The 1,073,751-nt window shown below is 33.2% G+C and overlaps 3 protein-coding genes across 4 annotated transcripts; 1 reads left to right on the top strand and 2 right to left on the bottom strand.

Annotated features, from left to right (window-relative positions):
- Window positions 1-55,840: 55,840 nt before the first annotated feature.
- On the bottom strand, window positions 55,841-105,619 carry Rpt2 (26S proteasome regulatory subunit Rpt2). The gene is made up of 12 exons (XM_035354529.2): window positions 105,536-105,619; window positions 105,007-105,072; window positions 102,206-102,299; window positions 99,899-100,023; window positions 99,588-99,773; window positions 99,074-99,202; window positions 80,853-80,949; window positions 71,432-71,520; window positions 66,920-67,020; window positions 59,798-59,894; window positions 56,717-56,926; window positions 55,841-56,041 (listed from the first exon to the last, which is right to left on the bottom strand). Exons 1-12 carry the CDS (start codon window positions 105,536-105,538, stop codon window positions 55,907-55,909), a joined length of 1,332 nt encoding a protein of 443 aa, XP_035210420.1. The 5' UTR covers window positions 105,539-105,619; the 3' UTR covers window positions 55,841-55,906.
- A 399-nt stretch (window positions 105,620-106,018) lies between these two features.
- LOC118184802 (fumarate hydratase, mitochondrial-like) lies at window positions 106,019-177,457 on the top strand. The gene is made up of 10 exons (XM_035354528.2): window positions 106,019-106,233; window positions 107,135-107,260; window positions 121,856-121,966; window positions 137,731-137,907; window positions 138,778-138,933; window positions 155,988-156,099; window positions 163,958-164,038; window positions 167,064-167,267; window positions 174,275-174,491; window positions 177,173-177,457. The coding sequence occupies exons 1-10, from the start codon at window positions 106,099-106,101 to the stop codon at window positions 177,378-177,380; spliced, it is 1,527 nt and encodes a 508-aa protein (XP_035210419.1). The 5' UTR covers window positions 106,019-106,098; the 3' UTR covers window positions 177,381-177,457.
- Window positions 177,458-301,597: 124,140 nt separating this feature from the next.
- On the bottom strand, window positions 301,598-799,390 carry LOC118189110 (uncharacterized). Of its 2 annotated transcripts, none has more exons than XM_085816899.1 (4): window positions 799,117-799,390; window positions 536,156-536,324; window positions 414,852-414,994; window positions 301,598-320,026 (listed from the first exon to the last, which is right to left on the bottom strand). In XM_085816899.1, exon 4 carries the CDS (start codon window positions 319,941-319,943, stop codon window positions 319,020-319,022), a length of 924 nt encoding a protein of 307 aa, XP_085673025.1. In that variant the 5' UTR covers window positions 319,944-320,026; window positions 414,852-414,994; window positions 536,156-536,324; window positions 799,117-799,390; the 3' UTR covers window positions 301,598-319,019. The 2 variants fall into 2 exon arrangements, with proteins under 2 accessions (XP_085673025.1, XP_085673026.1); XM_085816900.1 differs by lacking the exon at window positions 799,117-799,390 and adding an exon at window positions 678,146-678,252.
- Window positions 799,391-1,073,751: the final 274,361 nt, after the last annotated feature.

Genomic DNA, 1,073,751 nt, shown 5'->3' with positions numbered 1-1,073,751 from the left:
AATGAAAATATTTTTTTTTTAGTGAAAATTTAAATTAGTAGTTTACATAGTAATTTCAACTTCTTCTTTAAATATCTGCATAGAAAATTTTTAATCTAAAAAAAATATAGTAATTTTAACTTTATGTTTAAATATCTGCATAGAAAATGTTTAATCTAAAATAAAAATCAAAAATAAATTGAAATAACGTGGCAATAACATATCGTGGCAATTAACCTAACCTGAAATAAAAAAAAATTGCATAAAGCAGCTCTTTATTTACAATACCTATATTAACGAAATATTTTCAAAATACAGTGAGATAACATGCAATCGCGTGGACGTATCTATATAACCATGAAAAAATATATTATTCGAAAAAATTAATTTATTATTAAATAATAACATATTTAAAAAAACACCGCATTCAGGTTTATTTAATTAATATCTCAGCTAATTCAAATTGTAGAACTTCAAGAACGTCAGCATTTAAATTTAATGTAATATAACAACTTTTACTCAATGGTAATAAAAGAATTAACGTGGCAATAACATATCGTGGCCATTATCCTAACCTGAAATTTAAAAATGTTAATTTAAAATGCTGACATAAACGAAATATTTTCAACATACAATGACATACAATCGCGTTCTTTATTGAACTTCAGAATATAACCTTGATTTTTATCTTCGGCGATTCAAGAAACTGTAGCCACTCGGAAAAATGAGCGCGAAAATTAGCGTTTTCACAGTTTTTAATTAATATCTCAGCTGATTAACGTCCTACGAAGATGAGAATGGTATCATTGGATTCGTAGAATTTTTTGGAATCCGCAGACACCTGCCTCGAATTCCAACTCAGCGCCGTTCCATAGAAATTTAAGAAAAAAGAAATTGACACGTGACCTTTCGCCAGCACAAATCTCGAGCGGAAGCAATTGTCATCCCCCCGGCGCTTTCGAAAAAGCAATTTTATCTCAGCTAATTCCGAGACGGTTGCCACTCCGAAAAATGAAATAACGTTTTCGCAGTTTTTAATTAATAACTCCGCCGATTATTGTCGTACGAAGATGGGACCGGTATCGATGGATTCGTTGATTTTTTTCGAATACGGGGATATGCGTTTCGAATCGCAACTCGGAGCCGTTCCGCAGATATTCGAGAAAAACGAATTTGGAACTCGGCCAAATCCCTAAAATAGGGGAAACCCGTGAAAGAAAGTGCAAAACGTAGGGAAATGTAGGGAGAAAATCAGTTTTTAATTAATATCTCGGCTAATTAAAGTCGCACGAAGATGCCGATGGTCAATATGGCGAGCCACGGGAATTCTGAATCCAACGGTACCTTCCGCTAAGCTCTACACCCAGCCGTTCTTGAGAAGACGATGTTACAAACACGCAAACAGACAGAGGCACACAGATTTTAATAGTATAGATTTTCACTCGTAAAATCCCTTTGCACATTATTCTCTTTTATCTCAACATCACTGCATAATTTATCTAAGACATAAATAGCTTCCATTAATATATGTTTCCATACATTATATTTATTTTTTATATTTTTGTTATTAATAAATTAATGATTAAGATAAAAAAATTGATGCTGCTTAATTTTTAAGCAATGTAAAGACTGGAAATCTGAGGTCATTAATTTCTGAGATATAAATAGCTTTCTAAAATAAAAAAAAAATAAAAAAAAAATAAAAAAAAAATAAAAAAAACAGATAACAATAATCATAAATATTAATGCTCCTAAAATATATCCGCTTTTCCTGACTGATTTTTGTTTTCTGATCTCTTCATTTAATGAAACCTATTTTCATTAAATGAAGTTTTGCGCATTTCTCTACGAACTACGCAAAACTTGTTTCATACAATTGTATTTTTACTAATTATGAAGAAACTTGTTTCCAAAACAAGTATTTATGTGTACTACTTTCAGAATCCATGCGACAGAGTGTGAATACTCATATTCAAATATACGTTAGTGTCAATAAGCTTAACTCTAAATTATTAAACATTTCTGGGACCTTGAAACTTGGAAGAAAATCGTCATATTTTGCTACAGTGGGTATTTAAATTTAGATAAATCCTCATACCATAAATATTTTGTGTTTAATTTTAAAATTTCCATTTCGTATTACACAATCATTTTCAAAACTCTTTGGATACATATCAATAAAATTTGTTTCTACCTGTTTATGATTTCATCGTAAACTTGTGAAGAATTTCCTAAAAATATTCGAATATCCATAATTTTTACTGTTAAATATTTAATAATTATACATTAACTGAAATGCATTTATAGTACAGAGGAATTGTAGAAAGATATTGTAGGTGATGTATTATGTATCATTGGAATATGACAATAATAATAGTACAATTTGAGTGAAGGAAAAAAAAAAAAAAGATGTTTCAGCGTTTTAAAAGGGAAATGGACATCTTTACAGTAAATTCTTGGATGAAAGTTTTACTGTGACTCAACTTGGGAAGACACTGGAAATTTATAGTGGAGATGGAGCCCCGTTCTTCGTTAAACAGCTGCATTGAAGTATGAAACGCTACCCCTCAAGTTTATAATTGTAAATTGGCTGATGATTCAGAACAGTAAACTGAACTTAAACCTGCTGTTATTCTAATGCCATTTCTCTAGTCTATGGCGAGAACAAACAGAAGTTTTTTTTAAAAATTAAATTTCAAAGTGATCTCAAATATAATTCTTCATTATAAAGGTAAGTTATTGATTTGCAATATCTAAATTAATCATAAACTGAATTCTTATAATTTAAAACTTGCTAAAAATTCAATCCAGCTAAACTTTTAATCCATTTATCTGAAAAATCCAAAATTACTCGTATCACCATTAACAATGCAAATGTCTACTAATCGTATTGTTATATTAACATGAAATATTTTTATGATAAACATGAAATATAAATATAATCTATGTTTCCATACATTAAGTAACGTCGTAACAGGCCAAAATTAAAAACAAAATTTTTTAAACACGTCCTGCGCTATAGTGCAGGATCGATCAACTCATCAATCGGCTCGACAATGGAAAATCAATCGACTTGAATGGAGCTCATCAACATCTAATATAAAGAAATAGATAACTAAATTTGAAAAATAAAAGAGAAATAAAGAACCTAAAACACTGTCATTGTTAGCAAATACGGAAATTATTAATAAAGTTTTAAAAATACGGAAAACATAGACTTGCACTGGAAGTACAACTTTTATTATTTATAAATACTTTTAGAACAGAAATCTAAAATTTTAAATCCGTTAAGGATTTAGTTAAATTAGCAATGGTAAAATATTATGACATGGCAAGCAGTTATTCGGGAGTGTGCAATTCACTTATATTGTATTTATCATTATCTGTTACCACCATGGACCTTATAAGAAATAGACTAGCCCAAATGTTTTTTCCCCCCTCGTCTGAGGCGTTCCCGGCTATCACCTTGATCACATGCGAAGGAGTAGGGAAGACTTGCAGAAATTTAACATTGGTTGCCTATTGCAGCGTGTATAATTGTCAAGAAAAAGCTCGTTGTAGCGCCTCATTTCACAAATTAGAATTTCTCCATATTTTTATTTTTGAAACTGAGATTGATTTTTCAAAATTTAGCATATTTATCCAGCATAATTAACGTTCCAAATATTACATGCTTTCAGGGCTGGATATTTTTTTAGCTTTTCCTATGAAGTAAGGAAATTTGTAACTATTTGTTTTAGAAAATAATATTTTAAATCTGAACTAATAGAAAATTTCAAACAAGCAATTTTCTCTTGCAATTTTATGTTTTTTATTGGTGTAAATAAGTAACAAATACTAAAATATTTAAAAACGAATTTTTGAAAGTTTTGTTTAAAATTCTAAATTGTGCTCCTTTTTTAAATTATAGATGAATATTATAGCACAATTTCTATAAAGGAATTTTATTTCAATTGTTTTTCATAATACATTATAGTGATAAACACTTTTGACTCCTTAATATTTTTTATGCATTTAATTCTAATATTAAAATTGTATTTAATCGTAATAATTAATTTTGCTTGTATTTTATAGTGATTTATTTTTTTAATTTATTTTTAGTTCTGCATAATATTTTTTTTTTATTTTTTTTATTTACTGTTAATTTAATTTATTAGGCCAAAGGGGCGGTAGCCTAGAAAGGCTGTTAGTTTCGTAGCGGCATTTTGCGCTGTTTTACTATAAATGTCCGTGTCTCCTTGCAAATTGTTGTTACCAAATATTATCGCCCTGTATTATATTTAAAGAAATTAAGTAATGAAGAATCTGCATGAATACATGTATGTTTCTCGCACTGTGACAAAAACGATAGTATCTAGAGCCAGCACAAATCTCGAGCGGAAGCAATTGTCATCCCCCCGGCGCTTTCGAAAAAGCAATTTTCTCTCAGCTAATTCCGAGACAGTTGCCACTCCGAAAAATGAAATAACGTTTTCGCAGTTTTTAATTAATAACTCCGCCGATTATTGTCGTACGAAGATGGGACCGGTATCGATAGATTCGTTGATTTTTTTGGCATCCGGAGATATGCATTTCGAATTCCAACTCGGCGCCGTTCCGGAGATATTCGAGAAAAACGAATTTGGCACGTAGCCAAATCCCTAAAACAGGGAAAACTCGAGTAAGAAAGTGAAAAAGTAGGGAAAGTAGGGAGAATATTAGTTTTTAATTAATATCTCGGCTAATTATAATCGCACGAAGATGCCAATGGTCAAAATGGCTTCCCACGGACATTCCGAATCCAACGGTACCTTCCGCTAAGCTCTGCACCCAGCCGTTCTGGAGAAGATGATGTTACAAACAAACAAACAAACAAACAAACAGACGCGCACAGATTTTAATAGTATAGACTAGCGGGCAAGCCCGCCAGCTGAGCGGGCTGAAGCCCGCTTATTATTGTTCGTTTTTAAAAGATATCCTATGTTAAATTTGGCCGGTATTGAAAAGTTGAACCGAACTACCATTTTTTAGCGGCATTCCGCGGGCTTCCCCCGCTTTTTTCACCTATGCATCCAGAAGTTACCGCATACACTATACATATGCGGAAAATCACGAAAAACCCATGCTTCCAGCCCTTTCGCGGGTATTCGAAATTTGGACCGAAATACCAGTGTTCAGCGCTTTTGGGCGGGAGAACAGTGTTCACCGCCCAAAACAGTGTTCACGTGTGCATGCAAAAGATACTGCGTACACCGTACACATGCGTAAAATCACGAAAACACCCCTCCAGCCAGCCCGCTGCCGATTCGAAAGTTGGACCGAAATACAATTTTTCAGCGATTTTGCGCGTGCTGTGCCCGCTTTATTCACGTATGCATGCTGAAAATGGTGCATAAACGATATACATGCGTAAAATCACGAAAACAAACATGGAGCCTGCCTGTTCGCCGGTATTCGAAAGTTGGACCGAATTACCAGTGTTATGTGGCTTTGCGCGGGCTCTGCCCGCTTTATTCACATATACACCCAGAAGATACTGCATACACTATACACATGCGTAAAATCACGAAAACACCCATGGAGCCAGCCAGTTCGTCGGGATTCGAAATTACCGCATTACCAGAACCGCATTACCAGTATTCTGTGCCCGCTTTATTCACGTATGCATCCATGAGATACTTTATAAACGATACACATGCGAACAATCACGAAAACACCCATGCAGCCAGGCCGCTCGCCGAGATTCGAAAGTTTGAGCGAACTACCAGTGTTCAGCGGTTTTACCCGGTATCCGCGCGCTGTATTCACGTATGCATCCAAATTTTATATACAGTACCCCGGAATTCGAAAGTAGGACCGAAATACCAGTGTTCAGCGATTTTGTGGAGCGGGCTGCGCCCGCTTTATACACATAAGCATGGAGAGGATACTGCATAAACGATACACATGAGTTAAAGCAAGAAAACACCCGGGGAGCCAGCTCGTTCGCCGACACCGAAAGTTGGATCGAACTACCAGCGTTAAGAGGTTTTGAGCAGGCTGCGCCCACTTTTATCACATATGCATCCAGAAATCACTTTATACACTACACACATGCGGAAAATCAGGAAAACACCCATGCAGCCAGCCCGCTCGCAGAGATTCGAATGTTTGACCGAACTACCAGTGTTCAGCGGTTTTACCCGGTATCCGCGCGCTGTATTCACGTATGCGACCAAATTTTATGTACAGTACCCCGGAATTCGAAAGGTTGACCGAACTACCAGTGTTCTGTAGTTTTGCGCGGGCTGCTCCTGCTTTATTCAAGTATGCATGCAGAAGATACCGCATACACGTTACACATGCGAAAAATCCCGAAAACACACATTGAGCCAACACGGTCGCTTGGATTCGAAAGTTGGACCGAACTACCAGTAATCAGAGGTTTTGAGCGAATTTCGGCCGCTTTATTCACTTATGCATCCAGAAGATGCTGCGTACACGAGGCTCATGCGTAAAATCACGCAAACACCCATGGACCCAGCCCGTTCGCCGGGATTCGAAATTAGGACCGAACTACCAGAGTTCAGCTTTATTCATTTATGCATCCAGAAGACACTGCATACACAACAGATATGCGTAAAATCACAAAAAACATGAGTGTAGCCTGCCTGCTCACCGGGATTCGAAAGTTACCGTATACCATCTCAAAGGAGCAAAGAAAAATCTTTAATCTAAAAAAAAAAAAAAAAAAGTGTGAATTTAATTTTTATTGGTGCGAACTTATTTAAAATATCATTTGCATTAAAAGATAATATCTAAATTAAGTGCACGTATCTAATAACATAAAAAAATATATTATTCCAAAAAAATCAAATTTATTATTAAAAAAATAACAACATATTTTTAAAAAATAGCTTTTTCAGATTTTTTAATTAATATCCCAGCTGATTAAAGTTGTACAACTTCAAGAACGTCATCATTTAAGTTTAATGTAATATAATAACTTTTATTCAATATCAATAAAAGAATTAACGTGACAATCATCCTAACCTGAAATTAAAAAAAAATTGTGAAAAGCAGCTGTTTATTTAAAATGCCTACATTAACGAAATATTTTTAAAATACAGTTAGGTAACATGCAATCGCGTGCTTTATTCAACTTTAGAATATAACCTTGATTTGTATCTGCGGCGATTCAAGAAACTGTTGCAATCGGAAAAATGAGCCCGAAAATTAGCGTTTTCACAGTTTTTAATTAATATCTCAGCTGATTAACGTCCTACGAAGATGAGAATGGTATCATTGGATTCGTAGAATTTTTTGGAATCCGCAGACACCTGCCTCGAATTCCAACTCAGCGCCGTTCCATAGATATTTAAGAAAAAAGAAATTGACACGTGACCTTTCGCCAGCACAAATCTCGAGCGGAAGCAATTGTCATCCCCCCGGCGCTTTCGAAAAAGCAATTTTATTCCGAGCTAATTCCGAGACGGTTGCCACTCCGAAAAATGAAATAACGTTTTCGCAGTTTTTAATTAATAACTCCGCCGATTATTGTCGTACGAAGATGGGACCGGTATCGATGGATTCGTTGATTTTTTTCGAATACGGGGATATGCGTTTCGAATCGCAACTCGGAGCCGTTCCGCAGAGATTCGAGAAAAACGAATTTGGCACTCGGCCAAATCCCAAAAATAGGGCAAACCCGTGAAAGAAAGTGCAAAACGTAGGGAAATGTAGGGAGAAAATCAGTTTTTAATTAATATCTCGGCTAATTAAAGTCGCACGAAGATGCCGATGGTCAATATGGCGAGCCACGGGCATTCTGAATCCAACGGTACCTTCCGCTAAGCTCTACACCCAGCCGTTCCCGAGGAGATGATGTTACAAACACACAAACAGACAGAGGCACACAGATTTTAATAGTATAGACTAGCGGTCAACCCCGCAAGCTGAGCGGGCTGAAGCCCGCTTATCATTGTTCGTTTTTAAAAGATATCCTATGTTAAATTTGGCCGGTATTGAAAAGTTGAACCGAACTACCATTTTTTAGCGGCATTCCGCGGGCTTCCCCCGCTTTTTTCACCTATGCATCCAGAAGTTACCGCATACACTATACATATGCGGAAAATCACGAAAACACCCATGCTTCCAGCCCTTTCGCGGGTATTCGAAATTTGGACCGAAATACCAGTGTTCAGCGCTTTTGGGCGGGAGCCCGCCCAAAACAGTGTTCACGTGTGCATGCAAAAGATACTGCGTACACCGTACACATGCGTAAAATCACGAAAACACCCCTCCAGCCAGCCCGCTACCGATTCGAAAGTTGGACCGAAATACAATTTTTCAGCGATTTTGCGCGTGCTGTGCCCGCTTTATTCACGTATGCATGCTGAAGATGGTGCATAAACGATACACATGCGTAAAATCACGAAAACAAACATGGAGCCTGCCTGTTCGCCGGTATTCAAAAGTTGGACCGAATTACCAGTGTTATGTCGCTTTGCGCGGGCTCTGCCCGCTTTATTCACATATACACCCAGAAGATACTCCATACACTATACACATGCGTAAAATCACGAAAACACCCATGGAGCCAGCCAGTTCGTCGGGATTCGAAATTACCGCATTACCAGAACCGCATTACCAGTATTCTGTGCCCGCTTTATTCACGTATGCATCCATGAGATACTTTATAAACGATACACATGCGAACAATCACGAAAACACCCATGCAGCCAGCCCGCTCGCCGAGATTCGAAAGTTTGAGCGAACTACCAGTGTTCAGCGGTTTTACCCGGTATCCGCGCGCTGTATTCACGCATGCATCCAAATTTTATATACAGTACCCCGGAATTCGAAAGTAGGACCGAAATACCAGTGTTTAGCGATTTTGTGGAGCGGGCTGCGCCCGCTTTATACACATAAGCATGGAGAGGATACTGCAAAACGATACACATGAGTTAAAGCAAGAAAACACCCGGGGAGCCAGCTCGTTCGCCGACACCGAAAGTTGGATCGAACTACCAGCGTTAAGAGATTTTGAGCAGGCTGCGCCCACTTTTATCACATATGCATCCAGAAATCACTTTATACACTATACACATGCGGAAAATCAGGAAAACACCCATGCAGCCAGCCCGCTCGCAGAGATTCGAATGTTTGACCGAACTACCAGTGTTCAGCGGTTTTACCCGGTATCCGCGCGCTGTATTCACGTATGCGACCAAATTTTATGTACAGTACCCCGGAATTCGAAAGTTGGACCGAACTACCAGTGTTCTGTAGTTTTGCGCGGGCTGCTCCCGCTTTATTCAAGTATGCATGCAGAAGATACCGCATACACGTTACACATGCGAAAAATCCCGAAAACACACATTGAGCCAACACGGTCGCTTGGATTCGAAAGTTGGACCGAACTACCAGTAATCAGAGGTTTTGAGCGAATTTCGGCCGCTTTATTCACTTATGCATCCAGAAGATGCTGCGTACACGAGGCACATGCGTAAAATCACGCAAACACCCATGGACCCAGCCCGTTCGCCGGGATTCGAAATTAGGACCGAACTACCAGAGTTCAGCTTTATTCATTTATGCATCCAGAAGACACTGCATACACAACAGATATGCGTAAAATCACAAAAAACATGAGTGTAGCCTGCCTGCTCACCGGGATTCGAAAGTTACCGTATACCATCTCAAAGGAGCAAAGAAAAATCTTTAATCTAAAAAAAAAAAAAAAAAAAAAGTGTGAATTTAATTTTTATTGGTGCGAACTTATTTAAAATATCATTTGCATTAAAAGATAATATCTAAATTAAGTGCACGTATCTAATAACATAAAAAAATATATTATTCCAAAAAATCAAATTTATTATTAAAAAATAACAACATATTTTTAAAAAATAGCTTTTTCAGATTTTTTAATTAATATCCCAGCTGATTAAAGTTGTATAACTTCAAGAACGTCATCATTTAAATTTAATGTAATATAATAACTTTTATTCAATATCAATAAAAGAATTAACGTGACAATCATCCTAACCTGAAATTTAAAAAAAATTGTGAAAAGCAGCTGTTTATTTAAAATGCCTACATTAACGAAATATTTTTAAAATACAGTTAGGTAACATGCAATCGCGTGCTTTATTCAACTTTAGAATATAACCTTGATTTGTATCTGCGGCGATTCAAGAAACTGTTGCAATCGGAAAAATGAGCCCGAAAATTAGCGTTTTCACAGTTTTTAATTAATATCTCAGCTGATTAACGTCCTACGAAGATGAGAATGGTATCATTGGATTCGTAGAATTTTTTGGAATCCGCAGACACCTGCCTCGAATTCCAACTCAGCGCCGTTCCATAGATATTTAAGAAAAAAGAAATTGACACGTGACCTTTCGCCAGCACAAATCTCGAGCGGAAGCAATTGTCATCCCCCCGGCGCTTTCGAAAAAGCAATTTTATCTCAGCTAATTCCGAGACGGTTGCCACTCCGAAAAATGAAATAACGTTTTCGCAGTTTTTAATTAATAACTCCGCCGATTATTGTCGTACGAAGATGGGACCGGTATCGATGGATTTGTTGATTTTTTTCGAATCCGGAGATATGCGTTTCGAATTCCAACTCGGCGCCGTTCCGCAGATATTCGAGAAAAACGAATTTGGCACTCGGCCAAATCCCTAAAACAGGGGAAACCCGTGAAAGAAAGTGCAAAACGTAGGGAAACGTAGGGAGAAAATCAGTTTTTAATTAATATCTCGGCTATTTAAAGTCGCACGAAGATGCCGATGGTCAATATGGCGAGCCACGGGCATTCTGAATCCAACGGTACCTTCCGCTAAGCTCTACACCCAGCCGTTCCCGAGGAGATGATGTTACAAACACACAAACAGACAGAGGCACACAGATTTTAATAGTATAGATAGCGGGGAAGCCCGCCAGCTGAGCGGGCTGAAGCCCGCTTATCATTGTTCGTTTTTAAAAGAATTCCCATGTTCAAATTCGCCTACATTCGAAAGTTGGACCGAACTACCAGTTTCTGGCGATTTTAACCGTTTTATTCCAGTATGCATCCATACGGTACTGCATACACCTTACACATGCGGAAAATCACGTAAACACGCATTCAGCCAGCCCGTTCCCCGGGATCGAAAGTTGGACCGAAATACCAGTGTTGATCGGTTTTGCGCTTGCTGCGCCCGCTTTATTCACATATGCATCCTGAAGACACTGTATACACGATACACATGCGGAAATCACGAAAACACTCATGCAGCCAGCCCGCTCGCCGGAATTCGAAAGTTGGACCGAACTACCAGTGTTCAGCGGTTTTTCGTGGGCTGCGCCCGCTTTGGTCACGTATGTATTCAGAAGATACTGCTTACTCGATAAACATGCGGAAAATCACGAAAAAACTCATGGACCCAGCCCGTAGGATTGGATTCGAAATTTCGTCCGAACTACCAGTGTTCTCCATCCGCTTTATTCACGTATGCATCCACAAGATACTTCATAAACGTTACACAACCGGAAAATCACGAAAACACCCATGCAGCCAGGCCGTTCGCCGGGATTCGAAACTTGACCTAACTACCAGTGTTCAGTGACTTTACCGCTCAGCCGCTAAATGGGCCGTTGTAGAAAGTGTAATCGCGTAAATTTTCGCATTTATTATTCAAACAGTAGATTCGTTATTAAAATTCTTTTTATTTTATAAACTTCAATATGATCACACGCAAAACTGTATCAATATATACATTAATTCAATTAATAATTCATAATTAATTATAATAAGAAAGGTTTTCATATACCATCTCCAAGAAAAACATATTCAATTTAAATCCCTGAATGAAAATATTTTTTTTTTAGTGAAAATTTAAATTAGTAGTTTACATAGTAATTTCAACTTCTTCTTTAAATATCTGCATAGAAAATTTTTAATCTAAAAAAAATATAGTAATTTTAACTTTATGTTTAAATATCTGCATAGAAAATGTTTAATCTAAAATAAAAATCAAAAATAAATTGAAATAACGTGGCAATAACATATCGTGGCAATTAACCTAACCTGAAATAAAAAAAAATTGCATAAAGCAGCTCTTTATTTACAATACCTATATTAACGAAATATTTTCAAAATACAGTGAGATAACATGCAATCGCGTGGACGTATCTATATAACCATGAAAAAATATATTATTCGAAAAAATTAATTTATTATTAAATAATAACATATTTAAAAAAACACCGCATTCAGGTTTATTTAATTAATATCTCAGCTAATTCAAATTGTAGAACTTCAAGAACGTCAGCATTTAAATTTAATGTAATATAACAACTTTTACTCAATGGTAATAAAAGAATTAACGTGGCAATAACATATCGTGGCCATTATCCTAACCTGAAATTTAAAAATGTTAATTTAAAATGCTGACATAAACGAAATATTTTCAACATACAATGACATACAATCGCGTTCTTTATTGAACTTCAGAATATAACCTTGATTTTTATCTTCGGCGATTCAAGAAACTGTAGCCACTCGGAAAAATGAGCGCGAAAATTAGCGTTTTCACAGTTTTTAATTAATATCTCAGCTGATTAACGTCCTACGAAGATGAGAATGGTATCATTGGATTCGTAGAATTTTTTGGAATCCGCAGACACCTGCCTCGAATTCCAACTCAGCGCCGTTCCATAGAAATTTAAGAAAAAAGAAATTGACACGTGACCTTTCGCCAGCACAAATCTCGAGCGGAAGCAATTGTCATCCCCCCGGCGCTTTCGAAAAAGCAATTTTATCTCAGCTAATTCCGAGACGGTTGCCACTCCGAAAAATGAAATAACGTTTTCGCAGTTTTTAATTAATAACTCCGCCGATTATTGTCGTACGAAGATGGGACCGGTATCGATGGATTCGTTGATTTTTTTCGAATCCGGAGATATGCGTTTCGAATCGCAACTCGGAGCCGTTCCGCAGATATTCGAGAAAAACGAATTTGGCACTCGGCCAAATCCCTAAAACAGGGAAAACGGGTGAAAGAAAGTGCAAAACGTAGGAAAACGTAGGGGAAAAAGGAGTTTTTAATTAATATCTCGGCTAATTAAAGTCGCACGAAGATGCCGATGGTCAATATGGCGAGCCACGGGCATTCTGAATCCAACGGTACCTTCCGCTAAGCTCTACACCCAGCCGTTCTTGAGAAGACGATGTTACAAACACACAAACAGACAGAGGCACACAGATTTTAATAGTATAGACTAGCGGGCAAGCCCGCCAGCTGAGCGGGCTGAAGCCCGCTTATCATTGTTCGTTTTTAAAAGATATCCTATGTTAAATTTGGCCGGTATTGAAAAGTTCAACCGAACTACCATTTTTTAGCGGCATTCCGCGGGCTTCCCCCGCTTTTTTCACCTATGCATCCAGAAGTTACCGCATACACTATACATATGCGGAAAATCACGAAACCACCCATGCTTCCAGCCCTTTCGCGGTTATTCGAAATTTGGACCGAAATATCAGTGTTCAGCGCTTTTGGGCGGGAGCCCGCCCAAAACAGTGTTCACGTGTGCATGCAAAAGATACTGCGTACACCGTACACATGCGTAAAATCACGAAAACACCCCTCCAGCCAGCCCGCTGCCGATTCGAAAGTTGGACCGAAATACAATTTTTCAGCGATTTTGCGCGTGCTGTGCCCGCTTTATTCACGTATGCATGCTGAAGATGGTGCATAAACGATACACATGCGTAAAATCACGAAAACAAACATGGAGCCTGCCTGTTCGCCGGTATTCGAAAGTTGGACCGAATTACCAGTGTTATGTGGCTTTGCGCGGGCTCTGCCCGCTTTATTCACATATACACCCAGAAGATACTCCATACACTATACACATGCGTAAAATCACGAAAACACCCGTGGAGCCAGCCAGTTCGTCGGGATTCGAAATTACCGCATTACCAGTATTCTGTGCCCGCTTTATTCACGTATGCATCCATGAGATACTTTATAAACGATACACATGCGAACAATCACGAAAACACCCATGCAGCCAGCCCGCTCGCCGAGATTCGAAAGTTTGAGCGAACTACCAGTGTTCAGCGGTTTTACCCGGTATCCGCGCGCTGTATTCACGTAAGCATCCAAATTTTATATACAGTACCCCGGAATTCGAAAGTAGGACCGAAATACCAGTGTTCAGCGATTTTGTGGAGCGGGCTGCGCCCGCTTTATACGCATAAGCATGGAGAGGATACTGCATAAACGATACACATGAGTTAAAGCAAGAAAACACCCGGGGAGCCAGCTGGTTCGCCGACACCGAAAGTTGGATCGACCTACCAGCGTTAAGAGGTTTTGAGCAGGCTGCGCCCACTTTTATCACATATGCATCCAGAAATCACTTTATACACTATACACATGCGGAAAATCAGGAAAACACCCATGCAGCCAGCCCACTCGCAGAGATTCGAATGTTTGACCGAACTACCAGTGTTCAGCGGTTTTACCCGGTATCCGCGCGCTGTATTCACATATGCGACCAAATTTTATGTACAGTACCCCGGAATTCGAAAGTTGGACCGAACTACCAGTGTTCTGTAGTTTTGCGCGGGCTGCTCCCGCTTTATTCAAGTATGCATGAAGAAGATACCGCATACACGTTACACATGCGAAAAATCCCGAAAACACACATTGAGCCAACACGGTCGCTTGGATTCGAAAGTTGGACCGAACTACCAGTAATCAGAGGTTTTGAGCGAATTTCGGCCGCTTTATTCACTTATGCATCCAGAAGATGCTGCGTACACGAGGCACATGCGTAAAATCACGCAAACACCCATGGACCCAGCCCGTTCGCCGGGATTCGAAATTAGGACCGAACTACCAGAGTTCAGCTTTATTCATTTATGCATCCAGAAGACACTGCATACACAACAGATATGCGTAAAATCACAAAAAACATGAGTGTAGCCTGCCTGCTCACCGGGATTCGAAAGTTACCGTATACCATCTCAAAGGAGCAAAGAAAAATCTTTAATCTAAAAAAAAAAAAAAGTGTGAATTTAATTTTTATTGGTGCGAACTTATTTAAAATATCATTTGCATTAAAAGATAATATCTAAATTAAGTGCACGTATCTAATAACATAAAAAAATATATTATTCCAAAAAATCAAATTTATTATTAAAAAAATAACAACATATTTTTAAAAAATAGCTTTTTCAGATTTTTTAATTAATATCCCAGCTGATTAAAGTTGTACAACTTCAAGAACGTCATCATTTAAATTTAATGTAATATAATAACTTTTATTCAATATCAATAAAAGAATTAACGTGACAATCATCCTAACCTGAAATTAAAAAAAAATTGTGAAAAGCAGCTGTTTATTTAAAATGCCTACATTAACGAAATATTTTTAAAATACAGTTAGGTAACATGCAATCGCGTGCTTTATTCAACTTTAGAATATAACCTTGATTTGTATCTGCGGCGATTCAAGAAACTGTTGCAATCGGAAAAATGAGCCCGAAAATTAGCGTTTTCACAGTTTTTAATTAATATCTCAGCTGATTAACGTCCTACAAAGAGGAGAATGGTATCGTTGGATTCGTAGAATTTTTTGGAATCCGCAGACACCTGCCTCGAATTCCAACTCAGCGCCGTTCCATAGATATTTAAGAAAAAAGAAATTGACACGTGACCTTTCGCCAGCACAAATCTCGAGCGGAAGCAATTGTCATCCCCCCGGCGCTTTCGAAAAAGCAATTTTATCTCAGCTAATTCCGAGACGGTTGCCACTCCGAAAAATGAAATAACGTTTTCGCAGTTTTTAATTAATAACTCCGCCGATTATTGTCGTACGAAGATGGGACCGGTATCGATGGATTCGTTGATTTTTTTTCGAATACGGGGATATGCGTTTCGAATCGCAACTCGGAGCCGTTCCGCAGATATTCGAGAAAAACGAATTTGGCACTCGGCCAAATCCCTAAAATAGGGGAAACCCGTGAAAGAAAGTGCAAAACGTAGGGAAATGTAGGGAGAAAATCAGTTTTTAATGAATATCTCGGCTAATTAAAGTCGCACGAAGATGCCGATGGTCAATCCGGCGAGCCACGGGCATTCTGAATCCAACGGTACCTTCCGCTAAGCTTTACACCCAGCCGTTCCCGAGGAGATGATGTTACAAACACACAAACAGACAGAGGCACACAGATTTTAATAGTATAGATTTTCACTCGTAAAATCCCTTTGCACATTATTCTCTTTTATGTCAGCATCACTGCATAATTTATCTAAGACATAAATAGCTTCCATTAATATATGTTTCCATACATTATATTTATTTTTTATATTTTTGTTATTAATAAATTAATGATTAAGATAAAAAAATTGATGCTGCTTAATTTTTAAGCAATGTAAAGACTGGAAATCTGAGGTCATTAATTTCTGAGATATAAATAGCTTTCTAAAATTAAAAAAAAAAAAAAAAAAAAAAAAAAAAAAAAAAAAAAAAAAAACAGATAACAATAATCATAAATATTAATGCTCCTAAAATATATCCGCTTTTCCTGACTGATTTTTGTTTTCTGATCTCTTCATTTAATGAAACCTATTTTCATTAAATGAAGTTTTGCGCATTTCTCTACGAACTACGCAAAACTTGTTTCATACAATTGTATTTTTACTAATTATGAAGAAACTTGTTTCCAAAACAAGTATTTATGTGTACTACTTTCAGAATCCATGCGACAGAGTGTGAATACTCATATTCAAATATACGTTAGTGTCAATAAGCTTAACTCTAAATTATTAAACATTTCTGGGACCTTGAAACTTGGAAGAAAATCGTCATATTTTGCTACAGTGGGTATTTAAATTTAGATAAATCCTCATACCATAAATATTTTGTGTTTAATTTTAAAATTTCCATTTCGTATTACACAATCATTTTCAAAACTCTTTGGATACATATCAATAAAATTTGTTTCTACCTGTTTATGATTTCATCGTAAACTTGTGAAGAATTTCCTAAAAATATTCGAATATCCATAATTTTTACTGTTAAATATTTAATAATTATACATTAACTGAAATGCATTTATAGTACAGAGGAATTGTAGAAAGATATTGTAGGTGATGTATTATGTATCATTGGAATATGACAATAATAATAGTACAATTTGAGTGAAGGAAAAAAAAAAAAAAAAAAGATGTTTCAGCGTTTTAAAAGGGAAATGGACATCTTTACAGTAAATTCTTGGATGAAAGTTTTACTGTGACTCAACTTGGGAAGACACTGGAAATTTATAGTGGAGATGGAGCCCCGTTCTTCGTTAAACAGCTGCATTGAAGTATGAAACGCTACCCCTCAAGTTTATAATTGTAAATTGGCTGATGATTCAGAACAGTAAACTGAACTTAAACCTGCTGTTATTCTAATGCCATTTCTCTAGTCTATGGCGAGAACAAACAGAAGTTTTTTTTAAAAATTAAATTTCAAAGTGATCTCAAATATAATTCTTCATTATAAAGGTAAGTTATTGATTTGCAATATCTAAATTAATCATAAACTGAATTCTTATAATTTAAAACTTGCTAAAAATTCAATCCAGCTAAACTTTTAATCCATTTATCTGAAAAATCCAAAATTACTCGTATCACCATTAACAATGCAAATGTCTACTAATCGTATTGTTATATTAACACGAAATATTTTTATGATAAACATGAAATATAAATATAATCTATGTTTCCATACATTAAGTAACGTCGTAACAGGCCAAAATTAAAAACAAAATTTTTTAAACACGTCCTGCGCTATAGTGCAGGATCGATCAACTCATCAATCGGCTCGACAATGGAAAATCAATCGACTTGAATGGAGCTCATCAACATCTAATATAAAGAAATAGATAACTAAATTTGAAAAATAAAAGAGAAATAAAGAACCTAAAACACTGTCATTGTTAGCAAATACGGAAATTATTAATAAAGTTTTAAAAATACGGAAAACATAGACTTGCACTGGAAGTACAACTTTTATTATTTATAAATACTTTTAGAACAGAAATCTAAAATTTTAAATCCGTTAAGGATTTAGTTAAATTAGCAATGGTAAAATATTATGACATGGCAAGCAGTTATTCGGGAGTGTGCAATTCACTTATATTGTATTTATCATTATCTGTTACCACCATGGACCTTATAAGAAATAGACTAGCCCAAATGTTTTTTCCCCCCTCGTCTGAGGCGTTCCCGGCTATCACCTTGATCACATGCGAAGGAGTAGGGAAGACTTGCAGAAATTTAACATTGGTTGCCTATTGCAGCGTGTATAATTGTCAAGAAAAAGCTCGTTGTAGCGCCTCATTTCACAAATTAGAATTTCTCCATATTTTTATTTTTGAAACTGAGATTGATTTTTGAAAATTTAGCATATTTATCCAGCATAATTAACGTTCCAAATATTACATGCTTTCAGGGCTGGATATTTTTTTAGCTTTTCCTATGAAGTAAGGAAATTTGTAACTATTTGTTTTAGAAAATAATATTTTAAATCTGAACTAATAGAAAATTTCAAACAAGCAATTTTCTCTTGCAATTTTATGTTTTTTATTGGTGTAAATAAGTAAAAAATACTAAAATATTTAAAAACGAATTTTTGAAAGTTTTGTTTAAAATTCTAAATTGTGCTGCTTTTTTAAATTATAGATGAATATTATAGCACAATTTCTATAAAGGAATTTTATTTCAATTATTTTTCATAATACATTATAGTGATAAACACTTTTGACTCCTTAATATTTTTTATGCATTTAATTCTAATATTAAAATTGTATTTAATCGTAATAATTAATTTTGCTTGTATTTTATAGTGATTTATTTTTTTAATTTATTTTTAGTTCTGCATAATATTTTTTTTAAATTTTTTTATTTACTGTTAATTTAATTTATTAGGCCAAAGGGGCGGTAGCCTAGAAAGGCTGTTAGTTTCGTAGCGGCATTTTGCGCTGTTTTACTATAAATGTCCGTGTCTCCTTGCAAATTGTTGTTACCAAATATTATCGCCCTGTATTATATTTAAAGAAATTAAGTAATGAAGAATCTGCATGAATACATGTATGTTTCTCGCACTGTGACAAAAACGATAGTATCTAGAGCCATCAAGTTTTGAATAATGTAATCCTCCACCCGAACATGTGCATCTGGACGGCTGAATTTCGAATTTGTGTTAATCTATTTCATATTTTGTAAAACTTTAACGAATTTTTGATTAACAAACGCAATGAGTTCAGAGAGAGCACTGTACGGAAAATAACAGTTTAATCTCCAGTGCGGAAATTCTAAAATATGCTGTTTTCAAATGTATGCGGTTTACAGGCGAAGAACATGATATTCAATAAATATAGGTAACGTATAAAACGTTAAAAAAATGTTCCTTTTCAGTTTAATATAAAATCTGAATGCTTTTAGATTTTATTTTAGATTTTTTTTCCTTATGCTCCGAATTTTATAAATTACTAAAATAAATAATCCACTTTAATGTTAATAATTTAATGATGATGTAATCAAATAAATAATCGTTTTGTAATGTTATTATAGTTTTGAAAATCACTGCCTGAAAATGTTCATTAAATTTAAAAAAAAAAATTATCAGATCTTGCTTAATTTTACCTTATTTATCTCAAAACATCACGTACTATCAATCTTATTTAATTTTACTTTATTTTTACGCAAAATTAAGTTCATAAATTTTTTGCTTAGAGTTTTTAGCATTTTACCCAAGTAAAGAAGTTTGTACAAGGATTACGCGTGAAAAAAATGCGCGAAATGCAGTAAAAAGTGCTTTAATGAGATATACAGATATTAAATCCTATTTGAAAAAAAAATGCAACTTTCATAATCTCATCAGTATACAATGTATCACATTTAATAATTAAAAACGTGATACAAACGCCATAGGTTTCAGTGTTAAAGTAAACCAGATCGTCCCTACTCTTTCTTCTGGACATGTCCGTGACGCGCGCCCCGCCCACTGTGTTACTCTATTTCTTATAAGGCCCATGGTAACCACAGCCACGAGTCAGACGTCATTTTCCATACTGAAACTAATAAAAATATATTTAAGAAACAGTATGACACAAGATCGGTTGTCAAACCTTTCACTATTGAGCGTTGAAGCTGAGATGGCTGAGAAAATGGACGTCCAAGTATTGATAAATAATTTTGCGGAAATGAAGGTTAGGAGACACAAATTTTAAAAGAATTTTAATGAATTTTGGCCACCAATGTTATCATTACACTTATTCAGGGAGGAAAAAATTAGAGAAGAAGGGCAGTACGGACTGAGGAAAATTAAACATTGTCGGTATAGGGTTTTCTGATACCTCTTAAAAAGGAAAGTGGATATCTTTACAGTAAAATCGTAGATGAAAGTTTTACTGTGACTCAACTTGGGAAGACACTGGAAATTTATGGTGGAGGCGGGGTCCCTTTCTTTGCTGAAAAGCTGCGTTGAAGGGTGAAATGCCATCTTCAGTATACTTATAATTGGCTGATGACTCAGAACAGTAAACTGAACTTGCTCTTATTCTAATGACGTTTCTCTAGTCTAGTCTTTCCCTAGGAGGCGCAAATTTGAATAAAGAAAGATTTTTTTGTCTTTATGACGAATTTTGGCCATCGGTGTTATAATTACAATTATTGAGGTGAAAAAACATTAGAGACGAGCAGTGCGGACTGAGGAAAATTAAAAGGAAACAGGAAAAAAACTTTAGCATTCATATTTTTTATAAAAATCATGTATTCAAGTATTTTAGTGTACCAAAAAGTTTTTTAAAAAGACAGTGGAAAAAATGTACATGTTTTCTCCAAAAATTGTATGTTTAAATATTTTTTATGAAGTTATGGTAAATATGTTTTATATTTAACAAATGTATCATTTACATTATAAAAGTTCTTATTTATTACTTGTATATTATTGCATAAGTCTTGTTCGTAAGCTGAGTAAATCACAGAGTACTATACATTAATGTAATAGCTTTTCTGTACGTTTATCAGGTTCAGTGTTCCTCCTTACTTGCTTGGGGAGCATTCAATGACCTGACTCGGAACAGGGAGCTTACTAAAGCTATGTTCAATAAATGTGGGAAGTAGACAAGATGCACAGGAAGGGTATACGAAACCCTTTATTTTTCTCTCTTTACAAAGATTTCCGGACTTCGGAATACAGAGACCAACCACTCGTGGTCTGAACGTAAGAATATAAAAATATTAACTAAATTCTAACTAAACTAACTTTAGATTAATAAACAAGTGTCTACTCGAAGATTGGCCGTATATTAACAGAAAGGCCGTATGTAGTACAGAGAACTGTTAACACTACGATACGTTTAAAATTATCAAGAGGATTAAACCTCTGGCCTTGAAGGCAACCAGCAACCGAGTAAAACTGCTAAGGCAAGCGGCCAGCTTCTACTAACTCCTTCCTCTCTCTCTTGCTTGGCAAAAAGCCACAACTTAAGTACTTGGCGTTCGCAAGACAAATTTGCATAAATAAGTTAAAGCTTTTAATTGTGGCCGGAAGTAGAAAATAAGAAGTTATAGTAAAGATTAAAAATAAAATAAACGTTAGTAAAACTTAAGATCTTTACACGTTTATCAATTATCACGTCTGTCAGTTTATAATATAACTAATTATTTATAAGTTTGCTAAAGCGAAAAAACTTAGATAGGCGCAGATTTTATATAAAAATTTAAAACATTAGTATGTAAAACTTCTTGGATTTTATATAAAAATCTCCGCAAATCTAGGCTTTCTTCCTTTTCTTAATGCTATACGTCGACATGTTCCTTTTTTTATATAGACTTATTTATTTATTATCAGTATGCATCTGAGTGAAAGGAGAGAAAAATCTGTCTCTCGCACTCACACAAAAAGTCTTAAGTAACTGAATAAAATCATCTGACGTCAAATACCCAGACTAAAGCAAATTTTCATTTCACCAGTTGGTCAAGGGAAATTATTTTCCTTTTTAGTCTTTCTTCATGTTACGTACCTTTACGTTCCCTAAGAACGTGCTTTTATTTTTTAAAAATTAATCCAGATGTGATAAAAATCATGATGAAAACATTGCCTGCTGGAATTCTTGATATTTATTTTAAAACTTGTCCAGGTTTTTTTTTTTTTTTTTTAATTTTTATTTTTTATTTTTTATTTTTAAGCACATTAAATTTATTTGGAAAGGGGCCCAGGAAATTTTTTGCATAGGGGCCAAGAGTTATAGTTACGCCACTGGCTCTGCAAGGTATGCAGATGCTTCCCTGGCCACCGTACTCTCCTGACCTGTCATCATGAAGAGTTTTTAACACAACCTTTCACACCTGATCTCATTCCCACTGATCCTAATGAGGAGATGGAATATATAGAAAGACTAATACCGAATAAGGTTCCCGGCATAGATTCTATTTCGAATCGCATGATTCAAAGCTTTCCCGTAACGTTTGTTGTTTGGATTACGGTTCTTATTAATTTTATGCTCAGGAGAAGTTATTTCCTCGACTGTTGGAGAATTGCAGCAGTCGTCCCCATTCCAAAACCGGGACAAAATTTAAATTTACCCGTCAACTACAGACCTATTAGTCTGCTTTCTTCACTCTCAAAAGTGTACGAATTTGTCTTACTTAATCGCCTGAATGAATTCTGGTACACACACTAAACACTCCAGGGTACACCAGTTACTCCATGTAGTGGAATTCATTCATGAAGCGAAAGCATTTCGTAAGCGAGAGAAAACTGGAATTGTCTATCTTGACAAAGCCAAAGCCTTTGACAGGGTTTAGCATGACGGACTTATTTACAAAGTCATGCAACTTGGCTTTTCAGCTCACTTCGTTAAAATTATTAACTCGTACTTGGCCGGATGGAGTTTCCGCGTGCGAGTTAACCACAAATTCTCCTCTCCCCGCCCGATATATGCTGGATGCCCTCAGTGTAGTCTTGTTTCACCTCTGCTCTTCAATACCTATATTAGTGACGTGCCTAAGGCATCTAGTGTCGATCTAGCTTTATATGCGGACGATACGGCTATCCTTACTCAACACTCCAACATCACCACGGTATTCTCTACATTACAGAGTTACCATTCAGTCTTAGAATTCTGGCTCGGACTGTATAAAATCAAAATTAATGTCGCTAAGTGTGCTGCCACTTTATTTAGCCGAAGAAATATTCCCCATTTAGATAATCTCATATTCTTCTGTGAACCTATTTCCTGGCTACGTACAAATATCTTAGTGTTACACTAGGTTCAAAATTAACATGGAAACCTCACATTCAAAAAATAGTTGCGAATGCGAAGCCTACGAAAGCCAACCTGAGCCCCTTTTTCGCTAAAAATATCGACCTGTCACTTGATAACAGGATCTTGCTTTACAAGCCAATCATCAGGCCAGTTATTAACTATGACAGTCCCATCTGGGGCTCAGCTGCTCTGACTAATCGTAAACACGTCCAAATTTTTCAATCGAAATTTTTACGGGAGATACTTAATGCTCCACGGTTCATAAGGAACGATGATATTCATAACGACCTCAAACTTATGCCCGTTAATTGCTTTATACAGCGACTTTCGGGAAGTTTTTCAAAAATATCCATCTTATTGGAAATCCTGTATTGCATACTTTGGCTGCACATGATCCTGCCGTCGCTTCGTCAAAAAAGCTACCTAAAGCTATTCTAAACACTGATTACGCTCAATCACCACTTAAAAAGCGTCGGTATGCTAATACGGATGCCCAAGTGGAAGCACACTTCACGTTTCTAAAAGCCAACCGCCTCCGCGTTAACAATGCGTAAGGGCTTTGACCGGAGGACCCCCGTACTACAACTCTTTAATAAGAGTCTTTTAACGTCTCTTTAACAAGAGGCAGTCTTCGCAGCCGCACGGGACTGCACTTAACTTTTGCATCTTATATCCTCTTTTCACCCTGTTAAAACGATTGCTTTTCTGCACCCTAAGCGGCTCAAAGATCACAGACCATCATTCGTGTAAAAGGCATGCGGCCTGCTGAGGCCTTTACCAGTCTATATTTCTTTTTATTAGTTTTTTTAGTTCCTTAATGGCATAAAGATAAGGAAAAAAATCCGAACAAGCGGAAAGTCTAAGCACTGGTTGCGGATCTCACGAGAGAAAGAAGTACGACGCCCTTTTTGGGGTCATCTGTTGACTTCAGGAGAATCTTCAGTAATGGCATATATTTGGAGTGACGTTTATGTGGCGCCATTTGACGTCATGAGATAAAGCATAAGCAATGGCATATCTATGGCATAACTTTGAAGTAGCTTTTCCTTGAGATAGTGAGGCAAATTTTATTTGGCATAAATACAATGAAAAGCATAAAAATAAGTTGCATAAAAAATGAAACAATTTTGTACAGGTATATGTGCGTAAACAATTCTATCGAGACTCGAACCCGTCATGGAAAGTTTCTAATCAGTTGTCTTATCTGTTACGCCATAGAACTGTCGAGTACAGAACATAATATATACAAATATAATCCACAAAACCTGCTGTATCAACTGCAAAAATCTTCTTTCCAAGTACGAAAAATAAAAACTTGGTTAAATATGAATAAAATATAAAACTTGTGTAAATGAAGTAAATGAAAAAATATGAAATAATATATTAAGTCCTACCATTTAGAATTGTGATGGATAATACGAGGTCTTTTATGATTTTACTCTATGACGTAGTCTTAGTTGCCTAATTTCTTAATGATTTCCTTGTTGTATTGATCACATTTGAGGAAGAATTTATGAGAGAATTTTAGAATTTCTGAGTCTGTAGGTTTAATCCTAAGATCATTATGCAGAGCGGAGTTTTTACGAACTAGGGAGCATTGGCTATGATCCTTAAGGCTTTACTTTGTATTCTTTGAATTTTCAATCTGTTCGTATGAGCGGTAGTCGCCCAGGCTGGAGAAGCATAGAGTAGTAGTATACAGTGGTGGCCAAAATTGTGGAAACTTTTGGAAATTTTTATGTTTTTGAACTTTGTATGCTTATAGAAAACGTTGCGTTTCACAAAATACAAACTTGTATATTTCATTTTAAAGAGAATTTATTATTGAATTCAATGCAAAACACAAAATTCAATTATTTGCAATACAAAAAAAGTTAAACGATAATAGTTATCGATATACATTAGATAGTGATGATCGCAGTGAGTTATCAGTACTTAGTAGGGTACCCTTTATTTTTGATTACAGCTTCACATCGACGCTTCATTGACCTAACAAGAGTTTTAAGCTCTTCTGTCGTTATTACATGATGCCAGGAAACAATTATAGCCTCAATTAGTTCCCTTTTATTTGATGGGCGCCTCATTCGGACAAGAGTTTTCAAACGGTGCCACAAATTTTCGATAGTATTGAGGTCAGGACTGTTTCCTGGCCATGACAATTTAATGCTCTTTGTACGAAACCACTCTTTCGATATTTTGTCCGTGTGGCAAGGAGAAGAATCCTGCTGAAAAATAAACGAAGCATTGTTGGGAAAGAGACCTCTGATGGGAGGTAGAAGTTTTGGTTCTAGAATAGTGTCAATGTATTTTCTGGCATTCAGTGTCCCATCGATGACATGAAGGCGACCAATACCATCTGCTGACATGCATGACCAAATCATAACACTAACTGGGTTCTTCACAGTTGCTTGAATGCAGTAAGGATGTAGCTCTTCTCCTATTCTACGTCTTACATATTTTCGCCCGGCCCACCAGCGGCCGAGCGGTAAAGTCGCTAAACACTGGTAGTTCGGTCCGAGGTTCGAATCCCGCGAACGGACTGGCTGCATGGGTGTTTTCGTGGTTTTCCCAATGTGTAACGTGTATACGAGCCAGTTTCCCTTAGAAAGTCCTCCACGAAGGCATCCCTCCCCTTAGGCAGATAGTCCTCGAGGCTTTGTCGTAATTAAAAAATCTAACCTAATCTAACCATATTTTCGCCCATCACTACCGAATAACGATATCTTAGTTTCATCACTCCATATAACTTGTGACCACTGATCATCCGACCAATTAATGTGTTCCTTTGCCCACTGTAGTCTTTTTTTTTCGTTGCTGAAAATTAAGATAAGGCTTTTTTCGTGGAATTCTACCTTTCAGTCCAACATCTGTTAATCTTCTCCTGATTGTTCTTGAACTGACAGAAACACCAGCATCATTCAGATCACTTCTGATGGCCGCTGACGACATTTTTCTATCTTGGAGACATAGTCTTTTTATTCTTCTGTCATCAATAGATGTGGTGCACCTCTTTCGGCCTTTTCCTTCTTTGTTTTTTATTGAATTTGTCTCCTGATATCGTAAACAAAACTTTCGGAATCCAGATGTAGTCACTGAACCACCCACCTGTCTTGCAATTTCAGCATAGGAAAGACCACTTTCTCGTAACACAATAATATTACATCTCTTTCTAGGTGTCCAATCTACTCTTTTATTTGATGTCATTGCTTCTTGACTAAATATTAAAAATTTTTACAAAAATTCCTACTTGTAATTGCAGTGTATAAGAAACAGGTCCTCCTTCTACAGAACAAAGCAAAATAATGAATGGTTTCAAGTGTAAACATAATGTCAGCTTCTACTGGCAGTTACTAACATTTGATTGGTTCTCAGAACAAGAACAGTGATTGGCCAGGAAAGCTAGACATTACAAACCACTTCATAACTGTGTTTTTTATTTATATTATAACTTTTTGTATTGCAAATAATTGAATTTTTTGTTTTGTATTGAATTCAGTAATAAATTCTATTTAAAATGATATATACAAGTTTGCATTTTGCGAAACGTAACATTTTCTATAAGCATACAAAGTTCAAAAACATAAAAATTTCCAAAAGTGTCCACAATTTTGGCCACCACTGTAGGTCTTTATGGCTTGTAAATACAAAATTCCTTTAGTAGCGATGCTAAGAGTTGAGTGTCTGCCTATTAATGCATAAACACTTCCAACAGCTCGATTTGCTTTTTTGCAGATACAATTGATGATTTTGAAAGGTTAATTTTCTATCTAAGTGAACACCCAGGTATTTGACTGAGGTATCACGTGCTATTTCAATATTATTAAGTTTAATATTTTCAAGAGGCTTTCTGGTGGAGTGTTTTTGAAAATAAACAACAGTAGATTATTATCTTCCAGGCCACGGGTAAATCTTACCGAGGACTGCTTTAAGTTTGGAGACGGCCTTTTGAGGATTCAAAGATTTGCTTAAAATCGCCGTGTCATCGGCATAGCATGCGATGAGGGCTTTTCTAGGATAATTAGGGATATCGTTGATGTATATGTTGAAGAGCACAGGGGCTAAATTACTACCTTGTGCTACTGCTGCAGTGATGTTTTTAATTTCAGATAAGGAATCTTTAATTTTAACTTGGAAGGTGCGCGACTGAAGATAACTGGCTATGAGAAAAATGATTTCTGGTGGAAAATTATATCCAATTAATTTAATGAGTAGGAATGGATGCCTTTTTCTATGTCTATGAATATCCTAAGGGGCTGACTTCTATCTGGCTTTTAAACGCCGCATTGAATAGCGGCAAAATTCTCTCCTCCTGCCAGCTGATCGACTGACCTTGCTATTACGACTCGCCTAACTCCCTTTTCACCCAGCTACTCTCAGCTTGTGCGAGTTCAAGTTTATTGACCTCGCGCCCAGCTCTTTTTCTCCAGTCTGCTTGTGGCTTAGGATACTTTTACTTTTATTACTGATATGAAGAATCAAGGAAATCTCATGCACCTTTTAATATCTTTTCACAATTTTTGAATGATGACTGTCCCTTTCAAAATTGATTCTGACCCTTATTTTCGCCACGAAATTTAATTAAATGACCTTCTTTGAGTTTTCACCCTTTTTGTCTCATGCAGAAGGCGTTATTTGAGAAAGATTTATTTCATTTTTGGCTTTCAAAATTTTTACCGTATTTGATGAACCTCTTTTTAGACGTAAATTTTTATCTTTGATGATGTGGAGTTCAAGCAAGGCCAACTAGATATCAAGGCCTATCCTACTGTACTCCGTAAATGAACTTCTTTGATACTTTCTGATTGGTTCTCGTGGATCCTGACCAAGATCTATGTAAGGAGATGCTGAGCCATTTTTTCATCAACTTAAGCTCTGATCATACTCCTGTGATTGCTACACTAGGGGTCACCAGTATTAATTATACGAATGTTAAGACCCATACCGACTGGAGTATGCACCACAATGTTGTGAAAGTGAGGCTCCCCAAATTAGGTGCTGTAACAGACCTATTTAAGTGTAACTGAACTATTTTATTCACGCCATGAACTCATGAACTGTAACCGAACTATTTTATTTAAACGCCATCTCGTGGCGATATGAAAAAACGTCAGTCGACCTCCAGCCGCCATGAGGATAGCTTACTATGTTATGTTATTCTCAATGTTTGATGTTCCATTTCGTTTATGTTTCATTTTTATATATATTTCTTTTGTTTGTAACCGTTCCTGTGTGCTCTGTTAATAAATCCTTTTAAAGCTAGCCGGCATTAGTGTCTATTGAGGAACGGCTACATCACATTGGCGCCCAACTAAATTTGAATCCAAAATGGCACAACAAAATGTTTAAAATTTCTTTTTGGCTTTAACAAGCTCTTACTCCCGAATTTAACTTTTAGTTGCTGGAGATCGGCTCAGTTTCTTTTCAGGTGTGGACTACTGGTCAAATATTCTGGAACGAATTCTGGAATTAAAATTGTCATACCGTGCTGCTAGCACATCGAATCATCAACTGGACAATTTCAACGGAAAAGATAAGTTTCGTTTACATTATCGTTTAATCTGAGTTTAAAGTTCTTTTAAACTGATTATTTATTATAAGCTGCTTCTTAAAGCAAATGTAAATTCTTTACTGAAATCTCATTTATTGATACTACATAAGAGTATTAAACGAAAGTAAACAGCTTTCTGTTAACCAAACGTTATTTCTTGAATTGTAATTTGTTATTTTAAAATGTTAATGCGCATAGTAAATTAATTTGTGAATAATATTGTTTCACTGAATACATGTTTTGATGTTAAAGTTTGAATATATTCATGGACGTTGTTCATTAGAATTTATTAGTTTCGATTCTGACATACAGCAGCAGATGTTTTCCCCCCGCGGAAATGTTTAGACTAGCGATGATTTATGATGTGTTTACGTCAAATCTTTTATTATTTTTTTTTCCTTTGAGTGCTGTTGTTCCTTATTAAATGTTTTATTCTACATAAAATAAAATATTGTACTTGTTGATTTATCTTTCGACGAACATTTTGAGAAAATGATTATAATATACTACTTTAGGTAAATATAATTGTGTTCAATTTAAAATATAATATAATTGTTTTCAATTGTCTTAAAAATATTTCTTGAAGCGAAAGAAAATAATTATGAATAAAATCGAATGACTATTTAAATAAAGTAAAAGAGTTACTAAGTGTGTGTTGCTTAATCAGCTTAATATTTTGTTAAGATTAAGATTTCGAAGAATTCAGCTTAAATATAAAAGCTTATGGTAAGACATTTATGTATGTTTTGCTGAGTAGTAAACAATTTTTGAGCAATTTATTATATGTTATTTTCTTGATACAAGTTGAATTTATGAGTGCATTTTATGATATTTTTACGACTCCGAAATAATAAACTTTGTGAGTATTATTGTTTACATTTATAAATACTATTTAATAGTGGTATATTAAATGTACGAGTAACATTGTTTACATTCATACATGCTGTTTAATAGAGGTATATACATTTTACTTAAAGGTATAATTATTAATTCTAAAATACTGTATTGTGAATAAAATCGAAATAACAACAAATTCAACTTCATCTTTTCCCTCCCCTCTGACCTCTCATATAATTATGGCTTACCTTGCCAAAGCACGAAAAGAGGATTTAAAAACTCTCGCTGCAGAACTGGGTTTCACTGTAAACGACACTATGCGAGTAATAGATCTTAAAGATCTTATTGTCAATTCTGACACTTATGATGAGGCTTTTACCAGGAATCTTCTAGAAACTTTAATCGAAACTAGACAACAAAAACAACGTGAAAGCAACGATCTGGAGACACGTCAAAGAAAAGAACAAGAACTTTTATTAGAATTGGAACGTTTAAAATTAAACCTGGCATCTGCTAGCTCAAACCCTAACTATGCCGCCTTTGCTTCAAATGCAGCTATTGGAACAAATATTCAACACCTAATCCCTAAATTTACAGGAACTTCTGACATTGCAACCTACCTGCAAATTTTTGAAAGACAATGTGAGAAAGTTAATATAAAACAAATAGATTACATCACTCATCTCCTACCTCTTCTGCCTATAGACATTTCGCAAATTATTTTAAGAGAACCAAAAGACAAATTAGAAGATTATTCTTACATCAAGAAGATTCTGCTACAAAGATTCAAATTAAATGCTGAATCATTTCGAATTAAACTTACTACACACCAAAAACACCCTGGGTCTTTATGGAAAGATTTTACTTACGAATTAAACAATTATCTCGAAGAGTGGCTCCATAGTCTCGATGTTACAGACTTTGAATCACTCAAAAACTTGGTCCTGACGGATCAGCTTAAAAGAAGAGTCAGTAGTGACGTTAAGGAGCATTTTATTGATACTTGGGGAAAAATAAAGAGTTCATCTGAATTAGTACAGAAATTGGATGATTATGAAGCTGTACGTGTTAAAAATACGAACTATAAAACTCAACTTCCTGGCAGGCGAAACTATTCTTACAAACCGACTAATCCATCTAAACACAAAGTAGAAAATCGAACATGTGACATACAGGAAACTCATAAAACCTTTTCAAATCGTGTTCAGCAACAAACAGAGGAAACGCGACCTCCTTTAACATGCTATGGGTGCGGAAAAACTGGTTTTATCAAGTCTAAATGTCCAGACTGTAACCCCCCAAAGACTTCAAATTCATCAAATTTTGGCACTATCCAAATCCGATCCTGTTTATCTTCCACTCGGACTGCTGTATTTCCAATTAGTATTGGTGGTGTTTCCGGTACAGCTTTCGCCTACACTTGTGCTAGTCACTCAATTGCAAGTGAATCCCTCTATCATATTCTGCAAAAACAAGATGCAGTATTTGAAAAGACAACATTACAGGTGTCTTTCGATGATGGTTTGGTATCTGAAAAAGAGGTACTTCGCACCGAACAAATCATTCTTCTCGAAGGCAGAGAGTTCAAAACTCCGCTCCTTGTGTTGCCTGATGCCAAAAATAACTCGACTCTGTTAGGAACTGACTTTCTTCAAAAAGCTAAATTTGTTTTAAATCTTGCTGAAAATAAGTGGAACTTTTCTGATGAACCTCGAAGAAAATATAGCTTCGTGAAACCTCATCAATCCCAAGTACTGGAAGAAACCCCAGTTGTTGTAAACAACTGCCGACTACGAGAAAATGAAGGACAGCAATTAACTACAGCCCAACGGCTTGCAACTGATGCATTGCTTAACAAATATCACACTGTCTTCAAAGTAGGGGGAGAAGCCACTAATCAAAAGCCATCTGGCTTACTTCAAACTCCAGTCTATGCTCAACGTTTTGAGACCTTGTCAATTGATCTTTTCGGTCCCCTTCATGAAACACCGTCTGGTGAAAAATGGATTTTTATTGTGCAGGACTGTGCCACGAAGTGGACAGAACTATTTGCTTTAAAGGAAGCCACGGCCAGAGAATGTGCCACTATTCTTTTGGAGGAAGTCGCCCTTCGATTTGGGTTACCCAAGAAAATAATAAGTGATAATGGTACCCAGTTTACTAGTGCTGTTATGCAACAACTATGCTATATCTTGAACATTGATTAAAGTCTTACTCCTGTCTATCACCCACAATCTAACCCAGTTGAAAGGAAGAATAGAGATCTGAAACCACGTTTAGCAATACTTGTTGGTAACGACCATCAGTCATGGAAGGATAAACTGCCATTAATAAGGTTTGCTTTGAATACAGCCAAATGTGATTCAACTGGACATTCTGCTTCTTTTCTTCAATTTGCACGAGAGTTACGAACCTTAGATGATGTAAAGCATGATATAAAAGCCGTAATTGAGAACGATAATTTTGTTCCCGAAATTACTCCATATTTGAAACGTTTTGCAAGAAATGTACAACAGGTACGAGAAAGAGTCGAAATGCATCAAGATAAGCAGAAACGATATGCTGACAAAAAACGAAGAGAAACACCGAAATTCGTTCCTGGAGATAAAGTTTGGGTCACCCTCCATCCAATCAGCAAAGGTACACTGAAGAAAACTGCTAAATTCATGCCCAAGAGAGATGGTCCTTATGTGATAGTGACTACAAGATCTCCAACCACTTATGATATTGCCGATCCTCATGAACCAGACAAAATTCTCGGCAAGTATCATGTTTCAGCCTTGAAACCATATCAAGATCGAAATATGCAAAACTCAGCTCATGTAATTCCAGTGGTTCCCTTAAAGAAAAGAGGACGCCCGAAACGTGTAATACCATCCGAATCTGCACCTGTTGCACAAGGTGCTGGTGACGCAAAATCTACTCCTCGTGAAACTGGAGCCCATCCATCTGATTCTCCGCCCGCTGCACAAAGTAGACAAATGTCAGTTCCTGACTTCTTGCCGAGACGTCTACGAAGTCAGAGGGGGAGGATGTAACAGACCTATTTAAGTGTAACTGAACTATTTTATTCACGCCATGAACTCATGAACTGTAACCGAACTATTTTATTTAAACGCCATCTCGTGGCGATATGAAAAAACGTCAGTCGAGCTCCAGCCGCCATGATGATAGCTTACTATGTTATGTTATTCTCAATGTTTGATGTTCCATTTCGTTTATGTTTCATTTTTATATATATTTCTTTTGTTTGTAACCGTTCCTGTGTGCTGTGTTAATAAATCCTTTTAAAGCTAGCCGGCATTAGTGTCTATTGAGGAACGGCTACATCACAGTGCTATGAAAAGCCCTTCTGATATTGACAAGGAGATTGATAAGTTTACTACATGTCTTAATGACTCTTACTATGAGGCCACCAAGGTTACTCAAAGGTCTTGTAAAATCGCTAAGATTCCAAGGTACATCAAATCTCTCATAGCCGAAAGAAACAGGCTGCGAAGGAGGTATAATATCACCTGGGACCCAATTATTAAAACGGAGTTAAATAGGATCAGTAAGCATATTAAGCTTGAAATGCATAAATTAAAGTGTGAGGCTTGGAATGATAAAATGGAGGAGTTAAACTTACAGTGATGCCTTCTGGCAGTTTACAAAAATGTTAAAGAGGACGCATCTGTGTGATAGGCCAATTATTGCCAACGGCGTGACTGCTTTTTCAGATACTGACAAATGTCAGATTTTCGCTTCACATCTTGAAAAGCAGTTTTCTCCCAATTAGACACCTCGTAATATTCACTTTGAGACCCAAGTCAGAATGAAAGTAGAAGAATGGCTAGGTGCTCCCACGGTTCTAAATGCCGATGGTTTAACTAATTTAAGAGAAGTTACGGATATTATCTCCAAATTGAACCACAAGAAAGCCCCAGGTATTGATGGAGTTACAAATTTAATGATCAGGAACCTCCCGCGCGGTGGAATCACAAGACTTTCCAGCATTTTTAATATATGCATTACGTTATGCTACTTCCCGGACTGCTGGAAGCACGCAAAAGTTTTCCTACTACCGAAGCCTGCAAGACATCACTAAGGCGGAGAATCACAGGCCCATAAGCTTGCTCTCTAATATAGGCAAGATCTTTGAACGAATAATTTTAAGGAAATTCCAGCCTTATTTACAGGTACTTCCGGAAGATCAGTACGGATTTAGGAGCGAACTTTGCACATCTAAACAACAGATTAGGCTTATGGAATTTATCGGCTCTACTCTGCATCATAAGAGTTGTACTGCAGTGCTCATGCTGGACGTGGCCAAAGCATTTGACCGTGTCTGGCATGAGGGCTTAATATATAAAAATTGATAATGATGAATTTGCCTAAAGAACTGATCTTACTCACCAGATCTTATATTGCAAATCGTTACTTTACTGTTAGCTGCAAGCAAAGTCATTCTGGATACAAAACTATCGCTGCAGACGTCCCCCAGGGGTCCTGTCTTGGCCCAGTACTCTATCTTTTCTATGCGGCTGATTTCCCGCGGGATAAACTCAACAGAAATACATTGCTGGCCTGCTATGCGGATGACACAGTTGTAGCGGTCAGATCTATTCAGCCTAACAGGGCAATTTCTGTTATGCAGGATATAATTATGGACATTGAGGAGTGGTGCTCCAGGTGGAAGATTTCCATCAATGCGACTAAATCAAAGCTACTTCTTGTTAGAAGGAAGAAAATACTGTTCTCAGTTCAGCCACTTTACCTATTCGGCCAACATGTCCCGATGGCAAACAAGGCCAAGTATTTAGGTGTTTACTTGAATCGAAGACTCACGTGGAGTACGCATGTCAATTACATTGAAACAAGACCAGAGGAATTGCTCAACAATTACAAGTACTGCTAGGGCGCAGCTCGCAGTTAGATCTGAGAAGGAAAAGACAGATTTATATTTCCATTTTAAAACCAATTATGTGTTATGCGTCCCCTGTCTGGGCGACTGCTACGAGCTCACATATCAACAAATTGCAGGTGACTCAAAACACAATCTTACGCACCATTACAAGAGCGCATTTTTACATCCGTAACAAACTCCTGCACGATGATTTACAAGTTGAATATATTGACAAATATCTGCAAAAACTTAACAGCAAGTTCTTTGACAAAGGTTTGAATTGCAGTAAAGGACACTTTAATGCTGTACTGAACTATGTCTGCATTCCTGGAGACTACAATATCAGGCCTTTCACGGCTCACAGAATGAGGGATCAAAATTTTGTCATTTAGCCCACTCGTTTTTAAATATGTAAATAACACATTTTTACGCGTACATTACTTCACTTTCATTTGTTTATTACATGTTCAACACTGTATCCTATGCACATGCACATTTCATGTGTTTTCATTTCTTTTGCATCTTCATAGCTCCATACACGTGATTATTACTCTTGTCTCAGGAGTGAGAGTTAAGTAAGTTACTTTGATGATTGGACTTTGTCACTATGGCTGATGGGCCCTCTTTTCCTTACCCGCTCCGATTTCCCGGCTGGGAACTAGCTGATAGTTGACATTCTGATTGACCTTGGGGGATTAGATCAATATAGCTTATTAAAGCCCAACTGGGCTAATATAAGCATAAGCAATCAGCATTTAAGCATTTTTTTCATCATTTCTGTTTATGTTGTATGCTTCGCTCTTGCTTTCGCGCTTCCTGTTTGAACCCAGACGTGTTATTCGAGGCAATTATTTTTATCATAGAACATTTTCATAATTGTACTCATGTAGTCGATGGAGATGCTAATATTATTTATTTTTATTAGATACTAATATTTAATTTATATTTATTAGATGTTAATATTTATTTACTTTTTATTATATATTAATATTTATTTATTTGTTCTTATGAGATGTTCATAGTTACTTTTATTATGGAATATTGTCTACTTCTTGTATGGTTTTTATACTTTCATTTTGTTTCAAGTTTTTCCAGGTGACAGTTTTATTTGAAGTAATTTCGTTTTATATAAGTAACTAATTTTCTACACTCTCTATTTTTTAAAGTAACATTTATCGAGATTTAACCTAGCAAAATATGATACCTAGTATAAATAATTAAATATTTCTCCACTTACTGATACTTTGTGCTTTCATGTAAATACTATCATATTTCTTAAATTAGCTGTTATTTATTAAGTTGATAATCTACACGTTCTATTCTTTTTGTTTAACGATCAAATAATATTTTTAAGTTAGTTTATTTTCTTTTTACTATGAGTAGATTTATTACATTTTGATATACTTTTTTTTATACCAGTAATTCTGTTCTTCTCTAATAGCTTTTTTCGAATTTTTTTAGATGGAACATATATCCCAGACTAAGCTTTTAATTAAAAAAAAATGTATTGGGAATTTTCAAATTATGACACTTTGGTTTTGGTACTTTTATATTTTTAGATTGACCCTGAATATGTATTTGAGCATGAAGATATTCCTTTGGATGATCAAACGATTGCCATCATGGATTTTGGTGACCTTACATCATCACAGCTAGACTCTGACTTGCGTGGAGTGTAATAAAACATTTGCACATCGAGTGAGCTTAATAAGAGATATCAATATGCAACATTCAGCTATCAAAAACATTTGTCTCATTTGCAAGAAGGAGCTTTTCTGCAAGGATTGTTTAATGATGCATATGAAAATGCATTCTGAACCCCAGAAATCCGCGCCATCTCGTTCAGTGAAAGGAGCAGCTACATCCACCGCTATGTCTATCTCTAAACAACCACAAGAACGCTCGCCATGCCTTGACACATTTATAACAGAGATCTTTTATTCGAAGGAAGGCAACAACAAATACTTGCAAGTGTTTTTAAAGTCATCAAAAACCGAAGTCGCGGACAAGATTCAAGAAACTGTCGCATAGCACCAGGGGATTAAATTGAATACTTATGTGAAGATTACTGAAGTGCAGAATCGCCCACTTATTTCTTTGGCGCTTTTTACAAGAGTAAGGAGAATTGGATTTTTGTCAATTTTCTTTGATTTTTTAAGTGAAAATAGGTCGATGTGCACATGGATACAGTCAAGATTGTGCGCAATGCCATTTTTGTGCAATTCTCGGATTTTTTTTTAAGTGAAAATTGGTCGACATGTACAAGGATACCAAGTATGTGTAATTCTGAAAAATGCGCTAAGCAGTGGGCGATTCTGCACTTTCCCCTGTGAAGTAAGGATTTTACATCACATGAATTTTGATTTCTTATATATACAGTTCTCAAAATAAAAAATAGTACCACTCATAAAATGTTTTATTTTGATAGGTGCTGGATTCCTTGGATAAATTTCTAAAAAAGAAAAAGGTTCAGGATGGACTTTAGACATCATCCAATACTTGGAGCTCAAGATCGCTGTCTACAAGCCGTTAGCTGCTTACTCCTACATACCTCTACCGAAAGCCTTAGTCAATAGGAGGGTTGTTTCTCAATATACAGAGGCTGTTCGCACATTTTTTAGACGATTTTGGTAAGCGGTAATAAAAAATCGTTTGCTGCAAAAGAAGTAATTGCAATTGTACTATGTTTTTAAAAGTCAAAATTATCGTCTGTGGCTTGAAAGTTTTTGTTTTTATTCAAAATGGCGAATTTAACAAAGAAGTGGTTCGAAGGCTACATTTACGCTCTTTCTGAAGAGAAATATGCATACTCCGTTATCCAAAAACGATGTGAGAGTCACGGTTTTGTGATATCTATAGCGTCGATAGGTAATATCATCAACAAGAAGGGGAAAAAAATGTCAAATTGGAGCCTCAAGTGGGACAAAAATTCCAAACAAGTATCCAAGGAAAAAACGGACATCTTCGACTATTGCAAAGGTACGTTGTTTAATGTTAAAAGAAAATCCCCCTAGTCAAAGGACAATTGCAAAATCATTAAAATGCTCGGTGTCCACTGTAAACAAAATGATAAACGTTGATTTACATCCTAAGAAAGCGAAAAAACGCAATGTGCATCGTCTTTTCCCAAAGCATATCGCTCAACGCAGGACACGCTGCAGAATTCTATATGAGAAACACTTATCCAAAGAAAAATGGAATTTAATTGATTGTAACAAAAAAAGAGCTATTTATTATCATAAAAGGGGAGAAAAAAATTTAAGTACATGGTTCAAAGAATCGAAAGAAAGTTTTTCTAAGGGATTCATGATTGTTGCTGGTTTTTCTTATAATGGCAAGTTAAAAATAAAGAGAGTGCAAAAAAATGTCAAGATTAACTCAATACTATCAGGAACATACGAGGGCTATCCAGAAAGTAGATTACGTTTTGGAATAAAAAAATAAACAAAGTATAGGAAACAAATTTTATTATATACAGATGAAAGCCACACTCAAATACTACTTTTCTACATAGTCACCATACAAATTAAGGCATTTATCGTAGCGATGTACGAGCTTGGAAATTCCTTCGTCGAAAAATTCGGCCGCCTGCGCCTTCAACCACTTCGTTACCTCTTCTTGCAGCTGTGCGTCGTCATCAAAACGCTGCATAGCCAGCCACTTCTTCATTGCTGGGAATAGGTGGAAGTCGCTCGGTGCCAGGTCGGGACTGTACGGCGGATGAGGAAACAACTCCCACTTAAAAGATTCAAGAACTTTACGAGTGACATTTGCCGTGTGGGGCCGGGCGTTGTCGTGAATCAACAAGATCTTAGAGCTCAACATTCCTCTGCGCTTGTTTTGAATTGCTCTTCTGAGTTTTTGGAGAGTTTGGCAATACCTTTGAGAGTTTATTGTAGTGCCTCTTTCCAGGAAGTCCACCAAAATTACACCTTTTCTGTCCCAAAAAACAGTCGCCATCATCTTCCTTGCCGACATTGTTTGCATGCATTTCTTGGGTTTTTGGGGAGAACTTGTGTGCCCCCACTGCATTGATTGCAATTTCGTTTCACAGTTCACATGTTTCACCCATGTTTCGTCACCAGTAACGATGCGATCGAGTAAAGAGTCACCATCCTTATGGTAAGCGTCCAAAAAGTTCAACGCTGCAGCCATTCGCTGATTTTTGTGGTCCTCTGTCAAGATTTTTGGAATCCATCTTGCACAAAACTTGTGGTAACCAAGCTTTTCGCTGATGATTTCGTGCAACAAACTTCGCGAAATTTGTGGAAAACTCAAAGAAAGTTCCGTTATTGTGAAATTTCGATTTTCACGGACTTTAGCATCGACTTTTTCGAGAAGTTCGGCGGTCACTATGCTGGGTCTCCCACTTCGATCTTCGTCGTGAACATTGGTTCGGCCTTTTTGAAATCTTATGACCCACTGACGCACTCCACCTTCAGTGATAATGTTGTCCCCATACACTTCACGAAGCTGCCGATAGATTTCTATCGGTTTACAGTTTTTTGCAGTCAGAAACCTTATTACTGAGCGCACCTCGCAGCTCGCGGGATTTTCAATTAACGCAGACATTTCAAACCGTCACAGTATCTGAACGGAGCACAGCACGAACCTCTCACTAGCACGGCTAGATGCAGACTGAGCTGCGCAACGCTCTGACCCCAAGATGGCCGCGCTAGCCCCGCCCCTAGCGGACACAGACGGAAACGTAATCTACTTCCTGGATGGCCCTCGTATTTTATCACCAATTTTTCTGAATGAAATACCATCAATCTGTGAGAGTCCATCAGGACAAAGCTAGCAGTCACACATCAAAATCCACTGTAAATTTCTTAAAAGAAATGGAACAAAAAACTGGTATCAAGGCCATATCCTTCATTAATATCCCTACTAAATCTTTCGATGTGTCACCTATGGATTTTTGTGCTTTCGGACTTTTAAAAACTGCATTATCCAGACGTTGTCCCAAAACCCTAAGCTGTTCGGGAGGAACGGGATCGAATACCTCTTCTGCTATTTCAAAAGGCATCATTATCCTGGAAATTGCGGTGTTGAAAGATAGTTCAGAATAAGGGATGTCAAATAGAACATTTAAACAGGGGCGTAGCTAGAAGGGGGCAAGGGGGTATCTGTCCCCGGGCGCTGAATCCAAGGGGCGCCAAACTGATGTTACGACATTTTAGAATTAAATGTTTTCCATCTTTGGCAAGCAGTAGGGGGCGCGAAATCTTCAGTTGTCCCTGGGCGCTGAAAACCCTAGCTACGACTCTGCATTTAAAATACAAGAATTTTATGCAATTTAGTTTTGTGAATACAATATACATCGTCTAAAAAATGTGTGAACAGCCTCTGTACTGAACACGGCTGTTGAAGATCATAGAAAGCATGTGTACAGAGTACGCCATTACAAACCTTATGAAGAAGAAATCTACATAGATGACCTATCTTTCCCCACCCCCAATCACTAGTTGCACAAATTTGAAAAGATGAACAATCTATCGAACAACATGTTCAGTTGGGAAAACAATGAGATTTTACCTCTTCGGATCACCAAGTGTCGAAATGGTAATTTATCTTTACACTGTAACCTTTAACAAGCATGTTTTAAATGTGAGAATTGTTTTATTGAATGATATTTTTCTTTTAGATGACCGCCATATCAATCTGCTGTTAATTTCCGATGACGAGAAGAGACATTATTGTCTCATTAAGAATCTGTCTTGTCTTCTTGCTGGCCTCACGAAATATAGCAATGCAATATTTTATTGTGACTATTATCGTCATTGCTTCATGAAGAAAGAAACCCTGGATGCTCATATAAAAGACTGTCAAGTATACGTATATCAAAAAATCAAAATGCCCAAAGAGAAGTGGTTAAAATTTCACAAGCCACAGTTTCAGCTTCCAGTGCATTATGCCGATTTCAAATCTATTTTAGTGAAGCCTTATGCCTACCGGATCCATTGAAGTCATCCACCACCCCTGTTGCTGACCGTCTTTGTTGTAGATACAGCTATGTTATCGTCGGACCCGATGGTTCATTTTATTGGGAGTCTCAAGTATATAGAGAAAAAAGATGCCGTCAACCAAGGTCTGTAAAGTGAAAAGGTTTGCGTATTCGGAAACTCAGACACAGAGCATGTATCAAGCCTAAACGTCTGATGTCACAGGGAGACCAGAGACCAGGAAAAACACAAAGCCATTGCTTTGTAATGTTGAACTCCTCGGTTTCCTGTAAGCGATAATCTTTTTTTCTGCGTTAGTGAATTTAAACATAGAGACAAAAAATGAAATTAACAATTTACAGAAAATGTTCAAATCCGCCTATGGTACATTTTGCCTCCCGAGGAAACAATTAATGAAAAAGACACAGTTGAGAAGAGAGAAGTTTAAAAATCACATTATAATATAAAAAATTTTCCAGTGCTGTAAGAGAACTTTTACTAAATCACAGGAAAAAATGCTAATTGATCAAAAAAATAAAGTGAGATAGAATGACGAAACATTTTCAATTGCGTTCTCATTACTCTAAGTAGAAAGGCATATCTCTATCTTCAGAAACATCTAAAGTATCCTCTTCCACATTTGGAGACTCTTAGGCGTTGGCCATCATTATTTAAATTGTGGCAAGGTATTTTACACGATGCTTTAAAAATGATGAAAAGAGAAGGTAAGGAAGATTTTTTCTGTCTCTCTTAGTTTTATCAGATGATGAAATGAAAATTAAAACTACATATGAATATGATACAAAACACGATAAAAGTTGTGGCCCATTATGATAACCGGAAGCAAGCACTCTTTGTAGACTTCGATAGAAGGATTACAGATGCCATTCTTTTTGACGTGATTTCAAAATTTCATCAAATGAGTGGATCTAACCGCACACTATGGAAAACATTACAAATAAACGAAAATAAGTCATGGTGTATGCATCCAATTACCCAATGAAAATATTTTTTTTTTTTTTTTTTTTTTTTGTAAATGCGCCGCATCGTCTGAAACTTATTCACAATTGGCTTTTACTGGTTTTGTCTTCAGCGATAACTCCATTTTTGGAATTACTTAAGATTAATGCTGGTAAATATAAAGTTTGCTCCAAATTAACAGAAACTCACATATTACATGAACAATCTCAGTGACAAAATGTACGTCTAGCATCTCAATTGTTTTAAGGAACAACTGCAGATCCGATCCTAAATTATGTTCTGATTTAACAAATTTTATAGCAGAAGCAAATAACTGGTTTCATATTTTTAATAGTTATATTTCGAAAGTGTTGGATTTCTATGTAAAAGTGCTTATGGAAAGTATATAACAACTAATGATGCAGCAATAGAAAATTTTTGAAAAACTAATGAAAAATATGAGGTGAACTGGAAAAAAAAAAAAAAAAAAATCATTGCAGGTATTTCAAAAAGGTGTTATAATTTCTAGCATAATTTAAAAAGTCTCTTCCTTTATGTGAAAGAAAAATATAACCGCTTATACATTCTAAAGCATCGTTTAAATCAAAATGCTGTCGAAAAACATTTTTGCAATTAAGGAGCAGAGGAAGACTAGATGATCATCCCACTCCTCTTAGTGCTTTACACCATTTATGTATGGTGATACTACGCAAGAATGGTTTTATTCTAGTTCAAGAAAACAAAATCATGAAAGATAGATTAGAAGACAATTATCTAATTTAAAAATCTTGTGGCATGCTTCTGTAAAAGTGTGGCTCGAAATGATGACATGAAAAATGTCATTTTCATATTCAGATAATAGTGATACTGGACAAAAAAAAAAAAAAAAAAAAAAAAAACATTGATTGCTCATCAAAAAATTCTGAGCTAAATTTGAAGATGACTATCACAGAACATGATGGTTTAAGTTATATTTCAGGATGGATAGCAACAAAATATCCTATCGAACACCGTAATCTTGGGAGAATTTACGTATAAACTAAGAGTATCCAAATTGTGCTTCAATGTAGATAAAGAGTGGAGGATGCAAGTTCATAAAATGAAAGAACAATATTTAATTTTCAATGGTTCCACTTTAAGCAAGGGAGAAAATATTATAAAAGTTTGCTAAAAACTCTTAAACAGCAGTTTTCTGACACTGATGAAAAATTACTTACAAAATTTACTAGAACTCAAACTTTCATACAATTAAGGGATTTAAATAAAAATTAGTTAATCAAAAATAGAATACTAAAGTCAATCAATGAAAATTACGCCATAAGACGGAAAAGAAGAAACAAATTTCTTCATATCGCAAAATAATTGCTTTAACTGAATGAAAATCGAGCTATCGTTTGTTTTTGTTGTTTTTAAAGGGCCTAAGCATTGTAAGAAATGCGTAAATATTTTAGGAAAGGCTTAGAGTGTGACAGAGACTCTTCTGCTATTCCTCGCGAAGGTGGTGAGATGTCTGTCTGCACGTGAAGGTGTAGAATAAGGAACTGTAGTTTTCCACGCGAAGGTGGTAAATTGACTGTTTAATACATCAGCAAGTGCGAGTAGGCACTAATCGGTTATGTGATAAGACTGGTAAAACTATACAGAATCCTGTTTGTATCAAACGGCACTTGTATTTAATCTATTTTGTACCTTTTCTGATTATCTTTATTAAATGTTCTGTGGTGTGGAAAACAACGTTGGAATTGTTAACATCTTCAACTCCCCCACTACAGAAAATCTGGGGGCTCAGCCGGGATATTTGGATACTTGATATTTGAAAACTTCATACTTGGATACTGCAGAGAAGGTACTGTGAAAACTTTGCTTTATTTCTTTCTTGAAGATAGTGATACTTTTGTTTCGTTTTTAAAATGAGTTTCCTAAATAATTTAAAGAAAAGTGATTTAATAGCAGTTGCGGAATAAATTGGACAGACTGTTCCAGAAAATGCTAAAAAAGCTGACAGAAAAATTATCGAAAATTCTGATGTTTTCAAAACGAACGTTGAATTTGTTCGTGGCGTCGTAAAGTCGATCGCAGAAGATCGGACGCCTAAAACAAGTAATGAACACTATCTTTTAGAGATCGAACGTCTTAAATTAGCTCAAATTGAGAAGCAGATGGAGTTAGAAAGTTTAAAATCACAATCATTATGAGTGATGGAAGAAATGCGCAGAATAGTGTTGAAGATATTATTAAAAGCGTCAAAACACTAACTATAGCTGTACCTCAGAAACCGGAAGCTATGCATTTGTTTTTTCAGTCACTTGAGAAAGCTTTTACTACTAAAAGTGTACCAGTGGAGTTAAAATCAGAAGTGTTGATTAATATATTAGGTGATAAATGTAATAATGTTCTAACGTATGTTTCTGAACAAGAAATCGCGGATTATGATAAATTAAAAACTCTAATCTTGAAAGAATTTCAGCCGACACCGCGTGAATGTTTGAACAACTTTAAAAATGCACAGAGACATTCATCTGAATCACATGTTCAGTTCGCGTCTCGACTCAGTGCAACTTTCAATTATTATTGCAAGTTAAGAGAGGTAGATGACTTTAACAATTGTGATCTTATTGTATCTGATAAGTTGTATGAAACTCTTGATTCTAAAACAAAGGAAAATAATAGTGTTCGGGAGGGCCAAAGTTGGTTCCAACCTAATCAATTGGGAAGAAAATGTGATTTATTTTATTCATCCAAGGGTAAATCTTTAATTGATACCAGTAACATGCGAATCGAAACTCCAGAAAATAAAAAGCTTAATTTTTCCAAAAACAATCTTAGAAAAGCTCAGAGCAATTTCAAGGATTCAGGGAAGTTTGTAAATCAGGGCAGTAGTAAACCAGATCGTATTTGCTATGTTCACTTTGCGAGAAATTGTCCCAAACGGTTAGGAAAGGAGGAAAGTTTGTCTCCAAAAAAGGTATCTGGGTTAGAGATTGGCTCGGATAATGCAGCTAGAAATAAGTTAGAATTTATTGAACTGTTGATTGATGGTAAAAAAGTTAAATGTTTAATAGATTCTGGAAGTGAATTGATAGTTGTAAAGAAATCCCTTTTTCCGAATAAATTATCAAGTGGATGTATAGAACTCAAAAGTTCGTTTGGTCACGTGGTTAAAGCGGAAACGGCTAAGTTTATTTTTTCTTTATGCGAAAGCAAAAAACAAAAAGAGATAGAAGCAGCGATGGTTGATAAATTGATAACAGACTGTATTTCCCCCCCTTCCTGTCTAAAAATGATCTATTGTGACCAGGTGATGATTTCGCAATATGAAAATTAGTCTGTTGCGTCGGAAAGGAATTTTTTGTCTTTTATTTCTGCAGCCATTGAGGGAGACAGTGAAATAGATTTATGGCATATTAAAGATGAAGGATTACGCAATACTGTTTCCACTCTTATTAATGAGTATAAACCGTTAGAAAAGCCGCGCAGTACAGACTTAAAAATGAAAGTAATATTAAAAGATGATATTCCAGTTTCTCAGCGTTCGAGGAGAATTCCTTTTGCTGATCAAAAAATTGTTGATAATCAAATAGATGAATGGTTAAAGGATGGGATTATAAAGCCGTCGTGTTCAGAATATGCTTCGCCAATTGTTTTGTGTAGAAAAAAATCGGGGAAGACACGGATTTGTGTTGACTTTAGGCAGTTAAATAAAAAAATAGTTAAGGATTCTTTTCCTATGGCACAAGTAGAAGTTTTAGATCGTTTGGGTGAAGCAAAGGTTTTTTCGACATTAGGCTTAAAAAATGGTTTTTTTTCATGTTCCAGTTGAGGAAAACTGCACTAAATATTTGGCATTTATTACTCACGCAGGCTTGTACGAATTTCTAAAAGCACCTTTTGGTTTGTGCACGTCCCCTAGTGTGTTTCAAAGATTTATTTATAATGTGTTTAGAGATTTAATTCGGGATGACACTTTTGTTACTTACATGGACGATTTTATTATTCCAGCACGAAACGAGAACGAAGGTTTAGAAAAGTTGAAATGCGTTTTAGTAGCCAAAGAATATGGTCTGGAGATTAATTTTAAGAAATGCCAATTTTTTAAAAGAAAAATAGAATTTCTCGGGTATGTTATTGAGGATGGTACAATTCGCCCCTCTACTGAAAAAACAAGGGCTGTTCAAAATTTCCCGGAACCCAAAAACCTTAAGCAGATTCAAAGTTTCTTGGGCCTTACTGGGTATTTTAGGAAATTTATTGCCAACTATTCAAAAATAGCGAAACCACTAAGTGATCTTCTTCGTAACATAGCAGAATTCAAATTTGGGCCTGAGCAAAAAGATGTATTTAATAAACTGAAAGAACTTTTATCCACAAGTCCGGTTCTTCATATTTTTAAACAAGGAGCACCATTAGAATTGCATACAGACGCAAGCAGTCATGGTTTCGGCGCTGTATTGCTACAAAAGTCAGATGATGGACAGTTACACCCCATTTACTTCATGAGTAAAAAAACGAGTCTCCAACAAGAGAAGCTATCTAGTTATGAGCTTGAAGTTTTATCTATAGTAGAAGCTCTAAAGAAATTTAGGAATTACCTTTTAGGATCTAAGGTCAGGATAGTTACAGATTGCGATGCTCTCCAGAAGACCATGTTTAAGAAAGATCTAACCCCTAAAGTAGCGTGATGGGCGTTACTTCTAGAAGAATTTGACTATAAAATTGTTCACAGATCTGGGCAACAAATGAAGCATATGGATTCATTAAGTAGGAACGCTATTATGATGGTTACTTGTTCTCAGGGAGAAATTACAGCCAAAATTGCACCTGCGCAAAGAAGTCATGAGCGTCTCCAGTTGCTAAAATCCTTAGTCAAGCAAGGACTGAAAAAACATTTTCTAGTGAAAAATGGAGTATTATACAAGTTCGACAGTGGTCGTGAGTTACTTGTGGTACCCGAAGCATTAGAATATGAAATCATACGTAGTATCCACAACAAGGGACATTTTGCAGTGTCTAAAACAGAAGATCTGCTAAAAAACGACTTTTATATTCCTAACCTTAGAAAACGAATTGAACAAGTTATTTCAAATTGTGTAGAATGTATTTTGTGCGACAGAAAATGAGGTAAGAGCGAAGAGTTGCTGAATCCCATACCAAAAGATAGTATCCCTTTGAGCACTTTTCATATCGATTTTATAGGACCATTACCTTCGACAAATAAGAACTACAATCACATCTTAACCGTGGTTGATGCATTCACAAAGTTCGTGTGGCTCTATCCAGTAAAGTCTACATCAGCTCAAGAGGCATTGCAGAAGCTGAAACTGCAACAATCAACTTTCGGTAGTCCTTTGAGAATTATAAGTGATAAAGGTACGGCGTTTACATACTTGCCAACCTATGTCACTCAAAAATCAGGAGATTTTTTTAAGAAATCGGGAGATTTTTCATAATGTTAAAAAGACTTTTTAAATGATGAAAATATAGTTTTTGATAATGAATTTAAATAGTAACTAATTCTTAAATGCAAGCAACACAAAAATGCCTTACACATAAAAAACATTTTTATTACTTGCATCGTTTTAAAATAAAATAAAATAAATAAATAAAAAAACCCACTTTAATCAGTTTTTGTACAAATGTTATAAACAGTGGCAGATTTTGCTTTCTTTAAGAAAGAAATTTCATAATTTTGTTCATAGCAATTGCCACGTAGGCCCGCTTTCGCTAATAAAAGTTTTTCTAATTTGTCATCACTAATATTAGATCTAAATTTAGTCCTCGTTTTCCCAACAACATTGAAAATCCTCTCACACTCTATATTACTATGGGGAACTGTCAAGATGGCCAACATAATTCTAGACAGTTCACTATATTTTAAAATTCCATCAGCATCTTTCAGTTTTCCAATTAAACTCCACTGGGTGTCAGTCCTAGCTGATTTTATAACTTCATCCAAGTTTTCTAATTGTAAACTGCTGTTATGCAGTTGTTGGAACTGTTTCAATTTTTCCTTCCTTTTAGAACTCCTTTCAAGATAATAAATATCAATAATGTGTTCATCCACATTTATTGGTAAAGAAGCTGCCCCTTTTTCAGCTGCTAAATTTAAGAGGTGACAGGTGCACCTCATAATCTGCAAATCTGAATTTTCCTTTCTCAAGATGCCTGCAACACCAGTATTCAAGCCTACCAATGTTGGTGCATTATCGGCAACAAGTGCTAAGCAATTATCCAGAGGAACTGCATTTTCTTTTAAAGTTTTAATAATTAGCTGTGCTATATTAAAACCTGTCAAATGTCCTTCTAAAGTGGGGACAGAAAGTAAACTGCACTCAATTTCTAAAGACTCTGGATTGGATACAGTTTTGAACAACAACTGGATACAGTTTTGAATCGGTATTATTGCTTCCATAGAGAGGCAGAACGGAGCTGTTTTAATGCAATCAATAACTGAAGATTTATTTTTCAAATCCAGTTCTTTAACAATTGCACCTGTTTCGATTCTTGAGTGTTTCTTAGCGATTTCACTATCGGGAAACATTTTTCTAAATACAACTGCAGCATGATCTGATGCATTCAGTGCTCCAGTAAAAAGGCAGAGAACAGATATTCTGCATTAATAACTTTTTGGTCCTTTGTTCCCGAAGAAAAATTTAATTTTCCGTTTTTTTTTTTTTTTTTTCAAAACAACTCCTGTTGTCCTTGTGTTTTTGTGTACGCAAATGTTTGAGAACATCCGCCCTTCCACCATGCGAAATCGAAAAATCGCAACGACAGGCGGTACACATTGCAAATTTATTACATTTCCTTGAGGAAATAATGGAAGGAAAGTCAACTGTGTACGATTTTTGAAATGTACACGAGTATTTCACCTTTCTCACAGACATAACAAAAGATGATAATTTCTAAAACTATTTCCCGAAGGCACGTGTACTCACACAACTGAGGACAAGATGCCCGAAATAACTAAAGAACATCCAAATAACAGCTTGCTTTGTCCTCATTGGCTAATATATGCCAGATGACATGCAGTGGAGCACGATGCCCATTGGAGAACGAAGTTTCTGGATACGTATATGCTCTCAATCACAAAGCAGAAGTTATCTAATTCGCAAGATTTTGTTTTAGATATAATCTAGAGAAAATTCAATTGCTTTCAGACGTCCAAAATCACTTTTTTTTTGTTCATATAACAAAGTATTAAGCCAAGTTCTATAAAAATCATGAGAAATTTTAAGAATAAGAAAAAGTCGGGAAATATATCGTAAATCGGGTTGGCGGGAGAGCGGTCGAAAATCGGGAGTCTCACGCCTAAATCGGGAGAGTTGGCAACTCTGCGTTTACCTCTAAAGACTTTGAAGATTACTGTAGTCAAGAGAAGATCCAGCACATATTTACAACTACAGGCGTTCCTAGAGGAAATGGACAAGTGGAAAGGATTCATCTCACTCTGATTCCAGTCCTGTCCAAATTATCCATAGATGATCCAACCAAGTGGTACAAATATGTTGGAGATGTACAACGGATTTTGAACAGTACTAAGAGCAGAAGCACAAAGAGTTCTCCATTTGAGCTTCTCACTGGTGTTAAAATGAGAAATCAAGAGGACTTAAAGATTATGGAAATTCTTGAAGAAGAAGAAAGAAATATTTTGATGAAAGATCAAGAAGATATGAGAGAGGAAGCAAGGAAAAACATTCTAAAAATTCAGGAAGAGAATAGAAAAACATACAACAAAAAGAGGAAAGAGGCACAAGTATACAATGTGAACGACTTAGTTGCCATACAAAGAATGCAGCATGGAGGTGGTCTAAAGTTAAGGCCAAAGTTCTTTGGCCCATATCGTGTAACAGCGAGGAAAGGCAAAGATCGTTACCAGGTGGAAAAAGTGGGACACCATGAAGGTCCTGGATGTACCACTACTGCAGCTGATCTCATGAAGCCGTGGACTTCTACTATATAGGACTATGTGTGGTTCTTCCACACTTCTTTCTTTTTTTTTTTTTTTTTTCTTTTCTTTTTTTAAATTTATTTTCAGGTGCTGTTTTGATGTTCCAGTGTTGCTGATCCGTGTTTTCGTGAAAAAGTGTCAGGACGGACGAGTTGTAGTATCTGTAAGTGCGACACAACCACCAGAGGGCCTCACCGATGCGCCAACAGCGAGGTGAAAGAGGAGTGTGACAGAGACTCTTCTGCTATCCCTCGCGAAGGTGGTGAGATGTCTGTCTGCACATGAAGGTGTAGAATAAGGAACTGTAGTTTTCCACGCGAAGGTGGTAAATTGACTGTTTAATACATCAGCAAGTGCGAGTAGGCACTAATCGGTTATGTGATAAGACTGGTAAAACTATACAGAATCCTGTTTGTATCAAGCGGCACTTGCATTTAATCTAATTTGTATGTTTTCTGATTATCTTTATTAAATGTTTTGTGGTGTGGAAAACAACGTTCGAATTGTTATTTAACATCTTCAACTCCCCCACTACATATATATATATATATAAATGCGTATTTCTTAATATAAAATATTATATTACACCTTTATAATGTGAATTAAATAAATAAAAGTATTTTCTATTCTGAAATAGCGAAGTGACACATACAAAATATGCAAAATTAAAAAACTATTTTTTTTTTTTTTTTTATAATAGCATTTGCAATTTTTTTTTTTTTTTTTTGTGTCAGCTCATTTTTCCAGAATTCAGCATATTTGAATTAGGTTATATTATGTTTAGAATTTAATAAATATTGCCAATAAATTAATGCAATTTACAACCCATAATTAGCCCAAAGGGGCATTAGCTCAGAAGGGTAATTTAGTTTTGCCATTTTGCATTGGTTCACTATAAATGGCAAATCACTTTTGAAATTGTTTCCAACAAATATTATCACCCTTTATTATATTTAAAGAAATTAAATAATGAAGAATCTGCATAAACATATATATGTTTCTCGTATTGTGTTAAAACAAAGGTACCTAAGCCATCAAATTTTGAATAATGTAATTTTCCACTGAATATGGCCATCTGGAAGCCTGCATTTGAAATCTGAAATTTGTTTTATTATTGATTTCATATTTTGTAACACTTTAACGGATTTTTGATTAACAAACTCAATGATTTCAAAGCAACACTGTACAAAAATAACATTTTTATCTCAAGTTCGCAAGTCTCTATCGAAAATTCTACATTAAAATTATTTTGCAATACTGCTGTTGAAATAAATTTTATGGTTTAAGAGCGAAGAAGATGATATTTAATAAATAATGGTAACACACAAAATATTAAAAAAAATGCCCTGTAATATAAAAATCTGAAAGATTTTATTTTAAAAACATTTAAAAAATTTTTTTCTGTTCGTTGAACTATTGAATTCCACAAAGAAAACATAAACAAACATTTAAATTTGATTTGCTTCTACAAGTAACTAAAAAATTTCTTGCCATTTCTGATATGACATTGGAAGAGTGAACCAACCTCAACATAAAAATTGTCGCCAAACCTGGTGATGAAATGGTTACAGTGGGAGTCTGGACATTGACCAAGAGTATAAAAACGTATTGCATCGGTACTTTAAAAACATAACTCGCACAGTGACTGATTGAAATGAATGTGTCAAAAGTACTTGCTCGGAGTTGTTTGTGTATGATTTTATAGTGGGCCTGTCCAGCAGCAGAATCAAGTTGCTGAATTTGCTAGGCCTCTGGGGATGATGCCGTTAATGAACAAACCACTAGCCAATGGGAAAGTTCAGACCAGTCCACCAGGGCTCAGGTCTCTTAGTGATGCACCATACAGCTGTTGGCCGCAAGTCTGGACGATGAGGGCCTGAGAGCAGCCATAGAGGGTGACAGTAGTCAAACATGTGATGAGCTTGCTGCACACTTCCAGGAATCTGATGAAACAATCAGACTCCTTTTGCACCCCACAAGAAAAGCATACAAGCTGAGCAAGTGGGTACCCTACTCACTGTCCGATGCAAACAAGCAACAGAGCTCAGCTTGTATGCTTTTCTTATGTTACTACCTGTTTGCCACTGCTTACTCGGCACCACAATGCATCCATATTTGACCGAGTACTCACCAGTGATGAAAAGTAAGTCCAGTATGATACACGCAGGCATTCCATACAATAGTTGTCTCCATGGGACACTGTGGCCTCACACTGCAAGACCTTCTCTTTACCCACGCAAAATCATGCTCTGTACCTGGTGGAGTAGTTGCCAAGGGGTGCACTATGAGCTCCTGCCAGTGGGCCAAACTATCACGGCAGGCCTGTACACACAGCAGTTGGAAAGTGTGCATCAGGCGCTGATGCATAAAGAACCAGCATTGGTCAATCGTAAGGGTGTACTCCTCCTCTATGAGATAGCGAGGCCACATGTGGCTCGATAGGCCAGGGACACCATCCAGCAACTGGGCTAGGAGACACTACACCAACCACCCTACTCCCCAGACTACCACCTTTTCCATTCCCTAGACAAGCATCTTCATGGGAAATCCTTCAACAACTGGGTAGACCTCGAAAAGGCTCTCACACACTTCTTTGCGTCCAAGACTCTCGAGTTTTACAGCGATGGCATCACAAAGCTAGCTACTCGTTGGCAAAAGGCACTGGATGCCGATGGTGATTACTTTGGGGATTAGCAGTAATTATTATTTGTTTTATGACTTTTTCTTTCTGACTGTCCAAAATGGCAAGAACGTTTTTGGTTACCTTGTATTTTTGATGATTAAAATTCAGTTGATTAATTTCTGTATTTGCTCAGCATATTATCATGTTTCTGAAGTAGCTTCTTTTCTCAAGTACAGATAATGCAATGTGTCATTTGACAATAGATGGTTGTTAAGATTCTGACTTTATTTTCAAGCTTTAGTTTTAACAAACATAAATTGACATTTCTCTTGAAGTTAGTCAGATACTAAGTTATATTAATTCAATAAAAGTCATTCAGATACCAAATTATATCAATGAAAGGGGGAAAATCGCACATCCATCTTTATCCTTGAACTGGGGAAATAGATATTCTTTCATTTTCACATACAAGTGAATTTCCTTTTTTAAGTTATATTTTTCTTTTAACATGACCCTTACTCTACTCAACTAGTGCACTTCTGTGTTATAAATTACATCATCATGTTACATTTAATTCTTTTTAAAAATTCATTAAATCAGTGGCAATTTATTACTTGAGATTTGAGAAAATGAATAAGTTTTATTATACGGATGGTGACATCTCGCACATTTAAAGTTTCTGCGCAAAAATTCTGTCAATAAATTATACAATGATTAACAAATATTTCTCTTCCTGTCAAGTTTTTAATATTATTAAATAACACTCCAATGACTTCTACATTCATGCCCCATCAACTGATATGCTGACAATCTCTTCCAATGGAACCGAGTTCTTCAACAGTGATTATAGCTCACTATACAAGTCTTTACCTGCTGTAGTATATTGGTATTAATGAACCCAGTTCCCCAATTACATCAAAACTGGAATCAATTCCTCTTCCAAATATTGCTGTGTATGTCAATATTCTCATCAAGTACCAAGGAACTCCATTAAAATTTTTCACTGCATTCACCTAAAGTTACAGTAATGTTTTTAAACATGTCTTCAGTTCTTCTTGCAGCAGTGAATTTTTACTATTTTACTATTTTAGACATAATGTCTTTTTTATCAGTAAAAGTTATTTCAGCAACAGCAGTTAAAACATTTCTTAACCATCTTGCTATCAACAAATAGTTTCATATTTTGTCTAAAATCTGATTAATAGCATAACTAGCTTTCCCTACCAAATCCGTTGAAAAATACTGAGCTTTAAATATACATTTTTGTTGTTTTAAGTTTTTCTCTCAAATTCATTTGTAATGTTTTTTCAACATTTGACCTTGGATGTTTTTATAATTTGTGTCATGCTTCATCTCATAATACTGTTTAATATCATATTCTTTTAACATGGATACTGAATCCAAGTATAAAAAGCTAACAGCTTTGTCCTTTACAAGAGTGAAAAAATAATGTACTTCCCATTTTCCATTAAAATTTCTATTTTAATATCCAACTTTTTGTTTCTTTATTTGTTTTGAGGATACTTTTTCAACTGTAAGAATAAAGCAAGTGTTTATTAAAAAAATAACATGATTTTCAGTCAATGTAATTAGTTTTTAAATAAAAAAAATACTGCTTACCTTTTTTTATTACAGTGATGCATAAAATAGTCGATAAAATCACAAAAGTAGTCAACACAAAATATACACTAAAGAAATTCTGATGATTTGTCAAAATTCTTTTAACTAAACTTGAAAAACTATCATGAAACAAGCAGTTTATATGACTGCAAACAACTGTCAGTACGGAGCACAAGAACGCCTTGTGTGCAACTCAGTAGCTCTTTAAGTAAAACTTAGCCTGACCTTGGTATGCACAAACAGAAAAGAGATCAGAGCAACATACTATTCTTATGAGAAAGCAGTCTCTTCTAGCTGGTGTCTGGCAATGGTTTCATGTAGGATATGTGATCAATGCCACTTCATGTGGTGTGTTTCAAATCTCATTCTTGCAGGGTATCTGTATAAAATATTTGTGAGGATTCACAAGATGTGATGGCTGATGCACCAAGAACGACGGATACTGAAGTCTTGCATCTCTTTTAATCTACTGTGGCCAGCATGGAAACTAAATTTGATGAAAGTTTGAGCCTTACCCAGATGCTGTATTCTACTGCAGTACTGATAGAAGATTTAAATTTTGACTTATGAGCAGTCAGACTGTAATTAGCTATGATGCATATGTTGAAGAATAAAATAATTTTTAAGCCTTGCCAATTGATACAATCTGATGTTGAATACTCACCAATTTCTTCTCTAAATGCGCAAATCCTATTGAGATTGAGTTTTAAGGGTCCAAATGAAAAGTGAGCTGGGCCGAGAGTTGCTCACCCTTGACATAGAATATAATATATTGAAATCCTTTTCATACACAAATGAATTTTCTAACTGTATACAAAGCTATCAGTTATTCCTGAAACTTTATATATATTAAGAGCATGTAATATATATTATTAACCTTTCAGAACCCTTTTATACTGAGAAAGGATTAAGACAGGGAGACTCACTATCTTGACTGCTGTTTAATATAGCTTTAGAAAAGGCCATAATAGACTCTGGAATAAACATAAGTGGAACCATTCAAAAGCTGGTTCACGCCGATGACATTGATATCATCGGGCAATCAAAACGAGCTATGGTCGAGGCTTTTGTCTCACTTGAAAATGTAACAAGGAAGATGGGCCTAATCATTAATGAAGACAGAACAAAATTTATGATTCCATCTAATAAAACTGTTGATTTATCCCCCTTGAACAGTTATATCTTTGAAACCGTAAAACAATTTAAATATCTGGGCACATTGATCACAAGTTGCAATGATATAAAAACTGAAATATAGAATATAATATTTATGGCTAATACATGTTACTACAAGCTTAAAAAACAATTTAAATCCAACCTAATGAGCGTAAAAACTAAATTACATTTATATAAAACTTTAATAAGGCCTACTGCCATTTACAGAAGTGAATGTTGGATACTTAACAAAGCATAAAGACCTGATAACAACTTTTGAGAGAAAAATCCTAAGAAAGATCTTTGGACTGGTACAAGAAAACGGCATGTGGAGGATACTTTATAATCATGAACTATATGGAAAATATGATGAAACTGATATTGTGAGAATCGTAAAGGCATCTTGTATCAGATGGCTGAGCCATGTGTTTATATATGATAATGCATTTCCAACCAAAAAGATAACCTTTTCGAGAATTGAGGGAATAGAATGAAAAGGAAGACTACACACTAGATGGATAGATGACGTCGAGCAAGATTTAAGGTTAATTGGAGTCAACCGATGGAAGGGTACTGCTCCGAATGGGGTCAGGTGGAGGAAACTTGGAGAGACCCTTGGCCTGTAACAAGCTGTGGAATTTATGAAGAATAATATATTATATATTATGAGCTCTAAATCATTGCAAATTAATTCTCATCACAAAACACCATTAAAAAAACTAATTTTAAAATTTCTTTAGTGCACTTTGATACTGGTTAGGTTTATAAGTGTAATAAATATATATTTTTTTACTAATAAAGGCATTCGATTACAAAAACTTAAAAAAAAAAAAAATCTGATAATATATATAAAACTGCTCTTTTTTGTACGTATAAAATACTGTCTTCAATTAAGTTCATACAGCAGTACATAATGTGCATTAAAAAATAACAACTCTATTCTTTTGACAACTTTTGGTCTGAGATGAGCATATGTCAGAATTGTAGCAGCTGTGAAAGCCTTCTTTAGTTTGTTAAATGCATGCTCATTTTCTCTTTTACTATAGTCTTTCATGTACAAAAAAGATCCTTAAAAAAATTTATTTTCATAATGAGAACTTCAAAAGAAATGATATTCACAATGCATTTTTTTATAAATATAAACCTTCAGGTGTTCCCTCTTTTTTACGATAGAGTACATTTTCCTTAGACTTTCTAAAATCTTCATTTGTAACTTTCATTCTTCTTTCCCTCAAGGCCATTAAACCAGCTTCTGTACAAATGGCCTGAAAGAAATTTTTAATATAAGCTCCAGCAGTTTGCAAAGCATTTAAAATGTTTGAGAAGAAATATTAATTATTTAAAATAACTTTTTTCAATAACAGTACACACAAGCATAGGAAGTTAAAAGCCAAACTGAACACAGCACACAAAAATACAGAAAGTTATAAATGCAATTTTTTACAAAACTGAAATTTCAAATTATTCATAACAACAGCTACATTAATAAAACATTATACAAATTAAATAGCCAAACATTTTCATATAATAATAATCTACAGAAATTTGAAGTTAAAAATAATAATCCAGTGGCAATTTCAAACTGATGAATCAAAGCTCTTTCTACATATATTCATATTCATCATCTTAGAGATAATATTATTCTGTTTATAAATATATTAAAAAACAGTACAAACAGCATTTATGTTTATTGATAAATATGAAATGACTCCCACATCCAGGGAATGTTATAAGAATTCACTATGAACTAAATACTGCATCCATAACTTTAAAATCCGAATTTCAAAGAGTTACCATGCAATGTATTCTGAAAATTTTAATCTGATCTTGATATTTAAGGATGAAAAAGGGAGGAAGCCAACATGCTGAATAATTAGTAAAAGGTAATTTTAGCCATACTTCCCATAAATTTAGTTGCAATTCTTGAAAAGCTCACTTACTTTAATATCTGCACCTGATAGGTCATCCTTTGCCATTACTAGATCATCAATATTGACATCTTCAGCTAAAGTCATTCGAGCAGTGTGAATCAAAAATATCCTCCTCTTTGTTTTTTCATCAGGCAAGGGGAATTCTATCTTCCTATCAATTCTGCCAGGTCTAATTAAAGCAGGATCCAGAGTTTCAATTCGGTTTGTTGCCATGACAACCTAATATTAGATGAAATAAAATTTATGTGTATAAAATGTAATCAAAATAACATGTTGTTTCAATAAAGGAAGACTTGTATGGTATGAAAGATAAACACTAGATAACAAATTAAAAATATAATAAATTATACTAAAATCCATATATATATATATATATGTATTTCACATTTTTATCTACAATTCCAAAATACTGTTATTGAAAATAGTATTTAATGACTTAAATCATCTACTACTGAGCTCAGGTTAAGTACTTTCCTTAGCTAGAAAAAATTAATTTTTCTGCAGATAACATAATAAAAACAAAATATGTGCGCCATTTCTCTTTTTCCTGTGAATCAATTTTTGGAAAGGGTGAAATATATCATACAAAAGTTGCTTCATGTGGCATATATAGCTTCACATTCTCTAACTGATTACAAATTGTCCACTTTCTTCCAAATTAACATCTACATGTTTTGGAATACAAAGAGAATACAGAATTCCCCTAGAAAATTGTACATACAAATTTATACACACTATTTTTTTGCAGTGTATCCTTGAACGATAAAACAAACAATTTAAAGCAGCATATAAACTTAATTAGGAAAAGTGCATCTAACAAGACAAGTGAGACTGTTTTACTTAGTGCTTGTTTACAAAAATATAAACATTAAAACAGAATTTTCATTCAAGTAGATCAGTATCTTCTAAGGAACCTTAAATTGGAAATTCTGCTAATGTTGAAAGAAGCTTCTTTTCCCACGGTTTATGCGGTCTTCAATACTAAATTATCAATTAAGAGACAAATAAGCATGGGAAAAACAAAAATGCAGATAAACTGGACATGGATTTTAATACATCATTTTCCATAGGATGGCTTTCTGGATTTAAAAAGAGACACAAGATAAAGAAAACAAACTCTAAGAGTTGATAATAAAAAGTGAACTTGCAAATATGTAGCAGTAAAATCGGCAATTTACCAAACTCAAGAAAATTTTGTGAATTGAAAGACATAGTGGCACTATGCAGAATTGTTTTTGTAATTTATTCCATCCTACGCATTAATATGAAAATATCTCTCTGAAACATAAAGGAAAAAGAAGTGTAACATAATGTAATGGTAATGAATGTTGATGGTCAAAAGTTTTACTAAGAAATCTTTACAGATCCATGTCCTCAAAAAGCTTGACTCTACCCATCAATAATGCTGGAGGGGGGATAACTACAATTCTCAAGTTGATACAGCTAATTTTTTTCCTTGCTAATTCTGTGAGCAAATGATGCATGCATGATTAGTTTCAGTCCAATCAAAACCATAAATGATTATTACAGAAAAATTTTACATAAGTGCACTTGGAAAACACAGAAGGTAATACAACGTTCATTGAAAAGTTGACACTTAGCAAACAGTATTGGAAACTATCAAAATATCCCACTTAAACAATTTTGTTACATACTAGCTGTTAAGCGAGATGTGGTTTTCTTAAAATGTAATCCTGTATGAGCAAATGCAGGAACAATACTGCTTACAACAAACATCTTGCACACTTCAACCAACACAGAGCAAACAACATTTATATTCAAATAATGTATTGTTAGCGAACATAAGGACATAAACTTTCGCCATTTTCAAATCAAATGATGTGTCACATACGAGGTGTGTTCGAAAAGTTCAGTGATTTGTCTCATAATTAAAAAAACACACCGGTTAGGATCTTGCACTCACGCAGACGCAGTGAGAGAAATGTCATCTAGAGCCATCTAACAGCCATTTTACGACAGATAAGAGGAAGTGCACGCTATGAGCAGTTTAACACAGTCAGTGTGATATTGAGCAACGCATAAACATAAAGTTTTGCTTGAAGTTTAGGCAAAACTGTGACGGAGACACATGACATGTTAGTAAAAGTTTACGGCCAGGAATGGACAGTGGAATCTGCTCCATGACAACGCCCGGCCGCACGCTGCGATCCGTGTAACCCAATTCCTCGACAGGCACCAGGTTCCAGTTTTTGATCCCCCTCCATATCCTCCAGATCTGGCTCCCACAAACTTCTTCCTGTTTCACTGCCTCAAAGGAATTCTGAAAGGCCAACACGTTACCGACATTACTGAGATCCAACAATGTGTGACAATGGTGCTTTGAGCCATACCGAAAGAAGCATTTGCAGACGGTTTCCAACAATTATACACCCAATGTCAAAAGTGTCTCTTGTTGCTAATGGCAAATACTTTGAAGGCCAGTAAAGCTATTTTGCTTGTTTCCTTTTTTTTTTTTTATGGTAAAATTCACCGAACATTTCGAACACACCTTGTATAATTTTGTGAGCAAACAATTCAGTCAACTTTTGGAAATAGCCATTACATATCCTCCTCTTACTTTAAAGTCCTGTCAACACTAACACACTAAAAAAATAAGTAATCTTTAAATTTCTGATGAACGATAGTATATCTAGTTCCCTTTTATGCATGGATATTTTCCTTTATAGTATGGCAGCAAAAATACTTTTCAGTGATTAAGATTAATAACATTTACAGTCTGAAATAATGGATAAATATTCAGAGTAACATTTTCATGCAAAAAAATTTTTTTTCCAACTCTGCTGACTAAATGGTGCTTTATAGTTAACAAAGCTGATTTTGCTAATTCAACCAATCATTAGCAAAGTATTCCTTTTAAAATAATAAAGTTATCAATGATTAGTGTTTCCAATATAATTAGTAATTATTTTTGCTGATTTGAATCTTTATATTGGAGATAATATATAAATGCATTTAAAAGATATTAAAATGAAAATAATCGTAAAAAGGCTTAAGTAGTCAAAAACAAGCTTGCATCTAAAAAATTAGATAATTATAATAATAATTAGACAATCCAGTAACAATACTTACTTTGACATCTCCTCTTGAATCAAAACCATCTAACTGGTTAAGCAACTCAAGCATAGTTCTTTGTATTTCTCGCTCACCACCTGAATTTGAATCATACCTAGGTATAGAAAGACGAAGTTTACTTGACGAAATTTTAACAATGAATCTGACAATTAAATCTATATACAGTATCCATTGTTTATTAAGATGGCTTTCATTCCAAACCTGTTTGAAGTTATTTAGTAAGTGGCTGAATTTAATACATGGTGATTTGTTAACTGAAATTTGCGATATCAGGTTCAAACTTATCCAGAAGATACTAATTAATGATTAACCTAATAATACTTAAAATAGCAATAAAAAATCAAAACTAAAATTAGAATATTTATGCAATTTTGAAATTTAATACTGATTTTAATAATTACATATTTGATGAAATTTTAAATTTTTACAAAGTTTAGATTTAGCTGTGGTTGTTTTGTATTGTTCATTCAAAAGTTTTTCAATAGTACAGTCAAATACCGAAAATCCACGTTGCCTCTCAGAATATAAACATTCAGTTTATAGGTTCCGGAAACCGCAAAATTGAGTATGAAATATCGAAGGAAAAAATACTTACCGAATAATGACATCATAATTATTGAATAATAATGAGTCAAAACGATTATTGATATAAAAACGTTAAAAAATAAGATAAGTTCCCCCCCTCTAATCTGCATTAAGATAAACAACTCTTTGTTCAAGTTCACGATTCACGTTGTTGTATTTTCTGAGCTTTGTTATTTCTTTTCACGAGATTGTTTAGTGCTGCCTTTTTTTATCCGGATATTTTATGGATAAATGAAGAATATTTTAAATTTCAGCCCTTTTTAATACAATGACAGATAAGAAACACACTTGTGATTTTACTGCTAGCAACGTTGAAAAACGTAAACACGTTGCATTGACGGTAACGCAAAAAGTTCAAATTCTGCAAAAGATGGAAGCAGGTGCTACTCCTCGATTTATAGCAGAATGGTACGGAATTATGATACGCTCGATGCTGTGTACATATAATACAATGAATAATATAATAAATTTATATATGCAATAATAATTTAATGCATATAATAAATTATTGCAATAATGTATCTAATATTCATTATTCATTTTGCACTTTTAGTCCGAATATTATGCTTTATCTTTTCTGTCCTGAAATCCGCACAACCTCTGGTCCCAAGCTTTGCGGATTTCTGGAATTCTACTGTATTCTCAAGCTCTTAAAACTGCCAGCAGCACTTTTCATAACCACCTTTCAACTCAAGAATTTTTTTTAGAATCTGCACTGTTTCCCTAATTTTGATTGAAGCTGGCTCATTCTCACTGTCAGTTTTAGTTTTTCCACTTTTTTCAAAACAGATTTCTACAATATCATAGTAAGGTTTATAACACATCTCAACATTATCATCTTCATTTGCAATATATTCTAAAAAATCAGCTGTCAAAAATTTCCTCACTGATGCTAACATCAGCCACAGCCTGCAATTCTTTTGAGGCTTCTTCTAACTAAAAGACAATTTTAAATTTTGAAACTATGTTTTGAGAAACTGTCCACATGAACTGTAATATGCATGCCTCTTGTCTTAGTCATCTCATCTGAAGAACTTGAATTTTTACACATTCCAATTTTGTTTATCATTTTTTTAAATACCTTGATCTAAGTCATGTACAATAGTTCCGTTTGCAGAATGAAACTCTAATGTTTTTCAAAATGAGATCAGAGAAGAGTCCAGTAGCATTATTTAAAAGTAGAGCTAAAAAAAAATTTTTTTTTTCAATTTTTCAGTTCTCTGTTCTATTTCAAAATAAAATCAATAAAAATACTGCTGCCATTCACGAGTTTATTGTGTTACTGTGATAAGTTAGCGATTTTGAATCCTTTCAAATTATGAGGTTTTCTGCTTTTGCTAATTACCAATGGTGTCTTCTTAATTGTTGCATCCACAGTATAAGTTAATAACACAGTAACTCATTTCCTAAAATTATTTGCTGATCCACTTTAAAACATGACAAGTATTCTGATAATTCTTTGTAAAACTGAGTAGATTCGTCTGTATTTATAAACTTCATATGGCTTGCATTCACTTAACAGCCCAGGTAAAAATCTTATCCAATTATCAGCTTTATTATGATCTACCGTACCATACAGTTCCTGATGAACAATATTATTTCAGCAGTTTCATCATGCCTTGATTTCCTCTCTCTTTTGTACTTTCTTCAGACTCTGCATTTTTATCAATTCCCCATCAATTATATGTATTATTGTTTAAATAAACTGCTCATAGCTGTTTGAGAAGTCCCCAGTTTAAATGCAGCTTCCTCTTGATTACTTTACCAAGAGCTTTATACTTTTTTTAACATTGTTTTTTTCTTTCAGCCTTAAATCTAATCACTTATCTATAATCTATAATCACTTATGCTCCTTCACCATATTACAAGCTATGCATATGCAGTTAAAATATATTTCTTCCAGTGATTTGTCCAATTTCAGAAATTATGTTTCTATCCAGCCCTTGGATTGCACTTTGTCAAATGAGTCATCTCTCACTTCATTGGTTGCATACATGGCCAATGCTTTGCTTACTTCTTCTACAGCAACTACTTCTTTTTCTTCTTGAAGGTTGCTTTTGATATTCTTAAGATAAAAAAAAAAAGTGTCCCCTCTCAGCTACAATCCAGACAAAGTGCTTTACAAACAGTGTCTGATAGGCACAGGGACTGGGAAAGTAGAATTACATTTAATGATTTTAGTTTCTGGAAATTTGAATGTAATAAGTGATGAGTATTGTGCCACATTTGCTTGAAATTAAGACCTTTTTTCACTATATTTTTGTTTAAAATTTAGTTGGAGCTTATAAAGCAGGTATTTTGATAAATTTAACTGCAGAATGAAAGGAGTTGATTTACCATAATTTATACATCAGTTACAATTGTTAAATACTAAATAAATCATTAAAGTTATTATCATATATATAAACTGCATTATTACTGCTAATTATTGTACTTATCTAGTTGAGTGATTTGAGTTTAGATGCACATTCCCTATACTATTCACCAGTTCACCTGCAGGTAACAATATAATAGTACTAATTTTTCTTTCTATTCTATAGTAAAATGTTTAACTTAACCAGGTAGTAAATCTTAATTCTAATTAGAAACATATGATTAGAAACAGAATTATGCTGTGATCAAATGCTCATTTATACTTATTTCTTAAAATTTATTTAAAAATGTAAGGAAGATCTCATATTCAAGGAATCCTTATTTTCAAATAAATACAGTATATTAATACAAAGTATTTTATATGAATCTTACTTAAAACTAAAATATATGGCTTTAACACATTCTTAAAATGAATTTATAGTTTACACTGGACCTAGGTCTAAAAAGTCTCAAATGAAAGGTACAGTGAACCTTTGCTTAGAGTTTATTTACACTGCTTCTTTCATTACATAGGGTATATACACTACACTAAATTATGGAGAGAAATTATACTAAAAAAGTTCATATATCATTTGAAAAAGTTCAACAGATTCAAAATGGTGAATAGTTTGTTGCATAGGAGGTTGTTGAGAAATTAATTTTGTTTTCAAAATGCTTAAAATTATAAAATATGATACACTATTTTATTTATGCGGGCAATTCAGAAAACAGAAAGTAACTTACATTTCGCCGCTTTGTGGCGATAGATAGCGCTAGCATCCCCATCTTGGTGTTAAGAGTGTCTACTGAATCCTTACACATTTGGCTGTAATCATTGGCAGTAAGTGCTGCATCTGCTTTGTTCACTGTGAATGTTTAAAATGTGTGCTACAACAAAAATCCTGCAATTGCAAAATGCAACCAGTGATATGATTTTTGGTTGCAAAAAAACTGAGACCAGTTGAAATTTGTTTGGAACTTTGTACGGTGTATGGAAATGATGTAATAAGTGAAACCGTAGTGCATCATATTTAAAAATGGCTGCACTAATATTCATGAGGAAGCGTGAAGTGGCCAGCCAAGCATTGTTAATGCTGAACTGGTAGAGAAACTCAACGAAAAGATTCATGAAAACTGCTGCTTCACAATTTCGGAGTTCTCACTAGAGTTTCCTCAAATTTCATGAACTCTGTTGTTTGGTGTTGTGATGGGTACTGAAACTCTTGTCAGATGACCACAAAAAGCAGCACACGTAGCAGCTTTGACAGTTCTTTATGCGTACCATGAACATGGTGAATCACTTCTTGATCGTGTCATAATAAAACAGACAAAGGTTCGTGTCATAATAAAACATACAATAAGAAGTGTCATAATAAAACAGACAAAGTTCATGACCTGTGAGACAAAGCAACAGTCTATGGAGTGGGGTCACAGAAGTTCTCCCAGAAAACCAAGGAAATGTTTGCAAAAACTGTCATCAAGAAAGATAATGGAAACTTTTTTCTGGGACATGGAAGGTGTGCTTCTGGTGGATTACCTTGAACGTGGTGAAACAATAAATAGTGAGAGATATTGTGAAACATTAGAGAAATCAAGAAGAGAGATACAAAACAAGCATTGAGGAAATTTGAGTTCCAAGTCTTTTTCCTTCATTCATTACAAAGCATGTCCTCCCAAGTCATTCAAACTTGATGGCTCTTGGACGGTTTCGGATGGGAGTTATATGATTATCCACAGTACAGTCTGGACAGTGCTTCAAAGTGTGTGTGTGTGACAATGGCAAAGCCTCGAGCGCTATCTGCCTAAGGGGAAGGATGCCTTTGTGGAGGACTTTCTAATGGAAACTGGCTCGTATACACGTTACACATGGGGAAAACCACGAAAACTCCCAGGCAGCCATCCCGTTTGCGGGATTTGAACCTCGAACCGAACTAACAGTGTTCAGCGACTTTACCGCTCGGCCACTCGTGGGGGCCATTCCTTCGAAGATAACGAGGAACTGCATGCAGGCATTCATGTAAGTCTCAGATGGCAACATTCTATGATGATGGAATTAACAAACTTGTGCACCATTATAATAAGTGCCAATTTATATGGAGATTATGTACAAAAATAGCTGAATAGTATACCTTCCAAATTTAAGTAATAGAAATGTCTGATTTTTTTTTTTTTTTTTTTTTTAATTCTAAAACGCAAGTTACTTTCTGAATAGCCTATGTATTTACAGGGGTTGGACAAAAATATGGAAACACCTTTAAAAAAACATGTTTCTTTGCTTAATATGGTGTAGGAAACCCGTTGACATCCAAAACAGCTTGCAGTCTTCTCGGAATGGATAAATACAGTTCCTGTATGTTTGCCAAGGGAATATTATACCATTCTTCCTGCAAAATGGTGGCAAGTTCAGTTAACGATGTTGGCGGTGGATAACGAGAACGCACTTTCCGTTCCAATGTAGACCACAAAGGTTCAATAATATTCAGGTCTGGTGACTGTGGTGGCCAGGGGAGATGGGAAAACTCATCCTCGTGCTCAGAAAACCAGTCCTGGACAATGTGAGCTGTGTGAACAGGGGCTTTGTCATCTTGGAAGACACCATCAACATCGGGGAACAAAGTTTGTACCATGGGATGAACTTGATCGGCCAAAATGTTCACATAAGTCTTGGCAGTCATGTGCTCTGACACAGTTATCATGGGGCTAGCAGAGAGCCAAGATATGGCTGCCGAAACCATAACAGAACCCCCGCCATGTTTCACTCTTGGCAACAAGCAGTCTGTATTATAGGCTTGAGATGGCGTTCTCCAGACGTAAACTCGGCCAGAAGTGGGAAACAATGTAAAAGAAGAATCGTCAGACCATATTACTCGCTTCCACTGCTCTATAGTCCAGGCTTTATGACTTAAACACCACCTTTTCCTGTTAGCATCACTGATGAGTGGTTTCTCAATTGCAGCACGGCCAGAAATTCCTTGTTTATGAAGCTCCCTTCTAATTGTTTTGGTACTCACAGGGTTCGGTAACACAACATTCATTTCAGCAGTAGTAACTTTTGCAACTGTGGTCTTCTTATTTTTCGTCACAATTGCCCTTAATGATCGTCTGTCACGATCACTCAGGACACACTGTCGTCCGCGCTGTGATTTAGCAGATGATGTTTTTCCGCTTTTCAAATATTCGGAATAAATCTTCGATACAGTACCTCTTGAAACACTGAACACCTCGGCTACCTTGCTTACGGAAGCACCAACCATACGTGCTCCAACAATTTGCCCACGTTCGAAGTCTGTTAACTCTGACATAATGCAATGACAACCTCACATAACAGTACTCCGACAACAACTGAACTGTTTAGCACATTTACGAAGTTGTATAGGTGGCGTCAGTAGTCAAAAATGCCAGCGCCACCTACATATTTCATTAAAATCAATCTTTCTTTTCAAACATGCATTTCACAAGGTGTTTCCATATTTTTGTCCATCCACTGTATATGATCATAAAGACTTTCTGGCACTTTGAAGCTGGGGGGGGGGACTCATAGCTCAACAGAGTGCTGAATTACTAACTAGGTTCAAACTTTTCTTATTCTGAAAATACAAATTTAGACTTAAATAATTAACAACACATAAAAAGGTATTTGTGGACTTTTGAAGCAACCAGTTCCCCAAAATGTCACCCACAGAGGGCCAATCTTAACACAAGAAAATAATGGCAGTCATAACTCCAGAACTGTCACAAGGATGGTCAAGAAACTAATATGATGCAGTTTAAATATATAATTCACATGATGCAGTTTAAATATATAATTCACCGTAATTTTAATGTTAAGTTTCTTATCATGATTGTTCTGAGAAAGTCTAATGCGTGGTAAAACTTCTTGTTCTTGAAAGAACAGAATAACCTCTCTTTCAGTTCATGGCAAAACTAAAAATATTTAATGTTATAAGATGTAATATAAATTAAAAAGAGTACATAAAATATTGCCCATAAAAAATAAATAAAGATAGAAGTTAACACAAAAGACCAAAGTAAAGGAAAAAATGGAAAAAGCGAAAATTGCTATAATGGAGGATTTATTGTGCTTGTAAGCTCTAGAAATTTAATGCACTTACAAAGACATAGTAAATCTGAACATCACGCATTTAATTAAATATAAAATATAACCAATAATTATATAAATACCTTTTTGTTCCAACTGCATCAATTTCATCAATGAACACTATGGAGGGTGCATGTTCTTCAGCAACACGAAAGAGTTCACGAACTAATTTTGGACCATCACCCTTTAAGAATACAAGGTGTCAGAATTTAAACCAGTGACTATTTTTATAAGACAAAAATAACATAATACAGTCAAAAGTCGTTAATCTGGACTCGTCGGGACTTCGGCGATTCCGGATTATAGATCATCAGTTTAAATCTGGTAAAATGGCATGCAGAAATTATAAAATTAAAAATATGAAACCGTAATTTACGAAATAAAGAACAATTATGATCTAAAGGGTATCAAAATTTACAAAAAAAAGCTTAATATTTATTTGTTTACTTTATTAAACATTTCTTTCAATGTAAGTTGTTTAAGTTGTTTCGTTTTTTATGTGATAATACATTCCCTTTAATTCTATAAACAGACATAATTTCTTGTTCAGTTACAAAGTTCCGCTGTTCAAGTCCTATAATTGCTGTGTTGAGAATACCGACTAATTTGTCAATCGAAATTTATTCGTTTTCAATAACATCTGTCACTTTCTTCGCTATCGGAAGCGAACTATAATGATGAGGCATTTGATTTAAATCATATCAGAGTACATCGAGATGAAATACTACATTGAGTAAGCAATTATAAGCCAAATAAAATAAAAACATCTGCCCTTAAGATAAGGATAGTGCTGACAGATCAACTTCCAATTCATTAGTGGAGTTAAAGATAAACAAATGATATGCCTTTATCCATTTTTTGCAGCAATTCCACTTTTTGTTTAATGGACTCCGAAAGATACTTTCGCTTTGTATATCCTTTACATATTAGTAAATATATATCAGAAATTCTATTTGACATAATCGAAAGTTTAAGCTTACTTTTATAAAAGTGCTCTAACAGTCTTCAAAAAATAATAATCCGGATCCAATTCGAAGATTAAGGAACAACGCAATCTGCAACATTAACTGAAATAGATAATTAGATAATTTTAGCTTAGCTTATCCCGTCCGTTATACATTAAACGCGCATTCGTAAACGTATTTTGTGCATGCGCAAATTCGCAGCGGTAAAGGTCTTACGCGCATGCTTCAATGCTACGCATGCGCAGAAAGTTTGTAGCTTTGAGGTCCGGGTTATAGATCATTCCAGATTATGGGTGTCCGAATTAACGACTTTTGACTGTACAAATTTTGTAATTCATTTATTAAGCTGAAACAAATTAATTTTTAAACTGCAATAATACAGGTTTTATCTGGCAACAGGAAAAAACCAGCCCAAACTGAAGTGGTTGAAAAAATTAAGACATTTTTATGAAGTCCTTAAAATCAATGCATTGTGCAAGTTTTGAACTAAGCATGCCTCGTGTAATGGTGCGGCATGTGTTATAGAAATGTCTACAATTCCGGCCACATACCAGTTAGATGCTACAGTCGTTTAAACCTTCCGACAAACCACTGCTCAAAGATTTCTGTAAGAATCTGCAAGATAAGCTGGAGGTAGATGGTTTTGCAAACAGACTTGCGTTTATGTATGAAGCCAATTTTCAGGCTTTTGGCAAAGTTAATCACCATAATTTACAAATTTAGGAAATGGAAAATCCACATGATGTAATGGAACATGAAAAGGTTTCTTCAAAGTGAACGTTTTCTGCGCCATTTCCAGCAGTTGTGTTTCTGGTCCATTTTCTTTGTAGAAAAATCCATTAATGGTTGCATTTACTCAGAGACTTCTATTGAGACTTTTTGGAGCGACTTGTTGGAATAAGGAGATAACATGATGGTGCAGACGAGACGGATTACCTTTAATTGCTCTCATGGACCGGAGGGGGGGGGGAACATGGATATGAGAGTGGTTATTAGCTGGGTAAGCATACAGGCGAGATCGTGTAAAGTATTAGTATTCGTTTAATGCCACATGTAATCCAGTCTTCATTAACTATGGAGTGCTTATATCTTCATATGGGATTTTCCTATCTTGTTGCAAGCGGCTGAGTTACGTAGTTACTCCTAGAATCTCGTCTACTGGATTACTTACTGCCCTGCATAATCCAGTCTTCATTAACTATGGAGAGGATATATCTTCATATGGGATTTTTGTATCTTGCTGCAAGTTGCTGAGTTATGTAGTTATGCCTAGAATCTCATCTATTAGGTCCTTGCTGCCACATGTAAATCAGACTTTTAGTGATGGGAGAGGTTAGTTCTTCCTGTGTGTGGGTATGCCTCGAAAGGCTCAGCTATTGAATTTCAGTGCTGCCATTAAGGTGAAATACCACTATATGAAGAATGTGGTATCTATGGACTGTCAGCCATCTTTTCGTCTTTCCAAGTTACTGCCTCATTCCAGCTTCGAGTAACTGCTACGGACTGACCTGTTAGTTAAGTCAAAAATTATTTCTTCTCTTCTTGTTCTTATGCTTAGTATAGTGTTTCTTAAATTATCTTAAGTAGCGTGGAAATCTGGGTAAAATAAAACAAACTTAAAAAAAAAAAAAAAAAAGAGAGAGAGAGAAGGAGGGCCTGAATTGTATAGTCAGTTTGAATTTCCCTTCGCTGACCTTTCCTGAAGTCTACAATAATGAAATAATTTATCCTCGGTAAATATTGGTAAATGTAATGAATTACTTTTGGAACTTAAATTTTATTAAAATGATGAAGTGATAAATGCCTTATCAAACATATAATGAACTATTCTGTTTTAGGATGAAACAACAGTAATTTTGGAGTACCCCTGCCTACATTATGAATAATAGTGATTTTCTAATGTGTAAATTTTGCTCATTTTTGATTATCATTAATTAACTCGGAATGCTAAAGCAAATTCAAATGGAAGTAATTATTTACCAGATGAGGTACTGATAACAAATAGTTATGTAATACTTATGTGTAGCCCAAATTTTTGTTGATGAAAATGTACTTTTGCTTATTTTGTTACTCATTACTTAACTATAACCTAAGGCCCTAATGTGAATAAATGAGATTTAATAGGTAAAATGCTTTATGTATTATTTGAATTTATTTTCTAAGCTCATTCACATACTCGGTCCCGGAATAGGATAACAACACAACGTGATGACGTATTTAACTACAATCATAAAATGTGAATTTTTGTAAAAATGAATTATGAAACTAAAAAATAGAAAATTTAGAAACTAAAAAATATGTTTCTGTATGGCTAGATAATTTCCTAGCATTTGAGTTTATTTTAATCAGTACCATGTAGGTACTTTACCGTATATGGTACTGAACAATATGCTATCATTGTGGTTATTCCCACTGTTGGAGGAAGTGGTTCCTGGCTTCATTCTGTAGCAAGATGGTGTTTCCCAGATCTAACGCCTTGTGATTTTTTCCTATGACGTTTTTTTAAAGACCAAGTGTTTGTGCCTCCATTTTCCCAGGACTTACAGCAACTGAAGTGCTCAAATTATCAACAAAGGATATTCTATCACGAGTGTGGCGGGAACTGGAATACTAAACAGATATTTGCTGTGTCACTGGAGGGGCACACATAGAACATCTACAGAAACTTGATGGTTTCAGTGAAAATTGGATTTATCAAAATAAAGTAATTACAGTCTTCACAGGTATGCTTACCTTTTGTCCCATTCAGTATGGAAAACCTTGTATTATAAATAAGCCTGAGATACCTCAGGTTTTCATGAACATGCTACAGAATTGCATTATATTTAAATAGTAATATCACATTTTTCTTTTAATTAATATGATCCTAACATTTTACTATGCATATTTAAATAATTTCCATAATATGCACATCTAAACAACACTAGGTTCAGAAAACATTTAGAAAAATTCCTTTCTTTAAAATACAGTTATATTTTCTATTTGTATATATTTAAAAAAGAACAGCCCAACAATAACTCTCTTGCATTGAAAAAAAGGGGACAGGGAGGGAGAAGGCTAATTTTTTCCTCCTTTCTGAAAGGAGTCTGATTATTCTTTATATAGATAAACTTTTTATTAAAAATCTATACCAAACTAAGCTTCCCCCTAATTTTAAAAGAAGCCATTTGATTTTTCACAAGAAGGCAGTATGCTGCTGAACATTAAACAATGTGTTAAATCTTATCAAATGAAAGTTTATCTTATGAAAACACTTTAAAAAATGAAAAATGTAAACAACTTTACATGCATTTATAGCATGAGCTCTACCATAAATAATTTGTATATGACTGCTAATCCAGCAGCCAAATGCTAAAGAAACTAAATTTCAGATGCAATGGGGAAAGATTTAGCAATTTTCTAGTCACATAAATATCTCTGACAAAACCTTACAAAACTGAACTTGGCTTGAAGACCAGTTTCAATAAATACATATAATATAAATTTCGATAAATGTTAGTAAATAATAACAGTAACATTGTTTATTATATGCATTTTATTTCAATAAACACATATAATAAATAAGAACATTTGTATATTATTAACATTATATAAATAGCATTTAATTAGAAGACTGAAAACACTACTCACAAGATATTTCTGAATTAATTCAGAACCAACAACTCTCAAAAATGTAGCTGATGTTTGATTAGCAACTGCTTTAGCTAAAAGGGTTTTTCCTAGAGAAAACAATGAAATTAGAAAAATACGAATTTACAGAGATATGTACACGGTGAGAAAAAAAAAAAAAAAAAAAAAGAGGGGGGGGGGTGAGACAGTTCTATATTTCCCAATCTACTGGGCTGATTGATGAAATTCAACTTGCGTTTTTCATGTCTCGAAGGTGCGACTTAGATATTTATTAGATTTTTATATAGCAGTATTCTATAATACAGGTATTTTGACACAAAATTGGACTTTTCCTGAAATAACATACCAATTTTTTTTCCATATTTCAATTCTGCGACTCAAATTATGCCAAACTACCAAGTTTTGTAAAAATAGCACAAGTTGCTTTTAAAAAATTAGCTCTTCAATGTTAATTGAGTTTGGTATATATCTATTAATCTCGCTTTTTTTATTAAACACATTTGATTCCTTTCACATTTCAAAATTCAGGTTCATTCCAAATAAAATTCACCCATTTTTATGATTTATTTAAAAATTTTGTATTTAAATATAAATAATATTTAATTATAAATAAATTTTATAAATTTTTCAAAAAATTTTTGAATTATAATCTATAACATTTTTACCACCATCTTAAAGTAGACATGTTTCTAAGCATACCTGCAAAAAATTAGTTTTTTATTCAAAATTTCTGAAGATACACATGAAATTATACATTGGTGCATTTTGAAATTTGGTGCATTTGTTGAAAGCGATAAAACATCAAATGTGGTTTTGACACTTTGCTAAAATTATTTGAAAGTAAGAATGATGTGGCTTTTTTCCTGCTCATGCACAATGTAAAAAGGTAGGAACAAGGTGACTTTTTTTCCTGCTCCGACATAATGGAAGGGAAAGGAAACTTGGTTGCCATATATTAACAAGTCTGAAAAAATTGCGCTAAGATAAATTTTTAAATTTCTCTGCATCATATTTTACAAAATTTAATACCTCAACATAATTTGAGCCGTAGAATCGAAACATGGGAAAAAAAAAAAAAAAAGGTATTTATTTCAGAAAAAGTCTGGTTTTGTGTCATAAATCTAATATATCTTAAGTCACGCTTTCGAGACATGAAGAACACAATTTGAAGTTTGTCAATCAGCACAGTAGAACAGGAGATATAGAATAGTCCCCCCTTTTTTTTCGTGCAATGTACATTAGGTAATTAAAACAAAAACATTTATGAATTCTTTCAATCAGACCAGCTTACAAGAAACACTTTTGAAAATTCTGAGAAAAATCTAATTCCTAATTTCTCTCATTTATTAAGATATAGCTTGATTTTGAAACAAGACATCTATATTGCTTTATTGATATCTGTTACAGAAATTTAATGTCCATGTAAGTTAAATGCTATATGGTACATATTGCATAATTAAATCACATTCCATTTTAATATTGCAACCAATAAAAAGCTGCAATATGATAACTAATGCTGATTTTTACAATAAAAATTAATGTATTTCCCTAAATTATGATATTCAGTTAACAGAGCATTACTTAATACCAAATATAAATGTTAGTGCAAAATTTAAACTCTAACAATATACACATCCTTATGAAAAGATTTGTACTGAATTCAGACTAAATGCAAAAAAGACAGACAAATACAGAAGTTTACTAGTAAGAATGCATGTAATTTTTTCACTTGGCAGATGTACAGCGATTCATTTCTAGTTGCAAATGAGGGAATTCTATACTGATATCAACTCTTGATATGAGAAGTAAATACACCAAACAGTTGACAGAAAAGGAAAGTGCGAGCCTTTAAATCAGTACCTGGTAGTGGTTCTGTAAAGCTTTCTTCTTGTGGCATCATTTTGATATTTTGATAACAGTAAAATATAATTTTATTTTGTGATTTTCTATTTTTTTAGCAAGAATAATACATGTGCTTTAGAAGATTTTAACACAGAATCTTCCTCATTATTTATAATTTCTTCAATTGATCCTTATCAATTATTTGTTTAAAAAATAAAGAGCACTTCAATTAAAAAAATTGAGGAAAAATAACTTTATATTCATTTCTCTCACTTACTTTCAATGACATCACTGCATAAAAAACAGTGAGGTGAAATAAAAATGTTACAATATCGGACATTTTGGTGAGGATTTTTAAACTTACAATTAGTACTCATTAAATCAAAAAGTACCATATGATATTTCTCACAACTTCATCACACTTGATATAAGATAGGATTATGGAATATTAGTTTGAATTTTCTTATGGGTTGCTACATCAGGACTCGTTATATCTAAGATAATAACATGAATTTATTCTTATTTTAAGGGAGCGAGATTTACATGTAAATACTATTATTAAAAATGTTTAGAATATCTGAATTTCACTAGGCACTTGCTCTACTCTGCATTTGCATTAAATTATATAGTGCCATCATAACAGAATAGAAATACATATGCTATATATTACACTTTTTTTTAAGCTAAGAAAATAATAGACTAGAAGAGAAACACGCTAATGTGACAATCAAAATCGTAAAAAACAACCTTATATTTAGCGTATGTATAATGAAACACTCAATCGATTTCGAGGGCAGCTAAAGGTCCCTCCTCATCAGGAGAAAGAAATACATAGAAAGAAGAAAATAGGAATCACAGAAACACGTGGTGCTTATCAGCACTGCACGTGGTTATAACTAGATTTTTAATCAGAGTTGCACTGGCCACCTACTTTTACTGAGCCAGGCTGTCTGATCAAGCATAAAGAAATATTAGCGAAGTTAAAATAGGGAGCGAGGGGCAAATGCACATTACGCTCAAAATCTGAACTTCAAATAATGGAAAGCAACCACTGAACGGATTTTTATACCCTCTGGTAGTACCAAGTGCGAGGAGGTAACGCCATCTATCGGCAAAAATAATTGAATTAAGACAGTAGAATTTTAAAGGCATTAGGAAGGACTGGATTGGACTTCAAATCATTAACTAAACTTTCTAAATCTTTGTGAATGTGAAAAGCCTCAAGAAAATCCAATTCGCCTATGGAAGAAGCCTTTTGGATGATTTTTGCAGACCCAAAATCAAAATTATGGTTAAAAGTCCAGCTATGATACGCTATTGAAGACTTGTTAATTTCCCCTTTTTTGACATAAGATTCATGTTCCTTGATACGAAACTTCAACGCTCTTTTTGTTTGGCCAATATATCTTAAACCACACTGACATGATATACTATAAATTCCCCAAGAATTCAAGACAGAAACGCAATCTTTTAGAATCGAAGGGTGAATTTTATTAATAGGGGAGAAACCGAATTGAAAATTGAATTTCTGGAGAATCCGTGCAATTTTATAGCTAACAGAAGGATAAAATGGAAGCACGACAAGGTCATTGATATTATTTCTGACAGCAGAATGTCTTCTTTGATGGGAATCTGAAAATTTTTTGACGGCTTTACCAATAATCACGGGAGAAAATCCACGGTCAATCGCAACTGCTCTCAAATAATTAAGTTCATTGGTAAGCAAAGATTCAGAGGAACAAACTTTTAGCGCGCGGAAAACATAATAGTAAAAAGAAGCTATTTTTTGCTTAACAGGGTGGCATGACTTGGCATGGGGTGGTAAACAAACTGCAAAGGGTTTACGGTACACAGTGGTGCTAAAATCGGTTTCATTGCGGATTATCAGAATATCGAGGAAGGGGAGGGAATTGTTGGATTCAATTTCAAGAGTGAATTGGATGGCTGGATCAATTGAATTCATAATAGATAGAATCTCGGATAAATCCTCTTTATAACCGTCAAAAAGTGCAAAAGTGTTGTCAACATACCGAATCCAAAGACGAAAAGATAATTTATCAAATAATTTCATCTCAAAATAGTGCATATAAATGTCAGCAAGTACCGGACTGAGAGGATTACCCATAGCCAATCCTTCAACTTGACGAAAATATGCATTTTGGAAAACAAAGTGGGTTTGACTTAGAGAAACTTTAGTAAGCGAAACCAACTCATTAATTTCAGTATGTGTGAAGTGAAATTCCCGAAGCCTAGTTTCAAGACAATTTAGTGCTCCTTCGACCGGAACATTAGTAAACAATGATTTGACATCAAATGAAACCATAATGGAACGAAGTGGGGAAATATTTCTAAGTTTATCAATGACTTCAACAGAATTTTTTACAGTGTGAATATTGTTATCAAGTAGAGGAGAAAATCTGGAAACTAAATATTTGGCCAAAGGATATGAAGCAGTACCTATGTTGGAAACAATTGGTCGAAAAGGAATACCGGTTTTGTGGACTTTTGGAAGAGCATAAAGTCTAGCGCAATTAGTAATAGGCGGAATAAGTGATTTCTTCAACTGAGTTGGCAGAATGTGGGAAGATTTAATAGCACTTTTTACTTTCATGAGGTCCGAAGTTGAAGGATCTTTAGGGATCGAGCAGTATGGGCCTTCATTTATCAATTTAGAGACTCCAGTAATATATGTGTGTTTGTCCATAACAACGATCTGTCCGCCCTTATCAGCTTTAGAGATAATGATATTAGTATCAGAATGAATTTCACGTAAGATCTCATTTTCCTTTTTGCTAAGATTAGAACCCAAAGATTTATTGTTAAAATTAATGTTATGAGTAATTAGGTGGCGGATTGTATCCTTCTGCGTTTCCGAAATTTTGGAGAATTTAAAGGCTTTCTCTATAGGGGCGATGATTTGAGGAATTGAAGGTTTAGATGTCTTTGAAAAGTTGAAATTATATTTTAATACTTTTAACTGATCCTCCGAAAGATTCCTATTGGAGATATTAACGATGGAGTTAACGTTTACAGTGGGAAGATCAGCTAGATAATTGGGACTATCCGACTGGTGTGTGAGTTTTTGGAATTTAGAAATGAGCACATTTTTATACCGTTGACAAACGGTATCGGTTCTAGACCAGCATGTATGTTCAAATGAGGAAAAATTTTCAGTGGAATTAGCAATTTTTAAATGGAGGTAATATAATTCAAATTCAATTTTAGATAAACGTTTGCGTGTCCCTTATAATGTGACGAAGAAGTGCCAATTTGAATTTATGCAAAATTTTTGAAACGTGAACGGAAGCTTTAAGGCTACATTTTACATGTATAAATTTGGGAATGAAATTTTGATGTTTGCATTTAAGTAGAAACTGTAGATGATTCAAGAATTTCGTACGCTTAAGGCGTAACTTACAAAATCGGTTCCTGTCAGTGGACATATTGTGAAAAGGGCACAAGCAAGAAACAAGTGAACAAAAGAAATGTAATTCCGAAAGTCCAAACAAGTAATTACTTATAACATGAAAAAAACACCAATAAATAATGAAGACAATTTTCATCAACAAATGACAAAAACATTCCAAAAGGAGAGAAACATCCAATACTGAAAACCAATAGCCACGTGGAAAGAAGCAACGAAAGTCAAAATCGTGCACGTGGTAAACCGAAAAAATATAGAATTACCTCGAAAATGCCGGTTGATAGCATAAACCAAATCCGAAAAAATGATGGCCACGTGGAAAGAAGTAAATAAAATGGTGCATGTGGTAAAACAATAAACAGTAAAATATTCTCGAAAATGCCGGTTGATAGCACAAACTAGACTAGAAGAGAAACACGCTAATGTGACAATCAAAATCGTAAAAAACAACCTTATATTTAGCGTAGGTATAATGAAACACTCAATCGATTTCGAGGGCAGCTAAAGGTCCCTCCTCATCAGGAGAAAGAAATACATAGAAAGAAGAAAATAGGAATCACAGAAACACGTGGTGCTTATCAGCACTGCACGTGGTTATAACTAGATTTTTAATCAGAGTTGCACTGGCCACCTACTTTTACTGAGCCAGGCTGTCTGATCAAGCATAAAGAAATATTAGCGAAGTTAAAATAGGGAGCGAGGGGCAAATGCACATTACACTCAAAATCTGAACTTCAAATAATGGAAAGCAACCACTGAACGGATTTTTATACCCTCTGGTAGTACCAAGTGCGAGGAGGTAACGCCATCTATCGGCAAAAATAATTGAATTAAGACAGTAGAATTTTAAAGGCATTAGGAAGGACTGGATTGGACTTCAAATCATTAACTAAACTTTCTAAATCTTTGTGAATGTGAAAAGCCTCAAGAAAATCCAATTCGCCTATGGAAGAAGCCATAGAAGGAAGCCATAGCCTATGGAAGATTTATATGCACTATTTTGAGATGAAATTATTTGATAAATTATCTTTTCGTCTTTGGATTCGGTATGTTGACGACACTTTCGCACTTTTTGACGGTTATAAAGAGGATTTATCCGAGATTCTATCTATTATGAATTCAATTGATCCAGCCATCCAATTCACTCTTGAAATTGAATCCAACAATTCCCTCCCCTTCCTCGATATTTTTATAATCCGCAATGAAACCGATTTTAGCACCACTGTGTACCGTAAACCCTTTGCAGTTTGTTTACCACCCCATGCCAAGTCATGCCACCCTGTTAAGCAAAAAATAGCTTCTTTTTACTATTATGTTTTCCGCGCGCTAAAAGTTTGTTCCTCTGAATCTTTGCTTACCAATGAACTTAATTATTTGAGAGCAGTTGCGATTGACCATGGATTTTCTCCCGTGATTATTGATAAAGCCGTCAAAAAATTTTCAGATTCCCATCAAAGAAGACATTCTGCTGTCAGAAATAATATCAATGACCTTGTCGTGCTTCCATTTTATCCTTCTGTTAGCTATAAAATTGCACGGATTCTCCAGAAATTCAATTTTCAATTCGGTTTCTCCCCTATTAATAAAATTCACCCTTCGATTCTAAAAGATTGCGTTTCTGTCTTGAATTCTTGGGGAATTTATAGTATATCATGTCAGTGTGGTTTAAGATATATTGGCCAAACAAAAAGAGCGTTGAAGTTTCGTATCAAGGAACATGAATCTTATGTCAAAAAAGGGGAAATTAACAAGTCTTCAATAGCGTATCATAGCTGGACTTTTAACCATAATTTTGATTTTGGGTCTGCAAAAATCATCCAAAAGGCTTCTTCCATAGGCGAATTGGATTTTCTTGAGGCTTTTCACATTCACAAAGATTTAGAAAGTTTAGTTAATGATTTGAAGTCCAATCCAGTCCTTCCTAATGCCTTTAAAATTCTACTGTCTTAATTCAATTATTTTTGCCGATAGATGGCGTTACCTCCTCGCACTTGGTACTACCAGAGGGTATAAAAATCCGTTCAGTGGTTGCTTTCCATTATTTGAAGTTCAGATTTTGAGCGTAATGTGCATTTGCCCCTCGCTCCCTATTTTAACTTCGCTAATATTTCTTTATGCTTGATCAGACAGCCTGGCTCAGTAAAAGTAGGTGGCCAGTGCAACTCTGATTAAAAATCTAGTTATAACCACGTGCAGTGCTGATAAGCACCACGTGTTTCTGTGATTCCTATTTTCTTCTTTCTATGTATTTCTTTCTCCTGATGAGGAGGGACCTTTAGCTGCCCTCGAAATCGATTGAGTGTTTCATTATACATACGCTAAATATAAGGTTGTTTTTTACGATTTTGATTAAGAAAATAATATAAAGCAAAATATAAGAAGATTAAAATATTTAATATTTACTGTTAATTTCTTTAGCCATTACCTCAGCAATGAAGGTATACAACAAAAGAAAAATTTGCCATTTATACTTACAGGGTTGCCGTTCAAACAGGAGAATGAAATTCCCTTACTTTTCCAGGTGTGTTTCTAGAAAATTCTAGGCTATCCGCATAGTGCACATTGGCTGTGCTAAGGGTAAATTAATTATGGTACCATTTGAAACACAAAAATGTGCCAATTACACATGACTCTCTCTATATATAATTTCCAAAACATTACTTTTTTATAACTAAAATAGGAGTAGTTTTCTGCCCTGAGGACTGAGATTAGAATCTGCCCTATCAGGATTAAAAATGTCTTTTCTGCACACATTTTAAAGCTAAAGGAAGAAAGAAATCCATTTAATGATATTTTAACATAAATTCGAGTATATTTATTTAGCAGCATACACAAGTAAAATATATGCACACTAAATTTCGTGATAGCATGCCATATTACTGCTAGAATTAGTTTCACAAGTATGCCAGAGAAAACTGCCTGAAATTTGAAAGCATTATTAGCTAATAATAGATAAATTTAGAAGAAAAAAAAAAGACACATTAAAGGACACAAATAACATTAAAATAAAGTTAATCAGTTAAAGATTAAAATCTAAAGTACAAAAATGGATGGTATTTTGGCAAATATATATTAAATGGTTAGCCTAGATGACATTATTATATTTTTATTTTACTTCAAACAGGGGTCGTACACATTTCTGCACACAGAAATGAAGTACTTTTAAGGACCATTGATGAAAAAAATTAAGGACCTATGAGCAAACGGAAACTGAATAAATTGAATTAAAAATATTATCTATGCCTGAACTTCACTTCTGTAATACCATCTTAAAAATAAAATAGACCCGTAAGTAGGATGAATTATAATTAAATATAATTCATATTTAATTAACAAAATAAGTTTGAGAATAAAATCAACTTTATAAATGTATCAAGTAGCATTAAACATTTTACACTTCTAATAGTTGGACATATTAGAAAAGTGACATTTTATTTGTTTTACTAACACTTAGCTTTACGTTGATTATTTTTTTTTTCAATGTTTCATTTTGTCACATACTTGCTCAGTATAGAGATTTAGTAAATAGCAGGTAGATTTTATGTCAAGCGGCACAGATTAAAATGAGAAGTAAGATCATAATCAGCATGATTCATAACCAAAGACTGAATGCTGTCACCCCTGCTGCTTACCTAGATTTAAACAATGTTTATTTCATAGGAGAATGGGGGGAATTTACTTTCGTTCAATATGCACTGCGTACTTACATGCAAATTTCTGGATTCTTGAGGTTACTGAAAAAATCTTTTTTGGGGAATTGCAACATGAAATTCCCCGACTTTTCCAGATTTTGAGTAAAATATTTAAATTCCCTGATTCCCCCCCCCCCAACTTTTTTGATCAATTTTTGAATTCTCCGACTTTTTCCGATTTTCCAGGTAGTGTGGCAACCCTGTATTTAATATGCTGTTTATATGGACAGAAGATGGTAAATTAATTTTTAATTTGAGTTACAAGCATATATTCCTTCAATTATCAGTATGTCAAAATATATATTTCATGATTTTTTAATTTTCTAATATACATTTAAAATATTACAAGAAATACCTATTTCTAGAGATGCTTATTTTCCAAAAGAAGATCATTTATACAGTTATATTTTTACAAGAAAATAAAAAATAGCAGTAAATATTGAAAAGAAAAAAATTAAATTACCAGTTCCTGGTGGACCATATAAAATTACACCCTTTGGAGGTTTTATTCCCATTTCTTCATAATATTCTGGGTGAGTAAGAGGCAATTCAACAGATTCCTAAACGAAATAGCAAAAAACTTTACTATTAATTTTATAGCTGAAAAAGAAAATTAAAACTAATGCAATATAAGAACCCAGCTTTTACAATAAAATTATAAATCAAATCAAGATATAAATTCTCTAAAAGTAATGTTGCTACAAAGGGTATTTACACATTTTTAAAGCATTTTCAATAAAGAATTAAAAAAAAAAAGCATATGATTTGGAATAAAATTTTTGGCAACAGTTTATTATTTGAAAGGAGAAAGATCATCTGCTATTTTTAATTTTATTCTTCTTTCAATATGTCACATGTAAACAAGCTCTGCATTGAAGGATACATTTTTGCACTTCCCAAAGAGAAATATTCCTATTCTATAATTCAAAAACATTGTGAAATGCATGGTATTAAAATTTCTAAAAGCAAAATAAAGCAACCATCTATCATAACTTTTACATGGAAGAAGATTCCAAAAGGCTATAAGACTATTTGGGGGGGGGGACAAGAAGAGGGAGGGGTACAGTTCTATACCTCCCGTTCTACTGCGCCGATTGTCGAAATTCAACTTGCGTTTTTCATGTTTCGAAAGTCGGACTTTGGATATGTATTACATTTATATATAGCATTATTCTAATATAGGTATTTTGACATAAAATCAGACTTTTTCTGAAATGACATGCCGATTTTTTTCATATTTCGATTTTATGACTCAAATTATGGCACACTGTCAAGTTTTGTAAAAATCGCAAGAGCAGTTTTTAAAAAATTAGTTCCTCAATGTTAATTGAGTTTGGTATGTATTTATTAATCTCTCTCTTTTTTTTAAGTAAACTTATTCGATTCTTACTTTTACATTTCGAAATTCAGGTACATTCCAAATAAAATTTACCCATTTTTTATGATTTAGTTTTAAAATTTGTATTTTTAAATAATTTTCACAAATTTTTGAAAAAATTTTGAATTATAATCTATAAAAATTTTACCATCATCTTAAAGTAGATGTATTTCTAAGCATACCTGCAAAAAAAAAAAAAAAAAATGACAGTTTTTTATTAAAAATTTCTGAAGATATATGTTAATTTATATATTGGTGCGTTTTGAAATTTGGCATGTTTGTTGAAAGCGATAAAACATCAAATGTAGTTTAGACAGTTTGTTAAAATTATCTAAAAGTAGAAACGATGGGACTTTTTCTGATAATGCACAATGTAAAATGTTAAGAATGAGGTGCCTTCCCCTCCTCTCTGGCATAACAGACTGGAAAGGAAAATAGGTTGCAATATATTAAGAAGTTTTCCAATTGAATTATTGTTGGCGCAAACTGAAAAAATTGTGGCAACATAAATTTTTAAATTTGTCTGTAAATTTCACATCAAATTTTACAAAATTTAATATCTAGGCATAATTTGAGTCATAAAATCAAAATATGGAAAAAACTGTTTTTAAAGTTTTGGTAATGAGAAAATCTGTCACTACACAAATCAATCGCTAAGTCTAAATCCATCTATAGCAACACTAAATAAAAGAATAAACCAAGATTTATAACTTAAAAAAGGTGAAAAACAATGTTCACCAGCTTTTAGTGTGGCATGTGGCTCAATGCAGAACAATTTTTAAACTGTGTGAAAACTACTTTTTCTATGTATCTCATACAGATACGTTGTGACCTCGATGAAGCATGGGTTTATCTAAAGGACTGGGAGGGAAAGGCATATTTATTATCGAAAATGAAGAAAAAAAATGCACAAAACTGGTTATGTGAATTCAAAAGAAGTTTCAGTCAGAGATTTATGGTTGTCTCAGGATTCTCTTACAACTCTAAATTAAAATAAGAGTGGAAGGGGGTAATGTTAAATCAATTCAACATACCAATCAAGATAACTTTGTTTTATATCCAATATTTAAAGAAGAAATTTCATTTCTTTATACAGGGTTCATAACATTTCTGCACATGAAAATTAAGTACTTTTAAGGACCATTACAGCAAAAAGCGAATTGAATAAATTCAATTAAAGATATTATCAATGGCTGAATTTAACTTTTGTAATATCATCCTAAGAATAAAATATATCTGTAAGCAGGATGCATTATCATCAAACATAATTTAATAAAAATAATTATAAAACAAATTTTAGAACAAAATCAACTTAAAGAAATTTATCAAGTAGCATTAAATATTTTACACTAATAATAGTTGGGTATATTTGAAAGAAGATTAGTAACATTTTATTTATGTTTTACTAACAGTTAGTTTCATGTTAAGTTTTTTAGTCCAAAGGGATTTGAATCCCGAAGGACTATTAGCCTCGTTTTGGCATTTTGCGTCGGACGGATAAATGTCGGTTCACTTTTCAAACTGTTGCCATAAAATGTTAGAGTCCTGCATTATATTTGAAGAAATTAAATAATGAAAATCTGCATAAATGTATGTATATTTCTCACATTGTCATAAAATAACGGTACATAGAGTCATCGAATTTTGAATAACGTAATCCTCCAACGAATATGAGCATGTGGAAGACCAAATTTGAAATTTGAAATTTGTTTTATGATCGATTTCCTATTTTTTAAAACTTTGACGAATTTTTGATTAACAAACTCAAGGATTTCAAAGCGAGCAATGGCAACGTTGTGCAGAAAAAACATTTTTATCTCCAGCGCGTGAGTCTCTGTATCGGAAATTCTAAAGAAACTATTTAACTAAGCTCGTTTTAAAACTATTTTGCGATATTGCTGTTGCACTGGATCTTATGGTTTAAGTGCGAGGAACATGATATTTAATAAAGAAAGGTTACACACAAAATGTTAAAAAACGCCCCTTTGGACGTAATTTAAAATCTGAAACATTTCAGATTTTTTTTTTTTTTTAAATGTCTCATTTTATCACGTATCTGGTCAGTCTAGAGGTTTAGTAAATAGCAGGCAGATTTTATGTCAAATGGCATAGGTTAAAATGAGAAGGAAAATCAGATTCAGCATGACTGCTAACAGAAAGACTGTCTGTTATCACCGCTGCTTGCTTTCCTAGAAAAAGACCTGCTGATCAGAACAGATCTGAAAGTCTGATGTAAGCATCATTGGCAAGTTTTGAAAGTTAGTAGTCATGCTCTATGACGCAGTTAGTATTATAGCTTCGTGTAGAGTTCTTAGGGTTGTAACTCAGTTAATATACTTTAAGGTTCCAATAAGCTACTAAAGCACCAGAGGCGATAAGCTGTTTTGCATTATTTGAAGTCTCACTATCTGCAAAGAATAAGCTTTACATTTCTCTGTGACCACGGTAAGGATTAATGAAAGGCAATAACTAACAGCAATAATTTTTAAGGGTAAGCATTTAATTACAAATAATTAAATTAAGTAGTTAGATACCCTTAGTCATTAAATATTTACATGGCCATTATTAAATTTTATTTTTTAAAAATATTTGTTAAAAAAAGCACTATTAAAAATTACAATCTAATAGCATTTCACACTAAAATACACGTAATTTACGACACTGATTCTTAAATGATGCTAGGATAATTACACAATTAAAAGCTACAAAGCATTTATGTTTTGTAGCAACAACACTTAACAAAATATTTATGCATCTCTTTTATTTGAAGCCTTCCCAGAACATTTTGGCTAATTCATATTAATTTCCTTCTCTTTAAGCATCCTTTCTAACAATTAGAATTTTTTTCAATATGCAAACCAGTGTTCCCACTAGTTTCTTATCTCCTAACTTGTCAATCTCTCGATAACATATCTAATGAGGTTTCCCTTGATCTGGCAAAAGTTAAATAGTTCCAAACCCCTGACAGACGTAAAGCAAATTATTATTAAAATTAAGGACATTTTACGATTGTGGGCGAAATTAAGGACTTTTAAGGACCAAATATCGATTGCAAAAAAAGAATGACTTTTAAGGATCGTATGAACTCTGTTCATTCCAAAGCATGAAAGCCCACCAAAAGAAAGCAACAAGTTATACTTCAAAAAGCACTGCTGCATTCCTTGATAAAATGAAGACTGATACAGGTATTACATATATACCTTTCCAGTGCATTCCTTCACGAAGTCCCTTAAATGTTTCACCTATGGAAAACTGTGCCTGTGATCTCTTGAAAAGACCTTTTTCTAAGTGCAAATCCACCCACTACTGATAAACTCTAAAATGCAGTGGAAGTGGAATGAAAGGAGGAACCTCTGGAAACTTTACAAAAAGTCCTATCATGGAAATTATGGTAAACACTATCAAATCAAACATTAAAAAAAAAAAAAAAAAAAAAAAAAAAAATTTACATTTAAACATTTAATTAAATTTACCTGAAATCATTCTGAAAATGTGTAAATACCATTGGTATAAATCAGATGTGGCCAGTACATGACCTCTTGCCAATTCCATGTTATGACACGGAATTGGTGGAATAGCAATAAGCTTTAAGTAAACCATCATTTCCAGTTGAATTGTTTGTAAATAAAATCCAGTTTCCTTATAAACGTTATGACTCAATGTTAATTACAAACACTACTAATTTTTTATTATTCTAGTCTTCTATACAATGGACAACTACACATGGCTAAGCACACATAAGTTTTCATGCTCTGATTTGGAAATATCACATCCATTGTAGTATATTCTTTGGTCATATGGGTGCTTTTGATTTATAAATCACAAACAAATATTTAACAATGCGACTTAAGAACCATAAAACATTTTAAAAGCAGCACATTCTTAAAATTCCTACTACAGTCTTAAATTTTGACAAACATTTCTTTTTATTTTTGATACATTATTCATATTTACTATATCATATCTTAAAAAAATAATACATACTGATAACATTGGTGGCTGCATCATTTTATTTGAAAAATAATTCAACACTAAAGTGAAATGAACACAAAAACTGTGGATTGAAGCTAATACATTAAATTGCATCACAATGAGAGCTCTTCTTCATAATGAGCTTACTCAAGTTGTATTTGAGATTAATTCCAAGAATACATTTAATGCTCATAAATGTAACATGCCATTTTCAATCAGATACCTATTTTAGATATGAAATCCGAGAAGTTTTAGATTATCTTACGATACACTTTTTTTTTTAATATACAAAAGTATTTTCAGATCTTCAAGTAAAGTATCACTTCTAGTTTACTGAATATAGATAATATCTAATATGTTGTCCCCAATGATATAAAAGTTTTAAATATTAAAATTGAAAAGTTTTAGACTATACCTGATAGGATGTACTGTTTCACTAAAAACTCTTATGGTCACTTCCAGTGGTCAATTAAAACTTGCTATGGGCTTCACATAAAGTACCCTTTACCAAAGTTTAATCAACTCTTTATATGAATATAAAAAATTTAAATACAGGAAATGTCAATTTTTGAAAGGTTCTATACAAGAGCTATCATGGATGATTAAAAAAAAAAAAAAAAAAAAAAAAACCCACAAACACAAATATTAGCCTAAAAATAGTAAAAAACATCTCATGGGGACCCTCATTCATGCTTATTCAGTGAAAACATTACATCCCTTATCTAGGTATGGTGATTTTTTTGTGTCTCATTTTGTCAGATACTTGCTCAGTCTAGAACTGGGGCTCTCAACTGGAGGTAAGAGTACCACTACAGTTAGAGAAAAAGAAAAAAATACGTGATACCCAAAGAAGCAAAGTATTTTTAACTATTAAATTAAAAAATTAAAAGCCCAACATCCTGATTGAATTTTTTCTCTAGCACTCATAAATTTATGCTATCTGAGCTTTGTCAAAAGTGATGGTGGTAGTAGTACTTTGTAGTGGTGGTGCTAAAGATTTTCAATTTTTGTTTAGATGGTATGCGTTAGTCAAAAGAACCACTGTTCTAGAGGTTTAAATAGCAGGTAGATTTTATGTCAAGTGGCATAGGTTAAAATGAGAAGTAAAAATGAATATTTCATAACAAAAGACTGGATATTGTCACCACTGGTGTTTGTCTAGAGAGAGACCTGCTGATCAGAATAAACCTGAAAGGCCTGATCTAGGCACAGTTGGCAAGTTTTGAAAGTTAGTTGGGCTCTGTCTGACACAGTTAGTTTTGTAGTTTCATGTAAATTTCCAGGGGTTGTAACCCAGGTAATATACTTCAGGGTTCCAGTGAGCCAAAGCACAGAGTGATTAGTTGTTCTGGATTACTTCAAGTCTCACTAAATGCAAAGAATAAGTTTTACATGAATTTTACATTTTTGATTTTTATCTTGTGACCACGGTAAGGATAACGTAATAACTCTCTAACTGTGCTTTAATATGCAGAGATGGGTAAGCAGTTATAAATAATTTAAGTAAATTAGCTAGTTAGATAACAATAGTCCTTATGGATTTACATGCTACCATTAGATTTTATTTATTTTTTAACAATATTTGTTACAAAAGCCCTATTAAAATCACAATCAAATAAAATTTCACAGTTTAAAATATATGTAATTTATGACATTGATTCTTAAACAATATTAGGATAATTACACATTAAAACCTATAAAGCATTTGTGTTTTGTAGCAACAACAGTCGACAAAATAGTTATGGGTCTTTTTAATTTGAAGCTTTCACAGATATTTTGGCTAATTTATATCAATTTTCTTCTGTTTCAGCATCTTTTCTAATCTAAATGAGTCTCAATACATGAACAAATGTTCTGAATAGTTTCTGTGTGCTTTATCTCCTAATCTGTCAACCTCTCCAACAATGTACCTATGAGAATTTACTTGATCTGGTAAAGTTAAATAGTCCAAAACCTCCAGCAGATGTGAAGCATATTATCGCGATGTCTGTAAATAACTATAATATCAGACAAAGGTTTAAATATGCCTCTAAAAAGAACTTAGACCATATACATACGTTCTTATGCTAACAAAATCAATCACAGCTTGTGGTGACATAATTAAACAAAAACAGTCCAAATTCAAACTAAAAATGTGGACTTCTGGTCAAATATTATACAGTATAATTTTAATTTATACTACTCAGTAACTCATAATAACAAATTCAAATGTCAGCAGTGATAATCCAAAGACGAATAATTACAAATGATCAAAGCTGGCAAGAACTAGTGCAGCGAACAAGGGAGGTCAGAAACACACTCTGTCTTACACCCCAAAACCTCAGTCTAAAACCTGTCTAAGTGATTAAATCGATATGATAAATTACAGTAAAGGCTGAAATTATAAACAATTTGGGTAATTTACATAATAGTAACTGTACATATCTTTGAAGAATAATTTTCTTCCTCTTTATGTATTTTCTTTCTTCAACACATTTCATCTTCATTTTAGAATTTTTGGATTTAAAGATTCATATTATTCTAAAAAACTAAATGCATTTAAAATGTATAGAAAAAGCTGCTAATTTTATTTCATTTGTCATATGAACATTCAGAAGAAATACAAAATATATATGGTAAGGGCTGGTTACAGAGCTGGTGTGGCAGAATGTTTAGAATTTAGAGAGCAGACTCTGGAAGCAGAATTTAGAATCCACAGAGATAGCATGAGGTGGGAAAATGCCTAGCGCCAGTCATGTGTATGATGCATTAAAACATATTAGATGAATCTATTAATTTGTCAGTGTTCAAGTTCTTTATTAATGAAAAAATTCCTTTCTATAATGCCTGTCCATGTCATAAGATTAGAAACATTTATTGCTATTTTTGATGCTTGAGTCTAGTATAAAGTAGGGAAAATAAGGGAAAAATAAACATGTTAAAAAAAAGATTCAAAAGTAAAATATTATGTTTTCACTGTTCTTCCAGATGTTCTCCAAAAAGTAAGAAATTCATCGCAAACTTTCTGTAAAATACATCCATTACATATTAATACCATGGAGGCATTTTTCATTTTGTCACATTTTTTTGGGAATCTTCTAGAATCGTGGGTCTATAAATCTTGCCTTTAAATCCTCCTAAACTTTCCAAGCTGCAGTGTCTAAAATCATAAAGAAAAATTACTCCTACGAATTCTACAACAAAATGCTAGAAATATTTTGGGAAAAAAATCAGAGGAAAAAAGTGTAAAATTAATTTTATAGAGAAAACTGATGCATATTCTGAGACAATATCATGGGAAAAACTCTTACCATAAAAAATTAAAAAGATGATATTTTTAATTAATTACATAACTATTTTGCTTTTGCTAAGAACTGTTTCATAAATTGTGCTTTATAGCATTATACCTTATTTATTTTTCAGATTCAAAATATTGTATAAGTGGTGGCCAAAATGGAACTATATAATATGACAGCAAAAAATAAAAATGTTTTATTTTAATGTTATTTTTTAAACATAATTTTAATATATTACTGTTATTTTAATGAAATTTATCAATGTTACAATGTTTTCAAAAAAAAAAAAAAAAAAAAAAAAATCGAAAAATTTCCAGATCTTGGAATTAAAAATTTTCTATAAAAACTGATCTCAAAATGACTAAATTTAGAACCATTTAATAAAAAAATTTATATACCCAAAAGCGAAAAGTTGTTTAAGAGCTCTTCATTAGAAAAAATGAAATAATTTCAAAATGCTTATGTTTCATGTCTTGTTCAGAAACTCAAGTATCCCACCATTTTATTAGGAATAAGAACAAATTATAACCCACGAACCCATTCAAAAGATAATCATTTTTGTCAGTGAATCGCCAAAAATATTCCTCCAAAATGCTAATTCACACTAAAAATGGCAGTTGTAAAAACAGACAGAAATTTCTGATGATTAAAATTAAGGTCCTTCTACCCATTTTGGCAAAATTAAGAACTTTTAAGGACCAAAAATTGATTTCGAAAAACCTAAGGACTTTTAAAGACCATACGAACCTTGGTTAAAGATCAGTATCCTTTACTGTAAACACAAGACTTACTGGATAATCTGGATGTTCACTAACATCAATTTAAAAAATGTTTTCTTTCCAAAATAGACGGCATTACACTTTGTTTGTCACACATAATAGAAAATAATGTTTTCTAAATGTATCTTTTGGTCTATGTACCTCACCTTCTCTATTTTAAAGACTTGTAAATTCAGTTTTCATGTCATGTTTTACTCTGTTTAGATGATATCATAATTCCTACTAAAGATGAAGATATTAAGTGTCCGAAATCCGTTTTTTCAATTGCTTTCAATTATGGACTCAAAATTAATTTTAAAAAATCAAAATTCTTAAATTGTAGAATTAAATTTTTTGGTCATGTCATTGAAAATGGTAAACTGTTCTCATCTCCTCTTAAAACAGCTGTTAATAATTATTCTGAACTTAAAAGTCACAAAGTTTTTTATGGTCTTGCTGAATACTTTTGTAAATCTCTTCTAAAGTTTTCCAGAATTACTCAATCAAAAAAAGATAATGATTTCCAGTTTGGTGATAATGAAAAAGAAAAAAAAGCTTTCAATTTTTGAAACACTTGTTTTCGCGGCAAAAATATGGTAAATTCAACGTTCACAAGAATGTCTCTGAAAGTAATAGAGATCTGGTAACAAATTGCAAAACTATAACTAATTCTGGTGCATTTACAAAATTTGTAAAAATGAATTTCATTTATAAAAGCATAAAAAACTGTTGAGATATTTGTAATCGCATTCTTACTGGTTAAAAGGAAGTATAGCTTTCTGTAAAGTCCGATACATTCATTAGCTTTCTGCCAGGTCCGAGTTATTCTGAAACTTAAATCTTATTCTGTATGTTACTTTTGATTGGTTATTTATTGTGTCTTGTTTATGATTTGTTAAATCATGATCTGTTATAAAGTTATGTATATGACCTCTGTAACCGCTTATCGCTGCTGGCTTAGGTTGCGTGCTGCGGCTTGGCTTAGGCTTAGCTGGATTACTGTGATTGCTATGTGATTACAAGTTTTTCAGTGTGTTTTGCGAATCTACAACGTGTGATTTGTGAAATTCTGTTCACTCATCATGAGTGAAGGTGATAATTGTGTGAAAATTATGGAAAAGGCTGCTCGGCAAATTGTTAATTTCTCTGAGGATTACATCGATTACGGTAACTCGGTATCAGGTGGAAACTGGTGTGACATTCTTCATAAAGAGGATTTCGGACCTAGAGATTACATCGCCTGTGTGCAATTTCGTGACAAAATCAAAGCGGATATTAACTCACAAGGTCGATATTGTGCAAACAGCCTAAGGATTATGACGGACGATACCCAGAAACAGATTGTGGAAGAAAACTACAGAAAGACCAGAGCGATTGCCGAAGGACTTATTTCTGCATGCACAGGTAAGTGCGAGTTCTTTAGTAGTCTGGATCCTGGTTTTGTTAATCGATTTAAGGAAAATGTAATTAATAGGAATCTTAATTTATCTGATATTTCTGATGTTTTGAATATGTGTAATGTTATTGATGCTCATAATACTACTGACAATGATAACAAACTTAAGCACAAGGCTAGAAAAAACTCGGTCAAACGAGTTAAAAGATCAATTAATGATACTAGGAATGACGAGGGTTTTATTATCCCGAAGAATACCTCCCGCCCTGTTAAATTAGTTAAAAACAATATTGATCTCCCTTTGGCCAATAAATTTGAAAAACTGTCTTGTGCAAATAATGATGCTAATGAAAATGTACCAAATAATTGTAATGAAAATGAAGTTGAAATTATTGAAATGGACACGCAACAGGGTTCTGACAGTGTCATACCACCAGCTCTATCGCCAAAAATTCGCCCTATCATGGTTAAGCCTGATATAAAATTCAGCGACTTCATTAAGATATTAAAAACTGACAGCAAAGCTGACTTTGTAGGCAAAGTCAGTGGAGAATTCCTGAAAATCTTCCCGGCTACAGAAAATGACCACAGAATTGTTACGAGCTACCTGGACTCTAAAAAAGTGGATCACTATGTTATACTCACAAAGCATGACAGACCGATCAAGGTGGTAATCAGAGGGTTGCCAATCGACTGCCTAGTGGAAGAGATAAGCGAAGCCCTGCAAGACCAAGGATTCAAGGTTCGACGAGTCGCTCAAATGCACAGAATAAAAACCAGAGTTCCTATGCCACTCTATCAGGCCCAAATTAACAATGTACCTGGTGTTGAGCAGGTGTATGACATTGTCAAGCTCCTGGGATTTTATGTTAAAGTGACTGTTTACCAATCAAACGGAAGTGTTGTGCAGTGTCACAACTGCCAACACTTCCATCATTCTTCAGATAACTGCAAATTTAAACCAAGATGTGTAAAGTGTGCTGGGCCACACAAATCTGTCGAATGCTCTGCCAAAAGGCTTGATATTGTTAAATGCTGTAACTGCTTACAAACAGGGCATACTGCTAATTATAGGGGGTGCCCTAAGTTCCCCGTCAACAACACTATTAAAAACAAAAATGCAGGTGCCAAAGTTGGTTCTGATACCCTAAGCACTCCCAAGCAGAGCGAAACCAATGTTCAAAATTCTCATGTGTCTAATGGTCGTACCTATGCTGCGGCAGTTAAAAATGTTATTTTTGATAATTCTGAAAATGTTGTAAATAAGCCATCTACTAAGCCTTGTAAAAATGAAAATGTACAATCTCATGTTGATATTGCTAAAAATTGTAACCCCTCTGCTGAGGGAGGCTTTAGTGCCATTATGGACATTTTTAAGTTATTGAAAGAATTAAGCTGTGTTTTTAAAGGCCTCTCAGTAGGCAATGTTATTAGTAAAATTAGTGCCAGGCTGCCAGAGTTACAAGCAGCTAATAATGCCATTGACAAGCTATTTGTTGTCTTTAACATTTGTGAGGACATATTTGGCTCTAATAATGTAAATAATGAATAACTTGATGAATAATTGTGTACATATTTTTACATGGAATGCGAATGGACTATCCCGTAAAATTCATGAACTTCGGGATTTTGTAAATAAGTACGACCCCGATATCTTCTTCCTACAGGAACACCGCCTTGGCCCTTCATCACCTATCTTTGCGCAGAATTATGCTGTACACAGATATAACAGACCAGCTACAGCTCAGAACCCTCATGGCGGGGGCACAGCACTTCTTATTAAACGTTGCATTCCTCACAACCCTGTTCCAATTCCACGGCTTTCAGCTATTGAGGCCTCAGTCATCTCACTCATAACAAGCAATAATATAACATACATTTTTGTCTCCACATACATTCCACCCACACGTAACCCTCAACTTGTCCATATGGACTTGCAGGTTTTACTCTCACTTTCACTTGGAGACCTTAACGCTAGACATCGTGCATGGAACTGCTATAATTCAAATGACATAGGACGTGTAGTTTTCAATTTGGCCAAATTGGCGAATCTACACATAGCAGCTCCCAAAACACCAACACGGTATACTGCCCGTTCTACTGGAATCTTGGATTTCTTCCTGCTCAAAAATACCAGCGCTCCGCTGGATATTTCTGTGCTCGACGAACTCTCTTCTGATCACAATCCGGTCAGACTGATTCTGAACGTCAGCAGCTATACTCCACCAGACACAAGAGTCTTTCGCATGGACTGGCGAGCCTTCGCCAAAACTTTAAACAACATGCACTACACAACCCCCACAGTACAATCGAGGGATGACATTGATAGTTTAATCAAGACTTTCACCGATGATATCACTCATGCTTACTCTGCAGCCAGAAAGCCTGTGCCGAAGGGGCACACTTACAGAAGCCAAGAGCTCAGACTACTCATCAGACAACGCAACGCTGCCAGACGTCAGTTCCAGAGGTCCCGCAACCGAGAGGACAAACAAAGATTCAACAGACTCTGCGGAGAGGTCAGATCTCTACTCAATACACAGGCACAACTCAGCTGGACCAGGTACCTTCAAAACCTCTCCACAGACGATAACTCGCTATGGAGAGCCATCAAAAGGTATACAAAATGCCACAACAACATTCCGCCCCTTAAAGGGCCTCAAGGGATCCATTACACCGAAATTGAGAAAGCAGAACTTTTAGCGCAGCATCTGGAATCTCAATTTCGCACTAACAACATTCATGACTCCACCACTGAAAGCACTGTTCAACAATACTTTCATTCCACTTTCTCTACAAGCCCACGCACTGACAACATTATTCCAACCTTACCTTCAGAAGTCCTAGCTATTATCAAGAAACTCAAAAACAGGAAGAGCCCTGGCATTGATAACATCACAAACATCATGCTTAAGAAGCTGCCAGTCAAAGTCATCTTCATTCTCACCAAGATCTGTAACATCATCCTGGAATGGCAATACTTTCCTGAGTGTTGGAAAAAGGCTAAAATAGTCCCTATACTGAAGCCTAAAAAACCACCAAACAAACCAGAATCATACAGGCCTATAAGCTTGCTTTCGTCCATCAGCAAAGTGTTCGAAGCAGTCCTGCTCAAAAGAATCAACGCACACCTGGAGGACAACAACATTCTGATTCCCCATCAGTTCGGCTTCAGGAAGCAACTCTCCACGGCAAATCAGCTCTACAGGGTTGTTGAGACCATCGCTGAAGGAATGGCTAACAAGAGGATCACTGGTGGAATTTTTCTTGATATAGCAAAGGCTTTTGATAGAGTCTGTTGGAAGCACTCACATACAAGTTACATGTTCTGGGTTTCCCAGAATACATCATTAACATCACCAATTCCTACCTAACAGGTAGATACTTTGTCGTTCATGTAGCAGGCACAAACTCAACTTTCCACCCCATCCATGCAGGGGTCCCTCAGGGGTCCTTGCTTGGACCTACATATTTTAACATTTACGTGAACGACATTCCCACCACACATGACACAACATTAGCTATGTATGCGGACGACACTGCGATCCTGGCACAAAGTGCATTTATTGGTCCAGCAATACAACGACTACAGAATCACATCCATGCACTAGAGACCTGGCTCACCCAGTGGAAGATTGCAGTTAATGTCGACAAAACCAAGGCCATCCTGTTCACTGGGAAAACCAAGATCAAGAAAAATCTCCAGTTCTTTGGTACCATCATTCCCTGGGCCAAGCAAGTCCTATATCTTGGGGTGATCCTCAACAATACACTCACATGGTCCCCACACATCACTTCTATTATCCAAAGGTTCCGGGTTCGTAAAGCGCAACTCAACCCCTTAATTGCTCGGAACAGTGTGTTATCTATAGACAACAAGTTACTTATTTACAAGTCCATTCTCAGACCATTACTCTGTTATGCCAGCTCTATCTGGGCCCACACACGCAAAACTAACAGAGGCAGGCTGCAGGCTTGTCAGAATATTGTTCTAAGGCAAATTACCAACGCAGAATGGTATATCAGGAATAATAGAATACATGAAGAGCTGGGCATGATGCAGCTCAGATCATTCTACTACAGGCTGGCCAAAAGATTTCACAGTTGGCAGCAAATTATTGACAATCTCTGCATCAAAATCTGTGAATATGATTATAACGATCTTGCGAATATTGATCGTCCCCTTGCTCAGCTCAATGTGTACATTATGTAATTTATTCCTGCTTTGTGTATACTCTTTCTCACCTTTTACCTGCTTCTGATGTCATGTATGTTCTTATTTTTATTATCTTCTAATATATCATTAATTATTGCTCATATATTTTTTGAATCATGTATCATGTACTTAATGGATCCAGACTATTGACTTACTCACTTACCATCTTACCATGTAACTTTGTAGTCATGGCTCGACAGCTTTCCTGGGCTTCCACCATAACAGCAATTTACCCTCTAAAGACCTAAAAATTTATATATATATATAAAATTTTTGGGTAATTACTTATATGCTTATATTGAACGGTTAACTGTAAATATAATATTAAATGGAACCAGACATATTCTACAAGGGGTAAGGCCTCTGGCCTAGGCACCCTGGTGTTGCAAACACCGCTCTACTAGGTAATACTTATCGCTGCTAGTGCTTGTACTTATTTCTGCTTGCATGTATCTCTGCATATCTAAGTAATAAATATTTGCCTTGCGAACCACAGCATTTTCTATGTTTAACAACAGAGCGTGGTTCCTTCAAAAGTTAGAATTCGCTGATATTTTCCCTAATTGAACCTTCAGTGTAATAATTAATCGTTCGCGTTATTTTGATTTGGTGTATCGTAAATGATATCTTTTTCGGAGGTGAAAGGGAAACTTTTGGTGTAGCGCCATTTGACGGTGTTAATAACTTTGTTGTTTGGTGTCGAAGAGTTCGAGCAGTATTTACGGCAAGGGAATTGGATATGTTTTTGAAAACAGAAGCAGTTGCGGACAGAGTTGCAGATGTTTTGAAATCAAAAAAGGCTTATGCCTTAATATTTGCACTTCTAAGTGATAATGTTATTGCTTCTTTTCAACGTAAAGACACTGCATGTAAAATATGGAAGAAACTACAAACTACCTATAGCGCTAAAGGTGCAGTGAGTCAAATTTTAATGCATAAGCGTCTAGCTACCATAAGGAAATCCAAGGATGTGTCAATGAGACAGCATATTGACAGCATAATGAACCTGGTGAGTAGTCTACGTGTCTCTGGCTCTGAAGTAGGTGACTTTGATATTATTATTTACATTTTAATGTCTTTGCCAAAGGAATATGAAAATATTAAGGCATCTCTAGAAAATCAGCCAAGCAATAATTTGAGTTTAGATTTTGTTACAAGTAGACTTATTGATTGTGAATCTCTTATGTTTGATTATAAAAATGAAAATAATTATTCTAAACCAAATACAGATAACTCTGTTTTTATTAGTGCTCGTAAAGATTTGTTTTGTACTTATTGTAAAAGAAAAGGACATTCTGTTAAATTTTGTAGCAAAAAGAACTGCGTCTATCATAACTGTGGGAAAACTGGTCATTTTAAAAGTGAATTTTTTGATAATTCTAAAAAGCAGGCAAATTCAAATAGTAATAAGTACGCATCCCCTGCAATATCTTTTATGGCTGGAAATCTTGTGCATGATCAATTTATTATTGATTCTGGTGCAACTTCTGATATGTCTTCTCACAAGAATGGTTTACCTCAATTAAGCCTAAGACTGGAATTGTTAAGTGCGCGTCTAAGTCGGCGGTTTTAGAAGTGGAAGGAATTGGTGATATTTGCGGTAAAACTAAGAATGGTGTTGAATAATGTTAAATGTTCTTTACGTTCCCAAATTAAACGGACAATTAATTTCTGTCAAAAATATTGAAGCGGCAGGTTTGAGTGTAATATTTAAAAATGAAATAGTTTATATCGAAAACAAAAACAAGCATTTTAGATTTGGATACTTGGACAAATGCGGACAATATTTTAGTGATTTTTCACCAAATTTATTTACAGCTTTAGCAGTAAAGAATGATGATTTATGGCACAGAAGGTTCTATGAAATGTTATCATTGAGCTGTTTAAAAATTGTGTAATTCTTTTGTGCTTTGTATAATGTGCAATTAAGGGGGAGTGTTGAGCTATTTGTAATCGCATGCTTACTGGTTAAAGTAATTGAAAGTCACTATTAATAGCTAATTTGAAGCATTACAAAGTATTGCAGGCAATATCTTTTTTAAATTAAAAACTATTACTATTTTTATAAAGAGTAATGCATACCATGTTTTGATATGAAAATTAATTAATTTAGAAATTAATATTTTAAAGAAACAAAAGTATATCCTCATATACAGTGATGCAGATTAAAAACCATTTTATACATCATCAGAGTTGGGATTAGGTACTTTTGTCACCTGGTGCAATCCCTGCAGGTTCTAAATTCTAAAAATTCTGCAATCAAATACCTCCAATAACTTTAAAAAATTTATCTTTAAATTCTTTGCTCAATGACTTTCTAAATTTCCAAAAAATTTACTACACTTAAATTCTGTAGTCTGATGTGACCGCACTTTTTCTATGTATTACGTATCAGCTTTATGAAGTTAATTTCTACAATCCATTAAGCATCTTCTAACAACAATCAAGATATTAAAAAAATGCTAATGTAAAAGGCAGATATTTTTAAACATAATGGAGATAAATAAGAATGTTTCTCTTTAATGTTAACTTTCTTGAAAACCTGTTTTGGTAAAAGTATAGTTTAGGGTACCCCTTGGCGATTTTGGGCGGTACATGGATACCAATTTTGTGCAATTCTTTGACTCGTTATTTTGGCTTGCGAAGCGGCAATTTTTGCACCAAAATTCGCCGCTACACAAAGCCAAAATAACAAGACAAACAATTGCACAAACTCGGTATCCATGTACACATTGACTTATTTTCTATTAAAAAAAAATCCCCAAATTGCACAAAGATGGCATTGCACACTCTTTTAACTTTATCCATGTACACGTCGACCTATTTTTACTTAAAAAAAAATCACAGAATTGCAAAAACTTGTACTGCGCACACCCTTTACTTTGTCCATGTACACATCGATATATTTCCACTTAAAAAGTCAAAGGGGCACCAAATTCTACAATATACGCAAACAAAAAATACATAATCTCAATAAAATACATTTTAAACCAAACAATAAAATAACATAAAAAAAGAAAAACATGTTATAAATTTAAGCACTACCAAAAGCGAATATTCACTTACCATGATTTTTGAGTTCACTTCGTACACCCAGAGCCACGTAAAAATCAAAATATCAATCATACTCAAATGACTTTTTTCAAACCAGGTACTCTTTCTGACTGAACGCTTCACATAGTGACCATCTGAACTTTTCTTTCTACAAACCCATTCAAATCTATTTAAATGGTTTTTTATGTTCGACTAGACACATATCCTTCCTACATACAGGACACTTATAATGGCTACTAAGTAAACCTTCATTTACACACCAGTTAATTAAAGCTCTTTTCCCCTTTCGCTCCAAATCGTACAGAAACTTCAAATTAATCTTACTACATTTGGCCATTTTGCCGTCTAAAGTATCATACCAACACACACCACAAAAAACGCTTATAAAACATTCCATGATTCAAAATTTCCCAGAATCATGCAACCGATTACGTCACAATAGGGTTTCCATAACATTCAACTACTCAGGCTACCATAAATGAAACAACAACTTGGCGATAAATTAAACAACTTTGCCATAATACAAGGGGTACCTTAAAGTCTACTCTACCCCCCGTTTTTTATTTTGACAACAACTTAAGTAACAAAAAAGTCAGTTTCACTCAATTCAGATGTTTTAAAGACAGAAAACCTACTTTGATTTCTTGTATTTGTTGATCTAAACCTCCAATATCTGCATAAGTTTCTTGTGGAGCTTTTTCAAGCTTCATAACAGTTACCATGGGATCAGTATCATCAGACAAAACTCCAACAACTGCATGTACCTATATTAATAAAGTAATCAGAATATCAATTCATTTCCTCTATTATACTTCATAGATTCACTTTTATTTTTATAATGGCGAAATCTTTGAATAAATTTCAAACTTTACCTATTACTGCCAGTAAAGATAACATGAAATTTTACCACCAAAACATACCTTTAAAAAATGTCTATAGTTATATACCAAAATAATTAATCTCTCAAAAATTTTATAGTAATAGATGGTTTATTACAAACATAATTTTCTTCAATTTATCATGAAATACACTGGTTAAGAAATGGCTTAAAAGTTTATATTTTGAACACAAAAATAATAAATATGCTACTGGAAGTACATAAAAAATTATACATATCAAGATAATAATTATTATATACTTATAATTTACTTTATGGTTAAGCAGCACAGAGCAGCCTGGTTCTAACTGATCTTTATCGACAAATGACAAAATGCTGACATAATGCTCACTTCCCACTGATGTAGATACAATAGCATGATTATCATCAATAATTTCTTCTAATGTTCCTACAGACATAGGTGTCCCACGTAGATCATCAACTTTAGATCTTTCTTCCTAAAATATGTAATTGTAAAGTCAGTGTTCCTGTTTTACAAAATATATATTAATCAATATTTTTGTTAATATTCAAAGATTCAAAAACAGAATGAAAAATGAAAGAGGGGGTGGGGTGGACCCACCTCATGCTTCTCTTCTTGAGGTTTCAACCTTTCTTGATTTCGCAGAAATTCTTCTTCCATAAGTAAATAATCTTTTATACGCTCTAATTTCAAAAGCTTCAAGCGACACCTAGTGTGTGGAGTAACTAGGGGAAAAAAAAAAAAAAAAAAAAAAAAAAAAAAACATGAAAACAGGAAGAAGTACTAGGTAAGATCTGCTACAATCAAGTATTAAATATTTGTGTTTTCTATTCATTTTAGTACATTAAAATATCAAAATGCGGTTCCATAATAAAAAGATTTTTTAAATTTTATTTCTTTGGTACTACTCTTATATACGCTTTCAGGTCGCCAAATGTGGCTATATGTGTTCTGTGCTAGTTTATGGCGCGATTGCGCGTGCTGAGATGTTGTTTGTATCGCAACCTTTTGATGCTGAAACTTGATTTTACTCTAGTGGTTTTATTTGCTGGTTGGTTCGTTTGGTGGGTGTTTCTAAATGGTTTATGTTGCAATGAAAGACGTGGTGGCAAAATTTCAGTAACTATTTTTTCGGATGGCTGGGAATTCTACAAGGATTTAGGAAAAGAAAGTTTTGAACATTTGTTTGTGAATCATAGTATCAATTTTGTGGATAGTGAGTCTGGCTGTCATATAAATACGATAGAGAGTACGTGACGGCATGTTAAATCCATGTTGCCTATTTATAATCGGAATTGCAATTTTGAGTTTTATTTGGTGGTTTATATGTCTTTCCATTACCATTCTGAAATGGGAGAAGATCCTTTCAACAAATTTGTGAAAACTGCAAGAAATGTTGAGTGGGATAAATTGAAAATTTGTTTGCAGAATATTTGATGAAAGTGTTTGTGTTCGTTTTGAATTGTTGCTTTGCTAATGTTTGAAATAGATTCTGCTGTTCAAGCATTCACAATGGTAAGTGCATTTCATTTTATTGTTGTTCTTATTTTGTAGAATGTTATGTTCATTGTTTTTTTGATATGAATTTCCGTCCTTATTGTTGTTTTTTTGAATTGTTTGTAATTTATTTTAGTTTATTTTGTCAATTTGTGCGCAATGCCTAGATTGTGCAATTCTCTGATGTTTTTTAAGTTAAAATAGAACACTGTGTACATGGTATTGTTCGAAATTTATTGTTGCTATGTTAGTTTATTTTAGAGAGGTGCACATAATTCCTAAATTTCTTCGCTGCATGGATTGTGCAATTCTCTGATATTTTCTTTGAAGCTAAAACAGATTGTTGTGTACATGGATCCTTGCCAAATATTTTCGGTTAGAAACGTAACGTTTTTGCTACTTAAAATTTTTTGGTACTTTCGTATTAACGCAACCAGGCCAAAATTTGCATAAATCGCCAAATCTGGCGACCCTACGTGTGTGGAAATAGACGAAAGTTTATTTGTAAAAAGAAAAAATAACACTGGGCGTGTACTACCGCAGCAATGGGTTTTCGGCGGAATTTGCCGAGAAAAGAAAGAGACTTTTTTGGTTACTGTACCTAACAGAAGCGCCGTTACCCTAATGGAAAAATCAAGGAAGGAAGCATCATTTATCCGGATTGGTGGAACGAATACAATACAAGTGAGTTCGAAAATGCTGGATTTCTGCATGGAACTGTTAATCACAAATATAACTTTGTGGATCCCAACATGGGCGTTCACACACAATATGTAGAGCGCATGAGGGGCTCAGCCAAATGGCGCAACAAAAAACAGAGAGGAACAGCCCGTCATCATCTTGACTCATACCTTATCGAATTTATATGGCGGCAAGCTCAAGCTGTTAATGGCGAAGACAGTTTTCAATCAGTGCTAAAAGCAATAGCCAAAAGATTTCCGCCGAAAAAATAATTCTGCAACTTATTCAAATTCGAAACCGGAAGGGTTTAATTGCTATTTTTTATTTTAAAAGAAAATAATATAAAAAACTGTATTAAAAATTATTAATTTAATATAATTGTAATTAATAAATGCACATTTTCTTTCTATTCATACTTTTTTACTCAAACTTACAAATTGCGCCAACCTGGTTGCAATAATACGTAAGTACCAATTTTTTTTGTTTTTTTTTGGATTTTTGGTGTAAATTGCGTGTTAAAAACATGGTTTTTGCATGTGTGAAAATTACGTTTTTTCAGACATTTTATGCTTAAAGTTCAAAATGTAGACAAAACATTTAGATAGTAATATGGCACTGTGGAGTTTCTTGTCAAACATTTGGCGAGAAATTTGTCTCCAACTGAGGGGGTATACAAAAGTTGTTCCATTTTTTTTATAAACAGACATCTTTTAAACATTTTCTATTTACCTAAAGGTAGTTTGCTTGCTGCCTCAGGTCCCTTCTGTCGCTTCTTCTTTTTGCCAACTCTAGTAGGGACTGGGGGTTCATACTTCTTCTTTTTCTACAGAGATTACAAACCAGCAATTACTTGTAATGCACACATATTTAAATCATGATTTTTAAAACATCACTGATAACTTTAGTTCAGTCTGTAAAGACAGCATGCCACAAAAATCTCTGATATAACACATAATTCCATATTCCACATATTCCATATTAAGTGATACAGCACTAGAAACTAGACCATTTTGAAAAAAGTCCAGTTTTTGGTAACTTTTCCTAATACATTTTTTAAAGGCATTATTTTTGCTAATTTGTTTTTAGTTTTGTGTGATGGCCATATTTGTTTCATAACATGTACATTTTTTTGCTATTTAAAAGATTTAAGGAAACAAATATCTTAGTTGCTATTTATTCTATAAAGATAAAATACACTTTATTCAGAGGGGGGACTAAAAGATTGCTCACATTTTTACTTAAAGTACTAAATGATATTACTTCAGCATAATTTTTTTAATATTTTTTATCTGCAAATATTTTTCCAATATTGGTACTATTTTTTTCTTATTGTTTCATCATTATTATGTTATATTCCAATAACATTTGTCACTGTTCATAAGGAAAAAAAAATATTGAAAAATTATTGTGGTTTTGTAAACTATGGCATAAGTCTAAAACAATCCTCAAAACTTGATTCCTAGCAATTTACTGAACATAAAATTGTCATCCAACTGCTTTTAATAAGTGTTTCAATTTGGCATAAATCAGGAAGCTAAAAAAGAAACAAGAAAAACGTACATTTGGGTTAGAAAAGACAAAAGACACATTAGCAATTACCAAGCCTTTTAATTTTGGCATTTAATAAATTTTCAGATTATATGCCAATTTTAAGGTATTTTCAAGCGAAAACTGCAGGGAAACTTATGCAGACTTCCCTTTTAAAATTCTATTACAAAGATAGTCTTTAAAATTACATTTTCATGGCACTGCACAATTTATTAACATCAAATATTTCATTTCAAAAGCAAAAATTATATAAATAATTAAATACTCAATTAAAAAATTTTTAAAATGAGTTTTCAGCCATATTATAAATAAAGTAAAAACTACATATTACGCAAATTTTGGTAATACACCGACTCGAAAAATTTAAGAAGCAACCAAAAAACTCATGTAATTGAAATGATTTTTCAACTAAGAATATGGAACTTGCATAAGATTTCTATTTTGCCATGCCTTCAAAATGATGAAATGTCTTTTTCTGCAACAAAATAAATTTAAATAAGAACACAGGAAATGTGATATAAAGTGAAGTAGGCAAAAGCTGATGTTGCAAATTTTTAGACACACTAAAAACATAAAGTGTTTGGTCATCTATGACTGAAACAAAAGCTTTACAATGATTTTCATGCTGTGTATTACATTGTCTTTGAGTTCCTGCAGTAAGAAATTGTGTTTAAAAAGAAAAACAGTTTGAAGCTCTTATCGCGTGCAAAGGTGGGGGTTGCAGAGATGCAAGTTGGTCTCCCAGTGCATCTCACATGTTCTATAATTTTAAAACCTGGAGAATATGTTATCAATCTATGAATTTATGGAGAAGAATATACTTTTATGGTAAATGAAATTAGTGACATGGATGAGAGTGATGATTCATTTTCTACAGAGTTAAACAGTGATATTTCTAGTGATCTTGATATGGATATTTTGTTCGAAATCTGAGCTCACTACGTGCCTGCCTTCCATTTCCCGGGGAATTTGTTACTTCTTCTTGTGCATAGATTTTCTTGTATTTTTTATTAATTTTAAAGTTTGTTTTAAACTAATTTGAATAGGCTTCTGAAAATTAATTCTCAAAGCGAGTAATTTTTTATATATTTTCATGTAAAGGAAAAAGATTATTAAATGCTAATTTTAACATATATGATACCTTTAGTAAAAATCCGAAGCTATGACATTAGGGCTTAAAACTTTTCGGTTTAATCCTAGTATCCGGTGCACACGGGATTTGGCTACTTTTATGAGGAGCAGTAAAAACGGGACATATACGATAAGTAGTAAACTGGTATTCAAAGAATTTATATAGTTATGTATATAGTGAATATAATTTATATAGTTATGTATATAGTTACTATGTATATAGTGTACTATCACTATATATAGATACATAGACGTTCTTTTGGTAATTTTTGGTGTTGGCGATAATTTTTAAAATCGCGCCAAGACTGCACCATATACTAGGATTTTACCAACTTTTCTGTTATTGGGGCTAGACTCAGAGGGGAAAGTGCAGAATTGCACACTACTTGGCACGTTTTTAAGAATTGCACATACTCGGTATCCATGTACACGTCAACCAATTTTCACTTGAAAAAACATCCCAGAATTGCATAAAAATGGCATTGCGCACACTCTTGACTTTATCCATCTACACATCAACCTATTGTCACTTAAAAAGAGAAAATTGATAAAATCCAATTGTTACTTTTGTAAAAAGCGCCAAACAAATAAGTGGGCGATTCTGCACTTTAGCCTACTCAGAAATGTATGCATGCATGTGGGTACATCCATACACTAATTTCTGAATCTGGTTCTGATAACAGAAAATTACTTGCTAACTTGTTCTTAAACAGCAACAAATTAAAGTTGGCTTATTTCACATCAAACAAAAAGAATGTAAATAGATATATTAAGAAGTCTTCAGTCATTAAATGGGATTTTTTCAATTTAATATTGATTATATAGCTGAAATAGCTATTTTTTTAACTTACTTTATCATCTTTTTTATCTCCTCCAGATCCACTACCACCAGGCCCACCAGATGACTGATTTTGACCCTAAAACAGAACTCATTAGAATTTTTGAAAATAAATAATTATCTAAAACTTAATAAATTGTGAATTGCTAAAAAAATGACGTATGTAAAACTCAATAACAAAATTTAGCGAATGGATGATTCAACGACATTGAAACAAAGCAATATGTACAGATAATGTAATGATAACAAACAAATTTAAAATAAATAAAAACTATAGGCCGGGCATGCGTTTGAAATTTTGAAAGATGAATTATTCTATATCATCTGCGCTAAATGAATTTACTTGAAAATGTACGAACATACATGTATTAGAAAAATAAACACACTGCTTCATTATGCGTGCTATGCTTACTATCAATGTAGGCTTTTTATAACTTTTATATCAGATATATGACAACAATAATTTACAACAAATTACAAAAATTTCGATTTTACGTTCATAAAAATGTTCAGAGATATACTATTTACCACTTCTAACTTACCATCACAATTCGGACATTACTTGACAAATTTGTGTACGGTACAGATACAGTTAAAATTATAGTCTGCCGAAGTGTGGAAACCGGTTTCCTTCACTTTTTAAAGATCCTTCTAAAAGCTTTCATTTAAACTTTCATTTCAAACTTTATGTGTGTATTTTATGAATAATATTAGATATTGCTTTCTTTCCTGTAAATTATAGATATATATTCAATCTTTGAAATTTCACCTTCAATTACTGCTCAATCCATATTACTCTTTTGAAAGTCTTTAATTTTTTTTCTTTCGTTTCTTTCATTTTTAACAATCTGACAAACTAAGCAATTTTAAAAAATTTTTAAATGTAATTAAAGCTCAAAGTTCACTTTAATAAAATACACGGCAATTAAGCTTAACTTGTAATAAAACATTGGCTTTAATTATTTAATTTTCTTTCTATCTTACATTCGTTACATTGTCAGAGAACATTTGTCAGAGAAAATGAATCCGCGACCGAATCGTTAAGAAGGGAAACAGAAACTTCCGAAGGTCGACTAGTTTCTATTGCTCTGGAAATTTGTTAATCATGTCGATCGCAATATTATCTCGGAATTGTTGTCGACGGGTGCCGTGGCACGTTAAAGAATTGATTGGTCATGATCTGAGGTGCTCTTCAGTCGCCCGTTTGATAAACACAAGTAATTTTACAATGTCGTCCTCTGTAAGTATACCAAATGCTCATATGCCGGTAAAAAACATAAAGATTTAATATTACTTTTTGTAAGCTAAAATGTCATATCATTTTGCTTTAAAATGAAGGAGCTACCGGAAATACAAAAGGCGTTTACCACCTTTGTATTTAATAACGTTATTCTTTTCCTTGAATAATTACGGGTCTGTGTATTTGAAAATTAGTAACAATATTTTTAGATGGTTATTAGTCGAAATATTTAGAGATATGGCTTCCCTTTTTTTCATTAATTATTATTAAAAATATGTATTTTACTGGATCTTTTTTGTCTCATTTCAAACGTGATACCTTTAAAAAAACGTTAATTGTATGATGTTATTTGCATAACTGCTAACGAACTGTGAATAGGGTTGCCACTTAGCCACGGTCCATTAACAAGAGAGCTCTTGGTATTGTTTAAATAACGGAGACTTTAATTATAAGGAAGTACCAAATACTCATAGTTGTGCACTTTTATATCTCTATAATTTTTTCATAAAAAGATAAATAATTTTTTACATTTAAGATATAAAACCATAAAGAAAATTATACCAATAATGCTTGTATTTGAATCATATAAAAAATTACATTTTGTGTGTGAAGAAACTTTTTAACCTCAATGTTGAAACTGTTTTCATAAGATTCTGTACTTGGATAAATATGTAATATAAATTATATATCTCAAATCAATATTAAAAGTAATGAAGTTTATAACCCCTGAACATATGCATGATAGGCATAACATATCTGGAAGTCATGAAATCATGCTTAATTTGTTTTTAGTATGTTAGGGATTTTTAAAAAATATTTTATGTATTTTTGGTTATTTTTTAATGTTCTTAATATTTTTGAAATACTTAATGTAAATGTTCTTTTTCATCCTCTCTTCTAGAAGAAAACTAGAAAAGAATATGATACATTTGGAGAATTAAATGTGCCAGCTGAGAAATACTACGGAGCGCAGACAATGAGATCAATGATGAATTTTAATATTGGAGGCGAATCTGAAAAAATGCCCGTAAGATATCTGAAATCAATTTTAAAAGTTTTTCAATTCTGAAATTGTCTGATTTTGATATTGTATATATATTTAACTCTTTACTTTTTGCTACAGTGCTTTTGGAAACTGATCTTGGAACTACTCTTATATGCACCCTTGGTCGCCAAATTTCTCGCCAAACATTTTTGGCTAGAAACTCTACGCCGCCATATTACTACCTAAATTTTTTGTCTACATTTCGAATTTTAAGCCTAAAATGTCTCCCAAAAACGCGTTTTTCGCACATGCTAAAACTACGTTTTGAAGGCGCAGTTTAAACAAAAATTAAAAAAAAAAAAAAAAAAAAAAAAATTAGATAGCAAAAATGTAAAGTTTCTAACCAGAATTATTTGACAAGAATCCGTGTACACAGCGATATAGTTTAACTTCAAAAAACATCTATGAATTGCACATTCTAGGCAGTGAAGGAATCTATGAACTACACACACCTTGCTTCAATAAGTTAACATAACAAATATAAATTAAAAAAAATACCATTACACAGCATTCTGTTTAAACTTAAAAAAACATCTACGAATTGCACAATCTAGGCATTGTGCACAAATGAACCAAATAAACTAAATTACAAACAATTTTAAAAAACAACAATAACAAGAAACATTCATAGTAAAAAAAACAATGAGCATAACATTCTACAAAATAAAAAACAGTAAAATAAAATGCACTTACCATTCCTAAATAAAATTTCGCCAGTCACACAACATTTCTGAACAAAAGTGCCACAATTTTGCTATACAGTCAAAAGTCTTTAATCCGGACTTCGGTGATTCCGGATTATCGGTTTTTCCGGATTATAGATCATCAATTTAAATCTGGTAAGATGGCATGCAGAAATTATAAAATTAAAAATATGAAACCGTAATTTATGTAATAAAGAGCAATTATGATGTAAAGGGTATCAGAATTTACAAAAAAAAAAGCTTAATATTTGTTTACTTTATTAAACATTTCTTTCAACGCGTGCATGCATAAAGCATACATTACGCATAGTCGAAATTAGAAAATTGCAACCAAAAAACTATTTGATGTGTATTCGTGATATTTATAATAATGTGGAATTTGATTTAAATGATATCAAAGACGGATACATCGAGATGAAATACTACATTTAGTAAGGAATTATAAGCTGAAAAAAGAAAAACATCTGCCCTAAAGATAATCATAGTGCTGACAGATCAACTTCCAGTTCATTGCGCGCCGTACGTTCCCCCCGCAGAGCAGCGTGAAATTGATAAACAGATTTTGGAATGCTTAGAGAAACAAAGGATATGCCTTTATCCATTTTTTGCAGCAATTCCATTTTTTGTTTGATGGACATCGAAATATGTTTTCGCTTTGTAGATATTTTGGCAGCTCCAAAATCAAATTCTTTTTGACATAATCGAAAGTTCAAGCTTACTTTTATAAAATTATTCTAACAGTCTGCAAAAAATAATAAGCCTGATAGAATTCGAAGATTAAGGAACAACGTAGTCTGCAACATTAACTGAAATAGATAATTAGATAATTTTACCTTAGCTTATACCGTCCCTTATACATTAAATGTGCATGTGTGAATGCATATGCGTGTGCACAGAAAGTTTGTAGCTTTGAGGTCTGGATTATTGATCATTGTGGATTAAAGACTTTTGACTGTATCACATCTCTTTCTGAGATTCATAATTTCGAAAGTAACAATGAAAACTTCCTTCAAAGTTAACTTACTGTACTAAAACCACGATCCAAATCTTAAACTCCGCTGACAGCCACATACTTTACCAGCAATTATTTAACTGCAAGTCCACACAAAAGCTATCAGAAATGCCCTTCTTCATTCGAGTTCTTATAGCAGCTCCGCATTTCGAATTCTGTTTAAAAGTCCCACAGAAATTTCCAAAAATACACTTCAATCCTCATAAGCACACCCGTGAACAAAAGACTCATTAACAATTCCAACATCGTACCTTTTAATACTAAATTTACTTTCAATCTAAAATACGTGACTGAGACTAATGAGAAGTTAAACCACTTCAGCAAAGATTTTTCAACATCAACAGGGTTGCCATACAACACGCACTTGCACCAAAAACCAGCGTAGAACACATATTGTCACATTTGGTGAAATTAGAATGCATATAAGAGTAGAGCCCTGATCTTTTACAATTCCCAATCTTGCTTTTTAATTGTTGACAGATTTACTAAGATTATTTTTTTGATAAGAATCCCGGGTAATCACAATTTTCTCCTTATTTATACAACAATGAATATGCATATGTTTTGTTAGATATTATTATTTTGTAATGCTAATATATAAATACTTTGAAAAATTCCATCTATTTAAAAAATTAACCAGCACTTCATTATCTTGTTAATTTGTTTCAATATACTTCCTTGATGTTTAGAATTTCTGAAGCATTCACCTTCATACAGTATTTTAACATATAGTTTTAATTTTGAAATATGCACTTCATTCACTGCTGTTTTAAGTAATATTTATGAGGGTAACTAAAATGCTTGTTGTAAAAATGCAATATAATTTTCACCACTTAAGTAATTTCCTATTAAAATGCAGGGAAAAAAAAAAAAAAAAAAAAAAAGGAAAATAACTATATTATAGTTGATGCTTAACTATTGAAAAGAAATAATGTGGCTAATCTTTGGAATATGGTAACAGGTAGTTTGGCGACATTTTGGTAAGGCGATAAAGGTTACTAGCTAGGACTTTAGCAGTTTACATGGATAAAGTCAAGAGTGTGCGCAATGCCATTTTTCTGCAATTCTGGGATGTTTTTTTAAGCGAAAATAGGTTGACGTGTACATGGATACCGTGTATGTGCAATTCTTAAAAATGCGGCAAGCAGTGGGCGATTCTGCACTTTCTCCCAATTTCGCACCTAATCTTTGTCATGATTAAGCACTTTTGTTCCATAAAAGTTCTAGCATAAGCGTAATTCGGCTAGCAGTTTTGGAAAAAAATGTTGAGTAAAAAAAAAAGCCTTTACTTCGTGAAAACAAAATGGTGTCCAAGAAAACTAGCAGGTTGCTGTAGCAAGGTTGGTCGCCAAATTTTCGCCAAGTTACTATAATCCAAAGATTAACCAAAATTCATTCACCTATTAAAAAAATTGGGGAAAGTGCAAAATCGCCCACTGCTTGACGCGTTTTTAAGAATTTTACAGACTTGGTATCCATGTACACATCGACCTACTTTCACTTAAAAAAACATCCTAGAATTGCACAAAAATGGCATTGTGCACTCCTTTGACTTTATCCATGTACACACCGACCTATTTTCACTTAATAAAACATCCCAGAATTGCACAAAAATGGCATTGCACACTCTCTTGACTTTATCCATGTACACATCAACCTATTTTCACTTAAGTCAAAGAAAATTGACAAAAATCCTTCTTACTCTTGTAAAAAGTGCCAAATAAGTGGGAAATTTTTAAAACTGGAAATCCTTTCAAAAATCCTAATAACTTTAAAAACTAAAATAGTTTCAAAAACATAGTAAGTTTAAATAATATAAAATCCTTACAAAACCCTGAAAAATTAATACTTTCACTTCCAAAAAATTTTAAAATATGAAAATCCAGTCCTTGCAGAAACATAATTTTAAAAACTAAGAATCGTCTCAAAAACATGGTAAGTTTCAAACACTTAAAATCGTTACAAAACACCGAAAATTTAAAATACTTTCACTTACCTGAAAAAGGGTAATCCACTTCGCTCAGCTGATGAACTAAAAGTAAAGAATTTTCAAAATATTTTCAAATTATTGTTTAAAATAACTGTACCTCTACCATCTCTTATCTTCTACACCAATCAGAAATTCTAAATTTTAAAATACATACTGAGCATGTGCGAAAGTGCTCCGAATTTCACGCCCAAAAGAAATTCTCAATTTAAAATACATACTACACATGTGCGAAAATGCTCTGAAATTCGCCTTCCAGAACGTAAAAATCGACTTGGATACCACATTTGGCTCACTTATCAATCTCGTAAAAAATGCAAAACACAACGTGCCATATAAGTGGGTGATTCTGCACTTTAGCCAACCAATTAGCTGATAACTCTTTGTAAATTGACCAAAATAGATTATTTTTCAAGGGTTGGCTTATGTGTCTCCTTTTTAGCAAGTTTAGATTTCATTTGAAAAAGCAAAGAAAGAATTAAAGTAGACCGATAATGGTAGTAATAAAATAATTTAGAATTTAGGAAATGCCACAAAACTTTGTCCTACTTGAATAATGGTGCAAATAGGTTGAATAGTGAAGCAAACATATTAATATTTCATGAAATAAATTAGTTTAAATACTGTAAAACAAAATGAAGAAACAGGATATAAGCATATGAATTTGATGATGTTAAATTTGTGAATCTTTTCCATTATAGAGCAACAAATGCCAAACAGTGTTCAGTAGAAAGATATGTGTGCTAGTGTAAATATATTTTCATCAGCTGATTTAGATTATTGTAAAATTTTTCTAAATGCCGTAACAAAGTCCGAGTTTTGAACTTGGGACTTCAGCGATTCTGAATTTAGGATTTTTCCAAATATTATATCATCAAGTTAATAGATGATATGTAGAAATTCTAAAATTAAGACTATGAAATAGTGGTTTATGAAATAATAAAACGTTTATGAAAAATCAAAATTAAAAAAAAAAAAAAAAAAAAAAAAAGCTTAATATTTATTTTGCTATAAACATTTCTTTCAATAGTTTTTAAGTAGCTTGCTTTTATTATGCTAATACTTTCTTTTGATTGCTTAGATAGATGTAATTTCGTGTTCAGTTGCAAAGTTCCATTCTTCGAGTCCTGTGATTGCTATGTCAAAAATTTCTACTAAATTGTAAATTGAAAAAAAAATTTTTTTTGTTCTCAACGACCTCTCTTTCCCTATTGATAAGCGATATCTTCCAAATATAGAACTATACTGCAGATTTCACCATGCATTAGTGACTGACTGGGCATTGTCATCATAATGACAATCTCCTATTATATCATCTTCATTTATTACTTATCCTCAAGTTCCGTTAATTGGAAAATTTCACTTTTTTTTTTTTTTTCCTAAATTTGAAAACTCTTAAGTTCACAGCTGTGGTCATAAAACTTAGCTAGCGTCCGCTGTACGCTTTTAACGATGTATAATGAGACTGACTGCTAAAGATAGTTTGTTCCACTAAATTTTGGTTTGCTTATATCATAACTTAATAAAGATAAACCTGAATTGTATTAGTTATTTATTATATTATGCATATTTCCTGCACATGTATAAGGCTTAGCCGAGTTCCAAATAAATAAATTCCCAAATATTCTTAAGGCTTATCTAGAACCGATGTTAACATTTTGTAGCCCGTTTCAGTTTTTATGATTCCTACATTTTGCTGCCAAGTGCCTCCCTAAGATCTAAAATTTTTTTCGGTCCTAAACTTTGCATCCCAGTACTTTCCTTAAATTCTATAGATTTTGCCATCCCTTAATTTTGTTATTTGGTGCTTCTCTAAATTCTAAAAATTTTGCCTTCTCTATATTCTGTCGCCCATTGTGGCTGCAACCAGTTCTGTCGCCAGTCCTGGCCTTATCTGAATAACAAATCTGTTATTTTCGACTCGGATAGCACTAAATATAATCTTTGGGCTTATGAGTATCATTTACACAGAAATTTCTGTTAGATTTTTCCTCATTAATTCGTAACAGTGTGCCTCATAATTGTTGAGTGACAATGAGTCATTCTTGTCTTAGTCTGTACCATAAATGATACTACTTGTTAAGGGCCAAAAACAGCACCCACTAATTATAACACGAAAGTGTCGGTACTTAGAAATATTAAACCCTGAAAAGGGCATTGGGATTAAAAGGAACAACCCCTGTGGTTTGCAAGAGCATGATACACAAAAATGTTATAACAAAATTAAAACAAACACTTCAAAAGTCTAATTAAGCTGCAGATTTATTTTTGCTTAAGATATGGGTTAAAGCAAACAAGTTTAAAGATAAATAAAAATGTAAATCCCTGGGAGATAATTTAACATTAAACGATTCCATACTAACTTAAATACGCAGGTTTAACATTAGGTTACGAATAACAGTTTTCATAAAAATTATTATGAATACCCTTCAAATTACAACAGGAAATTCTATTTGAATACAGTTTATTGCACAGATGAACATAAGATATTGCACTTTTAGATAATAAACACTATTGCCGGCGGGTAATTCAATCACCAGGGTAAACAAGGAATCAATTAAATAATAATAGAATCAGTCTTTGTCTAATTATAACTTGGCACCAACTCAAAATGTAAAGATAAAAAATAAATATTGCACTAAGAGATATTGAGATATTCAACTGATATACAACTAACAAATCCCCTTCAGTAGCCATTGAAATAGCAAAATTTAACTATATTGCATTAAAACACGAACTTCAAAATAATGTAGTTACATCTTATGAAAACATAAGTTTAGGAATCCATACATATCTTAACTCTACACAGTTTGGTGACACTAAATCAAAGTTAAATCTTATGCACTGAACAAGAACTATACCTTAAGAAACACTATTGTAATCAGAAAAGTGAATCGTTGAATTCACAGATAAAAATCGCTACACTTTCAGCAAAAAGAAAGAATTGTTTTACTTGTAAATTTCAGGAACAGCCTTAACCTTTTCCCGTGGGCTAATGGGTCCAATTTCGAATGTATTTTGGCCATTTAGTCACTTATTTTAACTGAAAGGAACAGAAAAACAAATCGACAGGCACTTCCTAATCCATATTAAGGAGTAAATTTTAAATCTCCATAGTTTACTGAAATTTCTTGAGACACATTTAAAGTAGTGAACGTGCGGGACATATATGTCCCAGCCCCCAGGAAAAGGTTAAGCTGACATGAATTTACATTTGTCAAATCCGCCCACCAGCGGCCGAGCGGTAAAGTCGCTGAACACTGGTAGTTCGGTCCGAGGTTCGAATCCCGCGAATGGGCTGGCTGCATGGGTGTTTTCGTGGTTTTCCCCATGTGTAACGTGTATACGAGCCAGTTTCCCTTAGAAAGTCCTCCACGAAAGGCATCCCTCCCTTTAGGCAGATAGCCCTCGAGGCTTTGCCATAATCACACACACACACACATTTGTCAAATCCATTTAGGACCAATCACAGTAATTTCCAACTAGGCCCCTTCAACTAATTTTTTTTTATGTAATTTAATTTCGAGCACTCACTATTTGACTTGACTAAATTTAAATTAATTAATCAATTTAACTAAACATTAATAATTCCCCTCCAAGAACTAAAATGGAAAGATGACTTATCTTAGATGTTGATCCAACTCCGGTTGCAGCAGCATGAACAGGATAACGGCAGATGACTCAGGCCACATCAGTGTAGAGTCTTTATGTTAATGGAGTAGTAGATTAAGAAGGAAAAAAATTGCAGTTCAAAGGCTAAGATGAATCTGGCAACAGCAGTGTAGAATCTTCATGTTAACGGAGTAGTGGGTTAAGAAGGACAGTTTTAAAAACTCTGATGAATAAAGGTATATTGGTGTAGAATCTACATGTCAATGGAGTAGTGAATTATGAGGACTAAATTTTAAGTGGTAGTCATGATAGAAATACTAAGAAAAATAGCAGGGCACTCCCCTGCCAAAGCTCGAGGGAGCAAAGTTTTTGCCCCTCATCGCTACTGAGAAAAAAACTACCTTCACCGCAGAGGCTGGGACACGATGATAAGAGAACAACCAGCAAGAGAGCAGAAAACCAAGTGCTCCGGCTTTTTGTTGTGAACGTCAACCAGAATACTCTGAAATCATCCAAAATGGGGACAAACCCCTACAAAATTGCTCCGCAGAAAACAGTAGGAAAAATTTAATTTTTCGCCTCAGTAGTTCAACTCACTCCCCCACAAAGACGCCAAGTCGACAGAGAAAGCATTAACCTCAACACCCAAGGCGTGAGACCAAATGTAAAAAGTGACCTTATCTCAGCTACTGCATCGCAAAAATGTCACTAAAAATGAAATTCTCCCCTTCCCCAAAACTAGCTAAATTACAAAATTTAGTTAATTAAATGGGCATAACTCAAAAATTATTACAGCTATCTTAATGAGAGTACTTTTAAATGAACGAGCAAATTTTTCTGCTTCTGACTGTCTTAAGTTTGAAGTATGTAAAATCAAATTAAGTATTTTTAATCCACAATTATTACATAGAAAATTCACCCTGTTTCTGTCTTGTCACGCAAGCTCAGAAAAAGAGTGATAAAACATAGGATCTAAGTTACAAAAATCCCAATTAAAAGGAGAACAAATTAACACATTGATTAAATAAAATACATGTTGTACAGCATAATTTGTAATAAATGATAAATTAATTTTGAATAAGACATTAATTAATTAACTGAATTTTGCTACACAGTGTAATCTGCATCTGATGTTGGAATAAGTAATCATTGCCAAGCATAATGTTAACATGAAAGGTACCATGCTGTTTGTTGCTCAGTTACTGATATTAAAATTTTTTTTTATACATTGCTGCATTAGTCATTTCTCAAGCTGCTGTGTGTTGATAGTTATGGGGTGGATGAAAGTGAAATACAACAAAAAATGATTTCCCAGGTTGGTGTCAGGAGTATAAATTATTCAGTAGATGAAAAATCCATGATGTTTCGATGTACAATGTTTTGCTTTGTGTTATATGCAAAGCAGAAAAGGTAACTATGGAACCAAATTATTGATCATTCAGATTTATGCTAATAAATGATTGTTTCTTCAATATGGAGGTACTATTTTTATCTTGTGCTCTAGAGCTGAAATAAAATTAGGAATTAGAACTCTTTACTACTGTATTATTATCCAAAGCGCCACTGTAAATCGTATAAAAAAAATCTGAAAACGAATTTGCTGGTGGTTTCAGAGATCCACATTTTAGATCTTTCTGGATATTGGATGCCTGAACCTTGGACTTCATACTGTATAAGAAATATCTGGTTGTAATGAAAGTTTTCTGCCAAAAAACATTCTTAATAAAGTTAGGGAAAAAAAAAGCATGAAAGCAGTACCTTTAGAGCTGGTAGTAATCACCACCTAAATCTACGATTTTCTACCAATGTTTTGGTAGTTTCTCAAAGCTTTTGGCCCAGAAACTTGGTGGTTGCGAGTCAAAAACAAAGCAACTTCATTTCGGATGTTCTGTGCAGAATGGAAGATATTACCAGCAAGATGTAGCTGCAGATGTGAGAAAAGGTAGAGACTCGAAGAAGCGATTTAGGGGCTATATGGTAGGTGTGGCAAAATGTCCCATTCGAGTCCGTATAGAGTCCACTCGATTAATGCAGGAACATGTGGTCTTGCATTATCTTGATGTAACGTTATCTTTTTTTTTTTTTTTTTTTTGTGCTGGAACTTAGTTTGACAATTTTTCTTCATAGCAGCATCAACGTGGACTGCCATCTCGCTGTACACCTTACTGTCGATTACTTACTGTTACTACGGTCTTACCATTTTCCAAATACTCTTTGTGGATAATATCATGACATTCCCACCAGATACAAAGCATGATCTTTTTGTTAGTCAAATTGCACTTTGCAACACTGCCGACGGGCTCACTGGTCACAGACCAACCCCCTTTTCAGCCTGTGTTGTTGAAGTAAATTCACTTTTCATCACAAGTGACAATCCAGTCCAGAATTTTGCCCTTGTGTTGATATTTGAGCAGATTAGTGCATACCCAAATACATCTGTTCTTATCTGCTTAAGTCAGCTCATGTGGCATCCAACGATTGAACTTGTACGTCAAGTTTATGTGATGATAGCGTTCATAGTACAAAGTCCAAAATCCAGACTCGTCGGGACTTCGGCGATTCCGGATATGGGATTTTTCCGGATATTAGATCATCAGTTTAAATCTAGTAAGATGGCGTGTAGAAATTATAAAATTAAAAATATGAAATCATGTTTTATGAAATAATAAAGTATTTATGATCTAAAGGGTATCGAAATTTACAAAAAAAAAAAAAAAAAAAAAAGCTTAATATTTATTTGCTTACCTTATTAAAAATTTCTTTCGATGTAAGTTGTTTAAGTTGCTTCATTTTTTGTGCTAATATTTTCTCTTTAATTCTGTAGACAGACATAATCTCTTGTTCAGTTACATTGCTGAAGTCCTGTAACTGCTGTGTCGAGAATTCCGACTAACTTGTCAATCAAATTTTTTTTTCATATTCAGTAACTTTTGTGTCACTTTCTTCACTATTAGTAGCGGTATTTTTTGGATCTAGAACCATACTACAGATTTCCCCATTCATTAATTGATTGATGATTAAGAAGCATTGTCATCACAATGAAAAACTTCTTGTATAGAATCTTCATTTATTGCTGCTTCTCCGCATTTCTTTACAAAATCCGTTAATTGGAAAATTTCACCTTTGTTTTGTGATATCCGAAAACCTTTAAAATTCGCGACTATCATCATCAAATTTAGCTATCGTTCACTATACATATTTGGCTATCCAACATGAGCTTGGCAACTAACGACAAATTGTTCCATTAAATTTTATCTTGCTTCTTAAGGCTTATCAGAGCTCTAAATAAATTCCCACATATACTTAAGCCTTATTAATAGCCAGCACTAGATATCTTACTGCCTGATGCAGTCTCTGTGGGTCCTAAATTCTGTAACTTCACTGGTTCTGGGTTTATGTGAATAATAGATCAGTATTTTTAATTCAAAGAGCTCTAAATGTTATCTTTGGGTCTATGGGTATCATCAACAAAATCTATTTTTAGTATATGGAAAGAAATTTTTGGTAAATTTTTCGTCGTCATAATATTTTAGCTCATTTAACTTAAATCTGAAAAGAGTTAACATAAAAGGTTACCATACTCCTTTATTATTCAATTACTAACATAAAAAATGTTTAGGTATCGCTATATGAGTCATTACTCAAGTTGTCATGTTTTGATAAACGTGCGGTGATGAAAGGAAAGTATAATAAATAATGATTTGCCAGGTTGGCGTCAGATCTGTGATGTATCTGTGTGGAATGTTTTGGTTGGAGATGTGTGCCAAAAAGCAGATACGCAGCAACGGAGCCAAATTACTGATCATACAAATTTATGCTAAAATTCAATAACAAGGTATTTTATTTAGTGTCAAAGTAAAATTAAGAATCATGACTCTCCAAATGTTTTATTATGCACGGAGAGGGGAAGCAAATGCGCATGCATAAAGTGTAGGAGAAAAACATTGTTGGTGGTTTGAGGTCTGGATTTTAGATCATTCCGGATAATGGACATCCGGATTTCGGACTTTGTACTGTACTAAATCTAACTCCTTAGCAAGCTTACAAGTGGTTGTACACTGATTTTCTTCCACAAGTTGTTGCGATCGGGCCTCATCAGCATCAGTAGGCCAGTCAGAGCGCTGTGTTTTTTTTAATGTCATAGTCCTTGATTTTGAACTTTTGGTATTAAACCTTTACAGTATCATAAAATAACAACATTAGTACCTAAAGCTGTACACATGATTGGTGACATTCTATTGCTGACTTTTTGCAACAGAACTGGAATGATGGTTTCTAATCTGATAGCATGATAGTTCCATTTCAGACACCTTGTACTTAATGATAACGATAAATTTTTACAAATTTTACTGCACAGTGTTCTAAAGCAAGTCTCTTTCTTTCAAATGCCATAAGTCGTTTGACAGAATATGACTAAACACACCAACATGAACTGTTTGTGCTGACAGTATTTGCGATGATGGGAAACTTTCATTAAAACTTGATATATATATTAGGTCAGTTATCACTAAACAAAGAACAAAATAAAATGATGAATTTTGAAAGCCTTTTTCTTGATCGCATTAATTCTGGAAACAAGAAAAAATTTAAAAGAATAAAGAACAATATATTTAATGGTAATCATTGGGCAGTGTTGATGCATACATCTTTCTATAGAAAATTGTTTGGCATGCTTTTTATCTTATAATGCAAAACTATTAGTGAAGAAAACCTTGCAGCATTGAATGAAATTAAAGTAAGTTTAGAAAATGTTTTGCATTATTGAAGGGTTGAAAGCATGAAATTTGGGCTTGGATTAAAATCTGGATACAAGTAACTCATCTACGAATCCATGTTTTATCCCATATTAATATTTTCTATCTGGACAGGATATGTTTTTTCCAAAATTCATATGAAGTGTCTACATACATTAATAAAATACTGTTTTACACAAAAGTAATTGGATCTTTTCTAAATCGGAAATTCTCTAATGCACAATGAATTAAAAATACTTTCATTCCAGTCCTTCCCAATTTAAATAAAAAAAGGCTTCAAGTCATTTTAAATGTGTTAAATAACTTATTTCTAATTCCGTGAAAAGTTTATATTTTTTAGATTTATTTTAATATATACTTTTATCTTTAGGTCAATTATGTAAATTCTTGTATATTCATGTATTAAAATATTATCACTTAACAAATTACATGTTAAGATAGGACATAAAACCTCAGAACATCCAAACTCTCCCAAAAGAAAATATTTCGGTTCACTTTAGGGTTTACCTCAAATTGCTATTAGGAAAAGTATGAAGAAAAAAAATAAATAATTGGGATAAAAAGAACATGTCTGTATAGTATTTAAAATTAGCAAAAATAGCATCCTTAGATCGGCATAGGTTTTGAATAAAACTATCAGTTTATGTTGCAAGCAGACAAAGTTCCAGTTTCTTCAGAAGTAAAATGTTTTTTATTCAGTGCATGATTAATAAATTGGAGAATTTCTTCATGTTTCATTTATCTATAAATGTATAATAGTGACTAAATTTTAAAGTTTTATGCAGAATTGACAATTCAAAATTTTTTGTTGGCCAACAACAACAAAAAAAGGTTAAAAATGTTAAAAAAAAGTTTAAAAAATATGTTAATAATTTCATGAAATAATAGGCATAATTGATACTACTACTACTGTGTACTGTATTTTGCCTTTGTGTTTGGAATCAGCAGAAACATTATTATTAACATTTCCATTGCTAGTAATTTCATTTAAGTTAGTAAGAGATGTTCAATAACATGTTTATGCTCCTAAAGCTAATAAATAACATATCATAAAGCCTTTTATTTGAAAGGCCTATCAGTGGCCAAGCGGTAAAGTTGCTGAACACTGGTAGGGTTGTCCGAGGTTCGAATTCAGTGAATGGGCTGGCTGCATAGGTGTTTTCGTGGTTTTCCCCATGTGTAACATGTATATGAGCCAGTTTCTCGTAGAAAGTCCTCCACAAAAGCATCTCTTCCCCTTATGTAGATAGCCCTTAAGGCTTTGCTGTAATCACATAAATCAACTAAACCAAACCTTTTATTTGAAAATAAACTTTTTGTAATGTTTTGATGGGTCTTGTGAAATTCATAATTCATTTTTTGAGCATTTTGTAATAACTTTTGATACTGTTATCTTTCTTTCTGCTATGAATGTTTGATCTCATAGTTTTAATGTCACAAACTCTGAGAATAATTCATAGTTTCAGGCATAAAATTTTCCCTGATAATATATAATTTATTGAATTTGCTTTTTTATTATAAAAAATTATTTATTATTTTTTTACAAATTTTAAATTTTGATAACCTTGCAGTTAAAAAAAAATCTTGAATTTCTTTTGCAGTAATGTAAATAGATATCAATTGGTAATGCTTTTGCTTATCAAAAATTGATTAAAGAAATTAGTACTCTCACATTATCCTCCTATAACCCTCCTGCAAAGTATTTATATCAACTTAAAAAATGTATCAGAAAATTACAGAGCAAGCTGTCACTGCTCTCCATGTACGAATCGACCTGTTTCAATTTAAAAAAAATAAAAAATTCATGAATTACCTTTATGGAACTTGCATTCATACACTTTCTACTTCTAAGCAAAATGCTATGTTTCCGAAAATATGCAACACTTTTTCATTGGTTCACAGACTCCACAGCGGCATTATACAGTTTGATACAAAGGGGAAAACTCCATTCTTTAAAATGACAACAAGCAGAAACCACAAACATGTTCCTCAAATTTCAAAACTGTGCCCATTATCTCCACCACCAAGATAGACGCTAGCATTATGCATTGATGTAATACACACACAACCATTATTGGGTTGCCAGATAAATACATTTTGTAAAATTCTGGATTGCCTATTTTGGCAATGTAATGCTTTGTCTAGTGTTAGAGTGGGATAGATAGTGCAGTGGTACCAAGAAATTAATGTGATATTTTTGGTTACTTATATATGGAGAACTCCTTGTAATTCTCTTGCAAATATTTTAATAATAGAACCAGTTAAAAATTTATTTTGGCCGTGTTGTTATTCTCAGTCAATCAGTTCGCACTGAAAATAAGTATTTTCATTGATTTCCGTGTAATAGTATATAATTTAAAAGCAGTTTTCTTTAATACAGTGATAAAAATTTGGTAATTAAGACTTAAAATGTCAGACTGAGTCCATTATTTTGACGTAAGACATTAATACAAATTTTGTCTTTAATTTTGAAATGTAATTCAAAGCTAACTGCTTTTATAATTTCAGCAACCAGTTATCAAAGCATTTGGAATCTTAAAGAAAGCAGCTGCTGAAGTCAACAGAGAATTTGGTCTCGATTCTCGTGTTGCAGATGCTATTTGTCAGGCTGCAGATGAAGTAAGAATATTTTATTCTTTCTTCGCATTATCTGTATCATTTTTATATAAATGCAATGAACTATAAATTAAGTAGGCACATTTTGCTTTTCCAATTTGTTGAAAGAAGCAGAATTCTTCAATTAATGTGGAAAAAGAAAATTGCATGTTATTATTAAGATGTTAAGTAGCTAATTATTCCATACATTTCAGTTACCTTAACCTCTTGCCAGGCAATTTAGTGTAGATTATTATGTATATATATATATACATGTACATATATATATATAAGACATAACGTAAGAAATTTAGAACTGATATTTCACAAAGACCAGAAATTGAAATTCATAATTAATAAATTTCAAATAATGATATAAATGCTACAAAGAATTTTAAAATGTTAAAACCAAAACATTTCAAAAAAGCAAAACCCCACTTCAAAAACTTTTTTTTAAATTTAATGAAAAATGAACAAAAACAGAAGAGAAATTCAATCAACCTCAATGCCACTTCATCTGGAGGGAGGAACTTTGAAATTAATTGAAATCTCTCTTCTACAAAAATCATTGCTTTTCTGTATCCAGAATTAGCCGATGAACCATTTCAATGTACTTTAATTATAATTATAATAGTTCACCCAAAAATTCTGGCCTTTCCCAAAACAAGGAAAAAACAAAGTAAATTCTTATTAGAAAAATTAGAATAATCTTTCTGTCCTTTTAAAAGAATTGAAAATGAAAGTGAAAAAGCAAAGTACTTGAGTGAAAAATTTTAAATCAAAATGTTTACCTTTAAACAGATAATCCAATGAATTAAGATGTATTTGAAAAAAACTTTTTAGAACACACAAAGGTAATTAACAACTTCCATCACATTCATTATACTCATTAGGCAAAGTCTAAACATTAGAGTCGAAACAGAAAGGTACATACAGGTTTGCCATCTTGGCTTCATTGGTGAAACTAAAAAACCTTGGCTAGAAAGTAATTGCTCAAAAGGCTAAAATCTTGTATGTAATATGTAATTTTGAAATCATAAGAAAAATTTAAATATTTCAATGAAAATTTATTTTTATTTTTTAGTCAAAGAAAAAGAATGCATCTTAATTGAATGAAATTTACGTAAAATCTTACTCTTGTAAAACAAAAAGGGAATAAATAATATTATTTAGTGTAAAACTTTAATTAAATTTTAAAATCAATTTATCCTTAAAAAAACTCAAAAAGGTTATCCAAAAAGTAATCAAACAGTTTTAAATAATTGTTTTGCAGATATGAGTAATATAAAGTTGAATTTTAGCTTTTAAATTTTGTACTTTAAAATTACAGAAAGAGTTGAAAAAGGAAGTAAAGGAACAATGTCAGAAAAGTAAAAAGTTTTCTCGTCATGGGCTTCTCATGACGACTTTGAAAATATATAAGGCCATGTTAGTAACAGAATAGTAATTAAAAAGAAAAAAAAAAAAACCTATATACCCTTTAAAACACCCTTCTTTATCCTTCTCTTTTGGAGCTTTCAGATAAAAAAATTCATACTTTTAAAAAGTATTATAGGGTGTATATTACTCCAGATTTCTTTAGCATATTATTAATGAATTTTAAAGGAATTTCATTATCTTTTAAAATATTGCTGAGAATAACTAATGTCTTTACAAGTGGCACCCAAACTAAAAGGGTGGTGGTGGACGATTCCCCTCACCCAGGATTTGGCGATTATGTCCCCTTAAAACTTTAGAAAGTGGAAGTATTCAAGGTATTTCTCCCGTCTTCCTAGCATGCCTTCATGGTGTGGTGGTCTGCATGCTGGGTGCATATTCCAGAGGTCCGTGGTTGGGCGAAGGCGTTGTACATTTTTCCTCTCTCCAGCTTTTAGTTAACTAATGTCTATACAAGTATTTCATGGAAAAATTCTGTCACATAAAGCATTTCTGAGTGCACTATGATGGAAAAATAAAAGAAAGACAGTAGAATAAAACAGAAGAATCATTGCTGGTTCCATAGAAAGATCCTAACTTTTTAAGGGGAATTGGAATCTGCCCACACAACCATCAACAAATTCATGAAAGTGCGTTTCGTCATCTTGCAAATAAAAAAAAAAAATCCTGTAAAACTAATAATTTAACATATCCGAATCTCATCTTATAATTTCGGTCTGCGAGATAATTCTCCGACCTGTGGCCAGACCTTTTGATACAATAAAAAGTAAAAACAAACAAGGTGATCATAGAGAACAATATTCAAAGCTAACAATAAAAAGGTAATTGGAATAAAAATTTAAATAAAAGAAATAAACTAAAGGTTCATAAATACAGTAAAAACATCTACAAAAAAGGGCCAAAATTAATTTTAAACTCTACTTACATTAGACTCCAGCAAAAGAAAGTTGAAAATGGTAACACAGTTGAAATAAGTATGGGATGTTAAGGGTTACCAGAAGTAAAGCAAAGTGTTCCAATTGGCTGAATTAACCCACCGGGTGGCTCGCATTCAAATCTATTTACGTCTCGAAAACTGCAGTAAAAATTAACCATGTTTACAATTTTTTTTTTCATTTAGTGTGAACCAAAATTGTCCTGAAAACGGCCTTTGTTAGATTTTCTTCCCCCCTTCTTGTAGGGCGATCAACAAGTCGTTTCACTTAAGTGATGGTTTCCTACTGTCCTTTGATTACCGCCTAGAGGTGAGTAAGCAGATGGGCTGCTTTTGCCCTTACGGAGGAAGGAACACGTTTTGTGTCCATGCTTTGGTTAGACGAAAAAAGATATTTTTTTCTGGAAATCCAAAACAGAAAAGGAAGTTCTGTATTGCCTTGTTACTAATTTCGTGCATATTTCTAATATTAATTGCTTATCAGAGCCGTGCTAAGATAATTTTTCACCTGAGGCAGAAAGGTCAATGCGCGTCCATATAAATATAAAAATAGCTACACTTGTATTAAGCAAAAGTAATTGTATTAAATCAAAATGTCATAACTCTTATAGAATAATTATACCATAATTCTTAAAGTATTTTTTAATTGTAGTTTTATAAATTCAGAGAAATAATGTAGCCAATTATTTATAATTTTCAAATGAAAACGTTAAAAAATTCGTTTTTGATAAATAAGAAATAACACTGAAATGCATATTGCATTAATTTCCAGGTTTTCTTGGAATTTTTTTTGGTTTGTTTTATTGATTTAAGTTTGACGAAGCCTATTTCCTCTAATAATTAAAGTAATTTTCAAATTCGTATAGCCAATTTGGCGCCTCTTCTAGTGATTCACATGAGCCCGGCTTTGTTGCTTTTTAAGTATAAATGTTATTGATTTTTATTGCGTTTCAGTATTTTAATGTATGTTTATAAAATGTTAATTTGTTTTTATATGCATATTTCAGTAATATAATCTTACGACTAGTGAGACAGTGTAGTTTAATTAATTTTCTGCTTTTGATTCATGTTATCGAGCTTTAACGCTAAGAAAAAATTTATAAGGGGCTTAAAATACCTAATTCCTATTGAAAGCTACATGTAATTGATAATTAAATTACTATTAAAATAACAAACACATGCTCAGTGTCGGTCATTTCGACATAATGTTTGTAATTCATTTTACCACAAATTTATTTCGTTTATCTTGTTTCATATTTATAAAAGGGCAGTTTACCTTTATCGCATTTATTGGTTGATAGAAGTTATGAAATATTGATTATTTTGAAACAAATTTCAGTTATAATAACCTTATTAAAAATTTTCTACATATAGACAAGAAGTCACAGATACCTCTCAGTTTCCGAACTAAATTACATGGTACTGAAATTCGGTGCATTTTCATATGATTATTTTTGACAGAAAGAGTTACCTTACGTAAATCACAAAAGAACATTGTTTTAATTCTTAATTAAATATAGCACTTGTATTAAATTGCTAAAATTCATTGTTAGGAAAATCTCGCTCTAAAAAATTAGACACTTTTACCTTTCAAAGTGAAATTTTTGTGGTTTTCTCTGTGCATAATGTGGGCGCGAGTAAGTTTTTCTTAGAATGTCCTCCACGGAGGCATTCCTCCCTTTAGGCAGATAGCTCTCATGTGCTTTGAAGGAAAAATAAAGCAAACCAAAACAAAAGCTTCAAAATTGGTGTTTAACATTTTTTTGGGTTCAAATACGCAAATTACTTCTTGATCTCAATTCACATTATCAAATGTTATTATTTAAATAAATAAAAGCAAGCTGAGGATTTCCATTTAAATTGTTTGTTTTAAAATAAAAAATAAGAACAGTAAGTTTTGAATAAATCTTGTCAACATCAAGCAGGGACAGGAACATGCCAATGTAAAATTTAATATTAGGCCAAAAAGAAACGCTTTGACGTAGATTTTGGATAAAACTTAATCAAATTCGCAGGTAGTCAGAGACAGGCCTTTCTTCAGTAGAGAGAAAAAAATGTTTCTGAAGTATTTGTGTATTTATTACATAAATGTTTTAATGCTTCCATAGCACTGCTAATCGATAAAATTTATTTGATGAAAAGTAGGAAGTTTGCTTTTAAAATTCCGATTTTTCAACTTTTTCAGTGACATGTGGCATCGAAAAACACGTCTGGCCAGGAGGCAGATTAATGGCTGAAAAATTCTTAGAATGTAAAGAGGCATCGAACAAGAAAATTTAGGGATGGCGAAATTCTAAGAATTTGGCACTTGACAACGGCAAAAGTTTTAGAATGTAGAGAGCTACAGAATTTAGGCAGGGCAAAATATTTTAAATTTATAGAACATCGGTCAGTAGAATTAAGATCCCACAGCGATTGCACTGAGAAACAAATCGACCTGCTCCTCGATTATGCGGATGGACACAGATTAACTTCTGAAAGCTCAGCGAAGCAAGAGCTATACATAATGCAGCTATTTACGATTTCTGCTATAATAAACTGAAATTTAATATAATAATTTAACACTATATATCAGTTTACGAAAACATGATGATACTTTTGAGAAATTTTCTTTAATTCCCCAGTACACTAAAAAAAAAAAAAAAAAAAAGTACAATAGATTATATAATATTACTAACAAAATGATGTCGATGACGCATTTAATTTTTATCTTTTTATTTATCTAAATAAATATGTCATTGAGTTTTCCATAACTTATAGTTTTGCAAATTAAAAATGTTCAATAATATAATATGTGATTATGGTATTATTGGTATGGTGCTATTCAAGGCAAAGCACACAAGGGTTATCTGCCTAAATGGAGAGATACTTTCGTGGAGGACTTTAAGGGAAACTGGCTCGTATACACGTTACACATGAGGAAAACCACGAAAACGACCATGCAGCCAGCCCGTTCACGGGATTCGAACCTCGGACCGAACTACCAGTGTTCAGCATCTTTACCGCTTTTTTTTTTTTTTTTTTGTAGCAAAATGCAGAAAATGAGCTATATTTAAAAAATCTTGTATGAAGTGTAATTTTTGTAACTACTATATATTTTATTTTGAGGCATAATGTATAGTAAGTACTAAATGTGTTTATAGACTGTTAAAACTATTTGACTAATGTAAGAAACCAATTATCAGCTTTTTTCATTTTACATCGTTCATGTATGTTACATTGTCACATTTTATAATTTTCTTTTCTATCACGTCTCAAAAGAATGCACACAGAAGTTGTTTAAAAACATGCATTGGCTTAGAATTCCCCCCCCCCCCGGTCTTCTCAATACTAGAGCATTTATATCCAAAACTATTGTTGATGATTTTTTTTAAGATTTTTTTTCATTCTAAGTTCATTCTTCAGTTTATTTATTTAGACGTTTCACTAGCGGACAAGTGGTAAAGTCTCTGAATGCCGGTAGTTTAGTCCAAGGTTTGAATCCAGCAAACAGGCTGGCTGCATGGATGTTTTTGTTGTTTTTCCCATGTGTAACATGTAAACGAGCCAGCTCCCCTTAGAAAGTCCTTCATGAAGGCATCTCTCCCCTTATGCATATAGCCATTGCATGCTTTGCCATAATCACATAAACCAAACCAAACTGTTTATTTATTTGAACTAAAAGATTTATTATTGTCACTAGTTATACATGTTTTTAAAAACTACTGTTGTTGCTACAATCACTTATGTTAATCTCATCACTGTCAAAGAAGTTATTTTCACTTGAATCAGACTCATTCTAATCAACATTTTTATCACTATTTCTTTGGTCATGTTAGACCAATGGTTCTCAACATTTTTTGTCTTGTGCAATTCCTTTTACCATTGCTGGACAATCATTACTCTCCTCCTTTTTAAAACTTCAAAATCACATATACATTTATTTAAATTTAGATTATTTTAATGTGTTTCACTAAAATTATAATAAATAATTATTTTTATAATTTAATTATTTAAACCAAATTGAATTTAAACAATTATTTAAATTAAAATTTAAATAAATAATTATTTTTATAATTTAATTATTTAAATCAAATTGAATTTGAACAATTATTTAAATTTAGATTATTTTATAATGTGTTTCATAATATATGAAAATTATGGAAAATGTAAGCAAGAAAAATATGGAAAATATTAATGAGTAACAAAACTTGAATAAAGGTAGTTTTTTTACAGTCATGAACTAAAACTAAATTATTAGGTAAATAAAAGGCTAACCGCATTCCTCTTTGAAACTGTGAGATCCCTTCCCCTCCTGGGAGAATTTCACCCTGGTTGAGAATCCCTATGCTAGACATTATTTATTTCATAATAACAAACATTCAATACATTGTTTACTTCTTTTGCAACAATTGGATTTGACTTTGCTTATAATTCTGCTCAAAGAATCAAATCTTTGCAAATTAATTGTAATTGCTTGTGTTCTCATTGATTACTTTGGGCTTAAAATTTAGCTTAGTAAATTTGAGGCTAAGTGATTAACTAAATTTATTTTCTTATTTTAAATATGAAATTTTTACAGTGAATGAATTTGTCTTGGAATTAAATTCTTAACATTTTTTCGAAAATATATGCAGGTATCATAAGTATACTAAGGTGTCCGAAATCTTAAATACTTCTGTTGACAAAGCAAAATTTAATGTGATGTGATAACCAGGGCTGTGGAGTCGGGCAGATTTTTGGGTAAAAGGAGTCGGAGCTGGAGTCGCTAAAAACAGGTCGACTCCAGTTTTGTTGGACAGTTTGAATTTGAAATGAAATTAAAATGAATTGAAAAAAAATTAATGACAAGCTGAGTTACTATTTTTATTTATGAACAATATACATTAATAAATAGGTATTTTCTATTTTATTGACATATTAATAAATAAATATAAGGGGGGAGGATGGAGTGATATTTGCCATAGGTGATTAAACTGATTCATTTAGTTACAAATTTCACTGTTAAATTTAGGTAAGCAGCAATAGCAGCAAGAACTCCCAAATCGATGTCATTCTTAGGAAGCGAGCAGGAAAAGGAGCAATTATTGATCAAGCAATGCAATAAAGAAGTACATATTTCATGATAAAGACGTTGTTAGAATTTTTTTAGAAGATGTAGACAACCCTAATATTTCATTAACAGAAGGACTGTGGAATGATCTTGCAGAATTGGAAACTCTTTTTTCTACACCGTACGTAGATAAAAAAAGCTGCAATCTGAAGAATTAACAGGAGGCGAGAATGGAAGAATGGGATGTTTGCTCTTTTTAAAATGGAGGGTGAATTGAATTATTCTATTTCCCGTCGATAGCTATGTATCACAATAAAATAACACCACACACATTACAGAAATAACACTCAAACTTTCAATACATTTATTTTCCATAGCGACACTCTGGCACTAAGTTTCCTTCTTACAGTGTAATATATGAATGACAACTTCGAATGTACAACAAAAATCAAGTTTCTCACAGACTATATTTCAGCGCCAATTCTGGTAGCGCATGCGCTATTAGACAAGATTCTTCTCTGTCACCAAATATTTCTCAGCTAATACAAAATACTCCCGGTGTTGAAATTAACAATTTCAAAACTATTATTACAGTAAATGCAAATATAAAGACACTACAATAAATTACTTCACAATAACAAATCACAATATTGAAGAATATACATTCAAATCATTACAACAAATACCTGTTTATAATAGAGATAATGAATCATTCTACAGGAAGTATATATTTCGAACATTTCGTTTTAGCAAATGTTGATTAGGCAATCTTACAGTTACTATTGTTACTTTGTTATCCCTACCATGAAAAATCTCAACTATTCGCCCCACTAACCATTTGGTTGAAGGCAAATTTTCATCTTTTATTAACACTAGAGTTCCCAACTGAACGTCTTCCTTTAAAAATTTCCACGTGTGATGTCCTTGCAAATTATTAAGATAATCACGTTTCTATAATTTCCATTTTTTTGTGTATACTTAGTGATTCTTTGCCATTTAGAAAGTCTGTTTTCATTTATGTTGGATAAATCTGGCTCAGCAAGAGTTGTGATAGGTCTACCAACAAAAAAGTGACCTGGGGTCAAAGTTTCAAAATTGTTGTAATCAGCTGAAATTGGAGTAAGAGGTCTTGAGTTCAATACTCCTTCAATTTCTGTTAAAACAGTTAAGAATTCTTCTAAAGTGAAGCACTGGTTACCAATGACTCTCTTCAAATGATTTTTAAATGATTTAACCCTGGCCTATTAAATTCTGCCGAAATTTGGCGACTTTGGAGGAATAAATATCCAATCTATACCTTCAGTAGTATAAAAACTCATTAAATTCTCATCTGGACACTCAACCAATTTTTGGAATTTTTTGAGTTCTACACTAGTACTTTTGAGGCTTACACACTTACCTCTTTTCAATTGATTTATTTTTTCTGGAAACTCACTTTTTTGGGCCTCTAATAAAATATACACCTTAGCATCCTTTATTTCTTCTAAATCAAGTACTCCATACCTACCTCCTTACCTTGGGGTTCTTAAGATTATGGATAAACCTGAAAATGAAACTTACAATACGAATAAGTTTAGTATAATTAGAAGACAAATTAAGAATATCATTAAAGAGGTTTGGTTCCTTACATGCAATTAAAACTAAGTTAGAATCATTATGCAGTTCATTGTCCTTTTTAAGTTCATTTGGACATTTCTTCAGCAACCTCAATTGATAAGTCCTGATGAGGAATCTCTGAGCATGTTAGAAAGTCAGCATGACCACCATTTGGAACAGTTCACAAGAAAGTCAGTTTAAACACCACGTGCCATAACATCTGCTGGGTTCTCTTTTGTTGAACAATAGAACCACTTTGTCCGCTGTGTTAACTTCCTAATCTCGTTAACTCTGTTGGTGAGAAAGATTTTTATTTGGTACTGGTACCTTTAATCCAGCATAGCACTATTTTTGCATCAGTCCAATAAAATATTCTCGAGGATTTCTTTTGATTGAGAATTTTTTTCACTCCAGAACCTAAACGCGCTGCTAGTAATGCACCAAGTAATTCAAGACGAAGTAACGTAATTCTTTTCACAGGTGCAACGCAACATTTTGATGCAACAAAACTCGCAGAAATTTCTTCTTGCTTACACAGTTTTACATAGACAACAGTACCGTATGACCTCTGACTAGCATCTGAAAAGCAGTGGATCTCTGTGGAATCTGCTTCAGGTTTCAAAATGAATCTTGGAACTGCAATTTTACTTAGATGATGACACTCACAGCACCATTTTGCCCACTCTTGACAGATATCTGTAGGTAGTTTATCATCCATGTCAATTTTCGAACTCAAAGTTCTTGTAGCGAGAATTTAAGTCTAACAGTAAATGGAGTTATTAACCCAAAGGGATCAAAAATCTTCCCTGCAGTTTTCAAGAGGAGTCATTTCGTATTACGCTTATTCTTAAGAACTTCCATCAAACTGTCTGTGTCTATACTCAGACTGTCTTCATTAGTATCCCAAAACATTCCTATGATCTTAAGTATCTCATTTGAGTCATTTATTTTATGTGGATGGATCTCGAACTCTTCTTCTTCCCATTTTCTTATCAGCTCAGGATCTTTGGATACCCATTTATGCAAGTTCATATTTGCTTCACTCATAATTTGTTTAGCTTTACGCGATAAGCTCACAGCCTCCTGTACACTGTCCTGTCCAGTAATAAAATCATCAACATAAACACAAGAATTCATTATTTCAAATCCATCTGGCTGCTCATCTCGATATTTTCTAATGTGTTCTTTAATTGTTGCAGCCAACAAAAACAGAATTGACTTAATCCCAAAATTTACACACTTGAATCTATATGTCGCTAGTTTTAGATCATTTAATTGTGTGTTTTCCACAAACAGGAATCGCACTGCATCTTGATCCTTTTCTGCCAAAGCAATCTGCAAAAATGCTTTTTCTGCATCCGCTGAAATTGCGACTTTATTTAATCAAAAATTAATTAGCAAATGGAACATATTAGGATTTAAATTTGTCCCTGTCCATAGACAATTGTTCAGTGATAGCTGCCCGAACTCATGTGAGCTGCCATCAAACACTATTCTAGTCTTCGTTGAAGCACTGGTTTCTCTAAATACCAGTTGGTGTGGTAGGTAAAATACCGGTTTACCGATAGGTATATTTCCATCTGACACTCTCTTAGTGATACCTTGCTTGAGATAATCATCTAATATTTCACTATGTATGGAAAACAGTGTTTTGTCATAATTCATTCACTGTGCAAGAATTTTTAATCTATTTTCCGCTACTCGGTAATTATCAGCTAATTTACTCCAGTATCTTTTCCAAGGTAAAGCAACCTCGTAGTGACCAGCTTTAAAATAAACTGTCTTATTAAATATTTCCAATGCTTTGTCTTCCTCATGACAATAAGGATCGTTTTTAATTCCTAACGATTCTAGTTCAAAAAACATTTTCAATTCACTCTCTAAATTATCATTTATTAACCCACAATATGCTAAATTTTTTTGCCGTGAATCATTTGTATTTCCACGAACTACATATCCAAACACGCTATTTTGTAACATCAAGCCTGTGTGAGGAATATAGATTTTACCAGCTCGTAACGTATCATAAAAAACTTCTGCGCCAAGCAACAGGTTTACTTTCTCTGGTTTATAAAATTTCGGATCCGCTAAATTCACCTTCACAGGAATCACAAGGTTACTAACATCAATAAATTTTGCAGGAGTTAAACCTGCTATTTTTGGAATTACTAAAACGTCTAGTTTCCTTTTATACGTTTGTTCGTGATTACAGATTTTTATCAGAGTTGAAATACCTGATATACTGCAAACCGAAATATTTGTCTTTTCCCTTTTTAAATTAAGTATATCCGCTAATTCAGTGGTACGAAAACAAGAAACACTTCCACTATCACATAATGCTTTCACCTTAATTAAAGTTCCATCATTAGTCTCAATGAATACAAAGGCAGTAGATAAAATCATGTTTTTCCCACTGTTAGTACCTGTAGCGGCTGTAAAGGTTTCGTTTTGAGTTCTAGCTTGAAATGCAGGTGCATGTACATTTAACCCATTGCTGTTTTGATCACCCAACTCCTGATCAGAAGTGTCTGCTCTTTCTACTGTGGTACCAACAGAATTATTTTCATTTTGCTAACATAACAGAAAGCTATGTTTTTTCTAATACTCCTTGCACAAGTAATTAGAACGGCAATTTCTTACACTGTGCAAATTAAAACAACAAAAACATAAATTCTGTTTTTTCAGAAATTCTACCCTTTCTTTTACACTTAATTTCTGAAATTTAGGACAATTAAAAAGCTTGTGATTGCTCAAATTACATAATCTACACGAATTTTGTATATGTTTTTATTTGCGTTAGAAACGACAGGGGTACAAAAAAATTTTGTATTAGTCACTTTATTTGAAGCATTGAGAGTTCTTCCATGATTTTTAAGAAATTCTATAAGATCTGTTAAATGTCAACATTCACATACTCGCTTGGTGCATTTCCAAAATATTTGCCAAATATCCTAATTTCTGGCTTACACCGACAAATGTTGACATTCACCATGCACAAATGGTGAATGTTGAATATGTCAGAGATTTGCATTTTGTTTTCTGTATTTCAGACGCCATAAAACTTCAAGGATGAGGTAACGTTTTCGCCTGTCTTGCTGAGAGGAGTAACCAATCCCTGGTGAGAAGAGTTGTTCGTAACTCTGTAGAGGTGTTTTCGCTGCATGACATGTAGCTTTCGATTCTAACGCGAGAAGGGCTACTCGATATTACTTGACTTCTTAATAATGACAGCAGTTGTGCTTGGATAAATGTTAAGCATTTAGTTTTAAATTTAGTCAATAAAGCACTTTTTTTTTTTTTTTTTTTACTTTTGCATTTATACCGTATATGTCAAAATATGAAAAAGCTTAAGTAACAGCCACATGTAAATAAACATTTGAACTTAAACAATACATTCTAAATGAGAAAATAAAATAATACAAAAAAAACTTAATTATGTGATTGAAATCTTATTTATTGCAACAACATAAACTTTTATGACATTTTGAATTGCACAAGAATCCCTTGCCTTTACGACTGCACTTAGTTGTGGAACACTTCCTTTTTCAGTCACAGCGTTTATATAGCCTTGCCCTCTATTTCTCGAATTAGCTGCAGCTGCTTCGCTTCTCTTAGCGACATTACTTGAGAAGAAATCTCATATACAGAAAGTAACTTTTATTTACGAATTACGAACTGATTACAGATATAAAGCTTCTTGAAGGTGTCATTTTTATTTCCTAGTTTATAAAAGCTGGGGTTTTATTCCAGCAACAACTGCCGAGACATTTCGGCCATCTGTACGACCACGGTCGACATCAGGGACTTGTATTCGTACAATATCACCAATTTGAGCAGGAGGTTTTTTTTTTTTTTTTTTTTTTTTTTTTTAAATATTCATAAGATTTTTGTTGCTTGCAGTAAAAGATTCTCTTCCAGGGCCAATCTTTTTGTAAAAATTAATAGTTCAGACTTGATACAAAGACGTGCTACGTTTCAGGTCCTCTTCAATATTTTTCTTTGGAATATGGTTTTTGGTATGGCCTCTGCTAAAATTTTCTTTAAAAGTATTAACAGTTTCTTCAAGCTGTTCTTCGGTTTCAAAAGTATTAGCAATTTCTTAAGAGCTGTTCTTCGGTTTCAATATTTGCAATTTGTTCGCCAGGCAAAAAAAAAAAAAAAAGAAAAAAAGAAAAAAAAAAAAAGAAAAGAAAAGACGATGCTATGCCTGTTCTTGGTTTAATGCCAAACATAGCTTCATAAGGCATAACATATCCTGGTGAGAAAAGATGTGTTTGAAAAATAAAACAGTTGTCTTCTCGTTTATTCGCAATTAATGCATTTAACTTTTCAAAGAAAAGTTCACGATTCACTGCAGTATCCATTCAGCATAAATTAGGGTATCAGATAAAAAAAGCAAAATTTAGGAAAATGTTGCACGTACCATCAAACCTATCATAAGACTGACAAGCAGTGTTCCACAGTATAACAAATACATGCTACATAACTTCAATCGCAGCAGAGCAAAGGATTTTGTGACAGACAGTTTGCCCCTCTGTTGAACTCAACATCTCTTTTGGACCTCCACCACAGTATATCTGTGATTGTCGACATACACCGGTGATGGTCCGAATGTACAAGAATATAACCAAATATTCAATCTTTCACTGATGTATTTGGTATGTGTTGACATTCATTGATGAATGTCGACATTCTCCAATTTCGGTCTTTCACAGTAACATATATATATATGAGGGAGTCAGAGTCGGAGTTTTTAAAATTCGATGAGTTGGAGTCGGAGTCGGTCATTTTCCCTACCAACTCCGCAGCCCTGGTGATAACGTTATTTGATATCTTAATTGTTCATTAATTATTAAGTATGTCTTATCAGTAATTTAAAAACTGATAAGAGTTTCATTTCAGATTTTTTTTTATTTTGCTTTCATTAACATAGTCTTATCTTCTGGTATTCTAATCTAACAAAGTATAAATATTTTGTTGTCTTTGATCCGTTTTGAACTGGAGTTACAGTAAGTGCCTAGGTAACTTTTGATGGCAATCCTAGTATCTCTCATTTGATTGTTACAGAAGTGATGTTGGTGATGGTCTAATTTAGTAGTTTCAGAGGGGCAGCTCTCAGGCTGCATGTTAGCTCTGAAGCAATTTAATGTTGCCTGTGAATATATAAATTCTGTATTGTAAAGATTTGAAGATTTTAATTATTTAAAGCTCAAGTTTACATTACCATTAAAAACGAATATGAATAATGTACCAGAAAATCTATAAATTGAGTCAATTAATTTACAGTGTGAAATAAATTTTATTCAAAGATTTAAAGATGCATATTTCATTAACTTTTATTCATACTTGCCAAAAAAAGAATGCACTTTGTTACAAATATTTCCTCTAAGAATAGTTGCCTTGTTTGGGAATACATTAATAGCTTTTCTTACAGTTGAAAATTAATTACCAAATAATATGTTTGACTTTTGAGCACTGACAATCTCTGATGAAGATAATTTCTAGTAATTTTTCTACAGTGCATGGGCATTATAGAATCAATTTTGTGTTTAAATACAAAATTAATAATTGTTTATGTATAAACACATGTATTTTAATTTATATGTTGAAGAAAATTTTAATAAATGAGAGAAAGAGACAAGATTGTCATTATTTATTCTCAAGTTTTGGCCCAGTTGGAAAGTTTTCATAATTTGATTATTTTTAGTTTAAAGTAAGTTATTTAATGATTGATTAAACATATTAGCATAATTTGAAATTAATGTTGTAATTATGTTTGAATTACAAACTCTGTCAAAAATTATAGAATGGATGAAGCTTTAAATTTCAGATAGATAATAGATTGAATTTTTTTGTGTTATTATTATTTATGTATGTTTTGATAATTATATAGCTTAAATTTAATTTTGATAAATATATAGCTTAATTTTAAACTTTACATATTTTGATAAATATATAAAGTTTAAACTTTATTAAATTATTTTTTATTTTGTTGAAGAATTTTAATTCTGTTTAAAAAAATTTCTGGCTTCGGAAGCTGTTTTTAGATTGTGCATTTAACCCACATGCAGTTTGAGACCACTGGTCTAATTGAGTGTTATTCAATTTATAGGCATGCTTTGTTTTAGAGGAATGTTTTTCATAAATTTGAAGAAAGCTGAGCGATAAAGTTTTTCTATTTGGTAAACCAGATATCCATGAGGAAAATGACAGCTTTAAAACATGGGAAATAGTCCAATACACTGAAACTGACCTCCCCCCCCCCCACAAAAAAATTAACTTAGAAGAAAGTGCTGACTTGTTAAGAATATTGAATAGTAAAGAGGCAGTCAAGTTATTTTCATTTTTCTTTCTTACACAGATAAGGCACAAAGACTTCTGTTTATCCTACAAAATGCATGTTAAAGGATATTTTGTTGTATATTTGGATATTAATTAATGTTAAAAAATATGCACTTGTAGATATGTACAAATATATCTGTCAGCTTTTATTGAAAGTATGAAAATCACATTGAAATTGTGATTAATATATGATATGTGAGATACATTCTTAACATATTTATAGCTTAGGCAGTATTGAAGTATTATATGTTTTAAACATCTGTGGTAGGAATAAAATCAGTTATTGTGTAAAGTGCCAAAAAAAAAGTTAAGGATGTATTTCAGTTTTCTAGTAGCCATTCTTTCTGCAGCATTACAATTTTTGTTGATTAAAATTAAAAAGCAAACTGATTTAATGGCAATTAAATTTTTAATGAAGTATTTAATTAACCTTTTTACTGTACTTAGGTGATAGATGGTACTCTTAAGGATCATTTTCCTCTGGTCATTTGGCAGACAGGCTCTGGAACACAGACGAATATGAATGTAAATGAAGTAATTGCTAACAGAGCAATAGAAATACTAGGTGGTCAATTAGGAAGCAAGGATCCTGTTCACCCTAATGATCATGTGAATAAAAGTCAAGTAAGTTAATTAATTATATGTTATAATTTATGTTAGATTTCCTTTAAAAAAATTGTTGAATAGCACAGTCAATACCTCACAGTTGTGATGTATGTGATCCTGTAATCCTGGATATTGTATTCCAAACTTGCATAAAGATTTAAAAATAAATTTCAGTCTCCCTTAATGTAAATTATTAGCCCTTAACATTTGCTACATGATAATCTGAACTGCACAATTATTTGACCAAGCGTAGTAAACATATACTTTATTATAAAGGTGATATTATGAAATTTGTTTGGAAGACCCTGAAAGTTTCTGAAATATTTTTTGCTCACATTTCTGAAGTCAGTTTCTTCTGTGATCTAAGTATTATTTGTTAATAAAGCATAACGAGTAATTTATTTAAATTTTATAAATGAAAAAATTGGATTCCTCTCTTTTATGACAATTTTTCTCATATTAACATACATGCATTCTTTTGAATTATGAAATTTATATAATCAAACATATGTTAGTGTAATAAAATAGGTTTGTTTGTAACATACTTGCATTCTTTTGAATTATGAATTTTACTGGTATCTTAAGGTTATTTTTTCAGCTCCAAAATATATTGAACAACATTTTATTTCCACAGAGTTTATATCATGTGATAGATATTCTGTTATTCTTTTCCTTCAGTCCACTTTTCAATCTAAACTTTGTTTTCATTGTTAATTGTCATTATAATTTAATTACTGTGTACAGTTTATGCTTAGAAATTCTTAAGGAAAGAAAAAAGATGCAGAACATAAATGATTGCAAAAATAAAATTTTGAAGGATAAAATCAAGGGGTGGGGACTTTATTTTTATGCCCTTCAAGTAAATACAATCTGTTTTGCTATTTTTAGAGTTCAAATGATACCTATCCTACTGCCATGCATATTGCTGTAGCTATGGAAATAGAACTTTCTCTTCTTCCAGCTCTTAGAGAGCTGCATGATGCATTGAAAACTAAAGAAAAGGAATTTGCTGAAATTGTCAAAATTGGTCGAACTCACACACAAGTAAGTATAATTATGGGTAGCCAAGGTGTAGTTTTTTTTTTTTTTTTTTTTTGTGTGTGTGTGTGTGTGTGTGTGAGTGTAAGATGTATTTTTATGCAACATATGTCATAATTTTATTCCATTATTTTTTTATATTGATTATGTGTAGTATCAATTCTTTGCTTTAAATATCCAGTGAATTCCATTGGATTGTTAGTTCTAATTTAGAAAATATTATACTGCATTGAATTTCCTTACTGCTATTCATTCTAACTCGAAAATATTTAAAAAAAAAAAAAAAAAAAAAAAAAAAATCAAAAAATCTGATTGAAAGTCATTATTCATTTTGCAGATAGTTTTTATTCTGTTTGATATTCAACATAGATAATTAAAGAACTATTATGCGTTTTTTGCAACACAGCAGATTTTATTTGTAGGCTTTAAAATAACCTAAATTAAACTAATAAGAACTGTACTACTGGGAAATAAAATAAGTAAACTATTTTAAAGCAGTTTTTTTTTATTTTTTACATAGCTGTTTGTTTCTAATAGTTATAACCATAACTGAAATGTATATTGTTATAATAATGTGCATTGCGTAAAAAAAGGGGGGGACAGTTCTGTATTTCTCATTCTACTGGGCCAATTGACAAAATTTAAATTGCATTTTGCATGAGCGGAAAAAAAAGTCACATCGTTCTACTTTTTCAAATAATTTTAGCAAAGAGTTTAAACCACATTTGATGTTTTATCGCTTTCAACAAATATGCCAAATTTCAAAACGTGCAAATATATAAATTCACGTATATCTTCAGAAATTTTGAATAAAAAACTGTAATTTTTTTCCAGGTATGCTTAGAAATACATCTATTTTAAGATGATGGTAGAAATTGTATAGCTTATAATTCAAAATATTTTTTTGAAAAATTTATAAAAATTATTTAAAAATACAAATTTAAAAAATAAATCATAAAAAAATGGGTGAATTTTATTTAGTATGAACTTGAATTTCGAAATGTGAAAGGAAGAATCAAATAAGTTTAATTAAAAAAAAAGAGAGATTAATAAATATATACCAAACTCAATTAACATTAATTAACAGTAACATGAATTTTGTGAGCTAATTTTTTAAAAACTACTCATGCGATTTTTACAGAACTTGGTAGCTTGGCGTAATTTGAGTCATAGAATTGAAATATAGAAAAACATTGGTATGTTACTTCAGAAAAAGCCAGATTTTGTGTCAAAACACATATATTAGAACAATGCTATATATAAATATAATACATATCTTAAGTCACGCTTTCGAGATATGAAAGACACAAGTTAAATTTCATAAGTCGGCCTAGTAGAACGAGATATAGAACTGCCCCCCCCTTTTTTTTTTTTTTTTGCACAGTGTACATGTGCCTGTCAAACAAATGAGCTACAGCTGCAAAACGTTCTATGCAAATGATTAAAATATGAGTACAAAAGGTATAGACTTGGGAACATAGCAGCTATTTAAATAGACCAGTATTCTCTCTCATACCCCATTTTATTTATATTTTATAGTTTGGCACTTCAAGCTGTATATATTTTATAGTTTGGTACTTCAAGCTGTATATAAAATTATCTTGAGACATATTTGATTGTAGTTTTCTGATTTAGAGAGACATCACATCATAAGCTTGGAAGATATGGATTGCTCCAACTGCCATCTTGGTCAGAATTCATAATATCAGCTGTCATCTTAGTCAAAGTAATATGTTAATTGCTGAATTTTAGTTTCAGTGAATTAGAGAAAGCTCCTGTAAATAATGCTGATTCTCAAGATGCCTCTGTTTATACAAAATGGTACGAGTAAAACTGCCATAACCACTATAGTGGAATTGCTGTAATCTGTACAAAGAATGTTAAAAATAATTTGCCATCTTTAATGTGACCTTTGATATCAAGGGGTACCATTCAGAGGCAGAAGTAGGAATTAAACAGCATCTATTATGAAAACTACCTTAGACTTAGACTATACGGAATATCTAGACTAGTGTCTGTCTGCATCATCTTGAACTGCCCAGTTGGAGGCAGATGCCTTTAGTGAAAAAAATCCCATTTATATTTCATGATGACAGTTACATACATATATTGAGGTGGAGTGGCCAGTGTTCTGATCCAACGTTTGTTATTGGGTCCACTTGTTTTCATCTCTAAATGAGTATGCTGTGGAGCTTGTTGATCTCCCCTCAAAACATCCTCAATCTTTTTTTTTTTCTCCCAGCAGCATTTCACAGTGAATTGAGTGAAAATCAGACCACATCGGGAAGCAATCGTTTTGGTTGAGGTCAAGAGGGATATAAAATGCTTGCCATTCAAAGCTTTGGCACTAAAATCATCCCTAAAAAGGTGATGAAATGATAGCTTTCTCATGTAAACTTTAATCATGATTGACAGGCAGGAATTCCTTTCAGGTGGAGCCGAACACTCTATTGTTCATTTCCTCGAAACTCGGAGGCGCAGGTCAAAAAAAGGTCAAAGAAAATGGTGCGCATGTTCACCTCCCACCGGGATTGCTTTTGTCATGCACTTAAAGGAATTCCTGACCTTTGATAAAGCATTTTCCTGTGGAGCCACAACTATAGATCCTCCCATATGTCGCAGACCACCTGCACATCTGCTGTATGTGGCTGACTTGTGGCTTCTGTTTCTTTATTCGCTAAATTTTTTTGGTCTGATTAAACAGAATTTTGGTCTAAATAAGCGAATAATATTAGGCTTATGTACATAGGATTTGTTTCGGTTCTTTAGGATTTGGTCTGAAAAAGGCGGCTGGTCCGATTATTCGGTGGTCCAATTAACCAGATTTGACTGTACTAAATTATATTAGAGAGTGACGACATTGTTTTTAGAGGGAGGGGGGATTATTTGAACTAACAGCAACAATTTTATGTTGCTCAAAATTTGTTATTCAAGCTAAAATTCTTAGTTATTATATTAAATATGTATGTAATAAGTATTATATATTGTTAATTTATATCAATATTATATATTAAAGAAAATTATTAGTGTATCTGTATACTGAATGATGTTTGTATAAATACAAGACAAAAATTAACTGACCTTTGATTGCCTCATATGAGTATATAATAATAATAATAATAATAATAATAATACAATGGTTTACGGATGGATAATGTTAACAGCAATACCATTGTGGTTAATTTTAGCCATTGATATAATCATGTTGTATGTTACTCTAGCACTTAAATCACTTACATTAATGGTCAAATTTGCTGAACATTATAGAAGCCCTGCAACTGTCACTGTGGGTAAATAAATAAAATAAAGTGAGATCTGAGCAGTTCTAATTTGAGCTGAGCAAAATATATTTCAGGGCTGTCTCTCTCTCAAGATGATTTATCAGATCACAGTTTAATTCATTTACATAAGAATTATTATTGATTCCTGAAATTTAGGTCATAAAATTGCAGCCTGGATTAAAAACAGTTTCCTCGAGATGGTGAGCACGTGTCATGATCCGAGGTGCTTCATTGATCTGTCCTTCTTTCCTTTTCATCTTCTGCTTTGTCCTTTCTTGTGGTTTCATTCAGAGCTTGGAGCTCAAATTGAGTTGATGTTGCAAACTTTTAGTATCTGGCTTTTCAGGGAGAGGAAACTGCCTATACATTTGCCATGCATGGAGAATGTAAAGCTGGAAAGGAGAATCTTGGTATTTGATGGGTGAGGTACTATTTCTACTACATTGCTTTGATGATTCAAACTGAAACAGGAGGCATTTAGCTGTCCCCATTAGTGTAATTCAGCTGGTGACTAATCTCTTAAGTCAGTGGCTTGTGGATAAGGATTGGGAGTTACTAATTTGGAGGCCCAGTTTACTTCTGTGGAGTTTGTATCTCCTTGTTGGACTCTATGGTGAATAGAGCTGCTGGACTTGAATCTTTTCCCCCCTCAAATATGGAAACTCATTATGAACCCTGTACTTCAGAAAATGACATGAATTCAATTAAAAAGGCAAAAATATGTTTAAATGCAAACATTTATGAATGCAAATCGGAAGTTATCAATAACATTACAGGTAAACGCCTGTAAGTTGCTCTTTTTTGACTAAATAAAATATGCAAACTTATGTATGCAGACTAAAGAGTATCAAGCTGTGCTAAATGGCGTAATAAATGCCATCAGGGCAATGCTTGACAGCATTTCAATTCTTATTTGCCCGAGTTTACGTACAGATATTTTCACAAAAAAACTGAAATTTTCTCTGCAAGATTGGAAGACATAAAAATTTTATGCCTGCTGTTTAATTTTTCTTATATTTAGCCTTTTTTTATAAATTAAAATAATAAAAAATGTATTATATTAAATTAACCTTTCATCAAATTAAATTAATATTATTATATACAGTCAAAAGTCGTTAATTCGGACACCCATAATCCGGACCTCAAAGCTACAAACTTGCTGCGCTTGCATCGCATTGACGCGTGCCCGTAAGACCTTTACGGCTGCAAATATGCGTGTGCGCATGCCCAAAATACGTTTACACATGCGCGTTTAATGTATAACGGATGGTATAAGCTAAGCTAAAATTATCTAATTCAGTTAATGTTTGCAGATTGCGTTGTTCCTTAATCTTTGAATTGGATCCGGCTTATTATTTTTTGCAGACTGTTAGAGCAATTTTATAAAAGTAAGCTTGAACTTTTGATTATGTCAAATAGAATTTCCGATACATATTTACTAATATGTAAAGGATCTACAAAGCGAAAGTATGTTTCGAAGTCCATTAAACAAAAAGTGGAATTGCTGCAAAAAATGGATAAAAGCATATCCTTTGTTTATGTAACCACTCCGAAATCTGTTTATCAATTTCACACTGCTCTGCGGCGGGGGGACGCCGCGGCATGCAATGAATTGGAAGTTGATCTGTTAGCACTATCCTTATCTTCAGGGCAGATGTTTTTATTTTATTTGGCTTATAATTCCGTACTAAATGTAATATTTCATCTCTATGTACTCCGTCTTTGATATGATTTAAATCAAATTCCTCGTCATTGTAATTCGCTTCCGATAGCAAAGAAAGTAAAGTAAACAAATAAATATTAAGCTTTTTTTTTTTTTGTAAATTTTGATACCCTTTAGATCATAATTGTTCTTTATTTCATAAATTATGGTTTCATATTTTCAATCTTATAATTTCTGCATGCCATCTTACCAGATTTAAACTGATGATCTATAATCCGGAAAAATCGATAATCCAGAATCGCCGAAGTCCCGACGAGTCCAGATTAACGACTTTTGACTGTAGTTATTTACTATTACTCTTCCATTGTTATTTTTAGCCTTTTATTATGAATTACTCAAAAAATTTATGATATGAAATTAATCTTCCTAAATTAAAATAATAATCTTAGATAGTTATTTATGCTTCTTTTCTTGCATTATGATTACCATAATTATTTTTGGCATCAGCAATAGTTTGGTGATTTTTATGGTCCGTATAACGGAATTGTGCCGCATTTTTTAAAGTATCTGGAGACACATCCTTTCTATGTTCTCATGATGCGCCACACAGCAGATTTTATGCTGAAATATTTCACAAATTCTTGAATAGTCTTGCCATTATTAAAAAAATGTTACATGGATTTTAAAAAGGCTACTAAACACTATGTATTCAGATCAATGTCTATTCAGATCACCATCTATTCAGATCAATATGTTCACTCTCTGAAACACTATCAAGTTCAGCTTCATGTTGTAGTGCGGAAGACACCTGTTGTTTAACCATTGGTAATGATGTGGGTATTGTCCAACTGCACTATCTATCTTTATTTGAACATTATTTTTTTGAAGAATTTTGACTTTTTACACACTGTTAGAATATAATTGTGACATACGGTGCCTTTCATACTCGAATACATAATGATAAATATAAAACAGTGATAAATACAAAACATAAAGGTAAACACATAACGTAAAGGTAAATGTATAACATTAATACATACTGGCATACATATTACATTTACAGACATTATAACATGACTATATACAAAAATGCAAAGAGGTTTTTTTTCAGAGGGGGGGCTTGTATATGCAGAGAGTATATATTGAGTAAATGCAGAAATCATTTTGTATATGAATTAATTTTCAGAATATTTTAAATTTTCTTTTGTTTTGTTGGATGCAAAGAGGCGTTTTATGGCCCTCTAGTCTTTTTATCAATTCTAGTCTGTACTTTGGTCAATTTTGTCCTTCAATTTTTTGTCAAGTAGGTCAGTTAGTCAATTCTAATTTAAATTTTTAAAGTTCCAGTGTGTTATTATTTGCTTATCTTGTATTGCACAATTCTTCTTCTCTGTTAGCGAGGAATGTGACTGAGAGTTCTATTTTTCTTCTTAGTTGTTTGATTTTTAATGCTATTTGCAAACACTGATATGTTAGTCTCAGGAAGTTTCAAGTGATAATATTTTGTTAATGGGCATTTGAAGGTGTAATGGTTAGGGTCACCCCTTTCCCCACATATACATTGCTCAGAAGGAGCTATGTTTTGTTTGTAAAAATATACAGGGAAGGGGCCATGTCCTGTTATAAACCAATTTATTAGATGGTTGATACTAAGTCTGTTTATATTGATGTGAGGTTTAAGTTGGATGGATGCTTCTCACCTTATCACTGTTTTCCCATACTTGTTCCCGTAGGCATTTAAGTTGGTGTTTTAGCTGAGATTTGAGACAAGAGAGATTTTTTAATTCTGCATCAATGTCAGTAATAGCTGATTTTGCCGCTTCAGCTGCTTCTTCATTTCCAGAAATCCCCACATGGGATTTAACCCATGAAATAGTAGGATGTATATCTGGATTCGAGATGGAGATGTCATAGATATCTTGAATGATTGGTGAATTATGTTTAGTATTTTTCATAGCTAGAATCGTGGATTGATTATCTGTATATATTTGAATTTTTTTAGTTTGTTTTAGGTACAATATTCTACGGCCATTTTTATTGATAATTCAGCTTGGAAAATACTGTTTTGATTTCCAAGTTTAGCTTTTTGTATTATTTTAACTTGAGAATTTATATAAATAATATATGCACATCTGACTCTTTCTTTCATTTTGGAGCCAGCTGTGCATGTGTAAGGTAAGTCTGTAGTTTGTGTGTTAGCAATACAGTTGATTTTTGGATTTACTGCTGGGTGCCTTCTGTATGGGTTACAGGGAGATTCACAATTGGAATATTCAGAGATTCTCTCTTTTATGGAACAATTTCTTTTAAGCCTTAAAACTGTGCCTTTGGTATGTTCCATTTGAGCTGTTATATGCCGGGAGGGGCTATTCCTGCTAACACACAGTGTGCTGCATTTGCTGTTATTTGCTTGTAATGTATAGTAAAAACGGGCGTTGTATTGCCTGCAGCTGCGTTTTCTTTCTTTTGGTAAGAGGCTGAGCCAAGATATCTGCTGTAATGTATTTTGCAGTAATTGACAAAACAGATAATCTTCTTAGTGAAACATAAATTTTATTTTTAGTTTATGGAGATAGATAATTTGTATACAATTCTTAAGTGGCAATATTTTCATACATCTACTAAGCTGGTCAAAATTCAGAATTCTAATCTTAAAACAATTTCTTACGTTGCTGAGCAACAGTTACAGTATACAAATATGGCATTGCCACTTCAATAATAAATATAGTTATTTGTTAAATAACAAAATATTACAACATCTCGCCCCTCCAGATAAACTTTACAATTTTTTTTTTTTTTTCAAAACAACAATATCAGCACAATACAGAATAAAAAAACAAATAACATAACATACACTGAGGAAGAGAGGAAAGAACAAAATATTTTTTTTATTTATGTAGAGAAACAAATTATTTAATCAGGCCAGGGTGTACGACTTAATGCATCTATATTTTTATGGGTTTACCACTTCGATGAACAACCATGTAATTGTAGGATTGTAGTACTAGTGCCCATCGCATAAGTTGTGGATTTAGACTCATGTTATTTTTTAGCCAAACTAGGGGATTATGATAGGTCATGATGAGGAATTTAGTATGCCCGTCTAAATAACATTGAAGTTTCTTTACAGCAAATATTATGGCGGCACATTCCTTTTCTGCAGTAGAGTACTTTTTTTCAGTTTCTGTAAACTTCTTACTGAGGTATAATACTGGATGTTCATTGTCTCGTTCATCTTTTTGGGCTAAAATGACACCCATATCAGGGTTTGAAGCATCAGTTTGCAAAATAAACTTCTTATTGAAATCAGATGCATGTAGTATAGGCTTTTGAGTCAGTTCTCCGTTTAGCTCTTCAAATGCCTTTGTGCCACTCTTCTGTCCAATTTATTTTCCTTTCTTCAAGTTTCCTTTCAAGGTTTCTGTTAAAGGTGCTGCAATAGATGAGAACGTGGGAATGTAATGATTATAATATCCCGCTAATCCTAAAAATGCTCTGACTTGACCTTTTTATGGATAGCACGGGAAAATCAAGAATAGATTTTACTTTGACTTCATTTGGCATTCTTATACCACGACCTACAATATGATCTAGATATTTTATTCTATCTTGAGCAAATTTACAATTTATAAGTTTAATGGTCAAACCAGTGTTCTTTATTTTTGTCAAAACAGCTTTCAGTTGACTTAGATGTTCTTCCCAGGTGTTTGAAAAGATTGCCACATCATCTAAATATGGAACAGCAAAGTTTTCACAAACGTGAAGGATTTCGGCCGTCATTTTACTAAATGAAAATGGTGCAGTTTTAAGTCCAAAAGGCATCCATAGAGGTCTAAATGTGCCAAAATTTGTGACAAAAGTGGCTAATCTTTTGGCATTAGGTGTTTACCAGTATCCCTTTGTTAAATCCAAAAGAGTTATATATTTTGCTCCTGCTACCATTTCTACTCGTTGTTCGATGTTAGGCAAGGGAAAGAATTGTGTTTTAGTCAACTTATTCAATTTTCTATAGTCGATACAAGGTCTAGGATCCCTTCCTGCTACTTCCACTAAAATCATAGGAGAAGTGTAATCTGAATCTGCTATTTCAATTATTTTATGTTGAAGCATTTTATTGGTTTCTGTTTTTAATATATCTGTATGTGTAAGAGACATTCTGTATGATTTACAGTGGAATAATGTGTTTTCTGTCAATTGAATATCATGCATTATTAAATGAGTTTTTCCGGGCTTAGAAAAGATTTTTTAAATCTTCAACAGCAGATCATGCAATTCTTGTTCAATTGTTCATTTGGCTTATCATTTAAGGAACTGTTTTCTTTAATGTCCTGAAAATTAAACTGTTGATTCAGAGTCAATTGTTGGGAAATTTTCCTCCATATCATCAGTTTCAGACTGATCTTCTGTAATCAGAAGGTTAACTGATTTTGCTCGCCTGTGATAAGGTTTTAGCATGTTAACATGGTAGACTTGATTAAGATCTTTTTTCCTTTGAAACTCACAACATAATTAGTTACAGATAATTTCTTCTCAACCTTCCTAGGACCTTTCCATTCAACTGCTAGTCTGGTTTATTCGTTGATACGACTAATACTAAATAACCTTCAGAGAATTCTCTTTTGTTAGCTTTACGATCGTACCACACTTTTCTTTTGGTTTGCATTTCCAGCATTTTATCTGTAGCTAGCTCTTTGCATCTTTTTAACCGATTTATCAATTGAAAAACGTATTCAACAACATTATTTCCTTCATCTTATATATAATACCATATGCATCTTTATTAATTGTGCAGTATCTTTTCCAACTATTATTCTTTGCTGTCAGTATTTTCTTTTTATATAAGGCATTTTGTTTTGAGAAAAGAATGTAAGCTTTGTTTCTTGAGATGGACCTTTTTTTCATTTTATGATACAATGTTCTTGTCTTGTTCCTCTCTGTTTTTGGTTCTTTAGTCTACCAATTAATTGTTATTTTTTGTTGGGGGGGTCTTTTATTTTAAATGAATTCTTGCTATGTTCTTGGATTACTTTGATAAATTTTTCTGGGATGTTATTTAATTCTTTACTGTTATGTTCAGAAGTAATTTCATTGTTGATATGCTAGAGATCTTGTTTTATTAAGCTAATGGATTTTTTACTGGAATTGGAGATAGTGTTGAAGTGTATGGTTATAGTTATTTCACTGTTGAAGTTGAGTTGACAAGAAATTAGTTTATGATCCGATATTGAGTCCATTTCATGACCTCTTCAATTTCTTATTGTATTTGCAAGTCCTATTGATGAGATCGTGATGTCTGCCCAACCACGACCATGAATAGTCTTGTATGTCGGTGGGACCATTGTCTCATTATAAATAAGAAGATTGTTAGAAGAAATGAAGTCTTCCAATAATTTACTTCTAGTGCCATATGTCTAATATCCCCATGTTGTGCTATGATTGTTAAAATCCCCTCCTATAAGATGGTATGCTGTTTTGTTACTGTTCAGAATGGAGGTTACTTTTTCTAGATTAGGTCCAATTTCTTCTGTTGGAGACAAATAAAATGAAGTAATGATAAACTGTTTATCTTTGTTATTTAAGGCAACAGATACAATGTCCTTGTTTGCATAGATAATTACTGGAGACCAAATTTTATTTGTACAAATTATTGCTGTTCTGATTCTGGATTTTTATAGTGGTGAGTATTGAAAACAGTTCCATGCTGTTGAAATCACACTTACTTGTTCATTTACACAGTATATGGTTCTTGAAGAAGAATTAAGTCTGCTTTGTTTTCTGTTATAGTCTAAACTAGGTTGGACGTCACTGCCGGGAATTTCTGGAGGTTCATTTGGACAACGTTAAGATCACTTATAAATGAGGTACTATAGAGTGTTGTTGACATTGTAAAGTGAAAATTTGCAGAGGTGATTTAATAGTGTTCATGAAAGTTTCCTTGAAAAAGTTTTGTTCTTGTCTGGAAGAGCTTTGTTTTTGAAAAGAGATTGCTGAGGTTGTTGTGGGAGACTGTCACTTTTATTCTTCGTATGTAGTTCTTGCTTTGTTTTTTCCCTGCTGTCTGTAGTAAATGGGGCAATTGGGGCCATATGCCACATGGTTTGTGTCTAGGTTGCTGTTATTGGCTTCGTTGTATAATTTACAGTTTCTGCAATATGGACTGTCTGCATTACAATCTTAAATGCTATCTGTATTCCTCATATCACTTCTCGCTGTCTGTGTGAAGTCTTTATCGCATTAATGTGTATTGATGGCCCATTCATGCAGATGCATCGCAGAATTCAGAATATAAGCACACATCTACCATCTGACAAACTATGTTGAACTTAAATTTTTTTCTGTTTCAAATACATATAATGAATGCACTTGCTTTGGAAGTAGGGCAGCAGGAAGGGGCCTTTTAGAGTTAGGATTAGGTGGCCTGATAAGAGTGAAAGTAAGTTCATTCTGAAGTTATCAGAAGATTTATGACTGAAATTGTCTCATTGATAATCAGTTAAGTTGCACTTTTGAGATTAGAAAACTGCAAATTTAATTTTGTCTTTTTTGTGAGTGTACTGCACACTGATGTGCTGTGCAGTTGGTTGTATTACCTATGCTCTTAAGCCACCTAAATGCCATTTGTGCAAGAACAATGCATATCATTCTCAGCTGTATCTTGGAGATTTTAATATCCCTTCATGGCTCATCCTCAGGCCTGACACTGATAGAATTCAAGTCATCCTCAAGCCTATTATTAATAGAAAATATATGAGATATGTTGGGAAGGCAGTTCTAGATATCTCAGAATATTTCAGAATTAGCTGAGCTGCAAAATTTGTGAGAGAATTTTCTGATAAAGGACTTGGATTATTTAACTAATTTTCGCCTTATGGAACCAGCAGTGAAGGATTTAGCATAAGTAAAAATGTAATGTTCTTGTTGTTACCATTTCTTAGTGAAGTATTTGAGATTGTAAAATTTGAATCATTTGCATATTTCTTGAAATGGTACATGCATGCTGGGCACCTATAGCTAAGTTTTTTACAATGAATTTTCCTCCCAAGCAGAATGCATTTAACATTCATTTTATTTGCTGTATGTAATGTGTTTCATTACAACATGAGATTTCTGATAGCTGATATTTCTTTAGGAGATAAAATTTTATAATTTATTGCAGAATTGGCTGAGCTGCAAAATTTGTGAGAGAATTTTCTGCTCAAGGACTTGGATTATTTAACTAATTTTAAGCTGCACCAAATATCACCTTATACAACCAGCAGTAAAGGATTTACCACCAATAACAATGTAATGTTCTTGTTGTTATCATTTCTTAATGAAGTACTTTAGATTGTAAAATTTGAATCATCTGCGTATTTCTTGAAATGGTACATGCATGTTAGACACCTATAGCTAAGTTTTTACGATGAATTCGTCCCTTCAAGCAGAATGTATTTAACATTAATTTTATTTGCTGTATATGTTGTGTTTCAAATTGCTTTATATACTTACAACATTAGATTTCTAATAGCTGATATTTGCAGATATTTCCGATAGCAGATGAAATTTTATAATTTATTGTGTTTATATATAAGGCTGTTGCTATGTTACTTTGATATATAATGTACGTATGTGATGATTTGCAAATGAAGAAGATAAATGTTGAAGTTGTATAAATGTAGTATGAAGAAGCTTGCAGTCACATTAGATTTAAGTATTCCTTTATAACCCCTTAACTACCGGGGGCATATATATCTGCCTTGCTCAGCTGGTGCATTAACTGCCCCAGGCGTATATATACACCCTTCTGAAATACTATCATTTGCTATGTGTTGCTACGAGTAAAATTATTTGCAAAGCTTTGGAATGCAACACCACAATGACCTTGACAGAATATGCAAAGAAGGTTACTATTTCAGAGAAGAGGAGGGAGGATTTGGAGAGGGGGATATTTGAAAATGGTGAAAGTAATGACTGCATGGTTATTGCTTGTGTTTCTGTTTGAGTAAAACGTTTTTTTTAATTCTGTGTCTTCCGTTTTCATTTACTGTTTGTAGTAGGTTCTTTTTTTTTATGAATATGTCTTAAAATGATGACAGTGTAATAGATGATTACTTTCCATCATCTTCAGGATGTGACACCTTAGAATATGATATTACGTCAGATGAAGAGGGTTACAGAATTGTGAACACGAAACAAAATCATGGCATCCAACCAATTCGCAAGAAATATGTTTTTTTATGTATACTGATTTTACAAGGTATAACACTGAAACCTGATATACGTTTTACTGGTCTAAAAATAAATTGATCGAAATTCCAATTTTTGGGATCTTTTTTATTTTACAAACATCATTTTTATTATACTTACATCTTTTTTATTATACTTTTACTCTAAACATTAAGTTTTGTATTTTCATTTTTTCTTTTTTTCTATACTTTGCAAAAGTAAAAAGTTTTTAAATAGCAAAACTTGCACTTATTTTGCCCCTACTTCATTGCATAATTACATGCGTCTGTGAAAAAATAGTGGCAGTGGGAAGTGAACATATGTTTTCCGTGTCAGTTAAGGGGTTAATTGTATTTGACATTTGCAGCCACATATAACTTGACACAAATTAATGCCTGTTCTTGAAGAAATATATAATTTTTTTTCAGATATAACATTGAGGACAGCAAGCAGCAGCAGATTGACAGAAACAAAAAATGGAAAACCATGCATGATTTGTTTGAAATGAAAGCATAGTTCTGGGTGCTTTAGTTTTGATTTTGATGTCTTTTGATTTTAGTTAAAAATTCTCTAATTGTTATTGACTGAAGCATTTATGTAAGTTATCTGCATCATACCATTATGTAAATATCATATGGCATGGACTGATTTGGAAAGGATGCAGCTTGGAGAAGCTTATTTCATGCAGTTACTTTTTTTAGATCAGAAAGGAGAAATACCGAAATTAAAATGAAGAGTTAAGAGATTATTTTAAATTTAAAGTTAGAATTTTGATTTATGTATGTGTGTGTGTGTACACAATTTTATCATCCTACATTTAGTTTCTTAAAATGTTATTCATATTTTAGTCAAATATTTTATTTTTGAAATCGCAAGAATCAAATATTATAAAATTAAAAAGTTTTAAATAAAAAATAAAAAAAAAAAATAAAAATAAAAAAACTAAATTTTATGCAAAAATTTATTTTTTCTTTTTAATGGCTTGCTCTTTTTCTACATGCATTCTGCAAGTATATTAAAAAGCATCCAACTTTTTTAAACATCTTGGTATTTCTGACATTAATTTTAAATAAATTTATCACCTTCCATTCCATAAAGACCCAGCAATGGCTAAGCGGTAAAGTCGCTGAGCACTGGTAATTTGCTTCGGGGTTCGAATCCCAGTTAACGGGCTGGTTGCATGGACGTTTTTGCGTTTTTCTCATGTGTAATGTGTATGCCAGCTGGTTTCCCTTAGAAAGTTCTTCACGAAAGCATCCCTCCTTTTAGGCAGATAGCCCTGCTTTCCCGTAACTTTACAATCCAGTGCAATCCATTTCATCAGCATTTGGTCAGAGCCTTTATCAATCTTGAGGCTAAGCATTTTGAAGGCATGAGATGAAAGGAAAGGTTGGTTTCATCAAGAAGAAAAACATCTTTAGGTGACATCCACATACATCACTCGATTAATTCCTGAATCTTCAAATAATTTGACGCAGAAATCATGGGATGCTCCTTTTATGATTCGATATGATGTTCTCTGAAGTAATTTAAATTTATACAACCATATAGTCGAAAACCAGTTGCTCTTCACTTTAATCTGCAATGATATCATTTTTGTCTTTCCGTTAGCACAAACTCAATTGCTGCTATTTGCTGGTGTACACATCCAAGTGTTTTAACTTTGAAAACCCAACTTCCTTGAAGTAGATTACTCTATAAATTTTTGCTTCAACCGCCTAATTTCCTTCTTTCCTTCTACATTTGTTTTCAGTGCTGACACAAGAAAATTAAGATTTTTAGATTGTTACACTTCCATAAATTTTGCATTCTTGTCACATTTTTTTTTAAAACATCAGTTGCATTAAATGTGTTTCAGCTGAAGACAGCTTCTAGACATTTTAACTATAAATAAAGTTTAAAGCAAAGTCCAAAGGATAAATATTTGAATTAAAAGATTTTTGTTAGATGAGAAAGAAATAAACAAATACAGCAATGCTTATTCTGTACCACAAAGTGACCTGATTCTTATATCAGGTGAAAAAAATCTTAATCATATTATTTAGAGTTTTTAAGCATAAAAATTTATATATTAAAGAAGATGTTTTTTATGTAATCTACAACACGAGAGAAAATTACTACTTAAAAGACATTCTTTCTAAAAGAATTGATGTAAAAATTTATGTTTATGTATATGTCTTTTAAAGCTAGGACATGACCCAAAGTGTTAACGTCTTGTTTGCTTAAAAACATTGTAAAAATAAACATCAAATGAACTTTTGTCAGTTTAAACAATTCGATTTAAATGAAGCTAAAGTAGCAGACGGCACAGGGAAGGTAAAAATTTACTGTTACAAATATTTTAAAAAGAGGAAAAAAGAAAGAAATTTTAAAAAAGTTAAAAATTTGAATATCATCATCTATAATTTAATAAAATAGCTTTTCATATAGTATTAATAAATATTTATTGCGCATTATTGAGGGGGAAAATTTCATATAATTAATTCTCCATAAAAATTTATTTGAAATTTAAGGATAAAAATTTCTGTGGAAATTTACTGTAACAAAATCCATGAACCACATTTTACGTTATTATCGCTCAAAAAAAGATGCAAAATTTCAAATTGTGCAAATATGTAAATTCGTGTATATCTTAGAAAATTTTGAATACAAAATTCAAATTTTTTTGCAGGTATGCTTAGAAATACACCTTATTTAAGATGATGGTAAAAATTTTATGGGTTATAATTCAAATTTTTTTTCGAAAAAATTTTAAAAATTATTTAAAAATACAAATTTTAAAAATAAATCATAAAAAATAGATGAATTTATTTGGAATGAACCTAAATTTGGAAATGTGAAAGGAAGAATCAAAAAAGTTTAATAAAAATGTGATATTAATAAGTATATATCAAATTCAATTAACATTGAAGAGCTAAAATTTTGAGAGCTAAATTTTAAAAACTACTCGTGAGATTTTTACAAAACTTGGTAGTCTGGCATAATTTGAATCATAGAATCGAAATATGGAAAATAAGTTGAATGTTATTTCAGAAAAAGTCCGATTTTGTGTTAGAATACCTATGTTAGAATGATGCTATATATAAATCCTAATATATATCTAATATATATCCTAAGTCGCCCTTTCGAAATTTCGTCTATCGGCCCAGTAGAACGGGAGATATAGAACGGTTCACTTTTTTTTTTTTGCGCAGTGTACATATGTATATATATATATATATACATACATACATACATACATATGTGCGTGTTTAAAATAAGAAGTATTTAAAGCAAAATAATAACCAGTAGCCCCTTAATTCTCTATTTTAATTTGGTTGCTTTCCCATTCTATGCTAAACATAGTAATTGTGTATAATAATTGTTCTAAATTGGGTCATGATGCACATAGCTTATGTAAGGCTTCAGCCAATGATAATTCAGAAACTTAAATATTAACCATTCTGGATAAGCAGACTAAAACTAACTAATTTGGGAAACATAACTCTTTAACTTCTGTTCTTCTGGCTTTCATTTTGAATGCACCACATGCCTTCACTTCTTGCTCTAGATAGACTTGCTAACATCTGCTGTTTCAAATATATTGCAGTTATAAACAGACCTGATGTAGTTTCTTAAGAGAAGATTCTTATTGTGCCTATTTATTTTGTGTTGGATAACAGAATGTTGGTGTCAAGTAGAATGAAAAAGGAATATTTAAAATTAGCTATTACAGCAACTACCTTATCTGCCTTCAATATCTATCTCTCTTCAGTTTCCAAATCCCATTGCATAGATCTATATAATTATTTATGCCATACATATATGTTTTATAATTTAAAATTTCTATCAACTGCAAAATTTTGAATTTTAAATTTAATATCATGTTTTTATTTGTGTACTATTTGAAGCACAAAATATTTTGTTTCCAGGACGCTGTGCCTTTAACTCTTGGTCAGGAATTTAGTGGTTATACTACTCAGATTGCATTTGGCATTCAAAGGATTAAATCTTGTCTTCCTAGGCTATATTATCTTGCCATAGGTATTAATTGTACTTATTTCTTTCTTCTCTTTATATGTATTTTCTGTTATAAAAATATAGTACTTCATATTCTTTTCATTTGATTAAACTTCTTTTCTTCCTGAATGTCCGAAGTTTGTGTACACTCTGGTTACCCACACAACCTGTTTAGAAACACCATTCAAAATAGGTGACTTAGAATCTTAATCTATTTATCTGGTAATCCACTAATGGTTGTTACATAAAACATGTGGTTTAAAAATTTGAATGCTATGTTTGTATTTTCTATTCTGATATTTTTTAGTGATTTTAGCTAAAAAATATGGGGGGGGGGGGAATCAGAGAATTGTCAAATTTGTGCAATTTTTTTTTAAAGTTTTATGCAATTTTTAATGTTTCATAATAGGTGTTTCTTGCATTTCTAATTGTGTTAATTCGTAGCTGTTTTATGTATTTTCGGTGCACTGTCATTTTTTAAAATGTCTACTGTTTTTCAAGGTTGGTGAAAAATTAGTTGTCAGTGTTTGATGTCTTTGCATAGGAACTTTGGCAGATAATCGAAGAGTGCTGTATTTTTATCTAACATTTATTGAATTTTATTTAAGAACAGACTAAAATAGCTTGTGATTTAACGTAGAAATTTTATGAAGACAGCATATGATTTACAACATTATATTTTTGTAAAATGTTACTGATGTGATTGAAGTTATGTTAGTTGTAAAACAGGGTTTTAAGAGAAAAACATCAAACAGTTTTTAACCATAGGAAAAATACAAAGTGAAATATTTTTTAAATAATTATTAGTATTTTATGGCATTAGGTCTTTTAAAGAAATACATATGTTTAAAAATACTTATTTATTAATTAGAAAACTTCTTTAGAATTATATAACTATGAAGCAGTGTTAAACTACTATAAGACTAAAAAAGTAACTGTATTAAAATGAAATGCACAAGGATTTATAGTCTGAGTAAAATAATTGATTAAATGTGAATTAAGAACACTGTGTCTCAAAAGTAAGCCATGGTTTGATAATTCTGAATTTAAAATTAAATGCATGCTTTTGTAGAAATCCATATTTACACATAAAAAGGAAACTTAATTTTTGAGTTTATCAATTTTATGAACTGCATTTGGTGTATTGAATTCAAATTTTGCATATAAGTAGGCATGAGTTAGTTAATATTAGCCATCCCAAATTTCAATTTTGTTTCCAAAATTCTCCTTTAGTTTTGAATTTTCTTTGCAAATGTATCAGGAAATCTTCAGTTATTTTGTTATTTAGAATAAACTTTATTATTTAGTTGTAAAACCAAAGACACATTTGAACAGGGATTAACCCTTTTCTTTGATCACTTTTAAAAAAATAGTTTCCTCATCTTCATGCATTTTTCTTTAGAATATACAACATACATCATAATTGTAATACAAATGATTGCACATAAATAATTCAAAGATATCAGTTAAACTAAGAATATGAACAAAAGTTCCAGAAATTTATTTTTAAGGATATGTGCTTTTAATTTTTCATAGTAAATTATTGGCTTGAGTGATGCCTGCTTCTATTAGGTAAGACGAAGGAAAGGTCATTAATGTTGGTTTGGTGATAATTTTTATTTTAGGATATTTCTCTCGGATGACTTTTAAATTCCAGAATGTAACCTGTGCATGTATTTTGTACAATACTTGTGCTTGAACATCTTCCTTAAATGTAATCATCTCTTCTTGCATCACAGTATCTGTTCTGCAGTTCGGCGCTGGCAGATTCAAATTTTTCAGTGGCTTGGAATTGAACATTAAAATCTTCTATTAAATTTTGGAAGTGCATTTTTATGATATACCATCTGATAAAATATGGCTCTTTTCAATAACAGACAATTGGCATTTGTGTGTTTTTCCATATATTTATTTTTTATGAATTCTTCCTTACAACATAGAAGTTCTTTCAACATAGGAAGTGAAACATTTCAATAAAAAATTAGTTATCAATTTTATTAGTATATTGTTCTGTAATCAGTGGGATGCTGATGAGTTGCCAGTGCATATTTGGCTAACAACCCCCAGCCAATCACTTTCTCATTATTGACCCCCTGGGGGTCGGTACCAACTTAGTTTTATCAAATGTTGCGTCTGAAATTAACTATTGCTTTACTATTTGAGGGAAATTTAATTATTAAGGAAATTTAAGATTTTATATTTATTTCTCTTTTAATGCATGGTATATAAGTCGTGTTATTTAATTTCTATTTGATTTTATGGATAATTACTTTCTTTAAATACTTTTTTAATATCTTGCGCTTGGAAAAAGAACTTAGGTTTCAGTGAATTTCACGCAAGTGCAAAAAGGTACTTGTTCTTAATTCATTAATGCCCAAATTTCTTCTTCTTCAAATAATTAGGAAAAATCATGAATCTGATTTTGTCTTGAACAATAATAGTACTTTCAAACTGTATCAAAATTCTTAAACATTTTTTGCAAAGCATATTATCCTATATATATATATATATAGGATAATGTAATATAATATTTATATATACAGTCAAAAGTCGTTAATCCGGACTCGTCGGCACTTCGGCGATTCCGGATTATCGATTTTTCCGGATTATAGATCATCAGTTTAAATCTGGTAAAATGGCATGCAGAAATTATAAAATTAAAAATATGAAACCATAATTTACGAAATAAAGAACAATTATGATCTAAAGTATATCAAAATTTACAAAAAAAAAAGTTTAATATTTATTTGTTTACTTTACTAAACATTTCTTTCAATGTAAGTTGTTTAAGTTGCTTCGTTTTTTATGTGATAATACATTCTCTTTAATTCTATAAACAGACATAATTTCTTGTTCAGTTACAAAGTTCCGCTGTTCAAGTCCTATAATTGCTGTGTCGAGAATACCGACTAATTTGTCAATCGAAATTTTTTCGTTTTCAATAACCTCTGTCACTTTCTTCGCTATCGGAGGCATTTGATTTAAATCATATCAAAGATGGAGTACATCGAAATGAAATACTACATTTAGTAAGCAATTATAAGCCAAATAAAATAAAAACATCTGCTCTGAAGATAAGGATAGTGCTGACAGATTAACTTCCAATTAATTGCGTGCGCCACGGCGTTAAAGATAAAAAAAGTTTAGATAAACAAACGTTAAAGTTTAGATAAACAAAGGATATGCCTTTATTCATTTTTTGCAGCAATTCCACTTTTTGTTTAATGAACTCCGAAACATACTTTCGCTTTGTATATCCGTTACATATTAGTAAATATAAATCGGAAATTCTATTTGACATAATCGAAAGTTCAAGCTTACTTTTATAAAATTGCTCTAACATTCTGCAAAAAATAATAAGCTGGATCCAATTCGAAGATTAAGGAACAACGCAATTTGCAACATTAACTGAAATAGATAATTAGAGCTTAGCTTATACCGTCCGTTATACATTAAACGCGCATTCGTAAACGTATTTTGCGCATGCAAATTCGCAGCAGTAAAGGTCTTACGCGCATGCGCAGAAAGTTTGTAACTTTGAGGTCCGGATTATAGATCATTCCGGATTATGGGTGTCCGAATTAACGACTTTTGACTGTATATATATATATAGGATGTCTGACACTAGCTGACACAGTAATATTCATATAAAAATTAATACTCTTGTAAAAAAGGAGATGACACAGGGCTTGCAGAAAATAATGTCTACTGCACCAGACATTGGGATTCAGGGAACACAGTATTTTTCATAATAAAGTGAGGTACTTATGTGTTATCGCAACCACCTTAGTAGTTGCGATAACACATAAGTCGCCAAATTTTCATACCATGCCAAATTGTGGCAACTATTGTTCGTGCTCATAACCGTATTTTACTCAAGCATCATAGCCATTTTCATATGATTTCTTTTTGTTGTAATCGTAGTTGCAATGGTTTTTTTTTTTTTTTTTTTTTTTTTTCCCAAAATGTAATATTTTTTACCTGTAACTTAAATTTAAAATATCCACTTGTGGAATTTGCCAGAAATGGAAGAAACTTCGTAGGAATACAGAATTTTGTTGTAAAATCTCTGAAGGGAACAACAAGGAGATGAATTTGATAGGTAGCCAATGTTGCCAAGTTTACAATGCCAAGTTTGTGCAGTTCTCTGATGGGCTTTTATGCATAAACGGATTGCTTTGTACTCAGGGAGAAGAATAGTGGAAAAAAATTACAGTAAGATGTGGAGACAAATGTGTTTTGTTTTTGTAATATCACATAATCCTTATTTAACAACTTAAATTTGTGTTTTAAATTCTTAAGGTATGTTAACTTGTATGATAGTCGTGTGAGTGTTTAAATTGCACCGGAGCCCGGCTCCAGTACTTCTCAATTTTTAAGATAAATTACAGTTTTAGACGAAGCACACCGGAGCCCTAAATAAGATGAGCTCCGGTACTTTTTTTATAAAACTGAACCACAATTTAAAGGGGAAAAAAATTTAGAATTCCTAATGTTTTAGTTTAACAATCAGCAGACCTTGCAATACTCTATTTCCCCTTAAAATACGAACTCATGAGAACATGAGACATTCAAGTAAAGGCCCCTCACTCACATGCGGAAAACTTTCCCTTTAAGAAGGGCAATAAATTTGGGGGAGTTTGTTTAGGAACACGTAAATTTCTTGCCATGCCATCGTATCTAGTGTGTTGTTATCAATGCTTACAGTTAGTTATCCTCGCAGAAAGGAAAATTTGTGTTCTTAAATGTGCTTTTATTGGCAACAAGTACAATAAGAGTGAAATACTGAGATAAACTGCTCAAGCACTTCTATACGTCGTCTTCCCACAGTATCCACAAATGTGGGGGAAAGCGTAAACAGCAACTTTACAATCATCCTTAGGAGTCAGATTCAGGACTCATTTTACCCCTGACAGACATCTGCTTGATGGCTATAATTGTATCAGCAGAGAGCCGCGGTCAAAGAGAGCTCTCTCACCAAGATTTCTCTCATTTTTTTTTTCCACCCACTGATACCCTCATTCTCTTTTGCCCTGGAATTTTCATCAGCTATACTTTAAGTATATTTACTTTTTGTGATGATAAAAGAACTTTTTCACCCCCTACGATCAGAGCTTAAATTGGGCCGGAACGCATCGGAGCCCTGAATAAGAAGGCTGCGGCACTTCTTTTATGTAATTGAATAACAATTTCAGTAGAAATTTTATCTCGAAAATTTTATTTTAACAATAAAATTATATTAAAAATTTCTTATTAAACTTCAATTCATCTCTTTACATTTTATTTAATTTTAATTATTTAATTACTTCAATCTGTAATTTTTTCAGTAATAATTATCTAATAATTATGAATTAAACTATAATAAATTAATTATATAATAATTATTAATTAAATAACAATATATAAACAGTAATTAAATAGTTATTAATTTGATAATAATTAAATTTTTAATTTAAATTTTTTTAATGAGTTTAATAGTCATTTTATTTATTTATTTACTCTTGTTCCTCTTTGCTGACGGTCTTCCATAGGGCTCTTCTAATCTTAGAAATTAAGCCCTGAGTCTTGTAATGACTATGTATTGACCATATGTTGATAATATCTGCCAACTTACTATCAATAGTTTGGGAATCTTTTTAAAAATGTCATGAAAACCAACATCTTACACCTGATAAGTAACTTTTTCCATTTCATCTATGTAAGATCACTAGATTGCAACAATGTGGTTTGTGTTAATATATGAATACCTAAAATATGTAGCAAAGAGATAATGTGAATTACAGTATAAATAAAATATAATTCAGGTAAGTAGTTAAACATTTTTATGATCAGTAAATAACTAGGAAAACATAGTAAAAAAAAAATAATTATTTTGCATGAATTCTGAAAATTAATTTTTAAGCATTGGATTTACATTTGGGTTAATTCTTGGCTTATTAAAATATTTTACTATAATCATTTCTCTGATTTCTTTCCATTTACTGCAATTACCAAAAAATTTGGCCTTATTAAACCTTAAAAAGTATACTATAAATAGTTATTATTAATAGGCATAAGTTGTACAGGGTTGCCATGTTACCTGGAAAACCGGGAAAAGTCATGGAATTCAAAAATTGACCAAAAAATTCAGGGAAAAGTCAGGGAATTTCATACAGTGATCCCCCCCCCCCAAAAGCGAGTTTTGTGCCGAGAAGCGATCAGTTTCATGGTGAATGTCATTTGGGCAGCTGGCATAGAGCCAATTTCCGCAGCTCTAATTAGATTGTCTTTTAGAAAGGCAAAGCAAGTTTCCAGCAACTTTGGTTTCCAGTTCCTGTATTCACTAAAATATCGTTTATTCTAATTAAATTTTAAAGTTTTTTTTATATTACCCATATCATTTAATGTTGCTTTTTCCTTCTAAATTGATTTATTATTAGTAAATAATACCTTCAAATTTCAGGAAATTTTCTCTGGCATAATCTTGAAACTAATTCTAGCAGTATGATGACATACTATCACGAAATTTTATGCACATATTTTTTGCTTAAGTTTGCTGCTGAGTAAATATAAAATACCTAGGAAAAATAACTCCTATTATAGTTATAATAGTACTTGGTGAATTTTTGTGTTTTTAAGTGGTAACATAATTAATTTACCTCTTAGAACAACTAATGTGCATTACGCGGATAGACTGGAATTTTCTTAAAACACTCCTGGAAAACCTGAAAAAGTCGGGGAATTTCATTCTCCCATTTGTGTGGCAGTCCTGAGTTGTATTTTGGCAGTAAAGAGCTTTGAAATCTTCCAAAAAGAGCAATTAACATCTAACTAGTTGGAAAATGCCATTAAAATCAGAAACTATGAGCTCAGGGAAAAATTAATAAACATTTTGCAAATAAATCTACAAAAACGCTGTGGAAAGCAATTAATTTTGAACCACTTTGTTGTGAAGATTTAACTGAAGTAATAGGGGCCATACTAAATCAGATTTATTTCATTTGTGGCTACAATTCTTATTATAACAGCAGAAATTCTTGAAACTTTCCATTGAAAATGTTAACTAGATACTACTTTTTATAGCTTTGATACTAAAATTAACTTAAAAAGTGTAATATCTGAGATTATATTAATGCTGTTTACAGGTCTAAAACAGTAACAGATGAGATATTGTGCAGCCATGATACCATCATGAGCCAAATGCATCAATATACAATGCAGTTTTGAAAAAAAAAAATTAAGTTCATAGAAATATTGTAAAAGGTAAAGGTAGCTATGAGTATATATATATATACACGAGTTTTTTTTTATTTTTAATAAGGAAAACTATATCTGAAAAAGTATATTTTCAAAATAGTACTTTATGTTCAGTAATGTTGAATAAATTGCTTCCATTTTTAACTAATTTTGTCTGAAAACTTATCTTGAATATGTAGTTTTAAAATTCTAAGCAAAATCAGTTAAACATAAAATTAAAAAAAAAAAAAAAAAAAAAAAAAAAAAGCCTCCTTATGAATTATTCAAGTGCAGGACTAGCACATTTACTCTAATTACTCATAGAATGTTTTAAAATTTTTAAAAATGCTTCAGGCTTAAAATATGACTTTTTCATCTTTACACTTACAATTTCTATTAAATGAATGTAATTTAGATTTATAATTTCTACCTGTTAATTTTTAAAATATATAAAATTTTGTTTGTTTGAATATAACATGCATATGAGATTGCTTTTTATACGTATGTATGCATATGGTATTGTAACAGTGTTCGTTTGATATTTATTTTGTATCTTTATGCAATATTTCTTACATGCATTTAATTTATTTTCTCTCTCTCCTTATGTATTTGGAGGTGTTTACATTGATTTAAAATTATTTTTTATTTAATGCCGATTTTGCCATAGGTGGTACAGCTGTAGGAACTGGTTTAAATACCAGAGTTGGTTTTGCTGAAAAAGTTGCAGCTAAAGTTGCTGAAATAACAGGTATTGTAATTTTTATTCATGAATAATTTTATATGTTTTTTATTTGGACATCTTTAATATTCACTTTCTTGTGACTTTTTGTACAATTTTTAGTATTAGTGTATTAAACAGACTGATAATTATAGCTAGTTAGTTAAAAACAGTTCAAGAATATTGGTATTTTAAACATTAGGTTGCAAGGTATTTTCTCCCTCTTTATCGCATGCAACTCTACAAATGGTGTCTGAATTAAAAGGTGGTAGACTATGATTCGCCATCATTGGTATTTGGTTTTCGGCACTCTCCTTCCTATTCTTCCTGTAAGTGGGGTATGTGTGGTATTTTCTACCATCTTACAAATGTTTTCATACTATAATTGAAAAGCACATTCTGCTAGCATTGAGTGGTCTGGAGTTAAAATTCCAGTGAAAGGGCTTTAAGGATTTCTTCAGTGTTCCTGGCTTTGAAAAATTCTAAGGACTGTAAAAAATTTTGAATGTTTTATGTAATTTTTATTCGTCTAGTGGCGTGGCCATTTTTATTCAATCATGAAATTTTCATTCACTTGGTATGTATTAGCTTGTTATTTAAAATATTTTTTCATTTTCGTCAATTATCTAAATAACATGAAATGGAAGGTTATGAAGACAGTAAGTGAAATAAGTGACCATTCAAATTAAGCTTATACTTTTAAATACAGCTCTTCGTCAGGAGATATAAAAAAGCTACACTACTCAGAGGATTAAAAATTAGGTTCAGCAGTGAATACTAATGTTTACATTTGGTGTTAGTTTGTTTGCATATGTCAGCTGTGAACTGAAAATTTGTTGTAATTTAATTTATATTTCTGTTATCAAATTCAAGGTTCAGTTTTGATTTTGAAATTTGATTTGATTTTCTATGCTTTGAAAGCTGCATGAAACTTCAGTTTGAGATCAGGACACCAGGCAGTTTGAGACTATAATGGTAGTTCATGTATTGGATTAAAAAAGCTTTCAGAATTAAGTGAGTGCTTTCTTCTGGGTTTGTTAGTGTTTTTGAAAGAATGCGGTTGTATGTGAATTATTTGAGTAGAGTCAGTAAGAGTGATTTTTTGTGGCCATATTTTGTATAGTCATCGCTAAGCCCACAGAGTGAACCTTGTTGATGACGTATGTATAAAAGAATTTAAATAATTAAATACCATGGTAGCCAAACCACAAATAACTTTTTTGCATTCAGAAAAATGGAACTTACTTAATTAAGGCATTTAAAAGAAAAAACACCCCAGACTTTTTTCTGCATCCAGTATAACTAGATGGAATGCTTGGTTCATAATATTTGTTTATTTGAGCAAATACATGAACCAAATGTATTGTTGCATTTCTTAGTAAGTTCTTTCTGTATCAGTTTCCTAAAAGAATGTTTTGAAAATATTTTGTCTTATAAAATATGGGTTAAAATGGCTTTTGTTTCTGAATTCTGTTGAAAAATTTTGACACTGATTCAGAATTTGAAAGTATCAAACTATTCATTTGCTCACATCTTGTGGAATCAGTCAGATGACGGCCAACATGATGTCAGTTTTGGGGATGGTACAGAATGTGTTTTGATAAATGAGAAAAGGGATGTTGATGACAGTAGCAGAGAAGAATTTTAATAAATTGATTCTACTCATGTTATCCAATTCAATTAATAAATTCTAGAATGTTTTTTGTCTTTGTCTATCTGTAGCACACACATCCGCTTTAAGCCCATCTCATTCTTAAAAGGCTTTTTTAAAGACGTTCCCAAAACAAGCTTATTTTTGGATATAAGAATTTTCATTAATAGCTTCTAACAGTAATCCCTCCAAACACTTATATTTAAAGTAGGTAGCCTTAAAGTAACATCATTCAGTTAGGAAAACTTTGTAAAAGCAGCTATTCAGAGCCATTATAGTTCTGCTAACAGCATGACTATCCATAATACTGCAGTTAGGAAGATTCAAGGAAGAATGTTTTGAGACTACAGGAATGTTACCTGGCAGTTAATACACTGACTTAAATTAAAGGAACAACTTTGAAAACTCATATAACTTGAATGATTTTGCAGGTAAGAACATGGAACTTGTAATCAAAATACATGCTGTTAAAATCTTGACATATCTTTTACATGCAGAGTTGCCTGTTTCTTCAAAAACAAATGTAAACAAGAACATAAGAAAATGATAGAAAATTGGCTAGGGAAATGCTCTTGTTACAATATTTTAGATACACGTACAGAAATTTAATAATGTTTACTGTGATTTTCCATGGCGTGTATTAGATTTTCACAGTTATGTTAATGAATTAAGGCAAATTAACTTGAGGGCTATCTACTCGTATGGAGGAATGCCTTCATGGAGGACTTCCTAAGGGAAATCAACTCATATTTATGTTATGCATAAGGAAAACCACAAAATCCCCAGTGCAGTCAGCCTGTTTGCTGGGATTTGAACCAAGGTTGAACTATCAATGCTGAGTGACTTTTAACATTCGGTTGCTGGGCAACCAGAATGTTCAGGAGCTCCTGTAGTAACAAAGTCTACATCACGCGCACAATGAACTGGAAGTTGATCTATCCACACTATCCTCATCTTCAGGGCACATGTTTTTATTTTATTTGGCTTATAATTCCGTACTAAATGTAGTATTTCATCACAATGTACTCTGTCTTTGATATGATTTAATTCAAATTTCTTGTCATTATAAATATCACGAATACACATTGGAAGAAATGTAAGAAATGTTTGATAAAGTAAACAAATAAATATTAAGTTTTTTTTTTTTTTTGTAAATTTTGATACCCTTAAGATCATAATTGCTCTTTATTTCATAATCTACGGTTTCTTATTTTTAATTTTATAATTTCTGCATGCCATCTTACCAGATTTAAATTGATGATCTATAGTCCAGAAAAAACCCTAATCTGTAATCGTTGAAGTCGAGTCTTGATTAAAGACTTTGTACTGTACTACTTTTAAAGAATTTTCTCAATTGAACATGTTTACAAATTATTTGATTGTAGCTTATATTGTGTCATTCAGGACTGCCTTTTGTTTCTGCTCCAAATAAATTCGAAGCCTTAGCTGCACATGATGCTATGGTTGAAGTCTCAGGAGCATTAAATGTTGTTGCTTGCAGTCTAATGAAAATTGGAAATGACATTCGTTTCTTGGGATCTGGACCGAGATGCGGCTTAGGTGAATTAATACTTCCAGAAAATGAGCCAGGCAGTAGCATTATGCCAGGTAATGTAGAGTAATTTAAAAGTTTTAGAGTTCAATTTAAAGCATGTATATATTAAAATAATAGTTTGTGATCCAGATGTAACCAATATTAGTATAATTATTATTATATATGATGACATAATGCAAAACACTTCATTATTCTTTGTAAATATTATATAATAAATTCTGTGCTTTCTGTAGGAAATTTATTATGTTTTCAAAATGTTTATAGAAAAACCATTTAACTCTGCTAAAGTAATCATATAATTCCTTCATTATACATATATTAAATGCACAAATAAGTTTCTGGTTATTTTCAAGACAATGTGATATGTATATTCAAGAAAATAACAGTAGTTTTAATCATCAAAATACATGCTGTTATTTCCTATGAACGTTTATCATTGATTGGACAGCTGACTGTTTCCAGCAGTGAATTTATGTGATGTGATAAAGTTATAACCCATTTCTGTACTTTTCAGATGTCTGGGTTTATGCAGTACATGGAAGTATTTTGCATCTAGATCAAACAATAATCTGAAAGGCTGAGTTGAGATTGCCCGTCAGATGCTCCAAATTGTTTTAGCAAATAATTAATAATGCTTCCAAGATTACTTTTTCAGCATACAGTTTAGCATTATGATAGAGCAACTTTATAATGTAAAATCCTTTTCTATAGTCTATTCCTTTAAAATGGGAATTTCAAGATTAATTTCTGTGGCTTGTAGCTGTGAGAACAATAGCTGGAGGGGGGGGGAAGAAGAAGAAGAAAGACTTATTTAACTTTTCCCCCCACTTCATTTCTGTTCAGCTTGTTTCTCTTCTTGAAAAAGATAAGAATAAAGGTTGACTTGAACTACAGTTTCAAATAACATGGAGAAAATTAATGCAGTGATGATATACAAGCTGTGATCTCAAAGGGGCTAGAAACAGCATTAAAGTGCTTATCTTAAAGTAACAGAGAGTAACTAGTAATAACAGTAATAACAGTAAATAGTAGTCTTTGATCAACTTCCGAGTTTTTTTAAAAACAGATTAGCAGTAACAGTTTGATCCAGTTCAGATAGTTTATAATAGAGCATAAACTTCATCTCCCACTTGAATGGCAATATAATTTTCTTGGAGTAAATATTACATTTCATTTTGAAGGTTATTGCTTTATAGAGATCTGTCTAGTTTTTTTTTAATATACTATAATTGTCATAAATCCACTTTTCATCAACTGACATGATTTATCACTGAAAATCCTTTGTTGTTTGTTGAACAGATTCCAGCAGGTCTTGACATACTGTCTTTGTTCTTCTAGACCTGTCTACTAAAGACATATCACCAAACAAGTATTTCTTTACATCTGCAGTGCCTATACCAGTTTATCTATGTAGGGAAATATATCGCTGATGCAACATGTCTGCAGTGCCTGCATTGATGTCTGCATTTGATGCAGACATGCCTGCATGATGGAATGGAATGTTGCTGGAAACTTATTTGGCAACAGCCAATGATATTGCAAATGGAAATTCTGTGGCTGAAAATCAACAATATATGCCACAAATTGTTTGGGGTTTTTGTTAGTATTTTAATAAACTTAATTTAGGATTCAGCATTTATTTTGGGTCATAAATTTCCAATAGATTTCTTTATACTTATGATAAATTAGTTTCTTCACCTTAATACAAGTGATTTGTTATTTCAAGCTACAAGATGATGATTTTTTTTTAACCTTATTTGTTTGCATTAAGTAAATCTAGAAAAATTGTTTACTCTGTAAGGGAATTACTATATTCTTATATTCTGAGAAGTGTAAGAAACAAGAAAAGTTTACCACCTGTTTACATTTGATTATATTTTTGATTTTCTGTTGCTAGTGATTTTTCATCTTTTACCCTAGGTCTAGTTAGCTTGATCACTTGGCACCATCCATCTAAGCTAGTTTCTGACTTTTCCTCTGAAAACAGATGTTTTGTTGTTCTTTTAACTATGCAATTAACAGAATTCTGTTAATATAAAAATTATTAAAATTTCTGTATGTAACATATAATAATTTTTTGTTTTATTATCATGCATAAATATTATAATTTTATATCAATTAATTATTACCATAATAATTTTACATTAATTTTATAAATGTAATTAGATTTGTTGGGTAGAGATGAGCAAACGTTTTTCTTATGCGCATTGCGCATACGTATTAATTATGCTGGGGCAGCTGTCTCTTCTCCCAACACATCCGTCATTGGAACGTACGGAGATGGTGAGATAATATATGCTGTGTGATGATTAATATGATTTGCTGTGTGATCTTTTTATTCATTATTCGTGTAAATAAAGTGTGTTGTCCTAAATTGACGGCTTCTTTACTCTAAATATGGGCCTCTGAACAACAAATGGTAACAGAGAGGGGTTTTATCAAGAAGAATTGGATACAAAATACCAAGTAGAAAACGAAACCGTCTTAGTGAAAGCCAGAAATGGAGAAGTGGAGCGTTCCCGAATTAACTGGTGAGAACTATTTTTTCTGGGCATTGAAAATTAAAGCTGCCTAATCATTGAAAAGACTTGACTCAGAAATTTCGACTGTAAAACCAGAAAAATTAGTCAAGAAAGATGAAAGATTGTGGAATGAGAAAAACGCTGACGCCGTAGCGTATATAAAACTTTCTCTATTGGATCAACGGGTGCTTCAGTTTTCCCCAGAAGAGAATGCAAAAATTCTTTGGGAGAAAATAAAATCAACATTTACAGGACAAGCCGAAGATCGAAAAATAGATGTTGGTAAAGAGTTCAAAAATTTAGAAATGAAGTTGCATGAGTCAGCTAATGATTATATCACAAGAGCGAGAGGAATAACAAGTAAGTGCCAATCGCTGAGACTAGAAGTATTTCCTCGGGAATTGGTGTTTTACACAGTTTGTGGACTTCGTGGAAAATTCTCTAGAATTAGGGAAATGTTTTATTAGGAAATGTTAATGTTTTATTATCTCGAATTGGGGAATGAGTTTTTATAAAACTCAGCATGAAAAACAATTGATGAAATACTCGAAATATTCTGTGAGGAAGAGTCTACACACAATTCAACGAACGGGAAATGACCTGATGGAACCAACACTGAGGCATTCATATGAAGGAGGAATATCAACTATATGCCAAGAATTTGTTACATTTGTCGATGGCCTGGTCATATGCGAAAGATTGCTACTACAGCAACAAGAATCCAAAACATGAGTTATCCTAAGGTAACGAAGAAAGTAAAAAGTCGCAGCCTACAAGTGTGAACGTTTCATCTCGTTCTAATGAAAGAGAAAGTGATTTCGCTCTTCAACTTACACGTGGAAAAATGATGAATGTGACAAAATTTGGTTGCTGGATAGTGGTGCAACTGGACACATAGCAAAAGACTTCTTTCGATTTCAGAATATTACACTAGAGGTTTGGGATATTTACCAGGCAGGTAAACATTCAAAAATATTTTCAGAAGGTATTGGTACTGTCAAAGCAAAAACTATAAATGTAAAGAATTCTAGTTCTGTTAATTTAACTATTAGTAATGTTAGTTATATTCCTGATTTAAGAACTAACTTATTGTCACTAGCTGCATTAATGGATAAAGGATGTAAAATTGAATCAAGGAATAATTATGTATTAGTTTTTAGTAGGTGTAATCAATTACTTTTTAAAGCATTTAAGAATAACGGTAGGCTTGAAGTTAACTTAGAACCGTATTATAATTCTGAATCTTGCATTGCTAATGATTGTACTGGTAATAATTATGAACTTTGGCATAGTAGATTGTGCCATTTAAACCCAAAATATATGGTTAAAATGAAAGAATACATTCATATTAATGTTGTAAGTGATTTTAAGTGTGAAACATGTGAGATAAGTAAAATAACTAGAAAAAGTCATCCAAATATTGATATTAATCAGAGTTCAGAAATTTTAGAATTAATTTATTCGGATCGATGTGGCCCTGTTCAAACTGAATCAATTGGTGGATCTAAATATGTTATGATCTTAGTGGATGATTTTTCTGGAATGTATTTTACTTATTTTCTTAAAATTAAAAGTGAAGTATTTGACGCATTTTGTAAATTTAAAGCTAAGTATGAAAATTTAACTGGTAAAAGGTTAAATGTTTGAGAACAGACAATGGTTTAGAATTTGTAAATGAACAATTAGATAATTATCTTGTTAATTCTGGATGCTGCAGCACGCAATGAATTGGAAGTTGATCTGTCAGCACTATTCTTATCTTCAGGGCAGATGTTTTCTATTTTATTTGGCTTATAATTCCTTACTAAATATAGTATTTCACCTCGATGTAATCCATCTTTGATATGATTTAAATCAAATTCCTCGTCATTATAATTCGCTTCTGATAGTGAAGAAAGTGACACAGAGGTTATTGAAAACGAAAAAATTTCGTTTGACAAATTAGTCGGTATTCTCGACACAGCAATTATAGGACTTGAACAGCGGAAACTTTGTAACTGAACAAGAAATTATGTTTGTTTATAGAATTAAAGAGAAAGTATTATCACATAAAACGAAGCAAATTAAACAACTTACATTGAAAGAAATGTTTAATAAAGTAAACAAATAAATATTAAGCTCTTTTTTTTTTTTTTTTTTTTTTTTTTTTTTTTTTTTTTTTTTGTAAATTTTTATATCTTTTAGATCATAATTGTTCTTTATTTCATAAATTATGGTTTCATATTTTTAATTTTATAATTTCTGCATGCCATCTTGCCAGATTTAAATTGATGATCTATAATCTGGAAAAATCGATAATCCGGAATCGCTGAAGTCCCCACGAGTCCGGATTAAAGACTTTTGACTGTATATGCTGTGTGATGATTAGTATGATTTGCTGTGTGATCTTTTTATTTATTATTAGTGTAAATAAAGTGTATTGTCCTAAATCGATGGCTTCTTTACTCTAAATACGGACCTCTGAATAACAAGATTTTTAAGTTATTTGTAAAATGATAAAATTTCTTTTTGTCTTTTATGTACTTAAAATGTGTGCTTTATTATAAATCTGATTATCAGCAGTATATGTTATATTTTACGTTAGATATGAAGTAATTGATTTATTTTAATTCTTTTATGTAAATGAATTATTAAACAAATATGTATGTATATTTTTTTGCAGACTGTTAGAGCAATTTTATAAAAGTAAGCTTGAACTTTCGGTTATGTCAAAAAATTTCCGATTCTGGAGCTACCAAAGATCTACAAAACGAAACATGTTTCGATGTCCATCAAACAAAAATTGGAATTGCTGAAAAAATGGATAAAGGCATATCCTTTGGTTTTCTAACCATTCTGAAATCTGTTTATCAATTTTATGCTGCTCTACGGGGGTTGGGGTAAACGTCACGGCGTGCAATGAACTGGAAGTTGATCTGTCAGCACTATCCTTATCTTCAGGGCAGATGTTTTTATTTTATTCGGCTTATAATTCCTTACTAAATGTAGCATTTCATCTCGATATACTCCGTCTTTGATAGGATTTAAATCAAATTCCTCGTCATTATAAATATCACGAATTTACATCAAGTAGCTTTCTGGTTGCAATTTTTTTAATTTCGACTATGCGTAATGTATGCTTTATGCATGTGCGCGTTGAAAGAAATGTTTAATAAAGTAAACAAATAAATACTAAGTTTTTTTTTTTTTTTTTTGTAAATTTTGATACCCTTTAGATCATAATTGCTCTTTATTTCATAAATTAAGGTTTCATATTTTAAATTTTATAATTTCTGCATGCCATCTTGCCAGATTTAAACTGATGGTCTATAATTTGGAAAAACCGATAATCCGGAATCGGCGAAGTCCAGATTAAAGACTTTTGACTGTATATATATCGCACATGCACACACACACACACACACAATATATTTATGCACCGTATAGATACATGCCATATATATTCCAGTTTAAGAAGGAAAGGAAGTAAGGTAAATTAAATGACTATGACCATTTTAATATAAGATTAATAAAAATATGTGAAATTAATATTTTTATCTAGGTCGCCTATAAAGAAAGCTGTAATTAGTAAAATATTTCAATACTTTTTGATTATCTGTACCCTTCTGAAAAGTATTCATGAGGCAACATTCTATGTTGGCAGAAATAAACAACCTAAGACTGCAGAATGTATTTGAGTGGCAGTCCAGGTAAGCACATGTGGACAACAGACGAGTGTTAATTCCCGCTGAAGCCCACATTTCCATCTTTAAATCTGATGGCTAATGCTGCTAGTTTTTATTGCATTAAGTGTATTATTTTCCTTGTAAGGAATTGTAATAGGGACTGGAGTTTGCTGGCTGATGAGAAAGGTAGTATTACATTTCTTCAGAAATATGGCATTTTGTCTGACAGTTGTGAATGCAAAAATTTGCATGCAGTGAAGTTATGCTTCACAAATGATCAAATTTAATCAATCAAAATTTCTGAACTGATGGTGAATTTTTACAGTTATCTGATGTTTTTTTAAGTAAAAACATTTCACTGTATTCATGGGAAAACAACAGCATGCCCAGTGGCAAATTTGTGCAATCTTCTGATATTTTTTTGAAGATGAAACAGTTCATGGTATGCATGGGAAGAACAGCCAAAAAAAGGTGTTGTCTTTATTGTGTATGTTTCATTTGTTTTCAGTTTTGTTACCTGGTTGTTGCTTTTTAATCAGCAATATGGCATCTTTTGCAGCAATAATAACTATTATTATTTTTATTTCTTTGCAATTAAAATTTCTTAATTAAATTTTAAATTTTAATTTTATATTTGCTTTATACAAATATAGAATATTTGTTAAATTCAAAATTTTCTATTTTCTTGTGAAACAATATAATTATAAATAATAAAGGAGATTATTAATTATATAATTAGTAAAGGAGAACAAACCAATATATATATAGTATATTTTATTTTGCTTGTAATAAAATTTTTTTATTTGAAGTTATTTTGCTAACAGTAAATTTTATAAAGTATTAGATTCATGTACAATTAAATATTTATTTCAGGGAAAGTAAATCCCACACAGTGTGAAGCGATTACTATGGTTGCAGCTCAGGTCATGGGCAATCATGTTGCCACTACCATTGGAGGCAGTAATGGACATTTTGAACTAAATGTCTTCAAACCCATGATGGTGGCTAATGTTTTACGATCTGTTCGTCTGATTGCTGATAGTTCTTTGTCATTTACAAATAATTGTGTCAAAGGAATAATTCCAAACATGTGAGTATGTAATTTATTTAGTTTTTAATAGGAAAACCCATATGATATGTCAAAGTAAAAATCATTTGTCATACATCATTATAACTTTATCTTTAAAGTTTTTTTTTTTTTTTTTTTTTCATATGTTTAAAACTGGTGATTATTGTTTTTAGGAAGTTTTATACTCATTTACTGAAAGTCTTATCTGGGAATATTAGATGATATTTTGTCACATTTGGGTTTTCCTATTAGATATTGGTTAAAATATTTTAAATAATCTGTAAATTTTGCTATTTTTGTTAGATCAAGATAAGTTTCTAGATTATTGCTACAAAAATAAAGTCTTGTAATATATTTATGAATACACATAGCAAAACCGTTTTGAAATGTTTATAAATCCATCTGCAGTATTTTTTTTTTTTATTATTATTTCTAGAATAGAGTTTATCCATTAGCAATACTTAAAATATTTCTGTGGCAGTTTTAAATTTACAAGGCATTGATAATACTTGATTCTGTAGTCCTATACTTATACAGTTCTACTCTAATGAATAAATTTGCAGTACAAAGTGGGTTTCTTAATACTAATCCAGTATAATTTTTTGTGTTAGTTGTTATCTCAAAAAGTTTAAAAATGATTATTTTAGCATTTCTTGATAAAATATTATGGTTATTATAACTTTTCAAGCCACTAAATTACAGAAGTTTATAAGGAAGTATGGCATTCTTTTTCATACTTTTTTATAATACTTCCAAGTTCTTCAAAGTACTAATTTATCCAGGCTAGTGCTTTTAAGATATGTAGTTCAGTTATTAGTGAGAATGCAGTTTATGGTTTCATGTTTCCTTTTGAAAAATGTCTTATAGTTTCTGTTATAACTTCTGAACTAAAATGTAGTGGATGATAATTTGTCATCACCTCACCATAGGCCTAGTGATTAAGACCAATGAATACTGGGAGTTTGACCTGGTTCAATTCCAGGCAAACAGGCTAGCTGATTGGTTTTTGTGTTTCTTCCCATGTGTAATGTGAATATGAGGCAGTTTCTGGTAGAAAGTCTACCATAAAGGCACCCCTTTCCTTAGGCAGATAGACCAAATGTGTTTTGTCATGTTCAGGTAACCTAACTGAACTTATTACTTCCTGAATTTGCGAGGTGCATAGTGTACCTTTCTTCAGTACCTTAGAAATAAGGGGAGCATGTATGGAAGAATGATATTTCTTCTAAAAATATCTATGCCATTAAAATTAGCACATCCAGCTAGCAATTGGAAGACCTGTAGTTTGATTCCTATTGAGGGAACAGTTGATTTCCTGTGTTTCTTGCTAGCATATTAGTTTCTATGAGTTGAAATTATATATTTTTTTAAATTACATTATAGTCATAATTATTGTTATTCTGTAAATTATTAGTGCTGTATTGTATCAATTTAGATAACCAAAATGCCTTTGATTCATTATTTTGATGCATGGTGAGAGAAAAGAATAGAAAATTATTGCTAGAAATTAAATCACCACATGTTGTCTAATAATTAAAAACAAATAGAATGAGGAAAGTAATAAAATTGTATTGTTAGTGTTAATATAGCATGAGGGTAATTTCACCTGGATGAAGTTTATATGAACATGTTCATAAATGTGATTAAAATTTAAAATCATCTCATGGGAGAGTAAAAATTCACACATTAAATATTTAAAATTTGCAATCCGTACAAAGTAAGCATATTTGTATGCATTAAAGTAATTAAGGCAATCAAATCCATATTAAGTGATTGGTAAAATTTATGCGATTAATCTAAATCTGGTGAAGTATTAAATTTGTAGCTTTTTAGAGGTTATAAGATATTTCTCCCACTTTCCTAGCGTCCTTCGTGGTGTAATGGTAGCACGCTGGGCCGGTATTCCAGAGGTCCGTGGTTCAATTCCCGGCAAAGGCGGTTTGCTATTTTTCATCTTGTCTGCTTCCAAAAAAAATCCAAATGTCTCTACAGTGGGGCCCGAACTAAAAGGGTTGTGGATGATGATTCTCCGCACCCAGGCTTTGGCGACTAGGTCCTCTAAAACCCTAGTAGCCCTTTAAAAAGGGGAGTATATAAGATATTTCTACCACTTTCCTAGCGTCCTTCGTGGTGTAATGGTAGCACGCTGGGCCGGTATTCCAGAGGTCCGTGGTTCGATTCCCGGCGAAGGCGGTTTGCTATTTTTCATCTTGTCTGCTTCCAAAAAAAAAAATCTTAATGTCTCTACAAGTTGTCTTATAAAATGTTTTAGTGGGATTATATGTATCATCTCTAACACTTTCATGTGGCAAGAGTTAAGACCAGTTTTTGGTTGTAGGAAATAATTTAATGCTGCCATTTATTTTTGAACAAATTTTTCCATGAATTTAAACAATTATCCCCCATACATTAAATTATATATTGGATGTAGCTGTTCAGAAATGCTTCAAAAAATGTAAACTTAAACAAAACAGTTTTAAAACATTTTTCAGAAAGTGTATAGATAGAATTAAAATGTTTGTCATTTCCTGTAAATGTATTAATAAATTTTGTAAAGCCATATTTTAGTGTATAGTTTCTAACTTAGTATATTTACATGCTTCATTAATAGAGAGAGTTATTTAGCTAGAGAAAGTTACATGACTGTACTGATTTTTTTTTTTTTTCTCTTTTTATTTATTGCTATTTTTTCCTTTTTGCAGTGAAAAAATCAGTAAACTTTTGAATGAGTCTTTAATGTTGGTAACTGCCTTAAATCCACATATCGGGTATGACAAAGCTGCTAAAATTGCCAAAACAGCTCACAAAGAAGGTACTACATTGAAAGAAGCTGCAATTAAATTGGGATTCTTGACATCAGAACAGTTTGATAAATGGGTGCAACCATCTGAAATGTTAGGACCAAAATAAAATATGAGTATTTGTATGTGTGTTGGAGAAACCACAATCCTACTGTATTTTATAATAAATAAATAGTTTAATATATATATGTGCATTATCATTATTTATAAACAAGTTAAAGAAGTGTGCATTTATACACATGTTAAAGAAATGTTACATGAAGGTTTTTTAAATGCCAACGTGTTAAAAAGACATGTTTGCATTTAAAAAACTCATAAAATATTATAAACAAGTTTTATTTTGGCCGTAATTTTTCAATATGCAATTCTCTCTTGTAAAAAGTAGTTATGCCAAGTCTTTCTTTTATTGTTAAGATGATATAATTTTGTTTTTAGAGAAATATTAACGTCTTTCTAATTATTTAAATCTTTTTATCGAGGTTTAATGTATTTAAAACATACATAGGAAATGGAAAATTTTCTGTTTATTTGGGAATATTTATGTCATCTTTTATTAAAATCACAGTTTTTAACAAAGGGATAAAAGATGCCAAAAGACTTTATATTATATATCTGCTTGTATGGCTGAGTGACATGTAAATGCAGGTTTGAATCAATCTGAATTATATGTAGAATATAATAACTGAGTGCTATGAATCAGTTTGAATGGTGTTTAGAAGATAAAAAGTAAATTACATGACATATATATTTTAAATTAATTGTATTTAAATTATTAAATTAACTTCCATTGCTTTAACTGATATGTCATATTTTATGTATAGAATGCAAAGATTAATATAGAACACAAAAATATGGCTCCCTTTACTAAATGCTTTGGAGAAACAAGAATGAGTATTATCTTTTTTGAGAGATCAGCATGTGGGAATGAGATTTAGAAACATACAGCCATAATTTTTTTTAGCCCAAAGGGCATATTAGCCCAGAAGGGATGTTAATTTAATTTTGGCATTTTGCATCAAAAACTTTAAATGTCCATTTCACTTTTCAGATTGTTGCCACTGAATATTATCACCCTGTGTTGTATTTAAAGAAATTAAATAATGAAGAATCTGCATAAATGTATGTATGTTTCTCGCATTGCGATAAAACAACAGTACCTAATGCCATCAAATTTTGAATAACGTAATCCTCCACCAAATATGAGCATGTGGAAGCCCTAATTTGGAATTTGTTTTACTATCGATTTCATATTAGTAAAAATCCTTTCGTTATTTCAATATAACGGATATTGAACCTTGTAGGAAGAACAAAGCTAAATTTTCAGAATGAACAAAATACTTTTATTTGAATTTTAGAACAGAACCAAAAAAATAAAATACTGCAGCTCTTAACTTTTAAAATTTTAAACTCTTAACTACTACAGTTAAACTCTTACAACTATTAAAATATTAAACATTCAACTCTCTAAACAAAAATATATATAAAAATCTTCCGAATCCTTTTCTTGTTGCCACACCGTAAAATGCAAGTTTTTGTCCTATTATTTATATTTCACTTTATATTTATGTTCTCTTTAAGTCACGATGTTTACAAGTCACGATCTGTACAAGTCCTGATCTTTACAAGTCCCCCCACAAGAAACACATTCATCACCGTAGAGACAATGTTGCTCAGAGTTCATTGAGAGAGAAAGAGTTAACAGCTAACCTTGACAAAGCATCAGCATTCCCATGTGAACTTCCTTTGCGGTATGTCACAGTCATGTTATACCGTTGTAACGCTAAGGCCCAACGAGACAGTTTAGCACCATGAGGGGTGCTTTGGGTCAAGTAGGTGAGGGGATTGTGATCAGACACAATCTGCACTTTGGCACCGAAAATCCATGTGTCAAATTTTTTCAAGGCTTCGATGACACAAAATGCTTCTCGTTCGATGGTTGACCATCGTTGTTGACAGGGCGTTAATTTCTTGCTGAAAAATGCTATGGACATTTCTTTGCCATGTTCGTCGTTTTGAGCTAAACACGCTCCAATTGCGAAAGCAGATGCATCCGTATAGAGTTGAAAGGGCTTGCTGATGTCCGGAGTATGCAGAGATGGCATTTTAATCAACTCTTCTTTAAGTTTGTTGAAAGCTGCTTCTTTTTTAGAGTCCCATGGAATATTATTTGGAACACTCTTCTTTGTAAGGTTTGTTAGAGGTAAAACAATCTCAGAAAAATTTGGGATATAATCCCTATAGTAGCTTACTAGCCCTAAAAGACTTCTGACTTCTTTTTTAGTGGTAGGCTTAGACAGATTTCTGATGACTTCTACCTTCTCAGGATATGGAGAGTGAGTGCCAGAACCTATTGCATGTCCTAGAAACTTCACGTGACTCTTTCCGAAATCACACTTTTCTAGATTTGCGGTTAGACCTGCGTTTCTCAGCGTCTGAAACACTTGGTCGATGTGATAGAGGTGGCCATCCCAAGTTTCAGAAAATATTGCCACATCATCAATATATGAACGGCAGTAGTTCTTATGGTTTGCAAGCACCTTATCCATCGATTTTTGGAAGGTACTTCCAGCATTTTTCCAACCGAAAGGGAGAACTTTCCATTGGTAATGGCCGGAATGAGTGATAAATGCTGTGTAGGGTTTAGCTTCTTCTTTCATAGGAATTTGCCAATATCCCTTGGTTAAATCGGGAACTGTTATGAATTTGGCTTTCCCTATTTCGAATAGTAAATCTTTAGCAATCTTCATCGGATAGGCGTCCGGAATTGTGAAGCTATTTAAAAGCCTGAAGTCTATGCACAGTCTAACGCTGCCATTCTTTTTTGCAACACATACTATAGGATGTGCCCAGTCACTGTCACTGGGTTCTATAAAATCCCATTCTAACAGTTCTTTAACTTGACGATCGACTTCCTCTTGAAGTGAAACAGGAACACGGTAGGGCCTCAATCTTTTTGGATTACATTCTTCTGTAACCTTGATGTCATGACCATCAACATTGGCTTGACCAGGTTTGCTACTGAAAACATCTACATAATATTTTAGTACTTTAAATAGTCCTTCCCGTTGGTAATATTTTAAGTCGCCTTTCAAATTTTGTAAATAGGTCCAGATATCATCAGCAGATTTATTCATAAGATCTGCTGGTGCATAGTGGATATCTCCAAACTCTTCATCTTGGTCAAAAATGATACCAACGTGATCTACACGAGCAATATAAGGCCTTAACTTATTTACATGGAGTTCTCTAATACTTCCGTTTTCCATTTCGATTTTGGCAGAGTGTGGCCTGGTAAGTTTGATCACGGTAGCTGGTCCTTGCCACGTGTTGAGCAATTTATGTGATGATGATGGCATTAACACGAGGACTTTGTCCCCAACATTGAAAGTCTTTTCTTGAGAACGTAAATTGTATCTTGAAGTGTACTTCTTGAGATATTTTGGAATTTGCTGATGCAATGTCATGAGCTTTTCTTAATTTTTCTAAAAGATCCTGTAGATAATTTTCAATTGAACGGGAAGCTGTAACTGGAATGCTACGTTCACCTGTCCATATCTCTTTCAGCAAAGATAATGGTCCTGGTGGTATTCTTCCATATACCATCTGGAAGGGAGACAAACCAGTGGTGCTATGTGGCACTTCTCTGTAGGCAAACAGGAGATAGGGAAGATTCAAATCCCAGTTTCTGCCATGTTCTTGGATATTTTTGTTCATCATCTCTTTTAAGGTTCTATTCCAACGCTCAACAGCACCCATACTCTCGGGGTGTCCTGGAGTGGAGAATCGTGGAGACACACCAAGTAAGTTCTCAAAGGCTCGGGTGAGTTTGGCTGTGAAATTAGTTCCCTGGTTGGAACAAATCACTTTTGGAAATCTAGTTTGAGTAAAAAACCTCATCAAAACGTTGCATGTTGTTTTCGCACTTATGTCTTTGATGGGGGTGGCTTCTGCCCATCTGGTGCATAGGTCAACTGCACATATCACAAACCGATGACCCTTCCTGGATGGAGGTTCTAATGGCCCGATACAATCCACGCTCCATACTTAAAAGGGTGTTTCCGGTCTAACAATAGGTTGAATTGGGATTCGATGTTTGTACGTAACTGTTCTCCTCAATTGGCATTCTTTACAACTTTCACAGAATTTTTTAACATCTTGCTTAACAGTAGGCCAAAAGAATGAGTACTTGATTCGTTGAATTGTCTTTTTCTCACCGAGATGGCCGGCAAGAGGGATTTCGGGTGCCATTCTTAGGACTTCCCTTCTTTTTTCTAAAGGTAATACAACTTGCTTAATGTTTTCACCACAGATATATTCGGAATGAAGTAATATGCCATCATCGAAAGTATATGAATTTTGATTTTTATTTGCCCATTCAAAGCATTTTTTCAGAGTTTCGTCTTGTTCTTGATGTGTCTTGAATTCTAGTCTTACTCTATTCGTTGTTTTCCGAGACTCTATGTTTTCTTGGGAAAGCCGATTAACAACAGCCAAATTTGTAGTATTTTCTTCAACTGGTAACGGTTTATCATCTGTCTCTTTGTACTCTAAGGGGGATGCATCCCAATAACGATCACAGTTAAACAGTTCGATATTCCTACAGAGTGTTTCATAAGCTGAAGAACTCAATAGCAAATCGGTAACTAGCTTTTTTGAAACAGCACACGTAATGGACACTCTACCGTGAAAATCATCGTCAATTTTCATCTGGAAAATCTTTAGTGGAGTAATTTCGTTTTCACCAAAAGCAGAAGATATCTCTATTTTACTTTCTCCTTCGCAAGGTATGTTGTCAACCAATTTCTCACGGACTACTGAAATTTGTGCTCCCGTGTCTACGATTCCATTTAAAATAATATCTCCACATTTAACTTTGACAAGTTTTAATTCATCTATGTTTCTAGACACGTCCACTGATTTTGAGACAGGAATAGAGATCTTGGCAGTTAGCACTTCTGGTTTTTCTTTTTCTGTAAGGGGTGCTTGTGTTTGTATTAAGTTGTTTTGTGCTGTTGTAGAAGCACTTCTTGGTATCCGATTTTTGGTACATAACTTAGATGTATGACCTTCTTTTCCACAATTATAGCAAGTTAGTTTGAAACTAGGCTTTTGTGGTTCGTCACTCTTACGGGATGGGTACACTCTTGGCGTGTTTTCAGCGGACAGCGATTTATTTCTGAAAGCTCTTTCTGGAAGTGGAGAATGAGGTTGCCATTTTTCATTAGTTCTGTCTGTTGATGGATTACCACCAGTCCGTTTTGAGATATTACGAACACTTTCATATTCGTCAAGTTTATCAGCTAATTTGGTTGGAGAAACGAACTTCGCCCTGTCATTAAGAAGATGGTCTCTTACTTCATAGAGTACTCTTTTCTTAATTTGGTCAGTAATAATCAAGTCTTTTAACGCGACAAAATTTGTGATTTCAAAATTTTCATACTTGGATCTACTTGAATTTCTAATTCAGCAGCTAAAACTAGCAAATCCTCTTTTTTCCCACGTCCCATAAAAGCCATGTCTCAATTTTAAATAAACCTTATTCTTTGCAAATTTAATTTTAAAAAAAACTAATTTCTTGTTAATGCGTCCTTCAATTTATCCTTAACATTAGTTAAAGTATGAACTCCCTGATTGCGGTTTTCTCTTTCGTTGGGGAAACAAACAAACAAAAAAAAAAATCGTTTCTATGTGTAACACTGTAGCAGCTGGCTGACGCCAAGTACTGATTTCTGATTTTATTCAGTCAATAGACTCTTAGTTTTATAAAAGGCATTTTTTTTTTCTTTTTCTATTTAAATATAATTCACAATGAATTTAATTTTATTCGGCACGAAAATCAATCAGTGGAATCAGTACTTAATGTGTTGTTCACCTACTCTGGCGAGCCAAAAGAAATTACATTTGAACACTGGCGTATTCATTACTTTGACAAGTAAATAAACTAGGATTCCATGTCGGAAACAATAATTAAATTTTCATAATCTTAATTAATTATTTTACGTTTACAAGGTAAATTGAGCTCTCACCTGAGTTATTTTGGTTCGTAATTATATGCGGGAAAACCCCGATCCTACCGGCTGCGCCAGTAAAAATCCTTTCCTTATTTCAATATAACGGATATTGAACCTTGTAGGAAGAACAAAGCTTAATTTTCAGAATGAACAAAATACTTTTATTTGAATTTTTGAACAGAACCAAAAAAATAAAATACTGCAGCTCTTAACTTTTAAAATTTTAAACTCTTAACTACTACAGTTAAACTCTTACAACTATTAAAATATTAAACATTCAACTCTCTAAACAAAAATATATATAAAAATCTTCTGAATCCTCTTCTTGTTGCCCACCGTAAAATGCAAGTTTTTGTCCTATTATTTATATTTCACTTTATATTTATGTTCTCTTTAAGTCACGATGTTTACAAGTCACGATCTGTACAAGTCCTGATCTTTACAATATTCTTTAACGAATTTTTGATTAAGAAACTCAACGATTCCAAAGCAAGCAATGTCAACACTGTATGGGGAGGGAGAATTACCTCCAGGGCAAGAGCCTGCATATTGGAAATTCTAAAGGTATTCTCATTTTAAAATTATTTTGCAATATTGCTGTTAAATTAAATTTTATGGTTTAAGTGTGAAGAACATGGTATTTAATAAATAAAGGTAACACACAAAATATTAAATAATAAATAAAGGTTACACACAAAACATTAAAAGAAAGCTCCTTTGGGTGTAGTGTAAATCTGAAAGCTTTCAGATTTTTTTATAGCTTTTTTGTAATGTTTTTAAAAATATCTATTAAATTCTTAGTATTATATGCTTATGTAAAACAAGTACTTGGATCAAGATTTCTTCTCAAATGAATATTATTTCGATGCATTATAATTGTGCATATATAGATCTTCATTCATTCATTAGTGTGTTTTTAATTTGGAAACAAAGATCTGTTTTCTTTAATTTTGTTTTAAAGCAAAGGGAAACGACTATATGTAACTTGAAAAATGGCTTTTTTATCATTTCTGAAGCCTAAGTAAACTGAATGGTTAACAGACAGAAGTTCAAAATTCTTTATAAACTTTGGATTAATATTAATTTACAGATATATATATATATATATATATTTAATGTTTTTAAAAATATCTATTAAATTCTTGGTATTATGTGTAAATTATAATGAAAAGTACATTAAAATTATAATTGTTAGTGTTTTCCCCTCCGTATCTTCATGATAAAAATTCAAAAATAATAGAAGAGAGGATTTGAAGCTCAGAAATATTTATGCAGTATTAGTGGAAAAACTTGTTCACAATATCTAAAAAGTTAAGTTTTGTTCATACAAATAGCAAAGATTTTTTATAAAACAGTAAACGTACATATTAGGGTAAAAATTTTTGATTATGGCGTTTTTTCTGGAATGTTTAATCTCTAGACATTCTTGCTTGATGCTCCAACAATGCAACATAATCATACGTTTATCTCATTTACCTTGCTACCATGCCACCTTGACTTTCAAATCTTGGTGGAATTGCTCACCCTGCTAATCATTGGTTGCAACAAAAGTTTTTGAGAAGTTATCAAGTTGACTACATAAAAACAATATCATGCTCATGTCGCTATGAAGTGTTTTAAAGCCCTCCAAAAGTTGCGGGAAAATTTGCTGTAATTCTGTTCTTAGTGTATTCCCAAGAAAGTTTTTGAATGCCAAACAAACATTCTTTTGAGGTTCTGTCATTGCTCTGATGAAATGTTCATGTTTATGGAGCTGCCTAATGGACCATCAAACACGCTTGCCTTTATCTTTTCAAATGATAGGCTAGGAAATGCTAAAATGAGATACTTGAAACAGTCTCCTTCAGTTGGCAAAGCTTTGGCAAACTGTTTCATGAGATCCAGTTTAATATGTAGAGGTGAAATTATTAATGATCTTTCTCTCGACAAACGGCTAATGTAGAATGTATGGATCACCAGGTTTCAGGTCAGATCTTGGCAGCCAATGCTTCTCAAGACTTCTGCTGTACACAAAAATGAGGTTTATTTTGGATTATTTTGGAGGAACTAGATCATTTAAAGGTCAATACAGATGGTTTATTTGTGCATGTGATATTGCAGAAATCAATGATTCTCTTTATGACGTCATATTCTTCAGACAAACAAACTGAATCACTTATTGGGACTGCATAAAATAAATTTCCGTTATGAAGGAAGACATACATAAAGCTCTGCTTTGAGCTACTGATGATCATTTGCTATTGAGTTGCATTGTAAGCTGAAATTCCCAACTTTTCCTTTAAGCCATGTACATTACAGCGATGCACAAATCATCTAAAAGTGTTTCAGAAATGCACTTTCTCTTGTTCAGATGTAGGATACCTTAGCTCCTTTTTCAAGCAACTTTTTCTTGTGCAGTCTCGATGCTAATAGCTGTGAAGCATTTTGGATAGCCCCAAATCTCGTACCAAACTATTCAACTCATGGTGGTCAAATCCCTTATGAATGGAATCATCTTCAATTTCAAAAATCTTCATTGTTTAGGTGAATTCAATATTCACCAAAATCATATTCCTGTATTTCCAAAGAGGATAATTCGTTAAAAACTGCCATAGGGGTTCAGCTGAGTGAGGCACTGAACGTATAGCTGTTGACAGGGATACTCTATTTTCCTGTATTTGTTTTTTAGTTATGTCCTGACATTTTAACTGTACAAAAGTAACAATCACTTGAGTAATCTTTGGGCTCTTGCCAAATCATAGGTGTACCAAATTGAACTTTAGAATATGTTCCCTTTATCAACATTTGTAAACTCTCATCACATTGCTAACATACTTTGCGAGGGGCCCATGATTTAACTTGATCAACAATTTTCGCTTTGAAATAGGCAAAATAAACTTCCCTGACAAATGTACTGTTTTTTGTCCTATGACTGGGAATGGTAAAATTGCCACATGAGAAGAAAAACGAATTGGGGTTGTTTAAGCACTTACTATGTGAACAAGTCGAGGCAAATATAAGAAAAAGTTTCAGTTCATATATAAAAAAAAACTAAACACTACTAACCATGTGTAAGACTCAGACTTCACTTTGGAATGCGCTTCACTATATAGGAGTGATGCACAATGTCTCACAACAGTATCTCAAGCGTTACTGAACTACTTTAGATAAGTATGCACCTGTTGCTGGTCTGCTATGGCGTCATTCACCTAGCACTAAGGGAAAGGCTTTTGTCAGACAGTTGGAAAGCACTAGTACTTCCTATGATCCACGTTCAATGCTGTGGATAGTGGTCACATTTACATAAGGTTCAGAGGAAAAAATTTGACATGGTAGAAGAAAACTAATTGCACTTTTGAAATCAACATGCCTTTTAACTCTAAAACAGCTGAAAAATCGAACTCAACAGATGTTGTGTTATAAATTGTTCCCCAGTGATTCAGGCACTTTGACTTATATCTAGTTTATGGTAAATTATAATTTAGTTTGCATGAATGTTTCTTGTGGTAACTACTGTGAAACTCTACTGTAAATTTGCCTAGTGTACACAAAGTTACTACAGTTCATCTGCATTTATTTGATTAAAGTTAGTTTCATTGCCATTCTAACTCATGGTTATTTATTACTCATGGTTATACTCATGGTATTATGGTTATACTCATATTCTAACTCATGGTTATACTCATGGTTGTTCCGATTTAGTTCATGTTTACCTTTTTGCTCAGAAGTTATTTTCGAGGCATAGGTACCATGCTGCTTGGTTGTCCAAATATTCAGTAAAAATTTTTGAAAGTGCAGACTTTCTTTTACATTGGGTATATAAATACCCTTGTACCTTTGTGAAAAAAATGCAATATTTTATATAAATTCGTATCGCAATGAATTAAAAAAAAACTATATTATAGCACATGGTCTTGAATATTATGTAGTACATAATAACATCTCTATATGTAAGTACTACACTACATATCTGTATGTAAATTTAAAGTTTAAATTACATACAATATCTATGTATGTAAATTCTAAGGTTTTGAGTTTCATTTGTTAATCTTGTGATGCCAGGTTAAAAGAGTTGAATCTTCTCGCAAGTTATATAAATTTGTTTATGACCATTGTTGTAGTATATGGATACACTTTATAGTTTTTAATAATTAAAATACTTTTAGAGGGATAAAATACTTTGAGTACAAGAGACTTTAAAAGATTTAAGCCAAATAAGGAGGAGTTGAATGTATTTTAAGAATATATTTAAAAATAATAATTTGCTAAAAGACATTATCCCATTAAAGCCAGTGTATAATTTTGTTTACTTATACTGTAAGCACAATGGAGCAAAAGTAAATTTTACTAGAGGATTTTGAATAAGGAGTTAACATCTGCCACTCATGTTTTTGAAACAGTTGCTGAGAAAATATTGTTGCATCTATTGAGTAAAGTTCTTTTCCTTTGCTTTTGACAGAGTTCAAAAGTTTCACTCTATCAGATTTTCAAGGCTAATTTATTTTCTAAAGGCATAACATTAATGAATGAATGGGCTTTGAAATAGTTTCTTAAAAAATGATTTTTTAGTTTATAAAAAAGCTGACTCTTTATCTTTTTATATGAAAGCAGCGTTATTACAAAGTCGTTTCACAAAGTATTTCAGATTATATATATACAGTCAAAAGTCGTTAATCCGGACTCGTCGGGACTTCGGCGATTCCGGATTATCTATTTTTCCGGATTATCTATTTTTCCGGATTATATATAGATCATCAGTTTAAATCTGGTAAGATGGCATGCAGAAATTATAAAATTAAAAATATGAAACCGTAATTTATGAAATAAAGAGCAATTATGATCTAAAGGGTATCAAAATTTACCAAAAAAAAAAAAAAAAAAGCTTAATATTTATTTGTTTACTTTATTAAACATTTCTTTCAATGTAAGTTGTTTAAGTTGCTTCGTTTTATGTGATAATATTTTCTCTTTAATTCTATAAACAGACATAATTTCTTCTTCAGTTACAAAGTTCTGCTGTTCAAGTCCTATAATTGCTGTGTCGAGAATACCGACTAATTTGTCAAACGAAATTTTTTCGTTTTCAATAACCTCTTCACTATCGGAAGCGAATTATAATGACGAGGAATTTGATTTAAATCATATCAAAGACGGAGTACATTGAGATGAAATACTACATTTATTAAGGAATTATAAGCCAAATAAAATAAAAACATCTGCCTTGAAGATAAGGATAGTGCTGACAGATCAACTTCCAATTCATTGCGTACCGCATCGTCACCCCCTTGCCGCAGAGCAGCCTGAAATTGATAAACAGGTTTCGGAATGGTTAGAGAAAATAAGGATATGCTTTTATCCATTTTTTGCAGCAATTCCACTTTTTGTTTAATGGACTTTGAAACATACTTTCGCTTTGTAAATCCTTTACATATTAGTAAATATATGTCGGAAATTCTATTTGACATAATCGAAAGTTCAAGCTTACTTTTATAAAATTGCTCTAACAGTCTGCAAAAAATAATAAGCCGGATCCAATTCGAAGATTAAGGAACAACGCAATCTGCAACATTATCTGAATTAGATAATTTTAGCTTTGCTTATACCGTCCGTTATACATTAAACGCGCATGCGTAAACGTATTATGCGCATACGCATATTCGCAGCCTTAAAGGTCTTACGCGCATGCGTGAACGGGACGCATGCGCAGAAAATTTGTAGCTTCGAGGTCCGGATTATGGGTGTCCGAATTAACGACTTTTGACTGTATTGCCTCGGAGATCAGTGATGAAAATATTCATAACCATTTGAAATTTATCTCTAAGTCAATCATTAAGTTTTAAAAAATCCAAAAATATCAGACAGCGAGAGGTTAAACTTATTCCCTAAACTACCTTGGCAGTGTAGTAATGTATTTACACAAACCAAATGAATTAAAAGCGAGTATATAGCATATGACTTAACACTGTTAAATGAAAAAATTACTGTGTTATGCTTTTGAACCATAAAATTTTATGAACTAAATACACACTAAGTGAAGCCGACAATTGAAGCACATAGAGAAAACTCAAGATTGAAATTCAACAACATGACCAAAACTGAGCCAAAAGAATCTAGAGGAAACTTCAGAAGCAGAAGGGAAAGACGAAGTTAACATGAAGAAGAAATAAAGTTTGGACTAGCCAAAAAATTTTCGAAACACGAACAGGACTAGGAAGAAAAGAACTAAAACTATAATAACCTAAGAAAAACGTGTGTAAAACAATACTGTCAAAACATTTAATCAGTTCAGAAATGTAATATTTCCAAAAGGTCCCATCTATATTAGGTTCATGCTCACGGTGGAATACAGGGAAACGAAACTTGCAATAACCGGAATTTACTGTAATGGGTTCATTTGATAAACATGTTTTTGGGAATAACATTAGATTTTGTGCAGTGTTTTCTGGAGGTGAAGATATCAGAATTATTTTTGATGTAAAAGCATCTGGTCCTGCTAGGAGCTCTACATATTGACAGAGGATTATAGTTTATTTATTAGAATATGGCAAAGCACACAAGGGATTTCTTCTTAGAGGACTTTTTAAGGGAAATTCGCTCATATCAGCGCTGGCCCTAGCATTTTTTCCACCATAGGCAAACCTCAAAAGTGCCACCCACAGAGTTTCAAAAACTTTAAAATGGAAGGGTGGGGGGAGAGAATTTATTTAAAAAAATAAAAGGCAACTAGGAAAGTACAATCTAATCTAATTGTATTAAAACAACAACACTCATGTAATATTTACAAATTTTCTTTTATTAAAAGCACACAAACTTTTGGAACCAAAACTAGTACAAAACTTTGAAAACAACAGAAAACAAGGAATAGTAGTGTACTATACAAAGTTAAAACCTAAATTAAAATAATCACTTTCGGAACCTTTTTTTTTTTTTTTTTTTTTTTCCCAACACATAAATAACTTTTTTCAGATTTAATAAGAATAATATTTCTGAAAGGCAATTTGGTTTCAGAAAGGGAAAGTCAACCGAACCCCTTTTTATAGAGTCATATTTGGCATTAGAGAGAAAAGAAAGACTAAGCATGGTTTCAATTGACGCCAGGGGTGCTTTCGACAATGTAAGGTGGCTCTCTCTGATGCAACTCTTGAAGAATATTGTTGCGTTTTTCTTTTCTGACACCAGTTGTTAAGTTACTTTCTTCCTTCACGTTCATACGAGGTTCATGTGGATTTGGAGTGAATAGCGATGACACCTGATGAAGTATCGAAACACTTTATTTATCAATATTAATCAGGACAGCTCCAAAACACTTTTACAGTCGTCGAAGATGTACTATACACTCGCTGGAACAATCAGCGACACAACCATCAGGCTTCACTGCAAAGCATCAGAGTACAGCTCCAGACTCTGTTCGGTCGTTCTTGGAACTCCACGTACTCTCGAGACTCTCCTTGCTACAAAACTCGCGATGTACTCGATGACACACAGAGCACAGCTCTCAACTCTTCGGTTCAGTCGTTCCCGGAGCTTAACACTCTCTCGACGATGCACTAACCGTGATATACTAAGAGACTCTTTGATGCACTTGACGACCAACTTGGCGCTAGACTTCGAGACACTGGCTCAATGACTGACTATCAGCTCGCTAGATGAGGCACCACTGGATACTAACTAACTCTCTGCATACCAGCAGAGTTTATGTAGCTTTTGGCTGGTGTTCGAGAACATTCTGGACTAAATCGGTAAGAATTCGTTCCAGAAGGTTCTCCATCCGTCCATGGCATATCGCCAAATGTGGCAACCCTGCCGTCCCTTGCCATTTTATGGCAACCCTAAAACTGCTTTGCGGGGAAGCTATCTTACCACACCTGTACATTTCATAACACTGCCCCCTACCAAGGACTGCGCGTCCCGGGCAGTACAGTAGAATTCCAGAAATCTGCCAAGCTTGGGACCAAAGGTTGTGCGATTTTAGGATTTTGCGGATTTCAGAACAGAAAAGATAAATCATAATATTCAGACTAAAAGTGCAAAATAAATCAGACATATTAGATGCAGTTAATTAAATTATTATACACTATTACAATAATTTATTATGTACATTAATTATTACATATATAAATTGATTATATTATATGTATTAGTATTCATTTACATTAGTGCTTACAGGAATATTTAAAAGCATTAGGGATGTATTCAATAGACATAAAATAAGGGATATTAATAAAGCATAAAATATTTCATTTTTTTCTGCATGTTTCAAACACTTTTTTGATGGAGGTTTGTTTTAAAACTTTAGGGTGCTACAGAGTAAGTTTTTTTTTTGTAAATTATCTAGAGTCATATGCTCTTGATCTGTGACACAGCTTTGATGCTCTAAAAATTTTAGGTATTTTTCATTAAGTTCCAGACCCTCATTAAAAAATATTTTCTCACTTCTATCAAATTCACTATCTGTGTCGGTGTCAGAACTGTCTTCTAGCTGTGGCGAGTTCAAGACAGACTCAATGATTTCATCATCAGTCATCTGATATGCCAACATTAGCTCATCTGAACACATCATCCATTCAACAATATCTTCTTCTTGCAAAGCCTCCTCATTTATTTTTTTTCTTTTGAAAATAAAAGCAATTCTCTTGCTTTAATCCTTTCTGCACTGACCCTAAAACCAGAAAAATCACTGTCATCACTCTCAGTTTCAATAAACAGAGAAGATGACCATACATTATGCCCGGCATTTACTAATATGTCTTTTGGGAAACAGAATTCTATGATTCAGCTAACAAATAAATGCAGTCTTTGATGGTGAATTTTTTTTTTTTTTTTTATAATCACAAAGTGGAAAGAATTTTTTTCAGAAACTCTGATTTATAGTAGCATTTAATACTGCGTATCATGCCCTGGTTCATTGATTGGATCAATGATGTAGTATTTGGGGGCAAAAAAGGGCCATGACGTTATCACGTGTCAAAATAGTTGCATCTGAATGTGCAGAGCAGTTGTCTAACAATAGTAAAATCTTGCAATTTGATGGTAAACCCACACTGTTACAATGCGTTCTAGCCTCTTGAATGAAATGCTCCATGAATTATTCAGTCATAAGTTGTTTTGTGAACCAGGAATTTTTATTACTCCTGTAAATCACAGGTAAGGATTTTACTCCTTTCAGAGCTCTGAGATTAGTGCTCTTACCCACTAACACTGGTTTACATTTGTAAGTTCCAGCTGCATTGCTGCATACTAAAATGGTAACTCTTTCTTTAGCATCTTTCACTCCTGACGGTGCACTTTCTTCGCTTGTCACATATGTCTTTCTTGGCAGAAATCGCCAAAAAAGTCCAGTTTCGTCCATATTAAAATCCTGTTCTGGGCTAAGATTTTCTTCTGCCACTAACACAGAAAATTCATCAGTAAACTCCTCTGTAGCATCTTTATCTGCTGAAAGTTTTCCCCCACATGCTTTCAGATAAAGTATACCGTGTCTCTGTTTAAATCTGTTCAGCCAACCGCTGCTGAAATTGCACGGCTCCTCTATTTTTAAATCAGCATGAATCTGCTTCGCCTTTTCTCTCAGGAACGGTCCTGAAATTGGTACTTCATCACTCCGCCGCTGCCGGAACCACTCGTAAAAGACAGCATCGAGGTTTGCCGATTTCCCGCCTCATGCAAAGATTTCCGGTTTCGGATTCCGGTGTTCGAATCACTGTTGCTGTAAAATTTAAACAGTTTTTCTTTATTTTTCTGTATATCATACACAGTCCGTGTCGCTATTTCATATGATTCTGCTATAAAGCGAGGAGTAGCACCTGCCTCCATCTTTTGCAGAATTTCCACTTTTTGCATTACCATCAATGCAACGTGCTTACGTTTTTCAGCATTGCAAGCAGTAAAATAATGAGTGCGTTTCTGATCTGTCATTGTATTAAAAAGCGCTGAAATTTAAAATATTAATTTATCCACAAAATATCCGGCTAAAAAAAGGCAGCACTAAACAATCTCGTGAAATAACAAAGTTCAGAAAATACAACAACGTGAATCGTGAACTTAAAAGAAGAGTTGAGTGAATCGTCTGCTTTTTTACCTCAATGCAGATTGCAGGGGAAAAAACACTTTTATCATAATGACAATAGTTTATTATTTCCGTTATGACTCATTATTATTCGGTAATTATGATGTCATTATTCGGTACTTTTTTTTTTTTTTCGATATTTCGTACTCCATGCTGTGGTTCCCGGAACCTATAAACTCAATGTTTACATTTTGAGAAGCAACTCGGATTTCAGGTCGGCGGATTTTCGGTATTTGACTGTACAACCCTTGGTCTAAAGCCAAATTTCATACAAACAAAACGTTATAAAACAAACAAATAACATAACTAAAGAAACAAATATTTACACTATGCACAAGTTATATACACAAATTTAACACATAACAATTTCAAATTATACAAATTAAAAGTTGTGAATGAATTTCAGTCTCAGTCTATTTATTAAGTTACAAATACTTTTCCACTGCAGTTCTCAGATGCATTTCTGTTTTGCATATCACAATCTGAAGATATAGTCCTTTCAGGCTTTTCAATTACAGGAAGATCTGAAACAGTTTTTTCATCACTCTGTAGTTTATTCGCATCGTGTGTACAGTTCTCAGTAATTTTAGCAGTTGGCACATGCTTATTTATCTCGATTTCTTGAAAACCAATTTCGATGTTTGCATTAGATTTATGAACAGAATACAATTCTTTACGAGCAGAAATATTCTGATTAAGAATCAAGTTCTTGTATGCACAACCTTCACTATGAGGAACACACATAGTTTGCGAATTGAGTTGCAATACTGTAGGGCTCTGCTTAAGCTGCACATCAGCTTCTTCAATCTCTGCATCACTTGCACTTTCAGATGGTTCAACACTTACTGCCTGCGACTTCATAACTTCACTATCAGTTTTGACGAACTTAGCTGTCGCATTTTCACTTCCTTTCACTTCAGGCACTTGAGAATCAAAAGCTTCTTTCCCGTCTTTTGTTTCTTAATTTTTTCGTTCTTTTCCTTTAATCCCTTTAGATGTGTCATCCATCATTTCTTGATCTTTCTCAGGCAGTTCATTAGCTACTTCTGTCATTTCCACATCTTCCTTTTTGGCTCCAATTTCTTCTGCAAGCTCCACTTTCACCTGTCGGAGTTGCTCTCGCACCTTTTCTTGGCGGACATTTATTTCTTCTCTTCCAGTCCGGCTTTTATTTCTTTCAGTCCGGCTTTGATCTCAGCTCTCATTTCTTCATATGCAGCTTTTATCTCTTCCCGTCCAGCTTTCATCGTATCATATCCGGCCTTTATCTCAGCATATCCTTTTTTTAACTTTTTCAGTTCGGCTTTCATCTTTTCCTGTCCGGCTTTCATCTCAGCCAAGAAGCCCATTAAAGTCTTCGTTTCCTCCGCCTCAGACACTCGATTTTGTACGAATGTTTTCCATCGCCGTGGTGAGTTCTTTATCCAGTGAAGCACAATAAGAGATCTGTCCATAAATGAATCTTAGCTTGAGGAAAATGCACATGGACTGTAGTTAAAAGTCTTGCACGGCTGCCATGAGCTCAAGCCTTGGTAAAGATAATTTTTTCAGGGAAGCCACTCTGCTCTTGGCTATCACTAAACTTGCTCCAGAATATTTTAAGCTACGGAATTTCATGTACACTGCTGCTCCGTAAGCACTTTGAGATTAATCACAAAAACAATGTAGTTCCAGTGTTTCAGGCGTTTCATCAACAACACGAAAATACCACCGAGGTATCTGGATATTAGGTAGATCACATAGTTGCCTATACCATTTGGTCCACTTGTCTTGCAATTCTGGTGGGATAATTTACACCAGAATTGCAATCAATTCCAACAGAATTGCAATTCTCCCAATCAATACCTTTCAGTCATAAATCCTGAAACAGAACTTTTGCTTGAATAACATATGGAGCAAGAACCCAAAAGGATCGAAGATTTTTGAAGCGGCTTTCAAAACACAACGTTTTGTTTGGTCATTTGACTGGATGAAATCAATAACGTCTTGTGCATTAAAACAGAAGATATCCTTAATTGTATCCCATTGAAGTCCAAGAATCTTTGAGGGGGAATCACAGTCAGGCAATTTAAAGCTAACGAAGTTGTCACTTGATTTATACTGGTTTTTTACAGTATCCGAATTAGAATTCCATTTGATCCAAGTCATTGATGCCTTTTTTATTATATCATTGGCTTTATGATATATTTGTACAGCTTCCTCCTCCGTATCTGATCCACAAATAAAATCGTCAACATACATGAAGTTTTCTAACATTTCTACAGTTATGGGATAGATGTTTTCAAATTTCTTTAAATGATGCTTAATGCAAGCGCTCAGCAAAAATGGAATTGATTTTGCTCCAAAAATAACACGACCCATCCGATAAACTTGAATTCTCGGATTGCTCAAACTTGAATTCTCATCAATCCACAAAAATCGCATTGAATCCCGATCTTCAGGTGCAATAGAAATTTGCAAAAATGCCTTCTCAATATCTGACGTAAATGCAATTCGATGAAGTCGAAAATTTATTAAAACTTTCAAAAGTTCAGGAAGAAGATTTAGTCCTTGTAGTAAATTATCATTTAGAGATTCATGATTTTTTTCCTTTGAAAAAGCATCATAAACAATGCGAAGTTTTGTAGAATTATGATCTTCACGGATGAAAGCACGGTGAGGTATGTAGTAAGTTCGTCTCCCAGATGGAGTACCAAGATTGACCTTTTCTATGATTTCTTCCTTAAACTGATAGTCAATCACTTCTTTATATTGCGCATAAAAGGTTCAAGTTTGATTTAAATTGTTCGATCAGATTTAAAAATCGTCTTTCAGCATTCTTAAAATTGTCCCTTAAAGTCACATTCTGATCTTTCCATGGAAGTCTAACTTCGTATCTATCACTCTTTTGTGTAATCGAGGTGTTAAATATTTGCAAGGCCATTTCATTTTGTTCTTCATCAGAAATATTTTTAATTCTTATAGATTCAATATCCCAAAATGATTCGACACTTTTTAGAAGTTTCCTTTCTACATTTACGTTTAAACACGCATCATGGATTTGAAAGTCTCATGAAAAAAATTTGCTTTGTATTGCCAAACAAGGTTTTCATCGCTACGGCATTTCTGTTTATCCTTTTTATTTCTTCGCTCGGTATTTTCCACACACTGTCCGCGCGGATTAAAACGGAAATATGACTCATTCCATCGGCGCCGCCGCAGTCTGTCAATGTGACGCCGAATGCTTGAAGGTTGGATTTGATTTCTACATCTGGTACTCGTATATCGGCATTTGTTATGACTGGTACTTCGATGACTTCGATATTTATGCTTTTTTTTCAGGGTCATTAATATTTCGGAGCGTAATTTTAACTTTCTTTCGACGTCAGTGCTTCCCGTTCTTTTCACTGAAGGCATGCAGATTAAAAACAGTTTCACCTTTCACTGGTAATTGTAATTTTCTTGATAAATCTTCTCGAACTGCAGAGATTTGGCTACTGCCGTCAAGAAGACATCTCAGAACACAATTCTTGTTTCTGCCCTCAGCCACAGCATACACCCGTGTTTCCCAACGTGGGGCCCACGCCTCACAAGGGGGCAATTCGAAAATGGACTGGGGACAAAGGACGTTCTAAATATGTTTCATGAAGTCAAAATTTTTCGAAATTTCATTTTTTATTTCCCAAAATAAAGAAAAATGTAAGTGATGTATACGTAAAAAAGTTTAAAAATTGCGGTGCATCTTAAATATTTTATAAAGAATTCTCGCTAGACATGGACATTTAAATGCTTTTAAAGGCATTTAAATAACTGACACATTATGCTTTCCAGACGTTTCTCGCACATTTTACCCAACGAATTTATTTTATTTTTTACTGTAGGAATGGCAACCGGTATATTATTCTTTCCTTGAATGGCAACAGCAGCTGCTTTCAGCTTTGTTTATATTGATCTTATATTTATTTCTTCCAGCCCTGAGTGAAATGAGGGGTGCAAGCAAGAAAAAAAAATGCTCGTCGGTATTTGGAAGCATATTTAAAATTTGGTTTCATACCCGGTCCATTAAACGGTCAACTTTTGTCTTTTATGCCAATAATGCCTGACCGACGAATCAATGAAACTAGATCGTCTTGAGGCAGATTTGAAGGCGAAACATAATGCTGATATTAATTCAGATTTGATTTATTTTCACACTTTAAGGAAAATTTTTATTAAAGAGTAATATTAAAGTCTCTATTTACTGTTCATAATGCAACTGTTAATCGTGCTCTTGAGGCTATTTATCAAATTTCATTACTCATCGCTTAATTTGGGAAAAGCCGTAATATAGGGGAGAATTGAATCAAACCATCAATATCAGCATTTAAAACTGTTCTAGGAAAAGATGACAAAGACGTTAAAGCTATGCCACTAAATAACAATACTGTTTACAGAAGAAAGATTAAATGAGGATATTGAAATACAACTTGTTGAAAAGCTGAAAACAAGAAAATTTTAAGTGCAAATGGATGAACCAACTTTGAGAGACAGTGAAGCCGTATTTGTAACTTATGTAAGATATATTCATAAAGAGGATTTTGCCGAAGAAATGTTCTTCTGTAAATCATTAGAAAGCATCACTACCTCCAATAGTAAGCTAAAAAATTATTTAGATATAAAAAATATACCAATAAAAAATATAATACATCTTGTACTGCAGATGGTGTTCCTAATATGATGGATGAAAAATAAAATAAAGCACAGAATAAGAAAAAGGGTTGCTTAAAATTGATAAAAGATGAGAATCCAGAAATGCTTCTTGTGCATTGTGTTATTCACAGAGAAAACCTGGTAGCTAAAAACAATTCGCCAGTTCTAAATGAAGTAATAAATTCAGTTATAAAGTGTATCAATGCTATTAAAGCTAGGGCCAAATGGGAACGTCTTTTCAAGTTATTTTATGAAGAACAAAATGAAAACTATATGAGACTTGTACTTCACACTGAAGTAAGAAGGCTGTCGAAAGGGAACTGCTTGGAAAGATTTATGGAACTATTTGATACTCTTAGTTATTTTATAAGCGACAAACCTGAAATGAAAAATCTGTTACAGGATGATAAGAAGGCAATTGTGGGTTTTTAGTCGATATCTTTGAAAAATTAAATATATTAAATAAACAACTTGAAGGAGCAAATAAAACTTATGTCGATGCAAAAGGAAGATATTTGGTTTCATTATCTTTGTTGAATTATGTCAGGCATATACTATTTACCACAGAAATTTTGAAAAGTCCCATTGGCTCCAAAAATGTGACGAGACTACCGCTATACTTGTTATTGATACCGCTTTACTTGTTATTGTCGATCATCTGAAAATTTTAACGGCTGATTTAAAAGATTTTGTAACTTAAAACAAATTGATTTCCCAACTTGGATGATGCAGCCAATGCTAGTGGATTTGGCTGATATTTCAAATATGCAGTAAAAAGAAAAACTCGCAGAAATGCAAAATGATGAGTCAATTAAAACTTTATTTAATATAAAAGGAGCGATGACATAGCTTTGTGAGGAAACCAGAATCGGATATCCAAATGCAACAAATTTGCAAGAGAACTATTGTTACCGTTTCCATCTTCATATTTTGCTGAATGCGGATTTAGTGCCATAAATGATTTTCTGCTTTAAAAAAAAAAAGAAATCTGTTGGATATCATGAAAACGGGAGACTTGAGACTCAAGTTATCTAAGTTAGAACCTGACATAAAATTTCTTTGCAGCAAGTATCAAGCGCAAGGAACTCGCTAAATTTAAATAATAAAAATTACTAATACTTAAAATGAAAAACTTTCACTAAAATGAGTTCTTTCTTGAATTTCAGTTGTCCATGTTTTTAAAGTTCACTTACTGTGTTTGCTCACAAAATTTCGTAGTCATTTCTTCCTAAATGCTATCATTCAAGTTTCTTTCGTGAACATTTCAATTTTTAAGTATTAAAAATTATGTATATGCTAGGGGGGAGCTTAAAAATTTTAGAGAGGATTAGGTGGGGCATAGCACAAAAAAGGTTGGGAAACACTGGCATACACCGTTTGAAGCATAATATTAGATCCAGTTTTGGCAGAAGAATTTTGAACAATTTCCGCCGATACTTCGTTTTCCTTATTTTTTACACTGGAGACAGCTGATACGGGATTTACACACACATTTTCATGACGTTTACCGAGGCAATTTTCGCTGTTCTTACCCTGTCTGTTCTTACACTTGATAGCTAAATGTTTACATCCAAAACACAGAAAACACTTTCCTGTATGTTTCAAAATATTGCGTTTCTCTTCAGAGTTCACCTCAGTACATTTATATTTCGCATGGTCTTCCTTATCACAAAATATACATTTGTATCCAATCGTTGATACAGCTGAAGCAGTCGGAACTTTAGGTTTATAATTTGGATAAGCTTTCGTGCGTTGTTCATTTTGACGAATGTATGATTTCTGATTCGTTTTCGCAGAGGTCATTAAACTTGCAGCTTCTCGACAGTTAACTTCCTTTTTAAAGAAATGGTTCACTTCTGGTCACTTAAAGCGAAACCGGAAATGGCAGCTAAAGCATTACCACCAAGTAAGGATTTTAAGTACGCAAAGTTTTCAGTTTTTCTCAATCCACTATGATTGTGAATTGTATTTTCGGACTGGTTCCAAAAGTCCAACCATTTACACGAATCATTGTAATAAGTTCCGATTTACAGACGTGGTAACTTCAGTGTTTTCGTTTCAACTGGAAGTGCAACATTAGCCGTTTCGTTCTGATGAACTGTTCTAGAAGATTCCGAATTATTTTTCAAAAATCGATTCTTCCTCTCCATATAACAGTTTTATCCTGGTATTCTTGATTTAGCATAACTTCATTCTCAATCTCCTCCGAAGTTACTTTTGTTTCGATTTCTGTATCTAAACTTTTCAGTTCGTTGATTTTCTCAATAAGCTGTTCATACAAATCCTCGATTATTTCAATTTTCTCATTTAGCGGAATATTATTTGCTAAATTCGTTTCGACTTTGGTTATCAGTTTCGTAGTTAATTGTCTTACAACCGATCGTTTCTTTTTCAAATTTTCAAGAACGCCCTCCATTTTCGAACTATTCAGTCTGTCGATTTTCTGGTTCGTAATAATCCCGGTTTGAAGGCATCATAAACAAAATATATGTAAGTCTCTAATAATCAGACTGGATCGAATGTAAAGTAATAAACAGAGGAGCGTTATTTCACACAACGTTTATTGACGAACACTAAAGACGAACTGATACATATACATAATTATGACATCACAGTTTCTTTTTACAAACACTACCGCCATTTATTGGCAATTTAAGGATACATAATCATAAACTTAACACCATACAAGCTCCTTCAGAACAGTTTCGACTGAAGTTGCCTGCGTCCTTGCGGGTTTTCCGCCTCTCTCGATTTTATACAAATTATACTACAAAAAGTTTCTATTAGCTAATAAAATTATTATACATACTGAAATTGGACGAAAAGTACTCACGAGTAAGGCCTTTCAACAAGAGAATGAGAATATTATTCACCCAATGACACGGTTTAGACTATTTTATGATCTTGATTTTCCTTCTGCTGGCGAAGTAGACGTTTTTACAGATGGTTCTAGAATTGATGTGAGAGTGGGTAGCGCTGTGGTAATTTATTTTCATGGAATGGAGATAGACAATGTGAGAATAAAACTTAAAGGAATGAATTCGGTTTATCAAGAACGGAGAACTATACGCATTGACAGAGGCTTTGAATTGGATTAATAAAAAACTAACAGTTCGATTTTTATAAATATTTATACTGATACCCTATCTGCGCTTCAGGCACTCGCTCAAGCAGATCATAAAAATCGACTGATTAATGAAATAAAAGACTTTTTAAAAAGGCTGAAAGAAAACATATTGTTAAATTACACCGGGTGAAAGCTTACAGTGGAATTGCCGGAAATAAAAGGGCGGACACCCTTGCTACAATGGCAGTACTTGGAAATGGGACCAATAATTTAGATATCCAAGATTCAAGAAAAAAGACCATTGCTGAAATGGAAAACTGGATTTACACAGAATGGAATTTTTGTTGGGAGTTGTCTAATAATAATAATAATAATAAAAAAAAAAAAAAAAAAGAGTTAATGAAAAATATAAAGTTAAACAAGATGATGAATATTATAAATAATGTTGATATAAATCAGGTACTGACTAATCATGGGCGTTTCCCGGCTTTAATCGGTTCCATCTACAGAATAATGAAAAATGATTAATATGTGATAAGTTTGGGGATGCCAGGCACCTCTTCGGTGAATGTACACTTACCCGGAGTGCAAGAGAGAAATATAGAAATAATTTTAAATATATAAAAACAAGTTTTTAATGAGGGGTTGATGAAAATTTTGGGACTACCGTGTAGAGCAGTAGAAATAGGATTTGAAGATCTCATTGTCTGAAGTAAACTGTTTACATATGCGGAATTTAAGGGCTGGTTTATGGCATCATCAGTTACTAGATCGGAAGGTAATCTTAAAATTGTGCCATAAACGAGTTGAGAAGTTGCTTTGACATCGTTTGTTTCATCGCTTTGACATCAGAGAAAATAATGTTTCTCTGATTTTAAAGAGGAGGTATTTGATGCTAAAAGTTGTTAAAGTTCTTCATCGCTTGATTGAGCAACAGCGAATTTCTGTTAATCGATCATAGTAGTTAAAATATCATCGATCACAATTCGGGATAGTACATCTGCGACAATATTATCAGAGTCTTTAGTGTATTTTATATGAGTAGCAAACTGGAGATAAAATACAGATGGCAGGAGGACTGCATTTGTCAGGATATTGCTGGAATGCAAATTTAAGAGGTTTCTGATCAGTATAGATCACTGCGAGTACCTCTGCTGGTCATATGTACTTCAAAGTCATAAGTGGAGCAATTCCTTTGAGATTTGCTTAGTTTAGCTGAATAGAAGGCTATAGGTTCCCATTTTGTTTAACAAGTTGCATAAGCGAGCCGTCGATTGCTACATGAGACACATCGACTCATAGACCTAATTGTGCAGCGGGCATGGGATGCCGTTACAAGGTTGCTTTAGCGATAGCTTCCCTTAGACATTTTGAAGGAGAGTGTTGCTTCTTCGTCTCGTTTTAATCTCTCGGTAGAAGCATTGGAACGAGGATGTCTCTTTTCATTAGCATGGCCTTCAAGAAATTTGACTAAGGGTGCTAGACTGTGAGGAGTTTTAGGAATTCAACGTCTATAAAAATTAAATAAAGCTAAGAATCGGTATAATTGTGTGAGGTTCAGAAGCTGAGGAAAATCTATGATGCATTTTACCCGATCAGGGAGGGGTTCAATTCTTTCACGCGATAACTTGAATCCTTGGAAAACTATAGTATATTGACCAAATTTTAATTTCTCGACATTTGTACACAAACTATATTCCTGTAGTTTAGATAATAGCAGGTTTAAATGTTGTAAGTGTTCTTGTTAATTATTAGAAGCTACAAGTAAATCATTAGTGAATGCGTAGATAAAAAGCAAGGCCCTAGTGAGGTCATCGATAAACCGTTGAAAGGTTGAGGAAGCATTCCAAAGACCAAACAGCATTCTCAAACTTTCAAACAGATCAAAGGGACTACATGTAGCTATTTTATGTACGTCATTCGAATGTATGGGAATCTGAGGATACGCTTTTACGAGATCAATGTGACTAAATAATTGTTTACCATACAATTCTGGAGTAAAATTAGCCTATGCAAAGAATAGGATATTTTTCTTAGACAGTCTGTGCATTAAAAGATCGATAGTCGCCAACAGGTCTCCATTCAACGGAACTATTTTGGCATCATGTGCAAGGGCGAAGAATAAGGGCTTTTGAAAGTCTCATATGACCCAATTGAACCATGCGCTGAAATTCAGCTTTAGCAATTTTGAGGCTACGGCATATGATGTTGAACATCTTTCTAACTCCCGACAATGTCCCGTATTTAGTAAATTGCTTCAAAAGTTAATCACATCGTTTCAATAACTATATCATGTGTCGCCAATATTTTAATAACAACATGGCTTGGGTGTGCACTGTTTATTTATTTATTTATTTATTTTCGCAGGTGTCACGCATTGTAATTAATAGACTATCTTCTTTGACCACTCTTTGGAGATATGAACTTTTCACACGAACTTTGTGAATATTGACTTTGAACTGTGTCATCTTGTATTACAGACTTTTAGCCAATAATTTCATTTTGCATTTTTAGACTTTTTCCAATCACAATAATGAGTGACACATTACTCACTATATACTGAACACTACTTTTTTTCTTTTATTTTCGTTTATATGTTATAATTATCACTTGTGTTTTGTAGTAGAAGTCAATGTCATTGTCCTTCACTATAGCCTCCACTACTGTTTTGTTTTTTTATATTTACTTTATGTTTTTACAGTTTTATCTTTATCCTTTAATTTGCAATTTTTCACTATAGTGGTGGAGGTTGTTTCTTTTTTTTTACCTAATCTTTTGTAATTTTGCACTTTGTATAATATCAATGTGACTTTGTACTTTTTTTTTTATACTTTTTTTGTACTTTTTTAATAAATGCCGTCTGTTCTGCCTTGCCGTTATCGGTTGTGGCGGCTCGCAGATGGTGGATTATTTTCTGGCGGGGGGGTGGATTACTTTGCTTGTTCGCTTTAAGCGATCTTAGGTCAGAGTCCACCTTCTTCCAGGTAGCGATGTCAGAACCCAGCCGTCTAGGTTAAGCAGCAACTGGAGAACCATTAGTATTTATCTAATGCTCAGTATTGTGTTTCATAGGGCGAAACACATTGCTTTTGCATTATCCTTTAATTTTGGATGCTACCAGCACAAATTTTTGTCACGCGATTTGGAACGTTTGCGGCCAGAAAAATTGGTACGAGATGAACTCCTGGAACGAAGAAGTTCAGCCAAACTAAGAGAGCCTTAAAATTTCGCATCAAGGAACATGAGGCATATGTTAGAAAAACGGAAACACAGAAGTCTTTTGTTGCCCAATATTGTTGGTCCGAAAATCACACTTTCAATATTTCTGCTGCCAAAATTATTCAAAAGACATCTTCCATTGGAGAACTGGATTTTCTAGAGGCATTTCACATTCAAAAAATCTTTCTGTTCTAGTTAACGTTCCTAATTCCAATCCATCTTTGCCTTCGGCCTTTAAAGAAATTATGTTTTAGCTCTGGTTTCATCAACAGATGGCGCCACTAGCGTATTTTCTGTCGAGGCTTTCTTATCTTATCTGATCATTATACAAACGTCTAGCCTCTCGGATGCTAGTTTCCTCCTGGTTCTTCCCTGAACATCTGCGCAGATTACTGCGCATGTCGTCATTTCTCTGAAGGTATTTACTGTTATTTACTCTGTTTTGGTAGCGTGTGATTGCTTAAACAGGTCTCTTTTTTAGTTTGCTTCGATTACTTATATCTTCTACACAAAATCAAGAAAAACTGCCCATTAACACGGCCAAGTACTTCTGTTTCCTCAGAAGGAATTTTGGATTCTGAATCGAATCAAAATCAGGAAGGAGTAATCGTGTGCGATAATTCTGATTGTGTTGTGAGTGATATGATTGACTCTGCAAATAATTTTAGTATAGCTGAGAGTGATTTTTTTGCCGTGATTGTTTAAAACTTTCAATTATAGATACAATTTGAAACGCCATGCATATTAATTTCATTACAATACTACATTAATTGAGTCTCTGAAAACTCAAAGTTCTAATAATATGGTTGATTATGCAAATGATTTTAGTGTTGCTGAGAGTAATTTTGTATGCTTTGATTGCTTAAAAACGTACAAAAATAAATGCAGTTTGAAACGCCATGTCAATACATTACACTCTAATAATACTACATTAATGATTCTTTAAAAAGTGGTCGATCACCAAGCTACAAATGTGAGGACTGCCATCTGAAATTTAGTGACCTAAAAAATTTGAAATATCATCAAAATAAAATTCGTACTTCTAACAGGTGTGTCCTGTATGTTATGCTAATTTTGAAAAGCGAGAAATAATATTTCATTTCAATAATGTTCATGATGTTGATTTGAATAATACTGAGTTAGAATTTAATTCATTTAATGATTTTTTAGCATAGAAGGCAGAAATTGAAAATAATACGAAGTCAAAATTTCTTATGGAGTAAGCATATTTAATATACATGGTGTAATGCCACTGTTCAAGAAATTTTATATCAGAAAGTAAAGGTTTCCGTCATTTAAAAATCCTTGGTAGCAATAAAATAAATGCATATTGCCCAGCTGCATTAAAAGTAACAGAATATACAGATGAAAAATATGTAGTGTCATATCAGAAAATACGTATTTTGCATCGAAATGATTTAGGTCACTTATTTGTAACAATAGATGAAATAAAAAATATTGCATCAAAGATAGCAGCAAAAAAAATCTCTGGATAATTTTAGATTAAATTAAAAATTCTCTATCAAATGCTGGGCTCGAGAGGGCTCATTTACTTACAAAAAAAGGATTTACATAACATCGAAAAATATTTCAATTTGTCTTCTAATTCTGTTAAACATAAAAATGATTGGGTTTGTGTAGATACGTGGGTACCTGAAATGCAAAATTCTGAACATCCATGCATTTCATTTTATAAAACCCAGGGATCAACATAACATGAATGAATATTGTACCCAATATTCATTTCTAAAAGGAAATGATTTTGTTTTGATAATGATGACAAAAGCACAAGGAGAGATACTGAAAAAAAAAATTAGTTCTGACTTGCGTATATATTGATAATACACATGGGGTGAATGCATACGGATTTGAACTCATAACTTTACTTACAATAGATGATTTGCGCCAAGGATTCCCGTGTGCATTTTTAATTTCTAATTTATGTGATCAGCCAGTGCTATCATTTTTTTTCATGTATTAAAGGAAACGTCGGGCAAATACAACCACAAATATTTATGTCTAATATGGCTGAATCTTTCTTTAATGCTTGGAAGTCTGAAATGGGTTTACCACAGAAACGTCTTTTTTTGTGCATGGCTGTTGATAGAGCCTGGAGAAACAATTTAAAAAAAATAATGGTGTTGAAAAACTGGCAAAAACATATACGATTATTAGATCTCTCTTAGAAGAACAAGACATTCATACTTTTCATACACTGACAGAAGCAGCAATAAAATTACTTAAAGGAGATCCTGACGCTATTGAATTTGCAAATTACATTGAAACATATTATTTACAAAATATATCTAGCTGGGCATACTGTTAAACATGCACATCGAATGAATGCACCGAACATTAAAATATATTTATGTTCATGGGAAAAATGTTAAGAGATTGGATAAGGCTATACATGGTATTATGAGATTTGTAAGAGATAAAATGATTAATCGCTTAATTACAACAAATAAAGGTAAATTACGAGTAAGATTTGGGATTTAACAATCAGACATAAAACAAATGAAACACTATCTTTATAAGAAATAGAGAATGAGAATGGGTGGTTTGTTTCATCAACACATAATACAGAAATATACACTATACATGAAAGTAACAACTTGTACATGTCACATACAGTGCACTGAGTGTAATATATTCATTCATTGATATATATGCAGCTGTATTAATTCATCAGTTTGTAGAGACATTAGGTATTTTTTTTGGAAGCAGGTAAGATGAAAAATATGCAACGCCTTCGCCGGGAATCAAACTGCGGACCTCTGGATACGCATCACATCACGAAGGCATGCCAAGAAGGTGGGAGCAATACTTTATATACTCCCCCTTTTAAAGGGCGACATGAGGCATATGTTAGAAAAAGGAAACACAGAAGTCTTCTGTTGCCCAACATTGTTGGTCCGAAAATCACACTTTCAATTTTTCTGCCGCCAAAATTATTCAAAAACATCTGGGTTTTTAGGGGACCCAATCGCCTTTTAGAACAACCTTTTAGTTCTGGCGCCACTGTAGAGACATTAGAATTTTACATTGGAAGCAAGGGACATTGAAAAATTAGCAATGCCTTCGCCGAGAATCGAACCGTGGACCTCTGGAATATGCGCCCAGCGTGCAGATCACCACACCAAGAAGGCGGGAGAAATACCATATAAGTTAGGGGGAGTATGTGCAAGCACACTAGAAATACTGCTACTTGTTAAATACATTACTGACATCAGTACACTAGAAATACTGCTACTTATACTATAACTAGAGTACATAATGAATCTCCACTTATTATAGATGATGAAAATGAAATAATTTTGCATTAAATAGCCAAAAAAATTACAGACCCTCTCACTGGAACACGAGAATGAACTAAAATAAACATGTTTAGAATTAGTAGATTCATTAAAATCTGACAAACAATGTGATATGTTAAACAAGATTTTAAAATCAGCACCAGGACAATTAGAAGCCGTTGATATGTTAAATGCACAAGAAATACATTTCCCACCTGCTAATAAAGATATTCCACCTAATAAAAATATAATACCCAAAAGATTCTCAAATACAAAATGAAAAGGAAATTGACAAAAACTTCTACAGTAACTTCACAGAATGAAGACAGTAATACAATTCTAGAAATTATTTTGGATTCTGTGATTAATGAGTAAGTCTATTTTTGTTCATCTTCCTTGCATTACTGTCTTCCTTTTTCCCTCCCAAGTCCAACAATATCAAATATTGTCCATACAATCAATCATTCATTGACTTTTATACTGTTCAGTCAATAGATTATTACCAATAGTTTTAATGTGGATAAATATATTGTTACGAAATGTACAGGCGCGGTGAGATGGCTTCCCCGCAAAGCATTTTTAGGGTTGACATAAAATGGCAAGAGAAGGCAGGCAAGAAATCGCCCATTTGGCGACAAAATTGGCGATATACCATGGACGATTGGAGAACCTTCTGGAACGAATTCTTACCTTTTTAGCCCAGAATGTTCTCGAACACAAACCAAAAGCTTACATTGAGCGATCACCGAGCTATTACTTTCAGTTTATCTCCAACTCTAAGATCCCTAGGCAAATTAAGATTTAAAACGTTCTTTGGAAGAAAAGATAAATTTCGTAGCTGTTTTTCTCCTCACGTTTCATCATTAATCCGTTCTTTTCAAGATTGTAGCTCAACTTCAGATCTGGATAACACTTACAATAAAATGACTGCACTTTGCATACAAGCTTGTAAAAATGTTTTTAAAATGAGAAGGTTTTGTCCGCGTACAGCAATTTCCTGGTGGACTGAAGGACTTACAATTGAGCGAAGGAAGTTACAGAAATTGCGAAAACGAGCACAAGCCACCTATGAAACTATAAATCGTGTTTCATTATTTCAGGAGTATAAGAAATCTCCGGCCTTGTACAAAAAAAAATTAGGGAAACCAAATTATTGTCTTGGAGAACGTTTTGTACCAACACCGAACAAAAATACGGCTCAGCTTTCCAAATTGCTTTCTATAAAGTTTTCCAGCCTTGTTCTCTTCCAATACAAATTTTTCCTTCGGCTACAAGCTCACAGCAAGTGGTAGCACAAGTATTAAGATCGCTTTTCCAAGAAGATTTACCAGAAGAAGATGATTCAACGCAGCGAGAGTTACGTTTTAAATTTAATAACCATGCTTCATCTTTCTCTTTCCAGAATCTCTACCAAATTTTTTGGAATTAGAACGCATTATTAATCACCTAAATTTAAAGAAGGCTCCCGGACCAGACGGCCTAGATAATGTTGTTGTTCGACTGTTGTTCAATATTGCACCGGACTTGATCATCGCATACGTCCAAATCTGCTGGCGACTCCGATACATTCCGAAAGAATCGAAAAGAGCAGAAGTCGTACTTTTCTTAAAACAGCACGAAGATCCACTTAGACCGCAATCCTACCGGCCAATTTGTTTAATACCAGCTTTAGGTAAGCTCTTGGAGAGGGTAATTTTAGGGCGTCTGCAGTATTATTTACAAAAAAATAGTATACTACATCCATCACAATATGGATTTCAAAAAGGGCGCTCTACAGAGCATGCAATCTACGACCTGATTTCGTCACTACAATCGAATAGGAACGAGCATTTGCACTCGATTTTGATTAGCATCGATATACAAGGAGCTTTTGACTCCCTGTGGTGGTCGGACATAATAGACGCTCTGGTCACCATGGGGTGTCCAGTAGATATCATTGACCTCATTCTAAGTTACCTGCAAGATCGTCATATCCAAGTGACTTTAGATTCAGGACAATATGATCAAGAATTACAAAAAGGGTGTCCTCAGGGATCTTGTCTCGGTCCCATTTTGTGGACGATAGTAGCTGACTCTCTTTGCGACAGTTTGATGGAAAGTCAGACTGTAAACTCATAACTTTTGCAGATGATTTTATGCTTATTGTTAAAGGTAAATCGGGTATTTCTTCTGCGGCTCAAGCTTATATGGATATTATAGCAAACTGGGCACGAAGGCACAAAGTGGTTATTTCTACCAATAAAACTCAAGCAATGTTGATAGGGGCATCTAAACCCCTCAAACGCAAACCACCTTTAAAATTGCAAGGCAAATCTATTAAATTTGTAGGAAGCTTGAGATACCTAGGTCTTATTATTGACTCTAATTTTTCTTGGACGACTCACTTGAAGGCAATCAGAACAAAAGTAATGTCACTGACAATTCACATGAAACGAACAGCTAGTAAGAATTGGGGAATCTCATCGCGGATTTTAAAAATATGGTACTTGACTGTAATAGAAAGAATAATCTTATATTGTTCAGCAATATGGGCTTAATCTCTTAAGACACATGAGAAACGACTCTTAATTTCTATTCAAAGCGGGAAGCAGTGCTGGCTCCAGTTTTGCGTCTTCGTCTAGATAGTAAACTGTTGGAATATTTCATACGATCCTTTTAGTTATGAAACTAGGAGCACAGAACTTCTGTGTCATCCAGCACAAAATGACATTTCATGCGCAATAAGGACAACCTTCTCAAATGAGTCAAAAAGTCAATTCCAGATTTACACAGATGGATCTCATTCGAAACAAGGAACAGGATGTGGACTATGTGTAATTCAAAATGGCAAACCAATGCATTCATGGCGTCGCAGACTGAGGTCAGCGAACTTTATCTTTCAAGCTGAACTACTTTCATTAAAAAAACAGTACATCTTTCAAGTCAATTTCCATCACAAGTGGAAATTTACAGTGATTCACTTTCTAGTCTGGAGGCCATAAAGGGGTAAAATTCAAGAAATACAATAGTAGCAGAGATAAAAATCCTTCTTCTTAACCTTCCTGCCTCTTCTAGACCCTTATTGAGCTGGGTTCCCGCTCATAGGGGGATTTATGGCTATGAGTTGGCAGACCAGTTGGCAAAAGAAGCGGTAAGAGGGAATAATCTTCCTCAATATTCATTGCCTTTACCATTTTCTTGTATTAAGAGATATACAAAAGAGAACTTACTCCAGCAATGGCAAAAAAAGTGGGAATACTCCACAACGGGCAGAAGAACTTTCAAATTTTTGCCAAAGGTCTCGCAAATATTTTTGGTTTCATCTGCAGCGCAGTCAACTTTTCTCACGAGACACGGTCCCTTTCCGTCGTTTTTATTCCGATTTCATCTTAAGAAAGATGACAAATGTCACTGTGGAAGTATTGGGCCTCCAGACCATTTTGCTTTTTCTTGCCCACTCACCGCTGAATTTCATCTGCAAAGACCATCAGACTTATATTGGAGTGAATGGACTAAAACACTATTAAAACAACAAATTCTTCAGTACAGATTAACTCAAATTTTTAATATTTGCAATGAGATGTATACGTTTCCAACAACCTTCGCATAATATTTGCACTATGGGTAGCCTTTTAATTTTTTTTCCCATCTGACATGTTATAATGATAATTGTGTGTTTAACTCCAATGCATAGAATATTTAGCACTATTAAGTACTGGGTGTGCTCTGCACTTCCACATGGGAATAAGTTCTGCATTTGGGAATTGTCTGTTTGTATGTTTATATTTTCAGTAAAAAATTTTCAGTAAGAACAGGAATTTAGAGCTGTATCTAATTATTTTGTATGTATATCGTGTCCATCGCAATTGGGTATAAGTTTCTGTTTTCCAGTAGATTAACTATTTTAAGCATTGTGAACTATTACAGCCAATTCAACTTAGAGCGGATTTATTTTATTAGCTGGCAAATTGGAATATACTAACTGTAATAAAAATTGGTTGCAGTATTTGAAACATGTGCATTTATATAGAATGATGGATTGATAGCTATACTAACTGCAATGAAAAATTAGTTGCAGCATTTGAAACATGTGCATTTATATGGTATAATTGATTGGTATATAATATGTACTGAATAATTTTGGATATTTCATGTTTGTTACAATTGGGAATTGGTTCCTGTTTTTCTGTAGATGTTTTTAATTATTTGAAGAAATTGGGCACTATTATAGCCATTTTACAAGAATGATTAGCTATACTTGAATATGTGTTCTTATGTTGTAGGAATACTTGCCAATTTGTATAGATTGAAATTGTTTATTTGTGCTTTTTATAATTGTATAATAGAAATTTATTATTTTAACTGCCATGAAAAAATTAGTTGCAGTTTTATTTTTAAACATGTACATTTGTAGTATGTTTGATTGGTAAATATTCTAACTGTAATAAAAAATTAGTTGCAGCATTTGAAACATGTGTATTTTTATGGTATGATGATTGGTATATAATATGTGCTGAATAATTATGTATTTTATGTCTATATTTTAATTGGGAATTAGTTCCTGTTTTCCATTAGACGTTTTATTTTAGAATATGTGCTTTATATTGTTGGAATACCGGTCAATTTGTATTGACTGGAACTGTTTAACAAATCTGTAGTTTCGCACAATTTAGAATTGTATTGAAAAATTTAAGAATTAGTTTCCTTTTTTTTTATCATCTGGGAGCCAAGTCATTATTTACAAAACATTTGCTTCTGTGGATAATAGTAAAATAGTGTACATATTACAATGAAATTCCCAATTGCAATTTCATGTTTGTCTTGTGGATAATTGCGGCACAGTGTGCAAATTGCTATGGACGTACATAATGAGGTGTGCTAACTGTTAAGGACACGAAGTTATGATGCATCAAAGTGGACAAGTAGTATTTACTTGAACGATGAATTTAACAAAAGTAAACATAGAATAGCCTACACAACATCATATACTTTGGGCTATGGAACTATCAATTGCCTGAACTGATGTGACTGGCTTACTCTGTGGATAACTGCAAAAATAATACGGACACACATCATTAGGTGTGTAACTGATAAGAACATGAAGTTATGATGTATTGAAGAAGACATAGGTTTAAAAACTGGTTAATATATAAGTTCCACTCTCCACAACATAAATCCTATCCATGACAATGTAATTATTAATTAATCGTATATTTATTTTCATACGGATTATTATGTAACAATTATTGTATAGATGACACTGTCAATTTAGCATTGTAATATTACTATCATTGATTCAGTGAATGCCGCTGGCGGTGGATTGTAGATTCTTTTCCATCGCATGGACATATAACTCTGATTGGTGTAGAACCTTAGGTCGGAGGTCCATACGACTGCGTATCAGTATCAGTGTGTGTCTCTCATCGAGAGTGAGTGTGTCTCGTCTAGCGAGTCAATCCCTGCGGAAGCGATCGCGTTGACAGCAGGCCAAAAGCGAGTACCGAGTGGGTCGTCGAGTGCACCGAAAGAGTCTCGTAGAGTATCGCGGTTAGTGCATCGTCGAGAGAGCGTGTTGAGCTCCGGAAACGACTGAACCGAGAGTCAGGAGCTGTGCTCTGTGTGCATCGGGAGTTGTAGCGTGGAGCGTCTCGAGAGAACGTGGAGTTCCGAGAACGACCAAGTAGAGTCGGTTGCTTTGCAGGAAGCTTGTCTCCACCGTTATTGCTTGACAGTGTGAAGGCTGTATCGCTGATTGTTCCAGCGTGTTTATAGTAGTTCATAGACGACTGTAAAACGTGTTTTGGAGCTGTTCTGACAATACTGACTAATAAAGTGTGTTTCGATACTTCATCATGTGTCTTCGTTATTCACTCCAAATCTACGAACCCAGTACGAACGTGAAGAAAGAAAATAACGTCACAACTAGTGTCAGAAGAAAGAAAAACGTAACAATATTAACAATATTTGGGTGAAACTGAGTCAATCCCAAATTTGAACAGCAAGCAATATTTTCTACTATTGAATACTTGCTATTTAATATTTGTCAAGTTTTTTATTTTCTAATTATTCAACCCCATATACATTCACATGTTGTGCACTGGCCATTTTATTATGTGCAGAATTGTTTAAAATTAACTGAACATTCTAACAATCTCATCACAATTTCAAAATCACATCACCAGTTTTGTGAATTGCCACATGCTACATTTTTATTTTGTGGTTTTAATTATCAATAACATTAAATAATAGAAACCTTAAGTTTTTTTTTATATACTAACTATCTTTACATATCTGGTGTGTACCTTTAATAAGGCTTACTTGTACATTATGTAAACTTGTATTTTATGTTGATGTCAGCATTTATTCGTGTTCCTTACATTTACAGCAATAATTCATAAGTTTGCCTTATGGATATCTGAGGTATGAAGGAATATGTGAAGAACACGTTCCCCCCACCCTTTGGAGCCGAATTTTGAAAAAGTTTGAAATTGGTTTTTAGGTATTCATATTCCATATATTTTAAAGCAAGAATCTTCTGTACATCTGTTTCTTCCGTATATGAAAAAACACGTTTTGCCCGCCGAATCTTAAAAAATCGCTTCTTAAATGACACCTTCGGAATAAGCTTATAGTGTTGCGCGGCCCCAACTTGTCAGCAACAGTGGTAGTAACTGCTATGAACTGTAAATTACACAAACTCGTAAGAAGGGTTTAAATCCCTTTTTATTCCACTTTAGAAATAACAGCTGTGTTCACTTGACGCTCACAAACTACGCCGACCCGGCAGTTTAACAAAACAGAAATGTGAAACTAAAAATAAATGACAGGATGAATAAATAACGAGATCACTACCTACGAGGCTCTAAAATCGTAACTAACTTAACCGCGTTCTAAGATACAGCTGAGATTCAGCAAGCTTACTGATTAAGCAGTTGAAGATTCAACGAACTGCCGAAATAGGCACACAGGTCGAAACGTGCGATTCTTAAATTTCTACCTAGCAACCTTCACGCTCGAGATTCAAGAAGCACACATACAATCTCGTTTCCCTTCTATTTAAACTGAACTTACTTCTGCTAAAATTTGAATATATTGCCCGTTCTACAACAATTTACATACTCTGGCATTGGCAATTCTAGGGGAAAGTAAAGGCTTGACAGGAAAGATAGCTTAAAATAAATGTTAGTTAAAATAAATATAAACCCTACATTTGCCGTTGCCAGAATTTGGTAAACTTGGAAGCAGGTCCTAGTAACGACCTGTGGTAAAGTTTCCATATTCTGACCTAAGACTCAAGAGCTCCATTTACAAAAACAAAACTTTTGTCTAAAATCATTACAATCGTTTCTGTAGATGATTAAAAATACCATGTCTCCTTACAGGATCCTTTCTTCTTCATCAATCAAACTTTTTCTCTTCCTTCCATCATACGGAAGGAATAAGTATCAGTATATTCGAAATACATTATGATTTACACTTTCTTAACACTCGATAACGTTTTCGTTTTCGATCCTTTTCTTTTCCTTAATTAACTGCTTACATTCACATTCATTCAAATATTCAAACATGAATTTAACTTTACCCTGGTTCTCCACCATGTGTGGTGTCAAACGGGAATCTTCGTGTTTTTGTATTATAACACTTCCCCTAACCACAATGATTTGTTAGAATTCAAACGACCAAATATGACACATCTTAATCCAACATACTGAAACTCCATGAGCTATGTTTAACATTCTTAAAATTCAAGTGTAGGTGGAGAACCCTACAAAACACATTCATTCTAAATTCCCCCTCATTTATCTTTAGACATGAAGGCTTTCGCTCTAAAGCATGATTTTATCTACTGTTTAATACTTAGATTTAAACTCGTTTCTTTTGAGCATTTACTTTTAGCATCTAAAATTTTGTGCATCTAGACTAAATTCTACTTTTACGTAACTTTCAAGTATTTACATATATTTACAAAATTCTAATATATATGATTTTTACAATTTACCACAAAATGAATAAGAGAAAATAAAAATTTACTTCACGCTTTCTTTGCCAAGCTGTCGGCACTGAAACTAAATTTTACATGAATACAAGAATACGAAGTTATTTTACATTCGGCCAAATTTTGGCTTTAACATAACAGAACCAGTCTTTCGACCAACTCGAACTGCTTGCTCTTAGATTTTACACTTAAAGAAAATAATGCTTTTGCCTTAGCTAAATAAAGTAAAACAAACTAAGTCTCAACCGAGACAAATTGACTTCTGTCCACACATAGAACTTCGTATTTACGCATAACATTCCAGAACAAAAGAAAAATTTATAGAAGATTTTAACTTATTTTTAGAGTTTTCGATGCTTGGAACTCCGACATAGTCTTCTGGCAAAATTGATCCCAAGTTACAGAGTTCATGGAAGTTAATCATGGAAGTTCTTTTGCGCTTGAGTCCTGCAAGAAACTTTTAAGGATTTCAAAATCATTTTGATTATAATATTTTTTCACCTGGTCGGAACTTGCTTTACAGATTTCCTCTCTCTCGTTCTTAAGGTACAATACGACTCCCTTGATTTCCTGAATTACATAGGGGCCTTCAAACTTTGGAGCCAATTTTGCAGTGAAATTATCTGGGGCACTTGATAAAGAAAATTTCCGCTTTAACACTTTATCGCCTACTTTAAAATCTGCTTCTCGGGGTTTTCGATCATAGTAAAGTTTCTGTCTATTTCTTGCCGTATCCGAACTTTTAACCGCCTGATAAATAAGTTTCTGTATATCTTTTTGTTTGAATTCTTGTTCCCTTTGTTGCGCAAAGAATAATTTATCTAGTGGTGTAATTAACTTACGTCCTAAAAATAATTCTGCTGGAGGTTTTCCAGTAGTATCATGATTTGCTGTTCTTAGAGCGTAAGCTAACTCATTTATGTAGCCATCCCAGCGCTTGTAATGTGTGCTAACATAACTTCGAATTATTTTTACAATATTTTTATTAGCTCTTTCTGCGATGTGTGCCTGTGGTCTATACGGAACCATTTTGATATGGCGTATGCCAAGTCCAGAGCAAATGTTTTCAAAAATTTGGCTAACGAATTGTTTACCGTTATCGCTAATGACTTTTATCGGTGCACCGTATTTTAAAATGTACCTGTGTAAGAATGCATCTGCAACTGTTTTGGCTGACGCGCGTTTAAACGCAACAATTTCTGTCCACTTTGAAAAATGATCTACAATTACTAAAAGAAAACGATTTTTATTTAACTCACTTTGGGGGAAAGGACCAAGATCTATGCCTAAAATTTCATTCGGAAATGTAGCGCAAATGCTATTTAAGTACCCGGCCGGGCTGTAATTAATATCATTTATTAACTGACATTGATTGCAGGACCTGACATACGCAGTTACTATTTTGTATAATTGCGGGAAATATACCGCCTCGCATACCCTTTTTAAAGTCTTTCTGACCCCTAAATCACCCGCTGTTTTCGCGTCGTGTAATTCCTTCAAAATGCTTAATCGAAACGAGGCTGAGATGACTGGTTTATATTGGAAATTTTCGTTTGTTGTTTTCGTATAAAATAATAAATTATCTACTATTTCATAGTTTTCTGCTCTACTTCTTATTGAATCGATATCTGTGTGTTCAAAGCTTTCGGAGTCTTTCAAATACGCATAGATACTTCCAAACTCAGGACCAGCTTTCAATTTAGCAATAATTGTTTCTCTAGAATCTAAAATTTTTGAAGTCAACACAGCGCATTTGAGTTCATTGCCTTCATCGTCCAGTTTTATACGAGATAGTGCGTCAGCAACATTGTTTTCCTTACCCGGTTTATATTTAATTACTAGGTTATACTCTTGAAGTTTTAAAGCCCATCTTATTAACCTGGGCGTTAGGTTTTCCCCGAGTAAATTCTGCCAACAGCCGCATGATCCGAAAAGACTGTTACTGGCGCTTTGCCGAAATAAACTCGAAATTTGTGTACAGCCATTAATACGGCTAATGTTTCTCTCTCTGTAGTTGTATAATTCCTTTGCGTAGAGTTTAAAGTTTTACTAAAAAATGTCAAAGGATTACCATTCTGCATGAAAATCGCACCTACGGCATAGTCCGACGCATCTGCTGCAATTTCCAGGTTTTCGTCCCCTTCCGGGAATTTCAAAACAGGGGCATTGATGAGTGCTTCTTTTAATCTTTCAAATGCTGTATTTGCTTCTGCTGTCCACGTAAACTTACTTTTTTTTCTTTTAATTGCTAACAACGGTTCAACAATGTTCACGAAATCTTTTATGAATGACTGATAATAAGAACATAACCCAAGGAAAGAAGAAAGTTTCTTGGCGGTGTTGGGAGGTGTGAAATTCTTGATGGCTTTTATTTTTGAATCCTGAGTTTCTATACCCTTTTGCGAAATTTTATAACCCAGATATTTAAGTTCTTTAGTCACGAACTTGCATTTTGATGCGTTAATTGTAAGACAGGCCTCTTTTAATAATTTAAAAACCTCTTCCAAATATTTAATATGTTGTTCCAACGTACTACTCGTTATAATTATATCATCTAGATAGATTAAAGTCGATTTTCCTAGGACAGGCTTTAGAACAATGTCCATAGCTCTCTGGAATGTTGACACAACCCAAAGGACATGCGTAAAAATGCATAAGTGCCTGATTTCGTGATAAACGCGGTTTTATGTATATCTTCAGGTCTCATAGCTATTTGATAGTAGCCCAGACGTTAAGTCCAACGTAGTCATGTATCTCGTAGATTTAATTTTTCTAATAATTTCCTCTATTACCGGCAAAGGGTAAACCGGGAACTTAGTAATACTATTAAGCTTTCTGTAATCGATAGCAAACCTCGAAGCCCTTTTATCCGAAGGAGGAAAATCGTTCTTTTTCCTACATAGTACGACTGGACTCACGTACTCACTATTTATGGGCGTTATTATCTGGTTCTGCAGCATTTCCTGAAAGTGTTCCTCGATAATTTGCTCTTTCTGCTTATCATACCGGTAGGGTTTAGTCCTACAGGGTTTATCGGGAGTTAGTTGTATATCATGTGTTACAATTTAACAGTTACCAGGCCGTTCTGAAACAAGTTTGAAAAAGTACTCACCACTTGCTGGATGGCTTGGCTTTCATGGACACTCAAGTGGCTGAGGTCTACCTGCGGTTGTTTCACTGGCTCCAACACCCTCCGATCCATTTCCAGGATAATCGAATTCTCCTGAAAATTTAGTTGGGTTTTCGCTGCCTTTAAAAACTCCATGCCTGAGATGACTGAATTCTGTAAACTTTTCACCACAAAAATTAATACTTTAAGGCTTTCATTTTTTATCTGTATTTTTAATGATAATTTCGCGATACATTAACAGGTTTTTCCTTGCGCCGCTATAGTTTCTGTGTTTTTATTTTTAAATAATCGTAACCTATTAAAATTCTTCTTGAAAAATGTATCACTCATAAAATTACCTTCTGCCCCTGTATCAATGAAGGCTTTTACTGGTACATCGCCAACCAGGACTTGTATAATTGGTAATTGGGAATTCTTTACCACGACCGTGTTTAAGTATCTTCTTGAGGGTTTTTCCGAAACTTCCGGGGTCTGGACCCTCGCTTTTACAGGCCCCTCTACTCGTTTAAAGCTTTCCTTTCAACTTCAGCCTTTTGGGTACGCGGACGGTTTTTTTCAAATTTCCTTTTTGCGCCTTGACCATCTAGCTTCGATGAGTTGGCTTGATAGCTCTTTCCCCCATAAGAGCGATTTGTGTTTCCGGTCTGTTGATTTGAGAATTGCCTGCGGGGACTTTGAGAATACGATGCCCCCCTAGATTTTTCCGCTATTCTTCGGTTTTGGAACTTGACCGCCAACTCCAAGAGTTCCTGCAAGGTGCTTGGATTTCGGATTTCGAATAATCTTGGACAGCAGGTAGCAATCTTGGTAAGATTATTTCAATTATCTCCGTGTCGGATTTCTTTCCATACAGCATATCCCTCAGCTTAACTTTTCGCAGAATAAAGTCCGTCAACTCTTCCATATTACGTTGATAAAAACTATACAGCTCGGCTTCTAGCTTTTCTCGGTCTTTCACTATGGGGAAGGCCTTTAATAATGATATTTTGAAATTTTCAAAGGTATATGTTTGGCCTCCGAATTCTCCTAATAAAAATTTCCCTATACTCTTCCACCATAGTGAGGCCTGTCCTCTTAGTGCAGACGTGGCAATGGCAACTTTTTGTCTTTCAGGCACAGGGTATAACTGGAAGTGATTTTCGAGGCCTTCTAAGAATATCGCCACCGAAATTTTTCCGTCGAAATTGACGTTTGGCTTGATATATGCTCTCATCGTTTGGACCAGAAATCCAAATCCTTCTAACTGGTTCGCCATTTCTTGCTGTTGGAGTTGTACAAGAGCTTCCATCCAGTTTTCGGCCATCTACGTTCGTAAGATGTTCGGCCGCCAATATAGTGTTGCGCGGCCGCAACTTGTCAGCAACAGTGGTAGTAACTGCTATGAACTGTAAATTACACAAACTCGTAAGAAGGGTTTAAATCCCTTTTTATTCCACCTTAGAAATAACAGCTGCGTTCACTTGACGCTCACAAACTACGCCGACCCGGCGGTTTAACAAAACAGAAATGTGAAACTAAAAATAAATGACAGGATGAATAAATAACGAGATCACTTCCTACGAGGCTCTAAAATCGTAACTAATTTAACCGCGTTCTAAGATACAGCTGAGATTCAGCAAGCTTACTGATTAAGCAGTTGAAGATTCAACGAACTGCCGAAATAGGCACACAGGCCGAAACGCGCGGTTCTTAAATTTCTACCTAGCAACCTTCACGCTCGCGATTCAAGAAGCACACATACAATCTCGTTTCCCTTCTATTTAAACTCAACTTACTTCTGCTAAAATTTGAATATACTGCGCGTTCTACTACAATTTACATACTCTGGCATTGGCAATTCTAGGGGAAAGTAAAGGCTTGACAGGAAAGACAGCTTAAAATAAATGTTAGTTAGAATAAATATAAACCCTACAAACTCCTAAGTTTTGATATTTGTATCTCTAATAGCTTTGGGCGATGATCTGTAGATGAATAAATGAATAAATCAGGAATTCTTCTTTTATGTATAGATTTATAATAAAACATCTGAACAAATAAATATGTATACCAATTAAAAAGAAAACTATTTCAGAAAAATTAATAAAAGAAATTAATTTACACTCAGCGCACCAAGGTGCGTGCACCAAGTTCTTAACATAATAGCGTGGCGTTTTAAAAAAATCGACTTTGAGCACGCCGAGCTTCCTGGGGTAAACACGCTGCGCATGAATCTTCGCAAATTATCAGGGAGGAATCAGGAGGAAACTAGCATCTGAGGGGCTAGATGCTTGTGATTATTATATCCTATCTCGTTCATTTGCGCTTTTGCAGCTGAGGATGGTGGTTCGGTAAAACCATCGAAACTAGTCCTGTGAAAATTTGAAAATATAACGCTGATTTTTGTTGTTTGACTTCTGAATTAGTATTTGTTTGGCGTGTTATTGTGTCTTAACGATCATGAATATTTGTAATTCTAATTTCTTTATGCAATCTTGATTTCTCACGTACCATGCAGCATTTAGGATTTCTCTAATAATTTTATTTTGGAAGATTTCAGTTCTTCTTCTGTCTGTTTTTGGAACAATCGCCCACACTGGAATTGCATGCAGTAGAACTGGACGTATTAAAGTTAGATACAGTTGCCGTTTAGTACTGATATTTAGTTTGGAATTCCTGCCAATTAAAGAGCCCATTCTTGTATTTTTGAAAGATCATAATACGGCTTTGGGATTAATTTTGAGATTTCAAAGTTTACACCAGTGAGAAATTTGGCCTGTGGCAATTTCTAGTTTATCAACAGCTAACTGTGGTCGTAATGACTTGGTAGCAATTACTGTGTCATCTGCGTATTTGAAAATGATAGAATTTAATGGTATTGGTATATCATTAATATATAAAATATGAAGAAGCGAGGACACTGCCCTGTGTTACACCACTTTTACAAATTTATTTTTCGTCTTGACAGGGCTGAATCAAACTTCACCTGGAAGGTGCGGTTGTGGAGATAGCTTTGGATCAGTTTTACGAAATTAATGGGCAATCGAGTAAGATGCGGCTTGAAGAGTAAAACCTTCGTGCCACACCTTGTCGAAAGCCTTTTCAAAATCAACAAAACATGGGGCAGCAGTATTCGCTTTGGTAAAGGAATTAGCAGTGTATTCAGTAAAATTTAGTAATTGGTGAACAGTACTGTGGCAGGGCGGAAACCATATTGCTCTTGAGTGATTATATTGTTGTTTTCTAAAAAACTGAAGAAGCCTTTTTTTGGATTATTCTTTCAAAAATTTTCCCAATATTTGAAAGTAAACTTATTGGTTTATATAAGTTCTTTTGGATTTTTGCCAGTTCAAAAAAGTTATAATGATAGAATATTTCTATTGCTGGGGCTAGAAGTTGAGCCGAAGGCAGGCATTAATGATATTGCTTATAACCACAATGTAATGACGAGGAAGTTCCTTGAGGCATTTATTTGAGATTCCATCACAGCCATGCGCTTTGTGAATGTTGAGGTTGTTGATGATTTCAGCAACTTCAGAACGAGATGTTGGTTTTAAATAAATGCTACCAGTAGTTTCTTTAAGCTGCGTGGTCAAATTTTGAACTTCTTCAATGATATCAGGCGTTGTAGTTTGAATTGGAGTGAAAATTTTTGCAAGGTGATCTGCCATGGCATCCACCATATCTTCTTCAGTATAAGCAATTCCATTACTAGTATTTAAGGGTACAATATTGTATGTTGTATGGGTACGTAAAGTACGAGCGATACGCCAGACTGTAGTGTGGTTATATTGCATTGAATCAAGATCTTCCCATGCTTGAGATTTGTGGTCATTTATAAGCTGCTGTATTTCACGTATTCTTCTGTTGAGATCTGTTTTAATGTTGAGATTGTCAGTTTGATTCCAAAGTTTAGAGAATTCTATTCTTCTCTTTGATTTTATGAATGATGTGATCAGGCAGAGTACTGCGTTAACTTTTTTCTTGAATTTTAGTGGATTGATTAATTTAGCATATTGGATTTTAGTATTAATTTTAGTAATGGCAGTTTCAATGACCACAATATTATTTAAAGGAGGATGAGCAGGTATTTTTTCTAAAATAAATTTTAATATTTCCCAATTGATAATTTTCTGAGCAGGAATAGTATTTTCGAAGCCATAAATGGTAAATTTCCCAGGAAGATGACCAGAGTTCAGTTGGTTAAGTACTTCCATATGAGTGATTTGGTTAAAGTTTTTAGTGATAATAGTATCAAGAATATCTCCAGTACCTGTGTGATGGTAGTGAGTAGGTTCTTCTGGTACAAAAATTTTAAGATTTTCTTTAGTTGTATAGTTGTAATGAATATTACCATTAGTGTTAGGTTGTCGTGAGTGCCAACTATGATGTTTTGCATTCCTATCTCCTGCTATGATTAACGGATAAGAAGTATTGGTGATATTGTTAAGATCATTATCATTTAATTTTTGAATTGGCTGATTATATACCAGTGAGGCGAGAAAGAAGATGTGACATAAAGAACAGGTGCTGTGCGTCTCTTGCTGATTGGCTGATACGGCGCATGTCGCTCGCATGATGAAATGCTACAAATAACAATGACGATCGAACATAAAAAAAACTCAAATTGTTTTACTGTGATCAATGAAACACAGGCCTCATCTAGAATCATATCTATTTTTATATTTTCATAAATAATTAATAAAGAATCGTGAATATTTTATATTTCAAAACATAAAGATTTTAGCAACCTATACAGCCTTCCCAACGAACACTCAATGGTTTCAATGTAAAAATCTTAGTGTTTTCTTATAGTATGGCTCAACGGAAAGTCGACTATGCAAAAAATGTATATAGCTTTTGAACCATATTAAAAAAAAATTCACTGCCTCGAAGAAAGATTTAGCCGTATCGTTATCTACAAAATTTTGTGAATGGCTGCTGCAAGGTACGTAAATGCTCTGGGATTCAAAGTTTTAATTCTTGATTATACTCCCAATTTGTCTCCTCTCATATTTGATCATAAAAAAACAATTTAATTTATTAATATTTGTTGTTCAATGAAAGAAAATCTGATGTGGTTTCCTCGTACGGACTATTAAATAGTACAAAAGACACACAGTTGTACACACAGTTTTTACAACAATAAGCTGATACTACATATTGACGCACTGGGGAAACGGTGTGCACCAGGATGGGTCAAGGACCCTACCCCTTGTAGAACAGATATGTTATTTCAAATACTGTCTGTAACTAGTATATATTTAGAATTTTTCTTCTTTTTTTATATAAATATCTATAATTTAATCATGTTTTTAACTTTTTTTTAAAATTATAAGAATAGAAATAAGATAAGAGATAAATTAAAAGATAAATTTCTAAAAAGACTAAAGTGTGCGTCAAGTTTCAATAGACCTGAAATGCTATCTGGGAAGGCCGAGAAAGGAGGAACGAGCTGGCTATAGCTTGATGCAGAAAAAAACGTTCGTATAAATAACAGGCAAAGTAGCGTGTGTTTCTTGGTGCACTAGTAATAATTAAACCTTAAATCTACAAATCAGTATTAAGAGGTACATATTAGATTAAATACGCTATACAATATGGGTACTAAGTATGACCATAGGCCGTTTACTATTATTTGGGTAATTAAAGTCGTAATCGTAAATCCTTATAACTGGGTTGTTGATATTAACAAGATTGGCATAAAAGTTCCGGGCGAGTCGGCAGTAAAAACACTGAAGTTGTTCTATACCCAATTCTTCATGTTACTTTTGATTTTAAACGTATTACATATTGTTAGATTAACTACGTACATGAACCGTTATTATGTATGTAGTTAGATTTCATTATTTGCCGAAAATTGATTTTTTTTAAAAATTTGGCATTGCCAGAACATGCATTTTCGTCATTGGAAGCACTGGAATTGGAAGTATATAATAATAACTCGCAGCTAGATATTATAGCAGTCCCATACAAAATTTCAACGCTCTACGGCTAACCGTTTTTGAGTAATTCATTATGAAAGATACTCACGTACATTCAAATGTCACGAAACAATTTCTTTTGAATCTATTTTAAACTCATGTAACAACCCGTTTAGGAAATATAAGTCCTTTATTCTGTCCCTAAGCACAAAAATCATGCTAAAAGTTGTCCAAATGGATTTGGGAATGGTTAAAATGGATATTTCCTTTGAAATATGATTCCCGAAATTTTTTGCGATTACAGTATTTCGTTTACTTCGTACAAAGAAGTAAAAAAGCAATTGCAACCGTGACTGAAAGAAATGTGTACAAAAGCAATGCATTGAATCGTAATTGGGCCAGCCGATTCGTATCATAATAATTATTGAATTCTTATACATTGCGTGTAGCCCCTCCCTTCCCCGTTTGTTACTGCGGTTTACACGGAGTATTATTCAACCGTACTTTGAGTATTGTGTTGTATCCAACTAAGGCTGTCGCTAGACCTTCTTGCTGCTCGTTGCAAACACTGCAACTCCAAAATTTTACCGTCCGGTCCCTTCCAAAATTATAAAAATTTTGCTTCCCTAAATTCTGCTGCCCGGTTCCGCTCTGGCGCCAACTCTGCACCCAACCGTACTCTCAATATTGTGTGAATATTCAAATCAGTTATATAGTTCTCTTTCTTTATAATCATGGTATTCCAATCAGTTTGAGTATAGAACTTTATTTTAACCTGACATGTAATGTGTAGTTTCCGTCAAAATCATTTAGACGTCCAAAAGTACATCTTCGCACAGAACTGAAACAGTTAAGCTTGAAATTTCAGAATTATAAATGGCTTTTAGAATTTGTATAATTAATTGACATTTTTTCAAGAATAAATAAACTCTATTTAGGATTATAGAACAGTTCAACAGCTTCTTTTTAAGTTCATGACAAAATTGACTGTAGAATCAAAAAGTTAGATTTTTGGGAGTAATTTACTGAAAATTACTATATTCATTGCTATTTATTAATTTTTGATATTAAAATTATAAAATACTAATATATATTGCTAGAATGCTGGAGGGAGATGAGGGGATCATGGGTTTTGAAGGGGAAAGTTAAGGGTAGACTATAATTCTAAGCGTTATAAGGGGTGCACAGAAGAAAAAGGCTGGAAACCCCTGCTGCAGATGAAGTTTTAGCCAAAGTTTCATTTGTGCTAGATGTAGAAGCTGTCATGTTTCTGCTGTAGACGAAGCTTCCGTTGTTCAGGTATTCCCCCCCCCCGACACCCAGGTAGCTTGTTGTTTTAGCTGTATGTTTTTCTTAAATCAGTACTCTTTCTTTTTTTAGTTGGCAGTTTGGATGGGTATGAATTGATATTTAATTGACATATAATTAGTCAATTCCTATTAGTATCAATAACCAATTCTAATGGCAAGGTACTAATTCTAATGGTTCGTTTTAATTTTGTGTCGAATCATTTTTTATATAAAAGGATGCTGCCACCAAATGTTATTTTCACGTATTATTTTTAAATAAATAATATATCGAATATAAAAATATGTATGGCAACATTTAATACTCTAATGGAAATTTCAAATCTGTGCTGCTTTTATAGATTTTGTGATTTAATATAAATACCTGAATGTGGACCCCATAAAGGTGGTTATTTGAAATCTTATGTAGACAGACAGTGATAATCCTCTTATTTTGATAGCCAAGTGATCAGAATTTCATCATGCTGCTTATAAATTTTTTAGTTTTTTAAGCAACAGCGGAATAAATTTGAAAGAAAAGTTAAATACCTTACGCTTTGATGAACGACAAAGTACAGACACGTGGAAGTAAAAAATAATTAAGTCGGTACGTGATAATACGATGCTTTTAAATCGCTTTATTAAACTCGAAAGACAAATTTATTACGTTTTATTGAGTGGCAGCGCACTTCTTTTTACCGCTGAGTTTTCTAGTTACATTTGAAAGATAAATATCTTACACTTTGCTCAGTGAAAGGAGAGCTGGGGCTATCGCGAATTCGTGAAATCCTGAGGGCTAGTGACTCTAGAATTGTCCTGTCATCTTCTATCGACAGTTTAAAAACAGATGAAACAGTAACCAGAATTTAAAAATTCGCCTCCACAAAAAAAAAAAAAAAAAAAAAAAAAAAAAAAAAACCTTTTTTGTAAGAAAGAGATAAAAGAGATTTAAAAACACTCTCCTCACCTTAAAAAAAGTCGAGAACATGCGTATATCGGCGGTAAATAGAGATAGATTATTAAAAATGGCTCAAGCAGAGAATTGTTTTAGCATCACAAACGATAACACGCTAAAGAAAACTAGGTTAAAAGAACTTGGAACGAATACATATTTTCCGATTATAGCACTTTTATTAACTGGTAGAAGTTTTATTATTCTGTAGGCAAAACGTAATACAGCAACTGGCATAAAAAATTAAATTTAGAGAGAAACTAAAGAATGCTTTTGTAAACAGAATGTTTATTTATTTATTTGTATTTCCTTTCGTTCGAGAGTTACATGATTTACTTTGAAGTAATTTCGTTATTGAATATGTCAATACATTTGTTTTTACAAAAGTATTTCTATGCGTTCACATAATTTTTTTTTGCTTCCTGCAGATAGTTTGTAGGACCGATGTCTCTTCTGTATTATGTAATAGTATCAGTCTTAGTAATAAGCTTCTGGCACAAGCGTGAAGAAATAGCACACAAGGAAAGGGTTTAAGTTACCCTTTTATGTGATTAAACTCTTTAACAAAAATGCATGTACTTCATGCTTCACACAATATCATCAACTACTTGCGGTGGGAATTCAGAATAATTTAACAATAAATGGCAAAGAGTAGTGCTAGACAACTTAAAATTAACGGGCTGATTCAGCAGCCTACACCGGCGATAGACTTTAATAGACGGTCAGGAGGTGTAGCAGTATCTAAGATTAACAGCAGAAAGGACAAAATAGCAGCTTGATACCAGCGAAATCAAGCTATGTCTAACTTTCTCTTTTCATCTGTTTAAATACTCTTTTTCACTTTACCTTAATTTGAATCCTGGCGAGGAAAATCGAGGGAAAATGAGGAGTTCAGAGAGGATAGCAAAAATTAAAATAATTGGTTATTGAAATTAAGGGAAACCCTTCAGGTTCACCACTTTCACTTAGTTTTCTCACCACTTTGTTTTTCTTTCGTACTCTCATTATTTTTTTTTTTGCAAAAATTATGTGAAAAGATAAATAACATTTCCATGCCTATCACTGCCATTCACAGACCTTCATTAGTGGTTTATGTTGCAATTCATTCACCTTTCTGTCATCAATTAAGAAAGCATTTTATTAGTTTGGGATAAACTTCAGTTTACTTTCGATAATTTTATTAGCATGCAAATTAAGGGTAAGCGTATTAAACTTGTAGAGACATTAGGTAGTTTGGAAGCAAGAGGCTCTAAAAATGAGCAACGTCTTCGCCGGGAATCGAACGACAAACCTCTGGAATACGCGCCCAGCGTGCAGACCACCACATCACGAAGGCACGCTAAGAAAGCGGGAGAAACACGTTATATACTCACCCTTTAAAGGGCGACTGAGGTTTTTAGGGGACCCAGTCGCCGAATCCTGGGTGGGGAGATTCATCATCCGCCACCCTTTTATTTCGGGCGCCACTGTAGAAACATTAGGTATATTTTGGAAGAAGGCAAGATGAAAAATATGCAACGTCTTCGCCGGGAATCGAACAACGGACTTCTCAATTACGCGCTTATTCCACAAATTTATGATACAACATAAGCATTTAACTCACAAAATATGCAAAATGAGGGATGTTCTGGCAAGACTAAACACGGATCTTTGTTAAGTTGCATAACGTCTATCAGTAACATATAATAAATAAGCATCCATGAACAGGTGCAACAACGAGTATATAGCAATAAATACTATCAGAACACCGAAGCTTCGAAGCAGTGCTTCACTTCTAGTTCCGGTTGGCCACTCCTTCCTTTCTTACCTCCATGATTAGCTGATGTGTGTGTGGTGGTGGTGGGGACAACGTACCAGATACAACCAATCCCACATTGTGGAAAGACACAGTTACAGAGGTGGTGGAATAATGGTTTGGGCTGGGATCTCTCTCGGTGGTCACACTGACTTGTATGTGTCCCATGGAGGAACTTTGACCGGAGTGAGAAATCGAGACGAGATCCTTGATTAATATGTCCGCTCATATGCCTCTGCTATTGGTCCTAGATTTCTTCTGATGGACGACAATGCGCGACCGCACGGAGCTCAGGTTGCTGAAGAATATCTTGAGGGTCAAGGTGGGGAGTGGATGGAATGGCCAGGTCAATCCCCAGAACTGTATTCGATAGAGCATCTTTGGGACTACATTGGGAGGCAGGTTGCTGTTTTCAGTCCTCCTCTTAGATCGTTAGATGAGCTTGAACAAGGATTACCCCGTGTCTGGTCGTTGCTTCTGATTTCACTGACCGTCAACTTAATTGATAGCATGGAAAGTCGCTGTCGCCGATGTATTGCAGCTAGGGGTGGACTCATTCCTTATTAGAACCCATTTTTGTAATGTCCTCCCGACTATGTTGCCTCAAAAAGAAAGGGGATATACTGTTTCTCCAAGACTGGATTTCTCTGCTAAGAGTGAAATGTTTTGTGTAATTCATGTTTGTGTTGAACTTCAGAAACATTCTGTGTCGCATTCATTAAAAAACTGCTGAGTGGAACATGTCCTGTAAACTACTTGTTGCTTTATTGTTAAATTAGACAGAAAAAACATGCTGTTCCTTAACTTTTGGAGGGCGGTGTATTTAACGAAAATTAAGATTCACATGCTATTTTTGCCATCAGTCTCAGAGATCGTGGCTAAATGCAGTATTGTTTTGACTTTGATGTTTAAGGCTTAACAGACTTATTTTAGACCTAAAACGTTCCATTTCTGTTTTTGTATTCGAAAAAAAAAAAAATACTCAAGAGTACATTGAAAACTATTTATAAAAGTAAACAATGCATTCTATACTATTAAAATCTGTGTTCGTCTCTTTGTTTGAATGTAACATCATCTCCTCCAAAACAGCGGGGAGTTGAGATTCGACAGAGGTACCTCCGGATTCCAAAAATTCGTGGAAAACCATTTTGACTATTCTCATCTTCGTACGACTTTAGTCAGCTGAGGTATTAATTAAAAACTCTAAAAACGCTAATTTTCGCACTCATTTTTCCGAGTGACAACAGTCTGTCGTGCTGGAGATAAAAATGCTTTATTTCAAAAAATGTCGCCACTGCTCACTTTCAAACTGTAGAATTTGTTACTAAAAATGTATTAGTTAGACAAAATATGAAAGCTTTCAGATTATTATTATATTATGCCCAAATTGGCGTTTATTTCCTTTACAGACACATAACGTTTCAAGAACATTTGGTCTAACTACGACTTTGAGCTAAAAATATTTTAAAACAAAATATCTTTAGAATTTCCGACAGACAGTCTCGTGCGCTAGAGATAAAAATATTTTATTCTCTAAAGCAGGGGCTCCTCAACTTTTTCAGTTGGCGGCGCACTTACAGGTTTAGCACTTTGTCACGGGGCCCAAGTCGTGTTCAACAGAAGTGTTGTACAAGGTTTGCGTTTTACAACCTGCTTACCGCATACTGTCATAGCAAATCACACTATTTCATTAATATGACTATATATTGAGACTAGTGACCAGACACAGAAATGAAAACAATCACAATCTAAGGCTCATCTCTGGTTGAATCTGTGTATCATTTCAATATAGGTAAATATTGAACTGATACACAAGAAAATTTTATTATTATTATTAAAGAAAAATAGGAAGAAATCAATGGGACGGGTGAGCTTGCTGATCACCGTAAAGGTTTTCAAAGCGAGGGATAAGACTTGACACTGCTACTCTCCTTATTTGCTCCACGTTGATCTTTGAAGGATATTTACTCTTTATTCAGCTGAAAATCCGGTTTCGTATTAATACGGTGCTGCAAGAGGAATGGGAATCATTGAAGCTTTTGAACTTAGAGGTGAATTTTTTGATGATTATTCAAAACTCCACCAAATCGGAACAAGCGAATTTTGTTTTAAGTTTATTGTCTCAAGAGAGTTCAGGTCAAGATTTGTGATAGTGATTAAAATTTATTTGGTAGCATCTAGAAAATATAATGACTCTCTTCTTGTGAAGTCAATTCTGATAGAGCTTGAGCATGGAAAGGATTTTGGATCCATGAATATTTCTCGATATTTTTCTCGCCAAAGTATTTTGCAAACCGTTCAGTGAGCTTTGAAAGGTGTTTCGTGAAAAGAAACAGCGGTTTCTGACAGACAACGAACTGATTAGAGAACGCGTATTTATGCGATTCGGGGAAGCAGTCTTGACCACTATTTTCATTAATTTTTCTTATTCACCACTCCAGTTTTCATCTAAACGCAGCAATGTTCTTAAATTGTTTCAAGATGTGCATATTAGAGACAGATTCAAGGCATTCATTCTGTCAAATATATCGCACAAATATGCCAGTTTTGGTAAAAGGGCTCGTTCAACAAAGTATCTGGAGTTTGTATGTCCTTCCTTTTGCAGAAAAGTGTGAATTTCTTGATGTAGCTCAAATGCACAGGATAAGACATTTCCACGCAAACGCTATCATAAACTGCAGTAATATAGCAGGGCTGTGATGTGTTCAGCTCCCATGCAAAGTTTTTTTGAATCGTTTGACTCTCAATGCATCTTTATTACTGTCAGTAGCCTCATCAAGTTGTAGACCAAATTCCTTGCCTTTTATTTTCTCTATTAATTGGTCATTGAGATCCTCGGCTATATGATGAATTCTTCGACTAATAATGTTGTTAGATAAAGGTACTTTGTAATTAGTTTTCCCGCCGATTCGCCTACCATAATATCAACCATATCGAGAGCAGCCGTAAAATATGTTCTGCTATGGTGTGAAGTTTCTTGCACTTCGCCACCATGTATGCCACCTTGAAAGATGCTACCAGTGTGTTCTAGTTAATGAAGCTTGTTGAGTAAACCGTTCTAGTTAATGAAGCTTGTTGAGTAAACCGTTCTAGTTAATGAAGCTTGTTGAGTGAAGTTGTTTTTTTTTTTTTTGTTTTTATAAATTTTCCAACTTTTTACTAAAATTTGCGAAGTTTTTCAACCATCGTTGGATGAATGGTCTCTCGATCGTTTTAGCTTACTTGGGAGCATATTCTCGGACGATAGAATTTTCAAATACAGCAGACATTGTGGTCTTGATATGGTCTTTCATCATTATTTATTTCTACTAAAATAAAGCCGAAGTCCAAATAGCCTATCACCGCATTTGCGATATTTCCACCTTTTTGCTCCCCAGCTACTTGTCGAGGTTTGGTCACTGACGTAAACTCTCAACTTGATTATTTGATAAAAATCTTTCCATTTTGTGAATAAATTTTTATGAAAACATAAAACAGCACATTTAAAACAAAACAACTAATCAAAACAAACTTATTTAAACATTTATATGTTTAAATACATATTATAACGTTTATCTGTACTGGGTTCCTAAACAGGCGGAAGCGGGCCCTCAAGGCCTTCTTTGCAGGCGAGCGCCGACCAAAGGAGGGACGTCGACCAGCGAACGACACAGAGCTCTTTTATTTAATGAAAAAGAATGTGTACTTACCGGGTAAAAAAAATGTCCTTGAATGCTTACACAGGACAGGGACCATGCAAGTTTGCGCCTTCCCCCTTTCCTGTACAGTCCATCCATTGATGCCTGGTCACCCATCCAGGAATCGTTAGGTACAGTGTCACACAAAGAAGTTCGAGTTGGGAATTCACGCTATGAGCAAGTTTAATCTTGTTAATCGTATAAGTTTAATCGTACTTACACCAACTACACACGCAGACGTTGTTCACTACTCACAATGACCGTTCTGCAAACCTAGCACCATCGTTGGAATCGTTAAGTTTTTTAATCAAAAATTCATTAAAGTTTTATAAAATATGAATTAGAGAATAAAACAAATTCCTAATTCAGACTTCCAGGTGCCGATATTTCTGTAGAGGACCGTGTTATTCAAAACTGGATGCCTCTAGGTACCATTGTTTTTTCACAATGCGAGAAACATATATGCATTCATGCAGATTCTTCATTATTTAATTTCTTTAAATGTAATACAGTGCGATAACATTTGGTGGCAACAATTTGGGCAACACAAAATGCCATTTCGAGAGTAATAGCTTTTCTGGCCTAATGCCCCTGTTAAAGCTGAAGAGAAATGACGCCAAGATCTAATGTTTGAGTATTGTTTACTTGTGGATATGGCAACTACGAGTAGAAGAGGGAAATGAAAAAAACTAGCCGCCATTGATTGTCTTCTGGTTATGCTGATTATGCAATATCTATTTTAAGGTGCGCATGGCAAGGAGTGTCCATCGGAGTAAAATACGTAAAGTTCTCGTGTGTGTATAATTCTGTTAACAAAAGTAACATTAAAGATTATATGTCCACAATTTTTGTGTGGGAATTTTATGACTATTTGGCGTGATTAAATCCTATGATCGAACATCCCCTTTGGGCTAAAATTAGGATTTCCAAACATTAAGCACATTATTGTCTAATAAGGTCATATTCTAACGTTAAAGAAAGTATGCGATTGCATGTGACGCCTTGTATGTCGAAACATTTCCCTCAAAAGGATTTTAAATATATTGCTGCTCCTGGCAGCATTTTATTTCAGGTTAGGATAACTGATACGATATGTTATTGCCAAGTTAATTGTTTTATTGCTATTGAGAAAAATTGTTATACTACTGTAGAGACATTAGGTATTTTTTGGAAGCAGCAAGATGAAAAATATGCAACGCATTCTCCGGGAAGCGAACCGCAGACCTCTCACTTACCCGCTAAGCGTGCAGACCACTACAACATGAAGGCTCGTTAAGAAGGCGGGAGAAATACTTTATACTACACTCATGTCCATAAATTAAGGATAATTCGGAGTCACGCGGAAATCGAACTCTAAAATAAATATATCACCTGTAAAATCACTACACACATCCTCAAGAATCATATGCAAATTTCAGGAAGAAACCAGATGACACCGATGGTACGTCATAATGACGAGAGTGTAAGAGAGTGATATACACTGACTACCAATAAGTATTTGGACACCTATGCAAGTGACGATATCTCTGGTCCTAAGGTGCGCCACGGACTCCACCGTTATATATCGTGTAGGAAACAGCATCGGCTTTAGTCGCATGCAAGATGCCTCGCAGTTCGGAGCTCTCTGATTTCGGGAAAGATATAATTATCGAGTATCACAAATGTGGCCGATCCTTAAGGGACATATCTAGCGATCTGAAGTACCCAAAATCGACAGTGGCCTATGTGATTAAGAAGTGGAAGATGAGCGGTGATTGTCGGAATGTGCCCCGAGTCGGCAGACCAGCGAAACTGGGAGATAGAGACCGACGAGTGCTGTCCAGAGAAATTCGGAAGAACCGCGCCCAACCGATGTCCCTCCTCCGCGAGGAGTTTCAAAAGGCATCCGGGAGTATTGTTTCAATGAATATCATCCGTAAGGAAGCACATCTGCTTGGTTTTCATGGTCGTGCTGCTGCCCATAAGCCTTTGATCACAAAGTCTAACCGCGCTGCTCGGTTAATGTGGTGCTAAGCACATCGAAATTGGACCGTAGATCAGTGGAAACGGGTTCTTTGGAGTGACGAATCCAGGTTCACTCTTTACCGTTCAGAGGGCAGGGTCTGGGTCTGGCGTCTACCTGGAGAACGTCTCCTGCCAGAATGCATTGTGCTAACAGTCATGTTCGGCGGAGGTGGAATTATGGTCTGGGGGTGTTTCTCCTGGTATGGGCTGGGACCCTTGGTCCCCATTCATGGTAAGCTCAACTCCGAAGCCTACTGCACTATTTTGGATGACAATGTGCTTCCTACGTTGTGGCAGTTTTACGGGTTGGACCCCTGTTACTTTCAGGACGACAATGCCAGTTGTCAGGTTTCGACGTTAACCAAGGCTTGCCCAGAGTCCAGACCTGAACCCTATCGAGAACCTCTGGGACGAGATGCATCGCCGAATTCAGGGGTGCACTACCCGTGCAAAATCGGTGAAGAAACTTCTATGTCTTCTCCAAGCCGAGTGGAAGAAAATACCACTGGCTGTCATACAAAGACTTGTGGAAAGTATGCCCTAGAGGGTCCACGCTGTAATTACCTCTCGTGGAGGTTCTATCAACTATTGATTTTGAATAAAGTTAGTTTTTCCTTTCTATCACAGGTGTCCAAATACTTATTGGTAGTCAGTGTATAAGGAATACAGGCAAAGAAGTAAAATTGTTCGCAGGCGCTTTATAAGCATTTCAGTGCAATAACAGAATAGTTATGATACAAAGGACGCATTTGGATGATTTTTTACGTGGTAGAATTATCGGCCGTCTGGAATGTGGGCGTACCCAACTGGAAGTATCAGACGAACTTGGAACTGCCCAGAGTGTCATCTCCAGGCTTTGGCAACGATTCCAAGATGATGGTACATTAACTATCGGATTTTTACATGTTGTCTAAAATTCTTTGCGCAGGAAATAAGTGATGAATGTATAGGGAGACAGTGTTTTCAAAATCTCTGCAACACAGTTCGGTAAGCGAATGATAGGATTTATGATAAATAAACTAAATCCAAAACTATCTGCCAGAATCGTTTTTTTTTTCGAATTTTTTCTGCATAATTATCGAGAGTATTTTTATTCGATGCTGTTTAATTACGTTTTTGTTAAGTAACCAACCCATCAACGCTAGACTTGTGGGATGGAACCAAAGGGGCTCTCGCGCATCTATCCGATGCTGAACAACTGTTCGAGTCGTGATATAAGATCACTAATAGATCTATTAAATATAAATAAACTTAATTAATAGCAAAAAAAGGACTATACATTTGATCGGATTGAATACATTACTGCTGCGTCACAGACTCACGCATACAGCCTGGAATGATATACAAAAACTGTCTATTCAGTTCAGTTCAAAAATAAATGTGACTTCTTCACTTCACTTCAAATGCAGTGGCACTGAGGCTGATTTTTAACATCCTCCCCCCTTTTGTATCTACGGTTATTGCAGGAAGCTCAAAACTTTAAACTTTTCTGAGATATTAAACAAAATAAGACGATGAAGCACTTTAACAACTCTTCTGGATCGGATGGTCTGGATATTCGAAGAGGGCGTAGAAGCATTCATCGTTGGTTCTGGAACAGCTTCTCTCCGTCCCGCGTCACTCTCTTTAACCCGTAAAAGAGAATTTAAAAACTCATTAGATGTTATCTCCAAAGGGAAAATTCTCTGGATAGGTGTGGTTAAAACATTAGATTGAGTTTTCAGTTTAACAGTCGGTTTTTTTCCGTCTTTTTCCGGTATGAGTTCTATAACTTCAAGAGGTCAATCAAGACGTTTTTGAAAATCATCTCCAACGTGAATTATATCACCTAATTTCACATTGAAATAATGACGTTTCTTGCCTTGATGTTTAATTAATATGCTAAGATCCTCTTTGCAAAAACGCATTCGTAATTCCTTTATGAGCTTAGTGCGATATCGGAAACGTTAACGGTAATGATTGGCATCAATAAAATCAATATCAGTCACCTCAGTTTCAGAATTTTCAGTGTAAGAGGAACCAACTCATCGGAATCGTCAGACAGGTATATAACAGGACGCGAGTTGATCACAGACTCACAGTCACATAAATGGTTTCTAGCTCTACATACGTTAGAACTGCTTTTCCCAAGGTTCTCCTCAAACTTTCTTTTAGTATTCTAACAATTCTCCCCCACCAGCATCCCCACTAGGAGGCGGTAGGCGGGTTAAATCTCCACTGAATTCGATACAAATCCAGCTTTTTTATGAAGTTTATTCCAATCAATTTCACAAATCGTTGAATGCACTTCTGAAATTGCTCCCATTATCAGAATATATAAACCTTGGACGGCTTCTTCTGGCAATGGAACGTCTCAGAGAAAGAAGAAAAGAGTCGGTGCTTCGATGTTAACTAGTTCCAAGCGAGTGGCTCGATAAATAGCACAGGCGAACAAAACTACCTATGTCTTATCTTCATGTTTAATGTAGAAGGAACCGGCAAGATCTATCTCGACAACTTCGAAGACTCTTGCGTCTCACTCAATCAGTTGGTAAGGGAACAGGTTCTGTAATCTGACTTTTGACATTATAACGCTTACATTTGATACAGTTTTTTTATAGCATTGCGAGCAGTTCTCCTGCCTCTGACAATCCAGAATTTTTCACGTAATATACTTAACAGAATCTGTGCTCCTGCATGACAGTTCATTTCATGAAAATGTTCAATTAATCTTTGAGTGAAAATACATTTTTCTGGTCGAAATATATGGGCGAAATAAATATATATCGGGATATATATTCCGATATATCTCGATTATATGGGCGAAATAAAGGATGGAAATCTATACGCTCGGTTATTCTCGTTTTAATTCTAATGAGTCCTTCTTCATCTTTAAATACGTTACAGATAGTTACATTATTAGGCACAGAGAAACATTCAGATTGTATCCTTTTAATTAGAACCTTTTCTGCATGTTCTATCTCCGATAATGAAATCTCTTCAAATTTTCTACCTTTACGTTCGCTGCGTCTTGCATAAAATGGTATATTTTCTTCAGAAAAATTAATAATATTCAGCGGAACTTTCCTTCACCTACTTCCCTTTTAAAAATATTTTATTAGGTGGCCATCTCTCTGAATTCTCAAAGAGCCATGATGGATCTTTTCACCACTGAGTTTTAATTAACTTTTCGGGTCAACATTCTCGAGGAATAACATCAGCGACATTCATTTCACGAAGAACATATCGCCAATTTTCTAGTGAGGTTAGCTGGTGGATCTCCTTTACTCTGTTTGAGACAAAAATCGACCACTCCTCCCATTTTCGAATCCACCAAAGCGCCACCATGGAATCACACCAGAACGTAACTTTTACTTCAGGCAGATCAAGAGCTAATCTAATGGAATGTGCTAATATAGCTCCTATACAACATGCCATTAGTTCTAATTTCGGTATTGACAGTTTCTTGAGTGGTACAACTCTAGGTTTAGTTCATAAGAGACTAATTTTGACACCAAAAAAAAAAAAAAAAAAAAAAAAAAACTTCTGTGCACATAAAAACACAGACACTATACGATGTTTTATATGCATGTAAGATAAAAATATATGAATCAAAATTATAGATTAAACTATAAACATAAATTCTTCCTCTCTATTCTAAAATCGTAATAACTTCTCTGCATTGCGTCATTTCTAGATCACTCTATGATCGGCGCAGCTCTGATGACGTAATCATTGGGAACTGAAACTGTCCTTGTAAACCAAAACTTTTCTCTTCGCGTGCTTCCAACTTTCATAACGACGCACTTCAGCTTTTGCTCTCTACTGTGCTAAGATGTAATTTCGCTGGCTTGCTTTCTATCCCAACAATATCAAAAATGTAAATCTTCTGTGGAAAGGCACGACTAGAGTGCCAAGTGATTGTGGCCACAAATATCAATTGGAAATAAAAATGGAATTAAAACTGCTTCGACTGCCAAGTTCTTTAGATATTAACAAGTTAGCATTACTAGCATACTACGCAATCAAATTCTTCTTCAGTATGGGTCTGAATCAAAATTATAGATTAAACTATAAACATAAATTCTTCCTCTTTAATCTAAAATCGTAATAACTTCTCTGCATTGCGTCATTTCTAGATCACTCTATGATCGGCGCAGCTCTGATGACGTAATCATTGGGAACTGAAACTGTCCTTGTAAACCAAAACTTTTCTCTTCGCGTGCTTCCAACTTTCATAACGATGCACTTCAGCTTTTGCTCTCTACTGTGCTAAGATGTAATTTCGCTGGCTTGCTTTCTATCCCAACAATATCAAAAATGTAAATCTTCTGTGGAAAGGCACGACTAGAGTGCCAAGTGATTGTGGCCACAAATATCAATTGGAAATAAAAATGGAATTAAAACTGCCTCGACCACCAAGCTTTTTAAATACTACGCAATCAAAATTCTTCTTCAATATGGATCTAGGCACGCATCGACACTGCTCCGGCTTTTCCTTGTTTTGCTCTTATTATGACATGCATATACAAAATCGCGTAATTCAGACGGCTTATTCACTTCTACATATTGTGGAACCTTGATATTATTCAAGATCGGCAGTTTTACCAGCCAATTTGAAAATGACTTTTCCATGTTATCAGGTAAGGGGCTATCCCAGTTCAGTTTATTTCTCCATGTCACCTGCATCAATAGCTTTGGCAATAAGGTAGCAGGGCATAGATTTCTGAGTGGATCGAATATTTTCTGTACCAAGGACAAAATGTCTCTCTTTGTCTGATTCGGTTTAAATTCAATTGTAGGTATCAAGCATCTCGGGGTATCTCGATCTAGATTATGCGACTAGGCATATTACTTTAACCAGTATCTTAAATTAAAACATGCACTTTTCAGTAAATTTTGAGCTCGAGGGACAAATTGTTCTAATTCATCTAAACTAAACACTCCGGTGATACAGTTATCGACATAAAATGAATGACGAAGTCGATAGGCGACCTCAGAATATCCTGCAGAGGCATTCTCTAGCAAATGATTTAAAGATGCCATAAGGTGAAAAGGACTAGTTTTAACTCCGAACACTACTCTACAGTGTCTATAATGAATTTCTTCAGTTTTGAAAGGAAAAAAGAATCTAAGAAAGTTTCTATGCCGTGGATTAATACTTAATTCTAAGAAGGCCTTTTCAATGTCCGACAATAATCCTATGGGATACAACCTAAATCTATCTATTATATCGGGGATTAACTCAATTAGTTTTGGTGCTTTAATCAAAAGATCGTTTAAGGATGGCTGATTCGCTTCTTTCGCTGAGGCATCAAAAATTGGTCAGATTTTTGAAGTTAGGCTCTTTTCTTTAATTACAGGGCGATGCGGTAAATAGTGTCCGAATTCATTTACCCCATCATCTTGAAACTTTTCAATAATTCCTAGCCTTTCCCACTCCTTAAATATAAAAATATAATCATCTCATTGGCGGCGCGTTAACATATTTTCTTATTTCTTTTCAAAGTCAGTTCTTTGTTATTCTGTAAAATGGTCTCATTTTTGAATGGTAACGATACCTCATACCGTCCATTAGTAAATGTAGTCAAATTATTTTGGGTTTGATACATTGCATCGGAAACATTAATTTCTTATTAGTATTTTCATATGGATCCCTGATACTAGTAACATCAAGATCCCATAAAGATTTCAAATAAGCATTATTTACCGTTAGTCACAAAAGTCTGCGTACAGACTAAATTTTAAATTAAAAAAAAAAAAACACTTAAAGCATAGAAAAATGTATTTTAATCATTGCATTCTTTTCTTCTATTAGCTAAAACTGTAAGCTTAAATAAAAAGTAAATAATATCAGTGTAATAATTTTTACATTTTTTCAAAAATATATTTTGTCAAAAAGACTCAGAAATTCCCTCCAATAAGTCTGCGTACACTTTAAAAAAAAGCAAAATATAAGTTTTTTACATTACTTCAATACTTTGTAGGATATCCTTTATTCTTCAAAACAGTTTGCAGACGTCTGGGCATTGACTGAAATAGTTTTTCAGTGTCATCCGACGTAAATTTCGCCCATTTTACCTGCAATTTACTAATTACCTCGTATCGCGACGTAATATTGTGTTTTCGAATTCGTTTCTTCAATTTTGCCCATAAATGTTCAGTTGGACTGAGGGCTGGTGATTGGACTTAGGATGGAGGAGTACGCAACTGTCTTGGAGTGTGATAGAGGACATATTCCTTCACAATTTTAGCTGTATGTTTCGGGTCGTTGTCTTATTGGAAAATAGAGGTATTAGAAAGGTTTAAATTTCGGGCACTGTCTCGTATATTTTTCTTCAGAATATCCAGATAAACATACTTATCCATGACTTTATCAAAATTGTGAAAATTTCCAACTCCTTTCGAAGACATACACCCTCATACCATCACACCGTCAGCTCCATGATTGACAGTTGGATTTAAATTTCTCAGATTCAGTTCTGTTCCTGGTTTTCTCCATACAATAGAGTGGCCATTAACTTTAAATATTGTAAATTTACTTTCATCTGACCAAATTACATTGTTCCAGAAGGCCTCCGAAGATTTTAAATATATTTTGGCAAAAGCAATTCTTTTCTTTCTATTTGTCTCGGAAATGTATGGCTTAGACCTAGGTTTGCGTCCATGATAATCGGTCTTTCGAAGCACTTTTCGTACAGTTTCAGGAGAAATTTCCTTGTTGCTAATTAAAAAAATGTTTTTTGCAATGCTTGCAGCAGAAAGTTTAGGATTTTGTTTAATTCGTAAAAGAATTTTTCTTTCTTCTCTCTGTGTTAGCTTCTTCGGTCTCCCAAATCTTGGTTTTACAGCAAGACTACAAGTGTCAAGATAGTTTTGAATAACTCTTTGCACACTAGAAAATGGTTTTACCAATATAGCGAAGAGTTTTACCTTCATCTCTCATTTTGATGATTAGTTGTCTCGTAACTAAGGGAATCTCTTTATTGGTTGTCATTTTCGTCAAAGAAAATAGAAATAACAATTTCCAATCAACGTGAAATTTGCTTCGGAAGTCAATGACCTTGAAAGTGTAACCTTCTTTGCATTCTCAAGTTTGAAGTTTAAAAGTTAGATAGGAAATCTCCTGCCTCCTTCGCGTTGTACGCAAACTTTATTGGCTTTGATTTCCGGCCACTTATCTTTTAAAAATTAGTGTGCATAAATTATTAGATATGAAAATATTACAGTTAAATAATTTCAAAGTCCCTTATTGAAACTAAATATTTAAAAAATAAAACTTTAAGAAACTACCCTTTTCGCACCTTAAAATTTGGATTTGATATTACTTTTCTCGATGTACGCAGACTTTATTGACTAACTGTATATGTAAGGAGAGACTTATTAGGGCATTATCGCTAACAGTATCATTTTCTTTGCCCAACCTAGTTTTGTTTTGACTGCAGTTAAACCAGACAGTAATTCCAGGCATTCGTCAATTAACAATTTACCAATGACATCTTTGCCTATCAATAATTCAATTTCATTTTCCTCGCAAAATGTGCCACTGACCTCAATTTCCATGCTCTGCAATTCCTCTATAATTTGAGCATCCTTAATTGTTGTGATAAATCCACACATCTTTTTTTCTGAAAAAGCTTCAAAACAACACTTAAAAGTGTTATCTAAACTGCTTATATCAATAGCAAAAGTAGAATGGGTTATGGACGCAGTTTCCCCTCCCCAAACAAACCATGAATTACATTCTCCTGTCGAATAGGATCAGCTTTCATTCGTTTCATAATTTTTTCCCCAACGTAGGATCGTTGGGATTCTGAATCCAAGAGAATTCTAATTTTTCTCTCCCGGTCTTTAATTAGAACAATAAAGTTTGCAAATAAACGTTCTCGATTTTACTATTATTAGAAAGGGAAACATCCAACTTAAGAGTCATTCTGTTTTACAAAACTAACATACTGAGGACAGATAAAAATATAATGAATACACACTGAATACACTTATTTTTTTATTTACAATTTTTAGACATGTGACCTGTTCTTAAACAACAAAAACAAGCACCCTTTCTAATCAAAATCTTTTTCTTGTCTTCAAGACTCAAGTTTCTAGGCACAAAACATTCCTGACTTAAATAATCTTTATCACAAAATAAACAATTAAAATTTCGCCTACCTGAGTTTCCTTTATTCATCGTGCTCACCAGTGCCGCGGTAGAAGGTATTCCAATAAACTTTTCTGTTAAAGCGTCTTTTTTCTTAACGTTCGAATTAGTTCCAAAAACCACTACGAGCGAATAAAACCATCTCTTTTCCTTGTACTTCCTGTTTTAGAAAACTCATTAAACTCTTCAAAGATCTATCGTCCGTTTTCGACTAATCAGCACTATTTTTGCTCCTTTCCCAAGCAATAAAGGGAGAAAGTTCAGAATCACCGACTGCTTGGCGCGTTTTTAATAATTGCACATACTCTGTGTCCATGTACGCATCGACCTTTTTCACTTAAAAAAATCCCAGAATTGCACAAAATTGGAATTGCGCACTCCCTCGACTTTATCCATGTACACATCGACCTATTTTTACTTAAAAAGTCAAAGAAAATTGACAAAAATCCAATTCTTCTTACTCTTGTAAAAAGCGCTAAACAAATAAGTGGGCGATTCTGCACTTTAACCCAAAAAAGACTTTTTCAGGTAGGCACGATTCTACAAGAATAGTTAAGAAGTCATCATATTTTTCTTGAGTCTTTCCCAACGATTCTAATGCTCTGACTTTCATTTCCAGTTCATCATATAATGCTGGAAGGTCTATTTGAGAACGTGTCGATGTAGCATTCTTCATCACCATACTCAGAAGATCTTGAGCGTAAATTTGAGCCAGTAAATCTTCTCTACCGTAATTGCTCGACAGCCTTTGGATAATTTGCTGCAGTAGCTGGAAAACTTGCTACGAACCTTGCAGCTTTCGATTTCGGAACTACAGCCTGCAATAGGTACTGGAACTTGTCTTCTGCGGCCAAACTTGTATCGGAGTGTATTTTTTCAAACTGTGACCAGAATGAGAGAAAATCTGTAGCTTCTCCACTAAATTTCTTTCAATTTCAGAAGCTTAAACTGCCTTTTTTTCGGTAACATCCCTCGCAATCGACGAGGTTTGGTTTCCAATCGCACATTATTTTATTTTAGAAATCAACTCGTAATACGTATCTCTATATTCTTCGGATTTCGATAAATCATCTTCATAATTCTGTTAAGAATACTACTCAGATTGCAAAGTAGCGTTTTCATCTTGGCAGCTTGCCAGTCATTCGAACTTATCTTTGGGCTACAATTCTAGAATTGAAAGTTTGCTGACATTTGGATTTTCTTTCGAAAATGCAGTATTAATTTTATTGGAACACAAGAGTAAAATTCTTTCTCAATCCTTTACGTTTGCCCATTAATTTGTAGCATCCATCTTTTTTAATCAGTTGTTAACTATTTGCCCCACATTGGGCGCCAGCAAAATATAATATATCCTATGTGGGATCGAACTAAAGGGGCTCTCGCGCATCTACCCAATGCTTAATTAACAACGGTTTGAGTCGTGATATAAAATCATTAATGGATCCATTAAATATAAATAAATTTAATTAATAGCAAAAATAGTTTTGTGTAAGGAAAATGAATATCGCGAAACCTTTGAATTGAAAGGAATACTGTGCAGACACGAAGTAGAAACTGTTAAAAAAATTTGCTCACATATATGGAAAATCATTCGATGATAAGAGTATGTTATGTATGTTTAGAGTTATGAAGATAAATGTAAAAATAATGTATGTATTTATATGTGAAGTAAATAAAATCCTCTAGAACGTAAACGCTTTGTTTGGTTATCTAGTTGAATGTTTGGCAATTTTGTTCTTAAGTAATTATCAAAATAAATTTTTATTAATTTTATTGCGTAAGATCTACTTGATGTTTCGAGATCTGGTCCAAGTTAGAAAAAAGGTTTATGGACGTTCATATTCATTAATTTTGTTGCATAACGTGTAATAGCGTTCTGCTTGATTTTTATTTGGTTTCATTGTCATCTATTGCATGCTTTTTTTTAATAGCTGATGCTTTACTAAACATTCCATACCACATTAAACAAGATATACTGTCTAAGATTTGAAAATTTTTATTATTGTTTCTTCAGAAACTCGACGATTGCCTCAATGACTACTGTATTTTTCATCGTGTCTTATTGTATAAATGCAGTCTGTTGATTTGAAATATAATAATTTAACAGTCAGTATGTAAAGAAAATTCATTCTTTAGTTTTATCACGAACAATGTTTTTCAAAATAATCTTATAATTAAACTCTACCAATTAAAAATATTCTGTTTTAAGTTAATAGTTCACCATATAATTACATGCATTGAAATATCAGGAATTTATAATAATGAAGATATTGACACTTTCGTAAAACAGGAAAGTTTTCTGAAATGTATTTCTTTCTTTAGTGATGCATAAGTCAATGCTATTTAGCTTGTATAATATTACATTACTATCTATTTTGATTGGCACCAGTAGACTAACAGATAAGATAGAACACTGGATGTTTCATCGAGGTACAAATACTGGTGAATGGGCTAGCTGCATGGGGATTTTCCTGTTTCTCTTCATGTATTATGTCAATATAAGTCAGTTTCTCATAGAAAGACCTTCTCAAAAACATTCCTTTGCCTAAGGTACATAGCTGTTTCTGTACGTTGCCTTGCTTTGTGTAACCTAGCATAGCCATCGACACCTTAATAATTTTAATATAAAATAAATTTTTTTTGACTCCCATATTACTACAACAAATTTGGCGAGATGCACCAAACTGTGTCAACCATGTGTACGTGCATATAACGATTCTTCAGTTTTTAATAAACAGCATCCCCATTTTTGCATATTTTTTCCAGTTTTTGTGTGTGTTTGTCCAAGTTACAATGATTTGTTATAAAAATAAAAATATGATTTGTTATTTATAAGCAAATCATACTTTTTTAAATAGGAAATTCATTTTAAAATATGCACTTGTGGAATTTGTCTGCAATGGATGAAATAGTAGTATGAACAAAATTCTGAAAAAATAAAGCTGTATCAAATTATAAAGTTACAGGAAGCATAAAATTTGCTACATTAGTAGTTGAATTTAAATTACCCGGAATCTTTCTCCCTTCGCTGTTGCTATGCCACGAAAAGAAACTCAATTATAAACAACATCCTGAAAACAAAAACTTGCTTGTAACAAGGTTTATTGACTGATTGGTACAGACTTTAATGGCATATTTGTTATCAGATGCATCTGTAGTGGCCCAGTTATTGCATGAGAAATAATTATTTTTTATTTCATACATTTGTTTATGTGTTTAATTATTTTATAAAATTAACTTTAATATTTTGTTAATATTCATATTTATATTTCTTTTATGCTGAATGACAATAAGTAGTTCATATTTATATTTAAATTTATGCTGAATGGCAACTAGTTCTGATTCATGATTGCTAGGTTTTGGTTTCAAAACGTTGCTCGTAGCGATAGCTGGAAAATAAAATGCAATAAACTTAGCTATTTGTTTGTAATTCATGCTGTTTCTAATCATAAATTAATTTTAAACATTAGTAGCCAAGGCTACATCGTGGTGACCCTGATTAATTTTCGAAATGTCAACAAATGACTCTTCTGAAATTGCTATGAAAGATACGATGCAGTCACCCGAGCTTCATAAGGTGAGTATAAAAATACCTCCTTTTTGGACTGATAAACCGGAAATATGTTTTTTTCAAGTTGAAGCTCAGTTCAGAATTAGTAATATCGTTTCAGAAGAAACGAAATTTAATTATTTAGTTTCACAGCTTGAACCTAAGTTCGTCGAAAATATTTGGGACATTGTAACGAACGATAGTGCCACAAAATATTCGCATGCTAAAATTAGGTTATTACATTTATTCAAAGAAAGTGAAAATGTACGGATTAAACGTTTGATTACTGGTATCGAACTTGGAGACATGAAATTAAGCCAACTTTTGCAGAAGTTGAGATCAGTTGCTACTACAGATGTGTCTGAAAATCTAATCAAAACTTTATGGCTGGAGAAGCTACCTGAATAAAAAAATATATTATTAGTTAGTGATGAAGATGTATCCAAGTTAGCGTCTATGGCAGATAAAATTAGTGATATGAATCGGAAACCAGAAGTATTTAGTGCTAATGCTCCTTCCGTTTCCACAAATGATTTGTTGCAAAGAATTACCTCTCTTGAACAAAAAATTGATCAAATAACCATTCGCTCAAGACGCAGGGACTCGGATTTACGTAATTCACGTTCACGCTTTCGAAGCCGATCTCATAAACGATATGACCCTGCTGGCAAATTTTGTTTCTATCACTTTCGATATGGAGCAAAATTTATTCCAAAGAAATGCCAGCCTCCGTGCGCTTGGGTAAAAAACGATTTCAAAAACCAGGAAAACTCGAATCTGCAGTAGGTTCTGCGGCAAACGCTGCTGTAGAAAATATAAAGGATTGTCGCAAATTTCGTTTATTCGTTCGTGACCGAAGATCAAATTTGCACTTTCCTATTGATAGCGGAGCTGATGTAAGCATAATTCCTGCTACTTCTCAGAATAAATGTAAAACTGAATAAAAACTATATGCAGCTAATGGCACAGATATTTCCACTTATGGAATGAAAACGCCAACTCTTGATTTGGGATTACGTCGTGATTTTCAGTTTCCATTCATAATTGCTGATATCACAAAAGGTATTTTAGGAGCTGACTTTCTTCACAAATATAAATTGCTTATCGATATAAATAAGAAAAATCTAATTGATGGCGTAACACAGCTTTGTGTCCAGTGTGATGTCGCTATTTCCAGTGATTATTTAGTAACCACATTAAATAAATTCATAAAAATTTCGATTTACTGTCGAAATATCCCGAAATTTCTAAACCTAACCTTTCTCCTACACAAATTAAACACGGTGTTACACATTTTATTACGACTGATGGTCAACCCGTTTATTCAAAGGCACGACAGCTCGATCCAAAACGCTTAGCTATAGCTAAAGAGGAATTTAAATTTATGCTTGACAATGGAATAATTCGTCCATCAAACTCCCAGTGGTCAAGCCCCTTGCACCTTGTTACGAAAAAGCATGTTTCATATCGTTCTTGCGGGGACTACCGACGATTGAATGCGCAGACGATACCTGATCGATACCCAATTCCTCGCATTGAAGATTTTCATCATATTTTAAGAGGTACAAATATTTTTTCTAAAATTGATTTATTCAAAGCTTACTTTCAAATTCCCATTGAACAAGAAGAAAAATGTAAAACGGCTATCATCACTCCTTTCGGTTTATACGAATTTAATGTAATGAGTTTCGGGTTAAAATGCTCCTGCAACGTTCCAAAGATTTATTCACTAAGTCTTTAGAGGATTAGAATTCGTTTTTCCCTACTTAGACGATATACTCATTGCATCCAGTACCCATGAAGAACACGAAAATCACCTTAAATTAGTTTTCGAAAATTACATACATTTGGGTTAAGAATTAATGTTTCAAAATCTGTATTTGCTGCTCGACAAATCGAGTTTCTAGGCTACCTAATTACACATAAGGTTCCCGTCCTTTGCCAGAAAGAGTTCAAGCTATTACTAACTACAAACGACCAGAAACAATTCATGAACTTAGAACTTTTCTTGGAATACTTAACTTTTATCGTCGTTATATAAAGGATGCAGCGAAGAATCAAGCATTGTTGCATGCGTATCTCAAGGGAGCTAAAAAGAGGGACAAACGTAAAATCGAATGGACTGAAGAAGCTGAAAAACGGTTTGAAAAGTGCAAGAATGACCTGGTGAACACGGCACTGTTGTCTTTTCCTAATTCTGAACTACCTCTGGCGTTATTTACAGATGCTTCAGATACGGCGATTGGCTCAGTATTGCAACAATACGAAAACTCCTCGTGGAAAGCCAATAGCATTTTTTTCTAAAAAATTAAATGATACTCAGCAAAAATATAGCACCTATGATAGAGAGCTATTAAGCATATATCTTTCAGTTAGACACTTCATTATCTAGAACGAAGAGTATTTACAATTTATACAGATCACAAGCCTTTAATATTCGCCTTTCGTCAAAAACCGACAAAGCAGCACCTAGACAGGCTCGCCAACTTCAGTACATCTCCCAGTTTTCGACTGATATCAAATATGTAAAAGGTGAGAAAAATATTGTGGCGGATATATTATCTAGAGTTAATGAAATTTCATCGATAGATTATGATAAAATAGCTGATGAACAAACTCAAGATGAAGAACTGAAGAGATTGCAAACCACTACTTCCTTGAATTTAAAGCAATGTTCTCTACCTTCGGGGAAATATTTGTGGTGTGATACATCAACTAAACATATTCGGCCGCATATTCCTCAAGCTTACAGAAAACACGTCTTTCAGCGAATTCATGGTTTATCACATCCAGGAATAAAATCGACTGTGAAATTAATGACATCAAAATTCATTTGGCCTAACATAAAAAAAGATGTACAGTTGTGGACAAGAACCTGCATTCCTTGCCAAAAATCTAAAATCAGTCGGCATGCCAAAGCAAAATTAGGTGAGTTTGAACTACCACCAGGAAGATTTTCTGTCATCCATATTGATCTCATTGGACCACTTCCCGCATCTAAAGGGAATATTTATTGTCTTACTTGTATAGATAGATTTTCGAATTGGATGGAAGCAATTCCTTTAGAAAATATTTCAGCTGAGAATGTCGCAAGAGCTTTTTATAGCAACTGGATTGCGCGTTTCGGAACGCCAAGTAAACTCATTAGTGATTGTGGATCCGAATTTAAAAGTGATACACTACGAGCTTTGTCCAAAATCTGTGGCATCAATTTACAACACACTACTGCCTACCACCCCTCGTGTAATGGCAAAGTTGAGCGCCTTCATAGAACATTAAAAACAGCATTAAAAGCCCACAACAACATATCTTGGACGGACACATTACCAACAGTACTTTTGGGTTTCCGTACTGCTATCCAAGAAGCTACAAATCATTCTATTGCGCAAGTAGTTTATGGCCAGAGTCTCAGACTTCCTGGAGAGTTTTTAAGCGAACCAAGTATCCAGACATCATCGGAGACTTTTGCTAATAAACTCCAGAAACAGATGGAAGCTGTTGGACCGAGACTAATTCGTAAAAATTCATGGGAACGGATATTTGTACATAAAGACTTAAAAACTTGTTCTCATGTGTTTCAGCGAATAGATCTGGTAAAAAACCTCTGGAACCTCCTTATGAAGGACCATTTCCTGTTATTAATCGCAAGGACAAAGATTTTAATATTAGCATAAAAGGAAAACATGTTAATGTATCCCTGGATCGCTTGAAACCAGCATATATTTTAGCTGAGGAAAATTCCCAGTTGATACAACCTGACTACAGTAACTTGCAGAGACCGGACTCAAATTCCGATGTGAATCAAAAACATTCTCGCACAGGCAGAACTATACGTTTACCTGTTAGATTCAAGGACTGACTCTAAATTATATTGGTTAACACTGCAATACTAGTTACTACCTATTTCTCCATCTTCGTAACGTAACTTAGTTACTGGTGGGGGAGTAGCCCAGTTATTGCATGAGAAATAATTATTTTTTATTTCATATATTTGTTTATGTGTTTAATTATTTTATAAAATTAACTTTAATATTTTGTTAATATTCGTATTTATATTTCTTTTATGCTGAATGGCAATAAGTAGTTCATATTTATATTCAAATTTCTTTATGCTGAATGGCAACTAGTTCTGATTCATGATTGCTAGGGCCCACCAGCGGCCGAGCGGTAAAGTCGCTGAACACTGGTAGTTCGGTCCGAGGTTCGAATCCCGCGAACGGGCTGGCTGCATGGGCGTTTTCGTGGTTTTCCCCATGTGTAACGTGTATACGAGCCAGTTTCCCTTAGAAAGTCCTCCACGAAGGCATCCCTCCCCTTAGGCAGATAGCCCTCGAGGCTTTGCCATAATCACACACACACATGATTGCTAGGTTTTGGTTTCAAAACGTTGCTCGTAGCGATAGCTGGAAAATAAAATGCAATAAACTTAGCTATTTGTTTATAATTCATGCGGTTCCTAATCATAAATTAATTTTAAACATTAGTAGCCAAGGCTACACATCTAAGGCAAACCAGTATGAAGGGTAGTTTTACAGGTTATTAGCAACTCTATAAAAGGGAACATCCAGCTGTACTGACACTGCATGTTCTTTCTCATATATAGTTATTTGGTTGTAATAGGCAGTTTAGGTAAAAACAGTTGTAACACTGCTGTAATTTTTATGTATGGTAGCCCGGTTACATGACTGCAACATTTTTCCACTACTTTTTTTACACTGTAAATTTGCTAATTAAGAAGTCAAACAACAAAAATCAGCATTATATTTTGAAATTTTCACAGGACTAGTTTCGATGGTTTTACCGAACCACCATCCTCATCAGTCCTGTTAAAATTTGAAAATATAACGCTGATTTTTGTTGTTTGACTTCTGAATTAGTATTTTTTTCAGCGTGACATTGTGTCTTAACTGTAAACTTGGTTTAGAAAGTTATTTACCAAGATTTTGGGATGTTGAAAAGAAATATATGGAACAACTACAGTCAAATGTATTGTTTGAAAAGAGCAAATCCTCTTACGGAATCTTTTTCTGCACTTATTGTTTGATTTAATATTTCCAGTATAGCGGAATGATTATCATGGAAACATAGCGTCCTGTAGATCTTCCTATATAATTCCATTCAGATATTCACACTTTATTTTTGTTAAGTTAATGCAGAAGACATTACATATTAACATACATCTGTTTCTGATACTTCCAGTTTTAAGGATTAATCATGGAGTCTATTGTTACATAGAAGATTCTAAAAAGATACTTAACAGGGAGTTTCACATTATTTGTGCAACAAAGGAGCTGAGGTTTATTGCATTTTTAAAAATATGTTAAAACTCATACAACCATTTATTTCTTTTATTATAGATGTAAATGGAATAGATCATATTTCTTTTGGAATGAAAGGTGTACGCAGCCGTAATGTACTTTATAAGTCAGATTTGTAATGCATATATTTTTATTTCCAATAGTAGACAAAAGTATATATATATGTACACACTATCAAATACACATATACAAACACACTATCAAATACACATATACAAAAATATATCACACACTAAATAACAAACAGAGAATAAGGAAGCCTATTTAGTGCGTGAACATCCTCTAGCCTTCCAGTAACAGCCACAGAGATCCTGTACAAAGAGAGCTATGCATTTTGCAGGTGGTGGTGGGGTTGTATGCAGGTGTTTGCAGGTGGTGGTAGAATTCTCAAACAGAAAGGCTTTTCTGAATAATAACCAGTTAAAATATAAGTTATTATGATGGAATTTGCCTTTGGGTATCGGAAATGAACATGTAGTTGAAGAACGAAGGTTTCCTTTAAATTACAAAGATTTCTAATACATTAATTTAATATATTTTTAAAAATATTTTAATAATATAATACTTATTCAGAAGTCAAACAACAAAAATCAGCGTTAATTTACAAAATTTTCACAGGACTAGTTTCGATGGTTTTACCGAACCATCATCTTCAGCTGCAAAACCGCAAATGAACAAGATAGGAAATAATGTTTAGATAAGATAAGAAAGCCTGGACAAGAATAAGCAAGTGGCGCCATCTGTTGGCGAAACCAGAACTAAAACATAATTTCTCTAAAAGCCGAAGGCAAATTTGGATTGGAATTAGGATCGTTAACTAGAACAGAAAGATTTTTATGAATGTGAAATGCCTCTAGAAAATTTAGTTCTCCAATGGAAGATGTTTTTTGAATAATTTTGGCGGCAGAAAAATTGAAAGTGTGATTTTCGGACCAACAATGTTGAGCAACAGAAGACTTCTGTGTTTCCTTTTTTCTAACATATGCCTCATGTTCTTTGACGCGAAATTTTAAGGCTCTCTTAGTTTGGCCAATGTAAATTAAACCGCACTGGCAAGGAATCCTATAAATACCCCAGGAATTCATATCCGGAATGGGGTCCTTGAGTATAGAAGTTGGAATTTTATTGATGGGAGAGTAAACAACCCGAAAGTTAAATTTCTGCAAAATATGTGCAACTTTATAGCTAATTCATGGAAAGAAGGGAATGACAACAGAATTTTTATAATCTCCTAAAATAAGAGTGTGGCTTTTAGTGTGTTGAGATGAGAATTTTTTAACTGCTTGATTAATAATGTTGGGTGAAAAGCCCCTGTCAATAGCTATTGCTTTTAAATAATTTAGTTCTTCATCAAGGGCTAGTTTGGAGGAGCAAACTTGAAGAGCACGGAAGTTTACCGTAAACCTTCATCGGTTTGCCTTCCACCACACTTTAAATCATGTCATCCGACTAAACAAAAGTTAGCTTCATTTTATTCCTATGTTTTCCGTGGTCTTCAAGTTTGCTCCTCCAAACTAGCCCTTGATGAAGAACTAAATTATTTAAAAGCAATAGCTATTGACAGGGGCTTTTCACCCAACATTATTAATCAAGCAGTTAAAAAATTCTCATCTCAACACACTAAAAGCCACACTCTTATTTTAGGAGATTATAAAAATTCTGTTGTCATTCCCTTCTTTCCATCAATTAGCTATAAAGTTGCACATATTTTGCAGAAATTTAACTTTCGGGTTGTTTACTCTCCCATCAATAAAATTCCAACTTCTATACTCAAGGACCCCATTCCGGATATGAATTCCTGGGGTATTTATAGGATTCCTTGCCAGTGCGGTTTAATTTACATTGGCCAAACTAAGAGAGCCTTAAAATTTCGCGTCAAAGAACATGAGGCATATGTTAGAAAAAAGGAAACACAGAAGTCTTCTGTTGCTCAACATTGTTGGTCCGAAAATCACACTTTCAATTTTTCTGCCGCCAAAATTATTCAAAAAACATCTTCCATTGGAGAACTGAATTTTCTAGAGGCATTTCACATTCATAAAAATCTTTCTGTTCTAGTTAACGATCCTAATTCCAATCCAAATTTGCCTTCGGCTTTTAGAGAAATTATGTTTTAGTTCTGGTTTCGCCAACAGATGGCGCCACTTGCTTATTCTTGTCCAGGCTTTCTTATCTTATCTAAACATTATTTCCTATCTTGTTCATTTGCGGTTTTGCAGCTGAAGATGATGGTTCGGTAAAACCATCGAAACTAGTCCTGTGAAAATTTTGTAAATTAACGCTGATTTTTGTTGTTTGAATTCTGAATTAGTATTTATTCGGCGTGTTATTGTGTCTTAATTAATATAATACTTTTCTAATATATTTATTTTATTATCCAAAGTTATTTTCTAATTAACAGAAAGGTACAGCATATGTTTCAGTGATCAATTGTCAAAAAGGCTTTTTCAGGATGGCTTAATAATAATACAAGGAAATAAGCTCATTTTACACATGACTTACGGCATAAGAAAAGGAATTTTTGAAGTATATTAAAAACTGTAAAATGTACATATACCATAGAAATGATTTTTAATTGTAAACAAAATTACTGGATAACGTTTCGGAAACAAAATTCAATACTAATAAGTATAAGATATTACGCAAAGTAAGCAAAGTTAAGAAGTAAGAAATTTTTTTTTAAGTTTCTATTTCGTGTCTGCAAAGTATTCTTTTAAATTGCAAGGTTTCGCGATATTAATTTTCCTTTTGACAAAGTTCATACATGAATCCAAAACATTAAAACCTTTGTAATCGGTAAACAACGGCCATTTCATTATAGATGACAAATGTTGCCTATCGATAGTAAAAGGAATGTCTGGGCCTTCCAAAAAAGCGGCGACCCTTAATATTAAACATAACTGCTGCAAGAATGAAAAATCAACATGTGGCTACATGAGAAGCAACAAAAAGGAACTGCAGGGTTATGGTTAAATGATAAAAACCGAATCCTTGATACCATGAAGAGGGCTTAAAATTAGATCGATGGTTAAAACCGTGGGATTTTTATTGAGATAAAACATCAAATGCCAAGTGAAGTGGTTTCCCCCCATATAATTTTCCGATGTGGACAAATGGAAAACACGATTTTTTTAAATGGAAATCGTAGGCAATGCAGAATTTAAGAATTTCTCTGCATTGCCTACGATTTCCATAAGTTTGTGTTGTTTAGTACAAAATTTAGGACATACATCTCTGCTGTTTGGAGGAAACTTAAAAAAGACATATCTCTGTGAACATAATGCACCCCTCAAAAAAAGGTCACTAAAATAAATGAAAATTGAGATTCTTTACTTGTGTTCTAAGATATGTAATTATTACTTCAGTAGATTCTAATATTTATTTTATAATCATGCATTATTACTACTTAGGCAACAATACAGACATATATAAAGTTTCAGTATTTTTTACTGTCACTGCATGCACAGTTACTGTTTTTTATTAACAAGAGAACTGAACGAAGCATATCAATACTTTTGTATTAGCAATATGAGCAAGTTTCTGTTTATTAACACAGAAATAGAGATTTATTCGTATTGTGTCCAGTCTTGTATACAGCAAAGAAAAAAAAAATAAATATGAAGAGAGGCTTTTATCAGTTCCGCAAGATTTTCCATATACAACCTTACCACAATTCCGCATAAAAAGTAAACAAAGTATCGAAACTTCATAATCGATTACAAAGTGCAAAGCATATCAGCTATTCGCCATCGATGGGAAAAGAACAGTCTGAGCCATCCGGAAAAGCGGTGACCTCAGTTGAGTTCAAAAAATAATTGTGACTTCTTCACTTCACTTCAAGTGCAGTGCCACTGAGGCTTATTTCCAACAAGACAGAATTTTGGCTACTGAATTAATATCGGGTGATCCAAGATAAAGCGAACCCAAAGCAAGTGAAGTCTTCCATGTCCGGTTCGATTTATTTTGAACCACCTTAGATAATATCGCCTTATTGTTCATGTGTTTTTCATTTGCTTTGGGTTGGCTTTATTTTGCGCCACTCTGTAAATACAGCACGACAATAAGAAGCAATTCATATGTTTGTTGAGCTGAATTAATTATAATGGATATGAAAATAAGAGATGAGAGGTTTTCGACAGGCTTAGTATGTATGTATATGTAAGATATTTTGATTGGAATTGGTCTGTTCAGTTTAGGAAAAGCACACGAGGGCCTAAATTATATCCAAACTTTGATCGGGAGTAGCCAGATAATCAAATCTAAGGATTTTGTACACTCTTGGTTTTATCGAAAAACCTCTCGAAATGGCGTCATGAGTGAGAGATTTTTATGCTCGTTCACTAGAAACTACGACTAATGAACAATATAAACACGCACGCATGGCCCAGCTTAGCGCAGTTATCCTTCGTTAATCACCATATGGGCTAGATTTACCTGAATGTCATATGCTATCGCTCAGAGAATGATACTTTATGTAATTACACAATGGCTACGTTAATATAATTATAATCAGTTGCCAGTACTATTGATAAACGGTGTCAGAATTCACTGACCAAGGCAGGTTCGGTGATAATTATATTTTTTGTTTATAAGTATGAAAACTTAATTGTCAGTTTGTTGTTGACAGGTCATGATAAATTCCTGTTGGTGATGGTACTGAGAAAAATGATCTTCGTGTGATAGATGACACAAAATTTTATTTTGGAGTACTTTTAGAACGCAACGCACGCATTACATAAAAATATTGAATGAAAATTTATATGTAGCTATTCTTGAATATTACAACACACTGTATATCGCTTTATTTTCTGGTGGCTGTAAAAATAAAAAAAGAGGAGACAATAATTCAAAAATATACAGTCACAATAAAAAATGAAGAAGCACTAAAGAATTTAATGAATATTAATTAAATTAAAGCCTTAAAATTGAGTTTCAAAATGTCCATATATAGTCGGTATAGTTAACCATCTGAATAAGAGGATCATCATTCCTGGATTGCTTCAGGGGGGTTACAAAGGGGAGTATAAAGGTTCCTGAAGAGTTTTTACCTCTGCTATTCGTGCATAATTGTCTCTATATGAGAAGATTTTGATGACTTCCTGTAGACCAATTAAATCTCTTAGGGTTGTTTTGCTCAACTAGTACTAGATCGTCTGCTTGGATAATTTGAACTTTCTTGTTGCGATTTCTGAACGAGAGTTGCCAAATAGTTTTTTCAGAATATATTTATTAGCTTATATTTAATATTTTGACATTTTTCGTACCTTTTTCGAATAGATCTAGTATCTAGATTTCTTGAAAGTCTTAAGCAAAAGATGATGGAATCAAAAAACAATTATCAGACTCCCCGCCAATGTACATTAAAAGGTCAACATTTCATTGCTGATTTACTGTTAATTTCATTGTTGAGTATATTGTTGATTTACTAAGTGCTCTTGGTAGAAGATGTTTTACACTGCCACTAAACCGCTTAGCAGAATAATCTAATAATTTTCTTAGAAGGTAGAAACAGCAGTCTGGAGACCAGGATGACAGTTCTTTAAATGGAAGTTTCGAATTAAACATTTTATTGTATGATGCTCTGATAGCAACAAAATTAGGGATTTGAAAGAAAATTTTTTATCGCTTTCTAATAACTTCGTTTTGACTTGTATTATATTATTTTGATTTTTTGATAACAATGTTCCGGACCTGTTTCGACCACTTATTTTCTTCGTCCTTAACTATTTCAATCTCTGCCACCATCCCGTCTCGATAAGATTCTTAAGACTGTGGTGGCAGATGGCTGGAAGCATGACTCTGTGCGTTTATATATTTCTTTGAGTCTGTTACCCACAGAAGTACCCCACTGATTCGAACCCGGTCTTATTGGTACTGTATCGGTAGGGTGGCCATTTGAAGAGCCAGATACAAATAAAAGTATGGGGACACCAGCGATGTACCATGGGTCAACTGGTAGTGTCTTCCTATACTAATTAAACCTCACTCCCAAAAAGAAAAAAATGCAAATTTTATAAGAGTTTGCAAATAAAATGTTGAATTACGCCGAGGAGATGAACATCTAAAGCTTTCCGACGGATTTAGATCTAGAGCGTTCCATTTATAAAAGGAGGTGGTGGAAGTATAAATCATTATTTCTTCCGATTGTATCAAGATATTAGATATCAAGAGTAAAGGTGTGAAAAGCTTACCTTGTCAGAAGATCATCTTCTTTCTAATCCAGAAGAGACCAGGATTATTCTTATTAACTGAAGACAGTTTTCTAATCAACCAAAAAGTGCTTCTAGAATAATAACATATTTTTAATTCACTACATATTACTAACTAATTATATATAAATAACACAGAAGATATGTTACCAGTCACATCTTCAGTCGTCCATTATTATTCTGGTTTTGAGATGACGCGTATGCGCGAGTTACGTGATGTGAATCGTTTGGCAAGAGTTTCAACATAGAGTACACCTGTTATGGTGCATCATGCAATCCCACCGTACACTCCGCAACCAGTATTTATAATTAATGATTTAGGACAGCCCAGTGTCATAATAACAGTACTGCTAATAATAAATAAGTGTCCACGGTGTTAAATCGTTTGAGAATAACTTCAAAAAACATTCGGTAAGAATCTGAGAGCTCAGGGATTTGGGAATACAGAAAAAAATTCTGTAAAGAAACCAACACAAGTTTAAAACAATGTACTTACAATATCATGTTGTGGTGGGTTACAGTTTATAAAAATCATAAAATGCCTGGAGATGATATTGTGAGGACTTATTGGATTGTCTTCATTTAAGAAAATGTAATAATCAGGATTTCCTTGTTCCGCACATATGCAGATGTCGCACTTTGCGGTATTTCTTGAGCAGAAATATGTGGGGAAGGGTCCATGCCCTGTTATATGATAAGGTATCGAAGGATTCGAGTGCAGAGATGCTAAGCTTACACTGGGAATCAAATTACATGTGACTCTTCCCTGTAAAGTATTATTCCACAAATCTTGCCGATATTTTGAAGCACAGTGTTTTAGTTGGCCTTTGAAATTTGAACGAGGCCATGGAAGAATGATTTCAATACCATACTGATTAAGAGCTGCTTTTTCTGCTAGTTCATCTGCCTGATCATTACCAAAATGGCCAGTAGTCGTTTGATCCATGAAATTTGAATTTTGTAGTTTGGAATTAATGCAAGAAGAGAATTTATATCGGAAAATAACGGAGAAGAAGATAAGGGATTTTTAATCGCTGAAATAGCGGAAATAGATTTTATGGTAAATTCTTTGAAATTTTTTAGGAAGGTAAATATATCGGGCTCGCAGAGCTCAACATAACACGCAGGGCAGGGAGTGAAGAAACGACGAGGGACAAGCCGTCGCTTCCCACTTTGATGCCGAAAGTGGGAAGCGACTTACCGAAAGTGGGAAGCGAATTACCTTCCTAGACAACACAGACTGCCCTTTTGGATAGTGGGAACCGAGTCCGTGTATTTTATATCTCCAGAGTCGCGTCTGCCAGAATATAATAATAAGATAGTATATATAACTCTGGTGGCAATTTGATACAGTAGAAAAAAAGTTTTCCAGCCCTTCCAGAAGAGTTATTATAGACTTGCTACTATCAGAATAGATGGGTGGCTTCATTGTAGCTCGTATGGCATATATGACACACCCGAAACCTTCCATCGCGATTGTCCGCATTACTCTAGCTTGCAACATTGTAGAGACTAAAGTAAAAGTTGCATCACCTCCAGACATACTTAACTCTTCATATTTGCGTATGGAACCTATCTGTTTTACGGCTAATCTTTGACATTATGTAGACAATCATGTGACTCATCGAATAAATATCAGTAAAGTAACTCTCCCCCATAACACAAGACATCCTCAGGATATCCTATTTAAGTCGCAATATCCCGGGAAGCAGTTAGGATATCCTAAGGATGTTGATTCTCAGATATCCTGAGGACTTCTTAAGTCAACATCCTGAGGATATCCTATTCAAGTCTCAATGTCCCGGGATATATGAAGATCTCCTCAGGATGTTGATTTTCAGATATCCTGAGGAGTTCGTAAATCAACATCTTAAGGATGTCCTGTTCAAGTCGTAATGTCCCGGGATATATGAAGATCTCCTGAGGATGTTGTTTCTCAGATATCTTCGGTACTTACTTTTTATGGAAGCTCATATCTGAAAATATTAAAGTAACCTTGTACCACATACAAGTCATGTTATAAGAATCGAAATCTTACTCTATGGATTACCTATTCTGCATATGAAAATTTAATTGTTATGCTTACACTGGTTTTCGTATATTTTAGCTGTAAGTATTAAGTAATAATATTTTCAAATTTTTGTTGTTGTTTCACAGTGCCTATTGATCAGAGTACTTTCTTACAAATTATAGGCACGTGTTTTCATCCGTTTTGAGTTTCATATTGAAAGTGTGTTTACGATTAAATTCTAATTGCTACATAATATATTTTGTAAACATTATTTTAGATACTTTTCTAATATCTTTGAACACAAATATTATTTACGTTACAGGTTAACTCAGAAAATCTTTTACAAAGACATTTATCCTATGAACAGATGGGCATGATGTGCATCCATGTCTTATATGGCATTCGAACTTGAGCCCTTCTGTACGGCAATCGGTCACTATAATCACTTACCCGTCTCTGAGCCACTAATCAGAAATATCAAGTTAGAAAAGTATTCTATTAAATTCATCGATAGTTCTTAGCATAGAAATAACCATACTTTGAAACTGCAAAAGAAAAAAATACTTTTTGATCTGTTACACTATTATATTAGTAATGAATGATGTTTAGTGCTGTGCAGTAATAAGTAACAATATTTTTTTTTTTTTTGAACAAACGAAATTTTAGTTTACAGACGCAGTTAAAAACTAGTCTGTACGAGGTTTAACCTCCTTTAATTTGAATTTATAAACAGAAGAATAATTTTATTGGGCTAAAAAATTCATTGCAGTTTCTTCGTTCATTTTCTGGTAAGTTCTTTAATAATGAGAATTAGTCTTTCAAAGCGACTGAGGTAAGAAGTAACTTATTTTTTACCTTTCTGTAATAGGAAAATAAGGTTTGAGAATGGGAGGAACTAACATTAAGTTCTTACTCTCCTCAAACCTCACTTTGCTACCTCTTTAACCATACAAATATTCGGTCTTTGCTAAACAAAGCGCGAAAAAAATATATCCAGCGCTCTGCAGTCTTATACGTTATGCCGACAATGCTACATGACTCCTCATAATTTAACAATAATTGCTGCTTTATTAATTTATTTGTAACATCCAGAAAATGCAATAAACACGTTTCTTCAAGGTATATAACACAAAGTTAAATGTTGTTATGAAAACTCAAAATTAGATAACGGATTAAATAGATGTTCAAACTTTAAATTAAAATGATTTAATTTTTTAATTAAACGCGTTCTTTAAACTCAGCACTTATTTTATACTATAAATAACAATTGAAGTTGAAAATCTTAAAGTTTCGTTTCCATCATTATCATTGTCCGTAAAACTGCTTCTCAAATTTTCTTTGCTTTTGAGAAACCGAGCTCCACTCAGAATGTAACACCTCTGAGCACTTTTTCTGTAGCCGATGCCCCAAGAAGATTTCTCTTTTGTTAACGTGGCAGATTTATGTGTCAAACCTTCCCTTCTTTTGTATCCCCCTACAAGGGAAACATCCCTTCACAACAATGTACGCAGAACACCCCCAACGGTTTTAATTGCTCCGTAATGGTGATATCCTTGAAGAACCCCACAAAGTGGAAAGTACACGTACTTACTTTCAGATTTCCAGAATTCAGCTATTCTGCTAAACGTTAATAGCCGTCGTTCCAAATTCTCTTTCAGTTACGAACTGACTTGCTGACGCTTGCAAGCGTTACATTGACAGAGTGTGAAAAGTAAGTTTCTAAATGTTTCCTTTATTCTACAAAAATGATCAGAATTAAAAAAAATTATCTCAGATATCTAAAAGACGGATTTACAGCAGAATAAATCAACGTATATTATCGGATTCGTCAGAAGATGAAGTAGTATTTAATTATGAAAAAGGACTGTGTCGAATTTTCGCGCTAGCAAATATTCTTTAAGTTCCATTTCAAACTGTGATTCGAAATATGAACTTTTATGTCTCAAGAAGAACTGACTGATGACGATTACCAAAACGATTATCCCATTTTAAGGAATATTCCAAATGTAGGACTAATAAATATTCCGTTAGACTTTATGTCCCTTGTGTGCTTAGGAGTAGTACAAAAAATGATTACTATTAGGATAGGCGGAGGCACCTTACAAGCACGATTACCTAATAAAAATGTTGAACTAATTTTTTTTAAATGACCAGTTTTTAAAGCCTTATGTACCAATTGAATTTGCAAGGAAACCAAGGAACCAACTCTAAAAGAATTGAAACACTGGAAAGCTACAGAATACCGTCAATTTTTACTGTACACTAGCCCACTTATTTATTATTTTTTTTAAATTTAACAAAAAGCTACATGATCATTTTTTACTACTTCATATTTCGATTAGACTCTTATGCAAAATACAGAATCAGACGGCAATTGATGAATACGCACAGTCTCTTTTAAAACTCTTCGTAGTAAATTTTGGGCTTTATTATGAAAAACAGTATATTGCTCATAATGTTCACGGCCTACTGCATATTTGCGAAGATGTAAAAATGTTTGGGCCGTTAGATAATTACAGTGCATTTAAATTTGAAAGCTATATATCTTCTATAAAAAAATTGATTAGAAAATCTTCCGCTCCATTACAGCAAATAGCAAGACGAACTCATGAACTGTTTAATCATACTGTAGCCATGAATAATGATTCAATCAACGTAACCGACTTAAGTTCAGAATTACAAAATTTACACACATCTGGTCCCCTACTTAAAGGTTATTAAATGCTTAATTTTATTATTGAATTTTGAATACAAATTAACTGAATTTGTAGAATAATTTAATTATGAATATATCGAAGAATTCAGATTTGGGCTATTGAATGGTTAAAAATGATCGAAAGATTTTTAATATTTTAAAGCAAAATTTTCTCTTATAATATTATGTATTAATAATTCATTTCAAGTCTCTTGCTCAGTTTTAGATATATTTACAAATTATTAAATAAAATGAAATTCAAATTAGAAAATAAATTGTATAAATATTCTTAAAATTTCTTATTTTTCCATAGTAACCACAGATGGAGGACCTGAGACTGTCTGTGGAAAATAAACAAGTTTCAGGTTATCACAGCACCTTCACACACTTTCACTGGAATATAAAGAAGATTTCTGGGGATATACTGGGATGTAACATTAAGCAGTTGAGAGTATGTATTTAAGAGGTTAAAGGGATATTGTAACTAGTATTTCAAATCCTGATAACATCCCATACGCTGTCGGTGGGACCTAGATAGGATGTCCTAAGGATATACTGGGATGTGACATTAAGCACTCGGGAGGATTAGTTTAGGAGGAAACTGGGTTATTACGGGATGTCCTGAGGATGTAGTAAGTAGGATTTTAAATCCTAATAACATCCCATACGCTGTCGATAGGATATAGATAGGATGTTTTTAGGATATAATGGGCTGTGTTTAGGAGGTTAGTGGGATATCCCGGGATGTCCTGAGGATGTAGTAAGTAGGAGTTCATATCCTAATAACATCCCGCACGCTGTCAATGGGACTTAGTTAGGATGTCCTGAGGATATCCCGGGATGTGACATTAAGCACTCGGGAGGAGGTGTTTAGGAGGTTCACGGGATATTCCAGGATGTCCTGAGGATGTGCGCATATCCCGCGAGCAACATCCTCGGGATATCCCAAGGATGTTTTTGTGCTATGTGGGCTAAGTTTAAGTTTGTCGAACCACTCTTCTAAGTTTAAGTTAAAAACGTAATTATTAGACGGTTGAAGAATGAGCCTCGGCTTTGTTATGAAATTAATACTCAGTCGAATTCAGAAGAAGTCTTAGAAGAGTGGTTCGTTTTTAAACCAACCACTCTTTTAAGTTTAAGTTAAAAGCGTAATTATTAGACGGTTGAAGAATGAGCCTCGGCTTTATTATGAAATTAATACTCAGTCTAATTCAGAATTAGAGTAATTAATAATTTTTAATTACTAGGAGCAATTCACAGGATATGTAGGATACTACAATTCACAGGAAGTAGTATTCACAGGATCATCACTCTGGCTCGCCCCAAGTTGGCTTAATGAAAGTTGAAAACTCTAAGTTTAAGTTTCGTTGGCTTAATGAAAGTTGAAAACTCTAAGTTTAAGTTTCTCTAAGTTCGTTTAAACTTAAACTTAAAGTAACTCTAAGTTTAAGTTTAAAACGAACCTTTTTATTAGATCAACTGAAAATCTCAGACAGCTTGAGTAATAGCAGAGGACTCCATCGTTCGCGTTGTTAACAAAACATGTTTAAAGAATCTTAAGCATCCTAAAATGTGAAATTCACAAAATAAAATAAACTTAATAATTTCAAAAGGTCAGCGATCGTTGTCAAACTCTCTCTCCAAAAATTAAAGAATTCTTTCCTATTATACATCAATAAATTTGCATTCTTGTAGCCCCGATGAAAGCAGAAGTGGTAGAACCGGCAAAGTAATAAGATGTTTGGTTAATAGAGATAAAACCCTGCACTTTAGTGGAAATTAGAGAAACCTTTTGGATTTCAAGATATAGAAATTTTATGCAAATTTTGTTGTATAATTGTAGATTTTGTAAAAAAAAAAAAAAAAATACAATGCCACAGTTGGATATGATATATCAGCTCTTCTTTCCGCTGATCCGAGTTGTGAAAGCTCAACTTTTGAAGTAAGTGGAGTAGATTTTGCAAGATCTTTGTATTTAAAAAGTAATAATTATAAGATTATAAGGTATTTCTCCTGCTTTTTTGGCATGCTTTCGTGGTGTGGTGGTCTGCACGCTGGGCCGGTATTCCAGAGGACCGTGGTTCGATTCCCGGCGAAGGCGTTGCTAATTTTTCATCTCTTCTGCTTCCAAAAATAAACTAATGTCTCTAAAGCGGCGCCCGAACTAAAAGGGTGTTGGGATGATGATTCTCCTCACGCAGGATTTGACAATTGGGTACCCTAAAAACCCCAGTCGCCCTTTAAAAGGAGGAGTATATAAGGTATTTCTCCCGCCTTCCTAGCGTGCCTTCGTGGTGTAGTGGTCAGCACACTGAGCCGGTATTTCAGTGGTCCGTGGTTCGATTCCCGGCGAAGGCGATTGCTAATTTTTCATCTTTCTGGCTTCCAAAAATTAACCTAATATCTCTACAAGGTTTATATAGTATTATTATTTCCTTGTACTGTGACCCGAGGGGTCCATTGAAAATTGGTATCTAATTTAAGTGCATAGGTTAACAAAGCATTACGCAGATTGTTTGCAGGTACACATACTTTTAAACTTATTTAATCTGACAGTATTATATCATATAAAACTGCGGATAGTGAATTAAGGTATTTATGAAAAATCTTTTAAAAATGAAAATGTTCTAAAGTGCCTTGAAACACAGTAAAATAAAACTGGTGCATCCAAACTTGAGATGCATGGATTTATGTTAAGTATACAATTATGTATTCTAAGTTTACCGATAGATGACACTAATGCGTTTTATTGCATATTCAAACTGCGAAACCATGCTTTGTTTATATGTTAGTAGATCGGATTGAAAAAGTTTTCTATTTGTATATGTTTTTCATTTGAGAAACGTAATTATTAGACGGTTGAAGAATTGGCTTTGTTATGAAATTAATGCTCAGTTGAATTCAGCATTAGAGTAATTAATAATTTTTAATTACTAGGAGCAATTCACAGGATATGTAGGATACTACAATTCACAGGAAGTAGTATTCACAGGATCATCACTCTGGCTCGCCCCAAGTTGGCTTAATGAAAGTTGAAATTGATTTAGACTGGTACTTACGTCTTGTCGACTGTTAAAATTTTCTGCCCGGCGATATTTCGCCTAAGTGAGCGATAAGTTTTACAAGCAATAACGTTAAAAACAATTCCGACCCAATAAAGCATAATATATAAATACATTTTATAAAGGAAATCAATGCTATAAAAGGGAATTTATGATTACCCTACTGTTAGGTTGATTCGAATCATGGCTTTTTCGCAGTTAAATTGCTGCCGAAGCACGCGTCAACTACCAGGTATGAATTTTGTATTTCTTTTAAATATTACCATCTTTTATTTTTGAGCAAATTTGCTCTTCCTCATTTTACTTTCACAGGTTTATAAATTTGACCTTTTAAAACAAAAGTTTATTAATTTACGCAATAGAGACAGACTTTTTTTAGCTTTTACATAGGATTTTCAACTTAATTTTTATGTATAAAATTGTTTGAGCTTTCTCTATTTTTATATTATGATGATTTTTCTTTTAATTTTTTTTCATTTAAATTGTAATTTAATCCTTTGCTTTGCTAGGCATGTTCTAGTTTAGGATTTTACTTGTATATTATCAATTTACTTGTATATTTGTAGTTTCAATTTTACGTCTCTAAATAGTAGTACTTGCTTTCAGTACTTTAGTGCTTTTGTGGCTTAGACAACTGAAACAAGTCGGGAAAAGAGACAAATTCAATGAGACAGCTAGTTTAAGTACTTTAAAAAATTTAAGTTCGATTATATCGTTTAAAGTCTCAGTGGGTTTGTTGGAACGAAACTTGTTTTAGTTGGTCTAGTTAATCAACCTGGTTTGAGGCTTCAAAACACTTTTCCCTTGACAAGTTCTGTTTGAAACGTTGGACAAAAATTTTGTACTCATATGATTCCGATTTTCATGTTATATAAACATTTTAGGTTCAAAAATTGTTTATTAAAATTTTTTATTTTTGCAATATCTTAACGACGCAGTTCACCATTTTTGAACGAAGAATTAACTCCTAACTTTTATAGTATAATCGTATTCATCATTTTTTCGCTTTCAATAAACTCTTCATTACATGATGTATATGTTACCAGAATCCTCTTTTCATCTGAACACTAAGAACGTTCCTTCTTCCATTGCACAGTGTATCGTAAATATTTAGAACCCTTAATGGCTTTTTGATGATCTCATTAAAGAGGACATCGATTCTGAAATCATAAAAGCCTCTTAGAGTGATGAAAGTTGAAAGATTAACTCGTAAACAAACACATGTTTCAGAGACAAGCTTTTGTTTTTGATTGCGGAATTTTCTCATTTATGTACTAAGTATATAGCGCACTTTTATCCATTTACATAAGGTATTCGAAAGAGATGTCTAAAGGTATTCCTTTCTTCAATATTGGTTTTAGAAACGTTTATTGCAATTGGAAAATTTCTCAAAATAAGGTAGAGAATGTTACGAAAATAATTTCACCGCTGATGGTTAGGAAGGTCTGCAAAGATAAAATTAAGACGTATTTTTTATATAGCTGTGATAAAGTAAATATTCCAGTTAATAAAATATGCATTTTATTAAGTTAAAAACAAAATGTTTTGTTTGTTATGTACAGAATAATCATGTCAACTCTGATATTTTGTGAAGCTAGTACTTTAATATCCTAAATGAAACCATGAAAAGGCCAATTAAATAACATGAATGTAAGCACTGAAAGATAGCTTATCTGACATTATCACTACTGCGTCTGAAGTCTCTTGGTCTTAAGGTTTTATGTAACAATACCTCTGTGATTAATTGTCAAACTTTGACATGTTTAGGAGCTGCCTTATGTCTCTGAATTGGTAAATAAAAGAACTAAAGACAAAGGTAAATAATTGATTGAACATAATTAAAAACCGATGTAGTCTGATGGAGATACTCGATCTCCTCATTACTTACAAAATACTTGTAAAACTTGTTTTGAAATATTGTTGCGCTTCGTTAATAATTTCCTCTGACAAGTAAACCTTCTCCCCTTTGATACCGGTTTTCCGAAAACACATATATTTTCTGAAAGCTTATACCGCAAGTAGAAAAATTGTGAAGTCTTCGGGGCAGAGGGATAAGCGTTTAGGAGCTATAGAACCCACAAAGTATCACTGAAGTGTGTATAGATGGACATATTTCCGTAATGGCGTCTCTATTTCTTGTATGTCCATACATTGTCTGCTTCCGAAGTACCTAATAGTAAAGTCCTACAAAAAGAACTGGCGCCGGAAGGATGTACGGGAAAGATACAGCCTCTGAATATTCATTTTTTCAGACACTACAAATCTTTTATTCGTTACATAATGGACACAATCATTATCGAGACAAGGCCCACCAGCGGCCGAGCGGTAAAGTCGCTGAACACTGGTAGTTCGGTCTGAGGTTCAAATCCCGCGAACGGGCTGGCTGCATGGGCGTTTTTGTGGTTTTTCCCATGTGTAACGTGTATACGAGCCAGTTTCCCTTAGAAAGTCCTCCACGAAGGCATCCCTCCCCTTAGGCAAATAGCCATCGAGGCTTTGCCATAATCACACACACAAACACAAAACGTTATCGAGACATAGGAATAGATTTGGTATCGCGATAGTTTTCTGCCCCTGCAGACCTTTTCATTATATCAATTCAGCGCTCCTCGTTTTAAGAACTTGTTTAAGTATGCTTTTTATAAGGGTAGATACTTGGACGACGAACCTGGAATGTGGATTGCGCCAATGGATTACTGTTTGGATTCATTGATAAATAATGAGTACGCAAAGTGTGAGGCTATCGCTTTTGTAAAATGTGCTCATTATGAACTGTCTTTCTCTTTATCTCGCTGTTTATTTGATGAATTGCACTTTGATTGTCTCTTGCAATAGATTTTGTTTGGAGTCAATAACAAGTCACATTTTCAACATCCCATCGTATAATGTTTCTTTTCAAAGAGTTGTTTCTTCCTTTATATTGAGATCCCACCTTCTTATCATATTATTAGTTAATATAAATACATTAAACGAGCATTTTAGCGACTTTTGGTGTCATGTTTCCAAAACTTTTCTGCTAATTTTGGGTTCTATAGCTCCTAAACGCTTGTCCCTCTGCCCCCAAGATTTCACAGTTTTTCTACTTGTGACATAAGTTTTCAGAAAACGTATGGTTTTCCGGAAAACCGGTATCAAAGGAGAGAAGGTTTACTCGTGAGAATTTATATATAGTACGTTTGCGAAATCAGACACTTCACCTTTTTATAAGCGCTGTAAAATAAAGCTAATAAAGTGAGAAAATGTGCATGGTTTACGAGACCTAAATTTCTACCTTAAAGCTTTTTAAGAACATTCTGACTTCCTTAGGTGCCTAATAGCCTTATGATAAATTACCAACCACGAAAGCTTTTGAGAAAATTCTCAGACTTCCTCAGATGAGTACGAACTTTACGATAATTTTTCAAAGATAATGGCTTAGACAACTGGATTTTTTTCAGTTTGCTGTGAGGAATAAACTGAAATACAAACTAAATTTACAATACCTGACTAGAACTTTGTTATCCTTTTGAGCTCTGAGGCATTGCTTTGCCAGCTTAATCGAAAATTGATCTGCAGCCCTTATAGAGTCTATGTCTTTTTGGAAGCATAAATTGTAGACCCTATGTAGAAGACGAAGTAGCGAATTCTCACTCTGTCTTTGAAGAACAGATACTTACAAAAGAAGGTTTAAATAACCTTTCTATTTGAACTAAAATAACAAGATGCATGCTGTCGGTGCTCACAAATCACCACCACTTGTAGCTAAACTAAATTCAACAGAAAATAAAAATGTAAAACCACAATAAATTAGGATGACTAACGACTGGCTGCTTAGTTATTTAAACTGCTAAATTGGCTGCACAGAACAAAGCCGAGCCTAGACTATCAATATAATTTGAAGGGTGTCTAACGCCAACTAGAGAGCTAATTCAAATACACAGCATAAACTCGGAACTAACTCCGCTACTACTCCTCAGAACTCTTGAAACCACAGCTTAAATACTACTTCTAAAACGCACTTAGATTTTGCGTGCTATGTCATTAAAATTTGCATTCTGTCAGGAAACTGAAATCAGGAAGGAAAGGAAAGTCGAACTAAAAATAATTGGTTAGATTAAAATAAGGTCTGTACACACTGAAGTTTTGTTTTCCTAGCGATGGAAGCAATTTAAGAACGCTATCCAAATAACAATGGTTGCATATTTACATAGATGAATCTAATCTTGGTGAAAAAGGTAAAGCCCGGTGTTGTTATTTGCAATTATGTTTTCTCCCATTGTTTACAAGCCCTAGTGTGCTTTGCCATAATTAAATAAACCAAACCAAACCCATTATTTACATCTCTGTTTTCAAAGAACGCCTTTAATTACGACGGTGAGGCCATTTGGGACATACCTATTACTTTATAACAGATTTTCATATTTTTCAAGTGTTTTTGCCCTTTCATATTCCTCCGATGCCTTACGTTCATTGTCAGTCAAGGTAAACCAGATTCATTCCTAAAAGTTCAAGAACGCCGAATAATACTCAGATATTTATCCGATTCTTAAAAGAGAATCTTTCTACAGTCGATTGCACGATATATGGGTTTGAACAAGCATATGATCTGGCAAAAAACGTGCTAAAATAACACAAAGTACATCCAATAAAACATCATTAAAAAGATTGTAAGATCACAGACAACAAAGTGAAAGATTTTTTTATTTATTAACTGATGCAAAATCGTATGAAAATAGAAATCTGAAGCAAGAGTTTTGACGATTTAACCAGGTTGCTCTCCAGATGTGCAGGAAATGGGTACCGACTCGTAGTTGGATGTCACTCCTGTTCATTTGAAAAGAATTGAAGTTTTCGATAGTCCTAAGTGTCACCTCTGCAAATCCAGCTTCAAGATGGTGATAACTTCCTTCTATGTTTTGCATCACAGAGAATTCGCTGTTCAAACGTTATCGGAACGCTCGAAATCGAATGAAATTCTGTTCAGAATATTTTTAATTCCTGTTCTTCAGTTGTTAAATTCTGATTCTGCTATTTAATTTTATCTGTAAGCTTTTAGTCTGCATTTTATTTGTATCTTACTTAATACAACTTTTCGAAGTCCTTTTCTGATTAAAAATTAATAAATAAGTAATGGTAATAATTCTACCACTTCTAGTGGCTCTTTGTATGGAACTCATTGCATTATTCAAGGTTTATATTATGTCAATAAATATGATATAAAATAATACAGAACCATGACAGATCACGTTTTATTATATTACTGAACTTATTGAACTGAGAAAATGTTCGTGTAGATACGATGATAATGTGTTTGAAACAAATATTCGCAGTGCAGCTCATCGTAGTGCCGAAAACCGTGGCTGCGAAATCAAGGCATTAGCATTATATATACAAATTAATTTTAAGCAAGTATGATTTGCATTACATTTGTTCATATTTCTTTGATTGTTAACGATACCATATGAAATCTACAAGTATTTGAAAATTAGGTAACTTAAATCTTTTTACAACATATATATATTTTTTTTTTTTTTTTGTACTAGGAAAAGATAAAAATATTAATATGTACACTGCGAAAACAAAATTGGGACAGTCCTATATCTCGCGTTCTACTGGGCCAATTGACGAAATTCAAATTGCGTTTTAAATGTCTCGAAAGCGCGACTTAAGATATATATTAGGTTCATATTTAGCATCATTATAACATAGGTAGTTTTACACAAAATCGGACTTTTTCTGATATGACATGCTAAATGTTTCCCATATTTCGATTCTAAGACTCAAATTATGCCTAAATAGTAAATTTTGTAAAATTTGGTGCGAAATTTACTGAGAAATTAAAAAATTTATCTTGGCGTATATTTTTCAGCTTTTGCATAAAGTAATTTACTTGGCGAATTTATTAGCAACCTTGTTCTCATTTCAGACGAGCGGGAAAAAAGTCATCGTTCATACCTTCAAATGATTCTAATAAAGTGCGTAAACCACATTTCGCGTTCGCTCAAAAACAAGGTGTTTCAAAAACTCTTCAATATGTAAATTCATGTATATCTTAGAAAATTTTAAATAAAAAAACTCTAATTTTTTGCAGGAGTGCTTAGAAATACATCTACTTTAAGACGATTTAAAAAACTTTATAGCTTATAATTCAAAATATTTTTCGAAAAATTTATGAAAAATATTTAAAAATAGAAATTTAAAAAATAAATCATAAAAATGTGCGAATTATATTTGGATTAAGCCTAAATTTTGAATTCTGGAAAAAGAAATCAAGTAAGTTTAATAAAAAGTCAGAGATTAATAAATATGCATGAAATTCAATTCTCATTGAGGAGCTAAAATTTTGAGAGCTAATTTGTTTTTAAACTACTCGTGCGATTTTTACAAAGCTTGGAAGTTGGCATAATTTATGTAGTGGAATCGAAATATGAAAAGAAATTGGCATATCATTTCAGAAAATGTTCGATTTTGTGTCAAAATTCCTATATTAGGACAATGCTAGATGTAAATCTAATATATATCCCAAGTCGCGCTTTCGAGACATGAAAATCACAATTTGAATTTCATCAATTAGTCCAGTACAACAGGAGATATAGAACTGTCCCATGTTTTTTCTTTGCGCAGTGTACAATTTTCCTAGCATTATTTCTTCCATTTAGTGACCATTACTCTTGCCTTACAATATTAAGTAGTGACCCAACGTGCAAATATTTTATGTGAAAATTGTTCATTATAATATTAGTTAATTTATGATCTCGAGGAAGTAAAATGGGATGTTTCTGGTCGAATGATAAATCAGAATGTACAAGTCGACCGCCAACACGAAGGAGATCATAATCGTCAAGAACTGTATTTAAATTATTTACATTACTTCCTTTAACATTTTCTTTTTTATTTAAGGCATTAATTTCTCTATGGAATAAATTTAACTGTACTGCTCTAATAAAAGACCTTTTCGCATGCTCAAATTCCTCAATAGTTATAGAACCAGATATCTTTTCCTTGCTTCTGCAGTTATATGTGAACCTAAAAATAAAACTAAGAATTCGTATTAGTTTATGAAAATTATTATTTAGAGAGAGAAAGCGGTTGATAAAGTCACTTGTAGTAGATAGAACTAAGTTCATGTTAGATAAATTTTTAAGTTCAGCTAAATATAGTTCCTTTTTAGTGGAGTCGATTTGTTTCGTCCTGGAACCATCCGAGGTGTTTTCAGCGGCAACACATGCATCCTGATCACCAAGGGTTAAGATATTTGAGATCAGAGGGACCATCCCCACGAGATACAAGATCAGCAGGATTTCACTGGATGTTTCCACAGATAATTTGTTGTAAGAGACGGAATTTTAGACACTTGATTTCCTACAAATGTTTTGAGCTGATGGAGGGGGATCAATTTATCCAGGCGAGAAAGATTGTTGAGTCCGAAAATAACAGGACTTTGTAAATGTCCATTTTTAGAGAAAGGATGATTTTGTTGATAAGTTGTGAGAGTAATAAGCAAGAAGATAGCTCCAATCGAGGAGCAGAAATTGTCTTTAAAGGCAACACTGTTCATTTGTTAACAAGGAATTTAGTTGCTGGAGAAGAGTTTCCATTGTAACTTCGAAGATAGAAACTGCTCCATATGTAGCAATGGAAGCATCATAGAAACCTAGTAAAATAAAATTGAGTTGATGATCAACACACAAGATATGTCTGTCAATTCTAATGTTTTTAATTTCTCTTACAGTGTGAACAAAACGGTTCCATTCTTTTCTCAATTGATCAGTAAGTTCATCATCCCAGTTAATTTTGGGACTTCTGGAGAAATATCTTAGCCTTGGTTATAACAACTCCAATAAATCCGAATGGCTCATAAAGTTTAGCAATATCTGCTAAAACTTTTCGTTTGGTATAAACATTTTGAAGTTTTACTGAAACTTTAAAAATAAATGTATCTTCTTTCGAATGCCAAACCATACCTAGTGTTTTAGTAAAGGATTCTTCAATTAGGACAAATAAATACTCATCGGAGTTTTGATCTTCCATCGTCTAGAAGCTCATCACAGTTAGAATTCCATTTATGTAGACTCATGTAACATGACTGAAGCATTTTAATTAACTGATCTTTAAGAACTTTGCAAGTTTTGATATCTTCGCTACCGCTTATAATATCATCAGTATATATGCTAGAAAGTGCAACTTTGGCAGCTAAGGATAACTTAGCAGAGTCTAAAGCTAATTGTTTTATAATTCTAGCAGATAGAAATGGTGCACAGTTGGTGCCATAAGTCATTGTATTCTGTAGGAATCTCATGTTCTGTGGTTTTCCACAAAATTCTTAACAAATCTCTCTAGGCTGGTTCTATCAGAATTTGTCTAAACACTTGTTTAATAGTTTTCTCAGCTCTAAAGGAGCCATGATGTGGCAAATGATAAATTATGGGGGCCGGGTAATCCTCGTTTGCTTTCTGCATATGACCAAATGATTCATATTCTTGAAGAAACTCACAATAATCCTTATGCATATCAGAATTCTTCTTCCTTGATAGGCATCTGAACGACGAATCTACCCGTATAATCCCGTTTGTACGTTTTTTGAAAATGGTTTTCGCAGAATTGTTCTTCTGAACTTAAGAGCCGATCAAAGAAAATGTCTTCTATTTCCCGAAAGTTTCTTAAAGAGTTATCAATGGTTTCCGAATCAGTTGTTAAATACCAACATTGTTTACGGATATTTAAAACAATTGATCCGCTAGCAATCAAGCCAAATACGGAATCTATAAATATTAAATTTTGAGATACACATTTTCTACCATCTTTTATTATTTGATAGAAAAGTTCAGACCCTAAAATCACATCTATATTTCCAGGGACGTCAAATTTTGGATCGGCTAGTGTAGAACGATTTGTCATAATTAATTTTTCATCTTCAGGATGAGGACCCGATGATCTAGTCTGTAATTTTAGGTATGACGAGAAAGTCTATTACTGAAGTAAAAGAAGAGACATTATTCCTAATAAGTGCTTCATTTGTTTTCCATTTTATATCCATCGCATTTCAACTTAAACATTAACAAGAATGCTTACCTTATGTTTGATCAGAGCAAGCGAAGAAGCGAATTGCAAGGTTATAAAACGGGATTGAGGTGCATTATCAAGTATCACTTTGCCGCTAACATAATCATTTCGAATCGGTGATCAAACTTTAACCATGGCTGTATTATATAAAGCAAAACTGTTTTGTTTGATATTTTATTTAAAGAGCTAAAAGTCTGTACCACTTTAGTTAGGCTTGGATTGTTTATTACTTCTGCCGAACTAAGGTTCTTTATGCTTTGCGTATTACGAGCATCTGCAGTCTCTGAAAGGGGAAGATTTCCCGACGGCGAGCTTGGCGAATTATCTTGGTCCGGTGAAATTTTTCCACACAAAGAACTTTTAGCTTCAGACTGACCAAATACACTCATGTCAATAAGTTAAGTATAATTCGTAGTCACGTGGAAATCGAACTCTAAAATAAATATATCACTTGTAAAATCACTACACACATCTTCAAGAATCATATGCAAATTTCAGGAAGTAACCAGATGACACCGATGGTACGTCACAATGACAAGAGTGTAAGAGAGTGATATATAAGGAATACAGGCAAAAAAGTAAAATTGTTCGCTTTATAAGCATTTCAGTGCAATAACCGAATAGTTATGACACAAAGGACGCATTTGGATGATTTTTTACGTGGTAGAATTATTGGCCGTCTGGAATGTGGGCGTACCCAACTGGAAGTATCAGACGAATTTGGAATTGCACAGAGTGTCATCTCCAGGCTTGGGCAACGATTCCAAGATGATGGTAATGTGAGTAGGCGTTACAGCACAGGTCGCCCCAGAGTTACAACGCCGAATGAGGACCGGTATTTGGCAGTTACTGCCAAAAGAAACAGGCGGAGCACAGCCTCAGACCTGTCTCGTCAGCTCTCTTCAGCCACTGGTACGACAATTTGAAGGCAGACCGTGTACAGACGCTTAGGGCAGATTGGTCTATATGCTCGTAGACCTGTCAGATGCGTTCCACTTACTGCAACTCACTGTCGCCTGCGGTTAGCCTGGAGTAGAGAGCATGCATTGTGGACACCGCAACAGTGAGCTTGTGCGATGTTTTTCGACGAGTCCAGGTAAGCTTGCAGTCTGATTCTCGCACGACTTTCATATGGAGAGTTCCAGGTACCCGTTACCACCAAGAAAACATCATTGAACGACATCGTTACGGTGGAGCAGGAGTGCTCGTTTGGGATGGAATTATTCTGGGTTCCAGAACTGACCTGCATGTTCAAATTGGAACCATGACAAGCCAAATCTATCGGGACGTCATTCTGGAACAACATGTACGTTTGTTTCGGGGCGCCATGGGCGCACAATTTGTGTTTATGGATGACAACGCCCGCCCTCACCGTGCAAACATCGTAAGCGAATGCCTTCAATCGGAGGATATCTTTCGTATGGACTGGCCAGCATTCTCACCGGACTTGAATCTAGTAGAGTACGTGTGGGACATGCTTGGCCGACGAGTTGCAGCCCGTCAACCTCCTCCTACATGTCTACCGGAACTTCGGAGAGCATTGCTTTTTGAGTGGTGTAATATCCCCCAAGATCAGATCGATAATTTGATAATCAGCATGCCTAGGCGTTGTACGGACTGTATTGCATCGTCTAGGAGACATACGATGTATTAACAATCATACCAAGCATGTAATATTGGTTTTTTGTAAATAGGTGTTTTTGTAATTTGCTCCAGGGAGAAAAAATCGCTCATTTTTTTAATAACATCAAACATATAGCATCTTTTTTTGCTCTTTACCTTTTATTTAATAAATAAGCTTTACAAATAAGTCAAATTTGTTTTGCTTCTAACTCTTCCTTTGCCTGCTTTTGCATTATCCTTAATTTATGGACGAGAGTAGATAATTGTGCTTTTCTTGGCACAAGAGACAAGAATATTTGTATTTGCATGATGCAAGCTTATGTTTGTAACTTAAACATAATTAACCTAAACTTAAACATACTAAGTGCATGTTTTTTTAACAATATTAAATCTTTGAAATGGAGTCATTTTTAAAAATAAGGAACAACTATATACAAAATGCGACTTTTTACACAATATGCAGGAATTACTGTTTAACATTAAAATGAAATTTATGGTTTTATTTGTATCAGAAGTTTTACTTTTTAGTGACGGTAATTGACCTCCGTACAAATTTTCCAACATTTGGGATCATGTTTCTAAATATTCCATGATTTTTCTAAATTTGGGTAACTTTTTCGATATTAAACTCATTTCATATTGCTTTCTTTATCTAACTTTTGAATGGCAATATTTATTAGAAACTGAAGGGTTAGTTTATTAGCTTCTAATTTCTTTAAGTTTAAACCTCTTAGGATTTGTTCAAAATATCAACTAGATTTCTAAGAATATTGTAAGATTCAACATCTATTTTCTCAAAATTTAAAATACTCATAATATGAGAATTAACAATCAAACGTTTATTTTCATACCTATCAATTACAAGCTCAAATAAAGACTGAAAACTGTCTTCTGGAGTTTCCATAGTTTTCACATCTCCTTTCAAGGCAGAAAGCAAATAGAACAATTTTTGAATATCATTTAAAGAACAGTTATTTGTAATCAAACTATCAAATTGTTTTTAAAATTACTCCAGTTCTCGATACAACCCTCAAATTCTGGTAAGCTTAAATCAGGTAACTTAATAAGAAAGAGAATTAGGATCCTTAATAATACTCGTTTAAGCGTTTATCAACTAAATAAGACTTTAATAATAATCTTTGTAAGCTTACTTTTATTTCTTCTATCTCTTCAAATTCCAAATCCACACTCGATAAATTTTCATCGTCAACCAAAACGTAATATTCCAGTTGCAGAGATTGAAACTAAGATAATATGTCCGAAAGCATATCCAATTTAATTTGAATGTGCATCTTGTAAGCATTTTAAAGCTTTCAAAAACGTTTCCATTTTCGTGATCCTAGTTTTAAAGCTTCCACAAAACTTCGATTAAGCACTTTTTGTGGTACTTTTCCGTTTCGCCGCCGCAAATCTCGCTAAGCATACTTTATTGAGGATAACACACAGTATACACATAAATACTTCTGAAATTAGAGAAGATATTTAATGAATTACTAAGAAGAAGTAATTTAATGAATTACTTCTGAAATTAGAGGATTGGGGAGAAAAAGAAGGATTAAAATTCTATATTCAAAATGCAAATGCTGTGCAGGAAAGCAGACACGAGGACCAGATTGAAATATAAGAATCAGAGAATAAAGTTTAGAAAAGAAATTAAATATCTTGGTGTAATTGTGGATGATAAATTAAATTTTATTTCACATTTTAATATGGTTCATAAAAATCAGAATATATTTTAATTTACTACAGAAGGAACATCTCCAGTGAAATTCTGTCCATGAAAAATGCCATAATAAGGTCAATCTACGAGACTGTTGTGATTCCTCGAATTATGTATGGCATAGGCGCATGGGGTTGCCGGGCGGAGGAGCCGGTTAGACTTCGTATGAAACTTGACGCAATGTAGAGAGCTTGGTTACTAATGTTTACGAGATGTTTCAGAACGACCTTTATTAAGTTTGTTTGTATCCTGGGCAGTGTGCCCCTTCTCTCCAAACTATATGTTTTTTATTATGATAAATTTCGTTTAAGAACAGAAAATATTGATTTTAATTTATATGGAGATTCTATTGTAACATGGTGTGCTTTTGAAATTTTGAAAAATTCGATTAAAATTGGATTCACCCTGCTGAAAGAAGTTTTATTCCGTATTATTTGGATGCTCCAAAAATAGGAGAAATTGACATTTATACAGACGGGTCAGGTCTGGGAGATGCCATTGCTTTAGCATATGTTATATATTATTATGGAACAGAGATTGAGAATAATAAATTTAAACTCAATATTTATAACTCAGTTTATCAAGCGGAAGCTATGGCTATTTTTTATTCACTGAAATGAATTAAGAAGACTCATAAAGGGAAATATGATATACATATTTATTCTGACAGTCTGACAGTTCTTCAAGCTCTCTCACGACCTGATCAAGACAACCTTTTAATGGCAGATATTATAGAATTATATAAAGAGAAAGAAGATCAAAATATTATGTTTAATTGGGTGAAGGCTCACGTTGGACATTTTGGAAATGAGAGGGCGGATGCACTGGCCAAGGAGGCAGTTACCGATGTTAATGCTCATGATATTGATGTATACAGGGATCAACAAGGAAAAGCTGTGACTATTATGAAAAATTATATTTATGATAAATGGAGGGAGGAGAGGGAAAGGTCTGATCGAAATAAAGGTTGTATGAAATTTGTTAAACTTAAAAAAGGTTTATGTTATTCAGACATTGGAGTTAACCAAATCACTAAAGGTCATGGCCGTTTTCCTTTCTATTTTAAAGTGTTTAAATTACAAGAGTCTGACCTCTGTGATATCTGTAAAGAACCGGGCACTGCGGAGCATTATGTGGAAACATGTAAATATTTTATTGATATCAGGAACGAGTTTAAGAAAAATGATGTTTTTAATATATATGATATTTTAAATGATTTTAAAAGACTGAAAAATTTGCCAGGAAAATGATGGAGAAAATTAATCATAATAAGCTTGCAGTAGGCATTTTAATTTTAATTTTGTTTTTTAGTTATGTTCGTTATGTCTGTTTGTTGAAGGCGTTGTTTCTAGCTTGCTCTGGCGCAGCCCACAAAAAGGCCATAGGGCAACGCTGCCAGGAGGGTCGGGCTGCGTCCCTCATATCACATCATACATTGCTGGCCATTAAAATTACAACACCAGGAAGTATTGATCTGACAAACGTCAAAATCACATGAAAGGAAGAAAAGGTTGGGATATGCAAACGATTAGTATTTCAGCGCATTTAGACGACACAGAAGGGAGAAACGACATCTGAAGCACTACATAAAATAAAAGTAGCGTAGTGGATTCCTTATTCGGAAAGTGCTTTATAAGGTAGGAGTTTGCTGAGAATACCGTGTTATACCTCGAAAAAGAAGAGGAAATGCTTACCAGAGAGTTTCCGAAATTCGATAGAGGTAAGATCGTTGCCTATCGAAAGTGTAGATTATCGTTCCGCGATATCGCCGGTCGCACTGGTCGACATCTAACCACTGTCATGAGAATATGGAATCAATGGATTGCTGAGATAGTGCCAGAAAGAACAGACATATCTTGAGGTCAGCCCTGCAAAACCGTACAACCACATCACGGACCATTAGTCAGGAAATGAGTATGTGTTGCAGCATACCCAGTATCCGCTCGTATTGTACGTGGACGTTTGCAGCAGCGTGGACCATCAGCACGGCGACCATTACTTCGGCTTGACAATGCAGCATATAGAGAGAAGGCGATTCTGGCGTACCGAGTGACAAAGCTGGATACAGTAGTGGCATAATGTCGTCTTTCCAGTCCCGGTTCTTCGTGCAGTATTCTGATGGCCGCATACGTGTCTGGAGTGTCCGAGGAGACTGCACGTCGTCTGCTTGCATTCGATATCGGCATAGGGACCCTGCACCTGGTGTGACGATTTGGGCAACCACTGGGTACACGACACGCACATCTCTAGTTCAGATCGACGGTAATTTGAACGCAGATGAGTACATTTCTGACATCTTATGCCCAGTGGTTATGCTCTATTTCCGAGGGCCCCAAACGCCATGTTCCCATAAGATAATGCAATACTAAATATTGATCGTCGTGTTCTGACCCTTCTCAATACACAGAGTATTCAATTGCTGCTCTGGCCTGCACGGTCTCCAGACCTGTCACCCATTGAAAATGTCTGGTTATGGGTTGCTGAGAGTCCCCCCCCCTCTTCAGCTAATACGGTTGATGAAGTGTGGCATAGACTTGAAGCAGCATGGAATGAGTTGCTCATTTCCATCATCCAAGCCCAGTTTGACTTCATGCCTAATGGGGTAAAAGCCGTTTTTCTACTAATTTCGCGTCCCTGTTAAAGTCCAAAATGCTTACAAATTTAATCCCTTTGTCTTCATGCTATGCTGTTTACGTGCAATAAATACCTTTTTTTGTACTTGCTTTCCTTCATGGTGTTGCAATTTTAATGGCCAACAGTGTATATACTCATCATTTAAAAACATGTTTACACTCTGTTACCAATACCCATGAATGAATAGCTACAAATATATCTAAAATTGATTAAATTAAAAAACATTAATTAGTTTAATGCTGGAGGAAATAGTCAAATTACATAAAACTTTATTTTAAGTATTCAAGTAACTTTAACTCAGAAATAAATAACAAGGGAAATAAATGGGAAGAGCTTCCGTTACTGGAAAGTGTGTATATGTGTGTGTGTGTGTGTGTGTATGCGTGAAGATTGATCTATATGCCCTCTTTTCTTTAGCTACACCTCTGCACATTAATCGACACTAGAGTTTTAGATTTCTGCCTCTCAACAAGCTCACGAATACGCCAATCAATAGAGTTCGGACAAGCAACAGATTGCATTCTGATGTCTCTACAGAGGGGGCAGTTACAAATTGCAAGTTTTAGTTTTTGAATTCTAAATTTGTACAGTGCATGTGAAAATGTCTCTCAGGTTACAGTTCGCATTTCCGTAACATCAGTAGTTTAAATTCTAGTATTCTATTAGATTAGTAAGTTCCAAACCATTTTGTAAACAGCTTGTTGGAATATTATGAACTTTAGTTAACATTATTACATGAAGCTATGACAGTGGATCAGGCTAGACCGCCGATTAAAAGCGAACGCACGCTGTTAATGTTCTTAGTAATAATTCATCATATTTATTTACATCAGTTTAATCTTAAAAATGAAATTGCTTGTTTATGTATAAATATGTATATAAAAGTATTAGCAGTTCAAAAGTAACGAAACAGTTTCAGACTTATATGATTTTGGTTGAGGTGATTAAGGCATCGATGATCGTGAACCAAGTAATAATTGGCAGCAGCTTGCTTCAATAGTGTGACTAAAATTCTTACTGAAAAAAAAATCATGCGAAAGAGCACAGCGATGATGTATGTTTTGCTGCCGCTAGTACCATGTAAAAATCGAAGTCTATTCTTATGATTTCGGGCATATAAAACCGACCCAAGATCATCGCAGGTCATGCCGCTGTAAAAGGGAAGTGAATGCTAGTAACCGGCTTTATAAACTCAATAAAATAAATCTGCGACTCTCTCCGAGTATTTCACAGCAAAGGCGGCTTACTTCTGCTGCTGAAACCAATAGGAAATTCTGGAGTACACAGGATTCACCATTCACACTAAGTTATTCAACACATGTTGAAACATACAAATCATCTTGGGGGGGAATTTGTCTGTAGGTTAAAATTCGCGATGACCGACCAGTGTTCAGAAGAGGTTACAGTGGGGCAATACATTTGAGCTCTGGAACAACTCAATTCTGTGTCGAACGGAGAAACTTTTACTAAGCTAGGAATTTGACTGTCTTATGTAGATGTGTCGAATATCAAGCCAGCTCTAGATATCTAACAGTATAGAGTTGATTGCAAAATTTGATTATGCTGCAGAACGATTTCTTTTGGAATAAGTTAAGCCACTCGGTTCACGTGAAGGAAATTATACATTCCTTGTATGGATATTCTGTAAATTCTTTGTTGCTTTTAAATCGGAAACAGCTCGGAAAGGTTCTATTTATTTATCAATATGACGATGACACAATTCATAAATGTAAGAATTGTAGAAACGACATTCGAGATGGTGAGTTCAAAATAGTGTAAACGTGGACTTTTCTAGAGCTGTGACCTGTATTTTGTTGGAAACATGTAGAGTGAGCTAGAATTGCCATTACTGTTCTGCCCATTTTACGTAAAATCAACTGACAACTTAGTGATCTGTCAGTTGCTCTAAAAGAACAATAGCATCTTCCTTGAGATAAAATTCTTGTTATAATCTTCAAAACATTTCTGTAGCGTGTTCTTCAACAAGCAGAGCGTCTGTCCAGTAAACAGTGGATGCAAGTCGTATTAGATAAGTAGATTTTTAATTTAATATCGACCTAAACCTAAGCTACTATCCTAAGAGTTTGCCTATATATATTTACCTTTTTTATATTATATACTTTGTAAACTTTAATTTACTTTTGACTTTTACTTCTTTTAGATTTTTACATAGCTTTAGCATTGGTAATAATGTAGTACCAAATATGTTTTCTTCTATTCATTACAATATGATTTTTAACCTTCAAAAGCAAATAAATAAATTAGTGCGTTTCTTTAATTTTGTTTGCATTAATTATATTTTGTTTTTCTAACACGCTTTTAGCCAAAATGGCCAACATTGTTACATATGAAAAAGAAGATATTCTAAATAAGTCTTTCAGCATTTTTTTTTTTTGACTTTTGTATAATTCATTCTAAAACCTCACGCTATTTTTGTACCTGGAGTTTTTATTTATATTTCTCTTCTTATCTTTATTTTAATGCAGCAATGTGCTTTCTCTTTTTACTTTTTATTTCTTTCGAGGTCTGAAATTGAGTTGGGGTATATTCTGGATTTTTTGAAAACGAGGCATAAACAATTTTTCAAAAACTTTTATTCTGTATTCAATTTTAATTTTAGTTTTTTTGTTCATTCAAACATTAAACAAGGACAAAAGATGTTTCCAGAAGTCCTTAGTTGTTTTGATTTAATGTTTTAAATAATTATGTCTTAAAATTTATATCTTAAAATAAACAATCAGTGATACAACAGTGTATTCTAACCCTTGACGCGGCTTTATAAAAGAGCTGATAAAAACGTACGCTTAATCTAACTTGATATTCAGTTAGTTAATTTAACCTTTAGCACTCTCTATGCGCCGCTATGGCGACATTCATAATTTGCTGCTTTACGACAGCAGTTTTTTAATATTTTTCTCTTTAATCGTAAGCCCAATAGCTTGCGATCTCTATTGATTGCAAAACAAGAAGTGAGATATATGTGATTTCTAGTGAGTAATTGTTTCATTCTTGAAAAACGGGAAAAGAAAATCATTCGGAAGATTTGGAAATTTTCGACACGGAAGATAGTTATGATTATAATATACAGAGAGGTAGGTTAGGTTAGATTAAGTGTAAGCGCGAGGGCCACCTGTTACTTATCCACCTATTTATTTAGTAAGTAGGTAAAGGCCCCTTACACTATCTATACAGATTAACATTGCCTTCCTACGGCCTAAGGTGCCGTGTCACCTTGCGCGCATGATATTTTAAAAATGGCTAATGGTACATACTTGAAATTGGATGGAATTCTTTATATGGGCACTATTTTATAACTGAATCAACAATCTAATGAATATTTTAATATTGAAAAATTTTACAGACGAAAACATTAAAAATTTCGTTAATAAAATGCATTTTATAAACTTATCTCAAAATAAAATAAAAATTTAACATGCAATTTTTAGAATTTTAGGTTCACAGTAATTTCCAAATGTTATAAAAGCTATATATTAAATATGGAATTAAATTATGAAACAGAATGTTTTAAACTGTGCGCGCAAGTTGGAAACATGACGAAAAATGTTGTCAAAAAGCTGATCAAATTATAAAAATATTTGTGGCAACACAAACTTTCTGATTACTATTTCAGAAAGCTGCTATATTAAATAGTCAGCTGTAAAAAGTTGGTAGTAATTGCTTTTAAAATAAATAAGTTATCCCAATTCTTGCAACAGTCACCTATTGGAACATCTTATGGGTTTGAGGTGTATGAGTCCCCTTAATTTAATTCAAAGAAAATTTTGCCATCTCTAAATTTTTTTGATGGTTGCTTGTCTAAATTGTAAAACTTTTGCTGCCCTAAATTCTGCTTCCAGGTGCGAAAGCACCGGTTATACCGAGTCAGGAGCAGAGAACTTTATTCCCGCCCCTTGGTACTAGTGTGCCAAGGAAAGAAAAAAAAAACTAGTTAAAAAGTTCTACCGCTTAAAGAGCTCGCACAAGGAAACGATTTATTTCGTGCAATAAAAACGTTTTCGATTGGCGCTAAAATAATAGATTGAGAAATTATCTTCAATAATAACTGACTGTGCGGAAGCCATGACAGGGAAGAATATTGAATTTATTGCTTTATGCCAATAAGATCCTTTTTTCCAAAACTTATTGCATATCACTGCATTGTACGCCAGCTATCATTATGTGCAAAAGTCATTGAATTCCAAAAAGGTAATCGCTGTTATTACAAAAGTAATCAAATCAGTAATGAAGAAAAGTAGAGTGCAACATAGGCTATTTAAAGTGCTTTTGGAAAATGACGAAAATGGATAATTTACCGACTTCTTTTGCATACTGCGGTTCATTGGCTGAGCAGTGGAAACAGGCTTGGAAGATTTATCAATTTGTTACCAAAAATAAAGGAATTTATAACATCCCAACGAAAGAAATGCTGACAATTCGAAGACAAAAACTGGTTAACAAATTCATTTTTTTTGGCTGATCTAAGATTGAAACTTAATGAGCTAAATTTGAAATTACAAGGCAGAAATAATCATGTTGCATATGTTGCGCTGAACATATCCAATATATTCAGCGCTACCAATTGCTTCAAGTTAATGTTAGAGTTGCATAGATCTCATCTCTTAAGAAAATCGTTCACAAATTTGCCCAATACGGAAAAAAAAAAGTCTCAAAGAGCATAATATCAATACAGATTCCTATCTTCAAATCGTGTCCTGCATTGCAAACTGAATTTGATTTTAGATTTCTTGACTGCGAATTTAGAACCTAATTATAAATATTTGTTACTTAGTTCAATAAATTTATATCTTTTAAACAAAACTAATTTATAATATGGGGTTTAATGTTTGATTATAAAACCTGAATGGGTGGCGCCAAAATTTTGAGCTCTCGATGACGGAAAGGTTGCCGACTCTAATATACAGTATTCACTTTGATGTCGCAGAATGCAGAATACTTTTTAATAAATACAAAGCCTTTAGAGGCTGAGAAGGCCTTTAGTGGCATTTCTTCTTTCTATTTAACATATTCTTTCTCAAACTTTGTTTTTGCGAAGGGGGTATATGTGTTACACCTTTAATGCAGGTCATCTCATTTCTACCGACATAAATGGGTTAATTTATGTTAATGACCAGAGACAAATATGTCGGATAGTATTCAAAAAGAGGAGTTTGTACTGAAGGCAAGCGTATTAGAAAGTAACTAGCCAAATTATTATGGAAAATATAGTTTCTTATTTGCAAATTGAAAAGGAACGAAGAAATGCTTGATAATTTCACTTCTTTTCGCTCTTTCTATTCAACAATCCTGTGCAAATTATTATATATTTCTGAAAAACTTATTGATAAATTATAAATTGATACGATTAAGAGTGATATATTACACATTATTTAATGACATTTCCAAACGAAAAACTAAATAAATTAAAATAAATTATATTTTAAGCACTATTAATATATTTCAATATTTAGTACGACAACCTTTGGTTTAATGCCTAGATTCTTTTGAACATTCTTTCTAAAAGCCCTTTACAGTACTGCTGTATATATTTGTCATAGTCTAATATTCCCTGAGCTCTTTGAGTTGTTTATCCATCCTTACTATTTCTTCACAGAATTTATTTTTGAAAACATTACATATTCCTTTAGTGGAGTTCATATCAGGACTATTGTCAGGCCGAACACTAAAAGCCCTTAGGATTAAAATTATTTTCTTAGGATCTTAGATATATGCCAAGGTGGACTGTCTTCGCGAAAAATTGCATCTACTTCAGGAAAACATATATTAAACTTTAGAAAGAGATGCTTTTCCAAGCTATGCTTTCATTTTTGTGAATTTACTCTCCCTTTAATTATTTCGATGTGGCTGGTATCACAAACAGATATGCAGCTTCATATCATTAAAGATGGTGGGTGCTTTACGTTACATAAAGTGCAAATTTATTTTTGTTCTTCTTGCCTTTTAGAAATATGTTGAGCATTATTAAGAAGTTGAATTTAAATCGTTTTGAGAGAAAGAATTTATTAGCAAAAATATAATTATAAAAATAATGAAAGAAATACTTCTCAGTTAGGAAGCAACAGAGTAAGAGGAGATTTCTCAGTTAGGAAGCAACAGAGAAACTTCCTTTTTTTCTTCTTCTCTTCACCTTTTAGGATTATGTTGAACTCTGTAATTAAGTATTTGAATAGAAATCTCTTTGAGAGAAAGAACTTAGCAAAAATATAATTATAAGAATAATGAAAGAAATATTTCTCAGTTAGGAAGCAACAGAGTAAGAGCAGGTTTCTCAGTTAGGAAGCAACAGATAAACTTCCCTTTTTTCTTCTCCTTCCCTTATTTACGAATATGTTGAACTCTGTCACTAAGTACTTGGGTTTATATCTCTTTGGAAGAAATAACTTATTGGAAAAATTATTATAATAAGAATAACGGAAGAAATATTTCTCAGTTAGGAAGCAACAGAATAAGATGCCTTAAAGCATAAAAAACGAGTAAAATTAGTTCGAGTATGAAAAATAAATAAATTTTGAATAATTATCTTGCTCCAATCCTGAGACTTTCATGTGGCATAATGGCCCAAGGCGTCGTCTTACACACCATGAATTAGAGCATTTATTTTATTGTCTGGATCATAATCTACGGTTTGTCAGACTTATTCTTAGAAGCCTTCGTCTGCTCGTTCAGAGGATATACTTATATGCCCGCATTGGCCTAAACATTTCGGTAAAAAATTTTCATTTTTTGCTATACATATAGATACACATACACATATATATATATGTAAAGAAGTAAAATTAATTCGAGTTAGTATATATATATATATGTGTGTGTGTGTGTGTAAGAAAAATAAAGAATATGTAAAACATTAAATTAGCAGAGAAAATTTATTCCCTTCTGTCTTCTAAAAATAGTAACTTCTATTGGCACTGCGTCATTTCGAGAAAAATCTATGTCATGATTCTTACATAATTCTGATGATGTAAATGAGACTAAAGCAGCCAATAGTAATTTTACAGCAATATTAACCATCCAATCAAAATGCATTGAGAACCAAAACATACTCAGTCTGAATTAATATTTCTCTCTGAACATAACGCACTTGCTTTCCACCGCTTTGGCTTAGCTGGACTGTTGTCTGTCTGATCCTTCTTTTTACTGAAAATCTATCAAAAATGTAAGCTTTTTGGAATAGGCACAATAAATGTGCCAATTTGTTTGTGGCCACAACATGTTTACTGAAATAAAAGTTAAATTAAATATACCTTGACTGACAAATTTCTTATTCCTTGTGGATCGGCGTTTCAGCATTCTACGGCATCAAAATTCGCGTTGTTCATTATGGATACAACCACCTGCGTTCTACTACAGAATCTATTACATATATATATATATTTGATAACACTTGCAACATGACGTGAAACATTAGGTCTTTAGCAATATGCAATATATTTTTTCAGATCTTTGTTTTTTAGTGACATCTTGATTTGCTTCCTTAAATTTCTCATTCAAATGGTTATTTTTTTACTAATTTGTGTTATTAATTGAAACATATATATAAAATTTAAAGGAACAACTTGAAATGAATTGATAAGATTAATTAAATTTAAATATTAAATGGATTATATAATAAAATAATGAAATGTTGTTAACTTGTTAAAAATAAAGTCGAACTTTTCTAAAAGAAAAAATGAACAGAAATCATTTAAATGCAACTGGTTAAAAATTTTTACCATTTCTATTTTGTCAAATAAAGCGTAACAATTTTGAAGTATTTAAAATATGTCTGTTGGAAAAAATTCGTAATATTTTGCAAAAAACTATATTTATATATTTTATTTTCGTTTATTTCATAGACTTGGCTACTGTTTTACACGATCCCATTTTCGGAAAACCTGGTATTAGTTTTTTCCCCCTCGAAAAGCCTGCAGCGAAAATTTAGACTCGGAACGCTTCGATATATCCTCTTTGGGACCAAAGCTGTCTCAATCGATGCTCAGGGAGAGAGTTATTTCTGGATCACTCGTTTGAACTCAGAAATTGGATAGGTGTAGAGGACTGGAAGAAGTCGGGAAGTTTATGCTGACCACAGCCATCTCCCCTCCCTTTCGCTTTTCATCCATCAGGTGAGAATAGGTGCATATAATATAAAAGGAAGTGTGGCTCCGAAATTAAGCAGGAAGTCATATTTTGCAGGTGTCATCAATGGCAGACTTATGAAAGTTGACGAGAAAATTATTTACGACAGGAAAAGGGAGGATATTAAACGAAAAGAGCTTGATTTAATTTGCCATAACATTTCCCTAAGATGCAATTTTTTTTAGTATAATATGAAACATATTAGTTTTGTTCTTGAAAGGCTGTGTGTGTTTCGAGTTAATTGCGGTTCTAATGAAAAATCAAATTTTATTATTCCATTTTGTGGACGTTAATGAAACTAAGAGTGCGTTAAAATTTCATGTTAAGGAATACGAATCTTGGGTTCGAAAAAGAGAAATAGAAAATTTTCATTAGTTACTCATAACTGCTCCTTTTACACAATTTTGACTTTACTTCTACTAAAATTATTCAAAATATTTCTTCAAATGGTGATTTAGAATTCTTCATAGCCTTTCACATGCACAAATATTTACTTACTTTATAACATCTTAAAGGGCTTTTAACTTATTAAGTAGCTTAAATCTAACTCTCATCCCGCAGTGTTACCAAGCTATGATGCGAGTTATCGCTTGTAGTTAACTAACTTTCGAAAGCACAAATAAACAAGAAAGTGAAACTAAAGTTGTTTTTATTCTATCTCACCACTTGTAAGTGCAAATTAAAATCATAAAAACAAAACATCTCTCTCCTTAACTTCGCAGAGAATAATTGGAAATTACAAATTCACTAGGCAACGGTGTCCTCTAAATAGCAGGCGAGAGAAGCCCCATAGCCAGCTTACACAGCCAAACGTTTATCTGTTATAACTCATACGCAAATTCTTTCGCACATTTTATACTAAACCCTCTTGCCAATCAAATCTACTCAATTGTTTAGACTGAGAGAGTACGTAGCGAAGTGAAGCAGAGAGGAAAGACACAAATCAAAATTAACTGTTAATTATCAAATAAAATGTCACAACTTAAGTTAATGTTATTAATTCGAATCCTTTCTTTCAATGCTTTCAAATTCTAGTATCTTCTTAGAGATGATTAGGCTTTTCAAAGCAGGAAACAGAAAAAATCAGCGATGCTCTGGTCAGGATTCGAAATCCGGACCTTGTAATTGCTAGCCACGCGTGTTTCCAATTAAACTATGAAAGCATAAGATTAGAACGAAGGAAATTCCCTTTCCTCTCCATTTAAAGAGCAGCTGGAGAGGAGTGGGATCGAGCCGTTGACTACAAATGATGATGATTTATTGTACACCAAAATTTAGTCGGCCGCCACTAAAAACGTTTTTCGAAGCAGTCAACACTAAAAATCAATGTCCTCGCCAGGATTTGAGCTTCTTTCCCAGTTACATCTCGAAGGCACCTGATGAGAAAGTATAAATTCTTTATGTGTTAGTTTTGATGCTTCCTTCTGATTTCTTTTATGCGCGATAGATTTCGTTCATTTCATTTCAACTCCGCTCATTCATGTCTCAGTTTATTTGCCTGCTTGCACCGGCCCCATTACGATTTTTTTCAATCGTAAAGAAGAAGAATGTATCTCAACCGTTCTCGAAATCGGTAGAATTTTATTTTAAATCTTATGCCATCACAGAATATTTTATTTTTCAGAAACTGACGTTTTTGTAATTTGACTAAATTTTCAGCATACACTGTTGAAAAATATTCTTGTTTCGTCATCCTAGTCCTGGGGTTATGATTAATTAAATTATGGACGTAGATTATCCACAAATCGTTTTTCATTAATGATCCAAATTGATGATTGCCGAATGGTATCCGCGGCCTCCCACTTACCTGTCTTTCTGCTTATTAAGAGCCCTGTATGAATTTTAATTTATCGAATCAAATATTCCTTTTTGAATTGTTGAAACAACAGATTTCTCTCGCGCACTTTCATGTACGTAAAGTAGCAGTTAAGGCTACGTCTTTTAAAAAAACAGAAAACTACTACAAGATCTGCATTTAGTCAAAATAATGAACATTAGTAAGAATGCCAAAGGGTTGGTGAAATCTATTTTCAAAATTCGTAAAAATTTACTTTTTCTTCATGAGGCAATTTTTGGAGCATAGAAACATATGTAGATCATATTGAAGTCTTGATTTGGAATTTAATTCCTTGTTTCAAAGTTTGAAATATTTCATTTATTCGTTATGAATAAATAAAGCTTTCAATAACTCATTCGAATGTAATGAGGAGTACCAGCCAAAGTAATTGCAATTAGAGTTGTATGAATTTCAGCCTGTTCTAATAGTCAGGTGATACAAACAGACTGGTTCTGATTTGTGGGAATTTGTGGTACAAAGAACAGCACCAGTTTTTGAAAAACAAAAAACAAAAAAACGAAAGTATGCTTTTTACTATGAACTGTATTTGACATTTGTGAGACATTAGGCATTAGACACATATATTATTTACATTTGTGAGACAACGTTTCCTACTCATTAAAAAAAAACTGACAGAGTTTAGATTTTAATGGTCGCTCAAAAGTTTCCTTTTAAAGTTTAATATGACTTATCAGTAGTGATTACCAAATTATCAACAGAGATGGCCCAATGAAGTAGCGAAATTTCTGTAGGGTTCTAGATTGATATAAAATTAGATTAAAATAGAAACATTACATGTCTTTTGCGTGTTTGAAAAGTGAACAAAGTAATATAACGTAAATTCTCTAAAAGCATTTAATACTTTTAATTAGACATATCATGAATTAAAGACACATTTATTTAAATCAATCAGATTAAAAAGTAAAAAAAAAATGCATCTATTGCTTTCAAATAGCTTGTTAATCAAAAACAGACACATTTAATTTGAAAGGTCGAAACCATACATCTTACATTTTGCCGATTGGCAGCAGACTCGAATGAAAAATGAAACAACGCAGTAAAGTGGAAGAATGCAAAATCGTGTTTCGAGACTAACAAGTCTTTTGGGGTTAAAAAAAGGACCTAACGCGATGTCAATTATTCCTCATTATAATAATATGAAGGAGGATTTCAAAATTATTTGCAAGAATATTGATAAATACCACTATTACACTGTAAGGTTTTACTTTATTCTAACCAGTTATTTTTAGTTTGACTTTCCTGCTTCTCCTGATTTCAGTTTCCTGTCGATTTAGAGTTAAGTAAGCTAAAGATCCAGTCATAAGATTATCTTGAGTTACTATTGAATTGTTACATGCTTATTTTCTGTTACGTCGCCACAAGTGGTGGTGATTTGTGATCACGAAGTGCAAAGGCAAAGTTTTTTTTTTTTTTTCCAAAACTATAAGTTACAAATGAAGATGTCTCATTGATATCTGAATAAAAGGATGTTAATCAGTATAAAACATTCACCTTTTTTACAGGGAATTATAAAAATTCTGGTCTTCTAATGAAAATGATGATTTAGTCTTCGTGTATTCTTTGGGAGCATACACTCTTAAAACCCAATGTTGAAGACTAAGTAACGAATCCTCGCTATGTCCTTAAGAATAAATACTGCAGATGAAAGGTTTAACCCTGTGAGCGGCATGACCGGCTTTAACAGGCCAAGAGATTTTTTCTCATTTGATACATATTGGCTTATAACTTAAGATATTTTGATTTCTTACTTTCTTTAATAATGTAAATGTAATCTTAATGAGTGCAAGTTTATGAAAATAGAGGCTAAAAAAAGTAATTATATAAATTTAGCTAATAAATGCTGCATTATTACAGGTTATCATGACAAATCCCAAAACCCGTTAATGAATTGTTTGCATATTTAGAGTTTAATGAAATTGGTATTACAGTCTCGCTTTTCTTGCCCCTTGCAAAATTTCAAAAATAATATTGATTGATGACGCATCGTCATTTTAATGCATTAGCTCGTGAAAAAAAACTGCTATATTTCTTCGAAAAATTCTGATGCATGTTATGTGATTACAAATAAGGAATACAAAAAATGAGTTAATTTTTCTTAAATTCGAAATTACAAATAACTTTTGTTGAAAAATGCCCTGACTTTTCTTTAATAGAGTAAAAATATTAATGGTTTACTTTTTAAAATGTTGTAATTTGAGTGATCAATGTTAGGTAACATTATTAATTTATTACCACACTCCATAACGAAAAATAATGTTCTCAATATTTCGGAACGCTAGTTGTCTTTTCTAGTTAATGTTACAGGAACTCAGAATAATTGACATAAATGAATAATAAGCATATTTGCAAGAAAATAAATCGGTTCATTAAAAACGTAACATTACAAAATGAGCCCTTTCTCGATTTCTCTGAAAATAATTCTGAAGAAAATATTTCCTTGTAACCAGTTACTGAGAACCCGTTGCGATTGTTCTCTTCATTTTCCTTTAAGACATATAATATTTGAAATTCCGAAGAATGAAGTCTTATGTAGGGGTACAACTGGACTGCCATCTTTGACCCCGATCTATATAATGTAAATTTTATGTGGAAGTTTGCACTGGAATAGAATTTGTAAGATAAATAAAAGTATCTAAAAATGTGAATTAATCACATGTCAAACCCATACTTACAAATATTCGAAACATTAATAATACTTTTACCTGCTTTCTACCTTTAGAAGCTCTGAAATGGGATTCCAGTGGTTCTTCTTCGAATTAAAACGAAAATTATGGAATGTAAATGTATAAATGTTTTTTCAGTTCTAGATCTTCTTCCAACTCCATTATTATTCTTTATTAATTCTTCTATTTCAATTTAACTTTCTGTAATAGACAGCGAAACGTTATGAATTCTGATGCATAGAAGGTAGACTATTCTTCCGACACAAAGTCATAAAACTTTAGCGTAGGGATTACGTGCGGGAATTATTAATTTAATTTAAGGTATCTCCTCGATATGCTTCTGAGTTGCTTCTTCCTTAACCTTTCACAAAGGTAGAGTTTTGTTTTAAACAGGGGCTTATCCACTATATGTACTTCATGGGTAACTACGTGTGTTAACCCCATAGTCTTGTAAGGTATTTATTTTAATTTACCAGTTATTTCATGCCGCGAATCTATACTGTCACTTCTCTCTTTCCATTTTTCTGCCAAAATGCAGATCACTTTGCCTTCAGAATTTGAGGTTGTTTTAGTCAGAACATGTTGTGCCTGCTGAAGGCCACGTTACAAGTCATGATATGATAGTCATTCCTGTCTACGGCGTTGCTTTATTCTTGTAAATAATGGTGTCACGCCGGTGTAGGTTAAGAGCCTACCTTCGCGTTTAAATATCGCCGTGTAGCCTTTGGTTAAATAGATTTAGTTTCAATTTAAAATTCTACTTTTGAATTCTCGCCATTATTGCTGACTAATTTGCAAGTACCGGGATTGGCTCAGCTTATGAATTCTTAATAAAAGTGTCTATTACACTCTTCTTATATTTCTATTTGCTTTAACTAGACATAGAGATAAGTCACTTAATTCTATTTAGAGTCTTGTCTTGGTGTACGTTATCAAAACGAATGAGATTCTACAGAATAAAGAATGTTCAAAAGCGATATTGGTTTTTATTGCGTCTTTTCTGAAATAAATTTCACCGCTTCGAAAAGCAACTGAAGTACATATTTCAGTGATTTAATTCATGTGAAATACTTCTCAGATACAGAGCCTAGATCTTAAATTCCATGTATCATACATTATCAAATTTGGAAGAAGACATCAGAAACGATGATCTAAGGTTTCTGATGAGCTGTCTTTTGACGCTACTTAGGCATCAACATTTCTGACCAACAGAATTATGTTGATCGTAAAAGCGGGGCTACTTTATGCCTCCTTCACCAGGGAAAGTGCCATGCTGCTAAGTATCTGACTGATTACCGAAATGGACGATAACATATGTGGTGAAAGAGCTGAGAATGGGTTAAAGGGGTTATTGCCTTGAGATGATGGATTGTTGGTATTTATTGCCATTATATTATTTATCTATTGTGTTTCATTAGATTCAAGAATAACGATATGAAAATAACGACATTTTTTTAGATATCAGAAAACAATTTGGTAGTAATGATGAGGTACGCTGCAGCATATGGAAAATTAGGTAATATTTTAGGAAGTTAGCAAGTAGATCTAATTTCTTCTTCAAAATGTACAGTAAACCCTCATTAACACATATCTCAAGGAACCGAAAAATCAAGACTTCGTATTAACTGAGAATTCCTCATATGTTGTTTTTAGAAAAATTATGTCTACACATTAATCATTTATTGTATATTGTTACATAATATTTCAATACATTATGCATGCCATTATAGGAAACATTACAGCACTATATTACACTCATGTCCATAAATTAAGGATAATGCAAAATCAGGCAAAGGAAGAGTTAGAAGAAAAGCAAATTTGACTTATTTGTAAAGCTTATTTATTAAACAAAAGGTAAAGAGCAAAAAAAGATTCTATATGTTTGATATTATTAAAAAATTAGCGATTTTTTCTCCCTGGAGCAAATTACACACACACACACACACACACACACACAAAAAAAAAAAAAAAAAAAAAAAAAAAAACTATTTACAAAAAACCAATATTACATGGTCGGTATGATTGTTGATACATTGTATGTTTCCCAGACGATGTAATACAGTCCGTACAACGCCTAGGCATGCTGAGTATCAAATTATCGATCTAATCTTGGGGGATATTACACCACTCAAAAAGCAATGCTCTCCGAAGTTCCGGTAGACATGTAGGAGGAGGTTGATGGGCTCCAAGCATGTCCCACACGTGCTTTACTGGATTCAAGTCCGGTGAAAATCACCCGTATGGCCAGTCCATACAGTGTGGGCGGGTGATATCCTCCGATTGAAGGCATTCTCTTACGATGTTTGCACGGTGAGGACGGGCGGTGTCATCCATAAACACAAATTGTGCCCCCATGGCGCCCCGAAAGGAACGTACATGTTGTTCCAGAATGACGTTCCGGTAGATTTGGCTTGTCATGGTTCCAATTTGAACATGTAGGTCAGTTCTGGAACCCAGAATAATTCCACCCCAAACGAGCACTCCTGCTCCACCGTAACGGTGTCGTTCAATGATGTTTTCTTGGTGGTAAAGGGTACCTGGAGCTCTCGATATGAACGTCCGGCAATAATCAGACTGCAAGCTAAACCTGGACTCGTCGGAAAACATCACACAAGCCCACTGTTGCGGTGTCCACAATGCATGCTCTCTACTCCAGGCTAACCACAGGCGACAGTGAGTTGCAGTAAGTGGAACGCATCTGACAGGTCTACGATCATATAGACCAATCTGCCCTAAGCGTCTGTACACGGTCTGCCTTGAAATTGTCGTACCAGTGGCTGAAGAGAGCTAACGAGACAGTTCTGAGGCTGTGCTCCGCCTGCTTCTTTTGGCAGTAACTGCCAAATATCGGTCCTCATTCGGCACTGTAACTCTGGGGCGACCTGTGCTGTAACGTCTACTCACATTACCATCATCTTGGAATCGTTGCCAGAGCCTGGAGATGACACTCTGGGCAGTTCCAAGTTCGTCTGATACTTCCAGTTGGGTACGCCCACATTCCAGACGGCCGATAATTCTACCACTTAAAAAATCATCCAAATGCGTCCTTTGTGTCATAACTATTTGGTTATTGCACTGAAATGCTTATAAATCGCCTACGAACAATTTTACTTCTTTGCCTGTATTCCTTATATATCACTCTCTTACACTCTCGTCATTGTGACGTACCATCGGTGTCATCTGGTTACTTCCTGAAATTTGCATATGATTCTTGAAGATGTGTGTAGTGATTTTACAGGTGATATATTTATTTTAGTGTTTGATTTCCGCGTGACTCCGAATTATCCTTAATTTATGGACATGAGTGTAATTACTATACTGTAACTTGAAAAAATGCACTCAGTGATCACCAGCTTCACAGTCAACGGTATTCATGGCTACCGAGCCTTTGGTCAATTCGGATGTTGCAGGAAAACATTTTATCGTGGTTCAAGGCATGCAATATTTCCTGGCGTGTGGGCGGAATTATATTATCCTCCTCACTTCTTCTGGTGACATTTATTGCACCTCAGACACAACTGCTTCTACATCAATTATGGTCATGACAACGTCGTCATCTGCATTAAGGAACTCAAAACTCATCGTTGACGCAATGATCGCGATTGTCGAGCAGTGTTACTCATGCTGGCTATGGTTTCAATTAAGCAGAATGGAACATCTCTGAACGCAGTCTTTGCAGAGAAACAACGGGAAAATGTGAAAAACTTTGAAAGTTCGTTTTAAAGGATTATAATCTAACGCCGCAACGGACTAGAAAACACTTCACAATTCGTACTAACCGAAATTCGCGGTAACCATTAAGACTTCCTATAAGATCATTACATCGCTTCCGGAACCGAATTTTGTGCATTTTAACCGAGTGTTTGCCTTAACAGGGTTCTTAATAAGCGGGGTTTACTGTATTTTTAGATTTAAGCCTTGAATAAAAAGCAATTTTTTGGAACAGTATAATTTTGAGTTTTATATATAGTATATAAGTTAGAAAGGGATGATCAAAGTATGTTACTGTCTGAAATCTTATTGGTCGGACATAAAATACAACGATCTGCAATTAATTGGCATAGAAATCTTAATGAAATATTTAGAGTTTTCTACCTTCGCCAGTACTGGCTATGAGAATTCGTTAAAGAGATTGGTTGAAGATTTAAATTTAAGCAAGGTGGTTTGGAAAGTTTGTGATCCTTTGCAGTAAATTTCACGTAACTTTTACAGGCTAGCACTTCAGCTAGGATTGTAATAGTTCTAGTTGTTGTTGTTACTAATCTTACTTTTTTGACCTAATCAGAATAAGACCGCGAAATTTATCGTGGTAAGGAGTATAAGATTGCGTGAGTCGTAGCAAGAAATATATTACGATAAATATGTTTTAATTTGGCTGAAAAACATACTATTCAGTAATGAGTTGACTGGGTATATGAAGTAATGTGTTGAGTAGATATATATCTAGACATATGTAGTAATATATATCGAAATATATATATTACTACTATTCGGTAAGTAAAAATTTAGTAAACTTACTAAGACTTGCCTTTAATTTTCGAAGGAGGATGAAACAGATCTAAAGGATTTATTAAGAGTGGGATACATGGGGTTTGCTTAAAAAATAGATGAGTCGGTAACATAGACCGCTGAAAAGCAGCAGAGCATACACCAGAATTGTGATCAAAAATGTCATCAAAAGACGTTTGGCATTTAGGAGGTTCTGAAAGTTATTTCCTCTCCTGACACCTATTCGAGCAAGAAATCGGATGTCATTCTGAGAAAATTTAACCGTGACTGTTACAGTTGATTGACGGTTACAGTTGATATTTTCTCTCGTGCTGTCTCATTCTTTATGCAGTGAATAGCAGCAAGAAGCTTGTTTTTTCAAATCCGTATTTTCTCCACCTCAATTGTATACTTTTTCCCAAAATGTAAACCTTTTGCTTCGTTTCTCATAAGAATTATGCCGAGTGTAATCTTCAGCATAAAAGTTGAAGACTGGTTGTTATGAATTACTGCTTTCGTTAAACGATAACTGGAATTAAAAGGAAGAAAGTAATCAGAAAGAAAGTATCTTTTTTGAAAATATGTAAGATTCAGATTTGTCTTATTATATTAGAGAGCTCGGATGTTACGAAATAGATGACAGTCCGTCAAGAAAGAGCATTCAGTATTTACATGTAGTGGATAAACTATGCATTTAATATTTAACAGAAAACTTCTGAAACCGTTTTCCAATCATTTCAATCAACAAATTATAAGAAAAAAAAAGCAGAGAAATGAATAAAATAATTAAAGATAGTATTTATAATATAAATATATGCGATTAATAAGTGATAACAGATTTTAAAAAATTCAGTTTGGGTACTGAATAAATATTTAACGTTAATCACGGCAAACATAAACAAGTAATTAATAAACTATAATTAACATAAGAAAGTAAACCATTAAGATAACAGTTTCAAACTAGAGATCGTTGCTTTAGTGAGAATATGTTGAGAAAGTATTTCCTGTTAAAGCGTGCAGAAGCTAACGAAATTCTCCGAAAAGCTGGAAAGCGTTCTTATTACTCTGGAAATATGCACAATTTTAACATCTGAAACAAAGTCAGTTAAAAAGGGAAATATGACAAACTAACTACATTGGTGATGTAGCGCTCCTTCCCAAAATTTTAGTTTTTCAGGAAGTCGCTCAGTTTTTCAGGAAGTGATTGCCTAACCGTCAAGATTTATTAATGTTTTTGGTTTCCTTGTATAGATTTAGAAGATAGTTCGAACTGCAATTGATTTCTTTGGATGTATAAATTTCAACTACACTTTTTGTTCAAATTAATTGTAATTGCGAGTCATGTTGAATCTTTTGGCTGATTTATAATAGAAAAAAGTAGGCTAGCATTTTGTTAGATATATATAATATTTTCTCTTTCAGAACTTACAGTCAAATCTTGTTAAGAGGTCAACCATGAGATAATTAAAAATAATATATTATGAAGAGTGTCCTATTACATACAGTTGCAGGAAGAGACATGTTTCGCCAAAAATGAGCAAAATATCCAAATTAAAAATTATGAATAATAATATTCATTGAGCATTAAAATAACTTTTAAAATATTATATGAAGAAGCAGTAGCTCAGGATAATAAATTTCTACAAAAGGCATAATTACTATCATACTACTACAAAGAAAAATACGTTATGACTGATATTTGATTTCTAGAATAACTATTTAGGTTTGGAATTGTGGTTTGAAATTTGTGACTCTAAAAACATTTCTGTTTTCTGTTTTTCAGATGCTATTTTATCAATAGACAGCGTATACTTTTTAACAATACTCAAATTCTCAAAACATTGTTTCCGGTTGGCGCGATTTGTGAAAGTTTTCCGCAGTAGCTTCCGAAAATTCCATCTAAGTCTCTTTTCTCAAGTACAACATACTACTCTTCTTGAAAAATAGGCCGAGAAATTTGATAAAATCTAAAAAAAAAAATTCCTTCTGTGCTCGGGAACAAACGACGGGGTTACGACAGAAGCAGCTATTGAGTTGGAAATACCAAGTACCTACCTTTCTGAAGATATAAGTAGCTCACATGTTTGTTTTCTAGATCCGGATAATAAAATCTTCATTCGTTTACTAGATGCTCTCTGATACGATAGATTTTTAAGAAAGGACAGGAATGCAATTGCAATGTGGGGAAAATTTGGGTTAAAATATAATATAAGGGAAACTTAAAGAACACCTAAAGGCGAACTTGTCATTCTGGAGACTGAACAACTGGTTCACATTGGGTCATATCGAGACTTTGAATGTGACCTGATAGGCGGAGTCAACATCTCAAATGTGACTTATCAGCCAGCATACATTACACGGAAATAAAATAGGAATTACTCAGGTCCACACAAAATGTCTGACTTAATAAATGGAAAGATCTTATATAACTACTGTGCTGGAAAATATTTAACTTTACTACTTAACGGTTATCTAAAGAAGTTACGTAGACAATTGATAGTTATTGGCCCTGATACTTTTAAAATACTAACACTACATACAACTCAGATATAGAATTTTAATACAACTTTATTATCTGGTGAGTTTCACAAAACATAAAATTATAGCATAAAATAAATCGAGCTCTTCTCCTGCAGTACTTACAAATAAGCAATTTGCCGATATTTACCTAAATGTAAAACCTACAAACATTTGGAGATCAGAACAGATATAAAATTTCCTAACATTTAAGCGAGTACAGCCAACAATTCTGGATAGCTCTTCCGAAATTACCGTAAAAAGCTTTTGCAGGCAAAGTAGCAGATATGCGATAAAAGTTCCAAAAGGTTGACGGTTAACATTAACGTACCACTTTGAACTATGCCGCTAGTCATTCAATTTGCATAAATTTTCTGGTCTGATTGAGTATTATGAATAGCCAAGAAAAAGAGGAAGAGAATTCAAAACTAACTGTTAGTTGCAGTGTATGCATCAGATATACAATTATTGTATTGTGTAAAATGTTTAAATATTAGTTTAAAATGCTAAAATTACAGCGTACAGAATTAACAAAAGCTTATATTAAGGTCCTGACGCCGCAACTCTGTGGTTCCAAAGTGTTCTTACGTCGTACATTTGTGGATTCCGGAAACGATATCTGAATAGTCTTAGTAAACCGCCCCAGGTGTCCGAATCCTTTCTCACCTGTCACTTGTTAGTGAAACCTGAAGAATAATTGTCACATTTTATTCTCGAGGTGACCTAAAAACGAGATCTGACAATATATAACCACAAGAGAGAAAGCGAAAATTATACATGTGAGAATATGCTTCTTTTTATAAGTGATAATGGCAACACGCTGACCATCAAGGTCACGTGACCATTTTCGGCAGACGAGACGCTAGACAGGAATGATGATGAAGGTTGGAAAACCAAAAGAACTCTGAATTCTTTTTAAGATGCGATTCCGCTTAATATGATGTTATTCTGTTTTTATGATGGCATTGATAGACCTTTTTTTCTTCTAATTTCTTTTTATGTGTTATCTTCGTGTTAATTAAGCTCGAGTGTTTTCGTCATTATGTTGCTAAATATCACTACTTTTGTCATCAATAGGACCTTTCATATAGTTCGTAAATAAACTACATCCTACATATATAAATGTAATGGTCTTATGCTAGCAGGGATGTGGAAAGGCCAATTAACTTTTGATTTTCAATTCAAACAACTAATCTCTTGAAAAAAAAAATTACTTGCTTCCAATGTCTTAGATATTTACGAACTTACTTCGAGGAAACAAAAATAAAAATTGTTGTTGAATGTATTAGAATCGCTTCTTTATTTGAAGTCATAAAGAATTTGGGTTTAGCCCTGATATTTCAAAGTTCCTCAGAATGTCATGAATAAATTGTATTTTCTTAATTATATCTTAAAAATGATTCTTTCACTTTGTACCTTGATTCTTTTTCTTCCAATATACGTCCACATTTAAATCGGATACATTAAAAGCTGGCAGAAATTTGTATGTGTAATGAATAAGAAAGCCAGCCTTCTACACGGAATTTTCCATCCATCACGCTAATCCATAACGGAATTTTCCATCCATAACAACATTATAAACGGTAAAGAAAATGGGAGACAAAAAACGTCGAGACAAAGAATGAGACAAGAAGCAAATACTGGTGCAGAATACTTTTATTGCTCGATATTCAAGCATCGTGTGTGTACAACATTCTCCAAAATATAGATATTTCATTTATTTATTATATATGTATATATATAGATGTATATATATATATTATGTAACACATTGTTTAGGTTATACGACAAGAACAGTTTGGCGCGGCTTTCGCGCTGCAACAAAAATAATAATTGTTCACATTCTAAACATCATTTTGTTTTTGCTTTTTAAGCTCTTACAGAGTGGGAAAGGAGCTTTCGATTATAAGGAGTGATCGAAGTGCCGGCATGCCTTAAAACAATTTCAGAACATTCCTTATTTCTGCAATTCTTTCCCAATAAATCATTACTACTTAGCGAGTATAAACTGTAACTATAAAATCATTATTATTCATTCGATAAAATTCAAAATGAGTTACCCATTTCTAATGTTGCAAAACGCGTGACTGAACACATAAAAGTGCGCTTCAGCAAATAAGAATGAAATTTCCTTTCAATCAAATAATGCATGCAGTGTGAATTGGAAAATGTTGATTTTTAGAATCAAAGTGAAATCTTGAAGTGATATAATTATTTAGAAAACTATGTGTGTCCCGCAATCGTAAAACCGCATCGATTGTTTATAAGATTTCCGTTACTATAGATCAGTTATATAAATTTATTGGCATACTTCTTTCAGATTCATTTAAAGGAAATTTAAATAATATATATTAGGCAATGGCACTTTAATTTACACTTGTGAGAACGACAGATGTATATTATTCAGTTTTAACCACAGGTTTGATCGAATACCAGGTTATTAAATTTTTTAAAATGTTCACAGAATTTCACTTAATAAAATTGCATAATTTTCACATAGTTTTTCTAAATATCCAATTAAAACACATTCAGAAAAATAAATGCTTAAAATTGATTTTGATCTTCAGCTTTTGAGTATTATAAATACAAACGAATGATTTTTAGTGATTTTAGATTTGAAAAGATTTTTATAACTGCTTTGAATTTTGTTTTGACGTATTTCGGATACGAAAATTATTATTCAAACCCTAAATGAAAGTCTACTTGATTTTTTCCTTATCTTATATATATGTCTATTAAAATATGTACACAGCAGGAAAAAAAAAAAAAAAAAAAATAGATACCTAATTTTTGATTACATGGAGCCTGCCTGATGAAACATGAACATGGTGTAATTAAAATAAATATCGATATAAAATCAATCAGTTTGTTTCAAAATACCTGCAGTGTATAAGATATTTCTCCCGCCTTCCTAGCGGGCCTTCGTGGTGTAGGGGGGTCAGCACACTGGGTCGGTATTCCAGAGGACCTGGGTCGGTATACCAGAGGATTCCCGGCGAAGGCGTTTGCTCATTTTTCATCTTGCCTGCTTCCCAAAATGCCTAATGTCACTACAAGTGTTTGATGGATGTAAAACTGTCACAACATAAATTATTCATAAATCAACTGATACTACACCATCCGGAAAATCAATATAAATATAAATCTATATCAAATGTACTATGTTACGTTCTTTACTCTCTTCTGTAACATAATTGAAATAAAATTCAAATTTAAAATTTTACTTCATGTACATAAATTAGTTCATTGAAATAAAAAAATAATGCCCGAAAAAAAGCTGGTCATTTAAATGCAGTTATTAACTAATTATTAAAATATATAAAAAATTTCTTAAAATATGAAATCTAATATCGGTCGATCAAACATCATTCTATAAAATGAAATAAAATGTCAGTCAGAAATCAATCAGTGTTCAGTTATTCAAATGTAGAGTTTTGATGTCTCTCTAACAAAGTATGTCGATGTCTTTCTAATAAAGTGTGATTTGATCATGGTGGAATCAAATATGCATCACAGTTTATTAAAAGTAACTTAAACAGTTCTTTTCAATCCGTATTTTATATTTACTGTTTGGTTTTGAAACCGTTTTAATACACGTTAGACAAAACACTCACTAATTATCTATATTGCTGTGCATTTGCTTGCATTTTAATAAAATATGAATTACATATTTCAATATTAGATGTGAATCTGAATTCAAATAAAATTTGAATCCAAATTTACAGATGCAAATTCACTAGCCAAATTCGTGATTCGTTTGATTCTAGCTAAATTCGTGAAAACATGGCTTCTTGTGTTAAAAAACAATGAACAATAAAAACCCAGAAAAAAACTAAGATATTTTAATTATGTAAAATTAGCGCTTTTGTGATGAATGAAATATCATAAACAAAGGAAGATAATTAAATTTTTAGGGTTAATTTGAAAACAGAATAAAGATGGAAACTTGCCATTTCAAAAGAAAATAATAAAAATTTATTTTGACATTATAAAAAATAAATCTGATGTACAATAAACTACCCTATTATAATTACGTTAAAATTCCTTGTTATTTTCAATGAGTTTTTAATTTAATATTACTCATAGGTAAGCGAATTTTTGAAATAAATGCTGAATTAAAAAGGCAAGTTTGCTATCACATTTAAACCTTAAGCTATGATTCATTTTTAATTACAGCTTATGAGAAATTAATTAATTAGAAACATTACCAAAAACGGAAAAAAGAATCATAAATAAGTAAAATCTAGAAATAAAGAAGTAGTATTAATTAAATTCTTAGCAGTGATTAGGAATACTGCTATTTTTAAGACCCGAAAGAGTGCTTTTGCTATAACCTGATTATTCTTTAAAGCGTGAAAATGTTAATGAAGTGACCAGCTAATTCTTCAAAGTAGAATGTCTTTTAAAAGAAATAGAATGGCAATATTGCAGTTTTTTGTTTAGAACTTGGATAGATTTCAGATCAAAGAATTTCTTTCTTATTCATCGTATACAAGTTTTACTTTTCAGGTGTTATCCACATTTCTAACTGTCTATTTAACATGAAATACAGATTATAAATTTAGACTCAATTTTTGAAACAACAGTTCCGTGGAGGATTACTAGACCTGAATGTATTAAATATGAGAACAGATGATATTGACTTTTTCCAGTCCTTTGACTTTTGATGTTATTTCCTCTCTGTGAAGAAAATAGCAATGCAAATCATCAGTCACAGGTTTAAATGCCAGGCTAAGTTTAAGTGATTGTAGTTATTAAATCTAACTATAATTTAACACAAAAATAATAGGCTAGATATTATTGAGGTCATAGTCTTATCATCTGAAAGTATGCAAGTGTTTTTTTTTTTTTTTTTTTTTTTTTTTTACATTCGAAATAATTTTACGAAGATTCAGTGTGGAATACATGTATTACTGAATACAAGTGCACACCGTAATTTAGTTCGTGTTATACTCTGCTTAGCAATAGTTACTTTCTCCTGTTTCATTCCCAGCCGTCATGTGGCAAAGTTAGAACAAAACAGCTTATTGCAAACGATTGCTGCTTAAAATGATCTTTGACAATTATGACCAAAATAATTGCAAAGGCAGAATCGTAAAGACAGGAGAGATATGAGTTTAATGCTTTCTATTATTGCTGATTGGGGGAATACTACTTATTTACCACATTCAACCTCTAGAAAAAAAAAACTATCCTGAAAGCATTTACAGTAGCACAGATGCGGAAATATAATTTTCTCTAGCTATAATATTATCACCACGCAATGCTATCAAATGTATAGCCATATTAGGGAGTTTCATTTTCCGAAAGATCTGATTTTCATATGACTTTGTTTACTCCCTGAGTCTCAGTGATGTAAGAGATATATATGACAAATTTCTAGAGGACTGGATAATATTTAGGGGTTGCCCACATTGATCCCTTTTAGCTCAAGCTAGAGAAATTTCTAATGTTGAAGTGCTTTGTACTAATGGAATTCTAATCTTTTGCAGGTAATTGCACTTTAAAACCGGAATAAAAAGAGGAATTTCGCTGCTACAAAAGATGTCTAGGGCTTAGCTATTAAGCGCTCGGCTGCCTTCAAAGAAACAAGTACTTTTAGTTTTTATTTACTATCACAAGGAAATGAAAGAAACACTTTAGGATGCTGCTAAGTCTACGAGTACTAAACTACAGGACGTGTGGAGGAAAGTAAAAAATAAAAATAAGAAGGAGGAGAATATCCGTCCTGGTATCCATGAGCTGAACAAAAAATACCAAAATTTGGGTTAAAAGAAATCAAGAAACAGGGATAAACCAAATGCGAAACGGCAGATTTGGGAAGGTGATCTCGTCGAGTTATTTAACATTTCCCGACATAATGTGATGGAGATGATTAGTGTATCGCTAGAAGATAAAGAATTTCTTAGGTTATAAGGTATTTTTTCCACCTTCTTAGCATATTTTCGTGGTGTAATGGTCAGAACACTCGGCGCCTATTCGAGAGGTCCGAGGCTCGAGTCCCGGCGAGGGCATTGCACATTTTTCACGTCTTCCTGCTTCAAAATAACCTAATGTCTCCACAGAGTCACAAAGAGAAGATCATATGAGTTCGCCATTGAGTGGAGTAGACAAGGATTTTGCCTTGAAAATATGAACTAAGTGTGCAAAAGAAGACAAAAATGATTCATATAAAAATGAACGTTTCCAAGCTATCGCTGAAATCAATAAGACAATTATATCGGAAGACTCACTTCCATTAGCAGCAGATTCTATTGGCAAAGAGGTCGAGTTTTCGCCTCCAGCAACGAAAAGAATTACGTTCAAGTTCTAAATTGAAACCTCTAGATCAGACACTCAGGCCTACTTGAGATCGAGAACAGCTCTGTTCGAAAAATATTTCATTTATAACAACTTCATTTATAACAACTACAAAGAGCATTGAACACGGTGTTTCAAAATTGCTGTATGTCTAGCTACCGTTCACTGAGCTCGGGGGATCAAAAGAAGAAAATGACGAAGAAATCAAAGAATAATATTTTGAAAATCCTCCTAATTTGGTTTTGCATTGGGATAGTAAACTGTTGCCCTCAGTTGCCCATAAGAGGATCAAAACTTTGGAGAATAGAGTTGCCTTTCTAATTATTGGCAAATATTTTGAGCATTTGCTTGGCGTACTTGTTGCCCTTAAAGGCACTGGTGAGCAGATAGTTGAAGAAGTTTAAAAAGCGGACCGATTTGGCTACGTGACAATATCATTGGTAAGTGTTTTGATATTACAGCATCTAATACAGGACTGGACAAGTGGCATGTACCAGAACTGAAAGAGAATTCTGAAGAAAATTGTTGTAGTTGGCTTGCCGTCATCACAACCATGAATTGATAGTGAAACGAGTGTTTGAGAAATGTTGTGGCATGCCATCATGTGGCCCTGTCATCTAGAGTTTTCGGCAGTTCCAATGTCTGGGGGCTTTTGTTGGTTACAAGTCATATACGAAAATGCTGGATAAATATAAAGTCCCGTTTAAGGTTTTCTAGAAGAGCAACGAGTGAAATGATTAACTATATCCAGAACGTTCTAAACGACGGAAGTCATCCAAGAGACAACTACTAAGAATTATTACAACTCTCACTTCTGTATGTAGGAGGTTGGTCTTGAAACGACTTTAGTTTCCGGATCCCAGGTGATATGTATCAAACAAGGTAATATATGAACTTAAAACTCTTCACTAAATAATTGAATATACTCAACAAGAATTGAAAGCAATGAAACAGGTTGCACAATTTGTCAGCCTCAAGCAATTGTAAGTCAATGGTCTTCTAAGAATGGGCCCACCAGCGGCCGAGCGGTAAAGTCGCTGAACCCTGGTAGTTCTGTCCGAGGTTCGAATCCCGTGAACGGGCTGGATGCATGGGCGTTTTCGTGGTTTTCCCCATGTGTAACGTGTATACGAGTCAGTTTCCCTTAGAAAGTCCTCCACGAAGGCATCCCTCTCCTTAGGCAGATAGCCCTCGAGGCTTTGCCATAATCATACACAGACTCCTAAGAATGACTTAGATGAGCTACAGCTTCTGAGCACTCGCCCATATGAAAATGTCAAAACGCATGCTGTCACAATTGCTAAGACTCATCTTTGGTATCTATTAGAAACAAATATAGGATTGGCGTTTTTGGAGGAACCTCTTACTGAGGCTGATAAGGTAAATAGGACTAAAAATTTAGAAACCAAACCTGAAAAGAAAAAAGAAATGACTCGATTAGAGGGTAAAAACGTAGTTTTTGAAGGAAAATACCCGAGCCATTTCGTAACAAATAAAACAAAGACGGTCTTTGAATTGTTCGGAATCCACGACGTGACACAATACTGCAGTGATTCTCTAAGAAGTCATGTAAACGTACTTATAGTGGTCAATGATATCGCAGAAAGAAGAATTGCTCTAATAAAAAAATTTAAACAACTTGCTCAGGGGTGTAAAACGAAAATAATTCTTGTTGAGAGTAGAAAAACATCACAGAAAAGTTTTCGCCAAGTGAACAAAAGAAATGTTTGCATCGTCCCAAGTTGATTAATATTACACATATTTTGCCTATCATACTACTTAGTAATCTTAGTGTCTAATATTGTTTTAATATTATTTTAAATTTCTGATTTCTAGTTTTCCTAATAAAAGTAACTAACATTGAAAAATCGTATTTTTTACCTACTTTTACAAAACTCATCAAAGTGTGCAACCCATAAATATTGTTCAATCTTCTTGAAATCTGGCATATATATCTTTTACATCACGAAGACGTAAAGTGTAAATAAAATATTAAAAAATTTTACATTTTATGTTTTGTATTAGAGAATGAAACACACTACTGCCATATTTTTGACCAAGACATTGGGTTATAGTAGGGAGAGCGGCGGCGATCTTTAAATGATCCCTTGGTGGTGTGCTCTTGCTGAATAGGATGGTGTACTGCTCGAAAGTTTTCAGTCTGTAAATTAATATTATTTAGAAATTATTGCCACGAATGTAGTGAAGATTTTATTTTGTTTCATATGTATGGATTTTAACTTTATTTCGTAAATTAAATTTGGAATTTATACTTTAATAGAACCGACACAAAAATATGTTATACGGAACCTAAACGATTCATAATAAGATAGCAGGAATATAAATTTTGTATTTTGTGACTACGGATTAGTATAAAAACGTTAAGTTTATTACCTAAAAATGCTTTAGGGTTTTATTGTTTGTTAAAAGTTATTTTAACATTTTTATATAATAATCTGATGCTATTTATCTGCATATAAAATCGTTTATGCTTATTTTTGGGTATTGGCTTATGCTAAAAACCTTATCTTCTTCAAACATTACTCGAGAAGGTCGTAAGAAATTTGCAAACAAAATATTTGCAAATTAAAGGATTTGACCTTTATCCGCAGGGATCGTTGGCATGTCATGGTTTGGGAGGAAAGGAAACAGCTTTGAAATGCCTTTTCTAAAATAATGAGTAAGCAAGTCTCTGGACATTGGATAAAAATATATCGAACTTTGCGATGCATCTTAAAAAGAGATGACGAATTTAGTGTAAGAAATATAGCCAGAAGATCCCCAAAACACAATTATTATGATGTAAGTTCTGCTACAAACAGGGTATCAGGAATTACTACCAAACAGAAAAAAATATGGCAATGCAAAGTATTTGTAAAGGCAAAAATCGAGGCAGTGGGAACTATAGACGGAAGTGAAAAATCATAGCAGCGGAAATTATTAAAAAAGGTAAAAAATCATGGTAGTAAAAATTATTGGGAAATAAATGGTGTGGAATGGCAAAGAGAAACTATTGGCAAAGGCAAAATAATTTTTCATAGTCGCAGAAATAAATAACAAAAGTCTAAGCAAGTTTGGCCTGAAAGGAAAGAGCATGGAATCAAGACTACTGTCAAAGATAAAAATGTAATGGAAATAGTGAAAAAAATTGGCAAAAATAAGAAATTAAGTTAGTAGAAAACAAATGACCATCATGCTTGAGAAAACTGACGATAAATATTAAATTATAAATAAAGTAATTTAATAGCAAAGATAAAAAATAATGAAAATACAAAAGTTAAATTTCGGAAATTTACCAATAACAAACTGACGTTCCAGGTAAATGAGATGTTATAATGAATACATTTTGTTTTGAATTAAGTTTTTTAAATATCAGGTAAAATACCATGTTAAGGGACATTATAAAATATTAAAAATGTCATCACAGTTGTTAATGTAAAAATTTGAATAAAATTTTGTGAAGAGTGATTGTGTGACGAAATTATAACATAATTTTCTGGGCAAAACTCAATCTGGATCTAGCGATTTAAGGACAAGAAGGGATTCAAGCCAACTATATCCATATCACATAAACTTTGCAGACGGTTTCATCTATCTGCATTTTAAACAAGTACGTACACTAGTAAAGGAAATTCTTAAAATATAATTATTTTTTGGCATTAAAAATATAAGCTGTCATGACCTGTTATCTATTCGAAAAAACGCGTTTAAGAATAAGAGAATTATTGCTTTGATTTTCACAAACATTTACTCAATTTTACAAGAAATTTCGAGAGCTTTCTGAAACCTCATGACTCTATTTAAACTATCTAATTAAATATGCTTTTGAGTTTTGAAGTAATTTTTAAGTATCTAAATGAAGTATAAAAGCTTAGCAATAAATGTGTTATTAGCTAAGTTAGTGTTCGTAAACTTATAATAGAATTACCATAAAAAATTTAAAGGTATCAAAATAAATGTTCTTTCTTAAAAGGTTACATACAAAGATAAATTAAAAATCAACACTATGCTAGAAAAGCTTTAGAAAAACAAAAAACGTCCCTTTTTGAAACTCATTCCTTTTGTCGTATTAGCAGCAGGTGAAGCAAAATCTTTTTCTTTCGCTAGAGAAAACTTCAATCCAGTTCTGTTTTTCTTTAATTAAATTACATTCGCATGCGACAACAACTTTATCTTTTTAGTGTCGTCTCTGCGATATTTCTTTTCATGATGAGGAAGAAAGTCAATACATTTTAATCTGACTCTTCAGAAGTTTACAAAGATGCAGAATACCTGATTTAATTAGTTCTTGAGGGAGAAAGAATCGGATTTCTTCTAACCGAAATGAGTGGAGCGACAATCTACACCTCTATTTTAACATGTTCTTATTTTTCTTCCACTTCTCTTTTCTGATAGAATATGAGAAGGAATATAGACCGCACCGCAAAATAAATTAGAAAAATTCAGAAAGTTGTATTTTCTTTTTCTACAGAATACGATTGACACCGAGTTCAAAGAAGCACAAAATTAACTTGCTAAAAGCTGCTTCTTTTCGATACACTTGAGGAATGTGGCTTCTGGAAAATTATCTGTACTGCGAAAAATTGTTTAAAACAAGACTTAATCCTTTTTATGCTATTTGGATTAGATATGATTATAAGGAAAAGAAATAAGCATAAATAACCACATACATTAATAAACAATGAAGGTTTTTAAAAAGCAATTAATTTCTAAATCTGGAAATGTGATATTTTACAGCTAATTAACACCAGAGTTTATATTTCTTAAATTGTTGGGTCATTTGAAAAGATGAAGACTATCGAATACTCTTGAGATCATAAAGATTTTTATTTAGTTAATGATCTTCGTTTAAGTTTTATTTCTTTCATTTCTCGTTTCAACTCAACCCTACTCAAGGGATGAAAATTATTTCTTCATTCAAAAATACACAACGAAAGTCGAAGTAAGAGAATCTAAGCGATGTTAGTTAGGAATAGGTACACACTTCCGTAATTCTTTCTGGATTAAGTTTATATTCTAGTGCCTGTAAGTAATTACAATAAAGTGGCAACTTAACATGGTGAGTCAAAACCCACAAATGGTAAGTAAATATAACTCTAGAACAGATTAAAAAACTGAGCTTGGTGAAAGAATTTGTTAGAAATCCCATCCCTTTGACTTGATACTTGAGTTTAGTACTTTTACTTTTAAGGCAATTAAATTATAACAAGATTGTTAAATTTGTATCTAAAAATCGCGGTAAGCTTTGATTTTTGAATTTTTTTCCTTCTTGCCTAGTCTATAAATTGCAGAGGTAAAGAAAATACCTTTAGTTTTACTTTTACAATAGGAATAAGTTATTCGGACAAAATAATTCCACGGCACATTTACACAATCAAAAGATTCTACTTGCATTTCAGTGGCCATATAACATTTTAAATGTATCAGATAAAAATTGATACTTCGAGTAATTTTAACCGCACCATGGATTTTCTTGCTCGATTAGTTCGCATATGAAAACCAGTTTCCTGCCTTTGAACTTTCTTCCCCAGCGGTTCACACTTAAAATTAAAATTTCGTGTTCTTTAACTAAACGTAACTAATACGACTTGTAGAAGGTTATAATTCTACAATTTTTATTCCTTTTTAAAACTAGACTCGTTGATCTATAATCGTAGTCATGCTATCCAGCTAAAACATCCTATACTTATAGTTACGTGCTTCTCTAGAAACGTGATTAAGCTAATGAAAATATTGCTAACTGCCGCATAATTGCTCCTGACATCTGACCTCTTACTTGTGAGAAATGCATGCAATTCTTGGTAATCCTATAAGAGACACCTAGTGCCGTCCAGTGCCATACGGGATCACATAATTAATGTCTAATAACATAATTCGGTAATAACACCCTCTAATGAGATAATTAAGGTTCTATATTTGCTTGCAAAATTAAAATTAAAATCATTCCTTTTATAATAAGTGCTTTTGTTTCCTGAACATGTAGCCATATTTTTTTAAAGCGTGTTGTTATGTCACACAAGTTGTGTAGGTATAATGTGTTGTTACGACACACAATAAATATTTGAGTGAATGCCTAAAATATAGAATCAAGGAATTGTACTTATGATTAAAAAAAGATTACAGCTTATTTTTAAATTAAAAGAACGTCAAGATGCCCATCGTTAACTTCTGTTTACGTCACATCATCTCATCAAAATTATTATTATCTGTATATGATTTATAAAATATTCTGCGTATTATGCAAGGCAATCCGATATTTTAAACTGAGAAATATTTATATAAAAATGCGCAGTACCGAAATTATTAAGAGAAGATTGCAACGTACTGAAGTCTAATTAAATGTATTAAGATATCAAAGATCAATTTTTCTAATTTTTGTCTCATTAGCAGAATAAGTTAGTTTAAAAAAATGAATTAGTTTTCATTCGATCACGCAGGCAGAATTGAGAAGGGGAAAAATGTCTGTCTTTAATTAGCTGCCTGGGGAATTTTTTAGATTGCACAAATTTTTACATCAGAAGAATGAAATGCCTTAATCGTATATGCTGTTTAATTTGATTCATTTTTGTTTTTTCTAGTAACTGATCATTCTAATAGTTTTTTATATCTATTGTGGTTAGGAAATATGTCTGTGTATAGCGACAAGGTACACTGAAACTAAATGAAGCTTCGCAAACAAAAGTAGTAGAAAATTTTATCTGTTTGTAACTAATAAAATGATTCATTGAGAAAAAAGTATTTAAAGCCTTAAATGAATAAAAAGAACAAAATTTATATTCTGTGTTTTAAAAGAGCTTTCGAAAGCATAGATGAAATAAATACCAAGCGTTTTAGACAATATTTTAGTAATACTTAGACAATTTGTTTCATTCAAACACTGAAATTTAGTCTATATAAGTTTCCATATTTGTTTATTTATTATATTTTTATTTTCATTTTATTTTGCATGTTTTATGTACTATGAGTCTTTGTTTCAGCATTAAACTATCAGTTTAAAATTTTATTTTATGCGTTTCTATCACATTTTCTCAATAAACTTTGCTCCAGAGGAAAACAAATTTAGAAACTATAAAAGGAAACACAGTTCGTTAGGTATGCCTCATAAAATGCATATCTCTGACAAATTTCTAATGACAAAGAGAAAAAAGGATCAGGTCTAAAGACTTGAGAGTTCAAAAGTCCATTAAACAGGCGTCTTGCGCACTTTGATTGATCCAGCTTTGATAAAACGTCAAGCTGAGATAAGATAAAGATCTCGTGTTAACGAACATAAATATTTTAAACAAAAACATAGGTATTTTTGTTTCCCTTACAAAATGATATCTAAGATATGTATACATATACTATATTGCAAGAAATATGAATTTTGCAAACAACTTATATCTAATTCTTCATTTTGAAATACACAGTATTACAGTGAAATTCCAATTTGTTACTAAATTATCAGCATAAATTAACATGAAAAATCATCTAATTTGAAATAGATAGAGTTTAAACAGCTTTTTATAGCAGAAACTTCTGTGAGTTAAGTTGGAGTTTTCATCATGTCAGGATAGTTTCTACGAGTTGTACTGCTTTTACTGTTTTTACTACTTCAATATTTCTCCATAGTCCTAATTTCTGTGAGAAGTAGGGATCAATAAAATTGTATCTAAATGCACTTTGACTAATTTTTATGCTTAATTTAATATTGTAAACTACACACGTATGAATAATACGTTTAAACACTAAAAACCGGATCCAAGTCATGACAAACAAACTGCCTACATGATGTTTGTGTAATTTCGTTCATATGTAACACAAATGTAAACAGTTTTCTCTTAGAAAGTAGGTCCGCACTGGACAAACATTAAAACAGCTGAAAACTGCTAGTTTGGCCAGGATTTAAATATCCACTAACACGCTGGCTGCACAGGAGGTTTCATAGATTTCACCATGTGCACTGTGAATACGAATCAGTTTCCTTCAAAACGTACTCTATGATAGCATACCTGCAGCAGGCATGTTGCCCTAAAGTGGTTTGCTTTACTCAACCAAACTAAATCAACTCTATATGCATGAAGCTTTTCAGAAATATCTGAAAGAAAAATCGTTAGGCAGAAAAAAAATGCATATTATAATTTGAGCAAATTTAAAAATGTAGAGAGGGGTATCTATAGAAATGTACAGAGAAGCTGCTTATAATCTAAGTTTAGTGTAACCTTTAGTACGCTACCATTATGCCTGGTCTCCTTGGTTTGACGTCCTGGATCGCAGGAACAATCCCTCATTAAGTTACCCCATTCAGTAAATTTTCCCATTGTGTATGAAATTTTATTTACGTATAAATATGTTTATAATTTTGCCAGTTTAGGAAAGTTTTGTGCACTTTTTTCTCACTGTGTTACAAAGTTATTTCTTCTGTCTGCTTGTTTAAGTTTGCCTGCTTAAGGTTCATTCACTATTTGTATTTAGTTTTAGCGTATTCTCGTATGTATAATTTATTTAAAATTGTTTGTTTACATTCATTTGTTTATTTATTTAATGCGGAAGTTGAAAAGTTTCGTATGAGGTATTTTGAGAAGTCACTTTGGTTTCAAATGTTTTTACTTAGTTATTGTCAACACCAGTTTCTTGGTAGTTCATGAAAATACAATGCATTTTACTCATTTTCCTAAGCAATTTTGTTCAAACTAGCTTTCAACGTATAATTAGTAATAATAGAAAGAAAAGTGCAGTAAGAAAACTTCAGACCTGAACACCTGTCTAACACCTGAACGATATCAACATTTTAAAACTTCAAGAAAATTTTAAAAAACATGAAAATTATAAGATTAAAATGAAATTGATCTTGGTATGATGATTTCAGTTTAATATCTGAAACCTTTTAAACAAAGCAGTTATGACAGGCCTGGTAGTTGAAGAATGAATCTCAGAAATTATAGATATAAAACATAAAATCTTACATTTAAAACTAGGTATCCGAAACAGAAATGGCAAATAGTTGAAAGAAAACATTTGCTGTATTATTCTTGCTAATTAACCTTAACATGGATATTTGAGCAGTTTTATAATAAAGGAGAGACTTAATTATTCAAATAATTATTATTAATTAGCTGTGCATTTATTTCACAGGATTATTTGCACACAAAGTTTGCAACAAATATTTCCTCAAATGGCTATACTTTATGCTGTGCCAACACATGAAATCTGCTAAAGCGAAAGAATAAACACGTCATTCAGATTTCCTTCGTTAGTTATATATTTTTATTTTCCTCACCAGAATCAAACTGAAAAAAAAAAAAAAAAAAAAAGGCTATTAATATACATACTAATTTTAGCGTAATCGTATACATTAATTTTAATGTCGATTCCTTCAGTCACGAACTTTGTTTCAAGGATTACGAAAAGATAAAAAAAAGTTGAGAAATATTACGTAGCGAGGGAAAATACTAGCTCTTTTGTTGGATGTTGTGAAAGGAAGAGGGTGCCGGTAAATACATCGTATAAAGGGTTATTTTCGTACTCTGTATCTATCGCAAAGAGAGAGAGAATGCTATCTGTTTCCTTAGAGAGAATCAGAGGGATGCTTGAGGAAGGATGTGCTTTATAGGAACAGAGTGCTTTACGCGAGAATTGTGAGAAAGCCTAAAAGAAAAAGCTGAATAATTTTAGTGAAGAAAGCCGTTATGTTTGGTCAGAGATAGCGGTAGCTTTGACTAAGGAAAAGGCTTGATTTGGAGCATGGCACTATTTTATTGTTTAAATGACCCTTGTACTGTAAAGAAACAAAAGTTAGACAGCTTGTCTATTAGATATATTATTTTCTTGAGAGACATTTTATCGGGTGCAGGTTTTCCATGCAGTGAAAATTATTATAGTTGGTCTCTTATAGGATATAAATTTTTGGGGCGAAGTAGGAAAAATATGCTGAACCTAAATTAAATGCCTTTGCGGTTATAATTGGTTGGAAAAAAGTTGTGGGTAACTCAGATTGACCAATTCAGTTCAAGTGACGAGTTGGCCTAGGAGATGGCTTTTAATTAATAATTAAGTCAGGGGTTAAATAAGAAAGATATTGTCGTAAAAGACACTTACTTGGATTAGTGGAGAAAATGGAAAGGAGCGTGAAAAGAGAGCGTAAAGCAAGAAGAAGAAATTCTAATTGGTATTTCCCTCAGAGTTAAGCAATACGAAGAAGAAAAAGAAAAAAAAAGCTGTTATTAAGTGCGGGAACAGTTAATAACCGAATTTTTTTCTTTTTCCGGTAACTGCGAGAAAGTAATATGGTAATGGAACAGAGAGATCAGAGTAATGCGGTCATGATTCTCGAGCTTGTGCGAGATAAAAGAAAATTTACGGAAGATATGTCGGCCTAGTGGAAGATGATCAACAGTATTGATAATTTAGAGTATGATGAAAGAGAAGGCCCTAAATGCATAAATCTTCTGAGAAGAAAATCCAACTATCTGTACTGTGTTCTGGTCACGAAAGTGTATTGCGAAGAAATACCGAATTTCACTCCACAAGTGATGATCAACCGAAACTCTCTTCAGGATTGTTCCTTAATGGGTAAAGGAAGAGTGAGCATTCAAATTCCTAACGATTTGGAATATCGGCTTATGGCTATGACGATTGAGCAAAGATCCGTGTTCAGTGTTGCTGTCCATGACATGTCTGGCATAGCGAAGTCCTGAATGTAAGACTCCGGTGAATGATGATCACTGAAAGGCAATTCGAGATTCATTATTGGTGTGTGAGATTGGAAATGGACGCGAGAACATTAACTCCTAATTTTAGAAGATGTAAAGCATCGGCTTCCGACTACGGCCTTTACGCGACTATCTGTGTGATGTACTCTTTAGCTGTCAAAGTGGACCTTAGGAACTGTGAACTCTTTACCACTATTATGATACGTAGGTCTGCGGCTCCTGTTGACATCTACTCATGTAAGTACCCTTAAATTTCTCCTTGCATACAGTGATGAACATTCAAAACTAAATATTCATATTTTAATATATATTAAAGAGTATAGTTTCAAAATTAGGGAAAGGTCATTTTTTGAATGATTATTGTGAATTTAACATGTTAATGATGTACTTAGATAAAAAACTGAATATTTGGCTAGGATCATCTGTTTATTTGTCAATGACGATATTGTTCATGAGCATAAAATAGTTTCACTACGTCAAAACCGGGCTTAATAATTTGCAACATTACTTAATTACTAAGTGGTTCATTTGATTGAAGAATAAAATTATTGTTTTTTACATGATAATCCAGAGTACCATACATTTAGCACTGAAATAGAACAGAAACGCTGTGTTAAGATTAAAATGTCACCTACACTTTTTTTGGAAGTAGAAGAATACTCATTATTGCCAGTTTAAGCAGATTTGCAGTCGAAATAATGTTTTCTTAAATTTTGTAACAACAATTAGTAACCTACAACAAATGTTCCTAAATTCTAACGAATTTTTAATGCAATATAATATAAACTATCTTTGTAATAATTTATTTTCCGTGTTTTGACTCTTATTATAGTATCAAAAGTACCATTGTCAAACTTTTGACCCACTCATCAGCATAGATTTCTTTAATTTTTTAAAAAGGAACTAATTTTCCTTCGTTTTAATTGCCTTCCATAAGCATATTCCAATTACGATTTGAAATGTTTTATATAAAAGTAATAAAAAAACTTAGAACTACAAATGCGATGCTTTCCAGTCTAGTTTTTCTGCAAAAGGATCAAATACTTACTTGTTGCGTTTTTTTTTAAAGTTAGCTAAAATTTAGAAATGAGGCAAAATTTAAACACCACAACTGCTCTTCATTTGTTTTGGATAAATGCACAGGCAAGTAGAAATATGTTTTATCACTTCGTGTCTTTTCATATTTTGATTTTTAATGAAGTGTCCTCATGAATGCAGAATTCTTTTACTTTTCGCATTCGCGCTTGTCATTAGATGCATTTGTGCCAAAACATAACTATACAGATTGCAGTAAAATTACGGTAATTACTTTAGCCAGTCTCCGAATCACTCCAAATAAAATTTATTCTTTACAAAAACATGTGTAATAATTACGCGCAGCAATGAAAAAGCTTTCAGCTGAACAGATTAGACCAGATAATATGATCTGAATCTAACCTTATGAAATTCTCGCTATGTACAAAAACACAATTTGACCAAACTATTAACTCGTTTTATATTACGCTTGATGTAAAAAAAAAGTTTAATTTGTTGGTATCTACTGCTTTCTCTTCAGATGTTAGCTTAGGACTAAGCACGAGGCAATGCTGGTGAAGGGATTTTGCATAGTGATTTGGGTTTTATATCGGTTTATAAACAACAGATTTTTTTTTCTCTTTCAGCAGTTCACAACATTTAGTTAGAAAATGACTCAGTCAAATGAAAAGAGCTAGTCTACAGTTTTATCAGTCCACTTTGGAGGAGAAGGTTTAGTATTTAGATCTTTAAGTTAAATATTTCTTCCGAAAACAAAATTGATAAAATCATCATTTAATGTTTTACTAAAAACGCAAATTTTCAATGTGTTAAATGAATGATATTGAGAGTCTTTTTCTTTTAGTTGTTTGCTGCTGCACTGCAGTTGGAGTAGGTCGGGGTTAACACTGGATTGTCTAATACACAAATCCATCGAATAATAGCTGCTCACCCAGATTAATCATATCAGCGTGCAGTCTACGTGCATCAGATTGGAATATGGTATTCCAGTTCAGACAAAATTTATGAGACTAGTTAATAACACCTGTCTGATTTCAAGATGTTCTCTTCCGTCTGGCAATGGCTACAACAGTACTACGACTTCTGTAGTCCTGAGGTTTCTTAGCTGTCACCACCAGAGATTTAGGGCAAGATTTTCCTACTTCGGCGGACGCCGATGCTCTCCTAGGAGATTTCAAAACATTCTTAGTTATAGTTTCTTTGTTACCTTGTTTTCTACCGCTGTCGCTGGTATCTGTAGATCCAAAAGAAGTGATACTTCCCACTAGAGATAAGGGATCTGTGGAATAAGTTGGACTGTGGGGAACTTTGACGTCCGTATTTGGGGAAGCTTGTTGTTGTTGTTTGTAAGGCGAGCATGGCAGGCTCCTAGAGGCATCCTCCGTTATTCTCAGGGTCCCAAATTTGGGTCCTTTCGAGGTTTTCTTTGCAGAAGGGTGCACTTTGAGAGCTACGCACTCCACAAGGGAAGACTTAACGAGAACTTCTTCCAGCTGAAATCCTTCAGGAATATGAAATCCCATCCTATCGACAGCGCTGTTTTTATTATAAGTGAAAGGGTAACCAAGCACACTGGAATGATCACTAGATCCAAGACTTCCCAAATCACCATCCGCTATATCGTCATCGTAGAGGTAGAGAGACGTCTTTTTGGAAGGAAGTAAGACGTTTTTGCTTTTGTTAAACCTGCTTTTGTAGATAAGGAAGAGTGTGAAAAGGCTGATCAAAATACCCAACGTAGCTGCGATGCGTATACCCGTCCAAGGATCATAAGCGTCGTAGTACTCTTTGGTAAGCATGTTTCTGGTGGCAGGACTCAGGTCACGCATCTTGATAACACGTGGGCGGCGGGGAACAAAATACGGTGGGAACTTGGTTGTGGCGGGGGATCTGGAGCGACCACGATCATCTGTCAAGTTAGACCGCACGGTTTCGAGGTCATCTTCGTTGCTCTGCATTTTCCTTTCTTCATGGGAAAGAAAAGTTTCTCCTCCTTTTAGGTCAACTTCGTAAGTTGGTCAGGAATAATTTCACACCTAATCTGTGGAAGTAAGAAAATAAAAGGAAAATAATCAGATATTTCGTAATAAAAATTAATTTCATATTTACTTATCCACTGAGAGTGATAATTAAAATATATTTAGGAATTCATGTTGAACATAAAAAGAAAATCTGTTTATTTGAATAACATTTTAAAGTTGTAATGCCTATGATAAGATTTTGACATCAGTATTTTAAATGTAAGTAACGGGCAAGCCCGTCAGATGAGCGGGCTGCAGCCAAAGCAAAATTTAAAAGTTCTATGTAGTCCTGAAGAGGAAATATATAAAAACATTTTTATATGAATGAAATCAGTTCATTCTTTACAACCAACAGCGAATTTGTAAATACTTTTTTTATTCCCAAACCAAGAAGCAAACACTTTTGGCACTTCAGCTTAATACGTATGACGTCATGATTTAAATTTAATATACTATAACAACATATAATAAAATTTTTGACATACAATGACGTTACATGCAATCACGTGCTTCTTCGGTCGATTAAATGTGGCAAAAAATTGATCATAATTGACCAGAAATCAATAATGCGAAGAAACAAACAAGCATACAAACAGGCATTCTTCATTATTTACATAGATTTTGTAAAACTTACAAATTTTTGATTAATAAACTCTACGATTTGAAAGAGAGCAGTAGCAACACATTTCGAAATAAAGCATTTTTATCTCCAACACGTGAGACTGTTGCCACTCGGAAAAATGAGTGCGAAAATTAGTGTTTTCAGAGTTTTTAATTAGTATCTCAGCTGACTAAAGTCGTACGAAGATGGGAATAGTGGAATAGTGGAATTAATGTTTGGCAATGCTATTTTTTATTTCATTGTAAAACTTAAGAATTTTTTATTAACAAACTCTATGATTTGAAAGTGAGTGGCAACAGTTCTAAAAAATAGCAGAGCTTTATCTCCAGCGTGCGAGACTGTTGCCACTCGGAAAAATGAGGGCGAAAATTAGTGCGTTCAGAGTTTTAAATTAATATTTCTGATTTTAGCTATTTTGTTTGAAAAAAAGTGGCCGTTGGCCTTTTCCAGGACCTAGGAAAGAATTGTAGAAGTCAGGTGACGATAGCTATAGTAGTGAGTGAGTTTATCGCGAACAAAGACATAGACTTTCTTCTTTATATATATATACTTTGTAAAACTTACAAATTTTATATTAAAAACTCTAGGATTTGAAAGCGAGTAATGGCAACACTTTTCGAAATAAATATATTTATTGTTGGCCATTCGTCATCAGGGTACAATAGGCATTTAGCATTTACAATATGTTATTACCTATATTTGAAGTTTCTGCCCGAGGGCGCTGGTATTATTTAAATGTCTAAGAGTACAGGAGTGTTCAGGACGAAAAGGCGAGTCCATGGACGAGTGCCGCCACTAGCGACTAAAAGAGTCTTTTGAACTGTTGTAGGGGGAATTTGAAGATTTAAGGTTCAGAAACAATTAAAAATTTACCATTTTGGATTGTGATGAATGTTTCTTGGCCTTTTGACAATATGTTCAATAGTTGGGTCACAGTTTACAAGTTCTCTTATAGGGTGGTATTCTGAATTTTGCATTTTCTGGAATAAGTTATGGCAAGTAGAAAGTATTTCTTCATGTATGGAATCGATCTTCATTTCTTTGCGTGCGTAACTGTTTCCACTCGGAAAAAAGTGAAAGCGAAGATTAGCGTTTTCAGAGTTTTTAATTAATATCTCGGTTGATTGAAGTCGTACGAAAATGAGAATGGTCGAAATGCCTTCTCACGAATTTTTAGAATCCTGGGGTTACTCTCTCGAAATTTAACTTCCCACCGTTCCAGAGGAGATAACGTCTGTTTTTTTGCGGACGTTATCTCCTCTGGAACGTCTGTTTGTTGTGAACGTCTGTTTGTTTGCCACAAACAAACAGACGTTCACAGAATTTGATAGTATAGATTATTAATATAGATAAGAGTATTTGCAAAAAGCAGATAATTTCTTTAAAGCCAATATTAATGAAATGCAAAAATGATTTCTTCAGAGATGTTAATTTTTTATAGGAATATGCGAAAGTAAACAACACTGGAAATAGCGTCCTTCTGAAATCAATGTTTAGTTCTCGAACTCTCTTTGGCAATACTCTGTGCCTTCAAACACTGTTTTAAATTGTAAATAATACTATCTATACTATTAAAATCTGTGCTCGTGTTTTTCTGTTTTGTTTTGTTTTTTTGTGGTATTATCTCCTCCAGAAAGGCGGGGAGTTGCGTTTCGAGAGAGGTAATCCCGGATTCCAAAAATTCGTGAGAAGCCACTTTGACTACTTCTCATCTTCGCACAAGCCTAGATATTAATTAAAAATTCTGAAAACATTAATTTTTGCACTCATTTTTTCGAGTGGTAACAGTCTTGTGCGTTCGAGGTAAAAATGCTTTATTTCGAAAAGTGTTGCTACTGCTCGCTTTCAAATCGTAGAGCTTGTTAATAAAAAAATTGTAAGTTTTACAGAATATGAAATAAAAATAGTACTGCCAAACATTAAACATATTATTGTATCAGGTCATATTCTAACGTTGAAGAAAGCTCTTGATAACATGTCGAAAATGTTTCGTTAATATCAGGATTTTAAATAAAAAGCTGCTGTAGGCAAATTTTTTTGGTTCTTTTCATTGATATTGAGAAATTGTTATTATATTAGGTTAAATTTAAATCATGATGTCATACGTATCAACCTGAAGTGTCAAAAGTTTTCGTTTCCTGGTTTTGTAATTAAAAAAAATATTTTCGGGTTGATTGTTGCTTGGAAAAAATTAACTGATTTCATTCGTATTGAAAAGTTTTTATACGTTTGCTTTTCAGGGGTACACAAAATTTATAAATTTTTCTTTGTTCGAAACCTGCTCATCTAGCGGGCATACCTGCTAGTATTAATTTTAATTCTTGTTCTTCGTTGTTAATTCTTTTTAATAATTGGTTCACTTCTTACTGAAATTAATAACTAATTTTATTTTTATTTCATAACATTACACATGTAATACTTAGTTTTCACGTTTTCTACAAATCGTCTATTTTTCCTTTGGCAATTGAAGGTAATTTTTTCATGTTCTCAGATTTCTTGTTACTAATAGCTCACTAGTGAGCGAGTTATCTGACTGCTGAGCACTAGTTCGACCCGGATTCGAGTCCCGGCAAATGGGTTTTCTACTTGGACCTTTTCATTTCGTGAAAAAGAATGTACGAGCTAGTTCCCATTAAAAGTGCTCATACACTTAGGCGTGGCCAGTGGCTAAGTAGGGGGGTTGCTGTACGCTGGTAGTGCCAATCGGTTTCAAATTCCGGTGAACAGAATTGCTGTATGGATATTTTTATTGTTTTCCCCCACGTTAATAGGAATATGTACCATTTTCTTTAGAAATTCCTCCACAAAGACACCCGTTCACTTAAGCACTAGATAGCATTCATATGTTCTACCTTAATTTAATCCCCAACGGGTCAAACAAACAACACCTTTCTTATGCAGCCTTCCGTGCTTTGCCATATTCGAACAGAAAACCTATATTATTATTAACAAAAAAGTGATTTTTTATTTTAAAATTATTAGTTTGCATAAACACGTTTATCCGTTAACGGTGTTAATTCGAGAACAATAATTTTTATTTTGAATGGATAGAGAAAAATATGCTTTAATATAAAAATAATACATGCCTTAATGTACCTCATCTGATGCAGAAAAGCAGATTTCATTAGGTTGCTTCTAAATATAAATTAATAAAAAGGGAATAAATTATGTGTTTTCCATTTCGATTTCGTAATGAGCTGTAACTACCACAACTCAAAAATTGTTTTTTGGGGGTAAAATTCTAAAAGATATAATAAGAATTCTGAATGACTGTGAAAAGGAAACACAAGAAGAGAGAGTATGTTCGACGACAGTTATAAATAAACATTAAAAACACAATATATATATATATATATATATATGCATATATATGCTACTTGACAGTAAAAATGCAACACCATGAACGCATATTTTGAAGAAAATGCTAATAGCAGGGTAGGCACAGTGTATAAAGTAATGCAAATGATGCGAAATGCGTTGCATTCTCTCTCAAGTGAAACGAGAAATAAGGAAAATAATCTGCAGAATCGGTAATAGTTCTACTATTTCGTCCAGTAGAACAATCATTTTGAAAATTGTTTTCAAACCGAAATACTGCCAACACAGAATCGAGTACAGCAGGGGTATGGTGATCGGAGTGAGAAGAAGGTTAGTCCCTGCGCCGGATAGCAGGGGGCAGCTGAGTGTGGGTCCGGGTGACAGGTAACAACGGCTTACAAGGACCGTTCGGGTATCGTCGGAATGTGCAACTGTATAACGGAAGAATTCCCCGAAGTCCCAGGAGCTTGACGTCGGGAGATTATTAGAAACTTTTGACTGTACACGGCCATACAAGGGTAAGGTATAAGACAAATATCATATTGTAATACAAGATACAAGATGCTGTTACAAGATACAAGATGCTGATATTGTGCACTGATAATGCTGTTACACTGATTAATCCTGTTAGACTGATACTATACTCTGTAGCGGACAGGAACCTACAAGCATCTACAGTGCTATGGCGAAAATGCTTCCTGCAGGCCACTTCTGTCCACATTTTGCAGCAGATGCAGGACAGTGTTCATGCTTCCATATTAACCGAGACACAATTTGCCGATGGGGCTACATGCATGACGTCCGCTAAGAAGGCTGCCATTCAGCCAACAGCATAGGCGCCTTCGTTTGCGGTGCTATCCGGATAGAGGCACATGGACTTTGGAGTGGCATAAGGGTGGCCTTTTTTTTTGACGAGTCAAGCTTTCGTTTAAGCAGTGTCAGTTAGCGTGTACGAGTCTGGCGGTGATGTCATGACAGGTCCAATCCGGGCGCAACTATCGAAGGCCACACTGGCGAGGACGCGCCATCAGGGTTTGGGGTGCCATTGCCTGTGATATAGGATCACCACTAAGCGCACTGTTGGCAGTATGGCGGCCCAACGATACGTGAATGAAGTGCTCCATTCGATAACATTCTATAACACTATGCTTTCTTTAGAGGGGCCCAGTGTCATTTAGCAGCAGGATAACGCAGGCCGCACACAGCGCGGAAAGTTGGTAAAGAGTGCCGTAACCTCAGAAATGAAATATAAATGAAATATGTACATGCTGCGTAAGGTACGCTGCTGCTTATCTGGAGAACGGTCTTTCAGGATCTCTCATCCAATCTCGGTGGAAACGCAAGCAAGCGACTTCCCAAAGTCTGGAAAGTCGCTTGCGCACGTTTACACTTGCGTGCGTTTTCCAATCATAACACGAACTCTGGAAGGCTTAACAGAGAATGGACATTTATCGTTCAAGATATAATTCGCACGCTGTTTTGACCAGTACCTAGATGGGAACTGGAGTTCACGGAGTAAAGCCCCAGGTGATCAGACGTGCCCTTTGTCGCTCCTAATTTTTTTGCTTTGCATTGTAGAATAACCTATTCGGAAGCATATTTTTTTGTGATATTCAGATTCGTGAAGTGTTCCTGCATTTGAAGATACCACATTTGTGCAATTCGTATTAACAGTATTCCGGATATGATCCGAGTATAGTGTGTATTGTGAGCTTAACGACTGCTTTCATTTTGCCATATAGTGCACTATGGTACAGTGCCGGTGCTTGATGATGATAATATTTGTTTCTCTGCAAAATTCCTGATCCAGTTATATACAATTCGGATACCCCGCACTCCGGATACAGCAATTTTTGAGCTTACTGTGTTGTGTTTATAGAGTGCTTCAAGATGCTCCTCTATTTCTCATCACAGTGCTTTTAAGTGAAATGCGAGTGTTTAGAGGTGATTAAATTTGTGTTCCTTATAAAATTACGATTATGGAAAAATATAATATGTGTACTGTAGGGATTTATATTTATTTTAACTAATAATTTAAAGTCTTATTTTAAACTTTCCTATAAGCCTTCATTCCCCTAATTGTCAGTGCCAGAACAGGTAAATTTTGTAGCGCGCGTGAACGAATGTAAATTTTCTACTTTTAAGGAAATAGTTAAAAGCCGAGTTTCGGTAGGAGATAAAAAGTTAGACTCTAGCCCCCGTCTCTGCCGTATGTACGTTTGCTTATTGCTGGTTCAAGTGGCTTAGCTTAGCTGGTTCAAGTGGTTCAAGCTGTCACTAGCTTTGAAGGGGGTTTAAGTTACAGGACCTCGCTGAGCCTTGTAGTCTAGGCCTATCGTTAATATCTTCAAATTTTAGTTTAATTATGTGATTTTCAGTTACCGTCCAAGCAGAGGCGAAGTTTGTTAGCGTCGAGTTGACGCATTTTAAATTTTCAAAAGATTTAATAAAGGGTATTTTAAGCCTTCTCTTTGTGTAGTTTCCTGCTGTTCCAGTTTCAGATAGAAGTTCGCCCACCTTGGACTCTACAGTACTTTAACTGATTTCTTTGGATACTATGTCTGAAATAGAAGTTTGTTTACGTTGATTTTGGTGCAAGTTTGTTCTTATTGATGCTAATTAATAACTTTTTAGCTTGATTATATGTAGGGTTCTTAGCTGTTATAAAATTCTTTAAGTTAATTAGAATTATAATTATTGTAGATCTAATTTTTATGTAAATTGTATTTTCTTACATATAATATTGTAGGTACTCTGACGTACGTCACTGTTCCTCGTATTTTCTACTTTCTAATTTCGTTTTTGCGTCATCTCAATTTGCAGTTGCTATTACCATTCTTTTTAAAGATCTCGAAATAATTTTAATCTTTTAAAGTAGCTCTTCTTTCTTTAACGTCATACTTGTCCCCCATTTAAATAGTATTTGATATTTTCTTTATAATATTATTGTTGACAATAGATATATGCATTGTAACATAATCGAGGTATTTTTCAGTACTTACTAATAGATTCAATATTGCATTCGGTTCATTATCATATATTTTGCTATACAATGGCTTATGCGATATTTCTACTCATGTACAAACGGATTCTCGGGACACAGACTATTTTGAGAGCAATATAGGTAAAAACAAAGATTCTGTTAAGTTCATTAAGTCTGATCTAAAACGACTACGAACATTGCTAAAATCCTTTAAGAAAAAAAAAGATCTATTCTTAGTGAATCAACAAAAGACGATTAATGATCGCCACAAAGCAAATGCCGTGCTTCAAGAAATCAAGAAATGATAGCTTCATACCAAAAACAAAAAACTGCATTTGAGCTCGTCCATTCCGTTAAAGATTTTGTAGAGGAGAGGACATCATTAAATGTTGATACTATAGATAATTCTACGATTACTGGCTGACATAGTTTGTCTACAAAAGGCAAGAGGTTTCAAACTGAATTTGTTTGGACAACTGATGATTACGTTCAGCCGCTTATTCTGATATTGCATTTGATTCTATTTTTGAACATTTGAACATTATACTGTTGATAAGAATGTGCAGATTAACATAATTAAGCCAAAAGATAAGATACAACAACTGGATCTTTGATCAAATCTTTCCCTCTCTTCTTCAGTGTTTCCGGTAACATCCAGAGAAAAAATTTCTAGTGTTAATCAATATTTAAAAACCACTCCTGATAATTTTTTATTAATATCTTCCAGGGATTCTTCTAAATCCTGCAATTTTTCGTCAACAACTGCCCATTATTGTTGATCCATTGAAATTAGGCACTGCGATTGAGCATCTACGTGTTACTAAGGATAATGAACTTTTGATTAGTTGAGTGAATTCTGAGCAACAAGCCAAACTGAAATCGTCTATTACTTCAAGTACTAAGGCGAAAGCATTTAAACTTCATGCACCTCGATCACCAATGGATACTATTATCATCTTCGGAATGCCTTCAAATGTTAATTTAGCAGTCAAACTTATTTGTCTTCAGAGCTACATTAACCATTACAACTGGTTACAAGTTTTCGTGATAAAAACAGCGATTCTGGTACCAAAACTTTCTTTTAAGAATTAGTAGACTAGATCTTGCAGCACTTGGCTATCGAGGTAGGATATATATTGGATTTAACACTTGTCCTTTTCGAAAGTACCATATTTGATCTTGAATTTTAATTCCTTACTTTGCTAGTTATAAATAGATATTTAACTTGTTCTTACTTATGCTCACTTGTCTAATGTAGTCAGCCCAAGCTCACGAAATTCTCATGGCAAGGAGCGTAAGATTGCGCTTGTCGTTGGGAATAGCCTTGAGCACATAACAGGTGACAGTGAAATTTGGCTCAGTTCCGCCTCCAATTTTGATGGAGAGCTATCCGAGGGTCTCCCACCCTTCTCCCCTTCCACCAAACCACATGAGAGGACTTTAGGCTCGCCGCACATTTAGAGTGCCGCCGCCATGCCGCCCTGACACTATACATTTACAAACATTCATGCCTTCTTTGGGATTCAAACCCGGGCCCTTCGGGGCAGTCAGCGACGCTAACCACTATACCGGTTGGGTGGCAACAGATCTAACTTATAATGAACAAATAAATACTATAATCTGTAAAGTATACAATAACTGCGATAAACTTCAGTGATGCAACAATGATAGACACATGACTTGGTTCTTAGATATATGCTTTTTCACTATTCTTATTGTTATTTACTTTTAGTATATTAGTTAATCAAGTTCTTTCCCTTCCTCTTTCATAAATTCTTCTTCTTCTCCCCCTTTTTGCTTATTTTAATATAAATATATATGTATATATATATACTCCCTCCAAACATTAAATGTTGTAATATGCTAAAAGCCCAGCGTAGCATAAAAACCCATTGTGAATAATGTAAAAGCCTAAAGAAGTACGAATTTGTGCACCATGTAATGTTGTATATAACATAATTGTGTGTAATGTGCAATGCTAGACACTATGACTACGAATAATAAATATAATAGTCTAAAGAAACATGTACTTGTGCACAACGTAATATTTTATGTGATTTAACAGAACGTAACCTGATGCACTTGACATAGGAAATATGTGTCTGCCGGTAGCTTTTTTCGGGATGAGATTAATCCGTTAGGTACCGCAGCCTTATTCCGGATGTTATCTCGCCGAAGAAAAGTAACGAGAAGAAGTACATAGACAGGCTGCTGAGGCTTTTATCGCCGCTAACGGCGGTTCTACAACTTGCTGAGCAAACTTTATAATGGCTCTTTTTATAAATGTATCATATTGTAATAAATATCCCAAATATCCCTTACTGTTAGTTACAGTGCCTCTCCTTTTAGCAGTTTCATAAATTTCTGCGCATGCGTTCATGATACTGCATTTTGATTGTCACGTAGTGTGTAAACGAAAAATTTATTAATAAAACACTTTTAAGCCAAGTACTTTTTAATTGAAAGGGTTTTGTATCCAGGAAAAAAAAAGCCTTTTTTTGTTAAGCAGTATAGAAAAAAAAAATCCCTGTATTTACTCTACTTTTTATAAAACTTTTTTTTATTCTTTTTTGAAGAGGTAATAAAATGCGGCCTATAATTTATCAGTTATCATGGAATCATGATAACTGATGTGAAATAATGATCATGGAAATGCAAGTTAAATTTCCATTCATGATTACCGGACCTTTGTAAGAGCTATTTGTAAAGCGATAGATACCATTTTATTCAATGTTTGATACCTCTCAAATGGCCGGCCACACGTATTTTAACAAAAACGTTAATTCTCCTCTCTAAATTTCGTTTTTATTAAAATGTATTTAGGTGTTTTTAAACATATTATAATTTTCTAAATCAGCCTCAAATATTTATGAAAAATAAGAACTCTAGGAGAAAAGTTCATTCTTTGCTTTGAAAACTGTGACTTTTAACTAGATAGTCACTTATTTTGACTAAGACAAAAGAAAGTTAAAAAAAAATATTTTCACTAATTTCACGTAAACTTCTAGGTCAAGTTCTAACACATATAACTGATAACAGTGATGCAAATCCATTTGCATTCTATATGCAAATCCATTTGCATTCTATTATCAGTTACATTGTGACTTACACATTCATAATTATTACATCATGCATACATACTCAAAAGAAAACGAAATGATTATAAACGTGTTCTCAAATTATAATGGCAAATATACCTGCTCTTGCGTAAAATAAATTATAATGTGATTTAAATAGTATACATTGTGATTCAAATTTTGAGCAATTTGGGCTGACGAATCAATAGGGTAGAACTATTTCAAATATCAAATTCTGCGGCTTAAGCGGCGCCTTCCAAAAGATAACTAAATAGAGCATTGCAATTACACATTCCGTTTGAAAGGTTTAACTGCATCAATATCTCGATGTGTATCTCTGTAAATAGAATAAACCAAGCAAATTCGTAGCAATCAGTAAACTTTCTCTGAGCCACACTGCTATCACTATTTCATCATTGTTTTCTGCTTTCATAAAAATCAATTTAAATAGAATATGTGAGGGTGACGTCTTATCATCAAACAGAGATCACACTCATGATTCAAAGTATCAGGTTTTATTCCTGAATTACAGAAGAAAAGATAAACGGAATGAGTATGTACAAATGGATTAAATATGTTTAGGAGAGTAATCACACTGGTTCCACTATGGAGATGTAAAAGTCACAGCTGACCACCTACGTGCGGTCACTTTAAATAAGTTCCAAGTCCGATCGCCTACGCGCGACCAGTAAGCGTCTAGTTGTAGCTCCTTCGCGAGCGTTCTGTTAGACCGCTTCTGTCGGACTTCTCGAACCAACTGAAGATCCTGAACCTGGTGAGTTCCTACAGAGGAGTGATAGATAGCGACATCTGGTGCTTTGTTGAGGCACGATTCTCACAAATATTTAATATGCAAGCTTCCAACTTCAATCAAGCTGATACTAAATACTTATTTTCTTTCATGTGAAGTTTTATCATGAATCGAGTAGGAGATATATTGATTATTTCTTATTTATTTAAGCTAAGAGACATTTTGCTTTTCATTTTAAAGATTCCCAATGCTGAATGAATTAGATCACTGAATTCTGGTGATTCGATACGAGTAGAGATACCAGTGAATAATGTGGTTGTATGAGCATTTTCGTGGCTTGTCCAGAATATAATACAAATATAAGCCAGTTTCTGTTACAAGAAAGATCTAAAGTCTGCTAGCATTGAACATCAAAATGTTTATCAAAACATACAGCTGATAATGTGCATAAAAAATTATCAGAGGTTCATTCTTGGCATACTTGGTCACTTTGAAAATACTATTGTATTTTCACAATTCTCAAACTTGCAATTCGATTTAATTCAATAAATTCATCTATTGTAAAATATATTTCTGCTTTGATCATATTTTTATGCACCTCATCTGTGTTATAAATTGAATCAGTGAACCAATCATTTTACAAAAATCCTACCTGGTGCCAAAAAAAAAAGTCATCACTACCCATATCTCTAGGAAAAAAGAAAATAACCCTTTGAATTTTGTGAACTGTCTAATAAGGTGCATGGCCACTTTGAACTTGCAAGACGGCTTCTAACCGGCAAAGGCGCTGATTTGGTTGTGCAGTCAGTGAGGGTTTCGAAAAATTCTTTCCCATTCTTGGAGACGGGTATTTTTTTACCAGGTGTTGAGATAACCGAGGTTGCGTTCAAATAACAAGGTATACGCTTAATCCCTCCCAAGCACGTTGTATCGGATTAAGATCGGTCGAATATTATGCTCTGTTCTTGCTTCTTCAAAGATATGGTTCAGAAGGATCGCTGAGTGAAGTGGGGCGTTGTCATTCATGAGAAGGTTGAATTTCTCATAGCAGCAATGTAATACATGACCAAAGGTCTAATAAATTCATTCCTGTACATTTGAGCAAAAACGGACCCACTGCGGAGAATGCACAAGTCAGTTAACTCACCTAAACTTGTCTCTGCCACTGGTTGAACGCAATTGGTTTGATTGAACTAGTTGTTCGAATCGCCTTTGAGCATTATTGATGATATGAGCAATGTGGACTAGATTTAGGATAGCATGTAGCATTAAGAGGCTATCTCATTACAGTGTCTTTTGCTTAGTATATGAACTATTGCTGTAAGAGCGCAACAACTAACTTAGACCATTGCTGTAAGAGCGCAACTGCCTGGAAGATGCAATCATTAAAGGTTTGCTTTCAATGTGTGGGATTGCTGTCCATTCGCTTAGTGAACACAGGCGCAGCCAATTCAATTACTTTACCTTGAGTCATCTGTGTAGTACTGAAATTTAATGTCGGAAGGGGGTATATTGTTGTTGCAGATGTATACTTCTGTTACAGACTCCTTCGAAAGCAGGGCGAATATACAGCTTGTTGCTCACATGAGAGAGAGCTGTGTGTTGTGGAATTATGTTTTTTTCTGTATTTAGGAAACAGTCTGTAATGCAGATGTTCTGTATATGCAGTCCGTCTGTATATGCAACGATGTGACTCCTGATAAGATATTTGATACAATTGTAGATATTGTACGGTAAACGCGAGTAATATTGATGGCGAAAAGTCTTTGGGTGATTAGAAGATGCTTTACCTTTTTACTTTGTATAGGTGTTCAAAATATTACATCTGCATATGTTATGATATTTTCAGCGACTGCTGTTTAGATGTTGTTTTGTAATTGTGGATTCAAACCCCACTTGGCACCTAAGAACTGGCGACGTTTGTATGTAGTTCTTAGCGTGAGATTCTTGATGTCGATTATGTGTGGTAATAAAGTAAGACATGGATACCATGTCAGTCCGAGGTATTTGAGTGTGCTGGTAATTTTAACATATGTATTAGTATAACTTCATTTCTATTCTGTGCTTACTTTTGAGTTTGGTGACGTTTTCAGGAACTATGTATGTAGTGTATTTTATTTCGAATACATGAAGCTTGCTTTGACTGCAGCGATCATAGAAGAGTTCACTTGTTTCGTTGCAATATCGTTTAAATTCTCTTGTTCTCCATGTTTTTACGAAAGCCGTATCATCAGCACAGGAATACCTGAGGTTTGACTAGGCCATTCTGAATGAATGATGTTGTTGAAAGCCAACTTCCACAAAATAGGTACAGAACACGAATCTCTTGGGCAACCTCTATCCTGCATTTCTCTGATGAAGCCAGTGTCATGCATTATGAGGTGTTATCTATTGCTCAGATAATTTTCGAAGTTTTGGGGAATTTTTTTTGTCTCGCAAGGCATGCAGAGTGGCAGACTACCATAAGGTGTCAAATGCACTACAGGATATCGAGGATTAGAAGCACTATATGATGTCCGTTTAGCCTGTTGGTCAAAATACTGTCTTTTAGATCCATGAAGGCACGGGTTGATGATTTTTCGGCTCAAAAGCCATACCCTCTGCCACGTAAGTACTGTGACTAATGTAAATGGTGAGACAATCTATTAACTATTAACTTTTTTTCCACTTTTATTGGAAAACATGAGAAGTAGATCAGACAGTAGGAGTCAGGAATTTGTGGACCTTTATTGCGTTTGAGAAAAAACTTGGCAGGTACTAGGAACGTTTCTATATTGCACCAGCTTATTGAAGAATTTCAGAAAGTATTGTGATTTGTTGTAGAAGGTCGTTTTAATAATGATGTTGTCAAATCCATCTCAACCTGGAGCTTTTTTCTCAGGCAGTTGTTGGAAGATATGATGTATTTCTTCTGATCTGAATGGCGGAACATCAGACATTGTTGACTGGGTGGTGTTCTCCTACATGGAATCTTGTTGCGGAGTACCCACGATGAGATTGTCATTTCAAAATACTCTTCAGTATCATATTAATCTGCATGTATTCTATGCTACTGTCTGTGGTTTGCCCAGCTTACAAATGGAAGTGGCATGACGTACGTGTTTTCTTCTTCGCTATTTTGTGCGAAACCATGTGGTTCTGCAGTATGAGTGCAAAACGTTTTCCAGCTTTGTTGCGTAGCTTTTAAAGACACAGTAGCCCTTTCTTACCATAATTTATGCAGAAGGAATTGACTTTAAGCATTTTCTATCACACGTTTTCATTTTCGTTTTATGGCCTTGCATTTCCGCTGCTGCATTCAAAGATCTTTGTTCCACCAGACTGTAGTAGTAAGCTTTTAGACTACTTCTGCGGCAGGATTTTATCGCATATGTTACGCATTTTGGAGAGAAGAGATGATGTATATGCATCCATGTGTATATGCTGTATGTGCTTCCGTTGTACTATTTTGTTGTACACTTATGTCTTCGCAGAGTGGTTCTTATTAGAAGGTTCACTGAAGTGTTTTTATTTTATTTTTTGGAAAAAGCACTTTTCTATGGTTGTAGTTGGTGAGTTCGAAATGTTGCATGTGGTTAGATGGGCTTCTGGTTTCCGTGTCTTCCATAACTTTCCAGTTCTGTATGAGGTTATTGGCTTGTAAGGTAGTCTAGCCAGTCTTTGCGCCTAACCACTATAACATCTGTGCAGCCTGCTGCTTTAAATAAAAGGAGGTTTGCCTGATTTTGACCAAGAGTAAGACAATTTTTCTACAGAAAGATAATTTTCAGAGGTTTTTTGCATTCTGGCCTCATTTTTCTTTCAAAGATTAGATTTTTATCAGTTATATTTAACCTATAGAATAATAGAATAAGGTTACTACACATCGAGAACCAGAACATGTGTGTTTTGGTTTTTATTCATTTATTTTTTTTATTACTTCCTTGTACGAAGTAAAAAGGAAGCATTATAATCGCAAAAAACTTCAGGCATCATATTTCAACGAAAATATCCATTTTGACCGCTATCGAATGAAATTTAACGATATTTTTGCGTAACATAAGGACAGAATAACAGACTCTTTTCCCCCAAAAAATTATAAACTGAATTAAAATGAATTCTGAAGAAACATTTTAGGAGTATCTGTGCGTACATATGTACGTATGTACGTATCTCGCATAACTCAAAAACGAGTATCCTCAGAACGTTGAAATTTTCTATATAGGATTGCTATAGCATATAGATGTGCACCTCATACTTTGGTTGCAATCGGCCGCAACAAAAATATATAAATTATATGTATATATACCCATTCTGTTACTCGGATCAGTAATCTCAATTACGGTGAATTAAATCATGCTTAATCCATTCTGGAATTTATTCGAGGAAATAAGTGTTTGAGATTTACATCATAATTTTCAATACAGGTATTTTGAGTTTTTATCCATTTTTGCCTTTTCGCGAAGTGAAAACTGAATTAATTGAATGAGAAATACTGAATCGTCTGTGAAAAACTGTTTGTTTTTATTTTTGTTGCTGTTATTTGCTTAATTTCCTTTATACATCGTTTTAGATTTATTATAGTATTTGAATAGAACATGTCGCAAAGATTAGATAATTCTTAAAATGATATAAATTTTGTGCATTCTGAGTTAAAAAATGAATAAAATTTAACGTTGTTAAGTGGCCCTAGGACCAGAGTGTTGCTATGGTAAACAAATATAGTGAACTTTAAAGAGTGCATTTTTTCTATTGTGATTTATGCGCTATCGACGAAATAAATTTAGTTCAATCCAATAAGTTTAAAGGAAATGCAAGAAAAAAATGCATATAATTTAATATTCCGTACAAGGAAGTCATGTGGTGAACACATCAGATATTTTTCGTCATATGAATCTATCAACTCCTAGTAGTAACCTTAAAATTTCATTTCAGGTTTTTACCTGCTTAAGTGTAAGATATTTTCAACTAATTGCTTTTCATTATTACGAATTTATAGATTATACATAATTTTTTTAAATATTTAGAAATCAAGGTTAGCTGACCTTCTTTGTTAAAGCCATCCCCGATTTAATTCCTCTGCTTTATAGGCTTCGCGAGTATTGCTTTAATCAACATTTAGGGGCCGATCGTTTTACTCTAAGAAAAAAAATCATTATTCAAATTCAGATAATAAATTTTGATCTGCAATAAAGTATTAGCAACACAATATTAAACAATCACGTATATTAGAAATAAAATAATTATTATACCTATATGTGATAGATATTTAAACCTTTATTCCTTAATAAAATTGACTGAATATATCACTAATTCGGGCATTCATTAGTTACATAACAGATACAGTTATTTCTGCTATGCAGTTGAATAAGAATTATTAAATCCTTCCTTTTAATGCTGTTTGTTTAGCTAATCATAACGAGATAACTGAAAAAAATTACTGCTGGTTAGAGAAAAGTTAAAATAATGTAAAGTATACTTTAATAATTTTAAAAATGATATGATATTGCAAGAGAATTTATGCAGTGGAGTATGTAATTTCATGTTCGTTGTAAATATCTGAAATTTTTATGGGTTCATCCGTATATGTATATCTATTTCGAATGTATATCTTTTATTTTTAAATGTTGCCAATGCTTATAAAAGAAACTCTGATACTATAAAAAGTATCCAATCTGTTTATTGCTTCACAGTCTAATTGTCCGATGGACAGAACATATAACATATATATTTATATCTTCCCAACTCAGATTGGGCTCATTTTTGAAATCTTTAAGTTTCATTTCTAAAGCTGTTTATTAAATTTCTTTAAATCTACAAAGATCTTTACCAGAAAAGTATAAAGACATTTAGTAAATTATGCTTAAAACTTTACTTGAATATGTAAACTGTGTGAATTCAAACGCATTCAGTTCAAATACTAGTAATGGATGCAGAATTCGCAAATGTGGGCAGAGGTTATTCCACAGTATCCTCTACTAGCTCATAATATCGATTTATATCAAATTAACATGATATCCATAGTGTTTGGTCACAGTGTTGATAACGGATTCACCAATAAACAGCCAAGATACAGTTTCACGAACACAATCTGGATTAAATTGATTACATACTATAGAAATCATTAGGATCAGGTGTAAAACAGGTTTATAGCACAGTGTGATCAATTAACAACTAAATTCTCTTAGCTTCATAAAGGCTTTATTTGGCAATTGAGGAAATAATTCTGTTATTTAATTCAGAGACGTGGAATTGCATTAAATGGTTCAGAAACGTTGCAACGTCTAAATCAGGGAAACAGTAATCACAGCATTGCAGAAAACCAATTTAAAAATATTAACTGTAATAATTGGGGAAGTTCGTATGTATGTAATTTTTATTTCCTTGCACGAAGTAAAGGAAGTATTTGTGAAAAAATTCAGGTGTCGTGTTTCAACGAAGGAATCCATTCCCTTTCCTGAATCAGTTCGGGCGAATTTTTTTTTTTTTTTTTTTTTTTTTTTTTTTTTGCGTTACATCTGTACATACGGGCAGAATAAAGGATTTTCTTTTCCAAAACGGATTCAAAAGGTAATTTTTTGTGACATCTGTATTCTACGTACGTATGTATGAATGTATGTATTTCGCATAACTCAAAAACAATTAGGAGCACAGCGTTTAAATTTTGTATATGGAACTGCTATAGTTTCGCACCTCTCTTTTTTACTGCAGTCACCAGTGTCAAAAGTGTATATATATATATGTAATAATAAAATTCCATAGTCAAGAATACACTAAAAATTCTAACTGTATGTTCTTTTTATTTTTAATGGCGACGTTCTCTTATTTGAAAGTACGTGGAATTAAATCCACAGCCCCGTAGTCAAGTTGTTTTTTCCGCCTTTTCTACACGTACAGTTATAGAATGTTCTGGAAGTATTTAAAGCGAACTGGATTGGCTGACGAGGCTGACGTCATTTCTTGGAAGCTCCGCCTTTCCAGAGGCTATAAAAAGACTCGCAAAAGGAATATCGGGGCTTTTTCTTAAATGTCACGATGCAGTAAACTACATACAAAAAGTAATTAGTAATTCTTTTTATTTACTCCGGATATCTGATTTTTGTAACTGCTATTTCTCCTGAATAATAATAAATGGATCCTGTTTTTTAAACTTATCGTCTGATTATTTAAGCTACGACTAAAGCTGATACATCACATGTATATATATATATATATATACATATATATATATATGTGATAAAAACAAACTCAGAAGTGAAGACCAGCAGGAGTTCTGATGGCGTAGAAGTGTAGATCCATAATGAATAGGAAATTGGAGTTGAAGGCAGATGAAATATTCATTTTTTATTTCAGCAAACGTGTTGCGGCCACAAACAAGTTGGCACATTAATTGTGCCTATTCCAAAAATCTCACATTTTAGATAATTTTGCAGTAAGAAAGGAGGATCAGACAGACTGCAGGGCAGCAGGGCCAAAGCATAGAAAGCAAGTGCGTTATGTTCGGGGTGAAATCTTAATTCAGACTGAGTTTCGGTTCTTAATGCATTTTGATTGGATAGTTAATATTGCTGTAAAATTGCTATTGGCTGCTTCAGTTTTAGTTCCATTTACATCATCAGAATTATGTAAGAGTCATATGACATGGATTAATCTAGAAATGACGCAGTGCAGAAAGAGGTTATTATTTTTAGAATTGAAAAGTGAAATTTACGTTGCTAACTTAATCTTTTACATATTCTTTATTTTTCTTACACACACATATATATATATACACACCCGGCTTAAAAGTCCTTACCTGGCCTTTATTTTTGCAATTGTTGGTTGTAGTCAAATGCTTCCAAAAACGCAGAAGTGTTTTAAATGACGAAAATATTCATGTTTTGGGAGTGTCAAACTAAAAACAAGAATTACTTTTTATTATAAATAACGAAATCTAACTTTTAATGCGGTCTCATGGTTCCTGTACTCATATTTGGAAAAGTTTGTACTCATTATGAAAAAATAAAACTACAAGAAGTTTGACTCCCGTAACAAAAAAATTGACCGGGATATTTAATTTCACAATTTGCAATTTTTGATGTCATTTTCAATTCACTTCGAGGAATCGGTTACTTAAGTTAGAATAATTTAAGGAAATAAGTTTAAACAAAATGCACGAAAAATTAAAAAAAAAATTAATAGGCCGTAAAAGGAAGTCTTGTGGTGCTCACATCAGAATTTTCGAAAGATTTCCTACATAAATAAAATGCGAGGCTTTCGAAATAACGTGAATTTTTTAATACTTTTGTAGAGACATTAGGTATTTTTTGAAAGCAAGCGAGATGAAAAATGAGCAACGTATTCGTCGGGAATTGAACCACGGTCTTGTGGAATACGCTCCCAGCTTTCTGACCACTACATTACGAAGGCACGCTAAGAAGGCGGGAGAAATACCTTATATATTTCCCATTTAAAAAGCGACTGGAGTTTAGGGGACCCAATCGCCAAATCCTGGGTGTGGAAAATCATCATCCACCACCCTTTTAGTTCTGGCGCCATTGTAGACACATTTTTTTTTTTTTTTTTTTTTTTTTTTTTTGGAGCAGGAGAAGTGAAAAAAGAGCAATACCTTTGTCAGAAATCGAACCACGGACCTCTGTAATACGCGCCCAGCGTGCTGATAACTACACTACGAAGGCATACTAAGAAGGCGGGAGAAATACCTTATACTTTAATGAGATACGCGAAGTAATGATTAATATATTCAAAACTGGCATTTTTTTTTATAGACAGAAAGTGTTCTATAGGACACATGTGACCCAACATAAATTTAGAAATGTTTCTTTGGAAAACTGTGGCAGATATTTATATTGTTACAAGCTACTGGTTCGTGGATCTTTTCAATAACTCTTCCAGACGAGCAGGACCACATTGACAATTCAATTGAAATAAATAATAGGGCACAGTAAAATTCTCAAGGAGAAACAGAGAGAAAATAAATGTTCATTAACACACTAGAGATATCACAGACTGACGATATCACTTCCACAGTAAGCTTCAAAATACAATTATGAATTCACGATTCACTCATCTAATTCTTCAGCAAAGTCTTTAAAATAGCAGACTGCTGTGGATTAAATATGTATGTTTATATAAGGTTTCCCAGCCGTTTGGGAAATTCTCCTAGAGCTTCGAAAATGTTTTCCTGCAATTTCCAGAAAATCGCGAAGTCATCGAGAAATCGATAAGCGTTTTTTTGTATAATGAACGCCATTTTTTGTATAATGGTTTTGAGGTACCTCATGAGTTTCGCTGTTCTCATGACTTCCAGAGCGTGTATGTGAAATTTGGTTTCATTTCACTCATTAGTTTTAGTATTCAAACAGTGAAAGTTATTTTATAACCACGATGTATATCGCGTTAGAAAATATCTTTTATTAATTACAAAAATAGTACAGATATTCATAAAATGTATTATAAATCATACGAACAGGATATATTATAAATTATACCAATAATTACAGATATTATCAAAATAAAATTTAGATACATATAAAGATTTGATAAGAATTTAAATATAACAGTTAGTTTAGTACTCATTATGTAATTCGATCGACAATAAAAGCTGACTGAGATCCTTCTAAACTTGCTTCAGTCATTGTAGCTGGGGTCCACTATTGGTCGAGCCGTAAAATCGCTAAACACTAGTAGTTAGACCTGAGTTCGAATCTCGGCGAACGGGATGACTGCATGAGCATTTTCGTGTGTTTCATTTAAAGGGGTTGTGTGATTTATCTATAAAACAACGATACCACGAGGATGGCCGGCACTACCTACGCGGAGTGTAATCATCAACAAAGTCCTTGATCCGAAGTACTTCTAGAAATAAAAAAACTCCAGCAGTAATCAGTGAAGCAAAGGAAATCTTAGGAGGCAAGGAAATCATTAGTTTCTTTTTAGCGTATGTTCTTCAACGGCTCAAATCCAATAATGGCAAGTCATTCAGCAACGTGAATAGTACAAGAAGAAATGGCTGGAACACCTGTAATTCACCATTAGTCGTACGGGTATAGTCTCGCCATAATAACTGTGCAGTTCTGCCTAAATTTGAAGAAGAACACTCCGGAGAGCAGTCCAAGGGACTCCCACCCTTAACACTACGCTCTCCAGTAGACTTTTGATCGCCGTGTATTTTAAGTGACCCCAGCTCCACAGATATCATATACTTAGGAACATACATGCTTTCTTTTGAATTTGAGTCATAGCCTATCAGAAGTGCAGTCAGTGTTATTAACCACTATACCAGCTGGGTGGCATAACGTGAATAACAGTGAAACCGTGTCTAATGCATTTCAAATTGCTTGTAACTATTACAATCGCACTGTGGAATGCATGTAATTAAAAAAAAATAAACTGCATGAAATTAATGACATTTTTAACTAACGCTGATGTATATATAGCAATGAGTACAGAAACTCATTCTGTACTGACATCCACTTAGCCATGGATAAACTCACTGAAAAGTTACATCGTATTGGTGTCACAGCATCATGATCGCAAACTACAATGCCTACAGATGCAAGCACCTTAGGTATTGTGCAGGTGGTGTCGCCTTTACTTTGGACGATATCTGAATTCATGCCTACATGGTTACAGCCGAAAATATCGCAGCAAAAACATGGCAGACGAAAATGTCATGGAGAAAACAATGCAAGGCGAAAATGGCGTCTTATAAAACATCGTGGGAGAAAAGAAAGCAAAGAGAAATCATCGCAGTTCTAAAACATCGTATTGGAAAATGTCGTCGCCGAAAATAAGGTAGTTCAAAAATTTCGCAGTTTAGAAGCATTGTCTTCGAGAATATCGTGGTAAAAAATAAAGCAATTGCAAATCACCGCATGACGATAACATCGTAGACATGTGTTTATAAGGCTTTAAAAGTTATAAATGCATATTTGCACATTGATTTGTAAACCCAAGAAGGAAAGAGGAATATTGTTACTTTTATACTTCATATTTTTGAATTAACTAATAATTGATGAAAAAGTAAGAAAGAAACTTAAGCATCTAAAAAGTGAAAGTGAGTGAAAAATTAATACAACTTATAGCATTTAATTTTAAACTTATATAGTTAACTGTAAAGGTCATTAATAAATGAATCTTTTTTTTATAAAGTTTTACTCCTAAAGTTTCATGAAAAATATAGTCTAAAAAGATTAGGAAAAGGAAGATCACAAATCATTATGAGAATATGCATTTAGATCTTTTAAAGCCTGGTAAGCGCATGTTTGCGATGTTATCATCATGCGATGATTCGCAAAGTGCTTTATTTTTTACCACGATATTTATAAACAGCGAAATTTTTGAACCGCTTTATTTTCGTTGACGATATTTTGTACCACGGTGTTTTAGAACTACCATGTTTTCTCTTTGCTGTATTTTCTCCCACGATGTTTTGTACAATAACGTCGTCCACGACGTTTTTGCGGCGATGTTTTCAGCGGACACCTACCTACATAGCACAACAAAAGCAAATATAGGAAATGGTCAAGGTTTGTGTCACCCTGCACATTTATGCAAAAAATGTTCATGTGTTCCTTCTACAATCCACCATATATTATAACGCAAGATTTGGAGAACTTGCTTAATAATCCCTTCCCTTCTATTAAAGGAGAGGATCTCAATTCAATGTACGTAGCTTGGGGTATAAACTGCTCAAACGGCAAAGGACACTTAATTCAAATTATCAGGGTCAATTGTTCCTTCTAACCTTCTTCGGGAACATACAAGGACCTGACTCGGAACAGAGAGCTTACTAAAGCTATGTTCACTAATTGTGGTAAGTAGACAGGATACAGACGAAGGGTATACAAACTCTTTATTTTTCTCTATATACAATAACTTCCGTACTTCGGAATACAATGACCCGCCACTCGGGGTCTAACGTAAAAGTATAAAAATAAAACTAAACTCTAATTTAACTTTAGAATAATACACGTGGAAGATTGGCCTTATAATAACAGGAAGCGTATGTAGCACAGAGACTGTGAACACTACAATACGTTTGAAATTTATCAAGAGGATTAAAACCTCTGGCCTGGAAGGCAAACAGCAACTGCGTAACTTCTAAGGTAAGCGGCCTGCGTTGACTCACTGCTTCCTCTCTTTCGCTTGGCAAAAAGGCCACACTTAAATACTTGGCGTTCGCCAGACAAACTTTGCATAAAAACCTTCACGCTTATAATTCTGGCCGGAAGTAGAAAATAAGAAGTGATAGTAAAGATTTAAAATAAAATAAACGTTAGTAAAACTTAAGATCCTTACAAAATAACTCAGTCTACATATAACTCAGCACAGACTTTCACGTAGGAAAAGTGAAATCAATTGGTGACATCCTCTTAGCCATGGATAAACTCACTGAAAAGTTACATCGTATTCATTCCCCTGTAGTTTCCCCTAAATTCCAACACGCTTCGTGGTTATATCAGAGAGTTGCATCAGGATGCCGTAATTCCAATATGCGGCCATTGCGTGCCACATTATCAATCACCGAATTTGCATATTTCCGGCGCTAACGTATGCGCGGAAGTGCAAATTCACGTTCAATTGTATTTATTTAACATAAATAATTATAGCATTGGGCATTGGTTGCAAGATTAACTTAATGAGCATATTTTGTTTTCATTATCCTTTAATTTTGAAGACCAATATACAGAAAACCCGGATTATATGCTTTCACAAGTTAAATTCTCTTCTAGAACCTGACTCATTAAATTTCAATAATTTAATTAAAATAAATTTTACAAACTAACCTACGAATTCACAATATTGCAAATAAATGTGATCCGATGAAATAAATCTTACAGAATAGTAGATCTTGCCATATAAGATACTAATAAAATTAACCTAGGGTGAATAAAGCAGTGGATTAGTTTAGATATGAATTAAATACTTACATTAATGCATGCTTTCTTAAAAAATAAAAAAAGCTTTGAAAGTAAATTATATCTAGAAGTGAGTTAAGATTATACAGCAATACCCTGCTCGTCTAATGTCTATGTTTTTTCTAAATTATATATTTTATGAACAAGTGCTAAAATAAGTAATTGCCTTTGTTTTCATTAGAAGATGTAGCAATGCGATGTTCACAAACAAGAGATACAGTTTGCACTGGAGATTTATGCAGCTTTTATGATTAAAGATCATATCTAGACAAAGAGACAATCAGTTTTAATTATGAGCTCTAAATATCATCCTGTTTACATTTGTAGAAAGATATTTTTTAATAAACGCTATTCATTCAGTCTGTCAGACGAAGAATTCTGCATTATCTTAAGTACTTTTTTCTGGTTTATACAACAGGTTGTCAACAAAAAAAGGAGGAAAAAAAAAAAAAAAAAAAAAAAAAAAACGTCAGAGTTTGGCTTAGAGTGCAAAAAGTGATCCAAATACATGCCAAAAAAACGAATGTTTCAAAGGTTGCAAAGATCTTTAATATTAAAAACGATCTTTAATATTAAAAACTTCTCCGCCGAGTCAAGAGACAGTTGCAAAATCATTAAATCATTAAAATGCTCATTGTCAACTATAAAGAAACTGATTAATGCTGATTTGAATCTTAAATTGGCGGAAAAAAAACATAACGTACTTCGTATTACTCTACGACATATCCCAGAATTCTTTATGAGAAACATTTATCTGGACATAAATGGAAAAATGTTGCTACAATAGATGAATCTTGTTTGTATTTTAACGACTGCAATAAAAAGAAATTCATTTATTATCTTCAAGAAGAAGAAAAAGTCATAAAACATAGTAGAAACAGTTCATATTAAGCTCCAACTCCACATATTTCATACCCAGTTTTCAAATATGAAATGCCTCGTCTTTAGCTACAGTGCCATCAATCAACAGAACTCATCAGGACAAAGCAAGCAGTCATACGGTAAAATCCATCGTTAATTTTCTCGAAAAAAGGATATTAGGACCATAGCCTACACTCATATCCCTACTAAATCTCCTGATGTATTATCAATGGATTTTTGAGCTTTTGGACTGTTAAAAATTAGATTGTACAAACGCCAATCTAAAACTCTTATTGGACTTCAAGTCTCTTATTGGAAAGCTCTTCAAGAGGAATGGTACAAAATACGTCTTTCGATACTGCAAAAGGCATTATGTCTTGAAAGCTACAATGTAGAAAAATAATGAAGAATAGGGGCTATCAAATAGAACATTTAAAATACAAAAATTTTAGGTAAAAAATATATCTATAAAATTTTGGTATTTTAAATGTTCTATTTAAAATACAAAAATTTCTAAAAAAAAAAAAAAAATATGCGAACAGGCTCTGTATTGCTAATGCAGGAATACTTACCAGCAAAGCTGATCGGCAGAAAATAAAGCTGCTAGCTCCGCTGCGCAAAGCTGTGTAACACTCAAAACCGTCGACTTAAATACGCTAGAAACTCATTTACATTCGGAGGAGGAGGCTTATGGAAAGGCGAATTTAGGGTACAGTTATAGTAAGAAGTTATGTCATCCCTAAAGAATTTTTCAATTTGAAGAAAAATCCCTTGACGACAACAGTATTTTTCGTTTTCAACTTGGAATTGCCGCCAGAGCGGACAACACACAACGGCCTATGAGGAACATCGGAATTATAGTAAGTGTATAATAGTAAGTCAGTGTGATGTATAACTGCAGGCTTTAAATTTTTTTTTGTTTTACCCTTACCAGTTTTGTATAAATGCAGCTTTGTACTTCTAAGTATTTTTTTTTTTTGAAACTATGCTATCAAGAATGTCATATGTATTCAAGGTAGTCCTTTGTATTCCCTTGTAATGTTGCGCGCTTCCAACCTGCACGCAACAATAGTGGTGACTGCTATGAACTGGAAAGTATACAAAGTCTTGAGAAGGGTTTAAATCCCTTTTTATTCAACTTTAGAAATTACAGATGCGTGTTCTTGACGCTCACAAACTACGCCGACCCGGCGGTAAAATAAAAATAAGAAACTAAAAATGAATAATAACAAGTGATTACCTACGAGGCTCTCTAAACGTAACTAACCTAACGCGTTCTAAGATACCGCTGATAATTCAGCAAACTTCTGAATATTACGTTGAAAAATTTAACTATCTGCCGAGGTAAGCACACAGGCCGAAACGCGTGGTTCTTCAATTTCTAAGTAGCCACCTCCACGCTCGTGAAGCAAGAAAGCACACTTTCGAACTCGTTTCCCTTCTATTTAACTCAGATTACTTCCGCTGACAATTTTGAATACTTTGCGCGTTCTACTAAAATTTACATACTCTGGCATTGGCAATTCCAGGGGAAAGTAAGGCTTGACAGGAAAGATAGTTTAAACTTAAAATAAATGTTAGTTAAAATAAATATAAACCCTACACCCTATCTAAATGTAACTTTGTAATCTTTTTTTTTTTTTTTTTTTTTTTTTTAAATTTAGACGTAATAAATGCCGTTATGGCTTCTGCAGGGCGGACATCATACCGCAAGGGCTTGTTTCCGGTCAGTAGTCCTCCTTAGCAGTGTAAAAGTAAAAAAAGTATTTTTTTGTCTTCTTTTTTCTTTTTTCTTTTTACCTGAGATCTTTTGCCCGAATAAATTGCTATCACATATCAAACTGCTTAATTATTGCTTTCATTTTACGATATTTTTTATAAACTACATTACAGGCAAATATGCATCATTGCAAGCACTGCATTGCATAAATGCAAGGGCTACACATGTACACTGCGGAAAAAAAGGAGACAGTTCTATATCTCCTGTTCTACTGGGCCGATTGGCGCAATTCAAATTGCAAATATTTCTTAGTTCTGGTTAGTACGTTCAGCTCTAAAGCAAGAGATATAGTTTGATTCCTAACGACAGTGCTGTTTACTTTTGGCATTCCCTCTTCTGAAACGTTCTAATAGTCTCTACAGTGGTGGCTAAATTAATTGTTGTGTACGGTAACTCAACATCGCGTACATTTGATCGACTAAGTCTGATGTTTCTCGTCAGACGTTATTTTAAGTTTGAGCGAATGTGACGAATTGTTGCATTTTTTCGAGCATGCTCTTGGGGTGTAAGCACATTCATCTAGCCAATAAAAAGACCCGCGTTTCGAATTTCGTCTGGGCATTATTAATTTTTTCTGTTACCTTGTGAGAAAGTCTTAACAATTTTTACATGCGTTTGTTCTAATAGCTGAACTGAACGTGGAAAGACTGATGCGAAACGTTAGAATTCTCGAATTCTCTGTTGAATTGCCCCATTTCAGACACAAATAAAAGTATTCTATTTTTAAATCTACTTTAAAGCAAGAATATTAATACTTAAGCAGAGAAATTAATTCTTAAAATATTAACTTAATTCTCTCATGAGTGAATGTTAAGCGTTTTGGTATAATATTATAGTTCAGAAGAAATGTGCAACAATTCTTTATTAAAAACCCTCTTGAAAGCGACATTATAAAACAGGGAATAAAAACGAATACGTAGAAATTTATGCATTCATGCAAATCCTACCACTTGAGCTTTGAAGTAATTACCATCTTAATTGGTTTTTCTAGTTTATTTATTGAACTGAAACTCTTTAAAGGAAGGAAGTTATAACATAAGGTTTTTAAAAATATTGATCAGTTTTCCACTTAAATCCGTAGGGAATAAATATTAGAAAGCGTGTGTAACTTTGGAATTAATTGTATCGAATTTAAATAATTTTCCTTTTCGCTTGTATTTCAATATTCCTTTGTGATACAACATTATTATGGAATATTTTAAATTGCAGATAATAAGGAAGTATGAGATAAAAATTCAGAGGGAAGAAAAGGTATTATTTAAATTTTTAATTTACTTAAATTGAAGAAAGCTGAAATATGATGAGTAGCTGCACGAAAAGTTAGATGGCCTCAGCATTTCATTTAACATACTCAAAAGAATTTATTTTTTCAATAACTCTTCTCACCGGGTTCATTTATTAGAGTTTTGCCCATGAAACAACTATAAATAATAAGGCTTCAAGAAACAAAGGAAGACCTGTTTTTTCGCAGAACATTTAAGGATAAAGTCTGTTCACATGTGACGAATTCGCGGCGTGCCAACAGAGGCATTTAAGACTGAATTTGGTTTATCAAGTTGCCAAACGATTAAATGTTAATGATCACTAACAGATATCAACTTACGTTTTTTACTTCTTGAACGAAGTAAAGGAAATAAAGGAAATGATTTAACGGAAAAAATATCGGATATAATATTTAAACTAAAATTTGCATTTTAACCATTCCGAATGCATTTGCTCGATTTTTTGAGTGCCATCTATACGTAACTATAACATAACGAACTCTTTTTAATAATTTGTTCCTTTTAATAATAATGTTTGTATAATTTTTTTCTTTTCATATATGCTGTAGAACTCTTAAGTAAATGAACTCAATGAGACTATAGTCATTCGCGTATTCAACAACTTCGGATAACTCAGTTGACTCTTCCGTGTAGGCTAAACACAGGCTCGGTAAGGCAAATGAGAAAATTCCGTATTTTTAATATTTCATTTAAATGACTATACATTCACAAGAAAGTAAAAGTGTTTCATTTCCTTAAGACAAAATTCAAAACATTTTGAGAGAAAATTGTTTACCTACACATATAATTCACTTTTATTTCAATTAAAACAGAGTAAAGAAATTAATTTATTATTTACGTAGACTTAAATAATATTACATAAAACGCAGAGTTAAATAAATTAGACAAGATGAGTAAGCTCATGAAGAAAATTTTCTTCGCATTAATATTTAAAAGATGGTCCTTGTAAGACAGTTTACATGTTGTGTGCATTCGTATGGATTTAGTAAAGGCTTCTTAAAATGTATTATAGTAAATCCTCGTTGAAAGCAGAATTACGACCGCCATTTTGGCTAGATGCGTTATCTTAAATTCTCTCCATTAAATTTACTCATCTCGAGAATTTCCATTACACTCAGTACGCTGCAGAACGTCGGTTGATTTGCAATAGTCGCCTTTAATGACTGGTTTAGAAAATTGATTTATTAAAGAAATCAAACGTGCCTTAGAACAGCAGAACTTAGCTTCAAAGTTCTAATTCTCGACAATGTCCCAGGACATGTTACTGAAGCCCTTACAACATAACATTCAGATGCAGATGTTTTATTACATCAAACGAACACCAATTCTTTAGCCGAAGTGATGGATCAATGAATCATAAAAGCAGTCAAAACAAAAGTGACAAAAATTTATGTCAGGCAGGTTTACATCTCTGAAAATAAAGCTCTAGAAGTAGAAAAACATGACACACAGATGAAATTTTGGAAGCAATTCAACACAAGACAGTGCATAGAAATTATTATTTATTAAACTCGCATGGGAACACGTGGATTCATCAACAATGAATGCTGGCTGGCATCAGTGCTCACCAGAAATTGTTAACCATATTAAAGGATTTACATCGATTAAAAATGAAACCAAGCAAACTGTACAAATTGAAAAAGCAATATACAGCAAAGGAGTTTCAGTGATGGAAGAAAGAGAAATCAGAGAATTATTCGAGAATAATGATCGTAGAAACACAAATGAAGAAATGATTTATTTTATAACACCAGGTGATGGTGAAAGCAGTGATAGTATAAGAGACTTTAACGTACAAGAACAAATGATTAAAAAAGGCACAGGAACTGTCTGATTTTGTAATGGAGATTGACCCAAGTGAAGAAAGAAGAGAACACTTTATGAGAGATACTGAAAAACTTGCGCTTCCTTCTGCGAAACATTTCATGAGTTGCGTCAGATATTGTCTCAAGAGAATAGCAATAATAGAAATCCTTTAAATTAACATTTGTTTCATTTCCCCCTTTTAATTACAATAATATTCAGAATTGCATAAATTATGCATACTTTTTTAATATGAACTATATCTAGACCTATTTTCCTCCGAAAGGTTAACTTTACGGAACGCGATTTTTACCGAACGTGCAATGTGTGAAATGACGTAATCACGTGTTCGCCAAGATTTTCTATATTAGGAATTTATTTTTTTATATTGTACAAATCATAAATAAATATGCTATTTATATTATTACTTTATATTGTTTAAATTTCAATAAAAATAAAAACACATAAATAAATTAACATTAAGTTTAATTTTACTTGACGTAGAAGAAAGCAACAACTGATGTGGCTAACTAGAGTTCAGCGCAGTTGATATTCTGCAATATATCTTACACATGAGAAAATTCTATATGTTATCGCTTTTACCCAACATGCATTGCACTTATTGATCAGAAAATGAATTATACATTTTTAGTCTGAAAAAATATGAAAAGCTAGTTTTCGAATTGTGATGTTTACATAATGCTTATCACTTTTGCATCATCGTTCGACACAATGATAAATGTCTGTACAGAAAGAAATGCATGTGTAAGATCGAAATGTAATAAATAACTTTTATTTAAATATAGATTTAATATGAATTTAAACGTAAAACGTTGTAGATTCATCGTCTGTCTTAATCCATTTAAGGAAATTCAAGACCGAACAGAAAAAGGGATGTTACTAACAAGAGATACGTAGTACGTTTTAGACTGTGCCTTTTAAACAAAATTATACAGCTGATCGCTAGCTTTTTTACTTCGTTGTACGAAGTAAAGGAAGTACAGTAACTGCGAAAAATTTCAGGTATCATATTTCAACGAAAATATTCATTTTGAATCCTCTCGAATACATTTGAACGATGTTTTTGAGTTACATCTGACGAAACGGAGAGATTAAAAAGTTCTTTTTATCTTCTTGTACGAAGTAAATGAGTTATTGTAATCTCGAAAAATTCCGGGTTTCATATTTAAAAAAAAATACCCATTTTAATCGCTATCAAATTCAATTTGACGATGTTTTCGCGTGAAATCTGTACGCAAGGACAGCATAAAAGACCTTTTTCCTCAAACGAATAATAAAACTGATTTAAAATGGATTTGGAAGGGACTTTTTCGTGGCGTCTATACGTACGTATATATGTATCTCATAAACTCAAAACGTTGCCTCAGAAAGTTGAAATTTTGTATATAGGACTGATCTAACATGTAGTTGTGCACCTTCCATTTTGGTTGCAATCAGCTGCACCAAAAGCAAATATATATATACCCATTCCGTTACTCCGCTCTATAAGCTCAGCTTTTTTAGTCTAATTGAACATTTTTTGCTTTAAAAATGATTGAATTATGGTTCTTATTTAATGGTTCTTGGTGTTCTTAACTTCCGGTTAAGTGTTTATGCCTTTAGTCAGTCTGCATGCAAGAGTTGTAGAATTATCAACAATTTATAAGTTGTTTAAATGCGGCTAAGCCTAATTTTTTAACCATAGCAGCCATATTTCCATATTTGTTTACATTTGAAACTTAGCAGAATAGTGAATTAAGACCTTCAGTGTCATTTTGCCGAGTGGGACCAAAACCAAACTTTTTAGTTTTGTGCGCCGTAAAATTTATTTTCTTGCCTGCTGGCCGAATTGTTTGTTTTTGCGTAGAAACTTCTATTTTAATTGTAAATTTTTTTAAAAATTGTTTTAACTGTATTTGATGTTTTATGTTTTTCTATATCTTTTAAATTTTAACGAAAATATTTTGAGTTTTTATGCATTTTTGCCTTGCCGCGAAGTGAGAAATAAATTAATTGAATGAGAAATATATCTCTAAGCAAATTCGAGGATATAAGTTCAAATGAAATGCGGGGGAAAATGCGTATAATTTAATATTCTGCACAAGGGAAATCATGTGGTGTACACGTCAGATCTTTTCCAGAACGAATTGTAAAATGGGTTTGAAATGGGCGTGACGTCTGTATCTCGCATAACTCAAAAAAGAAGAGAATCATTGAAAAACTCAGAACATTGAAATTTTGTATGGAAGACTGCTATAACATGTAGTTGGTCGCCTTTTGTTTGAAATCGGAAGCACTAAACATATTTATATATGTCATATTATATTTAAATATTATTTATATATTTTCATGTACTTTTGAAATTTTACTTTCTTATTATATTTCAATTTTTGAACTTTTATTTAAATTGTTTTGTGCAAAGGTAACATAGTTATGTTTCTTATTTTTCTCATGTTTGTTTCAATTACTTTAAGTTCTATTTCATAATTCCGGTTATGATTACTACTGTTTATTATGTTTATTTTTATAAAAATAACCTTGCATTAATTTATAAAAATAACCTTAATAAAAGCAAAGGTGTTGGGGGACATTTACTCAAGTATTTTGTAAATTTCACTACATAAATTGACAATTCACTCAAAATTTCTAAAGAATCTTGTATTAACGAAAATGCTTCATTCAAAATGAGATCTTTGATACTCTACTTTGGCTATAATCCCATCACTTCACGGAACTACAGTTTTGGCGTAACTTAATTTGCCAGTTTGGCATTATCATTTTTACTTGAGTAAAAGACGAAACACTTTCGCATTTATTATTATTCATTGAACGCGAGTTGGTTTGTTCCCCTTGAAAAGTCAACTAATTTCCGATCAATAGCGATAATTACTCGTTTTTTCCTTTCTTTTTTAAAGTTTGAAATTTTGTTATCATGATTTAAATTCAAGTCCTCTTAAGTTTTTTTCATGATTTACATTCAAGTTCCTTTAAAACACAATTTTCGGAATTAAACTTCCTACATGTGGGTTCCCTCTTTTTGATATATTCTACTAAATTTATATTAGGAGATAATATAATCAATATTTCTTTAGTAAATATATATATATATATATATATATCCACTGTGTAACCTGGCTGGGTGAGTTCAGTTTTTTTTATTCTTATATCTGGTAAGTTGTGAATTTTTTGCTTTAAAAGTAATTGAATTATGTTATTCTTATGTTGTGGTAAATATTTCATGCTTTTAGTTAATCTGCATGCAATAGTTATAGAATTACGAACAATTAAAATTTTTTTAAAGTGGTACTAAGCCTAACGAGGTTGGCATTTGTTTGCATTTGAAAATCTCAGTAGAATAATTGAATTAAGTAAGACTGCGCACCAACTTGAGTGTCTTTTTGCTGAGTAGGACCGAAAGTAAACTTTTAATTTCGTGCACCGAAAAATCTGTATTCTTACCCACTAGCCGAATTGCTTGTTGCTTGTTTTTAAACATAGAAACTCTAATTGTAATTTTTTTAAACTGTTTATAACTGTATTTGGTGTATTTTCGTATCTGTATTTTACAGTCTTTAATGAGGGTGTTTTGAGTATGTAGTTTTGCCTTGCCGCGAAGTGAGAACTGAATTAATTGGATGAGAAATGTATCTGTAATTAAATTTGAGGAAATAAGTTTGATATGTGTATAATTTACGCCGTACAAGGAAGGCATGTGTTGTCCACATTAGATATTTTAATTAATCATTCGTTATTATGTTAGGCTGTTGCGCTCCCTTATTGTATAATTTAAACAATAAGTAATAGAATAATTTATTTAAAGTAAAATATCTGGTTCAGGTTTTAGAACAACAAAGCGAAGTTAAATAACAAAAGAAGAATACTATAATAAGGTTGAAAATGTACGATGTCTCGCAAACGCAGAGATTTAGAGAATAATTAACTATGCAACGATTGGAGGATAGACATTTAAAAAATACATATTTATTTCTTTTTAGAAAATAATGTAATAAATATGCTTTCATGTTATCCTTATATGGCTCATTAAATAAATTTTGTACTATTAGAAGGTCCTTATAAGATGCAATTAAAGCAAATAATAAACTGATATTGGTAACGTTCTGATTTTCCTATACGCTTCAATCTTTCTTTAAATTTGAAATCGCTCCCCTTCTGGAGTTTCATGTTATTAGATTTTCTCTTCATCAATTTATAGATTTCTTACTTTATTGAGTTAATCCTTGTTTCTAAAGGCGAAATGATAACAATTTACTAACAATCGTACGAATTTTATATTAAAACATAGAAAATTTGATGAGATTCCGAGAAGTGCAGTTTATGAAATAAGTATCAAACGAAAATAAAAAAAAAATGTAAAATAAGATTATAAAAAGATCTGGGGAATAAACTAGGTTATGCAGTCTTCATGACAAGATAGGAAACATAGCACATGCACCATTTCTTTCATTTATGTAATGGAAGAATTACAATTATGTGTTCATCATTATGTTATACAATAATCCGGAAATTTTATAATTTTATATCCACATTAACAAATATCTATAAAGAAATTTTTTTTAAATGCAACACACTCTTTGGGTTGTAAACGATAAATAAATAGATTTTCCATTGCTGAAAGGCATATTTTATTATTTACATGATTGTTGTAAATGATTATAAAAATTAGAAATTAGATACATTGTCAATTATACCAAAATTTATTATAAAAAATAAAGTGGAAAATGAAAATAATTAAGAAGTATATTTTTTATTTTTAAATCACTGTCTTTTGCAATTAAAAAAATGAAATGCAAAATGGGCTCGTTCTGCAGCTTAGTCAATGCGCATTGTGAGTTATTGCTATAGTAGCGTGGCGTAACGTAATATTGCAGAGTCTCTAGGTTATTTTGAAGCAGTACACATGAAAAATGACTAGTGCCCTCGTCGGGATTCTAACCTCGATCTTTCGAAGTGGCTAACCGTTACACCACGAAGGCATGCAGACAGAAGGGATAAAATACCTTATATACTCCCCCCTTTTAAGGGAGCCACTGAAGAGACATTAGGTTGTTTTGAAGCAGAAATAATGAAAACGGAGAAATTCTCTCACCAGGACTCGAACCTGGACGTCTATAATACGCCCCGAGCATGCTACCGTTTTAGCACGAAGGCATGCAGAAAGGACGGAGAAAATACCATATAATATAAAGTGAAAAGCGAAACAATTATGTAACAGCGTTCACCCCCAAATTTTTTCATCAGAGAATCTTTTGTTGTGCAACAAAATGCCAGTAGCACGGAATTTTAAGGACCTCCGAAACCAATCTATTGTAATGAAATTTTGTTATTTTTAAAAATGCAATTTAGAATAATATAGATGTTTACTGTAATCACAATAATATAGATGTTCACCGTAGACGATGTAATATGATGTAGAGTAACATAAAGATGCATTTGTACACATCTTTCTTAACCTTATCAGATTTTTACATTGTACACATCTTTCTAAACACTTATTTTTGGAAAAGTATGCGTTTTCTTCTGAATGCGTTAAGATACAAAAGTTCCTTCACACCGCACATGAATTTAACGCAGATAATGTACACAGATTTCTTCGGTACAGAATAAAATTTTTAAGATTGCAACAGAAGAAAATCTTGAAGATAACACAGATAAGACAGACAGGTTTCTTCGCGACAGAAGAAAATCTTGAAGATTGTGTACCACGTTCATTGCCTGCAGAAGAAGCGAAACTTTGCCTATCATTCCGAGCCACTTCTTTCTCTTCTACCTCATCAACACAAAGATGTCTGCTACAATTTTATTATCAATGATTTCTTTTCATACCCTCACATCAGAGTCCACATTCACATAGTCAGAAAGTCTCACGCTCGTTGACATAGCTAACCGTATAAACGCTTCCAGTTCTGTTCTGTTTCCGTGTCATACAACATTCAACTTTCTGGGATGCAGTCTCCACCCATGCTCTATTGCTGTGCCTGTATTCACAGGACAGATGTTGCAAGCTCATGAAGCATGTCGGTATCTTTCCTGGAATCTGTGAAGTTAACCAGTATTTCCATCGATATTTCCAAAGGTCGCAGTTCTAGAACATCGCGATATAAAACATCGCCGTCGACAATAAAGGCAGTTTAAAAAAATTGCAGTTTTAAAACATTCTCGTAAAAAGTATCGTAGCAAAAATAAAGCACCTGCAAATCATCCGATAATGATAATATCGCAAAAGCGTGTATTTCAGGTTTTAATGTATATTCGTTTAAAATGTATATTCGCATAGTGATTTGTGAATACAAGAGGGAATGAGGAATATTTTTACCTCTGTATTTCATATTTTTTGATTAATAAGATTACTCGGCGAAAAAAGCAAGAAGGAAACGTAAGCATCCAAAAGCTGAAAATGAATAAAAAAATTAATGTTACAAATAGCAGTTAAGAGAATTTTAAATTTATGTACGTAATTATTAAAAGTCATTACTTAATTTATGTCTTTTACGACGCTGCTTTCGCAGTTTTTCATGAAAAATATAGCATAAGAATTAAAAATGGAAGATCATAACTGAAGGAGGTTATCTATATTAAAATTTTTTAAATAATTGAAAATACAAGATTTAATTTTTACTAAAAGAATATTACATTAACAAAGTGAATGAAAATAATTTTACAATTTGATAATTAATTAAGCGAACATAGGTGTACAAAATATACTTTTCATGGTTTTCATAAAATTAAAATTCTATAAACTGCTATTCGTAAGATTACCTTTCTACTCATTTTCAGTTTTTGAATTCTTAAGTTTCCTTCTTCCTATTTCAATAAAATAATTATTAGTTAATTCAAAATATGAAATATAGAGCTAAACATATTCCTCACTTCTTCTTGCCTCCACAAATCATTATGCGAATATACATTTACAACTTTTAAAGCCTGAAATCCACATGTCTGCGGTGTTATCGTTATGCGATAATTTTCACGCGATGATGGCCACCATATTTGTAACCATATGATTTTTATATATGACCACCATATGATTTTTTACCACCGTATTTGTAACGACGATGCTTTAAAACTGCGATTTTTTGAATCGCTTTATTTTAGACGACGGTGTTTTTACCAAGACGGTTTAATAATGCGATGTTTCCTCTTTTCTTTCTTGGCCTCCTACGATATTTTGTACTACAATGCTTTCGCCTTGTAAAGTTTTCTCCGAAACGTTTTTGTTCGCGATGTTTTCGCCTGTAACCGAATTCCACAAAATCAAGTGACATAGCAGTAGACAATTTATAAGAATGCTTTGACTTGATTTTCAGCCAAACGGTGTTGAAACTGCTTTATCCATCTCTTTGTACTCTTCTCTGTTAATCTTCTTTCTGATCAAAAGACATCGGCATGAATATTCTGTTCTATCGTACATTTCTGTTTTACACAAAAATAGGTACCAGAAGTATTTCCAGAAGTATTTCGCATTTTTTTAAAGAAAATTGCTATTTCCTTTTAGCCGTATTTCCGTTTCAATGTTAACAAGCAAGTTGCGTTATGAATAAATGACATAGATACGAGGTGCGATCTGAAAACGAACTTTGTCAATAATTCTATTTCTTGAACTCGAAAAATAGCAAAGCTTATATAATGGAATAACGCTCAGTAATTTCCAAATATTACTCGAAAAATCGTAGTATAACATAAAAAATGAATTTCAACGATATTTAAAAAAAAATAAGGCTAAACGCAGCCAAAAAGACGAAATATTCATTTGCTGTAGATAAAGTTTGAAATTCACTGAAATGAAGTATTGTAACGCCTTATGAATAGGGAAAAGGAAAAGGGCCTAAAATACTTTCGCAATCCCGAGCATTATCCTTGCATAGCGTTTTATAAAGAATAAAAGCACACACCAAACTGCTCTGGGCTAGATACTATGCAAATATTGTTTTCCTATTTTATTATTACCCGTTATCCTGTAATACAGTTCCATAATATGGTGCTAAAATTTTTTATAATAAATAGCAGTTAATGATTACACATCAATATAAATAATTAAAATAAAATAAAATTATAAATTGTTAACAAGAAAATATTGCGTTTTTAATCTCTTAGTTACTTAACACTCATATATGGCGTATTCAGTGTACCTTTATAATATGAAAAATAAAGCTCTTTTGTCTCAAGATAAGGCTTTAGATCCAGAAATGTGCCAGGAGAGTAGATGATGCGGTACCAATGTCACATAACGTAAAATGAGGCAAAAAATGACGAGCCTAAACTGAGATACTTTGCGAAACAAAGTTAAAAATGAATAGAAAAGTAGATTGAGCTGATCAATAACCCCAAAATAAATACTCAGTTTGAAGAAGCAAACTACTTACTCATATCTATTTATTTGATAACCAAACTTAAAATATCACAATGACTTTCAGTCATATGGATTATATTGCTATAAATTCCATGAAAGGATATAAAATACTGAAAACTTGTTTTTGTTCGTAGATATCGACATAACGTTTGAGAGAAAGAAGCCATAAAAATATTCAGAAATTTACAAAGAGACATAGAAATGCATTCTTTGAAAGCATCAAGATATTTATTACTTTCAGATAGGAGTTTAGGCACATAAAATATGATACTCAGTTTTGGGGTGTAAGGTAATAGTTGAGAGCTCAGATATTAGGTATACTTTTAAACCGGAACAATTAACAAAGGTTTGATTGGAAGAGAAGAGAAATTTGAAGTTTCGAAGCTAGGTGCGTATGAGTAAAAAATATGAAGAGATGAAAATTAGAACCGAACAAAAAAACTCAACGAAATTTATCGCCAGATATTGCTGTCAAACAAAAACTTTATCTCAGAAACAAATACTTAGATAAAATATTGTTCTCAAATTTCGGCTACGAAGAAAAAAATAGACGTAATAAGATATCAATCAATGACAAAAATCTAATCTTATCGTTTAGCTAACCAAAACAGTTTACGTAAGAATCTATTTTGTCGTAGTAAATTAGTTTATGAGAACTTAAAATAATACAAAGTCTCTAAATCCGAACTAGTTTACATTAGATTTCTATTATTTCATTTATTAGAGATTACGTTGATTATTAAAAAATTATTGACTTCTAATGAAAAAATGGGAGGAACATGTAATTTCTTTATTTCTGGAATTTTTTTTTGTGTGCAAACGTAAATCATTTTCATTCAACGCTTTTAAATAGACCTTGAAAACTGCCAAGATAATAAAAAAGTAGACGTAAATGTGCAGTTCAACGGAAACAATATAGACTTTTCTTACAAGCGAGATTTAATTTTTCTAACTTTTTACGTGTGAAATTACTAAATGTTAATGTTAGCATCGAATTTATATTTTGCTGTTTTCCCCCAACCAAAATTTACGTCGGAATTTCTTACATCGAGATCGAACGCATCATAACAATATGATTAAATAACATGCTTCTTTGAACAGTATAGCTTGCTTGTAATCATCTTACCGAATGTCTAGTTCTCAAGTTTAAGCTTTAAACAAGTGCCTCCGTTAACCTGTTATTTATTTATAATTTATTAATATAAGATGTAATTTATAGAATTTGGTATTCTTTGGTAGCACGAAGTAAGTTCAAATTCCGTCAAGATGCACAGGGAATTATCGCTGTGTTTGGAAAATTTCAGTCTTAAAAAGGTTTAACAAACGATTTTATTAAATTAGAACTGGAACACAAATGCACATCTCCTGTGTTGCAAATCAGCCAACCACTTATACAGATGTAACGCAAAGTAGTAGCAAATTAAAATTTTGAAATTATTATTATTATTATTATTAGCTTAGTGTTACACAAATGATCTAACGCGAAGTTAGCTCAAACTTCTCACCGACGTATCTATTTAAACGACGGCAAATATAATGCAAAGAATACTATCTTATCTGAGCTAGCGCGGCCTGGCAAAAACAGCCTCTGCCTTAACAGTCCAAAAATCTCGTCTTAAATACTCTCGAATAAATTTACATTTTGGTAGGGAAACGGAAAGAATAAGTGACAGTGAAGATCTAAATTATAGTAATTGGTAAAATTAACATAAAGGAACCTTACAAATTCAACTCCACAGCTTTGTTAACGGAAGGAGAGAACATCACAAATCCAGGTTTCGTAAATAGAGTTCGATGTTTTCGAAATCTCATGTTATTAATATTTGAAAATATATAGTTCGTAGCATGATTACTTCTGTGAGACCGAGACTAACAAAATCTATTGGCAAACCAAAAGAAAAACAAAAGTGACAAACGAAATCAATGTAAAAAGTATTTCAGTAGCGTCTAACTGTAAGTTAGATCTACATTCCAGTCAGACGTTATCAAATGTATAAAATTGCAAAGAAAGCCTTCATTATGTTTGACTTTATTAATTAATGCGCATATTTACAATACAAGGTTCCCAGCAGACATCAATATCACAATCTTCCTTTTAACTAATATAGGTTTAGCTTCATTTTGGAAGAAAGATGTACTTGACCACATTAAGTTACTTCAATTGCTGCATCACTAAATCCACTAACTGAAAATTTTGTATGCACTATATATGACCAACAGAGCATAGTTTCTTTACACAGGCGTTGCATAAGAAATTTATAGCAATTTATGACATAAGAAATTTATAGTAGTGTGTTGAGGCCAAGTTAGTTATCAAAGCATTAAAAAATACATAGTTATCATATCTTTCTGGAATATACAAATGTTCAAAACCAACCACGTTTCTCTTCTGAAGGAAACGGCTAATTCATGCTAAAAACTTATGAGGTATTCCTCTCACGTTCTCAGCACGCCTTCGTAGCGTAGTGGTCAGCACGCTCGGCGCGTATTCGAGAGACCCGTGGTCCGAATCCCGTGCAATAAGGTACGCTCTACATTTTCTACAGCAGCGCCACAAACACAAAATGCATTGGTATTTGCGACTTGTGGTTCATGCATCATCATTAGTGATTTGGAGTAGATCGGTGTATGAATAAGGATAAGATATTATCATCTGTCTTTGCATTATGAAAGACCCTGTGTCTGAGGAAAGAAGAATCTCATTCCAGAGCCTAACCGCTTAACATGCGATCAAGCTAAGTGTTTTTTTTTTTTTTTTTTCAAAACAAGCAATCAAAGAAAGTGAAAAGAGTTTATTTTTATGTGTTCTGTCATCCCTTAAAGTTTTCGCATTAATCATGAAGCAAGCTGTAAAAATAAAAAAAATTTTGAAATGCTAAAACAAGGGTCTACTTCCTTAATTGCTCGAAACGCTGTCATTAATTCTTGTTTAAGACATAAGATAATTATGCTTGCAATACGTTATGCAACTCGGTTTGATTATTTATTCTTCATGCTTCTGTTTCATGAACGTCAGTATTGTAGATCACTAATATCTGAGAATTGCACAATGCAGAGCCCATGGATCGGAAGAAATGATAATATACAAGAAGAAATTTAAATCTCTAAGGTTCCGATATTTTTATCACAGTTTCACATAAAAGTCCCCAAAAACATAAACAATATCAAATACAAGGAAATAATCTTTATTGGATTAAGGCTGCGGTAGATACAAGCAAGAAAGCCACAGAAAACGCACAGAACAGAACTTCTCACTTTCTATAATGACGATAATAATAATAGTAATAAAACATAAATAAATGGAAACATAAATTTGAAATGACTCTAAATTCTATGTCAGAAATGTAGCTTTATTCAAATACTTAAGTTATTAAACTTATTTCTAAACAAATTTCTCATGCTACCTTAAAAAGTAATACTAGCACTTATCAGTTTACGCTACATCGAGATAAGACTAACAACGTAGGTACTTGTTTCAAGTGCTATTTTAGGAGTTTTAAACATCAGCTAAGATGTTGTCATGAAACGGAGAGATAACTTTCAGAGATCACTTTTATTTCAGAGATTACTTATCATTTTCAGAGTCATGTTTTCTTAATGGCATGGTAACACTCTTCGATCTCCTGATTATGACGTACTAGAAATACTGTTTTTGTAATCACAATATTTCTTAATGGGATGCAAAAAGTATTGCAAACCGTGTTTACGGGTTTTGGAGAACTAGAAATTTGAAGTTATTCCTATTCTAGAAGTCAGTATGTAAATGTGTTCGTAAGTGCATATATAAGCTGTAAAATGTAATTCATATTTTCGATATATATTCTATAGAATCCCTTCATTTTATTAATTTTTGAGTAAAAAATTACAAAAACGTGAAAATTTCAGAAAATCACTTGAGGTAGGGTTTTAGGAAATTGCATAAAAATAAAATTTAGTAACAATACTAGTTTAAATTTCAAAATAAAGTCAAAGCATTCTCCATTTTTTTCAATACATCATGTATACAACTCCTTATTTTGAATGTTTTAAATCATCTAAACTAAGAAATATCAAACTTGTATTAAAATAAATCTCTTTCAAGTCTTCCTTTCTCAGATGTTTTTAAATCGTAAGAAAACTTCATGACATGAAGAAAACGATTTTCTACATACTATCTATACAACTCCATGTTCTGAACGTTATAAATCAATTAAAATACGAAATAACAAACCTGTATAAAACTGAATCTCTACCAAGTCTTCCTCTGTGGAATGAATCAGTTTTCGTCAAATGTTTTTAAATCGTAAGAAAAATTCATGAAATGAAGGAAAAGAATTTTATACTATGTTCCTTATTCCGAACGCTACAAATCAATGAAACAACGACATATTAAATTTATATTGAAATGAATCTCTGTCAAATCTGTGAAATGAATCTCCATTTTTGCCAGACGTTTTTAAGACGTAAGAAAAATTTATGAAATGAGGGAAAAGATTTCTGTAACTTTAGCCTTACTCGCTTCATTTAATAGTAAGGAACAGTTTAATTGTACAATACACAGTCAATAACTGTCCATTTTTTAACACACCATTGTAAAATTTAAAATAAGCCAGAAAAATAACCTTATATTTATTGCAAATTTTCAATTATTTCCAATCTTAGATAGGCGTGGATATTCAAGCTCTGTACAAAATCTATGCTAAGCTAGGTTGATATTTCTTGCCTAATTTTAAATTATGGAACTATTATCATTTTACTTTTAATGATAAACAGCAGCATCAAATTTATTCTTTAAAAGGATTAACTTCAGTCATTTCCAGACATATATTTAAGCTATCTCTCCATTTTGAATGCTCTTATCATCATATTAATCAGCTAAGGTGTCTGACAATCAGGTCCAGCTCCAAAGTTTTAGACGTCCAAGGTGATTGGTGTTCTTAGCGCCCCATATAAATTAGAATTATATTTCTAACAAGAGCCAGTTCTCTACTTAGTTAAGTAATATTCTTAAAAACTGCATTCTACTAAAGATTTGCATTTCTTTAACTTGAATTCTTCATCAAATTACTATCTAATGAACCCTACACCATATCTATTTCTAATCAAGAAATATCGCGAACTCCGACATCTGCATATGTGGGTAATAGGAAACTCCAGATTATTATACTTTCTCCTGCTCCTCAGCTGAAGATAATTCCATTAAATACTCTAAAACGGATCTCCTGGCATTCTAAAGGTTTTTAATTAGAGATAAACACCAGTATATGAAGTTTCAAAAATTATCCAACGGCTGTCTTCCTAGGGCCTAGATAAATCATATATATTTTTGCTTCATTTCATTTAAACTTATATCCTCGAATTTTCTAACTTAATTAACTGATACCTCGAGATAAGATGAAAGTGACAAAGAAAATTGCAGATTTTGAAATTAAATGTTCCAGTCAATTTTTGTGGTATTGGATTCAAACTTCTTCTAATGTTATTTTTCATAACGGATATGAAACATTTACAAATATAAGTACAAGGAATTGGACACCGCATTAAAAGTTAGATTTTGTTATTTGCCGAAAATTAATTTATTTTTAAACTTGTATTGCCAAAACATGAATATGTTCGTCATTTAAAATACTTCTGTAAACGGAGTGAATCCGATTTGATTGCGAAAATAAAGCCAGGTAAAGGGAGGGTGGATATGTATAGTATATATATTCTGGCCAGTCTCATTTTTTGATCATACGGTCAGCTTGTGCCGGCTAGGAGGATCGGGGCTATAACCTTATAATAATAATAATAATAATAATATAGTATATATTTCTTTTGCTTTAATTTGTAGAAGCAAAAATATACCCTTAATTATACTAATCTATCTGTTTTGATTGCACTAAACTGAGCCAATATTTCAGCTGGTTTTCCTAATTGAAAGATGCACTTCTTAAACAATTACACAAAATATGTGATTGAGTTATATGCTTGTTAAAATTAAATTATGCTTACCATTGCACTGAAATTCTGTCTTAGAAGAATGATTGATTCATTTGTCAATCTAATGATATCGATAAGGGATGCCTGATCTGTATCTGTTATTATTAAATGAAGAATCTCAGTGAATATGTAAGATTTTTCTCTGTGAGAAGATAGGTGGTACCTAAAGCCACCAGATTTTGAGCACACATTATCCTGCACCCGAATTCGTGAAAATCAAAGTCAGAATTTAGAATGCTGATTTGGATTTATTTACTTTATATTTTGAGCGAATATAGCGAATTTTGTTTAATTTTTGTACACTCCCAGAGACAGTATTTGGTAATAGTAAAATTTCGAGTTTTATACTGTCATAAACTACTACTCTGTCTCTTCAAATGAAGTGTTTCTGTTTCTGTATTTAAAAATTGGATTTGCTATGATTTTTACAAAATAGGACAAATCTTCGAAAATTATTTTTAAATTGTCAATTATAAAACTCTAATTATCACAGAAATATATATATATGTGGGTGGGGAGTTGAAGATAAAATCCTTAAGTAAATAACACTTATACCACAAACATTTAATGAAATAATAATTGATAATAGAATAGCGACAGATTTGAATTAACAGTACCGTTGCTCATTCTCGCGCTTGTTAGATACAAATATACAGTTCTGCATGACTTTTATTATTAGTATTTAAAATAGCTACACAGCGCCTACTCGCGCTTGCTATTTTAACAGAGTTCTTTTGTTACCACCGATCCGATCCGTTTCGAACAATTATTGCTGGGGTAGCGCACGGAGCGCGCGGTTTTCAGCTCTTGAAGAGTTGCCAAGAGGCACATGACTTTAGTTAGTCAGATGTAGTAAATTTGTAGGATTAAGGTGATGGTGGAAGGGGGGCAAGCAAGAGGCCGCAAGCCTAGGTTTAGGCCATACAAGAAAGCGCGCAACAGACGAAACAGTGCAAGGTAGTTCAATCGTGAGTATATGTTGTGGTACTGTGAAAATACTAGGCATGACATAACGAGTTTGTAGAAAATACAAACTCTCGGAAACATACATTTTATTCACATAATATTACAGTAACAAAATGCAATAAGTTATAATATCAGATACAATTAAAGAAATTTCAATAATGATAGAAGGAAAAATAATAATGAATGTTATGTACACTATTTACATCCATATACAGCAATATCCTACGTTATGTAGGGAAATTCAAGTCTCTAGCTAAGTGAGCCGCAAGCGGACGTAGCTCCTTGTCTTCAGGTAGTTGAATATAATCAAATACTTTTAATTTCATCAAGTGGGGGCATGTGGCTGCCTTCTGGAAGAAGCTGGAATTTAACCGATGGAGATGTTCTAGGACTGTTACTACTTTCAAATCTTTGTGTAAAGTCCTATTTGATACAAAATAGTGCGCGTTCGTGAAGGTGGGCAGTAGTTTGTTCTGAGTAATTTGCAATTTAGATATATCCCTGTCTCTAATTGTTGCCCACGCGGGGGATGCATACGTGAAAATTAGCCGTATAACTAGATGTTATAAGTGCCGCTTTCTTCTTAAGTCCAGTTTTGAGTGTTCGTTAAGAATTGGGTTAAGACTCTGAATAACTCCTAGTGTTTTTCCTCTTACGTGTGTCAGATGATCCTTCCAAGAAAATTTATCATTGATAATGACGCCAAGGTAATTCGCCTTGCGTACTCTGGGAACTTCTATGTCAAAGAGCTTCAGCTTTTCAGTGATTTCCGTGGCAGAGTTTCTCTTTCTTATGATAAGTAGTTTAGATTTATCTGCATTAATCTAGATGCGCCATTTAGTGCACCAAAATTCTACTTGGGGCGTGATTTGTTGAAGTTTCCTGATAGTTTAAGCCGGTTCTTGGGAAGGTCTGTCACAAAGAAAAGATATAAAATTGGACCTAAAATTGACGCTTGTGGGACGCCGGCATGAATTCTTTTGACTTCCGAAATCTCATTTCCAATAAAAACGTGAAAACTCCAGTCTTTCAGGAATAAGTAGATGAGGCACGTCAATGTTTTTGAGAATCCGAGGGAACGGAGATTGAAAATAAGACTCTCATGCCGGAAGCGGTCAAACACTTGTTACCACCTTCGCGCCTTAAATCAACATCTATCTTTTGCTCTCGCTGTTGGCGCATACGTGATGCCCTCTGGTGGCTGTGTTCAACTAACGGATACCATATATATATATATATAACAAATATTCTATATTTCCCCCCCCCCCAAATTCCACTGTTTAAATTTTTTTAAGTAATTCACAACATTTGGTTTTATTTTTAGTTTTGAATTTTACTTTTATCTTTGCCTATATGACGAACACGGATATGGATGACGAAACACGAATTGAGTAATTGAAGAGTTAGTTTTGGAGGCAACTTCCCCTTTATAAGTCTGTCTCGTTGCCTGCTCAGCAATTATTCACTTATGCAATATATTTTTTGGAATAATAAATTTAATATATTTTTTCATGGTTTTAGATACGTGCACTGAATTTACATATACTCTTTGAATTTAAATGATATTGTAAATTAGTTCGCAACAATAATAATTTTTAAAATTTTTATTTTTTGTAATTAAAATTTCTTAATTAAAATTTAATTTAATATTAACTTTATACGAATAGAGAATATTTGTTAAATTCAAATTTCATTCCTTGCAGCAATGGCGCAAGAGAATTATTTAAATTTAACTTTACTATTTTCTTTGAGAAACAATATATATATACTTGTTTGTACATATAATTTTGAAAATAAGATGTTTGTATGTCTAATAAATTTTATTTCACCTTTCTATTTTAAAGAGATAGATCTTAAAGAGTTTTTATTTACATAAACGATAAGTTGAATTTCTTATCGTTTATTTAAATAAAAACTCTTAAGATCTATCTTTTTTAACAAGATTTTCGTTTTATAAAAATACCAATTTAAATTACCTCAACGTTGAAAGAAGCATTTGTGTGTAACGTTGCTCAAATTGAATGCATACAATTTTTGAAACATTCTGTTCAGCTGGAAATTTTTAAATTTCAGGATTTGACAAAAATATAATCTGTTTACATGCTTGCTTTCATGTTTTTTTTTCATATGTTCATGACTAATATTCTACTATTATTCGCAGTTTGCGAATTAGCAAAGTGACGGCCACCTAACTAGATGTTACATGTAACATTACTTTAAGTAATAACTTGAGGAATGACGTTGCTTGTTATGTTATGCTATACTATGTTAAATCCTAAGGTGATATGAAACGAAAAACAGAAAGAAATTGTTGTCTTATTGGACATATCTTACTTGCCTGATAGTAACATGAGAACAAGCTCACGAAATTTATTGTGGCAAAGAGAGTAAGATTGCGCCTGTCGTTGACAAGAGCTTAGAGCACCATGCAGGTGACAGTGCGACTTTGTTCAGTTCCGCCTCCATTTTGATGGAGGGAGCCCCGAGGGTCTCTCCCCTCCCCTCGTTGCCTACCACAACCTCTCGAGAGGACTTTCGGCTCGCAGCATATTTAGAGTTACTCCATGCCACACACACACTAGCCTACAAACATCATTGCCTTCTTCTGCATTCGAAACCGGGCCCTTCGGTATCGCAGTACGCTCCTCTAACTACTATACCGTCTGTGAATAACTTAATATTAGAACAGCTTGGTTAGAAAATGCACTAATTCCCTTTTTAATCATGACCGAGAAGACTGCTGCTTAGATTACTGGAAATTGCGGTGCAGTAGATGATAGGGTGGAACTTTGGAAAAGAAAAAACCAACAGCTTGATAGTTGAAATCATTTATTTTTGGTTGACGAATTTCTTAGCCCATATTTTCCTAATTGATAGAACATTAGTTGTGTTAATTAAACCTTACAATTTTAGATACTCAATTACATTTTACATAAGGAAGAATAGCCAGCTGAGGATAAGCGACATTTCGTCCCCAGAAAGGGCGGAATGGCGAAAGAAAGTGCGTGGTTAGTTGCAGTACTATTTATAGCTTGAAAAGTCTTTGTTTCTATCCTGAACAAAAAAGAGGGAAATGTATAACTAGATGCTACATACGCAAAATTTCAAGGTTCTACAGCTAATCATTTTTTAATTACGCGAGGAACACACACCTATGTACTTACGTACTTACGTCAAGAAAAATAAAATCCTTTCTGAACCCATTTTGATTTGATTTCACAAGCGTTTTTGAAATAAAAAAGGTCCTCTGTTCTTTCTATACAAACAGTCATGGTGGAAAAAATAGTCGAAATGGATATTTTCCTTCAAATCTGAATCCTGAAATGTTTTCCGATTAAAATACTTCTTTACTTCTTACAAGGAAGTAAGAAGTATTAAACGTTACTCATATTTTCTTTTAAACTGCGCAATACGTTATATATCAGCGATTCTCAACCGATGGTACGCAAGAGAAAAATAGGTAGTACGCAAAGAAACAAAGTAAGTGAAAAAATCTTTTTAACGATTAAATTCAAAAATTTCCTGAAGAAAAAGAACAATTGATAGGAATTTTCTGTGATGAAAAACTGAAGATTTAAAAAAAAAAAAAAAAACACGTTAACTTTTGGCCGAATCGAAAACAAGAATTTAAAGACATTTCAAATAAAGCTATTAAATTTTTATTCCTTTTTTGCACAACCTACTTTTGTGAACAAGGAGTTTCTTCCATATTATATTTGAAAAAAAAAATACAAAATAAAATTAAAATCGGATCCTAATTTACGGTTAAAACTGAGTGAAATATGACCAGACATAAAGAAACTGATCTCTCTCTTAAACAGGCCCAGATTTCATAATAAATTTTAGAATTAAATATTATAACCTAAATTTTGATAATTAAAATGATAAACAATTTTTAATATAATGTTCTTTATGTGTGCATATTTAATACATATAGCCAACAGGTTGTGCAAATGGCAACATACATTTTTTTAAAATATTTCTATTGAGAAACTGAAAAATAATCATTGTAAAATGTAGTGTCAGTACTAAGTTTTTCAATTTTGGTTAGATTGTTCCATTAGTCAAAAGGTCGAGAACCTCTGCGTTATATGATAGACAGTTCTCCATTATAATTTGGAAAATGAATTGTAAATTGTATGATTAGCTAGATTCCTCAGGCAAGATTCTTCAAAGTTGGAAAATTACGATGCCACGTTCATGATAGTAACAAGGTAGTAAGGTAACGCAATGCATCATAGTAAGGTAACGTAATGCATCATGACGCAAAAAATGGAAAGATAGTAAGTAGTACAGGATTTTTAAGGTAAGCATTGTATTGAAATTCAGCCGAAAATATCCTTGAAAAGATATTGCTGCTTTATAACATTTCAAATAAATTTTGAGGAAGCACCTTAAACTTTTGTTGTACTTAAAATCACTGCCTGCTTCGGTGCTCAGATTCTTTTTAAAATCTAATCAGTTTTTCTAACTTTAACTAAATCATTGTATTAGTTTGCGGAAATGACATTTTTCATTTTACCAACTATTAAATACAATGCAGTCTCATTTTGAGTGACATTAAAACTTCAGCCTACCTTCAGGCTATAAAGCTTAGCTTCATTCTCTAAAGAATTCAGTCCACTTTCTTTAAACTAACAAAATTTAAAGAGAAATTCTGAGTATCATTTGAAACCATAGCCGAAGGCTAACATGTTTTGTAAAGAGAGAAATTTTAATCTTTTCAGTAAGATGTATTAAGTATGACATATTTAAGAAGGAAATTTTTATATCGAGAAAAATTGTTCTTAGAAACTATAGAGTTTCCAAGAACGTTTGAAAACTATTGCGCTTTTAAGAGAGCATTTGAATTTTTTCACTTCGCTTTGCACAACATAATTATCTCAGTCTTAGATTTTGTAGCCAAATATGTTTTTATAGAGTGATTCACTGAGAACTGAATTCAGCGGCTTAGATGTAAAACTGAAAAGAATATCTAGAAATTGTCGATATTTTCTCGACATTTATCATGCTTGTTGTCAAATTGTAGAGATTTATTAGGCTTTTCACTACGGGAAAATGTGAAAAATCAGTTGTTCACCCTCCCCCCTAAGATTTGGAATATAGATTTTTCAGCTGTTAGCTGGACATGCTTATCTTTTATCCCAAGAAGGTACGCAGGGGTATTACAATCAGGGGTATTACAATGATTTGCTGCATTCTTCTCATCTTAAAAGGCGAATGGGGAGAGGTACGACAGTCAAACATATCTGGGAGGTGACCAGTTCATGCATCATATTTTAGTTCGGACACCGCTATACGGACTATTAGACTTTTCGAAGCCACAAAATCCGTCGAGGGAAATGACAACTTTTAGTCTCACCGGGATTCGAACTAGGGATCTATCACTGCTAGCTGGATGTTCTAACCACTTACAACATCAGAGTACGCACGGGAGGAAATAAGAATAATTTTCAAAAAATAAACATGCATCGCATCATATACTGGAAGTTACTTGGAAGCCCTTTTAGCCGAGTAACGTTTAGGAAGACATTGTCTAGAACAAAGAATACAGAAATACGTTTAGGAAGACAATGTCTAGAACAAAGAGAGTTTTTAATGACTTTCTTTTCTTTTCGCCATTGACAGAACAGCTGGCCCACTGGGTCAAGAGCTGTTCAGCCTGTTGGATTCCGTCGATGGAATTAAACAATAAAAACTAGATTTAGTACTATGTTCTCCGGAATATGAATACGTAAAGTGAGAACGCTGAAAGACCAGAACATGGAAAGAAACTGAATGGTGGGGATTGTTGAGGCTAAGGAGAAGATGCTGATGACCGCTATCTTGATGCTTGTAAAGTTGCTGTTACTACTAAGGAGGCGCTGACGTTGTGGAGTATAATGTGCTCATAGTTTTAATACGTACTGACAGTTATATAATAAAATTTAAAAAAAAAAAAAACGATGCTGTAGATGCTACATTACCACGAGGTTTGCAAATTTGAAATATGTTACGTACTTCTGCTAATTCAATACATAGTTTACTTACTTTCACTGTTATGTTATATGTTAAACATACAAATATAATAAGGAAAGAGTGTAGTACAGGTACAGATGTTGTAAGGATCTTAAGTTTTACTAACGTTTATTTTATTTTAAATCTTTACTATCACTTCTTATTTTCTACTTCCGGCCAGAATTATAAGCGTGAAGGTTTTTATGCAAAGTTTGTCTGGCGAACGCCAAGTATTTAAGTGTGGCCTTTTTGCCAAGCGAAAGAGAGGAAGCAGTGAGTTCGAAGCAGGCCGCTTACCTTAGAAGTTACGCAGTTGCTATTTGCCTTCCAGGCCAGAGGTTTTAATCTTCTTGATAAATGAAACGTATTGTAGTGTTCACAGTCGCTGTGCTACATACGCTTCCTGTTATTATAAGGCCAATCTTACACGTGTATTATTCTAAAGTTAAATTAGAGTTTAGTTTTATTTTGATATCTTTTACGTTAGACCCCGAGTGGAGGGTCATTGTATTCCGAAGTACGGAAGTTATTGTATATAAAGAAAAATAAAGGGTTTTGTATACCCTTCGTCTGTATACTGTCTACTTACTACAATTAGTGAACATAGTTTTAGTAAGCTCTCTGTTCTTAATCAGGTCCTTGTATGTTTCCGAAGAAGGTTAGAAGAAACATTGAACCTGATAGTGGCGCCCGACGAAGAAGAATAACCATGGCCGAGTTTCAAGAAGAACCTGTGCTGCCTGCAGAAACGGCTCAGAATCCAGAAATGCCAGCTGCCGCCCTGGAAGGATTTGGGTACATCGTCCAGACCATGCGCGCTTCGATGAAACCAGAAGCAACATTTAATGGAAACTCACCGGTAACCAGTTTTTTGGAAAAATTGGATGACCACTTCATGCTCTACCCCGTGCACGAGTTTCAAAAAGTTACCTTAGCTACCAGCGCTTTGAGGGGCCAAGCGCTTAACTGGTTCAAATGTATCGGCAGAAGTCTCTTGGGTCAAGCAGGAAGTCCCACCTATACTTATGAAAATTTTAAGACTGCCCTACTAAAAGCCTTCCCTGTTGTAAGGGATCGTGCGAAATTAGAAACGGAACTTTTGAGTATATATCAACAAAGAATCGAAAACCTCTCGAGCTTTATTTTAAGAAAAATTCACGTTTTCAAGCTCTTGTATGGAAACCGTCCGGATCCTGAAATAATTCAAGTGATTTTGCCGAGGTTACTGCCCCAAGTGCAAGACTTTATTGAATTGAGAAATCCGACTACACTGGAAAAATTATTTGAGCTAGCAATCCAGTTTGAAAGTAGAAGAACGGCGGACGTCGAAAGAAGACGCCAATATCAACAGCGAAACCAATTTGGTACGCCAAGACTACAGCAAACTCAAGCACATGGCTACGGAGAAAAAGCGAATCAGTGGGCAAGGAAACCCGAGCATTCAAAAACAGCCGGCGAACGTCGACAGTTCAATAGCAACCCAGGAAAAAAGTCTCAAGGCCAGTGGAAAAAGAAGGAAAGCACGGAAAGGAAAAATAATTTAAACTAAAACGTATTTCTGCTGACGAGAGGGTGCGGAAATCCGAAGGCCACGAAAACCCCTCTTTCTACAAGTTAAATACAGTAATGGTGAAAAATTTAACTCTTCCGAAGATTGAAGTCTTGGTGAATAATATCCCGGCCACCGCACTCCTGGATACCGGCGCGCAGTGTTCCTGTGTGGCAGAAGTCTTTTTTAGAAAGTATTTTCGCAAATACCGCATATATAATGCGGATAATACGACAGTATTAGCGGCGCAAGGAAAAGAATGTAAGTGCGTAGGTAAAGTACCTTTATATATCCGTATCAAGGACGAACAAGTAAAGGTGATGTTTTTTATAGTAAAGAATTTGCAAGCACATTTAATCCTAGGAATAGACTTTCTTTCAGACGCACAAGCTACACTGGATTTTAATGAAGCGTCCCTTAGGCTGAATATGAAACCAGTGCGTGTAGAAAAGGTTGAACCGCCAAGGTTAAATCTTGACCACCTGCCTAATGACGAGCAAGATAGAATCCGACAAGTGGTAAGTGAATTTGCTTCCTTATTTAGTGATATTCCAGGATTTACTCAGGTTACTAACCATAGTATTGACACCGGAGATGCATTGCCAGTTCGTCAAAAACCATACCGGTATGATAAGAATAAGGCAAAAATTATAGAATGGCATATTACCGATATGCTACGTAAAAAGATCATAACGCCCATCTCAAGTAGTTATGCTAGCCCGGTGGTTTTATGTAAGAAAAATAATGATTATCCTTTGGAGCATCCAAAAAGGTGGAGATTCGCTATTGATTACCGTAAATTAAATTCCATAACGAAATATCCGGTATATCCGTTACCGATCATAGAAGAAATTTTAAGGAACATAAAATCAACCAAATTTATGACGACTTTAGACTTAACGAATGGTTATTTTCAAATAGGGGTCAGGCCTGAGGACGTGCCTAAGACTGCTTTTATAACCAAATCTGGCACTTATGCATTTTTGCGTATGCCGTTTGGCCTTTCTGGGGCCCCAGCAACATTTCAGCGATGCATGGACATTGTGTTAAGACCTGTTCTTGGAAAGTCCACATTTATCTATTTAGACGATATCATTATTACTAGTGATAATCTAGACCAACATGTACAGGATTTAAGACAGGTGTTTTCTTTATTAAATGAGGCCGGTCTAAAAGTTAATGTCGAAAAGTGCAAATTTGCAGCCCCTGAATTAAAATATTTAGGTTACAAAATATCGCAAAAAGGGATCGAGACAGATGAATCAAAAATAATCGCTGTACAAAAGTATCCGACTCCAAACACGGCAAAGAAGCTCTCTTCTTTTCTAGGACTTTGTTCATATTATAGGTCCTTTATAAAAGATTTTGCGGCTATCGCTGAGCCATTGTTAAAATTAAAAAGGAAAAAGGCAAGATTCTCGTGGACGGCCGAAGCCAATAGTGCTTTCGAAAAATTAAAACAAGCATTAACGCAAGCCCCTGTGTTGAAATTTCCTGAAAAGGATGAAAATTTAGAAATTTCAGCGGATGCTTCGGATTATGCGGTAGGAGCGGTACTTTCGCAAAATCAGCAGCCCGTGGCATTTTTTAGCCGAACTTTAAATCAAACACAAAGAAACTATTCCGCGACCGAGAGAGAGGCACTTGCAGTTCTGTTAGCAGTGCAAAAGTTCCGAGTCTATTTTGGAAAGGCGCCGATAACAGTATATTCTGATCATGCGGCGGTAACTAGATTGTACTCAGGGAAAAATTTATCCCCAAGGTTAATAAGATGGGCACTCAAGCTGCAAGAATATAATCTGGTAATCAAGCATACCCCCGGAAAGGAAAATATCGTAGCAGATGCCCTATCACGAATTAAATTAGACGAACAGGGTAATACCGTAAAAGTTGCAATGCTTACAGCGTGTACAATAAATTCCCGAGAAACTGTAATAACCGAACTGGGTAAGGATCCTGAGTTTGGAAGTATTTATGAGTATTTGAAGGATCCTGAAAATTTTAGCCACCAAGATATTGTAGCGATAAGAAATAGGGCGGCCCATTACGAACTAATAGATGGTCTATTATTTTATACAAAAACTACGAATTCCAACAACGTATTTCGACCTGTTATCCCAGCTAGTCTTAGATTAAATATCCTGCAAGAGCTCCATGACAGCCCTTTAGCTTCTCATGTTGGTATTCGAAAAACTATCCAACGCGTACGCGAGGCAGTCTACTTTCCTGAACTGCAAAAGTTAACAAGGGCGTATGTCCAGTCCTGCCCAACATGTCAAGCCGTTAATTATATTAATTTCCGCCCGGCCGGGTTTCTAAATAGTATTAAATCCGAGTTTCCAAATGAAATAATTGGCATCGATTTATTGGGCCCTTTCCCAAAAAGTCAGTTAAATAAAAGTCGCTATCTCCTTGTTATGGTTGATCATTTTAGTAAATGGACCGAAATTGTTCCCTTAAAACGAGCCTCCGCGAAATTAGTTACTGATTCTATTTTAAATAAATATATTTTAAAATACGGGGCGCCCCTAAAAGTTATATCGGATAATGGTCCTCAATTTGTAAGTAATATATTTGAAGACATGTGCCAAAAACTGGGCATACGTCATTTAAAAATGGTCCCGTATCGGCCGCAATCAAATATAGCGGAACGGGTCAACAGAAATGTAGTGAAAATTATCCGTAGTTATGTTAAAAATTTTCATAAAAGCTGGGATAACTATGTCAATGAATTTGCTTTCGCCCTTAGGACCGCAAAACATGATACAACGGGCAAAACTCCTGCTGAGTTATTTCTAGGCAGAAAGATTATAACACCGTTAGATAAATTATTTTATGTGCAACAAAGAGCCCCAGAATTTAAAATGGGTGATATAGAAAAACTAATTAAGGAAGCAAAGAAGAATACTGAAGTAGCACAAAGAAAACAAAAACTGTATTATGACTTGAAACGACGGGGAGTAACTTATAAAGTAGGGGATGAAGTTTTAAAAATTAAGCATTCACTTTCTTCAGCACCAGAAGATAAAACTGCCAAATTTTTTCCACGATTTGAAGGACCATATGTTATAGAAAAAATAACTCACGCTGTTGTAGTGTTAAAGGCCAGAAATGGTGAAACCTGTTCCGCAAATATTGATCAAATTAAGCCCTACTTCGATCGTAATAAAATGCAAATCTTTTCAGATCTTTTGCAGGATCCGGCACGGCAGACACCGCAGGTACAAGTTCCAGAGGTGGGAAAACGACAAGTACAAGGGCAAGCCAATGAGAGACAGAAGCAAGTGAAAAGAAAATTGCCCCGCGGAAAAATTGAAGGTAAAAAGAAAAAGAAGCCGTTCCACCGTCCAGAAAACAGAGTTCACGAACACCCCCAGAATGAAGAAGGGAGAAGAACGACGTATGTGAAGAGGACCAGGAGAAATGACGGCAACTATAACCCGGCTTTAAAACGGAAGATCGACTCATCCGACAGAACTCTCCGCAGCAAAAGTCGCCGAACTGCGGAAGGGCCATCAGCGGCGGAGGAAAAAGTACAAGAAAAATTTGAACGGCCAACAACGAGGTCCAAGCAGGATCACGACAGAAGTTTCCCGGTTCCGCCAAGACCAGCTGCCTTCAAACGGCCAAGACCACAAGCAGAGGAGAAAAGGAAGGTGTTCAAGGGTGGCCGTAGTGGTGAAAAACGGAAGCTTCCAGAGGAAAGCACTGAAGGGCGAGCCCGTACAAGAAGGAGGATAAACCAGGCTACGGTCTGCAGTACCTTTAAAGACTGGGCCCAGAAAAGGATGTCCGAATATTACAAAGATAAGTAAAATTTTATGTTACTTTGCAAACTTAAGTTAATCTTTCATTCTTACTGCAAGTGGCAGATTTCAAGAAGTTTTACCTCATGCGAGGTCTACCTTTATCGCCAAAAGGGCGAGAAATGAGTTGTGACCGATTTTCTTATTATGTTTTCAATTACTCGCGCGTAAAACTAAAGTTGATGTATAATAGCGTTGTGTAAACTTAAATTTTTGTAAAAAGCTATTGTATAAATTTTATTTAAAACATTCTAGCAAGAGAGAAGTTTTAGTCTGAAAGACTTTTTGAAATGTAGTATTATTTCAATGTAGAAAGAATTGGCACTTGCTTTGAAAAGAATAGAAGTTAACAATGTACTACTAATGTATGTTTTCAAATGTGTAAAATTAACGCCATGTTGATATGTTCTGTTATTTTAAATGTTAAGAAATACCGTGATATGGTAAAAGTGAAAGTAATGTTAAAAATTTGTTATTCGTGTGACTGTAAAGATTAAATCATGGCGAATATGTGGTAAAGGTTGAATGATGTAGTTAGGCTCTCTGACGCTACACTTTAGAGTTAGCCACTTTTAGAATAGTACCTCAGGGTTAGAGTTGAAAGTAGGGTGTGTTAAGAGGTCTCGTTATGTTGAATTTTAACACGTTAGTGTTTTGATTGTAGGAGGAAGTGTGGCACACGTAGACAGAAACACATTCGTGTTTGGTGTTCTTTTACAACACATGTCAGAGAGCACGGGGAGAGATAATTAAAATAGTGATGAATGAAATAAGAATGTTAAGAGAAATATAAATATGCATGTTACTTGCCATTTCATTGTGTAACATTTCATTAAACTAGTTTTCCTTCCAGATCTCTGGAAGGAACCAGATTTGAATAAAAGCTCCTGTTTAGATGCAGTACAGATGAAAAATTGGGTGTCCATGGAGCTGCTATTGTAAAAACAAATTTTTTTTAAATTTCTAGTTTCTAGTGAGAAATGTTTGTAAAAGATTGGCCTCGCGTTAGATTCTAGAGCTAAAAGTTTTCAACAAGGTCGTTTTAGACCTCAGTTTCAAACTAATTAACTCTGGCGGGAAGTATGTAAGGATCTTAAGTTTTACTAACGTTTATTTTATTTTAAATCTTTACTATCACTTCTTATTTTCTACTTCCGGCCAGAATTATAAGCGTTAAAGTATTTATGCAAAGTTTGTCTGCCGAACGCCAAGTATTTAAGTTGTGGCTTTTTGCCAAGCGAGAGAGAGGAAGCAGTTAGTCGAAGCAGGCCGCTTACCTTAGAAGTTTTACTCAGTTGCTGTTTGCCTTCCAGGCCAGAGGTTTTAATCCTCTTGATAATTTTTAAACGTATTGTAGAGTTCACAGTTCTCTGTACTACATACGCTTCCTGTTAATATAAGGCTAATCTTCCACGTTTATTATTTTAAAGTTAAATTAGAGTTTAGTTTTATTTTGATATCTTTTACGTTAGACCCCGAGTGGAGGGTCATTGTATTCCGAAGTACGGAAGTCATTGTATATAAAGAAAAATAAAGGGTTTTGTATACCCTTCGTCTGTATCCTGTCTACTTACTACAATTAGTAAACATAGCTTTAGTAAGCTCTCTGTTCTTAGTCAGGTCCTTGTATGTTTCCGAAGAAGGTTAGAAGAAACATTGAACCTGATAATGTAATGAAATCTGAACAGATATTAATACATTACAAATTATGAAACAAAACAAGTTATAAATTAGGTTAACCACAAATTAGTTTAGGTAATTATCAAATTAGGTTAAGTAAACAAATTACAAATTAAGTTATGTAAACAAATTACAAATTAATAAAACTATGCATTAATACATGTTGCGTTTACATTATGCAAATATTAATGGTAAGTTATACTGGCAAAACTGCTGACTCATATATTTATATTATGCACTAGTAGCAGTTACAAATACATCAAATGAGTGTTGTACTCAGGAAATTGCATTAACATAGATGTCATATTAAGTAGTAAATGAATTAAATAAATACGATAAAAGATATGTGCAGACTGATTTACGGAACATACATTATTACAGATAATACCTGTTTGTATGCATATATTTTTGATACAGTACTCCTTGGTAAGGCCAAAAATAATACAAATTTATGTACACTGCCTCAAAAAAGGGGGAAAAAAAGGACAGTTCTATATCTCCCGTTCTCCTGGGCCGACTGACGAAATTTAATTTGCATTTTTCATGTTTCGAAAGCACGACTTATGATATGTATTGGATTTATATATAGCATTGTTCTAATATAAGTATTTTGACGCAAAATAAGATTTGTTCCGAAATGACATGCCAATTTTCTCCATATTTCGATTCTACGACTCAAATATGCCAAACTGCCAAGTTTTGTAAAAATTCGCACGAGTAGTGTTTAAAAAATTAGCTCTCAAAATTTTAGCTCCTACTTGATAAATTTAGTTGATATGAATTTCGTCAATTGGCCCAGTAGAATGGGAGATATAAAACTGTTCCACGTTTTGTTATTTTTTTGGGGACGCATTGTACATATTGTGCTCAGTGCAACATTTTAGTACAAATGAAACCAAGTAAGGTACATCCTTAGTACAAAACTGAATAATTAGACATACATTGAATAATTAGACTTATTTAACTGCGAGTAAACATTCAGAACGATACAAGTGGGATTAAGTATCATAATAAACATTATTAATGCAGATAATTATTATACATTAAAAAACACAAAACAAGACATTAAGTAAATTAATACATATATACAAAGCGAGCTACTGAGCAATACACTTAGCAGAGTTAGAACAATCTCTAATGCAGCTGAGCGCATATTTATTCTTATTTGTATTCCTGAGCCATGCCGCCATATTGATTACAGCGGGTCTTTTTAAACGAGAATTCGCTGTTTGCGGGCAGTCATACAGTTAGTGGTCAGGATCACCAGTACTGCCACAAATACATTAGTCTCTTAAACCAAATCTGTTAAACCAAATCTTAAACGAAAACTGTCTCTTAAACCAAATCTGTGAAGATAGGACATATATGAGCCGTGCCCTGCAAGGTACTCAGTGAATTGCGAAGAGCTCCTATCTAAATTATGGTTTACTTTTGGATAAAAATTATACAATCTTCCGCATGTGATGCTCGACTCCCAATATTTTTGCCATAATTTCATTAGTTTATATCTGGTGGTGTTCTCAGATATGAGTTGAGAAGGGGGCACATTGATGCTACTCACGCCGGGCACGTTAGCTGCGCTTTTCGCAGTCACATCTACTGCCCTCGTTTCCTTTAATCTCAGTATGAGCTGGAACCCACTGAAGCTTGGGCCTCAGATTGGCAGGAATCGAAATTAACTTCTTCGATTCTTAGAAATGCTGTAGAGACATTAGGTTATTTCTAGCCGGAGAGATGAAAAACGTGCAGACCACTACACCACGAAGGCACGTAAGGAAGGCGAGAGAAATACCTTATTGTGTGAGGCCTAAGTTTTTAACGACTGCATAATTTTCAAGAATATGTGGCTACTAAGATCGCCAACACAGGCAGTCAAAGCCTTAAAAATCAGAAACACTAATGTTGGGACATACGCTACATTGACAAAAATCAGGGGCAGCCTCATCAACATTAGCATGGCGAAGGATGAAACTCACTTCCAGCACAGAATTTAATGAACACGATTGTGATACTAGATAAGGCAATATATAAACAGTTCTCGACAACATATTTTTCTTTCTTAATACATGCTAAAAACTTTAAGACAAGTTTGATATGAACCACTCTGTAAAATTTGGAATCTACTTATGTTAAGCTGGGAAGATAATTCACTTGAATCTTGTATTTTCTCATTAGCCGCCCTTTGAGTGAAGAAGAATGAAAGGATTTTTCTCGTTTCTCCTCCGGTTTCTCTTAGTGTAAGTGGTTGGAACGCCAAGTTAGCACCTAGAAAATCCATAGAAAATCCAATCATATTTTCATCTTTCCTTCTTCAAAAGACCTGATAGTTTTCCCAAAGATAATAGCTGCTGTGGATCTTATGTACACTCATCGTCCCCTCCACCACCACGATAAAATGAAATGTTACATTAAAATGGTATTTTGAAAAATGTAAGTACTTACGACAGCAATAAAAGGTTAGAGAAATGAGAGTGATTATAAAATAATATAGCACAGTTTAAAAAACCGTTAAACCTCTTAATTAATATGTCGAGTAGTTATTATTTCTAATGCATTCGTCCACAGGTCACTACATGCAGTAACGCAAGTCCCAAACGAAAACCTACAGTAAATAAATTTAAAAAAAAAAAGGGTGTTGAAGTGGAAGACGAGAAACGTTGGTATGCTTTCTCTTTGATATGAGGTGGCGGAAGTATATGATAAGCCCATTAGTCATTTAATTCTTCAGGCTGGAGAAGAACTGGAAGAGAAGCAGTGCTTTAAACTAAATTATAAAGCCTTTTTTTGAAATAAAAGACTGTTGTAATATGTGGAATATGTACGGTATGTATTGTCTTAATGTCTTTAAATTCGATTACGATATGTAATCAAATTTAAAGACATTAAACTGCATACCATATACAAAGGTTCTTAAATACAATATAATTCCAAATAACTTACATTAATGATGAAACTATTAAAAATTGTATATATTTTGCCAATAAATAAACTTACTAATTGTACTGCGGTTCTAGTAGAATGTAAGTTTACCTTTCTTCATTTTTCTATATTTCGTTTAAAAGATTAATTTATTTCTTGTTTTTAGTTTTGCGTGAAGATAAAATACACACATTTAAATATTATAGTTCCCATAGCGTTTTTCAAATGTGTTTTATTTAAAAATCTAATTTGCCCTAAGTATGTAGCCTAAAAGCTGATAATCTGGCTATCAATGGGTCGAGTAGATAAGACCACTAAATGTGGTTAATTCAAATCGGGATCAAATCCTAGTGAACGAGATAGATGCTAAGGTTTTTCATTCTCATGAGTAATATGTTATCACAATATAAGACATTTTTCCGAGAATTGCATCTCAGCAGTAGTTTTAACGGGAGGTTTCTAACTTAGACTATTGCACTCAACGATGCATTGAGAGTATTACACGAGATATTTTACGAAACTGAGAAAAGTGTTTCTCTTGAAGAATTGTTTCTGTAGATCCTCGTCAAGGAATGAATCTCTTCGCATGGATCAACCAATCAACTTTTCTGGAAGCAACCGTGATAGCGTTTTAGGGTGAATACAAAGCCATTTCTCTTATAAAGTGCTTCACAAATGCCCATAAGTATAATTTCGATTGTTCAGTCAACTAATCAATTACCCAAGGCCATTAACAGCTGGCATTACGTTCCTTCAGGCGCCAGTGTGCTTTCACGCGTTGTTAATTTTCATTAACGAGAAATAAGCACCAAAATATTTGTCAATCTAAAAATAGTTTATTTGCTACAATTGCTTATAGAATTAAGTATTGAGAATTCAGAACTCACCATCCATTGAAGCCACACACAAGACAATGGCCCAAATTAAATTAAGGTCAAGAATAGAAGATTTAAACTCAACTTGTAAGGTATATCTCCCACTTTCCTAGCGTGCCTTCGTGGTGTAGTGGTCCTGCACTCCACTACACCACGAGGGCCGGTATTCCAGAGGTCCGTGGTTCGATTCCCAGCGGAGGCGGTTGCTAATTTTCTATTCTCCTACTTCCAAAAATCCTAATGTCTCTACAGTGGCGCCCGAACTAAAAGTGTGTTGAATGAGGTTTCTCCACACCCAGGATTTGGCGACTAGGCTCCCTAAAACCCTAGTCGCCCTTTAAAAAGGGAAGTATATAAGCTATATCTCCCATTTTCCTAGCGTGCCCTCGTGGTGAAGTGATTCTGCACGCTGGGCCGGTATTCCAAAAGTTCGTGGTTCGATTCCCGGCGAAGGTGTTTGCTAATTTTTCATCTTTCCTACTTCCAAAAAAATCCTATTGTCTCTACAAACTAGATAAATTCAGATAAAAAAGAAAAGGGCTGTCAACAATTTTTCTAAGCCAACTTAAATCTTTTTGGGAATGCTGCTTAAGATAGACACTGCACTGGACTGGAAACCTGGCTATCGGAACAAAATAGTCAAAGCAGCTGAAAAATTGATTTTGATCCATGACAGGTAACCTGTGAAGTTTCTTTAATTTTATTAACCAGTTATTAGTCCAAAGGGATTTGAATCCCGAAGGACTATTAGTTTCGTTTTGGCATTTTGCGTCGGACGGATAAATGTCGGTTCCCTTTTCAAACTGTTGCCATAAAAGGTTAGAGTCCTGCATTATATTTGAAGAAATTAAATAATGAAAATCTGCGTAAATGTATGTATATTTCTCACATTGTCATAAAATAACGGTACATAGAGTCATCGAATTTTGAATAACGTAATCCTCCAACGAATATGAGCATGTGGAAGACCAAATTTGAAATTTGAAATTTGTTTTATGATCGATTTCCTATTTTTTAAAACTTTGACGAGTTTTTGATTAACAAACTCAAGGATTTCAAAGCGAGCAATGGCAACGTTGTGCAGAAAAAACATTTTTATCTCCAGCGCGTGAGTCTCTGTATCGGAAATTCTAAAGATATGCTCGTTTTAAAAGTATTTTGCGATATTGCTGTTGCACTGGATCTTATGGTTTAAGTGCGAGGAACATGATATTTAATAAAGAAAGGTAACACACAAAATGTTAAAAAACGCCCCTTTGGACGTAAGTTAAAATCTGAAAAATTTCAGATTTTTTTTTTTTTTTTTTTTTTTTTTTTTTTTTTTTTTTATGTTTTTGATCTGTACTGTAATTTCTGACTTTCCATTTTCCCGCTAGAATGCAAGTTTAGTTCGCTTGTTTTGTCGCTCAAGAGGCAGAACAGAGTGTATTCTGCCTCTTGAGGCTACGTTACTACTTTTCTATTTGTTTTCGTCCGTGCATTATAATTGCCAATAGCTGTCCACGCCGCTGAAATTCTGAGCCAACTTCGTATTAAATTGATTGTGTAGCCTTCGGCTACTAGTTTATTTAAATTTAAGTTTCACATTTTGCACTTACAACTTGCGTTTCACGCCACAAATGCTAGCTAAGTGGTAAGCACAAGGGGTGCCTTCTGTTCAACTCCTTTAGTTTTAAATAAAGGGTCTTTTGCTCCCTTCCCAAGTTTCATTTGTTACTTAGCAATAATTCGCTGCCAGTGTCTCTAATATTTAGCAACAGTTTCCAACTGTGAAGGATTTTAATTTTCATAAACCTGATCCTAAGTAGCACATGACGTAGCAAAGACGTTGGAAACTGGTTCGAGAGGTTGCAAGGTGGTCGTAGCAATGTCTTTGCTACGTCATGTGCTATTTGAGATAATAATCATTTAATGAAATTCTATATTTCTTGATTATGTGTTGTTCTAACTATCATTACCTATGCTATGCAATACCATTTAATAAAATTCTATCGTTCTGATTATGTGCCGTTCTAATTATGGTTAGCTATGTTATGTAATATCATTTAATAAAATTCTATAGTTCTTGATTATATGCTGCTCTATCATTAGCTATATTACGTAATACCACTACAGGCCGATGCTGGTCCTATGCTATGTCGATAGCATGCTTCTGATAAATCTGTGGAGAAAAGAAATAGACAGTAATCTTCTTATTCATTATTATGTCATTATTCAAATTTCTATTTTAACGTATTGATTGTATACCGATGGCTACTTTCGGTGGTATGTGGTGTCTCTTCTAAACAATGTCAGTTCTACACAGTGTCAATCCTGTACAGTATCGGTTCAATGCAGTGCTGGTCCTATGGATATAACCCAAACTATTAAAAGGCAGTTGAGTTATTGCATTTAATACTTATCAACAGCGACTGTTTATGCCCCAAGCACTAGTGTGAAGAAAATACCAAAAATAGACGTACCTTATCCTGTGATTATATCCTATGGAAATATACCTCTTACTTTAAAGTGTCTATTAAATTTGCACCCCAAAACAATACTCAGATACATATTGATCATTATTGTCTGAAACCTTTTGTTATCTATTACGTAAGTGAGTGAATTCATTCTCACAATTAATCGTCCAAAGGGTGATGAGGAATGATGGATACAAAAAATTAATTAAAACTGTTTTTTTCATTTATCAGTTTGCATAAATTGTCGAGCTGGCTTCAGCATTGCCCTAACTTGAACCCAGAAAGAGTAATTATTCTTCATAATCAAATAAGAATAATTACTGAATTACGAACCAAATCCATTTTGATTTGACGTTTTTCAGATTGCTTAAAATGTACTTGGTCACACATAGCATACACACTAAAATATATTCATAGCTATAAGTTCAGAAAATTTTAAGAAGTCTAGATAACTAAGAAAACTCTTACAACAGAATTCAGATTTGCATTGGAGGATTTAGTAATATTCAAGCTCTGCTAAAAAGCAGTCTAGTTGAATTAGACTTACCTAATCCTCTGTTCGTTTGACTAAGCACCGACACCAGAACATGAGCCATCGCCACCGACAGAATCACATCGTTAAATGTAATGTCATCTAGCTAAAGCCTTCGTCAAATTTTACTTCAAATGGAAAAAACACCTTTTTATCTTGAGCAAAATATTACAGCTAAAGCCCTGTCAGAAAATTCCGTGAAAAGCTGCTGGGAATTAAATTTTTAGAGAGAAATAATTGAAATGCATTAAAGTACTTCATATTCTAAACTATATATCGTATATGAAGGCATAATATTGTGTGCCAAATGACCTACTTGGCAAAATCATCCTTTAAATTGCCGACTTCAGAGATCAATACCTTAATGGAGACACTTGGCACGACAATTCTTTCTGCTCCTATACAAACCCGCCAAAAGGTTTTCATTTTTTATCCAGAACTTTTATGGTTAGCTTAAAGTTATTGGCAAAGTTTCCAAGAAGCACTGCGAGCCAAAACTTTCTTTGTTAGATTTAATGTTAAGGCCAACAGAATAAATGACATTTAACAAGAAATTTAAAAATAATATTTTTGCCAACAGCTTTGAATTACTTAACTATTTTCTTAGCTTCAGATTAGTAGTTGAAATTAGGCTAATTAATTGGTGGAATACAGTCGCGGACTATTTGTTAAGTAAAGAAAATATTTTTAAGAAAGCGGAATTTATTTGCAATAGACACTATGAAAATCAGTTGGTTACGTAAGCTGATGTGCCGTTTCGGCGTTTGAAATAGATTTAGATACCTCACATCTTTATTTATTGGGCTAGCGTTTCAAAAACAGTAATACGCGTTCCTGTGGGGGTGCTCGACAGATTATTTATGAGTAAACAACAAAATCAACAGTAATGGCAGAAAACAAATCTGTATTAAAATGAATATTGCTAAAAATGATACTTCAGAACGCTTAAATTTTTCATTGAACTAATTTCGAGGAATTTCAATGTGACCGTAACTGAACAAAATGTGTACAATATCAAAGTAAATAGCTGTGACTTTATATTGCTCGATTTCTTAAACCAATGCATGTGACGGCTACTGCTGTCTCCGGCTTTGTTATAACGAATCGTATAAAAATATTGGCAGCGAATAATGTTTTTAATATTGAGTGAATCAAAAAATATTGCTGTCTTTCTTTACAGCTACATTGTATTTAAAATTTTTTGACTGAGGAGTTTAAGTTTGGTTTTATTCTTTTATATTTTTTAAAAGTAAGGCTTGTTTAAGTAAAAATGAACAACTAACTAAAAACAAAAATGAAACATTTTCAAAGGTGTAAAGATCCTAATGTAAAATCATATTTATTATTAGTTAACACAATAATGAACATGCTATTGAAGCCTCCTATAGAATAAGTTGTTGTATAGTTTAAAGAAGCAAAAACCATAGAATTGCTGAAAAACTTGATTTTACTCTATGCATGTTTGGGAGAAAAACGTATTCGAGAAATTAACAGCATTCTTTTATCAAACAAAACAATTTGTTGTCTGGTCGATGATATGTTAGATGATTTTCAAATCGACAGTAACTGAGAATAAGAATAGTCCATTTTTTGTGAACATGTTGATGGAAACACCAATATATTGAACCTTTCAAGATCGAGTCTGAATTTTTGTTTTAAGTATGTGCAAAGTCATATAGTAATTCATTGTAAAATAAATATTGGTTTAATATTTGATTGCAATACAACATTATTTCAAAAGGTTTTTATGGTTTCAGACATAGTATGGTATAGTATATTGAGATTACGGCAAAATACGCTAGGGTTATCTGCCTAAGGGGAGGGATGCCTTCGTGGAGGACTTTCTAAGGGAAACTGGCTCGTATACACATGGTTTCAGACATATATCTTATCAATAATCAATCACGCCACAAATCACTCATTTTTTTCATTTTCGTTTAAGACTATCGATATTCAAAATAACTAAGGTATACTAATCACGTTTTATGACAAAATATGTACTGCTATTGCCCTTCTATTTCATTACAATTTTCTGACCTCATTCATTTTAATTGTTAATATTACTCCCAAGTAGCACACGACGTTGCAAACTGCTCTGAGAGGTTATAAAGTGGTCGTGATAACTTTTACGACATCTTTACGACGTTGCGAAGACGCAAAATATTTGCCGTTGTATCTTGGCAATTTGTCGACGTCGCTGAAACGTCATGCTATGACCGCTTTTAGACGTGGTCGTTTTAGCATTTTTTTTCATAGTTCATCAGCATTACTTTTCAAATGAAAAGAGTCTAAATCTGCCCTTTCAAGAGTCTGAAGTCCGCATAAGATTTACTTTGCAATGTTTTATTACTTTATTTCATCTAAATATATTAATCTAAGGTAGATTCATCTAATGAAATATAAATTTAATATAAACGCTTTTGATTTATTAAATTTAATTAATACTAAAATACGTGCTAAATTATTGTTTAAAATTTTGTTAAATACTTAAAATATTTTTTATAAATATTACAGCAAAACATTTAAAAATGAAACTAATCTATAAAGTAAGTTATTAAGTTATGCATTTTATATATTTTAAAAAATCATATTTCCGAAATCAATGCAAATCACATGTTAGCAATTATTTCACTACTGAAATATTATTTTATTTATTTTTTTTAGAGTAAGGACGAATTTATTTGAATTAATATGGGGTGTAATATAGCATGCAGTGCAAAAAGTACAATTTTCGCGAAGATATGGTTGTGTGTGAAGATGTATTGATGGATAAAAATGGGGCAATTTTAAGAATTCTGAGAAAACGTCCAATGTTAAAAGACGATGTATATCCATGCATATTTAACGGCTGTCCAATATATATGACGGAAAACTCACCAACAGTCAAGAATTGCAGAACGGAAAAATTAATGGAAAATGAGAAAGAAATATTATCAGTTTTCATGGAAAACCACAAAATTAATGGACTTGATAAATTACTAATAAATGTTGACATAAAAATTAGAGAAACTGTGAGCCAAAATACGAAATTTATTACCTATAAAAATTCTGATGAACTCTTTGTTATGTTTTTACGTTTTTGTCCCTCTCCATGCATTCAAAAATGCTTGAATTAATCCTATACGGTACACTCGGGATTTGGAGACATTGACATTACAAATGTTTAGCGAGCCCGATAAATATTTTTTTTTTTTTTTTTTGTAAATATAATTTTGTGAACATTGTTTGTAATTCTATTCAGTGGAAATAATTCTTCTAGGCCATTTAAAAAAGATTCTATTAATCTGTCAGAAGAATCTTCGAAAGTTTAATGCAGTCATATAAATCCATGAAAGTTACATTGCATTGGGCTCTTCAACCGATAAAATCCACTATTAATGTTATATATTTATAATAACCACTTTCATAATTACTGTAACTTAAGGAAAAAAATGATGAAATCTTAAATAACCGTAACTTAGAATTTAAATTATTTAAAAATATAGTTTAAAGTAGTGAAAATAATTAAGGCTATTATTAATTACGCATATGTAGTCTAAAGAGAAAAAATTGTATTATTTTCTGGTTTTCAGGAAATGATAAAATATTTAAACTTTAAAAAAATACAAGGAATAAAAAATTTTAAAAAAGAAGAAAATATATTAATTATTAAACTTATTTTTCTGCATAAATCAATATGTAACACAAGGACATAATAAAGACATTTTCACAACTGTTGCAAAAAGTGGAATTTTGCGAATATTTAGGCGTCGTTAAGATGAAGTGATACGATGCTTTCACAACAAAAATATCACCTGCGAAAGACGCAATAACGACGTCTATGCGATAAAAATCTTATCTGCAAAGACATAATAAATACGTAATATTATGATTAACCTTTGCAACGGTTGTAAAACAGTGGATTTTTGCAGACAGCTGGGTGTCTTAAAGACGACATATTACAACGTTTTTGCAGCATGAATCGCGACCAGTTTGCAACATCGTTACGACGTTGCCGTGCTACTTGAGACGCTATTAAATAATAGAATAGAATTCCTTCTATTGCGGGGATACTGTAAAGGGTTAAGGGAGGGAATGATAGTTCTGAAAAGGGAGGCTAGTAAGGGTAAAATCATTAAAGAGTACGCTAGAGAGAATAAAATGGGAGACTTTGCATTCGACTAACTCTTGGGCTTAGGACATTAGGAAACTGATTTTGAAGTTTATATATTTTATTTATATCACAGGGCGTAATTAATAATAAAGAGAGTAGCTTAGTTTTTCTGGTATTTATTATAGTTACATCAAGCTGTCAGGGCATAATTTATCATCCATATGGCCTAGCCATTTTTATCCTTTAACGAGTCGTACGATTTTCTTTGATGCTAGCGATTTGGCACATTATCAGTTCTAGGAAAACTTGCTACTAAGCAATTCAAAATATTCGTATTTCAATTAAGCAATTCAAAATATTCGTATTTCAGTTAAGCAATTCAAAATATTCGTATTTCAGTTAAGCAATTCAAAATATTCGTATTTCAGTTCAATTTAAAGGAATATTCTGCTAAATTAGCTGAGCGATTTAAAGCAATACGGTTACTTATTAATATTTATAAATACGTATTAATTATTTATACCGTTATTTTGTCTTTTGTTACCGGTGACTGATGTAATTCACAAATACTTAATGCATCTGATTTATAATTCTATTAATAATTATAAACTAATAATTTTTATAAATATTTTCATTGTAATTGTAACTAATAAAAATATTTTTATCGGCACAGATTACATACTTCGATATAGAATAACTGTTTGCACGTTATTTAAGAATTAATATTTTTCAAAATGGCTCAATGTAGAAAACTAATCACCATTAATTTGTATAGGAAACCTTCAAGCATGCTCATAATCGGAAAAAAGTTACCATATTGCTGCTTATAGACAACACAGTCTCAAATCAAATTTAAAGCAGAAATAATACGATACCTGCTTATTTTCTCCCGAACGATAGGACACATTTCTAATCAAGTGTTTGTAGAGAATGGCTAAAACCATCGATCATTTAGCCATCTCATTGCCGAGAACGTTGCCCAGGAGTTCTTTCCGGGGGTGACTGAACTACATCCATGAAAGAGGGAAAGCCCTGACTAGTTTTGAATAGTTCGACCCAAAAGACAGATCACAGGGTCTTCCGGCCCACCACCGGTCGAGCGGTAAAGTCGCTGAACACTGGTAGTTCGGTCCGAGGTTCAAATCCCGCGAACCGGCTGGCTGCATGAGCGTTTTTGTGGTTTTCACCATGTGTAACGTGTATACGAGACAGTTTCCCTTAGAAAGTCTTCCATGAAGGCATCCGTTCCCTTAGGCAGATAGCCCTAGTGTATTTTGCCATAATTAAATAAACCAACCAAATCAGAGGGTCTCCAACTCCTCTTTTCTTATTACCAATATTTAGAGAGGGCTTTCGTCTCGAATTTAATTGCTCAATGTTGCTAAACACTATATCTTTGCCTTTTCATATCTTTTCCCGGGATCCGAACCCAAACCTAAAGCTGTCGCAGCCGGTCCGCTATCACAATGCTTACAGCGTGGCATGTATAGTTTATTTGAATAAGAAATAGCACATGTATAACGCAATGTTACTCAGCCAGATCACAGCAAAATTTAAAGTCATTAGAAAACTCTCAGTTATAATCATGATGTGTATTATGAAGCATAGCTTGCATTATGAAATGCAGAGCCGTGGGGACAACAGTCTGAATGGCGATTGATGCAGTTTAACGAAGCCTCTATTTCTAAAGAAACGCTCACTTGCAGAGTTATTGAGTGACCACCGCATATGAAATTCATGATAAAACGAGAATATGAGGTTCTTTTGATTATCTGAGGTATGGTCACATATCTCAGTGTTACACTGATAAACAGTTTGACACATTATTTTGATCTTTTCTCTGATTTAATTAATTAAGATTTGAAACAAAAGTATTAAGCATTCTTTATTTTTTTCCCCTTCAGGTTATTTTTTGCGTAAAGAAAGGACTTTGGTTTAAAATACTTATACTTAACACAGCGCTATAATAAACTTAAAGCAGCATTAAAACAAAACTTACAAAATGATAAAAAACATACATTTTCCATTTAAATAACTTTAAATAAAAAGTCTGAAGCTATTAGACTATTTTACGAAATGGATTTATGTAATTCACATCAACGCATCTAATGCAATGAAAAGAATTAGCGGATCAGGAAGTTTATAAGAGGTTTCGGGATCGGCCTTCAGTTTTCTATATGGTGTCCTAGATATATCACGAAAATACCACTTATAAGGTAGATAATATTTATGTAGTTTGTAACAAAAAGTATTTTATTAACAAGGAGCATAATGTAAATGATATGAAATAAAAATTACAGGTGCTATTTGAAACACTCACCAAATTTGAAGAAAATGTAATAAAAGCTGGTTTTCGGATATTAATATATATATTTCGGATTTGGGGACTCGAAAGTTTAAATAGAAAATTTGTTTAACCGGAAAGCAATGAGAAAGTAAAAAAAAAATTGCTTCTATTTGTGACTTTCAACTTGAGCAGATTTCTGAAACATCTCAACATTCCTCGAAATCATTTTCTCGGTTTTTCCAAGTAAGATATCAAGGGTAACTTTTGCAGCAGTTAAGGCTGTGGTGGACTCTATGTAGGGAGTAGACAGGAGTTTTAGAATCGAATATTATGATATTTACAGAAAATACGTTTTATTAATTATATTAACGGTATAATCAAGCAAATTCATAAAATAATTAAATCACATGACTTTTTTATGAATTAATTAAAACGACTTGGGTTGATTCTTTAGTTCCTTTTTAAGAATGCATATATTTTACTGCTATTGTAAGTTGCATATGACATCTTAACTACTATGAAACACTTCTTAATTTCAAAGAGATTTCTTTCCTTTTTTTAATAATATAATATTTCCTGTGAATGAGGATGGCAATAACCATAAGATGGATGCACTGTGCTTTTGTTGTTTATTCTGCTAAGCCTGGACGTACAATTACTCAAATAGCCTCAATCGGAATTATAAGTGGAGTTAGCCTTGCATCTGTCATTGGTCTAAAACCTTGGATAATTGCGCTGACGAAAAACTCTTAACTTATTTCTATCCCAGATAAGTGAAAAATTCTTCCGGCGACAGATGAAGATGTCGGAATTAAGTGCATATGTCATACATGATGTGCCTGCAATGTTGGGAAAATCAGAATTACTTTGGTAAAGAAATTTATAATATAAAAAGTATTCTTAATCATACAAGAATATTTAATAGTTTTCTTATTACTTTAGTAATATGCAAAAGCGTTAAAGCTATTTCTAAAAATTAGCCTGTTAAAGCTATTATACCAAACATATTGTAACAAAAAGATATTACATCTCCTACAACGTAAAACTTGCGTCCTACAACGTAAAACTTGCACACGTTCCCTTATTATTATCACCTTTGTTTAGTCGCACAGGACTTTACTGCAAAGAATGCATCAATTTCGATTCTTCTTCTAAGCAGATATACTTTGATGTTAAAATTATAATGCATTGTGGATACATTTCTGGGAAGATGATGAATTTATGTATTCCATTTTTATCCTCCTGCCGCCTCCGTGTCTAGCCTATAATAGCCTTCCCAATATGGAAAAGGTTGGGTTGTTGCTTAGCAACCTACATTCCAGATAAATGTCATATGAAGATGTCTTGGAGCAAATGGGAAAAACTAAGAAAAAACATGGGCTTTGAAGTTGACTGTCGCTCTAATAATATGTCAGTGCTTTCATGCTAGGACCTTCAGGCAATAGAAAAGCGTCGTAAGTTTTTAGATTATTTATTTGCTTTCTATTCATAATAATATAATTTAAAAAAGTTAAAAAAACATACATTTTTGCATTTTTTTCACATACATTTTTACATCACTTACTATATGGTTTACATTATATTATATATTCAATACAGTATAATGTAAAACATATACTAAAAATAATTTAAACGAAATTCCGATGTTTTCTAGGTTTGCAGTAAGGATATGGCAAAGATATTTTATGAAAGTTCACACATAAAAAGTTCATGTTTTAATAAGCGTTAAATACACCAAACCAATAAAAATATTGCTAAAAATTAGCAAAGCAACAGTTTTGTGCTCGGCGTAGATTTTGGACAGGATTCTATTGATTTCGACGAAAAGCTTATGCAAGTCCCTCTTTGTTAGTAGCAAAGAAATCTACAACTAAGGGAAAGCTATGGTTGTATTTATGCCCAACAGGAGTAAAGAGAATCAGAAGGTAGAGCCATCTGTTGACAGAAATAGTAACGAAAGCTTAAGTTAATAGGACTTAAAAAGCGTTAGGAAGGACTAGATTGTCCTGCGCCAGTCGGATGTAAATAAAATCAGGAATCAGGTTTTCCCTTCGTTGCAGATTTCTTTGTTCCCGATGAAGAGGGATCCGTATTTGTTTATCCTCGAAATCAATAGAGTCTTGATTAAAGCATAAAGTTGTACTGCTAATTTTATGTTTTATTTTGGAGTGTTTCTCTTCTGTCCTGATTGTTCAAACTAAGGAAAGAATTTTTTTCGTTCAAAATTTGTAACCTAAAAATCAGTAAGGTCTCCATTTTTTTTTCTTTTTCTGAGTCATGCTACATTGCGTTATGACTTAGTCTTACTTCAGTATATGATAATTTGAACTTTTTAACAACTATTTTATAGAAATTAAGGTAAACTAACACGCCGAACAAGTATTAATTTAGAAGTCAAATAATAAAAATCAGCCTTTAATTTGCAAATTTTCACAGGATTAGTTTCGATGGTTTTTACCGAACCATCAGCCTCAGCTCTCAAAGCGCAAATGAACGAGATAAGCTAAGATAAGAATGGCTGGACAAGAATTAAGCTACTCTGGCACCATTTATTGATGAAACAATCATTTTATCAATATATGGCGCCAGTAGCTTAACTCCTGCCCAGCCATTCTCATCTTATCTGTTCTAATCACTATATCTCATCTCGTTCATTCGCGTTTTTGCAGCTGAGGATGATGGTTCGTTAAAAACATCGAAACTAGGCCTGTGAAAATTTGAAAATATAACGCTGATTTTTGTTGTTTGACTTCTAAATTAATACTTTATACAACTTTTCGACAAACAGAATTCAAATACGTCAGGCCACCTTATTTGGATCTTCAGTATCTTAAGCGCTAAACCTACTAGAACTGTCAAAACAGCGAGAAAACTTAACTTCCCGTCTATTTTCACTTACGCGAATCACAACTCAAAGTTAAGGTTTAAAATAAAATTTATTGATATTTCGATCAGATGGCTACACAAAAGTAGAAGTATAATAGAAATGAAGTTCATTTACTTGAGGGTAGTTCAGATTATATGTTTAGTCAAGCTGAATGTGAAATACAAATGAAACATAATTTATTAAACCTTGGCTTAGTCCGATGTTTTCGCGAACCAAAAGCGGCTTGATGATGCTTAAGGCGAAATCTGAAATTCAATTATGAAGAAAGTGAATCAGAGTGACGGTCAGTTTCTGCTTCCAAAATCTCTTTCCCTAAACTCAAGAAATGTGCCCTTACTCGTGAGTGAACTAATTTTCATTCTGGAGTTGAAAATTCAACCAAACTAATAAATTAGTTCGAGTAATCAAAGTAAAACTGTACAGCCTCATATTAGGGACAACATCACACATTTTATGCTTTCATATGTTCTTAGAATTAGTTATTTTTTCCTTTAATATTTCGTAAACTTTTCTTGCTTTCTTTCCGCAGTATTTTGCTGTTACTGAAGCAAGTAAAAGATGGCAGTCGAGTTTTTTTCTCTATGTAGTAAACAAAAATGCTGCTTAAAGAAGATATAGATAATCTACACTGATGTGCAAAAATTAAGGACGAAGTCGAAAAATTAGCATATCAGCTGAACGAAGAGGCAGAGCGGACAGAAAGACGAATCAGGAGATTAAGTAAGGTGATATACGGTAGCACATGCGCAGATATGCAGGTAGACGTAATGGGGGAGTGTCTGAGTAGTATAAAGCATGTTGTCGGTGTAAGATCAGTATTTCTGGCAAAGAGATTGCACGCCGTATAGCAGTTAAAATCACACCGAGTTGCTGCCTCAGCGAGAAAGGGCGAATAATCAATCTGTTAGACGACATCTGGATGCTTTTATCCGAGGTCGAATCATTGGGAAGTTGGAGGAAGGCCGCAGTGTGACGAGTGTGGCTGCAGAGTTCGGAATTGCTCACAGCATCGTTTTACGACTTTCGAGACAATTTCAAACTACAGGAACAGCTATCCGGATTTGGTAAGGAAAGTTGATGAAGCAATTCATGAGAACAGACGCTTCACAATGACAACTCTTTCAGAGGCATTTCCACAAATTTTACGTACTGTTTTGTTCGAAATTGTGTCTGACCGCTTGAATTATCGCAAACTGTGTTCCTGATGGGTTCCAAAAATGCTCACTGATGTTCACAAAACAAAGCGACTTGGTAGTGCCCTGACATTTCTCACGCGGTACAGTGATGAGGGAGAAAATTTTTTAAACCAAATTGTGACAGGTGATGAAACTTGGGTGTTTCATTTCACACCAGAATCGAAACAACAATCGATGAAGTGGTGACACACTCATTCTCCGAAAAAACAAAAGTTCAAAGTGACAATGTCATCACAAAAAATGCTGTGGAGTCGTGGTTATTGAAACTGGCGGGAAGCTTCTTTGACGATGGTATACAAAAACTGGTCACCCGCTATGACAAGTGTTTGATCATTGGCGGAAACTATGTTGAAAAATAGTTTAAGACATGTATTTTCATGTAAAAATAAAATTGGATTCGAAAAAATTGTTTTACTATTTTTTTATTTAAAACGGTATACTTAGTTTCCGAATACGCCTCGTACATGGAAAGGAACGAAACCTCTCATGCAACCTGTAACCGCTGATAACCAGACTGAATTAGCAATGTTCAACCTTCTTATTCTCTCACTCGCTAACGCGTTAAAACAAAACAAAACGAACAAACAAAAGAAATCTGAAAGCTTTCAGATTTTATATTACTTCCAAAGGGACGTTTTTGTTTTTCATTGAAACACACATTCGCGTTTCTGGAGCATTTGGGTTCATTCCCTTAGGACTGAAAATATTTAAAAACAACATATCGTTCGAATTTCTATTAGACAGTCTCGCGCGCTGGAGATAAAAATGTTTTATTCCGTACATTAATGCCACAGCCCGCTTTGAATGCGTTGACTTTGCTAATAAAAAATTCGTTAAAGTTTTACAAAATGTGAAATAGGTAATAAAACAAATCCGAGATTCAAAATTTCGAGCTTCCAGGTGTCGATGCTCGGGTGGAGGACTACGTTATTAAAAATTTGATGGTTCTAGGTATCGTTGTTTTTTACAAAGCAAGAAACATGCATGCATTCATGCAGATTCTTAATGATTTATTTTCTTTGAACATAATACATTGCAATAATATTTGGGGCAATAATTTGAAAAGTGGTTGGACACAAAATGTCGTTTTCAAGACTAATAGCCCTTCTGGGCTAACGCTTGGGATAAAATGTCAAAGATTTCGTTTAAGAACATGCTTCAGCAGAACGTGTCTTGTAATTCTATTTGCATACTATTTTTATTGGAAATCCAGACTCTGCATTACTTTGCTTTAAAAAAACGAAAATCTGAATTGACACTTGACACTTAATTTTTAATCCAGAAAAAAAAACATGCATGAATATGCTTTAGAAATCTAAAAGCCTGTTAAAGATTTCCGAAATTTCCTGCTTTCCATACAGCCTCGATCTAGCTATGTTAATACATAATGTTTAACAATAGAGAAATAAATAAAAAAAAAGAGATTCGGAGACGAAACACGATAATCTTGTTTCCACTTAAACATGGATTTTCATTTGTGGTTATTCCTGGGAAAAAACCCTGTCACGTATACAGTCGTGTTAAAAGTCACCGGAGTTTCAAAAGTAATTTATCTTTGGTATCATTAAACCTCAGGGGTGGCGATGATAAAGTAAGATTTCATAAGCACATTAACTCATCATTCCATCGTCCTGTCACGCAGTTGGTTGGCCATAAAAGATCCATGACACCGCAAGTGCGGTTGCTAGGCGACCGCTTAGCCGATAGAGTTATTTGCGAATCGTTTTGGCTGTTACGATGCGAGTATCGCGAATGAGATTATAGGAAGCGAGTGATCTGTGTATGCGCATATACATACTATATAACATTGTAACTACAGGTCACTCCTGATGAGACTTTAATAGATGGCTAAAACTGAAAACCCGGAAAATTTTTCTCCATTTCAGAAGAAAATAGAAACAGCATTTATTGATGAATTTGAAAAGATTTAAAGAGCAAAGAGAAAATGCATTCAGATTATGCTATATTATGATGTACTTCTTCAAACAGCTGGTTGTTTACGAAGTCAAAGAACACGAAAGTCATGTGCGTTGGAAGGGACGCATTCCTAGACGATTTTCTCAGGAATACGTATTTATATTTACATTTGCTCTTCCCCACAAGTCGCGAGTTGATGAGGCCACTGAACACCAGAGGTAGTTCAACCCGGAGCTCGAATCTCGTCAAGACGAGCGTTTTCGTCTTCTTTTCCCATACTTATAAAGCGTTTTCTTACAGTGTAACATAAATATGAGGGTGTTTCCCTTAAAAATCTTCTGTGAAGGCATCCCTTCTATTAGGCAGATAATCCTTGTATACTTTGCCATAAAAATTGCCTCATTATTTACGTTACGTATGAGTAAAATATTGTAAACATCATTAAATCAGCTCCTTTGATTCACCATAGGGACCTACAACCAGTTTTCAATGGCTGTATCCCTACTCATTTGTAAACCCATTTTAAACGCATTTTTAATACAGTTAGCTATAAATCCTTCTAAAATTATAAAGCGCAAGTATTATTTAAACGAGACAGTTCATTTTAGAATCTAATATGGTTCTGAAGCTATGTATGTATATTATAACTTTGAATTTGAATTTTCTGCAGCTGTTTGTATTATAGCTGAATTTGCAACTTGAGTTTTAACGTAAATAAAGATGAGTTCATCTCACAATATTGATAAAAATTTATACCACGCAATATTTTTAAGCTATATAAATCTGAGTATATCTTTTAATGTTAATGAAATTAATGCTTGCAATGTTTTAAAACCTTTAGTGCCACTGAAGATACTTAAGAATTATGAAACTAATACAATGAAATGGCCGAGGAAGGGGTAAGTTGGAATAAAGTTTAATATTCTGTCTCAAGTTTTTATGAGTGATAGCTCGTCTTTTGTATTACTGAGCATTATATTTTTATACAGATACATGTGTTTTTATGTTGCTTTATAATCATTCATATGAATCACATTTTTACCATGGAAATTTAAAAATTTCTTTGAAAGGAAGATATTTTTCCATCTAAAGAGGTATACAGCAGAATGCATTTGAGAATAGCTCAGAAAGGATTAGTTCTTCTTTTATAAGGTATTTTCTTCCTCCTTTGCGCATGCATGCCTTCGTGGTGTGATTGGAAGAATATTCGACGTGTATTTGAGAGCCCTGGCGAGGACGCTGCACATTTTTTACTTCTTCTGCTTCACAATAAGCCAATGACTTCACAATTTGCGACCGAATAGGGACTGGAACTCTGGACCTCTCGAATACGCGTCGAGTATGCTTCCAGTTACATTACGAAGGTATACAGAAAGGAGAGAGAAAATACCTATATGGCGTCCGAACTAAAAGGTAGTAGACGAAAATTCCTCACCGCCAGGATTTGTCGATTTGGTTCCCTAATCCTTAGTTGCGCTTTAAACAGACAGTATATAAGTTTTTTCTCTCTCCTTTCCACATGCCTTCGTTAGTGTGATTACAAGCACACCTGATGCGTATTCGAGAGGTCCAGGGTTCGAGTCTCGTCGATGGAATTGCATATTTTTCACGTCTCCTACTTCAAAATAATCTAAGGACTGTAAACTTTAATGTAAAATTTATTAAACGTTTTAGAAGAGTGCAACAACGAGTTTTCGCTAGAAGCTAAAATCAAACAAGTACAATATTCACTTAAAATTTAGACATATTTGTTTACAAAATGCATTCAGTGTAGCTTGAAGTGCAACGAGAAAATTTAACAGATTAGGAACAAGCATTATATATCGATATATTTAAACAGTAAACTTAGGCATGCTTTATATTAAAGGTGGCTTGCATACTAAACTAATCAAAAATTAATACTAATTATATAACTTATAATTCTAAACTGTAATTACAAACTGAAGACTTTCCACAGACGATGAAAGCATTCTTTTGGAATGTAGGTAAATTTAGAGGCGATAAGAACATTAACAAGTTGTAATTGTTCTGACTAACTAAGTAAAGACACTGCAAGAACTATTACAACCATTCTGCCCTTTACCCGCTCGCTTTGACCCTAAGAAGTCTTAACTATTTTACACTATAGTAAAGCTACAAAAAATCAATGTTAGAAAAAATGAAGTTAACTGTTTTAATTATCTCTCTCTATGCATAGATGCATGAAACAGGAATTTTCAGCCGTCTTGAATACTAATAAGGGAAGTAGAAAATGATTCACAAAGTCATCTCATCTACAAGTTTAAAAAAATTCTTGTGGATAATGAGCGACGTGGAAGATAACACTTTTCTAAATCAAGACACGAATAACGTTGAAGTGTTTGCTTATGAGCTATTGCTTTGAAGATTACTTCAACGCAATAAGGATCATTAAATATTTGATCTATTCTCGTATTGTTGAAATTGCGAGAAAAATGGTTCTTCTTAAATTGCTGAAACGATTGCAGTTTTTAAAACAATAAAAGAAATAAGCATTAGCAGAATCCGCAGATTTAGGAGAGATAAATCAAAATTAAACCACTTAAAGAAAAAAAAAAAAAAAACACTCGATACCAATTTTCTCTCGATACAAACCTAGCTAAATCAGCAGCAGTCATTAATGGTAGTTTTTGGTACAGATTTAGACAGTAAAAAACGCAAATGGCCTTTAAAAGCCAGAAAACAAATTTAAATTCAAAAGTATGTTGCACAACTAAATAGATTTTGAAACATAATCGAATTTCATTATATTTAAGAGATTATCAGAAGCTGAAGCTGAAGCTAAAGGTCTGCGTAAAAGCTGTGATGAAATTAAGTGTTCATATATTCGTTGTGCTTAAAACCATCTACGAAACGTACCGTATATATAATGATAGTAGTATCTTTTGAATAAAATGCATTTAACCAGATCGAGTAGCAATTTTAATTTTGGCTACAGGATGAAATAAACTAGTGGAAATTTATGTGCGTTCTAGATATTCAATTAAACTGACAGATCGTGTTAAATAAGCATCTAATAGCACAGTAATATGCCCTGTTTGTTGTCATAGTATTAAAGCAGAATATGAACAACTTAAAATGAGCACTCTGAACGTACAATACCTATTTGGGGTATTTTTAGAAACATCTGAAAAAAGATATTTTCCGTGATTTGACAGGAAGGGGATATATATCGCAGGCCTTTATAACGCGGGCAACAAACGTTCACCTGGAAAAGAATCTTCCGTGTGGTATAACTACCTACTTGAACGTTGATAACAGCTCCTCTGAAATACAGTACAGCTATTGTATCAAATAGTCTTCTAATAGAAACATTTTGTTCATCATTATATAAAGGAAAAACTCTTATCTAATTCAAAAACTGACAAAACAACAACACATATTAGTTGTCTAGATAACTGTAACCTAAAACATTATAGATTTGAATTTTATCGCGAATGATGTGGAAAACGACTCCTAGTAATACAATGTTTTTGACTAAAATAAATATCAGAAGGATAACAGATTTTTCGTTTAATTGAAATAAATAAAATTTTAATAAGATATCAATTATGATTACTTTCCAGGAATTAGTCTAAGGTAAAGATTAATATTGAACATATTGGAATATGAAATTCAAACCACTTATATACAGAAATTGTTATACATTGTGGAATTCCAGACGATATGCTTCTGAAAAAGGAAAAATCATCTAACTTGATTAAGTGATCTATAATGCATCTCTGATAATTACTCCCTCTTATGGAAGATAAGTTGTAAGGATCTTAAGTTTTACTAACGTTTATTTTATTTTAAATCTTTACTATCACTTCTTATTTTCTACTTCTGGCCAGAATTAAAAGCTTTAACTTATTTATGCAAATTTGTCTTGCGAACGCCAAGTACTTAAGTTGTGGCTTTTTGCCAAGCGAGAGAGAGAGAAAGGAGTTAGTAGAAGCAGGCCGCTTGCCTTAGCAGTTTTACTCGGTTGCTGGTTGCCTTGAAGGCCAGAGGTTTAATCCTCTTGATAATTTTAAACGTATCGTAGTGTTAACAGTTCTCTGTACTACATACGGCCTTTCTGTTAATATACGGCCAATCTTCAAGTAGCCACTTGTTTATTAATCCAAAGTTAGTTTAGTTAGAATTTAGTTAATATTTTTATATTCTTACGTTCAGACCACAAGTGGTTGGTCTCTGTATTCCGAAGTCCGGAAATCTTTGTAAAGAGAGAAAAATAAAGCGTTTCGTATACCCTTCCTGTGCATCTTGTCTACTTCCCATATTTATTGAACATAGCTTTAGTAAGCTCCCTGTTCCGAGTCAGGTCATTGAATGTTCCCCAAGCAAGTAAGGAGGAACAGCTGAACCTGATAAAGTCACACTGGACTATAAAACGTACACAAGATTTGATATCTTTTATTAATACTGTATTACACGTATTACCTATCTCTGGACCATAAGAACAAATCCTAACTGTAAATTGATTTTTATAAGTAAAAATGTTGTCTTATAGTCCGAAAAATCAATCATGTCATCCGAAAGATTCTATGCACAATTTTTCATCTCAAACAGTAACTTTTCTACACATTCTAGGATTTGGAAAGGGATACACGACAATAAATATCTCTGAAAAATTCCTATGACGTCTTCTCCGAACCAAAAGGTACACACTCGTAAGCATTTTGTTTGAAAGAGAATCACTATTCTATTTCGAAAATACTCTCATGTTAAACTTTAGGCACAAACACGTAAGTCTGAATATTTGGATAGCACGTATGTATGCAAACCTAAACACAGGCTTCTGGATGCATACAAATTATAGTAGATGTATTCAAATCAGATTCAAGTAGAAAAGCCCTCCCAAAGATATATATGTGTGTGTGTGTATACTGAGAGAGCGAAAAGAATCATCATAGCAACGTGACCAGACAGCGGAATTGGATATTGTTGAGCATGAGCAAAAATATGTTTAGGTTCGGTGCAGAAATAAATGTTGTATATATAATAATTTGCCTATTTAAAATTTATATTAGAACACGGGAAGTACCTCAAAAATCTCATTAATATATTTTTTCCGTTATACCACAGAACAAACAATGATCTGCAGAAAGATATATGCACCAAAGTTGCGAACTGACCGCCATTAAGTTAATCATAATATTCTTGTGCCTTGAAAAATGCTTTTTATTTTCAGAGTAAATATTATCAATAAAAAATTTGCAAAGTGTGCAATTCTGTATCGTTCTTCGCGTATCGAAATAACTAAATGAAGATACGACATTCAACTTTAATATGTTTAGAATACGTTTACCACGGTCGAAAGGAGTTGATGACTAAAGTTTGTTTTCTTACAGGAAATACCAAGTTGCTACTTATATTTTTCTAGATAAAATTATTTTGAACAACTTTTCCTACAATAGAAAAGATCGGTATGGTAGTATGAATATTTATTGCAAAAGGAACCACTTCTGTAGTTCTTCGTTTTATATTTTTTTCTCTCTTTTGCTTCACAGAAGTATTCACAAAGGCAAACTCATACTTTGTAGAGACATATTTTTTTTTGGAAGCAGGAAAGATGAAAAATTAGCCAACGCCTTCGCCGAGAATTGAACCACGGACCTCTGGAATACTGGCCCAGTGTACAGACCACCACACCACGAATGCCCGCCAAAAAGGTGGGAGAAAATACCCTATATACTCACCCTTTTAAAGGGAGACTGGGGTTTTTAGGTTACCCAGTCGCCAAATCCTGGGTGAGGAAAATCATCATCCAACACCCTTTTAGTTCGGGTGCCACTATAGAGACATTAGGTATTTTTTTGGAAGCAGGAAAGGTGAAAAATTAGCAAACGCCTTCGCCAGGAATCGAACCACGGACCTCTGGAATTCCGGCCCACTGTGCAGACCACCACACCCCAAAGGCACGCCAAGAAGGTGGGAGAAATATCTTATAACTCATCCATAAATATCCAAAATAAAGACATTAAAATAAAAGCAATTTCCAACTGCTCTTTGGTTGGATTCCAGTTGTTGGTGTCATTACTCTTTTGATGATGTGTTAAATTTAGTATAAACTCTTCTTCCTTCTCGGTTTTAAAATATCCTCTCTTACTAGATAACATACATTAATTAATTCTGTAAACGTATTTTCTTTGTGAAGTATCTTTTACCTACAAGCAATATAAATTACATATGAAATCTTAGGCGCATTTAATTTCAAATAATAAACAATTAGATAATGTAAAAGTTTTTATTCTTAGCACACTGACTGCCACGCGAGTTTGTAAGAAAATCTCTTTGGTCAAGAGCACTGCTATACCATGCGTTAATTGTTTCCGGTTGTAAGAGTTTAGAACGTCTAGAAGGCAACATTTTGAGACATGTATTCAGTTTAAAATCTTTCCTCAAGAACAAAGTATCTAAGAAAGGGTGTGAGATTCGAAAATTATTCCTTTGATTTCTATTTTTTTTTTTTTTTTTTTTTTTTTTGGTAGTGACAAACGGCTGAATCTTTTTTTGTGTGTTAAAATTACTGCACTCAACTTTTTGTAAGAAAGTCTAAAAGAAAAATACAAGAGTAATTTTAAAGGGAATCATATAGCAGTGAAGAAGAAATCTGTTGCGAGGCTTACAAAAATTCGAATAGTAGCGATGAGGATATAAACAAAATTACATCTTCAGATTATGATTCAAATACGAATAATTGCAGTGATAATAAATGTGGTGTAGATACTACTGATCACATGTTACAAAAATTATTTTTTAGGCAGAAAGAAATGTTAATACCGAAGAAAACACAAATCAGTTCAGTGAACGGAGAGAATTAAGCTGTCGACAACAATAATTTTCGTTTTTTTCTTTCAAGAATCAGCAATCATTTTTTCCCCAAATACCTACTTAAGTACTCAAAGAACTATCTCCTGAATTCGGATGACGCAGCCTTATCAGAATTTTTGCCGTCATTCGATTACCGTTGACGCGGCCTGATCAGAAATTTTGCTGTCACCCGAATACGTGTGACGTGGCAGTCAAAGTGCAACTAGCGTGCTTTGACATTATCTATTATATTTATCCTCTATTACGTGATAACTCATAAACTCTTTACTTATTGTAGAAGGAACATACAGTAATTACTGTACAGACACGTTATACCGGCTATAGGCCCCGTGACAACGCTGCAGCAGTGTGTTAGGAGCTCCTCGTTGAACGAGTTATAACCGCGGTAATATTTGTCGTGTGTCTACAAAGTTAGTAACATCGTAAAGGTCTCAACAAGCTACAAATTGTGATGCTTGATTTGTGTTCCTACGTCTTATAATTCCAGAGTTATTGAAATTTTTAAATTCTCATCCATTGTCAACGCATGAGCCTATGTTTTTGAATGAAGAACCGGAAAAAGAAAATGAAGTGCTGCTTTATGCTCCGTCGTTGTTAAGTGATTACTCGCGACCAAATTGCCTTCTGTTCTCAATACAGATATCTGGAGAAAGCTGGCGCATTCCGCTTTCTAACGGTGCAAGAATTGTGTTTGTGGTGTGTGTTTAAGCAGAGTTATAATTATTTTAATTAGAGTCCATAAAGTGTCATTTTTGCGGATTTCGTCTAGGATATCTTGGCTTCTATTTGGAATATCATCATCATTTATCCTCGGCAAAGTAGGTCTTCTTGTACTCTTTATTTCGGTACCCTTGCTTTGAATTTATGTTTATTAGTTCATCTGCTATGCACACTTTTGTGTTATTTTTATAATCCGTAACTCGTGTTCCCCCCTACTAACTTCTTCCAAGTCGAATTTTTCGACGCAGGGGTTGCAAGGTTGTTGTTTTCTCAAGAAGCCCCTCAGGGTTAGCATATTAACAACGACCTTTCCCCTCCACCTACAAAGCGCATGCGCGCTTGGCACAGAACCTGTTGACACCTGTGACCTTAGAACTTTTCACCGCGCGGCTATTTTATGTTTCGAACTTTGTCATTTATTCGCCCATTCATGTTTATGTTACAATCTTTTTATACTTTATAGATGTAAATTTATTGATTAATGAAACTTACTGATTGTATTATGTACAAATTACTGACTATTGATATAAATTTAATAATTTTGTGTTTGTACTTTCTAACTTTTTTTTTTTTTTTTTCCCCTCTCTCTCTCTCTCCTACTAAAATGTCTGTATTTTGTGGGTTAAGTTACAGGTAGTATAAGTTCTCAATCCAACATTAATTTTATTTCCTCTATGACTTTCTAGTTAAGCTGTCTTCAAGCCTTTTCCCCTCTCCTTTCCCCCTTTAACTGACTTCCCCTTCTTTTTATTTCTCTGATAACTTCGCTTCTATGTAACTTAGCGGCCTCAAACTCTTCTTTTCATCCCCTTGTTATCCTGTTATTCCCTTTTAATTTCTAAGTTTTCTCCTTAACTACATTAGATAGCGCCCTCTTTTCATTTTCCCCTCTTGACATTTTACCTTCTTTTTTTCTTTTTCTTTTGCTGACCCCCTCTTTCTTTCCACTCCCCCCCTCCTCACATTTTTTTTTTAATATTTAATTAATCCTTTTTTTTTCCGAGCAATTTTTGCAACTATACACTTGTTGTATTTTTAGAATTTTTTTTTTTTTAACAGTTTCCTCTAGTGGAAACACCTCTACATTCTTCCTGTTGTAAACCCGCAACCTCTTTAAGGTCCAGGCTCTCCTATTACTACTCTTTCTGCACTTGCAATTCTCCTTCTGTTCACGTTTCAGCTATTCCTTACATTCTCCCCCATTTTTCATCACTCATCTCTTCTCTTTGCTATCTTTGACTTATTAACATTCTTCGGGCCTCTGGCATACCACTACAACCTCTCGGTTTACGTGTTTATCACTTAAATATATGTGTATACTTACAAAATATCATGTGTACTGCTATTTATTGTGCTTACTGAAACTTTTGTGCATTAATAATTAATTATTTCCATCACACATTTGCTGTGTTGTGTACTGTAACTCTCACTACGTGCTCAGTTTCAAGTTCTGCGCAAGTGATAATTTGTGTGCACTTTACATTGTAATTCTTCCTGCGGGCTCAATTTTAAGCACTGCTCAAGTGAACTACAGTTACGCAGTGGCTTTGTGATTTAGTGTATTCAGTGAATCAGAGACTCAGTGCCTTAATATAGAGATCTCAACAGCTTCCTAATATAAGACTTCAACAGCAGTGCTTTAATATAGAGATTACAGTGCCTTAAGATAGTTCCTTGTTATAGTGCCACAATTTAGTGCTCAGTATAGTGCCTCTAATTGCCATAATATAGAGATTTCTACAGCATTAGTGATAGTCTACAGCATTAGTGAGATAGTCTACACAGTGAAATTAGAGACTTAGTGCATAATTTTAAAGATTCCAATAGCAATTAGTAAATCTGCGGAATAGCAGAATATTTTTTTTTTTTTTTTATCATTAGTGATTTCATACAATAGACTCAATGCAGTATGTCTGAAATGCGTACCTCCACACACTGCAGTGATCTAGATTTGCCAAATCACTTAGTTTCAACTGACTTCTCATATAGAGAAAAAATAAAAGCGGTCTTGGACGAGAGCGTACAAATAGCCAATACAGTTCGAGGTAATAAAAATATATTACCACGCCTCATAGCCACTCTAGAGATCTTTCGGGACATCGCATTACGTGGAACAGAGGTAGTCAACAAAGACGTGAACACTTCTGTAATCTCGCGCTGTACCACTAGCACTAACACCCCTTACCCTGAGGTGGTTACTTCAAGTACAAACACGGACTCCCTGCCAGTAACAGCAACTACGCAGGCTCCCAGGAACACCGGGGAAAGGCATAGCCACTTGAAGTCAGCGACAACACCATCAGCGATTGTGCCCCAGAAACCAACCTTTGCGGCAGTGCTTAAACAGTTCAGTAAACCCAGTCTGATCATCAACCCTTTAGGGAGTATCCATCCACGTGATCTAAGAACACAGTTACAGCAAAAGGTTCCACTTAGTGAGATCCCAGTTGTCGTCAACGCTATCAAACCGGCTCCAAAAGGCGGACTAGAAGTTTTTTGTAATACAAACGAGGAGGTACTCAAGTTACAGGAGCACATCAAAAAAGCTGAGGTCCAGGCAGAGGTTCGTCTCAGGCAAAAGAGGCAGCCGAGAATAGCCATCCATAATGTTCCAGAACATGTTAAGCCAGAACAGCTCATCGCAGAGCTCAGCGCAACAGCAGGTCTATCAGCAAGAGTATACAAACCCCTGTTCCGACTTAAGGAGCGCCGAGGAAACAGAGTCAAATGGGTTCTCGAGTGTACCACGGAGAGCTTTGGAATCGCCATCAACATCAGACGTCTGTTCACAGCATGGCAGGCTCATACTATCACGGAGTTCTTGGGAATCCGTAGATGTTATAGATGCCAGCAATTCGGGCACTCCCAGGATCTCTGCCGCAGCAAGAAACAGTTCTGTGCCTTCTGCGCTGGGTCGCACAACACCAAAGTCTATCAAGCAGAGTCACCAGCCTGTATCAATTGCGGGGACTGTAACTACCGCAACGGCACCTCCTACTACTTTGAACATCCGGCATACCACCCGGAATGCCCGATGTACCAGAGAGCCGTCTACAACACACGCTGCAACACACAATACTGAAGCTATAACATCTCAGCAGCCTACCAATGCTATGTTACTACCTAATGCGTCTGAAGATAGCAACACTATCTCACAAGAGATCCTACCGACAAATATCGACAACCCAGCCAACCTGATTCTAACTCATTCCTCAGCAGGCTCCATAAAATGCACGCAAATTAATCTCCAACGGGCAGAAGCAGCTAATACGCAGCTAGTGCAGCATGTCCTCGATCATGAGATAGATATCATCCTTCTCCAAGAGCCTTACTGCAGTAACGGCGCAATAGCCTGCCTACCACTCTCATGGAAGATCTTCCAGCGGAAAGCGCAACTTAATGAACTACCCCCGAGAGCGGCGATCATTTGTTGTAATCCACAATGGTCCCCACTCATTATCAAGCAGGCACGAGATCATGTTGCAATTCTTCTGAATTATAATAACTCCCAGATTATCCTATCATCCGTCTACAGCTCTCCACCAGAAGACATCAGCAATGCAGTACATAGTATAGCAGAAATACACAGAAAACATACTACCATTCCTCACGTAATAAGTGGAGACCTAAATGCGCACAACGTCATTTGGGGATACCCAAATACCTCACCGAAAGGAACAGCGTTAGAAGAATTTATAATCACAGCCAATCTACAGTTAATAAATACTCAGAACGCCCCACCGACGTTCGACAACTCATACAACAAAGGATGGCCTGATTTAACAATAGCTACAAGTAACATAGCCAACAATATAACAGATTGGAGGGTCATAGACGACAAGAGTTGCTCTGATCATAAATATATCCACTTTGCAATTAATACCGACACAAGCATCACTATCCTTAAGCGCTACAAGATCCCAGGCAATAAACTGCGTGCATTAACAAAGGCTTTCTCGGATACCCTACAGAGTGAAGAAGAAGTAATAGACCAAATAAATAGCCCAGAGGGATTAGACACTTATACAGATCATCTCCTCAATACATTGCGATGTATTTGCGACAAGCTCCTGAAGACTCGCACTGCTAAACGCATACAAGGCATATGCTGGTGGACTAAAGAACTACGCCAATTACGGCAAAAGTGCAGAGCCCTAAGACGGCGTCTCCGAGGTGTAATGGACGAAGCCACCAAAATGGCATTGCTGACCACATTCCGCAGGGAAAGGGCGCATTATAAAAAATGCATACTACGAGCCAAAGTCAATAGCTGGCGGAAATTTTGCACAGCTAATACCAACGTCTATGGAATCCTGCATAAACTAGCTACAAATAAAGTTTACAAGCCTGACCAGCTTTATGCCCAAGCAGCCAATAACTCAGACACCACCAATCTTGCAGAAACCACAGCATCTGCTATCCTTAATGCAGTTTTCCCAGCAGATAACCCGGATGATGATTCAACAGAACAACAGAAGATACGGGACAACCATTCCATTCCTAACACACCAGATGACATTCCCTTCGACTCAGCTGAAATACAGCAAATCTTCCGTTTTCTTCCTATAAAAAAGGCTCCGGGACCAGACGGTCTAGACTATGCTATAATAAAGGTGGCTTACACATCCCGCCCTACCTTCTTCGAGAAATATTTCAGCAAGCTCTTAAAATACCAGATCTTCTCAACTGCTTTCAAAAAAGGAGAAGTGGTCCTGTTCCTGAAGAAGCAGAGATCCCCAGATGACCCAAGCTCGTTTCGGCCAATTTGCCTACTTTCGTCTCTGGGAAAAATTTATGAAAAATTACTGGTAAACAGACTTAAATTCCATCTCGAGCAGACCAACTTCCTCAGCCCACGGCAATACGGGTTCCGAACTGGCTTGTCAACCACGCATGCCCTGAGTCATCTTAAAGATAGCATAGAACAAAATAGAGGCAGAAATCTTCACACGGCATTCATATCCCTGGACCTGCAAAGCGCCTTTGACACCCTCTGGTGGCCTGCTATAAAGCAAGCACTTAGAGAGGCACAATGTCCCCAAAACATCTTTAACATCATCACGGACTATCTACATGCACGTAGCCTCATAGTAGCCAACAACAATGGCCTCACTATCAAGCGGCAGGAAAGAGGGTGTCCACAAGGCTCTTGCGCCGGTCCGTTGCTTTGGATAATCACCTTTAACTCCATACTACAACATGAATGGCCTTTGCACACAGATATTATAGCATACGCCGACGATGTAGCCCTTCTGGTGTCTGGCCGCACAAGAAATGAACTGGAACGGAATGCCACAGAAACCTGCTCGATATTCACGGACCTATGCAATAAACTTAAGTTAACCATCTCTCGGCAAAAGTCCGCAGCCATCGTAATTCCACGTCCTGGCACAAATCCCACAAGACGTCCATGTATAAAGCTACTGGGCAAGAACTTAAAAATAACGAAGACGATTAAATATCTAGGAGTCACTTGGGATCAAAGACTCACCTGGTTACCGCACCTCCAAGAAATACGTACAAAAACATCCACCATCGCAAGGAAAGCCAGGCAATTTCAAGGGAGAAATTGGGGACAAAACCCCCATATCAGGAAACTATTATATCTGACAGTGGCAGAGAGAATAATTCTCTACGCAGCAGTCATATGGGCACAACCAATGAACAGCCGAAAGACCAAGCTACTGACCACAATTCAACGGCCGTTTGCATTAAACATCTGCGGAGGTTATCGCACAACAGCGTCCAGCGCCGCCACGATACTTGCAGGCCTGCTGCCATTACACATAAAGGCAGAGGCAGAGGCTACCTATGTACGAATCACTCATCACAGACAAGAAGCCACATATGCAGGAATTACGTTCAGAACAACAGACTATGAACTCCCTGGCAGTGTGGAACACATCCACCCTGCCATCAAAGGTAGAGGGATCCATGTCAAAATCCAACATCAGCCATCGCACTCCAGACAACGCACTTCCTGTGCGATTACACTACTGTTCACTGATGGATCAAAACATGATCAGGGAGTGGGCTGCGCGTTTGCTCACTACGAACATAGCACACTAGTAAAGGAATGGAAAGGACATCTCACTAACAGCAATAGTATTTTCCAAGCAGAGGCACTAGCAATATTGAATGCGCTACGACATGCCCTCAACCTTTCCCTTACCAATGCGACTTTTTACACAGATAGCATGTCAGTGCTACACGCACTCAGGGATCATCACCACACTTCACCCATCATCATAGATATACAGCAACTTTTACGCAATAATCATCAAGCCCGCTTTAACATGGTATGGGTAAAAGGACACTCCGACAACGAAGGGAATGACGTCGCAGACCGACTGGCTAATGAGGCTGCCAACAACATCCACGCTCAAACTATAAGTGCCCCTACCCCCGTCTCACACCTCAAGAAAACTCTGCGTAACATCTGTAAAGAAAAGTGGCAAGAAGAATGGAATAATGGCGACACAGGGAGAAGGACGTATAACTTCCTACCAAAGGTAGACACGGAACGTCTTATAACAATAGCCCCACTGACACAGTACATAACGGGTCATGGCCCATTTCCATCTTATTTTATGCGTCATGGCATCTCAGCATCTGACAATTGTGTCTGTGGCATGCTAGGTTCTCCCGAGCACTATCTATTTGACTGCAGTCTAACAACAAACCACCACTTACCACATCCAACGAATGATAGAACACTTTACTATCGTTTCATAATCAAACACCCGCCAGCTATAAGGAGCATCTGCGCAGTTGTACAGCAAATCAACGCCCTAGGGCAAGACATTTGCGAGCCACAGTAGCATGGTACTGCAGACAATGTACTCAACTATTAGATATTCGCAGTATGTACACATTCTGTAATACACACTCCACATTCAATTTCGAGCCTCGTGTTAACATCTGCTTTCAATAGCCACCAACTTGCAGATATAATGTTACTGACATGTTTATCAGTGTGAAGCACTGGGCACCCAATGGAATGATGTGTTATCGTAAATCGAAATATATAATATCCGTACAATGCACGAATGTAGTGTATGCAACGAAATATGTAATTCATGCAACAGAAGCCCCTAATGAAAGTATGTACATTATGTATTATGGGAACTGAGCATATTTCCGCCCAGCACTACTGCTTTACGCACACCTTACTATGTCTTATATGTTTCCTCTGAGTGTAATATTTGCATTTATGTGCTCTACGTGTTTCCATATGTATTCTATGTGTCATGATATGTATTTTCGTGTGTGTTTCTATGTCTTTATGTTACGTAATTACGAGTGTGTTTTTATGCTTTTACGTTTAATTTTGTATATCTATGTGTTTCAGCTTATATGAGTGTTTTAGTGTTTTAATGCTATCCTTTATATTCTTTCTAAGTTACTTTGTGTTATTAACAACGTCCTATGTAAAAACTACCCGACATCTAGCCCCTGTATGGCCATGTAAACTCCTGGTGCAGCCTCACGGGGCTCCAGCGAGTTGCTTCTTCGAGATAGTGGAGGACGTGGGACATATGCCTGTTTACCTATGTTATACGTCAGGCGTCCCCGTCCTCCGTCACCTGTCACCTGTACAGACACGTTTATAAAGACATGCAAAATATTGTTTCAGATCTCGCTGTTGTTTTTGCCATAATACAATATTATGATTTAACGAAAAGCATTGTTGTAAATGATAATATTCTTAATCTTTAAATCTTTATTTTTTTAAGCACCTTTCAATGTCGCATACAAGATTTTGAATAATTTGAGGTTTATACGAAAGTCATAGCCTCAGTTGGAGAGTACTTTTCGAATTCAGAATCAGTGGAAACTTGGAACTTCGAGCTTAGAATCAAGGAAAAAATTAGGCTTTATTAAAGGTTTTGCCTGGCAGCTGTACTGGAACTAGACTCAACAGCTCTTTGAATTACTTCAAATCACAGCCTTCCGCTAATTTTTGAAAGTTTCTTTTAATCGATCTGAAATAACTTCTAATTTTTGAAAGTTTCCTTTATTCAATCTAAGCTTACTTCTAATTTTTGAAAATTTATTTGATTCAATCTGAAATTACTTCTTACAGATTGTTCTTGCAGACAATGAAAGAACAATGACAGGAAAGTGATTTAGGAAAGTTGTAGATATTTATTTTAAATAACCAATTTTATTTAATTTGAAGATTTCCTTATAAGCCTTCATTCCCCTAATTGAATAATAAAATTTCGTAGCGCGCGCGAAGGAATGCCAGAATATTAAAATTTGGTAGTGCGTGTGAAGGAATGCAAATTCTACCTTGTAAAGAAAGAATTAAAAAAACTGAGGTTCAGAAGGAAAGTTAGAGAGAGTTAGGCTATTGCCGTCACCTCAGTAGAGCGAGCTTCTACCCCCAGAGGCATATAAGCATTCTGTACCGCGCTACGTGCATAGCGAAAAATTCATCCTCGTGATTGGATACGGCTTCCGATGACATCATTTCCTCTAGGCTTAGGAATGCCTTAACTTTGCTTGGGCTCGAATGTACACCTCCACACCGTTTGTTTACATTTTGATAGCAGTATAGAAGTACCGAAAGGATTATTATCGTTAATGAAGTGTGTTGCATTTTTGTTGCAGATTACTCTTATTACGGCACTGTTGTATGGTGACGTAGTCCTTTTATTTTTCATAGAGAGGAAAGTCAGTATTTCTTCTAGTGCGCTAACTCCGTAAATATGTATCACTATTAAATTTAGAGGTTTTAAATAAATGTATTCTTAATTTTAAAGCCTTCATATTAAAGGTTTTGTAATTATTAATTCATTGTTTCATGCTCATTAAATATAGATTCTTTGTAGATGCAATCTCCGAAAGCATGAGACAAGTCAGTTTTCACAAACAACAAAAACGTCGGAGCTAACAGTAAATTCACGATATTTGTAGTCTGTCTGAAAAAGTAAAATTTATTTTTGAAGTTAGACTATTATAGATTTGGAATACAGAAACAAAGGTACGTATGCATAAATTGAATATTTCTCATGAATATGTACTTTATGAATATTGAATATTGCCAATTCTTTAATGCGTAAAATCTTTTGTACATTTGTATAAAAATAGTGTTTATCAGAAAGGAAAGTTTTTTTCTTATACACGCGTATTCAGCGAATATACTGAATGCATATTTTTCCTTCATTGAAGGCAACAGAATAAAGTGTGAAAGACATGGACATTGACATGGAAATAACATATACAGTTGCAAAGAAAATATTTTTTGCAATGTGAAATGAACAGATTGGAACAAAATTTCAATAATAATATACTTACTGGCATATATGCCTTTACATTTGAGTCGAGATCGTCGTGTAACCTAATGTGTTTTGTTTTTTTTCCTAAATTTATGAACTCAGTTACTTATATAATCTAAGCATTTAAGATTGCACTTGATATTAACAGCGTCTTTGAAGGATTTTATAATTTTATTTTTGCATAAATAGGATGCCATCTGCAGAAGGCTGCATGTCAATTTTTGAGTCTGGCATAATTATTCAAAGAATATAAATGATAAGTTCACGCTTCCGTATCAATCATGCGCGTCCTTCAACGAAAACAAGACTGTGGTGTGGTGTATTTGATTACGTCAAAGCACACTATTGCTATCTGCTTATGGGGAGGGATGCCTTCGTGGAGGACTTTCTAAGGGAAACTGGCTCGTATACACGTTCCACATGGGGAAAACCACGAAAACACCCATGCAGCCAGCCCGTTCGCGGGATTTGAACCTCGGATCGAACTACCACTGTTCAGCGACTTTACCGCTCGGCCGCTGGTGGCCGAAAACAAGACTGTAAAAAATCTCGCTAAACGTCATTACGCGAAAAGAAAATGATGTCATAGGAAAATATGTCGAATCACAAGTACGGAATTTCCTCTGTGCGCATGGAGCTGTACAAAAATGCTTATATGCCTCCCGGAGTATTTCTGGTTTACGTGGCTTAACCGCATTTACTTTGCTGCCACTAATTTCGACGCGGATTTAAGAAACAGGAATATCTGAGCCCTGTAGTTTAATTTTCTACTACTTGTGAATATCTTCGAATTTTTAGTTTAGTTCTGCGATTTCAGTTAACGCGCAAGGGAAGCGTAATGTGTTAGCATCGAGTTGACGCATTGTAAATTTTAAAGAGTTTAATAAATAGTACTTTTAACCCTTTTTCTGTGTAGTTCTTACCAGAACTTACTACACGCACGATTCTCACTTAGAAGTTCGACAAGTAGACCCTAAAAAGTGTATGGATTTCAGCAATTTTTGAAAACTTCTTTTAACAGTTATACACTTTAAAACTGGAGAAACGTTAAATTTCAACTTTAATATTAAAAAAAAATTATAAAAATAATTTTTTAAACATTTTTCGAATTTTTATGATATAATTATAAACTCACATAATTTGGTTACCCAAGTCTTTCACAGGTTCAAATCTCGACTGCATGGGAATCTCTGTGATTTTCGTATTTCCTATACAATACGAAATTTATGAATATTGCCTATTCAGTTCAGCTGTCTCGCTCACTCGTATGCTTGTCATCTAGAAGAAATGGAGAAGAGATATAAAATAATAAATAAAGACATTTAAGTTTATTATTATTAAAATCATAAACTTATGAATACATATTAATGTATATGAAATCTAAAGGAACCCATATATATTATAAAGCTGTTGCCATTAGAACACAGGAAAGCGCATTAGATCTATTAGCCTAAGAAAATGGATGCCTTCATGGAGTAAATTTTAATGGAAATCAGCTTGTATTTATATCAGACTCGGTGAAAACCCTGAAGACACGCACGTAGTTTGAATAGTCGATGTAACGGAATTCACCCATATAGCTCTCGTATAGAGCAGCTCGAGCCCGGATCAAACTGTCTGCATTCAGCGGTCTTAACCACTCGATTGCTGTTGGAAAGTTTTATAAGTTTGTTATATAATTTATACTATTTATAAGTTATTTTGAAAACAGTAATTTGGGGATATTCATATCATTGCGAATACGATTATGTATGAATTCTGAAAAGTAGAGAACAGAAAGTTAATATACAATAAAAATGTAATTGAATAGATATTGCTTAATTTTAATGATTGATATTAAGCTGTCTGATAATAAATTGTAAAGCAGCTTTACTATTTCCAGTTTTATTCCTGTAAAACTGTTATTCTTTGGACTGTTTCTCTTTTTTCCTCTTTATCATTGATCAGAAAGATGTAAAAATGTTTGATGTTTTTTCTATAGTTTCTTTCAATAAGTTGAGTTGATAAATTTCCAGATAAAGACAGAAGTTCGAGTACGTTTTTCTACTAGCTTAATATGTCCGAAATTCTAAAATAAACCATTACCTTTGCTTAGAAAAGAAAGATGTCTGGACAACTACAATACCAGTAGCTTTAGTTAAGTTCCTGCAGGAAATTTTTATGTAAATATATTTTTTCTGGAGTCATAGTATAAAAATAATTAGGTTCGTGCAATCGAAATGTATTTATATCAGAATATCGGATAAAGAATACACTAATTGTATTATTTAGTTTTTTTCTTACAATGATATAATTTAGAGCTACTTTTTTAGGGTAAAAAACTGCTTATTCCAAACAGTATTGCAATGTTAGATAAATGCAATTATTTAAAAAAAACACATGAAACCATAAAAAATATTAATCCACTCTCACATATTAGTTTACTGAACACGTACAGACCAAAGAAGTTCTTGAGAACAGAAATCATTACTTATCTGCTGTTATCAAAGCACTTTCCAAGAAAAACTCTCAGCTTAAAAATAGTTTAGATAAAAGTACAATTCTGCATTAGAAAGGGGAGTCAATTAAAAGAAAGAAATGATCAACTTTTGCAACAGTTGAAGTATGAGAAAAATGAAGTAAGGAAGCTGGTGGGCCAAATGCAGCAGCAAAAAATTTGCATATGACCATGAAATTAGAAAGCAAAAAAATTACGTGAATCAGATGAAGTCAAGAATGAATCAACTTCTAGCTAATAGAAATACAGAAAAGAAAACTGCAAGTGTTATATCATCCAATTTGCCTAAAAGTGTTTAGCAAAGAGAAAATTTGAAAACAGAATCTACTGCAAAGGCGTGTTTAGAAGAAATGTATAGTTCTGCGAGATCTCGCTATCGTGTTAAGGACATGTTGAAAGAAATCAAAGAATATCACCATTGCCTAGAATATATTTGATCTGAGATGCTAGGAATTATTTCGTCAATTGATAAAAATGAGATTCATGAATGTGCTGACAGTGATCATAATGGTCAACCAGTTTCAGAAGAAAAATTTAGATATTATTTTTCAGAAGGAAGAAAACAATTTCTCAGAATGTTAAACCCTACATGAAAGAAAGCTGGGAATAAATGCTCTGGATTCTGCATCATTCAACGAAGAATCAGAGAAGATTGAAAGAAGTGAGGAAGAAGTAAAAGATAAGAATTTTAAAAGTGGCAGTGAAAATAAAGTTTTACAAATGGAACCTGCTAATCAGAAGACCGAGTACATTTTTCTACGGATACTGAAGAAACTTATCTAAAGAAACTTAAGATGAATATTCTGATAGTAATGTAATAGTGCAGCTAAATCAAACTAAACCAAGAATAACTCCTCATTAAAATAGCTTGATTGCACAAAAAATTCAAAGAGAATTTGAAGTTAGTCAAATCAAGTGGAAGTTCAACTCACCATCTGGCCCATGGTGGGGAGGATTCTGGGAAAGACTAATCTACACTGGTAAAAACAATTATGGCACGCGAGTACACTTTTTAAAGTCTAATCGTTTTAAGGCATACCATTCATTTTCTTCCAGTCATTTCAATAGAAGTGAATATAGTGTAGCTGCAAGTTATTGCAAAGTAATTCACTTTTTTCCCTGTAATGTCAGAAAGGAAAACATCTTTGTCGCCGAAAATACAAAAGTATTGGGACTTTTACGAAGGAGTAGAATTTAAACTTACAAATGATGACTATTGCCAAATTTTAGATTTCTGTTTTTGAGAAATTTTATTCCATCAATTCGATGGCAGACTAATTGACTGTTCTAGGTTTTAGAAACATTTAAGATAAATTGAGAAGTTGGAACGATTGAACCTTGTAATAATTTCCTTTCGGTTCAGGAGTGAGAAAATTTTATCTTATTCAAGATGTGGAAAATTCTTTTATCTGGCCTCTCCAAAGAATTACACAGAAGCTGTGCAACACTTAAAACAAGGTTCTAGACAAATAGGAAATTTTATGCAAATATAATAATGTGAACATTAACTTGAAGTAGATATTTTATGTTTTGAATATTGCATGTATTTTAGAAAGTTTATATTTAATGTTTATATTTTGTTTTCTCTCAAAGGTTCTAAAACTCAAGTGGGGAGAATGTTGCGCCGCTTATGGTTAAGTAAATTACCTCAGTTAATACTTTGTTAGATCAAGTACTTTGTTACCTCTATATAGATACTTTGTTACCTCAGTTTATCGCCAGACTATGACTAGAACAATAGTTTAAAGATTTTAAAAATAGAAATGAGTTTGTAATGAAGCGGTTTGTTGCAAATAATTGAAATAAAATGTTTACGCCTTTAAAGAAACTTCTTGTCCCTGAGTTTCAAGCGAGCCGTCTCATTTATATGATGGCCCACCAGCGGCCGAGCAGTAAAGACGCTGAACACTAGTAGTTCGGTCTGAGGTTCGAATCCCGCGAACGGGCTGGCTGCATGGGCGTTTTCGTGGTTTATCTCATGTGTAACGTGTATACGAGCCAGTTTCCCTTAGAAAGTCCTCCACGAAGGCATCCCTCCCTTTAGGCAGATAGCCCTCGTGTGCTTTGCCGTAATTGAATAATCCAATCTAATCCATTTATATGATGTAAAAAGTATCTTTAGTCTAAAGTAACCGACACGGATATTCGCATACACTTACACCCCAAATAGGAATAGTATAACCAATATAAAAATCTGATGATCAACACAGGACTTCCTTGCACGAAATATTAAATTATACGCATTTTTTCTTGCATTTCATTTAAATGTATTGGATTGAATTAAATCTATTCGTCGATAGTGCATAAACCACAATAGAATAAGAGCACATTTTAAAATTCACTATATTTCTTTACCATACAGTTACTCTGGTGCTATGTTCACAAAACAGCGTTACATTTCGTCCATATTATAACTTAGAATGCATATAAATTTATATAATTTTAAGAATTAACTAATCGTTGCCATATGTTCTATTCAAATACTATAATAAATCTAAAACGATGTATAAAAGAAATTAAGCAAACAAAACAAAAAAGAAACAGTTTTTCACAGACGATTCAGTATTTCTCATTCAATTAATTCAGTTCTGACTTCCCGACAAGGCAAAAACACATAAAAACTCAAAATATATATATATTAAAAATTACGAAGTAAATCTAAAACACTTACATCCTCGAATAAATTCGAGAACGGATTAAGCATGATTTAATTTGCAATAATAAAAGAAGGCGTTATCTTTGTTGTTGCACAGCTTAGTTTCTCTACCTTGGCAACAAATCCGCTATTTTGCCAAGTTTGAAATGTAAACAAACATGTCCGCCATTGCAAACTTCATTAGGCTTAGCTGCACTTAAACAACTTTTAAATTATTGATAACTCCACAAATATTGCATACAAATTTACTAAAGGCATAACAACCTTAACCAGAGGATAAGAACAACATAATTCAATCATTTTTTAAAGCAAAAAATGCACAATTTACAAACATATACATAACAAAATTTCAACGTCCTGAAGCTACTCGTTTTTGAGTTATGCGAGATACGTACGTATGCACAGACGCCACGAGAAATTATCTTCAGAATTCATTTTAAATCAGTTTTATAATTTTTTTGGGGGAAAAGAGTCCTTTATTCTGTCCTTACTAGCGGATATCACGCAAAAACGTCATTAAATTGCATTGGATAGCGGTCAAAATCGATATTTTCGTTGAAATATGATACCCGAAATTTTTTGTGATTACTACACTTCCTTTTTACTTCGTAGAAGGAAGTAAAAAAAGCGTATAACAACATATAACACTCTGTAAACGTGAACATCGATGAGCTAATATTTGATCAGTGTTCACTGCTCTAATATTTTCTCTTTCACCTTTTCTAATATAAGATAACAGAATCCTTATTGGTAATTTTAATTGGAAAATAAAGGATTGCCTAAACTCAGAGACTAATTAAAACTCAGATTCAAGAATCAGCTCCACACACTAGTTGCTGAGACCTAAGTTTACTGTTTCTTTGTGGTACCATTCTGGATTTCTGCTCTGAAGACTTTGGTTACGCTCAAAAATCACTTACTACAAGGCAGCAGTTATCACGCTCATTACGAGAAGGTATCATCATAATAATAGCAAAACAATCGAAAAGTGTCTCCACAGTATATGAAATGAAGAGATTGAGTAAGATTATCCCAGCTTTTCAGAAGATAATTTGTCATAAATTCTCGAAGCATCATAAAAAAAAAAAAAAAAAAAAAAAAAAAAAAAATCTGGTGTTGACACTACATGACTTCCTGCTTAAAACTATATACATTTTCTGCTGCGCTTCAACTTATTTCCTCGAATTATTCTAAATTAAACGACTCGTTATGACAAACTGAAAATTACATCAAAAATCGAAAATTTTGAAATTAAATATCCCGGTCTTTTTTTTTCGGGGGGGGGAGTCGTACAAAAGTGAAACTTCTTTCAGTTTTATTTTTTCATAACAAATATAAAAATTTTCCAAATATAAGTATAGGAACTGGGAGACGGCATTAAAAGTTAGGTTTACTTATTTTCAAAAAAATAATTCTTTTTCTAAATTTGACATTGCCAAGACATGAACATTTTCGTCGCTTAAAACACTTTTTGTATTTGGAAGTATACGATAACGACCGACGATTGCGAAAATAAAGGCCGGGTAAGGACTTCTAATCCAGGTAAAGGGATACATATAATATGTATAATATACTTTTGGCACAAATTACAACAAAAAAGGGATTTGCGCAACTTAATGTTATGGTAGTTCGGTATACAAAATTTGAATGTTCTAACCGTTTTTTAAGTTGCGTGAGATACATACGTATGTACGCACATAGAAAAAATCCATTTTAAAACCATTTCACAATCCGTTTTGGAATAAAGAGTCCTTTACTTTGTCCGTTCGTATAGACTTTACGCAAAGTAATAGGCGAAATGGATATTTCTGTTGAAAATTGAAAACACGAATTTCTTGCGATTATAATACTTTCTTTACCTCGTTCAAGAAAGTAAAAAAAAATGGGGGGGGGAGGAATTGCCCAATAAAATCAGTGTCAGAGTGTGGTTCTAATGTTCACCGTAAACTATAGTCTCGTTTTCTTTTGACGTGGATGCATTTCAAGCAACCACAGTTAATAGTAAGCATAAACAAATCTTCATTACAGTTGTAACACTAGTAGAGCGTTCTGAAACTGGTGGCCAACATTTTTATGATTTTCAGTCCAATTTATACTATTTTCATAACCATTACAAAAGAAATCTATCGTATTTCAAATGGAAAGTATCTTCTTATGGTATATACGAGTATATATATATATAATGTATCTTCAAATGGAACTAATTATTTGCTTTGTGATATAAATATTATTCAAAGATCTGAAGATACAGATTTGAGTAAACCTTTTTTGTACATCTCTTAAGCTAAATACTCTAAGTTGCGAATTTTTGCTGTAAAAATAATTTCTTTGCTTGTGAAGACATTCATGTGCGAAAAGGTGTTTTCGCAATTGAAATTTAATAAGTCTAAAAAAAGAACTGGGCTGATCAAAGCGCATCTAAAATTCGTGACAAATAATAATTTCAAGAAATTTTCTCCGAGATTTGCAAACTGTCGAAATCGAAACGCCATGATATGTTGTAACTAAAAGTGATAAGAAATAAAGAAATTTACAACTATTTATATGTATTCTTGCTGTATGCCTCAAATAAAAGTTTAATACATAAAAGAAAGGTAATAATTTAATAAATAAAGAAATATAATAATTTTAATAAATAAAAGAAAGGTAAGTTTTCAGTATACTGGTCGTCATTATTTATTCTCAAGTTTTGTCCCATTCATAGAGTTTTTGAAATTTGCTCATTTGTAATTTAAGTAAAATATTTAGTGGTTAATTAAACACATTAGAAATATTTGAAACAGATGTCAGTCTGAAAATTTAATACTTAGCTATCAAGACGTTTGAATTACAAATGTAACAAATAAAAACTTTTTGCAGATTACAATCGTTATATTTCAGACAGAAAATAAATATAAATTAAAATTTTTCCTTTGCGTCATTATTGATATCTTATGTGTATGTTTTGATAAATATTCAATAAATAAAATTTGAACTTTAATCAAAAAAATTCTTTTCTTAAAATTTCTTCATTTTGGCTAAAAATAATTCTGCCTGTAAGCTGTTTTTTAAAACGTGCATTCGGCCGGCATGCAGTTTGAGTTTGAAACTATTGCACTAGTAGAAATAATTTCTTCATCCGACTTAAAACTAAACTTGAAGATTGTTCACATAGACGAAAACGTATTCTCATCGCAATAAATGTTTCATGAAAGCCAGCTATGGAGCAGATATCTGAAAGCTTATATCCAGTTGTATCTGGAACTTGATTAGACAGAACTATCAAAACTTTGCATATCAGCAATGTAAACTGCATCTCAAAACATTTTTGAGATATATTTTTTGGCCAATATGTTAATCCGGTTTCTATATACGAGAAACAGTTGTTTGTATTAGAAAATGTTCTGAAGAGTCACTCTGAGGTGTTAAAACCAACCAAATAAGTTTGAAAGAAGTCGCATTATTGCCTACAGAAAAGATGGTTGGTCGTATCAACAAATCACCCAACGTCAGATTGAGAGCGATAGCCGTGTCAATAGGTACTGTTAATAGGCAGTCCGTTATCGTCATATTAAAGCAACGACAGGTTTACGATAAGAATTTTTTCGAAGAATCCAGCGCTAGTGACAGCTGCGTCATGTAAACCGCAGCTTCACTATTCATTAATCACAGCCAGTTACTTTCATCTCTTGGACGTGCAATGTCACGAAGCGCTGTTGCAAGAAGTCTGACTGAAGAACTGTCGGCATATGTTGCGACACCTAGTTCTAATTTTTTGCTAGTTAATATTTACCTACTAGGAGATACCTTACTATAAGATATTTTTATCTATCTACTAAGAGATGCCTTGTTATAAGGTATAAGTGTAGAGTAAATTTTAGACATCTTTATATCAAGGAACCGAAGAAACTCTTATTTTTTAATAACAACAACGGAGATTGAAATGTGCTCTCAGTTTGAAGCCGTGTTATATTCAACGATAAATCACGGTTTTTCCTTGTCCTTGGCCTGAAAATTTCATGTGTAGACAAGTCTTGGCCAATACTGCTCATTTCAGGTCATTGTACAGTTTATATAATTTTACTGGCATTGCCGTTTGGGAAGCCAATTGTTTCTAATCCTTTAATCTTATTATTTTTCGCAGTATATCAATAGCTCTATGATAATGAAGAATATCCTCTGATTTATTGTTCCTCTAGTACTGTCGCACCTATTATAGAAAATGTCTGCGCAGTATCACAGTTCTATCTGTTTGGTCAATTATTCCTAGTTGAACATGCACGAGACACATTAGGACACCGGTCTTGTGGCAGCGTGAATCTCCTGAACAACTGCAGAAAATCTCACGAAAAATTAGTCAGGACATTACTAAACACTTAAATGAATCCATTCTAGACCGAAAACTTTCATACAATGTTGTTATATATTTTACTAATGCATAATGTCTCTGGATCTTTGATATAAATTTAAATCACTTTTTAATCTTTATCAGTTAATCACTCCTGCCAAAGTTAATCATAGTAGAACAATTTTCTTCGTGTAAGGAGTTTTTGACGCAGAATATGTATGCGTTTTTTTACTCTTCCGAATTCTTTCAGTACATTGATTAGCAGTATAAAAATTAACAGATATAAATACAGTAACTTTAGCAATTTATGTAACTACCTCTAACAAAGTATTTATAAGTAATCCTTATAGTGTTAGCTAGAATATATTTAACTGGTAAACAGTAATATCATTTATATCTTAATTAACAAAATTTCCTGATGTCATAGATGTACTATATACGTACCTCATTTAAGAGGTAATAATCTTTTGACATAATTAGTATAAATGTTTTAACTGTTTATTTCATTTTTTGTCTGTTAAAAATGACAAAAGTTCACTGATCTGAAAAGGATACCTTTTGTTAAAGACTAAGGCAAGCTGGTAACTGCATTTTATTTAATGTAATGGATGAAAACGAAACTAAATATATTTATTATAAATATATATATATATATATATAATAAACTAAATATATTTATTATAAATATATATATATATAATAAACTAAACATATTTATTATAAATATATATATATATATATAATAAACTAAATATATTTATTATAAATATATAATAAACTAAATATATTTATTATAAAAAAACAAGATAAATGAAGTAATGCGAATAGTTATAACAGAGATTTGCAAACATTCACATCATCATTTAATGATATTAATCTTTAAGTTTACTAATGAAATTCCAGAAATTCAACATGAATATATCATTTATTATTATGTACAAATTCGCTCAACTAAGGCCATTTTCTCATTGGATTTGGTGAAAGTGGATAATGCAGGACCCTAACATTTTATGGCAACAGTTTCAAAAGTGAACCGACATTTATCCGTCCGATGCAAAATGCGAAAACGAAACTAATAATCCTTCGGGATTCAAATCCCTTTGGACTAAAAAAAAAAAAAAAAAAAAAAAAAAAAAATCTGAAATTTTTCAGATTTTAACTTACGTCCAAAGGGGCGTTTTTTAACATTTTGTGTGTTACCTTTCTTTATTAAATATCATGTTCCTCGCACTTAAACCATAAGATCCAGTGCAACAGCAATATCGCAAAATACTTTTAAAACGAGAATATCTTTAGAATTTCCGATACAGAGACTCACGCGCTGGAGATAAAAATGTTTTTTCTGCACAACGTTGCCATTGCTCGCTTTGAAATCCTTGAGTTTGTTAATTAAAAATTCGTCAAAGTTTTAAAAAATAGGAAATCGATCATAAAACAAATTTCAAATTTCAAATTTGGTCTTCCACATGCTCATATTCGTTGGAGGATTACGTTATTCAAAATTCGATGACTCTATGTACCGTTGTTTTATCACAATACGAGAAATATACATACAGTTATGCAGATTTTTCATTATTTAATTTCTTCAAATATAATGCAGGACTCTAACATTTTGTGGCAACAGTTTGAAAAGTGAACCGACATTTATGAGTCCGACGCAAAATGCCAAAACGAAACTAATAGTCCTTCGGGATTCAAATCCCTTTGGACTAATAAGTAAACATTTCTGATTGCAGAAAATAATTATTATTTCAGTATTTTCCCAGTTTAACCCGATTTTTAAAATTTCATTTTTTGGTAAATTTGGGCAATACGAGGGTTATTCTGAAATTTTTGAGATACACATAGGTTTTTAAAGTTATATGAAATTTATGGAGTGTTCAAAGTAGTCTTCTCCAGCACCAATGCACTTCTGTAGGTGAAGTTTCCAAAGTTTCCAAGAAATAAATGGCCTCAAGCCATTTATTTCTTGGAATTGATGAAAAAATGCATTTATAGCCTCATGAATCTCATCCTCGGAATGAAAACGACGTCCACAGATCGGGTGGATGACGTATCTCTTTAATGTATTTTTATTCAAGAAACTCATGTGTCAAGGTTGCTGAATGAGAAGATGCATTGTCATAGTGTAGAGTGAGCCCTCTAAAATTTATTTCTTGAAGAATTTCTGGAAGACAATTAATGACGGATTGATTAGGTGAGACTATCTTCTGTCCTTCCAGCTTGATGGATTTGACCAGGCTGTACTTATGAAAAAACGGCATACATTACTTTTTTTCATGATACTTTGTCTTTTCATCATTGTGGGCTTGGGTATCATCTTCGAAGGCCCATATTTTACTTTCTTGACTGTGTTGGAACGCCCAAAAATGGTATATACATTTCATCACCAGTTACAATTTTAGAAATAATGCGAGGGCGGCAATCTTTAATTGAATGTTTTTTTTATTGATTATGGCACGCTTTGTCACATTCTTGCCACTAGATGGCCGGCATCTCTTCCTTTACTTTTTCTGTAATTAAGTTCCGGGAACGAGACGAGATTGGAACCGATCTGAGGAGCGTAAAGACTCAGAATTAAAATGTACTGTCTTAAAATAATTATCACCAACCTTGTAAATATTGTATATTAGTGTCTTATTTGAATAAATAAGAAAAAGACAAGATGACCTGCTAATTGTAATAGAAACTCTTACTGGAAACGTGATTATTAGAAGCCTGGCGTCGAGAACACTGAAGATGCAGCAGGTAAGGAATTTTACATTAATTTTACTGCAAATAGAAGAACCTGATGCAACATTTTTATGGCTCTCGAACAGGGACTCGAGGTTTTTTGAAACATTCTAATAAAGTGAATTCAAAAGCTGAATATTAAAATTGAATATTTTAATACTTGTTCTTGAAGTATTCAGCAGAAGAATAATTTGGTCTTCTAAGTAAGAGTTAAATATTTGTTTTTCATGAGACGTATATTTTTTGTGTAAGTGTTTGAATCTAAGAAAGATAATGGCAGAAGTAGATAAATTAAAAAAGAAAAGAAGTATCTTAAGAACTGCCGTTACAAAACTATTTAAGAAAATCGAAAGTAAATTAAATAAATCTGAAGGTAGAATTAATGAGCTCGAAGAATTGTTAGAACAGCTTAATGCTAAAGCCGAAACACTAGCTAATGCCGATGTAGAAGTTGAACCAATTCTAAGTGTAGATGAATTCGAAAATGAATTCGAAATTACAGAACAATATCGCGAGAATATAACGTTATGGAAATTCAGGCTTAAGAAACGGATTAAGGAACTTAATCATGACTTAAATGCACCGAACACTCAGCAAAATATAAAAGATACACCTAATGTTAAATTACCAAAACTTTCGATTCCAGTATTTTATGGGAACAGTAGTCAATGGCTTACTTTTTGGAATAGTTTTGAGTCCTCAATACATAATAACGAATCATTGAACAAAGTAGACAAATTTAATTACTTGAAAGCATATTTAGGGGAACAGCTGCTAGTTGCGTTCAAGGACTCCGTTATCGCCGAAACATTATGATTCAGCAATTCAAATCTCACACGACCGTTTTGGAAGGAGAGACATTCTTATTAATGCGCACATGAATAATTTGCTGAATATTGAATCATTAAAAAATGTGAATGATATAAAATTATTTCGTAACTTGTATGATAAAGTACAAACACAGATTAGATGTCTCGAAGCGTTAGATGTTATATCGGAATCTTACAGCGCTTTGCTGTGTCCGATGATTTTGAAGTTATTGCCTTCAGAATTAACGCTTGAATTTCATAGGACACAAAATGTTGGCACCGATTATAACATAAAAGATTTAATGTCATTTTTACACGCAGAACTTTCATCTCGTGAACGCACAAGGTCAACGGTTTCGCAACAGCAAAAAGTATCCGATCAGCGACAGTCTTCTTTCCCCGCTGCAACGAAAAGCGCATATGGTCTCTCAAATAGACATAATAAACCAAAGATTTCGACCGCTACAGATTTGTTTACAAAATCCGAATGCAGGGAGGAAAATATGAACTGCGTCTTCTCTAATCAATTCCACAAGATTTATGACTGTAGTTTCACTTCCGGCTTATCATTACAAGAAAAAAGGGACATTTTAAAAAGGAAATGTGCTTGCTATAAATGCCTAAAATTACACCATTTGGCTCGAAACTGCAGAACAAAAATAACTTGTTCTATTTGTAAAAAGCAACATGCAACTATTATGTGTACTATACAAAATCCTTCTGTCGAGGTTTCGGAAATTAAAAAAGACGAAGAGATAGAAAATAAAGTACTTTCAAATCAAGCAGGATGTTCAGAAGTATATTTTCAAACTTTAGTTGTTCGCATATATGGAAGAGGGAATAACCAATTTGTTCGAGCGATAATTGACACCGGAAGTCAAAACTCATACATAAGCAGGTATGCAGCAGAAAGGTTACAATTAAGAAGCTTAGGTGAACAAAGTGTAACCCAAGGACTTTTCGGTGGCATAGAAGTTTCGGAAAAACATAAACGTTATAGAATAAAATTGGGTAGCGTAGATAAACGGTATAATTGCGAAATCAATGTATTAGATGAAAGAAAAATATGTTCTTCGGTCCCTAAAATCCAAAATATACACTGGATTAGGGAACTTAGAAGAAGAGGAATTTACATCAGTGATGTTTTTGAAAATGGAAATTGCAGATTATTCCAGGAGAACCCCCAAGAGATTCATTTGTTGTTAGGGGCAGACGTTGCTGCAAATTTATTTACAGGTAAAATCGAAGTTCTTCCTTGGGGAAGATTAGTTGCTGTAAGTACAAGACTTGGGTGGACAGTCATGGGGAAAGCGAACACTGACAATTATGAAATAGAAAATTCCTTTTCCACGCTTTCGTTATCTTTACATATTTCTGATGCCACGCTGTCAGAACTGTGGAGGCTTGATGTTATCGGAATAACAGATCCAGTTACAAAGAAGGCTAGAGAGGAAAGGGATTTGCAAGCAAAATTGCAGTTCGAAAATTCTGTATCTCTAAACGAAGAGGGGCGTTATGAAATCGCACTTCCGTGGGCGGAGAATCATGTACCACTCTCCACTCACAAGGATTTAGCTTTGAAACGTCTACAATCTACCACCCAGAAACTTTTATCTCAAAATTTATTTTCTTCATACAATGCAGTTTTTAATGACTGGTGTAACTTAGGAACGATCGAAGAAGTTAAAGAAAACATAGCGGTTGACTATGGACATTATTTGCCACATAGACCGGTGATCAAAGAAAATAGCTCAACACCAATTCGACCGGTGTTTGATGCGTCTGCGAGGAAACAATCGTCTCCTTCTCTAAATCAGTGTTTGGAGTGTGGACCAAATTTGATAGAACTAATTCCTTCTCTTTTGTTGAGATTTCGGGAAGGCAAGTTTGCTGCTATAGCAGACATTGAGAAGGCTTTCTTACAGATCAGTGTAAGGCCTCAAGATAGAGACTGGCTTCGGTTTTTCTGGTGGAATGATGTGGAAGAAAAAAAAAAACGAAAATATTTCGTCATACTAGAGTAGTATTTGGGGTTAAGATTAGTCCTCTCCTTTTGGCAGCTGTTATAGAATTCCATCTACAAAAGTACATGAAAAATTCTTCATATGATACGGAGATGATAGCTAAACTCTTGCGTAGCTTCTACGTAGATAACGTTGTTGTCAGTTTTGACAAAAAATCCGAGATGATCCAGTTTATCGAAAAATCTCGAGAAGTAATGTATGAAGGAAAGTTTAATCTTCGAGGTTGGTTACATAATGGAGATAACTTGAAACAGAAAACTATTTCACCCGTATTGAGTCTGTTATGGAACTCTCAGAAAGATAATTCAACTTTGAATCTGTTGGCATCGAAGTCTAGAGTAGCTCCCGTGAAATCTATTACGATCCCTCGTCTGGAATTGATAGCTGCCACGATAGGTGCCAGACTATGCTCTTCTGTTTTAAATGGTTTACAATGGCAAAATGTGGAAACGCATTTTTGGACGGATTCTACAACAGTTTTGACGTGGATTCAAAGGGAAGAGAATGTCTGGGCTGTCTTTGTGGAAAACAGAGTCAGGGAGATTAGGAAAGTGACGGATCCAAAAACGTGGAAACATATTGCTGGAACAAAAAATCCAGCTGACCTACCATCAAGAGGTTGCACCGCCAAACAACGTTTAGTAGTTAGATGGTGGGAGGGCCCCGACTGGCTGAAGAAAAATCAGGAAGAATGGCCTAGACAAAGGGAAATACCGGACATGGAAATAGTGAATTCAGAAAAAAGGAAATCAGTCATTTCTGCACTAAATACGCAAAGGGTAGAACATTGTTTTGAGAAATATTCATCTTACCATAAAATGTTAAGAATAACTGCTTGCATATGCAGATTTATCAACAACTGCAGAAGACCAGATTCTAAACAATCAGGAGAACTCACCGTCCCTGAAATAGAAACTGTAGAAAAGAAAATATGCAAGATAATACAGATAGAAGCATTTGGCAAAGAACTTAAAGTTAAAAACCTTTGTACCTTTTTTGACCCGGATGGCCTTATTCGGTTAAAGACCAAGATTACTAGAAGAGAGGAAGAAGAAAATTTTCTCTGTCCAATTGTATTGCCCTCAAATCATGACTTAGTTCATAAGTTAATTTTAGATTACCATTTGCGACTATCCCACGCTGGTGTGCAATTCGTGCTAGCCAATATTCGACAGAAATTCTGGGTCCTGACAGGAAGAAAAACAGTACGTAAAGTTCTTATGAAGTGTGTTCGCTGTAGAAGATATAGCGCAAAGAATATAGAGACTGTTCCAGCACCTCTTCCTGAAGATCGAGTTCGAGATGCTCTGGTGTTTGAAGTGACCGGAGTCGATGTAGCCGGTCCTCTTTATTTAAGGAAAGAAAAAAAATGGCATGGATCTTGCTCTTTACTTGCGCAGTCTATCGCGCGATACATCTTGAGCTGATAGAAAGTTTATCAACAAATGCGTTCATCTTGGGATTAAGGAGATTTATTGCCAGAAGAGGTCGTCCAAGTATTATTTACAGCGACAATGGCACTAATTTCGTTGGAACTGAAAATCTGTTAAGATCGATAGATTGGAAAGAAATAGAATGTCATTCAACTAGTATGAGAATACAGTGGAAGTTAATCCCCCAACTGCTTCATGGTGGGGCGGTTGGTGGGAGAGGTTGGTACAAACAGTGAAGAAGATGTTGAGAAATGTTCTCGGAAAGTCCTGTGTCTCTTACGAGGAAATGTTGACTATACTTTGTGATATCGAATCAGTGATTAACTCAAGACCCCTTACGTACCTTTCAGAAGATCCAAATGATCTTACGGCACTAACTCCTTCAATGTTTCTACAAGATGTGCACGACGTCGGAGTACCAGACTTAGACTACCCGGATACCATCAATCTGACAAAAAGATACAAGTTCTTGCAGAACTTAAAAGAGAACACTTTCGCAAAAGATTTCGTGATGAATATTTAGCTATCCTAGTGCAAAAACCATCTAAACGATCTACTCGGACAATCAACAAAAATGACTTGGTGTTTGTCGGCAGCGACATTAAGAAGAGAATAGATTGGCCAATAGGTCGTGTTGTAGAAATGTATCCTGGGAAAGACAACGAAGTACGTGTTGTCAAAGTGAAAACTGCAACGGGTGAACTTCTAAGACCTGTGAAACGTATTTATCCTCTCGAACTTGATAGACCTAACTTGTTTAGTGACTTTACCATGAACAGAAAGAACTCTGCCGATAAGTGTGACAGTGATATGAACTATCAAACTAGTTATGGACGTAAAACTGTAAAACCTGTTACATACTTTTAAATTGCTATACTAATTTTTGTTTCTTTTCAGTATTTTAGAAATTTAATTGTCCTAACAGTAGTCAATTGGAACATGTTATCTGGATATGGTATGAATGTAATGCAGAAAATGTTTAGATGTGTAATCCTTTTTTGTAAGTATTAATTTTAGAGCATTAGTTACTTTTCATATTTGTGAAAGTTGTACTTGAATTTTTGTTTGATTATTGATAAATTTTGTTTTGATTTTCCCATCTTATCGAGGTAAAATCAAAAGGTGGGAGGATGTCACATTCTTGCCACTAGATGGCGGGCATCTCTTCCTTTACTTTTTCTGTAATTAAGTTCCGGGAACGAGACGAGATTGGAACCGATCTGAGGAGCGTAAAGACTCAGAATTAAAATGTACTGTCTTAAAATAACTATCACTAACCTTGTAAATATTGTATATTAGTGTCTTATTTGAATAAATAAGAAAAAGACAAGATGACCTGCTAATTGTAATAGAAACTCTTACTGGAAACGTGATTATTAGAAGCCTGGCGTCGAGAACACTGAAGATGTAGCAGGTAAGGAATTTTACATTAATTTTATTGTAAATAGAAGAACCTGATGCAACACGCTTCTCATTTTGGTGAGTTAAATTATTGGAAACCCAACGGTAAACTATTTTTTTTTCATATGCAATTCCTCATGAATAATTTTATATTTGGCGGCGGATCCAATATTTTCTTCGGTGTCATTCGGTAGGCTCAGTGATTATCATCAATTAACATTAGCAGGCACATATATCAGACACATTATCTGGGATTACTGTGACAACGGCCTTCCTGTGTGCTCTTCAGCCTGAAGAGAGTTGCGACCTCTGTGAAATTCTGTAAATCATTTAATTCCATTTTAAAAATCATAGAAATCATGGTACGATAATGTTCTTGCGTAAATTCTTCTTGCGTCTATTTGTCCTTCTGCCTAAAATTTATTCTACGCTAAACTACTTGCAACTGGCCAACAACAAATCGTCTGATAGGATAAAAATAGTTCATATTTTCGTATCTTACCGCTAACTATTTTTTGTCACTTTTTGTCTGCGTGTATCTCAAAAATTTCAGAGCTACCTCCGTGATAAAATTATCGCTAATGTTTACATCCATACATTGACTGACTTTTCGAAAGTTTGTTTTATTCATTACTGTTATTATTTCAGAAGTTAGTTTCATTTACTATACGATGGTACAACACCAGTTACCTCCCGTAATAAAAACACTGAACACTAATAGTTCAACCTGGTTTCAAGGGTTGGTTGTATAGTTGGTTTCGTGCTTCGTTTCATGTTAAACAAGAACTCCCTTTATTCATAGAATTAAGAAATAAGCCAATAAAATTTGCCTACGTGTTTGATTTCCTTTTGATTATAGTTTTGTCTTTCTTTCAGTTGTAGCCGAAGAAATATGCTTTTATTAAACCGTACCCCAGTTTAGTTCGTAAGAAAGTACCCCTCGTGTAAATACGTCCATCTAACAGTTGGGAGGAAGATATGTGGTTGGAATTAGAGTACGAAAACAATTTATTTTTCATGTTTTTTTAGTTTTAGCTTTTTAGTTTTAAAAAAGCTAATAGCCTCTACAAGCTGTTCTAGAAACATTTCTTCTTTGACTCAAGACACTGAAGTGGCACGGACTGAAACATTACAGTGCTTTTCTGAGATGATGTTAGCTTTTAACTTTAATAATTGCATATTTTTGCCTTAGCGAACCAGTTAATTAAATTAACTAATATGATATCTAACCATTTCTTTTCAAACATCCTGCACACATTGTTATCCATTTAAAAACATAAGAAAAGTTTCTGCGATTTTGATAATTATTTATATAAATGATATCACAGATTTAAATGACACACTTTCTAATTTTAATGAATTTATACATTTCGTTGTCCGAATTAATGAGTCTTGCAAAATCAGAATCATGGAATTATTCCACGAGCTTTCTAGCAGCAAATTTTAATCAAACATGGCCTTTTAAAATATGCGGAGCTCGAAGTAGCTTTCATTTTTCAACTGAATTAACATTACGCATTCTAGCGTAAAATAAAACCCTCAGCATTCTTTTCGTACAAATTTAGTAGAATATGAAACCGCTGGAAATGAATATGTTATACAAACCTTAAATTAATTTATCAGAAAGGAACTCATAAATCAGATGATATCAAACTCTTGAGTAATGAGGGTTTAAATACTGTAAAATTTAATACTGCTATTTCATTTCGTCATTTGCATTATATTTAATTGCGTACAGGGAAAGATTTTCGCCAGTCTTAACCAACAGGTTTTATTATTCGTAACCTACACTCTGATGGGTCGAATGAATCTCCTGAAGAATAAAATATAATAGATAATAACTATAAAACTTAAATACATTTCTAATTTAAAATATACTAATTGTACGATAAAAAATTGTTTCATTAACGTGTTTAGGGAAAAGACTGAAATACTACTTCAAAGAATATTGTGAAATGGAATTACACAAATGATTTTTTTATTAAAAGTTACTGTGGAAATTCGATAATCATAGGTTATCCTGTTATGAAATTTGTAGTCTAAAAACATAGTTAACGTAAGCCCACGTATTCATGTGCTTAGCAATACATCCAGCTATTACATATATTTTAACTGTATGTTGTTATTTTAATTACATAGTAAGCAATAAATTCTTTTACTTCGGAGGACTATATACTGCATGTTTTTACATACGGGTTTAGTAATGCAATAATTATATGCACTGTACAACATTTTATTTGAAATTAACTAAAAATTAAAGCAGTTTAAGACATAACAAACTTGATAATTACTGCGTTGCAAGTAATCTGTATTGCAGTTGTTTTAATTCTGTTAACCATAAAGCTAAGAAGTTACAGTGTGAATTATTTCAAATTCTAATTTTTTAGCTATAGTGTAAAATATATTATATTAAAATAGAGATTCGTTACAGACTATAAGTATCTGGTAGTGATGGAAAAGTTTCTGTTACTTGTTTATTTCTTCACCCGTCATTATGATAATTGGAATTTAACAGATAACCGAAGCTCCGTTATACTATAATTCTGGATTACAAATGCATAAAAACTCAGGACTATTCTTACATTAAAACAATAATTTTTACTGATATTAAGGCAATGGTTAAGCTATTATAAAGCGAAAAATTCTAAAAAAGTTTCTTTCCTAACTGAAAATCATATGACATGTTTGCAAACATAGAAAACGAAACTTTTTAAATTAAAACCTTAAGATTATCTGTTATCTCGGAGAATCTAAAAATATGTAAAAATAATTATTAAATTAAGTATTGCAAATACTATTGAAGACCTCATAAAAGAATTTGAGAAACTAAATCATGAAAAGCATGGCATGTTCGTTTTCTCTTAAGTCGTTTACGGAAGAATTGGATTTATTCTATGACTTGCTTCTTAAACTTTCTTTATTTTGCGTGCACTTTGAATTTATTTAACTCACAGGTCTATATAACATAACAGCCGAATGAAAATCAAATCAAAATCAGAAGCAAGGCAATTTTCGGTGGGCCGTGCCACATAATTATTCCTTTATTTACATCCATGTTTACGGAAAACATTAACAAATGGATAGATATGGAGAAATATATGGAATTATCATAGTACAGTGACAAAAGTTATTATAGATCGCCAAATATATTTACTGCGTTAGTTTGTTATAGCAATTTATAACGCGAGTATCTCTAGCTTTTTTTAGTCTTCTCAGAATTGGACAAAAACATTACTTGTACGTATATTGGTGGTGATAAAGGATAATATTGCTATTAATTCTTAGTATAAAACGAGATCAGCCTTTGGGAAAGCAGTGGCACATTTCTAAGCATTAAGTTTCTGCTTCTGATTTTGTCAAAAGTTACTTGTAATGCTGAAGCTTGAATGAATCAATGATGGGATTTTCGCGGAAGTTCTCAAGATCTTGGTAATGTTATCAGGTTCAGTGTTCCGCCTTACTTGCTTTGGGAACATTCAAAGACCTGACTCGGAACAGGGAGCTTACTAAAGCTATGTTCAATAAATGTGGGAAGTAGACAAGATAAACAGGAAGGGTATACGAAACCCTTTATTTTTCACTCTTTACAATGATTTCCGGACTTCGGAATACAGAGACCAACCACTTGTGGTCTGAACGTAAGAATATAAAAATATTAACTAAACTCTAACTTAACTTTGGAATAATAAACAAGGGCCTACGTGGAAGATTGGCCGTATATTAACAGGAAGCCGTATGTAGTACAGAGAACTGTTAACACTACAATACGTTTAAAATTATTAAGAGGATTAAACCTCTGGCCTGGAAGGCAACCAGCAACCGAGTAAAAACTGCTAAGGCAAGCGGCCTGCTTCTACTAACTCCTTCCTCTCTCTTGCTTGGCAAAAAACCACAACTTAAGCACTTGGCGTTCGCCAGACAAATTTGCATAAATAAGTTAAAGCTTTTAATTCTGGCCGGAAGTAGAAAGTAAGAAGTGATAGTAAAGATTTAAAATAAAATAAACGTTAGTAAAACTTAAGATCCTTACAATGTTAATCATGAGGAAATTACTGAAACACTTTTTGACAGTAAGAATTGTTGCTTGAGAGTTTGATTAAAAAGTTGCTTTCTAGGACTTACTCACAGAATATTCTTTTAAGAGTTCCCTAGATAGTTATCAGTTTAGCTTTGAAGCCAGAAAATGCAAGATACTTCTTTATTTGAATTTTCTTAGGACCAAACCTATCTGTTATGGTAATACCGCTTTCAGGCGAATTTTCTTTCTTTTAGGAACTCGGCCCGATGCTGATATTGCTATTAATTTAAATTCTTATTAAACTGTTCTCGTAAAGGAAGTTTTATAAGCTTTGTAGAAATGCATTAATTATAAAAAGAAGTATATATGAGATCTGATTCTATTACTTAATTGTGCTCGAATTATGGAAAGCTTCAGTACAATACTAGGGATAACTTCGGGAAAGTGGCTCATATTTAAAGCCGAGCAAAGCGAAATTTATGAAAGTCCATACAACTAGCCAGTTTCAAAGTTAAGAGAGAAAATCAGGATGAACAATTATGGCTTTGCGGATATAGCCACAAAGCTATGTACGATATACGAAACAATGCATATAAATAAATGCACAAATAAACTCAATTGTTACTTAACATGTATAACATTCTATCATAGCTACAAACAGGGTTATGAAACACTTCAAGGTATTGCCCTGCAAAGGGTATCATGGTAAATGGTGTGATACTTGTAAGTCAAAGCACGAAAACACATACCATTATTCGTGGCATCTACGAAAGTGTATACGATTAATGCACGCTTTTTGGCGGCAGAAATGTTAAAGGAATGGGAAGGATTAAAAACAATCAGATTAACGGCAACATTAATAAAAAAATTTAACAGTTTTCACTAAAGTATTAGAAACTGAATTTGATCAAAACCAGATTGCATAATTCATTTCATTTTCATGCCTTTTTAAATAAATTTCGTAAAATTTAAGTATAACTCCGATTTTAATTCATTAAACTAAATTTTAGCCTAAATGTGAGTATAACTTTGATAAATACTTTGTTTCTTGATGGCGAGGAATGTTTCCTGTTACTCATTTATTTCCTGTTAAAAATAAAACATTCATTTTCTAGATTTAAAAAAAACATGGATTAAAAATATTTTATTCTTCTAAATTTAATAAAGGAGCAACTTTATATTTCTTTAATACCTAATTACCAAAAAGATCTATTGCGTGCCTACTGAGCATTTTTCTTATCTATAATAAAAACTGAATTTCTGCTTTTCAGAATTTAGCTTTTGCACGCAACATTGTTAATTAAATCCACTCTTGCTGCCCATTTCCTCGTTTAATGTCATGCACTTTCTTAGGTCAAGAGTTTTATTTGTTTTACCCTCCTACACTCGGTTATGGATCGCGCATTATCGCTCGTTTCTAATGTTATCACTCAAGCGCACTATACAACATAAATGACATCTCATTCATTGTTCATATTGTATAAAAAATTCTGTCTAATAAGCCACTTAACAAGAATTAGCCATACAAACTGGAGATTCTGATAATTTATAGCACTGTAGTGTAATTAGTCCAACGTAACAAGATTTTTGAAAAATCAATTGCGCTCGCAGCGGAAATCGAGCCCAAAAAACTCCCATTTGTTAGTTAACGTGCTGACAACAGCATCACAAGAGCACGCAAAAGAAATGCTATTAAATCCCTTTAAAATACATAAAATGTTTGTCAATGCAATTTGAAACATGCTGGTTAAAAAGTATACTTAGTGAAAATGAACGATACTGTAAGTCCTTTTATTTATTAAGTATTCCATAAGTTCAAGTTAAGTAAAAAAGCAACAGAAATTTGATTACCTGATTTTTTAGTAGAACATGCTATGCTTAAGTATGCGGTGCAGAATGGTGTTCAGTCAAATTTTTCTAAAAATTACATTACCCATAAATATTTTCGTACGGAAGATATTTTGAGGTTTAAAACATATTGCTGTAAAACAATTAGGCAGTAATGCAGATAGAAAATAAATTTAAGACTGTATGATATACACCTTATCAACTTTTGGAATGCAAAGAAATTAAATTACGATAAAAGAGAAAAAGATAAATTCGATTCGTAATAAAGTAAAGATACTCCAACATTTAAAATACACACTTATACACTCTTGTATTTCTTCTGCTTATAGTTATACAAAGTTATATTATTGTGAGCAAAAGGTATCAGGAAGGTTTCATTTAAAATCTGCACGCTCAAGGAATAGCTTGAAAAATTTTTTCAGAGGTTGTTACAACTAGCATTGATATCTGACAAAATTTCTTTCTTCATTTCTCTCTATAATTTGCAAATTAATTCGCTTTTGATGAATACGTAAATTTTGTTTCAGCGATTTCCTAAAATGGCGAATATAGTTTAGAAACGAACATGCATTAAATTTTGTTTTTGCAATGAAGCTTTTGATGTAAAACATCTGAAATGTTGTAAGAAACTTTTGAGTACAATATTTACTAAAAGCAAGAACTTTTTAATTGTTACATGTTTTGAGTGAGTACATGTTTAATGAAGAGAGAGAATAAATCGAAGATGAATCACGCTTTCGTAGACAGTTCAAGTGAAAGGTTAAGTTATTTGAATATGGCAAAACACACAAGGTAATTACCAATAAAACTGTATGCTAGGAGTGCTATGTTCCTAAAAAGAGGGATATGTTCATGGAGGGCATTCTAATGGAGAATGGAGGATTGTATTTATATTACACATAGGGCAAAACCGCGGAAAACAAAATCCAATGAAATCAGAGATATCATGCTAAGTGATTATAGTTATTAGGGATATTACTTCATAATTCTTTCATCTGAATCATGGCAAGCAATTCTGCAAGATCCTTCGGGGTTGTGGGGTATCAGTTATTAAGTTGTTCAAAAAAGGTTTAAATTAAAAAAATTAAATAAATAAATACGTTCAAGTTGCACAGAAAATACGTTTTTAAGGCAAATCGTTCTTAAAATGCATTATTTTACTGGTAATGAGATGACATGGACGCTTTTGTTACAGAAAACAGTTTAACAAAACTAGTTAATGGCACTCGAAAGGTGAAAAAGGTAATATTGACTGTTGTTTTCGATTACCGTGAAGTTGCGCATTGCGAATTTCTGCCAACTGGGTTAATTTCTAACAAAAAATGTTATGAAGTATTTAACGACATTTCCATGAAGCTATTCTTAGAAAACTCTCTGAACTGCAGTGAGATAACTTATGAATTTTGCATCGCTAAAATAATGCATCTGCTCACTATAGAGCAATTATTTTTCGTGACAATGCATTATTTTTCGTTAATTGGGATGAAAAATTCAACAAATACGGATTTGTAAGGCCTATGTATGTTTGCAAGATATGGAACAGTTTGGGTTTTCTTAGTTCCATTACTAAGAATGCTGTTTAATATTGTCGTTTTGAGTCTCGCTGCGCATCCTGAATAAATATCGTTTGATAAACACAAATTTTGCTTTCGAAATCTTTCCCCAAATCTTATTAATCACAGTACTATGATATCAGTAAATGGTCCTATAAATCCATCTGCTGTTCAACAAAATATAGTTCATATGTTACCGTACCTAATGCATTTCAAAATGACAGTTATTTCTCCTAATTTTCCAATGTGAATCGCTATTTTGCCAAAGAATAACTTATTGTTAATCAGTTTGTCTGCCCATAGCAATGAATGGCACAACAAATGGCTGAAACATAGAAATTTTAAAAAACGAGTTTCGTGAACAAAAAGCGAAACTTATTGCAGTAAAATACAGGATGGTTATAAAATAACGTGAATTATTCATATCCCTCTAACGAGTAAAGTACTGGACAAAACAAAACCAACTTTGATGGGCGTATAAATGTGGACTAAGGGATTTTGATTTCTAAAAAAAAGAGATTATTCCAAAAGTCGCCACCAGGGAAAATGTTGACGCTGTAAAAATGTATTAGTGTGAAGCATGAATGATTAAATGCCAAACGACACACAGTACAACAGTTTTATTAACAGCAAAAGAGTATTACGTAAAAATGAAGTTCAATATGACCACTATTTTTGTTAGGTGGCCGCAAGCTACGAGATCGGGTTTCTGGGACGAAGCCCTATCCCAGTATAACATTCGTAAGTAAAAGTTCATAACGTAAATAGCATAACATAGTTACAGAACACATTGCAAATGAATGTAAATAACAGTAATTGAGGAAGAGCATTCCTGAGGAAAATTGTATATAGCATTTCAAGTGAAAAACTTGTGTGGATATGTTGAACAGTCAGTCCATAATGGTGATGAAGTAACAGAGTAAGTCAGCAATAATTGCAGGACGAACGTGTTAGCAAAAGCGCAGCAGATGGTAACGTGAAGGGCAGGAGAAAGGTGATTGGTTCTTGGCAGAAGCTTGGCGATTGGCTGTGACAAAAGGAGAACCAGAGCGTACACCCTTTGCAGCTAATGGGAAAATTTGCAAGGATGACACTAAATGGCAGCATATTCGATGCTCAACGATTTTACTACGAGGGCATTACTTAATACAAGAAGTAATAATAATAAAAAAAAAAGGGGGGAAGAATAACAGCGAAATGAAGTTAATTCAGGATTAAAGGGCTCTTTTCATAAACAGACGCTACTCAGTGTTACAAATATCATAAAATTCAGCTAACATTTGCAAAAATATATGAAATATACCGATAGTTGCTTCACATTTCCTAAATGCAGATATAAAATTCTTAATAGTTGACAAAATTATATTTAGTTCACCTTTAGCGAAAACGGATTTAAATTCTCGCTTTACAGTCATGAATGATAAAGTATTTTCAGACATAATATTAGTGAAATCATTAAACTTATCATAATTTGCACTAGGTGCATTCTTAACATTATGATTTATGATTTTAACAAGTTTAGAAAGGTTGTTATCATGACTGTTAGCAGCAGCAGGCGGATTTCCCCGTGCATTTCTGGTATTTTGTGGTTTTGGGGAAATAGAGGTGTTTCCTGTTAAGGCCTGCGAATAGCTGACTCAGTTTTGTCAAGTTCTTATTGGGCTTACTCGTGGGAAACTTTACACATCCACGATAAGAGGCTGGGTGTCCTATCTTCCCGTAAGCAACAGGTTGGCACCTCAATCTTTTTTACTTGCGGGCAGTCTTTAATTCTGTGTCCCAGTCAGCATTTAACATAGCGAGGATTAAGATGGCAAGTTTATGAAGAGTGTTGCCACAGATGGCAGGCAGTTGTAGCATTGGGGAACCTGATTTTTAGAAATAAAGTTTTCTACTTCAGTGGAAAATAATAGTAAGTCTTTCAAGATGTAGATTTGCTCCACGTTGTTTAATGGTAGAGCTATTACCATAAAAGCGGCATTGGTGCTCAAGTACGGCGTCAGGGGGCGCTGAACGACCTTGTGAACTGAAAAACCTCTATTTTTGAGGGCTAGCGTTATTTTGTCAAAACTGGTGTTGATAGGGAGGCCTCGTGTTAAAACCTTAATAGGCCACTTATGATTTATAATGTAACATTGAAATTGCTGAACATTAAAATGGCTCGTTAATTTCCGATGATCATCCTCCGTGCTAGGGAGTATTTTAATTAGCTCCCGGTTAAGTCTGCCAAGAAATTTGTTTTCAGTCATGGTGGAACGTTTTTCCAGGTATTCAGTCCATTCACAGTTTTCAGTCGGCTTAATCATGATAGGAGGAATATCTGGTATTTGGGGTTGCTTGCAGTATTATTTACATTATCATTAATATCAACACATTAAATTGTATTATTAGTATATTAAATCTATTAGAAACATCATTGCGTTTCTGAATGTTATCAGGTTTAAGCGTTTTAGCCGTTTTCATATGTAAGATAAAATCATCATTAGTATTATTCACAGCTACCGCTGCATTAACCACCTTACCCTTAAAATTAACATTTCTAACAACTAAAGTATTAGCATTTACATTAGGCTTAGGGAAACAAAGCCTGCACTAGAAATAAAGCTCTGGTACTCACCCCGTGTGAATTCCCGGTATTTTTTGCTCGCTTTCAGTATTTCCATCAGGTTGTTCACGGTATCACCAGGAATTTTGTGTTTCTTGGCAGATTTAATGGCAATTTCCAGAGCAGCACACACCGATTGCAGATTCTAGATGTTATCCTTTAGATTCTGATACTGAATCATATTAGCCTCGTTGTCATTAACTTCCGAAATCAAATTTAGCGTAGTAGCGGCGGCACTCTCGTCCATCATTCGCTCCGCATCATAACTTAACGCCGGAAAATCACTGCTGATAGCATTTATAAAGAATCTTCAAGAATATGACCACTATATTGTGATGTTCCAGGAACTTCATACATTGACTGCCTTTTCCAGCTCGCAACCTATCAGAATGAATTTGGCTCACATGTAACCTTTCAAAGTTGCGATATCGAGACATGTCGTTGATACACACCTTTAAGAAATCTTCACAACCAAAAGTTAAAAGAATTGAGATTGTGGCAGCCCAATATTGCGCATAGTAATTGTATAATGTGATATCGATTATAGTATGTACCAGGTATTGTAAGATGCAATTATGTAGTAATGTATGAGTATTTAATCAATAAGTGGATAATAAATATCATAACTGTATTTGTAATTAATGCACTTTTGTCATTTATCAGTAAATGTACCAGTTGTAATATACTTGTAGTTATATTAAATATTGGTAACTATGTAATGTGCAGGTACAACATATTAGTATGATGTACTGTATTATAAATGTAGTGGTAGATTCTTCGACACCATTTATTTCTACTTCAACTCAGCAAGGCAAGCGCCCACCAGCGGCCGAGCGGTAAAGACGCTGAACACTGGTAGTTCGGTCCGAGTTTCGAATCCCGCGAACGGGCTGACTGCATGGGCGTTTTCGTGGTTTTCCCATGTGTAACGTGTATACGAGCCAGTTTCCCTTAGAAAGTCCTCCACGAAAGGCATCCGTCCCCTTAGGCAGATAGCCCTAGTGTGCTTTGCCATAATTAAATACACCACACCAGCAAGGCAAGCAGACGACTACAAGGACTTAATGGGAAACAGACGGTTTCTTGGAGGCTCAAGTTCCTTGTTGTACAAGCGGACATTGCTTGTCTATAGTTAGCCATAAAAAGGACAGACGGAATGAATCCTGTAGAACTGCTTGGAATTACTTTCATCATGAGATCGCCATCTGAATTATTAACTCTTACTTTTTATCTTTTATTTCATTTATTTATTATTAGTAAAAATAAAGCAGTAATTATGCTTAAGACGTGCTCTACCCTGTTCTTTTGAAAGTAAATCCTACATAAATGTACTTGGATTTTTTTTGTTTTGTATTATGCGCAATAATATTATAAAGTATAGGAGATTGGATAAAGTACTATATATCCTAAGGTAAATTTGCATGTGTGTAATGTATCAGTACTTGAAACAGGTTTTAGTATTTACCTAAGAATGCAAAAAATACTCGTTAAGAAGTAGATTGATAAAACACTATACTTGTACCTGCTGTATAATAATGTGTGCATAATAATATAATAATATATATAATAATTTGGGCTGTATAATGTATTTCTATAATAATATAGTTATGCAATAATATGGTACAAGTTATTGGTCTACCAAGTACTGGTAGTACTGAGCACACATTAGTTTCATAAGATGTAATCCCTTTTGTATTATGTTTTAATAACTCAGCTATGTTTTAGTACTTATTTAAGAATGTATTAGCATTTATTCAAGAATGTTTTATGTATTTGTATTATGTAATTACATCACATTTTTGGTTTTATATTTTATATTTGTATTATGTATTAGTAAGTATGTATATATTATGTACGATGGGTAAGAGTTTCGGCTTCCTAAAAAGCAAAGTGCAATTAATATCTTCCAGGGCCTTAAACTGCTAGGTTGGTAAAAAATTCTGTATGGATTATGCAATACTCTGGGACGGAAGCCAGCTCAGCGGATTTCAGGATTTCAGTTGTGGAACCAAGAAGCTCTGTAGCATATCATCATACATGTCAGCAATAATGGTACAGTCACTGGTTCATTTTCACGATTTTTGTTGCAAACGAAAGGATAGATGCTGTAAAGCCACGCCATACTGTGACATTTGGCGTCTAGAGAGGCTTCTGCACACAAGCGTGAGGATTATTTCACAGCCCAAATGCGGCAATTGTGTGTGTTGATAACACCGTTCAAATAAAAGTGTGCTTCGTCACTCCATAAAATCTGCTGCGGCCATGTACCATCAACCTGTATGTGTGCTAAGAATCTCATTGAAAAATCACATCGGATGGCCGCATCCCCAGAGAACAATTCTTGAACAGAAGAGACTTTATACAAGTAAAACTTCACCATCTGATGTAAGAATTTCCGCGCCTTTGAGTATGGGATCTGTGTGTGCCGAGACCCGAGCACTGCTAATACCCTGCACATACGCTGTCTCCTGTTCGTTAGTAGCAATCACAACTTCTTCAATTTATTACTGACTAACCGGTTTGCGTCCCCGACCTCGTTGCTCTCCTGTAGTTTCAAATCAATGAATCATGTTTTGTAAGTTTGTTATGCTCATCAGTCCTTTTCGAAAATTAACGGCCGATATTCATGAATGGCTGCACTGGTATGATCGTTCCGCTGAAAGTATAGTTTAACTAACAAAGAATAGTTCCGTAAGGTAAGAGCCATCGAAAAGTAGTTGGCCTTAGAATGATGAGAATTCTTCCAGCCTTTCCTTTTACACTCATGATCGCTACAAGGAATGCGATTATACAAATTAATGCATTTTGTTCGGTAAATAGAGTTAACATTCTTTTTAGAAATAGAAATCCCATACTCCACTATGTATGCCTATCAAATTTAATTATGTTTCCTTCAATACTTTACTCGTTTGACGGCTCTAAACACCTCACGTTACTCGTAACCAGCCTGTACTATACTCGTAACCAGCCTGTATGTTACTCGTAACTAGCCTGTATGTTTTAACATAAAGGTTATTATGGAAGTTATCTTCGAAAACGTCTAGCCTTTGAAAGTCTAAAGCGATTTTCATAAGTTTAAAACTACTTTATTTTCTTTCCATATTGATAGAGTTTTGACGCACATTCTTTTAATATATTTTTTTCTAGAAAAGATATTATATAGTGGTGTCATTTTAATTAGCGCATAGCTAGGGTTGCTATCCAACGGCTCCAAGATCCCCTTTCTAGATTTTCGAATGTTTTTAACATGTCGGTGGTGTGGTGTGATGGTGTATTTAATTATGGCAAAGCACACGAGGGCTATCTGCCTAAGAGGAGGGATGCCTTCGTGGAGGACTTTCTAAGGGAAACTGGCTCGTATACACGTTACACATGGGGAAAACCACGAAAACGCCCATGCAGCCAGCCCGTTCGCGGGATTCGAACCTCGGACCGAACTACCAGTGTTCAGCGACTTTACCGCTCAGCCTCTGGTGGGCTTTAACATGTCGGAGAGGTATCATTTACACTCAGCAGTTTGTGGATCATTGATTGAAATTCAATTAAAATCATGAATTATTAAGAGAAAAAATTTTAATCAGTAAATTAATATTTTAAATTAGTATCATCTAGACCTCTATTGCAGTAAAAGCTATTGAAAATCTGTAAAGGAAACGCCTGAATCGAAAAAATGCCAGAAACAAAAGTAAAAATTTAAGTACTGAAAAAGTAGTTAATGTCATTGAATACATACTAATTGACTTGTCAAGAGGAATTAAATAAATTAGCAATAAATAAATTAAGTGACAGTGTTCCGTCGTTTTTCCAAGTAAGGTCCAAACTGTTCTGCTAAAACTAGATCAGAAGTCACGAACAATAATCAGTTAATCTACAGATAATAAGTCCATTTAAGTCAAAAGAACTGTCATAAACAAAATAATGCATATTTATTTTTTAAATTTGCATTAAAAAGGCAAATCAATAAATTAAGCAAATACAACTATTTAAAAGGTGTACTTCATATAGTGGTGTGAAAAGCATTTTTCAAAAATGTGATTCAGTTCCAGAAGTGTTATAAATGAAATAAATTTCTGATACATAGTAAATAGCCTATTCACACATTTCAAACGTGGTATCCTGTTTACATTACCGAAAGCATATAAAATAAAATCTAATGTTCTATGATGAAATTGTTCAGTAATATAGAAATAGTTCATTTAAATATTTACTTTTATTTTGTTCAAAAGTTAATCCGTTAAAATTTCATACATGGAGCAGAAGATATAACTCCAGAAGCTTATGTGGTATTTATTATGCAAAATTTTATTTCACAGTTGGAAAAAATCTGATGTGAACACCACATGACATTTACGCCTATTAAATTATACACGTCTTTTGCTGCATTTAAATTTATCTCCTTGAATAATTATAACTTAATTAACCGATACCTCAAGGCAAGTTGAAAATGACATAAAAAATTTAAAATTTTGAGATTAAATACCTAGGTCAATTTTTGTCGTACGGATGTAAAACTTCTTGCATTTCTATTTTTTCACAAAGAGTACAAAAGTTTCCCAGATATAAGGATAGGAACCGAAAGACCCTATTAAAAACTGGATTTTGTTACTTGTCCAAAATTATTTTTTTTAAATATAAATTTGACAAAAAGGAATGTTTTCACCAGTTAAAATACTTCTGTAATTGGAAGTATATGTTTACACCCAACTAATAGCAAAATTAAAATTAATAACAAGGAATGTTAGGTTCATGTCCCCGCTGTTGCGTACACTCAATTAGTGGAAATCTTACATAAGGAATTTTTAATTAATTTTTTTACACAAAATAAATATTAATATTTCTATGCAGTTCAAATTTGGAAATCGCATCGCCTTGTCTTATGTTCACGTCACCAATGTCGCGTTTAAGCTATCAGTTATTATTAGAATTGTTAGTTGGAGCCACTTTGTTTACTTTTGAAAAGAATGTAGGATTTTCCAGAAGAGTGTAGAACCTTTGAAGCAGAATTTAAGTGCGCTATCTACCAGTTTTTTGCGAATACTTCGGAAACGGGATTTCCCAAAATCTACTGCCATGAACGCCTAATAAAGCCTCTTCACTCTGCATAAAGTCCAGGCAATGCCGAGTACTTCAGTTAGTTGAGAAATAGAAGTTAGCAAAATTGAGAACGTTCATTTATTATTTCCCTGGAGCAGTTGAATTTAGACCATGCTCTTGAGACACAAAATATAATGTTTCTTGAATCAATATTATTATACAAATCTTAAATTTAGAGAATTGCACTATAAACGAATCCATATAAGCGAACCTTATGCCCAAAAGAATAAATTCTTTAACATCAGCATACAATGTAAAGTGAATTACGTAAATACATTTATCAAACTTGAAGCAAACCAGGGGCTGAAACGAAGACTATTAAGCACTTCTAGTTCGATGGTAATTCAAATCCCAGAGAATAGGCTAGATCAGAGATTTCCAGTCTGTGGTCTTTGAGACCTGACTTTATATTCCTCTAAGATTTCCAAAAATGACAAAATGTAAAATTCAAATTAATTGCGTATAAGGTACTGTAGCTGAAAAATCACTCATGGAAATCGCCTTTCACTTTTTCTCTCAAGACTGATATTTTATAAAATTTATCACCGAATATCCTAGGTACAGATTTCCCATTCAAATCTCATCAACAGAAGAGGGGTTTAAGCACTATAACTGTGGTAAATTTTACTAGCATACAACTAAACATAATGCAGCTAAGCAAGAACCGACAGTCTCATTCATCTCATTAATTGTTTGAACCAATATTTATTAATTTTTTTGTTATTAAGATTAAGATTTTCCAAACTCTAATAGCCTTGGATTATTAAAAAAATAAAAATTTTCTTCTGTAGCTATTACTTATTATCAGTGTAAAACTAAATGAAATTTATATAATTATATTTAAAAAATATAAGTCTATTTGCCGGTAATAACATATGCTTAAAAATTGCTTTCAAAGGCAAGAAGTGTAGCAAGGTGGTGCGCAAAACATTTTTATTTATTAAAAAGGTGTCCAATTGAAAATAATTTGAGAAGCACTGGTTTAGATGAATGGGCTATTGTGGCTTTCTACATGTTTTATATGAATACGAGTCAGATCTTGAAAATCTGCTCCCTCCAGTCACTGAGCATAAAATCGCCGAACACGGTTAGTTTGACCTGTAAAGTTTTATCATTTTTACCTTTCCTGTCAGTTCGACTTCCGTCAGTTTCCACCAGAATGAAAATTGGGTACCATTACAGCAACTGAGTTAATGAAGTTAAGAGAGAACTTTTGGCAACCACCGCGGACCGTCTTCGATGTATTTTAGGCTCGCTTCAAGTTTTACCTCAATTAGCTTTCGCTATCCGCGTCTGCTCGTGTGCAAAAAATTACACAACACCTTTGCTGTGTAATTTTCTACTTAAACTGCTTTCGTTTAACTTAACTTTTATATTCTAGAAATTGGATAATTAGGTTTTGTTCAGATTGGTGTTAAAATTTCTGAAAATGGATTAACTCAAGTTTTGCCTTTGTGTAATATGAATGTGAGCCAGCTTTCCTTAAAAAGTCCTCTAAGATATTCTTCTTCGTTTTAGACAGATAGACCACACACGCTTTGTCTTAATTCAAGTAATCCAATACAATCTTTCAAAACCTCCTTCACGAAAGTATCTTCTCCCTTAAGCAATGAGCTTTGCCTTAATAAGTTAACCAAATAAAACTTGCAGATCGCCTGCAATCTAAATTTTATTATAATCTGTCTGTAAGTAAGCGTATAGTTTTGATATTTCACCTGCGTGGTGCCTAGTTGCCTAGAAATGAAAAGTAGTTACCTAATTTAACATTACTAAAATACTATCCTCAGCGTTTAATATTCATGAACTGTTTATGATGCTTAAGACATCAAGTTATCGGGATTTATCTTTTTACTTTTTTCTCTTTTCTTAGTGAATTGTGTTACTAAATTTAAAGAGTTGTTATCAATAATAGTAGGACCAGATTTTCTGATACTATGTCAAAATAACAGAATTTTCGCCATGTTATAAATAGTACCGATTACCCATCGATATTACGGCATTAAAACTTACGGTTTGAATTAGAAATTTTGAAAATGGTTTATTAAAAGTCTGAAATTTACAGTCTCTAATAACGCATTCAAAGGATTTTGAAACATTTATTACTATTCATCACAGCCTTCAAGCTCTAGATTGATTTCCTGGAAGAATGGATAGGTAATGGAAAGGGAGCTTTTTTTGTTAGGAACTCAAATACTAGAGATAATTTTCAGAAATTCTGTAAGAAAGATATGCTTCTCCCTTATGAGTAATTACCCTCTGCTTAACCTCATGGAAATAACTTGTCAAATCTTGAAAAGTGTTTTTAAAGTTAATTTATAATAAAGTTTTCGTTGTTTAAAGTTCAATTTAACAACTTTTAACAATTAAACAGGTAGAATAGGTCATAAGACTAAAACCATTAAATCAGAAATTCAAAACACTGGATTCAAAGTGAAGTATTTAAGATGAATTCTTACAAATAGGTCGGAGAGGAAATCTTGTTAAGGTTTTCTTACATCATAAATTCACTCCTCATAAAAGATTTTTGTTTTACTCTTTTCAACATGCATGTAATTTCTATTCAACTAAAATAAACTAACAAACTTAATTTTTATTTAACCAGACTTAAAAAAATCTGAGCAAAATAAAAATTGCTTTTACTTTTGCTGAGCAAAAACGAACAAGAAAATTATTTTTTATTAATTTAGAATAAAATCCATATCATATTCCTATTCAATTGAAACTGAATCAAGTATTATTTCTTTAATTGACGAAGAACAATAAAACTTATAATATAATACATATTATTGCATTTTTGCCCTTTTTATTTGTAATACTTTTAATATTTGATGAATTTCAGGGAAATATAGAAAACTATTTAATTTAATGGTGCATATTCATCAAAATTATTTTAATGGTTACTTAGAAAATATGCTGTATACTGTTTTACATTTTATATTATATAAATGAATGAAAATATTGAAAGTGCTACTGTGTTGCCGGATGCTCCTTTGGCGTCAGTAGACATGAGTAAAAGCACGTGCGGTTTCATTAATCGTAACTTTAAAGCAATAAAAGGAGTGTTTTCTACAAATGAAGATGGGTGTTTGCATATACGCATGTATAACCAAGAAAACAGTTTCAAGTACACTGTCTTGTGCTACAGAGAAATAAATGGTAAAATGACCACGATGACTTTACTAATGTTGCTGCTTTATAACAGGGCCAAAGAGATCAGCTTTGCAGATGAACGGACCAACAGCTTCAACTATAGGCATTTTGGGATTCATAAAACACATTCGATGCATTGGTACATAGAAGTACTGGCCGTTATCGCACAGTCGCACTCCTGTAAGCTTTTGCTACATTTAATGCCTTCTAACGTCCCAAAACCAATCAGCGTTCCCCAACCACAAGTAGACAAACCAGACAATGAAATTTTACAAGAATATCAAGCGAAGTGTAATGCAGCCTGTTCGACAACAGTTAATGTCAAGAGTTAATGTCAATTTCCGACAAACACGCATAAATTAACAATATTTTTATTTAAAAGAAAGAACAAAAAATTCAAACACATGGAATTCTCTGTATTTTGACGCCGGAGAGTTAGGAGTCTACTATATATTTTACCGGCAAAGTATGAAACGCCGGTATTCTATAGAATGCCTAGACATTGTATATAATGTCAGAGTTTCATACTTTGCCGGTAACATATATACTAGAAATCTAGACATTGTATACGTTACCGGACATTTTAGTCAAAGCATGAAATATGAGAATTACTACTTACTTTACCTAGGCATTGTATATAATACCTAGGCATTCTATAGAACGACAAATGCTATTTAAGAAAAGTATGAAAAAATGTCCTGTTAAGGCTATTATATAAATGATGTGCATTCCTCAAAAATACAAATGTTATTCTGAAAAAATAATAAGAGTGCCATTAAAAAATTTATTCTAAATAAGTGAAGAAAATTGGAAACTATATAAAACAAAATTTATGCCTTTCTTATTAAAAGAAACAAAATTTTCATACAAAAATAAGAAATTAAAATTAATCTAATTTTTGCAACATGATAGGTTTTGTATTACTTTGAGTTACATTCCATTACATTTTTATATACAGGTTAAGCAGAGGATAATTACTCATAAGGGAGAAGCATATACATTTTTTGTGCAAAGACATTTCATTTTGGGCTCTTTGGTTTACATATACATTTAACGAATCTTTGGCCGCTTCCACTAGACTGAGAAATTGCAACTGACCGGAAAGGAATTTTCGTGGTCAGGAATATCTTCAATTCTAAGCAAGCTCTTCGGGCATAAAGTGAATTGTGATCTCACATATACTTATATTCTCGAAATTCCTTCAGAAGTTCCAAGAAAGTAGAATCCATCCTTTGCCACACCCATTACAACTGCCAATATATTGAGCGAATCACTTCGCCCTTTGTCGACGCCAGGAATAGGAACTCGCACAGCAGTTCCCAATGAAGCGGTGGGAGATTTTTTTCCGAATTAATTTTAATTTTTTTGGCTTGTATTTCCAGATTGATTTTGGATTTATATTACCTTCAGTAGCATTTTCAGTTTTGAAACAAAGGGTGCACAAAATATCCATTTCATCATCTTTACTAGCACGGCCACAGAAGGTTTGAATTTTTTGACGAAACATTTTGCACGCAAGTACATCACTCGTTTCTTTTAAACACACGCGACATGTATCAGAAATAGAAATCTCTTCGGTAAGCAAGTGTTCATCATGTTGATTTAATCCACTATCGGCTATAATCTCATCCATGTTTTTTGCAACAGGCTCTTTTTCTTGCATAATCTGATTAGTTTCGCATTTTTCCATTGTTTTGACACTTTGTATCACTTTTTCTAGCTGCTTCTCTGTATTTATATACGAATTGGAGTACTTTATCGGTTTCTCATTGGCATTCTATAGAATGTCTAGGAAATGTGTGAAATGTGGATCGTTTCATACATTGCTGGTTAGTTTTAGGCATTATATACAATGCCTAGGCATTCAATAGAATGCCGGATTTCAAACTTTGCCGGTAACGTATATATATTAATGCAGATTACAATGTTTCCCAGTTTACTTTCCGTTTTTAATAAACTTATGTAAAAGTAATCGCATTCATAGGGTTCCTCATTTAAATGTTCAAAAAATTCCGTATGAAACTTCGAGATTTCTTTTGTTGTCGTGTTTCTTGCAACATTTTTTTAACTTCAAATTCGCTGAAAATTGAAATTTCTGACACTTAAATTCCTATTTGAATTGAGTAACAAATCACAAAAAGAACAACAGACGATTTTCATAAAAAATGCTTAGAGCCGCTTTTTGCTCGCATCATCAATAAGGCAGAGAAATGAAAAAGGAAACTGAATAATAAGTGCTATGGATTTTTTTCTTCCTTCCTTCCTTATTTTTTTTGAAAATATGCAAAAGTTAAAAGGTAATAAAAAAAACGAACCAGACAAGACCTTCTATTTTTTGAAGCGAGTCTAAGATGGAGCCGTCAGATGTCGTCTCAGTAATGAAGTAAACGAAAGCGCAGGTGGAACTAAAATTTCTTTTCGTTGTACTTTTCACATTTACCACAGCAGAAAAGAGTAATAAATGCTGCTGTCAGAGTTGTTGCTACGTCAATCCGTAAGGATTTATTCTCTGCCGGCGAGATTTCTGCAGACTCAATTTTTCACATCTTCTTTTATTCCGGCCACCTTTTTCTTACTTTGAAATTGATGTTTAAGTCTCATTTTCATGACTGTATTTCATGTCAGAAGTATTTGTGTTTATAAGATCAAATTTCAGCTTTAATTTATAATGGCGCCTAATGCTTGCTTTATAATTTGTTTCTTTCCTCTATCTATCATAAAATCATTAAAATGCTGTAATAAAGCTTTCTGAACTACGTCATTTCAGAATTAAGCCCTGCCCGTATGATTCTTATATTAATAGTGATAAAGAAATATTATGCTTCTTTTCTGAGAAATTAATTAATTTCATCATTCTTAAATCTAGCACCAATAATAGTCTTCGTTCCTCTCACGCCTACTTGTCTCCAATTAACATGCAATTTACCATCGTTCTTTATTGCCAACTGTAATATTTTAAAATGTGAGATGTGTACACAACATTTATCACGAAACTGCAATTGCAACCGTCTCTGCGCTTTCAGTGATTTTTATAGTATTTTAATATAATACGAGTTCTGCTTAAATCGAAATGATTTCTGATAGTCAAGAAAAATTTATCTTCAATACCATTTTATGCGTTTATATCCTTATCACTCTAAAATGTTTATTATGCACATATGCATATACAGTATTACTCCATGTACCTTGATCTGAAATGTTAAGTTTCAAATTTGACTTCATTTACTCTGGAATCATTAAATAAATATTGTATACCTAATCATCCTTGTTTCTCTGCTAGTAATATGCAGTTAAATGTACTTGTAATAAAAATTCTAATTAAAACAAATAAATAAAATAAGGAGTATAATAACAGCAATAGAAAGTCAATATCTTTTGCTGCATGCTATTCATTTTTACAGAACAACATATATAATTTGAATGTGATATTCTGCATTCCGTAAGATCAGTGCTAATGCTTATAATATACTTCAGAACGGCATGCTTAATTTCAGGTATAGAAGTATTACACTGAAGCAGCGTTCAGTTACTAGTCTGTAGATAACACAAATTCTTCCAAATATTTATTTTTATAATAATGCATGACGTCGCTTGTTCAGTTCTATCAAGTTAGCGTACTAGTAGAAGAGACTGCACATATTTTAGAAACAAGCAAGTAGTGGTTATATTGCAGCTGTTCTATTCTTATATTCAAGACATTCCCGGAAATCGCACGGAAGGAAGTTTTGTTTTGTTTTCGAATTTGCATCAGTTGGAACTCACACAAAGTACTTCAGCGCTCTTGCCATTCTTGAAAGCATTAGAATACACCTAATTTATTATAGATCATAGATTGATCATAATGTCATTTTAAATAATTTGAATGGCCTGAAAATGATTGCTCCGTAAAATTATTTTCATAAGAGAGAACAGCATGGCCAAAAGATGAGAAATTTGAGAAGTAAAGTGGCTATGATATGAATAGAAATTTGTTTCTGATTAAAGAAACAGTAAGGAAACTTGTTCTTCTGGTTTAAGAAACACAAGCTTCTTTACTCAAATGCTATTTACACAAAATGCGACATCGGACGGAAAGGTCAAAACTCTTTAACTCCGTTTACGACGTTACAACAGGACCTACATTGTCTCGGTTAATATCAATTCAGGCATTTCTTATGCAGAAAGTTCGTTAAGGCTTCTGCCTGCAAAAGTAAAATGTTGCAAATTTTACTCAAATGGCATGATGTTTCCGCTAACTTTTTCAACAGCGGAATACATTTTTAGACTAATAATGAACCTGAATATTCGGCTGAAGGGAGAAGTATGATGTGTAATAAATTTATCTGAAAAATAAAAGGAGATTTAAAGGTAGATCAAAACATGAAGCAAAGTTTATGACTGATTAATGAATGTTAATTTGGTCACGGAGCAATTCTCTTTGTTTTTCCTCTAAAGGTGCATAGCTTATTTCGATTGTGTCCTTTAATTGCTCGGAAATATTTTAAACTTCTAAATAAATATCTGTTCTGCGATTTAAAATCCAAAATGGACGAATTCCTTCGAAAAAGGTTATTCGAGTGTAGTTTTCAGCCATAAACTTTAGCTTGATTGTAGCTAAGATAAATTTGGAAATTCTCTGAAGAAATAATAGACACGCATCAGATGATAAAGAATATAAGTATGTATCGAAGTAATTATTGTAAATATCAACATTTTTGAACAATATTTTTGGCAATTATTTCTTTCACATTTGTTGTCCATGTAAAATTTAAATATAAGTAATGGAAAGGAGTATGAAAAATTCAGTTTTGCTCAATACCACTCCTATTCATAAGCCTTCGATTACCTTTCCACCATGAACAGTGCTTATCATGAGTATTAAGTTTCCACACAGTTTTCAGTTTAAAAGCTTTCAAGATTTTCAGATCGAAATGAGCGCAACTAAAGACAGAACGAGGTCATGAAAAAAGAAATAGAATATGAGAAGGAAAAAAAAATCATTTACTTTGATTCGCACGCAAGACGACGTTCAAGCAAAAAGACGTCAATCATTTCAAATGATCATTGGAAGTTTATGGTAATGATTCCTGAAGAGCGATAAAAAGTCATTTCCTTGTTTTACCAAGCCATCAATCAGGATAGCTGTAATAAAAAGTCTTAGATGATAAGAATGTTAATAAAATTTGTCTTTTTGATCCAATGAAGACATTTTGATCCAATGGTACTTAATAAGATCAATCATGTTGGACATTTCCATTTCAGAGGACAAATCTCCATGGTAAAAGACATGAAAGAGACAATTTAGTTGCAAAACAAGATTTATTGTACTAGAAAGAGAATGAGAAATCCCTTTAGTAGAGAAAGAATGAAATTTTGTGTATATGAAATCTGAAGCACGAAAAGACTATACATTTTTCTTAATATGTATATTTAGATTGCGACAGTTTAGGTTATAAAATCCATTTGCCAACTACCAGAAAAACGACTCATAATTAGATGATTTTAACAGGATTTTCGCTTGTAGAATAATGTTCGTTGTCCATACAGAATGGTAATTCAAATTTAAATTCTGAAATATATTTCTTGATAAGTATCCAATCAGATTTGGAAATATTCAGTCTTATTTTGTAAAGAAATCTATGGTCTATAGTTTATAAAAAATTAAACACTTTTAACGAAATGAAATATGAGTATTTGTCATGTGTTGATACCAACTCTTTTTTAAATTACTAAGTGAAAGCTATAACCACATTTTAAGCGAAAAAAATTATTGTCGGAAATTAATTCATTTGCTTTTGTATGAATAAAAATTAATTACGACAAACTGGATCTTAGAGAATTAACAGAGTTACAAGAGCATTATTTCCGTTGTTATATCTGCAATAAATGCAGGAATACCTCGCTAAGTACTGTTACTTGTTTATTCTAAAGTACCGCATTAAATGAGCGAAACATTATTGCTATAGAAAAATTCGTATTTCGTTCCTATCAAATAAAATATTCCTAAAATTAATATAAAATAATAAGAGGGTAAAAAGTACAATACGTTATAGATGACTTTTATTTTTCTTTACAAAATCAAAAAGGAAAACTTTTTTTTTTTTCCGTAGAAAGTCAGGCAAAGTCTTTTTTTAACCAAACTGTTTTTTGTTTCTTTGTTCATTATGCCATAACAAGGAGTTGCACTTTTTAATTTTAACGTAGTTTAAAGGCTTCCTTTTTATTCGGATCATTTTCTTTAATCAGTTCTTATGCTGTTCTAATGGCATTGAATAATTCTTCGAGATTATTTAATGGGAAATTTTACCGCTTGCACATTTTCTTCAGTTTCAGTTTCTCCTTCGTAAGCCTGTTCTTCTTCTGTGTTGTTGAGAAAATTCGGCATTATGATGCTGAGATTCCGTTTGAACACAGTCCATGACACTGACAGCATCCAATGAGTCGGTTACAGCTGAAAACATCGCGAAAAATACATCGCGGACGAAAACGTCGCGGAGAAAACAACGCAAGGCGAAAACGTCGTGCTACAAAACATCGTGGGAGAAAATATCGCAAAGAGAAAACATCGCAGTCCTAAAACATCGTCGTCGAAAATAAAGCGGTTCAAAAACATCGCAGTTTAAAAACATCGTCGTCGAAAATATCGTGGTAAAAAATAATGTATCTACAAATCATCGCATAACGATAACATCGCAGACATGCTTCTTTCATGGAAAGAAGGATAATTTTTACTTTCATATTTTTTATTCACTAATAAATTTTTGCTGAGAAAATAAGAAGGAAACTTAAGCATAGAAAATTAATGTAACTTGTATCACTCAATAGAATTTTAAACCGACATAGTTAACTAACAAAGGCCATTAATAAATCCTTTTTATAAAGTTTTTACTGGTAATTTTTCATAAAAAGTATAATGTATAAGTTGTCTTAAATTAATTAATGTAATAATTTAACTTTTTCAGCAAAAATTTATTAGTCAATAAAAAGCTGTGAAATTAAAAATTATCCTTCTTTACATCTTGCGCCCATAAATCCTTATGAGAACCATATTTCCATTTACAGTTATTAAAGCCTGAAAAAAGCATGTTTGCGATGTTATCGTCATGCGATGATTTGTAGATACTTTATTTTTTACCACGATATTTTCGACGACGATGTTTTTAAACTGCGAAGTTTTTGAACCGCTTTATTTTCGACGACGATGTTTTGTACCACAATGTTTTGTAGCACGACGTTTTCGCCTTGCATTGTTTTCTCCGCGACGTTTTCGTCCGCGATGTATTTGTCGCGATGTTATCGGCGGACACCAATGAGTCAATGTCTAAATCATGTCCGAGATTCTCGACTTCTGCTGAGATTATATCCGTTTGAAAATAAAAGCATAATTAGCGCAATGAAGCAAAACTTATTTACGCACGTTTCTCATATTATTTTCACTCGCTTTATCCCATATGTGTCCGATATTTTAAACAGTTTCTGACAAATTCCTTTAAAGCACGAGAGTTTTTGGCGCAATACACAAGCATGGGCTTTAATCTGGCATCACCAGATGCATTTCCTTCGAACAGTAAAGTAATTCGATCGTAGGTAAGATTGCGGCTTTTTGCAGAACAACCCAGTTTCGTCTGTTCATTAGCAAAGTGAAAATCTTACGTCAAAAATCTGTTCATTATGTAGCCTTTTCCTTCAATAACTTGTTTTATTTCTTCTGGGAGTTTTCACGCTGCTTCTTTATCTGCACTTGCGCTTTCATCAACAATGCGAATATTATGAACCCCTAAGCGTTTTTTTAAAGCGAAAGAGCCACTCTGGGCTCACTTGAAAATTTTCATCAGTTTTGTTTCGAGACTGTTTTTATTTTAGAAAAGAGACTATTACTTTGCTTGAATTTCTAGTTGACTTAAATGGAATTTGTTTTTGGTAACAGTAATCAACCCAAAATGAAAGAATTTTTTCTATTTGTAATAAAGGACTATTTGTCTTACAAATTTCTTGGAAGCAAAATTCGTAGCCATCTATTCTCCTTATATTTATTTTTATCTTTCCAAATCTTTCGAACTGAATTCTTTTATCTCTCGAAATCTTGGCATATGATGCACCGTCTTTATGAATTTTAATAATTTCTAGCTTCTCTTGTATATTCAATAATTTGTGGTGGATTAATAATGGGTTTAGGATTGAATTAATACTAAAAAAGAGCGAATCAGATGCTGAGAATAACAAATGATTAGGGGATACGGCTATTGTAGAGATTGAGGGCAAGTTTGCTCTGTTATTCTACCGCATCTCTTGGCGAATGAGCATGCGCGCATCACCAACCAGCACTGTTCATTTCGGCAGTACATATTTTAGTGGGAATATTTAGGCTGTATTATTTAGGCACAAAATCTTTCCAAACTGCACAATACTGAATTAGTCTGCACTGAATAAAATATATTATTCAGATTACCTAATCGTACTACAGCGAAGTCAGCACTGAGTGAAGTTACACTAAGAGAGGTATTCCTGTGTTTCACTTTATTTCATTTTTCACTATTTTAGTTCGACTTAAAATAAAGTCGCCTAAGAAAGCACAAAAATCAAATCTTCTATAATTGATTAATCTGTGTAAAGAACTCAATTTAATTGGTAGAATTCAGGGCATATAGTAAGAGAGTAACCGAACAGAAGTTCACAGCGTGAATATTAATTGCTTTATTTTATGATTTACTTTGGGCACTTTTAATGCATTGGAGCTTTATATATCTATCGAGCAGTGTGGTGCAGTTTTCTGATCCAGGTTTAGTTAGTTATTTAGAGGTAAAATATAGGGACACTGCACTCTAATATGGTGCCCCAGGGCTTAATACATAAGCGCCCACTCGAGGTAGTCCCACTTCTCCTGCGAATTCTGGGGCTTTGTTCACCGCCTTAGAGCCGAGATTATAGGGATACAGCTCCCAGAGATAATCAATACATTATATAACGCCAGAAGTAAATGCCAAAGCTTTAACAGGATAGTAAAGCGAAAGCAGACGGTAGAGCTATGATATTTTCTGTGAGAAGTAATGCAGCACTTACTATTAATTCATATGCGAACGTTGTTTTAGCGCTCTCAAACTATCAAAATTATTCAATACAAAGTAAGCCTGACATGTAGTAAAATCAGAAATGATCAGAATCTGATTGACGTCTAGATCTAAAAGGCTTTATTTTTAGGAAGCTTATAAATTTTTATCCTGTTCAACATGTATCAGATAATATTTTAAATGTATTTATTGTTCTGTGGCGCTTTCACGGCACCCCATATTTGTTAGATATTACTCTTAATGGCCCCAAAACATTAAATATCATTATTTGAAATAAATTACTGAATAACATAAAGTAAACTCTAATTAAAAGACCGAATAAAGGGCGCACAGTGCGTTGTGGTGTTTTTCCGGCTTCGCGACGGTTGAATGGCTATACACTTAATTAAAGTTCTCAACGTTAAGCTAAACATAATGAAGCATATCATGTAACCATTAAAAAATGAGTCAGTTGTAATCATGAGGATATATAATAAATGAAAAGAAAACAAACAATTGGCAGACTCAACTCCGCTCTTACTATTCCGATTTATTATACAAGTTTATATTTTGATGAACACTTTTACACGAGAGGCATTTCATTAAGAAATCTTATTGATTATAATATTATTTAATTATAATGAATTATTACAGAAAACCTTTCTTAACGCACAAATTCTCCGGGAAGAAAAAAAAAGGAAATTTAAATTTTACTTTCGAAACTAGATTTTCCTCGATAAAACCTCGAGAAAGTCTCCTAGTGTTTCTAAAGTTAAATCTTGGGCAAGAAGCAAAACTCTGCCGTAGCAAAAATCAATTACAAAATCTTTAAATACATCTGAAATAGCGATAAAGAAAACAATAAACTAAGATTTATAATTTAAAAAAAACCTAAAAACCATAAAGTTCACCAGATTTTCCGAAGCCTATAGCTCAACACGGAATAATTTGTAGAACCCAGCATGAAAATTATTTAGCAGGAAATAAATGGAAATACATAGCGATCCTTGATTAAGCATGGATTTACTAAAATGACTGCAACAAGAAAAAGTCTACGGTAAGCAAATAGATAAAACATATAAGCCTGGTATTGCCAGTGTAAAGAAAGTTTTAGTAAGGGGTTTATGATTATCGCAGGATTCTCTTACAATGGGAAATTAAAAATAAGATCAGCGGAAAAAGACGTTGAAATCAACTCAACATACTTTCAAGAAAAATATGCCATATTTACAGATAAAGTTCAATTTCTTTGTTTCGATGAGTTTTAAAGAGTGAAACTTCATCTAGACAAAGCAGTAACTCACGCTTCGAAAAGCACCTAGTATTATTTGCAAAAAATAAAAACTTATACAGATACGGGTGACTCCAAAACACTTACCAGATGAAAAGTTTTCTTCTCCCAAGCGATCAAAATCTGACTACTTTGGTGGCACCTTGCCGGATTGTTTCATCACCTGTGTCATATTTTCGTTGTTGTGCTTCCGTTCATAGACCTACTCACTTGTTGCTCTTGCAAAGTGAAGTCGCTGGTGCGTGCTATTGTTTTTCACATAGCACAGAAAGGCGAGACAATGAAATGATTAATTGCACAGACCTTTTTTCTCCTCCCAGGGTAGTTACGTAACACTTGATGGGCAATGACGTTGAAATTCACTTGAGATACACTCTTGTAATATCACTGATCAGGAAGGGACGTTCAAATCTTAAATATCTTACCATCTTACACTGTTAATTACAGGTGTAAAGAAACTTTCTGGCCACACCGTATTTATTGAATTTTTGGCCTAGGATTCATAAAACCTCAGAGCTTATAAGCAGTAATATTATTTTGGTGCAAAATCTCTGAGAGATGAAAGTAATATAGGAACTTGTTCAACAATATCTGCAGTGGTTAAACAACGATGATTGAGCACCAGATGTCTTATCATGTTGAGATGTTGCTTATTAGTCGAAAGATATGGTTTATCAGAAGGTGGTTTAATTTCGATATTTATCTCGCATCTTTAAATATATATCTTAAAATACATATGTCATATTTTAAAATACCAGCCATTATTGCTCCTTGAATTATTGCTCTCCTCAAACATATTTTGAAATACTTTTTTACAGCAAACATTCCATTTCGAAAACAGTTTAAGGCATTTATTTTTTCAGTCTTGCGGTAGTGTATTTAAAATGAATTATTCGGATTTAGGTTTTTAAATCACAGAAGTAAATAACTTGATATCACACTGAATTTGTTTTTTATTAAAGAAATAAAAGAGGTTGTAACTCAGAAATTTGATTGTAAACATCTAAGTATATTCACGAAAGGTAAGTACTTCAGTTTCTATACATTAAGTTTTTTAATAGGTTTGTTTTATTCTAATCATGCCTCTTTATTCTGCGTATGGGTTGCTTAATTTCGCTCTTCCTTTTATCAACAGCTACTTTTGCTATTTGCTCCGATTCCTCGGCAATCTATATTTTCACAAGTGATCAGGTTGTTGTTTAATGGACTGCCTGAAATTGGTTTATGTCCTAAATTACTTACCCAAAAGAAGGTATAGGAAAGAAATTAAATCTTTAATGAGTTCTTTAGAAGATGGAAGACGTATTACTTCCAACGAATTTATTTTAATGGGCGACAGAAAATTCTTTTAGGAAACACCTTTTTCCAGACAATGCTTAATATTTCTATGTTACACTGATAAATTTAGAGTTTTAAATGGCTTAATGAATAACTAGAAATCGATTAGAGCGAAATGAAATTAAGGGAAATGTTTCATAATGTTGGATGTTGAGCCTTGCTGCTTTAATTTGATTGATTAATTGATTCAAACTAGAACACTGCAAATATAGCTGCTTAAGAGAACAGATTCCTAGCGGATTAATTTCTAAGAAAATTCGGCTTGCATTTACACGAGGAAAGCTATAGAAATATTTTGCAGCTGGGCATGTTTTAGGATTTGTGATAATTTGAAATATTTTAAGTTTATGAAAGCATTATTTTGGTTTCATTTGCTAAGAAAACATTTTAAAGGATCACTTCAGTAACTATTTGAAATACCGGGCATGTTATTAATCTTTCAGTTCTTCAAAAGCTTCTTGCAGTTCAGGACCCAAAATCCATCATTTTTTTAAGATTATTAAATAGGCTTGGGATGTTCGCAAAGTTTGAAACATATCTCTTAAACCATGAGCAAGTTTGCAAGAAGAACCGAACTTCCTTAAAAATGGTTGGCACAGGAATTCTCTGAACAGAGGACACATTTACCTGGTAAATTTCAGTTCCATTTGTGGCTATCCAGCGACCTAAATATTTGACTCTCACACGCAAAATGACATTGTTCTCTAATAGCATGGAGTTTAAAGGAAGAAGTCTCTCGGAAATAGTTTGTAAGCATCTAACTTACGTGTTGATCAAAAGTCTTTGGTAAAGTAATGACATCGTCTGAATACGATATAACAGAGACACCCTTTAGCCTGCTCTAAATTTGCCAATTCAGAGTTGAAACGTCAACGAATACATTTCGTAATCTGAAAGGCATTAACAAATATCTATATGTCCGAAATTGGTAAATGAAAGCTGTTTATCATGATCAGCTTCATGTGTTTTGACATGATGACACCCTGATTTAAGATTGATGGTTGACATGTAGGCTGTCAGGGGTGCTTGTCTACGATAATAGTGGCATTTAGATCGCGAAGTCCGATGGTCCCATTTGATTTAGGCACCATACAATAGCACAGGTAGATGGAGATTCACATTCTTCAATTGTAGCATTAGCCAGGAGAAAATTTAATTTCTTTTCCAGCAGTTCTGTTTTTTCAGGATTCATTTTATAAGGAGGTTTTGAAATCGGTGGCTTGTTTCTCGCATTAATGCAATGTTCACTATATGGGGCTGGGTCTCCTTTTGGTTCGAAGCAACACATGAATTCTTGCCGCAAGCGATTTAGTTGAGTACGTTGTTCTGTATTTAGAGTTTATCTTCGTCACTTCTTAACAGTGTTTCCTTTTGCTACAGGCAAAACAATTAGTTCTGTGGGTACCACTTTACTACATTAAAATCCACAACTATAGTCTAAGGCAGCTAAATTACTCTGTGTTACATCAGCAAGTGTCAAAGAAATGTGTTTGAGTTTAAACTTTACTTTTTTACTTTGCCGCATACGTTATAACTTTTCTCAAGCAATAGAGTGTGACGCACCGGTATCCATTCCACAAATTTTAAGGATAATTAAACTGGATGGACGTGTGGGTGATTCGAACATAAGCAAATTAATACTACTTAAAGACGCTTTTGCTTCTCCTTTAGATCTTGAGCAGGTAGAACATTTGGATTGTAAATATCCAGGAATTCCACAACCATAATATTGCATGTTTTTTTTTCTAGTGTAGAGTTGTTATGTTCTCGGGGTTAGCTTCTCTACATATCGGAGTGGACTGAAATTTTCTGTTTGATGTAGGGAACTCACTTCTTAAATTCATTTGTTAGATGGCTCTGAATATGTCTTTAATACTTGACGAACATTTTCAGAGGCATCCAAATTCTCTGTTAACTTCAATAGCTAATTCCATTCTGCCCACGAATCCATGAAATGTTTTCTAAGGTCTGAGGGTGTGTGTTCCTTAGGTTGGTCGCTAATAATTAGGTTTTTAAGCTGCTCAAAATCTGTAACACTAAACTCTATCATTCATCCTTCAAAGCATGCTGCTAGTTCAAAGTAGAAGTTTCTCAGGTTGTATCTGGGCTTTTTTTTTTTTTTTTTTTTTGTTGAGAAAAAACTGTGTAAAACAATCAGCAGTTAAACTGTATCGCTTAAGAACATTTCCTTAATTTCTCGGTAATCTCGAACTTTCTCATCTTTTGCAATAAGTTGTGCTATTTCTCTTGACAATGAAATTATCAGATAAAAAATGCATTTTGATTTAGGAACACTTAAAAAATTTACTTAAAAAATTTGTCAAATACAATCCAATTTCATCTTCTTTAGGTTTAAATTTAGGGACAGCTCTCGTAATATACTTTTTGGATTGATCTAGTTCCTGACCTACCTCTTCTTCTTGAGAAATATTTTGCAACTTCAATTAAAGTTTAAATTTTTCTAACTCGAGGAAACGTTTTTTTTCGATTCGTTCATTTTCAAGAGTTTTCTTTACATAAAGGGATTTTCAGCTGGCTTGTTTTTCACGCTAAATTTTTCCTTTTCAGTGAACACTAACTTGTCATTTTCAGCTGCATGTTCAACCAATTTTCTTTCATCAATTATATTAGCAAATACATTCTTTACGAATTATTCTTCATACTTGTTAGAATTCGTGATTAACTCTTTGAATTGAATCACATTCAGATTACATGAGACGGAGAGACTCAGCTATGTGGGTAACACAACACTTGTAGATCTTTTTCCTGGCTAGTCTTACAAATTCCATGCTATCGTACTTTCAATGTACGTCGGCTGCAATTTATAACCAAGGTACCATAATTCTGTGCGTTGTAAGTTTCTTAAATATTTTACTCTTCTCCATTAAAAACATTACTCTGAAGGTATGCACATAGGTGGTAGAATAGGAAAATTTGTTGCTAAAATGCGTTCGCATTTTATTATTCCCAGCATAAAAAGGAAGAATTACCAGACTTACAAAAGCCTAAAGCTAGAAGACAGAATATCTATATATCGCCTGTACCACCGTTGATACTTATTCATTGTTTGCCAACTTTGTTAAAACGTTGTTTTTCCTTTCTTTTTTCATTTATGTCAGTTACCTTTTTTCGTAAAAATCTTTCTTTTAAAAACATTTTCTCCCTGTTTTCATTTACCATTTTCTCAACTCTACCTTGTCATGGCTTCTTTTCATTTACTGTTCGCCTATTACTTTCAGAACGCTGTATTCGCTCAGCCGGCCGCTAGGAGGCGCGCTTGAAAGCCGTAGGGTTACACATCTGAATAAAATAAGATTACACGGGCTCTGAAAATAAGGTAATAACGTATATATATTAAGCAGATACTGCGCTGAATTGTATCTTAAATTAATTTACGAACTACTAATTTACGAACTATTGTATCTTAAATTAATTTACGACTATCAACATTCATTACTTGTCACTTTGAGAGCTTTTGCCGAAAGTCTCTGTGCTCAAAGGAGATGGGAATCCCATTTATGAGATTTTGAATGAACACTTCTTTATTCTAATTTGTCATTCAAAACAGGATGTTCTCATACTAAGAATAAAATAAAATTTGACAATAATGACTGGAAGTTGCAGCAGCTCATTTTTCAAAACTTCTGACTTTCATACGTGTTGCGATGTAATGTGAATGAATTAGTTACACATCATTTTTTTAAAACAAAAAACTTATATTAAGCAGTTGCACAATATATAAGTATAAACAAGAAAATGACATATAAAACTTGTAGATGCGACAGCAAAAATAATGAAAAATAGTGTTACGTTATTTTTTTATCGTTTAGTTAGTTCGTACTTTACGGGGTTCGTGCGTGAATAACGACGACACTTAATGAAGTATCGAAACACACTTTATTGGCCAGTATTATTCAAGACAGCTCGAATATCACGTTTACAATCGTCGAAGAACTACTATATACACGCTGTAACATTTAGCGACACAGCCGTCAGGTTTTCAGGCTATAACGGTGGAGATAGCTTCACTGGAAAGCACCAGAGTACAGCTCCCGACTCTGCTTGGTCGTTCTCGGAACTCCACGTACTCTCGACACTCTCCACGCTACAACTCGCGATGCACTCGACGATACACAGAGCACAACTCCCGACTCTTCGGTTCAGTCGTTCCCGGAGCTCCACAGACTCGACGGACTCCACAGCTCCACAGACTCCACAGCTCTCGACGATGCACTAACCGCGATACACTAAGAGACTCTTTCGATGTACTCAACGATCCGCTCAGCACTCGCTTGCCCGGCTGTCAACTCGATCGACTCCGCACGGACTGACTAACTCGAGACACTAACTATCTTGCACTCTCGAGGCACACTCTCGATACTAACTCGTAACTGACTAACTCTCCGCGTACCAGCAGGGTTTATATAACTGTCGGCTTGTGTTCAAGAACATTCTGAGCTAAACCGGTAAGAATTCGTTCCAGAAAGTTTTCCATCCGTCCATGGGATATCGTCAATTTTGTCTCCAAATGGGCGATTTCTCGCCAAATTTGGCCTTATCTTGCCATTTTATGGCAACCCTAAAACTGCTTTGCGGGGAAGGCATCTTACCGCGCCAATACATTTCGTAACAATAGACAGCATTCTAACTGCCTTGCGAATGTGATCTTCTGAGTCTGACAGTTCAACTGTGTTTTCTTTGTTTGTTTTTTAATTAATATTATTTGGCATAGTGCCAAAAGTGAGTCAGGTTGAGTTGTTCTGTTCCGGTACACCGGAACAATACGAATAAAGCAATCTTAAATGTATATGTTATATCAAGAAATCATTATATCCAGAAAGCTTTTTTCCGACTTTTGGTTTTATACATGCCAGTCTCTTGCGAATTAAAAGTGAAGTAATCCAGAAAATGAATCTCTATAAAACAAGCAAATCATTTATTAAAGTTAATATAAGGTAGCGTAACATGAAAAAAGAAAGGAAAAGAGGTGGCCAGCAGCTCTAGGCGACACACAGTAAAGATAGTACTGAGCTTTTCTAGAACTGCAGCAATGCAATTGTATCGGCGTAGCTATTTGTAATACTAGTAATCAGCTTGGAATTAGCTGCAGAGAGAAATAAAGTCAACGCTTCCAAGTGACACTCCACTATCAGATATGGCTTCCATAACCCTACTAATTATAATAATTACTTATAATTACTAATAATTCCACCGCTTACTAATTAGATCTCTGTGACTGCGTATTAAAATGAAAAGAAGTAAGAATGATGCTCAAAGCGCTGTGAGGCAACAGACAAGCTATTGACGAACTAGAGTTTTACCACAGTGTCTAACGCTCCATTTCAAATCATCTCCCTCCACATACAATGCATTTATACCAATTTGGAAGACATTTATAGACAAAAATTCAAGTATAAAATCAAATTAAAAAGAGGTATTGGCTGAAACTTACTTCCGAATTGCATCCTTAACTATAGCATACTGCTTAAAATTACATAACTGCAATTGCTAGATCGTTACGATTTGGGTTGACGATGTTATGTAATTCATTACTTATAGTTTAATAAGCACTGGAGCTTTGGCTTCTATTTATATAAGTCTTTCTCACTTGCTGTCATCCCCGAATGTTTATGTAGTGAAAATAACTTGCATTTCTAGTAGCTAATTTTGCTTAATAAGACCAGCGTTACATGGAAAATGATTTTGCTTCCTTACCTGAATTTCCTAAACGTATAGAATAATCTACTTCCAATGATGCTTCTAATATTTTCGAACTTGTCACGGCAACAAATCTGCAAAGTGAAAACATAACTATTCTAACAACTTCCTAGAGATGCTTAATTGAGAAAATACTTTTTTAAAGCTGAAGGCAATTTCTTTGGCTCTGTGTGTATAGGGCATTAGATTTACCGTCTTGGCTTTCGCCTTATTAAAAAAGTAGCATCTTAAATTTCGCAACGGAACATATGATGTTTCGTCTAAAACTAAAATAACTACTTAATCAAAGATAACAAAATTATATATCTGGCAGCAACGATTTTATGTCACGGCAAATACGTACTGTTTGTATGTACGCTTGATTTCAAAGAAAAAAAAAACATATTCAGTTTCCACAGATTTCGATGAATTGTGTTGCCATTAATAATAAAATAATAAATAAAATAAAAAAGACCAAATATATAGTTTATGAAATTATTTCACGTGAAAGAAAAAACTATAATTTCAGAAATATTAGATACTAAAGAATAAGATTAAAGAAGATGAAGAAAATATGAGAATTTAATATCTAGCATGGCTACAAAGTTATTTTATATGAAAAAAATACATTTATGTATTTTTAAATCCCACTCTTGTCATCAAGCAATTCTTTTTAAAAATTTAAAAGCTTTCATTTAAATTTTTGAAGATGTTAAAGGGAACTTTTGTCACGAAGCATTTGATGTATGATCGCAACAGTCTTCAGATTGATTTATATTTACATTTCTAATGCTTAAAATTTAAATAAATAAAGTCCTCAAATTAAATCCTCAAATCTTTTCTCATTTATGGAGAAGTCCTTGAAAAAGTAAAACAAAATGAGTGAACCTTTGCTTTCGTATCCATATTCCAAGGCTAAGTGGGAAAATCATTTAATTCCTTCGAAGCTGGAAATGTTTGTGAGCTGTACATATATTTTTAATGGGAAGTTTTATACGAATGTGAGAGAACTACTCTGATAGGACTTATATGCTACGAAATACGTCTGAATTTGTTATTGGAAGTGCGGCTGTTCCGGAATTAAATTAAGTCAATCCTTGAAATATACTAAAAGTAGTAATGAAGGTCGAAATTATTTATATTTTTTGCTTTTCGAAAGCTCGAAAGAGAACTTTAATAAATTGTATAATAATTCTGTCTGAAATGTCTGTGTGATATATATATAAATTTTAAAAAAGGTACTCAGACTTGAGAATGTAGAAATCGCTTCAAAATATTACAAAGCATAAACTACCATTTCAAAAGTATATTTAAGTACTAATTAGCATTTACACCGCATTTTTATGACTTCACTTTTACTTTATTTATATTTTCAGAAAAGTTTTTCATCAAGTTATCTAAGATTTTGGAAAAAAAATTCAAATAATTACATAAAAGAGATATTTTCTTATAAAATGACTGAAAACGTTTTTTAAATTCGCCTGTTTGGTTATAAATATTTTGTGATACAAATACATGATGCATATAAGTATGACAGAATTCATAGTAAATAACATCATGCATGGTAAATAACAACATCATATGCGAAATACTGGAACTACTAGAAAATACAAAAATTGGAATTTAAATGAATGGTTTGAATGAAAAAAAATTATAGAAATTTACGCAGTTCAGATTTTAGTTAGAATTGCATAAATTATTTAAACTACATGTATATTTTAAAAATATGATCTAACTAATTATTTGAACGTAAGGAATTTCAACTGTGATGATGAAATCAGAAAAACTTTGGAATTTCTTCGCCATGAATAATTTCAGTTTGTGATTCTATGGCAGCATTGTGATTTCAATTACTTTTATAACGAAAGCCAATTTAAGGTGGATGTGAACCATGCATATGTTTTTCAAGCAATTTTCGTTATTTCTCAAAATGAAACTTTTAAAGAAATTATATCAATACCAGAAAAGGCAACAAGAAAGTTTCACCCGAAATAATTGCCCAATGATTTTAAAAAAGGAAAGATTACTTACAGTGTTTAAAGTTAGTACTTAGAGCTATGTATGACTTTTGAAACTAATATTTTTTGTGTATATCCACATATATCCAAAATTAAAATTGAAAGTATAGTTTTGAAATTAAATCCTTTTTTCTTTACTGATTTAAAAGATGGAAATGCGTATTGAACTAAAGCTACACATTGAGTTTGGTTTATCCGATTATGGCAAAACACGAGAGGGCTATCTGCCTAAATGAAGGGATGCCTTCGGTGAAGGACGTTTTAAGGGAAACTGGCTGGTACACACGTTACACATAGAGAAAACCACTAAAGCACCCATGAAGCCAGTCCTTTCGCCTAGAATTGAACTCAGGTCCAGCTCCTGTAACTCCTGTAAGTATTTAATTATATATATATATATATATATATATATATATATATTATTTATCTTTTTTTACATATAGGTAGTTATTTAACTCTTTTGTTATAAAAATCTTTGTTCCATCGAATCAACTTGACATATACAAATATTTGTACTCATCCGGTGTAATACATTGTTCATACAGTTATCTAACTTTAGTAATATTGTTACGAATTTGGTATTTAAAAAGCTAATGTTAGTTCAATTATAAATTAAATGGTTTTATTTCTCGCGCAGTGCAGCGCGTGACGAATATTAAAAGAAAGCTAAGCCGGAAAAATTAAAAATACAAGAGCGCGTGCGTTAAATAAATAAATATCTCTTTTTGATTTCGAGAAAGTGCTGGAAAATTCTAGCGCGTGATTTTAAAATCTTATAAAAGGAGGAAAACATCTCAGTTTGTAGTAGTTGCTTAGTTTGTTGTTGTTTAGAAAACTGCTGTTGTTGATTATAGCGAATTCGCGTTCTTTAGCTGTTTTGAATTACGTTCTATTGTACATTTGAGTAGTTAAAAGATAACTACTGTGAGATATTGTAATACTGCATGATAATTTGAGAAAATTTAAGCATTTTTGTTGTGATAATAAAAAGTTTTGTTCATTTTTCATCGGACTTGTGCATTCACTTCATAACGAATCCGTACGCACGCAACAATTTTTGGTGTCAGAAGTGGAATTTGAATGCCAATAACAAGAGCGATGGAAGAGCAATTAAGGCAATTGATAACAGCCTTTGCCTCGTGTAAAGAAGAAATGAGAGAAGAGATGAAATCTAGCCAAGGAAAGATGGAAGGGGCCGTCAACTCCGTTAAGGAAGAAATGAAATTGGGTCAGGAATCTGTTAAGGACGAAATGAAAGCCGTTCAAGCTGGTCAAGAAAAGATTGAAGCAAGTCAAGAAGAAATGAAAAGAGAGATTACCTGCATAATAGAAAATAAATTTGAAGCTATGGAAGGCAGAATTGACACAGTTGAAAATAAAGTTGGACAAATTGAAGAAAAAGTTTCTTTTGTAAAAGATCAAATTGAAGAAAGAGTTTTTTCGGTGAAAGAAGAAATAGAAGAAAGAGTTTCTTCTGTAAAAGAACATATAGAAGGGAGAGTTTCTGCTGTGGAGGAACGAATTGAAGGAAGAGTTTGTGCCGTCCAACACCAAATCGAACAACAAATTGATGAGAGAGTTTCTGCAGTTGCCAAAGAAATGGATACTTTAAAGAAATTCGTAGCGTCGGCAGGGAGCAGGAGTGATGATTTTAAATTCTTACCAATGCCTGCTCGTCCACCTCTGAAGCTATCCACATATGATGGGAAGACCTCCTGGCAGGTGTATAAGACACAATTTTCTATCGTGGCGGATGCGAATGGATGGGATTCCCAAGCTAAGGCCTGTCATCTCGCCGCTTCTCTAAGAGCCGACGCAGCGGATATCCTTCAGACTCTTCCCGAAAACAAAAGGTTAGATTTCGAAGCTCTGTCCGGCGCCTTGGAGTTGCGCTTTGGGGAGAAGTGTTTGAAAGACTACAGCAGGCTCCAATTAAAATCTCGTCAACAGAAGCCTACCGAAACACTTCAGGAGCTCGCCGCGGATGTTGAAAGGCTGTCCCATCTCGCCTTTTCGGAATGCCCGACAGAAACAAGGGAAATCCTGTCCTTGCAATACTTTATCGACGGCATCCGAGATACTGAAATACAGAAAGCTCTACGAATGGCGGATGTAAAAGATTTAAAAAGTGCTCTAGTGTACGCCATGAAATTGGAGGCAGCCCAGCAAGCAACTCTTAGGGATCGCTACCCAGTCAGAGCTGTGCGAGTCCACGACCCAGGGGACCAATTGATGGCTCGTTTAGATGATTTATCCAGACAAGTCGATGCTTTGATACGGAGTAGCAGTGAGAACAAAGTGGCTGTAAGATGTTGGAGGTGTGGTTCTGAAGGTCACCTACGACGGCATTGCAAAACACCCCAGGGCACGGATAATAAAACGGATGAGTTGACAAGACCAGTGAATGCTTTAAAACGGAATAGTGGTGAAAGAAAACCGACCCTAAAGTGCTGGAATTGCGGTGTTGAAGGCCACCTACGAAGGAACTGCAGAACTCCCCAGAGCACGGAAAATAAGGCATACGATTTAAACAGACAATTAAATGCCACGGGAAGGAAAAGGACTGACAAGAAACCAAAGTTCTGGAACTGCGAAGTTGAAGGCCACATACGAAGAAATTGCAGAACATCTCGAGGTACGGAAAATAAGATCATTTCCCAGCAACGACGCAGTAAACAAATTAGTGACCATATCGAGGAACGGAGGTCGCCAGATAACGCAAAACCTTGTTTTAAAGCGCTTAAAATTTATACAGTGAGTGGCAACAGTAACGGAATGTCCATTAATGGGAATATCGATGGAGTTCCTTGCGATATGATCATTGACACAGGAGCTAATGTTACCATCATTAGGAAAGATTTAGCTGAACAGTTTAAAGATAAACTTATTTGGACGCCATCCTGTGTTACCCTTCAGACTGCGTCTGGTGATAAGATCGACATAACTGGGAAGTTAAACGTAAACATCACGTTTGGAAGTGCCGCCTACCATCACACGGCTTATGTGGCAGATATCACAGATGCATGCATACTCGGATTGGACGTTTTAAGGAAATACAATTTTTCCTTAGACTTCAAAAACAACAAACTGCTTTCAGCATCTGGTGACATGACTATCCATCCTCAGAAGAGATCCTCACTTGGAAATGCCGACGCCTTGTCCGAAAGACCCAGCTCGGGAAGCCGCCGAAATCATGCTAGGGTCGAAAAGAAACGCAAGACTACCAGCTATTCTCCATCTCAGAAGCTCTTCGGTCGAGACCTTCGTCTGCCTTGTGACCGCCTGTTTGGTCGCCCTACGGATGCGCCTTCATCGCCTGAGGAACACATCCAAGATGTCCAGGCCCGGTTTGAGGGGATGCACCGTTCTGCACGAAAGCGAGTCAACTTGGCGATGGAGAAAGTGAAGACCAGATACGATACTCGAGCTACTAGACATAGATCCAACAAAGGAAACAAGGTGTGGTTGTGGAACCCGATTCAACGAAAAGGACTGAGTCCTAAATTACAGTCACCTTCGGATGATCCGTATACAGTGCTGAACAGACTGAATGACGTCATGGTTCGGATTCGTAAGTCTTCGAACTCTAAACCTAAAGTTGTTCATTACGACAGGTTAGCTCATTAACATGGCCATAGTACATAATGTAAATAATTGTAAATAGTGTAAGACCATGGTCCTTTTTGTTTTTAAATGTGTCTTTGATTTAATTTGTATTTAGTATTTGATTTGCATTTAGTATTTGATTTGTATTTAGTATTTGATTTGCATTTAGCGTTTGATTTGTATTTGATAGCATTTGATTTGTATTTGATAGCATTTGATTTGTTTTATTTATTGCATTTATTGTTCATGTTGTTTATTATTGTAATGTAATGCTTATTAATGCATTTATGCCACAGTTGTAAGTTTGGCTTCCTGTCCAGGGATTGTACTGCCCGGGACGTGCAGTCCTTGGGAAGGGGGCAGTGTTACGAATTTGGTATTTAAAAAGCTAATGTTAGTTCAATTATAAATTAAATGGTTTTATTTCTCGCGCAGTGCAGCGCGTGACGAATATTAAAAGAAAGCTAAGCCGGAAAAATTAAAAATACAAGAGCGCGTGCGTTAAATAAATAAATATCTCTTTTTGATTTCGAGAAAGTGCTGGAAAATTCTAGCGCGTGATTTTAAAATCTTATAAAAGGAGGAAAACATCTCAGTTTGTAGTAGTTGCTTAGTTTGTTGTTGTTTAGAAAACTGCTGTTGTTGATTATAGCGAATTCGCGTTCTTTAGCTGTTTTGAATTACGTTCTATTGTACATTTGAGTAGTTAAAAGATAACTACTGTGAGATATTGTAATACTGCATGATAATTTGAGAAAATTTAAGCATTTTTGTTGTGATAATAAAAAGTTTTGTTCATTTTTCATCGGACTTGTGCATTCACTTCATAACGAATCCGTACGCACGCAACAATATAAATGTTGGTGATCAACAGCCTTGATTTTTAACTTTGATTTAGTTTAATTTTAATAATCTGTCTAATGATGTTAGATTAAACTTAATTTATACTTAAAACTACAACCTCGTTAAATCTTCCTAGGCTACTATTGACTTATGACCTTGCCAATTCCAAACTCTGACTGAGCACAAAAAGAGTATAACTTAACTAAATTTCATGGGTATCGGTACTCATATATACAAACTAAAAGCTTAACAAACTTAAAAATCACCATTTCATATTAAATGGTGATTTTTAAGTTTCTTTTTAATCTTTGTTCCATCGAATCAACTTGACATATACAAATATTTGTACTCATCCGGTGTAATACATTGTTCATACAGTTATCTAACTTTAGTAATATAAATGTTGGTGATCAACAGCCTTGATTTTTAACTTTGATTTAGTTTAATTTTAATAATCTGTCTAATGATGTTAGATTAAACTTAATTTATACTTAAAACTACAACCTCGTTAAATCTTCCTAGGCTACTATTGACTTATGACCTTGCCAATTCCAAACTCTGACTGAGCACAAAAAGAGTATAACTTAACTAAATTTCATGGGTATCGGTACTCATATATACAAACTAAAAACTTAACAAACTTAAAAATCACCATTTCATATTAAATTTGTCCAAAACAAATGGTAATTAAAATGCCTATGAAACCTGGCTTCTAATGCATAAGCTTGATCTCTAAGCACAAATACTTGCAAAAGCGAAAAACGCCAATGGAAGCAAGAAAAAAGCTGTCACAATTCTAAATATATTTAATTTTTAATATTAATGAATCTTTTATGAGCATGTTCCACTTAGTTAATAAAATGCTGTTTCTGATGCACATATTATATACCGATTATTACATATGGATTCTTATGCGCATGTTACGTATCGACATATTTCTGATGAACATTTAGAATTTTAATAATAGTAACGCTATAATTGATTTAGTATATATATATATGATTTAGTATATATATATGATTTAGTATATATAATATATATATTATTCATACAGTTTCAAATTCCTTGAATTTATAATATATCCAATTGATAATTGTCGACATTTGACATATTACTGTAATTAAAAAAGAAGCAAGCATCTCGATGTATGTTTATCAGTTTTTAAATTGCTTGAGATTGAAATAAAATTTTTTGTGACGAAAAATCATTCACGTGATTTGCATCTGTCAACAGCCTTTGGAAAGTCTAATTCAATTCCTAATCATCAATATCAATATTTCAACGTAAACAATCCTTTTGAAGACCGATTTCTTCACTTTGAAATTAATGACATTTTTAACTTTTTCCCTCTTTTTTTTTTTTTTTTTTTTTTTTTTTAGAACAGTTCCAACTTCTCTTTAGTGTTGAACTGCATTTCTGATATTCACAGACAACTCAGTTTCCAGAGGCAAAATGTAATCTTTGTCAGATAACTTCATTTAGCTAATTTGGAGCTGGAATCCCGAAAACGATCCTAGCGAGATTCAATTCAGTATGAAATCCTCTCTTTCCCTGTTTCAAAGGTCATAGGTCATTCATCTTCTTTCCCGGGATCTCGGGGAATTTGGATTCTCGCAGATGATTTCGTCGAATGGAGAAAAGGCATAGAATCACCGAGCGAATAATTTAGTTCGTGCTCCCAGCGTGCAGTCAATATTTGTGTTATTCCATCATCGAAACATTTCTGCAACTGCTTTATATAATTCTCTGCATAAAGAATATGTTCACATTTTCTTAATATATATTTAATTCAGGATACGTTGAATCAAATATTTTTTAGTTCAAACTTTCTTTATTCTCTTTCATTTTATTTTACTTTTTTTGCCTACTTGTGGTATTATGTAATTTGTAACTGTCCATGGAATTAAATACCTAGTATTAAAACAAAGTAACAAAATATTCCATAATATTAGTGTTTTCATCATTTTTGTTTTCTGGACGTCTCTAACATCAACAACGGACTTTAGAAACATATTTAGATCTTTTCTAAAATTTCTGTATGGTAACAGTCCAGAAATAAAATGTTATCAAGTGTTTATCATTAATGCTACTGGCCAAGTATAGCTATTGCATAAAATTTAGGACCTGTATCATGCTTTTCATCCAGCCTCACAAATAATCTGTTTTTCTGCATTGCCACTGACAAAGCTCAAAATCATTAATTTATTTTTTTAATTTAACTAATGATTAACTGCTAAGCAAATGTAGCAATTTAAAAAATAAGAAATGCATATTTTGATCATTTACTGCACAATATCGGTAACTCATAAATACTGGTGTACAGGTAACCCGTAAATTTTTTTTTGACAGTTCTTGATTGTGAGCAACTTGACCATTTTATAATTAGTCACGTATGACTAAAAAATGATGTGATAGCTAAAAAATAATATTTTACTTTTTAGTTACATGTATTAAAATTGTGTAACCTTAAGAATCTTTTTTTTTTTTTTTTTTTTTTTTTTTTTTTGGTGCTTACTTGTTATTACGGCCTTCGTTTCTAAAATGAATTGACTCAAAGATTATCGCCAAGTTCCTGTTCACTTCTCACATACAGTTTGTAGCTACCATATTTTGGAGATCTGAATTTCGGAATTCCGGACTCATGATGATGGCGAGCCATGATTCGTTACTTTTAATGCTGCAGGCGGTGAAACCTTGCTATCCTTTTAGCATTTTCTGTATGAGCAGTTCTGTCTCTTTTTCCGCACTCTCATGGCAGCAAAGGCCTGCCTTTATGTTCTGCGAAGCTTCTGTTGTTCATCCGCTGGAGAAAGAGTCATTAATCGTGTACCACGGCGAGGTACCGAAATGGCTAGTCAAGTGACATTATTTAAATATAGCCTATAAAACAAACTTAGTGGTACTTCTGGATATGATTGCATTTGTATATGAGGTTTTCGTGGTACGCGTCGGCATTTGAGTGATTTCTTGTATTTGGATAGAAGCCCAGGCAAGAGGTTACCTTGGAATATTTCGTGCTCGCCTTTCTCATATTCTTCAAGTGAAAATTATTTTAAAGGTATATTCATAATTAGCATAAATATGTATCTATAGTTATATATATATTAAATATATTTACGATATATCTAATATATATATAACTATATATACATATTTATATATATGTTATATATATATGTGTTATATATTATGTTTATATATATGTTAGATATATTTACGATTATTATCAACTTATATATATATATATAAATGGATCCTTAGAAAATGAGTGATATGAAAAGCGGGTGATGTACCTAGAACTGAAGCATGAACTCTTTCATAAACATAAGCCAGATCGACGTTGCCAAGCAGTATGAGCGTAGTACATTTTACGATGTGTACAATATTGAAGCAGAAGGAGGCAATAAATGATATAGCGCCAGCCAAAGGAACGTTGCAGCAGCGAATTTCTGTTAATGAAAAGATGAAGAAACTTTTGTTGGTATGGCTGAAGGAGAAGCTGCTCAAAGTAGATATCATGACCAAGTTTAGCAGCTCAAAAATGTTCGAGCTGTATACGCTGATTTGCTGGAGACGACGTCAGGCTCTTCAGCTAGTGAATCTGAAGAGACATTCAAGGCAAAAGCTGGCGGGCTTGAAAGGTTCAGGCTTGAAACGGCGGAGTGGAGTTCACTCCGCTTCCGTCAGAAATTATGAAGCAGCAAGCTCCGATATGAAGGCAGCAGAAGGTTTCTTCGAAATATTGAAGAGAAAAATACACCCCTAGCAAGTGACAGTGCTCTTCTGGCAGAGGATGCCAAGGAGACTTATATAACGGTGGAGGAGACAAAGATGCCAAGCAACAAACTCACGATAGATCTGCTCACTCTCGCATTGCGTGCAAATGCGAGTAGCAGTTTCAAACTAAAACCAATCCTCGTATATTATTTATGAAACCCTATATAAATTAAGGCCCACCAAATTATCAGAAATACTCTAGGTTACGTGGGAGGCAAAGGTGTGGGTCACCAGGTAGATCTTTCAGAGCGGATAAACTTGGTCTTTGGTCCTCCTCTTAAAAAGGTCTCTACAGAAACATAACTTACACATGCAAGACCTTCTTGCACTCGACAGTGCTTCTCTGCACCCAACAAACTTCGAAAATGAATATCCTCGAAGCTCGAAGTTCACCAAGTTTCTCTTCTTTGCATACAAAACCTCCACAGTCATATAAGTCATAGACCAGAGTGTGATTTCAAATTTTAAAAACTCATTATAAAACACCTAATTCGCGCTGCTTTGATATGAAAGAGAGCACCAACGTCATCATTAGTGATTTCTAGTAAGCCACTATAATACTGCAATAGGCCTAAGAACTATCGAGATAGCATAGCGGGGTGTTTCAAAGAGGACCTTGAAATCGGCGTAGAAGAAACTGTGGCCTGAGAATGTGTCTGAAAGAGGGTTCAAACCCGAACCTACAGAGAGAGAGTGATGGAGGATATTGTATTCTTGGGAAAAAGCCACGGATATAAGCTTTGATGATGCGGATTTAAATAAACATATTGTAGATCATTCGGAGGAACATATATGACCAAGAAGTAAATGAACTACAAGTCGTGAAGCATAAAAATATTTGAAGGATATACATAATGGAAGTTGTCTGAAGGATATACATAATGGAAGTTTGTTACTTGTAGCAACTTGTCCAAAAATGGAGAAATTTGAAGATAACATTTCTATGCTATTTTATGCACACAGTTAGGTGCTTGTCTTATACATGAAGGACAAAGAATTAAATGCCGCAGATATCAAACAGAAAGAAGCAAAACGAGACGAACCATTAGGATGATTTACAAGTACAGGAGCAAGCGACAGATGTGCAGGAGATTAATATAACTCAAGAAATTCTGGCTTTAGCAGAAGAAAGAGAAAATCTGATAAAAAGGAATAAAATTATACAAGAAAAATTATCAGTATTCATTAAGGGATCTACTGAAAAGGATTATTTTCAGAAAATAGATATACCTCTGGATGCAGACGAAGGAACATTCCATGAAGTTTTGGGTAGACAATTTCCATCCATTAATCAACTGAAACAACTTTGAATAGAAAATTTTAATTTTCTTTTTAAATCCATAAAAATATTTTAATCTGTGCTATGCAATAATTTTTCTGAAAGAAATAATATTTAATCCTTAAAATAAACGTCTGAATATTTATTCTTAAAACTTATAGTGAAGTACCTAATAAGAAATTATACATATGATGACTTTTTTGAACAGGATATATAGATACCAAATTGAATAAAATTATTACCTTTCACGAGCAGAGTAAAATCACCAAGAAATTTTAAAAGAATGAATAAATGAAACAGAAGAAAATTTGGAAGAATTAAATGAGAAATTCTGTCGGATAAAAGAAAAAGTGGCCCTACAATCCGTAAACAGCAATACTGGAGAACGTTTTAGTGAAGTAGTTAGTTAAAGAACTTTTAAGGAAAGAAGAGGAAATACAGAAAAGTCTGCGAGAATTCCAAACTGAAACCATTACAAAAGGACATAATTTAAATGTCGCAACAGAAAAGAAGAAAAATTTGGCTGAAAGAACTCTTGATTTTGCAGATTATGAAGTGATCGAAAGAAACTGATATAAAGAAATTGATCTAAAGAAACTTAAGATGCGAATATTCTGATAGTACTGTAAACGTGCAGCTACTCCAAGCTAAATCAAGAATAACTCCTCCTTAAAACAGCTTGATTGGACAAAACTTCAAAGAGAATTTGAAGTTAGTCAAATCAAATGGAAGTTCAACTCACCATCTGCCTCATGGTAGGGAGGATTCTGGAACAGACTAATCGGCATACTTAAAGATCTCCTCAGAAAAAAACTTAAAACGTTCATCTCTGGCTTGCGAAGAACTCTTGACTCTCGTCTGTGAGTGTGAATCAATTATAAATAATAAACCTTTGACATATATATCAGAAGAACCAGATTTAAGAATTTTGACACCATATTTGTTCCTTCAAGATCTCTTTAACAATTATGTGTCATACCTATTAGAGGGCTATATCCCTTAGAAGTTATCGAACATTCGAATAATTACATTAACTTGAAACAGATATTTTATATTTTGAATATTTCCTGTATTTTAGAAAGTTTAAATTTATTATGTTTGTATTGTTGAGTTTTCTCCCAAAGATTATCAAGTGGGTAGAATTTTGCGCCACTTATGGTAAGTAAATTACCTCAGTTAATACTTTGTTTGGAAAAGAGTAGCAACGCCTCAGTTTATCGCAAGACTATGATTAGAACAGTAGTTTAAAGATTTTTAAATAGAAAAGAGTTTGTAATGAAGCGGTTTGTTGAAAATAATTGAAATAAAATGTTTTGTGCCTTTAAAGAAACTTATTGTCCGTCGATTCAAGCAAGCCGTCTCATTTATCTGATTTAACGAGTATCTTTAGTCTAAAGTAACCAACAAGAGAAATATCCCTGCCGTTACAGAAATTGATTGATTTATAGTGAATTAGTAATATCTGAAAGGATTTGTTTCACAATAATTTAAACATCACCGCTTCGCTTTTCCAGAATTTTCTAAATTCATTCTCCTTTCGCTAGAAGAAGTTGAATAACATGGATTAGTAATGCTTAGTATCAGAATTTTTAAATTATATTATATGAAGTTGTTATATGCTGTCAGTGGCATACATTTTCTTTTATTTTGATAATGATGGACATTCATTTTGTCCCTTTTTCAACTTGCGAAAGACTTGTTGAAAGTTCATCAGCAGATTCTCTTGCTGTGAGCAATATGGTCGGATGTAGTGCTTATGCAAGAAAAATTAACATTTATTTGATAATGAGGGTTGTCTCTAGAAACGTAAATCCGCTTGAAATTTAAAAATAACTTCTTGTATAGCAGTATGCGTAGTGATTGTTAGTTGATACCTACGAAAGTGATTCTAAGCAACTGTCAGCTATATATGAGAAGTTTATGTAAGTTGATATACGTAATTAGGAATACATAAAAAAGCTTTAATTTTTAATTTCTTCCTTATTATCTTGTCTTTGATTACTTGAAAATAAGGTATTTTAAAAACAAGGAGTACTAAGCAAGAACTGATACTTTTTTTAATCATAGTATGTCTCCTACAAATCAAAGCGAATCTCCATTCGTCTAGTTTTAGTGAAAAGAAAGAAAGAAATGCCATAAATAATATTTATCCCAGATAATTTAGGTCTTATCAAAGCATCTGGCATCTATCCAAAACAAATTCTGTATTTTTGGCACTTAACCCACGAAACCGAAGTCGAGCAGTTAAGACTAATGATACTGTCGCATTTTTAAGCGCAGTTAAAGGAAAGGTAAAACTTTTCTTCCGAATTATCGCATTTTGAGCTACAAATGATAGATTTCTGCCGCACTACTTTTGAAAAGTTGTCGTACTAATGTTTCCTTGGTTTACACTGTTATTTATTTAGAATGTATTAATTAGATTATTTATTGCAGCAAACAGAGTAAGAGCCTTCTGTCTCCTTATTCTGAGATAAAAGATCAATAATATCTTAATAAGATGAATGTTGTATATTTAGATCCAGGGCTAAATTACCACTTATTCTGATGAATTGCAATGAACCGTTTCCTGGTGACCACCTTCTTAAGATGATCATCTCTGAAAATGTCTTAACATATTCCACATAATAAATCCACGTGACATCCATTTCTTACTGTAACAGTAAATCTAGTTTTATGAAAAATATTAGTTAATTATTTCTAAGATATAAATTTATGCTTTTTAAGCGAGATGTAATTCATCATATAGGTTTGATTCCGTAATTACAGCACACGTTTGGTGTTTCATTCAAACCATTAACTGCCTGCATTACACTTTTTATTTCTTATCTATACAGATATTAATGTAACGCAAGTGTACGTTCAAATGGCGTTAAACGATTTATTTATATGTTTGACATCACTGATATCAGTCACATTTGTATCGAAGCTGGAATTTCAATGCATGTACAGATGTATTTTTTATTTTAAATTTTGTAAAATCTGAAGTATTTACATTTAGATTAATAAATATGTATAAATGTATTTTTTATTTTAAATTTAGTAAATCTGAAGTGGTTATACGCAGATTAAAATAAAAATTTAGATGATGCACAATTAAATATCCAAGCTGCTGTTAATAATCAGCTGCAAAGGAAGTTGAAAGCAAAGTATGGCATATACTAAGAAGAAAGTTCATTTACGTCGTGAATTTCAAATAGAGAAAATGATTTATTAAAAATCTGGTAAGACTACAGTAGAAAAAATATTAATAAGAAATAAATATTTTAAAAATTGCTTTGTACCGATCCTCCACACAATCTCGATAAAAATAATATTCTCTACTTCGCTACGAGGAGTTAAATGAAAGAGCTTTTCCGGGGATCATTTTACTCCGAATCTTTTATTTTTATATCTATCATTCTTCGGCGACTGCAAAACTATCCATTGTCATATTAAAATTACCCGATTTCCGTTTCAAGGAGTCCAAAAAATCAAAATTATTTGATCTTTCCTGAGTTTAGATTGCTCTATAACATCATGGACTTCAAAAGACCTGAACAGAAAAAATCGATTATAGAAATCGTTAATCGTGAACATTGTCCTATCCTCTAAGATGACCCCCTCCAAACTTGGCTGAAATCATGGAATCGTAGATTATTTACTTGTTAGTACCTTGCTTATCTGATATTATTTGTCGAAACAAAGCAATAGTTAAAAATAATTAGACTTTCGAAAGAACTCTACTATAAGATATATAGTAAGATATGTATAATATAGAACATTTTTTAAATATGCAAATTCTTAGGAACACCTGACAATAATTAGATACATGTCTCTGGATAAAATATTGATTATTATTGCTTGATAGTAATAGTAAATATTAAATAAATAGTAAAAAAGCAGTAATAATAATAGGAAAAGTAGTAATAGAAAATATTTAATAAATAGTAAAAAAGTAGTAGTAATAATAGTAAACAGTAAAAGTAACTAAATAGTAAGAGTTACAAAGTAGACGCAAGTCGGAAGGACGCAGTTGATTTTTCACACTTCCTGCTTCAAAAATTTAGCTATAGCCCGAACTAAAATGTAGTGGACGATAATTCGTAACTGTCTAAATTTGGTCGACTTACTCTAGTGTCTCTCCCAGTTGTCCTTGAAATGGAGAAGTATGTAAGGAATATCGCATATTTCTTGTATGATCTCACGTGTAATTAGTTAGCAAGTCCGTCTGGCAGGTGGAAGAACCATGGTTCGAATTCCGACGCGGCCACTGTTATATAAAGTAAGCATTAAAATAATAATGCTTACTTTTCTGAAAAACCTTAATGCGTTTGCACAGTTTAACTGGAATATGGGTAAATATTATATTAATGAAACAGATGTAACTCATATACTTTGTGCAACTTTTGAATAAATTTAATTTTAGATTTAAGTTCCGCTTTATTTTCAATAGTTTAACTGAAAACGATATTGGATATTCAAATACATTCGAATAAATATTTTTCTTTTAGAATCTTGCATCTTTTTGAAATAAACTTGCGCTTAAAATAAATAAAATGATTAAGTGCTTGTACTTCAGTGATTAAAGGTAATTATATGAACAAATATATATGACACACATAGTATTTTTACATGTTATAACTTGTTTAATTTGGTGTTTCAGAGATGGAAGAACTTTTTCAACTTCATATATACGCCAACAAAAGCTCATAATCAATTGATAGGGATTAAGTGGCCAGGACGTCGTTTTCTGATCAGGAAACTGGAAGCACTTAAGCACTCAATATTAATGAGTTGGGAAAATTGGTGGCTTTGCTTTCTTTATCCGTCATGCATTACATTCAAATATGGATGAGAGAAATTCAAATAACAGTATTTCTGTTACTTATTTATGCTGTGAAAATAGCGTTAGAAACACTTGTAAATGAATCTATTTATATTTTCATGCAATTAACGGAATACGAAGTTACGCAAATTTTGAGTGATTTCAACAATTATTATATGTATTTTAAGCAATGATATTCTGAAAAAGGTATTGTAGGGACATTAGGTATTTTTTGAAAGCAGGCGAAATGAAAAATATGCAACGCTATCGCCGGGAATCGAACCACGAACCCCTGGAATACGCGCCCAGCGTGCAGACTACCACACCACGAAGGTATGGCAAGAAGGCGGGAGAAATACCTCATATACTCCCCCTTTTAAAGGGCGAATGTAGTTTTTAGAGACCTAATCGCCAAATCCTGGGTAAGGAGAATCATCATCCAGCACCCTTTTAGTTCGGGCGCCACTGTAGAGACATTAGGTACTTTTGGAAGCAGGCAAGATGAAAAATATGCAACGCCTTCGCCTGGAATCGGACGACGACCTTTGGAATACGCATCCAGCCTGCAGACAACCACACCACGAAGGTATGTGAGGCAAGAGAGGGAAAAATACCTTAGAGTTCCTTGTTGTTGTTGTTATTGTGACTTCTCTCACATGTCTAACAGTAACATCAGAACAATCCCGAAATTCATCATGGCAAGAAGCGCCTGTCGTTGGCAAGAGCCTTGAGCGCCATACAGGTGACAGAACGACTTTGCTCAGTTCCGCTCCCAATTTTGATAAAGAGCACCTCAAAAAGGGAACGGGTTCGAGGTTCTCCCAACCCTCTTCCCCTACCACCAACCTCTAGACAGGAATTTCCGCTCGCCACATATTTAGAGTGCCCCTACGCCGCAACGCCGCACAGGACACTATACATTTACAAACATCCATACCTTCTCCGGGTTTCGAATTCGAGCCTTGCGGTACGGCAATCCCGGTTGAGCAACTGAGATTTCCCTTAATATGAAATTTTATTTTGTTATTTTACGTTTGGAATCTATACTGTCACCTCTCTTCTCGTTTTCCCGCCAGAGTACAAATGAGTTCGCGTGTATTTAAGCAGTTTGTGATTATTAAGGCCAAGCGTGTTCTGCCTCTTAAAGGCCACGCTATTAGGTTTGGTAGTCTAAGAACTCCTGTCTTCGACCTTGCATGATACTTGCCGATAGTTGAATTTCCGCTGATGAAGTCTGAGCCAACGTGGCGGTAAATTACTCTACGTTGCCTTTGGGTATTAGTTATTTAAACTAAAGCTTTGCATTTTAATTTTTACTTTGAGTTCTCGGCATAAATGCTGGCGGATTTGTAAGCACCGGGAGTGCTTTCAGTTCATTTTATTTGGTTTAAATAAAGGGTTTTTTATACGCTTCTAAAATTCCTGTTCGTACTGCAGAGATAGCGATAAGTGCCTTAACGTCTTCTAAAGGCACCGAAAGAAGAATAATCTCCCACCTACGGATCATAAAGAGTGGCAATTCGCAGTTGTATATCGAAAACTAAATAGTATTACTAAATATACTATTTATCTACTGCCCATAATAAAAGAAATAATTCGGAAAAAAAGTTCAAAGAATGACAACGTTAGATCTTATTTCGTGATATTTCCAAATCTGTGTAAAGCCAGGAGATGTACTGAAAACCGCATTTAGTACAAAATAAAGCGTTTGTACTGAAAACCGCATTTACTATAAAATGAAGCGTTTATACCTTTTTAAGAATGCCATTTGGCTTATGTGGACGACTTATGTTTTACGGCTTATATTTAACGGCTTATGTTTAAACATTTGGCCTGTGTTTTAACGGCTAAATTCCTTGATTCTTGTAAGACTATTATTTCTGAATTACAAACGGACCTGGGATTGGAAAATAGTCATGCTTATTTGATCATGACCTGTCCGAGCACCAGGTTTTAACGGCTATTAGAAATAGAGCCGCGAATTATGAGATCATTGATAATCTCGTTTTATGCAAAAGCACCTAACGAAAATAACGAACTAAGACCGATTATCCCGATTATTTCAGACTTAGCGATAAGTCGTTAACGTCTACCAAAAGATAGGTCACAAGTTAAAATAGTGAAAGATTTTTATTACCTTATGAGGGAATGGTTGTCGGCATGGAAATCCTCTTGAGAGGAAAGATGGAGGAAAAGAGAGGTAAGAGACCTTCGGATTTCATCCTACGCGCTGCTCTCATTATTACATTCCAAGAACTATCGCTGTTGCGTTTAAGTGTTAATGATATCGAACGTCACATCGAATTAGATATTTATGAATTTATTATATAATAAAACATTATCAGCATGCTTTTATTTTGCTAAAAATTTCATATTAATAACGAATATGGCTTTTTCTATTTTAATACATACCGCATATATTAATGCTATTATTGTAATAGGTAAATAAAAATGAATTTATTATTGTTTGTCGAAAATTAATTGTATTGTTGACATTGTTGTGCCGCAATGATGCACCAGTGACGCTATCTACACCTACAGTAAGAATCCTCCAGGTAAACACATTTCACTTAGTTCTAGAAGCAAAGCATATGCGACAGAAGCTGTCTAACGGAATGCTCACTGCAAAAAGACTCTTACTGATCGCACGGTAGGCGATCGGACTTGGGCTGATCTAAAGCGACCACACGTAGGTGGTCAGCAATTATCATTTACCTGTGCATACTGGAACAAACATTGTGATTCCTCTTCTGAAACATTTAATAGATCCATCCAAAAATCATCCCATTTATCTTTTCATCTGTGAGTCAGGAAATAAAACATGACATTTGAAACAGAGGGCGTGATTTCCGTTTTTTTTTCTGATAAAACATCATCCCCATATTATATTTATACATAGTTTATGTCAATGACTATAACACGACGACATTGTGATGAAAATACAACATTGTTCTCAGCATTACACAAAATAACGTGCATCATACCCTGAGTTTTCTCTTTTTGTAAATTTTCTGAAAAAAAAAAGAGACAGAGATTCTGGAATTTTAATGATAACTCTAGGAAGAGACAAAGGTCAAAATTTACCCTGCTTAATTTGTTTATTATGAAATGCGGTGTTTTTCAAGGGATGAAAGGTAATAAAAATAAACAAAATTGCCCTCGAACATTTTGAATATACTACTCACAGTCTCTGTCTCTCAGTGTTTACGTTAAAAATATTATTTTTAGCTAATAAATATCCTTTCGATTAAAATATAAGTTTAATTTTATTCCATGTAATAATTATGTAAATTAAACTCTTACCATTAAGAAATATTACATTATTCATGCATCCCATGGTATAGTGTTACCTGCCTGAACCACCTGTAGCATATTTTTGTTCGGAATCCTCTAGAACACACATAGCGGTTGGACGCGCCAGATGAAAAGGTATAAGATAACGCTTTGGATTTATTAGGCTGAATAATCCAGAATAACTTTCCTAATTGATCATAGATATCCCTTCTAAGAGATACTGGTTCATCCATTTGATCCCCATGAATATAATGTTTTTGCTCTGTTTCTTCGAATTTCATTTGTTATTGTTTTATTGAATTTATTATTTCAGATTTGCTGGTGAGTAAAATACCTTCATGAGTAAAATATGTGTTGCTAATCTGACAATATTTTTGCTGTTAGCATCCATCTTTAGAATATTTACTATATCAAATTTACGAATTTGCAATGTATGAGTGATTATTTCCTTCTGTAGAAATAAATTAACTAAATGCTTTTACATCTGCATAACGTTGTCTTAAATTTTCTATTAAAAGGTGTTTGCTTCTATTTTGTTTGGAACTCTTAAGTTATCATTTTTCTGGGGAAATGTCGTATTGTCATAATGATTTATAGTTATAGTGCGACCACAAAATTTAATTATGATCTAAAATAAATCCCAGCAAATTTACCAAACGATAACTACTACTAGCAAATACTTTATACATCTTAACTTGTTTATTGTGCAGTTTGGAATACAAAAGACCGACATATCTGCTTGGCACCAGCCTCTATTACTACAAATTTTTGCTGAAAAGAATGCATTTCACGTGTGTGTCTTTACATTTCGTCCTGGCTTTTGAACTGAAAATGGGATAATCTACAATAGTAGAAACAATGAAGCAAATTAGAAAATATAGCATCGATCTGCACACGCGTACCGACCAAATTGTCGGACACCACTCAGTCGATTTGTTGTACCTATCTATAATACAGTTTACTTACAAACAGAAAGTTACAGATAGTAGTTTAAAAGCAAATTTTCTATTTTATTTCATGCAGAGTAGATTTGAGAAAAGAGTAAGTAAAAATATGAATGGTTTCAGATTATAATGGTCCCCCAAAAAGATTTATTAAGGGTTTTTCCCCCTTTCGTTGAGCTCACATTTTAGCAGTCTGCCTTTGCACTCACTCATGCTAACATTTTTTTTCCTTCTTAGCTTTATTACTAAGCATCGGTTTCTTCGCACTTACGCCACATACATTTCAACAATAAAAATTGCAAAATGTTTAAAAGCTGTATAGTAGCTTATGTTTAGAATTCCCAATGCAGTGTTAAGTAGTGGCAATTTTTTTTATATTTTGTTCAGTCTTTTCTCAATTCATCATATTAGTGCTCAATTTTATTAATAAGATGTTTAAAAACATTTTTTGTCTTTTTTATTAATATTTTACGTGTTAACGTTTTTAAATATTACGTTCTTCGCACTTACGCAACATAAAATTCAGTTCAATAGCAAAATCCCCAAATATATATTATCAAAAAGAAAAAGGATATAAGGATTTTTATGAGTCCGTCTAGTGTAATTTAATAAGAATATTAAATATTTCTAATTAGACATCTCATGTTTATTTAAACCAATCACACCAGAAGTAAAAAACATGTACCTAAGAACTATGCTAATTGCTTCTAAATAGCTTAGTTTATTATTCAATAACCTTATAGATTAAATTTCAAAGTATATCTTAGGCTTTACTGAATGGCAAGACGCTGAAGTGAGAAAGACAAAAAGTATTTTATTTCTCGCTGCGGCAGCACACTGCTTTAGAATCCAGTTTGCTGGTTAAAATTGAAACATAAATAAATAGCTTACATTTCATCGAATGGCTAATAAAATAAATTCGAAATTCAGAATTCGGGCTTCCGGGCCCCATACAAGTATTCTGAACCGCGCCACGCGCACAAGGAAAAATCCATCCTCGTGATTAGATATAGCCTCATGGACCTTATAACAGTATAAGTCCATGTATAGCCTCCGATGACATCATTTTCTCTATGTTTAGAAAAGCCTTGACTTTGGTAGGGCTCGAGTGTAAACCTCCATACCTTTTGTTTACATTTTGATAGCAGCATCTGAAATATTATTATTCTTAATGACGTGCGTTGCATTTTTGTTACCATCAGATTACACATTTTTTGGCATCCTAGTGTGGTGAATTTAATATAAAAAAATGTAGAGATTTGTTTTTCCTAGACAGAAGTATTATTTCTTCCAGTGCGCTAACTCCGTAAATGTGTATTATATTAAATGTGTATAATATTAGGTGCATAGGATTTTAATAAATGCAATAATTCACTTGGCAAACTTTTTAGTATATGGTAACCTATTTTCCTTTCCCATCCATTATGCCGGAAAGGAAAAAGGCACCTCGTTCCTACCTTTCTACATTGTGCATGAGGGGGGGGGGGAAGAAAGTCAGATCGTTCTTACTTTCTATAATTTTAACAAAGTGTCAGAACCACATTTGATGTTTTATCGCTTTCAACAAATATGCCAAATTTCAAAACGTGCCAATATATAATTTTATGTATATCATTGGAAATTTTTAATAAAAAACTAATTTTTTGCAGGTTTGCTTCGAAATACGTCTACTAAGATGATGGTAAAAATTTTATTGATTATAATTCAAAATGTTTTTTGAAAAATTTATAAAAAATTTTTTAAAATACAAATTTAAAAAATAAATCATAAAAAATGGGTGAATTTTATTTGGAATGAACCTGAATTTCGAAATGTGAAAGGAAGGGTCAAATAAGTTTAATAAAAAAAGAGAGATTAATAAATATCTACAAAACTCAATTAACATTGAGGAGCTAAAAGTTTGAGAGGTAATTTTTTAAAAACTACTCGTGCGACATTTACAAAACTTGGCAGTTTGGCGTAATTTGAGTCGTAGAATTGAAATATGGAAAACAACTGGCATGTCATTTCAGAAAAAGTCCAATTTCGTGTAAAAATACCTATATTAGAACAGTGGTATATATATAAATCTAATACATATCATATGTCGCGCTTTCGAGACCTGAAAAACGCAAGTTGAATTTCGTCAATCGGCCCAATAGAATGGTAGATAGAGAACTGTCCCCCCTTTTTTTTGCGCAGTGTACCTTTGAATAAAGAAGAAAGTTTAGAGAAGAAAGTTTCTTTTCTTATATGCGTGCATTAAACTTAGCGATAATACTGGATGCACTTTTTTTCTTTCATTTAAGGCAACAGAATATTAGAAATGTAAAATACATGGACACTGACATGGAAATAGCATATATAGTTGTAAAAGAAATATTTTCTACAGTGTCAAGGGAACAGAATGCAACAAAATTGCAATAATAATATACTTACGAGAACATAGTGCTTTTTCAGTTGGAGCATCGTCGTGTAATGTGTTCCGGATTTAGTCATGAATTCAGCTATTTATGCAGAGTCTGTTTGCACATTATTTAGATGATTTTTCATTGTATTTACAGAAACATTTAACCAAATATTTTCCTGTTTTAAATATTCCATTTGATAGCCCTTAATCTTCACTATCTTTCTACAGCGCTATTTCCAAGAAAAAACCTTTTGTAGTACCTCAAGAGATATTTTTCCCCCATTTATTTTCCAGAGTGCAAGAAGAGTTTAAGACGGAGATTGGCGCTTTTTAAAGGTCCAAAGGACATTTCGAGACTAATATCTCCTTTTAAGCTAACAAACAGCAAAAATTTGTTATTACTAGCACGCTATTGTCATTATTAATGTCAAAGAAATATATAGCTTTACTTAGTCATTTATATGGTACCGTTCGCCTATTTTTCATTTCCTACAGTGAACTTTGTCCCCGCGCTAGCAATTTCAGAGCAATTTTGATAGATTATAAGCATAACAACTAAAATTATAGTCATTGCAAGATTTTGTTTAATTATTTTTTATTTTTAGGTTACTCAGTTTGGTATTTCTATTTTATATTCTACTTAGCTATTTCATTATATAAATGGAGCAAATTAAGGCACCCGTTTAAACATCAAGAAAATATTTCCTTATTCTAAATGCATAAAGCTAAAGATTTTGCATTAATCTGTTATATTGAATAAAAATAACGAAATTAATTCTCTGAGAAACAAGACGAGAACAAGACCTGTGTAATTAGTACAGCAACGAAAAGATTCAGCCGTCCGGAAAGAGCGATGCATAATTTGCGGTGTCATAGCAACGCACTAATTCTATAAGCTTTTCTGCGAATATATTCTCAGAAATATTTTCATTCTTGTTTTAACGAGAATATATTTTTCAGAGAAAAAAATGAAAATAATGTCTTGCCGGAACATTTAAACCCTTTGAGACAATTTGAAATTCTATTCACTTTATGAACAGAAATTGTTGAGACATAATAAGATGTTTATGGGAAGTTTTATTTTATAGTAAAGCATCGATTATGCAAAATGAGTTGAATAGAGTAGAATTCGGATATTTCACGAATCTTGTATTTAAAATCAAAGTATTTGATGTTAAGCATGACTTAATTAGGTATTTCATTTCGATATTAAATTGTTGTTATCAGTAAAGCGAATATGAAAAACTCTTGGTGCCACTAAAAGTACATTTAACTTGTTAATTTTCCCATATTATTAATTGTAACTGACACATATGCTGCTGGAAATGTGTTTTTAAAAAATAATGTATGACTGTAAACTGATCGTATACCAAAACCTATTTCTTTTGCATTGAGATGTCATAACTAACTAGGAAGTAAACATAAAGAGTATTGTTTGAGGAGAATCCAAGACAAAAAGGTGAACTGAGTAAAATAGCGAGGTTTAAAATTAGGAAAAATTGTAGCAATAAATTGGAACGAATTTTGAATAAAAATCTATTGATTTGATGGCGATCAGACATAACAACTGTTTCGTGAAAAGCAAAAATGTTTGGAAAGGTTGGGAAAAAGACAACCAATTTAAATTAAATGAATTAACGGGGTAAGAGTGAAAACGAATATGGAGTTATTTTTCGAGAAAAAATAGTTCTTAAACTAGAGAAAACTTCGATATTAGAATTTTGAAAATATTGCAAAAAGTAACGATTGTAAAGAGTGTATTCAATATGCTTGCTTAAAATATTTTTTCTTATTTCACATTTTGTATACTTCATACGGGAAATGTTGGCTTGCAGATGTAGATGCTTTTAGAAGGAGACAGTGTTGGTAAAGCTCGGAAAACCTTTCTTTTGATAAGTATATGATAATATTACTGCTAGGTACTAATTAGCCTTTTAAAGTTATCGCCTAAAGTGTTTACTCTTTCTTTGATATTCGTTACACATGTTTTTGTATTCGTATAAGCTTCTAAATGTATTTTTTGTTAATTATTAAAACAAAGCAAATCAGCTAAGTTGATTCAATAAATAAATAAAATGAGTTAAAAAACTGGAATTATCCATTTTAATATTTCTTATCTTAATGTTATTCCATATATTCCACATCAAATTCACTAGTAAATTCGATGCCAATTGGGAATATTGTTTCTATGAAAAATGTTATCTACATAGTCATCCTTCCCTTAGGTAACAAGCACTCACCTGGTGTACCTCCGTAAATCAAAGTAGCAACAGCCATCTAGGAATTCAGAGGAATTACGCATAGGTGATATTGATGTTTTTAAAAATCTAATCATAAAGCCCTGCGATAAAATGAAAATCAATACCTTTGTTTTCATAACGTTCTTCAAGCAAGTTTCAGGAATAAATAAATATATTTCTCTTAATGGGTAATACATTTAACTATTTCAATCTAATTTCGAATGTTATCATTCTTTTAAGCGACGTCTAGTGTGTTATGTAACCAGAAAAATCAATTAGATGTCATTAAATTTTATTTTCAAATAAAACGTCGCATGCGCGCACTTTTCCCATTTTTTATAGGTTATGCGACTCATACCGACCAAATCAACATATTATGAGGTTCTCTTCTACTGTATTAGCTCTGATTCTAAAAATCATTCACGTTTACAAACAATGATAAACAGCACTTACAGTAACTAAACATGAAAGCGATTAAAGCCAGTTAGGGTAGCGATTCTCAAATCGTTTCAAGAGGGGACCAGTTTTTAAATTTGAAAAGTAGTAGATCCTATATCTTGACTACAATCTAAACCAGACACACGGTTGTTACAATTGTATCACTATATTCTATCTTTAATGAGGACTAGAAGTAAACCATGCCTTCTCCTTGGAATTTAATTTAAAATTCGATGTTATTAGATAGTTCAGTTAAGTGTTCATTCAATGGAAGTTTGTAATTTTCAACACTGAAAAGGATCCATGAACATCCTTTATATTCACTACTTGGAAAAGTGTTTCGAATAGTGATTTCATAGTTTCTGCTAGAGATGCGAATCTATGTCATTGGTTATTTTTTTCCAGTAACGATATCATCTTATGCTAAAAAGGATTCTAAATTCGGAAACTGTGAAAAATATCTTTGTTTTACACAACTAATTCATACACTAAGTTTCGTCTCAAACCTCTTAATTTCTTCATATGCATTGAGGTCTTTGTAAGACAGAGATTTAGTTCATTTAGTTTCGAGAATATACCTGAAAGATATGCCAGTATGCTAAGCCACATATCATCAGCAAGAAATAAAATAAAAATCTTCGTTTAATTTCGTTTACAAATAACTGTCTTAATTTAAGGAGGTCTGTGAGAACTTAACGCCGTAAAAGCCAATGAATTTCAGAAGAAGAATCTTTTCTTTTCTTTTTTTTTTTTTTTTTTTTAGCTATTTATGTCATCATAAAACAATGAAAATATTCTGTTGTCCAGAGGCTTTGCCTTAATAGCTTTGAATATTATAGTGCTGTTTCGTAATAAGAGTTTTAATCTAGATGACATTTTTTGGCAGTTACAGCTTCAGAGAGAATGAAAGAGTGGAACGAGCTAACATTAGGTGCCACACTTCTGACGATAGTTACAAGGTCATAATATCTACCAGCTAGCGTTTTAGGCCCATTAGAAAAGTAACCACTCAGTTTTCTAATCAATTCCATGTTTTTTTGTACTCCTTTTGAAATTCAAAGTTTTTTCTTCGGTTGTATGAGTTGACAGACTCTTCATACTCAGGAAGGTAACTTTTAAACTCATACCTGATATAAGAAATCAAGTGTACGTTTTTTTTTCAAATGTCTCTTGTCTCTATATCTAAAACAGATAGATAACTTTTATATAAGTAAAGATTCCAAGATATTAGCAATGCCAATGATTCGGGGTGTAACTGCATCGTTTGAGAATGGTACTAGATGAATATACTAAGGTAATTTTGCACTAAATATTATTTTGACTATATCTTTTCTGACAGGAAATATCAAGGTTCCCCTTCAGAATGGGTTGTCTTGCTCTTTGCATGTGAAGACTTGCAATGTGAAGACTTTTGAGGCACGTCTAGGCTTTAATTCAAATCAGAAGGCTAAAGCATAGTAACATATTCTAAATTATTCTAAGCAGGTTTTATTTAAAAAATAATATGTTTTATATTGGATGAATTTGCATAAATAGAATCCAAAATTAAGGTACAGATGAATAATGGGTAGGTAGAATATGACAAGTGTTTTCCGCGTGATCTTTAAAGCAATGTCCACCTCCCGTTCAGAGATGGGTGGGCATAATGCTACGTTTCGTTGGACGTATTCTTTGCCCCAATATTACATCCTTCAGTTGTTCCGTGATATTAGTAAAATAATTTCAAACGGTTGCTAGAAACGGACAGTTTCGCCTCTTCTATCTTTTCCTGAAAAAAAAATGTGACTCATTTGTTTAAATATATATGAAAGAAATTTTGAAAGAAAAAGAAAGTATACGAATATATGTGATTTTAATTTTGTTATTTCAAAGATAAAATTGTTTTAGCTTTGACATAATATTTTAGAAAAAAGCTTATTTTTATGTAGGGAAGATGTTATTTTTGTAATTTTTCCAGATTTTGCTAAAATTCGAAGTTAGAATTACCGATGTTCTCGTATTGAATTACAATAAGTACCCATGCAAAACTGCATTGAATTAATACTAATTTATTATAGTATTTCAAGTTTTAGTTTATTATTATTCTGATTAGATTAGCATTAGTTTAATTATTCTTATTATTAGAACACCAATGGACCATTTCTCTGGGCATTTTCAAGTGAAAGCTTTATAATACAGACTTGTTCAAATGGAATTTCAACATATTATGCTTTACAAAGGGGACAACAGCCTTAATTCATATTGCATATTTCGTTCACTTGAGTAAGAGGAATAATATCATGAAGATTCACTGTAGCACTTATAAAATACACTCATTAAGACTAGTTTATTCGCAGCCATTCAGAGGTCAGAGGACTGTTTAAGTGCATGTAAGGTTTTGCAAAGTTTTGTTGCATCATATGCTCATAAGACAGTAAAGTTACTAAATAGCATCATCTAAGCACGATTACGAAGTAGCGAAACGAATACAACTCAGGATGAAACAATGCGAAAGGGGCTACATTAATAAACACAAAATAAGAATCTACTTCTTCCCCTTAATATTAAATTTTGGTAATTAAACTCTTCGTAAAAATTTCAGGCGAAACTAATTCACCGGCATGTCAGTATTTGTGCGAGGAATTCACAAATATAAAAAAGAATATTTGTTGGTGTGCACGTCAAAGAAGTAATGAAAGATGGTGTAATTTGATGACTCTTTCAATGCACTGGAACTAGTAGCAATGAAAGTTTTCAAGTTATTTAAAAACATTTTCTAGAATAATCATAAATCCTTCAAGCGTACAGATGGTGTTGAGAAGCTAACGCATGCACGCATGCAAGAAATTAATGTTATGCATCCTATAAATATATATTTCCTACACTCACGCCTAAAGTTTTTCCAGTACGTATTGGCTAATTGAAAGTTTCAATCAAGATTTGAAACTGATGTAAGAATGCTATCAAATATTCGAAATGAAGACCACTCTGAATGGCACAGTGTATAGCGCTGCTGGCTGCCGTATCGTTGAGGCAGCTTCGAATCTCGGAAAAAGCTTGTACGTTTGTAAAGATCTCTCTCGAGATTTAATAATACGGCCAAAGGGCTTTTAATCACTCGGATGCGTCCCCTCCGGCATTTTCTCCGTTAAAAGTGAGATGAAATATCGCGAGTATAAAATGTATCGCTCATTGTAGTGCAATTTGGACAATGTTGTCGATGATAAATAAGACTTATAAGGTATTACTCCATTCTCCGTAGCGTTCCTTCGTAGTATAGTGGTTCTGCACGCTGGGGCGGTATTCCAGAGGTCCGTGGTTCGATTCCCGGCGAAGGGGATTGCTAATTTTTCATCTTGCCTGCTTCCAAAAAATACCTGACAGACTAATAAATAACCTATAAGTATTGACCATTCAGGACGAACGCAAAAGAACTTCACCGTCTGGATTCTTCATGTGTCAAGCGTTTTATGAGGAACTCATTGGAGTTCTGATAAGAACAGGAAAGAATTTTCTCCTGCTGAAATCCAGAATGCCTCTAAAGTTTCAGAATGCATTCAATTGCAAGTGTCTAGTCATTTGAAACAACAATAGCGCTCTAAAATGAATGCATGTTAGAAAATTACTGCTAGATGTTATATCGCGATTCTTCAGAACAAGAACATGAAGAGTGTGTACAAAAAGTGTTTTGTAACTGCCCAAAAGAATAACGTGAATTATGAAATCACATATTCGAAACAAAACACTTATATATTTACTTTTGTGCCTTTCTCTCATTGCATTCTAATTGCATTTATGATGTAGAAAAAGATCAGAATTTTAGATTCCGGTGCATATACTATTCAATGGGTTGATTTCCATCTTTCATTGAATAAAGAGTGTTTCATTTTTTCTCAGCAGCTTTACCTTAAGAAGATAAGGTCCATGATTTCGTAATAAATATTAACGGAAACAGACTAAGCTAAAATTATGACTTAGGCAATTAAAATTGTATATTTATAATTTGGAAGTATATTAGCATTTAAGAAACTTAATTTGATGATAAAATGTTTCAGCGAAATTTCTGAGAGTTTTCATAACTCACTGTTTCAACAATTTTTGATAGATTTTACTTATAAACCAGAAGACAAACCCGAAGATCGTTTGAAGACATTGATTGATGATCCTTTACCATGTATATACACTTTGAACGCATTAACTGTTCTAGACTTGCAAAAATGTAAAAGCAACCTTTCAAGAACAGCAGCTAAATTTAATGGAAACTTGTTCTAAAATGCATGTGTCAAAAATAAAGCAGAGTTCCTTCTTGTGAAATAATTTATTGTTTAGCATAGTTTCCTTATCGTACGGATAATGATTTGATGCGACAAAAGAGGGCAAGAATTATAATTTAATTTCTGGTTTAAAATTCATCAATATAAACATTTGCCATACAAAACATGAATTTTGGTTAGCAAATAACGCAAGTAAAAATTGGTTGGCAAGAAATGATTGATAAACGTCACACTGTATTTGTGTAATGTAAAAGATACGATATGTTTTATGTTTTTTCTTTTGAGATATAGAACGCTAACTTGACTATAAGAAGAAACTAAATGTGGATTTCATCATTGAATGACATAATTATGTGACAAAAAGTGCGTAAACATTCGGTCAAAATTTTCCATTTATTTGTCAGACTCTTGCCAAATAGAAATTGCAAATTGTCGATAAAATTTTCACTGAATTTGTTTAAGCAACTTACAGTAGTAAGCTGTACAGTTGTATACTAGTCTGGAGACACAGTGTGTTGCATCTGAGAAAAGACAATTTCTTATAAGGGTTGGAATTTCGAAAAAAATGATGAATGCTCTTTGAAAAGTTAACGATGTCTGCTAGTGATGACGCAAATAAGCTTCGTCAACTCCGAAATTTTTCTAGTACTTTATTTAATTTTCAATCTGGCGAAAGTGATATCACTTTTTTTTTAACAAAAACGAGACTATAATAAGACAAACCTCGTAAAAAAAAAAAAGGAAATATAGTATCGGAAACAGAAACAAAGAAAGTGTTATATTTGATGTTAATGTTATAAACATATGTTATGCTTGCTTTTATTTAATACATCCACAATTTATTATTTTCATTTTCCCAGTTTTATTTAACAGTGTTAGACCATTTGGTCGATTAATAAAGTTTTTTCTTTCTTTTTCCAATGGCGAACACTTGCCTATGCCGCCATCGGCCACTCCTAAGGCCAGACGTGGTGGTTTCTTTATTATGGAGGCACCTGACGGGTGGGCCATCTTTGTCTCCTATGAAGGGACAGACAATTACATACATGCCTACTCCGGGATTCGAACACGGGCCCTTCGGTATCGCAGTCAGGCTCCCCTAACCACTACACCGTCTGGGCGGCTTGATTGATAAAATACATGCATTTAGTACAAATATAATGGACAGAACTTTTTAATGTGTCCTCTGGACTACATTCGGCAGTAGTTGTTTCTTAGTCTATAACTTCTACATATTGGCAGAAGTTTTGAGCTCAACATTGCAATTTTTGTTAGTTCGCGGTAATTTTCAATTCATAGCTATGAGTCACAAGTAAAGCCCTGATTAGCTTTACTTATAGCATGATACAATCTTTCGATTTGATGTTACAGAAAGCTTCAAGCACAAGAACTAAGGCAGATATTATTTCATAACTAGCATACTAACCGTCGAAAAATCAACAGGCAGTAATACTAGCAGAAATAAGTTCTTAGCCAGACATGCTGTGTCCTAGGCGTATTTCAATTACGAAGATTAAAAAATGAGAACAAACGTGTATTTATCTTTAAGATCAGGAACGTACATTTTTAAACGAATTTTTATTTTTAACTATCATACTAATAAATGATTTATTATTTAAATTAAATATTTTATTTTAAAAAAATTAATGATGATACGAAATGTTTCGAAATACATTTTCATTTCTTTTTTCCGTTTCATTTCTTCTTTTTTTTTAATAAATGACTCTATGCATCACCGTCTTGTCTAAAAATTTTCAAATTCACTTTGAACTTAGCTCTAACTATGGCGATCTACATGTGTCCGTGAGAAAATCCATTTCTGAAGAAAGTAACGTCCAAGTTATTGAAAGATTGTCCACAGAACCCATTTATTTTGATGACAAATGTCACGATAATAGCGAACTGCCTTCTTCTCGGAGTGTAAGGGACGTCTATATCTGGCAATGCCCTTTCTATTCTGGGCAAAAGCATTAAAGGATTTTTATAAGCGTCAAAATTTTTTAATAAACTTTTAAGATTAGATGAAAGTCATTGAACAAATAATTTTCCTACTCAAATGTTTTGCATGGTTTAAGCCACCATTTTAAAGTGAATCCTTCAAAGAAACCTTAAATAAAACGTGAAAATAATTTTTTAAGCCTTGTGATTTAGTATATATATGTACTTTATATGGAAATTTCGTTATTTTCGAATTATTCACGGTTAAGTTTGAGGGGTTATCTGTTTCTATATTTCTAAATAGAAGCTGAAATATGGAAGATAATGTTTTAATTTCCGAGAAAGGTAATAAAATTCGCATGGTCTCTGTTAGAATAGTTGATTTTTTAGATATAATTTCCATTTAAAAAGCTTTCACCTATGGTTAATTTAAATAATTTTTGGATAGTATTTAGGCCAACTAGCGGCTGAGTTATAAAGTCGCTGAACACTAATATTTCGCCCCGGGGTTCGGATACCAGAGAATAGACCGGCTGCATGGGCGTTTTCATGGTTTTGCCACATGTAGAATGTGTATACGAGCCAGTTTTCGTTAGAAAGTCCTCTACAAAGGCATCACTTCTCTTAGACAGATAGCTTTCGTGCGCTTTGCCATAATCAAATAAACCAAACCAAACTGATATTATTTAGCTACCTAAGATTTACAAAAATAATTTATTTTAAATAGTTTTACTACTCTGGAGAATCACTATATTTTGAAAATTCATTGCTTAGAATCGTGCATTGTAAAAGAAATTAATTACATTTAGATGATGATGAAATATATATAATTTTAAGGTTTGATTTACTTATATAAGCAAATGACTCTTTTTCGATAACAGCTCTTATCTTCTGCAATTCCTACTATGTGAGTTATGAGTTTCAGGTATGGAGATCAGAAACAACTGAGCACTGACTTCAGAAATGCGTTAAAATACTATAATTCAGAAATAGTAGACATAATTAATTTATAATAAAGTATGCCACGATTCAGAAGTAATAAAAATGATTATTTTATGTAAAAGCATGCTTTACTAGAGTAAATCAATTTGTTTTTAACTAACTAATTGTTTAAAACAATTTTTTTTACTACTAGAGTAAATCAATTTGTTTTTAAAACTTTAAATTACTAAATTCTTCTTCCGTGATTTTTCAAGTTCCCACTCTAAGGATGCAGTGAAATATTTAACACCAGTATATTTCTACAACTGTACAGACGACATGATATTCACCAGCTAAGTCACCAAGATTCTGCTAATGAGCCTTTTTTTCTAACGATTTTAGTAATTTTGTAGGATTTGAGGAAATTTAAAAGGATATGAAATGTAGAAAAGATATGATATATATCTCATTGAGAATTTTCAATGTGTATTCAAAAATTTCCAAAAATTTAGATTTTAAAAATTTGTAACTTCGCAATGCAATTCACTGTACATCGGATTATTTTTATGCTGAACATAAAAAAAAAAAAAAAAAAAAAAACTGGTGGGAACACCACATGACATCCTTGTACGGCCTATTAAATTATACACAGTTTTTGCTGTACTTCATTTAAATTTATTTCCTTGAATTATTCTAACTGCACTCTCAAAGCAAAATGAAAATGATATCAAAAATTGCAAATTTTAAATAAAATAATCTTGCACAATTTTTTTTTTGTACGGCAATCAAATTTCTTACAATTTAATTTTTTCATAACGAGTATAAAACTTTCCAAAAGGACATATACATTAGGTAATTTTTGAAAGCCGGAAAGATGAAAAATAAGCAACGCCTTCGCCGGGAATCGAACCGCGGACCTCTGGAATACGTGCCCAGCGTGCAGACCACTAAACCACGAAGGCATGCTAAGAAGGCGGGAGAAATACCTTACAAATATTTTTAAAAATTTGACATTGCCAAAAAATGAATATTTTTCATCGTTTAACATACTTGTGTAGTTGGAAGTAAAGTATATGCCTTACGGCCAAGGATTGCTAAAACAAGGGCTAGTAAGGACTTTTAAGCCGGGCAAGGAAGTTTGCTATACATACACGCATACACACACACACACAAACACACACACACACACGCATATATATATATATAATTACGAAAGAAGTTTTTTTAAAAAAACATAATATAATCATGCCTAGAATTTTCGCACATTAACCTGCTGAGAATTTATCAGTAAAGACATATATTAAGAAATTGAGAACCAATTTTTCATAAATACCAAAAAGGTATCAGGTTCAGTGTTCCGCCTTACTTGCTTTGGGAACATGCAAAGACCTGACTCGGAACAGAGAGCTTACTAAAGTTATGTTCAATAAATGTGGGAAGTAGACAAGATACACAGGAAGGGTATGCGAAACCCTTTATTTTTCACTCTTTACAATGATTTCCGGACTTCGGAATACAGAGACCAACCACTTGTGGTCTGAACGTAAGAATATAAAAATATTAACTAAACTCTAACTTAACTTTGGAATAACAAACAAGGGCCTCCGAGAAGATTGGCCGTATATTAACAGGAAGCCGTATGTAGTACAGAGAACTGTTAACACTACGATACGTTTAAAATTATCAAGAGGATTAAACCTCTGGCCTGGAAGGCAACCAGCAACCGAGTAAAACTGCTAAGGCAAGCGGCCTGCTTCTACTAACTCCTTCCTCTCACTCGCTTGGCAAAAAGCCACAACTTAAGTACTTGGCGTTCGCCAGACAAATTTATCATATCACAGTATTTCTTAACGCTTAAAATAACAGTTCACATTGTATATAAGAACATATTAACATGCCGTTAATTTTACGCATTTTAAAACATACATTAGTAATACATTGTTAACTTCTATTCTTTTCCAAGCAAGTGCCAATTCTTCTACATTGAAATACTACATTTCAAAAGTCTTTCAGACTAAAACTTCTTTCTTGCCAGAATGTTTTAAATAATATTTATACAATAACTTTTACAATATTCAAGTATTTACACATTCCTATTATACATCAACTTTAGTTTTACTCGCGAGTAATTGAAAAACATAATACCAAAATAGGTAACAACTCATTTCTCGCTTTTTTTGCGATAAAGGTAGACCTCACATGAGGTAAAACGTCTTGAAATCTGCCACTTGCAGTAAGAATGAAAGATTAACTTAAGTTTGCAAAGTAACATAAAATTTTACTTGTCTTTGTGATATTCGGACATTCTTTTCTCTGCCCAGTCCTGGAAGGTAGCGAAGATTCGTGTTTGATTTATACTCCTTCTTGTGCGGGCTCGCCCTTCAGTTCCTTCCTCTAGGAGCTTTCTTTTCCCTCCTGTTCGGTCACCCTTGAATACCTTCTTTTTCGCCTCTGCCTGTGGTCTTGGCCGTTTGATGGCCGCTGGTCTTGGCGGAACCGGGAGACTTCTCTCTCGTTCCTGCTTGGATCTGGTTGCTGGCCGTTCAAATTTTCCTCGTATCTTTTCCTCCGCCGCTGGTAGTCCTTCCGCAATTCGGCGACATTTGCTGCGTAGAGTCCTGTCCGATGAGTAGATCTTCCGTTTGGGAGCCGGGTTATAGTTGCCGTTATTTCTCTTGGCTCTCTTTGCATTCGTCGTACTTCTCCCTTCTTCATTCTGGGGGTGGTCGTGCGCTCTCTTTTCTGGTCGGTGGAACGGCTTCTTTTTCTTGTTATCTTCAATTTTCCAACGGGGAAACTTTCTTTTCAATTGCTCCTGCCTCCTAATGGCTTGTCCTTGTGCTTGTCGTTGTTCCACCACTGGAGTTTGTGCCTGCAGTGCCTGCAGTGCCGGATCCTGCAAAAGATCTTTAAATATTTGCATTTTATTACGGTTATAGTATGGTTTTATTTGGTCAATGTTTGCGGAGCATGTTTCACCATTCCTGGCTTTTAACCCCACTACAGCGTGAGTTATTTTTTCTATGACATATGGTCCTTCAAATCGTGGAAAAAATTTGGCGGTTTTATCTTCTGGTGCTGAAGAAAGTGAATGCTTAATTTTTAATACTTCATCTCCTACTTTATAAGTTACTCCCCGTCGTTTCATATCATAATAGAGCTTCTGTTTTCTTTGTGCTACTTCAGTGTTCTTTTTTGCTTCTTTAATTAATTTTTCTATATCACCCATTTTAAATTCTAAGGCTCTTTGTTGCACATAAAATAATTTATCTAACGGCGTTATAATCTTTCTGCCTAAAAATAACTCAGCAGGAGTTTTGCCCGTTGTATCATGTTTTGCGGTCCTATGGGCGAAAGCAAATTCATTGACATAGTTATCCCAGCTTTTATGAAAATTTTTAACATAACTACGGATAATTTTCACTATATTTCTATTGACCCGTTCCGCTATATTTGATTGCGGCCGATACGGGACCATTTTTAAATGACGTATGCCCAGTTTTTTGCACATGTCTTCAAATATATTACTTACAAATTGAGGACCATTATCCGATATAACTTTTAGGGGCGCCCGTATTTTAAAATATATTTATTTAAAATAGAATCAGTTGTAAGGATCTTAAGTTTTACTAACGTTTATTTTATTTTAAATCTTTACTATCACTTCTTATTTTCTACTTCCGGCCAGAATTAAAAGCGTTAAAGTATTTATGCAAAGTTTGTCTGCCGAACGCCAAGTATTTAAGTTGTGGCTTTTTGCCAAGCGAGAGAGAGGAAGCAGTTAGTCGAAGCAGGCCGCTTACCTTAGAAGTTTTACTCAGTTGCTGTTTGCCTTCCAGGCCAGAGGTTTTAATCCTCTTGATAATTTTTAAACGTATTGTAGTGTTCACACTTCTCTGTAATACATAAGGCTTCTTGTTAATATAAGGCCAATCTTCCACGTTTATTATTTTAAAGTTAAATTAGAGTGTAGTTTTATTTTTATACTTTTACGTTTTGACCGCAAGTAGCGGGTCTGTGTATTTCCGAAGTACGGAAGTTATTGTAAATAGAGAAAAATAAAGGGTTTTGTATACCCTTCTTGTGTATCCTGTCTACTTCCCACAGTTTTGAACATAGCTTTAGTAAGCTCTCTGTTCCGAGTCAGGTCCTTGAATGTTCCCGAAGAAGGTAAGAAGGAACATTAAACCTGATAGTGGCGCCCAACGAAGAAGAATAACCATGGTCGAGTTTCAAGAAGAACCTGTGCTGCCTGCAGAAGCGGCTCAGAATCCAGAAATGCCAGCTGCCGCCCTGGAAGGATTTGGTTACATCGTCCAGACCACGCGCTTCGATGAAACCAGAAGCAACATTTAATGGAAACTCACCGTTAACCAGTTTTTTGGAAAAATTGGATGACCACTTCATGCTCTACCCCGTGCACGAATTTCAAAAAGTTACCTTAGCTACCAGCGCTTTGAGGGGCCAAGCGCTTAACTGGTTCAAATGTATAGGCAGAAGTCTCTTGGGTCAAGCAGGAAGTTCCACCTATACTTACGAGAATTTCAAGACGGCCCTACTAAAAGCCTTCCCTGTGTTAAGGGATCGTGCGAAATTAGAAACGGAACTTTTCAGTATATATCAGCAAAACATCGAAAATCTCTCAAGCTTTATTTTAAGAAAAATTCACGTCTTCAAACTCTTGTATGGAAACCGTCCGGATCCTGAAATAATTCAAGTGATTTTGCCGAGGTTACTGCCCCAAGTGCAAGACTTTATTGAATTAAGAAATCCGACTACACTGGAAAAGTTATTTGAGCTAGCAATCCAGTTTGAAAGTAGAAGAAAGGCGGACGTTGAAAGAAGACGCCAATATCAACAGCGAAACCAATTTGGTGCGCCAAGACTACAGCAAAGTCAAGCACACGGCTACGGAAGCAAAGCGAATCAGTGGGCAAGGAAACCCGAGCATTCAAAAACAGCCGGCGAACGTCGACAGTTCAATAGCAATCCAGGAAAAAAGTCTCAAGGCCAGTGGAAAAAGAAGGAAAGCACGGAAATGAAAAATAATTTAAACTAAAACGGATTTCTGCTGACGAGAGGGTGCGGAAATCCGAAGGCCAAGAAAACCCCTCTTCCTTCAAGTTAAATACAGTGATGGTGAAAAATTTGACTCTTCCGAAGATTGAAGTGTTGGTGAATAATATCCCAGCCACCGCACTCCTGGATACAGGCGCGCAGTATTCCTGTGTGGCAGAAGATTTTTTTAGGAAGTATTTTCGGAAATCCCGCATATATAATTCGGATAATACGGCGCAAGGAGAAACATGTAAGTGTATAGGTAAATTACCACTGTATGTCCGTATCAAGGACGAACAAGTAAAGGTGATGTTTTTTATAGTAAAGAATCTGCAAGCACATATAATCTTAGGAATAGATTTTCTTTCAGGCGCACAAGCAACGCTGGATTTTAATGAAGCGTCCCTTAAGCTGACAATGAAACCAGTTCGTGCAGAAAAGGCTGAACCGCCGATGTTAAATCTTGACCACCTGCCTAATGACGAGCAAGGAAGAATCCGACAAGTGGTAAGTTAATTTGATTCGTTATTTAGTGATATTCCAGGATTTACTCAGGTTACTAACCATAGTATTGACACCGGAGATTCAATGCCAGTTCGCCAAAAAGCATACCGGTATGATAAGAATAAGGAAAAAATTATAGAATGGCATATCACCGATATGCTACGTAAAAAGATCATAACGCCTATCTCAAGTAGTTATGCTAGCCCGGTGGTTTTATGTAAGAAAAATAATGACTATCCCTTGACACATCCAAAAAGGTGGAGATTCGCGATTGATTACCGCAAATTAAACTCCATAACTAAATATCCGGTATATCCGTTACCTATTATTGAGGAGATTCTAAGGAACATAACATCCACCAAATATATGACGACTTTAGACTTGACGACTGGTTATTTTCAAATAGGGGTTAGGCCTGAGGACGTGCCTAAGACTGCTTTTATAACCAAGTCTGGCACTTATGCATTTTGCGTATGCCGTTTGGCCTTTCAGGGGCCCCGGAAACATTTCAGCGATGTATGGACATTGTGTTAAGACCTGTTCTTGGAAAGTCCACATTTATCTATTTAGACGATATCATTATTACTAGTGATAATCTCGACCAACATGTACAGGATTTAAGACAGGTTTTTTCTTTATTAAATGAGGCCGGTCTAAAAGTTAATGTCGAAAGAAAAGTGCAAATTTGCAGCCCCTGAATTAAAATATTTAGGTTACAAGATATCTCAGAAAGGAATAGAGACAGACGAATCAAAAATAATCGCTGTACAAAAGTATCCGACTCCAAACACGGCAAAGAAGCTCTCTTCTTTTCTAGGATTTTGTTCATATTATAGGTCCTTTATAAAAGATTTTGCAGCTATCGCTGAACCATTGTTAAAATTAAAAAGGAAAAAGGCAAGATTCTCGTGGACGGCCGAAGCCAATAGTGCTTTCAAAAAATTAAAACAAGCATTAACGCAAGCCCCTGTGTTGAAATTTCCTGAAAAGGATGAGAATTTAGACATTTCAGCGGATGCTTCGGATTATGCGGTAGGAGCGGTACTTTCGCAAAATCAGCAGCCCGTGGCATTTTTTAGCCGAACTTTAAATCAAACACAAAGAAACTATTCCGCGACCGAGAGAGAGGCACTTGCAGTTCTGTCAGCAGTGCAAAAGTTCCGAGTCTATTTTGGAAAGGCGCCAATAACAGTGTACTCTGATCATGCGGCGGTAACTAGATTGTACTCAGGGAAATCTTATCCCCAAGGTTAATAGGATGGGCATTCAAGCTACAAGAATATAATCTGGTAATCAAACATACCGCCGGAAAGGAAAATATCGTAGCAGATGCCCTATCAAGAACTAAAATAGATGAACAAGGTAATACTGTAAAGGTGGCAATGCTCACAGCATGTACAATAAATTCCCCAGAAACTGTAATAACCGAACTGGGTAAGGATCCTGAGTTTGGAAGCATTTATGAGTATTTAAAGGATCCTGAAAATTTTAGCCACCACGATATTGTGGCGATAAGAAATAGGGCGGCCGATTACGAACTAATAGATGGTCTATTATTCTATACAAAAACTATGAATTCCAACAACGAATTTCGACCTGTTATCCCAGATAGTCTTAGATTAAATATCCTGCAGGAGCTCCACGACAGCCCTTTAGCTTCTCATGCTGGCATTCGAAAAACTATCCAACGCGTACGCGAGTCAGTCTATTTTCCTGAACTGCAAAAGTTAACAAGGGCGTATCCTGCCAACATGTCAAGCAGTTAATTATATTAATTTCCGCCCGGCCGGGTTTCTAAATAGCATTAAATCCGAATTTCCAAATGAAATAATTGGCATCGATTTATTGGGCCCTTTCCCCAAAAGTCAGTTAAATAAATGTCGGTATCTCCTTGTTATGGTTGATCATTTTAGTAAATGGACCGAAATTGTTCCCTTAAAACGAGCCTCCGCGAAATTAGTTACTGATTCTATTTTAAATAAATATATTTTAAGATACGGGGCGCCCCTAAAAGTTATATCGGATAATGGTACTCAATTTGTAAGTAATATATTTGAAGACATGTGCCAAAAACTGGGCATACGTCATTTAAAAATGGTCCCGTATCGGCCGCAATCAAATATAGCGGAACGGGTCAATAGAAATATAGTGAAAATTATCCGTAGTTATGTTAAAAATTTTCATAAAAGCTGGGATAACTATATCAATGAATTTGCTTTCGCCCTTAGGACCGCAAAACATGATACAACGGGCAAAACTCCTGCTGAGTTATTTTTAGGCAGAAAGATTATAACGCCGTTAGATAAATTATTTTATGTGCAACAAAGAGCCCCAGAATTTAAAATGGGTGATATAGAAAAACTAATAAAAGAAGCAAAAAAGAATACGGAAGTAGCACAAAGAAAACAGAAGCTCTATTATGATTTGAAACGACGGGGAGTAACTTATAAAGTAGGGGATGAAGTTTTAAAAATTAAGCGTTCACTTTCTTCAGCACCAGAAGATAAAACTGCCAAATTTTTTCCACGATTTGAAGGACCATATGTCATAGAAAAAATAACTCACGCTGTAGTAGTGTTAAAAGTTAGAAATGGTGAAACCTGCTCCGCAAACATTGATTAAATCAAACCCTACTATGATCGTAATAAAATGCAAATATTTTCAGATCTTTTGCAGGATCCGGCACGGCAGACACCGCAGGCACAAGCTCCAGAGGTGGAAAAATGACAAGTACAAGGGCAAGCCATTAAGAGGCAGGAGCAAGTGAAAAGAAAGTTTCCCCGCGGAAAAATTGAAGGTGGCAAGAAAAAGAAGCCGTTCCACCGTCCAGCAAAGAGAGCCAGGAGAAATGACGGCAACTATAACCCGGGTCTAAAACGGAAGATCTACTCATCCGACAGGACGCTCCGCAGCAAATGTCGCCGAACTGCGGAAGGGCCATCAGCGGCGGAGGAAAAGTTACAAGGAAAATTTGAACGGCCAGCAACGAGGTCCAAGCAGGGACACGAAAGAAGTTTCCCGGTTCCGCCAAGACCAGCTGCCATCAAACGACCAAGACCACAGGCAGAAGCGAAAAAGAAGGTATTCAAGGGTGACCGAACTGGAGAAAAAAAGAAAGCATCTAGAGGAAGGCACTGAAGGGCGAGCCCGTACAAGAAGGAGGATAAATCAAACAACTATCTGCACTACCTTTAAGGACTGGGCACAGAAAAGAATGGCCGAATATCACAAAGATAAGTAAAATTTTATGTTACTTTGCAAACTTAAGTTAATCTTTCATTCTTACTGCAAGTGGCAGATTTCAAGAAGTTTTACGTCATGCGAGGTCTACCTTTATGGCCAAAAGGACGAGAAATGAGTTGTTACCGATTTTGGTATTATGTTTTTTCAATTACTCGCGCGTAATACTAAAGTTGATGTATAATAGCGTTGTGTAAAGACTTAAATATTGTAAAAAGTATTGTATAAATATTATTTAAAACATTCTGGCAAGAAAGAAGTTTTAGTCTGAAAGACTTTTTCAAATGTATTATTTCAATGTAGAAAGAATTGGCACTTGCTTTGAAAAGAATAGAAGTTAACAATGTACTACTAATGTATGTTTTCAAATGTATAAAATTAACGGCATGTTAATATGTTCTTATATACAATGTGAACTGTTATTTTAAATGTTAAGAAATACCGTGATATGGTAAAAGTGAAAGTAATGTTAAAAGTTTTTTTTATTCGTGTGACTGTAAAAAGACTAAATCGTGGTGAATATGTGTTAAAGGTTGAATGATGTAGTTAGGCTCTTTGACGCTACACTTCAGAGTTAGCCACTTTCAGAATAGTACCTCAGGGTTTAGAGATGAAGATAAGGTGTGTTACAAGGTCTTGTTATGTTGAATTTTAACACGTTAGTGTTTTGATTGTAGGCAGCAGTGTTGAACACTTGTACATAAACACATTCGTGTTTGGTGTTTTCTTCTACAACACATGTCAGAGAGCACGGGGAGTGATAATTAAATAAAGTCATGAATGAAATAAGAATGTTAAGAGAAATATAAATATTCATGTTACTTGCCATTTAATTGTGTAACATTTCATTAAACTAGTTTTCCTTCCAGATCTCTGGAAGGAACCAGATTTGAATAAAAGCTCCTGTTTAGATGCAGTACAGATGAAAAATTGGGTGTCCATGGAGCTGCTATTGTAAAAACAAATTTTTTTTAAATTTCTAGTTTCTAGTGAGAAATGTTTGTAAAAGATTGGCCTCGCGTTAGATTCTAGAGCTAAAAGTTTTCAACAAGGTCGTTTTAGACCTCAGTTTCAAACTAATTAACTCTGGCGGGAAGTATGTAAGGATCTTAAGTTTTACTAACGTTTATTTTATTTTAAATCTTTACTATCACTTCTTATTTTCTACTTCCGGCCAGAATTATAAGCGTTAAAGTATTTATGCAAAGTTTGTCTGCCGAACGCCAAGTATTTAAGTTGTGGCTTTTTGCCAAGCGAGAGAGAGGAAGCAGTTAGTCGAAGCAGGCCGCTTACCTTAGAAGTTTTACTCAGTTGCTGTTTGCCTTCCAGGCCAGAGGTTTTAATCCTCTTGATAATTTTTAAACGTATTGTAGTGTTCACAGTTCTCTGTACTACATACGGCTTCCTGTTAATATAAGGCCAATCTTCCACGTTTATTATTTTAAAGTTAAATTAGAGTTTAGTTTTATTTTTATACTTTTACGTTTTGACCGCAAGTAGCGGGTCTGTATATTACCGAAGTACGGAAGTTATTGTAAATAGAGAAAAATAAAGGGTTTTGTATACCCTTCTTGTGTATCCTGTCTACTTCCCACAGTTTTGAACATAGCTTTAGTAAGCTCTCCTTTCCGAGTCAGGTCCTTGCATGTTCCCGAAGAAGGTAAGAAGGAACATTAAACCTGATACAGTAACTAATTTCGCGGAGGCTCGTTTTAAGGGAACAATTTCGGTCCACTTACTAAAGTGATCAACCATAACAAGGAGATACCGACTTTTATTTAACTGACTTTTTGGGAAAGGTCCAATAAATCGATGCCAATTATTTCATTTGGAAAATCGGATTTAATACTATTTAGAAACCCGGCCGGGCGGAAATTAATATAATTAACGGCTTGACATGTTGGGCAGGACTGGACATACGCCCTTGTTAACTTTTGCAGTTCAGGAAAGTAGACTGCCTCGCGTACGCGTTGGATAGTTTTTCGAATACCAGCATGAGAAGCTAATGGGCTGTCATGTAACTCCTGCAGGATATTTAATCTAAGACTAGCTGGGATAACAGGTCGAAATTCGTTGTTGGAATTTGTAGTTTTTGTATAAAATAATAGACCATATATTAGTTCGTAATGGGCCGCCCTATTTCTTATCGCCACAATATCTTGGTGGCTAAAATTTTCAGGATCCTTTAAATACTCATAAATGTTTCTAAACTCAGGATTCTTACCCAGTTCAGTTATTACAATTTCTCGGGAATTTATTGTACATGCTGTGAGCATTGCCACCTTTACAGTATTACCTTCTTTATCTATTTTTATTCTGGATAGGGCATCTGCTACGATATTTTCCTTTCCAGGGGTATGCTTGATTACCAGATTATATTCTTGTAGCTTGAGTGCCCATCTTATTAACCTTGGGGATAAGTTTTTCCCTGAGTACAAGCTAATTACCGCCGCATGATCAGAATACACTATTATTGGCGCCCTTCCAAAATAGACTCGGAACTTTTGCACTGCTAACAGAACTGCAATTGCCTCTTTCTCGGTCGCGGAATAATTTCTTTGTGTTTGATTTAAAGTTCGACTAAAAAATGCCACGGGCTGCTGATTTTGCGAAAGTACCGCTCCTACCGCATAATCCGAAGCATCCGCTAAAATTTCTAAATTCTCATCCTTTTCAGGAAATTTCAACACAGGGGCTTGCGTTAATGCTTGCTTTAATTTTTCGAAAGCACTATTGGCTTCGGCCGTCCACGAGAATCTTGCCTTTTTCCTTTTTAATTTTAACAATGGTTCTGCAATAGCTGCAAAATCTTTTATAAAGGACCTATAATATGAAAAAAGTCCTAGAAAAGAAGAGAGCTTCTTCGCCGTATTTGGCGGCGGATACGTTTGCACAGCGATTATTTTTGATTCGTCTATCTCGATTCCTTTCTGAGATATTTTGTAACCTAAATATTTTAATTCAGGGGCTGCAAATTTGCACTTTTCGACATTAACTTTTAGACCGGCCTCATTTAATAATGAAAACACTTGTCTTAAATCCTGTACATGTTGGTCGAGATTATCACTAGTAATAATGATATCGTCTAAATAGATAAATGTGGACTTTCCAAGAACAGGTCTTAACACAATGTCCATACATCGCTGAAATGTTGCCGGGGCCCCTGAAAGGCCAAACGGCATACGCAGGAATGCATAAGTGCCAGACTTGGTTATAAAAGCAGTCTTAGGCACGTCCTCCGGTCTAAGCCCTATTTGAAAATAACCAGTCGTTAAGCCTAAAGTCGTCATATATTTGGTAGGCGTTATGTTCCTTAGAATGTCTTCAATAATAGGTAACGGGTATACCGAATATTTAGTCATGGAGTTTAATTTACGATAGTCAATCGCGAAACGCCACCTTTTTGGATGTGTTAATGGATAGTCATTGTTTTTCTTCCATAAAACCACCGGGCTGGCATAACTACTTGAGATGGGCGTTATGATCTTTTTACGTAACATATCGCTAATGTGCCATTCTATAATTTTTTCTTTATTCTTATCATACCGGTATGCTTTGTGGCGAACTGGCAGTGAATCTCCGGTGTCGATACTATGGCTAGTAACTTGAGTAAATCGTGGAATATCACTAAATAACGAAGCAAATTCACTTACCACTTGTCGGATTCTTTGTTGCTCTTCCTTAGGCAGGTGGTCAAGGTTTAACATTGCCGGTTCCGTTTTTCTTCTCGAACTGGTTTCATCGTCAGCTGAAGGGACGCTTCATTAAAATCCAGCGTTGCTTCTGCCTCTGAAAGAAAATCTATTCCTAAGATAATATGTGCTTGCAGATTCTTTACTATAAAAACATAATCTTTACTTGTTCGTCTTTGATACGAATGTATAGCGGTAATTTACCTATGCACTTACATCTTTCTCCTTGCGCAGCTAACACTGTCGTATTATCCGAATTATATACGCGATATTTACGAAAATACTTCCTAAAAAAAATCTTCTGCCACGCAGGAACACTGCGCGCCTGTTTCCAGGAGTGCGGTGGCTGGGATGTTATTCACCAAAACTTCAATCTTCGGAAGAGTCAAATTTTTCAACATCACTGTATTTAACTTGAAGGAAGAGGGGTTTTCTTGGCCTTCGGATTTCCGCACCCTCCCGTCAGCAGAAATCCGTTTTAGTTTAAATCTTTTTTCCTTTTCATGCTTTCCTTCTTTTTCCACTGGCCTTGAGACTTTTTTTCTGGATTACTATTGAACTGTCGACGTTCGCCGGTTGTTTTTTGATACTCGGGTTTCCTTGCCCACTGATTCGCTTTGCTTCCGTAGCCGTGTGCTTGACTTTGCTGTAGTCTTGGCGCACCAAATTGGTTTCGTTGTTGATATTGGCGTCTTCTTTCAATGTCCGCCGTTCTTCTACTTTCAAACTGGATTGCTAGCTCAAGTAACTTTTCCAGTGTAGTCGGATTCCTTTATTCAATAAAGTCTTGTACTTGGGGAAGTAACCTCAGCAAAATCACTTGAATTATCTCAGGATCCGGACGGTTTCCATACAAGAGTTTGAAGACGTGAATTTTTCTTAAAATAAAGCTTGAGAGATTTTCAATTGGTTTCTGGTATATGCTGAAAAGTTCCGCTTCTAATTTCGCACTATCCCTTACGAGAGGGAAGGCTTTTACTAAGGCAGTCTTGAAATTTTCGTAAGTATAGGTGGGACTTCCCGCTTGACCCAGAAGACTTCTGCCTATGCATTTGAACCAATTAAGCGCTTGGCCCCTCAAAGCGCTGGTAGCTAAGGTGAGTTTCTGGAACTCATGCACGGGGTACAGCATGAAGTGGTCATCTAGTTTTTCCAAAAAACTGGTAACCGGTGAGTTTCCATTAAATGTTGCTTCTGGTTTCATCGCTGCGTGCATGGTCTGGACGATGTAACCAAATCCTTCCAAGGCGGCAGCTGGCATTTCTGGATTCTGAGCCGCTTCTGCAGGCAGCACAGGTTCTTCTTGAAACTCGGCCATGGTTATTCTTCTTCGTCGGGCGCCACTATCAGGTTCAATGTTCCGCCTTACTTGCTTTGGGAACATGCAAAGACCTGACTCGGAACAGGAAGCTTACTAATGCTATGTTCAATAAATGTGGGAAGTAGACAAGATACACAGGAAGGGTATACGAAACCCTTTATTTTTCACTCTTTACAATGATTTCCGGACTACAGAGACAATACAGAGACCAACGGAGAGAATACAGAGACCAACCACTTGTGGTCTGAACGTAAGAGTATAAAAATATTAACTAAACGCTAACTTAACTTTGGAATAACAAACAAGGGCCTCCGAGAAGATTGGCCGTATATTAACAGGAAGCCGTATGTAGTACAGAGAATTGTTAACACTACGATACGTTTAAAATTATCAAGAGGATTAAACCTCTGGCCTGGAAGGCAACCAGCAACCGAGTAAAACTGCTAAGGCAAGCGGCCTGCTTCTACTAACTCCTTCCTCTCACTCGCTTGGCAAAAAGCCACAACTTAAGTACTTGGCGTTCGCCAGACAGATTTGCATAATTAAGTTAAAGCTTTTAATTCTGGCCGGAAGTAGAAAATAAGAAGTGATAGTAAAGATTTAAAATAAAATAAACATTAGTAAAACTTAAGATCCTTACAAAGGATTTCATGAAAATATTATGTATGAATTTCAATTTATGGTCTCTGTGAAAAATTGGTTCAAATTTTCTTACTGTGTGTCTTTACTTATATATATATATATATATATGTGTGTGTGTGTGTGTGTGTGTGTATGTTTGTATATATCTACCCCCTTAGCCACATGTATATATGCATACTTTTGGTACTGCTGATTGCAATAAAAAGGGAGGTGCACAACTAGATATTGCAGTAGTTCCATGTACAAAAATTCAAAGTTCTGCGGCTAATCGCTTTTGAGTTAGGGGAGATACATATTTATGTATCTACGTACAGACGTCAGACGTCAAGAAAAATCCGTTTTACAGTCCGTTTTAGGAAAAAGAGACCTGTCAGTACGTACAGACGTCATTCAAATCAGAATGGGATCGAGAGCGATCGAAATGCTTATTTCGGTTGAAATATGATACTCGAAATTTTTCGTGATTACAATACTTCCTCTACTTCGTACAAGGAAGTCAAAAGATTTAACATGCTACAAATGTATAACATTACTAGCGGATGTACGAGTACAGAAATAAATATTCACAATTCGTTATTAATTTTTGAAATTGTAATAATTAATTCCCCCTCTCCTCGAAGATGCATTACATAAATTTTAATCAAGCATGGTATTGTTAAAATTAATTGGTATCAGGTAAATAACTATAAGTAAATACTAACAGCTAAATAATTTCAAGTTAAGCACCTGTGACAAGTTAACTAATTTAAGAATTAATCCCCAGGAATACAAGATAAAAGTCATGAAATCACGTAACGAGGACCACGTTCAAGAACTAAACGTCAAAGACTGTAATAACACAGATACCTGTTGCTTATTATTACTTTCTTAACATAAAATGGTATATTGAAAATGACCTGTTAAAATTATGTATGAAAAACGAGCTGTTAAAATTATGTATTAAAAACAAGATGTTAAAAATTGGTTTTACCAAATGGCAAGAAACGAAAGAACTTCCTACGTGAGAATTCCACCATGACTTGCACTTATTTAATATAACAATATCTTAATTATTCAAAATGCAGCTGAACACTTTAGTTATTAAATCGCTTGAGCTTGAGGAATGTAAGGTCTATCCAAAGTATATAACAGTTATTTTTAAGTTAAAAGCTCCTTTCCTATCTCTCCTAATTTCACCTTACAATTCCTTACTAGAATGAGTTTTTAGAAACGAGTTTAATGCAAATGAAAAGGAGTAGTGTTTAAGTCAAAGTTCCACTGACTTCGAGAGAGAGAATCAAAGTTTCTGAACATCGTGCGTTTGCCTTTTGACCATATCTCTGAGCTGTTATTACGCTCGGCCCTATTAAGTGCCCTTGGTAGCTTCACTAGCTAATTTAATATTAATGGCCAACTAGTTAGAAATTGTGTTAGCTTTGGCTAAATCTCTTTAGTTAGTCATTAGTTAAGTTCTTATTTCTTATTTTTCTAAGCCCAAGTGGAGGCTTTGTTGTACGTCTGAGAAAGGGACCATCTGTCAACTTTATTTTCAGCAATAAAGATTAATTAACCCTACTTGAGTTTACTTTTCTATTTCTGAACTTAAGCGATTATTCGCTTTGCTGTTCACTAAGTTCCTCTACACTGAGCTAACAGATAAAAGGGAGGAACACTACAGGTTTAATGTAAACATTTCTTGCAAGAGAATTAACAACTATTTACATTTTATCAGGATACAAAACGCGAGTACTGAAAACAACACCGGATTTCAGACATTAAAAAGGAAAGTTGTTCGGTATGAAAATGAATTGTCTGAAAATATTGTATTTATTGAAAATATGTTATTACAATTTAAAAATAATATGGGAAGAAAATGGAGATTTAAAAACTTACGTTTGTATTCGAGTTAAATACACTTTTGGTTTTCTGAAACATACTGATCTACAGAGTAATTTGCATGCACACTGGACAGCATTGGTAGCTTAAGTAGATTCGGAATCCATTCTTGAAGTTGGCGACTATATGTAGTAATCCGTTCGGTAACATTTAGTGAAATAAAACACTATATGTTGACATTCAGAAGCTCTCTGATTAGCAGGTGGTATATTAGAGGAAAACTACCCAAACGCTCTTTTATTTCTCGTTAATGATATGATACAAATGGAAATTTGGGCCCACCAGCGGCCGAGCGGTAAAGTCGCTGAACACTGGTAGTACGGTCCGAGGTTCGAATCCCGCGAACGGGCTGGCTGCATGGGCGTTTTCGTGGTTTTCCCCATGTGTAACGTGTATACAAGCCAGTTTCCCTTAGAAAGTCCTCCACGAAAGGCATCCTTCCCTTTAGGCAGATAGCCCCCGAGGCTTTGCCATAATCACACACACACACACACACACAAATGGAAATTTTGAAGTGAAAATGGCGCTTTCAATTTGAAGCAAAAGAAAAAAAAAAGAAAAGGAAATGATTTGAAGCAAAAAAGAGATATGCCGGCCGAAGATTGTCGTGAATTGCGTTTACTCGTTGGTGAACAAAAATTAAATTTCATTTTCTTCTCGATGTGGAGCTGACGTAAGCATAATTCCGGCTACTTTTCAGAATCAATGTAAAACTGAATACAAACTGTATGTAGCTAATAGCACAGATAATTTCCACCTATAACATAAAAACGCTAACTCTTGATTTGGGATTACGTCGTGATTTTTCAGATTCTATTCATAATTGCTGATGTCACAAAAGATATTTTAGGAGCTGACTTCCTTCGCAAGTGCAACTTATTTATCCATATAATTAAGGAAAAAGTAACTGATGGCGTAGCACAACTCAGTATGTAGGGTACGTCGTTACTATTTCAAGTGATAACTACGTAACCACATTAAATAAATCTATAAAAATTTGGATTTATTGCCGAAATGTCCCGAAATTTCTAAATCTAACTTTTAATACACAAATTAAACATGGTGTTATACATTTTATCATGACTGATGGGTCAACCCATTTATTCAAAGGCACGTCAGATCGATCTAAAAAGCTTCCAGTGGTCAAGCCCTTTGCATATTATTACGAAAAAAGATAGTTCAGAACGGCGCTGCGGGGACTACTGTAGACTTAATGCGCAAACGATACCTGATCTATTAGCAGTTCCTCGGATTGAAGATTTTTCATCATTTTTAAAAGGCGCAAATGTTTTCTATAAAACTGATTTATTCAAAGCTCATTTTCAAATTCTCATTGCAGAAGAAGACAAATGTAAAATAGCTATCATTACTCCTTTCGGTTTGCACAAATTTAATGTAATGAGTTTCCGTTTAAAAAATGCTTCTGCAACTTTCCAATGATTTATTCACGAAGTCTTTAGAGGATTAGAATTCGTTTTTCCCTATTTAGACAATTTAGTTACTGCATTCAGTGCTCATGAAAAACACGAAAATCACCTTAAATTGGTTTTCTAAAGATTAAATACCGTTGGTTTAAGAACAAAGATTTCAAAATCTGAAAAGATGCAGCGAAGAATCAATCATTTTTACAGGAATATTTTAAGGAAGCTAAAAAGAGGGACAAACGTAAAATTCAATGGACTGTAGAAACCAAAAACAGTTTAAAAAGGGCAAGAATGACTTCATGAACACTGTATTGTTGTCGTTTCGCCAAATCTGAACTACTTCTGGTGTTATTTACAGATGCTTCAGATACGGCAATTGGCTCAGTGTTGGAACAATACAAAAATCCATTTCGGAAACCAATAGCATTTTTTTTTCTAAAAAATCAAATGACACTCAGAAAAAATATAGCACGTATGATAGAGAACTGATAAGTATCTATCTTTCAGATAGCCACTTCAAGCATTATCCAGGAGTAATTACCATTTATTCAGACCACAAACCCTTCATGACCATTAACCCTAATTGACCATTAACCCTAATTGACCATTAACCCATGTTGACCATTAACCCATGCCTTTCGTCTAAAATTTGACAAAGCAGCACGCTATAAGGTATTTTCTCCATCCATTCTGCATGCCTTAGTGGTGTAAAGTTACACACTCGGCGCGTAACAGACAGGCCCAGGTTCGGTCCCGGTGAGGGCATTGCACACTTTTCACGTCTCCTGCTTCAAAATAACCTAATGTCTCTACAAGGCAAGTCCGCCAACTTCATTACACATTTTTGGTGGGATACATTAACTAAAAATATTTGGTTGTAGTTTCCTCAAGCTTTCAGAAAACAAGTCTTTCAACGAATTCACGGTTTATCACATCCAGGAATAAAGGCGAATATAAAACTAATGGCATCAAAATTCATTTGGCCCAACATCTAGAAGGATATACAACTGCAGACGCAAATCTGCATACCTTGCAAACAGCTAAAATCAGCCGGCATACCAAAACAAAATTACAAAATTAGGCGAGTTTGAAGTACTACCAGGAAGATTTTCTGTCATCCATATCGATCTAATAGCACCACTTCCTCCATTAAAAGGGAGTATTTACTGTCTTACTTGCATTGACAGATTTTCGAATCGGATGAAAGCAATTCCTTTATATAAAATTTCAGCTAATACTGTAGCACGAGCTTTTTATAGCAATTGCATTGCGCGTTTTGGAACACCAAACAATTTCAGTTGATACTGTAGCACGAGCTTTTTATAGCAATTACATTGCGTGTTTTTGGAACGCCAAACAGACTAATTAGGGATCGTGGATCCCAGTTGAAATATTACACATTACGAGCTTTGTCCAAAATCTGTGGAATAAATTTGAAAGATATTTATTACTTCCTATCATACCTCGTGTACTGGCAAAGTTGAACACCTTCACAGAACATTAATAACAGCATCAAAAGTTCACAACCTGTCTTGGACTGACACATTACCACAGTGCTTTTGGATTTGCGTACTGCTAAATCATGGTATTGCGCGGGTAGTTTATGACCAGAGTCTTAAACTTCCTGGAAAGTTTTTCAGGAAACCAAGTATCTAGACAACATTGGAGACTTTTGTTACTAACCTTCAGAAACAGATGGAAGTCGTCGGACACAGACAGATTAGTAAAAATTCATCTGAATATTTAATTGTACATAAAGACTATTCTCATGTGTTTCAGGGAATAAATCGGGAGAAAAAAAAGTTTGGAGCCTCATTATGCAGGACCCATTCACCCATTCATGTTATTGATCGCAAAGATAAATATTTTACCATTAGCTTAAAAGGAAAACATGTCAATGAAACCAGCTTATATTTTAGTTTAGGAGAATTCTCTGTTAAAAAGCCTGATAACATCAAATTTAGAGATCTGTCTCAACTTCAAATGTTAATCAAAAACATTCTTTCACAGGTAGAAATATACGTTTGCTTGTTAGATTCCAGTAATAATGTATGTAAATTCTCCTGACATGATTAACACTTCAATCCTGGTCACTACCTTTTTCTCAATCTTTGTAAAGTAACTTCGCTACTGGTGGGAGAGAAGTGTACTAGCAAGTATTTTATATTTTTGCATGTGTTTACTTATTTTGTACAATTAACTTTAACGTTTTGTTAATATTCATACTTACTTTTCTTCTATGCTAAATGTCAACAAATAAATATTCGTTTCTGTTTCTAAATTATAGTTCAGTTTGAATACCTGTAGTCAAGACTACAACTCTGCAATTAGTCCCATTTTTCATCAGTTGACAACAGCTTCTACTTATGTTGGACATAATTTTTCCAAAACTCTGATTAATAAGACTTCAAAGAAGACTTTTTAAGTTGTAATTATACAAATATTTAGAAGTACAGTGCATCCAAATGTCCTTAAGCCACTTAGTGGGTTATATCTACAAATGATGTATAAAAAAATGAAATGAAATTGAATTATTGCATGCGGCAACGTAGTAAGAATTTATGACAGGAATCTCCTAGAGTTGTTTATATATTACGTTTTATTGCATTGACGAATGGATTTCTACGCAGGGAACGACAGTGCATCCTTAGACTGTCTGTCTATTAAAACTGAACAGATGGTTAATGCTATGGCAAAATGTAACTCAAAATGTGTTTAAAAGTTTCAGATTTCTGACAGAGTTTTAGAAAATTGGAATCGCAAAGAAGATATAAATCACGTTTGTTTAACATTTTAGAACACTAATTTTCACGTCAGTAAATAACTCGATATTTTACGGCTTCATAGTTTCCATTCTTTCTCGACAGGAAATCTATATAATCAGTTATTACTATAATGCGAGGTGTTAAAAGTGCTATGTTCGCTAATTTTCGTCTCATATCGATCAAAACTTCAATAATGGAAGCAATAACAGCATAATGTTTCATCTCATTCCAAAATCTCATTGCAGACGATTTTTCGCCGAAAACCCCTGAATAATTTATGCTAGCATAAAAATTTTCAGTTAATGGATCTATAACGCTGAAATGATGAATAATGATTGTCTTTTCCTGCTGTGGAAATCTTGTTTTGCCACCGCAAATGATTAAGTGGCTGAAGGCACACACTAATATGTCTTCACATTTATTAAATTAACAATTTGATAAACATTAGAACATAATTTAGAATAAATGTAGATCCTCTTAAACATATGGAAAATACGTTTTTTAAGAATAAATTCAGAAGCAAACTAAGAATGTGCATTTCGATTTCTTTCCATGAAATGAAAAGAAAACATTATTACTCTACGAAAGCATTCTGGATTTTTTTTATGTATATTTAGACTTGAATTCAATCTAAAAGTAGACCAGAAGTTTTGGAGTTCATTATTTTGTGGACTTTTTATTTGCGATGGTGTTCCAGTTCCTATGTTGCTCCGTTAGGTATAAGAGATTTATTTGCAAGCAGTTTAATTGGAGGATTATGAATTCTTGGAAAGAGAATAGAATTTGATGAGTCTTTTGCAGGGAACAGTTATTGGGAAATGCCATTTTTGTGTTATGTCACTGATTGTCGTTTCGTAAAATCTTCAATGTGTGCGAGATTTTAATTTTAAATAGTTATTTATTACAGATGAGTTCAATTCTTCATAGTTAGTATATCGAGGCAAAAATTGCTACAGATGAAGTTTTGAAAAACTCAAACTATTTATTGACTCTCTTTTAAAACATACAAAAATTGTTCCCTGCTAGTATGTCATTTAAAGCGGAGAATCATTCGATTGTCTGTTTTAAATTACTATGAACACTAAAACCTACTACTGTATGGCAGTTCATTGCCTTATTGCGAAGGAATATATTACAGTACTCAGTAGAAACATTAGGCAATTTTAGGCAGAAGAAATGAAAATGGCATTCATCGCCGGGATTCAAACCGCGGAGCTCTCGAATATGCGTCGAGTATGCTTCCAATTACATCACGAAGGTATGCATGCAGAAAGGAGAGAGAAAATACCTTATATGTTTTAATTCCCCTTTTTACATTCGCACCTTTTCGTTTAGCGTTTGTTGTTTATTTTTGGAGCACGATTCTATTTATTTATTTCGTCTCAGCTTTTCTAATTTAAAAGAGAATCCTTAATGAAAAATACAAGGGCAAAGTCTTCAAATGGAAATTTGCATAGAACAAAAGGATAGCCAACAACAGTTGGCTAGAAAAAAATAAAAGTGTTGACTGGATGTCTGTAGCGTTTTATCTCTCTTCCGTCTTTGGTTTTGTGTTTTTGCGTATAAATTTCAAGTATGAATTGGATCAAACTTTTAAATTTAAAATTATTAAACAGATAATGTTGAAAAATCAGAATCTGGCGAAACCTTTATGGCTTTTTGGGGAAACTGTTATATTGTGGTTGGTTTGTCAGTTTTTGTTCTGAGCAATGAAATCACTGAATACAGGAAGTTCCGACATGGGTTCGAAGCTAAGTGAAAGGGCTGGCTGCATGGGCGGTTTCGTGATTTTACCCATGTGTAGCGAGTATACATGTGAATATGGCAAAGCGCCCAAGGGCTATCTGTCTACAGCAGAGATGCCTTCGTGGAGGACTTTCTAAAGGAAACTGGCTCGTCTGCACGTTACGTATTAGAAAAAACCGCGAAAACGTCTGCAGCCAGCCGGCCGGTTCGTCAGAAATCGAGTCCCGTAACGAACCATTTTTCGTTACGGGATAGTTCTACATAGAGCAGCTGAACTACCATTGTTCAGCTGCTCTACGTAGCCAGTTTCCCTTAGAATGTTATCCGCGAAGGTATTCCTCCTATCAGGAAGATATTCTTAGTGTGCTTTGCCATAATCAATTAAACCAAACCGAAACTCAGCTTCTGATTTAGGTTAGGTTAGTGAACACGGCAAGGCTTATTAGAGCTATCTTCCTGCGAATAAGGTAAGCTTCATGAAAGATTTTCTAAGAGAGCCTGGCTCGTATTTATGTTACACAGTTACTACTTACTTAATTTTAACCCGGATCGAACTACTACTGTTCAGCAATTTTAGCTACTCGGCCGCTGTTCCATATTTGACTGGAAAGCAGTTGTTTTTATGTTTAGGCGATTTTTCTTCATTTCTGAAGATTTTATACTTCTATCAGTTTTTTTTTTCGCTTAACTCTTTTTAGAAAGTTTTGAAAATTTAAGCAGTAGTCTAACAGCCGGATTAAATATTAATGGGCCAAATTTTGGCCCGCTAATATTATGAAATTCGATAATCCTGATCTAGAGATTCGTTATTTCCAATATTTACCACAAAATATATATGTATATTAAGTATACGGTAGGTTATCACTGAGCAAATGATTATAGAGTTCCGGTTTTCAATGCTTTATGGAAAATGCTGCCCACCAGCGGGCGAACGTAGAGTAGCTGAATAGTGGTAGTTCGGTTCGGGACTCGATTCCTGACGAACCGGCTGGCCGCATGGGCGTTTTCGTGGTTTTTCCCGATACGTAACCTGCAGACGAGCTAGTTTTCTTTAGAATGTCCTCCACGAAGGCATCTCTCCCTTAGGCAGATAGCCCTCGGGCTCTTTGCCATGTTCAAATAAAACAAAGCAAACCAAAAATAAAATAAATGACACACAAAAATTTCTACAGCTTATTGCACTTATTCATATAACAAGCACTATTGCTAAAATACTTGTAAATAATCTAAAATATTTATCTAAACCAAAAAAATGTCAAAAGTACCTAAGCTGTTTAACAATTTTAAACTCAAATCTGTGATTTTTAGCTTAATTCAGTACGCGATGGTGTTGCTAGTATGCATAATAGCGGGACAAAAAACTCAAAATTTCCATGCTTAACTGTCAGCTGCACATCAAAGGAAGAATTCCTTATTTCATTTTAACATCTCTTCCCTGAAAACATTTAGTATTTCCTTTAATGTTTAATTGCTGAACACACACAGACACACCAAAAAAAAAAAAAAAGTTTCAGTGCACATAACCTTAATTCGGAACCAGAGGAAATTTAACACTTCTATAAAGGCAAGGAGGATATATTTAAAAGATTTATTCCAAAAGTATCAACTTTAATTAAATGAGAGATATTCTAATTTTTCAAAGAAAAGAGGCAGTGTTAATCGGGATGTAACAGACATTCCAAATACCTCCGAGACGTTAAGAAAAATAACAGTAAAAATAAAAAGTTTTAAAGGCCGAATAAATTAATATGCTAATATTTTAATTTGGAGGGAGATGATGTAATTATCCTAATGTACTCCGCACATTATTGTCTAAGTCTTGATTAGGTTAAAATTTAAAAGTCTAGAACTTCGAATGTATATTGAAACTTTTGTAGCAGAGAAAACAAGAACGTATCTTTAAGTATGTAATGCCAGTATACTTATAAATTAGTATACTTATAAATATCGTATAAATTATAATTTCATAAGCGAACATATCGATGTTTTTATCAATTCAGCAATTAATAGTAAAGTATCTCATACATTTATTGCATACCGAGTGTGTAAATTAAATTTTAGCGACTTATGTAATTATTTTCGCTTCATTTGACACACACAGAGCATCAAAATTTGATTATTACAAAATTATCCAGGGCTGGAATCGAAAGCGCAGTGTAATTTTAAAGGCTTTTTGGCTGCTCCCTAATGACGATCAGAAAGAATATAAAAATCTAATTTTTTCCAACTGTCTACTGTCAGCTCTTTATATCACTTTTAAATTTGTTTGTTCTGATTTTGCTGTCAAGTAATTAGTCCGAATTGATTCAACTTCTTTTCGTTCTGATGAATTTATAGAAACGCTGCTAAGCGATTTTTTTCATGGGCTATGTTAGCTCTTTTCGCTTCTTCTTACACTTGCACTCCTGTTTTCTTGTTTATACTTTTAAATTTTCTCCATTAATCTTTTTTTTTTTAATTCTGCGTGTATGATGATTAATATAAACTTCCTCTTTAATCCTACACTCGTTTCATTACTTTTGATTAATTTTTGTATATTTTGATATAATTTATATATCTGTATATTTCATTAAGAATTATAAAGACGTCGAGTATTGAATGTCGAAAATATGAAATTCGTTTTCAAATCATAATATAAGCCACAGCAAAGCTTATGAAAAATAATGCTTGCAAAAATGTTGATTCAGATGAATAGCTAGCTGATAGAAAATAAAGAAATCTATTCCATTTAAAGGGTGAGACAACTATGAAAACATTTTATCTGGTGGAAAAAGAAAACCTTTTGGCAGAAAAGCGACTTTTTAGAAGATAATATACTTTCTTCTTAAATCTCTAGGAAAATCGCCTTTTCCATTATTGCCTTTAAGAAAAATGTTCATAGTAACTGAAAAGGAGCACCTTGCGTGATATAGTTTAAAACGATCAAGGCTATTTATTTAGAATCATTGGCTATTTGTTTAGACAACGATTGTTTCAAAAGTTTTGTCCCCTAAACTTAAATTCTTCTTTTAAAGTCCTTGGATTAATCATTAAATGTATCAGAAAAATACAGAAAACATTTTAGATAACTTTGATGTCATATGTACTTTACTCCATTTTTCGGTCTTAATAATTTTCACTGAAGAGTTTAATTATTAATTCGAAAGAGGATGAAATTTACTGAAGAGATTTTATTTGCGTGATGACTAAAAATATCAAGAATCATTTTGGAGATTCGCACGTTTTTCCGCTTCTGAACATTTTTAGGCTGCTTTTTTTCATGAAGAATTACGAGTAAAACTTTAAAAAAAGATTAATTTATTAATAACCTTTGTTTATTAACTATGTAAATTTAAAATTCTTTTAACTGCTATAATTTACATTAATTTTCTACTCATTCCCGATTTTTAAATGCTTAAGTTTCCTTCTTACGTTTTCAGCAAAAGTTTATTAGTTCATTCAAAAATATGAAATAAACAAGTAAAAATATCTCTCTTTCCATCTTGCGCTCCAAAATCATTATACGAAAATGCATTTATAGCTTTTAAAAACATGAAAAATGCACGTGTGCGATGTTATCGTCATGCGATGATTTGTAGGTACCTTGTTTCTTACCCCGATATTTTCGATATTTTGTTCTACGATGTCTTAGAACTGCGAAGGTTTCTCTTAGCTTTCTTTTCTCTCACGATGTTTTGCACCACGACGTTTCCGTTCACAGTGTTTTTTTGGCGGACACCGTTCAAAAGAATATAAGGATTTTAGGTCAAGCGGCGTATTTTAAATTATAAGAAGAATTGTAACCGGCATGGCCTTGTACAGACTTGGCTGATAATTTTGTCATCAGCCTTGTCTAATGGAAGATATTAAACGTGAACGCCAGGCATTCGGCACATAAGTTGTTCATTTGAGTAATTATTTGCAATTTCGAGTAAGTTCATTGGTACTGTAGTCAGTTCATTTACTGTATGCACCAGTCTAAACTATAAGTCAAGGAGATTTAAAAATTTGTATTGCAGTATTTAAAGTTAACTTACCAACTCTAAGAAAATGAGGTTTAGTTGATATTTTACATTTTGGTGTTATCGTTTGTTATCACAGTCAGTTAAGCAAAAGGCGATAACACACACTCATGGATAGGTAACGGTGGAGAGTGAGAGGTTAATAAAAGGAAGTACTTAGGTAGTAAGCTACTCGTCGTTCATTCTTTATAGAAAGAAAAGTAAATTAAAATGCGTGAAAAGAACTTTAAATAATGTTACATATTAACAGTTAATTTTATTTTTAAGAGTCATATTTAACGCAGAAATAATTAATGCGTTTATAAGAGCTTATTATTCAACTTATGTTTTGAATTTGGCTAAATGTTTCTATCATGCCTGTATATATGAAAATTCAGTCTTGGAAAAATTTATTCATATGAAAATATTAAAGATGTCAAAGTATCAAAGGACATGATTCTATTGTTAATATTGAGGTCCAATTCACAAATTACGTGAGAGATCAGAATACCTGCCGTTGTTCATTTAGAATGCTTGTTATTCGCTCATGAACATCTAGAAAAGAATACTGCTAATAAACAGGCAGCACACAGTGCTTCGTAATTGCGTTTGGGCAACAAATTTGCATATGATACGCATAATAAGAATAATTTATGCATTTAACATTTAAAGACCCTGAAAGTTTGTTATTGTATATCGTCGAAGAAAGCTAATTTAAGTTATGACAAATAATACTTGAAATAAGTTTCATTAAAAGTTATTAAATTACATGTTTTATTATTCCATTTCTAAGTCTCTAGAGTAAGCACTAAGTATCTAAAAAGCAGAAACGTTTACAGAGAGTTGCCATTAAGAGACTGGGAGCTTCCAACCTTTTCTCTTACAGTTAAGTGTGTGGAAGCTCGAGAACTGGTGAAGGAATAATCGCTTTAGCTCAGTAAACAGAAGCGAAAGAAGAAGTGTTAATTACCCTTCCAAGAAGGGTTAATTACCCTTTATTTCTCAAAAAAAGAATTTACAATTTGCTACTGTCTTAGAGCGTACAGAAAAGCCTCCACTTGGTCTTGAACTCAAGAGTACTAAGAAATCAAACTTAATTAATGCTTAACTAAAAAGATATAGCCGAAGCTGTCAAAATTCTAAAGAGTCGGCCCCTAAATATTAACTAACTTGCGAAGCTATTGCGGGTCTGAAATACGGTGAGCGTATTAATACTATAGAGAGAGTGTAGCCAAGTGGCAAACGCGCGCTAGTCAGAATCTCTGGCTCTCTGACGAAGTCGGTGGAACTTTAACTTAAATACCGCTCTTCTTCATTTGCATTAATCGCAATTCTAAAACCACACTCTGGCAGGAAATTGTAAGCTGAAATTAAGAGAGACAGCAAAGTAGCTTTAACTAAAGATAACTGTTAAAAACTTAGGATAAACCTTATAAAACAAAGAAAAATATACTGATATATATTTGACTCTTAATTTTTCGAAAATATTACTTTCGCTGCTAAATGAAAACAAAAATGACTAAATTAAGACACCACTGAAAAATATTTTAATATTACAAATATTTCACTGAAGTTGTTCTCAGTTTTATATAAAGGCTGCACACATTGTAGGAGAATATGACGCAGGTGTGTTTCCTTCAATCAGTAATGGATATATCAGTCTTACTTCTTTATTATAAAAGTTTTAGTAAAGTAAGGACTTGCCCCAGATTTCCTTGCTAAGCCGCATTGTTTGCCATAATGCCACACTGCCATAATGTTTATGTGTTCGATTGGTCTAAGTTGAGTATTTTGGCTTATCTCTTTCCAAAAATGCAATTAGCTGTTTGTATTTGCTTATAAAAGAGGAAAAGATATATATATTGCACTAAATTTTTAACAAACATGTATATACGTAAAGAAGCAAATTGAAAGTTAAAATAATGTGCAAACATATAAAAGATTTAATTTTTGAACTAATCTACAATAACATTTCAATTCAGATAGCATAAGTAAATAAAGTTTTTGGACAGAAAAATTTTAAAAACTGGGAATTTAAATGTTATTTCTAATTATTTCAATAAAATTAATTAAAATTGAACTATTGTATTAAACTATTTAAATTAATTAAACTGAATTATTTAGAGAACTAGTTTAAAATTAGAATTAATTAAAAAGAAAACAATTATTAGAATTTGAAAATTGTATTTAAAATTTATAATAAAAAGAGAAACAAACCAGGTAATTAGCGCTAAAGCTGCTAAGTACAAACAAAATTGTTTCAAAAGAATAAATTGAATAAATACATTGAATAAATACAAATTAATTAATTCTTTGCGCCATTGCTGCAAGGAATGAAATTTAAATTTTAACAAACATGTATATACGTAAAAAAGCAAATTTAAAGTTAAAATAATGTGCAAACATATAAAAGATTTAATTTTTGAACTAATCTACAATAACATTTAAATTCAGATAGCATAAGTAAATCAAGTTTTTGGACAGGAAAATTTTAAAAAACTGGGAATTTAAATGTTATTGCTAAATATTTCACTAAAATTAATTAAAATTGAACTATTGTATTAAACTATTTAAATTAATTAAACTAAATTATTTAGAGAGCTGGTTTAAAATTAGAATTAATTAAAAAGAAAACAATTATTAGAATTTGAAAATGGATTGTTTGTTCATTCTCAGCTTTTAAAATACATTGTTTACAAAAGATAGTGGAATGTAAGTGATCAAAATTTTCATAAGAACTCAACATGCTTCGTAAAACTCGTCTTGATAGTGATAAGTCTCCGGCTTATGACTGATTACTTTTTACGAAGGCTTTATTGGGAGGTCGCCTACGCGACATAGTCTTAAGACGCCCTGGAAAGCATCTTTCAAAGACTTGAATCATAGTTTAAAAACATTACGTAATTCTTGATTACTGAATCCTAAATTTTATCCTGAGTAGAATTCTCCTTTGCGAAAAGTATTTTCTCCTATTTATTCAATAAAAATTTCCAGAGGAGTGAAAGATATAAATTCGAAGATAAAAACAAAATAGGAGTTTGAAAAAAATCTTGTTTCTTTTTTAATTTGCCTGAACCATTGGGGCGGGCTAGGACAGTTGGAAATGATGAACTATTTCGAAGAAAAAAAGTGAATTTTGAGTAAGAAAGGTTTGCTCTGAAGTCTCAGCTGTTAAAGTGATCGGAATTTTTCTAATTACCGTAAAATTTCGGGTAGAAAAGCCGCGATGGCGTATACGCAGCATACATGATAATTGACTAAAAAAATAAAGGTCATTGGATAAGCGACACTGCCGTATAGGCCGCGGAAAAGCATTCCAAAGCATGGCATTTAATATTCATTTAATCAGCAATTTATTTCTGTACTGATGTAATCATCATTTATTACATTTAAAACATAACTATAAAAAGTAATATATAAATAAATAAAAAATAAACAAACATCTTACCTTTGGCTTTCCACAAACGAACTCTGAGGATTTCTAATAAACCTTATTTTTACGGGTTGGATAAACTTAGCTTATCACCATAAATTACCATATTAATGGAAAACGAATACGTAAATTAGATAATCAAACAGAATTTTTAATACACATAAATTACATTTATTTATATAAAACCTTCACAATCCGTCTCAGCAATGTCAGAATTAAATAAACTATATTTTGTTCTAAATCACTTCTTCCAATGTCGCTATCGTCATTTTCATCTTCCTTTTCAATGATTTCCGATTTAATGATAGCTGATACGATCGTATCGACACAGGAATAGTGTTTTCACTTGTTGAATGAACAAGTCTGCTCGGAGGACAATCAAGAGTAACTAGCATTTCACCCACATTAATTATTTGTCCTCTCTCTCTCTAGTTACATTTTGTTCTTTAATTTTCTTATATTTTTATTCCCAAAGGCTATCTCTTTTATCTATGCTTTTGCAACTGCATTTAGTCGTGGAAAACTACTTTCTTCTGGCGTTCTCGTTTCGACCTCCACCAGAGAATATCTGTGCTTGTTAGCATCCACCGGTGATAGTCCAAATGTATAAGAATATATCCAAATATTCGGTCTTTCACCGACGTACGTGTTGACATTCAGTGGAGACTGTAGACATATATATAGATATATACACACACAACGTAATCAACATATTCATTGTATTTAAAAAAATTTCAAATAGGTAGTACCATGCGTTTGCGCTCAAAATTCAAGGTGGTTTTCTGCAAAGAATTTACTGCTTTGCTTTACTGATTACTCAAGAATCGATTCAAAAAGTATTGTAAACTAAAACATGCTTTCGCTGATCAGTGATTTTGTATTAGGTGAAATAGCTTTTTTTATTACACATACAGGTAGCCGTAGCCTCCTAAAAATATTTATGAAAGATACTTGTTCGACTTTTGCATGCAAAGGTAAGTAAGAGCTTTGCATGCAAAACTTTATTTGATACAGAAAGGAAATTTTATAGATACTATTAGGATTTTTCGAAGTAAGAATCATGCAAAATCCGTTGTGTCCGTATCTGAATTCAAGCTAATGATCTTAAACTTGTTAGCAGGACGTGGTAACTAAATCCGTATGCAAAATAATAATAATAAAAAAAAATAATAAAAAAAATAGAAAATTATATCTATTTTTGCGAATATTGAATGTGAGGTACTAGTAGATCACCAAAGAAATGTGTTAATATCCACAGTCGAATACGTTAGCGTAATATAACGCGTGTCTGCGGAGTTCTGATTATGGCGGGAATATTAGCGTAAGAGGGATTTTCTGAGATTTGTATGCTCATACTCCTTCGCGACACTGGCCATATACTGGCAAGAGTTTGGTAAATTTTATAAGGTATCATATAAAATGAATAGCCACGAACGTATGGATGACGGAATGAGATGGAGAAATTGTCGCTAGATTGGAAACATGCCAATCTCAAACGCAGGTTGCTACAGAGCTCAGATTAACGCTCCGCATTGTCTTCAGTTTGGGGAAACAGTTTCAGGACACTGGATCCATATCGAGAAGACCTAGACAAAATCGACCAAGAACCTCATATAAACGTCTTTTTTTCAGCGCTCATAAACTTATATAAACGCCAAGAAGGCGAATTTCACCAAATGTTGACTTTGGCGCAGAAGCGCCAGCAAACGAAACTCGCCAAGATGAGCAGTGGGGTGAAGGAAGCAAAAGGAAGAGGTGTGGTATGCGTGAACCGGCATATGCTGTCGAAGTTCTCTTCTGTAAAATTTAGTTATTATAGGGTTGGGGCAAAAGTTATGACAGCTATTTTTTTCTTGTAGATATGTAAACGGATCACAAAACGTGTATGTGTCATGTGGAAATTTTGCAGAACAACAGATGGCTCTGTGATGGCTGGCTCTGTGGTAGCGAGGGCTCTGAAATCAGTCAGTTGGTGAGTGTCGTGCGAGATAGAAGTAACTCGTGTTGAGCAGCGCGCTTACATCAAAATAGCCGTTCTCCGAGGGAGAAATGCGATGGAATGTCACAGTGAATTAGTAGAAGCCCTTGGGAATAATGCTCTACCATATCGTACAGTAGCACGGTGGGTAAGAAAGTTTCAGCAAGGACGTGTGTCAAGCAATGATGAGCAACGTTTGGGACGACCGGTGAGTGTGGGGACCAACTTGGTACGTGCCGTCATCGAGCACCTCATGGATGAAGACAGACGATGGACGTTACTGGAGTTAGAGAGGGCAAGTGGCATCGAGAAACGCACCGTCCACCAGGATATTGCGTAATGAGCTACAGCGACGCAAAATCGCTTCGCGGTGGGTAACGCATGCACTGGCGGAAGTTCAAAGGTGGGTGCACTATGCAATATGCTCCGACAACTTTGCACGCTGGCAACAGGACGGCGATCAGTTCTTGTCACGAATAATCGCCATCGATGAATTTTGGGCCAGGGCATACGAACCAGAACTGAAACATCAGTTCGCGGAGTGGCGACATCTTGGATCATCAAGGCAGCAGAAGGTCCGTCAGAATCCTTCCCCAGTCAAATTAATGTTGATCGTCACGTATGACGTCAGGGGTGTCATTTTTTGCCACTTTGTTCCTCATGGCAGAACAGTGACCGCAGAGTACTACAGGGACTTCCTGGTGCGACAGGTACGACGTGGAGTTCGGGATAAACGTCCGGATCTTGTGGACAGTGCAATAATTCTGCACGGCAATGCTAGATCACATAAAGCAGAGTGTGTACAGCACCTACTCCGACGTTGGGGCTGGGAAGAATTAGAGCACCCACCGTATTCTCCTGACCTTTCGCCCTGTGTTTTTGATTTCATTCCCAAGATTAAGGAACCAATACATGGTAGGCGGTTTGCAACACAAGAGGACATTGATAAGGCTGTGCGCCAACAGATGACACGATTCACACATGGTGCGGCAAATGCTGAGGCTGATGGTATTCAGCGCCTCCCACATCGTTGGCAGCGTGTGGTTACAGTAGCAGGGGACTACATTGAGGATGTTTAGGCCCAGGTTTGTCATGTCAACTTTACGTGTATTGTATTATCATTCTTTTGCACCGTGAAGGCACTGTCCTGTCTACTACCGTAATAAATTCGTGTGTTACGATATTTCATTGCTATTCATTGTCCACACATGTAGTTAAGACCTTGTCCTTTTGTCTATATATGCCACATTTTCCAGCCGGATTGGTATCTTCAAGAAAAAAAAAATAGTTGCCATGACTTTTGCTCCAACCTACGTTTTTTTATGTGTGGGTACAAAATAAATTCACGTATCGTGAAGCTAGTGTGTTCATTATTGATCGGCCATTTATTATGAATTAGCAAGCTCTTCTATGATGTGGAATGGTGCAGTGTAAAACCGAAAGTGGATGCGTTCATCGTCCCGAGTAAATTACAGGTAAACTTTACTTACTGCATTAAAAATAATTTAAAATTTGTTCTTACCACATTTTTTTCGTTATATGCATTTACTCTAGTTCTTTTATATGCATTTATTTAATTTTATTCCGTTACATGTATCTGTTAGTCTTTTGACTAATTTTATCTGAACAAAATCTCATACTAACAAAATACAAACTACAAAATCTCATACTAGATGAAAAATTGGTAGCCAAGCATAATACGAAGTTATTGCCATTTCAAGTGATGTGAAGCGACTTCGACATTGTTTATTTATTTTATTTACCTTACGGCAAACTACACGAGGACTATCTCTTAATATACTTGCTGTTTGACCCGCAATCAAACCCTTGTGAACAGGCTCCATGGGCGCTTTCGTGGTTTTAACTGTATGTAATATGGGTACGAGAAATAGTTCCCCTAACAAAGTTTGCCACGAAAGCATACTTCCCCTTAGGCAGATCACCTTCGCGTGCTTTGCCATAATGTAACAAGCCAAATCAAACATATTCCCAAGCAAGGACTTGTAGTCAAGGCAGGTCTTCATGAACGGTAAACTGAAATTTTATCGTATTCACATTAAAGATGGGCAGAAAAAAAAAAAACTGATATGCAGGCAGTCCATTCTCTAGGATTTAAACCCGCTTCAAACTATTAGCATTCAACGATTTTGTTGATATGTTGCTGGCGGTATTTTGTAGTATCTTTGCAAAATAATTGCGAAGACACAATTATTGCGTACCAACGGATTAATTAAGTTCGGAACTACAAGAATAAATTTCATTCGTTGTATTGCTGTCAGTATTAGCATTCGGAGAGATGTTAATTTATTTTCTAAAGGAATTCTTTTAATATAGTTATTTTAATTCTTTAGTTAACTCTTCTTCAGACTATAATATTTTGTGCACAGTATATCTAACCCTTCCATATACTACCCGTTTTACTTAACTTATATTCCATTCATTTTAAGCGATTTTATCCCAACAGATTTCTTTCCAAAAATGTTTCAAGGAACCCATATTTTGTTCCTAGATTTTTAAAACTCTTTTGTATTTCAAATCTTAATAATAAAATTTTTAAAACAAATATTTCTAGAAATTCCTTCAGCTTATTGATTTATTCAATTTTATTCAATTTAAGTCTTCGAGTAGAATATCTTCCTTTCGACATTCAAGATATTTTTATATGTCTGTTCGCGTTTATAAGAAACACGCAGCCACACATACGAGTACAAAACTCAGGCATGCTGAAAGCACAGTTTTAACATTTCAAAATGTAAAAAAGAAGACTATACCATTGAAATAGCCTGCACTTAAAATACGAGGACAAACAAGAAAGCTGGTTGCAACATTTTATATTTTTTCCTGTTCTTCACGAATCAGAAATTCTAATCAACTTTTAATACAAAAACAAATATTTGACAGCATAACACATGATTTATTAAAATGTGCATTTTCCGTTATAATTCTTACTTTTTCCTGTTTCTACTAAAATTCGGTGATGCATTATAACAACGAGCGATTCCGTTTGACATTTGTATAGAGTACCACAAAGGTAAACTGTTGTAAAACAATTTATCTTCATTCACAAGCTTGCAGTCGCCAGAAAGATAATACATACCTGTTGCATGACAATGATACTTAGGACTTTTAGGACTATTCTGTAAAGTGCTTTTTTCAAACAGACTTCACACCCTATTAAGAGCTTTGTATTAACTGACAGACGCCTGCAGAAAGGTAGGGAAAAGAAGACCAAAGCGCATCGCCTAAACACGTCTTATACATTTTTGGCCAATTTTGGTTTACACATCTTAAACTTTTTCGATCGATTTTTAATTTGTGTAAACACGTTTAAAGCATTTTCAAAGGAAATTGAAAAAGGTTTAAGCAGATATTAAACAGAAAAAAAGTTCGTGGAACGTGATACCATCCTGCTCTCATCGGGAAAAGTGATCATTACGATGGTAGAGTTGTTGTAGTTTGAACAGTCTTTTTGTTGGATGGCCGCACACTCTTGCATTTATCTGACAAAGGCTCTCTGACTGTTATGAAATACTGAGAGCAGATTTAGAGCCCTATATTCGAGTTTTAAGGGGAATAGTGTGTCCTGGGTTTCTGTTAATGGACGACAACTCACGTTCTCATAGTGTTGAGGAGATTACCTGGAAAGTCAGGATATTCGCCATATGGATTTTCCAGCCAGATTTCTTGACGTCAACACACAGCATGGTGACGCTCTTAGGAGGGCAATTTCCTCTCAGTATACCTATACCTCTCCGAGAACAATTCCTGAGTTGAAAACTGCTTTGCTGCAGGAGTGGGATCGACTGCGCAGGTACTTTTCAACTACCTCCTGTCCAGGATGTCGTTAGGCTGAGCGGCTGTGAAAGGGGAACATACCCGATATGAGACTCATTTTCAGTTCGATATCACAACGTGAATTTTAGACATCCCTTCACTATGACTTTTACTGATAATCATGCGTACATAGAACACGTTTTGTGTGGTAAGTACACCATATAAAAAGTATTTTATGTGCTCATTTTGTACATCCTTTTTCTTCTGTTATGAATGTATATTCATATCAAATTTCATTAAAATCTGTCCATTGGTTTTCAGAAATTTGACAGCTGTGCAAAGAGTTTTAATTTTGCACACGAGTGTATTTATATCATCCGAGCACATATAGCGGATTCGTTACAATTCCTCACAATTTTATCAAACGGAATTGTTTCTTTTATAGTGACCATATGCTTGAAAACTTTTATTTTTGCAGAAGCTTTCTACTCATAGCACTGGAAGCGTTTTCTTAAGATTTTTACCTTGTTCAATCTCAAATATTCTCTACAAAGTATCTGAGATTTCATACATATATTCTTATCTGTATGAATGCCGTTATTGGTTACTTAGTAAATTATTATATATTAAAAAAGTTTGCGTATATAATGAATATTGTATTTTATTAGCAGTTACGTACCGCAATAATAACAATAAAAGCATAGCATTAAAGAACATAGTTCAATCCTTTCACAAAGTAAAATTAGTATATAACTTTTACCTGAACATACATATCGAGATTTTCTGTAAATCTCTGGCGAAATGTTGTTTACACACGTTCATTCAAGATGCCCTTCAGAATATCGCAATCAATACAGCCTCTTAAATCGCCATCTTTCTCAGTTCCACTTATTCAAGGAACATCATCCGAATTTCTCACTGTAAGTTGACTGGAAATAGAATATGGAACAACGTTAGCTTTCCAGTCGATACAAAATAAGTAATTATTCAAAGGTATTTATTTAAAATTAAAGCAGTGACATACAAAATTGGTTTTACCATACTTTTGTGCTATCTTTTTGTTTTAGAGTAGCCTGATTTTAGTTTAAAATTTTTTATTTTAATACATTACCAGTATATTGATTCGTGAACAATGACAAGTTTGAATACATTCCACGTCATAAGCCAATATTTTTCAGTAATATCTGAAAAATCGTTTGAAGATTTAAGACTATTTGAAAAAAAATCGCCCAAGAGAACCGAAAATCGAATTTGTATATATGTAAGTAATTTTAATGAAATTATATATAAATTGTAGTATTTCTTGTGCAACATAATATGAAAAGTTTCAAGAGTATTCAAAACATCGCTGAAAATACAGGCTTGCAGTGTTAAGTTTCATTCAAAAGGTAAATCGGGAAACTAAGGATGGTTTCAACGATTATTTTTATCGAGGGATTTGGCGAGAAATCACCAAAAACTGCCAAACTTGGAGATCATTTGGCGACATTTTGATCTGATCTTTGTATAACTGTAACTGTCTCGATCCTTATGTACCTGTAATTGTATTACAGCAATTTCGAGAAGTGGAAGCCACTGGAAATATCTCGGAGGAGGGGAATCATCTCAGAGTACTGAGAGATCACTGTTCGAGCTGACGCATTTGAGACTTTTTGTATTGTTGTATTGTTCTACGATCTTATGAGTTTGAAGTGGTAATTACTGATTATGCTGTGTCATACTGAGAAGAGCTGTATGGGTACTTTTATGTGAAAAGTTCCAGAACTGTATTGAACTTTAAAAAAATAATTTCACCAAGCTACTATCGCTTCTGTGTGCTTCAATCCATTACAAATCTGTTCGGAAGTAACAGTATTTATATATATGACATATTCGGTTTCTTTTTATGTATCTATATATATGTAAAACAAAAGGATTATGTCTGTTATATACATATATATATATATATATATATATGTCTTAAATATAGGAAAATGCTACATGGTCTAGTTATTATTTATCATTAAAATGTGTTCACGAATCTTTTACAGGAATATTTTATTTTTTATGTCTAATTTTACTGATACATATAATTTCTGATTTGTCTAGTATGATATGAAATATTTTTTGACATAGGTATAATCATGCTATATTAAACAATACATAATTTGTTCTGTACGTAAACACAGCATATAAATAGACAAGTACAAGATAAAATAGAGCCAAAACGTACATATGCTCGTCGGCATATTAAAAAAAAAAAATAGTGACCTATAATTTTTACGATTTATTTAATTATTGCACATTTGAGGTAAATGTGCTGTTGTTTTTACTAATATCACTTTCTGATATAATCAGATTAAGCCTACGAATTATTATCGTGGCGAGGAGTACAAGATTGCATTTGTCCTTCACCACCATGCAGGTGACAGTCCCTCTTATTCTTAGTTCCACACCGATTTTGAAGAAGAAAACCCCGATGGACAAATCCGAATGTTTCTTATCCTTCTTTCCATAAAACCAACCTTCTGAGACAGCTTCCGACTCGCCGTATATTATGAGTTTCCCCATGTCGTACTGACGCTATACATTTACAAACATACATGCCTTCTTCGAGATCCAAATTCGGACCCTTACGTACGGAAGTCACCGTCGCTAAAACCCTTTCCCATCTGCGCGGCTGTATATATATATATATATATTTGAATTTAACAAACATTCTCTATTCGTAATATGTAGCATACATATATATAAATATATTACCTTACTAAAATAATTTTACAAAATTTTCAACTGTCGTTTGAGTTTTATATCTCTAAGGAGATGTAACATTTTCGATTATAAAATCAGCTTTTAGCAAAATTAACCATAAGAAGAACAAAAAGCATCTAGACGTATTTCTTGGCAGGTATAGCCACTGCACGAGATGTTAAATCTTTAATTTATATTTCACACACCCTCATTAGGTAATCAGCTCAGCGTGTTGCCATTAGGCAAAAATTAACGTTTTTAAATTTGTCTTTCAAATTAATCAAGATGTTCATTATCAGACTGAAGATTTTAAATGAAACGGGTTATAGGACATCCTAACTTTAAGTTAATTTTCAAAGTAAATCAGTCTGATCGAATATTGATTATAACACAGAGCGGTTTAAAAACAGTAAACGTATTTCTCAATAGTTAAATATTTACCTGTTAGTAAAATCTATAACTAATATAAATAAAATGCATTGAATTTGTAATGTATTTAACTAATAACTTTCATGTAAATATTAAAAATTTATATCTATATACAGGGTGCCCACTAAAGTCCGGTACCACTCGTTTAACTGCCGGACAGCAACATCTATATTGATAAAATTGGTGTCTAGGTATAGTATAGCCGCTATATGCTACATGAAGAGATATCTTACAGCGCCACCTGGTGAAAAACGGCGGAGTTATTTTCCTTATAATCAAAAATGATACGAGAAAGGAAGAAAAAGCGACTTACAGAGTTGTACAACATCGTCGATTTGGTACAAATAGATACCTTGTGAATATAAATGCTATAAACAGAACGCTGTAAACGCACATTTGTTTCTTCGCAATTTCCAAGACAGTGACGTTACGAAACTTGAACGAAAGGAGAAAAGACTGTCTTTCGAATGAAACGTATGGCGGCATCGCGTCACAGAGATGTCGCATGCAATTCACAGTCGAGAGGACTGTGGTTCAAAACTCGAGAGATGAAACTTGTACTGATTGTCTATACAAACAGAGTAGATACAGATCGCGCACAATCGCGTCGCAAAACGCATCAACTCAACGCAACTTGAGCATGGTGTGGGAATTTGTGCAAATAGTGTATGAAACGTCACACTTATTCACCTTAGACAGCTATACAATGGATATCTCCTCATGGTTGTATGTTGAAGCTCTTGGTCATGGAGCGATTTTTAAAAAATGGATTATTGTGAGACGGTTCTACTTACGGTGAATGTGAGCGCAAGGAACGATCGGCAGCGTGGTAGCATCGGCAACGTGTTCCTGCAGGCCCACATCCTTGATACAAAACCATTCTACAGGTTGTGAAACTTTTAAGTGATATAAGCTGCGTGACTAGACGACTTTGATCCGGCAGACGAGCTAAGGTAGGGCAGAAAGTACGACCGGAGGATGTTTTATCATACGACCTCTTATATCTAAACAGCAGCACAAGAGAGATAAGTGAAAAGTATGGCTTCTTAAAAAGTCACGTTTGGAAAATCCTAAATGAATTAGGTGGTCATCCATACGACCAACACCTAATCAGGCATTACTGGACGAGGATGCCAAGAGACGTTTCGTATGGAGCAACTTCGACATGAACCAGATAGAAGTCCATCCATCATTCTTAGCAGGTCTAATATGGAAGGATGCTGCATGCTTTTTGTGGAATGAAATGTACAATAGGCATAGCATCCGAGACTGAGCATTAGAAAATCCATCATGTTCTGCCAAAGTTTGACATCAAATACGGTTTTCGATTAATGTTTGGCGGGGAACTTATAACAGGCTAATCGGCTCAATATTTTACCAAGGTATGTTACCTGATTAATACCTGATTTTGTTGAGAACCTGCCGTTGCTTCAACTCTAGAATGCATGGTTCCAACATGACGTCGCAAGTGAAGCAGTACCTGATGGAGGAATTCGGAAAACGAATAATCGGGTACGGCGATTATTCGTTTTTCGAATAATTGGTTCGAAAGTTTCGAAGAGTGGCCTCCACATCCACCTGATCTGACTCCAACGGACCTTTTCTGTGCGGATACCTCAAATAGCAGTTGTATGCGACCTCTCCACAAACATTGCAGGACCTTCAAAGAGGAATTACAGATGCTTGTGCAAGCGTATCACTCGCTATGGTACAAAGTGCAACATGAAGTTCAAACAAGGGTCCAGTTGTGCATTTCAGCTGATGGAGAGAAGTTTAAACGTCGAAAATGAAGGTACAAGAGAAATTTTTTTCTTTCTTAGATCGTTTCATAACATCACAGTTTCGGAAATCGCGAACAGACAAATGCGCGTTTAAAACGTTCTGTTCTTCACATTCATGTCCACGATGTGTCTTTTAGACCTAAATCGACTATGCTCTACAACTTTGTAATTCACAGTCGTTTCCTTTCTATCTCGTATCCTTTTCGAGATAGGGAAGCTAACCCTGCCGTTTTCCACCAGGTGGCGCTGAAAGATGGTTCATCTACTAGCGCATAGCTACTTTACTATACCTGGAGACACCATTTTTATGCCTATAGCCGCAGCCGTTCGTCAGTTAAGCGGGTGGTACCGGACTTTTTTTAATGGGCACCTTGTATACCCATCGACTTACCTAGCTTAAAAATCCTTACCCATCTTTTATTTTCACAATGGTTGGTCTCAATCATAAACTTCCAGTTACAGAAATGTTTTAGACGACCAAAATATTCATGTTTTGGCAATATCAAAACATGAATATGTTTTTTTCGGCAAATTGACAAATTAAAAAAAAATATTTTCGACAAATAACGAAATCTAAATGCGCTCTTCTGGTTTCTATACTCATATTTAGGAATGCTTTATGCTCGTTATGAAAAAATAATATTAAAAAATGTTTGACTGCCGTATGTCAAAAATATAGAGCGGGATATTTAATTTCAAAATTTGCAAATAGAATTTGCAATTTGAATTCTCTAATTTGCAATTAGAGACAGCACTAAAAATTAGATTTCATTATTTGTCCTAATTATTATATTTTTTTTTTCAATTTTACATTGCCATAGCATGAACATTTTTGCAATTTAAAACACTTTTATAAGCACATGACTACGAAAGTCAAAGCGAAAATAAAGGCCATGTTTTTTTATATACTTTTAGTATTTCCGATTGCAATATAAAGGGGGCTATAGATGTTATAACAGTCCCATATATAATATTTCAACGTTCTACGGCTAATCATTTTTGAGGTATGCGGGATATGTAGATACATACGTACGTACAGTCAAACGTCACGAAAATATCCATTTTAAATCCATTTTACAACCCGTTTCGGAAGAAAGAGTCCTTTATTCTGTCCGTACGTACAGAAGTCATGCAAAAAATAGTCAACATGAATTCCTGACCGGTCAAGTCTCAATTAAAATACTTCCTTTACTTCGTACAAGAAAGTAATAAACCAACTTCCAAAGATACAGGAATAAATTTATTTAGGCAAGACTTACAGAATTTGTTTTATGATGAGAAAATATTTTTCTTCATATATGGAAGCGCTGTTTTGTACTTCAGACCTGCAGATATTTCTGTTGACGAAGAATGGATCTTTTTTACTCCATGAAACTCCATGATTTCAAGGCAAGAATGTTTTAATTCAAATAATAAATTATGGCTCAAGAACCAAGTTTCCTTATTTGATACCAAATTATTCCCTTTAACTATATAAATAAAATATCACAGAGGTTTCATCATCAGAACGCAAAAGTAGCATATTTTTATTGCTTTACATTCAGTTTTTTTTTTTTCGTTTTTCAATTTATTTACAGGTAATATTAAAATGAAAGTTTTTACAAATTTTTGTTTTGAATTGGGTATTGCTTCCAGTGTATGAATCTGAAACTATAAAAGAGCTCCAAACTCTAAAAAAATTCCCGTTCTTTTTATTTATCTCGAAACGTGTATATGGATGATATAAAACCAAAGAGGCGTTAGCCCAGAAGAGCTGCTAGTTTCGAAATCATTAAACGCGTTGAATCACGTTTTAGATTGTTGCCCCCAAACATTATCTCCCAGTATTACATTAAAAAAATTAAATGATGAAGTATCTGCACGAATGTGTGTATATTTCTGGCATTGTGAAAAAACAGCATTACCTACAGCCATGAAATTTTGAAAGACGTAGTTCTGAACCGGGATATGGGCACCTGATAACCAGAATTTGGAATTTGTTTTATTATCTGTTTCATATTTTGTAAAACGTTAACGAATTTTTGATTCAACAAACTCAGTGATTTCAAAGCTAACAATGGCGATACTGTACGGAAAATAAACAGTTTTATCTCAGCGCGTGAGGTTATCCGACGGAAATCCTAAAGCTATGCAGTTTTTAAATATTTTAGCCCAAAGGAGCGTTAGTCAAACGGGCATGCGGATGTAAATGAAAGAAAAAATCCCATTGAATATAATATAGAATCTGAAAGCTTTCAGATTTTTATTTGTTTATTTATTTATTCATTTTGAGGAATCTGCGTTTTCTCGTTCAGTAGTAGAGACGTGTTATTTGTTTGTGAACTGGTTCGAAGTTCACGGAATGGTTGCGAACTGGTTCACGTTTCTGAGCGAATGAATTTAGTAAAAGCATGAAAGTTCTTTTAGTGTTTGCATCGAGAGCTTTTGTTGTTGCTTATGCTCACTTGCCTGACATAGTCAACCAAAGCCTACGAAATTCTTCCAGGCAAGGAGCGCTAGATTACTCCTGCCTTGAGCACCTTTCAGGTGTCAGCGCGATTTAGCTCAAGTTCCGCCTTAAATTTTGATGGACAGCACCCCGGGGGTGGGTCCGAGGGTCTCCCATTCCTTTCTTCTTCCACCACACCACACCACACGAGAGGCCTTTCGGCTCACCGCATATTTAGAATGCCGCAACGCCGCACCGAGACAATACATTTCAAACATCCATTCCTTCTCCGTGATTCGAACCAGGGCCCTTCGGCGCAGCAGTCAGCGACGCTAACCACTATACCAGTTGCGCGGCCCGAAAGCTTTTGTCGGAAGCGAGATAAGAAAGTTAAATTCCTATTTTAGGGGAGAAAACAATGTTACTTCAAGCAGATTAAAAAGGAGTTTAAATTTTTCCTTTCTATTTTTATTTTTCTATTTTTCCTTTCTTTTGAAAAAAAAAAAAAAATCAATAATTTTATTTCCAGTTCTCTGTAGAAAGGATGTTTTAGCGAATAAAAACCAAAGTTAAAAGAAATAAGTCCAATGAGTTAGCCGTCAATTGAATGGATTATTCCGATCCCAGTACCCGCTCCATTTCTTCCGTTCTTTGCTCCGTTCTCGCGCACTGATCTTGCTTTACTCCTCGTTCGAGATTTTATTTTTCAAGATTATTGTGTAGAGACATTAAGTTATTTCGAAGTAGGAGAGGTGAAAAATGAGCAATGCTCTCCCCGGGACTTGAACCACGGATCTCTCGAATACGCGCCGAGTGTGCTGGTCATTACACCACGAAGGCATGCTAAGAAAGTGAGAGAAATACTTTATAACTGCTAGCGGGCAGTGGGTCGTAAAATACCATGAACGTCGTGAAACCATCATGAAATTTTAAGATCTTTATCAAAAGTTGAACTAAAACTAAAGGACTAGTAATGTTTCATAGGATATGTAACTGTATAATTTCTTAAAGTCACAGCAAAAAATTTACGTGCACAGCACAGGGCTTCCTTTTACGGTCTACTAAATTATACAAATTTTTGATGCACTTCTTTAAACTTATTTCCTCTAATTATTCTAACTTAATTAATCAATCCTTTAAAGTAAGTTGAAATTAACCTCGAAAACTGCAAATTTTAAAATTAAATATTCCGGTCAATCTTTGTCCTACGGAAGTCAAATGTTTTGTTGTTTTATTTTTTCATAACGAGTATAAAACTTCCAAAATATATGCAAGTCCAGAAACCGGTAGACCGCATTAAAAGTTAGATTTCGTTTATTTGTCCAAAATATTTCTTTTAAATTTGACATTGCCAAAACATGAACACTTTTGCCATTTAAAGAACTTTTACAATTGGAAGTATACCACAACGGCCAACGATTGCGGAAATAAAGGCCAGATAAGAACTTTTAAGCCTCTTTACCGAGCGTATATGCTCAACTAGATATTATAGTACTTTCATATAAAAACATTTCAACATTCTACGGACAATCGTTTTTGAGTTATGCCAGACACATACGTAAGTATGTACGGACAGCCATAACGAAAAAAATCTATTTGGAAACAATTTTAAATTCCTTTTACAATTGATTTGGAGGAAAAAATGTCGTTTATTCTGTCCGGATGCACAGACGTCACGCAAAAAAATAGCCAAAAATAGATTCGAGCATAGAATTACGACATGGAGTTGATATTTCCATTGAAGTCTGATCTCTTAAATTTTAAACGTTTACATTATTTCATTAAACTGAGAAAGTTAAAACTTAACTTTAAAGTAAAAAAACATAGCTAGAAAGTACTTTTTTAAAACCACAGACAAATCTTTATAACAGGCCTCAGTGATTAATGACTAAGCAAAAAAATTTACGATACTTCTACTTTTATGTACTTTAATACCTATAGGATATCTATAATCAAAAATCTATCTATAACAAATGCGTTCATTTAACTTCAGTACCGGATAAAGAGAAGTATCATTAAATGTCATAACTGTCATTTATTCAAACACTCTTCCGAAGCATGCGTGTTAAGACATAGATGCGTGTAACGTGTCGGTTAAGCCATGAAGATTGAAATTGAAAATTTAGCTCTATCACTCAGGAAAAAATCCTTACACAAATCCTAGCAGCAAATTTAAATAAAGCGAAGCCGGCATATTTAATAAAAATTATTCAGATGCCCCAGTTTCCAGTTCTGAGGAACAATTTGTAACAATTTCTGTTGAGTTCGATTTTTGTGCTGTTTTAGAGTTAAACTGGCATGTTGATTTTCAAATTGTAGTTAATTTTATTTCTACCACGTCAATTTTTTCTCTTCTCGTTATATGAAATGTGACCACTCTCCGCGTCATTGAGCGTGGTTCATAGGAAGTACTACTGCTCTTCTCTTGGCTGATACCCTCCGACTGGCGCTGAGTGAATGACGGTTGTCTAAACTAGTTCAGTTACTGCAGTGAGACGTCGTGTGTCGCTTTGATATTGTGAAGCGAATTACGACATGTAGTTCGAGTTCTTGTTTGTATATAAGGTTAGCAGTATTTACTATAGTGATTTATATTTATTTTAACTAACAAGTTAAAGTTTAATTTTAAAACTTTCCTATAAGCCTTGATTTCTCTAATTATCAGTGACAGAATAGTTAAATTTTGTAGCGCGTGTGAAGGAATGCAAATTTCTACTTTTTGAAGAAAGTATTTTAAAGGCGAATTTCAGTAGGAAAATAAAGAGTTAGGCTCTAACCGCCACCTCTGCCGTAGGTACGTTTGCTTATTGTTGGATCAAGAGGCTTAATTGCATTTACTTGTTGCCACTGGTTTCGAAGGGGGTTTAAGTTACGTGATCTCGCTAAGCCCTGTAGGTTAGCTCTATCACTTGTTAATATCTTCAACTTCTTAGTTTCATTATCTGACTCTCAGTTACTGCACAAGCAGAGGCGAAGTTTGTTAGCGTCGAGCTGACGCACTGTAAATTTCAAAGTTTAAATAAAGATACTTTAACCCTTTTCTTGTGTAGTTCCTACTACTCCAGTTTTCATACAGAAGTTTATCTACTGGACTTTATAAGTTTTTATTTATATATGAACTGAAACCTTTCCTTCACTCTCAACACCGATTCGTTTTGTTATAAATGTGGCAGTTTTACCATTTCAAATACCATTCAAATGACAAACTTCAGTGAATTTATCAGGCAAGCCTATTTTGCCTATTTCAGAGTGAAAATTGGTGATCAACATAAATGACGTCTCTTCATAAAAGGTGCAACCAGTGTGTCGAGAATTTGTGGATGTGGATGAAGGGAGCACGTTCTAAATTTCCCCCTGATATACCTATGATCTGGCGAGAGCTCAAAGGTCACTCAAGCGATTGCTACTTTTGTATATATTCAGCATGAATTGAATGATTTGGGACTCCTAAAAAATCTTCAGAGGTATTAGCATCAAGACTGCACGAGAAAAACTTGCTTCAACAAGGAGTTAAGCTACTTTCGATCAATAAAAAGTGCGTTTCTTTAGAAGGTTTGATGGATTTGTGTGTTGTCATAACATATATGGTTTGATGGAAAAGTTGGGAATTTCAGTCTACAACGCAACTCAATGGCGACTGTTCATGAATAGCTCGAAGAGGAGCTTGATGTGCATCCTCACCCACAATGGAAACTTGCTTAGTGCAGTCCCAATAGGTCATTCAGTTTGTTTGTGTGAAGAACATGAAGACCTAAGGAGAGTCACGGATTTGTTGTCACATGCACCAATGGATCAACTGTGCCAATGCCAATGATTATAAGTTACAGAGTGCTTATGGTTCAAAACCATGTACCTCCACATCAGAAAAATATCTAAGTAGTAAGCAGAAATAAGAAAATTGCATAATTGGTTATCATGATGCACACTAGAGGGAGCTATATTAGCTCGAGAAAGTTTAGGGATAGGAAAAGTCAAGTTTCGATTTTTTTGGAAGTTTTGTGATTTTAAACTTTTTTGTATTTTTTAATTTTATATTTTTTGGGGGTATTTTTTTTAAATTTTAAAACACATAAATACCACACTTAAGCAAAAAGCGGAAAGGAAAGATTTTATAGATTAATACGCTCATTGGCATAAGACACTAATCATAGTGAAGTAAAGATTGAATTTTCGCGACGAAATATCCAAGGCAGAAATTTATTTCTGCGGGCCTGATGTGATTAAATAGTGAACAGATTCATAAGAATGCAGAGGTGGCCATTTTCAGTAATGTTGGAGTAGGAGAAAACATTTATGGCATAGCAATTTACATTGCAGTACGACCTTCATGGGCCGGGCGCTGGAACTGAGAAGAGAGTGGCGTGTCTACGCTTTTTAGCTGGAGGACAGATGCCTTATTCGCGTCCCATGATGGAGGAAGGTCTTTTCTGCGAGCTGCGAATAGCAGGATCGTAGGCTGGCAACTGTTGAAGTGCACGGTTCAATTCTGAGGAATAAATCTGTTCCATTTTGAGGAATAAATTTTGACTAATTTTTTTAATAACAACGTCTATGGGTTTAGTGTTAAACGCAGGTGTACTTTGAAAGCCTTAAAGTTTTTTATGCGTGTTTTTGCAGCTGTACCCCAGATGGTGCAAGCATACAAAAATATTGGTCGAATGATGGAAGTATAGAGAATATCTTTGTTTTTAAATGACGGAGGGCTCTTTCGGCCTAGAAGGGGGTAAAGTTGGGTTTTGACGGTCTTCACGTTTTTGAGTTTATAATCAATATGAAGACGCCAGATTAATTTGGAATCAAGTGTCACTCCTAGATACTTATTTGAATTTGACCAGGGGACACAGTCATCGAAGAACTTTAAATTAATGGTAGGGTACAGTATTCGGGAGCGTGTGAATATCATAGTAGCACATTTAGCGATATTAATTTTGATTTAACAAGTAATGAGCCAGTGCTCAAGGCTATGGAGGTAACTCTGAATATTGTGAACCAGAACGTTAAAATATTTGTGTTTTGTTAGGATGGCCGTGTCATCTGCATAGAATGCTAGAGTAACACTGGGTGATTTTGGAATGTCGTTGATAGAGATGTTGAATATATTTGGGCCAAGTAGACTACCTTGAACTCCGCCACTTAGGATTCGACGGAGAGCCGAAATAATAGAATTAACTCGTGCTGAGAAAGAACGATTAGTGAGATACGAGTTAATTATGTGAATAAGTTGAGCCAGAATATCAAGTCGCATGAGCTTGATAATAATACCCGTATGCTAAGTCCTATCAAATGCTTTGGCTATGTCAAGTAAAGGATCAACTGTGTTGACCTTAATATAGTTTGCTTTCTCCTTGCCTAGCAACGCCGATATACCAAGTATCTCTGTTTTTTGTGTATGTCGGACAGCAGAGGTCGTGAGAAGCAGGATGCAGTCGAATTGGCCGCCAAGATCTGACCTGAAACCTGATGATCCATACATTCTACATCAGCCACTTGTGGACACAAAGAACAGTACATTTCCACCTTTGCATATAAAACTGGGTCTCGTGAAGCAATATGTTAAAACTTTACCGATTGAAGAAGACAGTTTCAAATATCTCATTTCGTAATTTCCTAGTTTGTTATTTGAAAAGATAAAGGCCGGTATGCTCGATAGTCCATCAATCTGGCAGCTTCTTAAAAATGAACATTTCATCGGAACGATGACAGAACTTCAAAAGAATGTTTGTTTGGCATTCAAAAGCATTGCTAAAGACGTTTTGGAAACACATGAGCACAGAACTGAAGCGAAAATTTTCATTTTCAACAACGTTTGGAGAATCTCAAAATGCTTAGTTGTAAGAGCATCAAACTCATTTTCTGCATAGCCATCTCGATAACTTCCCAAAAAATGATGTTACAGTCAATGATGAGCAGGCTGAGAGACTCCATAATGGTGTGAAGGTCATGGAGGCGCGCTGTACCAAGATAAATGGGATGTATCCTGCGGAAAAAAAAGAAAGGGGTACAGTTCTACATCTCCTGTTGTATTGGGCCGATTGACGAAATTCAAGATGCGTTTTTCATGTCTTCAAAGCGTGATTTAGGATATGCATTAGATTTATATATAGCATTGTTCTAATATAGGTATTTTGACACAAAATCGGACTTCTTTGATATAACATACCAATTCTTTTCATATTTCAATTCTACGATTCAAATTACTCGAAACTACCAAGTTTTGTAAAAAAATTGGAGAAGTAGTTTTTAAAAAATTAGCTCTAAAAATTTTAGTACCTCAATGTTAATTGAATTTGGCATATATTTATTAATCTCTCTTTTTTATTAAACTTATTTGATTCTTCTTTTAGCATCTCGAAATTCAGGTTCATTCCAAATAAAATTCACCCATTTTTTTATGATTTATTTTTTAAATTTATATTTAAAAAAAAATTATAAGTTTTTCAAAAAAATTCGAATTATAATCTATAAAATGTTTACCATTAACTTAAAGTAAACGCATTTCTAAGCATACCTGCAACAAATTACAGTTTTTTATTCAAAATTTACGAAGATATACGTGAATTTATATATTGGCGCGTTTTGAAATTTGGCATATTTGTTGAAACTGATAAAATATCAAATGTGGTTTAGACACTTTGGCAAAATTATTTCTAGGAACGATGCGGCTTTTTTCCCGCTCATGCACAATGTAAAAAGATCGGAACGAGGTGGCTTTTTTTCTGCTCTGGCATAATGGAAGTGAATAAAAAATTGGTTGCCATATATTAAGAAGTTCGCCGAGTTAATTATTCTTGGCGCAAACGGAAACAATTGTACCAAGACAAATTTTTGAATTTCTCCGTAAATTTCGCACCAAATTTTACAAAATTTAGTAATGAGGTATAATTTGAGTCGTAAAATTGAAATATGGAAAACAATTGGTATGTTATTTCAGAAGAAGTCCGATTTTGTGTCAAAAAACCTATGTCTATAGTCTATAGAGCAATGCTATATATAAATATAATATATATTCTAAGTCGTGCTTTCTAGACATGAAAAAAGCAATTGGTCAAACGGACCAGTAGTGCGGAAGATGAGAAATCTTCCTTTTTTTTTTGTACGCATTATAGAGCATTAAGAAAGAATATCCACAGATTAAACACTCCAGAAAAGCCATAAGCGGAATTTTTGCTTAATTTAACTTAACTAATTTTTTTTTTCCTTAATGTTTATCGTTTGGTAAAGAAACTTTACTATTTATATGAAAAAAAATTAACTTACAGTAAATTTATATAGCCTTTGTATAAATAAAACTGTTCATTGCGTACAGTATATTTGGTATCCCTTTATTTTCCTTTATATGCATATTTTTTATGACTTTTGAGACAAAGAGAGGCACCTATAACTTAAAAGGTTGAAATGATAGAGTGACTGACAGTGACAAAATTGGATTCAGAGGCCAAACGTTAGCCAAAAACGAGTGACAGATCTAAGACAGCGAAACTGCTGTTCTCTTAATGTAATTACGGAAGCTCTGCCCACAATGCTAATTGATATTAGGTCAATTTCTGAAATAGATTTTTAAGGTAATAAAAAAAGTTAGTGAAATATTTAAAAGTTTCTAGTTATCAGACGTAATTAGGAAAATTGTCTAGTGAAAATAAAAAAAATGTATAATTAGAATGCCGGCGATCCATGTGTCAGAAAGTCCATCGATAATTTGTTGATTATTTTCTCAATCTTTGGATGTAAGAATATTAAATATTTTTGTGTAAATTTGAATTGTTTATTATTACTATAGATACTTTGGTTTTCGTATTACTAAATCTCATTATTTGTTAGATCTCGTAGCTTACTACATAGGAGTTTATGCTAACTTGCCACCTTAAGATAAAATAATTATTCAAGATCTATACTGAAGCTAGCACAAACTTTGTTTGCATTTTCTTCCTGTTATCTATTGTTTCTCATTTCGACTAATTTGCTTTTAAAATGATTTAAAGACTTTTATAATAACAGCTCAATCAGCTTAGAATGTTTCTGAAAAATTTCCGTAATTGCTTACGAACTGTACGACTTGATAATTTAGATGCCTTTACAAATTACTATTAGTATTTAATTTGCAAATCAGAAATTTTAGGCAGGGTTAGTGCGTTATGAACGTGTACCATGATGTTATATTTTTAAACTGAAACTGTGATTAAAAATATTTTTAACTTCCACGCACCTCTTTGTTGCTGTTTGGCGAAGTGTAATGTATTTACTTTTTTTTGCCTATTATAGATTAAGAAACTTCGCAATTTAAAAGCAATAAACGCAGTTCTTTACCTCTTTTATTATGACTAGCTGAATATATTAAAAGCATTATATAGAATTTTTATTTTTTTAAATAACTGTTTTAAGCTATTTGAAAAGTAAAAAGGACAAGAAAAGAGATTCGACACTGTATGTATTGTAGCGAAAATATGGTATTGGGAATTCTACACTGGTGTGCAAAAATTAAGGACGAAGTCGAAAAATTAGCATATCAGCTGAACGAAGAGGCAGAGCGGATAGAAAGACCAATCAGGAGATTAAATAAGGTGATGTACGGTAGCACATGCGCAGATATGCAGGTAGACGTAATGGTTACAGCCGAAAACATCGCGGCAAAAACATTGCGGACGAAAACGTCGCAGCGAAAACAACACAAGGTGAAAACGTCGTGCTACAAAACATTGTGGGAGAAAACATCGCAAAGAGAAAACATCGCAGTTCTAAAACATCGTGGTACAAAACATCGTCGTCGAAAATAAAGCGGTTAAAGAACTTCGCAGTTTGAAAACATCGTCGTCGAAAATATGGTGGTAAAAAATAAAGTATCTACAAATCATCGCATGACGATAACATCGCAGACATGGTTTTTTAGGCTTTAATAACTGTAAATAGATATTCCCATTGATTAACTAATAAATTTTTGCTGAAAAAGTAAGAAGGGAACATAAGCATAGAAAATTAAATGCAACTTATAAATTATACTTTTTTATGAAAAATTACCAGTAAAAACTTTATAAAAATTTTTTATTAATGGTCTTTGTTAGTTAACTATGTCGGTTTAAAATTCTATTAAGTGCTATAAGTTGCATTAATTTTCTATGCTTAAGTTTCCTTCTTATTTCCTCAGAAAAAATTAGTTAATATACTCGTAAAATATGAAAACAAATTATCCTACTTTCTATTTTGCGCTCACAAATTGTTATGGGAATATCTATTTACAGTTATTAAAGTCTGAAAAAAGCATGTCTGCGATGTTATCGTCACGCGAAGATTTGTAGATACTTTATTTTTTACCACGATATTTTCGACGACGATGTTTTTAAACTGCGAAGTTTTTGAACCACTTTATTTTCGACGACGATGTTTTGTACCACGATGTTTTAGAACTGCGATGTTTTCTCTTTGCAATGTTTTCTCCCACGATGTTTTGTAGCACGACGTTTTCGCCTTGCGTTGTTTTCTCTGCGACGTTTCGTCCGCGATGTTTTTGCCGCTATGTTATCGGCGGACACCAGACGTAATGGGGCAGTGTCTGAGTAGTACAAAGCATCTTGTCGGTGTAAGATCAGTATTTCTGGCAAATAGATTGCACGCCGTATAGCAGTTAAAATCACACCGAGTTGCTGCCTCAGCGAGAAATGGTGAATAATCAATCTGTTAGACGACATCTGGATGCTTTTACCCGAGGTCGAATCATTGGGAAGTTGGAGGAAGGCCGCAGTGTGACAAGTGTGGCTGCAGAGTTCGGAATTGCTCACAGCATCGTTTCACGACTTTGGAGACAAATTCAAACTACAGGAACAGCTACCCGGAATTTAGTAGTGGTCGTCCACGAGGAACCACACCCGCAGATGACCGGTATGTTGCTTTACAGGCCAGAAGAAACAGGCGGCAGACAGCGGGAGAAATCGCTAGACACATGACACAGGCGACTGGACGACCGATATCGCGTTTTACCGTGGCCAGAAGATTGCACGGTGGGGGTCTGTTTGCACGACGCCCTGTACGGTGTGTACCTCTAACGCCTGCCCGTCGGAGAAGGCGTTCTCTGTGGGGCCGGGAACACCGGAATTGGAGAGACAATGAATGGGGACGAGTACTCTTTACAGATGAGAGCAGATTCAGTCTGAGTAGCGATTCTCATCGCATACTCATCTGGAGAGAGCGGGGAAGCCGCAATCATCCCCCGAACATCATTGAAAGGAACAGGTATGGAGGTGGCGGTGTTCTCGTTTGGGGAGGCTACATGCTTGGTAGTCGTACAGACCTTCACATCTTCGACGCAGGTTCAGTCAACGGGACCCGTTATTGTAACGAGATTCTTCTTCCATATGTGCGTCTACTTAGAGGCGCTATGGGTCCGCAGTTCCTTTTCATGGACGACATAGCACCATGTCATCGCACAGTAGCTGCCGAACAGCTCTTAGAGAGTGAGGATATTGAACGTATGGATTGGCCGGCACGATCTCCGGATCTCAATCCCATCGAGCATGTATGGGATTTTCTAGGCAGACGCTTGGCAGCTCGTACCTTACCACCAGTAACGATTTCGGAGCTTCGATTGGCGCTGTTGAAGACGAATGGGCAGCAATGCCTCAACAACTCATTGACACCCTCATTCTCAGCATGGGCAGACGCTGTGAAACCTGCCTAGCAGTCAGGTGAGATCATATCCCCTATTAAAGACCGGATGTTTCTTGCTGGACACCCATCACAGGGATGCTTCGGCCTTCAGTCGCATTGCGCTCCATGCTACTTTTTCAATAAAACTTCTTTTTATCCCTCTGATTTCTCTTTTAATAAGTGTTGCTTACATTACTCATGTCCTTACGTATTGGGGATCTTACGGTATTAAATGTGTTGATTGGGAAAGCTTTTGTACAAAGTTATATTGAAAAAAACCGTCTCGTCCTTAATTTTTGCACACCAGTGTATAATTCTATGAAATTGTACGATTTTGATGTGGCAGAAGAGCGAAGAAAGTGATATTTAGTAATATATTTTAACAGACAAAAACAATTGTATTAGGAGGAATGGTATTTAATAAACCTGTCATTGATCCAAAACCTGAATAATTTACGAAGTACAAGTGTAATTTTAAACTATTTAAATCTTAATTTTACTTATTATGCATTTAACTGGTGTAAATTAAAAACCAATTAATTTATGATATATCCAACTGTTAAATTTTATGAACACTTTCAGCTTCTGTTATAAGGTATTTCTCCCGCCCTCTTAGCATGCCATCCTGGTGTAGTGGTCAGCACGCTCGGCACGTATTCGAAAGGTCCGTGGTTCGAGTCCCGGCGAGGGCATTGCACATTTTTCATGTCTCTTGCTTCGAAATAACCTAATGTCTCCACAGTGGTGCCCAAACTAAAAACGGTGGTGCACCACAGAGATTTGGCGATTAATTCCCCTAATGACCAGTCGTCCTTTAAAAGGGGAAGTAGGTAAGGTATTTCTTCTGCCTTCTTAGCATGCCTTCGTGATGTAGTGGTCAGCACGCTCGGCGTGTGTTTGAGAGGTCCGTGGTTCGAGTCCTGGCGAGGGCTTTGCATTTTTTTTCATGTCTCCTGCTTTGAAATAACTTAATGTCTCTACACTGTTTCCTTGATAAAAATGTTTTAATACTATATGTTGCATAAAGAGTATTATTTTTGTTATTAATTAATAGGATGTTTTCCATTCTTTCATAGTTTTAATTTTTCCAAAATTCTGAAATTTCTCATTGAGGAAAGCAAGCTACCAACTTGCAGTCTTTTTTCTTTATCTCATATATGTAGATAAATATATATTTATATCTTAAAATTTCTAAAAAGGAATTAAAGTGAAATCTGATTTTTTAGAATTTTTTCAGCTTTACCAGCCTATCTACAGAGCAAAGGGGAAGGGAATGAAATGAGGCTATATTATTTTCTTTGCTTTTTACCTTTATTTCTTTTCCTTAATTTTCTTTTTTTCTATTCTTATTCAACGTTAGGAAAATAAGGATTAAAAAATAAAATTTTAAAATGTTGCAGCTTAGTACTAATTTTTTTCTTTACTACTTTTTTGAAGCATCTATTATGTTCCTTTATCCTTCCCAACCTGAGGTTTTACTTTATTTTTCTTTCCTCAGCTGCAGCCACAGCCGCAGCCCGTAGCCCGCAGCAGCATTTTGAGTTACTGTGCAATTACTGCCTCACAACTGCGTCTGCATCTCCATCAAATTGGATTTTGCGTCAGTCCCTCAAGAAGGCATGCAAATGATTGGAAAGGCCTCCTTCGCCTTTCATTCCTTACTGCGGGCATATTAAATGGGTGTATTTGTTTTACAGGGAATATTTCCTCGTGCGATAAAATTTCGTTTCACGCAGTGCATTAATGTTTCGTGGCAATAACGGACCCTTCGCAAAGTGTGTAGGATTATTACCCTTAGACGATTAGCCATACCGCTTTTAAAGGCGTGTTTTTTATATTTATGTTTGTATACATCTGTGGACAACGTTTATATTAAAAACAAAGAAGAAAATTCGATTACGGGTTTGAAAATGCTTCTTAATCATTCTCAAGTGCTTCTTAAAATGGTTATTAAACAAGCTTCCAAGACGTATGCTCATAAATTTGCATTAAATGACTTATGTCGTCATTTAATGTTAGCTAATATGTTGTAGATGTTGACTAATATTTTTGCTTAATATTCCGAGCTGTTTCGTGAAATTAATTTTAATACAATAAAGCTGTACGCGAAGAAAGCCTCTGAAACGGATTTATGGAATTGTACAAAGTGCAATCGCGAGAGGCCTCGGTTTCCACATGGACCTCAAAATTTCAAATGGAGAAGCCCCCGTTCATAAATGGGGCTGTAAAGTTTAATACCTAAAAAAGAATTTAGACGATTTTGATCCCCCTATAGAAAAACACAAACATAAAATAATTTACGGTTAAATTACTGTAAAGAGGTAACGGACAAACTGGAGGTACAGACATACTTGTTGACATGCGCTTTCCTAAATGTCAAAATACCGTTTTACAGAGTTCTTAGACAATAGAACCTTGGAAGTAAAATGTAAACTATTAAATGCAAAAATCTTATAATAAAGCAAAGCGTATACTGGTTGTTAATACTCACTGATTTAATTTGTAACATGAAAGGCTGAATAGAAGTGAAGGAAATTTGGTTTTGGAAATATAAAGGCAATTCAGAAAATCTTATTCTAGAATATCTCATATTGCAGTTATATTCACCCACATAGGAAGGTTTCATATAACAGTTAATTTACTGAATGCGAAATAAATATGGATTACAGATGAATGATGCAGTGATAAAATACTGAAAAAGTCAACTTTACAGTTTCAGTCAAAGGAATCCAAGTACAAGCTTTCCAGGTATAAATGTACACAAAATAATATTAAGCGATGCCAATAGTTTGCTTTTATGTAAACAGAGAAATAATTTAGCAGAAATAAGTATATTTGAAAAATGAATAATTTGAATCTAGCTTAATTTTAAAACATACCCGCGAGGGCACCGTCGTATTCTAATTAATAAGTGATATTAAATTTTATAAATTAAAAATGCGTGTTGGAACAACTAATTATGATTGCTGTAAATCTTTTCGAAGAAGCAGAATCAGACGCATTTCGTCCACACCACTTTAGCTTTCGGTGCACTTGTTACTTAGCTAACAAATATGGATCATCCTTATCAAAACTACTTTGTTATCATGTAGGTCGTTTGACAACGTTGATTCTACTCCGTGTCGACGCTAAATAGAGTCGATCTTGCAAAATAACAATCCTGTGCCATGCAGGTTCCCTTTATTATCGATACTTTGCATACGATTAGTAAAAGTTTCATATTATTAAGAGAAAAATCCATTTCTTTTATTGATTTCTACAGAAATTGATGCTGTAAAAAACAAATGTGTGTCATATATTAATGTCGCCTTGCCTGTCATATATTAATGAGCCTTTAAGACAGCATTCTCTAAATTTTATTACCATTATTATCATCACTCAGATTTCTTTCTAGCTAATTACTGATCGCATCTATATTATGGAATTTCAGTTTCATTATTACTCCTATATTGTGGGAATATACAATCCTTGATGAACAACGAAGAGCGAAAAGTCGCTTTTCTTTATTCGAATTCTTAACATTTTGATGAATTTAGAGTACATCAAACAATATCATCCTGCATCTGTTTACACTCCCGTTAGATTACAGAGAGAAATGAAACAGTTACTTAGAATTATCCTATTTACGCAGTATCTTTGCTATGCATCACTAAGCAATTCAGCGCATTCAAGTCAGAAACAAACAATTTGAGACAGTTCCACGCTTGCCTAAGCACGCCGCATTTCCTCAGCGTCTGCCCATCCCAGCCAAAGGAAGGGATGAAATGAAAATGACACCGGTCTGCATTTAAATTTTCTAGAAGGTTCTTCCCCGGGTAGGTCTTTAATCACTTCCCACTTGATATATATCTCGGAGATTTGTGGAATAGTCTGCATATTCTAATATCTCCGGTGTCTTGTTCCACGTATGAATGATTTAATGCCCATTTCTGAGGCTGCGGTTTAAACATGATTGCTGATTAAAACGCAAATGCAAATTATGTTAAATATTTGCGGCAAATATTTGCTATATATACTATAAGCAAACAGTCCTTTTGGTTTCTTATCATTCGCATGTTCGCAGGAAGAGCGATTTCAAATGTTTTCATGAATTATTTTCTTTTCAGTAAAACTGTAAATATTCATACTCTGAATATACGGAACACCAGTTACACAGATTTCATATTCTGTTATCGAAAGCATTTAAATGAATGTATGCTTTGAATTTTTTTAGTGTTGAAAAAACTCGATCAAATGAAATTCCTAATAAGAATGTTTTCCTTTTTCTTTTCCTCTTAATATACACTATACATACCTAACTAGAAGAACGTCTTGATATTTTTAATTCGCAAATGCGATTAGTGTTGACGAACATAACGTAAATACAGTCTTAAAAATTTATGTGTACTTATACTTGTTAGTCCTCTGTTTTATTTACATCAGTCGTCTTCCAGGGGAATCGATAAAGCTGAAAAGTGTATTAGAAAAAGAAACTTATAATGGATTGAAAGAATGGTAAGGTTTTGAAGTTTAAAACAGATAATGAGCAAAATGTGCTTAAGCTTATAAGGTATTTCTCCCGCTTTCCTAGCGTGCCTTCGTGGTGTAGTGGTTCTGCTCGCTGGGCCGGTATTCCAGACGTCCGTGGTTCGATTCCCGGCAAAGGCGGTCTCTAATTTTTCATTTCTAATGCTTCAAAAAACTCCTAATGTATCTAAAAGCTTTTTCTCGTTACTCGGTTAGTTAGAAGTTTTCAGAGATTTGTTTAGGGACAGAGATGCAGGGTGAAGTTGTTCTTGTGTAAAGCAAACAGCCTTGTTGCTTCTCTGGCCACATCTGCCCGCTCTGAGCAAGTTCCTCTCAAATAAGGCAACGAAAATTCGGCTTCGATGTCTCTGCAAACAGATAAGAACACTCTTGACAGAACGAACAGAAAAATTGTGCTTTTGGAAGAAGTGAAAGTACAAAAGAGAAGGTTCTCTCTCTTTTTAACTAAACTTACCTGCTCCTTCTCTGGGGCAGTGTTCACCGTTTCTTGTTTAAGATTGCCTGGGCGTAAAGAATTTCTGCATTTTCAGTTGCCTGAAATTTTCAAATCGATTAGCGAAAGCACCCTGACTGTATACAATTACTACATTGTTGAAAGGCCTGACAAAATTTCCATGCAAATTCCCAGGCTTCGAGTTAGTACGTGATCCGGTGTGGTTGATGACAGACAGTAGACGCAAAACAATACATATATAAACAGATGACTGGAAATTTTGAAAGAAGGACTCCCATGTTCCAGTTTTTCTCAGGAACGAAACAATATTCTCTTTCGAACTGCACTCAAAGGAAAAAAATCTGATGTGTACACCACATGGCTTCCTTGTACGGAATATTAAATTATACGCACTTTTTCTTGCATTTCATTTAAACTTATTGGATTGAATTAAATCTACTTCCTTGATAGTGCATAAACCACAATAGAATAAATGCACTCTTTAAAATTCACTATATTTGTTTACCATAGCGACACTCTGGCTCTAGGTTCACTTAACAGCGTTATATTTCGTTCAAGTTATAACTCAGAATACACACAATTTATATCATTTGAAGAATTTTCTAATCGTTGCAGCATGTTCTATTCAATTATTATAATAAATCTAAAACGATGTATAAAAGAAATTAAGCAAACAAAACAAAAAAGAAACATTTTTTCACACACGATTCAGTATTTCTCATTCAATTAATTCAGTTCTCATTTCGCGACAAGGCAAACATACATAAAAACCCAAAATATCTATATTAAAAATTACGAAGTAAATTTTAAACACTTATTTCCTAGAAAAAATTTCCAGAATTAGGCATGATTTAATTCGCAATAATAAATGAAGGCGTTATCTTCGTTGTTGCGAAGCTTAGTCTCTTTAGATTGGCAACAAATCTACTATTCTGCTGTTTCAAATGTAAACAAAGATATCCACATGGAAAAGATTGTCCATGTTATTTAAAAATTAGGCTTAACCGCACTTAAACAGCTTTTAAATTGTTGATAATTCTACAAATATTGCTTGCAGATTTCCTAAAGGCATAAAAGCCTTAACCGGAAGTTAAGAAATACATAATTCAATATTTTTAAAGCAAAAAATGCACAATTTAAAAAACGTATAAGAGTAAAGAAATTAAGATTACTGAGCCGAGTAACAGAGGGGATATATATATATATATATATATACATAAATATATACGTTTGGTGCGGCCGCTTGGAACCAAAATACGAGGTGTACATCTACATGTTATAGCAGTCCCTATATACAAAGTTTCAACTTTCTGAGGCTACTCGTTTTTGAGTTATGCGAGATACATACATACGTACGTATGTACATACACCACGAAAAACTCTCTTCAGAATTAATTTTAAAGCAGTTTTATAATTTTTTTTTGAGGAAGCGAGTCTTTTATTCTGTCCTTACGTACAGAAGTCACGCAAAAACATCGTTAAATTGCATTCAATAGCGGTCAAAATGGATATTTTCGTTGAAATATACTGCCTGAAACTTTTCGCGATTACAATATTTGCTTTTTTTCTTCGTACAAAGAAGTAAAAAGACTTGAGAACTATGCGCGATCAGAGGTCACTTTCAGCTTTCCCTAAAAATTGCTAAGCGGTCATTAGAAAATAACTTCTCCGAGAATTTTGAAGTGCTCAATAGAAAAATGACTGCGGATGTTACATGAGGTAGTCAAATACGAAATTCCACTAACATTTTGGAAACATTACATAAAGAGGTACATACGGTCTGTGATTGAGAATAGTGAACTCGTAAATAAAGTCCGTATAGTTATAAGCGTGATACAGACTTCATTTCATGAATCAACTGAATTTAGTTGCATCGAAAGAATAAACATTGAATGCACAAGAGTTGCTTTATGAAATATTTTTTCACAAGCTTTGAAAAACGTTGTTCATGGGTAATTTAGAAGCAAAAAATAATGTTTCAAAGTTTCAACAGAAATCAGCACCTGCATTTCCTGATAGTGTGAAAAAGGAGAGCGAAGGAAAAGATTGTCCATATGTAAGAAAAAAAATAAAAAGAAAGATAAATGGTATAAGAATGATATAAAACAGTTTGGATGAAAGAGGTGAGAGACACTCTAAACCACTTCCGGGTAGTTCTCGTTCACACGGGCGGAATAGCACCGTTATTCAGGCAGAGCTATTGTACTGAAAGATGACATGCAGACTAAATCTCCTGCAAAAAAGAAACCTAAAATAGTATTATATGATGTAGATGGAGAAATGAAATTAAAGACACAGTTGAACAAAATTAAGCCTTCAAGAATCGCGGAATGGATCTGCTGTTTTTAATAAAAGCAAAAAGTGGCAATTTACACTGATTGGCTGGTGTTCACCCGTAAAAGTTTCAATCCGTGGTAGAGAGTGGAAAGGTTGGTTTGAAATGGCCTCCAAGATCAGTATAGGAATATATAAATGTTACTAGATGTTTAAGCGTCGAAATGGTTTGGACATTTTCAGTTAAGACGCAATAAACAGCAGACTTGTGCTCGATGTTCAAATCGGGTCACAGTCACAGGAACTGTACACAAGAGCCTGAAAGTATAAATTGAAAGAATATAAATTTGAAGTGTAACTTCAAACTGAACCTGAGGCATTTGGATAGAAATTGTACATGTTTTAAGCTGCAAGTAAAACTGTTAGTTCAAAGAACTAATTATGGTTTAAGAAAAAAATTAAATGAAGAAATTAAAGGTTGAAATTTTGCGTTTACACAGACTCTGACTGCTATTTAAGTCTATAATAAATAAATAAGTGGTTCACATTAACCCAGGTAAATTCTAGTCTTACGTTAGTAGTGTCAAAAAATCGAAAAGTTCGAAAAAGAAACATAATGTGATGTTGCGTGGCCCCAACCTGTTCGCAACAGTAGTAGTGACTGCTATGAACTGGAAATTACACAAACTCGTAAGAAGGGTTTAATCCCTTTTTATTTCACTTTAGAAATTACAGTTGCGTTCACTTGACGCTCACAAACTACGAAGACCCGGCGGTGTAACAAAAATAGAAAAGTACAACTAAAAATAAATAACAGGATGCATAACTAACGAAGTCACTATCTACGAGGCTCTATAATTATAACTATCTTAACCGCGTTCTAAGATACAGCTGAGATTCAGCAAACTTTCTGATTAACAAGTTGAAAGATTAAACTAACTGCCGAAGTAGGCACACAGGCCGAAACGCGCGGTTCTTAAATTTCTACCAAGCAACCTTCACGCTCGTGAATCAAGAAGCACACTTACAAATCTCGCTTCCCTTCTATTTAACTCAAATTACTACTGCTAAAAATTTGAATACTCTGCGCGTTCTACTAAAACTTACATACTCTGACATTGGCAATTCTAGGGAAAAGTAAAGGCTTGACAGGAAAGATAGCTTAAAATAAATGTTAATTAAAATAAATATAAACCCTACAATAAGATTAAGCTTTGAATTCCCAAATGAGAACAGATTTAAAATTTTTAATGAATGCTGCAGGATTTTAATTGTATAGAAGCGTAATTCAATGTCATTCAGACCCTACTAGATTGACAAGCGAGTTATCACATTAGTCAGAATTAAGATGACAAGGGTAAAATGACTTTTTTATCAAACACTTTAAATTAAATATAAGATGAGGTTAAATTAAAATAACGTAGTCTGAGACTAGTCTACTTAATAGACACAAAATAGTCTACTTAATACATAAAATAGTCTACTAACCACAAAATAGCATACTTAAACTAGCTCAAAGTCGGCTAGCAAAATGGCTGAAACTATAAACGCCGCATCATTTTTCAAATCGTTGCCACCAAATATTAATTTAATATGGAATCATCTTATCAGATCTCGCGATAGTAACAGCTAGCGAAGCTGTCAGAATATCTAACCTTGAAAACTAATTTGCATTCTGGTGAGAACTACGCAAATAAGAAAATATAATAAAGCTTTCAGATCATAATAACTGTTTATTTACCATACCCTCTTACAATGTTTACTTAACATCTTCACGCCCAGCAAATCATACATGATACGGCTCAGTTTCTCTCTGTGGGGCCACAGTATCAAATGTGATTCGGCAGAGAAGTGTTGCTGAAGGCCTACCGTATCATATTTGGTACGCTAAAACGCAACGTTTTATTTCAGAATATAAACGGGTATAAATTATGTCATAATGCTGCAAGATTTTACTAAATAGAATCTAGCATTGCTGTGATAAATATTACTTATTATTTTATTCTACGAAAACGCGCTTTCGTAATTTAGAAAAATTTCACGCAGTGCAAGCAGCTTAAAAGATTTTTAGATAAATATGGCAATAGCCTAAAATATACATAATTCTATTTAAATCATTAACATTTTTATTTCAATACTGTAGAGAAATAATTTAAATACGGGAATCTAAAATTACGCTTTAACTTATTCTGAATTTTTATTTTTAAGTATTAGGAATTTCTGTTTTAGTAATATATGCAAGAATCTAAATATTTAAACAAAAAAACGTGTTTGACAGGAATTATTTTTGCAAGATAGGCTTAACTGCTAAATAGGCTCGGGCACACAGTGATATCCAGGGCTATAATGTCACGGGCAAGTGGAAGAACTTCGCTCCACGTTCAGTAGCGAAGACATTAAATATCGTGAAAATACGTATTTTAAGTAACTAAGGAAAGATAGTTTAAAGAATAATGGCATTCAAAATTCAACTGCAAACGTAGAGATAAAACATTTGAACTAACCATATAATTTCAAATGCTATCTATTCTAAACAGAGTTTTTTTAATAGCGAAATATATGAGATGCACAGTATTAGGCAAATAATGCACGTTCTTATTGCATTATAGCATAGATGAGATTTAGTTGATCCAGTTATTACATATCATAAATTATAATAGACATTTTTAGCTATTTTTGATTACATCTAGTTAAGAAAAATATGACTGATTTTACACTGAAAAAAAATTTAAATTCCATTGAATTAATGAATAAAATTATTTAAACATAATTACACATTTGCTTTTAAAATAGTTTTCAAATTCTTTTTTACAGAAAACTACTTAGAAAATAACATCGAAGTGAAATGTTCACAGATGTAATTCCGCAAATGGTATTTAAAGAGATATATTTCATTTTATAGATGGATCGAAAGACCAAATCCAGTTGGATGATATACTGCAGCAAGACATGTCATCTCGTTTCTACGAGATCAAAAAGATCAAAACATAGCTGATTGGAAGTTCTCTTTAGAATGAGAAACAAGGCAAGTTGTTTCCATCTTTTACTTGACTCCCATCCCCCATCCCAAGAAAATAGCTACAGCAAGATCAAGATTTGCTCTATAGCGATGAGAGTAAAGAAGAAACTGCGAAGTCAGAATTACCAATGAGGTAGAGATTGCTTTCTTAGTATGCGGCACCTACTTCAGAGGATGGGATTTTTTTATCACACTTACTGTTTTTTTTTCTAGACAGAAAAAACAAAAAGACTAATCTGTTTGGTTTACAACTAACCCCTGAGAATGATAAAGAAATATTAGATATTGTATATCAATGGAAAATTCATTTGATTCATACATTTATTAAGTACTGATTTTAAATTCTGAAAGTTTCAGTGATAAAAATGGTCCTAAAAGCTTTGAACATAAAGTTTCGACATTTTATAAATCAGAAAATCTTGATCCTGTTCGAAAGTTAGAAATATAAAGAGTATAGCTTAGAACTAAATTTATAAGGTATTTCTCCCCCCTTCTTGGCGTGCCTTCGTGGTGTGGTGGTCTGCACACTGGGCCTGTATTCTAGAGGTCCGTGGTTCGATTCCCGGCGAAGGCGGTTGCTCATTTTTCATCTCTCTAGCTTTTCCAATTAACCTAATATTTCTACAGTGGCGTTCGAACTAAAAAGGGTGTTGGATCATGATTCTCCTCACCCAGCATTTGGCGATTGGGTCCCCTAAAAGCCCCAGTCGCCCTTTAAAAAAAGGTATTTCTCCCACCTTCTTGGCGAGCCTTTATGGTGGGGTTGTCTGCCCGCTGGGCGGTATTCCAGAGGTCCGCGGTTAGATTCCGGGCAAAGGCTTTGCTAATTTTTCATCTTTCCTGCTTCCAAAAAATACCTAATGTCTCTACAACTTTATATACTTAACTCTTGAAATAAAGATCAACATTTATATAAGATAATTTCATTTATTTTTTAACTACCTTTTAGAAAGAACTATTTGAGTAATAAAAAGAAATAAAAGAAGACCTGAAAATTAGGACTTTAAGCATAATATATTAAGAGATTTAGCAGTATTTTTATCGCAGATATCAGGCTCTTTTATTCCATGAAAAGAATTATTACTGTCTCAACAGAACTCATGAAGAAGATCACCCTTAAACAAAGCCTTTTTAGCCCAAAAGAGACGTTAAACGCTAATGGAATATTAGTCTCGAAACGGCATTTTGCACTGATTTACTATAAACGTAGTATCATTTTTCAAATCATTGCCACCAAATATTATTGCGCTGTATTATATTTAAAGAAATTTAAAAATGAGGAATCTTCATTAATGTACGCATGTTCCTCGCACTGTGGAAAAAAACGGTACCTAGAGCCATCAAAGTCTGAATAACATAGTCCTCCACCCGAACATGGGCACCTGGAAAACCGAGTTTTGAATTTAGAATTAGCTTTATTATGTGTTTCATATTCTGCAAAACTTTAATTTTTGATTAAAAAACTCAACGATTTCCAAGTAAGCAGTGGCAACACTGTACGGATGAAATTTTTTTTATCACCACAGCTCGAAACAGTCTATCCGAAATTCTAAACTTATGGTGTTTATGATATGAAGGTTTTAAATATTTTGTGATTTTGCTGTTGAATAGAATTTTATGTAGCGTAAGCACCAAGAACGACATATGTAAATAATAAAGTAAACACACAAAACGTTAATATAAAGACCAAAAAACGTTTTGTTAAGCCATCATAGTAAGAAAACTGAACATTGATACGATAAATTGAGAAAAGAGTGTTAAAAAAAAAGAAAAATGTATGCCAAATGCTGCATTAGAAATTCTAAACGTAAACTGCTATACTGTTTTTAACATTTTTGTAATTTTACTGTTGAAATGTAAATGACGCTAGTGCAGAGAAAATGATGCTTAATAGTAAAGCTAAAAAGATGCACACACATACAGAAAAAAAAAAAAAGAACTGGATTATTAGGAGTGAGACTAACAGCAGATTGGTAAACTTCGAGCTCAGCGAGAGCGTAAAAACCTGTCCTCTCGAGAAGTTAGTGGAATAGGAAGAGGAGTGGAAATATTTCGGATCCTACGGGCGGGGATTCTCCTTTATAACGGCGACGGAAATGGGCGAGTTCACGTCGGTCTCGTAGAAGAGGCCCATGACTTGATGGTATGAACAGTGTTTGCTCTCTTGGCCATAATCAATTCGCGACTGTGATCTGATACTGCTCTCAGATAAGTGAGATAAATCACAACACAAAATGAAATTTGGGAAAGAGGATTTTTAGAATAATGTATATATGAGTTGTTCCATTAAATCTCCCCTATTTTCCGAAACGCATATCTTATGAACAGCATGAATTTTATATGCTTTATAGTGACAAAAAGTTACACTTTAACTGCTAGACCGCGCGACATTTTCCATTAAATGCTTCCACGCCTTAGAATAATGAATCGGCATTGCCCTTCCTAAAACAGTTGTCCAAAATCACATACCAAGTGTCATTCAGATAGCTCTATTTCTTTTTATTTCTTTTTTATTTTTTCCTTCTCAGCGGTCTGTGGGACCGATCACAGCAGATGCGATTCTAATTTCGGCCGAAAAAGTTCACTTTTCGTTGTTGTTACATATTTCGCTTTTTTATAAATATTCTTGAAATGGCTTTAAATGCGTTCAGGAAATGTTCTAAATATCTAACCCAAGACCAAATTGAAGAGATTGTTCGAAATTGGTCTGATTTATATTTCTTTGATGAAAGTTCCCATGATGAAATTATTGAGAGCCAGAAAGATACAAATTCAGAAATATATGCCGATGAAAATGAAGATCCATGTTCTCCTTCTACAAGCGATTTTTTATTGGAAAAAATGAATATTCAAGAGCCCAACAAGGCTGTTCGAACTCGTAGTCGCAATATTATTCTTCAATTACCAGGTTTGAAAAGTGCTGCAAGAATAGATCCTAAAGCCGACCCCGAAGGAGCTTGGAATTTACTTTTTGATGAAAGTATTCTAAAAAGTATTGTAAAATTGAGTAATGTCAAAATTAATGAAATCAGAATGAAATATTCTGATTCTAAAAGACATGAACTAAGCGATACTGATGAAACTGAAATCAAGGCATTTTTCGGACTTCACTATATTTAGCAATATTCAAATCAAATCGGGAAGATATTGATAGTTTATTTGCAACAGATGGTACAGGGCGTGAAATATTTCGCTGCGTTATTGTCAAAGTAAGGTTTTTATTGTTACTCTATTCTTTACGATTTGATAATCCTGACACAAGAAAGCAACGTATGGCAAATGATAAAATAGCAGCCATTTCAGAAATATTCAATACAGTCATAAAGTATTGTCAAAGAACTTATTCCATTGGAGAATACGCCTGTATTGATGAGATGTTAGTGAAATTTAGGGGACGATGTAAATATAAAATGTACATGCCAAAAAACCCCGCCAAATATGGCTTAAAAATTATGCGCCTTTGTGATGCAAGAAATAACTATCTGTATAATGCATATATCTACTGTGGAAAAGATTCAGATGGAGAAGGGCTGTCTGAAGATGAAAAACTATTGAAGAAACCGACACAGGCAGTTCTTCGTCTCGTGGAACCAATCAAAAAAACTAATAGAAACATTACAGCGGACAACTGGTTTTCATCCATTGAACTTGTAAAAGTCTTGAAATAAAAAAGACTTACATTTGTGGGAACTCTGAAAAGAGATAGAAAGGAAATCCCTAAGGAATTTCAAGCCAATAAGTCAAGAAAAATGGGTAGTTCTCTGTATGGTTTTACGAAAGACATGACGCTTATTTCATATCATATGTCTCAAAAGAAAGAAAAGCTGTTTTTTAATATAATCGATGCACCATTCTTGTGAAAATGATGCATCTTCAGGAAAACCAGAAATCCTAGCCATGTTATAACTTGACCAAACGTGGTGTGGATGAGTATTTGACAAGAAATGTTCAATCTATTCAATTCCTCGTTGAACCGGACGTTGGCCTATGGCAGTATTCTTCAGAATCTTAAATATCTGTGCAATAAATGCATTCGTATTATTTGTCTTATCCAATAGCTCCGAAAATGAAACAAAAAAATTTCACGATTTCATTAGCAAATCAGTTGGTGCAGTCTCATGTAAAACGGAAGATAACCTCATCATTTTTACCTAAAGAACTCAAACTTACAATAAGAAGAGTTTTCGGAATAAATAATGATGAAGGAAACATTGCAATCGAAGATGATAAATTAGATAAAAAAAGGATGTGCTATATTTGTCCACCGAGCAAAAAAAGAAAACAGCTTACAAGTATAGTATGCAAAGAACCAGTGTGTCTACAATGCAGTAAAAAAGTATATATAAAATGCAGCTCGAATTATAATTTTTAAAATAAAAATTAATTTTCTATATTCTTATTAAAGCATTCTTATTGCAAATTTTAATGTAAAATAAAAAAGTGTAATTTTAAAATTCCCTTCTTGCATTAAGATACGTAAGCAAAGAAAATTAAGTGAAGGAATTATTATGCATAGTATATATTTTACTTTAATGAACTAGTTTAAGTATAAAAATTGCTTTATATCTTCATAAAAAGGTAAATATGTGAAATTACATAACATTTATTCGAATAAGAAAAATAAAACAGTATGTTATATTGTTTTTAGCAGAAGCGGTTTCAGAGACCGCTCACAGTAGTTATGTGGCAATTTAAGTCACAGTAATTTTATTTGTCTTCGTATCTTTATTTACTTGTACAAGCTGAAGGAAATATTGCAATAGAGAAACATTTCGTGTTTCAGATATCAACGGAAATAACCATAGTGATTACTTTATTGCGTGAAGTCTATACGTACAGACAGACAGAATAAGATAATATTTATTCAAAATGGTTTGTAAAGGGATTGTGCACCTCCCTTTTTTATTGCAGTCGGCAGTACCAAAATTATATATACATGTATATACAAGGAGGTGGAAGTAATTATATATACATGTATATACAAGGAGCCAGGTAAAGGAAGTGAGAATATACACCTCCTTACCTGGCTTTTCTTTTCGCAGTTATTGGTCGTAGATATGTACTTCCAATTACAAAAGTGTGTTAAATAACGAATTTTGTTTTTTCTTTTGGCAATTTCATATCTTACAACAAATTAGTTTTGGATAAACAATTTTAATCTGGTTTTCCGGTTCTTATATATGAAAAAGATTTACCCTCGTTATGAAAAATGTAAAATTATAAAAAGTTTGACTCCCATACGGCAAATATTGTATGGGATATTTAATTTTAAAATCTATAATTTTTTATGCTATTTTCAACGTGCCTTGAGAGATTGCTTAATTAAGCTAGGTTAATTGGAGGAAATAAGCTGAAATGAAATGCAGAAAAAATATGTGCAATTTCATATGCGTGTAACAATGTCTATTTTTCATCATATCATTCGCATTACATTTTTTTATGTTAGTGAAATCCAGTATATAACAAAGCAAAAATGAAAACTGTACGTGTATTCTACTACATTGAGATTACAACATTTCTTTTAAATAAGTAAACTTAAATAAGTAAAACTTTTTTCAAGTAAGTAAATTTAAAGCGATCTATGGAAAGAAGGTAGTGTAAATTTTTTGTTAATTATGAAAAAACTGCCATCTAAGTTAGTCATTCCTGTTATTTTCATTCCGTCCAAGATAATTGACTACTCGCATATTTAGGAAACGAATTTCAGATGAAAAGCGAAGTACGACGACATAATTTACGACATAAATCTTTTCTTGACTTTAAGTGTTTTGCCTTACAAGCAAAGCATATGATCGAAAGATTTCGCATTTATAAATTCTCCGCAAGGTTTCGGTAATTTATAAATTACTGAAGTTCAGGTAAACGACACAGCATGTTATGATCTGGTTTGGAGCGCAAATTTATTCATAAAATATTTTAAAGGAAATAACAGAAAATACAAAATTTATTTTTCGTGAGAAACGAATGAAAATAAGCACGAAAGTTAACTTCGTTGCATTACTTTTCTTCCTGATGCTTCCTTCTGACGCATATTTGTATAGAAATGCTTATCGCTTTATATCTATAAAGTTAATGCTACATAGAAATAACAAGATTGCAGTTATCTGACTTTCAGAACAGCGGAATCACCTCAAAGAAATTAATGGTAGTACAGCTTAGTTTCTAACACATTACGAAGTTAGTATTCCAGTAAATATTCCCCTAAAAATTAGCAATATATAGAAAGATGCATCTGTGGATATTAACGGTATGTATGCGCTATTATTTGAAATTTCAAAGGCAAAATTTTACAAAACTTTTAAAATGCGACAGGTTATGACTTTTCAGTACGTACGATGCCAAAACAGTTTACGTTTGAAATCTTTTGAGCACGACATTTAACATAAATTGTTGCGCTTTAAAAGGCCTAAACATAAAAAAAAGTTTAATCATGTGGAAAATTTCTGGACTCATCCTCAGTACCATTTTTTTAAAAAAAGGTATACTTTTTAAATCATTTTTATAATAATAATTTTAATACTAATATGAAAAGGAAAATTGTTTTTCATACCAGTATTCTGACTTCGAATACTTTGAGATGTGTTCATGTCACCTTTAATCTAAGTCGCTTTGAGAAACCAATGAATTAAAATCACATATCAATTATGTGAAATTTACGACATAAATCATTTCCTTTATTTTAGAGAAATGAGTTAAAATTGCATAGATTTTAAGGCTTTTTATGAATGCAAAGAAATCTGGAAAAGTCTGTTGAGATAGTGCAGTGCTTTTTTTAGACCCATCCCATTTTACGAATCATAGTTCGGATTTTGCAAAAGAATTCTAAAGTGCTTTTAATTCAAGCACTATTTTTTGCTGAAAAAATCATTAAAACTCAGAAAAGTTTAAAATAATTAAGATTATGAAAAAGTTATTTAAATGTAAAATATCTGAATATATTTAATGAATGTTAAATGTACTAATACTGATAAGTTCGCTGCTCGGAAAGAAAAGGTCAGACCTTCAAATTCTACAGAATTTTATTTGAACAGAATTTTATTCATTTTCTTTCCAAACTTTACTTTATGGTTTATTTTTTGGTTTTATATATATAGAAAACGTTTGTGCGCGCGATGCTGAGTTTCTGCAATTCTCCGATTTTTTTTAGGGTAAACATTTGGTTTTGTACACATATTGGGAGCACAAAAGTTTTATTCATGAAGTTCAACTTATACAAGTGTTTACATAGAAAACTGCTTTGGTATAGGACTGCAAACAGCTACATCATATTTCATTTTCTGATGGGCTCAGAATTTTAGAATATCCAAAAAGGAAATGTTCTTGGCAAACTGACGTTTTAAGGAACGGTAGAAGAATAAATTTCTTTGGTGCCTGATCCAAATGCAGAGGCTTAGTATATTTCGAAAAACAAAATATAAGGTCTACCATTTTCAGAAATAAATTATTCTAAGCAAATTAGCGCTTCTGAAATAGAAAGATCGTATTATTTGCTTTTTGAAATACATGAGTCTTTTAGTTCAGACTGAGTGCATCTCCTGCATTTGTTATGCAATATTTTTCTTTTCAGATATAATTTTAATACATGCTTATCTTGAGGTCTTTACTCATCGCAGACGTCCAGGTTTTAACAAGATTTTTTATTAAATTAAAAGTAAAATCCTGAGGCCATTTCATTGAAATCGTTAAAAAAAAGTGGAAAATTATGTTTATGTACATTATATTTGGTTAAAAAATGGTATAAGAATTAAAAAAGAAAATATTTCAGTGTAGCAAGTAAGTGTTTATTGTACACGAAATACGCAATGTATGCAGTTAGAAACATATTTTAGTCTTTGTTAATTATGATAACAGTGGAAATATTTTCCAATATATTTTCAGGCATATTATAAACTATATCAAACAGATCATTTATTAAAAATGCGATACAGATACAAGTTGTTAAGATGCGTATTTACATTATTGTTAAATCTCTCAGACTTTTACGATGCTATCAATTAATTTAAAGAGATAGACATTTTTTAACATCTGATCTGAACTTTCAGTTGGTAATTTAGAAGATAAATTAAAGATATTTGTCTAGCTATTAGAACGAATTCTAAACTGACAGTTTGCTAAACAGTGCTGTTAAAAGATCCCAAGATTAGCGACAGTTATCAAAAGGGACAGTACACCGGTCTGTGTGATTAATTATTGTTGTGACGGCATGACGTATTATAAAGTTACACCAAAAACGAAACGATTAGACATTATAGGTTTTTAATGAGAGTCAATTTACAGAAATAAAATGACTGCAGATGTAATTCTGAATTCGCCATAAGCATGCAAGAGTTCAAAATTAACTTCAAAATTTATTTTCAGTATTGAGTCGGAAAAAATTGTCAAGACCTTTGGAGCATTCACTTTATTTTTCTTTGAATATTCATCCATCGTACCATGCGCTGGAAGTGGGATCTAGGACTTTTCATCGTCGCCATTTCACCGTGGCCGTTTCGCCGTAGCCGTTTCGCCGTCGAGACGTTTCACCGTCGGGACATTTCGCGATCGGGATGTTTCACCATTAAGACTTATCTTATTTTTATTTACATGACTGTATTATATCTTGACATATTATACTCGTATTAAATTTATTTAGTTTAATAATTCTGATTATCTTTTGTGTACTTAATAAAGATTGGTTGTAATACATATAGTTATTTTACAAGTATGAGATATAAAGAAATTAACGCATACTTAGTTGGAAAATTATGTCAGTAACAAAGACAACTGGAGCTAAACTTCTGATATAACAGAAATTATATTATAAGTTATATTATCGATTTTAAAATTATGCGAGCGCAATATTTACATAATTCACCAAAATTTCTTGAAATTTTAATCGGCTACTTCGGAGAAATTACTCATCCAAGCAGGAAATTCACACTTTTATGAAATCTGAATGGAGAAAGGAATTACTTTGGAAGCTTGTCAGCACATTACTCTCGTAAAAAAGTTATTAAACTAAACAGAGTTATTAATTTAAATCAACTTAATATAATCCGGCAAGATATAATACAGTCGTGTAAGGGAAAATATGCATTGACGGTGAAACGTCCCGATGGCGAAACGGCCACGTCCAATTTCCCTGGAAATGAACTCTGATCTCTGCTTGGTATACATGTTGCTGTGGGAGTGATTGGGTCTGAGGTCATATTCTAAAATTATATCTGATCTTATCGGTAAAGGATTCCCTGTGCTTTCAGTTGTAAACTACTTGTATGAAAAATTCAGTTCTTAATTTTTTCCCAATGCCAGATACTTGCTCCAGAGCAATTTATCGTAAATGGTAGACCAATTAGTCTTTTATATGTCTTAACATCAAGAACGCTGCCTAGTGTGCACCATAGGAAAATTGTTGCGAGAAGCGAAGATGCACATAAACCATCATATAATATATGAAAATAATATATATCTAATATATTTTATGAAACCGATTTTATACGTATATTCAGTAAGTCTGAGAATCTCTCGTAATCTATTTTTCATACCCCTAAGTGTTAAGAGTGGTCCACCCCCAATTTTTTTTTTTTTAATTTTTATTTATTTATTTATTTTTATGTTTTGAACAAATTTCTTATTTTTATTTTTTTACGATGTGGCATTAAAAAATACATACAACCCTAAATTTTCACCCTTCTACCACTAACCCCTATTTATTAATATCTATATTAGTAATTAAATATTTTTTAACCCTGGTCGGTAACTGATGAATTATCACTTGATCAGTTATCCCCGCCAGGCGTTTACCGGTGTCACTTCTCACCCAGTAAATAACACGGAATAAGGATGAGACCGAAGCCGGTCTCCTGTCTCACTCACCCCCTACACCTACACAGTTTTCGGCCATTATTATTGTTTGTGCATCGATCGTAGTAGTGACGTTTACAATTATCATTTTACTATCTCAGTGTAACTCTCATTTTAAATATATTCTCAAGTAAATTTATTATTAATTTGCAGGGCTATAATTATTTATTCCTATTTTATTAATAATTAATAAAATTATTAATTTTGAGTGTAGTTCTCACGTTTAGTTAATTAAGTGATTTCATGTAACCTCAAAAGTACTCAAAACGTGTCATGAGCTCCCGCCAACAACGGCTATTGTGTTACACGTATAAATTATTCTTATACATTTATTAGTTTTTATTTATTATTTATTAATTTGTTTATTATTAAACGACACTATAATAATAATATTATAGTCAGTGCGTGCAAAACTTTGTGAGAATCATTTTAAAAGAGAAATATTGTGAAAAGTAGGTAAAATAATAAAAGAAACTATACACGATATCAAAGAAAAAATATATTATTACTACAATGTTTTTCATCATTAAGTAATTCAATTTATTATATTTATGAGTGTTTTGTACAGTAACAATGCCAACAAGACGCAAAGGAACTAATTTGGGCCGTCATACAAGTAGAGCTGCAGACATGCGAAAATGAAGAGCCCAAAAAACAGAAGAACAAATCCAGCAAGATAATACTGATGTGCGTGTGAGCATAGCGCAGTTGCGTCAAGCAGAATCAGAAGATATACGAGCTGAACGAAATGAACAAAGAAGATTAGAACAAAGACAAGCACGCCGTTTCATAGTGAACAGACGCAGAGCAAATAACCAACAACACCAACAGGTACATCGATCATTTACATGTGATTCATTCCTGCGTCTAGCATTCGAGTATGAGCCCGATATTCAATATTATGCTCATTCAAAAGTGGTGATTGGCGCTATGGACAAGGAATGCCTGCACTGTAATGCTCTTAAATTTAAGCATGAGCCAACCGTGATGTGTTGCGCGTCAGGAAATGTGCAACTACCTGAAATTGATACACCACCTGAGCCATTGAACGGTTTAACTTATCGGTACGGATCCAGATTCTCACCTGTTCCTGAAGTCAATTCGAATATTCAATTCATGTTTCCAAATGACATCGTTCGGAGCAACAGAAATAGTTAAAAATAATGCTGCAAATGGTCAACAATTCAATTCAACATTCAAAATCAAAGGCCAAATTTATCACAAAGTAGGCTCATTGCCAAACGAACTACATAAATTTTTACAAATCTACTTTATAGACGATGAGGATTCCGGAAGCACACTTGCCAGTCGCCTGGATGCATGTTGTGGCTACAATAACCTCAATTCATTTTTTTGCCAGACTCATCGTCGGCGAGCTGGACGCTCTATTGAATGAACACAATGAATTGTTGAAAATATTCATATCACACATGCACAAAATTACAAAGTGATAATCACGCTATTGTCATCAATCCTGATAAAACACCAGCTGGATTCGTAGATTCAATGTACCTGTTGTTGACGACGTTGATGGAATCACGGTTGGCGATCGTACAGCTACATGAGAAATCGTGATTCGTAGAAGAAATAATAATCTCCATTTCATTGCTGATACACACCGTTCATATGACGCTCTCCAATATCCGCTAATGTTCTGGAAGGGACAAGACGGATATTGCATACATATTAAACAACGAGATCCCGTAACAGGTACTTCATCCATTATGAAATTGATCATTACTCATCTACAAAAAACTTAATTTATTAAACTTTATTAATTTCAATTAATATTTATGAATATATTATTACAGGAGCCGAACCAAACAAGAACGTTAGCTCGAAGGATTATTATGCGTATTGAATGATGATTAGACGCGGTCAGGAGAACGTCATTTTGCGATGTCGTGAGCTGTGTCAATAATTCATGGTCGACATGTACGTGAAGATAAAGAGTGAACGACTACGATACTTGCGATATAATCAACAAAAGCTGCGTGCGGAACAATATATTCACTTGCGAGACGCTATTGTCAATAACGCCGAAGCTGTTGAGATTGGTAACTCTGTCATTCTAACATCATCGTACATAGGCAGTCCCACGTCATATGCAAGAATACACGTATATACAGGATGCTCTCTGCGCGAATATGGACGACCATGTTTATTTATCACGTTCACATGTAATTCAAAATGGCGGGAGATTACATCTTTGCTAATGTCTGGCCAAAATGGAATACATCGTCATGACATTACAGCACGTGTGTTCAGGCAAAAATTAAAGTCTTTAATAAGTTTCATTACAAAATTATATGTATTCGGTCCTAATGGCTTCAGGTACGCCTGCTTGCATCTTCCACTGCTCAGCGTCAGCCTCCTCGTGGCCCCGCTGGAAACTATACGGCGCCTTGGTCCAGGCCTTGGCTCGTATAAGCTAATGACGCTGAGCAACCCATCCCAAGGGATCGACTGGTGTGAATTTCCGGAACCGATCATTTATGGGAGGAGACCTGGGGTTTTCCCAGACCACTGACTGGACTTGTGTCCTGTCAGCTTCGATTCGTTGGGTATATAATAATTCTTCACAGGACTAGAACCATAGGTCCATCCTATGGTAGGCGCGGGCTTGGCAGGGACCGTACTGGTACTGTCGTGTCCGTCGCCTTCGCTGTGGGGTTGTTATCATGTAGATATTAAGCGTTGTGCCGGGGTGACGGCTTCCCGCGCAGCCCTCAGTATGATGGATTGTGGCGATGAACATGTGAAGTCCCTGCGGGCTTTTCGGTGGGTTAGCGCCCCCGCTGACACAGTCGTCCGAGAGAGGCTGTATATCATGTTAAGGCGCTCAAAGAAGCTGCCAGGAAATGTAGCCCGACTTGGTGTTAATGTATTCGGTCCTACACGTTGCTGGATGTATTCGTTTGAATGGCAAAAGCAAGGATCACCTTATGCACACAATTTGGTTTGATTAATCGACAAAATCCGTCCAGAAGAAACCGACAGTATAATTTCTGGGGGAATTCCAGATCCGTCTACTGATCAATTGGTGTTTGATATTATTACAGCAAACATGATTCATGGCCCATGCTGTAATCTGGATCGTTTACCCCCTTGCATGGCAGATGGAAAATGTACCAAAAGTTTTCCTAAAGATTTCACTAACTATACGATCACAAATGTCGACGGATATCCAATACATCGTCCAAGAAATCCCTATAATGGCGGACAATCATTTATTAAGAATATCAGCAACACAGACATTGACATTGACAATCGTTCGGTGGGGCCATATTCGCCTCTGCTGAGCAAAAAATTCAATGCTCATATTAATATTGAGTTCTGCAGTTCAGTGAAGAGCATCAAATACATTTTCAAGTATGTGAGTTAAGGCTGTATTTCGAGTTGAAAATACCAATGTGAATGCTCGTCCAGTGAATAGCAACGGTGAAATAACGCTCTACCAATTTGGCCGGTACATCAGCTCCAATGAAGCTGTTTGGCGTGTCTTTGGTTTCCCAATTCATGAACGGGATCCAGCAGTTATTCATTTAGACCTCCACCTTGAAAACGGTCAGAGCGTATTTTTCACGAACGAGACAGCGATTGATTGTGCTAAAAATCCACCAAAAACCACACTCACCGAATACTTTGAATTGTGTAATCGTGCGGATGCTTTTGCTGCCTTTGCACGAACATTACTTTATTCAGAAGTACACCGCTATTTCACATGGGCTCAAACAAAAAAATGGATGCCCCGCAAGCAAGGCACACCGATTGACGCATGCAGTTTATTCAAATAAAACACTTTGGGGCGAGTATTTACAGTGAATCCAAGCCAGACTGAGTGCCTTTATCTTCGACTGTTATTGGTTAATATCATCGGCCCATTGTCATTTCAAGATATACGTAAAGTGAATGGACAACACTATCCAACGTATAAAGATGCATGCCTTGCACTCGGCTTGCTCGAAGACGACAACCAGTGGGAATGTATGCTTGCTGAAGTAGCATTGAACTATACAGCAATACAAATTCGTCTACTATTCGCTATAGTGTTGACTACATGTTTCCCAGCCCGAGCAGAAACATTGTGGGATAATCACAAAGATTCAATGACTGATGATATATTGCATCAACATCGTACAGGGTGCGACGATCTAACGATAACATTCAGCAATGAATGAACAATGAAGCATTGATTCCTATTGATGATCTTTGCATTATCATTGTCAACTTACCACTCAGTCATTTCAGTATGCATTCGCCAAATCGAAGTTCATCTGATTTAATGAACACTGAAATAAATCGTGAACTGCAGAACAATATTTTAGAAATTGCAGCGATTGTTACTCGTAAAGTCCCACTAATGAATGAGGAACAAAGAACCATTTACGATCGCGTTATGTTCGCAGTTTTGGCAGTACAAGTTGGATTTCTTTTTTTGGATACACCAGGTGGAACTGGCAAAACATTCCTTATTTCACTAATTCTCGCCGAAATACGATCCAATAATAGTATCGCATTGGTCGTTGCATCATCTGGCTTTGCGGCAACTTTATTGGATGGAGGCAGAACAGCTCATTCAGTATTTAAGCTGCCACTAAATATTCAAAATAACCCAGACGCAGTGTGCAACATAAAAAAAAACAACCGTCCATGGCCATAATGCTGAAACAGTGTAAAATTATCACCTGGGATGAATATACTATGGCACACAAACATTCGCTTGCGGCGTTGAACAGAACATTGAAAGACATAAAAAACAACAACAAACTATTTGGCGGCACTCTGTTACTCCTTTCAGATGTTTTCAGACAAACACTTCCCATCATTCCACTTTCAACGTACGCTGATGAGATCAACGCTTGCTTAAAATCATCGCCACTGTGGCGTAATGTTGAAAAGTTGCAACTGAAAGTAAATATGCGCGTTCAAATGCTTCAAGCTCCATCCGCTGAAAATTCCGCTGAAAAATCCTGTGAAAATTTTGTAAATATAACGCTGATTTTTGTTGTTTGACTTCTGACTTAGTTCTCAAAACAACTGTTAGATATAGGAGATGAAAAGGTTACTATAGATGAAACTGGATGCATAAAATTACCGACCAATTTCTGCACAATCATTAATTCGCAAGATGCTCTCATTGACCAGATATTTCCCGATGTACACACACAATACATTAATCATGAGTAGCTGGCAGAAAGAGCAATTTTAGCAACAAAAAATGTGGACGTCAATGATTTGAATCTCAAGATACAACAGTTGTTGCCAGGGGACTTGGTGTCATACAAATCTATTGATACAGTTTGCGATGCCAACGAAGCTATGAATTATCCAACAGAGTTTTAGAACTCATTGGATTTGCCAGGCATGCCACCGCATAAATTAGAACTGAAGATTGGATCTTCGGTTATTTTGCTTCGTAATTTTAACCCACCACGGCTGTGCAACAGCACGCGATTAGTCATTAAAAAATTAATGAAAAAGTTGTCGAAGCCAGCATTTGAAATGGCTTTGACCAATCCGAGGTGAAAATATATTACTACCACGAATCCCTATTATACTCATAGATTTGCCAATTCAAATTTAAACGTCTTCAATTTCCAATTAGATTGGCAATGACTATCAATAAGTCTCAAGGCCAAACGATGTCTATTTGTGGCTTAGATTTGAGCACACCATGGGCAATTATGCGTGGCATGCTCTTGTATTACAAGGCAAACCATCCAGTTTGTTTGTGTTAGCTAAAGATAGGCTAACAAAAAAATATTGTACACTCTATTGCATTAAGGGATTGATATTGGTTTTAGTGATATTGTCTTAATTAGTGATATTTAAAATTTTAAAGAATAAATTACAAGAAATTTAAAAAATAAATGTTCGGTGTTTTGTTACTTTTATATTCCGTCATCCTTCACAGCGTTCCATGTCTCTTTCACTCATATACCACATCCTCACACACTTACAATAAGTTATTTTTTCCTGCCAAAATATTCCCTAGAAATAATTTATGTGGCAAAACAACGTTTACCGGGTCATCTATTAAGATATATAAATATCACAACAAAACTAAAATTACGACAATACATTTTCCGAAATTATTCATCCTTTTTGAAATATCTATTAAAAGACGGATAAATGGTGTTTTATTGCATCTTTTTTATCTCATAAAAGTAAAGAAAGCAGGCACTGGGGACCCTAAAAGAATGATGTGCCGAAGTCCTGAATGTTTCTTAATCAAGTTTTGAACATTAAACTTGAATAAAATTTCCTAGGAAACCAAAGAAAAGGAATTAACTAAATTATGCTTAGACAATTACATAATATACGTTAAGTTATTTATCTGTCTATAGTACGAAATTACGTTTTTTTAATTATCGTTAACGTGACATTCTATGGGAAAGGAAAAGGGGAAAAAACTATAAATTTCCATTTTTCACGTATAAATGTTTCACAAGAAAAACTGAAGACAGAATACCAAATCGCATTTTCGTAGAAATTAAAAATGGTTCTTCTTTTCTTTCTTCCTTTGTGTAATTCTATTAGTCAAGGCAGAGGAAATGAAAAAAAAAAAAAAAAATCAATCAACATAGATAAATCGGCATTCTTGTGCTAAGAAATAAATCTCTTCATTTTATTCAGTTATTAACAAAAGACTAATTAGTGAAATTAGAAGTGTGAAAAGGCAGTGAATATTTGGCGGCGGATGAGAAAATTAATTATATTTGGTCGGGAAACAGCCCGGAAAATTGAGTCAGTTCCTCACTTTGAGCTTGAAAGTGTAGTTCAGAGACTTTTCAGCGCTATGCTTTGCTTCTAATTTTAAGCTCGAAAGAACAATAAAAATGGTTCTTCAGGTATAAGTCAATTTTTAAGATAATGAATTTCTGTTATAAAAAATTTCATCAAGCTGGTTTTTTTTCAAATTTCTCTCTCTCTTCTTATTTTTCAAAAATTTACTTTAACATTTAAAATTATGAGCTTAAAATAAACCGCGTTTTTTCTCAGTACATGAAATAAATTAAAACTCATTTCTTTCAAATTTACTCATTTAACGAAGTGCTGCAAATCTAGGGTGTTTCACGCCTAAGATTACGCAAATTCATAATTTATGAGTAAATGAAATTCTTAAGTAAGAGGATTTAAAAGTTTTAACAGCTAAAAAGATTTTTCCTTGGTTATCCCAAGATTTTTGGTCCCATCGCATTAAAAAATAAGAGAGTTGCTAAGAATGGCAAATTTTAAACCAAAATTGACAAAAATAAGTTCAAGTTGATCGATTGCAAACATTCTTACTCTTATCACTATGTTAATTCTTTCTTAAAATTTCGTGAGTATCCCAATCCGAATTTATAAGGAAGAATTTATTTATAGCAATAAATGTCAAAGAAAATTTATTTTTGTTAATTATTTTTGGTAATTTCTTAGCATACAAACCGAAATTAAAAATTATAAATTTATTACTCCAAAGGCCAGAAATCCAGATGTAAATTAATAGTCCAGAAGGACTATTAATTTAGTTTTGGCATTTTGCGTTGAAATGTCGGTTCACTTTTCAAATTGTTGCCACCAAATATTAGAGCCCTATATTATATTTAAAGAAATTAAATAATGAAGAATGTACCTAAATGTATGTATGTTTCTCGTATTGTGATAAAAAAACTGTTGTAGAGACATTAGGTTATTTAAAAGCAGGAGACATGAAAAATGAGCAGTGCTCTCGCCAGTACTCGAACCACGGACCTCTTGAATTCGCGTCGAGCGTGCTGCCACTACACTACGAAGGCATGCTAGCAGGCGGGTGAAATACCTTATATACTCCCCCTCTTAAAGGGCGACTGGGTTTTAGGGGACCCATTCGCCAAATCCTGGTGGTGAAAAGTCATCTCATCATTCACCACCTTTTAGTTCGGGAACTACTGTACCAGGTTATTATTAGGTTATTTCGAAGCAGGAGTGATGAAAAATGAGCAACGCCCTCGCCGGGAATCGAACCACTTATCTCTGGAACAAAGAACGTCTATGTAAAGAAGGAAAGGCTCCATAGACATAATGTAAACCAGTTTGTCTTCTACGCCGCTAGAAAGAATAGGGAAAATTCGCCAAGGGATTTGACGATGGAATCTGTTGGCGAGAATTTCTCCTTGTGTGATGTAACGGACGCATATTTCACAAATGCACATCTGTGTAGCCACCAAGGGAGTGGCTTCTAAGTTGGACCAATGGACATCCAGAAATATTTCTGTCACGTCACATGAACTTTCTCACGCTTTAAGATTTAAGAAAGATGGTTGAAAATATTTTGCGACCCAATTTTCTGTACAAAATAACTAAAGCACAGTCGATTTCTTCGCGAAATTTTCATTGCGAAGTTAGATCAAATATAAGCAATTGTGAAGATTTCAATACGGGGTTGAAAGAATTTGAAATAAATACAAACACATGTTGGATACTCCGCAAAAATATCCATGTGAAATATTACTTAATAAGCTGTAAATAAGATGAAGAAAGAAATATGTGATAAACATCTGAGCCCAAATTCTCTCTTTACATAAAATTATGCATATGAGAAAAATATTTACACCATTTATATATGTAAATAGAAATCAGCACCTCTTTATTGCAGTCTATATGAAAAAGGTGTTCTGTAATAATAGCCAGTGCAGAATGCTATTCAAAGTGAACTTTGCAATTGTACGGATTTAGTGTGTAAAATTTAACATTTACTAACTGCTCACTCTTAAATGTACTGTCTACCCAAGAAATATTCAGCAAACAGAATGAATTTATCTTATTCACAACGAACATACTCAATTTATTCACATATAACATTTAATGTTAACAATGGATATAATCAGATCATACACAATATGTATTCTGATTCTTACACTTTCAAAATCAAAAGAATGCAAGTACTGAAATAAGAAAACACTTAGATTCATTATAACACTTCCATTTCTTTTCAGCTCAATAATAATAACAATAATAAACTATACACTTGAATTTTCTTAATCCACAGGTGTTAGTAACTGCATAATATTCAAGGCTAATTATAGCTCGAGTCATTTTTTCGATGTCAAGAGCAACAATATGCCGTAAACATCAATCCAAACATTAAATGCGTGATAAAAATCGCGAAAATGAAATGTCAGCGATTAATTAAGCTTATTAACCGTAAGCACTAAGAGATTTTCTGCTATTACGCCACACATTTATAACTGCGAAACAAATGCAAATTAAAACGTAAACAACATACGCTCACATGCACAAAGATTTAGCGTCATAAGAGCAATAGAAGCTCATTGGTCCATTTTTGAAACCACTCCTTCAGTGGCTCCGCTGATGTGCACTTGTGAAATATGCATAGCGGAACTGGCCGACATTTTCCTTCTCCACGACGTGTACAGAAAATTGAGGAACACGGATTATGATGAATAAGAAAATTAGGTGAAGTTTCACTTTCACTGGCTATTGAACTTGCATTATCCATAACGCAGTTTGATGTCTGATTTTATATCAGACATATATATTCCGTCAATATGCAGGGGAAAAAATGAAGTCATACAGATTTAAACTCTTGATAAACGTGACCGTCGAACTTCGAAATCATCTTCGATGCTTTGGCGCTTTTTGGCGACAGATAGTTTACGCATGCGCAACTGTTTCCCTTTTCGTTCGGAGGGAGCCACTCCTGCTGCTGCGGAGTTTTCTTTCTTAAAAATACGTATTTTTAGACTGGAATATGCTCCCAGCGTGCAGACTACCACTCTACGAAGGCGGGAGAAAATCCATCAAAATTTGAAAAATGTAATTCTCCACCGAATATGGACATCAAGAAGCTCTATTTGGAATTTGTTTTATTATCTATTTCATATTTTATCAGACATTAAAGAAATTTTAATTAACAAACTCAACGATTAAAAGCCAAGAATGGCAACACTGTACGAAAAAAAAAAAAACATTTTTATCTCCAGCGCGCGAGACTGTGTATCAGAAATTCTAAAGATATGCTCATTTTAAAATCATCTTGCGATGTTGCTGTTGAACTTAATTTTATGATTTAATTGCGAAGAATATGATATTTAATAAATAAAGGTAACACACAAAACGTTAAAAAAGTCCCTTTGGGCGTAATGTAAAATCCGATAGCTTCCAATTTTTTAATGTGTTTTATTTTACATTTTTTAGTCCATAAAATGAAGAAAATATAAAAAAGGAAGCAAATATTTGCCTCTGAATCTTGTAAAATTGTTTTCTATAATCGGTTTAGCAACGAAATGCAATTCAATCTGTCGAGCTGCTAACAATGATTGCTTGAACCTTGAATTTAAGAATTCGTCACTGCAATCAGTCACACGATAGCTTTGAAAATTGGATCGATTTTGAAAAATCTATCAGAATTTAATATATTATATTAGAGTTTTCGAAATTTTTCGAAAAAACGAAAAACGTAGATTTGTATTGAAAACTTAAAAAAAAAAAAAAAAAAAAAAAAAAAAAACCCTCTGGGGAGCAGAAAGAAGTCAAAAACTAGTTTTAAACGTACGATAACGTTTTTAACGTACACGATAAATGTTTTAAGATGACATGCTCTTATAAATTTATCTCTTTAAGTAGTCTCTAGTGTCATATGAGATTAAAATCCACGGGGCTGCTAGCAATGACGGATTTTAAAGGAAAAGCATCAAGAACAGAAATTAACTTTCGAGTAGCATGACGTCTTTATCCGTTCATGACAGACATTTTGACATTTGGTGCTTATTACCTTGTTGATTTAAATATTTTTCTTTTCTAGTTTTTTCTTCAATGATCTTAATATCACCTTAATGAGTGGATGGATCATTAATAATAAATAATGAACAAAAATCCAGCCGCTGATTTAATATTGCAGTATTACTTTATTTCTTGAATTTTCAAATTATTAAGGCAAATGAAATGTCAAACTGTGTAAACCAAGTTTAATATTCACCGTAGTAGGTGTGGAAGAAAGTGAATTTTAAAAGAATAATGATAATTTGCATACTTCTATTCGTATATACAATGATTAGCGAATGTATACTTTTTCACATAATTTTTTTCTAAACTGCAGTTGTCTTGGAATTTAGGAAGAAGGCTATTTTGAAATTTATTGAATTGAGAAGTAATTCGAAGAGCATTTGGAATTCCCTTTTATCAATAATTAATTTGCAATCGTTTATTTTTTAGAAACCTTCAACAAATGTACAGATGATTTAAACAGAATAACTGAAATAGTTTTGATCCTGTTGGTGCATGTAATTGTTTTTATAAATGCCTTTGGAATAAAATGCGTTAGACATTTACGGATTTTACAATCCGTTTGGGAGAAAAGAGTCCTTTATTCTAACCGTACATACGGACATCAAGCAAAAAAAAAAAAAAAAAAAAGTCAGAATGGATTGGAAACGGTCAAAACGGATATTTCTGTTGAAATGTGATACCCGAAATTTTTTTCCGATTGCTATACTTCCTTTACTTCGTAGAACAAAGAAGTAAAAACACAATTACAAATTGAAATTGTGAAACTTCTTAAACAGTTTTCAGATCACGTCACCTTAAATTGGGCTTAAGGGCAGTGTTGAAATCAACAACCAGAAGTTTTATTTCAATTTTTTTATTTAAAATGTTTGAAATACTTGAAAGCTTATTGGAATTTGATAACTAGCAAAATTATATCTTTTTTGACCCTAACTGCAAACTAAAAGTGTGGCATTTCAAGAGGTAAACTATAGAGTCTCACTGATGGAAAATAACCTGTTACTAAAGCAGACAAATATTTTCATCTTGCTTCGAATATTTCATGATTTTTTGGAATTATATCTTATTGATTATTACTATATGTTGATCGAAATTATGAATAAAACAATTTGTAATAACGCAAAAGTTTTGTGATTTGAAATACATTTTTTAAGAAGCAGATTTCATTTCACTGCTATTCACTGATAGCTAGATATTTAGTAACTGATTCGCGTAACTGCGGTTTTCAGATGCGGTATATCATTAACACGTATTTTTTATTATGAATCACCAAAAAAAAAAAAAAAAGAATCTTTCCAGTCTTACAAAGCGTATGAGGAAAGGGCAGAAAATGAAACAAGCAAATGCTCATCGCTGTTTCTGCACTTCTGTGAATGTATCCAGTACATAACGAATCCTTTGTGCCGCCAGCTTGATATTCGGCTCGTCTTTTCCACTTTCTCCCTTTTGAAGAGGATTTCTTCTGAAGCGATAGAGGAGTAAGCATGTGCATCGGAGAAGTGTCTTTTGTCTGGAGGAGATTTCTTCTTCTTTGTTGCTCTCATTTCTTTCATGGGATATTTTGGTCGATTGAATAGAGATAAAGTATTTGTTTGAACTTGGTAGAAGAAAAGTTTTGCTGTTAGCGACCGTTTGCTTTTCAAACACTCAATCTTTCACAAAACGTGCACTGTCAGTTCTAGGGGTTTTCCAAAAAGAATTGAGTGGTAACTTCTGAAAAGGTTGAAACTTCATTAAAGTTTTCAAGAAACGAATTTAAATTCTCGTGAAGATAAATATTGTGTACAGTTTGATTATTAAGATTAGAAAAATAAAGTTTTCGCAGATGTTATTGCACAGTTCGTGGCTTATGAAAACGTTTTGCTTATTGGATCTGAACTTAAAATTTTTAGTAATAAAAATGCAAAAACCGTGCATCACAAATAATATATAATGTGCATACATACGCACAATAAAATTTATTATTCGTTCATCTTTCGATTCGAACAGATATATGTTCATCCTTGAATTTGGCTGCAGATTTTCACCAAGCAATTTGTTATTTATTATACATTTTATGTACTAAAACTGGCAATCTATATAATTTACATATAAGAACACAATATTCTTTTACTTTGAATGGAATAACTGCGAGTGAAATTAATACTACAATAATCTATATCTAATAATATAATAATTCTGACAATATACAGAATTCGCGTTTAGCGTGAAAATCATTTTGATCGCGTCGTTTCAAAATGCAGAACTTCAATTGAATAATTAATAATTTTTACATTTATTCAGATATATAGTATTATGTTATCGATATCGCAGTTAGTGTTATCGTACAATTGTAAAACCTTCTTTTTAATAATAAATATCAAATTTTACTGAATATGACTGGAAGGATTACGAACTTTTATAAAAAAGGTATATTTCGTACTTTTTACGAAATTGATTTTTAAAACTAAAATGTGTAAACTACTGTATATTTGCGTTATTTAAAACATTTTTGTGACTGGATGTATTTGTGTACTACCTTTGGTTGTGAAAATAAAGGCCGGACATTTGCTGTTATTGACAAGGCTATTAAAGCTCGTTATGCTTGTTTTGTGCTTTCAAATTACCTAGCACAAAGGCTATTTTAATTAAATTCCGAAAACATTGCAAATAAGAATGCGAAAAAAAAATAAAACCAAATTAACGTATATTATATATTAATAACGTAAATATATATATTAATGCTATTTCTCTAAGTACTAGTTTATTTTTTGGCTGAAACATTTCCTCTAACGCGTAACTAGTGTCATATGCCTGAAGAAAACAGAATCTTATTCTTGAGCTATTGAGATAGCTCGCCACGTATTGTGAGGGAAATCATTGATCATCAAAGATTGTAATTTTTAACCTTTCTCATCATTAGCAACTCTTCATCTTCATTAGAACATCTAATACATTCGCGCACGCAACACTATTAATCATGTGGGCTTTTTAATCCATAGTCATTATGCAATAGCAATGAATTTCAGAATTTTAGCTTCCAATTTTAATAAATCGAATAAAGAAAATCAATTCTGTTGGACGTCTTGGCATGCATGCTACACAAATAAAACTATGTGAAACGAAAAACTGCCAGGATAAGTGGTATGTATAAATGTATAATTTAGGCAAAAAATCAGACATAAATTGGCACAGATTTTGAAGAAACGTCCATAGATATCAAGCGTGATCAGATGCAGATCGCTATTTGTCAGGAGCTAAACATTTCTGTAATTTAAACATTTGTACTTTAAATTTTCATACAGATTTTTAAATATTTTATTCAAAAAAGTATTTTAATCATTTTAATAGCGAACTCACCTTTGAGATATTACTAGAAACCAGTCTGAAATTTGTACCTAACAAGTTAATTTTATTTAGTTTCTTAATGTCTTCAATGTTTTTACATGAAATACTTCTCAGCAGCTTAAGCATCAAAATAATAGGATATACATTAACATCCATTTCGTTGTGTGACGAGTAAACATTTGTTTGCGTATGAGAACATTATATGTGTATTTACAGCGCATTCGTTATTGCATTCCCAGCAAACACTTTTCAAATTATAAGAAAAAGAATAATTTAATTTTAGGCTCGAATAATGTGAGAAATGTTAAGTAAGGTTTCCGTTTGCTAAAATCGTATGAGCAAACAAACTTCCTGTAATTTTTCATAATGTAATTTTCATAATAAATAACTTTTTAATAATGGGCATAAATCTTTCCCAAATATAAATGCAGGAAACGAGATACTGCATTGAAAGTTAAATTTAGTTACTTGCCCAAATTTAATTTTAAGAAAACATTTAACTTTTTCAAAACATGAATACGTTTGTCTTCTAAAACACTTCCGTAATTGGAAGTATGTGACTAATCCCGACGATTGCGAAATAAATGTTAGGTAAAGACTTAAGCTGGGTAAGGGGGTGAGTACATATATATATATACACACACACACACACACACACACCATTATACGTCTGGGGCTTTTGTTTACAATAAAAAAGAGAGTTGCACAACTAGAAAGCTCACATATAAAATTTCAGTGTTCTATGGTCACTCGTTATGCATGATATATATACGTATGTAGATACGCACAGACATCACGACTCTTTTGAATGAATTTTAAATCTCCTTTCCAATCCTTTTTGGAAAAATGAGTCTTTTATCCTGCCGATACGCACAGACGTCACGCAAAAAAAAATCGGCCGAATAGATTCAGAAACTTACAAAATGTGTATTTCTGTTGAAATATGTTTCCCGAAATTTTTAGCGATTACAATACCTCCTTTACTTCCAGCAAGGAAGTAAAAACAGGTCTCTTTCAAACCGCTCTCTTCATAGTCTATGAAATTTTTTAACAAATGTGAACTTGAGAAATCGTGTTCAAAGTGAAAGATTTCGAAATGAAGAACATTTCCTAGTTAAAAATATTCTGGAGAAAATCAATTCGAGGCCCCAATCGTCTAAGCATTCTTGCGATGACCTTTCGGAGAGAGCTTTTAATGAAGGTTTGCCACAATAATTTTGTTAGAAAGAATTTATTAGATTAACATGTTTAGTGTTCTTGTTCGTTTCCGATGGTCAGTTTGGTTGCTTGGAGAATTGGTAATGAGAATTAATGCAGAATTAGTTCTTTTGATGCAAAAATAAAGGAAAAAATCATCCTTTCTATTTAATTATCCTCAACAACTACTATAAATAATCGACTCTTATTTCGTACAAATCTAATAAAATGGCTAAAGTTCTTTCGTTTTTAAATAAACACAAATAATACTGGTTAAATCAAATTTAGTTTAGTATTAATGTGTGATTAAAGAGCTCAAATATTACTAAATACTAAACAACAAAATCCTCCCTTTTTCAGACCAGCAATAATAAAAGTAAGCTTATTGATTAAATTATTTAATATATAATATAAAAGATATCTAATGCAAATGGTTTGTGGAAAAAGAATAGAAATAAAGAAAACCGATAAGGCTTCTGTAGTACAAATTTGGCATAAGACGCATTTTTCAATAATGAGCTTATATCATAAACGTGGTTTTCGTTCTCTTTCTTTCCTAACCTTTACGTTTTTTCAAATGATTTGTGACTTGTTCGTTGTTTGTATTTAAGATAACTGAACAACTGTGTTTGGTCAAAATAATTTGCTACCAAGAAAGGAAACCATGCCGTTTACATTGCGCAATTTTAATTGAAATTTATATACAGCAGAAATAGAATTTAGCCAATTATTTCAGTTCAATCTATCAAACTTCTCGTGTTTGTAAGTCTTACTACAGAATATTATCCGTTTAATAACTAGAAGTACTTTTGGTTTTGTATGCAGTGTTTTAGAAATGATTGAATCTAAATATGCTTAATTGACTGAATTGTAAAAATATGATCACAGTAAAAAATGAATCAAAGTATTTGTTTGGTTACAGCATACATTTCAGTGAAAATTTATGAAATTTAAATTGTAACATGAGCCCCACACGGAAAAAGTGCCGGCGAGGAGAATGCTTACACTGGCCAAGAAGACAAACGGAGTAAAATACATAACATAAGTATTATTATTATTAAATATGGCTGTTCATATTATTTTATCGAATGTCAGTTTCTACACGACAATTTGTAGGTTAAAAAAAGATTAATTTAGGAATACGTATTTCAAACTATTGCTTGCAGTAGTTGCTAGAGTTTGAACCTCGCATTTAAAGGAATTCAGTTTTGTAACAATTCGAGAACAGATGATGTATTTCTTTTACTGAAAATAGTGATATGTTATAGTTTTGACAACATTAGGTTACTTTTTCGTGTCATAGATTCCTCTTTACTTCAAAAGACTTTTAGTAGGATAAGGAATAAAAGAATTAAGTCGAATTTTCTTCGCAGTGCTGTATATTTGTGTAAATATTCGATTGAGAATTTCTAAGGCTTAAATTCTGGTCAAGCTTATTAGTTAAGGTTATTAAGTTAAATAATTAATAACCTAATCTTACATGTAGTAAGTTAAGCGAATTTAATTTTTATAGTGTTAAGTGCATATTTTTAAATCTTTAAACTTAATTTCCTGCATTTCTGCAGACTTTACCAATTTTAAGAACGTTCGATTCTGAGAAAGACTCATATTTTGAAGTTAGATGTCTGTGAAATACTGACATATAAAAATAAAAGTTACTCATTTTTATAAAATTTTATACAGTATGACTAGAAATATTAGTTTTGTGATTCGATAAACTAAGGGATGAAATAACGGAATTTCTAAAAATACATTTTAAAATTTTATTAAACTAAAACTCAGTGGTGTAAGAGCCCTAAAGGGCGAATGCCAATCCGGGGTGCGTAAGCATATGACCTGAACAAGTGGTCAGCTTGTCGCAGGACCCCTGGTGTTTAGTCCCCAAGCGAACTTGGTACTCATTTTATCAGCCCAAGGGATGGAAATCAAGAGATGAGGGGCTGAGTCGACCTTGCCCAGACCGGAGATCGAACCCCTGACCAGAGCTGCTGCTGCGCGATGCGTTAGCCACTGCGCCACCGGGCCTCTTAAAATTTTATTGCATATTTAAATTTTTTTTTATGAGTCCGAGTTTCTGTTTTTAGCCTTCCATAGGTACTCTGCCTATTCTGAGGGGGCGTAGAATTGCTGTTTTTTTTTTTTTTTTTTTTTTTTTTTTTGTTTTTTTTTTTGTTTTTTTTTAATTAGCTTTTTTCCATTTGAGGAAAAGGTTAAGAATTTCATTTATCTGAGTTTCTATGACATAAACTATGACAACTATTCAAGTATCAGATAGTATATGACATAAACTATCTGATACTTGAAATTATATGACTGAAAATGGAGGAATTTGGAACACGTTTTTGTCAAAAGACTTGCTTTAGCTTCTCCACCTTTTGGTTCTTACCTGTTGCTAATGGTTATCGGACTCTTACACTGGATCATATACAGGGCTCGCTGTTCCTGTTTCGTGAAATTTTTCAGACAGTTTAGAGAGATTGTGACAACCAGCTTATTGTTACTTTACATTCTAGGAGGAGGTAGGCTTGATGCTTCCGGGATTCTTCCGAAGATGCCGTTTTGCCCATCGGTTTTATTTTTCACCAACGATAATTGTTCGCTTTCGCTAATATGTTTATCTTTGTGGAAAAGAAGATGGATATATTTGCGGAAGCATCCTGTAGTCCGTAGCATTTTACGAAATAGAAATTAAGCCTTTGAAAAATTTTTCTCCCTCTTTACCACGTGCCTTCGTGGTATAATTGGAAAGCACGTCCGGTGAGCAATTGGGAGATTCGGAATTCGAGTCTCAGAGAGGGCATTGCACATGTTTCACGTCTCTTATTCCAAAATAAAATACCTAATAGTCTCTATACTTTGACTCTGGCCGGTAATTAGCCACCTTACCGTTTAGGAGGAAGGTTGGACTGCCTCTTTTTCAATTTGAGCAAATTAGCTGAATTTTCAAAACTGAAGGTTCCGAAAAACATTTTCTCTTGGATGCCTATCCTTCTCTGATGCTTTTCAGTGTAGTAGACTGCATTGATGTAAATGATATAAAGTATTTCATAAAATAACCTAAAATTTACTTTTAATTTATTTTTGACCTTAAAGCTAATTTAGCCCAAAAAAAATTCCTTTTCCTATTTTTTATTTTCATGGTTTCAGTTATTTATCTGTAATACAAAATAAATGTTTATACATTTTAAACCTACATTTTCTCCTAGAAAAAAAAATGGAATAAAAACAATGTCTTACTGATTATATTAGAAGTGATAACTAATAAAAGTCCCAATAAAAGGGGAATACAACAATCTAAGATTTCACTTTTGAAGTGACACACGAAAAATTAAAATGTGAAATTTAAACGTTTGTTCTTAATTCTAATTTTATGCTTCTAAAAGCTGAAATTTAACTTGTTGTAAACATAGAAAGACCTGAAGATCTCCTGAAAATGAAATCCGAGACACATGCCTCGTTTGTGTTTGCGAAAAATCAGACTCTCAATTCCATCAATAGAAATAACACGCACACATTCTTTGACGTACTTAATTCAAATGCTTCCGTCGTTATCGTCTACTTCTGTAGATTTTATTTCAATTTCTATGCGATTGAAGGAGCATTCTGATTTAAATAGTAAAGATGCATGAGACACATCGCACGTCATGCCAAGAAAAGCTGTTCTCCAAAGATAAATTCATTATTTCCTCCTCCTAGTAGTTTCTCTTCAGGACCTTCTACTTCTGCTATTAATATGCATCATTAAATTCACCCAAATTCAAGGACTTTAAAAGTAAATCTAAAGTGTTATCAATATAAAACCTGCAATATTTTTTCGTAAAAGCAGTTAGCTGCTTTAATCGACAAACAACGACAGAAAAATGTTAAAATTTACAGAAACGAGGATATCTGTAATGCTTTATTTTTCTCATTCTTGGGTGATAGTATTTAAATGCTACTTAATATTCTATTGTTTCAACCAGAAGTCTTATTCTTTATCTCTCCTCATTTGTGTGCATAATATTTAGGGAATCTTGCTTTCATTATACAGTTTTCACTGGCTAGAATTACTGATAACTTTAACAAGCTCATAATAGTAAAAGATACATTTAAATTTCTTATGCTTTGATTGGCAGCGCCAAAGTTGCCACTTTTAGATAGATAGAATTAATTTCGTAAACTGAAACGACTGTAGATTATAAAGCATTTTAGTCCTGCAAATGTTTTGTAGCATATTTTATACCAGCAGAACTTCTTAAATAACGTAACATCTACTTATTACGTAAATTCTGCTTATTTTAACAATCATGTTTCAAAACTCTTAAATCATTATTTTATGAAACCTAACATTTTCAGTCAGAAGCATAAAGGATAAATTCTGTAATTAAACACTAATATCAGTTCATATGCAATTTTATGCCTCAGTGTTTAACATATTTCCTATATTTTTTTTTAAACTAAAGTATAAATTTTTATTAAAAGAGTGGAAATTGCTTGCTTATAAAAATTGCTTTCATCAAGAAAATAATCGTCGAAAAGTAGAGACTTTAGAGATGGGGAGGGGGTGATTAAAAGACAAGAATAGAAGGATTTCTTAAATACGAATTTTCACGTCCGAAACTGATTTCTGTCTATTTATTTAGTCATTTGTTTAGTCACAATTAAAATTTTGCCTTTGTCGTTATTTAGCCATCTTAATAAACTTATCGTTTTACAGATGGAGCTGTATTTAGTTAACAAACAACAAAAACGCAAAATTTCAGATTTGAATGCAATATTAGTATAGAGATACCTAGCAGAAAGACATTTCTACCAATAACATTTTGTAATTTTTTGTAAATAATGAAAGGAAATTTTGGCTTTGTTAGATATGCCTCCATTAGGCGGCCATTTTGCGTCGCGAGAGGAACGGATTCCTGAAAAGCAGATTTTATTGGCTCATTGCCAGTTCCGGTAAACAAGATATCTTAGTGTGTTAGTGAGATATTCAGAAGATTTCGCATTCAAGGAAAAAGTGAAAAGGAAAATAAGAAGAAGAAAGAAAACAAAATTCGGTGTATTTTCAGAAATACATTTACTAAACAAACTTTAAACCAATAGAGAAGTTATTTGAAAAATTTCAGCTTACACAACTCGGCTGGTTGCTTGCAAGACGCTAAAACTATCGTGACTGATAATTGTGAATTCTTTTCTTTTATTAATTATCAATTTTATTAATTATTATTAAGCATCAAATAAACTACTGCTTTTTAAACGATTTTACTCAGAGTAATCCAGTATAACTGTAACTTACGAAACTGTTCTAAAGACTTTTGTTTAATTTTTAAACCATTCAGCGCGTGATCCGTTTTGAAGTACAATATAATAATTATAATCGTTTCGCGTAGTCCGATTTACTGTTTTTCTTCTTTCATTTCGCTGGCATTGGCGTCCTCGTTCTTCATAGAGGACCCCAGTGCCTCACAGTAACCCTTCATATTAATGCAAACGCAATAAAGCTATTTTTAGGAGCCTTTATTTAAAGACACGCTTAGCCACTTAAAGACTCTGCAGCATGTTCTGAATAAAACGAAATAACCAGTGTCTTTTCACAGGCATCTTTAGAAGGTAGACTAAATGTTTTAAAGGAGTAATATTGATAACATTAATTAAAAACTTTCCTCGATAGTATTTAACATGGTTGTTTTGAAACAACAAAGCACAATGAGAATTTCCTCTCTAAAAGAGAACCCGAATGAATACAAAGGTTTACGAAAGAGTGTTCATTAAAAATGTTTAAAATCAAAAATAATTCTAAGTGCGTTGACAACAAATGTATTGACCAAAATGAATGATTGGCTTACAAAAGAGAATAAAACTACTGACTGCTTCAGCAGTTACTTTCTAACTTTGAACGTGGAAAACAAAGGAACTATGGAGTCAGTATTAAAATGTGTTGGCATGGGGTAAAGATATCATCTGCCACTGCCTTCGGCTCAGGTTCGAATGCTGAAGAAGACAGGGATGTTAAGGGTATAATGTCATTGCGATTTAGACTCACTGAAAGTATTTTCGAGCTGAAAGCTCTGTCGAAAGATTGATGCAAGGGGAAGGAAGGATAGAAAATCCTCAGATTTGTCCTCAGTGGGATTCTCGGTTAAAACTAAGGCATAATTAAGTAACGGCAGGATTGAATAGCAAGCATTATCCGGCGGGATTTCATAGCAAGCATTAACAGAACTTTCAACTCGACAGTGCCGAAATCTTAAAGACATTATACCTTAACATTCATCCTTTTTTCGTTATTCGAACTTAAGCCGAAGACTATGGTAGAAGATTTTCTTATAACCATGCCAAAAAACCTAACTACGAACTCCGTGGTTTCTTTGTTTTCTGTGTTCAAAATTAGAACGTAAATTCTACAGCAGACAGCAGTTTTATTTTCTTTCGTAAGCCATAATTCCTTTTGGTGATATAATTTTCAAAACATTTGTTTGCAATACGCTATGAATTATTTTTGATCTGATTATCTGATGAATTATTTTTGATACATTTTTAACGGACACTTTTTCGCAAACTTTGTATTAATTTGAGCTCCCTTATAAGAGAGGAAATTCTTGTAAACCGGCCGCTCCGCCGTCGGTACAGGAGTCATATCTGATTTCATATAAGGGGTGTTAATTTTGAGATCTTTAATATACGCTCCATTTCTGTTATAAAGCTTTTTATACCATAAAGTAGTTTTAAACATCAAATTTTTATTGCTTGCATAAAAAGAATTCAAAGTAACAGAAAATAAATTTGCGTAAGAGATAACTGAAAGGTAAACAAAAGAATTTTGTACAAACAAAATATCTTTTATAATTCTGCCTTAAAAATCCAATATTCTCATCTCTAGATGTCAGTAAGAAAAGATATTCCACCACAACTGTACCTAGCCCTCATTTAGTTCGCTATCCAAAACAGCATTAGAGCGGTCTAGGTCATGTAACTGAAAAATCTGATGTGGCCACCACATGACTTCCTTGTCAAGCAAGCAAGCAAGACAAAAATGCATAAATACTTAAAATATCTTCATTAAAAATTGAAGAATATAGAAAATATTAAAACACCAAATACATTTAAAAAATTTAAAAAAATAATTTTTACAATTAAATTTTAAATTAAAATTATATTTTTTACGTAAAACACAATTAAAATTATATTTTTTATGTAAAATCAGACATTTCGGCCAGCGGAAAAGAAGGCAGATTTTTCAGTGCACAAAACTGAAAGTTTACTTTTGGTCAAACTCAGCAAAAAGACACTGAAGGAGCAGAAACTCACTTAATTTACTCTTCAGCTAAGTTTCATATGTAAACAAATATGGCTCCTCTGTTAGGCTTTTAAGGCTTAGTCGCACTTAAGCTACTTTTAAATTGTTGATAATTCTACAACTTCTGCATGCAGAATAACTAAAGGCATAAAAACCCTTAACCGGAATATAAGAACAACATAATTCAATCACTTTTAAAGCAAAAAATGCACAATTTACTGGCGTTTAAGAATAAAAAGAACTAAACTCACCGAGCCAAGTAGCAGAGTGTCTATCTATATATATAAAGAAACTTAGTAAAAGGCAAAAATTAAAAGCGAAGTTTTTATACCCGTCCTGCGCTATAGGTGCAGGACTGAAGTAAAGAAAACTTAGAGCATCTAAACTCAACAATATTAATAATTGCACCCTCGTGTAAGAGGTTTAACACAATATCTGACCAATTCAAAATTTAAAAAAAAAGGACCGTAGTAGTACAAACTCGAAAATTAAGTATGCAAAAGGGGAAAAATATACAAGAAATAAAAATATAAAAATTAATCTTCTTTTACTGAAACTCCAATTCAGAAGTATGTACTATATATATATTTATATACTATTGGTGCGGATAATTGCAATGAAAATGGGAGGTGCAGAACTACATGTTATAGCAGTCGTATATACAAAATTTGAACGTTCTGAGGCTACTCGTGTTTAAGTTATACGAAATACATATATACGTACGTACAGACATTTCGAAAAAAATTTCTGAATGCATTTTATAGCCATTTTGTAATCCGCTTTTGGAAAAGAGTCCCAAATTTTTTCGCGAATACAATACTTCCTTTACTTTATACAAGGAAGTAAAAAGAAACGAAAAGGCAAGCACATGAGATATTTAAATTAAAAATACTAACTACTAACTTTTTCTGTGAATTTTAGGTGATGTGATTGATAAATTAATTCAATATGTATCTTTAAGACTAAAAGCATTTTCTGCATACTTTTCGGTTTTCATCAAAAATGAAATATTATAAGGCTAAAGAATTATAATAGCATAGATATTGAAGTCTTCCGTACATATATGGATTATCTTTATAAAATAAATTATTCTCTTTTTCAAAAAGTGACATAATTTCAAATCCTGACATACTTTTTTAACTATGCTTTTCAATTTATATTGTTTTACGCTCGAAAACGCAATGTAAAGAGAAATGAAGTTTGAAATTGATTTTTATTTTAACTTGAGTTTCAGTTTTACATAACAGTAAGCAATTCTATCAGCTCATAAATGTGGGTATGATTTTCATTTAATTGTAAAGTACTCCTATCGAGGTTCTTTCCCATAAATTTAATATTATTTTATTTCCCGTAAAATTAATATATGGAAGCGCTTTGATTCAAAAATTTCGTTACATATAGGAAGAGGTTATGCTTAAAGAAATGGGTTCTGGCTCTAGGCGTTATCCATCTGGATCTCGAGCCATTTAACAATTGTAATTATGTTTGAGACATTCAAAACATTTTACTAAAAATTGCCTTGAAACTACATTTTTTTTTTACTTACTTATTACCTGTTTCACACTTTAGGCACTACAGGGAAGCGAGGAGGTTTTTTAAGGGAGACTGGCTCATATCCACGTTACATTCGAGAAAACTACTGAAACGCCCATGCAGCCAGCCCGTTCGCTGAGACTCGAACCCTTGACCGAACTACCAGTATTCAGCGTTTTTTACCGCTCGACCACTGGTGGCAGTTATGGACTGCGTGTTACTGCATTTCTAAGGAAAACTGGCTCACATACACCACCTCGTTTGCCGGATCGTTGCACATGGGGAAAACCACAAAAACACCCATACAGCCAACCCGATCGCCTGGAATCGAACGCAAGTTGAACTACTAGTGTTCAGCAATTTTACTCCTCGGCCGCTAGTGGAGCATATTCTAACAAGCGAGTGCTGTATTTTTGGCAATACGCAAAATATTCCATCCGCATAATAGTCAAAATTGCTATATCAAAAAAAATTTGAAACAACTAATCTCCTTCTAACATTTTATGTTCCATTTTCTTAAGTGGACTTTCTAAAGCAAATTTGTTGTTGCCCATGGTACAGTAAGACTTCCAGTAGAATAATAAAATGATAATAGAGGTTGTGTAACCATATTTATAATTGCTTCTTAAATACTATCGAACACATGCTCTTTATATTTAAATTACACAAGAGCATTCATAGTTTTTCACTTGCAGAAATCCACAGATTTGAGCAGTCATTGAAAGAACTACATAAATAAAATTCTATTAGTTTTAAAATACTGAACTTCTCTGTATTCGTTTAAAAAATTTATTTTGGAAGTGCGATTTTTTTTAGCCTGAACATGATCAGCGAATTTAATTTAAAGCATAAATTGAAAGTAATCCTAAATTTGCGTAACATTAGGTTGACCATACGTATGTTTCGAAAGGAAAATTCTCTTTTCATAACATTTCCCGGACACTCCGCAGTTTTAATAAAAGGGTCAGATTTGAAGAGTTTTTAATAAAATCTATCTGCTTCTTTACTTCAGTCACAAATTACTGTTCAGAACCAGTAACCTTATAATAGAAGTATATTTCATGGGATTCATTTTTATTCTCTTTTCCAAGAAAAATATCTTTTTATTTTGCCAGATACGTTAAGAGAGTCCTGATTGAATCTGTGGTTTTCATTTGTAACACAATAAGCGAGTTCTAAATACACATTTCATTATTTAAAAACCCAAATTTCAGCTACCGGAATAAATTCTTTTAAGGGAGTTTAAGAAATAAAAAAAATAATTATGTATTACACTAATGTGTAAAAAAAACTAAGAGAGCTAGTAGATTCAACGATAAATTAATGAACTGTTTTTAAGGTAGTTGAGATTTACTGTAAAGTCAATTTAAAATACAGGGTATTTCAAAAATGGAGATAAACTTTAAGAGATAACAAACTATGCCGTAATATGCCAACTTTTTATCATAGCATGCATAGTCAAAATAGAAGCACTGCTTGTCAACAGGAAATAGTTCAGCTAGCATAAATACTCCGTAGCTGAAGTTTCCTCAGCCCCGGTGTACATCGTATTTGTTTGCTTGTTTGGGGAAAGCAGCGCACCTACCTGATCGACGGTGGCCCTATGGCTAATTAGGCTATTTCAGTTATAGGTACAAACACTGTGCAAACACTTTAGTAGAATTCCCACAGTTGATAGATTATTATCGATAAAATTCATAATGTTTCTTGATAGACTTTTCGCTTTGTCAAAATTTGACAAAATTAATTCCACGTTAAAAATTCCATTTGTAATAACATTTTATTTTACATTTTTTAGAAGTTGAGGGGTTTCCATAAAATGTTCAGAATCTCCAATTTCATTGCAGCTGCTGCAGAGCAAGAAGTTTTGAAGAATAAATCTTTTAAAGTATGCAGGAAGTACATCATGTCTCTTTAAATGCTTTTGGGTGAATCTCAAATGTTTTGTGCATTTAGATGTATTTCAGCATAATCCTGAAGTATGATTTTCTTGTCTCAGCCTCTCCTCCTGTTTCAATACACCAGCTCTATGGATGAGGCGTAGGGCTGGAGAACTAGCTTCGTTTCTAATTTAGAAATTTGAGTCAGTTTACTGTAGAGTAGAACTTCACGTAGGGGGACTTTTTTCTTTTATCTCGCAATGTATTCCTCTGTTTTAGAGAAAGAATTCTATAAGCTTATTTATTATGAGATATCTTATAAAGGAACTCTTTAAGTTTTCAAAGCAAATATCGCATTAGGCGATATTGGAAATAGCCTAAATTGTTTTAAAGGTTCCGAATAATCGTATTAAGGAAAACGCCGATGTGAAGTTGACGTTATAAAGCACCGTAGTATCTTCCAAGAGGTCTGCAGAATTACTGTAAATTATTCTAGCGGCCACCCCGGAAGCGCGATACAACACCAACCAACTTTTGATAAAACGTCATGAACTATTCGGATGTCACCTTATCAGGCACTGGATTCACGAGGGAGTTCCATAATTAAGCTCGATCGTCTAATCTGCCGTGTATTGATACTTTCCGTACCTCATCTATGAGACTTCCTTTGTGTCTGTTTTGAGGAAGTAATCGCCAAAATTTTGAACCATCTGTATGGAGGAATCAGATTAGTTGAAGAAATTCTGCCAATATGCCCATAGCCTTTATGTGTTGTAGCTTGTTCTTTCGAACAATTACTGTAATTATTTCTGATTAAAGTTGTTTTTTATCTGTGTCATTGTTGTGATGAATCCTCATCTCCTTGGCTTGACCATGAAACGTCCTCTAGCGCTTTTTTGTTTAATTTTTCATGATGTATTCTGCGACAAAAATAGTGTTCTGTCGCCTCTTAAAATTTATCAAATTATTCTTGAATACCCTACATATCTTCAAATAGGAGGAGAGTTTCGGAAATACTGAGAAGTTCAAGTGGCTTCTGTAAAGAAAAGCACACGAAGAGAAAAAAGTACAGGATAATCCAAGTCAAATACTCATTATAACCAATGAAACAAAAGAAACTCGTATGATTGATCAGCAAATCCCAATTCACTTGTAATTGTGAAGGAGATAGATGCGTGAAATAAATGGCGCATTCTTGTATCTAATAGACAGGTACGGAGTTTTTCAGAAATTAACAAAATATGCTTAGATTTTTTAAAAAATGTAATATTTATAAAATTTATTCTTAATCTCCCAGAAAATATTGCATTCTTTGAAAGAATGTTTTTATTATTAAGAATATATTGTCAAAAGAGAAATCCAAGTTAAGTGTTGTTACCGATAGAGCTATTTTTGTTGCCAGAAGCAAATTATGAACAGAACAGGTGTTATGATGAGATAATAAAGACCGAAAATTATCATATAAGGTAACTTTACCATAGAAATATTCATAGAAAAATACAGTTTTTAAAGTCTAATGGTAGATCCAGCATACCGTATAATAAATCATTTTCCGATATCTTCGTTATGATTAACTTTGGGTCGTTTGGGTCTTCGTATGTTCCGTTTTTTGCCTAATAGTCACCCTGCCTAATACTGGTAAAATCTGCAGATTTGAAGCATCAACGAGTTTCCTCAAATAAACTATAGTGAATGTCATATTTATAAGCTAAATAAAAGTGTCCAGAAGTAAGTGCTGTAATATCCGTATATATTCGCATAAATGTGCACTTTAACAAACTCACATAATATCCAAAAATGTGATATATCGAGAAGAGTTATTACAAGGGTTAATCTATATATAGTGACACGCACAGTATCTAAAACTGTCATATATCGATTAGTATCATAACAAGAGTACTTTTCAAATGATTATACGCATAATATTCAAAATTGTCGTATATCGATTAGCACTGTAACAAGTGAGTACAATGTACATACCCATAATATCCAGAACTGTGGTATGTCAAGCAGTGGAGGTATCTAATAAATCTCATCAAATCAAACTCACCAGCATTATAGTCCAAAAATATAATACAACCTCGAGAGATATGAATAAAGTAAGCTTTGAATATCCCAAATTTAATGGCTACCGTTAAATCGCCATTGCCTCTCACTGTAACCGCAAACCCTTCCGCATTCTCCACGTCTGGGTGACGAAGGAATCGGTGAAGCACAATTTTCTCATCCATCAACCTTTTACGACGGCCCTTCTAAGCAGTAACCTAATACAGAGCACAGTGCCTTTAAAGGTAACCAACCGTAATTGAACATGTTCGGGCTTGTTTGATGTACCTGAAGTAGGAAGGGAGATGTTATGCTTCACCAGCATTAATCAAATAGAGCCGCAAACTAAGATAGAGTTACATAGACTGAACTACAAAGTGCTCCATTCGTGCGTTCCGGTATTATAAGTGGTAAATTTTTTCAGATAATGTTATCATACATGTGGTTGGGGTAATTTCATTATTTTCAAAGTTGAAATGATATAGAATGGAAAAACCTGTTATGCGCTTAGATTACTGATATCTACAGCTTTCAAATATGATTAATACTTGTCTATGAAATAGTTTGGAATTATTTTTATAATAATCAGTTGTATATGTCCTGTTTACTAAGCCATAATAACAACACGTCATTCTTCATTGATTAATTTGAAACAAACCTAAAAAACTTATTACTATTCAAAATTACTAAATCATTAAAATTGTTAAAAGGACTAAATCATAAAATCCGAAGTGTACTATGTTTTTTTTTTTTTTTATAATCAAATGAAGCAGTACAGAAACATGAGAAATTTTCATTGGATCACATAAACACCATTTTAATCTATGACTTTTTTTTCATCTCTTAGGCAGCTGAACATTCCTTTTTTAAAATTCCCTTTCTCAAGCCATCAATTTTATTCGTAAAGAAGTAATCGATATGCTCTTTGACAGTTTTACTAAAGAAGTAAATTCCACGCCATTCGGGAAATTTTCAAGAGACCTGACGGGATAAAAATCTTAGAGGGTAAGGTCCAGTGAATATGGGGGCTGACTTAAGACATCTCACCCATACTCAATAAGACTTTGTCCGACATTCATCGAAATATGGGGCTGAGTTTTGCCTTGATGGAAGACAGTATCTGGAAGATTTGTCAGTTCTAGGGGCTTTGCTTCGATTTCTGTTTCTTTTCTGTCTTCTGTTTGTCTGCTCTCTTCAGTTTCTTCTTCGATGCTTCTTTTTTCAGCTTCTGGGAACAATATTTTTCTAAATTATTGCCTGATTTCGCGACAACAATTCTTAGTATATAAGGTATTCTCTCTCTCTCTCCTTTCTGCATGCTAATTCGAGAGGTTCAGGTTCGAGTCCCAGCGAGGGCATTGCTCATTTTTCATATCTCCCACATGAAAAACCTAATTCCTCTACAAGTATACAATTCCTTTGTAGTGTCGGCCCACCAGCGACCGAGCGGTGAAGTCGCTGAACTCTAGTAGTTCGGTCCGAGGTTCAAACTCCGCGAACGGGCTGGCTTCATGGGCGTTTTTGAGGTTTTTCCCGTGTTTAACGTGCATACGAGCCAGTTTTCCTTAGAAATTCCTCTACGAAGACATCCCTCCTCTTAGGCAGACAGCTTTCAAGGCTTTCGGTAGTCACATAAACCAAAACCTTTGTATTGTCTTCATAAGCGCTGCTATGAAGATGCAGCTTCATAAGCGCTGCTATGAAGCGCTGCTATGGAGATGCAGCTCTTTCTTGATGTTGTTAAGGAAGTTCTTTTGGCTTATCCCACAATTTTTACTTGTAACTGTATTATATAATATCTACTAGTCAATCAGAGCGTTACATTTGTTATTGGTCTATAACAGAGGAATGACATCTTAAAAAACCAGCTCAGAGACATTTTTAAGATATACAAAAGCAGATAAACACTTTCGAATACAAGAATAAAAAACAATCGAGTTCTTAGCAGCAAAAGGACAAGAGTTATGTGCCCTTACATAACACAATCCCTCCCAAGTGTCTCTCACAACTACTTACACTATAATTAGCGAAAAGTACCATAGCACAAATCGTCCACAGAACTTTGTATATAATAACTCAGTAATTCTTCAATCATAAAATAAATTAAAAACTCAGATTAATGAAATTGCACTAAAGCATATATATTCATATCAGTGGGACTTTTGCAAACTATGTGATTGCCGCAAAATGAATATAAATATGACCTCTATGTAATAATATGCTATATGTAAAACGAATTCTTTGCAAAAAACGTAAGCATGACTGAAAAAACTGTAGAACTTCAACTCGCAAAATACTGAATCAAAGAAACAAGTGAAAACAATCGTAATCCATACGGTTTAACTATATGCAACAACTCTGCAACTACCATGTAAAATTAGTTATATCACCATGTTGAAGCAATATTCATGTAATGCAGAAATTGACGATTCAGTAAGTTCCGCTTCAAATATAATCAAGATGTTTGCATATAAGAATACTAGCTATTTCTTTTTTTATTTATTAAACACAAAGAAAAATTATAATATAAAATTGTACACTGCAAATCAAAGATCTGATTAATCTTTAATTCAACTAATTTAACTTCAAATCAAAGATCTGATCTGTACAAATATCAAATCTTCAATTAAATTTTACTTTATTAATGTCGAGTTATTTTACTAAAAATCTGCAGTTCATTTTAACAAATTGATATACTAGATATTATGGCAATGCATGCAAGGGCTGATAGGATGCCTACGAGGAAGGATTCCTGAAGGAAACCTAGTATTCACATTACACTTGACAAAAACTATGAAAGCATTCCTGCAGAGAGTATAACATTGGCCGGGATATTTAACCTATGTGGAATTACCATTGTTCAAATTATATTGAGGTAAATGCCTATCAGTGGTCAAGTGAGGTCTTAACCCACTTGACCACTGATAGGTATTTACCTCAATATAATTAGCAACTAAAATAAATATATATATATATATATATATACATATATAAAGTTCACAGTTAAATAGTCAATAGCCACTTTTCTCTGAACACCTTATATATTATTTCACCTTATATACTACAAACCCAATAACATTAAATAACTTGCTTATTCGTAATACACCTTTTCATGGAATGCCTTTTAATTTCGCTTTAGTAAACTTTATTTTGATAATAAAGCTATATAATATAGTGACAAGAAATAACAGACACGGCTTTGAAATATTTAAATACAGTAACTTTATACTAACGTTGAACAAATTACACACGTGGTTTTATTTTAATGAACTAAAAAATAAATTTTTTAGTTATCTTACATTCTTACATTTTTATTTTTTAGTTATCTTAACATTCTCGGTGGTTTGTGATTAAAAATAAAACCGCAAATCTTCTAAGAATAATTTAAAACCAAAATTATCAAAACTAAATGCAAGTGACTTGAGCCTTACCGCTTCTACTAGTCTTTCATATTCTGCAAATTATTCAGTACAATTTTCGAATGGACATATTATAATTTTATTTGAAAAAACATGTAATCAATATTATTATTATAAATGAAGACATGAAATTATTTCTTTAATATTTTACTGCATTTAATGAAGACCACGTCATTTCAAGAGACATTAGGATTTTTGAAGCAGGAGACGTGCAAAATGAGCAATGTCCTCGGCCTGGACTCGAACCTTGGACCTCTGGAATACGCGAAGAGCATGCTGACCATTACAGCACGAAGGCATACTAAGAAGGCGGGAGAAATACCTTCCTTAAATAATCTCCCTTTTAAAGGGCGACTGGGGATTAGGGAATCTATTCTATAAATCCTGTTGGTGGAAAATCATCCTCCACCACCTTTTCTTTAGTTAAGGTGCTATTGTAGAAATGTTAGGAATTTTGAAATGTTAGGAATGTTAGGAAATGAAATGTAGAAATGTTAGGAATTTTAGTTTTCAGTTCATCGAGGGTTCTCAGAGGGGGGTTGCGAGTTGCAATTGCCCTCCTCAGAGCGTCCCAGACATGCTCTGTAGGGTTGAGGTCTGGAGACCTGGCTGGCCAGTTCATCCGGCGAATATCCTCACTCTCGAGAAATTCGCCGACCAGAAGAGCTCTATGTGGCCTCGCGTTATCGTCCTGTAAGATGAAGTTAGGGCCCACTGCACCCCGGAAAAGGCGAACATAGGGCTCCAAGACCTCATCTCTATACTTCATACCAGTCACAGACCCTCTGTCAAAGACGTGGAGAGGTATGCTGCCATCCAACATGATGCGTGCCAAGACCATTACACCACCGCTATAATTGTTAATTTCGCGAACATTGGAGGGTAGGTAGCGGGTCCCTGACTCTCTCCATATGAAAGTACGGAGAGAATCGGTGTTTAGGCTAAAACGGGAGTCTTCGGTGAACAGAATGGTCGCCCATTGCTCCGTACTTCAATCACTATGCTGCCTGCACCATGCTAATTGGACTCTTCTGTCCATAGACGTGAGCGGGACGCAAACAACCTTCACTCATTCAGTCTTTTGGAAACAGTCACCCTTGTTACACGGTTTCCTGTGGCTGTATACAGGTCCCGAGAGAGCTGAGAACCTGTAGTCTCTCTGTTACACCTCGCTAAAATGAACAATCTTCTTCTCTGGCCTTCGTGACTCTTGGATGACCTTGCCCATGCTTTCTTTCGATGGTATCCTGGAACTGTTTCCATAGGTTACACACAGCGCTGGGTGTTAAATTAAACTCTCTGCGTATCTGGACTTGCAATTGACCTGCCTCTAGCCTCCCCACAACTCGCCACCTCATTGCATCATCTAAATGTTTGTGGTTACTCATTTTTGCTGTTCCGATGTGAATTTAACCGATTGCTGCAAGATAACACCAAAAAATTCGCCGAGGTGTGCTAGTGAACGCAATTCGTCTTACCCTCCACGCGCTTATAAAGCTTGTTTTTCTGCTGGATCCACTTACATACACCTGTACGCTTACGTATTTGCCGCACACGATTTGTATTTTTATCTAGAAGCAGTGGTTTTTCGTTCAGTTCAGTTGTTTTCATGCAATTCGATAAAATATGCAAATTCTCTTAATTTATTTCACCAGTGTATATTGCCAGTCTGTTACCCGGCTTATTGAGCTCAATTTTTTTATTCTTATATATCGGTAAATTGTGCATTTTCCCCCCTTTAAAAGTGATTAAATTATATGTTATTCTTTTGTTCCGGTTAAGGATTTATGCCTTTAGTTAATTTCCATGCAATAGTTGTAGAATTATCAACAAAAAAAGTTTAAGAAGAGCTCTAACGAGTCCACCATTTGTTTACATTTGAAACTCTTAGCAGAATAGTAAATTAAGTCACTTGGTGCACTAACTTCAGTTTCGTTTTACTCAGTGCGACCAAAAGTTAACTTGAAATTTTGTGCTCCGAAAATTTTATGTTGGCCGAATTGGTTTCTTCTGCATAAAAACTCTAATTACAATTGCAATATTTTTTTACATGTTTTAACTTAATTTGGTGTTTTAAGTTTTTCTGTTTTTACAAGTTTTAATGAAAATTAAGTTTTTATGCATTTTTGCCATGAAGTGTTTGAATTAGAAACATATCTGTAATGAAATTAAAGAAAATCAGTTTACATGAAGTGCAGCAAAAATGTGTATAATTTAACAGATCGTACAGGGAAGTTATATAATGTCAACATCAGATATTTTTTATTTAAAATTCCGCTTTCAGAGTCACATAGAAGCATGCAGATGATAACAATGACGGACTAAATCTCTGAATCAAAAACCCACTGTATAATTAAAAAAAACAGCAGACTTTTGAAAAGCAGCCCAAATTTTTTAATTTATGAGCTCTCATTATTTCCATCTATCCGATCAAAATTTTGTGATGATTAGCTTTTCCATTAATCAAGGATATGATAGAATAATCAGACATTTAATAGAAACATTTTTTAATGTTAGAAATAACTGATGCGGTGTATTATATTGTCATCGTAAATACCATGTCCCAAAATTTCAACAAAGTTAGTTAATCAGTCAAAAAATAAAAAACCGATTCAAATTAATGAAAAGCAAGGAGAGAAGTTAAATTTAATCATATAAAATTTGCTCTAATTAATGAACAATATTACAAGATATGCAGACTCCTTGTTGTTTCCGAAAAATTAATTATATTCTCACGCTGACACTTAGATATTCTCTGTGCGAACCTTCCAACATCATTATATTTGAAGCATCGCCCACCTTTCCAAATTCTTATTTAAAATGCAACGCAGCTGCAGTTCTATCCTTTTCACAGAAACTTCTCCTGTTACCCCAAATTTAAATCAAAATCTGCATTTCCCAAATCCCCTTTCAACAAGTGCAAACTAACTGTGACACAATTTATAGATTTTAAATGATGAGATACTGGATTTGTGAGTTGGGATTGGATGGGCTCTTCAGTCCCCGCAACGATTAATTGTCCCAATGGAGCTAACATTTCTGGATGTCAAGAGGAAATACTCAGGTGAGTTATTCTCCGAAAGGCATTTCTGTAATATTTTCCTCTAATATTTCTCAACTTTGGTGGGGACATACTTCGCCTCTCATCGATAATGGGAAAGAAAATTTCTTGTGGAGAATCGATGGGTTAGTTCAAAAAGGATCTCTAAATATTTGAATATCCTCTTGTCAACAGAAGCTTGAAAATTATGCTTTCACATAGTTAGTCTGCTTGTTCAGGGATTTGAAATAGTCACGTTTTCTTTAACTCTCTAAATAAAGTGCAATTGCTTGTTACTACATATGCAGCTAAATATGTTATAAATAACTGCAGTGAATATAAAGTGCACGATTGTAAATTACAAGTGTTAGAAGCTTAGTAATGAAACATCTAGAATATTTTAATAACTTGGGTACATTTTTAGCTCTAAATATTCTGAAAAATACTTTTGCCTCATTTTCAATAAATTAATTTTACGTATATCTTTGTACTGTGCTAGATTCAGTGAATATGCAATTGATTATAATCATTACTGTGTAAGGTATTTCTCAAATCTTCTTAGCGTGCCTTCGTGGTGTAGTGGTTCTGCACGCTGGACCGGTATTCCAGAGGTCTGCGGTTTGATTCTCGGCAAAGGCGTTGTTAATTTTTTATCTCGTCTGTTTCCAAAAATATCCTAATGTCTCTACAGTGGCACCCGAACTAAAAGGGTCGTGGATGATGAATATCTACACCCAGGATTTGGCGATTGTGTCCCCTAAAAACCCCAGTCGCCCTTTAAAAAGGGGGAGTATATAAGGTATTTCTCCCACCTTCTTAGCGTGCCTTCGTGGTGTAGTGGTTCTGCACTCTGGGCCGGTATTCCAGAGGTCCGTGGTTCGATTCCCGGCGAAGGCGCTGTTAATTTTTCATCTCGTCTGCTTCAAAAAATATCTTAATATCTCTACAACTGTATTAGTTCTAAGCCTAATTTATTAATTATCAAGTAATATTATTTAGCCCACTTTTAAACATGGAAGCATTAAAGCTCTCTGTGTCAGATTTACAGCAAGCTTCATCAGATAAGGAAGTCATGGAAGAATGAACCAGCATATTACGATACACGGATAATCTCTTATTTCCGAAATACACGGGCGGTGCCAGTCTGGAATTCATTTCTTTTCGGCAACATACGATCAGACATTTTTCATATTTAAAGATACCTAAATCTCCTATTTATTTTGGTTATATTCCCTTTCTATCCCCAAAATAGTTACCAAAATGGTCTTATAACAAATATCGCTAACTGCGTTATTTCGAAATTAATCTTTGCCATACGATATTTACATAACGCTAATGATACGTGCATTTACGTAAAATTCACGTAATCATTTTAAATTTAATTGATTTTAATATTATAAGAAACGGTACCTTCGGCGACTAATTTCATTATCCTGCTTGAAAATCAGCATAATGAGAGGGCAATCACTGATCTCTGGCAACGGTGACTATGAAGAGAACTGGAATATCCTTCATACTTACTTGATATGGGTTCTTGTGACTATAATCTCTGTATTAAAGTGAAAAGAATTTTGAATTTTGAAACTTTTGAAAGTCATCCATTACAATAGTGGAGAGGAGGTTATTCTTGATTAATTGTATCGTTGCGGTATATCAGCAGAATGGACCTGCATGACGTTTTCCTTTCATTTGACAGAAGATGTTGCAGAATTTTACTTGTATAGAATTAATTTAAATGCTAATTCAAGTAACATAGTTGAAGACTATAGAAACTGATCTACTTAAGCTCGCTCAAGTAATTAAAGGGGTGCTTTTAGAGTCGGCTAGCAAAATGACTGAAGCTGGAATAAACTTTGGAAAAACTGGCGAGAGGACGTAAAGCGAGCAATAAAGGCTGCCAAAATTCTAAATCTAAAAGATTCAAACCCTCTTCTCTGGCTTTTAAGTCACTACTTTAGGAATTTTACTTGAAGACCGTTACTCTAAGAACTAAATTGCTTTGGGGGTGAGAAAGAAATTTTAGCAAAGGATTAAATCATAAGAATTAGTTAATTAACATAAAACCTACATTTTTGTCGCCAAAGTTGAAAATAATTTAAAAATAAAGTTTTAGTGACCTTGGATGAGATTTTAAATTTCTGAAATCTAGAAGCATAACCCAGCTTTTAGAAGATATAAATTAAGTTAAAATAATTTCTTAGACCTAAATTTACATTCTGTACAAAATTGCATTTAAATTTACAGTTTCAGATCCAGCTCCTAATCTCTGTACTTGAATGTTGCATAATAAAATGTATATTCGATTAATTACTTTTTACAGATATTCCTTTTGCAGTTTTCAAATTTTAAATTTTATTGAACAATTCTTTTACTAGTCAGAACAGTCCCATCTGCCCCTGTTGTTTTTCAGTTGTCTTTATACAATGATTTGATTAATTCAAATTACTCAATTATTTAATTAATTTGAATATAGCCTACATGAAAAATACATTTAACATTTAAGAGATTAAGTAGTCAACCCCAATATTAATGTAGATATGAGCTGTCGTAATTATTTCTATAATGATGATGGCTTCATTTATACCTGGAGCGAATATTACCCATGCCATTGCGTTTCCCACCCTTCCCTATATGCCACTTAAGCGAATTCAGGAATTCATGGCTAAGTTCATACACTTAAGTGCAAAACATAAAGCGGCGCTTTTATTAATATGCTCTCATTTATCTAATTTATTTTTTATTAATATTCTCTAATTTTATATCCTCTAATTTATCTAATCTTACTAAAGTGATGCATTATATAGTGTAGAAGATAAGAAACCACGGGAAAACGTCTCAGTTCTAAAACATCGTGGTATAAAATATTATCGCCGAAAATAAAGCGGTTCAAAAACATCTCAGTTTTTAAACAGTTTTTAAAACATCGTTGTAAAAGCATCGTGATAAAGCACTATAAATCATCGCATGACGACAACATTGCAGACATATGTTACTAAAAGAGTTACTATACATTTTGAATAAATATTAGATTAAAAAAGGTAAAAGAAAATAAATTTATAGTTTGATAATTACTTAAACAATTTTAATATATGTAAGCAAATGCAACTACTTATATTCCATTTTCTAATTTTTTAGATTATAGTTTTCATGAAAAAGTGCCAATACGACTTTATAAAAGAGATTAATCTTAATGACACTTAATAGTTTAACACATAAATTTAAAATTATATTAAACTACGTAGCATTAAATACATATTAGTATGTACGATTAATTTTCTACTCATTTTCAGCTTCAATGTTTAAGTTTCCTTCTTGCTTTTCTGGGAAAAATAAATATTAATGAATCAAAAATATGAAATCTAGAGATAAAAGTATTCCTCCTTCTTTCTTGAGTTTATAAATCATTAGATGGATATTTATTTACAATTTTTAAAGCCTGAAAGACATATATATATCTGGGACTTTATCGTCAAACTATGATTAGTATAAGCTTTATTTTTTATCACGATATTTTTTACGACAATGCTTTTGAACCGTTTTTTATGTTCGACGGCAATATTTTATACCACGATGTTTTCGAACTGCGACATTTTTTCCTTGCTTTTTTCCACCCCCGATATTTTGTGCGACTATGTTTTCGCCTTGTGTTGTTTTCGTCCGCGATGCTTCTAGCAGGTACCCTTTTATTGACATCTTGTGGACGTGTTCATTAAGCAATTTTCATAACTTCATGAGTAAGAATCACAATAATCACCTTTTTGCAGCTCTGAGTGCAACATTCTTTCTTTTTTGGAGAGCCGCCCAGACGGGAAAGTAGTTAGTGCCTCTGACTGCCGGCCGTATCGAAAGCCCCGCTTCGAATCTCGAAGACATCGATGTAATTTGTCCGTCCTTTCATAGGAGGCAACGATGGCCCACCTATTAAGTACCTCCATAATAAAGTCCTCAGTTCTGGCCACGCCGACCTTAGTACTGGCCATCGCCCACAAACGGCTAGAACCCGCCACTGGAAAAACAAGTAACAATTTTCTGTAGACAATTTAGCGGTTTTCGTTTAGTGCTTATCAATGATGACTTTTGAAATAATCCTTCTTTCTTGATTTAAAAAGATTCTGAAAAATTGTAAGGAATTTAATCTGTAATATAAATAGATTTTGGGATATTACATTTAAAAACTTTAAATTTAGCTTTTAAGAGTTTAAATTACGCAATTCTTTAATGAAATTTCATTCGTATCTACTTATAGAGTACATTTAAAAAATAACATGGTCTTAAATTTGTTTTACAATTAATTCAAATCAGTAATTTTACATTGTAAGAAATTATTTGTTTGGTCTGTATATACTCTAATAGTATAAAGTGGTTAACTTGTCTAGCTAACAAGTGGAGCAATCTTTTATATTCATTATGTGAATAAGTCTCTCCGACTTTAAATAAAAACTTTTACCATTAAGTTTTATTTATGTGTACGTTAAAGCAATAATTCTTATATCAAGGATTTGAGATATTTTAGAACATTTTAGTATTTAGATTTGGATTCTAAAAGAATTCGGATTCGTCCCCATTTTGGCTAAGCGGCGTATTTTGTGGACGCTTAGGTAAAATATGGGCTAAACGTTGTTTTCTCATTACTGTAAAAACGATATCAATTGCCCATTGCAGGAATGCCTGACAAAATACTCAAAGCCAAGATCATTTTACAACCACTGGGCTTAGGGCAGAATACATCCATTCATTCATGGTTCGTATTTCCCCATCTCCTCAAAAAAAGTAGAATAAAGATAGAGAAAAAATCAAAGCTACATGGAGAATCACGACATTAAATGTTAGAACTAACCATAAAGCTGTAATACATTTAGTTTAATGGTTCGAGGTACTTATGAATATTCTGTTACAATACTTTAATTGTAAAATTATGAAACATTATTCAAATCTTTTTCCAAAGTATTACTTTTTGTTAACTGAAAAACCGATTTACTTTTCGTCTCTCATCCGCATGAAAACAAATGATTTCAATTATTTTTTTAATGCTTTCAAATATAAAGCACCGAAAAGATAAATATTCGTTTCACAGTGAAAAAAAATATTTGTGGGCTTTACTTTCCAGGTAATTATTACCGTAAGTCTCTTCTTTTTCATTATAATTAAGCAAGGTACGTGGGGATTTAAATTTGATAAACTTTTAATTATGTGTTGAAATGAAATCTTTCACTTGAGCTGCAGTATTTTGTCTCTGTTAGCGCACTAACTTCACAGCGGTATCAGACTCGAAGTTATGTATTCGATTGTAATTGCTTTTCTCTTTCAATTTTAGCTGAAAATGCTGTTCTGTTATGAGCTTTCTAGGTACACGTTTAATCTGCCATTTACGCTCAACGTTATGTAGTCTAGAATAGATAAATAATTTACGAAGGAAATTTCATACGTTTCAGTTCTAATAAAGGATATTTGTTGTGTGTTTTATGGTTTTCAGTTCTTATTACTTGACATATGTGTATCATTTGTGGGCAGATCTCCAGCTGGAATTTAAAAATTTGTGCGATGCATACTCAAATAGCATAGAGTTCCATCACTTACGAAATAAATGTTTTGACTTTTTCCTCACCTATATAAATAAAATAGCTTTCCGAATTTTATTACGTATAATCCTTTATATATAGATATAAGCCCTTGTAAATAGTTGTATATACTTGCTTTATTTACTTGTATTTTACTACATAAAAAAGCTTTTTTTGTTAATTTTGCATTGACGATTCAATTTTTTAAATTTATTTGAAATGAATTTCCAATAACTTTCCAGTAACTTGAGAATTAATAACTAGAAACGTCGAAAAGTCTCAGCACATGTGGGTACTTTCACATAAAAGTGAAAAAAAACTACACATATATATACAGGGAGTTTACAGTGGTACCTCGACATACGAGTTTAATTCGTTTTCGTTCCGTAACCTTGCTAGTATGTCAAACTGCTCGTATCTCAAAGCAATTTTCCCATTGAAATTAATTGAAATGCCATTAATCCGTTCCAGCTCCCAAAACACCACCTCGGTTGTTTTTGTTAAGTGGTTTTGAATAATAAAATGTATTTGCAAGAAGGAAAATTTATTTATAAATAACAAATACATATTCGATAAAAAAACATAATTAAAAGAATAAAGTGAAGTGCTTACGGAAGCGCTTAATTTTCGTCACTGGTCCTCGCTTTTTTCGTCACGCTTTGCTCATTTTCACCTGCAGATCTTTTAAAACAACTGTCCAAGGAGGTTTGCGGAATTCCGCAATATCCTGAGTTACGCAAGTTTCGTTGAACAACTCCGATGCTCGACCAGTTGCAACTTTTTTGGGGTGTTTTTTATCCACGAACTCTACAACTTTCTCCCACATTAACAAGATCTCCTTCATATCTCTTGTAGGGATAACCTCCTCCATCTCTGACCCCTCTTCAAAACTAATTTTTCGTTGAACCACCGTATGCTGCTGCGAATATAGATCGCATAACTCCTCGATTGTCAGCTCCTGACTGTTCCTCGACGAGTTCGTTTACATCTCTCTCATTCACCTCCAGACCCATGGATTTTCCCAGAGAAACAATCTCCTCTACCACTTATACTTCGGGTTCTAACCTTCGAAGGTCCTTTCAGCTACAGCCTCAGGCCACAGCTTCTTCCATGCAGAGGTTAAGGTCCTCGTTGTAACACCCAGCCAGGCCTGATCGATAATTCTTAGGCATATCACGATATTAATGTGATCCTTCCAGAACTCTCGAAGGGTAAGGTTTGTGTTCTCCGTCACCTCAAAGCAGCGCCGAAAAATGTGCTTGGCGTACAACTTCTTAAAATTAGGAATCACCTGCTGATCCATGGGCTGCAGGATTGGAGCGGTGTTGAGTGGTAGTAGAGAAACCTTTTGAACTTGAGCTCTTCGAGTAAATAATCTTCGAGATTTGGTGGGTGAGCAGGGGCATTGTCGAGGACGAGAAGGGCTTGCATGGGTAGGCTGTTTTCCTGTAGATGTTTTTAACAAAAGGGACAAGCACCAGGTTTATCCACTCCACAAAGAATTTCCTGTTGACCCACGCCTTAGGAGTTGCCCTCTACAAAACTGGCAGTTTTTTTTTAAATCTTATGTGACTTAAAGGCTCTGGGATTTTCCGAATGGTATACTAGCAGAGGCTTGATTTTGCAGTCAACACTCGCATTGGCACAAAGTGCTAGAGTTAATCTATCCTTCATAGGTTTGTGACCTGGCATCGTCTTCTCTTCTGCCGTTATGTAAGTTCTATTCGGCATCCTTTTCCAGAAAAGCCCTGTCTCGTCACAGTTGAAGACTTGCTGGTGGATGTATCCTTTGGCTTCTTTCAGTTCGGAAATGTTTTGATGTAAACCTCAGCTACCTTCACATCCGAACTTGCTGCCTCAACATGCCTGAAGACGAAGTGAATGCCGGTCCTTTCCTAAAGTTGTCAAACCAGCCACGACTGGCTTTAAATGAGTCTTCTGATTTCTCGTTTGTGGAAGTGTGTGGGATCTGCTTCAAATCACACCGTAAATCGCTCATGCCTTCTCACATATGATGCTTTGTATTAAGATTCCTCCTTGAAGCTGCTTCTCTGTCACCCACACCATCAGTAGTTTCTCCATCTTTTCACGGAGAGAGGTCCGGAGCTTAGACATTATTGTAATGCCCTTAACTGGCGTTATACCCTTTATGAACTCCTTCTGTTTAAGCACAGTACATATCATTTATGTGCTACGCCCGTACATCCTCACCAAGTCAATTACTCGCACACCTTGCTCATGTTTTTCTATGATTCCACGCTTAAATTTAATAGACATCATCTTCTTCTTCGGACCCATGGTTATAAAAATAAATGTGATAATGTTTTGTAAATGTACGAAAAGCAAAAAAAGCGAACCCAACTTATCAAAAATGCTTCGAAAACGAGGGAAATAAGCACACAGACTGAGGTCTAGTCTGAGGTGGGAGAAAATCTTAGACGCTGCACACGACACCAACATGCGCGCTCATTTTGCGGTCGTGTGCAGCGGTGTAGTGTGCGATTCCTCGTATCTCAAATCTTGCTCTCATCTCAAAGCAAAATATCGCTCGCTCGGCCGCTTATATCTCAAAATACTCGTATATTAGGGCACTCGTATATCGAGGTACCACTGTACTTTAAATTCGTTTTATATAATAACTTTCAAAATAAATTCTTGCGGGGAAAATTTAAATAAATAAGAGCATAAATAAAACATTATATTTAGTCGAATAATAAAAGAAATAAATTATAAAACACAAATATAGATCAAACTGGAACACGGAACTAAGAAAGTTACAAACATGGTGAACTCCCGACCCCAAAATTCAAATCCCGCTACCGTCAGCAGTCCATCGTCCCTCTTCGCACACCCGGACTTCAGATGTCAATCATAATGAATTCGCTCGCTAATTGGAGAAACGCATATGCACCACATTGGCAACGCAGTAATGGAAACGGGTCTTTACGCAGATTTGCACAACAGTGAATAAGGATTATCTAACAAGGTTTCATTTTGGAAAAACGCATTTTAGTAAAATGTATTATAAACAAATTACTATTTTTAGGATAGAAAGGGGTCATAAATTCGGAAAGGGGGAGGACAGGGATGACAATAGTTTTTCTAATATAACTTAAAACGAGAAACTTAATATTTCCTTATATTTGTGCCAGTTAGCATTCGAACGTATTCCGCGCTTTTGATGAAATGGTGTTGGTTTAAACAATTTGAAGCTTTTCTGCTACACAACAATGGTTTATAAACTTCTTTTGCATGTTAGCGTCAACCCGACGTCTATTCCGAGTAATTAATATTTTCTTAGACGGAATTGTTACATGCATTCTTTACACTGCGTTACTGTGTTCTAAAATTTAGCTTCTCGTGCGAAATAAGCCGAAAAGGAAATTATAAAAAAAATACGTTAATACTGATAAAAGTTAAAAATAGCAGTTGAAGGTAGAATAAAAAAGAGCAAATATATTTCAATTCATATTTAATCTTGAAAAAAAAAAAGGGCTACAGAATCTGCGGCAAGTCTTAAAATAAATATGCAAATTTTGTAAGGCTGCCATTGATCTGGGAATTGAAGTTAAGCCCAGAAGATTCTACTAGACAAGTTAGTGAGTTATCGCTACGTCTTAATGCTCACAAACACGCGAGAAGATTTAACTAACATTTTTATTTATTTTCAACTTTGAGAATAAACGGCACGACTTTTTCTATAGACAAACCATAACTTGTGGCAATGTAAATTAAGGGATAACAGTCGGTTAAATACATTTGCGGGGGCGGTAACGTTATGTGGGTAACGTAGTCTACGACTATACATTCAACAAAATAAGCCATAAGATGGTTCAGTATTTTATCGGCATGTTATGTCTAACACATCGACTAGCAAGAGAATGCAGACACAGGAATAATCACTTTTAGATAGAGCTGGCGAGGAATTGCAACAGCGCGCTTGGAGAACGTAAAGTTCTGTCTCGTTCTCTGCGGTTCAAAACCCTCAGCTTATACACTCTCAAAGCTAATTTGCGTTGTTGTGAAAAATGCGGAAAGAAATTATAATAACTGGTTAATTAACACTTTAAGCCTAAACAAGAAATATTGATGAAATCTTTCAATATGGATGTACGTGTTGAAGAAACTACTTCTATGAAGCATTAGTAAATAATATTACCTATTTATGTTTTATTTAATATTTCAGGAAATATCTTTAAAGCTGTTTCTAAGATATTTTCGATAATTCGAACAGTTCTGCTATATGTTCTGCATTCTAATTAGTGTGAGTGCCGTGCAAACACGCAGGCATATATAGTTATAAAATTTTCTTATTACAAAATAATTATGTAAAATTCTAAAATTTGCAGGTTTAGAGAAAATATAAAAAATCGGTTTTTAATCCGCTCTCGGTTAATCGGGTGTCGAATATAAAAGGAAAGTTTTAGAAACATGCATATATACATACATATGTATGTATGATCATTTTGAAAGCTACTGAAAATAAAGAAGAAAACGTAAATTTATGATAAGTTAATACGAATAGGGAAAGCGTTATGAATCATATATCGCGTATTACACATATTACTCTTTGTATCATTTCTTAACTATCAAAACTGAATTCGCTAGTGTTTAAAGAGTATAGTAATAAGAAAGAGGTAGAATATGAAAATTAAAATCATCTTCACAACCACACACTTTACCGCATATTACCATCTGCAAATGTGACATGATTTAGAAATTTTGAAACAATTTCTTTGTCTGAACTGAAGTTAAATGCACTCAACAAATTACTGCTTTCCACCCTCCAAAACTAACCTTACGAAATTAATGTGTTTATCACATAAAGCAGGAAAAAGTTAGCGAATGAATGCACGAAGCATCACTTAATCATTTTGAAGTGCGAAAACAAGGGCTTAACAATTGCAGTTCATGTTTTAAATACTTTGTCAGTGTAAAACTATACCAATTTATCATAATTATGATAATAACTTGAAACACATGTGTTTCAAATTCCACTTTATGAAGATATATGGGAAACAAAATTCAAAAAGATAAAACGGTGAATGTATACCTATGACCTTTAAAAATTCTTAATCGCTTTTTAAGGGATTTTACTCGTTACTTGACATATTCTAAGAGAAACGTTTTAATACTTTTCTAAAGTAATATTTATATATAAAACTTATGTATAAATTTTTTACATGCAAAGGTGTATGCATTGTATGTAAACGAAAGTGAACTAGCAGCATAATTCGCTTAAACATTTTTCGAGGCATAAATAAATTTCATCACTTCTGTTTCGAACGTGAGTAATGGAAATATTATTTGATTGCAGTCTTTTTAATATATATATTAACTGATGGACAAATTTCAGTACATAATTTCAATTTCGAATAAAAATTGCTTAAGCTGAATGCAAAACTGTAACTCGTAATATTCCGAGATTTTAAAATTTATAATAACAGTTGTCCTTAGCATAAAATGTTAACATTATAGGTCGTAAGAAAAAGATGTTAAAAGATTTGAATCACAGAATTACAAACAGTGGTAAAAACTGTTAATTTAAAACTGCTTGGTTCAGAATATTAGTGGAAATAGCTTCGTGGAAATCTTCGAAATTAGCGTAAATAAATTTCTGCGATTATAAAGAGACTAGAAAGCCCGGCGGTCAATCGAAACGACCGCTGTTCTAGATATTATAAATTTGAATTAAAATGATTTGTGCAAAGGTGTCTGCTAATTTAAACTCAATTACTCAGGGCAGGCCCTTTGCTTACTGTCCCAGTGGGTTTTCCCCTTATACTTGCTTAATTGCTTAAAGTAGAGTACGATGAAAGAAACCACTGGCGGTATATTTCTTAAGAGCCCAACTCTAGCTCAATTAATAAAGGTGATTTAAATAATGAAATGTTAATTCACATGTCAAAGATCTCTTTGTACACAATATTTCTTGCGTAGATCTTTCTATCATTTTTAAGTTCGCCTTGCGGAGAACCATTCAATATTTTTAATTTTACGTCCGTTCTTTCACGAACTCTTGAACAGGCAACATAAAGTTGACCGTGTCCAAATGCAGGCTCAGGTAAAAAAAATGCTAACACGCTTAAGCGTTTGGCCCTGAGACTTATTGATGGTCATAGCAAAGGTAAGTTTTACAGGAAATTGTCTATGCCTCAATTGAAACGGCAACCCTGTGCCGTGGCAACTTCACCCCATTGGCTAGTACAGTTACGCAAGCAACCAAAAAACTATCGACGACAAACAGACACTTAAGCCGAATGTATATATGGGGTGAAGTAACATCATCTCCTCCGAAACGGCTGGCTCCCGGGCTTAGCGAAGTACACCGTTGGATTCCGCAGGTCCGTGGCACGCTATTTTGACCATTCGCGTCTTCTTGGGACTTTACTTAGTCTAGATATCAATTAAAACTGATTTTCCCCTATGTTTTCCCTACATTTTCCACTTTCTTTCTTGGGTTTTCCCTATTAGAGGGATTTGGCTACGTGCCAAATTCTTTTTTCTCGAATGTATACGGAATAGCGCCGAGTTGAAATTCGAGACGCGTATCCTCGGATTACAAAAAATTCTCCCAATCCATCGATACCGTTCTCATCTTCGTACGACTTTAATAGGTTGAGATATTCATTAATACTTCGGAAACGTTAATTTCCGCGCTCATTTTTCCGAGTGGCAACAATAAACTATCGGCGACACACACTTTAGCCGCTTATATATATAAAGATTACTGAAATGAGTTTTCATATGGTTTTCTTTACAGATGGCAGCAAGATGAGCAACTATTTTGGCCTTGCATTTGTTCTTTTTGAAGGCCATTCCGAGGTTTCTTATTTTAGACACCGTATACGGAGTGAATGCACAGTTTTTCAAGCAGAACTTCTCTGTATTTATCTTGCCGTCAAATGGATCAAGGGTAATGGGACAGCATCCTCAAGGTACCTTATTTGTTCTGATTCTCTTTCTTCTCTTCACCTTTTGAACAGTATTACCAGCTGCCTTAAATTAGTTAACGAAACCCTGTTAAACGTCAGTTCGCTTAAAAATAGAGGAATTGATATCCGCTTTGCTTATGTGCGTGCTGATTGCGGTTTCTATGGAAATGAAAGAGCTGATTTCTTAGCTAAAGGTGCCTTAAATTTACCTATTGATAGCAACATTAGAATTCCAAAGAGCTATTGGAGGTCTTTTCATTATAAGAAGCTTTTAGGTAAGTAGAATGAGGAATATATTTCTCCTTCTAATGCTGAGGTCACCAAAAAGTTCTTTCCTTCTCTTTACCATAGACTGCATTCTGAGTCTTTCCTCTCTATTAATTTTAAAGTTCCTTAGTTTTTATCTGGTCACTGTAAATTTGCAAGTTACCTATTTCGTTTTAATCTAAGATCAAACAATTTATGTAAATGTTCAAAAAGAGTACGTCAGGATGTAGAATACATGATTTTCTCATGCCCTACACTTGATGGCCCTAGATTATACTTGCAGAACGATTTCAAAATGCTCAGAATGACTTGACCAGTGAACTTATCTGTTTTCGTGAAGGCCAGACTGCTGTTCTCTGCTTTTGTTAGTTTTATTTATGTATGCAACTTTTAATGTTTTAGTCAACTTACTTCTGTACGCCCCGTGTTGTACATCTGTAGTGCCCGGGGCGTTTGTATGTTTTCAAATAAAAATAGCTTCGTGAAATAGCAAACATAGTTTAATAGAAAACTAAATGAAGTTCAATAAATAAATAAGGAATGAAAATAAAAATTAGGAAGTGTAAGCAAGAAATTATCACTTATTGTAGTTTCTTTGGAACTCAATCCAAGTTTATCAAAGAATTACTTTATGGTTGTCACAGCAGAACTTGCATTGCTTCGTAGAAAATTTGGAGTACTTGAACGAAAGAAGAGACTTGGAGCTCAGAACAAACTTTTATATACATTGAACAGAAATGGAGTGGAAGCTACGTCATTCACAAGAATAATATGGAGAAAAATATCGAAATTTTTTAGAAACTTTAAATTGAGAAGATGATCCTCATAAGGAAAACAGGGCTTTGAAATCATTTAAAGAGGGCAGTTTGTTTTAAAGCAGGTCGTTACGAGGTTAGTTTACCTTGAAAATAGAACTGTCGTGAATTAGTTGATTAATTTATGTGTACCAGAAAATAGGTTAACATTTCTTAGAAAGCAAACAAATTACGATAAAATACTCTTTTCTACTAATAATGAAATATCAGATCGTTATCTCAAACAATGTATTACTGAGAAAATATCAGATAAAATATACCTGTCGATAGGCCAGTTTTCTTACCTATCATTTAAAGTACTATTTAGAGAAAAGAGTGCATCAACGAATACTAGACGAGTCTTTGATGACAGCTAATATGAGGTTGGATAATTATCACTGAACGATTGTCTGTGGACAGGGACAAGTTTAAATCACAATATTATGCATTTGTTAATTAATTCTGATAACTTAATCATTACAGTGGCAAGTTGCTATTTCAGCGGATGTGGAAGAGGCATTTCTGCAGATTGCTTTGCAGAAAAAGAAGATAATGCAGATGCAGTGCGTTTCTTCTTTGTGGAAAATAGGCAATTGAATGATTTAAAACTGGTTATATATTGATTCAAGGGTGTATATTTTGAAGTTAATTCAAGGCCGTTTTTGTTGGCTGCAACATTTAAAAAACACATACAAAAATGTCGAGATAGGCAGCCTCGAATTGAAATGCTGAATACATACAATACATGGCTGAATACATGGCAATACATAGTAAAGAGGCTTATCGCATGAAGCTAAACAAATTATGAGTGAGGCAAACTTGCGTAATGGCCTTCACGTGATAAAAAGATCGGAAGATGAGAGAAGTTGTATATGTTTTGATCATACCATCAGAGTATCACTAATGTAAACACAAACATCAAGTAAAACAAAATAAGTGATTATCATTCTTCTGTAATATGTAAATGAGTGAATTCATGAACGGAACTGATACATAAAACGTCGGCTCAGGCGTGACCTTCGAGAGGGAGAAGGCCATGACACTTAATAAACATGGCGGAGCTTTCTTTCCGATGTTATCGTCGGAAAGTCATCTGAATTTTTAAATTTTCGTCGGAAATATAACTTTATCATGTTGCTTAGTTAATTAAAATAGCTGAAAGAAAGGAGTATTTATATACATACACACTTTTTAAGCTTTTTACAAATATTTTAATTAACTTTGTGAATAAATGTAATTGAAAGAACCGAAAAACAAACGATCATTTTACAAAAATTTAAACGCTGATTGAAAATTGTCACTGTCATAATAAATTGGGAAGGGTTCTTAAGATAATAATTAATATTTTACCTAGGCTCAAGTATTAATTTATTCGCTTTTCAGACCAAAATATTTAACCATCAACTTCTATGTCTCCAGCGTATGTAAATGAAATGCTATATAATTTAGCTAATAAATGTGATTAAAAAATAATACATACCTAAATCTTATAGAAAAAAAAAGGCCTTCCAACATTCATATTTGAAATGAGATAACCTAACAAACAACACACACTATTTTAAAATATTAAAAAATGTTTTAAATATTTTTAAATAGTGTATGTTGACATATTTAGCGTATGTGGCAATATTTTAAAAAACACATAAACTATGCAGTATTTGAAAGTTACCAGGAAAAAGTAACATAACTAGTATTTCCAATTAATAAAAAATCATTGTTTTTTAAATAGCAAGCTGTTAAAAGTACAATAATTAGTAGCAATGCTGATGATTTAACATCATTTCTTTCTATCATATGTAAATATAGTTATATACACTTGTTTTAGACAAGGTTAAAAGTTCAGGCAGGTTCTCACGGCCATTTTATTCATTTTTTCAAATCAATAACATTCCTTTGGGTACTTTCCCTTGTATACTTGGCAGAAATGATGGGAATAATATACACAATAGTAATAACTGCACATTTAAATCTGCTCTTCATTAAATAGCACAGTAAAAAGTTTTTTCCCATTCATCTTGAATTTTATTGCTATCACAAGCATGTACAAAAATTAACAATGAAAATGGTATGCATTCAAATGTAATAATTAAAAAACATAACTTGCAACATTCGTATTCATACCAAGAGATATACTACAAATTCAAAGAGGAAAATAACAGAACTGCAATTTGCACTTTATGTAAAATGTAATGTTTTAAAATATTATATGATTTAAAAATGCAATAATTATGGATTACAATATTTAGTAGTAATGCTGATGTTTCTTAGCACCATTTCTTTCAATCATATGCAGGTGTATATACATATTTTTAGTTTCTAAATTTTAGGATAATGGGAATTACGATTATCATTTATATGCTTATTATTTTTTTTATTGCCAGTTGTGCATGTTGTTTGTTAGGTTACTTTATTTCAAATATGATTGTTGGAAGGCTTTTTTGTTATATGATTTAGGCATGTTTCTTGTATGAAATATTTTTTATCACATTTATTAGTTAATTTATATAGTATTTCATTTACATACGCTGGAGATATAAAAGTTGATGGTTATATATTTTGCTCTGAAACGCGAATAAATTAATACTTGAGCCTAGGTAAAATATTAATTATTATCTTAAGAACCCCTTCCCAATTTATCATTACAGTGGCAATTTTCAATCATCGTTTAAATTTTTGTAAAATGTTCATTTGTTTTTCAGTTCTTTCAATTATATTTATGCACAAAGTTAATTAAAATATCTGTAAAAAGTTTAAAAAGTGTGTATGTATATAAAGCCTCCTTTCTTTCAGCTATTTTAATTAACTAAGTAACATGATAAAGTTATATTTCCGACGAAAATTTAAAAATTCAGATGACTTTCCGACGATAACATCGGACGGAAAGCTCCGCCATGTTTATTAAGTGTCATGGCCTTCTCCCTCTCGAAGGTCGGGGCTCAGGCAAACTGTGTTCACTTGTAGTAACCGCGCTCTTGGCGCTACCCTCGGATATCATTGTGCCGATTTTCGAATTTGTAGAGTTCCGAATTCGTTGAGTGATAGGCATAATCGTATCAGAAAATTAGCAATTATAAGCATATCTATAATATTCACCAATCCGTTCATTCTTTTCAATGGCTAATGTCTCTGAAGCATTAGGAATAGATGTTAAAATTTGAAGGTTCACGTTCATTGTATAAAAATTCGGTAGCGCAATTTATTATGTATGCAAACTAGTAATTTAAAAAAAAATCTGAGAGCTTTTAGATTTTATGTTACGTCCAAAGGCGTTTTTTACATTTAGAGACACACAAATACGTTTAGAGAGCCATTTTGAGAACATTTGAGCTGACAATCCTTCGGACTAAAAATATTTAAAAAGCGCATATCTTTAGAATTTCCGATAGACTGTCACGCCCGCTGGAGAAGGAAAGGTTCAGTGTTACCACAGCTTGCTTTGATATCGCGGCATTTTTTAATAAAAAATTTGTTAAATTTTACAAAATATGAATTAGATAATTAAACAATTTCGAAATTCTAAATTCGGTGTTCCAGGTGACCTAATTCGGGTAGAGGGCTACGTTATTCAAAATTTAATGGCTCTAGGTACCGTTAGTTTTTCAAAATGCGAGAAATCTGCATACGTTCATGCAGATTCTTCGTTATATAATTTCTTTAGATATATCATACAGGGCGATAATAATTGGTGGTAAGAATTTGAAAAGAATTTTTTTTAGCTTTTAGTGATTCGACGCAAAATGCCATTTCGAGACTAATACCCCTTTAACGCCTCTTTCGGCCAAAAATAGACAGCAAATAAAAGTTACATTAAAAATTTGAAATTGATAAAAAAGAAGTTTCAGCCGATTTTTTCATGCGCAACATAATGAAAAATAAGAAAGAACTGAAATGGAAATTTAGTAGTGGTTAGTCATAGGAAAGGGATTCCGTGATATAATTAGCAGTTAGATAGAAGCCGCAGTTTACCAATGGTTTCAAGGTGTAAGTATGAAGAATGTTTCAATCAATGTATTTTCTTAAATAAAATATATCAAAATTAACCAAACTTAAAGGAAAGGAAATTTCAAGTCAAGCAATGGGTAGAGGATTCGAATCTGTTTGTGGAACAAGTGGTAAAGAGAGTAGTGAAGTAAAGAAGAATTGTTAATGTTTGCTCAATATTTATTTTCACAATACGTTATCCACGATGTTTGTAATTTCAACGAACTGAGTATTATATGTTAGTTATTGCCGGAGAAAGCTTTAGACATGAAAGAAAAATATGCTGGTATGCAAACTTTAAAATTTCTTTAACAGAAATAACTGGTATAAATATATATCGATCGAGCAGAAAGCTATTTGTAAACCTAAAACCCAGATATTTTCAAAATGGAGAAATTTATTTCTATATCATAAAGCCAACAAACCCTTGATGGTGCCATAAGTACTTAAGGTCTGGTTAAAAACATGTCAAAGAAAGCGAAATTTTATTTTGTATTAAATTATTGTGTCACCTTCGGATAAAATAATAAAACCAATAAAATGCAGTGTCTTTCTTCTAACACTACAAGCAACTTATATCCGATAACCTGGCACATAATTAAAATCTTAAATTGCATTACCAAACATTTATAAATAAAATACTTAATTAACCTATACAAAGAAAAGCAGATTCTAAATATTAATGATAGAATGACACTTGATGCTCAGAAGTTTCAAAAACGTATATCAGCAAGTATTTGAAAAATATCTTCAAATAAAAAACGGAAAATTGTTGGAAGTATGAAAACCTAAACGCCATAAAAACTAATGCGACTTAAATTTAACGAAAAACACCAACTGACGAACTTAATCACAAAACGAAACTTAAAGCTTTCTAAAGCAGAAAGGAATCATTTTTTGATAATGTCTCTTAGAAAATGCCAAGATCAATAATGCAATTAAAATGAAATCAATGTTTTGCTACAAAGAGATTGTGGAATAAATGTAAAACAAAAACAAATGAAAAAGAAAAAGCATTATGTCATAGTATCACAAGACGGTGTTTAATGTCAAAGTGGTATAAACTTTCGCATGTAATCTAGCATGAAAAGCATATTACTGGCTTCTTTGAATGAAATGAAACATTTCTAACGAATATAGTTAACAAATATAGTATAAAACACAATCAGAATTTAATGAGTAAATTGGAAAAATGAATAAATTTCCCAATTAATAAATTGCGAAAAATATCATAAATATTATTTCTTTATTATAAATATTCTTTTTATTTCTTTAAATAAATTAATGAAAAATGTATGCCTTTAATAAATAGTATATAAAATATATGTGTTTTATAAAAAACCGTCATGAATTAATTTTAAATGTTACTCATACTATACTATATACTGGTGGATTATATTTTTTAAATTTTGACATTTCATAATGAAGTAATTTAACAAGCATCCATGTAATATCCGAAACTACGGTGTACTGAGCAGCGTTATAACAAGGAAAACTGTATATGGCTTGTAGGAAATGGATAAATATATTTACCAAATAGTTTTTCTATGGAAATTAACAAAACGAAATATCGTCTTTCATGAAATACTTCTAGAAATCTCTATTATCACTCGCTTTCTGATGAATGGTTCCAAATTTAGTTATCTACAATTCTTGCCCGCATGGCGATTGCAAAGAACAAACTATAGCAAGCTAAAAGCAGTTGCAATTAGAAGCATCAAGGGGAGTGCGCGCTTAAAGCGGACGATTAGCACGGTTCTCATCAAACGGCGGGCGATACAATATAATTACTCTAACTTAATTAACCTTGCGAAATAATTATCCGACATCCAACAGGAATGCGATGGGAGTAGTAATAAAAGGATGGGAAAGAGATGGGAACATTATTCTTAATTTTCATTTTTCTGGCAGGCCCTGCTATGGCCTATGCCTCAATAAAGAGTAAGAAACTTTTTCTTCCAGCATTCTTCGGGGCCAACTGCTTTTTTTCCTTTTCGTTTCAGCTGACGTCAGAGAATAGCATGTTGCCGATGGGAGCCCATTGACACAGCGAGGGAATATTCATAAATTAAAGGGGCGATACTATATTTAGATGCTCAATCGATAGCCATGCAATGCACACAGGTGGGCGCTTTCCGGCGGTTTTGTAACGCGGTGAAAGATGGAATTTCTAACATTCCGAAAGGAAAAGTTGCTTCGATTATTTATATGAAAATATTTTGCCTGCTTCATTAGACTAATATTCTAATAAATTAAGGTTAAATTGTGAAATAAATAACGAATAATTCATGAACTATAGTGTTTTACATAACATTTGCTTTGTAGGGTTTTAATTTAACTAATCAGCTTTTGTTTAAATTTCCTACTTTTGTTTCTTATTATAACTATACCCTGTCCAAGACGTGCAAATTTATCTCCTATTGATAAAGATCGAGGTAACAACATACCAGAAGATTTTTAGAGCTGATAGTTAAAAACGAATATGCATTTCCGTTTCTAAATTTTTGGCAAGAATATAGTCATTATCCGTACTTGGGACAAACTCTGCAAAAGTATTGGGAAGAATGTGAATAGAGTAAACTTATGTTTCCTTTTTACAATTCACTAGACCATAGTAGACTTATTTAAAACAAAAGAAATTCCGTGTATTATTCGGACTTTTACCTTCATATTCTAGCGCATTACTGGTGTGTATGCGAAAACGTGGAATACCCTAACCTTTACGTTTTCTTGTGTCTCCTCCCTGAAGCTCACCCCAAGTAGGTTATTGAAATCATCGATGATTTTCTAAAATATTCAGAAAACTCGATTCTTTTTTCCCGGTATACAGGGTTAGGCAAAAGTTATTGCACAGTTCAGCAATATCGTAGATGACTCTTATCTGTGCCAGATCTCCTCCACTGTAACTTACCATCTCACCAGCAGCCGAGCGGTAAAATCGCTGAATACTGGTAGTTCGGTCTGAGGTTCGAATCTCGCGAATGGGCTGGCTGCATATGCATTTTGATGTTTTTCCTCGTGTTTAATGTGTAGTCAATCTCCCTTAGAAAGTCCTCAGCGAAGGCATCCTTCTACTTAGGGAGACAGCCCTCGAGTACTTAGCCATAAACAAGTAAACCAAACGAAATTAAGTGCCATATGAACTATCCTAATACAGACTCAAATTCTTTTTTAAGGTATGTCATAGGAAGCAGACTTTTCCTGTAAAAATTAGTCATTTCATGCCGAATTCTGTCGCTCTGGGACCCGATATTTGCCATGTTTCCACCCTTGACGCTATCATTCAAGCTTCTCAAATAAGATTCTGATCTTTATCTTATATACAAAACTGGCAACGAGACGACTCATTACAAAAGCAAACCGTGTCACGGGAGAAACTCATTGTTCTTATGCTGCACTTAAACCAAATATTCTAAAGAGTGTCGTTTGTTCGACTATCTGTTATTACTTTGTTTATCTGCAGCTACGTTTTTATAAAGAAGAATATGGTATAATACATGCATAATGATTTCATGAGTTGCACAGTCTCTCATTGTTTATATTATGAATTATGTAAAAAATATTTTCTAATCTTTCTAGCTATATAGAATGTAAATTTAATTGTATATATGTTTCTTCTAAGGCACTGCTTTTTGTGCAATATCAAATGTATACCTCATGAAAGTTAGCAATACCTTATCTTTTCTATACTGTTTTGCAAATGGATACATATAAAACGATTTATTAAACTTGAACTGCAAATTAATAATGAAATTGTAATGTACTTTTTATTCTTTTTGTTTGTCACAGATGTATTCGTTTGTCTCAGCATTCGACTTAAATGTATTATTCTGTTTATAGTGCTAAAATAGGTATTGGCCGATAATTGTTTTACTCTTTAGAATTAAGAATAAGTCTGTCATATTATGCAGTTTCTACATATATAACCCACTTCTACATACATAACTGTAGGTGCTCTTAATGTATGGTAATGTTGGGGTGCTCTTGCTGGCTTACATCAGTTACTAGTCGTTATTAGAAGGATTCAGGTACAGAAAATCAACACCGCTAAGTGGTAAACCTGTTTAAATTATTATTGGTTAACAGAACTTGATTTGTTAATAGAATTAATTCAGGTAGTCACGTTTTCGGCTTTTATTTCTTGATTTGGTTTTCACCCCTGTGTAACATTATTGCGGTATGTTTTTCCTCAGATTTTGTTGGTGAACTTCTAAGTTATAAATTGCTTCCATTTTGCAATTTTACGAATTTTGGAATGAATTAAAAATAAAGCAATTTATTCAATAATTCTATAAAGACATAGAAGTTAAACTTCTATGCCTTTATATTCCCATTTGCGGCCGATGCTTGCATTAAATTATTAGTGTGTTTGTTGCGTATAGTGTTTTCCAAGTATTCGGATCCAAACAGGTTCTTTCATCTAGGTAGCAGAAATAATCAATTCACAGAGATGTTTTTAGTGGATTACATGGATCCCTAATATACCTTTTAAATTAAATTGTAGAATTTCAACTGAGCATTTTAAAAATAGCGTCGATACATTTTGATAATTTTATATTATTTTTAGTTCCAAGAGGGCCATTATTTTCGAAATGGGACTTTGCGTTGAATCATTATAAATGCGTCGCTTCATTTTTCATTCCAGTTAGTTGCTATTCGGCAAAATATAAATTAAAATTATATCTGTTTGTTATGGATTAAAAGACTAAGCTATCTTGAAGTAATAAATGCAGTTCTCAAGAATATTTGTTTATTGCTTTTGAATCGCATAGTTTTGCTATAAAAGTATGGTATACAGAGTATTTATTGTCTTTCTTTCGCATCAGGTTCTACTTGTAAAATGAAATACTTCAAGATTCCTCTTATACGTGAGATCGTATATGCGAATCACATATACTGACAATATTTAATACAATATTTAATAAAATACGAGATTAGTATTATTTATAAAGCATAAATTTCATGCGAACATAATTCAAGTAAAATCTGTAAAATTATAGTTCTGACGAAATCCATAGATTTCTTTCTTTTTAGTTATGTCTAAGGTTTAACATGTTGACTATTTTCTTTTTTCAAATTTTCTTAACTGGGTAGGTTAGGTTGCATGAATACGACAAAGTACAAGAGGGGCATTTGCCAAAGGATACGAATGGCTTCGTGGGAGCTTTCTAAGGTAAACTGACATGTATTCGTGTTACACCTGGGACAAAACCCACGAAAATCAACCATGTAATCTGCCTGTTCGCCTGGGTTCGAATCAGAGTCAAACTACCAGTATTCAGCACTTTTTTAATGAATTTCGTTATGATAACGATGCACCATGTTTCAATGCATTACTGTTTGGGCAACAATCAAAGTTGTTAGTCTCATTTTAATAGAAAAGAGAATTGAAGAGAATAAAAACATTACAGAGCAAATTTATTTTCTTTTGCTAGTTTTTTACAAAAATAAGTAAACATTTCTAAACATGTTTCCAGTTTTTATAGATAAAAAACTACCCACTAATAGAATTGATGATTTTAAATCGGTTCTGCAGTGTACTAGAAAATTTAAATTAGGATTGAATTAAATTAAAATTTCCAGATATTTCTTGGAAGTGCTCGAATGAATGTTGACTTGAATTACAGTCTCAGATGAGGCGAAGAAAATAAGTGTTGCACAATGATCACGATACGTGTTACGATCGCAAATGAAATACATATAATGTAACAAATTATATTAAGTTATTGTTAATTATTTAATTGAATGTAAGTTGAATTAAATAAATAATACTGGCTTACTGAAAACTTTTACATGTATTTTACTAACAATTATGATATGAATAAATCAGTGCCAAAGTTTGTCCTTAATGTGCATATTTTTTTTTAATGTTTCAATAGTATAAACATGTAATGAGACTGCACTGTTAGACAAATTCGCATAAACTGATTAATTCATCACTGGTTAAGGGCTGCTTTGGAAGTTACTTTTAAAGGTTTCTAAATGCTTTTTGCGAATTTAGCAAATCATTCCGTTGTAAAAAATTAAATTTTTTCACAAGAGAGGAGCCTTCAAATGTATATTGCACGAGGAGCGTAAAAGGAATAAATAACAGGAGGTAAAAACAGGCCCTCTTTTTTAAACCAGCTCTCCTTCAATATACTCTGTACTTAACAGGTAATCCTTCATTAATTTTCAGCCTTCATTTACTTGCTTTTTATGTTCACTTCATTTTCAGAATAATTATAAAACTCTTAACATTAATTCAAATATTTTTAAAATATAATGATTAATGACACATAAAGTTATATTTATAATACCATAAAAATTTTTATAAAAAAGAAGAAACAGTATTATGTGTTTAAATTTCAAAATAATATTAATTAATTATATCATAATTGTGAAAAATTTAAACATACTCTATTTTACATGACATTATTCACTTTTTTTTAATGTTTATTTTTTATATTCATCATAACAATACTTATTATTCTAAACATTACATATTCTCTATATTATACTCAAAGCATATCTTTTATATCTATTTTCTAAATTAATATATTAAATTATTTAATTAATTTTTTTAAATTTATCTCATTCTTAAAATAATTACAAAATTCTTAAAATATAAATATTTAAAGAATAATCTCATACTTAAAATATATCCAAAAACATAATTCTTAATCATTTTAAAGTTTACTAACCTTCATTAAATAAAATAATTTTTAAAATATTAAAATTCTGCACTTAAAATATTAGAAAAAATTATTAAAATTCAAATTTCTATTTCTAATACCGTAAAACATTAGTCTGACATCTTCATAAAACAGTGCAACGTCTTTGAAATTCAATTTAATAAGAAAAACAGCATACCAAAATTTTCAATACAAAAAAATTAGTAATCAGTAATTTCTATATGATTATATTGTACATATTTCTAGCTGCACTAATTTACTTTATTCATAAAAACACTTATATGAAATTTTAGAATCCATAGCACTATTTGAGTTTTGTTCGATAAAACAATTTATAGACAAATTAATGGATCTTGCATATTAAAAAATAATAAAAAGTTGAAAAAATAAAAAAATATTTCCAATAATTAGTATTGTTTTTAAGATTCCGAAGATCGGGGCAGAGGTAATAGATGAACCTCTAATTTGGAAAGCCAAGTTGGCCAAAATAAGGTCTCAAAGAGAATTATTAGATTCCGATACTAATAATTCATGATAATTACCAATTACGACATTCATGGGTAAAATTGAAAAAGGCCATTGCTATCCAAATATCGTGTAAAATCCAGGATAGAACAAACTCCAAAACCTGTCTGTAAGGATAACGAAATAAAATTTCTAAAATAACGCGTGTAATGCACAAATATCCTGTAACCAAGCAGCTACAAATAAACTAAAATCAGAGAGCCAATAATCATAAATAATAAAATCAATTTAATTAGTTTTTCAAATAAAAATGCAAAATTAAATCATGTTTTTATATTCAGCAGCCATAAATAATATTTAAACCACAAATTTTATAAATATTAAAACACAAAATGTACAGATATTAGAACTCATTATTTATAAAATAAAATGACATCATTGATTACTTAATCCGCAGCATAAAACTATTTAAATATCATATACAGCAAAATCAGTACTTCAAATAAAAATGCAAAATTAAATCGATTTTTAATATTTAACAATCATAAATAATATTTACCTAAAACACAGAAATGAAAAATGAGTGCGAAAATTTAGCTTTGAGTTTTTAATTAATATCTTGGCTAATTAAAATCGTAAGAAGATGAGAATGGTCGAAATGGCTTCCCACGAACTTTCAGAATCCGGCGAGTACCTCTCACGAAACTCAACTCCTCGTCGTTCTGGAGGGGATAATGCCACAAATAAACAAACAGACGCGCACAGAATTTAATAGTATAGATATTAGAAAAGTTATTCTTTGCTTTTTTTAGAATGAAGAGGGGAGAATAAAGGAAACTCCTCCTTAATTTATTATTAGAAAGATAGATATTTTATATTTTACATGTATTTTTTGATAATTTTATATAGTCGTCAATAAAGAGTAAAAAGTGTTGGAATTTAGACACTAATTAAGGATACTACATGTTATATTAAAAAGTGTAATTAATGCCCACGAAATTAAAAATTTTAAATTATTTTTTATTTCTACCATAAAATAGTTTAAGTCAAGCTAATGGATTTTACATAATCTTCTTCTTCTTGAGATATAATTTAATAATATCAATCCACGTGAGAAATTAACAAATCTATATGTAATTACTATCGCTTTAAGCCCATACATTCAGAGATGCAGATCATCTTAAAAAAGGTTTTACTCGATGAGGAAGTTTTAAGGGACACCTTTCCTGAAATTAGGGGAAGAAATTAATGAACAGGCTACAATGAAATTGCAAAAAATATCTATTGAAAGGAAAAAAAAAAAAACTATTCTGAATTTAGGAGTTATATTACCATTTACTTTGAGGAACACGATTTAACTCTATGAAAATAATTGTTGAACAAAGGTTAATTGTCTTTAATGGGCATAATATTTAATGATGAAATTAATTGATTCTTCCAATGGTAACATGCAGAACAATTTATTGGGCGTAAAGAAGAATTCTTTCGAATAAGAAGCATCGCTTTCGCATGCCCACTTTTACAGCAATATTATGCCGCTCTGCTGGTATGATAGCAGTCGTGACTATCCCACTACTATCATACCAGCTGAGCGTGTTAAATGTTACTGTATAACTTTGTTTGGACAAAGCATAGGTGTTTGACTCTGTACTTGTCAGTCCAGAGTTGGATCATTTAATATTCATGTGTATTAAAGTCCCTTTTTGCTGTGGCTTATGATCCTGCGGTTCCATCTTCTAGGGCGTTATAAAGCAAATTTAAGGTAAGGCTGATCAAAATCATATTGTCATCAGTAGTCACAGAATCTGTGGTTAACGATACACACACCTTGTTCCACTCAACAAATAGTTTGGTGAAGAGCACAGGGATTTGTAAATGAGAAATAGTCAAACATAAGCAGCACCCTTAACTACAGCCGAAAGGGCTCTTCGACTTACCGGTGTGATATGCTAAACACCACAAAACCGACAAGAAGATCTTAATACTTTACTATGGTAACATCATCAACATGTCTGTGTTTAAGGATTAGCGGTAAGCATAAAAAATTTAACTACGAGTATATATATATATAGAGAGATCATTAGGGTTTTTTTAACCGGATGTGGGAAAAAATGAGGAATGCCCCCGCCAGGACTCGAACCTGGACATCTCGAAGACGCATTGAGTATACTACCGTTACACCGCGAAGGCATGCAGAAAGGAGGGAGAAAATACCTTATATTATCCCCATTTTAAAGGACGACTGGGGATTAGGATACCCAGTCGCCAAATCGTGGTGGTGACGAATTATTTCCTACCACTTTTTTTTTTTATTTCGGGCGCCACTTTAGAGTCAGTAGGTTATTTTGAAGCAAGAAGATGTGAAAAATGCGCAATGCCCTAGCCGAAACTAGAACCTGGAGCTTTCGAATACGCGCCGAGAGTACTATCGTTACACCTCGAAGGTATACAGAAAGGAGGGGGAAAGTACCTTATATGTCGACATATTCTAAATACCTTTTACTGTAGAATGTCCACGTCATTGTTGTTATCATTTTCATTCCTGACTCAATTTGTAAAGAATAGCATGAAATTGCAGTTGATGCATATGAATTTAAAAACAAAAATGCAAAATTATGTGCAGTGATGTTAGAATAAAATAGCAGAATACTTAATATTGCTATTTTGGGCATTATTTAAACAACTGGTAAAGATTAATGTGATTGCTGTGATTATTTTATTTATTTTTTCTTTTTAATAAGCAAACTATCATTTGTCTATTTCTATTTCTATTATTATATATGAAATACAACAAAATCTTAATTATAGTACATATTTCATAAATTTTTCAGTACGCAGCCTGTCACTGTCTTGATCAAATCAGATGCATTCTTTTAGTGTTAACGCATTCAAACTTCTAGAAGAACGCCAGAAGTCAACTTCTCCTAACTCAGTGTGCGAAATGGAACTCAGTATTCAATTCATATTTAGTACATGCTACATATCTATGGAATACAGAAATCAGTACTAAATATGTACGTTTAATAAGCTATATGTACATAATAAGATATATATACGTGTACATATAACTAAGTGTGTACGTGTAATTTATTTATTTAATATTAATGTTTATAAAATTACATTTGTGTGATAGCCTCATTTTTCTGAGGGTCTTTATTTGATTTTTGAAGACAGATGCCGGTTTGCAGATTAGAATCTAGAAAATATTGAACAAATGTACTTCTGTTCACTTTTTACTAGATTCAGTTATATAAATTTTATTGCTTTTATAGCGCTTTTATGCGTATCTCTGGAAGCAGTGGTCACTTCGTAGTTGGTGTCGATATAAGGGAGTAGTGGCATCATCCATTAACTTCTCAAATATTCATGGATCAGGTTGATCCCCGACGACAACCAGTTATGAAAGTTTCAAAGTCGTCTTTTCGAAGGGTGAAAGCTGTAAATTTAATTCAAGCGTATTATCTCTAGCATAAGTCAAGTTTGAAATGTTCAGGCGAGGAACATATTGATTTCTCTTTTACTGAGTGAATCTTGGACGCATAATACTCAAGCAAGAGACTTCTCAAACGTTAATGGAAAGAAAACTTCAGTTTGTTATGATACCAAAGATATCCTTTATTATGGTGAGTATATCTTTAAGCTAAATCTTCATCTTTTCAAGTACAACCCAAATCGAAACTCAGATTTCCATTTGATTTGTATTATATTGAATATTAAAATACCTGCTTCATGCGCTGAAACAAAAGTGTTAAAATGTTACTAATAACTGACTAGGTACAGTATAAATTTGAAATTTGCAATGTGCACGAATGGAGATTAACTTGCTCATAACCAAATAATTATACAAATTAAATTTCTAAATAACGCAGAACTTGCCAAAGATTACCAAATGTAATATTATGTTAAAAGCAACCTTTACATGATCACTTGTATCTATTCTATTGTATATTTTTCATTTGCTCTATCTAATGTGCTTAAATGTAATGACAATTTGTAATTGGCATCTTATGACACTATGTAGATTGAAATAATATTCTTCCGGTTTACAAGTTTATCGAAAACTCAAATTTTATTCTTTTCTTTTTGTTTATTTTCTTTGATGATCTTAAGTATCACTTAACTAATAATTTTTATCATTCCCTATGTGTATAAGAAAATAGGTAAAATATTTTTCTCTTTATATCAACTGAATCAAATCATTAGTTATACATAGAAATATAATAAAAGTATACTTTCATTTCAAATCTCAGAGCCTCATTTTGTACATTTTCTCATATTTTGTTTCAAATTCGTGCATCAGAATAAAAACAATAAAAAGACATAAAATATATATAATAAAATAATACATAAAATGTTCCTTCATAAAATACTATACAATTATGAAGGAGTACGTTAACACATCTCCTTAAAAATACTATCTTCACTTAAGAGAAAGTACCAATTGATGCCTTCAGCAGGAAGATTAAAATAACTAAATGAAAGATCTAAAAGTGGTATTACCTTTAGTGGAATGCAAATATTCTTGATTATGACCGCACCACAAATTATTTGCTAGTCACTACTAGCACCTCTTGCCTAAATTAAAATATTTCACAAATGATACGTCATTTACATTTCCTTTTCAAGAAGAGGAATGGAATGAGATCCAGTAATTGAATATGACAATGTTGTGTGTATCACACAGAGAAATCAATAATCAAGGATTGAAATGGAGTGGCGTGATGAGGTGATTTAAATCCACCTATGAAATCCCGGTTTATCTTTTATGTTTATAATAGATAATAACTTGAAGGAATTATTAACACATCATCCTTGTCTGAAAATGAAGCCATTGCGGGTTAAATACGGCAGTAAATTACTGTATTATTTATGTCTTGATGTGCTTCTGGTAATGAAAGTGACAAGCTGTGTTTAATGTGGAGCTTAAATTCTCTTCGCAAACAACAGAATTAACCTGTCTGTTTACACTTTAAAAATAACATTTCCAATAGAACGTAAAGAGAATATCATTGAACTCTATTTCATAAGCATCTTTATAAAAGCATTTAAATCAAACTTCCAAAAGATGTTTAAATATGTTTTCTCGAAATAATGTAACTTTCTATAGTGGGATGATTTTAATACAGTTATAGTAATAAAACTACAAGATGTGATTAGAAAATTTGTTGAACGAGGTATACGAAACCACACTAAATAAACATAATATTTTTTATTTTTCAATACAATTCTTTCCAATGTCTTTTTAAATTTGTGTCATGCCTTTTATCCATGGAAGAAAACTTCGAATTTGTGCTCTAAATTTCAACCATTATCAGGATTCTCTAATACAGTAAGCTCCCCTTAATATGAACTCGCTTAAGAACACACGGTTAACATGAACAAAATTGTTGGTCCCAGCAGCGATGTTGTTAATAATATTACAGGAAGTTTTATCGGTTAACATAAATTTCGGTTAGCTCGAATTACGAACTGCTGATTAATCCATTGTGTCTTTAGGTTTTTATTATGTAACTCGAATTTTTAAAGTTTTTAATATTTTTTCCCTGTTGTTAGTCTGCAAGGTCTACACTGAAAAATGTTTAATCCAGTTTAATCGAAAACCTCGCTGAAAAAACTGTATTCTTTAAACTATTGCCAGTATGAGTAACATTGCTCGGCAGTCACGATAATAATGTAAAACATGAGTTTGAGGAGTTCGTTAGAGTGCCGAGAAGTACATATGACGACGTAACCGTGTGTGCTCCACTGGAATTGTGATGTACGTACAGTGGTTGTATTTGAAATGCAGCAAATATTATCGGAAGAAAGTGAGAAGAGCAATATACTTTGCCCGCCTGCCTGAAATGTTACACGCACTGGACACTGGAGCATGTTTCTCGATCCCTTGAGGTTTACTGTATCATCATAACATGCAAAACAAAAACAGAGGAAAAAAAAAAAAAAAAGACTATAGCATATGCGTTGGTCATGACGCTTTAGACACATAACGCGAAAGTCTTTTTAGACCAAATGGACGTTAGCCCAGAAGGGCTATTAGTTTCAATGGTCGGTGCTAAATATTATCACCCTGTATTGTATTTAAAGAAATTACGTAATGAAGAATCTGCATGAACGTAGTCATGTTTCTCGCATTGTGAAAAACTAACGGTACCGTACCTAGAACTGTACTATGATTGTTGCAATATATGATATTTGAATAACAGTTGCTATGATTTCCAGGAAGCCAGTCGTATATTTTGTACTGTTTTCCTGATTTATTTTGAAAACATTAAATACGTTGTGCTTTATATCCTATTCTAGTTGCTTTATTAAAGAGAACTTTATATTTTACTAGCAGCTACGCGGCCAACCGTCGTCTAGCTTTTAAATGTACCGGAAAATGCCTGAAGGGAACACCAAACATTAAATTTAAAAAGTGAGCAGAATTTTACTCTACAGAAAAAGTTAATTAAAAAAATCAACAAATTAAAAAAAAATGCACTACATATAACAAAATTACAACGAAATAAGCAATATCCTTTAATACAAACATTAAATATCCTAATAAATAAATTAACCAACTTCCCTTTGCCTTCTCTCAACGAACGTCCAGTATCCAAGAGAAACATTAAATTTCGCTATCTTACGCATTGTAATTTAATATTGAAGATAGCTTATGTAAGTATGTATGTGCCGGGATCTATGGAAAAATGCTAATTCTCAAATGTCTTAACCCTTTGCACTCGAGTCGTTTTTCGCTAAGGCTAACCAGCAACTTGAGATGGTTTTCCACATATTTGGTGAATTTCTTACTGCTAAATTAAAATGATTTCACATACAATTTAAAGAAACTTGCGGTCCTGTGGCTATTTTTCTAGATAAATGGTTTCTTTGCGGTATTCATTGGATTTTGTGCACGTTATCCATTCTGAATTGTGTCTTCTGCGGAATCACTATCGCATTCGCATTCGCTAGCTATCACCCCTGATGTTTCTCCTTTTTACTCCTTTTACTTCATCGCTATCTTCATCACTGCTTTCCTTTTCTCTATTATCAAGTAGTCTTCCTCTCTATAAGCGTAATTTCGTTCATTATCAACGAAGCATCTAATTTTTCTTCACTTGAACTATTTCCTTCATCGTATTCCAGCCTTACTGGGCTACGTAACTTTGAAAATATTCCTATTGCCATGAAAATTCGACTAAAGTCAAGCACATATATGTAACAATAAATCTAAAAAGCTATATTTAAGATTAAAGATTGGTAGTTGTTTTATATACATGTATTATTGAATACACTCAAGGAGCGATATTGATCAAACCAAACTTAAATTAATTCGTTACCTCTGGTATTATTCCTTCAAACCCAGTAGTGACTGAGAGCCTCGAGTTACTGCATCCAATCAAGTGATAACCGAGTGTTACCTCTTGAGTTACCGCATCAAATCACAAAGTGACCGAGAGTCACCCCTCAAGTGAAAAGAGGTAATAGGATCATGAAGATGTTTATACTGCATTTTCTGCGAAATTTCTTTCATTGAGCATTCTGAGGATGCTTATTCTTTTAGGGACTTTGATATTCTGGCATATATTGGAATCTAGCATAAGCATACCGAACAACGTGCAAGAGAGATATTTCGGGATTTCTTCAGCATGTGTTACTTAGAGTTTTAAATCTTCAGAACATCCGTTGATTGGAATCGTTCAGATGACCACAAGAATGCCCTAAGAGTATGCTAACATGTAAAGTTAAGCACTAGGGGGAAAATGTTCGAAAATATTGGGAAATATTCCGCGATATCATGGTGATTATCGGGCTCATCGCATACGCAACATCGTCAGGGTATCAAGAAATTATTGTGGCGGTTTTGTGTTATGGGGGTATAGTTTTGACTCTGGCAAAGAGATTTGTCTATGGGGGCAACATTTCTTCCAATTAATTTTTCACTTCGAAAAGTACTGTAAAATTTGAATAATAAAGTGAAAAAGAAGTGTTCATAAATCCTTTCTATTAATACATGGTATTTTATCTTTTTAGCTTCAAATTGATTGAAGAAAATCCCAAATACTTTTAAAGGACGAAACTTTTGCCTGAATGCTTTAAATTTCTAAAAGAGAAGAAAGATTTAAAATATGATTCTCTACCGCTCTGTTTTATGATCCTCGGCTAGACAATCTTGAAAATCAACCCTTGAGAAATGACTATAAGTTATTTCGATGAACATAATATGTGTTCCACTTTCTCTCAACATTTATCCCTATTAGACATTGAGGTATTTAATCTTACTTATCGGACGGTTGATTATTTATTTTGCTTCCGTTGTTCATTTGCGGATGCCATCATCAATTGTTAGCGGTTACTTTTCTGGTTTCATTTGTTTTGTATCATATTTATGTTTCTTCCGATGTAGATTTTCTGGGATTGTACACAATTTCTATTATTACGATAAACTGAAAAGTCTGAAAATTACGGATTTTATGAGTTCATTTAGTGTGTTTAGGATTACCAGTTAACTAGTATTTCAAGGAAGATTGCATAAATCCGTGGCTGTGAAGAAGAAACTTGCAATTTCATTTGAAATTCCGTATTGATTTGCACCTAAAATTGACAGAAATATGTGATATTGCATTAAACTCACCTGTTTACAGTTCGTTTGCTCACGCTTAGTAAAAATATGAGATTTTAAACATACAAATACACATATATAACACAGTTTTATTAAAACTTTTAAATATTTTACAGCCTTCATAGGTTTTTATCTGTATACAATAAAATTTTTGTGAATTTCATTATTTTTAATTAAAATGATTTCACATACAATTTTTTCTTTGAGAGGTCTTCTAACGAAATTTTAATAAGTTTTAGGGGGAAAAGAAAGAGGAGATACGTAACATGAAACTTGAGATTTAGTTTCATGAAACATTTCGAACTCATTACATCTATTTTGGTATATTCCAGATCTAGTCATTTTCCTGCATATGTTTTATTTATCTTGCCTTTATCTAAAAAAAAGTGTTTTCTAAATTCAGATTATGTAAGTTACTCGCGTTTCTCGAACTCACTGAATCTTTCTGAAAATAGATAAGCTGCCTAATATCAGAGTAAGGGCAAAAAGTCAAGACGTTTTTCCAATTTCATATTAAATGGATATATAACCAACGACCAGCAAACACAGAATGGTTGTAAAATAACTTAATCAATTAATAGCATTCTTGAAGACACGGAAAAAAAGATTTTTGCAAATTTTGCATAAATAAGTAGAAAATGATTTACAAGCGTAACGCATAGAAACAGTCATATATCATAGTTACAATTCGCACGACTGTATCACCAAAATTTAAAAAACAAATACCAGACTTTCACAATAGCATGAACTTCTCTGAGATGGGAAACAGTTTCTCTGCGATGGGAAACAGCTTTGAAAAGGAGTGCATAGAACAAAAATTAAAATTTAACCGTATTCGAAAAATGCAATGTTAAACAATGAAAATAACAGGAGAAAGCAGAAGTGGAAAAAGAGGCAATTTTCACGATAAAAAACAATTTATTACAGTTAAAACTATAAATGTTTAATATGTTTGATTTTTTCAGACATGCTGTAGATGGTCAATGATAGAAACAACAACACACACACATGACCTTCTCTCATAATTCTTTCGGATAAGCTACTCAGTCTGCTGTAATTATTTCAGTACACATTAAACCCAGCTTTAGAGATCCATTGGTATTAAATCAGTGAAGAGTGGAGGCCATGCGAATTGGAAATGGTGTTAGATAATGTGATTACAGATATAACCTAGAAATCGATTTGTACCCGTGGCCACCCATTCTGGTGCTAGAAATCAAGCATATTCTATTTCCATAATTGGCTATCCCTATTCTCATTGTTTAGATACCGATATCACCATTGTTGTTTGCTCTACACACCCCTACCACATCTCATTGTGTTTTCAGCCAAGTAAAATTTAGTGCCACTGTGAAATCCCTGTACTTGTATTGGAAATTTCCGTGATACGATTACGTTACCTGTAACTGCAATACGATTTCGACCCTTATTTTCATATATCGCGAGCGCATATCATCACTCTGTAATTATCTTTTAAAAGACGTAAAGGATACCTATCTACGCTACTGAGGTTACTGTCATTTGGCCAGTTTCTTTGTCACTCTTTGGGGAAAAGTACCGTAAGTAGTTAGTTTTCCATTTCCAAATTAAATTTATTTCCTCTGACTCTACCTTTATCTCATAAATATATATTTTGAGGAACATTTAAATTCATTTTCGTTCATCTCTAAAAAATTTTCTTTCTTTTTTGTTTTTGTTTTTAGTGATATTTGAATATTTGCCTAACATGTAAAATGCTAGTGAAAATCACGTTTAGGCCAAAAGAGTGTCAACTTGCATTCTTCCTACAACCGTAATGAATGGGAATACAAAACTACTGTTCGAAAGATTGCGAAAGACTTTAAAAGTTCTTAATTAACAAACAAGATTGCGTTAATCGAATTCTTGAATATATAGCTGAAACTGTTATCTTCTATTTAAATCTTTGCATAGGTAAATATTTTGAAATATAAATTAACTCAGCACCCTCAAACGAATTTCTTTTGAATAATTATTAAATAAAAATAATTAATTTAATGCAAGCTATTTGTAATTGAAAATGTTCCAAGCTAGTTCAAAGTGATATAAAAATATCTAAATACATCTCTGTTTCTGAATAATTTCATACTTTTCTAAGATAAATATAGAATATAATTTAGTATATTTCCTATGAAGTCTGAATAAAAACAACAAAATTCATGTGCAAAAATCGTAATGTGGATTAGACTTCTATTATAATTTTGACTGACTGAAGATTTGGCAAAAGCACAAAAGTCATTTTCTAGAAAATAATCAAGTTTTAATCCATATAAGAAACTTTTTCTATTGAATACTATAACATTCATGCAAATACTTGTAACATAAAATAATCAGATTTTTATTAAATTAAAGATAAAAGTTTTCACTTAGCTGATTTTTTACTTTTATGTTCAAAAGATTGTAAATATATGCCTAACATCGTACAGCTTGCTTCTAAGGAATATATATATTTTGCAGGCATTTTATACCTAAGTTTTTATGCTCTTTGCCTTTAAGAAGTAATGTTAAAAAGATAAGCTGAGAATCAGTGGGAGTCTTTGTTGTGTTATTCCTGTTTTATCAAGCGGTTCCTACATATTACCTTTCCTTGGCTCACCTGCAAGCATGGTTTTTATACTCCTATGATTCAAAAAACAAGCTTGTTCATTCTTTCGGCTGAGAAATTTAATATACACTTCCTTTCCATAAAAAAAGGAAGAGCGAGCTTTAAAAAAAGAATGCTACTAAAAAGCATAAAGCTTGAATAAGGAAACACATTCTTTAAAGACATTTTGAGCTACTTTGTGATATCAGCGCGAAGTGGGCTTGAACTAAATCAGAGGTTAAGAAAAATTTAAATAATAATAATAAATTAAAAAAGAAGGATAACGGAAAGAGAGCTTTTATAAATCTTGATGAATCTAACCCTCGAATTAACTAAAAATTAAAAATTATTAAATCTCGTATGTTTTAAAGACCATTCCTCACAGTTAATCCTCTCGTTATTAGTGCAAAAAGGCTGGAAGTCAGACAGCACGCTGATATGCTGCTTTAAAAAAACTGTAATTTCGAGACACCAACCTAATAAATCATCCAGATTAAATTCTTATTATAACTGTCAAAATTTGCGCGTAGAATCTTGAGTAGACCATTACGAGAATAACAGTTAGATTCAACCGAGTTTGGTTTCTGAATGATAAAAAATTATAATACATTGCATCGATAAGAAGTTATAATATATCCCATTTATTATACATTTTCAACATTTGCCATTATGAATTATTCGAAAACAAGTATTTCAAGCTTCTTTAATTTCTGCTATGAAAAAAAAAATTTCTGTAAAATTACTTTTCTTATCAATCGAGTCTTGACAATATGAATTAATAAACTTTCGCTTTCATATATCTTTAAAGTTAAATGTTTACATTTTAAAAGAATAGTTTCTCTCATCTGGTGTAAAGGAAAACATAATCCCTCTATTTAGCATTTGACTTTATGCAATTACAGTTTTAGATTGCAAAGGCTTTATTTAGTTTTTTTTAGTCCAAAGGGATTTGAATCCCGAAGGACTATTAGTTTCGTTTTGGCATTTTGCGTCGGACTCATAAATGTCGGTTCACTTTTCAAACTGTTGCCACAAAATGTTAGAGTCCTGCATTATATTTGAAGAAATTAAATAATGAAAATCTGCGTAAATGTATGTATATTTCTCACATTGTCATAAAATAACGGTACATAGAGTCATCGAATTTTGAATAACGTAATCCTCCAACGAATATGAGCATGTGGAAGACCAAATTTGAAATTTGAAATTTGTTTTATGATCGATTTCCTATTTTTTAAAACTTTAACGAATTTTTGATTAACAAACTCAAGGATTTCAAAGCGAGCAATGGCAACGTTGTGCAGAAAAAACATTTTTATCTCCAGCGCGTGAGTCTCTGTATCGGAAATTCTAAAGATATGCTCGTTTTAAAACTATTTTGCGATATTGCTGTTGCACTGGATCTTATGGTTTAAGTGCGAGGAACATGATATTTAATAAAGAAAGGTAACACACAAAATGTTAAAAAACGCCCCTTTAGACGTAATTTAAAATCTGAAACATTTCAGTTTTTTTTTTTTTTTTTTTTTTCCTGTTTCTTGAAGTATTCAATTTCACGAAGACAACATACGTAAACATTTTAATTTGATTTGCTTTAAAATGCTGCTATTTTTATCCCTCTTCTATGACTTGTAATTTGAGGCGATATGTTTTAATAACCGATGAATATAAGTTATTTGTGGATATAATTATTTAATAGCTTTTATTCTTGATGGCCTTTGCCTATCCATATGATATTTTGATGCTATTTTTAAACCGAACATGAGTGCATCCTTTCCACTCGTTGAAGATATAAAAAAATAGATAGAGGCAGACAATATACATAAAAATGTTCAATTAATATACTTCAAAATGCTGCTATTTTCACCCACTTCAATGATTTTGTAGTTTGATGCCATACGTTTTAAAACCGATGCTCAGTGCGTCTCCATGTGACATTTTAATGTTATTTTTAAACAGGACATAAGTGCATCCTTTCCACTACACAAGCTATAAAAAAAATTTAACTTTCTGTATAGCTTTAAAATAAATTAACATACTTAAATTTTTGAAAGCAACATTATTACATTTTAAACTTAGGAATGCATTTAGCTGGATAATTTATCTATAAAATACGTCTAACGGCAAATTTTAATAAAGAAAGTGAAACAAAATACTGATAAATAATATCATACATTCGATTTTTAAGCATTCCCCGATGTAATTCCGAAAGGCCGTGACGTGTTACCAGTTTGCTGCAGTTGCATCTGTGTCCATGGACTTCAGAAAATTTGTTATGGTGAAGTAAGACTTGCAACTCAAATTTAGGCAACGTAATGCTTCCTGTGCAAGTTTAATCTGAGCAGCTCATTACAATAAACGTAAATTAAATTCAGTGGTTTAGTTTGAACAAGAGATTTTAATGTTAGAAAAAGTATATATTAGGAATTATCATTCTTTTTTGCCCCATGCACCCCTTTCACTGTTGATAGACGGGCATTCCATTCTACCATCTTCCCAAGACTCAAAAAATACATATTTATATATTTTAACTTGGATTATTTTTCAATATTTAATCGTTTTAAAATTAAAAATTAAAATCATAGAAAACGTTTATAAACACCTAAACTTGAATAAACGTAGTTTTTCATACTCATATACTAAAACTAAATGTATGATTGAGAATATCGTTAAATTATGCAGCTTAAAAAATTAATATTTGAAATTCTTCGCTTGATTCAACTGAATTATTTATAACCAAAACTGTTTTGATATTTCTTGATGTTGAAACGAAATGTTGAACCAAAGTTGAAAGCTAAAAATCATAATTTCTTCTTTAAAAACTAATTTCTAGTTGTTAAACTGAGGCACGTGTCTCAGGCTTGTCCCATAAAACCTATGAAATATCAGCAACAAAGAAGACTCATGTTGATTTTGCTCAAAAAATCACAAACATTTTGTTAATAGAGGAGGGAGACGACTTCCACGACATTTTTAGTGATAAGAATGATATTCCAGTCGTACGCAAATGTATGTGCTGTTTATCAGAAAGTGAGAATGAATAAAATCTCCTTATTCGTAAAACAGGATTTTTTAAAAAAATTTCAGATCCAAATTTACTTTTTAATACATTGTCATTACATACAAGGTCTGTCCCGGAAGTAATGCGTCCGTTTTTTTTAGAGAAATTTATTGAACCGACTCGTACAATTATTAAATATCCTCGAAATACATCCCTCCTGCTTCAACACGTTTGTTCCAAAGCGATTTCAATGCTTTATATGCGTCCTGAAAGTCCGTCACAGGGATGCCCTTTAGTAAGCTCGTCGTAGCCGCCTTGATGTTCTCCAGGGTCCCCAAATGCTGTCCTTTGAAGGATGTTTTAATCTTCGGGAACAAAAAGAAGTCGGGCGAGGACAAATCAGCACTGAAGCATCACAAAATCTCCGACAACGTTTTCTCAAGTTTGAAAAAAAACTTTGCGTATCGCTGCTCGAGAGTCTTTTCCATCATGATTTCGATCGAACACTTACATAAGGGCTCACTGAAACAGGCAATGCGACTCTCCAGAAGCTCGGAGCTGACTGGCGCTGGTCGCGTTGTATTCACAAGACTCCACCCACACACCGTGCAAGTGGCAATGCTGTGCGACGGATAGACGCGGCAGAAGAAAATGGAGCGCATTACTTTCGGAACATACCTTATACTGTTACACGTGCATTCTTGAAATAAAATAATAAGTTTATAGTGTTGCGTGGCCCCAACTTGTCAACAACTATGGGAGTGACTGCTATAAACTGTAAATTGCACAAACTCGTAAGAAGGGTTTTAAAGCCCTTTTTATTCCACTTTAGAAATAACAGCTGCGTTCACTTGACGCTCACAAACTACGCCGACCCGGCGGTTTAACAAACCAGAAATGTGAAACTAAAAATAAATGACAGGATGAATAAACAACTAGATCCCTACCTACGACGCTCTAAAATCGTAACTAACTTAACCGCGTTCTAAAATACAGCTGAGATTCAGCAATCTTATTGATTAAGCAGTTGAAAGATTCAACGAACTGCCGAGATAGGCACACATGCCGAAAGCTAGCAACCTTCACGCTCGCGATTCAAAAAGCACACATACAATCTCGTTTCCCTTCTATTTAAACTCAACTTACTTCTGCTAAAATTTGAATAGACTGCACGTTCTACTACAATTTACATACTCTGGCATTGGCAATTCTAGGGGAAAGTAAAGGCTTGACAGGAAAAATAGCTTAAACTTAAAATAAATGTTAGTTAAAATACATATAAACCCTACAAGTTGAAAACGAATGTTTTCAGATTATTCTTTTAATTAATTTTCCTGATTCTTTAGATCTAGAACCAATGTTCTTTTTTTCCATAGATACAATAAAATATTTTTAAAGGGGAACTATTTTTACACGGATTCTTCAAGAACGTATCTATCATGTAAAAACAGAATTAGGTGTATCTCGTCTTATCCATAACAACATCTTTCAGATAAATTTATTTTGGAAATATTGGTTTACTATTTCAAGCTAGAGAAAGCGTTAAAAAAATAAAAAGTCGTAACGGATATTTTTAGAAAGTGCTAGAAACCTATTTGTGCTTATAATTATTTGTGCAGCTCAGAATTTAAACTTTTTGTACTTGTGTGCAAATTGTAAGAATTTACACATTATGTTGAATTTCTGAAATATTAATGGGTAGATTTTAATGAAATTTGTGAGATAACAGATTGATAACAGAGAAAGAGGTGCGCCATGCAAAAGTCATTTAATGTAACTATGATTATCAGTGAAGCTCATAATGCAACAATGTTTAAAATCCATACTGAGACATCGAACTGAAAATGAGTTTAATACGGTTATGGTCCCCTCCCGCAGCTAGATAGGAGTGAAGTCTCACAGGCCGCGCAGCGTGACGTCATATTAGACAGAAAGCAGTCGATCCCACTCCTGTAACAAGGCAGTTTTCGACTCGGGATGGTTATGTCCCTCCCCAAATACGCCCCAAACATGCTCCATAGGGCTAAAATCAGGAGATCTGGATGGCCAGTCGATGTAGTAAAATATCCTCATTTTGCAGGTAATCTTCGACTAGTTGATCCCTTGTGGACGAGTATTGTTGTTCATTAATAGGAACAAAGACCAACTGCGTCCTTGAAAAGTCGAACATAGGGTCTCTATACTTCATAGCAGTCAGAAAACCTTTGTCAAACACATACAGGGAAGTGTGCGGCCATCCAACATAATGCCTGTCCATAACCATTACAACTTCACCTCCGTAATTAGCTTTCTTCCCGATGAAGAGGTGTGGTATCATGTTCCAAGCTCTCTCCAAATAAAGCTACGCCGAGAATCAGTATCCAGGTTGTATTTAGACTCACCGCCGTACCGTTCTTTGTCATCACTCTGTAAGTGCCAAATAACGGTTCTCATTCATCATTGCGGATCTTGATCGATCTTGTCCAGGTCTTCTCGATATGCATCCAGTGTGCTACAACTACATCCGCAAATTATAGATGGCGCTGGGCTTAAACTGAGCGATGTAGCCCTATTGCGCTTGTGATTAGCTTGCCTCCTTTCTACCGACAATTATCTTTCTCATTCCATATTCCATATGTTCCTAACTACTCAAAATTATCCCAACTCTTGCCAGGAACTCCGCGAATAGCGTAAAGTAGTACAAGCATAAAAATCGCCGAGAACCCCTCGTGTGCTTATATCCTTTCCACAATCACAGCTCCGCAGATACGCGCAGGTACGTTACTGTATTCGACTCTGAATATTTGTATATTTCTTCGGCGGCATAATTAGTACGTTTGTTTGAATACGTTTCGTAAAAATATATATAATTTGAAAATTCTTTTAATTTTACTCACGAGTGTAACAACCCGATTTGAAGTTTCGCTTGTATATAAACAGTGTGTTTGTTGGATTAGGATATAGGTCAGGAAGTATGTGGAAATACTCGGTTGTTAGATCCTCAATAATTTTAACACCGATACCGGAAAATATCACAGTTTCAAAAACGTGCAATTTAAAAAGATTCTAAAACTGATCCTAACTTTTTTAGACAATAATAAAGTGAAGAAGAAGAAAGATTAGTTTGGCAATTTTCTATAATTTTCACATTAGAAACTTCCTACTAAGCGTTAGTCAGCAACTAAACTTGTAAAACGTTATCAGGCGAAATATAGCATCTTATCTAACTGCGGCCTCGAAATAACCGGTTCTCAGTGAGTTTTCTTTGCTAAATCATTTAGATCTATATTTTATTATCTGAATCTGATCAATATGCATTTGTTTCCTAAATTGAAAGCAATTTCTTGCAAATACATAAAACAAATCGCTTAAAACAACTTTCTAAATTTTTGTCCTTTAAAGAACCAGAAAGTTTGTTAACGTTTACAGTTTAACAAATTCTTTGCATTAAAAGCTTTTGAATAACATATACAATGTTCTTATATACAATTTTATACAAATACATCGTTACGCATGACATTAATTTTAAGAGAGTAATGTGCTGACAATATTCCAAAATAATTCCGTTTTCAATTCAGATTTCATAAGAATGTGAATTTCTTGATTGCATGAGTGATTTCGCTGAACTACTGATTAAAATTTCAAGAAATTTTGACGAATCGTGTAAAAATTGTACCTGCATACTTTTGAAATCGATAATATACCTTCTGTTATATCAGAGGCTTAGTCCCAGTTCTCTTTGATTTTCTAACTAACTATGCGTAATTTCTTTATATCTCATATTTTTAAGCAACTATATATATATTATAAGCAACCTTTATTACGTATACGAAAGGTAAACACAATTCTTAAACTAAACAAATTTAATACGAGTGTAATACGGCGATATATAATTCAGTCATGTAAAGAAAAATATGTTTTGACGGCGAATCGGCCCGACGGCGAAACGGCCACGGTGAAATGGCGACGGCGAAAAGTCCTAAACGCCTAAAACCAGGTTATGTTACGAAATAACATGCTTCATGAAATTCAGATTCTAACATCTCAATAGCAATTTTACTTTGAAATAAATTAAAATAAAATATAGTGCTGCCAGTTGATAAGACGGTTACTTTACTATCAGATGGAATCAAAATTCAACTAAAAAAGAGTCTCACATTTGAAAGTTTCTGCACTTGTTTTCATATCGTATCTTGAACATGAAACTGCAAAAGTAGCAAATGCAAAATTGTGACTGTAAATATTAAAGTGCATTACAATCGTAAAAAAGAAGATTACAGATCAGATAAAATTCAAAAATTAAACGTATACATAGGATTGCAATTCTGTGCGTTGCAACAAAATGTCATGATTAACATTAGATTTTATTTTTGATGCAGAATCTATTAGAAGAAGAAGATAGAGTGAGGCACTTTCTGGAGATGTATACCGTTAATCGATCGATCAAAAAGTATTTTATTATTGGTGCTAATATATACTATAACATTTGACAGCAAAAGGTAATTGAGAGGTGCAGATAAAATTACGTTTTAAAAATTTAACTTTGTTATGCTGATCATGGCAATAACCTTTGAGTTTCACCGAAAGGATTCTAAATCGCTAAGAAAAATAATAATATTCATCTGAGGTATTAATAATTCTTTGTATCCGTGTCAGTGAATGATTTCTGTTCTGTGTTCAAGCATAAAACATCGAAAAATCATCCAAAATTCAAAAATACATATTTAGGTTTACCGCAGTGTTTACTCTTTACATATTTAGGTGAAATGAGCTGTTAATAATAATAAGCGATTACGTGATTTTCGATTTTGTGCCGACAGCATATTACCGTCAGTTTACCCAAAACTCAGTTCAAATCTAATTTAATTTTGATACTGCATAATGAATACCTGTCAGAAGAAAGTTGGACAGCAATAGACAAAGAATAGCCCATGCCCTGAATTTTTACAGTGAAAAATATGGTGAATTCAAAGTCAATAATGAAGTATTTAAAATCAAACTGTTTCTCGAAAAAAAGAATAATTATTTTATTCCATGTTCATAATTAAATCACCTTCAACTGCTCAAAAGCATCACCTGTCGGATTCGGAGGAGAAAAAATAACTTTAGCACAATAGTGAGAGCTCTAGAATGTCGACCTTCGAACACAAAAAAAGTTTGAATCGATAAGTTTGGATCAATTCCCCCGCAGCGATAACAAGGGCGCCAAAAATTATTCACGTGACGTTTCTGACAATCGCTTCTAAAAGAGAGTTCCTCGCAAATAGGAACTTTTTTCCCATAGAAAACGTTGTAAGTACACCTCATTAATCTTGTCTCAAATGCTCTGGCGATTGTCGCAGCAAATAACAAAGGAGAGTTCAAAAATTTTAAAGGGGTCGTGGGTAAATTCTATATTGCAAGCGGCATCGATTATCCAGCTAGTAAACAACTCAGGAAATAGCTCACATAGAAGAAATTGCTTTTGCGTAAGTTCTGATGCTTTTCCTGGATAAAACATTACTTGGTGTTTTACTAAATGGTCTTTTTTACTCGAGCATTAACTTGGTGACATTTAAACAAAGAGCGTAATGGTTAATGAATGGTAAATAGTTAGAAATATCTCCGCTAAAAATAAATATTTAAAAAAATTCTATTCTTTCATATGGAAGATATATTTCGGACAGCGGTGAATAGGGAAAAACTTCTAAAAAAGAGAGACCATCAAATGGACCATCATTTACTTAATTTTATTTTATAAACTTCTAAAATTATATATATATATAAATTCTAACCTCTAAAATTATATGTTATTACGTATTTAAAATAAACTATCTTTCACAAAGAAAATCTATCTACAATAAGAGCACAAAATCGAAAAAAAACTTCACTGGTTAATAAACCAGTGAAGGAAAATTATACATTATCTTTTCAGAAAAATCTACTAAACTTATACAAACATTCAGAGTATTTTTCGATATAATCATTTCTGACACTAACCATGAGTGTAGAAGCAAATACTTTTGTTTAAAATAAGATGAAGAGTTGAGAAATTAAATATGGTTTTGGAAGATAAAATTAAGAGAATTCCCCACAAGGCACTAAGATTTCTGCTAATTCAATGATGCCAAATTATATTAAAAATCCAAAAATGCAATTATAAAAGTAACATTTTTATTAAAAATGAAAATATTAAGGAAGTTTTCTTAATAGCAATATTTTTTCCAGGACTGAAACAAAAAAAATTAAAAACGTTGAAACGTGTATTACATCACAATTAATTGCATAAAAAATGTAAACTATTGAACACTGAATTATTTTGCACATTGCATTATCGCACTTCAGTTTTCGACAAATTCCTCTATGAGCAAATCTCTCAGCGAAAATTAGCTTCTTGTCTGAACGATTTTTAAGCCAACTTAGATACAGCTTAATTAGTTTTTGCTCGGTGATAAAAAACTTGTCGAATTTTAATAGTATTTAGAAAAACCTAAGCTTATATTTTTCTTCGGATTAAAACAAAATTCCGTAATATTCTGTTATTTATGAATTTTGTAATTTTTTCTAGATCTGTGAAAATATTAAGAGTTTTCAGTATATTTAACAATATTCTTTTATACGAAAGTGAGTATATCCATCAATTATTAGAAACCAGTTAATCAAAGGTTCTAAAAGTTCTTATAACCTTAGTATTCAGAATAATTCTGAAATTTCATTGTAGTGGGTTAGAAAAGACTGCGGAAAAATTTTCTGAGAAAGGTTGACTTTTTATTCGCCTTTAATTAGGTTGATTATTATTATTATTGTTATTGCTATTATTTGATCTTTAAGTCGCAGCTTAAAATTAATTTTTGATATCTTTTACCGAATAAATTTTCTTAACATTTTGCACACACATACAGCTATTATAGAGTATTCCAAGGTGATGTTTTCAAAATACTATGTAATTTTTCAAAGTTTAATGTGGAAAGGAGTTTTTTTCACACACGTTTATACTTAGTGATAGATTGACAATCGTAGAATTTTAATTTTTGCAGCGTTAGACGAATCGAAAAATAATCTTCGAAGGGAAGATTTTCCGTTTTTCGCGTGCATACGTTCCAAAATTTGACGGTTTTTAGAAAAATCTAAGCACGTACCTTTTCATTAGATACAAGAATGTCAGATCTTTAAATCAAAAGATTTAATCATTCGTTGGTAAATGCCTCAAGGTTTTAAGTGATGCTGAGATTGGATTTCTAAATTAGGCAGTAATTTATGATGTCCTGGTGAGAAGAAGTTTTCCTATATTTCAGGGCAGTTAATTTTCTTTTTCCATTGATTTTCTCAGTTTTTCTTTGCACGTTTTAGGTATGTAGCTTGTAGAGATGTTAGGTAAGTTTTGGAAGCAGAAGGAATAAAAACATTAGCGACGCCTTCCGGGAATCGAACCACGGACCTCTGAAATACGCGCCCAGCATGCAGATCACTAAACCACGAAGGCACGCCAAGAAGGCAGGAGAAACACCTTATAAGCTTTAAAAAAATTCGCGCCGATATGTGAATAAAAATAAAATCGTGGACAATAACAGATGTTAAATCAATATTCTCTAAGAGAAATTTAAATGAATTTTATATAATTGTTTTAAATATTTACGTATACATTTTTAAATTTCTGAGGTCCGACTGTAATTGCCGTACCGAAAGGCCTGGGTTCAAATCCCGGAGAAGGCACACATGTTTATAAATGTATAGTTTCTGTGCTGTATGGGGGCACACTAAATATGTGACGAACTGAAAGTCCTCTCGAGAGGTTGGTCGTAGAGGAAGAGGCGGGTCGGAGATCTTCGGTCCCATCCCTTCGGGGAACTCTCTCTATCAAAATTGGTGGTGGAAATGAGTAAAGTCGTCCTGTCTCTGTACGGTGCTCAAGCCTCTCACTAACGACAGGCGCAGTCTTGAACTCCTTACCACAATGAATTCTGTGAGCTCTTCTGATTTTAATGACAGAGAAGTGAGATAAGTCACAACATCAACAAGAAAAATTTTAAGCTATCTCTCCTCTTGAAATTCCTTAAAACTATATTACTATTCCAATACAGTTAGTCGAGACAAAACATGTTAGCTGCATGGGCTCCTATTTGTAGTTTTTCTTATGCGCAGCATGAATTCAAGGTAATTTTCTTTAAAATAATTGTTCAAATAAACATACCTTTCTTCTAGTAAGCAGATAGCCATTGTTTGCTTAGATATAGTTAAATCAAACAATAACATTTTTTAAATTGTTTTTTTTTTATTTTATTTTTGATCACGTATGACAAAGATTAATAAAATATCTAAAAATATATTATTTACTTTTTAGTGAAATAGACTAAAACTGCATGGTTTAAAAGTTAAATATGTAATTCACAAAAGCAGAGAAATGAAATCGAATTATTTAATTCCATTCATTGCTCGCTAATAATAGCTACAAATAGCATAAATTAATTACTTAAGACATTTTATCAAAATTTTTTAATGAATAAACGAAGTATAAATAGGAAAATTCAAAACATAGAAAAATCCCTAGTTTCAAATAAACGGGAGATGTAAAAGACAGGAAAAAAGGATGATTTTTATATGTTGTAGTCCACTATCAGGTAGAAGATAAAAGTTTATCAAAATCTACCATTTTCCTAAATCCATATATGAAATCATGGTTATACAAGTATCCGCGCTATGAACGCAGTGCAAGAACAATATACCATACATTAATTTTGAAATAATACAGTTTAAAGTGATTTATTATAGGCAGTCGTAATTTTTTTTAAGAGAGGGAGAGGAAAAACAGCCTAATAAAAATAGAGAGTTATGAAGGTTAAGTTATTAAGGAGTATTTTTAAGCTTTTTAAAGCCGTTCGAAAATTTCAAAATTCTTTCATTGTAACCATAACCGTCAGAGATCTCATCACAATCTCGACAACATACTTTAAAATAACAATATCTGAAATTTCATTTTACATGGTTGAACGGATAGGCATCTAGGACTTCATATATTGGTTTTTTATGACCGCCCTTTATATGTATAAGTATTTGCTATTATATATAAATACCTATGTATATATACACAATAGAAAATGAATGAAGAAACTAAAAAACGCGTTACACGTTATAAGGAACAATTTTATTTCATTCCTATATTGTTGTTATAACGTGTAACATAAGTTACTCGTTATAACAACTATACAGAAATAAAATTAAAATTTAGATCAGAAGCATGCAAAAGAATATGAATAAGTTTTAGACTGAGGTTTTAATGCTATTGATAATCTACAGTAAAGACAAGTAAATATGCATGGCATGAGAGTGATGTTTCTGATGTAGAAAATGTGTGCCATAAATTTAAGATATTTAAACGTAAACCATAAATATGCTAATATAATGTTTAATACTATAAACCACTCTCCTGCATGAATAATAAAAGGGTGAAAAACAAAGCACAATGTTTGATGAACAAGTGTTGACCAAAATTTAAATATGAATTTACAGCGAAGGAAAGACATAATTAGATATAAGTTTGCTGATTAACTAATATAGTTAAAACTATCCATAATAGTTAAGACTCTCCATATATACCTGTGAATCCGATACCTGTAAATAATATAATTTACAGGTATGCCAAAGCAAACATTTAAAGTAATAATGGGACAATGTTAACTTATTATGATTTATCTCTCTGATAAAGTACCATATGTTTATAAGGTATTTCTTCCACTTTCCTAGCGTGCCTTCGTGGTGTAGTGGTTCTGCACGCTGGGCCGGTATTGCAGAGGTGCGTGGTTCGATTCCCGACGAAGGCGGTTGCTAATGTTTTTTGGAAGCAGAAGAGATGAAAAATTAACAACGCCTTCGCCGGGAATCGAATCACGGACCTCTGGATACCGGCCCAGCGTGTCGAACCACTACACCACGAAGGCGCGAAAGGAAAGCTGGAGAAATACATTATATACTCCGCTTTTTAAAGGGCGACTGGGGATTTAGGGGACCCAGTAGCCAAATCCTGAGTGTGGAGAATCTTCATCCAACACTCTTTTAGTTCGGGCGCCAATGTAGAGACATTAGGTTAATTGGAAAACCCAGAGAGTTGAAAAACTAGCAACCGCCTTCGCCGGGAATCGAACCGCGGACCTCTGGAATATCGGCCCCAGCGTGCAGAACCACTACACCACGAAGGCACGCTAGGAAAGTGGGAGGAATACCTTATGTACTCCCCTTTTTAAAGAGCGACTGGGGTTTTTCAGCGGACCCAATCGCCAAATCCTGGGTATGGAGAAACCTCATCCAACACCCTTTTAGTTCGGGCGCCACTGCGGAGACATTAGGTAATTCTTTTTGGAAGCAGAAGAGGACCGCTGTAATACCGGCCCAGCGTGCAGAACCACTACACGAAGGCACACTAGGAAAGTGGGAAATACCTCATAAGTTAAAAAAATAATTTTCATTAAACCTGTACCACGTAAAATTGGAACACACATAAAAGAATTGCTGGCATTTGTAAAAAAATTAATTTGTGATCAAATATTAAAGTAAGAGGTGTTTGAATGCTCTCTTATTGTTATATTACGTAACAAAACATTATTCTCTGTTAAGGATATAATGCATTTTCATCATTTTATTATGATAAAAATTTAAATGTTTAATTTTTTAATATTTGTTTTTCTTATTGTATTTTTAAATGTCCACTACTCGCATATATGTTATTTATTGCCGTTTTTATACGTAGTTTCAAATCATTTCGCTTTAACGTCATGCAAAACCTACTATACTGTCTTAGATTAAATTTTAACAGAGATAGTTATTAAATAACTCTGTAAAATCCTTAAAATAAAATATTTCTCAACTTTATCCACTTCGATATCCTGCAGATTAAAAATTATTGACGCAAAATGCATGAAGTTAATTTTGTTACTGAAGTTTGGTAATAAAACAACGTTGGCACGTTAATTTTAACATCATTTCGAGCCTCAATTTCTACAGCTGTTCCTACGATAATAGCTCGCGTTGCAAAACCGCTAATGATGGTAACAAGCGATTATCAAAGAACGTGTTAAAATAACTCACTGTTTCTGCAACAGAAATTTCATAGTAACAGACATCGAAATCATAGACTGGAACATTTGGATAATTATTAGAGGGTTGTAAGCATTATAACCATCTAGTCGCAACCAAAATGTGAAGCCAAGTTTTTACGTTAGCTAGAAATACAGAAGAAAATATTTTTGAATATTTGTCCTCCCGAAAAATTAAATTCTGTATAAGAGTGTCTTTAGTAATTAACACTCTACACACAAAAAGGAACAGTTCTATGTCTGTCATTTTACTGAGTCGATTGGCCAGTAAAATTTCACGTCTCGATATTTTTTTCATGATATTTTATGTCTCGAAAGCGAGATTTAGAATATGTATTAGATTTATATATAGTACTGTTCTAACATGGGTATTTTGGCACAAAATCGGCCTTTTTTCTGAAATGACAAACTATTTGTTTCATATTTCTATTTTACGATTCAAATTATGCCAAAGACTGTGTGTGTCTTTGTGTGTGTGAAAAAAGTGTAAAAATTACCGATATATTCCTTTTCGCGAAAATAAGGGCCTTATACAGTATGCTTAATTAATTTAACTTAAAAAGATGGTCTTCCAACGTCGAACATTAAATTTTTCTGAGAAAACAAATGTGCGAATCTACTTATAAAAAAAGTAGCTGCTAATATTCGATAAGCATGCAGTTAAAAATTTGTACAAAATAACAACATTAAGCGGTACAGAGCTATTTGGAGAATTTCAAAATGCAGGTTTAAAATTTTGGAAAGTCACCATGTTGATCTATTCACGGAACGAAATTATAAAAATAATAAATGAAGACATAAAATGTAAGACTAAACATGTTTGGTTCTCTATACAATCAAAAAATTAAAAATCCAAAATATTTATATGAACTAATGGAAACTTAATCCTTGAAAAATTATGTCAGAATACGAGAATGCTGTAAATAAATTGACTGTTTAAAAACTGCTAAGCGTAATAATAAATACTTTGATTATAGATTAAATGTATAGCTCAGATGAAGTGCGGTAAAAAGCTCATCACAGCGGTAACTGTTTTACAGCGATTGCAGTTGGCAAACTCAACTTAGTTACGAATGTTTAAATAATGCAAGTCTACCTGAGATCCAGCGGTAAAACCGTTGAATGCAACTAGTTCGACATAGATTCAGATCACGGTGAACACATTAACATTCATGTTTTTCATCTGCTAGGAGCCATTTTTCATAAAATGCCATCCCCTTGATTTAAAATAAAAGTTCTTTAATTTTTCATTTCTTCAATCAATTTTATTTTGAATATATTGCTAGCTACATTTCGAATTTTTAAAATCTTTTTCTTATATAACCGAAGAATTTTACCATTATTTTTCTTTTCTCCCGTGGTACATGATTGAGACATTAGATGTTTTTTTTTTTTTCCAAATTTATTATTTAACAAAATAGCCGCTAATTCCCTTTCAAATGTGTCATTCATTTTTCTTAGCTTTTATTTAATGAGGCGAGAATTTATTCTATTACGTAATTAACCGCAGTTTTCATTCTCTTGGAAAACATCTGTTAATTTGCGATGTCTGCTGTATAATCTTGAAACAATATACAGACAGCATTGTACGTATTTTACAACCAAATAAAAGAGCAATTTAGAAATAAAAATCTAAACTGATGAGATATATAGAAGTAATTTTTAGAGTTTTACAATTAAACAAACTACAAGTTAAAATTAAGTTATTTGCAATTTACAAAAATTAAAATATTTCCGAAAAAAATAAGGAGAAGGGACCATCAATTTGAGTATAAGCACATATAATATAGCATGAATAAAGTTTTAAGGATTGGGTTCCAATTAATTTTAAAAACTAGACTGCAATGTTTCGCAAGACAAACGTCGTTAAGGTTACAGAAAAAAAGCATTCTTAGTCTTTTGTAGGGCGTAATGCATCTACCAGATTTCTATATGACATTTATTATTTTAAATCTAAAACAATTCCTAAGCATGCATTGTGTTTAATGAGAATAAAATTTTACTTCTAATGCAATGTATTTATTACAGAAATTAAACACAAAAGTCAGCAGAACATAAAACTATAAATTTGAGACAGAGTTTTTGAATAAAAGGCGCAATGAATCTGTAAAATTGAAGGCAAAATAACATATCTACTTAATGAGTATCAATAATTTATTTCTGAAATGTATGTAGTGATAGCATTATATAGAAAAAGTAATTTTTGAATAGTGTGAGAATTATATTTTATAGATTTTTTGTACATTTCATAGCGAATGCTTAGAGAAAGTTTGCCTTTGAGGACCAAACAATTATTTCGTCTCTGTTTCTTTACTTTTGCTACCTCCACAGAAATTTAGCAGCTACCTTTATAGCATTTTTAGGTTCAGAATTAAGTACCCCGAAGGTTCGGTTCACAGATTTAATTAGTTCATAAATGCCCTTCGTAAACGGAAATCATTTTCCCCATAGGAATTAACTGCGAAGTGGATTAACTCTCTCTTGGAATACATATGACTGCTCACTTAAATTTTGCAACAGCGCATTAAGTTCAAATTAATTCGAAATCAAGAAAATCAATAAATACATACTCAAGCAGATAAAGTACAGGAAATCTAATTTGATTTTAATTTTGTTTTCGAGTGGGCTGTAGCAGCACATAAGCGCTGGCCACTACTAAAGATGGAAGCAGTGGTCTCTTTATTGTAGATGCTTCCATAATAAGAAAACTAATTACATCTATGACTTCTCCGGGATTCGAGCCCGGGCGCTTCGGTACGACAGTCAAAATCATTAACCACTTTCCCGTTTGGGCAGCTTGATTTGATGTACGTACCTGTACGGACAAGAATGGACGAGATAAGTGGTGAGTGATGAGGAATATATTACTGTTTGGATATGAAATTCCCATGTCTTCCATTCCAAGTCACAATTATTATGAGTAGTTTAACAAAAATTCCTTTCCTACAAGTAAGTAGGAGAAAGTAATTAAAAGGCAATTTTATTTTTGACTGTATCAGTATATTCTGGAAGAAGCCCGCGAGAGGTAAAATTTGGATAAGAATTAGATCATGAAAAATTCTTGTTTTGAGACTTTTAAGCAGTGTCATATACAGCGGTTTGACTACCAGGACAGAAACAAAGTACGTGACTAGGACATATGCGCTGTAATCAGGTTCTACTGCATTTCTGCTTTAGGAGAAAAGCAGCAAATATCAGTTCAGAACAGTCTCTTTATAATACGAAAAATTTGTCCAACTTCAGTCAGAGACCTATATCTCTCAACCTTTGCTTAAGTATCTGTAAAACTGGAACTCTTCGTCACTGTAAACCTGAAGCATTTTGTCAGCGAACGGCAGAAATCTTTATCGCTCATTCATTTCTTAAATGCCTACAAAACTTGAACACTTCATCAGTGTAGGGAAGGAATCTATATACCTCTATGTCTTCCCAAGTCATCTCCATAAACTCCTCATGCAATTCGCAGCAAGTCTAAAGCTAATCCCAAAAAGTCCTTGTTTCGGCAAAATCTTTCCTACTTAAATCCAGATCAAAGTTTTAATTAAAAGCCATCTTCTGACTCAACCCATCTAATTTGAACTTAATTTTGTCAATCACGGTCCGTCGCAATCTTTTCTTAGCTAATTATAAGCGCGTACCAACTAAAATTAAACCCCGCATATATTTTTCTACATAACTTCAGGAAAAGGCCATTAGGGTATTTTTCCCAACTCACTCATCAGGGGAGGTCTCCGACTATTTCCACGTATCGATGAAATGTCTCTTAAGAAACTAAGTCTAGTAGAAACATAGTTTCTAGTAGATCTTGTTTTTATAAACTCTTTAAGGACCATTTAAACAATAAATGCTCCAAGCTGGGCTGCAAGTCAAGCCTTTTTTTTATTTTTTTTTATCGAAGATACTGAATCCGTTTACCTCATACAGTTAAATAAATTTTTAACCTTCCCTTCGAGGCTTTCAGACCTTCACCAGTAAGAAATTATTTTTCAAAATTTACCTCCGAGGTGTGCATCGTGGTTTGTTTCTCATTAAGAGAAGAGAAAATATTTTCTCCCTCTTCAGCGGATACAGAAAGCGAAAAGGATCCTTTATTCACAATCTAATTGTTCAGTTTTACCTGAGCCTGTATATCTACCACTCATATCCCTAATTTCTCGACCCTCCTGATGGGAATCGCACAACATTTAGAAATAACCCTAAGGCCAGAGTCTATACATAACAATATTATAAACTGTCATTATGGAAATATATATCTTTTCATGAATTTTAGGCAAGTTGCATTCCCAAACGAAATTTACATTGAATGTATACATACACATATATATGTATGTATAATGTAAACATTTTTAAGACAGAATTATAATTTTATTTTGCAAGAGACCCTTAAATCTCCTTTCTAATTCTGTTTCTTTTTTTTTTTTTTTTTTTTTTTTTTGTCCTAAAAATGATAATTTTTTTATAAGAAACGTTGTTTCAAAATAAATCCCTGTTTTATGATTTTTAAATAACGCTTATGACGGATGTACTTACATAAAGGGAAAATTAAATTACGTCCGTTTATTGTAAAATCAATGTTGCATATCAACATGTGTTAATGAATGTTAGTAATTAAGTTAATAACAATGCTAAATTTGTGAACGAAAACTTTCAGTTATTCAAGAGTTGGTTAAAAGGGGCTAGATTAAGATCGAACTTTGGAAATGCATAGTTTATGATATAGGTGATAATTTAACACCTATATCATAAACTACGGATTCTTCCGATGCTTCCTTGTCCTGCTAAGGCATAATTTACAACTACTCTTTCTTACTCCTATCATATTTCTGAAATTGTGATAAAAGCCAGCATAGAACTACTGAAGAACTGGCACCCATCTTGTGCTATTTTAGCTGTTAGATAAAGAATCTTTATATAAAAAGGGCTGTTTTGTCAAATATAAAAAAGTATGCAAGCGGTCATGACTGCAGCTACATCTTATATATCAGCTCCCTATCATGTTTTACATTTTTTTAACCGCATGAAACCTTTCATATATACAAAGAACCTTTTAAACTAGTATTTGATGCATATACGATGGTACACACGAGTAAATATTGTGATCTTTATTTAAACCTTACAGTACAAACAAAAACAAAAAAAGTATTTAATTATTAACATTCATTAATATATGTTGATATATAAATTTCATTTTGCAATACACAGTTGGGTGTAATGTTATGCTTTAGAAGATATCAGAAATCAATGAAACATTTGTTAGCAGAGTGACGCGTGTCAAAATTTAATTTATAAATATTGATTTTTTACAATTATCTCTTTGATTAAAACTTGGCAACATTTGGCCGAATAAGGAAATTTAGAATGCCAATGAACTAAATCTAAAAGTAGAAACAAATAGTATTTAACCAACTAAAAAGACAATTTTTTATTGAAAGGCATGCTATTTGGAATAGATACGCCCAATTATTTTGAATAAATAGGAATTGTTTTGTACCGATTGCTTTGCTTTTGGTTTCGTTAATTATGTCAAAGCACACTAGGGCTATCTGCCTAAGGGAAGGGATGCCTTTGTGGAGGATTTTCTAAGGTAAACTGGCTCGTATACACGTTAAACATGGGAAAAACCACGAAAACGCCCCTGCAGCCCGCCCGTTCGCGTGATTCGAACCTCGGACCGATCTACCAGTGTTCAGCGACTCTACCGCTCGGCCGCTGGTGGGCTGCTTTGTACTGAAACTTAACGTTATTAAAAATCTCCTTTTAGTCTTCAAAAAATGGTTATAAAAGAAACAAAATTTACTTTTCATATAATGAATTTTTCGTTTCTTGCCAAAACCTTTCTAACATGAATGAAGCATAGAAGTATCAATAATTAATGGAATCCACCTTTAGTCTTGTATAATTAAACTTGCACGTCTTTTACTTCTATTAAGAAATATTAGGTTTCATATCTGAATTTACTTAATTTTTGCCCTATATCTGCAGAAATATCTGGAAATAATTTAAGAAATTAACAGTCAGTAAAATAAGAAGCATAATATTTTTTATACAAACAATAACCTCCTAACGCTCTTCTAAAAAAAAGCAATTTTTTCATATCCTTATTAAGAAGTAAACATTTCTTGAATAAGATGCAAACATATTCAACGTCACAAAAAAAGAATAGCTCGTAAAATCGCCTTTATAAATGTACGTACAATCTCAGAGTTAGATGAGAAATTTCCGAAATATTTCAACTCCTTTGCCATTATCATAGCTGTGAATTATGTGTTTCTTTCTCGAAAACAACGTTATTCACCAGTATACTGAAGTTTGAGGGACTCGATGATTGAATTAAAACAACGCGACTGCTTGGTGCATATCCAAAACTCAAGCACTTTATTCTGCAGTATTCGTGACTTTAAAGAGAACTGTGTCAGACTTAAAGCATATAAAAGACCAAAAACATTTGCTTTATGATGTTTTACAGTCTTACGCCCTCAAAGATCTAACAAAACTTTCTTTCTAGCTTAAGACAAAGCAAATGACTAATTTTCTAGCAAATGACGGATGACATAAGTATTAAATTGTTCTGTTGTGTTTAAGTTCATAGCGTGAATTGTGGTTCAGAAAGAGGAATACGTATATTTTAGCATTCTCAAAGATACGTAATATCCTGGCAATTACCATAAATAAATATTTTAAAGTAATATTTCGGGTTATTTGGATTATGGCAAAACACACGAAGGCTATCTGCGTTCCACCCAGCCGGCATAGTGGTTAGCGACACTGACTGCCTTACCTAAGGACTGGGGTCCCAATCTCGGAGAAGACATGGATGTTTGTAAATGTATACTGTCTGTACGGCATGATGGCACTCTAAATATGCGGTGAGTCGAAAGTCCTCTTGAGAAGTCGGTGGTACAGGGAGAGGGCTGGGAGACCCTCGGACCCGTAATTCCGGGGTGCTCTCCACCAGAATTAGGGGCCGAAATGAGCAAAGTCGTACTGTCACCTGTACGGTGCTCAAGGCTCGTACCAACGACAGGAGCAGTCTTGCACTTCTAACCATGATGAATTTCGTGGGCTTGTTCTGCTGTTACTGTCCGACAGGTGAGCTAAGTCGCAATAACAATAACAAGGCTATTTGCGTAATGAGAAGGATGCTTTCGTGGATGGACATTCTTTAGGAAGCTAGCTCGTATGCACGTTACACATGGGGATAACAAAAAAATTCCTATGGAATCAACTCTTTAGTTAGGATTTGAGCCCGCGTTGAATTAATAGGTCTGGTGTGATTTTCAGTTATAATTTTAATTTATTATATTTAGAAGTTTGCAAACATGATTTTTGATATTTCTACGTTACAGATGTTGTTATATATATTACCTGTTCATAACAACTTTTTTTGAAAACGTTTTTCTAAACAATTATGAAAACGAAATTTTATAATGTTATTTTAGGTCTTCGCATTTTCCCCTATCATCTCATATGTACACAGGCTATGCATTCATTTTTCAGATCTCGTTAATTTTGTGAACAAAACTGCTAAATTTATTGAATAAATTTGTAACCCTGTTTCTGTTTAAAATCTCCCCTCCTTCCTACAAAGAACTAAGAATAAAATTCTAGAATATTTCTTTTTCAGATTGGGAAATGATAAAAATTAAACTGCCATTATACTTGGGAGGATAATTATTCTTTTCTTTCCTAAAATGAGGACTGAACTTTCCTAGCAGTCTTTCCACAAAAGCTCATTTCTTTTGTTGCAAATCAGACTGCATATTTCTATTCTTGGAAAGCTTCCAACATGTCTGTCTGTGGACTGTAAAAAAGCCGCAACTTCATTTTAAGTTAGCCCAATCAAGAGAGTCTATTCTTTCAATCAGCTCTGAAGCGTGTCCAAGTCTACGTCCTAGGTAGCTACGTATTTGGACACAACTTGCCCACTTCCGCATCCTATCTGATATCAGATGTCCACTGTGCGTCGTTTTCCTTTTTGCAAAGTTGAAACCTGCAGTAAAATGGACGTCGATTTGATTATCTTGAAGGCTATAGATGGAAAACGACGAAAATTCTGGACGCCTTATCGCAACGGCTATTTGCAAAGGAAGAAATGCTGACGCAAAACTCTTGAAGTACAAGGAGAAATGTGGCATTTATTTTCAGTCAATAGCTAATACCGTTGCTCAATAAGAAAACTGTCGTTATTTAATTATCATGCCTGGTAAATACTCAAAGATTTATCGCAAAGAAAATATTTACGTTAACTGGTCACTTATGTCTAGCCACCTAAAATAATTGTTATAAAAAAACGAAACAAAATATGCAATGATTTTAATGGGTTCAGTTAGTGTGTTTTCATTGGTTCAGCTAGCAATAAATTGTAAGAGAGGTGAAGAACCGAGTTTATTGTTTTTGAATCGTTTAGTTTATCAATCAACAAGACAGGATAAACTTGAAGGAAAAATTAAACATCTTAACGCTTACGCTTTATTGAACAACACCCCACTGGCGTGTGGAAAGTAAAAATATTTTATATCGGGCAGTGGCAGCACATTTCTTCTAAATTGTTTAGGAAGTTTATTAAATTAAGAAACAAATATATTATACTTTACCGAGCAGCGACGTACTTTTTTTTTTTTCAATCACTGAACGTTCTAATGAAATTTTCGTCACAAATATCTTACAATTTGCCGAGAGGCAACAAGTTGCTATTGCGGTGCTGAGTCTATTTATCAGAACCTTAGTAAATTCTCATAAAATATGAAATAAATGTAAAGAAAATGTAAACTAAAAATTAAATGTAAACTAAATATGAAATAAATGTAAACTAAAAATTCGATCTTCGAGGTGCGATGGAGCGGTAAAGACGCTGAACACTGGTAGTTCGGTCCGAGGTTCGAATCCCGCGAACGGGCTGGCTGCATGGGCGTTTTCGTGGTTTCCCCAATGTGTAAAGTGTATACGAGCCAATTTGCCTTAGAAAGTCCTCCACGAAGGCATCCCTCCCTTTAGGCAGATAGCCCTCGCGTGGTTTGCCATAACTGAATAATCGAATCTAATCCAATCGAGGTGCGCATGTTCGGGTCGAGTATTAAGTGCGTTCAAAATCAGGTGGTTCTAGGTGCTGCCCTTTTACGCAATAAGAGGTGCACACATGTATACCTATATATAGACAAGCATACACATGCATACACACATATGTACAAATTTTTCATTCTTTAATAATAGAGATAAAAATTAATTAGTAACTCGTTAATTTCCATCTGAAAGCACAGGTTTGGTTACTTTATATAAAATATTTAGCTAGTGACAGTTACAGTACTTTAGTTAGTGACAATTACAGTACTTACAGTACTTTAGTTAGTGACAATTACAGACTTGTTAATCCGTAAAGTATAGTAGTTGTTTGTTGCCAGTAACGACCAGATGTCACCAAATATATTCAAAATTATACGCCGTCTTAAAAATTAAAATTAGTTTATAAAATTTGTTTCAAACTTCTGTAAAAACATGCTTTTAACCAAGCGTAGTGATTAAAAGCACAGATAAAACATGCGCTATATTATCGTAATAATGAGATGTAAGGATTAATGCATTAACTGCTTTTAACATGCCTGCTTCAAATGTAATATACAAATTTTAGAAAGCCCACATTCATCGAATAACGTGTTCATCGAAAACTAATAAAAGTATATCTGACAAAAAACATATGACTCAAAAATTCTCAATAGAGTTGTAAATAATGATTACAGAACTCCTCGCTTCATCCTTCCATATTTCGATCAATACAAGCAAATGGGCGGTGGACGATGAGTTCAGATATTGAGAGAAAAAGAAGATTTTGCTTTATGATACGTTGGTATAAGTACTCAAAGATCTCAGAAATTCATCGATTGGTATTTTTCAAATGTCAAGTATCTTATTTACTCCATTTGTAATATAAGGAATAAATTGGACACAAAAAAGCAACCTCAGCGTGAAAGATCCAGCGGTTTATGTATAACTCAAACTTAGCAACAAGTCTTCTACCGCACTTTTATTGATAGTTCCGTAATATTTGAACATTTACAATGCAGCAGACTTATCTGCTTTTTCTTAGATTAGTTAAGATATTTTCATGATATATATAAATTTGTTTAGGAATATGATTTGAGTTTTTCAACCACAGTAGATACAATATTTCATCTAAAAAAGCATCCATCTCATAAAATGAAATTATATATATATGCCAAATGATCTAAATTTCTTCGTATCGTAGATAATGTGCATTTAAAAATGTTCAAGACTATTTTATATCGGAAAAGATTGCAAATAAATACTTTAAATGAAAATGGCAATTCTCAAAAGATTTAAACTTAATGAATATGAACATTAGAGTGAAATTTTTTAAAGTTTTTAAGTTTTTTTGAAAATGAATTTACATGAATTACATGAATTTGTTTAATTTTAAGGTATTTTCTTTCTATTTTCCCATACGTTCTAATCTAATTGGAAGCACACTCGGCGCGTATTCTAGAGGTTCCTGGCAAGAGCAGCGCACAATTTTCGCGTCTCCTGTTTCAAAACACCTAGTGCCTCTACAAGTGGCGCATGACCTAAAAGATGGGGGACAATAATTCGTCCCCACCATGATTTGTCTGTCGGTTTCTATAGTCCCCAATCTCCTTTTAAAAGAGATAATATATAAGGCATTTCCTCCCTCCTTTCCACATGCTTTTTAGATGTAGTTGGAAGCATACTCAACGCGTATATGAAAGATCCAAGGTTCGAGTTCCAGCGAGGGCAGTGCACATTTTGTTTCAAAAATAAATAAACTAATGGCCCGACTAATGATAACTAATAAATCATAGTGATTCTCTATATTTTCATCATATATATATATATGTAAAATATGAAAAAATACGATGGCTTTGCTTTTCGCGAACACGCTACCTTTAATTAGCTTTCTGCAATTCAGGATTTTCCTCTTAGACCAGTACTTTCTAGAATTTCTAGCCTATTACGTAACCGCTACTATAAATAACGAATGCGAGCCATTTTGCGTCAGAAGCTTTCCTCTCTCTGTGCCTTTAGAGTCGACGCTACTGCGCTTGCTCTCTTTGTTAGAATAAGTTATGACGCATTAAAGTTTAAATACTCTTATTTAGTAACGAATAAATGATCTACAGTGATAATTGAATAAAAGCTATGGAATAAAGATGTACCATTAAAAACTAAATCAACTTGCCTCTTCATTTGGATTAGCCTTACCACTCTGCAAAAACCATGCCTGAACTTTGATGCCGAAATATCACATGTATATCAAAAACTATATTTTGATTCTTAATGAAGTTAAATTTATGTGATACCTCTATTACAAGGGAAATCCTTTGAAATATACCGAAATAATACATTACCCTTACCACACCAAACAGATTATACACAAATCTGTTGCATTATTGTGTAAGGCAATATAACGGAGGCACAGTTATCACTGTAAAGCATATAATGCAATCAACTAGCACAAAGTTCCAAGTTTTCATAGGATGAGTGATTTGTTTCTGAGATTTTCATGGGTTTTTATTCTGTACAGCTAAATTTTCTTACAGGTGTAATATGTGTAGTGCAAATTCAGTAGTAGTGATGGCTCGTAAACTATGTTAATGGTTCAGCTTTATTATATTTGCTAGGAAATGACATTTATGAATCTGAAAAACAGCATCCTTATAGTACTAGTAGAAAACATAACCTACATAAGATGAGAGATTATGATTAGGTCTGTCTCCACCCACAAATATAGCCGTGTGTATCAAATTTTTCACAGCAATAAAATGGCTAAATGCAATCTTGATTGGCTAACTGAATGCTCTTGGACTTGTTGGTGGCTTACTGAATCCCCATACCCTTTCCTATTGCATGCCTTCCAACATACGAGTCAGAAAAGGGCAATTAATGTACAAACATTTTTGGATTGCTATTTTCCTACGACATTGATATACAATGTGAATCAGTACAGCGGTGACAAACTTTACACCTAGACGATGGGAAATCACGTAACAATGCAAGACCGGAAACGCTTTCCTGACGCGGTAGTGACGATACAAATATCGAGAAAGAAAGGACACGAACAGGGTGAGAAAACATTTTTATTATTCGGAGTACAACAAAAACAAAGAAAAAACACATAGAGAGACAACGATCATCATCAAAGGTTTTCAAAATTACGACCCTAACCGTGCGTCATGCATCTTCCATGCGATCTTCCGTTCATGATGCAGATCTTCCATGCGCCAGATAATTGAGGCATCACGGCTCGGGTCGTAATTTCGAACACCTCCTTTAATAATAATCGTTGCTTATTTTTGTTCTTATTTGTAGGTTTCTGCTGTACTAAACATAATTAAACATGTTTTGTCTTAACGTTTGTATCCTTCATTTTTTACGTTTTGTGTCGTAACCACCGCTCCAGGAAAGCGTTTCCGACCACGCATTGCTATGCGATTTCCCATCGTCTAGGTGTACTCTATCTCTCCTGAAAGTTTTTCACCACTGTACTGATACACTCTGTATAATACAGACTGACTTTCATCAATTATTCTCGTATACAATGTCTGTATAGAAAGCAATTTTCAGCCTGAAAAGAAACCTAAGATCTCGAAATTTTTAATTAACGATACGAAAATGATAATGGCCTCCATGAGAGCTACAGGTTAGTCTAAATGATCGAGCACAATGATGCTACTAAAATCTTTTAAATCAAAACCATTTTAGGAAAATTCAGTTTTCCAGTATATGCTTCCTAGAGCTTTTATACACGAATAATATTCTGTGGCCAAGGTACCTACTGACTGCATTAGAAGTATATTTATCTATACCAATGGCAAAATGTTTTTAAAAATATCAAGTTGTTACTATATAAATGTGTTTACCGTTTTCATAAAAGTCCTTAATCGGCCTTTATTTTCCCAACCATTCGTCATAGACATACACTTCCCGTTACAAAAATGTTTTAAATGATGCAAAGATTCAGGCTTTCTTATTTTTAAGTTAAAAAAGTCTGATGTGACCAGCACATGATTTCCTTGTACGGCCTGTTAAATTATACACATTTTTTGCTTCAGTTCATTTAAACGTATTTCCTAGAATTTTTCTAACTTGATAATTTAATCCTTCAAGGCAAGTTCAAAAAGATATCAAAAACTGCAAATTGTGATATTAAAATCCTGGCCAATTTTTCGCGTGCGCGAGTCAAACTTCTCATAATTTCATAACGAGTATAAAACTTTCCTAAATATAGGAACTCGGAGATCGCATTAAAAGTTAGATTTCGAGATTTGTTCAAATTATTATTTTTTTTAATTTGACATTCCCAAAACATGAATATTTTCATAATTTAAAATACTTATATAATTGGAAGTATACGACTACGACCAATTTCGAAACTAAAGGCCGGGTAAGGACATTCAAGCCGAGTAAGGGGGGTGGGTATGTATATATATATATTTATACATATATATACTTTTGGTACTGCCGATTGCAATGTAAAAGTGAGGGAAATCATAATAAAATAAAATAATTCCATAAAAATGAATTTTATAATAATATAACTTGATGAAATGGAATTAATCCATCATCCATTATTGGATGTTGTGTTAATTCAATAAAATATAAAATTCTAGAATATTATATCATAACTTCACAATTTCTCGAAACATTTCAACAACACTGATTCGAATTAACAACACTGATTTACTCTTTTTTAACCATAATTTATGTCTATAAAATCCAAGTTAGTCTAGTAACATGTTTTAAAGAGTATCAAAGTTAAATCATTAAGAGTTTAACAGCGGAGTTGCAGCTTCCTAAATAAACCACCTACCTGCTTGCAGTTACGAGCTTTTGATACCTTCATTAACGACGTGTCATGTATCGATTGGTGGTGGATGGATTGGGATGTTATTTTGCTGATGTGGCACATGGGACACTCTCTGCGTGGAAGCACCAGCTGGTTGTACACGATCGTTATTTGGACTGTCTCATTTTTCTTAATGCTTAGATTCATTCCAAGAGATAAAGACAACCAAAACAAAATAAATACTAAATATTTCAGAGCTCAGATTATAACTTTATTTCCTGTTTTCATTAGCTCACATAGCATGGGGCCGAGATATTCTTGAGGTAAATCTTATTATTATATTTTTGGAAATTATGAATAGATTGTATCAAATGATTAAACTCATTATACTGCATATTCATGTTTAATTCTTTGCTGAAATTTATTGCTGAAATATTGCTGAAAATATTGTGTCCGGAGGTTACCCCAAGCCGACAAAGGTCTCCGCTAGAATGCAGACAGTGGGATGAGAATAAAATACTCATTATAAAAGACATCTACGTTACACTGAATCTCAAACAAATTTTCAATATTTTCAAAATAAAGGCAAGGATGGCAATGGGTATTTTCACAGTGAAGGCAATGAAGGCAACGTGCTATTGGCTGCAAAAACTAACATTATGAGCTTCATTCAACAAACTAAGTTAATAACCAAGCAATGAACGAAAAAGAAAGTATAAAGTACAAAATTCAAATACATCCTCCAAATTATTTTAATATAGTGGTATGTAGGTGCATTTAATAATTTAATATGCACGTAACATGTTAATGCACAGTAAATTGACATGTTAATATATATAACTTAATACGTTAATGCATAGTGTATTTATTAACTTAATACGCGCGTGATATATATATATATATATATATATATATATATATATGCATCTAAAATTAGCGTTGAAAAAAATGAGATTGGGATGGATTTTAAATAAAAATCTTGATTTCGAACCAGTGTAAGTCCCTTTTCTTCAGAGAAAAAAATGCTGTAAAGAAAGAAACGCCTTTCGTTAACGCCTTTCGCTTTTCGTTTTGAAACGTTAAATAAACGCCTTTCGTAATCTATTAAACAAAAGCCCTGGAGTAGAAATGCAATAAATCGATTTGTCAAATTAGCTTGAATTACACTAGTCTAACTTTCTTCTAGCTTCTAATATACTTTCAGAGTGCTAAATGAGTACGTCAGTAGGATAAAAGTAAATTAAATTTATTTTTGACTTTAGCTCGAAGAATTAAACAAACTTATCACAAATTTATTTCCACTTCTCGTGGGAAGAACAGGCAACTTTTGCATACCTTTTAAATACGTTCCGTCTTCATTCATTTTAGTGTACTGAAAATGTATGTAACGTCTAGAAATAGAGCAAAGATTTTTGACACGTCCATGACTGTGTTAGAAATCTTCCGTTGGTGCTGGAAAATCGAGCGCAGCTCGTATTTTGAAGCGACACAATGAAGCTAGATCATTTTTCCAGAAAGAAATGGCGGATGTGGAAAGAAAAGGAAAACACCACTAAAATATGATCCATTCCTACACCACCGAAATAGCGTTAAACTCCTAAAAACTAGCAAAGGCTTTAAATGAGATTTATTATCTATCGGTATTAATATTCATCCTTCAAACTTGCGGCGTAGACCTCTCTCTGCTGGTCGGAAGACAAGAAAGTCAATCAAAAAACATTTGGACACATTAAATGAAGCATAAAAAATACTGTAGCTAGATCATTTTTCCAGAAAGAAAGTAGAAATCTTAGAAGATAAATGACTGGAAAAATTTAATTTTCAGAGATGAGTCTCATTTATGTGTTGATGATTACACATTCAACATTGTTAGAAGAAGCATAGGTGAATCCATAATACCTCAACATATCCAAGAAGCCGTAAAATACCATCAAAGAGACACGTTTTATGGATTTTTCACTGCAAATCACATTGGAAGTATAGTTCATATTGACGGAATGATGAATTATTCGAAGTATATAAGAAATATAAGAGGTAGGATTTTGCCATTCTTGAAAACATTTTCTTGAGAAATTTCAACATTCTTGAGACATTTCAACATGATTTGCTTCCATGCCATGGAAAATAAAATTGTGTTAGATTGGTCTAGAAATACACCAGTCTTAAATCCGATCGAAAACTTGTGGCATATTATGGAAGAACATCTTAACAAAAGGGATTGTACTACAAAAGAGTGCGTGATTAAAACTTGCCTGTAGCAGAGTCACCCGTAGCTCGTGTACGCAGAGATCTCCAGGTCGCCCTATTGCCTGCGTTCATTTTCTACCTGGTTTTTTTCCCCCAACACGTTATTGCGTGGGTCACTAGTGTGTTCGCGATAGAAAATTCGGACAATATTCGTAAACCGACTACGTGTTAGACTGGGATAGGGTTTTCCCAGGTGCCCAAGAAAACTTACCTTAGTTCACGAAGCCGAAGCCTGGTGTCGGAAATTGTTAAATGGCATGCCAATTATTCTTTTGAAACAACTAAAAGAACTCTTATTTGAATGCACTTCTCATCCCCTTTGTTGCGTCAATGTTTAGCTATTGACGGTCGCAGTTACAATCCTGTGTTAAGGGGAAACTGCATATAGTCGGTGAGACAGCGCAAAGATCACCAAAAGAGAGTAATCACTTAAGTAGGTTACTGTTAAAGTTTCTACTATGCAAAAGAGGTTACTAAATCCATCCCAACAGAAATTCTTATGCACGGCGTTTCGGATTTTGAGCGGAACAGATTTTGGCCTCTCTCATTGCGAAAAGAACGCTATAAAAGTCTAGATGGTTAAGAAATAAAAGCCTGTATGCATACAATTAGTATAATCAATGCTTACGCGCATTCTAGAGATCGTATTTGCTAAAAGAGGATATATTTCCTATTAATTGTATTATTATCACTGCATATAAAGGTATGTACTTAAATTATCAAAAATTTTATTTATTTATTTTTTTTTTTTCATTTTCCCAATTATGGTAATTGAGTTATTTACAATCACGTGCTAATTTTTATTCTAACACCTGACTCGATAAATTTCCTGAATTTTACTTAATATGCAACAGCAAAAGCAGGGAAGAGAATTACCGCTCGCCTTGGGTACAAACAGTTCTTGACGATGCAAACACTTTAAAGTCTTTGGGAATACAAAACCAAATTTTCTTAATTTATATTCTAGCTCCTATTTAAAACAGATGATATTTACATATTCTAGTGGAAACAGACGAAACAGCAGGGACAGATTTTAACTTAAGAAAAATGTATCATCTAAAATATACCTTAAAATCACAAGAAATAATCTTAAGAAAAGGTTTATTTAATAGTTCGTATTTCTCAAATACTACTAGCGAATTGCATTTCAAAATACGGGAAGAGTATGTTATGCGTAAAAGGGAAAAATTTATATAAAAAATTCTGCTTGAATGTTTCTAAAGTATCTATTATTCATACAATGATACCTTCTTACTTGATTGCTTTGTTTTCTTTTTAAATGTCTTTTAGTACACGTCTTATGATGCACTTTTCTGCCAAATTTCTTTGTTAACATCGTTTTTATAAATTTTAATCTCATTTCAAAATTTAATTACTTTATTTTTTTTGTTTCCAGATCATCTAAATGCGTGGTTAATAATTTAAGATTTATCAAATTTGCGACACACATTCATCAACTAGGTTTAACACTTTAATAAAAACGACCGATTGCAATAATTCAAAACCACAAATTAGCTTTCTTGGGTCTACTGAAAATTGATTTACATGTAATCTGTCAGCTACACAGGTAGGAAATAGAAAAATTAGTAAACACTGCAGGAATGTACTGACTCATTACAGTGTAATAGACGGATGTATAAAATAAATTACCTTGCCCAAAGATAAACACATAATTTATGTTTCAGAAATGGCTAAAATTCCGTCTCCATAAAATGTAGTTTTTACCTTTGGAACTACATCTCTTAACCTGTATAGGAATTGGAAATATTTTACATTGATATTAAGATATTTTAGTGGTCATGAACAAATGCTTTTCATAGTCTCTTTCGTGTTAGAACATTTTACAGATATTTACTACGATTAACAATATTGATGTTTATATATGCAGAGAAATACTGGTTATTTCCAAAAGTGGTTTTATGCGAGAAGGGTCTCATTGATAAAGCTCAATTTATTTTAGAACGACGTAACAGCCAGTCCCACAGCCGGATAAGGGCGGTAATTTTATACAGAGAGTTTAAAATTCATTTATCAGCCTTTAACCATAACACAATAATATTTCCATTCACAGTCATAAAAGTTTCGTTTTCTATTTCACATGGATGTCGTAATTTATGATGTTTGTATAGCAAATTAAAATTACTGATACTGGATTATAATAAATTTTTATACTTAAATAGAAGGGCTTCATATGCTTAAAAACGTCATTTTGACGTTAAAATCAACTTCTCAAAAATAATTTGCTTTTATTTTCCTATTAAATTTTTTTATTTTATTAATTTTTTTAACTTAAGTAACATTTTCATAGACATGCAACATGGATAAGAAATGTTTTTCGGGTTCTACGTAATTCTCTCTTTTACTGTCTCTATTTATTTCACTTTTCTTTTTAATTAATTCGAGCTACATAACCTAGTTCAAGTTAGTGATATAACAAATCAAAAGAAGTGCAATAATATGAAGAAAATGGAATAATAATTAAATTTACTTCATCAGTAATATTTCATTTTCATTATAATATAAGTTGTTTTAAAGCTGGTTTTATTCTAATGCGTATTGCAATTTGCTTTCTTAATAAAATATTATTGAATGAGTAATTTACATAAGTAAAACAAAGGACAATTAATATTTAAATTACTTTTGCAACAAATTTAAATCTTCAGAGACAAAATAAATCTGCTTTTGGAGAAAAATACCAGAAAATGTAATTATCGTGAACAAATAATAAATGCTATTAAAAGTCATAAACTGGCCTTCAAACAATTTAATTGAATAAGATTGACAGTTTTAAGGATCAGAAAATTATCCAAAAAATTACAGAATAAAACTGCTGAAATTTAAAATTTTCGACTGCAAGGAATTCAAGATATCATTTCTCTCTTTTTTATTTCGTTACTTTGGTAATATGTATACTCTGAACTAAAGGCTTAAAAGATTTCAATAAAATATTAAATGAAAGAACGAAACGTCCCGGATAAATACCTCAAAACATATTTAAAAGAGAAGAAAAGATAAAAAAAAATGAAGATTTCGAATGAACATTTATTTTCATGATGATGTATTTCTATTTAATTCTTATTCGTTTTATGCATCCAATTTTATGATAATTGCATGTTTTGTATTAAAGCACTTAAAAAAATATTTTTTACCTTACGTTTTGGTAAATTTTTTCTGCATTCAGCAGCATGACTACCAAATTACTCGGAATTTTAAATACTAATGTATGTGAAATATTCACAGTTTACAAAGCCTTGTAATTAAGTTCTGATGTTATAATTTATTTACTTTTTATTTATTTAATATTTTGGAACCTTTGCTTTGCATTCCAAAATACGAAAAAATAAAATAAAGAAAAATTTTGTGAAACAGTTTTAGAAATGCAATAAACGATAAACGTGTATTCGAACCAAATCGCAGAGACATTAAATAATAGCATGTACAATTGTCGCAAAATAAAGTGTTCGTTCATCAAGTTTTCAAACAAAAAAAGCAAATATCTTGGTTTCTATGTTAATCCAGTTATGTTATTATTTTGACTTTACTATTATTTATACGTTCGTCAACTTTCACATGAAAGCAACTTAGTTAAATTTAACAATTAAATTAAAATTTAAGGGCAGATTCCTCGAGCCTGAGTAAACACTTCAAGGCAGTTTTCTTGACTTTCTACTGTGTTTACTCCTCTTTGCTATTTGAATTTATAACTCTTCTTTAGCTTTGACAAGACGCACTTGTTTCACGAGTATTTAAAGGGCCCGAGCTAAAGTTTCCTTACCACATTTTAATTTCTAATTCTTATTTTAATTTCATTGGAACGTTTGTTCCTAATTACTCGCAAAAATGGATACCGAGTTTCAGTTATGATATGATTTTGTGTAATCGGCAAACTGACGTGTTGATAAATTGGTTTACTTTAAATCTTTGATTTAAGTCTGCAGAACAGTAGTTAGACGGTAAATGGTCTGATGATAAATCTCACTCTTTGTAGATCTAGTAGTTTGGCATTTTAAGTAGCACAGAACCTACAAATATGTAGTAATAATCACCTTATATGTTTCAAAGTAAGAAATGATTGAAAATGGCAGTATACATTTAATGAAAGAAATAGCGGAAGAAAAATGCAAATAAAATAGAAACATTTGTCATCTAAACCTTTCTCCTTAGAAAACCAGAGCTAGGAACAGCCGTAGAGAAGTAATATATTAAGAGGAATGATGCATGTTGCACATTTTTCTGTTTTATGTGGATATTTTTTCCCCTGAAAAAATAAACCAAAATTAGTTTACATGTGATTTTTAGGTGATAATATACAGGATGATTCTAATTATAGGTATTCTAACACACTTCTGTAGAAATAACCACTAGGCGAAATCTCAGGAGTTTTAAGCACGTTCTTATTTCAAATCGTTAAATATTCACATTTTAGATACTAGGAGGCATATTTATAGAAGGAAAATTATTTAGAAGTTTTCTAGTAATGATTTCTATTAACTCAGAAATGGCACTAATTAATTTTATCAATGGTTCTAAGAAAGCAATATTTCTCTTTGTAAGGAAATAATTACAGAAAAAAAAGGTTATTTAACCGTTCAAATTTCAGATACTAAGAAGCATATTTATAGAATGAAAGTACTTAAAACGTTTGTAGAGACATTAGTTTATGTAGAAGCAGAAGACATGAAAATGCGCAGGTGGTGGAGAATCATCATCCACCACCTTTTTTAGTTCGGGCGCCACTTAATATTTTGCGCATCAGGTTTGCACTCGCCGGGACTCGAACCTCGGACCTCTCGAACACGCGCCGATTTTGCTGACCATTGAACCAAGAAGGCATGCTAAGAAAGCGGGAGAAATACCGGTACTTACGTATTATCGCAACCAGGTTGGCGCGATTTGTAAGTTTGAGTAAAAAAGTATGAATAGAAAGAAAATGTACATTTATTAATTACAGATAATTTTAATACAGTTTTTTATATTATTTTGTTTTAAAATATAAAATAGCAATTAAACCCTTCCGGTTTCGAATTTGAATAAGTTGCAGAATTATTTTTTCGGCGGAAATCTTTTGGCTATTGCTTTTAGCACTGATTGAAAACCGTCTTCGCCATTAACAGCTTGAGCTTGACGCCATATAAATTCGATAAGGTATGAGTCAAGATGATGACGGACTGTTCCTCTCTGTTTTTTGTTGCGCCATTTGGCTGAGCCCCACATGCGCTCTACATGTTGTAAGTGAACGCCCGTGTTGGGATCCACAAAGTTATATTTGTGATTAACAGTTCCATGCAGAAATCCAGCATTTTCAAACTCACTTGTATTGTATCCTTTCCAGCAATCCGAATAAATGATGCTTCCTTCCTTGATATTTTCGCAAATTTTTTCCATGAGGGTAACGGCGCTTCTGTTAGGTACAGTAACCAAAAAAGTCTCTTTCTTTTCTCGGCAAATTCCGTCGAAAACCCATTGCTGTGATAGTACACGCCCAGTGTTATTTTTTCTTTTTACAAATAAACTTTCGTTTAAACACGTAGGGTTGCCGTAAGTAGGGTCGCCAAATTTGACGATTTATGCGAATTTTGGCCTGGTTGCGTTAATACGTAAGTACCGAAATACCTTATAAGTTTTCCATTAATGATTTCAATTCATTCAAAAATGACTCTAGTTAATTTTATCAGTGATTCTAAGAAAACCACAATTCTCTTTATTATTCTTTAATACATAAAATTATTGATAATAACCATGAACCAAGTATCATAGATGGCTCTTCACTTTTATTAATACTTCGTAATCTGTGTAATAAAACACGGATAATATTTTACGAATATTCTGTTAATGAGATGCCAATTGACTTTTATTGTTAATTAGATGTGTTCTAGAGTGAAGCAATTATTAAGTAATATCGCAAAATATCGTTCTGAATTGCAGAAAGAAAATGACCTGTTTTGCAGGACTTAGAAGACTTCTATTTATCCCTGGATCTGCTGCAGATGTTTTTTAATTTGTTTCTTCATACATATAGCTAGCATATATTGTGCATATACAGACCATACATGATATATAACTAATGGCTTAGTGGCAAAATGATAATATAAGACCATCATTTATTTTTACACTCCATTACAGATGTCTGATGAACGCAAATATATGTATGCCCGCGTAATGCATAAAGGTTATTCTGAAGAAGCTATTAATATTTTGCGCTTTTTTCTTGATTCTTTAAGCTAGGCAGTGTATCCTTTTCGCACCCAACTCAGTACATTCGCAAAGGCATACATAATAAATAATGTGTATTTCTCTTTCATTCACATCACCTATTTCATTCATATAATCAATACTCATTACATCGTTTATCGATGATACCACAAAGAGAAAATATTTTTCCCTCTGCTCCTTTCGTTCGAGAATTTTTTATCGACTTACTCGAAGATAAGCACCTTTTTTTTTTATTCTTAGCTTTGTTGCTGCTAGTAGCAAATTATGCCCTTCGCAAACCTCTCCGAAAATTAATCCTAGTACTTAAGAAGCTATCATAACATGTTTTTAACCAGTTCTATTTGTCAACTGACTATAATACATTTAGCTTACAAATTTTTATACGCTTCATTTGTGGCATTCTTTCAAGTATTGATTTAATTGCAATGAATCAAAATAATTGCTGTTTATCCTTGAATTACGCGAGTTTTAATTATGCAATTTTCGCTTACACGTGGAGTATCTTTCTTACTTAATACATTAGAAAATGTTTTGCATATTTACAGCAGATGAAAACCCCTAGCACACAAGTTACATAAGGTAAAAAAGTATTAATTATGTATAAAGTGTTAGTTGGGGCACGACCGCGTAAAAGTTACACTAAGAAAAAAAATAATAATGACAATTCTATATCTCCCGTTCTACTGGGCCGAGTGACGAAATTCAACTTGCGTGTTTCATGTCTTGAAAACGCGACTTAGGATATGTATTAGATTTATATATAGCATTGTTCTAATATAGGTATTCTGACCCCAAATCGAACTTTTTCTGAAATGACATGCCATTTTTTTCCATATTTCGATTTTACAACTCAAAGTATGCGAAACTGCCAAATTTTGTAAAAATCACACGAGTAGATTTTAAAAATTTAACTCTCAAAATTATAGCTAGTCAATATGAATTGAATTTCGTATATATTTATTAATATCTCTTTTTTATTGAACTTACTCGATTCCTTCCGCCAGAATTCGAAATTTAGGCTTAATCCAAATATAATTTAACATATGTTATGATTTATTTTTAAAATTTGCATTTCTAAATATTTTTATAAATTTTTCGAAAACCTTTTTGCATTATAAACTATAAAGTATATACCATCGTCTAGAAGTACATGTATTTCTAGGCGCAACTGCAAAATATTAGAGTTTTTGATTCAAAATTGTCTAAGATATACACGAATTTAGATATTGGCGCGTTTTGAAGTTTGGCATCTTTTTTTTGAGCGGTAGTAAAGCTAAGTGTGGTTTATATATTTTGTTACAGTGAATTTCCACAGCAATTTTTAATCTTAAATTTCAAAAAAACTTTCACGGAGAATTAATTATATGGAATTCTTTCCCTCAATGATGCATAATAAATATTTATAAATACTATATGAAAAGCTATTTTTTCGTAAATCATAGATGATATTGTTCAAATTTGTAACTTTTTTTTAATTAGCCCAAGGGGCGTTAGCCCAGAAGGGCTATTAATTTCGTTTTGGCATTTTGGGTTGAAAACTTTAAATGTCGCTTTACTTTTCAAATTGTTGCCACCAAATTTTATCGCCCTGTGTTACATTTAAAGAAATTAAATAATGTAGAATCTGCATAAATGTATGTATGTTTCTCGCACTGTGATAAAGCAACGGTATCTAGAGCCACCAAATTTGAAAAACGTAATCTTCCACCGAATATGGGCATCTAAAAGCCCTAATTTGGAATTCGAAATTCTTTTTATAATCGATTTCATATGTTGTAGCACTTCAACGAATTTTTGATTAACAAACTCAACGATTTGAAAGCGAGCAATGCCAAAACTGTACGGAAAACAAAACATTTTTAACTCCAGCGCGAGAGACTGTGTATCGGAAATTCTATAGATATGCTCATTTTAAAATTATTTTGCGATATTGCTGTTTAATAGAATTTTATGGTTCACGTGCAAAGAGCATTTAATATATAAAGGCAACACTCAAAAGGTTAAAAAAAAGTCCATTTGGGCGTAATGTAGAATCTGAAAGCTCTTAGGATTTCTTTTATAAAAAATTATGTTATGTTATGGCGTATGTTTATTATTAAGTATTTATAAAAAAAAATATGTTATTATGTTATATTATGTTTTTCATTTTTTCCTCCTTTTTTTTTTTTAAATATTTGTAAGAGTAAACTTTTATCTTCGCCGTGTTATCGTCTGCTACTTCAATAACTTCATTTCATTTCGAATTGTCTAAAACTGAGAAAATTCGTTTGATGTTTGCTTATTTTCACAATGACTTTACGCAAACAGGACGTTGGAATAGTTCTACCACATTTCCAATCTGGAAAATCTTTTAGACAAATAGCAGAAATATCTTGCCATTTTAAAAGTAGAATTATCGCATATAACGCAACTGAAACGCATTTAATGCAACTGATATTTTAAAAAAATTTACAAGAATGTAAAATTTATAGAAGTGTAACAATCGAAAAATCTTATTTTTCTTGTGTCAGCACTGAAAACAAATGTAAAAGAAAAGAAGAAAATTAGGGGAAAAAAGCAAAACTTTGAAGGGTAATCTAATCTACTTCAAGAAAGTTGAGTGTTCAAAGAGAAAATACTTGGATGTGTATTGCTAACGAAAATACAATTGAGCTTTTGCTAACGGAAAAGACAAAAACGATATGTTTGCAGATTAAAATAAGAGTGACTGGTTTTCGCCTGTATGGTTGGATAAATTTAAATTACGTTATAGAATATCATATCGTATTGTAAACGGAGAATACCATGATTTCTCAGTCGAATTATTTGAAGATTCAGGAATTTATCCAGGGAAGTATATGGTATATTAAAGACGTTTTCCCTTTTGATGAAACCAGTCTTTCCTTTCATCTCATGCTTTCAGCCCACCAGCACCCGAGCGGTAAAGTAGCTGAACACTGGTAGTTCGGTCCGATGTTCGAATCCCGCGAACGGGCTGGCTGCATGGGCGTTTTCGTGGTTTTCCCCATGTGTAATGAGTATACGAGTCAGTTTCCCTTAGAAAGTCCTCGTCGAAGGCATCCTTCCCCTTAGGCAGATAGGGGAAATTTGCCGTAATCTCAATACACCAAACACACTACTATCTCATGCTTTCAGAATGTCTAGCCTCTAAAGGCTGATAAAGATCCTGACCAAATGCTGATGAAATGGATTGGAATTGGATTATTACGTTACAGCAAAGCAGGGCTATCTGCCTAAAAGGAGGGATGCACTTGAGGAGAACTTTGTAAGGAAAATTAGCTCGTATACACGTTACACATGCGAAATACTACGAAAACGTCCATGCAACCAGCCCGTTCGCTCGGATTCGAACCCTGGACCGAAACCAGTGTTCAGCAAATTTACCTTTCGGCCGTTTGTGGGCCCTTATGAAATGGAAGGCGACAGCTTTATTTAAAATGAATGTCAGAAATACCAAGATGTTTCAAAAGGTTGGATGCTTTTTACTATACTTGCAGAATGCCTGAAAAAAACGAGCAAGCCATAAAGAAGAAAAATAAATTTTTGCATACAATTTAGGATTTTTTTATTTAAAATTTTTTTAATCTTATATTTGATTCTCCAGATTTCAAAAAAAATATTTGACTAAAATATGAATAACATTTTAAGAAACTAAATGTAGGATGATAAGATTATATAAAGCAATGGGCACAATGATAAAACTGTTTAAAGCAATGCATGCAAGTCATCCTAAGTTAAAATGTCAATTATACATCTCTCTTAGTATATCGCTTCTGAAACGCCCATTGAAAGGCGCGTTTTACTGTATTTTCTCTTTTAATCTTATCTATAAACCAGCCACAATATGGCCATGTAAAAATTCAAGGATTAATAATAACTACTTGAGAAAGGCTAAAGTAGAAACCCATAATGGTACCCATAATGCCCACGTCTTCTGTTACTACTACTACTATATAGTAGAACATGTTTTGAATACCGTAACAGTTCCAATGCTAAATGAGTCTTAAGCATCATTCATTAATTCTACTTTAATTATTATACTCGATAATTTTACTGCTTCTAACATTATTACCGAGAAACAATGATAAGTCTTCCAACTTAAAATTACTTGATTTGACTAGATTTTTCAGTTATTTATGTTATATTACGAAATTTGCCACTATTAATATCTGATGATCATAACACGTACGTCATCTACAATATTTAGTAATCCACGTGACAGCAAAATAGAGTTGCAAACTGACAAGTAATTTATCTAGCAAACAGGCAGCCTACATAGGACATACGCTACGGCTTAAAAAGATCTTTAAGCAGTTTTTATTTTTGCAATCTTTGGTCGCAAGCATGTACTTCCAGTCACAAAAAATGCTTTATGAAACGAAAATATTCGTGTTATGGCAGTTTTAAATTTCAAAAATAAATTTAGTAGAAATTACGAAATTTGACTTCTTGTACGCATCTCTGTTGAATTTGGAAACGTTTTATAATAATTATCTTATAGAAATATAGTGTGTCGTGAAGGAAATCAGCTGATCAATGTTAACATTTACAGTTTGTTAACTATTGCTGTTGTACTCTTTTATTTTTCTATATACCTGTACTACTTATTTGGGGTGTAAATGAATGAATGCATCCGAATGTTTTGTTCCGGATGTCTTCAATTGTTTTCTGGCACGCTTATTCTTAAACTTTATACGAACTGTTAATACACTAAAAAAGTATTTACTCAGTATTTTAAAACACTGAAAAATAACAAACTGCTTAATTTAATTATTCTTTATTTTGAAGCTGAAAATGGCAATGATTTGTAAAACAATTTAAAATGGAATCCGAACTGGACTCAATTAATCTCATTACACACTGAAGAGGTATTTTGTGCCGAAGGTTCGTAGATGAAAAATTTTATGGATAGAGTAAACTCTTCGTGAACCAGCTCCGAATCATCGAAAATTTACTTCAATACCTTTAATAAATACTTTCAAAAAATTCCAAATAGTGTTGCTGCAGTTTCTATTTATGGTACCATTTCGGTTACGTTCGCAAATCGTTACTGCGGAATTCTAAATGAAATCGTCATTCATAATTGGCGCTAAATCGTTATACTTTGCCGGTCGAAGGAAAAATAAATAGACACCCTGTTTACTTTTAACATAATATGGTTGCATTTCTTCGTGACCTTTATTTATCACAATCTTTTTCAGTATTATTAGCAAAATAATATCGATATTTTTTTCACTTTCACTATTTTATATTGTAGCATTTTTTTAAGTTGTACTTTCTGAATTTTTAAACAGTTCTTAATTTATTTAACTTAGTGTTTAATATTTTTAGAGTAGTTGTTATATTTAGTTGTTGCAAGTTGTTTAAATTTAATCTTTAGAAGATGCCACTTTCAAGATTTTAAACTATATTGAATTTCCCGCCACCTCAAATATCGTCTGCCCAAACAGTTTGCGTTAGCGTGTTTAATCATATTTTGTCAAACGATTTTTGGCATTTGAAAGAAAGAGACTTGCTTCAGAACGCTGTGTTGTGAAATCTGTAAAAAAAATTTATGAAATGAAAATTGAGTCTGAAATGAAATTATCGCGTTACCAGATCAGAACCATCATTTACTTCCAGTTCTGTTGCAAAAGGTCAGCGACAGAATGTCAGCAAATCATGTGTAAAGCTTTAGTTGCTAATGTTGTCCATATGACACTGTGAAGGTAACTGTGAAGGTAAAGTTCAAAAACAAGGACTATGATATTCAAGAAGCAGAGTGTTCTGTCCGGCCTACTGATATTGATGAGGCCCGCTTGCGAGAACTTGTCGAAGGAGATCAGTATGCAACCATTCGAGACCTTGCTAAGGAGTTAGACGTTAGTGCTTTGTCCATTACTTGCTTTATTCATCGCATGAACTTGACATACAGGTTCAGTCGCTGGGTGCCGCATGAGCTGACTCAAGCAGAAAATGACACACGTGTTTGGGCTTGCACTTATCTGCTCGAATATCAACGCACGGACGAAATTCTGGAACCAATCGTCGCTTGTGATGAAAAGTGAATTTACTGCAACAACACAGCCCGAAAAAGGGGTTTGGTCTGCGCCCGACGAGCCCGTCGACAGCGTCGCAAAGTACAATTTGACTAACGAAAAGATCATGGTGGGATTGCCGTGGTATTATCGACAAAGAGTATTTGGAAAAAGGTAAAACGCTCGGCAGTAAGGTGTGCAGCGAAATACTAGTCTGTATTGATAAAAAAACCCTTCGAACTGAGTTTCAATATCAAAAATCAAGAAAAAAACATTGAACTGAGTTCCGGCGCAAAAACGTAATGCCCCGTCAAGATAATGCAAGACCACACGTGTCTGCATTCACCGGCTGGGTTCTGTACGGACTCGAATGGGATCTTTTGCTACACCCACCATATAGCCCCGATATGGTTCCTTCGGACTACCTACCTTTTTACACGCCTGCAGCTACATCTTGCCGGTGCTGTCTTCCATTCTACACAAGACATCCGAAATGACGTTGATCTGTTTTAGGACTCGCGGCCACGAGTTTCTGAGCTAAAACTTTGCTTTGAAAAACGACCAAACTTTGCTTTGAAAACTTACCAAAATATTAGCAGAAAATCATACATTTGGGTGGTGATTACTATCTGCAGTAAAGGTCCTGCTTTCTTTATTTTGTTTCAACTTTATTAAGATTGCTTTTTGGCGGAAAACTTTCATTACAACCAGATATTTCTGCAAACGTGTACTATGCACTAACTTATATTATATATATTAAAGTTACATTTACATGTACGAGTTCGTATTAGATTGAATGCACAAGTGCGATAAAAAGTTAATAAGATTTATTCTTATCACAAGAAATAAAAACAAAATGCTGGACTTTTCCTCAAGGATATTCGTATAATATCACACAATATTATCAGTAGCTATATTTTAAACTACTAAAACATTAAATAGAACATAATGCAGAGCGCAGAGAAAGTTAATCCGATCTCACCGCGAATTCACTTTAGTCAACAACAACAGTTATCTAAACAACTGAAATGAGATATTTATCTTCAGTATTTTAAAGCTTTTTAATCGTGCACAAGAATGTTCTGATAATTTCCGTTTTCTCGAGAAGCAGAAAAAGAAGAAAGCAAAAGAATAGAATTACGGTCACAGCTAACACAGTAGTCAATTGCATTTATTCTGTTTAAATATAAATTACGAGATAACTATTTAAATGCGCGTGCTCCTGTATTTTTTTTTTTTTTTTTTTTTCTGACGTAGCTTCCTCTTAAAACTCGTCACGCGCTTCATCGCACAGGGAAATAAAACAATTTTAATTACAGTTCTAGTAAACGCAAAATCCGTAACAATATATTAAAATTTTATAATTATGATTTGAAATAAATTTTCCTACCATCTTAATTCAGTCTAATGGATATCTACGTAATAAAGCCTTATTGTTTTAAATTTCAAGTTGTTATATAAAGCTACACTATCGTATTTTTCTCTGGATTTATTATTATTTCACTATATAACTATAACATGCGCTATGATAAATTTATAAACAAAATGCGCTATTTATTTATTCGAACTCACTGTCAATCGCATTTAAAACGATCTGTCTGTGTAGTTTTGAATGAGTAGCTAGCTTCTTAAATAGGTGATAAAATGATATTCACATAACATTCACACATTAAATGATATTCACATATCATATATATTTCTCATTACATTTCGTTTGATTTTTGATCCAGGCGCCCATAGTTACTTTAAATACACTAAATTACTTCGTAGTGCCATACTTGATCGTAAGTTTTTCAGCTTCCTTTTTCCTTCGTATAAGTAACATGTGCCTTTGTAACGAAGCATCACAAAAAGCATCTACAACACCAACACACTCTTGGGAGACATAATGTATTATGATGACACCTAAATTTCACACAGTTCATTGCACTCATAAGAACATTTGCCGGTAGGTAGCTTTCTACTTCTCTCTTCCTGCCTCTGTCTAAAATTAGGACTTCCTCCTTTTCTTTCTTTCTTTTTTTTTCATTTAACATGGGAATTTTATTTTCAATTTTTTATCCCATCTTTTTTCCCGTATTTTCAGATTGTTATAAAAATGTGGGAAAATTTTCTTGTCTTCGTGTAAAGTATGAAATGCTCTTTTTCCCTGTATATATTTTTGCTAAATGAACTTCTAGCAGTACAGAAAGAAATGGTGCATGGGACAAAATTGGTTTTGCCCTCCACCATCTTTTCCCCATGCACCATTTATTTCAGCACTGCTAGAAGTTCATTTCCATTCTTCCAAAACTTGAACACATATTTATTTAGATTTATATTATTTTCAACATGTCTTATTAACTAAACAAGAAAAAATAGAAAATTCTGATAAATACCAAAACTTGAATAACAGTAGTTTTTTATATTCATAAACTGAAACTGCGTACTGAACAGTTAAATAAATGTCTGACTATATTTCTCCCCTGAAACTATGAAATTCCATTCCCCCAGAGGTAAATTCCTACCTGGTTAATACCCCTGGTATGTACATTTCCTTCGCACTTACATTTCATTTCGCCCTGATGGTAGAAAGATCTGGGTCCGTGACACTTAGCCGAAAACCACTTAGCCGACGGGACACTTAACCGACAATAGTTAGCCGACAGGACATTTAGCCGACAAGGACACTTGGCCGAAAGGTCATTTAGCCGACACGGACACTTAGCCGACAGGACATTTAGCCGACACGGACACTTAGCCGACAGGACATTTAGCCGACAGGACATTTAGCCGTCAGGTCATTTAGCCGACACGGACACGTAGCCGACAGGACATTTAGCCGACACGGACAGTTAGCCGACAGGACGTTTGTTTAGCCGACCCACAGAATTCGCCGTCAGGGCATTTAGCTACGGGTCAGTCAGCTGTCAAGACATTTTGTCAACAGGACAATAAGCCGACAGTGATGTTTGGTTGACGTGAACCCAATAATTATTTAAATTTACAATCAATTACAAAATATCTCGACTTCTCCAATATCTAAGTTATTTTTTTTCACCTATCAGTAAAATTCAGTTTTCAATTCTTAAAGATCTCATACGTGCTTTTAATTATTGTGCTAATTTAGCATTGTTTGATATGTATCGTGCTGCTTGGTGTATATTGGCCAAATTGAAAAAGCGCTGAAATTTCTCGTCAGGGAATATGAATTAAATTTCGAAAGGAAAAAGAATTTTTTAGATAAGTACAGCGGTCACTTAATTAAATTTTAATATGGGATCTTCAAAAATTATCCGTAAAGCTTCTGTTATTTAATCAACTTTCACATCATTAATAATTTTTCTTGTTTAGTTAATGATATTAATTTTCCAATCTCGCTCTCCCAAATTCTTTCAAATTTCTAATATCTTTACGTTACATTACTATTTTGCTCATCACATTGTGTTACATTCCTTCCCTTAAAAAATCGTTTGGCTCCTCCCACTAATGAAATTTCCTTTCCCTGTCATGAAAAATCTGAATAATGCAATAAAAATTACTTCCATTCTTGAATTATACTTTTTTATGGAAACATATGGCAGTGAGGGTTAGTTTAGCAAATATATCTTATTTTGTTATTAAAAACAATTAAAAAAAGTGAATTTTTAAGACCAGCAAAAGGATAAATTATTTGCGACCTCTATAATTAGCAGTTCATGCCACCATCCTCAAAACTCATAAATGTTGTGCATTCTGAGTTATAATACGTCAAATGGTTGTTGCTGTTGATGATTAGAGAAACTGTTATGTCTACGGCGTTGCTTTATTCCTGCGATTTTGTGAAGAAAGGGAAAAAGACATTGCTGTCCCCGCTGAAGCTGATCCTGAGTTGCTGTCGTCTCTTCTTGATGTTCATGATAAGTACGTTTTCATTATTCTTATTGCCAATAGGTTAAAAGTTAGGATTCATGCATATCATGGACAAGGAGGCGATCGAAAACCGTATCAAATCTGTGTGTAATCACAGAAATTTGGAAGTTACCAGCGATAACTTAGAAAAACTTAAGCAACTTATGCTTTCTGAGTTTCATGCTTATCAAAATGCATTTAATCCAAATAATGCGACTGAAGTTCACTTAGCTCACGTCAATGCTATGAAAAAGGATATACAAATCTTAGAATTATACATTAATGAAATAAAACAAAAAGAAACCCTAAATAATTTAACACAGGAAACATTTCAACCTGATATTACTGCTATTACCTGATATTAGTCAAAAATCTGGAATCAAAAAGAAAACCACAATAGATAAAGAAGGATACATAACCCTTAAAATAACTCATAAGACAACTCTATCAAATTCCGAAATAGAAAAACCAGCTCAAAAAAGTAAATTCGATAAACTAAACCCTGAAGACAATATGGAATCAGAGGAAGGTGAATTTATTACACCAAACAAAAAAGCAGGACACATTCCACCTGTAGTGTTAGCAGACATCACGGCGGATTGGAATAAGATGAAAGAAGATTTTGAAGAGCAATTAAATATAAAATAATATCGTGGAAACCTAAGTGAAGGTATACTGACCATAAGAGTTTATGACTCAGACCACTACCGCACTGTTACTGAATACCTAACTAAACTACATATCCTTTTTCATAACAATAACTTTTATTGCATTATTCAGATTTTTCAGAACGGTCTACTCCTACTACGCTGAAGACAGCGGCCAGTTCAGTCTAGCTTACGATGTCTCTCCAGTAACTGCGCTTCGTAACGCGAAATGAATGATCCCACCTCACTGCGGATTTTCGCACGATATTCCTACAAGCAAGTTATGCCTATACAGTATCCGCCAAATCACTATAATTGCTCCCTACGAATATAATTGCTCATCACCTCCTACTTCGATAAAATGGTATCTGAATGCTTCGCATTCAAATCTCCTGAACTTAGTGCTAGCACAGAAAAAGGTTATGGTTATGAAAAAGGGTAAGGCAATGGCTGGATACCTACATGTGCGACTGCGTCGCTTCATAGGACAGGGAAAGGAAATTTCATTAGTGGGAGGAGCCAAACGATTTTGTAAGGGAAAGAATGTAACATGATGTGATGAATAAAATATTAGTGAAATGTAAAGATATTAGAAATTTGAAAGCATTTGGAAGAGCAAGATTGGAAAATTATTATCATTAAGTAAACAAGGGAAATTATTAATCATGTGAAAGTGTTCAAAAGCACCCATTTGATTAAATGAAGAAGCATTACGGATAATTTTTGAACATCCCATGTTAAAATGTAATTAAGTGACCATAAATTTTTTTTTTTCCTTTCGAAATTTAATTCATATTCTCTGACGAGAAATTTCAGCGCTTTTTCAATTTGGCCAATATACACCAAACAGCACGATACATATCAAACAACACTACATTAACGCAATAATTTAAAGCACGTATGATATCTTCAAGAACCGAAAACTGAATTTTACTGATGGAGGAAAAAAATAACTTAGATATTGGAGAAGTCGAGATATTTTGTAATTGATTGTAAAGTTAAATAATTATTGGGTACACGTCAGCTAAACATCACTGTCGGCTTATTGTCCTGTTGACAAAATGTCTTGACAGCTGACTGACCCGTAGCTAAATGCCCTGATGGCGAATTCTGTGTGTCGGCTAAATGTCCTGTCGGCTAACTGTCCGTGTCGGCTAAATGACCTGTCGGCTAAATGTCCTGTCGGCTAAGTGTCCATGTCGGCTAAATGTCCTGTCGGCTAACTGTCCGTGTCGGCTAACTGACCTGTCGGCTAACTGTCCGTGTCTGCTAAATGACCTCTCGGCTAACTGTCCGTGTCGGCTAAATGTCCGTGTCGGCTAAATGACAGTCGGCTAAGTGTCTTTGTCGGCTAAATGTCTGTCGGCTAAGTGTCCATGTCGGCTAAGTGTCCATGTCGGCTAAGTGTACGTGTCGGCTAAATGTCCTGTCGGCTAACTGGTGTCGGTTAAGTGTCCCGTCGGCTAAGTGGCTGTCGGCTAAGCGACCGGAAAGATCTAGTTGGTAGAAAACAAGACATGTATGTGTCTGTGTGCCTGTAAAATGGAATCCTAAGTTTTTATTCCGGAAAACAAGTTCTAAGTTTTATTCAAGTTTTATTCTAGAAAACAGGTAAGAAATTTGGTGATTTTTAAGATTCTAACAATACAATTAATAGGATGTTATAAAATGTATTATGATCTAATTTAATGGTTTGCAATCTGGGAAATATTTCGATGTTAGTCTTTTGATATGAATGCTACTACAATTGTCTATTGCAGTTATTGTTTACTTTTCTTATTACTTCCATCTTAGCAGTGACATCAACATATTGGTTAATTATATTATTCAGGAAGAACTAAAATAAAAAAATAAAAAAAAAAGTTTTACGCAACAGTGAACTTTTAGCATAATGTTATTTAATCAAAGACAGTATGAGCTGTACTGTGTCCTCAAATCTGTTATATTTTTTGTATGTTATAAATATAGCATAAATTAACCAATGTGTATTTCTGTGTGCAATTTGTTTGTAATGTGCAATTTTGCTCTTTATTTAAGCCTGTTGTATCGAAAACTATTACATTATTCAGAATCTATGTCGAACTGTGAAGATTAATGTTCAGCATAATATGTAGCATAGGATGTATAGTGTATTAAGTGTAGCAATAAGTTTTGTAAATGTGCCTTAAGTACAGTGAAATGGTCAAAGCAATGCATATTATAAAAAGTATAGGGTTACGAATATGTGTAGCAATGTGTTAGCATGCAATGTAAGCAGGAGAATGTTTAATTTCGCAGACAAAAAAATCTGATACTTTGCCCTTGTATGGCCATGTACTGTCTTGAATTCGGAGTGTAGCTTTAGATAGTAGCAGGATCCGGACGATACCCGATTAGTCTATATAAGCCGCCCGGATGTCCGGATTTGCTTTCACCTGTCACGTGCTCTTTTTTGACACGTGTGAAAAGAAGTGCACATGAGTTCAATATGTACGCCGGTATGTTAAAATACATAATTAAATTACATTAGTTTTCAACAGAGAAAATAGGATAAGAATCTTCATACAGAGTACAAGTACGGGAAGAAGAGGACCGGACACCAAAATTTCACTTTTGAACGTATACATATACTCCCACCAACTTAATTTGGTACAGAACCCTCCATGGGAAGGATTAAAATTCAACCATATCAGGACATATAGACAGGACATTCGGCTTGCCAGTATTTTAAACTGCTTCTATGCCTTGCCAACATTATACGCTTTTATATCTTCACTGGGACTCAAACCCGGGCACATTAGTTCGGAACAAACATTAACCTTAGAAGAATCTCGAATATGTTCGTACGGAGATTTTCAAAAACAAAAATTAGTCTGCAGCGATTACATAACTACTTATATGGAAAGCGGCCTTCCAATATATATAACACACATGTCCATAAATATTTGTATAAGCAAATTAAATAAATACACTTTGAATCCATTTAATGTAATATATACTTCACAGAAACCTCAGGAAATCTCGCCATCCATTTTTGAAGATGCTTAAGTTTTCGTTTGTCTTTAACTTCTGTGAAACTTAAGATTTAGTAGAATTTCAATCATTGGTTTAAAGATTGTATTGATTATACCGCAGAGAATATAAATATTCAATTTTTTAAGCTAAGAAGCTGCCGGATAAAGGAAACTTTATTATGTATTGAAATTGTGTTATGCCTAAGCATTAGACGAAGTTGCTTCCAAAGGTTATGAAATCAAAGGGATCCAACATAAAGAATTCACTGCCAACCCCCCTGCCCAAATAAAATATTTTTTGCAGATGATTTTTTTTATTTACTAATCTAATCGCATACGACATAAAATAAAAACCTCTGTTTCTTAAAATGACATATATGCCACAAATTACGGTTAGATGCATCCAGATTTATGACATACCGTCTTTTTCCGAAAATAAGACACTGTCTTACTTTCTTTTTTGGTCCAAAATACGCGCTAGGGCTTATTTTGGGGGGAGTATATTTATATATTTTTATTTAATATTTATTTTACGCAGAATACAGAAATTTAAATTTATTCAATTGCAGTCATGTCATCTTCTTCTGGAACATCGTCATAAATAAAATTCTGAATTATATTCTGATTTTCTTCTAAATCCATTTCCTGTTGAATCATTGGTCCGAATCTCTCATGTCTTGCGATATAGCTATCGTTAAATGAATACTTCTTGTCTAAGTAGCCTGTTCGTAGTGCATTGGAAACATCACTATCAGTTATTTTGTCCCATGAATATTTTACCCATCAATCACCCCTTTTGATTTTCGACTCATTCTGTGGAGGTTGGAGAAAGGTCGCTGCGTCGTATGTGTCTCGGGGGTTACGGTTCAGCCCAAATTTCAGCCCGACGAGAGTCTGCCGACGCTAACGGATGACGATGCCTTTCCTGTGAACGTATCTCTCTCAGGGCAAACGATGAACTGGTCAAGATAAATTCCAAGAATTAATTTGAAACGCACTGTAGAGGTAAACAATTAACTTCTCGGAATATTTTGTTTCAAACATTTCTCTGAAATACGAGTATTAAGAAAGCTAAACATATTATTACTTAATAAATCAACAGCATTTTTTAACGAATCCTTTTCGTCACATTATTTTAACTAGAGCTTATTTTCGGAGGATGTCTTATTTTACAAAAAGTTCCGAAAATCACGATAGGACTTATTTTCGGAGGATGTCTTATTTTCAGAAAAAGACGGTATTTTGACAAAAATACAATATTCGCACTTCTCCGGTAACCTGTTTCTTAAAACTAGAATTATTAGCTTAGTCAAATATCACTAGAAATAAAAGAATTAATGAACTATTAATGCTTCTATTTATGCCTATTAATAAATTAATGGCCAAAGATTCTTAAGCAGTTGAATGAAAGTTCTTACGTGCTCCTAGATACTTCAGATTAATAATAAAATTTCAGGTTTTTGAAATAAAATTTCTAATATTTGCTTTTATATAGCAGAATTTTTCTTTAAAGCTTTGCTTTGGTTTAAATACGATCATATCCTAAACAAACATTAACAAAAACAGAAAATCTCGTATCATTGTCATTAGCTTTGTTTTATACCATAAAAAACATATTATTTCATTATTTATTTCACATTATTACTAACACTAGGGCGGATTACATTAATTCTAAACTGCTGGGGTAATGTGAAAATAAAATCTTTGCTACCAATTAACCGGAAGCTATGTGCTCTGTAACAATTCAAATCTTCCAGAGTTTGCCATTCACACTAAAATTTCAAATAGGATATAATATGCAGCAAGTAATTGACTAATCTGTATCTTCTCTATATGACTTGAAAGCTTACTGATTACCACTGAAAACTGCCGACTGAGAATTGCATTTGTGATGCATCTTAGCAAATTTTGAATCAAAATACTCCAACAATATTCCATTTATAATTTTGAATCGGATAAATATTTCCACAATAGGGGCTCGGTTTGTCCTGTTCTAAGTAATCATCATGGTTTATATATAATGTCCAGCAACATAGAATGACTCATTCAGAGAAATACCAAACTACTAAATGCAGTTTCAGATGCTTTGTTGTGTAATTTCCTTTCGAGCATGCATTTGAGAATCACATTTAAATGTAAATTCGTAAGCATGGTAATGGCTGTTGCTTTGCATGAAGGAGAAATGACATGCGAAGTTATAATCTCTCAGATTTTCTCGAACCAAATATAATAAGGCCAGAAAGACAAAAGATAACAGAGTATGAAATTTAGTATCTTCCATTTGATTGATATATAAAATTCTTACAAGACTAAAGCAATCTCATTAGTTTAATTAATAAACAGAGACAAACCAATACATTAACTTTTTATTGCTCTATCCTATTCAATGAGTATAAACTTCACTTTATCCAACTGCAATAATAATGAGAGAATTTGGTAGAAAATGTCCTTGTTTATTAAAAATTCAGGCCCTGTTTCTCTAAAATTGGGGAAGAAGACGAATCAAAATGTTTTTTTATTCCGTAATAGAAATATTATTTATGAACTTGCTATCTAATTATTATATTCCACTCTAGCAATTATTGTAAATTTAATAATAGAAATTGAAGTCCACGCTTTTTGCAAAATTATTAGAGACTGGAAAAATCTGTAGGATCTCTCTGAAAGAAACAAAAACTATCTAAGTTGTTTAAAAATTTGCAAAAAAGAATGCGAATTTTAGGAGTGGAGGAATGTTGCCTGACTGGAAGTGTGAGAGTAAAATATAAATTTATAAAGTTTGAACATTTATTTAGTAACTATAGATTGTTTAGAAAATTTGCAACATATATTATGCAAATTGCGAATGAGAATAAGAAGAATATTGGTATCGAGATATAACAAAGCAGAAAATCATATTGAAAACAGATAATTCAAGTAAATTTATAAATTAAAATGAATTTTGATAATATAAAGAAAACTTGAATAATAATAACTAATTGAAAGTAAAACTGATAAAGATTTAAAAACTTAGGAAAAATTCAGAAATGGAACTCTAACTCTATATACTAATTTCACCGAAAGTGTTTGGAATGTATGTATCTGCTTTATGTATTTGATTTTTAATAACCTTTTCTTTCCTTTTGAGTTTTTATGTTCGTTTTGTGTGATTGTATGATCTGAACTTATTACCAGATGTTTATTAATTTTGTTATGTTCCGTTATGTAACGATTTATTTTGTTATGTTTTTTTTATTTTTATTTTTTATTTATTATTTCTTTTGATTGGTCTGTACCCTCATAGCCATGTGGCAGGCTTCGCCTGCTAGATGGGCTGGGGGGCACTAACTAACTAACTAACCATGAGTGTCGTCTGCAAATTTCTTTTTGAGTTGGATAAAAGGATTTTTTTCCCTTTCTTATCTTTTGTCATTGATACAGTTTGAACTTAGCCAATAGTCCCTTCACAGTTCAAGTAAAGACGTAGCCAGCAAGGTAAAGTTAACTTAGCTAGAATCTTACACTGTAATATAAATATTATCTTATATGGAAACTGTTATCAGTTTTCACTTTATAATTTTACGCACTGTAGGTTTAGTTATTAAATACACGATATAAATTTAGTTAATTAAGACACAATAACACGCCGAACAAATACTAATTCAGAAGTCAAACAACAAAAATCAGCGTTATATTTCAAAATTTTCACAGGACTAGTTTCGATGGTTTTACCGAACTACCATCGTCAGCTGCAAAAACGCAAACGAACGAGATAGGATACAATGATCAGATAAGATAAGAAAGCCTGAATAGAAAATAAGCTAGTGGCGCCGTCTGTTGATGAAACCAGAATTAAAACATAATTTCTTTAAATGCCGAAGGCAAAGATGGATTGGAATTAGGATCGTTAAGTAGAACAGAAAGATTTTTTGAATGTGAAATGCCTCTAGAAAATCCAGTTCTCCAATGGAAGATGTTTTTTGAATAATTTTGGCAGCAGAAAAATTGAAAGTGTGATTTTGGGACCAACAAATGTTGGGCAACAAAAGACTTCTGTGTTTCCTTTTTTCTAACTTTTGTTTAGTCGGATGACATGATTTAAAGTGTGGTGAAAGGCAAACCGATGAAGGCTTACGGTAAACCGTATTACTGAAGTTGGATGTGTTACGTGTGACCAGAATGTCCAGAAATGGAACAGAATTGCAAGTCTCAAGTTCAAAAGCCATGGGTAGCCCCCTCAGTCCCATCCTGGCTGATATCTACATGCAATATTATGAATCAAAATTGTTTGAAACTTTAAACTTTCTGGTATGGTTCCGCTACGTAGACGATACTTTTACCCTCTTTGAAGGCAATAAAGATGATTTAAATAAAGTTCTTTCAACAATGAATTCTATCGATCCTGCTATTCAGTTTACTTTTGAACTTGGGACTTGCAATTCTCTTCCGTTTCTCGACATTATGGTCACACGTAACACATCCAACTTCAGTACTAGGGTTTCCTGTAAACCTTCATCGGTTTGCCTTCCACCACACTTTAAATCATGTCATCCGACTAAACAAAAGTTAGCTTCATTTTATTCCTATGTTTTCCGTGCTCTTCAAGTTTGCTCCTCCAAACTACCCCTTGATGAAGAACTAAATTATTTAAAAGCAATAGCTGTTGACAGGGGCTATTCACCCAACATTATTAATCAAGGAGTGAAAAAATTCTCATCTCAACACACTAAAAGGCACACTCTTGTTTTAGGAGATTATAAAAATTTTGTTGTCATTCCCTTCTTTCCATAAATTAGCTATAAAGTTGCACACATTTTGCAGAAGTTTAACTTTCGTGCCGTTTATTCTCCCATCAATAAAATTCCGAGTTCCATACTCAAGGACCCATTCCGGATATGAATTCCTGGGGTATTTATAGGATTCCTTGCCAGTGTGGTTTAATTTACATTGGCCAAACTAAGACAGCCTTAAAATTTCGCGTCAAGGAACATGAGGCATATGTTAGAAAAAAGGAAACACAGAAGTCTTCTGTTGCCCAACATTTGTTGGTCCGAAAATCACACTTTCAATTTTTCTGCTACCAAAATTATTCAAAAAACATCTTCCATTGGAGAACTGGATTTTCTAAAGGCATTTCACATTCAAAAAAATCTTTCTGTTCTAGTTAACGATCCTAATTCCAATCCATCTTTGCCTTCGGCCTTTAAAGAAATTATTTTTTAGTTCTGGTTTCCTAAACAGATGGCGCCACTAGCTTATTTTCTGTCCAGGCTTTCTTATTTTATCTGATCATTGTATCCTACCTCGTTCATTTGCGCTTTTGCAGCTGACGATGGTGGTTCGGTAAAACCATCGAAACTAGTCCTGTGAAAATTTGATAGTATAACGCTGATTTTTATTGTTTGACTTTTGAATTATAAATTTAGTTATTAAATTAAATATATTATTTCAGCCTAGGTGTTTTATCTGTTATAATGTTATTGTATTTTAAGCATAATATGTCGACTGTAGGTCTGTGCCATAATTGAAATCACTTTCACTTAATGTTGTCAAGTCAAACGCTGCCTGTTCTTGTATCTCATTTTCTGGGAATTTTTCTTCTAAATAAAAGCAAAATAAATATATCGAAGTTAGCACAGAATTAGTTTCATTTTCAATATTTTTTTCTCTGCTTTAAGAAGAATAATTTTCACTGCGTTGCTCCAAGTAACGCAGCTGTGGTTAATATATTATTCTTTAAGTGTATTTATTTTACTATGAAGAAAATGGAATGCATCAAATGGTGCTAGATAGTGCCGCTGAAAGATTTTACTCAATGCTGCAGTTGTTCAAAAACGTCATTCATAATATGTAAATTTATATGAAATTCAGAATTTTCAAATTTCTTTTAACAGAATTACTTGCTTTATCTTGTTTAAAATATTTAATCAGTGTTTCATAATGTATAATTATTTCTTTCAGTTGAATATGTCTGGAAAAACCACCTAATTTCATTTAATATTTAAAAAGTTATAGCTTCAGTTTCTAAAGCAGCAGCAATATCTTGAAATTTATCTCGCTTTCTTGCAGATTTAGAAAATACGACGTATATCATTCTCAACAAAATGTCTGTCTCTCATTAATTTATCTTCCTTTGAAGCATCAAAATGAATAAATCTTCACAATGCGCAACGCATTGTAATTGAACCAAATGTGAAATATTTTTTTAAGTTTTACTGCTACTCCATTTATCTTATTTAACGTAACAGCTGCCTCACCAGAAGTAAACGTAACCGTTCTTCTTTTTTAAATAAATATTATTTCTCTACGAAATTCTCGTATTTCAGAAGCAATTAAAAAAGCATCACAAGATTTTAATTACAGTATTTCGACAAAAATAATTCTGTTCGTATCTAAATTTAAAGTATAATTTTAAACATTTGTTGGTATGAAAGTCAATACATTCGCCAACAGTTAAAAATGTGAAGATTAGATGCCTTGTGTTCTTTTATCGTGTCAGCGTTTACTACGGCATTGGTAATCCATAAAAATGTGAAAGCATAATTCTTACTTTACCAGTTTTCTCTAATTTTAACATATTTTGCCATATGATCATTTATATCAAATAGATCGTCAAATATTCATTTTAACGAAAGAATGAAGCAACTAAATGTTCATTTTAATTACAAGTAGTACATTATTAATTAATATTTTTGCTTCTTCACGAATGGATTATTTTTAAAGTTCATCCACGGTCTCATTTAATAAACGTACTAATTCTATTGCTAGTAGCAAAGGATTATTATATCTTAATTTTCCTGCATTGTACATATGAGATTTACTCTTTAAACGCTCTTATAAAAAGCTCGGTTTCCAGTTATCTGTCCATTTTTAGCCACTAACAAAATGTTTGTTTTTACGTTTATCACGACAGTAAATAAAAATAAAATAATGTAAATCAGGGGCTCTAAACAGGGGTTAATATTGACCCCCTGGAAGTTCGAGGAAATTTTAATGGGGGTTAATGATGATCATTGCATCGATATCCAAATACGTATCGGCAGTTCATCGAGCACATTTAAAATTGCATTGACTACAATAAATTATTAATAAAATTGCTGAATAATTTTTTATTGATATATAACACTGTGTAATAAAGAAGAAATTACACAATAAAATGTTAGGGGAAAACAGATTAAAATTATTTTAAATATTTTAAAAATAAATAATGTTTTTTAAAATGCATGATTGTTTTAGGCAATACGTGTAATATAAACAAAGTAAAACGAAAGAAGACAGAAAAGTAACATAAAAAATACTAGAAATGCAAAACTAAAATGGGAAACAAGAAACAGGTTGAATAGTTTTGAACGAGGCAATTTTAAATTAAATTAAGGAATTGTTTGCCAATATATTAAGCGCAGCCCTCATATTAAAATCAAACATTGAGCAATTAGAATATGAGATTTTATTTCTGAAAACTTGTTTATATTCATAAAATTAAGAATAATAACAACTCAAAATATAACAAAACATAAATTTAATTAATAATTTTTTTCAAAACATTTGTTCATATTCCTAGTCCAGGTCTTATCTTCTAAGTTATTTCTGTGCAATTAATTGTATTATGATTATGTTGTATGCTGTATATTATGAAGAAAAATCTAAGAGGGTCGATTAAAAAACACTGTTCCTTTAAAAGCTTCGGGGCAAGAGGAAAAAGTTTAAGGACCCTTTGTTTAAATGAACAGCTTCTACTAATTGTTGACTTAAAATGGATTCATACCACACAAATGTTTTATAGGTTTATCATTATTATCAGTTACGTACTAAATGACACATTCTAAATATTTCAAGATGAATTTTATGCTATTTTCTCTGTAAGATTACATTATGTTTATATTTAACCCTATCTTATTTACAATCAAAATATTAGAAACCAATGGAACTACAACTGGATTACCTATAAAATTAAAAATATTATAGTATTGGAAGATTCTTAGTTAATCTTGATTGCTGCAAATAAAAAAGTAAATATCCGCTATATGAAGTCTTCCTCTAATGCCTGAAGGATCTCTAATGCGTTCTGCATTTTCTTTCTCAATAATTAGCGGGTTAACGTTGAAGTAAATGGCTACTTCGATAACTGGCGAGATATTGAAAGCTGTAGATAGTTTTCTCTACTAATTTTGTCACCAAATTTAGCGAGAAATCACCAAAAGTCTTCAATCTTGGTGACCTTTGGTCCGGTCCCTGTATGACTCTAACTTATATTTTAATTCAATAACTGTAATTAGGCTCTCTATGTAACTGCAGCAGTGTCCCACCCTTCTGTGTAATTTTAACCGTGTATTGGGATACCTCCAGTTGAGCTTCGCTCTTTAGATGATTTTGCATTGCGCTGTGTTGAACGTTCTTAGGTGTTTAAAGTTTAACCATTGGTTGTGCTCTGAAGATACTGCGAAGAGCAGAACGAAGATTTTTAGAGAAAGTTTCAGAACTGTAAAATGTTTCTTTTGGTAAAATAAATTTTATCAAGCTGTCATAGTTTTTGTATGCATTCAACCCATTACGAACCCGAATGCACGCAACAGTGTTTTGATACTGATATTTATAACAATTGATATTTATAACGATATTAACAAGTCAACATTTATAACTTGTCTTAGCACTGCTGTTAGTTCTTCGAGTGCGATTCCTTTAAGACAGTTTTAAGCATTATGAAATATTGGAGAAGTAAAAAGAATTGCGAAATGGCGGAGGAGGAAATCTTTATATTTTAAATACATTTTGGTAGAAAACAAACTGGCATTTGTACCTTTTCTTAGAACACCTTTTTGCTCCTGGCAAAGAGGCATCTATATTAGTTCGCCATTGAAACCATCAGAGTTTATTTAAAAATCTTTGCCAATCAAAAATCCTTTTTCTCTTTATATCATATTTCTCTTCTATATATGAAACAGATTGACTCATGTTATTATTATATTGTAATAGGAAGGGAATTACAGATTGTAGGACTGAAGCAACGCAGTACAAAATTATGACCCAAGACATTAAAACTTTCTGACACTTCTTACCATTTTATGCGGTTTCAATAATAACCTAAAATTTAGAATCGAGAGTAAATCTTTACAATCCTAATAGACAAATAATATAAAACGAAATGTTATATCTTTCTAAGTACTGATAAATGTAATCCTAAGTTCAGCATTTTTCCAATAATGTTCATTTAATAATGTTTATTCAATAATGTTATAATATTCATTTCTGAATGATGATAATAATTCTTCCTTCAAAACCTACTTTCAAGAAAACTCAAGATGTATCCCAAAATAAAAGACACACAAGTAGCAACAGTTTTACATTCTAAAAACACTGAATAAATCGTTTTTATTTGCAACATAGCTTTTTCAAAGAAAGGAATAAAAAAGAGAAAAAAGGATTTTTTTAAAGGGAACGAAGGGAATGGTTTATTTCTTTCGATTTGAAAAGACATAATCGGTTTTAGTCATTCTGAGGAAATCAAGAGAGCATCGTTTGCACGCAATATGCACTTCGTTTTCACAATGAAGAAATATGATCGATATTTTATACACTTTTTTGAAATAATAGATCTGTTACATTCCTCGCAATAGATTCTAATATACCGTGAAAAAATTTAGATACGAAATTTCATGGTAGCTTTCGTGGTAACACGACGTTTTTAGTTCCTCTTTTTTTTACTTTCAAATAAGTTTTATGATCCACTCTAATGCCCTTTACTTTTCTCGAACTGGTTTCAGTTGCAATTATATCTCACGCAATGAAAATTTCACAAATGTTTAGATCACTTATGGCTTTCAATGTATACCAATAAAGCCTTTTATTATTTTAATTTAATTTTTATATTATTATTTTTTTATTTTTGGCATGGAAGTTTTATATTAAGCACATGTGACTATGGTATCCTCTCCCCAATGAAAGATCTGGTGCGAGGGATCCATTATTACAGTAGAGAAGGTCTTACCGTGTTATAGTGTAGTCACTACGAACTATCAAAAAAAGTGGATGAGCTGTCAACACCTTTTAATAAATTGGTAGAAAGTGATAGACAATGGAAGTAGATTATATTTTGGGACTATTAGAGCTTATTACAATTGATACAAAATCTTTTCTGAATTATAAATCCATTAGCACCCCTTTCTATCCAACCCATATCCTCTTCACACCCGAAGTTAAAATATTTAATTGAAAAATAATTCGTGAAGTTTATATGCTTGCTTTCTGTCTATAGATGGGAAAAAAGAGATTTTTTTTGGTACATGTATATTTGGGGACCAAAAAATTTAGGTACACATATGTGTACCTTGGGATTCAATTAAGTAAATAATCTCATATTTTAACACTTGTAAATTTTAATATTTAAAGCCGCCATTAGATTAAAATGTGAAATAAAACATGAACACAATATAATTTCACAATAACATCCTAATGTATGATTGTTTTATTAATTTTAAGTAACTTTAACTAATATTTCATCTTTATCAACACATTATTTTGTATGAAACTTTTCAAAGTAATTCTTTTTAATACACATAAATACATTTTACATTTGATACAGAATATTCTTCTTCTTGATGTGCACCCTCGCATTCTACGTGTAGATGCATTTTTGGTATTCATGAGTCTTGGTAAGTGATTTACACCATCCAGACTTATGTTTTTTACTGGTTGAGAAGTTACTTTTCTCTGCATTCTTAGGGTATTCTTTCTCACCTGAAATTGAAGGGTGTCTTAGCCTATCTCTATTAGTTATTAAATTTCCTTTATATTTGCGCAATACTGATACATCTAGCATGCGATATTCCATGAGGAATTTAGCACCCGTAAGATTGTTTCGCTTGTAATAGCGTACATGCATCGCCTAACACTTTGATATCACCAAATCCAAAAAATGGGAGAAGATTCGAACTGGCCATTTTTTTTTTTTTTTTTTTTTTTTTTTTTTTTTTTTTTTTTGGTCCTCTCAGTACACCGATAGTACGTGAAAGGAATCATTTGCTGTTCCAAAGAAACGTTTTGCGGTCAAGGCAAAATAAGGTATTTTTCCTTGATGGGATTTAAAAAGGTTTGTACTTTCCAAAGTTTATCATCATTTTCATGGAATGCTAAATTAGCTGCAAAATGAAAATTTTAGGGCAAAGTGAATAGTTTGTCTCTTGCCATTGTTCCATGAAAATATCTTATCGATAGGTTTCTTGACTAATATAATTCTGCTTGAGGGAATTTTAGTGTGCCCATCCAAGTATTGAGACCAACAAGTCGCATTATTTCATTTGCGTTTGTGTTTACAGATTTATATTTCTGATGAACAGATTACAAATTAATTTGGGCAGCTACTTCTTCAAAACATTCCACGCTCAGGTATTCAAAACACGAAGCCAAGGCTGAAAAAGGCTCTGAAGCATTCTCAAAGCCATCCTGCAAGCATGTTAACTTGAGTTACTATCAATTACAACTTATAACATGAAATAACAAAGAAATTACAAACAATAAATTATATTAAAAATATAAAATTAAGTCAGTAATAGCTATGCATTGTCTTTATTTTAATGGATCAAAGAATATGAAGAATAGAAGTCCAGTATTATGAAGATTATATTTTAATTCAAAAATAAAGCGAGAAAAGGATAAAAAAAACCTGTAAAATACAAATAATTTAAGATTACAATTACATACTAGATGTATATAATCACTTGTGCCATCAGTGAGCTGTTTCTGAAACATAAATTTAAGAAACAGTAACTGAAATTATGTAATATTAAAAAAACGTATGACAGTAACCAACTGCGCCTAATTTCCCTAACGGACTGACGTCCACGTATGTGGACCTATAGACATTTCAATGCATTGCCACAAAAAATAACTTTGACGAACAAACAACAACGTTAAACAAAAGCTCTAACCTAAATAGCTCTAAATATTCACTTTAAAAATTAATTAAATTATTAATTAATTAATTATTAGTTACGTTTTCGAAGACTTTTCGACAGCGCCATTTTTGCAAAACAATCCGCTTGTAGCTCCGATTTCTTCAAACGTATGCACCTGTGCATACATCCATTCGTAAAAATGAAAAGCTGAAACATCCCTGTACGTGGTAATTGAGTTGCAATTGAGTAAAAGTGTACTGGAATATTTCAAGCATCGCAAAATTGAAGGTCCACATATGTGGACCTGTGGAGTCAAGAGGATATAGAAACAAAACCTTTAGAAGAACATACACCTAGAGTACATTGTGTGCAAATGCTTCAACGTACAGTAAACCATGTACTAAAAATGCACTGGTACTCAAGAAACAAGCTCGATAATCAGATTAAAAATGTTATGTTGATATTCGCTTCCTTAATTAATAATCTAAAGAAAGTGTAAATGCGATTTTGTTAGGCGCAGTTCTAATATATGCCATAGTGTGTGTTAAGATAACATACTATGGCATATATTAGAACTGCGCGGAATTAGAATAACGGATTAAAGTTCCATCTATGTAAAAAAAAAATTAAAAAGCAATCGTATGCATGTTGACCACAGTCAGTCGTATTTGAGTTTTTGTGGAGTATAGACGCACTGAGTGCAGTGTTAAATAAACGTCTTAAATGAGTGAGCTTACTTTACATAAATTATTTATTTCACGTATGCCAATGTGAGCTATCGATCAGTATTGTTTTTAATATGCATTTATTTATTTCTTTAACTGCCCTTGATATATTTTTATCCAAAGATGTTAAACATTTGGGCAATTCGCAGGCCACAGGAGCCAGAGGCTCTGAAATGTTTGACTTTAGGCTGTGTACAGAAGCTCTGAAATTTCTAAAGGATTCGGCTCATAATAAAGGTCGGTTCGAAAGTGCTTTCGAAAAAAAGGTGGAAGGAATTGAAAGGGGGGACACTTCCCGGTTTCCTTCCCAGACTTATTAGTGGTCGAAATTCGAATAGAATTACATGAAGTTAAATTCAACAACCAATGGCATGAACACGGTACACACCTTTCCTCGCCCATGACTATTCAAGGGTTTCCAACCTTTAAGGTCTTGAGATAAACAACAAAAAATAAATAAGTAATAAATAAGAAAAAAACAATAAGTTTAATAAAGAATTATATTTCTCTAGAAAATTACAAAATGTTAAGATAAAGGGAGGATATCTGCTATTGGAAGCTTATCAACTGGTGTATAAGCGTTGAATCTAGAAATTTTCTCCTAATTTACAAACAAAAATATCTTTTTTCTTACTTTTACCTCAAATCAAAGATAATGTAACTAAGAAAAAGGCAAATGTAACTAAGAAATACAAAAGAAAGGTGTATCTTAGAATTATAATTTGTGTGTGAGCACAAAATTAGCTTCTTCTAAAGTCAGAACGTTTAGTAATTTTAAATGAAATTTTTTGTGACGTTTTATATGACTAGCTGATTTAACAATTCAATGCGGTTGTAAATATTATGAATAATTTTTATCCGTGAAAGAAATTAAATTTTGCATTGCTCCATGAATATATCTGACCAGTATCATAAAATGCTTCTAATCACGAAAGAGAGCTGAGCTTTTCGAAAAAAATCGTTAAGTAGATAAGATCTTGTTTCTGAATTTGCTGCGGTTTATTATCTTTTTCAACTCGATCGTAAAATTTATCGTGATTAGAACTGTTACACGATTCTCATAAACTCGAGCTAGGTAACCATTATTTAATGCTAAAATAAAACTACTAACATCTAAATCTCGAAGAGTCCTATATACCTGGTCCAAAGACTTGGGAAGATTTTTACGAATGCAGAAGTTTTTCTTCGCGGATTTATTTACCAGTTATTTAAGGAAATCTTTCCCCCTTTCATAATTTTTTCTATATTATTTTAGTTTGCACTTAACTCTGAAGCTAAATACAAGCAATACAAGCTATAACAATTTTTAGCTAACCTGTTTCACTATGACTGAAATTTTGTCACCGATTTTTAACTTATTTCCTGAGAAGCTATAGAGTTCAAATTTTATACTAACTCTGTTTTTAATGACAATACAATGGGGTAAAGCAAGTTTCTCAAAATTCAATTTCGAGTTTTTTCATTTAATGCTTAAATGAGTTTTCGGACATACCTTCGTCTAGCAAATAAACTAGGCAAATCAGAATTTTACTGATTGCACCACGGAATAAAGCGAAAAAAATCTTTTCAGTGAAACTCGCTCGATAATGTTAACCTAATCTCCGAATGTTTCAAAATCGCATGGTGTTTTAGATTATTTGGTTTCTGTGTGTTTACATTTTCACCATCTGAGAAATTATCAGATGTAAAGTTTGAATTTTCACAGATTATAGAGCAAAATTTCGTCATCTTTTAAAATAAAAATTATAAAAAAAACTATTCATCGAACGATTTTCTAGATATTTTTAAATAACGTATTGTAATCTAAAGCAAACGGAGGAAAAAACCGTTTTCAATTTGGGCGCACCCAATAGGCGATATTCATTTTTTCGTTTTAGCTTGAAGCAAAATGCTAGCGGTTAGATTGTTAATTATCTCGAATTTTTTAAACTAAATATTTAAAGCGATTCCTTTATTTTCTGAATAATTTTCTTGTTTCATAATTAAATTACTGTTTTCACATAATGCAGAATAAACATAGAAAACAAAACGAGTTTTGCTACAGAAATTTATCTTATGTACATGTTAGTATCTATGGAGTAACTGAGGAGTTAGTATCTATGGGGTTCTTAGTAATTGAAGTTATTAATTCCAGCAGAGCCCATTAGATTGGCGATAACTGTAATGCGCTTTTGTTTCGCTGATAGAATATCAAAATTATCATATGTTAAAATATACGGTAAAAGAATCACAAAATATTTAAAAATATATATAAAATGCTTATTACAAATCAAAACAGCAGAATACACATGATGCTTTGACAAAATATACAGATAAACCACGTAAAATGGCATAGATATTACTACAGAAGAATGTGAAACTTATGACTACATCTCAGAAGTAAGAACATTAAACAATTGATTAAAATGTATTACACAGATAGTTTACATACATAGTTTACATAAATGAATTTTCTATAATTTAGAAAACATTACCATTATTTAGAAAATATTTGCCATCATATCATTTAGAAAATATTTGCCATCATTACCATCATTTAGAAAATATTTGCCATCATTACCATCGTTTAGAAAATATTTGCTTGTAACACAAAAATACCTGTTTTTCTTGTATATTAAAATAGCTTTTTTCTCCCGGTAACTTCTCCCTTTTAAACATTCTTCTCTATTTGACTTCCCACTGATAGATATATATATCTCGAAAACACCTTGATATCACTGATTGCCTCTATACCCTTTAAAAAAACACTTTACTAATTTCAATCTGACTTTGAAAATACCGTAAGTCAAGTAAGAAATGGTAAAATTTCCGTTTTACTATAAAGCTGATGCATTTTAAGGAAGCTTAAAGCTGCAAGTGAACTCCTAAAATAATAACGATAACATCACAAAGCGCACGAGTGAAATTTTGTAACCGCGGGACATAATATATAACATAAAAACATACTTCTTTAAACATGTAAATGATAGAAATACCCGTAAAATAATTAATGATCTGAACAGGAAGCTTGTTTTGCGTATCTCTAAATTAAAGAAAATATACTTTAGGCAAACATACAAAAATATACTTAAATTCTTTTCAGCGAAATTATTAAGAACACGCGTTTTATTACTTATGCATTACATGACATCTGAACAGCCAATAATTGTTTATCATTTTACACAAGTTGTAAGTGCTATTTACGAAAAATGTGAGTCAAATACAATGATGCAAATGAATGAGGCAGTAACATCCATATCTTGTCACAAAAAACGGTAGGTAACTAAAAAAAAGAATCTTATGTGTACGCCACATGACTTCCTTGTACGGAATATTAAATTATAAGCATTTTTTCTTGCATTTCATTTAAACTTATTGGATTGAATTAAATCTACTTCGCCGACAGCGCATAAACCACAATAGAATAAATGCATTATTTAAAATTTACTCTAGTATTTGCTTACCATAGCGACACTCTGGCGCTAGATTCACTTAACAGTATTAATAATTATATAACAGTAAACCTATATAATAATTATATAACGGAAACTAAGTTAACTGTTATATAATCCAATAATTATATAACAGTTAACTTATATATTTTGTTCATATTATAACTCATAATGCACAAAATTTATATCATTTAAAGAACAGAATTATCTAATCGTTGCCACATGTTCTATTCACTATAATAAAGCTAAAATGATGAATAAAAGAAATTAAGAAAACAAAACAAAAAAGAAACAGTTTTTCACAGACGATTGAGTATTTCTCATTTAAGTAATTCAGTTCTCACTTCGCGAGAAGGCAAAAATACATAAAAACTCAAAATATCTATATTAAAAATTACGAAGTAAATCTTAAAAACTTATTTCTTCGAAAATATTCCAGAAAGAATTAAGCATTATTTAATTGGCAATAATAAATGAATGCGTTATCTTTGTTGTTGCGAATCTAAGTCTCTCTAGATTGGCAACAAATCCACTAGTCTCCTGTTTCAAATGTAAACATCAATGGCCGCCATCAAGAGAAGTATTAGGCTTAGCGGCACTTAAACAACTTTAAAATTGTTGATAATTCTAAACATATTGCATAGAGATTTACTAAAGGCATAAAAACCTTAACCGGAAGATAAGAACAACATAATTCAATCATTTTTAAAGCAAAAAATGTACAATTTACAAACATATAAAAGTAAAACTGAGATCACTGAGCCGGGTAACAGAGTGGATATATATATAAATATATTTATATACGTTTGGTGCGGCCGATTGCAATCAAAATACGAGGTGCACATCTACATGTTATAGCAGTCCTATATACTAAATTTCAATTTTCTGAGGCTACTCGTTTTTGAGTTATGCGAGATACGTACGTACATACGTTCGTACAGACACCACGAAAAATTCTCTTCAGAATTCATTTTAAAGCAGTTTTATATATATTTTTTTTTGGAGGAAAAGAGTGTTTTATTCTGTCCTTACGTACAGATATCACGCAAAAATATAGTTTAATTGCATTCGATAGCGGTCAGAATGGATATTTTCGTTGAAATGTGCTGCCTGAAACTTTTCGCGATTACAATACTTCCTTTTTACTTCGTACAAGGAAGTAAAAATTATAACGTTTAATGTTAACGGAAATATATCAGGTTATTCAAAGGCCAGTTGAAAACTTACGTTATTCAACAAGATTTCTTTCTCCGTATACAAATATTTAATGTAGTTAAGGTTAAAATAAAAAAAAAATGCTATTTATATCTCATTTTGAACGAAAAATAACGTTGATGTTTGTTTACACTTTGCTTTCCACATACTGCGGTACTTCGATAACTGTTATCTCAATAAAGAATCTCCGAGTAAAAAAAAAAAAAAAAAAAAAAAGGTGTTCCACGATGGGAAGAAAAAGAATTTCATCTTCGGTAAATATATTTACATGTCATAGTATTCTGCTGCTAAAATGACTGAATCCATTTCTTAACCGTATTTTCTCATTTTTCTTCGATGTTTTTTTTTTTTTGGCTGATATCACTTTAACAATATTTGAATTTTCCCTTTAAAGTTGTGTTAATTTTTGTAATAAACTACATTTGTAAAACATATACTTTTACCTACACCAAGATTTATCGAAAGAAAAAATTATGAGAAAAAATTCAGAAGCAGCATTTGAAAAACTATAATGAATTATCGCATTTAGCTATGCGTCCTTTCGTGTTATAAGTGGTAATACGTGTAGCTAAGAGTCAAAGGATCCGTGGTTTGAATCCCAGTGAGGTCATAGTTACTTTCACATGCTTCTTGCTACCGAAAACTGTAAAGTATCTGTAACTTTATCAAAAAATATTATGCTGAAAATAAAACTCAGAACTATTAAGTGTATTGCTTTTTAAGTACACTCCTAAATTTTACATGGCTCTAAGAATTAATAAATAAAAATAAAAATAGAATTCGTGTTTTAAAGTTCGAAGACATAAGCCTTTTAAGTTTGAACATATAGATCTTTAAAGTTTGATGCACATATCGTATATTTTAAAATTCATTGCTAAGCAAAGCTCAGCTAAATAGTTAACATATAAATAGAAACTGCTATAGGACGTAGACTGCACGTCATTTCCGGTATCTATGATGAATATGACTCTATTAGTTTGTGCCATAAAACCTTTATGACGATTCAGTCATTACTGTATTTGTTATTTATTATGAAAATAGATTTAACTGCATTTAACAGGCAATTACAAAATTATTATTCTTCCATTGCTTTATTACCAATGCATGAATTTTATACCTGAAAATAATTTGTTTCATATGATGATTTCACTTATGATGTCTGATGTCTACATGATGTCGTTGTCTGTAAGTATGTTCATTACTATTACAACGTCTACAGTGTTTTGTATCATATACGACACTACTGCTGTCGATGTTGGAAGGGAGACAGATATTTCATCTTGTAAACTATTGATGTAAATATAAAGCAAATGAATATAGTGAAGATATATTCTCTCTTCGCTCTCATTTTCTCTCTTGAAAGTTTTCTACTTTCTAATTTATTTTAATGAGAAAATTAAAAAGAAATATACAAATTTTTGTGCTATGTTGAGGCTTCAAGGTTCCATGGTTTATTATTTTTATATTGCCCAAGGTAGCTGGGTTAAGTAATGTACTACTGTAATTTTAAAAGTAAAACCAAGATCTTATTCAAAAATAACACCAGCCGCTCTTAGCATTAAAAGTATGCCAGTCAAAATACGTGATTAAAATGATGGTAACATAAGGTAACCTAGAACACTAAAAGATTCTTTTGATTTTAATACAAGTAAAAATAATGCCTTGATATTTAAGCTAACAAAATTGCATTTGCAATTCAGGTAGTTGTTCTGATTTAGAACATAGAAAAAAATATTGGCATTAAAAGGATTTTGAGATTATGCTTTGTAGGGTCATTAGGAGTTTTATGAAGCAGGTGCCATAAAAAAATGGGCAGTGCCCTCTCCGAGACTCGAACCACGGACCTCTCAGATACGCGCCGAGTGTGCTTTCCATTACACCATGAAGGCATGCTAAGAAGGCGGGAGAAATATTTTATATTCTCCTCCCTTTTAATGTTCGACTGGGCATTAGAGGACTCAATTACTAAATCCTGGTGCTGGAAAATCATCATCCACTACCTTTTTAGTGTCGGCGCCACTGTACACACATTATGATTTTTTTTTATTTTTATTTTATTTATTTATTTATATTTTTTAAGCAAGACACATGAAAAATGTGCAGTGCTCTCGCCGGGACACAAACCTTTCGAATACGCTCCGAGCGTGCTGACCATTACACCACGAAGGCATGCGAAGAAGGTGGGAGAAATACCTTAAAATCTAAATTTGTATTTTTTATAATTGCTTATTTTTTTGGTATGATAATTTTTGATTAGATAAATATAATCGGATGTAAAAAGGAAAATTTTATAAATGCGATTTTTTAATTAATATTTATTTTAATATTTGAATTCTTTTAAAACATTGTAAATCTGTCGTAATCAGACAATTTTTATAGATGTGATATTTTTAATTAATACTGATTTTAATATTTGAATATAACATTTGAATTATTACTTTCTTTTCATATTTGAATTCTTCTTCTGCTTAAATTCAGAAATATATATAATAGGCAAGTATTCCTTTTCATACAAATCTAATCCCGCTTTGTTGGATATATTAAAATTATACATAGGGAAAGAGGATTTGCCATGTGGATAAATATTAACAATGTACAACATTTGCCCGTTTTGCATCTCTCCGCCTAAGGAGAGAATAATCCCTCGGAAATTTAATTATTCTCTAGTGAGAACAATTTTGTTTAAATTGAAGTGAAGAGGGGATAAGGCGGTGTACTGAAATTTCTTATCTTTCATCTCAAGCCTTCTTACAAGATTTGAACGATGTTTCCGAAATTATAAAAGATTAACGAAAGATCAGGAATGGTTGAAGCAATAAATATGCCATTAATTTAATAAAAATGAAGTGGTAAACATGAAATGAACAATTTATTAACGATTTAGAAGAGCTTAATTACAAATTCATGTAAAGCATAGTTACAATAAACAGGTTTAAAACCACTGAAAATTTTAAGAAGATAAATTCACAAGATCCTTTTTTAATTTAAAAAGAGATATTTAATGAGAAACTATTTCTAGCTTGACTAAAGCATAAAAATTTCAGTTATTTTCATTGAGCTACACTGATTGAAAGAAAAACGGAGAAAGTACATGAAATTTTGAAAATTTACCTGAATTTTAGTATCACCATTTAAAAGATAGTCTTTTTATTCAGTCATAAGCTCTTTCATCTTTATTGGAATGTGCTTTATTGGTCCTTCCCCAAATCGTAACAACTACAATTGTAGAGTGAGTAATCTCTTATATCTTGAATAATATCTTGAATAATCTCTTATATCTTGAATTATGTCTCTTATATCTTGAATTCTTAGTTGAAGGCCGTAAATGTACGAGTCCCAATGAATTAAAGGGCGTATTAACGATCTTCACCTCTTTTAGGTGAATAGGATAAACGTATAAATTTAAATGAGAATTTTTTATCCCTCAGTTGTCATCAGTAGTTGTCATGACACATAATGGTGGTGCCATAATCTAACACGTAAAAGAAAAAATATCCTGTTTTGCGTCGATTATTATCTAATCGAGGACACTTTCTTGAACATGTGACTACTTTAGCGATCGGATAGAAAGCATATTTGAGAGCCGACGCTAAATACTGTATGTTTTCCTACGAGAGAACGAATCGTTACTGCCTCCTTGGTTTTGGCAAATTTAAGACTCTGCATTATGATGCATATTGCTTTATCATGCTATAGTATACACGAACCTAATTCATGGCCACACTATGAGACATTTGCTCCGCAGAAAACGACCAGTTCAATTCGCTGAGCATGTCATACACAGTTTAATCAAACGTAAATTGTAAAATGCATTTAAGTAAGATTGATTTCAATCTCGGGGGTCAAGGAATTGAATCTTCATTGTCATTTTAATCCTTTTTGTTACATATGCAAGTACAATATAAGCAATTTCCATACCATATTCTAAGATATGAACATTCGCATAAACATTTTTATGTCAAAAACATTATGCCTGTGAACATTCAAATTATACTGACAGCCTTTCATGCTGCTATCAGAAAGCTTTCCGAATACACAAGAAGGTTTGCTATAAGATTTGGCTCCTTCGGAGCGCTCAAAGCTGTACTAAAAAGTTCAACATAAACACTAAAATAAATGCACATAAATCCAATGAACACTTTCTTCATCAAAGATTTCAAATACTAACAATGTATTGCACAGTAAGATATTTAACGCAATATTTGTCAGGCCATAACCCACTCCCAAATTACTTTTACAAGCAGACTCTGGCAAACACACGCTTATACGGATAACTGGGTGATGCAGATCATTACATTTTCAAATGTCCTCTCACAAAAGAACTCCACTTGAAAGAACTCTCCAACATTAACGTTTAGACGTCTATTAGTCACACAGCGACACATCCTGAGGACATTATATACTAAACAATATATAATAGGCTATTATTATTATTATTATACTATTATATACTAAACAATATATAATAGGCTATATACAACTAACTATTCAATAAATCAGGAATTTTCCCGGATAAATTTGCCCATGTACTACGAAATATATCGCCTAGCAAATACCCAATATATTAGCGAAATATATCAAATCTTATAAAAGAACTGTAATATTATTTTTCTTATATAGCTATCATATCTGATTTTTTTTATAATTTAATATTCATAATGCTTCTTGCTATTTTCTTAGCAACAATAATTAATTTGCAAATAATCTCAGTAATAGGCAGATGGCTACAATTAAATTCTGTAAAACTGTAGAATATTAATAACCCCATGTTATTCATCAAATGACGTCTTATCAGATAAATTCTAGAAGGTAAATACGTTGAAAATAAAACTTCAGTTAGTAGTATTTAACAAAATGTTTACTGTCTAGAAAGCTGCATCTATAAATGGAAAAATACTGTAATATTTGTGAAGCGTTTATTGTTTCGGATACTAATAAAAGCTTTTTGAAATTACTCAAATGCTTTCATAAATATATCCAGACATAGTTTGATAAAGATTCCAATTATTCTAAGTTATTCTAAACTGTGCAGATGAAATCTATGCACAATAACTATTCTACGATAAAATAAACTAGCTTTATCATATATTTAAGGTTTCTTACTTCACTCCGCAGAAAGAATGATTACGTAATGTAACATGAAGTGCAATAAAAGGAAGAAAATGCTTTTAATCCTTGTTATAAACATTAATATAAAAATTATTCAATTCTCTAGAGGAAGCACAAAGTACATTTTAGAAATGTATTGCAATACGATATAGCTATAAAAACTAAATTCAAACTTTTCCCAGATCTTTCTACTCACAATAAATTTTTCTTCGAAAAATTTCGATGTTACCATATGAGTATATATTATTCAATCTGCATCCATGTTTTAATCTTTATTCTATTCGAGAAAAAAGGTAATGCTATTAAATTTAAATGCTATTTCTTTTCGTATAGTTTCAAGTCAGGCTTAAAAGGATCATATATTACTTAAACCGGCCCAACTTATAAGATGATAGGATATTGTATAGTTAGTAACACTACAAAAATCATAATATACAACGCTTTTCTGATACTTAACGTTGCACGTCTGTATAATCTTTCTACATAAAACATTGAACTAAGGAAAGTTTGCATAGCTTATGATAATAAAAGAATGTCCAACATTTGTTGCACGAAATAAAAAAAAAATCTTGCATTTCTGCATTTTTTAGAAATTATAATTACTAATATAATTTAGTATGCTTCATAAACATATCTTGTTTAGCAATAATGTTAGTTTTCTTCAAAATTACTTCGCATTAATAAGATATAATGAACTGAATTAAATTTTTGCAGCTTTATAACATACTACAGTGAATCTTAATTTTATTTTCCTCCTAATTCATTGTCTTATTAATTTTATGCCATTATTAAATCAAGATTGAAAAAGAATTAAAATAGCGAGTTCAGTATAATAATATCGTTCAATCTGAGCCGCTCAAATCCTTTAATTATCCTTTAATTATGTTAAGTACTTTTATTAACGATCAGCAAATCACTTCTTTCAGAGTGAATTAGTATTACTTAAGAAGAAGAAAGCAGATGAACCATTTTAATCGCAAATGTATTTACATTTAAATTAATCTTAACTAATTATTATCGAATCAAAAAAGAATTAAGAAACTCACCCAAAAAGCTCGGAAATACTTAGTTGTTGTTCTTTTCAAAAGAGTTATATCTGGCTAAATGGACAGCTGTAATATACCTAAAAGGTCGTTTCAATTATATTAATTGCTAAATTGGCGACCGCCCAATGTTGATTGTGTCATCCAATGTGTAGAATATGCGAATTTCCTCTATTTGCAATGGGCTTTTAACAGACTATGAAAGCACCTTTTTCTAATTTAGTCAGAGCACTTGCTTGAAACTGTATATTATAAACTGTGGGAAACCGGCAGCTGCTTTTATGTTGCTTGCTTAATTGGGTTTAATCTCTGCAAATACGCCCATAATTCGCTATTTTCTGGAAATGTATAAAATAATTACAACTAGATAAAGTTTAAAAATACAATATTAGAGTTGTATAAATAAATTCTGAGAAGTTCACTCTGTTAATATTAACAGATGATTTACATAGCATACAGATGATTACATCACAAATGATATTGGTGTTTGGACTGTACGGTTCCGGTAAGGAGGACTTAAATGCTAACAAATAATTTAAATTACTAAATGTATTACAGAAATATTGGAAAGTTTCGTTGTATGAAGCATTAAAATAAAGAAAAATTCTTCTAACATAATCTATTTTCTAACTTCTAACTTCTTAAACATTTATAATTAAACATTTTAAATTAGATATACTATATGTATTTATGCATATATCTAATTAAAACATTAATTTTTTTTTATATAATGACATTACATTCTTTTTCATTTTTAAATACCCGGAAGATATATTACGTTCCCATGTTAGTCTAAACGCATATTCATCTAATATTCTGCAAAATGTTTCGCTATTCCACCTGGGCCATCTCTATCGATAATCTCTACTGGTAAACCTACAGAGGCTCGCTTTTCTTTCGGAAACATAAAATGTAGACCCTACGTAGAAGACGGAGTAGCGAATACTCGCTGTGTCTTTGAAGAATATATACTGCATAAGAAGGTTTTAAAATTTTTTCATGTGAACTAAATTTATCAAGACGCGATGCACGCACTCGGTGCTTACAATTTACCACCCTTTTTGGCTAACTAAATTTAACAGCAAATAAAAAATGTAAAAATCACAATAAATTTGAATGGCTAACGATTGGCTCCTTAGCTTATCTGACCTGCTAAATCGCACACAACAAAGCCGAGCCTACAATACTGGTATAAATTGAAAGGTGTTTAACATTAACCAGAGAGCTAATTTTACACACGCAGCATAAACGTGGAGCTAACTCCCTTAGTACTCCTCACGAATTCTTGAAATGTAGCTTAAATACTGCTTCTGAAACACGCTTAGATTTTGCACACTATGTCATCTAAAATTTACTTTTCCGAAACTGAAATCAGGAAAGTCAGGAAAGTCGAACTAAAATTAATTGGTTAGAATAAAATAAGGTCTTTACAAACCACATTAAACTTGAAAAGAGACATTTTGGGCAATTACAAAAATCCGAAACCTTTCAGACTTTTCTTGGTTATTACTAAATTAGTTTATTTGGTATTTTACTTTAATTTTTATTTTAAAATGTTTCCGGTATTAACAGTCGAGATATAATTCAGAAACGTGGCTCTGCTGAAAATTGGTCGGCTGCTACTAGAAAAAGACCAAAGAATTTTCAACAGTTTTTATGTTTTATATCAGTTTTATTAATATTAATGAACTGTTTTATTTCAGTTTTGAAGTGCTTCTGTTTTAATTTTGACACGTGAATTTCCCCTTAGAAAGCTCCTCCTTTTCATGATCTAAGTTTGATTTAATTATTATCTCTTGAATATTTAATTAATTTCGCAGCATACTGTGCGACATTAATAATATATATCACATTAATTTGAAAATACTCAAGTTTTGTACATATTTTTGCATACTTTTATATAGATACTTTAAACATTTCGTATCTTGAAAGAGACAAATGTTAATTTGAAATAAATATTACACAGATTACAACAACTGGTAGTAAAAGTTTTCAGAGTTTGCAATTAGACTATCTGCTTTTAATGTTTACTGAATTATTTCCTTCATACTACATCTTTGGAGATTTACAAATGAGCATATTTTTACTATCATTTGGAATATCAATTTAGAATCAAGAAATACAGAAACATACTTATAAATAATGATTCCGAATATTTTGTTTAGTCTTCAAATGTAAATTACGGCAAATTACGAGTTTGCTATATGGCTTGGAAGCAGATGCGTGAAAATCATTTCACACTTACGTTATAGACGGAAAGAATCATAAACACTCTATATTGGTTTTGTAACTATCATCGAAAATTCGAACCTAGGAAAAATTGCTGTTAGTGTAATTACTGCAAAAGCTGAAAAGTCATGCAAAGTTTAGCAGTTTAAAAATCTGAACAACGATGCAAACTATTAGTCCTAGAAAAACAGATAGATAAACAGTTAAACATGAAAAAATATAGTTATATCTCGTCGATCCTGATTTAAAAGTTCTCTACTGATTTTTTTCCCTTTATTCCAATTTCCAGAGAGTACAGGAATTTTAGAAAGTTTAGAATAGCGATTTTAAAAATTTAAAAAGAATCATACTCAAAAAATTCATTTCAAGAAGGTAATGCATAAGGTAGAATAACTTTGTGAACGAAATAAATTATTTAAAATGTGTGACGTAATTTTTATCTTAAAAATCATAAAATGGTTATGAAACATTTTATTATTTTCTTCTGAATTCTGCAGTTATTTTTTGTTTCGAATGACATTCCGTAATGCAAATTATACGTTTCTCCCTGATATGTATTTCTTTTCTCTAAATAGTTTTCACTTTCATAAGCTAAATTTTGCTTTTTGTACTAATTAGTTTCTGCATATAGCCTGATTTCTGCATGCGCTTTAAGAATTATACTTCTCATTATATTTAGAACTTCTTTAATTTTAAATATGCCCTATATCTATGAGATTTAAAAATATATTTTACACAAATCAATGCTGTTTCTTGAAGGTAAAGATTTTTTTCGGGAAACTTTCGAAACATTGATGGAATTAAAATGAGGTATACCGTTCAAGGATTTCCTAGGGATTAGTTTATAAGAAGATAAGAAAATTTCGTGTTCAGGCACAAGATGGTACACGCAACAAAATTTGTTTCCACATTCTTTAACTTTTTAGTCTTATCTTCTTTAACTTGATATAATTGAGAAACAAGCTTTTATAACAACATCTTAAATCAACAGATAGAATAAGAGTATAATTTAATAAAATATATCTTTCCAATGACTGTTTCTTAGAAAATCTGAAATATCCAGTTTGAAATATCGCAACAAATATTATTTTTAGGAAGAGTATATATGGCATTTTTCTATCTAAAATAGTATCAGTTTGTTGAACTCAAAATCAGTTTTACGTTGTTAAAAAGTCATTTTATGTACTTTCTGTCATTTTTGATTATCTCATTCCAAAGACAAGAAAATTTAAATTGCCAGATATCACAAAAATCGATATTCTTTAAAAATATAATCATTGTATTAGAGATTATGAGTTTTATAATTATCTAAGTCTGCTCGCAATATCCTTTACACAAAATAGTAAAAATTTGTCAAAGAATACTTAATAAATTTATTTGTTATTTATTACATATATGCAATAGCGATCACAGCAGATAAAATGCATACACAATTACAAAAGATAATGTAATGGAATAAAGAAAAATAAAAACAAACAGAAAGAATTAAAATCTAAAATGTTTCAGATTTTAATTACGTCCAAAGGGTCGTGTTTTTAACGTTTTGTGTGTTACTTTTATTTATTAAATATCATGTTCTACGTACTCAAACCATAAAATTCAATTCAAGAGCAATATCGCAAAATAATTTTTAAATGAGCATATCTTTAGAATTTCCCATACAGAATCTCGCGCACTAGAGATAAAATATTTTTCCCCGTACAGTGTTGCCATTCCTCGATTTGAAATCCTTTAGTTTTTTAATCAAAAATTCGTTGAAGTGTTACAAAATATGAAATCTATAATAAAACAAATTTCAAATTCAAATTAGGGTGCCGTTATTTTATGAAAGATTACGTTATTCAAATTTTGATGGCTCTGGGTACCGTTGTTTCATCACAATGCGAGAAATATACATATATCCATGCAGATTCTTCATTATTTAATTTATTTAAATGTAATGCAAAGCTCTAATATTTGGTGGCAACAATTTGAAAAGTGAACCGACATTTATAGTGAACCAACGCAAAATTCCAAAACGAAATTAATAGTCCTTCTGAGCAAATTTCCCTTTTGGACTAAAAGTAAAGATACAAAAGACGAACATGATCACAGTATTTTTAATATTCTATTCATATATTGAAATTAGGCTAAATAATAGTTTCTTGATGTCTTGTAAATGGGCAGTTATTTATTGTAATATTTTCGCTATTTAATTGCATTGGTAATCGATAAATGCAACTTTCTTAATGTAGATGTTTCAAAACAACATACTTTTAGAAAGCAGTAAAAATGTTTATTTGTTCGAATCTCCTTGAGCTGGCACTAATTTACCGAAACTTGCTCCACTTTTATCTGTTTGCAAAAGATTTTTTTCTCCAATTTAGTCTGATGTTTTTGTTTTTATACCCAGCCAAACTTGCTCAGTTTGACTCAATAAAGTTATCCCAAGTGATTTCGATTCAGTTAATCCAAGTGATGTAAGATAAAAACTCTAATTTCTATAGTTTTCAAAAGAAGCTATTACTCTGTTTTCATATCACATACCTATGCACAGTATAAAAGAAATAAATGATGAAAGTAACCAGCATTTTCTACAGAGATTACATTTTGCTGCCTTTTCTTTCACTTTCTACAAAACCTTTGGCCAGAGCTTTAACTGAATTTGCTTCTTTTCGAAAGAGATATCCCTCTTTTATATTTCTACATAGTTATCAAAAACGTTTTAATTAATAATATAATTAACTTTATGCTATTAATTTTGTTTCTTTTCCAAGTGTTGGTCATTTACTAAATTACCCTTTCAATAAAGGATTGTAGGATGCCATGTTTTCTATGAAATAATTAGAGGTAGAATGACAGACTTAGCATCGTAAAGACTACTAGGATTACGTAAAGACGAAGCAGGAAATAAGAAAATTCCATTGAAATTGATTTGAACTATTAATCTTGCAACTGCTAATCATACACACTAACAATTTATACCAAGAAAACATGCGCGGGGAAATGAGATAATTCCTGATATTCTTCTCCAATTAAAGAGCGACTGGAAAAATGCAAATTAATAGGCAACCAAATATAGTTACGAATTAATATCCGGGACTCGAATCTGAATAATACAATTTCTAGTTAACGTGCTAACCACTTACAATATAACAGCCCGCGCGAAGAAAAGAGATATTTTTAATAGCTTAATACTTGGGGTTCGACTGGTCTGATGAAATTTTGCCTTCGGCATCAAACTACGTAAATTGCTATTTGTAGTTAAAAAGCAGAATACACGTAATCATGAAAAGTTTTATGGGCTTTGCTGACCTCAGTTTACAATTTTTTTATTTGCTTTTGTAGAAGATGACGTAAAAATTATTACAAATAGACAGTAAATTTGGAAAGATTATTTGATGTTGGTAATTTATTTCAAATGATATTAAGAATAACTGCTAAGACTTTGATCCTAATGATTGAAACTATTAAGAATATTTCATTATTTAACATTAATTCATTTCTTCCATAGGCATTAAGAAAATCATCTGCGCATAAAGAAGTCTTTAATATATTAAAATCGAAAGTGAAGATTATGTCAAACTTCCGAATTTATTTCGCAGATTAATTCCCCGCTTCCTGAATTCTTCCGTTAATGCTCACATAAAGCAGATCGCTTAAATTTGCTTGATCTACATGTTGATCAATCCGCTTTGAGCTATATTTTGATTTTTATACTGTAGGCATTTTTAATATCTATAAGTATGTTTTATTTCACAAATTTATTTTTCTATTATTTATGTTAATTTTAATCATACTTTTAATTTTATCCCGCGCAGACTGTAAAGTGGTTAGTGTGTCTGACTGCCATACCAAAGAGCCCGTCTTTGAATCCTGGAGAAGGCATGGATGTACTTTGTCGGACCCTTCATAGGAGGCAATGGTTCCCCACATGTTAGTTGCCTCCATAATAAAATGACCACCACTTCCGGCCTTAGTAGTGTCCAACGTCTATAGACAGCTTGAGCCCGCCATTATAGGAGGGGGAAATTTAATTTTTACCATGTATGAAATTTCCTTTTATGCAATATGATCGCTATTAACTCTAAATTAAAATAAAAGTTATTTAAAATTTCATGATATAGTTCAAAAAATTTTATATATAACTTTTTTATGATAAATTAAATTAAATAATTTTTGATCTTGTTGAAATGTTGTCACTGATTCTTCCAATTTTATTCAAATCGTATGTTCATGTGTTGCAACCTATGCAAGCCGTATTTTAATGCAATTTTGCATGATACTGAAAAGTTAAGGATGATTTGTAGAATACTAAATTCATTTAATGTGGGAATTTATTTCATTAATTATTTAAAAAGTAAGCAGTTAATAACATGCAATAAAATTTTAGAACGTAATCGTTTGCACTGAGTTACTTTTGAGGAGCTATTACTAATCGTTGAGCAATTTCTTTTATCATTTGTTCAGAACGTGTAACAGCATTTGCTTGCAATTATTTTAAACACAAAAATTATTTCGAGGAAAATCATGAGCAATCCTTAGAACTCAAAAACGTATTTTTATATAGTCATGTATTTAAAGATTATTATTTTAAAAATACCCTGCCCAACTTAGTAGATTTTTATAGGTCTTGAATTTTTACCTTTGTAGCAATTATGGTAGCAAAATCAAAATTCCTTTCGTATTAAGCGTTCAAAATAAATGGATGTGGTTCATGACCATTCAAATCAACCACGAGTACTTTTAGTTTTCTTTGCTATTACTTATCTAATAACTTTAGCTTAATCAAGAGAATATTGTTTTGGGAACTCTCATTTCGACTTATGTGATAGTAAGAATTAGGTCGAAACAATTATTTTTAAAAAATTTTAATTTCTCTGTATCATTAAATTTAAGTAAAGCTTCCCATGTAGCACATGACGTAGCAAAGACGTTGCAAACTTGTCCGAGAGGTTGCAAAATGGTCGCGGTAACATTTACGACGTTTGACAACGCAGTGAAGACGCAAAATATTTGCACCTTGGCAATTTGTCGACGTTGCTGAAACGTCTTGATGTTACCGCTTTTAGCCGTGGTCGTTTTAGCATTTTTTCATAGTTCATCAGCGCTACTTTTAGAATGAAAAGACACTAAATCTGCCCTTTCAAGAATCTGAAGTCCGCACAAGATTTACTTTGCAATGTTTCATTACTTTATTTCATCTAAATATATTAATCTAAGGTAGATTCATCTAATGAAATATGATTTTAATATAAATACTTTTGATTTATTAAATTTAATTAGTACCACAATACGTGCTAAATTATTGTTAAAATTTTGTTAAAATATTTAATACTTAAAATATTTTTTATAAATATTATAGCAAAATATTTAAATATGAAACTAATCTATAAAGTAAGTTATTAAGTTATGCCTTTATATATTTAAAAAAATCATATTTCCGAAATCAATGCAAGTCATATGTTAACAATTATTTCACTACGGAAATATGACATTACTTATTATTTTTAAAGTAAGGACGAATTTATTTGAATAATATGCTTACATAATATGAAACATTTTACCCCATACAGAGCAAAAAGCACAGTTTTTGTGAAGGTACAATTGTGCGTGAAGATGCATTCACGGATAAAAATGGGGCGATTTTAAGAATTCCGAGACAAAGTCCAATGTTAAAAGACGGTGCATGTTCATGCATATTTAACAGCTGTCCAATATACACTGACTACCAATAAGTATTTGGATACCTATGCAAATGACGATATCTGCGGTCCTAAGGTACGTCACGGACTCCGCCGGTATATATCGTGTAGGAAACAGCATCGGCTTTAGTCGCATGTAAGATGCCTCGCAGTTCGGAGCTCTTTTATTTCGAGAAAGGTATAATTATCGGGTATCACAAATGTGGCCGATCCTTAAGGGACGTATCTAGCGATCTGAAGTACCCAAAATCGACAGTGGCCTATGTGATTAAGAAGTGGAAGGTGAGCGGTGATTATCAGAATGTGCCCCGAGTCGGCAGACCAATGAAACTGGGAGATAGAGACCGACAAGTGCTGTCCAGAGAAATTCGGAAGAACCGCACCCAACCGATGGCCCTCATCCGCGAGGAGTTTCAACAGGCATACAAGAGTATTGTTTCAATGAATACCATCCGTAAGGAGGCACATCTGCTTGGTTTTCATGGTCGTGCTGCTGCCCATAAGCCTTTGATCACAAAGTCCAACCGCGCTGCTCGGTTAATGTGGTACAAAGCACATCGAAATTGGACCGTAGATCAGTGGAAACGGTTCTTTGGAGTGACGAATCAAAGTTCACCCTTTACCGTTCGGATGGCAGGGTTTGGGTCTGGCGTCTACCTGGAGAACGTCTCCTGCCAGAATGCATTGTGCTAACAGTCAAGTTCGGTGGAGGTGGAATTATGGTCTGGGGGTGTTTCTCCTGGTATGGGCTGGGACCCTTTGTTCCCATTCATGGTAAGCTCAACTCCGATGCCTACTGCACTATTTTGGATGACAATGCGCTTCCTACTTTGTGGCAGTTTTACGGGTTGGACCTCTGTTACTTTCAGGACGACAATGCCAGTTGTCATGTTTCGTCGTTAACCAAGGCTTGGTATGGTGCCAATGGAGTTCATCGAATGGACTGGCCTGCCCATAGTCCAGACCTGAACCCTATCGAGAACCTCTGGGACGAGTTGCATCGCGGAATTCAGGAGTGCACTACCAGTGCAAAATCGGTGAAGGAACTTCTTTGTCTTTTCCAAGCCGAGTGGAAGAAAATACCACTAGCTATCATACAAAGACTTGTGGAAAGTATGCCCAGGAGGGTCCACGCTGTAATTCCCTCTCGTGGAGGCTCTACCAACTATTGATTTTGAATAAAGTTAGTTTTCCTTTTCTATCACAGGTGTTCAAATACTTATTGGTAGTCAGTGTATAAGGCGGAAAACTCAAAGACAGTCAGGAGAAGCAGAACGGAAAAAATTAATGGAAAAAGAAACAAAAATATTAACACTTTTCATGGAAAACGACAAAATTAATGGATTTGATGAATTACTTTTAAATGTTGACATCAAAATTAGAGAAACTGTGAACAAAAATTCGAAATTCATTACTTATAAAAATTCTGATGAACTGATTGTTATGTTTTTACGTTTTTATCCATCTCCATGCATTCAAAAATGCTTAATTTAATCCTAGTATGCGGTACAGTCGGGATTTGACGACAATGGCATCACAAAAATTTTAGCGAGCCCGATAAATATTTTTTTGTAAATATAATCTTGTGAACATTGTTCGTAATTCTATTCAGTTGAAATAATATTTCTAGGCCAGTTAAAAAGATTCTATTAAATTATCAGAATAACCGACGAAAGGTTTAATGCAATCCTATAAATCGCTGGAAGTTACACTGCATTTTTGTTCAACCGATTACATTTCATGTATATTATTTACCGGTTGCTTATATAAACGAACATCTCGAGGTTTACGCGCTTTGGCTAGCTGCCAAATTCGATCAAATTGCTAACTGCGCAATTATTTGAGACTCCATTTTATTTTCGTGAATTTTTTTCTTCACGGTTTTCTAATTCAGCATGGGAATTAAATCCTGGAGAGCTTCAATATGGAAAGAGAATGTACAGGAATATAATGATGGCCAGTTTATTTTGGAGCAGATGAAACTGTTCTAAAAATCTGAGAAATGAAAAAGGTACAGCAGTTATCTGACGGCATTTGCATACACTTTATATATGAAATCTATGCCATGTTATGAAGCAGTTCTTTCAAGTAATTTGGTAACGATGCCATCTGCAAAACATTTGAAATGACTGACTGCATGTTTTAAATTGAATCAAGCAATGATTGATATAAATAATATTGCTTATACAGTGCGTCCGTAAAGTCATGGTGCACTTTTGTTCGGTCACAGGAAAGCATCAAAACAAGATAGAAATGTGAAATCTTCACCAAACGAAAGGAAAACTCTCCAAGTTTCGGTAGTATTATGTGCAACACATAATACTACCGAAACTGTGCGCACACAGGTGATGACGCACACCGCGAAACGCGAGGGAGCTGATCAGCCTATCCAGGCCTACGCCAGTCGAGATGTGGACCGTACAGAGGAAAGTTCAGTGTGTTCTGTGGCTTGCCAATTCCGAATCCGTGACCAACGTGCAACGTGAATATCGTCGCGTGTACAACGAACCGCCACCACATAGAAATAACATTAATCGGTGGGATAAGCAGTTGAAAGATACCGGCAATTTGTTGGATAAACCCATATTGGCAGGTCATCGGTCAGTGACGAGTCTATAGAGGCTATATGGAAGAGTTACTTAAGAAGCTCTTGCAAATTGCAGCTGTTGCACTCTATCAAACCGACAGATAGACCCAAACGATTTGAGTTTGCTACAGATATGCTTCAAGAGGTTGACAATGATAACCGATTTCTGCTAAGATTGTTTTAGCGATGAGGCGGCATTTCCTGTTAGTGGCCATGTTCATCACCATAACATCCGAATATGGGCTGCTGAAAATCCTCATGCCCACGCAGAGTACGAACGTAACAGCCCTAAAGTGAACGTGCGGTGTGGCTTGATGCATGATAAAATGATATGACCATTTTTTCTTTGGGGAGTTGACTGTGACGGTATGAATGGAGCCCACATCAAACTGCACTGAATAGGTATGAAACTTCAAGAGGTTTTCGTTTGTTTGGTGAAGATTTCGCAATTCTATCTTGTTTTGTTGTTTTCTTGTGACCGATCAAAAGTGCACTATGACTTTACAGGCGCACTATATTAAACGTAAATGTAATGTACTGTCAATCAAAAACCGCACTGTGAATCTTCTCATTGTTCTGTCCCTATCTACTTACTTCAACTGTTTTCAGCGAGTGAAGACGCATTGCTGTGAGCTCCTCTTTGGAAGCCTCTGAATTGAGGAGAAATCATCGTGGAAATGCTGAATTTGTGCTTATTTTGCTTAGGAATATATGCTCTACAAGACGACACCAAAAATTTGAATTTTGGATACATCGTGTAGAAAATATCGGATGCAACGTGCTAGAATGCTAATCGTCCATAGAGTGATATAGTGTTCTGTTTTAGTGTTTTATGTGTTTCCGGTGATTAAAAAGTTATATATTTCACAAGGTTCGCATATTTCACAAGTGCACATCGGCGTAGCCACTGAGGGAGGGGTTTCGAAAATGGACCAATGAGCTGCATGTGAGCGTATGTTGTTTACGCTTTAATTTGCATTTGTTTCGCAGTTATAAATATATGACGTCATATTAGAAATCTTGTGCTTTCGTTTTCTGAGTTTAATTAATCGCTGACATTGCACTTTTGTGATTTTTATCACGCATTAATGTTTGGATTGATGTTCACGGCATATTATGTGGATTAAGAGAGTTCAAGTGTATATTATTTTAATTGAGCTGAGAATGACGGAAAGTGTTACAATGAATTTAGCGTTTTCTTATTTCAGTTCTTGCATTCTTTTGATTTTTAAAGTGTAAGATTCAGAATACATATCTGATTATATCCATTGCTAATATTAAAAATTATGTGTGAATAAATTGAATATATTCGTTGTGAATAAGATAAATTCACTCTGTTTGATTAGTATTTCTTGTGTAGACAGTACATTTAAGAGTGAGCAGTTATTAAATGTGAAATTTAACACACTAAATGTATAGGAATGCAAATTAGTAAAGTTTACTTTGAATAAAATTCTGCATTGGTTATTATTATAGAATTTTTTTTCATATAGACTGCAATAAAAAGGGCTGACTTCTATTTACATATATAATTGGTGTAAATATTTTTCTCATAGGCATAGTCTTATGTAAAGATTGCATTTGGGCTCAGATGTTTAGCACATATTTCTTTCTTCATCTTATTTATCACTTATTAAGTAATATTTCCCATCGATATTTTAGCGAAGTATCCAACGTGTGTTTGTATTTATTTCAACCAGGTAGTGAAATCTTCATAATTGTCTATATTTGATCTAACTTCGCAATGAAAAGTTTCAGAAGCAATCCACGATGCTTTAATTATTTTGTACAAAAAATTGCGTGGCAGAATATTTTCAAGCACCTTGCTTAAATCTTAAAACAAGCGAAAGGTCACGTGACATGATAGAAATATTACTGGATGCTCATTCGTCCATCCTACAAGTCACTCCCTCGGTGGCTACACAGATGTGCACTTGTGAAATATGCAACCGGTTCTAATGCACATTCTATAGTATGTTGTCTTTTATATAGTATGCAAAAAGGTTAATGATTTTAAACAGTGTATGAAATGATTATGGTAATCTTCCATTATCCTAAAATGTAGAAACTAAAAATGTGTATATACATCTGCATATGCTCGAAAAAATAGTGTTAAGGAAACATTAGCATTACTATGAAATATTGTAATCTATAACTATGTGACATTTAATTGTGTAATATTAAAAAACACTAAATATTTTTTATTGATTGCAAATCGCAGCTTTATTATTTTTCGTTTGGTATCTATTCTTCTAAACCAAGGATGTCAAACTCGCGGCCCACAACAAATATTTTTGCGGCCCGGCCAATATATCGGCAAATAATAATATATAATAATAAAATAGCATATCGACGAAGAAAAAATAAAATGTTTACTGCTAAGTAATTAACGATAATTTATTCAGTGTTGTTAGATTACTCACAGCGAGCTTACACACACACTACTTAAATTACAAATGCGTGTGAGTAGCTTTCGTTCAGCTTCCTTCCGCTTTTGGGGGACACGTGCACTCAGAACTTGTACGCATCCCCCGATAGCTGAATGTGGCCGAACTCATGGTCTCAGTTTTCCAATCATAGTTTTGTACGATATATTGGTGCATGCACTTTGCTTTATTATTAATTATTACTTAATTCATATTGTTACGGATTTCATAGTTATTTATTTAGTTAGTTTTTTTTATTTAGAATTGTAATTAGATTTGCTTCATGGTGCCTTAGCAACGCAGACGTGTTTTGAAAAGACAGCTGCGTTGGAAGGTTAAAAATAGAACAGCGCGTGCATTTAATACCTAATAAATGTAGGATGAGGTTAGGATTAAAATAGAGGAAGGCAGTAGCATTTTAAGGGTATTTAATGATGAAAGAATAAACATGATTATTGTATATACAAAATGAAAGGAAGTAAGATAAAAAGTTTGATTCGTCATGAAACAAAGTTATAACATCAATCAATGTTCTCGAGCGGCATAGTTCAGCTGCATCCATCACCGTGTTCTAACCTCATCGGAATGCAAGTCTGTCCCTTTCCTCACACAGCTTGAAGAAGTATCTCGCTGCTGTCGCTCTTGCCAGATTTATTAAAAGGAGGTTGAGTTATAGGAGCGAATTACCACTCGGCCATTCTGCCTTGCCGGGCGTCCTCGCCTGGGGGTTGATCTGAAAAGAAAAAAAAAAAAAAAAAAAAGCAGAGAAAGTGAAAAAAAATCAATGTCCAGGTGGCGAATGTTAGGTTTTTGCACCACCAGTTCATCTTATCATCACAGGTTGACATCATAATGGTGTTGTCATGGCGTATCTTTCGTACTTCATAACAATCAGAGGGATGTACTGTCTCATAAGGACCGAATAATTTGGGACGAAGTTTAAGTCCAAGTTTCAGTTCAAGTCGAAGATTCAGTCCAAGTGGAAGTTTCATTCAGGCTGGATTGTATTTGGTGTCCAATTTTGTATTTGCAGGGAGGTTTGCGACGTTTCTTATACTGTCGTATATGTGCTTGCTGTAAACGGAGAAGGTTCCGTTGAGCTTCAATGTATAATGCAGCTTTTTCATCATCATGCTGTGTTAGCAATTTCATTGTCTTTCAAGTTCGTTTAAATTTTCTTCGTTTATACTTCCATGCTCTCTTCTTGCGTATCTTTGGGTGTGAAGAAGATAAAGTATATGAAACAGTAATTTTTCTTCCAACTATTTCAGCATTCTTTTTTGCCTCAAAAGCTTCAACTGGAATGTCAGAGACAAGCTGTTTCCTTAGATTATTTTTCTGTTCTTTAGGAGTTTCTGCACTTTTAGTAGGTGTTTTCTCATTTGCTTGATCAGCACATGCTTGTTTAAACTGATTCAGTTTATTTTTCACAGTTTCTTCAGTATTCTGCACGCTTGGATCATTATCGACATCATCATCATCATTAGCTTCATGACTGTCATCATCATCTTTGTTTACATCAACATCATCTTCATTGACATGATCTTCATCAACAACAGCAACGTCATCTTAATCAACATCATTATCACTATCTTCATTAGCTTCATGAGTGCCATCATCAGCAGCACCATTAGAGTTAGGATTTTCGTCATCATCAATATGATCTTGATCCATGTCGTCGTCTGCGTCATCACTGTCTTCATCAACATCATCGTCATGAACTCCATGATTGGTATCAGCATCATCTCTGTCAGCGTGATCATCCAAATCCAAAGTGTCATCATCTAAATCCAATTCTGAATCGTCATGTGCATCATCATTATTTTCCTTACTTGTTTTCTTCAACTGATTTTCACCTTCTGTTATTTTCTGAAAATCTTCCATAGCAGTTTTAACTTCGTGTGGGTTGTGAGGAGTAATGATATGTTGAACTTCTTGGAAAATTTCCGATTTTGGGATGTGTGAAAGATCAGATGGAAATGTGTGATCATGAGTAACATTAGCGACATTAACAAAAATTTGATCATTATTATTGCTGCATAAATGAATACCATCTTTATCAAATGCAAATTGAGTTTGTTGCAAAAAGTCTATTCCAATAATGGCATCAAGAGGAATCATATAGTCTTTTACTACATGGATTTTAGCAGGTAAAATAGTGTTTTCAATTTGAATGTAGTCCTGAAAGAATCCAATACTTTGAATTGTGTCTCGGCCAAGTCCTGAGAATGTAATTCTGGAAGGATGTAATGGTGGAGAAACAATTTTGCGGTATGTTTTCTCCGTAATAAGTGTTGCTTGTGAACCAGTGTGGTAGAGAGCAGTTAAGTGAGTTCCTTTAAGTTGAATATCAACATGCACCGGACGTTTAGAAAAATTTTGAGTGGAAAGTGCATTTACAGTACTATCAGATGTAGAACAATTAGGAGATTCCGTGGTAGAACTAACAGAACGTTTGGAACAGTTGGAATGAACGTGACCATAATTGTGGCAGCCATAACGAAATTTGCCATTAGATTTATTTGGACAAGTATTGCTTTTGTGACCTTTCAAACCACAGGTATAACATACTGGTTGAGTGTCTGAGATACGTTTAGCATCAATTTTAACATTGGGAAAGGAATTTGTAAATTTCTTTGAAGTATTTTGCTTCAAATGTTTTGAATTGTTAAAGAGTTTTTCATAAAGCTTCAGTTTTTCTTTAAATTCAGGAATGGATTTACAACCATATAAAATTATTTTGTTTGATGAATCAGGAATACCATGTATCACATACTCAATCAAAGAAGAATCATCCAGAGAACCTTTGTGTGCGAGATCTCTCATAGCTAAAAAATATTCTTGTAAGGTTTCAGATGTTTTCATGTGACGAGATTCCATTATTTTATGTAATTGAAGGCTATTAATTTTTTCCGAAAATTCATCTAATAAATGGTGTTTTAATTGTTCCCACTTAGTAATTCCACGAATTGATCTAATTAATGTTAAAGCTGGACCTGTAAGCATTTTTTAACAAAAATTACTTTGTACAGGATTCGTGATTTCATAGAGATTAAATATATCTTCTAAGTCAGAAATAAAAATTTCAACGCTGTAATTATCCCGAGAGGAAAAGGGTTTGATCAAATCAACAATGTCCTTTAAGCCAAAACATTGAAACGGAACAGTCTGTGTTTGTGAAAGCAATAAATTTCCAGGCGCGCTTTCAAGAGAGATTTTTGCCTGCATTTTTTACATAACGATTCATCTGGAGCGTGATTAATGTTCGTTTGGGCGACGCTATGCGTCGAGGGTGAACTTTGCACCAAAGCGTCTTCTTCAAGGTCGCTGTAGTCGGCGGAATCTGATTTTAATAACGATACATCAGCTAAATTCGTAAGAATATTGTTAGCACAGTTTTCAATATCGGTGGAAAATTCTAAATGCAGTACGCTACATATGGCAATTAAATCTGTGAGAGAAAATTCTTTGATAATTTTTTGTTTCGTATCTTCAAAGTTAAATGGTTTGGGAAAACCAGAAAAATTGCGTAACCTAGCACGATTCTGCAGATCACCATCTAAGCCAAAAACTAAACGATGTAAAAGCTTGATATGCTTTGTACTGGCAGTGTTTAATGACTGTGCAATGTTGGGATAATCGTTAAGTGTAGCCATTATTTATCAGTTTCGTTTTTACCAAATATGAAATTCACAAAATATGTATGTTTCGATTTCATCAAATATGTATCTAGTATTAAATATTTATCAGGAATTAGCATACCAAAATATATTCTTAATTTTTCTTATTCTTCACAAAAATATTAATTCTTCTTAGTATATTACACAATAACTATGATGTTAAAACACTCAAAAATCATAAATGAAATTGTGAACATATGATTCAAACAAATGGTAAAATATATCGTCAAACAAATCTTCATATAAGACTATGTTAAGAATGAAAAATAGAATTTCACGTTAAAATACGATATCAAAATTAATAACTTCAAAAAATATTGTACAGTCCTTGTAAAATATAGGCATCACAAGAAATAAGAAATTTATGCACCAAATTCGAAAACGAAAGTAATTCTTCAAATTAACTTTTTTAATATATCACAATTCTGTAATAGTCAGTAATGTATTTCCATCAAAATGAAATACCTTTAGTTTATTCAATTAAACTTCATCAAAACTGTTTAATTAATTATCATCAACATCAAATTCGAAAACGGAAGTGTTAATTCTTCAAAGTGATAATCATTCAAAAATAAATGAATTTTCATCAACATCAAATGCCTTTCGCTTCATCAAATAAACTTCATAAAAAGGCGTCATCAAATATTCAAAATAACTTGAAAGAATATTACTTCTTCATTAGTATTACTTCATCAAGTAAAATTAGCTCTACTTACGTGCTGACGAATCACAACAACTGGAATCTTGCGATATTATTCCACAGTAGTACATCATTTATAGGTATATTGGATATGTAATATGGTAGTCTAGGGGATTTAAAAAGCTGAAGAGAAGAACAGATTTTAGTTCAAGGATTCGAAAGAGTTCGTGGGGCCGAGCCCCCATGTAGGATGAGGTTAGGATTAAAATAGAGGAAAGCAGTAGCATTTTAAGGGTATTTAATGATGAAAGAATAAACATGATTATTGTATGTACAAAATGAAAGGAAGTAAGATAAAAAGTTTGATTCATCATGAAACGAAGTTATATCGTCAATCAATGTTCTCGAGCGGCATAGTTCAACTGCATCCATCGCCGTGTTCTAACCTCATCGGAATGCAAGTCTGTCCCTTTCCTCACACAGCTTGAAGAAGTATCTCGCTGCCGTCGCTGTTGCCAGATTTAGGAAAAGGAGCATGAGTTATAGGAGCGAATTACCACATAAATAAATATCTCGTAATTGCTGTTGCCATCCACAAAAATCCAGATATTTATAGATGTTTCCAGTATATTCGAGAAATTAATTATAAAGCTTATAAAAGCCGAGAACAAACAACTCATCTCAGTAGTAGCTGTAGTTCTAGCGAACTGTTTGTTTACTTAATGCTGTGATTGATTTGTAGCGATTTCGCTGTGAGATAGAATTACTTTCTCTGTTTTGAATTGATTTTTGCTAAACGTTTGACATTTTGTGATATTGTTAGAATATTTTTGAAGAAATATTTCAGCATTTTGATTTATCTCTTGTTGAAAGAGTAAATTTTTGTTAACTTTTTAACGTTAACCGTGTTTATTCCAACCTTTTGTATTCAGTATGTCTATATCAAAACCAAGTGGTAGTAAAATTAAACGACGAACATATTCCCAGTAAAATGGGAATTAGAATATTTTTGCTGTGAAATAAAAGATAAAATAATCTGCTTGATATGTAATAATACTATTAATGTACAAAAGTTATATAATATTAAACGTCATTACGAACAACACAAATCGAAATATAACAATTACGAAGGATTAATGAGAGACGAAAAGTTAAACGAGCTCAAGTTAGGAGTGAAAAAGCAACAGTCCATGTTTAGTAAAGTATTGCAAAAAAGTGAAGCGGCGATACATGCAAGCTACGTCTTGTCCGAGTTGATGGCTAAACATTCGAAACCTTTTACTGACGGTGATTTCATCAAGGCATGCCTAATGAAAGCGGGAGAAATCGTTTGCCCTGGAAATGTGAAGGCTTTTCAACCAAATTCATTGTCTCGAAATACAGTTGCGGAAAGAGTTACTGATTTAGCCGCGAATTTAAGTGATCAGATCAAAGCAAAATCATCTAGTTTTGAAAGTTTCTCCATTGCCTGTCACGAGAGCACGGACATTAGTGGCAAAGCTCAATTAGCAGTGTTTCTTCGTTCTTGTGACAAGAATTTTAACATTTTTGGAGGAATTACTGGAACTAATACCGATGCCTGGTACTACCACGGGAGAAGATATATTTACTTGTGTTTTTGGAATTCTGCAGAAATACAATTTACCTTTGGCAAAATTAAATTCTGTAGCTACAGATGGCGCTCCATCAATGACCAGGGAAAAACAAGGGCTTCGTAGCATTACTAAGAAAAACACTTAGTGAAATTCACGGTTCAAACATTCATCATATGCATTGTATTATACATCAAGAAATTCTATGCACGAAAGTAATAAATATGGAGAATGTTTTGTCATTCATTTGAACATTCATCATATGCATTGTATTATACATCAAGAAGTTCTATGCACGAAAGTAATAAATATGGAGAATATTTTGTCATATATAAAAAAAAGTTATAAATTTTATAAGATCTCGAGGTTTAAATCAGCGTCAATTCACTGCTTTCTTAAGTGAGTTAGTGAATATATGGGTTTGTCCTACTGTACCGAGGTACGTTGGTTATCTTGCTCCAAGATTCTCAAACAATTCTGGGATTTGAAAGAAGAAATATGTCAGTTTTTTAAAAACGAAAAATCAAGACGTAAGTTTTTTTACGATCCAATATGGATACAAGATTCATCTTTCTTGGTTGATATTACCAAACACTTGACGATTTAAATTTATCGTTACAAGGAAAAGATTATATCATTACGAACATGTTTGACATAATTAAAGCATTCAAATGTCAACTAGTTCTTTGGGAAAAACAACTTAAAAATGAAGATTTGACGCACTTCCCGACGTGCAGCATGAACAAATCAAGTTTAGATGATACTTGTTCGTATCAAAAATACTCAGAAAAATTGCAAATTTAACAACTGAATTTGAAACGAGGTTTAATGATTTTAGTTCCCTCGAAGACTTTTTTTTTGTTTTTTTTTTTTTTTTGTTTTTTTTGTTTTCTTCGATTTTTCTCATTAAGTATTGACTCAGTACCCAGCCATATGCAAATGGAGATGATCGAGATTCAATGCAACTCAAATTTGAAAGCAAAATTCATTGAAGTGGACGTGCCTGAATTTTACAAATATTTACCAGCCAGGTTTGAAAATACTCAAAAATTCGCATATGAAATTATTTCCATGTTTGGTAGCACTTATCGGTGCGAGCAGTTATTTTCAGTCATGAAAGGTAATAAGTCTCCTATTAGAAACCGTATTAATGATGCTCACCTTGGGTCAGCGTTGAAAGTTATCACTGCAAACAAAATTTCTCCCGAAATAGGAAAGATAATAGCAGAGAAGAGATGTCAAGTATCAGGACGTAAACATTAAATTTTTCTTGTTCTTTTCTATATAAATATATATATATGTTTATTATTGTATTATTCGAAATAAATCTACGTTTCTATGAATATTGATTTTTTTTTTTTCGGCCCGCCTAAAGTTAAATCTTTTTTGTTTGGCCCAAATGTGCCTATGAGTTTGACATCCCTGTTCTAAACACTGTGTAATTCGCATTTTTTTAAATATTGCCTTTATCTATGTTTATTAGATTATCTCAATAAATTATTATTGGAAATTAGGGTTTTTTTTAATTAAATTTAGGTATATTTCCTTTTCTTCGCTTACTTTTTATGTGCTTGTGATAATTCATAATAAATAGAAACAAAACGTTTCATCGTGTCCTATATCGTATACTATATTATTTAAGTTATTTCTGTACAGCAGGGATGTCAAACTCATAGGTACACTTGGGCCAAACAAACAAGGTTTAACTTTAAGCGGGCAACAACAACAACAAAAAAAAAAAAAAAAAAAAAAAAAAATCAATATTCATAGAAACGTAGATTTATTTCGAATAATACAATAATAAACATATAAATATAAATATATATATATATATATATAGAAAAGAACAAGAAAAATTTAATGTTTACATCCTGATACTTGACATCTCTTCTCTGCTATTCCTATTTCGGGAGAAATTTTGTTTGCAGTGATAACTTTCAACGCTGACCCAAGGTGAGCATCATTAATACGGTTTCTGATAGGAGACTTATTACCTTTCATGACCGAAAATAACTGCTCGCACCGATAAGTGCTACCAAACATGGAAATAATTTCATATGCGAATTTTCGAGTATTTTCAAACCTGGCTGGTAAATATTTGTAAAATTCAGGCACGTCCACTTCAATGAATTTTGCTTTCAAATTTGAGTTGCATTGAATCTCGATCACCTCCATTTGCATATGGCTGGGTACTGAGTCAATGCTTATTGAGAAAATGGAAGAAAACAAAAAAAATTTGTCTTCGAGGGAACTAAAATCATTAAACCTCGTTTCAATGTGTGTGTGTGTGTGTGATTATGGCAAAGCCTCGAGGGCTATCTGCCTAAGGGGAGGGATGCCTTCGTGGAGGACTTTCTAAGGGAAACTGGCTCGTATACACGTTACACATGGTGAAAACCACGAAAACGCCCATGCAGCCAGCCCGTTCGCGGGATTCGAACCTCGACCCGAACTACCAGTGTTCAGCGACTTTACCGCTCAGCCGCTGGTGGGCCCAAAACTTCGTCCCAAATTCAGTTGTTAAATTTGCAATTTTTTCTGCGTATTTTTGATACGAACAAGTATCATCTAAACTTGATTTATTCATGCTGCACGTCGGGAAGTACGTCAAATCTTCATTTTTAAGTTGTTTTTCCCAAAGAATTAGTTGACATTTGAATGCTTTAATTATGTCAAACATGTTCGTAATGATATGATCTTTTCATTGTAACGATAAATTTAAATCGGTTAAGTGTTTGGTTATATCAACCAAGAAAGATAAATCTTGTATCCATATTGGATCGTAAAAAAAACTTACGTCTTGATATTTCGTTTTTAAAAACTGACATATTTCTTCTTTCAAATCCCAGAATTGTTTGAGAATTTTGGAGCAAGATAACCAACGTACCTCGGTATAGTAGGACAAACCCGAATATTCACTATCTAACTCACTTAAGAAAGCAGTGAATTGACGCTGATTTAAACCTCGAGATCTTATAAAATTTATAACTTTTTTATATATGACAAAACATTCTCCGTATTTATTACTTTCGTGCATAGAACTTCTTGATGTATAATACAATGCATATGATGAATGTTTAAACCGTGAATTTCACTAAGTTTTTTTCTTAGTGATGCTACGAAGCCCTTGTTTTTCCCTGGTCATTGATGGAGCGCCATCTGTAGCTACAGAATTTAATTTTGCCAAAGGTAGATTGTATTTCTGTAGAAGTCCAAAAACACAAGTAAATATATCTTCTCCCGTGGTAGTACAGGCATCAGTATTAGTTCCAGTAATTCCTCAAAAATGTTAAAATTCTTGTCACAAGAACGAAGAAACACTGCTAATTGAGCTTTGCTACTAATGTCCGTGCTCTCGTGACAGGCAATGGAGAAACGTTCGAAACTAGATGATTTTGCTTTGATCTGATCACTTAAATTCGCGGCTAAATCAGTAACTCTTTCCGCAACTGTATTTCGAGACAATGAAATTGATTGAAAAGCCTTCACATTTCCAGGACAAACAATTTCTCCAGCTTTCATTAGGCATTCCTTGATGAAATCACCGTCAGTAAAAGGCTTCGAATGTTTAGCTATCAACTCGGACAAGACGTAGCTTGCATGTACGGCCGCTTCCCTTTCTTGCAATACTTTACTAAACATGGACTGTTGCTTTTTCACTCCTAACTTGAGCTCGTTTAACTTTTCGTCTCTCATTAATCCTTCGTAATTGTTATATTTCGATTTGTGTTGTTCGTAATGACGTTTAATATTATATAACTTTTGTACATTAATAGTATTATTACATATCAAGCAGATTATTTTATCTTTTATTTCACAGCAAAAATATTCTAATTCCCATTTTACTTGGTATATTCTATGTTCGTCGTTTAATTTTACTACCACTTGGTTTTGATATAGACATACTGAATACAAAGGGCTGGAATAAACACGGTTAACGTTAAAAAGTTAACAAAAATTTACTCTTTCAACAAGAGATAAATCAAAATGCTGAAATATTTCTTCAAAAGTATTCTAACAATATCACAAAATGTCAAACGTTTAGCAAAAATCAATTCAAAACAGAGAAACTAATTCTATCTCACAGCGAAATCGCTACAAATCAATCACAGCATTAAGTAAACAAACAGTTCGCTAGAACTACAGCTACTACTGAGATGAGTTGTCTGTTCTCGACTTTTATAAGCTTTATAATTAATTTCTCGAATATACTGGAAACATCTATAAATATCTGGATTTCTGTGGATGGCAACAGCAATTACGAGATATTTATTTATTAGGTATTAAATGCACGCGCTGTTCTATTTTTAACCTTCCAACGCAGCTGTCTTTTCAAAAATCGTCTGCTTTGCTAAGGCAACATGAAGCAAATCTAATTACAATTCTAAATTTAAAAAAAACTAAATAAATAAATAACTATGAAATCCGTAACAATATGAGTTAAGTAATAATTAATAATAAAGCAAAGTGCATGCACATGCATGCACCAATATATCGTACAAAACTATGATTGGAAAACTGAGACCATGAGTTCGGTCACATTCGGCTATCGGGGGATGCGTACAAGTTCTGAGTGCACGTGTTCCCCAAAAGCCGAAGGTAACTGAACGCAAGCTACTCACACGCATTTGTAATTTAAGTAGTGTGTGTGTAAGCTCGCTGTGAGTAATCTAACAACACTGAATAAATTATCGTTAATTACTTAGCAGTAAACATTTCAATTTTTTCTTCGTCGATATATTATTATTATTATATATTAGTATTTGCCGATATTTTGGCCGGGCCTCAAAAATATTTGTTGTGGGCCGCATGCGGCCCGAATGCCACGAGTTTGACATCCTTGCTGTACAGTATCAAAAGGAAAGTTATTGATTATAAAAAGTGCATGAAATAATCGTTGTAATCTACCACTATTCTAAAATATAGAAACTAAAAAGAAGTAAATACATTTACATATGATAGAACGAAATGGTGTTATGAAACATCCGCATTACTAGTAAATACTCCAATCCATAATTATTGCACTTTTAATTGCTTACTATTTAAAAAAACACAAATAATTTTTTATTAATTTGAAATTTTAGTTCTGATACCTTCCTTCTACTATTTATACTTTCAAACATCGCTAGTTCATGCTTTTTCTTAAATAGTGCAATCATGTATGTTGTTTGTTAGGTTATTATTTCATTTTAGATATGAATATGGGGAGATATTTTTTCGGTTATTAGATTTAGGTATATTTTTCTATGAAATATTTTTGATCACATTTATTAACTACTTTATACAGTCTTTCACTTGCATATCTTAAAGATATAGAAGTTTATATATATATTACTATGAAAAGCGAATAAATTCATACTTGATTTCAGGTAAAATACTGATTATGTTACCTTAAGAACAGCTTCCTAATTTATCATGACAGGGGCAATTTTCAATGTCTCTGAGATTTAACAGAAGTAAATGTCAGAATGCTGTTATAAACACTCTTTTTTTTTACCCACATATATAGCTTTACTTTTATTTATGTCTGATTGAGTTTCATTTACTATAAACCTACTATTATTGTTATATATTTATAATAACCATTTTCCTAATTACTCTCACTTACATACTAAATTAAGGAAAAAATGATGAAATCTTAAATAATCGTAACTTGGAATTTCAGTTGTTTAAAGTACTGAAAATACTCGTAATTAAAGCTATTATTAATTATGCGTATTAAGATTAAAGAGAAAAAATTATATTATCTTCTGGTTTTCAGAAAATAATAAAATACTAGCGGGCAAGCCCGCCAGCTGAGCGGGCTGAAGCCCGATTATCATTGTTCGTTTTTAAAAGATATCCTATGTTAAATTTGGCCGGTATTGAAAAGTTGAACCGAACTACCATTTTTAGCGGCATTCCGCGGGCTTCCCCCGCTTTTTTCACCTATGCATCCAGAAGTTACCGCATACACTATACATATGCGGAAAATCACGAAAACACCCATGCTTCCAGCCCTTTCGCGGGTATTCGAAATTTGGACCGAAATACCAGTGTTCAGCGCTTTTGGGCGGGAGCCCGCCCAAAACAGTGTTCACGTGTGCATGCAAAAGATACTGCGTACACCGTACACATGCGTAAAATCACGAAAACACCCCTCCAGCCAGCCCGCTGCCGATTCGAAAGTTGGACCGAAATACAATTTTTCAGCGATTTTGCGCGTGCTGTGCCCGCTTTATTCACGTATGCATGCTGAAGATGGTGCATAAACGATACACATGCGTAAAATCACGAAAACAAACATGGAGCCTGCCTGTTCGCCGGTATTCGAAAGTTGGACCGAATTACCAGTGTTATGTGGCTTTGCGCGGGCTTTGCCCGCTTTATTCACATATACACCCAGAAGATACTCCATACACTATACACATGCGTAAAATCACGAAAACACCCATGGAGCCAGCCAGTTCGTCGGGATTCGAAATTACCGCATTACCAGTATTCTGTGCCCGCTTTATTCACGTATGCATCCATGAGATACTTTATAAACGATACACATGCGAACAATCACGAAAACACCCATGCAGCCAGCCCGCTCGCCGAGATTCGAAAGTTTGAGCGAACTACCAGCGTTCAGCGGTTTTACCCGGTATCCGCGCGCTGTATTCACGTATGCATCCAAATTTTATATACAGTACCCCGGAATTCGAAAGTAGGACCGAAATACCAGTGTTCAGCGATTTTGTGGACCGGGCTGCGCCCGCTTTATACACATAAGCATGGAGAGGATACTGCATAAACGATACACATGAGTTAAAGCAAGAAAACACCCGGGGAGCCAGCTCGTTCGCCGACACCGAAAGTTGGATCGAACTACCAGCGTTAAGAGGTTTTGAGCAGGCTGCGCCCACTTTTATCACATATGCATCCAGAAATCACTTTATACACTATACACATGCGGAAAATCAGGAAAACACCCATGTAGCCAGCCCGCTCGCAGAGATTCGAATGTTTGACCGAACTACCAGTGTTCAGCGGTTTTACCCGGTATCCGCGCGCTGTATTCACGTATGCGACCAAATTTTATGTACAGTACCCCGGAATTCGAAAGTTGGACCGAACTAACAGTGTTCTGTAGTTTTGCGCGGGCTGCTCCCGCTTTATTCAAGTATGCATGCAGAAGATACCGCATACACGTTAAACATGCGAAAAATCCCGAAAACACACATTGAGCCAACACGGTCGCTTGGATTCGAAAGTTGGACCGAACTACCAGTAATCAGAGGTTTTGAGCGAATTTCGGCCGCTTTATTCACTTATGCATCCAGAAGATGCTGCGTACACGAGGCACATGCGTAAAATCACGCAAACACCCATGGACCCAGCCCGTTCGCCGGGATTCGAAATTAGGACCGAACTACCAGAGTTCAGCTTTATTCATTTATGCATCCAGAAGACACTGCATACACAACAGATATGCGTAAAATCACAAAAAACATGAGTGTAGCCTGCCTGCTCACCGGGATTCGAAAGTTACCGTATACCATCTCAAAGGAGCAAAGAAAAATCTTTAATCTAAAAAAAAAAAAAAAAAAGTGTGAATTTAATTTTTATTGGTGCGAACTTATTTAAAATATCATTTGCATTAAAAGATAATATCTAAATTAAGTGCACGTATCTAATAACATAAAAAAATATATTATTCCAAAAAATCAAATTTATTATTAAAAAAATAACAACATATTTTTAAAAAATAGCTTTTTCAGATTTTTTAATTAATATCCCAGCTGATTAAAGTTGTACAACTTCAAGAACGTCATCATTTAAATTTAATGTAATATAATAACTTTTATTCAATATCAATAAAAGAATTAACGTGACAATCATCCTAACCTGAAATTAAAAAAAAATTGTGAAAAGCAGCTGTTTATTTAAAATGCCTACATTAACGAAATATTTTTAAAATACAGTTAGGTAACATGCAATCGCGTGCTTTATTCAACTTTAGAATATAACCTTGATTTGTATCTGCGGCGATTCAAGAAACTGTTGCAATCGGAAAAATGAGCCCGAAAATTAGCGTTTTCACAGTTTTTAATTAATATCACAGCTGATTAACGTCCTACGAAGATGAGAATGGTATCATTGGATTCGTAGAATTTTTTGGAATCCGCAGACACCTGCCTCGAATTCCAACTCAGCGCCGTTCCATAGAAATTTAAGAAAAAAGAAATTGACACGTGACCTTTCGCCAGCACAAATCTCGAGCGGAAGCAATTGTCATCCCCCCGGCGCTTTCGAAAAAGCAATTTTATCTCAGCTAATTCCGAGACGGTTGCCACTCCGAAAAATGAAATAACGTTTTCGCAGTTTTTAATTAATAACTCCGCCGATTATTGTCGTACGAAGATGGGACCGGTATCGATGGATTTGTTGATTTTTTTCGAATCCGGAGATATGCGTTTCGAATTCCAACTCGGCGCCGTTCCGCAGATATTCGAGAAAAACGAATTTGGCACTCGGCCAAATCCCTAAAATAGGGGAAACCCGTGAAAGAAAGTGCAAAACGTAGGGAAACGTAGGGGAAAAAGCAGTTTTTAATTAATATCTCGGCTAATTAAAGTCGCACGAAGATGCCGATGGTCAATATGGCGAGCCACGGGCATTCTGAATCCAACGGTACCTTCCGCTAAGCTCTACACCCAGCTGTTCCCGAGGAGATGATGTTACAAACACACAAACAGACAGAGGCACACAGATTTTAATAGTATAGATTTAAACTTTAGAAAAATACAAGGAATACAAAAATTTAAAAAAGAAGAAAAATATATTAATTATTAAGCATATTTTTCAGCATAAATCAATAAATATGTAACACAAGGACATAATAACGACTTTTTCACAACTATTGCAAAAATGTGGAATTTTGCGAACATTTAGGCGTCTTTAAGACGTCGTGATACGATACTTTCACAACCAAATTATAACCTGAGAAAGATGCAATAACGACGTCTGTGCTACAAAACCCTCATCTGCAAAGACGTAAGAAAGACATCTTTGCAACTGTTACAAAACAGTGGCGTTACACGGACTTCTGGGCGTCTTAAGGAAAACATATTGCAACGTTTTTGTAACATGACGCCCGACGAGTTTGCAACGTCATTACAACCTTGCCGTGTTACTTGGGTTACATGTAAAACAAGGTTTATGAAGCATATTCTTTTCAATTCTATGAGGCTAACAGTGACTAAAGTCATTTACAACTTTTCATTTGATCATACTACGAAACATATTGAAAGCGTTTTACATTTATTTCGCTTTAAAATCGAATATTTAAGCCAGCCAAATTGGTTCAGCTTTCCAAAAGGCACTTTAGACCGTAATCACATGCATAAAATTATTAAAATATAATTATCTTATCAATTTAGTTCCCATACATTGGGCTAAAAGTTATTGCCGTTATTCAAAGATACGTACTTTTATTATTATATTATAGGCACTTTTTTAGAAAACGTATATTAAAAACTTTTCGAATACATTAAATTTTAGTTTGAAGAGTGAATCACTTTTGTTATAAATTTTGGAACTAGTTTGTTACAGTTTGTTATAAGTACTATCAAGAAAACGTTTTCTTTTTCCTAATTGGAATTTTCAATGCAAAAATAATCTGCTAAATTCATAATATGGTAATATTGTGAATGTTGTATATGAAAATAAACTTACGTTAGTAAGTACAGCATTTGCTCAAACGCATTACAATAACAATTTTATAATTATTTTCACACGCTTTCATAAAAATCACAGGAAAAATCATCACCGGAAAATACTCAGTATTCATATACTTTGATATGATGCATGCATAAAAAATATAAAAAGGGTTGTGATACTTCTTTGACGAAATGAAGCAATTCCAATGATGGAACACAGCAATAACTTTTATTTAACACTCAAAAAAATGGCGACATACAAACAAGAAAGAGAAAACATATTCTAACATTTAAAAATAAATTACATTCTTCGTGCGAGAGTCGCACGTGGCACTCGAGTCTGGTTTCGAATATTGCCATTCACAAATAACTTAATGTTCATCTATTTAAATTATTTAAACTACAAGATTTTAATACTATTTAAAGCTGTTACAACCTCTCCCCCAACGGAGAGACTTTTTCCGAAGGGAAAAGTTCTGTAAAATTTGACAGTTTAATAAGCTCGGCTTGCTCATTTGCTTAAAGAGCAAAGGTTATTTCTCTTATAAATTTCTAAATTTCAGGCCAAAAAATTTTAAGTTTTAAACAATACTTTTACACTACATTTAAAAAGAAAGAAATGGAGAACGTTCAAATACATTAGTTGAGCATACATTAAACAATAAAATTAATTCTAAACGTGGTTACATACACTAAGAGTTACATTACTTAATTCTACTCAGAACATCTACGTTCTTGTGCAAAGATCCTTTGCGATGAATGACCTTAAAATTATAAGGTTGTAATGAGAGTGCCCAGCGCATCAATCTAGAGTTACATTTGGCGTTGGATTGTAGCCAGACCAAAGGATTATGATCAGTTTGAATCAAGAATTCTTGCTGACCATCCAGATAAAAATGCAGTTTCTTGATAGCGTAGATGATAGCAGCGCACTCCTTTTCAGTAGTACAATAATTCTTTTCAAACTTAGTAAATTTTTTGCTTATATACAAGATAGGATGTTCACGTTGTTCATCATCTAATTGGCATAGTACTATACCCATGCCATTGTCTGAGGCATCGGTTTGTATAATAAACCTTTTATCAAAATCGGGAGCATACAGAATTGGTTTCTTGCATAGCAACTCTTTTAAATTTTTAAAAGCTCTGTCACATATTTCAGACCATTGTATATTTCCTTTTTTTGTTACCCCCTTCAAAGCGTCCGTGAGGGGTGAAGCAATTTCCGAAAATCTCGGTATGTACTGGCGATAATACCCTACCAGTCCTAAGAAAGCACGTACTTCTGTTTTGGTTTTAGGTGTAGGATACTCCTTTACAGCCAGGATCTTTACTTCATCCGGGGTTCGTTGTCCTTGTCCCACAACATGGCCTAGGTATCTCACTTGATCTTGTGCAAATTTACATTTTGATGGTTTTAGTCGTAAATTTGCTTTCTGTATTCTCTCTAGAACAGAAGTTAAGTTTTTAAGGTGCTCTTCCCAGTTTTTTGAGTAAATGGCAATGTCATCCAGGTATGGTACAGCGAAACCTTCGCATGCAGCCAGGACTTTAGTCATAACTTTGCTAAAAAAATATGGGGCATTTTTTAATCCAAAGGGTAAACGTAGAGGCCTGAAACTTCCAAAACTAGTTACAAATGTTGCATATCTTTGGGCTCTTTCTGTTAACGGAATTTGCCAGTAGCCTCTAGATAAATCTAATAGGGTAATATATTTTGCTTTTGCTACAGTTTCGATACGTTCTTCAATATTAGGCAAAGGATAGTATTCAGTTTTAGTAACAGCATTGAGTTTACGATAATCAATACAAGGCCGAGGATCCTTTGATGAAGATTCTATCAAAATCATGGGAGATGTATAGTCCGATTCTCCCGGCTCTATAATTTTAAGATCGAGCATTTTCTGTATTTCCCTTTTGAGAATTTCAGTCTGTCGGGGTGACAGTCTGTATGGCTTTATTTGTATTGGTTCGTTATTTAATAGCTCAATATCGTGACAAACTAAGTTTGTTAGTCCAGGATTATTTGAAAAACAACCAGAATATTTCCATAAAATCTTTCGTAAATCTTCTATTTGCTCGGATTTCAACCTTTTCTCGAGTTCATTCTCTTCTATGATGTCCGAGAAATTTAATATACTTGGATTGGAAGGTAAACGAGGAATGTCCATTTCTAAGTCTCCTTCCACTTCAGTTATCATATTAATCATTTCTGGTCTTTTGTAATATGGTTTAAGCATGTTAATGTGATATACTTGATTTGGCTCATTTTGTTCCTCGAAACTTACAATATAATTGGTTTCTGAAATTTTCTGCTCTATTTTTCCAGGTCCTTTCCACTGTACTTCTAGTTTATTTTGACGATTCGTTGATAAAACAAGAACTAAATCTCCTCTAGCAAATTCTCTTTTCACTGCGTTTCGATCGTACCATGTTTTCCTCCGTTGTTGAGCTTCTTTCATGTTTTCCACGGCAAGTTCCTGGCATTTCTTCATTCGATTAATAAGTTTGAAAACGTAACTGACAACATTATTACTTTCTTCAATCAGTTCTAGCCACTGCTCATAAAGTAAAGTGACTGGCGTTCGTAGGTTTTTGCCATGAACTAATTCTGCTGGTGTAAAACCAGTGCTTTCGTGTGTGACTGTTCTGAGAGCAAAAAGAACTGATGGTAGATAATTCTCCCAATCCGAAGTCGCTCCTATACATACGACTCTTAACACCCTTTTTAGCGTTCTATGGAATCGCTCAACGGGATTACTCTGCGGATGATACACAGAGCTTCTTACATGTTTAATGCCGAAACGCTCCAAAAATTCCTCTGTCAAAGCACTGACGAAAGAGGTCCCCTGATCTGTTTGGAACACTTTTGGGAAACCCATACGACTGAAAATCTGTAAGAAAGCATCAATCACAGATGGCGAAGAAATGTCTGTCACCGCTACAGCATCTGGATATTTGGACGACATACACAGAGCTGTAATAATATATTTTTTTCCAGTCTTTGAAATAGGTAGCGGACCAACGGCATCGACATTTATTTTAGTGAATATTTCGGAAATTACTGGTACTAATGTCATTGGAGCCTTCTTTTTGTCATTTCCTTTTCCAGCGCGCTGACAAGCATCACAGGTTCTTACAAAATCTTCAGTTTCTTTGTAACACCTCGTCCAGTAAAAATATCTAGCAAGTCTGTCTTTGGTCTTTTTGACACCCAAATGACCAGAAGTTCCTTCGTGGCACATCTTTATAATTGACGGCTTGAGTTTTTCAGGTATAACGACAAGCTGTCTTTCAAAGCCCATTTTATCCGTCGTTTTTTTAACTAAAAGTTCTTTTCCTGTCAGACTATAGTTCTCATTTTTGCATGTACCTTCTTTAACTTCTTGGATGATTTTAGACAGTTCCTTATCAGCAAGCTGAAGTTGTGCAATTTCTTCTGAGTCAATTTTTACCAGTTTCATGAGAGCTTCATCTTCCGTATTTAGTTCCGGTAAATTATCTTCTTCTTCAAAAACATATCTGGATGCTTTATTTTCTTCCTTCATCGGTTCCAAGAGCTTCTCTTCAGCTATTTCTCTTTTCCTTTGAGCTCTAGTAGAGACAGCATTAACCTGGTGAGGACAACTATCAGGCTCCTTTCTTTGTTTATTCAACAGTGCAAAAGTTCGATTGCCTAATAAATACCTTCCTTTGTCGAGTTCATTTCTAATAATGGCAGCCTTAGTTATTACTCGCCCAAGATCGCAATTTAGTTCGATCTCAGCCAATGGTAAACAGGTTGGATTCAAGTCTAATGGCTGTTGCACCCACACATTTTCACCTGTCAGCATTTCCGGCGTGATGTATTTGCGACAAACTATATCAATACTAGCACCTGAATCCCTTAATATAGGAATTTTATGACCATTTACGTAACCCATACTAGTATAAGGTAATAGAAATTTATCCTCTGGTTTTGCACTAATTCTGTTAAGATTAGCAGGAGATTCAGTACTATTCTTAAGTTTTGGACATTGGGGCCTTAAATGTTGATAGGACCCACACTGATAGCATTGTGGCGTCTTTCGTTTTTCATATTTATCATCTGGACGTGGACTTCTAGGTCTATGAAACAAGCTTTGCGTATTAAATCCTGATGACATTTTGTTTTCAGTTTTATTTTTATTATCTGAACTCAATTTACCTTGAGTTAGTGCATTGTATCTTTCTTTCTGCCTATCCACTACAGGCTTTTTTTTAAAGTTTCCGCAAACGTTTTCATAGGCATCAAGTTTTTCAGCTAATTTTTTAGATGAAATCATCTCTACCCACTCATCAAGAAAATGATCTCGAATTTCAGGAGGAACTCGACGCTTAAGTTGGTCAATCACCATCAAATCTAGCAACTGATCAAAAGTCTTAACTCCTAGACCAGTCACCCATTCCTTGCAATAATTTTCTATTTCATAATTGAAATCCACCCATGTGGATTCGGTACTCTTTTGATGTTTCATAAGTTTCTGCCTAAACTTTTCCGGGCTTAGTTTAAACCGTCTTAACAATAAATTCTTTACGTGTTCATAGTCTTTAGCTTTATCGGAGGGTTCTCTAGCTATTAACTGGGTTACTTCGTAAGGAAGTAGTCCTAGTAAATGAGATACAAATTCTTCTTTATCAATTTTAGCCCATTCTGCTTGCCTTTCAAACAATAGCAAATATAGACTGATATCTCCTTTCTTGTCATCGAATTTCTGCATAAGGTGACGCAGCTCCGTTTTCGGCCGGATCTGTCCGGTATTTTGAGACTTTGTCTCTGCTTCAAGTCTTAATCTCTCTAATTCATACTGTTCTTTCCTTCTCCGCTCTTCCGCTTCTTCCTGTCTCCTACGTTCTTCTCTTTCCCTTTCCTCCCTCTCTTTCCGTTCTTCTCTTTCCCTTTCCTCCCTCTCTTTCCGTTCTTCTCTTTCCCTTTCCTCCCTCTCTTTCCGTTCTTCTCTTTCCTCCCTCTCTTTCCGTTCTTCCCTTTCCTCCCTCACTTTCCGTTCTTCTATTATTGTGTCTAAGACTCCTTTGACGAATACTTCATCATAATCTCTACTTTCAACAATTTTCTGTTTTAAATCGACTATTTTCAAATCTGCAGTCACATGAACTCCCAGTTCAGCCGCGAGATTTTGCAAATCTTCCTTACGAGTTCTTCCTAAGTAAGACATTGTTTCTATGTTTAAAATTAACGAACACTGTTTTCTTTATATTTCCTCAAAATAGCTCAATTCAATTACTTTAATTAATTAATGCAGTCAGGAATCACGAAATTAAATGCACTTTGTTAAGTACGTATACCTCAAAAATGAAATATTTAAATTATATGAAGTTCATTCTCTCTACCACTCTCTACCATTAATTGTGATTAAAATAAGAATAATAACATAGAGCAATATATATATATGTCTACCGTCTGCACAACTAAAATGAATATTAAATATAATATCAAATACGGTAATAAAATAAGACAATTTAATATTAACAGGAAATAATAATCTGGTATCGCTAATATTGCGTTCAGTGATGAACTAATAAAATAAAGCAATTCTATATGAACAGGAAGTAATAATCTGGTATCACTAATATTATGTTCAGTGATGAACTAATAAAATAAAAATACGCACGATTATTCGATCTCGTCGGTGCCTCCAAAATAATTATGACTGTGATACTTCTTTGACGAAATGAAGCAATTCCAATGATGGAACACAGCAATAACTTTTATTTAACACTCAAAAAAATGGCGACATACAAACAAGAAAGAGAAAACATATTCTAACATTTAAAAATAAATTACATTCTTCGTGCGAGAGTCGCACGTGGCACTCGAGTCTGGTTTCGAATATTGCCATTCACAAATAACTTAATGTTCATCTATTTAAATTATTTAAACTACAAGATTTTAATACTATTTAAAGCTGTTACAGGGTTCTTTTAGTAATATTTCAGCGGTATATACATTAGAACAACAAGGAACTCTTAATTAATTATGTTTTTAAATTCTACAGGTATCATTCAAAACCTGTCACTTAAAGGATGTTTTCTCAAAACTTGCAAAATCTATCTCCTTTTTTTGCTAAGATACAGTTTTGGTAAGTATAGTAAAAATTCAGAAAACTAAATCCTGTACATTTCGTAGATATTTCAATTACGTATGATAAGATTCTCAAGTTAGTTCCTCAAACTGAAATTCACCTGCTACTTTAATTTTTGCGAGACATTATATTAATGTTGAACTGAACTTTGGTAGTTCAGTTGCATGCAATTGTGAAATAATTATCAATTAAACTATTATTTACACATGCTTTTAATTACGTAGTTGATTTTATAAATAATGCTATGAGCTCCTTAAAATAGAAATATATATCTTTTGGTTTAATTCAGTAAACTGCTTGTTTCCATGCCATAAAACTTTATAAATCTCTCTTATTACCTATACTTCTAATTATCTGTTATTTAAAGAATAAATCATCGTTCAAATAGCTTTTGAATGAAACTTTTTATTTTCAAAATCTATTCCATTCAAGTTAACTCTTGCTCTGCTACACCACAAATTTTTCTAATGTTGTCGTGGAATAAATTACTTCAATCATCCTTTAATACTATCTGGTGTTTCTCCACTGAGGGGTGAAAAGCAATTTCAGATGGAAACATTTTACCCTCACATTCAAAGGGAAAGAAATTTGTAATTCGTAAAGACTATTTAAACAGATTCTCTTTAAGAGCGATGTTTTGAAGTCCAGAGTTCAAGAATCGCAATTAAGCCGTAAGATGGCGTGACGGACACTGAATAATAGCGTGACAGAAGGAACAAGACGGCAAGTATTTCCGCTTTTAAACCATATGGATTAAATGTTTTACGTCCGAATAATAGAATGGTGAAAAATAATAGTCTTTCGTTAACTAAATGGAACTTACCCGAATTCTAACCACACTTTCTTACTTTTTCTTAAACGTATATTTCGGGAAATAAATGTATTTTCTGGACTGAAATTAAAGCCGTCAAATTCATGTACACTTGAAGGCATAGTTATCTTTTAGTAAACAATGTAAACTTTCAGAAGAGAAGTAAGAAAACTTTTTTTTTCATGATACATAACGTAATATAAAGCTAATATCTGTAAAATCTAGCTGTGTATAAAATTCTTTATACATTAGCTCACAACTTTTTATGCAAAAGAATTTATCATTTTGTCTTTTAGAAAATAGCACATTTTTCTACAATTATTATCTATAAAAATGTATAAAAAAATGCTTTAAAATCCTTATCTAATGAAGATTTTACTAATTAGATATTTTATTTTAAAGGGATCATATAATAAATCTGTGGGTTTCGTGTTTAGACAACTCTCAAATCTTAAGTGCTGAAACTGGTTTCATAGAATTCCGTACCATATTTTGAGAAAATGTTATAGGAACATATTAAAGGATTTAATTAAAATGAAGCTTATGATCGTCCTTTTAAAACACGTATGTATATATTTCAAAAGTGAAAATGACTAATATATTTTTGGAGATTAATATGAAGCAGCACTTAAATGTATACACATATAACTTATATAATAAGAACAAAACAAAAAATGGAAAGAATTCTGGCATCTTTCATATAGAAGAGGTTTCATATGTTATTCATTACGAAGAAAAACTTAAATTCAAAATGGGATTTCTCAGAAATATATTCAACGAAATACGTTCATTTGAAAAAAAAAATCATACATTTGAAGCAAAAAAAGTGTTCGTGTACGTATGAATAAAGATAGATAAAACAAAAAGTCAAATTTTGTCACATCATCCAAATAATTTATGTTAAAAATCTTATAAAGTAAAAGAAGATCTTAATACCTTGCTTTCTAAAATAACACTAATTACAACTGAACTTCGCATAAAAATTGCATAAAACGTTGAGACATTAATCTGAAGACCTGCATAAAACATTGCATAAAAAACCGAAAGCGTAGCATAATTTTAAGATATTTTAATACATATGTGTACGCAAGCATGCTCAATAACTTAATGACATTTTTATGACTGAATGCAGCAATGGATTTTATCTTAAAAAATGACATGACACTCAGTCGATAAGACAGTTAACTGAGAAGGCATTTAGCCGAGACATTCATTCAGCTGACAAAGCATTAAGTCGACTCACCCTTTAATCAACACATGCATGCGAAACTGTTTTAACTATTTGAATACAGCTACAAGAAAATATAATGCCTGATTCAGCAGTTGTATTAGAAAATATATTATTCTTACTCACCTAAAAGTTTTGCATATAGCCGAAGTATGCCTAAATGTCGGCAGAATGTACTTATCGGCCAAAATTTTAAATCCATTTCATTACTTGAATGTATTATCATTTATTACTTCCTTTAAACATGTTATATCGCTTATAAACTAAGTCATGAATTATTTCTACTTGATGTAGCATTAAACAAAGAAAGAAATATGGTACTTAAACCGCCCCGTTGTGTAACCTGGAAACGGCCTTCGGTATAAGATATATAACATAAATAATATAGATAATAACAGATATGTAGATATATTATATCTATAGATAATTTTTATTAAAAGAGTTTCGCATTTTCTGGCCTAAACGGATTTCTTAGCTAATGGTACTGTATGTTAAACGAGCTGTCAGCTAAATCCTCGTGGTTGTCATCAAAGTACTTGCGATTGTTACCAGTCAGCTAGTGAAAACTATTGAAGAAGAGTTAAAGAAGTCGGCATTTTATATCATTTGAAGTTTAATTAACATCCGTGTGGTTGTTTCTTTCCTTAAATGAAAACGGTGTCGTACAAACAGCATAACAACATCATAGTAAAATTAAGCATCAGTTTTATTTTTGAAATAACACCTAGCTTGAAACAGAAGTAGTCTTACAAAATGATTTTTAAAAGTTCAGTAATTTCATTTGTAAAATTTTCTTACATGAATAGTAATTTCAAACACTTTACTCGCTACTTTTACGACTTATTACTGTGGCGGTATTATTTTCATAATAAGTAAGGGTTGTTAGGACAGTGTATAAACGGGGCATACATTACCAATACGCAGCATTGATTATGAGATTAAGAATATCCTAAGTTTTAACTTCGATTGGAATGAAAAATAAGAGGCATACCTGATGATCCATTTTGCACTTAAAATGTTAAATAAGCTAGGGTAACTTTTATTTTTATGTACGTTGATTCTTACGTCAGTTGTGTAGAAAAAACTAGCTAATTTTTTGTACAGAAAGTCTTGATAGCAAGTTCTTTTGGTTTTACCATATTCAAACAGACTAACTTTCTGTCTGAAAGTACGAGTATTCAGCACATCTTTTGAAGTTTTAGAGTTTGTGAACTGTATACAAAAATCTAAACGCAACGGAAGAGCAACTGATATCAAATTTAACAAATTATTTGTTAAAGTGATATCAAATAAACATAGTAATTTTAAAATACAGTGTCTTTGTTAAGTAACTTTTATTTTTTTTTTCAGATATAGTTTTATAGCTTTAAATAGCTAGCTGGGGCTCTTGTTGTGACTCTTCTATATTTCCATTCAGCATACCATTCTCCTCATTAATCTGATGATATGAAATATAAAATCCTACTAATATCTTGCTTTTAGGTACAAATGCCAATTCATATGAAAGCTCTATAGACTACGACTTTATTATAGATTCTTCGTAATTGCAAGAACCTTCTTCTCATTTATGACGGTAAGATGTGTCATCACTAAGCCAACGGGATTAAGGGATTTTAGCAAATTACAGTAGGCGTTACCATGTTACAAGGCAAGATGGAAAGAGAAGCCGACCTTGAGTACCCTCTTAGTAAACTAACAGATTATATCTGCCAATTCATTGATATAAATGCAAGAAAAGTGAACTTATGCAAGATTTGTACTCCAATATCTCATGTGATGGATCTCGCTGACCAATACTTGCATACTAGGTTAAAAAAGAAACAATTTACTGAGCTCAGAGAAACAGGCAGATTGCTGAGAAAGACAACTGCGTTATCTTGAGAATATGTAAGCTGTATTACCATTGAGTATTAATTTAGCATATTAGTAGATAACGCTTCATCAATAATTATTGTGACTTATTTACAGGATTCTTGCAACATAAATCGTACTGAAATAGCCAACAGAGAAAAAAGAATTAAAACATTTTTGTACAATTTAACGATTTTTGCATTGTTCTTTTCACCTTCTTTAAAACTTTTTTATTAATTTAAAGTTTTCGAAGTATCTCACAGTGAATCTAGTACTGAAACAGTCAGTCTGTGGGGCTCCCTTAAGTTTTACTAACCAGTTATTTTAATTTTCGTATCTTTTTTTATTTTCTTTTTCCTGTCAATTTCTTCGCCAGGATGCAAATTAAGTATGTGAAGGAGTATATTTAAAAGTTTAAAACGAGCGTGATTTCGCTGTGAAGTGCACGGTTGCTATTTTGTCCTCCAGCTCTTAATCTTAGTAAAGGCTACGCATTCTGACCATTTAGCTAGTATATTGCCGGTGTAGGTTTCTGAATCAGCCTGTTAGATTAAATTAAATTGTGTAGTCGAACACTACATCTTTAACTTTTAAATTTATCGCTACATTACTTTTAAGTTCTCACCACAGTGGGTGCTTAAATAACGCATGTAAATCCGTGTCTTTCTGTTCTGTTAAAGAGTTGTGATTAATAAAAGGGCTTTTACACCCTTTCCCTGCTGTGCTCATCTTCACGCTTGTGCGAGAAATCGACAGGTTTGAAACTGAGGTCTAGTCACATCACATGATAGGAAAGAAGGTTAGTTGTATGAATGCAGCTCAGAATGCAAACGCGAACAAACTTAGTTTTATTAACCAGTGAGACCTACGCCATTAAAAAAAACTTCAGCCTGAGGAAGAAATAATTACATTAATTAGGGAATTGTTTATAACACAGTAGATTTTCCGAGTCTTTCAAAGAGTTTTAAAAGTTTAGGAGAGCTCACATTCCCAATTACTTCCTCAATTAAGCAATGAATCCAATTACTCTTCAGCGTTTGGCTTCTAATTTAACTTTCTAACAGCAATGATACGGAGCCTGAAAGAAACCGCCAGCGTTAATTAACTCCCAACTGTCATATTTCTGACTGAGTAATAACGTTGCTTGCAGTTTAAGTCTTGTTTTCCTGAAAATTTGTATTGCAGAAAAAAGGAGAAAAGCAAGAAGGAATGGAATAGTGTCTATTATAAGGGAAAAAATGAGGTCTTTTAAGAAACTAAAAATGTAATAAATTAATAGATTTTTGGCCAAGAATAGCTTATATTTTACCTTCTTTCCAAATTATCATAATCATGGTACTTACTTTTAGAAGCTTTTATCTCATAGCGGCTTTGTTTATCGTAGTGGATTAGAAGCTTTTATCTCATACTCAATTCACTCATTATCTCATAGTGGCTGGAATTTCGTCATCGAATTTTAATCCACTTCCTGATAAGCTATGAATATTGTAACTTTATTTCTGAATTTGCGGTAAATTTGGAAAAATCCCTCAATTTTTTACTTGATGTTGATGATTTTAAAATTTCAATATCTAAAAATATAATGGATGTAAAGTTTTTAAATTTTCACAGATTCCAAAACAAACCTTTCATCGTCTTTAAAATAAGATTGATAAAACTATATTAATACAGCGACAGCTACATTTTTTAAAACATGTTTTGCAGTCTGAAGCAGATGCCAAAATAATGAATATCTCGCACTTTTCACTTCTATGAGCCTTCCTTCAATTTAGAGTCCTAAGACTAAAATATACGAGTATGTCAGTTCAATTATCAATTTAGACTCGTATTTTGCAGCAAATAAAATTGCTAATCAAGATTTGAGCTTGGAGTAGGTACATTGTCGACAGTGAAGAGAAAGCACTAGCTTGAGATTGTTCTAAATATTTTACTTTTGTCTTTGGCAGAACTTTACGGTTCTGGCATAGACAGAAATTGGCTGAAACATCTGTAACGATTAGAAAACGAAAAGACTGCAATAATTAGAAACCGGTTACTAGAATAAAACGAAAGTTTATCCTATCCAGTTAAATTCTGACAGGAAATAAAAAGACATGATTAGCTGTTAGATAGAATAAAGAACTAGTATATGAAATTGCAGATGTGTTACGTTGACAGAAATCAAGTACTGTGGAGACACCTTTTTACATTTAGTCGTAAAACAATTGACTTCACCGAAGGAACAAATCCTTGCTTTCATTTGACAAACTTAAGAATGCACTTATAAATTAATAAAAGTGGAGAGATCTTCAGTGAAAATGATTACTATCTCAAACACTCCAATCTCTGATCTTTACGTTTGATGATATGTGCAATTTCTCTCCTAGAGGGTCAGGCTTTAGCCGTTCTGATTTCTTACTATCATATATACATAACTGGCTTTAAATAAATATCGCAATATGCGCTGCTTGTTTTGAGACCGGGTGACTTTTTTCATATGAGGGTGGTTTCCTTTAGCTTGCAGTTATAAGTAAAAACAGTTCTCTTTGACACATTTTCTACGAGTTCCACATAAAACCTAATTTCGTATACCTTTATTAAACGGTATCAGGTATCCTATGTTAGTGTAATCTGAATGCCTACTGTATGGGATTCATTTCTTAAGGTGAAACAATTGATGTATGAAGACAGTTTAGTTTCATGTTCCTTTTGAAATACTTTATATAAAGGGTAGAGCATTTTCGAATATCCAGTTCGAAAACTATGTATTTTGCCCTAGACACAATGAAATTCCTAATATTTAACATCATCTTTCGTTATACTTCTTCATTTATATAAATGAAACATAATTTTACAAATGCACTTTATGTGTATCTCATAGTTATTTGTGAAACAATCTGTTTGCCAATTTGTGTTTGCTTTTTGGAAATTTTGGAAAATGGAAAGTTGGCTAGATTACCTGGAAAGACTTTTGCATTTTGTTGGTATTCAATGGCCTGCCAAATTCCTCACCCTAAATGATCGGACTTTTCTGCTCGGGAAAACTTGAAGGGCAAAGTATATGCAACCTTGTTAAGTGACACAGAAGTGTGAAGATGGAATGTGTAGAAGCTGAAGTAGCGAATCAGGGAGAAAAGTGAGGGCATAACTCCGTATATCCTTGTTAGTGCCATGCAAAGTGTCCGTAATCATATTATGAACGGCATTGTTATACGAGGTAATAATCTGGCAGGTACAATGTTTAAAATTAAGTGCAGTATATGCATAAAGCACAGTAGTAAAGTCTGCATGACATTAATGCAAATGAATACGTGTAGCGATAAAGATCTTATAAAATATTTTTGACTTTATAATAATGACTCCTAGTATATTACTTTAAAAGAAGGTAATCAAAAATGAGTCTTACTGTATATAACTGTGTATATATTGTTAAACAAATGATCGAAAATAAGAGCACATTTAATTTTTTCGCAAATTTAAAAGTAATGTCGTAAAACTTTATGTATTTACGTTGATGAGTGTGATTTTGTTATGTTCTGTTACGTTTGATGAGGTAATAGAGTCCCAATTGTGTAAAATTAACTCAAAGTTCATCGGGTCCTATTAGACTGACAAGAGGATCTCTGAAATATTACGATAAATTCCTAAGAAAGTTTAAATAGCCTTTTTGTTAACTCTTTAAATGAAAAGGAATCACAACTTTTGCCTGCAACTAAACTCCGCCACTTAACGGTATTGAAATTAACAAAGTATAGTCTGAGACAACACAAATTTGTCTACTTAAGCTGGCTCAATACTTAAAATGGCGCGTATTAACGTTGGCTAGAAGAATGGCTAAAGAAGTAATATTTATTGGTAGATAGGACCTAAATAGCAAGCGTCGCTGCCAAAAGCTCTGTATATGAAATATTCAAAACCCTCGACTCAGTATGTTTCAGTTTAATTTGCATCTCAGTGAGAGTTACGGAAAATAGAAGTTATAGTAAAATTTTAAATTGTGATAACTGACTGATTAATATAAAATACGCTACAAAGTATCATCACTTATTACTGAGATATTTTTGGGTTGCAATATTTTTCTCTCAAATATCTCCAAAATACATTGGGTAAAAAATCGAAACACCTGGTTTTAAGAATAAAAAGCTATTTTTATTACATAACATTAAATTTGTTTATTAAAATTAACTCGCAAAAACCTTTGTTTTTAAAGAGTGCACTGTTTCTGTTTGGCATTGTATTGACTTTAAACAATAGTAAAACACAAGGCATCTTAAACACTTCTCCAATGTTCCTTCAAATTTGGTGTATGATAGTTTTTTTATTTTATCTTGCGGTTTATACTATAAGCTCTCGATTGGATTTAGATCTGCGGTGACTGAGAGTACCATGGCCGGAACATCAATCCGGTTTCATACGAAGCAGCTTTCCGTCAGCTTTGTGGAATAATTCGGATCATTTTCCCTTTGACAGAGCCGTTTCAAAGACATATTCTCTTCTGCCCACGGCAACATTGGATCTAGGTTATTCACACATATCATTCTAGACACGATGCCATCTATATTTTGGATTATTTCCCTAGTCAGCGAACAAACTGTTTCCAATCTTTTCCAAATACATTTCTTTTGTTTCATCTCTCTAGAGCATACCTCGCCGCTGTTTCTACAAATTTTCAAAGTTATTTTTGAAATGGTACAATTTGCCAAAAAGCATACGCTTTCCAGTATACATTTTCTATACGAACAGGCTTTCTGGGCTTCGAGAATACAGCCTTTCATTCACTAATGTGTTTTAAATTAGTATATCACTTGCATTAAGTCCAATTTTATCTTGAAACTCTTTGGCAGACAAAAGTAGTTTCTCGCTTGATTTTCGGAGTAACATTCTACTCTTTCTTAATTTCAAAAGGTCCGCCGCTATATTAAAGTACTTGTTTTGCCGGCATGGGTATGAAATATTTCTTTGGGCTCAACTTACCTGATTGACAAACTTTTGCTGTGCATTTTTTAAATATGTTTGTAACTCTGTACTGTTGCAATATTTACCGGTACCTATACTTCTTGTCTTCGTATAGCTGATAGCACCCAATGTGCTCTACAAAATGTCAACGCGTTGCCACAACTCCATCCCACAAAATTACATACTGCATCTACGACACAATGCGTGTGTGTTTGCACGCTTGCATTAAACATCGTAGCAACTACAGAGATTTTTAATGTAGCACCATTTCATATTTGAAATGGCTCTTCTAGAGCGTACTTTAACCAGTGACCTTGAAACATTAATCATACAAATACGTTACATTGACAAGTGTTTTGCCTATATTTTATTCCTGTAAACTGCTTTAACTGCGTAGGGATACCATTTTTCATCAGTGTACCCCAGTAATCAGCGGTGTTTTTGTAGAATAAATAAGTCGTATCACTAGGGTTCGCACAATACATATCAACTATAAATTAAAAAGCATGTAGAGTTATTAGGTATTTTTTTAAGCAGGAGACGTGAAAAAAGTGTAGTGCCTTAGCCGAGACTCGAACCTTGGAACTCTCGAGTACGTGACTTATCTTATAAATAATGTCTTATATACTCCCATCCTAAAGCGTGACTTAAGATTATGGGATCCAATCGCCAAATCTTGGTAGTGACGAATTGTCGTTCACTATCTTTTAGTTTGGATGCCGATGAGGAGTCATTAGGTTTCTTGATGCTGGAGATGTGAAAACGGAGCATCGCCCTCGTCGGGACTTGAACCTGAACCTGTCGAATACGAACCGTGTGTGCTACCATTACACCACGAAAGTATGCTGGAAGGAGGAAGAAAATACCCGATATACTCCCTCTTTTAAAGGGAGACTGGGGATAATGGAATCCAGTCGTCAATTCCTGCTGATGAGAAAGATTGTCCACCAACGTTTTTTAGTTTGAGAGCCACAGTAGAGCCATTAGGCTTCATTGAAGCAGAAGAGGTGAAAAATGGGCAATGTCCTGACCGGGACTCGAACCCTAGAGTTCGCGATGCGCATTCACGAGGCATCGTCGAAGTACACTCGATGTGTATTCGTGTGTTGAGTACGCTTCCAATTACACCCCCGATGGCACGCGGAAAGGAGAGAGAAAAGGAATAAATGACGTTTTTCGTAAATTTGAAAAACGATACTACGATTACTACTACTACTACTAATAATAATAATAATAATAAACTTCAAGGGACTCATTTTAACGGTCGCCTAAAAGAAATCTTATACAGTTTAATGTGATTTATCAGTAGAGATGAACCAGATAGAACAGCGAAACATTTTATAGGATTCGAGATGAATATACTTTTAGACTAGCATGAGAAAGTAATATATTTTCTATGTTTCCGAAAAGTGAAAAAATAAATAACGTAATTCTGTAAAAATATTGAATTTTTAATCAGATACATTAAGAAGTAAAAGAATTTTTATCTAAGTCAATCAGATTAAAATGTTAGAAAATAATATTCTTAATAACTACATTTACATTTTTTAAATAGCTTAATTTGTTACTCATTAGAAGGTAGATTTAATCTGAAAACTAAATAAATATCTTATATTTTTTTCCAAAGGCAACAAATTCGAATGAATAGTGAAAGGGCACATTTTCAGTGGACGACAATTAAAAGTGAATGAACGCAAAATTGTGTTTCGAGACTAATATCACTTTGGGATAATAATTAAATAAATAAAAGTAAATAAAAATGTTTCTATTTTGACTGCATTTAAAGAAAGAGAGTTTTAATCTTTTTTTAATTAAAGTACTGTTAATTTATAAAGAAACAGCCAGTTTTAATCTATCGCTGATATCACGACACAACTAAAATGGGGAAGATATTATACGACTATTATGGAGAAGATATTATATCATTATTATCAGTCATTATAAGTAGTCATTATTAGCATGTTCTAGTATATGACATTAAAATGTCTGCGATATTATTTTCTGTGATATCCGTGGAGAACGAAATAAATTTAACAAAGTATACGAATTCTGCTTCATTTTTAATACACATAAATTTAAAAGTATCACAATCTGTTTCATAATTATTCTAAATATATTTTAGAAAGGAAAATAACGAATTTCTCCGTCTTTCTGACACAAAATCAATTTAAAGTGGCTGGTACTTATCATTTGTTTATTAAACTCAATAATTTCATTAAAATGGTCTCTCTGAGGCTTCTGGAATTTCGTTGTCAATAATTTTTAGCCTGTAGTTTCTTGAACTGAATTTAAATGATGAAAAGAATTTTATCACAAATAATTTAAATTTGATAAGCAATCAAACTTCCGAGTTATGGTATTGAGCTCAAAAGTTATTTGCATGCAATATTTGCCGTCTTAATGTCCTAATTTGCTGTCATGTACAAAGTTAATCAATAATTACTAAGTGCAAACACATAAAACAGTGGTTATGCTAAGCTATATATATTAAGGAATAAATTATAATGTTAGAAGCGAATTTAATCAGAGTATGTCATTTACATTTTTAAGCTAAAATTATACTGAAATTTAGAATCCACCTTATACGCACTATATAATTAGATAGATAAGAAATTTTAAAAAATAATAATTAATGTTGATCATATCCAAGCTAATGACCCTCCCTTGTAATGAAGAATGATTCATTTAAGAATTGATCGCAGAGGTTTCCGCGAAGATACATGCATAAATGGGAGATATTGTCGATATTTTCATTTTCTATATTATTGTTCACGACACGATATCCAAAGTCTCTGGATTTTTGCATGGCGCCATTGCTGCCGACCGTTCGACGATTTTTAAAAATTTTAATTTTACATTATCTCACATTCAGTGTGATACTACACAACAGAAATGATCTCATTCCTTCTCATAATGCATGTTAATGAAAATCTGCATATTTTTGGTAAATCGGGTGAAAAGTTTCGTACAGATTGTGGAACAATTCGACAATCTAGAACAGAAATACTTTCAGCGAGCAAGAAAACGGATACCAATTAGGATCATGTGGCCATCCTTCGGAGGCGGTCTAGTTAGGATCATTGTGGGGCCATACTTCGGAGGCGGTTCCAGTTGTCACTAACATCCTATTATGCAGACATCAAACAACCAACGCGAGTCCTTTTTTATTTCTTTTGGCCCTACACCTCAAAGATAAAGTGTACGAGTCACGAAGTACCAGGGTACGATTACCGAGCCTTAAAAAAGATTTGAATTCAGGAAGAAATGCGGCTAATTCTTATGGAAATGAGATGTTTAATGATGCCCTTACCATCTCAAATAAAGTACTGCTTTCAACAGAGAGGTCATCATTTGCATAAAGCAATTTTTAAAACATGACAGCACCATAATTAGATACAGAGCTCCTAAAATAAATGTATGAGAGTATATGCATTTTCTTTTTCTTTTGAAGTTCTAAATGTTTTTAAAACCTATAATAGTTATTGGTACATTCTACATTAGATATCTTATGATATACCATTTGAAAATTTCAAAAGAACACATTTATTTATTTATTTTTTATGAAAAGAATAGTAACTTAGCCTTTATTTAGCAAAATTACGGAGACATTTTGTTTAATACAAAAGAAAACATTTTTTATTGAAAATGAATTACCTGAAGAACATACGTGGTATAGAAATTAAATATAACTTTCTATAAGTGAGTTTAGATCCTTTGATGAACTCTGTGGTATATCCAACAACGATATGCTTTCCTATTTAAACAAAAAAAAAATCCAACAACGATATGCTTTCCCATTTAAAAAAAAAAAAAAAAAAAAAATCCAACAACAATATGCTTTCCCATTTAAACAAAAAAAAAAGTACATTATATTGTGTTCTATCGTATTTTTACAGTGCAAATTGAGTGGAAAACAAGAAAGGTTTACAAGAAATGTATCCTTCTAGATCTTAAACCACAGCTTTACCAGAGGACATCAGCCAAAAAACTTGGATAATTCGACTGCAGTTTTTCCTGAAGTTGTGCTGCATCTGTTGTTGTATAGAAACTATCCAGCAGCTGCGACATATTGTAATCTCAGATAGCTAGCTCCCTTACCACATGGAGAGCAATTCGAAGTGCGTGCTGTTGCGATGGTAACTATCACATCTGGTTTGTATTGCAGGGCTTCTTTTTATCCACCTGCGATTTTTTCCCTATCCCTTTAGAAAATAGTTCCAACTTTTCCGGGAAGACAACCGTGGAGAATTTTTATTTTAAAGGAAAACTGTTTAAGTATTACCGAATATACAGAACCTTTACAAAAAGTTTAAATAAATTTACTAAAAACTTTTTAAACCTAACAAAATCTAAACAGATTATGTGTACTTTTAACAAAATCTAAATAGGTTATGTGCATTTTTTATTAAATTCTACGGGAATAAATACTTGTATGTTAAAAATATTGAACAAAAAATTTCCAGTAAAAGGAATGCAAGCAGTCAAAACAATGATTATAAAATGAATGCAAAAATTGTTTTAATTTCTCTCCGTAGAATTTTGTTATCAGATGTTATCTCTGCTTTTGAATTCAGTATCTTCTATTATCCTTTCTTCCTGTCACAAGTTGCTCTTAGTAGCAAGTTCTGATACAAATATTGAACTTCTAGGAACTCGTCAAGCGTGGTGTATTTCTTTTGTTGGCAAGACAAGTGTACAGAAAATGTGTATTTGAAAGCTCTAGTATTAACTTGGAAACAATAAGACAGTTCAAAACCAAAAAATGTTACATAACGTATTTTGAACTTTTCCTTATTTTGAAATACTAGTGATAAGAATATCATTAAAATAGGAGACCAAAAAAAATTACATAATGTTATTCGAAAATGATTATAGTTACGAAAATTATTACAGTTAATTGCATTAGCCATAATTGAGATTTGAGATATTTGCAATAATTAATATTATTATTAAATAGTTTAAAGTACTGCACTTTATTCTATAACACCATGCCAAAACTTCGAATATACATATTTTGAAGTTTTCACTTAGGTGCCTTTCTAGGTTTACATGATGCTTTATAGAAAAAGTTCATTTATCTTCATTATCAAAAAATCTTCATTTATCTGAAGCATATATAGTTTAATTTATTAAGAAAAATATTAATGAATGTGTACTTCGGTTCTCCTTAAAACATTTAGAGATTTGTATTACATATCTGTAAGTGAAAAATGCATTCATTAGTACTTTTTTATTTTGTTGAACTCATATATCATATTACAACCTGATTTCCGATATAAATGTCCTTTTCTTAAAACATTAAGGTTGATTTTATTCCACTCTTTAACAATCTTCCAAAGTTCATCCTGTGTTTGGGAATGCCGCTTGTAAAGAGCTTGTTTTAAAAATCCAAATGCACAGTAATCCATAGGAGACACATCAGGAGACTTAGGTGGGATACATTTAAAGGGAATCCATCGCATTTTATTGCTTTAGTAAGTAATATAATAATTCACAGATCATTCAGTTTCCAAAAAGGAAAGAAAATCTATGGTGTGCAAAACTGTCAAAGGTATCTTGAGCATAACAAAAACCAAATAATAAATGCTGAGATCTGATTAAAGTAATTAAATTAAAATGAGTAAATAGGTTAAAAAAAGGTAAACGTAAAACGATCTTCCTCATTTTCGCTTGAAATGCTGCCAAGTCTTTTTTTTACTCATTATGTGAACTTTCTGATTTGAAGGACAGACAGTTTAGTAGTAGGCACTGCATCATGTTATGGGATCCAGTAGCTAATGCTATTTTTATGTTTATTGTTTTCTGTTGTCTTTCTGTTCATTTTGGTGTTTTTAATTTTTACTTCTTATTACTGGTAATAAAAAACATTCCATAGATGGTGCAAAATTGGAGTCTGGTCTCTTTCGGCCCAATCTGACTCCTCTGCACTGACTCCTTGGACAAGACAACATCAACAAACTAAAAAAAAAATCTCAGTATGTTTCAAAAGGTTTGTTTCTACTGATTGGTTCGTTTATTTGGTTATAGCAAAGCACTCGGAGGCTATCTGTCTAAAGACAGGGATGCTTTGGAGGATAACTTTCTAAGGGAAACTGGCACACGATATATACACGATATTCATGGGAGAAAAAACCCCCAAAACGCCCATGCAGCTAGCCTCCTGTACACGGAATTCGAACTTAGGACCGAACTACCAGTGTTCAACGCCTTTGCTGCTCGACCGCTGGCTTTTAGCTTTGCAATTTCACTTATTACCATGAGCGGCGGATTTTGTAAGCGTCGGAAATGCCTTTTGTAGGCTTAGCGATAAGTCGCTTATGTCTATCAAAAGTTTGGTCACAGTTCCAAATAGAAGTGCTTTAAAACCTATTAATTTTATGAGGCCTAGCTACTATAATGAAGTGAATTTAGTGTAATCTCATCATTTGAAAATGTTTTTAATCCATTATTGTAACAAAACGGTTGCTATAATAAGAGGTTGTGGTAATGGAAAATGTTGACTCTATTTACATGTAGGCTATATACATGTATGTTAAATTCGAAACCATAGAATATTGAGCAGATTTATAACATCATAGCAGTGTATTAACTTAGCTTCTGTAAATAGGATTGGATTATTTAATTATGGCAAAGCACACGAGAGCTATATGCCTAAAGGGAGGGAATGCCTTCGTGGAGGACTTTCTAAGGGAAACTGGCTCGTATACACGTTACGCATGGCGAAAACCACGAAAACGCATTTGCAGCTAGCCCGTTCGCGGGATTTGAACATCAAACCAAACTACCAGTGTTCAGCGTCTTTACCGCTCGGCCGCTGTGGGGCCCTTCTGTAAATAGGAAATCAAGCAATGTATGTCCAGGGAACTTTATTTTAAATTCTCAATAAGGTACACAAGCATTTGCTGTCAAAAAATACTTTCTGCAGTGAAGTAACAAGTTCCAAATTTCTACAATGATAATATTCATTATCATTAAAAAAATAAGGGAAAAAGAAACTTTTGAAGATCTAGTGACTCTGTATTCAAGATATAATATTTTATAAAATTACGCTTATCCTTTCACTGTGGTAAACTACTTATAGTTTTATTTCGCTTGACTTCAAGAACGAAAATTGCTGATAATAGGACGTAAAAACGTTTTCCCAAACTCATAAAATTTGCAAACGGCTTAAGCGGAAACTCAATGGGATGATTAGCTTGTATTAGTTTTTACTTTTTCTTAGTATTAACGTTTGTGAAAATGGGATTTATTGAGAAATCATAATTGTTTTCTCAGAATAAAATCACAATTTTACTTTTTCGCACATTTGTTACAAAATTAATTTGATTTGCTTGTTTATTTTAATTGCCTTGTCAGCTTATAATTACTGAAAGCATTAATGCCTGTTGTCGGAAAAGACATAGTTGGATCAATAAAACTTTTAATGGCCATTTCTTCCGGTTCACATGACGCATTCAAGCGCAAAATGCGAAACATTTTCCAGATTGGATTATCTTATCTTGATGAAGTACAGGATATTATAATCTTCTCTTGTTAAAGTGCAGACGTCTGTGCATATCCATATGACACTTACTAGCCATAAATCCTTATGATACTTACTAGCCCCACCATATGTTCCCCTAAAAATTTTACAGATTATTTTAACTTAATATTTTATGTTTAACATTACTTATGTAAAAAAATTGGAACTTTTATTTTGTAATAATTCTAATTCTTCTTTTAAATTTCATACATGTGCCTTTTTCCACACGTTGATTTGAAGTGAACTGACGCTTCGCTTGTACTTTTAATTCTATAGCTGTTACTTTTGGATTTCTTTTATCATCTAGGTAATTCTATATTTTTTCCTTTACAAATTATTCATTTGTACTACACCATATTTAATGTTAAATGGAGGTTTTAGCTAATTATTTCCATTACTATTAATAAATCAAATTCATAGTTTTAAATCAGTAGTTTATCTACATTCCTTACTTAACACATTTTAGGCTTAGCTGGTGATTGTGATGCTATTTTTTTAACTGGCCTTTTTGGGGTTTAAAAATTTATATGTTTTTCTTTTTGTATTTATTTGATTTTTTGTAATTGCAGGTTTTGATTTTTGAACTCGGTCTATTCTAAATAATACGTTTATGCTTTTTAAGCATATGCTTATGTTTTTGATACTATACGTTTTCAATTGTTTGTCCTGCTTACCTCTAACTATAAGGATTGGTCTGACACAGATTACTTTGATTGTTTTTGAGACTATTTTTAGCTTTAAACTTTTTGTCTTTAGTAGTTCATAAAACGATTGATTTAGTTACTGGTTTCATTGCAAAAACCCTTAATGGCAATGCAATGACAGCTGTAAATTTCTTATTTCACTTTTGGTTTTGGCCCCTTCTTCTTTCAGTTTGCTGCTTTCCTTCTGGCATTGCTCTTTGAATACGTTTATTCCGAATCGAATATAAAATGAATTTTGCGCAAAAATTTTTAAAATTTACTGCATCATACATATATTTGTAATATTAGTATATGTAATACTTTTTGTTAATATATGTAATATTTTTGCTGGTAGAACTTAGCAGAGGGTTGGCTAGCTGGCTAGAGAAGATGAAATTAATCACTGTTTTAATCATGACCGATTTTTCAATTTTATCTTAATTTCTTATGCATATCCTTGATTGGTAAGCACAATGGATGCAAACTGCAAGCCAGAACTTATAAAAAACATGTTTAAAATTTTGAACAATAGAGAAGAAGCCTAGCAAAGCTACAGATATGACTTATTTAGGCAGCAGCAGACGAAAAGTCGACCACATAAAGCAACTGAATTATTTATAATCTCGATTTCTTTGTTTGAGTTCTGGACAGCGACGGGGCAAAAATTTACAGCAATGCAGAGAAAGAGTAAAGTCAATGACGCAATATGGATGCGCTGAAGGGGGTTGTATTAGGATTAAAATTAGGACTTTAAAGGACTATTGTCCATTTGTATCAATTAAGTTTAATTTATTAACAAATTTCTGTCTAATTTTTATTTCTTATATATATCATCTAAGAGAATAAATCGCAGCTGAAATTAACGGACATAGAGCTCTGAAATTTGCATCTCTTTATAGAATTTCCTTTGAAACTTTCAAAAAATGTTGTCTAATCTGGCACGTCAAGGTAATGAGTAATCTACTCACTGCTTTTTTAAACAACCATGAATACTAAGACCTATCAAGACATTCTCATATTCTCTTGCAGTAGCAAGTATATTAACATTACTCCTATGTATGCATGTATATGTATATGTAATAATTTGACAGTCAGGAACAGAAATGACGAAGCTGGACATCAGAACCCGGACATTGTTGTGGCTGAGAGACATACAGCAGAACGATGATAGTTTAGATTTATAGCACTATTTTTAAGACAGAGAGAGGTAAGTCCACAAATTAAATGAAAAATAAAAGAGGTTATAGCCAATTAAAATTAGAACTTCGCTTTCATACTCTTTATCTTACTTATGTATAGAACAATGGTCAAAATGCCATCCGCAAGACTCAACTATGAAAATGTTAAAAGAAATTTTTGACAGCAGAATCATTTTTAATATGAATGGCCACTGCTATCTTCAGGTCTTAGACTATAGTATTACATTTTTGGTAAGTACTAAATACACTTTCAGAAAAATTAACAATGAGCATTAGTGCTGCCATCAGAGTTTAGACAAGGAAAATATTCAGAATGTTACTAGAAATTTGGTGAAACTTCAATAAATGTGCACTGAATTATAGAGACGACATTTTATCGCATGCTGTAGGCAAGTTATGTCTCATAAATATAGTTATTGTTTTCACAAAGATTTCGTTTCGAAATTAAACATTTCGTACATATGCATGCGTAATTTTTTATTATTTCGTAGCATGCATGAACTATATATATATATATAGTTACTCATTGCCAGTCATTAAACGTCCGCATTTTGCAGTTTATATTTTGTTGAAAGTAAATGAAATTTCAATCAAAAATTTCTTAGAGCCTGTTTTATGTTTTAGCACAATAAGCACAAATAGTTATTTAAAAACCTGACAAATTTTAAGAAATATGTTGTCATCGATAAGTGTTAAGTTTTTGTATATAGAGAAATACGGTTTCTTTAAATGTATGTGCTATAAATGGTGCTTCAGAATATGTTCAGTAGAAAGAAAGAATTAAGAAGGCTTCTGTACTTTTTCTGTTTGCCGGAAGTCTACAATCTTACAGATCTTTGAAAAATTAAACGAAAAAACATTTAAATACATTATTATGGAACGAAGCGTAATTCCACACTTTTCTGATGGAATAATGTGTTTCACTGTAAACTGCAAACCTTTTTTATACAAATTGAGGAAATGGATGCATATTGGATAAGTCATGCGAAATATTTATTAGAGAATTCAAGGTGGAAATAAATGCATATAATATTGCTAAAAAGAGTCAGTGTATTTATTGTATTGAATTGTAGCAAATGAAATAAATGACCAATGAATGGCGTCGCGTTTCTACTGGTTGCAGACGAAAGTAAGCACTAAAGTTTATGCAACTTTCTCATATAATGCAATATCATTTGTAAATATAAAAATGTAATATTTGTTTCTTTCAACGAGCATTAAACATCCAATTCTATCGATATCACATCAATCATTGAAACTGATGTAACTTTATGAGTTCCTATCGGGAAATTTTGCAGCAGTTGCAATAAAAAAATCAATTAAATATTTGGTAGAAAAATAATTAATGAGCAATAAGCTTGTGGTTGGTTTTCAAAATGTTACTAAGGAGATTTGAGGTTCAAAACAAACACCATAGCATTGTCCTTCGTCCATTGATTCGAATGTATTAAACTCTTTAATCATATCTACAATGGCAAACTACATACGAAAGATCTCGAATTTTAAACAAACACGTTTCAACTGATTTACGGTACTTGGAAATAACAAGAAACGTGAGAAGGCTTAACAAAGCTTGTCTTCAGAAACACTGGATCGTAGAAACGTGGTATAAATGATCATGCCATAACAATAGTGCACTAATGCTGCTTTCCGTTTATAGCTGTGATGAAAATTGGCAACATCATTTTCAACAATCTAAATATCTTTATTAAAATAAATTGAGCATCATTTTTTAAATAAATAATAAACGTTTCTCATTTTGTTTAGTTTGTTTGTGTATGCGTTTTTAATGATACAATGTTATAAGGTTTTTAAAATACTGAGTCATTTTTTACTTTTATCTATAAAAAATATATATGTACGTATTTATGTTTTCATTTTGAAAATTTAGCCAAATGGCGAGATAGATAATGCTACACATAAATATCACATAAGAGAATTTCACCCATAAAACTATAAAAGAAGAATGGTGAATCTTAGTACTACAAAATTCATTAAAAGTAAGACACAATACATAGATGAATTTCAAACTCATGTGAAGTGTTATATAGTCTAAATAAGTTCTAGAAAGAAAACGTATCTTTAATTAGACGAGGAACATAGTTCGCAGCAAATTCGGTAGGATTCTATTTTAAACTAACTTTAACAATTCTGAAATTCAGTCTCCTTTTTAATTAAAGATGTTTCTAACTGCAAGGAACAGATGAGATAGATACCATTCTGACATTCTGTTCTTTACGACAAGCTTTCTTCTTAAACAAGTTTTAATAAGGTACATACATAGTTTGATATGAATGAAATGTGATTTACTGTACTTTTTGATATCTCGGGGCAAGTTAAAATTTTTAATTTACGTGTACCTATTTTACTAACTCTTATTTTTAGTATTTCCTTTTATGATCTTTAATGTATGCATTACCTATATGCATATTGTAGTATATTCTATGATAAAATGTTCTTCAACCATGTTCTTTTATGAGCGCTTCTTGTTTGTCACAGAAGATCTTGGACCACTTCCCGAGCAGCTTTGGCTCTTAAAAAAGAATTAACTAACACTACATTATATATTAACGCTGATTTTTAACTACATACTTAACTGGAAATATTATTCCTCTCAGTCTAAGATGTAACAAATTTGCATTCGTCAAATTTTCTTAGAGCCTGTTTTATTTTTTAGTATAATAGGCACGAACAGTTAATTTTAAGAAATATGTTGCAATACTTCACTTCTCTCAAAATACTAATCTACGCATCACACTTCTTGTACGAAAGGCTTTATATTCTTTATTCTCAATTGATACTCCCTCCTTCATAGATAAATTTACAAAAGCCTTAAGTTAATGTTTTCTTCACAGGTCCTACTCCTTTCTTAAGGACTTACCACAAATCTTCGTTTGGATTGAGTAAATTTATAAAAGTATTCAGCTGATTTATTCTTCTTGGATCCCTTCTCCTTCTTTAGAACCTGTCATAGTCTTTATTAGGATTACGATATGATAAATTTGGGATAATGTTCATTTTAGAATATTGATTCTAGTTTGTCCAAGTACTGCCAAAACCAACAGAATGGCGCTCAAAGTTCTTTGAGAAGAGTATCTTGCCTTGCACAAAATCGAAGCACCGAAAGAAATAAATGTTGTCACAAAATTTCCTAATACCATTGTTTACTGATAGTCCCAATATATACCAAGACAAATCTGCAATATCAAAAAAGACGCTGAGATTTATACAATAGTTCAAAGTTGAATAATTTCTTCATTCAATTAAGGGCAAATTTCTCATGCAATCAATTAATGACTCTGAGTAATTAATGAATTAATGACACAATTAATGACTTCCATATCAGATTGAAAAGAATTCATTAGACCAAATTAATTTTTTTTTTGTTGTTTAGTCCGTAATAAAAGAGTCCATTTCACACAAATCGCTTGGTTTCCTTAAATGAAATCAGCAAAGACTAGTATAGCATGTTTCTTATTATTATTCTTTCGTCAAGATATAAGGTTCTGAATTCAATAGTTTCATATTTCTGCAGCTTTTACGAATGTTCATGCCATGTGATGAGAAGAGGTACAAGGAAATTTTCTCTGAAAATTATTGTTGGAAAACTAACATTGTTGCAGTCAGAAGCGAGAGAACTAGTTTTCTTATAATGTCGGACAAGCATTCTATGTGATGGTTATTTACATTTAATTGCCAAACAATCTGGCGAACAGCCCTTAGATTTGCATTGCTTCAGAAGGATTTTCTCTATTATTTGCAAAACAAGTCTTTATGCTACCATTTTAATAACCCTATTGTGATTTGTCTTAGTCAATTAACCAATCAGTCATCGTTCCGATTTTTCGAAATATTAACATGGTATGTCATTCACCGGACTTTGTGTAATTTTTCAAGTTCCTATTAATGACCACGCATGAGAAAAAGAAAAAAAAATTGTGCAATAGCGTCTAACAAAAATCGTCCAATGCTGTATGCAGATATAAATTTTGCATGAGAGTTTCGGAAAGAATAGTGTTTCAAGATATAATGTTAGACGTTTATTACAGTGCATAAGTTAATTTGCATTGTAAATCATTGTTAAAGGAAGGTATTTTGTTTAATACATTTTTTAATTCGTACTTCGTTTTAATACTGGTAACAGTTACAGTTGAGATGCGCGAAAATTTACAACGAAATGTAAGGAATTATAGTATTTCCAGCATAGAAAAAAGAAGATATAATAACGTAATAATGATATATAACAATGCAATACCGATTATTACATAAAAAATTAGTGCTTAAGGAACGTAGCACACCAATATGTTAATACATTCAGTAAAATATTGCAGATCTTCTCAGCACGACAAGAGCGTACCAGCAAAACGTTTTGTCTCACAATTTGAGAAACTGTGTTCTAAAATTATTGCTGTTAATGATTTTTACTTAATAATTTGGACTTCAGCATGTTTACCTTAAATTTTCAGAAATGACCGCTACCAAGGACTTGTTTACGATCGGAGTCTAACTTACAACGATAAGGTTCCGAAAGTAAATGCATTTAAGAATTGAATTTTAGGAATAAGAAATGAAGTGAACATTAAAATTCCACGATTACGTTGATTCAAAATTCTGTACATCGGCAATAGTAATTTAGGGACGTAATTTTATACACTATTTTTAGCACTTGACAGTCTGTCATTAAGCACTTGAATAATAAACAAGCTAACCTGAAGTTAACCAATAATATGGATAATCTGAAGATATTAAATTATAGCTATAGTGAGATAAATAAAATGAACAGTATGTAAAAAATGTCTATAAAGCAGTACTAATTTAGAAATAAAGAAGAATGAAAGAAGGTATCTGAATAAAACTTTTTTTTAATTATATACCTTTAGTTGTAACTTCCCAAATCATCCATGGTATTCAAGTTCTTATAAAGGTTTTCAAGAAAAGTTTTTACATACAATTTCGCCACTATTAACGTCAAATTATTGCCTCATCATACACTTTCTAATAATTCTAAGCAGGTAGGAGTGCAGGGAACTCCTAAAAATGTTCATAATTTACGGTTTACAGCCTAAGTGACGATAAACGAAATTTGGGGAGTTTAAGTTATTATATTTATAGGACTTCCGCAAATCGTATATTTAGTTATATATTATATTTTTGAAGTGCTCTATGTTTACATTGTTATGCGAGAGCTATTTACATTACTCGATACATAATGCGGACTGATACGCAGTCGCATGGAGTCGCATGGAACTCCGACCTAAGGTTCTACATCAATCAGAGTTATATGTCCATGCGACGGAAAAGAATCTACCATCCACCGCCAGCGGCATTCACTGAATCAATGATAGTAATATTACAATGCTAAATTTACAATGTCATCTATATAATAATTGTTACATAATAATCCGTATGAAAAATAAATATACGATCAATTAATAATTACATTGTCATGGATAGGATCTATGTTGTGGAGAGTGGAACTTATATGTTAACCAGTTTTTAAACCTATGTCTTCTTCAATACGTCATAACTTCATATTCTTATCAGTTGCACACCTAATGATGTGTGTCCTCATTATTTTTGCAGTTATCCACAGAGGAAGCCAGTCACATCAGTTCAGGCAGTTGATAGTTCCATAGCCCAAAGTATACGATGTTGTGTAGGCTATTCTATGTTCACTTTGTTAAGTTCATCGTTCAAGTAAATACTACTTTTCCACTTCGATACATCATAACTTCGTGTCCTTAACAGTTTGCACACCTCATTATGTGCGTCCATAGCAATTTGCACACTGTGTCGCAATCATCCACAAGGCAATCACGAAATTGCAATTGGGAAGTTCATTGTAATATGTACACTATTTTACTATTATCCACAGAAGCAAATGTTTTGTAAATAATGACTTCGCTCCCAGATGATAAAAAAAAAAGAAGGAAACTAATTCTTAAATTTTTCAATACAATTCTAAATTGTGCAAAACTACAGATTTGTTAAACAATTCCAGTCAATACAAATTGACGGGTATTCCAACAATATAAAGCACATATTCTAAAATAAAACGTCTAATGGAAAACAGGAACTAATTCCCAATTAAAATAGACATAAAATACATAATTATTCAGCACATATTATATACCAATCATCATACCATAAAAATACACATGTTTGAAATGCTGCAACTAATTTTTTATCACAGTTAGAATATTTACCAATCAAACATACTACAAATGTACATGTTTAAACATAATGCGGACTGTCTGAATTCATGCTAGAAATCTTATAAAGGATGCCTCATGAGGCTGGACTTTTGGAAATGTCTCATATTACTCTAAACTGTCCAGTCCAAGAAACCCAGACGTCTTTCCGTTTGAGTCTTATTTTAGGGCTAATTGAAAGCAGCAGTATATAATATCAAAATTCAGAGTGTTCTTTGTTTTAAAAATGCATTTCAAAGATGTACCATCAAACTACCTAAAGTCTGATTCATGTTGCTACAAGGAAAAAAACTTTGTCTTTAACAATGTCTGCAAAAAATAAGTGCAAAACAATAAGACACATTTTGAGTATTTATATACGGTATATTTTTCTGTGAGTTAAGATTACGGATCATTTCGTATACACTCACAACATAAATAGACGTCCTGCTTTTTTTCCCTGTAAACACTTCTGTATATATTACTGCACATATATTTTTTATGTATGTTTTTTGTTTCTGTATATGACTTCTATATATATTTCGGTTTCCAGATATTCCGTATATGGTTCGATTTTATTTTTATTTAGTGGAGATATACTGAATTCTGTTATAGTAGTCCCTTATTATAATGAAAATTAACATATTGTAGTATCATAAATTTCGCGCATTTAGCGTAAATTCGCATATAAATAACTGATTTCGAAAGACGAAGCCTGAATAACATACAAGTCAAATAGTTATGAAAGTGATTTGGCAGTATAAAAGGAATTGAGAAAACGACAAGAGGAAATGGAACGGTATTTTAGAATACACTACGTTTGCTTTGTATCAGATACGGAACAAAATTACAGTTTGAGTCTCGTATTTGTACTATTTGAGTGCATTTTTTAATTATGTACATTGTCTTAGTTGTTTTAGAGGAACAGTAGACAGCTGTAATAACATCTGTAACAATGGATAACTGTAGAATAACCACAACAATAAACAAACCTGAAAAATAAAATAAAATATTAGAAATACAAGACTCAAATTGTAATTTTGTTCCGTACCTGTTTTAAAATGAACTCACTTCACAGTAACTTCATATTAACAGGCATTGGAAACTGTGAATACGTTGAGAGGGTTTTTGGAGGAAGCTCAATATGCAGAATGCATTGAAGCTAGACACATGCTTGCGATCAGAATTTTAATGTTACAGAAACATATGAAGCTCAAATAATGCCTGAAAAGTATAAGAATTTATTTAAGGGAAATTTATAAAACCTAAATACTTTTACGTATTCTATTTATATATGTTACGGGCAGTATATGAAAGCCAGCATTCTATAGAATACCTAAGCATATTATATAATGCCGAAAACTGACCGGCAGCGTATGAAACAATTAAAATTTCAGACATTTGCTAAGCATTATATAGAATACCAAATGAGACATGTGACAATCCGGCTAAGTATGGAATAACAAAAGAAAATGAATTTGGAAAAAAAATTTCGCACTAATTTTTTGGGAACTACCGAGTTTTTATTCTTGGCGTTTACAAGGCACGAGGTAATTAGTGCAGTATGTAGGCAGTTGTAAGGAATATGAAAGAGTACGTTTTCTACCGGCTTGGAAATTTTAAAGGGATCTTAAAAAAGCTATATGAGAGATCCCAATTCACTTGCCCCATAAATTGCTTAGAATTGAAGATATTGCTGACTTCGAAATTCCACGCCGGTCAGTTGTAACTGGTCAGTTCAGTAGAAGCGGTCAAGAGTTCGTCAAGTGTAAAATAAAGTGCCAAAATATGAAACGTCTTTGCATGAAAAAAGTAATGAAATGTAATTCAAAATTTCATTCAAGCCTATCATGTTGCGACAAGTAGGTTAATTTCTTATTTTTTGTATGAAAATTTTGCTTTCTTTAATAAGAAAGACGTACTTTGTTTTTAAAGCTTTCTTTTTAATTTTTGTATTTTGAATAAAAATTTTTTAATGATGCTCTCAATATTTTTTCAAAATAATGTTTGTATTTTTGAGGAATATAATCCAAATCTTTTAAATAACAGCATTAACATGACCTTTTTCACACTTTCCTTAAATAACATTTGTCATTATACAGAATAATTAGATATTATATAAAATGAATAGGTAAAATATATAATAATTCTTATAGTTCGTTCTTAACCTTAGCACTCTATAAAAGGCCTAGGTATTGTGAAGAATACCGGAATTTCATACATTCCCGGTAACGTATATACAAACGCCCATATAGTTAATGGTATTCTTGTATTTAATTTTATGCTGTTTTTTTTCTGTCTTTATCTTTGCGCTTGTGTAAGTTATTGATAGAAACGCAAAACATTATTTGTCAACTTCTTTATTAATGAAGAAAATTTCTATTCTGTTTAAATTTATTTTATTTTTTTAAGATAGGCTTTTATTATTAATATAACGTGTTAATATTTATAGTGGATTTATTTTACTGTGCTGGTAAGAAAAAGCGGTACATTCGTGAAATTTGCCAGCTCTTATTCCATGATCCAATAACATTCAGAAATTTTTTTTACCATCTTTTACCCGGCTATGAAGAAAAACTGGTTTAACTATTACGCACGGAATTATCATATTTTCTTTTCATATTTTCTTTAACGCTTCCTTCAAAGTTTGTTTAATGATGGTAAGGCAACGGCGATATCATACCGAGTAGATTTGTTAATAGCTTAATCAATTCAAATAATAAACTGAAAAGGAACTACTTACATTAGCGGAAGCAGATCATCTTCGTGAAATGTTATTTTCTCGTTATAAGTAGTTACAAAACTTTTCCCTTGGGAAGAAGTGAGATTTGAGTTGGGTAACACATTTTTTTTTTCGTTTAATCCAGGTTCTTAAAAAAACAGCACTAAGTATTTCTGTAGAAATTTTTTAATCAAAAACACAGGAAAAAAAGTCCCCCTTTTAAAATTTATGAATTTTTTTAAACACAGTTACGAGCTTGGAAGTTTCTTTCCTATCATCTGTCCTGTTTCTCTTGACGTGGAGGATTGGCTTTGAGATGCATTTTAATGCATTATTTTGTATGTTCAATTTTACCAGCACGTCTGCTACTTCATCTAATTCATCAGAAAATGCAAATCAAGTGAGTTTTAAATAGCAACGAGAGTCCAAGTTTAAGACAGAGAATTAGCACTTCGCCCTGCTATGATGAAACACTTTTGTTGCAGCCTATCTTTAACGCTGTGGTTCAAGCTCATGATTTTGTCTTCCACTGAAATTACATTAGAAATCGGGAGTAGCGAAGCTGTCTTTAAGGCTTTAAATTTACACTTTGATTTGAAATAATCTGAATCATCGTTGTCTGTCCTGCCCGCAAGAGGAAAGAATTAATATTGTTAATGTTTTACTTTTTAGTTTCAAGCTAAAATGCTAAATATTCTTTCAATTTCTTTTTCTTTTATGCAATTATTAACCGTTTGGGACTGAAATAAAAAGGCGAGAGAGTAATCCATCTGGCATTCTAAGAATGTTAAAATCGCGTTTCGATTAAGTCAAATGGAATTTAATATTACAAGAAAACACAAAATGAAACATGAAAGGGAATTGGAAATGTATATTTGATATTTTTCTAAGTTATTACGTAATTTAGATTTCGCATGGTGTCATAAATTGGAAACGTAGCTGAATTATATCTGATATGACAAAATAAACCTAAAATTAATTTAGAAAACTTTCATGAATTTAATAATGCATTTATAAAAAAGAATTTGTGATATAATTAAACACTCTTTGTACATGAGAAATCCATTTTATATAGAACTTAAATTTATTTAAGAATATTTAAAATATATTATTGAGCTAATAGCAGCTGGAAAAGTGGAATTTAGAGAAAAGTACTTTAAACGTAGAAATTGCGACCAAACATAGACTTATTGCTAATAAATTTATCTATGTTGGTCGCAATTTCTATGTTTGGTCGCAATTTCAAGTTTATCTATGTTTGGTCGCAATAATCTGGTAAAATATATATCAAAGCTTCACAAGAAAAAGAAAAAGCTTATTTAAAGCGTTTCACACTAACATTTAAACACGTAAATTACACATAAAATTTGAAACAAAACTTAGCCACTATGGGAGAAAGTCATCTAAATTATCATTCTTCTTGAACAAGTCACAGAAGCGCTAATCGCTCCCACAGCTTGCACGAGATTCAGTCTTCGCCCTCCTATTTCTGGCAAGCAAACCTCGACGCTCTCATTATCAAAACGTTGATCTCTACCATCGCAAGGGTTAGAATTATGAGTAATTACAGAGAAACCCATAAGGCGCATGTCTAGGGAAATGACAGAGCATATAATAATTTCTACTATTTCCTACAACATTCGCGGAATTTTTCTGTAGAAGCTCGTTTAACCACTTAGTATTTCAAGAGATACTTTGCTTGACAATCGTAATAATATTTTTCAAGCTATCATATGTGAGCGTATTAAACCTGTATATCATTCTTTAGGAATATTCTGGAATAATATTCAAGTGAATTATAATTAAATCATGTCGGGTAACATTTCCTAAATATTTTATAATACCTTTGCTTATTTATATTAATATCTTCCATTCATAAAGGAAAGATAACCTGAGGATAATTAACAATGCCATCCAATGTTACAAAATATGTGACGTCATTTTCTCATGAGTGAAATGAATAAAATAAATATCTGTCCCTGAAAATATCGCCTTTCTTTTTCCCAAAGAACTCACATCTGAATCTTCACAAATACACACGTAAATAAAATTCAGCACAGATATCTAAGTAAAGGAAATATGATGTAGGTATTAAAAAAGAAAGTACTGTTTTATGTGGAGCCATAAATCTCAGTTCCGTAATTTCGTCGAAAAAAGCATGTTTAATTGTACTATTCTAATATAAAAACTTAATATGGAATATTAACCCAAACACTTCTCGTATGACTCGCATTTTTCAGTTTAATTATCAAACGAGCTAGTCAGATAATTCTCAAGTAAACCGTCATGTTCCAGTTATTCGTTACATGTTTGGATACTTATTTGCTTCAGTAATTAACATATACAGAATTTTATCTACTTACCCGTCCCAACAGTATCTACGTACAGTTTGTTTCAACATAAATTTCGACAAATCAACTTATTTGTTTCTGTATATGTAGATGAGGTTATCAAAGAAAGATGGTACAAGTCTTGGGCTGTTTTTAAAATATATTAATGAATTTAAGCACAATAATGATCTACATTTCCATAAGCTGTGAAATGCTTTATTTAGCTTGTTGACAAAGCGTAAGCAAAACACAGTTAACTTGGTATTCATGAAATATAAATAATTGATTTACATCTTTCAAAATGTGTTCAAATGATAAACTTGCAAAATTCTGAACCCTTTTCTTCGCTGATTATGTCATACAGGAAAACTATTTATACATTTATCATTTTAATTTTCATTAGATATTTCATTAGATCATTATATCAATTAAAATAATCTTTCTAGGAAGCTCTGAAACATTATATAGAGCTGGAAACCGATTAGCGTATTACATTCGACTCATATTTATTATTCAAAACACGAGTAATGCTGCAATTAGGAAGTGCATTTTAACTGCTGCTGGTTGGAAAGAAACATTTTGGTCTCGGCCCTGAACTAGCTGTTGCTAAATGAAGAGCCGGCATTAGGCTGAATTTTGTAACACTACTCTAACATAAATGTCTAAAGGTATTTTAATAATAACAACGATGAAACAGCATAATGCGTTACATCAGAATTAAGAAAGGAACTATTTTGAGTTTTTTTAATATGCTGTAAAGGCAAAATATATTGAGTTTTTTAATATGCTGTAAAAGCAGATTGTATATGGAATTATAGTAAGAGTTTGGAAAGAGTATTTTTTGTAATATTATGCAACTTTTCGCAGAGTTGAAATTAGAATTCAGTCCATTGTTTTTTTAACTCCTAGAGCAGTGGTCTCAAATTTATGCTCCGTAGGTTATATGCGGCCCCCGAAGCAATATTACATGGCCTACAAATTAATTTCTTTTAAATTAATTCATATTTTTGTTAAAGAATTTCAAGTTTAACATTTTAGTCATTTTGAAACCGATTTCACATTATCCTTATTACCATTAAAAACAAAAATTAGTAACCCTTCAGAAAATCTTCGAATGATTAATTTATACTAAGATAAAAATCTTAGGAGTTGAAGATACAGATTTAATTAACTTTAATTCGTACTTTTCAAAAGATAAATAACCTATTATGATTTTTTGTGATAAAATAATCTCTTTAAGTAAAGTACCAGATTGACCGATGAGCATTTATAATTCGCAATGAAAATAGCTTCCAGCGAAATTTTTCATTTAGTTAACAGAATTTTATTTTGTTAAAAAAAGTTTAATTTTTCCGAAAATGTACAATTCGTCTCATCGGCTAGTTTTAGATAGAACATTCCCCCGAATACACTATCAATACCCAACATAACAAAAGTTCAGTAAAAATGTTGGTCTTTCCTGTGTTTTATCACTATCCTTGGATTAATCGTCATTTTGTGCTAACCGTGGATGTCGTCCCTGATATTGCTCGGATTAATCGGGAGTCGAAATTAGTATGTAAAAAATTCTGAATATATCTATTAGAACTTCCGTTACTTAATTCTCAAAGCAGGAAAACAGGCACTCACAAATTAACTATTAAATTTTGTGAATTGGTATGAAATTTTTAGAGAATTTTTTTAACACAAAATATTTTTTGTACCACACTATGAGACCTGAAAGATCTGGGTGTGAAAGTTTATTTTTGTATAAAATGTAAATATAATTTGTCAATTTATTTTATTTAATAACTAATAAATTAAATTAATTTTAGCATAAATAAGAGACAGTTCTCATATACAACATAAACGAAAGCATCCATGTCCTTAAGCAGATAATCTCTCGTGTACTTTGCCGTAATTATGTAAACATATTTTAATTCTGCGTATTTCGACAAAGATTCACATAAAATTAAAACATAAAGTGAAGCAAGCAGTTGACGCAGATAATGTAAATATTTTCCTGTTCAATGAAAGTCTCTAACCCCGGTGTACTGTTTTCGAAATGACAAAACTCACAGATGTAACAAAGAAAATGTGGATTTCTTCACAAATAAAAATAAAAATATTTTAAAACTTCAGTGAAGAACGTTTAGCAAATAAACGCAACACACTGAAATTCCCACGAATGCGAATTTTTGCAAAGAAACTTTTCTGTTATAAAAATGGAAAACACTGTTAGTAAAAAGTGCTGCCTGAATCAGAAAGCATTTTTATTATTTCATTCATATGCGTTGGCATTTTACTTTAAAAATTATTCTATTTTTAAATGGAAAAAAATTCGCTCTAAGTTAGTGGATAACTTTCATTACTCTCGTACGCTTATACTTCCTTCAGAATTTTTGGAGGATGGATACTTCGTGAAAAAACAGTAAAGCAAACATGTATTTACGAAAATGAAATAAAAATATCACATTATGATATATTTTAGGATCATTACGATATTTTATCGTTTTATTTAGATGCCTCAAAATAGTGCGGTTTCGGAAATAACCCAATCGATAATGATTCTCTGAGACAAACAGCAGCTGTATGCAAGCGAGCGTACTGGCTAGAATATAGTTTAATTTCTTAAATTAATCTTGTATTGCTGAGTACACTTACGTTGATTAAACAGCATGCTGTTAAAATTAAGAGGAGAAAGTTCTAATTAAGCCTCTCGATTTTTTTCTTGCTTAAGTCCACTTTCGTGTAAGCAAGTATTTATTTTAATCAATATCTTACTAACTGGCAATCCATTGTATATTGTTATAATTTTTGTAAATACTTATTTGCATTTATTTGTTATCATTTAATTTATACTTATTTTCGCAATGTTTTTATTCGCTTAATGCATTCGTATGATATTCTTTTTATTTGCTGTACATTTTGTTTAATTTTAAATTTATGTGAAATAACTTATATTATGCGAAACAGCTTTAAAAATCTAAATAGATTGAAGTAAAGTAGACTTGAGATATGGGAAGAAATCCTCTAGCAAGCCTCGGTGGAAACTGTTTCATCACGTTGGCTACATCTGGGGATAGCTAGTGAACAGGCTGATATTCTGAAAGATTTTCTTAGGTATTCCTGTATAGATACTATTGCATAAGACCCACTAATGAGTGATTAATATGTTAGTCAAAACTATATTTAATTTTGAAGATAAGTAAGCATTTTCTACCCAACATAAAATGTTAAATTAATGATCATGTCTTGCATAGAAGAAGAGTAGATTCCAAAACTTTTCAACTATTTCCCTCAAGAAGTCGGTGAACAGTTACGTACCCATAGCAATAAATTAGATGAGCAAAGAACTCATAAGCGACCAAGATACCTTTAATGGCAAATATCAAAAAAGTGCATTTAGAAATAGAAATATTTATTTCCCACTGAGCATTTACTCACTGAATTTTAACTAAAATTGCATAAAGTAACTACTATAGCTACTACAGCATAACTTAATTTAAATAAGACATTTACAATTAAAATTTTCAGTTCTACCATATATAGGAAATATAAAGCCGACTGCTACACCTAATAAATTTTGCTGAATAAAAAATAATTAAACTGTTAATAATTTAATGCTCGCAGATGTAAGATTTTTATTTCCTACGGATGCCAAGTTAGGCAGCAGTGGCTCGTACAATTCATAGAAAAAAGTAGAAGTTAAGCGCTAGAATTAGTCACGAAGTAACGCGCATTTTTACATGCCAGCAATAATGCTTCTGTTCAGTCATGATTAGTTTGACATTCTGCTCTCGTTTTCGTACTAAAAGAAGGAAAGTCTTCTAAAAAAAAAAAAGAAACAGGGAAATTTGAAACAGGAAGAATGGTTTAGATTTAAAGCTTAATTATTAATAATAATAACCTCGCAAACAAAATGAAATAAACCTCGTAAAGTTTTACGAATTTTTCTTATAAGAACCTAAAGCAGACGAAATATTTAAAAAATGTCTAAGGAAACAAATAATAGGGTAAAAACTATTATATGTCTTGAACAGCAACACTTACTTCACTTCTTACAGGGAAGTAAAAACGATATTAAATGAGAGATAATTATGCTGCTAAGTATACACTAGACATAAAACATTTTCTACCAAAAAGAGAACATACAATTTATTTGAACGTATTAGGATCCGGTATATGCCTTTATTATATATTTTCGATTTTAGAGTAGTTTTTGCTATAACATTATTTTTCTACAGCCTTTTATGGTATCAAGAATTTTATGGCAATAAAGATAGGAAATGTGTAACTAATGAACTGAAATTTCATAATGGATATACATAACGAATAGCTTTAAGGATTTATTTTGATTATTATATTATGTCAATGTTATTTTTAAATCGTTATTATAAGTCAATGTTAGCACTGCACATTCGAAAGAAAGTTTTAAAATATTATGCGATGTAAGGTATTAAACCGTTATAAACTAAGGTATTAAACCGCAATTTAAAGCATAGTGTTGTAACTCTAATACTTGAACTAAATAGTATTTCACGAAATGATACTTTACTATGAGTATATCCGACGTTTAGGAAAACGTCGGATATCTATTGCCTTAACTTCAATTAACGTACAGAAACTCGGATTAAAACTCAACAACTTTAATTCTCCTCTTCTGGTTAATTACAACTAAACTGGTGAATTACCACTTTACAAACTGAAAATCTAATATTTGTCTAGAATAACGGATAAAAGCTGAACGAATCTGCCTTGAAATACATTAGTATCGAAATAAAAATCTCTAAAACAAGATATCTAGTATTATCATCAGGTAATCATTATAAAGGGAGTATTTGTAATCTCCAGTAGCAACGGAAATTGAAGCTGTGTCTCTGACAAATAATAATCCGTTCCAACTACATCGTTACTAACTTTTACAAACTACGAGGCGGTTCTTTTACTTCACAAATCAGAGGTTTAAATTAAAGTTTGCTAACTATTAAACTATTTTCTAAATAAAGATATTGCATTAATTTTCCTAATCTTCTGAGTTTAATACCCTAATGAGTCAAAAGAAAAATAGTGCTGTTTTAAATTAAGCTTAACTATTATTAAAAACTATAATAGCTGCCGGAATGTAAATTTGAAATATTAAAATATGACTAGGGATGCATATCTTTCCACTACTCTGCACACATGTTTTTTCCACAATCAGCATTACAACTTACAACGAGAAAAACGTTAAATAATAATTCAGAAAGTGTTTGGGAGAAACATTAAATAATAATTTACTAATGGAATGGGCTTATAGCTTGAAATCGATTATCAAAAGCAAGAGAGTAACATTCTTTATTTATCGTTCCATTCATAATTATGAGAATTATTTTCTTCGGTTTCATTTTCGTATTTTGTACCCAAACATATAATTAGTATGTATCATAGCGTCAACGTTAAAACTGCTTGGGCAGCTAAAGAAGGACTTTATGAAAATGAGAGACCAAGAATCCGTATAAGTTTTTCGAATAATATTTTGCAAATTCATTTTGGTTTAATGTATTGATCAAGATTTGGAAAATAATGAATGATTTTTAGTTGAAAGGAAGGTATAAAAACTCGTATTTTAATCAACAATGAAAGTTAATCAAAAGTATGTACCAAATGAATGAAAGGCAGCGTAAAGATAATAAAAAAAGTGCTTCTGCGTTTCTCACATATCTGATATTTGTGAGCCTGAACATAAGAGAAAATAAATCATTTTCCAAGAGGTATGGCGTTTTATTAACTAGTTTACGTATTTTAATTGTATATTTCAGTAGAAATCCTTTTCAAACTTGACATTTTAACTTCATTTTCTGATTTCTTTTTCACGTTTGAAAAAGATTCCATTTTAATTTACAGTAATCTCTTAATATGTCTTTCTGTCATTCATCTATCTTCTCAGTGAATGGTTTCTTTGAATTTATCGTAACTAATCTCAAACTCTAAAGCGCTGCCTGTAATCAAATACTAATTCGGATTAACTCCTTGAGTTGATATATTGACAACATTCTCTCTTTTCGTGGGATTGAACAGTTTTGTTGTTGCAGCATTACGATTAATTTAATTAATATTGAGTTCTTAAATGTGGTTGGGTAAATATTTAATTAAAATTACATTAAATCAAAGCAAAAGCTATATTTTGATTTTTTTACTTCATTAAGCAATTATCGTAAAATCGAATATTGCTGATATTCTTGAATTTGTAAAATATATTTGCAGGATGTAAGAAAAATTATTCATGCATCATCTTCAAAACCCTGAAAATTATCATAATGCTTTCTTTAAACTCACTCTTATGTTTCATAATTTTAGTGCACGTTGTTAATATGTTACATTGTCTTTAAATCTTCATTTCTTTTATTTTAATCAACCAACTTTACATATTCATTGCACTACAATATTATTAGAAAGCAGTACTTTCTGCTTCCTTCATAATCGATAATATACGTAGCAAATGAATGCTTCTTTGATACGTAAAGTATGTAATAACGTAAACTTACAACAAAATATGTTCGTGTTATTGTTATGTTATTGCTTTGTATGTAAAATGAACGTCCATTTCCCTTAAAATGTTCTCCATGAAGACATCCCTTCATACTGGTCTTGTATCTTTATGTCTTTTGTGCGCTTTGCTGTAACAAGATAATCCAATCTCTAAAAAACACTGTTATAACCAATTGCCAGAATTCAAGACAACTAGAAACAAAGTCTTCTGCTTATGCTGAATCAAGTTGCTCTTAATGAGCGTACTGAATACTGCGGAAAAGAAACATTCGCATGATAACATTCGTTGATGCTTTCATATAGGTAACATAATGTTTAAAAAGTATCTAATATTGTACAATGTGTATTCAAGATTGCTCTATACTCATGGGGAGCTGAGAATAAAACTCAATTTGACTAAAGACTATTAATAATTCAGAATAGCTATTTATAAGAGAATACTAAAATGACAAAATGCCTGTTTTTGACTAAGGAAAGCTCTATGTCAGATGTCTTCCTTCCTGTATGACACTATTATATTATATTTATGCGTAAGAAAGTTCTTTATAGTAGGGCAAATGGAAAATCAATTTATCTACTTCGTTTAGTTAAAACAAATTGGCATTTAGTTAGATTAAATGTTAGGAATGTATTTCCTTGTGTCATGAAATGTTAAAGTTTCTTCCATCTAAATTAGAAGTATAAGTTTCAAAATAGCACTTCTTGATGACTACAAACGTCACAATTCTTTGGCACTAACGATTGAAACCCAGCTGTGAAATATATGAATATACACTTTTTATTTTTTTCATTAACGATAACAAACATTCGGGGAGAAAAAGCAAATTCTGAAAATGTTTGCATTGCATTGTTTCAGAAATGTTTGGAGCTTAAGGTGAAAAATAAAAGATGGAATAATTTGAAAATATAAAGCAATTTCATAAAATTATTAAACATATTCGTATAATAAAGCCTACAGTCATAAATATCAGAACTTTGGTGGTAATAACAAAAATAAATTAAACAGAAAATATTTATATAAACGACAAAATAATTTTTCTTAATATATTACTATGTATCTAAATTAGGCCAATGATATCTTGGAATTTGTTCAGATATACTGGATTAATATCTTTAACAGGTACAGCAGAACTTAAGTGTTTGAATTCTTTCGATCTTGATTACTGCCAAAAGTTTCAGTTTAAATCACCAATCTTTCACTGTTTTCAGCTACAGCTTTTTTTTATTTAGTGGAAGTATACTCACGAGAATATATTTCCTTTGGTTTATCCTAATGGGGCATACATTTTGCATATAAGAGAGACAATTTAAAGTAAGCTGTGGCTGTGTCAGGTGTACATTAGGATTTGTCCTGCCAATATTTTCAAGCTGATTCCGAAACTATTTTATTATGTACATATTAATTAAATACACATTTGTTTTGTATAATGTATTTAAAATTACAGCAATAAGCTTTTTCTCTCGAGAAAAGGAAGAAAATTTTAAAAATGGTTTCAATAAATTAGTCATTTACTGTCAGCTTAAAATCTTTCAGATTAAAAGTATAAAATTTAAGAATACAAGACAGTGTGCTGTTTAAGATTTTGATACGCTTTAAAGGTGAAAAACTTAGTAATAAAATGCCTACCATTTAAAAGTCGGAATGAGTTTCATTTATGCATATCAACTTCGTAATTATTAATACTTCCTGTATGGCCTTCACATAAAAGTAAAGGGAAAAAACAGTTATGCAAGGCGTTTTTAACAGAAGCAGTAGCTGATTTACCTGCTTGAAAATTTTTATTTATTATGAAACAAAAATGGATAACTTATCAACTAATAGAGAAAAGACAAAACTTATTTTAGTATGCCTTCTATGTGTGAATGTATGAACCTCCTGGTAAACATCACGTTTTATGTCAGGTAGAACATGGCTGAGAAAGAATTAATGCACTTCTGAAGTAATTCGCCGACGAAATTATTAATCTGCTGTAGGTAAAGATTATGGTACTGTAAGTGTTATTAATTTTACTGCAATATTTTGCCTTTAGTAACACGGTTGCATAGTTCTGTTGCACTGCTGCATTACACAAAGGTATTACAAGGTGTAATTTTAGGAAAGAATCGAGAATGTAAGACATCTAAACTTTAATATTAGTAGCAGGTATACGAGCATGTCCAATGTATTAATTTTTCTGGAAATTTTTCAGTTTCTGACAAGCAGCATTCCTGTTTAGAATAAATGGAAAGCTCTTGATTATAACTGTGTTGTCATTCGTCAATTAAATGTAATAGGGTAATTTTCACCTTTCTCCCAGACAAAATTTCATGTTACACATATTCCGTTTTGTACTTTCCTTAAGTGGCGAAAAGTAAACCGGGCTCAAACATTTAGGAAATTAGAAGATAATTTGAAATGCAAGACGATTACTTGTACTCTTTTCCTCCTGAATACAGAAACATTTTCGCCTTGCTGACGCACGGACAACGGAAGCAAACACCCCTCCTCATCCACACATTGCATCATGTTCAACTCCACCCGAGTCAATTACATAAAGGCCACTCTCATTCCAGGCCTTCTGCAAACATTTAGGTCCTATAAAAACAACGCAACTCCCCACAGCCTCGTAAAAATGAAGGGTGTGTATGCATGTGTTCTCTGCGGCAGAGCGAAACGGATGTTTAATTTGTTTTGTTTTGGCAGGCTCTGTTAAAAATGGCACCGGCTGTTTAGAAACAAACTGCGGTTGGGATGCCAGTTAAATACTTTCGAGCGCGCATATTCAGATGTGGGTCCTAGCAGACGGTAACAAGATTAAATTCTTTACTTAAACACTTAAGAAAAATTAATTTGTAGATGCAAATACGTAAAGGATCTTTGGGATAAATGTTCTTTACCTGAACATCAGAGAAAACAAAGATTTGATATTACACTAGAAATTCACAGTATATATTTAATTCTAAACAGCAGCGTAACAAGAACTGTACTTTTACTTCAACGTTTACGAAAAATAAAATAAATCGGCGTATATAAATAAATGAATGATTTTCATTGCTTAAATGTCCATCAGTTAACGAAGATAAATTATATGGAAAATTTAAAAATAGGCTAGAACTTTAATTATTCTAATTTTAGATAGCGGAAATTCGAGTTATTCTAAATCTAGATTTTTTAACTATTATTCGGATCATTTCTTCTTCAAGGCCAAGTAAAATTAACCTAGAATTAATTATGTATTTTATTACGCGTTTTATTTTTATTTGTTTTTTTCAATAAAGTCATAATTATTGCAAATTCTAATTGCAAAAATTAATATTTATCATACTTTTGATTGTATTATTTTATCATCGTCACTAAAAGATTAACATATCTGTTTAATTTTATTACAGAAACGGTATTCAATACATTTTACATTAGACAAATAAAATGGCTTAGTTTGATAAAAATTAATTACTTGTATGATAACTTCGTTATTTAATTAAATCAGCAATAGGTGCAAGTTTAGGTAAACAGAAAGGCAATTTCGCCGTTTCATTCGGTCGAAAACTACGTTTTGTTATTTATTTTATTGAAAACATATTATTATATATTCATTAAATAAGAGACGAAAAAATAACACTTCATTACAGTAAATACATATATGGCCTGCAGGAAATTTTAAAAAATGTAATACAAACGGATATTTCGAATATCTGTTTAGTCTGTGGCCTTATTTGATTCAGATCTTGATTTTTATTATAGTAAAAAGTCTAAAAAGAAGTGTCAGTAGTGACCGTAATTTTACAACACAAAACATCCTCTGCTGCCGTTTAACAAAGAATGTTTTTTATTCTGCAGATTGAAAAGATTCTCAGTCGAACATTTTATAAAAAAGAGCGAAGTCTGACAAAAAAAAAAGCACTGTTTTGCCTGTATTTATGATACTTATAAAGCATTATGAATTGTTTTTCTTGTGATAAAAATAGTGACTTAACAAGCATGCCTGCGTTGGAAATTGGAGTGTTAATAGACTAAAAGGCTTTTTTTTTTCATTTAACGTTAGAGGATACTGCGTAGAAAACCATGTCTGGAGGTAAATAATAATCTATTTATCTATTGTTACAGCATTAACTTTCATTTACATTCTGAATATGCGTATTCTGAATACATATGCGTTGCTATTTTAATGTAAAAACGTCAGATTTCTAAAATTACGTTTCCAAATAGTATTTAGACGTTTTTCGAGGTTAAAAATATTATTGAAAGAACTTGTTTATATTTTCAGGATAGAACAGGCAGCAGTGGATAGGACACAAGAACTTCTTCAATCATTTTACACATCACCCATGCAATACTTCACCCATGCAGTGGCATTATTATCATGTTCAAAATAAATAGGTATATGTGCAGATAACCAAAGACGCAAGCTCAACATCACCGGTTATTAATGTTATTAACTTGTTATATTCACCAATTCTTTATATTATATTCTTTATATTGACTTTTCTAAGAACATATTCTTCAAAGTTTCTTTGCAGTATTATGTTCACGCACTGTGCCTTATTATATTTATATATTGTGACTTATGTATCATATTCTGAAATCTTTCTATTAACCATTAAATGAAGGAACAACACTTAAAATAATAATGCGTAATAAAGTAGTTATTACGGTTTAACAAAGTTCTGTTTCTTACCTTTTAGACTCTATAGCTCTATAGCTTTAAATTTTCCGTTTATTCCGTATTCAGCATAAATAATTATGCATTTCTCATTAAAAAATGAGATTTGATTTTAGAATTTTGATAGCCTAATAAATTTTAAATTGCGAGGACAGCACTTTTGACATTTGTCAGATGAGCATAAAATCTAAACGATAAGGTTGTAATTGTTCTTAAATAAGGCACATTACATTCAATATTAAGCGGAAAAGACAGTATTAAAGAATATAAATAAGAAAAAAATTATTTTATTCAACAAGACGATTACAATTTTGTGATTCAGTACAGGTGTAGTACAGGGTGTTTGTAATAATGTAGTAGGGTGTTTATAATGTTATAAGTACATCGTGGTTATAATTAAAATTCTACTTTGAAAGGGTGATAACAGGAAAACTACTGGACCAAATGTTATCAAACTTGGTAATCGTGTAAGGAGGTCATGGAAATTAATTCTCCGCGAAAACGAAAGTTCAAAAACTCACCACTAGGGGGAAATGGCGCTGTATGCATTATTGTTAAATGAAATAAGGGTCGGAATCTAACTTAATCTTTTGTTACAAAGTTTAACATGTTGTATACCCTTAAGAAACGTTGACCTAAACAAAATTACCACCTTAAAAGCGTTAAAGACGATAAAAGTTGAGTGCGTAACGGAGAAATCCGTCGGTGAAAACAACAAATTAGGGATTAGAAAATGCGAGATCGCAAATCAGTCACAAAAGCGTGCGCATTCCGGAAATTATTTTCTTACAGATCGCTAATTTGCGATTTTTGAAGCCTGAATTCGCCCCTAAGACATGAAAATATCAGTTTGAAATGTTTTTAATCGTTTCTAAAACGAAACTGTTTGTGGAGGTTATGCAAAATCGCATTGGCTTGTAATTGGCTTACAGCAGCACTGGTTATGTTGCTAATCTAAACAATTTGGCGAACACCGACGTGTCTGTAACATTACTCCTGATATGCTAATAGCTGCTGTTGAGAATGCAGTAATACGATTTAACTTGCTTTCGAAAAATAGTGGACGCCACATTGAACCTGCTTTGTTTCAGAAACGATTAAACACATTCAAAACCGATGTCTTCCAGTCTTATTTCGTTTAAGAATATTATATTGCATACAACACCATCCCCCCCCGGTTGTAGGTTTTTGAACTTCTTTTTCGCAGAAAATAAATTCCCATGACCTGGTTTACACGGTTACCAAGTTTGATAACATTTTGTCCAGTTATTTTCCTTTTTTAACTACTTCAAAAAAGAACTTACCAGATTAGAAACACATTGCAAAATGATGTGCATTAAATAATGGTACAGTTATTAAATTTGAATAGTAACTTTTTATTAAATTTGTAACGTTAATGCCCAAATAACATCATGGCCGTTTACTCTACTTTCGACGTTATTGCAAATGATGTTGATTTAAAAATTGGCAATTCAGTATACCTAGGCATATTTTTTTTAAATCTTAAATAATGGTTAACTTTGGATTAAAATGTCTGCAAATAAAAACAAAATCTGATATGTACACCACATGACTTTCTTGTACGGAACATTAAAATATACGCATTTTTTCTTACATTTAATTTAAACTTATTGAATAGAATTAAATTTCCTTCGTCGATAGCGCATAAACCACAATAGAATAAATGCACTCTTTAAAATTCACTATATTTGTTTACCATAGCGACAATCTGGCCTTAGGATCTCTTAACAGCGTTACATTTCATTCATTTTTTAACTCAGAATGCACAAAATTTATATCATCTTAAAAATTATCTAATCGTTGCCACATGTTCTATTCAAATACTATAATAAATTTAAAACGATATATAAAAGAAATTAAGGAAACAACAACAACAACAAAGAAACAGTTTTTCACAGACGATTCAGTACTTCTCATTCAATTAAATAAGTTTTCACTTCGCGACAAGACAAAAATACATAAAAACTAAAAATATCTGTATTGAAAATTATGAAGCAAATCTTAAACACTTATTTCCTTGAATAAATTCCAGAATTAATTCGCAATAATAAAAGAAGGCGTTATCTTTGTTATTTCGAAGCTTGCGTTCTCTAGATTGGCAACAAAACTACTATTCTGCTGTTTCAAATGTAAACAAACATAACCGTCATGGCAAAAATAATTAAACTTAGCGGCACTTAAACAACTTTTAAATTGTTGATAATTCAAAAAATATTGTAAACAGATTTGCTAAAGGCATAGAAACCTTAACCGAAAGATAAAAACAACATAATTCAATGATTTTTAAAGCAAAACTTGCACAATTTACAAACATATAAGAATAAAGAAACTGCGATTACTGAGGCGAGTAACAGTGTGGATATGAATATAAATACATATATTTACATACATATATATACGTATATATACATACCATATTTATATACTTTTGGTGTCGCCGATTGCACCCAAAATACGAGGTGCACATCTACATGTTATAGTAATCCTATATACAAAATTTCAACGTTCTGAGGCTACTCGTTTGCGAGATACGTGCATACGTACGTACGCACAGACGCTACGAAAATTTCTCTTCAGAATAAATTTTAAATCAATTTTATAATTTTGGGGAGAAAATGAGACCTTTAATCTGTCCTTAAGTATGAATATCACGCAAAAATATCGTTAAATTGCATGCGATAGCGGTCAAAATGGTTATTTTCGTTGAAATATGATGTTTGAAGTTTTCGAGATTACAATGCTTCCTTCGTACAAGGAAGTAAAAAAGCCATTATAGTTAGAAGCTGGTTAAAAGTTATTGAAGATGCTACTGGTGATCTGTCGCAAAAGGAGTTTTTGGATTTTATTCTATAAATATTTCAACAAGTAGTGGATATTTATAAAACTACTGAACAAAAGTTACAGTGTAAGATTCTAGCAATTTTTGTTTCCACGAAAGATTTGTGTTCCGTATTTTAAAATATTATTTACAAAATATGTCCAAATTTTCAGTATAAGATGAATTTCATATTTTTATTTAACTTTTTATTTATTTTTCTGCATTTTTTGCAAAACCTCTTTGCATTTAATTTTCGTTTTATCAACTAACGAATGTAGCAAACTAATGTACCTCTTTTCCACTTCAGTACTTTTCTTTAACAGACTTCAAGAACCTTAAATAAATCAAATCTATTTTGAAATCAATAATCGCCGACGTTGATAGTAATTATCTCCAAGACGATCACTTTCAGAGAAAACTCAAATCGTCCGGGCATGGATGGTCATCTTAGGGAGTGTTATTTACCTACATTCTTTAAGAAGTTTTGCTAGAAATGCAGTTTCTGTATTAAACAAGAGATGTGAATTCAATCATTATAAATTAATAAAAATAAAAATGTATGTAATTTCAGTTTTTATTTTACCTGTCACAGATGTTTTGAAATAAAAATGTCTGCGTATTTAATTTTTGTTTTACCTTCAACAGATATTTTTCTCCTATGTATTAAAAGTGGAAATTATAAGAGAAGAATTTATTTTGTAGTTTCACAAATAATGTAATTTTCAGCATAAAATTTAGATTCGCGTATGACTTTAATGATAATAGTATTGCAAATGATTCAAATATTTATATTCTATAGCCAAAGAGCACTGAAATTATTTCTTTGAAGTGAGGAAATCTGTAACAATATTATTAGTGATTTTTTTATGGTTTTATTTAGAAACACACAAAAGGAAATTATGCCTGAACTTCATTGATTTGTTGAAATAAGCTACTCAGTGTTCCAAAATATGCACACTTGCCCATGATATAAGCCCATTATTTTAAGAAGCTGATTCAAATTAGTAAAAACGCCGCAAATTAACAGAAATTAAGTATATTTTGATTTACTGCTTATACTAATTGACGAAGTTAATTACAAATGCCCGAGTACATTTTTGTGTTATAAAACATTTTAGTTAAACGTTTTGCGGTTTAATAGTAAACATATGAAAAACTTTAATTTAATTGTTAGAAGAAATAATCAAATAACTGCTGACTACAGTTTGTTGAAGCTTAACCAAAGCGCATTATTGCATTTCGATGGAATGAAAATTGAACTAAGCTTAAGAATCTGCAACCAGGGATGTATTTTAGCTTGTTTCTGCTAATTTCTTCATTGAAATTTTTAATTTGTTTTCTTGTATTTAATAACATTCCATTACACGGTTAAAGGCGTCAATCTATTAAAGATTTAAAAAAACTATTTAGTACTGAGTTTTGCTGATTAGTTAACACTCACGGATTTCAAGCCTATTATATTTCAATATTATTAATATTTAATGCACCATGACAGACATCATAATTATGAGATCGAATAATTCGCATGCATATTTTAACGTCCATTAAATAGATCAAAGTTTTACAGCCACTCCTATCATAGTAACTTTAACATCGATTATTCCAGCGATATCAGAATTTTTGACACATCATAGATAAACGTAATTTGCTGCAGAGCACTAGATATTTATTCCCGGAAGTATGAATTGTATCTCGTATATCTCTAAATAACTTGAATGAATACCCTACAAATTCCCTTTTGCAGCTCCAAATACAGTAATACTCATATATTAAGTCTGATTTTTTTATAATCCCAGCTGTTTTTTAAATTAAATAAAAAATAACATTAGGTATGCTTTTAATGCTATTTAATTTCCCCAGGAAATGTTTAAAAATCTACAAGTGTGCTTTACTCTACGTCTAATTGAGTTATTTTAATCACTTGTGCATAACTTTCATTACTTTTTAACAAATTAATTTAAAATTTAATTTTTTTCCAAATTTAAATTTCATTTCTTTTCCATACAAAATTTCATCAAGTACCCAAGTCCCACAGTGTTTTGCTTTATGATGTACTAATGTTTTTGTATAAATAAATAGTAAAGCAAACTGCCAGATAAGGACTTGTAAATACTTTTCAGCTTTTTTTACCACTGCTATAGAAATCAGAAGGATTGAAAAAAATTAATTTAGTTAACTATCAAATAAATGCCTGATTTATCAAATAGCATATTTTTTAAAGTAAAATTTCCACAGAATGACATTAAATCCCTCCCAAAAAATAAAGGCAACTAGCTGTCGAAAATATCACAACTAAAAAATTACTCTAATCTTGCTAATATAATTCGAGCTCCGATTACCTACTATATGCATATAGAAAAATATATAAAATAAAAAAGAGCTGTTAAATTAAAAACTGACAAATATTTTCAAAGGAACATAAAAAATGCTCTGAAACTTAACGGCCAAGTGAAGAAAAATAAAAATGAAATGAAATCTTAAAAAATCAGTTGAAATGATATAGGAATATTCAAACCAATAGGAGTACAGCAACGAAAGTAAATTCTTCGGTTATATTCTTATCACAGGAACAAGAAAAGGAAAGAAAATTAAGCAGAAGGATTTAGATAAACTATTATAATCATCTTATGATCAACTCAGATAATAGCATTGTTTCAACTAATATTAAAAATATTTTCTTTTGTATTTTTATACTTAAAATTATTCTTCAGCTGATATAAAGGAGATAATTAAGAATATTAAAAATTTTATATTCTAAAAACATTAAATGACGTTTTAAAGGGTAACATCACCTGAGAATTCCATTTGAAATTTTCATGATTAAACTGTTAGGATACTTAGGGCTATTTTTAATTACAAAGCCAGGCAGTTTAATTTTATGAAAAAAAGAGTAAGGATCTTATTATATTTTGATAATAATAAGATCTCTCCGTCTTAAGTTGAAGCTAGTAAACCTTTGCTTTTTTAATTTCTAAGAAAGATGTTAAATACAATATACAATGTTTGTGGCAGGGCTCTATTTGCCTTTCATATAAATGATTCTAATCATAATATTTAGCTTTCTAAGTACGGGAAAATTTTCTGTTATAATTACATAGTTTTAAAATCTAAATGTAGGTGATGGAACTGATGCGCATAATATCTCATCTCAATAATTTATAATTAAGTGAAAGGATAATCATTTATTGTTTACTTTTCAAGCTATAATATCCTTGTAAAATTCATGAAAAATACAGAAGGTGACTTTCCTTTAAACATAGAATAAAATTCCACGCAAATCATGAGTTTGAGCATTTTGTCTGCTCAGCATCGACATGAAATAAAACCAAGAAATTGTTTCCTTCAATCGAAATAACTTATTTTATCGTAATAAGAAAAATAATGCTTAGTAATTAGAATGGCTAATTAGTAATTTTGATAGTAAATTATGCTACTTAAAACGTCACATAAGTTTAAAATATTTAAATTATTCGACTACTTTAAATTAATTAATAAATAATAAATTCTGCATTCAAATATTTATGAATGTAGATTAATTTCTTGTTTGTATATTCAACGTTTTAAAGCAAAAGAATTTAAGTATTATTATAATCTCATCATTTCTTTAAAATTATTTTTTTTGTTTATTATCCGATGAACAAATGAAAATGCATTTTTATACTTTTAAAATCTTTATTGCTATTTTACATTTACAATTTGGCTTTTACGAAATTATGTATAATTGAATAAATAATTACATTTTTACTTATCATAAATAATAGAATCATTTCCTTATAATATATTTTGAAACGTGCATCAAAATATTTTATGAAATTTAATTTTAAAACTCATCAAATTCTTTCATTATATAAGATTGCTAATAAATTAGTATCTCTACACTTACCTCATTTCAGACAGCACAATCAAGCAATATCCCCTCCTTTAAAAAAGAAAATCGCACGTACACAGTATCACAGATGGGATATCACATAGCACTTCAACACATTCACATACCACATAATAAGCACGAGTATTGATTTCATTTTTTTCAAGTTTGGGTACTGATGTCGCTACAGGTGCTTCACATCATCGACAGACGAATTTTTATCCGCAAGCTCGTCTGCGCGCGGACCGCCGAGACCCAGAGAACGTTCCGGAGTTCCAGCGCACCCCTTCGAAGCACATGCTCTTCTGAACGCTACCGTGGTGAGTGGCGTGCACACGTCGTCATGACGACTATAGAGCTGACGTCAAAAGGGGCGCCATGGGCTATTTTTTATTTATTTATTTATTTTTACTGTGCCTGTAACGGCGGGGCCCCCTTGCATTCGAACGGCGCCTCCGGGGCGAGGGTTCCGGAAAAGGGGGCGTGTCTCGGTTCATGGAATATAATTTTTAGGTTTAAAACTATCACAAGGTAACAAACAGCATTATTTAAAAATAAAAGCATATTCAGTTTAATTTTTATTCGACACATGCGAAATATCTGAGATCCATTTAATTCCCTTGCCCTGTTTCTTCTGCATCAATTATCAAAATATTTCACATGAAAGAAAGAACTACTTTATAGTGACTTTTCTATATTTTCAATCAGAACATTTCAATATAAATAAAGAAATATTTTGCACTGACTTTCTATATTTCCCGTCAAACAGTTCAGTTGTAATGAAGAAATATTTTACAGCGAAACGATCAGCCGTGTTCAGGTGAGTCTTTAAGAAATAGTTACGAATTTAGTTTCGAAAATAATGGCATTTTACTAAGAGATGCCCGGACAACATAATTTACATAAAAGGTTGCAAATTAAAAAATTCGAATATAAATTACTCAATTAAATCAAAGTAATTTTTATTGGTAAAGAATGAAAGAAATTTTAGTGCATAAGAATTTTCAAAATATCTGGATTCTGCAGCTAGAATGGTATTACTATCTTGATGCTTACTCTCAGTAAATACAGTAGTAAGTCAGAATTTATATCTTATCTTACGCGAGTAATTGCTTAGATTAGCTGTTCAAGTGAGTTATGCACATCCCTATAAATAATGTCTTTAATATAGCCATTTACTACACAGCCACAAGGTTTAAAGAGATCATTTAATACCATTTCACAGTGAACGATTTTTATTTTAACTCTGTTGTCTAACAAATGCTAGTTCCAGCTAAAAGAAAACGTCTTCGATCGTGTTACAAAATGTAAAGTTTAACTATACAATTCTTGTTCCTCATTTGTGGAACAAGATTTCTATCCACTAAAGCTATTTTCTGTGAATATTTAACAAGTTACCCATTTAGTAGATATTGTGCATCACAACGTTTTCTGGATTCATTATTTGGTTAGAAGCAAGCCTCGATGTTTAATTATTAGTATATATTATAGAATTTTAAGTGCACGATAGGAGATGATGACGAGGCAAGAGTTGGTGAGATATTTGAGCAAGATGTGGACTTTTAATTTCATTTTCATTTGAACCATATTACAGCATAATAATTTACCAATCATACTGAATTAGCACCAAAGGTGAAGCGACCGTTCATTTCAATTTTTCCAGTTGAGAGGATACATATTTAACATATCAAAATAAGTGTTAAAAGAAGGAAATAGTATTACTGTGATAGATTAAGAGATGGTGAAGTTGCTTTATTTCTCAACAGAAGGTATAGTACCGTTTTATTACTATTGTTTAATATACACTTTTGTTTTAATACTACTGTATAAATTTTTTGACCACTTTAATATCAAGTCATTTATATAACGTTTATATAATAACCCTTAATTCTGCAGTGATGCATATTAGAAAGATCTGGCACAAGCATTTTACTATTTCTAGGATAAAAACAGGAGATAAAAGGAACACGGAGATGTAATAAAAAATTAAAAGTAAATTTTATCATCGTTTAAATGGCGAGGTCTAGCATGGCCGCTTTTTCTTTACATCTGAAATTCTTAGTATAATTAGTGAATTAAGTTACTTGATGCACCATCTTCAGTGCCTTCTTGCCCAGGGGGACTAGAATTTAACTTTCAGTTATGGTGCACGGAAAATGTTATCTTCCTGCAAGTCTTCTGAATATCTTTTTTTGGCGTAGAAACTCTTAAATGTAATTTTAAAAGAAATTTTTACTGTTTTTCTGTATTTTACAATTTTTAATGCAGATGTTTTAAGTTTTTATATTTTTTTGTTTTGCTACGAAGTCAGAACTGAATTCATTGAATGAGAAATATATCTCGAATGAAATTCGAAGAGATAAATTTAAATGAAGTGCAGCAAAAAAGGTATAATTTAATAGACCGGGAAATCATGTAGTGTCAACTTCAGATTTTTTTGTTCTGCGAAAGTTTGTATTTATTTTTCATCCTAAATTTACGTCAGTTAAATAACAAATGAAATGCATATTATGTATTGCGTGAATATCATTTCAAAGAAAACATTTTTCTACATGATGCCTAATATCGTAATGATACAATCAAGGCAGGCGATAAGCATAGTGTTGCTCTGAGCAATCAATATAAATTCTTCTTCCTGACATCTGCCTAAATTCTAAAAATGTTCCCGCCCCTCAATTCTGCTCTCCAATAACTCTCGCTAAATTTTGCAGCATTTTATTTCTCTAAATTCTGAACATTTTGCCTGCCCGGAAAATCGGCAGCCAAAATGCAAAAATTTTTAGAATTTTCTAAATTTCGGTCAATGTTTCAAACATTAATTTTTTCATAGATTATTGTCCTTTCATATGTCTTATTAACTTACGAAGTGTTTACAAGAATAGGCATCATTAGATTTTATTCATATATTTTTTTATGTCTTTTGTTCCGAGAAGCGATCTTTTGCCTATTAGAAAAAGAAATTTAAAATTCTGAAAGTAATGGTATAGCGCTGCATTGCTATATATTGTTAATTTTAACTTTTAACTACATGTCTACAGTGATTCAGTAGCTAATTTTCTATCTATATATTTCTATATGAACAGAATAATACGCGCAATTTTATAAATATTGAGCTTTTAGACTAAAGGATTTTTATTTTCTGAACACCCATTTTGAACGCAAGAACCTCGAAATAGACAAGAATACAAAACAACCTATGACCTGCAAGTCGCGAAGTGACACATTTCATGTGGCACACCTGAGTTCTGAAAATAAGGCATAAACTTTGAAACCAAATTATAAAACAAATATAAAACGCTAACTTGACGAATACATAAAAATATAAACCGAAAGTAAATGATAACAACAGCATTTTTAACATGATAAAAATGACGTTGTTAACATAATGACATTAACATTTACGAAGTTGCAGTAATGAATATGAACTTTATAATGTATTTCTCCTGCGTTCTTAGCATGCTTTCATGGTGTAATTGTCAGCACACTCGACGTGTATTTGAGAGGTCCGAGGTTCGAGTCCCGGCGAGAGCATTGCCTGTTTTTCAAACTCTCCTACTTCGAAATAACCTAATGTCTCTACAACGTTTAAAAATTATTACATAATTTCAAGGAGAAATCGATAAATCTGGACTCGCCAATTCGTTACCTAATTCTAAAAAATTCACTTCGTCCACATTCGGTTTAACTTAAGAATGCGAAAAAATATTTCAGCACATAAAATTTATTTTATGTGCAGTTTAACTAAATTCGGATGTTTATATTCGTCTTAAGACGATTAACTACAATCCAGACTTGACTAAACTGATGTCAAGAATTCTGTATCAAGGAAGCCATTGATATCGCAGAATAAAAAAAAAAAAAAAGTTTAGTTATGTTTGTTTTTATAATAATTAAAATTGTAATTTTAATTTTTATGTTTAAAGTTTAGAGCGCATTGTAATTATTTTCTTATTACGTTTTATTTTATTATTCACCACATACTTCTAAAGACTTCTAAATTGAAAATACTACTGACCCGAAACGTCTTCTTAATACACATATTTTGCTGATTCTGAGCTTCAAACAAAAAAGGTTGCCGAAGCCTGCTCTAAACAATGTATGACACTCACAAGTGCCACATATCTATAGCTGGCAGCAATGCACATATCCCTTGATTTTTTGTATTACAAATTTATACCATCAGCATTATTATTGCATGTTTGTTGTAAGAAACATGTTTACTTTTTCGCAGCAATATTTTTCTGATCAAAATGCTTTACAAAATGATCAAAATGCTATGTCTAATCTAATCTAATCTAATCTAACTTTGCCGTTTTTATGTATGGAATATCTAATACTGTGCTTTTTGTATAAGGAAAAGTAAGTTTCATAATATTTAAGAATAAATTTTAACCAGTTTTATTTAGAATTGTAAATTTGTAATGAATGTTATGCCCTTTTACCCCAAGAAAACGTTAAGTTATACAATTATAGCTGCTCAATATGCAGCCAGAAATTTTAAATACATTGTTAAAATTATTCTAATTATATGTTTGTATTATTTTGCTATCATATTTTATTATCTTTCCAAGATACGTCTATTTATTACAGATTTGCTCTGCTATCGATTTTACTGTATTACCTGAACTATAAATGGTCATACGTGTAAAGTCGATATTATTAAGCTGGTTGATATACATAGATTCATCAAATATCGATTTCATCCTAGCAGCTGAACTATAAGTGGCCATACGTATAAAACGGTTCTGAATAGCTAGAAATGCTTTTTTATAGTTTTAAAAGCCTGCATGTAAGTTGTTCTCATATATATGAGTTTTAATTAAGAACATGTTTTACAAGAATAAGAATAGAATTAATTTAAATACCGTACCTTGAGAGAAAATTGACATTTATGTTTTTCTTTCACATGAAAATTACGGAATAAAAGATAAATTAGCATTACAAACACTTAACCGCGCATATAAATCTGAAAGCAGTTTCAAAGGCCATTTTAAGGGGTAAAACGTTCTAATATTGGGACTAATATAATAGTAAATTTGGCTTGTAACACTGACGTTTAACACGGCCTTTTTCCATAAACTGAACATAAGTTCGAATATATGATATATTGGATCATAAAGGGGACTCATATATGATGAATATGTGGAATGAAACACCTCTTATAGAGAAAAAATAATGCCTAGGTATGTAGGTTGTGACAATTGAGTTTTAGTTTAACTAACAAGTTATTTTAGTTTGCATCTGTACTGTCCTTTCTTATTTTAATCACTTAATTCGTTCTTTCCAAAACGTTATGTATATTTTAAGCAAGCGTTGGTGTATCAAAGAAACTTATTTGAAACCGTAGCGGCAAGCAATGAAAGAAAGTAAGCTCGGAATCAGCAGGTTTGAGAACTGCTGATGGTAATCTGATGACAACCTGTGTCAGGTCACGTGAAGGTAATTTATTGGTCCAAAGTATCTGTAAAATCTAAAGACTATTCTAAAATTAAACAGATATAATTTTTAAGATTTTTTATTTTATTTAGATATAAGGTATTTTCTGCCCACCTTCCGCTGGCCTGCGTGGTGTTATTAGAAACATACTTGAGGCGTATTCAAGAAGTCCACGGTTCGAGCCTAGCGAGGACATCGAACATTTTTCACGTATTCTGCTTCAAAAAAATACCTAGTGTCTCTACATGGTTTCTAAAATATTTTTATTACGTTCTAAGGAATGATAGGGTAACATTATCCCATCGCAAACACTCAAGAATATTTCATGAAATAAGACAGCAGTACATGTAGTTGTTATTCAGTAACTGTTATATTACGACATTCAACTGCTAAGAAACACGAATTTCTTGAATTCTACTCTAGTGACGAAATGTGTGAGAACTTGAATTAAATTTATGAATTTATAAATTTTTTCGCTATTTCCCTGCACGGATGTATTAATAAAAATTGTCAACAATATTAAGAACCCAATGACAGTTAAGTAATATTCAGAGGAAGATATTACTCAACGACATGCGAATGCATAGAATGCCACAAAAACGTGAATAGATTTCTCATGCGAGAAGGAATAGCGCAGTGAATATTCGCTATGTCATGTCAATAAAACTTTAACAACAATGAGACTAGAGTATAAATAGCTGAGAAACAATCTTATGCCATAACAATCTACCAAGAATACTTCTGCCTCTTTCATATTACTGCAATATATACCTTCCAGTATTATCAGGGTCTCTCAAGAACTAAGCTTGTACTATTTCTGTTCAGTTTCTGCTAGTATTATTTCTATTTGTTCCGATTAAACCCGAAATATATCGACAATGGCGTCTATTTTAGCATTATTATTTGTTTCATTTTTAATCGACACAAAGGATTATACAGGGTTAGTTTGAAACAAGTAGACACTTTCGGAATATTTTCTTTTTCTAGTTCTCTTGTAAACTTTCTATTTCTTCTTTTTCCATTTCTAAATAGACACTTAGTGCCTATTTCTTCTTTTTCTTTCGTAAATGTTTGAACGTCTCTATTTCTTTGAAATAGACACTTGCAAAGTTTTACAATAATAAGACCTTTGATAGCACACCTGAGATACATCATGGCTAGAAGAATATTGTTGAGTAGCTACTACACCAATGTTCTGTTTCTTTACTTTGCGGTAAAAATCATGGGCACCAATGCAGTGTTACTACTTCCTCTTAGGAAGGAAACTAATGCAGAAACAGACAGGTGAAACCGTAACTAACTAAATATCAACTGAGAAACTAAACTCTTAAGAGTTTGCTAATTACCACACTTTTAGTGATCGTATAAATGAATTTTTAATGCATTGCGTTGTGAAAATGATCCGTGAGAGGATCGAGTAAACAACATGTAAAATCAATATATATATATATAAGAAAAACACATAACAGATATAAAGAAACATACTGTAATATGTTTCCACGATTAAATACCAGTTTATTAAAATTCCTCACAATTAAAATTAAATCTTATCCTAATCAGAGAGTCAAATTTCTTATTCAGGTTACCGATTCAATTTACTTATTTTAGACACAGGTGAATTTTTCAATTTGTTATTTTCTTGTGTTACATTTAAATTCATGATTTGCAAATCTATTACATGACTCTTTTAAGAGGTTAAAAAAACATATTATTTGCAATTCACATCTGTTCTAAGGAAGATTACACAAACAACTTAAATTATTACATCCTAATTCATATAAAGACCTTAAGTTTTGTCTCGGTCAATTAAGAAGGGGAAAAGGAAGCAATTCAGTTTCAGTAGACTGAATTTAAGATTCAATTTTAGGTAAAGTTTCAATTTCCAAAAGTTCTAAGGAAAATTTATAACAAAGCACTTATCTGTGTTTTTGACGACTTGAAACGCACCCGGAAAGGTATTGGGCTGGTCTTGCATTCTGGGAAAAAATTCAAAGGATTATAAGTCCCACCATAATTCCTGGAAAACTTCATTCCGTAAGGGGAACACAGGCGTCTAAGGAATCTCACGCTTTTCGGTGCCACTGGGGCAATTCCGGATAACCCCGACTCCATTCGTTTTCGGCAACACAATCCGCTCGCACAGCCATGCAGAAAACAAGCCCTCGAACCAGCACCCGAGCAGAATCTTCAAGCTCGCAGTCAGGATGTCGAGTATAAAATCTCACTTTGGCCGGGGTGGTACTTGGCCAATAATTTTGGAAATTAATACTCGATGGATAATTTTTCTTTTTTTCTTTTCGACAGCAAGGCGACGGCCGGATAGTGTCCGCCGTGATCCGCCTTAATCACCACCTATTCATCCACAGAAACTTAACAAATCCTTCAACCTTGGAAGTCCGGCAAAATGTCTTAATCCTGAAAGTCTTAAATCCTTCAACAAAACTAGTTCAAAGTCGGGCAAAAGTAACGTCCAAAAGTCTTTAAATCTCTCAGCAGAACTCGTACACTTATCAATTTCGCCTCTTAGCCAAAACGCGGCCGGGGAGCATATTTGCCGCTCCCCGCCGGGAAACATCTCTCTTCGGAAATTATATCTTTTCTATCGCTTGCTTGAAAGCGGTTTTCAAGAGTAACGTCCAAAAGTACGTTCAGCAAGCCAGTAAGTGATTCAAACTCGAATTTTCTTCGTCTCCTTCACCTACGCGGGCTCCCACTATGGCTTCAATTATCGCCCCCTTAATTTTGGCAAAATTTGCGTTTTCAACCCCTGAATGCGGAAATAAGGGTGATCGCGCATGCGCGCCCTTCTTCACTTAGCCGACAACCGGACCCTCAATCGCCAAAACCTGAATGACTTACATCGAAAGTTAAGTGACAACCTCTGACCCTTCTGTCCCGTACTTCCTGTCCTAAGGTCAACTGCACAATGAAATTTCTTCTAGAACATTCTAAAGGACAATGCGCGCGAAATCATGACTTAGCAAAATTGCCTCCCTTTCCCTGCTTCTTTTCACAATGAAGCAAAGCTTGTACAAAAATTGCAAATAAAAGAAAAATAAATAATATTCTTTTAAACTAAATAATATTCCCAGAAGCATCTGTTTTTCCCCAAAATTAAAGCATTAAAATAAATAATTCAGAATCAAATAAAATTAAGATTTCCTTAAATCAGAAAATCATTCACCTAGTTTTTATAACGCGATCAGGCAAACTCTCTACACAACAATATATACTGAAATTTACATGGTTAAGTTATAAATACTCTATATACAACAGATATGATAGTTATCGATGCGATAGTCATGTCCTTCCATAGCAAGTCTCAGCACGCATATGTCATATTAGTAACAGCTCTTGTCATACATCGTTTGAGAATCTTCCAAACTTGTATGAAAGATACGCACTAATCTCTTCTTAATTATTCCACAAGAAGTAGTCACAAAGTGTTAAATCTGGACTTCTTGGTGGCCACATGTCAGAGCCATATTTTAGATTGTTGAAAAGCCATTCCAAAGCTGAGGCTTTTTTTCGTCCATGTCTTATTCTAAAATGTCACTGTTCACAATAAAAAAAAATATTCCTGCATTATCAAACAAACAAAACCGTTTTCTACTTGATTAAGAGCCATTTGGTCGAAGGAAGTCATAAGCTTGAAGATATTCGTAGAAAATAGTGCCATATGCTTCCAAATAAATAAATAAATAAATAAATAAATAAATAAATAAATAAACCACTTTTATTTAAACCGTCTGTCCGTTTTAACACTATACTTAGATAGATGAAGTTTCGGTTATTTATTCTTTTAAGCATAAGAATTTCTGTTTGTTGACAGATTTAATGGATAGGAGGAAACTCATGCTGTCTGAAGCATTCAGATATAAAGGAGTTGAGTTCTGAGATAAAAGACAAGAAAGCTGTAGGAACAAAAATAACCTTAATTAGACTACTTAACGCTGAAAGAAAAAAATATTTGGAATGTTCCTTACACGCATGATCGATTTTGGTCGGAGGAAACCATGAATTGTTTTATTAAATTGGCAAGCGTAAAGTATAAATGAACTGACTTATGAAAAGAAGTGTGAAAGATGGCAGCTTTCCGTTTGTAGGGATGAATAGATTGTGTTGTAATAAAGAAACAGCTAATTCATTACGGAAATTTTGTGTGTGACTTTCATTACAAGATTTTGAAAATAGTACTGTATCTAAAACCGAAGTTTTACTACTTGCTTGCGCTTAAAATAGGACTGAGAATTGTAAAGCTAAAAAAATTAAAAATGTGTTATGCTGCAACTGTAAACAGCCAGGACACACCGCGAATTATCGTTGGTGTCCTAAGTTTCCTAAACCTTATAGAAATACTTCTGATAATACTAAAAATGTTACTGATTCTGTTAGTTCAAATGCTAAAAATGAAAATGTTAGTGCAAAACCTGTCACCCCAGGCGTTAGCTATGCTAGAGCAGTTAAATGTGGTTTCTCTGTCCCTACTGACAAGCCGGATAATGATAAAGGTGTGATTAAGGTTAAAAGTGTGAAGGATGGAGCTAAAGACTCTGGTCCCGCTGCTGTTATGGACATACTCCAAACTTATAAAAGAGTTAGTTGATATATTCAAGGGTCTTCCTGTTGTTAAAAATCATTGACGAAATTACTAAAAAAATGCCAGAGCTGCGTGCAGCGGAACATACTATTGATAAAATGTTTATATTATTCGATATGTTTGAAAATGTATTTGGCACTAAATGTACTGACAAAGAATAGAGTTGTAAATATTTTTATCTTGTTCATCCTAGTTTAAAATATAGATTAATTCTTGTACTTTTTTACCTATGTATCCGTATGTATTGTATTGATTTATTTTTCCTATAAATGTTAGCATCGTGAGACTCACACTTTCCTTATGCCTAGTTTGTTTTTCCAAGTGTATTTTCTTCATCTAATCTATTTGACTGCAGTTATTGGGTTTTTTTTTTTTTTTTTTGGTATCATTCGCAACAGCTTAGCTGTTCTACAAGGGGTAGAGTTCACGACAACCCAGGCACCCTGTGCTACACCGTTCTACTGGAGGCCTTTTACAAAACATCCCCCCTTTGCGATTCAACTGCTAGACTCTGAGCGTGAAGGTGCTCTGTCCCCTTGCTTTTGCATTTCGATTACTTAGCGTTTTATGATCTGATTATACTTGTACTAAAAAAGGTTGGCAGTCATTGAACTATGTTCATCAGTTTGCCGTAAAAAGGCCTTGCGACGTACTGTTTTATTTTCCCAACTATGGATCGATTTTTTGACTTTATAGGTTCGGAAATCACGAACCTACAGATGATTCAGGAAGATAAGGCTATCTGACTGAGAGAGAAGCTCGTGACCTCTCCCTGTTCTGCAAATTTAAGGCCCTTGCCAACGACGAATTCAGGCCACTAAAAGATAACAAACCAGAGGATGGTTCTAATGATTCTCCTGCTACTGCTGCGGTTCCCCCCACCAGCAAACAGCATGAAAAATGATGATTTTCCTCCCCGTCCGAATATTAAAACTAATGTCAGAAGAGCGGAGAGCCAGCAAACTCTGAAAAAGACCTTTACGAAATACAAAGCCCTAGATGCCAGTTCGGTCTCTTGAAGACTGCGCTCCCAGAGGAGATGCCACCCGGAGACACCGAAAGCAGCCAAACAGAAAGCCGGCACCACTCCATGCAGCCGCAACGAACCCTAATTCGCCCAAAGACGATCCCAGCACTGCTGAAACAGAATCCATGGAAAAAGCACCTATTGATGATGGAAAAATTGATGAAATTCCACCGGATTCAGTAAATCTTAACAAGAAAGGAGGACGGCTTCCTCCCTTCATCGTAAAAGATACCAACTTCAACTGGAATAAAGCTAGAGCGCTCTTAAACAAGCATGGACTGCATTCTGAAAGTGACTGCTTCGGTCAGAAAATCCAGGACGGATTTAAGATATTGGTAAAACTACTTACTATTTTTAAACAAGTCCAGAAAATTCTGAAAGATAAAAAGGTGAGTTTCCACTGTTTTGAGCTACTTGCATCCAAAAATTTAAAAGTAGTAATCCGGCATTTACCGGCTTACATGGACATTAATGAAATTGCTGAAGAATTAGTCGCCAAAAATTATGACGTCATCCGTGCCAACTAGTTGAAAAGACGAAGAAATGGTGATTTAATCAATCTCCCCCTCTTTCTCATTACACTTGTCTTGTGAGAAATGACAAAAATAAGTGAATCCATCATGAATCTTTCCTTATGGGAAGGAAAATCAAAGTTGAGGATTACAAGTGCAGAGTTATCGGGACCTTTGCAGTGTTATCGCTACCAAGGGTTCCACCACTTGCAAACGAACTGCAATCACAAGCCGCGTTGTGTTCGTTGCGCTGAGGCGCACGAAAGTTTCAAGTGTTTAAAAGATAAATCTGAACCACCGAAATATGCCAACTGTTTGCAAGTTGGACACACAGCCAACTATAGAGGTTGTGAGAAATTTCCACAGCAGAAAGTGACTCCCAAAGCTAAAACGTTCAATGAACTTATAGTGACGAATAAATCGTATGCTCAGGCATTAACTACAGGACTCACTCCGGAATCTATGAAAATGATGACAGAGGCCAAACAAATATTCCAACAACTAAGAATGTTTGTCACCTTCATTAAGGAATCTGGAATTCCTTTTCTGCGCAAGAAATTAATCGATGAAAACTCAACTACACATCAGGAACGAAATTCCGACTCCCAAATTCATGGATAATTACACCAGACGGCTGACAACTGTCCGTTTCGTTTTCTGGAACGCCAATGGCCTCCATAATTGAATTGGTGAATTCCAACAATTTTGTATTGATCATGATATTGACAATGGCATGATAACTGAGGCTCATGCAAAACCATGCCATCGTCTCAAAGTTCCGAACTATGTTTCATACAAATGTGATTGTACCACTCATAGAGGAGATCGTGTTATGATTTATGTGAAAAGACAATACCCATCGTGTCCCATAAATTCATGCACAGATTTTGATTGTGAAAGTGTAACTGTTCAAATTACTTTACCGGTGTATGGTGGCATAAATTTCTGTGCAGTGTATAACCTACCACGAAATCGATTCTCTGAAGATTTCCTAGACTCTATATTGTGTGAGGACGTCCCTACGATTGTTACTGAGGACTTTAATTCTAAGCATACAGCATGGAATTATGAAATTGTAGAAGAGGCAATGTCAACGGAAAAATTTTACATGAGTATGTCACAAATCATTCTGTAGTATTGCACTCCCCAAGTGAATATACATATCGACCGGACCGGCTAGAAATATCGGACTTTCTAGATATTTTTCTAGCGACTACAACGGTTTCAATGGCATTAGATGTAATTCACGAACTCGACTCTGACCTGTAATTGCTACGTTAGAAATTCCTAAACCCTCCACTAATACGACCAGAACTTACACAGACTGGAGGCTTCTTGAAAATTTGTTGAAAGACCGGACTTTCCATCAAAAAAGCATAAGAACTGTTAAACTGCCACTATAGAGGCAAGTTTTATAATTAATGATAGAGAGAAACTTTATAAATTACCCTCAAATATTCGTTCGCTAATGCAACTTCGAAATAGGCTAAGAAAATGTTATCACGTGACCTGGTCTCCACCAATCAAGAGGGAAATTAATAAAATCAGTAAAGAAATACAGAAACTTATTAAACAACATAAGGAGGAATTACAGCAAGAAAAAATGCTGAAATTAGATGCCAAAAATGGTACATTTTGGAATTTCATCAAAAATTTAAAAACTACGTATACCAGTAACTAACCACTGTACTTCAATAATAAGGTTGCGACTTTAGACCAAGAAAAGGCAGCCATGTTTGCTTCTCACCTAGAAGATCAATTTTCGCCAAATTGTTGGCCCGTCGATGCTGATTTTGAACTGCACACGCTCTTCAAAGTGAAGAACTGGTTTAATTCACATACAGCTAATAATTTAATGAAGCTTGCAACTCCATCCGAAGTTCAGTCCCTCATTAAAAAATTGAAGACTAAAAGAGCCCCGGAGCTTGACGGCATCACAAACACTGCCATGAAAAATCTGCCTATCAACGCTATATGCAAGATTACTTCTATTTTTAACGCTTGCATGACTCACTTTTACTTTCCACAGCAATGGAAGACAGCTAAAATTATTATGTTTCCCAAGCCAGGAAATAATCATATGCAAATAGATAGTTTCCGACCTATCAACCTCATGCCTGGAGTATCTAAACTTTATAAAGAATTCTACTTGAATGAAATTGCACCTCTAAAAGCTACCACTGGAGCAATTTGGATTTCGTGAACATATATTGACCACCAATCAATTAGTAAGAATTACTGACTTTGTGGGGCAAGCACTTCACAACAATTTAAATACAGCTGTCCTCATGCTAGACGTGGCGAAAGCTTTCGACCGCGTTTGGCATGAGGGACTAATTTACAAATTAATCGATCGTGATTTTGAAAGAGTACTCATTCTTGTGATATTTTCTTTCATATCAAATAGGAATTTTAAAGTACCTATTGGAAACTCCCTCTCTACTAAAAGAATCATGCTGTATATGTATCGGTATTCCTCGGGAACTAGTTTTAAGTCCGATACTCTACTTATTCTACGTCGCAGATTTCCCAAAAATCCACTGCAATAAAATGCAATACTTGCATGCTATGCTGACGACACTGCTGTCGTGGTGAAGTCAGCGAATCTTAACCATGTAATCAAAAAACTACAGGAAAACGTCCCTTACATTGAAAACTGGTGCAAACGCTGGAAAGTCAGCTTTCAGTGACACCAAACTCAAGCAGCAAGCGTCTTGAGCCTCAACTTGGGTGGGTGACCACCCATGTGACTTACGGGCTCATCTTCCCATGACTCGTATTTATCTCCTGACGGACTTGAACTAATATACATATGTAAATAATTTAGAAGACTGATTTATGTAATTATTTTTACTATTTCTACTTTCATTTATGTTTGTACTGTATTTAATTTCAATTTTAGCGAGGTATTCCTTAGAAGACCCGCCACCAATGATAAGTCAGCTTGCAGCCCACGTGACAACCGGTCACGCTCCATTCGCCATTAGCTCCTCACTTCTGGACTCACAATTCGGACTTATTCTCTCTTCAGCGCCCACAGAACAAACATCTGATGACAGCCGGAACACATCAAGCAGAATGCTTGATAATCTCGGCATAAGTGGAACTTGGAACTTGGATTTTCCATCACAGGACTCTATCTTAGGCCCTATCATCTATCTCTTGTGCATGATGGACTTGTAACCTGTAAATTATGCAGATTATTTTATCGGCTGTTATGCTGATGATAACGCTTTCGCAATCATATCAGCAAATGCAAATTATACGATCGAAAACCTCCATGAGTTAGTGCCAATAATTGAAGACTGGTGCACAAAATGGATAATATCCATGTATGCCAATTTAATCTCATTTGTTAATTATTCTTAAAAAGTACTTGAATATTTTACCTAAAAAAAGACTGACTCTTTTTTGATGAATTTATTCAAAACGTTCTCAATCTTGGTATCACTTTCAAAAGCAAACTTAATTGGACAGATCACATCGGAAATAAAAAGAATAAAACAGCAAAAGTCATCAACTGTCCTTTCTTTTTCAATTGCTGGCTATTAATCCATTATTAAAATTAAAAAGCATCTCATTCATTTCTCTGTTGTCTGTTCAATCCTTACCTATGCTTCACTGGCTTGGACTTTTCTTACCAAAAATGACCTGGCCGAACTTCGAGAAGTGTAAAGTAAATATCTGCGCATCATTTACCAATGCACACTTCTACGCGCGCAATCAAAGATTGCACAAGGACTATTGATAAGTTATAATACTGAAACTATTGATAAGTTTCTCAACAAAATAAATAGAAAATTCTGCAAGAAAATTACTACTTGTAACCATTTTACGAATTTTGACCTGTTTTAATATGAAATTTTGCAAGAGGATAAAGTATTATGTCCTTATGCTGTACATCTCCTAAGAGATTTAAATTTTCCAGCATAAGGAATACTCATGCACCACTGTGTATATATTGGATATAGTTATTTTTCTGTCTCTATTTGAATATTTTGTTTGTATTTTGTATATCGATTTTTATCTCTACTATAACTTTAAGCTCATGCTAATCCACTAGATCTATAGATTGATTTCTCACAAACCTAGGAGAAAAAGTGCCCCTCTCTTCCACATTTGTTAAATTTTCTCTTCAGGGAATCTCACTTGATGTATTTTTACGCGAAGTGCCTTTTAGAGCAACATTTTTATTCAGCCGGACACATTGCGAAATTTGTAATATCGCGACATAACGTTGATACCGCTGCCGATACTGATTTTACATCATTTCGGCCTGTGCTTTTACGTTGTATGCTCCTCTAGCTTTAGCTGTTTTTGTTTTGAACCAAGACGCGCTATCGAAGGTATGTATTTTTTATATTGAAGAGGAATTTTCTTGTTTATGCTTACTGATTTCATGTGATAATGAAAATTGTACTTTTATTGCATCGTTTTTATAGATTTTTTTTAAATTTTTGTTTCAGATTCTTTCAAAGATTATTTATAGATTCCAAGATTATTTATAGATTTTATCAAAATACGATACTTAATGTAAATCTTCTTACTTAACTTTTTTTTCAAATGACTATTATTAGGTGTTTTAATGTAAATATTTACAAACCGTGCATTTCTTAAATTATTTCTAGCTTGTTTTCATTTTACTAATGTAAATCTTCCTAGCTAACTATTTTCATTTGTTCAATACTTTAATATTACCGATCGCTCATTTAATAATTTTTTTCTTTGTACTAATATAAATGATCTTAGGTAACTATTCTTTCAATTCATTCGATATTTCATGGATATAAATATTACCGATCGCGCATTTGTTAAATTATGTGCAGCTATTTTTTTATTCTTTTCTCTAATGCAAATCTTAGTTTATTTTTTACTATTGTATGTAGATTACCTTATAATTTTTTAAACTTTCATTATTATATTTTTAGATTTTATTTTGACATTTCTCTTCGTTTAGCACCTACACCAGAAATTCTGCTCATAAGAATATTTCGTCTTTTCTTTTAATAACTTTTCACGCACTAAAGTTTCTTTATTTGTTTTCAGACGGAACATACACCCGAGACTCTGCTTTTAAAGGATAATGCTGCTAAATCGAAAGGAAACTTAAGTTACTTTCTTTTTGAAAAAATTGCATGTTTCAGAATTTGGGAATGATGATACTTATTTTTGTTACTTTTATATTTTTCGATGAATCCTGAATATACATTTGAACATGTCGACATGCCTGTGCGCGATCAAAATATTGCTACACTCTGCCCCACCAAAAAATATGCACCCAGAAGAAAACGAGCCACAATCACGAAATTTGCAGGAATGTAGTCTGTCGTGTAGTAGATATATACACAAATGATTTGAATTTTGACGCCAATAAGACAAGAGTAAGCGCGCTATAAGCATATCAGATGCGGAGCTTGGAGAGTTAAATGCAAGATTTCTCGGGCCGTATAGTTATTCAAAGAAGTCTGTCAACTTGGATGGATGGTACTGTGACAACAGATGTCCCTGAAATGTAACCGGCGGCAGTGCGAATAGTTGTCAGGCTTTGTAAAGGGGCGTAATAGAGAAGCAGGTTCGCCGAACAGGTGTATCGGACGCCATCTCGGTCGAGCGATATGGTAATTGCTCGGTATAGGCGACAATAAATCATGGAAGGGATAGCCTACCGTCACGGATAGTCAAGGCGTCCCAGAAACACAAATGAACGAGAGGATCATAAGAGCGGCCACTTCCGCACTAACAACGTCGCTGTCATCAGTTCGATGTCATTTACCAACTTACAGGCATCTGGTGGTATCAAGAGAAACTATTCGAAAACGGCTGGCCGACGCTGGTATATGCTACCAACGTCCATGAAGACTCCTACCACTGACCCCACATCAGAGGCAGTGTCGATTGGATTTTTGCAGAACTCGGACAAGCTGAAGTATGTCCGACTCGAGGCCTGTGATCTTACGCGATGAATTCCGATTCAGTCTCAGGACTGATGACCAACGCCCAGGCGTGTGATGGAGGCATACACCGATTGCAGAAGGTGTGACATTATGAGGAGCGATTTGTTGGAACACACGACCACTTTTAGTCGTTCGTCAAGGCACTATAACGGCTCGCCGTTACGTGGACTACGTTTAAAAGCTGGTTGTAATGTCTATGCTATCAAATGTCCTAGGTGCAATTTATCAGCAAGACAACGCTTGTCCATATATTGCGCGACTCTCCCAACAATGTCTTCAAAGTCATGACGTACTCCCATGGCCTTCCAGGTCACCAGACCTCTCGCCAATAGAGCACGTTTGGGACATGTTTGGAAGGCAATTGCAGCCGTCCCAAATATTGGTGAATTAACTGCCCATTTGAAAAGTTCATGGCATGATCTTCCGCAAGGGGTCATATGTGCCAAAATACGGCGATGCCACGCCGTATTTTGGCTTGTATCCACAGGTGTACCCACAGGTGGCTATACTACTCACTGATCTGTAGCATTTTTCATGCCATAACTTCTTGATAAAATGATCCTTTGCTCTCAATTTGTAATCATTTGTTTATCTCGTCATGCACTACATACATGTTAAAATTAATGATAGTAGTTCGTTTCCTTTTGGGTGTATATATTTTTTGTGACATAGTTTATTATAGACTTTGGTGATTTGAGACCTCGCAGTTGAATTTATCTTTTGTTGATACCTCTAAAGTGACTTGGCTTGAATGCAATCAAACCTTTACACGACGGAGGAATTTAATAAGATGTATTATGTGCAACATTTGCTCCAACTTCCGGAAGAGTTTTCGACTCTCCGATAAACTGAATAATCATATGAAGGTCCAAACTCAAGAACAAAATTCCAGACCGCCTATTTTAGTTAAAGGATTAGTCTCTTCCGCCGTCTCTAAACGTTCCGCCGCCTCTAAGACCCCGTCAGGTAATCTAGATAAAAAAGCATTATTATTATTTTAGAATATTATAAATTAATTCTCTACATGGGATTTTAAACAGAAATTTTAAAGTAATTTAAGTCATTTTTCCACTAGATGTGGTACCATTGTCATCTTACACGACTTTACAGAGGTGAAGCTCATAATGGAAGCAACCTAAATTTCAAGTTTGCGAACTTTCTACGCGTGGTCCTTCATAATATGAAGGGGTCTCACTCTCACCTCCTGTTGCAAGCGATGGGAAAATTAGATGTATTCCACTGGACTTGGAACTTGGAAAAATTCAAATCTATGTCTTTGAGTCGTCTACAATTCATCGATTCTTTGGAGTTTACGAATGTTTTCCTAAACAAGCTCGTTGCTGATTTGGAACAAAAACAATTTCAGCTGCAAGAATTTATTTCCAAGAAAAGACAGATCTAATGTTCTGAAAAGATAGCGATAATTTCTACATTATACTATCATATTTTATATAGGTTATTTCTTACTATATGCGATATTAAATAGTATATATTTCGTTTTATAAATAGGATTTTTACCTTAATAAACTGTTTAATTTTTTCAGGGGGTCTACCCTTATGAGTATCTAGACTAGTTTCAAAGATTTGATAAGCCGAAGTTTCCACCTCTCACTACCTTCTACAGACTTTTAACATAGAGTGACGTCAGCGAACTCAGGATGTATCTGTTTATCGAAAAGGGTATTCGGGGTGGCATTGCTATAATCGAACATCACTTCAGACAAACTAATAATAAATGTATGGTTAATTATGGCCCAAGGAAGCCGTCACCTTATATTATTATATATTTGGAACCAATAACCTCCACGGTTATTCAAATGTTTCAACTTTTCTCTATTATTTATATGTAATATTCATTATTTTTATTCTGCGTTTTAGATAGGTCAAGAGCTAAGCTTTACCAACCCATTTCTTTCAGTGGCATGATAGGCCTCCCAGTTTGTTGGAAATGTTACATTATAAGGTATTTTCTTCCTCTTTCCAGCATGCCTTCATGGTGTAACGGTAGCATACGCAGCACGAATTCAAGAGGTCCAGGTACGAGTCCTGGCGAAGGCAATGCACATTTCTTCCCTCTCCTGCTTAAAAAAAAAAAAAAAAAAAAAAAAAAAAAAAAAAAAAAACTAATGTCTCTACAGCGATGCCCGAAGTAAAAAGGTGGTGGAGGATAATTCGTCAGCACCAGAATTTGGCGCTGGGTCCCCTAATCTCCAGTCGCGCTCTAAAAGGGGAAATATATAAGATAGTTTCCAATATACATTCCTGGTATAATGGTAGCACACTCGGCGAATATTCGAATGGTCCAGGCTCGACTCTCGGCGAGGGCATTGCACATTTTTCACATCTCCTCCTTCAAAATAACCTAATGACTCTTCAAGATGAGATTTCAAAGTTAGCTGCCAGATCTCGAGTGTAAAGTAAACACATATCAGGCGTCACAAAAACTTTTCAGGAGCAAGTGGATAGTCGGAATAATTATCTTGGATACTTACAGTCTACCTCTAGGATACATACTTGTTCCACATTGTCAGTAATCTCCATGAAGGTGAGAGGTCTGTCATGCACCTGAAAGTAATGGGTTGGTGAAACTTAGCCCTTGGTCCACCTAAAACGTAGAATAAATATAACGAATATCACAAATAAATAGTAGGGAAAAGTTTAAATTAAAATATTTCAAAAGATATATATCAGTTGAAATTTTTGACATTCAAATACATAATATGAGATGACGACTTCCTTGGGTCATAACTATCTATATATTTATTATTGACTTGCCTGAAGGGATGTTAAATCATAGCGACGCCATCCCGAATACCGTTTTCAATAAACAGATACATAGCAAGTTAGGTGAGTAGGTCAAATTAGATAAAAGATATGCGTAAAGCGCCTTGCCAGCCAAACCAAGTGCTGTATAGATATATATCGGATCTACTTTGTAGAAATCAAAGCACAGCCGTCTGCAGTTTCGGTAAATATCTGCCAGGATCATGAATAACTCTTTAAATAGAGGTCGTAACAGTGTCCTGGATGATGTAATTCGAGCTCTTTCCACGCTCTCTTCGCATGGTGGTAATCATGGTCGCTGACCTTACTCTGTATCAAAAGGCTATAAAAGACGGTGAAAGATGGAAACTTCGGCTCATCAAATTTTTCAAACGAGTCTAGATACTCCTACGGGTAGACACCTGAAAACAATTAAGCAAATTATAAAGATAAATATCTTATTTAAATTAGTAATAGTATACTACTTACAACTGTCTATATTAATTAATGACGAATGAAAATGTGAAAAGATAATATGAAAATTATCGTTACCTCTTCGGAGTATCATATCTGTTTTTTCTCAGAAATATGCCCCTGTCAGTTGAAATTACTATGGCTTCAAATTAGCTGTGAGCATGTCTAAAAAAGATTCCAGAAACTGAAAAGAATCAATAAATCGTAATCGACCCAAAGAAACGTATATGAATTTTCTGAATTTATCATAATACATTCTTTTTTCTTTCTTTCTCTTTAAACTTCTGCACTGCTTGCAATAGGAAGTGAGAGTTATACCTCTTCAGATTGTAGAGACATTAGATTGCGGGAGAAATACCTTATAAGATTATGAAAAACCATGCGTAGAAAATTTGCAGACTTGAAATTTATGTTGTATCCATTATGAGCTGTACCTCTGTCGGATCCTGTAAGATGATAATAAACCTTCCCCTGGATAAAAAAATGAGCAAATTAGTTTAAAGGTTATATTTAAAAACATATGGACAGAGTGAAATTATAATTTTCTAAAGTAATAATACTTACCCCATATTGATTCAATGGCTTTTCATTGGTACGACAGTCAGAAGCAAATTCGTAAGGCAACTGGTTCTCTTGAGTAAAAATCATCGAATTTATACTTTTTAAAATTTCTAAGATGCGTCTTTCTTCTTCCAGCAAAACAGTTAGAAAGTGGCTGTTGGCATCGTTTCCTCTATATACTTGAGATTCTCGATAAAATCAGCCAGCATTTTCGAGGCTTGCATAACAGTATCCATAAGGAATGTGCTCAGCCACAGGGATGGTGAAGGACCTTGAAGTATATGGTAGGTAGGTAGCTTTTTTGACTAAAATGGATTTGAAATCTGCAGAAATGATATATGTTATGGGAAGCTGAATTTTCAATTTCAGCCATTTATCTTTCTGCATTTTAATTTCTTGAGTTCCACGTGTTCGACAATCTTCTACGTGCGCATCGAAAGTGTCTCTTCTTAAAGCGGTGAAAACAATTGTGCTAATAAAATGCTGCTCTGTTATTTTTAATTAAGTCCGCAAGAGGACGAGACATGTTCTTAATGAAACAAGAATGGCTTTTTTCGCCATCTGAAATAAGCAGCAGATTGTTATCACGGTCACCTAAAAAAATGTTTATTAAATAAGACAATCAAATCTTCAAGAAAATACATGTATGTTAAAAACGGTTACAAAAAATATAAAATAATAACTAATTATTCTTTTGGCTTCTGGTGATACGAAGAGGTAACGTCTCATTATTTTATAAACCGGACACATTGATAGACACGTTATTCATGTTTTCTAACTTGTCGAGCTGGTGGATAAGGGTGGAAAAAGACAAGTCATATACATGAATTTCTCCCTTATATAGCTTGCAGTGAGATGCTTTTTATGGAAGATCGTGAAAATATTCAACAGGGTGAAGTGCCACCAAGACGCTTCACATAAGACATTTCTGGTCGCCGTTTTAGGTACTTCTTGCTGGCTAGGGATTTGGTAGAGGAATACGAGGCCGCCAGGGGTTTGTAGATAGCGATCTTGGGCTTCTTATGAACGAGAGAGCTAGTTCGTGAGTTTGAATTCAAGACGAAGCTTAATTACTGCCATAGTAGAGGTATTTGTTGATAATATTGCAAAACATTTAATAAAGTGTGCATTGCATTACTACAGCATTACGGCATTCTATAAATATTTAGTAGAGCATAAATTCAGCAACTTTTAGGACAAGATTAATGTCCCAAATTCATTGCATCAGATCTGCATCATCTGCGCACGACACGCAACTACATTTTCCTACTACTATAAACTATCAACGTGTGGCTTCCATTAGAAGGTGCAAATAGTCTACTGCGAGAGTGCCTCCACTTCCACTGGTCCTTGTTTGCTAAAAGAAAAAAATAATAACTCAGTTAAATACCAGCTTGCACAGTACTTGATGAGGAAGTAACTACTTAGTCTTACATGGCTTTTTATCTGTATGTATATCACAGTCTACTTGACACGGTTGAAAACTGGATTTATTTATCATTTGACACACTTTCTATCTTTTACTTTCTAACGATGTTTTCAGGTTTACAAGTCTCATTATACTTTCCAAAACCCGTACTAGAATTTGCTAGTATTACCAAATCCTATGAAATTCAAAATGTGCTGTATAATAACTTTAATGATGGTATGAGAGTCACCAGCATCAAACTGGGGTATAACTTGGCATAACAGTTTTCTTGTTAGTATTGTTATCATCTTTTTCAAGCACCGGCTGTCCCATTTTCGCATCATCTTTAGACGCACACCGTTTCCAATTCTCACTTATGTTCATCCAAGCATAGTATAATTTTTATTGTTACTAGCGGTTTGCTTAAAAGCCCCTCAATATTTGCCACATCTAATATTCTTTCAGTTCTGTTTATAGTGTACATATTATCCAGGTTTTACATAACCACAAAATACGTATATGCAGATAATTGACACTGCTGCATTCCAATAATAATCTTTAGGTTATACAAGTGCTTTATTGTATATAAACTGTAATTTCTGCAAGCATGATCAATATTCCATGTCCAATCACCTGAATCATCATTGCTCTTTGCATAATTAAATGCGAAACTAGACTGATATTTATAGAAAAATATTATGGAAATAGAAAAGAAAGTATTCCGAAGTATCAAATAATGAGCTTCTGAGAGATAAATAAATTATTTTTCTAAAATTAGACTCTAATTACGTTCGTTCATATGCAATATAGTTCTTCTCATTACAGAAATACTTTAAAGATTTTTCAAAGTTTATCTATAATTGCATTGCTGGGAATGACTCAATTAAATTAAGATTTCTAATCTCCTTTTCTGAGTAAGCATCTAAATAGTTCATAGTCAATTTTGTTCCTGTTACATGATTTGTCTTAGATAACCAATTTTTGTTAATTAAGCGCCTGGTAGCAAGAAATTGCCAATTAACGTGGAAACAAACATCTTGTAAAATTCCTATTACTTCAGTTTTTAATTTAACTAAAAGTATGCTTTTGGATAGCTCAAAACTTTTCCGGATAATTTTGGCTCAAGTCATTAGAAAATTATATAATGTTTAAAAATATAATGTTTCCTTGTGAAAACTTAGAAATAAATAAAAAGGGTAATTATACAGGAGAAATATTTTCTTAGTGATCTTTTCCATTAATTTTAAAAAAGTTTCTAATATTTACCAAAGTTTGGTACATGCGTAAGCAAAATAAGTCTTTTAAAATGAAAAGAAAGGAAACAATATTTTCCCTCGGAAAAAGAGAGTTATGGTAAAGGAAAGGGCGCATTGTGTAATCATTATCACTTTGCTTCTTTAAAAATTGAAGCAGAACTTTTGAAACTAAGGAATATATTAGCTAGGGATTCAAAAATAAGTTACTTTCCTTCTTTTATAAGTGATTTCTAATTAAAGCATCTCCAATTAATTAGATCTTGCATTTTTCCTTTTTTCCCCATTCTGAGATGATATTTCTGATATTTTTGAGAGAAGTCATAAAATAATTTTTTATGCTTATTTAAAAAATGAGTTTCACTACATACTGCTTTCATATTTAAGAACATACTAACACTGGTTCTGCAGTCTGTAACGCTTATAAATTTTTATACCGTTCTTTTAAACAATTTACTTTATTTTTTAATACTTAATTAGTGTGAATACGAGAAGGCTTAAGTATACTAAGCATTTTATGTGTAAAATCAATGCAGTTCACTGTATCTGTCTAAATTTTAAGAGTTTCTATACATATAAACCGAATTATTTCAGTTTTCAATTATATCAAATTAGGCTAGAGTAGCTTATATAGTTTTGCAAGGTGTAGAAGTGAAGTAACTTACTAGAAGTTATGCAGTATTCTAGTCAAAATTTAATAATAAGATGAAATGTTAAATGGCTAAAAAAATTTAAAGCGAAGCGAATCATTTCGTTGTAAATGAAAATACGGGAGAGCTTCGATGATATAAATATCGATTATTATTTGAATGATTTTTTTATTCCAACATGTTAAACATGCTTCTAGAGGTATCCACGACTTTTCCGGGAAATACCTGGAATCGGATACAGAGTTATAAATCATTCCACGAAGCATAAAATATCCTTAATGAATAAATTACTCAACCGAAATTCAATTTTATTAAACTACAAGCGGCACGACACCGCATATGAAAGAAAAGGACATCATCAAGACAGTCATTCAGCTCACTACACCAAAGACCGTTATCAAATTCATTTGCGAGAATATTGACATCATAATTTTCAAAAAAGCTACAGATGCTTCATAGAGTATAACAAATGTACACAGGATGCGCAGAACGAGGAAATATGACGGCCACGAGGTTTTCAAATTTTATTCCATGTTACATTTTATTATATGAATTTCTAAATAATAAAGTATTCTCTCCTATCTAATCACAAAACCTTTCGCACCACAGCAGCAATGTTGTTGCTCTGGTCGACTATCAGATGACGGTCTAAATAACCGTTTGAGGAACTAAATGGTTTATACCACAGATGTCTGCCGTATGAAAAAACATGTGCAGTCTTTAAAACGCACAATAAAGTTTGTTGAGTTTGCCTTGTTTCAGTGCAGTAAAATAATGTATCCATTGATTAGAATATTTGTTATGAGTTTTTAAAGTGCGTCATTTTGAATAACCTTATTAAGTCTTGCATTCAGCATTTAGCAATTCTAGTTAATAGAATCTAACAGAGCAAAAAATGGTAATAGTGGGCGGCTCAAGTACAAAGAATGTATTTATTGATGAGAACGTCAAAAGATTATTATTAAAATAAGTAAGACCAACTTTCAAGTTCGCTTAAAACTTCTTACATTTAAACTCCATTATATGTAGAGCTTAAAACAAAGAATAAAATTAAAGAACAGCCTAGGACAAAAATACTAAAACATTAATCATCAGAAAAACAGTCAAATATTCGGTACTTGATATTTAGCAACTCAAAATCAAAATGCTATGATTTGGAACATCATTCTCAGAAAATTCGGCACAGGACAAATATTTTAAAAAAATGAAATCAGCTCTCGATTAACCGGATATGGATTAACTAACCTTGTCTTTAAAAGAAGTTGAATTTGTTTATTGGGAGACGATGGAAAAATTGCTTTCAAAAACCGTCAGTATAAGACACAATTATCTATGAAAATGTAATTATAAAAGGAAAAACAGATCACATGAAAGCATTGATAATAGAGGATGTCACAGTATTGAGAGCTGTTTTTATGCGTAACAATGCATAATTTAACTACATACATTTATTTCTTGTTATTCTTATTCTTCGGTTATCTACATGTTTTAATACTGGCTTAATTTACTTAACTAAATAAACTTATTCTCCAGATTAAATTGTTTGAAAATACAGGCGAATTGTTAATAAAATTTTCATGTTAATTAATTATAACATGAGTTATTCACCATTTCTTGTGTATTTTAAACTTCTCTCAAATTAACTGAATTGGGTTTAACCAAGGACATCATCCATGATATTATGTTTTTAAATAGGCTGTTGGTCATCATAAATGAAATATACCTTGTGTTAATTGCATGATCGATTTTGTATTAATTGCAATAGTTTCAAATTTAAATATTACTGCAAGAAATACATATGAAGACATGGAAAGACCTAATTTCAACCTAAAGGAAAATCATTGGTAAAAAATATAATCTATCGAGTGCAAAAGGTATTAAAGACTCATTTAGAGAATAAAGAGTGGGATCACATATTTATAAGTATTAAAATGTCTTTGGGGCATAATGAAAACCTTACTGCCTCAAAATGCTAAAATACTTCATTAATGCGCAATGCTAAATAACGCAGAGCTTGTAAACTATAAATTCGGCACCATGGTGGATCATAAGTATGTTATAACAGTACATGTAAACTTTGCATTCAATATAAATTCAGAGCTTGAGCTAAACTTGAGTCTGGCGAGCACTTCTTGGTTATTAAATGCTCTTTCACGTTACGCACTATAAACCAGCTCATATCTAAGCACTGTTTAAATGTTGAATGTTTTCTTTTCTTGAAGAAAATCATATTTGCATTCCATTTTTAAATACACCACTTTACTGTGATGTTTTAGAACTTCAAAATATCCTCGGACAAAGAAACGAGATAACGCGATTTTTATTTTCATTTCTCCCAGCATGGAAGTGGAAACTAAGGAGACTTCGTATTCATGAAACATTTTTTCTAGTTTTTTGCTGGTTGCCGAGTAAAATGGAAAAGGATCAGACAAGGAATGTTTAATAGTAGTTTTTAACAACATCTACACATTCTGGGTAAGTTAGAGATGATAAATCAGCTACACGCCTAAATAATATCAAACATGTGTGCGAAGTCAAAGGAATACTCCATACCCTTTTGGAGAAATAAATACGCAAATGGCCAGAAACAAAAGAGCAATGAAATCTACATCATATGATAATTCGACAGGAAATGCTGAATGTTAGATGCATTTCCTGTCGAATTAAGTTGATGAATTACATCTACCTCCTCGCAATTATATATGATAATATCATTTTAACAAGCGGCTACATCATGTCACTTCTGCACAAAACTAAGAGGAATCTCTTTACTTAATACATGAATCCAAGGTGGTCATTTGATTGTTCTCACTAATGGTTAACAGCGAGGAAATCAGATAGAGGCTATCTTTGCGTGAATTAATCTAACACCAGATGCTGGATTTATAATATGTAAATATTTGTATAGAAAAATTGCACGACTTTTAGAGCTATTCATCGGTCTTCGAAGGCCTTAGTCGTCCACGAAGGCCTTCCTCTCTTTAGCTAGATAAGAATTTAGAATAACTTTGCTATTATTTAATCCTCATGCTTAGTGTACTGAAAGGCAAAAATTTAGGTAAGGGAATAAATATTTGCTCATTAAACAATGGTACTATTTTTAGCAAGTGTTTCTGAAATAGCAGTGGAGTACGGGGGGGGGGATGAAGACAAGAGTGGTGATTATTTTCGCTTGAAAACCCATCTCTTAGAAGTCAATAAAAAAACAATTTCTTAAAGAAAATTAAATTAGCGTTATATTTCTAAAATTAGTAAAGGCAAATTACAGAATTAGGGTGTCGAATATGTTATATAGTTAAAATGCAATAGAAAAGAATTTTTATTCACTCTGAATCCTTTCTTTCTTTGTGCTCAAAGCATAAATTTTCAAAACTCTTTTACTTCGAATTTCACTTCTCAGATACTTGTAAAATAAACTCCCTTGTAAATGTCCTTGAAGCTTAACATATATTCAGTACCATCCTCTGACACCAAAGCGTATTTTTAGAGAGTCTTCATTGACCTCAATATTCGTTTGCTTTATTCAATTTTGTCAAAGATAACGACATCACGTTCTGAAGAGAGTGGCAATAGACAGGTCCAGTCACGTTATTATTTTATGATTGCGTTACAAGAAAGAAATTTTTGGGAGGACTTTGTAATGGAAATTTCATGACCTCGGCAATTTAAACATTGTAAACATTTTCTAACGGCATTTTGAGATGTAATCTTAATGGGATTTTTTTAGTTCCCATTGGTCATTCAGAGTTATAAATGAAATGAATGGAGTTAGCATAATCTTTATTCTTTCGTTTTTCTGGAGGAATAAATTGTTTAATGTCTATTTCAGCTAAAATCCATAAATAATTTATAAACGCGCCTTATCATTTTTATGATGCGTAATGTTTCTTAGAAACCATAGTCCAACAGCTTCATAATTTTTTTGCAGAGCTTACCAACTCCTTCGTCGCAAATAAAATTACTTCAGTCATAAAATTTTTTAACTAATATATTATAATGAATAATCGACGTAAATTTGTGACTTTAATTCTAAAATGGAGAAATACTCTAGTCGTTTGATTATTAGATAATATGAGCATTGTGAAATGTGCATAATATGAAGAATATAACAAACATCGACTCCTTCAAATGCCTTATATAATTTTTTGTGTCTCTCGGTCATTTTGATCAATTGTAATGCAGCAGAAGAAACAAAAAGCAGGCAACAGTACTTACATATTCCTAATTTGCCTTAAGCATATTTTTTTCTTTATCTTAACAGCAAACTAAATAACCTACAGCCTTATTTAGCGTAATCTGGAGCCTTATTAACGTAGTCAAGATTTAGTTAACGTAGTCAAGGTGCAAAACAAACGTTTGCCAGCCCGCGCTAAAAACTTACACGGAAACTGAAAATTTTAACTTGGAAGCAAGTTGCATTTTCACAGAAAATCTATGAATTCCAAATGAAAATAAACTGTTTCTATATCACCTCCGGGGTCGGCAAAATGGTTAATGCTTCTGGATACTTTATCGCTGGGATAGAATGCCGCAGAAAGTTTGGATGTTTGTAATTTTATAATAACTTTTCGGCATGGAAACGCTAGAATATTAAAAAGCCGAAAGTCCCATCAGTAGGTTTGGTGGTAAAAGAAAGAGATGGAATGAAACGACTAAATGGCAGATGACTGTTATACATTCGCGACCAATGCGTTGCGTTATAATTGTAGGGCGAGTTGAAGCAAAGTGTTTTCATGTAATTTCATATTTTCAGTGTCAAATTTCAAATTAAAATAAGTTTTTTAATGTAAGAAGATAAATTCTCAAATTTTTTCTTATATGTTTCCTTGGATTTTGTTATTACGATTTTAAGTAATTAATGCATTCTTTACACAGTTGGCTTCAATGTAGCTGTCAAACCATGAAATTCAGAAATATGAAAATCCTTAAAATGAGATTTAACATGGAAATGTAAATTTTAAGATAGCATGTTTCTAAATTCTTCTACTTTATATTAGTTAGCTGCAGAACTGAAAATAGCGAGCATTATTTCTTTGCCAAACAAGACCGAAAATTTCATTGGAAGACTAGAATTGGTCGATTGGAAACCGTCTAGTTCTCTCCCAATAATCCCTAGGTGTGTGCAAGAGAATGTTAGGAATTAAAAGTTATCTCTAACGTGCTTTTGAAGCGTAACGGCCAGAAAATTGATCCAAAAATTCCAAGGTCTTGAACATGAGTAAGAGCGCAATTCATTTTTCTGAAGTATATTTTCGAATTTATGATCTTCTTCCTCACCTGGTTTTTTTACTTGTTTTTATCCTACATTATTATTTTGCAGTCCCTTCAAGAATTGTAACTTCTCATAAAAATGATTACTATAGCATTTTGATTCCATATTTTATTGTCAATCAAGTAAGATTTTAAGGATAAAAGTAGTAAAACATCTCTTTGTGTATTTTTAAATATCAATTGCTGTAATGCCAATAAATGCAACTGCAAGTGAATATTTTACTTTCATTTTTACAATTAAAATGTTTTTAAGCCTATGATTATCACTGTATACTTTTTATCTCTTAATATATATCTATATATATATGTAATAAGATGACTTGGTGAAAAAACGTTGCAACGGATTGACGATGGTTTTCTGCATTGTAACTTGAAAAGACTTTACTGCGTAGTTAGAAAGATGACACTGGAAGAGAGACATAAGGTAAAATTCCAAACAAAATTTTATTCCATGATAATGCATACCATCACTATGGGTGCGCTATACACCCCACAATTTTAACAGCTTACCTCTTCTTAAACAATTGACGAAAATTGGAAAAGAAACCTCTGCGTGGCTAACAGCAAAGCGATGCAGCTAAATGCAGCAGAAGAGAAGAGAGAGGGAGTTGCGACTCAATTACCTATTACACCATTTCAGATCACATGACAGATTAATGTCCAGATGTTGGATTCAGATTTCATCGATAAGTACGCATCAGAACTGCAGGAAGTTTAGTTAAAAAATTATTGCTGTTATTTTAAGAATGAAAACAGAAGTTAAAGAGTTATTGTTAATTTATCATTCAAAAGAGGGATATTTTACGTATATATAGATACATTTAAAATATAAAAATTTAGCTTTTAAATAACAAATTAATATAGCCCTTTAACTTCTGACTTCAATCTAAAAATAACAGCGCAATGAATTTTCTAACTGAACGAAAAAGATCCGTCATCTAATCTGTATTGCGCATGTATCCATGAAATCTGAACCCAACACCTGTACATGAAACAGTCATGTGATCTGAAATGGAATGCCGTATGAAAGCTTAATTGCGTCACAACTCTCCCTCTTCTGTCTTCTCTTCTGCTTCCAGACGCTTGTGTCGCCTTGCCGCAGACTTACTTTTCTAATTTTCGTCCTTTAGGAAGATGTAATCTGTGCAAAACTAGAGGGGGCATAGCGCTTCCACAGTGATAATATACATTATCCAGAAATAAAATTATTTCTGGAATTTAAGCCATGTCTGCAAGCTTTTTGGTTTATGCATCCACCGTTCTAACTACACAATCAAGTTGTCTTCAAGTTATGATGTAGAGAACCACCGCCAATCCGTTGCAACTTATTTCTACCAAGACATCTTATTACAATAATAAAGCATTCTTATCACACACACACACACGCATATATATATATATACTATATATATAATTGAAAAAGAAAACAGTTACAATGTCGACAAATCAGAAACCCGTTAATCTTGACTATTCACTGAACATGAATCAAGATACAATAGATTTAAATATTATTCTATTTGAAGATTCTAAGGACAGTTGCATATTTCTTGTTTAGGTTATTTTAACAAAGTCTGCCAAAATAAGGACGAAACAAAATATTTCTTGTTAATTAAGGGAAAAGCTCTCTGGCTCTATATTAAAAATTGCCATGAGCTAAAAACTTACTCAGAATTTGAACAAATATTAAAAGAAAACTTTATCGATCCCACCTTAACTACTTTCGGCGAATTCGCTAATTTAAAATATAACGCCAGACAAGACATCACAAATTACTTTCGAAAGAAAATTGAAGTGGGCAAGCGGCTGCTTAATTTGGATAAATCAATTATTTTAGAAGGTTTAACAGATGGTTTGCCAACGAACTTAAAGTCTTTGATGATTGTTCAAAATCCAGCTGATCCGATAACTTGGCTAGAACAAGCCCACAAACTTCGACAAATTCATGAATTTAAAGATGAAAATTCTCAAAATTATAACAGAGATAGGAATAGTCAACAATTCAGACAAGCTAATTTCCGAAATAATAATCGTCAGTTTGTTCATAATCGACCCAATGCATCTAATTACAAACTTCATAGTTTTCCCAAAATTGAAAATAAATATAACAGCAATATCAACAACGGAAAGAAAGTTGCAAGTCATTATACTAATAGTAATTTTGACGGTATAGCCCCATTACCTTGTAGAATATGTACCAAAAAAGGCATACCAAATTGTTATCACTGGGCTCAAATCTGCCCATTCCGAAATGAGAACAACGAAAGTGAAACTAATTCTAATGTGGAAAACAAAAATTCAGGGTCTGATTCTTCGGGACTAAGAACTACTGACAACTAAGAATTAAGGGATTTTTATCCCATGGCAGATCAGTCGATTGTGTCGTGGACACTGGTGCGACATTGTCTATCATCTCAGAAAAATCTGCAAACAATTTACAGTTAAAAATTCAAAAGGTTAAAGGTATTAAAATTAGGCAAACTAAAGGAAATTTTTCTATTGATAAAATGTGTAGATTACAAATGAAAATTGGAAATATTATTAAACTAATTAACTTGTTAGTGTTAGATACTAATTTAGATTATGTTCTTTTGGGTTTAAATGAATGTAAATTATTTGAATTAAAAATTGATTGTAGTAATTTAGTGGTAACTCAAAGAAAGGAAAACATTTCAAATTCTGTGAATGTAAATAACAGAGTTTCTTTGCATGTACAACTTGATCAAGTACTTGAAAATACCTGTAATGTAATGCCATCAGTTAAGACTAAACCTAGAAGTAATATCTCTGAGGTAATAAGTGTTGATGAAAATAGTATATCTAATGAAAATAATGTGTCTAAAAGTATAATATTTAATGAAGATAATAAGTCTAATATTATGAAGTTTAATGATGATAAGATGTCTGAGGTAACAAGACAATGTAAATAATGAAAGTAATGTAAAACTAAAAATTCAAAACAGTGATGTGAGAAAACAAAGTAGTGAAATAACAACAGATTCAGAGAGTATGGAGGACGAAAACCCTGAATTAATTAATTTGTTAAATAAATATAAGAATGTGTTTTCCAAAAATAAATATGATGTAGGTAAAATTAACATTGAATCACAACGAATTAACTTGACTTCTGATTTGCATGTCACTTTAAGACCTTATCGAACTTTCCCTAAGGAAGAAGAAGAAATTAGACGACAAATTGATCAATTATTAAAAAATGGAATTATTAAAGAAAGTAGTAGTCCTTATGCATCCCCAGTAACTTTAGTATTAAAACGCGATGAGGGCAAAAAAACCAGAATGTGTATTTATTATCGTAAGTTGAATGCTTTAGCAAAGACTGATGCTCATCCCCTGCCCCGGAGAGACTTTTTATTAGACAAATTAAGTAATGCAAATGTTTTTTCTACAATAGATCTAAGATCAGGGTTTTTGCACATTCCTATTCACCCTGATGACACCGAAAAATTGGCTTTTATTACAAATTTTGGACTGTATGAATGGCTAAGACTCCCTTTCGGCTTCAAAAATGCACCGGCTACGCATCCTCACTAAAACTAAAATCTAATTTGCTTGTAGTTATTTTGATGACATAATTGTTTATTTTTTTTCCAAAGAACAACATCTAAAGCATTTGAGTGAATTATTTGAAATATTTATTCAAGAAGGTATTAAATTGAACCAGAGTAAATGTGTCTTTGCCAAAGATAAAATCAATTTTCTAGGTTATGAAATTAGAAAGGGTAAAGTTACCCCAGATAACCAAAATATTGAAAGTATTAAAAATTTAATACTTTTAAAGAGTGTTAGGCAGTGTAAATGTTTATCATAAATTCATACCTAATTATGCTAAATTAAGATCTCCTCTAAATAAATTATTGAAAAAAGATGTACCATGGCATTGGGATGATCAATGTCAAACTGCTTTTGACGAACTGAAAAATATTCTTATTTCAAAACCAGTCTCATAATTTTATGATCCAAATAAACCTTGTCATGTTTTTGTTGATGCATCACAGATTGCTGTGGGAGCTGTTTTGAAGCAGCCAGATGAAAGTAATGTATTACACCCAGTTTCCTACCATTCTAGAGCTTTAAAAGATTACGAAGAAAACTATGCAATTACAGAACTTGAATGTTTGGCTATTGTTGATGCATTAGATAAATTTTATTACTATCTTCACGGTCAAAAATTTACAATCTATACCGATCATGCAGCCCTTGTTGGCTTAAAACTGTTAAGAATTTAAGAGGAAGATTATTCCGTTGGTCACTCCGACTTAGTATGTTTGATTACGAAGTTAAATATCAAAAAGGCTCTACAAACGTTTCAGCTGATATGCTTTCTAGACAACCTGTTTCTCACCAGCTCCAACATTCTGTGTATTTACTTAATCGTGATGAAATTATACAACAGCAAAAAAGTGACAATGTGTGTGATAAAAAGTATGTAGAACTAAATGATTTGATGGTAATTAAGAAGAAAAAATGTTATAAAATTGTGGTTAAGATTAAAATTATTAACTGAAACTCATGAAAAATTCGGACACCCAGGTATTCATGCTATGTTAAATTTAATCACCCCAGAATATTATTGGCCCTACATTAGTAAAGATATTGGAAATTTCGTGAAACATTGCCATGTTTGTCAAATTAATAAAAAGAAAAAAAAACCAAAAAATTTGGAGTTATGCAAGAAGTACCCCCAACTGATAAACCTCTTGAATGTCTTTCGATTGATACAGTCGGCGGTTTTAATTATAATTCTACAAAAAAATATTTACATCTTGTGATCGATCATGCCACAAGAAATGTCTGGGCTTTTCCATCTAAAAGTGCAACTACAGAAACGTGTGCAAATATTTTGAAACAAATTTTCCAAATTCAAGTCCCCAAAAAATTTCTTAGTGACAGCAATGCCGCATTCACCTGCAATAGATTCAAGAAATTTCTTAGAAATTATAATGTAAAACAACTTCTAACTACTGCGCATCACCCCCAGACAAATGGTAAAGTAGAGCGTGTGAACCAAACCCTAGTAACCCGTTTAAGATGTAAAGTAAATTCTACATCATCCAAAATTCCATGGACGAAAATTTTGGATCAAGTTATTAGTGAATATAATAATTTCCCTAATTCCTCATTCCTTCATAACTAAATTCACTCCTGCATATCTTTTACTCAGAAAACTTCCTTTCGATTCTCCCCTAGCTCAAAATACTTACTCTCCTGTTGACATAGCGAGAAAATTAGCTAAAGAGAGAACTATTGAATATCATAAAAGGAATAAAAGTCGTTATGACACAAAATTTGCAGATGTAGAATTTCAACCTGGTGATCTAGTTTTATTTAATGAATTTGAATTTTCGAATACACGTAAATTGACAGCTCCCTATTCTGGACCATACCAAATTGTCAAACAATTATCTGAGGTTAATTATGAAATTGATAAAAAGAATTGCCACACAAAGAAACCTACTGATATTGTCCATGTTTCCAGACTATGACACTACCAAGACCCAGAAATTTTTAAACTACATCACCAATAGGTAGCCACACCTTCCTTTTGGTAAACGCTCAACTGGGGTTGCTACTAAAGGTAATTAGAGCACCTCTAATTATTTAATGTCTAATTTCCTGTGTTGTAAATTTTTGGTGTGTTGTTTTGTATCTTTGTATTTATTTTGCATTTATGTGTCAATTTTTTGGCAACGACATTAATGGTAATTATAAAATACTATTGAAGTTGAAAGTTGTGTTGGACGACAATGTAGTATATGACATAATTGTTATTGTCGTTAGTAAAAGGTAAAATACGAGTAAAATTATTATGTAAAATGATTATTATGTAAATAAGTGTTTTATATGAATAAGTAGTCAAAATAAAATACTGTAAACAAACTAAAAGTCAAAAGGAAATGTTAAGAAATTAGTGAAGTATTGCAATTGTCAATTATATGAAGAAAAAAATAGAGGAGTACCTCACCTCAGATAGAAATTTTTTAATATTAAAGCCACGGCGAACTGGAAATGAAAGATTTGTAAAATAAGAACTGCTCTAATGTTTTGCAACAGTCTCTGAAGACCTGGATCCAGAACTGAAACTGTTCTCGAGAAATGTTTCACCAGTACTGCATGCATAATGTTATTTTTCTTTATTTTCTATAAATGTCAATATATTAAGGTATATTATTTACAATTTATATATTGATATTATTATTGACTGTATTATAGTGCGAGTGTCTATTTATTATTAATATTGTTGTAACTCGAATTCTGAATGCGAGTTCTTCAAACAAATTAAGCAATTATTTTTAAATAATTTTCTAGCTGTTGTCGCGTTTTTTTTTTATTTTATTTTATTTTATTTTTTATTTATTTTCACTATCTGGAATGTCTTGTGGTCCAGGCGCCCGGCTTCAAGCCTTTTCAGATGGGGGGGGGGGAATATTTTGTAATAATAAAATTCCATAGTCAAGAATACACTTAAAATTCTAACTGTATGTTCTTTTCATTTTTTAATGGCGACGTTCCCTTATTTGAAAGTACGTGGAATTAAATCCACAGCCCCGTAGTCAAGTTGTTTTTCCCGCCTTTTCTACACGTATAGTTATAGAATGTTCTGGAAATATTTAAAGCAAACTGGATTGGCTGACGTCCTTTTCTTTGAAGCTCCGCCTTTCCAGAGGCTATAAAAGGACTCGCAAAAGAATATCGGGGCCTTTTTCTTTAATGTACCGATGCAATAAACTTCATACAAAAAGTTATTAGTAATTCTTTTTATTTACTCCGGATATCTGATTTTGCAACTGCTATTTCTCCTGAATAATAATAAATGGATCCTGATTTTAAACTTATCGTCTGATAATTTAAGCTACAACTACATTTATGATTCTTCACCAAGTCTATTTATTCCGGACAAAAGCTGGTACATCATATATATATATGAGGTCCAAAAACGTATATTAAATATTTATTAGGAATGAAGTTTAGTATGATTAACTTCGAAACAAGGCTCGAGGCAAAGTTCTACCTCGCAATTTTTGCACCAAATTTACATTTCTTTGCAAATTTGTTTGCCATTTTCAGTTTTTTTAGCAACAAACAGCACACTGTCTACGAGGCTCTTTCTTCATAGGATTGTGGGTGTATATGGCTAGCAAAATGTTCAGCAGTTAGTTTCAAGGTATTGAGAGTTGAACTGCAAACATCTTTGAGTTTTGAAAAGAGAGCGCAAAACGGTGCAAAACATGCTTGTACATTTTGCACAAATATGGACAACTCACGTCATTTGTTAGCCCTGATCTGAATAAACAATTAAGCATCAGAGAAAAGCCGAAGTGAGACCATGAACGGGAAAATGCATCCCCGCGGAAATCGCGGGATACGCAGCGAGGAGGTTAAATAAGCAAGCATCCACCACAAAAGTCCTACTTTAGAGTCAATGCCTTCGCTATGCGAGCATTTCACTCCAACATATTCTGTTATTTGTAACGCAGCTACTTGGGATATTGGTTGTAAAACGCTTTACAGTTATGGAAATTAATTATATTTCTAATTCCAAATATAATACATTTCGGCATAAAAAGAATGCTATGCGTTGAGCACACAAATGAGTTTGCTACTGCATTTGCATAATGTGTTAAATTTGTAACTAATTTTGCAATTTTCTAAGCCTAATTATGGAAAAAGATATATTATTGATTGGGGTGTTTGGATCAAGATTATATTTAAACTGCAATACCCCTTTAAGTTCGGTTAATTTTTTAGAAAAGGCTTCATTAAATTATTTATATTCTTTTCTTTAACGTGAAATAACTCTATGGATTTTTCGTCGTGATCGAAGTTTCCCTAACGCTTAATCAGATATATATTTAATAAAATTAAAACCATAACAAATTGCCAACTAGCATATAAATTTAGTACTTACATCTGATGAGCATTTTATGTACGTGTTCTTTTTTATTTATAGTTAATTAAGAGTTATTAGCTTACCGAACCATTTTTTTATTAAACACTATAATCATTTTAATGACAATGACTTTTTCAGTCCCAGCCTTATTCTCCTGAAGGCATAAAGCTCACGTTTCTTGAATAATTTTAAGTGGATAAAAAATCTTAATGCGTTTTAATGTTCTTCAAGAGGGCTATTATCTTTTAAAGCAGCTGTTAGCTTCAGAAAAGTCACTTATAATTCGACTAAGAGTTGGAGTTACTTAGGAACTTAAATTTTCTTTTAAACGTAAGTTTTGAAGAAATGCTAAAAGCTATTTTTTACGCTGAAGTTAATTTTTATGGCTCTATCTCTCTTATCTAAATGTCTTTGTACATAATCTGGTGTTATGCGAGTTTTTCAGAAAAGGAAAATATTTTTCATTTAGTACCTTTCCAAATTTCGGATTGTCACAAATGTTTTTTACAATTTATAACTGAAATCGATTTTAATCAAGTAACATAAAAACGCAACATGCAAATTTATAAAAATGTGGGCTAAAAACGTTTTGTTTGCAAAGTTCAGAATATGAAATATTAACAAGTTTAATTACACATAATGCAAAATTAGGCCATGGATTTTAATACTGGTGTACATTACGCTAGAAAAGAAACTAAGAACTAAGTCGTGGAATAGCCCGTACACGACTGTCGCTTCAACTCCGGATTGTAATCTAAAAGGGGTATAGCGATCACACAGTCCGAGATAGACTTACCAGTCTCCTTACAATCCCTGTCGAGTCTACACGGACCACCGAACAAAACGGTGGCTCTAGTGTAGTGAACGCATCTAATCTCACCCATACTGTTCACTCCCAACGTATAGACATAGCGAGTACTAGATCGGACCCTATAAGCAGGACAGCCGAACCATGCGTTGCCGCCCCTTCGTCGAGGAAGGACCCACGGAAGGGAATACTGGTGATGCAGTCACATGAATGCTATAAACACTCTAATAGAGTCCCATGAATACTATTGGGTCGTCATAAAAATCCTAAGGTTTTTCAAATAAGCGCGTTTTCTCCTAATTATATTATATTGCAGATACGGAGTGACCTTGATCGAATCGGATGTTTACGTACGGTCTTTTCTGCTTATGTTGTATATTTCTGGCATGAGTTGTGCAGGTTTACCAGAAATATTTGAGCTAATGTAGCAAGAGAAGCATCCAAAATTCGCAAAATGTACCGCCTCTCATCAGAAATCACGTAAATTTTTATTTGTAATCAGAGAATTTTATCGGAGATTATAGGTACGTAAGCTTACATGAACTCTGTCATTAACATCATAAAATCATTCTCCGAGAGTTCCGTAGGTTAGGGCTTGTAATTCATTTCTTGGTTGTTATATTAGGTATATTAGCTTTGACAAAAATCTTAAAACTAGACTGCTAATTTTCTATTGTTTAAATCTCCGTTTTTCCGTTTAGGTTATTCTTGGTTACTGTAGGTTATTATTTTTTGGTTAATTTATTCACAGCCATTGTTAAGTGTGTTCGCATGTTTAGATTACTCTTACTCCCGTACTAATTCTTTTGAAATGGCCACTTATATTTCATTCATTGTTCCTTGCTTTACTTCCTTGCTTAAATTTCTCTCTAAATGTCGATGAGTTATCATTCTGACTACAATTATTTTACAACAGTACAATTAAAATTCTACGCACTTCATTTGATCTCTCTTCGTGGATTACAATCAAAGCGACAATTTTGAAAACAAAAAGATCGGCCAATAAGACCAAATCAAAATCAGATCTTCAAAGAAAGATTCCTGGATTAAACTTTAACTAATCATTAGAAAAGGTGGCCGTTAGCGAGACTCTGACAGCAACGGGATACGATGCGATCTGAAGGTGGTAAACCCTTTACAACTCAAATAACTAGATTGGATAAAGCAATTTAAAATAGCAAGGTGGTATTTCCTGCACCAAGGCATGAATTTCAGTTAATCATCACTAGCTTCTAAACCCTCTTGCAGACGGCTTAACTTTGCATATCTCTTTGTTCTTAACGAATGTGACATAATAAAATATGTCACTTAATAATGTGACATATTTTAAGTGTGAAGCAAGAAAGTGAAGCAAGGATTTAATTGAGCTTAGATTTTTGTGACACTTAAAATAATTGTCACAAGCTTATATGAAAAACTATTTTTTAACAAATCCCACAATTGTTGCCTGCACATTTGGAAATTTACATCTTTTGCTGTTCAAAAGATACAATTAAAATACACCTGTTACAGAAGAGCTATGAACGCATTTCCAGAATTAATAAGCAGTAAATAAAATATATTTTTACATAATTCCTATTCATTCATGCAACACGTTTTACATTAGTTACAGCTTGACAGAATATGAGGAAGGAGACTGAATAATCATCACTAGTCGATTAGGAGCAACAATTTTTTCTTGTCACTGGCCTTCTAAACCATTCCTTTCCTGTCTTTTGAAATTTCTTAATTTTGACTTTTATTTAAATGCTGATTCTCTCTTTTACAGTACTTTCCACAAAAGCTCAATTATATTTAAATTTGTGAATTCTTCAGCCACTTCACTGATATTACTTTGCGATCTTCTAACTATATAAATAGTCTAGTTTATATTTAATAATATACTTCTGTTCGCAGGCGGTTGAACTCCTGACTTATATCAAGGAAGTCGGCAATATAATGCCGTAGAAAGTCATGCAATCGGTAAAAAACTAAAATACAACGCTTAGATATTGAAATCATAGCATGATATAGAGTTTAAAAACTAGTATAAACACATCGGCTAATTAAAAATTTTTTACCATTCGGTTTCTAAAATTAGACAAAATTTAACTTACGAGCAGTATATTTTCCGACGTTAAGTTTTAAAATATTGGAGTTAACGTGATCAAATACAGCTTTGAAAAAAATCACTCAAAACTGGGTAATAGTGTTAGAGACTCATAAAGAATTTCGTTTCGAAGGTTATTTTTTATCTATGCGACGAACACGGACAGACTTGAAATCTCTTTTTCTTTTATAAATTCTAAAGAGATCGGCATGAAGGTTGTAATATGAAATATGTATACTAATCATAAATGCTCAGTTTACAACTTAATATATTGTTAAAATTTTGTAATTAAAATAAACGTTTTGTATCATAAGGTATGTTAACAATTCGCAGAACTACCGGGAGATGATTAACACCTTAATTGTCGCTTGAACCACCTCTGGATCATGAAAGGTTTTTAGTTTGGGGGCTTCGTGATCCTGCGGTGGTTTACAGCAGCGGTTCTTAACCAATGGGTCGCGACCCATTTGGGTCGCGAAGCATATTTTTTGGGTCGCGCTAAGTCAAATTAAAAAAAAACTTTTAATATACAAAAATAAGTAATACCAACACCTACTAGAAGCGTTTTTTTCTAATACAAGTTATTCTCTAAAACAATGCATTGGTTTTACCGCTCTTCGCGAATGACCTTCTAGAAGTGACATCCAATTTCTGTCTTATAGCTTTCTTCTATGAGGTGTTGGTAATACTCACGCCATTGCTTTACGTGCGCGCAGACACAATAAGGTTGTAGGTAACATAGTCATTCTCCGGTAGTGACACCTTTTGGTAAAAATTAAAAGCGCTTTCAATCAGCTACTTTTACTTCGACTTTTAAGAAACCGGGGAATTTCCGTTGGTTGTAAACATGTAAGCAGATATTATCGATTTAACTCGTGTGAATAAAGAAGTAATAACGGAAAATTGTATTCTGTTAATTTCTGTTTGCATATTAATGATATTTACGTAAAAAAGTCGCACTCCGCTGCAAGTTCTTTGTCAAAAACTCGTTTCTGTGTATTATGTTGTGAATAACAGTGGAATGTGTAATAATCATGAAACGTGAATACAAGCATTTTAGAAACAATTTTTGTCTGTTTATTAAAAGTGGAGTGATCAAGCTGCAGTGCGTATTGTAAAATAATAATCACCCTAAAATGGCAAAACGTGAATACAAGGAAGCATTTTTAGAATTAGGGTTTACTTGCATTTATGATGGACGAATGAACAAGCCGCAATGCGTCTTGTGCAGTGAAATACTAAGTAATGAATCGATGAAACCGAACAAACTTAAAAGACATTTTGATGCAAAACATAAAAATTTTTCCTTTGAGGGAAAAGATCGTACTTTTTTCGAAAGAAAAGAAGCCGATTTAAAAAGACAGCGTTTAGATGCACCAAGTAGTAATAGTTTTCTAATTTCTACCAAACAAGCTACACTTGCTTCTTTTTATGTGGCTTGGCATATTGCAAGACAAAAGAAACCCCATAATATTGCTGAAAAACTTCTGCTGCCATTGACATGGCAGGTATCATGTGCGGAGATGAAATTTCAAAGAAATTACAAAAGGTACCATTATCAAATGATACAATTCGTTTACGAATTAATGATATGTCGTTTGATATTAAGAATCAACTTATTTCTGCTATAAAAATTGCTGGTTTATTTAGTATTCAACTGGATGAAACGACAGATGTAAGTAACGATGCTCAACTAATGGTTTATGTGCGGTATCCAGGGTTAACAGATATACAGGAGGATTTTTTATTTTGCAAATCAATGTCAACAAAAACTAGAGGTGAAAATATATTTCTCATTGTCGATTCGTTTTTTAAAGAAGAAGGATTAAATTGAAAGTGTTTCAGTATTTGCACCGACGGTGCAGCTGCCATGACAGCATCTCAAAAGGGTTTTTCGACAATAGCAAAACAAATGAATTCACAAATTTTATCGGTTCATTGTTTTTTACATAGACAAAATCTTGCTTCAAAAAATTTATCGCCCGAATTAAGTATCGTTTTGAATGAAATTGTTACGGTAGTCAATTTTATAAAATCAAGAGCTCTTAACTGTAGAATTTTTCGCGAACTGTGTTCAGAATTTGGTGCAGAATACGAACATTTATTATATTACTTTGAAGTTAGATGGCTGTCCCGGGGCAAAGTTGTTCAAAGAGTATTATCATTGCGGACAGAAGTCGAATTTTTTTTGAGAGAAAAGAAACACCCATTAGCATTTAAATTCTCCGAGTTGAAGTGGATTACTAAAGTTGCTTATTTGGCAGATATTTTGTTTGAAATAAATAATCTAAATACGTCTATGCAAGGACGTAATCATACTATTATTGAATTAACAGAAAAAATTACATGTTTTAAAAATAAACTCAAATTATGGAGAAATAAGGTTGAAGTAAAGAAACTTGCTTCATTTCCGACTCTTAATTTACTTGTTGAAGACAAGAATATTAATATCACAGATTTTGAAATACAGAAAATTATTATCAATCATTTAGAAAAACTAATAGCAGACTTTGATCGGTATTTTCCTGCAGACCATGTTTTTTATTATAATTGGGTTCGAATGCCATTTGATTTTGACGTAAGTGATTTGCATGAGGAATTTGTTAATATTAATCAATTTCAAGAACAATTAATAGAAATTCAAAGCACTTCGATACAATTTTTACAAAAACACTCAATCTTTATGTGCTTTCTGGTTAAATCTAAAAACCGAAAAGCCAATAATTGTTAAAGAAGCCCTAAAAGTATTATTGCCCTTTTCAACAACATATATGTGTGAGGCTGGTTTTTCGGCTCTCTGTGTAATCAAAAACAACCACCGGAACAAGTTAAATCCAGAAATAGATTTAAGGTGCTCCTTGACAAGCATTCAACCCAGGTTTGTAGATCTTTCAAAATGTATTCAAGCACAAGTTTCTCATTAAAAGCGTATAAAATGTTATTATTAGATTAAATTTCAATTATTTTTAAAAAGTTTTAAATTTATTTAGTTTGGTCAATAAAAATATTAAAAACACTTGATTATTTATTAAATTTTTCTTGGATCAAAAGTACTTTTGTTTAACTTTATTCTTATAAAAAATAAAAAATTTGTAAGTTAAATAAGTCATCATTGTAAGATTAAAGGTTTTTACAAATATGCTCTAAAATAAAGCAATGAAAAAATATTGACTTTTTTTGGGTCGCGACATAAACATTTTTCTCAAATTTGGTTAATTAATTTGGTCTCAAATTTGGTTAATTATTTTCTCAAATTTGGCTCAAAAAGGTTAAGAACCACTGGTTTACAGCAACGTTCAACGTCTGTAGCCGCAGGCACACTGGTGCTGCAGTTTTATTTTATGGGAATATAAATTTCTTTGCCTCTCTCTAAATCCCCTTGTTCAAATTGGTCTCAAATTACAAGCGTATGTACTTTCATAAATGCACTTCTTTATTACTCGTAAAAATGTACGAAGTTCTAAAATTTTAGAAATAATATTCCTTTTGTTTTCTTACAAAATGCTGTGTAGAGATTAAATATATGAATATGTGCTACAATGCTACAAATATATGCATATGTGCTACAAATATATGAATATGGGCTATCGTAGCCCAGAGACTAAGTATATGAATATGTGCTACAATGTTCTGGGAAGCCCTGTTCAAAAGTGAATAAAATGAATATAAAATACCATGATATGTCCTATACATAATAACATGTGGTTATTTTTTTCAAACTTATCTAATGAATAAAAATTATACTTAGGTCGTGCAGTAGTACCGCTCATGCAGTTTATCCTTATTCGTGTCGGCCGTCTACGGGTTAATAAAGCGAATTGTCACGTTATAAAATGCAAGTTTCTGACATCACGAAAGTTTTATGATTCTGAGGAAAAAATAATCATCTCCCAGAGTATTTTTTGAAATAGTTTGCTTATTTTTTTTCATAAAACTGGATATAATCATCGTCCAAAATACCCAGCTTCGTATTTTATTTTTTACATAAATATAATATCCGATATTCATTTTCCAGGCAAAAGTGATTGCCTGAATGCTAAGTAACGAATAAATTACGTGGTAAATGAAGAGGAAAATTATTTCCATTGCTATGAAATATACTATAAAAGATATAAAGTTGAAATCTTCTATCATAGTTTTAGTTTATACAAATGAATATAGTTTATTTTCTAGTGCATCGGAAAAGAGTGAGCAAAGTAATTCATTGTTCTACTTGATATCATAAAAATGCCACTTTATTTGGGAAGTGCAGGGGGTGTAACGGGTAAATTTTTCCTTCGGTCTACCTTTTCAGAAACGGATCATATGTCATCTAAAACTTTTGGGGCTTTTTTATCTATCGTTTTGATGAAAAGATAGATGAACTGAGAACTAGAATAATATATTATTTTGAATACTTCATGAACTCCAGAAAACAAATCCTTATGTAATGTTTTATTGCAATATCATGTTACAAAGTTTACTTTTAATACTGCTATTTTTATTAAAGAAGAGTAATCGATGCAATTTCCATGTACTCACTTTTCTAATTGCAAAACCCCTTTGATTAGAGAAAGTAATAATTTATATTGTTTATACATTAAACTTACTGTTTTGAATAAAATTTTCTGTAATTAAATTATTCTAGACTTACGTTGTGGCGTAGATCAGTGCTACCCATACTGTAAGAACCACTGATTCTTAAATAATTTTTGTGAGTCATAAAAGGTTTTGAATATTTTGTTTTATATTATAATTATCTTAGTTATTTCAAATTTCCAATTTAAATTTTAATATATGTTTGAACAGTGAGTCTTCAAATATTTTTTTAAGAAATTCCAGCAAATCTATCAAACGGAAATCCACGGCATTTATTACAATATTTATTATTTCTTATAACTTACAATTAATTATTATTTTCAATTTATTATTATTTTCTATGGCATCTCAACATGCTCTTTATCACAGATTAGAAATCCAAGGAGAGAATAATAATAGAATAAATTTTTTGCTACACGACAGTGAGCCGTCATGCTATTCCATTCTCGTCAAATTGTTTCTAGCAAAGAAGCTTCAAATTTCTCAAAAATCCACTTGAATCATCCGACCTGTTACTCGCACACTACTTTCTCTTTCTTAAAGGGACCTTTCATATCAAAAATTAGTATTTAATTAGTACTGAAATGATTCAGGAAACCGTAGGCCAGAGACTAAATTGTATTCTAAAGTATCACCTCTATAAACGAATCAAACAGCCATATTAATATGCCAAGCGTTGTATAAACGTACAACGATTGTACACTGAGCAAAAAATAAAAGGGGGCAGTTCTAAATCTCCCTTTCCACCGAGCCGATTGACGAAATTCAGCTTGCGTTTTTCATGTCTCGAAAGCTCGACTTAGTATAAGTATTAGATTTACATATAGCATCGTTTTCATATAGGTATTTTGACACAAAATCGGACTAAGCATATCTGCAAATCATTATAGATTTTTATTCAAAATTTCCTAAGATATACGGGAATTTATATTTTAGCGCTTTTTGAAATTTGGTGTATTTAATATAAACAGTAATAAAGAAAATGTGGGAAATGCGCACTTTGTTGAAATTATTTCAAAAGAATGAACGATGGACCATTATCTCTCTCGTGCATCAATGAAAAGAAATTAAAGTAAGTAGGTTACTATAAATTAAGAATTCCGCCAAGTGAACTATTCTTGGCGCAAACTGAAAAAAATTCGCCAAGATAAATCTTTTAATGTCTCACCAAAAATTACAGAACTTAATATCTAGGCATAATTTGAGTCATAGAATGGAAATATGGAAAAAAAAATATATGTTATTTCAGAAAAGTCCGATTTTGTCTCAAAATACTTATGTTAAAATAATGTGATATATAAGTTAATATATATCCTAATCGCGCTTTCGAGACATGAAAAACGCAATTTGAATTTCGTCAATCGGACCAGTAGAACGAGAGATACAGAACTGTCCCCCTCCCTTTTTTTCACAGTGTACATGAAAGTAAGAATGTTGTGTTTTCAACTTTAAATTCTGTACAAACTAAAGCCAAAACTTTGTAGACGCACTTGGTATTTATTACTATCACAGTATTACAGAATTTTCTCTCAAAATTCCTTCTCATGAAAGCAAGAATGCGCGTGTAAGTTGCTATAACTCGTAATAGTACGCGTGTGAATTGCGATACAAAGTAATCTCAGAAAAACTAGCGTACGTAAACAAATATGTTTAAAAAGTGATCCAGAAATCAATAATCATGAAAATACTAAACAATAAGTTTAAAGAAACTGAACTTCAGTGAATGTACAACACATGATGTTGCAAATAGTACAGAAGAGTATAAAATAAGTTTATGGAATATTTGCGAGAATAACTTAAGTAACTCAAATACTAGTTTCCCCTTGGGATGAGAAAGTAGTTAGTTCTTGGATATTTCCTATTTTTTAAATTGATTTCGCATTTATTTAACGGATTCTCACTTTCTTCAACTAAGAGTCTATATGCATATTCAAAGCCATTTAGCAATGTGTACTGCACTGTAATTCGTAAGATCAATATAATTTTTTATAAACACACAATATAAAACAACTCTCTGTCCTTGAAGTCGAACGTAATGCACGACTGTCTTGATTTCTATAGGTGAAAAAAAAGTGCACTTCCCATTTAAACCGAGCACTTCAGTAGATTAAAAATATCAGGCTGAAGGCAAAATGAGTTTCATCTTAGAAATTCCTTTGTATATAGCCCTGTCTTAATTTTATCCTTGAAATTTATTGTCAAGTATTCATTCTGTAGATATTCTTTTTTATATAATATTTATATGTAATATTTTATTTTTTTGTCAGATTCTCAACATCACAACAAATTCTCTTTCCTTCTATTTCCAGCTCATCTCTTAAAATTTCCTCTTTTCCCCCTCCCTTGCTTACCATTTTCATTTGTCTGTTATGATTTATGCCGTTAAAAATAGGAAATTCCTACTCTACTTTTGCCCTTATCCGGAGCCAGTGGACTGCAAGGACGAACATTACAAAGACAGTTATGGCACAAGAAGGTGGGGAGTGAGTTCGGTAAAGACCAGGGTTGCTTGTGGAAAACACATTTCAACTGGAATGCTGTCTCTCTTTTGGGATCCCGGAATCTTCTAAATATATCCTTCCTTGGATTCAAATACTTTTTTAATCTAGATTTGATGTCGAGTTTCTCGAAATTCGATATCTTAAAACCATAAATATACCGTTTAGTTAAAGAATTTGATGAAAACGAATCACTTTTACTGCATGCATTTCTGAACACCCTCAAAAAAGATAATTTTCTAATCCAAAATCTACTTTGAAATAAATTCTTAGGGTATTCGTTCTTCAGGTAGTTTAGTATTTCATTATTTGCTGAAATGATTACTTCAGAATATAGTGAAGTGCTATGAGTAACTAATACTCGTGAATTATCATTGCAGCTTTATATAATGAAGAAAATAGTTTCTTGTAATTTTAAGACCTATCCGAAATTCAGAAGGAAACTTTACGAAACACCAACTCTTAAAAACCATCAAACCTTTCTTATAAAATTTGTCATGTACTTTTAGAAATTGTCGGTGCTTATAAATAGTTTTATACTTTGGGTACTTAACTATATATGCATATAAATATATAAACACAAGTATAAATATTTGCTTATCTTCTTTATCATATGTTCTTCAAATACATTTTCATGTTTCTATTATAAGAATAACATTTTGTTAAGTTTATATAAAATATAAAAATCAGAGAAAAATTCGCCACACAAAGTCAGTTCAATTCCAGAAAAGCCAAAATGTATAAAATCAACAATTCAGACGTAATTTAATGACACAAACTATATTACAAAGGTTGTATTACGTATGGTATGTTGCATCACGTAATGCTTTTTAAATGCAAATATGCTCTTGTCAGTAACAAAACTTTTTTTCAGGTGACATCTGAATTTGATAACAGATTAATCAGCTGGAGCAGGAAAAATTTAATTTTTATTGAACATTAGTAAGAATGTACAAAAGGAAAGGTGACAGCAACAATATAAATCTTTCAAGATTTTGCAAAGGAACTTCTGAGGCGCATATAAACGTTTTTTCAGTTGAGACAGGGATAAATAGAAAGGGCTAGCTCATTTCTTTGTTCGACTCCTCGCCGACGCGAGCCTAATAGGGAAAACTAACAGGCAGTAATCTGACGTCACTGTGATGCCACCTGTTCTGATTTCCCGCGTTTAAAACTGTAGTTTCATTCAGCTGCGAGACGATTTTCTAGAGGTTACATATTCCAAATTAATTTTAATCATATATATATATCTGTTTTCTAATAATGTATATATTTAAAATAATTTATATATATGTAATTTTAGTCAGTTTTTATTTAAAATTCTATATTGTAAAGTACCGTTTACATAATATGGCTTTTTGCGCTGTAGTAACTTGCAGTAGCACTTACAGAAGTACGAAAGGATGATATATTTTATTTCATGGGACCAAAGGATCCAAATGAGGTTTTGCTTTTGACGAAAGAATGGATACACAAATGTCAAAGACAAGATTCTATTAATGCGAAGAGCGGCAAAATCTGCAGCGAAAATTTTCTATGCAGTGTTTATGAAGATGATATGAAAAATCGCTTGTTTGGATAGCCACAAAAAGAAACTGTTGAAATGGAATGCTGTGCCGAAAGTAAATTATGATGACAATAATAAATCGAAATTGATGATGACAATAGTAAATCAAATTTTAATGATTTTGAAATAAAACTCGCAAATGAAAATATAGGTATTTTTGAATGCCCTAAGTTTAAGGGTAAACAAGAATGCATTGATAATTTGAAGAACAAAATAATATCCTTAGAAAATTGTATTATTGAAAAATAGAGAAAAGAAAAATTTTAGAATGTTTGTTCAGCGGCAAAGAAGGTGGACGACATCTAGACAGAAATTGGTATCAGAAATTAAAATCTCAAATAGCGAAATTTGGGGGGGGGGAAGCACAAATCGGAGAATTTGAAAAAATATCTAAAGCCTATTTTTATAAAGACGCAGATTAATGTATTACTGAAAAAGAAGGAAAAAATCAGGTGGACTAGTGAAGATATTTCACGTTGCATTGTCATAAGAGCTATGATTTTTGGAAAGAAAAAAAATTAAGAAAAAAACTGGAATATCTTTACCTAATATTAGCAAATTAAAGAAATGGTGCGCTAAATTTTAGTGTAGTCCAAGAATTTAAAGTCATGTTCTTACTCTAAAGAAGGAAAGAGGCGAATATTTGTACTCTGTAGAAAAAATATGCGTTCTCAGTTTCGACGAAATGCATATAGATTGAAAACTCTGCTATGACTCTAAACAGGACCAAGTTCTCTGTTCTTTTCAAAATGTGCAGTTTGTTTTAATCAGAGGTCTCATTTCGCGCTCTGCTTCAAATTACTGAGAAACCACTTTTTAGATAAAGGATTTGTTTTAGAAGATGGAACTGTTTTAAATTTTGTTATTATTAAAGAGGTTTTAAATAGAGATTAAGAAGAAATCAAATTATGTCACAAACTAAAATCAAATTATTTAATGGTCAAGAGAAACGAGAGACAAAAAGTCGCTCCAGAGAAAACATTATTTTCAAAAAGTACCGCAAAAGGTATACTCCACCCCACAGGAAATCAAAAAGCATCTGACTTCTATGAGTTAATCGATAATATCTTCGGTATTATGAATAGTACCAACAAGAATAACAAGTATTTAACAAACTAATTTTGTTATGTACTTGTTAAAGTTATTCTTATTGTATCCTTTGTAACTAATTATTGATCAGATTTTGTGCTAAATTAGCATTCTAGACAAAATATAATAGTATAAAACATTAAAGTAATTGGCATAAAAAGACTTGCTTCCTTTACTCACACTTTTGAAAAATTAAATAACTGTATTAGGTACTCTGAGTAAAGCTATTTTGTCAAAATTAAGGTAACAATCTTACATATATTTATTTAATTGTAATATAGATATAAGTATAAATTACAAAATTATTAAAAAAATTATTATATTGAATCGGAAGAGAATTATAACAATGTAAAATTTACAATTAGGCAAGAAATCAAACGTAGGTTAGCAGAAATGTTGCCATATATGTCATATATGTTTAAAACTATGTCAATGTAAAATTGTTTTTTGAGTAAATTTAAATAGCTGCTATTATAGTTATCTTAGAAGCAGTATAAAAATTCTCTCAGTTCACATGCAGATAAAGAAATGATTAGAAATAAACGTTTATTAAATAAAAAACCTGCAAATAAAAATTGAAAAAAAAACCCACGGAACTTTATGTTAAAAGAGTAGCACATTTTATCTATTATTTTAAAATTGAGTAAGTATTATTAAATTTTTAATGGTTCAGTCTAAAATGCATAAAGCAGTAACATTGTCTCTTCCAAATTATAGCTATCTTTCACACACAGCTCATTTCAAACGCTGGTTCAAAATCGCTAATTTTCAAGCTGTGAATTGCATCTACGTGCTCAGTGTCATCATGACTACGTCATCACTTCTCACTTTCTGCTTCAGGGGGAAAAGCTCTATGAGCTAGCCCTTCTCTTCTAAGTCCTGCAGTTGAGATACATGAATTCTAATTTTCACTATAAAATGCGTATTCAAATTGTACATGAAATTTAGTGACCTATATGGTGATTAAAATTTGTTTATGTAACAGTCGTTAGAAAGTTCTAATATCTTGTAATACGATATTTTTAAAAACTCGTTTCTAAATATCCACCAGGTACAAAGAATTTTAATACTGTATAATGTCGCCTACAGCTTCCGTGATACAATAAAATTATATTGTCCGCAATCGTCTGTCTTCCAGTCGAATCAGATGTTTATTTAGATACACATTTATTATTCTACTGTTATACGAAAAATTAGCACAACATAAATCAGTGCAAAACGAAAAATAATTAGAATAAACGCTTTTAAGCAAAATCTGATATTTTACCCTTTTTGTAATATATGCACGAGGAAATTCAAATTTAATTTAATAGATTTAATGTATCTTATTATGTTATCACAAGATGTTACATAATGTCTGAAAATAAGCTGTTTTAAATCAGGCATTAGTACTTACTGTTTCAAAGCATCTCTCACTTTGTAAATTTTAAAATATTAGCTTTGTGCTTTTTTGTAACTAGTCATTGCCATAATTAGTTAAAATTAGAATTTGGAATAAAAGGACTCAAATATACCGTTTAGTTGAAGAATTTGATGAAAACATATATACATATATATATATTTATATACATATTAGAATTATATGTATATAAATATCTAGAAGTAGAGCAAAAACAACCGATTCTTACAAAGATACAGTGAAAGCTCAGAGTGGTCTATGATGATTGTATAAAGTTCCATTTTTAAAAATGACAACAATCAATGGATTCGAATGAAGTCGAATATGCCTGGCACAATATGCATAAAGTGACCATGACTAATTTATGGTGTTTTAAAAGAAATATTCTTGCATACCTAACGGCCCTATAAGATTACGTTGAAAGAGTAAGTAAGGTTATATATTTTCTAAACACCATACTTAGAAATAAAATTAAGCCATACATCGAAATTTTGTTCTACAGCTAAATTAATATGTTTTCCTTTAGCGTAACGTCAAGGAAATAGTAATGAATTATCTTGACATATTACTTTAAAAGGAAGGCTTAGCTAAAAGACAAGACTAACTTTTAGAAGAGAGTTTTAAGGGACGGAAAAGGAAAAGAAATATATTTTTATTATTGGAGCCTGAACGGTAGTTTTTTTTCCTTGTAAGATCTGGTTGTTTTCAACTTTCAACTTCTGTCTTCCTAGATTCGTCTTGCCATCTGCAATTAATTACCAAAGACAAACTTAAATAAACAACTTTTTAAATAACGCAGTTGAAGGAAAAAACCATTTAAAGTTGCTATTAAAGTCTACAACTCGTAGCTTTGTACGTAAACTAAAATGCAACTGAAATTTTCCTGTTATCAGAAAAGACTTAAGAGTTAGTTACAAACAAATGTAGATAAAGCATTGACTCATTAACTTAAAATTTTCAATGAAGGCGATATTTTGATTAGTCGCTGAGCGCTACCATAGTGAATACTCAAATTTGCCATTTTATAATTAATAATAATAAAATAATAAACTGAACCTAATTTTGTACTTCCAGGATGCAGATTGCCATTCAAGTTCTCTTTAGATCTACTTGTTGATAACAGTTGCTTGGAAGCTGCCAAAGTCTATTGCATAGCTTCAACTATGTATCAATACCCCGAACGAAAAGTGCTGATGTCTAAGGCTGCTGTCCCGTCACATATGCTAAATAACTATGCATACCTCTGAAGCAAGCTAAATTGAAAACTGTTGAGATCTTTAGGTATTTGGCATCAGGAAACATGAAAAATCAACTACGCCTAAGCTGGGATTCGAACTATGAATTCTCTATTTTGCTCACTACTTACATCAAGCATGATTGCGGGATTACGATAATCTCATAGTTTCCAGCCCATTTTAACGATGATGAGGGACATAAGATCAATTGACCAAATCCAAATAATAATGAGTTATCGTCACGTTTTATTTCTGTTGCTTCTATAAAGACTTTTAGACATTTTTCACAATAAATATGATAAATGTAGTGTGACCTGGCCGAGATTTGACCACATATCTTTCATTTTGCTGACGGGGTATGTTAATTACTTACAGCCTAAAAATATGCAAGGTTAATGTTATAATTCTTTACAAAACGATATAAAAGAATAAAGCACGGTGAAATTTTAACTGTAAGTGGAACCTAAAAATCTTTACCTTTCTTTCTACATAGCTAAATCAAACTATTTCTATTAGTATTCTCAATTTTTAGAAACATTTCTTTACTGTAGTATATCAAGTATAAATGACGTAATTATCGACTACAAAGAGAGCTAATTTAAATTTTTTTGAAAAATAAATATATCAATGACTTATAAATAGAAAATTTGATACTTTTAAGTACTAAAAATTTTAATTTATAGCCATATGTTTACGAAATTTTCAACACCTAAGAAGTTGCATTTTTAAGCTTCTAAATAAAGGAAACTTATGTTGTTAAATTAAAATGCAATTTTAATGCCACGAAATTTGAAGAACTTTTTCAGAGCATGACAGAGCACACTACAATTGCAGAAAAATGTATAAAATTCTGAAAGCATCATGAATAAATTGTCATGAAGAATGGATTGTAAAATATCCTCTAAGACCACTATCTAAATTTGAAACTTAGCAGAACATAACATTAAGAATAATAAATTCCAACATACGAATGCAACAATATGGATTTTATTAGCGGCCTTGGATTCTGAAACTATGCAAGTATTTTCTCTCCTAACTTTCGAAGATGTGATATTCTTGTTTCAGAAGATGACAAGAAGCCTGTGTTATCTCTATGGTAGGAGTATATAGTTTTTATAATGATTTACTGTGAAGAATGTTGCTTTTTTTATCGTCATTGCTAGCGGCGATTTCGAAATGTTCCGGAAATGAGACTTTTCAAAACGCAGCATGTTTTTCTCGTTTATAGTTGTTTCATGCCTTCTGGGTGAAAAGCGACATGAAGAATGAAGGCTATTTAAAGATGGTTACTTAGGAATCGCAGGAAGGGTTTTGTTTATCGGTGATAAGAAGCGCTTTGATTCCTATTCAACAAGTATTAAATCTACATGTTATGCATGTTTAAGATCATATCATTAGAATAATTCCATTCCACTTAATAATTTAAATTCCCGAACTAAAATAGAAGATAATCAGGATTCACTGTTGCAGATTTCACAAAATAAAATATGAGCGATTTAAAAACAATAACAAAAATATTTATATATCTTATATAAAAATATCAAAAGAAGCCTTACTTAAAAATGATGTTAATTTATTCTGCTGTATGTGATATTATACGAAATTTGAATACGCAGTCAGCTTCATAATTGAGCTACTTATTAGTCGATTCGAATCAGAAATTTTCATTTACATATTTGCTTCTTATGTTTTCCTGATTAAGATGAGATTAAGTACGAATCAAAAACTATTAATTACGCTTAATTAGTAAGTATAACGCAAAATACAAATCGCTACCGTTTTATTGGAAGTTTCAATTAAATAATTTTGTATATTGTCGCATGTTATAGGCATTGTCGTTCATAAATTGCTTGAAATTTTAAGTTAAATCTTGGTTGATACTGCTTAGATAACATTAAGAAATAAGCTTATTTTTGCATTAGATGAAGAAAATTTCCTCTATCTCAAGAAATATACGTCCCCCATCTCTAACATGATTTCAAGCCAGTTTTTCATAAAAAGCCTTTCACGAAGGCATTCTACCCTTAGTCATGTAGCCGTGATTTTAATAATCCAGGTAATATACTATTTAATTTATTTAAATTTGAAAAGTTGTCATAATTATTATTTATGTTAATAGAATTTTGATGACTTTAAATAAATTAAATTTAAAATTTCGTTTATGTCATACTGGTATTGTAGTCGATTGTATAAATTTTTATCTTTTAATAATATGTACACAAAAAAACTTATTTCAAAATTTCTGTTATATTCAACTTTATGTGATAAACCTGTCTGGTAAACATTCGATCTTATTTAATATCGAGATATGACTGTACTTAAAATTAAAAATACATTAATACTCCGAAACTACCAAGTAATTTGTTCCAAGGCCGATGAAGTATATTGATATATCATTTCCCATAGATATAACGCTAAGGTATAGGTACAAGTAGAAGCAGGCGAGACACCAGAAATTAACCGTTGGTCGTACAAGCCAAGCGAACCGTGAAGTTCGGCCCCAGTTTTAAGGGAGAAAACGCCAGCGTGTCTTCCGAGAGTCAACCCCCTTCCTTACCTATTATCAAGCTTTCAATAAGACTTTTAACTCGCCGTGTATTTTGAGTACACCCTTGACGCACAGACACTATACAAACATCCATCACTTCTCTGGAATTTGAACCCAGGCCCATCGGTACGGCAATAGCGTCATTAACCACTATGCTGATTAAACAGCTATTTCTAAACTTGTGGAGATTCGTAAGGAAGAAGAATTAATTTTTATAGAGAAAATAAATTCATATTCAGCTAAGGTCATATAGACAATTAGATTTTCTTGAGGGGGAAAAAACTTGAAATATAAACTATACCATAGTTGAGTTTCGTACCACACTTGTTCCTGGTACCCATTAGGATGTATTAACTACTTACACCACAAGAGCTGCCCAACCGGATAGTGGTTAGCGACGCTAAATGCCATACGAAAAGGCCCGGGTTCGAATCCCGAAGAAGACATGGATGTTTGTAAAAGTATAGTGCCTGCGCGACATGGGAGCACTCTAAATATGAGGCAAGCTCTAGAGGTTGTTGGTAGGGAAAGAGGGCTGGAACACTCTCGGACCCGTTCCCACGACGGTTCTCGTCATTAAAATTCGAGGCGGAACTGAGCAAAGTCGTACTGTCACCTGTATGGTGCTCAAGACTCTTGCCAAAGGTCAGGCGCAATCTTGCAATCCTTGATGCGATAAAATTTTTGGGCTTGTTCTAATGTCACTGTCAGACAAGTGAGATAAGTTCTGACAGTAATTAAGATAAGGTCACTAGGTTTTTTTTTTTTTTTTTGAAGCAGGAGACATGAAAAATATGCAATGCCTTCGCCGGGACTCGAAATTGGACCTCTCAAATACACAGCGTTTTTTGCTACCTTATATCACGAAGGCATATTAGAAGGAGGGATAAAATGCCTTATAAGTCACAACAATACCAGAAGAGCATGCGTGGTGTAATGTGGTAATTTCTCTCATGCTTGCGAACATTTTAATACGAATATAATTACAATTTATGAAAAATGTGTATGATACAAAGATTTTTAAAAATACAGATGCATATACTTTACATCAAAATTATAAAACTGAATGATCTTGTCATAATGAGAAAGCTGTTGAAGATCGGATTTAATCTGTCAATAAAGTCTCTCGACAGAAAACATCAATTTTTTAATAGCAAGAATATTGTTTATCCCTTTCCTTCTGTAGTTGTAACACGATCTTTACTTATTCGCCTAACAACCGAGAATGCAACTTAAAGTTTTACAGCATCAGCAAGAGGGGTTAATAAAATACATATACACAACCAAATGCAAATTTACGCCAGAAGTCGAACCCACACTCTTGGTTTTGAGCTAGCAGTCAGACTCTGTTCACCGTCAAAGCATTCAGCACAGTAAAGATCTTCAAATGATATTTAACTTTTCATTTAATTTAGAAACCATCATACTTCTTTTGTAATCTTACAGGCAGTTTCTAGAGTTATTTCAAAAATGCTTTCATTCTTAAATCTCAGAAAATCATTCAGCGTGAGTGCAGCTATAAAATGTAATGTGGATATTGTAAAAGAGCACATACCTTTTTCCACGAACCTTTCATTCTCTCCTGTTTAACTTGTCTGGTATGATTATTACTACAAACACCATACTAACAATTATCACTATTAATTCAACATTACATTTTATAGCTGCACTCGAACTATCTAAAGAACTTTGGGACATAAAACACTTTTTAACTTCTTGAATACTTAAGTTGATTGTTTATGATCCGCTGATTGAAGCAAAAAGGTGATGCTCTTAGACAATAGAATAAATTTCAATCTTGGGCAAAATTCGAAAATAGTCCATATTAGGTCTGTATCCTAGATTATGTCTTTATTCAGTTATGATACTTTATTCAGTCAGTTTTTGAAAAGCCTAAGAGTGGTTAACATCAATTATCGCGCGTGATTACACTTTTATTTCTCGTTTTACATTATTACAACTACTTTTCAAAGACAATAACGTCACCTGGCAATGAACTGTGAAACTTTCTAAATGTAACGATGTAGAATGTTTCGTATATAAAAAATATTGTTGAATATTCTAAGTCTGTAGAGACATTAGGTAATTTTTTGGAAGCCGGAGAGATGAAAAATTAGCAAACGCCTTCGTTGGGGATCGAACCACGGACCTCTGGAATACCGGCCCAGAGTGCAGAACCACTACACCACAAAGGCACGTTAGGAAGGTAGAACTCCCTCACTTTCCTAGGGTACCTTACATACTCCCCTTTTTTTAAAAGGGTTTTCAGGAGACCCAATCGCCAAATCCTGGGTGTGGGAAAACCTCATGCAACGCATGAGTTTCATACGACGCATTTAGTTCGGGCGTCACTGTAGAGACATTAGGTATTTTTGGAAGTAGGCAAGATGAAAAATGAGCAACACCTTCGCCTGGAATCGAACCACAGACCTCTGAAATACCGGGCAGCGTGCAGAACCACTACACCACGAAGGCACTCTGGGAAGGCGGAAGTCATTAAATAAAGTCATCTTACAATTTTACATTTTAAAATATTACATATTTTTTAATTTAAAAACAATCCTCTTGACTGTTACTGCTAAATACTAAAATGTGCTATTTAAACCTAAATCATATGAATCGAAGTACCGAAGACTGTAACAAGTTTAGAAAAACGAGTCTTTTTGAGTATATATTAACAAAAGAGTTCCACGTTTGATGTGAAGAAAGGCAGCATTTAAAATTGTTACAGTGTGAGTCGCTAATTCTATTGCAGTTTTTTTTTCCTTTTAATAAGGGACATTAAAGTTTGATGAGACAATCTGCAAGACTTTTTCTAGTTATTCTTACCTTTTAGAGTAAGAGATAAAAAAGTTACACTAAAGATGGGAGAAAGTAATAACCGAGAAAGTAATAATGATTTCATTTTGAGCAGATAGAATATGTGAGTTTTCATTTAAACTTTAAGGCCCACCAGCGGCCGAGCGGTAAAGACGCTGAACACTGGTAGTTCGGTCTGAGTTTCGAATCCCGCGAACGGGATGGCTGCATGGGCGTTTTCGTGGTATTTCCCATGTGTAACGTGTATACGAGCCAGTTTCCTTTAGAAAGTCCTCCACAGAGGCATCCCTCCCTTTAGGCAGATAGTCCTCGTGTGCTTTGCCATAATTGAATAATCCCAATCCCATTTAAACTTTATGCGCTGATGTCAACAAACCTAAGAATGCACTTAGAATTCAGTTTTCATAATAAGAACATGCAAAGGAATTTCATTTTCTATGAAAAGTACAATGTATGATTGTATTATTCAAGGAATTTGTATAGAAATGCTTGTTAATTATTTGCTTTTAAATACTATCAGGTTTGAAATGCATCTTAAGTATTATTACAAAACAAAATGTTGTATGTTTCTGATGTTACATTCATACCAACATTAAGAATTATTGAAGTCTATTCCTCGTTTAAATATAAAAGTTGGAATAAATTCTTCGTCTAAATTAAATTCTTATTTTTAATTTTATGTCACATTTCATATTTCCTTAGAATGGCTGTCTCTTTATTTCTATTTTATTCTTTTGAGTTTTATTCTGGTTTTATGCAGTTACTACTTGTAGTAAACGACTTTAAATCTTACTGAAAAAAATTCTTAAATCCTGAAGGTAGTCTAGACATTTGCTATGTTTTAAAAAAGCATCTGTATTCTGCTTACAGTCGCCTTCAATAAGTTAAGCTTGTCGTGCTATCAATATTAGCATGCTTATTTTTAAACAACAGCATTCAGAACTGTTTTAAGAATTTTATTTGAGTACTGTAAAGTATATTTTCTAAAGCCATCTCTTTGCCTTAGAAAAAAATGCTTTCCAGTTCTTTACTTTGTTAAATACTTTAAGGTTGTATTTATGGTTTTAGGAAAAAACCATGTCTTCATATAACAGGTAGCTGTTACCTGTTTGTGTTTGCGTATTTATTTTCCTGAGTCTAGTAACCCAACGCTTAGCAGTGTAATACTGCCGACAATTTAAAAACATTTTACTTCTTCACGAGTGATCTGATATTTTTAAGTTTTATTTGATGTTTACACTCAAGATTTCATTCAGTAATTTCATTTCTGCTTGCAGAAAAAGTTTGATATTTTGATGAAAATTAGTTATTTTACGAACATTTAAACTGTTAGTAAGGTCATGTTCCCGTATCCATTGATTCATTATCCACTGTTTCACACTGGTACAGAAGGGGCTTGCCTTAGGTTTCGTAAGCTTAAATACAGCCGAAATGAGAGCAGTTCGTAACAAACCGAAACAACAGAATCTCAAAGACACTGAAAATTCTTTTCCCACGTAATTTCAAGTTCGTTTTGGACAATGCCATTAAATTCGTATAATAAAAACATTCATTATGGAACCAAGTATGTGTTTTTAAACTCTCTCAGCCATAAATAATTTTGTTAGAAATTTTGACTCTCAGTGGTCACATAATATTATGCGACTTGTCTTTGCTTCCGTACACATATATTTAAAAAAAATTTCTTCTGATTTTGCTTTTAATATTTATCCTTTTCTCATTAGTTATATCAACGCTCTTGCTCTTTAAAGGTAACTTTTACCACAATACTGAACCCAAAACACAAGACTCAAGATAGTCTAAGAGCTTGAAAGTTACTAATGTACTGTTAGTGTTATTTGAAAAAGATGCTGTAAAATACAAAAACTGCATTTCGTCATTTCTCATTCATCTTTCACAGATGTGTTAAATATCAGAATTCATAATTTCATAAATATAAGGAAGATTAACACTTTATTTAATAATACACTGTATAATGAATTTCAGAGCATAGAATACTTCGTTATCACTTCGTTTAGTGTTAGTGGTATCTTACTCCAATTTTCAAATAAACTTAACCTCAATTTTTCATGGTACTTGAATATTCTCTTTTATTTAACATTCGCTTTTATCCGCGGTAAGTCTTGGAAAATATTACTCGCAGATACGCGAGTAATACTGTACAATTAACAGAAGTCATTTTTAACTCATACGAGTACATTATAGGACAACAGAATACTCTTTAACTATACTAACCGTACCCTTATCCATATTAAGTACAAAATTTTATAATCATAATAAAAATTTGTAGCAACATAAAGGCAGCAGCCATCTCTTTGCTTTCTTCTCCTTTAAATAATGGAAAAAGGTTTTGGTATTACAAACCAACATTCAGTAGTATTTATTATTCAAAAAGGGCAAACAATCAGTTGTATCATTTCCTGTTGGTTCGCATTTCTATAATGGCATTATTACATATAGCGACGAGCATCTCTGTAAAAAATGTTTTGAGATTTTTTTTTTTTATCCAGCACAGGTCTCTTGGCTTTCGTGATTTCTAACCGAAAGAGTTCCTCTCAGCGATCTGTTGTACGTAGGTACCTATTTTATAAAGCTGGGGAAAATGTTTTGTCTGCAGCTCTGTCTTGCGTAGTAGGGAGGACCTCAGATGAGATTACTGTATTGGGTCGGTGCGTGTCGTTATTCACTGGGTTACCGTTTTTCCCATGCTATGGGTTTTTTAGTATAAAATCCACTGTAAAACAATACGATACACAATTACAAGACATTCATACGCTACATCATAAATCAGTAATCACTCACTCATTTAATCAGTGATATAAATCACAATTTTTGCAAATGACCGCCTGCCAGCATTCAGGTTGTTTAGTGCTTCTCTCTAGAACTGCTGTGGTTTCGAGCTGAAGAAATCTGTAAACCATTTGTTAAGAGGAGCTTCATTATGAAACTCTTATCCTATACTATTATTAGAGGTAGAGCGGTAAAAATAGTAATTAGAATTGAAAAATGAAGACTTTAGAATGCAGTATTGACAAACCCATGAAGAATGGCACGAACTTAACGCACCGACCTAATACTTGACCAATCACATTTCTTAGAAGTGAAGATTCTGGGCAATGCTTCTTTCGATGGGCAGTTGAGGACAGTTAGCTAATCTGAGAGCGGTTTGACTCAATTCTAGGGTTATGCATCCTCGTTGGTTCCTGTTTAATTTATATGTCATACATATCTCTATGAATAAACATACCTCGCTACGGAAAACATTCATTATCGATGATATGTTTCAAACGTTAAGCTTCTTGACACATCTTTCAATGGTAAAATTAAAACTCAAATAATTAGACTGCAAGCCTTTTTGTCTTACATAACTTTGATGCTCACCGCAACTGGACTACTATTCCTTTCTAGACAGAATTGCATTTTCAGCTATCTGGAGATATTCAAATTTACAATAATATTTTTTAAAATTATTTCTTTTAAACTTTTGTAAGCATTGTTACTAATATTATTTCATTTCTGGTTGCAAATAAAAATGCTTATAACTTCTAACTATCTTGACGTTGTTTGTACCAATATTACAGACATTTGTTTCTTTATGAAGCAATTTTAAAAAAATTACATCCAAATGATTAAAAATCCAGAATAGTAAGTTTGCTACATGTACCTTGACCCAAATGGTGCAGTATTATCCAGAGTGTTTAAATACTGTATACTAACTGTGACGCGTTGACAACAGCATTCAGTTTGCACTGGAAACTTGTAGTATTGCCTCTCGTTTTAAAAGTAAAATTTTAACAGAGTTTTAAATTAAAGCAAATATTCGATTTTGCATTTTGTGTATAAATTTTTATATTTAATTTATATTATTGTTTATTATTTACTTGCCAGAATTATGTTGTGTTACTTTAAATTGGAGTATAACTCAACTGAGTGTTTTCAACTTAGCTGAGTATGCTTTTACACTCCTTATCATATATTTATAGTTATTTTATTATCTTTATGTAATTCTGTACAGATAGCTTTTGAAATTTTACGATTACTGATTTCTAAAGCTGTAGAATATTTTATTTCGAAGGTCTGGGGCCACTAAAAGGTATTTCTTTCATCTCTGAAAAAAATCTATAAAAGTGTGATTCAGCTTGCATAGAATATTAATATTTTCGTAGGAATCATAAATATTCTATTAAGTCCTTGTTGGATTTTAAGAATGGGTATTCCAATTGTCAGTTGAGAATACTGACTATTTAAACTCCTAGACCTAGTATATTCTCACGAAAGTACAATATTTCTTTAGAAATTCGGTAATCACTTTGAGAAGAGATCTTGACTTGTTTAATGGATGTATACTAAGTCTTAGTTCAATAGAATTTTCAGTATTACTATGTGTCTTTTAAAGCCAGTGCTGTGTACCTCCACAGTATGAATTTTTGTCTACTCATGCACTCAGTGGTCTTACATTTTGAAATAAATCTATTAATTCTTATTTATCGAAATACTTTTGGCAATATTCTTTCAAATGCTAGATTTCTTTTATACCCCCTGCATTAATTGTTTTATCTTTACATCTATAGTAAAAATCAGGCTATCTTTTACTGCAGGCCCACTTCAGTCAAACTTAATCACTACAGGTAAAACAGAAGTTCGTAAATATTGATTCTTTAGCGATTAGAAATCTGCGGAGTTATTCTTGCCACTAGACTTGTTATCCGTCAAAGCCACTTTACACAATAGTTAACTGTAAAGCCGTTTGGCTGTACTTAAACTTCATCAATTTTAAGTTTATCTATTGCCTTTTGATTTTAGCCAAAACTGTTGGCTTCTGTAAGCACAAGTTAGAGCTGGATGTTAACTTTTAATTGAATTAATAAAGGGCCCCCTTCTCCTGATTTTGTAGTGCTTTAAAATACTTAGTAATAATTCGATAAACAGTCTTGATAACAACGCATACATTTTATTTTAGCAAAGAATACACGACGTTACAAGCATTTAATATGAAACTGTCAATCATGATTCTTTGCTTCACTCACAAATGCAATTAACTGGTGCTTTCCAATGGAACATAACTTTTAAAATATCATACTATAATAAAGTAGTTGAATGTAAATTAGATGAATTAAGTACACTGGAACAGATAATGGAGTCTCAGGGTAAAAATAATAAACAAATAATTTAATCAAACAATAAAATTATGGGGCAACAAAAAACAGGTTAAATAATAATTTGATTTCACTAAACTGGAAATGGAAATCAGGCATATCCCTGTTTCTTTCCATCTCTTTCTTTCAAACTAAAAATATTAATTCTTTTATACTTTCTTGCAACTCAGGAGATTACTTCATAATCATTTAGGAAAAAATAAGCATTTAATTAATTACTTTTAATGCCTAGATAAAGAATAATAAAACGTTCTTCATTGAGTGTAAAAAAACCTTTGCATAAGGAAAAAATTTCACTTATGTATATAAATTATGTAAATTTAATTATGAGTTTAATAGAAGTACTTCAGTAGTTTACATTTTTGATTTAAAGTTTAAGGAAAATGCGAGAAAGTTTTCTGCTGTTATTTTACTTTGTTTTTACTTATTTTCGGTCCTAAATTCCTTTGATTATTTCGTGTTCTTAAACAGAACTGCAAGACTTCATGGACTTGTATCTTTTTTATTGCACTGATTTATGTTCCAGTTCCTTTTAAAGTAAGAAGCCGGTTACAAAAAAATCGCTTACTTACAGATGAAAGTATTACAAGAGGATTTTTTGGAAGGTTATAGTTAATAAGTAAGGTTTAACCTTAGAGAGTTTAGGTTAAAACAACATGCGGAACAAAGATTAATTTAGAAGTCAAACAACAAAAAATCAGCGTTATCTTTGCAAATTTTCGCAGTACTAGTTTCAATGGTTTTACCGAACCATCTTTCTCAGCTGCCAAAGTGCAAATGAACGAAATAAGATATGGTGATAAGATAAGAATGGCTGGACAGGAGTTAAGCTACTGGAGCCATCTATTGATGAAACAAGAAAACTAAAACATAATTTCTTTAAGGCTGAAGTAAAGTTAGATTGGAATTAGGGTCGTTACTAAGAGAGCCTTAAAATTACGCGTTGAAGAATATGAGCCATGTATTAGCAAAAAGGAAACACTGAAGTCCCCTGTTGCCCAGCACTGTTGGTCCGAAAAGTCACATTTTCCATTTTTCTGTAGCCAAAATTATTCAAGAAATATCTTCCATTGGTGAATTAAATTTCCTAGAGGAGTTTCATATTCAAAAAAACTTTCTGCTCTAGTTAACAACCTTGATTCCAATCCATCTTTACCTTCAGCCTTTAAGAGAATTACGTTTTAGTTTTCTTGTTTCATCAATAGATGGCACCAGTTACTTAGCTCCTATTCAGCCATTCTTATTTTATCTTATCTTATCTCGTTCATTTGTACTTTGGGAGCTGAGGATGACGGTTCGGTAAAACCATCGAAAATAGTCCTGTGGAAATTTGAAATTATAATGCTGATCTTTTGTTGTTTGACTTAAAAATTAATCTTAGAAAATTTTTTAGTTAGTAAGGTTAAATATAATTACTTATTTCCTATAAACTATTGAATCTTCCTGTGCTTCGAATGAAATCTTATCTTCGGACTTACCTAGAATTCGAAATTTTATGAACTCAGAAAAATGGATAAATTTTAACTAACGGTTTATTCGCAATATTTCATGTATGTATAAGAAGAATACATATTAAACTTTAAGGTTTACCTTCCGTCGGTGTTTTGAAATTTAAGAAATATTCTGCTATTTGCGGAATTTTAGACCTATAGATACTTAAAATATGTACAACACAAAACAGCTTCAATGTCTAAATAATCTAGGTATAGCTTCCGGTTATATCTGAACCTAATTGCTTCTAAATATAAGGGATCACTTACCAAAGCCAGATACACAAGCAGATGGTAACGAAATAAACTGCTTTCTGGTGCATTGCCAAAATTCTCTCCCTAAATTACATACTCCATTGTTTCTTAAACTGAACCTAATTTGCAATATGGTGAAGGCTAATAGAAGAAATTCAAATTACAGCGAAGAATTTACATAAAAAATAACTAGTTAGCTAAAACAATTTTTACACGTTTAATGTTTGAAATAGTTAGAAAAAATTTTTGCCCTTGAGTAATATATTGCAAGGTAACTTCCTTTTCAAAGTTTTAGATGATGCAGCTTTGTACTTCCTTTCATGCCTTTTTCATCACTTATTGATCAAATCTAGAAGTCTGCGCAAATTTATGGCGAGTGGCTTATGTAAATTCCGAAGGAAATTGCAATCGATCTGACTTCTGAATAAAGTTTGGTCGCTAATGCTGGTACTTATTAGAATGTTGTGCTTTTGTGTAGAAATGAAATTTTGACATTGTAACTCGTTGTAGGTGTTAGAAATTAGTTGCGGTTTTTCGTATCGTACACGGTTACTTCTGTAGCTTCGCATAAGCTGCCAACGTTATAACCCAGCAAATATACTACAGAACTCCAGCAAATAGCATTCAATAAAAAACTGATTTTATTTGATTTATTTGATTATGGCAAAGCACGCTGAGCTATATGCCTGCAGTAAGAAATTGAATAACTTAGTTTTGTATTATTTTAAGCATAAAACCACAAGTTGCAAGCAGTAAAACTTTTAAACCTTTTGAGATATTATTATGAGCTTATTGTTTCCACATTAAGGAGAAGCAATAATTTGTCAAAAAGTATACTAGTTAGGAGCAAGTAGTGTACTTAAGTTGCGAGTCATCTTTAGATGTTATAAAGTATTATTATACTAATTATATCTAATTATACATATTCTTTAGCTCGTTGTTTCTAATTCCTTTTGGTCTAGCCAGTTCTCATTTTAAGCCCTTCCAAAATACTATAAAGGAGAAGAATTAGCTTATAAGGCATTAAATTAGCATAAAAAAAATACAGGTCTGGAGAGGTCTATTCTTTCGTGTGTTTTGTACAAAGCTGAAAAAACATGCGCCATACATTTTCAGAAGTCAAATTACAGTTTCCAGTTGAAGTATCAAAACTTGTAGCTTTGTAAATAGCTGCAAGTTTTGGACAAATGGTAAAATGATGCGTCATATATTTTTATAAATTAAATTAAATTTCAATTTCCAATTAAAATATAAAAACTTTCCTATTAGAGAATTTTGAGGTTTTGTATTTAAATATCAACCCACGGCACCTAAAAACATAATAGATGGTCGTCTATTATATTTTCTTATATGTATTTCCTATAAATTTACAACATTTGCTTGCATAATTCCCATGTTTTCACAATTTTATAATCTAAACAAAATGTGTAATATAAGTACAGAAAGGAATATAATGTGTTTTCTTGAAAAAATTTTTTATTTTAAAATATCTTACGATCTTACAATACTATTGTCGCAATTCCAGATGACAGTAATATAGCTGAAGTATCAACATAACGGTATTTAAAAATTCACGAAATAAATTTTGGAACTTATCCGAAAAAAAATATATTCTAGAATTTATATTTTTATAATTTCTTCGTAATAGGTGGGAATTAAGTGCGCAAATAAGACATATTTTTATTTAATGTCTAATTACATACATAATGCTCTTTTTCTACATTACTATTTATATTTATTCCTTTTTGTTTAATATTCCGATTTACACAGTGTTATTCATTCATAACGGAAGCCATTTGGCATACAGCAAGGTCGAATATACCGAAAGTATCGAGATCTCAAAACTTCCCTGTCCTAAGTCGAATACGTTTGCAGCATGTTGTATTCAACTCTGTTCCTTCCCAGACAGCGCAACCTCTGCCCGATGCTGAAAATTGCCATTATCCGGAAACAACAATTTTCACAAGAACTGCCTAAGTGTGGACTTCTTTAAAATATACTATCAGAAGATCTATTTGAGTATATTGTAAAAAATATTCGAAATTCGTATCAATAAATTTTATTTACGACTCTAAAGTTATCTACATGTTTACAGTAGTCGAAATATTATTCTATAAGTTTTATTTACGCTAATATTATACAGCCTATTACAAAAAATATTTATAAACTTTCCATTTTTAAATATTCAGTATTGAGCATAGATATGACTTTCAGTTATAAAGATCCTTAAAATAAGGTAACGAAAGTTGTGGAAACAGTTTCAATATTATGAGGAAAAGGGTTCGGTAGAAATGATTTCAATGTTTATTGTAGAGGAAACTTCCCAATTAGTAAAATGTTCATTAGGCAGAAAAGCATTTAAAAATATAAATATTTCGTGCCTTTACGCACAAAATGTGCTGAAATATCCAAGAATGAATTTACTGATTTGAGTCATTTTCCGCATTTATATTCAAGACTAATTAGCAATTATTGACTCATTATTGCATAACGTAGCATTTTAAATTGGCTCCTTAAATGTTTATTCAGCTGATACCTCTGAGTTTTTATTTAGTAGAAATGAATTATGAAACTTTTCTAATTAACGGAAGCGCAATGAATCTATGGAATCTTTTCTTTACAGCGACCATGTAAAAAAATATATTTAATTTTTACAAAACAGTCCCATCTACAGTGTTTCTGAATGCGTCCTCATAAAATCCTCTACCTCCCTTTAAGAAATTTTGTAATCGAAAATACAGGCCAAGGATTAATATTCAAGAGAATAAAGCCTTCAGGTACATTTTACAAATGTGCTGTACTTTTCTGGGTTGTTTAATTGCCATTAATTTAATCTTAAATTTCAGCTTATTTTTCTATTTCTCTATCATCGCCTTACCATATTTCGGTATTTGGTTATCTGGTTATCATCTCTAACTATTTAGTACTCTTTCGATTTTTCTTTCTTTGATTTCTCTATATATGCATGTTATGCAGCTACATTTATTAATTGTTGACAGTCTAAATAGATAATTATCTTATTAATCATTTCCGAAGAAAACTGACATCTAGTTCTCCGTAAGTCATGTGAAGAAATCACTTTTAAGCTAATATTTGCAATAAAAGGAAAAGCAATCATGATTTATTAAATTAAATGTTTAAGAAAAATCGTGTGTTCCGTCTCTCATGAATAGTGGACTGTAGCTTGACTTGCGATTACCTTAATTGAACTTCAGAAATTTCAGAGTCAGAATCTTTTTATTGTTTTTCCAAACATCACATTGGCTGAGGAACGGCAACAGAACTCGGCAAAACTCTAGCTTCAGAAGCGCATCTTAAAGTACCTCTACCTCTTTGAAATTCTAGTAATTTCCAGCAACCCCGAGGCTCCAAACGTACGCTTAAAACCCCTAACAAATTTGCATCTGCGCCACCCCTCAGCTCAAAAACCAGAAATACAATTTACATGACAACAAACATAACCCCAACCTCATTCATCCAAATCAGGATACACTTCAACAATTCTACCTAAATTCCAGAGTAGCAGAGGTAGATTCTCGTTCTAATGAGGACCATATTACAAGCTTTGCTGTATCTTGCGCCACTTCGGTATCTGCTGTAACCTAGATAAATACTCACTACTCCATGTCTTAGAGAAGTGTTGAAATAGCCTATGTAAAGTCCTCCAAGATCACTGCAACTCGCAAAAGGGGGTATTCTCGAATTTGGTTAGGTTCTGGAAGAGCGTTTCCCGGTTCTGTTAAGAAGTGTCCTGATGTTATGGCCTCCAGGTTATTGCAATTACTTGAAGCTAGTACAAAAGGCCTAGAATTAAGACAGGTTTCAGTTTGGGTTATTAATGTCAAAAATTCCTCGTATGTTAAAATAAGCGTTCCTGGATATCTCTTTTAAGTGATGTTTGATGGACTTGATCTCCGCTTCCCAAAGTTCTCCAAAATAAGGTGCAGAGGATGGATTAAATAAACACTTAATATTCTCTGAAGAAATACAACCCTGAATCTGTTTATCACGTTGAAAAGTATAAAAAGCTTTCTTTAATTCTTTATTAGCTATTATAAAGTTCATTGATCATTCACTATAAATTTCCCACGGTTTGCCTCTACGTGCTATAAACCTTTTAAGTGTCGCAAGGAATAGTTTTGTTCAAAGATAAACTAATTCTAAATGTCTTGCTCTGGTAGTAAAATAAGTAAATGCACATAATACTCAAAGATTTTAACGTTTCTAGCAGCACGATATTTGACGTTGAAGTTAAATAGTCCGGCAAAATTGACTCCTACACCAGAACAATCTCTACTTTTAATAACTCTTGAAGCAGGTAAATGTGCCATTAGCAGAGTTTTATTTTGGGGTCTAAATCTGCGGCAGATAACACATTGGTTTAAACACTTTCTAATAATATCTTTTAGCACTCACAATCCAAAATCTTTGTCGTATGGCAGAAACGAGTAGTTGGGTACCTGCGTGAAGATACCTTTCATGATAATGCTTAATAATCAAACGTGTAATATTATGATTCTTCGGTAAAATCATAGGATGTTTCTGATTATTTGAAACTGCAGCGTTTCTGAGCTTTTCGACCATACACATTATCTCTGCAGAATCTTAGAAAGGATTTATAGAAGATAACTTTCTTGATGTCTTCAAAGGTTTATCCGATTTTAAACAGAATAAGTCTTCTGAAATTTCGGCTCTTTATACAATTCTAATAAACATAAAAGTAACTTCACAAAACTCCTCAGTGGACAAATAACCCTTTATACGCTCTGCAGTAATACAGCTCTGCAGTTAATACAATTTTGTTTGAATCTCATAAGTCGCATTGTAAGAATTCTGATGGAATAATACCTCTGGTCCCACAGTCTGCAGGATTTGCTTTTCTAGTGACATAATTCCATTGAATACCCGGAACAGCATCCTGAATCTTCGCAACCCTATTTGCCACAAAAGGTAGCCAACGGCGGGGCTCCGACAAAACTCAAGCCTAGTGTAACCCGTGAGTCGGTTCATGCGTAAATACTGTTAATCGGCAGTTCTATGCTTGAAAATACTGCATTTAAAAAGTTGGTTAAAAGTAACGCAGCACACAATTCTAGTCTCAGTAAGCTTTTTCTGAAGCGTCACAAAAAGCATGACTTTCTATAATTATTGCCTTCGGACTCGAGATGTACCTCAGAATTTGTAAACTTGAGAGTAAGGGTAAATCTAGGTAGAACGGTTCCACATTCCAACGATATTATTCCAATCAAACTGTAAACTCCACAACTCTTGTAATAATATTTTCGCATATATCTTGTTTCCATTGGATCAAAGATTTTTGGGTACCTCTGATAAAATGGACCTGTTGGTAAACTCCTTATCATTTATGTATTCTGAATAATAAAATGTACTACCAGAGGTATTCCAAATTAATGCCCAATACTTTCATTTTCTTATCACTGGTTATTTGTTTCTTATCACTGGTTTACTGGGTTCTCGAAACCACTCTGCAATATTCTGCAAAATAGCTGAACTGTTCAAAATCCACTTTCTTAAGCGGAATCCACCCTTTTCAATCAATTCAGTTATCTATTGAAATAAAACATTCGCTACCTCTTCACTTCGTGCCCCAGAAAGCAAATCATTAACATAAAAGTCGCAAAGGATAATTTTTGATGCCAAAGGGAATCTGGCTTGTTCATCTAATGCAAGTTTTTTATTTCTCTAGTAGACACATATGCTGCATAGGCAGTCCCGTGCGTAACTGTTACTAATCTAAATGTACTCAAGGGCTCACTAGGACTACCTCTCTATAGTATTCGTTGATAATTTGTATCTTCTGGGTGGACACTAATTTGTCTGAACATTTTCTCTACAGCGGCACATACCGCAATTTTGTGATTTCTGAGCCGTATAAGAATAACAAATAGATCTTACTGAACTCTTGGCCAAACCATCGAAAGGTCATTTAATGAAAGTCCCGACGTGTTTTAGCTGAAGCATCGAAAAGCTTAGTAGTAGTACTTGATTCCTTCAACACGGCATGATGAGGCATGTAATACGTAAAATCAATAAAAATATCTCTCTCAGGCACTCTTTCTATATGTCTCAGCTCAAGGTATTCCCTCATGAAATCCTTATATTCATGTATCTGAGGCCTTTTTAAAATTGAATTCTCTAAAGACTTGAATCTACACATAGCTAACTCCAAGCTGAGAACGGCGAATGAAATAGTAATTTCCCAGTATATACACCGTCTATCACAAATAGTTAATGCTTGAACATTGAACTTGTTAATGCTTAATGCATCTTCTTTAAAGAACATTTTAGATATTGTAATTTTTGTACACCCGATAAGCTGTCATTTTGCACTATCGCCGTTTTAAATAAATCAAAAAATGATAACCATTCTTCAGCACTACTACTAACTAAATATAGGAAAAGTTAGCTTAGGTAGGCAAATACTCGCTATTTCACAAGCTTTAGCTTCCACACTGATATCTTAAGTATTCTTAATATTAACTCCGGTTAGCATAAATAATAACTAATCATCGCTATCTTGGATATCTTGCTTTTCTTCCATAAACACGTCAATACCTTTTTCTTCACAAACTACAAAAATGTTACAAAAATATCCGAAATTTCATTCATTACATTACTTGATCTGGATTTAAAAGGTTCTGAGTGGAATCAGTAGAATAGTAGCTCTAATTTTCTTCTTTAGTTAACTTAATTTTAGCTACATGCTTTTTTGTCTTAAGCGTTGTAAATTCCATTATCTATAAGAATGATGCAGAAATACACCGACTCACCAATTTTACTGTAGCTCCGTAATCGACGAACCAAACACCATGTATGTTCCGTCTCTCATGAATAATGGACTGTAGCTTGATTTGCGATAACCTCAATTGAACTTCAGAAACTTCAGAGTCAGAATCATGACCGAATCCCTTTATTGTTTTTCCAAACATCACGTTGGCTGAGGAAGAGCGATAGAACTCGGCAAAACTCTAGCTTCAGAAGCGCATCTCAAAGTAATAACTCTACCTCTTTGGAACTCCAGTAATTCCCAGCAATTCTGAGGCTTCAAACGTACGCTTAAAAACCCTAACAAATGTGCGTCGGCGCCACTCCTCAGCTCAACGACTAGAAATACAATTTGCATAACAACAAACAGGGATCATCAACAATGAAATTTTTTACTTTTCTTCCTTTAGCAAACTGAAACGTAAAACAATAATCATTATGTTCTGACTAATGTTAGATCTAGATTAAGGATTAGAAGTAGCACTTCAAAACGTTGCATGTAATACAGTAATAGGAAAAACTAAGTATTTCTTAAGTATTAGTAATTCTGATGACAGAAAGAAAAACGTTATTCTTTAATAATTTTAAAATATCGTTTTTTCCGAATACATCAAGAATATAGATAAATAGCTGCACCTCAGCACTTCAGATACTATCAGGTCAATGCCTCGCCCATCAAAGCCCAGTTTCAAGCAAGCAGTTCCCAAGTTCTGTAATTTGATATCTTAACAGATTCCCATGATAACAGTTTAAACCCATCTTATTATTAAACTGTTATTTTCTAGATTAGATGCTATTCAGCTTACACTAACAATGCATCAAACCTGTCGTTATAGCATTTAGTCTTCAGGGAGGAATCTAAAACTTAAAAAGAAAGAGAATGTTTGTATGGCTTCGAAAAGGGTAACAACTCCTTGTTGCTTAACTCACGGAAAGACCACAGGGAGCGAGAGAAAACAGTATATTGCTAACAGATATCACACTACAGAACCATACATAAGGTACAATAATAAGCAGGAAAAACCAATAGTAACAACTTGCATGGTCAATTTATTTTGCCGGTGATCATGATGATTTATTTTGCCGGTGTGACGGATCATAACATTACAAAGCACTGCCTGAAGAGAATAGAATTAAAAACTTAATAACCGTAAACAAACATCAGCACATTAATATTACACCAGTGTCTAAAAGTTAAGCATAATTAATGTAAATGTGAATATTTAAGGAAATCTAAGTCAGAATTATGCCAGAGTAATACGGTTGTACCGCAAGAAAACAATGTAAAAGAAGAACATTGATCACTTCTATCTTTCAAAGAAACAGTTTGAAAGAAAATAGTGGAAACTAATAATTTGCACTCTAGTGAAAAAATTTAAATAAGAAGGTTATTTAGCAGTTTAATAAGGTGTGTGGTCGCTTCTTGTAGCCACGCATGCTGCACAACGATTGTCCATATGTGTTTCGTAAACAGTTCCAAGGAGAGCTGTTTTCAGTTCAGGAACGGAGTTTGTGGGGGCTACTGCATGGGCTGCATATTTTCACTTTCAAGGAAGTTTCGACCAAGATCGTGTGGAGACACGATCTTGGTCGAAATCGTGTCATCCATGAATATGAGTTATCATCCATGAATATGAGTACTGGACAGACAGCATCTCGAAACAGGCGAACATAAGGTTCAAGGGCTTCGTCTCTGTACCTTTTAGCAGTAACAGACCCCTTGTCAGAGACGTGGAGGTCTGTGGGCCATGCAGCATTATGCTTGCCCACACCATGACTTCCTTTAAAGGAAACTTATGTCTGTCTGTAATGTTTCTTGGGTGAAAACGAGTTCCACGTTCTCTCCATATCGTTATCCGACGAGAATCAGCTTTCAGAGTAAATGGAACTTCTCACTGGACATCATATTGGCCACTCAGAACTGATGTTTTAAACTCCAATTTAGACGAGGGCGTCGCAGTTACTGATAAGTATTGGTTTTGGAGAATGGTTGTTACTCCTTGGTCGACATTGTGCTGGTCGTGAGGTGTCATCTTCCATATTGTGAATGAAATAACATAACATTTATGAGCAAGAACATGAATATGAACATGAACAAAAGAAATGTGTTATAATGAAATGAAATGTTTTAGTGCGTTCGAGTACTATAAGATGCCTTTTTACCTTTCAGGGTGAAGTGGAAGGATGCATTAGGGAAGATATTAATTAAATTTAGTAAATATAGAAAACTTAGAAGTAAAATTAATGTGCGTTGCAAGACCTTTCTTCCAAAGAAGTAACGGTGGAAACCTTCTACGGCTTTAATTATGGCCAGCACCTCTTTCCTGAAGACACAGTAATTCTTCTCTGGTTTAGGCAGACACTTAGGCCATTATACTACGGCATGCTCTTCACACCGTTTATTTCTTGGGGCAAAACAGCACCGACACTCTCATTGCTCGCTTCGATGTCGAGAAAAACGGTTTTCTGAGCTGAGGATACGTCAAGGTCGTCGCAGATGTTAAAGCCTCCTTCAGTTTGTAAAATGTATCCTCATATTCTTTTGCCTACAAGAACTTTTGTTTGCTATTTATCAGTTTGTGAAGGAGTTCTTACAATAGAAAAAACGTCCTTCACAAAGCATCTAGTAGGCACAAAGCCTGAGGAAACATCTCAGCTGATGGATATTTTCAGGGCGTCTCCAATCTTTAACTGCCGACACATTTTCTGGATTTGTACACACACCTTCGGCAGAGATGATATGTCCAAGATAACTCATTTCGTTTCAAGGGATTACAAGATAAGGATTTGAAGGAAGGATTTTAACACTTTTTATTTGCTGTTTTTGCTTCAGCTGCCCTGTCGATAGCAAAAAAACTGTTCTTGCTGAGAATACTTTGGACAGAGTTTACAGCCTACTTGGTAAGTGTGTGTTCGAATTTGTATTATGCTCTAAGTAATATTTTCATAGGTTACATATAATTGTTGAATTTTTATCTTTTGTTAAAAGAAGTGTTGTGTTGAAACCACTACTAGGTTGGTTGGTAAATTTATGATGGCATATTTTAAATTCAGCCCTTCCAGGTAGTGAGGTAGAAAAATGGAAAGTGTTTTAATTCTGTTGTCTGTTTGTTTGATCATTTGCTATTCTCGTGGTGATAATTTGCAGGTCAGAACAAACGTAATACTTTGGGTTTATGGTAATTGACTTCACAGAAAGAGTTGAAACTCATACATATGTTACACCATGACCTGAAATTAATCCTAGAACAAACAGGAGTGGTAGTACATAGCAAGAATTAGGTGCGGTATGATAAGGCAAGATCCTTTGCAATGTAATACCCAAAATATGATACCAGCAACCTATTAGCCACTGCACTGTAAAATGGTTTCTTTCAAGCCACAGACATTCACACAGGTCACAGAAAGTCGCAGAAACATTTCATAAAAAGATAGCTGCATCTGAGAAAAATTATAAGATTATCTGTAGTATGTCTTTAAATGTTTGATAATAAAAGTCAAAAGCAAGTAACTTAGAGTTATATCATTTCTTATGTAAAAGAAAGAACATAGAATGCATAGTGAAAATGATAATCATAATCAAAATAACGAATATGGTCACAAACAAGATATAGTTTATGTCACGCCTAGCGAAGTTTTTTTCTGATGCTTCGTCAACACATACTAAGCAAAGTCATTAGCTTCTCTTTTACAAGTTACTCTCGATCCAGGCAAATAATAAATCGGGTAAATTCTCCCCAAGCTTTTTTTACCACGAATAGTAGGACTGCAGCTATGCAAATTAATTATTCGCAGAAATCTGCATTAGTATTTATTCTAAAGATATAATGCATCCTAAGCAGCGTTGCACACACCAAAAATATTAATCTAAGGACAATGCGTTTTATTCCATACGGTAGAAAGATTACTGGGAATTAAAGCATTAGTACCCATATCTGCTTTTGCTTATCAACTACCTACATGTATCAATAAGTAATTCTCCCGCCTTCCTAGCATGCATTCGTGGTGTAGTGGTTCTGCCGGACCGCGATTCGATTCCCGGCGAAGGCGTTGCTCATTTTTAATCTTGCCTGCTTCCAAAAAATACCTAATGTCTGTATAATTTCTTTTTCCTTAATGTAGAAATACTTTCCGTCAAAAATTTCCGAAATGTGGATTTTTCAATTATATATACTAATTTAATCCCTTTTATTTGCACAATAGAGTAATATTGTGTCCTCCGGATTTCATTTCATCAAGCAAAGATTAAGTACTAAATAATAGGTAGTCCATTAAGTGCCGAACCAGAGCATTAATTTAAAAATGTTGTTAGAGAGTGAGATCCGTCGAAAAAATGATGGACTGCAATCAATTTATAAAATTTTATTCATCAATAGATAGGCACACGTGCCTTAAGGATCAGAGCTGTACGCTCTTGCTAGCACTGCTTGCTATTACAAAAAATGGCGTAAGAGCCCAAAGGAACAACCGCTCTGCTCGCGGTCTACATAGGTTTTGCTGGTTTGGGGGGGGATGAATGTTACTACAATAGGATGGGATAGAACAAAAGTAAATACAAGAAATTTCAGTAGGATATTTTCCTTTCATTCTTTCCGAAAAAGTAGAAGAAGAAGTTAATATAAACTAATAATATTCTGTTGGTCTTGCAAATTTTCAGGTGTTGTACCTGACTAAAAATAATTAATGTTCTTTCATAAGAACTTCATAAAGAGTAATTAAAAATGAATTCAATTATTTGTTTTTAAAAAGGGAATATATATATATATATATATATATATATGCATAACAATTATTTTAAAGGAAGCTTGGTTTACTATATTAATTTTTTTAATTTATATAGAAAGTAAAATATTATACAGTGAAGATATTATGAAGAGATATCCCTATAAAAATAACGCTCTGTAAATGGTATTATTCTTCGAAATTGTTATCCATTTTTGGTCTTTCTTTCCATAAATGCTTAAACATTGTGCCTTGATTGAATAATGTACTTTTATATCTCCTTCTTATTTATAAAAACGCTTGTTTACTGATGTCATTGATCTTGAAAGATTAGAGATTTTTAAAATCACAGGAATTTCAAAGGATTCTTCTTTTCTGTGAAAGGATTCTTCAACATTCAGCCGATTTTCAGACTCTAGAAACATCACATGATCAAAATTATCATGTTTGTGAGAAAAATAGGTGTAAATTTCTGACTAGCTCATAAACGGAGCAAAAAACTTTTCCCACTAGTTTTATTCGGTGTCGATATTAAGATTCAGTTCATTTGGATTACTAGTAATATGACGTCAATGGAAATGAAGACTGCGTCACGAAAAAGTTGTTGGAACTTTTGTCACATTTTAAAAAGAAATATTGGAATGAAAAACAAGATAACATAATTTGAGATTAAAGTTTCCAAAACTCCAGTTGTATTCCAGTTGTATTTTTTTTTTAAACAAGGGAGATGAAAAATGAGCAACGCCTTCGCCGGTAATCGAACAATTGGCCTCTGGAATACGCGCTCAGCGTGCTAACCACTTCACTACGAAGGCATGCTAAGAAGGCTGGAGAACTACTTTATATACCCCCTTTTAAAGGGCAACTGGGGTTTTTAGAGAACCCAAGCGCCAAATCCTGGATGTCGAGAATCATCATCCACCACCCTTTTAGTCCGAGTGCTACTGTAGAGACATTAGGATTTTCGAAAGCAAGAGAGATGAAAAATGAGCAACGCCTTCGCCGGGAATTGAACCACAGACCTCTGAAATATGCGCCCAGCGTGCTGACCACTACACTACGAAGGCATGCTAAGAAGACGGGAGAAATACCTTATACAGTGAGCAAGGCATTATTATTTAACTTTGAACACGTATATTTGACTTTAAGAATATGCTTAGTTTCTCCTCTACGCAAATAACAGATGCTTATGAACAATTTTTTAAAACGTATCATAATGATATTCTGAAAACGTTTTCAAATTTGGGCTAGCAACAGTTTCCACCTTGTTAATGCTGATACGTTTGTTTTAATCACTGAATCTTTTCTCGTTCCATTTCTTACTTTATGCTGGAGATCTCGTGAGCCTTTCTTTTTTATAAATAATTACAAACAGTTTTCATCGATTGCACATCTGTGTTTATTATAGAACTCTAATTGCAACGAATATTAAAAGGGTGAAAAACGTTTAAAGTAATATCTTTCACAATTTTAATTGGCTATGTAAGTATCATTTTAATTTTATAACCCTTTATTTTATGTTGATTCCTTTTCCTATCAAGCCTCATTTCATTTCCCTGCTGGAATGCAAATTTCCAGCGCGAGTGATGTTCAAATTAGATAGAAAGAAGGAAGTATTTAAAGGAATGTTTTAGAATTTGAAAACAGAACGTGTTCTGCCTGCTTGAAGGCCATGTTGCTAACTTTGATCCTCTAGAAAATATAACTCTGTGGCGCTCTGTGGAACTTACGCTCTAGTTAAACTGTAGAGCGGGTTAGGCTGGTCTTAAATTTCATTAACTTTAATTTATCAGTTATATTTGAATAAAAACCAAAAGTGTTGGGTTTTGTAAATGCAAGTTGGTGCCTTCTGTTAATCTTTTATTTTAATAAAAAGGTCCTTTACACCTTTCCCCTATCTCTGTGGTACTTGCAAGACACAAGCATAATATCCTAAATATCTTTTTATAGCTCTGGTCTAATTGTATGCTCCTGAAGAATATCAGATCCTAAAACTAATCATTTTTTTATTAGTATTTTGGTTGAATATTCAACTATCAGCGCTTTTAAATATATTTGATTTTTAATTAAATCTCTGTCCATGAATCAATGGACCGTTTCTTATTCCTTGTTAATATCTATAAACAATGGTTAGGCAAAATATTTCCTCTGTCTCTTCTTTCATCTTAGTGTAATTCCCATCCTTGTGTAATTCATATTTTTGCACAATCCTCTCCTACTTATTCTCAGTCATAAGGTTTAAATTTTTTTAATTTATCAAAAATAATTAGTTCATACTTTCATAATTTACGCATAGTATTTCGTCAAAGTAAGGAGTTAATGGAATCTCAATTGCGCAAGAAGATAAATATTGTGGCTTCTTAAAAGCAACTTATGCAAAATCTTATATGAAATCAGTTACAGTAGGCAAAAGTGCTCGTTTTCGTTTACGGGTTGATCTTTCACTATCAGATAACCGTGACAGGGTCTGACCTTATTATTCAGCTAATATAAATTCAGTTTTATGAGATAAATAACTAACTGAAAGGTAAGATAGAAATGTGAATTTTTACCTAGTGCAGACCAGTTCCATAATCATTTCCCATTTACCAGAAGCTTCAATCCTTGTGATGTAGATTATTTTAGCTTAACCACAACGGTGTTTCATATACATGTTTTATTGTTTTTATTTAGTTGTATGTAAATTCTTTACTTTTGAGCAGTTCCGACTCATATTGTCAACAGGTAATTAAAACATGCTTGTAGATTCTAGAACATTTTTTTTTCTTCAGTGGCGGCTCTAGCTGTTTATTGGCGTTGGCTACAACTAAAGCCGGAAGCGGTGGTCACTTTATTATTCAAGGCACCTAAGAGGTGGGCCACCATTGCTTCCTATAAAGGAACGGAAAATTTACATCCTTGCCTTCTCCGGGCTTAGATCTCGGGCCATTCGGTACGGCAGTCAGAGTCACTAACCACTTTCCGTCCTCTATCAACCTAAAACGCCAGATAATTTAAGTCCAGAATTCAAACACACATTAATATAAGGACTTTCAATGACATATTGTTAATATCTGGGCACTGCCATGTGACCTGTTAACTTTTGCACAAGTATTAGAAGTCCTATTCATTCAATGCAAGCAAACCCACTCATGAAGGAACGGGAAAAAAACATTTGAAAATAAAAAGAAAATCTGAAAGGTTTCAGATTTTAAATTACGTCTAAAGGGGCGTTTTTTACCGTTTTGTGTGTTATCTTTATTTATTAAATATCATGTTCTTCGCACTTAAACCATAAAATTCAGTTCAAGAGCAATATCGCAAAATAGTTTTAAATTGAGCATATCTTTAAAATTTCCGATACACACTCTCACGCGTTGGAGATAAAAATGTTAAAAGTGTTTTTTCTGTACAACGTTGCCATTGCTCGCTTTGAAATCCCTGAGTCTGTTAATCAAAAATTCGTTATAATTTTACAAAATAGGAAATCGATAATAAAATAAATTCCAAATTTGTGTTTCCACATGACCTTATTCGCAGTATTATTAAGTCATTCAAAATTGGATGGCTCTATGTACCGTTGTTTTATCACAATAAGAGAAACATACATACATTTATGCAGATTCTTCATTATTTAATTTCTTCAAATATAATGCAGGGCAGTAATATTGGGTGGCAATAGTTTGAAAAGTGAAACGGACATTCAGAGTGATTCAACGCAAAATCGCAAAACGAAAACAATAGTCCCTCAGGGACAAAGAGGGAGGATAGAAATTCAGATACTTTAAAATTTCAATGCTATTCTTAAAAGCTTTAATTATTAATGTTATTTTGAAAATTACATAAAACATTATTTCACTTTTGAGCTACCAGAATTATGCGTTTCATTTATTTCACGTTAGGAGATAAAATAATTTTTAAGTCCACTTAATGTAATGTAGCACTACATATTATCTTCAAAAGTCGAGCAAAATTTTATTTAAAATTCATTTTAAAATATTAGCAAATATTTTAATTTCATCAAACATTTTTAAGTATTTGGTGAAAAATAATGTTTCATATTTAATGACATTAAAGCATATTCCAATTTTTAGTAATCGTATCAGTACAAATGTTAATAAGTCGTCTGCATTTCCTAATATTATACATATTTTCATAACTGCTATTTTCTATAATTTCATCAAGCATAAAATGTGCTACTTTTTCAGAAGTTTTTCCCAAGTTCGTTATGTTGATTTTAATTAAAAAGTGCGGTATGAAGAAATATAACAGTTAATCATGACAGCCATTTTACTACTGTGAAATTATATATTTTCAAGCATTAATGTTTTTCTTCCTTTGATTTTTATAATGTTTCCATTAGTAGTTTTTCAGAAAGATACAGAAAATAGTTATATCAGTTTATTGTGTCAGTTCTAAGTATAATTCCTTGCGAATGTTGTATTCGATATGACGCATGATTTTGAACCTATGTTTTTTATGGTTCCAAGCAACTCGTGGTTTCTAGAGGTTGCGCAAATGAAAAGTAAAACTGAAATAATTTTTGAATACCACAAGAGCCACAAAATTATTCGATCGGAAGAATAAATTGAAATTTTTTTCTCTTGTTACTTTTACATATTATAATATGCAATAAATCTGTTTTTATATAACATATAGTAATCAAATAGTAATTTTCTTTTCCTTTTTCATGCAAAATGTTCAATTTTTTACAAATAAATGTTCAATTTTTACTACTTATTTTTCGGAGGACGGTAGGGTTCCCACCAAAAATGCTTCAGTTTTAGAGGTTTCACAAAACTACAGACTTCTACTGGTTCCAATGAAGAACATTTTGTTCTAGGGATTTTCTAAGTCGACAACTGACAGAATTCATATACGTACAGGCGACATTTTAACTGCCTTCATCGATGCGACACACGTATTTTCCCAGAATTCAAGGCCCATTTTCCGCACCAAGTAAATATATTTCTATGTGCACGTGGAATTCGTACCTTAAACGAAAGAAACTAGGAAAATCGATGAAGACATTTACTGTGAAAGGGAGAACGAATTCATGAAACGCATCAAGTAACAGGATGCAGACGCTAAACACTAAACGCTATTTATAATATCAGACATCTTTTCTTACTTTTTCAAATCTAAGCGATAGTTCTTTCACGAAATAAGAATAACGAAAACGTGCAATTTCCGTATCATATCCCTTAATGTGCCGATATGGAAATACAAATTCGAGATGTACCTATAGAATTTTCCTTTGCTGAAAGGTGAAATATTTGGAGAGCTTTTGTTTAGGTGTAAGGAGAAAATGTCTTGCTTTATCTTGTTTTTAAAAATACTGAATCGCTGCACTGGGAGTAAAAGATGAATATTTATTTTCTTCTACCTGCATATAATGTGGCATTTGCATCCAGCTTCGATGTACTCCGAAATTTCCTTTGAAAATGTAGATATATTTTTAGGATTCACTTTTCAGGATTTTGTAGTACGCTGTTATGAAACAGGTTTGTTTTCTGGATCTGCAGTGAATAACATAAAACTGATGCCTGAGTGGCTTTTAACTGGAATTTCTCAGTATCTGTAAATATGAAAACAAACAGAAAAGTTTCTCATTTCTTCAGAAATGCAAAGTTACGTTTTGACGAGATCTTAATACCATTCGACAGCAAATAAAAGATTTTAAAGGCTTCAAACTATTTCTAAAGAAAACAAATATTTATTTGCAGAAGCTAATTTTTATCAAGGTTAAATTCTTATTGCAAATTAGAATTCTTTCTTTCTTTTATTTTTTTCAATTTGTTTTGTTTGAAAGCACTTGTTTCTAACCTTTTACGTAAATCTTAATAATAATAATGATGATAATAACTCGGACTTCCAGTAATCAAACTGTAAATCTGAAGTATGAGCTTTGTGTAAAATATCAGAATAAGAAAAGGGAAAAGAATATTCGTGAAGAGAAAACAAACAAACGATTTAAGTTGTATTTATTTTCTTTTGAAAATCCCGAAAGTGTTGCACTAATAATTTAGATCTAGTGAATATGGGAAATTTATTTGATAAGTAGGAATTGCTACCTTTTATAATAATCAAAACACTTCCTCCCTATCGGAGAAAGGCCGTTATTTGGCTCATTGTCTAATTTGGTAATGCTGACTTGACTCGCTAACGAATAAATATCTCGGACCAGGCTGAACAGATGAGGCAAAAAGATGTAGGAACGTGAGAAATAGAAGAAAAATGAAGGGAAAAGATTCCCTAGATTCTGCGGTGAACAGATAGTGACGCGAAGCAGAGGTGTGGAATAAAAATCCCAACCCTTTGATTCGAGGCAATGGTTTTGTTTTGGATCAACCATTTTCCCTACTTCACGAATCAATGACAGTAGTATTATCACCTCTGAAGAATGAAAAGATTGGCAGGTGCCTTACAGATACCCCTACCCTCTGGAAATCTTTTCCGATGACTTCAACGAGCTGCTCTGAGAAGCTTCAAAGGAATTTAGAGGACCTGCTATTGCCGAAATGTGTTCAGCTTCATCCCAGAACACTCTCTTTTGTATATATTCTTAGCGTAACTCTCAGGAATGCCAGACTCGATAGTAAACTGTATTTTGATAAGGACTTTTGCAGTAGACATAACGGATGCACTTACCCTGAATATATGAAGATGCTGAATAAAAATCTGTACAAAGTTAATAAATAAAATTATACGGAAATATTTAAGTATATATATTTAATCATTCTTTTCATTTTAGGTTCATTATAAAATTATCCTAATCTAATCGAATAGCAGCTTTTCAGTAAAGGGAAAATTGTATATTTGATGTAAGAATTCTTTATCCTCCTAACTGGCTTATAAAGCTAGAGGTATTTAAACACTATATGATCAAATACTTTTTTAAGGATGTACTAAGTTATTTTGATTAACTTAGATGAATGAACACAACTTGGATTTTTATTTTATGTATTTTGTGAATTAATTTTTAATTTAAACAGATGCCAAAATATTTTTCTATTTGAAACTGATAGATCATAAAAATGCGCATAAATGAAATAAACCTGTATGTTTTATTACAGATAAAAATGTCTTCTTTTTTGTGTTTTACTAATAACTTAAAATTTTTTAATTTAGAATTCACAAAACTGAACCAGATAGTATCGATCAAATATATTTTTATAATTGTAAATAAACTATTAATATATGTTACCTTACTAACAGTCAATAACAACCAGTAATATATATGATAAAAATAATAACATAAAATATTAGTAAAACTCGTCAACTTAGCTAAAACTAACATAATTCTGCATAAACTAACAATTAAAAAATTGTTCCGTCGATATGAAAAGCCACTAGTTATTCGAGGATTAAACAATTATTTTTTATCAAAATATGATGCATAATTGCATCAAAAATTCTCCTTTAACTGCAACTGTGCTTATAGTAATATCAGTTATTTATGATATGAATTACAGGAATTAAATATGTAGGTATAAATTAATTAAAGATACAAATGAAAATAAAATAAAAATTTTATAAGAGTTGCATTTATTAATTTTAGGCCAATGTTACCCTAAAACACTGCGCAGCACAATATCTAGTCCATTCTGAATAAAGCGCTACTAACCATATAAAATTGGGCCCTACGAAACAACATGAAAATAAACCTCGATAAGACTTAACAATGAATCCCTCTCTTTTACCCACTAACCCTTACTACCATGACTTTTCTGTGAAAGACATTTAATGCTGAAAATGAAAATTTCAAATATTTGGGCGTAACTCTCGACAGAAAACTTTTCTGGAGATCACATTTGAGGATATAATATGTCGAGCTCCGAGAACACACTCTCTCTCTCTTAAAGATTTTAGCAGGTTACAAGTGGGGTTACTCAAGAACTTCACTTATAAAACCTATTTTGACATACTATTGTGAACCGTTAATCATTTCCTTTCTCAACAACTAACCCGGCGATGTACTTATTAAATGGCCAAAAAAGACGTATCATAAACTCAACAACGTAACAGCAAGGAAACACTATTAACGTGGAATGAAAACTAAGGGAACTAAGGGAATTTAAACTAAGGGAAACCCTGCAGTGTTACATATCATGAGCACTACTAATACAGATGTACGTATTTTGTTACTATTAATATGTTTGTGGTAAATACGTTGGTATAAATAAACACCTTTTGAACAAATTAACAAAAGATTCGGTGAATAGTTTTTAATGGCTGAAAATCTTCGACTGGCACTATTCAGAAGCTCAGCAATAGCAACATTCTGCATGTACCTGGAGGTTCGTTCACAACCGCAAATCTTTGAATAACACATCTAGATTAAGTCTATTCTTTATGACCATGAACTCTTTTAAATTTATTTCATTCATCTATATTTTAAGCCCAATGTCAAGAGTCTTGTTGTTTTTTCCATTTCTTCAGTTATACTTTTACCGAAGTCCTGCTTTCAGAAATGTTATCTCTACATTTCAGTCGTCATTCATGTAGCATTCATTCCTCCAAGGGTAATTTGGCAGTCTTATTGCACCCAAAATTTCAATGATTGTAAGGGCCTCCGTCGACAACATATCTAAGATTTCGAAACCTCTCTTGTCTCATCCTCTACAAGACGCCATATAGTATTTAGATCGAGGCTTTGTAACTGAGATGTAGAGACTGTGAGAAAAGAATTTCATAGTCTCGCTTCATATCAGAACGAAAATATTTGCAGTTCCTTATTAAAAAATTAGAGGTTAAAGTGACTATTACAGTTAGCAATGAAACAATTTTTCCTTTTATCAGGTCCGTGAATTTGAACATTATTTTCAATCAGTCGCTGCTGTCATGCTTATCATCCAAACATTTTTGTTAATTTTTTCACGTTAGAGGAAATGATTTCCTTTTTGCGAAAGACGTTAATTTTGCAGAATTATTGATCATCAGAGGAAATTTTTTATTTACAAGACTAGCTGCTTATAATAAATACAATACGTGTAGTTTAAATTGTTCGATTTCTGGCACTCTTTTTCTCCTGTATAGTGCTTTATCTTTGCATAATGAATTAGAGAGTGGAAGCTCCGTTTCATCTCCGATGAATATGTCTACTAGCTCAAACAAAATGCTGTTTTTGTTCTACAGAAATGATGAAAGAGGTGAAGTTATTCACCGGTCGGTATGGAAGGGAGAGGTGAAGGTATTCCTTCACTCCTAGCATTGTTTTGTGCAAGAGAAGGACTACGTTGGATTAACTTTCGACAAATGATTTTCTAACCATTTTCAGCTCTTGAATGCCTAAGTATTCTTCTTGCTTTTTTAGGAAACAATTCTTAATTTATCTAAAAAATATGAAATATAAAGGTAAAAATATTTCTCATTACTTCTTGTGCTCGCAAATCATTATGCGAATTTCCAACTTTGAAAGCCTGAAAACACATGTCTACTACGTTATCGTCATCGATTTGTAAGTTTGTGTAATTTGTGTGTTGTATTATTTAGCGTGATGTTTTTACAAAGTTTAAAACTGCAATGTTTTTTAACCGCTTTATTTTCAGTGACGATGCTTTAGAAGTGCGATGCTTTCTCTTCCCTTTTTTTTCCCTCCCACGATGCTTTGTACAACCGTTTTCGCCTTATGTTGCTTTTTTCGCGACGTTTCAGTCCACAGTGCTTTCACCTGCAACCATTTTATCCCTATTTTTGAAGGTTATGAAGGATAACTAAACATATACTAGACTTTCAATGAAATTTTATAATTATATAAATATACAGGGTGTCCCATAAATTTTTGAAATTTAAATAATTTTCAAAGTATTAGACTGCAATCTAAAATTTTCAAATTGAAAGTTCTACTTTTTAATTTATTTGAAAGTTTTATTTTGAAAAAGCGCAAATTTATTCTAGCTATCAGATTTAAGACGTAAAATAAAAGAGCATATTGCTATGAGTTCTTTATTTATACTATATTAAATATCCAGGAGTATATAAAGTTTATATTATTCTTAATTGTAATCAAAATCATTTTGTGTGAATTCTTCGCAATGTACTTAATGAATTCACTTAAATAAAAGCAATCGATAAACTTATTTTCTTATTTTAAATGAGTTTCCAAATAAACACAGGATAATTCCCCCCCCTCAACTTTTACTGAGATGCCTTTAAATTTCAATAGCATTGTTGTTATGTGTTTATTAACGATAACAATTTTAACAGAACAGATAAGACATCGGCAATTTCAAATCGTTTGACAATTTAGAGGACGTCTGATAGTTTTCATAGAAACAAAAAATAACTGAAAGACGAGAGGAATAAAATTGTATTAACGGACTAAGACTACAAAGATCTGTAATGTAATCACAATAACGTTTACATGGATTCATTAATTTAAATTATGTAATAAACGAATTACAGCTTTATTTCCGTTTTATGAGTTAATAGTACCACTTCAAATCTATTCATGTATTTAATGTTTAATTTAACCTCGCTAACAGGTGGATGTAACATCTTGTAGAACACCACTGTCAAATGTCAGAGTTCGCAGAATTCGTGCGCCACTTCTTGTCACTTACGCGATATCAGAGACGTTGCTTAATTGTAATTTGAAATTCACACAAGTTAGGGTTGGACATTTGAGAATGAATAGAAATCTCCAAGAAAGCCGATTGTAAATTAAATGCCTAGAGAATTAAAACTTGAAATAATAGGTTTCAGTAGAATAAATAAAATTTTTCGTTTAAAACAAGTAGTTGTACAAAAGAGATTTATCGATAATTTAAAAAAAATGTTACATACCACATCTGATTTGATCGAAGAATGATGAAAACATTTATATTATTGTCAATGTGATGCTTTTCTTTTTCTAAAGTTAAATAAATAAATGTTTATATGTATTTTTGAAGAATAACTTAATTTTTAAGGATACTATGCATTTTTTGGTTTAAAACTTACACTTTTTACTTTCATTTGATTAAAGAAGAGACATCGTAAAAATAGCAAATAAAATTTAAATTCAACCGCTAAATTTATATTAAAAAACACGAAGGATTTGAAAAATATACCAGGTATTTTAGAAAATATTATTGGACAATTTAAATCTTAATTTCATTTACAAAATATTTATTTGTTAGAATATAATTGTTTTGCAGATTATTCTTTGTTTTACAATAGTTTCAAGACAGATTTGAATTTAACTTATAATATCAAAACTGAAGTTAACACCTCAGTTTTTTTATTTGTTCCGAATGTTGCAAATTTGTGAAACAGATACGTACAATGATTCTTTAATATTTAATTATAAACATTTTCGACATACTCATTTTTGCTGCATTTCATTTAAACTTATTTCCTCGAATTTCATTAGAGATATATTTCTCTTTCAATTTATCCAGTTCTCACTTCGCGGCAAAGAAAAAATTCTCAAAACATCTTCATTAAAAATTGTAAAATACAGAAAATCATAAAACACTAAATACAGTTAAAAACAGATGAAAAAATTAAAATTAAAATTAGAGTTTCTATGAAAAAACAACCTATTTGAACTGGAAGGCAGATTTTTCGGTGCACTAATTTAAAGTTTACTTTCAGTCCCAGTCAGCAAAAAGACAATGAAATTGGTGCACAAACTGACTTAATTCACTTTTCTACTAAGAGTTTAAAATGTAAACCAATTGCCAACTTGTTAGGCTTAGTACCACTTAAGCAAATTTTAAATTATTTATAATTCTACAAGTAATACACGCAGATTAAATAAAGGCATAAAAATTCTAACCAGAACAACGTAATTCAAAAACTTTTCAACCAAATTATGCACAATTTACCAACATATAAGAATACAAAAACTGAGCTCAATGAGCCTGGTAACAGAGGGCATATACTGGGTGACTGCTAACTTTGAGGGCTGGTACAGGACACTGTAACAATCACATTTTGTATAAGAATGTATGGTCAAAAGTGAAGCGTCGAAGCAAACACGGGAAAAAAAAAGGATAGGGAACGTGTTTTATTTTCATAACCTCGTTCACAAGTAGAAATTAATTTAGAAAAATTAAATTACAAAATTAATTTAAAATTAAAAAGTAATTAAAACTTATTTACAAAATGTTACTGTCACAGTGTCCTGTACCAGCCCTCAAAGTTTTTCCATGAATTAGCAGTCACCCTATATATATATATGTATGTATATATATATATATATATATATATAATGTTGTATGAACTTAAATCCATTTAGTGCGAATACAAGTTATTATTACTTGCGCAATTGCTGCAAAGTTAGTTAATAATAATTTATTTCCTAAACAGTATTGATTAATTGATTATATTATCTCCTAAGTTTAATTAAAGTAGAATCCATACTGGTAAGTTATATTTTGAAAGATGTTTTGAAGTAATTTGAAAGCAAAATGTTAATAATGTTTTAACGGGGACTGGAGTTAAATCATCACGAAGAATAATATTTCAATTGTAAAAGGAAAAATTAAAACATGTAATTATTGTCATTGATCGGAAATTAGTTGACTTTTCAAGGGGAACAAACCAACTCCCGTTCAATGAACAATAATTGATAAAAATTCGTAAATATGAAAGTGTTTCGTCTTTACTCGAGTTATAAGTTAAAGCCAAACCTATTCTATCAAACCTATTCTAACTATAAATTCTAGTCAGGCCAAATATTTCCGCGAAGAGTTGCTACTCAAAGAACTTATTCTCATGAAGCATTTTAGTCAATTCAATTTGGAGTAAAAATCAATTACTGTAGAGAAATCCTGTAAAACTCGAGTAACCGTCCCCGACACTATCATCTTTATGTATTTGAGTACTATATTATTTGTAGAAATTAAACATTGGAAATTGTCATTATGAAATCGAATTCAAAGTAAAGTTGAAATAAACATAGAAGATTATAAAAAAGATAAATAATGCAAACTTTGTAAAAACAAATCAAAGAAAACATAAAAATAATATAGAAAATAATATAGAAAATAATATAAATAAGATCAGTGAATGTACATGAAGATATAAAGGCCAGAAAGGTATTAAGTAACTTACATTCTTTCTAGTGTGGGAGTTGGCAAAGTGTTCTACACACCCTACACTTCTGAGTCAGACACGAAGAGAACACTTTGCCAACTCCCCCACTAGAAAGAATGTAAGTTACTTAATACCTTTCTGGCCTTTATATCTTCATGTACATTCACTGATCTTATTTATATTATTTTCTATATTATTTTATATTATTTTTATGTTTTCTTTGATTTGTTTTTAATTTTTTCTTTTACAATTGAAATATTATTCTTCGTGATGATTTAACTCCAGTCCCCGTTAAAACATTATTAACATTTTGCTTTCAAATTACTTCAACACATCTTTCAAAATATAACTTACCAGTATGGATTCTACTTTAATTAAACTTAGGAGATAATATAATCAATTAATCAATACTGCTTAGGAAATAAATTATTATATATATATATATACATAATGGTACCAAAAAGGGAACAGTTCTATATCGTCCTGTTATACTTCTTTTGCAATTGAAGCAAACTCCATTGATGGAACAGAAATGAAACTTCATTTAACACTTTAATTTCACGAGATGAAAGATACACCCAGGAAAAAAGGTGACATGCAAATAAAAAGAGAAAACCTATTCTAAAGTTTTTTAAAAAATAAAATAAATACTTTCTCCGAGCGAGAACAGCATGCGGCTCTCGAGCCTGCGTTTCAAACATTGCCGTTAACATATACTATAGTATTTTTCATGTATTTAAATTGCTCAAGAGTATAACAGCAATATTTAAAGATGTTACAGTCCGTTCTACACTGGCGATTGACTAAATTTAACTTGCGTTCTTCATAACTCGAAAGCGCAGCTTAAGATATATATTAGATTTATATACAGCATTGCTCTAAAATAGGTACTTTGACACGAAATCTTACTTTTTTTGAAAATGGTATGGCGAATTTGTTTTCCACATTTTGATTCTATGTCTCCAACTCTTTCCAAATATTAAATTTTCTAAAATTTGTTAAGAAACTTACGAGAAATTTAAAAATTCATCTTCAAGCACTTTTTCTAGTTTGAGCCAAGAATAATTACCTTATCGAAAATCTTAATCTATAGCAACCTATTTTCCTTTCCCTCTTTTCACTGTGCACAAGAGGCAGAAAAGCTGCATTCTTCATACTTTCAAATAATTTTTACAAAGTGCGTAAAGCACGTTTGGCATTATTATCGCATATAACAAATATGCCAAACTTCAAATGGCGCGAATATATAAATTCACATGTATCTTTGGATACTTTGAATAAAAAACTCTAATTTTTTAAGGTATGCCTAGAAATACATCTACTAGATGATGGTAAAAATCTGTTATATTTCAGAACGTTATCAAAAATTTATAAAAATTATAAAAAATACAAATTTTTAAAAACAAGTAAAAAAATAGCTGCGAATTTTATTTGGATTGAAATTAAATTTTAAATTGGGAAAGAAGAAATCAAGTAAGTTTAAGAAAAAAGAGATATTAATAAATATATACGAAATTCGATTAACACTGAGAAGCTAAAATTTTGAGAGCTAAGGTTTTAATAACTACTCGTGGGATCTTGACAAAACTTGCTATTTTGGCACAATTGGAGTCCCAGAATCGAAATATTGAAAAACATCGGTATGTCATTTTAGAAAAAGTTCTATTTTGTGTCAAAATACTTATGTTAGAATACTGCTATATATAAATCTTATGTACATATATATATCTTAAATTGCACTTTCAAGCCATGAAAAATGAGATTTAAATCTCGTCAATCGGCCAGTAGAACGGGAGATATAGAACTGTCCACGTTTTGGGGCATGGTGTACATTTCTTTACTTTCATACAACGAAATAACTAGAAAAATTTCCATGCATAATTAAAAATTAAGGATAAAAGCAACTCCAGCCTAAGGTTGCGTTTCTGAGAAATTTAAATTTTCTTCATTTCCTCAGCATAGATATTTTGTTTTACATCTCTGTCATACTCTCGTATGAGCAACGTTCAATATGTTTTAAGACTAAGTATGATATAATGCTTGAAAGATGGTGAAATAGGGTAAAAGGAGTGCATCATGCTTTGGAAATATAAAAAGGAAGCACAAACGCACAAACAGCAAGTGTTATTTATTGTGAGGCATGGAGCTCTCTATGAAAATCGAGAATGCCAACACCAGAGAAATGCAGAGAAAAACAATAAAACAGATCATGCGGAACTCTTATTGTGTTATATTTCAAAATGAATCGTGAGGAACGCGTTGAATGGTTGCAAAATAAAAAAAATCAGAACAGATTTGTAAGATACATGAAAGATATAGTTATGTGTTATATTACTGTAAATAAAAGCGTTTAAAAAATACAGTTTGGTGTTTAACGTCAAATAACAGATCAAAAGGACCAAATAATAACTGTCGTGACCGATAATTATCGGTCTTATCGGTCACGACAGTTATTAGTTGATTATTGAGAAGCTATTAAATGTGGTCAGTCAGTGATGTCTGTTAAGTGATGTCTGTTGAGTCAGTGATGTCTGTTAAGTGATGTCTGTTGAGTCAGTGATGTCTGTTAAGTGATGTCTGTTGAGTCAGTGATGTCTGACAAATATTTACTAACACATAGTTGCAGGTTATCGCGATATAGGAGAACGGCTGAGAGTAATTCAGATACACGAGCGGCTTACATAGACTGATCGCGTATCGTCCGGAAACCATAACTGTCCAGAGCAACACTCTCACAATTATCGAAGAAGAAAGTTTATTCAATAAATTCTTAATGCGCCTCTGAAAGGGTCGCATTGGGAATTTATTAAATTTACTTTCAACATAACCATGCTGGACAAACCTGTAGTTGTTGACAGCGTACAAGGTAGTTGACATTAGTACGTAATCAATTTAAATCTAACATCTAATGCATATAATACACCAGTTACAGTAAAACAAATGAAACACGTAATACAAATTATACAAAATAACATTAATTTCAATAATTAACCATGATGCACATTAGGCACACATTATTCTTACATAATGGGACTACCTATATTTTACATAACTCATTTCACAGCATATTAAAGACAGTAACGCTTTTGTGGTACTGTACATCATGTAATTTAGACACAAAGGACATTATTCTATGGAAGGAAACTTAAATTATTTCAAAACAAAAGTTCTTGCAATACTTTGAACATATAACACAGAATGCTATTCATTCGGTATAATATGCTAAATTCAATATACTCTATATAATTTTCATTAAATACATTTGACATTGCACGTTACAAATTACAATAAGGGTGTAGTTTTATTTATACATTATACTATAGTGAATTTGACATGGATTACAGTTGACGCAGATAGCATTAAGAACAATACTGTTACGGTTTCTTGCTTTTATTATTTAGTTAGCTATTTTTAATAGAATTGTTATTAAAGTGTTTCACTACCGTGCAATGCAGCACGAGACTTATTTTTAAGAGAAAGCTAAGCTGGAAAATTAAAAATACAAGAGCACGTGCATTTAACATTTAATTAATAAGTATTTCTTTTAATTTATATTTAATTCGAATAAATGTTAATTGACTAGTCGTAACAGTAATTCTACTCTTTTTGCTTTAGAGAAATTGCTAGAGCAAGCTCGTGCGGCCGATTTAAAAAGCTATAAATGCCAGAGAGAGAACATCTCAGTTGTTTAGAAAGCTGTTGCTGTTTACTGTAGCTAATTCGCAAAAAGACTGGATTAGCTTTCTCTACATTTCTCTGTTTTGTTCTGAAGTTCTGCTGAATGTTTTAATAGCTTAAAAGATAACTTATGTGAAATTTTGGGATATTGTACGAATATCTCTAAGGAAATTTAAGCATTTTGTTTTTATTTGTTGTGATAATAATAAATTTTATTGATTTTTCATCGGAATTGTGTATTCAATTTATTACGAACCCGTACGCACACAACAATACTATAGAGCATATAGTATTGTTGTTTATCGTTTGGTTTATCGTTTCTTTGCCTAGGTGTTATGGCGATACAACATTCTTTTATGGCATCATCAAATGATGGGCTTCCTAGTTTAGACAGGGAAAAAAAGGCTGTAAGATGATCTCAGACCAGGCTGTGGTTTGGATATAAGTACAGGAAAATATATGCTAAAATTGAAGAATTTTGAAAGAAAATAGATGGGATAGTTTCTTCCAAAACGAGCGTTAGTTTTAGGTCAGTAATAAAAATCTGCATAAGGAGTTGAGGGTAATGGATGTCTGCGTCAGGTAGGAATTCAGAATGTTCATGCTAGAAAGAGAGAAAAGAAAAAAAAATAAATATGTTCAAGTAACGATAAACTTAAATAAAAATTATTATTTCCTATTAATGTCAAGAGATAAAACATAGCTTCTCTGCAGTCATCTAATGGATAATTTGTAACTATTCTCAAATAATGTATTACACATCTAAAATAAGGGTGACTTTTTAAAACGTGAGATTTTAATCACAAAGATGCATTAATAACACATTGAAACTTTAATATTTTGCAATGATATTTTAGACCAATTGAAGAAGAAAACTCAAATTTCGACAAAGGAATTTATTACATTTTTTATACTTATAACATTAATGAAATTTATGAAACAATGAATAAAATTTAGTACTACAATAGAAGAGCTAAATTCAATATAATAATTGTATGATTTCATTTCATGTTGACCTGCAAACAAATGCTAGATTCTACAGCGAAAGAAATTTTATTTACTGTTTATCGTGAAAAAATTTTTAAAGCACTTTACTGTGTTTGTAAAATTCAAATATTTTGCAAAATACAAATATTACAAATGCATGTAACATTATATATTTGAAGAAACTGTGAACATTATGCTGAGAGTACCATAATCAGTTTCTAGGGGAAAATAATATATATATATATATATATATATATGTTTGTGTATATGTCTGTGTGCGGAATATATATATGTGCGGAATATATATATATATATAATATATATGTCTGTGTGCGGAAATGTATTTAGAGCATATTTTAAAATATGTTTGCAAAAATACAAACGTGATCTTTTACTTGCTCATATAACGTTTTATTAAGATAATTGTTTCCTTTGTAACTAGTATTTATCATGAATTTTTAAATCATAAATTTGAAAGAAAATGTAACTCATTTAAATTTCCAGTGCATTTATCAACCATAAAACCAATTCTCAAACAAAACTCCCCTTTGAAGTTCGAACTATGTGAAAAATTATTTTTATCGCTATATTATTTTACATAACAAAATACTTACTTATGAATTTTTGGTTTTAATACGCAGTTTTAAGTTTTAGAATTTTTCCTAATGCATTATTATCATTAGAAACAAAATTCTCTTCAATTCTATATCACGTTAACAAGTTATAATTACTTTATTTACTTTTATATTTCAGCTTCCTCATAAAAAAAATTTGTTGTTAGATTTTTTTGCTGTTTTCCATAAACATTTTTTTGCTGTTTTATGTTCACTGTGCTTCAGAAAATTGATTTAAGTTGTCAAGCCTTTCATAACAAATTGCAGGAAATATGGATATAAGATTGACTAGAAAACTGAAAGTATATACAATTAACTAGAAACTTTTATTGCCTTAAAAGCAGTGATTCGTCCTTATGAAGGAAAACTGATTACAGCTTCATTGTTTTGTAAATCGATTACCATTACGTATCACAGTAGTGTACTGATAAAAATTATTAATTTCAGAAAGATTATTGTTTGAAGGCAAAGTGTCATTATAACGTTCTAGAAAATATTTTCTGTTTTGTAGTATTATAAATATCGATTTTATCATCGCACATACTGAAGTAAAATTTTAGTTGCTCTTTGTTCTTACACTGTGAGGGAGCAAGATTCGATAAGCATTATATAAAGCTGGTTATGAATAGAATAATGATAGTCTGTCTTTCGTAGATCTGAGTCGGGTATTGATTGCCATTTGGATTTAATAGTCTGAAGTTTATTAGTAACTAACTCTAAAATCACTACTGTTTCTCAGAATTCTCTTTCATAAAATTGCATTTTTTCCAATGTTTTCCTAAAGTGTAATAAAAGAATTGTAAAACAAGTGTGGCAGCATATTGCATGATTCTTTTATACCTACATTTCTTCGTACATTTCTTCTATTACCATTATGAAGCAAAAGCATGCCGATCTTTTATACTCTAGAAAAAATACAAACCACGGAACTTCCAACTACTATTTCCCAACATCATGATCATTGACACGACGAAAGAATGTATGGGTGTGGCTGCAATAATTCTGTGATAACTTAAATTAGTATGATGATTTAAAATCATAATATAAAATAATGATCATAATGTAAAATTATATTTATGATAAATAATACGTATGATAGTTATTTAATATATATAATAAATAATAGGTATGATTATTATTTAATATGTGTAATAAATAATATGTATGATAATATATACGATAAATAATTTGTACAAAATTGATGAAAAGAAATAATGACGATACGTTAATCAATGAGATGATACTGTAAAACTATACCCCGATATTGTAAAATAATGCAATGTCGTGACATTTAGTCTTCTTTTTTCATTTTCTAATTATTAAGTTTTTTCCCTAATTTGATCTATGTGGATTTTGTAGTAGAATTTTAACTTCGGTTATAATATAATAACGAAATATTTTAGGCTACAAATTTCCTTTATATGTAACCTAGTCTATGATACTTCTGCAGAAAGATCCAAACATATAATTTATTCCAGATTATTTAACTTAAGGATTTTTATAAAGTAACGCTTTATCCCAAGTAGCACATGACGTAGCAAAGACGTTATTACAACCACTTTGCAACCTCTCGGACCAGTTTGCAACGTTTTTGCTACGTCATGTGCTACTTGGGGTATGGCCTTAAATGGTCGAAATGGTCTTAAAAAGAGCATAATTTACGATATACAATAAAGCTGCGAATACTTGGACTATCTGAGGCTACAATTTGTCCAGATATTCGAAAGGTCTCGATAATTAGGTCTCTTTATTCTGAACGTATATAAATATTTACTACAGTGTAATTCAAATAATCTCAGTTTTCTTTTATCATATTTTATTTCCATAAGAATTTCACAGATAAAATATGCCACACTTAATACTTAAGGGGGAAAAATATTTCGCTCTTGACAATGCTTGTCCTCTCTGAGCATATGTGGCGCTAGAATACCTGCAAACAAAAGATATCACACGAAATGGCCACCTAACTCATTCGACTTAAATCAGATTGAGCATGCAATGCCTTAGGGCGCCGAATTTCAGCTCTCTAGTTTCTTCCCTGGACCCTTCAAGAGCTGAAAAGTGCACTTTTAGAAGAGTGGCGCACAATTCCACAAGACTTGATTAAAACTTTAGTAAAGACTATGAAATCAAGATGTCTGGTATGCATATCTATCCAAGGTTACCAAATACCATATTAAATAAACGTTTTCTCCACAACAGGTGACAGGCGACTTAATTTTTTCATCTTTTACAATTTCATAAATTTGGTCTTAATTTCAATATTTTGTGACTAATCAAATGCCAAGCATTGTAAATAATGCTTTTGTATAAATTTGTATTAGTAATTTTTCATTAAGTATGAGTTACGTTTTATTTCTGTCATTATCCTTTAATTTTGATGACCAGTGTAAATGTAAAATATTAAATGCGAAATAACATTATTAAATTTAATTACAGTCTATGGGCAATAGATCTTCATATTCGTAAGATTTAGTTAAATGCGTCTCCTCTTCAAAGGATTCACTTTACTGCGTCACTTTGCCGTATATTACGTCACACTTTCCCTGCAATCTGTTTGCACTGCGACATCTGTAGCCCAGTCACATATCAGAATTAACCAATGACTTTCCCACTACAAATAGTACAGAAGTGAATACACATTATTTTATTTTTGCTTGCTTGTATCCCGAGTAACCCATGTCACTTGCTTCACCGCCTTCTTCATTATCTAAAGTGTAAACTGCGTATATTGAAATTGTAGGGCTTGCTTAAGACCTTTGGGGTTGCATCAGTTTTACCCAGAAGTATATTTCTGAATAATTGTTCCTGTAAAAAATACAAATTATGTTTTAATCAACAAACTAGCTATTGCACCTGTCCTAAGAAACTAAACTTATTGCACCAGTCCTAAGAAACAGTCTTCTCGGCCATGACTCAGAACGTGATTTAGATTTCATTTTCCCAAAAAAAACCACATAATTACAGGAATAATCAGAGAGAGTCGACAGGACGGCTTTCTGTGTTTCAAAACTCCGACGGAAAAATTTTTTCAACCAGTTCTTCTAATTCTCAACCTATCTACACGGCTTTATCACTCTAATTGTAAAGTTAATATTGGCGAGTGAAAGCGTGTTTCAGAAGGAAACTGGGTCAAGTTTATTTATGCCTCTTAAGTGCTGTGTTAAAAATTTGTTATGCACTGAATAGGTGTATAAATTGTGCTTGCTTCTCGGTGTACAGGTTGAAAATCATAAAGGATGTGTGTTTCGTTCTATAAGTTAAAAAAAAAATCCAACTCGAAAATTGAAAGATTGTCTCGACTGTATAACTCGGTCTACAAATATTGAAATTTGTTCTGAATTTTCCATCGGGCAGTGTTTTCAATTTCCTGTTCATAAAGAATTATCATGAGAGTAAAACTGTTCTTCGAATGGTTTTTGCTAATAATGTATACTTAATATTTTTTCTTCTTCATTGCAATGAAGTACTTTTAGTATTTTATAATTTATTGATAATGTTTTTTTTTGTATTTTTATGTCATTGATTTTTAGATTTTATCATTGTAAGTGCAAACAAGATCGTGAACCGAAATTCTCAATGTTTCTGACATTGTTTCTCTGGACAAAGTTGGTGTTTGGTGTATTGAGAATACGGCAAAGCACACTAGGGCTATCAGCCTACGGGGAGGGATGCCTTCGTGGAGGACTTTCTAAGGGAAACTGGTTGGTATACACATTACACATGGGTAAAACCACAAAACAAAACTTTCTACAAAAACTTTCTGAAATAGAAAAATTAGCCTTGTTTCCAGATTACCTAAAACGAGAATCATTGATATTTCATATTCGTGAGTGTGCTGAAATAAAATTTCTCAAATATTTTTTTTAGTTCTAAACATGGCAACGTTGATGAATTTGTCTCAATAACTTACAGTAAATTTAAGGACATAGATAAGTATTTTAAAGAGAAACAAAGATTAGGGTCTGCTTTGCAATTAAATGATGAAATTGTAATGAGTCGCTCACTCAATGTTTTCAAGAGCACCATCGTATGTTATAAACTGTCTAAAACATAATTTTCCTTCAGAATTGTATTATGCTAGCACGAAAATGTTCCACCTTCAAGCTCATCTGAAGAAACACAAAGTATCAGTAATGTGCCCAGATTTTCTATTCCTAGGTAATAAACTTGTGCATACTTTAATTACGTAAGATATCCTACTCCAATCCCACTTTAAATTACTATCAACCTTCATCCTATTAAAATCACATTTCGTCAAAAATTCCATTATTTTAAGTAAAATATTAAGATAAGGAACAATAACTTTCCTGCTACTATTGATGCAATTAGCCAGGTTAAAGTAATTTTCAAAAATATTCTAATATGTATGGATAATTTTGAAACCATTGAAAAATGAACCCTCAAGAAAAGTCATTGTCCTTATCGGGAGGTAGTTTTGTCAATAAATTAACTAAACTGTCGAGTAAAATTGAAAGAATAAGTAGAAATGCGATATTTTATGTTCTTAACTCTGTGTTGTTTATTATTTTTCTTCATCTTGTGTTCCCTTATTTAAATTGCAAATGAATCAGTTTAAGAGAAATAAGAAATATAAGTACGGATGTACATCTAAATAATTCTCTTAATAACAATTTCTTATATTTATGTGAAAATTCTCAAAATGAAAAAAATTATGATAATCATATTGAAAATAATGAGTGCGAAACTCGTGTGTAAATACCAAGCTGCAAAAATCATTAAGTAATTATAATCACATATTTGCAAAATGTAAGTATCATGTAGGTTATATTAACATTGAATTTAGATTTCTGAAATTAGTAATACGTTTAACATCCGTAGAGGTTTTTAACTTATAAGGACAATCTTCTAGCTAATAGATGATCTAAACTTATGACACCGATGAAAGCTGTGTAGAAGACAGTCTGAGTGTTGTACTGTCGCTTACTTTAATGTAAGATACAACGTGCAATCTATAAAAGCATACATAATATACTATTGCTTGTTACTCATGTCAGATGAATAAAGAGAAACTGAAATTTTATTGGAATAAAGCACAGCTCATATAGTACACCGCCAAGATGGCATTTGCCCTAGGTCGAGCCGTGCGGAATTTAATATCATTCAAGTCAGAAATTGTATTGTAGAAAAAGACATATAAACAAAAGAAGAAAAATAATAATGTGGATACATAAAAGAGTATAAGAAATTACATGCGTAGCTTTTACAGGTGACAGGTGACGGAGGACGGGGACACCTGATGTTTAACAGAGGTAAACAGGCATATGTCCCGCGCCCTCCCCTATCTAGTGGCAGCAACTCCCAGGAGCCTCATGAGGCCACCTTGGGAGTTTATTGAAGAATTTTACGTAATTGTACATGGCCATACAGAGGCGTCTTTGGAATACATTAGTTTTGATCGATAGGCGGATGATTTGTTACATCTTGGTTTTTAGACACTGTTAGACACTAATTACAGCATATACATACACATACAAGTACATACAATTGCACATATAAAGATACATACAAAACACTTGTAAAACACATATAAAAGCACATATATAACACATATAAAACATGTAAGCACATTATATAAAAATAGAAATTAGATACTAGTTTGCACACACTTATACAAGTAAAACACATACTTATAATGAAACATATTTAAGCTAATATATAGTATACACTTACACTAAAGACACATTTAGATCATTTAGACACATTTAGATCACATATCACATGTAAAATGCGCAAATAAACATACATAAAGCATGCAGGCACACTGTAGAATATTAAATTTTGTTATTAGATGATATAGTAATTACAGATGAAACTTTACTCTGGAGAATACATTATGCAATACATTATATCAGGTACACAATACTTATTTAATTTGAATAGATATGCAGCGCTTTTTATATACATAATGCTTACAGAATTGATACACAGTGTAAAAACAGATACACTATGCTTGTAAAGCATTAGATATTAGAATTTATACTGCGCACAATTGTACAAACGAAATAAGACACTATACTACTATATACAACACAGTTATGGTGTACAATTATGCAAACACAATTATACTAACGTATTAAAACGCAGAATAAAACACTATACTACGGTATATAACACAATTGTGCACAATTATATAAACACAATTATACTTACACATTAAAAAAAAAATCTATACTATTGTATACACAAAATTATAGTACGCAGCACCATGCATGCTATGTTGCCAAGCTATATATTTCTATGCGAAGCTATGAGATTATACAGGTAATGCAGATACAATATTGATAGATATAGATGAATTATACATTATGCATATGTCAGATACAGTGCAGATATAATACAGATAGTTTGAGTAATACAGATATGATGTGCAGGCAGTAACTGTAGTGGAGACACTATGTTATAGAATGCGCTGAGCTTATTTTATATTATATTAGATGCACAGTGTTTATTGGATTAAAGTAGGTACACAGTACTTTTTATATACACATTGCTCACAAAACAAATGCACAGTGCAAAGTCAGATACACAACAGGTTGTAAGGTATTGCAGGTAATGCACACGCAATGTAGATAGTTGCATAGTAATTATATGCTTTATATACAGCAGATACTGTGCAGAATTTGACAAATTTAGTGCAGAATGAGGTGCATATTTATTGCAGATAGTTTGTATAACGCGTTTGTGTAATACAGTACTGGCAATGACTGTAGGAGAAACACTATGTTGTACATATTAGTATTGTAATAGATACATGATGCTTGTTGTATACACAATGCTTACAGAATGGTTACACAATGCAAAGTCGGATACACATTTGTTTTACACTGTTCAGTTAAGCATGGACTAGCATGGACATGCAAGTAGTAACCTGTGATTAGTCAGTGTTGAGCTCTGTACACTGTTGATAAGTTCTGTACACGATTTGTCAGGGCGTTCCAATTACTCTGCGCACAGTACCTTATACACTGATATGTAACTTGCAGTTGTTGTAATAACTGTGGTTATTCCAGGAAATACTTCTATAGATATTTCAGTCGTTGTAACTACTACAGAGACAAAATGCAGGTAGCAGTCTGTTCATAGTCAGTAGTTTGCTCTATACGCCGTAAGTGAGTACTGTACGCAGTAAGCAGCTATGTCTGCAATTATGTTACAGTGCAGTTATGTTATAAGCGCAGCACATAATTTAAACATATTGTAAGTTGCATTCAGCTGATTGTCAGTATAAGAGACTGTCAGAATTCTGTTGATGATTTGGTAGTGAAAGCTAACTGTGGTTGCTTTATGAGACGCCTTAATTGACGCTAGTTTGGTTGGCAGATATCTTGCCCTAGGTCGTTGACCTGCCTAATTATTTGGCAGATCTTTTTGACCGCTGGTGGGTGCTTAATGATGAATCGTTTATATGATTCTATATTTGTGGCTGGGAGTGGTAGGTGTAAGTTGGATGTAAGGCTGCATTCAAATATGTAGTGGTCGGGGGAACCAGTTGCCCCGCAGACGCATATATCTGTCATCGAAATTGCATGTCTTTGAAAATAGGATGGAAATGGGCCGTGCCCCGTGATATAGTATGTCAAGGGTGCAATGGCCTGGAGACGTTCGTTGTCTACTATTGGGTAGAATCCATGTGTCCTTCTTCCTGTATCACAGTTACCCCACTCCTGTTGCCACTGTTCTTTGCTTAGTTCTCTTAGCGTTCGCGTTAAATACGAAGTCGGGATTGAAGTTGTCACCTCTTGCGCGTCGTTGTTGAGTGCCGCCTCGTTTGCTAACTGGTCTGCCATCTCGTTACCCTCTATGCCATCATGTCCTTTCACCCAGATTAGTTTGATGTGTGTTTGCATATTGTTACGCAGGAGCTGTTGGATTGCTATAATTGTGGGTGAGGTATGGTGGTGATTCATGATTGCCTGTAGCACTGACATGCTGTCTGTGTGAATTTCGGTTGCTGCTAGATTGATATCCTGAGCATACTCAATTGCAGCTGCTATTGCCACAGCTTCTGCCTGGAAAATGCTGTTGTGGGTAGCGAGATGGCCTTTCCATTTGCTTTCCACTCGGTCATTTTTGAAGTCAATTTTGAAGGCGCATCCCACTCCATTGTCATGCTTTGATCCATCGGTGTAGAATCGTGAGTTCACATGTGGAGTTTCTCTGAGAGGCGTTGGGTGTTGTGGTGTCACGACATGGATGCCTTTACTTTTGTGTGCCGGGTGCACATACTGCACACTCCCTGGTAATTCATACTGTGTTGCATGGAAGGCGGTGCCAGCAAAGTTGGCATCTTGTTTTAGCCTAATTAGGCGCTCATATGCAGCTTCTATGCTGGCCTCTATGTGCAGGGGTGTTAGTCCCGCAAGGGCCGTTATTGCACTTGATGCCGTTGTCCTATATGCCCTACTTATGTTTAGAGCAAATGGCCGTTGTATTGTTGTCAAGAGTTTGATCTTGCGACTGCTCATTGGTTGCGCCCATATAGCCGATGCGTAAAGAACAATTCTCTCCGCTACCGTTAGATATAGCAGTTTCTGGATGTGAGGGTTTTGCCCCCAGTTGCTTCCCTGGAATTGTCTGGCTTTCTTAGCTATATTTGCTGTCTTGACTCTGATGTCTTGAAGGTGGGGCAGCCATGTGAGACCCTGATCCCATGTAAGTCCGAGATACTTTATGGTTTTTCAGATCTTTAGACTTCGTCCCATCAATTTTATACACGGCCGTCGCGTTGGATTAGTTCTCGGTCGTGGGATGACTACTGCCGTTGACTTCTGTGCGGAAATGATCAATTTAAGTCTACTGCATTTATCTGAAAATATGGAACAGGTTTCCGTACCATTTCGTTCGAGTTCTTCTCTTGTGCGGCCAGAGACTAGCAATGCCGCATCATCTGCATATGCTACCACTCTGGTATGGGTAGGCCATTTGATTTGTAATAAGGAATTAAACATGATTATCCACAGTAGAGGCCCGGCACATGAGCCCTGTGGGCACCCTCTTTCCTGCTGTTTAGTGACGACAGCGTTATTATTGACTATAATTAGACTTCTAGAGTGGAGATAGTCAGTGAAGATATTAAAAAGGTTCCTTGGACACTTTGCCTCCCTGAGGGCCTGCTTTATTGCAGACCACCAGAGAGTATCAAAGGCACTTTGAAGATCTAAAGAGATAAATGCAGTATGTAGATTGTTGATTCTGTTGTCATTTATATGGTTTCGAATGTGTTCTAGAGCATGGATGGTAGATGTGCCTGTCCTGAATCCATATTGATGTGGGCTAAGAAAGTTTTGTCGGTATAGATGGTGCTTCAGCCTGTTGACTAGCAGTTTTTCGTAGATCTTACCCAATGCAGATAACAGACATATGGGTCTAAAGGATCTTGGATCTTCCGGGGATTTATGCTTTTTTAAAAACAGGACGACCTGTCCTTGTTTGAATGCAGTAGGGAAGATTTGACAATGTAGAAGCTTGTTAAACAGAACTTTAAAGTGGGTCGAGCGTTGAAGGCGACCTTGATTATTGCATAATCCAGGCCGTCAGGACCTGGTGCCTTTTTGACTGGAAGCTGTCGAAAGATTTGCTTGATCTCTTCCATTTCAAATGGTTCGTCGTCTGAAGTCTCTGGGATAGTTGTGTTTGCCCTTGTGTGCCTTTGCTCTGGCGTGTCATCGTCCGGATCGTCTGCTTGGAAGACTGTGTTTAAGGTTGTGGCTGCCGTGGATTCTGCTATGTTGGTGGTAATGGGTTAGTTGGCAATTTGGGCATAGAGTTGATCCGGCTTAGAGACCTTGTTGGTGGCAAGCTTGTGTAGAATTCCATATGGGTTGTTATTTTCTGTGCAGAACTTACGCCAGCTGGTTATTTTGGCTTTAAGGATATTATTTTTATAATGCGCTCTTTCCTCCCTAAAGGTTGCTAGTATTGCATTCTTGGTGGTTTCGTTAATGTTGGTGCGAAGGCGACGTCGTAAAGCCCTGCACTTTTGCCGTTGCTGTCGCAGTTCCTTTGTCCACCAGGAAATTCCTTGCAAACATTTTGCTGCTCTGGTGGGCAGGTGCTGATCGCAAATGCTCCATAGAGTGTCAAGCAGCCGCTCGGTATAAGTGTTCAGATCATTGGGGCTCTTGTATTGACTTAGCTCCTGCTCTTCTTGCTGTAATGTTAGAGAGAAAGCTTTGTTAAGTATTCGCAATTTGTTACCCGGAAGTTTGTATCTTTTAAAGATGCTGATCCTTGTGTCGCTTGCAATATTGAAGTGTATGTAGCGATGGTCCGAGCAGCTCTCTTCATCTGCTACCATCCAGTCTTGTAGGTTATTGGCTATATCATTAGTAGTCACTGTAATATCTGGCCATCCGTGGTGGTACGTGTTGTCAAATGTGGGTGGCGCGTTGGGGGTGTTTATGATTTGCAGATTGCTGGCCAATATGTAGTCTTCCAAGACTTGCCCTTTTGGAGTGGTAGCTGGGTAACCCCATATGATGTTGTGGGCATTAAAATCACCGCCTATAACATGTGATGTTGTGGGGCACTTTGTCTTTACTTCTTCGATGCTCATGATGGTCTGTTGGATATCATCCGGTGGGGGACTGTAGATGGAGGAAATGATGATCTGTGAATTTGAGAAGCTGAGGAGGATTGCTACATGGTCTCGCTTCTGTGTAATTATCAGCGGGGACCAGAGCGGGTTGCAGCAGGCGATTGCTGCTCTTGGTGGTGGCTCATTCTGTTGTGCTTTGCGCTGAAATATTTTCCAGCAGAGTGGCAAACAGGCGACTTTCCCTGCTTTGCAGTAAGGGTCTTGAATCAATAGTATATCTGGTTGATGGTTGATTGTATGTTGGATCAATTGTGACGCGGCGGCTTTTGCTCTTTGTAAATTAATCTGGATGCATTTGATAACTTCTCGTTGAATGTCTGGTGTTTGCATTATTTGAGTGGGCGGCTGTGGCAAATCACTCGTATCTGGTACTGCGTCTGATATTAGCGATGTATCTTCCGTACGAGGAGCAGTTGACATCATAGGCTGGATGATCGCAGGGGATGCTCCTGTTTGTCCTATAGTTATAGTCTGCACAGTTGATACACGCGGGCTGCTGCGCTCGGCATTCACGGATGTCGTGTTCTTCTGTGCAGTATGCACAATAATGTTTGTTGGAGCACTCCTTTTGAGTTTGGCCGAGTTCCTGGCATCTGTAGCATCGCTTGGTGTTATAGAAGTCTGCAATTCGGTATGCCCGCCAGCCGAGGTAGAGTCTGGGAGCCTGCATGATTCGCTGGTACACTGTAGGTTGGCAGTCAAGAACCCATTTAACTGTGTTTCTTTTATCTCGGAGGCGGTAGAGGATCTTGACTGTTGATTTGGTAGCATTGCGCTCCGATGCCAAAGCTCGTTCTATTTCGTGTTCCTGGACTTCATGTGGGACGCTGTGGATAGCAACTCTTGGAAGTCTTGTGGCGGGAAGCTTGGTCTCTACCAGTTCTTGTCCCTTTGCACTGTTTAGCGTATTTTTTAGCTTAGTCAAGTTTATTAGTATTTTTTAGTTTAGTCAAGGTCCTCCTTCGTGTGACAGTCAACGGCTAGCCCTCCTTTTTGTATGTTTCTGACTGTGGATACCTTTACTCCTATCTTGGGGAGTGGGAATTCCTGGCTGAGTTTAGCTTTAAGGTCTTGACTGGTGGAGCAGGTGGCTTCCTTAGAATATAGTAATAGTGTGTGCCGGGGCGTAGTTATGTGACTAGTATCTTTAGCCTTAGCTGCGGCAGCCGCGTAGGATGGACTTCTGATCGGATTAGGCAGTGGTGCTACAGGTTATGCCTCTGCTGGTCTGTTTAATACTGGTTATTTGCATGTGCTAATTCGCAGCAGAAGAGAGTGGAGATATTGGTACTTGTGTCGGCTTTTGTTGGTTTTGCTGTGTATTCGGGGCCTTCTAGGGCTAGCTTCTGTAGAGCCTCTAGTGAGGTAAGAATACGTCCTCTGAGTTCTGTTCGGAGCAGAAATTTACCACCTCGGTAGGTAGTTGTTACTCTCTTGATTTCCTGGTAGAAGAGGCCTACCTTTTCAGCATGAGCTATGTCTGAGTTTAAGATAGAGGTCGGGTCTACGGCGCTAGACGACGTTGTTATATCTTCGTCAGTAGATAGAGTAGATTGTAGTACCATGATATAATGCAGACAATGACAGTTAATATGCAGAATTACAATAAAAAGCGTACAGTTACATAATCTAAGGCAATACAGTTAAATATAAGTGCGTGCAATGAAAGCGCTGCCAACAGTTAGCGTGCACGGGTACAAGGTGACAAGTAAATGAGAAGTGAATGGAATTTACAGAAAACTCATTAATTTCCGTCACAAATGCTAAATGTACGGAACTGAATGCTGTGAAGAAACCAGCCACAGAGCCTATTTCTCATACAATGCATACAATACACAGAATAATGCATACAATACACAGAATAATGCATACAATACACAGAATAATGCATACAATACACAGAATGATTGCATATACAGAAATAAAATCTAAACGAACTTAACAAGGTATGGAAACAGAGTACAATAGATGGCTATCAGTAAATAAGCACAAACAAAAATTTACAGGAAGATGAAATTAAATAAGTATAAAAATTATAATAATGATGATAAAGTAATAAAAAGAAGTAAATATAATAGAATAAAAGTTAAATGCACAGTGAAAAACTAGAACAGGGTTAAAAATTTGGGTGTACTAAAGGCTGGCTAAGTACCGTGCAGCTAAGTTCAAATTGTAAACAAAAGCACGTGCAAGACTTATAGCAACTGCACTCTACTATGCGCGCATGCGCTAGAAAAGCTTGACAAGGAGTTGTCCGACAAGTTCAAAAGGCGACCTGTCCTGCTGGACCGACCCTCCACCGCTGTGTCGTAAAAATGAGCCGGGTGAGGATACCGGGGAAAGAACAAGGTCACACAGGAAAATTGCAATTAAATCTTACGGCACTCAGTCACTAATTAAGCTAGCAGGACGAATGATACACTAAAAGAAAGGTAATCTAAAAGCCTACCTTATCGTCTAGGAATGGTGTCGATATTCCCACTTAGACCGGAGATAAGGGCAGATTAATCCAGAAGTATGGCACTTTTATGTCGCACAATAAAAACATTGTAATAAATCGCACAAACACTTCACAATCACAGCACTGGTATCAATGAAGAGATCATATCTTCCACTTTCCAAAGGTACTAGGATTGAAATTGGATGCCTGTAGGTGCCAGAGAAATCTTAATAGATGTAAACACCACAAAACGGCACTTCACGGGGTCACGGTAACCCTCAGCAGATATCACGAGGTCGCGATACGAACAATGACTTCTGCTTTAAAGACTTAATTAATCCACCACTAATAAACGGAATCGCTCCAGATGCATATTAAATTGCTCAGCTTTTGAAGAACTTTAAATTGATATAACTCTTGTGTAAACTATATCAAAACTAACTTAAAATAATAAGGCGAAAAGCGAGCTCGCGAAAACACGTCGTACAGCCGCGTAGCTTTTACAGTATTTCACAACATTGTTGTTACAAATTGAACATAACCATCGACATCGATATTGTTAATTCCATTTGTCTACATGTTCAATACTGGCATATAAAAGTATGCATACTTTTAAGTAGAATAATATCATGCTTGTTAACGTGAAAGAAAGGTAAAAAATTATACAAAATGCATAATAATAATGCAAAATAAAATACATAATAGCATACAAATACGTACATAGTAACATAAATGTATATAAAATAACAAAATACATGCTATATAATATAATTATAAATGTCGTAATAAAGCCATTAAACAAAATACGTAATAAGAATATTAATACAAAATACATAAAATTATAAAAATGATGCTTAAAGATGTATACTTTTCTCGGCATATGTGGAATTACAGTAATTAAAACGTTTTTCAGTTCTAATCTGTGCAACTTTATTAGAGAGCTTATTCTCTGTCCAAGCCGCCCAGTATTCAGGAGCTGGTAATTTGAGATGGTGTTTTTACGAGTAAACAGATAGTCAAATGCATAAAGCTCAAGGTCGTTAGCCCTCCACAGTTACGGATGTCCGTGTCACTATAGCAGATCGCCTCAGATAGGACAAAAAGGGACCATTACTTATTATAACCTGCGTGAGAGTTGTTTTGTCAGTTGTTTTATCAGTTTGTAGTTCTGTCTCAACTTTTGGCATCAGCCGATGTACTCCTGCCTTTCGCAGCTCAGTCCCCGCGTTCCTGCTACTGTGCAAGAAGATATTTAACAATTGCGTTAGAAATCTGAATATGATTTGAAGTGAAACGTGACTTTCCAGAAAGGGTGAATCATTGGCCGCATTCTTCGCAATATTTATCTCCTCATTTATCAGAATACCAGTATGAGCTTGCTCAAACAGGAAACAGGAGACCATCAATAGAGCAGCTACACCATCATTTCGACTTTCAGCTTTTGTACTCTATTGATGGAAACTATCTATCCACTATCAGCGGCATTTATCTGAAATAAAATTTTACAAAGTTACAATGGTTGTACAAATATACATATGACATACAGAGACCGATTATTCAGGTCTTGTGGTGTTTACATAGATGGCAATGTTTACAATAAAGCTCATACTATAGTAAATATTTAGAGAATTGTTACACATGTTGAAAATTTATGTTCACAGATTTTTATATATTAATTTTGAAGAATACCTAAATTATATAATATAAAATATCATTATACATTTTAAAGAATTTAAACATATATAATTTAGAAATAATTAAGCCAAATTAAAAAAGAATGAGAAAACCACTAAATATAGAATAAACATTAATTAAATTTAGAAAAATGTAAAATATAGACTAGGTATAACTATTATAGATATAATAAAAGTAAATAATAAATAAAATAATAAAAATATTAACAATTTTATATTCTAATAATCTTTATACTGATAATCTTGTAGTTAAGGAATAATCTTATTATGAGAAAAGAAGTATTATAATTAATAATAAGGGAAAGGAGTATTATAAATTTATTGAAGAAACGATATTTAAGGTAAGTGCTAAGAGAAGGAGGTGAATAGATAGTAAACTGAAAGGGGAAAGACTTAAGAAAGATGATTAATACTAAACCGCTGTTTATAAATGTTGAAATATTACAGCTATAAATCTTGATAACTAAAACACAGAATTAACTACAACACTAGTACAAATTTATAATATTGAAAATTAAATGTAAATGATATAATGATTAACAGAATTGTTATTATCAATATATGAAACAGAAAATGCAATAGTAATAAAACTTTTAACAATAATAGTACTAGTATTAAATAGGATTAAAACTACTATCTGATAGTAAGGTTAGTGAAACTGCAATGCGTTAAAAAAATCGTATAATGCAGTAGAATATGACGGTATTATGATAAACATAAAATAATATAATTAAAGATGAAGTAGATTAATAACATTAAAGATTATTAGTATTATAGATATAAGGGATTAAAGAGATGAAGAGTCAAAAAGTGAATATTAGGAAAATATGGAATTAGTGTTAACATCTTATATATTGCTAGTTATTAAGAAAGTTTGACAGTTATAATCATAATGTATTACAATCAAAATAATAAATTCCTAAATTATATATGTATTAATTAATAACTAAAGAATGATAAAATCTGAGATACGTAAACATCTGAGGAACAATAGTAAAATAAAAATAAGATATTAGAATAGAAACATAAATGAGATGATAATATACTTATTTATTATTAATGTATAATAATATTAGGATAGAAAACATATAATGAACGATAATAATATAATATAGAGCATTGAAATAGTAACATAAATAATTTGATAAGATTTATAAATGTAAGCTGGTTAAAAAAGTATATCTTTAAAACATAAACACTTAATAATGATGAGTAGGAGTCTACTGTACAAAGGAATAATATATAAAAGTCGAGAACTTAAAGTCGAGTTTATGAGTTATTTAAAGTAATCCAAATATGCAGAGCTTCAAATTCCAAGTATAAAATGTCTTTGAAGCTAATAAATATTTAGTCTTTTTTTCTAGAGTTTCAATGTTGAAAAATGCTAGAATGGGGTTATAAAGTAAATTGGTAGAAGACTCGTACTGAAGTGTCTACAATTTTTTAGTATTCATAATAATCATGATTTTCTTGAAAGAAAATTTAAAGTTAAATGGTAATCCATATAAATGTTTCTAGAAGAGAGTCTAGAAATGTAGATCTTGAATATAAGAACAGAACAGTCCTTGAGTTGTAGTCTTTAAATTAAAAATATTTGAGTAGAAATTCATCGAAGTCAAAATAATTGACATATAAACATGTACAATGATGATGACAGTAAGATTAGAGAGCATATAATTTGGAGAATTAGATTTTCTATATTAAGAAATTCAGAAAAATGTATGATGATATCATAATACACGAAATATTTAAGAAGGATTAATCCTTAGTTTACGGAAGTTCCCAAGTGGGAGGAAGTATGCTATGCAAATATTTACGGTGCCCTTTGAAATTGTCAGGATTTAAAGATAGATAAGTTATAAATGACTGCAATTACGATATAAATGACTGCAATTTTTTACGAAGTATATTGCTTTTCTTGATTTGCTTGAAACAAAGTGGAGCAGATGTTGAATTAATTATATGGTTTAAGATGAGATTCTTTAGTAATTTCACAGTGAAACAGATAATGGTCTATTGTTCCATCGCGTCCACAAATGCACTGGCTTCAAGAATGAGTGAGTGAGTGAGATTTTTGGCTCAAAACCAAAGATGATTATAATGCGCCAAACACAATATAGAATGATATAATTTGATGATGATTTATTAATAAATAAAAAAAAAGGCAGACAAATGTACCAAATCCAGAGGATGAAGTCATATAAAAAAACCAGGTAAATGCACACATTAAAATACAATACACTATATTCAGAACAGATTACATTAAGTAGTAAAAGCCAGTCTCTTTTAAATAATAAAATAAATTACCATTGACCTCTCCTCCGATTAAACGGAAGAGAGGTAAGTCACAGCTATCAAAATATTTCTGACGAAGACTATTAAAACATGGAAACTCAATTAAAATATAACGGACTGATAGACAAACATTACAATTTGAACAAACAGGCTCATTCTCAGCTTTTAAAAGGTAGTTATGTGTCACTCTAGTTTGACAGGAGTCAAAAGAACTTCCTCCTTGCGATTTCTAGTAAATTATTATTAGCATAAATTAAATTGATGATATTTAGGACTGATGAGGATTCTATGTAAGTTATTCTTTTGAATACTTCAATTTTATGTCCTTGAACATTATAACTTTTTGTTATGCTTAAGTTAAGCAAAATTATCCTATTTTATTAAAGATTTCGTAGTTAATCTTTTGACTTATGATTCTTTAATTCTGTGCTTGAGGAAACGTACTCATTACGCCTTCAGTGCTAATGCACAACCAACAAAAAGATTATGAGACTGAGAAATTGAAATTTTGTAATGTTGTAAGATTCCAGGGGCATAAAGTGTTAAAAACTCTTTGTTTAAAAAAAAACTAATTACAAAGTTTATAAGAATAATTGTAACAAGTAATAATGTCTATTCTAAAAGAATCAATTTGGATAGAAAAATTAACAGATGAAAATTATTCAGTATGGAAATTTAAAATAAAACAAATTCTAATAAAAGAAGGTTTAGATGATGTTGTATTCGAAGAAAAACCGGAAACTGATACTGATATTTGGTTAAAGAATGATCGTAAAGCTAAAGCTTTAATATGTCTAAACAATTCGGATTCGCAAATTATCCATGTATTGCATAGTAAATCAGCAAAAGAAGTTCAGAAGTTAAAATGTGTCCATGAACGTGTAAATTTAACAAATAAGTTATTTCTTCTTAGAAAACTATATTCCATTAGATATAATGAAAGTTCTAAAATGCAGGAACATATCAAAGGAGTACTAGAGTTGGCTGAAAAGCTGCGTAGTATAGGTGAAGAAATTAAAGAAAATAACTTAATAGCAATACTACTATGTTCTTTACCAAATTCATGCAACTCCTTAATAACTGCAATGGAAAGTAAATCGGAAGCTGAATTGTCGCTAGAATATGTTAAAAACAAACTAATAGATGAGTATTGTAGACGTGTGGAAACTAAGAAAGTTCAAAAGTACGATTCAATTGCTTTAAAAAGTAAAAGCGAAAATAAACCAAAGTATGTTACACAATTTTGTACTTATTGTAAGAGAAATAACCATACGATAAATGACTGTTTTCATTTAAAACGCAACGCTAGAACTTCCCCGAAAACGGATGTAAATAATAGTAAAGTAAGAAATTATTCTCAAAATTATAAAAGTAATGCATGCCAAATAGCAAATACGCAAAGTGTATAAAACATAACAAAACTTAAAGAAAATAAGTATTTTAAAAGTATTGAAACTGAAAATTCGCAGATTCAGTTTAATCAAGTTCTAAAAGTGGAAAATAAACATGAAAACACGCAAACGCAAGAATGGGTTATCGACTCGGGAGCCTCAACTCATATGACGAGTAAAAAGAATTTTTTCTCTCAGTTAAATGACTCTAATAAACAAATAGTAACTGTAGCCAATGGTGCTAAATTAAATTCTTATGGTATTGGTGAAGGCTATTTTAAGGTTCAAAACTTAAAGGGTCAGGTTACACAAATAAAATTGGAAAATGTATTGTATGTACCAGGTTTAGATAGTAATTTACTTTCTGTTCAATCTGTTACCAATAAAGGTTGCATTGTTACATTTGATAGTAATAAGTGTTACATAAAGCGTAACAATATACTCGGCAACGCTCAGCAAGGTTTATATAAATTGATCGTAAACCCAAATGATGAGAAAGCATACTTAGCTAATAATGTTTCACGTTCAAATACGAACTGTATACTAAAATGGCATCAAAGATTAGGCCACAGAAATATAGATGCCATAAAAACACTTGAGAAAAATGATTTGGCAGACGGCATTAAACTTGGCAAATGCACTCATAGTGTGGAATGTTCTACTTGTGTAAAAGCGAAACTAACTGAAACAACTTATCCCAAAACTAGTTTTAGATCTAAAAATCCACTGGATTTAGTGCACACAGATGTGTGTGGGCCAATTGAAGTCAACAGCTTAGGAGGGAAAAGATATTTCGTAACTTTCATTGATGACTATTCGCGTTATACTCAAATTTATTTTATTACTTCAAAAGATGAAGTATTCGACAAACTTAAACAGTATGTTGCATCGACAACAAATAAATTTAGAAAGAAAATAAAGGTTCTCAGATCCGACAACGGTACAGAATACTGTAACGAAAGTACTGAAAATTATTTAAAGAAACTCGGCATTTTTCACCAAACTTCGGTTTCTTAGTGTCCGGCACAGAACGGCGCCGCAGAAAGGAAAAATCGCTCTTTAATAGAAATGACAAAAGCTATGCTAATAAACTCTAAATTACCGAAAGGATTCTGGGCTGAAGCAGCAGCTACTGCTGCATATCTTCAAAATAGGTTACCAACTAAATCCACAGATAGAACACCATATGAATTGTGGAATGGTAGAAAACCAAACTTAAGTCAGTTACGAGTATTTGGCTGTAAAGCATTTTATTACGTGAACAAACAAAAACGGCATAAATTTGACAACAGAGCCGAAGAAGGAATATTCGTAGGATACGATTTACGAAGTAAGGGATACAGGATTTATGTAGGTGGAAGGAATATAATAGTAAGTAGAACTGTTAAATTTTCAGAAAACGCGTCTTTACCTGACAAACTTGCAGAAAATAATGCTGAAGATTTAGAATTAATTCACTTCAATAACTCGCAAGAAGATGAAGAAAATAATGAAGAAACATCTCTTGGCGATGATTTTACAGAAGATTCAAAAAGTTCCGAAGAGTTAATTAAATGTGAAGAAAATGTAGGAAGAAGGGTTTCTAGCAGATCAACCAAAGGGGTCCCACCGGAAAGATTCTCTTATAAAGCAGAAGACGAAGAATCAATCTTACTTAAAATTAAAGATCCAGAAAGCTTTGAAGAAATTCTAAACTTACCAAAACGTGAACAAGAAGCTTGGATCAAGGCTATGCAAGAAGAAATACATTCTCTAAAAGAAAATGAAACCTATAAACTTACAGAATTACCACCAGGAAAACATGCAGTAGGCAGCAAATGGGTGTTTAAGACAAAATATGATGAAACTGGTAAAAATATAAAATACAAAGCACGCTTAGTAGCCAAAGGATTTACTCAAAAATACGGCAGTGATTATGATGAAACTTTTTCACCAGTAGTGAAACACACTACGATAAGAGTTTTCTTAGCATCGGCAGCGTATAATAATGACAAGGTACATCAACTAGATGTTAAAACAGCTTTTTTGTACGGCAACTTAAATGAAGAAATATATATGGAACAACCAGAAGGATTCGTGGTTCCGGAAGAAAGACATAAAGTTTGTAAATTACAGAAGTCGATTTATGGTCTCAAACAAGCAGCTAGGTGCTGGAATGCAGAAATTGAAAATACACTGAAGAATCTGGGGTTCAGTCAAAGCAAAGCAGATCCGTATCTTTTCACAAAAGTGGTTCGTGATAAAAGAATTAATTTAATAGTTTATGTTGATGACATCCTAATAAGTTCTACAGAAGAAGGACTAATTCTTCAAACAATTAATGATTTAAAGAAACGTTACCAAATAACTCATCTTGGTGAAGCTAAATATTTCTTAGGCATGGAAATAAATCGCAAGGAAGATGGAAGTTATCTCTTATCACAGAAAAATAAAATAAATCAACTTGTCAAGCAATTTCAACTTGAAGAAGCGAAACACGCTAGCACACCAATGGAAACGAACTATTATAACCTAAACAAGGAAGAAAATCTCCTAACTTCAAATGATAAATTTCGCCAAGCTATTGGAAGTCTTTTGTATATATCGTCTATCACAAGACCAGATATCACAGCTTCAACTCACATACTCAGCAGAAGGTGTAATAATCCACGTCAAAAGGACTGGAATGCTGTTAAAAGAATCATTAGATACTTAAACACGACAAAGGACCTATCCTTACAAATTTCGTCGAGTGAAGAACCTAATATTACAGTTTATTCAGATGTTGATTGGGGACAAGATATTGAAGATAGAAAATCTACATCAGGAAGTGTTATTTTATTAGGAAGGAACTGTATTTCATGGTTTTCAAGAAAACAAACTTGTGTTTCTTTATCCTCAGCAGAAGCTGAATATGTTGCACTATCGCAAGCTACGCAAGAACTATTATGGCTATTAAAATTAACAGAAGATTTCAATCTACCCCAAACTCTACCGATAAAGGTATTTGAAGATAATCAGTCTACTATAAGACTTGTAGAATCTGAAAAATTCAGTTCACGCACAAATCATATTGATACAAAAGTTCATCATATACGCGACTTGAATAACAAAGGAATAGTAAAACTTGCTTATCTTTCAACAGAGGAAATGGTTGCTGATATTATGACTAAACCCATTCCTAAAGCTAAATTTCAGTTTTGCAGGAATGAATTACAATTGGTATGAGTTTTATTAGCAAAACAGGGACAATGTTAGCATAAAGTTAGGTATTTTGCATAATGAAACTCGAAAGGCATACGAAACGAACGTGCGCCAAGTTATATATTGGCGAGAGAAAGTAAAGCTCGTGTGCAATGCAGTATTTTTGATTTTCACCCTAGCTACTTGTACCTGGCCAAATGTCTAATCCAGTAGTACTTTCTTCTCTTTCAGGTACGATGGCAAAGTATATTCCTGTTTATTTTTCTTATTGCATAATATAGGTAAGCCTGATGATATTTAGGACTGATGATGATTCTATGTAAGTTATTCTTTTGAATACTTCAATTTTAATGTCCTTGAACATTATTACTTTTTGTTATGCTTAAGTTAAGCAAAATTATCCTATTTTATTAAAGATTTCGTAGTTAATCTTTTGACTTATGATTCTTTAATTCTGTGCTTGAGGAAACGTACTCATTACGCCTTCAGTGCTAATGCACAACCAACAGTCCCAATGCTCAATTCTAGGCTTTTCATTTCTCAACTTGTTTTGAAGCTGAAACATCCCAAAGTTGCTGCCATTTTTTTCTGATCTTCTCTTTGACAACACAACAGATGTTTCCAAAAGGAATGAGGCGACTGGACAGTTAAACAGCCCATTTCGTTGTGATATCTGCCAGCTCATTCCATTTTATTCCCACATGCCCGGGAACCCAGCAGTACAGGATTTCATATCCACGACTCGTTAAGTTTATATGTATCTTGAGAACATCCACTATTACTGGATTTTGAGTGTTGGGAAAAGCTTCTAATGATTTCAGCGCACTATAGGAGTCCGTATATACTATGAACGTTTTGTGGCAGAGCTTTGAGATGTAAAAAAGACTACTCGTATAATATATTGCAGTTAGTTCAGATGTTAGGACAGAGAAAGCATTGTGCAAGCGTTTGCCCTCCATGTGATCATCAATTACAAATGCCATCCCGACATGATCATTTGACTTGGATCCATCTGTATATACTGGAAGATAACTGCTACACTTATGCCTGTGTTCAGCAAAGAGTTGTCTGTAAACGATGCCGTTAGTGCTTGCCTTCACGTGATGGTTGAAAACATCAAGAAGCTGGATCCGTGCATTTTCCCAAGGTGGGATTTCTAAATTCTGCACTGCTTGGGGGCACATATCAGAGAGGGAGAGTTCCTCAATGATAGGGCGAACTCTTAAAGGAAAGGTAGGCACACAGGATGGACGTGTTTCAAATAAAGTGCTACACACATTATCAAGTAAGCAAAGCTTATTATGATAGTCAGGTTGCGATAATATATTAAAATACTGCAAAAGGGACAACTGAGCGGATCCGTAAACAACTGAACCATAGTCCAGCCTACTCTGTAAATGCGAAGCATACAGCAATGCTCTGCACCCCATGAGGTGTTCGCCAAGGCTTTTAAAATATTTAGTGTTTTTAAACACTTTTTTCTAAGGTTTAAAATGAGAAAGGAAAGTTAATTCACTTGAGATGTTCATTATATCTTTTAATCTTATTGAGTCGAAAGCGCGTTGAATATCCAAAGAAATTATTACTGAATGCCGTTTTTGATCTTTATTGAACAGTTATGACACAACGATAAAAACAGAGGTAAGACATACTACTCTTCTAACCACCAAAGAATATCACAGAATTACTCGCAGAGCAAAGTCTGAAGCAGCAATCCTTTTAGCGAAACACCTTTTAGCAAAGCAACCAGAGTTTCAGAACTAAGTGAATTGATTGTTTTAGCTAATTTCAACTCCCATTTTATAGGGTAGCTCAAGGAGGGGGTAAGCACTTCTGAAAGCATCGAGTAAAATCTGTTCTAGAATTTCAAAAAAGCGTTTTATAAAAATGTCTCCAAGTTGGCAAAACATTTCATGATTAATCTCTGACGCAGGCTGAACAATTTTGTCCAAACCTCTGGCTTCCTGAGCTATCATTATTATTTAAGCGCTGATAGATTCAGAATTAAACGATCGATAGCATAATATAGGAAAAATGCGTTAAAAAGCATAATAAGTGGCTATAAATTTCATTAAACATAAATATGCTATATATTTATTACATAAAATACACTAAATAAATAAATAAAAATAATGCATAACACTTTAAAAGTGCATAAAATCTAATTTAAAATTAATAGACAGAAATATTTACTAAATGTTACTATACTTATTTATCTACTCATCTGTTATCGGCAAGATTTTTGATGAACAGAAAGCTATTAATCAATACATTTTGGAGAGTTAAAACTGTATACAGATTGGCAACTGTGCAGTACCTTACCGACCCTAATCCTACGTTCTTCAAAGACCAAATGCATTTTTTTAAAACTCAGACGCACATGATAGTTAATTTTATTGTTATAGAATATTAATGCTACTTCAATGCTTATTCAGACGTAAAGGCAGAAAACTGTTAATTATTGATAAAAGAATTATTTTTTAATATGCTAAATATACATTAAATATTTCCCTCTTTTTTATGCCTGCCTTCTCGCAGTACTCATGAGATATACTTCCTATGCTTTTTCTTTTGTTTTATTCTTAGAAAACTTCTACGTACGAAGTTAAACAAGCATATAAATATTTAAATCAAACATGCGTAATTGCCTTGCTAGTTCTTCTCTAGAGAGAATGTTCTTTAATTACTTAAAATTTTTGCAAATCCTCCTAAAGCAGGAAAAGCATGTGTATAATAAGCATCATAGTAAAAATACAAAATCTATTTCGGTTAATAGCAGCTAAGTTAATACAGTTAGCTAAAGTTCATTAATTACCCGTGGAAGCACAAGTATTAACTGCTTCTTTTTTCAAAATATATAAAAAGGATAATTAGGCCTCTGTACGGAACAAGGAATTAAAGTGAATTTATGCTAATGAAGACTACTTCAATATTTAAAAAGAAACTTAAAAGATATGCAAGATTTTTAAACCCCAAATTCTTCATTAAATATCAATTTATATCTTAAATGAAGATAAGTTCTTATTTCTCTTATAAGATACAAGAAGCCTTCATTTTAATATATTCCAATAATTTTAGCATTTATTGATTTGTATTAACGATCTAAAAATCATTGGGAATTATTATGCTCAATTTTATCATTTTTGTTATGTAACTTGTTAGCTAATTTAATTAATATTTAATTCTTGTAATTGATTAGTTTTGTTTAAAATGATTATTAAAAGTTTTGATTTGAACTGTAATTGATTTACCTAATTTTGGTACTGATTAATCTTTACTAAATTCTTTTAAGGATGACTTGGTTTTCTTTATTTCTTTTTATTTGTTTTCATTTTTTAAATTTCATTGTTATTTGTTTGGTATGATCCTTAAGATTTATTAATTTCAAAGTCTGATTTTATGTTACACTGATCAGTGTTTAAACTGAATTGTTTTCCTAATTTAATCTGCTTTTAATTCTTCTCCCCTTTCTTCTAAAATTATTCAACCTTTTTCTTCTGGCTCAGGTGATATTTTTTCTACAAAACTTTATGTAATAGAGAGAATTTGGTATATAGAATTATTCAAAAGTATCTTCTTATTTAAGCTGTATGCAGCGTCTGAATTCCAGAATTTAATTAATGTCTGGCATCCTTTGGAAGTCTAGTTTTTCGCTGCAAGTTAAATTAAAATTAATTAGTCTATAATAATTAGCAAATTAATTAGTCTGGTTAAAAGAACTGAAAAATAAATATTGTCTAGTAAAAATGGGAGACCTTGCTGGGAGGCTAGCAAATTTTATGCTTTTATTCTGCAACGTGTTGCAACCATTGGGGGCAAAAATTGGAATTTCCAGCGTGTGTCTCTGGTAATTGAGACTAGGCTGGTAAAGGAAATGTGTTTTTTACATAAAAACTTGGAAAGTTGGAAGCTTACGTGACAGGGGGAGATAGTCGGGTTGTTGACCTTCTCTCGAGTCCTTGGAGGACGGAAGGATGAAAAAATAGCGATTTTTGACAACTTCTGCTAGTCAACGCTTAAGAGGCACCACTAACGTTGTTGGTGATTGGCAATTGGATTTTCTGGAATTGAGAGTGGGAGTTCCACGCCAAAAAAGTAAAATCGTCGCAGAGCAAAACATCGGAGAGTCATTTAGAAGCTGAGAAGTGGGAAAAGAAGGTGTTGCTTTTTACACGGTGAGGAAGACAGAAAAAAAAAAAAAAGATAGAAACGGTCACTGTAATAAGACAGTCGAGAGAAACGACGCCATCTGAAGATCCACCGGAAGGAAAGAAATCCTATTTAATTTCACTTCCTTTATTTTTACAGATTTGGCCATCTAATGTATCCAAAGGCATCTTGACTAGGTTACTTAAAAATAGTTTCCCCCTCTGAAAGATTAAAACATTCAATGCTGTCTATATGGTCAATCAAGATCTTAAGTAATTAGGCGAAAAATAGTATATATTTGAATGAAATTTCAAATTCTAAATCGTCACAAGATTTAACAGGTTTTGTAATGAACATTTATGTTTGAAACTTGCCATTGCATATAATTTTGTTGACCTTATTTAAATTATTCTGGTGAAATGCGGGTTTAAACTTTTACAGCGGTAAATCACTACTGCTTACCATGTAAATGAAATTTTTGTTGAAAATAGGTTTTGTTGTATGTTGTAAGTTGAAAATATGTTTGTTACATTTGTTAAAAAATTCTCATATTACTTTCTCCGAATGTCAACCGGTATTTATAAATTTAACTATATATTAATTGATAACGTGTATTTTCAGAGTTTTGTTGCATGTAATTTTTATGGGTATGCAAAATTCTCTTTGAAATGAGCTCTACTTTCAAAATATGTAAAAAAAGTATATTTATGTTTTCTATTACTAAACGCGTCCTGCCACCGGCAAACGCTTGTAACCAGATTCTTTAAATTCTACATTGTTTTCTTTCTGAATAAATTAGGTGTTTGTATTTAACTAAACAAACCTGCTCCTTTTAGTTTACACAAACCTATACTGGACTATTTGTTGGGTTATAACGTGAAACAAATTTATATGTTCACACAACGCATGACTGCGAATAAAATTACATATTATAGACACTTTGAGGTACTCAAAATTGACATATTTGTCTGATATGATTGGATGCATTTACTAAATTTTAGAATACTGTACTGTGTTTCTATAAGAGTTTTAGAATCATCGTAGCAAAATCTAAAAATTCAAATTTCTGCTAGGATCAGATTTAGTCTTATTGAATCAGTATTCCGTTTTCCGAATAATCTCTTAAGAATAATTTATAAATATCAAAACTGAAATTTTAATCAGTACTGCAGTTTAATTTAATATTTCTTTCTTTCGTAATAAACATTATAAATGTAAAGGTATTGAGCATTTTTAAAATAAAGTTAAAATATTTTAATTTTCTAATTTTCTCACTTGCGTGTAGTATTATGTAAGATGAGTAGGAAGTTTCGAGAACATCAAGAAACAAAAGTAATTTCTGAAGGTACTTTCAAGAAAGAGGGGATCACTTCCAGTGACAATCTAAGAGCAGTTAATCCATCTTACAGCTCTTATATTAGAGTCTTGTAGAAAGAGCCGACATTCTAAGATTCCAGAATATTAAAACTTTTACCCAACTTGGTAGAATAATTTTTATTTAAATTATCACCTACCAAGCGGAGATGGCAATTTAATGTAATTGAAAATTAGATGGAAGTTTACTTACATAACACATAAAGTAAAAAGAAGAAAAATAGACTTTGAAAGCTAAATTCAGGTTTACGTAACTAAGATCATTAATTTTAAATTAAATTATTAATAGATATTATCCCCTTGGAAAACATAAAAAATAAAATATTGCAATCACAAAGCTTACAAAAGATGTCTCTATTGGAAAATGTGTAGTTAAACTATTGCAACTATATAACTTTATAAAAAGCATCAGTAAATCAATAAATAAGGAAAGAAAAATAAACAGTTATTGCTGATTGAACGAAACGAATTCAATATAATATAAAGAAATATTCAATTTAATTAAACAAGTTTCATTTATATTCAAACATGCGAAAGAAAGTTTCCGACACGAACCCATTTAAAAAAATTAAATAAAAATGAAAAAACTCAAATTTAGGGCAAATTTCGAAAATACGATAAAGCCGAATGTCAATTCGAAGATTCTAATCAAATATTCAAATACACACAAAAATTAAAATAAATATTTACAATAAGAAAGAGTAAACAGAACTCGCCCTATGTAAAAAATAATTACATAATCAGGTCCAAAAAATAAATTTACTTAGAAATATTTTTGGATATCCAGTGCGGCTCCGCAATTAGCCACTTTTGCAAATCAAAAAGAATCAACTGTTGTTACTTCCTTGCAGATGCAATTTTATGATTTTATTATTACACGGAGCGGAAAGTGTCATTTGCCATATAGTTGCTAGGTTTGCTACTAGTGGAATCAGATTTGGTGAGAAAATTTGAAAAGGTATAGAGACACTGAGTTAATCGGAAGCAGGCAAGATGAAAAATGACCAACCGCCTTCGCCGGGAATCGAGCCGCGGACCTCTGGAATATATGCCCAGCGTGTGACCACCACACCAGAAAGGCATGCTAAACAGGCGGAAGAAATACCTTATAAAGGAAGATCTCTGACTGCTTATTAACAAAGAAAAAAAAGCTACTAGGTAGAGAGGCGAAATTGGCGAGAAAAGTACTATTAATTATCCATGAGACACAGAATTTAAAAATAGCGAATTACGTATTGGAATTACACAAACATTTCTAAGATATTATCTCAGTTTAAAAGCTAAGAAAAAAAATGGGGTTAAATTACAGTCAAAAATCTTCACTCAAAATCAGCTGCTATTGAGATTTTTTAAACTGAACAGGATAAGTTTAAAACCGTAAAGCTGCCAGAAGTATATATAGTAACATATATATTACGTGTGTGAGAGAGAGAGAGAGAGAGTAAAGCTTGCGCAAAAGGCGAGAGTAGCATATTTATGTATAGAAAGACAATAAACAAAAAACGAGATGTATATGTATATGCATGTACATAAAGTTTCTTCATATTTTTGGCTCATATTTATATTTATCTGTCCGAGAAAATAGCCCATAGCTCATAAAGTCGTAAGACACCGAATTCAGAAAACGGCAATAGAGGAGGATAAAAGAAAATACGAATAAAAGCTTTCTGAGAATTTTTTTACAATGTCTACATTAAAAAACTGATAAGCCAGCAATTTGGCTGAAATATCGCTTTCCAGAAGGCCTTTCGCTGATATTTCTAGAACATTCCAGAAGTACTCGAAAGCATATCTTACTAGTTTTTATCTTTAGCACATCTAAGATGAAATTACCAGTATGTATATATTTTATTAATTTTGCGAGTAATCAGTCAGATACGTCAATTTAAGGATTCGCAATATTATACATGGGTTTCAATATAGAGTGGACGTTCTCTGTAACAAGCTGCAAAAGACCAAACGTCTGGTGCGCTACATTCCGGCCGATAAGAAAAAATGGACAAAAAAAAAGAGTAAAATTTAATGATGAATCACACAACCTGATTCATAGTGTTATATATATAAGAAGAAAATAAAACCAAACCTAAAAATCAGATATAAATTTAATTAAATATATTATTATATGCAATTATTAAAATATTCTGTTCGTTCTTTCCTGTTTTTTCATACGTTAATAATTTTACACAATAAATTACTTGTTACAAATATCATGGTTGTGATCCCTTTCTCGAATTACTTGTCAATCTCTAAATTAATTTATAATTATGACTAGCCATTTTATCTGTAAAAATATAAAAACGCTAATAATGATTGACAAAATATATTAAATGAATTTACCTTACATCCTGATTATAAAAAAAAATTTTATTTTCGTGCTGGCGTGACATAGATCGCAAGAAAATTCTATCCATATGTTTGTGTATGTTAAAAAAATGCGTAACTTTCGACTCTACAACTGGTACGAATAAAATAGTATTAATAGTTTTGGCATCCGCTATTCTAGAGAGTTCCTTTTCTTTGTGTTACCTTTCTTCGAAATTTCATCAGCATCAGAAGAATATTCGATATTCGAGTATACCAGAATTTAAAAGCAGCTCTTCGCTGCTCACACTGTATCTGACAGGACATGGCCCAAATATGTCCTATCTTCACAGATTTCGCTTATGAGACAATGTATTTGTGGCAGTACTGGTAAGCAGATCACTATCTGTGTGACTGCATGCACTCAGCGAATTCACATTTAAAAAGACCAGCTGCAATCAATATGCCGGTATGCTTCAAGATCACAATTAAGAATAAATATGCGTTTAGCCGCATTAGAGACTGCACTACTATTGCTAAAAGCATTGCTGACAGCCTGCAGTGACTTCTTTCCTTCGACGCCGTGCCGTCAGCAGCTAGCTCTGTAGATATATTAATTTATTTAAGGTCTTGTGTTTTTTTGGGTCTGTTTTGTTTTTTTAATTATGTTTAATATTACGATTAATCCAGAACTCATTTATAGTATTTCGTAATTTGTAATGAATTTTTTCAAATTTCATCTTTATATCTGTGTCTGAATCTATACCATATCCTTAATTCCATCAACGGAATCCAACAGGCTGAAAAGTGCCTAACCCAGTAAGCCATCTGTTCCGTATATGGTGGAAAGAAAGAAAACTAACCCCTTGTTGCACACATAATATACGCTTATCAACATCTACGAATTCTTCTAGATTCAAACCGGGCCCATTGGTAAGGTGGTCAGCGTCAACCAGTATACCGGCTGGGCGACATAGATTCGTTACATTTCGCTGTGTCATTCTTGTGCCAAGAAACGCTCGAATGTTTGCTACCGTTGACGTACAGGTGCTGCACACGTAAGGCAAATAGAGAGTTCTTCGCTTTGATTGGCGGCCCATGAGCAACTGGATCCCTGTCTTCTTGAGATAATACATTCTTGAGGTTACTGTTGCCAATATGGCCAACTCAGTTCCAACTCAGTGGATAAATATCTGCCATGTCTCTCTGAAATAGCGGAAAAAGAAAATCTATCTTCTGGTAACCCTATTACTCGTCTTCGTTCGAATTCAGTAAGCTGCTGATATTGTCTTCTTGGTCTTCTTAGAAACTAAAATCTTGCTCACAACGCCCTATCCGGAAGCATCGCGTATTATAAGCAACCTTGATTTGTACATTCTTAATGGCACTACTAGCGCCATACTCATTCATCTAGCGCAACATCGTAACAACGAAAAAAGGCAGGTTATTCTTTGCTATAATCCTTATTATTATTCTGAATATCGCTACATTACTATGTTGACTTTTTTCAATGTTTAATTTTTGCAAGTTTTCAGAATTAAATGTTACAAAGAAAGGAGAAATGTAAGTAATTAGGAAATTTAAATTACTCTTATGCCATTCTCTGTTACTAGAACGGAATCTCTGTTACTAGAGGTCTTGTCTCTTATGTTTATTAAAGCGAACTATTTCATATTCACTGAAATATATATAGTTTCATAAACACGTTGCTAGAAATTTTGAATTTCACGACCGCAGAATACAGTCTTTCATAATGATAGCAATCACATCCACAACACTACATGCAACTGTTCGCCACAATGATATTGCATCATGAAAGTGCCATTGAAAGCCTTTCAGAGATCATAGAGTCAGTTTATTTGACTCGACAAAGCACTGCCGCGAATATTCAAGCAACGTTCTGCAATCAAAGAAAATGAAATTACTTTATGCGAAGCGTATCTCCTTAAAGTATGTAAATAAAGTTCTGTAAATATCATCTCATTTCAAATTCTAGATGAATCTAAAACTCGCATTCCTCTAGATATTGACTCCGTTTATAGAGGATAGGTTATTGGAAAGATTTTATGTTTCATCTGATATGAATATTTCATGTTCCAAAGAATTATTTGAATTTCTTTAGTAATTCGTAGAACAATTCTAATCTCTGAAATACATTTTAACTTCTTCTGTGCAGGAAATTCGAGCTTCGGTAATTTATAATCATTTCATTTTTATTGAACTGCGATAATAAGAAATTTCTTACTGAAATCAATAACCTTTTCCTAATGCATGATGTAATGAAACTGAAAACGTTTTCTATCTTGTATTGCTTTTACAAATGAATACCATGCTCATTTTACTTGAATTGGATTGGCCAATGCTTAAAATAGTTTAGGAAATAGATTAAGAAAACCTATTATGGGATATAGAAAACTAAAAACAATTTTAGAAGTTATTTTATTTTGCAAAAGCATATAAGCCTAATTTTCCTTGAAAAATTTTAACAACTCATTCGAAGTTTGAAAAGAATTTAGACGAGAAAAGAACATATTAGGCAACGTATAAAAGCTAAGCACAATTTGATTTGGATTTCATAATTATAAATATAGGTCAGTCTTATTATTATAGGATTTAAAAAAGCCTTTTTAAATTATTTAAAATAATTAAAATAATAATAATAAAAATTAAATTTAATTAAATTAATATAAATTAATTTAACAATTAAAAATATTAAAAGAACCTTTTTAAATTTTCCTTTTTAAACAAGGGAAAAGTTTATAGTAAACATTTTTTTATTTAACGTAATTAAAATTTTATGTGATTCACATAGCACGCATATTCTTAGCCACACAACACAATTAAATATTTCTTTTTTTACACTATAAAACGATAAATTTGTTAAAAGTACCCAGTATTCAGGTTTTTTAATTGTTATTATTTTTACTTAAGCATACTTTAGTTAGTTTTAGTTTAATTTTGAAGTTACAGTATCAACGGAACAAGCAGACGATATAGCCGAAGAAACTTTTGTGGGTTGGCTTCTCTGTGTATCAACCCAAGGTACGGGCAAAACAGTTTTACAGAGAAAAGAGAATTCAATAGACTATTAACTTTCAAATCATAGTTATTACGCTCCTATTGCTTCTACATTCAAATTCTGACAATAAAATTGCACTGAAATTTAATTAAAAGTCCTGTAACTTGTTCAACTATTATAGTTTACTGTATTGACGAATTCTGTTAATTTTCCTTGCTTGTGTATGCGATTAAAAACGCAAATTAGCTCTAAGTTAATTAATTTAATTATTAATTAATTATAAGTTAATTGGAAATTAACCTAGAGAGCTAGTGTAGATGATTGCACAAATCATCTAGTTAAGAAAATTTTTAATTTTTTCGAGGCAAAGAGAGAAATGACTTGTAGTTTAAAATTTTTCTGAAATACCTGTTTCGTTGTACCTCCTTTTAAGTTATTATTGCATTCCTCAGTATTTGCTTGCAAAACCGTTCCCAGCGTTTGAAAATTGCACATTACAGGACGATTAAGTTTGCCGAATCTTGGCGACTAAGTAACATGATTGTTTTAATAAGGAAATACCTATTCTATTAAATTTGCACGATATAGTTACTCTATCTTTACAAGATCAAAAATATTATAAACTTAAAAGCTTCCTAATCATTATATTTAATTCATCAAGTTATAAGAAAAAAATCTATTAGCATAATAAAATATAAATTCACCAGTTAGACGAAAGTGAAAATTTTACTAAAAATATTTTCACAGTTACCTTATTAAAATGTTTACCATAAGTAAATAATTCTTAAACTATAATTATTTATTCAAAGGTAATCTGATTCTTACTTTTTTTAATAATCCTATTTTTAATGGCATTTTCCTGTGATCTTTAGATCTCGGCTGCAATAGTAGAATATACATACCTACTTTCTTCTACATAACAAACACATTTATTTATGGACTATAACGATTAAATAAAATTTCTTATCGGACACGGCTAGACAGCTAGAAGATACTGGAAAAATACTTTGAATAAAATATTTTTAATTTTTTTTATTTCATTGATTTTAGAATAGTTAAAGATTAATATAAAATATCATTATTAATTGTAATAGCCTTAAGTTATAAAGTATTTTCTCCCTCCCTTCCACATGTCTTCGTGAAGTAAATAGAAGCTTACTCGACGCTCATTTGAGAGGTCCAGGGTTCGAGTCCTGGTGAGGACATTGTACCTTTTTTGAGTCTCCTGCTTTAGAAAAACCTAATGATTCTAAAAATGGTTCCAGAGCCCCAAGGTGGTGAATGATAATTCGTCATCACCAGGATTCGGCGAATAGGTCTGCTCTTACTCACTCGTTTAAAAGGAAGAGTATATAAGGTAATCAAAAACAAAATCCAAAATCAGTGTAAATTTTAAAAAGTTTTTGTAGTACTAACTTCATAGTTATTTAATTACCTTTTTCAGCTGCTAAGTGCAATCGAACTAACTAAAAGATGAAGAAAGATAAGATAAGATAGAGATAAGATAAGTTGGACAAAAATTAAGCTACTGGTGCCATCTATTGATGAAACAAGAAAAACTAAAACAAAATTTTTTTTTAAAGGCAGAAGGTAAAGATAGATTTCAATTGGGGTCATTAATTAGAACCGAAATGTTTTTTGGATGTCAAACGCTTCTAAAAAATCTAATTCACCAATGGAAGATGTTTTCTGAATAATTTTGGCTGCAGAAAACAGAAAGTGGGATTTTCATTCCAACAATGCTGAGCAACAGCGGATTTCTGTTTCCTTTTTCCTAACATATGCCTCATGTTCTTTAACACGAAATTTTAAGCCTCTTTTTATTTGACCAATTTAAATTAAACCACATTGGCAATAAATCCTGTAAACACCCTAGGAGTTCATATCCGGAATGGATTCCTTAAGCATGGAACTAGGAATTTTATTGATAAGCGAGAAAACAACCTGAAAATTAAATTTCTGTAATATACGTGCAATTTTATAGCTAATTGACGGAAGGAAAGGAATGACAACAGAATTTTTATAATGACCTAAAACAGGATTGTACCTTTTGATGTGTTCCGACGAGAATTTTTAAACTGCACGCTTAATAAAGTTGGGTGAAAATCTCCTGTCAATAGCAACTGCTTTTAAATAATTTAGTTCTTGATCAAGAGCTAATTTGGATCAAGAGCAAACTTGAAGTGCACGGAAAACAAAGAAATAAAATGAAGGTAACTTCTGTTTCATCGGATGACATGATTTGAAGTGTGGTGGAAGGCAAACAGATGAAGGTTTACGGTAAACAGTAGTACTGAAGTCAGATATGTTACGTGTGACCAAAATGTCGAGGAACGGAAAAGAATTGGATGTCTTAAGTTCAAAAGTGAACTAAATAGCAGGATCAATGGAATTCATTATTTAAATCATTTGCATTACCATCAAACAGGGTAAATGTATCGTCTGCGTAGCGGAACCAAACTGGGAATTTTAAAGTTTCAAATAATTTTGATTCAAAATAACGCATGTAGATATCAGCAAGGATTGGACTCAAAGGGCTTCCTATGGCTAATTCCTCAGTTTGCTTGTAATATTTATTTTGGAAAACAAAATGTGTTTGTTTCAAACAGAGTTGATTGAGAGAAATTAGCTCATGAATTTCGATGCAAGAGAAATGAAATTCGCGAAGTCTGGTTTCTAGACATCTTAATGCACCTTCCACTGGAACATTAATAAATAATGATTTAATATCAAAAGAAACCATGAGGAAATTTTGGGGAGAAATACCCAACATTAACCTTTTCACCTAATATATTAAACGTGCAGTTAAAAATTTCTCATTGCAACACATCAAAAGGTACAATCCTGTTTTAGGTGATTATAAAAATTATGTTGTCATTCCTTTCTTTCCGTCAGTTAGTTATAAAATTGCCCGTTGCAGAAATTTAACTTTCGGGTCGTTTTCTCTCATATCAATAAAATTCCTAGTTTCATGTTTAAGTACGTCATTCCGGATATGAATTTTGGGGTATTTACAGGTTTTCCTGCCAATGTGGTTTAATTTATATTGATCAAACAAAAAGAGCCTTAAAATTTCGTGTTAAAGAACATGAGGCATATGTTAGGAAAAAGGAAACACAGCAATCCGCTGTTGCTCAGTATTGTTGGAATGAAAAATCCCACTTTCCATTTTTCTGCAGCCAAAATTATTCAGAAAACATCCTCCATTGGTGAATTAGATTTTTAGAAGCGTTTCACATATAAAAAGCATTTCTGTGACCCCAATTGCAATCCATTTTTACCTTCAGCCTTTAAAGAAATTTTGTTTTAGTTTTTGTTTAATCAATAGATGGCGCCAGTAGCTTAACTTTAGTCGAACTATTCTTATCTTATCTCTTTCCTTGCCTTATCTTTCTACATCCTTTGTTTGGTTCATCTGCACTTAGCAGCTGAAGAAGGTAGTTCAAAAACTATCCAAACTAGTACTGGAATTTTTTTTTTTTTTTTTTTTAATTTATACTGATTCTTAATGTTGGACTTTGTATTTAATTGTTATTCAGCGTGATATTTAAACTAAAGTATAGAAAGTAGTTTCTTCCTCCTTTCGACATGCCTTCGTGGTGTAATTGGAAACATTCTTGACGCGTATTTTAGAAATGCAAAGTTCGAGTCCCGGCAAGGACACTGTACATTGTTTCCGCCGTCTGCTTCAAAAAAAACCTAATGACTATAAAAAGTATTAGTTTAAATGAATATTTTTTATTTCATTATAATCATTATTAAAAAAAATCCACTTAAGTTCAAGGTTTTCTAGTGCGATGCTGCATTTCCTTTCAGAGAACAAAATCAAAAAGTGAAAATCCCATATGCATTTCTACATTAAAATTTCGTCTTACAAAAATATTCCCTTTGTCTAGCTTTCTAGTGCAAAATTACTTGTTGTGCTTTCCTTTTTCTTTTATACATACAGTAACTGTGTAGAGACATTAGGTTAATTGGAAAATGTATTTGAAGAACATATGTTAAAGAAAATAAACAAATATTTATACTTGTGTTCATATATTTGTATAGACCTTAGGATATTTTTTCAAAAATGCCGCAGAAATGAAAAATGAGCAGCCGCCTTCTTCGGGAATCGAACCAGGGATCTCTGGAATACCGGTCAGCGTGCAGAACCACCACACCACGAAGGCACGATAGGAAGCCGGAAGAAATACCTTATAACTGAACGAAAAGAAAATGCAAGTACAAAGAATAAATCAATCGGGAAAAAAAATCGCTATATGTCCTTTTGTAATTTGAGATACAATTTCACTTTTTAATTTTTATGAACGGTTTTTAATGAGGTAAGTCTTATTAACAGTATAAGAGGACAACCCTCCATGTATTGTCTTTTGATGTTAAATTAAGAAAAAAATCACTGTTGCATTTTATTTGTTGATATCTGTTCTAAGCAAATGGAAATCCTCAAAGCCATTCTCTTTTTTCTTTATTCTCGTTCCGCAACTTGAGTATTTTGGTTCTTTACGCTTCAGTATTGAATGAAACGAAAGAGCAATCCAAAAAGCTGAAAACTTTTATACATGTAAATAAAATATTAAAAAATGAACCACAGTTCAAAAAGTTCTTATCTTTGGTAAAAATCAAAAAGCACTTCATGTATTCTTTTCTACCTCCTCCATTTTTTGCACCCAGACAGTGGGAATAAGAGATCGAAACCTGTCTTTAACCACGTGTTAACTTCGCCCATCACCATGGTTACCCCGTGACGTCGAAAAAGACTACTGTTTCCAATTTCCATTTAAAGGTATTTCGCAGAGAAGCAGCTTAACTTCAACCGGTTTCGCTGTTTGGGAGATCAATGAAGCTACATCTTCAATCGGCAGGTTGCAATCAACAGGCTCAAAGGAGATGCTGATCAGGCAAAATCCTTTGAAATAAGAGATCGAGTGCTCCGATAAGTGAATAAATTGATTCAAGAATATCAATTAAAAGTGCCGCTTTTAGATTTTGAAACTTCTTCCTTTTGTTGAGCTGAGAGCTTTAAATTCCTTATGCGATTTTATCATAAAAATATTTTATAAATTATTTCAATTATCAGTTTTCGTTTGTCAATATTTTGAAAATAATTCATATTAATGTTCCTAAAGGACACTACTTTTACTCAGTAAAATAAATAAAAAACACATTCTAAGCTACACAATTTAAATCAAATATTCTAAAATTAAACAGTAATTTTACATCATTGAATCATTCTTTTTCGAATAATATAATTAAAAGTAAAATTGCAGGAGTGCTAATAATGATGGATTTTGAATTCAAATTGTGAAAAATAATTTAAATGAGTTTAACTCAACAATGTTACATATAGCCATATTTTTGTGCCTTAACCACATGATTCAACGTTTAAAATTTCAGTTATCCACAGTTTACAGAAAGGGGAAGAGAAAACTCAGTTCATATCCCTAAATACAAGCCAAATGGCAATGGAACATAATACAGTATAATACCGAAAAACAGCTGCTGAAGGGTATCAAATGCAAACATAAATTACGAATCTCAGCCTTTGCATTCTTTTTTGGTTTATTGTAGCCTAAATGGGAGAGGAAAATTATCACATTGGAATCTTATGTGTGGGCTCTCAGTTTACAGGTCACTACTCAGATTCACGCATTTTGAGTTATTTATTGACTTTTAACCCTTTATACCTATTTGAAGACTATAGACAGATTGACAGAAGATCGTGATTCTCAGTGATGAAAGAGTATCTGAAGCATATATGTAACTGTTGATGTACTCCCACTTCATTAAAATTTCTCTCTAACCTACTTCAGATATTCTCTCTATTTTCATTAGTATCACGTTAACCTTTGTCGTATCTTTACTGCAGAAAAAGTGTAAAACGACAGAACGTATTGTGTTAAATAGGATATTTTACATTATCTTAGTTAGAAATACAGTGTTTAATGCAGTGTAGTGCACAACATATTTTGTTAAAATTTTATAATATTCATTTAGGGCGTAATTTATTATTTACCCTTAATCTGTATAAGTATACTTGACGAATATTGAATTGTATATAATATTTGCTTTAATTGACAGTTTCACATTTTTACGATATGTTCTTAGAACATACTGCAAATACGCTGTCCTGCATAGATCATTTCTATGATATCTCTTTTTTTTTTTTTTTTTTTCTTTTTTTTTTCATAATACCTGATACATTTTCTATACTGGCGTCAAACAACGTGATTTTTAATGACACATTACAGATAATGTTCTGATAGCTGAAAAATTACTTTTTAACTTCACTTCATTAAAGTCGTATAACTTTGAACGTCATTTATGCATATTTGATCTTTGTTAGTCCAAAGAAGGGATCCTATTTATCATCATTTAAAATCGTGAGGATGTTAATAATGACGAATTAAATCATCTTCTCCCGTCAAGCAGAATGAGATGTATGGAAGTTAATTAAATGCATATGAAAAGCTATTTGCTTAAATGCAGGATTCCTTTGAATTCCAACGAATTTTCAGATTCGAGTTCTTCAAGAAAAGACTTGGATATTGTAATCTTATTACATTGTGTGATATAAAATGATAAGATATAGGTAAACTGATCCCTATGATCTTTGTTTGAAAGTCAAACATATAATTTAAACCATAAGTAAGTTCTTTAAAATAGTATAACATCATTTTCTTTCGGAATTATTTCTCAATATGTATGTGACTGTGTATTTTTATAAATTCATAATATTTTGAACTAATATCTTTCTCATTTCATATGCTGGTCATTTTCTATGATTTCAAATTTGGAAAACCTTTCAAAGGATCGGTCATTTAGAATTAAATTTCACGAGAAAGGGGATAACTTAAAAGCCCAAATACGCACACCATAAATATTAATTTTCATAATTATTTACCTAGTTGCGCAAATGTTTCTACAGAAGTTAGACATCTCGGTAAAATCACTCCATGTCTGCAGCATCTGTTGAATCACATTTTAGTATGTACAAATTATTTTTATTTATTATCATAAATTATTTGAAATACCCTTTTTAAAAGTTTTATCCTTTTTGGGGAAAAAGTAAAAATTAAATGAAGTGAGAACACATGAATACTTTATACAAATACAATTGTACATCACATTCATCTTCATATTGCTACAGTTAAAGGAGTTTGAATACATAATGCAGACAAATAAAACCTAATTCAATAATACTGTAGCTTTACATATAAAAAAGCTTTTTTCTAAACCTTCCTAAGCCCTAACACATTGCTTACTTTCTATGCATCGAGCAAAACTGTGCTTCAAGCTGCTTTCCTCCATTTTGTAGCATATCAGGTTGCATATCCATTTTGTTGCATAGAGGTGTATTCCTTATTTAAGGCTGATATTTTTTATGCAATAAAAGCTTGTTGAAACACAGTAGATGCTTTTATCTAATTTCATTACATTCGAGCATTAGGTATCTTTCTATGTCCAAATAAAGCAACGATAACATGATCAACATCAGCTGTTTTGCTAACAGTGATTACTCATGAAACATTTATCTACCTGTTAATTACTTTATTCTTCTTTATAAAATGATACAACAAAAACAAGACCTAAATGAATGGGCATCGTTATGATATTTTTCCAATATATGATACTTTTTTCCAATCATGTGAGTCGTGAATTTAGAAACTTTCGTTTGATAAAATGTAGTTTGATAAAGATGATATTAATTCACAAGTATGCACTTATGTAAATCCCAAAATTCTGTTATGCATCAAAATGGGGTTTATTTGAACGATATTTAGTTTTCTAAAACATATTTAGAACATGTTGGATTTTAATTGATCTGAGTAGAGTAAATATATTTAACTCTATTTCAAAATGTAACCAACATCTTTGGTAGCTAAACGAAAGCACTCGTTTTTGCAGACCTTAATGCGCTTGGTTCAATAAGCAATAATCAACCAATCAACCTTGACTTAATCCTCTAAGCGATGCGCCCATATTAAGAAGATTATGAAAACCTACATCAAAAACTGAAAGAATACAAAAAAATGTATTGCCAGCAGAATACGTTTTTCCTGGTTAGTAGTTTGAATCTCTTCCTTAATAAAATATACTTCCATAAAATGACACATTCCTTTCTGATCTGCATATTCAGCATTTAGGATGTATTGGTTAGTGTTTAGTATCTTTATTTCGTTTATGTTTCTAAGTTGTATTTTCTTAACTTGACCTTAAACATCTAAGAATATTTGATAAGAACCTTTTAATTTACCTTGTAAGATCTACCTCTTTTTCCTATCATAAAGTTACAACGATCTTATGAGATAACCTGGCGACTTCTTGCACAGGCCTAAAGGAATTCCAGCACAGAAAAAAGTGTAAAATAACCCTTTATTATTACTCAAACTCTTAACACGAAATACACACACTTTGATCTTACAAAAACACCGATGACTTGCGGTGGAACTTAATAATAGTTCACAATAAGCTCAAAGATAAAGAGCAGTGCTGGACTAACAATTTAATTTAAGGCTAACGAGGCTGACTCAAAAACCTGCCCGACGATGTATTTATTAAATGTCCAAAAAAGCGTATCAGAAATTCCGCATAACAGCAAAAACAAACTAGTGACATAAGCTCGCTAGTGAAATCAACGCTCTGCATAAACTACAACATTCGTCCGTTTAAATACACACTTCACTTAACTTTAAATTTGCATCCTTCCGAGGAAATGCGAGGGGAAATTGAAAGGTTCAGGAAAGATATCACACTTAAAATAATTTGTTATGCAAACTAAGGAAAATCCTACAGTCTTTTCTTGAAAGAAATCCCCACAATACTTGGAATTCTTTGCCATTTTATCACACAGAAAATTTTATTTACAGCTATTTACAATTAGTTTTCTTACAAAAGTGCATTCATCAATTTTTCTTTCGTTGCCACTAGATCTCAATCAAAAAATCCACTGAGCGATAAGAAAAACAATGGACATAAAATGAGAAAGCTACGCCCTCCTATTGCCAGCAACATGAAACTTCACATTCTTATGTTGGCATCAAAATTACCCTATGACTCACCCGTTTACTCAACCAACTGTGTAAGGAGATGCTTATCAGATATTAAAATGTTCAATGTGTTATTGATATATCAAATACGTTCATTTAAATGTAAACTCGTAAAAATTTACCAGCGCCCCGCTACTTTTAGTCATTCTCAAAGTCAAACAGAATTTTCGATTTAGATACTGTCTTGAAGGCTTTTGAATGAGAATTTTCAATGAGAAGAACTTTTAACAAATACAAGAATCCATGTTTATCTCCTCGAAAAAGAGACACAATAGAAAATAAAATATGCGCATAATTTTTCTTTTATGAGAATTTCCTGCCTTCGGAAGCAATTTTTCACCTAAACGAAGTCGTAAAACTATTTCCTCAGTCTGTTTATAGAATACAAAAGAAATTCCTCCTGTGGATTATGTTAATGAGGAAATTCAATTTGCGAAGTTTTTTCTCCCACACAATTTCCAAAAAATAGAAAAACGATATCTAGAACTAACTAGAGAAAATAAAGAACTAAATATAATTTAGATAACAATTTTTTTGAAATACGCTAGGTTAAGATAATAATGATATCAATAAGCTTAAAAATTCACCTTCGCTATTTAAGGTAGTAGTTAATAAAAGTGCTTTTTATCTCAAGATGTTATCATTTTCTTTTGCTAAAAGCTATTACATCTGCTGAATTCATAAGAATATAATTGGCATCCTACTTAATATCAGTTTTTCTAATAAGATTATATGAAAAATTAGTTTAAAGTTTCCATTAAACTTGATTTAAGATAGCGTTCTAGACAAAATACTGCTGTTACGATTGAAAAGAGCTGTAATTGCTTTCAGAAACAAGCCAAAATATCCTAAAAGCAGCCTTTGGATATTAATATACTTTTTATCTTAGCTGGCTCTTTTATTCTTTATTAAATGTTTTTATGTTTTTATTCTTTATTAAATTTTATTCTTTATTAAAAATTATTAATATGATTTTATATTATGAGTTGTTCCAACAATACCAAGTCGTTAAGACCACTGAGATTTGGTAGTTTGACCTCGGTTTGAATCCAAGAAAATAGGCCGACTGCTCTGTTGGTTTTCGATTTTACCCCATGTTTAACATGAAAACTAATCAATTTTATTTATTTCCCCAGCTGTCGGATTTAAAAGCAACGAACAGGAAAGAATTCAAGAGATAAATTTAATGTTCTATGTTTACGTACTGATTCAACACAATTCTCTAATGTTATCTGTGTGAAATTTGCTTGTCATTTGAGAATCTCTGATATTTCAGTATTAAAATATATATATTAAGCAAGTCCATGATTCTATGATTAAAAACTGGAAAATAATTTCTTTCATCTGTGGTTTCAACTTGAATAACTTCGAATAACTGAAACAAATATATGTAATTTAATAATTTATTTAAGGTATCACTGGTAGGAATGACAACATCATACAGTATTTATATCAAAATTATTCATAAGAAGCTACATAAAGCATTAAAAAAATGTCATATACGTCATAATTGAGACAAAACTTTCGCACAGCAAACCCCACAATGTATTGAAGAATTTTAGGAATTGTTTCTCAGTCTTTTCTAGAAATTTAAAATTCTGTATAATTTACAGGGTTTCTTAACATTACGAATGTTGCATATTTTTAAAGTATTAATTCTATATTGACTGATGTACATATTTAAATTTTACTATATCTTTCAAGAATAAATTTATTCTCTTTTTTATAACTCTCAGAGGCGGAAAAAAGTATTTTCTATACTGTGAAAGATGCTGGATTTGATTTAAATCTTTTAATTATGTTGATTGTAGATTTATATTTGAATCTGTTAGTTTAACTATGGAATTCTTTACGGCAAAGTTAGGTGTATCTCTTTTGTTATGTCTCTTAAACATATTCTTTCCACAAGTGGATGGCAGGTCATATTGCAATCCATCTTTAATAAACCGTTAAACACATTTCTTCATCTACTTCTTAATGCAAATCACGATTAACAATGTTACAATTGACTAACATCCTTCCATCTATTTTATTTCATTTTCTAATGCTCTAGAAATGACTTGCAACTCAATAGTAATACCTATTATACAATGCACAAAAAGATTTCTTTAGCAAAGCTTCTCTCAATCTTATTTTTGCTGCTGCTGGCACGATTTCAAGAATAAATAATTTCTTAATTATCTAAAGTAAAACTTCAAGAATTTGTCAGTTTGCCAGTATTTCATCTGCAGTAAAGGTATATGTATCTAGTAATTTTATTTGTTAGTGACTTGGGATGGTGAGCTTAGCAAATCTGCTTAAACTCGCCTCTTTTACTGTTGTGAGTTCCGCTTGACTACTATAAATATTAATATGGCCTGTAAATTCTGGTCAGTTTAGATTTCTAGCATTCTAACACCTTGATTCAATACGAATTGTCCTACTCCTTTCTATATTTCATAATTTTGATATAATTTTCAATATCGTTTTTAATTAGTACTTTTGAATACCAATTAGGTGCAATTATTTACTTTTATACCCATCTAGAGAGTCTGTTTATTATCACAACAAAACCCTCTAGAGCTACATGCGCAGGGCTACGTGTTCTTCTTTGGGCATGAAAACAGCCTCATATTCACGTTGTACACAATGGGTATAGGCAGATGGTAATCATGAATCGTTGGTGCAAATAGAAGAAACAGATGATAAGTAAAGAATCGCAAACCAATAAAAGTAAATAATACGAAATATTGTAATTAGGTTTCGTGTTTCAGACTATACAATGATTTAGTTCGTACTAACACTTAACTACATTTTATTAAGGCCACTAATTAGTCTGCTGAAGTTTATTACTGTTGAGATCTGTCATCCATATAGAAGTTAAATAACTTAATCACGTAACAGAAAGTTCAACCCCTCGAACTCAGGAGCAAATTTAAATTGCAACTCTGAGTACTCTGCTGCGAAAAAGAATAAAAATTAAAGTTTTAACAAAGGGTTCCTTAAGCCAATTATAGGACTCTCACACTTCGTTCAAAGAAAATGGTTAATTTTTACTAAATAGCTCTCATAATGTGCCCAAATAATAAAATACATTTAATACTTTAATTATGGTATGAAATGCAATCTGTTATACTTAAAATTAATTAAAAGGAAGCAATTCTTTGAGCTAATGAGAATCCAGTCACATAAATCATAGCACCTCTTGTTGCGAAATACTATAATCTCACACCATATTTTTTTAATATTGACTAAAGTTTCATGCTTCAGAACTAATAAACTGAATTGGGAAAATGGATTAAAATTTAGGACAAAATTTATTATTTTATATTAAAACCCTTATGACTCTAGCTTTTTTCGAAGAAATGATTTCGATTAAATAAGATATTGTTCAGAATAAGATTAAGAAAGACTTATATGTATCTCTTAGTTTATATTACAGTACTTTGTAGATTTTTAGAATATGGTACATTTAAAAATACACTAGAATTATTTATGTATGAAATTGTTTTCTGTGTCAACATATATTATGATTTTCTTCAGGTGTAGAAGTGTTTTATCACTGTCTCATCAATATTATTTTGGAATTTTTTATACCTTGTAAAAGAGTTTTAGAAGATAGTCTTCAATAAAAAGTAGCACATTTTCGAAGGGAATTAAGAATTGAAGGCTAAGCTGCCTTAGGATTTTCACGATTGTTTGAAAGGGATTATTTCGAAAAAAAGGGGTAATTACAACTGCAAAGACTGCAATTTTCTGCTCTGTTGAAGCGCTAACATTGATTAAAGAGAAGAGAACTTATTCGCTCGATTAGTCTTCTGAAATTAATCTATATCCTACTAAGGACAAAGTTTTTATTTTCAAAAGAAGTTCCGTTTTTCGGTATGAAGTGTTTATTTCATTCACTGTTTCGAAAAAAAATCCTAGATTTGTGGCAATAACCTAGGCAGTATAATTTGAATGACTTCTGCATCTGGTTTTTCCCATGCAATAAATTTACCATTTGTATTTTTCTCAATATAAACTCCGTCAGTTCTTTGATCTTAAGCTGGTATCTGCTAAACAATTCTGCTTGCAGTTTCACCCTGTCTTTCACCATGAGAAAAGCGTTTATTAGGGTTTTAAATAATTCAATTTTTTTTTCTTTCGTTAGGGAGCTACTGTAAAGTTTAGATATCTTCTTTGCAATTAGAAAATATAACTAAACTTTAGATATACTGGCAGCGAATTATCGCTAAGTAACAACTGAACGTGAAAAGGGTGTAAAAGGTCCTTTATAGCAAACTAAGAAAAACAGAAGACATTCCGGGTGCTTACAAATCTGACAAGCAGTTGTGGCGAGAAGGCTTAAAGTATAGTAAGTTCAAAAGTAAAATTTAAATCCAAATAACTAGTAGTCGAAGGCTACACAAATCTGTTAGCGCGAAGTTGTCTCAACATTTAACCGGCGTGATATCAACTATCGGTCGGCAATTACAATGCAAGAATGAAAACTTTGAATCTTACCTTATCTAGCAATCTTGTAATGTGATCTCGAGAGGCAGATCATGCTCTGTCTTATAATCTAAAATAAAAACTCACATTAATTACACGCGAACTAAATTTTCATTCTATTGGGAAAATGAAAGGGATACGTAATATTAAAGATCCGAAGCATAAAATAACTGGTTAATTAACATAAAGAAACCTTACAATGCAAAACAGAGAGAAAAGCTTTGTAAAATACACTGCTTTAGTTAAATGCACTGAAGAGCAAAAAATTATTTTAGTTATCATAATGGTCGTAGAAATATGCGACTAAAAATCAAATCATAGAGGCAATATATATAGGTCGTATTAGAACACTAACAGGATTTCAATGAACAATAAATGGTAATGGAATAAAAATAACCCATATGGAGAACAGTTGCATTCAATTTGCTTCAATTTCTCTTTGCCAAAGTTGATTTAAAATCAGTCAAATTTCGCAGCCCCATGATTGCATTTTTGTTCACATATGACAAAGAGTATTAGGATAGCTTGCAATGTTGCGCGCTTCCAACCTGCACGCAACAATAGTGGTGACTGCTAAGAACTAGAAAGTAGACAAAGTCTTGAGAAGGGTTTAAATCCCTTTTTATTCAACTTTAGAAATTACAAATGCGTGCTCTTGACGCTCACAAACTACGCCGACCCGGTGGTAAAATAAAAATACGAAACTGAAAAGAGATAATAACAAGTGACTAACTACGAGGTTCTCTAAACGTAACTAACCTCACCGCGTTCTAAGATACCGCTGATAATTCAGCAAACTTCTGAATATTACGTTGAAAGATTAACAAACTGCCGAGGCAAGCACACAGGCCGAAACGCGTGGTTCTTCGATTTCTAACCAGCCACCTCCACGCTCGTGAAGCAAGAAAGCACACCTTCGAACTCGTTTCCCTTCTATTTAACTCGGATTACTTCCGCTGATAATTTGAATCCTTGCGCGTTCTACTAAAATTTACATACTCTGGCACTGGCAATTCCAGGGAAAAGTAAGGCTTAACAGGAAAGATAGTTTAAACTTAAAATAAATGTTAGTTAAAATAAATATAAACCCTACAAGCTCAAAAATAAGTTTGTTCTTTAGAGCAATGGTTTTAGACTGGCGGCTCGCAGGCTTCATGCGCCCCCCAAAATAATTTTATACGGCCTGCGAAGAAATTTCAGTTATGACTTTGTTTCAAATAAAGTGTTACAAGAGCTTTGATTCTTGAATTTACATTATTTTCATTACCATTAAAACGTAACGCGAATAACGCATTAGAAAATTTATAAATAGAGGGGAACTAGCTAATTTGCAATGTTATATACATCTTATTCAAGGGTTTGAAGGTACAGATTTTATTAAATTTTTATTCGTACTTACCAAAAATTGAATCACTACGGAGTTTTGCACGAATAACCGCTTTATTCGGAAATGATTTACTTTGTGAACAGTTTTTTCTATAGTTTTTCACATCACATGATAAAAATAATCCGGATTGACCGAAAAGCATCTACAGTCCTTGCTTAAGATATTTCCGTAATTTTCCTCCAAAGCTACGAATTTTATCAAAGTCGAAACGTCATCAGGTGTCAGGGTGTAAGACAAAATAAAAGAAATTTTTAATTATTTACATGCAAACATATGTATTGTTATTTACGTGCCCTAGATAACTTTAATAAATAAGAGAAAGAGGCTCAAGTTTTCCTTATTTATTCTCAACTTTTGTCCTAGCTGGAATTTTTTCTCTGAAAACTTAAGGAAGTTTTCATAACTTCTCTCAGTTTAAATTAAAGGAAGCTATCAATTAAACATGTTGGAATGTTAGAACTACTTGAAATAAATGTTGGTCTGAAAGTTTAATATTTTTGGTTGCCAATATATTTGTATTACAAAGTGTAACCAAAGAAAATGTTTAATATTGGAGATAAGAAATAATAATAAGTTTGAATATTTTTTGAAACATTATTAATATTGCTTATCTAAGTTTTGAAAATGCTTTGTAAGCGAAATTCAAAATTTACTTTATACTTTTTTTATTTTGTTGAAAAAATATTTTTATTTTGTTAAAAATATTTCTGTCCCATCAGCTGTTTTAAGATCGAGCATGCGGGCCGCGGGCAATATGTATCTAAGACCATTGCTTTAATGTACTTAAATAAAACCTGCATGATTTTAAAAGATACTAAACGTATTTATTTTATTGTAAAGTTGTAAAATGCTATGGAGTAGAGAAGATGTTAATAAATTATTTACACATAAAAAATATTTAAATATAAAGTTTCATTCCAGGCAGTTCATTTTCGAAAAATGTTTCGATGTAGAATAATTCTAAAAGCATTCTATATGCATTCAACACTAAGATTACCATGGTCCCCATTTAAAGGACTATCTATCGATTAATACATTAGAGTTCAAGTAGGTAGGTGCAAAAGTAACTATTTTTGGCTTCATTAATGGATTTTAAATAGTTTAAGAAATCAGTTTTCTTATTTTTCCAATTACATGAAAAAATGTCCTAAATTGCTGTCGACTGTTAAACCTTCTAATTTCAGTGCAAAGAACGCTATAGAAATGTAAAAATATTTTAATATTCAATGAGAAATAAAACTTTTCCTCTCTGATTCTTATTTATTCACTCAATTACGTAAATGATGGAGTACTTTTAATTAGAAAATGTAAAGAAAAAATAAGTAATTGTGGCCTCTGAGCGTAATTAGTTATATTAGAAAATTTCTTATTCTTATGAAAATAGTGAAGGAAATATAAAACTGTAATTAACTAATGGCCATAAAAAACTCCATTGTTATTTGCAATTAAAAAATTTTAATTCGTCCTTGTTCAAATCAAATAATAAACGGGTAAAAAGGGAAAATAAAATAATTATAGCTCTTGCATAATTTTCAAACGAATGGAATTTCATATGTCTCAGTTCTTAATGTCTGATCATTATTCATTAAAATTTTTACTAGAAATATGCAGCTTTTATGTTTCAATAACTGAATTTCTGAAGGGAAGTACTATTAAAGGAGGAGGAGAAATTGTAAAACTTTCAATGAAACTGGAAACATAATTGAAGATTCTTTCAATTATTCTCATTTTCATTTTGTTTAGGAAAACAGATTAAAACAGAAGTCATAACCTATTCATATAATATGGAATTTTATATTAGTTTCCCAATAATAAATATCAGGAAAACTAATGTTAAACTAATTTATTATTATATATGTTAATATGCAGGTTTATTAAAGTAACAAAATGAGATATATGTAAATGTAACACAAAAAGAAAATATTCTTAACTTAACAATAAATAATTATAATAATAATTTGTAACATTTGTATATTTTGCGTAATTTGGACCTTTTATTATTTATGTTGGCAACAGCCGTTGATTCCCCTAGCGCATGCGCATGATAAGAAAGTTCTCTCCTGGTATTACTTTTCTAGGTAGTTAGCCAACCTCAATGGTGAGTATCGCATGTAAGCGAGAAATGCTAACCGCTGTGTAATAATGTATCTTACTTACTATGTTTCTACTTTGTCGTTCATGTTTCTACTCTGTTGTTCAACGTCTTTATATCTTAAATAAATGTTTGTCGTGTATATGGAAGACGTCATCTTATTCTGAATTGGTTATGGGCTCAGACAGTGCAGGCCAACCACCATTGTTAAATTCTTTTCGCAAGCCAAGCTGCGTCAACTGAAATGAAAATGACGACGACAAATACAGTTTCAATTGAAAAGCTAAACAAGGACAACTTTGACACGTGGAAGCAATACTGATTAAAAATGTTCATTGAGACTATGTAACTGGGAAAATTCCGAAACCAAAACATGGTGATGAAGGATTTACTAAATGGAAAACTACTGACCAAAAAGCGCGAGCGGATAAAATCCTATCCATCTTACCCAGTGAACTTCCACAAGTAAAGAATTGTGTAACATCTCATTGAGTAAATTGCATTCTATTACGAATCAAAAGAACCAGGTAGAAAGGCCACAATTCTAAAAAAATTGCTTTTTACAAGAATGAGGGATTCTAAGCAAATGACTAATCATCTAAATGATTTTTTCATTCTCATAGACAAACTGAAATAAATGAAAATAAACATTGTGGATGGTTTGCTTACAATATTACTTTTATATAGCATACCGGACTCTTATGAAAGCTTTCGAATAGCCATCGAATCTCGTTATGAACTGCATTTCCCAGAAATGCTGAAAATTAAACTGTTGGAAGAAGCTATCGCTCATAAAAATAAAGATTCGTCGTTTTCTGAACCGCAACATGGATTCTATTCAAAAGATCGGAAGTATACTCAACGACCGGTTCCTAAACCGAAACCAGGTAAGTCTGCGAACCGAAGACAGTATCCAGTTAACTACAGATACAACTTCTGCAATATGGGCATAGAGCATCGGAATGTGGGAAGAAAAGTAAAGAAACTAAAAGCAAACGCCTTAGTGAAACTGAGATGTCTGCAGAAAATCAGAATTCCGTGGAGAAAGAAAAAACCGTATCATGCACAAATAGTAATTCTAAAGACACTTTTTGTCTGGATAGTGGTGCAACATTGCAAATGTGTAACAGCAAGGAACTGTTCTAAGAAATTCACGAGGTAGGTGATACTTATGTTAAATTAGCTGCTGGTAAAATAGTTAAAGCTACCGGAAAAGGTAGCTTTAACTGTTAAAATTAAGATTCGTACAGGTTCTAAAACCGAAAATATGAAACTCAAAAATGTATTGCGTATACCTGATATGAAAAATAATTTAATTTAGTGTCTAAAGTAACTGCAAATAATCTTTCAGTAATTTTCAAAGAAAAATGTGCTCAAATAATTAATTCTAATAACGAAACAGTAATTTTAGCCAAACGCGAAAATGAGCTTTATTTTGGCATGCCAATATTTGAATCTGTATCAATTGCTAAAGAAATAGATCAGTGGCATATAAGATTTGGCCATTTAAATGAAAATGATCTTAAAAAAACTTTAATTAAATAACATGGTTAGAGGTCTTTCTTTTTCTCAAAATGGCTCTTTTTCTACCTAAGGTAGGCATTCAGGGTAAACAAACTGCAACCCCCCTTCCCAAAGAATCTGAATATAGTAGAAGTACTGAATTGTTAAATCTAATTCATTATGATTTGTCTGGTCCTATGAGAATCAAATCAATAGATGGATCATTTTATTTCATAACATTTATTGATGATAAATCTCGATATGTTCGTGTTTATTTTCTGAAATCTAAGGATGAGGTTAAAGAAGCTTTCAGAAATTTTAAAGCATCTTTTGAAAATAAACTTAACTCTAAAATCAGAATTATGCGAACCGATAACGGGCTATAATATTTAGGGAAAGACTTTAATAAATTTCTTAACGACGCGGGAATAAAACACGAAATGAACATGAATGGCGTCGCCGAAAGATTAAATCGCACTTTAGTTTCAATGGCGTGATGTTTGTTATTTCAAATCAAATCTGCCTCAGAAATTCTGGGCCAAAGTCGTCAATACGGCTGCTTACATTCGAAATTGCTGCCCAATGCGAGGTTTAAAAGGCGAAACAAAAACACCTTACGAAATGATGTTTGGCAGAGTACCAGCTGTCTCTCACTTCAGAACCTTTGGCCAAAAAGCATTTCCACTAAATAAAAGGTCAGGAATAGGCAAATTTGATATTCGATCTAAAGAATGTATTTTATTGGCTATTATGATAAATCAAAAGCGTATAGACCTTGGAATCCTGAAGCACGTAAAGTGATAATAAGCAGAGACGTAAAATTTATTAATGAGTTTGAAAACTGCTGTAGTTATGACTCAGAGCAAGAAATATATCTGCCATTCGTTCCAGAGGAAAAAAATTATAAATAAAGCATGTTGTGATAAATCATCACCTCTGGACGGCAGCGAGTCGCCACTTGAATCAGAAAAGGAAAGCGCAAGGAGGCCTGGTCGGCCCAAGAAAATAAAAACAGATTTGCCAGGAAGGTCTAAAAAGGAATATCACTATAGTACAGTTGTAAATAAAAATGAAGGAACTCAAAATGTTGATGAGGAAAAGCATTAATCCTACGGTGCAAGAAGCATTAAATGGACCATAAGCTGAAAATTGGCATAATGCCATGCTGTCAGAATATATGACTCGCTTGTTCAAGAAAAGGCTTGGAAATAAGTAAAAAGACCTCAAAACAAGAAAGTTATTGGTAGTAAATGGGTTCTTAAATTAAAATATAATCACGACGGCACTATCGAAAAACACAAAGCTAGGCTAGTTGCTAAAGGGTGTGCTCAAATCAGTGATCTCTATTTCACTGAAAATTTTTCCCCTATTGCTATAGTTTCATAAGAAGAGTTTTATCCTACGCTGTAGAACACAGTCTCAAAGGTTACCAATTAGATTTTGTAATGGCCTATGTAAATGGGAATTTAGATGAAGAAATTTACATGGAAATTCCCGAAGGTTTTCGCGATGAAATTCAGATAAAGTGTGTCTTTTAAAGAGATCATTATACGGTCTTAAACAGTAAGGACGTCAGTGGTACAAAATGTTGGATGAAAAATTAAAATCTATGAAATTTAAATCTCTTTATTCAGATAATTATGTTTATATTAAAAAGACATCTAGCAGTGAAACTATTATAATTGTTTATCTAGACGATCTCATCGTTTTTATCGATTTTAAGCAAACGTATGAAACAGTTCGCGATAGTTTAGCTTTTGCTTTCAAAATGAAAGACTTGGGGAAATAACATTATTGCTTAGGCATAGAATTTTACCAAAATGAGAATTCAATTAAAATTTCTCAAAAGAAATCCGTTGACGATATTTTAAATCGGTATAATATGCAAAATGCTAAATCCGTGTCTTCACCTATAGATACTAACAAAAACTTATCAAAAGAGATGAGTCCTAAAAATGAAAACGAAATCGCTGACATGAAAAATGTTCCATTTAGAAATCGGATCGGATCGCTAATGTACCTTTCAGTAGCTACTAGGCCAGATATCACATACCGATAACGGGCCAGATATCACATACCGATAACGTGAATTTCTTAAGTCAATTTAACAACAATCCCGGAAAAGAACATTGGCATGCTGCGAAAAGAATACTTCGATATCTAAAGGGAACCCAAGATCAAGGACTAATTTATAAGAAAACAGGAAAATCACTCAGCGCCTTTGTGGATGCATCCAATGTCGATGATCAAAAATCCTACACAGGTTTTGTATATATATTAAGTGGTTCAGCCATAACCTGGGAATCATGAAAACAACGCAGTGTAGCTCTATCTTCAACGGAAGCGGAATATATGGCTCTGTGTGAGGCCGCCAAAGAAACCGTCTACCTACGTCGTTTTCTGAAAGAGCTGGGTTACAACATAGAAAACCCAACAACAATATACTGCGACAATCAATGAGCTCAGAAAATTACGAAGAACTAAGTCTTTCACTCCCGTACAAAGCACATAGACATTCGCCAGCATTTTGTGCGTGAAATATATGAACGCGGTGAATTGGATGTGCAGGTACATACCTACCGGTGAAATAGTAGATGATGTGTTAACCAAACCCCTGACTCCTGTTAAACATCAAAACTATTGTACAATTATAGGATTGAATACCGTTTAATATGTATTTTGTTTTACTTTTCAGGAATAGGAGAATCAACGTCGGAAGGGGGTATGTTGGTAACCGCTCTTGATTCCCCTTAGCGCATGCGCATGATAAGCAAGTTCTCTGCTGCGTAATATTTTTCTGGATAGTTAGCCAATGGCGTCAATGGTGAGTATCGAATGTAAGCGAGAAGTGCTAAGCGCTGTGTAATAATGTATCTTACTTACTATGCTTCTACTTTGTCGTTCATGTTTCTACTCTGTTGTTCAACGTCTTCATAGCTTAAATAAATATTTGTCATGTATATGGAAGACGTCATTTTATTCTTCAATTTAAAAAAAATTTAATTTTTTTATACATTAATCATGTATTAAGAAATAAATAGAAAATACGAAATATCATGCCTTCGTAGTGTAGTGGTCAGCATGCTCGACGCGTATTTAAGACGTCCGTGGCTCGAGTCCTGGCGAGGGCACTGCTCAGTTTTCATCTTTCCTGCTTCGAAATAACCTAATGACTCTACAGTGGCGTCCGAACTAAAAGAGGTGTCGGGTGATGATTCTTTACCACCAGGATTTGCCGATTGGGGTCCCCTAATTTCCTGTCGCCCTTTAAAAGGGGAAGTATATGAGGTATTTTCCCTTCCTTTTGAGCATGCCTTCGTAGTCTAATGGTCAGCACACTCGACGCGTATTCGAAAGGTACGTGGTTTGAGACCCGGCGAGAGCATTGCTCATTTTTCATCAGTCCTGCGTGGAAATTACCTAATGTCTCTACAAGGTGTTACGGATTTGGCATTTAAATAGCTAATGTTGGTAGAATTATAAATCAAATTGTTTTATTCCTCGTGCAGTGCAGCTCGTGACGAATATTAAGAGAAAGCTAATCCGGAAAATTGAAAATACAAGAGCACGTGCATTTAACATTTTATAAATAAATGTCTCTTTTTGATGTCGAGAAAATACCAGAAAATTCTCGCGCATTTAAAAAGCTTATATAAGCGGCATGAAAACATCTCAATTCGTTAGTTAGTTGTAGTTTTAAGAGTTTGTTTAAAAACTGCTCTTGTTGACTGTAGCGAATTCGCGGATTAGCTTTCTCTAGCTATTTTGAATTAAGTTCTGTTGAACGTTTGAGTAATTAAAAGATAATTACTGTGAGATATTGTAGTATTGTACGAATATCTAAGGAAATTTAAGCATTTTGTTTCATTTGTCGTGATAATAAAAAATTTTGTTCATTTATCATCGGACTTGTTAATTTAATTCATAACGAACCCGTGCGCGTGCAACAATATTTTGAAGTTACAACAAAATCGTAAGCAATTTAACAAAAGACGGAAGAAACCGAGACTGTATAAGATTGGTGACTTGGTAGCAATTCAGCGAACTCAGTATGGGACTAGTTTGAAACTACGACATAAGTTTCAAGGACCGTAAAATGTCATATCTGTTAAATATAAGTCAAAAAAGTAGGATGCTATGAAGGACCAAATATGATATCTACTGAGGCTGACCATATGAATCCATGGTTCAACTCAAATCTAAGGACTTGATACTATTTTTTCTGTTTTTTTTTATTATTATTTTATTTTTTTTTAATTCTCTTTATAGGTCATAGTCATAATACGAGGAAGACCCAATCCTCCTAGTCCCACTGTACCATATGACCATAAAGGGTCGACCCCCTCAAGACCACAAAAGGAAAGAAGAGAGAAAAAGAAGCTAATTAACTAAAAAGATTGGAGGTTAATTAACGAACTAAAAATAAGGAAGAGACATACAAACAACGAAGCACAGCACGAAACATTCAAAATCCAAAAACAATTAAAAACCCCACGGGCAAACAGAGTGGCGGAAACTCTCAAGAAACATTAATTCAAATGAATTTTCGGAACAGGCACAGGCGGTCCAAAGCCATCGAGGAATTCCCAATTTAAATAACCTGTAGAAGGTCAAACCGAATTCCCTACAATATTACTTTAATAGCATATTATTTGTATAATCATAATTCTGCTTAAACTTCTCTTTATAGGTATCTTATGACGATGGTGATGTCCACTAAACCGACATCAGGGACGATGTCCTGCAGAATGGCCGAACCTGTGAAGATCATCGACGACCGATGCTGAATTAGCAAATACCTAGCGAGCTGAGGTCATGTGACGCCAACATGGCGCAGCTTGCAGAGCCCAGGCCATCTTGTTGGGAAATCTCTCATCAAGATGGCCTTGGTAGAGCGGCAGACGACTTCTGGAAATGCTGAGATCAAGACGGTGTTCCACTCGCAGAGGCAGATGATTACAAGACTTGGCGAGGAACAGACGGTTTCTTTGGAGGCTCAAGTTCGTTGTAGCTAAGCTGATTATGTTGTCTATAGCTAACCATACAAGGCAGATGTGCCTTATGAATGTTTATATCAACTGATAATGCGTGAGAAATATTCATCATTACCTGAATCCTGTTTGGACTGAGACTTTAATTGTGAGGTTACCACCTGTAATATTCGCTTTCATCTAATTCATCTTTTCATTCATTTTATTTCAACATTAGTAAAACAAAGTAGTTAGCTATGTTTAAGTCGTGTTCTACTATATTCTTATTGAGGGTAATCGTACATTTATAATTGTGTAGTTTTAAGCTACTCATCAAGGTTTAAATTTATTGATTGTTCGTATATTAATCTGCATTTTATACAAGTTGTAGTTATTGTATCACAAGCTATGTTTATATGTTTATTGCCGTGCTTTTATGTTCAAGGTTCTGTTTAAATAAAAAGGTTGTTTATAACCTAAGCAAGACTTTGTCATTGACCTCAGACATAGCGATAACTTGCTTCACGTCTGTTAGGGTTATAGAGTTAAAGTAGCCGTACTATATCAAGTGTAACCTTGCAGATCACGTAGGAAATCGATTGGCTTGTATTTGGATTTCTTAGAGTACGGCAAAGCATATTAGAGCTACCTTTTTAAAAGGGAGGAGGTCTTCTTAGAGAACTTTCTAAAATTAACGAGTTAGTCCTCTTAGTATACATGTAAGGAAAAACAATGAAACTTCCCTTATGGCCTACTCGTTTGATAATATTTAAACCTGGATTGAAATACCATTGCACAGCCGTCTTATTATCTTCATTAGTGGGCCTTGACGGAACTCGAGCTATGGTTTCTTTTTCAGCTGTTAGCTGGATGTGCTGAGAGCTGTGCGTATGGATGATATGCTTTTATTTTTATCCCCTGCCAAAGAACAATTGAGAAAGTTAAGAGTTGATAAAAAATCTAAGTGATGAACAGTCACCATAAAATTCTGATGCGGACACCACATGACTTTTTTGTACGAGCTATTAATATATATGTATTAGTGCATTTCATTTAAACTTACTTCCTTTAAATTTACTTCTTACAATTATTCTAACTTAATTAACCTATTCCTAAAGGTACGTAGGAAATAACATCAAAAATTGCAAATTTTTTTAATTAAATTTCAATTTCTGTCGTACAGGAATCAAACTTCTTGTAATTTTATTTTTTCTTAACGAGTATGAAACTTTCCCAAGCATAAGTATAGGAATCGAATGATAGCACTAAAAGTTAGATTTCGTTATTTGTTTAAAATTAATTTTTATTAAATTTGGCATTGAGAATATTTTCGTCATTTAAAACACTTCTGTAATTGAAAGTATATGACTGCGACCAATGTGAATCCAGGGGCAAAAATTTATTCCAATAATTCATCGTTTTAATTACATTTCAGTTCCTTGGAGATGATATATAAAAAACTTTTCTTAATAATAAAGTACACACACACATATATATATATTCTTAATAATAAAGTACACATTTTATTATAGTACATACCTTTGATACCATACTATATGTACACAGCGCCAAAAAAAAGGGGGGCAGTTATATATCTCCCGTTCTACTAGGCCGATTGATAAAATTCAAACTGCATTTTTCTACGTCTCGAAAGCGCTACTGAGTATATATATTAGATTTATATATAGCTTTGTTCTAATATAGGTATTTTGACACAAAATAGAACTTTTTCTGAAATAACATACCAATTATTTTCCATATTTCGATTCTGTGACTCAAATTATACCTAAATATTAAATTTTGTAAAATTTGGTGCGAACTTTACGGAAAAATTCAAAAATTTTATTTGGGCATTTTTCCAATTTGAGCCAAGAATAATTCACTTAATGAGCTCCTTGATATATGGCAACCAATTTTCTTTTCCCTTCCATTATGCCGGAACGGAAAAAAAAGCACCTCGTTCCTATCTTTTTACATTGTGCATGACCGGGAAAAAAGTCACTTCGTTTCTACTTCCAAATAATTTTAGCAAAGTGTTTAAACCACATCTGATGTTTTATCGCTTTCAACAAATATGCCAAATTTCAAAACGCGCCAATATATGAATTCACATATATCTTCGGAAATTTTGAATAAAAAGCTCTAATTTTTTGCAGGAATGCTTAGAAATGCATCTTTAAGATGATTGTAAAAATTTGATACGTTAAAATTATTTTTTTTTTCAAAAAATTTATAAAAATTATTTAAAAACACAAATTTTAAAAATAAATCATAAAAATTGGGTGAATTTTATTTGGAATGAACCTAAATTTCTAACTTTGTAAAAAAGGAATCAAATAAGTTTTATATAAAAAAAAAGATTAGTAAATACATACCAAATTGAATTAACATTGAGGAGCGAAAATTTTGAGAGCTAAATTTTTAAATACTACTCGTGCGAGTTTCACAAAATTCGGCAGTTTGGCATAATTTCGGTAGTAGAATCGAAATATTAAAAAAAATGTGGCATGTCATTTCAGAAAAAGTCCGATTTTCTATCGAAATACCTATATTTGAGCAATGCTGTATATAAATCGAATACATATCTTAAGTCGCGCTTTCGAGACATGAAAAACGCAATTTGAATTTCGTCAATCGGCCCAGTAGAATAGGAGATATTGAACTGTCCCTCCCTTTTTTTTTTTTTTTTTTTTGTCTAAAGCGGCTTTGTTTCTGAAAGACTATTATTTTTGTTTTGCGATTTTGCGTTGGAACCCTATAAACGGCGTATCATTTTTCAAATCGTTGCCACCAAATACTATCGCTCTGTATTAAATTTGAAGAAATTAAATAATGAAGAATCTGCATAAATGTATGTATGCTTCTCGCATTGTGAGAAAACAAAGGTACCTAGAGCTATCCAATTTTGATTGACGTAATTCTACTGCGAATATGGGCATCTAAAAGCCCAAATTTGAAATTTGAAATTTGCTTTATTATCGATTTCATATTTTGTAAATCTTTAACGAATTTTTGATTAACAAACTCAACCATTTAAAAGCGAGCAATAGCAACACTCTACGGGGGGGGGACCCTTTTTATTTCCAGCGCGCGGAACTGTCTAAAGAAATTCTAAAGATATGTTCATTTTAAAATTATTTTGCGACATTGCTGTTGAACTGAATTTTATGGTTTAAGTGCAAAGAAGATGATATTTAATAAAATAAAGTTAACACACAAAACGTTAAAAAAAACGCCCCTTGGAACGTAATTTAAAATTTGAAACCTTTTAGATTTTTTTTCCCGCAGTGTACATACCTTTGGTACTACTTATTGCAATAAAATAGCATGTATACAATTAGATGTTATAGCAGTCCAATATACAAATTTTTCTCGTTATACGGCTTATCGTTTTTGAGCTATGTGGGATAGGTACATACCTAAGTAAATACGTAGAGACGGTCATAAAAAAAATTCCTTTTGAATCCATTTTACAATCCGTTTTGTAAAAAAGGGAGAATAGGTGTTCTTTATTCTGTCCTTATTTACAGACTTTCAGCTAAAGAATCTTCCAAATAGATTCGGGAATGAATAAATTGGATATTCCCGTTGAAATATGAGACCCAAGTTTACTTTATTACAATATTACATTTAGTAGTAACTAATTAATATTAGTTACAATATTACAATATTTGCTTTACTTAGGACAAAGAAGTAAAAATTACTGTAACAAATTGAATATTGGTCAGTTAAAGATAAGTTAGAAAAAACTTTAAGTTAAATATTAAAGTAATTCTTGGTGATTCTATGAATAAAGACCTTTCAAGGGGTATTGTTCAATGCAATTACCAATTAAGTAAATCTGAAATATGTTTCGTCTTCGCAGTTTACCTGAGTAAAAATTCAATTTAATAGAAAATCTAAATTAAAATTTTAATTCAATTCATTTTAATTCTGAAGTGAATTTGAAAAATACGCCATATGATTACGATTCATAAGAAATGCTGTAAAAATACTTGGAAATATTTTTTATATTATATATATGTAATATTTTTATAGTACTGTTACGAATTTTCTATTTAGATAGGTAATTTAGAAGAATTATAATTAAAATTGTATTTTTCTGTGTAATGAAGCGCGATATAAATTTTTAAGAGAAAGCGGTGCCCTAGAAGAAAGGATACAGGGACACGAGCATTTAACATTGAGTAACTGTTTATCTCGGTAATTTGTATTGAAACTGAATAAATGTAATTGACCACTATGTTAGCTGCAACGTAATACCATCCTCGCATTGCTTTCCACTAAATTCGAGAAGCAGAAAGTACTAGATATATCTCGCGGCCGGTTAGAAACAATTTCAGACCGAAGAGAGAGCATCTGCTCCCTGTTGTTTAGTCAGCTGCTGTTTTTATTGTTGCGAGTTCAGCGTGAGATTGGATTATCTTACTCTTTAGATGGACCTAGAAATGCTCTGTGTTTCACGTTCTTAGTAGTTGAAAGTGTAACTATTGATTATACTGTGTGAACACTTGCACAAATATTCCGTGGAAAATTTCAGAGTTCTGAAGTATTTCTTGTGATAAGGGTTAATTTTTATTAACCTATTATCGGACTTGTGCATTCAATTTGTTACGAACACGTATGCACGCAACACTTTTTAGCCTGTGACAAGAAGATCGATGGAGGAGCAACTAAAGACAGTTGAAGAGTGCATTTGCTGAATTCTAAGAAAAGATGGAAGGCACCGTCAACTCCGTTAAAGGATTGATGAAAACTTGTCAAGAACCCGTTAAAGAGGATATGAAAGCTCTTCAAGCAAAAATGGATGCAGGCCAAGAAGAAATTAAAAGAGAAATTATCTGCATAATATAAAACATATTTGAAGGTATGGAAAGCAGAATAGACGCGGAAATAAAGTTGGACAAATTAAAGAAACCATTTCTTCTGTCAAAGAACAAATAGAAGAGAGAGTTTCGGCCGTGGAACAAGAAATTGATGAGAGGGTTTCTGCGCTCGCCAAGTAAATTGATACCGTAAAGAAATTCGTAGCGATGGCAAGGAGCAATCCTGATTGTTTTAAATTTTTACCCATGCCTGCTTGTCCCTTTCTGAAGTTATCCGCATATGATGGAAAGACCTCTTGGCAAGTATACTAGACACAATTTTCTATATTAGCGGAAGAGAATGGATGGAAATCACAAGCTAATGCCTGTCATCTCGCCGCGTTTTTGAGAGCAGACGTAGTGGATATCCTTCAGACTCTTCCCGAAAACCAAAGGCTAGATTTCGAAGCTCAAACCGGCGCGTTGGAGCTGAACTTTCGGGAGAAGTATTTAAAAGATTACAGCAGGCTTCAATCAAATTCCCGTCAACAGAAGGCCACGAAGACACTCCAGAAGCTCCGCTACGGATGTGAAAGACTGTCTCATTTCGCCCTTACGGAGTGCCCGACAAAAACTAGGGAAATCTTATCCCTCCAGTACTTCATCGATAGCATCCGAGATCGCTCTAGTGTGCGCCATGAAATCTGAGGCAGCCCGGCAAGCAAACTCTAGTGATCACCACCCAATCAGAGTTGTTCAAGTCCAGAAGCCAGTGGATCAAGTGATTGATCCTTTAGATGATTTAACCAGACAAGTCAATGCTTTGATACGGAATTGGAGTGAGAATAAACTGACTCTAAAGTGTTGGAAGTGTGGTATTGAAGGCTACGTATGAAGGATCTGCAGAACATCCCAGAGCACGAAAAATCAGATAAACGGTAAACAGACAAGTAAATGCCTTCAGGCGGAATAGGAGTGACAAGAAACCATCCCTAAAGCTCTGGAACTACGGTACTGAAGGCCACTACGAAGGAGCTGCAGAACACCCCAGTGCACGGCAAATAAGACCATTCCACAATAACGATGCAGGAAACAAATTAATGGCCATATCGCAGAGCGGAGTTTGAAGGATAAGATTTCTGCAGTGAGTGGCAGCAATAATGGACTATTCATCATGGGACGTAGCAATGGAGTTCCTTGCAATATGGTCACCGATGCAGTCTTGAATGTTATCATCATTCGGAAAGTCATAATCAGCAGATATTAGATGAATAGATGAAGTTTAAAATTTCTGAATTAAACGGAATCTATACCCTCTTCATGAAAATTTATTCTAGAGAAGTTGGTTAAAAGTGAACTTAGCAATATAGTAATAATTTATTTTTAAGTATGCTAAATCACTCCCCATTTCTCATTACATTAACGGCTCTTTCAAAGTTCTTCATAATCATGCAATACATCTGCTTAGCGGTTTTCTTCTTGTTCCTGAAATGAGAAATGTTTAGTGGAAATTGGACGTTGCGTTTTTCAGTCACCTGTGAAATTCCGTGTGCATGTAAAACTTCGTTTAAAGTGTTATCATCACAGTACTTCCGGTTAAAGTAAATATTCGCTAATCAAAACATTGCGTGAGTCATAGCAAGTTAGCAGACATGGTCACACTGATGTCATGTACTCAAGGTTACATTTAAAGCGAGACGAGATGTTGTAACAAGAAACCCCGCGAAGTTGGGTATCGAAGAAACACCTAATGTTGAAGGGCAGTCCATGATGTAGTTCTACTCATTTAGAAAATGCTGATCATAGGGTTAATAACCTTTGAAGAAAATAAAGTAAGAGAATACATCAGTGTTTTGAGATACACTAATAGAATATTACCCTTATTTTAAGGTGAACCTATAGGTGCACTATAATGCATATGCATATGTCATACATGCGTAAATTCAATTCAGAGCACAAAACTATTCTTTCGACGAAAGAAATGAAAGTACAAACTATTTTTGCGTAAAATGTTGGGGTAAAAGTAAAGCGGGAACTAAACTCCAAATTTCGAAATATCATCACAGAAAAAATCGAGTAAAACTCGAAACAACCCAAAAGCCTAAGGAGTATTTTTCTTTAGGCGTTTAAAGAGTATTTTTCTTTAGGCTTTTATTTCATAAGGAGTATAAAATGCATACTTTGAGTATGTTTTGTAATTGCATTTTTAAAATTATGTTTTGTTTAAAGAATTTTTACACTTCAGAGTTTTATTACCATTTTCCTTATTGCTCCCTTCCATGGTATTTTGCATAATGTTTTAATACTGTGAAGTTCTGCAATTCTCTTCTACCACGACGCCTTTACGTTGCTTTCTCCACCACATTTCCCTAAGCGATGGTTTACATTCTGAACTATTTTTAAGTACATTATCTGTTATAATCGTAAAAGATTAGTGTGAGTAAAAGTTGCCAAGACCACACAACTTATTCCTTTGTTTATACCCTGATGACACTATCTAAGAGGTGGTCTGTGATAAATAAATATCTTTTTAAAATACTTCCTTTTCCGCTTTCTGAGTAAGTAAAAAGGTAATTTTTTATTTATTAGATTTGTGAATAACACAGCTCATTTAACTCTCATTAATCAAAGTTGACCATTTTTATTTTTAGTATTCCCAATAATAATTCAGTATTAAAACGCACGCTCTCCGCAAACTGCTTAGTGTCATTATTAATGTTTTTTTTCTCTCTAGTTAGCGAAAGATGGATTACCTGAAGACAGTGATGAAGTTCCCATGTAATATCATAATCGTATAGTTCAATAGAAGCTTCAGAGTAGAATGCTGATACTTTTTCAAACATTTCATGGTTGTTAGAAAGACAATTCATTTGTTGCTTCTCATAATTCACCTTCACAAAATAACGCAAAATTTCTAAATTTTTTTCACTAATCTTTTTATAATAAATTATTTTTAGTAAGTGACATTTGGAAAGTTAACGTACCTATTTTTAACATAATTTGAAAAATACTTGTCTTTTTCTGGCATCTTTTCACTAATACAGCTTGTTTTTAGCCCACGGCGAATTTCGTTTTAAATCGTTGCCACCAAATATTATGGCCCTGTATTATATTAAAATAAATTAAATAATGAAGATTCAACTTGAATGTACGTATGATTCTCGCATTGTGAAAAAGCAACGTTACCTAGTGTTATCAAATTTTGAATAACGCAATCTTCCACCCGAACATGGGCACCTGGAAGCCTGAACTTTGAATTCCGAATTTGCTTTATTATTATCTATTTCACATTTCGTAAAATTTTGACGAATGTTTGATTAACAAAATCACTAATTTCAAAGGGAGCAATGGCAAAACTGTTCGGCAAAAACTCTTTTATCTCCAGCGCACAAGACTTTCTATCGGAAATTCTAAGGATATTCTCTTTGTAAAAATTTTGTGATATTGCTGTCGAATTGAACTTTATGGGTTTTAGGTGCGAAGAACATTATATTTAATAAATAAAGGTAACACATGAAAAGTTTTTTAAAAATGCCCTTTTGGCCGTAAAATGAAATCTGAAAGCTTTCTGATTTTATGTATTTTTTTAGTTTTATTTTTATCAAACAATTTTCTAAACAATACTAGAGCAAAACAATCCCGCCTGTAGTATATCACCTTACATATGAGTAAACCGTCTTACATTCAAGTTTCCTTGATTTAAAATGGCAACATTTTTATTTCTTATTAGTTTAAAAGAAAAACACAATAGTTTAGAATATTAAATTTTAAAAAGGAAAATATTTGCGATGTATGTATTGCCCAATTTTTGTGATTTTTTCACTGCATTTTCACCTATTACAATCGAAAGCTAAAATATTCTGCAAATAACTAAAAATCCTTAGACTCTTACAGCCCCAGGCAGATGGCTTTCTTCTGAATAATAAATGTACTTTAGGATGATAAATTTTCTTTTTCACTGAGATGGTAGATACATCATAGTCTAAATAAAATATTGATATGAATGGGTGTATCTGCTTAGGTTTTGCATTTGCTTTTCAAGTTTGGTTTACACTGCACTTTCCTTTTTCATTTTCTTATCAGTTTCTTTCACGGTACTTTTCTCAACTACATTATCGTGCTACATAATCTAATATATTAGTTGTTATCAGTCATAAATACTGTTCATTGTTTTCTACTTAAATGTTTTATTCCTATTACAGTAAAAGAATTTTTTTTATTTATACACAAAATGGTTAAAAAGAAAGAAGCACGTAAAAATCCCTGAACTGAGCTACATTCAATTTAGTAAGACTAATACAAAATGGCAAATCGCTTAATAATATATCTAGTTATGCTTGATTAATAATATTTCCGAATCCGCGAGAATAGATACATTTTAAAATAAAATAAAAAAAAAAAAGAATAATCAAAGGATATCAAAAGAAATCAAAACTTTTATTTCTTTTTGATTATACTTTTCTGTATCAAGTTTTTTGTAAGTTATAATATAAACTGTTAAGTTCCAGCAGATCTATAATAGTTATAAAAAATTTGATGTTCACATGACTTCCTTGTACGGAATATTAAATTATATGCATTTTTTATTTTTTTTCATTTCATTTAAACTTATTGGACTGAATTAAATCTACTTCATCGATAGCGCATAGACCACAATAGAATAAATGCACTCTTTAAAATTCATTACATTTGTTTACCATAGCGCCACTCTGGCGCTAGGTTCACTTAACAGCGTTACATTTCATTGATTTTATAAACTTAGAACTTAGATACTTTAATATACCGAACTATTTCAGGATGCAACTTTGCCGGTTCTTGAATAAAAGCCCGATTGTACGCAATCAGAATTCTTCCTCTTAAGTATGGATCTACGTTCTACGCCAAACAACATTGCTATGTCTTTTTTTCATCACATACCCACATAGATTTTTGCGCCTAATTTTTGATCGCCAAATATGACGTTAAATTGCAAAAAAGTCGCCAAACTTGGCGATCACTTGGCAGCATTTTGGTGCTGTCCCTGTATCACTGTAATAAATATTGTAATTAAAAAATTGAATAAACGTAATTAAACATTATATTATCCTGTAACCGTAATTCTGCCCTCATATTACTTTCCAGTAATTTCGAAAAGCAGAAATTACTAGAAATATCGTGGCGGCCGTGTGAAAACTATGTAAGGTCGGAGAGAATATATGTTCTCTGTTGTTGTTAGTGTGAGTTCCAAGTTCTATCCCCATTTTAGCTTTTCGCTTAAGCTGCGCTTTGCACTGCCTTCTGTTTTTAAAGTTCTTAGTATTTTGAGGCGACAGTAGTGACTGTACTGCGTGATACTGTGAAGATTTATAGGAGAATTTTTATGGAAAGTTCCAGAACACTGAAATGTTACTTTTGATAAAATACATTTTATCAACCTATCATTGTATCTGTGCGCATTCAATTTATTACGAGCACGTAGGCACCCAACAATGGTGCGTGCTTACGGTTATATATTATGTTCGCCAACAGACATGTGGATTATATTATGTTCGCTAATAGACATGTGGATTTGAATCAGTCTTTTAAGGGAAATAAAACAAAAAGTGTACGGCTATGGAACGGGATGTCTGCGTGAAGGAAGGAAAGTAGTCCTTGCTAAGGAAAGCTGGTCCACAAGAAATAAATAGAGAAAACTTAATTTTACATTCCCGCTTCAACAAAGATATCAGTTACAACTCTAAATTACAATCATTATGCTTTCCCTCTGAATCACTGGCCTGTTTTAGTTATTAGGAAAATGACTCTGATTCACAACCATTGCGTTTAATTTGAAATTGCCTACTGCTTTTTTACCCTAAAAAGTAGATTTTATTCATGTTGAATTACGGTAGCTGTAATTACGTATCTGCATAAATATTTTTGGCTTTTTAAAAGCACGTAATTAGCACGTAATTACTGTTGAAGCAAACTTTGGAACGCTTTCTTCTTCAGTTAAAATTATTTCAGTAATTAATATTTTATTTATTGTTTTAAAGGCTTGCGATTATTTCCCAAAAAGATTTATTAGTGTAATATTTATAAATATTGTGAAAGCTTCCTTCAAATAATAAGTGCTCTGAGTTAAAAATTTGAAATGTTATTACGCCTACTATATTTTGAATAAAAGTGAGCAGCTAAAATACAGATTTATTAATTTCGTTTATCAAACCATGTCAGAAGAAATGTTTAGGTTTTGTCCATCGTCTAAAATTAGCTGCATTGCAATTCTCACAAAACTTTAGTCCTTAAAAGTTTTAAAAGCTAGTCTACTAACTTTAATTTGTTTCTTATATCATTGATTCTAAATATTACTCTTTATGGAGTTTCTACGCTTGGGATGAACGGCAAAACACAAACAAAAATATTGTTATTAAATTAATTGAAAATATAATTTCCAAAATTCAGTTTTAAATAATTAAATTAATTAAGTTGTCTAAACTCTAATTCCGACGACATTATTTTAGGAGCAATGATCAATACGTTAGCTTAGCATGCATCTTTGCATTTAATATACTATATCTCGGTATGCTACAAAACATATTTCTCAAAATAATAGCCAATAAAAAAAAGAAGAAATAAGACTGTAATACATATTTATACTACTTTCTAGAGAAATTACTATAAAACTAATATTAGTAACAGAACGAGCCATCCCCGTACCATAACCACATCATTATCTTTGACTAAAGAAATATTCATTATATTATCTCCTAATGCAAATTTAGTAAAAGTATCAAAAAAGAGGGAACCCATATTTAAGAAGTTTAATTCCGAAAATTGTGTTTTAAAGTAACTTGAATGTAAATTATGAAAAAAACGTTTTACTGGAACTTGAATTTAAATCATGAATAACAATATTTCAAACTTTGAATATGAAATTAAAAGTGAAGAAATAAGACTGTAATGCATATTTATACTACTTTCTAGAGAAATTATTATAAAATTAATATAAGTAACAGAACGAGCCATCCCCGTACCATAAACACATCATTATCTTTGACTAAAGAAATATTCATTATATTATCTCCTAATACAAAATTAGTAAAAGTATCAAAAAAGAGGGAACCCATATTTAAGAAGTTTAATTCCGAAAATTGTGTTTTAAAGTAACTTGAATGTAAATTATGAAAAAAAAAAAAAAAAAAAAAAAAAAAAAAGTTTTACTGGAACTTGAATTTAAATCATGAATAACAAAATTTCAAACTTTGACTATGAAATTAAAAGTTACAATAGATATAATTTCTAAAGAATACAATATTCCTTATAAATTTTGAGTGAAAAGCAATTTATGTAGTAAAATTTACAAAATCCTTGAGTAAAGTCCCCCGACACCTTCGCTTTTATGCATGTTAATTCAAGATTATTTGTATAAAAATAAACAGTAGTAATCTGAATTTGAGAATCTTGTATTAGCGAAAATGCTTCATTCAGAATGAGTTCTTCGGTACTCTACTTTGGTTATAAATCCCATTACTTCAAGGAACTACAATTTTGACCTAACTTAATTTGGCAGTTTGGCGTAATCATTCTTACTTGAGTAATAGACGAAACACCTTCGCATTTATTAATTATTGTTCATTAAACGGGAGTTGGTTTGTTCCTCATGAAATGTCAACTAATTTCCGATCAATAGCGATACTTACTTGTTTTAAATTTTTTAATTTTTAGTTTCATTTTCAAAGTTTGAAATTTTGTTATTCATGATTTAAATTCAAGTCCCAGTAAAACTTTTTTTATAATTTACATTCAAGTCACTTTAAAACACAATTTTCGGAATTAAATTTCCTACATATGGGTTCCCTCTTTTTTTTATACTTCTACTAAATTTATATTAGGAGATAATATAATCAATATTTCTTTAGTAAATAAATTATTATTATCTTACTTTGCAACTATTGCGCAAGTATTAGAAAAACTTATTTTCGAACTAAGTGAATTTTAGATCACTCAACACTATCTTTGACTAAAGTATAGTCACACTGCTTTTAAAAATTTGAAATAATAAGTTATTGCAATGCCAATTTCTTGTTTGATACAGCAAAATTAGGAAATAAAATAGTTGCTTTTATTTCAAGTGCCGTTTAGCAACTGGAGAGCAATGCTTCGTGTGATTCAGTCAAAATTGGACATATTATCCGAAGGATATTTTGTGTATTTTAACTAAAGAAGATTTTATTGTTTATTTTGAATTACGGCATGTAATATACTATATTTACATGCCGTAACAAATGTAGTCTTGGCATGTAATCCTTGATAAAAGTACTCAAGGATTACATGCCAAGACTTGAGATGCCTCTGTGGAAGACTTTCGAAAACAAGTCGACTCAATTTCATGTTACACATGTAAAAAACCACAAAAATGTCCATGACGCCATATTTCGTCCAGATTTCAATCCAGTTCAAACTAAGCAATCTTAAATGAAAACAAAATAGAGAAATTAATAACAATTGAGTAGGAATTCAGCATTCAATTTTTGCTCTCAAATGAATGTTATCCTAACAGGCAGAAGGTGATAACTTAATATAGAAGTAATAAACACTAAACAGCTAATCTGATGCGAAAAGAAGACATCTTAGAAGCGGACTACTGTACAAGCACATTAAGTGTATTGTATTTATGTACATATATTTATGTTAAGTACTACATACAGTGAATATACATCTTAATGTCATATGTATAATATTCGATATTACTCTGTAAACACAAAAATTATTGTATATAAGCATATCCTCTGCCGATACAGACTTTTAATGCCGATTCTTAATTCGGATTCCCTTAAATTTATATACTTCCCCTCTGACTGAATATTCTTCCGATAAATGTAATATTCTTCCGATAAATGTAATATTCTTCCGATAGAGCATCCTTAGGGATGATGTAATATTCTCCCGATAGAGCATCCTTAGGGACCTCACAGGAGGTATCTCCAGATAGTGGAATATACGAGACCTGCTTACCCCCATTAGACATCAAGCATTCCCATCTTCCGTCACCTGCAACACATACACTTTCTTTAGCACTCACTGAAACCAATTCTGTAAAAAACCGTTTTGTGAAATTACATAAAATCTAGTAGCTGATTGGTCGACGTTTTCCTTACTCCACACTTTACTTAACTCCAGAAAAAGAATTTAATAAAACGAAAAACCACAGGCTCCTTCAATAAGCTTTCATCCGTTTCATGAAACAACAATCTTCCCAACAAAGGCAGTAATTGTTTTTTCGGGTTGACAAAGTTATGTGCCTTTCTTTTTTTTTTCCCTTCAAAACAGTGTTTTTATGATTTCACTTCTTTTTCTTATCTTTTCGATTTCCGGAGTGTAGTGATGTATTTGAGTTCAGGATTTTCTTGCAGTACCCATGTAAAAAGCTTTTCTAACTTCATAAATAATTATTTTTATAAAGATACACCTTTTTAACATATTTTAGGCAGTTTACTTTTAAGTTACTTTTTACATTTTTAAGGATTATTAAATTTTTTTTTCACTTTGAATTACTTATAAAGCAGGTATTCAAAATTTACATTTTCTGATAGACCAGCCGCTTGCGCTGTCAGTTGCCTAAAATAGTTATTCTAAAAAAGAAAATATACATAAATAATAATGATTTGAAATACGTGTAAGTCTGCTAGTGTAATTTCACGAATCCAGCTAATAACTGATACTAACAGAGATGATGAACTACGTTTATTGCTTTTATAAATCTTAGTTTCTTAATCAATAACAGGCTGATTAAATTTGAAAAAAAAAATAGTTAAGCTTTGTCAAATCGCAACAATCTGGAACATAGAAAATAAAAATATTTTATTTCAGGCACTCAAACAGATTTCTTTAACGACTACGAGCAAAAGCATGAATTTTTCAAAATTTACTATTCTCAAGTCCATTATATCTGTAAATCTCTTCCATTACATCTGTATTCATATCGTCAGAGCTAATAACATATTGTGTGAGTTTAAAAATTAGTAAACTTCTGCTTTTAGTTACCACTGATTTCAATAAAAGATACTCATTGCATCTCGACAGATAGTTTTTCTTGCTTGCGAATTTGTTAAATTAAAAAAAAAAAAAAAAAAAAGTAAAATTCTTAATTATTTATTTATTTCTTTTATATTAAGAAATTCGTTCTGCAATTTTTGAATGCTTTAACAAGAAATATTATTGCATGCATAAGGGTTCGTAATAGATTGAATGCACACAGGTCCGATGACAAGTTAATAAAAAAAATTCTTTTTATCAAATGAAATATTTAAGAACTGTGGAATTTTCCGCAGAAACACTCGTACAGGAGTTCACAGTATCACAGAGTACAATCAGTAGTTAGACATCAAACTACTAAGAACGCCAAACACAACGCAACGCAAAGTGCATACAGGGAAAGCTAACTCGGATATCTCAGTTCACGCGAAACTAATAATTCGCAACAACAACTAAGCAGCTGCATTCAGATTAGACTTAGACTCTATAATTGACCGAGCTATTGCGAAGAGCAATGTTGCCGGTTCCAAAATTAAAGCCCAAGGGCACATGACATAAATAAATCCGGACGTGGAGAAAATCTCAGATGAGAAAACGGAGATAAGGGGAAATCCAATCGGACAAGTTCGCAAAAGGTGACGAGCGATCATAGCTTTCAAGGAGGACCCAAGACAATGGAAATCAATGACAACAATACGAGAAGATACACTACAGCAATAGTTCCAATGACAAATTCAAATATAATTAAACAACATCAATCAGTAGTGCTAAATACAACACAATACAAAACAACTATACAACACAATTTAAATACAATTATTCAACGAAGCAACAGAAGAACTTCAATCAAAATCAGATGCATTGGAAGTGTAAATAGCTAACAATTGAGGATCTAAGTGAAAAAGTTGTCGTCTCCTCCCATGAAGGTGTGGGCTGCAAGTGGTCTAACGCTTCTATCTTCGAAGATAATTTCATAATTAAAAACTTGGGAGTAATTAACAAAGTCACATTGCACAGCTTTGTTGAAGAATTTTTCATTAGATCTTCTGATGTAATCTGGAATCGTCTCAAGTTTTAAGTCTCTGTGTAAAAGTTTATTGCGGATAAGATAGTGAGAATCAGTAATAATGCGCAGAAATTTGTTTTGCACTACTTGTAATTGATGCAGTTGAGTTTGAGTGACCGTGTTCCAAGCAGGAGCAGCATAACAAAGTATCGGTCGAATGCAAGTGGTATATATATGTTTTTGGTACGCAAGCTAAGATTTGAATGTTTTCCAATGACCGGGAGAAATCTGCATATTATGCCCATGGCTTTGCTCTTGACACTATTAATGTGATTAGACCATGTGAGCCTTTGGTTCAAAATAATTCCTAAGTATTTGGCCTTTGTGACCAGAGGAACAGCTTCCTGAAAAAGGTAGAGGTCTTTAAAAGCAATGTTTTTCTTAGTTTTGCTAAGAATTAAAAGTTGTGACTTGCTAGCATTGATTTTTACTCGCCAATTTGTGCACCAGTCTTCTACGGCATAGAGGTAATTTTGCATTTTGTCTATTGCATGATTAGCTTGAATGGATTTAATTGCAATCGCCGTATCGTCGGCATAACATGCTAACAGAGAGTAATTGTCCAAACCAGGGTGAGGAAAATCTGATATGTAGAAAAGATATAGTACTGGACCGAGAATACTTCCTTGTGGGACGCTGGATCTTATAGGTCTTGAATTGGATTTTTCATTTCCTTGAGCGACGAAGAAAGTGCGGTTTTGCAAAAAGGAGAAGATCAGAAGAATGAGCTCTCTAGGAAGTCCCAAGTTGATAAGCTTGAAGACGAGCCCCTCATGCCAGACGCGGTCAAAGGCTTTTGCCACGTCCAGCATAAGGAGCGCAACACTTTGCTTGTTATGGAATGCAGATCCCACAAATTCTACAATTCTTACTAGTTGTCGAGTAGTACTGAGGGTTTTTCTGAATCCGTACTGATCATTAGGTAGCAGGTGAAGAAAAGGTTCCAATCTAGTGAGAATAAGTGTTTCATAAATTTCACCAAGGCTGGATAACAAACTGATAGGACGATAGCCATCAGGCTTGGTCACATCTTTACCCGGTTTAGGAAGAAGAAAGATCTTGGCTTGCTTCCAAGGATCAGGGAAATAGTTGAGAGCAAGACAAGCGTTGAGAATACTAGCGAATTTACTGATAATTTTTCTAGGTAAGTTACGAAGCATTTTATTTGTAATTTGATCACTTCCAGGAGCTTTTTTGATGTTGAGATATTTAATAATATTAGTAATTTCCATAGGAGAAGTAAGCCTTGGGATGTTATGAGCCGAAGAAGAATGAAGCCAGGAATACACATAGTTTTCGAGAACATCTTTAAAGGTCTGATTCATAGGCTCCATATTAGGAGTAAACTGCTTTTCCAGGTATTCAGCGAAAATATCGACTTTCTCTTTAAGCAAGTAGGCAATTTTAGTATCCGTATGAATAGGTCTATTATTAATACTATTTCTTTTAAGATTTTGAAGATACTTCCACAGAGAACCATCATTAATATTAAGTTTAGATATAAAATCTTCTCTTGTTTCCTTTTTAAAATCAGTGATAAGTTTCTTGATTCTTCTATTAAAAATATTGATTTCTCTTTTAAGGGCAGGGTCCCAGTTACGGTGCCAAAGCTTCAGCAATCGGTTTCTTTCTTTGATAATGTCTCTGATACTGCGAGGAAGTCGAATATTATTGTTAGTTAATTGAATGGTAACTGTAGCATCTCTGAAAGCTTTCAGTATACTGTCAGTGAAGATATGAATGGCAAGATCGATATCCTGTTTGGTAGAAAGTGAAGTGAAAATAGGAGGATGTTTGATTAAGATATTGTGAAAAGTAATCCAGTCAGTATTATTTCTGGTAATAGGAGGGTCTTCTTTAGAAACACCAAGAGAAGCAATGACAGGTACACGATCAGATGTAAGTTCTGCCTTGACTTCCAAGGAAATAGGGATAGAAGTATTTGTAAGGATAATATCCAAGATGTCCGAGAGATTTGGAGAGGCAGGACGATAAGTGGCTTCAGAAGGTACATGTAATGCGACAGGATGATTGCAGATAAAATTATGCATAACACGTCCATTGGTGTTAGAACGACGACATCCCCATTCGAGGTGCTTAGCATTCATGTCTCCGGCAATAATAACTTGCTGATCTTCAGGAAGTAAGTTTTTTAACATATTTTCAGAAAGTCGGTTTCGTGGTGGATTATAAATAGCCGTAAAATGGATGGTACCAAATTGTGGGAGTATAACAGCAACAGTCACACTTTCTAATCCAGAAGCAGAGTTTGTCGAGACAAGACAGGATTTCAGAGAGTTTTTAACAAAAATTGCAGCTCCTCCTCTTCTTTGTGAAAGTCTATCACCTCTGTAGGTGCGATAATTAGCAATATACAGTCTATCGGCAGGAACAACATGCGTTTCAGAGATCATGCCAATATCTATGTTATATTCTATAAAAAAGTCCGAAAGTTCATCAATTTTGTTAACAATGCCAGCAGCATTCCAATAGCAAAGTTTAAGCGAATCTGACTTATTGAATATGCTGGTCAGAATTAGTTTCATCTGATACTGTATTAGTGGCATTTTGGCGGATGTTTTGCGCAAGGAGTTGTATTCCTGAGTTTTTCAGGAAGGTGACTAGAGTATTAAGGTCATCAAATATCTTTTTTGCTTCTGCAATAAGATTTGGGGAAGGATTGTTATTAGCTTTGATGGCTTCAGCAAAAGACTTATTGATAATAAACCTATCAGCATATGATTTGATTTGTTCTTTTTTAGCTTGCTTCGGAAACTTTTCACAACCTTTAAATGAAGCTGTGTGGTCTAGACCACAATTTGCACATTTAGCAGGTGCATTCTTGTCTTTTTGACAGGTTCTTGAGTCATGGTTATCACCACATTTAACACATCTAAAGTCATTGTGGCAAGCAGCTTGTGAATGGTGAAATCCTTGACATCGGAAGCACTGGACTGGGCCAGAGCGTCCTTTATATGGTTCGACTTTGATATGTAATCCACAAATTTTGGTTTCTTTAGAAATTTCTTTAGATTTTTCATTTTTCTTCAGAGTGATAAGAAAAAGTGGAAATTTTTTAACTTCTCCTTTAAATCTACGAGAGAGTTGACTGACACTTATAACTTCATAATTTTTGCTTAAAAGTTCTTCTTTGATTTCATCAGGATCTGTGTCCTTTGTAAGATGACGGAAGACCACTTTATGATTCTTCTCATCAGGCAAGAGAAAGGAGTGATATTTAATTTCCTTTTTGTTCAGAACACTTGTCATTTCTCTATGAATGTTGACATGAGAGACTTTAATTTTAAAGCCTTCTTTTTGAATGTAACCTGTGTAATCAGATTTGTCTGATAATTTATGTTCTGCAAATAACGCTTTTAGTTCTTTCCAATCAAATTTTTTATCATTTATATAAATGGCAGGTGGCGCTTTGCCTTTTTTGTTTTGATCGTTTTGTATTTCTTCATTTATCTGAGATTCATTTGGAACAACAGGACTAGTGTCCATTGATTCTTGACTATTAATGGAAGGAGTAACAACTGGTTTGAGCTGAGAAGGATTAATGGGACGAAAATGACCCTTTTTCCTTTTACCCACACTACGATCTCCTTTGGGTTTTTGTTCAGTTTCGTTACCTGAACTATCCGTTTCTTGTTCGAAAGGAATTTCAGTTGAATTGTCTTTATTTGGCTTATTAGGTGAGCCTTTCATACGTTTTCTTTTGACAATTTTCCATTCACTTTCTGTAGGTGTAGAAGGAGTTTCTTCTTGATGTTCTAATGACTCTTCAATTTCTTTGTGAGCAGTAATTAAGGCATCATACACTTTTTGAAGTAGATCAAATTCTTTGTCTTCTTTGATAGAAATATTTCCATTTTGTTTCTTAACTCTCAGCTCCTCAACGGTAGCCGCAAAAACTTTCAAAAATGGTTCCATCATTCATAAGCAAATTAATGGAGTCCGGCGCTCCGGAACCAGACCCACACGAAGGTGTTCTGGATGAGCCGGCGGGTCTTCACAAGGCCCTTGTCTTCAGCACTGATAGTCAAAGCTAAAGAGTAACAATCCAAAACAGTAAAAAATCGAAGGATCGAAATCCAACAATTCAGTGATGAACGATCAGTGGCACAAGATAAGCAACCACAAAGCGAAAACGCAGACGATCTCCAACACCGAGGCGGGAAAACACGTCATCCGAGTACAGGTAGGACACGCAGGTGCAACTCGCAGGTGGAAAAGAGCAACGTCGACAGACAACCTACCCTTACCGTTGCTCCACTGCTAAATAGCAGACTGCATTCAGATGCTCTCTCTTCTGGCTTTTATAGTTTTCAACCGGCCGCTTAGATATTTCTATTGCTTTCTGACTGAAAAGCAGTAAGTGTGGGATTACGGTTACAGCAAACATAGCGGTCAATTACATTTATTCAATTTCAATACATATTACAGGAACCGGACCGAAATTTCGCCATATAGTTGCCAAATTTGGCGAGTTTTGGCGATTTCTCGTCTAATTTGGCTACAATACAAAATAAGAGTCGCTAAAACGGTTGTCAACTTAGCGATATTTCGCCAAATTATCGAGATACCTACCCATTTATGCCTTGCGCAATGCCTTGTCCCCCCCCCTATATTCGTACTTTTCCGGTACAGTTTCTCGTTAGATTTTTCATGTTACAAAAGAAATACAATATTTTTACTTATAATTCTAGCAAAATTGCCTATCTAAGTTGAAAATTCGTAATATTATCAAATTATACACTACTTAAATAATTACACTGAAACACATTTCAGAATTTTCAGAGTTTAAAGTGCGATATATATTTCGAAAGCATTATATAATAATACTCCGTCCGTATCGAAATGATTGTCCAATTTAAAATTTGCGCCAGATTAAAGAGACAGAAGCGGAAAGAGTGGTTTTGAACACGCTTCCTTCTACTTTTATAATAAATACAATTTCGATATTACATATCAATTTATTTTCATTTTTAATAGAACTATGGGAAAGAAAAGCAAATGAAGATCTGAATAGAGAAGTGGGATGTTGCGGCTAATTGCTGTTTGTCGTCCATTGTCTGAAAATGTAATCTTCAAAAACTGTAGAGTGCTTTTCATACCCATAATGATATGTAAATGAGAATGTGTATCTCAAGAAAGAATTGCCCAGCAATAAATTGTCTTCGGCCACCTCTGTCTGTGAATATCGTCTTTGTTTCTACGCAAAAAAAAAAAAAAAAAAAAAAAAAAAAAAAAAAAGCCTTCCGCAAGTTGTTACATGGCCACCATCTCCACTTCAACAATGCAGCTACAGTCCAGTCATCAAGATATTACAATTATATTACATATACATGACTTATTTTATGTAAGCAAACTTAATACACATGGAAGTCTAAATACGAGTAATAAGACAAGAATAGAAACTTACAGCATAATTAAAAAGAAAGAAAAGGAATTAGCATATCATTACTCAATTGAGTACAAAGCATGCCTAAAAACTTTTCTTTATTGAGACAGAAATATTTTTATAGTTTTCTTTAAATCTGGCAATGATGTAAACTTGCGTACAATGTCGTTTTCCTTCTAAGCTGAGTATTTTCGTAACTGAGAGAGGAAACAACCTAAGGTAACCGAACAGCAGGGAGAAGAAGAAAATTCCCAATAAAATTCTTGATTTACGATTCAGAGGCGAGCAAAGAAAATAATCAAAAGGGCATTACGGGTCTGCAACCTTATGTAAACATATGGGTTCAAAAACAAGGATGCTTTTTTTCTTCGCTTTTTCGAATTCTCGAGTGTATAGCTCATAGCCTTTGACTTTAACGCACTGTATTTCGGGGCGCTGAAAATACCAGATTGTTAGTGTCGCAAAACATGTGTAAGAAATATATAAATAGCTAGTTTCCCAAAGTTGCTGAACAATATTTTTTTTTATGTTTTCCTAAGTTACTGAAGGTGCTTTGTATCTAATATTTTCTCTTGAAACAAAATACTGCCGAATTAAAATTATATGATTCAATTTTAAATTTTTAAACTGAAGTTAATTATGTACAACTTGGTACAAAATTCCATGAATGCTTGCGGCCATTTGCGTTTCGCAAAAGATATTCATTTTATCATAAATTTTAAAACAAATCCCTAAAAACTGTTAATTCCCTTTTAAATTTCATTCAAAATTATGTACTGTCCATTACGCTTCGAGTTTGAGAAATGGTTTAAACCACTGAAAGTACATATTTGGGAAAAACGTTGTACCAACTTTAGCATTTATAGAATTTCTATTTATGACACTGAGAAATTTTTATTGCAATAATATTTTTAAGTCGATTGTTAATTAAATATTCATTAATTCAGAATTTTTATCAACTAATTTATCCTCGAAACTTGAAGGTTTTGTTAAGCATTAAGTTACGTCTATCTGTTTTAGAAACGGATAAAAATAATAATAAAATTATAAGAATATTTGAGTTACATAACTGAGTAACATTGAGTCAAACTCTCTGGGTGTCACTTTCTAAACTGCAGTATTTTCAATTTCAAATGCTTTCATAATTGCACAAGCGGCCAAGCGGTAAAGTCGATAAATATTGGTTCATCGACCTGAGTTAAAATGCTGGCAAATGATCTGGCTGCATGGGCGTTTTCAGGGTTTTCCTCCCTGTTTAACATAAACAGGACCCACTTTTTTTAAAACTTCGTCCGCAAAGGTGTCCTTTTCATAGGCAGATCGGCCTACCAGCGTCCGAGCGGTGAAGTCGATGAATACTGGTAGGTCGAACCGGGTTTCAAATCTGGGCCAACGGGCTGACTACATGAGCGTTTTTGCGGATTTTTCCAATGTGTGACGTGCATATGAGACATTTATAAACCAAAACAAATCAAAAGGTTCGAGTGCTATCCCCCTGTGGTAATAGACGGACCTCGAGTCGTTTTTATAGATTGACCTTACCAATCTTCAGAAATGATGCCACTGTAAAGATGAAAATTCTAAGAGAAAATTTGTTCAGCGGTGCAGAGAGGAAGAGAGCCGATATAAGTTACCTGGGCAAGGTTTTCTTTTAAAGGCTTCGCTTCAAATCATCATTCTTTAAATAATATCTGAAGAGCATTATTTTGGGCTAGAGCATTTTTATACATTGCTATTCGAAAGTTAAATAATTAGAATATAAAAATCTAAACGCCAAGACGTGAATCGTATAAGTGATACACTCGTGTGTAGTCTCTATCCACAGCGCAAAGAAATGCAATTACTCTAACAATATCCATCTATTAAATTGTCATGAAAACCATTATTTAGAATATCATATTTTGAGCCAGTAAAATGTTTATTGTGGACATCTACTCCTAGCACTAATTTTGAAATTTAGTTTTTATACCTAAATCACTCGGGGCGTGCGAATAATTAGAAATTTTGTAATGAGTTTCGAAAGAGGTTGGATCCCGTGCCCGATTACCTTGATGATTTCGCCACTCAACTCTTGTGTGTGTAGTGCTGTGTATTGGGAACAATTCTAAAAATTAAATTCTTAGCTAATAAATACGTGGTAAAGTATTTCGTGCAACCGATTCATTAATGTTTTTGTATCAAAATAATGGAGTTATAAATTGAAATAGTATTTAGTAATTAAAACAGTATTTAAATTTAGAAAACTTTTTCACTAAAAAATGTGCAATAAATAAAATTAATAAAAATTATTAATTTCATACGAAGTTTTTCTCTTAAATTAAAAAGAAATAAGATAAAGAAACCTTCTCATGGAGACCACCGTCCCCAAAAGACCATCTCTGATAGTGACCAATATCCGAAAACATGAATAAAAAATCTGATGTGGACACGACATGATTTCCTTATACGGCGTATTAAATCACAAGCGTTTAGCTTCACTTTATTTATACTTATTTCGTAGAATTATTTTAACTTAATGAACCGATTCCTCAAGGTAAGTTGAAAATGACATCAAAAAGGCAAATTTTGGAATTTAATATCTGGTCGACTTTTGCCGTACGGGAGTCAATTTTCTCACAATTTTATTTTTTCGTAACGAATATCAAACTTTCCCAAATATAAATATAGAAACCGGGAGATCGTATTAAAAGTTAGATTTCGCTTTTTGTCCAAAATTAATTATTTTTTTAATTTGATATTGCCAAAACATGAATGTTTTCGTCATTTAAAACACTTCCGTAATTGGAAGTATATGACAATGACTAACGATTGCGAAAATAAAAGCCGGATAAGGACTTTGAAGCCAGGTAAATACAGGGACAGGGACAGGGAAAAGTGGACGGAGCACCAGAACTTCGTCAGTGACTTTTACAGGTGTTGCTCCGCCGCACTACTATACCCCACTGGGCTTTTAGTTGGCCCGCATCGGATGCTAGCCTAGCCAGGTAAATACAGTAGTACCTTCGATAAGGGAAACCTCCGAATAAAAGCTACCTCTATTAGGAGAATTCCGTTGGTCTCGGTTCTTTTGAATAAGGAGCTTAGTGTATTTACCTCTTATTAAGGGCACCTTATTAAAAGGACAAAGAAAAAAAATTTCAAAAATAAAATAGAGATAGAGAAATAAATTGAAATAAAAGTACTCTTTATTAGTAATCTTTTAGGGTTTCAAACGCAGGTTCGTGGAATAAAAGAAAGGGAATAATAATATGAAAAGTTAATCCTGTCTTTTGCAAACTGCTTTTCAGTAAAAAAAAAGTCGAATAATACATTTTGGAAAAGCAAGTTGTGGTGCAATCAAAATGATATGTTATTCATAAAATTCAAAACCAAGTTATTTCTACCACGGTTCACAGTAGAGAAAACAGTGTCAGCAAGTCATAAGACAATCTAAGACAGGGACTAATCTTACTATATATCAATTGCCATTGTTAAGTTCATGAAATACGTCTCATTAATACATTCAAAGCGAAAAAAAAAAACTAAATTAAAGAAAATAAACCTTTTAAAACATACGTATTGATGGAATGTTTTAACTTTTAATGTAGTTTCCTCAAATATATTAGAATTGTTTTCTCAAAATTAGAAAGAGTTCGGAATAAAGGCATTTATCAATATTTGTTTGAGAATGTTATTTATGTATTTTTCCTTGCTCAATAGAACATAAAATTACATTTCAGTTAAATTTGTCTTTTATAAAAAAAGTACATGTATATATGGTTTACACTATTTCTCATTGAATTGACTACTTTCTTCTTATTTTACGGAAAGAAACGTTTTGGTCAATCATAAGCATAAAATATGTAAAATACAAATTTAGAAATATATGATGAAAAATGTCGGCTAATATTTCAAGTGCTAATTTAAATATAAATATATTATGTTTAGGAAAAGAAATTTCAAATTTAACGAATTTTAATTTTAAATTTCAAATTTAAATTTATTTTAATTGCTAAGTTAAATTTATTTAACCCTTTCATTAAGATTTAAGCGAATTTCTGCTAAATCTGTGAGTTAAATACTTAGTGGGTTTTAAATGACCTATTTATTAGAACTTGAGGTTAAGATGTTGTGCAGATTGCGGCTCCAAATTTAAATCTCTGCCATTTGTAAGATTTATAGAAAATTATAAAAATAAATATAAGTATAAATTAACAATTTTAAATGGAGACACAGTTTGCGGCTACAATATAACATTAGCAAAGCCAATGCAAATATGCGTACTTTTCGTGCCATTATTTTCAAGTACATGAAACATCCACTCATGTTTTATTATCTGAGAATCCTTCATCCTCTTCTCCACAACTACATTCAATGTTCGAAGAAATACCATGTTCATCTGACACCATTTTCGCGAATGATGATCATAATGGTCTTGTCCAGGCATATTCTTCTTTGCCGCTCAATCGCTGATCCGCACCGATTTTCGCTACGTTTCAGTGTTTTGTGAAGCTATGGAACTATTCTTGGGGAAATGTTGTCTTTTTCTTCTTCTTCCTACTAATCCCTCTTATCTGAATAAGATCAAACGCATGACTTAATTCGCCTTCATAACTTCCAACACGAAATTAGGTCTCTTCATCAGATCTTCAGGCACCAACGCCACACCACTAAGGCGACCTTGTGCAGTAGCTTCATAGTTTTTACAATTAAAGCAATTTGGAGGTATTGTAGTACCACGGAAATATCTCAAGCTATGTAAATAGCTTGAAAACAACCGAGTAAGAGCCGCTTTATCCTACCTCTCGCACTGGAAACCGAGCACAGTACAATAGATACACTACGACACCATGAGTCTGTCGGAACGTGTCTTTAAAAATTTTTAAAGTATGTCTTCTAAGCATAGTTCAAGGCATGCCAAAGCTTCAGCATAAACCTGATGCTTGGAAGTCCCCTCTTTTACTAGTCTAAGAGCTATATTATTATATTACAGATTTACATGAGATGATAACGATTGCAGATGGAGGAATGTGGAATGGGACAAAGTCTTGAGTTTTCGATACTTCTTATTCCTTTAAACTCTCTAATATTTCACGAACTATGTAGGTATTAGATTATATTTCGGCTGTCTATATTTATCTACACAGATATCGATCTAAAACACAATCCAAACACATATAAATAGCAATCAATTCACATCTGAATACGGAACAAAAATTGTTATTTCTGCCCTTGAAAGATATTACCTTCCCCCCCCCAAAAAAAAATTTAAAAAATCACCGCTATTTGTCCGTTCATGTTCATTTTTACTGCGATCTCTATATATGACAACAGCCTCAACAGGTATTCTATTAGCGACTTTCAGTCTTAAGTATTCAAAATGTTGAGAGGATTTATTAGTCAATAACCCAGATAATGAGTACATAACACATGTGAAGCTTTAAAAAATTTAAATTCAACAGAAGACGGCCAAACATCAAATTTTTTAGAATTTCTGAGGGGACTATTCCTTATAATTTTTGATTTCTTCTATCATTCAAAATGTTTGGAGTATGAAGTTCATCACGAAAACTAAATAGCTTGCTAAAATATATAGTAAGATTAAAGAGACTTCTCAGCCGCAAGCTTTGCAAACAGATTGGAAGAGAAAGATTTCAAGTGTAGTAGTCTTGCGAAGTCCAGTAACGAGGCGTGCTGCAGTCAGTTGTTACGTTTCCAATTTTTTCAAAAATTGTATCCCAGCCTACATATAGGATTTGATAACCATATTAGAAAATCGGTCTTATAAGACTGATACGTTCTCCTTAGGATCTTGTCGTCAGTTGTAGCCGGACATAAATTTAAAAATATTCAGTCTCTTTCTAGCCTTAGATAAAAGTAGATCGATGGGCTTCTTACAGGTGATTTCAGTGTCAAGGACAAACCCAAGTATTTTGGAATTCCTGTCCAACTGTAAGATGTGACCATTTAAGGAAATGTTCCGACTCTAACTGTATAGACGTATTTTTATTATAAATAACCCAGTAATAGAGTTAAGAGGCTTAAAACTGAATTTGAGATCACCAGCAAAATGCTGAATTTCGAACATTAAATTGTTTATACTGGATTCGATATTGTCAATGTTTGGACAACTACACCAAGCTACAATACCGTCATCAAATAAACTAATTATGAAATCACGAGTAATAACAGATTCCATTCCGTAAAAATATAAAGCAAAGATGCTGGGAATAAATACAATGAACAGTTTGTTGCAACAACTATATCCTACCACCTCGGCTGAAATTCTTCTTCCTTTCATAGACGCGTAATGTTTTAAATTTTCGTCGCACTTCTTTAATTTGAAGAGTTTACTTCCATAGTAACAGAGTAAAATATACAGTCACACGTATAATTTTTTTTTTTAAATTTTGATACATTTTTATAAAAAGAGATTTTTTATTTCCGTTTTCTTAAAAAAACATCGTAATGTATTAATCAATGAATTTGAAATGTGTTTATAATCTAACTATAAAATTCTAAAATATCTCTGTAAATTTTCACTTCGCGGTTACAGTTGTAATTCCGGATTTATGTACTTCAGCACCGAAAATTTCCGTATAGCAGTAAAATATTAAGAAAAAGACATTAAATATATATTAATTATTATTATACATAAAAGGTTTTGTCCATGAAGTTTCTAATTTTTTACAACAATTACATCATTTTGCATTGTTAAAGTATTCTTGGAATGAAAGAGACCAATATTGTTGGAAAATTAATCTGAACAATATATTTCAAATAAAACTTTCTTTTGTTTCTGGAGTGAACTGCTTTCAGAAAGTGATTTAAGTTGATAATTTAAAGCTTTATAGAAAAGCGATTTGATAATTAGAAACTGTGTTAGGTGGTGAGAGAGAGCCGTAAAACGGTGATTGAAGTGCATAATGCATGGATTGAAAAGTAAAATAATTTTCGTACTTTGTTTCTTGATACCAACAGCGATTGTGGTTTTCGTGCCAACGAATGCTTTGGCTCCCAGCGTTTTTAACTATCTTGGATTGAAGGCAAGTTGTATGCTAATATTGTGTTTATATGCAATGTTTTATGTATTAATTTGTGCAAATAGAAGTAATAAATCTTATACATACAATTTGAAACCTAATGAAAATAGGAATTTTGATGCAACACAAAATATTCTGGATATATCAATGTTACCAACTAAGAAACGTATTAGACGAGACAACGATATTCTTCTTCCTAACATTTCTACGGAATGTGTTGTATATTATCAAGATAGAAAAATTTCCCAAGAAATTTCTGCTGTTAATGAAAATGAAGACAATTTTCGGAAAATATTCTGCGGGAACGAAATGAAAACTGATGAAAGTGCAAAACTAAATTATGTCGATTCAAATGATAGCATTAGAAGCTTTTTGATAGAAACAAGAGAAACACTTGTAGGGCGATATCCAGAAATTTTGGATGAAAAGAAATCTCGTATCTACTGTAAGATTCCATTGGCGTATAAGGAGATAAGCATGAGCCCCATCTTCATTAGTAAAATGAACCGGCAAGATGACATTAATTTAATAGATCTATGGACAGAATATGATACAACTCTTTCCCCTTCAAACAGTCAAATTCCTCTAAAAAGCAAGAATACATGTTTTGAAGAAAGCGTATTGACAACGATTAAGGAAGACATTAGACGTGAAATTTACAATGATCTACCGGACATTGATAAAAATTTTATCAATGGTGAAGAATTGAATAGAAAACAATTTCAAGGATCTGGCAATATCGAATCAGAAGAAGTCGCTGATATAGATGCTGAAAACTGTGAAGTGTCAAACAATCAAGACACACAAAATGAAACATCCACTAAGATTCAATCTGATATCAAAGGCGAGAGTTCCCTTGAGAAAAGTGAGAAGAGCATCAACACAATTTGTGGAGATACACACAATCAAGATTATAGTAATTTAGCCGACCTACCGACAGATAACTTTAGAAAGGATTCCTGTGACACTAATCATTTTACGACTAAGAGTGGAAATGACTCATTTCGAAGTAACACAGTAACAATGGAAGAAAACGTCACTTACGTAATTTCCAATATATTGCCAGATTCTGGCGATAATGTCCGTAACAATGACAAACATGAATACACTAAACGAAACTTAAACGAGAACGAAGAACAAAAAAAGACGGATCTTCCTGTCGACAAATATCTGCAACAAACAAAAATTGACCTCGCGACAACGAAACGTAAAGGAAATGTTCCAAATGATTATTATGTTACCTCTCTGAACAGAAGAAATAATGTCATTTTTAAAGCAATAGAAGGACATGCACCTCTGCTTCTTTCTCTGTACTTCACTGGGATTTGTGCTGGATACTTCATTGGAAACTTGTTGAAAAAATGAATTGACTTTTAAACTGCCATTGTTAAGTTCATAAAATACGTCTCATTAATACATTCAAAGCGAAAAAAAAACTAAATTAAAGGAAATAAACCTTTTAAAACATACATATTGATGGAATGTTTTAACTTTTAATGTAGTTTCCTCAAATATATTAGAATTGTTTTCTCAAAATTAGAAAGAGTTCGGAATAAAGGCATTTATCCATATTTGTTTGAGAATGTTATTTATGTATTTTTTCCTTGCTCAATAGAACATAAAATTACATTTCAGTTAAATTTGTCTTTTATAAAAAAGTACATGTATATATGGTTTACACTATTTCTCATTGAATTCACTACCTTCTTCTTATTTTACGGAAAGAAACGTTTTGGTCAATCATAAGCATAAAATATGTAAAATACAAATTTAGAAATATATGATGAAAAATGTCGGCTAATATTTCAAGTGCTAATTTAAATATAAATATATTATATTTAGGAAACGAAATTTCAAATTTAACGGATTTTAATTTTAAATTTCAAATTTAAATTTATTTTAATTGCTAAGTTAAATTTATTTAACCCTTTCATTAAGATTTAAGCGAATTTCTGCTAAATCTGTGAGTTAAATACTTAGTGGGTTTTAAATGACCTATTTATTAGAACTTGAGTTTAAGATGTTGTGCAGATTGCGGCTCCAAAATTAAATCTCTGCCATTTGTAAGATTTATATAAAATTATAAAAATAAATATAAGTATAAATTAACAATTTTAAATGGAGACACAGTTTGCGGCTATAATATAACATATACATAATGCAAATATGCGTACTTTTCGTGCCATTATTTAAGAACATCAAACTTCCACTCATGTTTTATTATCTGAGAATCCTTCATCCTCTTCTCCACAACTACATTCAATGTTCGAAGAAATACCATGTTCATCTGACACCTTTTTCGCGAATGTTGATCATAATGGTCTTGTCCAGGCATATTTTTCTTTGCCGCTCAATCGCTGATCCGCACCGATTTTCGCTACCTTTCAGTGTTCTGTGAAGCTATGGAACTATTCTTGGGGAAATGTTGTCTTTTTCTTCTTCTTCCTACTAATCCCTCTTATCTGAATAAGATCAAACTCATGACTTAATTCGCCTTCATAACTTCCAACACGAAATTAGGTCTCTTCATCAGATCTTCAGGCACCAACGCCACGCCACGAAGGCGACCTTGTGCAGTAGCTTCATAGTTTTTACAATTGACGCAATTTGGAGGTATTGTAGTACCACGGAAATATCTCAAGCTATGTAAATAGCCTGAAAACAACCGAGTAAGAGCCGTTTTATACTACCTCTCGCACTGGAAACCGAGCACTGTACGATAGATACACTACGACACCATGAGTCTGTCGGAACGTGTCTTTAAAAATTTTTAAAGTATGTCTTCTAAGCATAGTTCAAGGCATACCAAAGCTTCAGCATAAACCTGATGCTTGGAAGTCCCCTCTTTTACTAGTCTAAGAGCTATATTATTATATTACAGATTTACATGAGATGATAACGATTGCAGATGGAGGAATGTGGAATGGGACAAAGTCTTGAGTTTTCGATACTTCTTATTCCTTTAAACTCTCTAATATTTCACGAACTATGTAGGTATTAGATTATATTTCGGCTGTCTATATTTATCTACACAGATATCGATCTAAAACACAATCCAAACACATATAAATAGCAATCAATTCACATCTGAATACGGAACAAAAATTGTTATTTCTGCCCTTGAAAGATATTACCTTCCCCCCCAAAAAAAAATTTAAAAAATCACCGCTATTTGTCCGTTCATGTTCATTTTTACTGCGATCTCTATATATGACAACAGCCTCAACAGGTATTCTATTAGCGACTTTCAGTCTTAAGTATTCAAAATGTTGAGAGGATTTATTAGTCAATAACCCAGATAATGAGTACATAACACATGTGAAGCTTTAAAAAATTTAAATTCAACAGAAGACGGCCAAACATCAAATTTTTTAGAATTTCTGAGGGGACTATTCCTTATAATTTTTGATTTCTTCTATCATTCAAAATGTTTGGAGTATGAAGTTCATCACGAAAACTAAATAGCTTGCTAAAATATATAGTAAGATTAAAGCGACTTCTCAGCCGCAAGCTTTGCAAACAGATTGGAAGAGAAAGATTTCAAGTGTAGTAGTCTTGCGAAGTCCAGTAACGAGGCGTGCTGCAGTCAGTTGTTACGTTTCCAATTTTTTCAAAAATTGCATCCCAGCCTACATATAGGATTTGATAACCATATTAGAAAATCGGTCTTATAAGACTGATACGTTCTCCTTAGGATCTTGTCGTCAGTTGTAGCCGGACATAAATTTAAAAATATTCAGTCTCTTTCTAGCCTTAGATAAAAGTAGATCGATGGGCTTCTTACAGGTGATTTCAGTGTCAAGGACAAACCCAAGTATTTTGGAATTCCTGTCCAACTGTAAGATGTGACCATTTAAGGAAATGTTCCGACTCTAACTGTATAGACGTATTTTTATTATAAATAACCCAGTAATAGAGTTAAGAGGCTTAAAACTGAATTTGAGATCACCAGCAAAATCCTGAATTTCGAACATTAAATTGTTTATACTGGATTCGATATTGTCAATGTTTGGACAACTACACCAAGCTACAATACCGTCATCAAATAAACTAATTATGAAATCACGAGTAATAACAGATTCCATTCCGTAAAAATATAAAGCAAAGATGCTGGGAATAAATACAATGAACAGTTTGTTGCAACAACTATATCCTACCACCTCGGCTGAAATTCTTCTTCCTTTCATAGACGCGTAATGTTTTAAATTTTCGTCGCACTTCTTTAATTTCAAGAGTTTACTTCCATAGTAACAGAGTAAAATATACAGTCACACGTATAATTTTTTTTTTTAAATTTTGATACATTTTTATAAAAAGAGATTTTTTATTTCCGTTTTCTTAAAAAAACATCGTAATGTATTAATCAATGAATTTGAAATGTGTTTATAATCTAACTATAAAATTCTAAAATATCTCTGTAAATTTTCACTTCGCGGTTACAGTTGTAATTCCGGATTTATGTACTTCAGCACCGAAAATTTCCGTATAGCAGTAAAATATTAAGAAAAAGACATTAAATATATATTAATTATTATTATACATAAAAGGTTTTGTCCATGAAGTTTCTAATTTTTTACAACAATTACATCATTTTGCATTGTTAAAGTATTCTTGGAATGAAAGAGACCAATATTGTTGGAAAATTAATCTGAACAATATATTTCAAATAAAACTTTCTTTTGTTTCTGGAGTGAACTGCTTTCAGAAAGTGATTTAAGTTGATAATTTAAAGCTTTATAGAAAAGCGATTTGATAATTAGAAACTGTGTTAGGTGGTGAGAGAGAGCCGTAAAACGGTGATTGAAGTGCATAATGCATGGATTGAAAAGTAAAATAATTTTCGTACTTTGTTTCTTGATACCAACAGCGATTGTGGTTTTCGTGCCAACGAATGCTTTGGCTCCCAGCGTTTTTAACTATCTTGGATTGAAGGCAAGTTGTATGCTAATATTGTGTTTATATGACAATGTTTTATGTATTAATTTGTGCAAATAGAAGTAATAAATCTTATACATACAATTTGAAACCTAATGAAAATAGGAATTTTGATGCAACACAAAATATTCTGGATATATCAATGTTACCAACTAAGAAACGTATTAGACGAGACAACGATATTCTTCTTCCTAACATTTCTACGGAATGTGTTGTATATTATCAAGATAGAAAAATTTCCCAAGAAATTTCTGCTGTTAATGAAAATGAAGACAATTTTCGGAAAATATTCTGCGGGAACGAAATGAAAACTGATGAAAGTGCAAAACTAAATTATGTCGATTCAAATGATAGCATTAGAAGCTTTTTGATAGAAACAAGAGAAACACTTGTAGGGCGATATCCAGAAATTTTGGATGAAAAGAAATCTCGTATCTACTGTAAGATTCCATTGGCGTATAAGGAGATAAGCATGAGCCCCATCTTCATTAGTAAAATGAACCGGCAAGATGACATTAATTTAATAGATCTATGGACAGAATATGATACAACTCTTTCCCCTTCAAACAGTCAAATTCCTCTAAAAAGCAAGAATACATGTTTTGAAGAAAGCGTATTGACAACGATTAAGGAAGACATTAGACGTGAAATTTACAATGATCTACCGGACATTGATAAAAATTTTATCAATGGTGAAGAATTGAATAGAAAACAATTTCAAGGATCTGGCAATATCGAATCAGAAGAAGTCGCTGATATAGATGCTGAAAACTGTGAAGTGTCAAACAATCAAGACACACAAAATGAAACATCCACTAAGATTCAATCTGATATCAAAGGCGAGAGTTCCCTTGAGAAAAGTGAGAAGAGCATCAACACAATTTGTGGAGATACACACAATCAAGATTATAGTAATTTAGCCGACCTACCGACAGATAACTTTAGAAAGGATTCCTGTGACACTAATCATTTTACGACTAAGAGTGGAAATGACTCATTTCGAAGTAACACAGTAACAATGGAAGAAAACGTCACTTACGTAATTTCCAATATATTGCCAGATTCTGGCGATAATGTCCGTAACAATGACAAACATGAATACACTAAACGAAACTTAAACGAGAACGAAGAACAAAAAAAGACGGATCTTCCTGTCGACAAATATCTGCAACAAACAAAAATTGACCTCGCGACAACGAAACGTAAAGGAAATGTTCCAAATGATTATTATGTTACCTCTCTGAACAGAAGAAATAATGTCATTTTTAAAGCAATAGAAGGACATGCACCTCTGCTTCTTTCTCTGTACTTCACTGGGATTTGTGCTGGATACTTCATTGGAAACTTGTTGAAAAAATGAATTGACTTTTAAACTGCCATTGTTAAGTTCATAAAATACGTCTCATTAATACATTCAAAGCGAAAAAAAAAACTAAATTAAAGGAAATAAACCTTTTAAAACATACGTATTGATGGAATGTTTTAACTTTTAATGTAGTTTCCTCAAATATATTAGAATTGTTTTCTCAAAATTAGAAAGAGTTCGGAATAAAGGCATTTATCCATATTTGTTTGAGAATGTTATTTATGTATTTTTTCCTTGCTCAATAGAACATAAAATTACATTTCAGTTAAATTTGTCTTTTATAAAAAAGTACATGTATATATGGTTTACACTATTTCTCATTGAATTCACTACCTTCTTCTTATTTTACGGAAAGAAACGTTTTGGTCAATCATAAGCATAAAATATGTAAAATACAAATTTAGAAATATATGATGAAAAATGTCGGCTAATATTTCAAGTGCTAATTTAAATATAAATATATTATATTTAGGAAACGAAATTTCAAATTTAACGGATTTTAATTTTAAATTTCAAATTTAAATTTATTTTAGATGCTAAGTTAAATTTATTTAACCCTTTCATTAAGATTTAAGCGAATTTCTGCTAAATCTGTGAGTTAAATACTTAGTGGGTTTTAAATGACCTATTTATTAGAACTTGAGTTTAAGATGTTGTGCAGATTGCGGCTCCAAAATTAAATCTCTGCCATTTGTAAGATTTATATAAAATTATAAAAATAAATATAAGTATAAATTAACAATTTTAAATGGAGACACAGTTTGCGGCTACAATATAACATATACATAATGCAAATATGCGTACTTTTCGTGCCATTATTTAAGTACATCAAACTTCCACTCATGTTTTATTATCTGAGAATCCTTCATCCTCTTCTCCACAACTACATTCAATGTTCGAAGAAATACCATGTTCATCTGACACCTTTTTCGCGAATGTTGATCATAATGGTCTTGTCCAGGCATATTTTTCTTTGCCGCTCAATCGCTGATCCGCACCGATTTTCGCTACCTTTCAGTGTTCTGTGAAGCTATGAACTATTCTTGGGGAAATGTTGTCTTTTTCTTCTTCTTCCTACTAATCCCTCTTATCTGAATAAGATCAAACTCATGACGTAATTCGCCTTCATAACTTCCAACACGAAATTAGGTCTCTTCATCAGATCTTCAGGCACCAACGCCACGCCACTAAGGCGACCTTGTGCAGTAGCTTCATAGTTTTTACAATTGACGCAATTTGGAGGTATTGTAGTACCACGGAAATATCTCAAGCTATGTAAATAGCCTGAAAACAACCGAGTAAGAGCCGTTTTATACTACCTCTCGCACTGGAAACCGAGCACTGTACGATAGATACACTACGACACCATGAGTCTGTCGGAACGTGTCTTTAAAAATTTTTAAAGTATGTCTTATAAGCATAGTTCAAGGCATACCAAAGCTTCAGCATAAACCTGATTCTTGGAAGTCCCCTCTTTTACTAGTCTAAGAGCTATGTTATTGTATTACAGATTTACATGAGATGATAACGATTGCAGATGGAGGAATGTGGAATGGAACAAAGTCTTGAGTTTTCGATACTTCTTATTCCTTTAAACTCTCTAATACTTCACGAACTATGTAGGTATTAGATTATATTTCGGCTGTCAGTATTTCTCTAGACAGATATCGATTAAAAACACAATCCAAAGACATATAAATAGCAATCAATTCACATCTGAATACGGAACAGAAATTGCTATTTCTGCCCTTGAAAGATATTACCTTCCCCCCCCAAAAAAAAAAATTTAAAAAATCACCGCTATTTGTCCGTTCATGTTCATTTTTACTGCGATCTCTATATATGACAACAGCCTCAACAGGTATTCTATTAGCGACTTTCAGTCTTAAGTATTCAAAATGTTGAGAGGATTTATTAGTCAATAACCCAGATAATGAGTACATAAGACATGTGAAGCTTTAAAAAATTTAAATTCAACAGAAGGCGGCCAAACATCAAATTTTTTAGAATTTCTGAGGGGACTATACCTTGTAATTTTTGATTTCTTCTATCATTCAAAATGTTTGGAGTATGAAGTTCATCACGAAAACTAAATAGCTTGCTAAAATATATAGTAAGATTAAAGAGACTTCTCAGCCGCAAGCTTTGCAAACAGATTGGAAGAGAAAGATTTCAAGTGTAGTAGTCTTGCGAAGTCCAGTAACGAGGCGTGCTGCAGTCAGTTGTTACGTTTCCAATTTTTTCAAAAATTGTATCCCAGCCTACATATAGGATTTGATAACCATATTAGAAAATCGGTCTTATAAGACTGATACGTTCTCCTTAGGATCTTGTCGTCAGTTGTAGCCGGACATAAATTTAAAAATATTCAGTCTCTTTCTAGCCTTAGATAAAAGTAGATCGATGGGCTTCTTACAGGTGATTTCAGTGTCAAGGACAAACCCAAGTATTTTGGAATTCCTGTCCAACTGTAAGATGTGACCATTTAAGGAAATGTTCCGACTCTAACTGTATAGACGTATTTTTATTATAAATAACCCAGTAATAGAGTTAAGAGGCTTAAAACTGAATTTGAGATCACCCAGCAAAATCATGAATTTCGAACATTAAATTGTTTATAATGGATTCGATATTGTCAATGTTTGGACTACTACACCAAGCTACAATACCGTCAGCAAATAAACTAATTATGAAATCACGAGTAATAACAGATTCCATTCCGTAAAAATATAAAGCAAAGATGCTGGGAATAAATACAATGAACAGTTTGTTGCAACAACTATATCCTACCACCTCGGCTGAAATTCTTCTTCCTTTCATAGACGCGTAATGTTTTAAATTTTCGTCGCACTTCTTTAATTTCAAGAGTTTACTTCCACAGTAACAGAGTAAAATATACAGTCAACAACGTATAATTTTTTTTTAAAATTTTGATACATTTTTATAAAAAGAGATTTTTTATTTCCGTTTTCTTAAAAAAACATCGTAATGTATTAATCAATGAATTTGAAATGTGTTTATAATCTAACTATAAAATTCTAAAATATCTCTGTAAATTTTCACTTCGCGGTTACAGTTGTAATTCCGGATTTATGTACTTCAGCACCGAAAATTTCCGTATAGCAGTAAAATATTAAGAAAAAGACATTAAATATATATTAATTATTATTATACATAAAAGGTTTTGTCCATGAAGTTTCCAATTTATAAAACAATTACATCATTTTGCATTGTTAAAGTATTCTTGGAATGAAAGAGACCAATATTGTTGGAAAATTAATCTGAACAATATATTTCGAATAAAACTTTATTTTGTTTCTGGAGTGAACTGCTTTCAGAAAGTGATTTAAGTTGCTAATTTAAAGCTTTATAGAAAAGCGATTTGATAATTAGAAACTGTGTTAGGTGGTGAGAGAGACCCGTAAAACGGTGATTGAAGTGCATAATGCATGCATTGAAAAGTAAAATAATTTTCGTACTCTGTTTCTTGATACCAACAGCGATTTTGGTTTTCGTGCCAACGAATGCTTTGGCTCCCAGCGTTTTTAACTATCTTGGATTGAAGGCAAGTTGTATGCTAATATTGTTTTATATGACAATGTTTTATGTATTAATTTGTGCAAATAGAAGTAATAAATCTTCCACATACAATTTCAAACCTAATGAAAATAGGAATTTTGATGCAACACAAAATATTCTGGATATATCAATGTTGCCAACTAAGGAACGTATTAGACGAGACAACGATATTCTTCTTCCTAACATTTCTACGGAATGTGTTGTATATTATCAAGATAGAAAAATTTCCCAAGAAATTTCTGCTGTTAATGAAAATGAAGACAATTTTGGGAAAATATTCTGCGGGAACGAAATGAAAACTGATGAAAGTGCAAAACTAAATTATGTCGATTCAAGTAATAGCATTAGAAGCTTTTTGATAGAAACAAGAGAAACACTTGTAGGGCGATATCCAGAAATTTTGGATGAAGAGAATTCTCGTATCTACTGTAAGATTCCATTGGCGTATAAGGAGATAAGCATGAGCCCCATCTTCATTAGTAAAATGAACCGGCAAGATGACATTAATTTAATAGATCTATGGACAGAATATGATACAACTCTTTCCCCTTCAAACAGTCAAATTCCTCTAAAAAGCAAGAATACACGTTTTGAAGAAAGCGTATTGACAACGATTAAGGAAGACATCAGACGTGAAATTTACAATGATCTACCGGACATTGATAAAAATTTTATCAATGGTGAAGAATTGAATAGTAAACAATTTCAAGGATCTGGCAATATCGAATCAGAAGAAGTCGCTGATATAGATGCTGAAAACTGTGAAGTGTCAAACAATCAAGACACACAAAATGAAACATCCACTAAGATTCAATCTGATATCAAAGGCGAGAGTTCCCTTGAGAAAAGTGAGAAGAGCATCAACACAATTCGTGGAGATACACACAATCAAGATTATAGTAATTTAGCCGACCTACCGACAGATAACTTTAGAAAGGATTCCTGTGACACTAATCATTTTACGACTAAGAGTGGAAATGACTCATTTCGAAGTAACACAGTAACAATGGAAGAAAACGTCACTCACGTAATTTCCAATATATTGCCAGATTCTGGCGATAATGTCCGTAACAATGACAAACATGAATACACTAAACGAAACTTAAACGAGAACGAAGAACAAAATAAGACGGATCTTCCTGTCGACAAATATCTGCAACAAACGAAAACTGACCTCGCGACAAGGAAACGTAAAGGAAATGTTCCAAATTATTATTATGTTACCTCTCTAAACAGAAGAAATAATGTCATTTTTAAAGCAATAGAAGGACATGCACCTCTGCTTCTTTCTCTATACTTCACTGGGATTTGTGCTGGATACTTCATTGGAAACTTGTTGAAAAAATGAATCGACTTTTAAACTGCCATTGTTAAGTTCATAAAATACGTCTCATTAATACATTCAAAGCGAAAAAAAAAAACTAAATTAAAGAAAATAAACCTTTTAAAACATACGTATTGATGGAATGTTTTAACTTTTAATGTAGTTTCCTCAAATATATTAGAACTGTTTTCTCAAAATTAGAAAGAGTTCGGAATAAAGGCATTTATCAATATTTGTTTGAGAATGTTATTTATGTATTTTTTCCTTGCTCAATAGAACATAAAATTACATTTCAGTTAAATTTGTCTTTTATAAAAAAGTACATGTATATATGGTTTACACTATTTCTCATTGAATTCACTACTTTCTTCTTATTTTACGGAAAGAAACGTTTGGGTCAATCATAAGCATAAAATATGTAAAATACAAATTTAGAAATATATGATGAAAAATGTTGGCTAATATTTCAAGTGCTAATTTAAATATAAATATATTATATTTAGGAAAAGAAATTTCAAATTTAACGGATTTTAATTTTAAATTTCAAATTTAAATTTATTTTAATTGCTAAGTTAAATTTATTTAACCCTTTCATTAAGATTTAAGCGAATTTCTGCTAAATCTGTGAGTTAAATACTTAGTGGGTTTTAAATGACCTATTTATTAGAACTTGAGTTTAAGATGTTGTGCAGATTGCGGCTCCAAATTTAAATCTCTGCCATTTGTAAGATTTATATAAAATTATAAAAATAAATATAAGTATAAATTAACAATTTTAAATGGAGACACAGTTTGCGGCTACAATATAACATTAGCAAAGCCAATGCAAATATGCGTACTTTTCGTGCCATTATTTTCAAGTACATCAAACTTCAACTCATGTTTTATTATCTGAGAATCCTTCATCCTCTTCTCCACAACTACATTCAATGTTCGAAGAAATACCATGTTCATCTGACACCTTTTTCGCGAATGTTGATCATAATGGTCTTGTCCAGGCATATTCTTCTTTGCCGCTCAATCGCTGATCCGCACCGATTTTCGCTACCTTTCAGTGTTCTGTGAAGCTATGGAAGTATTCTTGGGGAAATGTCTTTTTCTTCTTCTTCCTACTAATCCCTCTTATCTGAATAAGATCAAACTCATGACTTAATTCGCCTTCATAACTTCCAACACGAAATTAGGTCTCTTCATCAGATCTTCAGGCACCAACGCCACGCCACGAAGGCGACCTTGTGCAGTAGCTTCATAGTTTTTACAATTGACGCAATTTGGAGGTATTGTAGTACCACGGAAATATCTCAAGATATGTAAATAGCATGAAAACAACCGAGTAAGAGCCGTTTTATCCTACCTCTCGCACTGGAAACCGAGCACAGTACAATAGATACACTACGACACCATGAGTCTGTCGGAACGTGTCTTTAAAATTTTTAAAGTATGTCTTCTAAGCATAGTTCAAGGCATGCCAAAGCTTCAGCATAAACCTGATGCTTGGAAGTCCCTTCTTTTACTAGTCTAAGAGCTATATTATTATATTACAGATTTACATGAGATGATAACGATTGCAGATGGAGGAATGTGGAATGGGACAAAGTCTTGAGTTTTTGATACTTCTTATTCTTTTAAACTCTCTAATACTTCACGAACTATGTAGGTATTAGATCATATTTCGGCTGTCTATATTTCTCTAGACAGATATCGATCTAAAACACAATCCAAAGACATATAAATAGCAATCAATTCACATCTGAATACGGAAAAGAAATTGTTATTTCTGCCCTTGAAAGATATTACCTTCCTTCCCCCAAAAAAAATTTAAAAAATCACCGCTATTTGTCCGTTCATGTTCATTTTTAGTGCGATCTCTATATATGACAACAGCCTCAACAGGTATTCTATTAGCGACTTTCAGTCTTAAGTATTCAGAATATTGAGAGGATTTATTAGTCAATAACCCAGATAATGAGTACATAAGACATGTGAAGCTTTAAAAAATTTAAATTCAACAGAAGGCGGCCAAACATCAAATTTTTTAGAATTTCTGAGGGGACTATACCTTGTAATTTTTGATTTCTTCTATCATTCAAAATGTTTGGAGTATGAAGTTCATCACGAAAACTAAATAGCTTGCTAAAATATATAGTAAGATTAAAGAGACTTCTCAGCCGCAAGCTTTGCGAACAGATTGGAAGAGAAAGATTTCAAGTGTAGTAGTCTTGCGAAGTCCAGTAACGAGGCGTGCTGCAGTCAGTTGTTACGTTTCCAATTTTTTCAAAAATTGTATCCCAGCCTACATATAGGATTTGATAACCATATTAGAAAATCGGTCTTATAAGACTGATACGTTCTCCTTAGGATCTTGTCGTCAGTTGTAGCCGGACATAAATTTAAAAATATTCAGTCTCTTTCTAGCCTTAGATAAAAGTAGATCGATGGGCTTCTTACAGGTGATTTCAGTGTCAAGGACAAACCCAAGTATTTTGGAATTCCTGTCCAACTGTAAGATGTGACCATTTAAGGAAATGTTCCGACTCTAACTGTATAGACGTATTTTTATTATAAATAACCCAGTAATAGAGTTAAGAGGCTTAAAACTGAATTTGAGATCACCCAGCAAAATCATGAATTTCGAACATTAAATTGTTTATAATGGATTCGATATTGTCAATGTTTGGACTACTACACCAAGCTACAATACCGTCAGCAAATAAACTAATTATGAAATCACGAGTAATAACAGATTCCATTCCGTAAAAATATAAAGCAAAGATGCTGGGAATAAATACAATGAACAGTTTGTTGCAACAACTATATCCTACCACCTCGGCTGAAATTCTTCTTCCTTTCATAGACGCGTAATGTTTTAAATTTTCGTCGCACTTCTTTAATTTCAAGAGTTTACTTCCATAGTAACAGAGTAAAATATACAGTCACACGTATAATTTTTTTTTTTTTAATTTTGATACATTTTTATAAAAAGAGATTTTTTATTTCCGTTTTATTAAAAAACATCGTAATGTATTAATCAATAAATTTGAAATGTGTTTATAATCTAACTATAAAATTCTAAAATATCTCTGTAAATTTTCACTTCGCGGTTACAGTTGTAATTCCGGATTTATGTACTTCAGCACCGAAAATTGCCGTATAGCAGTAAAATATTAAGAAAAAGACATTAAATATATATTAATTATTATTATACATAAAAGGTTTTGTCCATGAAGTTTCCAATTTATAAAACAATTACATCATTTTGCATTGTTAAAGTATTCTTGGAATGAAAGAGACCAATATTGTTGGAAAATTAATCTGAACAATATATTTCGAATAAAACTTTATTTTGTTTCTGGAGTGAACTGCTTTCAGAAAGTGATTTAAGTTGCTAATTTAAAGCTTTATAGAAAAGCGATTTGATAATTAGAAACTGTGTTAGGTGGTGAGAGAGACCCGTAAAACGGTGATTGAAGTGCATAATGCATGCATTGAAAAGTAAAATAATTTTCGTACTCTGTTTCTTGATACCAACAGCGATTTTGGTTTTCGTGCCAACGAATGCTTTGGCTCCCAGCGTTTTTAACTATCTTGGATTGAAGGCAAGTTGTATGCTAATATTGTTTTATATGACAATGTTTTATGTATTAATTTGTGCAAATAGAAGTAATAAATCTTCCACATACAATTTCAAACCTAATGAAAATAGGAATTTTGATGCAACACAAAATATTCTGGATATATCAATGTTGCCAACTAAGGAACGTATTAGACGAGACAACGATATTCTTCTTCCTAACATTTCTACGGAATGTGTTGTATATTATCAAGATAGAAAAATTTCCCAAGAAATTTCTGCTGTTAATGAAAATGAAGACAATTTTGGGAAAATATTCTGCGGGAACGAAATGAAAACTGATGAAAGTGCAAAACTAAATTATGTCGATTCAAATAATAGCATTAGAAGCTTTTTGATAGAAACAAGAGAAACACTTGTAGGGCGATATCCAGAAATTTTGGATGAAGAGAATTCTCGTATCTACTGTAAGATTCCATTGGCGTATAAGGAGATAAGCATGAGCCCCATCTTCATTAGTAAAATGAACCGGCAAGATGACATTAATTTAATAGATCTATGGACAGAATATGATACAACTCTTTCCCCTTCAAACAGTCAAATTCCTCTAAAAAGCAAGAATACATGTTTTGAAGAAAGCGTATTGACAACGATTAAGGAAGACATCAGACGTGAAATTTACAATGATCTACCGGACATTGATAAAAATTTTATCAATGGTGAAGAATTGAATAGTAAACAATTTCAAGGATCTGGCAATATCGAATCAGAAGAAGTCGCTGATATAGATGCTGAAAACTGTGAAGTGTCAAACAATCAAGACACACAAAATGAAACATCCACTAAGATTCAATCTGATATCAAAGGCGAGAGTTCCCTTGAGAAAAGTGAGAAGAGCATCAACACAATTCGTGGAGATACACACAATCAAGATTATAGTAATTTAGCCGACCTACCGACAGATAACTTTAGAAAGGATTCCTGTGACACTAATCATTTTACGACTAAGAGTGGAAATGACTCATTTCGAAGTAACACAGTAACAATGGAAGAAAACGTCACTCACGTAATTTCCAATATATTGCCAGATTCTGGCGATAATGTCCGTAACAATGACAAACATGAATACACTAAACGAAACTTAAACGAGAACGAAGAACAAAATAAGACGGATCTTCCTGTCGACAAATATCTGCAACAAACGAAAACTGACCTCGCGACAAGGAAACGTAAAGGAAATGTTCCAAATTATTATTATGTTACCTCTCTAAACAGAAGAAATAATGTCATTTTTAAAGCAATAGAAGGACATGCACCTCTGCTTCTTTCTCTATACTTCACTGGGATTTGTGCTGGATACTTCATTGGAAACTTGTTGAAAAAATGAATCGACTTTTAAACTGCCATTGTTAAGTTCATAAAATACGTCTCATTAATACATTCAAAGCGAAAAAAAAAAACTAAATTAAAGAAAATAAACCTTTTAAAACATACGTATTGATGGAATGTTTTAACTTTTAATGTAGTTTCCTCAAATATATTAGAACTGTTTTCTCAAAATTAGAAAGAGTTCGGAATAAAGGCATTTATCAATATTTGTTTGAGAATGTTATTTATGTATTTTTTCCTTGCTCAATAGAACATAAAATTACATTTCAGTTAAATTTGTCTTTTATAAAAAAGTACATGTATATATGGTTTACACTATTTCTCATTGAATTCACTACTTTCTTCTTATTTTACGGAAAGAAACGTTTGGGTCAATCATAAGCATAAAATATGTAAAATACAAATTTAGAAATATATGATGAAAAATGTCGGCTAATATTTCAAGTGCTAATTTAAATATAAATATATTATATTTAGGAAAAGAAATTTCAAATTTAACGGATTTTAATTTTAAATTTCAAATTTAAATTTATTTTAATTGCTAAGTTAAATTTATTTAACCCTTTCATTAAGATTTAAGCGAATTTCTGCTAAATCTGTGAGTTAAATACTTAGTGGGTTTTAAATGACCTATTTATTAGAACTTGAGTTTAAGATGTTGTGCAGATTGCGGGTCCAAATTTAAATCTCTGCCATTTGTAAGATTTATATAAAATTATAAAAATAAATATAAGTATAAATTAACAATTTTAAATGGAGACACAGTTTGCGGCTACAATATAACATTAGCAAAGCCAATGCAAATATGCGTACTTTTCGTGCCATTATTTTCAAGTACATCAAACTTCAACTCATGTTTTATTATCTGAGAATCCTTCATCCTCTTCTCCACAACTACATTCAATGTTCGAAGAAATACCATGTTCATCTGACACCTTTTTCGCGAATGTTGATCATAATGGTCTTGTCCAGGCATATTCTTCTTTGCCGCTCAATCGCTGATCCGCACCGATTTTCGCTACCTTTCAGTGTTCTGTGAAGCTATGGAAGTATTCTTGGGGAAATGTCTTTTTCTTCTTCTTCCTACTAATCCCTCTTATCTGAATAAGATCAAACTCATGACTTAATTCGCCTTCATAACTTCCAACACGAAATTAGGTCTCTTCATCAGATCTTCAGGCACCAACGCCACACCACTAAGGCGACCTTGTGCAGTAGCTTCAAAATTTTTACAATTGACGCAATTTGGAGGTATTGTAGTACCACGGAAATATCTCAAGATATGTAAATAGCATGAAAACAACCGAGTAAAAGCCGTTTTATCCTACCTCTCGCACTGGAAACCGAGCACAGTACAATAGATACACTACGACACCATGAGTCTGTCGGAACGTGTCTTTAAAATTTTTAAAGTATGTCTTCTAAGCATAGTTCAAGGCATGCCAAAGCTTCAGCATAAACCTGATGCTTGGAAGTCCCTTCTTTTACTAGTCTAAGAGCTATATTATTATATTACAGATTTACATGAGATGATAACGATTGCAGATGGAGGAATGTGGAATGGGACAAAGTCTTGAGTTTTTGATACTTCTTATTCTTTTAAACTCTCTAATACTTCACGAACTATGTAGGTATTAGATCATATTTCGGCTGTCTATATTTCTCTAGACAGATATCGATCTAAAACACAATCCAAAGACATATAAATATCAATCAATTCACATCTGAATACGGAAAAGAAATTGTTATTTCTGCCCTTGAAAGATATTACCTTCCTTCCCCCAAAAAAAATTTAAAAAATCACCGCTATTTGTCCGTTCATGTTCATTTTTACTGCGATCTCTATATATGACAACAGCCTCAACAGGTATTCTATTAGCGACTTTCAGTCTTAAGTATTCAGAATATTGAGAGGATTTATTAGTCAATAACCCAGATAATGAGTACATAAGACATGTGAAGCTTTAAAAAATTTAAATTCAACAGAAGGCGGCCAAACATCAAATTTTTTAGAATTTCTGAGGGGACTATACCTTGTAATTTTTGATTTCTTCTATCATTCAAAATGTTTGGAGTATGAAGTTCATCACGAAAACTAAATAGCTTGCTAAAATATATAGTAAGATTAAAGAGACTTCTCAGCCGCAAGCTTTGCGAACAGATTGGAAGAGAAAGATTTCAAGTGTAGTAGTCTTGCGAAGTCCAGTAACGAGGCGTGCTGCAGTCAGTTGTTACGTTTCCAATTTTTTCAAAAATTGTATCCCAGCCTACATATAGGATTTGATAACCATATTAGAAAATCGGTCTTATAAGACTGATACGTTCTCCTTAGGATCTTGTCGTCAGTTGTAGCCGGACATAAATTTAAAAATATTCAGTCTCTTTCTAGCCTTAGATAAAAGTAGATCGATGGGCTTCTTACAGGTGATTTCAGTGTCAAGGACAAACCCAAGTATTTTGGAATTCCTGTCCAACTGTAAGATGTGACCATTTAAGGAAATGTTCCGACTCTAACTGTATAGACGTATTTTTATTATAAATAACCCAGTAATAGAGTTAAGAGGCTTAAAACTGAATTTGAGATCACCAGCAAAATCATGAATTTCGGACATTAAATTGTTTATAATGGATTCGATATTGTCAATGTTTGGACAACTACACCAAGCTACAATACCGTCAGCAAATAAACTAATTATGAAATCACGAGTAATAACAGATTCCATTCCGTAAAAATATAAAGCAAAGATGCTGGGAATAAATACAATGAACAGTTTGTTGCAACAACTATATCCTACCACCTCGGCTGAAATTCTTCTTCCTTTCATAGACGCGTAATGTTTTAAATTTTCGTCGCACTTCTTTAATTTCAAGAGTTTACTTCCATAGTAACAGAGTAAAATATACAGTCACACGTATAATTTTTTTTTTTTAATTTTGATACATTTTTATAAAAAGAGATTTTTTATTTCCGTTTTCTTAAAAAACATCGTAATGTATTAATCAATGAATTTGAAATGTGTTTATAATCTAACTATAAAATTCTAAAATATCTCTGTAAATTTTCACTTCGCGGTTACAGTTGTAATTCCGGATTTATGTACTTCAGCACCGAAAATTTCCGTATAGCAGTAAAATATTAAGAAAAAGACATTAAATATATATTAATTATTATTATACATAAAAGGTTTTGTCCATGAAGGTTCCAATTTTTTACAACAATTACATCATTTTGCATTGTTAAAGTATTCTTGGAATGAAAGAGACCAATATTGTTGGAAAATTAATCTGAACAATATATTTCAAATAAAACTTTATTTTGTTTCTGGAGTGAACTGCTTTCAGAAAGTGATTTAAGTTGCTAATTTAAAGCTTTATAGAAAAGCGATTTGATAATTAGAAACTGTGTTAGGTGGTGAGAGAGAGCCGTAAAACGGTGATTGAAGTGCATAATGCATGGATTGAAAAGTAAAATAATTTTCGTACTTTGTTTCTTGATACCAACAGCGATTGTGGTTTTCGTGCCAACGAATGCTTTGGCTCCCAGCGTTTTGAACTATCTTGGATTGAAGGCAAGTTGTATGCTAATATTGTTTTATATGACAATGTTTTATGTATTAATTTGTGCAAATAGAAGTAATAAATCTTATACATACAATTTGAAACCTAATGAAAATAGGAATTTTGATGCAACACAAAATATTCTGGATATATCAATGTTACCAACTAAGAAACGTATTAGACGAGACAACGATATTCTTCTTCCTAACATTTCTACGGAATGTGTTGTATATTATCAAGATAGAAAAATTTCCCAAGAAATTTCTGCTGTTAATGAAAATGAAGACAATTTTGGGAAAATATTCTGCGGGAACGAAATGAAAACTGATGAAAGTGCAAAACTAAATTATGTCGATTCAAATGATAGCATTAGAAGCTTTTTGATAGAAACAAGAGAAACACTTGTAGGGCGATATCCAGAAATTTTGGATGAAACGAAATCTCGTATCTACTGTAAGATTCCATTGGCGTATAAGGAGATAAGCATGAGCCCCATCTTCATTAGTAAAATGAACCGGCAAGATGACATTAATTTAATAGATCTATGGACAGAATATGATACAACTCTTTCCCCTTCAAACAGTCAAATTCCTCTAAAAAGCAAGAATACATGTTTTGAAGAAAGCGTATTGACAACGATTAAGGAAGACATTAGACGTCAAATTTACATTGATCTACCGGACATTGATAAAAATTTTATCAATGGTGAAGAATTGAATAGTAAACAATTTCAAGGATCTGGCAATATCGAATCAGAAGAAGTCGCTGATATAGATGCTGAAAACTGTGAAGTGTCAAACAATCAAGACACACAAAATGAAACATCCACTAAGATTCAATCTGATATCAAAGGCGAGAGTTCCCTTGAGAAAAGTGAGAAGAGCATCAACACAATTTGTGGAGATACACACAATCAAGATTATAGTAATTTAGCCGACCTACCGACAGATAACTTTAGAAAGGATTCCTGTGACACTAATCAGTGGTCACTAAGAGTGGAAATGACTCATTTCGAAGTAACACAGTAACAATGGAAGAAAACGTCACTTACGTAATTTCCAATATATTGCCAGATTCTGGCGATAATGTCCGTAACAATGACAAACATGAATACACTAAACGAAACTTAAACGAGAACGAAGAACAAAAAAAGACGGATCTTCCTGTCGACAAATATCTGCAACAAACAAAAACTGACCTCGCGACAACGAAACGTAAAGGAAATGTTCCAAATGATTATTATGTTACCTCTCTGAACAGAAGAAATAATGTCATTTTTAAAGCAATAGAAGGACATGCACCTCTGCTTCTTTCTCTGTACTTCACTGGGATTTGTGCTGGATACTTCATTGGAAACTTGTTGAAAAAATGAATTGACTTTTAAACTGCCATTGTTAAGTTCATAAAATACGTCTCATTAATACATTCAAAGCGAAAAAAAAAAACTAAATTAAAGGAAATAAACCTTTTAAAACATACGTATTGATGGAATGTTTTAACTTTTAATGTAGTTTCCTCAAATATATTAGAATTGTTTTCTCAAAATTAGAAAGAGTTCGGAATAAAGGCATTTATCAATATTTGTTTGAGAATGTTATTTATGTATTTTTTCCTTGCTCAATAGAACATAAAATTACATTTCAGTTAAATTTGTCTTTTATAAAAAAGTACATGTATATATGGTTTACACTATTTCTCATTGAATTCACTACTTTCTTCTTATTTTACGGAAAGAAACGTTTTGGTCAATCATAAGCATAAAATATGTAAAATACAAATTTAGAAATATATGATGAAAAATGTCGGCTAATATTTCAAGTGCTAATTTAAATATAAATATATTATATTTAGGAAAAGAAATTTCAAATATAACGGATTTTAATTTTAAATTTCAAATTTAAATTTATTTTAATTGCTAAGTTAAATTTATTTAACCCTTTCATTAAGATTTAAGCGAATTTCTGCTAAATCTGTGAGTTAAATACTTAGTGGGTTTTAAATGACCTATTTATTAGAACTTGAGTTTAAGATGTTGTGCAGATTGCGGGTCCAAATTTAAATCTCTGCCATTTGTAAGATTTATATAAAATTATAAAAATAAATATAAGTATAAATTAACAATTTTAAATGGAGACACAGTTTCCGGCTACAATATAACATATACATAATGCAAATATGCGTACTTTTCGTGCCATTATTTTCAAGTACATCAAACTTCCACTCATGTTTTATTATCTGAGAATCCTTCATCCTCTTCTCCACAACTACATTCAATGTTCGAAGAAATACCATGTTCATCTGACACCTTTTTCGCGAATGTTGATCATAATGGTCTTGTCCAGGCATATTTTTCTTTGCCGCTCAATCGCTGATCCGCACCGATTTTCGCTACCTTTCAGTGTTCTGTGAAGCTATGGAACTATTCTTGGGGAAATGTTGTCTTTTTCTTCTTCTTCCTACTAATCCCTCTTATCTGAATAAGATCAAACTCATGACTTAATTCGCCTTCATAACTTCCAACACGAAATTAGGTCTCTTCATCAGATCTTCAGGCACCAACGCCACACCACTAAGGCGACCTTGTGCAGTAGCTTCATAGTTTTTACAATTGACGCAATTTGGAGGTATTGTAGTACCACGGAAATATCTCAAGCTATGTAAATAGCCTGAAAACAACCGAGTAAGAGCCGTTTTATACTACCTCTCGCACTGGAAACCGAGCACTGTACGATAGATACACTACGACACCATGAGTCTGTCGGAACGTGTCTTTAAAAATTTTTAAAGTATGTCTTCTAAGCATAGTTCAAGGCATACCAAAGCTTCAGCATAAACCTGATGCTTGGAAGTCCCCTCTTTTACTAGTCTAAGAGCTATATTATTGTATTACAGATTTACATGAGATGATAACGATTGCAGATGGAGGAATGTGGAATGGGACAAAGTCTTGAGTTTTCGATACTTCTTATTCCTTTAAACTCTCTAATACTTCACGAACTATGTAGGTATTAGATTATATTTCGGCTGTCTATATTTCTCTAGACAGATATCGATCAAAAACACAATCCAAAGACATATAAATAGCAATCAATTCACATCTGAATACGGAACAGAAATTGCTATTTCTGCCCTTGAAAGATATTACCTTCCCCCCCCCAAAAAAAAAGTTTAAAAAATCACCGCTATTTGTCCGTTCATGTTCATTTTTACTGCGATCTCTATATATGACAACAGCCTCAACAGGTATTCTATTAGCGACTTTCAGTCTTAAGTATTCAAAATGTTGAGAGGATTTATTAGTCAATAACCCAGATAATGAGTACATAAGACATGTGAAGCTTTAAAAAATTTAAATTCAACAGAAGGCGGCCAAACATCAAATTTTTTAGAATTTCTGAGGGGACTATACCTTGTAATTTTTGATTTCTTCTATCATTCAAAATGTTTGGAGTATGAAGTTCATCACGAAAACTAAATAGCTTGCTAAAATATATAGTAAGATTAAAGAGACTTCTCAGCCGCAAGCTTTGCAAACAGATTGGAAGAGAAAGATTTCAAGTGTAGTAGTCTTGCGAAGTCCAGTAACGAGGCGTGCTGCAGTCAGTTGTTACGTTTCCAATTTTTTCAAAAATTGTATCCCAGCCTACATATAGGATTTGATAAGCATATTAGAAAATCGGTCTTATAAGACTCATACGTTCTCCTTAGGATCTTGTCGTCAGTTGTAGCCAGACATAAATTTAAAAATATTCAGTCTCTTTCTAGCCTTAGATAAAAGTAGATCGATGGGCTTCTTACAGGTGATTTCAGTGTCAAGGACAAACCCAAGTATTTTGGAATTCCTGTCCAACTGTAAGATGTGACCATTTAAGGAAATGTTCCGACTCTAACTGTATAGACGTATTTTTATTATAAATAACCCAGTAATAGAGTTAAGAGGCTTAAAACTGAATTTGAGATCACCAGCAAAATCATGAATTTCGAACATTAAATTGTTTATAATGGATTCGATATTGTCAATGTTTGGACAACTACACCAAGCTACAATACCGTCAGCAAATAAACTAATTATGAAATCACGAGTAATAACAGATTCCATTCCGTAAAAATATAAAGCAAAGATGCTGGGAATAAATACAATGAACAGTTTGTTGCAACAACTATATCCTACCACCTCGGCTGAAATTCTTCTTCCTTTCATAGACGCGTAATGTTTTAAATTTTCGTCGCACTTCTTTAATTTCAAGAGTTTACTTCCACAGTAACAGAGTAAAATATACAGTCAACAACGTATAATTTTTTTTTAAAATTTTGATACATTTTTATAAAAAGAGATTTTTTATTTCCGTTTTCTTAAAAAAACATCGTAATGTATTAATCAATGAATTTGAAATGTGTTTATAATCTAACTATAAAATTCTAAAATATCTCTGTAAATTTTCACTTCGCGGTTACAGTTGTAATTCCGGATTTATGTACTTCAGCACCGAAAATTTCCGTATAGCAGTAAAATATTAAGAAAAAGACATTAAATATATATTAATTATTATTATACATAAAAGGTTTTGTCCATGAAGTTTCCAATTTTTTACAACAATTACATCATTTTGCATTGTTAAAGTATTCTTGGAATGAAAGAGACCAATATTGTTGGAAAATTAATCTGAACAATATATTTCAAATAAAACTTTATTTTGTTTCTGGAGTGAACTGCTTTCAGAAAGTGATTTAAGTTGCTAATTTAAAGCTTTATAGAAAAGCGATTTGATAATTAGAAACTGTGTTAGGTGGTGAGAGAGACCCGTAAAACGGTGATTGAAGTGCATAATGCATGGATTGAAAAGTAAAATAATTTTCGTACTTTGTTTCTTGATACCAACAGCGATTGTGGTTTTCGTGCCAACGAATGCTTTGGCTCCCAGCGTTTTTAACTATCTTGGATCGAAGACAAGTTGTATGCTAATATTGTTTTATATGACAATGTTTTATGTATTAATTTGTGCAAATAGAAGTAATAAAACTTATACATACAATTTGAAACCTAATGAAAATAGGAATTTTGATGCAACACAAAAAATTCTGGATATATCAATGTTGCCAACTAAGAAACGTATTAGACGAGACAACGATATTCTTCTTCCTAACATTTCTACGGAATGTGTTGTATATTATCAAGATAGAAAAATTTCCCAAGAAATTTCTGCTGTTAATGAAAATGAAGACAATATTGGGAAAATATTCTGCGGGAACGAAATGAAAACTGATGAAAGCGCAAAACTAAATTATGTCGATTCAAATGATAGCATTAGAAGCTTATTGATAGAAACAAGAGAAACACTTGTAGGGCGATATCCAGAAATTTCGGATGAAAAGAAATCTCGTATCTACTGTAAGATTCCATTGGCGTATAAGGAGATAAGCATGATCCCCATCTTCATTAGTAAAATGAACCGGCAATATGACATTAATTTAATAGATCTATGGACAGAATATGATACAACTCTTTCCCCTTCAAACAGTACAATTCCTCTAAAAAGCAAGAATACATGTTTTGAAGAAAGCGTATTGACAACGATTAAGGAAGACATCAGACGTGAAATTTACAATGATCTACCGGACATTGATAAAAATTTTATCAATGGTGAAGAATTGAATAGTAAACAATTTCAAGGATCTGGCAATATCGAATCAGAAGAAGTCGCTGATATAGATGCTGAAAACTGTGAAGTGTCAAACAATCAAGACACACAAAATAAAACATCCACTAAGATTCAATCTGATATCAAAGACGAGAGTTCCCTTGAGAAAAGTGAGAAGAGCATCAACACAATTCGTGGAGATACACACAATCAAGATTATAGTAATTTAGCCGACCTACCGACAGATAACTTTAGAAAGGATTCCTGTGACACTAATCATTTTACGACTAAGAGTGGAAATGACTCATTTCGAAGTAACACAGTAACAATGGAAGAAAACATCACTCACGTAATTTCCAGTAAATTGCCAGATTCTGGCGATAATGTCCGTAACAATGACAAACATGAATACACTAAACGAAACTCAAACGAGAACGAAGAACAAAATAAGACGGATCTTCCTGTCGACAAATATCTGCAACAAACGAAAACTGACCTCGCGACAAGGAAACGTAAAAGAAATGTTCCAAATTATTATTATGTTACCTCTCTAAACAGAAGAAATAATGTCATTTTTAAAGCAATACAAGGACATGCACCTCTGCTTCTTTCTCTATACTTCACTGGGATTTGTGCTGGATACTTCATTGGAAACTTGTTGAAAAAATGAATCGACTTTTAAACTGCCATTGTTAAGTTCATAAAATACGTCTCATTAATACATTCAAAGCGAAAAAAAAACTAAATTAAAGAAAATAAACCTTTTAAAACATACGTATTGATGGAATGTTTTAACTTTTAATGTAGTTTCCTCAAATATATTAGAACTGTTTTCTCAAAATTAGAAAGAGTTCGGAATAAAGGCATTTATCAATATTTGTTTGAGAATGTTATTTATGTATTTTTTCCTTGCTCAATAGAACATAAAATTACATTTCAGTTAAATTTGTCTTTTATAAAAAAGTACATGTATATATGGTTTACACTATTTCTCATTGAATTCACTACTTTCTTCTTATTTTACGGTAAGAAACGTTTTGGTCAATCATAAGCATAAAATATGTAAAATAAAATTTAGAAATATATGATGAAAAATGTCGGCTAATATTTCAAGTGCTTATTTAAATATAAATATATTATATTTAGGAAAAGAAATTTCAAATTTAACGGATTTTAATTTTAAATTTCAAATTTAAATTTATTTTAATTGCTAAGTTAAATTTATTTAACCCTTTCATTAAGATTTAAGCGAATTTCTGCTAAATCTGTGAGTTAAATACTTAGTGGGTTTTAAATGACCTATTTATTAGAACTTGAGTTTAAGATGTTGTGCAGATTGCGGCTCCAAATTTAAATCTCTGCCATTTGTAAGATTTATATAAAATTATAAATATAAATATAAGTATAAATTAACAATTTTAAATGGAGACACAGTTTCCGGCTACAATATAACATTAGCAAAGCCAATGCAAATATGCGTACTTTTCGTGCCATTATTTTCAAGTACATCAAACTTCCACTCATGTTTTATTATCTGAGAATCCTTCATCCTCTTCTCCACAACTACATTCAATGTTCGAAGAAATACCATGTTCATCTGACACCTTTTTCGCGAATGTTGATCATAATGGTCTTGTCCAGGCATATTTTTCTTTGCCGCTCAATCGCTGATCCGCACCGATTTTCGCTACCTTTCAGTGTTCTGTGAAGCTATGGAACTATTCTTGGGGAAATGTTGTCTTTTTCTTCTTCTTCCTACTAATCCCTCTTATCTGAATAAGATCAAACGCATGACTTAATTCGCCTTCATAACTTCCAACACGAAATTAGGTCTCTTCATCAGATCTTCAGGCAGCAACGCCACACCACTAAGGCGACCTTGTGCAGTAGCTTGATAGTTTTTACAATTGACGCAATTTGGAGGCATTGTAGAACCACGGAAATATCTCAAGCTATGTAAATAGCCTGAAAACAACCGAGTAAGAGCCGTTTTATCCTACCTCTCGCACTGGAAACCGAGCACAGTACAATAGATACACTACGACACCATGAGTCTGTCGGAACGTGTCTTTAAAAATTTTTAAAGTATATCTTCTAAGCATAGTTCAAGGCATGCCAAAGCTTCAGCATAAACCTGATGCTTGGAAGTCCCCTCTTTTACTAGTCTAAGAGCTATATTATTATATTACAGATTTACATGAGATGATAACGATTGCAGATGGAGGAATGTGGAATGGGACAAAGTCTTGAGTTTTCAATACTTCTTATTCCTTTAAACTCTCTAATACTTCACGAACTATGTAGGTATTAGATTATATTTCGGCTGTCTATATTTCTCTAGACAGATATCGATCAAAAACACAATCCAAAGACATATAAATAGCAATCAATTCACATCTGAATACGGAACAGAAATTGCTATTTCTGCCCTTGAAAGATGTTACCTTCCCCCCCCAAAAAAAAAGTTTAAAAAATCACCGCTATTTGTCCGTTCATGTTCATTTTTACTGCGATCTCTATATATGACAACAGCCTCAACAGGTATTCTATTAGCGACTTTCAGTCTTAAGTATTCAAAATGTTGAGAGGATTTATTAGTCAATAACCCAGATAATGAGTACATAAGACATGTGAAGCTTTAAAAAATTTAAATTCAACAGAAGGCGGCCAAACATTAAATTTTTTAGAATTTCTGACGGGACTATACCTTGTAATTTTTGATTTCTTCTATCATTCAAAATGTTTGGACTATGAAGTTCATCACGAAAACTAAATACCTTGCTAAAATATATAGTAAGATTAAAGAGACTTCTCAGCCGCAAGCTTTGCAAACAGATTGGAAGAGAAAGATTTCAAGTGTAGTAGTCTTGCGAAGTCCAGTAACGAGGCGTGCTGCAGTCAGTTGTTACGTTTCCAATTTTTTCAAAAATTGTATCCCAGCCTACATATAGGATTTGATAACCATATTAGAAAATCGGTCTTATAAGACTGATACGTTCTCCTTAGGATCTTGTCGTCAGTTGTAGCCGGACATAAATTTAAAAATATTCAGTCTCTTTCTAGCCTTAGATAAAAGTAGATCGATGGGCTTCTTACAGGTGATTTCAGTGTCAAGGACAAACCCAAGTATTTTGGAATTCCTGTCCAACTGTAAGATGTGACCATTTAAGGAAATGTTCCGACTCTAACTGTATAGACGTATTTTTATTATAAATACCCAGTAATAGAGTTAAGAGGCTTAAAACTGAATTTGAGATCACCAGCAAAATCATGAATTTCGAACATTAAATTGTTTATAATGGATTCGATATTGTCAATGTTTGGACAACTACACCAACCTACAATACCGTCAGCAAATAAACTAATTATGAAATCACGAGTAATAACAGATTCCATTCCGTAAAAATATAAAGCAAAGATGCTGGGAATAAATACAATGAACAGTTTGTTGCAACAACTATATCCTACCACCTCGGCTGAAATTCTTCTTCCTTTCATAGACGCGTAATGTTTTAAATTTTCGTCGCACTTCTTTAATTTCAAGAGTTTACTTCCACAGTAACAGAGTAAAATATACAGTCAACAACGTATAATTTTTTTTTTAAATTTTGATACATTTTTATAAAAAGAGATTTTTTATTTCCGTTTTCTTAAAAAAACATCGTAATGTATTAATCAATGAATTTGAAATGTGTTTATAATCTAACTATAAAATTCTAAAATATCTCTGTAAATTTTCACTTCGCGGTTACAGTTGTAATTCCGGATTTATGTACTTCAGCACCGAAAATTTCCGTATAGCAGCAAAATATTAAGAAAAAGACATTAAATATATATTAATTATTATTATACATAAAAGGTTTTGTCCATGAAGTTTCCAATTTTTTACAACAATTACATCATTTTGCATTGTTAAAGTATTCTTGGAATGAAAGAGACCAATATTGTTGGAAAATTAATCTGAACAATATATTTCAAATAAAACTTTATTTTGTTTCTGGAGTGAACTGCTTTCAGAAAGTGATTTAAGTTGCTAATTTAAAGCTTTATAGAAAAGCGATTTGATAATTAGAAACTGTGTTAGGTGGTGAGAGAGACCCGTAAAACGGTGATTGAAGTGCATAATGCGTGGATTGAAAAGTAAAATAATTTTCGTACTTTGTTTCTTGATACCAACAGCGATTGTGGTTTTCGTGCCAACGAATGCTTTGGCTCCCAGCGTTTTTAACTATCTTGGATTGAAGGCAAGTTGTATGCTAATATTGTTTTATATGACAATGTTTTATGTATTAATTTGTGCAAATAGAAGTAATAAATCTTCCACATACAATTTGAAACCTAATGAAAATAGGAATTTTGATGCAACACAAAATATTCTGGATATATCAATGTTGCCAACTAAGGAACGTATTAGACGAGACAACGATATTCTTCTTCCTAACATTTCTACGGAATGTGTTGTATATTATCAAGATAGAAAAATTTCCCAAGAAATTTCTGCTGTTAATGAAAATGAAGACAATTTTGGGAAAATATTCTGCGGGAACGAAATGAAAACTGATGAAAGTGCAAAACTAAATTATGTCGATTCAAATAATAGCATTAGAAGCTTTTTGATAGAAACAAGAGAAACACTTGTAGGGCGATATCCAGAAATTTTGGATGAAGAGAATTCTCGTATCTACTGTAAGATTCCATTGGCGTATAAGGAGATAAGCATGAGCCCCATCTTCATTAGTAAAATGAACCGGCAAGATGACATTAATTTAATAGATCTATGGACAGAATATGATACAACTCTTTCCCCTTCAAACAGTCAAATTCCTCTAAAAAGCAAGAATACATGTTTTGAAGAAAGCGTATTGACAACGATTAAGGAAGACATCAGACGTGAAATTTACAATGATCTACCGGACATTGATAAAAATTTTATCAATGGTGAAGAATTGAATAGTAAACAATTTCAAGGATCTGGCAATATCGAATCAGAAGAAGTCGCTGATATAGATGCTGAAAACTGTGAAGTGTCAAACAATCAAGACACACAAAATGAAACATCCACTAAGATTCAATCTGATATCAAAGGCGAGAGTTCCCTTGAGAAAAGTGAGAAGAGCATCAACACAATTTGTGGAGATACACACAATCAAGATTATAGTAATTTAGCCGACCTACCGACAGATAACTTTAGAAAGGATTCCTGTGACACTAATCATTTTACGACTAAGAGTGGAAATGACTCATTTCGAAGTAACACAGTAACAATGGAAGAAAACATCACTTACGTAATTTCCAATATATTGCCAGATTCTGGCGATAATGTCCGTAACAATGACAAACATGAATACACTAAACGAAACTTAAACGAGAACGAAGAACAAAAAAAGACGGATCTTCCTGTCGACAAATATCTGCAACAAACAAAAACTGACCTCGCGACAACGAAACGTAAAGGAAATGTTCCAAATGATTATTGTTACCTCTCTAAACAGAAGAAATAATGTCATTTTTAAAGCAATAGAACGCCATGCACCTCGGCTTCTTTCTCTGTACTTCACTGGGATTTGTGCTGGATACTTCATTGGAAACTTGTTGAAAAAATGAATTGACTTTTAAACTGCCATTGTTAAGTTCATAAAATACGTCTCATTAATACATTCAAAGCGAAAAAAAAAACTAAATTAAAGGAAATAAACCTTTTAAAACATACGTATTGATGGAATGTTTTAACTTTTAATGTAGTTTCCTCAAATATATTAGAATTGTTTTCTCAAAATTAGAAAGAGTTCGGAATAAAGGCATTTATCAATATTTGTTTGAGAATGTTATTTATGTATTTTTTCCTTGCTCAATAGAACATAAAATTACATTTCAGTTAAATTTGTCTTTTATAAAAAAGTACATGTATATATGGTTTACACTATTTCTCATTGAATTCACTACTTTCTTCTTATTTTACGGTAAGAAACGTTTTGGTCAATCATAAGCGTAATATATGTAAAATAAAATTTAGAAATATATGATGAAAAATGTCGGCTAATATTTCAAGTGCTTATTTAAATATAAATATATTATATTGAGGAAAAGAAATTTCAAATTTAACGGATTTTAATTTTAAATTTCAAATTTAAATTTATTTTAATTGCTAAGTTAAATTTATTTAACCCTTTCATTAAGATTTAAGCGAATTTCTGCTAAATCTGTGAGTTAAATACTTACTGGGTTTTAAATGACCTATTTATTAGAACTTGAGTTTATGATGTTGTGCAGATTGCGGCTCCAAATTTAATTCTCTGCCATTTGTAAGATTTATATAAAATTATAAAATTAAATATAAGTATAAATTAACAATTTTAAATGGAGACACAGTTTGCGGCTACAATATAACATTAGCAAAGCCAATGCAAATATGCGTACTTTTCGTGCCATTATTTTCAAGTACATCAAACTTCCACTCATGTTTTATTATCTGAGAATCCTTCATCCTCTTCTCCACAACTACATTCAATGTTCGAAGAAATACCATGTTCATCTGACACCTTTTTCGCGAATGACTCATTTCGAAGTAACACAGTAACAATGGAAGAAAACGTCACTTACGTAATTTCCAATATATTGCCAGATTCTGGCGATAATGTCCGTAACAATGACAAACATGAATACACTAAACGAAACTTAAACGAGAACGAAGAACAAAAAAAGACGGATCTTCCTGTCGACAAATATCTGCAAGAAACAAAAACTGACCTCGCGACAACGAAACGTAAAGGAAATGTTCCAAATGATTATTATGTTACCTCTCTGAACAGAAGAAATAATGTCATTTTTAAAGCAATAGAAGGACATGCACCTCTGCTTCTTTCTCTGTACTTCACTGGGATTTGTGCTGGATACTTCATTGGAAACTTGTTGAAAAAATGAATTGACTTTTAAACTGCCATTGTTAAGTTCATAAAATACGTCTCATTAATACATTCAAAGCGAAAAAAAAAACTAAATTAAAGGAAATAAACCTTTTAAAACATACGTATTGATGGAATGTTTTAACTTTTAATGTAGTTTCCTCAAATATATTAGAATTGTTTTCTCAAAATTAGAAAGAGTTCGGAATAAAGGCATTTGTCAATATTTGTTTGAGAATGTTATTTATGTATTTTTTCCTTGCTCAATAGAACATAAAATTACATTTCAGTTAAATTTGTCTTTTATAAAAAAGTACATGTATATATGGTTTACACTATTTCTCATTGAATTCACTACCTTCTTCTTATTTTACGGAAAGAAACGTTTTGGTCAATCATAAGCATAAAATATGTAAAATACAAATTTAGAAATATATGATGAAAAATGTCGGCTAATATTTCAAGTGCTAATTTAAATATAAATATATTATATTTAGGAAACGTAATTTCAAATTTAACGGATTTTAATTTTAAATTTCAAATTTAAATTTATTTTAATTGCTAAGTTAAATTTATTTAACCCTTTCATTAAGATTTAAGCGAATTTCTGCTAAATCTGTGAGTTAAATACTTAGTGGGTTTTAAATGACCTATTTATTAGAACTTGAGTTTAAGATGTTGTGCAGATTGCGGCTCCAAAATTAAATCTCTGCCATTTGTAAGATTTATATAAAATTATAAAAATAAATATAAGTATAAATTAACAATTTTAAATGGAGACACAGTTTGCGGCTACAATATAACATATACATAATGCAAATATGCGTACTTTTCGTGCCATTATTTTCAAGTACATCAAACTTGCACTCATGTTTTATTATCTGAGAATCCTTCATCCTCTTCTCCACAACTACATTCAATGTTCGAAGAAATACCATGTTCATCTGACACCTTTTTCGCGAATGTTGATCATAATGGTCTTGTCCAGGCATATTTTTCTTTGCCGCTCAATCGCTGATCCGCACCGATTTTCGCTACCTTTCAGTGTTCTGTGAAGCTATGGAACTATTCTTGGGGAAATGTTGTCTTTTTCTTCTTCTTCCTACTAATCCCTCTTATCTGAATAAGATCAAACGCATGACTTAATTCGCCTTCATAACTTCCAACACGAAATTAGTCTCTTCATCAGATCTTCAGGCACCAACGCCACACCACTAAGGCGACCTTGTGCAGTAGCTTGATAGTTTATACAATTGACGCAATTTGGAGGTATTGTAGTACCACGGAAATATCTCAAGCTATGTAAATAGCCTGAAAACAACCGAGTAAGAGCCATTTTATCCTACCTCTCGCACTGGAAACCGAGCACAGTACAATAGATACACTACGACAAAATGAGTCTGTCGGAACGTGTCTTTAAAAATTTTTAAAGTATGTCTTCTAAGCATAGTTCAAGACATGCCAAAGCTTCAGCATAAACCTGATGCTTGGAAGTGCCCTCTTTTACTAGTCTAAGAGCTATATTATTATATTACAGATTTACATGAGATGATAACGATTGCAGATGGAGGAATGTGGAATGGGACAAAGTCTTGAGTTTTCGATACTTCTTATTCCTTTAAACACATCTCGATCTAAAACACAATCCAAAGACATATAAATAGCAATCAATTCACATCTGAATACGGAACAGAAATTGTTATTTGTGCCCTTGAAAGATATTACCTTCCCCCCCTAAAAAAAAAAATTTAAAAAATCACCGCTATTTGTCCGTTCATGTTCATTTTTACTGCGATCTCTATATATGACAACAGCCTCAACAGGTATTCGATTAGCGACTTTCAGTCTTAAGTATTCAAAATGTTGAGAGGATTTATTAGTCAATAACCCAGATAATGAGTACATAAGACATGTGAAGCTTTAAAAAATTTAAATTCAACAGAAGACGGCCAAACATCAAATTTTTTAGAATTTCTGAGGGGACTATTGCTTATAATTTTTGATTTCTTCTATCATTCAAAATGTTTGGAGTATGAAGTTCATCACGAAAACTAAATAGCTTGCTAAAATATATAGTAAGATTAAAGCGACTTCTCAGCCGCAAGCTTTGCAAACAGATTGGAAGAGAAAGATTTCAAGTGTAGTAGTCTTGCGAAGTCCAGTAACGAGGCGTTGTTACGTTTCCAATTTTTTCAAAAATTGTATCCCAGCCTACATATAGGATTTGATAACCATATTAGAAAATCAGTCTTATAAGACTGATACGTTGTCCTTAGGATCTTATCGTCAGTTGTAGCCGGACATAAATTTAAAAATATTCAGTCTCTTTCTAGCCTTAGATAAAAGTAGATCGATGGGCTTCTTACAGGTGATTTCAGTGTCAAGGACAAACCCAAGTATTTTGGAATTCCTGTCCAACTGTAAGATGTGACCATTTAAGGAAATGTTCCGACTCTAACTGTATAGACGTATTTTTATTATAAATAACCCAGTAATAGAGTTAAGAGGCTTAAAACTGAATTTGAGATCACCAGCAAAATCCTGAATTTCGAACATTAAATTGTTTATACTGGATTCGATATTGTCAATGTTTGGACAACTACACCAAGCTACAATACCGTCAGCAAATAAACTAATTATGAAACCACGAGTAATAACAGATTCCATTGCGTAAAAATATAAAGCAAAGATGCTGGGAATAAATACAATGAACAGTTTGTTGCAACAACTATATCCTACCACCTCGGCTGAAATTCTTCTTCCTTTCATAGACGCGTAATGTTTTAAATTTTCGTCGCACTTCTTTAATTTCAAGAGTTTACTTCCATAGTAACAGGGTAAAATATACAGTCACACGTATAATTTGTTTTTTTTTTTTTAAATTTTGATACATTTTTATAAAAAGAGATTTTTTATTTCCGTTTTCTTAAAAAACATCGTAATGTATTAATCAATGAATTTGAAATGTGTTTATAATCTAACTATAAAATTCTAAAATATCTCTGTAAATTTTCACTTCGCGGTTACAGTTGTAATTCCGGATTTATGTACTTCAGCACCGAAAATTTCCGTATAGCAGTAAAATATTAAGAAAACGACATTAAATATATATTAATTATTATTATACATAAAAGGTTTTATCCATGAGATTTCCAATTTTTTTCAACAATTACATCATTTTGCATTGTTAAAGTATTCTTGGAATGAAAGAGACCAATATTGTTGGAAAATTAATCTGAACAATATATTTCAAATAAAACTTTATTTTGTTTCTGGAGTGAACTGCTTTCAGAAAGTGATTTAAGTTGCTAATTTAAAGCTTTATAGAAAAGCGATTTGATAATTAGAAACTGTGTTAGGTGGTGAGAGAGACCCGTAAAACGGTGATTGAAGTGCATAATGCATGGATTGAAAAGTAAAATAATTTTCGTACTTTGTTTCTTGATACCAACAGCGATTGTGGTTTTCGTGCCAACGAATGCTTTGGCTCCCAGCGTTTTTAACTATCTTGGATCGAAGACAAGTTGTATGCTAATATTGTTTTATATGACAATGTTTTATGTATTAATTTGTGCAAATAGAAGTAATAAAACTTATACATACAATTTGAAACCTAATGAAAATAGGAATTTTGATGCAACACAAAAAATTCTGGATATATCAATGTTGCCAACTAAGAAACGTATTAGACGAGACAACGATATTCTTCTTCCTAACATTTCTACGGAATGTGTTGTATATTATCAAGGTAGAAAAATTTCCCAAGAAATTTCTGCTGTTAATGAAAATGAAGACAATATTGGGAAAATATTCTGCGGGAACGAAATGAAAACTGATGAAAGTGCAAAACTAAATTATGTCGATTCAAATGATAGCATTAGAAGCTTATTGATAGAAACAAGAGAAACACTTGTAGGGCGATATCCAGAAATTTCGGATGAAAAGAAATCTCGTATCTACTGTAAGATTCCATTGGCGTATAAGGAGATAAGCATGATCCCCATCTTCATTAGTAAAATGAACCGGCAATATGACATTAATTTAATAGATCTATGGACAGAATATGATACAACTCTTTCCCCTTCAAACAGTACAATTCCTCTAAAAAGCAAGAATACATGTTTTGAAGAAAGCGTATTGACAACGATTAAGGAAGACATCAGACGTGAAATTTACAATGATCTACCGGACATTGATAAAAATTTTATCAATGGTGAAGAAGTGAATAGTAAACAATTTCAAGGATCTGGCAATATCGAATCAGAAGAAGTCCCTGATATAGATGCTGAAGACTGTGAAGTGTCAAACAATCAAGACACACAAAATGAAACATCCATTAAGATTCAATCTGATATCAAAGGCGAGAGTTCCCTTGAGAAAAGTGAGAAGAGCATCAACACAATTCGTGGAGATACACACAATCAAGATTATAGTAATTTAGCCGACCTACCGACAGATAACTTTAGAAAGGATTCTTGTGACACTAATCATTTTACGACTAAGAGTGGAAATGACTCATTTCGAAGTAACACTGTAACAATGGAAGAAAACGTCACTCACGAAATTTCCAATATATTTCCAGATTCTGGCGATAATGTCCGTAACAATGACAGACATGAATACACTAAACGAAACTTAAACGAGAACGAAGAACGAAATAAGACGGATCTTCCTGTCGACAAATATCTGCAACAAACAAAAACTGACCTCGCGACAACGAAACGTAAAGGAAATGTTCCAAATGATTATTATGTTACCTCTCTGAACAGAAGAAATAATGTCATTTTTAAAGCAATAGAAGGACATGCACCTCTGCTTCTGTCTCTGTACTTCACTGGGATTTGTGCTGGATACTTCATTGGAAACTTGTTGAAAAAATGAATTGACTTTTAAACTGCCATTGTTAAGTTCATAAAATACGTCTCATTAATACATTCAAAGCGAAAAAAAAACTAAATTAAAGAAAATAAACCTTTTAAAACATACGTATTGATGGAATGTTTTAACTTTTAATGTAGTTTCCTCAAATATATTAGAATTGTTTTCTCAAAATTAGAAAGAGTTCGGAATAAAGGCATTTATCAATATTTGTTTGAGAATGTTATTTATGTATTTTTTCCTTGCTCAATAGAACATAAAATTACATTTCAGTTAAATTTGTCTTTTATAAAAAAGTACATGTATATATGGTTTACACTATTTCTCATTGAATTCACTACTTTCTTCTTATTTTACGGAAAGAAACGTTTTGGTCAATCATAAGCATAAAATATGTAAAATACAAATTTAGAAATATATGATGAAAAATGTCGGCTAATATTTCAAGTGTTAATTTAAATATAAATATATTATGTTTAGGAAAAGAAATTTCAAATTTAACGGATTTTAATTTTAAATTTCAAATTTAAATTTATTTTAATTGCTAAGTTAAATTTATTTAACCCTTTCATTTAAGATTTAAGCGAATTTCTGCTAAATCTGTGAGTTAAATACTTAGTGGGTTTTAAATGACCTATTTATTAGAACTTGAGTTTAAGATGTTGTGCAGATTGCGGCTCCAAATTTAAATCTCTGCCATTTGTAAGATTTATATAAAATTATAAAAATAAATATAAGTATAAATTAACAATTTTAAATGGAGACACATTTTGCGGCTACAATATAACATTAGCATGTAAGGATCTTAAGTTTTACTAACGTTTATTTTATTTTAAATCTTTACTATCACTTCTTATTTTCTACTTCCGGCCAGAATTATAAGCGTGAAGGAGTTTATGCAAAGTTGTCTGGCGAACGCCAAGTATTTAAGTGTGGCCTTTTTGCCAAGCAGAAAAAAAGGAAGCCGTGAGTTCGAAGCAGGCCGCTTACCTTAGAAGTTACGCAGTTGCTACTTTGCCTTCCAGGCCAGAGGTTTTAATCCTCTTGATAAATTAAACGTATTGTAGTGTTCACAGTCTCTGTGCTACATACGCTTCCTGTTATTATAAGGCCAATCTTATTCTAAAGTTAAATTAGAGTTTAGTTTTATTTTGATATCTTTTAAGTTAGACCCCGAGTGGAGGGTCATTGTATTCCGAAGTACGGAAGTCATTGTATATAAAGAAAAAAAATAAAGGATTTTGTATACCCTTCGTCTGTATCCTGTCTACTTACTACAATTAGTGAACATAGCTTTAGTAAGCTCTCTGTTCTAGTCAGGTCATTGTATGTTTCCGAAGAAGGTTAGAAGAAACATTGAACCTGATAAGCAAAGCCAATGCAAATATGCGTACTTTTCGTGCCATTATTTTCAAGTACATCAAACTTCCACTCATGTTTTATTATCTGAGAATCCTTCATCCTCAGCTCCACAACTACATTCAGTGTTCGAAGAAATACCATGTTCATCTGACACTTTTTTCGCGAATGTTGATCATAATGGTCTTTTCCAGGCATATTCTTCTTTGCCGCTCAATCGCTCACCCGCACCGATTTTCGCTACCTTTCAGTGTCTGTGAAGCTATGGAACTATTCTTGGGGAAATGTTGTCTTTTTCTTCTTCTTCCTACTAATCCCTCTTATCTGAATAAGATCAAACGCATGACTTAATTCGCCTTCATAACTTCCAACACGAAATTAGGTCTCTTCATCAGATCTTCAGGCACCAACGCCACACCACTAAGGCGACCTTGTGCAGTAGCTTCAAAATTTTTACAATTGACGCAATTTGGAGGTATTGTAGTACCACGGAAATATCTCAAGCTATGTAAATAGCCTGAAAACAACCGATTAAGAGCCGTTTTATCCTACCTCTCGCACTGGAAACCGAGCACAGTACAATAGATACACTACGACACCATGAGTCTGTCGGAACGTGTCTTTAAAAATTTTTAAAGTATGTCTTCTAAGCATAGTTCAAGGCATGCCAAAGCTTCAGCATAAACCTGATGCTTGGAAGTCCCCTCTTTTACTAGTCTAAGAGCTATATTATTATATTACAGATTTACATGAGATGATAACGATTGCAGATGGAGGAATGTGGAATGGAACAAAGTCTTGAGTTTTCGATACTTCTTATTCCTTTAAACTCTCTAATACTTCACGAACTATGTAGGTATTAGATTATATTTCGGCTGTCTATATTTCTCTAGACAGATATCGATCTAAAACACAATCCAAAGACATATAAATAGCAATCAATTCACATCTGAATACGGAACAGAAATTGTTATTTCTGCCCTTGAAAGATATTACCTTCCCCCCAAAAAAAAAATTTAAAAAATCACCGCTATTTGTCCGTTCATTTTCATTTTTACTGCGATCTCTATATATGACAACAGCCTCAACAGGTATTCTATTAGCGACTTTCAGTCTTAAGTATTCAAAATGTTGAGAGGATTTATTAGTCAATAACCCAGATAATGAGTACATAAGACATGTGAAGCTTTAAAAAATTTAAATTCAACAGAAGACTGCCAAACATCAAATTTTTTAGAATTTCTGAGGGGACTATTCCTTATAATTTTTGATTTCTTCTATCATTCAAAATGTTTGGAGTATGAAGTTCATCACGAAAACTAAATAGCTTGCCAAAATATATAGTAAGATTAAAGAGACTTCTCAGCCGCAAGCTTTGCAAACAGATTGGAAGAGAAAGATTTCAAGTATAGTAGTCTTGCGAAGTCCAGTAACGAGGCGTGCTGCAGTCAGTTGTTACGTTTCCAATTTTTTTAAAAATTGTATCCCAGCCTACATATGTAAATCAGTCTACTTATGAAAATCAGTCTTATAAGACTGATACTTTCTCCTTAGGATCTTGTCGTCAGTTGTAGCCGGACATAAATTTAAAAATATTCAGTCTCTTTCTAGCCTTAGATAAAAGTAGATCGATGGGCTTCTAACAGGTGATTTCAGTGTCAAGGACAAACCCAAGTGTTTTGGAATTCCTGTCAAACTGTAAGATGTGACCATTTAAGAAAATGTTCCGACTCTAACTGTATAGACGTATTTTTATTATAAATAATCCAGTAATAGAGTTAAGAGGCTTAAAACTGAATTTGAGATCACCAGCAAAATCCTGAATTTCGAACATTAAATTGTTTATACTGGATTCGATATTGTCAATGTTTGGACAACTACACCAAGCTACAATACCGTCAGCAAATAAACTAATTATGAAATCACGAGTAATAACAGATTCCATTCCGTAAAAATATAAAGCAAAGATGTTGGAATAAATACAATGAACAGGTTGTTGCAACAACTATATCCTACCACCTCGGCTGAAATTCTTCTTCCTTTCATAGACGCGTAATGTTTTACATTTTCGTCGCACTTGTTTAATTTCAAGAGTTTACTTCCATAGTAACAGAGTAAAATATACAGTCACACGTATAATTTTTTAAAAAAATTTTGATACATTTTTATAAAAAGAGATTTTTTTTTATAAAAAGAGATTGCGTTTTCTTAAAAAAAATCGTAATGTATTAATCAATGAATTTGAAATGTGTTTATAATCTAACTATAAAATTCTAAAATATCTCTGTAAATTTTCACTTCGCGGTTACAGTTGTAATTCCGGATTTATGTACTTCAGCACCGAAAATTTCCGTATAGCAGTATAATATTAAGAAAACGACATTAAATATATATTAATTATTATTATACATAAAAGGTTTTATCCATGAAGTTTCCAATTTTTTTCAACAATTACATCAGTTTGCATTGTTAAAGTATTCTTGGAATGAAAGAGACCAATATTGTTGGAAAATTAATCTGAACAATAAATATATTTCAAATAAAACTTTATTTTGTTTCTGGAGTGAACTGCTTTCAGAAAGTGATTTAAGTTGCTAATTTAAAGCTTTATAGAAAAGCGATTTGATAATTAGAAACTGTGTTAGGTGGTGAGAGAGACCCGTAAAACGGTGATTGAAGTGCATAATGCATGGATTGAAAAGTAAAATAATTTTCGTACTTTGTTTCTTGATACCAACAGCGATTGTGGTTTTCGTGCCAACGAATGCTTTGGCTCCCAGCGTTTTTAACTATCTTGGATCGAAGACAAGTTGTATGCTAATATTGTTTTATATGACAATGTTTTATGTATTAATTTGTGCAAATAGAAGTAATAAAACTTATACATACAATTTGAAACCTAATGAAAATAGGAATTTTGATGCAACACAAAAAATTCTGGATATATCAATGTTGCCAACTAAGAAACGTATTAGACGAGACAACGATATTCTTCTTCCTAACATTTCTACGGAATGTGTTGTATATTATCAAGGTAGAAAAATTTCCCAAGAAATTTCTGCTGTTAATGAAAATGAAGACAATATTGGGAAAATATTCTGCGGGCACGAAATGAAAACTGATGAAAGTGCAAAACTAAATTATGTCGATTCAAATGATAGCATTAGAAGCTTATTGATAGAAACAAGAGAAACACTTGTAGGGCGATATCCAGAAATTTCGGATGAAAAGAAATCTCGTATCTACTGTAAGATTCCATTGGCGTATAAGGAGATAAGCATGATCCCCATCTTCATTAGTAAAATGAACCGGCAATATGACATTAATTTAATAGATCTATGGACAGAATATGATACAACTCTTTCCCCTTCAAACAGTACAATTCCTCTAAAAAGCAAGAATACATGTTTTGAAGAAAGCGTATTGACAACGATTAAGGAAGACATCAGACGTGAAATTTACAATGATCTACCGGACATTGATAAAAATTTTATCAATGGTGAAGAAGTGAATAGTAAACAATTTCAAGGATCTGGCAATATCGAATCAGAAGAAGTCCCTGATATAGATGCTGAAGACTGTGAAGTGTCAAACAATCAAGACACACAAAATGAAACATCCATTAAGATTCAATCTGATATCAAAGGCGAGAGTTCCCTTGAGAAAAGTGAGAAGAGCATCAACACAATTCGTGGAGATACACACAATCAAGATTATAGTAATTTAGCCGACCTACCGACAGATAACTTTAGAAAGGATTCTTGTGACACTAATCATTTTACGACTAAGAGTGGAAATGACTCATTTCGAAGTAACACTGTAACAATGGAAGAAAACGTCACTCACGAAATTTCCAATATATTTCCAGATTCTGGCGATAATGTCCGTAACAATGACAGACATGAATACACTAAACGAAACTTAAACGAGAACGAAGAACGAAATAAGACGGATCTTCCTGTCGACAAATATCTGCAACAAACAAAAACTGACCTCGCGACAACGAAACGTAAAGGAAATGTTCCAAATGATTATTATGTTACCTCTCTGAACAGAAGAAATAATGTCATTTTTAAAGCAATAGAAGGACATGCACCTCTGCTTCTGTCTCTGTACTTCACTGGGATTTGTGCTGGATACTTCATTGGAAACTTGTTGAAAAAATGAATTGACTTTTAAACTGCCATTGTTAAGTTCATAAAATACGTCTCATTAATACATTCAAAGCGAAAAAAAAACTAAATTAAAGAAAATAAACCTTTTAAAACATACGTATTGATGGAATGTTTTAACTTTTAATGTAGTTTCCTCAAATATATTAGAATTGTTTTCTCAAAATTAGAAAGAGTTCGGAATAAAGGCATTTATCAATATTTGTTTGAGAATGTTATTTATGTATTTTTTCCTTGCTCAATAGAACATAAAATTACATTTCAGTTAAATTTGTCTTTTATAAAAAAGTACATGTATATATGGTTTACACTATTTCTCATTGAATTCACTACTTTCTTCTTATTTTACGGAAAGAAACGTTTTGGTCAATCATAAGCATAAAATATGTAAAATACAAATTTAGAAATATATGATGAAAAATGTCGGCTAATATTTCAAGTGTTAATTTAAATATAAATATATTATGTTTAGGAAAAGAAATTTCAAATTTAACGGATTTTAATTTTAAATTTCAAATTTAAATTTATTTTAATTGCTAAGTTAAATTTATTTAACCCTTTCATTTAAGATTTAAGCGAATTTCTGCTAAATCTGTGAGTTAAATACTTAGTGGGTTTTAAATGACCTATTTATTAGAAGTTGAGTTTAAGATGTTGTGCAGATTGCGGCTCCAAATTTAAATCTCTGCCATTTGTAAGATTTATATAAAATTATAAAAATAAATATAAGTATAAATTAACAATTTTAAATGGAGACACATTTTGCGGCTACAATATAACATTAGCATGTAAGGATCTTAAGTTTTACTAACGTTTATTTTATTTTAAATCTTTACTATCACTTCTTATTTTCTACTTCCGGCCAGAATTATAAGCGTGAAGGAGTTTATGCAAAGTTGTCTGGCGAACGCCAAGTATTTAAGTGTGGCCTTTTTGCCAAGCAGAAAAAAAGGAAGCCGTGAGTTCGAAGCAGGCCGCTTACCTTAGAAGTTACGCAGTTGCTACTTTGCCTTCCAGGCCAGAGGTTTTAATCCTCTTGATAAATTAAACGTATTGTAGTGTTCACAGTCTCTGTGCTACATACGCTTCCTGTTATTATAAGGCCAATCTTATTCTAAAGTTAAATTAGAGTTTAGTTTTATTTTGATATCTTTTAAGTTAGACCCCGAGTGGAGGGTCATTGTATTCCGAAGTACGGAAGTCATTGTATATAAAGAAAAAAAATAAAGGGTTTTGTATACCCTTCGTCTGTATCCTGTCTACTTACTACAATTAGTGAACATAGCTTTAGTAAGCTCTCTGTTCTAGTCAGGTCATTGTATGTTTCCGAAGAAGGTTAGAAGAAACATTGAACCTGATAAGCAAAGCCAATGCAAATATGCGTACTTTTCGTGCCATTATTTTCAAGTACATCAAACTTCCACTCATGTTTTATTATCTGAGAATCCTTCATCCTCAGCTCCACAACTACATTCAGTGTTCGAAGAAATACCATGTTCATCTGACACTTTTTTCGCGAATGTTGATCATAATGGTCTTTTCCAGGCATATTCTTCTTTGCCGCTCAATCGCTCACCCGCACCGATTTTCGCTACCTTTCAGTGTCTGTGAAGCTATGGAACTATTCTTGGGGAAATGTTGTCTTTTTCTTCTTCTTCCTACTAATCCCTCTTATCTGAATAAGATCAAACGCATGACTTAATTCGCCTTCATAACTTCCAACACGAAATTAGGTCTCTTCATCAGATCTTCAGGCACCAACGCCACACCACTAAGGCGACCTTGTGCAGTAGCTTCAAAATTTTTACAATTGACGCAATTTGGAGGTATTGTAGTACCACGGAAATATCTCAAGCTATGTAAATAGCCTGAAAACAACCGATTAAGAGCCGTTTTATCCTACCTCTCGCACTGGAAACCGAGCACAGTACAATAGATACACTACGACACCATGAGTCTGTCGGAACGTGTCTTTAAAAATTTTTAAAGTATGTCTTCTAAGCATAGTTCAAGGCATGCCAAAGCTTCAGCATAAACCTGATGCTTGGAAGTCCCCTCTTTTACTAGTCTAAGAGCTATATTATTATATTACAGATTTACATGAGATGATAACGATTGCAGATGGAGGAATGTGGAATGGAACAAAGTCTTGAGTTTTCGATACTTCTTATTCCTTTAAACTCTCTAATACTTCACGAACTATGTAGGTATTAGATTATATTTCGGCTGTCTATATTTCTCTAGACAGATATCGATCTAAAACACAATCCAAAGACATATAAATAGCAATCAATTCACATCTGAATACGGAACAGAAATTGTTATTTCTGCCCTTGAAAGATATTACCTTCCCCCCAAAAAAAAAATTTAAAAAATCACCGCTATTTGTCCGTTCATTTTCATTTTTACTGCGATCTCTATATATGACAACAGCCTCAACAGGTATTCTATTAGCGACTTTCAGTCTTAAGTATTCAAAATGTTGAGAGGATTTATTAGTCAATAACCCAGATAATGAGTACATAAGACATGTGAAGCTTTAAAAAATTTAAATTCAACAGAAGACTGCCAAACATCAAATTTTTTAGAATTTCTGAGGGGACTATTCCTTATAATTTTTGATTTCTTCTATCATTCAAAATGTTTGGAGTATGAAGTTCATCACGAAAACTAAATAGCTTGCCAAAATATATAGTAAGATTAAAGAGACTTCTCAGCCGCAAGCTTTGCAAACAGATTGGAAGAGAAAGATTTCAAGTATAGTAGTCTTGCGAAGTCCAGTAACGAGGCGTGCTGCAGTCAGTTGTTACGTTTCCAATTTTTTTAAAAATTGTATCCCAGCCTACATATGTAAATCAGTCTACATATAAAAATCAGTCTTATAAGACTGATACTTTCTCCTTAGGATCTTGTCGTCAGTTGTAGCCGGACATAAATTTAAAAATATTCAGTCTCTTTCTAGCCTTAGATAAAAGTAGATCGATGGGCTTCTAACAGGTGATTTCAGTGTCAAGGACAAACCCAAGTGTTTTGGAATTCCTGTCAAACTGTAAGATGTGACCATTTAAGAAAATGTTCCGACTCTAACTGTATAGACGTATTTTTATTATAAATAATCCAGTAATAGAGTTAAGAGGCTTAAAACTGAATTTGAGATCACCAGCAAAATCCTGAATTTCGAACATTAAATTGTTTATACTGGATTCGATATTGTCAATGTTTGGACAACTACACCAAGCTACAATACCGTCAGCAAATAAACTAATTATGAAATCACGAGTAATAACAGATTCCATTCCGTAAAAATATAAAGCAAAGATGTTGGAATAAATACAATGAACAGGTTGTTGCAACAACTATATCCTACCACCTCGGCTGAAATTCTTCTTCCTTTCATAGACGCGTAATGTTTTACATTTTCGTCGCACTTGTTTAATTTCAAGAGTTTACTTCCATAGTAACAGAGTAAAATATACAGTCACACGTATAATTTTTTAAAAAAATTTTGATACATTTTTATAAAAAGAGATTTTTTTTTATAAAAAGAGATTGCGTTTTCTTAAAAAAAATCGTAATGTATTAATCAATGAATTTGAAATGTGTTTATAATCTAACTATAAAATTCTAAAATATCTCTGTAAATTTTCACTTCGCGGTTACAGTTGTAATTCCGGATTTATGTACTTCAGCACCGAAAATTTCCGTATAGCAGTATAATATTAAGAAAACGACATTAAATATATATTAATTATTATTATACATAAAAGGTTTTATCCATGAAGTTTCCAATTTTTTTCAACAATTACATCATTTTGCATTGTTAAAGTATTCTTGGAATGAAAGAGACCAATATTGTTGGAAAATTAATCTGAACAATAAATATATTTCAAATAAAACTTTATTTTGTTTCTGGAGTGAACTGCTTTCAGAAAGTGATTTAAGTTGCTAATTTAAAGCTTTATAGAAAAGCGATTTGATAATTAGAAACTGTGTTAGGTGGTGAGAGAGACCCGTAAAACGGTGATTGAAGTGCATAATGCATGGATTGAAAAGTAAAATAATTTTCGTACTTTGTTTCTTGATACCAACAGCGATTGTGGTTTTCGTGCCAACGAATGCTTTGGCTCCCAGCGTTTTTAACTATCTTGGATCGAAGACAAGTTGTATGCTAATATTGTTTTATATGACAATGTTTTATGTATTAATTTGTGCAAATAGAAGTAATAAAACTTATACATACAATTTGAAACCTAATGAAAATAGGAATTTTGATGCAACACAAAAAATTCTGGATATATCAATGTTGCCAACTAAGAAACGTATTAGACGAGACAACGATATTCTTCTTCCTAACATTTCTACGGAATGTGTTGTATATTATCAAGGTAGAAAAATTTCCCAAGAAATTTCTGCTGTTAATGAAAATGAAGACAATATTGGGAAAATATTCTGCGGGCACGAAATGAAAACTGATGAAAGTGCAAAACTAAATTATGTCGATTCAAATGATAGCATTAGAAGCTTATTGATAGAAACAAGAGAAACACTTGTAGGGCGATATCCAGAAATTTCGGATGAAAAGAAATCTCGTATCTACTGTAAGATTCCATTGGCGTATAAGGAGATAAGCATGATCCCCATCTTCATTAGTAAAATGAACCGGCAATATGACATTAATTTAATAGATCTATGGACAGAATATGATACAACTCTTTCCCCTTCAAACAGTACAATTCCTCTAAAAAGCAAGAATACATGTTTTGAAGAAAGCGTATTGACAACGATTAAGGAAGACATCAGACGTGAAATTTACAATGATCTACCGGACATTGATAAAAATTTTATCAATGGTGAAGAAGTGAATAGTAAACAATTTCAAGGATCTGGCAATATCGAATCAGAAGAAGTCCCTGATATAGATGCTGAAGACTGTGAAGTGTCAAACAATCAAGACACACAAAATGAAACATCCATTAAGATTCAATCTGATATCAAAGGCGAGAGTTCCCTTGAGAAAAGTGAGAAGAGCATCAACACAATTCGTGGAGATACACACAATCAAGATTATAGTAATTTAGCCGACCTACCGACAGATAACTTTAGAAAGGATTCTTGTGACACTAATCATTTTACGACTAAGAGTGGAAATGACTCATTTCGAAGTAACACTGTAACAATGGAAGAAAACGTCACTCACGAAATTTCCAATATATTTCCAGATTCTGGCGATAATGTCCGTAACAATGACAGACATGAATACACTAAACGAAACTTAAACGAGAACGAAGAACGAAATAAGACGGATCTTCCTGTCGACAAATATCTGCAACAAACAAAAACTGACCTCGCGACAACGAAACGTAAAGGAAATGTTCCAAATGATTATTATGTTACCTCTCTGAACAGAAGAAATAATGTCATTTTTAAAGCAATAGAAGGACATGCACCTCTGCTTCTGTCTCTGTACTTCACTGGGATTTGTGCTGGATACTTCATTGGAAACTTGTTGAAAAAATGAATTGACTTTTAAACTGCCATTGTTAAGTTCATAAAATACGTCTCATTAATACATTCAAAGCGAAAAAAAAACTAAATTAAAGAAAATAAACCTTTTAAAACATACGTATTGATGGAATGTTTTAACTTTTAATGTAGTTTCCTCAAATATATTAGAATTGTTTTCTCAAAATTAGAAAGAGTTCGGAATAAAGGCATTTATCAATATTTGTTTGAGAATGTTATTTATGTATTTTTTCCTTGCTCAATAGAACATAAAATTACATTTCAGTTAAATTTGTCTTTTATAAAAAAGTACATGTATATATGGTTTACACTATTTCTCATTGAATTCACTACTTTCTTCTTATTTTACGGAAAGAAACGTTTTGGTCAATCATAAGCATAAAATATGTAAAATACAAATTTAGAAATATATGATGAAAAATGTCGGCTAATATTTCAAGTGTTAATTTAAATATAAATATATTATGTTTAGGAAAAGAAATTTCAAATTTAACGGATTTTAATTTTAAATTTCAAATTTAAATTTATTTTAATTGCTAAGTTAAATTTATTTAACCCTTTCATTTAAGATTTAAGCGAATTTCTGCTAAATCTGTGAGTTAAATACTTAGTGGGTTTTAAATGACCTATTTATTAGAACTTGAGTTTAAGATGTTGTGCAGATTGCGGCTCCAAATTTAAATCTCTGCCATTTGTAAGATTTATATAAAATTATAAAAATAAATATAAGTATAAATTAACAATTTTAAATGGAGACACATTTTGCGGCTACAATATAACATTAGCATGTAAGGATCTTAAGTTTTACTAACGTTTATTTTATTTTAAATCTTTACTATCACTTCTTATTTTCTACTTCCGGCCAGAATTATAAGCGTGAAGGAGTTTATGCAAAGTTGTCTGGCGAACGCCAAGTATTTAAGTGTGGCCTTTTTGCCAAGCAGAAAAAAAGGAAGCCGTGAGTTCGAAGCAGGCCGCTTACCTTAGAAGTTACGCAGTTGCTACTTTGCCTTCCAGGCCAGAGGTTTTAATCCTCTTGATAAATTAAACGTATTGTAGTGTTCACAGTCTCTGTGCTACATACGCTTCCTGTTATTATAAGGCCAATCTTATTCTAAAGTTAAATTAGAGTTTAGTTTTATTTTGATATCTTTTAAGTTAGACCCCGAGTGGAGGGTCATTGTATTCCGAAGTACGGAAGTCATTGTATATAAAGAAAAAAAATAAAGGGTTTTGTATACCCTTCGTCTGTATCCTGTCTACTTACTACAATTAGTGAACATAGCTTTAGTAAGCTCTCTGTTCTAGTCAGGTCATTGTATGTTTCCGAAGAAGGTTAGAAGAAACATTGAACCTGATAAGCAAAGCCAATGCAAATATGCGTACTTTTCGTGCCATTATTTTCAAGTACATCAAACTTCCACTCATGTTTTATTATCTGAGAATCCTTCATCCTCAGCTCCACAACTACATTCAGTGTTCGAAGAAATACCATGTTCATCTGACACTTTTTTCGCGAATGTTGATCATAATGGTCTTTTCCAGGCATATTCTTCTTTGCCGCTCAATCGCTCACCCGCACCGATTTTCGCTACCTTTCAGTGTCTGTGAAGCTATGGAACTATTCTTGGGGAAATGTTGTCTTTTTCTTCTTCTTCCTACTAATCCCTCTTATCTGAATAAGATCAAACGCATGACTTAATTCGCCTTCATAACTTCCAACACGAAATTAGGTCTCTTCATCAGATCTTCAGGCACCAACGCCACGCCACGAAGGCGACCTTGTGCAGTAGCTTCATAGTTTTTACAATTGACGCAATTTGGAGGTATTGTAGTACCACGGAAATATCTCAAGCTATGTAAATAGCCTGAAAACAACCGAGTAAGAGCCGTTTTATACTACCTCTCGCACTGGAAACCGAGCACTGTACGATAGATACACTACGACACCATGAGTCTGTCGGAACGTGTCTTTAAAAATTTTTAAAGTATGTCTTCTAAGCATAGTTCAAGGCATACCAAAGCTTCAGCATAAACCTGATGCTTGGAAGTCCCCTCTTTTACTAGTCTAAGAGCTATATTATTATATTACAGATTTACATGAGATGATAACGATTGCAGATGGAGGAATGTGGAATGGGACAAAATCTTGAGTTTTCGATACTTCTTATTCCTTTAAACTCTCTAATATTTCACGAACTATGTAGGTATTAGATTATATTTCGGCTGTCTATATTTATCTACACAGATATCGATCTAAAACACAATCCAAACACATATAAATAGCAATCAATTCACATCTGAATACGGAACAAAAATTGTTATTTCTGCCCTTGAAAGATATTACCTTCCCCCCCAAAAAAAAAATTTAAAAAATCACCGCTATTTGTCCGTTCATTTTCATTTTTACTGCGATCTCTATATATGACAACAGCCTCAACAGGTATTCTATTAGCGACTTTCAGTCTTAAGTATTCAAAATGTTGAGAGGATTTATTAGTCAATAACCCAGATAATGAGTACATAAGACATGTGAAGCTTTAAAAAATTTAAATTCAACAGAAGACTGCCAAACATCAAATTTTTTAGAATTTCTGAGGGGACTATTCCTTATAATTTTTGATTTCTTCTATCATTCAAAATGTTTGGAGTATGAAGTTCATCACGAAAACTAAATAGCTTGCCAAAATATATAGTAAGATTAAAGAGACTTCTCAGCCGCAAGCTTTGCAAACAGATTGGAAGAGAAAGATTTCAAGTATAGTAGTCTTGCGAAGTCCAGTAACGAGGCGTGCTGCAGTCAGTTGTTACGTTTCCAATTTTTTTAAAAATTGTATCCCAGCCTACATATGTAAATCAGTCTACATATGAAAATCAGTCTTATAAGACTGATACTTTCTCCTTAGGATCTTGTCGTCAGTTGTAGCCGGACATAAATTTAAAAATATTCAGTCTCTTTCTAGCCTTAGATAAAAGTAGATCGATGGGCTTCTAACAGGTGATTTCAGTGTCAAGGACAAACCCAAGTGTTTTGGAATTCCTGTCAAACTGTAAGATGTGACCATTTAAGAAAATGTTCCGACTCTAACTGTATAGACGTATTTTTATTATAAATAATCCAGTAATAGAGTTAAGAGGCTTAAAACTGAATTTGAGATCACCAGCAAAATCCTGAATTTCGAACATTAAATTGTTTATACTGGATTCGATATTGTCAATGTTTGGACAACTACACCAAGCTACAATACCGTCAGCAAATAAACTAATTATGAAATCACGAGTAATAACAGATTCCATTCCGTAAAAATATAAAGCAAAGATGTTGGAATAAATACAATGAACAGGTTGTTGCAACAACTATATCCTACCACCTCGGCTGAAATTCTTCTTCCTTTCATAGACGCGTAATGTTTTACATTTTCGTCGCACTTGTTTAATTTCAAGAGTTTACTTCCATAGTAACAGAGTAAAATATACAGTCACACGTATAATTTTTTAAAAAAATTTTGATACATTTTTATAAAAAGACATTTTTTTTTATAAAAAGAGATTGCGTTTTCTTAAAAAAAATCGTAATGTATTAATCAATGAATTTGAAATGTGTTTATAATCTAACTATAAAATTCTAAAATATCTCTGTAAATTTTCACTTCGCGGTTACAGTTGTAATTCCGGATTTATGTACTTCAGCACCAAAAATTTCCGTATAGCAGTAAAATATTAAGAAAACGACATTAAATATATATTAATTATTATTATACATAAAAGGTTTTATCCATGAAGTTTCCAATTTTTTACAACAATTAAATCTTTTTGCATTGTTAAAGTATTCTTGGAATGAAAGAGACCAATATTGTTGGAAAATTAATCTGAACAATATATTTCAAATAAAACTTTATTTTGTTTCTGGAGTGAACTGCTTTCAGAAAGTGATTTAAGTTGCTAATTTAAAGCTTTATAGAAAAGCGATTTGATAATTAGAAACTGTGTTAGGTGGTGAGAGAGAGCCGTAAAACGGTGATTGAAGTGCATAATGCATGGATTGAAAAGTAAAATAATTTTCGTACTTTGTTTCTTGATACCAACAGCGATTGTGGTTTTCGTGCCAACGAATGCTTTGGCTCCCAGCGTTTTTAACTATCTTGGATCGAAGGCAAGTTGTATGCTAATATTGTTTTATATGACAATGTTTTATGTATTAATTTGTGCAAATAGAAGTAATAAAACTTATACATACAATTTGAAACCTAATGAAAATAGGAATTTTGATGCAACACAAAAAATTCTGGATATATCAATGTTGCCAACTAAGAAACGTATTAGACGAGACAACGATATTCTTCTTCCTAACATTTCTACGGAATGTGTTGTATATTATCAAGATAGAAAAATTTCCCAAGAAATTTCTGCTGTTAATGAAAATGAAGACAATTTTGGGAAAATATTCTGCGGGAACGAAATGAAAACTGATGAAAGTGCAAAACTAAATTATGTCGATTCAAATGATAGTATTAGAAGCTTTTTGATAGAAACAAGAGAAACACTTGTAGGGCGATATCCAGAAATTTTGGATGAAAAGAAATCTCGTATCTACTGTAAGATTCCATTGGCGTATAAGGAGATAAGCATGAGCCCCATCTTCATTAGTAAAATGAACCGGCAAGATGACATTAATTTAATAGATCTATGGACAGAATATGATACAACTCTTTCCCCTTCAAACAGTACAATTCCTCTAAAAAGCAAGAATGCATGTTTTGAAGAAAGCGTATTGACAACGATTAAGGAAGACATCAGACGTGAAATTTACAATGATCTACCGGAGATTGATAAAAATTTTATCAATGGTGAAGAATTGAATAGTAAACAATTTCAAGGATCTGGCAATATCGAATCAGAAGAAGTCGCTGATATAGATGCTGAAAACTGTGAAGTGTCAAAAAATCAAGACACACAAAATGAAACATCCACTAAGATTCAATCTGATATCAAAGGCGAGAGTTCCCTTGAGAAAAGTGAGAAGAGCATCAACACAATTTGTGGAGATACTCACAATCAAGATTATAGTAATTTAGCCGACCTACCGACAGATAACTTTAGAAAGGATTCCTGTGACACTAATCATTTTACGACTAAGAGTGGAAATGACTCATTTCGAAGTAACACAGTAACAATGGAAGAAAACGTCACTCACGTAATTTCCAATATATTGCCAGATTCTGACGATAATGTCCGTAACAATGACAAACATGAATACACTAAACGAAACTTAAACGAGAACGAAGAACAAAATAAGACGGATCTTCCTCTCGACAAATATCTGCAACAAACAAAAACTGACCTCGCGACAACGAAACGTAAAGGAAATGTTCCAAATGATTATTATGTTACCTCTCTGAACAGAAGAAATAATGTCATTTTTAAAGCAAAAGAAGGACATGCACCTCTTCTTCTTTCTCTGTACTTCACTGGGATTTGTGCTGGATACTTCATTGGAAACTTGTTGAAAAAATGAATTGACTTTTAAACTGCCATTGTTAAGTTCATAAAAGACGTCTCATTAATACATTCAAAGCGAAAAAAGAAACTAAAATAAAGAAAATAAACCTTTTAAAACATACGTATTGATGGAATGTTTTAACTTTTAATGTAGTTTCCTCAAATATATTAAACTGTTTTCTCAAAATTAGAAAGAGTTCGGAATAAAGGCATTTATCAATATTTGTTTGAGAATGTTATTTATGTATTTTTTCCTTGCTCAATAGAACATAAAATTACATTTCAGTTAAATTTGTCTTTTATAAAAAAAGTACATGTATATATGGCTTACACTATTTCTCATTGAATTCACTACTTTCTTCTTATTTTACGGAAAGAAACGTTTTGGTCAATCATAAGCATAAAATATGTAAAATACAAATTTAGAAATATATGATGAAAAATGTCGGCTAATATTTCAAGTGCTAATTTAAATATAAATATATTATGTTTAGGAAAAGAAATTTCAAATTTAACGGATTTTAATTTTAAATTTCAAATTTAAATTTATTTTAATTGCTAAGTTAAATTTATTTAACCCTTTCATTAAGATTTAAGCGAATTTCTGCTAAATCTGTGAGTTAAATACTTAGTGGGTTTTAAATGACCTATTTATTACAACTTGAGTTTAAGATGTTGTGCAGATTGCGGCTCCAAATTTAAATCTCTGCCATTTGTAAGATTTATATAAAATTATAAAAATAAATATAAGTATAAATTAACAATTTTAAATGGAGACACAGTTTGCGGCTACAATATAACATTAGCAAAGCCAATGCAAATATGCGTACTTTTCGTGCCGTTATTTTCAAGTACATCAAACTTCCACTCATGTTTTATTATCTGAGAATCCTTCATCCTCTTCTCCACAACTACATTCAATATTCGAAGAAATACCATGTTCATCTGACACCTTTTTCGCAAATGATGATCATAATGGTCTTGTCCAGGCATATTCTTCTTTGCCGCTTAATCGCTCACCCGCACCTATTTTCGCTACCTTTCAGTGTTCTGTGAAGCTATGGAACTATTCTTGGGGAAATGTTGTCTTTTTCTTCTTCTTCCTACTAATCCCTCTTATCTGAATAAGATCAAACGCATGACTAAATTCGCCTTCATAACTTCCAACACGAAATTAGGTCTCTTCATCAGATCTTCAGGCACCAACGCCACACCACTAAGGCGACCTTGTGCAGAAGCTTCATAGTTTTTACAATTGACGCAATTTGGAGGTATTGTAGTAATCGGAAATATCTCAAGCTATGTAAATAGCCTGAAAACAACCGAGTAAGAGCCGTTTTATCCTACCTCTCGCACTGGAAACCGAGCACAGTACAATAGATACACTACGACACCATGAGTCTGTCGGAACGTGTCTTTAAAAATTTTTAAAGTATGTCTTCTAAGCATAGTTCAAGGCATGTCAAAGCTTCAGCATAAACCTGATGCTTGGAAGTCCCCTCCTGTACTAGTCTGAGAGCTATATTATTATATTACAGATTTACATGAGATAATAACGATTGCAGATGGAGGAATGTGGAATGGGACAAAGTCTTGAGTTTTTGATACTTCTTATTCCTTTAAACTCTCTAATACTTCACGAACTATGTAGGTATTAGATCATATTTCGGCTGTCTATATTTCTCTAGACAGATATCGATCTAAAACACAATCCAAAGACATATAAATAGCAATCAATTCACATCTGAATACGGAACAGAAATTGTTATTTCTGCCCTTGAAAGATATTACCTTCCCCCCCCCCAAAAAAAAAATTTAAAAAATCACCGCTATTTGTCCGTTCGTGTTCATTTTTACTGCGATCTCTATATATGACAACAGCCTCAACAGGTATTCTATTAGCGACTTTCAGTCTTAAAAATTCAAAATGTTGAGAGGATTTATTAGTCAATAACCCAGATAATGAGTACATAAGACATGTGATAGCTTTAAAAAATTTAAATTCAACAGAAGACGGCCAAACATCAAATTTTTTAGAATTTCTGAGGGGACTATTCCTTATAATTTTTGATTTCTTCTATCATTCAAAATGTTTGGAGTATGAAGTTCATCACGAAAACTAAATAGCTTGCCAAAATATATAAACCACCTGCACAGGAATCTAACAAATGTGGATATTCAGAAAACTTCTTTATTGCTACGACTGGGGAAAAAAGGAATGCAGTTTTGCTCTTGCGTGTTATTTTTACATTCGTTATATAGCATGGCTTCGAAGAGGAAAAATTAGCATTAAAACAAAAAGTTGATGTAATTCTCGTAGCGGAAACTGAAAAGCTTAGTTTGAGAGATTTAGGGCAGAAATTCGGCATAAGTAAAAGCCAAGTGTCACGTGCTAAAGGATAAAGAAGGAAAAAAATATTATGAATTACTACGTAATGTGAAATTTATACTATAGTGTTTAGTTGGTTTCGTTTTGTTTAAATTTATGAAAGTGGTTCGAAGTGATATTCCTGTAGGTGGTGTATTATTGAAAAAAACGGCAAAAGAAATTTCGCAAAGTCTGGGACTACAGAACTTCAAAGCATCAAATAATTGGTTAGTCGAATTAAAGCTGTCTTAAAATTACTTTTAAGACTATTTGTGGTGAGAGGAAAGTAGTAGATATGCAACATGTAACAGACTGGATAAAAATGTTAAATGAAATTTCTGAAGGACATGAGATTAAAAACATCTAGAGTGCACATGAAATTGGATTATTTATCAAATTTTGCCTAATAAAACTTTATGCTTCAAAGGAGAAAAGGACACTTGTGGTAAAACCTACAAGGAATTGCTTCTCTAAACCTTTGCTGTAACATGGAAGGATAGTTTGAACAACCACACGTAACTGGAAATGCCAGAAAACCAAGATGCTTCAAACACATCAATATAAAAGTTTTAGCAGTCCAGTGGTATCATTATAAAAAGTCATGAATTACGCAAAACATAATCTCAGAATGGTTGACTGTTCTTGATGAAACAATGTCTAGAAATATACTGGTGTGCAAAAATTAAGAATGAAGTGTGAAAATTAGCTTATCAGTGGAACGAAGAGGCAGAGCGGACTGAAAAACGAATCAGGATATCGACTAGGATGAGGTACATTAGCACATGCGCATATATGCAGCTAGACGGAATAGGGGAGTATCGGAGAGGTGTAAAGACCGCTGGATGTGTGAACTCAGCGTTTTAGGGAAGCTACTGCACGGCATATATCATTTTAAACGACATCGAGTTCTTGCATCAGTGTGAAATGTCGAAAAATAAATCTGTTAGATGACATCTGGACGCTTTTACCCGAGATCGAATAACTGGAAAGACTGAAGAAGGTCGAAGTATGACAAGTGTGGAGTCGGGATTGCTCACAGTAGTGTTTCATGAACTTGGAGAGCATTTCAAACTACAGGAATAGCGGTCTGACGATTCAGCAGTGGTCTTTAACGATCAACCACAGCAGCGGATGATCGGTGTATTGCCCTGTAGGCAAGAAGAAAAAGAGTCAGCAAACAGCAGGAGAAATCTCAAGACATATGGAACAGGCGATTGGATGACCGATATTGCGTTTTACCAAGGCCAGGAGGCTGCACAGTGGTGGTCTCTTTTCACGACGACCTATAAGGTGTATGCCATTAACGCCTGCTCATCGGAGAAGACGTTTTCTGTGGTTCAGGGAACACCAGAATTGAAAAGATAATTAATGGGGTCAAGTACTATTTACGGATGAGACTAGCTTTAGTCTGAGTTGCGATTCTAGACTCAAATACATCTGGAGAGAGCGGGAAACACGCAATAACTCCTCCAACATCATGAAAAGGGACCGGTTTTGAAGTTGCGAAGTTTTCGTTTGGGGAGACATAATGCGTGGTAGCCGTACCGAACGTCACATTTTCCAAGGAGTTTCAATCATCGGGACTGCTACTGTAACGAGGTTCTCCTTCCTTACATGCGTCTTTTCAGAGGTGCTATGGGTCCTTAGTTCCGCTTCATGGACGACAAGGCTCCACCTCATCGCCCAGTTGTTGTCGAAGAGCTGTTGGAGATTGAGGATATTGGGCACAGGGATTGAACGACAAGGTCTATGGATCTAAATCCTATCCAGCATGTATGGAACTTTCTAAAGGCACACGTGGCAGCACGTAACTTATCGCCAGTAAGGACTCTGGAGCTGCGATTTGTGCTACGAGAGGAACGGGCAACAATGCCACAACTCATTGACAAGCTCATATGCAGCATGTACAATTGATGTGAAACCTGCACAGCAGTAAGGAATACTGCACATCATTTAACATTTTTATCCAGTCTGTTACATGTTGCATATCTACTACTTTCCTCTCACCACAAATAGTCTTAAAAGTAATTTTAAGACAGCTTTAATTCGTCTAACCAATTATTTGATGCTTTGAAGTTCTGTAGTCCCAGACTTTGCGAAACTTCTTTTGCCGTTTTTTTCAATAATACACCACCTACAGGAATATTTAGTTGTAGCTTTAGTAGGGAATACTGCACAGCAGTATTCCCTACTAAAGCCTGGATGTTTCTTGTTGAATGTCCTGTCACACGGATGTTTAGGCCTTCTTTTGCATTGTGCTCCATGCTACTTTTTCAATAAAGTTCCTTTCTACCATTTTGATTTCTTTTTAGGGAAATTTTGCTTGCATTACCATGTTCTTACATTTTGGGAATCTTATGGTATTTTTGTTTATTTGGAACGCTTTTGCACAACGTTGCATTGAAAAAACCATCTAGTCCTTAATTTTTGCACACCAGGGTAAAGAGATTCTGCTATTACTTGACAATTCAACCAACCCCTACACTAAATGTAAAACTTAAACCAGTGAATTTAGTGTAATTATTACAGACTTTGGACAAAGATATAATTAGAAGTATCGAATTTTATTACAGAAAACTATTTTTACGGCATGTTTTTTGTGACGCTGGTTATGAAAACAGAGATATTAGCTAGCAAAATGTGTCAATGTATTGAATGCCATTCAATGGATAATAGAGGCTGTTAAATCTGCGCTACAAAGTTGTGTTCAGCACAGTTTTAAGAAAGCAGGCTTTGAAACTCTAGTTTCGAATGCCCTCATCGAAAATACTACTGATGTAAAGTAATTGTTTGAACTAGTCAAAGTCAGCAGCAGTTATTAAATGCAAGAATATTTATAAATCTATGAAGACTTGTGTGCTGACGACACCATTTATGGCATAAATCTTTTATTTCAACTTCAGTTGAATAGGTGTGCTTTAATAAAATTAGCTTGGAAAGCAGCGAGGAAGACAAAGAAGAGCCAGGTGAAAAGTGTGACATAAAAACCTATACAGATGCCTTGAGATACACCTCCCAATTAAAACAATTTGTGATACTTGTTGGTGATCGTGAAGGACTTGAGATTTTTAATGAGTTTAATATCCACGTGGGAAGAAAAGTGTTTGAAGTGCACAGACTTTCAAAAAAGCTCACGTAACGGATTGTTTTCAATAAATTTCTGTAAGCACAAAACTCTGTTGCTCATTTCATGCGTTTTTGCAATAATTAAACTTTTTTTATTGAAAATTTTTCATTTTTCAAAAACATCAAATTCAGACAAATACCTGTCACTATGTTACATATTTACATATATATCATTTATTTAAAACTCATATAACCTGAATTTCTAATTAAATTGCATTTTTAGTACGTACCCTCTGAAGAATGGGCACCTCTATTTAAAGGGGAAAATGTCTGGTTCAGTGAGTGTCCCTTTTTGGGAAGATTATACAAGTATATATATATATGGCTCTGTTGATTGCAATAAAAAAGAAATCGTTTTTGAGATATGCGAAATACCTAAGCATGTAGGTACCATTTCAAATCTATTTTGAATCCCTTTTGCAATAAATTTTGGAATAAAGAGTCCTTTATTGTTGTTGGTGTTGCTAATGCTCACTTGTCTGATCTATGGTCAGCCCAAAATTCCTCGTGGCAAGGAGCGCACGTTTACGCCTGAACAGCCTTAAGCACCTTACAGGTGACAGTACAATTTAGCTCTTCGCAAAAATATCATTATATTGTATTCTATAGCAATCAAAATCGATATTTTCGTTGAAATAAGAGACCCGAAAATTTTCGTGATTACAATACTTCCTTTACTTCGTACAAAGAAGTAACTACGCTGTCACTGATGCTAATTCATGAAACTATATCATTATTGCCGTATATAATTAAATTATATCTCAAAAAGAATATCTATTTAAGAAGCTCCAACGTTTCTTTATAAATTTCTTTTTTGAATGCAAAAATCTATAAACAGAAAAATACTAAATACTAAACCACATATACTCCTATTTGATCAAGATTTTTAAAACTAAGAAAAAGTAATACGTAGCAGTGTCTGCCTTGCACTCTATGTGGTGCTAAGCATATCTTTTTAGCCATGCTTTTATTTTGGATACAAATGGTAAAGAACATAAGAAGTAGAGTAATAAATTTTGCCTTTGACCTATTAGAAAGTATATTAAAAAACTGTTTTACTTACGATAATATAAAAAAGCTCTTGTTAAAAAATGTTTTCGAAAAATGGACAGGAAATACTTTTTTAAATAATCAACTGTGTTAAGCTAATGAGAAATGCACTTTTCTAAGATCAAAGATAAATGAAATCTATGCATTATCGATTATCAACAACATCTATTTAGAGTAAACAGAATTTTATCACTGACTGAAATATTCCTGCATCACCTCTAAATTCGAATTACAATATAATTAGTTCAGCTGTGAAACGGCATATCAAATTTAGCATAATATATCAGTACATGCGTCTTTCCATACGCATGCGCATTCAAGAGCAGTCAGATGAACAGGAAATTGGAAATCAAGTATTGATCTTCAAATAGTCTATTCCTGCCGTTAATCTTCAATAACTGCTACAAATGTCAGTAAGGAAGGAATTTATCCCGGTTACACGCGTAATAACTTTCTAAATTACGCAAGCATTATCAGAGATATTCGAAATAGCTGCCGTAAGTGGATGAAGTTAATGCGTTTGTAGAGCAATGTTTCCTAATTTGTGTCCTTTTGGATAGTAACGCATTCGGTAATGGAAACTGGAGCATTTAGTGCAGAAAAACATTATGAATTTAAAAGAATGACAAAATAATCAAATATTTAAAATAGAGGAAATATTATCTATCGTGTATACTATTATTAACCTCCATTTTCACTTTCGAAAGACTCGTGTATTACCACTTCCGTTTCTCTCAAATCAGGTTTAAGTTTGAAGCCGAAAATTAAGTTACTTCCAAACCACAAATTCTTTTACTTATCTTCCACATTATAAACGTTCTTGTTTGTCAATGTAACCGAGCGAAACATGGTTTTAAAAAGTTATATTCTTCAGAAATATCTTTTAACAAGCGTTGTTGACAGTAGCGCATCATTAATACATATATATATGTCATAATAAAAGCAAAGGAAAAGCCGGAGCAGAACACTGTAGATGCGTGCTTAGATCCATATTGAAGAAGAATTTTGATTGTGTAGTATTTAAAGAACTGGGCAGTCGAGTTTTAATTCCATTTTTATTTCCAACTGATATTTGTGGCCACAATCACTTGGCACTCTAGTCGTGCCTTTCCACAGAAGATTTACATTTTTGATATTGTTGGGATAAAAAGCAAGCCAGCGAAATTACATCTTAGCACAGTAGAGAGCAAAAGCTGAAGTGCGTAGTTATGAAGCATGGAAGCACGCGAAGATTAAAGTTTTTGTTTGTTATTTAGTGATTGGTCAAGAGGCATCTGCATTAGCGGTTACGTAAGATCGCATGATTAATTTGAATGACCCAATGCAGAGAAGTTATTACGATTTTAGAATAAAGAGGAAGAATTAATGTTTTATAGTTTAATCTATAATTTTGATTCATATATTTTTATCTTACATATATATATATATATATATATATAAGGATATTTATTTCTCTGTCTTGTATGCAGATCTACAGTTTAATTCTGATATTTATGAAACTTGCCACGCTAGACCTTCAGACAAGAAAAACGTCACTGCTTACATAAGATTTCCTCAAAACCAGCCCATGGTGTCCGCACTCTTTATATACAGACATTTTAAGCAAATTTAACGAACTTTTGATTAAAAACTGGGTGATTTTAAAGCTTTGCGTTGTCACTCTGCAAAACGTAAGATATACAAAATTTAATCAGAAAGCTCCGCGATATAGAAAAATTATGCTGCCGCCACCAGGAAAACGCAAATAGTATATTAATTTGCCTGGAATTTAATAAACAGACTCGGCTATTTAAGAGAAATGTGATGCTACTGCCTGAATTAAAACATTTTAAAGTATGTTATCGTTCATCAAAGTGTAAAATATATAATTTCTCACGCATTTTCTTAACTTTTTCACAGTAAATTTGTAATAATCGTCACAAAGCATTACTTTCGCTGTGAAATCAATTATGCCACCAAAATGAAAAACGATTCCTCGATCTACACCTCAGCACGAAAGAGAAAAGCATCATGAGCTTCAAAAACAAACGAGCAACGTGAAGCAAGAGTGGAAAACGTTCGAGTGCGCACTGCTCAAGCCCGTTCGTCAGAAACAGACGAGCAACATGAAGCAAGACTGGAAAACGTTCGAATACTCACTGCTCAATCTACATAAACACTGTAAGCTGATTTAAATCTTCCTGCATTCCATTACCGTGCTAATTATGATTACAGTCTTCATCCAAGTGTAGTTGTTGAAAAAATGGATAAATTATGCATGCGTTGCAGAGTCCTCAAATTTAAGAAGAATGTGCTGCGCAGGTCTAAAAGTGAAATTGACAGAATTAAATTCACCCGAAACTTCATTAACCTTGATATCAAGTGATATAAGCCAATCGAAACATACAAAATACGCATATAGAAAACATTTCATACAGAATTAAAGCACGAACACTTGCTTTCCTTCAAGTAGCACTGCAACGCAAGCCGGGTAAAAGTTAATATTGGTACTTACATACTATCGCAACCATCTTAATAGAAGTAGCCAAATTTTCAGATAATGCCAAACTCTAGAAACTATGCAAATAACCCTGCTCGTGGTTACCATAGGAGCAATCGTTTCAATCAAGCAACGTAGCCATTTTCGTATGCGTTCGTGTTAGGGTTCGTAATTTGTACCATATCCTCTGTCGTTCATCTGTGTTTTCTAGTTGTTATGTCCATTAAATTTCCTCCTAAATGGTTCATCGTTCGGGGGTCTTGATATTTTCAGCGTTTTTTCGTAACTGGCCAGTCGTTTCTTCGTCAATGCACCCTTTCTACTAAAGTTGTTCGGGGGAACATTTTTTCATTTCGCCATCCTTCAAACTCCGTTTAGATAATGAAATTTTGTAGATTCTTACATTGTCATTTCTTATGTTTTTTCTTTTCGCTCCCCTTCTTCGTAGCTTTTCTTTTTGATGGTACATTCAACATGGGCATTTTCTCTTTTTTTCCATTAACGGAATCCTTCCTTTTTTGCTCTGCGAACCTTACTACGACGTAGAAGCCGCTACAGAATCAACGGAAATTTCGTACGGGCCATCATTGCTCATGCCCCAGACTGCCTCTGGTACAGCCCTTATGAGCAACAAGTCATTCAACTCCTAATATCTTTCACTTAATCTATATTCGCTTTTGCAGATTCACCAGTCTTTCTTTTTAAATACAAAACCGCCGTTGTTCTAATTTGCTCAATCAAAGAGAGAACTTCAAATTGATTACAAAATGTTCCCTCTTCCTCCTGGTACACAAGAAACTGACTATTTTATTTTCAAAATTTATCCCCCACCATAAAACAGACCTCACGCCTCTTCTTACCACAGTAAATTTTTCGCTTTTCATAAGCTGTGCCTACATTGAAAATTACTTCATTCACAAATTTTTGAATATTAGCCCTCTGAAATGCTACCTACCTTTTTTAAACAAAAAGTGTTTATCGGGACAGCGAAATCAACTATCAACTTAAAAAATAATTCAGCGGACGTTTTACCAGTGACTCCCAAAAAATAATTCAGCGGACGTTATACCAGTGGCATCACATTTAGCAGATCTTACTGCTCATTGACGCAGCTGTTCTATCACTAGTGGTCATTTCTTATATAACTGCATAAGTTTTAACTATGTAACTAGTTACTCGCTCTGCGACATTTGACTTGGTCAATAACGAGGCATCTTAAAATGCTTAATTCAAGACCTGTGCACATTTCCTCAAAGATTTTACTTACAAACTGCTAACCGTTGTCTCAAAACATTTAAATTTATATAAAGATGGATCTGTAGCAATTTTCTGGGATACCTTGAGAGGAATTCTTTCTACTTACTTAGAAAAACGACCAACGATCGCGAGCAAACGAAATGTGGCTTTCATGCTATTAAGGTACCTGGCTGGTATTATAAGCAGTGCCATTAACTAATGCGCAACTGGTACAGGACTTGACATATTCTCTAGCAAATCGTTTTAGCTGTGTAAAATAAACAGTTTTTTGTATTCTCTTGTTGTATTCAGGTTGTCAATAATTTCGAATTTGGTGGCCCCGTTCCTAATTACCATTATATTATGATGCTCAAAGTGATTGGAATCGGTATAAATTCTGTCTTTTAAATAAATCAGACATTAATCGAAAGTTGTCCTTTTCTATGATAAGATCCGTCAAATACAATTCTAAATCGACTTTGTCCTCACGAATGGCCGCGTGGTGGGGCAAGTAGAATGACTGTTCAGAACATGCCACTTCACTATCGGATGAGGAGCTCTCGGTAATACTTTCCTGAAGGTTCCTAATCAATTAGCCTTTGATAATCTTAAAAAAATTTATCATATCTAAATATTCTAATCAAATCTTTAAAACGTTTCCGAGCCACTTCTCTATTATTTTCTAATTTTCCCTGCGTGCCTAATTTCCATGGCAACGTCGCACGATATCTTCTATCCACGAGACCTTTAAATCCAAGCAGTATGTTTCTTCGTTTGTAATTACCTAAACTTTCCAGTTCCCAGAAACACCTAAGTTCAGCTGATATAATGTTCTGACCACCTAACAGAAGTAGTTTTACTTAAATCAGCACGTTTTCTCTGAAGGACTATCCAAGTTCAGTGTTTACAACTACCAATGACTAATTTAATTTTTCACAACCTTTTGCCAAATTCCAGTACATAGCTGAGCCTACTAACAAAGAAATGTCATATTATCACTAAACACTTGACTGTATTCACAAGTTAAAGAGAATCCGTTGGCATCCATTTCAGCTTCTCATATTCTCATGTGGCAGATTAATTGTAGCCCACGAAATTTCATCTGCTTCCAACGCCTATATTACGACTTGATTTCGTTAAAAAATATTTTGTAATCTCATCTCCACTCTGCGATATATTTACAACCAAGAATCCTTTGCTCCAAATCTTTAATGTTTCTGATCCTACACATTTTAATCTCTACGTTATAGATCCATTTCTTTTAATAAAACATTTTTCATTCCTGTTATCAAGCATTGCAATAACTATATCTGACGGTTTACGACTAACAACTTTTGTCCTAACACACTACAACAAAATAATGCTCCTATGATTTACAATTAAATTCGAAAAAGTTTAAGCTGAACTTCCATTTTCCAGTAAGTATCTAATACCATAATTTTAGTGGAAGAATTTCTGTCTAACACATATTTATGTAATATCACCATAAAATTCATTTTAAAATCTACTTTTTATTCAGTTTTAATTTAAGAATTCTGATCTATGAGATTAATTAAGTATTCTGATCTATGAGAATACTCGTCTTTGCGTCATTTGTTTCACTCTGTATTTTAAGATTTAGTGCTTGAAGTACTTTCTACACAGGATTTTATGATACGTTGAACATATCATAAAATCCTGTGTGAATTTCATATCTAGTCATAATACTGTATGTTTTTATGACTTTCAAAACGCTGTCATACGAAAATGTAAAAATACAAACTCCGGTGAGACGTTAGAAATCAGGCTAGTGATAGAAAATATAAATTTACTGGCCAAGAACCCATTAAGGAGATACTCATAAACATAAAAAATCTTCTATCAGTAACATATGCTTTCGGAATCGATTCAGCAATCCACTCCGTTAAAAATTGTTAGTGTCTGGCAGTCAAAATGTCTCTCAAACAGAAATAATAACTTCTGATATCTCTCTTCTTGTACATTCAGTATTTGTTCTTTTTATGTTTCTTGCTCCCTTTTTTGTTCTTTTAGCCTCGCCCACTTTTCACTACAAGTTTGAAGAATTTCGATCGTTCGTAATAGAGAGAGTAGTGGGAGTGGTTGGCTTGACTGACATATAGATAAAATAAAACAAAAAAGGAGAAAGAGAAATTATTTCCTACTGTAACTACTGCCACACATATTATTGTTCAAAATGCATACCTGTTAAATAATTTCCTAATTTTTCTTGGAGGAATCATTTTTCTCATTTGTATTACATAAATCCACATGCATATAAAAATGAAAGCACATTTTAAAATTTCCAAAAAACATATGTAAAAAATGCATTTATACATAATTCTTGGAAGTTTAACAAAAATACAAAACTTTATTCGAGAATTATGGAAACTCGAATCTATTCGTAACATTTTTGCCGTATTTAAGAAAAGGTACCTCATGTCGGCAATAAGGTAGACAGAGGAAAGTAATTCGCCTCGAAAGCATATTTTTGGAAACGACATTTTTCAGGTAAAACGCATTGTATCCGTTGGTTATGCGGTTATCGAAGCTGAAAGAATGATTGGTATTTTTTTCATGGCTGTCTGCTTAAGAACAAGAACGCCTTTCTGCGAAACAGCTCCTCCATGAACTGCTTAAAAATTAAAAATTTGATCATATTCACATCACACATAATGTGAACCATGGAAATGCTGGTTCAGCCAGCCCATTCTTTCGAATATGACTCCAGATCGAGTTACTAGTTAAGTGGTATCCTCGAACTAATCGATCACTACCATCAATTGATCACTAGTAAAATGAAGAATTGCGAGATACTGAGGTTTTATACGAAATTGAACTGAGGAGAGAACTGATTTTACATTGGCCAAAAGCATCTCAACCAGATTTCAACTGTTTCTTGTTATTCTATTGATATTCCTTATTATATTGAGGTTTCTAAATGAAAAATATGAATATCAATTAAATTATGACCACAATAACATGCATTAGGGAGAGGTCCTTATTGAGAGAGAAACTCAAACAATAAAACATATTCCAGAATTTTATTTCTGTTTCTGCTTTGGAAGAATAAACAGAGAAGCGAAAACCGTTCCTTTTGAACATTTGAAGTTTATTTTTAAATATAATTTTTGTAACGAAATTTTTCATAGTTGTTGTATATGTTACTTCTTGTGAGGGGATGTTTGCTTAACGCAGATCTTATATAGAGAAGTTAAGATCTAAAAATGAATGGGTATCTTTCTCAAAATCTTACTGTAATATCTCTGGAAGAGAAACAAGATTAATTGATCAAAACTCTAGAACAGGAGTTCTCAATCTTTTCTGTTCCTTTCATCACCGCCAGAAATTCATTCCCTCTCCTTCCCAAAATTTTAAAAATACACAAGCATATTTAGATTTAGATTATTTTGAACGTATTTTTTTAACAAAAGAACAAAAAGTATAGAAAATACTGATAAATACCAAAATTCGAATAAAGGTATATTTTATATTCACAAAATAAAACTAAATGATGAACAGCTTATAAGGTATTTCTCCCGCCTTCTCAGCAATCCTTCGGGTGTAGTGGTCTGCACCCTCAGCGCGTAATTGAGAGGTCCACGGTTCGATTCCCGGCGAAGGCGTTGCTGATTTTTAATCTTGCCTGCATCCAAAAATACCTAATGTCTCTACAAGCTAAATAAAATATTGATCGCAAATCCCCCCTGAAACTATGAAATCCCCCCCCCAATCCTTGGTTGAGGCGAATTCTCCTAGAATATCATTGGCGATTTTTCTAATCGAAAAACAAGCAGAAGAGCATTTTAAAAAGTGGGAATTAATGTTTTATTTTAAAAGTAAACGCTGAACTTTTGTTCCCTATATGTAATTGCGACATTTTATAAATCTTTTGTTACGCAAAATGGAGAAAAAACCAAAAGTTCTGGCTATGTCACTGCATCGCAGGAATGGGAATTGTCATTACAGAGAAAACGTTAATGAAAATCAAAATTAATACGAATCCGAAGTATTCTGCGAGCATTAGTATAATGACACCAAACATTCATTAACGGTGATTCGTATGAAGGAAATTAGCTTTACAATTGATATAAAATGCATATTAATTACATTAATGCCATATACGAAGTCATTGATTGTGATTTTTACTTTGTTTTTAGCAGTCTTACAGTAAACATGTTTATTGTACAATTTTGTATCACTGCTCTTCAACTCATCCTAAAACATTAGGTTTATCATATCTCAGTATAATTCCTATACGAATTTTGAGAAGCAATAGAAGAATGCAAACGAAGAAATATACAACGTGGTCATATAAAAGCTTCCTCGATACATGAACTCCTAGCGGTCTATCCATTCAACCATATCAAAATGAATTTCAGATATTGCTATTTGAAGGTATGCGCTCGAGATTGTGATGCTTTAAAACAATACAGTCACGGTTACAGTAAAAAATATTCGAATGGTAAGATCCACTTTTTCCTGTGTAAATTGACCAGCGTATTGAAAAACCATATATGGCATTCGTTAGAACAATACATGTCTGACGAAATTGCCGGCGTAAAGCATTTGAAACAAAAGAGCATTGTAAAGAATCATTGATAACATAAGAGAGGAATCTTTTAAGGCTTTCATATTCAAAAACACAACAACTGAACAACAAACACAACAATTATAGGCACATTATGTTCGCATAATGTTATAAAAAAATAGACAAAGGGTAATATTTCTATTGACTAGAAACTCGCCTGTAAGCGCCCACGTTGGCGCTGTGGAAGGGCGACTTCGTCCCCCTTACGGGGAGCATGACCTCCTTACTTCCTACCTCCATGACGGGGAGCTGCTAATTGCCCGCTATCAACCTGTGTGGCTTCCCAGTATGGGTGGCTTGAGCAGATCTTTATGGTGTATCTAAAAATTGCGCACATTAAGCAGTATTCGATAATGGGTAATCTGTCTCGGCTCGGTAACACTTGTAATAGGGTCGTCTTAGAGACAGGCAGACGTGAGTATTACAACCGGTTATAGGACTACTAATGCCTTGGAACCGGATAATTCCAAGCCTATGATAACTAGACACGTAATTTTTAAAATTTGAAGTCAGAATGCCAAACGAAAAGGTACCGAAAGGGAAAAGATAAATTGTAAAAAGATTTTAATGCTCTTGGTAATTGCAGCCAGAGAGAAACTACCTTTAAACAGAGAACTTCTAATTTAACTGGGAACTTCCTGGCTTGTGCAGTTTACTTAAACACGAAACTATAAGAACTAACACGAAATTTATAAGGAGGCTACTGGAATACGATAGAGTTCATTAGCAGAACACATATTATTATTTAAATATGAAACAACGCTTAATTTAAGAAATTGAAAGAATGAGTCACTGTGTTATTAACATGCAATATGGATACAATAATTACGAAGACAACACTTGTTATTGACAAAAACAGAAAACCTTGATGCTTGAAAGGCGTAAACAATTTACTTCTAACCTTCTATGGCAAAAACGTGGGTAACAAATAGTATTTTTATTGGTTTTCTTTTTAAATGGGACAAAGAACTGAAAAAGGAAAAACAGTTTTACAAATTAGATAACTGCGCTGCTCTAATCTCTTTCTGAAAATTAGTTTCGATTCCTGCAAATGCAACTTTTAACATTCAGCCTTTAATTTTAGGATATTATAAAACCTTTCAAACATCATTACAGAGAGATGCCCGGTAAATGATGAACAGAATTGAAATTCGGCCAAATGCAAGCACTTCGAAGGAGATAAATAAGTCGATATCGTTGCTAGAGGCTATGCGTGTTATAATAATTTCAGGAGGCTAATCACTTAAAATCAGTTAAAACTATTTTAGAAAATGTGGCTTTATGTAGAAGAAGCTTCAAAAAATTTGCGAACTATAGCTAATGTTTCAGACATCAGAAAGAGAAGTTATAAAGATTCATTTTTTAAATATCAATATTGAGATAACGTGTATAAGAACGGACTATGAATGTGTTAAAAAAACTGCAAAAGCGGACGACGGAAATGATACAGAAAAACGTGATGACATATAATTATCGATCGAATCTAGAAGTATTGCAAATTCTAAGAAAAATTGTTGAATTGAAATGTACTGATCAAAAAAGCTGTCAGCAGTTTTACGAAACTGAGAATACAATGAAAATCTGTTGCTAGAGTAGCTTTTCGTAAGAGAGAAAATTTCAATTTCATCAAAAAGGGAATTATAAAAATATGTTACATGAAAAATTTAAAAAGAGTGGGAATAGTTTAATTTTGGTATTAATTTTTAATCATTATTTTTGGATTAACTAATGAATTATTTCTTAGTTATTGTTTTACGTGAAAAGCGTAAAATTGATATCGTGTTTTGAAATACACAGATCGCTGTCTATTAAACTCAGCCGCTTAATAAATTCAAGTATTTTTGGAAGTAGTTTTAATAAGCAGCGGGTACTGTATTTGAAATATTAAAATCATAAGGCAAGTCTGTTTGTAAGTTTTGATTCTGATCTTCGATTCACGTGAGCAAACTTCTTAGCAATGGTTGATCTCAGATCTCAGTTCAAGTCAATCTAGAAGCCAGAAAAGAATTGGAAGACCATCTATAATCGCTGTCAAAAGCTGTATCTTAACTTCAAAAACTCCGTTCCTATACACGTTACTTATCTGCATTCTGGTGAGAGCCAAAAGAAGTAAAAATGTTTGCACGTAAAAATGCATGTTAGATTTCCACTGAAATTTTCAAATTGAAATCAGAACCCCTCCTAGTATTTTGTATCGTTGAAAAATTCCTGCTGGATAAGAATCTTACATACATATTACTTACGCTCAGTTCGAAATTCAAATTAATTGTTTAATAATGAGCAGTTTTAGTGCTCATTAGTTTACATAGGAACGCACTTCAGCTTCGCTCTGTACTCTGCTAGGATGTAACTTCGCTGTCTTGCTTGCTATTGCAGTAAGTGCCAAGCGAACTGTAGCCACAAATGTCAGTTGCAAATAAAAATGGAGTTAAAACCGCCTCGACTGCCAAGTTCTTTAGATATTATTAAGTCAACCTATTAGCTTACGACGCAATCAGAATGCTTCCTCTTCAGTGTGGATTTTTTTATCTGGCTATTTCGCATGAACAGTGTTCCGGCTTTTCCTTGCTTTTATTATATCATACAGTGTCTCACAAAAGTGATAGGACACCTTGTGCTTTACAAAAGGAAACTGTAGTAAAATAAATTAAGAAAACATGTAAAAATTTTTTATGGGTGTGTTTCATACTTAAATTTAGTAACAATTATTACATAACATACATTTTCTCAAAATATTAAAATATTAATTTAATAAAAATATAATTGTTTAGAACGGAGCAAAAAATGGCTCACATAAGTGATGGGACACTTACTTTTCCATCAAATATTTATCCAAAAATGATACTTCTTGGAATGGATTCGACTAATTTTTTTTTTTTTTTTTTTTTTTTTATTTCTGGAGTAATTTTATCCCATTCTTCTTGAAGCACCGATTTTAATTGTTGTTTTGAAGAAATGATGTGTTTGCGAATTCTTGATTCCAATTCTTGCCAAATATTGTCTATGGGATTTAAGTCTGGAGATTGTGGTGATGTTTTTATTATTTCAGGATAGTTATACAGCAGCCAGAGTCTAACGTTCAAAGCAATGTGCTTGGGGTCATTGTTCTGATACAATTTAAAATCATTATGATGGTTCAATTTTCGTGCTGAAGATTTCAAATTTTGATTTAAAATGTCAATATACTTGTACCGATCCATTATACTGTCAATAAAAACAAGATTACCAACTCCAGCGGACGACATACACCCCCATTCCATAACTCCTCCTCCACCATGCTATACTGTTGGCACCAAGTTCTATTTACAAAATTCTTCCTCGGTGTACAAGATTCTATCGTCAGAACCAAATATATTAAATTTACTCTCATCAGCAAATATAACTTCATTACAGTAATCAGAATTCTTATTTATGTTGGATTTTGCGAAAGCCAGTCTGAGTTTTCTATTCTTTTCACTTACGAAGAATTTTTTTCCGGCTGCTCTACCGTGACATCCAGCAGATCGAATTACTCTTCTAATAGTCTCAGGATTAAAAATTACTCCATATAATGCTTGTAAATCAGCAGCAACTTTAGGAGCACTCATTCTTGGATTTTTTTTTTAATATTTCGAACGATAATTCGCTTTATTCCATTGGATAGCTTTGATGGTCGGCCAGGTCTTCTTTTATCCTGAATCATATGATTCTTTTTATATCGTTTAATGATATTGAAAACTGTTGAATGACTCAAGTTAACTGTTTCAGCAGTTTTTCTTATAGATTTTCCACGTTCAATATGCAAATTAATAACTTATTTTCGAACTTCAGACAAAGTTTCTTTTCGTTTAGCATTTATGGCTGCAAAGAGCTAAAAAACACAAAAATTCCAAAACAAACTGGAGAGAAATACTGCAGACGATTTTATGAATTATTGCCAATTCCTTTTGAGTAAAAATAAAAACCCCAAAAAATATTTTTATTGTAGTACGTAGTAGTATCTAATGGTGTCCCATCACTTATGTGAGCCATTTTTTGCTCCGTTCTAAACATTTGTATTTTTATTAAACTAATATTTTAATATTTTGAGAAAATGTATGTTATGTAATAATTGTTACTAAATTTAAGTATGAAACACACCCACAAAAAATGTTTACATGTTTTTTTTAATTTATTTTATTACAGTTTCCTTTTGTAAAGCACAAGTGTCCCATCACTTTTGTGAGACACTGTATATATATATACAGAGGCTGCTCATGCATATTTTAGATAATTTTGTTTTGCTGCAAAAAAAAAAAAAAAAAAAAAAATCTTCTGCTTGGAATTTTTTTTATATTTTTGAAATTATAAATTATCGTCTGCTACTTGGCAGTTTTATTTTTCATGTAAAACGTCGCTTTTAAAGAAACAATGGATAGAAAGCTATGTTTGTCTTCTTTCCGGAGAAAATTATTCGTAACTAGTAATTAAAAAATATTGTGAAAGCCATAGTTTTTGGATATCTAAAGGTACGATAGATAATGTTGTCAACAAGAAAGAAAAAAAAAACGTCAAAATTTAGCTTCAGATGGAAAAATTGTTCCAAATGCGTATCCAAGGAAAAAACAGAATGTTTCGAATGTTGTTATTTTTCGAAGTAAGATCTTCCTTGTTAAAAGAAAATCCACCAAATCAAAGAACAGTTGCAATATCATCAATGTGCTCATTGCCAATTGTAAACGAAGTAATTAATATAAATGTAAATCTTAAGGAAGAAAAACATGATGTGCGTCGTCTTTCTCCACTACATATCGCCGAACGCAGAACGCGCTGCAGAATTCTTGATGAGAAACATTTACCCAGACAAAAATAGATAAATGTTGCCAAAATAGATGAATCTTGGCTGTGCTTAAATGACTGCAGTAAAAAGAGATACATTTATTGTTATCAAAGTTGGGAAAACATTCTCAAACATGGCTCAATGAATCTAAAGAAAGTTTCTCTAAGGGATTTATGATTGTTAACGGGAAATAAAAAAGATCGTAGAGAAAAATGTTAAGATCAAATCCACATATTAACCAAAACATATTTTATACCCAGTTTTCAAGTATGAAATACCTTCTCTTTACACGCAGTGTGATCACTCAGCAGAATTGCATCAAGACAGGCAAGCAGCCACATGTCAAAATCTAATGTTGATTTGCTGGAAAAAAAAAAACAGAACAAGAAAAGGGTATCAAGGCCATAACCTTCATTCATATTCCTAATAAATTTCCTGATCTATCACCAATGTATTTTTGGACTTTAAAAAAGCGAGTTGTAGAAACGTCGATATCCAACCTTGGAAAAATGTTCGAGAGTTAAATGGGAAAAAAATACCTCTTCCGATACTGCAAAAGGCTTTATTGTGTTGGAAATTACACTGTATAAATATAGCCAGGATAAGGGTTATCAACAGAACATTTAAAACATAAAACGGTTATGTAAAATATTTCCGTAATTACAATGAAAATCATTAAAAAATGTGCGAACAGCCTTTGTATATATAGAAATCCTTATTAGTAGTTATATAATTCTGATTACAGAAGTGTTTTAAATGAAGAAAATATTCATGTTTCGGCAATGTCAAATTTTTTTTTAATTTAATTTCAAATAAAAAACGAAATCTAATTTTTAATGCGGTCTCCCTGTTCCTATATTTATGTTTCGGGAATTTTTATACTCGTTATGAAAAAATAAAATTCTAAGAAGTTTGACTCCCTTACGACAAAAATTAATCGGGATATTTAATTTCAAAATTTGTTAATTATCTCATTTTCAAGTTGCCTTGAGAGATTGGTTGATTAATTCAGAATAATTTGAGAAGAATCAGTTTAAAGGAAGTGCAGCAAAGTTAACAGGCCATGTAAAGAAGTCATGTGGGTGTCCACATCAGATTTTTAAATTTATGCTGAAACTAATTATGTGATAAGTCCTAGTCCTCAAATTACCTTTAACTTTTATGCATAATTGCAAGTAAATTAAGAGATGAAGTATTTAAAGCTCGAAATAAGCAAATTGTGTGGAATTTCAGATATTCCAATAAAACATTCCTCAAATTCGAAGGACTATTCCGTTCAATATCGTGTTTTTAAATGCCAAACATGTTGCGCCATCTATGCGTTCTCTAAGCTGTTAATTCTGATTTTTATTTTTATTTTTATTTTTATTTTTATTTATTTTTATTTATTTATTTATTTATTTTTTTGTTGTTGTTTTGTTTTGTTTTGGTAGCATAAGATTTGCGTTGCGATTTAAGAGCTTTTATTTTAGTTGATTATCTTGTAATTAGCTGCTCATTATATTATTTTCTAATTGGTCTTGCAGCATATTTGGAACTTCATTAAAATTTGCATCCTTCATCATCAGATAAATATATCAAAAATTGTTTTAAGTTGCACGGTTTTATTTGAATGCACTAGAAAATAAAAAGAAATATGAAAAAATTCTGCTAACATAACATTTTAGTCATATGAGATTAATCAAAAATGATGAGACTGTTAACAAGGGAGGATTTTTAAATCAAAAAGAACTTCAAGTCAATTTGAATGTAGTCATTCTTATATCCGTATAGTTTTTGTACATATTATTCTGTCACTTCTATTATTCCTTGAAATTTTATAAAAGTAGACTCTATTTAATGTGATCGAGGTTAATGTTATCATTTTTCCGCTTGTATATGAAAACATAGAAAATACTTCGCCTACTCCGATTAACAGTTCTCTTAAAATTATCAAAAAGTTACAGAATAAATTCTTTTAACTGAAGTAAAGTGGCCAAATAAGGTCCAAATAGATTATAAAAATTTCCATTTGGCGGAGAAATGTCGCCATGTAAGAGATTAAGTTACCGAAGAGCTTGGTTTCGATGTTAATCAACCATTTAAAATTAAGCAGCATTAGTTTGGCGTGAATTTTGAGTAATTGATTTTGAGAGCGGTCAAGCACAAGGCTCTCTTCTTCAGGAGCAAAAAAGAACGAATTAACCTTTTCCCTGAAAATACTACGCCAAACTAATTTTGCTTTTTTATTTAATTTTACATTTTACATTGGCATGGTCTCTTCCAGTGAAGGATGTCGAAATATTAAGATTAGGAGCACAGTAGTGGTCAAATGGTTCCCAGAAAGGTTATATACAGTTCATAAATGAACTTTTGAATTAAGAACATTATGAACAATTCATACACAAATTTTGCCTGACCCTTATTAAAGTGTTCTGAAAGAACCTATTTATATGTACAGGTTCTTTTACATTTAAAAAAAAAAAAAAAAAAAAAAAAAAAAAAACATTTATATTAAACTATTTAAGTTCCAATGATGTTGTAAAAGGCACTTGTATTGTTATGAAAATAGTCGTCGACAGATGTGATTATATTAAGCAACGCCTATTCTAATATCCTAGCACAGTTCGTATATGAATGCCCCAAGTCATTACAGTAAATCCTTGGCAAACAGGGGGTTGTATCATTAACACATTACGCCCTACGGCAAAATCGCGTTCTGCAAAGTTAGCTTTTATGAAAAAAAAAAGGGTTAAGCTAGTTCAGATTAAGAAAGTATGTATAATTCTTACACACCTAAATAACTTTCTATGGGCAAAAATGAGTTTAGTTAGTTCAGATTAAGAAAGTACATATAATTCCTACAAATCTAAATAACCTAACTTTCTATGGAAAAAAATGTGTTAAGTTAATTCAGATTAAGAAAGTACGTATAATTTCTACAATTCATACACAGTGTAAAATACCACTGTAATTAAAACCTAAAATACCACTGTAATTGAAAGGGGAAAAATAAACCAAATGTTAACTAAAATAATTTCTGTTACTGCTTTATAAGTAGGTACAGTTAGTCACAAAAGTCTGCGTACAGACTAAATTTTAAATTAAAAAAACACTTAATGCATAGAAAAATGTATTTTAATCTTTGTATTTTTTTCTTCTATTAGCTAAAATTGTAAGCTTAAATAAAAAGTAAATAATATCAGTGTAATACTTTTTACATTTTTTCAAAAATATATTTTGTCAAAAAAACTCAGAAATTCTCTCCAATAAGTCTGCGTACACTTTCAAAAAAAGCGAAATATAAGTTTTTTACATTACTTGAATACTTTGTTGGATATCCTTTATTCTTCAAAACAGCTTGCAGACGTCTGGGCATTGACTGAACTAGTTTTTCAGTGTCATCCGACCTAAATTTCGCCCATTCTTCCTGCAATTTACTAATTAGCTCATTTCGCGACGTAATATTGTGTTTTCGAATTCGTTTCTCCAATTTGGCCCACAAATTGTTCGAGTGGACTGAGGTCTGGTGACTGTGGAGGAGTATGCAATTGTCTTGGAGTGTGATAGAGGAGATATTCCTTTACAATTTTAGCTGTATGTTTCGGGTCGTTGTCTTGTTGTAAAATAAAGGTAAAAGGTATTAGAAAGGTTTAAATTTCGGGCACAGTCTCGTAGATTTTTTTTCAGAATATACAGATAAACGTACTTATCCATGACTTTATCAATAATGTGAAAATTTCGCACTCCTTACGACGACATACACCCCCATACCATCACACCGCCAGCTCCATGTTTGACAGTTGGATTTAAATTTCTCAGATTCAGTTCTGTTCCTGGTTTTCTCCATACAGTAGGGTGGCCATTAACTTTAAATATTGTAAATTTACTTTCATCTGACCAAATTACATTGCTCCAGAAGTCCTGCGAAGAGTTTAAATATGTTTTGGCAAAAGCAATTATTTTCTTTCTATTTGTCTCGGAAATGTATGGCTTAGACCTAGGTTTGCATCCATGATAATCGGCCTTTCGCAGCACTTTTCGTACAGTTTCAGGAAAAATTTCCTTGTTGCTAGTTAAAAAAATGTCTTTTGCAATGCTTGCAGCAGAAAGTTTAGGATTTTGTTTAATTCGTAAAAGAATTTTTCTTTCTTCTCTCTGCGTTAGCTTCTTCGGTCTCCCACATCTTGGTTTTACAGCAAGAATACCAGTGTCAAGATAGTTTTGAATAACTCTTTGCACACTAGAAAATGGTTTTCCAATGGTTTTACCAATATAACGAAGAGTTTTACCTTCATCTCTCAATTTGATAATTAGTTGTCTCGTAACTAAAGGAATTTCTTTATTGGTTGTCATTTTCGTCAAAGAAAAAGAAATAGCAACTTCTAATCAACATGAAATTTGTTTCGGAAGTCAATGACCTTGAAAGTGTGACCTTCTTTGCATTCTCAAGTTTGAAGTTTAAAGGTTAGATAAGAAATCCCCCGCCTCCTTCACGTTGTACGCAAAACTTTATTGGCTTTGATTTCTGGCCACTTATCTTTTAAAAATTAGTGTGCATAAATTATTAGATATAAAAATATTACAGTTAAATAATTTCAAATTCCCTTATTGAAATTAAATAAATAAAAAATAAATTTTTAAGAAACTACTCTTTTCGCATCTTAAAATTTTGATTTGATATTACTTTTCTTGATGTACGCAGACTTTATTGACTAACTGTATATAATACAATTCTTTTTACAATTCTGGTGAATTTTACTGACACAGCTCATTAAACGTTTCGCGGTTGGGAATGCTAAGTTTTTCAGTATCTCTCATAAATTATCCTTTTCGTTGTTCATTTTGCCCAATCTCCATTACAAAATCAGAAGGTTCCTGCGCCTTTTTTTTAACTAACTTTTATAAGTAAAATGCTGTTATCTTCTTCACCGTGGGTGCTTTCACCTCCGGCTGGTGTTATAAGATCATTCAGTTCTTATCATTTTTTTATTTCACTGTCGTCATTCTCGATTCATTTCCTTAATTTCTCCTTCTTCCATATTTGAAAATTCTTCGCCGCCTATTACTTTTGCAGCTTCTACGATTTCTTTGGCTTCATTTTTAGTCGATGGAAATCCTTTGTATTTGATGATAACTAAAGTTGATGATCTGATTAACGCAAACATTCATTTTTGATGAATTCATTTGTTCTCATGCAAGTTTAAGCATTTCTATGCAGTGTCTTGTGTTGAATTGCTTCGATAATGCCATTAATGTGTCGCACTTTTCTTCGTATAGCTATTTTTTTTTTTTTTTTTTTTTTTTTTTTTTTGGTAGGTTTATAGCCCGGACAGTCCTGGTTTTCTCCTGCTATCAGGTTAGCTTCCGGGGTTGCAAAAATGTCTGCGGTCTGAGAATTTTATTTCGGCTCACGTATCTCTCGGATCTCTCGGTCGACTTCAAGCAACATGGGCCTTATCAGGTCCATGTGGAGCAAACGCTGACGTCAAGTCATTTGTCAACACAATAATGACAACGTGTTTATGTTGTTTTCGTGAAGTAACACTTCTACACGTTTTTGATCATTTTATCCCTATTCGTTTTTTGTCAAATCGTATAGCTATGGGGGAAAAAAAAAAAAAATGTGTGTTTATTGTCAACCAGCGATAGAAATACAAATTTTAGAAACTGTGTAATGACAGCAACAATGAACGTGTTTAATGCACACTGTGTACTGGAGAATTTTCTGTTTCATATAAAGGAAAGAGAGATATTGAAGATGTCATGAAAATAGCTAAACATAGGTGTGTTATTAATGCTACTGCTTCAGCAAACGTATGAGTTTTTTTAAAAGCCAGAGAATAACAATAACAGTGGTTAGAGAGTGCTGCTAAAGAACCTACATTTTCATACCGCACTGATAGACAGGAATTCGGTTTCAAAACGTGGAACTGTACATCAAAGCTGGTTAAAACGTTATGTTACCCAAAACGTTTATCTGCTAGGAGCATAAACCTTTATTTCCCCATTTACATTTGATAATGTTCTTGTTCTGATTGTTAAAAGATATTTCAGTCCGCTAAAGATTCAGATGAAACTTTACAGGTACAGTAGCTTTTGTAGTGTATGAAAAAATCCAAACTTGAAGAAACGTTGTTATGTTATACTACTGATAACACTAACAGTAATTTTGATATTTTGATAGTCTATAAAGGGAAAGGGAAATGAAAATGCATTCAAGAAAAGTTCAAAGAGATTTAGATAGACCTATTTTAAGAATGTTTATTCAGCCCAAAGTATAAACAGCATGTGCTTCTCTACCTATGAACATAAAAGTTATTGTTATAAAAATTTATAAATATTTTCACATATGTACAATAAAAGTAACGAATCTTAAAGGAGTTCTGTGATTTTTTTTTTTTTTTTTTTTTTAAACAGATTACGAAAAAGTATTATTTCTTAGTAGCTCAAGGTTCTTGCAATGGAAAGAATTCTTCCCATTTTTGATGGCCTAAAATCATACTTCTTATCTTGTGACAAATGCCAAACTTTTATTTAATTTTTGTGAACTTTTTCTAAAATTTTTTATATGATACTTTACAGTTATTTCACAATGTAATTCTAAAATTGGAAGCTAATTCCATCACAGCAACAGAAGCATTTCGGACATATTCTGAATTAATTTGTCACCTTCAGGAAGGAATAACAAGCAATTCTATGGAATACCACAGAAGAGAGCACACAAGTTGTTAATGAAATCATAAAAGATTCTATAAATATTGATTACCTATTTGATGAACATGCATTGCTGAACTAAGTAATTCAAAAAACAAAGTGTAGGTTGTGGTTCAGGTACTGAAAAAGTACCAGACACTACTGAAGAGGAGTTGAAAGCAAATGTTATGGTGTTTCAGAAGACTGATATTTCATGTTGGAATATTTCTAAAATGGTTGAGTTTGCCTTGTCTTTGCCTGGGACATCTGCTTCAACTGAGTGATTTTTCAGTGATGAGGAATGTTTGGCCAGCAGAAAGTGGTAGACTTTCAGTATATACTGCTAAACATTTGTTGATACTGCTAAACATCTGTTTCAGTATATATTGCTAAACATCTGTACTGCGCTGGACAAATTAAATGGAGACAATTAAGAAAACACGTATACGCAATTTCGCGTTCGCAATACTTATTATATTTTTAACCGTGCGGAACTAATAATAATTATGATAGCTAAAAATGTTATTTTTTGGGGGGGTGAATTTTACTAAAATCATGTGACTTTAAGCGTTACATTTATTTATTTTATTTTGCGCTATTTAAGTAGTAAGGGAGAAATGAAGGAACAAAATACATGCCTTTGAACTTAGAAAAACAGTTCTTTCTAATCAGCATAGCAACAAAGTACGCGCGTCTTCTTTTTTCAACGTCTTCGCATCCATGCTATTACGCTAAGGTTGCATTCAATTCATTTAAGTTTATTTCTGTTTACATTTTATATCCAACCTCATTTAAACTCAGAGGGCTTCTAACAAAGGAGGGTTAAATGTTTCGATTTAAAATACTCTAACTGTTGACAACTGCACGAGAGCTTAAAAAAAAAAAAAAAAAAAAAAAAAAAAAAAAAGTAGAACCACTTTTGAAAAGCCATTAAAATTCGGCAAATCGCGTTACAAATTCCAAGAAACTGTAAGAGTAGTAAAAGTAAACTTCAGTAGAAGAGCTTAAAGCGTGTTCGGCTTCTGGCCACATCTCTGATTTAATCTTAGTCGTACGACGTTCGGCTGTATTATTACGTGCCTGCTAGTATTAGCCGGTGAGCTTTAAAGGCCAACTCTGTAAGTTAATTCTGCCCAGCTTCGGTTGGTTTTAGTTTAGCTAGCATTAGATTATTTTCTTATTTTTCTATCTTAAGTTAAAGTCCAAGTAGAGAATTCATGTATGCCCGAGAGGAGCTGTCTGTGAACCATTATTGTGTTGAATAAGGAGTAAATTTAATCCTCCCTTGGACTTTCATTTACGGTACTGAATTTTGCGATACTTCGTTACACAATTCACAAAACATTCTAGCTTGCAAGAACCACAAATTTTGCTAGAATATTATAAAACCTTCATTTGAAATCATAACCAAATTCTTATGTTAGCTAATTTAATTTTTCGGCATAACTATCAAATAGCAAATATTAAAGAACTGGTTTTAAACTACAAAATTTTATTTAAAACTCATAAAATAATTAATAAACTAAAAGCAGGAAAATGTGCTATTATGCACTTTTTGGGAATATTGGGTATATCAGAGTAAAGAATTTTTTTACAGAAACCATCTACGATTTTATGTCACGAATAATAAAAGTAACAAAACTCTAATTCAGAAGTCAAACAACAAAAATCAGCGTTAATTTACAAAACTTTCACAGGACTAGTTTCGATGGTTTTACCGAACCATCATCTTCAGCTGCAAAACCGCAAATTGCGGTTTTGCAGCTGAAGATGATGGTTCGGTAAAACCATCGAAACTAGTCCTGTGAAAGTTTTGTAAATTAACGCTGATTTTTGTTGTTTGACTTCTGAATTAGTATTTATTCGGCGTGTTATTGTTGTCTTAATAACAAAACTCTATTAATTTAATTGCGCTGTCAAAGGTATGAGTCAGGGCCACCAGCGGCCGAGTGGTAAATCCCTAAACATTTTGGTTTTTCGGTCCGAGGTTCGACTCCCACGAACGGACTAGCCGCATAGACGCTTTCCTCATATGGTAATGGGCTAATACAAGCCAGTTTCCTTAAAAAGGTCCTCCACGAAGGCGCCCTTACAATCCATGTAGTGCCTTTGGACGTAACACATAAACAATTATAATATATAAAGGCCATTTTTATAAATTCACCAAAGGCACCTGACGCTGTTACTATTCCTATGTACGAATTTTAATGTTGTAAAGAGAATGTTTTCATCTATTTTTTTCATTAAACTACATAATAAATTATTTTTCTGCTTTTAATTCACTAATTATTTTACAAATTTTAAATAAAAGTTTACTTTTCAAAAAACTTTTTTTAAGATTTTTTATTAGATGTTGAAATTTTAAAGTCATAAACCTCAAATAGTTGAAACAAATCGAGCAATTTTCCAAAATTTGAAAAAAAAAAAAATCAAAAATGACGTTAAAATTTTTATACTAATTTTATTTAAAAGATTTTTCACATACTATTCCATTCACGTACTATGGTGCAAACAATAAATTTATGAGATTTTTAGTTTGTTAGTTAAACGAAGATGTGAGCGAAAAATCGTTTAAACGTTAAATTTAAAAAATAAAAATCATTTCTCCACATTGCAGTGTTTTCTCGAAACAGTGCGTGCACAAGATAAATTCAATAACTTATCATGAAATGGGCCCACCAGCGGCCGAGCGGTAAAGTCGCTGAACACTGGTAGTTTGGTCCGAGTTTCGAATCCCGCGAACGGGCTGACTGCATGGGCGTTTTCGTGGTTTTACCCATGTGTAACGCGTATACTAGCCAGTTTCCCTTAGAAAGTCCTTCATGAAGGCATCCCTTCCCTTAGGCAGATAGCCCTCGAGACTTTGCCATAATCACACACACACACTTATCATGAAATAGGTTAAAAACCGATGACAAACTAATTAAAACCTTATAAAAATAAATCCACACAGTACAAAAAATATCAGCAAACAGATTAAACACAACACAGATATACATTGCCAGATATTTTTGCCAGATTTATTAACTCCTCCTTAGCTCACTGGAAATATTTTAAATTTTCAAAACCACTCACACACACTAAACTTTAATACGCAATTCAGCTAACTCTCTTTGACCACTAAATCTCAGTTTAGTAACAACCAACTCAACCACAACCTAAATATCGCAGTCCCGTCGCAGACACCTAGACAAAACATTTAGCCGCTACTAAGGCTCCTATATACCAGGCTGAATCATCAGGCATTCGCGCTCCCAAGTGGGAGATTTAATGGCGGCTGTGTAGTTACGGTGCAACAATTTTTTGTGTTTTTTTTTTTTTTTTTTTGTGTGTAAAATGGGCGGATGTACAGCTATTACTTGTTCAAATCATTCACGGAAAGGTCATACATTGGTAAAATTTCCTAAAAATGAAGAAAGAAGAAAAATATGGGTAAATAATTGCCGAAGAGACAATTGGAAACCTGGTCCAGGCGCTGAACTTTGCTTAGTAGGTATAATGTTAATTACGCCTTCATTTAGAGTTTATATCTTCTCTGATGTTTATAATGTGCAAGTAAAGTGAAATTCTTGTGTACAATAACCTGAGTATCTGCTAATTTCTGTAATAATAGCTATAATTAAATTAGTCTAGGGTTAATGTACCCGTCGCCAAACATCGCCAATGTAGATGTTTTGAATGTGGAAAAGAAATTTCTCTTCTAATATAAAGCGCGGATTTTGTTTTCCTGTGCTAATTGTGGAATTTATACTAATGTAACATGAAAATCATTAGCATATTGAAATTTATTAAAAAATAAATAATAATTTGGAAAGTCAAGATAAAATCTGAATGTTTGCTAAAGATATATGTAACATTATACTATAGTTGCAATATCGTTGGAATGATATATAATTTTTTCTTTATTTTATAATCACTATTGTTAAAAAGTTAGATGAGTTGTTTATGCACGGTGCCCACTACTGTTTCTTTGTTAAAATAACTTCCAGAATTTTGACATTGACATCTGAAGTCAATAGAATAAATTGAATAGTGTGAGACAAAATATATATAATCTGACTTCAATAATTGCAAGGATTGTGCAAGTTTATTTATAATCACAGTATTATACAATTTGGCAATGGAGTAAAGATTTAGAAATGAATGCAGAACATTCAAATTAGTATTTTCTTGTTTCTAATATATAGAAATATAGTCTATTTTCCAGTATATAAGTTTTACTTAAAAGTATGGGAAAGCAGATTTGTGTCATGCATGATCTTTATAATACTGGTATGAAATGAATGAATTTTAATCTGTAAACAATTTTTTGTTAATATTGAAATGCGTTTCTTTGGGTACATTTTTAGGCACTTGTGGATCATGTCAGACGACATGCAATAGAAAAAAGATGTCCGTGTGCATAAATTTTCCCATTGTGATACTTCATTTTATCTAAATTTCAAGGATAATTCTTTTCATTTTTATATGGCATGTTATCAGTATAAAGGCTAGTGAAAATAAATTGGTATGTGTATCTGTTTTTGAAGTGTAATGCTTAAATAAAAAGATGGTGTGTGTTTCTTCATTTAAACAAAATTTCAAGGATAGTATTTTTCAGTGTTGTGCTGTTTGTTATTTCTCAATGTAAAGGGTAACAAGGGGAAAAAACACTGGTATGGTATATCTGTTTTTTAAGCATGATAATTTTATTTATTTCTTTAGTGATGCATATATATAGAGAGAAGGTGTTTGGTCCAACTGAAGTTATAATAAATCTAATTTTACTAGATCTCTCCCTCCCCTCAGGTGTAGAAAATTTTCAAGTGCAGAAAGTTTATTTGCAGAATTATTTCATTTCTGATAAACTTATTATCATAAATTTTTTATATAACATGTTATTAAGTTACACATTTGACTACTGTGTAATAAAATTGTATTTAGGGCAAAAAATTAACTATAATTTTGCATCTGGTGACTAATATCATATGCTTCTAAGAATATTACTTTAACTTTTTCCATAATTTTTGTATTTCAGGAACATGAAACTGTTATTTTGATATACTTAAATAATAAAAGTGTGTATCTGAATCAATTAATGGATACAAATATTTTACACTTATTTTTAGAAGATATTTGCCATATCGCTTCTAATAATTCATAAAGTATGTTAAAATATAGGTAAATAATTTGGTGCAGAATTCAGATTTAGGGTTTAAAATATAGTCAATCATAAGACTAAATGATTTTTATTGTCATGATTTGCCTGGGCTTAAGAATGTACTTTTCACCCGGTGGAAATTGTCATCAAACTGTCCTGAACAGGCTTTTTGTTGATAATAACTTCCAGGCTTATCAGTACCTCCTTTTGAGTGGAGGGTATGCAAATATAGTACACAATTTAAATTACATTGTGATTGTAATAATATTGTGGTATTAAATAAGTGATTATAATTACAATTTAGGTAATTGCATTGTAATTATATTACATTGTATCTGTGAACTCTTAATTTCATTACTTTATGCAATTATGTTGTAAGTGCATAATCTAATTGCAATAATATAATCTATTCGCAATTACAAAATAATTATAAATGCAGTTACATCTTAAATAGAGGCCATTTTAATACTTTTAAATTTTCGCAAGATAACTTCCCATTAAGGTTCATTTGGAGGAAACTATGCAAATACTAAAAAAGAAGTTATGCTAAATTTACATATTTTGTACAGTACTTTCTTGTTATAATGCTGTTCAATATATCTTCAATACTTTTGTAAATTTAACGACTTTCTTTGCAATCACTGTGGTGCTTTAAAAAGAAGTTTCTTAGTTATGCTTTCTAATAAGAATGGGTTTAAAATTAAGTATTATGTATAATAACTAGCAGTTAAAAAGCTTGACTGCATGAAAATGCTGTTGCTGTGTAAAATAAAAAATAAGCTTTCTTTTATGCTTTGAAATGAATTACATGTGGTTAAGTCATCCTTTTACAATTTAAGAATGTGATTAACACACATTCTTAAATTGGACAGGTTTTATCTAAATTATTAGTATAAAATATATAAACTATGAATTATTTTGTAACATAACTCAAATTACAAAATTCATTATGGAATAACTGTTTTTTAATTTAGGTAAAAATTGGATTTTTAGAAGTATTACAAATACAATGCAACACAAAGGTGATCTGATTGAAGAGGAAGGACTTTTTATTACGGTTTCTAGTTCGTATTTATATTACATTTGATGAAAAGCATCCAAAACACAGAATGCTGTACTTTCTTCTTCCATATATGTTATGAAATATTTCACACATTTAAAAGAAAGTGTTTCTTCAGAATCTTGCACAATTATTTCCATATACCTCAGACTTAAATGACAACATATCCTTAAGTTATTTTTTTAGTATGAATTTACAGTGTTTTTATGGAAATTTTGTTAAAATGTCATTAAGATAAAGTTATTTGCACACTCTACGCTTTAACTATTTCCCCATTTGACACTATTGAAAGTTTTTATTCATATCTTATTTATTATAGTCTGCTAACGAAACTGGAACATCTAAAGAATAAGTTATTTTGAATATGTTTACAAAATATACGCGAAATTTTTATTTAAGTGAAAACGTCTATATACTATTCGAGAATTAATAAATTATCCGAAAAGTTTATATGCGCTGAATGCCGCGCGTCTATAAAATAAATCTTTAAAAAAACAGCAGACATTCAGCCAGCGTGTGCGATAAACGCGCCAAAATTGGCAGCGCATTCACTCCCTTGCCAAGAGAGAAAAGTTGGTGATTCAGCCTGGTTTAGAGGAGCCTTAGCCGCTACGGGGTCACTCGTCCGATCACCGAAGTCAAGCAGCATCGGGTTCAGACATTGACATGACAGCTCATTGACAGAGTCATTATTGATTGAGATGATGGCTGCTAACAGCGATGGACGTACGAGCTCTGAGCTCCGTAATGTCAAAGCGAATAGTATCCTAAATACGGCGCCGCCAGCGGGCAATCAACCTTCCTCTCCACCACCTTTGATGATTCAAACTGAAATGGAAATATCTGCAACTACTCCACCTGCCTCTCCTTCAGCGCTAGAGCTATCCAAGAGCGCGATCCAGATTTACTCTCTAAAGAATCGGCACACAGACCTCATTTTCGACATCCAGCGATTACAGCGAACGGACACTCCGAATAAGGACCAGATGATCAAACAGTTACAGGACGAGGGTGAGAAAGTTTTATTTTCCCTACATACCCTATGTTCTAAACTCGGCATAAATTTATTCACCCTCCCTGCCACCGAAGAGGAATTCTTCAAAGAATGTAAAAAGACCTCTAAAACCCCTGATTCGGACTCCAACACTCAAAATTCTAACCCCAAAATTCAAAATACAAATCCACCCTCATCCTCAGCCAATCAAAATCCTCCAAAAGAAAATCCTAAAACTGACTCTAAAAAACGAACCAGACCAACTGATAACGAAGGATTTGTAGTTCCTCTAAAACATTTAATTGCCAAAAAAACACTTCCCAACACTAATAGTAATGAAACCATCACAACATCCAATTCTTTCACAAACATAAACTCTGATAACACTGAACACTCGACGCAGCAGCCGGCTGTCACTCAAACACCAAAAATTCAAGCACCACCTCCAATTTTCATAAAACCGCGAGCTGATTGGTTCTTTCTCCTCAATCAGCTTCGCCGACACGCACCAACTGTTCTTTCCAAACAAAACGTTGATTTTCTAAAACTCACAACTACTAACGAAACAGACTATAGAACAGTTGTTAGATTCCTCACAGACAATAATATTGAATTCAAATCTCACACACTCAAATCAGATAGACCACTTAAAGTGGTAATTAGGGGATTACCCTCAAATACACCGCTCAACGTTGTGCAGACTGCGGTTGAAGTGCTTGGCTTCAAAATCCACAAGATCTCTCAACTTAAGAAATGGAAGACAAAAATGCCAATGCCTCTCTTTTATCTACAAATCTTCAACAGCCTCAAAGCTGAAGAAATCTATTCCATAACCGAGCTCCTTGGAACTGAGGTATCCATGGAACACTTCAAAGGTCAGAAAGGTCCCTCCCAATGCTGGCGTTGTCAGAGATTCTTTCATTCATCTGAAGTCTGCACATTACCAAGACGATGCGTCAGATGCGCTGGGCCGCATCAAGCCAAAGAATGTACTAAACCATTTGAAGAACCGAACAAATGTGCTAATTGTTCGGGAAACTATGCTGCTAACTGGCGTTCCTGCCCGATGTTCCCAGGCTCCAAAAACAGACAACCTCCAAGGCCAAGCACCAAACCCAGTCAGACCGTTGACAACACTAACAAATTTAACTTACAACATAATACATTTCCAGTTCTGCCGGCTGCACACACTCCCAGTGCAAATAATACTCGCCCTGGAGTATCATACTCTGCTGCCCTTACGGGTATGCAACAAGCTGCACCCCAAATTCTTCCAAATTTATCGGTCCCCTTAGGAGCTAATTCGACGCTAAATTGCACCGAAATCCTATTGGCAATTATTCAAATCTCAAACCAACCTGGTATTGACCAGAGCAGACTTCTTTTGGCATTCAAAAACGCCTTACCGCAGCTCAGAGTGGCTCCATCTGGTGCTGACGCGGCTTACTATATCTTTGAGAGTTATATTACTCTCCAATTCTCTGATATCCCCAGTCAGTAAAATTCAATACTTTGAAAGGATTGAAAAACTTAAAACTATGCACCTGGAATGCAAATGGCATTCTATCCAAATTCCATGAGTTTCGAGACTATGTGGAAGAGAAAGATTTTGACATTATTTTTGTCCAAGAGACCAAACTCCAGCCAGGGAGAGCTCCCAAGCTTGCAAATTATGCATTATATAAAAATGACAGACAAGCTTCTAATACTCGTGATGTTTATCATGGTGGCACATGTGTCTATATTAAAAATTCAATACCACACAAAAGAATTGACACTCCGAGTATGAGTAAACTCGAGGCAACAATCATCGAAATTTTCATTCAAAATTCGCCCTCCCTTGTAATGATCTCTGCCTATCTTCCACCAGATGGAAATTTACCTGTGGTTGATTTTAACAAATTGCTCACCTTTTCCAACAATCTAATCATAGCTGGTGATTTAAATTGTCACCACCAGCATTGGCGTTGCCATAGATCAAACCCTGCTGGTCGTGGCCTTCTAAAATGGGCTCAGTGCGCCCAAATTAAAGTTATTGCGCCGGATTCCCCTACTAGATATGGTTCACGGGGTGCCCCTTCATTCATCGATTTGGCACTCTTTCGAAACATCCCTTTTGGATATCACGTGACTGTGGAAAACTGTTTATCCTCAGATCACAACCCCGTAATCATAGACCTTAATTGTACTATCTTTAATCAAAATTCTCCGGCACTCGTCTCTACAAACTGGGACAATTTTAGTTTCAAACTTAAAAGTAAAAGTTTGCCCTCCCTTGAAATTAAATCCAGCCATGATATAGACTCGGCAGTTGATCACTTAACGACCATTTTAACAGATACTTATAAGGAAGTATCAAAACCCACCCTCAGACCCAATTTTCGTAAATTACCTCAAGAAATTAAACTCAAAATTAAAGAAAAGAATAAAGTACGGAGACTTTGGCAAAGAAATAGAAATCCTGGTTTAAAAATTCAACTCCGTGCTCTCCAAAATGAGATCAAGGCATCATGTGACCATTTCTTCCAATCACAATACACGAATTACATTCAGTCCCTAACGACCAATGATAACAGTCTTTGGCGCGCATCAGCCCGCCTACGCAAACACAAATCTAACATTCCGTCCTTAGCTACGGACGCAGTGGTGGCTCACACAGACGCTGAGAAATCCGAATTAATTGCGGATTCTCTTCAAACTCAATTTACACCACATAATGAAGGAATTTTTGCGAACAGCGCAAGTTCTTTCCCACAGGATGTTGAACGTTTCCTCTCCTCGCCTTTTGCGAGAGAAATACAATATACATCCATGAGCGAGGTAAGTGAATACATTACCAAGCTCAAACCCAAAAAAGCCCCTGGTATGGACTCTATTTCTAATCGTATGATTAAAAATTTACCCACCCATTATCTATTTTTCTTAGTAATGCTTATAAATTTTATGATACAGCATTGCTATTTTCCTCAAAGCTGGAAACAAGCACTTATTGTGCCTATTCCAAAACCAGGCCAGAGCCTTTCTAACCCTCAAAATTATAGACCTATCAGCCTCCTATCCTCGTTATCTAAGATATACGAGTTTGTGTTACTTAAACGCCTGAATGATTTTCTCCGAAATCACAACGTTCTGATTGATGAACAATTTGGATTTCGAGCTAAACACTGCACCACGCACCAGCTGCTGAGGACAGTGGAGTTCATTCATGAAGGGTTTCGTAACAAAATGCTTACTGGCGCTCTATTTCTTGACATAGCCAAAGCATTTGATAGGACTTGGCATATAGGAATTATTATCAAGCTCATACGACTTGACGTTTCGGCCCATTTAATTCATATAATTAATTCGTACCTCACTAACAGATCTTTTTCTGTACGAGTTAATTCTATCATTTCGACACCCCGTCCTATACTAAGCGGCGTCCCCCAAGGGTCACTTTTAGGCCCAATTTTGTTCAACATTTTCATAAATGACATACCAAAATCACCAAGTATCACTCTTGCACTTTATGCAGATGATACGGCCATCCTAGCTCAACACAAACGCCTGGAAAACTTAGTCCGAAACATTCAGAGTTATCTCTCTAGCCTTGAGCACTGGCTCATCACTTGGAAAATAAAAATTAATGTTGCTAAATGTGCTGCTATGATATTCAAACGTAGCCCCCTCCCGTACCCTTCCATTAATATTAAATTCTTTGACGACTATGTTCCCTGGTCAAACTCTTACAAGTACCTAGGAGTTGTACTTGATTCAAAATTAACCTGGCGCCTTCACATTGAAAATGTTCTCAACAAAGCAAAAGGTGCCAGAGCCCAACTTTACCCATTTTTAGCTCGAAAGAGCAATCTGTCAATTAAAAACAAAATCCTTCTCTATACTTCCATAATAAGACCTGTCTTTATGTATGCATGTACAATCTGGGGTACTGCTGCAAAAACTCATGTGAAAAAACTTCAATCTTTTCAAAGTAAAACCCTACGTATGGCCCTTAACGCAGCTTGGTACGTCCGTACAGATGTGATTCATTCGGACCTTAACATTAAACCTGTTGATTACCTTATCAAAAAACATAGTCAAAATTTATTCCTCAAAATTGAACAGATTGATAACCGAGCACTTCAGCAGATACCAGCCTACGATCCTACTATTCGCAGCTCACAGAAGAGACCAAGAGCCGTGATTGGCCGAGAGTTCGGCATCTACCCTCCATCTAAAAGGGCAAGACACGCCCTCTCAACATCAGTTCCAGCTCCCGCGCCATGAAGGAAGGAAGTCTCTTCAGCGAGCTGTCATATAATTGCTTATTACCATCTCTACCTGCAACCAAGATCTTCAAGCAAAGTTATCAATCTGTTCGCATAGAGTCACATCTCCCGCAGATTTTTTAAAATCTGCCTATGAATATTTTCAACGCGTTCATATTTATTATTTGCACTATCCTACACAAGCCACATGCCAATGAGCCTATTAATCTTAAAATCTTTCCTCTCCGCTTTCTGCTTTAGTGTTGTATTGTGTATAAAAAAATTTATAAAAACCAAAAAAAGTATAAAATATAAAATACAAAAAAAATTATAAAACCTAAAAACTTTTAAAAAATATTATGATTCTTAAGTTTTTATTATCTCATCTCTATCCCTAAACTTTCTTGAGCCAGTGGCTCCCTCTAGTGTGCATCAGGTAATTCACTTATGCAAAATTTTTTTCTCATTTCTGCTCGCTTTTAGTAATTCTGATGAGGAGGTAAATGGTTTTGAACCATAGGAACTCCGTAATTTTCAAATCATTGGCATTGGCAGCCGCTACGGACTATTAGTCGACACGACACGGACATTTAGGCGATACAGACGGGGCACTTAAACGACAGCACCTTTAACAGACAACATTTTTGGCCGACAGCAGGTTGTACCTTTATATAAAAACATACGGCAATGGTTTAGTACAATTTGTCCATATTTATGCACCAAAAAGTCGTTTCCAAGGTACATAACAAGAAGTTTTATGGAAAAGTACAATATTTTTGTCTTATTTAATGCTATGCAAAAGTAGAGATTTTAAAATTAGACAGAAAAGCAACCTCAGGTTGGCGTAAATTTTTTAAATCAATTTCAAGAGCTACCATCTGTTTCAGATGCTGAAAAAAAAAATTCAGCAGTGGAAGGAACGAGACGGTTTTATAAAGAAATGCAGAAGCAAAGAAAAAATTAATATAGCGTGATCTGTCAAGGCAAATAGTAATTAAACGCAAATAAGCTAAGATATTAGAATTCTGAAATCTTTGGGAAATGCTAGATTGTAAAATTAATGTCACTAAAGAAAAATTTTTGTGACTGTAAAAGGGTTCAAATAAATCCAGTTTACGAAATGAGGAAGCTTCACGCATAATGTTCGCAGATTCAAAAGCAAAGTTATAATTAAGTATCGGTTTTTGATAAGTCAGAGTAACAATTAACGCGATTAGTTATTTTACCTACTGCTCAACAGCTCTCTGTACCACCCACCTCAAGGCGTCATTTAGGTGCATATATTATATTACCAAATCTGCTTATTTCAGTTTATCTACCTACTGTTACATTTTTGCCAGATGTTTTTTAATTACCCTGTAGATACTTTGTGTATAGCATAAAACTCAATAAACGATAATCTTGAACCGTTATTTGACAGAAATATGTTCCTTTCACATTTTCTTTATTTTATGGCATTTAAAGCATATAAAATACTTTAAGCTAATATTTAATCTATTAAGCTATTGCTTCTAAATTGTATAGAAACTTGGGAAAAAAATTCTTCAAAATATCCATCCATCTATCTGTCGATAATGACAGTAATAATATTCACATTTAAAAAAATTATACAACTGCTACGTATATAATATACCAAAAAAGGAAGGAGAAAAGAAAAAGGGAATCTTATTTGTTAAATTTTGTTTCATTTCTTACTGCTAACTTCAAAAAGTGATATGAGGATGGATTGAATCCAGGGCCGGAGCAAAGCATGTTGCTGCCTGGTGAAGTCTTCAAAGGTCTTACGCTGCCCGGCGTTTCCATAAATTCTACACTTCCGGTGCACCATCCACCAACTCCTGCCACATGCAGCAGCTGAAGCAGTAAGCACCGCACTTGGAAAAGCTAAGAACATCAATATCTCCAATTTCAAGACACTGTTTAAACTCAAGGACAAATACAAGACAATCAAATAAATTGTAGAATGTAAAACTGTTTCATTCCATAAATGTGTGAACCACTTCTGTCCACTTCGGGTGGTAGAACCAATTACAGAATTTATAGGTGCCCGCAGATGTTATCACTGTCAAGGGTTGAGCCATCGCCCTAAGAATTGCAGTTATCATCCACACTGCGCTTACTGTGGTGGCAGACACTAGAAGAGCGAATGTAAATCTAATAGCCCCAACTGCATAAACTTCGAAATAAACAACAAGCATTTAGGGTCCAAATATTAGTGTGACCATCCCACTTATATCAACTGTTGCGCTTCCTACAGAGAAGAAGTTTTGAGAATCAAGAGCAGAATGCAATACAATGAGTAGTCAACCTCCAAACAACGTTAATATCATAGAAAATCATCCCACAGCATTCTTCCATTAGTCTAATCGTCAAAACGGAATTAAAGCTCTGCATATTAACCTTCAGTGTTCAAAGGTAGCTACGGACAATTTAATGCGATTCATATCAGAGCAATATCATGACATGTAACAGACCTATTTAAGTGTAATTGAAATATTTTATTCACGCCATGAACTCATGAACTGTAACCGAACTATTTTATTTAAACGCCATCTCGTGGCGATATGAAAAAACGTCAGTCGGACTCCAGCCGCCACGATGTTAGTTTACTATGTCTCTGTTATTCAACTGCTTGATGTTCCATTTGGTATATGTTTCATTTTTATGTATATTTCTTTTGTTTGTTGTTGCCACGGGGCCAATGTGATGTACCCATTCCTCAATAGACACTAATGCCGGCTATCTTTAAGAGGATTTATTAACAGAGCACACAGGAACGGTTACAAACAAAAGAAATATACATAAAAATGAAACATATACCAAATGGAACATCAAGCAGTTGAATACACAGACATAGTAAACTAACATCATGGCGGCTGGAGTTCGACTGACGTTTTTTCATATCGCCACGAGATGTCGTTTAAATAAAATAGTTCGGTTACAGTTCATGAGTTCATGGCGTGAATAAAATATTTCAATTACACTTAAATAGGTCTGTTACAGACATAATTTTCGTACAAGAGCCATACTGCAAGCAAGGTTTCCCAAGAAACCTAACACTAAATTGGAACGTCGTATCCTGGTAGGACACCGATGCTACAATATCCCGAGAGCAGCCATGATTGCACTCAATAAGTCCTGGACTCCACTCTTTATCAAGGCACACAAAGATGTAGTCACCATATCCATTGCTATTGCAGAACCCCAAATGTACCTCACCAACGCCTATGCGTCGCCTATCGAAGACCTTGATAACGCCCTCCAAGAAATAAAGACGACTCTCCACAATAGCAACATCCCTCACGTGATCAAAGGTGATTTCAACGCACAGAACAGCCTGTGGGGTTATCCACGTATCATCCCAAGAGAAAAAGAAATGGAGGACTGTATTTACTCAAACAATCTAATCCATCACAACTACCCTGAGGACTTACCCACTTTCACCACAATCAATGTAAGAGGATGACCCAATCTGACTCTCAGTACACACCATCTAACCCACAAATTCTAGAACAGGAAGATCAGCGAAAACGATTCTTTCTCCTACCACAAATACATCACTTTTGAAATTGCCCTGAAAATAGAAAACATACAGACGAAACGCTTTCGAATTAGTAGCAGCACAGACATTTTATCAAACTATTTAGTCCAAAAGTTTAATCCATTCTTCAAACCATCACCCAGACCAAATCCAGAGAAGACGTCAATACATATGCAATACACTTCACACAACTTATTCAAGAATGCTCTTCAAACATCTTCAAACTAAAGTCAGCCACCAACGAAACAAAAGCTAACTGGCGGACCAAAGAACTGCGTGC

This window comes from Stegodyphus dumicola, chromosome 5 (assembly GCF_044657685.1).
Source record: "Stegodyphus dumicola isolate Sdum_Otavi_A_Nest chromosome 5, ASM4465768v1".
In the NCBI taxonomy this organism is placed as follows: domain Eukaryota; kingdom Metazoa; phylum Arthropoda; class Arachnida; order Araneae; family Eresidae; genus Stegodyphus; species Stegodyphus dumicola.
Note: the sequence above shows the minus strand (reverse complement) of the source record. Positions and strands in the feature narration are given on the sequence as shown.

Bases quoted from the DNA above. Each gene is read 5' to 3' on its own strand.
- LOC118189110 (XM_085816899.1), bottom strand. From the start codon at position 319,943: ATGCAGAGCAACGAAGATGACCTCGAAACCGTGCGGTCTAACTTGACA.
- Rpt2 (XM_035354529.2), bottom strand. The intron at 67,021-71,431 runs GTGAGTAGTGTT...GTATTCTTAAAG, and splicing joins AATTAATTCAGAAATATCTT to GGTGATGGTCCAAAATTAGT. The intron at 56,927-59,797 runs GTAAGTATTGTT...ATCTAATATTAG, and splicing joins ATTCAAGAGGAGATGTCAAA to GTTGTCATGGCAACAAACCG.
- LOC118184802 (XM_035354528.2), top strand. From the start codon at position 106,099: ATGTCGATCGCAATATTATCTCGGAATTGTTGTCGACGGGTGCCGTGG. The intron at 107,261-121,855 runs GTAAGATATCTG...TTATAATTTCAG, and splicing joins GCGAATCTGAAAAAATGCCC to CAACCAGTTATCAAAGCATT. The intron at 138,934-155,987 runs GTAAGTATAATT...TTTTGTTTCCAG, and splicing joins TTGGTCGAACTCACACACAA to GACGCTGTGCCTTTAACTCT.